The sequence below is a fragment of the Lutra lutra genome, chromosome 7, assembly GCF_902655055.1.
Source record: "Lutra lutra chromosome 7, mLutLut1.2, whole genome shotgun sequence".
Classification (NCBI taxonomy): domain Eukaryota; kingdom Metazoa; phylum Chordata; class Mammalia; order Carnivora; family Mustelidae; genus Lutra; species Lutra lutra.
Window position 1 is genome coordinate 53,199,651 of NC_062284.1, and position 916,035 is coordinate 54,115,685.

General features: G+C 42.1%; 7 protein-coding genes, 2 non-coding genes and 1 pseudogene across 14 annotated transcripts; 5 read left to right on the top strand and 5 right to left on the bottom strand.

Moving 5' to 3' along the window:
- The first annotated feature begins 1,018 nt into the window (after positions 1–1,018).
- Positions 1,019–49,478, top strand: KATNBL1 (katanin regulatory subunit B1 like 1). 5 transcript variants are annotated; one of them, XR_007128600.1, is made up of 11 exons: positions 1,019–1,167; positions 27,819–27,949; positions 28,857–28,897; positions 30,241–30,520; positions 35,641–35,759; positions 36,668–36,718; positions 36,803–36,892; positions 37,206–37,295; positions 38,564–38,657; positions 40,168–43,910; positions 44,266–49,478. XR_007128600.1 is itself a non-coding variant. In XM_047736635.1 (11 exons), the coding sequence occupies exons 3-11, from the start codon at positions 27,833–27,835 to the stop codon at positions 40,198–40,200; spliced, it is 915 nt and encodes a 304-aa protein (XP_047592591.1). In that variant the 5' UTR covers positions 1,019–1,167; positions 8,289–8,508; positions 27,819–27,832; the 3' UTR covers positions 40,201–49,478. The 5 variants fall into 5 exon arrangements, 4 of the variants coding, with proteins under 4 accessions (XP_047592591.1, XP_047592590.1, XP_047592592.1 ...); XM_047736635.1 differs by adding an exon at positions 8,289–8,508 and having other exon boundaries at positions 40,168–49,478; XM_047736634.1 differs by having other exon boundaries at positions 40,168–49,478.
- On the top strand, positions 15,005–16,401 carry LOC125104175 (keratin, type I cytoskeletal 18-like). Its single transcript, XM_047736632.1, has one exon. It carries the CDS (start codon positions 15,054–15,056, stop codon positions 16,329–16,331), a length of 1,278 nt encoding a protein of 425 aa, XP_047592588.1. The 5' UTR covers positions 15,005–15,053; the 3' UTR covers positions 16,332–16,401.
- Positions 49,479–76,086: 26,608 nt separating the features above from the next.
- EMC7 (ER membrane protein complex subunit 7) lies at positions 76,087–89,932 on the top strand. 2 transcript variants are annotated; one of them, XM_047738380.1, is made up of 5 exons: positions 76,093–76,398; positions 80,637–80,756; positions 85,357–85,495; positions 86,824–86,904; positions 89,440–89,932. In XM_047738380.1, the coding sequence occupies exons 1-5, from the start codon at positions 76,166–76,168 to the stop codon at positions 89,590–89,592; spliced, it is 726 nt and encodes a 241-aa protein (XP_047594336.1). In that variant the 5' UTR covers positions 76,093–76,165; the 3' UTR covers positions 89,593–89,932. The 2 variants fall into 2 exon arrangements, with proteins under 2 accessions (XP_047594337.1, XP_047594336.1); XM_047738381.1 differs by lacking the exon at positions 80,637–80,756 and having other exon boundaries at positions 76,087–76,398.
- An 18,395-nt stretch (positions 89,933–108,327) lies between these two features.
- Positions 108,328–109,967, bottom strand: CHRM5 (cholinergic receptor muscarinic 5). The gene has a single exon (XM_047738218.1). It carries the CDS (start codon positions 109,965–109,967, stop codon positions 108,369–108,371), a length of 1,599 nt encoding a protein of 532 aa, XP_047594174.1. The 3' UTR covers positions 108,328–108,368.
- Positions 109,968–117,957: 7,990 nt separating this feature from the next.
- Positions 117,958–309,591, top strand: AVEN (apoptosis and caspase activation inhibitor). Its single transcript, XM_047737058.1, is given in 8 exon segments — positions 117,958–117,962; positions 125,888–126,344; positions 167,463–167,640; positions 301,264–301,334; positions 306,119–306,185; positions 306,188–306,213; positions 308,307–308,661; positions 309,451–309,591. Coding segments are annotated over 8 exon segments (1,275 nt in total). The 3' UTR covers positions 309,567–309,591.
- A 468-nt stretch (positions 309,592–310,059) lies between these two features.
- RYR3 (ryanodine receptor 3) lies at positions 310,060–827,466 on the bottom strand. The gene is made up of 104 exons (XM_047736987.1): positions 827,309–827,466; positions 669,286–669,405; positions 635,711–635,818; positions 606,792–606,866; positions 604,407–604,485; positions 600,680–600,792; positions 599,692–599,791; positions 596,639–596,732; positions 592,047–592,121; positions 589,311–589,467; positions 578,273–578,446; positions 574,496–574,617; positions 562,642–562,810; positions 561,110–561,245; positions 558,748–558,843; positions 556,847–556,965; positions 548,571–548,704; positions 546,320–546,561; positions 536,925–537,117; positions 525,355–525,571; positions 520,577–520,681; positions 518,308–518,411; positions 517,958–518,041; positions 516,137–516,296; positions 514,455–514,602; positions 513,422–513,627; positions 512,657–512,831; positions 504,572–504,780; positions 502,772–502,947; positions 501,622–501,658; positions 500,007–500,170; positions 496,746–496,911; positions 483,945–484,031; positions 483,307–483,533; positions 480,872–481,667; positions 477,907–478,107; positions 472,865–472,967; positions 471,603–471,740; positions 453,104–453,377; positions 451,225–451,339; positions 449,485–449,614; positions 448,215–448,318; positions 444,202–444,337; positions 432,013–432,193; positions 430,725–430,830; positions 428,129–428,249; positions 422,737–422,906; positions 420,165–420,385; positions 418,021–418,111; positions 416,283–416,423; positions 414,885–415,048; positions 412,571–412,649; positions 408,827–408,916; positions 407,706–407,852; positions 407,457–407,519; positions 406,276–406,351; positions 406,025–406,148; positions 403,226–403,341; positions 402,588–402,655; positions 401,511–401,632; positions 397,960–398,009; positions 397,497–397,557; positions 395,218–395,456; positions 393,745–393,826; positions 384,495–384,625; positions 378,210–378,530; positions 375,597–375,837; positions 368,293–368,380; positions 368,097–368,189; positions 363,596–363,610; positions 360,669–360,839; positions 360,293–360,352; positions 358,061–358,192; positions 357,477–357,589; positions 354,546–354,642; positions 352,795–352,901; positions 352,337–352,388; positions 351,398–351,454; positions 350,146–350,245; positions 349,913–349,992; positions 348,382–348,458; positions 345,144–345,217; positions 344,881–344,898; positions 344,372–344,452; positions 343,805–343,893; positions 342,714–342,842; positions 338,984–339,088; positions 337,237–337,318; positions 335,255–336,585; positions 333,134–333,192; positions 331,891–332,062; positions 330,793–330,879; positions 329,280–329,480; positions 326,242–326,372; positions 321,873–321,915; positions 321,276–321,403; positions 320,796–320,856; positions 320,363–320,509; positions 316,433–316,567; positions 315,238–315,394; positions 314,760–314,824; positions 314,264–314,364; positions 311,934–311,985; positions 310,060–311,011 (listed from the first exon to the last, which is right to left on the bottom strand). Exons 1-104 carry the CDS (start codon positions 827,357–827,359, stop codon positions 310,916–310,918), a joined length of 14,610 nt encoding a protein of 4,869 aa, XP_047592943.1. The 5' UTR covers positions 827,360–827,466; the 3' UTR covers positions 310,060–310,915.
- LOC125105718 (U4 spliceosomal RNA) lies at positions 313,018–313,157 on the bottom strand. Its single transcript, XR_007129000.1, has one exon. It is a non-coding gene; the product is annotated as a U4 spliceosomal RNA (small nuclear RNA).
- Positions 579,669–579,774, bottom strand: LOC125105754 (U6 spliceosomal RNA). The gene has a single exon (XR_007129021.1). It is a non-coding gene; the product is annotated as a U6 spliceosomal RNA (small nuclear RNA).
- LOC125105702 (uncharacterized) lies at positions 679,937–680,026 on the bottom strand (annotated as a pseudogene).
- A 52,731-nt stretch (positions 827,467–880,197) lies between the features above and the next one.
- Positions 880,198–895,545, top strand: LOC125104945 (transmembrane and coiled-coil domain-containing protein 5B-like). The gene is made up of 12 exons (XM_047737881.1): positions 880,198–880,292; positions 887,933–887,976; positions 888,870–889,019; positions 889,323–889,440; positions 889,749–889,799; positions 890,519–890,587; positions 891,592–891,648; positions 892,141–892,200; positions 892,761–892,825; positions 893,657–893,732; positions 894,017–894,060; positions 895,165–895,545. Exons 2-12 carry the CDS (start codon positions 887,942–887,944, stop codon positions 895,361–895,363), a joined length of 924 nt encoding a protein of 307 aa, XP_047593837.1. The 5' UTR covers positions 880,198–880,292; positions 887,933–887,941; the 3' UTR covers positions 895,364–895,545.
- The last annotated feature ends 20,490 nt before the right edge of the window (positions 895,546–916,035 follow it).

Below are 916,035 nucleotides of genomic sequence, written 5' to 3' on the forward strand. Positions count from 1 at the left end.
CACATGGTAGGCCCTCAAAGATACTGTTGAACCAAACATAAGCAACCCATTGCCTAGGCAAGCCCTGGAGAGTTAAAAAAAAAAAAAAGAGTCTAAAAAAAAAAGAGTCAAGGAATGTATTAATTGCAGAAAGGAAATGTTTCATCAAAAATGAACCACTTGATTGGCTTCTGCAAGGGGCGAGAGGCCTAGCAGAGACAATCTTGCTCCTGTCACAATTTGGTTAACTTTGACCAGTGGTTTACCTTTGAAGATGGGTATGCTCTGCCTCTACTATGATGAAGAGAATTTTCCTCAGTGATTCAAAGTAGGTGAGGGACAGACTCAACCCTCACCTCATATTCCAGTGTTTCCCACACCAAAGAGCTTGAGCTTGCTTCCTGAGGATAGGGTTTGCATCATACATATTTCTTGTGTTCTTCAGAGTCTAACATAGAGTCTGATGCATATAGGAACTGAACCATAATAGCTAACAAAAGGTATAGTGCTTGCCATATATATACCAGACACATTCCTCTAAGCATTTTATATATATGAATTCATTTAATCCTCACACCTGTGAGGCAGATACTATTATAATCTCCATTTTACAGATGGGCAAACCGAAGCACACAGGAATTTATGTGACTTGCCCAAGGTCACATAGCTCTAGGGTCCATGACTTTAAATACTTTGCCTTAGTACATTTAAATGGGACGGAATGAATACAACTCTCTCCGCACCATACTTTTAAAGCAGATTGTTTCATCTCCTGGGACAACATTTAAAGCATGGTCTCCCTCACCAGACTGTTATTAGCTCAGGGTCATTCTTTGCCCCTTGTCCACCGTCAGGTCCTGGAGAGTCACTACTTGCCACCTCATAGCAAGACTACCGTGCGCGCCCGTGGCCACCAGGGGGCACGATGGCCACACGTCCTGTTCCCCCTCCGGCTGATCCTGCGAGACCCGAGGAGGGCGGAGCCAGCGTTGGGCGGGGCCGGCCAGATCTCCCCCACTTCCCTCCCCCCCGCCCCTCGGGAAGCTATCCCGGCGGGCTGCGCGCGCGGCTGCGTTTGAATGGCTCGCAGTGGGGCTCGGCCCGGGAGCCGAGGGATCTTCTGGGCTACCGAGCGCAGTTGGTTAGTGCCGGGGCTGGGCTGAGGCGCCGCGCTACCATGAGGCGCCGGTAAGTGACGGCCGGGCATCTGCAAGCCCGGCTCCCGCAGCTGCCCTGCGGAGGCCGTGCGTCTCCTCGCGTCCGGACGCGCCCTGGGCCCACCTGAGGCCCCACGGCGGCCTCCGCTCGTCGGAGCCCGGCAGCCGGGCTGCGGGGTCGGGGGGCGGGGCGGCGAGGCGGTGGCCTCGAAGCTGGAGCCCCTGCCCGGCTGCGGCGTGGAGCATCCGGGCGGCGGGGGTCTGGGTCGGGAGAGGCGTGGACGCGGCCAGCTGTCACTTAATTTATCTGCGGGTGGGGCCGACTTTCTGCACGCCGGGAAGGGGAAGGACGGAACGTGTCTGCGGCGATCTGTTTAAGGACCTGTTTTCCCGAGCCGCCTAGGCCGGGCCTTGGTATTTCCTTATTTTCTGCCGGGTCGTTGGTTCCCCGACAGATAAGCTTTTGTTTAGCAGGACAAAAACTTGACATAACTGCATAAGAATTGCTGGCTGCAACTTTAAAAACCTCATTGTATTTTCTGAAAAGTTGTTCTGTAACAGTACCTAGGCTTTTACCACGCTTTTAAATTGGCTTAAATATGGAGATAACAAAGAGTTCAGTTGTTTTCTTGGGGCTTGTAAAGTTCCTTGAAAACAGAGGTGTCTATGTCAGTTTCTTTACAGATTAAAAGAAAAAAAAACTGGAACAAATATTAGTTGTGTAGTAGTCAGTTTAGCACTAGCAAAAATTCTGAGAACCTAGACGACCTAATAGCTTAAACTTGTGTCAGTGGTTTATTCTGTTTTGTTTGAACGTGCTTCAGACTTGAATCAGAACGTTACACATTGAGGCTTTTACTTGGCTAATAGCTAGCATTGTAATAATAGCAATGGTAAATATTTCTTTTGGGACTTATATATGCTAAGCACTGTTTGAGAACTTTGCTTTGGGACGGATACTATTATCCCCTTTTGGACAAGGAGGAAACTGAGACACAGAGAAGTTGAGTAACTCGTACAAGGATACACAGCTAATATATTTGGGACTCAAGCAGGCTGGCTTCATGCTTTTAACTATGCTTTTTTTTTTTTTTTTTAAGATTATTTATTTATTTATTTATTTGACAGAGATCACAAGTAGGCAGAGAGGCAGGCAGAGAGAGAGGGAGGTAACAGGCTCCCTGCTGAGCAGAGAGCCGGATGTGGGGCTCCATCCCAGGACCCTGAGATCATGACCTTAGCTGAAGGCAGAGGCTTAACCCACTGAGTCACCCAGGTGCCCCTTAACTATGCTTCTTTAACTGCATTCTTTACATGTGTGTCTTTTTAGTTTACAGAGCTCTTTATTTACTTCTTCAACTGGGAATATAATATATGTGAAGTGTGTTTCTGTATATATACATCCACACACTATTAAATTCAGTTGTCTGCTCTTGTTGACCATACTTAAGTTTTGTGCACTGAGCAGATATTCTGCTGGATATTTTAAGATAAATGGAGTTCATAAAGTTCATGTTTGTGTTGTAGTTTTAATTCCTTTGTATCATTTCTTCAAAGTGTAGAGAACAGTTTGAAACCTATATATTCCTTAAAATATACCATTATATATTGTTTTTGTTCTAAGTCTGTTTCACTATTGAGTGGTTACTCTGTACTTGGAATAATTATACTTCTAGCTCCATGACAAGAAATAAAGGTTCAAAGCAAAATCATATCATAAGAAATCAGCAGTTTACAGTGATTTATGGCAGAGCATTTAAATTTCATTCATCAGTTATCAAGCTTTTGATTGTCTCTATGCCCAGAAGTGTTTTTATATATATATATATATATATAAAGATTTCATTCATTTATTTGACAGAGAGATCACAGGTAGGCAGAGAGGCAGGCAGAGAGAGAGATGGGGAAGCAGGCTCCCTACCAAGCAGAGAGCCTGATGTGGGGCTCGATCCCAGGACCCTGGGATCATGACCTGAGCGGAAGGCAGAGGCTTGAACCCACTGAGCCACCCAGGCGTTCCCAGGTGCAGTTGTTTATGCAAGAGAAATGTGCTAGGGCAACAGAACTTAGTTTGGGATATGAGATTAACAACAGCAATATAAAATACTGTTGTTTAATGCAGAGGGTATATGGGCTGAACAGTAATGCTTCTGCAAAGAACAACTAAAGAATGGATGTAGGGCATTGAATAGAAGCATGAATGAGGAATTTTAGTGAGGAAACAGTGTGTTCAGAGATTTGGGAGTGAAATGAAATGATTTTTCTAGGGAACAGTGGACCTGATCTATTTGGAAAGTTCCTTTTGAGAAAAATGAGATTGTTTGGGTAGGACTGAGAATAAGTATAATTGTATATGACACATATGGGAAAGAAGTTTAGGTTTGACATATGTGTATATACACAGATGGTTTTGCAAGTTTAAAACTTTTAAATCAGTGGCTCTCAACTGGGGACGACACTTTTTGTCCCTCAAGGGACATGTGGCGGTGTCATGACTAGAATTGGGGGAGGTGCTTCTAGCATCTAGCGGATAGAGGCCAGGAAAGCTGCTGCTAAACATCTTGCGATGAGACAGCCCCTCCTTGAGAAATAATTACCTCAAATGTCGGTGGTAGTAAGGTTGAGAAATCCTGTTGTGAGTTGATTGTTTCTATGGCCAGCCTCTGCTTCCATGTGTTTTATTTAAGTATGAATGATGAATGTTAGGAGCATGAGTACAAGTAATGTTAAAGCTGGGGGAAGCTGGCTCAGAAACCTCAAGAAGGTGGCTGTTTTTGGAGTCCTGGGAGGAGGGGAGACTAAGGAAATAGGATGAGGGCAGTGAGAATGACATGTAATGGTAAAATGAGACAATTATTTAAATAACATTTTTTTCTGAGTTTGAAAATAATGCATGTTCATTGTAGGAAATTTTGGAAATGTAGAGAGTGTGAAAAAATTTAAAAGCACTTATAACCTCCCACCCCCACCCCGAGCAGAAAAAAACAACTGTTTTAACATTTTCATGTGGTGGTTTTTTTCAAAAATTTTTTATGCTGATAATTATTTCCTTTCTGTAAAACTAGGATTATACATTTTTCCCCTATGGGTTTGTATTGTTCTGCCTTTTTTTTTTTTTTTAAAGATTTTATTTATTTATTTGACAGACAGAGATCACTAGTAGGCAGAGAGGCAGGCAGAGAAAGAGGAGGGAGCAGGCTCCCTGCTGAGCAGAGAGCTCAGTGCGGGGCTGGATCCTAGGACCCCGGGACCATGATCTGAGCCGAAGGCAGAGGCTTTAACCCCCTGAGCCACCCAGGCGCCCCTCCTTTTTTTTTTTTTTTTTAAATCAGAATGTCATATGATTGTTTCTCATTGCTTGAAAAATGCTCTTTTTAATGGTCGCAGGCCTTGTTGTGTGTGTGTACTTTTGAAATTGGAAATTTTGCTTTATTCAAAAGAGACATTTTGAGCAAGATACAGAATATGGTGACTGACTAACTGTAGAAAACAGTAGGGGCAAAAGTCTATGGTATCTTCAAGGTTTTAAGCCTCAGAAACTAAAAGAATGGCAGAGCTATGGAAATAAATTGGAAGTCTCATAATAATTTTTTGCGGGGGGTTTCTCATAATAATTTTCATCTTAGGTATGGAAACTGCCATCACAGACACCCATAATGAGATTTTTTTTTAAAAATGTTGTTTGTTTGTTTTTAAAGATTTTATTTATTTATTTGACAGAGAGAGATCACAAGTAGGCAGAGAGGCAGGCAGAGAGAGAGGAGGAAGCAGGCTCCCTGCTGAGCAGAGAGCCCGATGCGGGCCTCGACCCCAGGACTCTGGGACCATGACCTGAGCCGAAGGCAAAGGCCTTAACCCACTGAGCCACCCAGGCGCCCCCATAATGAGATTTTAATGAGGATCCTTGTTCCTGTCAGTTTACATTCTTCCTAAAAGAAGAATTTTTTATAAAAGATTTTATTTATTTATTTGATAGAGATCACAAGTAGGCAGAGAGGCAGGCAGAGAGAGAAGAGGGGAAGCAGACTCCCTGCTGACCAGAGAGTCTGATGTGGGGCTCGATCCCAGGACCCTGAGATCATGACCTGAGCTGAGGGTAGAGGCTTAACCTACTGAGCAACCCAGGCACCCCTTTTCATAAAATTCTTAAAATCAATAATCTTTCTTCGGTGTTCTTTTTTTTTGGTGGGGGGGTGGTACAAAGCTGATTTTTCAGTTCTTAGCACGTCTTATTTTTCTCTTGTCTTGAAAGTTTTTTTAAAGTACAGTTTCTATTAGAATACTAAATAAGGCTCATGTTGGTTGTTCATGAATCTTTGAGAGATTAAAGGGAGAGTTTGGTTTTCAAATGTATAAATTGGTACAACTTATAAGCAAGAGGTGAGTGTAACCATTCTGGAGGAAGAGGAATTATCTTTAAAAATGCTTTCCTAGGGGGCGCCTAGGTGGCTCAGTGGGTTAAGCCGCTGCCTTCGGCTCAGGTCATGATCTCAGGGTCCTGGGATCGAGTCCCGCATCGGGCTCTCTGCTCAGCAGGGAGCCTGCTTCCTCCTGTCTCTCTGCCTGCCTCTCTGCCTGCTTATGATCTCTCTCTGTCAAATAAATAAATAAAATCTTAAAAAAAAAAATGCTTTCCTAGTGCCTCATAATAACATCACCCTTGTTTTATCAATCATTACTGTTTTGTCAGTGATTATACTCATGACCCATATCAGTTAATTTGGTACTTTCTGAAAAATATATCTAGGAAAGTAATTTTAAAAAGAAAAAAAAAACACCTTAAACTGAATACAAATGGTACCTTTACTGGAAACGTACACTTTCGGCTTGGATAAGTTACAGTTTGACTTTGCTAGATTCAAATGCTGTGTTTACTACTTTGTGCTCATGTCCAGGTATCTTCTCTAGTATGTATTAACTTTGGAGAAATTTTGTATTTCCTCTCTTTGTTCTGGTGGCATTATAAGGATAGAGATGGGGGAAAGAGTCTTCTGAAATGTACTCCCAGTTTGCTTCCCCTATAACCACCTCTCTTTCAAGTTTACACACTGCCTGAAATTCTTTTTTGCCTTGAACAGTCATCCAGAAACGTATCACCTATGTATGAATCATGAATCCCCATTCTAGCATCTCTTCTTCTCACTGGTATAATCTTAAAACAGGCGTTTGGTATTAGGTGGAAAAGACACTAACACTGGAACTCGCAGTTCCAGGTTTTGCTCTCCTACTGGTAACTGAGTGTTCTTGGGCAGATCTCTTAATCTCATTTGTAAATTGAGATTATCTTCAAGGTCCTTCCCAGCTCTAAGAGTCTGTGAATCTGTGAAGTATTTACTTTTCAAGGGTAATTATCTCTGGTGAGACTATTAGTCTTTCACATCTTAGCATACATTAATCAGATGATATCTTCCAACAGCATTTGTAAAAACTACTCCCATGTAATAGGATTGGAGGAGAAATTTTAGAATGGAATTTAACTGCCACTAGCATATAAGTTGCAGTAGGGCAGGGATCATTGTTTTGTTCACTCATGTTTTCTCAATGCCAAGAATGGTAATTAGCCTGTAACATGTACTTAATATTTGTTGAATGAAAGGAATGGATTGTTGTTGAGGAAAGACAAGCTTGTTGGAGTACTGCACAGATGCTCTGAGTCGTTTGAAAGAACTCCGAATACCACCCAACTTGATTACAACCCAGTCATTTCTGTAATATAAAAATACCTCCCAAGAGATAGTAAAGCATCCGTTGCTCACTTGGTTGCCTTTCAGAACTCTGTAGTAATTACTGCCCTGATTGCCCCTCATACTTAGAATACAGTTTTGTCCATTACCAGATCTTACTTTAGTGCTACCTTGACTTTGAGTGTGCCTTTTACTCTTATTTGCAAAAATCTGGGCCTTACTGGGCCTTTTGAGTGGGTCAGATCATTAAGCATCTGTCTTCAGCCTCATCTAGCTCTCTGTTCAGCGGGGCATCACCTACTGCCTCTCCCTCTATCCCTACACACACATACCCTCTCTCTCTCAAATAAATAAAATCTTTTTTTTTTTTTTAAGATTTTTTTTTTTTTTTTTTTTTGGTCAGAGAGAGAGGGAGAGAGAGCAAGCACAGACAGACAGAATGGCAGGCAGAGGCAGAGGGAGAAGCAGGCTCCCCGCCAAGCAAGGAGCCCGATGTGGGACTCGATCCCAGGACGCTGGGATCATGACCTGAGCCGAAGGCAGCCGCTTAACCAACTGAGCCACCCAGGCGTCCCGAAATCTTTTTTTTTTAAGATTTTATTTATTTATTTGATGGAGATCACAAGTAGGCAGAGAGAGAGGAAGGGAAGCAGGCTCCCTGCTGAGCAGAGGGCCCGCCATGGGGCTCGATCCCAGGATCCTGGGAACATGACCTGAGCCGAAGGCAGAGGCTTTAACCCAACTGAGCCACCCAGGCGCCCCGAAATAAGTAAAATCTTAAAAAAAAAAACTTAGGCCTTGCTTATTTCCTATACTACTTAGTACCGTCATTAACAGTATGTTTAGTGTTGTAGCCAAAATAAATCATAGAGATTGATTAAAATTTGGCCTTTCATGGCACAGCTGTTGGAAACTAGTACTCTTGGGATTCCTGTTCCAGTCATCCTATTTCTGTAACTGCCAAATAAAATAATCTTCAAGAATAGTTTTTTTTTTAATTAAAAAAAGTTGACTTAAGTAATCTCTATACCTAATGTGGGGCTCAAACTCACAATCCTGAGATGAATATCCTCCTACTTGACTGACTGAGCCAGCCAGGTGCCCCAAGAATAGTTTTTAATCATATGATTTCTATACAAAGCTTCTCAGTAAGTGTATTTTATCTATAAAATTAAAGTTCAGGTTCCTGACCCACTATTTAGGGACTTTTGCATTTTATCCAGTCTACTTTTCTAGTTTGTTTCTTCCACAATGATCTGAACTCAGTAACTATTTAATTATTGAATAGTTGCTGTAGATAATAAACAAAAAGCGCCGTTATTCTCACCTGTTTCTGGGTAAGGAGAGACTGGTAGGTATGCCTTTATAGGGTGGCATTCATTATTTGGGGAATATTTACTGAAAAATAGCATAAAGGACAATAACTCATAACCTCCATGTAAATAGTTTTTTCTCTTCTTGTTGGCAGATCTGTTTGGAAACTGAGTTATAATCAGAAGGAAATTACTTATGTATATTCAGTGGCATCAGTTGACTACTTAGTGAGACTGACTCCATTATAATGTAGCCCACAACATTGTTTGGATGGTTTCTCAGTCTGGATGGCCTGTGTTATTTTGCAGTAACAACCCCCAAATCTCAGTGGCTTCAAATAACAAAGGTTTATTTCTCCTTGATTCATCTTACATGTGAGTTATCTGGAGGCTCTGCTCTATGTTATCCTTGCTAAGGAATGTGGACAGATGGAACCTTAATCTCTGTCCTGTTGCTAGTTGCCACAATAGAGGGATGATGATAGTAGTGAATCACACAAAGTGGCTCTCAAAGGCTTCTGTTTATATTTCAGTGGCAAGAGCAAGTCATATGACCATACCTAACTTCAAGATGATGGGCAAGTATAAACTTACCATATATGTGAAAGGAGAATTGAAATATGGCACAGTTTTAATTTTTACCACAGTTAGATACTCTCCCATTGACATTTTAAAAAAATATTTTGTTTATTTGACAGAGATCACAGGTAGGCAGAGAGGCAGGCAGAGAGAGAGGAAGGGAAGCAGGCTCCCTGCTGAGCAGAGAGCCCGCCGTGGGGCTTGATCCCAGGACCCCTGGGACCATGACCCCAGCCGAAGGCAGAGGCTTTAACCCACTGAGCCACCAAGGCGTCCCACTGACATTTTTAACTATTTTGTGACTCCTCACTCCCAGCTGACCATTATCTTTCAGGGTTGACTTTGTCTTTCTTTAGATAGGTTCCTTCATTCATCAGCTGTTTATTAAGCATCGTTATGTGCCAAGCACTTTTTTAGATGCAGTGAACATGATTTCTGCTGTCAGTGGAGCTCACAGTCTGTGGGAGGATATGAACAATTAGCAAATAAGCAAGCTAATTTCAGATACTGATCATTGCTATTGTAGGGGAGGAAATACAAGGTACTGGTATAGAGAATGGAGGTAAGGTTGGGGTTATTCTTGATTGGGTGATCAGGGAAATGTTCTTGGGTGGGTAACATCTGAGCTGAGAGGTAGAAGCCCTGGGAGTATATAGGAGGAATGTTTAAGCAGAAGGAATGGTTTGGCCACAAAATGGAAATGAACTTGGCATGTTGAAGGATAGAAGTCCAGTGTGGCTAGAGGATTTAGGAGGAAACCGATATAGTCCAAAAGAGAAATGATGGTAGTTTGGTCTAGGATGGTGGTAACAGAAATGGAGAGAAATGAATAGTTTGGGAATACATTAAAAAGGCAGAATCAGTGGATTGGAGATAGGGAATTTATGAAAAGAGAAAATAAGAATGAATCCTTTGGAGCTTTCAGCAACTGGAAGGAGGATGGTTCTATTTACTCAATTAGGAACAGTTGAAAGGATCAGATTTGAGAGGGTGGATATTAAGGGTTCTATTTTCAGTATGTTAAGTTCAAGAATTATTGACTGTGGAACTGACATCCACATGGAGCTACTCACAGGCAGTTGGTGATACGAGTTCAGAGTTGAGGGGAAACATTGAGAGGGGCATTTTTTTTTTTTTTAATGAGGTCAATATGTTTGATTTGGTTACAGTTAAGTTTTAGACCAGGTTTCATTATACCTCATTAAGGCAGTGTGTGATTCATATGCTGGAAAAGGGTGTTCCCTAAGAGAAGAGGGCATTTTCAACAAATATTCTGATTTCAGCCCAGGGGACATGGTGGTAACAAACCACTGTAATGGATAGGGATATGTGGTAATCCTTGCAAGTGTTGGAATGTAAGAAGGATTAAAAACTTGTTATAAAAGGACCCTAGCATCATCTTCTTTTAATTTAATTCTCAAAGGGTAGTCTACCCTTTCTTTTAAGGTGTTAGGGTATACTCCCCTTTGTTGTCATTCCCCCCCCCACCAACTTCAAAATTAGGCACAAGTATTATAGATTGATAACCTTAGTCTAAATCATGAAGAGAGCACATTAAAATTAGTTTAATTAGCTTGTCTTTTTTGGAGTTGTATATCTTATTGGAATATCCTTTCATACATAGTGTCTTATCTATCTTGAAAACATCAGAAGTACCTTTAGTAGCTGAACAGGGGGTCAGAAGGGATCCTTAAGGTGATGTTGTCTTATATATGTATATATTTATGTACATTTCTGAGTTTAAGAAGACTGTAAGAAAGGATTAGAGTATTTTTCCTCCCTATGTTTCCAGAAAAATACTGTAATATTTTAACAGAGAGAATAAGATATTCAGCAAAACATGATAAGATAATCATCTACTTGGCTTTAGAAGCCCTAAGTCTTCCTAAAGATTCAGGTGTGTAGCCATTTAAGAAGAGAAGTATATTATACTATCAAGACATTTTATAACTTTTTAAAAAATATTTTTATCATTTTTGACTTCCAGTTAACATACAATTTAATATTAGTTTCAGGTGTAGAATTTAGTGATTCATCACTTATATACAACACTCAGTGCTCATCACAAGTGTCTTCCTTAATACCCATCACTCATTTAACCCATTCCCCCACCCACCTCCTCTCCAGTAACCCTTAGCTTATTCTCTGTAGTTAAGAATCTGTTATGGGAGTAGGGAGGGGGAAAGGTTTTCTTTTAAAGTAATGTCTACACTCAACTTGGGGCTTGAACTCACAACCTCAGGATCAAGAATCACACTCTACCAACTGAGCCAGCCAGGCACCACACTATCAGTACATTTAGTTTAGTTAAAAGATAATACTTGCGTTTGATACAAAATTCAAGAAGTCCAAAAGGGAAAAGTCTCCCTCTCATCTCATCCCCGAGCCATACTTACCCTCTCTTCTTGTTTAACCTTTCAGAGATATTCAGTGAATATACAGGCAGTCACCCCCATATACATTTTGTTTTTACATAAGTTGTAACATACTTTTCTGCACCTTCTGCTTCATCAGTGATATTTATGTGTAACTTAATGATAGCCAACATTTGCAGAGTGATTAACCATGTGCCAGACATTGTGGCAAATGGATTATTTTATTTAATCCTCACAACACTACCCTGGAAATAGGTTAAGTAATTTGCCTTTAGTCACATAACTATTAAACGGTTAAAGTGGGACTCAATCCCAGGGAGTCTGACTCTAGGACTGTGTCACCTGGTTGTAACATACGACTTCGTCCTTTCAGTTTAATCACCTAAGAAAAGTACAACTTCATATTACTTCTTTCAGATGCAAACTAAAACATAATCTTATTTATTGTCTGTCAAATTTCTCTGGGGTAAAAATTCATAATACAGAATCTTCTGTTATCAAGGGTGCCGATAGTGGTCATTGGCCACCTCTGTCTGCAGGAGTGTGGATTGGAGGGCAGCTGTCCATCTGCCCATTTGCCAGGCTTACATAGTTGCCCAGTTCAGTAAAGGCAGCAGTTTAAAATAGAAGTTTAAAAGCATTGTTTTGGGGTTGGTTAAGTGTCTGCCTTCAGCTCAGGTCATGGTCCCAGAGTTCTGGGGTCAAAACCCATATTTATCAGGCTCCCTGCTCATTGGGTAGCCTACATCTCCCTGTGCTATTCCCCATGCTTATACTCTTGCTCTCTCTCTCTCTGTCAAATACATAAAATCTTAAAAAAAAAATTGTTTCTATGAAAACTAATTGGAATGGTTTAGGTAGACTAGATGAAGGGAAGTGTGACTCAAAAGCTTCGTATCAACTTAGGTGTAGCTTACAAAGCTAAAGATATGTGAAGTAAAACCATAGTCATTTAGAATTTTGTACTGGGGCGCCTGGGTGGCTCAGTGGGTTAAGCCTCTGCCTTTGGCTCAGGTCATGATTCCAGGGTTTTGGATCTAGCCCCACATCGGGCCTGCTCAGCAGGGAGCATGCTTCCCCCCACCTCTTTCTGTCTGCTTCTCTTCCTACTTGTGATCTTTCTCTCTGTCAAATAAATAAAATCTTTAAAAAAAAAAAAGAGTTTTGTACTGATAGTGCTTTGTGAGTGGCATTAGTTCTTGGCCACTTGAAAGAAATCCAGTGTAGAAATCATAGATGATGCATATGCATTATTTTAAGGTACATGTGTACATCTCTGTTTTAAATGAATCTTCAATTTTAATAAAAATTAATTACCACTATTATTTTTTAATAAAAAAAAATTACCACTCCCAGTCACATTATATGAAAGGGCCTCTATCATATATTTGAATATGAATATAATCATATTTTTGACCCAATAATAAACTTATCTAGAGGAAATAATCAATTTTGTACAAACATATATGTCTATTAAAGTATTTTCTGATGGGCCCCTGAGTGGCTCAGTGGGTTTAGCCTTTGCCTTTGGCTCAGGTCATGATCTCAGGGTCCTGGGATTGAGCCCCACGCCGGCTTCTCTGCTCAGCCAGGAGCCTGCTTCCCCCTCTCTGCCTGCCTCTCTGCCTACTTGTGACCTCTCTCTCTTTGTCAAATAAAATCTTTTTTAAAAAAGTATTTTCTGATATAGCAAAAATAAAAATATTCTTTTTTTTTTTTTTAAAGATTTTATTTATTTGACAGAGAGAGAGATCACAAGTAGGCAGAGAGGCAGGCAGAGAGAGAGGAGGAAGCAGGCTCCCTGCTGAGCGGAGAGCCCTATGCGGGGCTCGATCCCAAGACTCTGGGATCATGACCTGAGTGAAGGCAGAGGCTTTAACCCACTGAGCCACCCAGGCGCCCCAAAAATAAAAATATTCTTATGATAAAATAGTATTGTCATTTAAATCATTTTCAAAAAAACTTTCTAATATGTAGGAAAACCATGTTAATGACAAAATGCAGCCTATAAAACTAAACTGCATGGTGGGGCACCTGGGTGGCTCAGTTGGTTAAGCATCTGCCTTTGGTTTAGGTCATGATTGAACCCTGCATCCAGCTTCCTACTCAGTGGGAAGACTTCTTCTCCTTCTCCCTCTGCAGTTCCCCCTGCTTGTGCTTTCACTCTCAGTCTCTCTCTGTCAAATACATACATAAAATCTTAAAAAACAAGCAAACAAAAAACTAAACTGCATGAGAGGAGAAGCATCAGAATAGTATTGGTGGTTGAATTATTAGTGATTTTTTCATTTTAATTTGACTTGTTTTTATAGCAGGTAATACTTGTATGAAAGACAAAATTTTGTATAAAGGGAGCGTAAAGTAAAAAAGTTTCTCTACTGTTCCCCAGCTGTGTGGTTCACCTCTGTGGAAGAATTCAGTGTTTGTTAGGATGTCCTAATGTGAGAGAGGTCATTGTTATCCATGTTTATTTTATTTTTTATTATTTTCTAAAGATTTTATTTGTCAGAGAGAGCACAAGCAGGGAAGAGCAGCATGCAGAGGGAGAAGCAGGGCTCTCACTAAGCAAGGAGCCCTGATGAGGGACTCTATCCCAAGACCTTGAGATTATGTATGGCCTGAGCTGAAGGCAGGCCCTTAACCAACTGAGGTACCCAGGCGTCCTAATCCATGTTTATTTCTGATTTTTTTTTTCCCTTTTATGCAGCATACTTCCTTCTGCCTCCAAATCTAGGAATGTGGAGTTACAGAGGGAGAGACAGGATCATAGACTTCCTGCCCACATGTTTTTGTTTCTCTCTCTCCCCGCCCCCACTTCCACATTACTCTTCTTGAGACAAAGTTGACTGCATCTACAGTCGTTAAAGGGAATACTACCTCTAACCCAAAGAGCAAGGACATGACACGCCATTTAAACGGTATCATTGCAGAACATTGCTATATATATATATGTTTATATAGCCCACACATAAGCTTTGCTGTCTGATCTGTTTCTTTTATGAAAAATTTCAATCCTGTGGAGGATGGTATAATGAATATCCATCCGAATTACCCAGCTTCAGCCATTATCAGTGTTTCTTGTTTCATTGATTTTCCCCTACTCTGTAAATCCCAAACATCATCTCTTTTCCTCCATATGATGTATGTATATATATCTCTAAAAGACTCTTAAAAAAATGTGATAATAATAATACCATTCAACTAGAAATAACTAATGGTGTTTCCTTACTGTTATACACTGCTAATGGAAATGTAAAATGATACAACTTTTCAAAGTTTGGCAGTTTTCTTAAATAGTTAAACATATACCTACCACCATCCCACTCCTAGGTATTTACCCAAGAGAAATGAAAGTATCTGTTCACGCTGAGACTCGTACAAGACTCTTCATAGCAGTTTTATTAGTAATAGCCAAAACTGGAAACAACCCAAATGTCTATCAGCAGATGAATGGAAAACAAATTTTTATATACTCACACAATAGAGTACTGCTCTGCAGTAAAAAAAGGAATGGACTGTTGATACATTTAACAGCATGAATGATTCCCAAAATAATTATGTTGAGTGAAAAAAAACCATACCCCCCCTCCAAAGAAGAGTATATACTATGTGATTCTTTCTGTATAAAGTAGTAGAAAATGCAAACTAATCTGTAGTGACAGAAAGCAGATCAAGTGTTTGGGGAAGAAGTATAAAGGGACACAGGAAATTTTTGAAGATGGTGGATAAAGGGGCACCTGGGTGACTTTGTGGGTAAGCGTCTGCCTTCAGCTCAGGTAATGATCCCATGGTCCTGGGATCGAGCCCTGTATTGGACTCCCTGCTCAGCGGGAAGTCCGCTTCTCCCTCTCCCTCTGCTTGCTGCTTCCTGTGCTTCTCTATCAGATAAATAAAATCTTTAAAAAGGATGATGGAGTTCCTGGCCCGCGCCCGAGTCCTGGCCTCTCATCTTACTCTCCGAACAGCATGAGCTTCACCACCCACTCCACCTTCTCTTCCAACTATCGGTCCCTGGGCTCCATGCAGTCGCCCAGCCACCGGGTCCGGCCCGTCAGCAGCGCGGCCAGCGTCTATGCAGGCGCCGGAGGCTCAGGCTCCCGGATCTCCGTATCCCGCTCCACCAGCTTCCGGGGCGGCTGGGGGTCCAGGGGCCTGGCCACGGGGTTGGCCGCCGGGATGGCGGGGGGTCTGGCCGGCACAGGGGGCATGCAGGGCGAGAAAGAAACCATGCAAGAACTGAATGACCGCCTGGCCTCCTACCTGGAGAGGGTGAGGAGCCTGGAGGCAGATAATCAGAGATTGGAGGTGAGAATCCGGGAACACCTGGAGAAGAAGGGACCCCAGGTCAGAGACTGGGGGCATTACTTCAAGACCATCGAGGAGCTGAGGTCTCAGATTTTTGCAAGTTCTGTGGACAATGCCCGCATCGTTCTGCAGATTGACAATGCCCGTCTTGCTGCTGATGACTTCAGAGTCAAGTATGAGACGGAACTGGCCATGCGCCAGTCCGTGGAGAGTGACATCCACGGGCTCCGCAAGGTCATCGATGACACCAATGTCACTAGGCTGCAGCTGGAGACAGAGATTGAGGCTCTCAAGGAGGAGCTGCTCTTCATGAAGAAGAACCATGAGGAGGAAGTAAAGGGTCTACAGAACCAAATTGCCAACTCCGGGTTGACCGTGGAGTTGGATGCCCCCAAGTCTCAGGACCTCAGCAAGATCATGGCAGACATCCGGGCCCAGTATGAGGAGCTGGCTCGGAAGAACCGAGAGGAGCTGGACAAGTACTGGTCCCAGCAGATTGAGGAAAGCACCACAGTGGTCACCACACAGACCACGGAGATAGGAGAGGCTGAGAAGACCCTCACGGAGCTGAGACGTACCGCCCAGTCCTTGGAGATCAACCTGGACTCGATGAGAAACCTGAAGGCCAGCTTAGAGAACAGCCTTAGGGAGGTCGAAACCCGCTACGCCATGCAGATGGAGCAGCTCAACGGGGTCCTGCTGCACCTGGAGTCTGAGCTGTCCCAGACCCGGGCAGAGGGGCAGCGCCAGGCCCAGGTCAAGCTGGAGGCTGAGATCGCCACCTACCGTCGCCTGCTGGAAGATGGGGAGGACTTCAATCTCACTGACGCCGTGGACAGCAGCAGCTCCATGCAGACCATCCAGAAAACCACTACCCGCAGGATTGTGGACGGCAAGGTCGTGTCTGAGACCAATGACACCAAAGTTCTGAGGCGTTGAGGGAGCAGAAGCAGGGTACCCTTTGGGGAGCAGGAGGCCAATAAAAAGTTCCAAGGTCAAAAAAAAAAAATGATGGATAGGTTCCATATATTGATTGTGGTAGTGGTTTAATGGATATATATATATATATGTGTGTGTGTGTGTGTGTGTGTGTATACACACACACACTAAATATTAAATATGTACAGTTTAGGGTTATAAACAAGTAATTCCTTAATATCACATATCCACTTAATATTCAAATTTCCCTAATTATTATACATTTTAACAGCTTTTAAAAAATAGGATCTTAAGCAATGTCCACACATTGTATTCAGTTGATGCAATGTCTTTTAATATATAGCCTCTTTCTCTTTATTTTTTTTTTTCTTGCAAAATATTTGTTGAGGAAACTGAGTTTTGTGTCTGAAAGATTTCTGTTTTCTGGATTTTTCTAATTATATCTTCGTGGTAGTGTTTAACAGGTTCCTCTCTGACTTCTATTTCCTTTAAACTGGTCGTTGGTAAAAAGCAGTTGAAGCTTATGTTCAGGCTAGATTTTTTGGGCAAGAATATTTAAGTGTTGTGAAGTATATTTCCTATTGTATCACATCAGGAGACATGTAATGTCTGACTGTCTCCTTGTTTGTGATGCTAAAGTTGATGAGTGGTTTGGATGTTATCGGCTTGATATATCCATTATACAGTTCCCTGTCAGCTTCCGTATCTGTTTTGGCTTTGTATTCATGCTCAAATCGAACAATCATTTCTGGAGAAAAACCGAAAATATGGAAATAAAGAAAGCTCTAGTAGATTATGATTTTTGAGTACCTAAGACTTTTTACTGTGGTTGCTTAAATAGAGAGCTTTCCTTTATTTCATTTTTACAATTTCTTTTTGTCTTCAGGACTCAGATCTGGTGTGACATAAGATATATTTCTAGATACTTGATTGCCTCTCAAATTAGATTCACTGCTGCTGCTTTTTAAACAACCTGTACTGTTTGTCTTCTGTAGCACTTACTATTTTATATTTATTGACTTTATTACTTTCTTGTCACTCTCCCTCCACCCCAGGCCATGAGCTTCTTGAGAAATAAGACATGTACTTCTTACTCATCTCTTGATACATAGTAGGTGCTCAGTAAATGAATGTTAAATACATGTGCTTTCTTTAATCATTTAAAAAATGAATTTTAAAATGCTAGTACTTTGATTGTGATGATATTCAGTTGCTCTCTAGAGGATATACACTACATAAGGATATATTTTTGTATCTTTGTATATATTTAAATTAAGAATTATTTAATTACCTTTAGACTGTGTATCTGAAGGTGTGAGATGCAGCTCCTGCTCATGAGTAGTTTTGAAGTCTAATTGGCAAGAGGAGACACACCTGAATCAGTCAGCGCTCAGTCATGTCTTCATTTAGGCCCTCAGTTATTTGTTAATTGTTAGAGTCCTAAACTATGTGACGTTAATTTACTATGTACCATAAAAAGGTGGTGAAGGAAGAGATCATTGAAGATAGGAATCAAGAAATGATTGAGAGAGGAAGATTTTAACTCAGTCATGGTCTGATGGCTATGATGGAATTGAAAGGGACACTTCTGTTTCATAAAAGAAACATTCTGTTTACCAAAAAAATGAAACATCAGAAAAGGCAGGAAGTATTAATAGCAAAACAAATGAGACTTATTGTTATAAAGTATGCCTTTTCTGTTTAAGAGTGGTTACAATGAGTCTTTACTCTTTTCTCTGTTTCTTTTTTGAAAGTGTTAATGTGGTTCACTTCTTAAATCTTTGCCATCTTCTGGGATGCTTGGGGGCCTCAGTCACTTAAGGGGCCTGCTTTCGGCCTAGGTCGTGATCCCAGGGTCCTTGGATTGAGCCCCACATCGGGCTCCTTGTTTAGTGGAGAGCCTGCTTCTTCCTCTGCTTGCCGCTCCCTCTGTTTGTGCTCTCTCTTTCTCTCTCCATCTTTCTCTTTCTCTCTGACAAACAAATAAAATCTTAAAAAGAAATCTTTGACACTCTTGCTCCCTCTGTGAACTTCCAGTGTTAATGCTGTCCCTCCCTGAAGTTTGCCTACTGCTTTGAGATCTCTTTAATCAGTTAAAGTATTCTCTTCAGTCTTGACAGCTAGGTAATTAACTTATTTACCTCCATTCTCTTTGTCCTCCGTTTTTCCTTTATTAAAAAGACAAAACCAAAACAAAAAAAAAATGTGTTTTATTGTCTGCAGGTTTTCTTTTACTTTTGAAGGCAGGGTAAATACACAGACATTTTCACTTTTACAGCTGAGGAAATGAGGCCCAGCTGGTTCCAAGGTCACATAGCTAGTTAAGCTGGAAAGCTGGGGATTTGAACATGGGACAATTTGACCTAATCTTTTAGCTACACTAAACTTTAAGGTTGGATGAGTCTTTAATTTTTCACCCAGGTTGTGAGGTTTGATACCTATTACATAGTGAGCAAAAAGCTTTCCAGAGAGCTTGGGAGAAGCAGGAGGAGCCTGGAAGCCTTTGCAGGTTAAACTTTTAACTCCCACTAGCCTCCAGGTGAGAGCACTCACCCCCCATCATTGACAGAGGGCACTGAGGGCATCTCCTGTCTTAAGGGCCAGACAGCCCACATAGATGAGTAGAACATAGAACCAGAAGGGCAGGCCTTGGTAATCACAACTCAGAGCAGATACATATATTTCAGATGCTTTGAGGAATGTTTCTGGAACCTCCGGCATTGAAATCTGGGCCAATTCCTGGAGAAGAATGGATGTGGGCCCAATGGAACTGTATTTTTTACTTTGTCAAGGTGTTGAGTGTCCAAGGAGCCTAATGAAAAGCCATGAATGATGTGTGTTTTACACCCCAGTCCTTTAAAGTCATGTTATTGAGTCGTCATCACAGACATGAGGTTTTTTTTTTCCTTAAAGATTTTATTTATTTATTTGACAGAGACACAGCGAGAGAGCGAATACAAGCGGGGGGGGGGGGGGGGGAGAGCGAGAAGTAGGCCTCCCGCAGAGCAGAGAGCCCAATGAGGGGCTCGATCCCAGGACCCTGGAATCATGACCTGAGCCTAAGGCAAACGCTTAACGACTGTGCCACCCAGGCGCCCCTGACATGAGTTTTGACATACACAGAGTTGTATGTGTATAGTCACTAACACAATAAAGAAATAGAACATGTCCCTCCATCCTCAAGACTCTGGCAACCACTGCTGTTTTTCTTTCCCTATAGTTTTGCCTTTTCTAAAGTGTCATAAAAGTGAAGTTGTATAGTGTATAGCATTAGGAATCTCACTTCTCATTTAGCATAATGAGATTGAGACATTCATGTTGTCATGTGTATTAGTAACTCCTTCCTTTTTATTGCTGAGTAGTTGGTAATTTTTATAGAAAAAATATTGAAAAATCAGTCTCGGAAAATAAATCTTTTAACCAAGATGAGGTGACCATACATCCCAGTTTGCTTGGGACAAACCTGGTTTATGTCTGTTGACCTAGCATAATTCAGTGAAGAAAAAAAAAAAGGTCAGAATGGATCCATGAAATATTTTGAAGAAAGATTCAAGAAGACTTAGTGATCAGTTGGAAGGAAGAAGAGAGAAGTCAAACAACTCCCAGGTTTTTAGTTGAGAGAAGTTTGATACCAGCAATTTAAAATGTGGTAGCTAGGAAGGGCAGTTAGATGGTTTGACATTGGAAGAGATTGAAGAAGTTTGTTTTAGTTGTGTTGACTTGGACTACCAATGCCAGGTCAGGAGGCCAAATAGAAGTTGGAGGAGAGACTGGGTCTAGAGAAATAGCTGAAGCCTTGAAAGCATGTTTTTCTGATTTTAGTGTAGAGATAAGAGTTGTTGAAAGAAAAGGAACCAAAAGGGAGTAAGGGAGCAAGGAGACTCAAGATACTGTAGTGCTGTGTTCTATGAATAGATACTCTGCGTGCGCGTGCGTGTGTGTGTGTGTGTGTGTGTGTGTGTTGGGGTGCAGTGAAATGGTGAAAAAGCTAAATGGTGATTAAGAATGAGCAAAGTTTTTAGAGTTGGCTTGCCTGACCTTAATATGAGCATCATCGGTGTTATAAAAGGTTCCCTTACAGCAGCAAGTGACCTTGAAGATGGACTTTTTTTTTTTTCAGATGAGAGGACAAAATAAAATCAAGGTTGTAAAGGGTTAAAGAGAAAATGGAAACTAAAAAGCACTCATTGTAGAAGTTTGGCAGGAAAGAAAAGTAGAGAAAGAGTATAGGAGTTCATAGAGGAAACCTGAGCATGTTTGAAAGCAGAAGGAGAGGAACCAGTTCAAAGGGAGAAATGAAGATATAGAAGTGGGGTGGGGCAGGGAGCTAAGTTCTAAAAGAGGTGGGAAGGCAACAACTGAGAAAATTAGATAGAGCTGTCCTAATTTTGAAAAAGGTAAAATAGAGCCTTCCTATGAAATGTTACCTTTATGTGTTGGCATTCACACCTTTTTCACTTTTTTACTATAAGGGAGTTGTATAATTAAACTGTATTTTATAATACAGTGGCCTCACTAAGTTAAAGTATTTATTCAGATTATGAAAATAATTCATGTTCATTGTAGAAAATAGAGAAACCTATAAATGAAGGGAAAAATCACCTGTAATTTCACTAGCAATAGATAATTTATGTTGATGTTTTGGTACAGCTCTTTTGAATGCATTAATCATTTATATATTATACACACACACACATATATATAGTTAAGATAGCTTTTGAATAACCATTTTTTAACCTCTTTATAATGCCATTTTTTAAAAAATATTTTTATTTATTTGACAGAGTGGGAGGGAGTGAGAGAGAGCACAATCAGGGAGAAGCAGGCTCCCTGCTGAGCAGGGAGCCCCATGCAGGATTCAATCCCAGGACCTGAGATCATAATCTGAGCCGAAGGCAGACACTTAACCAGCTGAACCATCCAGGCGCCCCTGTTTTTTGAATCTTCCACTCACAAAACATTCTTTGAAAATAGTGTTTGTAATATTTCATTTTAAGCACTGCTCCCATTTGGATCAAGCTTAGCATTCTCAGTTCCCTTTTTTTTTTTTTTAAAGATTTTATTTATTTATTTGACAGACCGAGATCACAAGTAGGCAGAGAGGCAGACAGAGAGAGGGGGAGGAAGGAGTCTCCATGCTGAGCAGAGAGCCTGATGCGGGGCTCGATCCCAGGACCCTGAGATCATGACCTGAGCCGAATGCAGAGGCTTTAACCCACTGAGCCACCCAGGCGCCCCCTCAGTTCCCTTTTTTATCACCTTGTTTTTTAACCTGATCCAAATTTCACTGTTAAACATTTAAATAAGTGCTGCAGATACCGAAGCAGTTGTAAGTATCTGGTAGCTGAATATGGAGGGAGGGAATCCATACCCACAGGTTCTAAAGATTGTACCAGAAGAATCTCATCTTTACCTTCTGTTCCTCTCCCCCTCATTGAAATTCTTTTTTTTTTTTTTAAGATTTTATTTATTTATTTGACAGAGAGAGGTCACAAGTAGAGAAGCAGGCAGAGAGAGGGAAGCAGGCTCCCCGCTGAGCAGAGAGCCCGATGTGGGACTCGATCCCAGGACCCTGAGATCATGACCTAAGCCGAAGGCAGCGGCTTAACCAACTGAGCCACCCAGGCGCCCCCCTCATTGAAATTCTTGAAGAAAAAAGGCCATGTTCATCCTTTCCATTCATTTTTTTGTGTCACAGCTGTGTTATGGGGGAAACCTGTGATTTGTCTTTAAGCCTTAAAAATCCACTAGTGGGACTTAGAAGAGAGAAGAAAAGGTTACCCTTACAGGGTAAGGGAAGGATAGGAGGTAGGACTCCCTTATAGTTTATGTTCGTTTGTCTCTCTCCTGTCATCTAAGAAGAATTAGTACTCTCATCTTAATTCAACTATTCTGGGTTGAAGATTGACTGTATTGTGGTTAGGCATGAGTTGCATTTGATTAATGAAAACAAAGTTGTGGTAGAATAGCATGGATTCTATGCCCTACACTCTGCCACTAACTAAGCCTAGTGTCTTTGGGCAAGTTACTTCATCTCCTGGGCTTAAAAAAAAAAAAAAAAAGGCTAAAGCCTCTTTAGTTCTTATTTTTATGTATTTTATTATTATATAATAATGTTTATGTTCAGTTTTCAACCTCAAGACTCTTGGGGAATATCATTCAAGCCCTTTGTGAAAGTCTGTGATAGTAATTGGAGAATACTTGATACCAGGAATATTAATTATTATAATTCTTTGTACACAACCATGCTTTGCTCTTTTTTTTTTTTTTAACATTTTATTTATTTATTTGACAGACAGAGATCACAGGTAGGCAGAGAGGCAGGCAGAGAGAGAGGAAGGCAAACAGGCTCCCTGCTGAGCAGAGAGCCCGATGCAGGACTCATTCAGGACCCTGGGATCATGACTTGAGCCGAAGGCAGAGGCTTTAACCCACTAACCACCCAGGCGCCCCAACCATGCTTTGCTTTTTAAGAAAAGGAATGAAATTGCCTAGTGAAATTGCAGAGTTAAATGCAATGTAAATAATTGATGTGCTTTAGTATATTAGTATAAAAAGAAGCTTAAATTAATTTGATCTTAAACTGTAGCAAGTTATTAGAGAAAAAAGTCTGGACATGTTTCATATCTGTATGATGAGTTTTTCTCATTATTGTGAGTAGGTAGGGAGTATGTGAACATTTAGAGCTGTTTAATCTCTTCATTTGGCAGCCATTGTAGTAGATTATATGAATAGATCCCTTTTCATCTTTCTGATAGGAGATAGCTATATATAAGGGGAATTCAACCCTCCAACTCCTTCTACGTGCCAGTTTTTTCCTGCCTTCTCAAGAAAATATACATAGCAATCACTGTCTTATCTTTTTTTTTTGTCTTGTCTTTATTTAAGAAAATACGTGTTATAGTCAATGTTCAGAACAGTTCAGCCCTTGTTTTTTATTCTCTTTAGGCTTTTTTTTTTTTTTTAATTTTTGCATTTAAAGGTTATCCTTTCTAATTTCTATCCTTTCTAATCGTTGTCTTCAAATACTCAGTCCCATTTCGGATTATTCTCTTTTTGTATCTTTTCAGGCAGCACTGTGGAAACACCTAGAAGCCCCAGCAGTTACTTTAAACTATTTTAGTAGCACTCTCAGATGCTCTGGAGGGGAAAGAATAATCTTATTGCCCAAGAAAGATGCTACCAAATGTATAAGATATTAAGCAAAATGGAATTTGTAGTGTGAAATCCTTTGTAATGACACTTTACCAATTATAATTTGATAATTTACTTTTTAAAAGCTTTATTGACGTGTGATTTACATACCATAAAATTCACCTGTTCTAAATGTACAGTTTACTGATTTTAAAATATACAGAATTGTACAGTCATCAACCATAATCTAATTTTAGAACATTCCATCACCACATCACCCCCAGAGAAGCCTTGTATCCATTTGCAATTATTCTCACTCCCACTTCAGCTATAGGCAACCATTAATCTACTTTCTCTCTCTATGCTCCTTACTTTTTTTTAAAAGATTTTACTTATTTACTTGAGAGAGAGAACACAAGCAGGGGGAGGGGCAGAGGGAGAGAGACAAGCAGACTCCCTGAGTGGAGAGCCTGACTTGGGGCTCCATCCCAGGACCCTGAGATCATGACCCAACGCTTAAGTCATGCTTAACTGACTAAGCCACCCAGGTGCCCCTCTATGCTGTTTACTTTTATGGACATTTCATATAAATGAAATAACATAATCTCTTGTCTTTTGTGTTTGGCTTCTTTCACTTGGTGTGATGTTTGTACACATTGTTGCATGTATTAATACTTTGTTCAATTTTTGTTGTTGAGTAGTATTCCCATCAGACATATCACCTTTTGTTTTTCCATTCACCAATTGATACACATTTGGGTTGTTTCTACTTTTAGGCTATTCTGAATAATTTATCAACATTTGCATACCGTTCTTTGTGTAATATAAACTTTCATTTCTTATGAATAAATATGTAGGGGTGGAATTGCTGAATCATGTGGTAAATCAGTATTTAACATTTCAAGAAACTGCCAAATGTTTTCCAGAGTCATTATGTCATTTTATATTTATATGGTAATGTGTGAGGATTCCAGTTTCTCCACATCCTTCTCAGCATTTGTTACTGTATGTCATTTTTATTATAGCCATTCTAGTGGTTGTGAAACAGTATGCCATTGTTGTTTTAACTTTAATCACTATCATGGTATATCCATGTTCTGTTGTTGTTGGTTGGAGTTTTCTATTAATGTTGATTTTATCCTGTTGATTGATGGTGTTGTCTCATAGCCTTGTTGAATTTGTCTGTCTGTTCCATCAGTCATTGGGAAGGGATATTGTTTGTTTCATACGTTTTCAGATTCTTTGGTGCTCTGAAATTTGACAGTTATGTGTGTTGTAGGTCTATTTTCATCTACAATGCTGACCCTAATTGTACTCTTTTCAATTTTATTTTTTTTAAGATTTTGTTTATTTATTTGAGAGAGAGAGAGATAATGCGAGAGAGAAAATGAGTGGGGAGGAGAGGGAGAAGCAGGTTCCCATGAGCAAGGAGCCTGATGTAGGGCTTGATCCCAGAACCCTGGGATCATGACCTGAGCCAAACGCAGGTGCTTGACGGACTGAGCCACCGAGGTGCCCCCTCATTGTTCTCTTTCAATGTGGAAATTCATGTCCTTCAGTCTTGTACAGTTTTCAGTTATTTATTTTGATTTTTTCCTTATTTTCCCTGTACTCTTTCTGAAATTCCATTTATTTGGATATTGGTTCCTCTAAGCCAATCTTACCTCCCCCCCCCTTATATTTCAGGAGATATCCTCAAGTTTCTCTTCCAGCTTTCTACTGTTTTTTTTTTTCTATCTTATTATATCCTGTTTTTAATTTCTAAATCTTTGTTTTTTGTCTCATTTGTGTTTCACATATACAATTTGCTCTTATCTCTCAAGGATTTCTCAAAGTCAGGTTTATTGAGATATAATTTACATATGATAAAAATTCACTCTTTTTGGTGCATAGTTACATTAGTTTTGACAGGTAACTACCACCATAATCAAGATGGAAAACAGTTCTTTGGGAGACTTGAACCATCACTGATGTCAGTATTTTTAGATGTGTGTGTATGTATGTGTGTTTTCCTCTGGGACTGATCAGAATTCCCAAAGGATCTTCTGTTCTCTTCCTGGAGTGTATAAGGCTGGCTGCAAGCTTCCATGAGACAAATGGTAGAAAGAAACTTAGATCTCAACATGTATGTAAACTTTCACTTGATGCCCTTTTAGACGATATTCTTCTCCTTCATTTGTGCCTGGTGTTTCCTATCTCAAGGACTCTTGTTTTAAATTTTCCATACAATATTTATTGGAATGGGGAAAGTGAAATTGGAGCTAATTTTGTCTTAAATGGATATTCAGTCATTCTCCTTCTTCTTAAGCCCACATTTCCCCCCACTTCTTGAGGTCTTCAATATTGCCAAGTCCTGAACCTTTGGGGATTCTGCTTTTACCTTTCCTCATTGCTGATTTAGGACTTGGCTTTCTCAGATCTGCTTTCATTTATCACTTTTGCTTTGCAGTTTCCAAAATGTTACTGCCATCAACTCATCTTTTCTTCTTTGTCCTTATGGGTTTTATGCCTTTAAAAACCCATTACTGGGACACCTGGGTGGCTCAGTTGGTTAAGCAGCTGCCTTCGGCTCAGGTCATGATCCCAGCGTCCTGGGATCGAGTCCCACATCGGGCTCTTTGCTCATCAGGGAGCCTGCTTCTCCCTCTGCCTCTGCCTGCCATTCTGTCTGCCTGTGCTTGCTCTCTCTCCCTCTCTCTCTCTGACAAATAAATAAATAAAATTAAAAAAAAAAACCCATTACTATCATTGTGATGAGGTTTCAGGGAAGGATAGAAGTAATTGCTTAAGTTTAGTCCATTATCTTTAATTAAAAGTCCCCCTTTCTTTAAGAAAGAAAAGCTTACCTTGTGCAAAAGATCCTTTATGATCCAGCTTCTGTCTTTCCAGCTTCACTTTTTATTCTGCTACAGTCTACCTCCAGCCTAAGCTCTAGTCACATGCATCTTCTTAAGAGATTGCCAAACAAGCCATGTTGCTTCATGCCTTTCAGTTCTGCACATGCTATGTTTTCAATGTGCTATTTGTCCCTTAAGTCTCTGCTCAGTGAAGCTTTGCTGACTCACATGACTGCCCCTCTATTGGAGTGTTTATTGTATTGCTGCAATTATTTATTTCTTAAAAAGTCTCATCCTAAAGGTTTTTTAATCTGGGCGTGCAGCTGGAAGGGATGCCCATGGATTAATGGCAGGAAATCTCAGAATACCCTGAAATTATTTGTAAATTTTCATGTTTGTGCATATTTTTGGAAAATTCTCTAAGGCAGATTTTCTTCTAAGAGTGTACATCAGAAATGCTGTGGAGCTTTTTAAAAATATAATTGCTTTGGGCTTCACTCCAGAGACCTGCTGAGGTATAATCTGAAGTTGGGGGCCAGAGGATATATTTTCTAAAGCTTCCCAAGTGATTCTTTAGAAGAGCATCTCTGGTCTGTCATCTTCATTAATTCTGGGGCTTGGCATATAGTGAATGCTCAGTAAACATTTTAAAAAGGAACGAGGGAGGAACTTGTGTTCAGATCATGGCCTGAAATAAATTTCCTGTGTTAAACTTGAAGGCAAGTGGGGGAATCACTAATTTATTGTTATATAAAGGAAGTAATAGTATCTATTTTCCCTTCTTTGAGATAATTGAACGAATGGGAAATGGTGAATTGTTTTTTCAAATGTAGAAAGAAGCTCTGGAGACCTTACTGCAAGAATGAAAGAAAAATTTAAGGATCAGGCATAAAACTAGTCATATATATATAGTTTGATTTTTGTTCCCCTGCTGTTTATAGTTGTATTTTTTTTTTAAAGATTTTATTTATTTATTTAACAGATAGAGATCACAAGTAGGCAGAGAGGCAGGCGGGGGTGGGGGGGGGAGCAGGCTCCCTGCCAAGCAGAGAGCCCGACCTGAGCTGAAGGCAGAGGCTTAACCCACTGAGCCACCCAGGCGCCCCCTTATAGTTGTATTTGAACCAGTGATTTGATTCTAAAACTAGGCTTCTATAAATTTGGGTGTCATTGATATATACTATTTATACCTGACTTCATAACCTCTAAATTTAAATTTAATATATGGCCAGTGACATAGAAAATGGGGAGATTGATTGACATGTTGCATTGGCAAAAAATACCTCATATTATTTTTAACTGATTGCAAATAAGGAATGAGAACAGGAGCCTAATTTTCTGCAATGCACGGCCTTGTGTTTCCTCTGTTTAAGGTTTTAATACGTGTATAAATTAGAACTATGTTCTCTGCTTTACTCATAAACCTCTTGTATATAGTGTTGTATTTTTGTCTGTTAATGATCAGGCTCTTTTGCATTTTGTATTTTCCATTTCTTATTTTTGTTTTGCTGTTTAGGTATTTAAGAGATTATGGCATCTGAAGCCCACAATGTTAAAAAACGAGGCTTTTGTAATAATATTGAGGATCATTCCACTGATCTTCCTAGAAAAAGGATCTCTAATTTTACTAATAAGAACATGAAGGAGGTAAGTGCATGGTTTCTAGGTAATGGATAACACAGTATCTTTATCTTTTCATGCTACTATAGCAGAATACGATAGACTGGGTGACTTACAAACAAAGGAAATTTGTTTCTCACAGTTCTGGAGGCTGGGCAGAAGTACAAGATAAAAGCCCTAACCAGTTTGGTATCTGGTTAGAGCCTCTTTCCTGGCCTATAGTTGGCTGTCTTGTATGCTGTGTCCTCACATGGTAGAAAGGGCAAAGAGCTCCCTGGGGGCTCATTTATAAGGGCACTAATCCCATTTGTGAGGGCATCATCCTCATGACCTAATCACCTCCTAATATCATTCATTTTGGGCATTAGGATTTCAATGTGAATTTTGAGGAGACATGGTCGTTAGGTACATCACAGTTTAAACTGTTAAGTCTGTAGATAGTTTGGGTTAAATTATTTAAACAGTAGGAAGATGATAATTTGCTTAATCTCCCAGAATTAAGTGGAATTAATGAAATATTGAAAACTTTGTATTCCAAAAACTCTAAAAACTTTATGGACAGTATGCTGTTTTAATATGATACCATTTAAATATTGTAGTTTAATTCTGAAGAGGACTCTCAGAGGTGCTTTTGTTCACCTTTGCAAGGCTCATTCATGCTGATAATTCTTTTAAACGATATTAAAAGTCAATACACTTTTTAAGTACCATGTAAGTAAAATATATGACTAGTGGCATGGAAAATAGGGAGATGGTTATATTGGTTTGTCAAATATACCTATGCACAGTGGTGTTTAGCTACAGACCGAAACTGCTGCTTTAATCTGAAAAATTTAACTATGGAATTTCAGATTTGTTGATATCAGTCACAGAATTTACATAGCTTTACAGAAGAACCTAAATATGCTGTTAACTATCTAGTTTTATTTTTCAGGTTAAGAAATCTCCAAAACAGTTGGCTGCTTACATAAATAGGTAAGGCTTCTTTAAAGTTTGTGGGAAACAGAAGTATTGAAAGTTAGGTAAGAATGAAAAAGGGGGAAAAAATAAGTCTTCTCTTTTATTATAATAAGTAACTTATTGTCAAATAACTCCATTATGCCAGTCACAGTGGAAAACACATCAGTATTTCTCTAATCCTTACAACAATCCTAGTAGGAAGGTATCATTGCCTCTAATAGTTGATGAGGAAAACTAAAGATTTGTGATTTGTTCAGGGTCATACAGCTAGAAAGTGGTAAAAATGGCATTCATTCCCAGATCTTTTAAACTCTAAAAGCACTTTCTACTAAACTACTGGTTCTTAAAATGGATCTGAGACAGTGGGGTTCCCTTTCAGGTAGTTAGTTTATGAGGTCAAGACAATATTCATAACAATAACATTAATTAACCTTCCTCATTTTCACTCTTACAAATAGTTTTCCAGGGGCTATGTGATATTTGATAGTGGATTGAATGCAGAAGCAGATATGAGAATCCAGCTGTCTTAACTAAATATTAGAGATTTTGTACAAACGTAAAAAATGGTGCCATCCTTCTTACTATATTTTATTTTGGAAAACAGGGTTTTTTTGGCAAAATATTCTGTTATTATGTAATAAGGTTATTATTTCTTAAAAGAATCAGTAAGTTTCCTGAGTGATACAGTAAATATCAGTAGATATTGCCCACATAAAAAAATTTTTTTGAAACCTCAATTTTTAAGAGTTGCGAGGTATCCTGAGGCCAAAACATTTGAGAATCACCATATGAAACTGTGAGGTTTGCTCTGTTGTGTTTTATCTTCTGTAAACAAATTAAATATACTTAAGTTTAATCAAAATAAGTATTCTTGGGACACCTGGGTGGCTCGGTCAAGCATTTGCCTTGGGCTCAGGCATGATCCCGGGGTCCTGGGATCAAGCCCTGCAGCAAGCACCCTGCTTAGTGGGAAATCTGCTTCTTCCTCTCCCTCAAACCTTCCCCCTACTCATTCTCTTGCTCCCTCTCTTTGTCTCTTTCAAATGAAAAAATAAAAAAAAATCTCTAAAATATATATGTATACTCATATTTGCACAATTCAAATATATTTCATTTTTTAAAAAAATCTAGTTATTATGCTTCTTGGTTTAATTTAGTATAAAGTATCCAGATGATTTGTAATTTTTCCTTTTTGTTTTCCTCTATGATCTAAGAGTTAACATTTTTAAAATTTAATTTACTTCTAATTTTAATGGATTGTGATCACAAAATGTGGCCTATTAAATCTTTCTGCTTAAAAAGTTGTAAAGGTTTTCATGTAGTTCTTTTTCATTTAAGCAAATCAATTCTTCTTACAGAACAGTTGGACAAGCTGTGAAAAGCCCAGATAAACTACGTAAGGTGATCTATCGCAGAAAGAAAGTGCATCCTTCTTTTCCAAATCCTTGTTACAGAAAAAAACAGTCCCCTAGAAGTGGGGGCTGTGACATGGCAAATAAAGAAAATGAACTGGCTTGTGCAGGTCACCTGCCTGAAAAATTACGCCATGATAGTCGAACATATTTGATTAACTCCAGTGATTCTGGTTCTTCACAGACAGAAAGCCCATCATCAAAATATAGTGGGTTTTTTTCTGAGGTAAGTCATTTAAATGAACTTAATTTTAATCCTGTTATACTACTCGCTTTTTTGTCATATTCTGCTAGCAGAGTCATTCATTGCCTGTTGAATTCAGACTTAGTGATTCTAATTCCCTGAGACAGTTTTCTAGATTAACCAAATTTGAATCAGTAGTTACTCCATTTCACTGAGTTAGTGATATCTGAGATGGAATGAAATGGTTGACAAGCTGCTATAAATATTCAGAATGGCAAGTTGGCCAGCAGAAATTTAAAGTAAAGGAAAAGAAGAAATCTGCACTAAAAAGTAGACCACCAAAGCCAGTTATCCAGGAACAAACATTTTTCTTGGCTCTTGGAATTGCCATTGGAAACTTTGTTCAGGCAAGCCTGCTAAGGTTTGCTGCTCTTCTAGCTCAGGTGAAATTAGATGTTTGAATAGTCTCAAGGGAATTTGGGGGGGGCAGGTTTGAAAGAAATATTCTAAAACTGGTTTGTAATGATGGTTGTATAATTCTGTAAATTTATTAGAAATTGTATTACATACTTTCAGTTGGAGAGTTTTATGATATAACGCCTCAAAATTTTTTTAAAAAATGTTCATTTGAAGGAATAGTTTAGGAACATGAGTTTATAATAATTATTATTACATATTTATTATATATGTTGTAGAAAATGAACCCAAAGGAAAAAATTATTCATAATCTCAACATTTGGAAATAACAGTATTAAATTTTTGACATATCTTTTCTCTTCATATTGTACATGTTGCTTGATTACTTGATTTTTATGTTTAATAAATTTGGATTTTTTTCCATGTAATTAAATAATCCTTCTACAATTTTTTGATGGATACATAATGTTAATTTCTTTTACTATGATTTGCTAAACCTAATATTGTTTCTATCTGGCATGACAGCTTGAAAAACATTTTCTAGGGGCGCCTGGGTGGCTCAGTGGGTTAAAGCCTCTGCCTTCGGCTGAGGTCATGGTCCCAGTGTCCTGGGGTCGAGACCCACATCGGGCTCTTTGCTCAGTAGGGAACCTGCCTCCTCCTCTCTCTCTCTGCCTGCCTCTCTGCCTACTTGTGATCTCTATCTGTCAAATAAATAAATAAAATCTTTAAAAAAAAGAAAAACATTTTCTATGGCATACAAACAGAAAAATATTTTTTTAAAGATTTATTTATTAAGAGAGTGCACATGTACCAATGAGGGAGGGGTGAAGGAAGAGGAAGAGAGAATCTCAGGTGGATTCCTGGCTGAGTGCCGAGCCCCACACAGGGCTCCATGTCATGAACTAAGATCATGACCTGAGCAGAAACCAAGAGTCTAAAGCTTAATCAACTTGAGCCACCCAGGCACCCCAGAAAAAAAAAATTTTTTTTAAGATTTTATTTATTTATTTGCCAGAAAGAGACGCAGTGAGAGAGGGAACTCAAGCAGGGGGAGTGGGAGAAGGAGAAGCAGAAGCAGGCTTCCCGCCAAGCAGGGAGCCTCATGTGGCACTTGATCCCAGGACCCTGGGATCATGACCTGAGCTGAAGGCAGACGCTTAACAACTGAGCCACCCAGGCACCCCCCCACCCCAAAATTGGTTTTAATTAAAATGGTCATAGCGCATAGGTGAATGAAAATGAGCATCACGTTTAGAATAATAATTATGAGTAAGATGAAAGAAAGATGGAAATTTAAATGTTATTAAGTAAAACCATAATAAAATGATGCAAAAAAAAATTGTATTTGCCAGTGAATATGTTCTTACTTGTAAAAATAAGATCCTGGAGTAATAGAAAGTAATTCCAGGTGAAGTGAAGGAAGTGCATATAGAATCTGTGAGAAGAAAGGAAGTAGGGGGGCACTGAGTGGCTCAGTCACTTAAGTGTCTGACTTTTTTGTTTCCACTCAGGTCGTGATCTCAGGGTCATAAGATTGAGTCGTGGGTAGGGCTCCAGGCTCAGGGTGAAGTCCGCTTGGGATTCTCTTCCCGTTTCCTCTCCCTCCCCTTCTTCCCTTCCCTATGCGTATGTGTATGCTTGCTCTCTCTCTCTAAAGTAAATAAATAAAATCTTTAAAAAAAAAAAAAAAAAGAAAGGAATCAGGGACTATTTGACTTAATAGTGAATTAACATGGACCCTAGAGAATAGGATGGTAACCAGACTTAGTGTTAAAGAAAATCACTGTCATGCTAATTCACTCACAAATACTTTTTTTTTTAATTTATTTTTTTTTAAAGATTTTATTTATTTGTCAGAGAGAGGGGAGAGCGAGCGAGCACAGGCAGACAGAATGGCAGGCAGAGGCAGAGGGAGAAGCAGGCTCCCCGCCAAGCAAGGAGCCCGATGTGGGACTCGATCCCAGGATGCTGGGATCATGACCTGAGCCGAAGGCAGCTGCTTAACCAACTGAGCCACCCAGGCGTCCCTCACAAATACTTTTTGAGGGCTCCCAACTCTGTAATGCATTCTGCGGGCTCTGAGGAATTACATTGGTAGATGAAAAGCAGGCACTGCTCCTACTTTAATGTAGTTAGAGAAGTGACGAGGCCCAACACTAATCAAATAATCAAAGAAACTACATACCCTGAAGAAAAAGAACATATGATTATATAACCCAGAAATCTGGCCTAGATTGGGACCTAAGTTGGTTTGTCAGTTGAATTGAGGGAACAAACATTCTGAGTGCAAATACCTTTAAAGATTTTATTTATTTGACAGAGATCACAAGTAGGCAGAGAGGCAGGCAGAGAGAGAGGAGGAAGCAGGCTCCCTGCCGAGTAGAGAGCCCGATGTGGGGCTCGATCCCAGACCCTGAGATCATGATCTGAGCCGAAGGCAGAGGCTTTAACCCACTGACCCACCCAGGCGCCCCTGAGTGCAAATACCTTTAAAACAAACAAAAAAAAGCTTCAGTTGTACATTTGAATTAGTGCCATGGTGAGTCATTTTTTTCAAGGTCCCCCTTTTACTTGCTCTCATTTTGATTAGTTGCACAAACCTTCCCTAACAAGACAATAAGTTTATTGATTTTTTTTTTTTTTTTTTAAGATTTATGTGTTTTGAGAGAGAGTGCTCATGTTCATGCAGTGGGGAAGAACAGAGGGAGAGAGAGTCTTAAGCAGACTCTGCGCTGTGTAGCCCAACACAGGGCTTGATCTCACAATCCAGATATCGTAACCTGAACCAAAACCAAGAGTTGGCTGCTTAACCAACTGTGCCACCCAGGAGCTCCTTATCTTTTGTTATTTCATACCTTTTTTACTGACTCACTAGTTTCTGCTCTAAAAACCTAAATCTAAAAGTGGTAACATTATCTTGTCAAAATTCAAATACTCATAACCTTTTGACCCAACCGTTCTATGCCTATGTGTATATATCCAAGAGAAGTGAAAACATATGTCCACACAAACACTTATAAACAGATGTTCATAACATTCATAATAGCCCAAAGTGGAAACATTCCAAATGTCCTTCACCTGATGTATGGATAAATAAAATGTCATATATTCATACAGTGGAATATTATTTGGCCATTATAAAGAAGTACAATACCAGTATATGCTACACTATGTATAAACCTTGAAAACGTTATGCTTTGTGAAAGAAGCCACATCAAAAAAGCTACATATTGGATAATTCAGTTTATATGAACTGTCCAGACTAGGTAAAGTCATAGAGACAAAAAGTAGATTAATGGTTGCCAGGGGCTGGAAAGAAGGGAGAATGGAGTTCAGGGTTTCTCTTAGGGGTGATGAAAATGTTGATTTTAAAATTGATTGTGGTGATGGTTGTACAATCCACACATACACTAAAAACTACCAAATTATACATTTTAAGTGGTTAAGTTTTATGGTATGTGAATTATACCTTAGTCCGTTATTTAAAAAAAGGGATCTAGTTGTTGTGGTGCTAAAATTAATCTTACCAAAATGTATGTATAAGTGTACATATTTACATACAAAAAGGATGTTCACTGATGCATAGTTTTAATAGGGAAAAACCAGAATCAATCTAAATAAATTTTAGTATATGACAACTGGAGACTATATAATTATTTTTTAATTATGAGGTTGATCTATGCTTTGACATTAAATCTTTATAATATATAAGTGAAAAATAAGGTTTTAAAAAACACAGCTATAATAATATTTTAATTTTGTATCTATAATTTGTCTGTCTAGAAATGATTTGGAAAGATGCGTACCAGTCTGTTAACTTTGATTACTTCTGAGAAGTATTACTTGATTTTATCCGGGCAGATAGAGATTATTCACTTTTTCTTTGATACAGTTCTGTGCTATTTGAGCTTTTTACAATAGGAACATATTACCTTATTATATTAAAAAATGACTGAATGAATTTAAATACTGGTCATAGAACTGAATTTTTGTGGTTCCCTTCCCATGTTATTCAATATATATTTACCTTTGCCTTTAATCCTCAAAATAAATTAAATCTTAGGTTTGTAGGTGAGTTACAAATAATTTATTTTACAAATTATTGAGATTTTAAAAGAAAATGGTAACAAATAAAAAGTACTGATAAAAAAATAAACAAGTGCTGGGGACCTGGGTGGCTCGTTGGTTAAGGGTCTGCCTTCTGCTCAGGTCATGATCCCAAGGTCTTGGGATAGCTGTAGTCCCGCATTGGGCTCTCTGCTCGATGGGAAGCCTGCTTCTCTCTCTCCCACTCCCCCTGCTTGTGTTCCTGCTCTTGTTGTCTCTCTCTCCCTGTCAGATAATCTTTAAACAAACAAACAAAGTAAACAAGTCCTGGGTGCCTGGGTGGCTCAGGTCATGATCCCAGGGTTGTGGGATTGAGCCCTACATGAGGCTCCCTGCTCATCGGGAAGCCTGTTTCTCCCTCTCCCACTACTCCTGTTTGTGTTCCTGCTCTTGCTCTTTCTCTCTATCAAATAAATAAATAAATATTTTTTAAAATAAATAAATAAACATGTCCTAAATTTATTCAGATCATTTGTTTACTATGTTCAACTGCAACATTCCTTTTTTGGGGTCAGTAAAAAGAGTCACCTATGCATAATTTTAAAACATGTCTACCAGAATAATTTAATTGGAAAAAAATGGTTTCATGTTATGTTTCAGTATGTTTTTTAACAAAGTAGATTACTGCCTTTCAGGTTTCTCAGGACCATGAAACAATGGCACAGGTTTTGTTCAGCAGGAATTTGAGATTGAATGTAGCTTTAACATTCTGGAGAAAGAGAAGTATAAGTGAACTTGTAGCTTATTTGGTGAGGTAAGTGTGACCTTTTATGCTTTTGTTCAGTTAATTTCCATGTTTTATCTTGAAGTGCCTCTTCTTTTTTGTGTTATGCCGGCTAAAATTCTAAACTTCCTTTATTTAGCTTCAATAGCAACAATATAGTTGTTTGTTTGTTTTGCAACAATATAGTTTAAATTACATTTATCAACAGTCTAAGAGTAGCCAAAATACAGAAAACCATCTGTTTCATCATATTGAACAAAGCTATTACCTTCTCTAGTATCCTTACATGTAAAACTAAGAGATACCAGTTTGGGAGAGTAACCTTTTAAAAATCCCCTTTGAGTCAAAATTTTAAGCATGGCTTTCCTCGTATATTCAAGTCTCTTTTCAAACATCATCTTTTTTTTTCCCCCCTTGAATGAGAGGGCCGGTGGGGAGCGTGGGGAGTGAGGGTGGCAAGCAGAGGGGGAGGGAAAGAGTCTTTGAGCACTCTCTTTGCGCAGAGCCCCACACGCGTCTGGATCTCATGTTCCTGAAATCATGACCTGAGCCAAAATCTAGAGTTGAATGCTTAACCTTCTGAGCCAACCAGGCATCCCATTTCTCTAATATTCTCTTAATAAGGCCTTCCCTGACCACCTTGTTTAAAAATACATATTTCTTCACTCCCTGTCTCTCCTGTTTTATTTTTTTCCATACCACTTACTACCGTCAACTTGCTCTGTATATTTTACTTGTTATCTGTCTCTGCCTTCTTCCACACCAGATCCCCACATACACTCTGAAATACAAGTACTGTCTCTTTGTTTACGGCTGCATCCCCAGCACCTGGCTCATCGTAGAGACTCAGATTATGTGCTGAATGAGTAAATTTCTCAAAAGCAGTGTGAAGGTTATAAATAAGGAAATCAGCACTCTAAGCAGTTTTGTACCCACAGGATAGAAGACCTTGGAGTTGTTGTGGATTGCCTTCCTGTGCTCACCAATAGGTAAAAATATTTTTCAGAAAAAAAGTAAGTTTAAAGAAGGACAAATGACTTGTACTTATTTTTACAACTTAGTTTTTATTTTAGTTTACAGGAAGAAAAACAATACATCTCACTTGGCTGCTGTGTGGATTTGTTGCCTCTAGTAAAGTCCCTACTTAAAAGCAGGTTTGAAGAGTAAGTGCTAATGTGGCTCTCAATTCATTTTTCTCTTTCAACATCCTTGATTTTGTTGCTTTTGAGTGTCTGTCACGAGACATGCATGGTTTCTGTTTCCAAGGAGCATATAGCCCAATTAGGAAAAGAATATGAACAGATTGAAGAGTAATTACAAAAGCATCTATAAACAACTTAAATAAACTACAGCTTTTTAAAGTACCAAAATGGGAAAAATCAGTGTGAATATGTGCTTTTTGAGGTGGGGGAAGAGTGTGTCTTTTTTGTAAAGGCTTTTGGGTGAAAACACTTGAATAACAAAATGTCATTTCAGATATATAATAGTTGGTTTAAACTGGCTTCAAGCAGTCATAAAAAGGTGGTGGTCTGAACTGTCATCCAAAACAGAAATTATAAATGATGGGTGAGTATATCTTTAAAAATAAACTCAGTCTAATAAAATATTTTTTTCAGGAAAGTGGTTTGATTAAGCTAGGTTATAATTCTGTTCCATGATTATCATTAAATAAAAATTTATTTTCTTCATTTTCAGAGAAATATTAAATTGAAATAGTGTTCACATGTGAAAATTACATATGGAAGTTTAATTCCAGAGTCCAGTAACCTCCTTTATCTCTTTCTCTGGCAGAATCTTATACTTCGTTTTAGGAGGAAAAAGCACAACTGTGGTTTAACCCTCATACCTGTTACAATGAGTAAGGGAGAAAAAAAGAGATGGCTTTTGGTGGGTTAAGTATTGAGGCACAGGGATGGAAGCATCCTGTATCCTATAGGTCTTTTTTTTTTTTTTTTTTTAAGATTTTTTATTTATTTATTTGACAGAGAGAAATCACAAGCAGGCAGAGAGGCAGGCAGAGAGAGAGGAGGAAGCAGGCTCCCTGCTGAGCAGAGAGCCCGATGCGGGGCTCGAACCCAGGACCTGGGATCATGACCTGAGCGGAAGGCAGCGGCTTAACCCACTGAGCCACCCAGGCGCCCCTCCCTTTTTTTTTTTTTTTTTTTTTTTTTAAGATTTTATTTATTTATTTGTCAGAGAGAGAGAGGGAGAGAGAGCAAGCACAGGCAGACAGAATGGCAGGCAGAGGCAGAGGGAGAAGCAGGCTCCCTGATGAGCAAGGAGCCCGATGTGGGACTCGATCCCAGGACGCTGGGATCATGACCTGAGCCGAAGGCAGCTGCTTAACCAACTGAGCCACCCAGGCGTCCCCCAGGCGCCCCTCCTATAGGTCTTTTGACTACGTAAACATTAACCTGAGAATCCAATGTGGATGATCATAATTCTAAAAATTATACTATAATCATCATAATTTGAATATTGCCTTCTTGTAAAAATATGTGGGTATTCTACCAGATGAATCAGATTATCATGAAGCTGCAAAAAAATATCTCCCAACAGTCTTAAAATTTTTCTCTAGGCTCTCAAAAATTTCCCACTTCATACCCAAGACCAGGTTGTCCAAATGCTGCTCCAAATGCCTAGTTTTCTTTCCTACTTTAACAAATAAGTAATCTTTAATTTCCGAGATTGACAAGTAGTATTTTAAAGAGTTGCTTCATTTCAAATGGTACAATTTCTCCTGATAAATACTTGAAAATTTAAAACTGTGTTCATTAAGTGCTATTTACAAAGTCCTTGTTCTTATATTTGCATTCTTTTTTCTTTTCTCATAGAAATATTCAGATTTTAAAACAACAATTAAGTGGATTATGGGAACAAGAAAACCATCTTACTTTGGTTCCAGGATATACTGGTAATATAGCCAAGGTAAAAAAAGTTAACTTAAAAAGTAATGCTTAAAATATCTATTTAAGCTTAATTGAATATTAGAAATAATATATTAGTATTATGCATTTATACATGAAGTCTTTCAAATGTCCAATACAGTACTATTCTAATAAAACCTAAAATCAGTTTCATATTTACAAATGTTTAAGGTCCTCTGGATATGAATATGATTTTGGCAAGGAACACAGGAATTAGCCATTGAATGTGTTTCAGGTGCAACTGTGGAAGTGAATTGCTAGAGAGAATTTAATGAACTAGCTCCAACTAGAGAAAAGGTTAAGAAGGCATCCAAAAAGAGTGACACTCGGAAAGCAAGGGGTGAGGAGTGTAACAAATGTTTTCAGGATATTATTTTTCACTTGGCTTTTGCTAATGTCATGCTTTTGGGACAGTAAATGTTCAGATCACAGTATGAATTTGACATTGTTCTTTATTTATTTTCTTAGCTCTTAAAGGAAAAGATATATTGCTCATTTGGATTTTAATATTTAAACTCCAGAAAACATTGGTAGTTTAAATATAATTGCAGAGGGAAAAAATCACTATTAAAAAATATTTGCACCCTTTTACTGGGCATACTGCTATCATAAATGGTCATTATTCAGAAATATACAAGCATTCTTTAGTTTAAAATATACAGTATTCTAAGTAAGAGGTATTGTATTGTGGACTTAATTGTGAAATTCTCCTTGGATACCTTCAAGAAAAGAAGCAAAAATGATGTCTCAAACAAGTATGTGACCACTTATATAATTTTACTCTGTAGAATTCTTAATGATTAAAATCTTATAAACAATATCAATTTCCCAGTTTTTTTGTTGTCGTTTTAGTTGTTCTTTCAATAATGAGGGGGAAATGAAGTAAAAGTTGATAGAAAATGAATATAGAGTATGTATTATATATCACCTTGTTCTGGAGGTACCATGCATTCTTGTTAGTAGTACTGAAAATATATTGTTTCCTTAGAAATCTGCTTTCAATTACAATATTTTATAAAGAGAGAAACTTTATTTTGATTATGACTCTAGATACTGTATTATTATTGAAGACGGTATTGAGTGATTTTAAAAGTTCTGTGAAGTTTCTTAAATTGTGATTAAACCTCTTTTACAGTGTTAAGCCCTCAATTGCAATTTTTCCAGAGTAGAAATCAGAAAGGCTGTCCTCAGGCTGGGCTAGAGTGTATATAGCACTAAAGGAATTGCTGGGAATGATTTAATGATTTTGCTTAGCTATAAAGGCAGAGTTGTTTGATCACAGGAACCAGAACATTCACTCAGCACCTAACAAACATTTATTGAGCATGTGCCATCTGCTAGACACCGTGCTAAACGCAGCTAAAAAAGTTTAGTACGACACATTTTTTACTCTCAGAAGATCACAAGGAAGCTAAAGCAAATTAAATGATAAAAAGGGAGAAGAACGTGGAGTGTGCATGTGTGTATTTACTGTACCAGCTACTGAAATGTTTTTTGTTTTGTTTTCTAAGGATGTAGATGCTTATTTATTACAGTTGCATTGAGAGACTTCATCTACTAAAGAGCATTTGATTATTCAAAACGTCCCCAGACTAGATTTCCAAAAAAAGAAAGAAAGAAAGAAAGAAAGTCTCACCTGAGAACTGTGAACTGTGGAAGAGATCAAAACCTTTTTTTTTTTTTTTAACTTTAAAAAGCCACATACGAAACCACTAATGAAACCCTAGCAATCTACTTCACATTGAAGTGGAAAAATATCCAAAAGGAGCAGCTTCAACTTCAAAGAGGTGAAAATGCACTATGAAGATTGTTCGCCTTTGCTGCATTTGGGATTTATATGGTTATTTGGTAACATTGTTTAAGAATTACTGGGTCTTAATGCAGTCCTGCATAAGAATATAATTTATACTATGTCAGAAAGAAGACAGGACTTATTACTAGGAATCACAAAAACCAATCATCGTGACTTTTGTGAAGATTGTGTTTTATAAGAAAACACTTAAACGTGTGCAGCTATTTTCTTATTTTGAAAAGACTTTGCAAGTTTAAAATGTCATAGCAAATAATCAATACTAAAAATTTGTCCACACTGAGATACTGTGTATACAAAATGCCTTAATTATTAATAAGCCAATGCATATGATACCAATATCTGTTTAAAAAATTAAAACCAACCATGCTTCTGGCATGATAAGATCATGGAATTAAATCAGGGGTTTCCACTCATGTAAAATGTTGTTAAAACTATTATATACCATTTTTAAAACTTGAGAATATTTTTAGTATCTCTGATTTTTCTTTTTGCCAGAATCATTGTGTCATGTGTATGTGTTATTACTATATAAAAGAAAAAGGTGAATATGTATTTCTATGAATGCTTAACTAGAAATGTCCATGGAGTTGGCTAATTTATATTCACTTTTTATTGTATATAGAATCCTAATATTTTCAGTTCTGTATCATTTAAGCTTTCTTCATTTGAGTAAATTCACTAAATATTTCTATTTTTTGCTTTTTTAAATTCTGCTTTTATATCAGTTCTAATTCTTTTTCACTACTTATGTTTTAAGGAATTACATACAATGCTTTAGAACTGTTTATAGTTAGTGCTGACCTTGTGTTCTAAATTCCAACACTTTACATTACTACCTCCTCCAATGGTTGATATGAAATGCCAGCAGACTGTCTGAGGTCTTTTCTTTTTTAATACCATTTTTAGTGTCAATGAACCCACTTCTGGAATGTCTTAACAGCTGCATATCTTATCTTGAAAATGATAGGGATTCAAAATACCACTGTTGATGGTTTGTGCATCATCTCATCTTTATAACCCTGAGAGGCATCTGAGTAAAGATTTTTAGTAATTGAATTTGTCTCCAGTAATCCTACAAGCACTTGAATGTAAATCTTTAGCATTTATCCAGTTAGCCACTACTGATGTGAATCCCAAGCAACTTTTTTGCTTTAAGAATGTTATCTTTCACTGAGTTCTATTTTTTGTGTAGCTATATTTTATATAGCTATGTATTCCTCACAGCGAACATCAATTTTAATAATTGGTTCTTTTCTTAAGTCTTTAGAATAATTTAAGATTACTGCATTTCTGTGATTTGAGAGTTATTTAAGAAGTTGTTTTTCAGGAGGTGGGAATTTGAATAGTAAACCTGCGTCATCTCTGTGAAACCTTAAGATGATGAAATAGAACCTTTCTTTGTTCCTATTTCTTTAGTTATCACTGTCTTATCTAACACTTTGAACCAGTTAACTCAGTTGGAGCATGGTGCTAATGCGGCTAAGGATGGGAGTTCAATCCTTTTATAGGTCCATTAGCTTTACACATGTACACAGAACTCTTCATAGCTACAGATTGCCACTTCTTGTAGGTATATATCCTGCAATTCAGCTCTTAGTCACAGGGAAGGTGATGAGTATAGCTTAGCATAAGCCTTTCATCTCAAATGGAAAGCTTAAATAATTAGTATATGTGATACTATAGACTTTTAAACTAATATTTAAATTAAACATAATAATGTAATATCTAAAATATATGTCACTATAATTTTCTCTGGGTAAGACCATTTTCTAAATAGTATCTTTAAAAATTAAATTTCAATAAATTTTCAGTAAAAAATAGGTACAAATACAAATAAAACATAGTAAGAAAAGGTGAAATCCTGTTAACACTGAGTTCTTGTGCCTAAGTTTGGGTTTATTAAAGGAAAGCATACTTGGTGCTATACAAGGCAGCAGAGTCTTTAGTTCACACATACTATTCAGTATCACACAACTCCTAATTTCTGTTCTTGGCCTTTGCAGTTTACGTTAGTACCTACTTTACTCAATTATGAGTTATGATTAGTATTTTTTTAGTACAAATTTTTGATAAAAGATGTTAGGTAAGTAAATATTGTTGAACACTTCAGTTGCTCTTAAGCTCCTCGCATGCTGTTTAATCAGAACAGTGTTGATTTGATCTCCAGAAAGAGCCAAAGAAAGAGTTTACAAAGTATTTTGGCTGTTGTACTGACCTAGATTAGGATAGTTGATGTCTGTCATTGCTCATTTGATATTGCGCTGCTAAGCAGTATCCAGAACTGAGGGACTACCCAACATCTCTATGCCTTTTTACCTCTTCTACCGTCTTAGGTATTCTGTACTTGACTTTGCTAACTTTGCAGGTCTAGGGACGGGAAGTTTATTGAGGTAATGGAGGGTTATAATCAAGTAATCAAGTAATTTGCTTCTGCTAGAGATCAAGTGAATGGATTTTGTAATAAGTGGTCATGATCAGAATAAAGGTTAAAAGGAAGCAAGCATTATCAGATGGTTTTTAAAATTAATCTTTTGGCAGTAATTTCAAAAGTAATTGACACAGATTATTTACTTGAATCCTGAGATGTGAGGATTTGGATCTAAATCCTGTATCCACTTTGGGGAATCATTAATATCAGGACTAAACTCTAAGGACTACTGAGGAATTAAATCTAAATGACCTTGAACATTCTTGATACATGTTATGTCCTAATCTTAAAAATCGTCATTTAGATTCAGAGCTACATTTGTGGCCTTTGAAATAGGCCAACTTAGAACATTTCTGTATTGGCAAGTTGTGGATATAATTAACATTAATGGATGATTTGAGAAATGGTTATTAGCTATTAAATGCTGATAATAGGAATAACATTTAGATAGTTACTTAAATTACTTAAATTAATCAAGGAACTTGAAAAAGCAAAAATTTAGTATTTTAGCAATCATTCCCAGTTATCTTTCTTCTTAAGAGCAAGATGGTAATGTCAGTTACCTTTGTTGATTTAAAGAAGGAAAAAAAAAAAATCACAAGCAACTGACTTAACTGGAGTGATCCATTTGGAAGCACTACTTATCTTTCAATATGAACTTTTATTTTCTGGATTTACTTCAAATGGAAATAATATTGCTGGACATTGTTGGTAGGTATTTATTCACTCCTATTCATTCTCCCTTAATTTCTAACTCTAACTATGAAAATTGTCATAAAACTTTCCCAACTATTCCTGTTCCTTTTTTATTCTGTAACAAGAATATAGAATAAAATATTCATCCCTAAACACTATATGCTTCTAATTTGTAAGATAGCTTGATTAATTCAGTAACAGCATCAAGTATAAAAATAAGAATACTGCATATTATATACCTAGTATGACAAGTATATTTTCCAGTTCTGTACTTAAAATAACATTTAAAATATTGTAGTCAGTATAATGTTCTATGGGTCAGATCATTGACTTAACAACATCTGCTAAAATCAAGCGTCAGTAAAAATTAAGTACATATAAAACATTGTGTGTGTATATATGTATATATACACCCATATGTATATATACATATACATGTACATATGTATATATGTATATATACATACACATACACACACCCCACAATATTTCTCTTAATACACTATAATAAAACACAAAAATACAGTGACTGTGTACCAGTTCTGTGAAAGGACAGCCCTAGAGCTACCTGTATTTTTCATAACAAAGCTTGTTATATGTTATTGCTTTAATAAACAGAATTACTATTATCTGAACTACAAAGTTTTCAAATAAGAGATGTCAGGAGTCTAGATGAGGATTCAGCCCCCAAATACACTTGAACTAGTATTGATTTTTTTCACATATACGCCCATTATTACACAAGGTATACCTCAAAAAAAGTATAACATAGGTCAAAAATTTTAAAGTATTGTTTATAATATAACAAATATCACCCACCTTAAATAAAGTACCACAGATACAATTGAAACCCCATGTGTACCTTCCCCTGTCCCATTATTTCCTTCCTCCAAGGTGACTTGCTCTTCTAAATACACCCCTGTCATCCCCCTATGCATTTTACAATTTTCATGTAAATAGGGTCCCACTACACATCCTTCTGTAATTTGCTGGGTTTTGCTTAATATTATACTATATTATATTATATTATATTTTTAAGATTCACGTCTGTCAATACACATGGCTCTAGTTCATTTGCTTCCAGGATGATATGATATTCTGTTGTGAAAATATACCCTCATATATTTGTCCATTTGTTGGTGATCTAAGTATTTGAACTACTATTGATTCTTATCCTTTTTAGTATTCTGTATTTTCATTTGGATTTAAACCAGGATTTTTTTTTTTTTTTTTTTTTTTTTTACAATGTCTTGGACCTGGCCAAGACTGTTGTGACACTATGAATTTATACCATAGCCAAGAAGAGTTGATCTAAGTATTTTCTAGGGTAAGAAAAAGTTGTGGTAGTTCTGGAATACAGTGAATTGCCAGAATTACTTGCTTCTAGAATGAGCAATGTTGCATTCATCAACCAAACCTGCAACATGGAGCGGATTAGAATTAGATGTCACCTTCCTGAAGTCAGGAGGAAAGTTTTTAGCATTCATTTACTCTTCTACTTTGATTTAAAAAGAAAGAGAAAAAAAAAACTTCATTTGCCCTTTGTATAAATTTAGTTAAATAGGTGAATGAGGGCCTAATTCACCCCTCACTTGACCTGCAGTCCACTCACCAGTTCCTTTCTATAAATCTGTAGTTTAGCCTCAACAACAGCAGGAAAAATGAAGGTTGATACTTTTAGGCAGATTTTAAAGCTTCAAAAAGCTTTAGAAAAGCCCTGTCTTTCCCTTTACCCATCCAGATTCCATTCCCTCTACTACGAATAGATTGGAAATCAGTAAAGGGGATACCCAACTCACTTTTCAGTCTCTTCTTTTGAAGGCTTCTCTGCCTGTCCTTTAGATGTTGGTGTTCAAGGTTTTATTTTAAGGTCTCTTCTCACTACCAGTTCCCTGAAAAACGTTTATTCCTGTGACTTTCTTTACTATCTACATTAATTGTTCTCATTTTGGGGATGGACAGGAGGCCACTTTTTGGCGGATCAAATGGACGTGGGTTTTTTTTTAAAGGTTGTGAAAACACTGAACTGTACGTTTATCATTCTGAAATAGAGATCTTGCCCTAAATCTCTTAGCTCATAAATTATACATGCAGTCGCCTACAGGAACATCCAACGGGACATCTTGTAGACATACTAAATTTGGTATAACCAGAATTGACTTCATTATCCACCTCCACTCCCCTCCATCAACACTACTCACCCCTCACTCCTACCACCACCCCATCCCCCCAGGGACAGAAGGTATTCTGCTTAGGTCCTGGGCTTCCATTCTCACTGAATAGCCCTAATATCAGCAATTATCAAGTTGCAGAACTTTGAATCATCATCCTTTGAATCATCAAATCCTTGGTGCGACTTCCTCAATTTCTCTCATCTTTCTGTATCTCTCCACCTCTCCTGCCATTATCTTAGTCTGCATTAATTTCAGCAGCCCCCAGACTGGTCTCGCACTGGTCCTGCATCTCTATATGCTATCCTTCACACATGCTGCCCCAGAATGGTCTATAAAGCACAAATTTTCTCTTAAAGCCTCTTAGAGTGAACAGATACTGTGTGTTGACCGCACTTCTTCCCTTCTTCCAGTACTTCAGCTAGAATGAACTCGTTTCAGTTTCTGGGAAAACTGCAAATGCTGAAAACATTCTTTGCAAATGGTTTTGTTTGCCTGAACATTCTTCCCGAGTTTTCATTTATCATTTTCTTAATGTTCAGGTCTCAGCTTAAACACAGTTTAAACACGTCTTAAAACTGTTAAGAGGTATTTGCTGCACACTCTTATCTTAACCCTGTTCTCCTAACACGACCGATATATGTGTTTTCTAATTGTTCATCTGTCTTTCCAGCTAGATTGGTAACTTCATGGGGCCAGAGACTATATTCTCTGTCACATCTCCAGTACCAAGCACAAAGCCTGGCAGGCAGTAGGCATTGATTCTTAATTGCATTGCATTAAATTAATGCAAGGATGTGATATCTTTGGGCATACATCAAGGAAGTAATTGAATAATCCAAAGCTGTTTGTGATAGCAGCTAAAATGTGTAATTTTAGAATAAAAATACCCAGTTTTTTTACCTCACTTTTTTGTTTTAGGAAGTTGGTTTGTAAATGTTCATGCTACAGCAGATAAAACCTGTTTGATTCTTAGGGGTTGTTACATTTGTTTTTCTATTGTATAGTTTCTACATTTTACACAAGATCCATGTAAAAGAGGACCATCTATAAAGTGCAAAGTAAAGGTATTTTCATGTAATGTGTAAAACACATACATTTGCTTGAAATTTAGAGCATCTCTTTGATGTCTTGTGTTTCTCCTCTTCTTTTATCTTAAAATAATTGAGAATCATATGAGGTGCAGTGGGATTTTCCCCCCTGTAAGTTTCTTTTTTAAATTACAAAAGTAGTTCATACTTATTTTTGAAAATAGAATAATAAAAAGAAAATTATCCATTATCTTATCTACCTGGAAGAGCCAATGTGTCTCCTTCCAGATTTTCTTCCAGGTATATGTATATTTTTAATGTAAATGGATTCAAACTCTAATATTGATATTGGGTATATTGTTTCCTACTTTCCATATACTGGAAAAGCTTGAAGGTGACTGAAAAACTTTTTGCCTATTAAAGCTATGTATTCTGAGCAGTTATTAATTTCTGTGGTGAAATTGGGAAGTAGCCAAAAAAAATGTGAGAATTACTTTTGAAGCATTTTTACTATAAGATTCTGTTTTCTTTGGCAATTGCTACTTATTACCTAATTTTTAAAAAATGCTAGCAAGAGGGTTTATGAGGAAAAACAATTTTTCTATTTTGAAAAAGAAACACATAGGTGTGTTTAAATGATCTTAAGTAATTAGGAACAAAATTTCAACTTATGTTCTGGTGTATTCTAGCGATCAAACTAATTTTCTAATTAGGTCAGCCTTTATTTCTGAAACTGATAATGTTAAGCAATACTCTGAATATCAAGTCAGTATAAAACTAAGATTTGATTTTTAGGGTTCAGCCCTATCTGAATAAATCAATTCCTAATAACCTGTCAGTATATTTTCTACAGAAAGTCTATCTAGTATATGTGCTGCTGAAGTGAGCACCAGAAACTCTATCTAATGAAGTGCTTCTAACTGAATAATTTTCTCTTCTGCCTAAATAAATTTCCTTAGATTCTTTTTTTTTTTTTTAAGATTTTATTTATTTGAGGAAGAGATAGAGAACAAGTGATGGGGAGAGCAGAGGGAGAGGGACAAGCAGACTTCCTGCGGAGCAGAGAGCCTGACTCAGCTCTATCCCAGGACCCCAGGATCATGTCCCAGCCAAAGGTAGATGCTTAACCGACTGAGCCACCTGGTGACCCAGATTCTGTATTCTTAACTAAAAAGTAACCATTGTATTCTGTCCTGAAGGAAAGTTATGTAATGCTAGAAATGGAGAAAAATTAATGGTGAATAGGAGGAACAGAGATAGGTAAAGCAAGTAATTATATACACACACATTCAGGTGTATAAAAAATGTGAATATTCTCTTATACCTAGAATCAACCTATTCAATCCTAGAATAGGATTATGCTGTAATCAACCATAAAGATTATTATATCTTCATATGGAATAAAGGGAGAAGGATTTTTTTTTTTTAAGATTTATTTATTTGAGAGAGAGAGTGTGTGTGTGTGTGTGCGCGCATGTGCACATGGATGCTAGTCAGCATGGGGGTGAGGCAGAGAGAGAGGGAGAGAGAATCTCAAGCAGACTACTGGCTGACTGGTGGAGCCCAACACCAGAGCTCAGTCTCTGTGAGATCATGACCTGAACTAAAACCAAGAGACCAACAACTCAACTGACTGAACCACCCAGGAGCCCCAGGGAAGAGGATTTTCTTATAAATGGATGCACTAATGACTTTTACTGAATTCTCCTATAGCTTCTTAGTGTTTTTATACCACCTACTAGGTAAAATTCCTTAGTCTTTGTCAACTCTAAGGTCACACTTTACATTGGCTTGCTTTCACATCTATTTAAAGGTTTGTTTTAAAGAAGAGCAATAAAACTTCAATCTCCATATTATTTGTGAAGTTATTGGCGATCTACCAGGTATAGTTTTGTTTCCTTTGAACTTATTAAGACAAGTAACAGTAAAACAGATCAACAGAAAATTGTTAGTACCCTTCTATTAATAATTTTAAAATATTCAAATATTTTGTGATTTTTTTTTGTTTTGTTACTCATAAACTTTAAAGATAAATTAATTAAAGATAACTATATAGCAATTGAAACAAAACAGACCTAACATTTTAGGCTTTTAAGAATGTCTGATGGTGGGCGCCTGGGTGGCTCAGTGGGTTAAGCCGCTGCCTTTGGCTCAGGTCATGATCTCGGAGTCCTGGGATCGAGTCCTGCATCGGGCTCTCTGCTCAGCAGGGAGCCTGCTTCCTCCTGTCTCTCTGCCTGCCTCTCTGCCTGCTTGTGATCTCTCTCTGTCAAATAAATAAATAAAATCTTAAAAAAAAAAGAATGATGGTATTGATTCAGGGCCATGTTGTTGTTACCTTAGTGTGATAATTTAATCATTTTTGCTTCATCAGAACTTATATAGCTAATGTATATAGTGACTTTGTTCTACAAATCTTTAAAATATGAAATATCAAAAGTTTTTGATGATAATTACTACTTTGGTAAAATTATTCATCTGAAGTAATTTTCTATAATTATTTAAATGCTGACCTAAGTTTGGAATTAAATAATGAAAGCTATAGTGATTCTGATCATTGATGTGTGTTTGCTGTAGTCTTCAAAACCATAGCTGATGTTTTAGGGTCGTATTACACTGTCTATCTTTTTAAGGATTTCTTGGACTAAGTTTCCTTGATATACTTTTGTAATTTGAACTAAATGAAAACAACTTGACTTTCTTTTTCTGTTATCTTTATTAGGTAGTGGGGCCCAATAATTCTTTGAAAATGTAAGTTGACATGGTAGGACTCAGTTACAAGTTTTGTGTTTAAATGACAAAACTTAGTGCTTCTAAATGTTAATTCAGCTGTTGACTAGTGTGATATTTGAGGAACTGCATTATATCCTTGAAACCAAATACTTCAATTAAAAGATATTTATAAACTATACACTGCCTCCGTGAGCTGCTTGTAGCAGCTGGTACACTCCATTTGTCATATTGTGGTGTGAGTTTCATGTCTGCTACTTTTATCTCTTGATCAGCCTTTTCAGAGAAAAAGTGACAGCTGACTATATACAAGGAAAAGCTTCCTCAAGAACATCCTAGTAGAATTTATTAGCAGCGATCTGAGTAAATTCTAACACGGATAGTTTAGAAATATATGTGTACAGCCAAGTGTTTACAGATACCAAAGAAACACTAGGTTTAACATTTAACAATCAAGTCATTAATATGAGTTTCATTTAAAAAAACAGCCTCAAAATTAAAGTTTAATCTATAGATTTTTTTTTCCTTTTTCAAGTTAGGCTAATCAAAATTTCTCCTGTTAGTCTAATTATGCAGCTCTCTAGAAGTCACATTTCAAGTTAAGTTTCCCAAAACTTTTATTGGAAAATTAAGGAGGTGGTTTAAGTCCCAATGAATGCTAACAGGTATGACTGAGGCAATGCCTAAAGTTCTCTATTTACTGCAGGTCAATGTTTCCTGCAAAACAGGCATTAAGCTACCAGATACCCAGTACGTAATAATATGTCAACTGGTTGCAGTAGCGAAGCTGTCCATAATCAATAGATTACTTGTTATATGCTTATTGATCTTAAGCACAAAGGTTAGGTACAGTGGCTATCAGAGAGTTGTTATAAACTACTAAATGTACTACAATTCTAAAACCACGCTATTGGGAAAGACTTTGAAAACTTTAGTTCTTAATTTATACTTTTAGGAAGATTGAGATTTAAGCAGTTTCACAAGTGCCCAAGGTACTATACTAAACATTCAAAAATTTTTTCTTTATGTAGTCCATGTTACTATTTACTAGATGACTAACTGCGGAAGAGGGAAGCTATTTGTCCTGCTGTTGGTAAGTCCCTCCAACCTTTATAATCAAAACTTAAGTAATAAGTTTAATAGGGAGTTTTGTATACCCTGTTTATTTTTAATTTAGATACATTTAGATACATTCACACTTCTATATTAGCTTATCATCCACACCGCTGTTTTTTTAGAATGGTGGCATCGGGGGCTAAGGACAACTTTCAAGGACATTTTGTCTTTCCACCTTTTCCTTGCATATTATGACTTGTATAACAGGTAGCTGCTGGGAAGTTTTCCTTACAAGAACTTGGCCCAAAAGAATTCTGATTACACCATTTCAAGATCATCTTAAGCTTGCTTTAAATTTTTTTTATAGCTTTACTGAGGTATAAATGATAAAAACTGTACATCTTTAATGCACACAATTTGATGGGTTTGAACATATACACAGATGTTTACCTGTGATACCATGACCACAATCAAAGCAATAAACAGATCCATCATCTCCAAAGTTTCCTTGCGTCCTTTTTTTGTGTTTGTGTTAAGAACTTACCACAAGATCTACACTCATCAAAATTGTAGTTTAATACATCATTATTCACAATAACCAAGACAAAGCAACCCAAATGTCCACTGACAGACAAGTGGATTTCTTTTTTTAAAGTGTTATTAGGGCGCCTGGGTGGCTTAGTGGGTTAAAGCCTCTGCCTTCGGCTCAGGTCATGGTCCCAGGGTCCTGGGATGGAGGCCCGCATCGGGCTCTCTGCTCAGCGGGGAGCCTGCTTCCTCCTCTCTCTCTCTGACTGCCTCACTGCCTACTTGTGATCTCTCTCTCTGTCAAATAAATAAAAAAAAATCTTAAAAAAAAAATAAAGTGTTATTAGTCGGGGCGCCTGGGTGGTTCAGTGGGTTAAAGCCTCTGCCTTCGGCTCAGGTCATGATCTCAGGGTCCTGGGATCGAGGCCGGCATCGGGCTCACTGCTCAGCAGGGAGCCTGCTTCCTCCTCTCTCTCTGCCTGCTTGTGATCTCTGTCTGTCAAATAAATAAATAAAATCTTTAAAAAAAAATAAAAATAAAGTGTTATTAGTCATGGGGGTGGGGGTGGGGAGAAATCTTACCATTTGTGCCAACATGGATGGACTTGGGAGACATGCTAAGTGAAATAAATCACAGAAGGACAGATACTACATGATTCCACTTACATGAGGTATCTCAAATTAATTTATAGAAGCAGGTAATAGAATGTGGTTGTCAGGAGATTTGAGGAGAGAGAAATGGGGGTTCAATGAATATCAAGTTACATTTGTGCAAGATGAGTGAGTTCTAGAGACCTGCCGTACAATATAGTGCCTGTATTTAATGACGATCTTGTTTAGCCATTAATCCCTTTGGAAGCAGAGGTGAATGCTCCATTAAAGAAACCAATTTAAATTTTTATTAATAGTGAAATTGTTTTTCATCTTCCTTTATGATGCCTCTGTATTCTATGTGCCACTATGTGCCAAGTGTACCCTTGTTTGTATTGAATTTGGATTTTAAGTCTGCTAGACAGCATGTGCCCTCAGGGCTTGTGTCCTACCCTATACTGAATAATGGCTGGTAAATTCTAAGTGTCCATTTTTCACTTTTTCTTTCTTGAATTGTTACAGCAACATTCTAAATTGCTATTTTAGCTTTTCAGGGAAAGGTCTCAGTTTAACTATAAATTCTATGCAAAAGCAAAATGGAAGATCTTCTTTGGGTTTGTAATGCCATTGTCTTTTATAGAAAAAAAGTTATAAATTATGTAAAATCATAGCCTTTAAATATCCCTCCTCCCCGAGATACCATTTTTAGCTAAAATACCACGGTCTATGGAACTGGCATTGTATGGCGGTTATGCAATGACTGCAGATTACATTCCTAACACAGAGAGAAAACCACACGCCAAAAACATGACCTCTGAAGGGGTGTGGTTAGCCTAAAATAAATACAGTTCCTAAACTTTCTTAGATGAAATTGCTGAACTTCTAATTCCAAAGTGGCTTATGTTCTGGTCATCAGAGTTTTTTCTTTCAAGAATTCAGAAGGAAGCTATCCCCTAGCACATGCTGAGTCACAAGCAGTGTGACAGGGGAAGAGCACGGGACTAGAACCAGAGCAACCTGAGTCCGAAACACCTCAAAACAAGCTCGGGGAGGTTATTGGGTGAAGTAGGTTTTATTTATGTGGATTAGAAGAACTGAGTCTGACTTCAGCTCAATACCCCACAATCATGATTAACTTCAGTCCATGATAATAACTCCTCAGCATACTATCTCACCTGTGATTGGACCCCACAGAGGAGGAGCATCATGATAAAGCCATGTCAAGTTCGGCATGGAAAGAAATACATGTTACATCAGCTGAGACATTTTTATATTTATGAAGGCTAGTCCAGGAGCTGAGGTAAATCCTTAATCCTTAATAAGCTTACCTCCTTCTCCATAGTCTGACCTGCCCATTTTTTTGTATACTTAGGTTATTTTTTTTAAAGATTTTATTTATTAGAGAGAAATCACAAGCAGGCAGAGAGGCAGGCAGAGAGAGAGGAGGAAGCAGGCTCCCTGCTGAGCAGAAAGCCCGATGTGGGGCTCGAACCCAGGACCTGGGATCATGACCTGAGCCGAAGGCAGTGGCTTAACCCACTGAGCCACCCAGGCGCCCCTGTATACTTAGGTTATTAAAGAGCTCTATAAACACACAACAACTAGCTGGTTATAAGCTTTGAGTTTCTGTAATCATAGAAACATTATACTTTATTTGAAAAGCATTCAGTAAATTCATTGCCTTCTAATAGCATTGGCTGAGTCACTTGATTCAGTTCGTGATTTCTGCAGTATTTTTAGGGAACTAAACATTTCTATGAAGCACCAGCGAAGCTGTAATCCTATCCCACCAGCACATTTTTGATTCCTACATTCAAATCTTGATACCCACTCATGAGCTCTTCCAACATGTCATACCAATTTACCCAAGGCTATCTGTGCAAGTGAGTGCTTTATGAAAAGCAGGTGATTCTTTTTTCTCCTCCCTGCTCCCTACGTTTTTCTCTCAAGAGTTGTTATAGACTTTGCTAATAAACATTTTTCTGATCATTTGACTTCTTGTTGACATTGAACATACCTGCGTGTTACTGAAGATCAAAGTTAATGTTAACACAAGTATTTCACTCTTTAGAAGCCCTTGCTGTCTTTGAAGATACTCAGAAGAAACAGTTTCTAAAGATCATGATGATAACTAACGCTGAATACTAATTGTGCGCTAAGCAGTGATCTGGGTGCAATACATGTATTAACTCATTTTGTTCTCAGTGGCATGGTAGGTACTATCACGGCTCTTATGAGGAAATGGAAGTACAAAAATTTAACCGACTTGCCCAAGGATACACAGTTCATTAAGTGGCAAAGCGGGCACCCTGACACTATCTGTGCTTTTAACCTTTAAGCTATATTCCTCTCCCAGAACAGTAAAAGAAAGGAGGTGGGAAGGAAGGGTAAAGGTAGGAAGGTTTGAGTAAAATTTGACCTTTGAATATGGCATTAAATTAAATCGGTACTACTACCCTCCATGAAAATATGTGAATTTTGTGATTCTCCAAAGAATATTTCACTCTCTTGAGATATGCATCTGATATTTTTTCTTTCCTATGATACATATTAAATCTTTTTTTGGTGAGATACTAATTTATTATTTTCCCAAGTGTAAGTAATGAAAAAACTAAGTGAGGGTTGATTGATAGGACATTTAAACATCATCTTACCAGTGAGTATTGAAGACTAAAAAATGTCACAACTGTATATTTAAAAGCATTTAAAATTAGCACTAAACATAACCTGAGTAATAGAGAATACTTTTTCTATGCTGTATATTAAATGCAGAAACTCCAAAGATAATTACCATGGCATTTAGTAGGCTTTGTTGGTGAATAAAGATAAGTGAATGAGAAATGAGGGAAAAAAAAGCAAAATTCACCTCTGGCAAGCCAGAATTTTTTCAAAAAATGAAAAAGGATGACAAATTCTTTTCTTTTTAAGGTTTTTATTCAAATTCCAGTTACTTAATATACAGTGTAATATTAGTTTCAGGTGTACAATGTAGTGATTCAACTCCTTCATACAACACCCAGTGCTCTCCTCAAATGCCATCACCTGTTTCACCCATCCCCCCACCCACTTCCCCTGTGGTAACCATCAGTTTGTTCCCTATACTTTAGAGTCTGTTCCTTGGGGCTCCTGGGTGGCTCAGTGCATTAAGCATCTGCCTTCTGCTCAGGCCACAATCCCAGGGTCCTGGGAATCAAGGTGTCCTGAATCAGCAGGGAGTCTGCTTCTCTCACTCCCTCTATCCCTCCCTCTGCCCCTCTCTCTGTCCCTCTCCTTGCTCATGCTCTCTCTTGCTGTCTCTCTCAAATAAATAAAATCTTTAAAAACAAAAAGATTGTTTCTTGTTAGGATCTGCACAGAAAAGTAAATAATCAATAAAACTAAAAGGCAACCTATGCAATGGAAGAAGATATTTGCAACTGACATATCTGGTAAAGAGTTATCCATAATATATAAAGAACTTACAAAACTCAGCACCCCAAAAATGAATAATTCAATTTAAAAATGGGCAGAAGATATGAATAGACATTTTTCCAAAGAAGACATATGGATGGCTAACAGACACATGAAAAGATGCTCAATATCATTCATCATCAGAGAAATACAAATCAAAACTACAATGAGATACTATGTCACACCTGTCAGAATGGCTAAAATCAACAATACAAGACAGCAAGAATGTGAAGAAAGGGAAACCCTCTTGCACTGTTGGTAGGAATGCAAACTGATATAGCCACTTTGGAAAACAGTATGGGAGTTTCTCAGAAAGTTCAAAATAGAACTACCCTGGTATCCAGCAATTTCACTACTAAGTATTTACCTAAAGAACACAAAAATCCTTGGGGCGCCTGGGTGGCTCAGTTGGTTAGGCAACTGCCTTCTGCTCAGGTCATACTCCCAGGGTCCTGGGATCGAGCCCCACATTGGGCTCCCTGCTCAGTGGGGAGCCTGCTTCTCCCCCTCCCTCTCTGCTCTGCCTGCTTGTGTCTCTCGCTCTATCAAATAAATAAATAAAATCTTAAAAAAAAAAAAAGAATACAAAAATCCTGTTTCAAAGTGGTACATGCTCCCCGATGTTTATAGCAGCACTCCCTATAAGGGAAATAAGCCAGATTATGGAAACAGCCCAAGGTCTATTGACTGATGAATGAATAAGGAAGATGTGGTGTATATATATATAACTGTATATATATATAAAATGGAATATTAGCCATAAAAAAGAATGAAGTCCTGCCATTTGCAATGACATAAATGGATCTAGAGAGTATTATAATAAGTGAAATAAGTCAGAGAAAGACAAATACCATATGATTTCACTCGTGTGGAATTTAAGAAACAAAAGAAATTAACAAAGGGGGGAAAAGGCAAACCAAGAAACAGTCTCAATTATAGAGAACATAATAAATCTTAATGGATGTTTTGATTAGTTTCTACTAAGTCTGTTATTCTCAGTAGTAATCATTTCTCTGTAATAAGGTCTAGAATATATCTTGTATGTTCATACCTGTTAGATACATACTTTTAACCATGTATCTTTGTTACCAAAGCACCACACAAAATAATCCCATGGTGCTGTGCCTTTCCAGTTAAAGGTAGAGCAAGAAAGTAAAATTTCTGTCTAAAATTTATTTTACTAAATATAACCAAGAAACAGACTCAACTATAGGAAACAAGTTGATGGTTCCCAGATGGAAGGTGGGGGTGAGGGGAATGGGATAAATAGGTGATAGGGATTAAGGAGGGCAATTGTGATGAGCATTGGGTGATGAATGGAAGTATTGAATTACTATATTGTACACCTGAAACTAGTATTACACTGTATGTTAACTGGAATTTAAACAAAAACTTTAAAAAATTTATTTTGTTAAATACAGTAAGAAATCAAAGGTGTTTCTGCTTTTATTTTTTAACTGTGGATATTTTTAGTAGATATCAAAACCTTCTTTGCATCAAAATCGGCAAGATCAGGCTTAATCTGTGACTATATTATAATTCATCGATACCCTATAAAAGACAGGCAAAACTATTTAAGAAAATTGATGCTAAATTATTCTTCTGTCTCCCTGCACAGCAATGACTCCTTACCACCTTGTGTAGAGACGTTTCATCTTATGTACCTGAAGCTGAAAATGGTTGATGCTCACTCTTCTAGCTTCCCTTGCGGCAGGGATGTGGTCTGTTGCAGACAAACCTGCCCAGGTATGAGGCCAGGTCCTTCCAACCCTATCACTCAGCTACACTAAGGCTGCATTCCTCATGATTACAATTGTATGATACAACGTGAACAAATACTGCAAAAATAGGGTGGTCTTGTATGTCAAGTTATTGATTTCCTAATGGTTAAAATAAGCCAAGTTAACAGAGCAGAATGCAGCTAAGATTTAAACATGGTTCTATTTCAAAGAGATAATTGCATACCCATGTTCATACAACATTATTTGTTATAGCCAAGAGATGGAAACAAAACAAAATGTGACATGTATATAATGAAACATTATTCAGTCTTTTTTTCAAAGATTTTTAATTAATTAATTTATTTATTTATTTCACAGAGAGAGAGATCACAAGTAGGCAGAGAGGCAGGCAGAGAGAGAGATAGAGGAGGAAGCAGGTTCTCCGCTGAGCAGAGAGCCCAATGCGGGACTCGATTCCAGGACCCTGAGATCATGACCCGAGCCAAAGGCAGAGGCTTAACCCACTGAGCCACCCAGGCACTCCATATTCAGTCTTAAAAAGGAAGAAAATTCTGGGGCGCCTGGGTGGCTCCGTGGGTTCAAGCCTCTGCCTTCAGCTCAGGTCATGAACCTAGGGTCCTGGGATCGAACTCTGCATCAGGCTCTCTGCTCGGCAGGGAGCCTGCTTCCCCCTCTCTCTCTCTGCCTGCCTCTCTGCCTACTTGTGATCTCTGTCTGTCAAATAAATAAATAAAATCTAAAAAAAGGGGGGGGCAGAAAATTCTGACACATGCCACAACATGTGTGAAACTTGAGGACATTGTGCTAAGTGAAATAAGCCAGTCACAAAAGACATATTGTATGATTCCACTCATATGAGTATACTACCCTAGATAAGTCTACTAGTTATCAAGATACTTCTCTGGATAAGTCAAATTCATAGAAACAGAAAGTAAAATGGCAGTTTCCTGGAGCTGGATAGGGAGGGAGAAATAGGGAGTTGGTTAATAGGTGTAGAGCTTCAATTTTTAATTTTGCAAGATGAAAACATTCTGGAAATTTGTTGCACAATATGTGAATACACTTAACACTACCGAACTGTACACTTAAGTGGTTAAGATGGGGAGCACCTGGATTGCTCAGTTGTTTAAGCATTAGACTCTTGATCTTCGTTCAGGTCTTGATCTCAATGTTGTGAGTTCAAGCCCCATGTTGGGCTCCATGCTGGGTGTGTGGCCTCCTTAAAAAAAAAAAACTGGTTAAGATGGTAAATTTTGTTATGTGTTTTTTACCACAATTAAAGTAAAATAAATGTATGGTATTTATAAACAAGAAAAAAGAAAGAAAAATTTGATGCTAAAATAGCTAATAAGCCTGTGCCTTAAGTTATGACAGAGAAAAGAAACAATTATGCTGCTATTATATCAAAAGTAGTTTGTTTTAAAAGGCAACCTACTGGGGGCACCTCGGTGGCTCAGTCTGTTAAGTGACAAACTTTTGATTTCGGCTTAGGTCATGATCTCAGGGTCGCAACACTGAGCCCCACTTCAGGCTCTATGCTCAGCAGGAAGTCTACTTGAGATCCTCTCTCTCTCTCTCTGCCTCTCCCCTACTCACACACATACACACACACACACACACACACTCTCTCTCTCTCTCTCAAAATAAAGAAATAAGTAAAATCTTTTAAAAAAATAAAATGAAATTAAGAAAACTCTTCCATTTACAATAGCACAAAAGAATAAAATACTTAGAAATAAGTATAACCTAAGAAATTTTATACTCTGAAAACTACGAAACATTGTAGAAAGAAATTAAAGAAGACCTACAGAAATGTAAAGATGTTAATGGTTTGGAATACATATTGTTAGGACAGCCATACTCCTGAACTTGATCTACAGACTCAATACAATCACTATCAGATTCCCAGCTGACTTTGCAGAAATTGGTAAGAGGATCCTAAAATTCATATAGGATTGCAAGGGAACTGTGGGGGGCTTGGGGGGTAGGGAAGGAAAAAATGAAACAAGATGGAATCAGGAGGGAGACAAAACATAAGAGACTCTTAATCTCACAAAACATACTGAGGGTTGCTGGGAGGAGCGGGGTAGGGAGAGGGTGGTTGGGTTATGGACATTGGGGAGGGTATGTTGCTATGGTGAGTGCTGTGAAGTGTGTAAGCCTCATGATTCACAGACCTGTACCCCTGGAGCTAATAATACATTATATGTTAATAAAAAATGAAAAAAAAAAAAAAAAAGAATTGCAAGGGAACTAGAAGAGCCAAAACAGGGGCGCCTGGGTGGCTCAGTGGGTTAAGCCTCTGCCTTCGGCCCGGGTCATGATCTCAGGGTCCTGAGATCGAGCCCCACATCGGGCTCTCTGCTCAGCGGGGAGCCTGCGTCCCCCCTCTCTCTCTTCCTGCCTCTCTGCCTACTTGTGATCCCTCTGTCGAATAAATAAACAAAATCTTTAAAAAAAAAAAAAAAGAAAGAAGAGCCAAAACAATCTTGAGAAGGAAGAATAAAATTAGAGGACTCACACTGTGTGATTTCAGAACTTAGCTCAAAGCTACAATAGCCAAGAAAGGTAGTGCTGGCATAAGAATAGACATATGGATCAATGAAATGGAGTGGAGTTAGGAAGAACACCCTCACATTCACAGTCAGTTGATTTTTCCACAAGGGTGCCAAAACAGATGGGCAAAGAACGATCTTTTCAATTAATGTCGCTGGGACAATCAGATACTACACACAAAGGAATGAATTTGGACCCTTCATATCACCCACAAAAAATTAAAACGGATCAAAGACCTAAATATCAGACCAAAACCTATGAAACTCTTGAAAGAAAACATAGGCATGAATCGTTGGCCTTGGATTAGTAAACAGTTTCTTAGCTATTAGCACAAGCAACAAAATTTAAAAATCAGATAAATTAGGCTTTATCAAACCCAAAACTTGTGCTTCAAGGAACACTAGTAAAAGAGTGAGAAAGCAACTCACTAAATGAGAGAAATTTTTTATAAATCACATATCTGTAGGGGACTCGTATCTAGAATATGTAAAGAACTATTACAACTTAATAATAAAAATACTATCCAATTAAAATATGGGCAAAGGATCTGAATAGACAGTTCTCCAAAAAGATATACATGGCAAACCAGCACAAGAGAAGTTGCTCAAATCATTAGCCACCAGGGGAATGCAAATCGAATTCACAATGGGATATCACCTCATATCCACTGTGACAGCTACAATAGAAAACACAGATTACAGCAAGAGCTGGTAAAGATGTAGGGAAACTGAAGCCTTTGTACACTGCTCATGGGAATGTAAAGTGCTGCAGCCACTGTGGAACACAGCGTGGTAGTTGTTCAAACAGTTAAACAAAGATACCATAGAATATGGGTTATGGGTTTTCCATTGACCATCACCATATGACTCTAAGGGAAACTGAAGGGAGACCAGGAAAGACTGCTTTTCTTGCTGCCTCTATTCTGGCTAGGACCTACACCCTCACCTTCCACACTCCTTGTATTTCAGATAATGTATGTCCTTCATGTAAAGGTCAAGAAGTTAATGATTTCTTTGTGGAGTCTTCCAATCCAATAGATGCCCTCTAAGGAGCAACCTGGCAAGGTAATCATGCAGGTTTTCGAGACCACTGACTCACCAAGACCTCCTGGTTCCAGGGCATAATTAACTTATGGAGAACATCTCAACACTTGTCTTGGTACTAACAAGTTCCTGGATGCCTTGAGAAGACATGTACACCAGACCACAGTCCTCAATAAAAATCCCAGATCCCAAGAAAGGGGAGAATCACTCTCATTTCCTTTCCAAATCTCCCAAATATCCTGGCTGTATCTGCACTCCCTCCAGGTCTTCAACAAACTCTGCTCTCACTTCCTTGCCACTTGCATTTTATTTCTATCCTTTGTGAAGCCAAGAATGCTCTTGGCTGGTCCTGCAGGACCCCTCTAGGTCCTTGGGCCCAGCCAGCCCGTATCAACCCACTACTTCAGAAACGTAAAGGTCGGGAGTACCACAGAGCACCATTTAAGGATAACAATCATAATCTCAAATATTTTAAATGTAGAGTTTTTGCAATGGGAGGGGCATATGAAATCAGCACAGCTGAGGTCCCTTTGACAACCCTCTTGCCCATGTTGGGAATCTTTTGGGCTGGTCTGTGTAGAAGTCTCCACTACTTTATTTTTTTACTTCATTTTTCCCGTCCGATTCAACACCAAAGTTTGGGAGAGCATGAGCTCTAAATTAAGTTTTCAAATGTGTTATGACCAACAAATTGCTATACAAATTAACACACAGATTTAAAAACATATCGTCATTGCAAAAAGACCCTGTTATATGTACCTGCTGTGTACAAGGGTTTTATAGGCTCTATAAGGAAACACACTAGAGTAAAATTGAAATAAATAGCATAAAGCATGTAGAAGGAGGGGTATGGTTGTGTTATTGTTTTTGTTTATATTTTCCTTTTTGGTGGCTGTGGTTGGCTGGAGATCAATTAGCCTAAAGGGCTTCTGGAAAACATGGTCTCTGCCCTCAAATTAGCAATTTCAGGCAGTATATATCAAATACCTAATTTGTTCAAATACCATAGAAGCTTATGGTAGATAGAATTTCTTCACCTGTGTCTTCTAATCAGAATAGTTTTATTACTGATATAAACCAAAGTAACATGTTCTTCAATTTTATGGTTATTTGGGATTAGATAGGTTTTGGAAAGATAAGGAGAGAAAGCACCAACACATAGAGCAGATACAAAAAAAAAGCCAAACCCTCTTTATCTTATTTTTAAAAATATGTCTAGCTATGATTATTTACTCGTGCATAATGTCTATCTCATATGAGTTAATGTTACAATAACCTAGTCACTGACTCAATGTTAAATGGTAGATCCAATTCTCCTGCTGACCACATTCCCTTTATTTTTTTTTATTATGTTCAGTTAGCCAGCATATAGTACATCATAAGTTTCTGATGTAGTGTTCAACAATTCATTAGTTGCATATAACAACCAGTGCCCATCATAACACAAGCCCTCCTTAATGCCCATCACCTGGTTACCCCATCCCTCCATCCCCCCTTCTGTAACCCTCAGTCTGGCTCCTGGAGTCCAGAGTCTGTCATGGTTCATCTTCCTCTCTGATTTCCCCCGTTCAGTTTTCCCTCCCTTCCCCTATGGTCCTCTGTGCTATTCCTTATATTCCACATATGAGTGAAACCATATCATAATTGTCTTTCTCTGCTTGTCTTATTTCACTTAACATGGTCCCCACCAGTTCCATCCTTGTCGATGCAAATGGTGGGTATTCATCCTTTCTGATGGCTGAGTAATATTCCATTATATATATGAACCACATCTTCTTTATCCATTCATCTGTTGAAGGGCATCTTGGCTCCTTCCACAGTTTGGCCGAGCCCTCTTTAATTTGCCTCAGAATCTGCTTGGCGTTCATCACTTTACCTCACGGCTGCTGGTGACCCAGCTGGACCTACCTGGCAACCTTAGTATGGTTTTCGTAAATTTAGAAAATACCACGGGCTCCTGTTTGGGATGGTTAAACTTCATGAACCTATTTGGCAGGTTGTCTTTGAGGTAGGAGTTGAGAAAATGACTAAGTCTTCTCTCTTCTCTTTTGGGACAACAGATGGATCTCTCCAACTTGGAACCATTCGTTTCCTGATTTGAAATTCCTCAGTGGTTGTTTGTAGTTTCAGGCTGAAGTGCTTTGGCTTCCTCCATCCTTGGACCCTTCGGGTTCCTGGTTTCGCTTTCCCCTCCAGCCTCATCTCATCTTGACGTCACACGCATGCGCGCACACTGCTGGGAGCTAGCATGTGCTTCAGCCGGTAGGTCTGACCCGCCCTGCAATTTCCCAATTCCAAGCTTTCAAACTTTCTCTTCCCTTTGCCAAGAATTCGCCTCCCTCCATCTCCGCCTCTTCCCTCCAACCATCCTCTCCACCTTCTCTTAATTTTCCCACGAACCTGTGAGTCTTAGTTTCTCCTGCCCATCTAATTTTGGTGTACGCCAGGTGTTTGTGCTCTGAGGGGACGCTGCACTTCCCCTCTCGTGGGACATGGTATAATTGAGTTACTGCATTTTTATCTATTTACTTGTCAGGCAGGATCAGTCTGTTTAACTCACCATTTTATCCCCACCTCCCAGCTTGGTGCGTCCTAAAGAAGAAATGTTCTGTACAAATTTGTCGAAGAGCCAAAGGCTGCTGGGTGTTTTTACTCAACTAGAATATTCAGATAAGGCCCCGGGTGCCTGCACTTACCAGTCATCCATTGTTGGCTGTAGCCACCAGCGAGCACCTGTTTTTCTATCAAGGGACGATTCACTCAGTAATAGAACTCCCGTAACAGGACCCCGCTGTGCTGTCTGTGAGCACATCTGCAAACCCTCTGTTATTACCATTGGGATTTGCTGCCTTACACTTGGATCATTGATTGTGAGACTTGCCTATTTTGTTGCAGATTTAATGTCAGGTGCTTGCTCAATAAGGTACCCAACACAATACCTTTTAGGGTTTCATTGTTTGATAGATGTGTGAAGATCCTTATGATAAAACCCAGAGGACGGGGAGCCGCTCATCAGGATCAGGCTTAAAGGTTTTTGCTCACCACATTGGCCGATCCGCTGACCTGTTCCCAAGAGGAATGTGAATAGGGCGCTCAGCAACTCTGTTGTCAGCGCTCTCCGCCTCTGTTCAGGGACCTCACCGGGAGCCTTTTTCTGGCCTTACCTCCCCTTTGCCCCTCCTCATACAAAATCCTAGTATCTGGGAAATGAAAAGTTGTCCTTTTCTTTTTTTTTAAGATTTTATTTTATTTATTTTATTTATTTATTTTTTAAGATTTTTATTTATTTATTTGACAGAGATCACAAGTAGGCAGAAAGGCAGGCAGAGAGAGAGGAAGGGAAGCAGGCTCCCTGCTGAGCAGAGAGCCCAACGTGGGGCTTGATCCCAGGACCCTGAGGTCATGACCTGAGCCGAAGGCAGTGGCTTAACCCACTGAGCCACCCAGGTGCCCCTAAGATTTTATTTTTTTATTTGACAGAGATCACAAGTAGGCAGAGAGGCAGACAGCGAGCGAGAGAGGGGTGGAAGCAGGTTCCCCACCAAGCAGGGAGCCCAATGTGGGGCTCGATCCCAGGACCCTGAGATCATGACCTGAGCCGAAGGCAGAGGCTTAACCTACTGAGCCACTCAGGTGCCCTATGAAAAGTTATTCTTATAGAAAAAGATTAGGGATCTTTGAGAACCAGAGTTGGGTAAATCTGGGATGGGGGATTGAACTGCTTTATTGGAAATACAGTTGTTGATTATTTATCTAATAACTGTTTATATTCATTTTATTTTTTCAAGATTTTATTTATTTGGCAGAGGGAGAGAGCAAAAGCTGGGGGAGCGGGAGAGGGAGAAGCAGGCTCCCTGCTCAGCAGGGAGCCTGTCACAGGGCTTGGTTCCAGGGCTCTGGGATCATGACCTGAGGTACGCTTAACCCACTGAGCCACCCATGCATCCCTGTTCATATTCATTTTAATTTAATGGGTCAGAGCACTCCAGCAAAAAGAGCAGTGGTTAATGTTTGCTGATTACTCTTATCACTTTTCTGTCTGGTGTCAGGACAAATGCTTGTCACCACTGAAAGACTAATTTCTTTTTTTGTTTTAGAAAACACATTCCAGCTTGGAGGGAGAACTCCCAAATCTCCGGTTTCCATAGCTTATGTCTGCTGTGTGGTCTGGAATATGACACAGGCATCCTGTTCAGGGCATTAAATTTTTTCTGTAAAATCATATCCCTGTGATAATAGGAGAGTTTATTTCTAAGTGATATAAACAAAAGAGGAATGGAAAGGACTAGATAAAATGATTTTTAAAATAGATAAAATATTGATTTAAGTGTGTATAATGGATACACACATATGTTTCACCCTCCCCTGGAACAAATGGTCACGGAAAGCTCATTAAATCGATCCTATTTCAAATCCTGCATTAATCACAGCAAGGTCACACTGAAATCATCTAGTGATTGGTCATCATAATGATAGTACTTCCATTTATTGAGTGCTTTCCACATACCTGTAGCTGTGCTAGGTTCCCCACTTATATTAGCTCATTTAATTTTCATAACAACCCTGTGGAATAAGTACTCTAATTCCTGTTTTTTCTACTTGAGGAAATTGAGGCATGACAAAGTGAAGCTACTTGGCCAAGGTCTCCCTGTTAGTAATTGAAGCAGCCAATTGCTGCTTCAACCCCACAGCTGGTTTATGCATACTTGACCCCTACACTTTTAAGAGTTGAGTTGGAGCTAAAGAGAAATTCATTAGTAAACTAGTATATGAACATAATAATTCCTGCTTCTGGGAATTTGCTAACAGTAGCCATGCAGGAAACATTCTGTTTAAAAATAAAGGTCAGCATTTATATTATACTTTGTTTTCTAAGAGTTTACTAGACTGCTTGTTTAATGCAAATGTTTTCTGTTGAGCTAGGTCAGCAGCTTTCAAATTTGGGATGCATCAGAGTCACCTGGGGAGATTATAAACCTGGAAATACCCAGGGCCCCATCCCATACTCACTGAGTCAGGATCTCCGTGGGTGGAGACAGGGCACCTGGTGTTTAATAGGCTTCCCAGGTGATTCTGACACATAGAAGGTTTTGAATCACTGAGGTCTGTGAAGAGTAGGAGGGCTCTTTTCAGGAATGATAATCCTCAGGTTTGTAGATTTACTGAGGGCCTCATAGGAAGCTTAGGGATGGCTAAATTATAACTCATGAATTTCAAACCATCATCCTGTCTAAATTTATAGAATAATTATCAATTGGCAACATCTGTGGTATGATCTTTCCTAATGGAACTGATTGTCACCTCATTTTTCCTTTTCCCTGTTAAAAGATTGTTAATGATAATAGCTAGCACTCCGTTTTGTGTGTGTTCAAGTCTTTCTTATTCGGCATGTGAGCAATGGTAGTTATATTTCTTGTAACCACTATTAATAAAAATCTCAAGCAGTTTAACACAACAACTATTCAGACTCCAAATAAAGAATCACAAAATCCCAAGACTAAAGTCATCATGTGTAGCTGTATGTTACTTGATTCTTTTTCACAGCATCTCTACCAAGTGATGAAGTGGCCAGTTCCTGTGAGATGGTGGCCACTCCCTGGAAACAGTCTATTCCGTCTGACTTAGAAATTCGCCCCTTTAACAAGGTGAAACCTATTTCTCTAGAGCTTTCGTACACTGGTCCTAGTTCTGACTCCTCTATCAGAATGTCTTACCCACATCAGCCAAAACCTCGACTCAAGAAAGTCACTCCCTGATTGCTGTTTTCTGGGAAGTTCGCAGGATGTCTTACTATTTGACAGAAGCTGTTTGTCCCATGACCAGGGCATCTGCCAGGCTACTTTCTGACAGAGGCACTTAGAATGACAGGACTTCGACTAAATTCATGATTCATATTTTTAAAAATATACATTTTAGCAATTCTATAGAGAGAGACTTATTTGGGGATATTTAAATAGAGAGGTCCAAATGGCAGAAAAAGGAATGTGATCTTACGTTTTCTCAAAGCATTCTGAGTGTTCCATTTTATGTTAATATCATTAGCATGCTGTGTTAGATGTTGCCATGAGATTGAAGGTTGAAGATGTTGTTTACTTTCTCTGTGAGATGTTCAGGACCTTCTAAAGACCTGGCGGTTGTCAGTAAGTCTCTTCTAAATGAGAAATATAGTGCACACCGGCTTCCTGTGATTGATTTGCTACTTTGAAGCTCAAAGGAAAAAGCACATTTATGTCTTCACTGTCCAAGAACTTCTGACTCTAACACTCCTTCTTCCAGGGACCCATTTCCTTTTCACTATTCTTTCTACGGACCAGAATATGACACAGTCCCTTTCCCAATATCCTTTTCCTGGGGCCAGAATGAGAAGCCATCACTCTCCTCTGTCTCCTCTGATGCTTGCAGCCGGTTGTCCTTGTATCATGGATCTTCTTTCCTGAAATTACTCTGATCTCTCTTTGCTGCTCTTAGCCAACTGATTCAAGATATTTTCCCACCTCCTCTTTTACAGCTGGACACCTACCATCACTGATGACCTCTTCAACAGTCAAGTTGATTCTTCATTTTAAAAAATAATTTTATTTATTTATTTATTTTAGGGAGGGAGAAGGTAAGCAGAGGTAGAGAGAGAGAGAGAGAATCTTTTTTTTTTTAAGATTTTTATTTATTTATTTATTTGACAGAGAGAGATCACAAGTAGACAGAGAGGCAGGCAGAGAGAGAGAGAGAAGCAGGCTCCCTGCTGAGCAGAGAGCCCGATGCAGGACTAGATCCCAGGACCCTGAGATCATGACCTGAGCCAAAGGCAGCAGCTTAACCCACTGAGACACCCAGGCTCCCAAGAGAGAGAGAATCTTAAGCAGGCTCCACACCCAGCACAGAGCCCAACACAGAGCTGCATCTTATGATCTGTGCCAAAATCAAGAGTTGGACACTTAGTGCTCCTGAGTGGCTCAGTCGTTAAGCATCTGCCTTCAGCTCAGGTCATGATCCCAGGGTCCTGGAAGGAGACCCATATCAGGCTCCCTACTCAGCAGGAAACCTGCTTCTCCCTCTTTCATCCTCCCTATGTCAAATAAATAAATAATCTTAAAAAAAAAAAAGAGTTGGATGCTTAATTGACTGAGCCACCCAGGTGGCCCTCAAGTTGATTCTTCAGATGTAAAACAAAGAACATTTATGAGTCATTTGTATTTACTTTATAAGAGAATAATATGAACATATAGACATGCTCTGACAACTGAAAATTACACCATGGGAAATTCTATATCTGCTTTAGCAAAAGGGACTGAATTATTGACATTTAGAACTACAATAATACATATATATCTTCAAGTCTAATTTTTGGAAAAATACATTGGTTTTTACACTAAACTTTCTAGGGTTAACTTCCACACAAACTAACAGATAAGGTGCATTAACTGTGATTTATAATTAAAAAGCAAAAAAGCAGCAATTAAAAATTGTGACCAACTGACAACACTGCTGATGCAGTGTTTCAGACAGCATCCTGTCTGAAAATTGTAGGAATTCTAACTATCTGACTGCTCATTAATTGTGGGAGCTCAGCAGCCTGCCAAGTATTGTATGACTGCCAGCATTCCTCATGGAACTCTGATTTAGCTTTGGCAAACCAATGCCGACTTACATATTAAGCACCATTGACACAATGCCTAGGGCCCAGGAGACTTTTAGGGAGCCCACAAAAATATCTTAATTTCTTTTAAAATAAGAAGAAAATAAATAAAACAATAATGAATTTGCCTGAATTACATTTGTCTTTATACCAGTGCAGTAAGTAAGTAAGTAAGTAAGATAGAATTTTAATTTTTTTTAATGGAAGAAGAGGTCAACAAAGGCAAAAGTGCCTAGAACCTCCCCAAATCATAAGGCTCTGTGCAAAACTCTAATACTCTGCTAATGTAGCTCATGGGTGCCAAATTGCAATCACTCTTAATAACCTACAAAACATATCATTTATTGTTATATGAAGTTCTATGGAACTGTTTGTCATGTGATCATAAGGAAGAACTTGAATTTTAGCATCTGGACTGGAGGATACTCATAGCCTACCCATGAATTGAGGACCATTTTTATTGATTACAGCTCTCCCAACAACATCCCTACTCAAAATATAGTCCATGCTCTAGCAGCATAAAGGAGTTTATCAGAAATGCAGAACCATAGGCCCTATCCAGAGCTTCCTAATCAGAATGTGTTTTCGGGTTTGTTTTTTGTTTTGTTTTGTTTTGTTTTGGTTTGGTTTTTACAAAATCCTCAGGTGATATGTATGCATGAGAAAATTGAAAGGCACTGTCAGTTTTAGAAGAATCTATACCTAGGAACTAGTCTGCATTCTAATAGGGAAGAATTCTTCAAAAGTGACATGACTGAGGGGAAAAAGAGAGAGAGAGAGAGAAATCCTTGGTCAACACCACCTCTACCCATCAAAAAATGAGTAGTTCAGATCTTAAGAAGGAGAGGAATCTTCCAACAAATGTGGAAGAGGTGGTCGTAAAAAGACAATAAAGAAACTGTAAAACTTAGAAGAAAATGCAGGAGAAAAGCCCTGTAACATTAGATTAGGCAATAATTGCTTAGATATGACACCAAAAGCAGAGGCAACACAAGTAAAAATAGACAAATTGTACTACATCAAGAATTTTTTAAAGATTTTATTTATTTATTTGGCAGTCAGAGATCACAAGTAGGCAGAGAGGCAGGCAGAGAGAGAGAGAGGAGGAAGCAGGCTCCTTGCTGAGCAGAGAGCCCAATGTGGAGCTTGATCCCAGGACCCTGAGACCATGGCCTGAGCTGAAGGCAGAGGCTTAACCCACTGAGCCACCCAGGCGCCTCCAAAATTTTTTAACAGCTTTATTGAGATATGTCATATTTCATACAGTTCATCCATTTAAAGCTTTTAGTGTATTCACAGAGCTGTGCAATTCTCACTACAATCAATTTCAAAACATTTTTGCCACCTCGAAATAAAACCTCGTATGCATTAGCAATCAATTTTCTCACTTCCCCCCAGATCCCGGCATTAGTCTGCTTTCTCTCTATGAATTTACCTACTGTGGACATTTTACATAAGTGAAATCATATAATCTGTGGTCCTTTTTGGCTGTCTTCTTTCTCTTAGCATATTATTTTCAAAGTTCATTCTTATTATTAGAGCATGTATCAGTACTTCATTCCTTTTTATAGCCAAATAATATTTCATTGTATGGATATACCACATTTGTTTAGCTACTTGTCAGTAGATGGGCTTTGGGTTATTCCCACTTTTGACTATTATAAATTATGGTGCTATGAATACTCATGCCCTGGTTTTTGTGTAGACATATGTTTTGTACATTTTGGGTACATACTTAGGGTAGAATTGCTGGGTCATATGGCAACTCTGTTTAACATTTCAAGGAACTGGCAGGCTATTTTCAAAGTGGCCACTCTATATTCCTATCAGCAATATATAAAGATTTCAACTTCTCCACATTCTTAGCAATGCCTGTTATTATCTGACTTTTTGGTTATAGTTGTCCTGGTGTTTGTGTATATCACATTGAGATTTTGATTTGCATTTCCCTGATGGGTACTGACGCTGAGCGTCTTTTCATGTGCTTATTGACTATGTGTATTTCTTCTTTGGAGAAATGTTTGTTTAGAGCCTATGCCCATTTTTAAATTGGATTATTTGTCTTTTTATTGTTAATTGTAAGACTTTTTAATATATTCTAGCTACAAGTCCCTTATCATATATGTAATTTCAAAATGTTTCTCCCATTATTTGGATTATCTCTTTACTTTCTTGTTGGTGTCCTTTGAAACACAAAATTTTTTAATTTTTATGATATCCATGTAATCTATTTTTTTCTTTGGCTGTTTGTGCTTTTGGTGTCATATCTAAGAAGCCATCGCCTAACCCAAGGTCTTGAAGACTTATGTCTATGTTTTCTTCTAAGATTTTTATACTTTTAGTTATTATGTTTAAGTCTTTGATCCATTTTGAGTTAATTTTCCTACATGACATATGGTAGGGGTCCAATTTCATTCTTTGGTATGTCGATATCCAGTTGTCCCAGAACCATTTGTTTAAAGGGCTATTCTTTCCCCCATTGAATTATCTTGTTACCCTTATCAAAAATAATTTGAATGTAAATGTCAGGGTTTGCTTCTGTACTCTCAATTCTATTCCATGTATATATGTCTGTACTAAAAAAAAACCTTTTATACACCAAAGGACACTATCAACAGAGTGAAAAAGACAACCCACACAGTAGGAGAAAATATTTGTAAAAAATATTAAAAAAAAACTTTTAAAAAAAGGTTTAAAAAAATTAAAAAAAAAAACCTTTTATACACCAAAGGACACTATCAACAGAGTGAAAAAGACAACCCACACAGTAGGAGAAAATATTTGTAAATCATATATCCAAAAAAGGAGTTAATATTCAGAATGTATGAAAAGTCCTATAACTCAACAAAAGCCACCACCACCAAAACAACAAAACAACTATCTTTAAAAAATGGACAAAGGACTTGAATAGACATTTCTCCAAAGAAGAAATGCAAATGGCTGAGAAGCACATGGAAAGATGCTCAACATCAATAGTCTTAGTCCATTTGGGCTGTTATTGACAAAATACAACAGCCTGGATAGCCTATACTCAACAGAAGTTTCTTACAATTCTGGAGACTAGGAAGTCCAAGATGAAGGCACCAGCATGGTCTCATTGCTTCCTGATTCGTAGATGGCCATCTCCTTGTTGTGTCCTGGCATAGTAGAAGGTGCTAGGGATCTCTGTGGTGTCTCTTATAAGTATACTAAACCCATTCATGAAGGCTGTCCCCTTATGACCTAACCACTTCCCAGTCTTAATACCACCACCCTTAAGAGTTAGGATTTTAACCTCTGAATTTTGACGGAACACAAATATTTGACCATAGCACTAGTTATTAGGGAAATGCAAATCAAAATCACGATGAGATACAGCTTCTCATCTATTAGGATGGCTATTATAAACAAACAACAACAACAACAACAACAACAAATTAACAAGTGTGAGGATGTAGAGAAGCTGGAACCCTTGTGCATTGCTAGAGGTAATGTAAAATGGTGCAGCTGCTGTGGAAGACAGTATGGAGACTGCTCAAAAAAATTAAACATAGAAATACCATATGAGGGGCGCCTGGGTGGCTCAGTGAATTAAAGACTCTGCCTTCGGCTCAGGTCATGATCCCAGGGTCCTGGGATTGAGCCCCGCATCTGCTCAGCAGGGAGCCTGCTTCCTCCTCTCTCTCTGCCTGCCTCTCTGCCTACTTGTGATTTCTGTCTGTCAAATAAATAAAATCTTTTTTTAAAAAAAGAAAGAAAAGAAATACCGTATGACCCAGCAATCCCACTTCTGGGTACATACTCAAAAGAAGTGAAAGTAGAGATTCGAGCAGGTATTTGTACACCCATGCACTATTAGCAGCACTAGTCACAATAACCAAAAGGTAGAAGCAACCCTCATGTCCATCAATGGGTGAATGGATTTAAAAAGTAGTATAAACATACAATGGGATATTATTCAGTCTTAAAAAGGAAGAAAATTGTGATATGGTAACACATGGTACAACAGGGATAAACCTTGAGGACATTATACTAAGTAAAATAAGCCAGCTATAGGATATATACTGTACGATTCCACTTACATAAGCTATCTAAACAAATGCACAGAAACTGAAAGTAAAATGGTGGTTCCCAGGGGCTGAGGTAGAGGAAAATAGGGATTTGTTTAATGAATATAGACCTCTGTTTTGCAGGATGAAAAAGTTCTGGAAATTGGATGAACAAGACTTAACACTACTTAAGTGGGCACTTAATGGTATATTTCATATTATGTATATTGCACTATAATTTTTTAAAAAACATGATAAGACACAAACCAAGAAGAAAAGCCAAGAAGTTTTTACACATGTTATGCACAGATGTAAACAGAGGGTTAATGCTTTATGAAGGCTGGCATATAAGGCAGACAAAACAGGGATGTTGCAAAGAGTGCTTAGAGATGCCTTATGTGAAACTGGAGTTCAATGATTGTACTTCACGGATTGTGTGACTGGTTTTGGAGCCAGTCCTTTAGCCTGGGTCCCTGTGGTGTATGGAACTTTGCAATCCTGCAACCACAGGCCAGTGAGAAGCTGGGTTCCTCAGGAGGAAAGAGCCCAAATGCACAGAGGGTAGTATTACGTAACTCTTCATTTTAACACTTTAATTTCTTATTCACTAGTGTTCAAACACAATAACTAACAATATTTATATCAGCGTTTACAAAGCACCTTCTCTAGAATTTCCCGGGATGTTGAAAATTTTGCCTTTTTGCTTAATATTAAAAATAATTGTTTCCTCCTCATGTTTAAATTGTTTAGTGTATCCCAATTCATTTTACTTAAGATTTTCCAATAACCTGGTGGAAGGGATGAGAACTTAAGAGTAAAATGAAAAGTGAAATCTCTGTAATTTATTTTTGCAGGACATTAAGTCAAATTAGATGCCTTTTCAGCCCTCTCTGAGAACAGTGGGTGACACATCCCATTTCAGGGGACTCCACAGGGAACTTCAGAAAGCCAAACTTGGAGTACTAGTGGATGATGGGCATTTTTAAATATTAAGGAAATTGGCTCCAGTTTATTTGAGTGAAAAAGATTAGCTAATCCACTTGAAGTAAATGAGGTTTGAGAACTCAGAATGCAAAAATCACTTAAAGCAAATAGCAGGGTGTTTGGCTATTGGCTCAGTTGAAGTTTCCAAAGCATCCTGCTAATATTATTCTATTTTTTAAAAACAAACCCACTGATTTAAATATAAGAGAAGTAGAGAAGGGTATAATCCTCATTACTTTGTAGTCATACCTTAAAACCTGCTACCCCTTCTGTAACAGCCAATGTACGAAGAATTGTTTGAAAAGCCCCTTAACACTGAAAGATGCTGACAAGCAAATTACTGACGGGGGGGGGGGGGAGACCAAAATCATCATCAAAGATGCCACTTTAAGTGATCATGGAAAAATCCAGATAAGGATGACAACCGTTTTTTGGCTTATTCAAATTATAAGATGTCAGGGTAAATTCTATTATATATTTTTAGTAATGTTAGCCTCTGTTTTTATTTTTTAAATAGCTTTATATTTTGGCAATTTATATTGATAAAACATTTATATTATAAAAAATTGCAAAAAATCAGAAACGTTAACACCTTTTTAAAACATAAAATAAATACTACCTGTAAAATCCAGACTCAACCTCTGTTGGTACCATCCAATGTATATAAAAATGCCTTGTGTGGTTTTTGAATGTTGTCTCTGTCCCTATCCTTGTTCACCCCCTTGTGGCCATGATATGAAGAAGCCAAGAGCCAGACCGCAAAAAAGAAAGAGAAAAATTAAAGGGCTTGGATAATAAACTGATCATCTCTCATTTTAACAGTATTTCCCATAATTAAGGTAAGTACGTCTGCTTGAAATCTATACGGGTCAAAATCTTGGCAGGAAATAGATGGAAGCCTTGAGGGGGGTATTGTAAATTATCCCCTCATTAAACTTTCTTGCAATTATGGGCAGAAGTAAGAGAAACTGAATGAGGTGTCCTGCATATACCTCCTAATGGCTGAACCCAGTTACAACCACCCAGAGGTCAAAGGAACCAAGTTTTTGCAATCCTTCAAGATCCAGTCTTCTAAGACACAAAGCAGAGTGAAGGGTAGAGAATGAATCTGGCTGCGCAAACAGAGCAAGTCTAGTATACAGTCTTTCTAAAATATTTCATTATAATTATAGTTTCTTTTATAAGGCATGAGTCCAAGAGATACATTATGGAATAATTCTTGCATAATGTAAAGTTGAATACCTATGCAGTTCCTAGAAAACACCAGAGATAATAGTATTTCACACTACTAGAAAACATTACTGGGACTTCTCTACTCCATCTATGCCTGCGGAGGTATAAGCTGGCATTTGAGGGGTCCAGATCATTAGATTTTTTGGTATTAGAGTGACAATAAGGTAGGGGAACAAAGAGAAAGGCAGAAATGGGGATGCAGAGCTCAGTTGCTGTTTGCTGCTGGTCTTCTTCCACTTTGCCCTCTATAAAAAGTAACCCCCCGCCAGCTGCTATATACAGTATTAAGATCAACACTGATTACCTACTAATCAAATTGAACATGTGTCTAAGACACCAACAAAGCAGGGTCACCGAGAATATGTAAAAGAATATGTAAAAGAAAATTTAGGGATGGTGCTATTTTTATTTCAGCATATTGGTAAATTTTGTACATTTTAGAAAAGTGAAATTTTCTGTCATATTTTAGTGTAGTTGTACTACAACTAGTGTAGTGTAGGGTTGTAGCACCTGATAATCTTTTAACCGTAGCTTTGCATCCTCCAAACACCAACTGTGAAGCAATAGCTACCGTCAGAGGGAAAGTACCCCTAACCCACGGTCGCTGATACTCAGGAGAATATAGAGTATGGTGTGGCCCCAGGGGCTGCATCTCTACCCCTTGCCAGCGGCTCAGAGGACTTGGTTCTCGTATTCTTTTCCCCAATTTTTGTTATTTTTCTTTGGGAGACTAAGTCTAAGAGTTCACGAGGCAAAAAAAAAAAAAAAAAATGCATTTCCCTCGATAATCTTCAATATAGATTTGTACTCAGAGATTTGTATTCGAAAGGACGTTTGATAGCTAACACAAACCTTGGGCACGTTACTTCCCTTTCTATCATCAAGAAAATGAAAAGACTGATGATCTCTGAAATCTTGACTTAGTCCCCGGGATCAATCCTGGCAGGTCGCCCCATCCCTAACGTTGTGTTTGTGTTTGAACGGTAAAGCGTTCAAAATCGAACGAATGATGTAGTACCAGACTAAATGTCCCTCAACTCTTTCCTTTTTCGCCAGAGGCAACCCTTAGTAAATAGTTACGTATCTTTTCCAGCTATTTTCTATGCAGATACATGATCTCCTTTAAACACCCAAATGGTAACATTTTCATCTCACACGCCTTGGGGAATCTCTAGAACTTTTTTTTTTTAAGATTTTATTTATTTATTTGACAGACAGATCACAAGTAGGCAGAGAGGCAGGCAGAGAGAAAGGAAGGGAAGCAGGCTCCCCGCTGAGCAGAGAGCCCGATGTGGGACTCGATCCCAAGACCCTGGGATCATGACCTGAGCCGAAGGCAGCGGCTTTAACCCACTGAGCCACCCAGGCGCCCCGACTCTAGAACTTTTTTTGAAAGCTCTCCTCTGAACCCGTTTCCCCTAAAGCCGGAGCCTCATTTGCAGACACAACTTCAGAGCCGCTCTCAGTTACAGTCTTTTACTCTGGGGCGGGGCCGGCTGCCACAGCAACACACACCTCCCCACTTTCGCTTTGTGGGCGGCCCCCCTCAGAGGCAGCTGACACTTTCCTCCGACCGCCTTCCAATCCCGAGCGCCGGGAGTTCGAGGCGGTGCTTTGCCTCATTTCCGCCTCGCAAGGCGATTGGCTCAAGACTCCTTCCTTCGGGTTTGAGCCCTCAGCTCGCGCCAGGACCCCGCGCACTGTGATGACGACATCGGCCGGCGGCGGCGCCATAAACTCCTGGGAGGCTGGGAGGGCTTCCGGGGCTGCCGGCCTGGCCGCTGAGAGCTGCTGTCATGGCGGCCGCTGCTTGGGGCTTCTTTTCCTTCCTTCTTCTGTTGCTCTCACGGGATGCCCAGAGCTCGGAGCTGCCTGGGGCTATTGCGGATGGGTCAGGCGGGACTGGGGTCGGCATAGGAGATCGCTTCAAGATTGAGGGACGTGCGGTTGTTCCAGGAGTGAAGCCCCAGGACTGGATCTCGGCCGCCCGAGTGCTAGTAGACGGAGAAGAGCATGTCGGATTCCTTAAGTGAGCATCCTATGGGCAGCGGGAAAGCGGTTGGCGTGGAATCCGGAAGGGAATCCCCTCTAGGAGAGCCAAGTGTCAAGAACTGACGACGTTGCTGTCGGAGGGTGAAAGGGTGGGCGTCAGTAGCAATCTGTGCCGGGAGACCTTGAGAAGCAACCCGACGCTTTCCCCTATTTTCCCCATCACCCCATTCCGTGTATCTCAGAAATGAGGGTGGCAGGTGCTTGCCCCAGGGCCGGAGCAGTGGGATCCGTTATCTTCAACTCCATTTTTGCCTTGTAGGGGTCGACCCCTCCTGGGCCCTCGCGACAGGTGGACCCCCTATTTGTTTTGTGCTGAATTCTTTCCTTTGCATCTCATTTGGTCTCTCTAGAGTCTGGCCTCTTTTTGCATTCATTTCAGTCTTTTAGCAGTTTGATGTTGTGTAGAAAGATGCTAAACAAGTGGGAATTCTCAAAACCCAAAGGACTTCTATGATGGCATAGACTGGGAGGCTAATGTTGCTGCTTCTGAAATTAATGGGCCCTGAAGTCCCTAATCAAAGCACCTTTTTTTTTTTTAATGCCTGGTGGTGGGATTGTTGTTCTTTTTTACAGTTGAATTCATCGAGGGATTTGCAACATCACACTTGGTGGCATTTATGTGAGACTGGGGTTTTTCCACATTTGCTTACATGCTTCTTTCTTTTCTAGTTATTAGCAAAAATGGATAGGATTTCAGCCTATATTAAAGAACGTGGTGAATTTATTAGCATTCCAGTTTTGCAGTCGCCTGCTTTTCAGATGTTTAGGTACAAATGTGATGTTTTAAGTCTTTCAGTCACTGCTTGGGAGGTGAAACTCTGAACTGAAAGAAAATATTTAGGAAGGAAGTGTTTCTCTGATAGGTTTGTATACCAGCAAGTGGTATTTGCAACCCAGATATCTTAAATTTGGACGTTTACTTCTAAATCTGATTTGCAAATATTCAGATCATCCAGGTGCTGTTGAATGAGATTTGAATCTCAGATTAATAGATAATGATGAGAAGTTAGTCTTTTAATACTATTTATATTTACAAATCTGGCGTTAGGGCATTCTTTAGGGTTTGCCCCAAGTAATGATGTTTTAATGAAAAAAACTCTTAATTAAACCTTGGGACATTAGTGTAAATTGACGTTTTGGCTTCTCTTTTCTGCAGTATTCAATTCTTTTAAAAAGCATTTATTAGTTTAGTTTTTTGAAGATTTTATTTTATTTATTTATTTATTTAGCAGACATACACCGAGAGAGGGAACACAAGCAGAGGGAGTGGGTGAGGGAGAAGTGGGCTCCCCGCAGGGAGTCCGATGTGGGTCTCGATCCTAGGACCCTGGGATCATAACCTGAGCTGAAGGCAGACGTTTAACGACTGAGCCACCAAGCCGCCCCTATTATTTTTATTTTAAAGTAAAAGTAATGTATAAGCAGTATGTTTATTGAAGAAAATGTAAACAAATTAGGGATAACAAGACTTAACATTTTATTGTATCTTTTCCAATGAGTTTTTTTTTTTAAAGATTTTTATTTATTTATTGAGAGAAAGGCAGTGAGAGAGAGCATGAGCGAGGAGAAAGTCAGAGGGAGAAGCAGACTCCCCGTGGACCTGGGAGCCCGACGCGGGACTCGATCCCGGGACTCCGGGATCATGACCTGAGCCGAAGGCAGTCGTCCAACCAACTGAGCCACCCAGGCGTCCCTCCAATGAGTTTTTAATAGTAAAATACAATATGTAGTACTTTGTCATCTGTTTTTTTTTTTTTTTAATCCCCCAGTTAATATTTTGGGAGCAGTTACTTACACCATTTCATGTTCTTCTGTTTGCAGAAAGGCTAAGAATTAATATGAGGAGCTTATGGTGGGGAACTTGTTGGAAGAGGGATAGTAATTGTCTTGTACTTGTTAGCATAATTAGCTTGGAGTTTTGACTAACAGTTAGGCTTGTTGGAGGTGGCTTGGGCCTTGGCTAATAGAAATGAGGGGAGTTTTGACTGAGGGTGCTTCATGCCACTTATTGCCCTCATCACTATGTATATAAAGCATAACTTATTTAAGCAGTCTTTTCTTTGGGGACATTTAGGTAGTTTTCAGTTTTTTGATGTAGTAGATTTTATGCATTATACTTTTTTGGGGAACTTTTTGTTATGGAAAATTGCAGACATACACTAAAATAAACGATAGTTTCATGAATGCTTAGGTACCCATCACAATCTACTGTTCCGTTTCATGTCTCCTCTGTACCACATTTATTTTTTTTCTGGAATATCTTAAATATCTTAAATATCACCCTAAATATAATCTCCCTTGAAAAAGCATTATTATGTGTTTCTAAAAGGTAAGGGCTTAAACCCCCACAATACCATTATTGACTTAATAAAATAAGTAATAATGCTACAGATTGATCTAATACCCAGTTCATTTATCTCAAAAATGCTCCATGTAATTCTTTCAAGTCAGGATCCAACAAAGCTTACATATTGCAGAATACATTTTTAAAACCAAGTTTTAAAATTTCATTATAGAATTTATATGTTATCTTTCTCAAATATTTGTCCTACAGTGAAAAATAGATTTGCTTTTTCCTTTGGGTAGTTAGATCTGCTGTTGTGTTTCACAATCATTAGTTTAATTCTTTTTCTGGATCTAGAAAAATATTTTGAAGTTTTTTCATTGAGGTTCCCTCAAGAAGCAGAAGACACCCAAATTAGAATAATTCAAGGAAAGTCTAATGAAGGGGTTAAATGTAGTCATGGTATAGGGAAACAACCAGATTGTGCAGTATTCTAGAGTTTACAACCTCAAGGCTACGATTACCTCTAAGCCTGAAGGAATTAGGGGAGGTAAAGTTTACTGGGACCTAGAGGGGAAGAAAGGACTGCCTTCAGAGGAGCACTGTCCCTTGACACAGCAAGTCAGAGGTGGCCTGTCAGGGAGACAGTTGGGGAAAAATATGCTAAGCTCATTTTCTTTCCTTCCTCCAGTCTACAAAGAGTTGAAGGGTGGTGAATGGGTGCGAAGGCCCAGTGATGATATCCAGCCCAGGAATAAGTTAACTTGATGTTTACATTTCAGTTCTGTTTTAGTTCAGTCTGTACTTTGAAATAGTAAGGAATGTCTTTTCCTTTTACCTTTAGTAAATATTGTGGGTGTGGCAGAATAAATTATTCCTTCAGCTGTGAAAGAGCCTAAGGGTTTTGTTTTGTTTTTTAAAGATTTTATTTATTTATTTATTTATTTATTTATTTATTTATTTATTTATTTATCAGGGAGAGAGAGAGAGTGAGAGTGAGCACAGAGGGAGAGTGAGAGGGACAGGCAGACTCCACACTGAGCAGAGAGCCTGATCTGGGACTCCATGGCAGGACCCTGAGATCATGACCTGAGCTGAAGGGAAACACTTAACCAACTGAGCCACCCAGTTGCCCCGAAAGAGCCCAGTGATTTAAGAAGCATTATTTAATGTATTATGATCCAGGGACTTCTCTGATAAAGCAGTTCCTTTTAGGATCATTTGTTTTTTCCTGAAACAGAAACTTCGTTTTCCTCAGAATGTCAGTTTCCCAATATTAAAACAAATTGATTTTGATCTGTGAATCTGAAATTATCAGCTCTTGGATGGGATGGTTTTCTAAGTCTAGAAGGTTTTAAAAAAAATCAGTATGGAAAAGGCAGATAGTTTTAACTACATAAACCTGTTAAACTGTATATCCAAACAAAAGTAACCAGAGTAAATGGGAACTGTTTGTAACAAGTGGAACAAATTGTACTTGATGGCCTTCTTGTTAGAAAGACAACAAAATGCAAACAAAAATAGGGGGGGAAGCCATTTATTTTTAATTAAGGAGTTGTTGTAGGCAAAATTGGAACCTTAATGTAGTAATGATGCATATTGATAATTTCTCTTGAATGAAGACATGGCTTCAGAATTGAAACTGTGCCCCTGTTATCAACTATCCCCCAGAAGAAACTAGAAGTACTTTCTATGTCAGGATTCTCTACTCCTGTGGAGTGCTGTGGTGTATTTTCCAGAACCCTTTTTGTGTGATTACGGGAGCTGAAGCACGGGGACAATTCTTGCCAGTTTGGAGACTTTTTTTGTTGTTGTCAATTTCTGTGTCATTTGATGGGGGGGTTGATTTGGGAGTTAACAGATGGTTTAGAACATAAGAAAAAAGCAAGCTGTTGATCAGAAGTATCTAAATATGATTTTCATTTTTCTAGGACAGATGGGAGTTTTGTGGTTCATGATATACCTTCTGGATCTTATGTAGTGGAAGTTATATCTCCAGCTTACAGGTTTGATCCTGTCCGAGTAGATATCACTTCAAAAGGAAAAATGAGGTAAGGGCACCTGATTTAGTTTTCACAAAAGGCAAGGCTGCTGAGTACCTCCTATATTCCTTTTAGAATTTATAGTTAGGTTTGAAAAATTTCTCATTTAAACTAGGTATTCCATAAAAATATCCTGATATTGTCTTTAATTTTAAAATTTTTTCCTCTCTGCCCCCACCTTCCAATATCCTTACATTGTTTTAATTGAGCATTGGTAATACGGCAAAGTTGAACTTCCTCCTGCTCTGGCTTAAATTTATTTTAAAGCTCCTATGATTATAATAGAGAGGAGGCAAGATTACCTACTATGAGAGCAAAAGCGCTGTGAAAGTTATAACTGAAATAATGATTGTCAGTTAGTTAAGCTTCTGTCTTCGACTGAGGTATGGTCCCAGGACCCTGAGAGTCCCACATCTCATCCTTGCTCAGCGGGGAGGCTGCTTCTCCTGCCTGCTGCTCCCCCTGCTTGTGCACTCTCTCTCTTTCTCTCTGACAAATACATAAATCTTAAAAAAAAAAAAAGGAAATATGATTATTTAAAGTGGGAAATAATTTAACTTTTCTAAATTAGAAATATTATATGCCACCTGTTTTTCACTGGGATATTTTGACAATACCTCTTAATATCGACTTAATAGTTGTATTGATCTGGAAATTTCTACAGTTCTTCCTTTCTGAAATATTTAGAGTGCAGTGGAAATTTAGTATTTTGGGGGCAAACGATGGGATTACATTGTGTAGTTTATCTCGAAGGGAGGATCATGATAAGAAAAGAAAAAAGCACAGTATAATTTCTAAATAGATGAGCATATGCTTTGAAGTTGAAGTGAAAAGAATGTGGGAATAATTCAGGCTGTGAGTATAGAATACCACAAATCCATTTGAAGTTAGAGTCTGTTGTGTAGATGTCCACAGTTATTCCTTCTGTTATTCAGCATTTTATTTATTTATTTATTATTGTCCCATACTAGTAGTATTCTCTTTGGTCTAAACTGACCAATAAATAAATAAATAAATAAATAAATTTTATTTATTTGTTTATTTTTTTTCTAGCTTTATTGAGGTATGGTGACAAATATGAAAGAATTTTGAGTGGTAATGTCTCTTTGAGCTATCACAAAATAACTCCATGTTACAGTAATAAAGCATAGGTCTTGGAAAGGCAAAAATAATTTTGGGGTTTTGTTTTATTACTGACTTTTTTGGTATGTGCCGAGAATATTTAGGTTGATTTGTAGCGACCCCAAATTGATCTGACATGATAGAGATATGTTCAGTTGGTACCATAATGTTTACATTTGAGATAGTGTTTACACCTAAAATGTTTTTCTTCTTTCTTCACCTTATATTTTGCTTGTTTTGTTTTTGGACACTGAATGTCTTAAAAGTATAATATTATAATTCACATAGAGTGAATCTCACATAGAGCTGTCTCATACTTTATATTAGCTACAGATTAGTCCATTGATGCCTGTGCCTACTGATGGACAGGTAGGGTTTTCTTTCTCCTCTTTTTTTTTTTTTTTAAGATTTTATTTATTTATGACAGAGAGAGATAACAAGAGAGGGAGCACAAGCACCTGAGAGCTGGAGAGGGAGAAGCAGGCTCCCCACTGAGCAGGGAGTCCAATGGATCCCAGGATTCCGGGATCCTGGGATCATGACCTGAGCTGAAGGCAGACGCCCAATGACTGAGCCACCCAGTTGCCCATTCTTTCTCCTTTTTTAACATGTGTAATGAACAGAGACAATTATAACTTACATTCTTAATATTATCATGAAACTAGTATAATGATTCCACTAAAAATGATGCCACTTAGAAACAAATTCCCCCCCCCCAATTTTTGAAATTAAAATTGTTGTCTTAGAATAGTCTAGTTTGTCCAAATTCTAATCATATTTCTTGCTGTTGGCTATTTAGAGCAAGGGTAAAGCTTGAATTGAAGGTAATCTCTTGTAAATATGTTTATAAATATTTGATTAGAATAAGTGGATTTTTTTAAAGTAGTTGAAGCACATTAGGTATCAAATTTGTCACATATTTTTTTAGAGGCATGAAGATTTGTAAGAAATTATATAGGTAAAATCCTAGTATGTTAAATTTAAACTTTAAAGGACTTACCATGGGACGCCTGGGTGGTTCAGTCATTAAGTGTCTGCCTTTAGCTCAGGTCATGATCCCAGAATCCTGGGATCGAGTCCTGCATTGGGCTCCCTGCTCAGCAGGAAGCCTGCTTCTCCTTCTCCAACTCCCCCTGCTTGTGTTCCCTCTCTCGATGTCTTTCTTTCTGTCAAATAAATAAAATCTTTAAAAAAAAAACCTTTAAAAAAAACAGGGGACTTACCATGACTTTTTATATATTTTAGAATTGTAAGTTTGGAGATGGGTGGGTATGTAGATTACACTGTACATTATGTACACATTTCACAGGTTTTTAAAGAAATATCAAAAGCACTGAATACTGGGGGAAATGAGAGTTTTTAAAAGGGGATGCTTGGGGATGCCTAGGTGGCTTAGTCAGTTAAGCTGCTGCCTTCGGCTCAGGTCATGATCCCAGAGTCCTGGGATCGAGTCCTGCATCCGGCTTCTTGTTCAGCCAGGAGCCTGCTTCTCTCTCCTCCTCTGCCTGCCACTCTGCCTGCTTGTGCGTGCACGCTCTCTCTCTCTGATAAGTAAATAAAATCTTAAAAAGGGGGGGGGCATGCTTGTCTATTAGAAACTATAATTTATATTTATGTATTTTTGCTCTGAATTTTGAATAAAGTAAACAAGTGGAAATATTTTTCTATATATAAAGGTTTTTGCTTTGGGTAAAGAGTACTTCCTGCTTTAGCATTTAAGGACTGGTTGCAGCAGTGGGATTCATATTCTCAGTTCTATTCCTGATGATTGAATGCCTGAAGCATAGGTTAAAAACAAGGCCCTTGTCATTTTAATAATTGTGAATGGGACAGAATAGAGAAAGAGGGGGATTTAAATAAGATCCTAATGTTCTTGGCCAGTATTTTGTAAGCATGCTTGGTATATGATAAACATTTCCTTTTAAATGTATAAGGGAAGTCCTTGAGGGACAAACTATAAGCCACTTTCATTCCTGGGGGTTTTGATATTCTAACCAAAATACTCAGATTTGGGGCATCTGGGTGGCTCAGTTGGCTAAGCATCCAACTCTTAATCTTAGCTTAGGTCTTGATCTCAGCTCATGGAGCCTACTTAAAAAAAAAAAAAAGAAAGAAAAAGATAAAGAAGAAGCTTAGATTGTATTAGCAGTATGTAGGTAAGAGGTAAGTCTTAGGCTTTCTTTGAGCCAGAATTAGATCTAGGACTTGATTTTCCCTTTGACCCTTGGCACTAAAATCCAAAAGACCAGGCTCCCAATCTGGGCCTGGCCTTTTGGAGGGAAAAATCTCTCCTGAAATTTAATAGTCACTGTCCTACCCTCATTGAAATTTAGTATGTATATTTATTACTTCCCGCATAATCCAGAAACTTTCAGGCCATGCAATTAACAAGATCGTTCCTGGTCACAATCCTGGTCTCATGGTAGAGACAAATGCATAACCTCTCTGCAAGGAGATACTCTCTGTCCAGGCCCGTATGTAAAAAAAGTACATAACTTATCAAATACCCAAGAAAACAATGTACATTGAGTCAGCAGATGAATTAGACCTCTGAGAACCTTAGACAATAGAATTACTGGATATGAACTATGAAATAGTTTATATTTAAAATGCTAAACCAAATAAAAGATTTATTGCCATAAGAGTAAGATACTACAAAAATAGATCATAGATATTTGAAAAAAGAACAAAATAGAACTTCTCCAATAAATATAGGCTTTGGAATACAAAACTCAATGCATGTGTTAAGCAACTGAACAGAGGTTTGATGAACTACAAGATGGATCAGAAAAAACTTACCCAGAATCTAGTACACATAAAGGAATGGACACTGTGAAAGAATTTAGTTAACAAGACGCCGAGTAGAGAATGAAAAGGTTGAACAGGTGTCAAACAGAAGTTCTGAAGGAAACGAGTGAGCAGCGGGGAGGCAGTTTTCAAAGAATAAGGTGGAACATGTGTGAAAGTGGGTGAGAGTTTTGATTAAAGTTAGTGCATCTCAGGTGAAAATGTAGTGTTACCTAGAGCACTGTTGCAGGACTTTCTTGAATCATAAATTTTTCCTGCAAAATAGACTTGACAATTAGGTGTGTTTATTAATTCATATCTCTGACAACCAAAGAGATATGCAGCATTTTGTATATTTATAGCAAAATTAATTTATTATTAAATATAATCAAAGAGCATTAGAGCTAGAAGAATTTCTAAAAGAGCTTTTGATATAAACAGAGAACTTGTCTAATCCCACAGACCTATGTAATGACAGAGCTACAGCTCAAAATTAGGTCTCCCGATTTCAAGTCTAGTATTCTTTCTCTACATTTTGCTAAATACTTTAGAAATACAGATAAGATTTTTAAGATCAAGAGTTTAGATGCCAAAGCATTTTGGAAAAAGCGAAAGGTATTGCTAAAAATTATGAGTAGTTCTTTTAACTAGTAATGTTTTTGATAAAACTACTGATGCTTTTCTCATGTGGCTTTATCAGAGCAAGATATGTGAATTACATCAAAACATCAGAAGTGGTCAGACTGCCCTATCCTCTCCAAATGAAATCTTCAGGCCCACCTTCTTACTTTATTAAAAGGGAATCATGGGGCTGGACAGACTTTCTAATGAACCCGATGGTATGTATCATGCTACAATTAAGTATCTTAACTACTCTCTAATTTGATTCTAGGTAGTCAAAAATGTCTAATCCTGAGGAAGAAAAGATGTCAGATTGTTAGATGAAAGGTTAATTGTGAATAGTTTATTGATTTATTGATTTCAGGAAAATAGTAGCTTTGGAAATAATAATGGAAATAATGTAGTGAGAATTGCATGGTGCTTTGACATTGAAATGTGCAACAGAAATGGGATAAATACTTATGATGAAATGTTTTTAAATGCAAATGGAATAAGAGTATGTGGTAAGTCACACGTGGAGTTAGTAGTCTCATCCTTCGTTCTACCTGCCTATTAGTTCACTGATGGATGTGCCATCATTTATTGAACAGCACTATTGGTGGCTTGAGTAAGCATTTTTCTCCTTTTTTCACATGTGTAGTAAACAGAGAAATTATTCTGTGATAATTTAAATACTTGGTATGAAACTGATGTTATGGTGTCCACTAATAATAAAACACTAATAGGATACATTCTTTAGAAACAAATTAAGTTTTTTTTTCTGCTTCTGGAAGTTGAATTATTATCTTGAAATATTCTAAATGGTGATCATATTCCTTGCTGATAGCTATTTAAATCACAAACAGGAATATTTGGGGAATGTACATTTTTTGAGAGAAATAAATAGTACCTAGATCTGCTATCAGACGTAAAGAACCAGGAGGGTAGAGTGCATAGGAGAAATCAGCAATGAAACTCCAAACCTTATTAAGAAATATCTTCCATATTCTCATTTCTGAAATTCCGCAGAAACATACCTAGTGCTAGAAGCTTGGCAGGCATCTTTCAAAACTGTTGTATCTGTTGTAGTATCTATTGTAGTAATCACCTGGTACTATGTTGCAGTCTTGAGAAGATGTATATTAATTAGAGGGTCAATATAATATTTTCTGCAAGAACCACAGAGTCATCTGGAAAGATCCCAGTTGGCCATCAGGATCATTGTTCTTAATGCCAGACTGCAGATTAAGGAAAGCGAGTAACACAAACATACTGTTTGTGTTAAATAAAACTGTAAACTCTGCAAAATGATAGGTGGCTCATATACGAAGTGAGGTGTCTGTAAGGTCCAAACCTACATGAATTAGGCTCTTAATACTCTACAGTAGTCAAACATTGAGGAGGGCCTTATATCAACAGGGCGGGGTCAGTAGAATTGAGGTGGTGCTGGTAGTTTTATTCTATATATAACATCTGAATCTTTAATTTCATCATGGATTGTTAAGTGTAGATTTTATTCTTCTGTTAAGTGGGGAAAACACTTTCTGGATTTTTTTTTCCTCCACAGGTTATGATGATGGTTCTTCCATTATTGATCTTTGTGCTTCTGCCTAAAGTGGTCAATACAAGTGATCCTGACATGAGACGGGTAAGATGTTTGCCCCCTTTGTGGATTTTTGAACCATATTCTGATGCCTGAACCAGCTGTTGTGGCTGAATGGCTTGGGTTTTTTCAGCTTTATCCTAATTCCCAAGCCAAATTCATTCAGAGGCTATGTTAACACAGTATCATGTTCCTCTCATTTAATTACTTACTTCCACTGGACCAGATAAATTCAGTTGGTTCTGCCTGATAAAAGCCTTGGTCTCTTCATATAGCTTAAACACTCTGCTTAGTACGACTGTCTTTGTGCCTCTCTTGTTAAATAGTTCAAATGGTACCCCAATTCATATAGTTTGCAAAATGATGGCTTTTTATGATTTACCTTTATTTTATAAAACTCTTCAGAGTATATATTTAGTTTTTGTGTTCAGATACACACACATACACACAAATTCAGTTAACTAAGGGAGAAAAATAGAATAGTGGCTTCTAGACTTTTCACCACAAAATCATACTGGTTTTGCAGTGGGCGGGGAGTTGCCAGGTAAGATGCTTCAAATTTAGTGCCACTGCTTTGTCTCTTTTAAATATTGGCTGCCATAAAATCTTCAGAATTCTTTTTAAAGACTTTATTCATTTTATTGACAGAGATTGCAAGTAGGCAGAGAGAGAGGAAGGGAAGCAGGCTCCCCGCTGAGGAGAGAGCCCGATTCGGGGCTCGATCCCAGGACCCTGGGATCATGACCTGAGTCAAAGGCAGAGGCTTTAACCTACTGAGCCACCCAGGCGCCTCCCAGAATTCTTTTTAAACCCTTATTTTTCTTCTACTTGGAAACCATCAACAAGCTCGTTTCCTCAGTTCCAGGTTTTTCCATTGTATGTAATATATTAATGTATTGACACCTTATTCATTGCTGAATGAACATTTTTTTAAATCATTTTTTAAAATTTATTTTCAGCCTAACAGTATTCATTGTTTTTGTACCACACCCAGTGCTCCATGCAATCCATGCCCTCTCTAATACCCACCACCTGGTTCCCCCAACCTCCCACCCCCCTGAATGAACATTTTTTAATTGATATCTATGTTATAGATACTAGGGATACAAAAATGAGTTGTATATCATCCCTGTTGTCAACAGACTCAGAATCCAGTTAAATGTAGGAAATAGAATGAATTTATAAACACTCTTCTTGCCATCAGAGGATTGTGGGTATATGTGTGAGAGAGTTTTAAATGGGAAAATAAGATACACATCAAATAAATTAAAATGTCTGCTGAGGTAGTAGATGATTAAGTTCTGTAGAAGGCAAGGCATTTATCCCAAGCTGGAATAGCAGAAAAAGCTTCATGATCAAAGAATGCTTTCTGATACTTCAGAATGTCTTATTGCCAAATTTGAAATTTTTGCTTCAGTGTTGGTCAGAAAGTGTACATCCTATGTCATCCTTGTATCTGTTAACCAGTTAACCCTGTGGTATCAATAGAAGGAAACGTTGGAGGTCACATTGGATCAAAAGTTCATTCCTTGCAGAGTGCTTTGCACATAGTAAGCAGTGTAAAAAGTGTAGTGCAGTGTAAAAATTCAAGAGCTTCAGAATTGAGGAGATTCAGAAATAGAGTTGGTGATACATTTTTGCAGGGTCTCAAGACCTCTTACCATATACATTTAATTTTTGATGATTGCAGCTTGTTAACATTTCTGATTTATGCTTATAATGTTTCTTTTCCTGGGTATATCTGTAAATGCACTTTCTCCTTGAAAACCCGTGTATAAATTCTACCTTTGGGGAGAAAGCCCAAGCTAATATCCAAGTGGTGTTCAACTTTAAATGATAGGTAATACAGTTTTTGCTGTTTTTTTTTTTTTTTTATGTGTAAACTAATACAATTTTAAGTTCACTTTGGAATTTAATGTAAAATTCAGGTGTGACATATATTACATAAATATTGTTGAAGGTGGAGCAGTACTTTATAGATTGTTGGCTTATTAGAGGACAAAACCTCAAAATAAAAGTGCCAGATCCTTATGAGGTCCTGCCGGTGATTTGTTTGTAGCATTTCTGTTGCTTGCTTTAGATGCTGTGATTGAGGACACTCAGGCCTTAATAGCATTCACAGATTTACTACTAAGGGCCTTAGGAATGACGTGTTGGAAATATGTATTTATTGTCCAAACATTTCTGATAACTTTGTATATAGTTAAAGACTGATATTCTTTTTTTATATGCATCTAAAGAAAGCATGAGTTTAAAAAACATTAAAACAGAGCATTTTAACCAGAAAACAAAATAAGGTGGCAAGAATATGATCACGTATAATCATAGAAAATACTCTTTATGAAAACATAAGCTGAATCACACCAACGTAAGATTTATTGGACATTAATTAAGGACCACAATGCTTAGTAGTATAAAGGAGGTATGAAACATGGTTTCTGAAGGGCTGTGGGGTAGAACATTGCTGAGGACCAGTAGCTGCTCTTTGTTCTCTTCCTCTCCTTTAATGGAAGTTTTAGTTGTTAGATGACTTGAAGGATCCCAATGCCTTTCCTTTTACTGGGCTTTGTCCTCTTGCAGGAGATGGAACAGTCGATGAATATGCTGAATTCCAACCACGAATTGCCTGATGTTTCTGAGTTCATGACAAGACTCTTCTCTTCAAAATCTTCTGGCAAGTCTAGCAGCGGCAGCAGTAAAACAGGCAAAAGTGGGGCTGGCAAAAGGAGGTAGTTGGACAGTTGGAGATAGCATTTGCACAAATACGGATCACTGGGTGGCATCCAAGTCTTGAGGGGAAACCGTGTGAAGCAACTACTGTAAACTTGAGTCATCTTTAAAGTTGATCTCTTACACCTGTCGTGTGTGGTAACTCTTTAGTACATGTTTTGTACTTGGTACACAAGAAAATCCAGCTTTCATCTTTTGTCTGTATGAGGTCAATATTGATGTCACTGAATTAATTACAGTGTCCTATAGAAAATGACATTAATAAATTATATGAAGTACTATACATTATGTATATTAAAATGTCTTAATCCAGAGATAAAATGACCTTGTCATTTCTTCTTCACTTAATGTTTCTTTTATTCCAGACAATTTTATTCTTTCATTATATGAGGCTTGCAATTGACCTTTCCTATTTAAAAAGAAGTGGTTGATATTTTAGAGCTGCATGCACCATGGTTTTTTTGTGTAGCCAGACCTTTCACAATGGTCAGCCCTGCCCTGCACTTAACATTCCCTGATGTTTGAGATGGAAGCCTATGTTCCTGATGTAGTTTTAATTTTTGTTAGTACAGTTAGTTTTATTAGAGTATGGATATATGAATGAGAGTTGTTGTTACCAGTTCTTAAATTTTGGTTACCATCTATGGGATTCATTACTGAGTGCCAGTAATATGCTGTGCTTCAAAGTAGGATTCAGAGATGGATAATGTCCAGTGTCTGTCCTCCATAGAGCTTATTATGTAGGGAGGAAGCACAATAATAAGAGGGAATGAATGGTCAGGGGAAGGAAGTGCAGCATAGGAGAGCCTTCTGGAGACTAAGGATGGAAAATCAACCTTGGAGCTCCATGCTGTAATGTTGGTAGTATAGCACAGGGAGCTTTTAAATCTCATCTTTCGGGGCGCCTGGGTGGCTCAGTGGGTTAAGCCGCTGCCTTCGGCTCAGGTCATGATCCCAGGGTCCTGGGATCGAGCCCCACATTGGGCTCTCTGCTCGGCAGGGAGCCTGCTTCCTCCTCTCTCTCTGCCTGCCTCTCTGCCTACTTGTGATCTCTCTCTGTCAAATAAATAAATAAAATCTTAAAAAAAAAAATAAAAAAAAAATAAATCTCATCTTTCCCATCATTCTCAGACTTGTTGGAATATAGATTACATTACTTTCCAGTCCGGATTATCTAAAAAAAACTTTTTATTTCAATAACTTATAAAAATTTCATACCTTTTATTTTGGTTTATTTTAATTAAAAAATGAACTCTGAAACTATACTATTACTTCTCTAGTAAAGGTCTCTTACCCTCTTCTATGTTAAAGAACTCCCCTACTGCTTTCTTAAGAGTATTAAACCAGCCAAAAATAACAAAAGAAGTTGGTTGCAGATTCTTATTTTCTCTTTTGTGTAAGTACCGTTGTCCATTTTGAAGTAAAGCTTGTAAGTTTTCTTTTAAAGATGTAAGTTCTGATACAGGACATTTTATTAACTATATCTCTGTTTGTTAATTATATGCTGAGGTTACCAAACTGGTTGAGCTATGATTGACTAAGATAGGTAAATTGGTTAATGGTAGAACTAGGTAGGTCTTTGAAAATAGAGTCATTTATTGAAAATAAAATATTAAAATACTAGTTGAATGAAAAGTTGCAATTTAAAAGAAACAATATAGTGAGAGTCGTAGTTATATGACTGGAAATCATCTTGAAAAATTTCAAAATTTGGATTGTCAAAATTTGCATATATAATACCTAATGACCAAAAAAATTAGAAAGCACTTCCAAGGAAGTTATCATTTCATGTGCTAATAAAGAAACTTTGTGGTTATTTTATATAGATTTTAAAACCATCTGAATATAAAATCTAGACATTTCTTATATTACAGAATGTTACTATATCAGTTGTATATGAAAATCTTATCTTTGCATAGAACCTTCATCAAAGGCTTAGTGTGCTTACAGATGCAGAAATGATTGTATTTTATTAGGCAATATTGGATTTAGTGCAAAGAGCCCATTTAGCTGCTAACTGCTTTGTGACTTTGGGCAAGTCACTTTCCCTCTTTGAACCATGTCTTGTCTTCGTCATTGTTGTATTTCCAGCGTTGAGCATGTAGGCACACAATAAATGTTTGTTAAATGAATAAATAAATGGGCCTCAAGTTTCCTCATCTGTAAATTGAGGGATTTGGATTAGACCTACAAATTCTTTTTCAGATCTAAAATTATTCCACTAGAATTTTAATCCAGTCCTATTATTTCCTGCCTGTAGGAACGATATATCACTCCCAAGTTTTTCTTTCTTTTCTACTTCTTTGGATTCTTTCTGGTGTTCCCCATTTGGAGGCAAAGTGTTGTTTTGCTCTTTAGGGCCTTTCTTAGATTCATATATGTATATGTATATACATATATATATATCTCCTTCTTAATATAAGCCTTGTGTTTTAGAATTTTTCACATCTACTGATTTAAACCTGAGTAGTGATTTTGTGCAAACTTAATCTTTGTTGCCCATTCTTGCCAGGAAGTCCTGAGTGGCTTCCTGGAAGGGTCCATAGCTCCAAAGTTTTCAAGCACTTTTTTAGGAGCGAAAACTTCAGGACTCACCCTGAGTCTGGTTAACATTTTGAAAAGATTCAGGATTTTACCTAGCCTCTCCAGAGTACTAAAGTATCTTATTTTTCCTCTTATGTTTCCTCTGGCAGGAGGGAAGAGGCAACCATTCAACACACTTTTCAGTATTAGAAGAGTTTCAAGGTCCCCATGAGGAATGTCAATTATGATACAGGAGAGAGTTTTCATTTAAATAGTTGCTTAAACTGTCAGGAAGTGCTCAAATTAAAAAGAAAAAAAATCTTTTGAAAACATTTTTATTAAATATCTTAAAAAATTAAACCAAGTATTTTCATCTGTTTATTGCTGTCCAGGTTACATATTGCCTTATTTTTGCATGTTTACAATTATTTATGTGCCTTTTTAAAATTTAAACCCAACAAAAATAATGCTAAGTAGTAATCTCAGGAAATATATTAGAAACTACTGAACTAGTTTGAATTGAACTAGTTTTGAATTAAACTTTAGCTCAGTTCAAGGAAAATGTTGAGATAGGAACTAGTTGTATTGTGCTCTTTTAGCATTTAGGTGTGATTATTGTCATCATTTAGAGTCAGTTATTTTTTAATTTGTAAGGTATGTGAGAATATTTCAGTTGGTAAAAGTTTGAATTATTCGGAGAACTTGAAGGTGGATTTCGCAAAATTCAGATGTTGCCTATAAGTTATTAACAATTTTAATATTCTTGAGACAAAGATGGAATATTAAAAGAGCTATTTTAGAAAAAAAAAATTCCCCCTCACACACCCAGTGCTCCATGCAATCCGTGCCCTCTCTCATACCCACCACCTGGTTCCCCCAACCTCCCACCCTCCGCCCCTTCAAAACCCTCAGATTGTTTTTCAGAGTCCATAGTCTCTCATGGTTCACCTCCCCTTCCAATTTCCCTCAACTCCCTTCTCCTCTCCATCTCCCCTTGTCCTCCATGCTATTTGTTATGCTCCACAAATAAGTGAATGGCTACGGTCTTCTGGGATTGAGCCAGCCAGGCAAGCAAGCCCGAGAACAAGGAAGAGTAAATTAAGAGAGTCAAGTAGTAAAGAAGAAGAATGGGTAGAGTCATAAAAAACTAGCTTTGCACAGCATTTCCAGTAGAAAACTTTTGACAGGGCATTTAATTCCACTAAGATTTAATAAACTAGTAATTGAAGATTCATATGTATACCTCCTTAGATACCAAGTTTTCCATATATATGAATGTAAGCAATTTATTCCACTCACTTTTAATGAGCTCCTACTACATATATTTGAGTAGCTTATTTTTTAAAAGATTTATTTATTCAAGATAGAGCATGTGTGCAAGCTGTGGAGAAGGACAGAGGAAGAGGGAGAAAACCTCCTTAAGCAGACCCCTAGCTGAGTGAGCCCAATGTAGGGCTCAATCCTAGGACCCTGAGATCATGACCTGAGCTGTAATCAAGAGTCAGCTACTTAATCCAGTCACCCAGGCACCCCTGTATCTGAGTATTTTAAGACATATTTCTAAATAACTATATTTAGAAAGTTAGAAAATATTTAGAATTAATTATGAAAATTTGGCATGCAGAGTAAGAAATGGAATCATCCAGGGGTGCCCGGGTGCTACCAGATCAGAGAAGGCAGTATGTCGATCCTGAGCCACAGGCAAGCAGAATCAACAATGGAATCTACAAACCTAAGGAGTCCGGCTCCAAAGAATATAGCAAATGCCCTCGTTGGAGACCATGGTGACCCCAGAGAGTGATGGATAGAGTGGCTGCCAGATAACCTTTTAGGTCCATGGAGGCTCTCTTGCTCTTCTTGCAGTGGATTCTGTGAAGGCCTCTTGAATCCCTTACCTCACTGTCTGCACCCTAACCTCTTGCTTATCATCTATCCTGACTAGGTGAAGTCCTGCGTCCAGTTTTATCCTAGGACACTCAGAGAAGTTTGAGAGAAAAGCTGCCAGTGAGTAATACTCATGTTTGTCTATCCAAATGGTTCTACTAACTTCATGCTTATATTAATTAGATCTGATTAAGGAAGGATTGAAGGGTCTGTAATTTTTGCAGTTTGGTAAAGAGAATGCTGAGGAGTTTTCAAATGCCTGTTAACCCCTTTAAAGCCAATTCTGATCAGCTTTGTACCCCTCCATGAAGACTGAAAAAGGAGATGGACTTAAATTGTAGTAGAAGGAATTCATTTGCGAAGAATTTCTTGGCATAGTAAACAAAATTGTGAAATGCTAGTAACTATGAGGTTTACTTTTCTTGGAGTTCTTAAAAAATTAAGCAAAAAGTCATCTCTGAGAATAGCTGTATCTACACCTATCTGCTAGTCTCCTATCCCAAAAAGTGAATTGTATTATTCCCAGAATGTGAAGAATGATAAGATCAATACTTTCAGGGGGCATCTGGGTGGCTCAGTTAGTTAAGCATCTGCCTCCAGCTCAGCTTATGATCCCAGGTCCTGGGATCTGAGCCTCTCTTTCAGCTTCCTGCTCAGCGGGGAGCCTCCTTCTTTCTCTCCCTCTGCCTCTTTCCCTGCTTGTGCGTGCTTGCTCTCTCGCTCTCTCTCTCTCTCTGTGTGTCAAACAAATAAATCTTTAAAAAAAAAAAGGAAAGAAAAAGATCAATATTTTATGGAGGAGGAAATGAGACATCAATTAATACTGGGCTGTGGAGAAGGGAGAGGAAAAACTAAACTCTGACAATAAGCTATTTCTTTAATGTGCATCTTATCTGTTGAATTGTCATCCAGTTTGCCCCTTGTGATTGGTTCTCCCCACAGGAGTGTTCTCCCAGCAACTGTGTTCATGGCAGGTGGCCCTGGTCTTATGGGCATGGCTGATTTTTCTAGGAAGGGCATCTCACCCAGATTAGGCTGACGGCTGTTCTTTGGAAGTTAGAAATTTAAACTGAGGGACTAGAGGGGAAATGGCAACATACAAACTTGCAAGGTGTTCATGGCTATATATTCTATCATGCAAACCACAAAAAAAGAGGAAACAAGTTCCAAAGAGAAAATCTGGGAAGGAGCAGATAGAGAGGAGCTGAAATGGAAGATGAATTTTGAGAACTGTACCTTTGTTCAAACCCTTTGCTGAGATGCCTGCATTCTTGCTCTCGGGTTCCATAGAGCACTGTTCTGCCTTCAAATGTAGTGTTTGTGTTCTACTGAAGCTAAGTCTAGTAGGTTCTGTCATTTGAACCCAAGTTTCCTCATATACACACTTTTGAGGTGTATGGGTGGCTCCGTTGGTTAAGTGTCTGACGGTTGATTTTGGCTTAGGTCATGATCTCAGGGTAATGAAACAGAGCCCTGAGTCCAACTCTGTACTGGGCATGGAGCCTGCTTGAGAATCTCACCCTCCCTCTGCCCCTCTTTCCCCCCAACACCTGTCCCTGCTTGCACATACTTTCTCTCTCCTAAAAAAAAAAAAAAAAAAGATGTACCTAATTTACATACTTTTCCAGAAGTGACCAAAATGATCTCCATCTTGCTGAAAGCCCCTCCTTTTCCCACAGTCAATACAAAATTGGCTATGTTGCCTCCACATCTATCTTGAGTGAATAGATCTAATTAACTAATTATAGGACCTTGGAACAGTTACTTAACCTTTCTGAACTTCAGTTTATCGTGTGTAAAATAGATCAAAAGCTTCAACTGTAAAGTGGGGGGTGATAACTACTTCATGAGTAACGCTTTTCCATGTATTATCTCATTTAATATTCACATTAACCCTATGCATAAGTCCTCAATAAAAGTTTGTAATTATTGGGGCACTGGGTGGCTCGGTTGAGAGTATGACTTCAGGTAAATCCCCTGGCCACATTCCCTCCAGACTCACCTCTTGTAATTCCTTCCCAGCACAGATCTTGAGTTTTTCCGCAGTTCTCTGGATGCTTTTTTATTCACTCTCATGTCTGTCTGCGCCTTTTCTTTTTTTCACTTTTTTTCTTTTCTTTTCTTTCTTTTTTTTTTTTTTTTTTGTTAGTAGGCTCCAGGCCCATCCTAGGGCTTGAACTCAACCCTGAGATAGAGAGTTAGTTGCATGCTTTACTGACTGATCCCGGTGCCCCCAGTCTGGGTTTCAATGATTTCTTCCTCCCAATTCTGCCCCACCTCTATCCCTTTCCTTTGTCTACCTCTCTCACACCTTCTTTAGGACTTAGTGTGGAAATCGCCTTTGACAGAAATCTTCCAGATGTCCCCAGGGCTTAGATAAGAGCCTCTCTTCTGTCCTCCTTTTCCTGCCTGTGCTTAAACAGGCACTTCATTTTATTGGATTACTTTTTACTTCTCTGAATTCCCTCTCTGGATCCCAAGTGCTTAGACTCTAAGACATTGGTCACACAATAGTCCTATCCTCAAGGAAGAGTAGAAGGAATCTTATACAGTAGTTCTGGGGTGGCTGCCACATAAAGCTTCAGCAAATATTGTTTGGATCCCAGGGCAAATCGTTAGATGAAGATAGAGATCAGAGACCCATGGTGAATGAAGCGCCTCCTCAGGAACCACAAAGATACTAGTCATGCCAGAAGAAACTTCCCACAAAACCCAGGAACCTTGCCTTGCAACTGTTTCCCATGTCAGGGTGTGCACATACTTATTTGGTAAAGAATGCATGTGAAGCATCTATACTATTTCATCAGGATTATTAGGGGGGCACGATCATGAGCAAAATAGCATGAACTCTGGTTTCAGAGCTTAGAGTTTAGCGGGAGAAATAGATATCAATCAAAACCCAGGTGTGTAATGAAAACCTCGATAAGTGCTCCAAGGAAAATCCAAGGTGCTATAAAGGCTTACATCATGGGCACCTAGATGGGAGAGTAGAGGGCAAAGGTCGGGCCACTTCCTTGAGAAAGTGACCTATGAGGTAAGATGAAAGACTATATGGGAATTAACGAGGCTTAGGCTGAGAAGTGGGGTATGAGTGAGGAGCTTCCCAGCCTGAGCTGACATGGGAGGGAGGTCAGCTTATGAAGGCACTGAAAGAACAGTGTAGTAAAGCACTTCCAGAAAAGGGCTGAACCCCTGGAGAGATAGACAAAGGCTGCCTGGAGGTGTTGCAGGCCCGAATTTGCCTTATTTTCCCACAGACACACTTGCACCTCTCAGGACAAATCATAAGGGAGAGTCCTTTGTGCGGAGTTCCATGCGACCTGGCTGTGACTTACTACACTGACAATCAGTGTCTGAGCAAACTGTGGTCTATGAAAGTCATTGCCCCAAATGTCTTTAGTAAAAATGTCGGAGTCCCCAGAATATTGAGCTAATGTTAATTGGAAAAAAACAAGCCTCGCCTTCTCTCCTGCCTTACTCCCCACCCCTCTTTGGCCCTGTCGCAAATCTCTAAGTGATGCAATCCAGCTGAGGTCTGTTAAAGATGACTTCTCTTGCCCTTCATCTTTTTAGAGCTGATAAGGGATCGGTAAGGAAGGAGGTTCCTGCTCTTTTCAAGGTCTCCCAGAGGGCTCTTAGCTCCCCGTAGGTTCTCAGCCCTCTCATTCTGAATTAACTGCCCCACCTTGAAATTGAGGCACTTTTTGGTCCTCACTACAAGTTGTATGTTTGTAGATATGTATGTGATTATACATATTTGATTTTGAAATTGTCCTTGTAGGATTCTGCTGACAACTCTAATTTCTTCATTCCTACCTGACCTCTACCCTTCAGTAGGGTTGGATTATGGAATAGGGAGATTAGGCTCTATCTAGGCCAGGAAAGACTCCTTTCTAGAAGGAATATAATCTTGGCATATACCCCAGGAACTGGGAATCAAATTGGAAAAAAAAAAAAAAAAAAAGACGAGAAGGACCATCCTCCTGCGAGCTTCTAAGTGGAATGTGGGATGTAATCCACATTCCTCTTGTCATTCTTCACTTACCTTCTCCTTTAAGTCATATAAAGGGCTACCCTGTGCAGTTCAGGTGCTAGTTTCGCCTTTTGCGCCACAGAATAAGAACAAAGAAGCCTGGGGAAGGGAAACTTTCATGCTTGGGAAGAAGAGCCCTCAGCCATCTCTGGACTGATTCTCTGTATTAGAGTTCTGTCCCTTATTCTGTCAATCTGTGTTCTTGGGGAGCAGGGACAGTATCTTGTTCTCATCTGTGTCCCAAAGTTCCCATGTAGGTTAGTAATTATTTGCTGAACAGATGAGTAATCAAACAAAGGAGAAATCAAATTGCCTACATCCTGGTTCTTGGGTCTAAGAAGATGGTAAAGAAAAGAGAGTACAAAGGTTTGGGGCATTTGGAAAAGATGCCTACAGTGAAAAGTAGAGTAACAAAAAAAAAGTGATTATGAGTAAAAATGAAACAAGGGTTCCTGATTTTGAGTAGAACCTATTCACTCTAGAGATAAAACCCCAAGTGCTTTCAGGGACACTTGAAAGAAATTGGTCAGGAATGACTTAGTGGCATTCATCCTGATTATAGGCAATAAGTAGCCCAAGGTCTTTATTTTGTTCTATTCTGAGACTTAAATCCTCTGGTCTTCCAGAGAGGTTATGCTAGGAATTTAGAAAGGAAGCTTTCCTTTGAATAATTTTTTTTTTTTTTTAGATTTTATTTATTTATTTGACAGAGAGAGATCACAAGCAGGCAGAGAGGCAGGCAGAGAGGCAGGCAGAGAGACAGGAGGAAGCAGGCTCCCTGCTGAGCAGAGAGCCCGATGCGGGACTCGATCCCAGGACTCGGGGATCATGACCTGAGCCGAAGGCAGCGGCTTAACACACTGAGCCACCCAGGCGCCCCTCCTTTGAATAATTTTTAAGTTGGAGTTTCAGAGAGTATATCCTTAGCTAGGCTCAAGATGTGAGGGCTTAAAGCCTCCAAGGGGGTCCTTGCACACAGAAAAGGAGCTTTAAAAATCCAGTTTTATTTCTTTAGTTTCATGTATTTTTCAGGCCAGGAAAGCAGAGGCAAACGTATATTTATGTATATATTATTATATATAAAGACTTATTTTATTTGAGAGAGAATAGGGGCAAAGGGAGAGGGAGAGGTAGACTCCTCACTGAGTGCAGAGCCTGATGAGGGGCTCCGATCTCACAAACTTGAGATCCTGACCTGAATGGAAACCGAGAGTCAGATGCTTAATCAACTGAGCCACCCCAACACCTAGTATTTTTTAAATATATGTTTGCCTCTGCTCTCCTAGCATAACCTCTCTGGAAGTTCGTGATTTTCAAAACCTGTATGTCTGTACATAGAAAAGAAGACTACCAGATAAATGCTGAGAAATTTAGCAGAGGTTTTAGAATTACTGGTAATTTTTTGTGATTTGCTTATTTACTTCCCAAGCAAATATGTGTTATTTTATTCATCCCTATATTATTAAATATAGTGACTATAAAACAAAACTTTTTATCATTTTTTGTTTCAGATTCTCCTGCGTAGGCCCTACTTCTGGGTATAAAGGACCTGTCCAAAGATGTTTTTTAGGTTTGTTTTCCACTGCAGTCTATTGTAGCCTACACTAGGAGGACTTGGCTGTAGTTTGCATATCATGATCAGTAGCTTCATGGATTTTGATTGAAAGTGGCTGGACTACAATCCTATCTTTGGGTATATGTAGGACTGCTAAAATTAAGCACCAAATCCCAGCTACTGATACGGGGATTAAGTGGGTTGAGTATGAGTTTCCCTTTGTTGAAGGTAAGTGTGCCCATTCCTTTACTAGAAAACCACTGCAGATGCGTTTATGCAAGATAACTCCCTCTAGAAAAATCATTGCCAAGGACTGGGAATAAAACTTTGGAGAACTGCTCTTAATAGGAGCAGGGGCATCTGCTGGTAGAGGCTTGTTCCAAGCCATATAAAATAAGATTAGGACTTTTGGGAGAAATAGATTGCCGTAAAGCACACTAATGTAGACAATTCTGGAGGATGGTCAAGCCCAGTGAGCAGATGTAGGCCTTGGCTTGCTTTGCCTAATCAAAATAAACTTAAGGTTGTAACCCCTTCTTGTTCCCCTCCCCCATTAAATCATCAAAGGAGATGCGGACAATACAGCTCATTGGGAGGATAATTTACCCTCTTTGGTTTTAGTATGAATATTTAGGTATCGGTCCTTGCCTGTGATTACTTTACGTCTCCAGAATTGTTGAACTTGTTCTTACTTGGTCTCCTCAGCTCTTTGCCTGCAGATACTCAAACAATGTACATTCTTCTCTAGGATCTACGTCCTTGCTATTACCAAGTACTCAAAAAGTGATCACTTCCTCCCTGTACCCATATATGCACAGCTTTGTAAAGAGAATGCTGGAGAGATTGATGTTTGGGAATTAGCCAATAGGATGAAGAGTCCAATCTTAATTTTTCAAGGTAGAAAGTCAGCAGATATTTTCTTTTTTTTTTTTTTCATTATAAAAACCTGGGGAAATTTATTTATATAATCATATGTATAGTGTGGTACACTATTTCTTCTTTTTTCTTTTTTTTTTTTTTTAGTTTCAGTGGTAGAATTTAGTGATACATCAGTCTTATATAATACCCAGTGCCCATTACATCACATGCCCTCCTTAGTGCCCATCACCCAGTTACCCTATCCCCCCACCTACTTCCCCTCCAGCAACCCTCAGTTTGTTTCCTAGAATTCAGCATCTTTTATGGTTTGCCTTCCTCTCAATTTTCATCTTATTTTTTTTTCCCTTCCCTTAAGTTTATCTGCTTTGTTTCTTAAATTCCACATATGAGTGAAATCATCTGGTATTTGTTTTTCTTTGACCTATTTCTTTTATCATAATACCCTCTAGTTCCATCCAGATTGTTGCAAATGGCAAGATTTCGTTATTTTTTATGGCTGAGTAATATTTCAGTGTGTGTGTGTGTGTGTGTGTGTGTGTGTGTGTGTGTGTCTACAACATCTTTATCCAATCATCTGTGTATGGACATCAGGGCTCTTTCCATAGTTTAGCTATTGTGGACATTGCTGCAATGAACGTTGGGGTACAGGTGCCCCTTCGAATCACTACGTTTGTTTCCTTTGGAAAAATACCTAGTAGTGCAATTGCTGAGTCGTAGGGTAGCTTTATTTTTAACTTTTTGAGGAACCTCCATACTGTTTTCCAGAGTGGCTGCACTAGCTTGCATTCCCACCAACAGTGTAGGAGGGTTCCCCTTTCTCCACATCCTCACTAGCATCTGTCATTTCCTGACTTGTTAATTTTAGCCATTCTCACTGGTGTGAGGTGGTATCTCATTGTGGTTTTGATTTATATTTGTATTTGTATTTTATTTGTATTTCCCTGATGCTAAGTGATGTTGAGCATTTTTTTTATGTGTCTGTTCCCCATTTGTATGTCTTCTGAGCATTTCTTGACTGGATTTTTTCTTTTATGGGAGTTGAGTTTGATAAGTTCTTTATACATTTTGGATACTAGCCCTTTATCTGATAAAACATTTGCAAGTAAGTCAGTAGATATTTTCTTAAATGAAAAATATAAAAATGAAAATATATGTATGATATTTTAAAATATGGAGGCAAATACTTGAAGAAATGGCTAAAAGAGTTTGTTTAAAAAAAAAAGTGAAGCAATAATTCAGAGAACTTGTTACCTATGGGAGGGGGTGGGAATGGGATGAAAAGAGTAGGGAATGGAGTGCCATTTCTCTGAGTACATCTTTTTGTATAGTATTGACTTTTACAACCATGTTAACATCTTACTTGTCCAAAAAAATAAATAAGAATGTAAAACTCTTAAGCTGAATACAAACAGAATCAAATCCAACTGATTTCAAATGAAAAAAAAAATTTAACACAAGCAATTGTGAACCATAGTAACTTGACTATCTACCTTCCACCTTTAGGTGGAAGAACTGTAAACAAATCTTGGAATTTTGCTAAAAGATTGGTTTCTCACAGTGATATGGGTGCTACAATTCTGAAGCTATTGAAGGATGGAGCAAATTGAGCAAATGAGTAAATGATGATTCTCACTGTGATGAGGGAGCAGAAGGCTGGCTGAGGACAAAGCAAAAGCTGGCACCTTACACCCCCTCTCCCCCCACCTCGGTGACATGTGTGACATCCCTCAGGCACTTCTGACTGCCCTAAAAAGAAAAACAAATAGTTAACTCGCAGAGATCACAATCCTGCAAGACAGGAGTCTCCCTTGGTTTACAAATGTCCTAGTGATTTACAACAAAGAAGCTATCTTATTGACAGCCCAACTTCCAGAGACAAGCAACTCAGTTCCTAAAGCCCTAACATCGCCCTCCCCTCCATAAAACTGAAGGAGGCTGAGGCAGAAGGAAATGTAAATAAAGTTAAATTTCTTCTAAACCTAAAGATCATTGACAAGGATGTGTGATAGGAGGAATGTGACATTGCACCAGGAAACTCCCAACTGTCTTCATGTTAGTGCCTCATTAGAGGGAAAAACAGCCTTGGCTTGACAATAACTAGGCCTTCAGTATCCTGACAGTCTTCTTTACCGTGACAGCCCTTCTGAACAATCCCTTTGTCCTCACCTACCCAACTCCTGTGTATATAATCAGCCACTCCTCGGGATATCAGGGAAGTACCTCTTCTTGCCCACGGGTCCTGTCCCCGTGCTTTAATAAACCACCATTTTACACCAAAGATGTCTCAAGAATTCTTTCTTGGTCATTGGCTCCGGACCTCACCCCACCGAACCTCACCTAGATTCTAGAACTTCATCAACTGTTGGAGACAGAAGATACAAATATGGAGTGGGAGGAATCCTGTGCTATCTGATTGGAATTGCAGATGTCCATATGAACTCATTTTTAGTAAATGTACATTTTTCTAAGTTCTGAAAGAGCTCAATAGCAATGAATATATCTTAAGTCCAGACTTGAGTCAGGTACTATTGTCTACTTAATAAAACAGCACTCTTTCTTTCTTTTTTTAAATTTAAGTAGGCTCCATACCCAGTGTGGGGCTTGAACTCATGACCCTGAGATCAAGAGTTATGTGCTCTACCAACTGAGCCAGCCAGGTCCCCCTAAAACAAGCACTCCTTGGGAATTGGCTGATTCCTGGTCTGGGATAGGGATTGAAAAGATGAGCCTGGAACATCTTGTTGTACCAAAAAGAAAAGGAGTTGTCAGAAATATTCGGGATATGTCAAAGGGGTCACAGGGGTCATCTTGAAGGGGCTCTCACTGCTTAAATTTGTGACAATTTGAGCATCAAAATAATGGTAGTAATGGATTTTAACCAATTACTAATATAAGAGCTCAGGAGTCTGGGGCACCTGGGAGGCACAGTCAGTTAAGCATCCACCTCTTCATTTCAGCTCAGGTCATGATCTTAGGGTCCTGAGCTTGAGCCCTGCCCTGGGTTAGGCTCTGCACACAGCAGGGAGAGTGACTTGAGATTCTTTCTTGCTCTGCCTCTCCCTCTCCCCACAGCCACCCCTGCCCCACTCTCTCTCAGGTAAATAAATAAATCTTTAAAAAAAAAAAAAAAAGAGTTCTGGAGTCCGTAATGATAATAAGGAAGGAAGGAAAGAAGGAAGAAAAGAAGGAAATAGAACGGAAGGAAGGAAGGGAGGAAGGGAGAAAGATTTTTCCTGACAGTAGAATGCCAACCATTTGGCTATTATTATAGTAATAACTTCTTTGGGTAAGGATAAATTAATAGGTGCTGCAATTACTGGGTGAAAACTTGATGACCCACAGAAAATTTACATAGAATCAAAGTCTCGGGCGCCTGGGTGGCTCAGTGGGTTGGGCCTCTGCCTTCGGCTCAGGTCATGGTCTCGGGGTGCTGGGATCGAGTCCTGCATCGGGCTCTCTGCTTGGCGGGGGCCTGCTTCCTCCTCTCTCTCTGCCAGCCTCTCTGCCTACTTGTGATCTCGCTCTGTCAAATAAATAAATAAAATCTTAAAAAAAAAAAGAATCGAAGTCTCTTCCTTAAAATTATTAATTACAGGGGGGAAATAGGAAATTTATAGTGGAGAAAACTGGGCGTAGCTATGTGGGGGAACACTGTAATCAAATAATCAATGTTAAAGTTGCCACTAATGGGATAAAACATCACGTGCTCCTGCTGTAATGCTGAGGAGACAATAGCACATTTGTAACATTCTTGCCCAAACCCAAGCAAGCAAATAAATGAAACTGAATCTAATAAGGAAACACCAGACAACCCCAAACAGATGGAAATTATTTTTTTAGAAATTGGATGGAATATACTTTTAAAAATGACCATGTCATGAAAGACAGCAGAAAGCTGAGGACCATTTTAAAGAGACATGAGAACTAAATGTAATGTGTGATCTTGAACTGGAAAAGAAATTCTTATAAAGGACATTATTTTGGACAACAGGCAAAATTTGAGTATGGAATGTATCACAGTTATGTAATTAAGTATTACCTAATAATATTGTAGCAATGATACATTTCCTGATTTTTCAAATATTTATATTGTGGTTACATAAAATAAGCTTCTTGTTCTTAAGAACTACCCCCTGGACTGAGGGGAAAAAATATATATGTACGCACACACACACACAGCACAAATGTGGATGAAGGATAAGGAATTTTTTTATACTATTCTTGCAGCTTTTCTTTATGTTTAAAATTATTTTAAAAAAGGTTCTGTGTGTGTGTATGTTTTCCTTCCTGCTCCTTTTCTGATACTTAAACTTATTTCCCTTCCCACTCCCACTCTCAATCTGGATTCCTTATTGGGCAGGAGGGCACATAATCTCAGACTTCCCTGTGAAATGGTGTCGGGGAGGTGGAGATTAGTACCATTTACAATGGGAAACTATGACTGGGGCTCCAGCTCAGAGCAGTCCTGGAGGGAGAGGGAAGTCTTTTAGTCACAAGAATCGTGTCATCATTATTTCATCTTAATCTGGTTATTGGTAACTGAAAAGGAGAAATCACACAGGTAGTGAGAGGGTCCTGTATCCACAATGTGTATCAATACCTCCCTTCTTAAAAGACCAGAATATGCAAAAATGTGTGTAGGATCTCTCATATAGGTGGCTCTATCAAGTGAACAAGAGACATTTTCTTAAAAAAAAAAAAAAAAAAAACTTAATTCATTTTTATCTATTTATTTTAGAAATCTCTATATCCAACATGGGCATCCAACTGAAGACCCTAAAATCAAGGATTGCATGCTCTTCCAACTGAGCCAGCCAGGGACCCCAACCATTTTCTTATGAATGTGTGTGCATGTCTGAGTATATGTATGTGTGTATTTTTTAATTTTTTTAATGATCTCTATACCCAAGGTGGGGCTTGAACCCACGACTCCAAGATCAAGAGCTGCATGCTCTTCTGACTGAGCCAGCCAGGCACCACGCATTTTCTTACTTAAATGCTTTGGATTGGACTACTGTATGATTAAATTTCTTTAATAGCCAGAATAATACTATTATGATACAGAAAAGCAGCCTCATCCCACATCCTTTGTTGAAATTCCAGTATTTACAGTAGACAGCTGGATATTCCAATCCAGAGATTAGGTACAGATTTCACAATTACAGAGAGGCGAAGATCAGCATTGCTCTTAAAGGACATTCTCCTAAAGGAGCACAGCAGAGCCCGGGAATATTTAACAAAAATTGTACGGCAAACTGATTCCTCGACAAGCCATCAAATTCACAGTCAAGGAGAAACAAACCACAACATTAGCAACATAGCAGCATCCAGTAGGCAATGAGTCAAAGCTGTATGTAGATTACCATACACGGAACCTGGGAGACTGGGGGCATAGAAGGCCTAAGATCTGAAATCAGCCCATGCCCCACCAACCCACCCACCCACCCACCCGCCAGGTCCCTATAATTTACAGTTGGATCTGTTCATGCTGAGGACCCCACAACAGGCCCTATTCTAAAGAAGTCCAGTTTCTCCTAGATTTTTTTTTTTTTTAATCTATGCCAAGGGGCATAGGTAGCACATAAAACAGGCTGCCTCCCAAAGCCAGTGATAAAAAAGGAAGCATAGGCCTCTCAGTTAATTTCACAAAAGATAAACAGAGAAGGCTAAGTCCTAGGCAATTGTGGGGTATGAAAAATGTGCCCCCACAGCCCCCACTCCCTCCCTACCAGTTCTGCATTCTTTTGTCTGAATTAGCTTGTGTCTCTCTCTACTGTGAACAGTGAATGCCCAGTGTAGGCTCAGAGTGCTCTTGGAGGGATTTTCATTTCTGTTAGGAATCAAAGTCTTAACCTAAAAAAAAGCAACTGTTTATCTAGAGCTGGTAGAGCAGGTTTGCTTATGAAGTCACACCCTGTTGGCATCACCCAGGCCTCAGAGCATCTCTCCCAGACAACTGAGCCAATTAAGTAATATGTTCTACGAAATTCTTGGCAGGTGTCAGCCTGCCCTTCACAAAGGCTCAGTAGCTACACTGCTTCTAGAATGTTCCAGGTCCACATCATCAAGTTCCCACAAGGCTTGGGGAGAGACTGGGGTACACCTGTTCTATCCTGCCTTCAAGCCTTCTTGGGACTTGATGTAATAGGCTGACTCCCTCTTCAGTGGTCGATGGAAGCTCAAGGACATGTGTCATTCCCAGGACCACTCAAGCCACTCTGTCATATCCCCACCACAAACGAGGCTGCAGACAACTGGCCTACATTAAGTGAACTGAAGTCTGGAGATGATAAAATGCAATCACAGATGTAATCAGCCGAAGTTCTGTCTGACAGGAGGGCCTTGTCTTTAAAACCCTCATGTGTACTGTAGTGCTTGCTTTCTTTGTGGGTCTTTTATTCTTTGTGTGTGCTTTTACAGTTTATTTCTTGCATATGGGTATATTCTCAGAATTAAAAAAAAAAAAACCCACCTTGGATTCAGTTTGTTTATATACACAGAAATTTCACTTAAATATAGGTTTTTTTTTTTATCACTTTGATACTCTAATGCATGTTATATTGATATCTTTTATTTTGATATATTACTGTGATATATGTTTCATTTTCCAAGGTGAGGCTTTCATTTTTAATGACTATAGCCAGCTTTACTGGACCTCAGCTGTACTTTTCTGAGCTAAATTCATCTTTGCCAGTGAATTTGGAGAGGAATGACTAAGTCATTTCTGAGCCATGATTTGAAGGACATATTTTAAAAAAAAGAAGAAGAAGAAGAAAAGAAAGCCTTTCCCCTGCTGTCCCTCCAAACAGCATTTCTGGCTGGAGACAGCACAGTGACCTGATTGTGCCTGGTTGTGATCTATGTCTGGATGAGGGAAATAGGAGGCAGGCAAAAGAGTTCTGGAAGAATTTCGGAAGCATGGAGTGAAACCAGATTTGTTTTCTGCATTTTGACTCAGGTTGGCCTTGGGTAGAGATTAGAAAGTAAGTCCTCTGAAAACAAAGGAATTGTGACTAAATAGCCCAGAGAAGATCTTTATGCAGTGAAGTAGTCTTCCTTAGAACAGAGAATAAATAATTAGACCCACATGGACACAAAATAGAATACACAGTATTTGTTTAGATAAAAGGAAAAAATTCCCACTGGTAAAATTCCCCCTCAACCATCTTAATGAGCAGAGTAGAGGCCCCTCTATAGGACCAGGTGGGATCAGGTTTCAGTATCCTTCCAGACCCAGAATTCTGAGAGGAAGGATGATAACATAGGGACCAGCATGGTTTCAGTGGGTACCCGGAATTGGCATCGGTTGTGAAAGAAAAGAGCAAAGCCTCACTCAGATATAGGGACAGAAAAACATACCACAGTACAGAACACCTAATAGCTGCATAATACTGATCAGTTTATAAACAAATAAGAGTCTTAGAAGCCGGCTGAACATCACTCTTGGTAACAGGTGACAGTCTCCCAGTTCTCACTGATAGGACACAACTTCATAGACACATATATATTGCACAAAACCTCAATACACGTTACCACAGGGAAGATTTCTACCCAGTCCCTGCTGGGGTAGGACAGGGAGCAAAAGTTCCCTATGTCACTGTTCATTGTGACCCAGCGTTCCTCCCCCTGTGAAGGGACACACTTCTGTCTCTTCACTTCAGCAGCAAACTCCAGTGGCATCAGGTGACCTTGGTCATAGGCAAGAATCATTCAATATGGCCGCACTTGTGGCAGCTTTGACTCCTTCCTTTTGGTGACAGATCTCAAGCCTTTATGAAATCCTCGGGCGCCCAAAATGACAGATGTCTTTTTTTTTTTTTTTTAAAGCAAATACACCTGAATGAGCTCACCCATCCTCAGAAGAAATTGGCCGTGGTTACTCTTTTGAGGGGAGTCATTAACTCTTCAGGGGAACTTGCTATTCCCTTGCCAGTACAACTTCTCCTCTTCTTTTTTCTTTTTCCACCGGCAGAGGAGCAGCATCTTAAAGGTCTTCCTGAAGGTTCTGTTGCAGAGGGCATAGCAAATGGGGTTGACGGTACTGTTGACATAGCACAACCAGTAGCCCAAGTGCCACAGGGTGACCGGGACACACTTGTCACAGAAGGTGGAAACCAGGACCATGATGTTGTAAGGGGTCCAGGTGATGATGAAGGCCAGGAGAATGGCACTCAAGGTCTGGGCTGCTTTCCTCTCCTTGACGAGGACCATTCTCTTTCGTTTGGTCATTTGATGGCTGAGGCTGGGATCCAGGCCTTTCGTCGAAGGGTCCTTGGACACTGGGAAGGAGCAGGGCATGATTTTCACTTTGCGACAGCCGTTGTTGGTCTCCTGGGTCCCATCAGCTTTCACCACCAGCCGGAACTTATAGGCCACACATTTCTGACTCTTGGGTCTATGAGCAGCACCGGGGGACAAGAAGTATTTTTGGGTGTCATAGTCATTTTTTTCAGCTTGAGCTTTCACAAACGTCTCCTTGGTCTCTTCGGCACTGAATTCTTCCCTTGGGCTTTCCTTGGCCTGACTCTTGTAGACTACTTGGAAGACTGGGTCTGTGGCAGGCTTGTCCTCATCCTCCGAGGAAGGGTAGCTGCTACAGGTAGTGAGCTGCTCGGCTTGGGCCCACTCGGTGCTTGGGCCAGTGGCTTGGGACGGCTTCCCAGGGGTGGAGGTGCTCCTGCGGGAGGACGACCAGGAGGCTTGGTTCCTTTCCCTCTGGGCCAGGGTGGGTCGAGGGCAGCTAAAGCAAGATGTCAGCAGAGACTTATGAGCCGGCTTTCTTGGCTCCGCTTCCGCCATGGAGTCAGAGCCCTGGAGGTCAGCTAGGTCCTTGGTCCGCTTCTCTGTCTCCCGGTAGATTCGGCAGTAGAGGATCGTCATGACAGAAACGGGGATGTAGAAGGCAGCAATGGCAGTGCCAAAGGTGATGGTGGGCTCAGACAGAAACTGGATCTGGCACTCATCTGGTGGTACCGTCCGCTCTCCAACCAGGTACTGCCAGCAGATGATCGCTGGGGCCCAGAGGATGAAGGAGATCAGCCAGGCCAAGCCAATCATGATGCCAGCCCTTTTTGGGGTACGTTTGGCCCGATATGTCAGAGGTCTGGTGATAGAAAAGTAACGGTCAAAACTGATCACCAGAAGGTTCATGACGGAAGCGTTGCTAGCCACGTAGTCCAGGGCGAGCCAGAGGTCACAAGCCAGACTGCCAAGCGCCCAGCGTCCCATGAGGATGTAGGTGGTGTAGAGGTTCATGGAGAAGATCCCAATGATGAGATCTGCACAGGCTAAGCTGAGCAGGTAATAGTTGTTCACAGTCTTCAGCTGACTATTGACTTTGAAGGAGATCATGACTAAGACGTTGCCCACAATGGTGATCAGGCTTACCACAGCAGTCACAGCCGCAATGGTGATGACTTCCCACAACCTATGGCGTTCCAAAGGCTGGTGACTTACCGGGGTGCCATTGACAGTGGTTGTATTGTGGTAAGATTCCCCTTCCATCCTTAATTAGAATTAAGTCTTGGGTTCTAAACCATCTCTTTTCTATCTCACCTCTTCTTGGTCAGCATCTGGAAGAGAGGGAAACACATTAGCTCCACTCACCAGCATGGATCTTTTTTCCATTCATTGTATATCATTTACAATAGAATAGTAAATGTGGTCACACACATATTCAGAGTGAGATGCTGAAATCTCTAAAAGTTTTGATGACATTTTTTAGCAGCCTCATCCCCTCGCTTTTTGGAAGTCCCAGTGCCTGAGAGCCTTTCTTGTCCTTGAGGCTGCTGCCCTCTTGTGGTTCCAATAGGCAATTAAAGAGAACTGTGAAGACGAAGGGGAAGGAAAGACTATTGGATAACTGGGTAGTAATAAAGAGAAGAAAGCCCATGATGTGAAGTTACTTTTGATCGCAACGGCCTTAGAGGCAGAAATTCTGTTTTTTAAGTTCCCAGTGATAAGTACCTAGTCTATCATGTACTGGGGAAAGAGACGAGCTGTATCTATTCTATAATCCCATTTCTAATCATTACTGAGTTTAATTATAGATTCAGTTATAAAGCATTTTTGAGGCACTGTTTTGAGGCAAAACTGTCTTATGACACTTCTCCCTGGCTTATGTACGAACTCCCCATGTGCACAGAGGGGTTGAAATTTTCCCCAGCTGCTGAAGACAATGACCTCCCCCCATTTTTAAGCCATGTGTGAGGTAATAGAAATGTTTTAAATTATTTTTAGATTTTTATTTTTATTTTTAGATTATTTTATTTTCTGTCATTATAAAGTAATATTTCCTTGTAAACGTTCAAGCAATGTCAAAATGTATATCTTAAAACAAGCTTCCTCTGACTCAGTCTTGCAGAGGTAATCAGTGCTTTCCCCTATGCACATACTAACAAATACGTAAGTACAATTATTTTTAAATGGGTGACTTTTTAATGTTTACACACTGAATTTTGTCTTTCATTTAACAAATTACCATGGCCATTCTTTTTCTTTCTTTCTTTTTCTTTTTTTTAAGATTTTATTTATTTATTTGACAGACAGAAATCACAAGTAGGCAGAGAGAGAGGAGGAAGCAGGCTTCCCGCTGAGCAGAGAGCCCGATTCAGGGCTCGATCCCAGGACCCTGGGATCATGACCTGAGCCGAAGGCAGAGGCTTTAACCCAGGCGCCCCCTTTTTCTTTCTTTTAAAAAAAATTTTTTTTAAAGTAATGTCTACACACAACGTGGGGTTCGAACTTGGGATCCCAAGATCAAGAGTTGCATGCTCCATCCCCTGAGCCAGCCAGGCGCCCCAGTGGGCACCTTTTTTATCAGCATGTCTTTTGGATCAGAGCTCCTTTTTCATTTTAATGATTGTACATTGTCCCACTTAATGGGTATAATATAATTTAGTTAATACCAAATTCCAACTTTTAAAAATAAATTTTCCTTTTCTAGACTAAACATCTATGTACACGATAAAAAGCTTCAGTGGCTATAAAAGTGTAAATGGTATAAAGAGAGGTCTCCCTCCCACCTCTGACCTGCAAGTTCAATCTCCCTTTTCTGCAGGGAACCACCATTACCACCATTTCTTATTTTTCCTTTCAGAGATAGAATATATGCATGCAATATGTATTTGGTGATCTATTAAAAAATTTTTATTTAGTAATCTCTATGCCTAACATGAGGCTTGAACTCATGACTCTGAGATTAAGAGTTGCATGCTCCACCGACTGAGTCAGCCACGCACCCCTGAAAAATACCATTTTATTTATTTATTTTTTAAAAGATTTTATTTATTTATTTGTCAGAGAGAGAGAGGGAGAGCACATGCAGGCAGAGCGGCAGGCAGAGGCAGAGAGAGAAGCAGGCTCCCCATTGAGCAAGGAGCCCGATGCGGGACTCGATCCTAGGACCCTGGGATCATGACCTGAGCCGAGGGCAGTGGCTTAACCAACTGAGCCACCCAGGTGCCCCCAAAATACTATTTTAATTACAAAATTCCAGGCCTCATGATATGATGATAGGTAGGGAAGGGAGAATCTTCTTAATGACCCTCAAAGCTTGCCATGTGAGCAATCACTGCTCTGCCTACTGCCCGGTCCTGACATGTCTCTGATAACAGTATTGATATAAAGATGACAAATTTGTGAAGGGCTATGGATTTTCTTTGCTTGTTCTGTATTTCCAACTACACTGTTAGATGTTTTTCTAATGCCTCAAATTCAATATGGAATTGAATTGATGATATTGTCTTATTGTCTTATACTAGGAAACAGATTCTTCTGACTTTCTGATCTTGCACTCTCCTCCTTCTGATCCCAACTAAGACAGTACAATTTACCCATGAAATATCCCTCTTATTGGTCCCTTTCCTTTCTGGCATCTATCACCCTGTTTAGCCTTGTGCTGCCTGATACTGATTACCCCTTGGTGTTATCAACGTTCCAAAGACAGCAAAGCACGCCAGAGGCCAGGTCACTAGCCTGACTCCTAAGCACCTGGAAAGCGTTTTCCATCCCCGACTGTCTCTACGTGACAGGTCTAAGTCTCACAGTGCAAGAAAGATCCCACAGAAATTCCTTCCTTCTTCCTTTATTCCTTCTTTCTTTCTTCTCCCAATCAATATGTATTGGATGTTTTTTATGTGATAGACTCTAATGGCAGGGAGACCAGGGAACAAAACATTGGTGGGGGTATGGATAAAGAAGAGGTAATAAATGGCAGAGGTCTGATCTGGCACTGCAAGTCCTAGGGCACATAAAAGGACGTGTAAGCCAGACCCATGGAACGGGGAAGAACTCCTTGAGGAAAAGGTTATCTAAGCTGAGGCTTGAAACATGCCTGGGCTTTATCTAGGCAAAGAGGGTGTGTATGGGTAGGCTGGGGAAAAGAGTGTTGCAGCCTCAGAGGGGAAGAACATATTTGTAAGCCCAGAGGCAAAAGGAGGCATCGGGTCAACATCACTGATCATCAGGAAAATGCAAATCAGAACTAGAAGGAGATATCACCTCGCACCTGTCTGAATGACTAAAATCAACAACACAAGAAACAACAGGTGTTGGTAAGGATGTAGAGAAAGGGAAATCCTCTTCCCCTGTTGGTAAGAAAGCAAACTGGTATAGAGGCTCTGGAAAACAGTATGGAGATTCCTCAGAAAGTTAAAAATAGAGCTACCTTACAATCCAGCAATTGAACTACCAAGTATTTGCCCAAACAATACAAAAATCCTAATTCAAAGGGATACACTTACCCTGATATTTACAGCAGCATTATCTACAATAGCCAAATTATGGAAGCAGTCCAAGGGTCCATCGACTGATGAGTGGATAAAGAAGATGTAATATACATACATATATACAATGGAATTAATCAGCCATAAAAGAGAATGAACTCTTGCCATTTGCAGTGACATGGATAGAGCTAAAGAGCGTGATTCTAGGTGAAATGAGTCAGTTGGAGAAAAACAAATATCATATGATTTCACTTATGTGTGTAATTTAAGAAACAAAACAAATGAGCAAAGGGGAAAAAGAGAGAGAGGCAAATCAAGAAACAGACTCTTAACTCTAGAGAACCAGCTGATGGTTCCCAGAGGGGAGGTGGGTGCGGGGTTATAAATAGGTGATGGGGGTTAAGGAGGGCACTTTCTGTGATTTTGTGAGTACCGGGTGATGTATGGAAGTGTCAAAGCCTATATTACACACTTGAAACTAATATGACCCTGTGTGTTAACTAACTGGATTTTAAATAAAAAATTTTTAAAAAGAGGCATCGGGTTGGAGATACTGAGACACGGAGAAGAGGTGACACTAGAGAGGTTGAGGGGGTGGGGTAGGCAGGACAGGAGTGGACTTGAGATAAAAGAAGTCCACCTTCTGGGAGGACTGTGTCAGCTATTTCTAGACTCTGCCTCTGCTCTGAAGGTCGTCCTGACACTGAGGGCGTTGGGGGCAATGTCAGGAGAGAAGTAATAAAATGAACTGACTGCTGATTTTTTCTAATCAAGTCTTCAAACTAGAAATAAATGGCGTTTCAGAAGGATTTAATTTTTCCACTTAATTTTATTAGAAGGTAGCGAGCAACTCCTGAAGGGTTCTGGCCTGTGAGCACATGTGTATAGCCAGGGGCTTACCCTCTCCGACTTGTTTCCTCGTTTGTAGAAATCAGGAAATTGGACTATGGGATGCAGATACATATATTTTAATGATTTTGTATATCACACAGTGTGATGATGGTTGGTTTTATGTGTCCTCTATGGTTGCCAGGTGTTTGGTCAAACTCCCTGGTCTAGATATGGCTGTGAGGGTATTTTTTTAGATGGGACTAATACTTACGTCAGTAGACATGGGGTAAAGACGATTATCCTCCATTATGTGGGTGAGGCTGAGCTAATCGGCTAAGGGCTTTAGAGGAAAAGGCAGAATTCCTTCTGTCTCCAGACTACCTGTGGATATAAGGCTACAACACTGATTCCTGCTGGAATTTCCAGTCTTCTAGCCTGCCTTGCGCATTTCAGATTTGCTAAACCCCACAATTCCTAAAAATTAAAAAAAAAAAAGCTCTTTCTCTGTGATAAAAGGATTAAATACTTTGATAAATGGAAAATGTCATCTATAGTGACAACGGGGTCTCTGAATCGTACAACTGAATCTGGCATTGGGCAGCGGTCAGTTTGAAAACCTAGCCCCAGGGCTGCCTGGCTGGCTCAGTTGGTGCCGTGTGCAACTCCTGATCTCAGGGTTGTGAGTTTGAGCCCCACGTTGAGTATAGAGATTACTTAAAAAAAAATCTTTAAAAACCAAAAGCCAAAACCCCTTAGTTATGTTGTTTACTGTCTGACTTTGGACATGTCACCTAACCTCTTTTAAGCCTCGGATGTTTAAGCTTAAAAGTGGGGACACGGAAAGTCTACCTCATTTGGTTGTTTTCAGGATTAAACGAGATAATCCTCATTCAGTGTTTCACACAGTGTCTGTCGCAGGGGAACGTTCGTTACAAAGTAGCCATTGGGCTGAAGGACGTGAAAATGACTTTTCCTGTGGTGGGATGGGTCTGAGGTGTGGTCTATAAAGGGACAAGGAAGAATACGATAATGAGGCAATACTCTCACAACCTTGAACTGGCTGTTTTAGTGATACTTTCCCCTTTAGTTCTGGTAGTTTATGCTCACCTTCAGGGGCATAACAAATTGTTCCCAGCTACTAAAGCAGAATAACCATGATGAGAGCCAAGGTTAACCGTCTTCCCCAAAGTCTGCTCATTAGGATAGGACTACCTCAAGATACTTGATTAAAAAATAACATGGCCCCACAGTCAAAGAAGTTAAGAAGATACCATCTATTATCTAAAGCTCTCAGAGATCCTGAAGGCACATGAGCCCAGGGAAGGCTGAGAGGCCCCGATGTCAAGGACACTATTTAATTTGGTTTAGCACAGCGGAGGCTTAGCACATAAGCTTTTTCAGGGGAATGTCTGCTGGTATCCTGTGGCATCTGTCGGTCACACTCGGGAAATCTCATACTCCTGAACCGGGAGTATGGAGATCTGAGTTCACATTTCAGCTAAAATCTTGTAATTTGACACAAATCTGGGTCTCAGTTTCCCCACATACAAAATTAAGCGATTGCAACTGTAAGGGCCTACTTAGCCGGAGCAGCCCCACCTTGGTAGGATAGCCATTTTGTTGTTTATGCAGTGAACTTAGATTGACCCTGCCCCCCAGAGGAACTCACTTAGAAACAGGTCTGGGAAACTGGTAAAATATGACCGAGGAGCCCCTGATAAAAGAGCCCATATACCAGGACGTGTCAGGTCAGGGAGGGATAACAGAGCCCAGAATGCAAGGATGAGTCAGGCCAGGTGGAGACATCCAATCAGTAAAGCGCACATACTGTCTCCCTGACTACCAAAGAATGTGGCCCCGCCTTTTGGGCACCTTTTGGGTGCCAATTCTGACCAAGGTGATAGGCTAGTTCAAATAGCTACTATAGGGTGAATTGTAATTCAATTGGCCACCCGTGTGTGACCTAGCATGACTGTGCAGCTTTCTCTGTGTGTTACAATCTCATTGGCCACCTGTGTGTGGCCAGGCTCGACCACATGGCTTTTGCTCTATAAAAGTTAGTCTGTAAGGCAGGGAGGGGTCACCTTCTCTGTAAGAGGTGGCCCCAGCCGGTTGGTTTGGTTCTCGATGCTTGGCGTGAAATAAAGCTTTGCTTTACCTTTGCTTTATATCAGTCTCATCCTTTTGTCCACGGACCCTTCAGCAACCAATGATTTACCTTACAAAACGCTTTTGAGCTTTACCTATAAACTTGCAATGGCAAATACCGGACATTGTCTGAATTTCAGACCTCAACTTCTCTCTATCCTCAACCAGAGAAATAGCCATGAGTTGGCTTGCTCAGGCAGTTCATGTAATGGAAGCAGCTCTCAGACAATTTTGAACCCTCGGTTTCCTCAGCTGTTAAGCAAATACAACAATATCTGCTCTCCCCACCTTGCAGAAATGTTTTGAGGACTTCCAGGTGAGGTAATGTAGGGAAACCACCAAGTCCTATTCTGGTGTCAGTTTGGAGTTTTAATTATCATAAAATGAAAGGTTAGGGGCGCCTGGGTGGCTCAGTGGGTTAAGCCTCTGCCTTCAGCTCAGGTCATGATCTCAGGGTCCTGGGATTGAGCCCCACATCAGGCTCTCTTCTTAGCAGGAAGCCTGCTTCTCCCTCTCTCTCTCTGCCTGCCTCTCTGCCTACTTCTCTCTGCCTACTTGTGATTTCTCTCTCTCTCTGTCAAATAATAAGTAAATAAATAATCTTTAAAAAAAAATGAAGGGTTAGTCTTGGTAAGTGGGTCTTGTCACAGGCAGCTCATTAGAACTATCTGGGAGCTGGGGCGCCTGGGTGGCTCAGTGGGTTAAGCCGCTGCCTTCGGCTTGGGTCATGGTCTCGGGGTCCTGGGATCGGGCCCCGCATCGGGCTCTCTGCTCGGCAAGGGAGCCTGCTTCCTCCTCTCTCTCTGCCTGCTTGTGATCTCTCTGTCAAGTAAATAAATAAAATCTTTAAAAAAAAAAAAAAAGAAGAAGAAGAAGCAGCTGGAGAGGTATAGGAAATGCCTGGTGTGGAAGTACGCCTCCTTCTCCCATCTTTTAAAAAAAAAAAAAAAAAAAAGAACTATCTGGGAGCTTTTGAAAGATACTGTTGTCCGGGTCCCCCCACCCTGGGTGTTAACAAGAGTCTATGTGGGAGAGACTTGGGCATCACCGGGTTGTTGTTGTTGTTGTTGTTTTAAAGATTTTATCTAGTTATTCGATAGAGAGAGATCACAAGTAGGCAGAGAGAGAGAGAGGAGGAAGCAGGCTGACTTGAGCCGAAGGCAGAGGCTTTAACCCTCTGAGCCACTCAGGCGCCCCCACCGGGTTTTGAAGTTCCTGAGGTGATTCTCCCCTGCAGCCAGGATTGGAAAACAGTGACGATCCTAAAAAGTCAAGGTGTAGTCGATAGATGGCCGGTATTGGCATCGCCTAGGAGCACGTTGGAAATGAATAAATCCCTGGAACTAGAATCGGTGCTTCTCAAAATGTAACACGCTTAGTATGAATTACCTGGCGGACTTAGCGAAGCTGCGGAACGGTGGAGTTTGCAATCCCACATTTCTCAAAAACTCCTGAGGACTCTGCTGACCCATGAACTATATTTAAACAGCAAGACTGAGGATATTCTGAATTCCCAGGAAAGGGGAGCAGTAGCATATAAATGGTGCTGTTAAAATTGGAATTCTCTGACTGAAATGTGCAATAACGTTTGGATTCCCCTCTGCCTCCAAGGACTTTTGAGTTATTTTTATTTCTCCTGTTCAAACTTAATACATACTTCCTTTCTAGGTTTGCTTCTCTCTATTCGTTCCATTTTTTCCAGAGCCTCATGTTTGAGAGGGTAATTTTTCCTGATTCTTAAGCTGGTGGGAATGGACCAATCTTGTCACAGTCAAAATGGCATATGGGACATGAGGTAGGTTCCATGACTAAAGTTTTGATTTTTTTGTGTGTGTGGATGATAGTTGAGTGTGAAAACTGAGTTTCAGGTGTAATAGTCTTCCAAAATAAACTTTTGAACCACTAAAAGGTTTTTGAGTAACAGATTATGTTTATGGAGGAGTGACTTTTTTTTTTTGATTGATTGATTTTATTCTATTTAAAAAAATATTTTATTTATTTACTTAAGAGAGAGAGAGAGAGAGGAGAGAGAGCATGAATGGTGGGGAGGGGAGGAGAGAGAGGTAGAAGCAGGCTCCACACTGAGCAGGGAGCCCCATACAGGGCTCAATCCAGGACCCTGGGATCATGAACTGAGCTGAAGGCAGACACTTTACCAACCGAGCCACACAAGCGCCCCTGGAAAATGGGAACTTTTAGAGTTTGAGTAACCAAACAAGAACTCATGAATTCTCACTCCCCAGACAACCATTTATATTTCGTTTCCCCCACAACCCAAAACACCAGTAAGTGTTACTCCTTGGGACACCTTGGTTGCTAAATGAGTTGAGTGTCTGACTCTTGATTTCAACTCAGGTCATGATCTCCTAGTCGTGAGCGGGAGCCCTGCACTGGGCTCCCCACTCAGTGAAGAGTTTTCTTGAGATTTTGTCTCCCTCTTCCCCTCCCCACTTGTGCGTGCTCTCTCTTTCTCTCTCAAATAAGTAAATAAAATCTTTAAAAACAAAAGTTTCCATTTTCCACACTTTGCAGAGAGTACGTTTATTTCTAGGGTACCAACATCAGCAGAGAGGAAATAATCACCCCTGGTTTATTTTCCACCACCAAACAGAAAACAAAAGAATCCCAGAACAGTGAAATTGTCCTTGTTCCCAACTCTGGCAGATTGCTTCTTGCTTCTTTGTTGTTAATAAATTATACAGAGGAAACAAACCAATGCAAAAACCAAAAAAAAAAAGGTAACATTGTGTATCAAATTAATTCTTTTCCTGTGGAGTGGCCTTGATGACTTCTGAGGTTTTGCATGAGATGAGCTTAGATCTTGAATTTCTGAAATACCTTTTCTCTGAGAGGCTTTGTGCTTGAATCAGGCTTCACTGTTTCTATAGCAACCATAATGGAAACTTTAATAGTGTCTACAGTCCAGTGATACCAGGACATCATCATAACCAGCTGTTGTTGTGAATAACATGAGTTATTCATAGTTGTCAATAGAGTATTCATAAGCTGCTCTTCCTCCTCCCCCTTCCTTTTCAAGGATAAATCAGGAGAAAGTAAACTTAAGCACACATGGTGGCATTAGGTTAGATATCAGGAAGAACTTCCAGTGACAGAATGTGTGAGTAAAAGAAGTTTGGAAATTGCCTTTTTGTTTGTATTTTAAAGTAGGTCTGGGGCGCCTGGGTGGCTCAGTGGGTTAAGCCGCTGCCTTCGGCTCAGGTCATGATCCCAGGTCCTGGGTTCAAGCCCCACATCGGGCTTTCTGCTCAGCGGGGAGCCTGCTTCCTCCTCTCTCTCTGCCTGCCTCTCTGCCTACTTGTGATTTCTCTCTGTCAAATAAATAAATAAAATCTTTAAAAAAAAAAAAAAGTAGGTCTAACTTCTTTTGATTGCTAGAATGCTGTCCAAAGATACATGGTTATTGAGAAATGACTTCTTAATGTCACTGAAGCAATAATATCTGGATCAGAATTTTAAGGTAATGCATGCTCTTTTTAAATTTCTAACATGTATTTATTATTTTTTACTGATGTATAGGGGACATACAATATTATACTGGTTTCAAGTACACAACATAATGATCTGACAGTTCTATACTTTCTGAAATGCTCACCATGATAAGTGTAGTTCCCATCTATCACCATATAAAGCTATTACAATATTATTGATAACACGTTTTTATTTATTTATTTTTTAAAATATTTTATTTATTTATTTGACAGAGATCACAAGGCAGAAAGACAGGCAGGGAGAGAGAGGAGGAAGCAGGCTCCTTGCTAACCAGAGAGCCCGATACAGGGCTCGATCCCAGGACCCTGGGATCATGACAGGAGCCAAAGGCAGAGGCTTTAACCCACTGAGCCACCCAGGTGCCCCGATAACACAAGTTTTTAGAAATATATTCTGTGTTCACTACTGTGCTAGATTTCATGGGGTGTATAAAAGAGAGCTTTATAATAGCAGGAGAGGGCACAGCAGGGCAGAGGGGCACTGACATAGAGAGGCTGTGAGTAATGGCCGTGGTAGAGATTCTATTCCAATTGCTTCCCTTTCTCTATGAAATAGAAAGCAAGGTCAGCAGCTGAGAGTGGGGATGGAGGGAGAGAGATGGAGCGGCCAAGTCATGAATTCTCCATGCCTGGAGTTTGACGCATTCATTTTCGGTGGTTTTGTGACTCTGGTTCTAGGGCCCAGGGCCCTATTGGGTGTGACCTGGCAGGCAGTTCACTGTCCTGTCCTCCTCACCAGTTAGAGGCCGGGGATTCTGGCCTGAAAGGAGAGCTCCTTCCAAAGGCCCTCCCCCTGCAACCCTGAGCACCCCTCCACAGTGGCTGCAGCTGTTCAAAAACACCTATGAAATACAAAGACCTCTTTTGAAAGACCTCATCAATGTTTTCCAATTTGCACAGTTTATTACTAAGCATCAGAAATCAACAAAACTGTAGAAGATCTGCCCGTAGAAGATGAAAAGAAGAATCAGGAAGATGCATTTGTTCCACGGAAATTTATTTGCAAAGGGAAGATACCTTTTAATTATTTTTTAATTAAATCTTTAATTTAATTAAAGATGATATGGATGTTATGATAGGATAAAAAATTGTCCTCATCCACCTTCATGAAACAATAAGAGCTTCTGAGCGCTATGGTGTCAGACTAGGAATTATGTGGTTTCCTGCAATTATGACGTTTGAAGGCTCAAATATCACCTTGATTCAGTGGTTCTCAAATTTGAGCATGCAACCGAACCACATGATGGGGGCAGTGATTGCTGGGTCTCTTCCCCAGTTTCTGATTTGGGGTGAGGCCTGAGAATGTGCATTGCTAACAAGTTCCCAGGTGATGCTAAGCTGCTGGTCCACATTTTGAGAACTATCTCCTTAAGGAATTAGCTGCCTCTTGTTTTTCTTTTTTCTTTTTTCTTTTTTTTTAAAGATTTTATTTATTTATTTGACAGAGAGAAATCACAAGTAGGCAGAGAGGCAGGCAGAGAGAGAGGAGGAAGCAGGCTCCCTGCTGAGCAGAAAGCCCGATGCGGGGCTTGAACCCAGGACCTGGGATCATGACCTGAGCCGAAGGCAGCGGCTTAACCCACTGAGCCACCCAGGCGCCCCTGTTTTTCTTTTTTAAATAAATCAAGTGACATATCGTTAAAAATGTGCAAAAAGTCCAGTTTATTTTTGAAAGGAGCCACATATGTAATCGAGCATTTCCTTTTTGATATCTCATGAATACTACCTAAGGGAAACTGAATTTTTTATTCATGCAGAGGCATATGTTTAAAATCAGGTCCATCAAGTCAAAGCAATAGCAGAAAATCTTCCTTCCCCTTGTTATTTATAAAATCAAAAGGCCTTTGGTTCCTTGCAGTGCAAGAATGCCATTTTTATTCTTGATGATAGATCACTTCCCATGTGAATCAAAACCAAAGAGGAAAGCATACTCAACATCTTGATTAAAAGAACTTCAGTTAGAGGTGTTCCTCTAGTTAGGAAGGTTAGCAGGGGGATCTCAAAATTCACCATATCTAAACTCTGCTGACTGAATTAAAAAAAATCTTAGATGGACAGACGGTGAAGGGGGGAGGAATATAGTCTTTGGACATCTGGTAGCATCTGCAGCGTAGACTTAAGAACACAGACTCTGAAGGGCGCCTGGGTGGCTCAGTGGGTTAAAGCCTCTGCCTGCAGCTCAGGTCATGATCCCGGGGTCCTGGGTTAGGGTCAGGGGTCCTGGGATCAAGCCCCGCATCAGGCTCTCTGCTCAGCAGGGAGCCTACTTCCCCCTCTCTCTCTCTGGCTGCCTCTCAGCCTACTTGTGATCTCTGTCAAATAAATAAAGAAAATCTTAAAAACACACACATGTGCACACACACACACACACACACACACAGACTTTGAAACCAGACTGAGTGGGTATGAATCCCACTCTGTCACTTATTAGTTGGAGCAAATTATTTAACCCCTTTGTGACTCAGTTTTCTTACTGTAGAATAGGAATAATAATACTATTTACCTGACTGGAATATTCTGAAGATTCAGAGTTAGTACATTTAAAGTGCTTGGAACGGTGAGAGGCACAAAGTAAGTGTTAAATAAATGTTAGCTCTTCCTGTCCACAAAAAAGTCCATCTTTTCAATCGTAATTTTGGAGCCTTTTTGTGGGATAGTTATATAGTTAAATCAATTTTTGCTGGTGGTTCTCACCCGGGATGATTTTGCCCATCAGGAGACATTTGGCAAAAACTGGAGACATCTTCAGTTGTACGACTGGGGGGAAGAGTTGTTGCTGGAGGGTAGCAACTAGTGGGTAGAGGCCAGAGATGTGGTTAAACATTCTATAATACACAAGAAAAGCCACCACCACAAAGATCATCCAGCCCTAAATGGGCCAAGGTTGAAACCTTGATTTATGCTGTCTGGTTTGAGATTAATATGTGGATTCGTCATCATGGTGAGAGCCCAAACTGGTGGTGTGTTGATAATTTTTTTTTTTTTTAAAGATTTATTTGACAGAGAGAGAGAGAGACAGCAAGAGTAGGAACACAAGCAGGGGGAGTGGGAGAAGCAGGCTCCCCACTGAGCAGGGAGTCTGATGCGGGGCTTGATTGCAGGACCCTGGGATCTTGATGTGAGCCGAAGGCAGACACTTAACACCTGAGCCATCCAGGCGTCCCTGTGCTGGTAATATTTAACAACTGGTTCCACCCCCACCTCCAACAAAGCCCCAATTTGCAAATATCTGACAATTTCTGTGGTGTAAATATTCTTACTGTAACCCATTTCAAGTACCAACTTTATATCACTGAATGTAGAATTAGGAAGAGATAATGTACCAAAACATTATAGTTCCTGGCCACACAGGGATTGGGGGTCGAGCTTTTCCGATGCAGTATTTTTTTTTTTTTTTTAAGATTTTTTTTGAGACAGTGCGAGATGGGGAGGGGCAATGTGCACAAGCAGGAGGGAGGGGTAGAAGGAGAAGCAGATTCCCCAATGAGTAGGGAGCTCAGGACTCCATCCTAGGACCCTGGGATTATGACCTGAGCTAAAGGCAGAGGCTTAACTGAGCCATGCACTTGTCCTGTCCAGTGCATTTTTTTTTTTAAGGCTTTATTTATTTGTCAGAGAGAGAGAGAGAGAGAGAGAGCGAGAGCATGCAGGCAGAGTGGCAGGCAGAGGCCGAGAGAGAAGCAGGCTTCCCGCTGAGCAAGGACCCTGGGATCATGACCTGAGCAGAAGGCAGCAGCTTAATCGACTGAGCCACCCCAGCTTCCCTGTTCAGTGCATTCTTAAAAATGCCTTTCCTTAAAAAAATTAAAAAAAAAAAAAAATATATATATATATATATATATATATGCCTGCCTTTCCTATCTGTCTATATCTCCTCTTAGCTCCTTTATGGTGCACAGGGAAAAGGATACCTTTGTTGGTACTATTTTCGTCTTCCTGTTTAGTGTTTATCTAAAGGTAGGATTGTTGACTTTAAGAGTTAAGCATGGGGATGAATAACTTAATCCTGGGTGCCACTGCCAGTCTTAATTTGACAAGTAGAGATATGGAAAAAAAAATGAGGAAAATAGAGTGTGTAGGAATAAAAAAAAGGGAAAGGCTGGGGATCAGTGGAGATGGAAAAGAAAAATTTGATGTACTATGTGAGAATTAATAGTGTCCATTGACAAATATGTTCATTATTAAGACAATGAAAGAACACAGGACAATATACAATGTTAAAAAATACTGTTAAGGGGCACCTGGGTGGCTCAGTTGTTAAGCATCTGCCTCCGGTTCAGGTCATGATCCCAGGGTTCTGGGATGGAGCCCCATGTCAGGCTCCCTGCTCAGCAGGAAGCCTGCTTCTCCCTCTCCCACTCCCCCTGCTTGTGTTCCCTCTCTCGCTGTGTCTCTGTCAAATAAATAAAATCTTTAAAAAAAAATACTGTTAATCTGACAACTTTCCCTGACACATCTCCATCACTGTATTCCCTCTGTTGACTAGTGGCATCATTAACTACCACCAAGCAAGAAACCTGGGCGTGACCTCTAACTTCTCACCCCCTTCCCACCCCATTTACAACTAACTGGTGATGAGGTCCTATCCATTCTCCCATTATTTGCCTCCTTGGCTTTCAACTTCATTTAGGCCCTAATCATTTGTGGCGGGAACTATTCCAGTAGTTTCCTAATGGCTCTGCCTTGGATTCTAATTTTCCTCTACAGAATGATTTTCTTGGTGGTTAACAGCATAGACTCTGAAGCCAGACTGCCCAAAGTTCCAATCTAAGCTGTGTGATCGTGGGAGTTCCTTTATTAGCTCCATCATCTGTAAAACAGGACTGACACTAGTATAACCTCATAGGCTGCTGAGAGGTTTAAATGAAGTGTTATGTAGGAAGTACTCAGAACCACACTGTGTCACTATGTTTAAGGTTGTTTCTCTCCAGTTCATAATCCTTCATCGGTTCCCTCCATCTAGAAATCTCCCATATCCCACTTATCAGCCAGGCAAATTCCTGCTTAACCATTAGGCCTTGGCTCAAGGGTCTATTTCTCATGAGGCCTTAAGCTACTCATTTAGGCATTTTTTTTTTTTTTTAATTCCTTTGGGCCTTCACCTTGAACTTTTCACTGCACTCAGCACACTAGTGCAGTCATCTGTTTACAAGATTATCCTCCTTAGGGAAAGTGGAAAGTGAGCTACATAAAGGCAGGGACAGCAGCTACTTTTTCATTTTCTTTCTTCTCCTTTTTTTAAATCTCCAGGACCAAGCAGTGTGCCTGGCCTAGAGTAGACAATTAGAAGCAATGAATGGTGTTGAGTATATATGGATATAAGAAAAGACTGGGAAGGAGGTAAAAAAGCCACTTGTTTTGCTGTGCTGATTGGATGATAGAGGAGTTTTAGCCCTTTTTATTTTAGGTGGTTTCTGTAATACAAACTTAAAAATGGCTCCCAGGTATCCATATAACCAATTGCCCTTCTTCCCCTTGGTTAAAAGAACAGACTGGGAAAAAAAAAAAAAAAAAGGATTACTACATAGTAATAAAAAAAGAATATAATTATTAAATCATGGATGAACCTCAAAAATTTCTACTAAATAAGTGACACACACAAGAACAGACTGGAGTGAGCCCGCTTGAGTTAAAATGCCAGTTCCACCACTTAAGGTTAAGTTGTTTAACTTCTAGGGCTGCTTCTCATTTGCAAAGTAAGGATGACAGAATTAAACACTCATGTGCTCAATAATGTGAGCTAAAGTAGACATTTCTACACGTTCTCCCAAGGACTTGGGAGCCCTTCCATCCATTACCAGTTTTGCACTGTGCTATCCCAGTTGCTTGCTGTAGGCCACACCTCTCACTTGAGACCGACCCACCTTTTCCTCCACACCCCCCCCTAGTCCCTGAATTCAGAATTATTTTAATAATTACACACATTCATTCTTGAAAATCTGGAGATTAAACGGGGAAAAAAGGAATAACTCACTGGGAGTCTCACCATACGGTTAACCTCTGATTACATTTTGGTTACGTTTCAGATTAAAAAAAAATGCAAATACATTCATATTTGTATTTTCCTTCCTTTTAACAAAAACGAGTTCCTATTATACAAACGATTTAACCCATCCATTTATAACCCATCCTTAAGCCACGGGCGCTCCTCCAGCCCGACCGTCTCCCCACTTCCCGCTCTCACGTCGGGCCTTTTCCTCTGAATCCCCAGCCTTCCCCGGGCTCCGGTTCCGGCCCCACCTGCCAGGCCTCGGGCCGCCCCGCCCCCGCCGCGGCCGGTTTCCATCCCCAGCCCCGCACCCCGCGCTCGCCGTCCCCGGGGGCCCGTCGCTCCCGGCTCTTTCGAGCAACCCGTTTCCGGTGGGGCCAGGGCGTCTCCGCAGCGGCCCGGCTCCCGCGCGCTCAGCACCGCCGGCGGCGGCCAGATGCAGGCGGAGCGAGGAGCTCGGGGCGGCCGCGGCCGCCGGCCCGGCCGTGACCGGCCAGGCGGGGATCGCGACCGGGCGGGAGCCGCAGCGGCAGTGGCAAGAGGCGGCGGCGGCGGGGACAGTGGCGGCCGCCGAGGTCGCGGCCGTGGCTTCCGAGGCGGCCGCGGCGGCCGAGGAGGAGGCGCCCCGCGAGGCGGCCGCCGGGAGCCAGGAGGCCGGGGCGCCGGGGCCAGACCGCCGGTAAGAGGCTTCGGCTGGTGGGATCTGGGCTGATAGGGGCTGGCCGCGAGGCAGGAGCCGCTACCGGCTTGCGGGGCGCGCGCCAGTCGGGCGGCCGCGGCGACTGCGCTTGCGCCTGCGTGGGACGGGCGGAGGGCGGCGGGAGCGCGCGCCGGGTGTGCACGTGGCGCTTCTAGGGGCGAGCACCCCGGCTACCTCCACCCGGGGTTGGGGCGGGAGAGGCGGCTCTCGGGGCGTCCCCAGCTGCGGGAGGGGTCCAGACCCAGAATAGCTAAGAACCCAGGGTGTGTCAGGGCTGCAAGGCTTGCGCGCCCATTGGGTTCCGGTGGGGTGTCCATGTGATTGACCCTCATGGGGTGGGGGTGCGGCCAGGACTTGGTCTGGAGGAGCTATTTGGGCAGCCTTACAGTACCGGCAGACATTCCTGTTATTAGGAGGGAAGGGTTGTTTTTGTTTTTGTTTGTTTGTTTTTTGGGGGCGGGGATGTTGTGTTCACTGTGCAAGGCCTAGCACATGGTAGGATAATAAAGGTTTACTGAATGAAAGAATGCCCCCGGCGGACTGGACTCCATAGTATTTTGGGGCGGGACCAGATGCATAGTTCTCTCTTCTAATGGCATAGTTCTTTTTTTTACTACATACGTGTAGGAACAAGGGGTCACTGGCCTTCGTGTTTTTTAAAAAATTTCAACCTGAAAATAGATGTTTCAGCAGCCAGGTCTGAATTTTAATAGCAGTGTGATCGACCTTATTCACACATTGATAGACACTTCGTATAGCTTGAGTAGGGAATGATAGGCAAACTCTTATTCCACTGATATTGGCCAAAGAGGTTTCAGTACAATCTCTTTATGAGCTGTTCTGTTATTTTAACATGTCTACTACCAAAGTGTCGTATATTTGAATTCTCATGTGCATAGATTAAAAAAAAATTTCGTTAAGGAAAAATTTCCTGCTACTGAAATGTTTGGAGTGTCTTATGCTCCCAGTAGGTAAGATGTCCCTAAAAATAGTACTTGTATACAGAAATATAGAGCTTGAAAAAAATTAGAAAAGTTAAAATTAATTGTAACATATTTAACCTGGTTAGGATTAAGGTAAATAATAAGTAAAATTTGATAAATTCTTAGGTTCAGGTTAGCAGGAATAATGGAAACTCAGATCAATTTAGTGCACACTATATAACACATTTTGTCCTTATAACAACTTTATACAGTTGATTCTTGAACAAGATGGGTTTGCAGGTCCACTTATATGGGGATTTTTTTTGGATCCTGTTAATGTATTTTCTCTTCACAATTTTCTTAATGTTTTCTGTAATCTAGCTTACTTTATTGTAAATACAGTCTGTAATACATAGAACATACAAAATATGTCTTAATCGACTGTTTATGTTATTGGTAAGGTTTCTGGTCAGCAGTAAGTTATTAGTAGTTAAGTTTTTAGGGAATCAAAGTTATATATAGATTTTTCCATGGCACCCCTATCCCGGGAGGTATGCAAGGCTCAATTGTATATATTACATATATATGTATATATAACTTGATTACAAATTTACTTCTTAAACTACGTAAGGTTGTTTAAACTTTATAATAATGTCATTTTATATCTATTTTATATATAAAGTCTTCATTTTTAAAAAATTGTTTAATTAGCCAACATACAGTACATCATTAGTTTTTGATGTAGTGTTCAAGGATTTAGTAGTTGCATATAACACCCAGTTCTCATCACAACACGTGCCCTCCTTAATACTCATCACCTGGTTACTCCATTCTCCCAACCCCTCCCTTCTGTAACTCTCTGTTTGGTTCCTGGAGTCCAGGGTCTCTCCTGGTTTATCTCAGTTAATTGACTTGCCTCAGCTTTTATAGCTGGTGTCAGAGCTGGGATTTATATACCAAGATACTTTTGACTCAACTCTTTCCTATCTCTTGCATTTCTATGAACCAGTCGCCACTTGACTGAGAACAAGGTAGACACTCTGGCTGCCGGGGTCACATCTTCACAGAAACTGTAGTAACAGTATCTTTGGTACTGACTGAAATGTCTGGCACATAGGCCTTTAATAGCAAGTGTCATTAACTTCTTGAATTGAGTGAATGAAGGTGCTTCTCTCTTACTCATCTCTGTGGAACTAAATTGAGTAAAATGGTGGTATATCGTGTAGAGAGGAAATAATATGTTTTTTGATTTATGCCAATATTGTAACCAATTCTGTTAACCTTTTAGGCTTTTATCTCTTTTAGGGATAGCCTTAAACCCTATCTTATATTTCTTCTGGGATTTTTTCACTGCTTAGTTTCGTGGCTTGGTGTGTCAGTGGGTGTGAACGTGTGGCCTGGCCCTTGGGTCATTACTGAGAGCCTTGGCCACCACTGCTTCCACCTCTGTTACCCCCACCCTCATCTTGTCAAAGCTGTACTAAGAGACGTTGGAAGGGATTACTCCTTCTTTTTGGTTTGGTTTGTGACCTCCTAGTTCCTTCCACTTCTTAGATTCTGAACTATCAGTCATCGTTAGGCTTGCTAAGAGTACTGTTCTTGGTGCCTAACGATTAAGTGGGACAAGATTGATGGCCCTGCCTGAGGCCTCCTTGTTCTCATGTTCTATTTGTGCCCCAAATGTTGCATTTGTGCCCCAAATGGAGAGTAATTGAAATAATCAGAAAGAAAAAAATTCGTAACAGAGGTTTAGCCAGGTAAGGACCAGCTAGTTATGTAACTCCAGAATTTAATACTATTTACGCCTTTTGCTTTCTACTTTGGACCACTACACACACATGACTGGTAAATGGAAATCAAGATGAAATAAAACTGAACAACTTTCGAGACAAGTCATACACCAAGGGAACTTTGCTGAGCACGTTGTGTCTGCTAGTCTCTTGCCCTTAAATCATTCCCTCTGTAGGTGGCATGAAGTTTGTGGAGTTTGGGTAAGCATATCATAAGGCTAATTATCTTCATTGACTATCCACTAGAAGCCTGGTATTGCCCTGGATATAGTCATTAACTTAAAAAAAATACTGGATTTGTTAGTATTAGACTTTTCTTTTTGATGAGCTACTAGCAGAGAGGGAGTTCAAGGCCTATTGGCAGTCCTTGGAATTTCCTTTCCTTTTTTCCTCCTTGTAGTAATCCTAGTACCTCACATTTATTGAGCACTTAGTGTGAGGTGAGAAGACTGAGGCACAGTCAGAAAACTCACACTTCGGAGAGGTTAAGTAGCATACATTATCACACAATCAGAAAATCACAGAGCCGGATTCAACCCAGGCATTTTGATTCCAGAACTGTTTTTTCAGCTGCTTCCCTAAACTGCCCTGGAGTGACTTGAGATTTGGAAAGGGACGTATGGTGGACTGTTTTATGATCCTTTCACACACTTTTGTTTTCCTCATGTCACAAAATGGTAATGAAGATAATACTGATAACGTGTTCACTTATTGTGGGTGACAGCAGATCTTTGCTTTCTTGCTCCACATTCATATGGCAGCTGCTTTTTTTTTTTTTTTTTTTAAAGAGAGAGATCACAAGTAGGCAGAGAAGCAGGCAGAGAGAGAGGGAAGCAGGCTCGCTGCTGTGCAGAGAGCCTGATGTGGGGCTCGATCCCAGGACCCTGAGATCACAACCTGAGCTGAAGGTAGAGGCTTAACCCACTGAGCCACCCAGGTGCCCCCGTATGGCAGCTGCTTTTAACCATTTCTGAATTATTTATGTCTAGTAAAAGATAAGGCAGCCATTTATAGCCGCATCAAGGAGAGTAAGAACTTGGAGGTGATTTTTTTTCCGACCAAACTTTTGCTTTGCAAACAATAGTGTAAGTCCATTGCTTGAATAATAATTAATCCTAGATGCCCTTGGCATTTTCATTGCTACTATTTCAGTAAAAGGGAACTCTCTGACTTTGATGGTCAAGTTTACCATGAACCTGGAAGAAGAAAATATGTCAAATCCAAGTTGTTGGCAGATTTCTAAAGCACTTGCTCCCTCCTGGTCACTGAAAGGGGTCATCCTCATTGTGTCAGCCAGACAGAGATTGAGGGCCTATTAAAGTTCATACTTGACAGCCTATATTTCCCCCTTTTCAGAAAGCCTGAAGTAAATTTGGTTAGAAACAGAACGTGGTTAAGTGTCCTAAAAGAAAATTGCTTTAAGATTGACTCTTGGTAAGGGGCGCCTGGCGGGCTCAGTCAACAGAGCGTGCAGCTCTTGATCTCGGGGTTGTAAATATGAGTGCCGAGTCCCACGTTGGGTGTAGAGATTACTTAAAAATAAAGTCTTTAAAGGAAAAAAAAAGATTAGTTCTTGGTATTGGAATTGGCCCTTTTCCCTGCTGCTGCAGACCACTCCTCAAACATTATTTTGACATCTTTATCCTTGCTAATGTTTACTGTTTTGAGGTCTGCTTTTCTCACTAACCATTATATCACTTACATATTTTCATTATTGATGCTTTTTGCTAGTATTCTGCTTAAAATTTTTTTAATAAATTATGTACTTATACTTTAATGTTACAGCTAACTTTTTTGATCAATGGTTCAGATGGTTTCAGAACGTAAAATTTCCAGCATATTGTATACTTGACATTTTAATTAATTAATTAAGTGTATATGTGACTTAAAAAAAAAAAGATGTTATTTATTTATTTCAGAGAGAAAGAGAGTATGAGTAGGGAGGAGAGGGAGAAGCAGACTTCCTGCTGAACCAGGAGCTCGATGTGGGGCTCAGTCCCAGGACACTGGGATCATGACCTGAGCTGAAGTCAGACACTTAACCAACTGAGCCACCCAGGTCCCCTTATATTTGACATTTTAAATATAACTGTCATATCATTCTTATACCTGAATGGAGTCTAATTACGATAGTGATTTGATATTCATCATCATCCATTAAAGAATTGCATTAATAAGCTCTTCATCAGTGAGAAGATTTATATTATTTCTTCTTTTTATTTCATGTTTTAATTCCACACCTTCTGTAGAATTTTATCCAATGTAACATAGTTTCAAACCTGAAAACTTTAGCAATTACTTGCTTCCCTATAACAAATTTTTATTTTTTATTTTATTTTTTTTAAAAAGATTTTATTTATTTATTTGACAGACAGAGATCACAAGTAGGCAGGGAGGCAGGCAGAGAGAGAGGAGGAAGCAGGCTCTCCGAGGAGCAGAGAGCCCGATGCGGGGCTCAATCCCAGGACTCTGGGATCATGACCTGAGCTGAAGGCAGAGGCTTTAACCCACTGAGCCACCCAGGCACCCCAAATTTTGATTTTTTAAAAAAATCTTGTAACCTTAGGGCTTGGATGTAAAATTTTTTTCGTAATAAAATTAAGATTATATTGATTAATATACAATTTATTTTGATTAGCAATTGTTATAATAAAGGTAAAATTTTATTATAAATGGATCTCATTTTCCCTAATGAATTTATGCACGTATCCATGGATGAATATTGCTTATTCCTGAATGAGATATAGGATTCAGAATAAATTCTCTTCCTAATTTTTATTTTTATAAGTGTAAGGACTGAGAAACATTAGTAGATGGTAATGGCTGGACTTTAATCATATGTGTCACTCAACTCTTGTAATACCTTTCCAATTATATACCAAAATCATTATTACAAATTTTTTTTAAATGATCTACAGCAGGCAACTGGATTAGGTCTTCCTTAAATTCTGTTGAAAGTTAAGATTTGGAAACTTCATGACTTGCAAAAGAAATTGTTAATCGGTCTTTGAGTTATACTTTCTCAAAATCCACACCTATATTTAAAATTATCCCTTTTCTTGCTCAGGGAATTCACCACAGTCAGAGTAAGAATCGCTGAGAAGGGGTTGCCGGTCCTCAAGTACTTTCTAGGACAGCTTTTGGGAAAGAGTTTGGACACTGATTGAGTATCTGAAACTTAAAAATCCTTTTCATATCTTTTTGAGAAATGTTCATGAATCCCCAGTTACATGTATACTCCATTTTTGGGGCTATTGACTAAGATCACATTACTTTCATTTTTTTTTCTTTTTTTAAAGGAAGATAGTTTATTACATGTATTTACCCAGAGAATTGGCTTTGTTCTATTTATTTATTAATTTTTGGTGTGGGGGCTATGCACCCCTTGCAGAATATGGTTTCCAATTGTTCTTAACAGTGTCACCATTGTTGTTTTAACTGATGCTAAAATGAGAAATGGCAAGCTCATAATTCAAGACCACCAGGTCTGTTTTCTGCGGGAATTAGTTGCTATGCCAGTGGGCTTCTGTTTTCTGTAGGAACAGTAGTGATTGCTTTCCACGGTACTGGGCAAGTGAGCTTTAGAGAGGCCATATAGATCATTTGTCCTACCCACAACATCGCATGACTTACTAGATGTTTTTGTTTTGTTTTACTTTCTTTTTTTAAAGTAAATTCTACCTAAAACATGTGGCTTAAACTCACAACCTCAAAATCAAGAGTTGAGTGCTCTGCCAGCTGAGCCAGCCAGGTACCCCTTTAGACTTTTTAAAAAAGTAAGTGCCTTGCCCAGCGTAGAGCCCAGTTTGGGGCTCAAACTCATGACTGAGATCAAGACCTGAGCCGAGATCAAGAGTTGGACACTTAAACCGACTGAGCCACCTGGGCAACCCCCTCTAGACTTTTATAGAAAAGAAATTAAGTGGTTGAAAATGTGTTTTCTTTTCAGATATCACTATTTCCTGATGCACTTTGAAATATCGAAGGGAGAAATAAAGACCATACTGACACATAATTATTTCTTTTTTATAGATACTACTGATGGTAGTAGTATGGGACATTGGATTCATTCTTTTTGAAATTTCATTTTCTTTCATTAGAAGCCATTTGTGTATGTGTGTGTGCACGTGTGTGTGCGCGCGTGTGTGGGTGTGTTGCAGTACCAAGAGCAAATGGTTTAATACTGTTAATTTTTTTTTCTTTTGGATGGAAATCTCAACAATTTTGTTGGTTTGAAAATTTTCTATAAAGGTGTCATGGAGCTGTGCATGGGTGATTGATATAGATAATATTTCACTTTTGAAACAAAGTGAGGGTTGCTGGAGGGGAGGTGGGGGGGATGGGGTAACTGGGTAATGGGCAGTAAGGAAAGTACATGATCTGATGAGCACTGGGTGTTATATGCAAGTGATAAATCATTGAACACTATGTCTGAAACTAATGATGTACTATATGTTGGCTAATTGAATTTAACTAGAAAATTAAAAGAAAATATAATATTTCACTTTTGAATGGGTGCCAAATGACGTTGACAAGATACAAAATCGATGTGCTTAATTTTATCTTGATGTTGCTAGGATGTTGTTTTAGAATTTAACCAACCAATTTGTCGGTCAGCCTTAAATTATTAAAAGACAATTTCTGTAAAAACAGCCCTCTCAGGGATACTGTTCCCTACAGTCCATGTCATGTCTTTGATATGTGCAAATAGCAGGGAAATTAAAAAAATATGTAGGAGAGTAATAGAATGAATTCCCTGTTGTATATACTTAATCCTTCCTTTGTGTCCTCTTACTATTAAGGACTGATACAAATATGTCTGATCAATGCTTCTTTTTTGTTTCTTAAGATTTTATTTATTTATTTGAGTGAGAGAGAAAGAGAGAGAGCATGAGCAGGCAGAGGGCCGGAGGAGCAGAGACCCTCCTGAGCAGGGAGGACAGGCATGCAGGGTGCTATCCTAGGATCCTGGGATCGTGACCTGAGCTGAAGGCAGATGCTTTAACCAACTGAGCCACCCAGGTGTCCCTCAATACTTTTTTAGTACCAAGTCAAACTTGTGTTGAGAGATAGCAAACACATTTTATTATTAACCTAAGTGAAGCATAATTGAAATGGCGGACTGTTATTAAAAATCCATGTATATTCTTGGGTTATCAGTACTGTGATTCCTCCCTATCTGTATTTAGCTGTGGGAATATTTTGTTAACGCATGCATATTCTGTGAAATAATTAGTCACCCTGTTTAGGTTTCTATAATCTCTGGCTTGAAAAGATCATTAACAGCTACATTCTGGGAAAATTTAAAGTATTTAGTGAGTATTCATTCTCAAAGTCTAATGCAGTGTGGGTTTCATTTAAATAGTGGACTTGTAATCTATGGTTCTATTGTTAATCGAAAGGTCATGTCTCAGGAGCTGGCTTCATGATATTGAGGACTGAGATCCTTCACCCTCATGTTTTCCTTTTACTATAAGACTGATAATAAAATAACATGTCTTTGTTTGATATTTGTGCTAATTAAAGCCTAGTCTTACTGAAAAAGGCTTAATCCCTTACAGATATATAAGTCCTTCCAAGGAAGCTATGAGTTTTCTGGAAGCAAAGCTTGATGACAAATAAATATTTCTCAAAGGACAAAGCTTGGCTTCCTATTTTCCCTTACTAATCTTCACATCACTTCCAAGTTGTGTTTTGGTTTGCTGCTTCTTTATTATGCTGGTATGAATTTGTAGAAACAATTCCTGTTAATTAAAAAAAAAATATTTTTCTCCTCTTTACAGCTAAGAGAATCATTGAATTAAGATATGACTAGAGAGGGGCGCCTGGGTGGCTCAGTGGGTTAAAGCCTCTGCCTTCTGCTCAGATCATGATCTCAGGGTCCTGGGATTGAGCCCCGCATCAGGCTCTCTGCTCAGCAGGGAGCCTGCTTCCCCCCTCTCTCTCTGCCTGCCTCTCTGCCTACTTGTGATCTCTGTCTGTCAAATAAATAAAATCTTTAAAAAAAAAAAGAGAGATGACTAGAGAATCTTCTATTAAGAGCATTATTTTACATTCACTGGAAGGAGAAATTAAGTAGACAAGTTGATTTTTCATTTTACAAGATGGAAGTGGACTAAAAAGAGATGGTTTTTATACACTGTTGGCGGGCAGGGGGGCTCATGTTTTTGCCCCATCTGTTCTCCGGTTGACTTCCTGACAGGCAGGGAGGGGAGAGGAAAGTGCTGCTAAAGATCGAGGCTTAGTGTCTCTGGTAGATGGCACCCCAGTGATTTCATGCAGAACACGACCTCGGAAAGCTGAAGTATTAGAGTTGAAGAATTACAGACAGATAGTAATTATTTTTTCAAGTTTACAGACAAATGGATAAGTAGGGTATACCTCCTCAAAGACTGCTAAGAATTCTACTTTTTTGCCTCTCTTTTCCTTTTTTTCGTTCCTTATCTTCCCCCCCTACTAGAGCTGTTGTTTTTTAAGCTTTCTTTCAGGGGGAGAAATCCCATGCTGGTCAGTCATGGGTGTTTTGGAGTCTAACAGAAACTGGTTAGAATCCTACCTTCCAACTCACCAGTTACTTGTTATAAAGTATCTGAGAATTTGCTCAAGCTTCTGAAAACCTGTTTCCTCACCCGTAGAGGTGTAGATGAGTATTATGTAATTTCTTCAATTCCAAACTTATCTCAAGTATGGCCTCTCTCAACATACCTTCTTTTGTTGTAAAAATTAATCTGTTGGGGTGCCTGAGTGGCTCAGTTGGTTAAGTGTCTGACTCTTGATTCTGGCTCAGGTCATGGTCTCACGGCTGTCGGATTGAGCCCTGCATTAGGCTCACACACTGGGGTGAAGCCTGTTTGGGATTCTCTCTCTTTCCCTCCACCTCCCCACCCCAACAAAAAGAATTAATCTGTTTCCTTTCCTTCCCTTTTGTATGCAGTACAAATATCTCCTAAATCTGTAAATTTTACCCATTCTAGTATTAAATGACAGAAAAATACCAAGAAAATAAAATTACTTATAAAATTACCACCCAGAAATAATCACTGTTCCCATTTTCAAGTACATTTTTTTCTATACAAAACTGGAAAGATTGGAAGGGGAGGTGAACCATGAGAGACTATGGACTCTGAAAAAAACCCTGAGGGTTTTGAAGGGGTGGGGGGTGGGAGGTTGGGGGGACTTGGTGGTGGGTATTGGGGAGGGCATGTATTGCATGGAGCACTGGGTGTGGTGCAAAAACAATGAATACTGTTACGCTGAAAAGAAATAAAAAAAAAGCCAAAAAAAAAAAACCAAACCCAAAAAACCCTGGAAAGATATCATGGTAAGACTTTTAAAGTAAAAAAAAAAAAAATAATAATATTGTGCTTATGTGCTTATAAGATACATGCTTGCATTAGAATCGTAAAAGAATAAAAATATATGCCAAACTATTAACTGTGTTTGGAATGGGGAATATATAGGGATTATGTGGAACTTTGCCTTTTTTAAATTCAAATTTTTAAATGTGTGTATGATCAGAAACATAAATATTTTCTACTTTGAAAAGGGGTGTCAGATTCTTAACCTACTGGGCCACCTAGGGCCCCTTAAAGATTTTTTTAGTCTTTAAGAGTAAATGGTAGACATAATGCCTTTTTACCCCTAAACATTCCAGTGCATATTTCCTGAAAGCAAGGAAATTTCATAGTCATAGCACAATGGTTGCAGTCAGGAAATTAACATTGAGAGAATGCTATTATCTAACCTTATTGAGATTTTGTCAGTTCACTTATTAATGTCCTTTATCAGGCTTTTAATCCTCCCCCCCTGCACCCCCGCCACCCCCAGGCTTTGAGTCTTGAGGCAATAACATATAGACGTGGGGCAACTGGAGATTATTTACTATGGCAGTTACTGTGGCATCCTATCTGGTCTATTTCTGTTATGTTACTGTATTTGAGTTCTCAACAGCCTGTTTCCTTACTTTTACTTCCTTCAGCCTCTAGATTTCTCATCAATTTTAGGAGCTACTTTAGAATTAGGAAATTCTTTTAGTAAATTCCTTTTCAGCCTAAATTAGTCAAAATTCTATAGTTTGTAACCCATATTCTGCTGTTATATTTTTCAAAATTATATTCCTCCTCTATTGAATGCTCAGTTCAAATGCCACCTTTCTCTGTGAAGCTTCTGGTTTTCCTCAATTAGTATTGTTGTACTTCGGAAATGTAGTACTTACTTTCATCCCTCATTTTATTACTATTAATTATTTACTTCTTATATGTCTGTTTCAGTAATTATAAGCCACCTGAGGGTCTGTACATGACACAGCACTGTGATTTTCAGAAAGAGATCCATAAATATTTGTTGAATGATTAATAGCTCTAGAAGATAATTTAGAAGGTAAATGGTGCAAGCTAGAGAGAGTGTGTTTTTAGGTAGTGTCATTTTGGGAGTTCAAGTCAGGAGAACCCTTTATGTTTCATTTGCATTTGTCACACTAATTGAAGTACTCTTCTTTCGGTGGTTGAAAGCTCGGTGGCTAAAAAGAGATTGCTCTCCCAAGGGCCAGATTTATACACGAACACTAATTCACATTGGATTTTATATTCTCTTAGTTCTAAGTCTATTAAACTTGATAATTCAATGCAAACAACAGGTATTTTATTTTATTTTATTTTATTTATTTATTTTTTTTAAAGATTTTATTTATTTATTTGAGAGAGAATGAGTGAGAGAGAGCATGAGAGAGGAGAAGGTCAGAGGGAGAAGCAGACTCCCCAAGGAGCCGGGAGCCTGATGTGGGACTCGATCCCAGAAGTCTGGGATCATGACCTGAGCCGAAGGCAGTTGCTCAACCAACTGAGCCACCCAGGCGCCCCAACAACAGGTATTTTAAACTGTGAGACTAAAACAGGAATTATAGCATGCAGAGGTTTTTTTTTCCCTTTTTTTTTTTTAATGTAATCTCTACACCCACTGTGGGGCTTGAACTCATGGCCTTGAGTTCAAGAGTTCAAGAGCCAGCCAGGCACTTTGAGAGATCTTTTATCTAGAAAACCCCTTCTCACTATTTTGTTCTCTTTTTATCTGGTTAAACTCAATATATGTTAATCAAGCTTTATTCTTATCTTGTCTATACTTTGGATTCCTTGCCACTTCTATCTTTGCCATTTTGGGGGGTCAATTATTAAATAAAAAGGATTTTTTAAAGCTGATTATATAATTCTGTATTTTTTATTATGATATTTGAAATGTTAGATTCCATAAGAAATTTTAGTGTTTATGTTATTTTCCTTAACTATTTATTAAACTGCTAGCATTGACTTGGAAAGAGAACATATTTGTTAAACTTAAACTATAATTTATTTGCAAAAGTGTGCTGTGTTTATTTTATGTAGAAAATAATGGGATTAGAGAAATCTTTTTTTTAACCTAGCAGGGAAGAATGAAAGCACATCAGCATTTTGTTAATGTTTCTTTATGCTGTAAAGTTAGGTCAAGACCTAACCCAGGCCTGGGCATTCTTGTGGCTCAATTTTTGTTTTCTTGTGCATAATTTTTAAATTGTTGCACACATCATTCTAGGTAAAAGATACTAGCATTATAGCAACACTTTTAAAACCCTGGAGGAACATAGACCAGTATCCAGTATTTAAGACATTTACATTTTTAGCGTAATGGTACTATTTTAGGGTGATAACTGTAACGATACAATGGCCCTTCATTTTGATGATGGCTGACTGTATTGTGGCAACCAGTACTCTCTTTTCTAGAAAATTTGTGCCTGAATTTAAAAATTATTATTAATTTTGTTTATTTTGATAAATGGAAATTGTGCGTTTTTTATTTGCTTCACAGAAATGGTAGACACATAAGTTAGATTGCTTACAAATATTTAAAAATCCATGTTAATTTCCTTGTAGATAAACTTCCTAATGAAACTACATTATAGAATGGGCCTTTAAAACTATGTGGGTTGTTTTTTGTTCTTGTTTTTTAAGATTCATTTATTTGAGAGAGAGAGTATGTGAGCAAGGGGGGTGGGAAAGGAAGAAGGAGAGAGAATCTCAAGCAGACTCCTCACTGAGTGAGGAGCCCGATGCGGGGTTCTGAGATCATCAACTGAACTGAAACCAAGAGTTGGACACTTAACTGAAGGCATTACCCAAGCGCTCCTAGAACTTTAAAAAAAAAAAAAGTGTTGACCGGGGCGCCTGGGTGGCTGTGGGTTAAAGCCTCTGCCTTTGGCTCAGGCGTGATTCCATGGTCCTGTGATTGAGCCCCGCATCGGGCTCTCTGCTCAGCAGGGAGCCTGCTTCCTCCTCTCTCTCTGCCTGCCTCTCTGCCTACTTGTGATCTCTGTCTAATAAATAAATAAATCTTTAAAAAAAAAGTGTTGACCATATTCAGTATTGACTGATACTCTTCATTTGATGGAAATTGATACAACCTATAGATGAGGCAGTTTGACATCAAAATTTAGCCTGTGGCCCCGAAGTTTTGTATTTAGCAATTTATTTTGCAGGTATGTCTGAACAAGTTAGCAAATATAAGTGGGTGATTATTCACCGCAAATTGTTTAAATTAAGGAAAGGCTGGAAACAACTTCCAAATCTCGATGAAGAAGGACTGGTTAAATAAATGATGGCATGTTTGTGGAGGAATGCCATGTGGCTATTAAAGACTGGGGTGGATACGTAAAATGCCCTCTACTGAGGGAAGCAGTTACTTAAGGAAAGTCAGTGGAGTGTCTTTCCATTTGTGGAAAAGGAAGATATTCATCCGTATGCAGAGAGTATTTCTGAAAGGCTGTATGGGAAATCTGTAGTGGTTACCTGTAGGGAATGAGACTAGGAGATAAGGAGGATGAGGAAAATTTTCCTTTTTTCTTTATATCTTTCTGAACTATTTTAATTTTTATTTTGTTACCATGAGCATGCATTACTAATAGGAATAAGGAAATAAAAAAAATAAAATTTAAACGAACCAAAGCTGCTTCTTCAGAATAGGCCCTAAAAGAAATCCTTAGATTTAAATAATTGTCAGAATCTCCCTGTGAAAGAGGTAAGCAGTATTAAATGTAGTTTTACAGGTGAAGAAACAGTAATTGGGTAGAGTTAGGCCTTTTTAAGGATACAGCCAAGGAGTTGATGGTGAGATTAATATTTGAACTTGAGGCTTCTGACTTCTAGGAGGAGATTTAATATTTTGTTATGAGTGATCAAAATAATGAATTGTGAATTTTTTTCCTCCTAGAACAATTAAGTACTTTTCATGTTTTCCCATTAAACATAAATGTCTTTTCTTTTTAATATAGCAAATAGTTAGGCTATATTGAATTGTAGTTCATCCTTTTGATCTACTGACTTAAGCCTTTCTAGTTTGTTTAATATATATCTCATTACTCTTTGAGATACCAAAAGGTGGAAGAGTAAAATATGGAGATGGAAATTCAAGGTTTTCCACCAAATAACTTGGAAATTGAGATTTTCACAGAGAACAGGTTGGTAGCTGGCTGAGGAGAGGGGCATGGGGAATGGGCAAAATGGGGAAGGGGAGTGGGAGTTGCAGGCTTCCAGTTATGAAATGAATAAGTCATGGGGATGAAAGGTGCTGAATAGGGGGCATGGCCAATGATACTGTAATAATGTTATATGGTGACAGATGGTAGCTACACTTGGGGTGAACACAGCCTAACATACAGACTTATTGAATTACTATGTTGTACACCTGAAACAACTGTAATGCTGGATGTCAACTATATCTCAATTTAAAAAAAAAAAAAAGAAACTGGGGCGCCTGGGTGGCTCAGTCGGTTAGGCATCTGCCTTTGGCTCAGGTCATGATCTCAGGGTCCTGGGATTGAGCTCCGCCCTGGCTCCCTGCTTAGTAGGGAGCCTGCTTCTTCCTCTCCCTCTCCCTGCTGCTCCCCCTGCTTTTGCTCTCTCTCTGTCAAATAAATGAATAAAATCTTAAAAAAAAAAAAGAAATTGAGGTTTTTGCCCAGTACCCCAAAGGCTAGGCATGTGACTTCAACACACTGTACTCCCCAAGCAGTTATAACCATACTCCCATTCCCAAATTCTAGTTCCTTAAACCTAGGAGGTTTCTAGTGGGCTGCTGTGACATGTGATATTAAAAAGAATGGGAAAGTTTTGCACCCATTTGCCATCTCAATTTTTCGGTTTCTTTTTCTTTTTTCTAAATTCGGGACTTCTATAGCAAACAAGTATTAATTCATTCTCATTCCCCCTGTCTCAGTTATAAAACATTTAATGAAAAGTCTTTAAGAGAACGCTCGATTTTGGAGTGCCATTATTCTAGTTTGTAATCAATTAAATCACCCTGTAGAGGAAACAAAAATAAGCATTAGCTTCCCAGTGCTCTGTAAGGACCCCTTCTGGAAGTGCAGATTGCTTAGAAGTGACCGAAATGCTGATGCCTCATTCCTCTTTGCAAAAAGGTGTGATTAAAGGATCTTTAACTATAAGAAGTGAATAATAGCAAACGTGTAAGTGCTTTTTTGCCTAATCCAATAAAGGACAATCAAGCCCATCTGTCAGATGAAGGTTGAACTAGACGTATTAAATCCAAGGCCCTTGCCCAGGTTCCAAACAATGAAAAGAAAATTTCCAGCCACTCTTGGGCCTCAGGTGCAGCACAGAGCCTGTGTTTGCTTGCTGCTGAAATGAAACCAGCGAGCAAATCACAGTTTTACCAGTGAACAGCAGGTGGGGTAAGCAGTCCAACATTTTTCCAGTGGGAGTAACACTCATTCCCTGCTTTAATCATTGCTCAAATGACCACGTTTGCTAAGCCTTTGCTAAGCTGATCAAAACCACAGCAGCAGGACACCTGGGTGGCTCAGTGGTTGAACCTCTGCCTTCGGCTCAGGTCATGATCTCAGGGTCCTGGGATCGAGTCCCGCATCGGGCTTTCCCGTCCGCGGGGAGCCTGCTTCCTCCTCTCTCTCTCTCTCTCTGCTTGCCTCTCTGCCTGCTTGTGATCTGTCTCGGTCAAATAAATAAAATCTTTAAAAAAAAAAAAGACAAACCACAGCAGCAGGGGCACCTGGGTGGCCCAGTCCTTAAGCGCCTGCCTTTGGCTTGGGTCATGATCCTAGGGTCCTGGAATGGAGCCCCACATCGGGCTCCCTGCTCCGTGGGGAGCCTGCTTCTCCCTCTCCCACCCTGCTTGTGTTCCCTCTCTTGCTGGCTCTCTGTCAAATAAATAAATAAAATCTTTGAAAAAAAAATCCACAGCAATAGCAGCAAAATCTTGGTACTGATGATAATTCTTTACTCCTCAATTTTGATGGCCTTCTAGATTGTTCATTTACTTCAAACCATCCTGGGAACTCTGAGACACACTCCTCATTCTCTCTCATGCCCCTTTTCCCCTTGTTCTGTTGGAAAAGTACAGGCTTACCCATAGAGCGAAAAGGAGTGGGAATCAGAGATACGAGTTACAGAAGGACACTTTTTAATGATGAGGTTTCTTACCATTTAAAGGTGTGGTCATTATCCCTGACTGACCATTACTGTGTCTGTCATGGGCAAGTGTAATTCAGGCAGGGATAATTAGCAAACCCATGAGTTTAATATGCTCTTCAATATTTTATCCCTGATACAGGTATTTCTAGATGAAACTGGTGCCGGAAATTGACTTGTATAGATTCCAGATCTGGTTATGTATGACCGTATTTGTGAAATTTCAATATAGTTTCATTTTTTACTGAGCATTAATGGCTTAGAGTCAAGGGAAAACTGTATCTATGGAATAAATTTTGTGGAATAAATAACAAACTTTGGGAGTTCTTTTCTCTCTCGGGTTATTAGCCTCTTTTGTATATTGACTTTTGTTCACACTATTTTCTTAATTTTTTGGGTTGTAGAATCTGAGTTTATAGTTGCAATTTATGTATATAGAGACGTGTCGGTACCATAGCCATCTGTATCTCCCCTCTTCTGAAGCTGGTATGTTTTTAAATGCACATTTATTTTAAGAGAACAAATTGAAAAGGCATCTTTTTTTAGTGCAGGAGCTGATTGAATACATTGTGTAAACACAGACAGTTGGCCCACGCCCCTCTCTATATCTACATGTATACTAATCTATTAATGAACATATAAGTTGTATATAGATATGCTATTTGGAAGCTCTTTATATTCCCAGCTTTTCCTTCTTGTTTATGGTAATTTATATGACTTGATAGTTTTCTTTAATGAGTGTTCTCTGGGCAAGATAGCTTTCCTTTTTTTGTTTTTTAACCTAAATAATGATCACTCATGGTGTCATGGGCTGCATGTTTGTGTCCTCCCCAAATTCATATGTTGAAGCCCTAACCCTCCAAGTGCTGGTATTTGGGAGGTGATAAAGGTTAAATGTAGTCATGAGGGTGGGGCCTTTTGCTAAAGGAGTTGGTGCCCTTATAAGAGGACGAGAGACCGGGGCTCTCTTTCTCCTCAGTCGTGTGAAGGGTACAGTGGGAAGGTGGCTGTGTACAGGCCAGAAGCAGTCCTTACTACACACCGAATCTGCCTGCACCTTGGTCTTGGAGTTTCCAGCCTCCAGAATTGTAAGCAATAAATTTCTGTTGCTTAAGCTCCCCGTCTGTGGTATTTTGTCGAGGCAGCTTGAGGTGACTAACACAGAGAGCTAACTCTGTAACCACAAATAAGTAGTTTTTTTTTTTTTTTTTTACAGTGGTGAATGTGAGGATTTCAGATGAAGTAAAATAAGAAACTGACGAATTATAATGTAAAGGCCACCTATTACTGAAATGAATAGCCTGGCCTGGTTTTTGCTGTAGCTTACATGTATCAGTTCTTGGATTCCTGATCTTTTGATTCTCTTCTTATTTGTGATTGTTTTTACTTCACAAATATAAGTAAGATTTTTTTCCCTTTCCCTTTAATTAGCATGCGGTAGAACTGCCACCTGATGCTGGATTAAAAGCGCTGTCCTGCTCAAAGCAGGAGAGAGAGTTCTTTCTGCAGGCAGTGTGTTTGTTTTTACTGTTGCGGTAGTGTATCGTTGCATATTTAGTGGCTTAAAGCAATACAAGCTTAATATCTTCTAGTTCTGGGGTCCCTATCTGGGTCTGTTTCACTGCGCTAACCTCAAGATGTTGGTAGGACTGTGGTTTTTTTCTGGAGGCTCAAGGGGGAATGTATTTCCTTTGTCTTTCCTTTCCGGCTTCTAGAAGCTGCCCATATTCCTTACCAGCGAGCTCCTTTAAATTTAAAGCCAACAACCTTGCCTGTCTCTGACTTGCGTAGTCACACCTCTTTCCCTTTTCTCTTTTTCTGCCTCCCTCTTCCACTTTTAAGGACACCTGTGATTACATTGGGCCCACCTGGATATCCATGGTAATCTCCCTATTTTAAGGTCAGCTGATTAGCCACTTTAGTTCCCATCTGCAACCTTAATTCCCCTTTTCTGGTTTCAGAGGATCAGGACATGGACAGGCTTGGAGGAAGCCATTATTCTGCCTATCAGAGGCAGGCAGTATGATCTACTTACGACGATATAAGAAAACTTTGTTTTAAAGGTTTTTGGAGTTCTTATCCTTCATCTTTTTCTGGAGGAATCCTGCTCTGTGTTTCTCCACATTTTAACCCATGCCCTCTTTTGAAAAACCAAACTCTTGTATATCCTATGGTCAATAATAAACATTAGTTTTTTTTTCCCCCCTAAGATTCCCGTAACCAAACTGTCATCCCCCGCGGCCACCCCATCCTGAGCGCTAAATATGGTTTATCACACCTATACTTAGCCTACATCTGGGCCATTGTTTCTGACTTCTGGATTATTTTAGGCTGTGAGATACAGTGTTCACACTTTTATTCAGACTTAAAATCTGTGTCTTGTTTGCTTTATTCTTATCACCAGCTCCATTTCCTGCATAATAGTAATTATTTGATATTGCTATTGTGAACTAAAGAGGCCTAACACTTTCTGAATGTGTCTATATACTTAAATAGCAGGTAGAGTGCAGATAGCACTTGTTCAGAAAAAGAAAAAAACCTACAATCTCAGTGGCTCAGTTGATTAGAAGTTACTTTTCTGTCTCATTTTATCAGCTGAAACAACCTAAAGCAGGACAAAGTGATTGCTTTTGCTGCCCTGTGGTCTCAGAGCACATATCCGGCGGAGATATACATAGGGAGATGTGTGTGTTTGTGTGTGTATGTGTATGTATACATGTGGTTTAAAAAAGACTTCATGGACTTTTTAGGACAGTTTTAAATTTACAGAGGAATTGAAAGAAAAGTATAGAGAGTTTCCATATATCCCATACTTAGTTTCCCCTATGATTAACATCTTACATTATTAGGTACATGCATTACAATTAATGAAGTAATATTGATATGTTAACTATCTCGCAATTCCAATAGAAGGGTGCTCCTCTATTGGAATTTGTCTGATGTTTCTTTCATGGTTAGACCGAGGTTATGGGTTTTGGCAGGTCAAGTACCACTATCCTAACATATCCAGTGTACCTACTATCATTATTGTTGATAGCTGTTGATCACCTAGCTGAGGTGGAAGCTGTCAGGTTTCTTTACTGTAAACTTATTCCCACCTGTCTTCTATACTGTATTTTCTGGAAGGAAGTCACTCTGTGCAGTCTTTGAAGATGGAGAAGCTATGTAAATTCTTCGGCATGGGAGATGGGTCTTCCCATTTATTTATGTACTTATTTATGCTAGTGTGGACTCGGTGGATATTTATTTTATACTGTGGGCTATAATCTAATACTATTTTATTTTGTTGTTCCAACTGCTCAGCTTGGACCATTAGGAGGTCTTTCAGTTGGCTCCAGTGCTCCTGTGACCTGCCTTCATCAAGGGTGTCTGTGTGTCTGTGTATCTGTGTGTGTCTGGCACCTCTACCTTCTGGTGCTACTAGATACTAGAAGCTCTAGGTTCATCGTGTATATTTTCTGCCCAGTCCTTGAATCTGTCATTTTTCTAAGGATACAGGACTAGATTATTTATTGGATCCTGTGTCTTGATGATCTGGCCCATAAATAGTTTGACCAGTTGATTGTGTCTACCACTGCAAACATGGAAAGTAGCACTGACTTGATGCTTATGTGTAGTGATATGTGAGCATATGTGCAAATCCTCATTTAAAAGCTGAATAGTAAATAATAACAAAATAACAAAAGCCCTCACATGAATCTCTCTATCAGGTATGGCTCACTCAAACAGAGAAGAATTATTTCAGTGACTCTAAAGTGGTATATTATCTGTGTATCCCTAGTTGGATAAATCCAAAGAACAAATATACTTAAGAGAACTTTTAAACTGCATTCAGTATTCTTAGTAGTGCTATTGGTATCCTTATGCTGAAAATATTAAATATATATTGCAGGTAAAGGAAATAAGTAGTTATATTAATGTTGTTCGTAAGCTAAAACTAAAGTTTTAGCAACTCAGATCTTCAGAGTAAGAGAGAAGAGAAACTCATCTAAAAATTGCAGCAATTAAGTAAAAAAAAAATCTGTGCTCTTAAACTTGAAGTATCTGTATGAACTTAGACTTTCATCTTTTTAAGTATGTGTTTTCTACTGAAAAAACATGGAAACAAAGACAACCCAGTTACAGTGAACACTCTTAGCACTCAGATTATAGTTTCTAAATAGCATTTCCTACTTTAAAAAGACCAGGCATATTTGAGAAAAGGCTGATTCCAGGTGTGGGGTAGAAAGCAAGAATGCTATCAAAGGTTCCTGGAGCTTCCATGGAATGGGACTGTTTGAGGAGCAATACGAGTAAGAAATGCAGTAGATAGAAAGACAGCAAATAGGACTTTTTAATGACATTAACCATCCCCCCCCATCGGTTATCTTTGGAGGCTGCTAGGTAACAGTGCACAATTCTGAACATTGATAAAGGAAGGGAAAGATTTAGCAATTGTCCTTTCCTGAATGAACTATATACTTTAGGATAACCAAATAGTTGATGATGAAAGTTTTTTTTTTTTGAAAAAACACATATTACACCTAATGCTAAAGAAATGATAGAATTAGAAAATTGCCACTTTTCAGCTCTTAGTGAACTAAACAGTAACCACTAATGGGTGTTAAATGGCCTGTAACCAGGTCACTAGATAGAGTTGCTAGTTTGTAGAAATAAGTGGGATAGAAGAACAAGTTAAAGGACAACATACAAAAGCAACTGTCAAATCCAAAATGTGGGAAATTCTGCAGGACGAATCTAGGTTAAAGGAGACTTACAGAGGCATACCAGCCATGTGTAATATGTTGGCCTTGTTTGGATCCTTGTTCTTACAAACCAAATACAAAAGGAAGGATTTGAGCTGTTAGGAGGAAATTTGAGCATGGACCAGGACACGTTAAGGGATTATTGTTTCTTTTGTTAGGTATGGCAAAGACGTTGTGTTTATATTTAAGGTTAATATGAGAAACCTAATGAAATATTATGGGTGAAATGATAGATGTGAGAGATCTGTTTAAAAATATTCCAGGAAAAAAATACACTAAAAAGTGTGTGTGTGTGTGTGTGTGTGTGTTTGAGTGTTTGAGGAAGCAGAGGGTGATAGATAAAAACAACACTGGAAAGTTATTCATAATTCTGGAAGCTGGGTTATGGGTATCTGAGGATTCATTGTACTGTGTTGGAAGATTTTTATATTAAAAATATAAGTTCAAAAGCTAAATGTAATCTTTCAATTTTTTTTTCTCTAGAAGAAAGGGATAATTTGGCATTTGAGGGTATTTATGATATGTGTAAGTATTGTTTTGGGGGTGGATTAAGGAATGAATGAATGATTAATGAATGCTTAATTCATTTTCATTTCTTTCTTTTTTTTTTTTTTTAAATTTGACACTGAGAGAGAGCACAAGCAGGCAGAATAGCAGGTAGAGGGAGAGGGATAAGCAGGCTTCCCGCTGAGCAAGAAGCCTGATGTGGGGCTCCATCCCAGGACCCTGGGATTATGACCTGAGTCAAAAGCAGTTGCTCAACCAATGGAGCCACCCAAGCACCCCCTCATTCATCTTCAAAGTCGTTATTTGACTTTGTATTGACTTCATGAGCTGTTAAGACTGAGTACAAAGTGGATTGGAATATTTATGTTTAGCTCTGAATCTGAAAGTAATTTTTGTGGTTGAGATGGAGAGTGAGAAAGATGGTTAGACCAAACCTTGCGTTTTTCATGTCTCTACAGGTCTGCTTTCCCATCCCCTCTAGGATAAGACCCTCATTTCTTATCATGCCATGTATAGCCCTTCATGGTCTGATGCCTGTTGCTTCTTTGACCTCATTATTCTCTCTCTTCCAAGTTCCATCCAGTGTAGCCAGTATAATGGCGCTGGCCATTGTTTCTGACCCTTGAATGTGGCAGGATTGTTCTCTCCTGAGGGCCTATGCACCCCCGGCCTAGAACATTCTGCCTTTCTATCTTCAAGTCTTTGCATGGTTTATTCCCTTATCCTATCAGGTTCTCTGCTTAAATGTTCTCTCTGAAGAGAATTTCCTGACTACTCTATACCAAATCATGCCCTCACCGTCCTCCAGCTCCTATCCTACTTTACCTTTATAGTATTAGTCACAACCTGAAACAACTGTGTTTTAATGTATCTATATAACATTATATATTCATTCATTTGATTGTTGTTTGACAACTCCATGAGGGCAGGATTCTGTCTTGCCTAATCCTGTATTCCACGAGCATGAAACAGTGCCCGGAAGAGTAGAGGCTCTTTATAGATCTGTTGTGTGACCGAATAGTGGATTTTGTGTTTAAGATGGCCTTATTTCCAATTTTCTGGAAATCTTCACATTCCTTTTCTGTTAGCAGGTTTATGCTTTTCCTATTACAACTCGAGGCAGTGAATGGGGGGCAGGTTTGGCCCTACATCTGAAACTAAATCCACGCTCTGGGCTCCTGTCTGGATGCAGTCCTCTCTTTTGTCATCAATGAGAAGAGCCAGAATGGGTTTAAATGTCTCCTAAAGAAAGAAGCCTCTAACACACACTTGCTTCCTTTGATGCCCTTAACAGCCTGAACACGTGTAGGTTCGTTTTTCTTAGTCACTCGCAACATGCCTAATGAGCAGCTGCTTTCAGTGAACAGTTAACCACCCACCCGGCCTTGTAAGCCTGGTGTGACAGGGAGGGAAGGTGGGAGACTGGGGCTTCTGGAGCGTGGGGACTAGAAGGGGATGGTGTGCCAGAGGTTGGGTCATTTTTTTTTTTTTCTTTTCTTTCCCTCGGTCTTTCTTAAGGGTGTGCCATCAATAGTGACAGCTAAGGATGAGCTTAAAACGTGCACTCAACATCCCGGCTTTAGGAGAAGCCAGGATGGGTTTTCTCTGAGCTGGCAATACCCTCAAGTGGAAGGTAAGAGAGGTGGCCTAGCGCCTCAGCTCAGCCATGGAAGCTGCTGGAAGGTGAAGTGGGAGGAGGGGTGCTGCCTCAGCGCGTAACAGGAAAATCACCGGAGGACGTGACCAAGATGAAGTCAGCCCCCCCCAGAGCCCGTTTCTCCTGTGGATTGCAATGACAGACTGGGCAGATAGATGACCCAAGGACTCAGTAAAGTCAAGATGGCAATTGGGAAGGGAGTGCAAGTCTGGAGAAGCCACCTGTGTCGGGGACCCATGGGGTATATTCCTCCTTGTTTTTCCTTTTTTTTTCTGGCTGTGAGCCAATGCAGGCTCTTAGAGTTGCAGCTGTGGTGCAGAGGGAGCTAAAAAATCTAAGAAAAATCCCATCTTTCTGGCCAGAAGAATGGGAAAACGCAGGCTGGAAAGTGTGTAGGGGGCTTCCCTCCTTTTGAATCACAGAGGCAGACCCCTTGGAGAGCTAGAGTGGCTGGTGGTGCTGGCAGCTCAAATGTCCTTTAAAATCCTGTTTTTCTGGGTAGGGGAACAGGCAAAGGGGCCCTTGCAGGCCAAAAAGTGTGAGAGGATGCCTGTTTTAACTTCCCTGTTTCTTCTCTCTCTGCTTTGCCCCATGAGGGGCACATGCCAGCTAGTCACATGACAGCTGGAACTCCTAGAGAAATCCCACCTTCGGGCCAGTAGATTGGGAGACTCGTAGAGAGAAAAGAGCTGGAATGGGGTCCTGTGTGTATGCACTGTCCTGAGGCTAAGACTCGCCCTGAGCTGCACATGGAGGGAGATGGACCCAAAGCAGTGTAGCAAAAGCCTTGAGAACTGGAGTGCTCATGGAACCATGGCCCACAGAAGAGGAGGGAGAACTTGCTGTCTGAACCTCACCAGATCGATTGCCTGATAAAAAAGGAACAAACAAAATCCTAATGCTCTCGAGAGGATTTGTAACAGGACCCAGAGTCGACACTGCTTCATTATTTAGGATGTTATTCTGCATTTAACATTTCACAATATTACAGGAAAATGTGACCAGTTCTTGAGATAGCACAGTCAACAATTGCCAACTCTAGGATGATCTAGACAGTGAGATTATCAGACTTTAAAGCAGTTATGATAACTGCTCCATCAGCTAAACTGTCTTGAAATGAATGGAAGGGTAGTTGTTCTTTTAGGAGACAACATGGGAGAAAGTATTTGTGATCTTGGGTTAGGCAAAAGTCTCTTAGATATAACACCAAAAGCATGATCTGAAAAAGAAAAGTCCAACATATCAATTTTTTTTTTCCATGAAACGATAAGCCACGGAGGGTGTGTAGGTGATCTCTGGACTTTCTGCTCAGTTTTGCTGTGAACCTCAAACTACTCTAAGGAATAAATTCCACTAAATAAAAATCATGGACCGGGAGAAATATTTTCAAGTCACATATCCAACAAAGGACTTGTCTCTAGAAAATATGTAACACTCGAAATCCAGTAAGAAACAATCCATTAAAAAATGGGGAAAAGATTTAAACAGACAATTCACCTAGAAGATAAATTGATGGCATATTCACCAACATGCTCAGCAACGTTGGTTCTTAGGGAAATGCAAACTAAGAGTGCAAGAAAAATTGCTGTCTGACTAGTAGAATGGTGTACAAAAATGACAGTACCAAATCCCAACAGCTTCTTGTCAAGTTAAACATACCCTTATCATGTGATGTGGCAATTCCACTCTTGGGTATTATTTACTCAAACGAAATGAAAACTTAACATTTGTCAGTGCTTACTGTGGTTTTTTTTTTTTTTTTTTTCCTTTTTTAAAATCCTTGCTAAAAGCAACAGCCCCAGTTCTGTAATTGGTGAAGGTGAATGGATACTTTTATGGGATACTCCTGTGGTACGTCCATACAAGGTACCACAACGTAGCAACAAAAAGGCATGCACCACTGTTGTTCACAACAAAGATGGATTTACAATGAATGTACTTTAAGTGAAAGAAGCCTTGGAGAGGTAGCATGATGGAAAATTTGCGGCTGATGGGACTGTTCTGTATCTTGACAATGGTGGTGCTTACATGATTACATTTGTCTAAACTCCTAGAACTTTGTATTTTACCCTGTGTAAATGGAAAAAAAAAAGGGAATAATTATTGGAGAGCCATCTAATTATAATTTTCATCAGATCCTGAAAGGGCACGTTTTCCAGACCGAGAGGACTATCATTTATTACCGGAAATACTTTGTCAGTGAGGAAGTTAGGTTCTCAGCCCTCCTTGGTGGTGAAAGAGAAGAACTTGTCTGTTAGGCAGTTGTAAATCTGTGATTGCTTTTTTTCAAGAAAGATGTGCCCTTGAGCTCACAGAATCTACCGCTGTGGCTCAGTACTCTGTTCTTGTAGAATCTTGCTCTTGCTTTGTGAGTGGCTTTGGGACCATTAGATAGAAGAATAAAATGAGTTTCCCTTCCTCTCTCTCTCTCTTTCTCTCTCTCTCTCTCTTTTTTTTAACCCCTTAATATACCGAATTGCTGGGCTAAAGCCTGAAGTCTGGTCTTGGGGTTGTGTAGAAGGAAGCAAGGTTTATCTGGCTGGTGACTGACATTTTCTTCAGGACAGACCCTCTGTTTCCCAAGGCCCTCTTCTGTCCCTTTTATTTTCTGGCATTGTCTCTGAGACCTCGCCCCTTCAAAACTATCTTAATGATCTCTCATGCTCCAGATAGTTTCTTTTCTTCTCTCCTTGTCAAAATTGTGGTAATGACAGTGTCTTACTCTCAGGGAAGGGCTCTGAATTTCAAATTACTTCACTCTAGTCAATGTTGCCTCCGCAGAAATCCCACTGGGGGTGCTCTTTGGAGGCAGATGTGCTAAGTGTGTCGCAGGAATATATAGCATTTTTATTCTGAAACAGCTAGAGCTTGTGTCCTAATAGGCTTTAGCTTTTTCACTTTTATTCCTGTTGAGGGTTTTGATTATGATTTCCAATCCGCAGGCCTCCTTGTTGGAAGAAAGCAATACCCGAGTTTAATTTGTGCCTCTTTCATAAAAGAGTACTTAGACATTGTTGTTGGGGATCTTGAGAAGGTGGAATGAAGTGTTGCTTTAAGTTTCTATGAAGAGCGGTAAATGGTTTAACACTTGGACAAAAGATAAGGCATGGGTGATGTTAGTATTGCCAACCCCAAGGGAATTCTCCCAACCTGTGGTTATTTAGGTACACTGCATTGTGGTCCAGCTTCAAGGCCCTTAGCTTGTGTGTTCGATATAATCCTGATCCCGGGATTTGCATTTTGTCCTCTCGAATGGGAGCTTTGAGAAAATCCACCTTCTCTAATGCAAGGTAAAAAGCTTTCTCCCTTGCTTAGGCGTCTTTGCTGCCCTTTCTTTTAATTAAAGTTTTGGCCTCCCCAATGTTGGAAGAGCTTCCTAAAGGTCACACTTGAAAAGAGCTGCAGAAGGGAAATGCAGATTATAGTATTCTGTCCTTTCATAGGGGAAATTGTCTGTCGAATCTGTCTGCCTCTGAAAAGTGCATTTTCTTTTTCTTGTTTCTCCATATTGGCTAAAGTAGTGGGGATCAGAAGGAAGGAGTTTTTGCTAGCACGTAGCTAAGGATGTTATTCAGTCGATGCCTGAGGAATGAGAGAACACAGTTTAGCCAGGAAAGAAGTGCATGCCAGCCGAGCGCCTTTCAAATGTCAGGCGTGGTGTGGCAGAAGTAGGTTTTAAGTGTCATACGTGCACTCCTCTTCATCGTAAACAGTGCCACCTTATTTATTCTACAAAATATTTGCACATGAAGTCTCTAAATACAATTTTTGCAGGAGCTGTCATTTGATTGCTATTGGCTTCTAGTTGAAGGGAGTCGGTGGCACGAGCGCTGCAAGCGCGTCCGTCCTTTTCTCTTCGCGTTCATGTTGTCATGTGCAGGTGCTCTTGAAGATAAAGCAAAGATTTCAACACCCAGAAAAATTCAGCCAGCCCACAGAAGAGAAATGTTAGGCATTGCATACAACTCTATTCACCAGGGAGTTGCTGAAGAGGAGGATAAGTTCTAGAGAGGCATGTCGGCTGGTAGAAGGCTAGGGAAGGGGGAAGCACAGGACCTGTTTCAGGGATGTCCAGTAAACCACGTGCACAGAGAAAGACTTGACAGATGGTTGGTCTAGCGGGGTCCTTCCTTGTCATGGTCCGTGTCCGTGGGCTGTCCCCTAAGCATGAGGTAGGTGCTTAGAAGGGAGAAAGTTCTGGTAGATCCATTGTTCTCTAGTGTGAACTGGCAAATCAACAGCTTGTACTCATCGGGCCTTGAGTTTGGCCCCTGACTAAAGACAGGACAATGAAAAAGTTGTGTGGAGAGTGGGTCTTGTATCCCCTGAAATTTGACCTGGTTAGTTAATCTTGCAGCTTTTCCTCACAAGGAGAGAGAAGACCGACATTCAGCCAAGGGACCTGAATAATGCACATGTGGAGCTTTCCTGAAGGCACGCACGCAGATTTTCCAGCTGCATGTCTGCAGCTTCGATCCATCAGGAATGAAGGCACAGTGAGGTTGGCAGTCCATTTGACTGAATTGTGAGGTGGTGGGAGAAGGGTTTTCTGCCAGATGATGGCATTAATCTTTTAATTAAGCATAGTTTTAGATCACACCTGTTTTGTACAGTTCCTTTTTTTTTCTTTTACATTTTACCAGTTTGTCACCTGTTGACATCATCTTTTGTTTTCGTCTTGCTCTGAAGTACTTTTTGGAAAAGCTTAAGTCTTTTCAAATTGTGTATCTTTTCTTTATTGTTACTGATTATGTGTGGCCCTCTCCTCCCCATCTGTTCGTATTTATTGCTTTTAACATAAGTGACTTCTTACTATCAAGCTGTTTCTTCACACTGTGAACCTTGCTGTTTTAAATGACTGAATGGTTTGAAGTTGGAATAAGCTTTTGTTTCAGATTTGCTTTCTTGTGTGGATGCTAAGTGTTTGGAGTGGGTATGTGACCTATTTCAACAGTATTTCATCTTTGTATATATAATTATGTGTAAGATCCTAACCTATCTTCCAGGACTTCCATGAAATTAAATGAGGTCTTTGAACAAGAATGAGTTTTGAAAGATTAAGATAGTGTCATTGATGTAAGGAAAGTGGCTTCACACATCAAAGGATGATTTTTGAATCCTCAGTCTGGCTTGCTATACTGCTTTTGCCATGTAAAAAGTGTCATTTTTTTTCTGCTGGTGGTCAGGAGTTTTGAATAGAACCTTCATAAAGACTTTAGAAGTGAAGAGCCTTAACACGTTAGAGAGAATGACTTGTTTTACTAAGATTTTGCTCCGTCAAGAGACATGTTGGCAAAAGCACTGGGTTGCATTCTAGGCAGGTTGTCATTCTGCTTCTGCTGTGAAGTGAGACCTTGGGCAAGTCCTTTTCTGAACCTCATCTCCTCTCTAAAGCCTTGGGGCTTAAACCAAATGATTGTTTTAACCAAATTTTCATTTTGCCTCTGCAGGTTGGTATTGTAGAGCAAGCTTGCAAAGGTGTCAGTAAGAAGTTCTATTCTAAAGGTAGGAGAGCATATTGTCTACTGGCAAAGCCTATTTTGAGGCTTGGAGAAGGCTAGATGATTTCATTAAAAAAAAAAAAAAAATCAAGACTCTATTGACCCTAGGGACACTGGCTGGTTCAGTCTGAAGAACAGTCCTTTTAGAATTTCTGAATAAGGCTTACTGAAATCACTTATCTTCATGATGACATCTAATTAAAATTGGTAACTACATGGCAACAGGAACATTGCAGGAAAAAATCTTAAGCGAAAAATGTCCCAAAATAGCTGGTGAGAAGGGACTTTTTTTTGGGGGGGGGGGATTTATTTATTTATTTGAGAGAGAGAGCAAGCAAGTTGTTGAGTGGGGGGAGGGGCAGAGAGCGGGCATCTTCCAAGCAAACTCCATGCTGAGCGTGGAGGCATCTGAGGAGCTGGGAATGGACAGAAGAGTGGTTCTGGCCCAGGTTCGTGATTCTGCTAACCAATGGGAATGACTTTCTCACGCCTCTTGTTTTTATCAAACTCTCTGAAACAAAATCACATCGATGAGGATGAGATAGGAACCCGGAGAAGGAAAAGGATGGAGCGAGGAGCCCTGTGGGTTGTTACTGAAAAATGATACCAGACTCTCTTCCGCTAGCTTTGGATTCTACCCGCGGTGATTTCCATTCAGAGTGGAGCTGGGTCCTGTGAGAAGCTTTGCCAGTTGTTGCCGAGAGCTCATGGGGCCCAGACTGACTTGGCCCCTTCAGGCTTTTCTGTGAACTCCTTGTATCCCGTAGCTATCAGTGTGCCTAAGACCCGACATTTCCGGCTCCTGTTCTCAGTGGGCCTGCACACTTCCTCATGAGTGCCTCTTGTTTGTTTGGGGGTGCTCAGGTCTGTCAGACGTCCCCCTGACTCCCCATGACTCCCCCTGCTTCCTCTCTCAGGCACAGGTACCATACAGGACTTGTGGCTGTTGACTTGCTCCTACCTGCCCATGCTTGGGGCTTTGCGGAGAGAGCTTACTACCAGGTTCGAATGGAAGTGTGCCATGGAGTTTTGATCATGCTATCCTACTGGCTCTGTGTGGTTTCTGTGGGGCATTTGGCTAAAAAAAACATGCCGCTACTGTTACATCTTCCCATTGACCTCTCTGGGTTTTGTTCTGAACAGCTGTTATCCTGTGGTTACAAGCATCTTCTTTGCTAAATCTCTTGGATCCTGGGAACTGCTTTCCAGCAGGAGATAGCAGGTGCTGATTTCATTGGATTCCTCTCAGGCCACATGCCCACAGCTAAATTCAACTGAAGCTGAATTGTATGGTTCCCTCAACCAGAAATGCCTTCCTCCTCCTTCTCTTTGGCTCACAAGGCTAGTCCTGAAGCTCTCTTCCATCTCTGTTTCCTCCATTGCTGGTGCTATTTCGGTGCTTCTATAACATCTTAGGAATGCACATGCACACATATGGCGCTTCTTTAAGTATATGTTTTGCTTCTTTGATTTCTTCATAGGACTCTGGGTTCTTAAGGCGCAAGACCTTGTCTGATTTGTTTTTCTACTCTCAGTGGCTGAACTGGTGACTGTCACCCCTTAACTACTTAAATAGTTGTTGAGGGATGCCTGGGTGGCTCAGCTGGTTAAACGTCTCCCTTCAGTTCAGGTCATGATCTCAGGGTCCTGGGGATGGAGTCCCAAGTTAGGCTCCCTGCTCAGCGGGGAGTCTGCTTTTCCTTCTGCCTGCCACTCCCCCTGTTTACACTCTCCCTCTTTCTTTCTCTCTCTGTCAAATACATAAATGAAAAAAATCTTTAAAAAAATTAGTTGTTGGAGGAATGTTGGCAGTAGTGTTGGAATGTTTGCAAGGAACGAAAGCAGCCCTCTTCAGATATACTGTAGGACAGACAGATGGAAGATAAGTACCATTTGAAGTTATATTTAAAGAAAGAAATGTGTCCGGAGAAGGAACTAAAAATACAGGTGCTTTTTAATCTTAATTTTATTTTCAGAATTTGTGGTGCAGAGGCCGCGGCAATGGCCTCGTCACTCCTAGTGAGTTCATTTTGATTATAACAACTCAAAGAGGTTGTGGGGCATTTAAGAAATGTAGAACAGAGAGTAATGTTTAAGGAATTGGAAGTCTGTGCTTAGGAAGGATGCGATATGGTTAATTTGGGTAGAAGACCTCATCCCGGGTTCAGGCATAGGTCAACTGGCCCCCTGTATTTCCACGTGACCTCACCCGAGGGCAGGAGGGTTCCTTCTAGTTCAGTAATTGTTTCCCTGTTAATTAACTTCTCTCCTGCTGTTGACTTGAGAGTTTGGGGAGTGTCTTAAAGTTGGCTAAATTAAAACAAAACCCAACTATTTCATGGTCTGTGAGTTTTCTGGAAAGTGGAAGGTGATGATATTAAAACCTCAGTAACCAAGGAAGCCAGTCCTGTGTTGGTATATAAAAGGAGTGGAAATTTAACTGTGGCCGTGAAAGGAAATCTGGCCACTAAGGCCATGCATGGCAACCCTGGGGAAGAGGAAGTAAAGGCACGAACACATGACCCATCACCTGCCCCCTTAGGAGAAAGTGACCTGTCGGCAGCTGTGGTCAAGGTGAGTGAGGGGTGTAAACTGAGCTCGCCCAGGAATATGCTCAGTGTCTATGTGCAGCCCTCCTATCAAGGTTGATATTTTTGAATATATAAAATCTTTTAATTAAATGATGAGCTAAGAAAAGTTTTTGCTTGCAGTCCTTATTGTGTGTGTCTCTGTTGTGTGTGTCCGTGGATTCACAAAGCAAAATGCTGACTTTTTTCTACATCAGAACCACACCAAGAAGCAGATGGTCTTTATAGTTCCACTTAGTGCCTTCTTTACTCAAAAAGTCGTTGACGTTAACCTAATTCATAGAATTTTCCCTGGAGGTTGGGACTTGCAAATTTGATTAATTTGGTAGTTTTTAAAAAAATATTTTATTTATTTGACAGAGGGAGGTAGGGAGAGAGAGCAAGGGCACAGGCAGAGGGAGCAGCAGGAGAGCGAGAAGCAGGCTCCCTGCTGAGCAGGGAGCCCAGTGCCGGGCTTGATCTGATCCCAGGACCCTGAGATCATGACCTGAGCTGAAAGCAGAGGCTTAACTGACTGAGCCACCCAGGCGGCACTAATTTAGTAGTTTTTAAAAAAACTTTTTTTAGTCTAGGGGTGCCTGGGTGGCTCTTGGACTCTTGGTTTCAGCTTAGGTCATGATCTCAGGGTTGTCTGATCAACCCTGTGTTGGGCTCAGTGGGGAGTCTGCTGGGATTTTCTCTGTCTCCTTCTGCCCCTCCATGCCTCATATAAATAAATAAATCTTAAACACACACACACACACACACACGCACGCACGCACACACACACACACACAAACCTTTTTTAGCCTGAATTCTTACATGAAGTTCACGTTGTAAAACAGATAAAATGAGACTGATTCTATTGCCACTTACCCTCTTTTGCACAAGGACCTCCTAAAAGGAGTTCCACAAAGTGTAGTGTGAAATCATCATTTAGTCCTATGAAAATTACTGCAGTCTGATTTCCAAACTGCCCTTAATTATGGAAGCATAAACTCTTAAGATGTAATAATTCTTAAGGTCTTTACAATAAGATATCTCATACGCTAGTTCCTGTATAGACTGCCAGCCAATGGTAATTACCTTTCAGTGCCTTCTCTTTTTAGCCAACTCTCAGAAACAAAATAACACAGATGAGAAAGATAAAAGGACTTGGAGAAAGAAAGATAAGGACTGGAGGGGCTCCTGGCTGGTTCAATTGGTAGAGCATGTGACTCTTGATCTTGGGTCCTGAGTTCAAGCCTCACGTTTGATGTAGAGTATTACTTAAATAAACTTAAAAAAAAAAAGAAAGATGAGGACTGGGGATGAGTGAAGAGGTCTGGCAGAAGTGTCATTGAGCAGCTACTTTGAGGACTGGGGTACCATTTTCTCTGTCACTTCTTCTTTCCCATATACTGATCACGAGGAGGGACAAGAAAAGAAGATGTAGATAATTCTCTTCTAGAGAAACATCTGAATTTGAGGATAATTTGGACCACTTTCTTCCCATTCCTGCTGGCTAGAGTATTTTGCAGTTCAAATACTGTGTACATTGTTCTGGGCTCAGTAGATAATGTAGCTATATATGCCATGTATTGCATTTCAAATGTGCTCATGTTCTAATGTATATTTTACTTAATACACAATGGCAAATGGAAACCTCCTTATTAGTTTATCTGTATATTAGGTATATAGTGTATATGTAAATATTTTCATTCAATTTTTTTTAAAATTTATTTGACAGAGATCACAAGCAGGCAGAGAGGCAGGCAGAGAGAGAGGAGAGAGCAGGCTCCCCACTGAGCAGAGAGCCTGATGTGGGGCTCGATCCCAGGACCCTGGGATCATGACCTGAGCTGAAGGCAGCGGCTTTAACCCACTGAGCCACCCAGGTGCCCCTTCATTCAATTTTTAATAGAAATTTAGCGTCTTGAAATGCTGCATAAAAATTATTTTTGCTGGCATACTTATTTTTTTTTTAATTATAATGTATTACTGGTTTCAGAGGTATAGGTCTGTGATTCATCAGTCTTCTATAAGCCCCAGTGCTCATTACATCATGTGCCCTCCTTAGTGTCCATCACTCAGTTGCCCCATCCCTCCACCGTCTCCTGTTGAATAACCCTCAGTTTGTTTCCTATGATTGAGTCTCTTACGGTTTGTTTCCCTCTCTGGTTTCATCTTGTTTTATTTTTTCCTCTTTTTCTCTGTGATCCTCTGCCTTGTTTCTTAAATTCCACATATCAGCGAGATCATACGATAATTGTCTTTCTCTGACTGACTTATTTCACTTAGCGTAATACCCTCTAGTTCTATCCATGTCATTGCAAATGCCAAGATTTCATTTTTTGGATGGCTGTATAATATTCAATTATATATATATACACCACATCTTCTTTATCCATTCACTTGTCACCTGTTGATGGACATCTGGACTCTTTCCATAGTTTGGCTATTGTTGGCCTTGCTGCTAGAAACATTGGGGTGCAGGGCTAGCACACTTTTCTAATACCAAAAGCTGTCATTGAACTCTTTAATTATGATGGTTTATAATTTTTTCTATAATTAAAAAGAACTTTTTAAAGTAGTGCAGTGTCAACCCTCATTAGGGTTACAAATATAAAAGTTGGCAATTAGACTGTTAAGTAATGATCTATCTTAAAGCTTGTTAACAAATAAAAATAAATTAAAAAATTAAAAAAATATTAAGGTTAAGGTGAATTAATATAATTTTCCAATTTCACACGTTGTAACACTTTGGGTTGGATAATATTTGACATTATTACCTAATTACTGAAATTAGTTCCCAGTGACTTTCTGTTGGAAGGTTTCCTTAAATGTGTCCTCTTGCCTATCTTTCTATCCCACCTGTCCCCATTTATGGTGCAACTAAATTTTCTGAGGAACACAGGAGGTTGTTGAAAAATGTGAGATTGACTGTTTTCCGACCTCCTTATTAGTTAGGTTCAAAGCAGGAAAACCCATGTCCACGCCCCTATACTCCAGCAGAAAGTAAACAAGGACCTTGAAAAGTTGGGTTTTTGAGTATTAAAGGCTTTACATAGGCTCTTATTTAGTTGTTAGGTGCTATTAGTAACTTCCCAAGTTTTAGTGGCTTATCTGAGGGCTCTTCAGGATAAAGATAATCTTTAAATACTCTTTTGGCAGATGGTTGCTCTTTTGAAAGAAAAGGTAAGAGGAGACTTAAAAAACAGTGTTGCCCAAACATACTGTTCATAGACTGGCCAGTTAAATTAAGCAGTTTGTAATTTCATGTAAATTACTATTGTAGATTAAATAGCAGTATGGCTGTGGTGAGCAAATCTTTTTATTGGTTCTGTGGTGCCTATGGTAGCTGTTGTCTAGTTGGTCTCCATCACTGAAGGCGGGTGCTGACACACCATCTACTACTGTTTGAACAATCTCCCCCTTCAGTTCTGTCAGTGTTTGCTGCATATATTGTGGGGCTTGATTATTGAGAGCATATGTTCTAGTCGTCACATCTCCATGCTAAACCGACCCTTTTATCATTGTGTAATGTCCTCCTTTGTTTCATAATAATTTTTGCTTTGAAGGTCATTTTGTCTGATACTTGCCTAGGCACTCTGGCTCTTTTTTATGAACTATTTGCATACAGTGTCTTTTGGCTTTCAGGACTTTATTATAATATTTGTCTTTGAATGTGTCTCCTGTAGACTGTATATAGTTGGATCTAAAAACCTCCATTTCGCTAGTCCCTGCCTTTTGACTGGATTGTTGAATCTATTCACATATAATGTCGCCATTGACACGGTCAGATATTTATGTCTGGGCCTTATTTTTTGTTTCCTGTATGTCTCATGTAGATTTTGTTCCTCTGTTCCTCCTTTGCGGTTTCTTTTGCATACATATTTTTAATGTAACATTTAAATTCCTTTAATTGTTTTGGTTTGGTTTTTTTAGTCATTTCCTTAGTGCTTGCTCTGGGGTCCTACTACATACATTTTAACTTACCAGAATCTGCTTCAGATCTGTGCCAGCTTAGTAAGGTACAGGGACATTACTTATAGCTCTATTCCCCATGCCCCTCTTTGTGGTATTATTGTTACATAGATTACATCTAGAGGTTACAAAAGCCAATAATACAGGGTTACCATTATTACCTTATATAATCTTATCTTTCAAAGAATGAGAGAGGAAATAAGAATAAGCATATGTTTATTGCTTTTGTTATACTAGCCTTCTTATTTCCTATTCCTAGTTTTGTTTGTGTGTTTGAGTTCCTATACTGAGTCCTTCCCTTAGTGCAGGGCAGTTCAGTGCTCACCCACCTCCTTTGTGCTGTTATTGGCAAATGTTTTGTTGGGCCCATAATATATGGAAATAGAATTAGGCACATATTGTTTTAAATTGCTTTTTAAAATCCATTATGGGAGGAGGGGCCATATCAGATATGATTTGCTAATATGATTTTGCTAATATTTTCTCCTAGAAGTTGCCTTTTCATTTCTTAAAATTAAGTTTTTAATTTTAATTCCAGTATGGTTAACATACTGTTATATTAGTTTCAGGTGTGCAGTACAGTGATTCAACAGTTCTGTACATGACTCAGGACATGGAGTCTCACTGGTTTATTATTTTTGTTTCGTTGCCTTTGCTTTGCAGTCAAATCAAAAAAATTGCCAAGGCTGAGGTCAAGGAGCTTACCCTTACGTTTTTCCACTAGAATTTTTATGGTTTCAGGTCTTACACTGAAGTATTTAATCCATTTTGAGTTAACTTTTGTGTATGGTGTGAGATAGTGGTCCAGTTTCATTCTTTTCCAAGTGGCTGTCCAGTTTCCTAGTGCCACTTACTGAAAAGACTGTCCTCTCCCCATGGTGTATCCTTTGTCCTAAATGAACCTAAATGTGTGGATTTATTTCAGGGCTGTCTGTTCTATTCCATTGATGTGTCTATTTTTAGGCCATTGCCATACAGTTTTGATTACTATAGCTTTGTAATATAGTTTGCTATTGAGAAGCATGATACCTCTAGCTTTGTTGTTCTTTCTTAAGCTTGCTTTGGCTTTGCAGGGTCTTTTGTGGCTCCATACACATTTTTAGGTTGTTTTTTTTTCTGTGGAAAATGCCACTGGAATTTTGGTAGGGATTGCATTGAATCTGTAGATTGCTTTGAGGTTATAGGTTTTTAAAAAATACTTATTTATGAGAGAGTACACACATGAGCGTTTGCATGAGTGGGGAGAGGGGGAGGCACAGAGGGAGATGGAGAAGCAGGCTTGGTGTGGGGCTCGGCCTCAGGATCATGACCTGTACCAAGGCAGACACTTAACCAACTGAGCCCCTAGTTGTAGATATTTTAACAATATATATATTTTTGGAGAGAGATAGAGTGAGAGGGAGAGAAAACACGAATGGGAGGGAGAGGGCATCTTAAGCAGGTTCCAGCTCAGAACAGAACCTGATGCAGGGATCGATCTCATGACCCTGAGGTCATCACCTGAGCTGAAATCAAGAGTCGGTTGCTTAATTGACTGAGCCACGCAGGCACCCTTTAACAATATTCTTTTAATCTGTGAGTGCAGCTGTTTTTACGTTTGTATCTTCTTTAACTTTTTCCATCAGTATACTATATTTTTCAGTATGCAAAATTAGCATATTAATAATTTATTGATATTAACATAATAGTGATGCCTTTGTGGTTTTCACATAGCTTTTTTTTATTATTTTAAAGATTTTATTTATTTGTCAGAGAGAGAGGGAGAGAGAGCAAGCACAGGCAGACAGAATGGCAGGCAGAGGCAGAGGGAGAAGCAGGCTCCTGCTGAGCAAGGAGCCTGATGCGGGACTCGATCCCAGGACGCTGGAATCATGACCTGAGCCGAAGGCAGCTGCTTAACCAACTGAGCCACCCAGGTGTCCCTTCATATAGCTTTCTTTAGTATTTTCCTTATTTGTTCTATTCTTTCTATTTTGGAAATTTGCGTATATTTTCCCAGATCTTTGCAAAATGAACCACATGTAAAATCTCTAGGAGTTTTTAAGATACCCCTTTCTCTAATTTACATCAAATGTGTTCTACACTCAATTACTTTTTAATACCCTCTTGTGAGAGAGGCTAATGGCAGCTCTTCTCGTCTCTGCAGTTGGGTGGGGGTAATGAGATCATCTCTCAGTGATTCTTCTAGGTTGGGGATTAGTGGGTCATTCAGTGGTGTGAGGCCCAGCCCATCATGAACACTTAGTAAATATTACATGATGGTGAGTGCAGGGCCATTCATTCTTCCCAGGTCTCCTGCCTCCTATGTTGGTGCTTGTTTCACTGTTAGTAGCTCCTCAGGTGTTTCAGACCATCATCCTTTTCCACATCAAGCTAATCACTCTGCCCAGGCCACATTTTTACTATGTGTTACAACAATGTCAAGAAATTTTGTACTAAGTAGAGAAGTCTCTGAACTATGTTTACCCAGTGGGCCAACAAAGGAATATTGGATTTTCTCAGATTGAACACTGCTAGGATTTTCAGCTCTACTTCTGGCCCCCAGTTCCACATCAGTTAGGAAGCTATTTTCTTCAGAATGTTGCTGGTATTTATTATTTAAACAACAGATCATGTATGAAGTCACAAAGATAAAAAAAATTTATCTTTTATAATTTTTCACCTTCTCAACCAATATTTTTTAGCCCAAAAAAAATATTTAACTTCATTGGGCATTCAGATTTTTAGATATATATTTTTTTAATCCACTATTTCCTATGAGTAAGTACCACCAGGAAGCAGCCAGACAGAAGATGGATCCTTCTGCACTCTACCTGTACTGATCTCTTCAGTAAATCAATGTTGTAAAAATGGAGACTGTGCTAGATTCAAAGGGACTTAGGGACAAACAGTGAACTGCAGGGCATGGCCTTGAATAGAATACTGGCTTGGATAAAACCAGCTCTAAAGGAAATTTTTGGGGCCAGGCAAATTTGGAAATAGTCCAGATAGTTATATGAAATGCCATTAACTGAGATGGAGAGATTCAGAATTTTGATGAAAAAAATTTTTGTTACAAAAAAAAGTCTATGTAAATATATAGATAGTGCATTTACTAGCAGATTTCTTTCTAAGACGTTAATAGTGGTGCTCCTACTCTCAAGTGATGAGAATGTGGGGTTTTTATTTATTTCTTTACTGTCTTGTCCTCTCAATTTCTCAAATGCACATGTCCCATTTTTGTGGTAATAGAAACTTTTTTTTTTTTTATAAAGTCTAGACTAACATGTCCTTTTATAGATGGGTTGTTGTAGTATATTTCACAAGTTTTTCCTCTTTTTATTTTTTATTTTTATTTATTTATTTATTTTTAAAAGATTTTGCTTATTTATTTGGCACAGAGAGAGAGATCACAAGTAGGCAGAGAGGCAGGCAGAAAGAGAGAGGTGGAAGCAGGCTCCCTGCTGAGCAGAGAGCCCGATGCGGGGCTCAATCCCAGGACCCCGAGATCATGACCTGAGCCGAAGGCAGAGGCTTAACCCACTGAGCCACCCAGGTGCCCCAAGTTTTTCTCTTGATAAAGATTTTATAATCTTTAGGATACTCCTTTGAACCATTTCTTTAGATTCTACATGCATCTTCCTTTTTGAGATTTAATTTTTTATTATGGAAACTTTCAAATACATAGGAAAGCAGATAGAATAATAGGATTATCAATTATGCTTGGTTTATTTCCTCTCCACCCACTATTTTTTTTTTAAAGATTTCTTTTTATTTATTTATTTGACAGAGAGAGATCACAAGTAGGCAGAGAGACAGGCAGAGAGAGGAGGAAGCAGGCTCCCCGCTAAGCAGAGAGCCCGACGTGGGGCTCGATCCCAGGACCCTGGGATCATGACCTGAGCCGAAGGCAGAGGCTTAACCCACTGAGCCACCCAGGCGCCCCAATCCACCCACTATTTTGAAGGAAATCCCACATGCCCTATCTTTTCATTCACAAGTGGTTCAATATTTATTCCAAAAAAATAAGAACATTTAAAAAAATCAGGATATAGTATCACACCAAACAATAAATATGTGAAATAATAGTATTTCTTCAATATAATCAAATATCCAGTCATTCACCTTTCTCTGATTGTCTCATAAGTGATTTTTTTTAAAAGATTTTATTTATTCATTTGACAGAGATCACAAGTAGGCAGAGAGAGAGAGAGGGAAGCAGACTCCCTGCTGAGCAGAGAGCCCGATGTGGGACTCGATCCCAGGACCCTGAGATCATGACCTGAGCCAAAGGCAGCAGCTTAACCCACTGAGCCACCCAGGCGCCCCCTCATAAGTGATTTTTATCTGTAGTTATATTGTCTGAATCCGATATCCGGCAAGTTCCTGACATTACAAATGGTTATGTGACCAGTAAGGTCTTTCAATCTATAGGTTTATCTCTCTTCCCCCAGCAGTTTTTCTCTTGCAAATGATTTATTGAAGAAACTAGACCCTTTATCTTTTATAATTTTTCACCTTCTGCATTTTTGTGCATGCTCTCTTTTAATACCCAAGACTGGAAGCTGTGCTCTTGAATGCATCTGAGCAGAGTTCCATTTAAAACTTATAAAACTTACCATGTTTGTAAAATCTGTAAATTGAAATGGTTGATTTCTTTTTTTAAACTTTCAAAATACTTTTAAAAACTAATCCTTAAAATTGAAAAAAAATTAGCTGTATAACAAATTTTTGTGCAGCATCTAGAAATGATTTATTTCTAGTGACTTTATTTTTTTGAATGTATCCAATCAATATTTAGCCTATTGTCTTCCAGAAATGAAAGGTGAGGATTTAAGTTCCGTAACTGTTCTCTCTTCTCTCCCACCTCTTCCTCCTTATAATATTTTATGTATTTTTATTTGCTTATTTATCTTTAATTACTTTAAATAATATACTTTTGCCTCAGTTTCTTATGTAGCAGTTCAGTTTTCTCAAGCCACATTCTTGGGCATAAAAAGGATTAACTTCACCGGTGCCTGGGTGGCTCAGTGGGTTAAAGCCTCTGCCTTCAGCTCAGATCATGATCTCAGGGTCCTGGGATTGAGCCCCGCATCAGGCTCTCTGCTCAGCAGGGAGCCTGCTTCCCTTCCTCTCTCTCTGCCTGCCTCTCTGTCTACTTGTGATTTCTCTCTGTCAAATAAATAAATAAAATCTTTAAAAAAAAGGATTAACTTCTTTTCCATAACTAAAAGATCCCATTGCACCAGCTGGCAAAAACCTTAATCATTACCAATTCCAAGCAACCTTGGTCATTTTACATGTAAACTTATGCAGGTCAGATTTCATTCCTGCCTTCCCTTCATTTCTGGGAGTGCAGGTTGTTTCTGAGGTATTTATGTGGTGCCGATTTCTGGGAGTAGGTAGGCTTTGAAATGGTTGATTTTTTTTTCTTTTTTTTAAGATTTTATTAGAGAGTGAGAGAGAGAGCATGAATGGTGGGGAGGGACAGAGGGAGAGGGAGAAGCAAACTCCCCGCTGAGCAGGGAGTTGGATGTGGGGCTCCATCCCAGGACCCTGAGATCATGACCTGAGCTGAAGACAGATGCTCAACTGACTGGGCCACCCAAGTGCCCCTGAAAATGGTTGATTCCTATCCTAAAGTCCTCTAAGTTTAAGACTCATATAGCCTTGATTGTTTCAATGAGCTGAAACAGCTATTGAAAAAGCGTACACTGGGGTAGATGTTAGCCCTATCAGTTACACAGATTTTTTGGCAGGAACTTGCCAAATTTCCTCTGCAAAGCTAAAGGAAAAGCTTGCCCTGAAAGTACATTCTGATATAATGGGGTCCTTTTGAAATACTTAGTATCCTCAGAGAGCTTGGTCTACCAATGTGCTCTTCATCGTGATACTGGTGTACTATTTTTTTTGTTTGGTTTTACTTTACTGCTAAGGCTGCTGAGGTTTAAATTTCCACTGCTTGCGTACTGATTTGTTTCTAATGATTGCAGGTTGAAGATGACAGTGATGCAGAGACCTATGGAGAAGAGAATGAGGAACAGGGAAATTATTCTAAAAGAAAGATCGTCTCTAACTGGGATCGATATCAAGATATTGAAAAAGAGGTCAATAATGAAAGCGGAGAATCACAGAGGGGAACAGACTTCAGTGTTCTCCTCAGCTCAGCAGGTATGAATCCCATTCGCATGCATATGCTTTAGTGCTCCGAGAGTCCCGCAGACCTTTTATTTATGTTCCTTTTAAAACTGCGTTGTAATAACTAGCAGTTCATTTTGTCCTTTGGATTTTAAATTTGAGTAAAGGACAGCGTATCTAATGGCTTGTAAGGAAGAAAGATGTTTCTTTAAGTGGAAGCTAGGGATTCCACATACCGATGTAGAAGGACTTAAGTCCTGGTTGAAATGGATGAAAGTTTTTACGGAAGTGAAAAATGCTGCACTATGCCCCTCTAAATTGGGTAGTCTGAAAATAGAAGTCTTTTCCTTGATTTCATAGGAATCAATACTTATGTTTATACAAAGCTTTACGAAGCTTCTAGAATATGTGTTCTTTCCTCTTTTATAGCCAGGAATATGCATATTAGTGGATATGCACATAGAAGAGACCCGTGTACCTGAACGTGAAAACCCTTCTGTTTTGCTTTTGGATGGTTTTCTCTATCAGTAAGGTGCAACACCCTTTCCTTCTCTGGCCAGCTCTTTTTGAAGACAGAATCCACCCTGAGTGTGCAGCTGTGTGAGGCTGGAGAGTAGGAGTATAGTGAGAGAATGGAATAGGGGTGGTTGTACAGATGGCTACTTTCCAGTAGGGTGTGGCATGAGGGTTGAAAGAATGAATGGCAGATGGATTAGTGGTTTTCAGGGGTTAGGGATGGGTTTGGTGGATGTGGTTATGAGAAGGTAACATGAGGTGTCCTTCTAGTCCTGATACTGATCATTTTCTCGATTGTGGTGGTAGATACACAAACCTACACAAGTGATAAAATTGTCTAGAACTTAAGACACATACACACAAGTGATTACAAATAAGACTGGGAAAATCTGAACAACATTGGTGGGTTATATCAATATCAGTATGTCAATATTCTGGTTGTGATATTATACTGTAGTTTTGCACAGTGTTATCATTAGGGAAACTGGGTCAAGTGTGGGAGATCTCTCTGTGTTGTTACTACAAGTATTATGAGAGTCCACGATGACCTCAACAACAAAATATTACCAGGTCAAAAAAAAAATTTTAAAGGATAAGGAGTTAAGAAGCAGAGAAATAAAATGAAGATTTTCAGACAGTTTGCTTTAAATTCCCTCTTCCTCCTGACTTTTATGTTGCTGTTGAGTTCAACCTGTCTTTTTTCTTCTCTGCCTATATTTTTGAATGCCTGTACCAGACTAAGCATCCTAAAGTGATGAATTCTCTTCTGACTTAATTAAACCCTTTGAGGAGAAAGAGAATTTTAAGTGGAGAGAGTATGTGAGTGTGAGTCAGAAGAGCAAGGTTCAGCCTGGTGTCATTATGTTCTATTCCCCCCACCACCACTCGGTAACCCTCTTAGAAGAGGTGTTTGCTGAGGGCATCGAACTCACGGACTGTTCAGGGACTGGTGACTCCTCTTCTTCCCGGTCAGATGAGTACTACCATCTGGTGACCTGAATTTTGGCCAATTACAGGCTTATTAGCACTTTTCTTCAAGGTGGGAGAAAGGTAAAAGGTAGGCTGCTTATTTTCTCTTTCTCTTGGCGGTTCTGCGAAAGGACGTAGGGAAAGCTTGAAGTAGGTGCAATAAGGTTAACACATGAACTACCTGGTTTTAGTTGAACCAAATGTATAGTCCATTACTAGGACCGTGTCTGGCCTGTGAGAGATCCTGCATGAATGTTTGAAGGCAATGCAAAGTTCGAGTCTGACCTAGCATTTACGCCCAGTGGCGTACTATTTTGGTTACTTATGTTAGCATTTTATTTACAGTTTAAAACCCAACATGATTTGGGTCTCCTATGTCTTTCCTGTAGTCTGTCTTTGCTTGCTGATTTCTTTCCAGGTGACTCATCTGTGATTGGTTTTTTGGGTGATCACAATTGTCACATCTTCTGATATGTGCTTTGATTTTTTTTCCCCATTCTTCTGGTGGTTGATCATTTTCTTTTCACCATGTCCTATGCCTGAGAAGAGCCTCCATGTTCTCTTCATTGTAGGAGCAGGACTGTATTAGTTTGCTTTTGAGGGATGGACTTCCTTCTCTGATCCTAAAATATTAATATTCTCCAGCTAGTCTGACTATACTCCTTGGAGTCACGGACTTCTAGTATACCATATTCATCTGTATAAATAAATACATAACCCAGAAAAGTACATTGCTAGTTAGATGTGCACATCATCAACTTTTCTAGATCTAGCCGAATTGCTCTCCAAAGTGGAGATGAGCTAGGATTCCTAGTGTTCGCTATCTTTGGCCATATGTAGTACTGTTAGACTTTTTAACTATTGCCGTCTGACTGAATGGTGTCTGGTTGTGGTTCATTAAACAATTATTTGAGTATCCGCTACTTCCAGGTACCATTTTAGAGATTGAGCATATGGCAAAGAACAGGGCAGACCAAAACACGCACCTCCTGGAGTGGACCTTCTAAAGCGTGGAGACACAGTAAAGAAAAGCAAATATGTAAGATGCTAAATGGTGATAACTGCTTGAGATCGAGATGAAGTGGGGAGAGGCTATTATAATTTTAGAAAGAGTGGCCAGAGAAAGTCTTATTGAGATGATGACATTTGAATAAAGGCCTGAGGAAGGTGAGTGAGGAAGCAAGCATTGAAGATATCTGTGGGAGGAGTGTTGTAGGCCAAGGGCATAACAAGTTAAAAGGCTTGGTGACAGGAGTATAGAGAATAGCAAGGGAGACCAGCATGATTGGAACAAAGTGAGCAAGTAGGTGATAAGGTCAGAGAGGCATATGGGGCCAGATCACGGGGAGGCTTGTAGATTATTATTAAAGATGTTGGCTTTTACTCTGAGATGAGCAGCTATGAGAGGGTTTTGAAGAGAAGTGTGATATGGCTTAACTTAACAGGACCTCTCTGGCTGCTGTGTTGGTAAACCAGCTGGGAGGCTATTGCAACAACCCAAACAAGTGGGGATGGTGGCCGTGGCCAGGGTGGTGGCCATGGAGCTGGTGAGACGTGGCTGGGTTCTGGATCTATTTTGAGGGAACAGCATACAGGGCTTGAGGATGTGGGGTATGAGGTAAAAAGATGTATGAGGATGATGCCAGGTTCTCGGCCTGAGAACTACAGGAAGGAAGCTGCCATTGATTGAGATAGGTAAGACCATGGGAGGTGCTCAGTTTTGCATGTGTTATCATTGAGATGCCAGTTGGACGTCTGTGTTAGTCAGAGTTCCTGTAGGACCTAGATGGCACCCTCAATAGAATTAGAAGGAACTTTTAACAAAGACATTGCTTACACAAGTATGGGCAGGATGTGGGGAGAGCGCATAGATCGTAGAGCATTGGGAGGAAAGGCAACAGCAGAGATGTTACTATCCCTCGTCACTGAAACTCTGGGGGAGAGATTCTTATAGGGCAGTTGACCTTGAGAGGATGAGTCAATCACCTTTGCTCCAGAGATCTAGCCAGTGAAGGTGACTCTCCAGGGAGGGAGAAGGTGAATAAATACTCTGGTCTTATACTGCCCCCCCCCCCCCCCCTTATTCTCCTGCCAGGGCTTCCCAGAATCCTAACCTCCTAGCAGCCAGAAGGCAAACAGAGCCTGTTGCTGTCATCCATATAGATCAGCCTCTTAGGGCAGAACAGGGAGGAGGAAGAAGGAGGGTGAATCTGGAGGGGCAAATGTAAGAGCCCCAGCATAGCATCCAATAGGAAATACCTCGCTGGTTGCTGGATGAAGACCTCTGGGGTGCAGGATCCAGGTCTGGCCTGGAGATACACATCTGGGGGCTGGCAGCCTGTAGGTGATACTTAGAGTCACGAGACTGCATGAGATGACCAGGGAGTTATTAGTAGAAAAGTTCTGAGCACTGGGCAGCACAGTCTAGTCTATGAATTCATAAGTCTAGAGCTTATGAATATGAGAAGGAACCAGCAAAAGGAGACTGAGTGTGAGTGGCTGGAGGAAAAAGATACCAGGAAACTGGTATCTTTAAATGTTTCCTGGAAGGAGGGATCTGTGTCAAATGCACTTGATGACATCTAGAAATTGACACTTGACTTTAACAACATGGGGTTACTAGTGATCTTGGCAAGAGTAGTTTTATTATTTTTTTTTAAAGATTTTATTTGTTTATTTGACAGAGATCATAAGTAGGCAGGGAAGCAGGCAGAGAGAGGAAGGGAAGCAGGCTCCCTGCTGAGCAGAGAACCTGACATGGGACTCAATCCCAGGACGCTGGGATCATGACCTGAGTTGAAGGCAGAGGCTTTAACCCACTGAGCCACCCAGGCACCCCAGTAAGAGTAGTTTTGTTAGTGGTGGGATAAATCCATTCTTGAATTCAAAAAGAATATGGGAGGAGAGACATTGGAGACAGCAAGTATAAATAACTCCTAATTTTAAGGAGTCTTGTTATTATCAAAAGGAGAGCAATGGACTGGTGGGGGAAGTGGGTCAAGACCTGTTTTTAATTTTAATTTTAATTAATTAATTAATTTTTTTCAAGACCTTTTTTTTTTAAAGATGGGAGAAATCACTGCATGTTTATTTGTTGATAGAGCAGTCTGGAAGAGAGGGCAAAAAATAATGTGGGAAGAGGTGAGAATGACTGGGTTTATGTTCTTTGGTCCACATGTGGTGATGGAAACTCTATTGGACAGATGGTGGGAGTGCCCATTGCTCGGGGCTCAGACAGTTGTTGAACTGTAATCAGAGGAAAGGCCAGAACATAGAGGCATGGATACCGGTAGGGAGGTTGATGCGACAGGCCCTTCTAATTGCTTCTGTTTTCTTAGTGAAAGAAGAATGCTGTGAGTGAGGGTCACCAAGGAGGTACTAGAAGTGTGAGAGAGTAGAAGGTAAGAATGGTTGTCTAATGGTGGGAGAGTGAATGAAATAGGAAACTGTGGCTGGGTTGCTGGGTGGTACTCGAGGCCCGCTAGAGTTGGTGTTCATGAACGTTAAGGTAAGAAGAAGGGTGTTGTTCCCTCTTTCGCTCTGCTGTTTTGTGTGCAAGTAAAGAGGGGTAGAGAGTAGGATTTAATCACGATTACAGCTTAGCTAAACAAATGTACTGAAGAGAGACAGGAGACAGAGGGTGATTGGACTTTAAGCATTATTTTATATTCTAGGATCAGCTGTGTGGTGTGTATACCTCTGGTCCAATTCTCAAATGCCATTTTGAGGATGGACCTTTTGGTAAGAATACATCTAGCTTAATGTTTTGTTACTTTCCTCGTAGGATTTACATTATAATTAATTGAAAGAGGGAATTTCTACTGCACACACAGCTGGTGTGTATGTATGTTGGCATATATGTACATATGTGTATGTATTCACTTAGGAAGATCGTACTGTCATTTTTTAGTAAATTCGAAGGTTCATCTCTTGGACCCTTGGGAGACACTCTAGAAAGCTCTAGGACATCTGTGCCAGGAGACGAGTGTGAGTGTGTGCAGTGATGCTGGTCAGAAGAACCACATGTGAAAGCCACTGAGCTGTCCATTCATAGTGGAATGAGTACATTAAAACGAGGTTGAGTCTCTCAAACATACTGTAAAGTAAAAGGAGCATTACATAGCCACAAAATACCTCTGTATAATTCTACTTGAAGTTCACACACAAGAAAATAGTAAGCTGTGTTATTTAGGCAGCCGTATTTGTAATGGTAAAATGGAAACCAAGGAAATGATTACGGTAAAATTCAGGATTGTTGTCCCCTCTAGGGGAGAGGTGAAGGCTAATGATTGGGGAGGGGTGTATAGCAGGTGTCAGGGTTGGGGGACTTCTGTGATGTTGACAGCTATTTATTTCTTGACCTGGATGATCTTTATTCATGTTTGTTGAATATTCTTTGGACGCCTAGGTGGCTCTGTTGGTTGGGCATCTGCCTTTGGCTTGGGTCATGATCTCGGGGTCATGGGACTGAGTCCCGCATCAGGCTCCTTGCTTGGCAGGGAGCCTGCTTCTCCCTCTGCCTGAGTCTCCCCCTGCTTTTGCTCCCCCTACCTTTGACAAATAAGTAAAATAAAATAAAAAAAATTAAATTGTATCTTACCTATTCTTTTATGTGTCTCTCTAGACAAGGAAAGCCTGAAAATGGATTTCTCATGATAGGATTTCAGTTACCCTCATAGACCGTGGGGAACACTTTGGAAGAGGCAGTCCTTTTCGGCACCTTGAGGCCTTCATCATGTAGGCGCTGCCTGTGTTGTTTTGGTCTCTGGTCGTGGGTAGTGGCATCTTATTTTTCCAAGTGGAGGATAAAGGAAGAGGGGACTAGTTTGTTTGAAGTCATACTTTTGCTGGTAGGATTGGGAGTCCTCAGACGAGATCTTTTTAGGACTCTTTCTGTAAGGCTCTGAAGCAGTCGCGCCCACAGCTTTTCTTTCTGAACAGTGTTGTTGCAGTTCTAACTTATGTTTCACCAGCTTTGAGAATGGTACTGTACTCTCACTTAGGTTCAGGCATAAGATGTTAGCTCCTTAAGCAAGTTTTCTGCCCCTCCCCACCCACTCCCCCGCCCCCCCAGTGGTGAGTCATTGAATTCATGCCATATGCTCTATGTATTCCTTTCAAGAAGTCACAGACAGCCAGAGTTAGAAAAAATGTTTACAGTGTGAGCAGAATGCACTGGAGCAATATTGAAGATAAACATGTGAAAAAAACTCTTATGTGCAAGTCTGTAAGCTCTGTTTATTTTCAGTGGAACAAATACAAACAAAACGATTAGCTTGCAGTTTGGTCAGCATAGTTGTCCATGCATATTTTCATTTCAAGTTATTATATTTTTTTCTACAGTGTAATTTTATGAAAAGTTAATTTTGATGGGGGTAGATTTTAATTATAATGGCATTTGATCTCCCCCACCCCGCCCCTTCGGACTGAACAGGAAAAGAAAACCTCTCCCTCTAGCAGCCCACAAAGCAGCAGAATGGCTGAATTTGTCCCTGTGGACTCAGTTCATTTTTTTTTTTTCTGTTTCTGTGGTATGCATTTTATCAGTTTTTACTAATATATTCTCATCACAAAGACCGTTTAGTAGACGAACCTTCCCTTTGGTATTTGAATCATTTGAAATAACAGAAACAGAACTATGTATGCACTAAAAAAAAAAAAAAAAACATTTGGGAACAACAAGAAAAATGTAAAACCACAAAAAAATCTTTCCTTTCTTATAGGCAGACATCGAAGTGGGTTTAATTTGATTTTCTTTTTTTAAACCTCCAAAGATAAAAAGTAACTAAATACCTGGAAATGGGTTTGCCAGATTCCTGGTCTCTGTGCCACTGCATGTTTCTGGTGGTTTCCTTGCAGGTTCTCCTTTGTCTGCTCTTACTGGCCCAGTGGCGTCCTTTTCATCCTGAGCCTCTCCCCCATGCACGTTCACTTTCTTGCCATGAAACTGTACCTTCTCTGATGGCTTTAATTCCTCTCCCTCTTCCTTCAGATCTGTGACCTTTCCAGTTCCATTTGTTTAGGGATTCTTGTTCATCCTCCATGACTTCTTTTGGCGCTGTTTTTTTTTTTCCCCCACCTCTCCTTGGTACCTCCCCACCTCACTTCTTTGTTCCATAATTGAAAGTTCCCAGTCTTGGCTTACATGGCCAGTCTAGTGCTTCTTAGCTTTTTCTTTAAATAGAATTACTCCTATCCATTTTACATCTCCACGATTTGAGAAACAGAAGTGTGGGTCTTTTCCAGGTCTGATCATCTAACTCCTCCCAAAGTTTCAGCATTCAATTTTCCAGAGATTTCGTTTTAGTGTCTGTAGCACTTCTGTCTTTCTTCTTGTTTAGTTTCTTAATTTAACTCACACCTTATTTTCTTTCTTCCTTCTCTTTCTTTTTTGCTCAGTTTCCTCCTTGAAAAGTCTTAGAAGGTCTTTATGCTTTTGGCTGGTGTCTCTATAAACTTTTTAGCAAATTCAGTACTGTCAGACCCTGCAAATATTGATCCCTTCATGCTTTGTGTAATGTTGTTTTCATTTGAATATTTTGTGCTTGACCTTTATCTTCTAATCCTTTATGTCACCATGGATTGCATCAGCTGGCAAGCCTTTCATACACAAGGATCTGTTTTTACATCATTTTGAATACTCATCAGTCACTGGAGAGACGTTTCATACTCATTAGAGAGTGGTTTGTGTAGAGAGCTGCTGGTGTTAGCTCTATTTTTATTTCCACAGGTTTTGTCTTTCATTTGTTCAGTGCTTCCATTATATGAAAATTTGTTGTCAGGGAGTTCCCCTGTTGGATTTTAGTATCTCCAGGGGAACCCGCCTTTTACCCAGTGTGACTGGTCCCCCTTTAAAAACTTGTCTCGTGGCAAATTGAAGTCACTGAAATAATACTTGATTTAATGACAGATTTTGGTCCCAGAGAAGCCATTTTGTCACAGTCCCCACTTTTGGCTGTTGTGGCCACCTTTCTGGTCCTCCTGTTGCCGAGCTGGGCCACTGGATCACTAGCAGTGACTACAGGGTCTCCTGCTCATTTTTAAGAACTGAATGTTTAGGTTATTAGGTGATTTAGGTTATTCTTACTAGAAATATAGAGAGGATACTAGTGAATCTTTTTGGGTTAGACTTGTGTCCCTGATACTGTTTTGGGTGTGAATCGTCTAACTAGCTACATCCTCAAAGCAATGTGCTCCCACATCTAACAGCATCTAGCACGTACCTCTCCACCGCTGCTGTCTCCTCCCTAATAGACCCAGGCTTCCTTGTAAAAAAGCAACACCATCCTTTAAAGGGGGGATTGGGGAAGCAGAGCAGATAAAGGCTCATGATCAACGTCCTGTTTAGGTGGAAGTTGATAAGGGTCTAGAGAGAGCGAACACCTTCCTCATTCTCCTGACTATAATTGATATTATAGTAATATTACACTGAGATTACTTGATGGTGAATTTTGATCTAAAACTGGCATGTAAGGTTTCATCATGTCAAGAAGAGTAAGCCTGATTGTTAATGGGATACTTTGTGTAAAGTACTTAAAAGTAGAATGGGGAAAGTCCAAGTTTTATAATAAAGGCTACTGTAATAATAGTAATAAAAAAAGAGGGCCATCTGAGTGGCTCAGTTGGTTGAATGTCTGACTCTCGGTTTTAAGTCAGGTGGTGATCTTATGGGTCCTGGGATTGAGCCCTGCATCAGGTTCTGCACGAAGGGGGTGTCTGCTTGAGATTCTGTCCCTCTGCCCCTACCCCTGCTTGCATGTTCTCTCTCTCTCTTTTTCTCTCTCTCTCTAACTCTCTAACATAAATACATCTTTAATAATAATAAAAGTTATTTTGGCAAAGCCTTTAATGAGGTCAGTGTAGAGCCTCTTGTAATATAAAAAGTGTGAAACAGATGAATTTAGAGGCTCTGAATTGGGATTAAGATGAATAATCCTTAAGATTGTGAAAGTAAAGGGTTGCCTGGGTGGCTCAGTCCTTATGTGTCTGCCTTCAGCTCAGGTCATGATCCCAGGGTGCTGGGATAGAGCCCCGCATCGGGCTCCCTGCTCAGTGGGAAGCCTGCTTCTCCCTCTTTCACTCCCCCTGCTTGTTCTCTCTCTTTCGCTGTCTCTCTCTCTCTCTCTCTGACAAATAAATAAATAAGTTTTTTACTTTCACAATCTTTTTTTTTTTTTTTTTTTTAAAGTCAGTGTAGTGTAACTGCAGTGTAGGGAATGTATTCTGGTGGTAGAATGGAAGGAGCACTTGACTGATGGCTGTCAGCTGATCTGTGTCTTGGTTCTGGCTGTCACTTATTAGGTACATGTTCTTAAAGGAGTGAAGCTCTTGAAACCTTTTAAAAATTTCATTTAAAAGCTGTGAATTAGAAATAATACCTGCCTTGCTTTAGTACAGGGTGGTTGTGAGGGTCCTGGAGAATTATTTGAAAAATTATAAAGTGCTATACCAAAGTTAATTATTTTATGGGCGAAGAAAGACAAACTGTTGGGGTAGAATATGCTATGTAAGTATGACGGGGGAGAAAAGCTAATCATCCTAGGGCCTATTCCATCCAACATTGTTGAAGCAAGAGAAAAGCCAATGTCATAAACTAATTGGATATTTTAGATGAAAAAAAGAAAAACCTTTAAATATACCTTTTCTGAGCAAAAGGTAGTATCCTCAAAAGATTAAAACACTTGTAGGATACTCCATCATGTGTTCCCTCCCAGTGTGTCGTCGTACCTGAAATGGAATGGAAAGGATGCCTTCGCAGGACTTGTTATGAAGATACTCTATTGGTCTCCGAATTCTCAGCTATCTAAGAGTAGAATTGATGTAAATGAAATATCAGTATGTCGTGCTGACGTCGTGACTGAGTGTGCTGTATGTTTCCGATGGAACAGTGAGGGTGTCCACATACTGCTCTGTGGTGAGCATTCTTCTGGAGATTAAACCTGCCTCTCAGAGGTTTACTTGGCACTTGCGGAAAAAACTTGGTAGAGAGCCTCTGGGTCACTACTGTCTCTTGAATGTTGCCTCTGGTCTTTTAAAATCATGAAGTTTTAGAAAGCTTAATTGTTTTCTTCATCTCTTCATCTACTACTCGCTAGCTAGGTAGATAACTTATGTGGTTTTAGTATCTACCTTTCAAATTCTGTGGTTATAGAAAGTTTTCTGCCTTCTGTTTTTTTTTTTTTTTTTTTTTTTTTTCTTTTAAAGATTTGTTAGAGTGAGAGAGCATCAGTGAGTGGAGGGACAGAGGGGCAAGTAGACTCCCTGCTCAGTGGGTAACCCAGCATGGGTCTCAATCCCAGGACCCTGTGACCTAAGCCGAATCCAGATGCTTAATTTCCTGAGCCACCCAGGTGCCCCATTGCCTTCTATTTATAAAGAGTTTAATCTTTATAAAAATTTATAGTGCTGTTTGGGTTTATCATGAATAACTGTGAATAACCAAAATTAATAGAATGCTAAGTTTGTTATCATGAATTTCTGCCTCCACGGTGGCAGAAACGTGAGTCACATCTGTCAGACGATTAGGCCCCTGGGCTTTCGGGCATTCTGCTGTTTGGAGAATGGTATGTCTGTTGAGGGTAGATCTTTTTTCCTTAGCATATGGCACAGCACACGGTTCACAGATATAAAGCTTGCAGAATGGATGAGTAAGCTGTTGTGTGCGGTTTTTGGGTGTGATGTGGTGCATCTGCTCTTAGAGTTGTCTCCTTTTTAAGACCTGAAGTCTTAAGAAGATGGTCCTCAGTGAAAAGCACCTCCTTTTGTAGCATGACCTGAATCTGTTTCAACAAGTGAGAAAGGTGGTCAAGTTGCAGAATATCTTGTAAATGGATTCATTTACTACTAAGTGACATTAAGGACCAATTATTTATTTTTTGAACATTTTCTTTTCTTTTCTGTCTTTTTTTTTTTTTTAAAGATTCTATTTATTTATTTGACAGAGAGAGCGAGAGACACAGGCAGAGCAGCAGAGAGAGGGGGGAGAAGCAGGCTCCCCACTGAACAAGGAGCCTGATGTGGGGCTCGATCCCAGGAGCCTGGGATCATGACCTGAGCCGAAGGCAGTTGCTTAACCAACTGAGCCACCCAGGTGCCCTGAACATTTTATTTTCTAATACTTCTTAGATTTTAGAGAAGAATTGCAAAGATAGTGCAGTGTTCCATATACTCTTCATCTAGCTTCTCTTAATGTTATTATGTTATGTAACCATAGTACATCTATCAAAAATAAGAAATTAACATTGTTATATTATGGACTTTGACTTTTTCCAGTTACCCCCTCCCCAACTGGTGTTCTTTTTCTATTCCAACTTTGGATACCACACTGCATTTATTTAACTGATTAGTTTCTGCTAATTTGTAAGTTTCTTAGTCTTACCTGGACTTGACACTTTGAGGAATAGTGCTTAGGTATTTTGTAGAATGTCCCTCAATTTGGGTCCTTCTGATATTGTCTCATGGTTTGGTGGTAGAAGTTACAGATTTTGGGGGCTGATGATGATGTGTCTTTCTTGTTGGGTCATATCAGTGGACACATGATACCAACATGACTTCTTACTAACAATATTAACTTTGATCATTTGATTAAGATGATATCTGCCAAGTTTCTCCAGTGTAGTTAGTTGCCATTCTCTTCACTAGAAGGGAGTGACTTGATCCTACTCATACACAAGGGGGTGGGGATTAAGCTTCACCTACTAGAGGGAGGAATGTCAAGGAATTTTGGGCATAAATTAAGGCAATGACAGTAAATAATAAATATTTTGGGGGAAATATTTTGAGGCTATGCAAATACCTTGTTTCTCTCTAAAGGTTTAGGGGAACCAGCTCTCTAGGAATAAGGCCAAGAATTGCCTGAGACAAGAGGTCAAGCTGTAATGACCATATACTTAATTGACCTTTTTCATTTATGGTTTCTTGCAGAGCTATAAATGCATATATAAGTGTAAATGATAAATGATGTTATTTCTGTGTCACTGACTCTTCTGTTCATTTTTTTGAAGAGTAAATGTATTTATATTAAACAAATAGGGTTAATGAAGTTACATTTGTGAAACAAGGTAAAACATCAGTTATTGACTTTAATTTCTTCCTCATTAATCAGTTACAAAATGCTTATTTTATCTTATAGTGTGTGTTGGCTACTGAGTAAGAAGGTGCCTGTGTGTGTGTGTGTGTGTGTGTGTGTGTGTGTGTGTGTGTATGTGTATGATTAGCTACATTTCAAGTGACTTCTATGGCAGTGATTTAATAGTCAAATTGCATTTCACCTTTGGAACGGAGATTTAGCTTTTTAACTATGTTATTGTGTTGCTCCAGAACAGATTTAATAATGAACTATTCTCAGAAATACTTTAATTTCCTCCTTTTTCTCCCGCCTCCCTCCCCCAGGGACAGGATTTCTAATTCTTGGGGTCATCAGAGTGGAGGGTGTTGGTTGGGAGTGAGTGATGGAGAGGGATGTGATATTGTAGTAGTTTGTAGTAGTTTGCAATGGAGAAGGCAACATTGTTGGGAAATAAATCAGGGCCAACTTTTGGATTAGGTTGAATAACAGTAACTATCTTAATTTGGGGAATAGGGGTTGATGAGGTATAGGCACAAACAAATGTGTTACAGTTCTTATTTATAGAGCCCCTGACTGGGTATTTGCTACTTTAAGTATAACATTTTAATTTCAAAGTAACCTTGCAAGGTCAGTATTAGACAATTTTTTTTTTAAAAGATTTTTATTTATTTATTTGACAGAGATCACAAGCAGCGGAGAGGCAGGCAGAGAGCGAAGGAAGGGAAGCAGGCTCTCCACCGAGCAGAGAGCCCGATGCGGGGCTCGATCCCAGGACCCTGGGGTCATGACCCGAGCTGAAGGCAGAGGCTTTAACCCACTGAGCCACCCAGGCGCCCCAGTATTAGACAATTTTATAGAGGAGGCAAATTAAACTCAAGGAAGTTAGTTATCTTGCCTGATGTCACATAATTAGTATACGATGGAACTGTACTATGAATTTCTATCAGTCTGATTCCAAAACCCATTACTCCTTATGCCGAACTCTTGCTTCCTGCCCACAGTTGGCTGTGCTCTACTGGTAGATTGTGTAGAAAATGTGTTGTTTCATAGTTTGGGAATAATTATTTCCTCCTGCCCTCACTTTGTAGTAAAACAAAGAACAAAGAACAAAACACACAATACATACACACACCCCTTTGGCTACTTAAAAAAAAATTATCTTTGTTGGATAGTTTGATACCTTTTGGTCTGGTTATGACAATGGAAACATTACCCTTGTTACTAGCTGCGTGTGTCATTTAAACTGAAAAATCTGGAAAACAAAATACGGATTCATTTAATCTCTCTGACTTGTATTATGACAGAGGTACTCAGGAGCTCTAATATAGAAGTGAGTTTTCCTTAACTACTGGTAATTATTAGCTCAAGCAAAAAAGATACTTTGTGTAAACTCTATATTCTGTGTACGTGTAAATGAAATTCATCTGCTTTATATGCAGAAACATGACAAGACATCACTACTGTTAATATTTTTCACATTACCTATTGCAATTCTTATTTAGATATCTTCTCCCCATAATTCTGAAAAAACAAAACAAAACAAAACAAAAAAAACAAGAAGGATTGATGCCAGGGCTTGGAGATGCCATAGAAGTTGTGATGTATAGGCATACATAAACCCAGTTGAACCTCAGTAGCCCACTGAGCATTTTTTTTTTTTTAAAGATTTTATTTATTTATTTGTCAGAGAGAGAGAGGGAGAGCTAGCGAGCACAGGCAGACAGAATGGCATGCAGAGGCAGAGGGAGAAGCAGGTTCCCTGACGAGCAAGGAGCCCGATGTGGGACTCGATCCCAGGATGCTGGGATCATGACCTGAGCCGAAGGCAGCTGCTTAACCAACTGAGCCACCCAGGTGTCCCCCACTGAGCATTTTTGAGATTTGATGATTCTGATAGTAATGTAGAGAGTACTTAACTTGCAAAGTGTTTCTGAATCCCAGCTTAGTCTTTTTATTTTATGAGTTTTGATTGGAGGCTCTAGTGATAACTAATTTTTTAGGGTTGGCTAGATTTAACTGTAGGAGATAAATGTATCAATGGTATTGCAAGTTAGTAGTTTTCATATTATCCTTGAAGATTTAATTGGCGTTTGGTATAAATGCGATTTGGGAACTAGCTAAGGAAATTACCCATACCTTGACTTAGAGCAGGAAGTAGTTTGGGGCTCTCTGTCTGTACAGAGGTGATGAGAAATGGGCCAGGTTGTGAAGCAAGTTTTATCTTTAGACCTCTGCTTCTTTATTCTCTTTTCTTTCCCATTTAGGCACTTGATTAAGTACTGTAATGCCCGAGGCTTTTATGTACTCATTTCTGCTTTGCCTGCTCTCCTGGTACTGCTCCCAGGAAACCTATTCTTGAACATTTAGTATTTGTACCTTGTGCTCATGTCGTGTATGGCCACGAGGCCACAGCGGGAGAGCTTGGCGGGAATGTTGTTTGGGAGGGAGTCTGTTGGGGTGTTCGTGTGTAGGACTGTATACCAGGGCACTCTTATAGATAAGTAAAGCGACAGGCAAAGTGAAATCATTTTTAGAACAGGCTACTTGGTAATGTCTTGTCAATTTACAGCATTCCCAGTGCATGGGTACTTGAAGGGTATGCTGCTAACGGAAAGATATTATTAAATCCACTCCACGTAGGAGTGTGCATGTCTGTTAACCATACAGTATAATTTCCAAATAAGAGTTTGCTGCTCCTGATGTAACTATAAAATCCTGTATCTTTAGCTCTACGTGTTTGATATCCTCGTACCTCCTCTCCCCTGTGCCTGGTTGCTGTGAGCCATGCTAGTTTACTATAGTGTTGTTTAAAAAAAGCACTAATTCAGCTAGAATATCTTGTATTTTCTTCCCTGTTATCTTTTTCTTTTTAAAGATTTTATTTATTTATTTGACACAGAGAGAGATCGGAAGTAGGCAGAGAGGCAGGCAGAGAGAGAGGAAGAAGCAGGCTCCCCGCTGAGCAGAGAGCCAGATGTGGGACTCGATCCCAGGACGCTGGGATCATGACCCGAGCCGAAGGCAGAGGCTTTAACCCACTGAGCCACCCAGGTGCCCCTCTTCCCTGTTATCTTTAAGCCTTTTTTCCCCCAATACCCAAAATCATAGTGAAAAAGTGAGTTGTTTCTTGTTTTGAAAGCCAGAGAATTTAAAAAAAAACAACAAAACAACCTAGAGAATAAACTATCATCACATAATGAATTCCTGGCTAGAGCAAGTTAGTGTTCATCTGAATGGTTTCTTCTGATTCCAATTTAAAATTTCTTGGATTGTCCTGCTGTTCTATTGACCAGCAGTTTTCATAAGGAAAATATACAGCTACATGTAAATTGCTTTTTTTCCTGATCACTAAGGTCCCTATTGCCCTCTGTGTGTCCCTTTTAAGATTCCCTAGCATGCCAAATTAACTGCTGTTAGTTGAGTGAAGTTGGTGAGTTCTGAATCTTGGGTGTCTTTTTCCCCTCAGTTCTCAAAAGGCAGCATAGAATGCACTTTCTGAAAACAATCTTATATAGCATTTGGTCCAAGTCTTTCACTTTTCATATGGAAACAGTAAAACTCCTATAGGTTGGGTTTTAACAAAGCTGCAGCTCCTTGGAGGTGAGTGGCTCAGATAAGTCTCTTTTCTATATGCTCATGGACAGTGTGGTGTTTGGGTTATAGCAGTAGATGCCCCCAGTGAATTCAGTTTTTATTTTGGAGGAGAATTTGAGAGTCAGTTCCCTTAGTGTTGTGTCCTTTGGGGTAAACTGTAGTCAGATTGTTATGCAGAGAGGAAGTAGAGATGACTTTTTCAGAGTAAAAAAAAAAAAAAAAAATGTGGATATTCTCAAGTATATAGACCTTCCTAAACTGGCTCATGTAGGATGAAAAAGCAACCTGGAGGGCTGTATAAGCCAAATGGTCCGCCCTGTCATGTGCTCTTTGGTCCACCTTTTTCTGCTACTCCTACTCCCTACTCCGGCCCAACATGGACACTTATCTCTTTCTTCTATCTTTTTTTTCACATTTGCTCTTGGAATGGGGGCTTCAGGGTGAAAGTATTACTCCACTGGTCTTTTATGTTTGTGAGTTCTAGCCTTCTAATGTTCCTTGGGTGTAGGAACAACGGGAAAGGAGTAGACAGGCTGATGTCTGTTTTTCTCAGACTCTTTAGAGACCAATCTGTATAATTTAATTTTTATTTCAATATTTGCTTCCAATTTTTAAATAGTCTGGTACCACAACACGTTCAGGGGTGCTCAGGAAATACTACCAGTCCAATCTGTCTGGAGTGCCGGTTTGTGCTGGGTCTCTGCCTGTGGAACAATTTCCTTCTCCTTCATACTGTCCTTGAGGGAGAGTGAACATGGGAATTGTGCTCCTTGAGGCCACTAGGTTGGGCTACATCAGCCGGACTCTCGGTATGCGGTCATAGCCTCCTTCTGAAAGAATGTGAACCTATAAAATTGGAAACTACAGCGATATGCAGTGGTTTATGTGCTTATGAATGAAGATGAGGGGAGGTTTATTGGAATCTGTCTTCAGCATTTGTTGGCTGTCCATCAGATGACCTTTCTGTGATGGAGTATCTGAGAAACCCTATCTTTTAAGGTGACCATATTGGAGCTCATTCTCCACTGTTACCCTGAAGGCACACTTTCCTGTCTCACTGTAAGGAGTCCAGCCTCTGGGTTCCCTTTATATATAGTTATTGTTGTGATTTTTGTTAATTTTGTTTCTAAAAAGGAGAGTGGGTGATTTTTTTTCTGGCTTCCCTCGTGGTGAGGTCATGCACATTTTCAACTTTCCTAGTTCTTGGGTACCAACTTGAACCCAAAATACATATTTATTTATTTATTTTACAAGATGTTAACCTTGCTGTAATGTTTGTACCTTTGTAACCATGAGTTTAGGTATGTCTTTGCTACATAAGAAATCACTGGTGAGAATTGGTTTTCTTCTCAAGGGGCCTTGTAATATTGATTATTTTACTTCCATGTAGGATGTCAGTTCGCACAGAAAGTTGGCACAGAGAGGGAGTAGAGATGATGTGGGAAAAGAAATTAGCCTGTCATTCTATTGTCTAGGACATTTGTTTCAAAAGTTTGGCTGGGTGTCTGAGATAGGAAGGGTAAATATTTTTTAAAAATGTCTTTGTCTCTGTCTTGGTATTTATGCTAACATAAAATATTTGTAATGAAGATAGTTGTATAATTATAACTACAAAATTTCCCTCTCCTGACTTACAAATCTTAGTAAAGATATGTACATTATAATTGGCTCCTGACCTAGTAATCTCAAGGAATAAAGTTGTAAAGTTGTTTTTCTTCCCATACCTGTTTATGGAGGGGTCATAAAAAAAAAATCAGATGAAAAAGTGGCAAAAATTGATCCTTGTTAAAACTAGGTGGTGAGTACATGGGTGTTGGTCATTTGTTTGAAAAATTCCTAGTAAAAAATTCCTTAGTAAATAAGGAATAGTGCTGGAGATGCTCAATGAGTAGAAACAAATTACATAATCAGTAGGTCACCATAATTGCATGTGTTGGGGGGATAGAAAATATTTCCTCTTAACAAAGAAAAAAGTTGCTTTATCCAATATATCCTGTTAGATATAACATTTAGTGGTGTATAGTTCCTAATACTTGAGCTCTGTCTCACTTTCAAAGTCAAGTAAATTATAAGAGTCCACAAATCTGGGGCGCCTGGGTGGCTCAGTGGGTTAAAGCCTCTGCCTTTGGCTCAGGTCATTATCCCAGGGTCTTGGGATCGAGTCCCAAATTGGACTCTCTGCTCGGGGGGGAGCCTGCTTCTCCCTCTCTCTCTGCCTGCCTCTCTGCCTACTTGTGATCTCTTTGTCAAATAAATAAATAAAATCTTAGGGGAAAAAAAAGTGTCCACAAATCTGTAATCAACTAAAAGCAACTAAAATGTTTGGCATAATATTATAGGTGAAAGAATATTCTGAAGAGAGGGGACCCTCTTGGTATTTCCAGCAGTAAAATTCTGTTGATTTCTCACACTGAGTTGTGACTTCTGTTTTGACAAATTTGTGTTTCATTTCCATGCCTCACTTCTTGACTGCATATGTTATGATTTAACTGTTTCTTTAATAGTCTAACCCAAACTATACATGTTTATTTTTTATTATTTTAAGGAATAGGAGAATGAATTTATTTTATTCATTTTCTTTATTTTTTTTTAAAGTAAACTCTATGTGCAGTTGGGGAGTTCAAATTCACGACCCAGAGTTCAAGAGTCACATGCTCGGGGTGCCTGGGTGGCTCAGTGGGTTAAGCCGCTGCCTTCGGCTCAGGTCATGATCTCAGGGTCCTGGGATCAAGTCCCGCATTGGGCTCTCTGCTCAGCAGGGAGCCTGCTTCCCTTCCTCTCTCTCTGCCTGCCTCTCTGCCTACTTGTGATCTCTGTCTGTCAAATAAATAAATAAAATCTTAAAAAAAAAAAAAAAGAGTCACATGCTCTACTGACTGAGCCAGCCAGGCGCCCCAGATTACAGATGTTTAATCCTTGTTTATGTACTTGTAATTTATTTGAATTCTAGATCTTGGTTGCTTGGTCATTGTTGAGACAACAGAATAATGGGGTAGCATTCTGCAAGTCTGAGCAGCCGTGTTTGGCAGCCTGTGCCCACTTGGGCTAGAAAAAGCTATTGCTTGACTTAACTCAAACCAGTTTTAGACTACTTGGCAATGTCTGTATAGAACCAAATACATGTGTTAAAATAGAGAATACCTTTATAGATCCTCTAGGTGGCAGAACAATTACAACAAATATGCTTTAGGAGCTGTTCCAAGAAGTATAGAGAGGGGAGAGTACAGGAGAGATGGCAGGAGAAGGGGTCTTCTAGCTAGTGGGGTTCTATGCTTTCTATCTGGACCCAACCAGGTTTTATGTGCTCTTTGTCTTGCTTTTATGTATTTGATGTTTTGACATTTTATCTAAGATCTTGTCTGAAACAATGTAATACTGCTAAAAAAAAAAAAAAAAAAAGGATGTCGAAGCTCAAAAAACCTTGAGCTGTGTACATCAAAACAGCCTCAATAAAGCGTTCGTCCATGTGTCCTGAGCATTTCTAAAGAGTGTAGCTGACTCTACCCCCAATACACATGTTGATGAATTCTAGAGCAATGCTGGCCTGCTTGAATACCTTCTTACCTTGAATTCTATCATAAAGGAAAATGTGCAGCATAGGCTTTAGCCTTTATTCCTGCTTTGAAAGAGATTACCATTGTTGACACAGATTTAACAGATAAGTCTGATGATACCGTGGCTTTCAAACTCAAAGGAAATTTGACTTAGATACTTGCATAGATTTATTCCTCACATAGAGAGAACACAGAATAAATGTAAAATATTTAAGTATGGCACTTCCCCCACTCTTATCTTTGAATGAATCAGAAAGCTGGCTGTAGTTAGTATCCTTTCAATTTCTCTTGCAAAATGCTTGTCCACATCCTTCTGTAATCACTTTTCAAAAGCAAGGCCTATTTAGATCCTTTTGGACAATTGAAGTTCTGCATCACAAGATGGTTTGGCAAATGTGACTTCCATGTATCAAATGCAACAAAAGTCTAAGGGAGCAAATTTCCTATCCCATATTTGTAACCTCATGATATCCTATGGTATACTTGACAGGGCTGGTCTATTTATAGCTGTTAGTTCAGCATTACTCCTCCAAAAAGTTCCCCTCCTTGAGACTTTCCCATATTTGTCCCATTTTCTCATTACCAATGAAGCTGGGGTATATTCTAGAATCCCCATTCTTCCACCTTTTTGATGAGCTTGTTCCTGAGAATGTCTTAAGAGACATTTTCACATTCATTTTAACACAGCTATGGATTAACTAGTCCCGTGCTTGGAAATAAAGCATGAGCGAGATGTGGTCCTCATTTTTGAGGCTCTCACCCACAAGGATGAAGACTTTAATAGGCAAGATAGGTACATAAATGGGTTTTCAATACAATTGAACAGAATGTTAAAAAAAGAGGTATTATTAGGGGCACCTGGGTGGCTCAGTCGGTTAAGTGTCCGACTTTTGATTTGATTTGATCAGGTCATGATCTCAGGGTCATGAGGCTGGCTCCGTGCTGGGCATGAAGACTGCTTAAGTTTCTCCCTTTCTTTCTGCCCCTCCCCCCTTAAAACAAAAGTGGGATCAGAAGTGCTGTGAAAGTTCCTAGACAGCTCTTCTATATGTATCACCACAGGTTACCCCCAATTACTGCATGCAGAGGACTGCATCCCTGCAACACATAGGAAGGCATGCAGTTGGTGAAGAATTAGAGTGGAACCACATCATGTACTAAGCCTGATAGATTTAGGTTATGCACCAACCAGGAGATTGAAGGTAGTGTACCAAGAAAGTTCTAGAAACAGCTAAACATTTTTATTGGGATAATTGAACTGGGAATAGATTTTGCTACTCAAAGTCGTGATTCAATGCAACATCAATATACTGATAAGAGTAAATCGGAAGGCGTATGTATTCTGATGACAGCAGTGTAACCTCAAGCCTTACGTCTATAAAAGTGGTAATGTTTTCTGACTGATCTGGATTCTTGCGTTATTTCATGAATGCCTCCAATGCCATGTGAAACATGGGGGATGGCAGGATCTTCAAACAACTGTTGACAATCAACTGGGAGTCATTAACCAGTACACAGGACTGGGGACATTCTTTAGTAATTCTCGAATACACCATTTTTGAAGCAAACTGCAACTGTAGACAACAAATGTCCATTTGGCTTGTAGTTATTCATGGAGTTATGTAAAAAATATCTTTACATGGGCTCTGAGTCTAGGAGGCTAAGACAAATGACTGCTGTTTTGTATCAGGGCTACTGCACCTCATCAAGGAATAAACTACATGTATTCAGTGCAGAAGGACTGGTGGTTTTGCTTTGTCCTTTGCAGCCAGAGTGGCCTAAGAAGTAGAGGAGAGATGGTCTGTCTATGTATGTGCGGTGGTAAGAGGAGTTCTCATGCTGTCTTCTTTGTTGAGCTCTAAGTCCCAACTTCTTTTCATTTTTGCAAATTTTTGAAGAGTTTGATAGAATACAGTGATTCTGCTTATTAAAGAGATACTCCTTTTATTTTATGAGTTGTTTTTCTTAAAAGGATGCTCACCAACCCCTGCCCACCCCCATGTTATCATACTAGTTTATATGCTATACACTAATTAATTTATGTCATGGGATCACTGTATAACTTAGGAGCCCCTCCTCCTCATTTGGAGCACTTCATTTCCATTTTAAGAGTAGTGGCAGTATTTCTCTGGAGACCAGGGTGAAATTTTGCATAGATTCCTCTGTTCTTACGTTCCTTTTCCATTATTGTCTGGTTGCTTACTGGTACTTTCCTTTCTTCCATTTTATCATCTGTGAGTTTTTTTTAACACGATGTTTACTCCCTCTTTTAAATTATTAATGCAGTAAGCTGTGGAATGGCACTTTTATCTTTAATAGTTGATGCTGTGAAAGTGACAAATGCAATGAGAGCATCCTTCTCTAATTCGGCTCCTGTCGTGCATCTCTTTAGTGTCTCTGTGACATGACTTGAAATGACAGTGCTCGTGTCTCTTTTGTAGCTGGTTTACACTGAAAGGATATAATCATCTGTTTGATATCACAGCCACTTCCCCAGCTATAGACTGTGATGTCACAAACCAAAGATTATTCTCTCTCAGCAGGAAGAAGCTGGAGAGGAGATGAGTCTCCATGATGAACCATCATCTGTATTCAAATTTGATCATTTCATAAAGAAAATTAACCATGATGAGGAACTGGCTAGTTGAAATACCCTTTTGACTTAGCTTGAAAAACTTTACCATTATACTGGAACAAGAGAAATTCTTTCAAAAATTCTAAGTCAAAATTTGAGAGTTATAATAATGCAAGTACCAGTACTTTTTTAAAAAATTGAGTTAAAAATATTATGTCGTGCCAGTCTCTTTAAGTTAAATGTTAACACTGAAAAAATGAATTTTAGGTCTATTTCTAACTTCATATGCAAAATTATGTTGCTTGTTATTTCAGACAAAGATGACATGCTGGTCTGAAAAAGGTCAACAGAGACACTAGATGAATATACTTTATTTTGACCTGTATAACTACTTTTATTTTCTCATGGCTTAAGCCAAAAGTTTATAACTTTTGGATGATTTGAAGTGAGCAGAATCTATGGATAGAGTCACAGATGCCATTGTAAGACCATTGTAGCTATGACATTTGGTCCATCTCTATGACAAGAATCCAATATTACACAATTATGTTACTTTATACTTTCATAAAATTTGTAGACATGAAATACATTCTGAATTACAGAAGCAATTAGGCAATCACTGAATACTTCCCAAGAATGTTCAAAATCTCTTTAATTGTTCAGTCTATCAACACAAGGAAAGAACTCCTATAAATAAACCAAATCTTCAGGTATAAGCATAAAATTCCTTATCCATGTGTACTCATGAGATGCTGATTTTGAAGCAGTTTTCAGCATTTCAGCATATCATTAAGAAATGATGTGTTAAAAAGTAGTTAATGTTTTTTTTTTTCACTAAAATGAAGAGGAAAATGTAGGTTATTCCAGATTGCTATAGAATGGTTTTTTTTTTTTTTTAGAAAGCTGTTATTTAAACCTCAGTAATTATTATTCCAAATGCATTATTATAGAGAAAAAAATCTTGATTTAATAGAAAAGAAAAACTGGGACTGATGCTGAAACAGGCCTCAGGGGAGGAGGTGTAGTGTCTGTCCGTCATTGTCATCAGAAGTCATAGAAGCAGAGTCCCCAAACTGGTGTACATTCCAGTGAGTAAATAAAATCTGGAAGGCTTCATGAGTATAATTTTATGCCCCCTTCAGTTCTACTTATTGGAAGCAAATTGAGCATACTATTGTGAATCTCATTTTTTGCCCAAGTTAATTAAAAAAAAAAAAGACTCCTTCATTATTGAGTTGAAACAGTGACATTTTCACTTATAAATATAGGCCTATTTTCAAAGCATGTCTGTTTATCAAATATGATATCATAAAGAAAAAAAAGATGAAAAGAATTCTTAAGGGTTCAGGTAAGTCCGGATATAGGTAAAAAAACAATATTTCTTACTTAGGGCTGGTATACAAAGAAAGTATTTTGAAATTTTGAGATAAGGATTTTTCTCTGAAGCAAATGAGTACATTATACCATCACTGCTTGCATGTAAGTTGCTGCTTTGGTACAGGAAAATGATAAGTAAACGTCTATAATGAATTCAGATGCAAAAGATGATACCTAAGGTTCTTTATGGACTGTTTTGAAAAGTCAAAGGATCATGTTAATTCACTTTATTAATTAGGCTTTGAAAAAAGGAAAGAATTTAGTGAAATGGAAGAGAAGAATTTTAAACTGTTTTTTTTTAGATAGGTACTGAATAATTACTTCTGATAACTTTCCTTGTATTATCAGATGATCTCTATTGTTAAGTGTGATTTGCTTTTATTGTTTCCTTTATCTCTTGTCTTCTAAGATATTAGAAATGTATTATTTATTTTAGGGCTTCTTTGTGAACAGATTAAGCTTTGAACTTTTCCTATTGAATTTATATGCAAACTAATATTGCTGAATTTTGGATAGAAATCTATGTAGGGAATGAAAATTCAATCTTTTCTGCTTTTTCTTTTTAATATGTAAGACAGTCTCTCTAGAAGTCTCATTATGGGGTGATTTCTAGGGAATTTCTAAAAGGCACTTGTACTCTTTAAAATTCTTTGATGGCCCCAGTAGTTCTTTACATTTTGCTCTTTGGACCATTGATCTGAGTTAAAGCTTTTGAGGTATTAAGATACCAGACATCTTTTTGTTCTGTTGTTAAATCAGAAAAATGTCCTTATTTAGTCTGGTACAACAATGTGCCCAGTACCATTAGGGTAAATTAACCCCATTCTACTGTTATACCAGACCTTAGTTTGCCAGAGATTGTTTTTTTTTTTAGTGTGAATGAGAGTGACATCACCACTTTTCTTGTTTGGTAATGATAAAAATCAGTTACTGAGCTTTATTCTCTTGCATTGATAGAAATGTTAAAAATGCATTAATATTTCTTTGTTTTACCAAGTGCCCCGGGAAACAAATTGTGTCTGAATGTTTGGTATATAACATCTGTGAATGGTTCTTGTACCCCGCTCAGGGCTCTCTTCACGCATTTATTTTTTTTTACCCAAGCTATTCAATAAAAAAAAAATTGGGATCTTAAGAATGAAGACAAAGATGGGACAAACCCAGTGAAAAATGAGTGAGACTCTGGGGCTGTTTTTATCTAGTTATGAATGAGTGGTTTATGCAGCATAAGCAAAAACAAGTGTTTAACCTCAGAAGGCTGAAATCTGCATAGAGCTTAAGGGAGGCTCGAGTAAAATTCAAATCTGCTGGCTCGTTCACAGCAGCACCAGGTTTAGTTTCGGTAGTCAGGGTATAAAGTAATGTTATAAAATTAAATCTTACCTGGCAGTGGAGTGTTTGAAGCTCAGTAATCTAATTCTGGCTGGAAATAGTAAGCTCCGGTACCTGAAATGCCTTCTCTACTTCGCTTGTGTGTGTTCGTTCACCACTGTGCTGGATTTCTTGCAGCGTCTCTCTATCTGTATTCCTGGTAATCCTGTAGCATTAGTTAAGACAGCACGCCATCCATGAAGATTCCCTTTGGATAGAATTCTGGAGACAGAGGATGAATTTTGCCTGTCTTTATCCGATCACAGCAGTTAATCTGACCACAGACAACTTGAGTGTTCAGAACTTATTAAAGATTCATTGAATGTTTTAGCAATGAGGAATCCGCACCCTGTGCATAGAAGGTTTTACCTTCCAGAAAAGTTCTGCTGTCCATATTTCAGAATGACACATGCCCCCGAATCAAGTTGCTTTAAAGAATTATTCCGACCCGGAGCCCCGCTCTTCTCTTGCACTCTCTTGCTTTCCTGGTGCTCCCCTTTACCAACTTTTCAGTCCTTTGGATTCCTTTTTGTAGAGGATGAGGGGGTTTCTTCTGTCTTCCCTGTGTGTCTGCAACACATAGTCCTGGTACACCGGGTTGTGATTAGTGAGAGAAAAGCCCGAAGGAGGTACGACTTTAGCGTCTCTCCGGACAGGGAGCATCCTTGGTATGAATGAAGAGCTGATATGAGCTATTCAAACCAGACAGCAAACTGATGGGATGACGCTTTCATACATAATCAGCCCATTAATTACTTCTCCTGATGGACAGCAGTATGCCCTGAAAGGAAAAAAGGAAGGAGCAGATGATCACATTCAGCTGGATAGGTGCTCTCTGAGCAGCTTGTGATTGTGAAGAGAATCCAGGAAAAGCTGCCGCTTTGGAATATGATCAGGTAGAATGGGCAAGAGTTGTTTTGACAGTCAAGTGATGATTTTGGGGGGAAGAAAAAGAGAGCTGAGCAAAGAGGAAGCTGGAATAAGCTTCCAAAACGCTCTTGAAAATGTTCATTTTTCTGCCCCTCGTTCATCCTTTTGGCTGGGAGAAAGCACTCTGTATTTTACCTTTGCATTATTTGCAGAAATTCTGCTGAGCTGGTTTCTCATAGCTTTCTCTGAAGAAGGGAAAATTTTAAAAAAGCCTTTGAGATAGAAAAATATATTGTGAGTTTTTAATTAAAAATTTGGAGCAGGGAAAAGACTGCTTTTTGTGAAAGGCACACCTGTTTTTACATGTCTTTTGGGCACATAACATTTTGTTGCTTCGGAAGAGAACATTATGAGTCATCATTTAGTATAAAATTTGAGCAGAGTCTTTATTAAAAATATTAGATGGAATTTTGTGTAGCTGTATAAAATAGATCTAAAAATGTCAATTTTATAATTTTTGTACTTAATTTTTTGGTAATACAAGATTTTTTTTTTTTCTTTTCCTGTCTTTTCACAGAATCCTTTTAGAGGTATTTCTGGACAATAAATGCTTTTTAAATGTTCTTAAAAATTATGAAAAGATTCAAACTTATGCAAAACTGTGAAAAAATAATGCATGAACTTCCATGAACCTGTTACCCAGTTTTGATAATTATCAAGACTGTTGTCACATTTGCTTCATTCAATTTTCTTTTTTTTCTTAGCTGAGCTATTTAGAGCAATTCTTATTCCACCTCTGCATATGTTAGCATGTGTGGATGCGTTCTCCCATGACCACGGTGCCATGATCACACCTAATGATAATTATAATGAACAGTAGTCAATTTGGGGGTTGTTAGTCATTCTTTCGGGCCTTATGTTATCCAGCCTGTTTCAGGCTTCTCATCCTTCAGAAATAGTCTCTTGACCTAGGTTTTTTTGAATTAGAATCTAGGCAAAGTCCATATATTACATTTAGTTATTAGGCATTGAAATTTCAAGCACTAACTTAGATGATCACAGGTGATGAAGTAAAATTCAGTTTAGTCATCTATACACACTTATTATATGAATATCTACATAAGAGAACATATCTCTAGAATATTTTCTTGAACTTTTCCCCACTTAACATTACGCATGATAATAACTGCAAAAGAACGTAAGTTTATGTGGTTACGATTGGCTAGGTTCATTGCCCTGTGCAGGTTTTTCATGACTCGTCCTGGACTTTGTAGTTCAAAATTCTGTCCCCAGGCTATTGGGGCTACATTTTGGGCTGGGCACATTCAAATACATTCCAGGGTCCGTTCTACTTTATTGCTGAAAAAGACCCTCTTGTTTATTTATCTTCTCAAAAACAGTAGAGCATTATTAAAATAAATACTCCAAGTTTCAAAGCATTGACAACTAAGCCATGCTTTGACATGTGAATGTGACTTACAGTTCTGTGAAGATCGAAGGATAGAGAAGTAAAAATCAAATGGGGCCAGGGACTGCAATATTATATAATTACATGCAATTATAGAAACTATTTTGTAATTTTTCCATTAATACCAGGTTTTTCCTTTCCTGTGAATTTTTATTTTCCTATAAGACCGGAACTCTCAGTTCCTTCCTGAAAAAGCAGAGCATTTGGCTATCTACTTGACTTTTCCAGGAATGTAGTAATAGAAGGGCCTGGAATAACTGTGCTGCGCTGTCCCCCACTGAAACTGATCGTCATACAGATTCTTGTTTCTCTCTGATCCTACCCCTTCTTTTTCCCTCTCCATCTTTTAATTTGGCTAGATGAATGCCAATGGGGAAGGTGGAATATGGGGAACCATTGAAAAGGCGTAGATGGACATTATACCTAGGTTCAAGGGCACTGCTGAGAACCATGCTCCCAGTTCTATGGAGGGCTTTAGAATATTGCTCTCCAGAGGTGTTTGTAGAAGGTACACCCTTGGCTCTGTCTCCTGCTGTGTGTCATGTTATCACATGATTGTTTAGTAGTTTTGTGTAGCATTTCCTTACGTTCTCAAATTATCCCTTTATTTTTACTTTTGTAAAGGTTTTATTTATTAGAGAGAGTGAGCGAGCGAGCGAGCGAGAGAGTGCAATGAGCCGGGGGAGGGGCAGAGGGAGAAGCAGGCTCTCCACCAAGCCGGAGAGCCAGATGCTGGGCTCTATCCTGGGACTCCGGGATAATGACCTGAGCCTAAGGCAGACGCTTAACTGACAGAGCCACCCAGGCGTCCCTCAGTCATCCCTTTAAATGCCTGTCCTTTCTTAAATCTTGCTGAACAAAGTTATATGGGTTTTATTACCTACAGATGTGCTTTACTCAAAGTTTGGTAAAGAGTTCCTCACTATGACGATTACATACAGGTAAACTGAATGGAAAAAGGCTTCTTTTTTCCTTTGTTAGCTATCTCTGTGATTTTTCCCCTTGATATTTTGTAATGCACCATCAACATTGGGTGGGCATTTTGCAAATGTGCAATTTCTATTATAGAACATCATATAGTTGGTGACAGAGTGACTATAGAAGGAACTAGACTAATAGGTTATAAGTGTATTTTGGGTATAAGCCCTGACTTTATTTCCAATCATTATGTCCCAGCACTAACCTTAAACTGAATTAACAGAAAAACATTAACTCAAGCAATGACCCTGTAGAGTGCCAAACCAGAAAGATAGGTGCACTTTAGCCATTGTGTGAATTATTTTTCTCCCAAAGTGTGGAGTCGTCCCTGTGAATAATATCTAATTGATCAAATAGCTGGATGGGCAGATGGCTTGCCCCTCCACCCCCCGGCCTCTGCCACATGAGGGAAAGGAGTGAGTGTCTCAGGGAAATGGACTTTTTTTCCCTCTGATACATATAATAAAGCAGTTTGCCTTTGTTGAGATGTCTCAACTCTCATCTCCCACTTTTGCAACTGCCTTTATTTTTACATTTGATCTGAACTCCCATGTCCATTATGAAGTTGACCAGACAACTTAGAAGTTTCGTAGGCCTCATAGATTTTTAAAGGACTTTATGTATAATAAGATGAATGATTACCCCCCCTCAAAGTTCATCCTTGCATGAATGTTTGGTCCACACCTAGAAGTATGCTCACAGTTGTTTTTGAGGGTTTGCAAAAATTATAACAGCTTTTGTAAAGAAAAATAGAAAACAGTCCTCTCTTTATGTTCTCTAGGTCTTAAGTGAGTAGGATTTGTGGTTAAAGATTTCTTCTGGGGCGCCTGGGTGGCTCAGTGGGTTAAGCCGCTGCCTTCGGCTCAGGTCATGATCTCAGGGTCCTGGGATCGAGTCCCACATCGGTCTCTCTGGTCAGAAAGAAGCCTGCTTCCCTCTCTCTCTCTCTCTCTGCCTTCCTCTCCGTCTACTTGTGATCTCTCTCTGTCAAATAGATAAATAAAATCTTTAAAAAAAAAAAAAGATTTCTTCTGTAGCAACTACCTATCTCTAGGCAGATTAAATATTCATAACCTCAACTGAGTGTGATGGTTTTCAGTTAATAAGACAAGAAAAAAAGTTGCACTTGAAGAAAATATTGTAGAATTACACAAGTTCTTTCTAAAATCTATTTTCTTGTTGCCTTTGTTAACGACCTCGAATCTTTGTTGGCTTTACTTGGGTCATTCTAGATCATTTTTTAGCCTTTTAATTGGGATATCTAACAAATACGTCCTGATTCCTTACTAGGTATGTGGCATTACTAGGTTCTTGGAATGTACAGTTCATCTACTTTCACAACTTTGAGACTATTCTGTTTTATAAAGGAGGGGACAGATGTGGAGAGCTTAAGTAACTTAGGCTTACTTAATTAGTAAAGCATTGACCTGTTATAGGAATCCAGGCAATGTGGTTCCAGAGCCCAGAATCTAGATAGAGTCCTTACTGAGAAAAAAGATGATGGAGATTTTCCCTTCCAGTGTGAGACTCCCAGGAGAAGTTTGAGCGAGTGCTACCTCTCTGGCATCACCAACATTCTACCGAAATGAGGTCTGCAGTTTCAGAGATAGCAGATGACGGGGACGACCCTCTGAGTTGCCTGTCTTTGAGGAAAAGATATTGCATATAGAATAGAATGAATGCTTCCTTCTTCTCTTTCATGCAAAGAGTTTATAAAGGGGTGATTTTTTTTTCTCTCCAAGATTGTTCCAATTTATTCTGTCATAGTCTGTCAAACAGCAAATATGCTTTAGAATACTAGTCACTTATATTTATTTAGCTAAAACCGAAAACTTCATGGGATGCTGAGGAGATACAAACCAGGTTTACTGGTAGTCTAGGGTAAAATGGATGATTAGGAAACCATTGCTTTCTGCAGATGTGTCTCCTCCAGACAAACCGATGGCATTTTTATCTTATTTGGACTTTTAAAAATGTCTCCTTTTAAAATTTCTTTAGCTTTTTACTCCATCACGGGCCGCACACCCTTGTCTCACTCAGCTCAGGACTTACCCTATGTCTTGGGAGTTTGGCCCTTTTCGCTCTGCCCTCCAGTTTGACTTCTCCTGGTGAACAGTAGACAACCACTAGAGGTCTCCAGACCTCACTTTAGAAAGCTCTGACTTCACAGGTACACCCCAGTAAGTGGAATAAATACGTTGCGGGAAGATGAGTTACTGATAGTTCCCCTTAAATATTTATGAAGTGCTTCTTGTGCCTCGGGTCCTACACTATGCTATGCCCTGAGGGTAGATTAAAACAGACGGTAAAGTCCCTGAGAACCCTGCAGTCTAGTGGGGACACTGAAGTGTGACCGTGTGGCCACAGGACTACACATTAGGCATGGCCACATTCTGTACTTTTAGATCCCTCTTACCAGGGCCCTTCAGATTTCCAGGTCTATCAGAATGCTGCTAATGCTCTTGAACTTTCTGTCGCTGTTCATTTCTGCAGAGATCATGCCTGCATTCTTGATGGGGTCTTATGCTGTGTCTTCATCAGTCTGGCAAGGAGCCATTCCCTGGGCCAGCAGGACTAGTTGCATGGGCTCTAGTTTTTATTTTTTTAAACGATTTTATTTATTTATTTGACAGAGAGATAGCACAAGCAAGCAGAGTGGCAGGCAGAGGGAGAGCGAGAAGCAGGCTCTCTGCTGAGCAGGGAGCCCGATGTGGGACTCAATCCCAGGACCCTGGGATCATGACCCGAGCCGAAGGCAGCCGCTCAACTGACTGAGCCACCCAGGCGCCCCTCTAGTTTTTGTTTTGATGCCCTTCTCAGCAGCTCTAGGCATCCAGTCGTTAGGAAACAACTTCGTACAGGAGTCAACTTCTCCCAATCTCAGGGAACAAAGCAAGCCCCATAACTTAGGCCTTCCATATCTGTTTTCCTTTATACCAGAGACATTTTCTAGAAAGGGTCTGTGTCCCATTTATGTCCCTTGTATATCAGGGGAGTTAAAATATAGAAGTGTCTAGAAGAAGCCAAGGAGGTGGATATGGAGGTGGTGGTGGAGGATATGATGGTCACAATGAAGAGGAAATTTTGGAAATAACTGTGGTGGTGGTGGGAACTGTAATGATTTTGGAAATTATAGAGGACAACGGCAATCAAATTATGGACCCATGAAGGGAGGCAGTTTAGATGGAAGAAGCTCAGGCAGTCCCTGTGGTGGTGGTTATGGATCTGGTGGTGGAAGTGGTGGATATGGTAGCAGCAGGTTCTAAAAAATTTTTCAGAAGAAAGGCGCTACAGTTCTTAGCAGGAGAGAGAGTGAGGAGTTGTCAGGAGACCTGCAAGTTTCTTTGAAGACCATCGTCCCAAATGCATTAGAGGAACTGTAAAAATCTGCCACAGGAGGAACGATGATCCATAGTCAGAAGAGTTACTGCAGCTTAAACAGGAAACCCTTTTGTTCAGGACTGTCACAGCCATAGTTTGCAAAAAGTGCAGCTGTTGATTAATGCAATGTAGTGTCAATTAGATGTACATTCCTGAGGTCTTTTATCTGTTGTAGCTTTGTCTTTTTCTTTTTCTTTTCATTACATCAGGTATATTGCCCTGTAAATTGTGGTAGTGGTACCAGGAATAAAAAATTAAGGAATTTTTAACTTTTCAAAACAAAAACAAAAACTATGTAACTGTTTGGGGTGATCCCCTCTTTCTCTCTCTCTTTTTAAATTAACATATAATGTCTTATTTGCCCCAGGGGTATGGGTTTGTGAATCATCAGGCTTACACATTTCACAGCACTCACCATAGCACATACCCTCTCCAGTGTCCATAACCCGGCCAAGCTATCCCCTCACCCCCCAGCAACCCTCAGTTTGTTTCGTGAGATTAAGAGTCTCTTATGGTTTGTCATTGGGACTTCATCAAGATCAAAATCTTTTGCACAGGAAAAAGAAAAGGATACAGTCAATAAAACCAAAGGAAAGAGTCAACTGTTGCAAAGGAAACAGTCAACAAAACCAAAAGACAACTCACAGAATGGGAGAAGATATTCGCAAATGACATATCAGATGAAGGGCTAGTATCCAAAATCTAGGAAGAACTTAGCAAACTCAACACCCAAAGAACAAATAATCCAATCAAGAAATGGGGTGGTTCTTTCTTTAGTGCTCTTTGTTCCCTGTTAGGGAGACCCAAATTTTGATTTAGTCATTATCAGCTTCATGGTTAAATTATTTCATAAGAATTTTTATGTGGGTGGTTTGAACTAAATAGCAATTGTGACTTTTAAAAAAAGTTAAGGGTAAAATTGGAGAAGCACTAAGCAAAATAAAAGCCTGGCAATTTGTTAGCCTTTTATCTATAAGGAAAGTTCCAGAGGGAATTCTGAACATTTGAGATTAGTGATGGCAGATCTGGATGGCAGATCTATTTTCTAAAATGTGGAATACTTGGATACTTAGTTGAACAACTACTGAAGAAAAGGTAGCGTGGTTTTAGAAATAAATATATGGGTGACTAGAAACAAGTGGAGGTTGCATTTTATTTTATTTTTTAGAAGATTTTATTTATTTATTTGACAGATCACAAGTAGGCATAGAGGCAGGCAGAGAGAGAAAGAGAGAGGCAAGCAGGCTCCCTGCTGAGCAGAGAACCCGATGTGGGGCTCGATCCCAAGACCCCGAGATCATGACCTGAGCTGAAGGCAGAGGCCCAACCTACTGAGCCCCCCAGGCATCCCTGGAGGTTGTATTTTAGATTTTAAAATATATTTTGACAAGGTTTATACCTGAAATTCTAGTTTAAAAGCCTTAATAAATAGCTAAATATGTAAATAATCTTGGGGACATTTATGTGAGTAGGTCTTTTGTTTGAGCCAGCAAGAAAATGATGGGAATAGACGGCAGTTCTTAGAATGGAGGAACCTTGGGCATACTCCAGGAGTTGATTTCAGTTAATGTTTTTGTAAATTATTTGAAAGACAGAGATGTAAAAGAAGGGCCCCAGGATTGGGTAGTAATATATGAAGCTTGTTGGGATAAATTCTAGGGTAGAGCACTATGAGTAAGAAATGGTAGATGCATTCTTGTGGGGACATGAATAAGTGTCAGTAATCTCAATCAGAACTATGTGATGACATGCAGAGAGATAAGGAAAAACTTAAAGGTTTTAAAAAGCAGGAGCACGCAATGATTTGCTGTGGTTTTAGAAGATCTGTCTTGAGTCCTGTATCACCTGGTAAGAAATGAAGAAATTTGCAGAGGAGTAAGGAGATTATTGTAATGGGCAAAATGTGATGGTTCCTATCTTAGCCTGTAATACCATAGACTGTATGGCTTAATCAATGGCCTTTGTTCCTCCTAGTCCTGGAGGCTGGAAAGTCTGAGATTGGGGTGCCAGCATGACCAGGGTCTGGTGAGGACTCTCTTCCTGGCTTGCAGACAGCTGCCTTCTTTTTGTGTCCTCACATAGCGAGAGAGGATGCTCACGTGTCTTCTGGGGGCTCCACTGCTGTGACCTCATCTGAACCTAATTACCACCAAGCCTCACCTTCTAATGTCGTCACACTGGGGGTTAGAGATTCAACGTAAGAACTTTGGAGGCACACATTCAGTCCCTAACCTTAGACTAATGTACTAACAGTAGAAAAGGAGAGTAGTGGATGGAGGAGAGGAGTATTTTTGAGGTATAAAAGGTAGAACTTGCCGATGAGTTGGGTATCTGGGTATGATGGAAAGTGAAGGGTTGAAATGACTCTCAGAAGTCTGGTTTGGGTAGGAGATTGACTAGTCTGGTTGAGTAAGTGGATGGAGATGCCATTTGCTGAAATTGGGGAATCTGGTTAAGGAGCAGCTTTGGGAAGGGGAAGTTTGAGAGAGAAGGTGTTGAAGAAGGTAATCTGGTAATTCTTACCCTCTCAAAAACTTGAGGCATATGAGAGTATCTTTATATATGAGACTCAATATACCTTTAAGTGTTATCTCTGTTAAGAGATCTTTTTCTGTGTTTCACATGATGGTTTTTAACCTCACTTCGTTGTTTATTTATTTATTTTGTCTCTGCTACTTACGTGCAACACATATTCGTCATAAAATCTCGGGACTCTTGGGTGGCTCAGTCAGTTGGGTGCCTGCCTTTGTCTCGGGTCATGATCCCAGGGTCCTGGGATCGAGTCACACATTGGGCTCCTTGGTTAGTGGGGACCCTGTTTCTCCCTCTCCCTCTGCCTGCTGCTTCCCTGCTTGTGCTTTCTCTCTCTCTCTCTGACAAATAAATAAATAAAATCTTAAAAATAAATAAATTCTCTCCTTGCAGATATTCTAGGGAGGTAGGAGAGAAACGGATACATTGATCTCCCTGTGTGTGGTGTAGTTGGAAAAAGCCTCTCTAGGAATGAATACCGTGTACTCCTCCACCTCTTCCTCAAACCTGGTTAAGCATCATTTCCTTAAAAGCTTCCATGAACGGGTTTTGATGTGTTCAAATTTCTTTAAAGCTTTAAAAAATGTATTGATTATGCTGGTTCAGAGGCAGGAGGGGCTCTTGGATGGTCCGGCCCCCATTCCCTAGGTGAGAATGCTGAGCATCGAAGACGATGGTATTTACCCAGGGATGCAGATCTTGTGACTGGTTAGCAGGAGGCATGCTGAACAGTAGAGCCCCTGGAATCTGAATCCCAGCCTCTGGTTCTTTCCATGACACATGCCATTGAATTCTCAGTTTCTCTCCTAGGAGAAATTCTTACGAATAACAAGAAAAATGAAATATGTTTTACAAGAAATATGTTTGCTAAAGTTAAAAATAATTATATCATTCCTTCAGAGAGATTTCCTGTCTATAATTTGATAGGGTTGACTCTTTGGTCTTCAGCTGAACAATTTAACACCTAAAATATCCGCATTGTTCTAGGCACTGGATGTATAAATGTAACTAAGGATAAACTCTGTTCCCAAGCAGCTGACATGGAGTGAGGGAGACAAGCATATAAATGAACAGTGTTGCCCTTCCTGTGATAGGTATTAAAGCTGTTATAGAAGAAGAGGTAAAATGGGGCTTCCATGTGGGAGGAAGTCACTAATTTCACTAGGAGAGAGCAGGATGGTTTTCTTAGAGGAGATATGTTAAGCTGAGCTGGGGGTAGACATTGGCTAGATGCTCTTTGACCTCCCTCCTCCCCCTGAGCCAATCTTACAAAGCTCCTTTTATTTTTCTTGTTTATCCCAAAACATTAACCAGAAGCTTGTTGTGTGCTAAGTGAAGAACATAGTTTGAGATAATATGTAAAACATTAAAAATATTTCTAATGGGAGTGGTAAGAAAATCTGCCATGCACACACAGCCTCTCTCTTCCTCTTTTTAACCCAAGTATTCTAGTTGCCATAACAACCTGATTATGGTTGTGCATTTGCTACGGTGGAGGTTGTGTCAACGGTTCCATTATGAGCTGCTGTTTTCAGGACTTGAAAACTCAACGTCATATTCACTATCGTGACATATAAAATTCCATCTACTGATTGATTTTGCTTACCCTTGTCATTGAATAAGTCACTCCCCTCGCTGGTCATGTTGAAAAAGTCCATGTATTTGTTCCGCGCCTGGGATTCTGCTTTTGTCTGGGAATATTTTCCTGCTAAAGGAAACCTCCCTATCTGACCAACTTCTCTCATCCTATAACTAGGAAATTGAGGCTCTGAAGGGTTAAAGGACTTCCCTAAGGATCCCTAATTCAACAGGAATTTAGCAGTTGGTACTCTCTAGCTCTGATGGAGCTGGAGTTCAGCAACATCTTGTTCTGAGTGATCTCCCTGAGCTTTGGTTAAATTTCACAACTCCTGCTAATCTGTGTCCCTGTAGATTCGATGTGTGTCCTGTCTTGTCTAGTACACCCTTTGTCACATGCTGAGTTGTAGAAACTGGTTTGTATGTCTGTCCAGGCTCCACTAAACTGAGAGGCTCAGGGTCAGACACTGCCCTGTACTCCTTGTGACTGCTCCAGCATTTGCTGAGAAGGACCAGCCCCGCTTCTTCTTCTTGCTCTGACGCCCCTTTACCTGGCTTCTGAGCTCTTTGTTGTCTACTCCTATTTCTTCCACCTAATGACTGGTTACTGACTATTGTACTCTGACTCTAGCACTCAATTTCTCGGGAAAGCCTAGGAGGAGGTGATGAGGAAAGGGGAAGTGGTGATGGGGAGTAAGGGGAGGATGGTCTAGGCAGAGGGAGAAACACAGGGAGACTCTGAGAACTCAGGAGAGCCTGGGGCATTGAGGATTGTGGGCTTTGACTTAAATTCAGGGAGAAGCTGGAGAGAGGTCAGAGCTATCCAGGGTGCTGAAGATAGGCATGTACTGAACTTCCTGCTAAGGAATTTGAACTTCATCTGGTAGGTAATAAGGACCTATTAAAAGGTGGTAAGTGGGGAGTATATGATATGAAGAGATTACCTAAAAATGTAGAGACTTAAGAATTTCACGTGAAAAAAAAAAAAAAAAAAGAGAGGCATATGTAGATATACATTCTCCGAAGTAGGAAAAATGTAAGCACAGAGAAGGGAGCAATTATTTCTACCTGGGTGTGATGACAGGGAACTTCCACAAAAGAGTTGATATTGCAGCTGGATTTTGGTGGGTGGCTAGGATTACGCTGGGAGGGGAAGTGGGAGAACTGGCATCTGAGAGATGAGAAGCAGCTTGAACAAAGGCCTAGGGACAAGAACACACTTGGTGTGTTCGCGGTATCCTGACTGCCCCTGCCGATGTTGGAGCAGTGTAAGGTCCAAGGGGCTTGAGACCAGATTGGACGTGTTGGGCTGAGAGGAGGTTGCCAGAGGTTTTTGATGCCCTGCTAGGGAGTGTAGACTCTATGCCTGAGACAGATAGAAGGGAGCTGTGGTCTTTTAAAAAGCAGCAGGAAGGGGCGCCTGGGTGGCCCAGCTGTTGTGTGTCTGCCTTTGGCTCTGGTCATGATCCCAGGGTCCTGGGATGGAGCCCTGCATTGGGCTCCCTGCTTAGCAGGAGGCCTGCTTCTCCCTCTCCCACTGCCCTGCTTATATCTCTCTCTCACTGTCCTCTGTCTGTGTCAAATAAATAAATCTTTAAAAAAAGAAGCAGCAAGAAGACATGGAGCTGATAGAAATAGAGTTGGACAAGGAGGGAATTGAACTGCATGGAGCAAAAGAGGGGAAGGAGTGGAAGACGGAGTTTCCCATTCAAGCTCCTCACTGGATTATTTTGCCATTTATCAAAGTTGGGAAAACAGGAGGAGGAGACTCCTTAGGGTTAAGGGTAATATTTATTATTAATCTATTTTATTTTGGGGGTAGTTAAAGATAATATTGGATTATATCTGAATTGAGAAAAATGGAGATATAATTGACTTCCAAAATGCTTAGCTCCTGAGCCAACATGTTGATGAGCTTTGACAGATGTATGTACCTTTGTAGCCCCACCACAAACAAACAGAACAGTGGAGCACGGGTCAGGAACAGCAGGCTGGCTCGGGATGCATAAGAAGTTGTACCCGCCCCCAGAATTTCGGGTTCAGTGGGTCTGGGGCTATGACTTGAGAATTGACGTTTGTAACAGTGCCCAGATGCTGCTGGTTCAGGGCAACACCTGGAAGAGAGTGGCTGTAAAACATTCCCATGGCTCCAGAAAGGCCTTTTCTCGTCTTTCCCCTCTTCCCCAGGGAAATACGGTTTGATTTCTGTCATCATGATTAGTTTGCCTGTTCTTGAAAGGCCTACAAGTGGGATTATGCGGTATGTATTGTCCTATGTCTGACTTTCCCCACACAATGTAATGATTTTGAGATTTACCCATGTTGTTACAGGTAGCTTATTCCTTTTTTACTGCTGACGAGTTTGTTTTGTTTTGTTTTTTATCATACGAATATAGCACAATTTGTTCCTCAGCTCTCTGGTCCAGAGATACTAGTTCAGTTCTTATTTGGGGCTATTATGAATAACACTTCTATGGACACTTAAGTACAAGTCTTTTTGTGGCCATGTGTTTTCATTTCTCTTGGGTAAATACCTAGGAATGGAAATGCTGGGTCATAGGGTAGATGTATGTTCAGTTGTCTAAGAAACTGCCAAGTCCTTTTCCGTACCTGTTGTAATGTAACTGGGTGAATTGTGATTAAATGTTCATCGACTCTAGTGAGGTTGCTCGCCACTGACTAGACTGAAGGACTTGTGTTGAAGAAAGGGCTTGGATGAACAGGGAAGTCTTGGGACATACACAGAGGTAATCGACAGTGATGCAACTCTTTTTGAAGTTCTAAGTGAACTTTAATCTATGCTTGATTTTTTAACAATGTGGGTTAGTATTCATTCAAAGAACATTCTTAAGCACTTACTGTTGGCTAGTCACATAAGTCCAATACTGGCCCTGAGGAGCTTACAGAGAAAGTAAGTTTTGGTCCTTTCAGAAGATGTAAAGCAATGCCTTAAGTCTCAACCACTCTAACTCTAGTTTATCTGGATGTTGTCATAGTACAAATCCTAAGCATCATGACATAAGCAGAAAGCTCTAAAGCATTTCAGATCATTGGGAGAAAGATGGATTTGCTCATCAGTGATGTTAGCACAAGTGGAGTCATTATCTGGGAAAAAAGTAGGATTCAAACCTCATACTGCATAATAGAATAGCATCTAAATGAGTCAAATTTTAGTGTAAAATTAAAAAACCCATAAAAGTATTAGGACAAATCACTCCAGATTTTTTTCTAACATTAGAAGGGGGAAGATCTTTCTAAATATTTCACAAAACCCAGGAACCATAAAAGAAAAGACTGTTAAACTTGATTACATAAAAATTAAGAATTTTTACCTGGCAGACACTGTAACCAAAGACAAAAGACAAATGACTGTGCACATGGAGTGGGGGTTGGTGGAGAGGACTAGAACTCCTATTATAGAGAACTAATTGCCAGTATGTATAATGAGTTTTAACAACCTTATTGAAAATGGGCCAAGGCTAGGAGCAGACTGTTCACAGAAAACGAAATACAAATGGCTCCTAAGCTTGTGAGAAGATGCTCAACCCACTCATGATAAGAAAATGCAAATGAAACCGAAAGGCGTTATTTTCAGCTATCAGCCTGACAGATCAGAAAGTTCGGTGAGATAACCGTGTTGGCAAAGGGGAGACTGTGTGGCATTGGAGAAGGGTGTTTGAGTTAAGGGGATAGCAGGAGCTGGAAAGGGAGCCTGAAAAGGTTGGCGAGTTCGAAGAGGGCAGGGAAAAAGCAGGGGCCAGCAAGTCTGTAGAGGATAGTGAGGGGCGATGGCAGCAAACCAGTGTCAGGGAACTAGACACATTGACGCAATAACTGGAAATGCACATTACTGTGGAGGCAAGCAGCCCCCTCAGGTATCCGTCCCCTAGAATGCCACTTTATAACAGTTGACCAGGGTCCCCAGAAAAAGTTGCATTGTGCCCAACATGAAAATAGTATTTTATTTATTTTTTTTAAAGATTTTTAAAATTTATTTGACAGTCAGAGATCACAAGTAGACAGAGAGGCAGGCAGGGGGGGTGGCGAAGCAGGCTCCCTGGTGAGCAGAGAGCCTGATACGAGGCTCGATCCCTGGCTCGATTGCAGGACCCTGGGATCATGACCTGAACTGAAGGCAGAGGCTTTAACCCACTGAGCCACCCAGGTGCCCCGAAAATAGCATTTTAAATTAAATGTAGCATACTCAATAAATGATAATTTCAAGATAGGTTATTCTTCAGTTATCTCAAATTTAATTTTAATTTTAATTTTTTAAAGATTTTATTAGAGTGCAAGCATGAGCAGGGGGAGGGGCAGAAGGAGAGGGAGAGGGAGAAGCAGATCCCCTGCTGAGTGGGGAGCCCAACAGGGGGCTTGAGCCCACCACCCCAATATCATCAGAGCAGAAGGCAGAAGCTTAACCAACTGAGCCACCCAGGCACCCCTCAAATTTAATTTTTAGAGAATACATTGTATTTGAAGATGCTGAGTAAATGAAGTACATCTCTTACTATTTTAGTTGCCATTCTTTGATTCTCTTGTGAGTTCTGTTACGTCCTTGAACATTACATCCTTCCTTGAACGTTTAGGACAGTAGTGGCTGGTGACCCCTCTGTCTTTCTTTGGATGCCAAGGAGTAACTAACATAGTCCCTGTTTGGGAGACAGATGAACTACTAGTGCTTGACTTTGAAAAAGCAGGTAATGTGTGTAATTGAATAGAATGCTGCTTTTATTTTTAATTTCCATTCTCTTCCCTCCCCTCATATTTCTTATCTTTCTTTTATCACTCCTGCTCACTTGACTCTCAGAAAACTAGAATTCATGATGCTCTTTAAAATGATGTTGCTATCACTTCTCATGACGATTTTAGCATCGGAGGCAGAAGGTTAGCTCAGATAGCTATTGGAGATACCTTCTGGTCTGGGGTGTTATCATTCTCTGCAGCACTCCACGGTTTTAAGCATCATACATTGTGGATTATGCCTTCAGATTTGATAAGTATCAGGGGCAAATAGGGCACCAAATATTTAATGAGATTCTTGTCTGCTTACATTCCTAGTAAAGAATGTCATTATATGCTCAAACCAAAAAGTTACCTTCATTTACATTTTCCTTTTCACAATTTGATTGCTATCTAGAATTTAAAAAAAAAAACTAATCCTATGCCAAATTCTACTTCAGTAGTCCCTTTCAGTCACTAAGGCACACTAACAAAGCAAAAAGGTAAACTAACAGAGTAGTTCTAATGCTGATCAGCATAGATCCTAGAGGATTTTCTGACAGGCGAGACTGAAGGTGCTGTTTAAAAATAAAATTACCTTAGGGGGCACCTGGGTTGCTCAGTCGGCTGAGCATGGTTGAGTGTCTGCCTTTGGTTCAGTCTTAGAAACAATATTAACTTTTCTCAAAAAGAAGAGTCTTAGAGTCCTGGGATCAAGTCCTGCATCAGGCTCTCAGCGGGGGATCTGCTCCTCCTTCTGCCTCTCTCTCGCTCTTTCTCTCTCAAATAAATAAGTAAAATCTTTTAAAAAATACTGAAATAAGTATCTTCTCTGGTATCTGAAAATTAAGGATATCATTTTATATTAGATTCTTGGACAGGTAGTCACTGTCCAGTAGAAAACCCAATGACTGAGAAATGTTGTCGCTGATAATTCAGGTGTCCTTCATCTCCAGAGTTGAGTGGGTGAGGCTAAAAGTACATGGAGAAGTCTTGCTTACTAATAAGTGGGAATCGATGTGTGTCCTTGAAATACTTTTTTTCCTTTTTTAGCTCCATGTGGACAAGGGGGCATGTCAAACTTGGTGTTTTTTTGTGTGCAGCTTTCTTCCTAAAGTGCCATGTTAGGCACTCAGATGTAGTTATTGGGTGACTGACAGATTTTTGTCTGTGCTGTTTTCCTTGGTGGGACAATGTCATTTCCACATTTAGTTCAGCCATCTCAGAAAATTAGATAAGTTTCGATTGTTCTACCAAAACCTAACGCATGTTTAATCTCAATTTTTCCATTTATGCTGTTTTGGAGCCTTTTTTTTTTTTTTTTTTTTTTGAGAAGAGTTAATACTGTTTCATCATTTATGCAACTTCATATCTCTTCAGAGATTCATTATAATTTTTTGCCATTGAATGTGTCGATGACTCAGAGAACACTGATACTGCAGTGAATGGGACTTAATTTCGAATTTCTCTCTAACCAGCAAGTACTGCAGGGGCTGCCAGTTACAGGTAAGCATCTATAGAGAGGAGATGTAGGATACATTTAGGAGTCTTCCTCTAATAGGTCAGAAATTGGTTGCAAGATATATTGTGTCTTCTTCATGCTTTGCCTTTTTCCAACTCCCTGTATTCCCTGAAGCCTGGAGCAAACTTTAAAAAAAAAATATTTTATTTATTTACTTATTTGAGAGAGAGACAGCGAGAGAGCAAGTAAGCCAGCAAGCCAGCACAAGCATGAATGAGGGGAGGAGCAGAAGGGGAGGGGGACAATCCCAAGCTCACACTCTTCACCACGTGCAGCCCGAAGCCAGGCTCCATCTCAGACCCGGAGATCATGACCTGAGCCAAAACCAAGAGTCAGAGGCTTAACCTACTGAGCCACCCAGGTGCCCGAAATTTTTCATTTTTATTTAGATGGAAAACAACTGACTTATTTTTCTCAATGAAGATAATATTGATCTTTCTGCCCCCCCCCGCCCCCATTCATGAGCCACTGTCATCTCTGTAACCACCTTGATACAGACTCTTCCTTCAAAAGCTGTGTGAGATGGAGATAATTTGGTTCTAACATACATCTTTTGTTACTATGGACATATAACCCCTCGGTAATCTATGGATCTTGCAGTTGAAATTGAATGGGTTTTTGAGCTCCAGAGTTGTGCTTACTTGAATGAAGGATAATGAATTATGTGTGGCAGGTATTCAGGAAATTACCATTTGGCATTGATTTTATCCAGCTTTATAGACTGAGTTGAGAGAGATTTTGCTGAAGGATAGAAGCATCCTTCAGTGAAGGTGTATTTTTTTTTTTTTTTAAGATGCATCTTCTTGGCGATTCACAGACCTGTACCCCTGGGGCTAATAATACATTATATGTTAATAAAAATTTAAAAATTAAAAAAAAATTTTTTTTTAAAGATTTTATTTATTTGACAGAGAGAGATCACAAGTAGGCAGAGAGGCAGGCAGAGAGAGAGAGAGGAGGCAGGTTCCCTGCTGAGCAGAGAGCCCGATGTGGGGCTTGATCCCAGGACACTGGGAACATGACCTCAGCCGAAGGCAGAGGCTTTAACCCACTGAGCCACCCAGGTGCCCCAAAAATTAAAAAAATTTTTAAAATGCATCTTTTTTTTTTTTTAAATGCTTTGGAGTCTATCAAACTATCCTCTTGTGCCATCATGATCTTTCCTAAATAATTTCTTCTCATAATGATCTTATATTCATTGAATATGTGATCCTTTACTAACAGACATAGTCCTAAGACTCAGGAAGTAACCCTCATCTTCATTTCTTTCTACCTTATTTGCTTGCTTGGTTTTTTCCTGGGGTGACCCTAACTGGGTAGGTAGGTAGAGAGGTACCTTTTCCCTCTTATCTGGGAGCAGCCAAATAATAAAATTTTCTTTATTCCCATTATGGAGGTTAGAGATGCCATGAAGTCGATTTAGCTTTTAAAGTCACCCTGGCTCCTTTAGCTAAAGGAGCACCTTGTGATTTTTTTTATAGCTTTAGAGACTGGTTAAACTGGATGCTGTAAGGGTAACTGTGATAAACTAAGGAAACTATAATTTTTATTATTTGGTCAAATATATAAACTAAATTTCGTTTGTAGGAAATATACACAGAATTAATACCACATGTGTATATATTTGTAATACAGATAATTTATAGTAACTTTTGGTTACTGATTTGTTCATTCTAGAAACATCTGTTGGACAACACTGGGTGTTGGGGTGCTGTGCTAGGAGTGAGGGGTGGTTGGTGGGGGTACAAAGAGGAACAAGACTTTGTTCCTGCCTTTGAGGAGCTTTTGGGCTAAGTGGAGTGGATGGATATGCACTTAAGTGACCAACACCCGATAGAGGTATCTGGAAAGCAGGGGAGACCAAAAGAAGTAGTTTGCATTCTGCTCAGGGAAACCTGTCCAGAGAGGTACTCCTAGGAGTCAGAATTTAAGGGATGTGCAGAGAGGTTGTTGGGGGGTGGGAGGAGTGGAGACTAGAAAAGAGTTTGCAGTGGAAGGGGAAGAGGCAAAGGTTTAAAGGAGGAAGTGATCAGCAAGGAGAAGGATGATTGTGAAGTACCAGTGGTTTTGGCACAGGAGCGGTGGTGGTGAGGATGGTTCCCCTGGAGCCAGGAGTGCAGAATCCGAGGGCAGGGGTTTGAAGAATGAGCAAGGAGAAAATGGAGGGAGTGTAAGGCATCTTGTTTTAAGAAGTTTGTTGGAGAGGGGTACCATGGTGTGGCTCTGTTGGTTGAGCATCTGACTCTTGGTTTCAGCTCAGGCGGTGACCTTGGGGTTGTGGGATTGAGCCCTGTGTTGGGCTCTGTGCTCAGCACACTCTCTCCTTCTGCTCCCCCCCCCCCCCCGCCCCGCTCTTTCTCTTTCTCTCAAATAAATAAAATCTTAAAAAAAAAAGTTTGTTGGAGAAGAGGCAGAGTTTGAGGGAGGGGCAAGTCCATGGAAAGGGTGGTGCATGGATTGTGGGATGTTAAGATGTTTAAAACTCCTTAAGGAGCGCCTGGGTGGCTCAGGCAGTTAAGCGTCTGCCTTCAGTTCAGGTCATGATCCCAGGACATGGGATTGAGCCCCGCATTGGGCTCTCCACTCACCGGGAGTCTGCTTCTCCCTCTCACTCTACCTCCTTCTCGTGTGTTCGTTCTCTCTCTCTCTCTCTCTCTCTACCTCAAATAAATAAGTTTTATTTTTAAAAAAGATTTTATTAAAGTGGAGGAGACTTGAGCTTGGTGGGTTGAGAAGGAATTATAAAACACAAGATTGAAATGAAAGAAGAAAAGGGTAGTAATAGTCTGTAGGTCTGAGTCTGGGTAGAAGTAGTAGAGGATATAGAATATAAATAATGCTGTAGGTCATTGTGTTTTGTTTGTATCTCCACTCTTCGTTTTTGTGGAACCCTGGAGAACAATGTTATGCTCACCACAAACTGGAGACTGTGTTTATTCCGGTAGATTGGGAAGGAAATTTGTTTCCTAGATGTGGAGCCATTTGGGCAAAATGACTACTGCCTTCAAGGAGACAGGTGTGCTAGAATGGAAGAGGGTAGGCTCCTGAATAGTGAGATGAGAGACCCTTTGAGGGGGAAAGGGGAACTAATGAAGGGATTTGAAGGTTTGCTTAGACTTTATTTAATTTTTGGTTCAGAGAATAATGGCTGCGAAGTATTAAATTGACATGGTCAAAATATTAATTGTTAAATTGTTTTTGGTATGCTGTGGAACAAGTGGAACACGGAAGGCTAAATGGTATTTGTCTCCCTCCAGCCTGGAGGCCTTCAGAAAGTTTTGGGGGCTGAAGATAGGAATGCCACACAGGACTTGTCCAGATCTGGCCTTGGCCAGTCTCCTGCCTTCTCTGTCCCAAGTTCACCTGCTTTTTAAAACTCACTTATTTATTAAAGATTTATTTATTTCTTTATTTGAGAGAGAGAGAAAGAGCACAAGTAGGCAGAGTGGCAGGCAGAGGGAGAGGGAGAAGCAGGCTCTCCACTGAGCAGGGAGCCAGATGCTGAGCTCCATCCCAGGATTCTGGGATCATGGCCTGAGCCAAAGGCAAACACTTAACCGACTGAGCCACCCAGGCACCCTTTACCCTGCTTTAATGATAGCAAACTACTTAAACTTTTTGGAACATACCATGTTCTCTACCCTTTCACCAGTTGTTTTATCTTATTATTCCCCTCATCAACTTTCCCTTTTCCTTAAAAACTCACTAATCCTTTTCTGAAACTTTCCCAGATGCCCCAGTGCCATTGGTCCTTCCTTTGTGCTCTCTCTCTACCTTGGGCCCATGTTTTCAAAATGGTTGTCATGGCTGGTTTGGGTGTCTGTCTCCCTCCCAACTTTTGAGTTCCTTGAGGACAGAAGCAGAGCCTTTCCTCTTTGAGGTCCAGCACCTTGCAGGAGACTTGGCACATAGTAGGACATCAAAAATGTTTGTTGAAATGAATTGAGTTGAATTGTCATATTTAAACAATCTCCCAAAAACTGTACTTTCGTTTTAGATGTGTTCTTGGGGTTTCAGACTCCAACCTTGTGTCCATGAGTACAGTGATGGCCTTTTTTCCCTTGCATTTTCAGTATCTTTAGATATTTATTAAGAGTTGGGAAAGTGTTACTTGAAAGTATTGTTTCTTTCTTTATAATAATTTATAAAATATTAGTGCTTGATTCTTTTTTTTTTTTAAAGATTTTATTTATTTATTTGACAGAGAGAGAGATCACAAGTAGGCAGAGAGGCAGACAGAGAGAGAGGAGAAAGCAGGCTGCCTGCTGAGCAGAGAGCCTGGTGTGGGGCTTGATCCCAGGACCCTGAGATCATGACCTGAGCCAAAGGCAGAGGCTTAATCCACTGATCCACCCACGTGCCCCCGAGTGCTTGATTCTTTATATCAGTTTGCCCAACCACTAACACAGCTGATAGATGCAATTAGGAGACATTATTTGATATTCTCATAAGCATACTGGATATGTTCAGAATTAGCATGTGGTCTCTTATGGTAATATCCAATTGTGTATATACTTGAGCATATTTACACATAAAGTTGCAAAAGATTTTTTTTGTCATTCTTGAAAATGAAAAACATTTAAAAATGGATGGAATTGTTCATGGATTTTCTACCTAGTAGAAACTAATTGCAATATTTACCATCTATCACAGACCTAACATAGCTCTCATTTTTGTTCCGAATGATTATTTCCAAGGGAGTCTAAGTGATTATACTTAATGGTTAAATTACTTACTTAATTTCACAGTTCCCAAATGGATCTACATATTCCAAATATTTCTGTTTTCCTTGTCTTTTTCTCTCAACCTTTCATAATGGTTTTTTACTTTTCCTGTCACTTAGTTGGGGTATACCTCTCAGTTTTCAAGAAATTAAAGCTCTTGGAGCACCCCAGCTGCTAGGCTTTCCCTGCCTCACACTGGGGGCATTTAGTGTTTGCTTTTTGCCCATTCCAGTCTCCAGCAGATGCGTGTGCATCTGACTGCCAGTATTTTTGGTCTGTGGTTTCTTGGTGTTTGATGGAAAGAGATAGGGGATGGTTTGGGTGTCTGGATCTTGAGTTTGTCACCTTTTACTTACTCTTCCTGTTTTCAGTGGAGCCCCTCCACTTCGTTCCCCGGCTATGCCTAGCACCCCTGGCTCCAGAGTTGTTTCAGTTCCGTAGGTTGTAACCTTATCTGCTCATGAGGACCATCTTCGGAGATTTCAAAACTGTTCACAGCCAACCACACCCCATCCCAGTGAAAATTCAGATCAGAAACTCACGGGGGGACTCCTAGGAGTTTGGTTGGTTGGTTTGTTTTTTTAAAAGCTCTCCAGGTAATTACAGTGCATGGTCAGTAGGTAGGGGAATTGTTCCTTTGATGGTTCCTTCTATTAATCTGGTTCCCTGCTGCATCTTGGACTCCCCCGCCCCCTTCACCTGCCTCACTACCTCAGCTACTGTGCTGTTCATGCTTGGAGTTTGATTCCACCGTAAGGCCTGTGCATCCACCTCTGTCAGTCTGGAATGTCCTTTCCCTGGATGTCCGCATGGCTTGCTTCCTTCCTTCCTTCCTTCCTTCCTTCTTCCCTCTCTTTTCTCCCTCCTTTCCTCCCTCCCTCCCTCTCAGATTTCTGCTCTGTAGCAAGAACCACACTGCATTCCTGTCCTCTGCCCTTGCTCCATGCCAGTAATCACATCTGATCTGTCACCAATCTCTTGCTTATCCTGTCCCCCCGCCCCCATTAGAATGATGGTTCCATGGGGGCAGGCCTTAGCTTTTTCCCCCCAGATTTTTGGGACTCTAGGGACTGAGCCTGGCATGGAGTTGAATTAATTTCTTTGGCGAAGTCTTTTTGCTGGTGTTGGAGGGAGGGTCCATTATGTGAGAGTGTCGCGTTGGGCCGCAGATCTGGAGGGTCTGAGATTTGTTTAGCATCCTTCCTTTTTGCAGCCGTCCCTTTACCCCCTCCTCAGAGATTCCTGTTCTTCATTCCTGTGCCTTTCTTGGCTGTCCCTCTAAGGCTCATAATCCTGGGGCTGCTGGGTCATTCACCACCCCCCCACCCCTGCCAGTTTGCTGTTCTTCTCTTTGTCCGTATGGATTTATGCTTTAAAAATGTCTCCAACAGTTATTTTAGTGAGAGTTCAGGAGGGAGCAGAGGCAACATTTGCATTCAACCCACTCTGTTTAACCAGGAAGTGGGCCCTTCATTAATTCCTACAAATTCATTTACAGGTTAATTTCTTCCACAAGTTTATTGAGTATCACCTCTGTGCCCGGCATAGATGAATAAAGTATCCAGTTCCTGCTCTGAATGAGGTTGTGTCCTAGGGTTAGGAAGTGGAGAATGTGGATGAAAAGGGTAAGGAGTTCTTTTTACTGTTCTTGTAACATTTCTAAAAGTTTGAAATTATTTGAAAATAAAGATTTTTGGAAAATGTGTCCTCCAGGGACTAAATTGTAAAGAGCCTCCAATGCCATATCAGAGATCCCGAAGACTTTGGGAGTCACGGAAGGTTTTGTGCAGGGGAGTGCTGTGGTAAGATTTGGAATTTAGAAAGATTAGTTCTGAGTGCCAACTAGGATGGAAGGGTATGAGGCGGGCAAGACTGGAGGAAGGGAGAGCGGGCCGAAGACTTTGCGGTAATCCAGAAACGATGAAGGCCTAGGAAGACACACTGAGGATGGAGAAAAGCAGCTTTTCCCATAATTCCCACTTTATCAGTTTCCCTTGGAGTTAAAGCTGTTTCTGTGGTAACGTAACCACCAATATGCCATTATTAAGGAAAGTAAGCTTGTTCTTGTAGACTAAGTGTCTCTTGTGGTCGTACCCAAAGGCGAAATACTAGGATTTATGACAAAATTGACGCTGCAGTATACAAAAAGACCTACAATAAAGTAACACAAATTATTACTGTTGAGGGGACAACTCCGTGTGCTCTCATTCTGAGACATTGCGCAGAATGGAACGCAACCGGTCTGGTGGATTAAGTGTTAGAATTCGTACTAATAAATTTCTTTTTAGTTACCTCAGCCATAAATTTCCTATCTTATTGGGTTGCACATTTTTTATTTCACTGGACAGCTTTGGCTCGCTCCTGTTGCCATGGAGAGTCTATTCCTGCTATGTTAATAAGCACCTTAAAGATTATCTATATATTTGCTTTAGGGGAAGCATATTTCTACCATTTTTACTTTAAGTTTTTTTCTCTTTTAACAGAAGGACCTTTGGCTAATTGAATGTTTTTAAATTTACGTGGACTTTTGTCCCTTGTGTGGGTATTGTTCTCTGTGCTTACTCTTGTGGGAACTCTGTTCAGAGAAACTGCAGTCTAGAGAAATCCCCACTTTCTTCCTACACCTTATCAGGTAATTGAGGAGAACTGCAAAAAGGGTCCGGTCACTGCATAGGTAATGGATTCCCAGTACTGAGCTAAGAGCAGCAGTTTCTCTGATCTGCTCAGGGGCAGGGATCATGGCTTGATTAATCCTGATATTCCCTTGCAGTTACCACAGTGTAGTTGCTTGGTAACTGTTGAACTGAGCAGGGGACGTGTGAGAAGTAGGTTTTGTTCTGGGAGCTGCATTCAGAGCTGCATGGGACTTTAAGGCAACTTCATTGTGCCTGTGTGTGTGGAGTAAATACGGTAACACCAATTTTTACTTGCAGATTTGAGACAAATCAAGTGATTACAAATATTTTTTTTAAGTGTGCTGAAAACACATAACATAGAAGTTACCGTCTGAGGGGCGCCTGGGTGGCTCAGATAATTTGGACGTCTGCTTTCTGCTCAGGTCATGATCTCAGGGTCCAGGGATCAAGCTCCCCATTGGACTCACACCTCAGTGGGGAGCCTGCTTCTCTCTCTTCCTCTGCCTCTTCCCCTGCTTGTGCTCTCTCTCTGTCTCTCCCTCTCTCAAATGAATAAATAAATTTTTAAAAAAGTTACCATCTTAATCATTTTTAAGTGTATAGTTAAATAGTTTTAAGTATTTATATTGTGATAAAACAGATCTCTAGAACTTTTTCATCTTGCCCATCTGAAACTTTATACTTGTTAAAAACACTCTCCTTTCCCCCTTTCTCCAGCCCCTGGTAACCACAATTCTTCCTTCTGTTTCTTTTTTTTTTCCTTAAGATTTTATTAATTTATTTGAGAGAGAGAGAGAGAGAGAGAGATCACAGGTAGGCAGAGAGGCAGGCAGAGAGATAAGGGGAAGTAGGCTCCCTGCTGAGCAGAGAGCCCAATGCGGGACTCGATCCCAGGACCCTGAGATCATGACCAAAGCTGAAGGCAGAGGCTTAACCCACTGAGCCACCCAGGCGCCCCTCTTCCTTCTGTTTCTATGAACTTGACTACTTCGATACCTTGTATAAGAAGGATCATACAGTATTTGTCTTTTGGGGGCTGGCTTATTTCCCTTCCACACAGTTCATCCACACAGCATGTGACAGATCTCCTTCCTTCTTAAGAAGAACTAATATTCCACTATGTGTATTCCTCACATTTTACATATCCATTCATCTCTCATGAACGTGGGCATGCAGATACTTCTTCAAGGTTCTGCTTTCAGTTCTTTTGGATATACACCCAGAAGTAGGATTGCTGGATCAGATGGTGGTTCTATTTTTAATTTTTTGAGGAACCTCTATACCGTTTTCCATAGCAGTCAAAATATTTTACAATCCTACCAACAGAGCACAGGGGTTCCAATTTTTCCACATCCTCGCCAACACTAAATGTTTTTATGTTAAAAACAAATGCACTACCGTGTTTAATCTTACATCTTGAGTGAATTTTAAAGGGCAAACAGAAGACTTCAAGTAAATTTTGATTTTGTGGTAGATCCTCTCACAAAGGGAGTACTTCGGTGGAAGCATTTGAGAAGCCCTGAATTATAAGAGGAGTCCTCAGGATGATGTAGTTGAGAAGAATTCATGCATATATAGGAAGATGAAGACCATCTTCCCAAAGCAGCATGTTACAAAGTGTACAACTTTGTTTATTTGTGAGTGAGAGTGTGTGAGAGAGAGCACAAGTGGGAGTGGGTACAGGGGGAGAAGGAGAAGCAGGCTTCCTGCTGAGCAGGGAGCCTGATTGGGGTGGGAGGGAGGTGGCTTCATCCCAGGATCCTGGGATTGTGACCTGAGCTGAAGGCGGATGCTTAATGGACTAAGCCACCCAGGCCTTCCTACAATTTGATCTTGAGACACTTAGTACCATAGGCATTTAGTAGGGGAGTGAAGACTTCTTAAAAGTGATATGTTCTGGGGGCACCTGGGTGGCTCAGTGGGTTAAAGCTTCTGCCTTCGGCTCAGGTCTTGATCCCAGGTTCCTGGGATCAAGCCCCACATTGGGCTCTCTGCTCAGCAGGGCGCCTGCTTCCCCCTCTCTCTCTGCCTGCCTCTCTGCCTACTTGTGACCTCTCTCTCTGTCAAATAAATAAATAAAATCTTTGAAAAAGTGATACATTTGAATGGGAGCTTAAAGGAGAATGGTAAATGTGAATTTGACAACAAGAAGAATATGTATTAATGTAAAGAAAAATGTGATCTCATAATTAATCATGGAACTTGATTTTGGGAGCTAATAAACAGTGTACCCCCGCACTCCCCAGTATCTAGTGATTGCTGTAAGTGGATGTAGTAACTAAGTTTATTTAATGAGGGCAGGTTCAGTATTTTTATTGTGATTTTTCTCATGATCTGGAAGTAAGTCTTCAAATGCCATTATCATTTGTGTCTCAGAATTGCTAGAATGGTTTTGAAAGATTCCTTGAAAAAAAAAAAAACTGTTTTTTGGGGCACCTGGGTGGCTCAGTGGGTTAAAGTCTCTGCCTTCGGCTCAGGTCATGATCCCAGGGTCCGAGATCGAGTCCCACATTGGGTTTTCTGCTTAGCAGGGAGCCTGCTTCCTACTGTCTCTCTGCCTTACTCTCTACCTACTATCTCTGTCTGTCAAATAAATAAATGAATAAATAAATAAAAAATCTTAAAAAAATACTGTTTTTTTAGACGTCTTCTAGGACCAAGTGTTTGCGATGGTGCTGATTTAGGGTAAGCTGTTTGTTCTCTTATGACATGGCTAGAAGCAAGAAAGAACACTTAGTGTCCAGAGAGCAAATGTTGAAAAACTGAAGAGTATAGATGGTTAACAAAATTGTTTACTTTTTGCAAGTATTGCCCCATTTTGTGTGAATCCAAGTCAATCCTAACTCAAAGGATGATTCATATTTTCAATAAGAATGCCCAGGAAAGTCTTGTGTTGTTGTTTTTAACGCGTTTGGATTTTCTTACTTGTATGGAGTCACTTAAGACTTGTCCATTTTCAGTTTTTAAATCTACCTTCTGGTGGTTTAAATTATTCTCACTTTGGCTGTACTTTAATTACCTTTTGCTTGAAAGTTTTTTGTTTTTTGTTTTTTGTTTTTTAAATGTAAACTGTGCAGTGACCAAAACTAAAACTAAAACAACCAGACAGGAATGGATGTAAGTTACATTCTGACAGGGTAATCGTGATTTATGTACTTGGAGCAGAGAGCTAGTGATGGTTTCTATCTCACTGGACCATATTATTTGATTGCTAGGTTTCTGTTGCCTGTATCAGAGGGATAGCTTTACTGTTCATTTAATTTTGAACAATTGGATGTTGGAAAATTAGTTTAGTATTTAGAACTTAGTAAATGATTCTCCGAGCGATCAAGAACATCAGAGGCAAAAAACAAAGCAAACAACAAAACTCGGTTTCAGTTCAGGAGTATGTGAATTAAATACTATGTTTAAGCAAGCACGTTCCAGAGTGGCTTCCTTGGAGTGTGAGTTTTACAGAGTGTTAGTACATATTCTGTGAAGAGTGAGTTTTGTAGCTACTTGGGATGAGAAACCCTAGAATAAGCAATATAAATCAGATTTCTGTAGGGCTTCTCAAAGCCTTTAATATTTATAGACACAACTAATGAATTGTTGAGCACTACATCAAAAACTAATGATGTACTACATGTTGGCTAACTGAACATAATAAAAAAATAGACACTTCCTAAAATCACCGAAAAAATTATTTGCATGTTCATTGTGAATTGCTGAGGAATGAAGTACAACAGGCAGCATTTCTGAAACATTTGTGGTATTCTCTTTTCTTAGAGAGCACCTTGCAGGGCTAATATTCCATAGAACAAATTGTAGAAAGAATGTAAGGGCCATCTGGCTGTGACATCTCTCACCCCACTGATCACCAGGGTTGATTGGCTGATCTGGCTGGCTGGCTGGCTGGGTGTCCCCTTCCTCCCTCACTGCTCCTTGTGCATCCCTCCCAGACTGAAGTTTACCCTGGGGACACTGAGCACTGTGTCCACTGGATGAGCTGTCCTATTAATCCCTGACTTATAGCATTATATTTGCAGGTCAGAACGTAGGGAGGAACTGAAAGGCTGATTGATAAGAGGAAAAATGAGACGAGTTGTTTTGTTGAAATACTCAGTGTTACTTGATTTTGAAGAGGTCATAAGTGCCTTAAAAAAAAATTTTTTTTTTGAGCTTGTTAAAAGGAAACCAAGGTGCTGATTTGTATTACCTGTTTAGTCCGAATTATTTCCAGTTCAATGTACCACATTTCCCCCATTTGTAAAAAAGGGTTTATACATTGAATTTTAAAGCTTCCACAACTTTTTTTTTTTTAAATCAGATTTTATTTATTTATTTGACAGAGAGAGAGAGAGCACAAGCAGAGGGAGTGACAGGCAGAAGCAGAGGGAGAAGCAGGCTCTCCGCCTAGCAGGGAGCCTGATGCCGGGCTGGGCAGACACTTAACCAGCTGAGCCACCCAGGTGCCCCTAGAGCTTCCAGAACTTTGAACAATCATTTCATCCTATTTTTAAGGATGAGAAAGCTAAAGATTGGGATATTATGTTATTCACTGAATAGCTAGTTAATGGCAGGGTTTACATTGGAATTCAGGTTCCCTGATTGCTATTTAAAAATTCTTTCCAATGCAGTGTGTGCCTTTCCCATGTGGCCGTGATCTGTTTCTCTGTATTGTGGCTTTAGAGTTTACCTCTCTAGGGGATTTTGTCTTTAGCATAGTTTACTCAGCTGTACATGTTACTCCATAGATGACACTGATTTTGATTCTAGCCTGTGATCACGCCCCCTAAAATGATGGCGTTTTAAACTCTGACAGTACATGAATAATAATTATTAAAATTTGACCTAATTCTGGTGACCACATTGTAAATCCAGTGATACTTCAGTGGAGAAGAAAGAAGAGTAGAAAACTGCTGGGATGTTTGAGGGTTCAGTGGCTGACCAATGGTGGTGTGGTTACAAGAAGCAGCTATATGTAGTGCTGTGGGTTTGATGGGAAACATGATGTTTGTGGTTAGACATCAGAGCTTGTTTTAAGTTATAACTTTATTGCTTATTCTGATGATGTAATTCACACGTTCTCAATTGTAAAAGACTGAACAGTATGGCATGTTGATTTGTAAACTGTTGTATAGAGGTTCAGTATAAATATGTTTCAAGTAATTTTCTAAGAGTTCTTTGTAGAATTCAAGAACCAGATGTTCCTTTTTTTTTTTTTTTTTTTTTTTTTTTAATATATGCTCTAGGTCCAATGTGGGGCTTGAACTCACAGCCTTGAGATCTAGTTGTATGCCCCCTGACTGAGCCAGCCAGGCACCCTCAGAACTAGGTGTTAATTTTTTGTTGGTTACATGTGTGAAAATATCTTCTTCCTTAAAACGACCTATTTAAAAGACATTTTTTTAAACCTTGTGCGATGTAATAAAATCAAGCAAAAATGGATCGTAGACTTGAAAGTAAGAGCTACAGCTATAACACTTCTGGGTAAAACCAGAGAGAACCTTTGAGATCCTGAATTGTTTCATGGATAGGACTCAAAAAGAAAAAATGACAAAAGGAAAAAGAAAAAGAAGTCCGTCTTCATCGGCCGTAGTCTAGTCCAGCTGCTATAGCAAAGCAGGTGGGCAGCTTGGAGTAACAGCACTTTGTTTCTCCCAGTTCTGGAGGCTGTCTTGGCTAACTGTCTTGGCTAATGTTGGCTGTTTTTCTATCATGTGAATTTTAGGAATAGTTTGTTAAGTAATACACACACTAAAAAATAACTCTAAACTTAAGGATTTCATTTGGATTTGAATTAAATTTACAAATGATGTGGGGAGAACTGACTTCTATATGATACCAAGTTTTTCTGTCCATGATGATGGTACATCACTCCATTTATTCAGCTTTTTTTGTATTCCTGAATAAGACGTCTTGTTTGTTTGTTTTTCCCTATAAGAGGCTTTGACATATCTTAATCTTAACTGATTTATAGTTCTGTTGATATGGTGCATAGGATTTTTTGTCAATTATATTTTCTGGTTATCAGCGGAACACGTTGGATTCAGGAACCTTAGTGAACTCTCATTAATTCTTACAGTTCACAGATACTTTTGCATTTTCCATGTAGTCAGCCATGCTGTCTGTATACAAGGCCAGTCTTACTTCTTGCTATCTACTTCTTGAACCATTGGCTTCTTCTTCTTACCACACTGGCTTTTGCACGATATTGAATAGAGTAGGGCTGGAGGGTATCCTTGTTTGTTTTTTACATTAGTGGGAATGATTCTAAAGTTTCTCCATTATGTATAATGTTTCCTGTAGATTTTTGAGAACGTGCTCATTTAAGAAAGTTCTAATTTTTTTAAACTGTGCAGGTGCTTCATTTTATGATTCTATTTTCAGGGAATTAAATGATCTTTTAACTTTACTTTTTACTCTTCAGCACATTTCTAGTTACTCTTTAACACATTTCTATCTCGTAGTATTACAAAATTAAATGTGTGAACATGTGATTCATTGAGAATAGCTTTTTTAAAAAAAAGTGAAATAATGGGGGCGCCTGGGTGGCTCAGTCATTAAGCATCTGCCTTTGGCTCAGGTCATGGTCCTAGGGTGCTGGGATTGAGCCCCACATCGGGCTCCCTGTTCCGTGGGAAGCCGCTTCTCCCCCTCCGACTCCCCCTGCTTGTGTTCCCTCTCTTGCTGTCTCTCTCTCTCTCTGTCAAATAAATAAATAAAATATTTTTTAAAAATGATATAGTAGGGGCGCCTGGGTGGCTCAGTGGGTTAAGCCGCTGCCTTTGGCTCAGGTCATGATCCCAGGTCCTGGGTTCGAGCCCCACATCGGGCTTTCTGCTCAGCAGGGAGCCTGCTTCCTCCTCTCTCTCTGCCTGCCTCTCTGCCTACTTGTGATTTCTCTCTGTCAAATAAATAAAAAAAAAAAATCTTTAAAATGATATAGTAAAGGAGTAATGAAATAATAAAGGAGTCATAGTCTTAAACAGTTATGGTACATTATAGAAAATTTGGGAAATACTCAAATACATTAAAGGAAATAAAAATTAGTCATTAGCATATTCTATTTAAAAACTTTTCTTTTGTTCATATTTTATGAAGTAAGCAGTCATTCCTCTATCTGTGCTTCCTGCTTGGTAACTACCGAACTGATTTGAATATATCGTTCCTATCTTTTTTTTCTCCGCAGACAGAAAGTAGACCAATCATTTATATAGGCACATATACAACCTTCAAAAAATGTGGCTTTGCTAATGCAGCAATATTTAATAAAAATCTCCCTAGATCTTATGATAGGACTGCTTAGAATGCCCTTAGATGAATGATGCCATAATTCAAGCATTCCCCTATGATGGACGTTCTTTCCAGTTTTTGACCATCACAGTATCAACTGTGAACATGTGTGCATACATGCTCACCTACTTGTGTGAGCATTTTTGTTTGATAAATTCCTAGGAAAGGACTGCTATACCTTCGGCTTTCTTTGTCTTGAAAACTATTTTAATTATTATTATTATTATTTTTTTTTTAAAGATTTTATTTATTTATTTGTCAGAGAGAGAGAGGGAGAGAGAGCGAGCTCAGGAAGACAGAGTGGCAGGCAGAGGCAGAGGGAGAAGCAGGCTCCCTGGTGAGCAAGGAGCCCGATGTGGGACTCCATCCCAGGACGCTGGGATCATGACCTGAGCCGAAGGCAGCTGCTCAACCAACTGAGCCACCCAGGCGTCCCTATTTTAATTATTATTATTATTATTCTTTAGAGAAAGAGCAGGAGAGCGGGGGCGGGGAGGGGCAACAGGAGGGGAAAAATCTTAAGTAGACTCAGCATCCCTGGGCGTAGAGCTCTATGTGGGGCTTAGTCTCACGACCCTGGGATCCTGACCTGAGCCGAAATCAAGAGTTGAATGCTAAACCGACTGAGCCATCCAGGCACCCCTCTCGAAAATTATTTTATGGCAACTTATGACAAAGTGCTTTTTTCATGTTAGCTGTTTCAGAACTTTCAGTTTGTGGTTCAAAGTAGAAAATGTAGCCATCAGAATATAATAATCAGGTCTGTACATCATTACCATGGAATCCTAGCACTTCAGTGGGTCACATTGCTTCTGAAAGTGGCCTTAGTGACCTCTGCTTCAGTTCCCTCTCTTCCGGTGAACAAGTTGAAAATCAGAACTCCTGGGATTTGAGATAAGCATGATTATTTCCAAAGTATATAATATTTGAGACATGTAATGGGCCAGGTAGCGTGCTATCTGCTTTACGTACGTGATTTTATTTCTTACCTAACCCTATTAAGTAGGTATTCCCATTTACCCTTTACAGCCAAGGAAACTGAGGTTTAGGGTTTAGGTGGGTAACGTCCAGAGTTCCATAATCAGAAAGTGGTAGAACTAGAGTCTGGAACCTCATCTTTCTGATACCACAGCCCATGCCCTTTTCACAGAGTTACTTCCTTTCTGAGCTGTGTAACCAAGATGCTAGGTAAATACATCATATTCAGATCGTTTCTCTACTGTATTGATTTCACAATGCAGAGAGTTAAATGTAGCCATCATTTACCAGTTGGTCTTCCTTGTTAGTGTGGACGTTAATATGTTGCCGAGAGTCTACTCACCAAAGAGGTTGCAGTGAAGGGAACCAGCTGACACGTAGTGTTGCTCTGAATGGCTGTCCAAAGTTACTTTGAGACTGATCAATCCAAAAAACCAAAACCAAACGAATCTGGAAACAGTGACACCCCCCACCTCCCACCACGCCCCCTGCAAGTTCTTTTCCATTCTTTGGGTTTCTAAAAGAATTGCTTGAAATATAGCTCCTAGAGATCTTTTTAATGTGTTATGTTAATGTCACAAGGTGTTTTTGCTCAGTAATAGATTGAGCTGCAGCCATGAGAAAAGAGGAATTTCTTTAGTAATGAAAATTCCTTTTCTTAAACCCATCTTTCATCATTATGGATTTGTCCTCTCTTTTTTGCTGACACTGATTTTTAAGTATAAACATGTCTCATAACTGGGATCTAAGCTGGTTGATCTGTCTTAATAATTTGTGATCCCAGTCTTCATTGAAAGTGGGAATTGCTTATTAGCTGACTTGGTGGTGTTTGCTTTTTCTTTTTCTTTTTTTTTTTTTAACTCAAATAGCATTTTTTTTTTTAAAGATTTTTATTTATTTATTTGACAGAGAGAGATCACAAGCAGGCAGAGAGGCAGGCAGAGAGAGAGGAGGAAGCAGGCTCCCTGCTGAGCAGAAAGCCCGATGTGGGGCTTGAACCCAGGACCTGGGATCATGACCTGAGCTGAAGGCAGCGGCTTAACCCACTGAGCCACCCAGGCGCCCCTCAAATAGCATTTTCAATGAGATTTCACTGCTTTCTCTTTTGAATACTTTTAGACTCTTTTCTGGTATTGTGAGGGAATTCAAAGTTAAGAGTTAGATTTAAAGTTTTGTGTGGCCATGAAAGTGTGTTGACAATATACATCTCATAGGATTGTACACTTATTGCATTTGTTCTACGTTTTTTTGTTTTTTAAAGATTTATTTATTTGACAGACAGATCACAAGTAGGCAGTGAGGCAGGCAGAGAAAGGAGGAAGCAGGCTCCCTGCCAAGCAGAGAGCCCGATGCGGGGCTCGATCCCAGGACCCTGGGATCATGACCTGAGCTGAAGGCACAGGCTTTAACCCACTGAGCCACCCAGGTGCCCCATTTTTTTTTTTTTTTTTAAGAAAAGAAAAATCGGGGAGGAGTCAAGATGGCGGAGAAGTAGCAGGCTGAGACTACTTCGGGAGGCGGGAGATCAGCTAAATAGCTTATCTAAAGATTGCAAACACCTACAAATCCAACGGGAGATTGAAGAGAAGAAGAACAGCAATTCCAGAAACAGAAAATCAACCACTTTCTGCAAGGTAGGACTGGCGGAGAAGTGAATCCAAAGCGACGGGAAGATAGACCGCGGGGGGAGGGGCCGGCTCCCGGCGAGCGGCGGAGCAACGGAGCAAAATCAGGACTTTTTAAAAGTCTGTTCTGCTGAGGGACATCGCTCCAGAGGCTTAACTGGGGTGAAGCCCAGGCGGGGTAAGCGCGGCCTCAGGTCCCGCAGGGTCGCAGAAGGATCGGGGGTGTCTCAGTGTCGCAGAGCTTACCGGTATTAGAACGGGGAAGCCGGCTGCAGAGACAGAGCCGAGGAGTGACTCTCAGCTCAGGGTTGCCTTGAACCGGTCGCAGGCTCGGTCAGCTCGGAGCGCGGCCGGAGGCCAGGGTGACGAGAGTCATTTGGCACTGTTCTCTGAGGGCGCACTGAGGAGTGGGGCCCCGGGCTCTCGGCACCTCCGGGCCGGAGACCGGGAGGCCGCCATCTTTATTCCCGTCCTCCGGACTCTACGGAAAGCGCTCAGGGAACAAAAGCTCCCGAAAGCGAACCCGAGCGGATGACTCAGCGCGGCCCCAGGTAAGGGCGGTGCAACTCCGCCTGGGGCAGAGACGCTTGAGAATCACTACAACGGGCCCCTCCCCCAGAAGATCTACGGGAAATCCAGCCAGGACCAAGTTCACCTACCAAGGAGAACGGCGGAATTCCAGAGGAGAAGAAAGCAAAGCACGGAACACATGGCTTTCTCCCCATGATTTTTTAGCCTTGCAGTTAATTTAATTTTTTTTTTTCTTTTTCAATTTTTTTTTCTTTTTCTCTTCTTCTGCTAAATTTTTTTTAACTTTTACCGTTTTCTTTTTTTTAACGTTTTTTTAAATAGTTTATCTAATATAAATATATTTTTTCCTCTTTTTATATATTTTTTTTTTTATCGGCTTTCTTTTTTTTAATAGTTTTTTTTTTTTCTTTCTTTCTGAACCCCTTTTTATCCCCTTTCTCCCCCCTCACAATTCAGGATCTCTTCTGATTTGGCTAAAGCATATTTTCCTGGGGTTGTTGCCACCCTTTTAGTATTTTACTTGCTCCTCCATAAACTCTTATCTGGACAAAATGACAAGGCGGAAAAATTCACAACAAAAAAAAGAACAAGAGGCAATACCAAAGGCTAGGGACCTAATCAATACAGACATTGGTAATATGTCAGATATAGAGTTCAGAATGACGATTCTCAAGGTTCTAGCCGGGCTTGAAAAAGGCATGGAAGATATTAAAGCAACCCTCTCGGGAGATATAAAAGCCCTTTCTGGAGAAATAAAAGAACTAAAATCTAACCAAGTTGAAATCAAAAAAGCTATTAATGAGGTGCAATCAAAAATGGAGGCTCTCACTGCTAGGATAAATGAGGCAGAAGAAAGAATTAGCGATATAGAAGACCAAATGACAGAGAATAAAGAAGCTGAGCAAAAGAGGGACAAACAGCTACTGGACCACGAGGGGAGAATTCGAGAGATAAGTGACACCATAAGACGAAACAACATTAGAATAATTGGGATTCCAGAAGAAGAGGAAACAGAGAGGGGAGCAGAAGGTATATTGGAGAGAATTATTGGAGAGAATTTCCCCAATATGGCAAAGGGAACAAGCATCAAAATCCAGGAGGTTCAGAGAACCCCCCTCAAAATCAATAAGAATAGGTCTACACCCCGTCACCTAATAGTAAAATTGACAAGTCTTAGTGACAAAGAAAAGATCCTGAAAGCAGCCCGGGAAAAGAAGTCTGTAACGTACAATGGTAAAAATATTAGATTGGCAGCAGACTTATCCACAGAGACCTGGCAGGCCAGAAAGAGCTGGCATGATATATTCAGAGTACTAAATGAGAAAAACATGCAGCCAAGAATACTATATCCAGCTAGGCTATCATTGAAAATAGAAGGAGAGATTAAAAGCTTCCAGGACAAACAAAAACTGAAAGAATTTGCAAATACCAAACCAGCTCTACAGGAAATATTGAAAGGGGTCCTCTAAGCAAAGAGAGACCCTAAAAGTAGTAGATCAGAAAGAAACAGAGACAATATACAATAACAGTCACCTTACAGGCAATACAATGGCACTAAATTCATATCTCTCAATACTTACCCTGAATGTTAATGGGCTAAATGCCCCAATCAAAAGACACAGGGTATCAGAATGGATAAAAAAACAAAACCCATCTATATGTTGCCTACAAGAAACTCATCTTACACCCGAAGACACCTCCAGGTTTAAAGTGAGGGGGTGGAAAAGAATTTACCATGCTAATGGACATCAGAAGAAAGCAGGAGTGGCAATCCTTATATCAGATCAATTAGATTTTAAGCCAAAGATTATAATCAGAGATGAGGAAGGACACTATATCATACTCAAAGGAACTGTCCAACAAGAAGATCTAACAATTTTAAATATCTATGCCCCTAACGTGGGAGCAGCCAACTATATAAACCAATTAATAACAAAATCAAAGAAACACATCGACAAGAATACAATAATAGTAGGGGATTTTAACACTCCCCTCACTGAAATGGACAGATCATCCAAGCAAAAGATCAACAAGGAAATCAAGGCCTTAAATGACACACTGGACCAGATGGACATCACAGATATATTCAGAACATTTCATCCCAAAGCAACAGAATACACATTCTTCTCTAGTGCACATGGAACGTTCTCCAGAATAGATCACATTCTTGGTCCTAAATCAAGTCTCAACCGGTATCAAAAGATTGGGATCATTCCCTGCATATTTTCAGACCATAATGCTCTAAAGCTAGAACTCAATAACAAGAGGAAATTTGGAAAGAACCCAAATACATGGAGACTAAACAGCATCCTTCTAAAGAATGAATGGGTCAACCAGGAAATCAAAGAAGAATTGAAAAAAATTATGGAAACAAATGATAATGAAAACACAACAGTTCAGAATCTGTGGGACACAACAAAGGCAGTCCTGAGAGGAAAATATATAGCGGTACAAGCCTTTCTCAAGAAACAAGAAAGGTCTCAGGTACACAACCTAACCCTACACCTAAAGGAGCTGGAGAAAGAACAAGAAAGAAACCCTAAACCCAGCAGGAGAAGAGAAATCATAAAGATCAGAGCAGAAATCAATGAAATAGAAACCAAAAAAACAATAGAACAAATCAATGAAACTAGGAGCTGGTTCTTTGAAAGAATTAATAAGATTGATAAACCCCTGGCCAGACTTATCAAAAAGAAAAGAGAGAGGACCCAAATAAATAAAATCATGAATGAAAGAGGAGAGATCACAACGAACACCAAAGAAATACAGACAATTATAAGAACATACTATGAGCAACTCTACGCCAACAAATTTGACAATCTGGAAGAAATGGATGCATTCCTAGAGACATATAAACTACCACAACTGAACCAGGAAGAAATAGAAAGCCTGAACAGACCCATAACCAGTAAGGAGATTGAAACAGTCATCAAAAATCTCCAAACAACAAAAGCCCAGGGCCAGACGGCTTCCCGGGGGAATTCTACCAAACATTTAAAGAAGAACTAACTCCTATTCTCCTGAAACTGTTCCAAAAAATAGCAATAGAAGGAAAACTTCCAAACTCATTTTATGAGGCCAGCATCACCTTGATCCCAAAACCAGACAAGGATCCCAACAAAAAAGAGAACTACAGACCAATATCCTTGATGAACACAGATGCAAAAATTCTCGCCAAAATACTAGCCAATAGGATTCAACAGTACGTTAAAAGGATTATTCACCACGACCAAGTGGGATTTATTCCAGGGCTGCAAGGCTGGTTCAACATCCGCAAATCAATCAATGTGATACAACACATTAATAAAAGAAAGAACAAGAACCATATGATACTCTCCATAGATGCTGAAAAAGCATTTGACAAAGTACAGCATCCCTTCCTGATCAAAACTCTTCAAAGTGTAGGGATAGATGGCACATACCTCAATATTATCAAAGCCATCTATGAAAAACCCACCGCAAATATCATTCTCAATGGAGAAAAACTGAAAGCTTTTCCGCTAAGGTCAGGAACACGGCAGGGATGTCCGTTATCACCACTGCTATTCAACATAGTACTAGAAGTCCTAGCCTCAGCAATCAGACAACAAAAGGAAATTAAAGGCATCCAAATCGGCAAAGAAGAAGTCAAACTATCACTCTTCGCAGATGATATGATACTCTATGTGGAAAACCCAAAAGACTCCACTCCAAAACTGCTAGAACTTGTACAGGAATTCAGTAAAGTGTCAGGATATAAAATCAATGCACAGAAATCAGTTGCATTTCTCTACACCAACAACAAGACAGACGAAAGAGAAATTAAGGAGTCCATCCCATTTACAATTGCACCCAAAACTATAAGATACCTAGGAATAAACCTAACCAAAGAGACTAAGAATCTATACTCAGAAAACTATAAAGTACTCATGAAAGAAATTGAGGAAGACACAAAGAAATGGAAAAATGTTCCATGCTCCTGGATTGGAAGAATAAATATTGTGAAAATGTCTATGCTACCTAAAGCAATCTACACATTTAATGCAATTCCTATCAAAGTACCATCCATTTTTTTCAAAGAAATGGAACAAATAATCCTAAAATTTATATGGAACCAGAAAAGACCTCGAATAGCCAAAGGAATATTGAAAAAGAAAGCCAAAGTAGGTGGCATCACAATTCCGGACTTCAAGCTCTATTACAAAGCTGTCATCATCAAGACAGCATGGTACTGGCACAAAAACAGACACATAGATCAATGGAACAGAATAGAGAGCCCAGAAATGGACTCTCAACTCTATGGTCAACTCATCTTCGACAAAGCAGGAAAGAATGTCCAATGGAACAAAGACAGCCTCTTCAATAAATGGTGTTGGGAAAATTGGACAGCCACATGCAGAAAAATGAAATTGGATCATTTCCTTACACCACACACGAAAATAGACTCAAAATGGATAAAGGATCTCAATGTGAGAAAGGAATCCATCAAAATCCTCGAGGAAAACACAGGCAGCAACCTCTTCGACGTCAGCCGCAGCAACATCTTCCTAGGAACATCACCAAAGGCAAGGGAAGCAAGGGCAAAAATGAACTTTTGGGATTTTATCAAGATCAAAAGCTTTTGCACAGCAAAGGAAACAGTGAACAAAACCAAAAGACAACTGACAGAATGGGAGAAGATATTTGCAAACGACATATCAGATAAAGGGCTAGTGTCCAAAATCTATAAAGAACTTAGCAAACTCAACACCCAAAGAACAAATAATCCAATCAAGAAATGGGCAGAGGACATGAACAGACATTTCTGCAAAGAAGACATCCAGATGGCCAACAGACACATGAAAAAGTGCTCCATATCACTCGGCATCAGGGAAATACAAATCAAAACCACCATGAGATATCACCTCACACCAGTCAGAATGGCTAAAATTAACAAGTCAGGAAATGACAGATGCTGGCGAGGATGCGGAGAAAGGGGAACCCTCCTACACTGTTGGTGGGAATGCAAGCTGGTGCAACCACTCTGGAAAACAGCATGGAGGTTCCTCAAAATGTTGAAAATAGAACTACCCTATGACCCTGCAATTGCACTGCTGGGTATTTACCCTAAAGATACAAACATAGTGATCCGAAGGGGCACGTGCACCCGAATGTTTATAGCAGCAATGTCTACAATAGCCAAACTATGGAAAGAACCTAGATGTCCATCTACAGACGAATGGATAAAGAAGATGTGGTATATATACACAATGGAATACTATGCAGCCATCAAAAGAAATGAAATCTTGCCATTTGCGACGACGTGGATGGAACTAGAGGGTATCATGCTTAGCGAAATAAGTCAATCGGAGAAAGACAACTATCATATGATCTCCTTGATATGAGGGAGAGGAGATGCAACATGGGGGGTCGAGGGGGTAGGAGAAGAGTAAATGAAACAAGATGGGATTGGGAGGGAGACAAACCATAAGTGACTCTTAATCTCACAAAACAAACTGAGGGTTGATGGGGGGAGGGTGTTGGGAGAGGGGGTGGGGTTATGGATATCGGGGAGGGTATTTGCTATGGTGAGTGTTGTGAAGTGTGTAAACCTGGCGATTCGCAGACCTGTACCCCTGGGATAAAAATATATGTTTATAAAGCTGTAAAAAAAAAAAAAAAAAGAAAGGATGAATCCCCAAGTTTTGTAGCAACATGGACGGGACCGGAAGAGATTATGCTGAGTGAAATAAGTCAAGCAGAGAGAGTCAATTATTATATGGTTTCACTTATTTGTGGAGCATAACAAATAGCATGGAGGACAAGGGGAGTTGGAGAGGAGAAGGGAGTTGAGGGAAATTGGAAGGGGAGGTGAACCATGAGAGACTATGGACTCTGAAAACGATCTGAGAATTTTGAAGGGGTGGGGGGTGGGAGGTTGGGGGCACCAGGTGGTGGGTATTGTAGAGGGCACGGATTGCATGGAGCACTGGGTGTGGTGCAAAAATAATGAATACTGTTATGCTGAAAAAAATTAAAAAATTAAAAAAAAAAAAAAAAAAAAAAAAAAAAAAAAAAGAAAAGAAAAATCATCTAAGTATCTTAGCAAGTTTTGATCTTTGAGGTTATTTTGGAGATGGAGCTATTTGATTCCCCAAGAGTAAAGATTTCCCCTTTCTTAGATGCCTTAACTCTTAAAGATACAGTGTTTTGACTACATAATTTAGTTGTAGTGAACTTCTTTTTGATTTCTTTTAGCTTTTCAAAAAGGACAGTTTCTTGTGAAGACCTTCATCGCAGCCAGTGTCCATGCAGGACATAGTCATGCTAGAAAGTGATTAGATTGGAGGCCACGTCTCATCAGTGTTGCTAACTGGAGAATGAGACAAATCTGTGCGGGGGGTGGGGGAGGGAGCAGTTATTTTAACAGATAACCTTACAATTGAGAAGAAAGATTGATTTTTTTTTAATTCTACATTTTAGACTTGCCAGGTTTATAGCCATTTGATAGAATATGGACAGGATGTTCTTTTCTGTTCTAGTGATAACTGACTTCCTCTATTGTTTTTCCACCTTGTCATGATTATTCAAGTATGGAAGGCTTTGTCATTGGCCACTATAGAGTTGTCATGTGATGGCCCAAGGTTTCTCTGCATCCCCACACAAAGCTGGACACATCACTCGGGTCTAACCATGTTCTTTCAGAGCTTTCCACCCTTGTTGTTGCTTCTGAAAGACCATTATACTCCAACAGTGTGTAGAACAGAGAGAGACAAGGGCTGTCTTCAGAATATGTTCCACAATTCCCCAAAGACATAGAGTGGTTGTATGATATGTGATTCATAATAAGAAATGTATGTATTTGATCTTTGTACCCATTTCTAGTATAGGACTCCTAAAAGCCTTGAAATTTTCTAAGTGCTAAGAACTGTAAAAGTATCTTTTATTATGTTAATAAGATAGATGACTTTTGGTCCACACTTCAGGATAGGGGCTGGTTGTCAGCAGAACCTACGTGATGAGAGGTTTCGGACTGACCTCTGGGGAGGGGAGAAGGCCTGAAGGTTGAATTGATTGCCAACGGCCAATCATATAATCAATCATGCCTATATAGTGAAGCCTTCATAAAAACTCGAACGGACAGGGTTTGGAGGGCTTCTTGGTTGGTGAACACGTGGAGATTGGGGGAAAGATGTGTGTTCAGAGAGCACAAAAGTTCTGTGCCCTTTGCATATCTTGCCCTATGCATCTCTTTTATCTTGCTGTTCCTGTGTTCTATGCTTTGCAATAAGCTGGTGACCTAGAGAAAATGGTTTACTGAGTTCTGTGAGCTGTTCTAGCGAATTAATCTAACCTGAGTGGCAGGAGTGAGCATGTGTCCTGGGACCTCAAATTTATAGCCAGTCAGCCAGAAACACAGGTGACAAGCAGACTTGTGATTGATGTCTAAAGTGGAGGACAGTGCTGTGGGACTGAGCCCTTAACCTACGGAATCTGACGCCATCTCTGGGTAGATCGTGTCAGAGGTCAGTTGAATTGTAGGATCCCAGCTGGCATGAGAAAATTGTTTGGTGCTGTGAGAAAAAAACCCCACATATTAAAACTGGATGTCAGAATAATAGGTTGGAACTTGCTTAAGAGTAGCCTCTGTGATTCTGGAGCTGCCAGGCTATGAGAAGGAACATGATTAAGAATCATGTACATATTTTCCTTTATCTCAACCACTGATTACTCATGTTCCGTCTTGAAAAGGTAACGTTTGAGGCGGTGGCTTTCAAACTTTTATAACAGGATCCAAGTAAAAAATAGTTTATTTAGCTACCCTTCCCCACACACACCAGAAGTAAAACATTCATGAAATAAAAAACCTTGTGCTCACTATATGCAGTGTCTTTGATATATCTTATTTATTTCATTTGAAAACACTGATATCCATTAAATTGATTTAACATGCCACTAATGTGTCGAGCTGCAATTTAAAAATAATTCTGGATCAAGGAGACTATTATTTTTCTTCATAATTGCATATTATTCCTTTTACAGTTTAACTTCCTCATAGAAGAAATCTTCTAGAAATGTGTACATTGTAATGTCGGTATGTATCAAGCTGGCCCAGGAACTATGTTTGTCTTCTGTGCCCACACATGTAACTGACAAGATTACTTTGTGACTTCTCAACATGTGCATCCACTGGTAGAAATGGAGACTCCCAAACTATCTTGTTGATTTGGAAATACAATTAAAAGCTTGCCAAATTGTGTATATCTTACTAAGTAGTGTATATTACCAAAAGGATGAAAAGGTCTCAAAACTTGTTTTTACTCCTCCGATTTCCACTCATAGCATCAGTAGATGTAGCTTGTTTGTAACCTCTAATGCTACTCTAATTTTAGGATATGTGCGGCCGAAGCGAGCACTCCGATGCTACTCTAAATGGTCTGCATCTGGACCTGGGAAGATGTGCTTAACCCACTGGGCAATTTTCTAGTTTTTACATGCTGGGATTATGTTTAAAATAACTTTATAGGGCTGGATAATGCTTCTCACTGTGATTAATTTCCCTGGAGATCAATGCTACCCCAGAATCAATCCTATCCAAGTGAATATGAAGACTGTCTTTGGTTAGAGGGATTATTTTGTCTATGATGAGCTATTTTCTCTGTTGCAAATTAGCTATACTTCTAACTTTGAGAAAGGGATCTTCTAACCCATTGGATTTTGTAATTTGCTTACTACATGAATTCAGTGACCAAGCTCTTTTTATTAACCAATCAATTAATTAATTAATTTATAGTTTATTTATTTATTTACTTATTTGACAGCGATCACAAATAGGCAGAGAGGCAGGCAGAGAGAGAGAGAGAGGAGGAAGCAGGCTCCCTGCTGAGCAGAGCGCCTGATGTGGGGTTCTATCTCAGGTCCCTGAGATCATGACCTGAGCCGAAGGCAGAGGCTTTAAACCACTGAGCCACCCAGGTGCCCTCTCTCTCTCTCTCTTTAAAGATTTGTTTATTTTAGAGAGAAAGAGTAACCTGGGGTGGGGGGAGGGTCAAAGGGAGAGGAAAGAAGCAGACTCCCCACTGCTTGCAGAGCCCGAAGCAGGGTTCCATCTCAGGACTCTGAGATCAGGACCTGAGCTGAAACCAAGGGTCTGCTGCTTAACCAAGTGAGACACCCAGGTGTCCCAGTCAAGTACTTTATTAAGAAAAGGAAGATGAAATTGAACATACTTGAAATGAAATACTTAGTTTGGCTGTAACACTGTTTATTTTAATGAATTTAGTGAAAAAGCTCAGCATAGTTCATTTTCGCAAATAAATAAAATTTGATGGCTATGTGCTGACTGAAATAACTTCAAAATAAGCCCACACAGATGATCTTATATATAGAATTCATATTTAAGTTTTCGAAAGTTTTAGAAAATGCCTCTCTAAGTGAAGAGGGATAATGATTTATGATTCAGACTCTAGATAATGTACTCATTGTTTACACCATACCTGTCACTGGTAGTCATTCTGAAAGAAAAGAGCCTATGGGAAGTTGGAACTTCTTTTTATTCCTAAGGAGTAGGTGATGTATGCACCTAACCCACAGGATTTGCCAGAGAAGAAAAGAGGATGTTTAAAAATCATGAAACCATGGCTCTCATGATTATCATGAAATCAGTCCTCAGTATTTCTTAAATTATAACAGAATACTTTTCATTAGGAATTTCATATTTAATGTGATAATCTTAATTTTGTGTCCATAAGTGACTATTCTATAGCACATTACCATTAGCAAGAAAATATTTATAGGCTGTTTCATGTGAAAGGAAGAGGGAATATTTTGCTCATAGTCTTTGAGTAAAGATTTATAGATTGCAATTTATGCATGTTTTATTCATGCTAATATTCTCTTGTTGAAAGTCTCTTTATGTTAGGACCCAACATTTACTTTGGCTTAATTAAACTGGGCTTCAAATTAATTTTCAGTTGATCGGCTGTCTTTAAGAATTACTAGAGGTTGGGGGGGCTGGTGCCTGGGTGACTCAACCAGTTAAGCATCTGCCTTCAGCTCAGGTTGTGATCCTGGGATTGAGTCCCTTGTGCGGCTCCTTACTCAGTGGAGAGCCTGCTACTCCCCTTGCTCATGCTCTTGCTCTTTCTCTGACAAATACATAAATAAAGATGTTAAAAAAAGAACTCCTAAAGTGGTTCTTTGTTGGATGGACCCAAAATAGTACTATTGTCCTGCTGTACTTCCTTGTCTCGAATGGCTGAGTGTCAAGATGCTATCCTGACTCAGATCTTTATTCCACTAATAAAATCTTCTTGATTTTGGAGCTTGGGTCTGCTCACTCTGAAAAGATGAGGAAACCACAGACAGAAGGATTGAGAAAGCTAGCAGAAGTGTATTTGTAAAATGGTGGAAGGTGTTCATTCATTTTCTTCTATTGTCTTGAGGACTTCCTGTCCTATTAAGATAATTTTCTAATCTGTGCCTCAAGATGCTGGTGCATAGATAGGGCTCCTTTGGTGGGTCTCAAGCAGACGATTCATTTGCACACACTTGGGGGGAGGGACTGGACGGATGGTTGTTTCTTTAGCAGCAGTTCTGTCAGTCGTAATGGAGCATATTTGTGTTCATCAGTCTGTTATCATATACTTTTTATTCACTTCCCTAATGGTTTAATGCCTTATGTTCCTATTTGTTCTGAATAAATTTCCCTTCTTAGATATGTGAAGATTAAACTGATCTGCTTCACTCTGTATTTAGGGACACTGTGTTTCCCATTCATCACCTGCTGCTAATCTTTAGCAGTAAAATTAAATTGACATTTGTTAAAGGATATTTTGATCTATCTTTGAAAAGGGTGGTAAAGAGTAATTAGTCACAGTAATGGAGGCTTTTTTTCCCCCCATTTTGTGTGCAAATTTAGGTTGCTGAAACAGATTCTAATTTTGTAATGGTGGTAGAGAATTCCTTCTTTAGTTTCATGGTTTGTTTAACAATTAAGAATCTGATGAATCCTTGAAGCATTTGGAAATTTAGCAGTCTTGAAAACTAGCCTCCTTTCCATTGGTAGCTCCCAAGGCTGACCCCAGCTCCAGTCCTAGATGGTGCGTTTCTGTTTTCCCTTTGACCCGGAGGTCAGCCTCAGTCCTATCAGTAGACAGAGTGTCTGTAGTTCTGAGGTTTGGGCTGTGCACTTGAATTCATCACTCACGATACCAAAGTCAGCACATTGGCAGTATGACTTTATGCTCCCTGGGTAACCAGAATTAATGTCTCTGTGCCTCAGTGACTAATAGTCAACATAAAGACCTGAGAGGGAATAAAATGTGTGCGGGAAGCAGAATGCATCAAAGGACAAGTTAGACTCAGGGTGCTAAGCTGATAAAACATGCACATTTATATGCTGATCATAATTGAGTCCAGCATCTTGTTCTCCACCTCCGAGGTTCAAAAGCCCTGGCGAGAGCAAGGTTTCTCTCCTCCCCAGCCAGATGCTCCTTGGAGAGCACTCTGCCTGCTTTACGGTTCCCCATCATTCGGCCTTGAACTCCTGGACTGTTCACTACAGGCACTCTTCAGCTTAGATCTGCTGGTCACAGTAGTCTGTGCCTCAGAGTCTCTCAGGCCTGCCTTCCTCAGCTTGATCTCCCCCTTGACCCTTGCCCTCTGTGCTTCTGTTGTCAAACTTATGAACATCGCTCAGGTTTCTTTCATAATAGGAGCCATGAGACTTAAGGGATTTCACATTTTCTTCTGTAGAGGCTCATCTTTGAATTCACAGCAATACAAACCAGTTTGTTCTTGTTGTAGTGGTAGTGGCTTATCGTGAGTTGGAATATTCTTTTATAGTGGTACTGCGGCGTTATTAAACAGAACTTTTATTTTGACTATGTGTTGGAGAGAACGGAATCTGGAGCCTGCAGTTTTACTTGTTTGATGGTTGGAAGTGTTTGCATGGATTCGCTTCTGCCTTTCTACATTTTAGACCTTGTTTCTTTTCCACTACCCAAAAACATCATCACCAGGTCTGAGAGGACATACGATGAGAGGTGCAGCCCTGTGGGTTTGTGTCCTGATGCTGAGCGAGTTGGCCCAATAGTATTCCCGAAAGTTCTTCCTATACCGTAACGGCTGGCGTGACAGAAGTGATTGTAAACCTGGGGCCCACCAGAGCTATCTCATAGAAGGGAAAGTGTAAAGTACAAGTGGAAAGATTGTGCTTAACTGATTGCAGTTAAAATATCTTTTGCAAGTTCTACAAAACCATATGCTGTGTGAATATATCACTAGGTCTCCCAGGACCTTGCAAGAAGCTTGGGCAAGAGAGGAGACCTGAGGGGCGCCTGGGTGGCTCAGTGGATTAAAGCCTCTGCCTTCGGGTTGGGTCATGATCCCCGGATCCTGGGATCAAGCCTCACATTGGGCTCTCTGCTCACTGAGGAGCCTGCTTCCCCCTCTCTCTGCCTGCCTCTCTGCCTACTTGTGATCTCTGTCTGTCAAGTAAATAAATCTTTAAAAAAAAAAACACAAAAAAACAAAAAAAGGAGATCTGAGTGTAAGCTCCATTTGCTTCATAAACCATCTCAGATTATTTCTTACATTCTGTGGTAGAAAAAGATCTCTGTGTCCTATCCGAATATGGTTAGGAGAAGTGCCCGAAAGGAACCTTTCCAGTACACTCAGTATGGATGTCTTTTGTTTTTCCTGTTGGAGGAAAGCTGTGAAAAAGAAAAAGACTCATAGAAGAGAAGCTAAAATGAAAGGGTGATAAATAGGGTCCGAAGAAATCACAGTTCAGACTGGTTGGCCAGAGAGAGAACCGGTATTGAAAACTACTTAATTTTACTGGGTTTTCTGGATTCCGGGAAGTACTTTTCACATCTGAAACATTTTTGGCCAATATGTACCTCACCGGTGTATATAAGTGATGTTGTAGTGTTTTCCTTTCTTCCATCTGAAAAGTTGTTTTTTTTTGTTTTGTTTTAAAAAACTGTTGATCCCAGGCCCCTGTGTGGCTCAGTCGGTCGAGGGTCTGACTTGATGTCAGCTCGGGTCACGGGCTCAGGGTCCTAGGTTTGAGCCCTGAGAAAGGCTCTGTGCTCTGTGGGGAGTCCCGCTTGAGGCGTCTCCCTCTGCCCCTCCCCCAGGTACATGGACTCTTTTTCTAAATAAAGAAATCTTAAAAAAATGAATGGTACAGATGAAAATGGTGTCTGGACCCTAAGACTACAAGAAGGCTATTGCCCACTATCTTCATTTTCTAAGAAAGGAATAATTAAGAGAAAATGGGTTAGATAGTACAGGGGAGTTTGAGACCTGAAGAATGCTTTCTTAACAATCGTATTAGAACAGTGCACCAAAAGAAAGTGTAGAATTTCAGTCTCTGAAGCTGTATAAAATGTGATTAAGAGATTTTCATTTTAAATAAGTTAGGAATTGAATTCTCGTCATGGTTTGGAATTCTTCCTTTCACTTAAGAAATACCCTGCATATAAATGAACTTCGCTATAGTACCTTGTTGGATAAAACTCTCCTTAATTCTATACCTCATTTCACTGCAGTCTTACTAGTTCCCATTATTCAGCCCTCACCCAGTGCATATGTGTGGACAGTACTTTTAAGTATCTTGAGCAATTAACCCAAGTTAACCTCCACGTCTATGTTCAAAGCACTGCCTTCTGATATCATGGCCCCAGAACTGGTACAGCACTGACCCTGCAATGTCTGGAACACTGGGCAAATTAATGACAGTGGAACAGTCCCATTCTTCTACGACAGTGTCCTATGTGGGCATCAAAGACTTCATTGTGTTGGGATCGGGTGAGCAGCCCTGGGTTTGTCTTAAAGAAAGCAAGAGATCAGATGGGCCATTTGGGGCAGACACTGCCAGTACCAATGAATCATTTGTCCTTCCAAGACTTTGCAGAAATGATATTGCTAGGATGAGATCAAGTGGTATTTTTTTCTAGTAATCGATTGAGGGGAACACCAGGAGGAAGGTCTAGGAAGTGTGTGTGAAGACATCATTGAGTTGCTTTATAAATGAGAAGATAAGTAAAAGTTAACATAGTTGACACAGAATTTAATGAAGAATGAGTTTCAATTCTAATTTTGACTTGAATAATTTATTTTTATTTTTTTAAAGATTTTATTTATTTATTTGACAGAGATCACAAGTAGGCAGAGAAGCAGGCAGAGAAAGAGGCGGAAGCAGGCTCCCTGCTGAGCAGAGAGCCCGATGCAGGGCTCGATCTCAGGACCCTGATATTAGGACCTGAGCTGAAGGCAGTGGCTCAACCCACTGAGCCACCCAGGCACCCCTTGAATAATTATTTTTTAAAACAAAGTTTTTAGCCATATAAGGATGTTTGTAGCTAAGGCAAAAGGAATTTTAAGAATACATTTAACTACAATCAGTTACATAAGGTATATTGCAAATATTATATTGGTTTAAAAAATAGACTTATATGCTTTTTCTATTTAATTCGGAGTAGGAACCAAGTTTTTTCAATTCTTCCCTACTTTCTTCTTCAAATAATGCCAATAATCATGGATCCATAACAGTGGAATATTCTATAAGAGAAGCAAGACTGTGTTCTTTACACTGTACAACTTCAGTGTTTCAAAATGCTTTGAGAAATTCCATGAGCATACAAGACAGAGCAAAGATTTACAGTGATGTACTATGAAAAGCATAATTTGAGATACAATTGAATGTAAGTGGGCATGTACAAATACCCTTTGTTTGGGTATTGACAGACTCAAGGAATTCCCTAAACTCTGTAGACTTAATCCTAGAGAGTGAGATGTGAGCCATTTCCAGCATGCAGAAGGTTCTGTAGGAACGCGCTGCTCTTATGAGTTATGTCACATCTGACGGCCTCCTCCTGACTACCTAATGATCATGTGCAGGTCTCTAGGGTTTGAAAATTACCCTGTTCCTGACTGTTGAGCTGGCTTTCCAACCCAAATTCCCACACTAGTCTTGCATTCCTTGCAAACTTGGTGTCAAATGTTCATGATCACTTTAAAACCTCTCAGTATTTTCACTCGGCTCTTTTCCCCTACTTGGAAGCACCGCCCTGTGAACCCTCTTTTCACCTAAGTTGTTCCTCATTTCAACATATTTAGGCTAAGTATTTGCTGCTTTATGTTATCGAGCAGCTTTTTGTTACTTCCTGGAAAACAGGGACCAGATGGATCTCTGGTTCCCTAAATACACTTTAGGCGTTCAATAAATGGTTAGTGGACATGGGCGTGGTCTGCTTCACACGTGGACAGATTACCACTTGAGGGCCAAACCTGGCCCATTGCCTGCTTTTGTAAAAAAAGTTTTATTGGAACACAGCCACACCCATTTATTTACTTATTGCCTATGAGTGCTTTTGCACTATAATAGTGAGTTGAGAAGTGGCAGCAGAGACCAGATAACCCACAAAGCCTAAAATATTTAGTGGTCAGCCCTTCACCAGAAGAGATTTGCCTATCTCTGCTCTAGGTTTGTAACATTGCAGGCTCTCACAATCGCATATCTTAAATTTGGAAGTCACAGAAAAAAATCAATTAATATGCCTAGGTGAAGTAACTGTGATTACTTTTCATTAATGCATCTGCTTGACTATTAATGTAAGGTTACATATAATTATCATTAACATTATGGAAGTTAAACACCTGTTTCAGGGCTAGAATAAATTTCCAAGTACTCATTCCTTCAATTGGTAAAATAGTGTCTGACTAAATTTTCCATAACTAATTCTTTTTTTCTGCCTAATAAGGTTGTTTCATTGAAACGGAACAAAGCATGGTAATTACCAAGCTTACATTCCTTTCTTTTTAGCTTATCTCTCTTTAATGTATTTGCCTTAATCTTGTAGAAACATTCTAATTATATTATAAAGTTCGCCTCCTTATGTGTTCTTAGGTTAACTCAGAAAGCATCATATTTATTTAAATTAATATTTATTAAACATATATGATACTGATTAGCATACCTAGAAAGAAGATATAAATTCAACATTCATTCATTCCTAACAAAACTTTGAGGTTTTTTTTCTTTTAACAGAGAATTGTGTCTTAAAGGATCTAGTCACAAAACAACAGCAACTAAATAAAGTAATGGAAGTAAAGCAGAAAAGACATTTCATGAAATAAGCGGTTCAGAAGAGGTCTCTGAGATAACAGAGGTTAAGACTGTTAAATCAGATTCGCAAGAATCCAGTCTTATGCCACATCAGCCTTTATAGTAAAGTTCAAGGACACAAATGGTTCTGAGACACCACAAAACGTGGTGAGGGGGCGCCTGGGTGGCTCAGTGGGTTAAAGCCTCTGCCTTTGGCTTGAATTGTGATCCCAGGGTCCTGGGATCGAGTCCCACATCGGGCTTTCTGCTCGGCAGGGAGCCTGCTTCCCTCCTCTCTCTCTGCCTGCCTCTCTGCCTGCTTGTGATCTCTATCTGTCAAATAAATAAGTAAAATCTTTTTTTTTTCTTAAAGATTCTATTTATTTATTTGACAGAGATCACAACTAAGCAGAGAGGCAGGCAGAGAGAGAGGAAGGAAAGCAGGCTCCCCACTGAGCAGAGAGGCCGATGTGGGACTCGATCCCAGGACCCCGGGATCATGACCTGAGCCGAAGGCAGAGGCTTTAACCCACTGAGCCACCCAGGTGCCCCAAATAATAAAATCTTAAAAAACAAAACAAAATATGGTGAGGACAGGACGGTGGTCCCTTTCCCCAGGTTGTCTCTAGGGGCATTAGGAGGCTCTGGCCCAGGCTAAGGTACAAGGTCTCTAAGCAGTGCCTGTGGGATATTAGGATACTGTTTCCATCCGGAAGCTATTTCCATTTTGTATCCTGAGGGCTAAACACAATTAATGTGACCTATTTTCCAAGGTGCTATGTTCCATAAAGTCAAAGATTCCAGATTTGTTAACCATCAGTAATTTGAGACAGATTCGGTACATCCCGCTAAAATGATTCCATAGATAAGGAGTCTCCTGCTAATAAATACCTTCAGGTTTTTTTGTCAAGAGATTTGATATTGGTTGTTTACAAGGAGCTTGACCAGTTTAATTGACCTTTTTCTTTCCCAGGAGCATCTCCCCATATAAACTCTTCTGCTGTGGAAGGCCCAAGAGACCTGAGAGAGAGAGAGAATACAACCATGTCAGTTGGCGTGTGCCCCGAGTTTTTCTTTTGTTCTTTTCCCCTGCCATTTATTGAGATTTGTGGATGTGCTTAAATTGAGTGGGAGTCTTGTACTTATATTTCGGAATAGGGAGAGAAGTGTCCAAGTGAATCTGACTCTCAGTCCTCAGCCTGTCATTGCTTTGTCAGTATTCCTGCTTCCATTCCATGGGATGTAGTTTCAATATCTTATTTCTTCAAGGCAATGCACAATTTGGTCCCAACTTATCTTTCTACCTCCCTTGATTGCCATTTTCCTAAAGAATCCTTCTTGCCAACCAGGCAGAACCACCTCTGCCTCCAGCAGGTCTCTCATTCCTGTACCTTTTGGTGACCACCTCCTTGCTTGTTCTTCTCACCCAACCTACCTGAATGCAACTCCTCTCTCAACTCCAAATGAAATCTCACCTATTCTGCCACCATCCATTCATAGAAGGCTCTTTTAAAAGTATTTCTGTGTATAATTGACACCCAGTGTTACATGAGTTTCAGATGTACAACATAGTGATTCGACAGCTCTGTTATGCTGTGCTCACCCTGAGCGTGGCTCGCATCTGTCACTGTGCTATGCTATTACAAGATCGTTGACTACATTCTCTGTGCTGTACCTTTTCATCCCTGTGACTTATTTATTCCATTACTGGAAGCCTAGTAGACTCTTTTCTGAATTACTAGTGGTTAGTGTTTGTGTCTGTCATCTGGAACTTGCTTGTCCCTCTCTCCAGTTAGATTGTGAGCTTCTAAAGGACAGGCGCTGTCTGAGGTATGGTAGTGTCGGTTGAGTCTGCCTCTGCCGGGAGTCGTTCCCTGTGTTGAGAGTGTACTCGAATACTTAATAATAGTGATGGCAGGGCCATATTTTTCAGGTTGGTGAGATTCTTGTTTACCAGGCTCAGAGGTATCTGACCTTCAGCAAGTCACGTGATCTGTTCCTCAGTTTCCTCATCTCTAAAGTGGAGTAATAATCATGTTTACTGCGTGTGGTGAAATATGTAGAACAGTGTCTGGCACATTGTAGAGCTGCTGCTGCTTTTTGCTATTATTGCCATTGTTGAGGCATGAGACGTAAAGCCAACGGTTTTTCTTTAAATGTCCGGAAGTAAAAGTCGATCTGAAAGAGGTCATTAGTTGCTTGGGGAAGTTAGCTATGTCCTCAAGAGATGTTGACTATTTGCGGATGAATTCTGATGTCAGAGGAACTTGTGCTCCCTAAACATGGGAAATCTTAGGGTACACTGATTTCCAAATCAGCCACATTTTCTCTAACCGAGAGCCTGTCTGACTAGGACAAGTTTTCCCTCCTGTCAAGCTATCAGCTGAGAGGTGGTAATGAAGGAAATTGCTGATGTTAGAATAGCTCTTGAAATAATAACGAGCAACATCAAAAGAAGAAGTATAAGTACAAAGTGAGATGCTCTGGGCTTTTTTCTTTTTTTTAATCTGTAAAAAGACCTGGTGTAGAGAGTGATAAACAGAGGAAGGAAAGAGACATGTAGATAGTGGATCCATATTCACTTAGGTAAAGAGATTTGGTAAGGGAAGTGACTGTCTCAGAGCTGATAAAATGTAGTTATCCTTCTGTAAACTTCTCAGAGAACTCAATGGCAATCACTTCTTAAATGTGGAACATGGTAAGGAGAATGAGAGACAAGGATAGGTGCTACCAGGTCAATTAATTCAATGAAATTTTTCTGATTAGTTCTTTTTTCTTTTTTTTTTTTTTAAAGACTATTTATTTATTTGACACAGAGAGAGAGAGATCACAAGTAGGCAGAGAGGCAGGCAGAGAGAGAGAGGGGGGAAAGCAGGTTCCCTGTTGAACAAAGAGCCCGATGCGGGTCTGGATCCCAGAACCCTGAGATCATGACCTGAGCTGAAGGCAGAGGCTTAACCCACTGAGCCACCCAGGTGCCCCTCTGATTAGTTCTTTAAGAGCCAGATTTTGAAACCGATTGTTGGGAATAGAAATACCTACTAACTAGTGAGGCTGAATATTATTTTCGTGTACTTATCAAAGGAACACAGATTAAAATGGTTAGAAGTAAATACCATTTTCCTATTAAATCAACAAATAGAGATGAGAAGATAATGTTCAATACTGAAGGAGGTACAGTGTGAGGGGCACTCTGAAGTGGTTAATGGCAATGTAAATTGATAGAACCTTTAGTGAAAGAAATTAGCAGTATGTTTCTCCATATAAAAAAATTGTTCTCCCTTCTAACAAATTTACCATTCTAAATCTACCAAAGAAATAGAGGATCATCACACCTGTCAGAATGGCTATGATAAAAAACACAAGATACTGCAAGTGTTGGTAAGGGCGTGGAGAAAAGGAATGCTCATTCACTGTTGGTGGGAATCCAGTCTGATCCAGCCACCATGGGAAAGAGCATGGAGTTTCCTCAAAAAAACTAAAAGTAGAAACACCCTATGATTCAGTAATCACATTACTGTATATTTACCCAAAGAATACAAAACGCTAATTTGAAAGGCTGTATGCACCCCTACATTTATTGCAGCACTATTTACAATAGCCAAACTCTAGAAGTAGTCCACATGTCCATCGATTGGTGAATGGATAAAGAAGCTACACACACACACACACACACAATGGAATATTACTGATCCATAAAAAGAATGAAATCTTGCCATTTGCAATGAGCTAAAGAGTATAATGCTAAGTGAAATAAGTCAGAGAAGAAAAATACCATATGATGTCACTCATGTGTAGAAAGTAAGAAACAATAAAGCAAGCAAAGGAAAGAAAGATAAACCCAGAAATAGACCTTTAACTGTAAAGGACAAACTGATGGTTACTGATGGGGAGGTGGGCGGGGGATGGGTGAAAAAGATGAAGGGGGTTAAAGAATGTTATCATTATCACAGTTATCACAATGAACACTGAGTAATGTTCAGAATTGTTGAATCACTATATTGTGGACCTAAAACTAAAAATAATACTATGTTTACTATACTGGAGTTAATATAAAAAACTTAATAAAATTAAGAAAAAAGGATTGGATAAAGATTTATGCACAAGAAAGTTAATTGAGTCATCGTTTATAATGAAAAAATGGGAAGCCATCTAAATTTCTACCAATATTAGAATAATTAAATTGTATGATGACCATAAAAGGGACTATTATACAACTATTAAATTCGGGTGTCAAATAAGTTTGGAACACACTGGTGATTTAATATTGATTTTTATTTATTTAAAGATTTATTTACTTGACAGACAGAGATCACAAGTAGGCAGAGAGGCAGGCAGAGAGAGAGAGAGAGAGAGAGAGGAGGAAGCAGGCTCCCCTCTGAGCAGAGAGGCCAATGCAGGGCTCGATCTCAGGACCCTGAGATCATGACCTGAGCCCAAGTCAGAGGCTTAACCCACTGAGCCACCCAGGCGCCCCTAACATTGATTTTTAAATGGTATACTTACAATGTATTTATAGTTCATATAAAATCATAAGCACAGACCGTGACTGGGTGAAAATACAATGAGGGTTACTTCAATATGGTTGAATAATAGATAATTTTAGGTTTCTATGTTTACATTATTGAATTTTTTTAAAACTGTTTTACTTTTGTAAAGTAGAAAAAAAGGTCATTAGAAAATGAACAGCTGTTTTCTCCTGTCACTTGAGCCTCCCATCGTAGGGCTCTCTAACGGCCCAATGCCGATGTAATGTGACAAAGGCAATGCCAGCCCTAAGTCTAGCCTAGCATGAGCTAGGTGTTCTATAAATGTTTGATTTGGAATTAATCTCTAGGAAGGTTGGGCCTAATTACTTTGCCCCTCTTTGTCAGCAACCAAAACAGAATAAGAATTTGTAATGTAGAGAGTGTCACTTTTTTTTTTTTTTTTCTTAAACTAAAATTCAGTGGGAGGACTTATGGTCACAATAAGTGGCTGAAGCCAGACTCTGTAGGAAGCATTAAAAAATGATCAAGGGCAAATATGAGTTTAGCTGTTGAAAATTTTAAAACAAGGAAGTGTATTTAGAAAATTAATCATCAAACATTTTTTGAGTGTCTTTTATGTACTTGCCACTGTGCTAGAGATCCAAAGAGGAGTCTGATGTGGCCCGTGCCCTCAAGCTCACAGGCTAGTGGTAGGAGAGACGCAAGTGTGTCCTTAGGAGACCATGTGGTAAGTTCAGTAGCAGAGGGGTGCCCAGGCTGTCATGTTGATCAGAAGAGGGACACTAACTAAGGCTAGAGTGGGCAAAAGAAACTCTTTCTGGAAGGGGATAATGAAGAGATGATTATTAATTTTTCTTAATTATTAAAAACAATTTTTAAGTAAACTCTACCCCTCAATGTGGGGCTTGAACTCACAACCCTGGGAGCAGGAAATTGCATGCACTACTAACCGAGCCAGCCAGGCATCCCAGTATAAAGGCAATACGAGCAGCCAGTTAATGGCTGTTGCAGGAGCTGACCTAAAAGATGAGGGGAACAGGACAGGGAGAAGGACAAAGACCGATAGTAGGACGGATAAAAGTAGGAAAGACTATGCGGTATGTTTTAATACCACGTTAAAAGGAATTTTTTTTTTCCTGCATCAGATACAGAAACATAGAACATAATGACGATAGGAACCTTGTGAAGACTCTAGCATCATTAATGTTAATAGTGGTTCTTTTGGGTAGTAGGAATTCAGGAACCAATGCCTTTTTTTTCTTCATGTTTTTAAGAGTATTGTGCTTTGAATGTGGATTACTTTTATAATCAGAAAAAGAGCATGTCCCTTTAAGAACAATAAGAGAAAGATAAAAGTACCGGGGTTAAGATAAGTCAGGGTTAGGGAGGAGACTGTTGTAACAAGGAATACCAGAAAGTATTGATAAAAGATAATAGGACCAAGTGAAATAAGGCGATCACAGAGAACAATACTGTATGATTCCACTAATACAAGATATCGAGAGTAACCAAACTCACACAGTTGTAAGATGGTGCTTACCAGGGCTAGGGGCCAGGGGAGGTGGGGAGCTGTTTAATGCATACAGAGTTTCAGTTTTATAAGATGGAAAAGTTCTGGTTGCACAATAATAGGCATATACTTAATGCACATTTTTTTTAAACATCTTAATTTTTTTCACGTTCCAAGATTCATTGTTTTTGCACCACACCCAGGGCTTCATGCAATATGTGCCCTCCTTAATACGCACCACCAGGCTCACCCAGCTCCCCACCCCTCTCCCTTCCAAAACCCTCAGTTTGTTTCTCAGAGTCCATAGTCTCTCATCTTTTGTCTCTCCCTCCAATTTCCCCCAGGTCACTTCTCCTTTCCTTCTCGAGAGTAACGTCCTCCATGTTATTCCTTATGTTCCACAAGTAAGTGAAACCAACCGTATGATAATTGACTCTCTCTGCTTGACTTATTTCACTTGGCATAATCTCCTCCAGTCCTGTCTATGTTGATACAAAAGTTGGGTATTCATCCTTTCTGATGGAGGCATAATACTCCATCGTATATATGGACCACATCTTCCTTATCCATTCATCTGTTGAAGGGCATCTCAGTTCTTTCCACAGTTTGGCGACTGAACTGTACTTTTAAAAATGGTTAAGATGTGGATGACTGGGTGGCGCATTTGGTTAAGCCTCTGACTCCTGATTTCAGTTCAGGGCATGATCTCAGGGAATCCAGCCTTTGGAGGGTCTCCGAGCTGGGCATGGAGCCTACTTAAGATTCTCTCTTTCCCTCTGCCCCTCCCCACCCATCTCTTTCTCTCTCTCTCCTCAAACAACAAAAAAGATGGTTAATTTATGTTATGTGTATTTTATCATAATTTTTAAAAATTTGGGACAGATCTGCATTTCATGGATATCTCTGGAACCCTGTTGCATATAGAGGCAGAGATCATGATCCAGGGTCAGGGTTTTGGCTGGCTAGTGTAGAAGGTAGCAGGGGATGCTTGAAAAGAGTAGTTCACATGGTCCATTAGTTCTGGGGTAGGGCTGGATGGGGAAGAAATAAGAGGTTAGACAGGGGCTCCGGAGGAGGCAGGTATGTTGGGAAGAGGCTGAAGAGACAGGAGATTGTAATCAGAGACTAGGAAATGGAAGTTTACATGTGTTCTGTGGGAGTGATACTTAGCTACATTCATTGTAGCTCCAACTCTCGTGTTAGAAAGGAAGCTCTTCAGAGCTGGTTGGAATTATTCTTATTTGTACTTTGTAATAGTGGAGGCAATGAGACTAAATACCTAAATATGCCCAGTAAAATTCCCTATCAGCTGAAGAAAGTGTGTATATTGAGTCTCACATATTTGGAAGTTGCATCCCACACATCGAAAATGCTTTTTGCTTGCCCATCTTTTCCTTCTGTGGTCTTACTCTGAGCCACAGATTGCCGAGGTGTTTGCCAAGTAGGCTCAGAATTCATATGGTCCGTTCCCATCCCTTCTTGTTTTCTGTCTTGGAGGAATTAGTATTCCACTGAGGTTTGGGAAAATATTATAGATGTTGACAGCACCTGTAGATTCCGACTTAATTAATTGCTTTTGGGTAGGACTTGGGGGGGGTTCTATTTTAAGCAGGCTCCCAGGGTGATTTCTGATCTACACCAAAGTTGCACACCTATGACTTGAGAAATACCAGTTTTTTCTTTCTGAGGATAGAATTATCTTACTGTATTTGCCTTTCCTATGTAATAGTACCATTCCCCAGTTTTGCTAGATATTATTAAAGTTTGGAGGAGAGTCTAAAGGCTAGAATTTGTTTTCCTCTTTTGCCAGGAAAATTTATGTCTGCAGGATACTGACATGGATCGTTTTCTTAAAAGCACAAACAAAATGGAGGTTATGTGCTATTTCGTGTGTTAGTTCAATGAGAAGTCAACAGCATCAATCTCCCTTTAAGAAGGTAGATTAATTTCCGCCACGCTGAAGGAATTCTTAGTCATTTGAAACCATATAATTTATAAGAAAAAGTTTAATTAGAAAAAGGAGGCTGTAATTTAGAAGACTGCAAAGACATAACATGCTTCATTAAATTTTGTAAAATGCTGTTTTTCTTTTCCACAAATTGTAGCAATGCTCAGCTTGTGCTGTCTAAATTATTTAATAAACAAGATGTAGAAAAGGTGTCTAGATTATATAATCATTTTGATTTTACAAGTACAGAGTAGGAGCCAAATGAGCTTCAATTAAATTTTATGGTCCTTTAAAATAAACTTCAAGAAGTTTTTAAAAGTTGATTAATGTTTTCCAGTCCTGCCAATAGCATTTGCTTTATTTTTTAATTTTTTAAAAATATTTTATTTATTTATTGACATAGAGAGCTCACAAGTAGCAGAGAGGCAGGCAGAGAGAGAGGGGGAAGCAGGCTCCCTGCTGAGCAGAGAGCCCAACTCGGGGCTCGATCCCAGGACCCTGGGATCATGACCTGAGCCAAAGGCAGCGGCTATAACCCACTGAGCCACCCAGGCGCCCCTGCTTTTATTTTTTTAAATGTGTGTAGGAATCTGCTTTTATGTCAGGAAGCTTAAAATATCTTTTTCTTTTTTTGTTGCATGATTTTATTGTCAAATAAAATACAGTTATAGAAAACCACACACACACAATTTGTAGCACAAGGAAAACAAATGCCCTTGAAATCACCACCTGGGTCAAGAAATAAAATGTTATATACCCCCCAGGTCCTTCTTTGTACCATCTCTGTTAATCACTGTCCTGAGCTTATAGTAATTACTTCCTGTGTTTTAAAAAATAGTTTTATCATGAAATGTAGCTCTAGACACTATAGGTTAGCTCATTAAAAAAAAAAAAGTTGAGGGGCGCCTGGGTGGCTCAGTGGGTTAAGCCGCTGCCTTCGGCTCGGGTCGTGATCTCAGGGTCCTGGGATCGAGCCCCGAGTCGGGCTCTCTGCTCAGCAGGGAGCCTGCTTCCTCCTCTCTCTCTGCCTGCCTCTCTGCCTGTTTGTGATCTCTCTCTGTCAAATAAATAAATAAAAATCTTAAAAAAAAAAGTTGATCTGTTTTTAAAATCTTTTAATCTATAGCAGCACTATTCAATAATGTGGGCCACATATGCAATTCCAAATTTCCTAGTAGCTATGTTATAGAAAGAAACAAGTGCAAATAAATATTTTATTTAACTAAATATATAAAAAATATTATTTCAACATGTAATCCATATAAAAATTGTTGAGATAGTTTACATTCTGATTTTTGGGAGGGATACTGAATGTTTGAAATCTGGTGTGTATTTTATACTTAGCTCATATCTCAAAGTATCCTGGATTTGGCCAGTTGGAAGCCCCTTTTAGCTAGGTCCTGGATACCTGTGACATGTGCCACCCTTTTTTTTTTTGGGGGGGGGGGATACTTCCTTACTTTCTAACGTTCATGATGTTCCAAACTCCTCTTGTACCTGACCTGTCCCAATGTTGGAATGGGCCATTTTTCTCAGGAGCCCTGGTCCCTTTTATTTTATTTATTTATTTATTTATTTATTTTTTAAAAGATTTTATTTATTTATTTCACAGACAGAATCACAAGTAGGCAGAGAAGCAGGCAGAGAGAGGGGGGGAAGCAGACTCCTGCTGAGCAGAGAGCCCAATGTGGGGCTCGATCCCATGACCCTGGATCATGACCTGAGCTGAAGGCAGAGGCTTAACCCACTGAGCCACCCAGGTGCCCTTTATTTTATTTTAAGATTTTATTTATTTATTTGACAGAGATCACAAGTAGGCAGAGAGGCAGGCAGAGAGAGAGGAGGAATCAGACTCCCTGCTGAGCAGAGAGCCTGATGCAGGGCTTGATCCCAGGACCTTGGGATCATGACCTGAGCTGAAGGCAGAGGCTTTAACCCACTGAGCCACCCGGGTGCCCAAACACCCCCACCCCGGTCCCTTTTAAAGTGAGTGGTTTTACAAACTAAGATTTGGGTGGTGGGCATGTGCATTGCTCCTGGGGTGTGTTTGCTAGGTGGTCAAAGCTAGGGAATACATGTATATACATACATCTATAAGCTTACACACAGTTGCCTGCATGTATCTCTACATACCACACGCACACACACAGGCCGGATAGACTGGAATTGGAAGTACTGATGTGAAACACATGATTACTACAGTGTTCACATCAGTACTTCCAATTCCAGTCTATCCCCCCAGGTTTCTTTCTTGCCTTCCCCTCTTCCATCCTTATTTCCATGTTCCTTCTTTCCCAGCAAGAGCCCTAGAGCTCAGCAGTGTAATTCATCTGGTGTAGTTTCCAAACTGCTTCTCCCATTTACCGCTGCAAAAAACAAACCTCCTAGAAAGAGTTGAGGATTTGTTTGCTGTTTTCCCCCACAATTCAGAGTATACAGTCACATATGGCGTTTATAAATTTCTTGACTTAGTTCTTTTTCCCTCCCACCCACCTTTACTGTGGTGATTGTGTTCACTTGAAAGACAGAGGACCGTATTTGTTTATTTTCAGTTTTAGGTACTTCCTTCCCTTCCCACCCTTCCTGATTTAACTGTGTGTGTAACATTGCCATGTCCCAAGGTTAAAGCTATGTAAGAGGCACCCAGAGAAGCGTCTTTCTGTCCTAGATCTCTCCCGCCCATCCTCTCCCACAATTTGTAGGTAACCCCCTAACGACTTCCTGACTTATCCTTTGTACATTTCATGTTGTCACAGTGGGCATATATATGCTTTCTTATTTTCCCTTCCTTCTCACAGACTATATCCAAAACAGGCAAATCTGTAGAGACAGAAGGTACATATGTGGTTGCCTGGGGCAGGGAGATTGGGGGCAAATGATCAGTGGCTGCTGATGGATACAGGGGTTCTTTCTGGGGTGATTAAAGTGTTCTAAAACTGGGTAATGTGGCAACCTAAAGTACTAAAAGCCATTGAATTGTGAACTTTACATGGGTGTGTAGGGCCCGTGAATTATATCTCAATAAAGATATTATTTTTTTTTTTAAGGTGCATGTTATACGTAGTCTTTTTTGCACTTTGCTTATTTTATCCTGAACCGTATCTCTTGGAAATCACCTCACATCAATTTAGAGAAATGTTGCTCTTTTGGCACCTGGGTGGCTCAGTTGGTTGAGCGAGTGCCTTTGGCTTGGGTCATGATCTGGAGTTCCGAGGATCGAGTCCCACAGCGGACTCCGCAGCTCAGTGGGGAGTCTGCTTCTTCCCTCTGACCCTCCTCCCTTTTATGCTCTCTCTTTTCATTCTCACTCTCTCTCTCAAATAATAAAACCTGAAAGAAAAAAAGAAATGTTTGCTCTTTTTTAATGCTACTTAGTACTCCATGTGTCTTCATACAGTAGTTTATTCAGCTATTATCCTCTTTGTGGACAGTTAGGTGGCTTTTGGTCCTTTTTCAATTAGAAATGGTACTGGCAATGAATACCATACATGCAGATTCAGAGCACACCCCTAGAAGTGGGATCAAAGGGGAATGGTTACTAAATAATGCTAGTTCTCCACTGAGCCTGCTCCCTTTTTGCATGCCCACCAGCAGTGAACGAATGTGTCTCTCCAGAACCCTGTGAACAGAGTTGATTATCAAGCTTTTCAATTTTTACCAATATGATGGCTGGAAAATTGGCTAGGTGATGGCTAGTATCTCATTGTGGTTCAAATTTGCATTTCTCTTATAGTGAAGTTGAATATCTTTCCATATTTTAAGGGCCGTCTTTTTATCTTTTTGTGAATTGTCTTTTCATGGGTTGGTTTTTTGGTGTTTTTTTTTTGGTGGTTTTTTTTTTTTTGCCTCTTTTTTTCTGGCATTTTTATTTATTCATTTTATTTATTTATTTTATTTTTTAGAGATTTTATTTATTTGACAGAGCTCACAAGTAGGCAGAGAGGCACACGGGGGGCAGGTTGGGGAAGCAAGCTCCCCGCTGAGCAGAGAGCCCAATGCAGGACTTGATCCCAGGACCCCGAGATCATGACCTGAGCTGAAGGCAGAGGCTCAACCCACTGAGGCACCCAGGCGCCCCATCTTATTCTTCATTTTAAAAACCTCTTTGCATATTCAGAGGTATAACCCTTTATTTCTGGTTTTTTGACTTTGTATATATAGAAGTTTTAATTTGATCTATTTATCCATCTAAATCCCCTTTGTTTATTTCACCTGTCTTCCTACCCATCTTCCACCCATCTCTTCTCTGGCAACTATCATTCATTCTCTGTTTAAGACTGTATTTTTGTTTGTATCTTTTTTTTGTCTTTCTCATTTGTTTTGTTTCTTAAGTTCCACTTATGAGTGAGATCATATGGTATTTTTCTTTCCTCTGTCTGACTTACTTCACTTGGCATTATACCCTCTAGGTCCATCCAAGGCAAGGCAAGATCTCTTTCTTTTTCATGGCTGAATAATATTCCCATGTGTAGATATACTACATCTTCTTTGTCTATTCATCTATCGGTGGACACTTGGGCTTCTTCAATATGTTGGCTGTTGTAAGTAATGCTGCAGGGAACATGGGATGCATGTATCTTTTGAATTAGTTTTTTTCATTTTCTTTGGCAAATACCAGTAGTGTAATTACTGTATCATATAGTATTTCTATTTTTAACTTTTTGAGGAACCTCCATTACTGTTGCTCCACAGTGGCCACACCAGTTTGCATTCCCACCATCAGTGCATGAGGGTTCCCTTTCTCTACATCCTCATGAAAACTTTTATTCTTTTGCTTTTATTTTAGCCATTCTGACTGGCGTGAGGTGGCATCTCATTGTAGTTTTGATTAGCAGTCCCCTGATGATGAGTGATATTGAGCATCTTTTCATGTCTGTTGACTATGTGTATGTCTTCTTTGGAAAAATGTCTATTCAGGTTGTCTGTCCATTTTTTAATTAGATTATTTGGGAAGGTTTTTGGTGTTGAGTTGTGTAAGTTCTTTGTATATTTTGGATATTAACCTCTTACCAGATGTATCACTTGCAAATATTTTCTCCCCATTCAGTAGATTGCCTTTTCGTTTTGTTAATGATTTCCTTCACTGTGTAAAAGCTTATTTTGGTAGTCCCAAAAGTTTAATTTTGCTGTTGTTTCCCTTGCCTTAGGAGACATACCTAGAAAAATGTTTCCTAAAAAAGTTTTTATTTTTATGTAGCCAAATTATCAATCTTTTTTTTTAGCATGTAGAATTTAATCATAGCTAGGAAGGCTTTCTCTGTACTCTTGCTAAAGAGGAATTTACCTACATTTTCCCCTAGTACTCATTTTATATTTTACATTTAGATATCTGATGCTTTGGAATTTATTTTCTGATATAGTTTGCGGAATGGATCTAATCTTTTTCCAAATAACTATCCAGTTGTACCAACCCTATTTATTTAGAAAGCTGTCTTTGCCTCAGTGGTTTGAGGTATATCGCTCTCACATGCTAGATAGGGGTCTATTTCTGGACTCCTCATTCCACTGGCATCTCTGTATGCATGTGCTATGAGTTGTTTCAGTCCAAGAGTCATTTAAATGTGTTTTAGTACTTCTCATGGCTCTTTTCAGTGTGATCTCAGCTATTCTTTTGTGTTTATTTTTGCATTTAAACTTTTTAAAGAACGACTCTATGATTATTAAAGAGCTCAATCCTATCTTGGGGGGGGGGCGGATTTCATTAAATACGTACATTAACGTCAGGAGGACAGACACTCCACTCTTCCTGCTCCTCAAATGTCAGTGTAATTCTCTTCCCTTCCTTCCCACTCTTTGTGTTAATGTTTAGTTTACTTCTATCTACCTACACTAATGCAGCCTGCCTTCCAGTGTTATTAATTTTGCCTTAAATATCAGTTGTCTTTTCAGGAAAGAAGAGAAGAAGATTATAGCTACTTGTATCTTCACCATTTCCAGTGCTCTTTTCTGATTTCTGTAGATCTGAGTCTCTGTCTGGTACCCTGGAATGATTCTGACATGCCTTTACCAAGAGCAAGGGCCATCTTTTTATTCCTTCAAGTCTGCTCTTGTGTTTTAGAAGTGGTGGGAGAGGACATTCTTGGCTTGTTTCTGATCTTAGGGCGAAAGCACTCAAGAGACTGAGACTCCTTTTATTTGGGGTCATGTTCTTATGACTCAGTGGGCTGATTTTCAATTTTCAAGCCCACAAGAAGGGTGTAAACTTTAATGACGTAAGGTAATTTGTATATGAGGGAGTTACTGAATTAGATTGCATCACAGGATCACCGTGCTTGCCACTTAGTGTATTGCTAGTCACCCCACCACAAAGCTTCTGAGATACTGCAAGATAATTTTAATGTTAGATTAAGCAAAACATAATTAGGAATGTAAATCTGCTCAAAGCCCCTTATGTTCGGTAACGTGCTGTTAAGTCCCCAATTAATGATGTTTTGGTTGTCTCTATTATCTTATTCATTAATAGAAAATTGTAGGGTTGACTCCTTGAGAATTAGTATTATTTGGGGCCTATATGTATATTTCTACTCTTTTTAAAGCCAATCTGTTTAAAAGTTTAACATTTGGTTTCAACCTTTAAAATGGGCATGGCTGCAGTGTTTAAGTTAAAACCTCTTTATTATTTTCTCTTATGTCATTTATATGATAGTCTCTAAACAATAGATCCAGTGAGCTTATAACTAGGTGCTAGATGAATTTTTACTACTGAAATATAGAAAGTTCTCGCCAAATACAGACTTTAGTCACCGGCCTATAGGGACTCAGTTTTTTCCTTTCGCCATCAGTGGGAGTGCGGTACTCATGAGTGTCATATGTCACCAGTCTGGTTTTGAGGATTGATTTGTTCAATTAGCAGTGAAAGACAAGCTTATCCCTTGAAAGAGACCATGAGAGAGCTAAGATTAGAACAGCTACACATTTCAAATGGGCAGAACTTCAACTAAGGTGCCCTCTTGGAGAGAGATTAGGTTACGTGTTGATGGAACTACATGCTTGACAATGTTTTGTATTGTACTTTTGCCCTTTTGCCAAGTAGTGCCCTTAGTGTTATAGGTAATAATTTTGTGAAGAATCTCATTGAGATGCCCATACTTAACTTGTTCTGTGAATATTTCACATTTCTCCAGCTTTTAAAACCTTTTTGTAAACCTAATTTTAGTAATTACTGTTCCATAACTGATAATTTTTTAATATCAAGCAAGAATTACTGTGTTACAAAGGACACCATCTAACTGTGGCCACTTATCTTTGTAAGTGGTGAACAGGGAGTGTGTGTGGGGAGCGCTGACATTGATTGTCTCTTATAAAAGATGTCCACGTGTTCCTTCACTCAAACTTAACAATAGGTCTGTGAAATAGTACAAAATCTTGTTTTACAAATGAGGAAGTTAAGAGGGGCTAATTAACTTTTCTAAGGTCACAGAGCATCTGGCTGTGGAGCTGAGTTTGAAACCTACTGTTTCTTTGATTTCTGTTACCTCATGCTTCTTCCAAAGATCCACAGACAAATTTTTTTATTAATTATTTTTATCAACATATAATGTACTATTTGCCCCAGGGGTACAGGTCTGTGAATCGTCAGGCTTACACATTTCACAGCATTCACCATAGCACATACCCCCCCTAATGTCCGTAACCCAACCATACTCTCCCTACCCCCTCCCCCTAGCAACCCTCAGTTTGTTTCATGAGATTAAGAGTCTCTTATGGTTTGTCTCCCTCCCGATCCCATCTTGTTTCATTTTTTTTCTTCCCTATCCCCCAAGACCCCCGCCCTGCTTCTCAAATCCCTCATATCAGAGAGATCATATGATAATTGTCTTTCCCTGATTGACTTATTTCACTCAGCATAATACCCTCTAGTTCCATCCACATCATCGCAAATGGCAAGATTTCATTTCTTTTGATGGCTGCATAGTATTCCATTGTAGATATATACCACACCTTATTCATCCATTCATCTGTTGATGGACATCTGGGCTCTTTCCATAGTTTGGCTATCGTGGACATTGCTGCTATAAACACTGGGGTGCACATGCCCTTTCGAAGATCCACAGATAACTGATGTAATTCAGGGAATGTACAGGTGGCAAAAATCTTTCTGGAAGCTTGGTTTCTTCCCCTTCCCCTCATCAAATCTAGTTATTGGAAGATCCAACATAAGAATAGTGAACTAACTCCCATTTCATCTCTCATCTTTCTCTTGTGTCTGTCTGTCTGTCTCTCTGTATACATAACTCAGAAGCAAAGGAATCCTGTAAGTGACTAGCTAGTTGTCAACCTTTAAGTTACAAGAAGCTAGCTAAGATGATACTTAATTGCTCTTCCAATCTTCTGTGTGATTTATGACACAGATTAGATTTCCATCTTTTCATATTGCTGATTAGATGAATACATAATGACTTTCCAATGTTTAAATAATACATGCCTTTATTTTCAGAGCTCTATACTATCAACTATTGTGTTTAGCTCTTTAACTGTCTCAATTTATGGCTCAGAAATTCTTCTTTTAAAACTCTTGCCCTGAGAGTGCCTTAGATCTCATATGCAATTTATGCTTTTAACAAAGCTTTTACTGTCCCATGGGGTCTTGGTGTACTGAATAAAATGTATATCTCTTCCCCAGGCGTTGCATAATTTCTAAGTTACTCTGAATGAATGGTGTAACGTGCTGTGTGAAAGGCTATGTAAAATATTTGCCCATTTAAATGTATCTCCTCAAAAATCCTCAAGCACAGACAAAAATAGCGAGGGATGCTGTAGATTCTATTGTGCAGGTTGCGCTGTCCTCCGTCGTTTCTCAAGAGTCTTCGGCTCTGGCTTTGATCCTCAGTGCACGCTTTAACCACGTGTTGTGCCTCCCCCTAACATGGCAGGGGTACAGGAGTGGTTTTGAGGCTGGGACTGGAGTTTGTTCCAAGAAGAATAAGGAACCTTTATTTTCATGTCTCCAAGTATCTTTGAGGGAAGATCATCATGAATCCGTTCAGAGCGGTTTAGGTTTTGGAACTGTTCTCACTGTTGGAGCTTCTCCCCTAGCTCAGGGTTGAGTCATAATGATTCACTGGTTTAACTGCTTTTCTTCCCCCAAAGCTCCAAGCACTTTAACAGGGGATGTCTGCTCTCAGTATCTGCCCAGAGGCGGGCCAGTGGAGAGCTGAGGTGATGACCAGCAGGTAGGGCAGTGGAAGTAGTGGCTCTCCTCCCGCTTAGTTAGGGCTGCTGTTACTGTTGGCTAGACATCAGAGAACTAGATCTTTCCAGATCTCTCCTCTGAGGAAGTAAGACCTTGGCCCCTCTGCAGAATGTTCTTGTTATTCCAGCGTCCCCCGTGTGTGGCACGGTGGGTAAGGCTCCTTGAGGGAGCCGGGCGTTTTCGAAGGTACATTCTCTCTCCGCTGTCACTTTGTAAGGTCCTAGGGCAGAAGTTCCTGCCTGTGCTCCCTGAGAGAGGAATGCTGTGCTCAGCGTCACGTTGGCCGTGGGATAAGTGAACATGAACGAGTGATGGAATTATCTTCAGTTCCCTGTTACTTCGGCCCCCTTTCTGCCAGTGTTCTTACAGCACAGATAGTGGGTATGGAGTGAAGGTGTTTGCTCTGTACTATTTTGATTTCTCTTTTGTTCTTTCCTGCTGGTTATTTCTAGATAGACACTTTAATAGTGGTCCAGCAAAGTGCAGAACCACCTCACAGCTCCCCTCCTTGTCTGTTTTAACACCCGCTCTAGCTCCATACTGACAGGTCTTAGAGAAAGGAATCTGGGCCTTCCTCCGATGCCAAGGGGACCCCTCAAAGAGACCCCCTTTTTTTTTTTTTTAAAGATTTTATTTATTTATTTGACAGAGAGAAATCACAAGTAAGCAGAGAGGCAGGCAGAGAGAGAGGAGGAAGCAGGCTCCCTGCTGAGCAGAAAGCCCGATGCGGGGCTCGAACCCAGGACCTGGGATCATGACCTGAGCCGAAGGCAGCGGCTTAACCCACTGAGCCACCCAGGCGCCCCAAAGAGACCCCTTTTAACAGCAGACTTTTTTAATGCTTTAAAGAAAGTCCTAGATGAATGTGGTTTATAAATTTATTATAAATTATTTATAAATTTATTAAATTTATAATTTTGCATACCTGATAAGATTATAGTAATTTTAATCATTCTGAAATTGTTTTCAGTTGAAAGATGAAATACTTAGATGATCCTTCTGTGGATTGATGGGGGTAGGAATATAGCTGACACTTTTATCCTCTAACCCAACTTCTTTTATTTCTAAAGCTAAATTGCTGATTTCAAGGAACAGCGTGCTAGCAGTGCCTGCAATTAAAAAGCTCTCACGTTTGTATATGACAATTTTGTATCTTAGAGCGAGCATTATTGTTAGGGAGAAGAAAAGATTCCTGCTTTCTCATGCAGACCTTGAACTCGTAACTTACCAGTATTTATCCACGCTACTGCTAGTGCATTAGAAGCATGAGTGGTATAAAATCATTTTGTAATCACGAAGGGGCAAGTTTCACAGGAGAGCATTGTGTGTGGTTTTGTTTTCCCCTGCACATTCTGCTTTTGTCTTTCTCCTTGAATTGCCAGCCTATTACCTAGCTTTCTTCATCTCTCTATGGCAGTAAGCACAAAATGCCTTCTTTTGTTCTCGGGTGTTGGAAGTAAAGATGTTTCTGCTGTATGCCTTCCCGAGGAACCTGGGATTCTGTAAAACTGCACACTAAAATAGCAGGGGAAAAAAATAGGGGTGGGAGCAGCCATCCAGAACTGTTGCAGCTTTGTAACCAGATCCCTCACAAACTCAAGCACCAAGGAAATAACTAGTACTTGGGGAGATACTCTGGGGGACAGCCCAAGCAGTTCCTCAGAGCGGCAGAAGGGTGCTAAAGGGATATTAAAAATGTCCAGAACACTTTGGTCTCTGAAGCAGCTGCAGAATTCAGCAAGAATTATGTGAGGGAAGCTGGCGGTGCTTCAGATCTCCAGCCTTGTCACCCCAGACCTACAGCCCGCTTCAGTCTGTGCTGGCTTCTCTTCTCCCTGCCGGTAGCCCCCTGGGTGAACCAAGACGTGGACCTCCTGGGTTTGGCCACTAACTGGATTATTTGTCTTTTTAAAGAAAACAATTTATATATAATAGGCAAAAGATGGAGACTCCCTAAAAACCATTCATCCATGGATGAATGCTTAAATAGCATGTGGTATAGACTAATACAATGGAATATTATTCAGCCTTAAAAAGGAAGGAAATCCTCACCCCTGCAACAATAAGGATGAAGCTTGAAAGGCATTATGGTACATGATGTAAGCCAGTCACAAAAAAGGACAAATACCATATAATTCCACATTATGAGGTCCATTGAGTAGTCAGACTCCGGGAGGCAGAAAGTAGAAAGGGGGCTGCTGTTTAATGGGTTCAGGGTCTTGGTGTGGGAAGGTGAAGAGTTCTGGAGATGGATTCATGGTTGCATAACACGGTGAATATACTTCATATCATCGAACTGCACACTTAAAAATGATTGAAAAGGTACATTTTCTGTATATTTTATCACAGAAAAATTTAAAATGGATTTGTAAAGTGTACATTGTAGTAGGTGGATGAGTCTTTTATCTGCTGTGTTGCACATATTTCTCCCACACTGTCATTTGTCTTTTGACTCCACAGTTTTTGATGTGACAGATATTTTATATTTTATGGAGTCATATAGCATTTTGTGGAACTTTAGGAAGTTCTTCCATACCTCTGTGGTTATACAATATAAGAAGATTTACCCATGTTTTCTTCTAGCATTTTCACTTTTTTCCCTTAATGTTTAAGTCTTTGCTACATATGGAGTTTATTTTGGTGTTGGGAGTTTTGTGGTTTAGAACGGCTCAGCAGGGGTATTACTGGGTTTTATTATTTTTAAGGATTATTAGGTTTGGGAAAGTAACCTTTGCTCTCTGAGTATTATGAACTGCTGGATTTTAACTTGTGGACAGTTGTTGGAATGGAGAAGTGAGGAGATGAAAGACATGAAATCTGTGCTACTTACTGAATTATGAGGACTTTTACAACATGTGGGTATAATGCAAGGTCACATTTCCTTCCTTACTGACTTAGCAATTTTTGTTTGTTTGTTTTTTAATGTGAAAAACATGGAGCAGAGAGAGGGTTGACAAAGTCCCTTAAAAAAACATCTTATTTCAGGGCGCCTGGGTGGCTCAGTTGTTAAGTGTCTGCCTTTGGCTCAGGTCATGATTCCAGGGTCCTGGGATCCAGCCTGCATCAGGCTCCCTGCTCAGCGGGAAGATAGCTTCTCCCTCTCCCACTCCCCCTGCTTGTGTTCCCTCTCTTGCTGCTTCTCTTTCTCTCTCTCTCTCTGTCAAATAAATAAATAAAATCTTTTTGAAAAAATCTTATTTCGGGACTCCTGGGTGACTCAGTGGGTTAAGCCTCTGCCTTCAGCTCAGATCATGGTCTCAGGGTCCTGGGATCGAGTCCCACATCCGGCTCTCTGCTCAGCAGGGAGCCTGCTTCCCCCTCTCTCTCTGCCAGCTGCTCTGCCTACTTGTGATCTCTCTGTGTCAAATAAATAAATAAAATCTTTAAAAAAAAATCTTATTTCAAAAACCGAATTCATGGGGCACCGGGGTGGCTCCGTTGGTTAAGCATCTGATTCCTGGTTTTGGCTCCGGTCTTAGTTCAGGTCTTATGGTATCGTGAGACTGAGCCCAGAGTTGGGCTCCGTGCTCAGCAGGGAGTCTACTTGAGATTCTCTCCCCTCCTCTCCTTTTCCCTCTGCTCCTTCCCCTTGCTCACGCATGCTCGCTCACACTCTCAGATAAATAAATTAAAATCTTCAAAAAAAATTATGCCTAATTGGGATCAAGCCCTGCATCTGGCTCCCTGCTCAGTGGGGAGTCTGCTTCCCCCTGTCCCGCTAACCCTGCATGTGCTCTGTCTCTCTCTGTCAAATAAATAAATAAAATCTTTAAATTTTTTAAAAAATTTATTTGAGAGTGAGCAGGAGAACATGGGTGGGGGGTGAGGCGGAAGGAGAAGCAGACTCCCCACTGAGCAGGGAGCCAGATGCAGGGCTTGAGGCATGACCCTAGCACCCCAGGATCATGACCTGAGCCGAAGGCAGGTACTTAACCAACTGAGCCATCCAAGTGTCCCTGAAAATATACAGTCTTAATATTATATATATATTTCTCAAATGTGTCTCACATAGGATCCCATCTATATTTAAGAATTTTATTTATTTGAGAGAGAGAGAGGGAGAAGGAGAGCACCAATTGGGGGAGAGGCTTCACATCAGGGAGCCTGATGTGGGGCTCAACCTCATGAGCCCTCAGTCGTGACCTGAGCGAAGGCAGGCACTTAACCAACTGAGCCACCCAGGTGCCCCAGAAGAAATTTATATTTCATGAGATTATACAATGCCCTAAATATGTGCAGTTAAGTGGATCAAGATACTGTATCAATCAGGGTCTTACAACAGAAACTGACAAGCTAATTAAAAAAATTTTTTTTAATTTATGTATTTGACAGAGAGAGAGAGATCACAAGTAGGCAGAGAGGCAGGCAGAGGGGGAGGGGGAAGCAGGCTCCCCGCTGAGCAGAGAGCCCGATGCGGGGCTCGATCCCAGGACCTTGAGACCATGACCTGAGCTGAAGGCAGAGACTTAACCTACTGAGCCACCCAGGTGCCCCAAGACTTAAGCTAATTTAAGCAGAAAAGGAATGTATGAGGAACATTTGGGTTGCTCACAGCCTCTCCAGAAGTGCCTGAGAACCGGGTTCAGGCTAGAGGGCCAGGAGAAGGCCCTCAGTTATGCCGCAGAGCTGAACCAGGGAGGGCTTGCTGCTAGTGCTGTGCACAGAGCACAGCAGTCTGTACTGTCCACACAGTGTTACCAACCGTGGACACGGCTCCTGTCCTTTTAGAGGCTGGCTATAGTTGCTACTATCCAACGCTAACAATGGAATCTGCGTGCTTCCTTATTCTTATCATTAGTTTTTGACCCAAACACTAGGGAAGAGTATTCATGATCAAGATGGCTTTTTTTTTATTTTTAAGATTTTATTTATTTATTTGACAGAGATCACAAGTAGGCAGAGAAGCAGGCAGAGAGAAAGAGGAGGAAGCAGGCTTCTTTTTTTTTAAACTTTTTTTTTTTTTTTAAGATTTTATTTATTTATTTGTCAGAGAGAGAGAGAGCGAGCACAGGCAGACAGAGTGGCAGGCAGAATCAGAAGGAGAAGCAGGGTCCCTGCGGAGCAAGAAGCCCGACGTGGGACTCGATCCGAGGACACTGGGATCATGACCTGAGCCGAAGGCAGCTGCCCAACCAACTGAGCCACCCAGGCGTCCCAGGAAGCAGGCTTCTTGCTGAGCAGAGAGCCCAATGTGGGACTCAATCCCAGGACCCTGAGATCATGACCTGAGCCAAAGGCAAAGGCTTAACCCACTGAGCCACCCAGGCATCCCCCTCCTCCCGCCCCGTGTCCTAGAGCAAGAGAATGGAGAAGGGAATATCTGGCATTTTTCTCTTTGGTAGTAGGAAGAGGACTCTGTTTCTTAAGGAAGAGAAATCAGATCCGGTGGCCAAGAGCATGATAAGTGACTCCAGTAGGTGATGGCTGCACCTGGAGGGATGTAGGGGGGGAAGTGATCATCAAACCATAGGAGAGAATGCTAAAGATAAACACATGGGGCAAAGGCAGAAATTATTTTACCTAAAGTATAAAAGCAAGCACAATTTGGGTTTAAGGAAAGTAAAATGGAGATGCCTGCCACAGACTCATTGATTTTGGCTCAGGTCATGATCTCAGGGCTCTGGGATTGAGTCCGGGGTTGGGCCGTGTGCTCAGTGGGGAGCCTCTGACTCTCCCCCTGCTTGTGTGCTTATGCTCTCTCTCTCTCAAAAATCTTTAGTAAGGGACGCCTGGGTGGCTTAGTTGGTTAAGCCACTGCCTTTGGCTCAGGTCATGATCCCAGCGTCCTGGGATCGAGTCCCGCATCGGGCTCCTTGTTCTGTGGGGAGCCTGCTTCTCCCTCTGCCTCTGCCTGCCACTCTGTCTGCCTGTGCTCGCTCTCTCTCTCTCTCTGACAAATAAATAAATAAAATCTTTAAAAAAAAAAAAATCTTTAGTAAAAGGAAGCCAAAGTTGGTGGCATCACAATTCCGGACTTCAAGCTCTATTACAAAGCTGTCATCATCAAGATAGCATGGTACTGGCACAAAAACAGACACATAGATCAATGGAACAGAATAGAGAGCCCAGAAATAGACCCTCAACTCTATGGTCAACTAATCTTCGACAAAGCAGGAAAGAATGTCCAATGGAATAAAGACAGCCTCTTCAATAAATGGTGTTGGGAAAATTGGACAGCCACATGCAGAAAAATGAAATCGGATCATTTCCTTACACCATACACGAAAATAGACTCAAAATGGATGAAGGACCTCAATGTGAGAAAGGAATCCATCAAAATCCTTGAGGAGAACACAGGCAGCAACCTCTTCGACCTCAGCCGCAGCAGCATCTTCCTAGGAACATCGCCAAAGGCAAGGGAAGCAAGGGCAAAAATGAACTATTGGGATTTTATCAAGATGAAAAGCATTTGCACAGCAAAGGAAACAGTTAACAAAACCAAAAGACAACTGACAGAATGGGAGAAGATATTTGCAATTGACATATCAGATAAAGGGCTAGTGTCCAAAATCTATAAAGAACTTAGCAAACTCAACACCCAAAGAACAAAGAATCCAATCAAGAAATGGGCAGAGGACATGAACAGACATTTCTGCAAAGACGACATCCAGGTGGCCAACAGACACATGAAAAAGTGCTCCACATCACTCAGCATCAGGGAAATACAAATCAAAACCACCATGAGATATCACCTCACACCAGTCAGAATGGCTCAAATTAACAAGTCAGGAAATGACAGATGCTGGCGAGGATGCGGAGAAAGGGGAACCCTCCTACACTGTTGGTGGGAATGCAAGCTGGTGCAACCACTCTGGAAAACAGCATGGAGGTTCCTCAAAATGTTGAAAATAGAACTACCCTATGACCCAGCAATTGCACTGCTGGGTATTTACCCTAAAGATACAAACGTAGTGATCCGAAGGGGCACGTGCACCCGAATGTTTATAGCAGCAATGTCTACAATAGCCAAACTATGGAAAGAACCTAGATGTCCATCAACAGACGAATGGATAAAGAAGATGTGGTATATATACACAATGGAATACTATGCAGCCATCAAAAGAAATGAAATCTTGCCATTTGCGACGACGTGGATGGAACTAGAGGATATCATGCTTAGCGAAATAAGTCAATTGGAGAAAGACAACTATCATATGATCTCCCTGATATGAGGGAGAGGAGATGCAACATGGGGGGGTTAAGGGGGTAAGAGAAGAGTAAATGAAACAAGATGGGATTGGGAGGGAGACAAACCATAAGTGACTCTTAATCTCACAAAACAAACTGAGGGTTGGTGGGGGGAGGGGGGTTGGGAGAAGGGGGGTGGGGTTATGGACATTGGGGAGGGTATGTGCTATGGTGAGTGCTGTGAAGTGTGTAAACCTGGCGATTCACAGACCTGTACCCCTGGGGATAAAAATATATTATATGTTTATAAAAAATAAAATTAAAAAAAAATCTTTAGTAAAATGATATTAACTGATGAATGGACAAATAAAATGTTATTAATATATCCATACTATGAAATATTTGGCAATAAAAAATGAAGTACTGATATGTATTATAACATGGATGAGCCTTGAAAACATTATGCTACATTGTTTGAGTTTATTTATAGGAAATCTCCAGATGAGGTAAATCAAAAGGAAAAAAAAAGTAGATTAGTGGTTGTGTAGGGCTCAGTGTTAGGGAGGAAATAGACTGCTGATGAGTGGAGGTTTTCTTCTGGGATGGTGAAATGTTCCAGAATTGATCGTGGTGATGGGTTGTACAACTGGGTGAGTGTACTAAAAACCACTGAGATGTCCAGTTGAAGTGAATGAATTGTATAGCACTTGAATTATATCTCAATAAAGCTGTCATTAAAGAAATAAAGTGAAGCAAGAAAATTTAGGGACTTTAAAAAACCCTAAAAAAAAGAAAAAAGAAAATTTAGGGACCAAGCCTCTCAATTGAGGTTAGCAGAGGCATCAAAAATATAAATCATGGCTTACCTTATATGATCTCTAATTTTGAAGTATAGTTTGAGGGACAGAACTCAGATTCCTTCTAGCCCCAACCCTGGGAATCTCTGTGGGGAAGGGAGGAGGGACGTCTCATGATTCCTGCTGATGGGGAAACGATAGGCTTGTCACTGGTAATTAATAGCTAGTATTGCCATTTATGAAACCAAACAATTAGGAGTTAGAGTTTGATTTAAAGTTGTTAACTATAGGAGCACCTGGGTGGTTCAGTGAGTTAAGCCTCTACCTTTGGCTCTGGTCATGATCCCAGGGTCCTGGGATCCAGCCCTGAGTTAGGCTCTCTGCTCAGCAGGAAGCCTGCTTCCTCCTCCCCCTCTGCCTGCCTCTCTGCCTACTTGTGATCTCTCTCTCTGTGTCAAATTAAAAAAAAAAAAAATCTTTAAAAAAAATTAAAAAAAATAAAATTGTTAACTCTAGCTGAATGTCAAGTTTTAGACCTTGAGGAAATTATACTACGATTGAAAGAAATAGGACACCAAAGTGATATTTTAATTAACTTATCTGTCTATGCAGTCAGATTTTTCTTGTATTTAAAATTTTTAAAAAATTGTTTTCCAGAAATTCTATCCATTTTTCCACACTAGAATTGCTGTAATTTCAGAAGGTTGAGAACATTTAGACACAATGTAGCTTTGTGGGAGAGGTGACCTTCTGGATCCCAAAGGGTTTCAAGGACCATTTCCATAGAGCAATTAAAATTGCATAGTCCTAGAAAAGGGCTTAGAAGAAAGAGGGGTGGGGAGGTGGGGGGAAATGTTCTTAAATACAGATGCAGATGGTAGGCGAGAATCCATGCAATAACTGTGACCTTGGCATTCTCGCTGTGAGTTTCAGAGGAGTTGCTGTCAATTACATTCTCTATTCTGTGTACTTGTTTGCACATGACTTCCTTCTTGTATGTGAAGTGTAGTTTGAGGATCTTCGGCGTTGTAACCTAAAAGAAATGAGTTGGTTTGCATTCTGGGCATACTTTTTTTGGAAAGAGGAATTGCCTGAAAAAATAGTTTCTCTACAAATTAGAAATCTTACTAAATTTTGTATGCCAGCTTGCAAGTTAACAATAGAATAGGCTTTTACTAAAGCAAATAAATATGAACACTTTGAATTAATGTTGCATTTTCCAGAGGGAACTATGTTTCAGCACATGAATGAAATAGATTAAACACAGGAGCAAGATGTTTGGGCCCCTCCAGCAGTTTCTAGTTTTGATATTATATGTTTTTGGATCAGTAGGGAAAAGTCCGTTTGGGCATCAATAATCGCTACCCAGGTGATGTGAACAGTCCAGAGAATCACATTTGAAAAGCCCCCCGTTGGGCCACCTGTGGAGCTCAGTCCATTGATCGGTTTAAGCATCCAACTCTTGATTTCAGGTCAGGTCACGATCTCAGAGTCATGAGATGGAGCACTGTGTGGGGCTCTGTGCTCAGTGAGGAGTCTGCTTGCGATTTTCTCCCTCTGCCCCCCCCCCCCACTTTCTTTCTCTCCTCCACCCTCTCTCAAACAAATCTTTTAAAAAAAGAGAAAAGAAAAAGTCCCTTGCCATATTGTTGCAGGATCGCAGGGTTCTTGTCTCAAAGAGTCCAAGAATGAATCTTGTGGGCTTGAAAGGGTGAAGGGAAAATTTATTAAGTGGCGGTGGGAGCAGAAAGGAAAGAAGCTCTCTAGAGTGAGCGGGGTCCCGAATGGGTTGCCTCTAAGGGCTTTTGGCGGCAGTCTTCTATTGAAAACTTGACCAGGGAGCTTGTGGCCTTGAACTTCTTGCGCTGTCTTGGTTTGAGTGAGGACTATTGATAACACACTTAATGACTTACTTCTTTGAGGTTTGGTCATTTTCTGTGATTACAACACAACCGCCAAAGAAAAATACTCCCTAACATCTGGGACCAAGTGGTTTGATCTGTTCCCTTATCTCTTGATCTCTCTGGCTTAGCCTTTTACCTGATGGGAATAGTTTCAGACCTTACTCAGGGGCCCCCTACCTCTCCCTGCCTATACCTTAACCCTTTTCTTACCCCGGAGCGTGTGAACCTCTTCACTGTGTTATATGAACAGGGCTGACAAAAGAGGGGTGTTTTGCTACTCCCCCACCCCTCCCCTGGCCCTAAGCCATCTACTGAATGAAGTACAGTTTCCTTATTTAGGCATTTGACCACCTGCTCCCTGGTTCCCACCTGCATTTCCAGTGTATCCACATCGAGCTAACGCTTTCACCAAATTGGACTCCTTCCTGATTATCCTTTCCTGCCTCTGTCTTATAGCCCTGTAGCATTGCTTCCCTTGGCTTAGGATGCCCTAATCTTCTCCTTCATGTCTCCTGACCTAAATCATATCTTTCAATCCAGGACCATTTCAAATACTATTTTTTAAATCGCATGAAGTCCCTCTCTTATGTCCCCTAGAGCTTCAGAACCACAGCACTTTCTGCTTCGTTTTGTGCTGTCATATTTTTGCCTTGTTTCACAGCCTTTTGTGTGTGTTACATGATTGAATTATGTCCCCTGGAAAGATTCAAGTTCTTAACCGCCACTACTTGTGAATGGGACTTTGTTTCGAAATTAGGTCTTTGCAAATGTAATTAAATTAAGATGAGATCCTACTGGATTAGGGTGGGCCCTAATCCAGTGAACAGTGTCCTTAAAAGAAGAGGGAAATTTGCATAGAGACCCAGAGGAAAGAGACAGAGGAGGAAGAAGTCCATGTGACAGGGGCAGAGATGGGAGCGACGCAGCTATCAGGTAAGGAGCACCCAGGATTGTCAGGGATACCAGAAGCTAGGAAGAGGCAAGGAAGGATCCTCTCCTGGAGCCTTCAGAGACAGTGTCGCCCGGCAGCACCGTCATATTGAACTTATCAGCTCGGGAATTGTGAGAGAGTAAATTGCTATTGTCTTAAACCACCCAGAGTGTGTTACTTTGTAAGGCCGCTCTTGGTATACGTGCTGCGGAAGCGAGCACAGTAAGGCCGCTCTTGGAAACTGATCCTATGAGTTCATCTAACCTGTACCTCTGCTGCAGCTCTCGCCCCTCCCTCCACCTCCCTGGCCAATTAGGCTGTAAATTGGTGAAAAGGTTGGGATGTAATTTGCTCTTCATTATCTCCTCAATGCTGATAGATTCATTCCATTATGTTTTTTTAAAAAAATTCTTGTTTTTGAGATACAATTTATGTACAGTAAAATTCAACCTTTTTAGTCATATACAGTTTTTTAAAACTGTTTTTCTTTTTAACTTTTTAGTGTTCCAAGGTTCATTGCTTCATATAGTTTTTACAAATGTGTACAGTCTGTGGCCACGACCACTATATCAAGATACAGAACACTGCCACCAACCCAAAGAGTTCCTTTGTGTCCCACCGCAGTCCCCTCTCTCTCCTCCCAGACCCTGGCAACCACTGATCTGTGGGTTTTGTCATTTTCAGGAAGTCACATAAATGGAAACTTACAGCATGCAGCCTTGTGTGTGTTTCACAGTGCATAATGCATTTGAGATTCATCTATGCTCTTGAATGTATCAGTATGCTCCTTTTTACCGCTCATTCAGCTAATTTTTATTGAGTGTTCTTATGCGCTAGCTGTTATGCCAGTGCTTTGCAGATACGGTAATGAATAAGGTGGGCACCATAGCCATCCTTTTGGGGTTTAGGGATGAGACAAGTACAAAAAGAGAGAATATCTTTGGTGCCTTAATGGTGAAAGTGCAGCGTATCACGGGAACACAGAGGAGGAATATTTAACTTACATTTGAAGGACCATGGAAGCGTCCCAGGGGAACGGACGCTGAACTTGAGAGCTGAGGATGGATGATTAGGCTGCAAGCAGGCGATGGAAGGGATGAGGGCGCGCTTGGACCAGCTCACGAGAGTTGATAGTTAAAAATTCAGGAACGTTGCAAGCTGGTTGTGGAACCACTGATAGCTTGAAATTGGTGTTGGTGGGAGTATGTACACCGCTGATACTGCTAAACACATCAAATGGGGAATTTTTTTTCTTTAGACAGTTTCCTTGCACACTGCACTGGATGGACCAGTCTTATAGCCAGGGGAGATAGTTAACAGTGAAAGCAAGCAAGAGCAGGTGTTTCTGAAGAACTGAAATAAATTCAGTGGAGCAGAAGTGTAGACTGTTGAGGGGAGACTCAAAGGCTGGAGTGTTAGTTGGAGGCCAGATTGTATTGGGGACATAAGCCATGTTAATATGCTGTGATGTCATTTTCTTATTTTAATATGTATGTCAGTTCTGACTTGGTTTCGGTTGATTGATTATTCTCCTCATTAGGAGAATTATCTTCCTGCTTCTTTGCATGCAAGATAGTTCTTGATTACCTGTCAGAAACTGCAAGTTTTACCTTGCTGGGTGTTTTATAATTTTGTATTCCTATAAATCTTAGGTAGTTTTGTTCTGGGATACAGGTGAGTTTTACCTGAAAACCGTTGGATCATTTTGGTGATGCATTTAAGATTCTTCACATGGAACCAGAGCAATGCTTAGTGTGGAATTAATTACTACTGTTGGAGCCAAGACCCTTTGAATTCTCTACCGATGCACCATGAATTATTAAATTTTCCCGCCTGACTGGTGGGAACAAGGCGCTATTCCTTGGCCCTGTTGGAGTACCAGCTAGTACCCGTAATTCTTTCAGCTCATTCTTTTCTTGGCCTTGAGCAGTAGTTCCTCACACTTTTGCAGTGATCATTATTCTTTTCATTTTTAAAAAAAGATTTTATTTATTTGACAGAGAGAGACACAGTGAGGGGGGAACATAAGCAGTGGGAGTGGGAGAGGGAGAAGCAGGCTTCCCACTGTGGGGCTCAAACCAGGACCCTAGGACCACAACCCAAGCCAAAGGCAGATTCCCCCAATGTAAGCACCCTCCTCCCTGGAATTCTCTCCTGAAGACTGACTCTACTTTATTTCCCTGGATTCTTAGCTCCTTGTCCCATCTTAGGGAGGCTGCTGGACTCTAGTTCCTCCCCCACAATCCCCACCAGATTTTCTGGTTGTTTCCGGGAGAGGAAAAGTTGGGTTCCTGCTACTCCATCTTGGCTGGGTATCAACATTAAACTTCATCTAATATCAGTGGAGGGCGATTGAAGAGAGGTTTAGATGGGGGCTGCCAGGATCAGATTTTCATTTTTAAAAGATCAGTTTGAATGTAATATAGAAATGGATTGTTCTGTTTCCCTGGTGGAGTTGCTGGGGACCTGAGAAAACCATTTTGGGGTTCGGTAAACCAGCAGACCTACTGCCACAGCGGTACTGCAGTAACGCAGTTAAGAGATTGTGGTAACTGATTCCAGGGGATCTCTGATGTGGGTTGAAAACAATGTGTACATGTCAGAGATGCCTGTGATGTAGTGAATAGGAACCAAAGAGGAAGCATAACAATGGAAAACCAGTAGCTTCAGGTTCAAAGACAACAAATCTATTAAAACCCAGGTCTGATTAATAAAAGGTATTGCCACATGACAGAGGCAGAAAAGGACTGAATTCAAAGGGGATTGCCCACCAGAGGTTGAATCTGAACACCTCCGTATGGATCTGAAAGAGCAGTGACACTGAGCCCTTGGGGAAAGGTAGAAGAAAAAATGCTTTCAAGATAGGAACATTGTCGGGCATCTGGGTGGCTCAGTGGGTTAAGCCTCTGCCTTCGGCTCGGGTCGTGATCGCAGGGTCTCGGGATCGAGCCCCACATTGGGCTCTCTGCTCAGCGGGGAGCCTGCTTCCCCCTCTCTCTCTGCCTGCCTCTCTGCCTACTTGTGACCTCTCTGTCAAATAAATAAAATCTTTAAAAAAAAAAAAAGATAGGAACATTCTCAGCTGTCCTGTGCTATAGAGCTGGGGTATCCAAAATGTGACCTGAAGGTTGGTTCCCAGATACCACCTTTTAATCACATCGATTAGCATAACAATTGGCATCTAAGGAAATATCAGGTAGGAAAAATTATGTGGAAAAATGGATAGCTTTATAATCAACTAAATGTAAATTAAATACCACTATGCTGTTTTAGTAAGCAAGAAAACTTATACCTTCATATACTTAATAAATACGCTTAATAAGAAACCTTATACTTATTATGATTATGAACATAAATGTAACAGTTATTGATAGGACTTTGGGAAATAAATGAATTTAGTGTCTTTTTCCCTTTAGTAGACCTATCAGCAGTAGAATTTAAACTCCAAGAGAGCAGGGAGTTTGTTTAACCTTCTGTAATCTTCAGCTTCTTGTCTGGCACAATAGTAGGTACTTAATAAACACATGTGTAAAAGTGGGCGAACACATCGTAAGTGGATTTAAAATTATATGTAGTTCATTAGAGCAACATACAAAAATCGCATCAAAGTGTACGTTATCCTTGGGCCCCATAATTCCAGTTTCCAACAATATATGTCAAGAATTAAAAATGCCATAATCTAGGTGCCTTGTTAGTGTAGTAGGTAGTGCGTCAGTCTCAAAAATGCCATAATCTTATCATTGTGCTGAAGAGTTAGCTATAGGATAGAATATGCATTTGACAGTTTTTTTAAAAAAAAGGTTTTATTTATTTATTTGATAGAGATCACAAGTAGGCAGAGAGGCAGGCAGAGAAAGAGGAGGAAGCAGTCTCGCCACTGAGCAGAGAGCCCGATGCGGGGCTCAATCCCAGGACCCTGAGATCATGACCTGAGCCAAAAGCAGAGGCTTAACCCCCTGAGCCACCCAGACACCCCAGATTCTTTTTTTAAGGGGGATAAGCCCCATCACTCCAACTATGCATATTATTTAGCTTTTAGTTAGGTTTTTTTGGTATTAGCTGTCCGTGGAAAGTAAGCAGTTCAATTGCTTTCCTGCAGTCTTTCCTGAGTGGAAATTCTTACCAGGAAAGAGAGATGAGATCCTGAGCCAGGCCTGTCAGGGCCTTCATGTTCTGTGAGCTCATCCTCCAGAGTGGGCTTCTGCTGGACTCCCCATTTTTAGGAGCTGGTGAAGAGCTATTTAAGAGTCTTGGCTTCAGGGTTGTTCCTTTTTCCCACCCTTTTCTGTTTGACAAACCTTGAGAAGGAGCTTGCTATCACTGATGGACACTGTGATCATACTCTTTTCCCACTGCTTCGCTGATGTCATGCACATCTGGCGTGAGCTGGAAGTAGCTGATCAGAGGCACTACTTAAAGAAAGGAGCAAGGGCTTACATGCTTCCCCCTGCTGTTCCAAGACCTCCCGGGCCATTTCTGTTTTCCTAGTAGTAGTGACCAGAATTCCTATTCAGGAAAGATAAAACACAAAAAGAACAAAAATTTCTAAAGAACTTATATTAAGTCTTCATATGTTGGGAAAAAATAGTTTAAAAGCAGAAAATTTCTCAGGGAAATACTGCTTTCTAATACAGGCAAGGCTGCTTTGTAACAATCCCTTCCAGTATATTAGATTTACCCTGGGGATCAATTTCTAAAACTTGCTCACTCATAATAAGAGGAGTATTTTAAAGCTACGTTTTTTAGTAAATCTTTTAGGACACTTTTCCTTTTTATTTTATATTATTTTTTCCCCAGCTTATTGGGAAATAATTAACATATATATATATGTTATTATATATGTTACATATATATATGTTATTATATATGTTACATATATATACATATATATATATGTAAAGTATAGAATGCACTGATTTGATACACATATACATTGTGGAATGATTTGTTTGTTGTGAAAACGCTTAAGTTCTTCTCTCAGCAACTTTCAAGTATACAACAAAAATTTATTTCCTCATAGTTCTGGAGGCTTAAAGTCTAAGGTCAAGATGCTGCCAGGTGTGGTTTCTGGTGAGACCTTTGTGACTTGCGGGTAGCTGCTGGCCTTCTCACGGTGTCCTCACACAGCCTTTCCTTTCTTGTGCTCCTGGTGCCTCTCCCTCTGCCCCCACTGTGGGGTGAGCTCAAGAGTCCCATGCTCCACTGACTGAGCCAGCCAGGTGCCCCTAGGTCCCTCTTCTTCTAGACACAGCAGTCTTATTAGGACCCCACCCTTGTGACCTCATTTAATCTTAATTTTCTCCTTAAAGGCCCTCTCTCCAAATACCATCTCATGGAAGTTAGGGTTTCAATATATGGATGTTGGGGAAGGGAAACACTAGTCAGAACACAAGGACTTTAAAAAAGAAAACAAAACATAAACACAATACCATTATCACACCTAAAAAATAGTAACAATTTCTTATTCTCATATATTTAGTCAAAGCTCAACTTTTCCCAGTTGTCTTTCAATTTTTTTATAATAGCCTCAAAGTTTTATCTTGTTGGTAGTCTGTGGGAGAATGTCTTGTTTTATTGAAATGTGCATGTATTAACTGTGTTCTCAGCATTGTTCTAAGTGCAATGAGGAGCTAAGTGCCCATGTCAGGAAACTGAGGTGAACTTCAGTATGTCCAGTGAATGACCACATGACCGTGGCAATTTCCTTCACCTCACAGAATGGCCGACTTCTAGATACAGTACTGTGGTATTAACAATATCTACCGTGCTGTGCATTAGATCCTCAGAATTTATTCTTCTGTATATTGAAAGTTTGTATCTTTTGACCTTCGTCTCCCCATTTCTTCTTACCCCAGCCCCTGAACCCATTCTACTTTCTGCTTCTATTGAGTTTCCTATTTTATTTTATTTATTTTTTTTAAAGATTTTATTTATTTATTCGACAGAGAGAGAGATCACAAGCAGGCAGAGAGAGAGGAGGAAGCAGGCTCCCCGCTGAGCAAAGAGCCCGATGTGGGGCTCGATCCCAGGACTCTGAGATCATGACCTGAGCCGAAGGCAGCGGCTTAACCCACTGAGCCACCCAGGTGCCCCAAGTTTCCTATTTTAGATTCCACATGTAAGTGAGATTGTAAAGTATTTCTATTTCTCTGTCTGGCTTATTTCACTTAGCATAATGTCCTCCACATTCATCCATATTGTTGCAAATAGCAGGATTTTCTTCTTTTTTATGGTTGAATATTCCACTACACACACACACACAAATATATATATATGTGTATACATACACACACCACATCTTTATACATTCATCCGTTTAAGGACTTTTGGGTTGTTTCTGTAGCTTGACTATTGTGAATAAAGCTGTAGTGGACGTGGGTGTGCAGATTATGTCTTTGAAATCCTGATTTCATTTCCTTTGGCTGTAGATCCAGCAATGGGATTGCTGGATCAAATGGTAGCTCTATTTTTAATTTTCTGAGGAAGCACGATACTATTTTCCATAGTGGCTGAACCAATTTATACTCCCAACCAACAGTAGATAAGCGTTCCCTTTTCTCTACATCCCACCAATATTTGTTATCTGTCTTTTGATGGTAGTCATTGTGACAGGTGTGAGGTGATAGCTCACTGTGGTTTTGATTTGCATTTCCCTGATGATTAGTGATGTTGAACACTTTTGTATGCCTAATGATCACTTGTCTGTCTTCTTTGGAAAATGTGTATTCAGGTTCTTTGCCCATTTTAAATTGAATTATTTGCTTTTTAGCTATTGAGTTGTATAGGCTTTTTAAAAATAATTTTAGATATTAACCCCTTATCAAATATACAGTTTACAAATATATTCTCACAATTGAAAGTTGCCTTTTCAATTTGTTGATTGTTTCCTTTGCTGTGCAGAAGCTTTTTTTTTTTTTTTTTTTTAATGTAGTCCCACTGGCTTTTATTGCCTGTGTTTTTAGTGTCTTATAAAAAAAAATCTTTGGGCGCCTGGGTGGCTCAGTGGGTTAAGCCGCTGCCTTTGGCTCAGGTCATGATCTCAGGGTCCTGGGATCGAGTCCCGCATCGGGCTCTCTGCTCAGCAGGGAGCCTGCTTCCCTCTCTCTCTCTCTCTCTCTGCCTGCCTCTCTGCCTTCTTGTGATCTCTCTCTGTCAAATAAATAAATAAATAATCTTAAAAAAAATCTTTGCCAAGACCAATGCCAAAGATTCTTTTCCCTTTGTTTTCTTCTAGGAATTTTATGGTCTTATATTTTGATGTAATTTTTGATTCATCAAAATGAATCTTTGATTCATTTTCATTTTGACTCATTTTCAAGTTTATTTTTGTGAGTGGTATAAGATAAGGGTCCAGTTTCTTTCTATACTTCTCTCCTTTTTTCCTTCTTTCCTTACTTCTCTCCTTCCTCCCTTCCATCCTTCCCTCCCTCCCTCCCTTCCTTCCTTCTTTCCCTCCTTCCTTCCTCTTCCTCTCTCTCCCCACTCCCTCTTCTTTGTTTCTTTTGCATATGGCCGTCCAGTTTCCCCAATATCATTCTTTGAAGAGACTATCCTTTCTCCATCATGTGTTCTTGGTGCCCTTGTCAAAAGTAGTTGATTGTAGGAGTTTTATCCTTTTCAGTAATCTTATTCATAGCTCATCAGCTCATAAATTTGCACCATTCACTTGCCTTGGATGTTAGTGGTAATTGTTAGAATATTATCATTTTGAGATCTATCCATTTTGAGATCTGTTTGGGAAAGTGTCTTTTCATTATTCTCCAGTTTGAGGATAGTGTAGAGAAACTCCAATTGGTGATCTCTGTGTGTTCTCCTTCCCACTTGTTCTTAGTTGAGTCTGTGATTTATCATGAGGTTCTGAATGCAAATGTAATTCTGTATTTCATGTTTCTGCCCCTATTTTTGGCAAGCTTCATGAACACAACATGCTTAATACTTTTCCTTATTTCTCCATTCCCTACCCCCTTTATGTCCTATAGACCACTTATATTTATTTGCTGATTTATGCTTCGATTTATATACTCACTTGATTCTTCTTCATTCTTGAATGCATAGATTTACGCATTATTCATATAGTAAACACAAATTTACTGCCTACTGTGTGCCAGGAACTGCACTAGTCCCAGAAGTCTGTGAGAGTGACAAGAACAGGCTGTGACACATATAACACTTGAGATAATTACTTTAGTGAAGTGGTGTGGAAAATGCAGGAGTGATTTTGGCCTTGTGTGGAGCAACGTGCTGTGGGTCCCCCACCAAGGGCAGATTGCTGTGTACCTCACTCAAACTGCTGAATGAATAATTTGTATTACCCCCCTTCTCCCCGTCTCTGAAGTAGAAAAAAGCTGTGGTATCCAGGAGCAAGGATGTAAGCAGTATCCGTGATGTGTCATTGCCACCAGAGTGCCATCAATGACACAGTGTGACAGGAAGTTGGGTTGATATCTTGTGGCCAAATGGCTTTCTATGAAGCTGGGTGTTCCAGAACACTGGGTCTGTAGCCCTCTTGCCATGCCACCACACTGTGGGTAGAAAGCACATTTGTTTGTGCCCCATTTTCACAGCCAGGCTTTGTGACCAGCCCCCCTGTCCTACCTCCAGTCAAATTATGTGGCAGATTCTCTATATGCCCATGTGGAGAAAAGGAACCATGCTGCTTTGTTGGCCTCAAAGGACATGACCCAAAGAAGAGGGAAACCACAGTGTGCGCATATTTGCTTTAATTTTTGACAGGAAGGCAAAACAAAAAACTTGTAAAATTCAAATGACTCAGCATATCATGTGCCCATTTCAATCGTAGCTCAATAGAATAATACTTTAGCGTTTTTCAAGACTGTGTAATGGAACAAGGAGACCTGTTGGGATCCATGCAGAGACACATTTTATACCTATTGCGTTGAATGGGATGAGGAAGAGGTAGAGAAACAGATCATTTAAGATTTACATTGATTGGTATGTGAGAGGGTGAATCCAAGGGACCACATGACCTTCTAAATGAGCTTAATATTATTTTAGTTTCCGCTGAGATCGTAATTGTGTGTAAAACAACAAAATGAAATAAATCAGACTTCATAAGCTAAGAATGGAGAGGGCAGTAAAAGCCAGAGATCTGCTGGATACTAACAGAAATGATCTTGGTATTGGTGAGAAATTATTTCATTGTACTGACTTAGATGAAAAGGCCATCATTATTTGGATCATGGGCTCTTACATAGTCATCATTTGAAGTCTTTGTATTGTAACAGTCAAGAAGATACCCATTTTTATAGTTTTTTAATATTTTTATAATTTTGTTAATAAAATACATTTTTATAGTTTTGGTTTTTTTATAGTTTTTAATAGTTTTGTTAATAAAATACATTCTTAGGGGCGCCTGGGTGGCTCAGTGGGTTAAAGCCTCTGCCTTCGGCTTAGGTCATGATCCCGGGGTCCTGGGATTGAGCCCCACATTGGGCTCTCTGCTCAGCAGGGAGCATGCTTCCCTTCCTCTCTCTCTGACTGCCTCTCTACCTACTTGTGATCTCTGTCAAATAAATAAATAAAATCTAAAAAAATAAAATACATTCTTAATATTTTTATTTAGAAATCTGAAAAATGAAATCTAAAACACAGCCACTAAATATTTGCTGGAAGGTATATTTTCAAGTACATATAAATTAAAAGAATAATCTTTTTAATATCTGTCCGAGTGCATCTTGGGGCACCTGGGTGCACAGTCAGTTGCTGACTCTTGGCTTTGGCTCAGGTGGTGAGCTTAGGGTCGTGATCTCAGGGCCATGGGATCCCTGAGTCAGGCTTTGTGCTCAATGTGTAGGCTGCTTGAGTTTTTCTCTCCCTCTTCCCCTCCCCCACTCAAATAAATAAATCTTTAAAAAAAAAATGGACATCTTATTTGAGTTACCAGAACAGGGAAAAATAATTCCAAAAGCATATTCTATGGATAATAAACTCTCCAAGATGAAAGCCATTTAATAAAAATGCCAACTTGTCTTTTTAAGTACATTTACACATTGTCTTTAGGTCCTCACACAACCCTGTGAAGAAAGGGGAATGACTCCTAGTTTTAGCCCCTCTGGCCTCTGCTCTTGGTTCAGGTGTGTGAAGCAGCCTCTCAAGTCCTTTGCATGTGTTTTCCCCTCCTCTTGGAATGCTTTTCACCTAGGAATCTGCAAGCTCCTTTCCTTGGTTCCTTCAGATCTCTGCAGAGTGTAAACCCCAGAGAGGCCTCCCTGACCTCACTAGAGTGAACACCAGTCCTGCCCCTTCCTTCCCGGGCCCAGCTGTTCTCACCTGCTTTGTTCTTCACAGCACCAACTTCGACTTGACACCTGACATATACATCTTGTGTGGGTAGAACGCCAGCTCCAAGAGGGCAGGGACTTCGTGTTATTCCCCACTCTGTCACCTGCATCTCGGACTCCAGAACAGGTGGCCAATAAATGTTGAGCCAGTGTATGAGAGAATGAATGAATTTGATAGCTGAGAAAATGGGGTTACCTAAGATTAGTTGTCCCAACTTTAAATATATCTACTTCCCATAATATGGTTTGTTTTTACTCTTCATGGTCATACAGAAAATGAGTTAACACAGCAGACTTGAGACGGCTTATCTGAAGAAAGGCCTGCTTGCAAGGCTGGCCCTTGGCTGGTGTCTGGGAACTTGGCATTTGGGAGAATTCTCACCATTTCCAGAGCCTCGACTGCTTCATGGACAGTACCGTTTAGGTTGGACACCTGCTTTCCTTTTGCCTATCTGGAACTTCAGAATGGGCTAGGTGGAGCGTGCTTATGTGGTCAGTCCTCAGTAAGAACCTGGTATCGAGTCTTTAGTGAGCCTTCCCTGCTGGATCATATTTTACATGCATTGTTACATCTCATTGCTGGAGGAATTGAGCACATCCAGTGGGGCTCTACTAGGGAGGGACCCTTGGGAACTTAGGGCTCTGGATTTTGCTCTATGCACTTTTTTCCCTAGCCTGATTTTGCTTTGTGCTTTTTTGCTGTCATAAATCATAGCCACAAGTGCAGCAACATGTTGAATCGTGCAGATGAATCAAGAGCTGACAGATCCTCCCCCTACCCACAGTTGGGATTTTGATTTGAACTGCTTTGAATACAAATATTCACTTAGGGAGAATTGACATCGCTACAGATGTAAGATTTTATCCAGGACTGTTCTCTTTTTCCATTTATGCCTTTTCCTATCTTTCATGACTCCGTTCTCAAACTGTATGCTCTAGTAACATGAAACTGCATGCAGGTACCCACAATACTGGCATTTTCTCACTTTCTGATTTGGGCTCTGACTTGAATGACAGTCTCCTGCCTTTTTGCCTGGCCAGCTCTTTGTCAGGTCAGGCATCACCTTTTCTAGGATCCTTCACCTGACACTGCCCAGCCTGAACTAATGACACCCCCCAGCCCCCCAAACTCATACACACCGTGCTCCCTTAAGACATTGTGTCCATCATTGTGTGTTCCGTAATTGCTTATTTAAATAACTGCGAACTCATCGAGGGCACCACTGTCCTCTGTTATACTTTTGGCGCTTAATACAATCTTGTTCTTAGTATGTTTTTGTTAAATGAATAAACAAGAATCCTTCTTTAGAGTTTCACAATTTTCTTCATGTAGGTATTGACATTTGTGGGGAAAGTTACTGATTTTTTTTCCCCCCTCATTTATCTTGTCATCAGTCTTCTACTGAATTTCTCTAGTTTTTCAGGTAGATTCCTTAGCTGATTTAAATTTCTTGACATTATAACTTGGAAAGTGGTTGCTAGAAATGAACAGAAATAAATTTTAAAAAAATTATTCTCTTATTTATTTAGTTAGTTCAATTAGCCAGCATATAGTACATTATTAACTTCTATTGTAGTGTTCAATGATTCATTAGTTGTGTGTAACAACCAGTGCTCATCACCACACATGCCCTCCTTTATACCCATCGCCCTGCTACCCCCTCCCTTCTGTAACCCTCAGTTTGGTTCCCAGGGTCCAGAGTCTCTCATGGTTTGTCTCCATCTCTGATTTCTTCCCATTCAGTTTTCCCTCTCTTCCCCTGTGGTCCTCTGCACTATTCCTTATGGCCCACATATAAGTGAAACCATATAATTGTCTTTCTCTCCTTGACTTATTTCACTTAGCATAATCCCCTCCAGTTCCATGTTGATGTAAATGTTGGGTATTCATCCTTTCTGATGGTTGAGTGATATTCCATTGTATATATGAACCACATCTTCTTTTTCTTTTTTAATTAATTAATTTTTTGAACCACATCTTCTTTATCCATTCATCTGTTGAAGGGCATCTCAGCTCTTTCCGTAGTTTGACTATTGTGGACGTTGCTGCTATGAACATTGAGGCGCAATTGCCCCTTCTTTTCACTACATCTGTATCTTTGGGGTGAATATGTAGTAATGCAATTGCTGAGTAGGGTATACTTAGATTTACCAAAATAAATCTCCCAAATTAAAACCCCCCGTCATGTTCCAGTGGCTCACTGTACTTATTTCCTCATTCTCTCTCTCTCTCTCTCTGAGGATCTGACCTGGTGTATCCTCCAGGCTGTCTAGTTATCTTTACCCTTGTCACCAGGGTGGGCATCATATGATCATTGGATCTGACATTCTTGAGCCAGATAGTTTTCTACATGTAACCAGTTAGCTGGTGCTAGCTAATTGCTAGATAATGAAAGCACTTTCCCGGGCTGACTGTCTGCTCTGACCCCTGGGGAGTCTTGCTTGGGCACTGGGTGGTAGGAGCGGTTGAGAACGAGCTCTGGGCTTTGGTTCATTATCTTGGGTCTTACTATGATCATGTGGCTTTTTGTGCCGTTTCACAGTCCTTGAGAAGTGGGGCTGCTCTGAGAACTTTAGAAAATCTAAATGGGAGTGCTCTCCCTTTACATTGATGACCCTCCGCATAATGCTGATCTCTGCCATTTTATTCTGGAATCCATTTCCTCCACGTAGGTGATAAGTGTATCGTTTGGTGTAGTTCATGATTATTTGTTGCCTGTTTTTAAAAAAGATTATTTATGGGCGCCTGGGTGGCTCAGTGGGTTAAGCCTCTGCCTTCGGCTCAGGTCATGATCTCAGGGTCCTGGGATCGAGTCCCGCATCGGGCTCTCTGCTCAGCGGAGAACCTGCTTCCTCCTCTATCTCTCTCTCTGCCTGCCTCTCTGCCTACTTGTGATCTCTCTCTGTGAAATAAATAAATAAAATCTTTAAAAAAAATAAAAAGATTATTTATTTATTTATTTGACAGACAAGTAGGCAGAGAGGCAGGCAGAAAGAGAAGAGGCAGGCAGAAAGAGAAGAGGAGGCAGGCTCCTCGCTGAGCAGAGAGCCCTATGCGAGGCTTGATTCCAGGCTTGATCCCAGGACCCTGGGATCATGACCTGAGCTGAAGGCAGAGACTTTAACCCACTGAGCCACCCAGGTGCCCCTGATTATTAGTTGCTTAAGTGTCACACTGTGAAGCCGATCTTTTATGGTCTTTGTGCCTTTAGGGGATCAGAGCCCCAGCAACCAAACCAAGAAGAGGGAAAAATTAACCATGTATTATACAAGTTATCAAAAAAATTTTAAAGTTTCAAAAATATAAACTATATAATCCAAACTTTCTCTAGAGACCTTGAAAGACTACATCTATAAATAGGATTATCAGCTTTTAAATGTCACATATAACTGTTTAAAAAAAATCTACTTCTCATTTGGCAGCGGGATGGACCGCTCCCAAAAGAAACCAAAGGAAAGCAATGCCAGCATTTATTACATTTGAACAGCTTTAAATATATAATGGGCTTAGAAACATTGACATTTCAAATAGCTATTTTTTTCTCATTCACCACTAGAAAAGAGAAAATCTTAACATCTTCTCCTGAAAAGGGGTGATAAAAATTGAAATTTTATTTTGTAACAAAATACCACCTCACAATTCAATTACAATTCTGACATAAAGACCATTTTAACAATATATATATATATATGACATATATATATAACGATGTAATATAACAATATTACATCTTCACAGTGATAGGTATAAAAAATGAGCCTAATATATATCATTCACTAAAATTTAACTTGAGAACACAAGTACAGTTCACTGGACATGGGCTTGTGGGGCCACAGAAGAGAGTTTAGGTTCTCTTCCCTTAGTGCTGGATGCCCAGCATTAGTGAGAGGAAAGACTTTGCCATAGTCATCAGAGGAAATGAAAGGACCAAGGCTGTAGACTTTGGGCTGATGTTTATACTGGGGTGGGGACCCACGTGTGGTAGATGCATGAACCCTTTCTTTTCCTTCAGCATGTGAACTCTGCAGGGACAAGGGTCATTCCATAAGCCCACAAAGCAGCCAGCCCAGGGCATTGTAATTCTCCCTTTAGAAATCTCTAATTATGCGCTGCTTTTTGAAATTTCCTAGAACAGAATTCTGGATTTACCTTGGGCATAAATCTGCTTCTCTGTATTCCATCTCAAAATCACAGAGATGGGAAAGTGGCATGGAAAGTGACTTCTTTTACTTGCTACTCTTTTTCCTTAGAGAACAAAATGGGTTCAAATTTGGACATAAGTAGGGATGCCTGGGCCGCTCAGTTGGTTAAACATCTGCCTTTAGCTCAGGTCATGATCCCAGGATCCTGCGATGGAACCCTGGGTCAGGCTCCCTGCTCAATGGGGAGCCTGCCTCTCCCTTCTCCCTCTGCCCCTCCCCACCACTTGTTCTATCTCTCCCTCTCAAAAAATAAATAAAATCTTAAAAAAACAAAACAAAACTGGATACAAGTATATAATCATTTCATTCAGTGATCATGATCTAACCTGTTCTCATCTGAATAAAATTTGTCAGTTAACATCTTGGATTTTATATGATGTAATTTTTGATGACAGTACAGGTTGTACATTATCAGTCATTAAAAAAAACTTTCTTCTGTTATAACTTACTTATTTTAATTTCACTACCAAATTATGTTACTGATGAGCAATTTTAGGATCTGCTCATTTCCTAAAAATTTCAGGCAAAAAGTAGGTCTGGGATACTTTCCTCCTGTCCAGATAACCAGAAAAGCCAACATTACACATTTATCCAAAATTGGATTCTGTCCTTTTAAATTTCAACTGATTTTTCTGGGGCCTTGAGTGGCTCAGTCAATTAAACATCTGCCTTCAGGTCAAGTCATGATCCTGGCGTCCTGGGATTGAGCCCATGCATCCTGTCCCTGCTTAGTGGGAAATCTTCTTATCCCTCTCCCTCTGCCCTCCCCCCCCCAACCTGGCTCTGCTCTCTCTCAAATAAATAAAATACTTAAAAATTTTAAATAAATTTCAATTAAGTTCCTGATGTTAAAAAGCCCTGCATCAGGCCCCTGCTCAATGGGGAGTCTGCTTACCCCTCTCCATCTGCCCCTCCCTGCTCTGCACACACATGCACACTCTAAAATTACTAAAATCTTTAAAAAATTTTTAAATAAATTTCAATTTTCTGATGTTAAAAGCATCCTTCCAAATAAATGGATTTCAATCTGGTCAAGCCTCTAGTTCTAACTACCAATTTATAGGAAATATAAGGAATAAAAGAACAAATTAGATAACATGAGAGTACAAATCAGTAAACTCCAGGAAGTTAAAAAAAAAACAACAACAAAACCTGACAGGTCAAATGATCTGATTTCTTCAACAAATAAATTATGAATGCTAAAGATCTTTAAGAGACATTGTGGGGAATTTATTTAGATTATGATTTGAATTCACTGGTACATCAACTATAAAAGATAATCTTGCTATTTCCCCCCTGTTCCACACCACCAGAGAAACCCAACCATTTTATGGAGATTTTAAACATTATCTGCATTTGATAGTATTAATTTATTGTTTAATTACTGCATTCCCATGGAGATATTTAAACATTATCTGCATATTTGATAGTATTATTTATTGTTAATACTGCCATTTTACATATGGCAATGCTTATTATTGACAAGAGACCTTATACTTTTGAGGTATATACAAGAAAGAAAAAGGCGTGTTATCTGGCTAATACCAGGAAAACTCCGAGGGGGCTAAATTTGGATATGTGGTGTTTAAATAAATTAGGCCCTTAACTTACTGAATTCTGCCCAGTGGCTTCTCCTGGAAACACAGTAAACATGAAACCGAACAAAGCTGCTTACTTATGTCAAAATGATTGCCAAAATTTATCAATATGGAATCTGGCAAACAGATTCCATTGGTACCTTCCTTGCTTGGCCAAAGTTTCTCATATAGTTATAGCAAAAAAAATGTAGAAGATAATTCTTCCTTTAAGAAAGCAAAAACATAAGGGGCACGTGCACCCGAATGTTTATAGCAGCAATGTCTACAATAGCCAAACTATGGAAAGTACCTAGATGTCCATCTACAGACGAATGGATAAAGAAGATGTGGTATATATACACAATGGAATACTATGCAGCCATCAAAAGAAATGAAATCTTGCCATTTGCGACGACGTGGATGGAACTAGAGGGTATCATGCTTAGCGAAATAAGTCAATCGGAGAAAGACAACTATCATATGATCTCCCTGATATGAGGGAGAGGAGATGCAACATGGGGGGTCGAGGGGTAGGAGAAGAGTAAATGAAACAAGATGGGATTGGGAGGGAGACAAAGCATAAGTGACTCTTAATCTCACAAAACAAACTGAGGGTTGATGGGGGGAGGGGGTTGGGAGAGGGGGTGGGGTTATGGATATCGGGGAGGGTATGTGCTATGGTGAGTGTTGTGAAGTGTGTAAACCTGGCGATTCGCAGACCTGTACCCCTGGGGATAAAAATATATGTTTATAAAGCTGTAAAAAAAAAAAAAAAAAAGAAAGAAAGGATGAATCCCCAAGTTTTGTAGCAACATGGACGGGACTGGAAGAGATTATGCTGAGTGAAATAAGTCAAGCAGAGAGAGTCAATTATCATATGGTTTCACTTATTTGTGGAGCATAACAATAGCATGGAGGACAAGGGGAGATGGAGAGGAGAAGGGAGTTGAGGGAAATTGGAAGGGGAGGTGAACCATGAGAGACTATGGACTCTGAAAAACGATCTGAGAATTTTGAAGGGGTGGGGGGTGGGAGGTTGGGGGCACCATGTGTGGGTATTGTAGAGGGCACGGATTGCATGGAGCACTGGGTGTGGTGCAAAAATAATGAATACTGTTATGCTGAAAAAATAAAAAAATAAAAAAAATTCAAAATTTCAAAAAAAAAAAAAAAGAAAGCAAAAACATACCCAATGTTTTTACCCTCATCTCTCCTAAAACATGAGAGAGATACCGATGATTTAAAGATACTCTTGTGATTGTTCACTTGTATAAATTCTACCCTGAGCTTTGAAACTTTGAAAAACTTTTGCTACTTTTGCTAATACCTATGAAAAGCAAAATGTTTGAGTATACAGTACAACACAAACTGTCCTCAGACCGGAAATACTGGAGAGTCCGCATCCAAACCACAGATGTTTCTTTATAGATAACCTCCTGATGTTCCTACTGTTTAACAATAGATTCTGAAAAGCCTTAAGTCAAACTTTTGGAAATTCAGTCACATTTTAAGTATGTCAGGGGATCTCAGTACAGGTTTCCCCTGCTATCTGAACATGGACTGTTCCTATGAAAGATCTCTCAAGCCAAAATGACTTAAAGTGAAGAGTATCTCTGCTTTCTTGAGGTTTGCTTTATGCCATTTCACTTCTTTGAATGACCTACATTTGTACCTGTTTTCCTTAACTGAAAGAAATCAGAAGAGAATTTTTGCCTTTACAAAAAATAAAGCAGTTGCCATACTAACCTAGGTCTTTTGCAAATGTGCAGTGGCATAGTGTGAACTTTTGGGAAGTGGAGAATACCTGTATTTATGTGAGCTCATGAATCCTTTGCTATAATCCATAAATTATTCAACTTAGTAAGTTACCATGTCTTATGACATCAGATTTTTAAAGATTTTATTTATTTGAGAGGGTACAAAGAAAGAGCATTAGCATGGGGCAGTCTGGGGGGTGGGTGGGAGCAGACGGAGAGGGAGTGGTAGACTCCCCACTGAGCAGGGAGCCCAATGCGGGGCTCGATCCCAGGACCCTAGGATCATGACCTGAGCCCAAGGCAGATGCTTAACTGACTGAGCCACCCAGGGGCCCCCAGATCTTTTTTTTTTTTTTTTTTTTAGCTCAACACTCTGTCGTCTTGATGTAGAATGAAAACTTTAAAAAATCCAAGTATACTGTAAGATAGCTGTAAATAATGAGAATCAACATCCTCACTACCAACAGCCTTAAAACAGATCTACCAAATACAAGACAACTTGTGGCTTTCCAATAAAAGCAGTATGTATCATTTATACAAATAACATGAGGGCCCAAAAAGTGCCCATCAAGACATGTTCAGTAATAGCAAACATTAAGTCTTCCGAATGTAGTGTTGCATATTTCTGCTTTGTTGTGCTGCATTTAAGTGTTGAATGCTCCTAAACTATCATCAAAATACATATGAATGGGGGTGGCTGGGTCGCTCAGTTGGTGAAGCATCCGACTCTCGGCATCCTGGGTTCAAGCCCTGGGTCAGGCTCCACGCTCAGTGTGGAGTCTGCTTGAGATTCTCTCCCATCTCCTTCTGTCCCTCCCCACACTCACACATGCTCTCTCTCTCTCAAATAAATAATCTGTAAAAAAGAAAATAAATACTAACATTTCTGTGAAGAAAAAAACAGTCATGAAAAGGAAAGCAAAATAAAATGGCAGGCCTGGAAGTGCCAGAAGTTACACGTGGTCCGAACATAGGCCAAGGTTCATATTTAGGGATTACTTCCAGAAAGGTGCTGTTCAAAATAACTGTGGCCTTAAATAGCTAAAGTCTGGGAGGCAGGGTTCATTACAGTGCCAGCTACTAGAGTTAGAATCTGTGGGCAACTGAGTTAGAACAGAAAACCAAGAGGCTGAACAAACCTAGAAAGGATTCACTGTTACTCGGTGAAGGGTATACTTTTGTTGTTGTTTTGTTTTGCTTAGAATTATTATTTTTATGATTACTTCACCCCTGGTTCATTCTATCTCACTGTTTCTTCTCCTTCTGTCACTGACTGTTTGAAGTTCTGTCACTCTTAAGATTGGAGATTTGGGGTATTAATTAGAAACAAGTGGCACATTCGTAGGTATGGGGATTTGTCTGTGTTCATACATTTTGTAAAGGCCCCACAGAATTTTTCTCTGAGCTAATTACTAGTCAGGGTAGCTTCCCCAATTCCTCAACTTCATGTTTGGGTTCTAGGTTCTCAAGAATGGCTTGGAAAGATGCCCTGTAGCCATGGCAGTGTTAATTAGAATGAGCTATTACCCTGTGTGGACAGAGAGAACTTTTGTACCATCTACCCTCTGTTTTTGGAAGGTGACAATTTGGCCCTGCTATTTCTAAAAATACTTTTTATTCTTTTGTGTTGTCACAATCTGTAAAAAGTTTAAGGCTATCCATCACTTGAGAGTCAGTGTGTGTTTGCATACTCATGTAAAATGTGTTTTACAGGTAAGTAGGACTAATTGAGTTCCACTAAGCCTGGTTATTATTGTGGAATACAGTGTTGAGCAGTGGAACTTGCTAATTGGTTGAAAATGTTGAGTCACATGAAGAATATGACCCAACTTCTCTTCAGTCACGTCTTGCCTCTTCACCGCTCACCATACATCAGCCATACTGGCCTGCCTTCTGCTCTTTGAATGACCAAACTCCATTCCGTCTTGAGGCCTCTGCTTGTGTTGTTTCTCTGGGGACATGTTGCCCTACAAGACTCATTCTAGATGTTCCCCAAAACCAGAATTAAGAAAGTTTAAAAAAGAAAACCAAGAGGAAGATGAAGTGAAAACTAACATTCACAGGTTCTGTGTTGCCTGCATGAGTTCACCTCAGTAAAAATGGTTGGCTCCAGATTTTTTCTCTTGAGCTTGGGTATTACTAGTGCTTGCAAGAGCTGCTTAGTTGGAGATTTTTATGGAGGATATGGCATTTATGAGAAATGAATTCTGTTAGGAAAATCCTTATGTAAGAGGTTCTATAGAATTTTATGAATGAGAGTAGAAGCTGGAAGGAGAGCTGTCAGCAGTTAAAGATATGAATTTAGATTTTATACAGAGATATGAATTAGTTCCAGAGAGATGACGTGAGAAAGCAAAGTACACAGTAAAACAGCTGTAAATAATGGGAATCAACACCCTCACTACCGACAGCCTCACTGAACTGAGGTGCAGTGAGAAAATCATCAGACAAGTCAAAGGTCAGACCTTTTAACTCTTACCTTATGGGACTCTGGAATACATTTAACAGGTAAACAACAAATTGAAAGCAACCTCTTATTCTTGATAGAAAGGGGTTCAGACATTTTCTCCAGCAAACCCCATAATAGCCTCTGAGGGGATGCGTTGGGCCTTCTGTTTCATTGGGGGATGATGGCAGTGTTTGGGGATGTTAATTATTTAACATTAACCTTGATGGAGAACTTTTAATTGCAAGAAGAAAACTTGGGCAGATTAAGGTAGAAAATACCAGGTTTGAGAGACATTTGTAATAATAAGTTAGATTGACTTTCAAAAAATAGTCTTCATTGTAGACAAGAAAATGAAATAATGTGCAATGGATGACAGGCCTTGAAATTGAGGCAAAGTCTGGCCCTGCCATGAGACCACATTACTGAGTTTCAAAGTGATCTTTCAAAGGAGAATATCATTGTTCTAGTGGGATTGTGCATCTCTCTGTATTACTGTACTAGTGTGGGTGTGTGCACATGTGTGTGTCAATCTGAACATCATTCTACAGATGTCAGGGTGTTTTCTAGATCGTGACAGTTTGGCATTGGTCTAGCTTTCCTGCCTCATCTCTTCCCTCTGGAAGTGAATTATGTGTCATTGTGAGATTGCTGACGGCGTTAGAGGACAGTCTACTCAGGTATTAGACCTGGAAACTTTGGTGGTTTGTGTGATGGTTTTCACCAGCGTTTGGATGTCAGGCTACAAATAAAATACAAATAAGCTATTAGGTGAACTCTTTTTTTTTTAATTAATTTATTTATTTGATAGAGAAATCACAAGTGGGCAGAGAGGCAGGCAGAGGGCGGAGGGGAAGCAGGCTCCCTGCTGAGCAGAGAGCCCGATGCTGGGATCTATCCCAGGACCCTGGGGTCATGATCCGAGCCGAAGGCAGAGACTTAACCCACTGAGCCACCCAGGCACCCAAACTGACTCTTTTTTAAGTAAGTCAACACCATGAGCATACCACAGATGTATATACACACAAAACAAGAAAGGGAGAGAGCAAACCCTTCTAAAGGTTTGGCGAGAGAATTTAAATTTCCTTTAAATTTTATGTTTTTCTGTTTCTTGTAGTCCCCTCTTGATTTGTTCAACTTGGAATCTGAGAGCAAGGACAACAGGGAGCGTGTCTTATCTCTTTATAGGATTAGCACTCAGTAGTGTTGGGCACATAGTTGTGCTGAAAAATGTATGAAAGAATGAAAAAAAAATCACTAAATGAATTGTTACTCTTGAAGTTATTGTTTAACTTCACATACATACGCCCACTTTCCCTGAGAAAGGTCGTAGACAGTAAGTATGTATTTATTAACAGTATTTGTTTTGAAAAGTTCTTACATTATGCTGGAAACTAGAAATTTATCCCACACTTGCCTCCTCTCAGGATTGGAGAAACAAACTGAAAGGCAGGTATTTTCTAAAGTTAATTTTAACTACAATTAGAGAAGTTTGGATATTACACGTATTGCATTGAAACGATTGGAGACAACTTACACCTCAGTGAGCACAATCACTACACTAGAAACTGACCCTTTATTAACTAACTACCCCTTCAGCAGAACCTTCTGGTAATTTGTCAGGGAGAGTACCGTTGACCTTTGAGCAACTCAGGGTTAGGAGTGCCAACCCCCTCAGTTGACGATCCCTGTGTAACTTTCCATTTCCCCCCAAGTTAAACTACTAATAGGTTACTGTTGACTGGAAACCTTACTGATGACATAAACTGGTGATTAATACATATTTTGTATGTTCTGTGTATTATATACTGTATACTAACAGTACAGTAAGCTAGAGAAAAGAAAATATTAAGAAAATCCTAAGAGAAAATACAGTTATGGTATTATATTTATCGAAAACAATCTGTATATAAGTGAACCTGTATAGTTCAAAACCATGTTTTTCGGGGTTCAACAGTCCTTGCTTCCCCACCCTGTATTCTCTTTCCTTTCAGACCCCTGATTCTTGTCTAGGCACATGGCCACCTGGGAGGAAATTAATTATACCACATTCCTTGTAGCTTGATAAAGCAAAATGATACTGTTATGGGCCAAAGAGAAGTAAGTGGAAAAGTTCTGTGGTGGTTTCTGGGAAAACGTAGCAGAAAGAGGATGCATGCCTTTTGCCCCTTCAAGTCTTCTTCCATCTTGCTGCCTGGGATTTTGCTTTGGTCATCACCCTGAAGCATGACAAGAAGGGTCTTCATAGGAATGGCAGAGCAATGAGCTGGAAAGAGCCCCCAGACCAGCTTTGACCCCCCAAGTCTCAACTTCATTTGGTTGATGGAGATATAATCTCTTCTCTTGTTTAAGCCATAAATTCTCAGGTCTTCATTACACGCAGCCAGACCTGATCATAACGGGCACACTATTTTACTACAGGTCAGTTCTAAAATCTCATGATTCCATGGTCCACCTGAGGATTGGTCTTTCTATTCTCTTGTTTATTTTGCCATGTCTAATCATTTACTCTCATCATGGAATTCTGTGTCAGGGCTTCGATGTTGGCATTGTTTCAGAAAATAATTGATCTGAGCAGTTTTACTAGATAGTCTACAGTGGTACAGGGTTAACAGAATTTTCACCACCCATCTGGGGGGAAAGCAGCTAGATTCTAAATTCTAGAACGGCAGCATCATCCTTGTCTCATAAAGCGTAGAACCCTCTTGTGGTACTTGAGTGTATTTGGCTTTTCCTTCAACACAACCCATGCAGATGGGGAAGCCACATTTTAGGGGCATTGGAAAGATGGGCACATCTTATTATGTAGTGCTCAATGTGGATATTTGATGCTCAGGGGCTTTTGGGGCCCCACATCTGGTGAGAAAGCTAATTATAGGTCACTGTTGAGCAGGAGGAGAGATTTTTCTCATCTCTTGTTCTTTTGGCTCAACCTGACTTTTTTATTAATCACTGTAGTGGCTTGTATAACCTTCCTCCCAAAGACAAAGTGTTGGCTGTTGCTTTCTTTTAGGGTAAATATCAAAGTGCTTGATATCAACATCTAGAAATGTTCATCCATGGAAGCTAGAAATTGGGTAACAAAGATTCTTTATGTCAGCTGAACTATGGGTTGTCTTTGGTTTGATCTGTGTCAGCCTATGGACCTAGGATCCACCTTGACCTTCCAAATATGTCCTCTCTCATAGATGAGAACAGAGAAATTCAGGGAGAAAAAAAGGTACATTTCATTTTCTATAGCAGCCGTTGTGGTGACTGTTGGGACATACTCTCTTTCTATGAAGATTGTGAACTTGTCAGCCTATGAAGTTCATTTGTGATTTCCCAGAGACATGTGTCCTGGTTGAGGGCATATTCTAAGTGCTGTGGGACAAATAAAGAAGAGCCAGGAAAATTGAGCTTAAAATGAAGTATTCATCCAGAACTAGTGATCCACTCCTCTTGCTTTCTAGAGTTGGTTTCTTGAAAGGACACACCACAGAGGTCTGGGCCAGTTTTTAAGAGAAAAAGCTCCAAATACCTAGGACAGATGTCACTGATGGGAATTGCCACTACTTGAATTATTAGAAGGAGTGTTATTAGGCTTGGGCACATTTTCTATCTCTTACACTCACTCTTCATGTACACCTGATGTGTATTGTTCACTCTTTTGCTGGTGGGCTAGAAGGGTAAGCTTCAAATTCAAAGCTATGTTACCTAGGAGTAGATGGTAAGTTTTTGAAAGCATATTCGTACTGTAGAATCCTAACAAGTGTAGTGTTAGATTCCAGGACCTGCGTGAGGCCAATCTGAGGAGTCAGGCAGAGTGAGAATCCTGGGTATTATAAATACAGTGACAGAGTTGGTGTGTCACCTTTATTTCTCCAACGCCTTCATTAACAGAGTACTAAGAGTTCTATAAAACTCAGTTGTTGTTGTTTTTTTAAGAAGCCATATACTAGTTATTCAAAGGAACCCCTAAAATAATTGCTTTCCTAAAATGAAGAATTCTTTGAGTTCGGACTTTCATGTCTTCAAACATGTCAGTGTATTAAACATTAGTATATCAGATGTCATCAATATTTGTTATTTGTTTTTGTCTTAGGGAACTCAGATAGCCAAGAAGCCTAGTGGAAATAACTTCATTAATTACAGGTATAATAATAAATGATAGGAGCCAAGAGGTCTTGGTGTCCAGCCATTCACTGGCCATGTGGCCTTGGTCAGGCCACTGAGTCTCTCTAGACCCAAGAGTCTCTATGTTCTATCAGGTGAGGGTTAGAATACCTCCGGTTCCAGCCTATGAGATCTATGCATGTTTTGTCTTAAATGCACTCTGAGAAGGTCCTTGCCCTCAAGAAATTTCAGCTTTTTTTCTGAATTTCCTTACTTCTTTTTGGCTTGGCTCCAAAAGTAACATGCACTTGTTGTTTATGAAGGATAATTCAACTAGAAAATGTATTATGCAGAAAGGAAGTCTCCTTCAATCCCACCCTCTGAGAGAGAATCATTCTTAAAATAGGTATATAATGGTCTTGGTTTATTTCTATGCATATATTAGTATTCTTGTGACAGATACACACATATATGTATGTGTATATATAGTATATGTATTTATGTGTATGCATATATCTATATATCTTATTTATACTGCACTAAAACTTGGTATTCCCAACATGTAACAGCTGAGATAATCTTTCCATGTCAGTATGTCTAAAGCTACCTTATTTTTTTAATTGAGATATAATTGACATATAACACCATATTAATTTCAAGTGTACAACATAATGACTCAATATTTGTAAATATTGTAAAACGATCCCCACAAGTCTACTTAACATCTGTTATCATACATAGTTACACATTTTTTTTCTTGTGATGAGAACTTTTAAGATCTCTTAGCAACTTTGAATTGTGCAATATGGTATTAGAAATTATAGTCACCATGCTGTACATTACATAAGCTACCTTATTTCTAAATGCCTCATAGAACGTCACTGATTGAATATTGGAGGTGTACTAAGTATACATTTTGGCCAAATGGTCAAGTGTTTAGTCATATTTAGCTGAAACTAAAAGTAAGTATCAGTCATAGAATGGATGTCTGGAATACAAAAAAATTTTTTAAACTTCAATAGAACTTGACATTTTTTAACAAAAGCTTTTAGAAGTCAGCTTTAATTTTGACAGCATATAGGCCTTTTCCTTTCACCCCCCCTCCCCCCCGCCTGCTGTTAGATTGATCCCCTGCCTGCTGTTAGATTGATCTACTACAGAGTCTGGTACTGCTGATAGTAAGCTGTCCCTTGACAATTAACCTTGCCCTTTCCAATAATAACTAGGTAAAGACTAGGTTAAGAATAGGTAAAGATCTCTCTCCTCATTAACCACTGGCCTTGGAGATTTGCGTGATGATCATGAGTTTGACTGAAGGAATCCCAGAAATGGAAGCATTGGGTGCTGCTTGAAACATCCTTTCTAAATATTTTCAGAAGCATGCTGAAGATTGCTGCCAATGCATATATCTAACTTTCTAACATTTTTGCTGCCTCACACAATTAGTCGATTGAAAAAAATTCTCTCACTACTTTTGGGTCTAAAACTGTGGCAGCCATGTCATTGACTTTCAAGATGTAACAGAAATTGTTTCAGTTCCACTTGTGTCTTCACTTTCATTTGTGCACACCAACTTCAGCATTGTTTCTGGAATAGAAGGATAGGAGACTTTTTATAGGTAAGAAAAATGTGAATGCTCGAAGTCTTACCAGCTTTGTTTAAATGTACCTCCCCTTATTTAGCAAATTTTAGTGGATAAATTACATTCTTAATAAGCAATCATTGGATTTAGCTGGTCTGCTATTTTGGTATGCTTATCTGCAAAGTAGACTATCCTGGGATTTTTGTTGATGTTGCTGTTCAAACGGCCTGTATAGCGGGAACTAGCTCTTCCTCCATCTTGTTTGAGGGTATCGTGTGAGTATACAGGGCAGTTCCACAGCATCTTGTAACTCATGAAATTAGTCTTTGAAGAAGGAAGGAAGTACAATACTCCTTTTATGGTTTCTCATTCTGTTTGTTACACTGCCCCATAATTACCTTGTGAACACAGAGCTGGTGAGTGTGACTCCTAAGACACCCTTCCCATGTTTGTTCCATTGTCTACCACAGTCGGCAGTCACTGTTCCCTGATTTCCATTCTGTACTTCTTCATGTGGACTCACCATGTTTGTGTGAGAGACTGGGAGCTCTTGAGCGAGAGAGTAAAGCAGGAGCAGGATTGCATGCACTGTTAATGTACTGTGCTGTTGTATTTAAAGGAGGTCTGCATGTTCAAATGTCTGACACACAGGATAGAGGAGGAGCACCATTGTTTTTGTGCATGTTTCAGTATAATTCAGGAAGAATTCTGATAACTTGTTTCGCAGAAGCACTCTTGATGCCAGGACTCATCATTTGGACAAGTCTGAATACTCTTTCATCTTCAGTAACAGGATTAGAGACATTGGCATTCTGTAGCCGTCTAAAATTTTAGCAAGCTTATTTTTCCAAGTTAGCCTCTATATGATTTATTTATTAGAATTTTAAAACTGTATTTTGAAGTTTGGTTACTGTAAACAAAATGTGTTTTTGGTATCTCATTTTCCTCAATCATTTTCTTTGTATTGTTTATGTATATATTTTGTATGAATCAAAGAGAACTTCATGGATGTCATTGTGATTTTATAGATTTTCCTATTCTTGAAATTTTTACATTGCTCAATTACAAAAGCCATGTCTGATAACTCTACTATCTTAATCTCTGTGGATCTTTTTATAGTTTTTTTTTCCTCCCCTTCCCTTAGTTTTCTGTTACCTTGGTCTCATCTCCTGATGATTTTTAATGAATTTTAGACACTGGTTATAAAAAATAGTAGAGATAATTTTAGGCTAGATAATGTCCTTTCCCTCCAAAAAGGGTATACTTTTGCTTCTCATTGGCAGAATCAGAGGTTAAAATGATTTACAGCTTTGCCTCAGGCTGTGTGGGGGCTGGCTTTGTCCTACTTGGTCCCCACTTCGAAGATGGAGTCAAAAGGGGTCCCACCTGAAAGCCTCGATTTTCCACAACTCTTCCTTATCCTTGGGCCCTGACCAGCAATTTTTGTCTGCTCTGTGCCGTAAAACTAGCAGAGGCTTCTGTATCTTCACAACCTCCTCAGTTCTTACTTTGTGCTCAGATTTTCAGTTTCTCAATAGTGCCTTTGGGAATGAACAAATGCCTCGGAGGGAAAAAGCAGTTTTAAATATTGTTTTAAATATTGTTAGCATCTCTTCTTTCTGGGATCTTTCTCACTCGTGTTCTCACCTGGTAACTCTTTTCAGCCTAGTGTCCCTAAGTTGTTCCTCAGCAAGAGGATTGGTTGGCAACAAGCTATTTAGCCATTGTTGGAATCTTACCTATATTTGAAAGTGAATATTCAAATATTAAAAATAAATACATGTAGCATCCCTTGTTTGCATTACTGTTAATCTTGTGCTGATTATATTATAGTGGCCTATGCAGTCATAGCACCATTTATAATCTAGAAGTTCAGGAATGCCATGGGGTGCCTGTGTGTCTCAATAGGATAAGCATCCAGCTCTTGATCTCAACTCAGATCTTGTTCTCAGGGTCATGAGTTCAAGTCCTGTATTGGGGCCAAAAGAAAGTTCAGGGATGCTAAAAATAACACTGAATAAGGTATTCAGGTATTTGGCCAAGTTTTAAAAATCTACCAGATTGATTTCTAATTTATCCATTTATTACTTATTTCGTATATAGATATTAGCAAATGGTATTTCTCAATTTCAGTCCTTTTCCTCTTTTTCTATTGGGTGGTTTTATTCTGGTTGATTTGCAGAAGCTTTTTGTACTTAGGAGATATTAACCCTTTGTTTATTAGTGGTATAAATGTTTATCACCAGCAAATATGGTTTGTATGACTGCTACATTTTAGGATTTATTGAGTTTTTTTCCTATGGCCTTTTTATAGCTCTTTTAAAAAACAAATATTGTGGGGCATCTAGGAGGCACAGATTGTTAAGTTTCTGCCTTTGGCTCAGGTCATGATCCCACTGTCCTGGCATCTAACCCCGCATCGGGCTCCCTGGAGGGGAGCCTGCTTTTCCTGCTCCCTCTGCCTGCTGCTCTCCCTGCTTGTGCTCTCTTGCTCTGTCAAATAAATAAATAAAATCCAAAAAAAAAAAAAGGAAAAATGAATATTGCACAGATATTTATAAAGAAATATTATAAAGAAATACAGTTATAATCACGATACATACATGCACGTATATACTTCTGTATTCCGTGCACATATAAGGCCTTATTAATTATTCAGATCCTTTATGTCATAATTTTTGAGGGATCAAATTGATTCACCAATGACTAAGAGTGTTAATTTTACCCCTTTTCCTGATAGTACTGTTCTTGGTCCCTTTCACCTTGAATTTGATCTTGCCAAATGTTCATATTGTGATCCATGTGTTTTGGAAATGAGGGGGGTGGTATAGATTCTAATTTTATCTTTGTCTCTTGAAATTTGAATTCTTCACTTCTTTGTCCCTCTCTTAATTTAGAAGAATGGATTCTATGGTTAAATCCCCTGAGAGATATCACAAAGAAGGAAGCGTCCCTGAACCGAGTCTTGGAGCATAACTACAATAAGAAATGGGTAGACGAGTGTGGGTCTTCCGGACAAGCGGGAAGGACTGAGAAAGAGGAGAGGCTAGGATGGAATAGGAAGTATGTTTGGAATGTGATAGGAGGCTGGCTCAGGCAGAAGGTCGGAAGAAATAGGAATTAAACTGGGGTTATTGAGGTTGGGACCACATTTGGGGAATCCTGAAGCTAGGCAGAGAAATAATTCTTTATCAATTAGGTGTTCTTAAGACAAATAACCAAGTAAGTATGCATTTACTAAATGAGCATTGGGTCGAAGCTTGCTGTCCAGGGTCGTCTTTCATGATTGTTTATGCTGATCTTACAGGTTCGTTTTCCTTTATTCCAAGAGCTCAGAACAGTGTACCTAATCTCATGCATATTCTTTGAGTGTTATTTTGCATTTGACATTCTAACCAGGTGACTTTGGGGGTGATGTTTGAGGTTGATAATCTCACTTCAAAGAGATAGTTTAAGCCTGTTCTAATGTGGGTCAGCCTAGACCTTCTTTCCTTCTGTTCTTCTGCCTTTTCAGCTGTGCCCACTCCCCACATCATAAATATCTGTTTCCTTGCATACACTAAGCAGATGAGATGAAAATGTACTAAATATGAGTAGATGGCCATGTCTACAAGCCTCTTGAGTCATCTCTCCAGAAGCATGTAGATGGTGGCTTACAGAGAATTGTGTGAAGCCAACAGAATTTTCAGGTGCCCACCAGGCCCAGATTGCTGTGTAAAGAAGTGGAAGCCAGGAACTTCTATTAAATGCTACCACTGAATTTGGGGCTTTGCCCCTCAGAAATGGCACTTTTATTCCCAAGCAGAAATTTAGAGAACTGAGTGTTTTTCTTTGGCTTTTGTGTAAAATTATATATTTTTTTCTATCCCTAGGGGACTCCTTCTCACAGTTCCGGTTTGTTGAAGAGAAAGAGTGGGATGGTGAAGCTTCATGTCCAAAACAGGTAAGATGGTTTGTCTTGACTGTGGATTGGCTCTTCTCAAGGCTGAAGACAAATGTCTTTATGTTACTGTTGAGATAAAGTCTTGGGGTAGAAAAGAGTAGTGATTCATGTACAGTTTAGTCTCAGTCACCTCAACTGTTAAGACCATTTTCAGGAGCTTAAATTATACAGGTCCTTGGAGCTAGAATTCACCTGTGTAACTGGCTACCTATGTGAATTACTCATAGTGTATAGTCATGATTTTGAGTGGACTACTTTGCCATTTGGCCTGCCTTCCTTTTTCCTTTCTGTGAAGAGTTTCCCTTAGGGTTGAAAATTAATTCCCCCCCCCCACACTGTTTTTGGTATTAGGTGAAAAAAATCCTTAATTTTATACCTTTAAATAACTCTTCCTCTATAGTTAGGAGAATAAAGCGATAAAGTAAGAATACCACAGAAGTCTTTCAGTGACGCCATAAAGCCTAGCTACCTCATTTGCTTTGTGTTTCATGCCATATTTTTCCCCAAGGGGTTTCGATTATTTTCCAACTGTGATTTGACGGATTCTTTCCATAGGAGAGATGACAGGTATTCTAACCTTTTTAAAAAGCACTAAGAATCAGTGGTGGCTTGTCATCTGCTCCCCAACTCCACAGCTAGCACCTGCTGACTCATACAATAATCTGACAATCTGTCCACAGTTTCAGACACGTGACCAAGTAGCAGACCTGAAGCCCAAAGGTAGGGCATCCTCTTCCCCATTCTGCTACCCGCTCAGTACACACACCATAAGTGGTTCCTTTTCTCTCTGGGGTGGTCTTCTATGTACTCGTTTGGGATGGACATTGGCTTACCATACAGACCAAGAGGGTGGGAAATTACTTGTGAAATGACTATGTCACTTTGCGTAGAGTGTGTATTACAACATGGAAAAAATAGGGCATTAAAAATACTTGTCTTTGCTTCAGTCTGTGTGGGCATATGCCTGAGGTACAGTTTAGAATTCTAAGACAAATTGCAAGCAAACAGAAATCATCAAGGAATACAGCAAAAGCCAGACAACTCACATTTCAACTCCTTTTGAACCACATTGACTATTAGAGAATATTTCAGTTATCCTGAGAGTTTCAGATAGTTCTCAAGTTCTTCACGCATCAGAATACGGAGAACTTATTTACTAGGTATTTTATTAGTTGGAACTTACTTAAAGGTGAATAAGACAGAGACTGTGCTTGTTCATTGTCCTTAGCATGGTCACTGACATATAGTAGGTGACCAGTAAATATTTACATAATAAATGAAAAAGAGTGTGACATAAAATAAGTGGTGTCATAAATGAATTAAGATACTACTGTGGGGGCCACTTTGGGCTGGAAGGGATTGAGATCAGTACCACGGGAAAGACAGAGAGTCTGAATGGGCCTTGGTGGGTCAGTGTGATGCTGGAGGTCCTGTTAAGTGAGGAGAGCTGAAAGACCAGGCATGCTCGGAGTCAGGATATAGTTGGAGTGCAGTGTTCCCAGAGAAGGAGGCTTCAGGGGTAAGTCTGGGTTGGATAATACCAGCAGTCTGATCTTCTTCTAGGGGGATGTTTAGCATGTGGGTGAGAGCATAGATCTTGGAGAGACAAGCCTGACTGTGAATCTGAGTTCTGTGACTTGGGTGAACTTCTTTCCTTTTCTTGTGTTCTCATCTGTAAAATGGAACTAATAATAAGATATAAAGATATAACTTGGGGTTATAATGAGGATTACATTAAATAATAAATAAAAGCTCTTTTATGCAGTTCCTGACACATATGAAACACTCAGAAGTAGTTCTTATTCCTACTCTTATTTTTTCATTAAAGTTTTGTTTGGACAGAAAATGGAAATGGCTAGATTTGACCTGAGCAGTACTGGGAAAGAGGGATTGAAGAGGGAAGAGGCAGGAGGCAGGGAAACCAGTTAGGAGGATATGATTTTGGGTGAACACGAAGGGATGAGGGCCTGGGAGCATGGGGAAGTGGGAGTGGAGGATGGTTCATTGATAGATGGATTTCAGCAGAGGACGAACTAGACTGTGTCACATGTGAGACATGCGGACAAGAAAGGTGTGTGGTGGCGCAAAGCTTTCTAGCTTGATGATTAGGTGGGTGGTGATGCCATTGATGGGCTACAGAGAGGGCAAGTTTACTCTGAATATTTTGAGTTGATGTGTGGGTACGACCCATCCCAAACTAAAATTCATCACTTGCCCATCAAAACCTGTTCATGTCCCACTTAACTCCTCATTAGGTTCTGGTTTTGCTTACTTGAGAGAGAGAAAGGTGATAAAAATTTTGTGAAGTATAATGGTCTGATCAAAGGCTATTTTTTCTTTAGCTGCACAGTGGACTTTCTAGCAGGTTCTTTGTCTGACACAGACACTGAGACTCAGAGTCTAGTAAGTAGTAAGTTTCCTGGACAGAGGGGACAGGTTTTCACTACCCACAGTTCTGTGCACACTGACCTCAGAGAATGGGGTGAGACTTTGTTCTAACAGTCAAGGCTGGCTTCCCACAGCCGGCGTGAGTATGCAGGGGGAAGGCATCAGGGTCAGGCTGTGAGCTCCAACTGTGAGTGACCGTCAGAGTTGGCCTGGTGGATATGGGGACTAGCCTCTCCAGGCAAAAAAACAAAATAACCTCTCCGTTATTTTAAGACACAGCAAAAAGCTAATTTGTGGTTGTTATTCCAATGAAGCCTATTTTTAAATTCACACTTTACTATTACAAGCATTTCACCTCTACTCCTTTTATGTTAGATCTTAGCTTTAGCCCTTTGTGGGAAAAACTGGTGCTGAGAAAAGGAGTCCTCTTCCAAAGTGGCATTTGGTGGCAGGTTCTAGGGTCCAGGACTCCTGCACCTCCCCTGCTGGTTTGAAGTGTCTCTACAGCATCGTGGAGGCTATGCAGTGTCTGCAGGGCCTTGGTTGGTGGGCGGGAATTAGAAAGGTCGGGGAAGGAGACCTTCCAGGAGCAGACACCGCTAGATGTCCATCATCTGGCACGTGGCTCAGAAGCACAGCGTGGCCAGTCCCTTTTTATTTGACACAGAGAGAGAAAGAGCACGCACAAGTAGGCAGAGCGGCAGGCAGAGGGAGAGGGAAAAGCAGGCTTCCTGCCAGGCAGAGAGCCTGGTAGGGACCTCGATCCCAGGACCCTGGGATCACGATCTGAGCTGAAGGCAGACACTTAACCAACTGAACCCCACCCCCGGCACCCCTACTTTTCATTGTTGTGGCTATACCATGTAGTCATGTTGCACATGGTGCTAAAGAGGGCAGAGGAAGCGTGGCCACTTTTAGCCAGACCCCTGTACGCCTCCACGGTCCTCCTGTCTGGGGTGCTAAGAGAGCAGCCGGTGAATGGTGGGCACGCATGGCAGGGGTGAAGTTCCTGCTCTTTCATCGGCTGAAAGGCGGGGGTCTGCTTGTGTGCAGCTCTGTGGGCGTTGGGGAGGGTGAGATTTCCAGTGTGTGATGTGACGACATACCCATGGGTTAAGCATTTGGAATCACACTTTCTACCAGCTGGAGAGAGTTTCTCCAAACTTGAAAATGAAGACTTGGCCACACTGGTCTGACCACAGCCCTTAAGGTGCTAATAAGTGCAGGGCTGAGGAAAGGCCTGGAATGCACACTGAATTTCTGGTTTTCTTGTCAGGGCTTTACCAGCCTCTATCCTGCTCCCTAAATACATTGTGTGTTTTAGAAGGGAGTTCCTTTTTAACAGAACCAGGGCCTATCTGGTGCTGCCAACATGGCGTAGCTAAGAGCCAGCCATCTTGGGACTGTTTCTGAAGGGCAGGTGAACAGCCACACCATCTCTTGTAGCCCGTGCGAGGACACAGCAGTGGCTGCTGTGGGCATCAGGGGTTACAGTGGGTCTGGATGAGGGTCAGGCTCTTCTTGAGCTCACCATCCCCACCCACAGTGAACGCATTACCCAGGATGTCCCAGACACTGCTGCAGTGGAATCCAGACCGACTAGGTGGGTCCTGACTTCTCTTCTAACTTGAAGCCAGGGACGGTGCAGTGAGCTGTTTCCAGCTGGGCCTGGGAGGGCTCTGGTAGACGAGGTGGTTAGCAGTATCTGCCTCTTTGGGTTATTTGTTCTCTTGGGTGGCCTGGGCCCCAGAAAGTAGCCATCAGACTATTGTCAAGCCATGAAATAATCGGGAATGTTTCCTCAGCTACTGTCAATTTGGGAGGTCATTGCCAGGATAGGTCTGGACTTCCATGAATGGGAGAGGAGTCAAGGGAAGCTTTCAGTGTTGTCCCTACAGAGCGGCGCTAGCTAGCGGGCAAGTCTGCCTCCTGCTTTCTGGTTAGAACAGAAGCCTACACCACAGGCTCCTTCGGTTGAGCCGATCAGCCCCGTCTCCCTGCTTAGAAGGCTCTCCCTCTCCTCTACTGAGGCTGGCTGTCTGAATTAGAGGGAGGGGTCCACTTTGATCCCCTTAAATGCTTATTTTTCAATTTGCCTGTAATTCTAGAAGCATCTGTAGTTTCCAGGTTATTGTGCAGTCTCAGGGTGGGGGTTATCACTGCCCTGTTTCTGCTCTCACAGTGTGAACTGTCGCTCCAGAATGTGGCTTCGGTTTTGCTCATCTTAACGCCATGATAGAAAATAGCAACCATATCAAGTGGGACCTATGATAGGACTTACTCTCCACTGAATGTAATGTCAGTGGATGGTTTATTCCTTCCGTCACCTTCTGCTCTTTATCTCTGAATGGTCCTTTGTACTGGTCACCTGACATGCATATAATTTTTGTTAATAGAATTCAGCATTTTATGTGGACTGTGAGTCACTGGTTCGAGCCCTTCAAGAGCTGCCTCTCTCACTCCGACCAAGGTTGCTGCCGAATTGGTCCAGGTAAAAACCCGACAGCATCTGCCCGCGGTGTGCGGGTTAGAGCACATGAAGAAGAGTGGAAACTGTCACTGTGCAGGATGGCTCACAACACCTCTTCCTTCCCCAAAGCTGAGGCTTTTGTGTCAGGGTAGCATTTTTCAGAGTTTTAAGGGGGAAATGAAATAATTTTTAGTCTTTTTTTTTTTTTTTTTTACATTTTACATGTGAAACGTTTTGAAGGATTGAATGAAATGTGAAAGAATGAAGTCTGGCTGGTTTTTTCCTCAAAAATTGATGTGCCAGGCTCTGCGTTAGCACTAAGTAGTCAGTGGTGATCAGACATTGTTCTTGATCTCCCAGAGCTTAATCTATTGGGAAATAGGAGTATTGATCAAGTTCTCCAATTGTGGCAAGTCCCATGAAGGAGTGTACTGCGCTATGAGAATCTATAATAATGAACCTGATCTATTCTGGTGTGATTAGGAATGGCTTTCCTGAAGGACTGTCAGATGAGCCGAGATCCAGAGTATAAAAGCACGTGAATGAGAATTTAGAGAAGAGTGACCCAATCAGCTCTGCCTTAACACTACTGCTCATGATGATGATACGCAGGACCATTCTGGCTGCAGAATGGAATTGGCAGAATGTGTGTTGGCAAATGTACACAGGCGTGTACAGCCAGTGGAGAGCGGGTCAGGGCGAGCAAAGTAGGAGGCTGCTGCTGCAGGCCAGGGTGATGGTGTAGGTAGGACTGGGGTGGAGATGGCAGAGAATTGGACTTGACCAAGATGTACTTCAAAAGGAAAATAAGCAGGGCTTGGGAAATACTGGAAATGGAGAGCGACAAGTAAAGTATTGTTCTCGGCCTTGCAGCTTGTGCAACTCAGCGATGGGGGTATCAGGAAAGGAGAGATTTGGACGTGATGGGTCTGTGCCTCTGAGATATCGAAGTGGAAGTAGGAGTTGGATATGGAAATCTATAGATGAGAAGGAAGGGCTAGAAGCATAAATGTAGGAGACCTCAGTGTAAGATAGCAACTGATGAATGAGCAGAGAGGGGGAGGCCCAACAGACCATATGATAAGGCACCTCACAATGTAGTTGTGGCTCGATTGCATTTTTAAAAAAAGTGAAACCCTGAGCCGTACTAATTGTAAAGAGAATCCCAGCAACTGAAGCGGTCAGCTTCGTTCTGCAACTGAATGTGTCACAACCCTTGAGCAGCCACATGAGTTGGTTACCTACTCAGCTCTTGTTTCTGTGGCCCCGACTGACCCCCAGTTTAGGGCAGCAAGCAGAATTCAGGGCTGGGCTTAATGGCAGGGCAGGGAAGTAGAGCGGATGGCATTTGTCTCTGATTGAGTCACCACGGAGCTCCATGCATGTTTGGGCTGTTTGGGGTTTTATTAGTGATGGGGAGAGCGCTGCTGTCCCCGCTGGGTGGCCAGGATACGTGTGGCTGGGGTGCATTCCCCGCAGAATGGGGCTGGGTTAGCCCAGTATAGCACAATGAAGGTGATGGGGCCTCAGGGAGAAAACTGAGGATGTCCTGTCAATGGCAGGCCTGAGAACAAAAGTACAGATCAATTTTAGTAACTTTGAAAACCTGGCTAGTTTTAAACCACCTCCTTCCCCTTATTTTACTCAAATGTTACTATGGGTCATTCTAGATGACTTTATCATCAGTGCATTTAAGTACAGTGAATGATCTGATTTGCTAATTACTTCTGTAAAACTGTAAAACTTTACAGATGTTTATCTCCTCACAGATGTACACCTGTATACATTCAAATAGACCTGGGGTACTGCCAGTTCCCACGGCAGTTACAGAAAGACATGCCCTTGTGGTGTCTACTCTGCCGTTGTGCAGAGAGGCGGGGCTGGGCAGAGGGGGAGGCACAGCCCTGTGGTGTTTCAGTGAGGTCTCCCCCATTTACCCCAGCTCAATAAGGAAGGGTTCTAGGGCAGGGCCTGAACTGGGGGACCCTTTGTGACCTTCCTCTCTGAACTGAATTTCCTGTTCCACCAAGTTTGGCTTCTGTCGTTTTTGTTTCTGTGTAAGCCAATAGGGCAGGACTCAGATTTTTACCTGCATTATATTGCTTCTCTTTCAGACCACCCTTCCTTTAGAGCTTCCTCAGGTGAAACCAAAGAGAAATGATGAAGGCAAGGGACTGGGGATGCAGTTAAAAGGGCCCCTGGGGCCCAGAGGAAAGGGCTCCACCTCCGAGCTGAAATCTGCTGGCTGCCCCATGTACCTGGGTAAAGATGGCCCCAGCCCGGCTCCCTCCACGGGACCTCAGAAACCCACCGCCCCCCTGCAGGCGGCAGTAGACCACTTGGAAGAAGAATTAGATGTGCTGCTTAGTTTAGATGCACCTGTAAGAGAGGGAGAGAACGCTGCACCAGGCCAGACCGTGCAGGCCCAAGAATCTGAGAAAGATGGGGAGGTGGCCCAAGAAGAACAAGGTATGGCTTTCATTTTATTCCTTATCCATCTTCTCACCTTTTGTGCCAACAGCCCCACTGGCATCCCGTCCCTACCCTCTCCAGCAGCGTCTGCCATCGATCTGGTGTTGTCTGCCGACATCTATTTCTGGGCTCACATCGCTGCTTCCCCCTGAGCTGACCTTTCTGACAACATTCCTCACTCAATACAGCAGGCTCGCAGGGTGCTCCCTGCCCGACTGCGATATTAAACCCAGGGCGGCAGATGGACCCGGCGCTGGAGAGAGGCGTGCAGATCCTCGTTGCCCTCAGCTGTGCTGCAGCAGACCTTTTAATCGACTGTCTGAGCAGGACCGTTAACCAGCTCTCCAGACTTGTGGCTTGCTATTTCCGTCTTATTTTTGTACAAAAGAGCACTTCGCCCTTTGTGCGTGCTCTGAGAGACCATGGGCCAGCTGCTATGGAGAGGCCAAGGCGGACGTGTGCCCCGTCCACACCCGCATTTGAGAACCTGTAAGGACTTTCCAGGAGTGCTACAATAGAAAAAAGAAAACTAATCTGTTGGTCTTTTTAGAAAACTTAGTGAACTGGGACATTCAACTTCAGAATAAACAGAGGAGCAAGTCTCCCCCCCCCCATTATTAATTTGTTTAGCTATTACTGTATCTTCTTGAAGAGTTGAAGCCATAATAGAATGTTTCCTGTTATGTAATCAGAGCTGAATTCCATCACGGAACAAACCCCAAGGAAGCCTTAACCTTCAGTTCTGGGACTAATGTGAAGTCGCTAACACTGCTTTCATCTCCCCAGGTCCTGCCGAGCTATCTGTGATGGGAGAAAAGAACGTGCAGTCTGAGCAACCAAATACATCGAAAACTGTTACCGAGGAGGAGCTTGAAGACTGGTTGGACAGCATGATTTCCTAACCTAAAAGGAAAAGAAAAAAGAAAACAAACAAAAAAGTGCCTGATGCAAATTTTGGTTGCCTTGTCAGTAAGGGCGGCCCCTGCTGTCCTTCCAGAACAGCTGCTTGCTGAGCCAGTGTGTTCCATCACGCTTGCCGCAGGGAACGCCTACCCCTATGTTCCACGGCACCCGGGACTACCCATCTACGAGGCTCGCTGCATCCGCTCCCTGGCTTAGCAATCTCCCAAAGTCCTTGAGGGCAGGGGATGTTACGGCTCTTGTTTCCAGCCTCCTTCCTTTCAGTGTTTACAGCAGAGCAGGTGCTGCTGATAGATAGCAACAAGGCATGCATTTGGCCAAAATAAACGAACGCTGCTCTACAGCATTCCTTTCTTTCTTGGGGGTGGGGGGGGTAAGGCTCTTTGTCCCATGCCCCTTTTCCAGTAATTACAGGACAGCCGTGGAATCATCCAGAAGAGGTACATCACCAGAGGCCGACACCACAGATTGGTACGTGGTACTTTATTGCAGCGGGCACTTCCTTTGACGTAAGGAGATTCACCTAAACACAGCAGCTCCACTACACTACTTACAAGGGAACCATAAAGCAGTACTCAGTTTGGCATAAGAATGACATTTTTCTGAACTTTCAATACAGTACTTCTAATAACAGCAGTTGACAAGCTGTTACTGAAAAAAAAATAGGAATAACCTTCAAGTGCAGTTTCATAAAGACAGAAGATCAACACAACCCATTAATGGAACTGTCCGTCTGAAACAGAAACATAAAAAATTTGCATAGCTATATCTAAAGAGATTTTAAGGCACTTAATCGATAGTTCAGTGTCGACAAAGTGTTGGTTGGTTGGTTTTTTTTTTTTCTATTTCTTTTAACTGCTTAAAGCTTTTCAAGCTGATTCTGAATACATTCACTAGCAAGTACCATGGGAGAAATTTGCAGTTAAAATGATTTTTTTTTTGTAGTTCAGACCATGAGTCACTAGTGGATACTGTCATGTGACATTCAAGTGTGTAAAATTTCAGGTATTGTGCGTTGAAGACTTCATACTTCTAGTTCTTTCCTCAATGACACCATTTTCCATTATGCTGAAAACTTGAAGGTATTCTCAACTACAGTTTGCTTGATTCTTTGCCATCTTTTAACATTTTGATAGGTTGTCTCCCCTAGGACTACATCCATTAGGCACAAAAAGGCAAATCAATTCCAAAATATCACATATTTGTAACACTTTCTTGTAAGAGAGGCATTTAGAATATGTCACATTTCAAATATTTTGCAGAACTATAAAAAGGATTTATTTCACTGGAAGTAGACCATCTAGAATTGTGCAGTTTCTTTCATTCTGATTTATCCAAGCTGATCTTCATATTGTTTCCGAAAGCAGTCACCAGCCGGGAAGAAATCCCAACACCTTTCTTGGTACATCTTCCAGACGTAAGATTCCTGAAATAAAGGAAACAAAGGGTACTTCTTTTTAAACTGCAGTAAGCTAAAACCCAGGTGGTGTTTACTTAGTAGGTCTCCCTTGGAGAATGGTGGCGGTGCCCAATCTTGTACCTTCTTCCTTGCTCTGCTCCCAGTCCAAGCTAGTTTAGGAGCAAAAAGTCATTCCCCACCCCCACTCCATTTCCCTCCCCGCCAAAACTCAAAACACTGAACACAATGCAATGACTGCGAGTAAAAATGCTGAAAGATATACTAGGAGGCTGATTCTATGCCATGTGTAATTGGTAGAATGCAGAAGAACACACAATGAAGGGATAGTGAGTGCTAGTGGGGGCAGATGCCTGGAGCGCTGAAGGGAGATCTAGAACCAGTTGCCTCTCAAGTGTCTGAGCTGTGAAGTTTTCCTACAAATCTGATAATGTTTGAGTATTAGATAACCTACCTTTTCTTCCCTTTGTTCTCTTGTCTTGGCATTTGTTTCTCAAACTTAGTCACAGAATCCCTTTTGACTCATACTTTCACTCATACTACCCACACCTCCACATTCCCTGTGTCACCCACACATGAGGTGGTTATCTTTCTCCGGCTGTCTCTCACGCCATTTTACTCTCTTTGTTAGAGCCACCCACTCAGCTCCTCCTTGTCTTTTTGTCTGTAATGTTCTCCCCACCTCCAGCTATTCTACTCTAAAGCAGTAACCGTAAGGGTTTAGAAAATGTCAGCGTTGTTGGGACAGATAAGCAAAGTCTTTAGGAAGAGACTAGAGGTGCCTGAGGATATTGGCTTCTTAGGTCACAAAGGGATGGCAGAATTATGTACACTGGAAACGAATGAAGTCATCTATCTACTTCAGACATCCTATGTTCTGTTGAGTCTGAAGACTTCTAAAAGGGGTACGAGTCTTAAGACATTTTCTCACCTGACCCGTGTGTTCGGTCTCATCTTTATTAATCAGGTACATCAGGAAGAACCTGGAAAAAGATTTAAGTGAGAAAAAGACAATATTACTTTGGTTAGTCTTTTTGTGAGGAGAAATTTTACCATTACTTGTGAGAAGAATTTTGGCTGCCTTTTTTAAAAATCCTAACTGGGGGCACCTGGGAGGCTCAGTCAGTTGAATGTCTGACTTGGTTTGGGTTCAAGTCATGATCTCAGGGACCTAGGATCAAACCTCATGTGGGGCTCGGCACTGGGCACGGAGCCAGTTTAACACCCCCTGCCCCCCGCCTTCTGCCCTATCCCCCACCACCATGTGCGCTCTCTCGCTCCAAAAAAATAAAAATCCTAAACAATGAAAGGGTAACCAAAACTCTTACCATATGATTTTTAATGGCTGAACGGAGAACTAAAATTGTGTGTTTCTCAAGGATAGGTCATGGAAAAGGTAGAAAGCATGTAACCTCATTAAGCTGTTCTCTTCTAGAAAGAGTTTTTTATTGTAGACCTCTGAGAAATGCCAGTGTAGGGTCACTTGTGCTAATGGTGGTGTGGCTAGGGTTCGAGTCTGTTCATCTGGTTCACCCGAGTATCCACGGAAGCCGGGGCTGGTCTTTCAGCTCACACTGCAGGATCTCAGAGACCACTTTCAAAGGAGCCCGTCTTGTGCCCTCAAAGACAGGACGGGGAGAGCCTGAGCTCCAGACTTCAAATTCTCTCAGGGTCTCCTTAGATCTGCAGCTTCAGCAGCGATAAAAAGATTTCATTTCTTCCTTCCTTTTCCTTTTAGCAGACTAAGAAGGCCGCACGCCCAATAGCTTTATCATGTTCGAGACTCGGGGATGGAAGACTTTAGTTCCTGGCACATTTATTTGACAAAGCACCATTTTCAGGGGGAGTTTTAAATATGAACAAGATGGGTGCTCTCTTCTCCAGCATGCTGCTAACAGTGCAGAGAGCCAGAAGGGAGATTATTATAATACGTAGTGCCAAGGGAGGATGTCGAAGGGGGACAGCGTCACAACACCCTTTCACATTTCTCTACTCACGGGTCCTGACAAAGGGCCAGGTGCTCACCTTTTCTAGAAGGACATCCATTCTGGTTGCCTCCATTAACATGGAAACTCTCTTCATGAGAGTTTTCAATTAGCAATAATCGCGCCTTGGATAAACCTCATTGGCTACAATACTGCCACTGCGCAAAGCTGTCTCTTCATGAGTTAACAGTGATGAATACTCACGACTTGAGGAAGGATATATTAAAGGTTTTTTTTTTTTAATTTGTGTTTTTGTCTTCTAGTATATAAGGTATTCTAGCAAAATGATAGGTCTTTGGTACTTCTTTTTGACAATAATAACTTTCCCAAAGGCTAGGCCTGTACTGTCCTAAAGATTGGTTTTTCCTGAATAATAAAATGTAGATCCAGAAGGGAAGACATGGGCTGGGGAGCAGCTTTTCCCTTTTCTTGAAAATGATCACTTACAGAGAATATAGATTACCTGCCCATTCAGAGTCTCTTTAAGATAGAAGCTTCATAGGGTACAAAATGGGCTCTGAATAACTTGGTTCTGAGTGACGGCTTGACCTCAGAACAAGTGAAATGCTTATTAGCACCTTCTGGGGGCCAGGGACTTCTCCCCCATGTGCTAGGATACAGTGGTATGAAACACCCATGTCCCACAACTATCCCGCTCTCCTGGAGCTTCTATGTTCCCAGGAGAGGACAGGCGGGGTGAGGCCTGCAAAGTGACCACAGCACCCTGCAACAGGCAGCTCGTGGACCACCTCAATAGGAGCAAGTGTGACATGGTGGGGAGGTGCCTGACTGGGCTGGGTTCAAAGGAGAATGGGAAGAGAAGAATCGAAGACAGCACAGACACTTTGTTTTACTGGAAGGGAAAGAAAGCAGGGCAAGAGCTGGAAGTAGAAATGGGGCGGCAGGCTCTGTTCTTTGTTTAGGATAAAAAATAACACTTGTATGGTGACAGGAGAAATCTGGTAGAGAAAGAAATTGCTGTAGTTATGGGACGTGAGGAAGGCATGGGGTCTCATCGCAGGTGCACGGGCTGACCTTTGTGAGGTGCAGAGAAAGCCCATAGCACATGTCTGTCAAAGCCCGGAAAGGCAGGGAATACGGACAAAGAGGCAAGCTCACTGAGACTCCTTGAAGTTTTTTTCCTAACTGCCTCTACTTTTTCAGAGAAACAGGCAGAAATGGCATGTGCAGGAGGGAACCCTATGACCTAACTGTGTATTTTACTCTGCAGTTCCTTCCCCAGCCACTGTCCCCTCTGTTGACCACGGATACTCACAAATAGTTGGCTAAGTTGTGCTCCTGCAAGGTATGTGTCTCAAAGCCATGAGGAGTCGTGTCAAAATAGTCATTGCCAATCCCACAGATGAAACATTTAGTCTAAGATGAGTAAGAGAAGCAGTAAAGGCATTAGTACCCATGACATTATAGGCAGGAGGGAAAGGGCTGTTGATCTCTGAATGGACAGATGATGAAAAATATGTCTCTAACGCTTTTGGCTATTAGTCCTCTCCACAGTGTCCCATCGTCAACCCCCAGCTAGCAGAGCACGGTGGAGGCAGCAGGGTGGAAGGCGGGGAAGCGGGGCGGTGCAGGGCAGCGGGGTGAGGCAGAAGCAGTGCCCGGAGCTGGCTGGCAGGCACAGAGGACAGGCAGGGCAAGCAAACTTTGTCGGTCATTTGCTTAAGACTGGCCCTACAAAATAGCAGACCTGATTACTTAAACCCATTTTCCATAAGATACAGAAATAAGCATTGGAGCTAGTCAAACATTACCTCCATATCTTCTCGCACTTGTTCCTGCTGGTCTCTTAGCTCTCCAAAAGCATCAATAATAAGACCTGGTATTTTAAATACAAAGACAGATAAAGGGTTTAAAGTAATCTGTTCAGGGGCTCGGGGCAGAGGTTCAATGGTAGAAGCTATGTTGTTTTGTAAAAAACAAACAAGACCCCCCAAAAAACTAGGAAGCAGAGTGAGAAGGAGATAACCAGCTAAGAGTGGGGGATAAAAGGAGGTGAGGGGTGGTCCTCCATTCCAATTCTCAAGGTTCTTGTGTCAGTGTCTGGGCGTATCTCTGGCTTTATGCCTAGCCACATGCATGTATAGTAGATGCTCAATAAATTGTTGAGTTACCTAGTAAGTGAATGTATAAACCTCTCTATATAATGTTATAGACCGAGTTCTTTATCTATGACATTATATAGAGGTAGGTATAAGGCCCACTCATACTTAACATAACTGGCCACCGTACCTTGAATGATGGCCAGCAAGATGACAATGACGAAGAAGAAGAAGGTAATGTCAAAGACAATGCGGTACATCTCATAAGGGTCACCAGCAGGGTCTTCAATTTCGTCACCAATGCCCCCTCCAGCTCTCACTCCCACATACATGTGGAACAGGTAACACTAGAGAAGAAAAATAATGGCAGTTCAGGTCAAAATCACAGAGTTTTGTTTTGAGCACGATGGTTGTTCGCTCTTTCACACAGCCGGGTCCCAGCATGACGGTGCTCCCCGGTGATATCCGTCCTCGCGCTGCTAGCTGCTGGCCTGGACGCCCACTTGTCAGCATGGGGTCTCGGAAGGTGGCAAGACTTGTTACATTTAGTCTTTAAAAAAATATTCTTCGCTCATTAAAAGAGAGAATTCGGGTAGGGCATGTATAAGTTAAGTTAAACCATCTCTGGGCCCTGAGGAACATGTGTTCACCAGACAGTAGTTTGCCTTCATTTAAAGTGCCACCTCCGAAAAAGGCCTCCTCTACTTCTGCATCCTCTATGCACCCGGGAGGGCAGGGATTCCTGTCGTGTCTGTGAGGAGACTTTTTCTCCTCTGGGGCTACCTGTGAGAACCAGTGCAGGCATCCAGGAGCTGGCTCCCAGAGCAGGGCGCCATCCTACTTGGAGGGGCATCCTACTTGGAGGGGCGAGGTGCAAAGGAAAGGCAGTGATCGTGGAAAGCCAGGGGTAGTGTGGAATGCACGCTGGTTGCACTGGTCCTCTCCCTCTGCCAGCTCACCTGGAGCTCTGCCCTTTTTGCCCACGAGCGAGCGGCTGGCTGGACAGCAAGACCTCCTCCCCTCCCCTCCAGCCTGCTGCTCGGACGTTTTTTTTCAGATGATTGTAGTTCTTCTGAAAGAACCCCATCAGGCCTGTTGGAATAAACTGAGCACCAGTTTCCTGGGAATAGATCCCTCTCAGATCTCAGAGAACCAAAGTTGGACTTCCAAGAAATTTAGCTTCAGGTCCATTCACATTCAGATAAAGGTAACTAGCATCTTTAACACAAGCACAGACTGACGAGAACAGCCCTCCTCCCACCCCTGCAGTGTGGTCTTTCCACCTGGGCTTCTGCAACCTGGATCCTTCCCTCTCTCGGGGACACTTCCCCCTTTTGGAGGAGACCTGTATTCTGCTCTAGTCTCTGTCGGTGATGGGCTCTCACCGTCATCATGTCATCACACTTCATATCGGGCTCATCGTCGTCTTCACTTTTGTTGTAGAACTTGCGGAAGAAGTTGAAGGCCACCACGGTGTAGAGGTAAACCACCACGGCCAGGAGACCGACAGTCAGAACCAGCTGGGGGCAGGAGGGAGACAGGAGAAAGGAGGTAGGTCTTCTCCAGAGCTTCTCAGGAGACTCCAAGGCAACAAGAAAGGTGAGGTAGAAAGGGGACAGAGGAGGGAGTGGCAGTGAAGGCTGTCTTGCAGGTCGACAAAACAGGCTCTGGGGAGAAGACTGTAATTGTGGACTAAATTCTATCTCCCCCAAATTCATAAGCTCTAGCATCTCAGAATGTGACTGGATTTGGAGATCGGGCCTTTAAGGAGGTAAATTGGAATGATGGCTTTAGAACAGGCCCTGCTCTAGTCTACCTGGAGTTCTTCTCAGAGGAGATTAGGACACAAAGAGACACGGGGAGCTGCAGGCACTGAGGGAAGATCAAGTGAAAAAGCAAGAGGGTGGCCAGGTCTAAACCAAGGAGAGAGGCCTCTGAAGGAAACCAGGTCTACCTCCACCCTGATCTTAGACTCTCAGTCTCCAGAACTGAGAGGAAATAAGTGTCTGTTGTTTACACCACCAGCATGGTATTCTGTGACGGCAGCCCTAGCAGACACATGCCAGGGGCCTGGGCTGGGCCTCAGCAATGTAAGGAGGGATTTAAGGACTGAGCAGTGACAGAGCTAGGAGGAGAGTGCCCTTGCTTTTTTACAGAGATGGTGGCGAGTGGAGGCTTCACAATATGGCTTCCACTCTAACGCCGCTTCTAAAGAAAGTTTCTTTAGACTGGTGGGTGACCCTACATTACATGTTTTCATAAATAACCATGAATGGATAATTGTCACAGCTTCAAAACTGCCATAAGAATTATTTATGATGGTTCAGTGAAGTGACATTTTTCATAATCAAGAAATCTGCCTAGAACCTTTGCAGGGGTCATAGGGCAAGCTTGTTTCTTGGCTGGAGGAAGTACTCTAAATAGCATGATGTGGGATCTGCTCAGTGGCCCATCGGAGGGATTGGGGCTGAGCTGGAGAGGTGGAGATCGCAGTCATTACGGAGATAAGAGCTTTGCTCTCGAGTTTTGAGTTGCTACACAAAAGGGGTAGGCATGAGTACTGAGATAAATACCAGAAGAAAAATATTCAAAGGCTTCTTTGATGAATAATAACTTACCAAACCTCAGACAGCGGACCTCAGAGAATGCAGTTGGTTTTAGAAACCAAGAACCTGGGCTTTGCACCAAGGAAGAAATGGGCTAGTTCTGTCACTTAGCAGCTGTGTGGTCTTGGGTGAGACACTTAGCCTCTCTGAGCTTCAGTTCTCTTATCTGTCAAGTGAGCATAACGTCTACCTTACAAAGTAAGTTGTGCCTGTCACAGTACCTGGCCCATGGCACAAACTGGGCACAGTTGCTAGTATTGTTTTGTTTTTCACAATCTTGCCAGAGTTTATTTAGCAAGCCCGTATAAAAAATTCATTGTTTGGGGCGCCTGGGTGGCTCAGTGGATTAAGCCGCTGCCTTCTGCTCAGGTCATGATCTCAGGGTCCTGGGATCGAGGCCCACATCGGGCTCTCTGCTCAGCAGGGAGCCTGCTTCCCTCTCTCTCTCTCTCTCTCTCTCTGCCTGCCTCTCCGTCTACTTGTGATCTCTGTCGAATAAATAAATAAAATCTTTTTAAAAAAAATTCATTGTTTAAGCTTTCCATTTAAGGTACAGTTTTGTGTAATGCCACTAAGCCAAATCAATAAAAACTGAAGTTTCAATATCTGAGTAAAGGGAAAGGAAATAATTCTAAAAGACTGAACTGTAGAACTGGTGTTCCACAGATCACACTTTGGGAAACACTGCCTTTATAGGATCAAAGTTCCCAAGACACACATGTAAAAATACACAAGGGCCTTTCTCCCAGGAACCTGTAAGGAAGCATTTAACACTCTAGGCAAACATCTAGATCACAGGTTCTGTTATTACCTCCCTAGACTTGAGCGGCTTGTATGTGGCAGCAAATCTGTATTTCCGGCTTTTCTCCATTCTTTTTATCATCAACCAAACAAGAAACAATGACTGTGGCTACTACCAGAAACCTAGAGGAAATAAACCACCCTAACGCCTGATGATCCAGAACCTTTAATCTTTTAGAAATTCTAGTATAGTGGACAATGTTACATTAGTTCCAGGTGCTCAACGTGGTGATTCAGCATCTCTGTATGTTACACTGTGCTCAGCAGAGGTGCGGTTCCCGTCTGTCACCACACACAACGCTACCACAGTACCAAGGACTATTCCCTGCGCTGAGCCTTGTATTACCACAGCTTATTCATCCCCTCACTGGCAGCCTGTGCCTCCCACTCCCTTCCCCCATTCTGCCCAATCCATCAACCCCCTTCCCTCTGGCAACCATCGTTTCTCTGTATTTACAGATCTGATTCTGACACATTTCATTTTAGAACAATTAAAGGTCAATTTTGACTTTTTTTCTAGTTGGAATCCCTATTTTTTAAGGTGTACAAAGTAATGATTTAATATATGTATACATTGTCAAATGGTGCCACAACCAAGGTGATTAACATATCTGTCACCTCACACAGTTACTGGGTCGGGGTGGGGGGCTGCCGTGAGAACACCAGATCTACTGTCTTAGCAAATTTCAAGTACACGAAACAGTATTTTTAACTACAAGTACCCTGCTTTACATTAGATCCCCAGAATTTATTCATTTCATAGCTAAAGGTTTGTATTCTCTGACTGACGTGCCCCCCACCCCACTATCCCCTGGCAGCCATCATTTTACTCTTTGGTTCTAGTTCAATTTCTCTAGATTCCAAATATAAGTGAGATCATACAGTATTTGTATTTCTCTGTCTAGCTTATCTCCCTTAACATTAATTGTTCCTCTATGTTGCTGTGAATCCCAGGATTTCCATTTTTTATGGCTAATTAATATTCCATTGTATGTGCATATGACATTTTCTTCCATTCATCCATTGATAGACACTTAGGTTTTTTCCATATCTTAACTATTATGAATAATGCTTCACTGAACATGGCAATGCAGGTATATCTTTGATATAGTGATCTCATTGGCTTTGACATATACACATAAATGGGACTGCTAGATCATGTGGCAGTCCTAGATTTAATTTTTTGAGGAAACTCCATACGGTTTTCCATAATGGCTGTACAAAGCTGGGCCCATATTAACTTCTTTATTTTCCCCCTCTCCTAGAAGAAGGTTTACAGATGGGAGGGAACTCATGTATTATTTACGAAGTTGCGCTTAATGAGGAATGAAATGCTAAGGAGTTTGAATTTGTTGACAAAAGGAGCCATCAGAGGATTTTAACCAAGGGATTGCCCCTGACAACACTGCAAAAAACAGACTGGATATTGATGAGGCTGGACAGAACCATGTCTACGTAGACAGATAGAGGTACAGATGTGTGTGTGTGTGTGTGTGTCTAAGTGATTGCTTCGTAATCAGAACCATTATCAGAGCACCCGAGGAGCTTCGAAATTGCATAGCCTGCTTACCAACCCCCAGGGAATGTATCAGATTCGTGGAGGAAAGAGTAAACCAGAAAAAGTCTCCAGAGCAATTCTGATATGTCCATCACCTCCCCCCCACCCCCGCCTTTCTCCCAGCTGATCTAAGTGCTGAGGGTTTCTACACCAAGGTCTTACATCTCTTCAGTGATGGCTGCAGTTCTGCAGTAACAATCTACCAGTTCACGTGTTTGGCCAAGAAGCGTGGACCACACACCATGACACACACCTTCCTGGCATACACCAGTGTACCACCTGCTGTTGACTTGCTTTCCCCCGACCCACATCTAGGCCTCTCCTGTTCTGCCCAGTATAGACCCCAGTACCTGCTTGCCGTTGTGAGTTACAGATGACAGAATAGTCCTCAGCGTCTTGAAGCCCATCGCGATGTCCAGCAGATGAGCAGCAAAGAAGAAGTTGTTGTAGTGGCCCAGGACTGACATGGTGGTATACCAGGCCAGGTAGAGAAAGGACTGTGCAGAAAGGACCGAGAGGCAATTGAGCAACCTTTCAAGCATTCGTGCCTCCTGATGGCCCATGAAACCATTTTTGTTCCTAGATGCTGAGGTGCTGTGACTGGCCGGAGAACTGCCCAGTGAAAGCCCACCTGCCTTCCGCACTACTGTTCCCCCAGGACCGGGAAGGGCATCCATCTTTGACAAGCAAGCGCTGAGTCTTCTTGGCACCCACCCTAGCGTGTGGCCCTGACACCCTTGACCCCGCGGTGCAGGATCTTGTTTTTCCGGGAGCCGTACTCACGTTGTCGGTAAAAACAACTCCCAGCTTCCAGACATGGTACTTCATGTCAACGGAACTCAGCCTGAAGGGGAACAAAAGCCTTTTAAAACTTATAAATGTCAGACTTTAGTTAAGTGTTTAATAAGGGGAAAAATTAAGTTTTTTTTCTCTTGGGTTTAATAATCTAAACACAGCTCTGAGCTTTATCAGGTTGTATGTGGTGTTCCCCAGGAGAATGAGAATGGCTGAATCATGCATCTTGAAATTTTAATTAGTCTTTCTCTTTCAGCTCAAACGGGCATAAAAGCTGGGAGGTCTTTAAGGTTTTTGAGGCCGCATTCTCTCAGGATGTCAGAATCTAGAAGAATACACCTAAGCCAGAGAAGAGCCTGAGCACCCACGGGCGTGCTGTAGTCCCTCCCTCTGGCACACAGAGGAGAACTGGAAAAACAAAGGATCCCCTTGGGCCAGACTTGGGATTTGAACTCCTAAGCTCTATACCATGACACCAGAGAGGCCGCCTCTGCTTTGCTCTCTTCGACTGGGCTGAAATCCAGGGCATTTTTGTCCAAACCCAGGAGTTCCGCAATGCGTTCTGCTCCATAGAGGTCGCCGTACTTGTTGATCACCTGGAGAAAGAGGGCGACAGGGCAGCCCGGGCTGCACATCACGGGGCCGTTGCTAGCCCTGAGGCTTCAGAGCTTCCCCATGCTCCGGGCTCTTTCAGGGGTTGATGAAGACAGGACTCAAAATGCAACAGGAAAATGAGGAGGAAAAAAATAACCCCGGGAGAAAACAGGAATGAAAGAGACCAAGTGAAAACCACTCTTCAAGCTGATATCTATTTGGAGGGGAGAAGAAAACTAGTACTTACAAAGTAGTAATTGTGTTAAGCAGTTTAGGGCAGGGAGTATAAGAATGGAGCCAAAACCTACATATGTTCATACAAAAAACCTTCTGTGACTTACTCTGTTCAAGATACCATCCTAAAAGCAACAGCAAATTTATTCATGTTTGTGTATGTAGAACTCAAAAAAAAAACACTCCCATTTCTTTGGTGGTCATGGAAACCAGCCCCCACCAACTGACAAGGCATACCTTTCTCTTAACAAACTTGTCCCAGTAGTTATTAGGAAAAGATCTGAAAAAGAAAATGAAAAGGGGAGGTTCTTAACATCAAGGCAAACATATCAAGGAGCTGTGAGATCTGTGTCTGGATCTAGGATCTCCTTGGGTTTTGTCCTGCTTGTTCAAGAATTCAGACTGATTGAAGCTCAGAGTCACCACAGTTCTAACTGATCTATGGTTTTGCTTTTTTGTGTTGACTTCTGAAACATCTGGAGAGCCACTCTGCATTTTCTGCCTCAGAAATATGATAAAGAGCCAGGATTTGTGATGGCAGACTAGACAGAAGCAAGGAGAGGTTTCTTGATCCCAGTATAACTAGAAACAAAACCCTATAGGGAAACACATGCATTCGGGCTTCATTCATGGATTACTTAACTTTATGTTGGTCCCTGGGGTAGGTGAGAGGGATACAGTGGTGGAATGTGCAGACAAGGTTCCTAACTTGATGTTTCTGGTATGGGAATCCCTTTAGTTCATGTATGTGCGGTTTTTCTTAACCACAGTGCTCTTCCACTCTATTCTCCATCTCCATATAACCCCTGTGGGGTCTGCTTTCCTCAGGGAATTAGATCCCTCTGTCTTTCAGAGGTAGTTCCCTTTACCATACCATCCCTAACTCCCCAGAGGAATGTCTTTCTTCAGCCTAGTAACTTATACCAGCTCACTGCAAAGGGTTTGTAATTGTTAAAGTCCAGGAGGAACTGTCACTTTCAGGTATGTTGGCAAAAATCATTTAAGATATTTTTTTCCTGGGGCACCTGGGTGGCTCAGTCGGGTAAGCACCTGACTCTTGATTTCAGATCAGGTCCTGATCTCAGGGTCATGACATGGAGGCCCAAATGAGGCTCTATGCTCAGTGGGAAGCCTGTTTGGGATTCTCTCTCTCCCTCTGCCACTCCCCACCTTGCATGCTTCCTTCCTTCCTTCCTTTTTTTTTTTTTTTTAAGATTGAATTTATTTATTTGACCGACAGAGATCACAAGTAGGCAGAGAGGCAGGCAGAGAGAGATGGGGGGAAGCAGGCTCCCTGCAGAGCAGAGAGCCTGATGTGGGGCTCGATTCCAGGACCCTGAGATCATGACCTGAGCCAAAGGCAGAGGCTTTAACCCACTGAGCCACCCAGGTGCCTCAAATTCCTTTCTAATTAAAAAAAATTTTTTTTCTCCATTCCACAATGATTGATCTTCCCTGGGAGAGAGCCTTGTGAGTCCAGACTGTAGCCAAGGAACCTCTGGCCATCAGTGCATGTATTTTTAGCTCTGTTTTCCTTAATTTGAGTCCATTCTTCCTGACTCTGGAACACAGCAGTCTCCTATTCTATAAAGACCACCCAATCTGGTGATAAGGAAGTGAGAACTTCTCTCTGCTCATGGACCCCTCAAAAGAATAACCGTCAGCAAATGTCACTCTCCTCCTCCCCACCAACACGCTGACAATCTTTAAAAAAATTTTCTTGCAAGGACGGGGGAGGGGGTAAGCTAAAGCAATTTCTTTGTTTCAAACACCCAAATGTCACTTCAAAGCAAAAACAAGTGCTGAGTTTACAGAGTAAAATGGTAATAGATTTTATCTCTGGAGGCATGGAAAGGATTGTTTTGATTTTCTTTGTACATTTTTCTACTTGATTTTTTTCATGTATTACAGTTAGAACCTAAAATAAACAAAGCAAATTAAAAAAAAAATCCAGGCTTCCTCTGTCTGCACTAAAATCTCCTTTTTCTTAAATCCCTTATACAAATGGTCTATAACGTACGACTCAGCCTTGGTCACATTTTGTCCTAAGTGGAAAATTCCATAAGTGATGCCACAGGGCCACTTACTGAAGGTTCCAGGCAAGACCATTTCACAGGCATGATCTCACCTTGGTCTGAGTATTCTTGTCCCCTGACTAGGTATGTAAGCTCCTTGAAGGTAGAAAACATAATTTTACTTGATAATAATCCTTAAAGTGTGAGGGTAGACAACAGAACCTCCAGAATGGAAATGTATCAATAAGCAATACTTCTATGTATCTAAGCTCAACCTCTTTAAAAATGAAGGAGAGGCACAGTGAGATGCTATTACACACCTACCAAATTAGAACAATTATCTGAGTATCTTAATAAGTGTGGCAAAGAGGCAAAGGAGCAGGAACTCTCACAGAGGGATGGCTGGAATGTAAATCAAGACAAACATTTGTATCTCCTACTATTAAACAAATTCCTTTCCTGGTCTCTATTCTAGAGAAACTCTTTTACTGGAGCCTTAGGTATAAAAGTGCTCATTGTCCCACTGTTTCTAAGAGCCAGAAAGTAGAAACAGTTGAGATATCCATTGTCAGGAAAATGAATAAATACAGGACATATATATGATAAATACTCATATAATGAAAAATGCCACAGTTTTGAGAATGACCAAACTATGGCCATACACATCAACATGGGTGAGTTCCCAGAAGCAGTGTTGAACAAAAGAAATGCATATAGCATAATTCTATTTACACAAAGTTCAGAAATAGTCAAAGTGAAAGAATGCTTCTAGGGACACATACCTAAGTGGTAAACTATATACTAAAGGAAAAGAATGAATATCACTAAAGCCAGGAGAGTAGTTAAGTGGGTGTTTGGGTGGTTATGATCAGCGAGAGATCAGGGAGAACGTTTGGGACTTGGATGCCAAGTCCCAGGTTCCATTTTTAAAACTTAGTAGTTCATTATTGTACTTTAAGATATATATTTTATATTTTCTTAATATGTGTATTTAACAATATAAAAAGAAAAGACAGCTCTTTTTGATATGTAGTTAGCTATAAAAAGTAGGTTACTGGCAAGGACTATATGTGCTATGATGCCGTTATAGTGGGAAAAAAAAGATCCATCTATCTAAAAATTTTAAAACCTATTTATGCATTTCTCTATTCATAGACATTTAAACCACTTCAAATAAAAAAATAGCAAATATCCTTGTTGGAACGTTTTAGTGTACTTATCTCATTAACCCCTTAGATACTTATATTTCTAGATACTAAACTGCCTTTTTACTGGGACTTTTAGGCCATATCACCTGTATCACATATATAAGCATTACTGATAATTGCAGAAAGCTGATCAAAGAATCACATTATTTAATAGTATCCAAAATTTCTGTGATATGATGACAAAGTATAAGAAACCCTGCTTAGTATTTTTCCTTATTTGAGGGGATTGGTGAGGACCTGCAGCAGCGGACAGGCTTTTGATCTGCAAGCTCACCGCCCCACCCCGCATCTTCCTGTTCTAGAGACTATTTTAAAGAGCTCCGTTGTGACTTTATAGAGCTGCCTCCCTCCTGACCTGCCTGACCATCTCTGGATCAGGAGCAATTTTCTTCCCCCAGGGGTCAGGGTGGTTGTTTGCAGACATGCACAGTTTAATTGGCGCAGCTAAGAGTTTCAACATAGTCACCTCTGTTTACATATCTAGCCCCGTATCTCTTCTCTTTCAGCACACTGGTCTACCTCGAAACTCTCACTCTCCCAGGTGTGAACACACAAGTGCTCCCTTTGCTAATGATGACAGCCATTTTTTGAACAGGTAGACAAAGGGAATGACAAACAGCTGGGTGCCTACCACGCACCAGGCACAGTTACCAGGCATGTAACATACATTCATTGGTCCTCCCAGACTTCAGGAGGTGGTGTTCTCATGCCTCTATTAATGAGAAGGAACTCAAGGCTCAGTAGGCTTCATTACCTTGCCCCTTTCACAGACAACTAAGTGACAGAGCTGACCTCTATCTGGGGGATCAGTGCTCTTTCCCACCACAGTACTAATTACAACAAAGCAGGCTTCATGCCAGAGGTGGTAGCATCCCTCCCTACCCCGCCCCACTCTGACGGCCCTATTTTAAGTGCCCAAGGGACTGCCTACCAAGTGATAATGGCAGGAGTTCTATTACCAACCAGGCCACTTGTCTGAGAAGACTTCAGTGGTGGTGCTGTCCTCGAACTGCTGTGCCATATGGGAGCTCTGGAGAAGCCGAGCAGATGATCTCAGAACCCCCGGGCCAGGGAAATATTCTGTATGACTTGAACACGGAAAACTAAATCATACTGTCCTGGACCATCTGGTCTTAATTAAATATGCTCAGCACTCCCTGATCACATCCTCTGTCCCCCATTAAATGCATAGAAACATACACAAGGGTTTGAGGGGGAACAGTCTATTTTACTAGGAAGGCAGTGGAGAAAAAAAGTCCTAGAAACCCCCTCCCCCCAAAAAGCTTTCTATTAATCAGTCTCTAAGGCTGGTTAAGAACATGTCATTCTATTTATAGTACAGATCCTTTTCCTTTTCAGGTTGGAGGGAAGGGAGAAACTTACGGTGTGTTGATTACCAGGCGGTCCCACTGCCCCTTGATGTCATCTTCAGATGGCTGTTCAGTGATATATAGGCCATCAAACTCCAGCTTCCTGGCGATTTCTTTTTCCCTTTTGAATACCACCAGAGGGACCTAAGAGTGGGAAGACACTTGGTTACTAGAGAAGGCTTTCAGATGACAACACCCTCTCCTAAGAATTCCCCACAAATTAGTCTTTCCAACTTCAGGGCGGTGATCTCTCTTTCTCTCACCCTCTCTCTCTTAAGTTTATATTTTTTAGTTAGTAATCTCTATGCCCAACCTGGGGCTTGAACTCATGACGCTGAGATCAGGAGCCACATGCTTCTCTGACTGAGCCAGCCGGGTGCACCTGAGGCAGTAATTTCTTTGCAGTAGGATTCTTTAGGTGCCTTGCTGTAGATCTAAAGTCAAATAAATCTCTTCTCACTCCTTTGGCTAATATGCCTCCCTCTCCAAAAAGCTGTTTCATTTGGGCCACCTTCAAGCTTTGTATTAAATAGCTGATAGTAATACAAACCAGACTCCTTGACCCATCCTGGGGAGAAGGCCATATTTAGACCAGTCCCTAGGCCAAATGAGTTAGGTCCTCTAGGATTCCTAGACTGGAGTTGAACCAAGATTTAGAAAGAAAATGAACTGTTCTAGAGTGAATTGGTCAGCCAAAGAAATACCATGGCATATTCCAGCCCCCTTCAATGGCTATGGTCATATTCATGTCATGGTACTGATGTTTGGTTGATGAAACATGGTTTGCTAGCTAGGAGGAGAGGATTCACTGGGTTCTGTATGCTCTTTCGGTATTGAAGTCTTCTTCCTGAGAGCAGCACATTTACTGGTTCCTGACTATCACTCCCCATTCTCTTCCAGTTGTCACTGTCATTTTAGCCTAGAGATGGTGGCATGGCTCTGATGACCTAACACCAAAAAGGTACACAGAGAAGGAGGGGAAAGTAATCTCCTTGCTCCAATCATCACCAAACACACATTCTTCAAACAAGGGACAGAGTTAGTGAGGTCAGAGGAGACTACTGAAATCCCAGGAAGTGAGTAGCCAGCACTCCTCTAGCCAGGAGAGCTTAATGGCAGACAGAGCCGAGGCCTGTCACGTGGCTGGAAATCCACTGGGTACATGGCAACATCCCTCAGGGCTGGGTCTCCAAACAGTTTCTTCCAGTAACTCTTTCTTAAAGCTCATGATATCCATATGCCCCACACTATTTCTTAATTTCCAAGAAAAAAAAGGACAAAATTTAGATAATCATTTGTGAAGTTACTTCTTGCCCTTTTTTTCTTTAAAATGACAAAACACCACCAAGAAGATAAAAGACTAATGACAGGAAGATGGCAAAGGCTAATAATAGGCATTTGCACACTGTGAGGAATCAATGATTGCTCCTCACTAATGGATGATGTAGGAGGGAAAGCAAAGGTAAAGCCACTCTGACTAAGGTCTGCTGTATTCGGAGAAGATTCTGAATAATAATAATACTAATAATACTACCAAGGACTGGAGCAGTACTCATCTCTGGGATTCAAAGCATTCCCCCTTCAATCTTCTAAGGGTTTATACACTCTTGTAAGGAGGACCTCCATGTCTTTATTCCCAAGGTAGTGTTTACCTTCTGTTTTCTCTAGGTAGCTGGTGTATCTGTACTGAAGCCAACAAGCCAATAAGCCAACAAGTCCAGGATGCCAGACTAAGGAAAACCACCAACATGCTCTCGTGGTTACTATGTTTGCGGTTCTGAGTCCCGTTACACACAGTAATTCATTTAACACTTCCAGCAACTTTTAGGAGTTGGTGTTATGATTATAACACTCATTTTTACAGATGAGGAATCAGAGGAACGGGGAGGTTAGTGGCAGAGCTAGGAGTCCCACCCAGGCAGCCTCACTCTGGACTCTGTGCTTTCATCATTACAAAGGAGTCCTTAGCATGAGTCAGGGCACGTGGTCTCCCCAGTGGGGTAGCTAGACTTCCCACAGGATACTCTAGTTCACCGGGGGAAGTGACGGCCACAAGGATAGGAATACATGTTGTGGACTCTTCCCAGGGAGAAGATGGCGTGGTGTATGGCCAAGGAGACTTCCAATCAAGAGAAGAAAAAGAAGTAATGAGAAAAAAGATGTGGTCTAGTAGCAGCAGAACTGGATTTAGAACACCAAAAATAGAATAGAGAGCTTCATACGAATATATGAAGATTCCTAAAACTGTAGTAGTTTGTGAAGACGGCCCCAGTGAACTAAGTCTCCTGATATTCATGCCCTTGTGTGCCGCCCCCCTCCACGCCCCCTTTGCAGCAATGAGTCTGGGCTGCCTCTGTGACTCAGAGATGCCCTGAGTCTTCACAGAGAGCCCTGGCTGAGCCCAGCCTTCCAGCTGTTTGTTCCCTTGCCAACGTTCCAGGCACGAGAGAGTGCCGTCCTGGACAGTCCAGCCCAGCCGAACTGACAGATGGTGGCTGACACGGCTGCCTTCACACAGAGCGGAGGGACTGCTCAGATGTGCCCAGTCAAGCCAGAGAATGAAAATGATTGTCGTTTTAAGCCACTAAGTTTTGGGGGGCAATCTGTTACAGAGCACTAGGTAACTGAAATGGTAATTCATCAGTAAGTTTTCGTCTGCTATCTTGAGTAGTTGAAACCTAACACTTCAAAAGGTGAAAAGCATTTCTGTAAAAATTCTAACTGAAGTTCACAGATCAGAAGCAGCTCTCATTACTAGCTCCATGTGTGACTTAGCCTGGTGATGCTAGTCCCACGAAACTCAACAGGAAGTGCCTGAAAAGGGACTCCCAGAGCAAGGCTTCTCAAATGGGTGTGAACACAGATCCCCCGGTAGGCATGCTGAGTTGCAGATTCTTAAAGGCTCCCGGTGTGGCCAGAGTCTGCAGTTCTCAGCCACTCCATGAGCCGCAGCCCACCAGCACAGTCCTGGAGAACAAAGGCCTGGCTGGGTTCGAAATGATGTGTCTTCCCCAAGGAGTCTGGCTAGATTCAGAGCAGCCTATGACTCACCTTCAAGCAGTAATAGCCCACCACGCAGACCAAAGAGATGATGGTGTGGATAATGGCCAAGGCCCGCAATGCGGGTGCCATGTACCCAGTGCTCTCCTGCAGGACAAAGAACACCATTGCTTCTTCCTCTTCCTCATCGGTAAAGGAATTCCACAGGTTTGCAACGTCTTCCGTCTCTTCTTCTACAGGTTCCTCGGTGACCTGGCCCAAGACACACACTCTCTTATCAACATCAGAGAGGGCCTCTGCCACTGGCTCTCCCCCATCATTTAGCATGCTAGCACCTGCTGCACAGACTAGGGACGCAGCATTACCTGCTGAGAGAATGAGCTTTTATGGAACTTCTTCCTAGGAATCTCCAGTATTTCTCTTAACTATGAACAAAATTTTTAAGAGACAAAGACGATCTCTCCAAAAAAAGAAAGAAGAAATTCAAAGTAAGGAACACTGTACTACCTATGCTAGGATCCCTAGGCCATGGGAGGTAATTTCTGAAATGCAATGGCCTGGGGAGGAGGCTGAGACACCAACACACACATGTGCACGTGCATGCACGTGTGCGCACACACACACACACACACACACACACACACACACACTTGACATCTTCCATTCTTTTTTAGACACCTTTGACATTTGTGGCTTCATCAGCCATCTGGACACAGGTGATGCCCAGATTTATGCCTATGAGGCTCTCCCCCTGTGAGGCTGTCGCCCTGGTTCCACCTCCCATGGGCTCTCTGTGCCTGGATCACTGTCTGCGGTCCCTTCAACCTCAGTAAGGGGAAAGCCAAGCTCTGCCACAACCCCCTGTGGACTTCTAGTTCTCCTTTCCAGGCAACAGAACGCCATTACTGTTCAACCTAGGGGAAGGCTGGTGTACGTAAAAGTTGGCTTTAAAAAAGTTAGACTGATGGTTTTAGATAGAAAGGGAGAGAGGGAAAAGTTAGGACAGCCAGTTAAAGACAATGTCGAGAATCCAGGACCTATCATTCATTAATTCATTCCACTGACATTTATTATGTGCCTATGGTCTATGAGACCCATTTACCAATGTTCAAAATCTTTATTTATCCTGATTAGTTCTTCTTTTCTCATATCCAAAAACAATCTGTGGTTAATTCTTCCCTCATAATGGTTCCAACCTATAGGACAACGATAATGACTTTCTCTTACCTTATCCTTTAAGGAAAGAACTATATTTATTACTCATTTTGAGATACATCACATTGTAGGGTCCAGCACACATGAAGTACCCAACACACATTTGGAGAGTTTATGACATAATGACTAGGATAAGCCTGAACTCTGGAAACAGTGCCGGAACTGGATTCCCAGGCAAGTGGTGTCGCCATTCTCTGTGCTGCTAAAAACCATATTCCTTTAGAAGCCAGTGTCTTAGAAATTTCCTTAGATGTTAGCATTTTTCTTCTAATTAAGAGCACACATTCTATTAGGATTTAAAAAAAAGAATACCGTCTATTTAGCAAATCCTCCCTGAATGTGGTATCACCTTATAAAAGAGTAGGATGAAGTTGATCGCGAAGGCTACGAACAGAGCGAGGAACCTCAGGTTGTAGAAATTCCTGGCCAGGTAATGCTGGAAAGGAAAGGACAGGCAGGAGTAGAAGAGTTTTGGAAGGGAAAGAGAACTTCCTTCCCTCAAACAGAAGACCTTGTCTGGTTAGAAATGTAGACAGAACAAGTGCTACTCATTGGTAACCCTGGACTTATGATGTATTTGGGGAGGAACCAGGGACATTGATTAAAAAAAATTGCTGAGAATGATGCTTAAGGGAATCCTGCTCTGGGTTACCCCTCGGGGAACCAAATGTCTAAACATGCCACCCCAAAGGATTAAAATGCTGCTGTGAAGGGGTGTGTGTGTCTGTGTGTGTATGTGAGCATTCCATGCAGAAATTACGAGTATTAAGGCCACTGTAGAGCCCTGTAGCTCCCAGCCAGGAGGTGGCCAGTCTGTGGCCTAGAGTCCTTGTCCCTTTGTAAGTCACAGAGGCTCTGTCTTTGTCTTCTCAAGGGGCAGTATTCCCACTGCCATCTTCCCCAGAAAATCCAGCCCTTGTGGACGGGAATGGTAAAAGCTCTCAGGCTCTCTACGGAGGGGGTGCTCCCCTTGGTGGTATCCTGGCCATCAGCAACTATCCCTCACTGGGCAATGTGTCAGAGAAAGGACATCACGATTATGCTGAGAGCTGACTACATGTAGAATAACTTTTGAGGAGTAATAGGAGAACCTAATATAACCATATTCTTTGTGCATCCCAGATGACCCAACTACTTCTGAACTTTGGACTATGATCCTCCACGTCTGCACATGACACAGGAAGAATCTTCTAGAAGGAGATATCTGCACCCTGCTGTGGATAGCACAGGGCATTCCAGGCTGGGTGGGGGGGCTAGAGCACCTGGCTTTGCCCAAGTTACCCTCTTCTCCTTTTCCTCCCCCACACAAGGACCAGACAGATGAAGGAGAAGAGGAAGGAAGAGCAATGAGAAAGAGGAAGAAGCGTTAAGGACCAGAACGGTGAAATGGAATGCGGCCACTTGGCTGAGGTCTGAGCCAGGAGCAGGGCAGGGTGGGAGCGCTTACCAGTAACTTGGTCTGATAGATTTCTAGCCCTTTGAAGAAATTAGCCATGAAGGCTTCGGGCTTCTCGACTTTCTGGCCGCGCCGTCGCTTCTTCTTCTTTGTCACATCTGCCCACAGGGCCTCGGCCTGCTCTTCCTCTTTGGCCGTATCCTCTTTCTCCCCGTCTTCCAGGCTGCAGGAACGAGAGCCCCATCAGCACAGAAGGGCAGCGGGAGGCCTGGCCCAGAGAGGGAGACTAAATTAAAAAGAAATTTTGTCATTATTCCTGGAGCGTCTATATTACCCCACGGTGGCTGGACGCCAGCTCCACCCTTAATGAGCGATGCTGTTCTGAGGAGCTGTGGTCGTTGGGGGCCGTCCGTTGTAAATGTGCTTGTAGTCCTCTTTTTTTTTTTTTTTTTTTAAAGACTTTTATTTGTCAGAGAGAGAGGGAGAGAGAGCGAGCACAGGCGGACAGAATGGCAGGCAGAGGCAGAGGGAGAAGCAGGCTCCCCGCCAAGCAAGGAGCCCGATGTGGGACTCGATCCCAGGACGCTGGGATCATGACCTGAGCCGAAGGCAGCTGCTTAACCAACTGAGCCACCCAGGCGTCCCTTGTAGTCCTCTTCTGATAGGGGGATAAACAAATTTTTTTTTTCCCTTCAGAAAAGTTGTCCTTGATTTTTAAAGATTGCTGGAATTAGTAATAGTACCTATTCTTCTAAGCCTGTGGTCAGACTTGAAAGTGAGCCACCTAGGTGGCTCAGTCTGTTAAGTGGCCGACTCCTGATTTCAGCTCAGGTTGTGATCTCAGGCTTGTGAGATGGGGCCGCACGTCATGCTCCACGCTCAGTGGGGAGTCTGCTTGAGATTCTTTCCCTCTCCCTTTGCCCCTCCCCCCCGATTTGTGCTCTCTAAAAACAAACCAAAAAAGACCTTAGCATAGACTGCAGCGTGTAATATGCACTCACTATACTAGAAAACACCACCACCACCATTATATGAAGTTGCTAAGTGTTCAATCATTTGTTTGGCCAGATTGGGAAGTTCTGCTCCTCTAGTGCCATGACAAAGTTAACATGAGTAATGGAGTATGCTTATTGGATAGCTGGGGTAAAAAGAAGTATATCCAGGGCCTGCACAGTACCTGTTTCTTGTAGTAACAGAGATTAAGATTTCTAGTTAGCACAGCAATACAACAGGAGATGTCATCTAGAACGACCTGCTGTAGGGTTGGAAGTAGCCAAAGCTACCAAGAACTTACTCTGTCTTCTCAGGCTCCACTTTCCCTTCTGCTTCATGTGCTGCTTTCATCTCAGCTGCCTGGACAAAAATAACAATCAGTCAAATTTTCCTCAACTTGAAGAGATCATGGTCTCTTCATATACAGCACTGGCCGTTTTCATCTCCTTGTCACACATCCTCGTGGCTTTCTCTCTTCAGAATGCCTCTGCTTTCCTCAGGATCACGGGATGTAAGTGGATCAGCCACGAAAATGGTTTGCAATCCATTTCTCCAGAGAAATGCCAATGCAAAGATTGCAAACTTAAAAACTCAGTTGCCCTGCTATTATTCAACTCCCAGAGAAAACTTGGGCTAGGACCCCACGGCACTGTCCCAATAGCCCACGGGGTTAGGGAGGGATGGGTCACAGATCATACCAGGACCAATCCACAACCTGCTTCCACCAGACAGAATTCCTGCCTTGTCTTCAATTTTCTTACCTACTACCCCAATACCTCTGACTGATGACCACTAATTTAATTAGAATAAAATTCAAGGTCCTCAGTGAGGTCTACAAGGCCTATGTGATCATGGCCTTTTTCTCCATCCTTGTCTTATACCACTTGACTTGTTACCTCCTACACCTAAACAGCCAGACCTCATTTTCTTTCCTGGCATATTCCAAATCCTTCCCTGCACCAAGATCTTTGCACAAACCACTCTTCTCCCTGGAGTATGACTGCCCTGGTCTTTCCTGTGCCTGACATACTTCAGGACTTGGTTCAGGTGACACATTTTTGGAAGTCTCCTGAACTATCCTATTCATAGTAGGGCCCATACTCACTTTGTAACATGTGGCCTTGTTCTTTTCTTTCAGCACGTGTCACAAATGGTTATTATCTTATTAATTTGCTGAGATCTAGTAAAGCAAAAGCATGTCTCTCTTGTTAACCAATGTATTTCCATGGATCCTAGGAATATAGCAAGGTATGTAATAGGCCTTGAATGAGTCCCTATTATGTATCAAACTCTGTCTGGCACCTGGAGCTACATCAGGGAGCAAAACAGAGTAAATAAATTCATATTGCAAGAAGGCCTATGGTTCTGCTGCTTCCATCCCAGACTCTCCAAAATTAGGTGAGTGTTCTCTCCTCTGCATTTCCTTTACCCTGGCATTTTTCCTTCTTAACATTCTTCATGCTTGTATGAACTTCTGCAATGTCTATTTTTCTTCCACTAAATTACAGGGACAATGCACTTCTCACTCACCACTATCTTCTCAGAGCCCCAAACAGTGGGAAACACATATTAACTATTCAATAAATATTAATGAAATGAATGAATAAAATTTGTCTTTGGCCTCTGATGTCTTTACAATCCTCTCCATATTCTCTTTGATGCTAGAATGATGCAGGGAGTTAGATGCTTCTGTGGAGGGGAACACACAGAACTTTCCATGACCAAGGGGTTCTGGATTACTGTTATTCCCTTAATCTAGTCAACTGCCTCAAAGCCCAAATTGGATAGTGAGTACATCTCAAGAAGGAAATGTTCCAAGCATAATGCTGGGCGAAATGATATCATCTGGACCACTTGGGACACTGGAGAAGAATGGTCTCAAAGGAAAGGTCTCCCCATACACTTTCTAGGTTTCTCCCACTCTCTGAAAGTCTGCTTCATGCCACTTCGCTTTTCTTATGAAAGCCCCCCATCAGGACCTGTCCATGCTAACTGCAAAAAATCCAGAGAGGATTTTTACCTTTATGAAATGATAAATGCTTCTTTGTTTTATGCCATTTTGGCTGACGGAAGGTTTGATAGGAGCACTCTCATTTGGATAGTGAAGGAAACCTCTCCCTGGTGTTCTGTGCTTTCTGTTCACTCACAGAACCCATGCATCATGAGAACTAACCTTCTGATGAAGTCTTGGAAGACCATCAGATTTGGCCTCCACAATGTAACCTGAAGATCGCTCAGCAGCTAGACTCCATGACAACCATCTGAGTGTTGCTCTTTCCCAGACATGGCAGAGAAGTGCAAGATCAGGGACAGAAGAGCTGGTAACTAATATAGTGTTGGCGACTAGGGAGCCAGCGTCAGAAGTGACTGCAAGTCTATTTCTGGGCATAGAGAAAAGATGACAGAAACGACTTGTGCTTACCTGTGCTTTCCTTTTCTTCTGGACAGTACTCTCTAGTGTAGGGGGTTCATCCTTGCCAATAATCTCAGAGAGGTCACCCAAACCCCCTTCAGGCCCATGCTTTAAGCCGCCTTCTTTCTTCGGGTGGAATCCAAAGAGATCTGACATAATATCTGCATCTCCCTTCTCACCCTTCACGAAGTGAATTAGTTCCGTTGGAACCCCTGGCTCAGTCACCTCTGCCCGCTCAGCATCCAAAGCATCGTCATGGATACCAAACTGGGTGGGGTCAGGCATGTCACCCAGGATCTTGGTCACTCTGATATTCTTTGCCCCTTCCACGAGCCCCCCTCCAAACACTGTGTTCCAGAGGATCTGGAAGATTCCTCCCAATATGGTGAAGAACAACCGGAAGAGCCCCACAAACAACATCCAGAAGAAAGAGAAGAACACCTTTACCAGCTCCTTCACGGTCATCTTTTTCACCTTCCTGTACTGCTTCCGGAGGTTCTTCAGGGTTGCCTTCTTCAGAAAGTTGGCAACGTTTCTCTTCACTGAGGCACAGGCCATGGCAAACGCAGAGGCTGACTCGAAAGAATTGTCATCCTCCTCTTCACCCTCAATTTCTAACACATAAGATGAATCTTCATCTTCTTCCTCCTCCTCATCGGGCCTCTCAGCTGAGTCAGATTCGGAGATCTGAGAGGCTAACTGCATTTCAAAGATGGTATCCTCACAGAAGTTCACAAACAGTTCCATCTTTTCTTGCTCTCCCCCTTCATTGACCACATCAAAGATGAACTGCCTCTTCGATTCCTTCACTTGGGGCTTCTCCCACTGAGTTCGACTGGATTCACTGATCTCGAAATAAACACGCTCAATTTTCTTGGCCCCGCCCATGATCTCAATTCGTCCCAGGTATGGTTCAAAGTAATTTAGTACACTTCCTGCTGGGTCCAACAGACACTTAAGGCGAGAATCATTTGGCATATGTTCGGAGAGATTGGTCAGTAACACTGCCACATTAAACCCTATGTCCTTGGCCGGCTCATGGAACCGGTCTACAAAATCAATGTAATTAAACATATCATTCTCATCAGCTTCTGCGCACGAAAGGAGAAAGTCAATCTCTGACTGTGTGTACTGTTTCTGCCCTTCCATGGCCTTTTGGAACTCTTTTTTAGAGATAATCCCTTTACCATCGGGGTCATATTCTTTGAAGGTGTCTGAGCTGGTTAGGTCTTTAAGTTTCAAGAACATGTCAAAGAATTTCAAGATCATTTCTACATTGGTAGATGATTCTACCAGTGTGTCAACCATCTGCTTGCCAATAGTTCCATTTACCACATTCCCTGTGAGGCAGGTTCAAAAAGACATACAAATATATAAATAAACCCAAGTCATCATGTAACTGGTCAGATAGCTATTTTTTAGGAAATTTGTATGCCCAATCAGGTGGCTCTTTTCTGACCGTGATGGTTTGAAATGGGTAGGAGGGAGCAGGAAGCCATAAAGACTACACCACTAGGAGCCAAGGGGGAAAGAAACAAAGGGAAGAAGGAGATGGCCACACCAGTGCCTTTTATCTGGACTGGGGCCTGGGAAGTGGTTTCATTACCAGATTACTGGGGACACATAGGGATAAGTGGTGCCCCTCTTATCCCCTTAGACCTAGGAGGGTGCCCAACTAGATGGCTGGCATACACACTGGCAGCCAGATGTACTGAAAAGCAATGGGGAGAGGAAGAGGATAGGGAAGAGCAAAGCTTGGAGGTTTTCCCCAGTTCATTCTGGCTTTCCTATTAACATAAAATGAGTTGGTTTCAGGCTCTGTCCATCAGACCATGTGCCCCTCACTCATTTTTTCTTCTGAAAATTTGGCTTTCTAACCAAAGTCATATGGCATCAATGACCTGCCAGAAGGATAATCTGCATGATTAGTACGGTTAGTGCTCAGACCAATTACAGTTGTGTGAATGCCTAGTTATACCAAACAGCCCAACCTTCCAGGAGGGACAGAAGCATCACCACCATGTCCTGAAGGAGATCCAAGAGTTCCTTCAGCAGCTCGATCTGACTGGAATCCTAGAACAGAAACAGGAGATACCCCTGAGCTATCTGATCCCTCAGCAAAGTATAGGGCAGTGAGCAAGAAGAGCCTGCTCTGGAAAGGTTAGGTGAAGGTCATGTCCATTGTGCCTGTGGACATCGTATCATCCACTGTTCGTAGCATCGGGGAGACTCGCTGTGGCCGGACTTATCCAAGAGAGCTTCTTTAGTTTCCCTTTTATTAGTACAATATGGCAGACACACCACTTGTTGTCCAAAGCTATTGAACAACCCAATCCACCAAAGAACCATTAGGTATTTCTACTACTTCATGTTGTTTTCTGTATACTGAGAATGATCAGGTGAGCTTTTGGGGAATACTACTGCAATCCAATTAAGGTATCAAAGTTATAATCATCAAGTGGGTTCTCCTTTCTTTCTGGGTTAGGGTCTCCTGATTCTAGCTGGTGGTGATTTGGGTGCCACTGTCCCTTAATATATTATAGAATTGAGGCTATTCCTCTGCTTTTGCTGCTAGTCTGTCTGGTTTTCACTTCAGCCTTACAGACAGGGCATTGCCAAGTTAGCTCTCTGTTTTAAACTCAATGTCACAGAAGGAAAAACAACCTTTGGATGATCTGAGGTGGGCAATCTGAGGGTGAGATTTAAAAGTGTGTTCTGGGCCACACTTCTTGTACAGACACTCTCTCTCACAAACACAGTTTTGTCAAGTCTCTCAGCTTTCAGGGGGACTGCCCCCCTTTGGTGTGGGTCAGAGCTACACATGGAATATACAGGGGAGAGAATATGAAGAGCTGGAAGAGACCTCAGATCGTCTATCCTAATTCCCAATAGTTCACAGACGATGGACCCCAAAACCAGGAAGGGGGAGTGACTCTTGAAAGTCACCAGGGAAGAAGGAAGCAGGGCCAGGCTCCTGTCTCCAGAGCCTCCGCACCACACCGGCCCGGCTGGGCTGACACAGGAGTGGACGTGTTACCGCCAAATGAGCAGCGCTCCCAAGAACTCTCTCCTCCCATAAGGCCAGAGTCAAAAGGGGAAAAATGAAAGGGTTAAACAGCACATTCCAGAAGAGAGGGGACAGATGTGACAGCCTTGAAAATTTTAGATACACGTTACTTAAATTAATGCTGCAAATGTTACTCTAATCAGCCTGAAACACATCCTGAAATTCTCCCTCATGTGTTGCCATGGAGAGAGGCGATCGACAACTATATACACTCCATTTGTTTGTTCATAATAAGTGCTCGGAGCGATTCTGATTCATCTTGCCAGAGAGATGGGGAGTGAGAAGGAAAGGCAGCAATGGGGAGGGAGGGGAAGCCAAGGTGAGAGAGAAGGGATATATGAATTACAGAGACATGCAGACATTTGACAGACCCAGAAGGGGCTGGTAGACTGTCAGAAACCGACACAACAGTGACAAGGAAGCAAAAAGGATGAGCATCATAAAAAGCGAATGTTGAGGCAATTATGTAAAGGATAGGTTGGTGGGACACAAGGAAGGAAGCTGCATCCATGCAAAAGCCTGTCTGGGACACCCCTGGAGGCATTTGTTCCTGTCACCCAGTGAAGCCCTCCCGTTTGACCAAGCAGCCACGTGGACACAGGGGAATCCCAAGGGGTGGGGAGTGATTTTGCATTTCACACCAATGACACAGCGGGGAAGGGCCACAGTACCTGAGAGAGTTTCATCTGCATGTTAGCAAACACATGGAGGAAGCCGACCACCGCATCCCACAGCCTGCTGTGAGCCAGGCTCTGCTGGTTCCCAATGCAAGGGCCCTAGGGAGAGGAGGGCATCCTTATTTCATGGAGACTTACTTCAGCATGAGCTGCTCTGACTCTTGCCCTAGTCAGTGCACAGGACACCTGCTTCTACTAGCAGATATCTCCTTCCAGAAGTCATGTATTTTGTGGCTCACTGTTTTCCCAGGGTGTTAGTTTTTGCACCCCAACATAGGGACCTGGTCCAGGAAAAACCACCAGGAATTTCACAGTACAGTGGTTTTTCAGAGATTTTCTTTTAGCTTGAGAATGTGTTCTTCAAATAAAATACTACAAAGAAGAATATTATTTAAGAGTGAAATGCTCTGGTTGAAATGGGACTGAAGGATACTCCAGCCCACTCTCACCTCCATCTCGGCCTCAGAGGGGTTCTGAGGAACTCCAGGCTTCCACAATTTGAAAAGCAGGTCCTACTGTTTTCAGGTAAATCTATGCATAAAATGCTATGTGCCATGGCTATCTACTCAAGTGGAAAAATGTGAATAATATTCCTAATGTTCAGGGGTGCCTGGGTGGCTCGGTCAGTTAAGCATCTGCCTTCAGCTTAGGTCATGATCCCAGGGTTCTGGGATCAAGCCCCACATCAGGCTCTCAGCTCAGCGGGGAGCCTGCTTCTCCCTCTGCCTGCTGCTCCCTCTGCTTGTATTTTCTCGTTCTCTCTCTGACAAATAAATAAATAAAATCTTTAAAAAATATGTTCCTAATGTTCAACCACCTTTAGGATTTTCTTATCATTAACCTAAACTTTAGGTATAATATAATCTCTACCTTTTCCGAAAGCTAAACTTAGAGGGATGACTTCATTACCCATTTCCATTTTCATCTTGATAACTTTTCCTATACTTTTTTAAGATTTTATTTATTTATTTGACAGACAGAGATCACAAGTAGGCGGAGACGCAGGCAGAGAGAGAGGAGGAAGCAGGCTCCCCGCTGAGCAGAGAGCCCGATGTGGGGCTTGATCCCAGGACCTTGGGATCATGACCTGAGCCAAAGGCAGAGGCTTTAACCCACTGAACCACCCAGGCACCCCAATAACTTTTCCTATTTTTCTACATTGAATCAACATTTAAAAAAAATCATCTGGAATTCTTCCACATGGGAGATTTGTCTATTCAATCTTACCTATTTAATCATTTACTTAAATTAATAGGTACTCCACATATTCATTTTATGCTCTGGGTTATTACACAATACTACTCTATTTTGTCACTCAAATTGTTCCAGTTTTGGCCCCTGGGAGCTCTTTCAGCTGGCCTGTGTCCCTTGGATAGGCCCATCTTTCTCTCTCTCTTCCTGTCCCACCCCCCACATTTCCTTGAGCTATATATGGGATTCTCCATGTCTTCTTGTGTATTTCCTGCCCCAGCACTAGGACAAGCCCTTTCTCTAAGAAGTCTGGTTCCTCTCATTGGAAAATGGTATTAGAAACTGATCTGGGTGCTAGTTGTGCCTGCTGCTACTGTGATGTCATTATTTTAAGGCCCTCTCAGCTGACATGACAGCAGATATGGGTGGGTTATACTAACCCATGTGTATGCAAAGTATCTAGAAATGTTTCCATAGGTAAGTATCTGTATCAATACCAAGTCCAACATGAATTCAGCATACTGACCTATGTATCCAACTCTAACACATTTCCACGTGGGCCAGTGGGCCATCTAGCTTCTTCTTGCTTATCTGTAATCATTCAACAGTGAGAAGCCTGGCTCCTGCCATTTAATAATGGCTCACTTCCATTATATGTGTAAAATGGTTGCGGAATTATTAACACATATCCCTAGGGGAAAAGCTTTAGCAACTAAAGTGCTTATGTACAGTTCCTTTTGCCTTTGGTCTTACAGTCGGTATTCATTCCCAAAGTTTCTTAGGTTAGCACCTTATTCCCCACCCCCTCAGTGAGATCATTTTGTTTATTTCTTATACCCTTAGATTCTTCTGTCCTGTTCTGCCTCTGCTTCTCATCCTTAACTTTTCCTTAGATTTTGTTTCATCTTCAAATCAATCTTCTATAATAAATTTCCAAAAAGAACACAGGTACCACCTCAAGTTCTAGAAAAGGGTCAGCAGAATTCCCAAAAGAGGGCAGCATGAGAGGTAGTGCCTGACTTCCTAAATCATGTAAGCTTGTTTAAAAATAGGGCGCCTGGGTGGCTCAGTGGGTTAAGCCGCTGCCTTCGGCTCAGGTCATGATCTCAGGGTCCTGGGATCGAGCCCCGCATCGGGCTCTCTGCTCGGCGGAGAGCCTGCTTCCTCCTCTCTCTCTGCCTGCCTCTCTGCCTGCTTGTGGTCTCTCTCTGTCAAATAAATAAATAAAAAAATCTTTAAAAAAAATAAAAAATAAAAATCACTGTTTGAGGGGCGCCTGGGTAGCTCAGTGGGTTAAGCATCTGCCTTCAGCCCAGGTCATGATCCCAGGATCCTGGGATCGAGACCAACATCAGGCTCACTCTGCCCCCACCCCTGCTTGTGTGCTCGCTCCCTCTCTCAAGTAAATAAATAAAATCTTAAAAAAAAAAAAATCACTGTTCGTGTACATTTGATGTCTAATCCCTAGAAAACTCTAGATTCTTTTTGGAACAAAAAAGTTGTTGTAAGAAACTCACGTTCACCAAAAAGAAGCTTGTTTTTTTACTTTGGGTTAAGTGCTCCAAAGGAAATTCTGAAGATTAGGATGGCTTCTCCAGAGAGCAAATGAAATGTTTGTCAAATCTGTTCAATGACCTCCCCAGATATTTCACATTCTGTGACACTTCAGATCAGTCACCTGTTTCTACAGTCTGTCTCCATGTTCTTATAATCCTTGAGTAAAACAAGGATTGCTCTCTCCCTTAAAATCTTCCAAGTTGAGTCTTAGTTTTGTGTTTATTTTAATAAACAAATATGATTGGAGTGTGCTGGCGCATTCATTAGATAGTTTTTAAAAAATCTCCTACTACACCCCAGAGGACTGTGATACGGCTACTGACCTCATAGGAAATTAGGCCCGAGTACATCCTTTCCGCAGTCATTAGACCACTGCAGGCAATGACCAGAGACTGTTATAAATGGAAAGAATGCTGCAAGATCTAAATATTCAACTGGAAATTCATTTTAAATTTGACTGCCATTGGACATAGTTCATGTGCTGCTAAACTCTTTTCTGAAGAGTTTATTTTCTGACAAATTCGTAGGATCTTATAGGTTCTTCATCCCAAGACTCAACATCATTTATCTCTTTATTCCTTCATTCTATCAATTGTGCACTTGACCCCTCACGCTTAATGAGTAGTTAGGGTGTGCCACACATGCTAGAAATGAAGAATTTTAGATCAAATAAGAAATATTCCACCCACAAAAATTTTTAATCTAAGAGGGAAAGGAAAATATAACTAGATAAATGCAAAGAGTGTGTGCCAATGCTAGGAACAGGTCACAGTGAAGGACCATGAACTGTAGCTTCTCCTAGAGAGAAGTACTCTCGAAATACTCTTCTCTACGTGGTTCCTATTCGTGGCTCCACATTGTCAGTGCCAGGTCTGGAGGCACAGTCCATAAAGGCATCCTATTATTCCATATGGAATACGGAAGATGGGAGCATTAAAAATGCTCTGTTCTCAAGCCTGCACTCTGCAGCACGTACCTGGATATATTCCGTAAGAGAATTGAAAATCTGCTTCGTGACTGCCAGAGCTTTGGAAAAATTGTGCTGTCCAGATTCGTCAATGATGTCCTTCCCTGAATAATACCAGTAGAAATCACTGATTGACTCCTAAGAACAAACAAGGAGAGTTCAGTGTTTCTTAAACTTCCAGTCAGTGAAGCTAAAAACCCAAGGTTCAGAAAGAGTACAGGAGAAACCCACATTTCTATGACCTCCTCCTTAGGACAGAAACCTAGGAAAAAGCACAGAACCTAATCCCTAGCATTTCTGAAGAGCACATGCTCCTCTAAAAAAGACCAGATAGGAGAGAGGATGGTGTTCAGCAGGACACGGGCAACCACGAGACAGGAAAACTCACTCGCAATGAAAAATGTACATTAAAGGTAATCATAATTATCATCCAACTAACTGCACAAGAGCAGGGACATAAGAGCTAACACTGGGAAGTGCTAGAGGTTATTCTGACCCACGGCCCTATAGGACATCTCTCCATCTTTGCAACCATCCTATGAGACAGGTGCTACCCATTCTACAGATGAGAACGTCAGAACACAGGGAGGTTAAAGACATTGCTCCAGTAAGTGGCAGAACCAGGAGGAAGACTTAGCAGAGAGGAGAGAGAATCCTTTTTTTTTTTTTTTTTTAATGTTTGTGTAGATTTTCCTGTCACTATTTGGATTTCATTCAAACAGTTAAACGGAGTGACTTCTCAGGCACTAAGAACTTGTACACTCATCCTATTCCCACTACCACCTGTACCTCTCTTTTCTAGTGAAAATCTGTTTCTATTTACGTATTGCAGCTCTCGGGCACTGTGGTGAGGTTTTCACTGGCAAAACTGAGGTAAACTGGCATTTCATCCAAGATGATTGGATACTTAACCACTCCCCCGATTTCAGTTTTCAAATACAGGTTTTTGGGTATTTGACTTCTCATAAGTGTGTGGACATAGGATATAACACTGTTCTTATTGGGGCTGAACCAGACCCTGGGCCTTCCCTGATCCTATGCAATAGTCTTTAGCTTCTGGAAATGTGCGTGAGCCATGCCACCGTCCAAGACCCACTGACCTGCAGACGCAGGAGGTAGTCCACGGTACTGATGATGATGTTTACGGTGGTGGTATTGCCCATCTGAGTCCGCAGGAAGTTCTGAAAGTCTAAGAACACCAGCGCTGTGTTAGAGCCTCTCTCGTCATGCTGAGGACGCTGGGCAAGCCCTCTTGGCTAAACTCAGAAGAGACATACTGTGTAAAAAGCCTTACGAGATCACCCTGTTTGGGTCCTGGTGGGTCCTGCAGGACAGGGTCCTGCCCTGAGCCCTCCCATCCTCGTGAGGCCAGAAAGAGGACTTAACGAGCCCCAGGGACTTGACGGAGAAGGGTGGGTGTTTAGAGTCACCATCTGAAGATTGTGGAAGTCACTCAGCCTGGGTGGCGCTAAATAACACCAGCCCTGAAGTTCAAGTCAGTTTTCCAATGAGGTTTTTTTTTTTTTTTTTTTTTTTTAAATTGAGGAATGGATTAACTGTTGTCCTTGAGTCAGCAGCTGGTTGGATGAAATGTGGCATCCTGAGCTGAATCATAATTTGGCACCTGAATGTTGTTTTCCTTTGACAAATCAATCTGTTCTACTTACCACTGTTATGTCCTTCACAAAGTAACTGCAGGAACCGAAAGAGATCGCGTGTAAACTCGTCATTCTGGAGTACTTTTTCACCTTGAAAACAGAATACTGGTGAGCATTGTTTGGCTCCTCAACCCAGACCACTCTGCAAGGCAAATGACTGCAAAAGTGACAAAGGGCCTGCGTCAGAACAGTTCAGAAAGGGAACTTTAAATGAAGGGGGGAAAACCCCAGTAACCTGGAACTGAGGCTACAGAACACAATGACCAACCAAGCCAATGTAGTGAGCCCCGGGATGCATTTGTCAGGAAAACAGCTAGGCTGCTGGCAGTAATGGCTCATGGTCCAGAACCCATGCTTTACAGATGGAAAATGCTTCTTTAATTAAGCATCAAAATGCTGAGTTAAGTTTCACATGCAACTACCAAGCCTAAAAAATGTGTCTACACCACAGCAATTAAATAAGGTCCCTCAGGACTCACATGCATGGTAGACAACTGGGGCCAGACTCTCAGACTTACCACGCTCACGAACAATGACTGGTGATAAGAGAAAAACAGAAGAAGGCAAAGTAAGAAAAACCATAAACACCATGATAAACTGTGTTTAGTTAAGGCTGGCTCTGTGATCACATCCAGACTTTATCAAAGCTACCGATGGGAAGAGTTTGCTGAAATTGGGCAAGTCCTTGCAGATTAAGAAGCACTGAGCAGGGGCTCTAACCAGAAATAGTTAATTATGGTAATCAGGAAGAGAACGGCCTCCACATTTATTAGTTACTTACGTGTTCCTTCCTCAGTAACCATCCCCAGGCCTTCCGCTTTATTCTGCCTTTCAAATGCATTCAAATCAAGGACACTTGTAAGAGATGAGAGAAAACAAGGTTCAGGGCTCTGCACGCTGGGAAAATGGATTTCTAATGTCAGTGCATCTATTGACTAAGAATATCTTGTCCTTGGGTTATCATAAATGGTCTAACACAGTGCCGTGTGGCTCAAAGCCTAGCAGTTCCCTGGGTTTGTGTCAAGAGTGCTGCCCAAGGATGCCTATAGCTCTCAGGCATGCGCTGAGAGGGGTCAGAAGAACTTACAATGACTGCCCTTATTTGTCCAATTTGAGTTCTTTCTTATGCATGAAGATTTAGAAAGGTTTCCCAAATAAAGAAGGAATAATCTGTTTCTGCGATTTCCCTAAAGAAATTCTACTTTAAACTGAACAAATTAATGCTCCCCTCCCACGTTTACCTATTTTCTCCTTGAATCGTAAGGAACTGTGGTTTTAGGGCTTGGGAGGAATACTCATGGACAGTGCTGCAGAGGTCAGAGTTCAAAGGGCCACACCCTTTTAGGATTCTTTTTTTTTTTTTTTTTTTTTTTTTAGATTTTATTTATTTGTCAGAGAGAGAGGAGAGCGAGTGAGCACAGGCAGACAGAATGGCAGGCAGAGGCAGAGGGAGAAGCAGGCTCCCCGCCAAGCAAGGAGCCCGATGTGGGACTCGATCCCAGGACGCTGGAATCATGACCTGAGCCGAAGGCAGCTGCTTAACCCACTGAGCCACCCAGGCATCCCAGGATTCTTGTGTCATTCAGAAGCCAACAGTAGCAGAGGTTAAGCTTTCTGGAGGTAATGGTGTCCCTGAACCTGTAACAAGCTAGCTTTTTTTTTTTTTTGGTCTCCACTTTCTGTGAACTTCCCAATCACAGCCACCCCCAAATCCTACCTAGTACAACCACAGAGTTTGATAAGGAGGATAATGTATAACTATATTAGTTCCAACTGGGACTCATTCTGTTTCTCTAACAGATTCTCCTTCCCCAATCTGAAAGGCTTTAATAGACCATAACATGAGGTCTCACAAAAATATAGCTGCTGAGGCAGCTTATGGCTGAATCCATTAAGATTCTGTAAAACTGGGGCGCCTGGGTGGCTCAGTGGGTTAAAGCCGCTGCCTTCGGCTCAGGTCATGGTCCCAGGGTCCTGGGATCGAGCCCCACGTCGGGCTCTCTGCTCACCAGGGAGCCTGCTTCCTCCTCTCTCTCTCTGCCTGCCTCTCTGCCTACTTGTGATCTCTGTCTGTAAAATGAATAAATAAAATCTTTAAAAAAAAAAAAAAAGATTCTGTAAAACTTTGCCCTCCCTGTACCACCGGGCAAAGGAAATGACCATTGGATTGGCAAGATGTCAGGGAAAGGACCACAGCATTTCTTTACCCCTTTTAGGGAGCCACATATCTTCTGCAAGTTAGATGAATTTTAAAGAGAGAACAGTGAAAATTCCTATTGCCATATTGTTGGATTTTCCCAGATCCTGGTGTAGAAAAGTTCTTCTCAATAACACAAAACCATCTTTCTATTTTAGCTTTGTTGTTAAGGGAAGAGAGCAGGGAAGTAGGACCTTTGGACAAAGAGGAGCAGTTCTGATTCAGGAGACTATCTGGGGGAACAGATGTTTCTGATCCTTACTCCATTCCAAAACACCCATTTCAAATGTTTTAATTTCTCTAATGTTTTGGTATTTTACCAATATGTATTATTTTTATAATTAACAAAAATCATGAAATATCTTAAAACTTCTGTTAGTACTCACTTGGCCTCTAAGGGGATGTCACCTGTGCCTCTAAGCCATAATTACGAATGAGTTTAATAATATGAAGTATTAGAGACTACTAAGAGAACACTTAGAAATTTAATCGAGAATTTTGTGGGCAAAATGGAACTGAACTGCCTTGAGTTTTGTCATTCTGAGTCTACATGTACTATCTCACCTTCAGTGAAGTCAGGCCTGGCAATATTACATTTTCTTTTCTTGAGAGAGGTAATAAACAAGTTGTTTGTTGGCGTGGGAAAAAAATGGAGCTCAGAAAAAGGGATTGTACTGCAGCTCAAATATGTTCCCTCTCACCCCAGGGTACATAAAATATTTATTCCATCAAACAAGGTTAGCAAAATTATGAAGTCCACCAAAGGGAAGTATGTGCATCTTGTAAATTTTTAAGTGGAAAACGTAATAACTCTATTTTTAAGAATATTAATTAGAGGCAAATTAGCTAGATAATTATAACTCTGATTTCTTTTAGAACGAGTTACAGACTATTCAAAATACATATGAATCTTAGCGAGTAAGCTGACACTTAGAAGACTGCTGGCTTGTTTCCAAAATGAGTAGGCATGGTAACCTTAAACAACTTTTGGCTCTGCATCATTCATCCGTCAGGGGGTCAGCCATGAGAGGAGGCTTACATACGTGGTAATAAAAGTAGAAGTTTAATGCTTTTTTTTTTTTGTTAAAGATTTTATTTATTTATTTGAGAGAGAGACAGTGAGAGAGAGCATGAGCAAGGAGAAGGTCAGAGGGAAAAGCAGACTCCCCATGGAGCTGGGAGCCCGATGTGGGACTCGATCCCGGGACCCCGGGATCATGACCTGAGCCGAAGGCAGTCGTCCAACCAACTGAGCCACCCAGGCATCCCAATGCTTTGTTTTTTAGGCTATGGCAAAACGTTCCCATGTTAGGATGTACCTCTGCTGAAATGCATGTGTCAAAATATGTACCCACCAAATACTTAATCAGGCTCAAAAAACTGTTAAGGATGAAGATTAACAGAGGGCCTAATGGGCCTAATGAAAACATAGCCTTGGGTCATACTGAGACATTCCTCCACTTTTCCATTCTTTCCTGGTTTGGCTTTTATGAGCATATGTGTTAGGAGAAACACTCACGTCTGAGGAAAATGACATACCAAAGAAAAGGAGGTAAAGGTGATCAAAAAACCAAACTAGGTGTGTGTGTGTGTGTGTATCTGTCTGTCTGTCTAATGGAGATTACATTTCCCCTTCTGTATGCTATTTGAATATAAGCCTGAAGCTGGAGGAACAATACCGACCTTCTTAGCTTTCTAAAGCAGGTAAGTCCTTCCTCAACAATTCCATGATAAGCTAATTTATTTTGTGGTCCCACCCCTACCCCATTCCTCTTCCTTCTGAACAAAAAAAAAATGCTATAGGTGGGTTTCCCATATTTACCTGCAAGACTGCATAAGACCAGAAAGGCTTTGAAAGAATCCAGCATCCTTTTTCTCCTTTAGGTAATCTAGCATTTTCTACAAGGAAGACATATTTCAAAAGGAAAAGTGATGTAAATTACACCACGAGTACTGACCCTCCCAAATGCAATGGAGAAATGTCAAGTCCCAGTCACATGACGTCATGTCCAGGGTGGTCGTTTGTAAAGTTGGGTAAGCATTAGAATCACCGGTGGCTTTCAACCTTCCTCGTGCTGGAACCCCACCCACCCTCTTCCTATGGAACCAGAATCTCTTCGGGTTGACCTTTTATTTTGTAAAGGTCCACTGGTATTTCTGCTCAGGGCAGTACAGTAAATCATTGACATTCATAGATTTACTCTTTGAAGCCTCCCCAAATGGGAATTTGGGAATAAGCACTAAGACTGTGATCTAGTAAAATGTTCCTGGAGTATCATCTGAAAAACTCATGAGCTGAGTTTGGTGCATTGGAGCAAAGGAGCTTAGCCAGTAAAAAGCCTAGTTGAGAGCTCAGTATCTTACAATCAGACTTTGTTTTCTCTGTTCTCTGTTACTGGGAAGGCAGGAACTTTGTCTGACATCATAAAAATATTAAAAAAAAAAATGTCCGCAAGAAAATCAACTGATGGGGTGGTGATGGAAGAGAAGAGAAGGTGAAGGGTATTTCAGAAAATGGTAGTTCTTTCATGACAAATTTGTGTGGGATGCATTAAAGGCTGAGGCAGATTATATGTAATAGTGGTAGCTATGAATTTGGAGGTTCTCACGGGCCCTGTGCTATAACCCTCACAAATACCACGAGTCTTTCAAATGTCAGTTTCCTGTGCACACAGAGGCTTTCAGCCGGAGTCTGCACTGCCCTGGGGACACCAGAATATTCCTGGCTCCTGCAGCCAGCTTTAACTCAGACACTGCTGCCTGGATTCCCTGTGCCTGGAGCTCCACACTAGGCTTCCGCGCGTTGCCTCAGTGAATGTCTGCAGGCAGGGGCGTTTTGCTGCCTTATTAAGTACTACGCCCTCCATCCCAGAACAGAGCCTGCCCTCAGTGCAGAGTCAGCAATCCCAATGCAGTGAAGAAATGAATGAACAAATGAACCAATGAACAGAAAACAGGTGTTTGGGGCTATGAACTCCACTTAACTGGTTGGGCTCCTTGCTCACGGTATGACAGCTAACACGTCAAGCGGTTAAAATACAAACCTAAGGCTTAGTAAATGTCCTCTAGAGCCTCTCTATGCAAAAAATCATCCAATGATGAAAAAAAACTGAATATTTTTTGCTTTGAACCCTGGGTAAACCCTCTCTGTTGAGTACACATTTGTCTATAAACTCGCGGGTCTGGCTTTATCTGTGTTCCCAGCTACTCTGATGTAATTGGCCACGAAGGACAAACACCAGCAGGGGTGCTTCTCGGGGGTCAGCAGAGCCAACACTCTTCCCCAGAGCATGACAGCTGTCCAGCGGGTATACCCCGAGAAGTCTGCACGACCCAGTGGGAGTCCCTTGTACCTGCTGCACGCCAGCGTTGCCCCCATTCAGAATGGCGATGCCCAGCTTCAGAGTCTCAACCACCATGGGGCTCATCTCACCTGCCATGGTGAAGATTCGATTGAATCACCAAATAAACGGAGGGTAAATCACATCTACAGGGCTTTATCAGGACTCTTTAATAATGATTTCATGTCACAGCATGCTGTCTCTGTGGGAGCGACGGGGGCCTAGCCACAAAGTCACGGAATCACCTTTGCTGGCACTTATCATCTGAAGGACCATCTCTGCAGCTCCCCGCTCATGCAGCCGTGCTTGCTGGTAGAGGGTTTTCTGCTTTTCCATCTCTTTCTCCTGGAAAAAAAATAAATAAACAAGGCAGGGAAAAATTTGTTTATCCTTAGGCCATTTGCCATGCTAACGTAAACCAAGAGAATCTTTACTTGTACACATAATTTTGGATAAGGAAATCTTCTGAATTTGATTTCCAGACACTACATCAGCTTTCCAAAACTGTCCATCCACAAGCCGCTCATAGTTTGATGATAACTTTTCTACTTTTCGCACTGGTAGGAAACATCGCCCATTCTCCTGTAATACTCTCATTCTAGGAAGTGACCCCATATTTTTTTTTTAAGATTTTATTTATTTATTTGACAGACAGATCACAAGTAGGCAGAGAGGCAGGCAGAGAGAAAGGAAGGGAAGCAGGCTCCCTGCTGAGCAGAGAGCCCGACGTGGGGCTCGATCCCAGGACCCTGGGATCATGACCTGAGCCGAAGGCAGCGGCTTTAACCCACTGAGCCACCCAGGCGCCCCGGAAGTGACCCCATATTAAAATGGGTTTGTTTTCCATGTTTCATCATACAGGGAAGGCTGCTGAGGGCTCAACGGAAGCCTATCTTCCTGAATGTAGAAAACACCCATTTATCTAGAATGCTCAGATCACCGTTAACAGAGACCCTTCTGGATATGGAACACTACCATGCCAAGGCCTTTCAGAACTGTAACTTTATTAATTTGATCTTACTGTTACACACTTTGTCTATGGAGAGAGTTATCAGTAAATTAATATGGTTTTATCTTGGGAAATTCTATGTCCCACACTGCCTCAAAATCAAAATTATGACTAATGACATTTACAGAATAAGTGTGCAAAACCATCTCAGTGTTTCCATTGCTTTGAGTTTACATTTTTGGATCTTGGAATTTGTCCTTCTCTGGCCCCTGTTACTACCTTATTTGGGAAGGAGTGCAAAATTTCCCAGAAGACCCAACCTGTGAGGGGGGTTTGCTGACAGACTGGCTGCCTTTGACCTTTCATTAGGCCAGAAGACTGACAAGAGAACTGTGGCTAATGGGTGTGCCTCATGCGCACAGACTCTTGTTTTTGCCACCAGATACATGTGGTGGGTAAGGCACATGGTTCATGTCAGCACCCGTCTCTGAGGGCCTGCCAGTTGGCTTTGGCGGATGGCCCTGTCTTCAATCTTCATAAAAACTTACTTCGAATGTTTTCTCCTTGTCTTCCTCCTCTTCTTCGTCCTCCCCACTCTGACAACTCTGGATTCCATGGAGCAGGGAAAGGAGGAGACAAATGAAAGTGAGTCTAACAGACGAGACTGTCCTACAGAGCAAGGGCATGGGATGGGATGTAATTCATAGGTACCTCAGGATCTCAGCACTTGTGAAAACCAAGAACGTTTTGACCACTGTGGGGCAACATTCTACTCAAAATGTCTTCTTTGCAGTTACCAAGGGGTTCCAAAAGGAGAAGTGGGAACCCTGAGCTCATACAGTCAATGGCAACCCATCCAGTTTAACCACAGACCTGAACTCTTCTACTTAGTGAAGTTCTGGTGCACATGAAGCCGGGAATGCCCTTTCTACACAAAAGCCAGGGGCTTGACAAGAAGTCAAGTCCACAAATCCCTCTTTCTGCCAGACGGGAGGGTTTCCTGTTTGAGAAGGAGCAGTTCCCTTACTACTCAGCATCCCAGTGGCCGCTGTCCCCCTACGTGACTAGGAATAATGTCACTCGCCTTTGCCAGAGCACTAGGATCTCATTCCAGGTTCTAAAGCCTATTTCCAAATGTACTGAACTTCCTTTACCTACAGGTATGTTGGAACTTTTGGGTGTGTGCTCAACGTTGACTGGAAATGTAAGGATAGTCTGTATGCCTGAACTCCTCATAGCAGGCTTGGAGCTGCCATGTGTACGACATGCTGGCATCCACCATTTCTGCAAAGCTTCAGAGTTTCCTTATGAGGACAGTGGAATAGTTTGCTAATGTCACCCCTGTAGTACATGAACTGTGCAGTGCCTGGAACCCAGGTCATGACCGAGTCCTACACCCTGCTGTTCAAAATGACAGTTTCCCTGTGTCCACAGAGGTAAAAGGGAAGACAGAAAGGCTGAGACAATGGGCAGAAATGCAGGTGTACCTTGGCCATCATGCTGGAATAGGACGTGTACAAGGGGTCATCTTCCAGTTTGCTGGAAAGAATGGAGGAAATATTTAGCAGGCTACATTTTGGACCCAGCAGAAAAGACTAAGAGCCACAGAGATCTTACGTTATAGGTACCAGTGAATTAATCAGAAAAACCCTCCTCTCACCCAGATTCTTAGAAACTACTCTGAATATGTGAAAAAGCACTGGCTGACGGAATTCAGGTTGGAAGGCTACCGTTTCACGCTAATCTTCAGCCTCCACATCTGGCATTACGACGAGAGGGCTGTGGCTTATAAGAGTTTGCCTAGATGTTTCTTGATGGCCAACAGGGCAGCAAGGAGGGCTGCTCAAATCCGTTATCCCCTTTCTGGGCACTGCCCTCGTGAGACGAAGGTGTGGGGTTGGCAACACCGTGCCTGGGAGAAGCAGGGAGTTCTGGTGGTGCTGACCTCCTCTCCGTGAGAGCATTGCGGCTAAAATGGAGAATGATCTGATGAAGTGGGTCTGGTTGCTTTTCCGTCTCCTCGTCCTCCTCCTCTTCCACCTTGGGGGATTTCTACACAAACCAACGCAGACAGGTTTTAGGCATGGATCTCAGCACATGCCACATAAATGCATGCGAACAAAGAGACGGCAAAGCGCAAAGCACAGAGTGCGTCTGATAAAAGCACAAAGAGAAACCACTATGTCATATGTTTATTTCAGGACAAGAAGCCCCAAGGATGCAAGGTTTGGGACATAAATATGTATATATATATATATATATATTTCAGCCAATCAAAGAAACAGCAATTTTCAGGTTCAAACAAGATGAAAGGAAAAGCAAAAGCCTGACCACAGGGGAGGAGCCCTCTATCAGCAGAACTCTCATGCAAGCCCTGGGCACCCGAATTCAGGAGGGAAGCTCTGGAGAGTCCCCTGAGAGGCTGGATCTCTCAGCCAACACCTGAAATTTCTCTTGGAGAGCTGGGCTGGAAATAGGGTGGGACAAGGGTTATTAAGCACTGGGGCCATTTGGGGTCTGATACTATCCTAGACTCAAGCCAGTTCACCATTTCTTTCCTAACTTCACTGCTGATTCCAAAAATCGTATTGTTTCAGAGATATCCCAGCCTGGAGCTGCAAGCCTCGCAGTTTCTGCCCTCATTAAGTCTTTTCTCAACCTCCTTTTACAGAAAAGGAAATCGCGTCTGACGCAGGGGGTAAAAGTGAGTTTCTAACAACAGCACAGCCTGCAGGGTGTACCATATTCAGTAAACTGGTGAGAACTACACAGGCTGCGTGAATGACTGACAAGTGGAGGGCCAAAGTGATGCTCGTTGTCAACCTCACACTCATCAAGGAACTGGGAAAACCGAGGAACTGTCATTCCCACTAATGGGACTATAGGAAAAGGACAAAGGGCACGAAGACAAATGGGAGTAAAATGGGAGAGAAAGGATTAAATGCAAAAAAAAAAAAAAAAAAGAGGGAGAAGGAAAAGAAAGAGAGGGTGTTAGGGAAGGAGAAAGAAACAGGAGAAAGACCGAGTAGGAGACACACAGAGTGAGATTAACAGAAAGAGTAAGGGATAAGAGAAAAAATAAATGGGAGAAATAAGAAGGATTAAAAAAAAAAAAAAAAAGAACCGTGGGTTGGCCAAAGGAGAGAAAAGTTTATCTTCTGTCTGTACTATGACGAGGTTTTGTGGTGCTTCTGTGATAAGCTTTTTCCCCTTGCATGTTGCTTTAAGTCGTTTGGGGGGCACAAAGTCTGTTAGAGACAGGGCATGACACATTTTCCGAAGGGCCCGGATAGAGAAACATGAGGTGCAGGAAGGGGCTTCAGATGTGCCTTCCCTAAAACAGAGCCGCTGACCGGAAATGCAGAGCCTGGGCTAGGGCGGGGTGGCCTTCTGCAACCGATGGTGCTCAAAACTTAACTTAGCATGAACTTCCCATCGCATGGCTGTGCATCTCAAGAAATATTAGCTGTTAATAATGATGATGAGGATGGTAACAGTACTAGCACCTCCAAGCGAAATTCATCCTCTGGCTCTTATGGCCATTATCAGGGCCTTCTCTGAGAGTTTATACAGTTAGTTCTTTTCAAATTGATACGCCCGATTCTTTGTGAATGTTTAACTGTTAGAACACACACGCAAATACAGAGGTCAGATCCATTCACACCCATATCTGCTTCCAGCTGGGTCAGTACTTACAGCCAAATCCTGTACTAGTTTCTCTTCAAAGGAATACTCCTCTGTTTCTATCCAAAATCTCTGATAGCCATGGAGGAAGAGGTTAATGGAGCGGTGCCTGAGCGGAAGGGTTGAGAGTGAGGTCAAGAGGGATCCGTGGGACACCTTGTTTTAGTCAGGATGTTAACGGTTAGTAAGCAGGACAGACTTTTGTACAATTCTTTCCTCTGATTGGTCAGGGTAGCCAGTGGTACACCAGAAGCATTTGTTTTGAAGAAACCAGAACCCTCTAACATGGCAGTTCGCGAATGTCTAGAACACCTTTTGAATGAATTAACAATGGTTAGTGGGAGACCAGGTGGTAACTGTAATCCTACCCTGGCCACAATGGGTCTTTATCACATTTGTCCTCTAAAGAGAAAGAATTCACTGGGCCAAGAAATGGTCCTGAAGGATTTGCTTAATATGGCAAGGTGGAGATTGCTTTTGGCCGATAACCTGCCCAGGTAATCACATCTAAGTTATGCTGATGGTGAGTGGTTTGGTCTCAGATCTACTGAAAGCAGCAAAGCTTGAGTCCTTTATAGGGTCTCCAAGGCTCTCCAGCTTTTACTTAGGAAGGCAAGACTTGGGTGTGCGGCACTGACAGCCTAACTTTGGTGTGCCTCATGGATGCCAGGGGGTGGCCCCCGTACCTGGGAACACTGAAGAACCAGCAAGAGCCACTCACCCTCTATAAGCCAGGACTAACTCCTGGGAATGTTGCACTGAACAGCAGTTAGCTGATTACCAAATGTGAGGATACTGGGGAGGAGGGAAGGAGAGAAAAGTAAGAGGCAGGTCAACACCAGAGTCATCCAGCCCTGGCCATGTTTTCCGGCAGAACACAACCTCGCCATCTTTCTTCAATTCTGACCAATTCTGACCATCTTTCAATTCAATTCAATTCAATTCTGACCAATCAGAGCTCTTTTTAAAAATTGTACAAATTTGGGTTTTTATGGTAGTGTTAAATCATGGTCAAGAAAGGAGGAGTGTGCAGAAAATGAGCAGGTCTCTCCACAGGTTACATTACCATTAAAATGGGTATAAGCCTGTCATACTGAGTTTTTTCATTAACCTTTTCCAGCCAAACCCGTTGAAAGGTGCTCAGGAAGAAATTGTTAATTTTGTGTCTGGAGAAAAGCACACAGGTTGTCTTTTAAAAACTAACATCAGAGAAACAGTTTGCACATAATAAAATAAATCCCTTTAGCCCTTTAATATGGAGGACTCCATGCAGTTTAGATCATGACAAGATGGAGAAGGGAGTGATCTTCATCATCAGTCTTAGTTTTTATTATGGTTGTTAGAAAAATCTGCCCAAGCTGCTCCATGCTTGGGAGAAATCCAGGCATGGGTTAGTGGTGGGGCTGGCCACGTTTCGTCAAAGACCTAGTAAATCCCTCGATGTACTCTTGCCCATACAAAGGCAGAACTGCTGAAGGAGCAACTGATGTATGAGAGAATGGTACGAACATATTCAGTGGATTTAGAAAACAATGCTTGTTTTGTGAGATGTCATTTTGCCTTGCTGGCCCTGGAGACGTGCTTAGGGCTAAGCCCTTCCTGAGGTCCCATTACCACACGGGGCCTGAATCTCCGCCAGGGAGGAAAGTGAATGCCTTTTGATGCTTCACCCCTTTTAGGAAAGAGACAAAAGTCCCGTCCATTTTTGCCTTCTCTACTGAGCTATTTGAATTTCTCCTTGTTGCCAGGATATTAGTGGTCTTCATAGCCATAACTATTTATCTGATTTTATTTCTGCTTTTTATTCATGAGTTCCATTTGATTTTGTGGCCCCTCATCCTCCTCCAAAGATACCAATCTGTACTGTCAGGAGACCTGAAGGAGCAGCTAGCTATGTGTCTCAGAGCTTATGGTTCTTCACTATCTTCAAAAACCCTAGGAAAGCTTAGTTGGCCAGCTGGCTCAGGACAGGATGACAGGGCATGCTGGACAAGTGACGGCCAGGAAGTATGACCTGATGAAAGCAAGTGTCCAGCACAGGAAGAGACTTTTATTGCATATTCCAAGGAAACCTTTATTTACGTGGGATTCAGAAAATACCTTTCTGAGTCAATTTATTTTTCCTAACTGGGTAAGGATGGTTCATACTGATTTGCAAGTTGAAGAAGCAGAAGTTGATACTCAATTTGCAGCTTTGCTTACTGATCCCAGGCTGGACCTTTTGGACTCTACCATCAGTCTGAGGATGGGAGTGTTGCCACATCACCAGTGATAATGAGTCAAGTCTCGGTGGTCAATGTTTGCCCAGTCTGCATGGATACTCTGCAATGCATTGATACAGCACATTCCAGAAAAGCCTTTGCATATTTCTGACTTCAGAGTATAGATTAACCATGCAGATAAGGCAACATGTCCATGATTGACCTCTTAGCCAGTGCCCTTTCTTCATCTTGAAGGTAAATACACGGTACTCAAGGATTCTCAAGTTATATTTTTGTACCTGCTGAGGAAACAAAGTAACTGGGGGACCATCTAAGTACCTCAGCATAGAAATATGGTTTGATCTGTTGATGGAATTTGGGGTAAAGCGTTTTGGAAAGAGTTCTTTTTCTACGGTTCCTTTACAGCCTCACAAAGTACCCCACCTCAAGAAAACTAAGAGCTTCCATATGCTCACCTGGCTGACTTTAAGGTGTAAAGTGGGGAGCTAAGACAGGTACAGGACACTAGGGAATCATATCTGTTTTCAGCTCTTCTGCTTACCTGGATTTCCTTAGTAGGTTGTTATACTATATGTAGACTGTAATGGCATCATGGATGGAGGACTCCAATTTCTACCCCTTGGATCATGAGTATCAGTGCCAGAAGACAGTACAGCTGTGGGAAGATACCTTAATACCCATTGCTGGCTACCATGCCAGAAGAAAAGGACAGAATACTTGCCTGGGCAGGTTGTAGAGAGGGGCCATCCTGAAACAGGCCACCACTGCCCGTTTCCGCTGCTTTGACAACAGTTTGTGCCAGACCGCCTTCTTGGACCTCAAAGGCTGTTCCACCTGAGAAGAAAACACAGGGGTAGGTGCGCACTAGGCTAACTGTGTGGCAGAAGGTAGTCGCCTGCAACCCAGATCTCTCAATCCTGGAAGAATTCTTATTTCTCAACCATAGTCAGCAAAAGGTACACAGCACTGAATTATTGGGTTTGTGGAGTTCTGACATTTTCTTCCTTCTCCCAGATATCTGCTTTTGGAGGTTTACTGCCCAAGAGCAGCTTTACAACTGGGTAGAGGATTTGAATGAGTCATTTGATCTTATGGCAAAACTTTGTAAAAAATCTTGGGAAGAATTGAGGAGTCTGCTATCATGGGGCACAAGATGACATTTGGGAGTGAGCTGGGATGTTTCTTGTTCCTAGTTTTGGGTCTTATGAGAACAATATACCTAAAAGCAGAATGTGGAGAGGAGCTTTAATATTAAAAAACCAGGGTGATTTTGCTTCCTCAGTCCTCAGGGTAGGTGCTTCTTACCTGCTCCAGGTGGAACACCGCTGCTGAAATTCTCTGTACACGCTCTATGGTCTTTTCTGCATTGAAAGGTTCTTCACTCTTTAGAACATCTTTGTAGAGGTTCAGTTGCCACTTTACTGCTGGGTCATCAGACTGAAAATTAAAGCACACACCAGGTCAGCAATCTTGTATTGAAAAAGACTTTACTTGGGGCGCCTGGGTGGCTCAGTGGGTTAAGCCTCTGCCTTCGGCTCAGGTCATGGTCTCAGGGTCCTGGGATCGAGCCCCGCATCGGGCTCTCTGCTCATCAGGGAGCCTGCATTTCCCTCTCTCTCTGCCTGCCTCTCTGCCTACTTGTGATCTCTGTCTGTCAAATAAATAAATAAAATCTTTAAAAAAAAAAAAAGAAAAAAAATAAGAAAAAGACTTTACTCCTCACATGGTGCCAGAGGAATTGAGACTCTTGTATTATTGTTTCTTTCTCATTTTCTCTATTATCTTCACTGACTCATTGTACATCAGTATAGGAACCTCTCATTCTAGTCTGTATCTCTTAACTCATGCCATATTTCCAAACCTTTCTCTCTTTACTAACTTCTAATTTCCTGAAAGCAATCTTCCAATTCATAAATTCTCTTTTCAACTGTGCCTAGCCTGTTTTTTTGACCTATAAATTGGATTTCTAATTTTGGTGAGTACTTTCAATTTTTGTAATCACTATGTGGCTTTTTCAATCCCATATCCATCCTCCTTTAAAAAAAAAATGTTCAGGGCGCCTGGGTGGCTCAGTGGGTTAGGCCACTGCCTTCGGCTCAGGTCATGATCTCGGGGTCCTAGGATCGAGTCCCGCATCGGGTTCTCTGCTCGGCAGAGATCCTGCTTCCCTCTCTCTCTCTCTGCCTGCCTCTCCATCTACTTGTGATCTCTCTCTGTCAAATAAATAAATAAAATCTTAAAAAAAAAAAATGTTCAGGTGCACCTGCCTGGCTCAGTTGGTGGAACATGCAACTCTCCATCTTGGGGTTGTGAGTTTGAGCCCCACGCTGGGTATAAAGATTAAAAAAAATAAAATCTTAAAAAATATGTCCAAGTCTTGCTTTATGGATATTACTGCTATATGTAGCTCTTTAAGTATTTCAACTACACTTATGTTTAAATTGCTTCCTGCAGTTCCTTAGGCTCACGTTCTTCCCTTTGTTGCATTTTCTGCCTAATGGTGGTGGATTTTCTTTCACGCCTTTTTTTTCCCCCTTAAGCATGACTTTGGCTTCAGGAAGAGTTTTATTTATTGGCATGTGAGACCATATTCTAAGAGGTGGAGAGTCTTCAAGTGGTTTTATGGTTGTCTTTGCAGGAGATTTATAGGTTTAACTGGTTTAAGGCTAATTTTATGTAAGTTTCTGGCTCCGCATCCGTGCACAGCATGGGTAATTAGGTCCTACACTCTTCTTCCTTTAAGGTTATTAAAAACCCCAGCCTCTGACATACATATCTGGCTCAGAAAGCTCTATGAGTTTTCCCAGCTGCATCAACTTCTCTTCATTCCTGTGATTTAAAGTGTCTTCTTTATTCTGGCACTGGGATTTCTTTTGACTGCCTTTTTTTTTTTTTTTTTTTTTTTTTTTGGTGGTATATTTTCCCCATTATCCCCATATGTCTGGGATGGAAAGAAGTGGCTGTTTGTGTCAGTTTAATCTTCTATCTTAAGGCATAACGTATCTGAGAAAAGAGTTGTTCAGATTCACAGGCCTGGAAAAAAAATCTCAAAATAGCCTTTAAAATCAAAGTTTTTTTGTTTGTTTGTTTTGGTTCATACCAACTCTAACAGAGTTACTTTGTTTCCAAATCTAGATCAGGATGTGCTGAAATTCTCCCCCTCCCCCCGCCCCCCAACACCGTGTCCATTTCACTGTTTAACAAGGCTCGCAGTCAGTAAATTTGAGACCTAATCTAACCCCCTCCTCTGGCTGGGTGTTCACACTGGTAGGTGGAAAGGCATGCTTCATTAAATGCTACTTTGCATCCTCTTTGTAACAGCAAAGGAAAGAACAAAAATTAAGGGCAAAAACTCTTCCCCACACACCCAAACAACAGTGAAAATTGAAGGCAGAGAGCTAGTCCTACCAATTAAACACCAGTGCTCAGAGACTGTTTTTAGAACACACTAAAGAGAGCATTAGTGAATTAAATGGAGGGATGGCACCCCACAGCCACAGGGAAGCCTGCATGCATTCTCTCTTCCCAATACATCACCTTCTCCTGCAGGTGCAAGTTATTCCGCAGATGTTCCTTCACCTCTTCATCTGTGTCCCTCTGTGGAAAGAGATGTTAAATTTTATTCCTCAAGGTCACTAGGGAGATGTAAAGTAGGGCACAGGGAGGGACGGACAGCAAGTGGAACGGTTCTGCTGGCATCTTTATTACAAGAACAAAAGAAGAAAAATGACAGACTTGTCTAAAGAGCTCTCCAACCAGCTTTACAGATGGGGCTGTTTTGTCGGTGGGCACCTAGGTTTCTACTCATCGGCCCCCGCTACCCCTGATCCCGGGGAAGGATGAACCCTTAGACCCCGAGCAACCACCCCCACCCCCTGTATTACTGCTCAGCCAGAGGGGATGCATGACTTACATAGCTGTATCGAGATTTGGCCAGGGAGATGAGCTCCTGATCGCCTGGTGTGCACATATTCAAACCAATGGGCAGCATTTTCTTGAGTGCGGCCACAATGAGAGAGGTCTGGATGGAATACAAGTCTCCCCTCCGCTTTGTCTTCTTCCGTTCCTGGTCCTGTCCTCCAGACTAGGAAACGAGGTTGGAATAAACAGAGGGGCTCAGTGATTCTGAAAGGAATGGCCTCACCTTAGAGGCAGCCTGCCTCCTTGTGGCCCTGTCCGTACAGGTGGGCCTTCCTACACTTCAGAGAGCAATGAAAGGAGTGTGCTGAAGCCATCCCAGGGGGCCGTTGGAGAGTCCTGCCTGGCTCCTGAGTCCTGTCCTTGTGTGTATGCTCACAGAACCGCATGGGCAGACACACACCACGGGCGCCTACACTCCTGCCTCACTTGTCCCCTGGCCGAATGAACAGATAAACCGGCGTTTTTCAAAAGGAATGATTCGATAACTGATAATATGGCCCCAGAAAAGAAGGGAGAAGCCTGATGCTGGGGTGTCAGGAAATACGTGGGAGAGCGTCTCCCATAGAACTGCTCTGCGGTCAGGGCTGAAGCTAGTGTTTTGGAGCACCGCATCCCACTCAACCTCCATTTCAAGGCAGTGAAAATTTTCACAGGGAAGGGCAAGTGCCAGAGTAGGGCTGCTTTGGGATGTGGCTGGGGAGAGTTGGGAGGAACCCTGAGGAAAGCAGAACTCCCCAAGTCTGCGAGAGTTCACCCTTCTTCGGTTTATACCACCTCACCCCTCACAGGGAGAGACTAACCAACCAGGTCCACCCCGTGGAGCAGAAGGTTTCTGAGAGAGTTCGAGGCACGGGGCTGAGCCACCCGTCTGCGAGCCCTCAGTGTCGTTCCCCCATCCCCTCACCACAGCCAGCCATGCAGGTAGGCTCCAGGAGACAGCCCTGCTGTGAACGGGTTTTTGTGAGGTCGGACTCTGAAAGAGCACCCTGCCCACTAGGTACCTCACTTGCAGGGCTGTGCCTCCATTGGGGACACTTGCTGGAAGTGTGGGCATGCTGGATAGCCAGCAGCAGAGGATGAAGTCGGGGGGCTGTGACGGAAAGAGAAATGGCGCTCACTGAGGCTTTCCTCTATGAGGTGTCCCCGGAATGTCTGCAGGAGGAGCGGGCAGTGCTGCTGCTTCAGCCAATACAGAGACCCAGGGCTCTGGGAGCAGCGGGGAGGCCAGATGCCTCTCCTGGAACCCACATGTAAGACCCGGGACCCTGAGCTAGAGCAGCATTCATCTTGGGAGGCACTGGTTTCCGAGAGAAGAGGAGAGTAAGAATTAACACTGCCTTGGGACTGATGTCTTTAAGTTAAAGTGTGAAACAGGTTCATGATTATTAATGGACACTCTTAAAATGGATACGATTTCTTTCACCCAGCTTGTGGTGACTTCAGGAGGTTACATCAAAGCAACCACAGCGAAGCTCCTGGCCAGCAAAACCCAGGCTGGCCAGATGCCTCCAGACAATTCTCCTGGTTGTGCCCGGTGCTCCAAAACAGCAGGTCAGGCCGGGGACAGCAGTGAGAAGGGGTGGGGAAGTATGGCAGGCGGGGGCAGGGGGGTGGGGAGTGGTAAGAAATGAAGCTAACAGAAGGCAGCTTCTTGTGTTCTAGAACACAGCAGAAAGTGAAAGCTGGTTCACACAAATGCCGCGAAGAGTTCTCTCATTTACTGAGTGCAAGCTGGGTTCTTTACGTGTTCTACCATCAGGCATAGAGTTCTAAAGGTTGGGCCTAAGGCGAAACTCATTTGCAGTCTCCGTTACCCTTGAAAATCATCTATAAAGGATAGACCCCGATTTTGTGGATATAAATTATGAGGTATCCTCTCTATATAAATGTAAAAGGTGAATAGTAACATGCCCTACACAATCAAGTAAATATGCAAAATGTAGCTATGTAGATTTGATACACACTTCAAATAATTTCTCACTCATTCTATTCTGTTGGGCCAATCTCAAGTTGTTCTTATTATGAATGCTGCATGTGTACTGTGACTCCAACGTGCCTCCTACTAAAACAAAACATTTCTAATCCTCCCAATAATGATGATCCACAAATAAGGCAGTTGCATAAGTGAGAACATGATGCTCAGGGAAGGTAAATGATTTTTCCAAGGTCATGCAGCATGTAAGCATCTGAGTCAAAACCCAGACCCAAGCCTACCTGGGCATGGCTTCATTTCCCTTTTCTAAGAGCTGCAAATGACCTGTTTCCTGCCTATCTCCCTTTCTCTGCCACAGAGCTTAGGGCAGGGAGCTTGTGACAGTGGCAGCAGACACACATCAATGAATAGAGAGATATATTTCCAAGTTGTAATCTGTAAGCGCCACTGGAAAACTGTCCTAGGGTTTTTTCCCACCATACGCACATTTTGTGTAAAAACATGTGGTTATCTGATTTCCAATCTTGAAGGTTAGTCCTTGAAAAACTTTGAATTGCAGGAGCCTCGCACAAGAGGCGGAGATGTATGGTGTGAAAGGACTGGGCCCGCTGATGGCACATGGGATTCAGACCCAGCATGGCACAGCAGAGGAGTGAGCCTCGTGGGCTCTCACACCCTGTTGGCGTCCCTATCTCTGTCAGTGTGCTGGCTGCAGAGTGGGCAGCTGGGGAAGGGAACAGAGATAGCAAGGAGACCTCGGTTAGGGTGAGGCTTGGCTGGTTTCCCTGGCTTCCCCATTCCAAGGGTGGGTAGGCCTACATTCACTCTTTGACGGGCGGTGTCTTCCCTGGAGCAGGCCTGGGGGACCTCCAGGTGGGAAGATCCATTCTGTACCACCCCCATGGTGATCACAGTGCAGAGGATGGCCAGAGCCTGGCACCTCTAATACTAGGACAGAAAAGACACGTCATGCATTTGACCTGTACCTTTACTTGCATGGCCTGTGTGGGAAGACAAAAGAAAAGAAACAAGGAGAAGAATCAGTCAGTAAAAGCAGGGGTCCAAGGCGTAAGGTAGCACATGTTAGTCATAGCTTCTTAGCCCCCATTTCTCAGCCAATACAACATAAACTCAACACTTCTAGAAGCCGGTTGAGCACGGCATGAAGAGTGAGTGGGAGGTTAGGATGGAAGTTAATTTGGTCAAAAGGACTTACACCTAAGCCAAGCAATATACCCCACAAGGCAAGGTCATCTCTAAGACTAGCTTTCCTGATACACGAGCCCTTTAGATCTAAAGCCTTTCCCCTCCCACCTCCCATTTTTCACCTGGGTGGGCTGTAAATATTCTGTCATGTAACCAAAGACCCCTATTTGCTTTCTTCTTTCCACCTACCACATTATCACTGCCAGCAGATCTGTGGTTGTGAGAAGAGAAAGAAGAATTGAGCAAAGGGGCAATGAGTGTGCTTCCACAAAAAAGAGGTTTGCTAAACAGAAGTGCTTTAGGAATATCCAGGGTAATTCAGGATTGCCCCGACAGCCCAAAGGATGGAGCATCTCCCTTCCTGTGCTGTGACCTTCAAATATATCTTTAGTCACAGCCTCTTTCATTTTAGAGGTTCCATTTTGTTCTTTTCTTTACCACTAAGATTGGTTAACTCAATGCATTTCCCTAATACTGATAATGCTGGAAGTGCTTTTTTTTCCCCCTGAAATTTTTTTACTTTCCAAAGAGAAATTTACGAATTCCTAGATCTTCAAAATCCTTCCATTTCCCTACACATTATCACCAGTTGTTTATGATCAAACAGAGGATTTTATGTGTGAATGTAAGGACAAAACATGGACTCTTCAGGGAAAGGAAATTTGAGGAGGACACATGGTTGGGTGGTGTGTTGCACTGAGACAGCACAGGGAGAGGCTTCTGAAAACAGGCAAGCTTGCATCATGTGAAGTTCTTATCCCCACTAATAGGGTAAGTGAAGTAAAGACAAGTCAACCCAACATTAGATATCAGGGGAAAGCTGAATTTTCAGAAGCCAGTCTGAGAATGAGAAAGTAACAGAGAAAAAGGAAGCAAAGGAGGGAAGGATGGGGGAGGGAAGGATAGAGAGCAGTAAGGGGGGCGGGGAGAGGCCTGAGAGGGAGACAGAGATGTGGAGAGAGATGGAGAAGGGGAAAGGTAGGGAGGAGAGGAGAGGAAAGGAGGGGAGCTGCACAAGTGCAAAAGGATCACAAAGTGAAGATGATGAGTGGTGGAGGGGATGAGACAGAGGAGAGTGAGCACCAGGGGAGATGAGTGTAAGAAGCAAACTCCCACATGTAAGTATGAATACCCCAGAAAATCTCAAAGATAGCCTCTAAACTCTTCCCTATCCTTTTTCAATACACTGAAATCAGAGAGAGGCTTTCAACGAGGCACTCTAATACTTCCTGCCTTATAATTCTGTTTTCAACTCATAATCTTGGTTAAAAGACTGGCATTTCTTGGGCTAAACATGTTCTAACTTACCATTCCCCTCCGAGGAAGCTGCTGACATTTTTCCAGAAAACAAAACAAGTTTCAAAACAAAACAAAACAAACACTTGCTCAGCTTGGTTACATTTAGCTTAACATATATTTGCAAACCGGTGTCCTATAAAGAAAATATACAATGAGCTCTCCAAAAAACCCTGCTTTCATTGCCTGGAAAATAATGCATCTTTGCACTGATCTTCAGTTAATCAAGTATAAATACTGCGGCCCACCTACTGCGGCCCACCGTATATTTTGTTTCTGCCTCCTTTCCACCTGCAATGGCATGTGCAGCGTGTGTAAGCATGCAGCATTCCAGAACACAGGTCTTTGCAACAGCTGCCACATGCGCAGAGGCAACTTCATTTATACAACACCAGAATTCAGTTCAGAGCAGAGATAAAAGCAAGCACAGCTGACCATTCAGATTAGGGAGTAAAGAAAGCATCTAATTTCAGGGAGGAAAAGGCGATGGGGTTCAACTAAGAGTAAGAATACCTCCTCTCCATTCTCTCATAGGTAGTTCTGTCTCCAAAGAATACCAGAAAAGGCTATGAGCTGCGGTTTACTGGAAGCAGGGTAAAGGTGCCTCCATCTGAAAGAATGTTCTGCATTTATCTCTACCTTAGCGATGCAGTTTTGAAACTGACTTTTAAACATAGCATCCCACTAGAACTGGGAGGGGTCAGGTAGTAAGCTCAAGCCCATTCTATAGATTGGTAAATTGGGGTCTGGCGGAGTTAATGCAACACCATACCTTTAGTCAATGGCTGGGCCAAGGGTGGGACTTAGCTTCCTTTCCATCTCTAGTCCTATTTATTATCACGTTTTGTGTCTCAACTGAGGCGACAGGATCAAAAGGAGTGTCTGTTACCCTGAGGGGGTAACATGCTAAATGGTAATGTTATTCAACCATGGTAGATGTTATTTAACATCTGGGGCCCGTCCTCCCATTTACTATACTGTAATGACCCTTTTCCATGTAGCTCAGGAAAAACTGGCATACAAAGTCAATGGGAAGGAAATGAAAGTGTTTGCCCATATAGACGTACCTTACCAACAGGGAAGATGCCCACATTCTGAATATGACCTTCCTCTGACAAGGCAAACATACCCTTTTCCTCATTCAGCAATGTGCATGAACAGAATTTCCAGTTAGTTTGTTAGTAGGTTAGTTTTGAAATGTCATCCTCTGTCACCTTATCTCTTTCCAAGTGTAAACCTAAGGACCCTAAGTAACCATTCATCACTGGTGCATTGAGACATAGAGATGTCTTTGCCATTTCTGCTCATCTGGGATCCAAATCCTTATCAGAGTAATTTCCACTGCTTTGCTGCCATCCGCTGACAGTAACAATGGATGCGGCAGCTCTACTGCAAGGTGAAGGTAGCATAAAATCTATCTGGGATTGACTGACTTTCTGTAGGTGGATGGAGTGAGAGGAGAGCCAATGATGACTGCAAGAAGACCCTTCAGAGGGAATTTAAGATAAATGTCCAAGGATCAGGAATCTAAAAGATTCTATCTTCATGTATCTCACATGGGGAGCAGATGTGTTTGCCAGAAGTTGAATGCAAAATGAATTTTGGAAAATCAAATAAAAATTATCCAAAGCACAAAAGGGTCCACCTTAAGGTAAATTGCTTTGCAGCAAAGACTCCTTTGAATATGAATATATACTTCTGATCTCTCTTTGTATGTGCGCAATTTTATATGGCAAACCTTATTAGGCAGTGTATAGCAGATTCTAAACTCTAAGAGTCAGTTTTGGGATGATGGAAGAAGTGTTAATGTCAACACAGCTAAAGGAAGAGCTGGAAAGTTCAGAGTGATGGCAGCTGACCAGAGCTAGGCACACGTGGTGAAATTTTGGGTGCTGAAGTTTGCATTTTTGGTTGTTATACCAGCCCCTTGTCTGCGGCTTCCTATACACAGGTCTTCATCCCAAATGGTTATTTGGAAAGATGCTCCAAAGGCTTTGTTGTCATTGACTGTCATCTTTCCAAAACTGTTTTTTACTTCTGAGGGGTCCCCATGCACACTCCACCTTCATGTTCCTCAAAGGCAGCACTGTACCAGCAACGAGAGAGACGCACATCTCAGGTGTTACATGTCACTTATACTTGACATATACAGCCTACCCTCATTGAGGCATGCTTCTCAAGCGAACAGAGTTGAGAGTAAGCCATAACAGCTGGTAACAAAACATCACATTTAAGTAAGTCTTGTATGTACGTATGTGCACCTGAGAGAGTGTGTCTGAGAATTCTTTACAATCCAAATAGCAAAGCCTCCCTGTGCAGAGCCGACTGAAGAGGAGCTGGCGGGGGGGGGGGGGGGGGCAGGCCCACTCCTGTATTCCTGCTACGCTCCTCCCTGTAAGCTACTCTCCTTCTCAGACAGATATCTCGTATGTTCTCTTTTAAACATTCCTGCAGGGAATGGACAGATGTTTGGGTCTCTGAAAGCAACCCACATGGAAAATAAACAGAAGGCATTAAGAGGTCAGCACAACTGAAATAAAACAGCTATTGGATGTTCCAGATAGGAGGAAAAACAAGCTTACTGTAAGAACATGTGCTAACAAAGTCGTCAAACAAGGTAGTTTCCTCATAGCTAATTGAAAGGTGGCTCTAGGTGTGTGTAGCTTGGCAGCTCACTACGCCGGAAGAAGTTCTATTTAAAAACAATGAACAGCTGCTTTGGTTTGGGAGACCTCTCGAATGCCTTAGACAAGTCTTGAAACTTTAACTTATTGACATACAAACAGCTATTTATTCAGAAAATGTGATGACCATGCTTATTTGAGAGCAGTTTCTTCTGGCTCATTCTCAAAGAAACAACAGTAGAGACTGCTGGTTCTTGTGGTTTGACCTAAATGCAGGACGGAGCTAATCCCTTCACACATCCAAGATACATAACTTAGGTCAAGATCAAAGAGTCTTTGGAATTGATTTCAATGGACTTACTTTCGACATCTTGCTTTTGCTGTCTCCAGTTAAAAATGCCAAATTATTAATTTCATTCTGAATCACAAAATTCTGCTCTTCCCTCTTGAAGTTCTAAGTTGGGGGGGGGGATAAAAAAGCCAACATTATAAGAACGTTTTTGGAGGTCTGTACCTTTCACAGCCATCTCTAAGTTTGGGGCCCACAGGTTCCTTACGTGAGATTTACACCACAGGATGAAGACCTCTGCCACCATGCGGAAGAGCTGGTCAGAGTCAGCATTGGGACTTTTAAGCCAGTTAGATCTGAGGTGAAAAGCAAATGAATATGCATATGAAATTCAGTAATGAGGAAAACAGTCACACTAAAAATTATACCAATATTGGCTACACACATTTATCCAGATAAAACTACATTCCCATAGGAAGGCAGTCTTTGGGGAGACTAAATATCAATGCACACCTTACATGTGTGTAGGCATGTGTTTGTACATATTTTTGAAGGACTTACAATAATTGTTCCCATTTTACCAAAGGATTCAAGAATCATCCTTGCAGACGCATGTCAAAAAACATTTCAAATTTGTCAAAGGTTTTTTTTTTTTTTCTTCTTTTTTAAACAGATGAGGTGATTAAGGTTACACTCTGTTTTGGGATAGGCCTCCTTTAGTCCAGGAGGCTTGCAAGACTAGAAGAGTCTCGGTCAGTATGACTTCTAATCTTGTCACTGATGCTGTCATTGTCAAGCCTCTGAAATATGGAGCGCCCTAAAAACACTTCAGGCCACACACCTTTTCCTCTCGAAGCCAATTTTGTGAATGAAATTTGGAAGACAGTATGTTTCTCACTGTTGTTTTTAGTGTTTTAATGGTTTAGAAATTCCCTATAAATAGCATTACTCATTTCTTTTTTCTTTTTCTTTTTTTTTAAATTAAAAACCAGACCAGGGGCGCCTGGGTGGCTCAGTGGGTTAAAGCCTCTGCCTTCGGCTCAGGTCATGGTCCCAGGATCCTGGGATCGAGCCCCACATCGGGCTCTCTGCTCAGCAGGGAGCCTGCTTCCACCTCTCTCTCTCTGCCTGCCTCTCTGCCTACTTGTGATCTCTGTCTGTCAAAATAAATAAATAAAAAAATCTTAAAAAAAAAAAATAAAAAAAAAAAAATAAAAACCAGACCAGGTTAAGAATTCAACAATAGCAGCAAGAAGGCTAAATTGCGGTAGAATTCAGTCATCTCCTGAAAGTTGTCTTGCTTCTAAGTATCTTACATATTGGAATCAAATTATATTTTGGAAGGGCTGGGTGAGTTGCCATTTTCAAATATCTGTGTAGAGTAACACAGCAGAGGTTAAATCATCTACCATCATTCTTAGGTTAAAGAAAACTCTGGTTCTCATGAATGCTCCGAAAAACCTATTGTCCCTTGGTTCATGCAGGGTAACAGCTATCAAAAGCCAGGTCCCTAAGCCTTGGGACACCACACTGAACTTCCCTGAGCGGCCTATACCTTCTGCCCATTCATGGAGAGCACCAGATTGAGGAGGAAAGGGGAACACTCATGAAGCCAAGACCATCTTTGGACCCTTCGCTCATCTCCTCACTTTCTTATTGCCCCGAGTTCCAGCCTTACAGACATTCTTATCTAATATTTCTTGAGTTCTACCTCAACTAGCCTCCCCTTTGCATGGCAGACACAACGGGCTGTCTACCCCATACTCATTCTCCTGTTCTTCCTTAGGAACAAAAGCCCATTTTATTCAGGGTGGCATTATGCCTGCTGAAGAGCACATTACCCAGTCTTGGGATAGCTATGTAACTAAGATCTGATCAATGAGATGGAAACCGACGTTGTTGGATGGACCTTCTGGAAAAGCTCTTTAAAAAGGGATCAGATAGCTGAAGATGCCCTTTATCTTCCCCCTGTTGCTTTCATGCTTCCTGCCTGAATGAAAATACGATGGCTCAAACTCTAATTGCACTATACACTGCACCATAAAGTAACTTCAAAGATGGCAGCCAGTGTTTAGGATGGGAAGACAGAGGAATGAGTCTCTTTAATGAAGGACAACTGTACTGGCCCTGGAATGGGTATCTTTGGACTTCTTTGTGAGGTTTAACTTCCAAATTCTCTCAGCCACTATAATCAGGTATCTGTTATTAGAAGCCAGATGCAATCCAAACTTGAGTCTTGAGATTGGTAATGCTTTTTGATTTCGTTCATATTGATTTTTCAGGATCAAGTGTTAAGTTTTGTCAGAAGAGCCAGATGTTCATTCCTTAGTGTTTTGGTTTCAATGAGCTTTGTAAGTATGCAGGAAGAGATGAGGGGTCCAATCCTCTCCAGCCAAGGCAAAGTACAGCCACAAGGTGCATGAGCAGCAGGAGCCCTGAAAACAACAGGTGAGGTCAATGTTCCCTCACAGAAGACTGATGAGGATTCTGATCCCTTTGCCTTCCATGGGAAGGCAGTTTCCAATGAATGAACTTTTTTTTCATACCTTCTTCTTCTAGGAGGTATATTTTCATCCTTTATTTCTAGTGAGGTTCTTTCTTCAGGTTCAGAGTGTTATGTGAATGAAGAATATCTCATTATAGGTTTCCCCAGGCACACAAACTCTGCACCTCTCTGGTATTTGCAGGTGAAAAGAAGATCCTGACCTCTCCTCTTTTATTTGCCCATATCTTTTCCTGTCTGTCCCCATGATACAACCAGGCTCATCTCCTGCCTGTTCCGGTCTCCCAGAATCCAGATCTCTCTCCATATCCAGCCACTTGATCCTTTTGGAGGTACTACACGGATATCTGGGTCTCTTTTGTCATCTGCCCTGCATGCTTCAAAAGGCAGTTGGAAAATGCAAGGCTGTAGGTGGAGAAGAAGGTTGGGTTTAGAGGCAGCGATCTGCAGAGGGTGATGCTTGAAGCAACACAAGTGAATGAAACCACTGAGCATATTAACAGAAAACAAGAAACGCAAGAATAAAACCTTGGATGATCACAAGAGTAAAGAGAGTTAGATTTCATTTTCAAAATGGCAAGTTAGCAGGTTTTCAAAGAAAGGAAAGCCAGTGATGAGGCTTTGAAAGAAAGGAAAGCTGTATTCCTATGACATTCATGGTCAGGTTGTCTGAGTTAGAGCTAAGAGTTTATCTCAACCTCGTTCCTAAGTCTCCTGCCGAGGACACAGCCGAAAGTGGTCACTGCAGAGGATTCACTCCGATTCCCTTCAGCAGCCTGAGAGATGGGTTTTCACCCCCAAATCACACTGTTTAGTCATTCATTTCTGTGTTCTGAGTGTTCCTGACTGCCAGAAAGGAAGCTGAGAAGCCGTTGCCTCATGCAGAGACATCTGTTTAACCTGCGCTCACATAGCTCCTGCACGAGGAGATAGTGGATTTGCCCAGTTCTGAACACACTATACCCAGAGTTCTTCTCATTCGGGGTCAGCTTCGGGCTGATCACTGACCAATAGGAGCTTCTGTTCAGAACAGTGTTCCCGAGGGCGAAGAAACTTGAAATGGTGCCATGACTGGGCTGAAGGACGTAGAAAGGTTTACCAGCATGAGGAAGAACAGGGGGGAGGACAGGACAAGATGGCTCTCTTCCATATTTAAAGAGCTGCCACAGGAGAGACTGGAACAGCTTTGTGAGGCTCTGAAGAGCAAAGTCAGAGGTGACGGGCGGGCAGGAGTCACAGAGCTGACTCCTGACAGAACCGTTTGAACTGTCTGAAACTAGAGCGGAGGCCACTCCTGCAAGTCTCTGTCATCTAGAAGCACAGTAGATAATCAGAGGTAAGAAATGCGCTGCCAGGAAAAAGAAAGGGGGTATTTACTCATCCAGTACAGGTAAGATGAGATGACTCCTATATTTCCTGCCAACTCCACAGTCCCATACTTCTAAGCCAGTGATTCTTTTGGTGAAGAAAGTACCCCAAAATGGTAAAGGCAGACACATAAAAGGAAGTATTTCTAAGCTGCATTCGGGTGACCATATCATTCTCTGGTGTTCAGGGAAGAGCGGGTTGAAATGTGGGGATGAATGAATTAATGATGATCTCAAAGACTCTCTGACATTGCCATTTTTAGCAACTGTCAAACACTGTGGAAGTAGAACACACTCTATCTTGAGTCTTGATCATCGATAGTGACAAATGCTATTAAAGAGCTATTCTAGGAGCAACTTTACTCTTTCATTTTTGTTTTTACCTAAAACTCTGACAAATTCCCTCTCTAACCACGAATGTCATTATGTTATCGGAAATGACGCCAACCATGCTCCTTAAAGCAGGGTTTCTTTTGAGAGAATGAAGTCTCCCACAGACAGGTAAGAGATTATATTATATAGTATGTGTAAGGTATTTATTTTCAAATGCTAAATAATATAAGTGATCAATTGTTTAAGACAATTGCATAGGAAACACAATTTGCCTTATAAAAGGCAAATTTCAGACCCATTTCCTGCCCATGACAGAATGGCATACTCAAAAGTTAGCAAGGCTCTCCCAAATATTCCTAAGTCCTTTCAAGATGTATTTTAAAATTGAGCCTTTTCAAATTTATGTTAGGCTTTTAAATCTTAAGAGGGTATGGTATAGTAAAAATACCTATTTGGTCCATGCTCCCCACTGGGACCAACAATCCTATTCTTCTGCCTGTTCATAGACATTAGCCTTCCCACCCCCATGCCCTCACTTTCCTCAACACCCAGCTTCAGTTCTGTGGTCAGTCTTTATAATTACCCTCTGACACATAATTACCCTCAACTCCCTCACCCATTTTCCTTTGTCCCATACTCACTTTGCAAAAACCCCAACTTTGGTTAAATCCAACTCTCCCTATTTTGGGCCTGGACCTGGTGGCAAACTGGCTGGAGAAAAAGACAACCTGGTGATGGGTTTCACCTTCAATTCATGACCACAGATCTCAAGTGGGGCCCTTACTGATGCCCAGTCATCACACGACACTGTCCTGGTCCAGCCACTCTCCCCCTCTCCCTGGCTACCGCTTCACACCATCTCCCCATCCTCATTCTCAGCTGATGATCTTGCTTCCTACAGCACTGAGAAAATGGAAGCAATCAGAAAAGGACTCCTGGAGACCCCTATATATATATATATATATATATATATATATATAGAGAGAGAGAGAGAGAGAGAGAGAGAGAGAGAGAGAAAGAAAGTGTGTGTGTGTGTGTGTGTGTGTACGAGCATCAGCACCCAAACTCCCTGCTCTCCTGCTTGTTTTTGTGGATAAACTCTCTAATGTGACCCTTTGCCTGCTCAGAGAACATTGCTTTAGAAATGATCACTCTCATTCTTACATGATAAATTTCCCCTTCTCTAACTAGATCATTCCCAATAACAAAGAAACGAGCTAACAAGTCTCCCACATCCTCAAAACTCTTCTCCTGAGCTTACTTCTGCCTCTAGCCAGCATCTTATTTCTGTTCCCCTTTGTGGTAAAATTCCTTGCACAAACTGACTATACTGGTGTCTCCAAGTCCTTTTCTCTCATTCTCTTCCAGCTCACTGCAAAGAGGCCCCCCTCTCATTGCTCCATCGAAACTGCTCCTGTCAAGATTACCGATAACATTTACTCATCATTCTTTCCTCCTGGCAACACTTTGTGAAGTTGGCACCCAGGACATAACATCTGTCAGTTTCCTCCCATCTCACTGCTTGTCCCTTCTCAGCCTCAGCCACTGGTTCCTCCTCTCCTGCCTGATCCCTTGATATTGGAGAGCAAAAGCACTTGGTCCTTGGAACTCCTGTCTCTTCCCCTCAATCCTTTCTCATACCAAGTCTCATGGTTTTCCAATATGTTACTGACTCCCAAATTCCCATGTCTACATCAGAACCCTCTCCCAAACTCTGGACTCATATATTCAACTGCCCACTCAACATTTTCATTTTATATTGAATAGGCAACCCAGGTTTAACATGTTCAAAAGTGATTTCCAGATCTTCCCCTAAAAAATGTCTGTACCCACAATCTTCCTCAACTCAATGGCTGGAAACTCCATCTTTCCATTTGCGCAGAATCATCTTTGACTCTCCTTTCTTCTCTCATTCCCAATCTGGAAGTCCAAAAGGCTCTGCCTTCAAAACAGACCTGGAATCTGACATCTTGTGTCAACCTTCATTGCAACCACCCTGGACTCAGCCATCAAACCTTTTTTTTCTTTTTTATTGTGGAAAAATACATATAAAATTTGCCATTAGTGACACTTAGTACATTCACAAGCTCGGGCAGCCACTGTCACTGTCTAGTTTCTGAAACACTTTCAGGGCTCCAAAAGAAACCCCTGTTCCATTAAGCAGTTGCTTTCCAGTAACCCTGCTTCCTCCCAGGTCCTGGGAATCACCAGCTGGCGCTGTCTCTAAGAATCCCCATTAGTTCTATGATGGGATCACCATGAACCACCCAACTGGTCTCCTCGCCCCCTTATTTGCCCCCGTATCTTGCCACGTACTCAAAAAGTAAATCAGATCAGGGTTCCTTGGTAACTCAGATCATGACCCCAGGGTCCTGGGACTGAGCTTGCAGTGAGGGGTGGGGGTCAGCTCCCTGCTTAGCGGGGAGTCCGCTTCTCCCTCTCCCTTTGCCCCTCCCCCTACTCATGTTCTCTCTCTCTCTCAAATAAATAAATAAAATCTCAACAAAAAAAGTGAATCAGATCATATTACAGAGTGGCTCAAAACCTCTGACAACTTCTCATCCCATTCAGAATAAAAGCCAGAATCTTCCCAGTGGCCTCCGAGGCCCTACACTCTTGGTCCCATGTTGTTTTTCTGACATCTCCTATCATTCTCCCTACTCCTCACCCTATTCCAGCTACACTGGCCTCTGATGATCCTCTGAACACCCTAACAATTTCCTTCCACAGGGCTGACCCCACATGTCCCCTCTTCCTGGGAATATAACCCTGCATGGTTCCCTACCTCATGTCTTTCAGGTCTTTGCTCAAATACTGTTTCTCAGTTAATGTTCTATTTAAGCCTGTGACTCCACTCCACTCTGGCACTCCTAATTCTCCTTACCTTGCTTTGCATAATTTACTTACGTGAGGAAAGTATATCAGTTAAGTATTCAAGTTCTTATTTTGTTTTTTGTCTGTGTGCCCCACTTCCCTGCCATGATAAAAGCCCTTAGACTAAACATATTTGCTGTGTTCACGCCTCCCTCCCCCAATGCCTAGAACAGTGCCTGACACACGGTAACTTCTGTTGAATGATTTTGTGACAGAGCTCTGCTAAGAGGGGAAGAAGTGGGTCACTGCACGCCCTGTTTGCCAACTCCCTCTGACCTACGGTAGCATGTGAGGATGAAGGTGTGGCCTTGGCACTGACCATACAGAATAACTGGCCAAGCAAAGCACTGTCCCAGAGGTCCTTCACCAGCGACTTTGTTCGGAGGGGGAGGGGTGACTGATGGTGGCCGCTGTGACCTCCCCACTTCGCTTATAACCCAACCCAACACCATGTTTCCATCCTGTGGACAGGCGGGCCCCAGCTTTCCTGAGTACCTGTTGTTGTCCACATAGCGGATCAGCATGGGGTAGAAGGCATAGAGGTCTCTGCAGAGGACCGCAAACTCGTCCAGGATGAGGAGCTCCGCCTCCTGAGTGTCTCCCTTGGTGTCGGCTTTCAGCTGCTCCTCCTCCTGCACAGTCTTTACCGCCTTTTTCTTCAGCTTCTCCAGAGTTGGAATGAAGTGGCTTTTCAGCAGGTCTGGCCGGGCTTTGCTGATGATCGGCTGGGCATACACTGCGTTGGCAAACAAAAGGCCTCCCCCTCATTTCACACATTAGGGCAATGGATAAAAAGGAAATTAGGGAGACTGAAAGGCAAGGCTGTGACATTCCGTGGACTCAGGACAGCCCTGCCCTGTTCCCTTCCTTAATTGTCCCCTAGGAACTTATTTCCCTCTCACAAAGCCACAAGTCAGGGGCAGGTTCCCTACTCCTGTTCTGCTTGTCCGGGCCGCAGGGAGGCCGGCTGCCCCAGAACTCCTCACGCATGCCTGGCATTGGCCACACCTCCTAGCTCCTCGATGTTCATCTAGTTTGGGCTCACCAGCTAGATTATAAATTCCTTGAATGGAGCCTTTTTCCCTCCCAATAAGCAGCACTGGGCTGAGCCAAGAGTAGGCACTTAGTACTATGGTTTCTGGTTACTATACAGAAAAATCTGCTGTTAAAAATACACTAATCCAACCACAGTTCTCAGTCCCCCAATGCTTGAGAACTGCTACCTCACTGCCTGGGGGCTCCTCTGGGCCCTGAAGGGACAAACAATCACTGGCATAACGAACCGAGAGAGAGAGAGAGAGAGAGAGAGAGAGAGAGAGAGGCTGGTGTGGCCACCGGAAGTCAAAGAGCAGACAAAGCAATCAGGGGGGTTTGGGACTGGGATTCTGGCCCTCTTCAAGAGAATACCTACCTATACACCTCACCCTGTTTCTTAAACCGAGTATCCTCTTGGTCTACTTGATCATAAAGATCAGAATCAGAGTAATTATAAAAAAATTAAGTGAAATAAAATTGATAAGAGCCATGAACTACTGCCAACATGCTCTGTGTTTTGTGCCTTTCAAAGTTTCTTTAGCTGGGGGGCATTTCAGTTGGAAATAGCCTACATCTGGCACTTTTTGTTTTGTTTTGTTTTGTTTTTAAATCTCACTGCCTTATTTTTTCCCTTCAGCAATGACCGTTGTAGAAGGAGGAGGTGGAGGCAGCTACCTAAGGAGGGGCACTGTCCAAGAAGCCAAAGCTCAGGTAGGACAGTTCAGGGTTCCTACCCGCCTGGCCCTGAGGCATGCTTCTTCTGCTCACGCTCCAGAATCAGAAAGGCTATTCCAGATGTGGGTGAGTTGGGCTTACAACTTAAAATCGACTTTGTTTCAGTACCAGTAATTAGGTGGCCCCTGAGACCGGGATACCCTGTGGAATAACAGGGCGAGTCCACTTGCCCCCTATGCCTTTCATGCTAGGCCATCGCCCTTCTCTGCCCCTCTAGGGAGCTGAGGGAGCCTGTCCTTCCAGCTCCTTCCTTCCCTGAATCCCTTATGAACTACAAAGTAGAGCTTCTCAACAAAGTGTCTTGGGGTTTTTCTTGGGCTATTGTCTTGGCAATATTCTTGGGCTAACAGGTAAGAAAGGAACGTCAATTTTATTTACTCGTACGTTCACAGAGGCCTGTGCTATCTAGTAGCTATGAGCACCTAGAATATTTATCATTCTGAGCTCAGTTCATTGCAGAGACAGGAAGAGGGTGGAAACTTTTCTTCCCTGGTCTTGCAGAGGAATACCTCCTCATTTGTCCAGGAAGGTAAATATCTAGGGTTGGGCTAATAGCTCCCTTTGGTGCAGCCCCTGTGTTTCCTGGTCCAGGGGGTGGCATGGGTGAATGGCTACCACAGAGTTGTCTACATGCTGTGGGTCCATCAAAAACAATGACCTTGCCTTGGCTTTTGTGCCCTCGGCTCTGCTTTGACACAGAAGACACTAAATATTCATGATTTCCTGACTGTGGGAAGTGTGGTCATTCCTTTTTGAAGTCTTTCCTTTTTCTTATTTCTTTCTTTTAGGGTTGCTTCACGAATAGAAAACCAGGTAACAAAATTCATTAAGAGCCTACTGCATGCAAGGAGTTCTAGAGGAATACTGAAATGAAAACTCAAAAAACCCAAAATGATGCTGTTGGGAACCTAGCTTAGGGAGTGTCTTAGAAAGCATAACATGAAATACAAATGGTGGTGACTTGCAGTACATCCCAGAATGGAGTGAGTCTAATACGTGTACAGAACACACAGGAGCACTTATGGGGAAACTATGGACAGTTATTACTCAAAGAGCAAACAAGATGCTTAAGTACCAAAAGTGAATAAAGCAATGAACATCTGAGCCAGGCAGAGTGCATGGAGAAGGGCTTCCTGGAGATGGGAGGGACCTGGCTGAGCTGGGAGTAGACGGGAGCATTTGCTCCCAGAGGTTCTCCAGGGGGGTAACTTTTTCCTGGGAACTAACTAAGAGGGGGAGGGAGACTAGTTTAGAGATGGGCTGAGAGATGAAAAGAGAATGCAGTCCTCCCAGCCCTGGGGGAACAGGTGGGGCGGGGAGAAGAGGCATTTGTGGTACCTGCGATACGTTTCATCCAGGATGCCTCATCGATGCCCAGGTTGTTGTTGATGATTTTCAGAATGTTTCCCAGGATGACACTGAGGTGTTCAGATGTGACCTTGGTGCACCAGGGCCCTGTGCTGGGGGGCAGGTGCTCAGGCCCCCGCTCCCACCAGTAGGATAGGTAGTTGCAGAGCATGGGCAAGATCACCTCGATGACATGGGGCATCTCTGTGTACCGGGCCCCTGACTCAGCCAGGTCGCTGATCTCCTTCATCAGGCCTTCCAGCTGCGGGATGTCAGGACACATCTCTTCCACTGTGTCCGGCATGCCCAGAACTGACCGAGGGGGTACAGGGAGAACACAGGCACAGGAATTCAAAAGCACAAATGATGCAACCCATTCTATCCATCCCACCCTTCCTCTGGTGTTTTAGACATTAAGCAGTCACCCTCAAGCCTCATTTGAGTGAGCACTGGATGTAGGGGAGCTTCTGTCCTCCAGGTGTCTGTGTAAAGATGACAGCTTCCAGAGGCTGGGTTGGCTTCCTGGAAGCCATACTTGATTAAAACGCTTCAACTTAAGGCCAAAGGAGCATAACAGAGACAGGTGAGGGATACCTCCTAAGACTTCCCTGAAATGCAGCCTATCTCTTGGCTTTTCCCTTTCTGTCTTACCGCATGCATGGCAGAAAAGGTGATACTAGATGGAGAAAAGCACCTACTCTGTGTTTAGGTGAAACCTTATAGTTCAGTCACCTGGATCTCTGTACTGTTTGGAAAAAGAAAAGAAACCCCTCTCATCAAATATTCCTTCAGCTGTACCAAAGACAACATTACTTTCCATCTGATTGAGATTCTGGAGGAAAAAACAATTACACTTGTGTTAATGTCTGCATTTACCACAGAAGTTACTCATGAGGCGATAGGTGCTAAGGCCACCTGTCATGCACCTAAACCTCTTTGTTTGTGAAGGCTTCTGTGCAAGGAAGAGTGAGTAAACCCCATCTTTTCCTCACACTGAAGACTGTGGTCACTTCACTGGCCATGGACAGACAGGTCAACACAGTGACAGATGAAGTTCAACATGAAACCAAGGAAGGCTGTCGGATACAAGAATCGCAAACAGCAGCCAGGGGCTACATGTCCTGTTCCACTTAAGTGAAAGGACAGGACAAGATAGGGGGAGACACCAGTAGTAACCCAAGGTTCCTGATGGATAAGAAGATAACAAGGACTCTGAAAGAAGCACGGGCCCAGAGCTCTGTCTCCTCTACCCCCTGTCCCCTGCCCCCATCTGCTTGGGTTGGGTCAACCCGGACCTGGACAGGGATCATAGGCAAACTCTACCTGCAGGCCAAACTTCTCACATGTGGCCAAAGCAGGGGGCCAGGGAATCTGAGAAGCCATAAGCAAATGTGGAACACTTTTCTGGAACATCAGTTTCACTAGATGACTTGAGGAAAATATTTCTGATATTTGGAGAAAAATGCAAAGTTCTCATGGATTTCTAAGGACAAAGCAGAAGACCCCAGATAAAATGTTATCTTTTGTGAACTGGGTTATACCTGTAGGCCCTGTGCCACTGGGGTCACTGTGGGCTAGAAGGCTCCCTCCTCAAGATATTAGGTACGTGGGCATTGAAGGGTTAATGAATAAGAGAGGTCACTGCAAATCCTGTGGCCTTTAGGAACACTGGTCAGTTGAAAGGAACGGTTTTGGTTTCTCCCTTGATTGTACTTCCTGGAGCAGAGATGTGGAGCAAGGCTGGCTGGCTGGCTTGGAGATGACAGGTCTGCGGCTGAAACCAGCAGGTGTGCTGGATGGCACGTGCAGTTGCAAGCAAAGGACACGCAGGAGCCTCCCTGCTACGGGGCAGGCCCCATGTGGCCCAAACGTTCTTTGGCTAGCCATGACCTCCTGTTGCTGTGACTAAAGTGGAAGGCATGAGGGGACCAATGTCCTTTAAAATCCAGACAATTCAAAGGATTAATAGCACGAAAGCCAAAGAATGGGACGCTCCTCTGATTTACAGGGGAAGGGAATTCTATGGGTCAGATGTGGTCTACTCCCAATGTGGATCCCAGGCAGAGACAATCTGGCCTGTACCTTGTACCAGAACCACCATCGGAAGGGGGGGGAGCATCGACATGGGGGTCTGCAGGAGCCTCCGAAACAAAACCATTTTACACATACCAGGAGTTGTGGACAGAGAAGTCAAGACTTCGGTCTTGAAACCCAGCACACAGACCAGTGCCAACGGCCATGGATGCAGCTGAAGTTCACAACTGTTTGCTCTCAGATAATCAATTGTGTGTGTGTGTGTGTGTGTGTGTGTGTGTGTGTGTTCTACATGTCACACAGACAATACATCACCGTGGACACTTTTCTCCCCTACCTAAGAAAAGAGTTGCTTCAGGGTGCTGCCCTGGAATCACTGTAATGACCTTTTAAAAGTTATTTATAGGTAATTGGTCCTTGAGTGAAAGAAACATTTGTGATTCAGACGGTGTTTTATGCTTCAAATGCCACATAATAAACCCATAGGATGAAGGCTGCTGAGTTATGTACCTGAAACACAGCCTCAGCTGAGTCCTGTTAGAATCCAACACAAGACTGTTGGGGTTATCATTTGAACACACTGTCCTTTCACCTTCTACATCAGTGGTTCCCAAACTTCGGTCCTCCCACCAGTAGCAACAGTATCACAAACTCATTAGGACCAGAATCCAGCTTTGCTAAGTTAGAAACTCTAGGGATAGGGACTCAGCAATCTTTGCCTTAATAAGCCTTCTGCATGATTCTGATGTATGCTAGAGTTTGAGAACCACTGTGTAAGGTTCTCAAGTCCAATTTTCTTCACCTAGCAGCCCTTCCCCAAGAAGGAGGCATCAGATTGTACCACCTCTTTGTGTAGACAGCCAGCGGACATGGGAACCGAACCTCCTGCTCTTTCTGGAGGGCTATTCAATAAGTGTCTGGAAATAAATTGGCTGGAGACTACGTTACCTTATTTAATAATCTGATTAACAGACCACTGCCATGCATAACCAAAGGGTTAAATAATTTTGAATACCTGGAAGATACCCAGTATTAAGCCTTTTCTAGGCATATTTTCATAATTTCTGGATGAATCAGAAAATGCTCCAGGGTCTTACAGAAGAGTTACTAATATGAGTAACTGCTGGCAAAACACCAACTGTCAATTAATAAAAATGTCTGATTGACTGAACCCTTGATAAGTCAGCTCATATTATATTTCTAAACTAAAGGCTCACATCATTTGTCACCCTACACACCCCTCCTCCATCTTGGTCCCTCAGGCCACTCACTTTGTTTAATGAATGAACTCTACCTTCTTAGAGTCCATTAAGGCATCAGTCATCCTCTGGCTCTGGGCAAACCCGATTATGCCAGAATACATATTCATGTACACTCTATTTTTCAAGAGCCACATACATGGTCAGTGCTCCCTCTGTTCATTAAATGAATGATGGAAACCATGGGCTCAGGGGACTTGGGCACACCCGACAGTGTGTCACTGATGGATGAAAAACTATGTCGTCTCTAATCACATTCTTCTCTCTTTTCTTCCCTGTGGAGTATGCAATGATTGATACTTATTTTTCATTTATGGATATGTCTTGTTAAATAAAGGTAAAGTACATAAAGTAAGAAGGAACATATTTCCAATAGCCCTTGAGAAGAACAATGGGACAGTGTCATGCCCTTCCTTCCCAAAGCTCATCTAGGGCTTCCCCCATCTTTCTCAAGTCCTCATTCTGCCTGCTATTGTACATCTATGAGCTGAAGAGCAGAGGAGGTCCATTTCCCAAGGCACAGCTCTACACACTGGTCAGACAGAGACACATGATCTCCTCAATCACAGCCGGAGCAGAATAAATGGATAAATATCTAGCACTGTCATGATTGGGCCCACGTCCCTTTGGAGCTGTGGAGCAACATTTGGGCTGACCTATGTCTACGGATGTCACAGCTCTTTCTCAACCAGAGCCTGCTCAGTTGCTCAGCTCCCATGTGAGCAGCAAGATGTGACTCATTCGGTTATCAGGAAAGGGCAGAGAAAAACAAGGTTAGAGATATATTTCTGCTAGGGGAGAAAGGGTGAGGGGCAGCTGAGAGGGGGTGGGAATTTAACTTAGAGAAGTCACAGGAGACTCTGGCAAGCTGAAGCAGCTGGGCAATGTCTCTTTCCTACTAACTTTGAGAACACTAGTCTCCACTGTATTTATTCATGATTGGGAGCAGAACTTCATTAAGTAGCCTTGTCTAAATTGTCCTGGTCAGCATTTCTGGGGGCAATGTGCTTCTTTATCTGAAATAACGAGAAGCAGGTGGGAATAAAGCCACTGTGGCTTAGCGCTCTACATTCTTACATGGAGAAAAGAAGGTGACAGAGGAGTGTGCCAGAAATTACCACACCATGGGACTAATCAATATTAAGAACCAATATTCTCTGAAAATATTGATAGACAGTAACATGTACTATTAGTGTCTATCAATATTTTCAGAGAATATTGGTTCTGAATAGAACAGGTTCTGGTTTGAAATGATTTAGTGTAATTTTTTCTTCCTTAATATTGATTAGTCCCATGGTATAGTAATTTCTGCTTCATGTTACATCAAATCATTATAGTTCTTTCTAGTTGGAGTCCAAGCATGATTCAAGCTCCCTTGTTTGAAGCTCCTCTGTTCTATTCCATTGACTTCCAGTAGGATCACAATTTATCCACATAGGAGGGACTCACCCTTGAGTCTCGTATCTTTGTGAGCTCCCTAAGTACTCAAGTGTATATAATTATATTTTTTTCTCCTATTAATGTTTCATTGGGTGAAGGGTAGTCTCAGCCAACAACAATGAAGAGTAGAGAGAAAATTACTTTTCCTCTCCTATGTAGTGCTGAAGCAGTCACAGACAACATGTAAATGAGTAAGTGAGACCATATTCCAATAAAACACTATTTACAAAAATAGGCAGCAGCCCAGATTAGGCCCATAGCTATAGTCTGCCTACTGCTGTTCCAAAAATTATTATGTTAATACTCCTGTTAACTTCTCTTTCTTACATAATTTCAATCCTTTCTGGTGGTGTTTTTTTCCACCTTTTTAAGTTTAAATTCAATTAGCCAACATATAGTACATCATTAATTTCTGATATATTGTTCAATGACTCATTAGTTGTGTATAACACCCAGTGCTCATTGCATCACATGCCCTCCTTAATGTCCATCACCCCTGGTTACCACATCCCCCCACCCCACTCCCTTCTGTAAACCTCAATTTGTTCCCCAGAGTCCAGAATCTTTCATGGTTTGTCTCTCTCTCTGATTTCCTCCCATTCAGTTTTCCCTCTACCCTTATGATCCTCTGCACTATTTCTTGTACTCCAAATATGAGTGAAATCACATGACAATTGTCTTTCTCTGATTGACTTAGTTCACTTAGCCCAATAACCTCCAGTTCCACCTACGTCGATGTAAATGGTAGGTATTCACCCTTTCTGATGGGTGAGTAATATTCCATTGAATATATGAACCACACCTTCTTAATCTATTTGTCTGTTTAAGGGCATCTGGGCCCTTCCACAGTTCGGCTACTGTGGACACTGTTGCTATGAACATTGGGGTGCATATGGTCTTCTTTTCACTACATCTGTATCTTTGGGGTAAATATCTAGTAGTGCAATTGCTGGGTCATAGGGTAGCTCTATTTTTAATGTCTTGAGGAATCTCCATACTGTTTTCCAGAGTAGCTGCACCAACTTGCATTCCCACCAACAGTATAAGAGGTTGGTGTTTTTCTATGTTTTATTTTTTAAAATGATAGACCACATATGGTTATCATACTTGGAAACACAGTTACTCCCTGGACTTAGAAAGTACAATTAGGTTACTAGTGCACATGTGCCCCTTATGATGACACTCAGGAGAGGACTAATAAAGAAGTCATGTCCCCACATGCAGAAGGGGACTTAAGGCCCAGGGCAGACTAGAGAGCCTAAGTGTTTAGGATAGAAGGGATTTAGAAATCAACCACACTGTCTCATTGTACAGAAGAGTCCCAAAGTCCCAACGTCTAGTGATAACAAAGAACTTGCCTGTATCCATTTTTCCAGTAATATGGAGACATACAACATGGACCCTAGATTTGACCTACTGGCCCCTCTCAGAGTATATAAACCAAAAGTGCTGCAAGGCTTCTCTTCCCTGCCTGGGTGACCTTCCTTCCTCGCTGCTCTCCTCTCAACACATGGGTTGGTGACCTCTGAGGGAAGATACTTACTAGACCTCTCCCTGGGGGTTTTGGTGTTGAAGACGGAGAGTGGATTGTAGCGATTAAGCATGGGCTCCAGGAATGCCACTGGGATGGCAGCTGCCAGTGAGGCCAGACATTCTCCAAGGGCAGGACGTTGCCTAGAAACAAAGAAGTCCATTTAGAAGTGGTGTCACCACATGCTGGCCCCATGCATGGTAGACCAGGCCTCTTTCCTAAAATGTTCCAGGCCATCTCCCCATGGATTACTCTACTGGACATCCTGGGATCCTGGGCTCAGCAAGATTACAAGCACTTCTCCCTTCCCCATCTTTTCCCCGAACATGGACCAGTGGCGTACAATGGTCTTTCCACAGGGACCCTGGTTCTTAAACCTGGTTAAGGCAATGTAATAATACACTTTATAGCTCTGTTCTTCTCTTGCAGCATTTCTGAGAAGTTTTGCTGTCATCCAAATTGAATTTGATCCCTTCTCTGTTCTCAAAATGTTTTGAAATCTGTGTAATCTGTGTCTATTCCCTGCTTTGGATGGAGCTGGTGTCAGCCAGTGGGAACAGGAGATAATAGGCCCAAAGCACCAAGAAGGCACAAAACAAAAGACCTGCCTTGCAAGAGAAACAACACATCCTGAAGCACATTGCTTGATTTAGAGGAAAGACCTCTAGTACCTGTTACTTCTCACAAATATTCTACACAAATATTTGAGTGTCCATCATGTATAAAGCTCTGGGTCTCGGTCTTTCTGGGAAATGAGCAACCAAACAAGAAAAATATGCTTAGGATTTCTTGTTCAGATTTCTAGTTCTCCAATTTTGAAGAACTTCTGCTTGCTTGCCTGCTAGTCAAGTCAGCAAACATAAGTAATGGAACCAGCCACACGCTGGTCAAAGCAGAGCTGGTACTGAGATAGCGCCTCCCCCTCCTGGACCTGGGTTTAGCCTTGGAGTTGTACTGGCTATTTCAGCAGATCCTTCCTGCTGGTGAGTCACACAGTGACAGTGTGGGCTGGAAGGGCCCTGTATGGGTGCTGACATTTATTGCTTTCTGATGAATGAGAGACCAGAGCCATCTGTTTTTCTGTCATCATATCTTTGTTCTGTCAATTACTGGCATTTGATCACTGTCAGACTACACACCTGTTAGGTGAGTTACACAGGTGATGTCAGTTCCCAAATAAGGAGGAAAAGGTCTTTAAACTAATACCATGAGTCCTTTGTGAGACCACGATACAAAGATAGTGGAAAATGCTGACGATAGGTCTATAATTAAGAAGTGGATGGGGCTTACAGTGTTCAAACATCTTGTTCACCTTCCTTTGTGTCTGACCAATCAGAATGAGTGCTGATGTTGTGTGCATGAAGCCCACTACACAGTCCTTGGGAGCTGAGGGTGTCAGGCTGCATCTTGGGGGATGTTATGGAACCATCATGGGGAAAACTGCCAGCTAGAGAGGGCACATTTGGAGCCAGGAGCAAATGCTTACATGCCTACCGCTGTTCTATGGAAACAAAAAGGCATTTAGCCCTCAGGGTTCCCTTAGCTCCCCCAACCAAAACCTGAACTGAAAGCTGTGTTAATTGCCCTTCACTGTGATAACAGCCAACAATTCCAACAGCACCAAGAAGGCAGCATGTCAAAAGTGTAGGGTCTCTGGATGTGTATAACAAGTATTTACTACGGGGTGGGGAGGGGCGTGGTTAGGGGACCCACTGCCTCCTGAGAAATAAGCCAGACTCTGACCATTAGCCTTTGTCTTCCAGAAAGTAAAAAGCTTTCCCCTTAGAACACTGAAGCAATGCGATGAGATAACATATTTATGGTCTAATTACAAGAATTAGGATCAATGGGCAACTTCATTATAGCAGAGAAAGAGACACACTTGAATTGGCTTAAAAATGTGATCTTAATTGGTCCTGAGAAAATAAGTTGGTATGACTATCTGGGGAAGAATCAGAAGCTCCAAGGGTCTAAGAACTGCTGAGAGGCAAGAGGAGTTTGCTGGACCGGAGGGAGGAGGGTGGGTGAATGAGCGAGTGGAAAACTGTCTTGGAATCCATCCCCCTCCTCCCATCTTTTGTCACCAAACCTATGAAAAAAGTCATCTTTTGATTTATTTAAAGGACAATTAATATATGTGGTTTTAATACTCATCTTCTATCTTCTTAGGCTCAACTTTTTAAGGGACTAGCTGACAGTTTGCTTAGCTGTGAAGTGTTTGAGCAGAGAGCTTTAAAATCAGCCTCCAACAATCAAGCAATCACTTCTTAGGTGATGGCACAGCCTTATCCTTGCACTGGAGGTGGGACTGAGATTCCCCATCCGGGTCTGCTCTGGCGTGAGCAGCAGCCCTCAGACAGAACAGTCCTCTGTGTCGTGTGCCCAGCTGCAGGATGCACTGCTGCTGGACGGCGAGGGAATGAGGCGTGGGCTTCTCTGTGGGGACCTTTGGCACCACGGCCTCCCTTCTGAGCAAGCCTGTTTCAACCAACCACAGTGGCCATTGAGGAGAGATTTTATTTCCTCAGTCTTGCCTTTCTGGGAGGAGGAAAGAAGGAGCTAAGCTGTGAAGGTGAAGGAAATGCCATAGGGAGAGCACAGATGGAAGAAAATCTGGGTGAAAATCAGGATGACAAGGGGCTAAGGTCAAATCTGAGGCAAACTCAACTTGGGCCAGCAAGACGAACCTTGGAAACAGGGGGGCCTGAGTGGCCTCGGTGATAACTTGACCCATTCTTCTTCTCTTTTCTCTTTCTCTCATCAAATTAAAGTCCTGATCTCACAGAGGTGGATTTCTAGAAAGTTAGTCTGGCGCAAAGGAAACCTGTGGGGGCAAAAGCCAGTTTTGCAGTGTTGTGTTGCCCTGGGGGCATGCACTCCCCGTGTTCTCTGATATTAATTACTGACAAATCTGAGTCTCAACCAGCTCAGCAGAGCGTTTTCTAGTCCAGGGCGCACAGTGATGCTAATTAGCCATTTGGCCAAAAGGGATAAGCAACAGTGCTCCTGGTTTCACTGAGAAAAGTTCTGTAAAAGTAAAACCCAGAAGTCTGCCAATGACCTTGGCCTCCAGGCTCCTAGAGGCACTGAGCAAAGGCCTGCAGTTAGGATGCTTCTCTGGTCATTAGCGCCCCCCAGGGGGCAGTGTGGGTATGCACTGAGCAGAACGAGGGCCACTGAAACAGCTTGAGCAACCAAACAGTCTGCTTGAAGAGTTGTTCCCTGGATATGGAACTCTCTTTTCCCCCTTCAGTTCTTACTGCCTAGCATATACAGTATTTTTCACATGGTAAAACTTGGTGAACAGTGACAGATTAAAGAGGGTGCGATTTGTACTTCAATTTTTGTTACTTTCTAATTTGATAAGTGGCAGGCTCTCCTTGCCCATCTCTTGATTTTATTTCATTGATCCAGATCTAGCTTCTCAAATGTCTATTGTTAGGGATCCAGACAGAGGAAGGCATCACAGTAGTAAGATGTATGTCTTGTACGTATCTGGTGCTTTGCAATTTTGAGAGTTCCTTCACGTATGTTCTAAAGGATGCCAAGGAGAGGAAGTACTATGTAGCAGAGGGGCAGAAAGGAGAGGCAGGCCACAGCTCTAGACCAGCAGTACAAGTCACCTCAGAGGTTTAGGGAAGGTGTGCAATGTTTGGTCAGAAATGATCGGTCAAAGGGGGGCAGGGTAGGAAGGAATAAATATCTCTACGGTGTGAAGGGGAGAAACAGTTTTCATTTGAAATAAAATGAAGCGTTGAAGCTTAAATCATTTTCCAAGTTTCACTTATTGACCAACCTCAAACGCTATGATTAAAGTATCTCTACATCAAAGAAGGCAAGTATTCTCAGTGGTTAAATGCATAAGAGCCTTTATCCTTTGCTGAAAATTTGTTGAAAACTCTGTCAGTGACTTCAGTGTTGTCTCAACTGGAACATATTCCAAAAGAAAAGTCTCTGTTTTGTTTCAGTGACTTCCTTCTCTTTACCGTCAACCCTATCACTGGGGTGTTTGGAATCTCTCCCACCCACGGTGCACACACAAGATGTAGCTAGAAACCAAATATTTAGCGGTTCCCTTACAATCCTGCAGACATTTGTTAGCCTAGGCAACTTTAGCAAAAGGTTGCAGAGAAATGGTGCATTTGAAGTTTCCTCCCTAACGTGCATAAGAAATGGGGGAAAAATTGGGAAGATATTGGGATCTTTGCTGAAATGAGAAAATGTGTGATAACATCAAGCCACAAAATATGGACCTAACCAAGTGGGGACACTGAAACTGAAACATACTTTCTGGGCTAACAGCAGAGTGTAGTCATCTCTGGAAGTAAATGAAGGGATTCTGAGGAGCCCAGAATATGAACTTGTGCTTGAAACAATGAAGGGTGGAGGTGGGGCTGGGAGACCAGCTGGGGATGCAGGATCAGGTTCATATTGCGGAGAGGCAGGCAGGACAGAGTAGGGAAGAAGTGTACATGCCTCCTCCATTCAGGTGACCTGGACTCTGAGCCTGGAGAAGCCACTGGAGGGGAGGTAGAGTAGAAGAGTGAGAAGTGACCTGTCCTGTAGCTGCTGACCCAAGTCTTCTACTGGAATAAACCTACTTTACTTATTATTTTTAAAAAAATTTTAATATTTTATTAATTTATTCATTTGACAGACAGCGAGCACACAAGCAGGGGGAGCAGCAGGGAGAGAGAGAGAGAGGGAGAAGCAGACTCCCCGCCAAACAGGGAGCCCAATGTGGGACTGGATCCCAGGACCCTGAGATCATGACCTGAACTGTAGGGAGACGCTTAACTGACTGAGCCACCACCCAGGTACCTGGCATAAACCTACTTTAATTGACTATATAAAAGCCCTATGTCTTTAGGATGTGCTAAAAATTTTACCTGTGACCTCTCACCTGGGCCCCTTGCTTACTTACTTTTGTTGGGGGAGACACCAAAGGCTAGAGGTGGATGCACCCTAGAACTAAAGGCACTGTGGGTAGAGTGAGGGAGTCCTGAGCCAGCTTGTCAGATATGAAGCTGGATGATGTTTCTTCCCCATACACTCCTTCAACACACACACACACACACACACACACACACACACACACACACACACACACGTGCATAATGCTCCTTTCCATTCTTGAGAACTAGCAGTGTAGCTAATGAACAAGAAATAGTTGAGAAACATGGTTCTGAGGGAGAATTATCCAGGGAAAAATAAAAATTTGTTTCAATACATTCACAGAAAATAAAGAAACTAAAGAGAGTAAGGAACATGGAGAAAGTTTGAGAAATACCTTATAAACCCCAAATAGGAAAGATCAGGTAGCTAAAAGTTACTTGGGAGAAAGGGAGAAATGTGGAAGGTTAAGGAAAAGCCAACAAATACAACCTCTCCCTAAATAACAGTAGGGGAAAAAAACTCCACAATAACATAATAAAGTGAAAGATTTATAAAAAATGGAATACCCAATTCTGAACACTGAGGGGGCATATTAAGTTCTGAGGAGAAGCAGAGGGGGCTGATACAGAATAAGCACATCCTGGAACATATTACAGAACTTAATGAGCTTCAAGACTGAAGAAGGAATCCAATGAACAGCCAGCTTCTCCCCTCCCACTGCAAAGTCATGTATAAGTCAGTAAATCACCTGGCCTGGGGCATTGTCAGAACACAAAAAAGCAAAGTCTATATATGCTTCTGCGGGGAAAAATATTATGACCCGAGGATTTTATACAATACCACAGAAATTGTTCAAAGGTTGAGGGGGAATATTCCAAAATATGCAAGGATTCAAGAGTATCTAAGAACTCTTACAGAAACAAGTACTTAATGATGAATCTGGCCAACCAAGACACAAATCAAAATAAAAAATTTGGAATGGGAAAGTCATGGTTTAAAAGGATTGGCTATTTGCTGAATCCTTACAATACAAACTAAGGTAAAAAACTCAGAAAATGTTGGTCTTAGAATAAAATGTAAATGTTATAAGAAATTATTATTATTATTATTTTTAAAGATTTTATTTATTTATTTGACAGACAGAGATCACAAGTAGGCAGAGAGGCAGGCATAGAGAGAGGAAGGGAAGTAGACTCCCCACTGAGCAGAGAGCCCGATGCAGGGCTCGATCCCAGGACCCTGAGATCATGACCTGAGCTGAAGACAGAGGCTTTAACCCACTGAGCCACCCTGGCGCCCCAGAAATTATTATTTTAGAGAGAGAGAGAGAAAGAGAGAGTGAGCGCATGCACACGCGTGTATGTGTGTGAATGGGGGAGGACTGGGGGGGAAGGGCAGAGAGAGAGGGAGAGAGAATCTTAAGCAGGCTCCACACCCAGTGCAAAGCCCAATGCAGGGCTCAATCCCACAACTCTGAGATCATGACCTGAGGCAAAATCAGTAGCTGGATGCTCAACCAACTGAGCCACTCAGGTGTCCCCATTTTAAGAAACTATATAGCCAAAAAAGGAGATGTAGAAAGGAATAAAAGTGTACTAAACTTGCTTACCTTATTAAAGTAGAAAGGTAATGATTATTTTATCTAAATAACAAATCTAAAAGCTGGAGTAGAATGATAAAGGAATTCAGTTTTTAACTTCATCCAACAGGACAAATTTGCAAAGCAATATGGATATTATGATCCCACATGTATACAAATGTACATATGTAGAAAATATCTGGAATGACATATACAAAATTATTAATAGTGGTTTCCTTTGGGAATTGGATCAGATTATTCAGATTCAAGACTTCTGAATTGCATTTCTGCTACCAAAATGTGCACTTGTTTAAAACTATAGCTAATCTGACAGTTGGAGAGGATGTGGAGAAAGGGGAACCCTCTTACACTGTTGGTGGGAATGCAAGTTGGTGCAGCCACTTTGGGAAACAGTGTGGAGATTCCTCAGGAAATTAAAAATAGAGCTTCCCTATGACCCTGCAATTGCACTACTGGGTATTTACCCCAAAGATACAGATGTAGTGAAGAGAAGGGCCATCTGTAACCCAATATTCATAGCAGCAATGGTTACAGTCGCCAAACTGTGGAAAGAGCCAAGATGCACTTCAACAGACGAATGGCTCAGAAGATGTGGTCCATATATACAATGGAGTATTACGCCTCCATCAGAAAGGATGAATACCCAACTTTTGTATCAACATGGATGGGACTGGAGGAGATTATGCTGAGTGAAATAAGTCAAGCAGAGAGAATCAATTATCATATGGTTTCACTTACTTGTGGAGCATAAGGAATAACATGGAAGATATTGGGAGAAGGAGGGGAGAAGTGAGTTGGGGGAAATCAGAGGGGGAGACGAACCATGAGAGACTGTGGACTCAGAAACATACTGAGGGTTTTGGAGGGGAGAGAGTAGGGGTTAGGTGAGCCTGGTGGTGGGTATTATGGGGGGCATGTATTGCATGGAGCACTGGGTGTGGTGCATAAACAATGAATCTTGGAACACTGAAAAAATAAACTAAGTTTAGAAAAAAATCCCCAGCAAACTATAGCTAATCTGACAGCTGAAAATGGCAAAGGTCCAGTACTGTATCACATAGAAACTCATTAAACACTAAGGTAACAGGGGCACCTGGGTGGCTCAGTGGGTTAAAGCCTCTGCCTTCAGCTCAGGTCATGATCCCAGGATCCTGGGATCGAGCCCCACATCGGGCTCTCTGCTCGGCAGGGAGCCTGCTTCCTCCTCTCTCTCTGCCTGCCTCTCTGTCTACTTGTGATCTCTGTCTGTCAAATAAATAAATAAAATCTTAAAAAAAAAACAACAACACTAAGGTAACAGCCTCATGTCCCTTGAGCTTTTCAGCAAGCTTTAACCACAGGGACTCTGGAGGCTATCTGGAAGCTGTGATTTTGAAGAAACAGATATTTTGTCAGCGTTTTTTTGTCATTAGCACATGACTTAGCTTGGCTATACAGTATTCCTTCTCCAATCACATACATTTACCAGCTATCTGTTAAAAAATAAAATTCAGGGGCACCTGGGTGGCTCAGTGGGTTAAGCCGCTGCCTTCGGCTCAGGTCATGATCTCAGGGTCCTAGGATCGAGTCCCGCATCGGGCTCTCTGCTCAGCAGGGAGCCTGCTTCCCTCTCTCTCTCTCTCTGCCTGCCTCTTTACTTGTGATCTCTCTCTGTCAAATAAATAAATAAAATCTTTAAAAAAAATAAAATTCAACTGAGTGAGTCTGAAGATCTCATGGTCTTTAGGTGATTCATGAATCTGGCAACATCCCATCTAGCAAGTACCGGGGTACTTGGAGGAGATGGTACAAAATGGAAACTTTTTATAGGAAGAAGAGTGGGGCAACAAAGTTATAAGCCAAAGGGGAAAAAAAAAAAAGGTTTTTCCAGGCTAGGTAGCTTTCCCTTAAGGGGAAGAGTTGGAGGTCTTATCCTGCAGATGACCTCATCTTCCTTTAGGGGATAGAGAGGGCCCTTGTGACAGATTACATCATTGGCACCTATTAGAAAACGCCTGACTTACCAGTTAAGATTTAGATTTCTGCAGGAGGTTGAAACTGCAATTAGGGGGGCACCTGGGTTAAGTGTCTACCTTTGGCTCAGCTCATAATCCTGGGATCATGGTCCTGGGTTTGAGCCCCACATGGGGCTCCCTGCTGAGTAGGCAGTCTGCTTCTCTCTCTGTCTCTGCCCCTCCTGCTTGCTCATGCTCTCTCTTGTACTCTCATGCGCTCTCTCAAATATATAAATAAAATCTTGAAAAAACAAAACTAAATGAAACTGCCATGAGATTAGGTATTAAGCCCTGCTTTTGGTGACTTGGCCTGGCCCAAGTAATGCCAGTTAGGGCCTGTGGCTTTTTTTTTTTTTTTTTTAAGATTTTATTTATTTATTTAACAGACAGAGATCACAAGTAGGCAGAGAAGCAGGCAGAGAGAGAGGAGGAAGCAGGCTCCCTGCTGAGCAGAGAGCCCGATGTGGGGCTCCATCCCAGGACCCTGGGATCATGACCTGAGCTGAAGGCAGAGGCTTTAACCCACTGAGCCACCCAGGCGCCCCCTGTGGTTTTCTTTTCAACATAGTTCCACAGAAGTCATAAATCGCACTAGCTTCACTACATTTTAATATTTCCATAAACATTTAATAACCTAGGCTCAAAATCACCACCCCATTTCAGTGAGCATTTTGACTTTGCTGTACTGAAAAGATGTTGTTAAGTGCTAAAAGATGGTAAGCAACATTTTTCTAAGCCTTGCACGTGTAAGCCTCTTTTGTTCACTAATTACCTTTCAACGTAGATATTCTTTCCAGTCCCAAGGGAGTAGAGGCTGCACAGTATGTGGTAGCATGAAATCTGCACATCGCCTACTGGAAAGAACAAAGAAGAGCAGTCATTATCATGCTTCAATCCCAACGCTTCACCTCAGGCACAAGGAGAGGGTCCGCCAACAGAAAACAAGCGCTGGCACCACCCAGGAGCTACAGAGTGCGTGTGCGCATGCATCCCGCACTGGCCCCCCGCGATACAGTCCCCTTCTCCCCAGATGCTGCTTACTGAACTGGGGGACAACCCATTGACAGGAGAACACCCTCCACTGAGACATCTCTGCTGCTTTGCTGGCTTTTGATGTGAATCTCATCTTTTCTTAGGGAAAGAAATCATTTGACCAAGGAGATCCATATGGGATTTTTTTTTTCCCCAACAGAGGGAGCCACGAAGGTTAAGTTTTATGCATAGTAGTACTTCCTTTCTCTGAAAGGAAGAATGCAAGAAATCTGAGGTTTGAATGAGTCTTTTGTTAATTTCCTGGGAAGATTTGTTGAATGTCCCTATCTCTTTAGAGATAGACCAAAATTTCTCATGTCCACCTGTCCCAAGTTCTCTGATGGACATTTTTCAAGAAACAAATTATATCATGATTGCTTCAGGTTCCTGAGGGAAGGCGATGTTCCACTTGGGGATCTACAGAGTTGAATCAATTGGCTACATGCCCCTTCAATGTCTGGAACTCAGAATAAGGTAGGGACTAATTGAACATAAGGAGAACTAATTTAATTTTTAGGTTTTCAACAAGGAAGGGCATTCTTTCTATGATGTGAAATAATGAGTTCGGATGTTCTCCCATCCTTTTGCCCACCTCCAAGGAAATAACTGATTTTCAGTTGTTCAGGGATATAGAAGTCATAGCATCAACTATCAACAGTTGGTTAAACTGAATTAAATCATGTGCCAACATTTAAAGTGTGAAATTGAGCTCGGTGGCAAAATACTTGCACTAAGTGGCTGTATGTGGTACTAAATGGAAAGTGAAATAAAACCAACTAACTACGGTCTTCTTCTGAAGGCTCAGATAATGAAAGGTTCGTGGCTTTCTTTTGCTCCTGGTATCCAATGAATAAATTAGGGCTTCTTAACAGGGAAAGTGGTATCTGAAAAACCCTGGGAGCCAACCTATATCCCCTGCTGGATTACTCAGATAACCTTTTCAAATTAAGTGGGAACACATGGCTGACAGCTAAGCCAGTGGGTGGAATATTCTGGTCCTGAATAATAGTGGGGGAAAGATGAAATATTATATACTCAAATTGGAGGATTTCTGCTCCTCTAAGTATTTATTACTTCATCTTTAAACCTAAGAAGTATGGAATAATTATCTCTCTGTTCTATTTTCAAGGTCAACTCAAGTGAATGAGTCACACGCTTCTGATCTGGGGCCCTCTGTGCACAGAAGTCCACGGTAGACAGTAATAGGACTCACAGAGTAAATCCACCCCGAACTGATGCTGAGCAACATGCTCAAAGATGGACGTCAGGATGGGGAGCAGAGCCACCGTGGTATAGTTAATATTCTGAGACACGCCTTTAATCTGCGTTCTGGAATGGGTAAACTTCCCCAGCTTCAGGTTTTCCGAAGTCTTCTCTAAGTCTTCTGCAGCATTTTCAAAGAATGCTCGTAATCCGGCCTTGACCAGCTCTGAGCCTGACTTCATGACAGTCCTGTAAGCAAATGATGTTCAAGACCAGAAGCATAATCATAATCTAAATCTTTGGCCTAAACCCCCTTCTTGCAGCTGGTGACTTGCAGTTTAATCCAGGCAGACATTCATCACTCCAGTCAACTAAAAACACTGAGTCAGAAGCAGAGAGAACAGTTAGCATCTATGGAATCACCTGGATCACACAATCCCAAGGGGGGCGGACAACAGGATGGTGTTCTCTGTTGGATGGCATTAGCACTCCAGTCTTTGGGAAATACAGGGGAAGGTTTAGAATGAATGATTTTAGTCATCCCTTATCAATATAGTGTCTCAGTTGGCTATATTCTTCTGTAAATATCTAACTAAAAGGAAAGAGAGGTGAGGTTTTCTTAGAGTTAATTAGGGGATAAGCTACTTTTATAAGGAGTAGCTGGAAATATTAGCTCTCCCATGATGCAGGACCTCTTAGAGAGAACAAAGACGTCAACTGAAGTTTAGATTTCCATTAGCTTACAGGGATGTCTTAGCTTGGAGAAGGGGAGGTAAGAGGGACAGAAAGCCCCCTTTAAAACAGAGAGCTTTTGGGGGGAGGGTATGTGCTATGGTGAGTGCTGTGAATTGTGTAACACTGATGATACACAGACTTGTACCACTAAAACAAATAATACATTGTATGTTAATTAAAAAAAAAGAATATAAAAATTTCAAAACAAACAAAACAAAACAGGAAAACCAGACAGCTTCATCAGACTGCTGGAAAACAAAAACTACAGAAATGTCCCTGTGGGAATGGAGATTAGCCTCCCCTTAAAACTATTTTATAAAACTTGGAATTGGAACAAAGCTTACAACTCAACTATTATTTTCCATATTTCGACATCTTATTCACAAGATTATGACAGGCTTGCTTCAAGGACAGATGCTTTGTATCTATAGCATTTTCAAGATAATCAACCAACCAGAAAAATAAAAACAAAGAAATGAAGTCAGTGAGGCTTGCTCCTAGTCTGTAAGGAATCATGAGCTATCTTTGTAACTTTCTAGACTTGGGTTTTGTCAGGAATGATTATCAAACATGCTGACCTCTGTTTTTAAAAGAAAGAAGGCAGGGGATTCTCTCCCAAAACTGTCCACATGCTCCTGGGAGTAAAGATTCCTCTTCCCAGCTGCAAGGGATCTGAATCCCTTGGGGTGCCTTGGCCTGATGCTACGGATTTGTGCTGTCCTAATATCACCATGTTTGTTTCTTGTTTTATGGGTTTAGGCCCCTCAAATCCCTTTAATTATCCTTAACATGTTTTTGGTAACCATTCGTAGTTTGTAGTAGATTTTCATCTTGTTGGCCAGTCCTTCAGCTGGTTTCTCTCTTCTGTATACAGTTTTGGGAAGCGTGTCCTCCTCCCAACTGTGACAAGGGCTCTGCTTGACGAGTGTGTTCAAGAAAGCTCCCTGTCTGTCCTTGTCACTCCTTCTCTTCCTCCTCTCATCAGATCAGTTATGTTTATATTACCACAACTTACACATACATGTGTTAAGACTTCTTTCCCTTTTCAGCCATCTTTTCTGCAAGATCCTCAGGCCATGGGTTCAAACCCATCTTTGTCTCTGATCTTTTAATCACACATGGCTACCCCTCCCTCCTTGGCTGCTTGGGATTCAGAGCATTATGTTCCCCCTCTCCCAGGATGCTTATGGCCCTGCCACCCATCAGGCAGCTCGCTCTTCCTTTTTTGTGTGGAGAATGAGGGACAAAGTGGCACTTTACGCTATTACATATTTTATCTTCTGAAAGATGAATTTCTCAGGAAGGGAAGACAAGAATTGATCAAATGCTCAGCTTTTAGCATGCAGTACATGTCATGACAGTGGCTCTTCCATCACGTGAGCAGAGAGATGAAGAGTGCTAATGTCAGGGGAAGATTCATCTCCCTCCTGTCTGCCCTCCCCTCCCCTCCCCTCCCCTCCCCAGCTCCTTCAGAGCAGCGATGTGTCTGCTCAGCGAAGAGAGGGTTGGAGAGGGAGTCTTAAGAAACTACTGGAAAACACCGAGCAGACTTACCTTGTGTCAAGTGTCTGAGCTAAGATGTGAAGACAGCTCACCATTGTAGTAGAATCACTCCCTAGAACCAAAAATATCACGGGTGACTCCCCAAACCCTCAGCCTGTCTTTTAAATGTGATCTTAAGATGCACAAACCGCAGACCAACGTAATTAACCACCAACACACAGAGTGCCAGACCTATGCGCGGGAACAATGCATTTATCTCTGGCCTGACATGTCTGCTGTTTGATGGATGTTAGAGGCAGAGCTTAAAACATTCATTGGTGTGGAAAATTTGAGCTGTTAAGGGGTAGAGAGGTCATTTATCATACTTTAGACCAATTTCCTATGGCAAATTTAGGTGACACCTTCGTCCTAAGGCTCAGGTTGTCCAGAGGCACCCGTCATGAAGGCAAAAATGCCAAGTTATGGATAATTATAAGGAGGAGCAAGGCTTTCAGCAATACTTCTCTTCACTTACCAAAGAGGGAAATCCTGTGTCGAACAAGAGCAGCGAGTTTGCAGAAGAGGCTGAAGCAGAAAAGAAGGCGAGTGGGAAAAGCACAGAAATCCAAGGACTGGTTTGTACCCTCCCGCCCCCAGACCCCCACGCTTTATAACAAGGAGCACAGAATGGATCTCTAGGCACATGCACTGTGTTCCCCTGCAAGGCTCCCCTAGACCACACTAGGAAAATGTGTGCTCCCCAACGTTTTGTTGGAGAATCATGAAGTCAACTTGGAGGCAGCCCCGACCTTGCAGGAAATAATCCTTCCGCGACAACTGCAGGATTCGGCAGTGACCAGGTTATCGCAAACCATCCCTCGCATACAGAGTCCTATGTGATGACATATTTGTCTGCCTGACATTGGGGAATAAATGAGGATTCTGACAGGGATTGTGTTTTTTCCACCATTGCAACAGACTGCAAAGCATTTTTCAGCCTTTGCTGGGGGTGGGAAGATTTAGTTGGGAGGTGGGCAAGTTGGTGGGAACAAAAGAAGATTAACGGTTCAGGGATGGGAGACACTGTGTTGGACAAAACCATTTTAGGAAATTGGTTTTCTCTGTTGTTTCTTATTAGTCTAAGGGTCCGATTGAAGGGCTGTCCTAGCCGTGCCCCTCCCTGGAAGCTGAGAAACCCATCTGCTATGCATTTAGTGCTTTTCGACCCTACCCCTGCTTTCAGCCACCTTTTCTATCATGGAACCCTTTGGAGGTCCAGTTGTGCCTTCGCGTCTGCTTTCCATGGTGTCTGGTAGAGAGTCTTGTGCTGTTAGGAAAGAGCTCTGTAAATGCCTCTGAACACACCACTGATGGGCCCTTACCCACTACAGCCATGATGTGACCTGTACTGCCAATGGCTCTGGGGAGGAGACCGCTCAGAAGTCTGACCCTATCTAACACTGGCACAGCTAGGCAAGAACTTTGCGATGCCTTCAGCAAGCAGTCCTTCCTGGTGGAACACAGAGGGGAAGGGAGACTAAAAACACCAGCTACAGGCCAAGGGCTTCCCAAGCTGAGACTAAGCTGAAGTCCTTCCCAGCCTCTCATTCGTAACTTGTGGGCTTCCTGACCCACACAGGGCAGAAGTCTTTTCAGGAACAGCTCAGACGGAGAAGAAATACATCTTGAATGTTGGCAGAGAGCAAAACTCGCTCACCTGTATGTACTGAAATGTTGAATCACTCTACTGTACACCCGAAGCTAATAATACACTACACTTTGTTAAAGGACTAGAATTTAAATAAAAACTTAAAAAAAAAAAACAAAACCCCAAACTTGCTCACCTTTAAATGCTTTTCAGTGAACGCCCTGATTTTACTGAGCTGTCTACTAGACAATCACAGCTCAAGTCCCCTGTGGGCAGTCATTTATTTCTGCAGTGAGATAAGCTGGAAACCCTGGCCTAGAGCTTCAGAGAATTCAGAGTTAGTTAACAGAAACTTGACAGCCTACTAGTGTGAAAATAAATAGGGACTGCTTTTTTGCTCTTCCCTTTGTGTCCCCTTTTTAAAGAGCTATGTATTTGATTAAAAAAAAGTAAAATCATGGACTTGGGGGAGGGGGGAGAGCCTGGAGGAACAGGAGACCCACAGCTCTGCTGTGACTAGCTGGGCTGTCCTAGTGAAGCTGCATAACCACCCTGGGCCTTGGTTTTCTCATCTCTATGCAGAGAGTAATCATAAGATCCTCTTGGTTTTTAGAATTAGGGGCTGATCAATGCTGATATTTCTGGTGAAATGCTTCAAAGCAGATACATGCTCTGTATAAATAGAAAGTAACATTTTTCTAACCAAAGCAGATGGTGGAGTGTTTGATCCTAATATCAACAGGGTTCTGCTTGCTGTCAGCAGGGCTTGCCCAGGCATGCCAAAGCCAGGACCTGAGGTTTTCAAAGGCCCCTTTCTGGCCTCCCAAGGAGCAAATAAATGCACTGTTCTTAGCCCAGTGTTACAGAGTTCCCCGGTGCCACCCCATCTCAGAATTTGCAAGTGACAAATCAAAGGGACCACAGGGCAGAGAGTATGGTAGCCCTGGTGAATGGCAGATCAGAAGAGGTGCAGTGGTGGAGAAGGGCGTGGACAAGAGGGGTCTGGAGGTGTGAACACATTTGGGGCAGATGCTACTGCTTCTGTGGGAGGGCAGCAAGCACACCAATGGATCTGGAAGCTATTTGCAAGGCTGATCAGATGCAGGTTGTCTTCCAGCCGTGACAAATGGTGCCTGGCTGAACAAATGTTACATTTCCATGAATTAACAATCTCACAAAAATAGATGAAGAAGACAGACACACCTGCCCTCTGTTGGATTATCTGAATATCTCACTTTGCCCCTCATTTCCTGAACTTCTTACAAAATACACCAGTGCATCCTGAAAATATTTAGGCAATCTTTGGTCAGCAACGGATGTTAAGTGTATCTCATTTTGATAGCATGGGCTCCTCCTTTCTTGATAAATGAGATGAGGTAATGACTGCAGAAAAAATGGAATTCCACATGGATACAGAGGACTTTCATTCTTGCCCTAACTTACTACTACTTGGGTCACTTTGGGCACCACCGTGCACCTGACCAAACCTCGGTGTCCTCATCCGCAAAATGGAGAGAACATACAGGTGGTTCTTAGAGCATGGTGATGTTTCACAATGATATGCAAGAGTTACTGTCCACTGGTGTAGGGATGAAAACAGCTCACCGTTAGCTTTGCGCTTAATAAATGGTAGCTAAATCCTGAGGCTAACTATCATCACAAGGATGGTGGTATTTAATGGGTGGGCCTTTATAAATTATCCTGTATACTGTCCACTATCAATGGCTACTAGGGAAAGAGTTAACTGCTTCCATCATAATTTTTTACTCTTTGCCATTTAGACATCTATCTCATTCCCTGTCATTCTCAATCCAATCCAGAGAAGACCAGAGGCATGGTGGAACCCATCTTTTAGTCTGATCACAAAGCAACCTCTTTGCTCTCCTCTGTCTTGAAGTATCAACATGTTATGTCTACTGAAATGAGAACAGAGGCTGGTGTTCCTGAGGAACATTTTTCTTTTCCTATTAGGAATTTAAATTGAATTGTGTTGCTCTGGATTTCAAATATCGGATCATCCACAACAGGACTTTTAAGATTGAATTCTTTAAAACATATTTAAACTGAAAAAGCCTGATAAGAATGGGATTGAAAACAGCATTAATCTGTTTCTTCTCAATGTTGTGTGTTTGCTTGTTCAAGCTTCAGGATTGACTTTGCATTTTTTCTGAATGATATTTCAGGATAAAAGTTGATCTGAGTATACAAATTTTTCCCAAGCCCTACTGATACCTCCAAATAGCACACTTCTCTTGGTTGCCAAAATAATAAACAGATAAATATGAATATAATTACTTTCAAAACCAACATAAGCAAAACCTCTGGGCTACCAATCATTGGGCCACAGTTCATTTCTCCAAAAGAGTCACCAGTCTCCAGGAATCTGGGGTTTTATACAACGCACATTGCCACCATGACTTTCTCTTTTGTAGACTCACCTAGCCACCATTTCTTTCTCCTTATGAGAGGCATAGCCGCTGCTGCTAAGGGGCTTCAGAGGGGATGACAAGAAGTAGAGGTGGTGATTGGTGAAGTACTGGTCAACCAGTGGGAGGAGAACCTGGAAAATCCACCATAAATTAATTTCTAGGAAGCTAACCAAAGCTCCTCCTTTGGTTCCTTTGAAAAGTTCATTTCTTGTGAGCAAAGAGCCTCTGAACATAGGTCCTGGAATTTCTAGGAAACTCTACCTGGTGGATGGCAGATTCCAACACATTTTCCTCTCATACACACCTCAAACCAGAGGCCTTAGGGATATGGGAATGGAGATGGCTACTGATGAAGGGTCCCAAGAAATATGCATACGGCTGAGTCAGCATTTTCAGGAGAATGCAGGGGTACATCTGTGTTTAGTCATGCCTTCTTGGGCACGGCTTCCAATAGGATCACTTGGGGCCTGGCCTCGCACTACCAACCTTGAGCCTTCTGTCTCTGCTTCTCAGGCACAGTTGCCCCAAGGCCTCGCATGCATTCAGTCCTCTGAGTAGGGTTCTATAGCAAAGACTGCTCACTGGTACCCAAAATCATTCTTCCCTTTTCTCTTAGCAACAGAAACCCCCATGTTTTACCTGGGCATGGGGTCACTCAGCCAGAGAATGCATTACCCAGACTCCCTGGCAGCTAGGTAGACCTAAAAATGACAGAGTTTTAGCCACTGGGAAAGAACTTCAAGCGAGAAACAGCTTGTCTTCCTCTCTCCTTTTCCTCTTTCCCACAGATGTGGTACAGGTGAGCCCGTATGGACCACACTGACAGACAGCACAGCTTAGGAGATGGTGGAGCACTGGAAGAGGAAGTTTCTGGGTCTCTGGGACGATGGTGTGGAGCAGAATGGGCTGCCTGCCTCCTCAGACCACCCACCTGCCTGTGGACTGTTCCACAACGGAGAAACACAGGCCCATCTCATTGAAGCCACTGGAGTTTCAGTTATCTTTGTGAGATGAACTTAACTTGCACCCTAAATTGTACAGATTCTAAGAAGAAAGTAGTTTGGTTAAATGTAAGGAATCACTTACTTTGGCAAAGAATTTGATCTCCTGGTCGTGGGGAGACTTTTCTGTTTTTCCACTGCTGACAATGGCTTCTACAAAGACAAAGGTAACACAAAGTTGGCCACAGTTAAAGGAAACAAAACCAAAAACAGTCATAGCATTTTAGAAACAGAGCGGCTTTTCTGAGGGCCATGGCAAGGCCATTTGATTTCAGAGTATCTTCTGAAACAGAGTATCTTCTGTTTTACAAAGGACTTTCCAACTGTGCTGGTGAGTTGTTTCTCATGTTAATTCTCTCAGCTGTTTCCCTACCCTTTCCTCCACTTTAGTGATGAGAAAGCAGCTTCAGAGAGGTTGAGTCATATGCCCACAGTCACAAAGCAAAACAATGGAAGAGTTACAATAGGATGAGTTATATGAAAAATGACAAATGGCTCAATCAAACCCTGAAACCAAGGATGAATCAGATTTTTTTTTTAAAAGAGGGGGACAAAATATCAGGCATCATTTCCCTCCTCAAAACCATACGATGTCTAAATGAATCACGAACAGCTACAGTAGGAAAGCATCATCCCTTGGTAAAGGAATACCACATTGTTTTTGAGAGTACAAAATATTAAGGGAAGCACACATTTGGGGGGGTATGTCACAATGATACTTACCCAAATGGGCAATAAACTCTTGGGCGGAATCAACATATTTCAGGATCTTCTTCAAAAATTTATAGGCAAACCTCTTTTCCATGGAGGAGGCATCCAGCTCCATATCCTTCACACCTCTAGGTTGGAAATGGGTAAACCCCAGGAAGTAACAGAGAGGACTATGTGACTTTGGAGCATCAGCAATCCTATCTGTGTTTTCTTTACTTTCCAAATGTTAATGGCTATTCTGGTTTAGTGACCTGATTAGTCGTCTCACTGATAACCCCTTGCACTTGGAACCTGCCTCTGGGAGCATTCAACACCTGCACTAAAATAAGATCTGAAAAGATTTTTCAAAATATCTTTATCATTCATTCAACAAATATCGAGCAGGGGATCAATCAGAGAAGAAAACAAAGTCCCTGCCTCTGTGGAACCTATACACCTGTTGTAAATAGACACACATACTACATAAACCGAAGTATAAATCTTGTGGGATGCGAGAAGCTAATTAGCATTATGAAAAAAAGAAAAATCAAGCAGTATGAAAGGGCCCAAGAGAGGATGAAGGGGGGAGGCAGTCAGTGCTGGTTTCATGGAGAGAGGACACTGCAGTAAAGATTTGGAGAAGGTGAAGAGGTAAGCCTTCTATCTGGACATCTGGGGAAAGAACTTTCCAGGCATATGGAGCAGTGGTGCAAAGATCCTGAGGCAGAAGCATGCATTGCTCAGTTGAAGGGATATGCTAGTGTGGATGGAGGGGAAGTGAGAAGCATGAGGTGGTTAGTATATCATTAGGAGCCTATGGGCCATCCTCAGAATTTGGCTTTGGCTCTGAGATGGGAAGCTATGAAAAGTTCTGACCAGGGGAACGACTTACATTATAAAAGGATTACTTTAGTTGCTAGGTTTAAAACTGACTGTGGGGGATAAGGGTTGAAGCAGGGGGCCCGGGGTAGAGGCTCTTTCAGGAAAGATGGTGACGGCATGGAACGGGTGAGAAAGGGTTAGATTCTGGATATCTTTTAAAGGCAGAACCGGGTGCCTGGGTAGCTCAATCGGTTAAAGCCTCTGCCTTCAGCTCAGGTCATGATCCCAGGGTCCTGGAATCGAGGCCCTGCATCGGGCTCTCTGCTCAGCAGGGGGCCTGCTTCCTCCTCTCTCTCTGCCTGCCTCTCTGCCTACTTGTGAATTCTGTCTGTCAAATAAATAAATAAAATCTTTAAAAAATTTTAAAAAAAATAAAGGAAGAACCATCAGGATTTCCTGAAGGATTAGATATGGGTCAGGGGAAAAGAGAAAGGTTTTGGCTTGAGCACCAGGAAGAATGAGCTGCCATGGAGAGATGGGGAAGCTGAGGATGGAGCAGTTCAAGAGGTGGGTGGTGGGAAGTGAGTTCTCCTCCCTGATGGGCTCTCGCTTCCTCGTCTGCACTCCCAAGTGCCCTCCGTGGGGTCTGGCACACAGTAATTATAGCTACTAGGATACGTTTGCTGAATTAAACGATCTTTTCCCTTTCCCTCTTATCTCCTTGAGTTCTTTTTTAGTTGTGGGAAAGAGGAATTTTTCAATTCTGTGAGCAAGTTATTTATCAACAAATCACAGTACGCATTCCCCTGGGTGTTAAGACCAGGATTAAAATGACCAAGGGAGTATTTCTCAAATGCTTCCCCAGAGGCGGTCTCCTGCTGTCTGACCTTTCCTGCTTGACAATATGGCAAATAAGTTTTGTTATTTTTTCATATGGGCTACAATAGAAAAATAGATTTTTATTTATTTTTTAATTAATTTATTTTTTGCCATTCAGTGACAAAATTCTGTAGGACATTGAAAGAAGAAACAACAGCTGGCTCAGCAAATATTTCTTTTAGGGGGAATGGCTCTATCAGAATAGGAACATTGGCTTGTGTTTCACCCTTCAAGGGACTCAGTAAACATGACCCATGGAGCACAGCCCACTACTGTCGTCAGACCAGCATGGAAACAAGTTCTACCTTTAAGACTTAAGCAGCTAAGGCCACACTCACTGACAACCCTCCTCTAGATAATTCTGACAGACCTAAGTCTGAGATAAAAGGTCACAGGAATCTTAATGGACTGGAGTTGCTCCTTCCAAAGAATCAGTTCTCTTTGTTCGAACACTGCTTATGTCAGTTAGGTATACTGTTGTTATTATGTAATTCAATAGCGTATAAAACAACAAGAGTGTGAAGAGGACCACTGGTTCTGTGAGAGCTAAGTTGCATATTTTACAAAGGCTGGAAACTGTGCTTCCAAATACACGGTTTCTGAATTAGATCTAAGGAGATAACTGTAAAAGACGGGGGAGGAAGTTGAAAAAAAAGAAAAAAGGAAAGAAAAACCCTAGAAGAATACTATACTTCCATCGTTGTGTATGTGCTGTAATTCTCACTGCTCAGTGAAGCCCGAGTCCCAGAGCTTTGAGGATGCGCTATGGATATGGCTTATAACACCAATCGATCAAACAGCAAAGAGAAGGTCTCAGGGCCTATAGCACAAGATTTGTGAATGAATGTGTATTTATAGGTTTCAATTTAAAATTAAATGTTTAAGGTGTATATGTATCATTTGTCATGATTTCTTTGCTATAACAAGTTTTTAAAAATGGATATTGACTGGTCCTGCTTAGGCCAGAAAAGACAGCTTCAAGCTCCCAAATCAAAGTTTTCTCATTTCAAAATACTAACAGCTACCCTTCCTCTCGTGGTTTTGTGTCAGGTGAGTAAATACCTAGAGAGGGAGAGACCACGCCCACAGGCCCACCCCCACCTCGCTCACATCACCTGGAAGAAGACTTACCTAGAAACCACGATGCCGTTCACTTGGAGGAATTTAAACAGGTCCTGTGCCTTCTCTCGGTCCCTGAACTTCTCCTTGGCTGTCAGGGTATCATATGGTACCAACAGAGGGTGACTGCCACCACCTGGGCTCCGGAAAGTGAGAGGGGACAACATATTTGGCTCTTCCTTTGCATCCCCCTCCCCCCAAAACAAACCTGCCCCCAGCTCACCTCCTGCAGGGGGCACCGAGAACTTGAGAACTTGGCTCACCTTTGCTCTCCAGTTCCAGCTTCTTCTTCTTGGCCCAGATGTTGTGATAGTTTTCAGCCACGACCTCCACCATTCCCTGTGTCCCACCAAGGAGATGACGGTCAGAGAGACAGCAAAGAAGAAAAATGTGTTCCAAGCAGCCTTGGGAACAGAGCACCACCAAATGCTCACAGCACACTGCTGAGTGTCTCCCATCATTAATTAGTCTGTGCTTATACATCTCATTAGTTTCATATTTTTCCATACACACAGAAAACAGTTCCTAATTCTGTCCTTCCCTGGTAAGTTATTAGCCCAGCAGTTTGATGCATTTATGAGAAACACACATTTCAATCTGAAACTGCATTCTGGTGGCACTTCCTTTGCCACAGGAGTTCAGGATTTTATTCCTGACCTGAGACAGTGAGATGCTAGCAGGAGTCAAGCTACAGTCTAGAATCCCCAAAAGCCTTGAGCTGAGCAGACTAAAAACAATCACATCTTGGAGAAAAATGGCTGCAAAGATTTCTCAAAGAGAACTCATCTTTATAGCGACCTGGGATGAAGGGAGTATGTTGGAAAGAAAACTTTCTCTAAGGTCCAAAGGGTTGGTCTGATGGGCTGAGGAGTAACTGGCCCAGGCTGGAGACTGTTTTGGCAACCAATGTGCCCGGGAGGGTAGGGTAGGGGGACGAGGCACCTTAGGACTTTCAATTTCATCCTCTGGGTTATCTGCCCCTAAATCCTGCACCACCAGGGGCCCCTGAGTGAATCCACCATGGGACACACAAGTGTCCCTACGGCTGGTGGCACCTGCTGGGACAAGGAAAGTGCCCCCACCTACGGGCCTTTCCGGCTTTTCTCCCAGCCCTTATGAGATTTTTCTCCTAGTTGTTAGCTCTGTGTGTTGATAAAGTAATTTGCTGTGTCCTCCTTTTCCTGAGGCGTTACTTATTATGATGTCCCTAGAAGAAGGGCAAAGCCTGGCCTTCTTAGAGAACTGCCTTACTCTGCTGAGACTTGCCCGGTGGCCCTGGCCCAGTGTGGCTGCCTTCCCGGCTGATACTTTAGTGGTGCTATGTTCAAGGCATTCTTCCCCCACTCACCCCTTTCTTAAAAAAACTCTTCGGAGGATAATATGCCCCTGCACTCCAGGGATTTTGGAAAGCAAGATATGCTGTCTTGCAGGAACCAACACTGACCTGGAGCTCCCTGGAGAGCACCACGTTGGAGAGGTCCAGGGGAGCAGGGCTGTAGCTGTTGCCCTAGAGAAGCAAAGATAGAATCGCTGGGTTGGCCATGGTTTTCCTCATTCTTATCAGTATCCTGACTTCAGCTGCTGAAGATGTATTCCCAGAAGACCCTCAGGGTTCATCGTTGGTGGTCCTTGGGACCAATTCTCTGGAGGTTCTAAGACTGGCCCAGTGTTGGCCCCGGGCATGCGGTCATACCTGGCTGGCCTGGGACACGCTCCGAAGTTTCTCATTTTCCCGCTGTTGAACCAGGGCCTCTCCCTCTTTGGTCCTCTCCACAGACCAGCCCACAGCCAGCATGGTTTTCAGGGACTCCCGGGCGGGCCAGCGGTAAATTTCCTTCTCCTGGAAGAAAATCCGAGCAGAAGAGATTTGCAGGCACACCCCTGCACTCTGACTGGCCTGACTCTTGCGAAGTTGGCCCCCATGGTAGACGGGGTGCAGTGGGCTCCAGCCTCCTGTCCCTAGGTCAAGATGCCCTCCGCAGAATCTCCCCTGAAGCACGTCATCATCAGTCTTTCTGACGTTTCCAAGTATGAGATCCTATACTTCCTGCGTTTAGAGGGAATGTACCAGACATTACCTAGTTTGTGGAGAAAGAGGAACAAGAATAGGAGAGTGACCCCTCAGGTTCTAGTAGCTGTTTAAGATGGGACTTGTGGAAGTGATCAGCACAAGGTTCTCCTCTGAGCTTTGAAAGTAGAATTTTTTAGATTTAGAATTCTCTTGAGCTATACACAATTTTGCAGATGGCCAGTATCCATACAATGATACATAAGTCATGCTTTACACACGGCACAATGCCGACGGCTTACAAAGAACTCTTACTGATCCCTAGATTGGAATTTGGAGTTGTGTTGAACCAAATTTCTCAATAATAATAATAAAAAACCCAAAAGACCTCTCCATATTTCCCTATAGCCCCTTCTCTCTACTCCCTTTGTCTGTCGTGACCGGGAGTCATTTCTAACTGGACTTCCTCCAGCAATTCAGTGCTCTCCTAGCCTTAAGTCCCTCACATCGACAGTCTAAGAAAAGCCCTTCCTAGTCCTGTTGCAAATGAACTATGAATGTGCTTTGGCTCAGCCTCTAAGTGCCGAACAGAGCTTCTCCATCCGATGGGTGCTCAGAGCCAAAGAACTGAACATGAGGTGGGGCTCTTGGAAACTAGTCATGGGCTCCTGCCCACTGGTGAGCTCCTGAGCAGTTTACTTCAACTGGAGAGTGAATTTGCCCAGAACTCCTCTGACCATCTGAAGGAATCCCAAGGAAAGAAAATCAGCATGGCCACTCAGTATTACCAGAATCCAGTTTCTTACCTTTTCCGTTAATGTCTTGAAAGGCCTGATCAGTGGATGGGTCTTCACATTTTCGTCCAGGGAAATTCCGTATTTCCATCCATTCTGACTCTGTAGAAATGTTCTCAGTTCAAATATCCTTGGCATCCAAAGAGCCCTGCTGTGTGACCCAAATCCCAGCTTCTATTTTCACTGAACAAATGGAATAATGGGATGTGACAAGAGCTTGGAAATTCCCCCCCAAAGTGTCTAATTGATCCTTTCAGGCCATCAAGCTCTCTGCCCCCTAAATTGTGAACTCTGCTCCTTTATTTCTTCTTGTTTCAGCAGCTGTCCTCACTGCTTACTCGCTTGTGTTTCAGACAGAAAGAGGTTTCAAAAGACCTGAGAACAATGCTTCTCAGGTCATCAGCATGTCATGATTACAGGCAAGGATGGAAGTCAAGGCCAAAGGCCAAAGGGGACTGGACCTGTTGCCCACTGCCTAGAGGGGGCCGACCTGATTAGCACTGTGTGCCCGCCCACCCTAGAGCAGAACTGTAGCAAGGCATGTCCCTTGGAGTCATGGAAGTTTAAGAGTTTCAAAATTCATTCAACAAACATCAGTGGAATGCCTGCTACAGTAGGTGCCAGACTCTGTCCCAGGCACTGTGGATACAGAGGTAAGTTAGAGCCCCCAATGGCCATAACCTCACAGCCCAAAGTCTCCTAACTGGTTTTTCTCAATCTCCACCTCTACACGCTTATTAACGTGTCTCTTTCTCAAGCTTCTGTTCCTTCTCCAGAGCACATTCTCCCTGGTAGATGAAATTCAGGCCCATGGTCCACAGGTGGACTAATTTCAAATCAGTATTCCAGCCCAGATGTCTTCCCTAATTTCCAAACTTATTTAAGCTTGGCTTGGATGCCACAGTTACCTCCTCACATGCCTGAAGCAGAACCTTGTATTTCACTCTTCTTTGGGGGGCCCCGTCTTAGTCTCCCTGCATTTCAGTAAATGGCACCAGCGTACACTCACTTTCCAAGCTAGACATGTGGCAATCTTCCTTGACGCCCCCTTCTCTGCACCCTCTCACATGTGTTCAACTTCCCAGACCTGTTCATTTGCCTGCCTCTCCCTAGTTTCCGGGTCAGTGTTTCAGCTCTGGCCACCATCAGCTCTCACCTGGATTACCATAACAGCCTCCAGTCTCACCATCTCTCTGTGGACTCCATTTTCTATGCGACCCTCAGGTGAGATTTATAAAATCACCCGGATCAGGGCACTTTGCTGCGTTAAGATTTTCTGACTCCCAGCTGTCATAATGGTAAAACCCAAACTCCACAGCCTCTAAAGCTATCATGAGATCTTGCTGACTTTCTAGACTCATTTCTCACCCTTCTTCCTCTGCTCTACTCTGTGATCCCACCACATTGAACTATGGTTCTCCAAGGCCACCAAGCACAAACAATCTCTCTCTCTCTCTCTCTCCCTCTCTTTCTCTCTTGTCTCTGCTTGCATCTGCTGCTCCCATGGACCGCAGTGCATTTGTTTCCCTGGGCCTGGATAACGACCCATCCCTCCTCATACGGTACAGATGTCACCAACTCACGGAAGCATTCCTGGACCCTTACTGTTGACTTAGGGACTCCTCTTACAGGTTATGTGCTCTAACCTGGTGCTCCTGACCACTGCTGAGCTAAACAAGCTGTATGATGACTGGCTTCATCTGTTCACTCCACCAGACCGTGAGGCTCTTGCGGGCAGGGGAGAACACTCTTTCCTTTGCTAGATAATCAATGCCCACTAGATAATGGTGAGCAAACGTGTTCCCTTATAAATGTGGAGCTTACGGTCTAGTGGGAGAGGGAGAGAGACTGACCACATACCACATCAGGAGAGGCACAGTTGATAACTGGCATCACTGTGTAATTCTTATAAATATATTAAAGTGCTATAAAAACACTATGAAGGAAATGGGTAGGAGGCTAAGAAGGCCTACATCTGGGAAATCTGGGAAAGGGGTACGTTAGGAATTCACACTGAGATGGGTAGTTGAAGGATGAACTGGTGACTGGCGTTGGCATGTGTGGATGCAGATGGGGACCTGGCTCAGGGTGAGAAGGGGCTCATGGGGAGTGTGTGTGTGTGTGTGTGTGTGTGTGTGTGTGACGGAGACAGAGAGGAACAGACAGAGATACTAAAAGAAGGGGATGTGGCTGGAGGGCAGAGGGAGCGATGGGGCTGGAGATGGCAGCAGAGGCCAGATGAGATAGTGTCTACTGTTAAGCCACATTTAAGATTTTGGCCTTTGTATTAAAAATGGTCAGAAGCTATTGAAGGATTTTAACAAGGAGAAGGATTGGACTGGGAAACAGTGGTAGAATAGGACTCAATTTGCATACTGAAACTAGTACTTGCCAACAGCGTAAAGAACAGAACAGACAAAATGCACGTGGGCAGACTGGTTAGGATGTTATCACCAGCATCTGGGCCAAGGATGACTGTAGCCTGGACTAGAGCCATGGCAGAGAGAGAGACCTACACAAATGTGAGAGGGACTAAGGAGGTAAAATCCACATGGCTTAGTGAGAGACTGGCTGTTGCTCTCAGTTCGTGAAGGTGTCCCTTTCCCCTGATCCCTGGGCTGGCCAAATGGGCGTACTGATCCTTCGAGAGCGGGGGTCAGCAAACTAGAGCAAACTGGCTTGCCCTTCAGCCAAGCACTGTTGTAGAATTAGTTTTTTTTGGGACACAAGCACACTCTTGTGTGTCTCCTCTGCCTACTATTGTGTGGCAACAGCAGAGATGGGTGGTTGTATCAGAGACCGCCTAGCCCACAAAGCCTAAAATGTTTACTATCTCGCCCTTTACAGAAGAAGTGTGCCAAGCCCTGTTCTAGAATCACGAGGCATGAGCTCATTCTACAGTTAACAAGGCTTGTTGTTATCATCAGTCCCAAACAGAAACTGATCAAAGAATAAAGGCAGACCCCAGATCAATACAGAGGCTGAGCCAGTGGATCAAGGTGTCCCTGCTCCAGGGCACACGGCTCCGAGGTAGTTTTCTGTGGCTTCGTAGAGGACCTGGCTTCCTAGTTCTGCACCGGAAGCCGCAGCTGAGCAATGGCCCCAATTCTTCCCTGGCTGCCCACAGGAATCCTGGATGGCTTTGGCACAGGCCTCCCACTTCGCCTGCCAGCATTAAAGGGCTGACAGAGCAATTAAACTCATTAAGCAGCCTGACCTCATGTGGTGAGGAATTTTAAACACCAGATGGACAGGCTGATTAATAAGGGAGTGTCTAGAAATTCTTCCAATGCCTGCCATGGGAAGATAGTGTGTCATCCCTAGAATAAAATTCAGTCTGCTGGCAAAATGCGAGGGCAAGGCTTCAGTTTTATTTCCGCTTTTCCAAGGGTACATTCCAAGAAAAAAACATAATGAAAGCTTCCTGCCCCGCATTACACGTTGACGTCAAAACCACGCAAGCCATGTGCTTGGAGCAAATCCTAGAAAATGCAATGTTTAGAAAGAAGTTAACGGTCCTGGAATCAATCATTTTCTTGAGAAGTACAAAAAGCAATACTGGCCCTTGCTGCTGCCTATTTCTCTAGCCTCCACCAACCCTGGGAAATTGCTGCTCAGTAATAATGAAAGCTCTTGGCACGGCCAGTCCATCACTGAGACAAATCAGGCAGATTTCCAGAATTGGACCCTTTAATGTTATTGGGCTGTTCCCACCCCCCCCCCCCCGACAATTGTCAGTTGGATGATAATCCCTACCTTGTCACAGGCCCATTTATCATGTGAATGCTCTGCATACTTGGTGACGATGTATTCCCATTTTTCAGGCAAGGAGAAACTGTGAAATGAGGAAAAAAAAAAAAAAAAAAAACCACGTTACGACCTCTCCAAGCAATTGAGCTGGATGTATGGTGAAGATGGCCAGCATCAGCAATCCCCAGTCAGAGGTTGGATTGCTGCCCCAAAGCCGAAGCTGGATTCCCAACAGTGAACTTCTGTGTGGAAGGATGGCATGTTCATGCTGGGCCACACACATACACACCCTATCTCATCAGAGGACGTCCCTGCAGGAGCTCAGCTGCACAGGTTACCTCCTTCCAGCTGCTCCAAGTGCCCTTGGCTTCCAGAGACCCACCCTGGCTCCTGGGCCACACCAGTTTAGGTGAGACAGGGAGAATCCCTTTATCCAAAGACCCTACCTGTCACCCCATCACTCCAATCTGGGAATGCCAGAAAGGCATAGATAGAAGAGCAGATATTACAAAATAGTGGCAGTCGTCAACATTTTTGGATGCAGTGACTCATGTTTAAATATTAGAATGTGGTTAGGAGGGCAGACACCTGTTCCTTTGAGAAACAAGTCTTACATTGCACAGAGTCTTATGTGAATAGTCACCAAGAACGGGCATACGACTAGGCCAGTCAGACTCACTGTCCCTGGCATCGAAATCTGAATCTTGAGATGTTTGAGACTAAGGCAGCAAGCTCTTCCAGCTGATTCATCCAATGGAGATCCTACTGGAAGGTTCTTCATTTGGTCACTCTGCCTTGTTTCCTGTCCTTCCTGAGGCCTGGTTAGTCAGCTTTTCTCTAGGTTTTGATACCAAGTCACTGAATCCTTGCAATAAGGTGATTCTCTGCTTAACTTATAGCTCTGGTCACTCATATTACTCAAAGAACCATACTGGTGCCAGAGGTATATGTGAAGAAATCGGAACTCTCAAAATAACGTGGAACCATGAACATCATTAGCAAACAGCTACTCTAGTGTTTATGAAGGCATCCAGGTTACTAATACCATCTGTCATCCTCCAGCACATTTACATTTGCACAAGGTGAAGTTCTCCAAAGTCAACATCTGCCTTCTCTTGGGCCCTAGACTGGTGATTTGCCATGCCCCTTACCTCTTCTTTATGGTAGGTTCAATTTTGTTTCCCTCCCTCCCCTTAGCTCAAGGTTCCAGATGATGGAATATGGACTTAATTTTCCCGAAGATGAATTTTATACATTATCAAAGCTGATAGTCCCTAGGAATGGCTCCTATGATGCCTGTCATATGCGAACTGTTGCCACAAAACACAAGTCCTAGGGGCTCATACAGGAGGTCTTGCTTTCCCTGCTCTATCTAAAGCATTTTTAGAGTTCTTCATTTAAAATGCACCTAGATGGTGCCTGCGTGGCTCAGTTGGTTAAGTGACTGCCTTCGGCTCAGGTCATGCATGATTCTGGAGTCCCGGAATCGAGTCCCGCATTGGGCTCCCTGCTCAGTGGGAAGTCTCCTTCTCCTTCTGACTCTCCCTGCTCTTGTGATCTCTCTCTCATTCTCTCTCTCTCTCAAATAAATAAAATCTTAAAAAATAAAATAGAGATGAAGACTGCATGACCTGCAATACATCGTCATAACCAGGAAAAAACTGTAACAAGTCAAAATTGAGTCTATGTTGCCCAATATTTTATCTGCGGCCTAGCCATTACCAGGGAGGAATGCTGGAGAACCAGAAGGAGGGAGGAAAAGACACTATTATAAGGTTATTCCAAAATTCCAGCAAAATTCCAGCATGGCAAAGAGTGGGTCCAGTCTTTCAAATAAGGACCCCATGCTGTTCTGTACTCATACCCCGAGGTCTTACTGGAATTCAGCTGAGTGTTATTTATAGAGTTGTTTTGATGTACGATGCTATTAGAACAATAGAGGTCTAATTCACAAAGAAAGAAGATTTTGTCAAAAAACTCATTAATAAATTAATTGCATCATTTGTCAGGGCGAGTCTTGCAATGCCTCAGGCGACATTTACTTGTGGAGAACATTCATCTTTTATAATAAGTAAACCACCCCCCAAAAGAAAGCCCAGAACATAATAATACAGTATATAATCAGATATGGATGGATGAGACCTTCAGAAGTTGAGGACAAAATCCAGTGCGTGATGTGACTTGTGGTGTTAAGGGAAATGATCAGCAGTGTTGGCTGGAGGGAAGGAAGGAAAGTTTACATTTCTTGCCACCTTCTGAAAGAGAAACACTGGCCACTGCACGAGATAAAGGACCAGCTAAGAGAGGATTCTGGACTCACTTCATGGTGTTGATGGGTTTGGGGTCAAAGTTGCCATCCGCATCCACTGAGATCTGCTTCTCCAATGTGGCTGAGATTCTGGTGTCTAAATAATCTGGTGGCAGGGCCCCCGCTATAGCACTGAGACAAGGAAGGGCCATTCGGAAAAGGTCTGGGTCATACTTCTGTGAAGAAAGACAAAGGCCGTGTTAGTATAGAGATGAGAAACAGAGCTACCCACGCAGAACCATTCAATAATCAGCTGAAAAAAATTAACATGCTTGCACTTGCCCAGGTTAACCAAAATGGGGAATGTGTAAATCCTTGGATACTTTCTGGGGGAAACTGAGTGATCCTTGCAGGATGAAACGACAACCTGCGAAGCCCTCAAGTCATCATTGCTTTAAGTTGAAAAACCTTAAATTGAGGTTTAAATTGTTATCGCCCAAATAGTTAATTGCAAGTGTATCTAAGGGTTGGAGTGGTCTATAAACTTGTCTGCCATAGAAGGTTATAGAAACTGATCCAACCTGTGACTGGATTGGGCAGAAGCAGCTCTGCAAGTCCCCGCACGAGCTGATATGGGTCTTACGTTGGTATCACCAGCAGAAGCTCAGTATCACATCCACTCTCTCTTGAATGGGGCCCAAAAGAAATTTAAAATAACATGGGGTGAGGAGCAGCTTCTGATCTACTCATACTAGACCAAAGGAACACTGGAATGAAGAAAGTTTAAGTGCAGGTGAACAGCAACTGCAGCTATACACATGCTCCAGACTTCGGTGAGAAGACCAGACCGACTCCTTTCCACCTTTAAAGTCGATGACCTCAGAAATCTAAATAACCTGGGTTAAGGGGAGTGGAGGCAAGTGTGAGAGTCTGAACTTACTTCGCTCAGACTCTGCAGAGGCTTGGGATTCAGAGGCCCACCATTTTCACTCAACTTCCCCCTCAAACAAGTGGCTGTGAAGAACCTTCCCCAGAATGGCACGCGGTCTTCTGAAAAATCCCATGTCTCAACCTCGCAGCAGTTGTTAGGGTTTCTTCTCTATACGTGAACTTGGTAGAGGCTGGCTAACAGGGGCCACACAATGTCAGAAGGAGAGGAGTGGGGTGGCATGTAAGTCAAGACTGAACCTCGGACATATTTTTCTAATTTACTCTGGGAGTCCTTCTGTGAGTCTGGCAAGATCAGCTGTTCTGAGACTTTTCCTCACCTGTGAAATGACGATTAGCAGAGTTCCTGTTCCAGAACATTGGGGGGGGGGGGTAAGGATGGTGTAATATGCTTGTGGAGTAATTGGCACTGTCCCTAGCAGGTGGCAAAGGCGGATAATATTAGCTATCGTTATGCATAGGCATTGATTATTCCCTGGTTATCAAGGCCCTCCCTCTTTGTTTGGGAAGTACTGCCACTACCTTATGGGAAAGGGAGTCAAAAATCCCCCAGAAGAGCTTCTCCGTCAGGTGCAATTCTTCTTCCACAGCTAGCCCGTAGCTCCCCCATCCTGAAGGCAGACAGTAATACTTCCAGCACTGTTCATAGTGATTTGTCAGAAGCTGGGAGGTTGAACAGGATTGTACCAGTGAGTGGGGCAGAGAAGTTCCACAGGCGTCCGCACCATGTAGGGAAGAACAGAATAACAAACAGCCAACATGAGAGTGAAACCAACTGCTGAACCAGCTGCGTGAGCTACAGAGAGGCCCCTGGACACTACTGGGAATGGGCCGTTTTCCTGCCTGATGAGCTCTAGCCTGAGCTGAATCCACCTGTAATTCCTGTGCCTCCTAATACGCCCCTCACAGTTGGAAAATGGAGAGAAACTGTTTCTACTTCCAACGAGAAAAAACCTTCCAGGCCCTTGAAGGTGGGAAGAACGCCTTCTGAGACATTTGTTTACAAATCTAGAAGATTCTCAGTGATGCTGCTATGGGAATGATGGAAGCATGTGGTGGGTCTGAATATTTTCTCTACATTGATTTCTGCCCATGGCTTTCCTTGCTTTTCTCTTGAGCCTTCTGACGGCTCGGCCATGTTACCAGAGTTCCACATGTGGCCAGCAGAGGGCAGAAGTACAGCGCCAATGTTCCCATCCCAGCAGGTGGGATCCACATTCTCTAAGAAAAGTCCTGTTGGTCTAAGACATAAAGGTGAGCTCACTGAATGCTATTGATGCTGCTTCCTCAGGAGCCAGAATCCAGCTGACTGTACAGGCCTGCTGAGGAAGCAATGCCAAGTTGAACTGTGAAAACCATGGTTTTCAGCTAAAACATTTATTGGGATTAAGATTCGAGAGAACAAGCCCTTGGAGGGCAGCGGAATCTCTGCCAATATACAAACTGTTTTCTGCTGGGCACGGAGACAGAGGATGGAACTAAAGGATTCTGGGCATTCTGTTTATCCCAGTAAAGTGCATCTTGGAATCCTTGCTTAGACTATTTCTGAGAAGAAGGAAAAGTTCTGTTAAGTCACCAAGGCAGAATTTTCAGATGTGGCTGGCCACGGCTGACACAATGAACATGCAAATACAGCAGGTGCCTCTTAGGTAAAATATAAAAAACATGGTTCTCTTGGGTGGGCAGCTGATTGTGGTGCACTCCCACTCAGACCCAGATGCTCCCTGTGCTGGTGATAAAACTCTTGTAATGTATGAGAAAATCAAGGAGACAACAGATAGCTCTGTGACTGTACTTTCCATTAGTAAAGGAAAACAGGGATAAGAGTAAAAAACAAAAAAGAGGGACTGTTATAGAGGAAGAAAGAAGGCACTAGACAGTACGGATGGGTTCTGTAAGTTCTTAGGTTCTATACTTGAATGAATAATCACCAAGTCTTCAAAGCTCTGAGATTGAAGATATTCTGAAAACCTAATTAAGGTACAAAGTGCAAAAATCCAAGTCCCCCTCATTAACTTCTACTAACTAACATTTAGTCAGTGGAAAGCAATTAAAGAAAATTGGAGCAGTTAATGATTTACTCTCTGCAACCCAGACAAGAAGGGGTTTGATAGGGTGGGTTCTATCTTGCTAGCCCTCAGCTTAAGAAAGTCACATCCATTTAATGTGTCTTTTGCTCCCCCAGTTGTGAAGACCTCACGTTTTGCAAGGCAAGTCTTCATGCCATGGACGGTGTTTCTGTTAAAGTGAGGAGGTTCACCTTAAGGGGCATTTTGCAGTATTCGTTGAGCTGTGGCACATCAAAAACCAGACGTCGCAGGAGCTGCTGTAACATGGAAGGCCTCAAGTGACTGCAGTGTGAAATAAAAACAGAGAGATCAAGTTAAAAAAATAATAATAAAGGAAGGAAGGGAGGAAGGAAGAATGAAAAAAGAAACACTCATCCATAACCATACACCAGAGCTAAGCCCTGAATACTTAGCTCCTAAAGTAAGATCTTGGGTAAATCACAGCAATGATAACACACTTTAAAAAGGGAGTACAGGGGGCACCTGGGTGGCTCAGTGGGTTAAAGCCACTGCCTTCAGCTCAGGTCATGATCTCAGGGTCCTGGGATCGAGCCCTGTACCGGGCTCTCTGCTCAGCAGAGAGCCTGTTTCCCCCCACCTCTCTGACTGCCTCTCTGCCTACTTGTGATCTCTGTTGAATAAATAAATAAAATCTTAAAAAAAAAAAGTGAGTACAGTTGACCCTTGAACAACATGGCAGTTAGGAGTGCTGACCCCTCTCCCACTCAGCCAAAAATCCATGTATAACTTTACAGGGTGCCTGGGTGGCACCACTGGTTAAGTGTCCAACTCAATTTTGGATCAGGTCATGATCTCAGGGTCATGAGATTGAGCTCCCTGTTAAGCATCCAACTTAATTTTGGATCAGGTCATGATCTCAGGGTCATGAGATTGAGCTCCCTGTTAAGCATCCAACTTAATTTTGGATCAGGTCATGATCTCAGGGTCATGAGATTGAGCTCCCTGTCAGACTCCGTGCTCAGTGGGAGTCTGCTTGAGATTCTCTCTATACCTTAGTGCCCCCCCCCCAACTCTCCCTCTCAAATAAATAAATCTTAAAAAAAAAAAAATCTATGTATAACTTTTGACTCCCTCCAAAACTTTACTAATAGTCCACTGGTGACTGGAAGCCTCACCAATAATGTAAACAATTAACACCCATTTTCTATTACATGTATCATGCACTGTGTTCTTATAATAAAGGAAGCTAAAGAAAAATATTAACAAAAATCATAAGGAAGAGAAAATACAGTTAGAGTACTGTATTTATTGAAAAAAATCCACATACAAGTGGACCCGCACCATTCAAACCTCTGTTATTCAAGGGTAAACTGTATAGTTAAAACATAGAAAGAGGAAATGTGTGGTTAATGAATTGAAATACCTAAGGTAAAGTCTCATCACTGGGTGACGAGAGGTTGTAGGGCCTGTGCACACTCAAAATGTAATCATTATGTACAAAGAATATAAAAGAAAGAAGGTGCAGTGGATTTTATAGCCATCTCTAAGGGCCAGCTTTCCCTTTGACTTTGCAAAGGATGAAGCTGGATCTGACCAGTACATAGGTGGAATCCGAGGCCACCTACTGGTATGATCAGAAGGGAATTGAGGCCTTCTGAGCTACTTATCCTGAAATCCTCACTATTGGAATCATGTCTTTAGGTTAAGGCTCTGTCTTCAAAAAAAACTTAAACAGGCAAACGCAGTAGCTAATTAGAGAATAATTTCTCAAATTATCAAAGAGCTCACGGCCTTGGTAGGTGATGCAAGTAAACTCTAAGAGAAAGGCGAGATAAGCAACATTGATTTAGCTTTTAGTTGTAGACTGCCAAACCTTTTAAAAACCAGTAGCACCTCCAAGTTCTCTGCCCAGAAAAGTGCCTGTACACACACATATAATTTAGAAGTATGTTCAGCTCAAGACCGCCTGAATTCCATCCACAGATGGGTAAGGAAGAAGCTGTGGAGGAAAAACTTGCTTCTGGATCTATCTTAAGAACCAAAACAAGAGCTCTTCATCTGAACACTGAATACTTGCCTAAAAGACAATCTCATTTTCTGGTCCATGGAGACTCAGGGCAAGAGCCTGAGCTGTGTCCCCCATTTCTCCACAGTGAGAGATGAACTCAAGGGAGAGGGGATCAGAAAGCTTGTGGCAAGGGGGTGGGGAGGGACAGAGCATATCCTTCGAGGAGATGACTGAGAAAGTGGTGGGTGTATGGCTAAGGCCTGAAAGCTTCCTCAGACTGGATTTGCCAGTTTTTCAATTACACAATTAAATGTAGCGGACAGGGAAGCATCCAGGCAGGTGAAAAACTCGGGTGGGGGTACTTACTTGCAAATGGCGAGCAAACATTCTTCTATGGTGTCCCTCTGAGCTTTGGTGAGGGAACGTCCCTTGGAAAGCCGGTATATGGTCTGCAGTGTAGAATCGATGAGAGATGTGTAGTGCTCCGTTCCGGCAAAGAGCGGGGCGCATCTTGTGAGGAGTGGGAGCACGGCGGAACATAAGTACCTATTTAGGGCAAGCGCAGCCTCTGTGGTGCTCAGGGAAACCTGGGAAAGGGGATTGGGACACTGGTTAATCTCCCTGGGAAAGACTGAGCAAAGCTTACCCGGAGTTCGGAGCTCCCATCTAGCAGGTGGGACAGCTTACTCACAACAGCGTCTCACAGCCACAGGGTGAACAACTTTCTACCTTGTCAGCAGACCCACTTCTCTTTGGCATTTTCAATGAGAAAATACAAAGTCAGGTTAAAAGTAAAAACAAACAGAAGGAATGCAAAGGCTGGCTGGCCCTAACTCATTCCACAACCATCTGTTTCCCTTGAAGATGGATTCTAAAACCTATTAACATCAGCTGATGACCAGTCTAACCTACCACGTCTGCAAAGGCGAGCTGCAAGCTACTGTATTATTATTCTGTTTCCGCTCTCTTTTCTCACCTTATGGAGACTCAATAGTTGTCCTCTTGTGATTTTGAGATTAGTAAGTGGTTACTGGCCAAAAAAGTCATCAAACCACTGGTTTTGTGACAGTTTTAGTGACAGAAAGTGGAGATCTGACCCCCGTCACTTAAATTATAAGCTTTGTGAGCCATTCACGAGCTGATGAATGGCATGAGGTAGAGGTCACTAAAGGGAACCTAACTTTACTTGGGAAAAGGGTACACGGAATAGAAACTTGGGACCCGCTCTAAAACTCTGCTGTAATCTTCACTCACAGGGTCCTTTCTCATTCATTTAGACAGGCTAGATACAAGGATTGCTCTCTTAGTGACACTTAGTCAAAGCATTCTCAGCCACCATCTTGGAAAACTGAAGAACTTCGAACTTGAGATCCACAAAGATGAAATCTTTTCCTAGCATGTCCTATGATGATCACAGCCGTTAGATCTATAACACATTTTCTATAACCTATAAAGTGATAAACTGTTTCAAGCTGTACACATTTCTGGGTATTCCTATTAATAATCAAAAGTCTGTCTTTGGGAAGATTCAGTAATCAGACTGAAAGAAATAACACATCTTTCACATTTATCATTTTGACAGAGTTGTCACAATGGGGAAGGACAGAGCTTTGATTTCCAGTGGCTTAAAGGTTTTCCAAGGAGAATGCATGTACCGAGGAACTGCATGCTTAACTTCTTGAGCTGCAGATGGTGCTTAGACAAGGTTGTGATTGGAACACCAAATGGTAACACAGCATTTGCCATTTATTTGCTCTATTAAAAAAATCGAATGATCAGATCAGGAACCTTGAGAATGTCTCACAAGTTAAAATAATTACTGTTTTTTAAATCAAGGAATTTATAGAAAAACTCAAAACAAAAATAGCTGTGGAATCATTGTTTTAATTATCCAAAGGGACCATATGCCCTTGACACTTTCATGGATATGCCATTTCTTATTCCCATGCCACAGATAGGAATGGTGCTCCCATTCAGATTGCGGCTTGTATAGCTTTCCCATTGCTGGGTGACCCCATGCATTTGTGAGTAACCCATTCAGGTGGAATCCATCCCAGTTAAGATACCATCTAGCTGATCACCCACCGCAGAGCTCAGACTGCTATCTCTGTTAGACGCTAGGGGGAGCCTTTGAGAGACTTTACTACTGATTAAGAAGACCTGCTTCTTCTGGCTCTCTAAAAGCAACCTTACACCGGCAATATGTTTTTAGACTCATGCTGATTGAATTATTCTTTTCTCTTTAGACCCAGCCCTCCTGGTGCTCTGTTCCTGACTTGGGGCATCATGCATCTTTCGTTTAAACTCTTGGGGCCTCCTATCTTGATGTCTGTGGATGCTGGATTCTTCACCCTTGATTTTCAAGCTTGAGTTTGCCCTTAACCTCTGGTCTTGACCTTTTCATGCCCAACACTCCAAAACTGCTTGACTTGGAAACTATCTTCCCGGCGATCAGTGCATAAAACTTGAGGAAGGAGAGTGGGAGAAGTATTTCCAGCCTCTAATTTTGCCAATCAGCCTTTTTCATAAGCAATAAGCCCTGGTTCTCAACTGAGGAAGATATTGTCCTCAGGGGACATTTGATGAGATCTAGAATTGGTTTTATAGGCGGTGCTACTGATCTCTAGTGGGCAGAGGCCAGGGATGGTGCTAACTATCTTAAAATGCCCAGGATGTGCCCCCACAACCAACAGTGCCAAGGCTGAGAAACTTGTAACAGAGGAACCTGGATTGAACATTTGAGGTCAAGTTTACCTACATTTAAGTCTCTGGCACAACAAATGAAGATCTTCCATTTCTTGGTTCCTCTCTTTTCTCACCCTTTAAAGCAGCCTGCTAACATGTAATCAATGAGTAGACAGAAAACATTCATTTTGAAATCCAATGTCCCCAATGTACAATGACAGAAAAATATTTTTTTCTTATTTTAGCCACTTACTGTATCTAGAGAGGCAGAGGCTCTTAAGTCAGGTAAAAATCCAACCTCTAGCAAGTGGAGCAGAAATGTTTGATCCTTGATGCCATAAACACGATCCAAGAAAAGCACCATGGGTGCCTTGTGGTCAGGGCAGAAGTTAGCTGCCATATCTGGCTCACTGATGGACCCATCTGAAAGACACAGAGAATGTCACATCCCCTCTTCTATCTCCACAGTCTCAAAGGCAACACGGAGCGTGTCTGTCTATGCCTTGTTATCCTAACAAGCAATAGGAATACGATATTGTGCTGGAACCAACTGATACTGCCTTGGGAAAGCTGGCTGTTTACATTTCCGGAATTTTTTTGCGCCAGCTGTTAGACATACTCACTATTAAAAACTAAAATTTCTGATCAAGTCAATTATATTTAGGAAGGTGACAAATACTCAAAACTTTTCACCTCCTAAAGGTCTTACTATAAACTATACTCTTGAGGTCATTTCCATCTATTTTATTTGCATGTTGGAAATATAATACAATGGTGTGCCATGTGCATTCTCTTTCCAACTCCATGGCTCAGGGACACATATTGATAGCATGCAATGGACCATGGTGAGAGGACTTACATCACAGAAATGGGCAAATGCTGGGAAACAGGGCTTGAGCTTTTGCTTTGTTGACTGAAGACACAAGAAAGGAAGGGAGAAAATGTAAGGTAGATGAAATTTAAGAGTGTGTCTTGTTTGTAGCCATCACATCATAAATAGTGCAAAACTGAGGAACTACCCTCTTCGTATTTGGAAACTATTACCTGATATAGGTGAAACTGAGAACAGCTCATCCAGTAATTCTAATCTTATTTTGATCAAAAAAGTTCAAAGACAAAGTGAGGAATACCACGAAGAAAACAAAAACTTCTTGACTTGGAGAATAAAGACAGGAGTTTGAAAGAGGACACAAAAGAAAAACAGTCTACCTCTTAATGTTACATTAACATCAAAAATGAGGGAAAAGAGCCCCTAAGCGATCAAGCTAAGAAAGAGCATTTTTACATACTGTACTTCAGAAGTCACCCTGAGAGCCATGAAGGTTCAGTGCTCTCCAGCCCAGAGCCCCATTCAGCTCAGGGATCAGGCAGGGGAGGGCTCTGGCCTAGGAAGAAAGCAAGAAGGGAAGGGATCCTTCTGAAAGGAAGCTGCTTGCCTCTTCTTTCCTGGACACCAGGGGGAGCCAGATCTGAACAGCTAGAGCTGAATGCATCTCACACCCACCTTGTGTTCTAGGGAACATTACTTTTGTTTAATTTATTTTTTTCCCATTCATTTGTTTGTTCATCCATTTATTTTCAGTAGGTCCCAATGCGGGGCTCGAACTCACAAGTCTAAAATTAAGACTTGAGATAAGATCAAGAGTTGGGACACCCAACTGACTCAGCCACCCAGATGCTCCTGAGAAACATTATTTCTGTAAGATGTTTAGTGCTCAGAAGTTTGGGAAATACTAAGTTCAACATCTGCTTTATCATATGATTTTTCAAAGGTTCTATAGTCTCAATGTTCTTCATGATAAATGTGTTATTTTTGAGACTGACGTCACTAAGATTGAGTAGGAGATCTCAGCCTTTGTCTCCCACAAAGATCAGTAATTAGACAGCTATCCAAGAACAAAAACACCCCTGGGAGAGGCCAGGAGTCTACCTGAGAAACTTGAGCAACACAGTGGAACAAAAACCCCAAGAAAACTGCATAAAAAGGTAAGGATGCCTTTTGCTGGCCTCATCCCCGTTCAGTGCCAACCAAGGAGGAACTCCTCAGCTAGAAAGAGCTCTCTTCACTGGGAAAGGAGAATGGGGTGAACAATCACCTCCTCTAGCCTTTCAGGGCACCACATAAAGGACACCCTTCAGGTTCACCCCACCTGGAGACCAGTGAAGTGGAGATGTCTCAGGACAAGAAAGAGGGGCAATGGCTATCTGTTCCAGCTATGCAGGGGAGCCACTGTGGCTTTCAGTAACCTGCTCTGCAGAGGACCCCAGCAGCTCTCGCCATGGAAGAAACCAACAGCCAGCATAGCCACCATGAAACCCTGGCAGATTCTCAGGTTTTGTGTTTGCAGATGCCCAGCCCCCTGGGTCTCTTCCCACTCCCATCTCCCTCACTGCCAGAACCCAGGATCTGCACTGGCAAAGAGTCCTGGACTCTGCAGCTGTGTGAGTTCAAGATGTCAGCGAGACCCTTGTGGCTGCTACCTGGCATTATGCACCCTTGGGAAGACTTCATCACTGGCTTCTGTTGCCATGTACACACCCAGGGTGAGATCCTGCAGCCATGGGCATGCACGCTGACATGCAGGGTCCCACAGCTGCTTGTGGCCTAGCCCTGGCCTTGCCTCGGGTCTGTGGCCTGCACTGCTGTGCTCATTTTGTCACTAGCACCTGCAACTATGAACTTGCCTCCCACTGGCCTGGGTCTTGTCATTGGCATCCACTGCGGTACACTCGTGTAAGACCCTGCGGCCACAGGTATGCATGCCAATAGCCAGGGTGTACACAGGTACTAGTGAACCCACAGAGTTTGCCCTGATCCTTGCTGCTGGCCCTGGCTCCTGTCACTCCACGTGTGCCTGCACTTGGCCAATGCCACTACACAGGCACCGGTGGCTGGTCCCTGCAGTGGAGTGGGTATATACCACCAGCTCCAGCTACCACCACTGCCTGACCTCGTTCCTAGTTGTGAGATGTGGACTTACTGCTGAGGACCCCAGCAGCCCTTGCAGCTACTGAGGATTCCTGCAGCGCCTGCCAAGGACCACATAATTGTCAATGTGGTGGACCCCAGTGGCCTGAGTTGCTAAAACATCAGATGCCTGCCCCCATACCCAAAGCCAATACCCAGCCCTGTACTTGGTGCCCTGTCCCACTGTATCTGGGCTCACAGCATGCTTTAATATGCGCCCTCCCAAGCCCCTGCTGCCCGAGGGTGAAGGTCTTTCCTTACCAAAGTCGGTCCTTTAAGTCTGGAAGAGGTGACTGCTTCTTCCAGTGTGCAGGTAGCTATGTGAGGCTGTAGGTATCACATAGAAGAAAGGAAACAGGACACCACAAAGAGAAGACAGTAACCTTCTAGTCATTGACCCCAAAGAAATGGAGATACATGAACTACTTGACAAAGAATTCAAAATAATTATTCTCAAGATGCTCAGAGAGCTACAACATAGAAAAACAATGAAATGAAAATGAATTCAGGAAAATACAAGAAGAAAATGAAGCAGAACACATAAAAAAACAGATAAAAATTTTGCAACTGAAGAATACAATGACCGAATGAAAGAATTCATTGTTCAGAGCACTTCAGCAGGACACTGGACCAAGCAGAAGGATCAGGGAGCTCAAGGAAAGATCATTTGACATTATCCAGTAAGAGGAACAAAAAGAAAAAAAGAATGAAAAGGAATGAAGAAAGCCTATGCGATTTATGGGACAGCATTAAGAGAAACAATCTACATCACTGGAGTCCCACAAGGAGAAGAGAGGGGAAAGTAGAAAGCTTATTTAAGTATAGTTGAGAAGTTCCCAAAACTGAGGAGATCTTTGATATCCAAGTTCATCAGCCTAATAGGTTATCCCCAAACCTACAGAATGGGAGAAAATATTTGCTAACCATGTCTATGACAAGGAGTTAATGTCCAAAATATATGAGGAACTCATACAACTCAAATGCAAAAGATGCCAAATAATCCAATTAAAAATGTGCAGAAGACATAAATAGACATTTTCCCAAAGAAGACATCCAGATGGCCAACAGACACAGGAAGAGATGCTCACATCACTCAGCCTCAAGAAATACAAGTCAAAACTACAGTGAGAGACCACCTTACACCTGTCAGAATGGCTATTATCAAAAAGACAAGGAAGAGCAGCTGCTGGCAAGGATGTGGAGAAAAGGGAACCCATGTGCACTGTTGGTAGGAACATAAATTGGCGCAGGGGCTATGGAAAACGGTACGAAGATTCCTCAACAAAATAAAAAAACAGAATTGCCACATGATCCAGCAATTCCACTTCTGAGTAGATACTCAAAGGAAATGAAATCACCCTCTCTAAGAGATACCCGCACCCATATGCTCACTGCAATACTATTCACAGTAGCGGACACGGCAACAGTCTGAGTGTCCGTTGATGGGGGAATGGATGAAAAATTGTGAACGAACACACACACACACACACACACACACACACACACACACAGGAATATTATTCAGCCATAAGAGAGAAGGAAATCTTGCCATCTGCAATAATACAGATGGACCTTGAGAACATTATGCTAAGTGAAGTTAGTCAGAGAAAGACCAATACTGTATGGTCTCAATCATATGTATGATCTCAAAACACGGAAATTATATAGAAATATAGAGTAGATCGCTGGTTACCAAGGGTGAGGGGAGGTGGGAGAAATGGGCAGATGCCGGTCAAAGGGCACAAACTTTTGATTCAAAGATGCGTAATTCGGGGATCTAATGTACAACATAGTGATCACAGTAAACAGTACCGTATCATATCCTTGAAAGTTTCTGTGAAGGAGATTAAAGGTTCTCAATATAATAACAACAGAAAAGACAGTTATGCAAGGTCAAGGATGTGTTAATTAAATTTACTGTGGTAAACATTTGCAAAATATATATACACACATACATAAATATATATATATTTTTTACTCCAAACTTCTTAACACATACACGAATTAGTATTTTTTCCAAAAATTTTTCCTTGGAACACCAGTTTGGGAAACACCATAACCGTCAGAGTCATGTTATCTTTTCAATTCCTCCACCTGCCAGGAAGAAATTGCTTGGAGAGCAGATGGAGGGAACTGGAGAAACTGAATGATTTTTGGAAAGTGTAAGTTTGGGAAAGCTGACACTGATGATTGCATCCAAGTAGCACTGAGGAAAAACTCTTTCTACCCATGGCCAGGAGGTCCATGGGACCGTGGCAGAAGGGAGCCTAAGTTAGGTCCTATCCATCTGCTGCCTTACCTGGCTGCACAATCTGGGGACACTGAGGCAAAGGAGGAGGAGGACTGAGGTGAGGGCATTCATTTGTCCCATTCCATCAGCCTCCTTCCAGAGGGTTAGTGCGTTCAGATGACTGTGAGGTCTATAATGGCCCTGTCTAACGGATGTAGGATGCAGGAGCCTCGGACACAGGGAAGCAGAGGAGAGAGCAGCCAGCTGGAGCCAGGAGGAGAGAACCCCTCGGTTCCAGAAAAAGAGCAAGACCTTCCCCAGTGCTGCTTGCCCCACAAGTAGGAGCCTGGAAGGACAGACAAACCATGGATCTGGTAGACAGGCCTGCCCCTGAGTGAGTGGCCCCCCTGGGAGCCAGCAGACTCAGCCTTCAGCTGCTTCTCTTACCTTTGTTTAGGGATGGCAGCTTCAAGGGGATGCTGATGATGCCGACCAGGTCCTCAGTGGGGACCAGGGAGCGTAGGATTGACCTGATCCGGATGGCTTCTCCCTTTCCTGTCTGGATAAGCTGCAATGCAGGGTTGGAGAATGAGATTAAGGGGGTTCCCACACCTCTTCCCCACCCCACATCCAAACCTCCGGTAGCGACATTGTTCTTAAGGCTGGGTGCACTTCTGTACTTCCCTGCCACAGACACTTATGGTCATGGGGCAAAAGGGAGCTTTCTCTGGACTTCCCACAATATGCTATGAGGGAGTAACTCTGACCAAGGTGGTCATCTGACTCCTGTGCTGTGATGATAATGGTCAGGCAGTTATGGGATCAAGTCTCTGCAGTAAAGTGGTGGGGGCTGCTGGGGCTGCTCAGTGCCACTGCAATCCCAGGAGCCCTCCGTGGCCACGATGGAAGCGTTGACCCTGTGGCCACAATTCTCAACTTCAGAATTCAGTGAAACAGAGAAATGACTGATGAATTTTGTTTCCTGAAAGTCTGATTAATGCTTGGCCTGCAGCTGGGCAAGAGGGATTTGGATGTCATAGAGGATGTGAGCATCTCAGTGGAGTTACCCGGAGATGGAGAACCTGATGCCTTCAACCACGAAGGGGCCAAAGAGCATGTACAGGTGCACCCTGCCCCCCCGAACATGGGGGACATGGGGGGCATGGGGGACATGGGGGCAGTGGGTTATGAGCCCAGGCTGCAGTGTGCCCCTGTCAGCTGGAAGATGTGCTGGGACAGGGTTCTTGGAGGGCCCATGGGAACAATGCCTCTGCACTTAGCCTACTGCCACCTCCCATTCCTGTGGGTAAAGGGGAGGCTGCCAGTGATGATGGCACCTACAGTCCCACTACCACTTACAGAATAGGGGCCCAAGGGATGGGTGCTGAGAAGGGGTATGTGTAAAGTGTTGAAACAGAGGGGCAGTAAGGAAGGAAGGACATCCTTCCCAGATGGGGCTCTCTGACGGGCTTAGCAGTCCCCTGAGGGGGGTCTTCCTGAGAATAAGCCAGTTGCTTTCGGAAGTAATAACAGGTGATCAGGGGAGCTGACACCTGTCCCATCCTGCTCCCAGACTGCAGAACACCCCAGTATTTCCCTTGTTCCCTTTCAAGCTTCTTTTATTTGTTTAAAGGCACAGAAATGCCTTTATGAAGATAGGCCTCGTGGATAAGGTTGGTTTATCACATAGTAGGAACCAGAACCTTCAGTTAAGAATTCTGATCAGGCTCCCCTATCAAGATTTAAACTTTCTTCCATCCACAGTACTTTTAACCTAGATGCTACCATATTATAATCGTCTCCCTAAACTCATGTACATGGATTTGCAAATGGGCTAGATTGTGTTTTAGGCAAACCCATGACATACTGGAAGAAAGATAAGAGTGGATGCTTTCGTGCAGTGTCCTAACCTACAGGTTATAACCAATTAGTGGTTGTAAAATCACATTGGTGCGTGGTGACTTGCATTCAAAAGCATGAAATAGATTAGTGCAGAATGGCAAATATTAGAGCACAGTGTCTGCAGTAAGGGTAAATTTTGCTCCTGGAATATATGTATACTAGGCGGTAACGGAAGGTATTATTTCTTACCATAGCTAAAACAATTTTTTCATCAAAAAGTTTGAAAGCCACTACTTGAATGCGTCCTGTCTTTGGTTAATATTCTTAAAAATACAACATATCTACTGCTTACTTGTCAGTGACCAAATACACAATCTCATCAAGATCAGATACCACTGTTTCTATCAACCCAATCTGCACCGCAAGCACTTTTCGGGGAGACACCTTGGAATAATCCAAATGCAATGAGCAGGCCCGAGAGGCAGGCAGACACCAGAGCCTCAAATGAGCAAATCAAACAGTTCTTTGAAAGAATTACCAAGTACATTTTGTAATTAAAAAATTTTTAAACATTTTCCATTTTGATAGAAAAAGCAATTATTTCCTCCCTTATGACTTGAGGGCTTCTGTGAAATAAAGTCCCTCTCTTTCTGCCCCAAACAGAGGTGAAAAGGGAAGAGGAAGAATACAAATTTTTAGGTTAAAACTGGAGGCCTGAGAAGCATGCCTTAAAAACAGAACTATCTTTTCCCAGATGCCTGCAAAGCTTATCTCTGGAAAAAAATCAAACATGAACCATGGAGAGAGATCACCATTCTGGTGTCTCATACCACAGGCATTGAGAAAAGAGGATTTTTCATGTGGAGTATCCTAGTGGCCAGAGTCAAGAATCAAGTTGGTCACATTCTGACTGTATTGAAGGATATGGAAACATAATTTTTAGGAGCTTCTGAGATAGAATATGTGGGGGATATGTCCAACTAGCACCACAGAGAAATCACACACACAGGGACTTGCTCAGGAGACATTTTTTTAGGTTGCAGAATCAGCTACAAGAGACGGAAACAACTTTTGATGTTAGCTGGAAGGAACTGAGAGAAAGGCGCATTAGCAAATGCCAGAGACTGAAGAAGAAATTACATTCAGGGAACCTACAGTGCTCTTCACTCAAGCCCCTCAAAGTTGCCCTCTGGGAACTCACGTGCATTTCAGGCGCACAGCGGCCCAGGAGATCTATAAGAGCTGAATAAAAAGACATAATGGCGTTGCCCATGTGCACAATCTCTTCATCTTCACTGTCCTCCATGCTGCGGAGAGAGAACCAACATGGCAGAGATGTGAGGAAGTCTGGCAGGTGCGGCTATGTTATTAGACAGGAGCGGCTTGAATGGAAACACTCTGATCATCCTGAGCACCACACAGCCTCTCCCTGGAACACCTCCTCTCCCAACAAGGTGGTTCTAATCAGTAAGCTCAAAGGACCCAAATATTTGTCTATGGTATTCCTAGGGTCCTCTGAATACTGCCTGAATACTGCCATGAGCTGCTTGCAGTCCATACGTACCCAGGGAGCGGCACAGGAATCCCCAAAGCTCCTACCAACCACTCATTCCGTTTCCCTTCCCAAATGTACATGGAAAGCATATGAGACAAGAAGTCAAGAGGTAAGTCCATGCCCTCGCTCTATTGCTAACAAGCTATGTGACCTCAGCCTTGGTTTTTTCTCATGTACCATGAGGAAGATTATGTTTTGGGTTCTTTCTAGTTCTACCAGATCACCTACCAGAATGAATAACCAAAAACAAAGCAAAACAAAACAAAAACCCCATCTGGCTTGAGTTGCCCTCGTTGGGCCATACCCATTCTCTAGATTCTGGGGTCTAATCTAGAGGCTATGATAAAGCCAAGGGAGCTGGGCATAATCACCAACTACATCCTGAATCTTGAGATACCGGGATTATTGATGCTGTGGTTTTTCACACCTTGCAGCCCTCTTTTTAACCTAAGGAATTAAAGCAAAACACTTTCAGAAGAGAAAGTAGAGGGTATTACCTCTTTTTAAAAGCAAGGTAAGAGAGGAGGCACTGAGGTTTAAATTCTGAAGGGAATGGGCTGAAGTGAGACTGTGGCCCTAACCTTGGTCAGTCCAGCCTTTAGCTCCTGGAGCTTCCTTCTGTAGTTCTGCCATAGGGAGGTGTGGTGGTGGCTGAAAGAGCTTGCAGAGTCTTGATCTGCCTGTTGGTGTAGGAGTTGAATAGGAGAAGTGCAAAGGGGTGAAGGGGATCCTGATCACTAGGCTTACTGGGACAGTCAAAACAGCCGTACGCTTGACAAAGTGATTTAAAATGTTTTAACTACAGCTAAAGAACCTGTGCTCTCCCCACCGGGGGGAAGTTACTGACATGACACTTCCTGAATAACCCAGGTACTGACCCTCTTTGGGAGCTCACCAGCTATACCAGAGCCACCAGGCAATTCCATTCACTTACACTTCTCTCTTGTATCCCTGAGAGGGGAGGTCGAGGGCTGGGTTCTCAGAGATCTTAATGGCGCCCTGCATGGCTGCCAATAGACCGTTTCCTCCTTCACCTCGCAGGGCTGGGCCGAAGCACTCCGGGCGTCTGATGAGCAGCTTGACCACGACACTAGCATTTTCTTCCACACTTTCACCTAAGTGAAAAGGGGCATTATTTCCTTTTTATTGGAATGGACAACCCCAGACTTTATTTCTAATCGACGAGGTTGGGAGAACAGTACTGGCTTGAGCTCGTCATCACTCATTTGTTAAGTTAGGAGGTAATACTGATAGAGAGGTGAGATTTGATAAATTAAGTCTAGACCTGCTTTTTGAAGTATTAATGTTAACCAACACAGAACAGAATCTTACTTTTAAGTTCAGGGTTTTGTGCTGTGATTATTTCACAAATTTAGATGCTCAGAAAGTGAGACATGTACTACCGAGTCTTCCCCAGATTACTGATTCAGTCACGGGTGACTCAGAGGACAGAGAACTTGACATCTTTGTTAACTCCACGAGAGGCTGCTAAAACATATCTCCTTCCTTCCCTGAGAAGAGGTAAAATGGTAATTCGAGCTGATGTTCTCAGTTATATTAACATCTGAGGAAACAACGTGTCAGCCCCCCAAATGCCTTCTCAGAGTCTAAACATGTACCTCAAAACAACCAAGTTTGTGTGAATGGACATCAGGGCATTTCTGACATTATTTATCCAGATAATTTACTTGGTAACGATGTCTTGGTTGTTCCTAAGTATATCTCTGGGAAGCTGAAGGTTGGAGAATTGCATTCTGCTGGTATATCTCTTTGGAAGAACATGGACAACTAAGACAGGGCTCATTTCCCAAAGCAGTGATGAAGCAATGGAACTGGGAACAGTCAGGGAGGGGGAGCCAGTGCCTCTCAGAGAAAATACTTGTCACTGAAAGCAGTTTTACAGCTTGTTCAAACAACTTCATGAAACACATTTTCTGTCTCAGATGAAATCTTAATTTGTGTTGAGAATTTATCCCTGGGCTAAGACTCTGAGAAAAGACTTTTTTGATGTTGTGTATTGGATGAAGGCTGACGAAAATTTTTTTCTACAAGATCATCAGATATCCTTGGAGGACTAAGCTTACAGAGGTTGCATCTTGATGTACTGCTGTCGTAATTATTTATTCTTGCCTAAAATGACTTCACATCTTAGCAGGCTAACACAATAACCATGTATTATCTCATCGTTTCTGTAGGTCAGGAATTTGGGAGTAACTATGTGAGGTGGTCCTGGCATGGGGTCTCCCATGAGGACACCGTCAAAATGTCGGCTAGTACCACAGTCTTAGGAAGGAGTGACTCGGCATGAAGTAGCGGCTTCCTTGCGTGTGTGCGCATGCATACACACACACACACACAAAGCTGTTGGCAGGAGGCTTCAGTTCCTCACCATGTGACCTCTCCATGGGCTGCCAGAGTATTCTCACAACACACCAGCTGGCTTCCCACAGAGCAAATGATCCGAGAGAATGAGGTAGAAGCTGTAATGCCTTTTACAACCTTGTTGCATTCTGTCACTTCTGCCATACCCTATTCATTAGAAATGACTCACTGAGTCCAGCTCACACTCCAAGGGAGATGAATCTATCTTTTGGAGGGAGATGCTACTGAAGAATTTATAGACATATTTTAAAACCATCACAGGAGTTAAGCTCTTTTTAATGAAAACTTCTACGAATCAACTTAGAAGTGGTGTAAGTAGAGCGGTAGGATAGGAACCCAGAAACCTTGGCTTCTCTTCCAGCTTTTTAGCAAATCACTATGTAGGCAAGCATGGTGCACTGCCTCCCTGGGTCTCACTTGCCTTACTGAGGTACTCAGGCACCTTCTGGTTTCTTAGAGTCTATTAGTCTAACCCACATGCAGAAATGTCTTCCATTATGTCCAGAGAATCAGAAGGGCTGAGCCTGCTGCCCCAGTGTTTGAAATCAACTTACACTCAGCTCTCACATGAACTCACACTTGAACACACTTGATGTGACTCATGGCTCTGGAAAGCCCACCCTATATCACAGCTATAGTCCTGGCCTTGAGCTTGGCCTGCTGACATCCTTTTTTGCCACCCAACTGCCTGCATTTCAAGTAAAATTCAAGATTATAAATACATACCATGTAAGTTTTAGCACTGTGTAACTAGATTCAGAAAATATTTCACTCAACTGAATTTGAATAGCCCACTGGCATGCACTTACTGTCTTAAAACTCAATTCTTTAAAAGACTAAAATTTTTATGAAGAAGCTCTTCTCCAAGTTTCATCTAATATATAAAACAGAATGTTTTTATGAAACCAGAATCCACATGAAGAAAATTCTCAGGAGATGCAAAAAGGCTAAAATAATCACAGTGACGGTATGGTGGAAAGAATCAATGTAAGAGAGAAACCAACGTTCTGCAATTTGAGGAAGATAAAATGATGATGCTAAGTCCTAGGGCCATGCTTTCCTATGTCAGTCAACCACTGGTCAAACCTAGCATTGATACTTGACTTAATCACAGGAGGGACAGTTAAAGAAAAGCACGAGGAGAATCTATGTATTTGAGAGTAAATAATCTCTCAAATATTTATGGACATAACTCAAAGTTCACTACTTCCAAATGTTGTTGGCCTCTAAAACTTTAATCCATGCTCCCAGTTGTCACTTTTCATTATAATAATGAAGCTAAAACTTGGAAATTTTAAGTGTCGAAAACGGACAAACTGCCTCCAATCCTGTTTTTCAAGCTTATTTAAATACCATACTGTGATTCTTGCGGTTCTCGGGATGGAGACACTTATGGGTCAGCTGTGGTCTTTATCAGGACGCTGCCATTAGCCTAGCTCTTCCCACAATGATCAGTATCATGAATTTGATGGGGCATGGACCACAAGATACAAAAGAATTTGAAAAACTACTGAGTTCTATACTGAGTTTGCCATTGAAATTCATTTGCTAAGTTAACCTTATTTTACCTGAGATCTCAGATCTTCAGATCTGAGCTAATTGGGTGAGCGGTTACAACTGACCCAGGGAGCCATCCTTTGATTACTGAATTGTGGACGTCTGTGGGGGATGCAGAGTGCACCCTGCAAGAGGAGGGACCTGGAGTGCAACCATTGCTGCTAATTGGAGAGAGGGCAAAGGAAGAGAATTTCCAAAGGCTGCACAAGGTAGAGAAGTAGAGAAGACGGCATAATTAGGGGAGAGAGAGAACATTCTTTTCTTAATTACCTGTAGCTTGGCAAGACAGACTGCCAAACAAACCTGCTATAGGGAAGCTGAATACTGACCTTGAGGGCATTTTTCAAGGGAGAGAGAGATCTGAGGTAAACTAGTTTTGCCCAAGGGCTTAGAACAATGTTTTGCTTGAGTTCCAAAATGAATAATGAGCTTAATAAGAGTGTGAGGGTTCTCAGGGCCTTTCTTCAAAGGCTCTCAACACTGTCTTAACATTACTATCTTCTTTCAACATTCCTGACAAGTTGAATGGAAGTGGCAATGATTCTCCCTGTTTTACCCTGAAGCAGTCATTCTCAATTAGTCGTGATGCAATGATTTTACTTTCAGCCCATCAATTTTCTTACTTTAAATGTTCTGACTACAGTCCCTGTTTCAAGTTCCCTTGCCTGGAATGTTTTCTTTCTTCCCATTACCTTCATATAAACCCTTGACCTAGGTAGCTCCACTTCACCCTTGGAAGCCCTAGAGGATAAGGTCTTCCCAAACACCTTGCACTCTTCCTTTAATCACTGAGTGGTTTGTATCTCTGTTTTTCTCACCAAACTATTTAATAAGAACAGTGCCTGTGTCCACATTATCTAACCCTGTATGCTCAAGCATCTTATTACCATCTGACACATCATAGGCATTCAAAAAAACTTTGAATAAATGAATAGACTCCATTGAATAAATGAATAGATTCAAGGCAGATATCTGAAATGACAAGATAGAGAGCTGAGGGAGACTATCCATTACCAGATCATTACCAGATCAGCTATCAGCCTTTGTTTATAAGAGCCTGGGCTGTACATTTCCTCAGATTTCAGTCTTAAGGAAAAGAACATAATCCCCAATCAAGTCTTGGTGCGGTAAGAATGAATACTGGAGCAAATGCCCAGCAAAAAGGCATATAGAACGTCTTAATTTACAGAATAACAATGTAGGGGTGATGGCCAGGACCCAAAATCTTTTTTTGGTAAAAGCCAACTTTCAAATGTGGTTGGCAACTTGCATGAACCAAGTCATTCCAAGTGGTTGAGATATATGATCCCTCCTTAGGGCTTTCTAACCTATACAGTGGAAGGAGCTGGGCATATGTCGTAAACTACTATGGCAGCACAGACAGCAAACGAAGAACTTTTTGCCCATTTGGTCATTAATTCAACTATTCATTAAGCTCACATTACTCACTAGTCACTGATCTAAGTCCAGTGGACAAGCTGTGTAGAAGACAGGCAATCCTGGACCCCAGAATGAGATGAGTGGAACAGAGAAACCCCAGAAGGTCTATATACATGCAGCAGAGTTCCCAAATATCTTGCAGATGTGTGAACAAGAAATAAATGCTTATTATTCTATACCATTGAGACTATAAAGTTTTTTTGTTATGTAGCAGAGGCCAATTAATACAGGCTGAGAGTAGAAATAGGGAAATAGTTTCTATGCAGCTGCAGTGGTCCAGGTGGAAGGTAATGATGGTTTGGAGTAGGTTGTGGCCAGTAGAGATGGAGAGAAGTCCAAGTTGATGGATTCCAGGTAACTTTTAGACATCGAGTCTATAGAATTTGAAGTGGACTGAATGTGGGGATAAGGAAAAAGTCAGAATGGAGGATGTCACCTAAGACTTTTGAGTATCTGCAAAATTAGCAGTGCTAGGTAGGGAGATGGGGAAGCTAGAGAACAAGTTTGGGGTAGATATACAAATTTAGCCCTAACATCTATAGAATTTGAAGTGCCTATTCAACGTTCAAGTAGGAATATCAAGTAGTCAGCAGGTTACACAAGTCTGGGGCTCATGGAAGAGAAGAAGGATGGCAATGCTTATTTGGGAGATCATTAGCAAACATGTGGAATTTAAAGCTAAGAGACTAAATGAAAGTCTTATAGGATGGACTGGTAGAGTAGTCCAGAAATTCTGGAGGCTAGCATTTAGCTTCAGAATCATGCTAAAATGTGTCCCATGTATCTAGAGTTTGGATTCATATGGCTTTTCATGAAATGTGTTAAATAAAACTTGAGTGAGACTGAAACCTGGAGTCAGAGATGAGGTGTTCTCTAACAGAACAGAGCCCGCCTGTTAAATAAGGGCATTCTCACCAAGCTGATGAAAATCAATTTGTGATGAATGTCGGGATCATAATATTGTCACTGTGGGGGAATAATGTTGATGAAGCAAGCTTTTGCCCTGCTTTACTATTTTCAATTAAAATCTGCAGTATTATGTAGGTTATCAATAAAATGATTGATAAAGAGCCCATGTACATATGGATTCAGAACATTTGGGCTCATGCCAAAATGCTCAGCCATCACCACTGCTGGGATCCCACAGTCAGCAGTGGAGGAGAAATGCTGAATAATTTACTAGGATGAAAATAACAGGGCCTCACAGCTTTTCACTCCAGCCAGATTTCCTCATATTGATGCTCTGGGCATTCATTTGCCATTGGCTTCTTTATTTTGAGTAATTTTCTTTTTTTCTTTCTTCCTCTCTTTCCTTCCTTGTTTTCTCCCTCCCTCCTTTCCTTCCTTCCTTCCTTCATTATATTGTTAGCCAGCATATAGTACGTCATTAGTTTTAGATGTAGTGTTCAACAATTTTCTATTACTTGTGTTGTTTTGATTATCTCTGGGCTTTTATAATTTCACTTGGAGTTTTTACAGATGAAGTCACATTTTCTTGTCACTATAAGCCCATCTTGACCCTAATAACTGATTTCCTTCTCCTTCTCAGGCATAGGGACTCAAGCAGGTCCATTGGGAGAATGAGGAAGGTGGTGTAGAAAAGATTTTTCAAGCCTTATAATTGGTGAGATGTTGTAACTCAGACATTAAGTACCTAACCCCATTAGCCATATCTCAATTGCACCTCATATTCTATCTTCTCTCACCACAACAACCTGAAGTGTCTCCTGAGTATAACGCTGTGATGTTGTTTACAATTGTCTTAAACTGTTATTTAAATCTTTTACTCCTGGTCAGTTTTTCAAAAGTTTGCTAAATCTTTCCAACTATATTGTAAATGTGAGAATAAGAACAATGTCTCACAGATTTTAACCATAACCATCCCTAGTCTTCAGTATCGATCACACTTTCTGACCCTGATAACATAAATATATGGATGGAAACCACCCAGCTGATTCTTTTAAGCATCTAGATCTACTGTGCCCTTCAAAGATACCATGCTATTTTGTGCTTTTGACCCTGATTTTTTTTTCCAGCTTTACTGAGATAAAATTGATATATCCCAAAAGATTCATGTCTCCTAGATCAAGGGCCTCTGAGTATGCTCTGACCACACTACTTTGTTAAACTCTGTCCCTTTGTTTCTTCAAGTTAACCTCCCCTCACTTCCCCGGATTCCCACTCTACCAGATTCCAATGAACACTGTCATTTTTGGCATGCCAGCAGTCATATGTGTCCCTATGTAGATAGGTGTTGTTGGTTACAGAGTTTTTAGTAATTATTCCATGTATGTGTCTCATAATTCCACTTAGGTTTCCTCTGTTTCTGGCTTCGACTTATGCCTTCAGGGTGTTTGAGCATGTCTCTTATCACATCTCTTGGTCTGTCATATATACTTCACATGTCAATTAATGGGTACCTAAATTATGGCCACTGATGACAAATCTGCCTAGGAAAACAGGCTCAGCAAAGCTAGGAATATTGTGTCCCTCACAACTAAGTTTATAGTGGGGGGAAGACATCACTAAAATACTCCAGGGACTCAAAGGAAGCACAGAATAACTTTCCCCTTTTTCATGTGGATTGGTAGGAAATCTTTCCTCCTTGGAAAAGGTTAATCAGACACTCAGATGCATCTGTGTCTAGACTGGTTATAAAGTTTACAACTGCTGGGTAAATAGAAGCTTCTCAGCTTCATTACTCCCAGAGTAAAACACAACCCAAGGTTTCTGAGCAAGCTAATAAAAAAAGTGGAGAAAATTATATGCTTTAAGAAGTTTCTTTTAAAGACAAATCTTATTTAAGAAGATTTAATACAAACATTAAGAGAAACTAGGAAAATAATGTTAGAAAGAATTTTCCAATTCTACTATTTTGATATAGCAAGAGTTTTTGATTTGGCTTTAAAAAAAATTTTAAAAACATTAGTACAGGGGCGCCTGGGTGGCTCAGTGGGTTAAGCCGCTGCCTTCGGCTCAGGTCATGATCCCAGGTCCTGGGTTCGAGCCCCACATCGGGCTTTCTGCTCAGCAGGGAGCTTGCTTCCTCCTCTCTCTCTGCCTGCCTCTCTGCCTACTTGTGATTTCTCTCTGTCAAATAAATAAATAAAATCTTTAAAAAAAAAAAACATTAGTACAGTAATTAAACAGTAATTAAACAATGCTGCAATTTTTGAACAGCTCAAAGGAGAAAATGCTCTTTCTCCTTGTTCATTCATTAGAAAGACTGTACTACCCAGACAATACTGCACAATGGTGTGAGTAATGTTTGGCCTCTGGGGCCAAACTGCTCTGGTTCAAATCCTGGCTTTACATCCTACTAGCTGTGTGATTCTGGACAAGGTACTTAACCCCTCTAAGCAACTGGGTCTTTCTCTGTAATATGAAGAAGATAACTATACCTATCTCATTGGATTTTTGTATTATGTGAGTTAATATGTCCCAAAGTGCTTTGGTAAGTGCTCAATAAGGGTTAGCTGCTACCATCACCACCACCATCATCACTCACCTACCCCCACAGACACCACCACACTCCATTGTGTCAATCCACCACCCAACCATTACATCTCACCATCACCCATTATGAGCACCCCATTGTCACTCATTGGTACCCACAACCATCACCATGCCTCGTGTCACTAACTACCACTCACTTCAATCAACCCAAAGAGCTGCTACAACCACTACTTAACCATCATATACCCCCAACAACATCATCACCAATCACGACCCACTATCACCACCCCACCATCATCCACCATTGCCACCTGCCACCACCTATCATTACCCATCATGACCACTCCCCCCCACCTACCATGATCACCTACAATACCTTTATCTTTCACTGCTGAGAAGAAGCCACAAGAAGTCCTTCTTAATCGTTTTTTAGACATGAAAATTTATAAAGGGCTTTGAGATCGCTAAAGAATCTACTCATTAGAGTCTTCCCATTTCGAATGCCCTAATAACCTTGTAAAGACCATGAACAACAATGACAACTATCATGATTGCACACTTACTACATTTCTGGCACCCTGCTAATCTAAGTTTCCCATAGATTATTCCATTTAAGCCTTACAACAACTCTGTGAAGTGCATACTATTGTTTTCTCTACTTAACATGAAGACATATACACACAAACTGAGGCTAGGAAAGTTTAAGTAACTTGCCTAACTTTGCAAAACTAGTAAGTGACAGAGCTATATTTGTACTCCAGACAGTCCGCTCTCTAGCCCAAAGTCTTCCATAACACTCCATTGTGCTTAAAGCACTCTTTCTTCTTCTTTAGGGGTTTAAGAAGATTCTAACATTTCTTTCTCACACTCTCCATCTCTCTCTCTCTTTTGTGTTTCCCCTGGGACATATACTCCTACTATCTCAACTACAGATGATCTAAAAGTCTCTTCAGTCCCAGTCTGCTGACTGATTGATCTCTATCCTATAACCCCATAATCAGGGCATCCCCATTTTGGGGTCACACAATGCAATATCAGTGAATCACTGGTCTGAATGAAACCAAGCTCATTATCTTCTATTATAAACCATTTTCTCCTTCTCACATCCCTCTTCCTCCCTCCCTCCCCCCTTTCTTTTTTAAGAGGAAGAGGGGAAGAACAGAGGTAGAGGGAGAGAGAATCTCAAGCAGGCTCCACACCCAGCATGGTGGCCTATGTGGGGCTCAATTTCACAACTGATCATGACCTGAGCCAAAAATCAAGAGTTGGATCCTTCATCAGCTGAGCCACCCAGGTACCTCTCACATCTTTATTTTTTTCTCCCTATGCTTAAATCTCTAAGCTTCAATATAACTTCTATTTCTTTTTATCAGTGCAACCAGGCCCAACCACCATAATCATCATCATCACCTAGTTGTAGAAACACAGTCTCTGTAATTTCTTTCAAATGTATCTCCCCCATTCCATTCCTACCACCACCATTATAATTTAGAAACTCATTATTCTAACTGGGCACAGAAGTTCCCAGTGGTTACTGTCAATCTCTCTCCAGTTAAAAAGGTTTCCCAGTTCTCCGCACATTGAATCTAATCTCAGCTTAGCATTTAGGTTCTGCTACAGCTGCCTACCTACCTTTTTAAACCTCATCTCTTGCCACTGTCATCCACCCATCTGTCCTCCAGATCAACAGATCCCTCTATTTCCTGAGCACAGCATGCTTTAGTCTTGAGGCCACTGCTCATGCCGCTCCCCAGCTGGATCACCTTTCCTGCATCTATGCATCTGGGAAACTTGACCCTTTGAAGCTCATTTCTAATACACTTCCTCCATGAGACCTGCTCTGATCTTCTCAACAGAATGTGAGTTTCCCTTCATGAAGCCCTACAGCACTCTGTCCCTTCCTTACTCTTATCACAGTGACCTCTGTTCATGTCTACTCTCCTTATTAGACCTTACATTTTTGTTTATGTCTACTCCCCTTATTAGACTATACATTTTTGGGAAGCAGAAGCTATTTATCTATTCCCAAAACCAAATGTGGTTTTTATATTATATTATAGAGACTTTATATATTATATATTTTTATAATATATACTTTATATGATAGATTTTTAAATTTTAAAACAATTTTTAAAAAAGATTTTATTTATTTATTTGACAGACAGAGATCACAAGTAGGCAGAGAGAGAGAGAGAGGGGAGGAAGCAGGCTTTCTGCCGAGCAGAGAGCCCATGTGGGGCTCGATCCCAGGACCCTAGGATCGTGACCTGAGCCGAAGGCAGAGGCTTTAACCCGAGCCACCCTGGTGCCCCTATATTATAGATGTTTTAATATTATACTTCATATATTTATATATAAAATATATACTTTATATTATATTGTTTATACTTTATATTATAGAGACTCAATAATACATTAAATTAAAATGTACATATTGGGGTGCCTTGATGGTGCAGTTGGTTGAGCATCCAACTCTTGGTTTCAGCACAGGTTTTTATCTCAGGGTCTTGGGATTGAGCTCCTGTAAGAGGCTCTGAGCTCAGCACCGAGTCTGCTTGAGAGTATCTCTCCCTCTGCCCCTCCCACTCATGCTCTCTTGCTAATAAATACATCTTTAAAAAAATAAACCGTGTATATTTTCCTACTGATGGGCTAATTTGCTAGAGTTTGTTGCTTTACGAAACTGCACTACAGAGAATATGCAAAAAAGGCGTAATACGACCTGAAAGCAAAGGGAGTAGACTAAACATTTTGGTCTAGAGTTGAGTTCAATATGGTCATATGTAACCAGCATAAGCAAGTGTTGGGATTTGGGCAATCTCCATAGGAACAGAGCCAGTGGATTCCTTTACCTTCATAACCTATATAGACAGTCCCACTAAAATGACTCATAAAGCTCTTGAACTTGTGAAGGTGGCCAAGATGAATGAAGACATTAGTCCTGGCTTGATTTGGTTTGTGTCATACAGTCTATTCAGATAATTTAGTGAGATTTATGAACCTTTAAAAACCACTTAAAAATTTTTCCCTATCACCATGGTAACTCTGAATTAATTCTGCACATGCGGTCATTGGGATTGAAAGTGCAACAGACTATTAGAGGATTCACTGATTCTGGCCTTGAAGAAAATAGAATTCAGCAATGCTGGCGATGAACAGATAGGGACACTGAAGGGTACAGAGAGCAAAGAAGATAGGTGATCAAGAATCTGGCTGGATGAGACCCAGAAAGAAAAGGGGTAGGGGCAACCAGGATGATGGAAATTCACACCATATAGGAAAGTAAGCAGGTGGATGGGCATGAAAGGAGACAAAGTACACACAAATACAATGTTCACATCGTGGCACTATACTTTGAGATAAACTCTTCTCTGTAGAAAATTTGGTATGCTTGCTCATAAGCCGCCATCCCTTTTTGCAATCATGTAATGAGACAAGCTGGATTTGCTAGCCTGGAAGTTCAAACTGGGAGAACGGAGAAGGATCATAATTCTCATGTGAATATAAGCAAATTAATATTAGAACAAAATCTTAGGAGACAAAGTACATTTTCAGGAAAGCAGGCCACTTAATTTTACACAATATTCAGTATATTAGAGTTGGGGAACTAAATAATTTTTGTAGACGTGAAATTCAGTATACATGGGAACTAATTTGTATTAAGAAGAATAGTTTTAGGGTTGCCACAGAAATACTTCTCTCCTGGGAGTTTTGTTACCTTTTATAGTTATTTATTCTTTTTTTTTTTTTAAGATTTTATTTATTTATTTGACAGACAGAGATCACAAGTAGGCAGAGAGGCAGGCAGAGAGAGAGGAAGGGAAGCAGGCTCCCTGCTGAGCAGAGAGCCCAATGCGGGACTTGATCCCAGGACCCTGAGATCATGACCTGAGCCGAAGGCAGCGGCTTAACCCACTGAGCCACCCAGGCGCCCCTATAGTTATTTATTCTTAATTTTGATGCATGCATGTATCCATCCATCTGCATTTAGCCTTGTGAAATAGGTGAGATGAAGATACTAATAATCCAACTTTTACTGAGAGAAGAGGTACACAGCAGTGAAGAGCCCTAGCCTCTGCCTTGATTTTCTTGCTGCATCTGGCACCCGAGCTCAGTGCTCCATCCATTGGACGCTATTCTTGATCCTTCTCTGGCCTCATTCTCCCTGAGACTGTTCTACCAACTGCCACTTATAGACAGGAAGAAATGCAAAGGACCTTTCTTTCCTTATATGTCCCCAAGTTTATGTTATCCTAGATCTGAAAGGCATGAGAAATCTGGGACTCACTGTTCACAAAGACGGCAAACCTCAGGAAGGACAGGTAACGTTCCCCTTCAATGGGGTTCCAGCCGACATCAGGGTATCCTTTGGCTAGAAGCATGGGGCAGCTCTGCAGGCCACAGCCTGCCAAGTAGGTCACCACCTGCCAACAACAGTACAAAAGTAAGTGTCTAAGTTTTTTACAAGATAGCAGCCAGGCCTACAAAATTCCGGGAACAGAAGGGCTTTCATTCTCCTAGAAGCTAGAGAGAGCCCCAAACCTTTAACTTAATAATTCCGTAGGTTTGGGGGCGCCTAGGTGGCTTGGTGGATTAAGCCTGAGCCTTCAGCTCAGGTCATGATCCCAGGACCTGGGATTGAGCCCTGCATCGGGCTCCCTGCTCAGTGGGGAGCCTGTTTCCCTCTCTCTCTCTCTGCCTGCCTCTCTGCCTAGTTGTGATCTGTCTGCCAAATAAATAAACTCTTTTAAAAAAATAATAATTCCATAGGTTTGAAACCAGAACTTCCAATTCATTATTGTTTCCAAGTAACCAATAGGACAGATTATCATTGTTAGGGAGGAATATTCCATGAGCTCTCAGTTCTTTGGTTTTCCCAGTTTTGGCAAGAGGGAGCTGCCATTTAAGTACAGCCTTAATGGGATGCCTGCATGGCTCAGTAGGTTAAGCATATGTCCCTTGATTTTGGTTCAGATCATGATCTCAGGATCATGAGATCAGGCCCCACATCAGGTTCTGTGCTCAGCAGGAGTCTGCTTGAGATTCTCTCTCTCCTTCTGCCCTTGTCCCCACTCACATGAGCTCGCTCTCCCTCTGCCCCTCCCCCCACAGGCCTAACTACGTGGCATCTGGGGAGATAATGGGTCCAGGTGGGCTATGTTCATTTGGCCATGTTATTTCAAGACCAAAATATTCAGTCACTGGTTGACTCTGAGTGGGCCCTTGACAGATTCGGGATCCCTACTTAAGTTCTGCATTAACAGCAATCATGGTTTCAAGTCCAAAGCCAAGATGTTAAGGTTGGGGTGGTGAGTGAAGGTGCCATGGCCAGGTAAGGGCTGGGATTAGTAGTGTTCTTTCTGCTCTCAGGTCACTGGATCTTAGCCCTGTGATCTTGTAGAATAGTTTGGAACTTGCTTACTTTTTAGAAGGTGTCAGGCAAAAAAAAAAAAAAAAAAAAAAAAAAAGGAAAAGAAAAGAAAAAGAAAGAAAGAAAGAAATCCTGGTAAACAGACCTTTGCTTGAAATGCAGTTGTTATTCTGATTTATCCTTTGACATTTTCTGTGCACAAGGAAAAGGGGAAAATCCATGGGGCTGCAAAATCCTCGAAAAATCCTTCATTTTTTGATTCCCCAGAGCCCGGCACACAGCAGATGGTCAATAAGTGCTGTTCAAATGAATCACGTATTTGCTGATGCCAAATTCTCTAGTCCTTTTGTAAGAATAATGTATCTATGTCACAACTTATAAGAAATAATCACCACATTGTTTTTCTTCTTAAACCAGTAACAATACTATTCTGCTTGGAGCGTGGACCTGATTTGGCTTTTAAAATGTCAGGGAGAGGGTATGTGCTATGGTGAGTGCTGTGAAATGTGTAAGCCTGATGGTTCACAGACCTGTACCCCTGGGGCAAATAATACACTATATGTTAATAAAAATAATTTAAAAAAATAAAAATTTTTTTTAAATGTCAGGGAAACATCAATAAAGGCAGGAGTTAGGCAGTGTTTTCAAGGTTACAGGTGCAATACACTTCACTGGCCACTGAAATAAGCACCTGCATATGTGTGGGGGTTGGGGCGTGTCAATCTATCTTAAGGGATCTAATTTCTGCTGTGATCAAGGGAAAGGGAGAACGGCAGCATTTCCCTCTTCTCTCCCTTCTCTCCTAGGAACCACACTTGGATGATTTCCTGACACGGGTCTGAATAAAGTCCGGAGCCCCGTGCTGAGATGCTGAGCCACTAGGACCACTGGAAGACGGGCAGCAGACCTCATCCTGTCCATTCGCTGATCTCCTTAGGTCTCCCTTTTTTCCCTTTCCCAGCATCCCGGCCTCTCCTTATCCCATCCTGCATCTTCAAGGGAGGCTTAGGGTTATTGTCAAGCACGGTCATTTAAGAGGGGTACTGAGTATTAACCTCGTGGCCCTGCTTGTTTTAAGAGAACCATCAGCCCTTTTTTATACAGCCATCAGTTACCTCACCAACTAAAACACCATGTTTGTTTTTTGAGAGAGAGAGCGAGCCTGTGTGTGAAGGAGCAGTGGCGGAAGGGGCAAAGGGGGAGGGGGAGAGAGAGATAATCTTCAGCAGGCTCCATGCTCCCTGACACAGGGCTCAATCTCACGACCTTGAGATCATGACCTCAGTTGAAATCAGGATTCAGATGCTTAACAGACAGAGCCACCCAGGCACCCCCAAAACACTGAGTTCTTGATGGCTGTTTCAGTGTATGCAGAGCAGAGTCTGAAGTCTGTCTCACTAGAAAGAGACCAGGAAGATCCAATGGCATTTGTGGGAAAGCATTCACATAATGTACTGCTGGGGGCAGAACACCTGAGTCTGTGTTTGTATGGGTGTGTGTGTGTGTGTGTGTGTGTGTGTCTGGTTTTGGATCCAATCAGTTCTTCTTGCTAAAACCAGGCTGTGTTTTCTAAAATACAAGTCACAGTATGTCGCTCCCCTGCTTAAAGCCCTCTGATGGTTTCTTGGAGAGGTCCTACATAGAAGTCTTAGCATAGAACAGGTAAAGCAAGGCCTCTGGGGCTAGACTCTTTTGGATCCTGACTCTGACACTTAACAAACCCACACATCAGCTAACCTCTCTATGCCTCAGTTTCCTCTCCTATAACTGGGAGTGCTAACAAAAAAGGCATGTTCTGATGGTCATGGTCATGTGAGTTAATCAGAGTGGGCCCAGGCCCACAGTGATCATGTAAGAGTATGAATATCTACCATAAACAGTTATGGTAGCATCAAGCCAAATTCCCTATTGTCCCTCCTTACTCCCCAAGCACTCCCCCCAAACACCCTGTGTTTCCTCACATCCACTCGCCCAGTTCTTAAGCACACCATGCTCTCCTCACTAAACCTCAGAAATATTCCCAGCACACTTCTCTCCATGGTATGTCTGCTTGGTTTCTACTCTTCCCTCAGCTCATCACTCTCCCGAGTGACCTTCCAGATCCCCTGGTCATGGTGAGTGGTGCCTCTCCCACACACTTCCAAACCCACTGTTCGCTGGATGACCTCTTACTTGTCCCCCTTGCCCTCACCACATCAGTCTCCTTCACATTCAGAGAGTCAAGATAATAGCCCCAAATTGAAGGGGAAAAGATGTAGGTGAATCAGCCTCTAGTCATCAGCACCAGTGGGGGTGCATTTCACAATCCCCATGTGGGGCAGCTCAGTTTTACCTCATCTGTTCCTGCAGAGGACGTGTGGGCCTCCTTTACCCATATACTGATTATACAGTTTTCTGTCATATTTCTTTTTTTAGTGTCTGGACTTAAAAATTCGATGACACAGAACTATATCAGGATCCCCAGGTCTCTGGTGGTGTTCCATGCTGACCAGTGAGGTTGGGCCTCCACATACAGAGAACACAAATATCCAGATATCCTTGTCTGTGGAGATGGCTCTCCCTGCCCCTAAGAGATGCTCTGGTCCTAATTATCACACTGCTGCCAATTTACTCACTTTCTACCATATTTTCATGGAGCGTTGAATAGCTTCTTTTTTTTAAAATTTAAATATTTTATTTATTTGACAGAGAGCAGCAGAGGGAGAGGGAGAAGCAAACTCCATGCTAAGCAGGGAGCCCAACTTGAGGCTTGATCCCAGGACCCTATCATGACCTGAGCTGAAGGCAAACCCTCAAGTGACAGAACCACCCAGGTGTCCCTGTTGAAAAGCTTCTGATGGAGACCCAGTCTCTGGTCTGCATTTCCTTGGTGTGGCTGCGCTATAGACAGGATAGAGCAAGCACGCTGCCTCCAGTGTGGGGCCAGTTACCTTCTCGAGGTCCGGTTCCTCTAAGCCCAGAGCTAACTCATTGTTGTCCATCACAGAGGAAGCTGCCACGTCCAGTGGGGTAGATCCCCTCATGGAAGGGGAGGCTGAGGAAGGAAGAGAGGAGAGAGAACAGGATGAGGGCCACCCAGAGCTGAGCTGAGGTTGCAGTGCCAACTCGTGGTCAGGAGAGGGCAGCAAACACACTAAACCTGGGTCCCATCGCTGTCCAGAGGGGGTGGCCTGTCTAATTTAAGAACAGCTCTATTTGTTATCCTTGTCCCTACACTCATTACTGATTGCAAATATGGAGTAACTTGGAAAATCAGTTCACAGAATTATCCAGGACTATGTATTTCCAAGTACTTTTGTAATATGATACTTCTTGAGAGCCCCACTTGGGTGATCACTCAAAAGGGAGAGATGCCACTTAACCAACTAATAAGCTCAAATGACTTGGCCATTTCTAGGTCCACCATCCAGAATTTAAAAATAGTTTCAAACAGCATTAGTTCTTATTATAGTTACATCAGGTCACCAATGTTATCTTTGATTTCCCTTTGATTCTTAGGCTAGAATTAAGAAAACCCCCTTTTTTTTTTTTTTTTTTAAATAAAAGGTTGGTAGTCCAAGGTTGCATTTGACAAATCAGAAACTTAAGATATCAGATTTCACATGGATGCAGGTGTGGTTTTGCATCTTTCACAAATTCACTTGGTTTACATCCAGGACAGTGAGTAAGGCAAATGCAGTGTGTTGCTTTCCTAGTGGTGCTGATGGATTTACCCTGTTTATCCGCAGTTGCTCTTGGCCAGTCCATCCTGCAGCTTAGGAGAGCACCAGCTAGTTGGCTGATGGGACAGGTATGCAGCTGACAGCCAGCCTGCCAAGCAGGAGTTGGATCTTTGACCTTGGTCTCATGAGCACTGCTCCCAGGTCAACAGAGTGGGCTGGGGGTGTCCCCAGATTCTATCTACAACCTCAGGCACGATCTCATAAGCCATGAGCCACTGGTCCCAAGGGAGACAAGGCAAAACTCTGTGACTACGCCAACATGAATCTGTCACCAGTGCTAGTGGGTAGCAACATCTCTCCTTAGGTTGGACAGCAGAGACATTGTATTGTCATTTTATTTGTTTTTAGATCAGGCAGGTGCGTTCTTTTATTTAAAAATACCTTAGCAGGAATGCAGCTTCTTTTCCTTGACCTTCTAAGGGGTCAGCAGGGGACTGTCACCTCCAAGCCCAAATGTGGAAGTGATCATGCGACATACCTAGGCCAACACTGCTATTCTCCAGCAGGTAACTCAGATGCTCAAACATGGCCTTCTGATTTTGCCGGCTAATTCGACAGAAATAGCAGAGGAAGCGGCAACAGCTAGCAACCATCTTGGGAAAAGCAATCTGTAGAGAGAAGAAAGAAGTGTCAAGGAAAAGAGTCCATCATGAGTCCTTCCTGAAAAGTCTGACTTCCAAGAGTTTTAGGTTGTGTAATCAATGGACTTCCACATGTCAATACTGGTGTAAGCTATGAACAGTTTGGAAAATGAATTTTCTTACTTCCAGTGCTATCTAGGGCTTACTCACTTATTCCAAGACAGTGAGTAGATACCTGAGAAGAGAAGTCCCAAAATATTGAGAGCTAATTTCAGTTCCTGAAATATCCTTCTTGCAAAGGAAAAAGAGGCCAAACAAGAATCCTAGACACCTTCTGATGTCACATGAAATTATGTGACCTCCTATCAGACTACTGTTTCCATCTGGGAAGGGAGTGGACAGACCTCTGATGAGAAAGTTCAGAAAGGGAGATGAGTGATCATCAAATAATGCCCAGCATTACAGAAGACCTGGGTCCTTTGGGTAAAGGCAGGCCCCTAGAGTTGTGGGAGCCTGACGAGCACTGCCCTCTCAGGCTGTTGAGCCGTCCCCAGTTACTTTTTTATTCTCCCCTGGTTACTTCTGCTCTTGATGACTGCTCTCCAGTGGGCTCCCACAGCACCTGTAATCTGATCCATACAATTTGACCCTGAGATGCCATCTTGTTACTGTTGATTGCACTTGGCTTCTCTCCTTAACAAAGTAATTAGCAGCTCTAGAGCCTGGCCGCGTCTTATTTTGATCCAATAATGCTCAGTAAGTGCTGTCTGTGTTAACCTTGCTCTGGATCCTAGAAAGTCCTTGATTTCCCCCTTTAGAATCATGGGGGTGGGTGCTCTCCAAATGAGGTTCTGAACCCTCCCTGCTACCTGCTTGCTGAGGTGAGCAGACATTTGCTCAGGGCTCTCTGCAGAGGGTCCACTTTCCCAATGGACCAGAAGGAAGCGAGTGAGAAGGAATGTGAGCTTGGCTTCTGGTCTTCCTTCACGTCCCCATCTGTCAATACTGGTGGAACTGCTTTGCAAATCATTCGTTCCTATCCGGCACTCTGGAATTTCCAACATCTGAAAACATCCTCCACTCTACTGCCTTCAGACCAGAACTCTGAGGAGCACCCCACACCAGTTAGGATGAATACCCAGAGAGCTCCCCCTTACAGCAGGCTTGTTATGGGGGCGTGGCCAGGAAAGCTGGTATCCTCAGGACCTTGGGGCACAGAGCAAATGCTCACTCCCGAGGGAACGCTGCCCAGCTCGTTATTAAGACCTTGTTCTTCTTTTGAGCAGCATTTTCCTGACCCAGCACAAAACATACCAGGCTCCTAAGTGGAACCCAGAGGAATTCCGTCTTGGAAGGAGCAGGGCTGAAGGGTATGGGAAGTAAATTTAGCAGGTGACCAGCCTCGTGGAACGAGCGAGTAAAGCTCTGAGCCTCAGGAGCCAGCGTTCTTACACTGGCTGGAGTCCATTCAGCAGCACTGTCCCGGCCCTTGGCTACTTCCCGGCTTTATGCACATCTCTCCTGCTCCCCGGGAGGGGTCACTGAGGCAACAGACGCCAGCCACGTGGCTGTGAACAAGGCAACTCACGGCCCTGCTTAGGGGTCAAGTTCTGGCTGAGTTCTCCTTGTAGCCTTACCTGAGACTTCTCTGCACCCAGCACATTCACCATCACCTCCATCACCGTCTCGTGCATGCCAAGGACTCGCATGAGGTTGGGATGCTGGTAAAACACCTTGTTGTTCATAATGTCTCTATGGGAAAGACGGGGCAAACTTCAGCACTTTCTTCTGTGAACATTCAGGGGTGAGGACACAGACTCACAGACACGGGGGTGAAGGAAATGCAAATGTGACAGGTTGGATGGTACTGAGAAGGTACTAGGTCAGGCAGAATATATGTAGAGTGCCTTTTTTTAGCTCACAGGAGTATTTTGCCCTATTTCTATGAAGTACTTTCTTTGAGACATTTCCTTCTAATGACATATTACATAGTTGTCCCTTTGTCTTTTTTTTTCTTTAAAGATTTTATTTGAGAGAGAGTGAGCGAGCACAAGCAGGGAAAGCGGCAGGCAGAGGGAGAAGCAGGCTCCGGGCTGAGCAAGAAGCCTGATGGGGGACTTGATCCCAGGATGCTGGGATCATGACCTGAGCTGAAGGCAGATGCTTAACTGACAGAACTACCCAGGCATGCCCCCCGACACTTTGTCTTTTTGCTTGGAATAGTTTTGAGACAGTCCAAATTACTGGATTTCTCTTCCTCCATGTACACAGGGTCTTCTACATTTTTTTTTCCTTCTCTCATCCTTATATCTAAGTCTCTGTGTACTTCAGTTTTCTTAATGATAGGGCTGTACCCCTTTCTTAAAGGCAACTGTGTATTAGGTACCCATGACATTCTGGGGCAGCAGTCCTCAAAAAACCAGTGAAATTAACAATGAAATATTAAAAAATGTATTTTTTCTATCATTCAGTATAAATTCACACACAATAAAGGCAAATCAAAATGCAGCAGCAGCCTGGGAGGGGGCTGTGTAATCCCTCTCTGGGTGGTTATTCTCAGCCTGTCCCCTGTCCCCCGAGGGCAGGCTGCTGTTAAGAGGAAATAGCACCAGTTTTTACTGCTGCTATGTCTACTGCCAGGGCCAGGGGACAGGCTAATTCTGCAGGTTACTTTTCCCATAAGAGTCTCTTCATTTCTAGTACATGCATGATTCTTCCGTGCAAATGAATCTGAGGCATGATTGCATTTCCCCGGCCCAACCCAGGGATCCTTGAAGTCCCTCTTCTGGAGCTTGGGTTCCTTCTGTGTGCTGCTGCAGGATGGTGAGATGGAACATGGAGCAGCAGGAAGGTCATGGTCCTAGTTCTTGATTTTCATCAAGTAACATTGTGGGCTGGACAGTTAACTTTTTCGGGCTTTGGTTTTCTCATCCACACAATGGAACTTCACCACCTAATTAAAGGAAATCTTTTTTGATGTCCAAAATGCTGTCTTTTTCACAGCATGGCTTCCAAGGAAGAGCCATGAGCTATTGTTATGGGGAAAGGTGCCTTGCAGAACTAACAGAAATGACTCTCTGGGCTAGTCCTGGGCAAAAGGAGGGATTAGCCAGCAGTTTCTCAGAGGGAAGTCCCAGAAGAATTCCAGTCAAAACTCAACTGCTCAAAACACATCTCTCTTGTTGAGCTGAACACACTGTTCCTTCCTCTGAATTGTTTTCCTTGCCTCCCTGGGGCTATTTTCTTCAGACATACACCAAATAACTGCTTTTCTCTAAGATTCCTCCCCACTGTTTCTGGCAACGTCCCTTGACCTCTGTAGCCTGCAGTCTGGTCTCCTCGGTTCTCAAAGGTGACTGATTCACCGAGAACGTTATCCCATGAGGCATGAAATCAGGATGGTAGCACGCAGGGATTTTCTACAACTGAATTCTGGAACATCCATATGGCCAGGTGGACCAGTTTTCCCTCCCGAAGTTCTCCTGAGTGACTTGCACTCAACGGAGAACGACCTACCCCAGCCCGTTGATCATGAGCAGCTCCTCCTCCTTGCCCATCCGGACACTGAGCAGGCAGCGGATCTGGCCCAGCGCAGCCAGCAGGTTGATGGTGTCGCTCACAGAGGCCTGGCTGATGGTGTAGGTCTTCCGAAGGGCCTGCAGCAGCTCCCCGATGCTGTCGTACTGTCTCTGAAGGAGGCTGAACATCATTCGGACCAACTCCGCATCCTGGATCTGGTCCTCCTGGGCCCAGCGGATCATGGTCTGTGAGATGAGCTCCTTCAAGGTGGCTGGAAGGGCAACAGGGAGGACCGTATGGAGCCTATCATGGCACAGGGAGAGAGCTGTGTATCTCAGACACTCCGTTTGACAGGGACACAACATCAGTGCTCAAGGTTAAAACATTCTTTTCCTAAGGGTGGACTGTAGCATGCAGAGAAGTGAAATATATCATCGAAAGACATGTGTGTGAACCATACTACAAGAAAAGAATATTGCATTTTTTTTTAAAGATTTATTTATTTATTTGACAGACAGAAATCACAAGTAGGCAGAGAGGCAAGCAGAGACAGAGGAGGAAGCAGGCTCCCCCCTGAGCAGAGAGCCCGATGTGGGGCTCGATCTCAGACCCTGGGATCATGACCTGAGCCAAAGGCAGAGGCTTTAACCCACTGAGCCACCCAGGTGCCCCGAATATTGCATTTTTTAATTTGAGTACTAAATATTTTATTTTGAGTAAATGACATTTGAACTGATACTGGAAATAGAAGACTAAGTAAAATACTGTCCTTGTCTTCAGGGCCTCAGAGCTCAGTTCTTTACATTTTCATTTTGATTTAATTAAAAAAAATTGTCTTTATTTTATAACACAGTGTAATAAATACCAAAATGTACAAGTGCCATGGGACAGAGTGGGGGGTAATTAGTTTTGGGGTGGGCTGGGGGGGTGGAAAAGGTGTGAGAAGGTGACACTGGTCACTGGCTCTTTGGAGACAAGTGATATTAAGCCCTGGATTTTCTCTACCATGGATAATATTCCCCAAGTACATTAAATATACCACACGTCATGAACTGAGTAAGCCGTGCCATCAACTCAAGAATTCCAGAAGGTATTTTGGATGACATATACATAAAACTCTGTTAGGAGATGGAGAGAAGTAGAAGGAGAACATTCTATAAGTTCTGAAGGCTTTGCAGCTGGACCACTGACCATCAGCCCCTTGAAGAGACTGTGTTGCCCTCGATCTTTGGCAGGGGTCAGCGAACCCTGCCTCACCACGACTTTTACAAGTGTCAAGAGAAAAGCCAGGATGGCTTGGAATTCAGAAGTTACCAGGGCTCATACGGGTTGCACAGAAATACCACTGGCTGCACAGGTCAAGGAGAGGTCACTGAAGTGGGAGCAGAACAGCCATGGAACCTTCAGAGGGTAGATTGAGAGGCTCTTGAAAAGAGCTGAGTGGCACTGGTATGGGAGGGTGGTCAGAAGGGAGAGTCAAATCTGAGGTGGAGGACAGGGTGAAAGAGGGCTTGCCGGAATGGCTGGGAGGGCCCGGCATACCCCCTCCCCATGTCTGTCTCTCTCTCTCTCTCTCTCACACATACACACACACAAACACACACACAGGGGTGAGAAATCACAATTGCTACTCTTAACCACAATTGTCTCCAAGTCTGGCTCTGCCTATCACATTCCCACAAGGTATGGATGGCACCAAGACCTTAATTCAGACCTGATGTTAAAGGCAGAGCTCAGGGGACAATAAAGGTCACTGAGTCCATCAGTGAAGAAACTTGGAATAAGCTCAGATAGGTGCCTTTGGTAGCCTATGCCACCTCTAATCATCTAGTTTTCTACCTCCATGTCATTATATATGGCAGATGTCTGCTCTACATACAGTCTTGGCTCATCATGAGGATATAAAAATAGAACTTTGTTACCAAAGCTTTAGGAGAGATCTAGATATAAAGGATGAATTTAACTTACTGCTGGGTCTATCAACCCTGTGGGTGTTGGAGGTTCAGACGGGAGACAGGCTGCAAAACTTAAAAAAGGATCCCCAGAGCAGAGAAAAGCAAAGTTAAAAGATGTTCCTAAGAGACCTCACTAGGCAGGGATTGCTGACTTAATATCTGTTAGGTTATGTCTCTATCCTCTGGGGGGAAATCAGTTATTTTATGGGACAGGCTGGGCTCTTGTTGGGAGCCCGTTTCCTCACTTGCCAAATAAATGTAAGAGTTCTTGTTTCTCCCAGTTAATAGTCATGGTAAGGAATGAAAGCATGACAAAACCATACAATACACACTCTTGGACCCAACGAAAGTTTTTTTAGTCCTGTAAGTACAATTCCCCCTTCGGCCTACCTCCTGACCTGAAAGTATTATGGTTTTCTCCACTAACAACCAAATTCTCTGCCGAGATCATACACATCACAGTCCCTGGCAAACAAGAAAAAGCAACAACCAGAACTATTAGTCAGCACAAGGACCATCCTCTTGTCAACAGGGAATTTTACAGAGTCCTAAGGACACCAAGTAAATTAGTTTTCCCTTAACTTGGGAAAACTAATTTAGTTCAGGATTTGGGTGAGCTCTTAGCTCCACAGTGATATAATAATCCAAATCAACATTTATAAAGAATGGAGCGTTTACAGTAAAACACCTCTTGAGAGGGCAAATGAGAAAGGAGACAGCCCTTTATCTGAAAGAGCAGAGCAGGAAGCACCCCATGGGTTCTCTGTCCAGGCCAGCCTTCCAGCAAATGTGAGAGAATGGGATAAACGATTATGTGCTTGTGACCCAGTGGAAGCTCCGTTAAAATGAAAACATGGCACCAAGACTCTGACAGAAAAAGCAAGACTTACAGTTGTGTTATTGATGGACAGATGTAATTCAGTGAATGCACGACATTTAAGGCCATTCTTGTAGGGGAGGGTTTTAAATTGTGAGATGGAAGTCCAGAAACTGAGAGAACGAATAACTACAAGAAGAAAGAAGATGGGGGAGGGACAGCAGGGGAGCAAATATTCCCAAGAGCCCTGAATGGACGTCATATTTTGTGGCCTGACATACACTAGAGACCCAGCACCCACCAAGCAAACCCAGGCTGAGTCAATGAATTTCTAATGCTCTGAACACCTCTGGGACTAAGAAGATGGAGTTTTCATACCCATGGCAGCAATGCTATTGAAGATTCCTCAGATTTTAATTAGCTCCCACACGCCGGCAGCAGAGCGGCATAAATGTACCAGGGTTCAGAGGTTAAAATGTTTTCTAGAATGCGGTAGGCTCTTCATATATCTGAACAACTGAGGATTAAAATAATCAATGCCTCTAATCATGTATGGCACATATTATGGGGTTAATAAAGGTTAACTAGTCTATTAACTATTCCAGTAGTTATAAAAGCATGGTCCACAGAGCCTTAGGGAGCCTAGGCCTTTTGGGTGCTTTGCGAGGCCAAACTGTTTTCATAATCATCCTAATGTTATTGGCATTTTTACTGTGTTGATAGCTGGCCTGACAGTGCAGAAGCAATGTGGGTGCAACTGGGGGTGCCTTAGCGGGAATCAAGGCAATAGCACCAAACACCAAACTTCACCTACACAGCCCCAGAAAGATGCCCAGTTTCAATAAGAATGTTCCATATGAAAGACAAAATTATTAATTTTATTACTAATAAACACTTGAGTATGCATTTTACCAATCTCCTATAGGATAAAAAGGGAAGTATGCCTACAACACCCCTGCTGCAAATGGGAGGTCAGAGGCCTTTGTGAGGAGAAGCGCTGGTGTGGTTGTTGGAGCTGTGGGCCCAACTGGCTGCTCGGCTCATGGAATGCTCTTTTAATTAAAAGAATGCAGACGAATGGAGGACAAGGGGAGATGGAGAGGAGAAGGGAGTTGAGGGAAATTGGAAGGGGAGGTGAACCATGAGAGACTATGGACTCTGAAAAACGATCTGAGAATTTTGAAGGGGTGGGGGGTGGGAGGTTGGGGGCACCAGGTGGTGGGTATTGTAGAGGGCAAGGATTGCATGGAGCACTGGGTGTGGTGCAAAAATAATGAATATTGTTATGCTGAAAAAATAAAAAAATAAAAAAATTAAAAAAAAAAAAAAAAAAAAAAAAAAAGAATGCAGACGAGCCAGGCTGGTTCATTAGAGTTGGGTGAATGACAGACATATTCTTATAAATGAAAGAAGCAAGCTCATCACTTCAAGGAAAACAATGGAGAGTTTCTGTTGCCAAGAATATAATTTGGGCTCTCAAGTGAAAACTAGAATTTTAGAAAATGTTTATGTGCCACAGTGTGTTTGACAGCTTCTTAGTACTTAAAGACTTTCTGATTAAATTGTTGATGTTAACAAATGTGATTTCTAAAACATCTTATAATGAAATATGTCAACATTTGGAAGTTCTTCATGACTTGGTGAACCAGTAATTTCCAAATGACCAACGGCCTTGTGTTACAGAAACATTCATGGGTAAAAGACCTAGTCAAATGAAAGATAGACCAGTGAATTTTTATATAACCAAGAACAAAAATTTTCTTAATGTGGTTTCAGGTTCTACGTGGCAATGAACTTTTGAGAACCTACTACTTGTTGAGCTTTGATGTAGTATCAAAGAGGAATAAGCCCAATTATCTGAAAAAGGCTATTAAAATACCCTTCCCCTTTCTAGCTATGTATCTCTTTGAGACCAGTGTTACTCCTATTCTTTAACCAGGTATAAGAACCCAGCTCTCTTCTATTTAGTCAAACGTTCGAGATTTATAAAAATGCAAAACAATGTGGCTCGTCTCGTTATCTTTGCTTTGTTTTGAAAAACTGTCATTTCTCACAGAAATATATTATTTACATGTACACAATAGGGTTTTTGTTATTTTTAAATGAAGTAAATACTTTAAAATTTTGTTTTAAATTCTAATTCAGCAATATTGATAGATATATTCCACAGAAGCTAAAGTTTTATGAGGTCCTTGATAATTTTTAAGAGTGTACAAAGGGCTCCTAAGACTAGAAAGTTCAAGAAGCCCTGATTTATACAAAAGCATCTATGCTGAGGTGATAGTGGTGATCGGGAAGCGAAGCCTTCCCTCCAGCTAAGCTAGAGCCCTGTTCTGTTAGGCTGTATGATTCCCATCCGGTAGCGGACATGTGAATTTGGAAAGTTACAGCTTAGGAAGCTTTCTATGTTTGCTTCTGGATGGGAGATAGGTTAAATGTGAGTATAAGATGAGTAAGACACCTCACCCTGAGAAATCAAATGAGGATTAAAGCAGCATTGTTTTGAAAGTTGAATCCTGGCAGTCAGGAAGGACCCTGGCCATTGTTCCTGCATCTCCAAGGGGGGCTCCCTGCCAGCCTGAAGGGCTCTAGGTGCTTCCTTCTTTACATCAAATTGGGAACAAGCTCAGTCATCTTCAGAGCAAGGAGGTGTTGGGAGCTCTTCACACCGAAGCTGCATGGCCTTGTTTAGCCTGCTTGTAGCCAGTGCAATCAGGCACGCAGAGAAGTGGGCTGCAGGACAGGGAGGGAGGCACTCAACCCTTTGCCCCACATTAGCTGACCCTTCCGCAGTGAGGTTACTCTCATTAATATTGGAAACCAGGGCCGTCGCCTATGGAAGGCTTTGTTCTGGAGCCACTGGGTATCCAGGCCTCAGGACAAATCTCATGCACAAGTGTCTGCCATCCTCATTGGAGTAGCTGTCACCTCCAGTTTTGTCAACTCCTAAATGAGCCAACCAGTCAAGTGATAACTCTGAGGTAACTCATCTGTATGAAACTATTTCAAGACACAATGATTACTCGCAGTGGCTTACTGGATCCTAGATACACACATGTAAGGCATTTAATGAGGAAGTGTAAGATAATGAGTAAAATTCTGTTGTCCACGTACATTGAGGAAATAAGACAATTCATACAAAGGTACAACTTCTCTAGTCATACAAAAATTCCCAAGAAATTGGAGAAATGATCAGATCTTCCTCTCTTACTTTCTTCCCAATGTGTCCTTGCTCTAAAGCTCTTTGTATTTCTCAGAGAGGTCCACACTGCATGGAAACTAGAGAAGTAAGGGAAGAAAAAGCTCTACCGGGAAGTTAAGAAGGCCCTGCCAGGGATGGATGAAACCACCTGATGGGAAAGACATTTCCCTTTGCTATGGCTACTTTGAAATGCCATTTTCTTTCAAGAGCTGATTCACACAAGCAGTCCCTGTAGTAAATACTTTTTCTGGTATCAATGGTGTAATGCTGACAAATTTGGTAGGATTTTCAAACATCGAAGGGAGTCAATTCTTGAGATATATTTGAACCTCTTTCATAATCACAGATATATTAAGAGCAGTTACCACTAAATACTGATTTCATTTCTGCTGCTTTTCTAAGATCCTCTTTGGAAATGCTACCCTTTAATGACTAAAAAGACACTTTACTATGCATAAGAAACAGGACTCGTGAGGGAGAAAGACTCCAGGATAAAGGTAAGGGGTGGAATGGGGAGGTTAATTCTATTGTTTGCTGTAATGTATGGCCTCATTTTACTCACACACGTCCCATAACCCCACTCAGATCCCCCACCACACATGATAAAGTTGCTTCCATACTCTTTGCCACAGCTCTAGGATTTTCATCCACTGATTTACCCCATAACCCCACTCAGATCCCCCACCACACATGATAAAGTTGCTTCCATACTCTTTGCGACAGCTCTAGGATTTTCATCCTCTGATTTACCTATTTCAAGAAGGCCTTGTCAAGTGCACTAGATGGTTTAGCCCATGAGGTTTTTTTTTTTAAAGCTATGGTGTGCTTTCCAAAAAGCAAAGAGATGTGTAACCCATCATTTGTTTTCTGATGAGAAAGGAATTGTAGAAAACAGACTTAGTGAAACGAGTCATGTATATGGGGTTCCCTTGATAATTACAAATGGCTTCATTTAAGAAATTATTATTAACATTCTAATTGCTCCACTTTCACAATTAGGGTAATTAGGAATAGTCACATTTAGGCAATTATATCAAATCTACGATCTAGAAACTGCATTTTAAGTAATTGTTTATTGAAATGGATAAAAGACCTCAATGTGAGACAGGAATCCATCAGAATCCTAGAGGAGAACATAGGCAGTAACCTCTTTGATATCAGCCACAGCAACTTCTTTCAAGATATGTCCCCAAAGGCAAAGGAAACAAAAGTGAAAATGAACTTTTGGGACTTCATCAAGATCAAAAGCTTCTGCACAGCAAAGGAAACAGTCAAGAAAACAAAGAGGCAACCCACGGAATGGGAGAAGATATTTGCAAATGACAGTACAGACAAAAGGTTGATATCTAGGATCTATAAAGAACTTCTCAAACTCAACACACACAAAACAGATAATCATGTCAAAAAATGGGCAGAAGACATGAACAGACACTTCTCCAATGAAGACATACAAACGGCTATCAGACACATGAAAAAATTTTCATCATCACTAGCCATCAGGGAGATTCAAATTAAAACCACATTGAGATACCACCTTTATGCCAGTTAGAATGGCCAAAATTAGCAAGACAGGAAACAATGTGTGTTGGAGAGGATGTGGAGAAAGGGGAACCCTCTTACACTGTTGGTGGGAATGCAAGTTGGTGCAGCCACTTTGGAGAACAGTGTGGAGATTCCTTAACAAATTAAAAATAGATCTTCCCTATGACCCTGCAATTGCACTACTGGGTATTGACCCCAAAGATACAGATGTAGTGCAAAAAGGGCCATCTGTACCCCAATGTTTATAGCAACAATGGCCACAGTTGCCACACTGTGGAAAGAACCAAGATGCCCTTCAACGGACGAATGGATAAGGAAGATGTGGTCCATATACACTATGGAGTATTATGCCTCCGTCAGAAAGGATGAATACCCAATTTTTGTAGCAACACGGACGGGACTGGAAGAGATTATGCTGAGTGAAATAAATCAAGCAGAGAGAGTCAATTATCATATGGTTTCACTTATTTGTGGAGCATAGCAAATAACATGGAGGACATGGGGAGATGGAGAGGAGAAGGGAGTTAAGGGAAATTGGAAGGGGAGATGAACCATGAGAGACTATGGACTCTGAAAAACAACCTGAGGGTTTTGAAGGGGCAGGGGTGGGTGGGAAGTTGGGGGAGCCAGGTGGTGGGTATTATGGAGGGCACGTATTGCATGGAGCACTGGGTGTGGTGCATAAACAATGAATACTGTTACACTGAAAATAAATAAATAAACGAATAAATGTTTAGGCTACCTCAGAAATGAAATATATATATTTTAAATATCTTATTTATTTGACAGAGAGAGAAAGAGATCACAAGTAGGCAGAGAGGCAAGCAGAGAGAGAGGGGGGAAGCAGGCTCCCTGCTGAGCAGAGAGCCCGATGCGGGGCTCGATCCCAGGACCCTGAGATCATGATCTGAGCTGAAGGCAGAGGCTTAACCCACTGAGCTATCCAGGCACCCAGAAATGAAATATTTCTAAGATATGGTATTGTTTAGGAAAACTTGATTCCTGAAATTTACTTTGAAAGAATAGCTATACTTCACTACTTGATTTATGGACTAGCCAGACATTAGAGACAAGAAAAGAGGATTAGAAGTGTCCTTAACTTAGGGTTAGCTTTGGAACATCAGTCTGGGGGGGCTCAGGTATTGTTTATTGCTAAGTTGTTTACTTCCCTCCACTTGTCATTTTGTAACCTACTACTGATCCTCAGACCCCAAGCCTACATTCTGTGACTCTTCCAACAAAGTTCTCCAGAGTTACCCACTCTACTGGGTAAAACCCTCTTCTAAATGGTCAAATTACCAGCTTTGCAATAGTGACTGCAGTAAGAAAAAGACCATCTCTTCTCATCATGCACATTTACAATTTTAAACCTGCTGGGGTCTGGAGAGAATCTTTTCATCTCCAAATTTAGATCACAGTCCAAGTGGCCATCATACGCTGAAATACAAGCTTATTATCAAAGAGCAGATGTTGGCTACTGACAAAACAAATCCCTGAAGCTTACAGATCCCCATCCTAGGCTGGTGTTAGAGTTCTGTGAGCGTGCTCCTAAATCTGGGGCAGTTGGGAAGAAAAAAGTCTTCCAATGACGTTGACGAGAGGGAGTGAACAAAACTGCACTGTCCCTAGTTTAAACTTAGAAAGCAATTTATAATGCTCATGCTTACAATGGGAAAAGAAAAATAATTATGTGCATCTAAATTATGTATGCATATTTTTAAATTATAGGTGATTAACAAGTTAGCTGGTAGTATGCTGTCTGTGTGCTCTGGGGGCTTTAACAGGTGGTAGATCCTTTCCAAGCATCAAGAACCAATTATTTTGGCCTCTGCTTTCTTCCTCTCTGTGGTGGGCTGAATAATGACCCCCCCCCCCAAAATATTCACCTCTTAATTCTCAGAATTTGTCAGTATGTTTGCTGACACTTTGCCTATGTGATTAAATTAAGGATCTTGAGATAGGAAGATTATCCTGAATTATCCAGGTGGGCTCAAGATAATCAGGAGGGTTCTTCTAAAAGGGAAGTAGGAGGGTCAGAGTCCAAGAAGGAGATAATAACAGGAGCAGAGGCTGTACAGGTACCATGACTGGAAGGGGCCAGTAATCAAAGAATGCAGGGGGCCTTCGGAATCTGGCAAACACAAGACATGGACTCTCCCCTAATGCCTCCAGAAGAAAGGCAAGGCTACTAAACCCATTTTAGATTGTGACCTCTAGAACTGGGTGATAATGAATTCGTATTGTTTGAAGCCACTAAGTTTATGGTAATTTGTTGCGGCAGCAAAAGAAAACTACTAATACGCTCCCACTGGTAGAAAGCCCTGGTTGAGGACACTTGAGGCTGCAGATCAGACTGGAGAGGCCCAGGGAGCAAGCTGTTAGGGAGTAGCTCATAGAAGCTGAGTCCTTAGAGAGTCCAATTCCAAGATTTTGCTGAGGCAACTGGAGTGACAGGGCTGCTGACACCTGGAGGTCTGCCTGGCCCTGGCCCCAAGCTTGCGTCAAACCAGAACAACATTAAATGCAAAAAGCATCCATTGTACAACTTCTCTGGCTCATTAGATAACTTACACAGGGTGCAGAGAACATGTTTCCCAGGTCCCGTGACACAGCTTTTTGACACTTTTGACACTTTTGGCCTGTACCTTCCCTCTGACATCAAGAGCTAGAACTGCCTGCATTTCAACAGTAATCACTCCACAGGTAGGCTCTGCTGACGGAAGTCAACCTTTATTTTCAAGGTCATGCTCAATGGTTCATGGAGTTGGCCTGTGACCAAGTTCTTCAAGGGTGATCTCAGAAGCCTGGCTTTGAGTCCCAGGCAGGAGAACTTTTCTCGCTCTTCCCTTGGACACTGCAGCACACAGACGTGAGGCCTAGACTTGTAGCCACCATCCTCTGCCAGCCTGAAGGCCAAGTCAGAATGTGGAACGACTGTAGGGACAATGAGCGGAGCCATGGGATTAACTCAACCCAGTGTCCAGTTCCATCTTTAACTTCCAGGTGCCCCAGTCAATGAAGTCTTTTACCAGCTATTCTACCTGAGTTGGATTTTCTGTTCTTTTTTTTTTTTTTTTTTTTTTTGCTGAAAGCATCGAAATGGTAAATGTGGAGATAAAGTTCTTATCACCTACTCTTTGTATATCTGCTTCAGAAGATGGGAGGTATACCAACCTCTAAGTACTAGAACATTAGACAGAGCACTATTTTATTGACTCCTAACTCCCTGCCGCCATGGGTAGGAAGAGCATTATTCTCATTTTATAGACAAGGAAACTGAAATGAATGGAGGATAAGAAACTGGCCTAACATGATAATTAGTAAATGACAGAGCTGGGTCCTGAACCTTGGCTGCTGGAATCTAAACTCATCTACTTCTCCAGCTGAGAGCTGCTTTTTTTTTTTTTTAAAGATTTTATTTTTTTCATTTGACAGAGAGAGAGAGAGATCACAAGTAGGCTGAGAGGCAGGCAGAGGGAGAGGGAGAAGTAGACTCCCCTCTGAGTGGGGAGCCTGATGTAGGGCTCGATCCTAGGACTCTGAGGTCATGTCCTGAGCTGAAGGCAGACACTCAACTGACTGAGCCACCCAGGTGCCCCTGAGAGCTGCTTACTTTCTATAGCTTCACAAAATCCAGAAAAATAGTTATCCTTATTAAGGTTTTAAATTTCTATTATACTGTCTAGATGCTCTCTTAAATAAAGAAGTGGATTCAGAAAAAAATCCTGAAAATCAGAAAGCTTTGGCTTGTTTTCTAGAGGACTCTGAGTTAGGAGGATTATCCACATTCCTGGAGTCTCGATTTCTTCATCAATAAAATTAAGTTAGCAAAATAAAATTCATGTTGAAAGAGATGAATGAAGGATGATGTAGTGACAAGAGTGAGGGCTACTTTGTTCCAGCTGTGTGACCCTGGTCAAGTCACTTTACCTCTTGTATCTCTATCCACTTCTACCAAGTCACAGATAGCTGAGTACTCTAGAATTCCAGGTCTACTTGATCTGTGGAGCTCCTAAAAGGGTTGTACTAATTTATTCAAATGACAAATGAATATGTATGGCTTCACTGGGTTAAAGTAATGAGCATCATGAAATTTTACCCCTACCTTTTAATGCCCACCATCATGAGTCTACCCAGCTTGTTTTTACTAATAGTACAACTGGAGACCAAAGAAATAAAGCAAAATCTCAAAATCTAGTGATCACTGACCACAATGAGTGGTCCTCTGAAGACACCACCCCACACCACTAATCACCCATGTGGGGGAGATGAGCAGTGGTAGCTCGATGGTGTTTTGATGATGGTCTTGATTGCTGACAGATAAAGGATGCTTCCCCTGTCAGGGGTCAGATGGCACCATAACACCCTCTTGATTTAGTGGGTAAGATTTAATGGGAACGTCTCATGCCCTCTATGCTCTGTGTTCCCGAGCTTCCTCTGGGCCCCAAGTCTGGTCTGCTTCACAAAGTGGCCGAATACCTACTATATATTAGCAGAGAAGTTCAGGGAGAAAGTTAAACCCATCACCTCTGAGGAGCCCTAGAAAATTAGTCAGGCTCATTTCCATGTGCTTTCCCGATGCCTCTCTGGCCCAGGAGCAGCAGCAGCAGGTGCTACTTACGCTTAATTTCACGAGAACAAGGTTACAAGGCTCTCTGAGAACCCGAAAGGACCAGCCTGTAAAGACAGCCTGGAGCAATGTTCCTGGAGCTGCTCAGTGCACTCTGTGTCCTCAGGGCCCATGAATGGCACTGCTTCCTGGAGACCCAGCAGTGTGGGATGCTACAGGGCCCATCCCAGGTCTGCTGCAAGCCACTGACCTTCATCCCAGTTCTGTATTTAAGTTTTGGACCTGTGCACGTGTCTCCTTTATTGGGTTCCCTGGCAGGGGAATAGGGTCAAAGGTCAAGCTACTTGTTCAAATATTCTACTTCTCATTACAATGAGAGTAGCCAATGGTCACTAAGAGCTTCCGGTGGGTCAGACCCTGGGCATAATGCTGTACCTGAATTATCATTAATCCACACGAGCACTGCGTAAGGAAAGGCAGGTATGGCAGGGACTGAGTTTCCCCCACGGTCATGGCTGCGTCAGCCCAATCCTCACTTTTCTCTCTTATTTAGGCAAAAGAAACAAATGAAAAACAAACAAAAAACCACTCCAATTTAAGAAAGAAGCCAAGACTCCTGTAAACAGATGGTCTCTAAGGTGGCCTTGGCAGTGAGTGGAGGAGCACTGGAGATGGAGCCCCTATACTGGTGTGGACCCATTGATCCCTGCCAGCCAGCCTTGCAATGTGGGTCTCGGGGAAGGGTGTGTGGGGACAGTCACGTGGCTGATGTAGCTTTCTGCTAAATCCATTTCTAAAGGTCCCTCCTCAGTGCTTTTCTGCCTCGGCTGGAGCCTCCCCACCTATGAGGGTGGAGACAAGTGGGAAGGCAAACTGCTTCACCTCGGGATGCTTCCCCAGCCAGTGGGATGCCCCCTGCATCCCTGAGGCCGTCTTGCCTGGCACCGTGCTGTGGCAGCATGGCCGGGTTCTGCCAGTCCAGCTCCACGGCCCGCTGGGCTTGCTTCTGTCCGGGGCGGGGGATAATTAGCCTGGTGTTTTTGAAATCAGTCAAGCAGCCTCATAATCACTTTCTCCAAAATATTTCCACGATTAAATGACCATTGACGATGACAACAACAATGATAACGATGATGGGAAAAGAGAACAGAGGGGAGCTGCTCTTGCGCTCTAGAGGGGAATTCCTGACATGAACATGGGGTGGAGAAGGGACAGGGACGGGCTTGGGAGCTGAGGCCTTGGTCCGTACTCTGCTGGGAAAGTGGTCAAATCGCTTTTGAGTTCCTGTGTGTGTTCAGTCTGAAGAAGAAACTGAGGATGAGGAGGGCTACAGGCTGCACCTCCTTTTAGTCCCTGCTCCCCACTCCTGTCCCTCCAGCCCCACTACTGGGCTGGGGCACCCCTGCACGGTGCCTGAAAGAACGTGAACCCTACCTATGAACAGGACCCAAGTCTGGGCCTCTTTCTAAACTCCCTGCAGTAAACTTGTCCAAATTATTTTGCTTCTCTCTTCACTGCCTGCCATGCAAAACGGGAACATGGCTGCCACTGTACCTAGTTGTTTGCCGCGAGGAGTTAATCAGACGAGGTGATGGCAAGTGCCTAGCACAGTGCCTGGTGATCATTTCGGGCCTAGCCCAGTAATCTAGATTTCCCCATTCAAAGGCCAGCTGAGGAACAATCTTAATTGCATCTGTACCTTAAATTTCATTTTACCATTTATCCTATTTAAAGCTCCCAGGGACTAGGATATGGATGTTCTTGGGACCATTATCCTGCCTACTACACCAGACTTCTTTGAGTCCTCAGAAGCTCTCATCTAGAGCACTGCTGTGACATCCCAGTGGGCTCTGTACCTCCAATGATCCTGCACAGCAATCCTCTGGATTGCCATCTTGCTAAAAGCAGAGTTGACTGGTGCCTAATGCAGGGCCTAAGATATGGTGAGTGATTAATAACAAACATTTTAATAGCCCAAAATAGTTAAAATTAAGTGCATACTCTGGGCCAGGCACACTTATAAGCACTTTGAGTTTCTTATTCTTCATGTCAACCAAAGAAGGTATTAGGGCTATGCCCGTTTTACAGATGAGGAAACTGAGGCACAGAGAAGTTGTCACATGCTCAGTCTCACAGATATTAGGGAGCAGAGCAAGAATTTAACACCAGGTAGCCTAAGTCTAGAGCCCTATGCCCATAACTACCTCATTATTGTTGAGTAAATGAATAATTTGGTCTTCAAGGACCTTTCATACTCACTGCCGGGCAGGGGCAGGGGGAGGGCAATGGCAACTAGACTCAGGTCAACAAAGGTTTGAACGTCCATGCCACCACTGTGGGAGCCTACAAAGTTGCTTAATCTGTTTTTACTTCAGTTTCTTCAATTATCAAATGGGAATAAAATCACCAACTTCATCTACCACATATTGCGAGAATTACATGAGATAATACAGAAGGGCTTCATGTGGTGCTCAGGACTCAGCGGTTACCAGGTAAATGTTAACGCCTCCCTCCCCACACCTATAAGGCCACTAGTATAAAATACATGGCGATGACGAATATGTCACACTCTAGGGCCGAATGTAGTTTAATGATTGGATTTCCAAGCCACTCTGTCCTAACACCATCCAAACCGTACTCCACTCCAGCCCATTCAATTCTTCTTAGAATTCAACAAATCTCACCCGGTTGCCACTCCTGGCATAGGACCTGAACTTTTCTGCTCGGGGGGCTTTGTCAAAGCAGCTCTCCTCATCAAAAATGTCTTTCCCTTCTTGTTTTATCTACTTATCTACACTCTTTATGGAATCTGCCCAGCTCCTCCTCTGGCTACCTACTGTATTTCACCTGCACTTTTATTATAGCATTTCTAAACTCGTGATTAGGGGCACCTGGGTGGCTCAGTGGGTTAAGCCGCTGCCTTCGGCTCAGGTCATGATCCCAGGTCCTGGGTTCGAGCCCCACATCGGGCTTTCTGCTCAGCAGGGAGCCTGCTTCCTCCTCTCTCTCTGCCTCTCTGCCTACTTGTGATTTCTCTCTGTCAAATAAATAAAATAAATAAAATCTTAAAAAAAAATAAACTCGTGATTATATTCAGTTTCCTGTCCACACCTGTTTCCTCCATTGTTCACAAAGTCCTTATTTTCTTCCTCTTCGTGAGCCTCCTGTGACTAACCTACACTGGAGGTTGGACAGAGTTGTCTCAATGAGTTAAACATGGAAAAAGGGGACGATACGGTCTGAGCACAAACACCCAGTAAAGAAAACAGACAGGGACACAGATACTGCACGTAAGGTGGAAAGTCACATGGGCCCTTTTAGAAATGCCATGAAATGGTGGGGGCAGAAGGACGGAGGATGAGGTGGAAAGAAAGAGTTCACGGATAAGGTGTCCGTGCACGAGCATCACGGGGAGAGGCTGTTTGGAGAGAATCTAAGCAGGATTATGAATATTGCCTGAGTGGCCTAGATGGACCTACCACTGAGTTGTCTCATTTGTGCTAAGTATTTGTGCTGGGCTCTAGACCTATTTTTGTAGCAAACAGTAGACTTTTCCCCCTCCTCGGTACTCAACAGGCTGCAGTATTTAGGCAGGAGAGACATTTGGTTAGGGCTCTTAGGCCACTCAGTGGTGGGGCAAGAGGGACACAAGTGGCAGGAAAAGCCTCCACGGGGAGAGCATTCAGGGAAAGACAGAGATCAGGAAGGCACCAACTTTGAGCTGTAAAGTGACAGGTGATCTTCGTTTGGTTAATTTCAGAATCTAGCGAGAAGAGCTGGTTGGTCTCTTCTGGAGGAATAACTCAGTGGCAACAGATTTATATGCAAGGAAATCCTGCTTCAACTGCAGTGTGTGAGAAGCCCGGGCTTAGAACTAACAGGCAAAAGATTTTCTCAGGAGTTTGCTGGATGGGGATATGCCAAAGAAATGTGACTTAGTATGGAGGGCTGCTATTGTTGGATCTTTTTTACCTCTTCATTATCATATGATGTTTTGATAAGACTGTAACAGCTTTCATGGATAATATGGCTTAGAGTTAGTTTAGGCAGATCCCCGTAACTCTGAGCCAGCTAGCGGGATTCTCACGAGGTTCGGGACACTGTTGAGTCCTCTTGCCTAGAAAAGCTGAAATTTGCCTGCAGGTCATCTGGCCAATACCAACCGCTCGTAGAGGTGAGACTGCACCCCCTACCCGGAAAACTTTGAGGATGGCTCTTTGGCTTGGTAACCTTTGACATGTTAGAATTCTGACTTCTGTTGGGTTTAGATTCCCCATGTGTAATAGTGAGTCACAGTTGTGAGTCACCTCACAGGTGTTGTAAGCCAGATAAACAGACGATGGTTTGAAAAAGCCACTCTGTATGTAATAGCTGTATTTGGGGGTTTTACAGGGCAATGGAAAGAGCGTGGAACCAGAGTCAGAAAATGTGAAGCAATTCACAGCTTTAGTCATCTTGGTTACCTTGGGCTGGTGACATTCATCACCTGGAAATTTTTCTGGAAGCAGGTAGTGGTGGAGAGAATAAATGAACAAATATCCCTTAATTCTTCAGAGTCCTATTTTCATCAGCTATACAACAGAGGAGTGAAAAAAATCCCACCAGGAGTAACCTGATCATGGGAAGTATTTGGTGAATTGTCCATTCACTGACCCATATTATTATCAGCACTTTTAATATTTTATCAAACGTAAGGGAAGAAAAATCAGGTAAGTAATAACGTGGACAAAGTTACTAATAATTTAAAGGAATTTGGCCCTTTTATCACAACTGGCTATGTATCCAGAAACACTGTCTCCATCCATGGGTTAAAAACAATTTTTGGGATGTGACAGTTAAACCATTCCCAAGATTTTCTCTTCATATGTCAGTCCGGAGTGAGGAGCTTTCTGTCTCTGGAACACTTGGCCAGGGAACCCATCTACTGACAACCAGACATGCGTGACTACCTTCCTTTCTATTTCTGGAAATCCAGGGTAGGAGGCTTAGAACACAAAGCTTGAATCTCTCACAACTGTCCTGGAAGGGAAGCAGGATGAGGTGAAGACATGGAGTCATAACATTGGAGTGGCCTTGTCTGCGTGTTCTACCAGAAGGGACAGAACATGATCTTTCGGCCCAAGGCCCAGGCTAGCAGTGCTGAAGGCTGCCATGTCTGGAGCCTGGACACTGTTCTTAGAGTTAGGGAGAGTTCACATAGCCAAGTGATTTCATCTGACTCCATTTACCTACCATGAAATGGTCCCCTTGTGGGACCCAGGGTTGTGACATACTATATGTTAGAAAGAAGGATCTACTTTGAAAATAGACTCTCAGCAGGTAATATGGGTCAGCTCAGTCTATTTTTAGTTCTGCTTTGACAGGAACCACAAAGGGAATCTAAACTCACCTTTGAGCCCTTAGAATCTTGCTGGCATGTTCTCATCAAAGACTACCCCTCCCATGGTGGGTGCCAACCAAGTACCCCATACACTTGTCCAGAGGCTTCAACACTTGTGCTGAGAAATGGTGAGGCTTCCTTCCACTCAGAGATAATGACAAAGACAGAAGTTCAATATAAAAGGCAGTAAGATGTACGAACCCCAAAGTAGTGTTTTCAGACAAATCAATCACAGCTTGGCAGTCTACTGCTCTGGCCTATGATTTGAAAGCATGTTCTAAAACGGATAGGATGAGGAACAAGATAAAAGGCATCTATGTTAAACCTTGGAAGTTCCTTCTTTAGACAAATGAAATATTTGCAGAATTTGGTACTAAAGAGCATCTTGATTGTATATAATACATAGACAATTTTCCTCTTGAAATGTTAATGGTTTATGGACAGTAAACTGCCCAAATTATGATCTTGTTTCAACATGAGTCATAACAGTTAGAGTTGCGTCTACCATAAGGCTTAGAGAAATGAACTTGGACAAGGTCTGGTGTTGTTAAAAATTGAAGGTCAAAATCCTCTAGGATGCTGTGCTATGGAAATTATAGCCAAAACCCAAAAAAGACCCCCATCAAAGCCCACATCCTATTTCCTTTACTCCCCTTGCATCATTATTTTCTCACTGAGGCAACTTGCAATGCAGAGGTGACAGAAACAATGACTAAAGGGAGAAGACAATGGAAACCTCAAAGAACAAAAACCTGTTTACAGGTGTTTTTAACCAGACAGACAAGAAGCAGACCCAGAGTAATAGATCCTTCAGGTTTCAGAAGACTCTGAAAGTAAGTTCCTTAAATCGGAAAAGAAGCATAGCCCCAAATACACAATAACCACCACCAATTATAAAAAAAATACCCAGATACATCCTTTGAAACATAGCAGTCCATCTCACAGTACCTGTCAGAAGCCAGTTCCCTGCATTACATCATAGAAGAGCACTGTGTTGGAAGGACTGTGATTGAAAGGCATGATCACTTACTAGGGCATCTCTCTTCCTCTTCTGTTGGCTGTTCCTTCTCAGACTTGGGAGGGCCTTTGATTTTATACACCAAGGCACGGAGTTTTCCAGCCCAGGAGGTGTCCTCCTCTTCCTCTTCTTCCTCCTCCAGTGGAACGCCTAGAAAGGCACAGAACAGAGTGAAAAACCTCAAACAGTACATGAAACCACCATATGATTGAAAGAACACAAAGTCTCTGCTTCCCACCCTTCTGGAACCTTCTAAAGATACCATAGGTTGCTCCCCATAAGTATTTAACTCTATGATGTCTTCTGACAAGTTTTTAAAAAGATGATTTCATATGTACAAGAACATCAAGTAATTTCAAACCCCACACTTAACTTTTTCTAACCTATACCCCAAAAGGGCTCTAGAGTCTCTAGAAAGAAAAAGTTAACATTGAGTTATTTCAAATGAAAAGACCACCTGTTATTTATTAGTGAATCCACCCCTGCAGAAGCGGCACAAATGCTGAGAACCATTTAAAATCATCAGTTATGTATCAAAGTAGGCTCTGCAGGCTTAGAATTCTTCAGGGCAGAAGTTATCATACTTATGTCACTGCAAAAGCTAAAAAGCAAAGGGGATTGGAATCTTGGTTCAGCTGGGAGCAGAGTCCAACTATCTAAGTAAAGTGGGGGAGGTTTATGTAAGTATCAGTTATTTTCCTTCTTCAGAAACCCTGTTCACTCTCTTCTATCTCACAAAATTTCTTCACAGTAGACGTTTCCATCCTATGTTATGCCAGAATTATTTCCTATAGCTTCTCTGACCCAAGTCATTTGGGAAGAATCATTTCTTGAGCAATTAGGTAACCTCTGAAAAATGCAGGGGTCACAGGGGCCACTCATCTGCACGGTGGAAAATCCACATATAACTCTGACCCTCCCAAACAGAACTATAAATAGCATACTCTTGATGGGAAGCCTTCCTGACAATAATAAATAGTCAACTAACATATTTTTTAAAATGTTATATGTTTTATGTACTGTATTCTTAGAATAAAGTAAGCTAGAGAAAAGAACATGTTATTAAGGAAATCATAAGGAAGAAAAAATACACGTATAGTACTGTACTCTACTTAGGGAAACAGAATAGGTGGACCCATGTAGCTCAAACCCATGTTGTTCAAGTGTTCTTTGCACCTTTAAATAGAAAATTTTCTTCTCAACCCCCACTAGCTTCTAATGGAGGAATCAGGAACAAAATTGTCTTTGATACAGCTTTCGTCTCAGAAACTCACCACAGTGAATGAGAAGGTCCTCATGGAAGTCATATAGCTCCTCCCGGATCTCCTCTGGGCAGGGGCAATTTTCTCCCAGTTGGAAGTTAAGAAGCATGTTGATCTTTAAGGGACAAAGAAGAATGGGTAGCTGGTCAAAAGGACTCAGATCCTGTCTTAAACACCTAACAGCCTTTGCCAATTTTGTCCAACTCAAATTCTTTTATGAAGATGGCCAGCAGGGTCATCTGGGTGGCTCAGTCAGTTAAATGTCTGTCTTTGGCTCAGGTCATGATCTTAGGGTCCTGGGATCAAATCCTGCATTGTGCTCCCTGGTCAGCGGGGAGTCTGCTTGTCCCTCTGCTCCCCACCCCCGGCTTGTGTGTGTGTGTGCACTCTCTCCCTCTCTCAAATAAATAAAATCTTAAAAAAAAGAATGGCTAACATTTAAAAGTAGCTTTCATTTTTTCCTGATTATAATGGTAACTTACTAATTGCACAAAATTTGGAAATACCTAAAGAAAGTTTACTGCTATCCCACTGCCCAAAGAAAACCATATTTAGCTAGTATCTCCAAATCTTTATGTGTGCAGATAGAGATCATAATCTAAACATTTTCCAAGTCTAATTTTCCACTTAACAATTTATCTTAAGCATTTGATTTTACTGATTTTTAATACGTACATTGTATTTCATCATATGGATGAATAGCAACTAATGTGAAATGTACATAAAATTAATGATTTGTTAAGATATATTTAAATTGTTTCCATTTCTTTATCCTTATAAAGTTTATTTGAATTTCCTTTTACATAATTTTTATTCACATCTCTGATCATTTTTTTTAAGGACAAACTTCTAGAAGTGAAATGACTGGATCAAAAGATTTGTGTATTTTAGTGGCTTTTGATATGAATTGCCAAATTGCCCTCCAGAAAGCTCACAACAATCTGCATTATTACCAGCTTTACACAAGAGTGTGTATTACTTTGTATCTCCATTGCGGTAATGAGAGTTAACACATTTTCAAATATTTTCCAATTTAATAGGTGAAAAATGTCATATTCCTGTTGCTTTAATTTGCATTCAATTGGTGAGGTTGAATTTTGTTTTTCCACATTTAAGGGCCATTTTTATTTCTTTTCTTTTTTAAGTAGGCTCCACACCCAGTGTGGAGCCCAACACAGAGCTTGAACCCATAACCCAGGATCATGACCTGGGCTGAGATCAAGAGTCAGACGCTTAACCAATCCAGCCACCCAGATGCCCCTATTTCATATTTATGAATTTCCTGTTCATGTTCTTCCTCCATTTTTCTGTTCAGTAATTTTCTTTTTAAAAATTAACCTGTATTTTGCACATCCCTAGACTATTAACTCTTTATAACCTGGATTTTAGTGAGCTTTTAACCTTATAGGATTTTTTTTTTCTATTGACATGTAGGTTTTAACATGTAGTTAAAGGATCATCTTTTCCTTTACAGTTTTGTCTCAGGGATTCTTAACTGTTTTTATGCCATGGACCATTCTGACAGTCTGTTGAAACCCCCTGATTACTTTTCAGATTAATATTCTGAATATGCACCATCAAATACAGAAAATTACATAAACAATTTATACTGAGATCTAGTTATTAAGACCATAGAGAAGAAACCCGTGGTATAGGAACATATGTACTTGTTTATTAACTCATTAGACAAAAAAAAATCTAGTGGCAGTTCTCATATCCACTGTGATCTTGAAGCGGTGATGAATATAAATAATATGTCAAGGGATGACAACCACTGTAATACAACATGAAAAAAAAAAACAGGCAATTTCTGTTGTCGGAAAAGTCACATATCTGCTTTGTGGTCTACATGAATAATTAAAGAAATGCTATTAGAGATTAATGACAAGTTGGTGAAAATGAAGTCATTCATTTCCTGCTCAGATTCAGGAATGTCTCAATTCTTTCCAAAGACCCACGACCCCAAGTCAGTGAATATCTAGAGGGATAGAAGCAAAGTTAGAAGTGATGTTGTCCATTTGGCTGCCTCGGGCAGGGTAACCCACATCCCAGGCAAAGGTATTTTCTCCTTCTGTTTAGGATTTCTAGGTTAAAAAAACTTTATAATCCCTTTTATTAAAGCATAAAAAACCATATTTAATGTTTTTAGGAAGATCCTTATTTCTATTTATTTATTTATTTATTTATTTATTTGACAGAGATCACAAGTAGGCAGAGGCAGGCAGAGAGAGAGGGGGAAGCAGGCTCCCCATTGAGCAGAGAGCCCGATGCGGGGCTCGATCCCAGGACCCTGGGATCATGATCTGAGCTGAAGGTAGATGCTTACCCATTGAGCCACCCACGTGCCCCAGAAGATCCTTATTTCTTATTTAAAGCTACTACTGCAAACAACTTTTTGGAAGTAGGCAGAAGTACTGCTTGCAATAAAATAATATCCATAAAACAGGTTAGGAAAGTAATTTTTGTGGTTGTGCCACAATGTTAAAACATGGTAATTATATCAATATATATTGATTGGTTGTTTATTAAATAAAAACAAATTTGAAGATTGATCTTGGGAGTCAAAAATTAATTTCTTTGCTGAAAGATCATTCCTTAGGTACAACACTGGGGAAGCAAGGGCCCCCAAGCCTGCAGCGCAGAAAACCAAATGGTGACTGAGCTGAATTTTCTCCTCTGCAGGGCAGACCCTTTAATGATGCCCTTTTTAAAGTCACCGGTTTATTGACTTTGCCTGGCTAATTTGCCAACAGCTGTTGGACTGATCTTAGTTTTGCCTACTTTTGTACTTGGTAACATCCCCCAAGCAGGATTTTTTCAATCTCTCTCTACTACATGGATACAAAGCTGAAAACCTTTATTTTCTCCTCAAAGGTTACAGAACAATGAGAGAATCATATCACTGTTTTAAAATTCTAATTCTTATGCAGCCAATCTTCCAAGTGATTTTGCATTGCTATCCCCTGAAATTGATCTAAATTCTCCTTTGTTGATATTCCAGTCTGAATTACTTAGAGAGCTCTGTTGGTATGTTCCTTCTAGAAATGAATACTGAGAGGGGCGGTAGATTGGACAGCTGAATTTGATAGCAATTAGTGTCCCTTCTTTCATTTCCTTCCTAGACCAGCAGCATCAGTATCATCTGGAAACTTGCTAAAAGTATAAATTCCTGGGCCTTACACTAGAGCTACTGAATTAGAAGCCCCCCCCCTCCGGGGGGGGGGATCAGCAATCTGTTTTTATTAAGCCCTTCTGTGATTCCGAGGTCTGCTCAAGATTCACTGGTTTAACACACTTAGGGAAGAATTTCTCAAGTTATAGATATCTGAAACAAATCTGAAACGATTGTCCATTGGATTACTGGGAAGGCGAAAGGAAGATGTACTGGCAGGCCCCAGGGATAGTGGAAGAGAAGGTAAGGAGGCAGCAGGGGTAAAGGAGAGGTAGGAGCTAGCGTGGTCCTCCCAGGAGCCAGGATCATAAGCTGGGTCGATGAGGACAGTGTTAGATGGACAACGCATCCTAGCTGAGTTAAACAGATGCCTCAGAAAACAGATATAAATTCTACTCACTGGCAGAAGGGCAGAGAGCATGGTATGAGGCAAAGGCAAACACCTCCAACACGAAGCTAATGACAGCAATTACAGAATGTTTACTCTTTGTCAGTAACCTCCCAGATCACCTAAACGTGTTATCTCATGGGATCCTCACAAGAAGGGAGGGAGGGAGATAACAAACATCCTCATTTTGCAGCTAAAAACACTGAGACAGAGAAAGGCCATTGCCCAAGGCCACACAGTGAGCAATGGGGGAGCCAGGCACCACATCCTTCTCCAGTCCCATTATTCACGAAAAATGAGTCAGCATCTGCCCAATGAAATGGGAAATGATCACACACACCTGTTGCCAGTCTAAAGGCAGCCTGACAACATTTGTAAAACCTTCAAAAGTAATTCAGGCTCCCCGCACTTCCCTCAGAACGGTGCAAATTACCTCCTCCCATCAATTGAAAGGGCTTTCTCATTTTGCCTCCAGCAAAGAGATGATAAGCTTCGCCTACTCTTTTCAAGGCCACTGTCATTCAAGTGAATCTTTTAAAAGCCAAGAGCTGTGGTTCATTTTAAAGCCAATATAAATATCTATGTTCTACAAAATAGATTAGGAAAGTAATTAGACCAAGTTGTCCCATTAATATCAAATGGTGGTAATTATACTGACAACAATTTATGGATAAGCTGCTTATTAAATACAGATAAGATTCAAAGATTTGGTTTGAGAGCCTGAAAACAAATGTCTTCATTGAAAGATCTTCTGCTTGGAACACTGAGGGAGCTGGGGCCAAGCAGCCTGCAGGATGTATGTCGACAGCTGAGCAGTGGGACAAATGCAAATTACTATTCCACCAGCTGTGCCGCCCTCCTCTGCAAGTTGCTCACAGGACTCTCCATCCTTTCAAAGGAGCCTTCCCATCCGGGCAAGGTTGGCCACAAGGCAGGGTACCGCAAAAAATGAAGTCAGTACCTCACAGAAGGGACCTCATATGCCCAGTCCTGTTCTCCCAGCTTCCGGGGGCTGGGAGGCTTTGTGAGGGTCTTGGTCATGGGGCAAGGTGACAAGGAAGACCATCCATCCACTCTCATCAGTCGGAAAGTGTTGACCACACTCTGTTGATCTCTGACAAAGTAGTGACTTCTGCAAGGACTGGACAGACATTCTTCTAACGGCAGATCCTTGCTGCTGTGAAAGCTGGATCCTGACAATGATGTGGTCTTGGACTCCATGATGGGGAATGGGTACGAGTGAGCCAGGGAGGGGAGGAAGCCATGCCCACGTGCAGTTTGGGATGGGTTTTCTTCCCCATCTAGGATAAGTAGCAGATGCCCCTCGTTGCCATTAGGAAAAGACCAGACCTGTCCCCTGGCATTGTGCTGGGTCAATTAATCACCCACAATTCTCCTGGCTGCCCCAGACATATAAAGGTTTCATGTGCCCTACTCTGTGAGGTTCAAGCTCTTCCATAAGAAGGGCATGGAACCTCAGGAAGAGTTTCTCACCTGCTCCTGCGGGGGGGAGCGGAACTCCCTGGTCTTCCGGGCAGTCAGGGCTGCAGACATGTTCAAGGCCTGCATGAGCTCATTGTAGCGGGACTTCTGATTTGCCTGTAGTTTGGAGACATAAATGTCGCCAAATGCCACAATGGCCTCCACTCGATGCTGCAGCTCACAGTCACAGAGATAGCTGAGGAGCTCACACATCTGCAACACAAGCATATATTTATGCTAATTTAACAATATTTTGTATACACTGGGGAAGCAGATGGCATCCCCATTTTATAGAGGGTAACACTGAGACTCGGGCTCTCTAAGTGGCTTGCCCAGGGTCACACAGTAACCACAGAGCCATCACTTGAATCCAAGTCAGCCTGAATCCAGACAACAGCTCTTTCTTTAGCTGAATAAGAGAAAAATGAACCACCAAAGACAGAATAAATCTGCTTGTGGCGAGGGAGAACAGCATTCCTAAGAGTCCTTCCATGGCTCTCCTCTTCATGTAGACACTGCCACTGAACTGCCCAGGTGAGTTCTGGATCCTTCCTGACATCTTCTGGTTCTGAATGATGGGAACTAAAGATTTCTGTTCCCCTCTTTTTTTCTTTTGGCACTGTTTTTCTGTCAATAGTTCTTTCAGAGAGTTACTATTACTAATCTTATCATTATTTGAACTTTTACTACTAAGCAACAGCCATAACTTATTGAGTTAATAAATATTTCAATATTTATTTTTTAATTAGTAAATATTTAATATTTATTAACCTATCTCCACTTCACCTTTTGCATGACTAACAGACACTCTCCAGTCCATCTGGGCACCGACAGCAAAGCCCCTGATGGTGGTGTGTTCTTGTGTAGCAGGACAGTCTACGGCATATCCGCCCAGCTCTGCCTTGGCCAGGTGAACAAGGCCAGAGCACATGCCCATCACAGTTGTGATTACAGTGACAACATTTTATTAGAAGGAATGTGTGCCAATGAAATACAAAATTTCAACCAAGTTGAATGACTAAGGAACATCTGTAAAAGGTAAGATTTTTTTTTTTTTTTTTTTTTTTTTAAGATTTATTTAGGTGTGCCTGGGTGACTCAGTGGGTTAAAGCCTCTGCCTTCGGCTCAGGTCATGATCTCAGGGTCCTGGGATCAAGCCCCACATTGGGCTCTCTGCTCAGCAGGGGGCCTGCTTTCCCTTCTTTCTATACCTCTTGGCCTACTTGTGATCTCTCTCTGTCAAATAAATAAATAAAAGATGAAAAAAAAAAAGATGTCTTTATTTATTTGAAGTGGGGTGGTGAGAAGGGGAAGAGGGAGAAAGAGAAACTCAAGCAGACACTGTGCTGAGTGCACAGCCTGATGCAGGGCTCAATCTCACAACCCTGAGATCACGACCAGAGCTAAAACCAAGGGTCAGATGCTTAATTGACTGCATCAATCAGACACCCCAAGGCAAGTTGTATTTAAAAAAAAAAAGACTAAACGTTGGATGTGAATTAGATAACTACGAAAAAAAAAGAAACTGGGGGGAAAGCATTAGAATTTAGAAGTATTCTCTGCTTGGGTTGCTTTCCAGTTACCTCTAAATCCACAGTCTATCCTAAAGATGCCTCAGCTGGCCATCAGGCACATCAAACTGAGTGTGACAGGTGTCATTGATGCAAAAGGGAGGACTCTCCACACCAGTCAGGGACTCACATTAAAGATCAGGGCTTGGCTCCATATCAGAAGAGCACATTTGTATGTTTTAATAAAATTGTTGAAGGTATATATATAAAATTTGTTATGCTTCTCCTCTAGATGCAATGTTTTCATCAAATGACCATCTGTCTCCCAATCTCATCACACTGGGTAAAGGAGTGTCATTTGGAGATCATTATATGTTTTATGATAAGATACATTTCATATTGTATTTTACAATGACAAATCTGAATATTATGTTTTACTATATTATCATCCACATTTCACAAATTGGAAAGCTAAGGCTTTGGTAGACTATGGACTTGGCAAGCATAGAGAGCCAGTAAGTGGTCAAGGGATGCCTGAGCCAGACTGACTTTGTGGAAGAGACTGTTCTGCTCTGCTCACTTTCATTTCTCTTTTCTCAGTGCTCAGAAGACAAAAGTGATCATCTTCAATGCATCATCAACACTAGCTTATATTTGGTAAGACTATGCTTAGGAAATGTTGAGGTTTCCTGGATGATGACAAGGGCGCAGCTCTAGGTGAGCATGGTTCTTCTCCTTAGCTCAGAGGGCAGTTGACCTGAATGCCAGTGCAATGGGTCCCCACAGTCTTGGTGATCAGAACATGGCAACACATAAGAGCAGGTGGGGAGTGTGGCCACCCTATGAGCCAGTTCCTCTGGCCTCTTCCACAGCCAAAGGCTCCTCCTCCTCTCCAGACAGATCTCACCAAGGAGCCGTTTAGTCCTAAACGTGAGAGTTAAGATCAGGGCCAATCCATCACTAGTTCCATAAAAACAATTCTAAAGCACTTGCCTTGGGACGCCTGGGTGGCACAGTTGGTTGGATGTCTGAGTCTTGATTTTGGCTCAGGTCCTGATCTCAGGGTTCTGGGATGGAGCCCCATGTCAGTCTCCATGCTTAGCGTGGAGTCTGCTTGGGTTTCTCGCTCTCTCTCCTTCTGCTCTCCATCCCCCATGCTCACTTGCACTCCCCCTCCCAAAAAATTAAATAAATCTTAAAAATAAAGCACATATCTTATGGGTAAGGGTTAGTATTTTTCTTTTGACCTAGGGAGGACATTTCATGTTAGAAATAAGCATGAGTGCTCGCTTCGGCAGCACATATACTAAAATCAGAAATAAGCATGACCAGAGAATGCTTTCTTTCGGCATCTGTGCTACACCCCAGGTTTAGGCCGATGCCTTGAGTCCCAGCCTGACCTCCCAACTGCACTGTCACCTTCCCCAGCTCTTTTCAAGGGCGGGAACTTGGCTGCCCTGAGTTACCTGCAGCTTGACGGATTCAGGCAGTCGGGTCTGCAGCAAGCCTTTGACGGGAGCCTCCTTGCCAGCCTTTTCCCCAGCCTCCACTGCCTTCTCCTCCACCTGAGTCACTTCCTCCTTCTCTGCTCCGTCCTCCGTCTCCACACCGTGCTCCCCGAACACAGAGGGATCGATCAGGAGGAGGATCTGCCGGACATCATCGTCATCGAACACCCCCATGACCAGCAGGGTCCCGATGAGTTTCAGCACAGGCACGAACTGGAACTCCACAGACCCGCCCACAGGGTCGCGGATGTGAGCCCCGCTATGCTGCACCGCCTCCGTCAGCATGCTCAGCGCCTTCGTCTTGAGAATCTCTAAGGGGATCTCAGGGCTCTGCTTCTGGTGCTCCTCGCCGGTCACAACAAAGCAAGGGGTGGAGAACCTGAACCCGGGCTTAAGGCACGTTCTCAGGCCCACCCCCGGCAGCCCGTGCCTCTTGGACTCATCCGGGTACAGGCGGATTTTCCTGGTGGCGCTGGTGATGGGAATGATGTACTCGTTCTTCATCATTAGCTTCCTCTCCTTAGCGTTGGCCAGGTGGATGCTGATGAGGAGGTCGTAGAACCCCGAGCGAAGGAGGCCAGGGAGGTACTTGTTATCGATGGCATAGAAGAGCTGGGAGAGGTCCACGTGGCCGCACAGGGCGCAGGCCACCCGGCTGTTTCCCAGGGCGCACACAGCGCTGTAGAGTCGGAGCGTGTGGTAATGGAACTGCATCAGGTCCTCCTGCTCACACAGCTCCAGAATGTCCACACACCTGCGTGGGGACAAGCAGTCAACCTCTCATCAGGGAGAAGAACATGCAGGGTGTCAGGGGAGTGCTTCTTTTTGAATCCCCAGGGATCACAGCAGACTCAACAGGGCCAGTGGGGATACAAGGATGGAGGAGTTTCTACCCCACTTTCCCTTGCAGGTTATCATTTCTCAGTTCTGGTCCATATCCCAGTTCTTGATAATCCTCCTTCTCTAACTACAAGGATCTCAAAAGTCTGAAAGACTTAAAGACCTGGTTTTCCAAATAGGAAAGTCCTCTTTCTTAAGGAAAATCTCACCGCTGAAAGACTGGGAAACATTCAGGTATGTAATAGAGGTGCCCCAGTCCTCTTTTTTTTTTTAAAGATTTTATTTATTTATTTGACAGACAGAGATCACAAGTAGGCAGAGAGGCAGGCAAAGAGAGAGAGAAGAGGAGGAAGCAGGCTCCCCGCTTAGCAGAGAGCCTGATGCAGGGCTCGATTCCAGGACCCTGGGATCATGACCTGAGCCAAAAACAGAGGCTTTAACCCACTGAGCCACCCAGGCATCCCCAGTATTCTTATGTGTAGGTGTAAGGGGGACTTCTGTTTTCTGACAGAATAGCTCCTCAGAAGACGGAGCTGAAGCCCTCTGCCCATCTGCCTCCTACCCCATCTGTCTCGTCCCCAGTCTACCCTCATCCACAGGGCTTTCCCTACCCTGGAAACAAACACACCTGCACTCTCGTTCAGGCAGAAAACAGTCTCCCACCTGAGTTTAGGTGGCATCAATTCACTTTCTCCTTCCTGATCTTAGAAGCCTCTTTAGAAGTCCTTGGGTTGCTCCCTCATCGTGGAGACCATAGTCTCTGCTCCCTGCTCAGGTTTCTGTTTTGTCTTTCTCCTCATCATGGGTCTGAGGATCCCCTGCAATTGGCTTACTTGGCCGCACTCCTGACTTTTCCCACTCCTGCCCTCCACTAGTTTGTCTCGCCAGTTCATGACTCAGTAGAATACTTAAATGAGATGTGTGCAGGTGTCAAATCCTTCCACCTCCCATTACTTTGTTTTTCATCCAACAGATCAAGGGATAATATGTTAACAATAAAATTCATTTAATTCTTACTACATACAGCAACGCTACACAATTTCATTTGTTTCTCCCAGCAGTCCTTGGGTGGTCATTTATTTTACCATATCATGAGGAACTGGAGTTAAGTTTTGTGAGTAATTTACCCAAGGCTACAAGGCCAGAAAGTGACAGTGTTGGGGTGTAACGTAGACGATAATCAAGAGTACCCCTTAGCAGGAGGATCCTAGGAGCCCATTCCTGGCTCTCTAAGTAAGTGAGGCATGCCTCATTTTCCCCATTCTTGTTGGTAATAACATAGATTTCAGGGTCACATTGGAGTTTTTAATTAAAGGGAAGGAAATGTTCCTGACTGCAGACCCTTGGAGCCACGGTGAAGACCTGAAGCAGGCATATCATAGAGAATATCCTGTTGTTTCTAAGTGAAGAATCCAAGTGAGGAAGGGAGAGAGAAGCTGAAGCTTCTGGGAAGTCCATGGACTGAGCAGGGCCTGTGGCCCATGAGGACAGCGCTCCTTCCCTTCCCTCACTGCCTACCAGGCCTACCGCCTCCTTTGGGGCCCCTCTGCTACCTGTTCTCCTCGGGGATGTGGAGGGCCATCATCTGCAGGGGCTCCAGGCACTGCACCGCCCAGCCGTGGCGCTCACTCACGCGCTCCGTCTCCACCTTCAGGAAGCTGCTGGGCATGCGGCTCCAGAGCACGGGCTGGATGGTCTGGACATCCAGCCGAGGTGGACACTGTGGAACTGGGTTCTTCTCTTCGCTCTTAAAGATGGCCGCCGACAGGGGCATTGCGTTCTGGGGCAAGGCAGAAAGGTGTTGAGAGGGAAACACCTGTGCACTACAGAGGTGCTCTGTTCCTGGATAATGCAACCTGGCCCGTGATCCCCAATATGGTTAGTATAATCTACAGAGAGATGAACCCCAAGACCTCTAAGGGTTTACAAGTCCAATTCAGGCCTTGCACAATAGGCTATTTTAGCACCAATTAATTCTTTGGGCACCCAGTAGAAATGTGAGAAAGGAAAATGGGAATCTACCCTCTGTCAAGAATTTATAGGCAAGTACAAGGGCCTGGTCAGTGGGGTGGGTTGGGAGGTGGTGTATGAGAAGGCATTCCCCTGTTTCATGAAGCCTAGGATTTTTTCCCCTAATGGTCAACACTGCCTTATGTTATCATAGCCATTGGATAAGGGGGAAGATCAATACCTTCAGCTTCCCAAGTTCAAACTGAAACAAGGAAGTGCTCGTGGGCTGTAGGAAAACCGCTGGAAACACTTTGGTATTGGGCTCCACCTGGAAACCAAAACAGATTGAGAATTTAAAAAACCCCAGATGGGAGGAGTCAAGATGGCGGAGAAGTAGCAGGCTGAGACTACTTCAGGTAGCGGGAGATCAGCTAAATAGCTTATCTAAAGATTGCAAACACCTACAAATCCAACGGGAGATCAAAGAGAAGAACAGCAACTCTAGAAACAGAAAATCAACCACTATCTGAAAGGTAGGACTGGCGGAGAAGTAAATCCAAAGCGACGGGAAGATAGACCACGGGGGGAGGGGCTGGCTCCCGGCGAGCGGCGGAGCAATGGAGCACAAAATCAGGACATTTAAAAGTCTGTTCCGCTGAGGGACATCGCTCCAGAGGCTTAACTGGGGTGAAGCCCAGGCGGGGTCAGCGCGGCCTCAGGTCCCACAGGGTCACAGAAGGATCGGGGGTGTCTGAGTGTCGCAGAGCTTACTGGCATTAGAACAGGGAAGCCGGCTACAGAGACAGAGCCGAGGAGTGACTCTCAGCTCGGGGTTGCCTTGAACCGGTCGCAGGCTCGGTCAGCTCGGAGTGCGGCTGGAGGCCAGGGTGACGGGAGTAATTGTGCGCTGTTCTCTGAGGGTGCACTGAGGAGTGGGGCCCCGGGCTCTCGGCTCCTTCGGGCCGGAGACCGGGAGGCCGCCATCTTCATTCCCATCTTCCGGAACTCTATGGAAAGCGCTCAGGGAACAAAAGCTCCCAAAAGCAAACCCAGCAAACCCGAGCGGATTACTCAGCCCGGGTAAGGGCGGTGCAACTCCGCCTGGGGCAAAGACGCTTGAGAATCACTACAACAGGCCCCTCCCCCAGAAGATCAACGGGAAACCCAGGACCAAGTTCACCTACCAAGGAGTGCAGTTTCAATACCAAGGAGAGCGGCGGAATTCCAGAGGAGAAGAAAGCAAAGCACGGAACTCATGGCTTTCTCCCCATGATTCTTTAGCCTTGCAGTTAATTTTTTTTTCTTTTTCAATTTTTTTTCTCTTCTTCTGCTAAATTTTTTAAACTTTTACCATTTTCTTTTTTAACGTTTTTTAAATAGTTTATCTAATATATATATATATATATATATATATATATATATATATATATATATTTTCCTTTTTATATTTTTTCTTTATCGGCTTTCTTTTTTTAATAGTTTCTTTTTTTTTTTCTTTCTGAACCCCTTTTTATCCCCTTTCTCCCCCCTCACGATTTGGGATCTCTTCTGATTTGGCTAAAGCATATTTTCCTGGGGTTGTTGCCACCCTTTTAGTATTTTACTTGCTCCTTCATATACTCTTATCTGGACAAAATGACAAGGCGGAAAAATTCACAACAAAAAAAAAGAACAAGAAGCAGTACCAAAGGCTAGGGACCTAATCAATACAGACATTGGTAATACGTCAGATCTAGAGTTCAGAATGACGATTCTCAAGGTTCTAGCCGGGCTTGAAAAAGGCATGGAAGATATTAAAGCAACCCTCTCGGGAGATATAAAAGCCCTTTCTGGAGAATTAAAAGAACTAAAATCTAACCAAGTTGAAATAAAAAAAGCTATTAATGAGGTGCAATCAAAAATGGAGGCTCTCACTGCTAGGATAAATGAGGCAGAAGAAAGAATTAGCGATATAGAAGACCAAATGACAGAGAATAAAGAAGCTGAGCAAAAGAGGGACAAACAGCTCCTGGACCACGAGGGAAGAATTCGAGAGATAAGTGACACCATAAGACGAAACAACATTAGAATAATTGGGATTCCAGAAGAAGAGGAAACAGAGAGGGGAGCAGAAGGTATGTTGGAGAGAATTATTGGAGAGAATTTCCCCAATATGGCAAAGGGAACAAGCATCAAAATCCAGGAGGTTCAGAGAACCCCCCTCAAAATCAATAAGAATAGGTACACACCCCGTCACCTAATAGTAAAATTTACAAGTCTTAGTGACAAAGAAAAGATCCTGAAAGCAGCCCGGGAAAAGAAGTCTGTAACGTACAATGGTAAAAATATTAGATTGGCAGCAGACTTATCCACAGAGACCTGGCAGGCCAGAAAGAGCTGGCATGATATATTCAGAGTACTAAATAAGAAAAACATGCAGCCAAGAATACTATATCCAGCTAGGCTATCATTGAAAAAAGCTTCCAGGACAAACAAAAACTGAAAGAATTTGCAAACACCAAACCAGCTCTACAGGAAATATTGAAAGGGGTCCTCTAAGCAAAGAGAGACCCTAAAAGTAGTAGATCAGAAAGAAACAGAGACAATATACAATAACAGTCACCTTACAGGCAATACAATGGCACTAAATTCATATCTCTCAATACTTACCCTGAATGTTAACGGGCTAAATGCCCCAATCAAAAGACACAGGGTATCAGAATGGATAAAAAAACAAAACCCATCTATATGTTGCCTACAAGAAACTCATCTTAAACCCGAAGACACCTCCAGGTTTAAAGTGAGGGGGTGGAAAAGAATTTACCATGCTAATGGACATCAGAAGAAAGCAGGAGTGGCAATCCTTATATCAGATCAATTAGATTTTAAGCCAAAGACTATAATAAGAGATGAGGAAGGACACTATATCATACTCAAAGGAACTGTCCAACAAGAAGATCTAACAATTTCAAATATCTATGCCCCTAACGTGGGAGCAGCCAACTATATAAACCAATTAATAACAAAATCAAAGAAACACATCGACAAGAATACAATAATAGTAGGGGATTTTAACACTCCCCTCACTGAAATGGACAGATCATCCAAGCAAAAGATCAACAAGGAAATCAAGGCCTTAAATGACACACTGGACCAGATGGACATCACAGATATATTCAGAACATTTCATCCCAAAGCAACAGAATACACATTCTTCTCTAGTGCACATGGAACATTCTCCAGAATAGATCACATTCTTGGTCCTAAATCAAGTCTCAACCGGTATCAAAAGATTGGGATCATTCCCTGCATATTTTCAGACCACAATGCTCTGAAGCTAGAACTCAATCACAAGAGGAAATTTGGAAAGAACCCAAATACATGGAGACTAAACCGCATCCTTCTAAAGAATGAATGGGTCAACCAGGAAATTAAAGAAGAATTGAAAAAATTCATGGAAACAAATGATAATGAAAACACAACGGTTCAGAATCTGTGGGACACAACAAAGGCAGTCCTGAGAGGAAAATATATAGCGGTACAAGCCTTTCTCAAGAAACAAGAAAGGTCTCAGGTACACAACCTAACCCTACACCTAAAGGAGCTGGAGAAAGAACAAGAAAGAAACCCTAAACCCAGCAGGAGAAGAGAAATCATAAAGATCAGAGCAGAAATCAATGAAATAGAAACCAAAAAAACAATAGAACAAATCAACGAAACGAGGAGCTGGTTCTTTGAAAGAATTAATAAGATTGATAAACCCCTGGCCAGACTTATCAAGAAGAAAAGAGAGAGGACCCAAATAAATAAAATCATGAATGAAAGAGGAGAGATCACAACGAACACCAAGGAAATACAGACAATCATAAGAACATACTATGAGCAACTCTACGCCAACAAATTTGACAATCTGGAAGAAATGGATGCATTCCTAGAGACATATAAACTACCACAACTGAACCAGGAAGAAATAGAAAGCCTCAACAGACCCATAACCAGTAAGGAGATTGAAACAGTCATCAAAAATCTCCAAACAAACAAAAGCCCAGGGCCAGATGGCTTCCCAGGGGAATTCTACCAATTCTTTAATTCTACATTTAAAGAAGAACTAATTCCTATTCTCCTGAAACTGTTCCAAAAAATAGAAAGAGAAGGAAAACTTCCAAACTCATTCTATGAGGCCAGCATCACCTTGATCCCAAGCCAGACAAGGATCCCATCAAAAAAGAGAACTACAGACCAATATCCTTGATGAACACAGATGCAAAAATTCTCGCCAAAATACTAGCCAATAGGATTCAACAGTACATTAAAAGGATTATTCACCACGACCAAGTGGGATTTATTCCAGGGCTGCAAGGTTGGTTCAATATCCACAAATCAATCAATGTGATACAACACATTAATAAAAGAAAGAACAAGAACCATATGATACTCTCCATAGATGCTGAAAAAGCATTTGACAAAGTACAGCATCCCTTCCTGATCGAAACTCTTCAAAGTATAGGGATAGACGGCACATACCTCAATATTATCAAAGCCATCTATGAAAAACCCACCGCAAATATCATTCTCAATGGAGAAAAACTGAAAGCTTTTCCGCTAAGCTTTCAGGGATGTCCATTATCACCACTGCTATTCAACATAGTACTAGAAGTCCTAGCCTCAGCAATCAGACAACAAAAGGAAATTAAAGGCATCCAGATCTGCAAAGAAGAAGTCAAACTAACACTCTTCGCAGATGATATGATACTATATGTGGAAAACCCAAAAGACTCCACTCCAAAACTGCTAGAACTTGTACAGGAATTCAGTAAAGTGTCAGGATATAAAATCAATGCACAGAAATCAGTTGCATTTCTCTACACCAACAACAAGACAGAAGAAAGAGAAATTAAGGAGTCCATCCCATTTACAATTGCACCCAAAACTATAAGATACCTAGGAATAAACCTAACCAAAGAGACTAAGAATCTATACACAGAAAACTATAAAGTACTCATGAAAGAAATTGAGGAAGACACAAAGAAATGGAAAAATGTTCCATGCTCCTGGATTGGAAGAATAAATTTTGTGAAAATGTCTATGCTGCCTAAAGCAATCTACACATTTAATGCAATTCCTATCAAAGTACCATCCATTTTTTTTTCAAAGAAATGGAACAAATATTCCCAAAATTTATATGGAACCAGAAAAGACCTCGAATAGCCAAAGGAATATTGAAAAAGAAAGCCAAAGTTGGTGGCATCACAATTCCGGACTTCAAGCTCTATTACAAAGTTGTCATCATCAAGACAGCATGGTACTGGCACAAAAACAGACACATAGATCAATGGAACAGAATAGAGAGCCCAGAAATGGGCCCTCAACTCTATGGTTAACTCATCTTCGACAAAGCAGGAAAGAATGTCCAATGGAAAAAAGACAGCCTCTTCAATAAATGGTGTTGGGAAAATTGGACAGCCACATGCAGAAAAATGAAATCGGATCATTTCCTTACACCACACACGAAAATAGACTCAAAATGGATGAAGGATCTCAATGTGAGAAAGGAATCCATCAAAATCCTTGAGGAGAACACAGTCAGCAACCTCTTCGACCTCAGCCACAGCAACATCTTCCTAGGAACATCACCAAAGGCAAGGGAAGCAAGGACAAAAATGAACTATTGGGATTTTATCAAGATCAAAAGCTTCTGCACAGCAAAGGAAACAGTTAACAAAACCAAAAGACAACTGACAGAATGGGAGAAGATATTTGCAAATGATATATCAGATAAAGGGCTAGTGTCCAAAATCTATAAAGAACTTAGCAAACTCAACACCCAAAGAACAAAGAATCCAATCAAGAAATGGGCAGAGGACATGAACAGACATTTCTGCAAAGAAGACATCCAGATGGCCAACAGACACATGAAAAAGTGCTCCATATCACTCGGCATCAGGGAAATACAAATCAAAACCACAATGAGATATCACCTCACACCAGTCAGAATGGCTAAAATGAACAAGTCAGGAAATGACAGATGCTGGCGAGGATGTGGAGAAAGGGGAACCCTCCTACACTGTTGGTGGGAATGCAAGCTGGTGCAACCACTCTGGAAAACAGCATGGAGGTTCCTCAAAAGGTTGAAAATAGAACTACCCTATGACCCAGCAATTGCACTGCTGGGTATTTACCCTAAAGATACAAACATAGTGATCCGAAGGGGCACGTGCACCCAAATGTTTATAGCAGCAATGTCTACAACAGCCAAACTATGGAAAGAACCTAGATGTCCATCAACAGACGAATGGATAAAGAAGATGTGGTATATATACACAATGGAATACTATGCAGCCATCAAAAGAAATGAAATCTTGCCATTTGCGACGATGTGGATGGAACTAGAGGATATCATGCTTAGCGAAATAAGTCAATCGGAGAAAGACAACTATCATATGATCTCCCTGATATGAGGGAGAGGAGATGCAACATGGGGGGGTTAAGGGGGTAGGAGAAGAGTAAATGAAACAAGATGGGATTGGGAGGGAGACAAAGCATAAGTGACTCTTAATCTCACAAAACAAACTGAGGGTTGGTGGGGGGAGGGGGGTTGGGAGAAGGGGGTGGGGTTATGGACATTGGGGAGGGTATGTGCTATGGTGAGTGCTGTGAAGTGTGTAAACCTGGCGATTCGCAGACCTGTACCCCTGGGGATAAAAATATATGTTTATAAAAAATAAAAAATTTAAAGTAAATGTCAAAAAAAAAAAAAAAAACCCAGATGGCTAAGTCACTGAGGGTTTTAATCAACACCCCCTTTCTAACCTTAGCTGAAAGAGGACAGCTGGCCAGTAGGTCCTTCTCCCCTGCTCAGAAATTCTGAGACCTGGTGCGTACCAGTAGTGACTGTCACTGCACTCCACCTTAGTCACTCTCTCACTTAGGACTGAATCATCTCACATTCTTTCATTTTCTCTGTTAACTGCAGCCAACAGCTTTCTTCAGGGCTTGGGGGGAAGGTCACATGTGGGGAGCTACCAATGTGCCCCCAAAGGCAATGGCTGTTAGTGGTCAGGGAACCATGTGATATCCTGGCTCTTCACAGAGCATGGAGACGCCTGGCAAGAAGGAAACTCTGAGTGCCAGGCATTTTCTGCGTGCCATTATTCACCACTCCTACCCGCAGAAAGTGATCACGGAGGGTCGTGCAAGGACTTCAGTGTCATTTTGGAAGGCAAACAGACGTTGATCAAACGAGCCCAAGGGATGTTTTATGACCAGGCTTCTCAACCTCAGCACTGTTGATATTTTTAGCTGCATAACTCCCTGTTCTAAGGGGTGTCCTGGGCATTGCAGGATATTTTGCGCCATCCCTGGCCCACACCCCGAAGATGTCAGTAGTACTTTCCACCCCCACCATCAAGACAGCTAAAACAAAGTCTCTGAAGATTGCCACATGTCCTGTAGAGGGAAAATCACCCCTGGTTGAGAACTGCTGGTTTACAGGCATGTGTTTCCCTGGAATAACACAAGGCAGCTCTGCTTCCAGAGCCTGTCTACTTTTCTTTTCTTTTTTAAGATTTTATTTAGTTATTTGAGAGAAAGAGAGATAGTGAGAGAGGAGAAGGTCAGAGGGAGAAGCAGACTCCCCGAGGAGCTGGGAGACTGATGTGGGATTAGATCCCGGGACTCCGGGATCATGACCTGAGCCAAAGGCAGTGGCTTAACCAACTGAGCCACCCAGGTGCCCAAGCCTGTCTCCTTTTCTTAAAACCTCTTCGTTTTACTTGGATCCTCTGGACTTCTCTCCCTTCTCTCCACCCTCCTTCCCACTCTTGATTCTAGCTCCTACATTAAATAGTGTGGGATTCACTGACTGTCTTGTAGCTGTCACTTACATGAAGGGTGTGGATTTATTTATGATAGCAGGGACTCCATTTATCACTTGCCCACTGGGATATAGGGGCTCAGACTAGGAAGACCATGGAAGAAGCAAAAGGATTTTAATTCTACCAACCAAAGTCCTTTGCCTTCAAGTCAATTCAGACATTAGGAAATTCTTGCAAGTCTCTTGAAGTTAGGGGGTGGTGGATAGCATGGACATACCCTAAGGTGGTCCCCAGGGAGCCACTCTCTTGTACAGCCCCCTCCCCTAGAACCTGTGTCTTGTTTCTAGCAAATAGGATATAGCAAGGGTATAGAAATTGTTACTCCCTTGGTTTGGCTACAGTATAAAAGATTGTATGTCAGCAGACTACAGAGAGGGTTCTCCACCTGGCTTTGGAGAAGGAAACTACCGTGTTGTAACAGGGCCTGTGAAAGGCCACGTGAGGGGAAATTTCAGGGGGTATCATGGGATTGAGGATGCCCCTGGCTGCAGCCATCAAAAAATGGAGGCTGAAACCTACAAACGCAAGAAACTGAATTCTGCTAACAACCACATGAGCTCAGAAAAGGACCTTGAGCTTTGGAAAAGAATTCAGCCTGGCTGACATGTTGCTTATAGCCTTATGAAACGGAGTCAAGGTCCCAGCTGGGCTGTGTCTCCACTCCAGACCCATGGAAACTGTAGATCATCAGGGTGTGCTGTTTTAAGTCACTACCTTGGTCATTCCTTACGTAGTAATAGAAAATGAATAAAGAGGTTTCTTTTGGTCAGAGTATTTGGTTACAGGCCTCCTTTTAATAAGGCATTTCTTCAATGCCTTTAGACCCAAGGTTTATAAAAAACACACATTTTCATGGCTGTAAGTGACTTATGAGACTACATGGTCTAGTGCTCTAACTCGCTCATGATGAAACAGGTCGTCGGACTGGTTAAAGCAGACTTGCGCTCAGCACACAGTGAACGCTCCCGATACGCTGGGGCTCGTGTGCTAAGTATAAACGCTCGGTTTATGCCTGATGCTTCGGGTATCCATGGATCGTATGAAGGCATAAATGCCCATGAAACCCAAATGTGGCGGTGGGGCTTTTAGAACTTCCTGGCAATGTCTGAAATAAGCTTTGTAAAGGACATTTAATGAACAGTGATTTAGTACCTATTATCTATCCCCTTTGCGCCGGACCTTGAGTCTGCAGCGGGGAGAGACAGAAATAGGAAATTTTGATTCAATACATCCTACGTGGGCCCCGATTTCTCAGAAATCTGATACGCGACATCCAGAAGAACTAGCGATGCTCAAGTCACTGTAAGCTTCAGGAAGCAGAGCTCTGGTGGCTGGGACGTTTCCTACGGACCAGCAAGAAGTCCACAAATCTGATCTCATGGGGACAAAAAAATGCATTAAAGCCCAAAGGTTTTCTATGCTGAATGAAGTCACACTAGTACTGGGACCTACAGGCTAAAGAGGGTGGTGTATTTTCAGTTCCCTCAGGACTGGTCCCTACAAACTTCATAAACCACTCAGCCAAATGCTAGGGCCTTCCGCAAACTCCCTGACAAAGCGGAGGGGCTTTGAAAGCATTAGATGCCCGGGGGTGAGTTTATTTCTACCAGGTCCAGTATATTCCCACCATGATGAACAATGGAACTTTATCTTCAACCACTTAAAAAAGAAGCACACACAAGTGTGGGCTTACGATAGGTGTAGAGGATAAAAATGGCAGCTGGGGTATAAAAACAGAATCCTCGGTGGCCTTCTTGACCTCTGGGGTTATTCCTGGGATTGTCTATGGTATGTGGCAAAAGGAATTCTGTAGATAGAAGTAAGGCTCCTAACCAGTTGACCTTAAAATGGAGAGATTATCCTTGTGGGCCTAATCTAATCACAGGAACTCTTACAAAGCAAGTGTTCTCTCTTGTTGGGGCAGAAGGTGAAGTCAGGTTGATTAAAGAATGAGAAGAGCACCTGCTCTTGTCGGCTTTGAAGATCGAAGGGGCCGCTTGAGAAGGCATGTGGGCACCTCTGGGAGCAGAGAGATAAGGCAAGGAAAAAGGCAGGCAAGGAAAAACAGTCCTCAAGCCACAGCCTACAACCACACTGGATCCTGACAACAACCTGAATGGGTTTGGAATACATTCCTCCCAGAGCCTCCAGAGAGAGGCAGTTTGGCCCCATGGAGGTCTTGATTTTGGCCTGGTGAGAACCTGAGTGAAGAACCCAAACTTCCAGGGCTGTGAAATAACAAATGTATTGGTTTTAAGCTAATTTTGTGGTAAATTGTTAAGCAGCAAGTAAGACACGGAAATGGTGGCTTCCCAGCCAGGCTGGCTAGTCTGGCAACAAATACTTCACATGCGCGTCCTGGGTGCCACGTTCCAATTCAGGTACAGGGATGGCTACTGACCAGAGCACGGGCCTCTGGATGGGGAACTTCCGTTGTCATGAGAGCAGGGGCCTAGATCTGAGTCTGCCGGGAAGTGCCTTGGGGTTTTTCCCTTTTGTATTTAAGGTACCTTTTTCTCACTGGCTGATCTCTTTTGTCTTGGCAATAACAGACATTCTATTTCTGATCACATGTGAAGGTCAGAGCACAGGAACTGGCCTGAATTGAAAGCTAACCCCTCTCGTCAATTGGAGCCTTGTAGTGGGCTCTGTCCTCAGAGCACTGTGGCCAGGGTGGCCAAGAACCGAAGAGGAGCTCTTCAACACACGTTTTATTTCTCATTTCTCCCATGATTACATTAAGTGCGACAAAAAAGCTTTCAAATTGCATGGCTGTTATTTAACGGGGTGGGGGGGGGATGTTCTAGCAACGCCATCTGAGAGAATCCTCCACTCATTATTTTGGTTACTGGTCTTCCTGAATAGAAAGCCAGCATATAAATATTGCTGCCCTGCTCCTCTTGAGATAATTGAAAAATGAAAATGGCCACAGCTGCAGAATAATAATCACCCCACGGCCAGGGGGACCAGCTGCGCCGCTGGACGGGGCAGGGTCTCGCCTGGAATGGCAAGGGGGGCTGGCGGGTGTGAGCCGCCTCCTGGGGGTTCCCGTGCTGAGCCCTGGCACCCTCCAATCCCCTTCAATGGTGCCCCTGAGCAAAGACAGCAGGATTTACACGCATGCAGTGGTGGGAGGCATCTCAGGTCTGTCAGTGCCAGCGTGCCGCTCAGAGACTACAGTGGACTAGCCCCGCGTCACCCAGCAGCTGCCCCGAAAGCCGGGTGCAAACAGCCACGGTGTCCTGCTCCCTGTTGTGACATTTCCTCAACAGCACGGGCTCTTCCCGGAGGCAAGCGTCTCTGCAGCTGCCAAGACCCTGGCTTCTTTCTTTCTTTCTTTCTTCAGTCAGGGCCCTCCGAAGCCTGGCTGGCCTTCCGAGTTATTAGATGCTTCAGAGCTCTCTGTGGCTCGGGGAGGACCCTTCAGTCAAACTCATTTCAAAAGTTAATGGGAAAAAGCTAATGGATTCTGAAGGACGGCAGTAATATATATAAGCATATTCTCGGGGGCTCGGGGGCGGAATCATGAGAAAGTACTAAAGACCAATAGTTTACTTTCGGCCATGAAGCCTGGTTTCCGCAAAGGTCTCCTGCTGGGTGCGGCCAGTTGGGCCCCCTGCGGCTGGACCAGCCTGCTGAGCGGTGTGGAAGGTGCCACTCTTTCCTGGGGGGATGGGGAGGGGCTGGAGAGGCGGCATCTACCCCCATGCCGGCACGCTGTCCCCGGACCCCAGGAAGGGTTTGGTCCATCTGTTCTTGGTCACCAAACAATTCAAATTTGGGGCTGCTACTTTACCTCTCCCCTCTAGGTGCCATCTCTCCAACCACAGGCCAGACAAAGGCTGCCAAGAGGCTTTTCGGCTGTAGGCTGGACATGGGGCTAACTGTAGAACCTGGGGTTTTATCCATTTACACAGTAGTGGGATGCTTTTTATCTGCTGGAGTTAGCTAAGCTGCCTTTAACGCTACGAGTTACTGTTCTGGTCAGAAACCTCCAAGTGCTCCTCAATTCCCATCAATACCTCCTTATCTTTCCAGATAAATTTCTCACCACTAACCAGAGAGGCCCCCTACTAGGCTGGCCATTGTTCCTCAAATATACCCTGTGCTTCTTTATTTCCATGAAGAATGAAGATACCTCCTGTGCCATTCTTTCAAACTTAGTATACTTCCCCTTGGTCTCATGGAAGAATTCTTTTTTTCCTTCAAAATCAAGGCTTCTCTGTAATGAACATTTCCCTGACCACTCTCGATGGAGCTGAGCTCTTTCCTCTCTGAACCCGGATGACACTCTCCATGTATCTCCATTCTACCCTGGGAGTGTCAAGAAAGTTTAACATAGAAATTTAATTCTTTAATTTAGACTTTTCCAAATGTGCTGTAGAACTCAAGACTTACAGAAAACTACTATTGTTAAAGTTTAAAAAAAAATACTATTCTTGGTTAAGTATTAAGAGAAATGCTTGGTTTCTTTCTAAAGTATTTTTTAAAGTTCTCCTGTGCTAATGTTCATTGCCAGCGTCAGAAAGAGGATATAATATGTAGCATTTCCCAAGTTTACCTGGCCATCAAGCCTGAAAATCCTGCCTCAAAGAGTAAACCTTCTTGTGGTTAATGATGAGTGAACCTACATGTGTGCAACTGACGGTTTTCCCAAGTAGTTCTATCAGAGCTCACAGTCAATGAAACAGAGAAACATATCATTTATATAAATGCATTTTTAAAAGATCCTGTAAGGAATTCATGAGGAATGAGAATCACCTTTTTGCCAAAGGAATGCACCCTGGCACATTAGTTATTTTTTATGAGTCTCTATTTTGAGCACAGAAGTTTCTTAAAGCAAGGAGTATCTCTGCTCACATTTTAGATCTTGCATCCTGTGTGGTACAGGTAACATGAAAGCTGCCTAAGAAATGTTCACGGAATAAATCAATCACTTTTCAGAGACCATCACAAAAAGAAAAGACTTCTTATTGATCAATCAATAAATAATGACACTTTCCCCCATTTTCTCTTTGTAAAAATGAAGTCATTTTTGTTCTTGTTTCTTTTCCTCGATGGCTTACGAACCATGTGGGCTCATCAACCCCCCAGGCTGTGGTGGGAATGCTGAACCTGGAAAATGAGGAGCACAGCTGTAAACACACAGGCTGGGGACACTGCTGGCTCGAACCCAGAGCCACCCTTACCTGGTAGCAGGTGCCGAGTTCTCTCCCATTGGCGGAAAAAGACAACATGCCCATTGCCAGATCCACGAGGCAGCCGATCTCCAGGTCCACGTTGCTTCGACTTGATCTTTGGGAAGTGGCCACAATATCCCCACCCCAGACCATGTAGCAGTTGCTGCGTTTCACACTAGAAGCCAAAGAGAGGAAGAGGCACAGAATCCGGACTGGGACGGTATACGGTCAAAGCCCAAGGAAATGCCCCGGAAACCTTCTGATGAAGTTTTCCAGTCAGCCCCCAACAATTTTTTTCTTAAATAAATTCATCCAGCTTCAACCCAATTTTCTCGGGCATGACCACTCAATTCAGGGATGTGGCAATCTAGCAAGATACTTTCCTCCAAAGAACATACTGTTCAGGTACCTGTCTCCTGGCTCTGTGTCAGTTCCCCTTTTGGAAAGTGATCGTGGGCATGGTTGTATTCCCACCTCAGAGACAGGAGATGGAGGTACAGAGAGGATAGCCACCATAGGCTGTTTTATACAGGGATTCGGCATAAAAGGCAGGAACAAAAATCTGCATCAGGGAAAAAGGCTGTGATATCCTTGAAAACTCAGGCCCCCATCCTGAGGATGGCAGGCTTGGACACACTTGCAAAATAGGTCACAAGTGGTCTCTAAGGCCCAACTACCTCCTTGACCCATACAACCTGGCCCTCCCCTGGGATTTCTGCTCCCTGCACTCTTCAGTAACTAGTAACTAGTAACAGCTAGGGTGCATTTCTCAGCTGGCTGTCTCCCTCTCCCCACAGTGTAAACTCCATTATAGGTATTCATATTTAAAAGCCAAGAGCAAACCCAAACAGCCACGGAGGCTCCAAAGCCTGATTCCTCAACTGAAGACTGCAAATCCCGGGTGGGCTTTGGAGAAATGGCATGGGGGCAGAGGTGATTCTCAGAGCCCGCTGCCATGACTGTGGGCAAGAGAGAGACAATCTGGTTCCCTCCTAAGGCTTTAATGCAGCTTCAAAATCCTAAAGTCAATCAGATTTGACCTCAGAAAGTTAAAGGTTTGATTAGAATTCTCCAAGGTTCTTTCCAGCTCTCAATGTATAAAACCTGCCCCCTCCCCGCCCCGAGACCAGAAATGTGCTTTGTAAGCCTACGTTCACCTCCTTTCCCACTCTCTCCTTTGGGGTACCAGTTGGGCTAGTTTCTCAGTGTGAATGCTCCTCAGGCTGGGCTGGTGCAAAATGCCCCTTCCAAAGAGTGACAGCCACTGCTAGATTGCCATAAAGATTAAACTGTAGCCACACTATTCCTGCCTTTTAGTGATGAGAGTACTAGGTCCATGGATGCCTACTGTCGAATTCAATTCCTAAAATTGAAGCTGTGGGAATGGAAAGTGCCATGCTTTAGTCATGTTTTAAAGATCCAAATTTGAAATGCCTCCAAACATCTGAAAATCGATCCTGTATTTATTTCTTATTATGAGAGACAAAGAACTAAGAACTACTGAGTACCTCCTACCTCCTGGGTCTTGTTCTAGATGCTAACCTGTCGGTTTTCAAAATAAATGTGATCCGATAAATACTCCGATAAATCAAGTAATCTGACTGGTGTGGCGGAGCCAGCAAACTCGAGCAATAAACCCAATTGGGATAGACACAGCTACCTTTGGTTCTTCTGGCTAAAGAGCAAAGTCTTTTGCCTGCTTCCTTTCTAACCCAACAAGACACGGGATGTTGTTTATAGCATCTATTCTGGGTCTTGCAATAAGACTTTTAGGAGTGGTAATAAGAGTAATGCTTATTCAGTGCCTGGATCAAGGCACTATTTCAGGCATTTTTCTATGCATTATCTCATTTAATTCTAATATCACTCTAGGAGACTGGATCTATCATCCTCATTTTTTTTTAAAAGATTTTATTTATTTATTTGACAGACAGAGATCACAAGTAGGCAGAGGCAGGTAGAGAGAGAGAGGGGAAAGCAGGTTCCCCGTTGAGCAGAGAGCCCCATGTGGGGCTCGATCCCAGGACCCTGGGATCATGACCCGAGCCGAAGGCAGAGGCCTATATCATCCTCATTTTATAGATGAGTAAACTGAGGCCCAGGAAGGTTAAGTGGTCCAAAGTCCCACCTTTTGTAAGTTCTGGAACCCAGTTTAAAGCCCAGGCAGTTTGCTTCTAGAGTCTGCTCTTCACCACCTGCCCACAGTGGTCCCGCATGACACAGCGATGCGTGGGGACCTCTCTGGCCACCAGTTTTTGATGAACCAGGACCATTGAAAGGACATCGGCTACAAAACGTTCCTGAATTTGTAGGGATAAAGACCAGCTTGGGAAACAACTTATTACACTAGAAAACATGTCTGTTTGGGAAACACTCTCTTAAGTCTCACTTGGATGGACACAAAGCCTGGTCTCCTGGGTCTCTTTGGGGCACGGCTGGCCAGAGATTCTTTCTCTGGTGGCAATCCCCTCCCAACCTCTTCCCAACTCAGTGGAAAGCCATGGGTATACCTAAAATATGCTTTCCCACAAGATCCCTAATTTCTTTTTTTTTTTAAATTTTTTTTTTTTAATTTGTTTGACAGACAGATTACAAGTAGGCAGAGAGGCAGGCAGAGAGAGAGAGAGAGGAGGAAGCAGGCTCTCTGCCGAGCAGGGAGCCCGATGAGGGGCTCGATCCCAGGACCCTGGGACCATGACCTGAGCCGAAGGCAGAGGCTTTAACCCACTGAGCCACCCAGGTGCCCCAATTTCTATCAGTGGTTATTATTCATGAGTCTGCTGTTCCTCTTTTATGTTTCTTTATGCCTTTAGACACCTTATATCCTTAGGATGAGGAGTTTGGAGTCAATGAGTGGCTATGTGATGTGGTTCATCTTCTCATTTCTTCTGAATTAACTTCTTTCAAGCACCCAGGGATATTTCTCTGTCTCATTTTGATGTTGTCAAAACTGGGGCTTACCCAGAACTCAGAGAGATGTGTCTGAGAGGGAGCACAGTGTCCCGATTGTCCATTGGCCTCTCCCACCCATGGGTCATATTTTACACATGTGATGAAATTAGCCTAGATTTTCACCAATAACATTTCTGCCACAGTACTCCCTGTTTGGTGAGGGATTCTTAAACCTGTGCCTCACTTTGCCTTTTTCATAGACATGGGGATGTTTCCTTCTTTCGGGGTATTGGGTGGAAGGAGAAATAAGACAGCTGGGGGGGTGGGAGGAAGTGAGGAGCCTGGTGGCTGACCCCGCCCACTAGGAGACCCCCTTACCTTTCATGGACCCGTCCTCTTTCATCCCCTAGAGTGACAGTCACTGTGCAGTTTTTATTCAGGTCGAACTTTTCACTGTATAAGTGATAGTCTGGTGTCACCCATCCGACCCAGACGCAGGAGGGGTCCTGTCCAGCAAAGATGCGGATTGCATAGTAGCACTGCTGGGGAGAGACCACAGAAGGAAGTGAATGGTCCCCAGCTGCGGGGGAGGGGGGGCGGCAAAATTGACAGAAACAGTACAGAAGCCCACTTGGCTCTCTTTCCTCAACAAGTACACACAGCTCTAGAGCTGAACGGTGCTGCACCCCAGACTTAGGATGGGCTGACTAGAGAATCTGGCTTCCTTATTCTTCCCTTTTCTATGGTGCATTAACACTGAGACAATCGAGCACTTAATCTATCACCGTTTGCGCCCAGAGATGCTACTGATGAAATCAGGGGAGCTGCCGTTCAGAATGGTCAGGACAGAACCTCACCCTTTCCTAGGCACAGACGGCCCTTGTCCTCAGAGACAGGACAGGGGGACTCCTACTATACTTTCCACTTCTATAGGGAAGTACAAAGTATTTGTGTTGTTGTTTTTTGAAAGTCATGAAAAAGACACTGCAGAAGAAAAAGCCTTCATCGTCTGTGGCTTGGGGGCAGGCTGGGTTGAGAACTGCAGGAGTTCTCGGCGGGCGCTGTTACGATCTGTGCGGTGTCCCACCATGCCATGCTAATAGCTAAAGCACTTGACCTCAGGGACCACTTCACCGTTTTCTTTATGAAATCGAGCACATCTATTCTCAATGAAGTTACTTTTATGTGCAGTCTGTTGTGTTTTGTTGATTGGGAGATGAGAGTCAGCCGGACAAACTGGGGCTTGAATCTTGCCACTGGCAGCTGTTAATTGTATGACCTTGGACAGGTCATTTGCCCTGTGTTTCAGAGGGCGTCATATTGTCCATCTCGTAGCAACAATGTTATTCCTGATCATGGTTAACCCACCACCTGGGAATTACAGGATAACTTTATGGAAGGGGTGACATGCATTTCTTCCAAAGCCTTTTTTTGGCGGCGGGGGGGTGGGGGTAATTAAAGAAGAATGAGAGAAAGAAAGAAATTAGCAAGTGTTGCTTTCTGCCTATTGTCTAGCTAGAGAAAAGGGACAAAAATCAGCTTCCATCATCTGGACTCGTCCCTGCGCCTGCTTCTCACTTGATTGCTTTCAACATTATTCCTGGCACTGCTCAGAGAGATGGGAGAGTTGATTCATAGAAGTTTACATAAAAGAACAAACAAAAGGACTCTATGAAAGATCCTCCCCGCCACTCCCCGTTCATTTCAATCAGAAAGGCAGAGCTGTTCCCTGTTGACCAATGGGCACAAGTACACAATGGTGCCCAATTAGGAGCTCCAGGTGGAACTTCTGCTTTGTACTGAATGACTGTCTTCCTTTTCCCCATTTGAGAAATGTCGGAGATGTGTTCTGGAAGCATCAATATGGATATTAAAAGACACAGTAATTGGCAATTAAACAGGATCTCTAGACAAATCTTTGCTGTAAGGGGCATATTACCAGGCACAACAAAGAATCAAATAATTAAAACCGTAATTGAGCACATTTACTTACCGTTGTCGTATGAGAGAGTATTTCTTGCATCTGTTTCCTGGGGCAGGGGTTGGGGGGGGGGGAAGATAACCCATGTTTTAGTTATTCAGCTGTAAAGAGAATTCCGCAACTCTGACAGGCAGTTGATCTACCTTTAATGACAAAGGCAAGTTTAGAAAATGATTTCCTATACATGAGCGATCCCAACTGGTCTTGGGCATTTGTAATCTGTTACCACAAGCCAAAGTTCTGACTTCCCACTCCTGTCTCTCAGCCCAGCTGGTAAGTCAGAGCTAGGGGGAGGGAGGGAAGATTGAAATCATGTGGGCAGGGACATCTCTGAATACCCCGTCCTGTTCTTTCAAGCAGCTGCACTTGCTTAAAACCATGTACAAAGGGAAAATCTAGAGGAAATCTGGATAAGACAGCTCCAGAGGAGCAGACATACATCAATGATTAGAAATAGACATTAAAGGAAAAGGGGCCTGGGTAGCGGTGGTCGTTAAGCATCTGCTTTGGCTCAGGTCATGATCCTAGGGTCCTGGGATCGAGCCCTACATCGGGATCTCCGCTCAGCAGGAAGCCTGCTTCTCCCTCTCCCACTCCCTCTGCTTGGGTTCCCTCTCTCACTGTCTCTCTCTGTCAAATAAATAAATAAAATCTTAAAAAAAAAAAAAGAAATAGACATTAAAGAAAAACAGCAAGGAACATATTCCTTATCAGGAAAGGAAGAAGTCTGGGTTGGACACTGGCCACAGTTACACAAAGAAGGCAGTATTTGCCTCTAGAGGCTTTGATTTCACACGAAAGCAACGACAATTGTACCCTCTTATGCACTTATATTCCTTTTCCTCCAGAAACATAGGATTTGTAGGCTTCAAGGAGCCTGAGGACCCAGAGGGCTCAAGAAGAGCAGAAAGTTTTCCACTAGACGTGACCCTGTTTGGCTTGACCTGTCTGCTAACTATGAATTGCACCAATACCCACCCCGTGCCTGTGTACGCACACATGCACACACATACGTTCCCGTTTCTTCACCTGACCGAAAGCAGAGAGAATCTGACCCACTTGTGCTCCCGCAAAGCAAGAAACAGAGAGGAAAAGCCAACTTTACACACAGGAAGAGGACCTGTGAGAGTGGTGCGGGGGTGGGGGCGGGGCTTGCCCTCACCTTTTCTGGAATGCTTCACTGTCCAGGCAGGGGCTGTGGCTGAAGGAGGAGTGGCACTCGACGGGCATGCTCAGGCGGCAGTAGATCATGCTGGCATTACTATTCTGTGTGCCAAACGTCTTGTGGGTCACCTTGAGGCATGGAGGACTGTCCATGGTGCCATCGATCCTCACGACCTGGAAACATCATGGGTCCTTACTTGATACACCTGGGTGCCTGCCTTGACCTTGTCCCTCCTTCCCTCATTGCTATTCCATGTGTCATGGCTTTCTGTGAACTCTAAAAGTTATCACCAATGAGAGCCAAACTGTTCCTCTCACTATTACTTGGATCCTGTTCCACAGAAAATAACAGATCTGCCTCTGGCCGAAGAAATGAGAGATTTCAGAACCTGCCCACAGGGTTTTCTGCAAGATCAAGGGTGGAGAACAGGTGTAACAGAGAGGGTGGTATTTGGATGACACCGTCTGTCAACTGCCGACAATGACCTTTCAGGTCAGGGAGCGAGTGGCTAAAGGAGAAAGTGTTTCCAAAGACTTCCATTGTCAGCAGGCAAAAGACTATTTAAGGAAAAAGACCACAGAAAGCCCAAAGCTTTAGGAAAGACATTACGGTACCCTCGGAGAGGTCATCTCCCACCTGGCACATTTCCCAGCCCCATCCCAGTCACAGCCTGAGGGTTGAGGGACCTCTAAATACTGGGGAAATTCCCAGTACCAGGGCACAGCATTGCAAGGGCTGGGGCTGGAGGAGGAAAGAGCAAAGCTGGGTTTTTTAAAATGTCCGTGTGTATGGTGGGGGAGGGGGAGGGGAGGTGAAGTAAGACTTATACTAATTTTTTTATGGTCTAAGTAACTCCCTACATTCTAGAGAACAGTTCTTATCCTGAGGTCTCTGAGTGTCCTTACCTATTTTTTTTTTTTTGTGATGTTTATATTTTTCTAACAGGGTCTCCAGATTCCATCAGTTTGTCAAAGGGGTTCCTGACCTCAAAAGTTTATGAGCCAGCTTTCTCAAGTGTTGACCATGTAAGAATTATATGGAGAAGTCTCTACTATTTAAGACTGTGGGGAAAAGGAGAGGACTAAGAGCTGGTGCTTGTTGGGTTTGCACTGGAAGGTGAGTTAAGGGAACTTATGGTCATGTGGAAGCAAGCTACTGGGTCTCATGCTTTAAGGGAGGGGATCTGCCTGACTTTCCATTAGCAGCACCCCCCCGCCCTCCATGAACAAAACCATGGTGGGCACTGGAAAACAGTGGTAAGCAGATGTAGAACCAGCACACATATCAGGCTCCTTACAATTTCCTCTAGCTCCTTCTTACAAGATGAGGGTATCATAATCAACTGCTACATGTCAGCTCAAAACATTGGATGTGGTCCCACAGAAATATATAGGACCTAAAAGACATCGTGTAATGAGCAAGGAATTAGGTCTGGGACATATCATCTTGAGTACAGGTACTGAAATTTTTCAGGAAAGCAACACGTAAGGTCTTTGGACACTGTACTCATATGGCGACAGCAGAACAGAAACATCTGGAGGAAATACAGTGACCCAAAGGCCCAGGGACTGATCTGCAAGGATGTCTCGGCATGGTGGGTGCCATCTGCAAGGTGCCCCCGAGCTGCCACAGTAAACATGCCCACAATGACAGCTCGGAGGGCCAGCGAGGCGGTGGCTGGGAGGCAGCCCGGGCATGGACTTTGGTATACAGCTGCCTGTTGACAGGAGCATTAACAGGAGCTTAGCGCCTTGGCCCACCTGCCCTGCCAGGGCCATCCACGACGTGTAACATTACCTCTATATGGGGATGATCCTTTGGCACGTTGACAAACGTCGGGAGGCGCTTGCTGAACCACATCGCAACGTCCCGGTTCATGTTGACAGCAAAAGGCTCAAAGCCCTCTTGGAGGCCACACATGGTATAAAACTTGAAGGTGCTGGCATCCATCCCGAGATTCATGCGGCCAATCTGATACAGTCCCAGGGAGCAGATGGGCACAAATCCTGCACAAGGGTGAAGAGAGCCTTCTTCAGCCCCCAGAACCATTCCAGGAAGCTGTGAGCAAGTCAGACCTTGGCTTTCTTCACAACTCTGGGTCCAGGAGGAAAGAGGGGACACATTCCTTTGTCTGGCACACAGATGCTGTAGGAGGTCACACGGAATCTAAGGCTGCCATTGGTGTCTGGGGAAAAGACCTAACTTTGGTTCAACATGATTTGGAGGAGAAACAATCATCTAACCAAGATTATTCTTAGGGTATAAATATGTATCAGCTGGAAAAGTAAGAGGATAAGTAAAATTCTTTATCTATATTTCATTAAAATTGACATTAGGCCCTGGGAAATTTTAAAACACTGCCAAGAACAACACAAGGAGCCTAAAAGAGGACTTGGTACAAACAGCCCAATGTCTCGGCATCTTCCCCGGCGAAATGGGTGATCTAAGGTTCTTCCCGTCTTGAGTCTGATTCTGAATGTGCACTCTGCTGGTTTACAAAATACTGTTTACAAACTGCCAGGCCCCTAGCCTACTGTTGTGGGCCCCACCCAAGCAGGAGGTGAGATTCCCCAGCAGAAGCCGTGGGCAGTTCCTCCTACCCTCCTACACTTACGGTCCCTTTCCAAGCTTACTCCCGATTCTCGTCATATTAACAATCTGCCATGCAGAATATTCCAGAGCAGAACTTCAAACTGCTTGCTGTTCTTGTCTGTGGGATATTTATAAATCATAATTGTGGACTGACAGGTCGACAGAGCTGGGAAAGCACTAATTATGGGGTGGCGGTGCGGGAGGCAGGCGTAGGGAGAGTCCTTGGAAGGGGAGGAGGGCTCGGAGTCTGGTGGCTAAAGCAGGGCTGGAGCCGGCACAAACTAAACTGGTGTCACTCCTAAGACAGGAGTGTTTATGTAAGCGGAAATGTAAAGGCCAACTTCAGGAGAATTTACATTCAACCGTAAGAGCTTTTGTCGGTAGAAACCAGGGACAGAATCCACTCTTCCTAGAGGCAGTGCTGACATGCCAAGGCCTGAGGCACAAAGTTTCAATGTAGATGAATCACAGAAGTTAAAAGCAAATCGCTCACAGGCTAAGTTGGTTGCTTTCGGAAACTGTCCACTCATTTAGGACGCTATCTGAGACATTTGGTATCATCTCAAGTAGTAGAGCTTTAATGAGGGTGATGATCATGCAGCAGCCTCCACTCAGGGGTACTGAGGGCTGAGAGTAGGGGGTGGCCCGGCCCTCGGGCAGGTGGATGGACAGCTCAGATAAGCACCCCATCATGCAACCTCCAGAGTGGCACTATGCGTCTGGTAGTTTTGTGCCAGGGACCGTGATAGAGGAAACCATCTTCTTTCTGCAGATGTCGATTTTTTGTAAGTAAGGGACCCTTGGAAATCAGATTCCAGTGTGGAATGAGCATTGCCTCTTAGCAATATTTCTTGGGTTCCCATTGGGACAGAGGAATATGCACTAGGAAAAGATGTCAAGGAAGAAAATTATCCTAATCCCAAGGAACTTCTACAAAAAGGGACAAAAACAGAATAGTGAAGAGTGAATGTTCTGCTGGAAGGCATCACTACTCCCAGGACTGCATTTTGGCCTCTGCTAAAGGGGTTAACACAACCCAGAAAACTGCTACCGTAGTAGATGTAACTTGGAGCTAAGATCACAAAGCAGGGTCACCCTGATGTGAGCAGAGAAAGGACATCTTAGGAATACTGGTCTTCTCCTGTCTTCTTCTCTATTGACTTGGGTGGTGGAATGCATGAGCAAGTGACACAAAAGCCCGATTTGTGAATAACTCAGGTCACATCAATAACTTCCTAGTCACAGACCACCAGGCGGTGTAACACACACGTGGAAAAAAAACAGGTAATGTGTGTGTGATGTCTTTTTTCTAAGGGACTTGGGCTCCTCTTCATTCCTAAGATATCACCAAAGCGAACAGCACTTCACTTAGGACAGAACTGAAGACATGAGGAGCTAATGGACCTGACCAAGGTCATGAGAAGGGCAAGTAACAAAATGGGACAAGATCCCATGTCCTCTGACTCACAGACCCCCTGCCAGTCAGTGTGCAAGAGAAGGGATGAATGTTCCACGGGATGAATGCCCCAGCTTTAAATAGCAGTCACGTCCCGGGCAGAGGACTGCACTCATCAGAGTCAAATACTATACCTATAGGACAGCAGCCCTTGCTGCAGGGGAGAGTGGAGCAGAGCCTGAGAGAAGGCACAGCTGCACCAGTCACAGATGGGACAGCCATGGGGGAAAGACTGTCGGACACCTCCTGGGACCGAGTGGGCACAGATGGGACAGCTCAGTAAAACAGCTGAAAAGAAGCTAGATCCAAAGCCTGGTTCAGGAAAGAGAAAGCCAAGAAAGGACCAAAAGCAAAGATTAATCCTCCTAAGATACCTTCACTTTCTCCCAGGGAAGACCACTTGATACCTAGATACATTGAATCAGCAGCTCCCTCCAGCTAGTTGAGAGACTGTAGCTCATGACCTTTCCCTCTCTAAAAGTCCTTTCTTTGAGACATTAAAATTTCATGTAACTTTCTTTTTTTTTTTTTTTTAAGATTTTATTTATTTATTTGACAGACAGAGATCACAAGTAGGCAGAGAGGCAGGCAGAGAGAGAGGAGGAAGCAGGTTCCCTGCAGAGCAGAGAGCCCGATGCGGGGCTCGATCCCAGGACCCTGGGATCATGACCTGAACTGAAGGCAGAGGCTTTAACCCACTGAGCCACCTAGGCACCCCGTCATGTAACTTTCTAACCGATAGATAAGGGTGGGGTCGGGGGGACAATAATGATAAACCACATCCGCTAACATTTATCAAGTACGTTCTAGGTGTCGGGCACTGGGCTTAGTGCTCTGCAGATCTGGCTCATTGTTATGCCCATGTTACAGAACAGGAAACTGAGGCTTAGCAAGCTGAATTTGCTCAAGGTCTGTCCCCTGGTAAACATGCAGAGCCAGCATGTGAAGAAGGCTGTCAGAGAAGCAGGCCAGAGCAAGCAATGGGGACTAAGGCCAGGATGCTTGCTTTCTAATTCTTACCTACCACGACTTGCTTTGTGAGTTTTTCTTCACTTTCCCTAAGTGTTATGTCCTTGACCAGTTTGCCTCCAAATAAAGCAGTGGGAGGCCCACAAACACAAAGGCCCCTTAGATGAAAAGGGCTACTTCTCAAGTGGCCACATAGCTTCCTGGAATAAATCTGGATAAAAAGATCCATTTGGTAAGGTCACACGGCATTAGAGTGAGCAATGACTCTCATAAACAAGCGTTTGCACTTTGCACACAATTCAGTTAACCCTGGCTTCAAATGAAACTGGAAAAGTAAGAGGACAGAAAAATAAAGGGGAAAAGAAATGCTCTTCTCTATATGCAGCCTATAAGGTACAATAAGCTGACATTATTTTTAAAGATTCATTTATTTACCTGAGAGAGAGAGAGAGAGAGAGAGAGAGAGAAAATGAGCAGGAGGGGCAAAGGGTAAAGGAGAGAATCCCAAGCAGACTTCATGCTGAGCATGGAGCCTGATGCAGGGCTTGACCCCGTGATCCTGAGATCACAACCCCATCCAAACCAAGAGTCAGACGCTCCATGGACCGCACCACCCAGAAGGCCCAGTATGCTGACATTTCTGAAGAGGTTTCTGGAGGAAATTCGCAAATAGCATTACCTTGAATTAAGATGCAAGGAGAGTTCTTGTTCCAAGAGAGGACGGCAAGAGCACAGGCATTTAAATCCCACAGAGGACTCCAGGTTCTGCTCAATCTTGTCTCACAAAGCCCCTTGACTAGTTCTGTGATTAGGAAAAGGGAGAGCCAGGAGGGCCATCTAACTCAGGAGCTCAGCGGGAAAAAGAAACAAAAACTGGTTCCCTAGAAGATCTAAATCAGGGACCTTTTGTTAATCCATTTCAAGCTGCGGAAAGACTGGAGAGCAGCTCATACTGGTAAAGGAACAACTGTGATCTTGGAGACCAGGGATTAGAGGAGTGCCTGGGACTTTCCCTGGGAGTTTCTGAGAGTCTCACTCCAGTAGCATGGGCTGTCCCCATGCATTTCCTTCTCTCAGTAAGCCTCAGGAAGGTGGCTTTCAGAGGCAGCATGTAGGTTGTCATGAGCCTTGTAGCCAATGCTAGAAACCAGAGGTGGTGTGCCTCTGCTCCAGCCGCTTTCGAGAATGGCGGGGGACCCCCGGCACCTGTGTGGTACGCTTGCAGATGGCAGGGACAGCTCCTGCAGGTATGTTTCCTCCGCCACCTGTGGGGGTGTTGCCAGCAGAGCTGGGGGAGTCTGTGAAATCCTGCTGAGCCCCCAGAAGAAGCAGCGGGGGAGGCCGTCCCTGCAGACACCAAAGCTACGCCAGAGCAGTTTGTCTCCCGGGGGAGTGCTTGGCAGAGAAGCCACATGGGAGAAAGCCGTGCTCCCACGTCACGTTCTGAGGCCTAACAGGGCGTTCAGAATTGTAGCTCCCTTTCCTTTAAGTGGAATAAAAGAGAAGACTAATAGCAAAGGTTTCATCAGCGAAGCTTCTGAGCTTCCAGAAGCTATGAGATGACAACACAGAGAACTGTGATGGTCCAGGCCGGAGATATGAGTAGGGAACAATGATTAGGACAATCCTAATGAGGCAGATAAGGGGTATCAGCTATGATACAGAAGAGGATAGAGACAACCATTTATAAATAACCCAGAGGCAAATAGCCCTGCGTTGGAATGCCTGTCCCTACTCCTTCCCCCGAAGGACTAGAAACTTCCCACCAGCACCAATCCCATTGAGGGAATGGCCTGAATCCAGGCTGAGATGCTGGCCACCAGAACACAAGCCCAAGGGGGATTCTGCTTTGTGGGGGCTACTGTGTACAAAACGCTTTATTTCAACATCTGCTTTTCATAACAGCTCAAGGCAAGAATTATTGTCTCTTTCCACCTTAGGCAGAGAGCCAGAGCTAGAGGGCTATTCTAGGCCTCCAGGCTATTGTTACCAAAGAATGGCATGCTGACTTCCTTTCAACTGTGTTCTGCAGACTCCTGAGCCATCACAGAATGGAAAGAGCCTTCCAGTTATCTTGTCTCTGTATTATTAAAGTGCAATACAATATTACAGCATAATATGTTAACACCATACGGTACAATTCCATTATAAAACAGCTCACTGATAATAGACTTTGTTATTCTGAAGGTCAGATCGTGTCCCCATACACAAAAGGTCTAGCAGGCAGTTCTGGCATTACAACACAGATGATCTCGAAAAGCAGTTACCGTAAAACATCCCGCTTCTTTATAGCATTCTGCTCAAACCCTACAATAGCTCCCATGTCCCAGAGTCAAGGCCAAGGGTGCATGGCCCAAGTTTGACAACACAACTTTTTTTTTTTTTTTTAAGATTTTATTTATTTGACAGAGAGAAATCACAAGTAGGCAGAGAGAGAGGAGGAAGCAGGCTCCCCGCTGAGCAGAGAGCCCGATGCGGGACTCGATGCCAGGACTCTGGGATCATGACCTGAGCCGAAGGCAGCGGCTTAACCCACTGAGCCACCCAGGCATCCCGACAACACAAATTTCTTGAATGAAAAGACTGAGTCTTGGTATTCAAGGCTGTCACCTGCACCTTCCCTATCTTCACAGCCTTGTCTTCCATAAATTCCATAGACAAATCTCCCAGACTCTCACACCCTCTCCTGCCATTTTCCGATTCTACACTATTACTCACACTACTCAGACACTATTATTCTTACTGTAGTTATATGCTCAGACGGGAATACCCTGCTTCTTAGAGGTGGACTTCTCGAAGTCTTTATCTCACATTCAGTTTCAAGCCTGTATTTCTAGAATTTCCTTTCTGTCTTCCTCATTTGCCATTTCTAATCTACTACTTTGTGTTAGGAGTTCTCTTTTCATATTTGTGAGTCATGTAATTTTACAATGAGAAAACGAGCCCCCTCACACTGTTACTGCTTGCGTTTATATATACTTTGGACCACTGTTTCTCACGCTTTAATGTGCAAACCACTGGAGTTCAGCAGTGTGGCATGGGGGCCTGAGATCCTGCATTTCTTACGCTTGGGCCACACTTTGAGCAGCAAGGCTTTGGACTTTACAAAGTTGTTATAATTCTGCACCACATACAAGATTCTTAGCCCTTCCTTCTGTGAGACCAAAGACTCCTAGGGAAGTAACTTCCCCTGGTTCCTACACAGTGGGGCCAGGAGAAGGTCACTGGTCCTTGGACTGCTTTTCCCTTAGGGAGCTACTTTCCTTAGGGATGAGCCTCAATCTTCTAGTCCTTCCTTCTCTTCTTGGCCTCAAGATGAGAGCGCTGTGTGTGGTGGGTACTTGGAAGACAGTGGTTTCCTAAGCTCAGTGTCAGAGGGGGCCTTCTATACTGCCCTTCTGTCCTACACATTTCCTCTGCTGTGCCTCTGAGTGACACAGAGGTCATTCTCTCTGCTGGCAACGTCTTTCCACAGGTCTCCGAGACCAGGATTCTTTCTTTAAAACCTTGCTTTTAAATCTTTGCAGAAGGCACGAAAATATGACCCCATCTAGCTTCAGTCATCTTGTCTTTCTAGGAAAAGACACTGACTTGCAACCTCTCTATTTCCCCAAATATGTGGCTTTATAGTTCTCTTAGAGTACAGTGAGGTATGGATAACAGGTGCCCATAAAAGGCATGAAAGGGATTTATCAAGTTTAAAACTGTAAGTTAAGAATATTTACGTTATTCTACGTTCAGTTACACATATTTCTGCTGCTCTTAAGTAGTTTTACCTTTTTTAGCTTTCTAAATGAAAATGGTTTCTTTTTGTGGAGTTTCAGAAATTTAGAGCTAACAGGAGCCCTGATCATTCACAGAGGGAGAGATGAGGTTAAGCAAAGTCAACCCAAGATGTCACAGGTGGAGGGGGTTAGAAGCAGGGGGAGAGCTCAGGTCATCCGACCCGGAGCACCCTCTTGCCTTCTCAACTACTCCACCTCATCCTCGTCTATAAGGAAGAGAGAGTGGGCCAGCACCAAGCAAAGAGGCATACGTACAGTGCATATTAAGTCATTGCCTTAGAACTTTCTAACAGAGAAGGATGTTGGAACTTGTATGGTCCATCTTCTAATTTTCTGGTATAGATGAAGAAAGTGAAACCCAGAGAGGTCAAGCCAAGAGTCTCTAGGAGTCACAGAGCTTGTCAGGAGTGAGTCAGCTGACTCACAGTGCAGTGCTCCTTAACTCCTATCGCGGCCAACCACGTTGGTACGTGATGTAGTTATGCAGACAGGGAAATGAGAAGTACCAACGTCCCCTCGGTGTAGCCAGAGGCAATGGCCCGACTGCCATCTATTCAGGGCCATTAATGAGTGCAACTGTGCTTGGCTTTCCCAGCATGTCTGAATTCAAAATAAATTATATTTCATTCAAGGAACAGCGAAGTCGAACTTTTGTGTCTGAGTGGTTCTCACCAAAGCATCAAGTTCAATTACACAAACAAGCAGAATGACATTTCAAATCAGAATAAAAGGATAATTCTTTAATTCATTGACTTTTCTATTCTCCCAGGGCCTAAGTCCATATGCAATTAGCATTTCCTCTGTAACACTGGGAAACCTTAACATGCCAACGTGCAGGGCTGGGAATCCGAGGAGAGCTTCTTAAGCTATCTGGAAGTTCACAAGTTGCATTTATGCTGTCCGTACCAAGTATCACCATGGTTTGTCCGGACTCTTCAAAAATGATAGTATGCCACCAGATTTTCAAATATGCAAAGGATGGTTCATCTTGAGTAAGGAGGTAGATGAACTCACCCAGCTCTCCCTGGATTTTCCCTCAACTCAGAGCTGGAATGCAGTGGGGGAAGGTGGGAAATTTACCATTCTCAATTTCGTAATCAGCGAAGGCGAGTTCAGAGCCTTTGTTGGTGATCAGCAGCTCGCCATTCAGTGTGAAGATCATCGAAGCATCATCCAGGTTAATCATACATCCAACCACGTCTCCTGGCTGCCACGTACGTCCAAAATACCCACTACCTTGATGCCACCGCTGGCCCTAGGAAACAAGACCGCAGGGTTAGAGGACTGGAGGTCTCAAAAATCCCCAGTCTAGCTGAAGAAATGACTCCATGAGCAATTTCTCCTAACTGCGTTTATATATACTTTGTTTTCTACAAGGTACTCACTCCTCTACCAGGGACAACTCACATGGAAGAATGATGTATCTTACAAATAAATGAAACCATGTTCCACAGGTTCATCAGAAAAGGTAGCCAGAGTCCCCCAACACCTAGCTGGCCATGACAGCAAGCAGAACTCGCTCTGGGACACAGTGGTAAGATTTCCACACATACTAGCTACACTGTGCTTTGTGACCCTCCTCTTGAACAGAGGCAATGGGCTCAAGTCCAAGGGCAGATACAGAAGTTACAGAAAGGATGTGGGCACACAATCCTCCCCTTTATCAAAGTGAAGACCAAAGTGACCATAGCTAGGTCTTGGTCACTCAATGATCTAAATTAGCCAGTGGTGCTGATGACTCACTTTGAAGCCAGAGATCCAGACACTCAGTACTTCCAATTTCCAGGGAAATGTTTGGAGCAGAGAAACTTGGACTGGGAATATGCGGACACCATCCCAACTTACCCTGCTGCCTTCAAACACAAAGGCTTGGTCATCGGCCCCCAGCTCAATGTCAGGCCGACAACCTGGCCTGGCCCAGCCAACGCGCATGTCTCCTCCAGTTACCACCTCAAACTCAAAATACCATTTTCCAGATCTCACTGCATAAGACCGCTCCACCCGGAAAAATCGAATCTTGTCGATGCTGACTTTCTCCACAGCTGGGTCAGCTATTGTGAGAAGGAGAGCCGCAGAGGATACAGGAGGTAGAGAGAACACAGGCCTTTAATAATTAGGTAGCATTCCTCAAAAGAATTTCACAACAACAAAGACGACAGACCTCCCACTACCCAACATGACATTTTGTTCCTAACAGAATAATCGCCATTATCATCATATCATAGTCAGAATATAAGCTAACACACAGAGTGACTACTTTGTGTAGATCCCTTACAAACTATACATAGCAACAATCCTATGAGGTCGGTAACACCGTCTTCACTTTACAAATGAAAAAATTGAGGCTCAGAAAGGTTTACTTGTTCAAGGTCTCAGAGCCAATAAGCTGAGCAGATTTGAACCCAGATCTGTCTTAGGCCAAATGTATCCTCTTAATCACTTATAATGCTACCCTAATTTGCCTATAGCACTCCTTGGGCATGGGATGATATGACATGTCCATCAGTTATGGGCTGGTGATTTTAATCAGTTTCAATTGTGAAATGAGACAATCTGGCCCCAAAGTAAGCTACATTCACGTGTCTGGTAGATAAGAGAAATAAAGGTAACTTGGTTTTGTGACCAAATATCCCCCAAATCTCAGCTAAACTGTAGGATCACTTATTCCTTGTGGGATTGGGCCACAGAAGTGCTTACCATAGAGTTTAAACATGGTTCTCCTTCCTCCCCCCACTTGTTAAAATAGACCATTTACTTCAGTGCTCTTTGGTACAAGTATCATTTCTAATAGTACATGTTGGACTTATTCAAAGTCAGCAGTTCTGCAGAAGAGGACCAGTTGAGTCAACCGGGACCAGAATGAACAATCTCAACTCACCCAGTTCTTGGTCTGAAGGTTCAATGTTATAGCCATAACCAACAAATGTGCGAACAGCTTCACGAAGGCTGTCCCTATTGGACTTCTTGGTACGTTCATCCAGTAAAGCGTATGGCACCAGCCGGGGATTTCTTTTATTCTTTAAATCCTGTGTGAAGCCGGAGAAAAGAGGCTCTGAGAAAATACAGTTTGTCTTTACCAAGAGCTTGTCCCACTTACATACTGCTGGACACAGTCCTGGCTCCCTGCTGTCAGCTGACCAGCTCTTCTTCCCCCAGTGCCTTGATATTTAGCAATATACTCATTTACTACTTCTCTTTAGGATTAAATGAATATATATGGAAAGGTTTTGCTAATGTTTAAAGCTAGCATTAAAAAACACATTTTTTTTTAATTTTATTTTTTATAAACATATATTTTTATCCCCAGGGGTACAGGTCTGCGAATCGCCAGGTTTACACACTTCACAGCACTCACCATAGCACATACCCTCCCCAATATCCATAACCCCACCCCCCCTCTCCCAACCCCCCTCCCCCCATCAACTCTCAGAAAAACACATTTTAATAATGCCAGCCTGTGAATAAAGTGAAGTGTCATGAAATTGGTTAGAAATCTATTCCCAAGTCAAGGCAGATGGGGATTTACGTAACTATTCCCCTATGGAGGAGCACACCGTGATTTAAACTGTTCGAGTCTCCTCACAACAGTCTCTTCACAGAGAAACAATGCAGAGAAACACCTGTGCTCCCAGAAACATCAGAAAAGGTGGCAGAACCACAGGGGGTCCATTTCCTTATAGTAGGCACACATTTGTATTAGAGTCCTCCTCAGTTCCTTAGGGAGGACTAAGACGACAATGGCAATGATTGCGGTCCTAAGTCATCATAAACAAATATGACACTGTTTTGAGTCCCCTTCTCCCTTTCTGCCATGATTTCCATAGCTGTGGTCTTCTTGGGTTTCCAGACATGTGCAGAGTTGGAGGCTAAGACATGAATATACACGTGTACACACCATTACCCTTAAACTTCCCTGATAGCAATCCAGGTACCTAAGGAGATGAGGGATTACTTTAAGGAAGGATGGTATGGCTTTTAACTCCATCTAATTCTTTGCTGGGCCCTGGTTCTTAGGCTGTCTCCTGTGTAAGCCAAGAACTGTGCCCAGGAATCCTGGCCCGATGGGCTAAAGTAAGGGGCACAGGCTTCTTGGCAAACTGGTTTTGCCCCTTTCCTTCCCCTCCTGTTCACCTTCAGCAGGTAACTGAAGAAACACTGCTGACCTACTGTGTTGATTTGCGGAAGGCTTACTCTGGCCTTGGAGAGTGGCATGAAAGCTCAGCTCTCCATGATGCAAACAGCAAGACAGGGAATGAGGGAAGAGGCAGCCAATGGGCACATACAAGGGAACACAATCATAAGTGAACCAGGCTAACAAAGGAAAGGTAAGCCTATCCATTTCTGCAAAAATTGGAATTCTGCCTAGAGTTAATGTCAATGTGACCATTACAAATTCCATCCAGTCCCGATTCTATAAATAACAAGTGCACTGAGGCATGAGGGATAGAGTGCAAGGGCAGCTTCTATCTTCCAATCTAATACCCACCAAAGTAAAATGGCATTTTGATGGATGACCCCATCTCCTAGCATTTGCAGCAGGCTTGACCCGGGACTTCTCACCTGTTGGATGCCATAGGTCCATCCTTGTTTTATTCTGTCTTTGGCCCAAACGTTATGTGCATTTTCTGCAAGCTTATCCACTAAAACTTCTTGAGGAGGTAATAGCTTCACGTCAGACAGATCCAAAGGGGCTGGCTTATAGCCATTGGACATCATATAGCTACAAGGAAAAATATATATATTTTTGGACAGATCTCTAGGACTCCCCCATTACAGATCTGAGCACATGGTAAGAATACCAGGAAAATAAGGCTTCAGTCTCAGGTTCTACCCTTTGGCAGAATGGAGAACTCAGCTCTCTTTCAAGTCCTTAGATGAAGTCCCTACCAACAATCATTTTTGCCAATGCATGTCACAGATTCCTGAGTGTTGGAGAAAGTGCCTGGTTAATGCAATCTGGCCTCATTTCTAAGAAGACTATTTGTGAGCCTGACCCGTGAGGGGCATTTCAGTGTGCTGTGCCGCTAGGCACAGCCCCTTCAACCCACTTCCACAACAGCAAAGGTCACAACCAAATTGGCAAGGGCAAGACCTGAGCCAAAAGGTTTCTTATAAATCAGTGGAGAATGGTCATTCAGCCTCAGAAAGTTAAACCCTTACTTTGGGAATTAAGAAGGAAAATCACGACCTCCAAGAATTTGTGAGCTGGAAGTGCTGTTTGCTGTTCAGTCCAGGAGCCACAGCCTCAAATGTCTGTAATTTGGTAGATAATTTGATAGCTCAAGTGAAGACAGGAAATGGCTGAGTATGAGCCCAGGTAGATACACTGCATGAATGGAGAGGGCCAGGGCATGCTGTGGAGTGACTCACAGGAAAGGAGCTGATCGTAGCTATGTGAGAACAGGAGTCTGGAGGAACTCATGGCCCCAGAGCCACCACGTGCCCACCTCACAGCCAGAACCTGAATGTGCTGACTTGCAGACCAGGGCTCTGTCTACATAGGAACTGCTGAGCACCCTAAGATGCAGGGTCTGCTATGGGCCTTAAATACTGCCCATTATCCACCTTTGTGGGATGCCCAATCCTGGGCAGAGTCAGCATGGGCTGACTGCTGAGCGCTGACCCCAGCAGCCTGACCAGCAGGTCACTCCTCCAGCTTCTGCCTCACAGATGTGCGGCTCCCAGCATCTGGAGTTGCCTCTATGGGTGGTGCTTGGCAGCTTAGGAGTTTCACAGGGAAGAAGGGGAAGATAAGCATTTGATTAAAGCTGACACTGCCTTGGCTCAGAGGTAATCATGACACGTGCGTGTGAATGCATGTGCCCCCAAGGCTGGTGCATGGAGGGCAAACGAGTGAGCCAGGGGACGTGACAGGGAACACACACCTGAGCATGTGAGAACTTGGGTCTCGCTGTGATTGTCCAGGTGAGAGGGAGAATAGGGCACAGGCAGATTTAGGGGCCCAAGTCCATCTTGGCAGAGACAACCACTTCCACAAAGGATTTATCTGGCTGGCCCAATGCCAGAGAGTGAATCTTCGCTGTGGCTACCAATCATTTTCAAGTTCCATGCCAGGTAGTGTTCTTGCAGGCCAAAGACTCTCTACACCTCCCCCCGCCAACGCCCCCGAGAGCCACATCTCCAGGCTTAGAAATAACAATAGCAGTGTAGGTCCTCACTGAAGGAATGAAAGAGGGAAAGCCTGGAAACACCTGAACTGTGGCAAACTTCTGCCTGGAATTTACAAAAAAGCCGTCCTCAACGGGCACTATCTAGCATTTGGGGCCATCACCTGCCTTTGTGCATGGACCTCCCATCCTCCCAGTTACAAAACTCAGACTGAAGCATGCAAGTCTTCAATCATTGAAAAAAATCACTTACTTTTTGGGCAATTTGACCTTCTTGAGATCTTCCTCAGCAGCTGGATTCACATGAGCAATATGGCACCCCAGGGCCAGGAGGGTCCTGTAACGTGACAGAGGGAGAGGACAAGGGTCCGCTTAATGCAAGACAGCAAGACCCCTCACCTGCATTTGGGTTGATCAGTAACAATGATGGATATGTTCCTTACCATGCTAACTCGTCCTGTGGCAGGAATAATCACCACTGCCGCTCATTTATCAGAATGTATCATGTTTTCAAGGCAAGAAACATACCTTCACAGTATTGTTATAAGGCATTAAATCACCCACTCACTGTTCAGTCCACATTCAATTCAATTAAACACTCACTTTAAGGTTTCAGTTGACATCTGTAGGTTATAATTCTTCTCGGTTTCAGGCAGCTTTGAAAACTCCACAAGACAGGGGTGTTGTCTTTTATTGTCATCCCGTATCTAGATGACAACATAAGGAAAAATGTAATTTGAGTTTTGACAATGGGCAATGCCCTGGAAAAGGAAAAGGAAATGCCTGGAAACATCACCCAGGCAATCCCTATCAGGCAAGACAAAGACCGTTATTTGCAGATAGGCAAATAGATGATGTCCTCTCTAGTCGATGATACGCAGTCTGAGTTGCTAGTGGTTTGTGCTCTGTGGATTTATTTTTCTAAATTTTTAAAATTCAATTAGCCAACATATAGTACATCATTATTTTCAGGTGTAGTGTTCAATGATTCAACAGTTGGTTATGACACCAGTGCCCAATACATCATGTGCCGTCCTTAACACCCATCACCCAGGTACCCCATCCTCCCACCCCCACCCTTTCTGCAACCCTCAGTTTGTTTCACAGAGTCAAGAGTCTCTCTATGGTTTGACTCCCTCTCTGATGACTTCCCATTCTGTTTTCCCTCCCTTCTCCTACGATCTTTGGTGCTGCTTCTCATATTCCACACATGAGCAAAACCATATGATTCTGTGGATTTGTTTCTATTCAAGTGTCTGCATCCAAAATATACTCTTATAGAGAAACAATTTTATACATGGCAGCCATATTTCTGCCTGTCCCAAATTCATGGAACCAAAATGCTCCCACTTGGTAGCCTTCTTCAGAAAATAAAAGACTAAAGAAGCTGTCCAACAGAAATACAAAGTCAGCCACCAATGTGAACCACATTTATAATTTCAAATTTTCTAGTAGCCACATGAGAACAAAAATAAACAAGTGAAGTTCATCTTAGTAATATATTTCATTTAACTAGATATCTAAAAATATTATCATTTAACAAGCCCGAGAAATCATTTCAAGTCTGAGAAATCATTTTTGAGTCATTCTATATTAGCTTTTCATAGCAAGTCTTCCAAATCCAGTGCATTTGAGAATTACAGCACATTTCAAGTCAGACTAGTCACATTTCAAGGGCTCCATAGTTCCTTGTGGCTCTCGACTTTTGTATTGGATAGTTATAGATCCAGACATTAACTAATTAATGCATTCACTCAACAAACATTTGTTAAGTGTCTCCTATGTGGTAGGTACTGAGTTAGACAGCAGGAGTTCAGTGGGGAGCCGGGATAGCCCCAGGCCCATAAAGAATACAGTGTAATCGGGGCGCCTGCGTGGCTCAGTGGGTTAAGCCGCTGCCTTAGGCTCAGGTCATGATCTCAGGGTTCTGGGATCGAGCCCCGCATCGGGCTCTCTGCTCGGCGGGGAGCCTGTTTCCTCCTCTCTCTCTGCCTGCTTGTGATCTCTGTCTGTCAAATAAATAAATAAAATAAAAATCTTTAAAAAAAAAAGAATACAGTGTAATGGAGTAGAGAGCAGTAATAAAATAGTCATAATAATAAATGTAATATTACAATTTTGAGTTGTTCTCCCAAGCAGAGGTCTGTGGTATTATAAAAGCATACAGCAGGGAGGTAGTCACATAGAATGGGGATCCTTTATGGTAGCTCCGTCAGTACCCAAGTGTTGGAGCACAGGGGCCCTTTCAGTAACGAAGATAGAATGGAATGTGCATAATTTGAGTGTGTCAGGGTCATAGGAAATGCCACACCTCACCTATCCTTGTGCCTTCAGACATGACCTTACACAAACCACAGAACAAAGTCAATTTATATCCTCTTTGAAAAATGCTTTCTAGTGCAAGAGATTCTGTAACCTCCTCTGAGTGTCTATTAATCTTCGTGATCATCTGAAAACTGTATCAAACAAATTCTGACCCAAAACAATGAATCAGCCTTTTTTTTTTTTTTTTTTTTTTTTTTTGGGCCTTTCATGCAGAGCGGACAGCTTTTTCTGAAGGGGAAAGGAATAATGAGAGTTCTGAAGGAGGTGTTGGGGAACAACTGTGCTCAATATTCCCCTAAAAAAGGAAACCATTCCCAAGTAAGGGAGGCAAACCCCCACTTCTGTCTGTGCAGAGCTGGCCTCCCCAGTGCCCTTGACTGCACTTAGACAACTGAGCAAGACTTGGAGCACAGGCTACACAGCGGGTAGTAAGAAGCAGTGAGTTTTGGCTCATGTGTTTTCCTCCCTCATTCGAGTCTTTCAAGAGCCCTCCCCAGTAACGAGGCCATCCAACTCTCCATCTCAGCCTGGCCACAGGAACACAGACCTTGCCAAAAGTCCAGCCAAGCTCTATTTTATTCATTCCCCAAAGCTCGTGGATGTTTTCAGCCAGTCTATCTCGGATCTTTTCTAGGTGAGGGGGCAAAACAACCTAAAAGGAAAAGGAACAAGTGTGAAGTCAGCAGTACCAGAACTAGTCGTATTGAAATCTATCATAAAAATGCATGTGGATAAGGTACCACAGTTGAATTCACTACACGTCCCCCAGGAGGGGCTGTTCCCAGAGGTTCCTTTTTCCCAGGAAGCACCATACTGTTACAACCCACTCTGTCTGACCCAGATGCTTCCAGAGATTCCTTCCTCTCTGGGCTTCCCCTTTGCCTATACTATGCCTTCTCAGTCCTCCTTGTAGCTACTTGTGTTCTATGTTCTTCCCATGTGAATGCTTCCCTGGGCCTCCCCTCCCCTCTGTCCACGCTCTTTCCTTGGGAGATCTCACCCAGCCATAGATGGTCACTCTCAAGTCTGTATGTCTCCAGCCACGGTCTCTCCCGAAGTTCACACCTACAGTTCCAATTGTCTGCAGGATTTTCCCACCAAAGTAAACCCAACATGCTATCGAAACCAAATTCATGTCTTTCCTGTTTCTCTCCTCTTTGTTGAATAACCTGCCATTGCTTCAAGCCTGGAAGTCATCCTAGTGTCTTCCCTCTTGACATGACTTGTCCTCTCCCACAACACCATCAAACCAGTCACACAATTGATCGTGTTCATTTTTGAAGAATCTTTCTCAAGGGCGCCCTCCTCTAATCACTCAACCTCATTATTTTCTCCTTGGACCATTGCAAGAGCTTCACAGGTGGTCTCCTCAACTGCCCACCAATCTACCCTCTACAGTGTGGCCAGAGTGATGAGTCTACAACAACAAAACCACATCAAAGCACTCTCCTCCTGGGTGTCTCCCAAGTGTTCCTTGAGCTCCTAAGACATAAACTAGATGTGTTAACCAAGTATATAGTGTCCTCCTTCACCACCGTGGTCCTCCCAAACACATCCCCTCCCAACCTTCTTGAAATTCTCACAGAAGGTCACAGTATTTCGCAGTTCTGTGTCCTTGTACTTGCAACACTTACCCTTATTAATCCCTCCACAACACACATAATATGTACACACACACACACACACACACACACACACACACACACACACACCTCTCTACACCACGTAACAGATGACTGGACACTCTCCTAGACCAGCCACTAGATGGGAATCTCTGAGCCCCTTTCCAGCTAGGCTCTATCCCTGGGCTTTGTTCTCCAGACTCCAGTTGTAGAAAGGATCCTGCTAAGTCAGTTTGGTGAGAATCCACCACACTAGATATCTGATAACCCCCCCATCTCAGTGTCTGATCAAACTTCCTCCTGTCCCATCACCCCCCAGGGGATATCAGATTGCCTTCTATCTGTCCTGCCTTCAAACACAATTCTGCGAGATCAATTTAGCAAGAATCCATCCCAACCCCCAAAGTTTCTCTTAGTAATTTCCCTTCCACTGACTTGCCCCACTTCCCCAACTCGCTCTCCTTGGCTGTAAATCCCTCTTGTTCTTACTGTACTCAGAATTGAGCCCGGCTCTACACTAAAGTTCCTTTCCCCTTTTTATTTAGCTCCTAAGTAAGATCTGTTTTTACTGCATTAACCGTTGTCCCACTCTGGTTTTAATCCAAGCATCCTCAATATCCATTCTCCTAAATTTAGCTCAACTTCCCTTTGGGAAGTCTTCCCCAATTACCTTCAGGGAGAATTTCTCTGTGTGTTCCTGGCACTTTGCTCATATCTCTCCATAGAGGTCACACCCTGGGGGCCCAAGTTGTTCTCCTTTCCTTCCTCCTATTTTAAAAAATTTACTACTATTATGAGAGCAATAATGATAATAATAATTATTCTCATGTTTATTCGTTGGCAACTTTTAAGAAACAGGAGATTTCATGTAAAAAAGTTCTGATTTCTAGTTTGTTTTGATCCCTTGAAAGATCACTAACATTGGGCTCACACTTTTGCCTAGCAGTTATCAGCTGGAGAGCCTGTGCATTTGGCCTACTTCATTTCTGCATCACCTGCCAGGACCTTGCAATCCTCATTCTATCAGTAAGGTTATTAGTGTTTCCACTATTATAAAAATCCTGATTTTTTTTTTTTTTTTGAGGGGGACAACTCTGGGAGAAAATTATTTTTTTTTAGTAAAAAATGTATATCAAATATCGTATATAAAGAGATCATGGAGAAAAACAGCAATAACATATTTAACTTATGCATTATAATCACTACCTGCCTTTCAATGAAAGACTTAAAAAATCAACTTAATCATCAAAGAGTCAAAGTTAATAACTGGAATGATGTTTCAATAAAGAGCAAAATGGGGGAAATTATTAGCAAACAAATTGTAACTGTATCTGGGTTTTACTGGTCAACTAAGATAATTTTTAAACTTAGTGCTCCTTAGGTGATCACAGACTTAAAGGGGATTTGCACGAGGGCGGAAACACATCCTTCGATAAAAAGAGAAAATGTGGAAAGAGGCCACGAAGGGAACCCCAAATCATCATTTTAGTGACCTCAATTGGTGATTACCTTGCACAGAGTAACACTGGCTTGCTAACTGTCTTGGAGTATCTGGGGCTGGGCTGCCTGGAGCTGGGCTCCCTCTTCCCAGGGCTCAGCCAGAGGCTGCGGGCTTCAAGCCCTGGGTGCAGGTAGTACCTAGGACATGGCTCCAGTCAGCAATATTTCGCCCACAAACTGGTTACTGTGCCCGAGGGAGGTTGGAGTTAACTCCGAACATATTTAACTTCTCCTTTGACAATAATTTCCCAGAATGCTAGGTCCTAAAAAATTACAAGGCCTCATTCAAGATAATAAATTGCACCTTTCCTATAAGACCTTGCCTATTATTTGATTCCCTGGGAAGATCTCCCTAGTTTCAGGGTCCATGCAGATTCAACTATGGGTCTGGACCTCAAAGGTTCTTCTGGCTTGCTGATTTATCTGAGATCTTCGATTTTTCAGATCTTCAGTTCTGCATGTGTGGACGCTTCTCCCACTCTTTGGTCAAGTCTTCCTTTCTTCTCTCATCAAAACTTCCCCTCATTTTTTTGAGGCCCACTCCTTCCAGGAGACTTTTCCTCACACTCGTTTCTGATGATTCAGTGAGGGGTGGTGCAGAAAAGTAAGTATTGGGCTCACACTCTCCCCTCACTTGGGGTCTGGTAGCCCTGTGTTCATGCGAAAGCTAGTTTAGTACTTTGGCCCTCAAGCTTCATATGTAGGAAACACAGGAACGAGAGGGTCCAATTCCCAGGATCATCTCTGGCCCACCAACTCCTCCCCAGTTTCCTAACAACCTTCTTAACGCCAACTACTTTCAAGGTGTTACACCGGACTCTGTGAGGCAGGCCAGGAAATGTTGCTCTTTCCACTCTAAGCGAATTCACAATAATGAGCTGCAGAAGGTATGAAGCAAATTCAGGAGCATGAACACATGGCAGAAATGTAATTTCTGGAGACCTTCTACAGGTCAAGAGAGCTATATTCCTACAAACTATCAACCCAGTGTGCCTCAGAGACAAGGCCCCTTGTCATTGATTTTAGAATAGTGACTTGAATAGCACTGGTGTGGAGGAAATACCCAAAGCTGTTGTTTATGCCCCTTATCTTGAGCATGTGAGTGTGTCTCTCTCAAAACAGAGACCCTGAGAAGGGAAAAAAATGTCCATTTACGAGCACTTTTCCCTCATATGTACTGTCTCATTTCTTTGGGTTTTATTTCCAACTCTTCTCCTACGCACTCTCCTTCCTCCAAGCATCCAGCCACAGGAGAATATTTATTTCTACCTGTCCCTACTTTTTTTTCTTTTTAAAGTTTTTATTTAAATTCCAGCTAGTTAGCATACAATGTTATATTAGTTTCTGCTGTACAATACAGCGATTCAGTAACTCCGTACATCACTTGGGGCTCATCATGATAAGTGTGCTCTTCACCTGCACCAACCCCCCCACCTCCCTTTTGGGCACCACCACTGTGTTCTGTATAGTTGAGAGTCTATTTCACAGTTTGGCTCTCTTTTCCCCCTTTGCTTGTTTGTTTTGCTTCTTAAATTCTACATATGAGTGAGATCATATGGTATTTGTCGTCCTCTGACTTATTTTACTTAGTGTAATACCCTCTAGCTCCATCCACATTGTTGGAAGGGGCAAGATTTCACCCTTCTTTATGGCTGAGTAATACTGCATCTCACACACACACACACACACACACACACACACTACCTCTTCTTTACTCATCAGTTGATGGACACTGGAGCTATTTCTATAACTCACCCTTGGATGCCCCTCCCTATTTAAATTTATTAAAGGCCCTGGTTGAATTCTATCCTCTCTAACTGGACTTCTAGAAATATTCCAGCCGAACAGGTGTCCCTAGCATGTATATGTGCCACAGTTCATTTTGCGTTTATTACATTCAGAATTAGAATAATACATTTGCTTTTTACCTCTTCAACTTGGTTGTGAATTCCCAGAGAGTACTGCATGTCTGTGCCTATACCTCACAGAGCCCTGCCTGTAGCACGTGATCAACTTGTTCTCTGAGAAATCCTTAAAGAGCTCAATCTATACATAAGGTGGAAACACAAAGAACAGCTGTTCGTATGACATGACAATGATACAGAATGGACAACAGGAGTGGCTCAAAGACAACACAGAGAGAAGGATTTAGCCCTCTGACTTCATTTCTGTGGATTACCTCCTGTTGGCAGCTGGAACCTACCTGACTGGTGTCAATGGGACATGGGATGAAGGAGGCTTGGGAGAGGGACTGGGTGGTACCCAGCAGATCTCTAATGCCTTCCGCGTCACGTTTATATTCTTTCACAGGCTCCAATCTCATCTTTTCTTTTGGAAGTAAGGCTTCATAGCAAGGGGCATAGCCAGAGGGAGGCAGGAACTTAAATTCTCCATGACGTCCACCCATCAGGAAACGCACTCTGTAGCATTTGGAGAGACCAGGAAGAGAGAGGTTAAAAAAAGAAACCCCAGCCCAAGTAAGTAAAAATTCAAGATCAGCCACCCCACCCCCAAATTATTTGTTGGGAAGTGCCTGAATTTGGGTTTAGTGCAGCGAACAATGGAAAGTACGCAATAAGGCAGTGGAGGGAAGGGTCAGTGTGTGATCCTCAGCTGACCCATGTCAGCTAAGTTCTTCAAAGTTAATTTATACAGAAATATCACTAGACTTTACAAATCATGTTTTTCCCTTACTCTAGTAGACAAGTCATTATTGCAGATATTATTACTAGCGTACTGAAAAGAGTAACGATGATCATGGTACTAGCCTCCAAAGAGGTCATACTAAAAGTACAGCATGAGGACTTCAAGTCTTTTTACTCGAGGGACATTACTCACATATGAATTAAAGAAAAGAAAACACGGCATAACTATCTGGGGGAAACAGAAAATTCTAACCTTCAGAAGCAAGCCAAAGATGAAATAATACCAGACTATGAAACACAAATATTACATATGCCAGGTGCTATTATTTGAAGGGATACCTGGCAGATGCTGCAGTTCCCCAAAGCAGCCATACGAGGGCGACTCTGAAGAGGCATTGGCATGGGGCCACGGCCATAGGAAGCCAACCAGGCATCAAGCGTTTGCTCACTGGCGTACCAGTGCCTCTCTCAGGGGCACCATGACCCTGCTGGCATCCAAGCCTGACACTTGGTCCGCTCCAGCAGTGCCTGCAGAGACCTCCCAGGAAGGGGGAAAGACACCTGGGGGCTCACAAGAATAGCAGGCACTGATTTCCAGTGTACTGAAATCTTTCAATATGTTAATTCAGCATTCTGACTGAATTTCAGCCTCACATCTAGGTTAGGTTAGGGTTATAGTTACATCCCAAAGCTCCCCTTGCAAGGAAGAGAGGACGACAGTGAGGCATTTCAAAACGACACTTCATATTCTCCCAGGTTTGTAACAAGCAATAGAGCTTTTGCAAATCAACAGCAACCATATTAATCTGAGGAGGGAATATGACCACAGTTTTAAGTAATTAAAGCACAAAAAGATATGTAGCCCTGCATGGTCAACCCTCACGTCCCACAGGAAAAATCAATATATACAGAGCATCTGCTCTCAACCCTCTCGCCCTCCTCCTCCCTCTGTAGAATGACGAGTTACTGAACCCATACGTTGTGCTGTTCTCTGCACAAAGACTACAGTGTCCCTGGCGTCACAGAACAGGCATCCAACTAGAAAAATAGTCATAATTACTGATGGGGAGATATCGAGGAGGGAATAAGGAGGGCAATGTGGAATAACTCCAGAAAGAGGGTGGCTCCTAGATTGGAATGTAGGAAGGCGTCTCTGAGGAGGAGACAGGAGCTAACCCTGTGGGATAAAGAGGAGCTAAGGAGTCTAAAATCTGAAAGACTGAGCATTCCAGGCAGAGGAATAGTAAATGCCAAGGCCCTGAGGCAGGAAAGAGCCCAATGGGCAGGAGAGAGGTAGGAGGGAGCAGTGGGAGATCAGGTAGAGTCTGTGAGCCATGGCAAGAAGAGGAGATTGTATTCTAGGTGGGAAGCTTCGGGAAGTCTTTAAGGAGAAGAAATAGAAGCTGCTTCTTGCTGCGCTATGTTAAGAGATCATCAGACCAATTAGCAGGTGTTCAGAAGCACCTGACACCCAACTAGTCACAGTGGGAGATAAGGATAGGCTGAACCAATGTGATGATGGACAAGATGGAAAGCAGCAGCCGGGTCCCAGTTTTGTTTTGGAATAAGGATTGTGAGGCTGGAGTGGGTACATGTGTGCGGGGACATGAGGTATGTGGAGGAAGCGTTATGACCCAGCAAAGCTCTCACAACAAGACTCTCCACCAGACCTCACTTCCTTTCACTCGAATGTTCTGGTAGGGCAGCCTTACAAGAGAGTCTTAATGTTGGCTGAGTAATTGTGATTGTGGAAGTGGCCTAATTACGAAACTGGAAAATAAAACTCTCTCTCCAAGTGGGAGACATTAACGTTTTTTTTTTTTTTCCCTTCCCAATACAAATTCTTTATCCAAACAGCATTTTACAAAATGTTGTTTTAAAGTTAATTATAGAAATCATACGAAACCCTCCACTTTCCCATTCTGAAGTACTAAACAGTGATATAGAATTAGAACCACAATAGTCCCTTGTGAATGTTCCTACATTAAATGTTACATAATGAGGCATGATATACACATTTTAAGAATATGAACAATGACATTAAAACAAAATTGAGTCATTAGCCTTCAATGTCACTAATTTAGTGAACCTTCAGGAAATAATGACTAAGCCTTGAAATTATTGGTTGAGAACTTCCCAGTTCAACAGCAACATAGCAGACTGTGTTACTGACATGCTGAAATCATGGGATAGAACTAGATCTTTTTGAGCAAAAGAAGATTGTGGGATTTTTTTTGGTCTCAGTCTTCTCCTTGAGTATCCTTTCTGTGAGAAGCTGAATGCCTGAGAGCTCATACAGCAAGTGTATTCTTTGTTACTCACTACTGTACATATTCCAAGAACAAGTAAATCATCTCCTACGAGGTCTTCTAGCTGGACTTAATTATTCATGAGCTGTCTTGCCAGTTCTCTTCTGTTTTAAAATTTCTCTTAAGTTTTAACATCTGCTGTCATCCTTGGGATAGAGAGCAAATCAGAAAAGGTGGAGTCCCACAGAGCACATAGGGGAAATCACGATTTCTGTTTTTATATTCAGTTATTAAAAAGAGAATGATAATTTGGTTATATGTCTTCTCTCCTCTAATGGCCACAAAACTGTAAAATAAAAAATTTACATAGCCAGAAATCAGTGTTTACTGCTCACTGAAGCATTTGTCTCCAAATGTCATTACGCTATGCTTCAGTGGGTGGAAGAAACGGTCCTGGGTTACTCCCAGAGACCTGCCAAACAGAAGCCCTGCCCGCTCAGTAGATGGGATTGGACAAGAGCAGATGCCAGGCACCCCTGTGTCTGCGGCTCCTTCCCTCGCTGCCCAGAGTCTCTTGGAAGGGCTCCAACAAACCACCACTAATATTGGTGGTCCTCCTCATAACTCTCTGGGAGATCCAGACTGACCAAGACAAAGCAAATAACTAGCGATAAAAGATAGGCTTCAAGGGAATAATCAAAAGAAATCCTTGAAACTCACTTTAATTATTTCAAGATGTTAGAAAGGGATTCCCCCTCTCAGAGTTTTAGCAGAGGTCCCACAGACAGATAATTCAGAGGATGCCAATGTTTGCACACCCTGGATTGAGATGCTGGATCCACTATGAGGGTCCATCCAAAAATGATGAGCCAATGCAGCTTTAGCCCGTCACATACCACACCCGCCCCCGAATAAGAACGGGAAAGAAGTCATTTGGAGAGAACCGTCAGGGAGAAAGGGAAGGGAATGCGCTCCTCTCTGACGTCAAATGCGGAGTGTTTAAAAACACTGAGAAACCTGCAAGTGTCCCCTGGAATTCAGTGAGGGACAGTTTTGCCTGGTGACAGAACAGAGAGAGAGGAGACAGAGGGACAGAGAGGACCGCAAGGGAAAGAGCTGCCCTTCTGTTCAGGGTGGGACCAAGGACAATGTTCCTAGAAGGCCAGATACTCTATGAGGGAGCCAACTGTCCGCTATCTTGAAAGGAATTATGCCCAGAAAGGCAAAGGACTGCGCAGAGATCGGAAACCCAGGAACTGGGGGAGGTGGGAAGCCCGGGCTTCAGGTTGGCCAGAAGGGAGCAGCCAGCACAGGTGGTAAAGCCTGTGTAGAAAGAACAGCAGGAAGATGCTCATGGCCTAAGGCTCCAAGGAAACTACAAAAGCCCAGAGCAGAGAGAATCAGTTATATGGTTTCACTTATTTGTGGAGCATAACAAATAGCATGGAGGACAAGGGGAGATGGAGAGGAGAAGGGAGTTGAGGGAAATTAGAAGGGGAGGTGAACCATGAGAGACTATGGACTCTGAAAAACAATCTGAGGGTTTTGAAGGGGCAGGGGGGGCGGGGTGGGAGGTTGGGGGCACCACGTGGTGGGTATTGGAGAGGGCACGGATTGCATGGAGCACTGGGTGTGGTGCAAAAACAATGAATACTGTTACGCTGAAAAGAAACGGAAAAAGTAAATAAATAAATAAATAAAAAGGGTCCCAGAAGAGAAAGCAGCAGCAATTGTGTAAACACTCCAAGTCATTACATAAAGGTGGGCTGCCCAAGGCAGCGCTGTACCCCCACTCCCACCCCCGCAGCTCCCCCTGGGCTCAACAGAGGGTCTGAGGCAGAGCTGGCTGGAGCTGGAGGAGCCCAGTCTCGGGCCTCTGACTGCAAGCCCAATGGGGAAGACCTCTCACATGAGCTGCATACAAATCTTGAGTTTTTGTAGCCAAATAGATGACACTTTTATGTTACCAACAAGACTGTTCTCATTCTTACAAGGAGTAATAAAGGTTACAGAGTCTGCCCGAAAATTTGCCCAGAGCACAGATTTGAAGGGACAGCAAGAAAAACAACCAAGTTACAGACACATAGTCTACTTCTTCCAAAGAATCCAGTATCTGGCCCTTAAGGTTTACCATCTGAATCCTTTGCCCCACTCATAAATGAGAAATTTCCAATGAGAATGTAAATCTCTCTTCTCCAGGTGCATTCTCTGCTGCTCCTTTGGGACTTTCAGAATCTCCTGGCTTCACAGAAAATGTTAAATTTAAAATAAAAAGATAATTAAAGAACTGAGTTCATTAAAATTAGTTCTTCTTGATCCTTGGATATTTCTCTACATTAATGGATTTTAAAATCAATTTCATTAATCAATTTAATCTCCTGCACAAAAGTACCTGTTATCATCTTCTGGAGTTCTTCCTATAACTCAAGACATTCCATCAGCTCTGAAAGAAGGTTTCTTTCTTTCTTTCTTTTTTTTTTTTTCTTCCTGAAGTGATTACTGTAAGTGACTGTGTCCTTAGATCCCTCCACCTCAGAGATGAGCAATAGCTTCAGTAATCATCTCCTGGGACTAGGGAATTTGGGGGATATGTGGAAGAATTTTTTATTTCCTTGACTGATTTTGAAAACAGAGCAAATTGTATTGAAAAACTCATGCTAGCATTTGCAACCTAATCTTTTGAGACTTAGGCATTGTGGCTTGCCAATCTGCAGAAGAGATGACTACCTAGTGCAAGTTCTTGGATTTGAAAGACTGACCCATGAATAAAACACACAGTAAAAATCAAGACAAGGCTTGTCATGCTCCAGAAGGAAGACTCGGGTTCCTTATCCACAGCTTACTTGCAAACGTGATGTCACTTGAGTCTGTCTTACTGGACATCTCACTGCTCTCATCTGCTACTGAATCTCTCCCAGACAGTGGGGAAGGTATTACAAAGAAGAAAAGGATTCAGGCTGTGGTTAAGAGGAGGAAGAATTAACAAGCTTTGGCTGACCTGAATTCAACTCGGAAGGCATGATTCATAATTGCATCTTCAGTTCCTATTGCAAAGATGGGAGAACAATCTAAGTGATGCGTTCCCACATTCATACTTCTTTCTGGCCAGGGTCTGATGAAAGCCCAGGGCAATCCAGCCAGTGCTCATCATGGTCTCCACAGAGGTATATTTATCTCAGCAATAATTTCCACAGCATTGACCACAGCACGCTGGAAATAGCGAAGCTGTTGGTTACCTGAACTTTGGCCAAGTCTGGTAGATACCAACAGAAAACAAACAGCAACCACAAATACCAACCACCTTTGGATATTGTTTTTATAAATCAGAAAGGGCTGGTAAAAGAGTTATGTGAGACAATTAAATAGATCTATGGGGGGTTTAACTACGGCTATAAAATACATTCTACTACAGTGATTAACTCATCCATTTTCTGCAAATCAAAAAGTATCACCCCAAGTTCACTGTATGCTGTGGCTTCTGTGTCATGCATGGTCTTGGTGTGGTTCATGCCAAGATGCCATTTGCAGGGTGAGGCTGTATTTTCATAAGGGGTTTGCTGGTGTTTAGGTAACTCAACTTTTTGGGTGGCTTCCAAAGTACACATGCCTCATCCCAAATTCTGTCCTATAATCAATCAGGGTTGAGGGCCTACGCATGAATAGTATCCACAAACAAACCATACTGAGAAGAGAACTAAGGAGGCACATTCATAATAGTTAGAAAAGAGAGTACATATTGATTTGTGAATTTTGTTAGTAATTACTCATGCTGCCTTTGACTTCACTGTGGGTAAATCTAATTGAAAAAGATTTTTGCTTTTCAGTGACTGCTGGCAGGGACATCTTAATCAGGTATTATTAACAACATAGTTTGTAGTTCTAAAAATAATTATGAGGTCACAAATTCAAGACTGTGACCTCAGCAAAGACCATTAAATAAGAGGAAATGGGGGTATACAAGAGAAATCTAGTTTAGAAGCCACACAGAAGTTGAAAATATATATGAGAAACAATCCTGAATTCTCCTATGATGGGAGAAGTCTCTCTTCCTAGATAGGCATGACCTTGTACCTTGCTGGGAGAGACACTTTAAAAATAGGCAAGTATTCTTCTATATTGGGTGAAAACAAAAATTTCTTTTCAATTGTATTATTATTTTATATATGAAAAATAAAATCTTATTCTTTCAGCTTTCAAATTTGCATTTTGGGGGGCAGTGTCATCCTTGACATGTAGTACTGCTTTAAGGGGGATTCCACATTTTTTTCTGAGAGAGAGAGAGTGTGTGTGTGCGAATGCATGTGTGCACACGAGTATGAGTTGCAGGGGAGGAAGGGAGGAAAGAAGAGAATCTTAAGCAGGCTCCATGCAACATAGAGCCCTATGCAAGGCTTGATCTCACAACCCTGAGATCCTGACCTGAGTCAAAATCAAGAGTTGGATGCTTAACCGACTGAGCCACCCAGGTGCCCCAGGTCTCAGGGTTTCTGTTTGCCTTCCTCATCTTGCTTACTCCCAGTGGAACTTGGCACAGAGGACTCAGTCACCTAGATCAACCACATTATTAACCATTATTTATTTTCAATAAGATATTTTCACTGACTTGAAATTAATATCCTGGTTTCTTTTTCTACCTTTCTGTACGACTGAACTAAAGTAGCATGGAGATAAACTTCTGGGTTTCAGCACCAAGTCATAGTTGACCGGTTGATCTGAGAGTAAGTATTGGTATATGGATCCTGTTTGCTCACAAGTAAAAATAAATTCATTGGCTACTCTCCGACACAGGAGTAGCACCGAGAATGACCGAGGATATCATGTGAGGGACTTGGATGTGCTTCATCAAAATGTGTTTCCCAAATGTGCACTCAATTCCATCTCTCCTCAGATCATATCATGCTCTGAGAACCAAAGACTGGAATATGTCAGAGGTGATCTTTTCCTGTTTTCCTGACAGAAAGGAGGCTTGAGAGACATCAAGCCCCCTGGCATCACACTCTAGCTTTCCACCTGACCAGGGGCTATAAGCAAGAAGCTCTCAGAGCCGAAGTACAAACTTTTCAAGTCAACATATCTGGACAGTTTCTTAAATACTCTTACCAGTTGTGCCTTATAAATGGATAAGAAAAAGGAGTTGTCTAACCTTGGAACTTGGCTGTTCCTTTTCCTGTGTACTGAGAGGGCTGCATGCTCTGCTAACCTGGATGAGAAATGCTAGAAGAATCTTCTATATGTGGATACATTTGAATCACCTATTTCTTCACCTCTAGCTGCAGTTCTTTGCCAAGAGATTTCAATAAGTCCTCGCCAATAAATAAATAAATAAATTCACACACTTAAAAATCCTATATCATTGCTCTGAGGGATATTGGATGGATGAGTTAATGATTAAAAATCATTATACAAGACTGTTGTATGGCCTTGAGAAAGTCCATTAGCCAGCAGACCAGAAGAGGTCCTTTTCTCCAGAGATCTGACTTCTGGCTAAGTACTTCTCTCAGATGAGATGCTTGAGAAGCAGATGTACTTGCTCTGAAAACAAGTAAAACCCAGAGAGTGGGATGTGGTCAAAATAGACAAAGAAGGGAAGGGTGGTGATGTTGGGTGAACAAGGCCATTAGTACCTAGGCAAGCATGGTCCTGGGAACAGACTGCTCAGAGAGACCTTGTCTCTCCAAAGAAGGTATTGAGCCAACAGGCGGATGACCCAAATGCTGTTACATCGGATCTAGACTTCTACTCATTCTTTTACTTCCTGGGGAATAAAGTTAGGAGGACATACAATGCTGTTCACCACCCTACCCCAGACTGCCAGAGGGTCTCTGTTCCAATCAGTTCTCTTTGTGCTTACAGTGTCTCCTTCAATAATGCTCCTTGTTTTCTACATGCCTCTTATGGATATCAATGAGGAATGATAGGTTACATCACATTTAAAATGGGAGAACTGGAATAAATTCTTCTTTTAAAATTAATTATTATTTTTTTTTTTCTTAATGGCAATAGCCTCAGCAGAGGGAAACAAAGTAAAAAAACTTGCAACTCTACAATACAGTCACTGGGGCTGATAGAAGATTCTCTGGCTTGAAACACTGATGAGTAAATTTGCAGCCCTAAGGAGGTTTTACTACAGTGCGTCTCCATTTGTTAAAAGAATCTCAAACAATGATATTTAATTTAAATATATTGTATCCATCTACATGAATAGGTTTACAAATATGTGCGTGTATGTATCTGTATTCTGTGTTACTCTGTATGTTTGCAAACATACATTCGCTTATACCATGTGTATTTGCCTGTGTCAAATGCCAAGGCTGAATATCATTTCCAAAGGATAAATCTTTATTTCTAAATTATTTAACTGAAACAGAACTAAAATTTCGTCCTCTATTGGAAGATAATATGAACGTGTCTTAGTTTATCAGTCTACCTGAGGTGCTGAGGCCTATCACGGTGCTGTCACTTTGGAAATCCACCCCCAAGCTCTGAAATGGTTTCTCTGTGGTCCGAACTTCAACCATCTATTCTCCACATCCCTCCTTTCATGGCCCTTTCCAACGGCTTCCATGGAAACCAGTGTGATTCTAACTGTATTGACTCTAGTTTCCCACTCAGTTGACTGTGATCTCTTTAACAAACAGGGATCAAGAAATTTTGGGGGAAAAGACTCATAATGGGGTTTTGTGTTACAGACATTAAAACATAGAGTCAGACTAAAAAAATACAGCATCTGGGGTGCCTGGGTGGCTTAGTCGTTAAGCATCTGCCTTTAGCTCAGGTCATGATCCCAGGGTCCTGGAATCATAGTCCAGCATCAGGCTCCCTCCTTAGTGGGGAGCCTGCTTCTCCCTCTCCCACTCCCCCTGCTTGTGTTCCCTCTCTTGCTGTCTCTTTCTGTCAAATAAACAAACAAAATCTTTAAAAAATACAAAAAATACAACTTCTAACTGGTACAAGGGAAGAGGCAGAGCCATGAACACAATAGTTCACAACAGTATGTAGAAAAACAGCTTGTGTAGTATAAATCCAATTTAATGTCAAAATATTGAGATAGATAAATAAAAAGGTAATATGATTATCTCTGGCTCATATGATTTGGGTTCTTGGTATTTCCTTGACTTGTTTTTATAAAGGGAAAAACAAAAAACAACAGAAAAATAAAACTAAGTGAGAAAATATAAATCACAAACTGGGAAAAAATTTGAAACCAGTAACACAGTATTAGTGTTACTAACACTAATACACAGTATTAGTCTTAATGTAGAAAAAATTGTCCCTAGAATTAATATCAGAAAGGCAGAGAACACAAAATAAAAACATTGGGCTGAGATAATATGTAAGAACAGTAAGTATAAAAAATGCTTAACCACATTGATACATTGGTAATCAAAGAAATAGAAAATGAAAACTTTAAGTTATTCTCAAATTAGCAAAGATAAAAAATAACTAATAACAGTAAAAGTTAATGAAGATCCAATCAGTTGGATATTCCCATATGTTGCTTTAAATGATACTATACTAGCCTTTATCTGAAAATTTTGGAGTTGTGTTTCAGACTTCAGAATTCTTTAGATTTTAAAAAAGAAAGTCTAAATAGTATGTATTAAATAGAACAACCAGCCAGGTGAGGGGCTGAGCCCCATAATCAAACACATTAGTATTTCTGCAGTTAAAAATGCAAATATTCAAAAGAAGTAAAATAAAAGAAAGACTAAAATCAGCCTCATTTCTGTTGACAACAATTTTACCACAAAATGAGTTCAGATCAAAGTCTGCAGTAAAATGAGGCTGCAGTAAAATGAGGTTTCTTTAATATAAAAAAGACCCAACTTATGGGTTTCAGAGCTTTTGAGATTTCAAAACTGTTGATCATGATTTCTGAAGTGTTCTATACAATCTTCCTGAAAATCTACTTGGCTATGTGATTATAAATTTAGACTTCAAAAAAGTTCATACCTTTTGACCTCCTTTTAAGAGGATCTTAACAGAGGGGTGCCTGGGTGGCTCAGTGGGTTAAAGCCTCTGCCTTTGGCTCAGGTCATGATCCCAGGGTCCTGGGATAGAGCCCCATATCAGGCTCTCTGTTCAGCAGGGAGCCTGCTTCCCCCTCTCTCTCTGCCTGCCTCTCTGCCTACTTGTGATCTCTGTCTGTCAAATAAATAAATAAAATCTTTAAAAAAAAAAAAAAAGAGGATCTTAACAGAAATGCAGGCAGAGGTATGCTCAAGGATGTCCATAATAATTTTACTTATAAAGATAAAAATGGAAGTGGCATGAAAGTCTAAAAACAAAGTAACAGCTATATTATGGGACAGCCAATAAAAAAGATATTATATGGCTATAAAAACTGTTTTAGGAGGATACTTAATGACTCAGGAAAAGGCTCATTAGCGTGTTGTTGAATGAAAAATAATCAAGACATAAAACTTCATATACAGTGATGTTAATTAAAAAAATCCTCATATATGCATAAACTAAAAGACTTGAAAATACACCAAAATATTAGCAGACATTACATAGTGAGATCATGGATGATACTGTCTTACTTATAACAGTATCTTTCAAATTTTTAACAATGAGCATGTAATTTTCAAAATAATTATTAAAGCAAGGTTCTACATAGATCTTATTTATCTTACTATATTTGGACATTATAAAACTCTTGGCGGTAGGTATGTATTCAACAAGTATCTACTGAGTCAGTGATTCTGGATTATTCTCCTGCTTTCACTATCATTGTGCGGGGGATGGGGGGGCAGGCATGCAGGGAAGTCACCCATGGCATGGAAGTCCAAAGAGATATTAACACGCTCCCCAGCTCACAGGAGTGGTGGAGGGATGGGCTAACAGTTACTCTTCATGAAATCCCAGCCTTCACTTACTTGACACCTGCTGAGAAGCTCACCACAGGGAAGAAGAGCCCATCTGTGTTGAAGTTCTCAAACATCCCCTGCACGGGCTGCCCGTTGATGCGGAAGGAGATGCTGGGCACTCCAAGGTCGAGGCAACAGCTCACCACGTCGTCTGATCTCAGGAGGTGCTGGTTGATGGAGGCTACGGCTCTGGGTATGCGGCCTGGTGAGCAAAGAACAAGATGGTGTGTGGGGCTCTGGAGAAGGCGCTCACAGGCCACCCATGGGAGGTGGGGCGGCATGGAGGCACACAGGGTGTCTGGATATACCTCCGCATTTAAAACACAACTTGGCTCCCCTGCGGTGAGGTGAGCAATGAGAAAGGATTTCCTGAGCTTGTGAGAGGGCAGCCGGGGACAAGAGGAGTCTCAGAGGAAACTCTCAAACGGCCAGCGATGAGAATGAACATGAATTCAACCCCCTGAACGTGTGCTCAGATTCTGGCTGGGTATCTGAAGTAATGAGCAAATTGCTTTGCTGGGTGTGGGTCCTATAGCGTGCGTGCGTGCGTGTGTTTATTCCCAGATGCCCACAGACCTTGCCCTCTTCCAGTTCCTCTAAAAGGTATGAATGACCACTTTAGCCCCGGATGTAGGAGCCATCAAGGTGAATAAAGGCAAGGTCATCCAGCCTTTAAACTGTGTGGCACAGTTTGCTTGTTTCTTTTAAAGAATTCTATTAGTTTGGGGGTGGGTATTATGGAGGGCACATTTTGCATGGAGCACTGGGTGTGGTGCATAAACAATGAATTCTGGAACACTGACAAGAAAATTAAAAAAATAAATAAAAATTTAAAAAGAATATAAAAAACAAAGTTCCTGATACTTAGATGAAAAAGTGTTAACGGTTGTATTAAAAACAACATCACAATTAAAACTGAGTATGATTAAAAAAAAGAAAAAAGAAAAAAGTATTCTATTAGTTCATACCCACAGGGAAACACATTGTCCATTATATACTGTATGGGTGATTTTTGTTCCTGTCACCACATAATCTCTTTCATAAGATGATCTGGAATTTCCTGACTTTACCTAAAGTCATGAGAAAATCACCATTCAGGATTTCTGTGTCACTCCATCTCCTTCTGGAAATTCTCAAAGTAAATTATCATAACTAATTTGCCCATACCCCACCAAGTTTACAATTCTATTAGCAAGAGAGCAGTAAAGAAGCATACGTTAGGGATTAGAATGGAGTTTCAGGCAAAAAAATTATAAAATATATATATACATATATATATATTTTACTTTAGAAGTAATACATGTTCATTACAAATGTTCATAATACATATAGAAGAATATAAATAAGGAAACAATGTAACTCCATAAAAATAATGCCTTTACTTTCGAACACACACATACAAACTCTTTACCCAAACTAGGATATTGTAGGTTTTGTGACTTATTTTTTCTACTTATCACAAACACTTGATTGTATAATGGAATATTCATTAGGAATGGCATTTTAATGGCTTTATAATATGCCATAATAAAAAACCCTCTTATGATGGGTACATGAGTTGTTTACAAATTTTGTACATGTATCTATGCTATGTAACATTTCTTATCTCATCTTAGAACTTTGTAATGTTTCCAGTGATTACTGCTATTCTAGTAGTAGGTTCTAAACAAAGTGGTGGATTTTAAAATAGCGAAGCTGCTGGGAGCAATATATAGAAAGTCTAGTTGTTAAGCAGCTGCCTTAGGCTCAGGTCATGATCCCAGGGTCCTGGACTGAGCCCTGCATGATGCTCCCTGCTCAGTGGGAAGCCTCCTTTCTCCCAATCCCCCTGCTCAAATTCCCTCTCTTACTGTCTGTCAAATACATAAATAAAATCTTAAAAAAATAATAAAACAGTGACTCCTTAATAAAAAGTATTAGGTACTTCCTTCTGGTTATTAATGGCAACTGACAAAACCACATTGTGTTTCCTCCCATCCTTCTACAAACATTCATGAGGCTCATGACCAATACTGGGTATGGCGCCGGGGGTGGGGGGGGGGGTCCAGGACAGAAAATCCAGTTCCTGCCCCTAAGAAACCCGTACTCTGGTGGGAAATAAACATTTAAATAATTACAATTCAGTGTAATTACTGGAATGAAGATGTACACAAGGTAATGTCTTCTAACATAGAAGAAGGTGCCAAGTTGGCCTAGGAGCATGGGACAAAATTCAAAGGATCAAAGATCCACTAGATAAATAAGAGTATTCCAGATGGAAGTAATAACTTATGCAAAAGGAATGTAGGACACACCTCCTCAACAGTGAGGCATTGGTAAGGCAGGAAGGGAGGGACTGATGGAAGCTTGAGGAGGAGATGTGGTAGGGGAACAAAGTTTGACCTAACATAAAACTTGGACTATTTGCACCACAATTGTGCAGTGACACACACATTAGCCTGGGATGGCCTTGGAATTGGCTGTTGTAACTTTATACCTTGCTTCATTACAGAGAATGAGGAACAAGTTCATTTAAAACAAAGGAATCTAAGCCCATCTTGAAGAGCACATAGTTTCGACACATTTCCAGCTCCTATTTGAGGAGCCTGAGTACTCTTGGTTCCTTTTTTGAAGTTTAAGTATTCCAGGTCCCCAAATCTTTTCCTCCTTATCATAATCAAGTCTGCTATGAAAGGAATCAATGACAGTAAAACTCAGCAGCAAATCCTGCTACAATGGTCTCATCCTGTCTTTCCTATGTTCCCATCAAAAACCCATCTTTCCTGCTTGGAATGTTTCTTTTTCCTTTTATTTAACTTCTGGACAGTATCACAGTAGTCATCTGAAAAAATTCCAAGAGACGTCTGTGAACTTGGGAACATGAAGAAGTTAACTAAAATGCTCAGTGGGTCAATTAATTGTAAAGGTATTCCAATTCTTGCTGGAGAAAAATACAAATTAGAAAAAAAAATACAAATTTGAAGGTCCTTTACTGTTTTGAGTCTCCTTTAAAATAGGACACACTGACAGTGTTGCATGGCGATGCCAATGCCCGCTCTTACCACTGGCCCAAAGCATGCTGTTGGCTTCTGTGCCAGCCTGAGCCTCTGCCAGTAAATATCCAGAATGCTTTCATGAGGGACAGTCTTCATGCTTTGATGCCATCAGAAGCTGAATTCCAAGCTTTATTTAGCCTTAATATGCCATAGTTGCCAAGCATCTTCCTGAGGAATGGCAGCTGGGAGAATTTCTCCTGTCTGGCTTCCTCCCTTGGTAGAAAACCACCACCAGGATGAGCAATTATATCCCTGTGGTAAATGCCACTGCCTTTTACAAAATTCCTTTTTTTCTAAGAGAATGGGCACCACTGGAAGCTCCTGCTGGAACACAAAGATCATCAACAGGCAAAGTGAAATCAGGACTCGAGACTATGTTTAAAACGTATGCAGAATACAGAGTTGGGACCCACATTATCTAGAAACTAAAGGGAGACTGTTGATAATTACTGGATAGGAAGCATATGCTTAGTACTTAGAGCAATGTCTGGAAAGTGTATTTGAAGAAAAAAGTCCATTTCATATAATATTCATGTTGTAAAAGATCATCTGATAAGGTATGTTTAGTTTTAAAATGTGAGTAGTGTGAAGATTTTCCAACTAGAAAATAAGGAATTTGTGCAATGGCTTCTGCACAGTGTTTTATAAATCTGTTCTCATCTAAAGGAAGAAATCTCTAACCCTATAAGGGCATTTGAAGCTCCAAATGATTGAGAAGGGTCCTGTACCCCACATTTAAAGAACATACTTGTCCTTCAAATTGCTCCATAGTGAGGTGGTCTTCGGGTGGGGAGCAGAAGTGAAGTTATGGAGGGCTGAGTTCAAATACCAAGTCTTTATGGGTGATTTTACTAGAAAATCAGTTTCCACATATCTATGAAATGGGGACAGTAATGCCTACATTGATGCTGTCAAGAGTTGTTTATGAGGTACCATGATGATTCCTATGATTTTAATGAAACAAATGACTGATGTCCTATATACCACTCAAGAGGTATCGCGTGTAGAGATAAATGGACATCTCTAGAACCAGACTCCCTGGGTTTGAGTCTGGCTCTGTAAGTCACTGTGTGACCCTGGGCAAGTCACTTACTTTTGTAGACTCAAGTTTCCTCATCTGTCAAGTGAAAATCATGTCATGAGGTTGTTTGGGTTGTGAATGAATTATTCTCTGCAGAGCGATTAGGAGAGTGCTTGATACATTGTAACCCACAATAAATACTATTATGATCAGTTTTGTTTCTATAACTTTAGAAACTTTAATTGCTAGGGGTAATTAAACCTACTGTTACTAGGGTAACAGTAGATAAAAATGCCAAAACATTGCAGTACTGTCTTTTGTAACATCAGGAAAAATTAGCTAGCAATATGGAGAATCATAGCTTTGAGGGCTGAGTCTAGAAAGTGATTTGAAAAGTCATTGAATTGCATTATTAAAATCAGTAAGTCCCTCTATTGAAGACAGTGCTTAAAAAAACAATCACTTTCAAGTAGGTTTAATGTACCTGACCCTTCAGAGCAACCAACAGAAGGGAATTCTGAGGAAGGGAAGCACAGTAGTTACAGAGCTGAAACTGTCTTAACTGCTTTTCCAGATTTAGGAACTCCATAATCCTAGCGACTGTCCACTGAAACAGGCTGGGGAGTCATGTGGCCTCTCCTTGCCTGAAGAAACTGCCCCTCACTCAGAGGCTTGGGCCAACCTGAAGGTCGCAGGGAGCTCAGAAAGGCCATTCCAAACCGGCATTTGAAGATAAAGGACCAATCCACTTTATCATATGCTGTACATCTTCAAATTAATACAAGGACAGATTACTGCAGGATCTAACCTCTTCTGATGAGTAATGTAGGCAACTGGAAACACTGATGCTCAGCATTTCCATGGCCCTGGGCACTGCAGAGTTTGGCACTTAAATGGAAAACATGAACACTTAGGCATTTGGACGGAGAGCGGATCCAAACGTGAAAATGCTGGTGCTCTGCACAGCCACTCTTGGGCTCCTCGCCACACAGCACAGGGCTTCTGGAAAGGTCTGAATCACAGCAGGGAGACAGGTCAGGACCCTCTTACGTAGAATCGACTGTAGAGCTAAAGGATCTTTAAGTTTAGAAAGTCAGAAGTCATAATAAATCAGAAAATGGAATTTTGCTCCATTCATTTCCTGTATCACTTATCACTCAGGATGGTAAGTTCCTCTGCTTACTCCAATTTTGCAAGGAAAAAAATTATTAAAGACAAAGGTAGGTGTTAATTTCCTCCTATGAAACTGCTCTCCCCATCCCCCACCCCAGCGAGGAACAATTACAGGCTGTTCTGAGCTGCACTCATCCCAATGGCAGTCCTGAGAGGCTACATGAAGGCTTCCTCAGGAGAGGGAAAGTAATGCCATGACCAGAATAGAGCCGGTCCTCTGAAAGGAGATTCCCAGTGGCCCAGCTGAGTTAGGAGCCTGTAGGGCATTGGCAGGATTGAGATGGGAGGTATTTCTACAGCTGATGCTTGGAAATGACTTCACAGGCTTCAGTGGCTAAAAAGATCTATAAAGACTGCTTTTTCCCAGGTGTCTGGGTGGCTCAGTCATTAAGTGTCTGCCTTTGGCTCAGGTCATGATCCCAGGTCCTGGGATTGAGCCCCACATCAGATTCCCTCTTCAGTGGGAAGACTGCTTTTCCCTCTCCCACTCCCTCTGCTTGTGTTCATCTCTCGTTGTCTCTGTCAAATAAATAAATAAAATCTAAAAAAAAAAAAAAAAAAGGAAAAAGACTTTCTCCTTACATAGAGAAAAAGCTCATTCATAATTACAATGTCACTCGAAACTTCCTTTCCCTTTCAGCATGGGACTCAGATATCCTCTTAGGAAGGGGCTGCTCTCATGGTCTCGAGTGAGGTACTGGATATTGTCTGGATATTGTCTTTATGATTACAGTGGACTCCACAGACAATAAGGGAAAAGAAACATGTGTCAAGAACTTCATGTTCCTTATGCTTATTTACTTATTCATATTTAAAAAGTATTTTTAAAATTTATTTATTTTAGAATAGAGAATGAGAGAGAGTGTGAGTGGGGGGAGGGGCAGAGGGCGAGGGAGTGAGAGAGTTTTAGTTTTTTTTTTTTTTTTTTTTTTTTTAAGATTTTATTTATTCATTTGACAGAGAGAAATCACAAGTAAGCAGAGAGGCAGGCAGAGAGAGAGGAGGAAGCAGGCTCCCTGGTGAGCAGAAAGCCCGATGTGGGGCTCGAACCCAGGACCTGGGATCATGACCTGAGCCGAAGGCAGCGGCTCAACCCACTGAGCCACCCAGGCGCCCCGAGAGTTTTAGTTTTACCTCTGCAAAGTAGACCCCAATGTGGGGCTCAACCTCACAGCCCTTAGATCATTACTGAGCCAAAATCGAGAGTTTGGATATGTAATCGACCAAACCATCCAGGTGCCTAAACTCATTTAAATTTCTTAAGAACCTATATCATTTTCATTTTATCTGAGGAAACCACGACTCTTGGAGGTTAAGTAATTTGCTCTGTGTCAAAAAAAATCAGTAAACAGAAGAGCTGGCATTCAAACCCAGGCACAAATCCAAAGCCATGCTGTTTCTTCTTGTCTCTTTCTGGTGACAAAGTGTTGGGGCACTATAATTCCTTCTAATAACGACAATATCTATTGACTTTAATAAATACATTAAAGATCAGTTTAAGGCAGTAGCTTAATTTATGCATAGATAAGCTTAAAGTTAATGGATCTGTGTATTTGCATCTCAAGGAAAGGAGAAAAATTGTCACGGTGAGTTCCCAGCATCTCTCCTTTGTGATCCTCCACTCCTTCCTGTAGTAAGCTGGAATATCATTTCCATTTCATTTCTTCATCCAACAATTATCTTTTCATCAGATAGTCTGAAATTCACTGCTGTCCTGGTGGGAGTCATTAACAGAGACCTTATTTCTTCTGCTGGGGCACACGTTGGCATATTTACCTGCCATACCTTCTGCCAGATATATGTTCCCTGTGTGCTGGGTAGAGAATTCAGAATGATGCCAGACCCAAGGAAGCTTTGTGTTTTAATGAGCACGAAAGACGTAAGTCTTGTGGACATTGTTTTCTCCACATCTCATGAGATTCTCAGGACTGAGGGGATGAGGCTGTTTGAATACAGCTCCCCACTAAGCAGGGAGCCCGATGCTGGGACTTAATCCCAGAACCCCAGGATCATGACCTGAGCTGAAGGCAGATGCTTAACTGACTGAGCCACTCTGGTGCCGACCTATATGGCATTGTATTACTAAGTGTGGGTAATGTCCAGAGAGCCGCAATCAGCATTTGAAGTGCTGAGTCCCAAGTCCCTTTCCTCTATCACCAATCGGAAGGGCCACTGCTAGTGATGACTGGCGTAGGCTCAGTACATCCAGCTTCCAGTCTTTCGAGGAGATAGGACAAGAGGGGTGACAGGAGTGCTGTACACTCCTGGAATGATACACAACTAGATGGATGTTCAGAGTCTGAAATGCCAATAGTAGTCTCTTCTGAGGGCACTGGGTTCTCTGTCTCCTGACCCGCTGATGTATTCATTCTGCAAATTTTGTGAAGGGACATACCAAATGTGCCACGCAGTGCTACAAAATGTGGGAAGGACTGAGGAAAATTTTTCCTTTGAGAATGGTTTGTCTTTGAAACAAGGTCCAATCTGCCTCAACTAATGGTCTAGGTGTCCTTCATAATTCCTTAACCAATCCCCAGCATTCTCTTCAGGTGTAGCCTGGGATGGCAGCTTGGGTTATGGTGACAAGATGGCAGGAGATAAGCAGCACCCAGTGGGAGTTGGGGGGGATGATTTTCTCAAGTTAATTCCACTCATTCTCTCACAGATTCAACCCTACCAAATTCAGATGTAGATGCAAACCAAGATAAGAACTCTTTCTTTTCAAATCACTTCCTCTGACACAGCTTTCTGAGAATGTTATGACATCTGCTGATAACCTACACTAAAGGCTACTCCTGTACAGCCAGACACGGGCTCCACAATCCAAGAAGGGAAGATCCACCCCGACCCCCCATGAAATAGAACTGGGAAAGGGTAAGTTGGGAGGATAAGAGAACAACAAGATAAGGCTTTCACTTCACTCATCCTGCCATTTTGCAGCTGCTTTTGTCTGCACCATGCTGTCCCCTGGGACACACAAAATGCCGACAGGCATTTTTTTCTTCCTGCCAATGATCCAGGATAAATAAATAAATAAATAAGTTGACAGCAATTCTAAAAAAATTTTAAATGTTTCTACTGAATGTACAACAGCACAAAAAACTTAAAAAAAAAAAACAAAAAACAAAAACAAACCCATATGGACTAACTGAAAATACAGACCAACCATAAGAAATGTCATCAGAAGACAAGCTGATGGTTTTAGCCTGAAGGCTGAGGGAGGAAGGAAAATGTGAGGGGTTATGGAGTTCCCCATCTAAAATACATAGGTTTGTGTTGTAGAGACAAACTTTGCCCTCGTACTGGATTAGGGGAAGAATATGTGTCATGGTTTCTTACATAAGAGGCACGCTTACATAAGGGATTTCTATAAGGGACACAATGACTCCAATCTCAGGTGTGCGAAAGATACAGATACAACATGCTGCGGACGACAGACGGAACAGCTGGAACTCTGGGTCTGGGTGAAAGCCTCAAACTCAGTCCTCTATTTTCATCCAGGCAGCATCTCATCCATTCCCCGAGGCATAGGCCATGGACATGTTTGGGGAAAGCATCTGTGTCTTTTGAAAAAGGAAGCTTTGCATTTTTTTTTAAATGACTGGCATTTACGATATGTCAGGCACTGATCCAGACATTTTATGAAGTGTATCATGAAGCAACATGCTGCACTGACATAACAACGGACTTGATCAGATCTGGATCCTTCGCTGTGTGACTGCGACACATTTATGATGTATCTTTGTGTTGTTTTCCACATATGCAAGATGAGGTCAATATTACCTCCATTAAGGGATCATTGTCAAAATAAAGTGAGGAAAAACAATGTATGAAAGGTGTGCGGCTCACTGCCCAGTAAAAAAAAGGTTGAGTCTCTTTCCCTGCTTGGCTATATAGTCCTGAAAACCCTATGCAATAATGTCTGCACGATACAGACACTGAGCTTGAGAGCGGTTGTGGGATCCACACTGGGTCATGCAGCTGGAAGTACTAGAATCATGGTTTCAAAGCAGGACAGTCTCACGTCAGGTCTGATGCTCTTCCCACCATCTAATTCATTGAGACTCCTGCTTCTGTATCATTTCAACAGGTAATGATCATTGCAGCCTGAACAATTCAAGCTTCACTCATCCTCAGGAAGGGACAAGGGGCAGAGGCTCTGGCAAGGTGCTCACCTGACCAAAGGTGAAGTCCATCAAAGCCATAGGAGTAGAGGTCATCACCGACACCATTGCCTCCCCATCCTTCTCCCCCGCCAGGGTATGGAGCATAGCCGGAGGAGGAGGCCCAGCCCACCCGCAGGTGTGTGGGCTCAGCTGTTAGGAAGGGGTCCACCTGGTCGATGATCAGCTCGAAGTACCACTTCTTGTACTGAGCCGAGCCCTCGGCAACTCCCAGGAAGATGTTGGGCCGAATGCTGAAATGAAACATGGGAGAAGTGGCGTCTACAAACTCTTAGGCACCAAGAAAAACAGAGAGCAAGTTGAGTAAGATCCCAGGGCACACTGTGAACTGAAGTCAAGAGCAATTTGTGTTTTTGTATTATTCTTCTTTTAATTAATTAATTTTTCATTAACATATATTATTTGCCCCAGGGGTACAGGTCTGTGAATCATCAGTCTAACACATTTCACAGCACTCACCACATAGCACATACCCTCCCCAATGTGCTTAGATCCTCTAACACTTGATCAAATTCTTAGTGGGAGGTGTCAGGACATTAATTCTATTTAAAAATATAAAGAATGTCTCCTTATTCCATTGAAGGCAACCAACATTTGCTGAGTGTCGACCTTGGGTAAAAGATGCGAAAATGTTGCAGAGCTGTGTAACTATAGAGCCTTGTTTCTTTCTGTAAGTGGAAGAAATAATTCACTCAAGTCCCATCTCCTGAGGAATTGGTCCAAGCATCCCTATTCTCACAGCAGCAGCTTTTCAACTAAGCATTACTTATAAGAATGGCCTCTTGAAAGCATTAAGAAATCACTATTAGAAGTAAGCCAGAGAAAAAATCACTATTAGAAGAAAGCCAGACAAGAAAGAAAGAAGGAAAGATAGAGAGCAAGAGAGAGAGAGAGAAAGACAGGAAAAGAAAGAAAGAAAGGGAAAGACAGACAGATGCCAAGCAGAGAAAGACAAATACTGCATGCAACTGCTTATATGTGAAACCAAAAAAAAAAAAATAAATAAAAAAAAAATCAAACTCCTAGAAACAGAGAGAGTAGACAAGTGGTTGCCAGGGGTTGAGGAGGAGGGTGGGATTAAGAGAAGTTAGTAAAAGCGTACAGACTTCCAGTTATAAGATGTATAAAGTCCGAGGATCGAATTATAACATGGTAACTGTAGTTGATCAACTAACACTGTACTGCACAACTGAACTTTGCCAAGAGAGTAGAACTTAAATGTTTTCACATACACACAGAAAAGGTAAATATGTGAGGTCAAGGATTTGTTAATGAACCTATGGGGCAAACCCTTTCACAGTGTATATGTATATTAAATCATCACATTCTACACTCTAAATAACTTACAATTTTGTTCGTTAATTATGCCTCAATAAATGAAGCTGAAAAAAAAAATTCAACCTAAAAAGGCAAAAAAGGGGAGAGGGGAACAGAAGTCACTTTGGCCAACTTGTTACGGGCTGGAGGATCTCATATATCCAGCACAATGGTTAGAAGCTCAGGACAAAGCATTTGGAGCTTCTCTCCAATTGGAATGCTATTCTTAGATGTCCACTCTTCTGGGCTGGGGGCTGTGCCCCATTTTGGGTGGGCAACAGAAAACCAGACAAGTACCAAAACAAAGTCTATGTGGATGGCTCAGGTCTGCTCTGCACTTCAGAGAAGTTCTTTCCTCACCATGTAGATTAGGGAGTGAGCCTAGGTAGAAAATTGCTCAAAAACCTTAGGCCTGCCTGACACAAGGCCAGTGAATTCACATGACTTCCATGAGCTGCATTATGGACCAGCAGGCTAGGATTCTGTGTGAGCCCAGGCTGTTCATCCTGACCTTCGCAGATAACCCTTGGGTCAATGACCATGGGCCAGAGGATGCAAGAAACCACAGGATCAACGTGGGACATCCATTCTATTAAAAGATTTTAAGAAAAAAAAATGTGGTTTATTAAAATAAAATTGAATACGTTACGAAGAATGTACAAGATCTATATTAAAGTAGAACATGCAACATGGCAGACCACTTCTGGTCAAATTCCTCAGCCTTCAGGTGGAACATACACTCCACTGAAGTTTGAAACTCTTTGAAAGGGGTTGGAGTACGAGGCCCTAAAACAGTACACATCTGTCCCTATCTCCTCTCCCATGCTGACTTCACCAGGAATATGATGGGTAGGCAGTGCTAGCCCTCTTCCTTTCCTGTCTGGAAACAAGATGGACACTTTGGGACGATGGCGGGGGAGCTTACCTGGTCACATCATTAATTAGCCGTGTCTGCAGGAGCAAGTTCCTCCGGGGCAGCAAGTTGTCACAAATCAGATTCTGGTTGGCTCTGACAGCAACCCCATTGCAGAGACAGAGGGAACACAGCACGTCCAGAACCTGCAATGGGATACATCCCCCCAAACCTCAGAACCACCAGGAAGGCACTGTAGGCAGAACTTGACTGCCAAGATGCAGGAAGGAAGCAGGCCTCCTGAAGTAGGGAACTGGTGATGATGAGGCAAAGCAGAGGGCAAAGCAGAAGCTGACACCCTGCATGCCCTCCCCAGCCATGGGATATATGTGACACTCCTCAGGTACTCTCTGCTGCCCTAAAGGAAGAACAATTAGTTAATCTGTAGGGATCAAGATTCTGAGTCTCCCTCAGTTACTTACAAAAGCCTTAGCAATAGCATCCAAAAGGGAATGCAAATACAATTAAATGTCTTTATACCCTGCAGCCCATTCGCAGATACTTGAAGTGGGCAGAAAGTAGAATATTTCTCCAGGAAGTTCCCCACTATCTAAATGTTAATGCCTTACTAGAGAGGTCAATAACCTTAATTTGACAATGGTAAGGCTTCTGGTATCCCGTGAGTCTTTAGTATGTGAAAGTTCTTTTGGAAACTTCCCTTTTTCCTTACCTCCCCCAACCCCATAGGATATAATCAGTACACAACCTCACAGCCAAAGTGCAACAGTGCTTTCTGCCCACAGATCCTGTCTCCTGTGCTTTAATAAACCACCATTCTCTCAAGAATTCTTTCTTGGTCATTGGCTCCCAACTCTACCCCACCGTACCTCACCTCTATTCCAAAACCCCATCAGTGACAAGCCGGAGGACCTATTCCAAGTCAAGGGCACCCCACCTCCCTCATCAGGCACCAGTGAGCCATGTTGGAACCTGCTGCCTCTTAGGAAATGAAGCTGGCTTTCTTCTAACCTCTCTGCCCTCATCTTAGCCACCCCACACCCCCCAAACTAGGTGTGTTCCCTGTGATCACTATTCTGCTCAAACAGGCGGGAGTCTGAGCTCTGAAGACAGACTGTCTAGGTTACTATCCCAGCCACGGCAGGACTAGGCTGAGATGAGGCATCGAGAGTGCAAAGTCCAGGCCTGACATTCTCCTGGAGTTGTTCATGAGCAGGGGCAAGCACTAGAAGGGCGTTCACTGGCTGTAAGCCTAAGTTTGTGCTCCCACCCGGCCTTGGTAGCTCTCGGTGCTAGCATCAGCAGGCTCTCATACAGCTCTTTTATGAAAAGCACCGTTGAAAAGAAAACCACAGACCCAAAATGGCATTGCTTAGGTTAGGGTCCCATGTCAGTAAGCCAAGACTCACTACCTAACCTAACAGCAGTTTCAAGCCCCTAGGAATGTAACCTTTAACCAGTCAACATGGAAATTTCCTGGTCAGCTCTGGGAAGTTTCTTGATACACCCCACCTGTTCCCCTTAGGAGGGCGACACTGCGTAAAACAATGGATTCTTTGCTAATAATTTCCTCCCCACCCTACCTCCACCCTCTACCTTAAAGAAAAACCTTTCCTTCTCTGTAGTCCTTTGGAGCTCCCCTCTACTGCTAGAAGGGATGCTGCCCAATTCATGAATCAGTTAATAAAGCCAATTCAATCTTTAAAATTTCTTTGGTTGAACTTTTATTATTTAATAGCACTAGACTCCCATTTGGCCAAGGTCATGTAGTAGGCATGGGAACCTCCGGTATGTCAGTAGAGCGGATAATAGGGCAGATTCCAGTTCTTGGGTCTCTGGCTGTGGTAACGTCAAAAGTCATTAAGATACCCATCTATTCCCACAAACTGGTATTCAAAAACCTTCTACCCCTAGAGGGAAAACAGAACTTTCAAGAGTCCAAATGGCCCTGGAAGCTATCAGACCAGTCACCAAGCCACTGCTCCTCTTTGTTTTCCAGCTATGCTAGGAGTGGAAAGAGCTCCCCTGCCTCCTACCCACTGTCTCCTTGGGCTGTATCCTCTGGCGTTCCAATTTTGTGTTCCTGTATTGACAGAGCAAACTGTGCCAGGCCAGGCCCGGCTCCTCCCTCTCTCTCCTACCAGGAGGAATGTGCAAACAGCAGTCCATAAATAACCAGCACGAACGCCAGTCGCATCTCAGTCTTTCAAAGTGGCCGCTAAGACTCAGTGCTTAGTGGGGTTGGATGGCTCCAGGTTGTTAGCATTAGTATCCATAATTCTCACAAACCAATTTCCTACCTGACTCCCTGAATGTCAATTCCGTTCCAGAGAAATACAAAGCACATTTATGGGACAAGTAGAAAAGAATCCCAACGGCGGTCTAATGGAGAACCCTCACCACTGGTGCCCTGTGAAACATATCGACCGTGGAACTAGAAATCCAGAGGATAATTTCTCATTCTAAGAAAAGAGCCATAGATGGTCAGGAAATTAAATACTTACGATCCAGCCTATCACACATTGTCATCCGTCCTGCCTCAGAGTGAAGGCTGCAGGAGCTATGCTGTCAGAGCCAGAGGGAGAACCGAGCTTAATCCACACACAATAGGAAAAGCCAGGAGGAAAAAGGCTCTGTGAGAAGCACTAGATGAACATAGTGTCTCACCTCTAAATAAATGATGCCATAAAGCAATGGGGCTGACATGGTTTAGGCTTTGTTTTATTTTAACTTTATTTTTTTTAATTTATTTTTTAAATTTTATTTATTTGACAGAGAGATCACAAGTAGGCAGAGAGGCAGGCAGAGAGGGGGAAGCAGGCTCCCCGCTAAGCAGAGAGCCTGATGCGGGGCTCGATCCCAAGACCCTGAGATCATGACCTGAACTGAAGGCAGAGGCTTTTACCCACTGAGTCACCCAGGTGCCCCTATTTTAACTTTATTTTTAAATTTAATTTTTTAAAAGGTTTTATTTACTTGAGAGAGAAAGAGAGAGAGAACACGAGCAGGGGGAGCTGCAGAGGGAGAGGGAGAAGCAGACTCCCTGCTGAGCAGGGAGCCCCATGTGGGGCTCGATCCCAGGGCCCTGGGATCATGACCTGAGCAGAAGGCAGACACTTAACTGACCGAGCCACCCAGACACTCCTAGGCTCTATTTTAGAAGGCATTTCTCAGGGTAAAATAGGGGAATTTCCTTTTCTTAAAAAGCTTAAATGGGTTTTTTTTAAAGGTGAAGGTAGTGTAGACAAGACGAGCCCACCATAGAGGGATGCAAAAGCATTGAACCTAGGGGTCATATATACTTCTGATGGAGAGGGAGCATCTTAGTGACCTCTGGGACATGTGGCCAGCTGTGGTAGGTACTGCTCAGCAGTCACCACACTCCATTTCCTTCTAGTCCTGAGCCCACAGGGCCTACAATTCCCAGCCACCCTTGCAGGGACGTGGCATCATGTGACTGAGTTGTGGGCACTGGAAAATGAGTGGACATCACCTAAAACGTCTACACAGTCCCCCTTGCACTCACACTCTCTTTCCAGCTGGACGTAGAGATTAGGAAAGATAACAAAGTCTTACTCCAACTGTGATCCAGCATCACTAGCATTACCTAGGAGTTTGCCAGAAATGCAGGGGCTTAGGAGCACCCCCCACCCCTGCCAGACTTACCAGCTGAGAACCTTCATTTTAACATGATGGGTAAGCACAGTGCCTTCTGAGAAGCCCTGTTCTAAGGGATGAAAGGACTGGAGTCCTCCCACTGAGTGGCCTAGGGCTGCGATGTGGAAAAAGAAATCTTCCTTATGAGAATTTGGGGATGTTCATCTTAGGAGTTAGGCTTCTCTCTATACCCAGTCCCAACGTGAGAATTTCCCTGGCTCATTCTGTGGAGGCCATCAGCTGCTGCTTGTCATTCTTTTTTGTTACTGACACCTCAGTTCATTCAACATCCTCCCCGTTTGTTTTTTAGCTCCACTAGTCTCTACCCCAAACACAGGCTTCTGTGGGAATTCTCCTTTAAAAATAAATACCTACTGGGGGGCACCTGAGTGGCTCAGACGGTTAATCCTCTGCCTTTGGCTCAGGTCATGATCCCAGGGTCCTGGGATCCAGCCCGGAATCGAATCGGGCTCTCTGCTCAGCAGGGAACCTGCTTCCCTTCCTCTCTGCCTGCCTACTTGTGATCTTTCTCTCTCTGTGTCAAACAAATAATCTTAAAAAAATAAATAAATAAAAAATAAAAATAAATAAAAATAAATACCTACTGGGTGTGGTGCATAAACAATGAATTTTGGATCACTGAAAAAAAAATTAAATTAAAAAAAAAGAAAAAGAAAAAATACCTACTGTATATCCGTGGAAACCTCATTTGGCAGTTGCATTCTGCCCTTCAGCTTTTGTCTATAAACAGCTCCATGCTAAAATGTATTTATTCTGTGTAAATGCTATAAAGATGCTAATTGTACTTATTCTGTGATTTTTTTTTTTTTTTAAAATCAAGTCCTAGATTGGAAAACGAGGATTTTGAAGCCTCTGAGGAACATATTTTTTTTCTTGTTGTGGATGTGAACCGGGTGGCTGGAAATACTTCCTTATTGCCTTGGCTGCCTGGGAGCTCAGAGATGATTCAGCAACTTTGTGGGAGCTGATGGTTTGCTTACCTGTGTTCTATCTTCCCCCCAACTCTGGCCAAACCTTCAATTCTGTTCTATACTTTCTCAGGACCCACGATGATCCTATTTTACCACATATATATATATATTTTTTTTCACAAGTGGCTCCAAATCCTTACAGAAAAACAAAACAAAACAAAACAAACTTTTATCTGGGGCGCCTGGGTGGCTCAGTCAGTTAGGCAGCTGCCTTCAGCTCAGGTCATGATCCCAGGGTCCTGGGATGGAGTCCCGCATTGGGCTCCCTGCTCAGCAGAGAGCCTGCTTCTCCCTCTCCCTCTCTGCCTACTTGTGCTCTCCATCTTTCTGTCAAATAAATAAAATATTTTTAAAAAATTTTACCTGTGCCAATGTTGAGGAGATCTGGAGTAAGGTAGGTGTGGGGGCAAATAAAAATGTCATGTTGTATTTTTATTATCAAATGCTTAGTCCATGGGAAAATCAGAAGGTGACTTACAGGGTTTGATAATTGTTCTTTTTACCAAAAAATAAAATCAGTGCTACTAACAGAGTAAGTAAGATGGGAATGGACTCTGGATTTACTCATTCATTCCTTTTATTCATGTATTACACCTTTAATAAACATGGATCAAGTGCCTGCCATGGATAACATGAGAGCCTGGCACTGGGAGGAATGCAAAGTTGGTCGCTGTCTTGAAGGAGCTTCGAGTCTGTGAGAGACATCTATGTGTAGGAAGGGCAGAGTGGAGCCACCAAGTAATGGAGTGCTAGCTGCATAAGATTTGAAATGGGGAGACCATGTTCAACTGGAACCAGAAAAAGCTTCATGGAGGCAGTGGCATTTGAATAAAATATTGAAGGGCAGACAGAACTGTGCTGGGTCCTGGAAAACTAAGAAGTGAGGAGATAGGGAGCAATCTGTAAGAGCCAAGTCACGGAGAGGTCGAGGGACAGAGGACCCTGAGAGAAAGGCATGTTCCCAGCGCACCCTTCCCTGTCCTTTTCACTCCAAAGATTGGGTTCTTTTCTTCAAACTTCCTGATCTTTGCTTGATCATGATTTAGATGAGTGGCAATGTCTTCCATGGCAGGGAGAAGAGCTAACAAGTGAAAAATCTCAGAGGCAAGGAAGCATACTAACGCCACTACTGTAAAAGCTCTCCATTCTCAACTTGCAATTGGAGTTGGAGTGGCACAAAAAGGGGTTCATCAAACCCATGAGATGTCCAACCCATTTTTTTTTTTTAATAAAAAAAGAAAAATGTCACGACCCTGAAGACCGTGGATGGACCCATAGGGACATTCAAATTTCAGTCTCAGAAATGCTAGCTTGTATAAAAATGCCTTCTACTTACAAATTCTTCCCTGCATGGTTTTGTATTTAGAGAGCTGTAAAAATAAGAACACAAGATTAAAAATATTCCCGCAGAACATGTGGACCCCAAAGAACAAGCTCAGAGAATGCAGTTTGAGAAACACTGGGAAGAATGTGAAGCTGTGAGTGGGAGACCCAAAGACTGGTCCCAGTCTGTCATGAATTAGCTGGGTGGCCCCATGGCAGGTGGCTTTACATCTCAGGGCCCACGTGCCAGCCCTGCTTCGGCCGCTGTCAAGTGGAAATAAGAACGCTACTTCCTGGGGTCATCCTGAGGACAAAGGAAAACACCTGTGAACATGGAGGACAGTACCTGGCATTTGGCAAATGCAAAATCAATGATCGCTATCATCATCGTCATCATTATTGTTGCCATTATTGGAAGAGCTGGGAGGTGCCCGGTGGTTTGAAAATGCTCTACATTCTCAGTCTCTGCTTCATGGAAAACTAAGTGAAGAGATCAGACACATGTGAAAATCCAGGACTTGAGAAAAAGGAGTGGCCTGGAGAGCAAAACACTACACGTTGGTATTTTCCTAACAAAGAAAATATCCCAGCGGAAGTCTGGCCTTGCCGTTGTTTACAAAGCTATACAAGGAGCCCTGGTGATGATCTGAGACAGATTTCTCTTGGAAAACAAATTTTATCCACTCCAATCATTTCTAAGGGAAGGTCTGAATTCATGGCAAGCCAACCTTCATCCAAAAATCCACCAAAAGACAAAAAAGAGATCTATCCCTGAGAGGCTTTTATGTACCTAGAACATATTGCCTGAAGTTTCCCAACACCACCGGAATTTCTCAAACAGCACCTTGGCTCTAGGAGATGAAAGGCTGTTCTGCTAGTCTGCTGGGATCACATATCAGTTATTGATTTGTAGCAAAGTCCTTTGGCTCAACTTGGCCTCCCATTTCTCCACTTTGGAATGGGCCGAATAGTCATCCACGTGCCACCAAGTGCCATCCATTACACGCTTTGTGGCTTCTGGCTCACAGAAGCCATAACAAAGCTGGTTATTCACTAAGCACGTTATGTGGTATGATCACAAAGAAGACCCAGGAGCAATGAAACGAGAGAGCAGCTTTTCTCCCATCTGCATGTACCTCATGGCTCGGACCGCGTGTTACTTGGGTGCTTATCAATTACTCTTATTATGCTTTGCAGACAGGAGGGAACAGATGCGGGTCTGATGCTGGAGCCTCATGCCTGCCTTTGATTTACCACATTCAGGAAAGCAATTACAGACGCCACATTTTTCTTTCTCTTCTTTGCCAAGTAATTTCACCGATACTAAGGACCATGGCTTTCTTGCTTCCTAAGGGAGACACACCTTGGCGAAGCTTTGGAGGCTCGCTCTCCCAGACATCCCTGAGATGTGTCTCAAACAAGCAGTGCCCCCAGATGAGGAGGCCCAGCGACCAAGCTGAGTTTTCTCCACTGTGTAGGTGCACAGCTGCTGCCCCTTATGTCACCGGCTCTTGAAATACTTCCCCTCAGCCTGAGGACCCTCCAGCTCACTCATTCGTCAGAGCAGTACCCCCCCCAGCTACAGGGCAGATATTGAAAGCCCAAGAAAAAACACATTTTAACAGCCCTTCTGTGCAGATTGTTCTGTCTAAGACATATAATTCCATAAAATTAGAGAGGCAGAATTTTAAGGCATCTCAAAAAATCGAAAGAGCTTTCCACCTTAGTAAATGAAGTGGCATTCTCTCCATTGCGCAGAGGGTATCACTGAGGCCCCAAAGCACACAGCTGTTTCGTATCAAAAGGAAGGGCTGGCAGCTTCAGTCCTCTTACCTGCTCATGTAGATTCATTTACATCACATGGTTTGACTCAGGGTAAATCTGAGTTCATTTACAAACAAGCCAGTTGCCAAGTTGTCCTATACTAGTCTTATCTGATTTTTGTGTATCTTCTTTATACAGCTTGGTATTAGCTGTTCCAGTACTGAGTTCCTGGGCTGAGGGTGGGAGCCAGTCCTGCAGCTGGCCTTGCCCAGACCCTCCTAGCTCAGTGCCTCCCTGTCGTTGGCTGTGTGCTCAGGGCTGAAGACAGTGACCTGGGCTTGGAAAGCGGAAACACAGAGAGAATATGCAAGACCCAGTGTGACTGCCTGGCTTGGAGTGTGCTCCTAGGTAAGGAAGGCTCTTTCAGAGCCTCAGTTTCCCAAGGTCAACTCTTCTCCCCCATCCACACCCCCAAATCAAAGCCAAGAAAGAGATTTGTCCACATGCTCTCAGTAATACACACTGCTTATGAAGCATTGGGGAGGGAAAAGTCAGGTCAAGTCCATCATTGCTTGGGTTCTTTCTGATACCTACCTTGTGATTCCGCCCATGCTTATCCAACAGGGAGATGATGGACTTGATGTGGCCCTCGGCTATCAGATTTAAGGCTTCTGGGCTTTCAATCAAGATGCAGTGCAAAACTTCCAAGATACCTGCATGAATGTCACAAAAAATCACCCGGACATGAAATGACCATCATCTAGAAACCTAAATTATGAGAAAAGACCATCCTGAGGGGACAGGATATTATCCGTTCCTTGACTATATTAAGTATCTCCAGTCAGAAGAACGACTGTGGCCGTGTCTGGCAGACTTCAGGAGCCTCGGCAGCCTACCTTGTCTGTAATTTAGAGAGGAGTTTTGTTTAGCACTGACGGTACCTCCCTTCTTCCTGGACAAAGATATGCATCCTCCTATGTCAAAATACAGAGAAGTAGCAAGTGAAGTAAGTCAGAGAAAAACAAATACCAGATGACTTCACTCCTACGTAGAATTTAAGAACTAAAACAAAGAAAAAAGAGACTCGACTATGAAGAACTGGTGGTTACCAGAGGGAAGGTGGGTGGGGGATGGGTGACATGGGGTGAAGAGTGCATCCTGAGGAGCCCGGAGTACAGCATGGAATTGCTGACTACGTCCTACACCTGAAACTGATATGACACTATGTCAGCCATACTTCAATTAAAAAAAGGAAAAAATTATAGAGAAGTGGCTGTAAAAATGGAATTCTTAATTTGGTCAAGCCAAGCAACACCTAAGTTTAAATATATCTAAAAAAGCAAATGCCCAGTTGACAACAAATTCTCAAGATCCTTCAAGTAATTTAGAAAGTATCTGGAGTTTTCCTTGAATGAGAAGTTTTCTGAGAACCACCCCAGAAATTATTTTCATTTCATGATGCACTGCTGTATCAAGCAAACTATAAACTCACCAAACAAAAACTACTTGTTTTGCCCCTTTTCTTGGAATGCTGTGTGGTTTTTGGTATTAAGCGAAAACTGAAGAAAAGCTAGCTGGTGCCCCCAGAGACTGGCACACACAAGGGCAAAGCACCATGATGGAAATATAAGGGAAGTGGTTGGCCTATGTCCTTATTGGTTTTAATGAGAAAATTCTCCTTGGTCTGTGTTTCTTGAGGCTTTTATAAATTACTATGAAATGTAATCTGGCCCATGGAGGAGGCACTGAAGAAGACAGAGGCTTGGGAAGACATAGGTGTAGGTGGATGGATAGTCCTTAAGAGAGCTTTCCTTTGGTCTGTCTGTTCAAGCTCCAGCCATCTCTAGACAATGAAAAAAGCATCAAACCTCTCAGTATCCCAGAGAGGGGCCCACATCTGTCATGTCCACTCATCTCTGAGGAAGACAACTGCTGAGCCTCACCGTAGACACTTAACCATGATAAACTCTCTCTGGCTCAGATTCTCTGTGAGTCATCAAGAAGGGTTGTAGATAGGGTGTCAAGGGTGATGGAGGTTGGCAGCAGGGGGTAAGGGGGACAATCATTTCCTCCTCTTCCATGGTCATTGTTCAGTCTGCTTCTGACCAAACAGTCTGGAGAAGCGTGTCCAGAGAGGATTTAGAAACCCAGAGAACAAGAGTGCAGGCAGCAAGGGAAGAGACCAGGAAACTGAGTGGGAGATGGGGAGGGGTGGTGGCGATCAAAAGATCCAGAGGGTGGAGATGAACACACAAAGTAAAAAATGAAACAGAAAAGGAAATCACTGAAGTCTAGCTTACTGTTGTTAAATAAAGTCAGAGCGATGCCAGGAAGATTTAGGACTTTATTTTTGTTGGGAGTAATTATTTGCAGATTGTTGTTAATTCAGTGGAAGAAAGAATTATTCAAGGATTCAACTTTTTTACTTTTTTTTTTTTTTTAACGCAAAGGGGGGAAAACCCCACCTTCTGCAGTTGTTTCCTGCCAATTCTTACCTGAGGAAGATTCTAGTCTGTCCAATTTGCTGATTAGCCAATCGAGGTTATTAGAGAATTGAGCACAGTTGTTTCTGTTTCCACGAATGAGAGCAGCTGCAAAGAAGGAAATGTTTGAGCATGTAGGTTAAAGGACACGAGGATGAGCATAAGAATTTGGGAAGCTGTCAAAGACTTAACTGCTTAGCAACTAAAAGGAACTGAGTGTAACAATCTTCCCCTTCCAAGCCCTTGGATACAATTGTTCCTATATTTGGAAGAGTAAAAATCTACCATTCACTCAAATATTCCAGAGAGTTTATGCACTGAACACCTGTCTACTTGCTGGGAACAGAGCAGTAGGAACACAACAACAAATCCCCTGCCTTTATGAAGAAGGTGAAAGAGACAATGAACACACAAATTCATAAAATTACTTTAGATAGCAACAAGCAAGAAAAATATCTGCTTGGTTACTGGTTTAAGAACTCCATTCTTTGCAGTGTTTTCTTAATCCTAGCTAGAGATTTGCAATTTTCCATGCTAAGGGAGGCATCCCAGTGAAAATAGCTGGGAAATTTGGCTAAACTAATAGGCAAATAATAAGGAAACATGAAACTCTAAAATATCTAAGTCACATCAGCATGTGACAATGATTCCCAAAGTGTGGTCCCAGGACTGGAATGTGTCACCTGAGAAATTGTTGGAAATGCAAATTCTCTGGCCTTATCCCAGATTTACTGAATCTGAAACTCTGGGGAGGGGACCCAGCATCGGTGTCTTAACCAACTCTCCGGTTGATTCTGACGCCTGCTCATGTTTGAGAACCACTGGTGGATGATATTGCTAAGGGAGGGAGAGAATTTGCTGTCAGTAGATTTTCACCAAGCTAGACCCAGCTAACAGCCCTCCATAGACCTGGCCTCTGCCACAGATCCACGTAAACTGGGCCCACACACTTCTTCTTTATTCTTTTGGTTTTCAAAGATAGGTTTTATAGATGCTTGAAAGATATTTGGATAAGGAAAGGTCTTCCTCCGGACCTCTGCTTTGTATCTCCACAGTTAGAGGACGGCAGAATTCAGTCGGATTTCCAGGTCAGCTGCAACAAAGGGGTTAAGCACAGGGTGCTGGGGGGTCAGCTGGCCTCACACCACAGTTCTAGAATTTACGACATGTATGGCCTTAGGGAAGTTACGACATTTCTGAGCATCAGTTTCTTCTGATTCATGACTAAACGGGTAACAGTACCTACACCTCAAAGTGTTGTTCCTCAGATCAAAAAGAGATATTCCACTGTTTGGCACAAAAAGCTCAGTAACTATTAACTACTCCTGTTGTAAAAATTACTGCTGAGTTAGAGCCATACCATTACAAAGTATTAAAGTTGGAAGGGATTTTACTACAGCGGTAGTCCAATCAGCCTGACCCTTGACATTGAGAATGTGCCCAACCGGATGTCTTCAGCTCCCCTCTGGCCCACTCACCTTTCTGTGAACTTCCTCCAATGGGAGATACACTTCAGAGCAAAAGCCCCAAATGCTGCCTCATTGTCTCATCTGGGCAACTACCAGTGGCCACCTTCTCACACAGGCCCATACCCTCTTCCACCACCTCCCTCCCCCAGTGTGGTGGTTTGGGCCCGTGTGGGGGTGCTGGTTACCGCAGGGCCCAGGACATCACCCCCACTCCATGCTGTGAGAAGAAAGGCTGGGTGCTGGAACTTCTTCACTCTCTACCTTTATTCCCTGAACAAAAGGAAATAATGAACAGGCCAAAGTAGCAGGAATCAGGACTGCCCGACAAGTGGCCAATGAGAGGTCGGAGAGCTGAAAAGAGGAACCATCCTTAATGTGAGGTGTCCAAGTCTACAACACGTGGAGGGCACTGCAAACACATTCGAGTCTTGTTCCCTCATTTTAAAGAGGAGGGACTGAGGTCCAGAGAGGTGAAGTGACTGTCCAGGGTGTTATGGGTGGTTTTGACAAGACCGATCCCCACCTGCTTTCACTTGCTGCTGACTTCTTGCTCTAAGTGTGGAAAATACAATAAGCTGCTGGCTAACAGAATGAATGGCTGGCTAACAGAATCAAATGGTTAGGAAAGGATTCCAAATGGTGCCTGGGTGGCTCAGCTGGTTAAGCGTCTGTCTTTGGCTCAGGTTGTGATCCCTGGGTCCTGGGATGGAGCCCTGCGTGGGACCCCTTGCTCAGCAGGGAGTCTGCTTCTCCCTCTGCCCCTCACCCTGATCGTGCTCTCTCTCAAATAAATAAACAAAATCTTAAAAAGAAGAAAAAGCTTCCAAGAATGGGGCTAGATGACCATCAGCCATGTAGAGATGCCCCCTTGGAAATCTTCTCAGGGAGAGGCTGTGTGTGCTTACCAAGCAGTTTGTAGAGGAGGTTCAGGATTTCCTTCCAAGCCATGCCACTCTCCTCCCTTGCGATCCCCGCAAAGTGTGCGACACTGTTGTAGATATTTAAGCGGTCAATGCAGTTTAACACAAGGGCCAACATTCCCTGTGAAGAACAGGTGGGGAAAAGATGAAAGCTCCTGATTAAGAAAGCAGGATTCTGTTCTTTTCCCTCCCAGGTCATTCACATTTTATAGCTGAGGACGCTAATGTGCACACAGACCATCACATGCCGGTTTGGATTTTGTTTTCTTCCTAAAAACAAAATACACATTCTTATGCCTCAGAGACATGAAATAGCATCCATATGGCCAGGGGTTGGGGAGAGGTGGGAATTAGCAGTTTCCTCATGACAGGTTTGCTCCCGTGTGTTTAACTCCATCTAAGGACATATCCAAAGTGGGAGCATGAATGAGGGTCCCAAAAGCTTGCTTTGGGCCTGGCGTGAAATGACCCTGACTCCCCCAGCAACAGCCCTCAATACAGTTCCTATTTTCCTATTAAATCTCAAGAAATTCCACTCAGATGCATAAGACAACCATGCTTGCTTCCTCCCTCTGTCAAAAGGGTAGGATTTAGAGACAATAAAACCAAAAGTGGATTTTAACTGCTTCTCTTCTAAATGACAATATGATGCTGCCCAGTGAGAACATCTGTGCCTCGTTGTGTTTAAAGAGAGAGAGAGTCTCAGTAGCCTTTCAGGCGTCATGTCCCCAGAGCCAGTCAGCTTGGATCAGGAGACTGAGCAGGGAATGGTCTATAGGCCCCTAACTTTGGAAACACCCAAGGAACAAGCCCTGTCCCCAGGAACAGGGGTGCTGCAGGAGGGGGACCATGGCCTGTTACTGCCAAATCATCACGTCCAAGTTCAAAGAAGGCCTGTGACTTTTCCAAGGTCACACCTCGCCAGGGATGAAGCCTAGGATGGAGCCAGAACTTGATCCAGGGCCTCCTGGGTCCCAAGTTAGTTTTTCCTTGCATCCAGGTCTCCTCCCTAGTGATCCAGACACTTGGGTTCTTGGTAAGACCTGGCTTTACTTGTTATCTTTCCAGTTCAGGTCCCCCGTCATTGCAGACATGGTAGAACCTGGGCATTTGTATTTTTTCAAACAGGTTTCCTAGGTAATTCTGACAGCTTCTAAAATTTGGGAATCACAGCCAATGCCATGCTTTAATAGCTGAGAATGAGCACAGACTGGGATATACACGTGCGCTGTGGCACTGAAGTTTTGAAGACTTGGAGTCTTCCAACTTCAGTGGGAGTGTGCCAAGATCCATGGTTACAATGTGTACTGGGAGCGTAACCACGGGTGGCGGACAGGGAAAGTCGGCTGCCAATGCATCCTTTCCTTTCCGGTGTCCCTCTCTCTCTTGTTCTTCCATCACTACCCGCATGCACGGAAACAAAGCTGAACTGCCATCATAAGGATATGCTAGCTCTGGGAATCTCTGTATTTATTCTCTCACAAAGAGAATCTCAACTTTTAATTTTTTCGACTTACCTCCTCCTTGAAGAGATTCTGTCTGTTCTTGAGCGAGCGGAGTTTGTTCTGTTTGTCCTCGTGCTGCATCTCCTCCTCGGGGGGCTGAAAGTAGGCAATCAAGTCCTGCAAGGTCTGCAGGACCTCCTGGATCGGCAGGGTGACAGGGGCCGCTGCGCGGTTGTTCCCGCTAAAAACACAAGATGGATGCGGCTCAGGTCTGGGCCTTGGGTGGGGACCCTGACGAGCGTCCACCGGGTCCTGGTTCTTACCCGCCCCACGATGGGCACCAGGCCCTGCTTCCCGCAGCAGTTGCCGAGTGATTACCACACATTCACGTCTGCCAACCAAAGAGCCACAGAAGAAAACATCTGACTCGATTTTAAAGACCTTACGTCAACAAAGGGAAATGACCCGTGCCTTCTGCCATGCTTTCTCTTTTTCTGCATAAGAACACTTTTTTTTTTTAAAGATTTTATTTATTTATTTGACAGAGAGAGATCACAAGTAGACAGAGAGGCAGGCAGAGAGAGGGAGGGAAGCAGGCTCCCTGCCGAGCAGAGAGCCCGATTCGGGACTCGATCCCAGGACCCTGAGATCATGACCTGAGCCGAAGGCAGTGGCTTAACCCACTGAGCCACCCAGGCGCCCACATAAGAACACTTTTAAAAATAACTTACTAACTCACAGTTCTTTCGAACGATCCCAGATTCCTCTTGGAACAGGTTAAACATTAGGTTGGAAGGGTTTCTATCAACTCCATCTGTGCTTTTGCCTTCTCTCTCCCTTTCTGTCTCTTTCTCTCTTCATGGTTTTCATGTCTCTGCATGGGTTTTTTTCATCAAGGTTTTGTGTGTGTGCATGTACACACTAGCTCCTCTTCCCCCTTTGTGGAGGTCTCCTCCGGACTTCCTGTGTGTGGTCTCCCCACTCTTTCTCAGCAATCGACCCCATCTCTCTGCATTCTTCCTCTCTGTCTTCATGTCCCCTCTTCAGTGTTCCCTCCCCCACCACCTCGCTTGCTCTCTCTGTTGTGGCCCTCCTATCCTGAATGTCTGTTTCTGCCCAACTTGGTCAGAGTTTTTCAAAAAGTCTTGTGATTAAATCCTGTCAATACAGAGAGACCACAAATCTCCACAGATGGGAAAAAGAAGCCATTTCCCATCCCCTTGATGGGTACATTGGTGAGCCTTCTGGAGAGCAAAGGCTATTAGAAGGAAGGGGAAAATGGACCCATCCCCTGTGAAACTGCCTCACTGCCCCAGGGGACGGGGAACTGGCTGAATGTATAAATCACCTCAGAACTTTTCCTTGGGTCAATTTCTAAGGAGTTCTCCTCAGCATTGACAGGATATTTGGTTACCTATTAGTCTGGACACATGCTAAGAAAAGACTTACCAGGCCTAAAGCAAAGGCTTAACAAGCCCAAAGAACACTCAGATTATGAAGTGACAATTCCAATTTTGTATACAAAAAGGCCAAGTGGATGAGATGAGGACAGAACCCCAGTGGACTACAGACACGGAGGTCCTTCTCACCAGGGTGGGCGCTGGCCCATGGGAAGAGCTACGGAAATGCTCACTTATGACTATCCAAGATACTACAGGATATAGAGAGTGGGAAAGAGAATGCTGTGAGGACATGAAGTGAACACAAAACCCAGTCAGGAATGACTTCCTAATTCTAGGTCCTTCTCACCAGGGTGGGCGCTGGCCCATGGGAAGAGCTACGGAAATGCTCACTTATGACTATCCAAGATACTACAGGATATAGAGAGTGGGAAAGAGAATGCTGTGAAGACATGAAGTAAACACAAAACCCAGTCAGGAATGACTTCCTAATTCTAGATTCAAGGAAAAATGAATACAGTATCTCCAGTATGTTTGGCCCAGATGCAGATTCTCCCAACCCCTGCCCCCCTTTTTTAAAAATTTTGAGTTTACTAGAAACAATGACATAAGTAAATAGTGTTGCTTTGGGTATATATATATATATATGTTGCTTTGGGTATATATATATATATATATATATATATATATATATATGATGAAAAGATAAAAGACATTTTTAGTATTTTTGTAGTTTGAAGAGAGAACTATACAGGGGGCCAGAAAACCCAATTTATAGTCATTGCCATGAACCTATGATATTTGGAGTGTCTCTAAGCCTCCTATGCTTGGTTTTCCACCTAGAAAATAGGAAGGGTACAACCTTTATTATTGCCAGGGTCCTTCTGGGTCTAATTTTGTTCTGTGGGTTCTCATTGCTAGATTGCTTCATCTTGTCCCTTCGAAACCCATCAATATGATAGTATTCCCCTGGACTAAAGGCAGATCTCTCCTTCCCTCAAAACAGAACACATCCCACCCACAGGCCTGGCACTAGGGACAGTGGGGAAACAGACACGACCTCTGAATGGCGTCATGGTGATCACCTTCTACTCCAGAACCTTGGGGGAGACCCAGATGCACCCGGCTTAGGGACAAGATGGTGTCTCAATTCAGAATGAACTACAATGGTACCTTGATCATCCCAGCTTTTTTTTTTTTTTTTTTTTTCTGCTCTCTGATTCAGCCACTGCCCCACTATGTTCCCAGATTTTTGCAAGGACTTCTTTTGTTTAATTCAAGTAAGATCTCAGGGGATTCTGAATATTTACCATACTATTACCATAACACAATTATTTATGTAATGTTTCCATCCTAAGGTTAAACTCAGGACAGCAGGATAGTATCTACTCGTCAGCAGGATTTCTGAGACTCCCTCACCTTTCACATCGTTCATGTGTCCTACTGGACAGCTCCCAGCAACTGCCCAGAGGATGATGATGAGACGGCACAAGAAAACTTTAACCTTTCTTCCTCATTTTTCTTTCTTCTTCCTTCCCTATTCATTTAACTTTAATTTGCTTTCTCAAAAGGCCACCCCCTCCTTCTGGTTTCCATTATACACAGATTGTTCTGTCAGTTTCTCAAAAAAGACAGGAGGGGAGAATCTCCTTACCATTTTTTTTTTTTAGTCTTTCACTTCCCAGCTCTTGCAAAATTCAAGTACTATGGCTTTTGCAGCTCCCATCCCTGCTGCACAGGTTTATTTTTCAGCAGTCCTCCTTTCTTCTAAAACATCCTGTGGCTCAGAGAACCATGAATTTCCCCAATTGACAGGGGAACATCCAGATCATCTGACTGAGGAACTCAGGAAATCCTCTCCCTCACAAAAATGATGATAAAATGGGGCAAAATCATCCCAAACAATTTTTTTTAAGGACTCTGGAAATTGACCAAAGGCATACAGCAAATTGAGGTTTTTTTGTTTTGTTTTGTTTGTTTTAAATAATGAGGCTTGGTGAAGCACCTGGGTGGCTCAGTTGTTTTAAGCGTCTGTGGTCAGCTCCAGTCATGACCCCTGGGTCCTGGTATAGAGCCTCACATTAGGCTTCCGGCTCAGTGAGGAACCTGCTTCTCCTTCTCTCTCTGCCTGCTGCTCCCTCTGCTTGTGCCCTCTCTTTCTCAAATAAATGAATAAAATCCTTAAAAATTAAAAAAAAAAAAAAAAGAATGAGCCTTGCTAAGAGATGTAGGAACCTATGGTGTTTCAGCCTGAGGCTGTCCTTAGGCCCTCCTCTAGCTTTAGATCAAAGAAGTTCTAACAAAGTAGGGCAGACCCTGAGCAAGGTCACACACGTACTTGGAAAGAACTGGAGAGGGATGTAGCCATCTACTTATCTCTGGCTGAATCTGAGGTTGTGGGCAAGCAGAAAGCGAAATCCAGGACAGACCTAAAACTGTGTGAACTCTGAATGTGTTATCTAACCCGCAAGCAGGCCCATCATCAAATACCTGTAAGAAATACTAGGCAACCAGGCTGAGCTTGTAAGAAATACTGAGGGAAGTGCTTCAGATTGAAAGAAAATGACACCAGAGAGTAACTAGAATCCATATGTAGGAATAAAGAGCACCAGTAAAAGTAATTATGTAGGTAAATATAAAATATGGTATAAATATGTTCATTTCTTTTTTGTTTTTATATTTTTAAAAAAACAAACAGATGGGGCACCTGGGTGGCTCAGTTGTTAAGTGTCTGCCTTCAGCTAAGGTCATGATCCCAGTATCCTGGGATCGAGCCCCGCATCGGGCTCCCTGCTAGGCAGGAAGCCTGCCTCTCCCCCTCCCACTCTCCCTGCTTGTATTGCCTCTCTTGCTGTGTCTTTCTCTGTCAAATAAATGAAATCTTTAAAAATATAATAAAAAAATTAAAAACGAATGGATAAGAAAATAATTGTAAAACTGTACTGCTGGGCTTATACCAAAGGAGGATGTAATATATATAGCATTATTATTTCAAGAAGGAAGGCCAGAATGGAATGCTGGAGCAAAGTTGCTTGGTTTTACATGTTAAGTTAGTTTTAATTCGAGGTAGAGTGTCACAAATTAAACACCTACCAAGTTGCCTAGAACAACCACTAAGAATATAACTCAAGACAGTAGTAAAAAACAAACAAAACCCCCAAAAACCCAAATGACTCAGCAAAGGAATTAAAATGGTAGACTAGAAAATATCTAACACAAAAGAAGGCAATAAGGAAGAGAGAAACAAAAAGAACATGAGATATATAAAAATCAGATAGCAACATGGCAGACATAAATTCAACAGTTTAAATAATTACATTATCTATAAATGGATTACACACAACAATAAAAGGAGAAGACTGTCAGAGTATATTTAGAAAACAAGATTCAATGTATCCTCTGTACAAGCACTTTATAGATTCAAAGACACAGACAGGTTGCAAGTAAAAGGCGTGAAGAACTTATTCCTTGCCAACAGTAACCACGATCTGTATGTGAGACCTCTGGAGTGGCTCTACAAATTAGACTTTAATAAAAATATGTTCATTTAATAAAAAATGTTCATAGAGAAAAAAAGGGAAATGTTTTCTAATTATAAAAAAGTCAATTTATCAGGGAGATATATCCGTTATGAACATATAACCACCCAACAACAGACACCAAAATACATGAAAGCGAAAGTTGAGAAAACCGAGGGAGAAACAGACAATTCAGCCTAATAGTGAGAGATTAAACACCCTATTCTCAGTTAACATCTTCTAATGTAACTAGTTTATAAAAGGCAAAACCATATGATCATCCAAATAGAGAAAGAAAAAGAATTTGCCAAAATCTAACACATTCAAGATAAAAGAAACCTCTTAACAAACACAGGAACTCAAAAGAACTTTCTTAACCCCATAAAAGTCACCTACAAAAGCCCTACAATTAACATCATATTCAATAAACAAAGACTGAGTGTTTTCCTGCTAAGATAGGAGAAGAAAAGGATATATGTTTTTTCCACTTTTATTTCACATTGTAATGGATTTCTAGCCATTGCAATCAAGGGCGGCGAGGAGCAGGAAAGAAAGGGCATCCATATTGTAAAGGAAAAAACCAGAACTTTATTAACAGATGACATGATCCTGTTTGTAGATAAAGAATGCACACCAAAAAAAAAAAAAAAAAAAAAAAAAAAATCCACTAGAATAAACTTTCCAAATAAGTCACAGGACGCATGATTGATATTTAAAAAACTCAATTTCTGTTCCTCCCATATTATGTATGCAGTGAACAATTTGAAAATAAATTAAGAGAACAATTCCATCTGTAGTAGCATCAAAAATACTTAGGGATAAATTTTATAGATGACACCTAAGACTTAAACACTGAAAGCTATAATATCTTGCTGAAAGGATTTCAAGAAGAAAAGATAAAGGGAGAGACATTCTATATTCACGAATTAGAAGATTCAGTACAATTAAGATAAAAGTTCTCCCACCAAATTGATCTAAAGTTTCAATGCATTTCCTATCAATATCCTGGCAAGCAAAAATTGACAAATTCACCCTAAAATTTATATGGGAATTCAAAAGACCCAGAAAAGCCAAAATAATTTTGAAAAAAAAGTATAAAACTAGAGGATTCTATTGGATTTCAATACTTACTACAAAGCTATGTTCATCAGGACAGTGTTGTTTTAAATTTATGGTCACTTGGCTTTTGACAAAGGTGCCAAGGCAATGTGATGGAGGAAAGAGCCTTTCCAAGAATCAGGCAGGGACAATGAGGTATCAAAATGATTTACTTTAAAAGAAAAAAAATAAGAATTTCAATTCTTACCCCAGGCCCTACCCAAAAACAGATTCAACATGGATCACAGAGCTAATGTAAGAGCTTAAATTACAAAACTTTCAGAAGAAACGCAGGAGAAAGTCCTGGCGACTCTGGGTTGGGCAAGAGCTCTTAGGACACTCAAAAGCACAATCCAGAAACAAAAGTTATGCTAAATTGGACTTCACCAATATTAAAATGTTTGTGCTTCAAAGACATCATTAAGAAAAGGAGAAAAAAAGCCACAGACTACGAGAAAATATCTTCAAATCACGAAGCAATAGAAAACTTGCAACCAGAAGATACAAAGAATTGTCAAATGTCAGTGTGAAGACAAACCACCCAACCAAAAAAAAATAGGCAAAGCCTTGATTACATTTTCCTAAGGAAGATATATGAATAGCTAATAAGTACATGAAAAGACATTCAAAATCATTAGTCATTTTGGAAATGCGAATTAAAATCATAACAGCATACCACTTCATAAGCCACTAGAATGTCTACAATCAAAAACAGACAATATGGGTGTGGAGAAATTGGAACTTTGTATATCTGAGTGGAACATAAAATGGCGTATCTGCTTTGGAAAGAGGGCTTCCAGTTTCCTAAAAAAATTAGACATACCCAAATATCCAGTGGACTTTGTTAAGTGAAATAAGAAAGGCACAAAATGACAAATTTTGTATGATTCTAGTGAAATTAGTGAAATTCATAGAAAGGTTGAATACTGTTTACCAGGGCCTGGTGGAGAGGGGGGAAGAAGGCAGAGTTATTGTTTAATGGGTATAAATTTCTGTTTGCAATGCTGTAGAAGTTCTGGGGATGGACAGTGGTGATGATTGTATAAAAATCTGAATTTGGTTAATATCACAAATGGTGCACTTAAAACTGGTTGAAATGGTAAATGCTATGCTCTGTATATTTTATCATAAAAATATAAACATGTTGGGGCACCTGGGTGGCTCAGTTGGTTAAGTGTCTGCATTTGGCTCAGGTCATGATCCTGGGGTCCTAGGACTGAGCCCTACATTGGGCTCCCCACTCAGCGGAGAGTCTGCTTCTCCCTTTGCCTCTACCCCTCCCCCAATTTATGCTTTTTCTCTCACTCACTCTCTCTCAAATAAAATCCTTTTTTAAAAAAATACATATAAATGTTAAACAAATTACATATGACTTTGCAATTCCACTTCCTGGTATTTACCCAAGAGAAGTGAAAAAACATATCCAAAGACTTTTACACAAATATCCATGGAACCAATACTGATAATAAACAAAAACAGAAAAAACCCACTGATTTTCAACTGACAAACAGAATGTGAGGTACACCTATACCTGTCTGTCTCTCTCTCTCTCTAGATCTCTCTATATACACACGTGGGTATACACACTCACATATACACAGTCATATACACAATCATATATATATGTGTATATATATATATACACACTTATATATGTATGTGTATATGAGATATACATACAAAGGAACATTCTTCAGCAATAAAAAGCAACAGAAACCTATTGCAGTACAATAGGGATGAACCTCAAGAAATGTAATACTAAGGGAAAAGGCCAGGATCAAAAGACAATATAATGTATAAATCAACTTATAAAGGTATTAAATTGAGAGAGACCAAAGCTAGATGATTGGTTGTCTAATGCTGGGGGCGGGAAATTACATATACTATAATAGGCATAAGGGATCTTTTTGAGGTGATAGAAATGCTTGAAAAGCAAATTATGGAGATAGTTGCATAGCTCAGTAAAGTTATTAAAATTCACTGAGTTGCACACTTAAAAGGATAGATTTTATGATATGTAAATTATAATCCAATAAAGCTGTTTAAAAATAATTTTCCCACTGTCAGGTATGTAACTCCCACTGACTTTTTAAAGTAATAGCTTTATTAAAATATAATTCACATATTACACAATCATCTATTTAAAGGGTACAATTCAGTGGTTTAATGGTTTTTAGTATATTTATAGTTTGGCAACCATTGCCTCAATCAATTTTAGAACTTTTTTCATCAGCTTCCGTCCAAATCCCATACCCATTAGCAGTCACCGGCCCTGACCCCTCTGGGCCAACCACTGATCTACTTTCTGTCTCTATGGAAATGCCTATTCTGGATATTTCATATAAGTAGAATCCTACCATGAACAGCCTGTATCAGTACTTCATCCCTTTTTATGGATAAGTAATATTCTATTGTGCGAAAACGGCACATTTTGTTTATCCATCCATCATTGGTCATTTGGGTTGTTATCACTTTTTGGTTATTATGAATAATGCTGTTTGGAACATCTGTGTACCAGTTTTTGAGTAGACATATTTCATATCTCTTAGGTATATAACCTAGGAGTAGGACAGTTTGGTCATATGTTTAACTTTTTGAGGAATTTCCAGATGGTATTCCAACATGGCTGCCAACATTTTACATTCCCACCAACAGAATATGAAGGTTCCAACTTCTCCACATCCTGTCTCACACTTCGTATTAAGTCTCTTTAATTACAGTCATCCCTGTGGGAGTAAAGTTCTCTCACTGTGGTTTTGATTTGCATTTTTCTTCATGGCCAATAGCATTGACCATCTTTTCATATGCTTATTGACCATTTGAGTATTTTCTTTGGAGAAATGTCTATTCAGATCTTTGCCCATTTTGTAAATTGGTCCATTTGTCTTTTTAGGGTTGAGCTGTAAGAGTTCTTTATTCTAGATACAAGTCTCTTGTCAGATACATGATTTGAAATATTCTTTCCCATCACCTAGGTTGTTTTTTTCACTTTCTTGATGGTGTCCTTTGCAGCAAAAAACTTTTTAATTTGATCAAGTCCAGTTTATATATATTCTTTTGTTGCTTCTGTTTCTGGTGTCATATTGAATAAACCATTGCCTAATTCAAGGTCATAAAAATTCAAGCCTATGTTTTCTTCCCAAGTTTTTATAGTTTTGGGTCTTATAATTAGGTCTTTGATCCATTTTGAATTAATTTTTATATAGGTATGAGGCAGGGGCCTCTGACTTTTAAGACAGGCACAAGGGCAGTGTTTCAGAGAACTGAGAACCAAATAAAAAAATAAAGCCATTCAACCTCTAGGATGATGGTTCCGGATATAGTCAAGACTACATGAAAAGCTCATTTTTGCACACAGCCATCTTTTAATTCCTGTACCAAGCTATTCATTCTAATATCCTTCCTCTGAAGAAGGGGAGGAGGTCTGGACATGATGGGGCATAGAAAGGAGGAAGCACTGTTTGGGGATCACAGGAAACCAGTGATAGTGCAATGGCTGATGCGTAGGCCCCAGTTCCATTGGAATGGTAGGAATACCTCGTTGTCTACTTTCCCTTCTCTATTTTGGTAATGGGATGCCTGAGTGGTACTGGGAACACAGCCTACCAACCAGACATTATATTTCTCAATCTCCCTGCAGTTAGGTGTGGTTATCTGACTGATTTTAATTAGTTGAGTACAAGAAAAGCAATCTACTTCTAGGTCATATTTTTAAACAAAAGAAATCACTTATCCTCCACCACTCCCAATTTCCTCACCCCACCCCACTCCCTTTTTTTCTCGCAGTACAGATCTGAGAAATGATGCTAGCACGTTATTTTTGATCATGTACATGAGGAAAATATACCAGGATAGTTGGTCTCAGTGGTGTTGAATATTAGAATCTTCAATTCTAGAACACACAACTGGGGAGCTTGAATCAAAAGCTGGTGTTTGAATCCCATCACAGAAATTCTAGAGATCTGTTTTTAACTATTTGTATTTTTTAAAAGATTCATTTACTTATTTCAGAGAGAGAGAGAGCAAGCAAGCCGGGGGGAGGGGCAGAGGGAAAGAATCTCAAGCAGACTCCAGGCTGAGCTCAAATCTCAGGACTCTGAGGTCATGACCTGAGCCGAAATCAAGAGTTGGATGCTTAACCAACTGAGCCACCCAGCTGGCCCACCACAGAAATTCTAATGCAATCAGTATGAGATGCCACCCAGGCATCAGGGTATTAAAAACTCTCCATGGGGCGCCTGGGTGGCTCAGCAGATTAAAGCCTCTTCCTTCGGCTCAGGTCATGATCCCAGAGTCCAGGGATCGAGCCCCACATCGGGCTCTCTGCTCAGCAGGGAGCCTGCTTCCCTTCCTCTCTCTTTCTCTGCCTACCTGTGATCTCTGTCAAATAAATAAATAAAATCTTAAAAAAAAAACCACAAAACTCTCCAGACGAATCTCACGTGTGGCCAAGGGTAAGACCCCTCCTCCAGGGGCGCCTGGGTGGCTCAGTCGGTTAAGCCACTGCCTTTGGCTCGGGTCATGATCCCAGAGTCCTGGGATCGAGTCCCATGTTGGGCTCTCCATTCAGCAGAAAGCCTGCTTCTCCCTTCTCCCTCTGCCAGCTGCTCTGTCTACTTATGCTCTCTGTCAAAATAAATAAATAAAACCTTAAAAAAGAAAAAAAAAAACCCTCCTCCAGGGCAAAGGTTTGTCAACTTCAGCATGCTTCAACATCAGCTGGAGGGCCTATCAAAACACGATTTCCTGGGGTATCACCTTCCAGGTGTCTGATTCGGTGACACCCGAGAACGTGTTAAAAATACACATTCTCGGGACGCCTGGGTGGCTCAGTTGGTTAAGCAGCTGCCTTCGGCTCAGGTCATGATCCCAGCGTCCTGGGATCGAGTCCCACATCAGGCTCCTTGCTTGGTGGGGAGTCTGCTTCTCCCTCTGCCTCTGCCTGCCATTCTGTCTGCCTGTGCTTGCTCTCTCTCCCTCTCTCTCTGACCAAAAAAAAAAAAAAAAAAAAAATACACATTCTCAGGTGATGCTACTGTGCTAGTCCAGTACACTTTAAGAAACCAGCAAGATAAAAGGACCCTGAGCCTCAGTCGCCCAACCTGGGCTACCCTATATTCTTACTTAGATGAGAAATAAATGTATCTTGAACTGCAACTGCAGCTTAGCCTATATCCTAACACACATTACTTGGATCGTGGTATTCCAACTGGAAAAGTCAAGGTAAACAAAATTGTTCTCATTTCATGCAAATTCACGCACGCAATTTAAGGCCCCTCGGCATTAGAGCTCTTTTCCTACAAAAGAAGGATGACTTGGAACACTGCACTGTTTACAATAGAATCCATTTCTCCCGGTAATTGGTGAACACAGTCCACAGCGTTCTGCTCTGGCAGCACCGTTTAGGCATTGAGGGGATTATGACCCACGCAGGCACCTCAGTTACTGTTCCCATTTAAGTCCCAGCCACAGGTGGGTAACCCCCAAGGCTTTCAATGCAAATCCACTTGGATCAAAACCATAGCAACGATTCTGAATGATGGAGAAAGCTTTTCTAAATAGGGCAAAACAGCACAAAGGGTGTGGATCCATTTTTCCCTCTTCACATATGAATCCAAAAGGGACCTGCAGTGCTCCAGGCACTCATCACTTAATATTCGGCAGGAGACCCTGGGTATTCCTGACGCCAACCCGAGTGACCAGTGGGGGCAGAAGCATGTGTGGGGCCAAGGGTAAAGCTAGGAGGTCATCTCCTGAGAAAGACTATTTAGTCCCAAGCTCTCTATGGTAAAACTCTTTGCTGATGTTTAATAATTTCCTGAAAACTTGTAGTATCAAAAGGGGATGGGGAGGTAGGATTGGATTTTCCCAGAGTAGAAACTAACAGAAGAAAGGAAGGAGCTTCTGTACCTTACAAACTGGCTGAATAAGGCTGTTGTGTTCCGGATGATTCGAGCAGCCTGCGACTCCTCACGCTGGCATCTCTGCAGTGTTAACCCGTCATCCATGTGGCCTTCTTGGTGGAGTATGACCTACCCACAGAGCCAAGGACACCACGTCCGGTTACACGCTACTTCATAGCTGGACAGTCGCCATTTCTTGCCAGATTACCCCCATCCCTTGTATTCCTTCTCCCCAGCCAAGTTCCCCCGTGCCCCCTTGAAAACGGGCCATTAACGGAGTTATTCTGCCCGCACTCCCCATTACTGACCTATGAATCATTCCTGAGACAGTGTTTTGATGAAAGTAAAATTTTATGTGCTACTGTGGTATGAGTTACAGTAAATTCCTTAGGCTTAGACGGCCCATTTGAAAAGGTGCAAACATATTTTGTAATAGATTTTTCTCTTGAAATGAACTCAAAACTTTACCCTTGGAAATGGAAGAAAGTCACTTTGTTCAGAGCCTTTTCCTCCAGAGATAAATTGAGCAAGAAAAGCAAGATAAAGAAAAATGCTCTACTGGGACTGGGCTTGGGTTCCTCTCCTGAAGGACAGCTACTATTGAACATAAAACTGGGGAAGCAAGTCTTCTGATGGAGGCTGAGAAGGGCATTTGAAGGCACAGACTCTGATAGTAGCTGATGTGGATTCTAGTCCTACTTTCTTACATTCTAGCTGTGTGATGTCAAGCAAGTTGCTTAACTTCTCTTTGCTTCAAATTCACCACCAAATGGACTTCTAGAGTCATTTTGAGGATTAAATGATCTACATATCAATCACTTACCATGTTTCCCAGAATCTAGGAAGTACTCAGTGAATATTTCTTATAAGGGGCTGTATATTACTGATCTCAAATCATTTATCTAAAAGCTAAGTATATGTATTTATCACCAGTGACATCAAGGTAAAATTTTTGGGCACGGTTACCAGCTTTGAATATGGAGGTCAGTGGGTTTCTTCCCTTGAAAGGGTCAAGTGTATGCATATACTATCTAGGGTGGTTTGAGGCTGGTTCAAGTCAGACTTAAACCCTCGTTCAAGTTCCTGACATGGTTCCTCTTGAGGTGAGTTAAGGGAAGAGAGACCATTTGTAGGTGCCAGGGTCTGGGGTGGGGTCAATTACATAAAACCAGGTTTCAGCAAATATCTTTAGGAAAAGGGGTTCCAGTCTCTCTTGTTCTTAGCTCAAAGAAACTTCTTTTCCTTTCCGTGTAAAAATCTCTGATTATTTATTCTTCTGAAATTGTGTCCTAACATAATGAGTTCACATACGAAGTAGAACACTGGCTTGCCAAAGTTTATATTCAGTTTTGACAATGACCTTGCACCCCATTTGCATACTGTAGCATAAGGGTTAGCCAAGGATACCCCTAGTACTGGATTCACCAACTGTTTCAGAACCACTGTGGGCAGTGAGAACTGCCCAGCAACTGTTTAACAAGGGTGCACTGAGATTTGGCAACGCATTGCCATGAGGTTCGTTCTGGCCCCAGTCCCAGTATTTGGGCCCCTAAAGACCAAAATCCTGACATTTTTGCTTGTTCAGATAACACATTCAAACCAGCCAGCCAAACAGGAAAGTAATGAGAAGTAGGGGGAATGCAGCTGTTAGGACACTGTTATTATGGGCCCTACTGATCACCTCAGCCCACTTTTTCTCTTGGAGGATTCCCATAATTCAAGAGAAGACCGCAGAAGCCTGGGGCGGGAATGGCAAAGAGAGCGCTTCCTTTAAAGGGCGTTACCATTAGGTTTTTCATGGTGTCTATTTTCCATTGGTTTTTCTAGGTCCCTGTTTTGTTTTATAAAATGCTTAAAACAGATTTGAACATCCTTTGTATTTTTAGAAAGAAACTTAACCTGCTCCTCACAAAATAGAGCAGGGCAGCCCTGTCAGGGGCTGAACATCATGACATCATTTAGAGAGTTTCTGAAAGGACCTTCCAGATTCACATGCACACGGCCGCAGTTAAAGGAATATGTAGACCATAGTCCTGTTCGAGAAAGGCAGGGACAGGCAGAAGTCAGCAACACGAGGTGGGACTTCTCCTCGTCAACAGGGTCATTTTAGTGTGCCTCCTCCCAAGAGGAGAGCCGAGATCCACAAATTCCACCTCTTTAAATGCCATCATTATCTTAGTAGGTATGGAATATTGTGGAGACTCTAGATGATACCATTGTACTCTACAGAGGATTTAATTTTCTTCTGATGGATGCCAAAAATCCATCCATCCTACCAGCCTATCTTCAAGTTGTCCTTATTTCCAGGGGTAGTTTATACTCCTAGGGTAGAGCCCTTTTGGGATTTAACTGAAAGCCTACTAGATTTTCAAGGGCTGTTCGAACTTGAGGGACCCTAAACCCCAATCTTAGTATCCCTAGGATTGTCATGCTGTTGACATCTCCACTTTGCTCTTCTCCATTAGAGAAGTGCTGTGTGCTTTCTGTTTGCTATCTTGGCTTCAAAGCCCACCCCCGGTCAGCTTAAGGGGAAACTGCATATAGAATTTCAGGTTCATGTTTCTACAGTTCCCTCCACTCTAGAACCGTGGCCCCATAAGTCCCACAAACCCTGGCTAACCTTATCTCTCACCTGTCTCTCCAGCTCAGTGAAGCTATCACAAGACCCCATTCCTTGGTGCTGCAACTCTGCCAATATGCTGAGCAGCAGGTAGAGACCAAGGTGTGCCTCACTTAGTGCACTCGCCTTCTGTCTGGGGTCTAGTACTTCTGTCCTAGAGGCATACCCTGGTTGTTGAAGCCATCAAGTGGTTTTGGTTTTTCCTTCTTTCTTTTTGTTTTTGTATTTTATCCAGCTTTGATAACTGTTTGTAGAGGAAGGGAATGGGCTATAATTTAGTCAGCGTAGTTGTTATTTATTTTCCCTTTCCTCTTCATGATTTCCCATTTCTGGATACTTTCCTGGGTATGTTTTACTTACACAAAAGCAAGCTGTCACCTTATGGTTTGCTCCCATGCTCCTTTCTTACAACAATCAGCATTCTGAACTTTCCATCACCTCCATATTAGGCTGCTAAACCCAAGCTACAGGGTACAATGGCTCCCAGAACCCTCTTCTAGAGTTCCTTGACTACCCAAACCGGTGTTTTGTAAGGGTTTTTCCAAGGGAAATCATGCCCCTGGCATCTATTTTCTGGTCTTATCAAAAGAAACACTATTACAGGAGCTTTCTGGCAAAAAGATGTGGTGTGTCTCCAGGCCAGTTTTCCACGGCAGCTGGCTGGGATGGACCACTCAAATCATGTCCATTCCGTGGATGTAGCATCAACACACAATATCTCATCTTTCTGCACTTTGGTTCCTGTGGGCTTGTTATCATGCAATCTGCATTTTCTTTGTAGCAATTCTATTTAGTCTCTATATTATGAAAACCACACAGTAACTCAATTATCCACTTAAAGGAAGAGAGCAATGGTGTGAATAATCTCCAAACAGCATACCACTAAGAGTTATTATTTCAGGTTTTTGAGTGCACTGAACAAATTCTATCCACTCCTCAGATTTGCCATGTATTTAACTTTTTCGTTTCTTTTCTTTTGCACTGAAAACGGGGTCAAAATAACCAAATGAAAGAGTAAAACCTGTCACAAGATAACTTTTCAGAATAGCAAAAATAGTAAGAAGTAAACATACAACATGTTCACCTTATTCTCATAATCACTTTTCCTGCCTAGCTGCTCCTATTTCGGGGTAAAACAATTACAGACAGCCTCTCTGACCCCACCTTTCTTTTCAGAGGTCCAAGGCGGGAGGTCTTGGCATCTTGTGCTTTGTAGGTCACCCACAGACCACTGGCTATATGCTGCACAAAGCAGACGGAATCTCCATACTTGATTTCTGGAACGCCCATGCCTTCTATATCTCGCTTGTGACTAGAATCCAATTTCTCCTTGATTTCCTATTTCACAGAAAATGAAACAAACATGGGCACATCTGATTAAATAGAAATGCAATATAGAGAACAAATCACCTGTGCAGAATTTGTAAGCCCCGGAACCCACTACCCAAATCTTCATGATGTGCCTGTCCGAGCCAGGATTTCAGAAAGACTTGCTTCCCTTATCTGCCATTAACTGTAAAAATCAATGGATTCCACTTTAATAATTACTTAAATCTATGGGGGAAGGAGGCAGCTGGTAGGGACTCTTTTTGGTTCTGATCACATATAGTTCTCCGTTACCTTTTCTAGTTTTCTCATCCTGACTCAGCCCCCTTAATAATCATCAACACTTTAGTGGCCAATTAACTTATTTTCAGTAAGTTGTATCTTCTGTAATTTTAACGGTTATCTGATAGAAACTCCCTGACTGGAGGTGTTAAGTGTATCTGTTAACACCACATAAATGTCTTTAATAGAAATCAGCAGAGAGAGCAGACCCGTGGATCAGGTAGGGGCCATAGTGCGGGAAGCGAAATGCAGTCATCGGAGTCCCTGTCTCTCACGGCCTCCTCGCCTGTGTGTTGCAGCCAATGGCTTTGATTCTTCAGTTGCTACTGTTTCACAACAGCTTTTCTCCAGGATGGAAAAAGGAGTGACTGTGCATCTGGGGTGTCCGTTTGGGGACACACTGATGTACCTGGGATGGAGTGAGCTGGAAGGCCGACCCAGGGCGCATTGTAACTCTGTCCTTTTCTCATCAACCAGGGCCTCTGAAAGGTTTGACTCTACTTCCATTCCTTCTCTACATCTTGCATTAAATTTCTCACTTGTAAAAGCCATTAGCTGGACCGCATTTTCAATTTTTTACAGCATAAAAAAATGCAGCATGCTGTTCCCTCTGCTTGTGACCATGTGACTCTCCGTCCCAATGATGCGACAGCAGCAGCACACCTCCTGAACTCTTACTGTGTACGAGGCAGTGTTCTTTTTTTTTTAATTAATTAATTTTTAAAAATAAACATATAATGTATTTTTATCCCCGGGGTGCAGGTTTGTGAATCGCCAGGTTTACACATTTCACAGCACTCATCATAGCACATATCCTCCCCAATGTCCATATCCCCACCACCCTCTCCTGTCCCCCCTCCCCCCAGCAACCCTCAGTCTGTTTTTTGAGATTGAGTCTTTTATGGTTTGTCTCCCTCCCAATTCCACCTTCTTTCATTTTTTCCTTTCCTACAAAAATATGGAACGCTTCACGAATTTGTGTGTCATCCTTGCACAGGGGCCATGCTAATCTTCTTGTATCGTTCCAGTTTTAGTATATGTGCTGCCGAAGTGAGCACGCGAGGCAGTGTTCTAAGTTTCTTACATGGGTTGATTCTTCATAACAGCTTTGGGTGCAACCGCAAATATGACCCCAGTTTTTCAGAGAAGAAAATGAAGACACAGAGGGATGAGCAATTTGCCCGAGGTCCCTTCAAGAAGTCATCAAAGAGCTAAGACTTCAACCAGGAAGTCCAGCTCCAGAGACTGTTCTTTCCCCTGCTCTGAACTCCTACTCACCCTTCAACACCCTGTTCGGATGCTGCCTTCCCTGTGAGGGCCGAGTAGTCTCTCCCGCTGGACTTCCCCAGCACACTCTCATTCCTTCATTGAGCACTTAGTACATCATAGTGTAAATGGGCTTGTTTATAGGACTCTTTCCCTGTGCCAGACTAAAAAAGATAATCAAGGGCACGGGCCAGACTTCAATTAATTTTGGATTCCTGATACAGAGAATCAGGTGCCTTTCAATTACTTAATAAACATATATATTTGGCTAAGCTATTTTTTTCTTTCGAATACTTTTTTTTCCATTTCATTTCTGATTTCCTTCAAACCTTCAAAACAGCAAAATTAATTGTTTTGTGTACATTTATAGGTTCCTCTTGGGCAATGTTAATACTTCACAAGAAAATTCTTATTTTAAATGTATGTTGAAACACTGGCTGGATTTTTAAATATGACATTTCTCAAAATGAATATTTCTAAAAGAACTTATCTTTGGTTTTATTACAAAAGGCAATGGAAAATAGAATTTGATCTACTAGGACTTCTTTGTAGGTGGGTGGTCAAGACTGCATTGATTTCACAGGACGATGGATACTTGATTTTCATTCCAGAAATACCCGTAGTCCTGAAGATACTTAGGCCAGTAATAGGACTTAAAATATGCCAAAGTTCTTCTCTCCAGCCTGTTCTCTAAACCACAGACAATGCAGCAAAAGATACATACTGCAACTGTTAAATATGAATAATTATACTGATTGCCAAGCGCTCACAGTTAAAATAGTGCATGCTCCCAAACTATCAATGACTACACTCCATTTATTTTCCCAATTTTGTTTATTTAAATATGACTTGGCCAGAAGAAGAAAAATGCTAGGATGTATTTTTCTTGAGCCTGAAATCAATGGATCATGACTGTTTATAGAATGGGGTATCTCTCAGTGTCTTTGCTTTTACAAAACAGTACGCACTCCCAAAACTCTCTGATGGTCACTGCAGTGGCCACTTCTAATTTCAAAGAATAGGAGCAACAGCAAAAGAAACTAAGACATGGAGACAAACCAATACTAAAGCCTACTCAACCCGAACCTAAACACCACCACAGATACACTAAGGTAACAAGAGTGGTCCATGATAGAGAAGCCAGATTCAGCTGATGGCAGGTTGGCGACCTTGACTTCTGAGCACTAATGCTCCCCTCTGTGTTCACTCAAATATGACCCCATAAGCACTTACTCTATTGCTAGAAATGGACTCTTTCTAAATGGTAGGGCTAATCCAATTACTCCCTTCCGTTAACTCCCCAATTCCTAGAAGATATAATTTTCATTTCTGAAGTTCATATATACAATAAGCTTTAACCAAATTGGACTATGTTTCTTTGATATATCAAGGTTCCCTTCCTCTGGGCCTTTACCCACACTACACTTTCTGCATGGAAATCCCCTATTTCATCTTTGCGTCTTTACATGTCATCCAGCAAGCCTTTCCCAGATCCACCTTTGCATTTCCCCTGATCCTGTGGCACTTTCCTTCTCTCTCAAGCTCTTTACCGTCTTCTGGGATAGGAATCCCTTGCTGGGATGGTTCCTGTCCCCTACCAGATTGAAAACTCTCCAAGGACAAAACTTGGATTTGCTTGTCTTCGCTTAAAATAGGTTGTAAATAATCTGTTTTTGTTTTTTGTTCTGTGGACATCAATTATTATTATTTTTTAATCTCCATTGACCTTCCCTATGTTAGATGATTAGCGGATTCTAAGGGGGAATAGGATTCTTGGTGTTGAAGGGTAATCATCGTCTCCTGTCTCCACAGAGAATTTATGAAATGGTCATGACCATATCACAAGCATCAAATAAATATCTGGTTTAGACGATTAAGTTGCTGCTCTCCAGAGTGATTTAAGATTTCTAGGGGGAAAAGGAAGGGAACTGCAACTAGGGTTTGTCTAGTGCCTACTAATGAGCAAAGTATTTTGCTTAATACTCTACAATGGCAATACCATCAGTGAATTTACCAGAGACCTACAAAGTGCTATGTATTGTTCTCTCAACCCTTTAATGGTCCTTCTGTCTTCAGTTCTCTTACTCTATAGATAACAAAACTGAGGTTTGCAGAATTAGTAATTTGTAATTTGCTCAAATTAGTAATTTGCTCAAAGTCCTGTAGCTAAGTAATGGAACAGAATCCAAAATCAAGTAGAATTCCAAAGCCCATTTGTCATTTGAACATAATTTTCTGAATGGTTTTCATTAGTGCAGTTAAGGATTAATTGTATTAATGTTTCAGTTGTTTTAAGGCTATTACAAAGAAGAAAAGGCCAAAAGTTTGAAACTATATGCAGTTATTTTATGAAAAAATAGCTTTGGGCTCGTAGAAACTTTAGGGTCATACATACAAACCAATAACGACAGCAAGGTGATATGATCTATATTCAAGGGGCAACTGGAGTTTGGGAGAGAGAAGACCTTATTGTGCTTGAAAGTTGGGGATGATTTTATACAAGACAGACACCTGATATGAGCTTGGCTAGGAGTGAGAAGTGAGAAAGGAAAGAAGGAAGGTGACTTGGTTTTGGTAAGACAGGTGTTGTGTGGCAAGGAGAGTGGTTGATGTCCAGGAAGGGACCTGAACGACAAGGACTCTAAACTTTGTACAAGTTTCTCCAACTCACAATGTTAACAGACTTTGTCTGGGCAAAGAGGACTTTGGACAAGTTCTTTATCTTTTTCCAGGAGTCAAAGGGAACATTAGGACTTGAAGAATATGGATTGTTAGGAGTCCTATAATGAAAAACAAAATAACAAAAGAAAATAAAACCTTCTGAACTCTGCATAATGCAGCAAGTGCAGCCAAACTGCTTTAAAAAAATTCATAAAATTATTGTTTGGAATACCTCTTGGGAAAAGCTAGTGTTGGCAATGGAAAACCACAGAGAATTTTAAGTAGAGGGCTAACACAGGGCTGTGTCTTAGAATAATTGTTCCAGCAGCAGTGTGAATTACAGATTGAAAAGAAACAAGGCCAGAGACAGGTGATTTTTAAGCTATGACATCAGTACCTAGCATATCTGGAATGGAGAAGCTCCTAATTCATGTTTATTAATTAGAATGAAATTTGTTACTTGACACATTGAAACTGCCTGTGTCCACAGAGGATAGCAAAGTACCTTTCCAACAGACTGAAAGCACCCAAAAATGTTTCAGGGGTAAATGTTTAGGGAAGATGAGAACCATTCATGGATGCTGGGGTAGGCCATCAAGAAAGGCCTGGTTAGCCTGTCCCTTCCTAGAGAAACCTTCCTGTCTCTGGAGAAACCTTGAGAAACAGCCTTTAGGTTCACTTCCCCACAAATACAGTCCTTTCCCAAATTTCTAATCTAGAATAGGAGGTCTTAGAATGGCCTTAAAGAAGTCACAAACTGCAAGACATTGCTAGGATCCTGGCTGGATGGGAGGCCAAGGAAAACCCCCTGCTGTTTACTGTGTGTTGGGGGACCAGACTCATCTACATGAAGGAAGGTGCACTTCTCCAGTGGGCTCTTCTCTCCATCTTTCTCCTTTATTTCCTACACCATCAGCATGAGGTAGACAGCGCTACAGCCATTTCATGGATAAGGAGACACATTCCCAGGTCATCTTCCTGTCTCACTGAATCCTCACAACAACCCTTCAAGACATACTTCTTCACCCCCATTTTTTGAAAAAAAAAAAAAAAGAGGGAGACATTAAGGCTGACCAGCAAATGGGGAGCCAGGATTCTCACTCAGGTTTCCTCTACTTCAAAGCCCTCGGATTTCCTTGTCTTCTCTATTTGGTCCACTTTGAACAATAATGACTTGAGAATCATTGATTTAAATTTTAAAAATACTGTGTAGACTGTAGAATGTAGAATGGCTAAAATTAACAACACAGGAAACAACAGGTGTTGGTGAAGATGCAGAGAAAGGGGAATCCTCTTGCATTGTTGGGGGAATGCAAGCTGGTACAACCACCCTGGAGGATAGTATGGAGGTTCCTCAGAAAGTTAAAAATAGAGCTACCCTATGACCTTGCAATTGCACTAGTAGGTATTTACCCAAAGGATACAAACATACAGATTTGAAGGGGCACATGCACTCTGATGTTTATAGCAGCAATGTCTACAGTAGCCAAACTATAGAAAGAGCCCAAGTGTCCATCAACAAATGGACATATTATGGGAGATTATTCAGCCACCAAAAAGAATGAAATCTTGCCATTTGCAGTGATAAGGATGGAGCCAGAGGGCATCATGCTAAGTAAAATAAGTCAGTCAGAGAAAGACAATGATTTCATATGATTTCACTCACGTGTGGCATTTAGGAAACAAAACAGATGAATGTGTGGGAAGGGCAGGAAAAAAAAAAGAGAGGGGGAGGGGCAGGCAAACCTTAGAGGCTCTTAACACTAGAGAACAAACTGAGGGCTGATGGAGGGAGGTGTGTGGGGAATGGGCTAGATGGCTGATGGATGTGAAGGAGACACTTGTGATGAGCACTGGGTGTTATTTATAAGTGACAAAATATAAAGTCTACTCCTGAACCCAATATTACACTGTATGTTAACTAACTAGAATTTAAATAAAAATTTGGAAGATGAAACAATAAAGAATATTATATAAAGTTTATTTGAAATGAAATAAAACTGTTGTCTCTAAATGCTTGAATCATGGTAGATATTTTGTCCTCTCCTTTTCCCCTCTTTCCTCTGTACTTTTCTACAGCTGAGAACTCCAGGAGGAAGTGGAGCAGGCCAGGGGACTGGCACAAACATAGCCCATGTTTTCCTAAGGGATGACCCATGAGCCCAGCTGCCATCTTGATTCTGGCTGCCAGGAGCTGCTAAGGTTAAAGGGCACGTGAGGCCAGTCTACAGAGATGCTTTCCATGCACAGCAGAGAGAGTAGTGCACAGCTTTTGAAAGGCAGGGAAGTCGGGTTTGACCAAGTGTTTAGCACATACTAGATATTTGATAATTGTTGACTCAACTGAACGTAATGTTTTTATACACTGAGGAAAAATTTCCTCTCATTGCAAACAATGATAGCTCTACATCCTACTGCAATAAAATAAGCAAACCTTGAGATTCTATCTGGACCGTTCAAGACTTATGGTATAGTCATGAGAAATAGCTAAAAAATAAATGGCTACATGAGATAAGCCTTGATTTAACATCACTAATTCACTCTTCCCTGAAAGGAATTCAACACTGGGAGCTGATAGGGAGACATGACATCTAAACAGATAATATTTACTCTGGCATAGCAATACTAAATCACATTATCTGACAATCCTCGGAGAATGGCCTTGCAATGTCAAGACAATGGGAAAATGATTCGAAGTCAAGTTCATAGAAATCTAACTTTGATGTTCAAAATAATGAATCTGTCTCCTTGAATGCTGATAGGCAGCTAAGTATTAGGATCCAAAATGATTACACAGGATGATAGGATACTTCTATGAAGATGATGGGGGTTAAAATTAAATGGATTTGAGGCTATTTTAATGTATGATCACATTCCGACATCCCTTAAGCAACTTCCACACTTATCGCCCTCCACACATTATACCAGGTGCCAGGGTACCAAAAGGAGGGCATGTGTGGTCCTTGTCATCTAGGGTTTCCAGGTCCAGTGAGTGATGGCTGTTACAGAAGCATGGACAGGGCCCTGCTGGAGGCCCATGCAAGAGCCCTCCTCCTGTAAAGGGTATCAGACACTAGTCGGGAAGGATGAGCAGGAGTTCGTGAGTGGAGGTGTGTAGGAGGGGTAAAAGGCATTCTAGGCACAGGTTTAGCAATGAGAAAAAAGAATATGTTCAAGGGCTGATAAATATTTAGTAAGCCAGAGCACAAGGCAACCGTGAGCAAGTGACACAGAGAGGATGGAAGGGCAGGCTGAGGTTGGATTTAACATTTTATAACAGATTTCAAATGAGGGGCGACCAGATTAAGAGCTGCGTTCAAGGTCTCACAGAGAGCAGATGGGAGTCAAGGCCAGATCTAGGTGACTGGGAAGCCACGACGCTCTATCGAATACCACTTTCAGATTAAAGGAATAAGGTGTGATGCTGTAGTTCAGAGGCAACAAGGCATCCCAGACCTCCAGCTTGTTTTGGATGACCCTGCTGAAGGAAAGAAATAAAAACTGACCCAGATCACTCCCTGCTCATTATTCCACATGCTTCTCGTACTTGCTCAAAGACCTTGGTTTGATTTCATCTGAGTCAGCCCAGGCCCACGACTGCCACAGGGGTGAGTTCTGACCCCCTTTCATGAAGGCTTAGTCATACCCCTGTCCAATCCATGTGTACAAGATTCACACAGGGTACCTGCTGCTTCCTCGTAAGGGCAGCCTGTCACAGACTGATGCAGCCAGACAGGAACACGGCGTGGGAAGCCCATTAGTGCCAGATGACCCACATCCCAGCTAACTCAGTGCTGTCCTGAATATATGAGCCCTAAGAGTGTCCCTCCATCATATAGAGAGAATAAGATGAATACCATCCCCCCCACCAGCGCCAATCACAAAGGCATAAAAGACACACTATCTCCACCTCTCAGCCTCCCCACTGAGTTCCCCCAACCCCTGCACTGCCACCTGGATCCTGAAATGGTACCACTGACTACTCTCTGCCATCTGCTCCATCCTGTAACACCTGTAACAGACAAGAGCTGGCCAGATGACTCAACGCCCTCCTGCTGTGGAAAAGCAGAGCCAAGAGTCTCCTTCTGCTGGGGAACCTACCTCACTACTCCCCGGTGAGGGCAGGCACACTGGAGTCTGCATTTATGGAGAGCCTGCTCCTAGCAAGGTAAACATACATTTACTAGGGAGGAATCTGGAGTCCCAGAGCTCTCAAGGAATTTCTAGCATTCTTCTCCCAAGAGCTCTTTGGGCTATGTGTGGCAGAGCAATGTGTTCTCCATACATTCTTGCGTTCAGTGTAGCTTCACGTTCTAAGATGCCAGATGCTCTGCCCACACAATGTCCTAAGGAAGCCCCAATTTCCTGCGGGAAACCCAGCCATCTCTTGGCCTGCCATGGAGCCTAGGTCATTTTAATATCAGTTCCTTCCACACTGAAATGAACATAGCTGGGCCGAATACTGCGGCCCTGGGAGTTATGTCAAACCTCTAACGTAGTGATTCTAGTGAAATGTAACATCATTGCCAAGTGCAGAGGACAATGTGCCTCATGGGTGACTTTTACATCCAGCTCTGCTATGTTGGCTGTCCCCATGGTACCTCGATGACTTTCAGCCATCGGCTGCTTGCCTCCATGTGCACGGAGATGAAGGGACTTGGGGAGATAAGCAATGGGCCTTTGGAGGGTAAGTATGCTCACAGGCCAGAAGCGGTGCCAAGTGGAAGTACTCTCCATGGTGCTCTGAGTTTTTCTGGCTTTCCCCAGAGACCATGAGCACTAAGCCATCCTCCACAAGGCTGAGCCAAGAAAAGAATGGAATGGAAGAGTCCCTTTGGAACAGGATCCTGCCCGCTACCTGGTAGGCCATCTGAGTGCCTGCTGTAATCAGAGAAGCCCCTTTTTGAATTAGGAAAGACTGCAAGGTCACTGGATCCATCCCAGGGCAGCAGACCCAGAGTGGGCTGTGGGGAGCACTCAAAGAAAGAAAAAGCCAAGCCGGCATTCTTAGAAAGGCATTTACTTGGTCATTAGCCATAAGAAATCATTTCTTTTCTTTTCTTTTCTTTTTTTTTCTCATCTCTTTTTACCCTCCCACACTTGCTGTCACCCCCAGCACCCTATGTCCAGGTTGTCTTTTAGGGAAGAATGCGATCTCGCTTGTCTCTGTTCTTCAGACTTTTTTGTTACTTTGTTTCACTGATTTTTTTCCCCACATAACACTGCAGTAAACCACTTCGTGGAGGCCAAAATGTTTTACTACACAGATACATGTTTGTATTTAAAAATCTTTCTTTTTTCTGGGAATCTTAAAAAACAAAAGTGAAGGGAACATAAAGGAGATGTGCTCAAAAAACCAGAATGAAGTCAAGGAGTCAGTAAACCTTTTAAAGAGAAGCAGAGGGGAGGCGATATTTGAAAAGAATTTAGGGTAGGAAGTTCATATATTTTAATGTCTCAAATATAGGTGTGGAAATAGCTTAACTCTGATATGTAGCCATCCGGGGTGGAGGACTTATATGCCAGAGATTCTCTACCAGGAAAAACTCTGGGACCATAAAAAGAAGGAAAAGAAAGGAATCTGAGGGCCCTGCTTCAAAAAAGGGCAATACTGGAGGACTGTCCTCCTCTGATTGGATAGGAAGCAGAGCTGCCCCACAGAAAATTCAGCCGTCAGCTCCACACCGAGGCCCACACGAATGGAATAATCAATAACCCTTGCCTGAAATCATGTTGAGAACACAAAGAAAGATCTATTTCTGGAAAAGAGCAAAGAAGAATGAAACTAGAGATGAAGCCCCCAAAGGAGATGTCGAACTGTCCTGTTAGGAGGCAGAGACTCCCCGATAACTGGGCCTGCATCTGCGCACAGACTTTCCTACGCTTGGGTGATCTTTCCAGAACAATCATAAAGTGACAGAGCATCCGACTCTGTCAGAAGTCAGCTCAGCATGCAATGCGGACCATCCAACTAGATCCGGCTTGGCGTGATGCAGAGTTAAAGCCTGACTGGATGTTAAAGGTAGGAGCTTTAAGAAACCGTTGTCTCTATACACATCAAAAGGTAAAGCTACTTGTTTATGATTAACCTAACTAGCCCATGGTCTGCTCTGAATGACGGCTGGAGATGGATGGGTGAGAGCTAAGGGAAATGGAAGGAAGAGACCAGTAGGGAGTGGAGAGGAAGGTATTGGTGACTTTGTGTAATACAAATCACTAGAGGATGACATGTTCAGAATGATGCCTTCTCTACATCTTTCTGAAAGAAATTGCTTGCTTGATTTAAACCCATGTAGCACTGAAACTCATGCCTCTATGTTATCATTGTTTTATAGGACTGAAGCATAGGCTTTAAGGTATTAAAAGCTATGCAGAATATATTAAGCAACAGCATCATCTTTCATTAATCTCTACACAACCCATTTCTATGATCCTTGTACTTTCTGGGGCCTTCCGCTCTTCTTTGAAGTCTCTCTTAAGATTTAAGCTCTCCTCCAAGGTCCACATTTCCCTATAAACTCGATTTAAAAGATAGAAGAATAAAGTGTTTATCATAAATCTAGTTTCCAATCCCATCTTGTTCCAGTCCATGCGTCACAGTTCTGCCTGGAGGGTTCAGAGATTTCACTTCTGAAATGAGGTCAAATTTCACTTCCTCACACCTTACCTTGGAAGCCCGGAAAGAGAAGGCCGTGGACTTGGTGTCTGACTTCGCCCGGTCCTGCAGTAGAAGGCCTTGGTCCTCTGTCAGGGCCAGGTAGTGGCCTGTGGTGATATGCCGGAGCCGGAAAGCCTGGCCCCATCGGATGTTACTGCCACTCCAACTGTGCAGAGAAAACAGCCGGGAAACTCAGTCTATTTCAATGTCTGTCCTGGGCTTTCTTCCACATGCTAGCAGAATTCTAACCCCTCTGCGGTTTATCCTCTTAAGGGCCAAAGTGATAGTCTCCTGGCTTGCTCTAGGATTTCAGGTGTCCTGACAACTCAGTGTGGTACTTCTCTTGGGGCCTCTCAACACCAACAAGGAGGCACCTTCGTGCGCTGTGGATGGAAATGCAAACTGGTGTAGCCACTGTGGAAAACAGTGTGGAGGTTCCTCAGAAGACTAAAAAGAATTACCACTTGATCCAGTAATTCCACTTCTGGGTATATACCCAAAGAATATGACAACACTAATTCAAAGAGATAAATGCACCCCTATGTTTACTGCAGCATTATGTATAAGAGCCAAGATATGCAAGCAATCCGAGTCTCCAACCATAGATGAATGGATTAAAAAGATATGGTGTGTGTGTGTGTGTGCACACGCACATACATATACACAACAGACTATTATTTAGCTATCAGAAAAGAATGAGATCTTGTCATGGATGGATCCAGAGAATATAATGTTAAGTGAAATAAGTCACTCAGAGAAAGACAAATACCTTATGATTTTCCCCATATGTGAAATTTAAGAAAACAACTGAACAAAAAAAAGACGAAAAATAGACTCAAATATAGAGAACAAACTGGTGGCTGGTAGAGTGAGTTGGATGGGAGGATGGGTAAAATGAAGGGGATTATGTTACACTAATCTTAGTGAACACTGAGTAAATGTATAGAAGTCTTGAATCATATTGTACACCTGAAACTAATATAACACTGTGTGTTAATTATACTTCAATAAAAATAAAAGGGGGAAAAAAAGGAACACCAACAAGGAGGATGATCCTGGGACAAGTCAAAGATTTAATGTAACGGCAAGTCCCAAGCATCCAATTTTCCCTTCACTCCACTTTAGTTTCCTGATATAAAACAAATAAACAAATACAAAAAAAGAATGCCGTATAAGGGAAACTTGTTTCTGGAAAAGCAAGGCCATCCCTAACGTACTATCTCAACTCAAACATTTTGCTACCACAAAGAAAGCTATCTTCAAAGCAATGGTAAAAATATTTGTGCAACTTACACTCGCCAGGGAGAGGCAGATAATAAAGTGTGCGTGTGCGTGTGTGTATGTGTGTGTGTATGTATTAGAGGGTGATCCATTCTGTGGAAAAAAAGTGAAGCAAGATAAGGTGATTTAGATAAGGGAGACCTCCCATTGAGTGGCAACCTTTCAGTGGTGCTACATCAAACTGTTGGCATTCAACAGATGTTATCTAGAGGAGAAATCATCCACTGAATAATTTGAAACTCATTCTCTTTTGAGTTAGAATAAAATCTTTAAGGTAGAATAAAATCTCATGGTTAGGCCTCTGGGGAAAAGAACAACCATAACTGGAACTATACATACATATATATCTTGACTTTTTAAAAAAGTCCATTAAGCAAGGTTTAATATCCTGAGAACAGGAGTATGTCAGAGCAAGCATTTTAACAGGGCTAGAAAGAGACTATAAATGCTCCAAGCCAGCTACCAAGTGGGTACTCCTTAAAAGCAGTATTCTTTAAACCAGTAACCTCCAAAGAGTTTCTCAGTAAAAAACGTATATGTACCTACATGTGTATGTATGTAAGTTCTAGTATTTTCCTCTGATCTATAATGGGTTATCTTGGAGCCCACCTTGGGGGCATACACCCTCATGAGAGAGACATGAACTGTGAACATACATTCAGAGGGAGGCTGAGAGAGCTGGCAGGAAGAGCAGAGAAGGAAAAGTAAACAACTGTCCCTTCTCTGTTATCCCAAGCATTTAGTTTAGCTCTAGCCTGACTTGCAATCCCTCTCGGCAAAATAATGGCTCAGAACTTCTGGATCCCCCTTCATAGCATGACGTTTGGAGACCACATGTTTTTACTCAAGCACACAGCTCAAGTCTCAGCCTCCTGTTCCTTCCAACCAGGTACAGTATGGTTTCTGACAAGTCCGGTAAATACGGTTTCCCGCACAGCTACCTCTCTCGTGGTAGTTTAATCTTCTCTGCCACAACCACTAGTTTCATTTAAAGCTAACATTCCACTGGAACCAACACAATTACTGAGAAAAGAAACACTAGCTGGGTTGCAGAGAATCTGTTTAAGAAAACAAATGGGAGAAGTACTTTGATGGCTTTCAGCAGACATGTCCAAGCTCGCATTTTATAGCCTGGCTGCCACCAGAGGAAGGGGGCAGGAGCCAGGGGCTGAGTGCAGGGCCATAAAGCCCTCTGGCTTCAGAATCAAAACAGAAGTCTTGGAAATTTTAATTCTCTCATATTCTCTCTCTCTCTCTCTCCCTCTGTGTGTGTGTGTGTGTGTGTGTGTGTGTGTGTTGCTGTTGTTTAAAATCAAAGCCAGGAAATTTTCAAAACTTCATTCTGGGCCAAGAAACTTTTGAGAGTTTGCCAGGTGATGTGGAATAAATGAAATTTTTAAGAGAATGGGCAATATAGGAAAATAAAGTAATCTTGAGAAGACCAGCACCCTGACCCTCCATTACCTTATCCGAAGGGGTTCCACTCTCCACAGAGATCGGGCTCGTGTCCCAGCTCCCCCAGCTTCATAGAATATCCTCCTGCGAGCAGAGTTGGAGATGAGCTCCACTGAGCAGGACACTGATCAGCACTGGGGAGGGAACAGCTCCCTGCAGGGGCTGTTCAAATCCTCCCGAAGTCAGCAAAACTGAGCATGAGTCAAAGAGAAGCAGGAATTTCCAGGCTCAATCTCTTAAGAGGGAAAAAAGGTGCTAGAGGGGAGGGAAGTGCTCACTACATAGAGATCGAGGACACTCGTGGACCATCAGGTGTACAACAAAAAGGCTTGTCCCCATTTCCACATCAGGAATCAAAACAGCCTCATCAAATACTATCAGAGCAGATACCAAAAGCTCGATTTTTTAGGTTAAGTGCCTTGTAGTTTTACATCTCTCAAAAATGTATCTGTACTTTTCAAAAACGTATCTGTCCTTTTAAAACATGTAGGCAAAAAAGTATGAATTTATTTCCATTATTCTAGGAAGTCTGAAGCAAAGCTTTATGTTCAGCTGTTGTAGTGTTCATAACTTTATCACTGTACTGTTCTTGCATAAGGAAAATCTTTTAATTTTTTAATAACCTTTTAAATAAAGTGTTTATTTTGGAATAATTTTAGGTTTACAAAGAAGTTGCAAAGACAGTACAAAGAATTGCATACTTTCACTCTGTGTCCCCTCATGGGATCTTGCATTATATGTAAGATGTACATGTCACACTTGTCAAAATGAAGAAATCAACATTGTTAGGTCATGACTAGCTAAACTCAAGGCTTTACTTGGATTTCAGCAACTTTCCATTAGCATTTTTCTTCCCGTTCCAGGATCCAATCCCGGAATACCACAATGCATTTCACTCTCCTGTCTCCCTTGTCTCCTCTGGTCTGTTCTTAGACTTCCTTTGTTTTCCATGACTTTGACAATTTTGAGGAGTTGTGATCAGATATTCTGTAAAATGGCCCTTGATTGGGTTCTCCTGATGTTTACCTAATGATTAGTAAACTCTGTTTTTCATTCCATACAACAGGGACAGACCTACCTATGTAAATGAATGAATCTTGTTGAAGAGTATAGCTCATGAAGAGTGGTCCCAGATTACCTGGTATATGGAATCCAGATCCTTTTTGAGAATTTTGTGACCTTAGATCAAGACCGATCACTTAACTGCATTTAATTTGACCAATTTCACTAACTTAAAATCCCACCACAGAAGATTTTTGTATATCATAACTGAATCACTTGAGCCCCAGAAGAATCTTGATCTAGATTTTGAGACAACAGGTAATCAATAGAGGTGAGGAGAAAATGTGAAGTTCTTATTTTTTATCTGAAGAAGTTCCATAATTAGGAGTTGGTTGAAAATACCAGCTTGGGAGTCAGGCAGACTCGAGTGTGAGTCTGTGAGCTGTGTGATCTTGTCAGGTCCCTTCACAGCTGTGTACTTGGTTCCGTCATCTGTAAAATGAGCCTAATTCAGTTACATAAGTCCCAGAATGGTTGTGAGAAGTCAATGCATTTTTTTGACATGCACAAAGATGTTCACAGATGTACAAAACACTGTGTGGTACGAATTTATCCAAACCTTGTTTAAATACAGATGTTTCTATCATGCATAGAAAAACACATGACACAGAAACACAATGAAATATTGCCTTCATAGTGGCTACCTCCTGGTGGTGGGATGATAGAACCCATTCTAAACCTTTTTCAAACGTACATGTGATCAGCAAACACACAGTAAATATTAAGAAAGAAATCCTGTGTAGCTCGAGAGCTCTAACTGCGCAAGTGTCCCTATGCTCGGTCTAGAACAGTAATGATACCTCACAGGTCACGCATGCAGACTTGCTGAGGTTTTCACCCCTGCTTCTCCCCACTCAGTGAGAACAGAAAAGGCCTCTCAGGTGAAGAGGGTAGAACAGCTCACCCTAGGTCACAGGAGTAGAGAACTCTCTCCCTCTGACATCTGAGGAATTCTCGAAGGTTTGTCCCTCCCACCCGGGAAATGCGGGCAGCTAGCTCCATTTAATCTTGTAAGGTTACAGAGGTTGAAACAACCTATTCTCGTTCTCTAAAACAATTACCCAAGGAGAGGAGTAGAGTGGGTGGTGAGCTGAGGTGCTTTGAAAGCTGGGCTGACAGCTCACCCTCGGCTGTAAGACGTTAAGAGTCTTACCCCAGGGGGCTTGACAAGCCAGAGACAGAGCCAAAGACCAGAGCTCAGGCTGCTAGATTGCTTCTTTCAGGTTTGCACCCTGGGACAGTTGGCCTTTTCCACCTGGCTTGCTTTCAGGCTTTAGAAGGAATAGAAATGATTTCCTCTGGAAAGTCATTTCCCTCCCTGTGGCATCACTTGCGTGCCTGAAGGGCTGCTGGCCTCTTTTAGTGCATTCCTGATTTTCTATTCTTTTGAGTTCTCCCGGATTTCAGTATTCCTGGCCATCCTGGCCAGTTCTGAGGATCTATCTGAAGACACAAGACAATGAGGGGGCTTATCACTCGCCTCACCAAGACGGCCAATGCCATAGCACCCTCCTGGGATTGAGAGACCAGCTGATACAGAAATGCAGGGTCCAGTATAATGAACAGCTGCTTACTTACCCCTTCATGCTGCCTTACAAAGTCTAAACCCCTTCATGCTTCCTTATAAACAAAAGGAATAAGGTTTTTCATATGTGAATTTATTTCCCCCCAGAGACAAATTAGATCCTGCGGAACCCTCCACCAAGGGAAGGTCACTTTTGCCATATTTCAAAGATGGCATGCAATGCCTGCTTCAGGGTGCCCATTTGGGGAATTCCCGTCCATCTGTTTCACTCTCCCTAGCACCTCCTTTCAAATACTTGTGCAGTCTTTCCTTTTATTCAGGCTCTTGTTCAAGTACTTGACAGGAATGCGACCAAATGACAAGTTTCTCCAGGCAGAGTTTCTGCCCAGGATGTTTCTATTTTGGTTCTAAATTTAATGACAGGTATGTGTGTGTGTAGGATGGGGAAGGGCAGGTCAAGGGTCATGCACAGGATTATCATTTTATTTTTTCCAAATTCCTGCCCTTCAAAGAAGAACTGGAATGGGAAGAAAGAACTAGCATGTTCAATGTGTTCCATCTTAGATGTAGCTAACTGCAAAACTCATAAAACTTCAGGTCTTTATTTACCTGCAACTCTTCCCTTTAATGCATAATAAGATATTAAAGAGACAGTACATGAGCTCTTGCATAATTTTACTGTTTCAAAGAAAAAGGAAAGGGACAATCACAATTGACTAGGATCACATGACATTATTTAGGGTATGGAATCTTAATTCTAAGATCAGCCTAATGCCCTTCCTCAGAGAAAACTGTCAGTTTATTGGACCAGTGTCACGGAGTCAGGGAGTGAATTAATTAGGCACTTGCCATGGGTCTGTGCTTTATGTGTACTAGGTCACATCTGGTTCCCATGGAGAGAGATTCAGAGGACAGAACAAGCAGGAAGAGACTCAGAACAACAGGAGTACAGACTGCCAATGCATGGTTTCTAAGACACACATTAACACATTCAAAGGCACTGCTCGGCTCCTTAAGGTCCTTTTAGTTCATCAGTTAAGGAACAAGCCATGGCTGGAGAGTTAGCCACATGGTTTCTAGGCTGCCATCTGAAAGTAGCCAGTATATGACCTTTGGCAGGAGCCTGACCTAGATGCTCTCTTAGCTGTGAGGATGTGATCCCATGTATCCAATGAAGTAAAAGAAATGTAGCTAGCAAGGTTCCCATAGGCATTACAGAAAAACAAAGAATGTATTACCTTTGGGAGATCATGCCCATTGCTGTTACAAGTTCTGCTTAATGTGGATCCAGTTTTATTTTTTAAAAATATCTATCAGATTTCTATAGTTACAGGGGCCAAGCTATTTATACTCCATTCCTTTGATGCGAGACAGACTACTGAGGGACCCTTCAGTGTGAGTTTAAGGTCTGGATTAGTATCTTCCATCTCTTGGTTTTGGAATTTTTGAAAAGCACCCATTGAGTAGCCAAGCAGAGGACCACAGAAAGCACTACCCTTGGAAGTATCTTCAGAATGTTGCCGTTGGCACCATCCCTGCTAAATCCAGCTCCCGTTTCTCCAGTCCTAGTTGGTAATAAGCAAAATGAAATCACCCAACGCCACCTAAATGACGTCACACATGGGAGGTAGGGAGAGATCTGCCCTTCTGCCTTTGATGGTGAATATCTTAGGTACACAAACTCTCCAGAATGACTCACTTGATTTCTGTCACCGAATGGGTGCTTCCAGCTATAATAAATGCTACCAGAAACTGCTTATACAGAGCAGAAATCAAAGAAAAGGAAGGTACTGGGAAGCATTATGGAACAACTTGCCTAAGAACAGCATGTGCATCCAGGTACCCCTGTGAGAAAGTTTCAATGCACTGCCATTCCTGTCTCACAAACTAGATCCCATGGCTGTCCACTGACCAATGTTCACAGAATTCATCTGTGGCCATGCCCAAATGCAAATTCTTTACCGAGCCACCTGAGACTGGAGACGGGGGGAGGACGACGACGTTATCGGCTTACCTGTGCTGGGCATCGTTCTGGTCTGTAGATGGTATCGTCAAACACTCATCATGACCATGGAAGAGACGTACTACGTGCCCACCAAGTAGGTATCCTAGTGAGAGAATTATATTCTACTATGAACTTATGGGAAATTTAATGATGACAACACTGAGTTTAAAAAGGGTAAATTTGTGCAGGTCTGAGTCAGTTATGGAAAACACCAAGAAAGAAGCATTTGGAAAAATGTCAGATTCCATGAATTCTGGACTGAGGAAGAACAGACAAGAAAGTCAAAACAATTCTAACATTGAAAGTTAGATACGATTTCTGAGATGAGCAAGTCCAACATCAAAATGTAGGGTGAAAATAGTGTCAGCTCTATCATTAAAAGGAAAATGACATTGCTACTGTGAGGAAGATAAGGATCTTCCAGTTGCCTTGGATGAAAATATATCCAGCATGAAATTCTTGGGTAAGCTCTTACATTCTCTATGTGTATATTTTGTGGCAAAACCCCAACTAAACCGCAGTCGTGGTGAAGAACAAGGATGCTGGGAAGGAGGTCAGTAAAGTGTTACTAAGAGCTGTCTTAGGGGAAGCTACTTTTGAATGCATTTAACAGACACAGATCAAGCCTGGATGCTCATCGTCAAGCACCAAGGGGAGGCAAAATATCATTCCCGGGATCCCATAGTCTATGAGCCACTATCATTAAGCACTTAACTTTCAGCATAAGCAATCTCAATAGCCATGGAGTTGCGAGATGTATGGGAAACAATGAGCTTCAAGGACATGATGACCCATTAGTCTTCAAATAAATTCTGAGCCTTAATTCAAAGAACATACTGGGAGAGGGATTCCAGGCTGAGGTTTACCTTGTACGAAGAAATGGGATTTGTATCGCTTTGAATAAAAAAGAATTCTCTAGACTAGCCTATTCTCAGGAGACATATGGACTTAATACACTCATGTCTGCATCAGGACTTTTAAAAAAAAAAGTCACATAATTAAATCACTTTAGGGGCTACCAAACTATCTTGGGTGTTGAATTAACAGTAAGAATGATGAAATGAAATCATGCCAGAGGAGAAAGGGGATGTTTATCATTACATCTTGTACAGGGGCAGTGTGATAGTCCCATTTTTTTTTTTTTTTTGTAACCAGGTGAGGCAAATTCTTCTTAAACTTCTCTCAAATAGTCAGAAATCATTTCCCAATTTTCCTCTACCTTACTGTACTGACAGTTCCAGATGTATACCTTTCTTTGCATTAAAATCATTCATGATATACTGTAGGGGAATTCTTTTTTTTTTTTTTTAAAGATTTTATTTATTTATTTGACAGAGAGAAATCACAAGTAGGCAGAGAGGCAGGCAGAGAGAGAGGAGGAAGCAGGCTCCCTGCTGAGCAGAAAGCCCGATGTGGGGCTCGAACCCAGGACCTGGGATCATGACCTGAGCCGAAGGCAGCGGCTCAACCCACTGAGCCACCCAGGCACCCCCTGTAGGGGAATTCTTAACAGCCAATTTATTTAGAAAAATTAAAACTTTCCCCAGTCATGCTCTTGATTAAACTCTGTCATCTCATGATGGCGAGGTCATGCCCCACTTGGACCGATCATTTGCAGTCCTCAAGCTCTTCCAATCAATATTCTAATCATGCAGAAAAAACTGCCAAGTGCTGGTGTATCACAGCCCTTCCTAACTGAACTCTAGCCGGGCAATATTGGGGGAAAAAGGGTCATTATGAGGCTCACTTATGCTCTCAGGGCTGAAGTGGGCTCTCAAGAGGGGATGCTGAGAGGGCATTTTCTGCCTGGGCAGACGGCTCAAGAGATGAGCTATCCAGGCTGAATTACAAGGACACTCAACACATCGATAAGGACCTTTTTGACATGATTTGCAAATACTTCTTAATTAATCTCCACAAGTCGTCTGTTGGGACTGGGGAATCATTTTATTCCTACTGTGAAAATGAAAAATTTAACATGGGGAAGATCCAGTCCAAACCTCCCTGGGGAAGACTAAAACCCAGAGCTTCTTGATTCCTGACAGAGAGGGAATAACAATAGACTCAAGGTGGTGGGTTAGTTCTGGTGTAACAGGGGAGGGCTAAACACCACCTGCCTTTTTAAAGCCTTCCACACGTTGCTGACAGAGTTAAAAAATCTGTCATTTTCTGACAATTCAGCTTTGTTCTGATGTCTTCTGAAACTAAGGCAACACCTTGATGCCCTCATTTTCCCCTCTATTTTCAAACATCTTATCATAGAAGGGCATTTCCAGTTTGAAACTACTGGGTTCAAGATAAAAAATCTGGTTAAAGCTGTGGTAGGAGTAACTTTTTAAACATTCTGACCTTGCTGTAAAGTGCTAGAATGTGAGATGATAACCTATAGCAGTCACTGGCATTCGATTACTCTTTTCAGCTGCAACATTACCCATGAGTATGGTAAGTCCCGTATCTTTATTCTCTAACTTGAAAGGTGCATTGACTTTGCCTGGCTCCAAGAATCAGGGTATGTTGAACCAACTTTGATGCTCTTACTTCCACGGGAAAAATAAACTACTGAGAAAACTGATTACTGTTCAATGGCCCTCCATAAATACAAGTAAAAACAAATGGCCAGATACACTTTTATCATAAAGTCTTTCTTCCACCTGCATGGAGAGATGCTTTGGGGAGAAAGAGTACCAGCATCACCTTCTCAGAAAATAATCTCTTCTAAGACCGAAGTTGCCGAGGCTTAGACACTTCTAACTAGTAATCGTAAATATAAAGGAAAAGTCAGTGGGAGAGGGAGAATGCACAGCCAGATCCTGCATGCCTACAGTACCCCAAAAGTGGGCTCTGAAGGATTAAAAGGTATTGTCAGGAACGCCCCTGTCATCAGAAAGCAAGACAGAAAAGAATCCATACCCACGTCAGGGAATGAGATTCAGGGGAACTAAAATCATGCTGGCTGCATAGCAAGACATGAAGCGGGACCTGGGAAGCAGCAGCAAATGTCAATATATACAGCTCAAGACAGACTGGACGGCTGAGGGCTGAATGCATACGGAAAAGCCCACCTTCTTCAACGCTACTTCCTGAGCATGTAGGATGTACATTCCAGAGTGTCTGCATAAAAGAGGCGTCCACTTGTACGTTCCCGTTTGACACGGAGAGATGCTGCAGCAGAAACAGAAATGAGACATTCTTTAAATCACCAGGCCAGTCCTGACAGAAGGAGCTCAACCTAGATTCTCAAGGATTAAATTAAAGAGTCTCCCTGTCATCAAGCTCTTTCTACACAGCCCGTGGGAGACTGCTCCGCCCATTCTAGAAGCAGCTTCAAAGTGGGACACTTTATTCAGGGAAGAAGAAGTTTCCAGCCACAGAGGTGGCAGACGACTGTTGACTCCTTCCCCTCAGCTGGATCCCTGATTCAACAGGAAGTCATAAAATGTCTCATCCCGTTAGAAGGGAATTCACAAATGGCAAAAATGACTCCGGCATTTGGTGTAGGCAAAATAAATTGCCCGCAGGATTGGTGCTGAGAAGCTTAAAAACTTTTGACACTTCTCTGATATTCGGACACCTGAGGGCTTGATGTCAGTGACGCCCAGTACCCTATCCTAAGATGCAAAGATCTTACCTGCATCTCTCAAGCCCTGTGACATGCCATTTGCCGAAACATTTTAAATTCTCCATTTCTCCCAGATCAGTTTATTTCCCTATATCCTGTTCTTTCTGGCTTGTTCTTTGCCGATCAAGAGCTAAACCGTGTGGGAAATTCACAGTAGCGGAGGCTAATGTAGAAGTGGTTTTCTCAGGAAGGGCCTGGAGCATTTTAGCAGAGTTGCTGGGCACAGTACCTTCATATGAAAGGACAACTAACAGTTAAATTCCAGGCCCCATGATAATGGGGCAGGGGAGAGAACTGAACAACCTACCTCTTCCCTATACTGTGCAAAGGATTCTTATCCTATCCAACTGACTGTGGCACAGTTCGCCACAACCATGAGTTCCTAAAGGAAAAATCTGAAAGCGAAAAGATGCCTCTTAGGAGGTACTTACAAGGTATCTTTCAGAGGACACGCTGACAAGAATGAGGTCATCACCAATTCGAACTTTCTCTCCTTCGGATCTCTGTTTGGAAGCCGGATGTATGGTCCACCAACAGGCTTCTCCTACACAAATGCTCCTTGAGTTAGTCATTGCTTCATGGAAATCAGTGTCCCTAATTCTGTCCCTCATTCTCCCTCTCCTGGTAACAATACCTCCAGTGCGCAGGCGCACGCATACCTACACTCCAGACCTCAGTCTCTATTTATCCCCATATCCACTTGACTACATCCATCACTTTTGTCCTCTCTGGCAACAGAAAGACAGTGTTTGGGGGAGAGTATTGGAGGTCAGAAACTATAGAAGCCTTTGAATATCTTTAAGACATAGAGAAAAATTCATTCTTCAAAGGCACTTACAAATCTTTAATTGACTTCACTGGTCTACTGACTACTTACATACTTTTATCTTTGCTACACTCTCCAAGAAATTCTATTAAAACGTAAGTAATTCTACTAAAAAAAAAATCAGATTTTCAAAAGGCCTAAATCTACAAAGACTAGGACAGCAGGTGGAAAGTTGATAGCAAAGAAGAGAAATGGACAATTTGGAAAAAGGAAAGGAGATAGATGCTTTCAGTGAAGAGAAAGCTAAAACCCAAGTCTTTATGAAAGTAAGAAAATGGAGGAGAAATTCTCAAGAAATAAGGTGATCCCTGCTGCATGTTTCACAGAAAGTCTCTGGAATTAGAGGGAAGTTACTTAAAAAGGTAGCAGCAGAAGATGAAGTTGAAAACAGAATTGACTAAAAGCTATTAAGGAAATTTTATCTCCTGGAATCCTTTCCTGTACCCTGCACGGCTAGATGACTCCTTCTCCTCTACCCTACAGAAGATTAGGAGTTACATCCGTGGAATGACCAACCATAAAAGTTCTGGTTTTGTAATACCAACAACTGTCAAACAAGGAAGTGAAAAGTACTGCAAAAAATAGAGAATCATTAAAATTTTATGTCCTTGTAAGTAAAACCCCAGCTCCTTTCCCTCTGCCTCTATGCCTCATACACTAGCTAGGATGGTAAATCTCCTCCTCCCTCACATTTAAGGATTCCTCTTTAGGAAAGCCAAACTACCCAAGATAAAATATACTTCTGTCCAGGTATCTCCAGTGAAATGCCTAGTCCTTGCCAGGTTAGCCAAAAGTGAGGCTTAACAGATGGCAAGCCACGGCCACACACACTCAGGGTTTCTGGTCAACTTTTATTGACTTGATTTAAAAATGAAAGAAGGATCACCTGATATCCAAGCCACGTCACTAACATGAACGGCAAGAACAAAACAGTGGGGAAAGAGACTTGGAGAAAGCAAAGATTATGAAGAGCCAAAGAAAACTTTTAAAAAGTCATATAATTTATAATTGCAGAGAGATAAGAAAAAGTTACATTCATAAAGCAGCAATGAAAATACTCATGAATGATTACTTTGGAGAAAAAAATCTTCAATCCTGAAAGAGAAAGAAAGAAACAAAAGGGTTATAGGATAAAGTTGAAAAAACCCTCCCCAAAGAACGAAGAGAAGCAGATTAGAAATACGAGTGAAGAGAAAAATAGAAAACCAATCTAGAGGATTTCCAGAAAGCATGAGCAGAGAAAACAAAGTTAGGAATTAACAAAGAGATAGTATTAAACATTTGCCAAAGCTAGAAGACAAGAATTCAGATTGAAAAGGCCCACAGATTCCCTAGCACAGTGGAGAGAGACCCACACCAGGGTCCATTCTCATGAGCCTTGGAACAAATAGGGTCCGTGCCCAGATGTATCACTGTGGAATTTCAGACAGAAGGGCAAAAGAGAAGACCTAAGTAGTTCTGAGAAAATATAAGCATGCCTTACATAAAAGATCGGGAATCTGAATGTAGATGTCTCAATATCCAGCCATAAGCTAGAAGAAAAGAAAACCTTCATGATGCAGCGGACAAACTATATTTCCAATGTAGAATATCATGAATTACTTGTGAAGCTGGAATTAAGGAACTTTTAGATGACAATTTACCTCCCTTTGATCTTTTCTATAAAAGCTACTAGATAATGGGGCTCCACCAAAGTGATGTGGTAAACCAATGAGGGGGGGTAAAAAACAAACAAACATGAGATCTGGGAAACATGGAATCTAGAAGAGAGACAAAGGAAATTTTCTGGATGATGGTGGATGTTTCAAGAAAAGGACACTAACAGAACAAGTGATATGAATGAATCTGATCACGGGAAAGTTTCAGTTCTACAGAGCAGTTTGAAATGAATGACTGGATCACAGAAAATCCAGTGAACAATTTTTTTTTTTCCCAACTCTCAAAAAGTCTAAAGTCATTTTACCTATGTAAAAAGAATGAACATATGGGATTTTCCCGGTATGTGCTCTAACACAGACCCCTGGTTTACATCTCGAGGCCAACTCACAATGGTGAGTGTGACACTTCACACATTTTGTAAATTGTTAGCCAAGATTGTCAACACCTTAGAGGAAATTATATTTTAAGAATAACACTTAAGCTGAAAGCACATCAACCTCAAATCCAATGCAAATAAAATCTTATTTTAAGGGAAAAAACTTAATGGGTGGAGGCAAGCCCACTCTCCTACTTTGTACAAAAATGAGAAGAGGAGAGACAGAGGTTCTCCTCAGGAATTCTCAGACATCCCCATGCACAATGCAGAGATGGCAGGTGCCCATGGTTTAATCTCTTGTGTTTTGTTTTTGTCTTTTTTTTTTTTTTCCCTCTAGATCCTCTGTAAAATCAGACAATTTGAATCATCCCCTTATGAACGGACACATTTTTGGAACACCATGGACTTTTGTCCTTTGACTACCCAACAATGGAATTTCCCTTCTTATTTGGGGAAAATGTCATGATAGTAAAGATTGTGTTCAAATTAGAATCGTCCTATAGTGTGATCTAGGATGTTTTCTCTGGCGTCTCTTTTTTCCTGTCTATTTTCCAAGTCTGGGTTTTCTACTTTAGAGCAGGTTCTACCCATCATTCACCCAGTAAACTCTCATACTGCTTGAGTGAACCTGAATTAGTTTCTGCCATTTGCAACCAAGAATCCCGACTTATAGGCCAACCTGTAAATGGAGCAGAAATTCCATACACTTGCCCTTGATGGATGGTCAGATTACCTATGAGTTTCCAGCCACAGAGAGCACCCTATACCCCAAGGCCAGCTGTTAGGTGTGTGGGATGATTGCAGCTATTGCAACATGGTTTTCTTCATTGAGATGAAGTATGTCTCCTTTCAACTTCTCACTACAGCTCCCTTGGTTTATGGAATAACCCACAGCAAGCCAGACCCTTCTTTGATACTGTAACTGAGTATGTATAGTTATACTGATCCTCTGTTCTTCATTTCTGGTTTCCAGGGAGAAGCTGCATCATCCTGGTCACCACCTCTCTCAGGATCCACCTCCTGTCAATATTTTTGACTGAACTCAAAACAAAACACACAAAAAAGCCAGTGTCTCCCAAGTATAGGACTGTGGTGAAGGCATTATGCTCTCTTTCATTCTTAGTTCCTATGTCCCTATCACACATTGTTTCCTTCTTATTCGCCTAAATTTTATCAAACCTGTTTCTTGACCCCATCAGTTGGTTGGTTTGGAATCCCAAATGAGGAACATATTCAGTATCCTTAAGCCCTTAGCACAAGACCCCAGTGATCAGGAGATCTGCGAATGTTGACTTACCTGTGGCATTTTCCCGTAGACCTACATCAAAGGCAAGTTTATCTGTCTGGGATCTTGATGTGGTCAAACATGTTAGATACTGTGGAACAAGAGCAGATGCTAGTGAAGTCATGCTCTTCTACTGGGTCTTGGCATCTCTCCACTAGCTGGCTTCCACTTTTCAATTCTGACATTGAATTACTGTAGAAAGGGCTTGTTTATTGTAGTCAAAGGTATATAACACTTCCAAAATATACTTTTGTAGTATATTTAAAATCTCAAAGATGTTCTTATGTGATGACCCAGTGATTTAACTTCTGGGACCATACACTACAGAAATATGTTTGAAATTAGTATTTCGAACATATTCAATCATATGCTTTATGAATTCAAAATATGCTTTATGAGTTCAAAAATACTGAGGAACTCTTATATTAGAGACAATATAAATGGAACATATACAACTAACAATAATGGAAAGGCTGATAAACTTTGGTACTTCATTTTATGAAATATGTTATCATTAAGAGTTTTTATCATGAGTGTGGAATAGCATGGAACATATACAACATAGTACACTTGCACAGGTAACAAGTATGCAAAATTTGAATACCTGGCAACTAGGCTAAAAGGAATTACACCAAACTGATAACTGAAGTTCTCTTTGGACAGTGAGAGATACCATGATGATTCCCCTACTTCTACCAAGTTTGTTTTTCAAACTTTCTATGAGCTGTGGAACTTCTCAGTATCTATGCTTTTTATTTTCAACTATAAAAATACATGTGCATGTAAAACTTAACAATGATATTTAAAATAACTTAATAACGGGGAGAAAACCCCCCTAGCCCATTCCTTGCCTCCTTTACTGACAGGCACAGCGGCTGACCTTGGAATTAGACCAGTTGGCAGATATGTGCTTAGAAAGTATTTTCTGAGTTATTCTTCTACTTCTCTGCAACAGGAAAATGGAGAATCACCCCACTGTCCACAGTCCTATGTCACCAGTTTCATTATCAGAGCTGCTCTTAAAAAGAACTAGCTAGTACAGAGTTTATCTTAACCATAAGTTGGATTTTTTGGGGGGGAGGGTCAGGACAGTAAATCTAATAATAAATAGCATAATCCTTCAGATCTCTACCATGTCGTTTGCCTGAGTTTTCAAAGCCATGAGAAATATGCTGTTTGAGGGTCGGGTCTATTTATGTAGGAAAAAACAAATATGGAGGTTTGATTTACCCTATGGATAAGCACCAGGTTCCAAAAGATACACACTCACTTCTCGATTCTAGACATCATCAAGATACAGAGTTTCCCACTCCCTAAATGTCCCCATTTCCACTCCAAAAACCTTCCATTTGGTCACTTTTGTTCTCTGTCCTTTGCTACGAAAGACTACAATAGATGAATGTTGAGGCTGAAAAGGTCAACTTCTTACCAGTGCTCAGGGAAAAAAAATGCTGCAATAAATAAATTATTTAAGAGGCAGCTGCTGCTGCCACTGCCAGTGTGACAGTTCAAGCTTTGAGATGAACTTTGCAGCATACTGCAGGTGTACACGTGTGAAAATGAAGTCTGGAATTGATGTAACATTTTCCACTAGGGCCAGACAAAGACAACAAGCCTTCCTCACACTGAGAGCAAGTGACGATGACAGATGCAGGGACAGGAGCAAACACGATGAGAGCTGACATGTATCATATTTGATTGGGATCATGATTATCCTCCTTAAGATGTCCTGCCCTATATCTGTTTTACAAATTGCATTGACTTAAAACTTGAACAATTTTTTATCAGCTTACATTGAGTTATCCCCATTTTAGTTGATTCTGTTTCTAGAGCCCTAACTGGTTACAGCCTGATGAGCTTTCTGGAACTGTTCTGCTCCATGTCTTCCTACTGCCTCTGGATTCAGGCAATACCTTCAAACAACTCCAGGACTGAAGGCAATGGATACAATCCCATTCCCTGCAGCTAGTCAAAAAGTGGCAATTTCACAAAAATCTCATCTGATTGATTTTTCTTCTATCCTGGCTATCCTTATATGCTCAAGAACTCCATCATTTTACAATTTATTTCTTCATCAAGTCAACAAATACGTATTGAGCATCTAGTATGTCAAGGCACAATCCTTAGTGGAGTTAGGTTTAGTGAAATTAAAAAAAAAAAAAGACAGGGTCTTCTGCCTCATGGAGTGAGGAGGAGGGTAGTCAGACATTAAGCAAATACATAACTGCAAAATGAGATAAGTTATATGAAGGAAACGCAAAGACAGCGTGTTCTAATTATTTACATTCCAAATTATTTCTGCTGTTAATATAATCTACAGGCTTGCTGGTTTCCTCTACCTTATCCCTTCCTTTTCCTTGTCCTCGAATGGTGAAAGCAGACATCCAATGTGCTTACCATGCCACTGAAGGAGTGCCTCAGGAGAATCGCGTGGCCATATAGCAGGGTCCTGTGGCCACCCCCTTGTGCTGCCTGTGGGGAAGGACAAGGAAAAATGTCAGCACCAGCTGCTGGTGGCCCCTCTGAGAGCAAAGCATGACAAGAATTCTGGAAGACAGACTACAAAGAAAAGAGCCATGGCAAAGCTCCCAAAGAATTCATTCTAGAAGTGAGTGGCCAGCCTACAGGCATGGGGGAGACGCGTGACCACAGCCATGCAACATCCCTGGGAGAGGGTGTGTGAGGCCAAATCTCCTTTTGGAAATGTCCCCTGCCTGGAATCAGCAGAAACCCCAAGCTATTCCACCAGAGAAGCATATAAATGAGATATGTACTGCTTACCTTCCTTTGAAACTTCTCAGAAGCGTTCAGAGTGAGAGAGAGAAACAAATGTGATGTCACTCTAGCCTAGCAACAGAAAAGCAGCTTGGGGGAGGCATACGGTCACATTCTGTACCCTGCGGTCTTTCCCCTTCAAGGCACTTGGCTTTCTACCCAATCAGTTAAATGGGTCCTATTCACCAGATCTCACCATTCCAGCTGGCTCTGAAACCCAGGACTTTCAATGGGCAAACCAGTAATGCAGAAATAGGTCCATCAATTGAGGTACCACCTGGTTCCTTCTCTGCCTCCCCGGGCAACCCCACTTGGGCTGTTCACTCAGTGGGAGCCAACCAGCAAGAGATGCTCAAGAGGAGAGGCAGCCCACCAGAAGGCCACTGTGTCTGCTGCTCTTCCCCGGAGTCAGAGTCACACATCGCTATCTGAACTGAATAGCACATGATCAGAGATGAAGCTGTTACTATGGAAAAAACTGAAATCTAGAAGAAATCCTACAATTTTGGGGCATCAACCTTTTCAACCTTTTACTGAAATCTCTTCCTATCCTATCTTTCCTATCCTATTCCTATTCCTACCCCCTCAGAGGCAGTCAAATAGTTTTGATCACACACCCCTTTTAGGAAAAAAATATTTGAGCACAGGACCCCATCCCTAATGCATAAAAACATTTGAGCAGAGGACCCCATCCTTAGCACACAAAAAAGCATCCAAACACTGAGATGAAAATGAATCCTAAAGAGAAATTCTAACACTTGCCTTCTATATGCCAAGGGGACCTCTTATGGCCCTTATTTTATTTAGACCCACGTACCAGCAGCCCCAGAGGTGCTCTGAGGTTCTGCTCCTCTCCTGTGCCTACCCTCCCTCAGAGCAACAAGCAACAAAGGGGAAAGCGGGGGTATGGAGAGAAGGTGCAGGTCTGAATAATAAGGTCTAGAGTCATTTTATTTCAACTCTATTTGGATTAAAAGAATCACTCTGTCAAAGAGATAATCTTTTCATGTCATACTAGGAGGCTAAAGAAAAGAAAAATGATAGACGTGGTATCATGTTTTTTGAAAGGCAGATAACCATATATAAATGGGGCTGTACTCTCCTCAGAGCTTGGAGAGATTTAAGGGCTTCCCAGGCTTCGATACGATGGAGGAATTAAATGTTCTTTGTGCTATTTCCGAATTTCTTGAAATCATTCGAAGTAACTTCAGTTGCTGTATTAACAAATGTGTCAACGGCTATGTTAAAATTAGTCACACCAAATAATTTATACATCCTGTCATTCTGATATTTTCCTGGCACACCTGCAATATTAGAAGCTAATTGATAGCACATGATGACTTAGGCGTGGGTGTGTGCTCCCAAAACGGTTCCGTGTCTCCAGCTAAACTACTGACTAAGCAATATGTCCTGGTGTTAACCATGGGTCACACCCCCGTCTTTGTTCCCATCAACTCAACGAGTAACCTTAAAAAGAGTCCAGCATCGCTGACCACAGAAAGTGGCACGGGAGAGGTCCGTGCTCCTCCTCTTCTCTGGCACTGCTGGAAACCTCTCCTGGCCCTCGTGTCCTTTATTATAGTGTCAAGAGAAAAGCAGAGAGACGAAGTCCAGGTGCCCCACTGGGACTGAATGCGACAGCACTGTGCTGCACCCAGAAGGCTTCCCAGCCTGACTCCTCCCTCCACTAGGGCAACCATCTCTCTGCGGGTGGATGTCTGCTGGTTACAACCTAAGCCTCTGGATGTTGCTCCGCAGTACTTGCTTTGCTAGGGCCTGGGGTGGAGCCTGGGAATTAGCATTTCTAACAAGTTCCTGGGGACACGACACTGATGTTCCTGGTCCTGTGATGACATCCTGAGAACCACTGCTTAAGGAATGATCAAGCTTCAGTGCTTGGAAGAGGAAAGGAGCTTTTCCTGCAGAAGCTTTGCTATTCATCATTCTGGGAGAGCTACTCTGGGCACAGGCTATACGTAGGCGATTTACGTAACATCATAGCTCGTCCTCCTAAGTTTCCTTAGTAGGAGTAATTTCTCCCATTTATGAGGTGAGGAATTTGAAGTTCAAAAAGGGTAAGTATCTTGCTGTCTATCATAGGGCTGGATGTGGTGGGGGGTGGGGAGTGAACTCACAGTTCATTGTAGAACTTGAGCTCATTTTGCCCTGGTTTCTGTAAAATCTTCATTTGCCAGCTGTGTACAAAACCAGTGTACAAAGTAACCAGGGAAGCAGGAGAGGGACATATTTCCTCAGCTCCTAAATGAAGGTGAACTGATATGGCTGGGATTTAGTGAACACTAAGCATCCAGCAGACACAGAACCATGCCAAGTGTGCTATGTGCATGATCTCACTTTATATTTGCCATTAACGCTGTGATATAACTAGAGTAATTATCTCCATTTTATGGCAATGCAAACTGAGGTTTCAAGAGGTTACATAACTTGCTCAAAGTCATACAGGTTCTAAGGGCAGAGTAGGGATTTAACCATATGCTACGTTGTCTCCTTCTCGGTAGTCTGGTCTACCAGAAAGTCTACAAAGACTTTTGTATTATAAAAAAAAAAAAAATGTTACAAATAGGAAACAATCTGCCTATTAACACAGATGAAAACAAGGAGCACTGGAATAGACCAGGAAGGTAAAAAGGGCGTTGAGAAATAGCTTTATCAATAAGGTAGACGGTGACGGGTCCGAGTGTTGACCGTCAGTGAGAGTTGGGAGGAGAAACCCACGTGAGCAAAGGCCTGGAGGTGGAAAGTACAAAGCCCACGTGGGGACTAGTCAATGATTCACTGACTAGCACTGGGGTCAGCTGCAAGGAGAGGCAACATCTAGAAAAAAGTTAGGGCACAGACGTGGGGCAGTCAGAATATGGAGGACGATGACTGACTGTTCCACAACTACCAGGACACTGGTGTAGGGTTTTATTTGTCTGTTTGTTTTTCTTAGTAGTGTAGGTTTTTAGAAGGAGAGTGTCGCAGGTCCAAAATGCACTTTTGGAGGTAACCCTGACAGCACAATGGTGGAAGAACTGCAGGCGTCAAACCCCATGGACAGAAAAGATCATTCTTTCATTTTGTTTCCACGATAACAGGAGAGTGTGGACCAAAACCTTGGTGTCATCCTTGACTCCTTCCTCCTGCTCAGGCTCTATATGGGTGCCATCTTCGAAACGCATTCTACACTGAGTATTCAGTACCCTGCCACTGCCAGGCTGGTTCAGCCTACTGCCCGTTTTACTTGGATGGCAGTAATGGCCTCCTAACTCTGCTACCTGCTGCACCCCTACTTCCCACTCCCTCTTGTAGTCAGAGCCAACATGGCAGCCAGAGCCATCATTTTACAGCTGTTAGTTACATCGTGTTACTTTCTTGTTCAGCTCTCCCCCTACCTCCCTGCCACCCACGATGGCTCCCTTTTGCACTTAGACGTGCAATGTCGTCGCCATGGCCTCCAAGACCCTGCATCAGGACTTGGCAAATGTTCTCTGTAAAAGACCAGACAGTAAAGATTTTAGGCCTTACAGGGCACACGTGGTCTCTGTCATATAGTCTTTTTTATTTCAACCAACTTTTTCAAAACTTAAAAACCATTTTTATCTAGAGAGCTGTCCATAAATAAGCCACAGCCTGGATATGGCCCCAGGCGTTGGTCGCTGATCTCTGTTGTCCCTGATCTAGTTCCGGCTCTGACGTCATCACTTACCATGAGTGTGAGCCCCGTCACCACCTCTGCTCCTGCCACTGCCCTCTGTTATTCAGAATAGGCTGCTCCCTTGTAGAACAGGACCCCGGTGCATGTGTTCCCTTCCACCTAGAATGCTCTTCCCTCCAATATCCTCATGGCTTAGGGCCAGCCTCCATTCAGTTCTGTGCTTACGTATCTCATTACAGAAACCTTCTCTGATCACTCCTTCTGAAAGAAAAATCACCCTTACTCTGTCATAATTTGCTGCTGTCTTATTTCTTGAGGCATTTAGTATTAACTGACATGAATTCATGTTATTTTTGATATCTTCTGCCACTCCCAAGGATATGAGGTCCGTTTGTCTGTTGTGTTCTCTGCCATATCAACATCACTTTTATCAGTGCCTGGCAAAGAGGATGCACTCACATTCATATTTCCTGGATGAATAAATAATAATTATACAAAGTGATCCTTTTGTCTCCTTTTTACAGATGGGAAAAGAAAAACTGTCCCATACTCAGCTTGTAAGCAGTGAGCCTGGATCTGAACCTGTACCACAAATTCTACTAACTCTTTCCATAGTTTGACTCTAATTCTGGAATAACATTCCGGGAAAGATGTGATATGCTATACAGATGACTGCATAGGCCTGTTCACAGGGAATCCAGACCTCAAGACTGTGAGGCTTCATGGGGATGGCAGTCCTGTCCCTCCACAAGTGACCTCCACAGGCACCACTGGCAGGAGGAGATTCTAATGTACCACCTCAAAGGATGGGAGTGGGGCAGGGCAAAGCTGGTAAAAGCACCTGGTGCAAGGTTCAGAGGAATCATGTTCCACCAGATCATTAATTCCATCATGTTGACTGTAATTTTAAAATGAATTCCATCACTGACATTTCTTTTGGTGGTTATCAGAAGACAGTGCCTCCCCGTAAGGGAAACATGCTGTGGCAACAGACAAAGGGTAACAGTGTTTCTCTCCAGCCATACATAAGTATTTCAAGACTGTTAGACCTCTAAACTACCTTCTTTTATAATCTGGAATCCCAATTCCTCTTTGGGGGTCCCAGGCTCTGAGAAGGCTCCTTGGTGAATGTAACACACCCCATTAAATGCCTCGGAGGCCACCTTCCTGGGAGAGCCTGGAGGGCATGAAATCATTGGCTGGATGTGTCTTGTAAGCACATGCTTTCATCTTCCTTTCCTTCCCTACCGCACTTCTGTTCTGTTCTTTTAGTCTATCAAAGAAAGACTGAAGCCTTTCTAGAAGGTCACAAAGCAATATTTCCTCAACATGCTAGAGGCCCTTTTACGTTGCTCAGGAGGACTGCATTTCTTCTGATACAAGTGACAACTGATAAGGTGGCCATATAAGTAAAAACCAAAACCAAAACAAAATAGAACAAAACAAAACACCCCAGTAACACCTAATGGTATAAACAAAGGCAGGTAACTCACTATTTTCACTTAGAAAACAGAATCAAAGATTCTATCCGCGACTGATAAATATTCAGTTTTTAGGAACTTACTTAGATGGGTTAAACCTTCAGAATGAAACCACAAACCTTTATTCTATAAAATACAATTTGATTTGTGAAATAGAGAGGTGTACTCTGATACAGAATAAGAATACCAATATTTTTAAATGCTTTTTCTTCCAAATTTAACTTACAGATTTAAGGCAGTTTTAATGAAAATTCCAAAAGAGTATTTTGGAATTCAACAAAATTGCTATAAAATTCACCTGGAAATATGAACATTAGGAAATTTTTATTCAGAAAGGGAACTAAGTTTTAGTGAATATTATGAAGTAAAATTAATTTGTTCATTCTGGTCCTGGTTCAAAAAGAAGAATGTAGCACGATATAGGCAGCCCATAAACAAATATAAATATAGTATGTGATAAAGCAGATTTTTAGTACAATGGTGGGGAGAAGGCAGGATTATTAAGCAAATGTCACTAGAATAGGTGGACAGCAAATCAAAAAGCATTCGGAAAGATCCACAGGAAATAGAAAAGATTCTGGATAGATAACAGAATCAACTATTTCATTTTAAAATTAAATTCTAGAACAACTAGCATGTAATAGAATGGTCCCACATTCTTTACATACCTAATATTTATCCATGCTTTGAAGTAACAGATGCACTCCAAGGAAACAATAACCAGATCAGATTGTAGCAAGATCACTGAACTTCAGAGCACTGGAAACATTTAATAAATTACAGAATACTTTGCATCACTGTGACACAGGGATTTCCATCTTGTTGAAATGTAAGAAACAAACTAAGCCTCAAGTAAAGAAATAGGCAAAGGATATGAATAAAGGATTCCTAGCAGGAATGAAATTAAAACATATGGAGGGGATTTTTATCTCTTCTCGTAATGAAAGGAATGACAACTAAAGCAATTTTTATACATCATTTTACATCAACTAAATCTGCAAAAGAATAGGAAAAAAAAAAAAAAAAACAATGCTGTCAGAGCTGCAATTTAGCTGGTGTGATTCCCCCACACAGTGACACTAGTGCAACTCTTTGGCATGGCAATGTGGTAATATATTAAAGATCCGCAAAGATGTCCATGACCTTTGCTTTAGTAATTCCACTTCTGGAAGTAATTCGAGAAAAGCAAAAAAGTATGCACACTGTTGTGATGAGAGAATTATAATGGAGGCAAACGAAACACCTGGAAGGAGCCTAAATGTTCAAAAGAAAAATGCTGTTTAGGAATCATGGGCTTCTTCAGGATGTTCTATCCTGCAGCCATTAAAGAAGTCAGTTACAGAGGCTACCAGAAACAGAGGAATGTGTTACAACTTGTCACTGTGAAAAGGCAGAATGCAAAATGCCTTCAACTGTTATGTATATGCAAGAATGATAAAGCAACCTATAAAAAGGCAATAGACATTTGGTTGATTGCAGAACCAAGGGAGAGTTTTCCAAATTTTCAACACTACCATCAGGTCATTTCAATTAAAAAAAAAAAAATACAAGCGTGTTGGGGACAACAACTGTTGAATGTGTTTAAAAAAGTGGAGTACCCTAAAAGTGTTTTGTCTATTTGTTGACACTGCATTTGCTCAAGGATGTCATTAGTTTGTCAGAATCCTCAGTGAGTGACTTTCCCTGCCTGAAGCGCTGATGGCAAGGCATAGCAGTATGCCTTCATTTTGGCATTGATCCAGACTATGGCTCTTTCCTGGTGATAAGTGAAAACCCCAGGGAGCCAGTCTTTACCCAGGATAGCTCTGACCCCCTCCTAAGTTCCCTCAGGCCCTGCTCCACACTTCCGAGGAAAACAATCTCTTACTACAGAAACTCGCTCCTGCTGGAATCCCAAACACACGGTTCTTCTGTCTTTTGAGGACCCTTTACCATCGGTCCTATCCTTGTTCCTAGAGACTTGGTTTCTCCACTATTCAATGCTTTCAAGGCTGTCTCCCCAAGCTGCTAGACTCCAGAGGTCCACCTCCCCCTATTGCTACAGGCCAGCCCATTAGCCCTCTATGGTCAAACACCCAAGTCCACACCTTTTCAGAGGGTTGGGAAGATGGGACCATACTTTCCCAGCTCCAAGGGCAACAAAGGAACTGATAGGGCATTCTCCGAACAGGTATTGATGATAAACTCCTGGCAGCAGGGATGATTTTTCTTCTTTAATGATGAATTACATAGGCCACTGAAATTTAGAAAGTGTAGACCAGGGATGGGAGGGCACATGCCCAGATTAGTTTGACTTGTGCTCTGAAGTCAGAATTAGGGAACAGGACAAAAATAAGCACATTTTAGTCATGTGAACTCCCTTACTTTGTGGGACATCCCCAAGGGCCTAATGCAAACCACTACACACTTTTCTTCACCACTTTTTCTGAATCAGGTACTCTACTCTTCAACAAGGTAACTGCCAAATTCAACTTTTCCTGGGCTCCCCCTTTTGGGATATAAAACACTATAGAAGTACAAGGGGCCATTCTTCTAATTTGACACCTGATTTTCTATTTGTAATAGGATGATTACTATGGACCTAAAACTCTTAGAGGAACCTGAACCAATGTCTACAGAGAGCCACACCTTCAGGACAGGATCGCCTGAAGGTGTTTCTCCCGTAAGAAATCCTTCAAGAGAATCTGGGGCAACTCAACCAGGACAGTGCAGGACTTTAAGCTAAATGTACCTGAAAGGAGGCCACATTCTTGACATCGTTGATGGGCCTCTTAGGATACCATTAAAAATGGAAATAACAAAATAGAATTTTAAAGTTTAGAAAAGAGGAGGAAGGTGTGCCACCTGACAGCACCACTTCCCAAGTTCAGTGATCATGGCAGTCTCCCCAGTTGCCTTTCCAATACCACAGGCCCACATGTCAGAGGCGGTGAGGCACAACAAGACCCCTGAGAGAAAAGGCTGACTCAAGTTGGCTGAAGGCCTATGGTAGTCACTGTTCCTTCTGCTACATGTTCTTGCAGCAAGGTAAGCAGAGGGATGGGATCCCACGGAGCTCCACTTCCCATACCCTCAATGCTTCCCCTCCCTTCACCTCCTATCACAGGACTGAAGAATGGAATGGCCAAAAGCTATGCCTAAAAACAGGCTAGTCTCTGTTCATTTTTTAAGTACAGAGGACACAAAGCCAACACTCTATCCCCAACCACCTACCACCAATGCCAAATTTACCACTCGCACAGCTAATAATTCATTCAATTCAGCCAACCCACTCTCTTGAAAGCACCTCAAATTATTTGCCCTGGGTGAGAAGACTCTGGCTATCTCATTTTTGTTCAGGTCATAACTTCCTCAGCCACATAGAAGTATTTCAGGACAAAAGGATGAAAGGCCACAGCCTGATTTGAGAAACTAAATTCTGGGTCGTGAGCACCATCTATAACAAAAAGTTGCATAGCAGGGAGGTTTTCTGTTCCAGGAGAAAGCCCCTCCTACACTGATTTGGCCCAAATCTTACACAGATTTTAGGTAGTAAAATCTGAGAGATGGCTCAGATGAGCTGGGATCGAAAAGAAGCTTTGGTGGTGACCCGGAATTCATTCTTTCTTGGAAACATTTAAATCCATGAGAAAGAAGAGTCCTTGCACAGTGCAGACTTAAACCCTGAATGGATAGCTAAAGGCAACTGAGGCATCTCAAGTCTCTAAAAATAAATTTTTGATCCATGAGAATCTATGTAGACAGGTGCAAGCATCTGCCTTCCCCCCTCTCCAAATCCATGGAGTTTGGGGAACAAATCAAATTACTCTGTGAGGTTCCCACTAGGGCCAGGATTTCACAAACACTGATTTTTTTCTTTTCAAAGATTTATATGAGACCAAGAGCACAGAGGGAAACGGGGGGGGGGGGGGAGCGAACCCCCTGCTGAGCAGAGACCACCCCCTTCCCCCCACCCCTCCAGATGTGGGGCTGACTGAGCCAACAGAGGCCCCTCACAAACACTGATTCTGAAACAGGAAGATATGCATTCTCCATGGTGGGGAAAGAGCTGGCTCTTGGAATGCCTCCAAACTCAGCACAAGGTCATTCTAGAAACATCTGTGCTTCCCTTTGAACATAGATGTCCCAGAGAAACCAGACAGCCAGAATGGAAGCTCTAACACATGTTTCTTTTTATGGCATCTTTGAAGAGAACAAAATGACAGGAGATATTTGTCAGGTAGTAATGACAATTAGATTGATGGCAAGTATACTTCAGAAAGAGGTGAAGTAATTATTTTCTCCAAAGTAATGTTTGCCCCTTTGTCCCATAGCTAACTAACAGACTTCTAAGAATCTGACATTGCCCATTTCATTCATCACATAAAAGAACCCAAGCAGCCAGATTTTTTTTTCCAATTACTGCTCTGGTTTTGATTTGAACCACCCATACTCCTCATTCGTCAGGCCTCTGATGAAATGGAGGACCAGCAGCCTCACAGGGTCAAGACTAAGCACTCTGCCCAATCCTGGCCTTTCATCCAAGCTAACATACACTGAATATTTTCTATGGAGAGTTTAACATCTGAAAGGTCAGATTACCTTGACATGAAAAAATCAAACACTGTCTCTAATCTACTATTTCTCTAGGAGGAAAAAAAAATCCCTCTTCATTCTATGGCTAATAAAATAGGAGTAAGTTTTTATCATAAAACTGCCATTGAGTCCTACTGTGTGCAAGCATGTTTACCCATGTGGACTATGAAGCAGAAAATGATATTGATTCTATTTTGATCTTTGACCCGCCTTCCTTTCTCCTGCAATCCTTAACCTATTTTTTCTCTCTCCTGGATGTTCTTTCATTCCTCATACCAGTCCCAATTATGATCTTGCTGGACAGACATCAATTCATCCTCTTCTCTCTATATCCATACAACAAGCCCAGGGCCATTTATCTGAGCAAAACAAAAACAGAGCCTGATCTTTCCTTGAAGTACATGAAGTGGCCTTGGGTGGAGAAGTTGATTCTGTATACCTATGGGCTCGTGTAAGGAAAGGAAGCTAGGTGCCCCTAATACTTTCTATTCTGCTCAATACAATAGCGATAATCATTATAAAACAATAGCACAATCATTCTGAACATCTCATGGACTGATTCTAGACAAGTAGTCTTTGGCTATCTATCAGAATCACTGGTAGAGCCTTAAAAAAAAAAAAAAAAAGCAAAACAAATCCTCTATAGCAGTAAAGAAAGCCTGGGCTAATTCCCTAAGCTGCTCATTCTTAGGTCTGTGATGGGGCCTGGGTTCTCAGGTGGTTCCAATATACAGCCAGTCCGGAGAATCACCCCTCTGGGACTCCTCAGCCCCACTGGAGACCTCATCCAAGTCATCCGTAGGATACTTAGAGCCAGCAAGTACTTCTCTATTCTCAGAGCTGTCCTTTTGGACCAGTGACTGATTTTACCTTTTAGCATTTCTCTAGAAGCCCCATGATGCAAAGAACAAATATGGTTGCTTCCCCTTGTACTTGACAGCTGTTGTCAAACTAAAAATTGACTTTCTCTGCTTCTCTGTCCCTGAGCTCTGCTGGCATCTTTGTGACAGAAGGAAAGACAAAAATCCCTACTGTCACATATGTGTGGTGAGTCCCACCATGACGACCCCCAGACCCACTCCTCTTCACCATGTTGAAGGAAAGCTAGACTCTTCCTGAGCTGCCTTGTCCATATTCTGGACCTCCTTCTCCACCAACCTGGACTCCACTGGGCCTGGGAAAAGATAGAGTTTATGGCAAAGAACAGAGCAGGTTAGGGTGAAGGTCTTTTACTTTTCTCTGTTACTAATGGGTCACTCCTCTCCCTAGCCAGTTATCCCTGCCGTTTTCACTCTGGTCCTGTGCTTTCTTAGGACCCCTGCCCTGAAGGCTACACTTCAGCACTCTGAATTTTTATTGACAACTTTTACAATTTACAATTTAATGATTTGCAATTTTTATAATTTAAAATGGACAATTTTTTCTACTTTTCTGTGTCTGCAAGGCTCCTGTCTCTTAAAGGTGTTCTGAATCCTCTAATGTTTAATCAGGGCTGTTCACATGGCTGCTTTCAAAGGCCCACCCTTCAGAGGCCTTGCTTAGGTCTCAGTGTTCCAGCTCCCACCCAGCTCTCTGTCAAAGAGAAAAATAACAGTGTTTTGTTTGTTTGTTTTTTAAAAAGAAGTCTTTTCTGCTGATCTGTGAATGGAAGCCAGGGAACGGGTAAGGCAAAGCACCATTGGATCTGTTTTTCTCCCCACTGTGCAGAGAGTAAATTCATCACCCTGACATTGGAAGGATAACCTACTAAGACTGACAGGAAAACCCAACTTCCCTTGAGCTGCAAGGGAAGCTTTGTTGAGTGAGGGAAATACTAAAATTAGCAACACTGATCTGTGAGAAGAGGAGGGGAGAAGCTCAGAAACATGGAGTATGGTTCACAATCCGAACCCCAAAATAAAACTAAACTTCAGTTGAGCTGATATTTGCCTCCTTCAATGGCTGGAGAAAAATCAGTCAATCCATCATTTCCCAGTGGGGTTGGTAGTTATCATTAATGTAATATGGTGACTTGGTACTGAAAATAACATTGCAAACAATGAATTAGCTAAAAAATAAAGGATCTCATCTACAATAGCACCAAAAACAATAAAATACTTAGGAATAAATTTAACCAAGATGAAAGTTCTTTATACTGAGAAGTACATGGATTGGAAGAATATTGTTAAAATGTAAACAGACACATAGACCAGTGGAACAGAGTAGAGAGCCCAGATATGGACCCTCAACTCTACGATCAAATAATCTTCAACAAAACAGAAACATGTACAAAACTTTTGACAAAACAAAAAATATATACAGTGGAAAAAAGACAGTCTCTTCAATAAATGGTGCTGGGAAAACTGGACAGCTATACGCAGAAGAATGAAACTCGACCATTCTCTAATACCGTACACAAAAATAAACTCAAAATGGATAAAAGACCTCAGCATGAGACAGGAATCCATCAGAATCCTAGAGGAGAACATAGGCAGTAACTCTTCGATATCAGCCACAGCAACTTCTTTCAAGATATGTCCCCAAAGGCAAAGGAAACAAAAGCGAAAATAAACTTTTGGGACTTCATCAAAATCAAAAGCTTCTGCACAGCAAAGGAAATAGTCAAGAAAACAAAGAGGCAACCCACAGAATGGGAGAAGATCTTTGCAAATGACAGTACAGACACAAGGTTGATATCCAGGATCTATAAAGAACTCCTCAAACTCAACACACACAAAAGAGATAATAATATCAAAAAATGGGAAGAAGATATGAACAGACACTTCTCCAATGAAGACATACAAATGGCTATCAGACACATGAAAAAATGCTCATCATCACTAGCCATCAGGGAGATTCAAATTAAAACCACATTGAAATATCACCTTACACCAGTTAGAATGGCCAAAATTAGCAAGACAGGAAACAACATGTGTTGGAGGGGATGTGGAGAAAGGGGAACCCTCTTAAACACTGTTGGTGGGAATGCAAGTCGGTGCAGCCTCTTTGGAGAACAGTGTGGAGATTCCTCAAGAAATTAAAAATAGAGCTTCCCTATGACCCTGTAATTGCACTACTGGGTATTTACCCCAAAGATACAGATGTAGTGAAAAGAAGGGCCATCTGTACCCCAATGTTTATAGCAGCAATGGCCACGGTTGCCAAACTGTGGAAAGAACCAAGATGCCCTTCAACGGACGAATGGATAAGGAAGATGTGGTCCATATACACTATGGAGTATTATGCCTCCATCAGAAAGGATGAATACCCAACTTTTGTAGCAACATGGACGGGACTGGAAGAGATTATGCTGAGTGAAATAAGTCAAGCAGAGAGAGTCAATTATCATATGGTTTCACTTATTTGTGGAGCATAACAAATAGCATGGAGGACAAGGGGAATTAGAGAGGAGAAGGGAGTTGGGGGAAATTGGAAGGAGAGGTGAACCATGAGAGACTATGGACTCTGAAAAACAATCTGAGGGGTTTGAAGGGGCAGGGGGTGGGAGGTTAGAGGATCCAGGTGGTGGGTATTGTAGAGGGCACGGATTGCATGGAGCACTGGGTGTGGTGCAAAAACAAGGAATACTGTTACAATGAAAAAAAAAATTTAAAAAAAGTCTATACTAAGTCATCCATAGATTCAATGCAATCCCTGTTGAGAGTCCAATGACATTTTTCACAGAAGTAGAAAAACCACCTAAAATGTATATGGGACCACAAAGACCCACAAAGCTAAAGCAATACTGGGAGAGGGAGAGAAGAACGAAGCAGCAGGCACCACACTTCATGATTTCAAGCTTTATTATAAAGATAAAGGGATCAAAACAGTATAGTACTGGCGTAAAAACAGAGGTACATAGACCAGTGGAACAGAATCAAGAGCTCAGAAATAAACCCACGCATACACAGTCAACTAATATTTGTCAAGGGAGCCAAGAATACTTGATGGAGAAAACAGTCTGTTCAACAAACAGTGCTGGAGAAAGTAGATATTTAAATGTAAAAGAACAAAACTGACTCCTGGCTTACACCACTCACAAAAAATAACTTGAAACGGACTAAGGACCTGAACGTAAGACCTGAAACCATAAAACTCCTAGAAGAGAACACAGGGAAAATTCCTTGACATAGGTCTTATCAATGGATTTTTTTTAAGATGACATCTAAAGCACAAACTACAAAATGAAATATAAACAAGTGGGACTGTGTGAAACCAAAAATTTGCACGGCAAAAGAAACGACAACAAAGTAAAAAGGCAACCTACAGAATGGAAGAGAATATTAACAAATCATGTATCTGATAAGGAATTAATATCCAATGTATAAAGAACTCAGAAAACTCAATAACAAAAACCTTAAATAATCCAATTAAAAAAATAAGCAAAAGACCCGAATAGACATCTTTCTTAAAAAAAGACATGAAAATGGCCAAGCGATACATGAAAAGTTGTTCAACATCACTGATCATCAGGGAATACAAATTAAAACCACAATAAGATGTCATCTCACATGTGTCAGAATGGCTATCATTCCCCTGACACCCCACAAAAAAACAAAACAAAACAAAACAAAAAACCTCCAAGGGACAACAAAGCTGGTGAGGATATAGAGAATGAAGGAAACTTCATGCACCATTGTTAGCAATGTAAATTCCTATAGCCACTGCGGAAAACAATCTGTAGGTTCCTCAAAAAATTCAAAATAGAACCACCATATGATCCAATAATGCCATCTCTGGGTATCTATCCAAAATAAATGAAATTACTATATGGAAGAGAGATCTGCACCCCCATGTTCATGCAACATTATTTATAATAGTCCAGACATGAAAACAATCTAAGTGTCCATCAACAGATGAATGGATAAAGAAGTTTGTGGTGTGTGTGTGTGTGTGTGTGTGTGTATACACAGACGAACAAGTTGCCTGTGACTTGTTCTCCATGAAATGGAACCACAGTGGTTCAAGTTCATGTTTGTGACAGAAGAACACGATAGGTCTGTGTATACACACATACACACACATGATGGAATACTATTCAGTCACAACCTCGAGGGTGTTATGCTAAGGGAAATAAGACAGAGAAAGACAAAACTGTATAATCTCACTTATGTATGGAATCTAAAAAGAGGCAAATTCATAGAAAAAGAGATCATATCTGTGGCTACCAGAAGTAGTAATTAATTAATGTGGTCAAAAGGGACAAACTTCTAGTTATGAATCAGTATTGAGGATGTCATGTACAACATGGTTGAGGACGAGAAATAACATTGGTCTCTGGTATATTTGAAAGTTGCTAAGAATACATCCTAAAAGTTCTCATCACAAGGAAAAAATTTTTGTACCTACATGAGATAGTGGTTATTAACTAAACTTGCTGTGGTAATAATGTTACAATATATGAATGTCAAGTCATTACGCTGCACACTTTAAACTTACACAAGTATTATATGTCAATTTTATCTCAACAGAGCTTAAAAAAAGAAAACACTGTAGCTGATCTCTGCTTATTACTCTGCAAGAGACTGCTGCTAATGATCCCCAGGAACCGGAAGGAGGTAATAGGTTATCTAACAGAGTCAGTTCAAAGTGAGAGGGAGAGCCAGAGGGACGGACTGACTGACTTAAGCCAAGGCCACTATAAAAATTCCTGGTAACCTATTAATGCCTACTAATCAATATTGAACCATCGCTATTTAAGCAGCTTGAAGAATCAAGGAAGATCTTCCTTAACATGCTAGAAAACGGTGCCATGAAGCCAGAAGATGGAAACAGCATACAGGAGGTTCTCCAAAAGTGCTTTTTAAGTAAATGGAGAATGCACAGCATAGTACAATATAGCTAAAAACCACCGGAAATCTGTTAACTCAAAGAGAAAAGCTTAATAAGGGCTCATATAAAGACAGGAAAAACTCAATGATACTGGAATTATACCGGAGATATCATTGGGATCTTCATGTTCTTCATAAAAATAAAGAATCCCTAAGGTGCATGACGTAACCTCTCCTCTGTATCCTGCTCATATCTCCTCCATTAGCCATAGTGGAGGCTATGGCATATGCATCTCTAACGCCAGAGGTTCGCCTCTGACTTGTTCTCTATGAAATGGAATCAGAGTTGTTCAAGTTCATGTTTGTGACAGAAGAATTATGATCGGTCTGGGCTGCCTTGTTGCCACACTGGAGCAAGGATGCTCTCAAAGACCTCAGCAGTGACTTTCAGGAGGCTCCCATGCACTCCCTCTGACCAAGCTCAAGGGATCTGGGCATCACAGAGAAAACAATGACTGTATTTTGTAATGTGCAGGGTATTCAGAAAGAGAGGAGAGTCTAAGTAATACTAAAGGAAGGAATGGGGTGACACAGTGTGGGCAAGGTCACTGTGGTGTGAAGTCCAGTTTCCAGTAGTCTTAAAGTCTTCTCAGTTCAAATTATGATTGTCTTGTCTTGATGTTATTTTTCAATCCCTAGATTATAAAACAAGGATGTACATTAGAGAGGCTATTTAGCAGATGGAAGAACTCTGGATAATGTGTTCAGCTTTTGTCACTGATTTGTTATCATGGTGACCCCCATTGTCCCTTACTGGTGAACTATCATGGGGATTACCATTTAAAAAAAAAAAATCCAGTCTGAAAAATTGTAGGAACTCTATCTGGGACAGAATGAAGGGCAGGATCTTGTGGGCTACAACCTGGGCTTTCTGGAGCCAGGTGGCCCTGGCTTCAAGGAGGCTGGGGACATATGGGGTAGGGTGTTGTCTCACCTGCCTCTGCTCTGGAACCCAATAGGATGTGTGGGGAAAAGGTGGATTCAGCTCAACTTTCCTTTCCCAGATCAAGTGAGTATATTTAGAGTAGATCTTATAGATGTAAAAGTCTTGTGGTTTGGAGGGTTAGACACATTCACATTTCTTAAAAACAGGATCATTTGGGGCTGGATATACCTGTGCTTTGTGCCAGAATCTGAGGACAAATGGAAGTAGCTCTTATGGGATGAGACGTAGGTAAATGTCAAATATGGAAATGTCTTGATTATTTTGACACACTTCTCAAAGTACAACAATTGTGACATCACCCTTCAGAAGAACTTAGAGCTTCTTAACACAGTTTAATACAAGAAATTACAATAAACTGTTTTTCTTCTGTTGGAATATTTTAGTAGTAGACCACTATAGAGGAAAATAAAGGACAGATAGATTCCTCTTTTGCAGGGGATGCATTTGGAAAGACAAGTACAAATGTGGGGAAATGCTGAGTGATGTCTGCTCTCCACAAGAAAGAAAAACACCAAGGTCCATTAACAAAATTAAAATCAAGTTAATATACATTTTGAAAAGTACACAAGTCAATGAGTGTTTAGGGACAGACGTAGAAGGGAAAGAGGCCGGCAGATCTGAGGAGGATTTTCTAATTCCTGTGAGCATAAAGCACTAGGTGAGAGGAGGGCAGTTAGAACTGGACCCGTCAGGACCAGAATTCAGCAGAGTGAACTTGCCGCTCCTGGTTGCCATGGGAACAGCTCAAGCTAACAAAATCGAATAAAAAATTGCAAATGAAGTAAATAAGGTTAGAGGTGAAGCAACCACAGCCTAGATAACTCCACCCAGGGGGGGTGGGGACAGCAAGGAGTTTCTGAGGGATGTGTGCTGTAGGTAAGAAGACCAGGAAGCGGAGTTCCATATAAACAGGCCAACTGGAGACCACATTCTCTAGAGGCCGAGGGAGTACGGCCATCCTAGTCCCTCCCTCACTTACTTTGACAGAAATCAGTGCAGCTCATAAACCAGGGACCTGTCTATCCCTGTTGCTTCACCCTTTACCCATCCAAGTGGCTGCCAACAAGGAACACAGAACAGGGAAACCACAGTTGCTCATCCTCCAAGTGACCCAGTTCCACTGCCTGAGATCAGAGAATTGTAGTTCCCGACATTTAGACTTGCCCCCCAGAGCCCTCTGCACCCGCCTGGTGCCTGGAGTGCTGCAGGGAGATAGTGGGAGGGCCTGCTGGGGGGGGCGGTGGGAGGTGAAAAGGCAATCCATCCCGCCACAAAATGCACAACTCTGAGCAGAGCAAGAGATCCTAAAATGCATCTTGTTAAATATTTGCCCTCCCTTTCTCCTATTGTTGGAAATCTCTAGAAACAAGCTATTGGATCCATTCCAGGCTGAGAGAAGGAATAGGAGTTGGAGATATTTCACCATGTCAGGTCATTATTTCCAAAATTCCTATGAATCCTAATGATAAGGGCTTAGGACAATATCCCAATATCCCTTTCCCAAGCTGGCACACAAAAACACGGGGGCAGGACATAAAGTTGCCAGGGTCCTATCATGGGGAGACAGTTCTGTGGACTACTGGGGCAACATGGCTTCTTTCGCACCTGTAACTGGGCCGGAATGCAAACACGGAGTGCTACCTTCAGTTTCAGAGAGTCAGTATCACAACTCTCTGCTGGACTGATTCAAGGCGCCTCAGCAATCCCAACCCAGTTACCCTTACCCACTGAAAAGACAGAACCTGAAGCCTTTAGTACCCCAGCAATAATTCTGGAAATCCCTAAGACCAAGTCATGTAAATTTAATGTGTATATATCTAAATAGTTATTTGTTTTCTAATTTTTTTTTTTTTTAAGTACTGCATTCAACTTACCTTTCTAATATCTCACCCAAGACAGGAGAAGAGGTCTTTCAGGAACAGTCTCTGTCATGAGTTTCCATCACTGGTCCCACCTGGCCCAGTTGGCAGGACTCAGGGGAAGAGGAAACACCTTCTCAAGCCAATTCCCAAAGGCTGTTCTTCAGCTAAAACTCGTGCGGTGCTGGCCCCATGGACATGGGAACAGCCCTTCGTGCATTCTTTTTTTAATTTTTTTTTTATTAACACATAATGTATTATCTGTTTCAGGGGTACAGGTCTGTGATTCATCAGTCTTACACTGATCACAGCACTCACCATAGCACATACCCTCCCTGATGTCCATCACCCAGCCGCCCCATCCACCCCAGAAGAGGCCTGACGGGGCTACGAAGTTCAAAAGCTGCTACAGTTTCAACATCAGGAGCAAAGTGATCCTCAACAGAGTTGCCAGTTTTAGGTTTTGCCCAGTAAGGGCACTTTTTTAAACAGAAAGAAGAAAGCGGTCACCTCCACTATCTCTACAATTTCCATAAATATATAAACCAACCAAGAAATAAACCAACCTGATAACCACTAGACTATAAAAATTATTAAAAAGACAGAATTGTAGAAAATTTAAAAAGGCAGGGGCGCCTGGGGGGCTCAGTCGGCTGAGCTTCGGACTCTGGGTTTCAGCCCAGGTCGTGATCTTGGGGTCCTCTGATTGAGCCCTTCCCTCCTACAATGGGCTCTAAGCTCAGCAGGGAATCTGCTTGAGATTCTCTTTCTTCTTCTCCCCATCCTTCTACTCTCTCTCTCTCAAATAGGTAAATCTTTTAAGAAAAACAATTAAAAAGGTAGACCTTTGCATTCATGAAGTTAGCTTAATGATACAATTCCTATATTGTAATTATTGTCCTGAGGACTTGCAAATCCTTATTCCTAGGCAGACAGGGCTCCAGGACAGTGTCTGAAGATGTCTGGGAGCCACTAATGTAGGTCAGAGGCCACATTTGGGCCAACTATAGGACAGATGGGCACAACATGGGACAGATAGTAGCAGTGCACAGGCCAGAACTCATCCCCACCCCCACCCCCCCACCAACCCCTGGCCAGGCACTATCCCTTCTCCCACCAGAGCAACAGGCATCTTCCTGTTTCCCACTCAGCACCCCCTGAAAGATAGGCACAGGAAACACAGGTAAAAACAGAATTGTTCTGCCTTTCCAGCCCTCTGCAGAGCTCGAGGTCTTCTTGCCTGAAGGTCCCCAGGGTCTTCCATTCTTTTTTTTTTTTTTTTTTAAGATTTTATTTATTTGACAGACAGAGATCACAAGTAGGCAGAGAGAGAGAGAGAGAGAGAGGGAAGCAGGATCCCCGCTGAGCGGAGAGCCGGATGTGGGGCTCAATACCAGGACCCTGGGATCATGACCTGAGCTGAAGGCAGAGGCTTTAACCCACTGAGCCACCCAGGCACCCCCAGGGTCTTCCATTCTTAAACCAAACAGTAGTAATCATAGGGTTGGGGTGCTAGCCACAGGCTTTTTACTCCACTGAGGATTGAAACGTCAGTTGAGACCAGGATTTCTTTGACACCAAGTTAATTTTTGTTCACCAGAATATCCACATAGGTGCTTTCATTAAACTTTTATGAAATGGAAATAAGTTGGAGTTTTTTTCTAGTTCATTCAATTCTCCCTACAAATACATAATTTAAACGCTAGTAGTTGTTAAAAAGTAAATTACACGATCAAAGGAGAAGTCTAATAAAGGTTTCTATTCTCCCAGGATTTCTTGAATTCCAAATGTACTCCGTTTTTAAAAGGTAAGCAAGGGTTTAACACAAAAGATTTCACCTAAATTCAAATAGGTTATAATTTAGAATTAAAACACATTCCTAAAAATGCTGCTGCTGGAATCCAGTTTTATAACCCATTTCTGCCCCTGTGCCCCCCAACTAAACAGTTAATTTTTTTTAATTCAGAAAGATCTCTCATCAATATGCCCCCCCACCCCGAGAAAGCTTAGAGGCCCCAATCCCTCCTCACTCCTCTAAGAAACCTTAATAAAAATATTTACACTTTTTGCAATTAAAATGTCAAAACCAAAACAGTGCAAGGAACTGCCTTTAGTCCAGCCACAAGAAAGAAGCTCAAGCTTTCTAGGATGCTGAGGTTGTTAGGACAAGACTACACTAACAGAGCACTGAAGGTCACCAGCAAGAAAGGAAAGAACCCCAGGGTTTGTGTAACATTAGCAAGGCTAAATGTTACCACACTTGCAAAATACCACCAGAATCACAAAGCCATATCGATTTTAAATAAGAGGCACCCGACTCAGAATGAAAACATTTCCCCAAAGAAAATGCAAGTCTGCTAAAGCTGAAACACTATATTCAGGGAGGAGGTGAGGGGACTGGGTCATCGGGAGCTTTAAAAATTCATTCTATGGGTTCTTTCACTTGAACATGTTTCTACTTGGGATATGAAGAAATGTAAAAAGCTAGTTAACCTTAATGGTTATTCTTAATGATTGCATGTAACATTTCCTTCTTCTGCTAGTTCATTTTAGGGATGTTGGATGAGAAGGGGAGACTAACTAGCTTTTTCCATTTTGATGATGAATTACAGCCCCACGGAAGAGCAGCGTTGGGATCCCACAATGGCACTAGGAGAGGGTGGGAGCACTGAGAAGCTGGGGCGAAGGCGAGGCTGCACACTTCTGTCATTTTACCAAGGTCATCTCTAGGGCCACCAGCCATCCAGACCACATGCAGAATTTAAAAAGAGACTCGAAAAACTTTCAATGTCCTCACAGGGGTTAAAAAAGGACTCCCCAGGCGGGCCATGCTTCTAATTGCAGAGCAGCGGTTTTAACAAGCTGCCTGGCAACCAATTTTTAAGTGTGCAACCCCGTCTAATTCCATGAGGTTGAAGTGTGGTGCAGGGCTGTTTGTTTTCATTGCAGAGGCACGAAGAATGGAAATTTACCCTGGACACTCACACATGAGAAGCCCAGCTCATTACAAGTAAGCTGAAGTCAGTTGTCCATGCAAAGTACATGTATATTAAAGGAGTGAATAACATACCCATTCCGATAGGTCACTGAGCTAGCAAAATCAAAAACAAGACAGTAAATGGATATTTATTGGATGCAGGTCTTGCCAAAAGCTTTCAAGTAATTTGAATTATCTACTGATGCTTACTGTAGGGGGGGAAATCCCAATGAGAATGAAGAGGGTAGATTTCCCACCTGGTGAGCATGCGGTTATTTTAGTGAGAAGTGAGCAGTGGCATTAGATTTGAAAGTTTGTTTCTACTTTCTCCCCCCAGTACAGTGCTGATGTAATCAAGAAAAAAGAAAGCCGCATGCTATCGCCTAAATTTGTGTGCAGCACTTTTCATAATTACCTTTATATAAGAAAATCCACCCAAAGAAAATGGTCCATACCTACATCAGGCAAACTTGGAATTTCTTTTTTCTTAGAAATACTGCAATCATTTCGATTTTTTTTTTTTTTTAAACCGAAGAGGTACTTTTTTACCATGAACTAAGGTCTTCCAGATGGCATATTTTAATTGGATATGTTATCAAAAGGCCAGCTCAAAAATGAATTATGAGTTACCTGCATACATTTTCATAAATGTCAGCTTATCAGAAACATTAAAATCCATTATTATCAGCATAAATGTCTAAAATCATAGCATAACATGCGAGAGAACTATAAGAAGGGGGACAGAAAGGAGGACAAAAGGGGACAGATGTTTAATCAGAATTTGGTCTGTGAAAAAACACGAAAAACCTTAATTTGGAAGCCTCTCATGATTAGTTAATTTCTTCTGGCTCCTTGAAGAAAGTTCTGTCAAAGCTATAGAACATATCCAATATATCCCATATTCTCCTACAAGAAAATTTATAGAGGATTCAGGTCTCAAAAAAAATTAAAATTACACAGTCATCACTCCATCTTAGACTGAGTTTGGGGAATTCTTTGTCCACAACAAGGTAGAAAGAGAATAAACACACTGATTCAACTGTACCTAAAATTATGGGAGCCAGGATCTCGAAACCAGTGGCTAACACGAACAGGCTACCATTTCCACACCTAATCAGTGACGGGCTACACACAAGAACAATAAAGTAGTGATCTTTTTCCTTTTTTAACTGGTTGCATGGGAACCCTCACACACAGGAGAAAGTTCTTTTCCATCTAAGTGGTGTCCGTATTTAGAGATAGTGAAACCAAAGCCCAAAGGAGTAGGAGATTTGGCACAATCAGACCCCCAGTGGGCAGCGTCAGGACTAACCCTAAACCTCTGGCCTCCCAGGTTCATCCCTCCAACAGGCTGCCTCCCATGAGCCAACCTGAGTGAACTCTAACATAGGAAAGTGTAAAAAGTGGCTTTTGACACATAACCTCGCTCAAGCTTTTACGTGTAAGAACTATTTCACCAATAGGTTTAATTATTTTTAAATACAAAAATACTATTTTCTTAGCAGGTATGGACAACCAGCTGTAATTTAAAACAGAGAGGGCAATATCCAAAATCGGAATATTATTTTTCTCCACTTCAAAAGAAAAAGCAGGGCCAAGTGAAGTCAAGGATGCCGTAGCATCCTGCTCTAATTAGGCGTGAGGCAGGGGTACTATCCTCAGGTAGAACCACCAGACAGGCACCTGTACCATATTGGGGGGGGGGGTCTCCTGAGTATGGGCACTGAGGAGGTACTTGGAGAGCCTGAGGTAGTGGCTTTTACCAACGAGGGCAAGGGAAGTTTGAACTTGAACACCTAATGGGGCTATTTTGGTGTGTCCTGGCTACCCTGGCTTTAGGGCATATGTGGGCAGGTCCTAGGACTTATAGCATAATTCATGCAAAAGTGGCTTTGTAGTTTTTCTCCAAAGGAAATCTTACATACTATTCTAAAGGTGTAGTTAATGCCTACTGTTAGATTTGATTCATTAAATGATTCCTCTTTTAAAAAAATGTAGTCTTTAAAAAAAATGTCAATGGGGATGAGGTTTATTTAGAACTGGGTACATAGTTCCTCCATCAGTCATGTTCCCTTTCCATACACATACCAAAATCAATTCTCACTCTGGCTCTTTGCTGACAACTGAGAAAGGAAGATAAAAAAAACTCAGATTGAGAGGCTAACTCTGGATGAGGGGGTATCCCATCTCTTCTACAATATCGAAATGGGAACTCGGGGATAAGGAATAAAGAGGTAAGGATCCTACTAGCCTTCTTTGTTCTGGATGAGTTCATACAAGATCTCTACATCTGGGTACAGCTTGAGTTCAAACTTTAGTTAAGCGGCTTCTAACCCTCCTCCTCATCACCTGTTTTGATTTCTTCATTACCTATCAAGCTCAGGGTAGATGTATCTTCTGAGGATTCTTTTTAAATGTTGTTGCCACCTTTCTGTGACTTTATAAAATGGATGAATGTCCTGACCTTGACTACAAGGTAAGTATCTCGTGACATGTACTTTAATGACCTTTACACAAATACAGCATAATGTGAGATTAAGTCTCACTGCCAGTTCGAAGGTCACATAGTGCCAGGGAATAATCCCTAGATTCTCAGGGGGCACAGCTCTTTCTCCTCAGGCAACTGTGTTGTAGACCACACAGGCGCATTTCTCCTGCAGCTTTATTGCGTATCATACTCCCCCTCTAAAGATAGGGGAAAATGAAAGGCGTCTGATGCTCCTTTGTGGGTTAGTGGGACTATTGCATAAGTAATAGGGTAAATTAAAGAACTACCTCTCAATGAGGTTAGCCATGAGAAGAGCTCTTGCAGACATAATAGCTTTCCAGGTCACATCTCCCAACTAAGGTTAAAAGGCTGATTGTGTATTAGCATTCTAGACATTCTAGCAACAAAAGTGAAGCACAATCTTAGGTGCTCATGATGTTATCTGTTCTTTCGTCTTATATAAAGTATAACATTAACAGGGCAATCATAACATGAATGCATTTTATATGTGTAGCTTTTTTTTTTTTAAGTGGTAGAAGTCTAACCATGATTAAGTCAAGTTTTAGAGAAAACTGGAGCCCTTATCAGAAGAAGTGCAGCTGGTAATTGTGTTAATCAAGGCCTTTCATTTTTAGAAGCATTATGCCCATTCACATCAAAACCCACTTGGAGTTCTGTGCACCTGGTCATACAGCGTGGACTTCTCCTTCCTGTGAGGCATTTGAATATGAAAGGAGGGAGTGGAGAGGAGATGAAGAGGAACCAATATATCTTTTCAGCACTGGTAGAGATTTCTATCATTTAATTTCTTCTATCCAACACCATGAGGTAGGTTGCATTTTGAAGATTTGGAAAGTAAGGTACAGAAAGGAAAAATAAGCCCCAGAGGTCACCTGATGCATATAGCCTGGACTGACAACACATCTGCCCAGCTCTAAAGACAGAGCTTTTCTCACGCCAGATGCTTCCTGCTCTCTCTTCAAAGTCATTTCTAAGGGATGGTGGGATTGAGGGCTCGGAGGAACATGCCAACATCTCTTTTCGCACCACGTCCTGCTGAAAGCATCTGAGTATTTCACATATTGTAGGTCCAATCAGTCAAAAATGTGAAAATATTTTAATATTTGTATGCAGGGATTTTACTTCAAACTTCAGTCTAACTGGCCACAGTGCCAAACATCTATCTCTTGGTAATTTTTTCCAGAATAAAATCAGATAGGACTTAATCAGAGTCAAATTGACCCTAAGATGAACTCAGCTAGGGCAGACTCTGGGGAGCACCCCACGTTCTTGTCCTCATTTTTCTCTCCTTTTCAACATAAAGCTGGGTCCCACGAGCTATTTGCTATAGCTAAGGACAGTTCAAGAACAAACTCTGTTGTTAAACAAAGCTGGACACCTTTGTTTTCTGTTAGCAAGGGGAATTGCTGCAGAATTGTAAATCCTTGCAAAGAGACTTCTGTACCCTGATCACGTGAATAAACAAACCACTGAAGTCATTTTTTTAAACATGTTCAGTTGCCGCACAGCAGTGAACAGACACACTACATGAGGATCAATTGATGGCTAGAAGGAAAAATTACACTCTTCAAAGCATCCCATTTGGTGGCAGTCATGATCATTAGTGAAAGTAATATCTATTTAAAAGCAGTAAATGCCTATTTCCAAACAGAATAGACTGGCATACAAAGGAAGCGTCATCCCACTCAAACATCCCCAGGCTTCCCAGGGAATCATTATGGTCTGTCATGTTAACTCACTTCCTCCCCCTCCCCTTTTTCTTCCCTGCTGAATATTATCGTCTAAAATCAAATTAAATACTAATGGTAAATGTGCATAGGAATCACTTCAGGAAAGCAAAACAGTCAGACTCAAGAGGATATATAAAAATATTATTTCTTACAGTAAAGATCGAGAGCCCAGATGGAATTGTGAGAGCATTGCAAGAGGGTTATAGTAGCTGAAGCTCTTAAACAGGTGACTAGTTAATAGAACCACCAAAAAGGAACATCTTAATTATTTCAGAAGACTCCAGCTCTCCTTCCAAGTCCCTTCCTCTTAGTTCTAAGATCACTCGTCAATGATAATGATGATGATGAAGATATGTGTCAAGATGAGAACTCTTATCTTTGGTAAAATAGCACAAAAAGGCAACACGACACATGGAGAATTCCAGAGTCTGACCCACATGATGATTACTGTTATCCAATAAATACTTAATAAAAATGTCACAGGTCATTTATTTTGGACTCATTTTTCAAAGAGAATGAATTGCCTAATAAGATTTCATGTACTGATTTTTAAATATGGCAAATTTAAGATGGCCCCTGAAATATATAATTATATTGAGTAACCTTCTCCTCCAACATGGCTGATATTTAAGGTAGGTCTTATTTGTATGTTCCAAACTAAGTACTCACTCTTACAAGTTGGTCTTCATATTCTCTTTGGAAAATGACTTGCTATTTATTATTCTTTTTTTATTCTTGTGCTTTTTTGAATGTTCAATTAGCCAACATATAGTACATCATTAGTTTTTGACATAGTGTTCAATGATTCATTAGCTGTGTATAACACCCAGTGCTCAACTGGGGTAACAGGGTGATGGCTATTTATTCTTAAGACAAACCAAGTTAAGACTATTATTTAAGTGCATGGCAATTAAGAAGAGCAAGGATTATAACCAGAACTTCTGCATCTACTTTGTCATGTACAGAACTTCCTGAACCACTCAAGCTAAATGAAAATGAAGTTGTTTCAAATATACTTTTTGAGCAAAATAGGATAAGAGAATGCCCAAGAGATAGTTCTCCAGTTAACATAGCTTCTATCTTCCCAATTTCTATCCTTGAGCCATAAGTAGGCAGAATCTAGCTGGTCTTGGTTGAAACTGAAAGTGCTAATATTCCAAATCAACCAGCTCCCCCTCACCAAAGAGGTCTATCAATGATGAGTTGCTGGTTTTGGAAAAAGAGTGAAGAGCTAAAAATAGACTTGTTCTACAGAGCTGATGGGTAGATGCCTATGGAGGAAAGCCCTGGTACTGAGGTCAATGCAAAGGGGAAGCAGACACAGATGCAATGAACATCCAAAGAAAAAAACCTGTGCTAATGCTGTGCAGTACAAAAAAAAAGCTATTCTCAGGTGGCTGAAAAAGAATATTATTTTAAACCAGAAGAGTGAAGAATCACAAACACTGGTGTTAAAGACCCTAGAAAACTAATTAAACATTCTAATTTTATAGGTGAGAACACCCCAAGAGATAATAAGCCTCATGTAAGATCACACTACGAGCTGGAAGATGACCTACATGTAAATACTGGTTCCCCTGAGTCCATGGTCATCAGCTCTTCTACCACAAATGAGACATTTCTTTCTTATGTATGAGTGCATTTGAGTCAAGTGAGAATAAATTGTGCTAGGTCCTACAAATTGTTCTTACCCTTATGCGATTTATTCCCCCATATAGGATGCAGAAAATTAGACTTGCAATTATAGTACAGAATGAGGAGAACTATTTACTGACTGTTGGTCAAGCAAGGACACCTACCCCAAACCTGTGGGGTCAACAAAGTCTTCTCAGTAGATCTGATATTTAAACTGGTTCCTTGAGGGAGAAGTAGAAATTACACAGGGGATAATAGAGATGAGGAGGAAGCTGTTCTAAATGGAGGGAATAGCTGACACACATGGTCATAGGCAAAAGAGCACTGTCATGTTTGAGGAAGTGAAAGGAATTCAATATGGCTGAACACTGAGTGCCTGGGGTGATGTGGTGAGAGATAGGACAGGAAAGCTGAGCAGGGCTCACAAATCCTGAAGGGCTTTATGTGTAGTTAAGAATCTGGAACTTTTCTCAAGGTAGTGGGAAGACAAAGGGTTTTAAAACAGGGAAGTATAAAAATTAGATTTGCATTTTGGAAAGAACATTATAATAGCTGAAAGAAAAAAAATGGCAGCAGAGGTGGATAAGTATAGAAGGAATCAAAGCAGTTAGTAAGCTGTTGCTGTAACCCAGAAGACAGGATAGTTGTCTAGTACGGTGTCTAAAGGGAATAGGGAGAGATGCTTGGATTTGAGATATTCAGGCCATAGAGTCAAAATGCCTGATGATAAATGGATATAAATAGATGTATGTCATTTGGGAAAGAAAGTCAAAATTATTCTAAAAGTCTCTGGTTAAAGACTTGGGAGCTAGGAGCATAAGTCCTCAGTTTAATACTTAGGACCATTCTAGTAACAATAGAAACTCAAGACTGCTCTACATTTTCTCATCGTGAGTGAAATTGTGGAGTTCTGGAAGTCAAAGACTGAACTCTACTGGAAATCCTCACGAAAATGCTATAACCTAGTTGTACTTCATCGGGACAGTCATAAATCTCTGACGAGAATTTTCCAAGAAAAAAAACAATGTCTAATAGGCACCCTCCATCTCAATGCCCTCCTCACATTCTGGTGGATTATGGGTTAGGGAAGGGGAGTAGGTTCAATGACCTATATTCTGCTCATGCAGCATCAATGGTGATCTCTTCCATTTTATGATGGAAGTTGATTAATCCTAAGGAAGCAGGATTAAGGTTGCTCAGTTATAAGAATTAAACACAGACAGAAAGTTTTAGTATCTCTATATGGATCAGTCAAGGATCTTAAGGTTTCATGGTTTGAAACTGGAGGAATGAAATGAAGTATGTACTTCTGGGCTGTGGTGTGTCACAATCCCCACCTACAACATAAATCAGGTACTCACCCCTTCACCGCCATTTTCACCTGTGTTGGCAAGCATTTCCTGCAGGGCTCTCACAGAGAGGGACTGTTCCAGCACAAAATTGCAGACGCAGAGATCTGGAGGAACATACTGTGGAAATAAAACAAGAATGAGGATACCTTCTCATATCAGTTGGGTATAGATCACACAATAACAATCTCAAGGGCAAAGAGCTTATCAACCAGTGAAAGGTGGATGGATGGATGATTAGGAACATAAAAGGTAGATTTCTCTTATTCATGTTAAGGTGGGTTTCAGGCAGGATTCTAAAGGATAAGAAGAAGAAAATCCCTAAGTCTTAAGGAAACAATGATCAAGCTCTTAGGACCAACTTGAGTGCAGTTGGTGGTACATACAGGAGAGGACACACACACAGCATTGCTGAAGAAGGGAAAGGAAATATACATTGATCAACACTGATGCCTGGGTAGGACCAAAGGAACAAAGCCACTGAGACCTCAGCCACGATAATCTGTAAGAGGGCAATGGACAGACCACAGTGCGGCTCTGGGCAATAGGGACTGTGATGGGGAATCCATTTACTTATTAAGAAAACCTGGAGGCAATAGAGGGAATTAAGAGCTGTACAAATATAGTTCTGAACAAAGAAGTGTCCAGAATTATAAGAACTGAAGACCCCTACAACAATCACTCTAATTTATTATGTGCTCAGGTAACATAATAATAATCATGCTTATTCTGGAATATTTGTCAATAACAGTTAAAGACAGCCTTTGGTGCACATTGACTAGTAATAGCTAATGCTCACTGAGTACTTTCTCTGCGCCAAGCACTGTTCTAAGTGCTTTGAATATATTACCTCCCTTAATCCTCATAACCACCCTGTAAGACAGGAATTATTAACTCCAGTTTATAGCCAAGGAAACAGGCATAGAGAAGACAGAGAGAAGTTAGGTCTGCTGCCTGAGGTCATGGCTTCTATTTGGCTGAGTCAGATTCAAAGCCAAAGTCTATCTACTTAATTCTATCTACACTGTTCTGACCACTGATGGAAATATTAAAGCTATTTTTCACAACTAGAATATTTTCAGTCAGCAAATATTTAAATATTACATTCATAGAAAACACAGCGCTTGGTCGTGAGAAAGAGATGAAGGCACACATCATTGTTTCATAGGAGCTTAAACTCTAGTTTCATGATATGCCATTATCCTTGGGAATATAGCTTATAATCAACTTACATACTAAGCCTTTGTTTCCTATGGGGCACTGGAGAACATGGTCACTAGGAGAAAAACAAGATTGAGGAATGAGGGCCAGAACTCACCAACAGCTATGTCTAACACTCTGAGACAGGTAAAGTGGTTTCCGTGGATCTCCAATTTAAAAGCCAAAGCAAGCCCACTGCTAAGGCACAGATAACCTCTGACGTTAACATTTTCATTTGTAAAATAATGAAATGGGTAATCTCTAAGTTTCCTTTAATTTTGAAGTGTTTCATACATTATTTATCCCCCCGCCAACCTCAACACCACCAAATAAAATGATGTTTTACTTGCTGGACCTACTATTTCCCTTTATTAAAGTTTTTAGACTGCCAAGTCAAGGATGGGTAATCCTATCCCAGGGGTTAAGGGTCTCTGGGCCACTTAAATTTTGAGGACTTTTCTACAAAGCGTGTTTCCACTCAGGGTCACCACAGTCCAAAATCCTAAAAACCCAATCTTCCTAGAATTCTGGTATAACATACAATTGCCTGGTTCTTTTTATGAAAATGACTATAGGAGAAACTATAATCAGGAGACAACAGCTTTTATTTTATATATTTCTTGCTTTGTTTTCAAAGTCTGCTCTTGCTGTAGGTAATTAACTCATCTGTATGGGACTTGAGCGAGCAAACAGCTGTTAATGCCAGGCTGATCGTCACATCCAGAAAATGTTTCTAGAGCACATACAGCATCATTCTAAGTTGCATACACTATGACAGAACACTTCCCTAAAGGTCTTACACCATAAACATATCATCTAACTCCATTTCCCCAAATACAATGCCTTTGCAGAAAATGTCACAGAGATTTCTTCCCACCACTTCTTAGTCTATCTGGATCTCATGTCACCAGAAGAGGAAGCCAAAGAGACAGAGTTTGCGTGTTTTTTCTTCTTCCACTTCAGGAAAGCAGGTGTTTTGGAGATTTTTTATTCAGGAATGTCTGCAGTGATGGTTGGTACTTTAAAGTTTTGTTTTGTTTTGTTTTTTAAGATTTATTTGACAGAGATCACAAGTAGGCAGAGAGGCAGGCAGAGAGAGAGAGAAGAAAGGAAGCAGGCTCCCTGATGAGCAGAGAGCCTGATGGGGTGCTCTAGCCCAGGACCCTGGGATCATGACCTGAGCAGAAGGCGGAGGCCTTAACCTACTGAGCCACCCAGGAGCCCCTAAGGGTACTTTTTGGCTAACCAAGTGAATGATTTCAGCCTGCATGCTCACTTTTACAAAAACCCTACGGAGTCCATTCTCCTGTAGACATGTCTTCTGTAGATGGGCCCCAGGGCTAGATATCCTGCTGTGGCATGAGACTGTGTGATTCAAAGCCACTTTTCTCTTTCCTGGGTCTGGTTTACTTGGACAGGAGAAAGGAGCATTTCCCCAGCACCGCCATCATCCATCCTGATGGACGACCACCAGTAATAGAGACACAAGACATGCTCCAATCATATTTTTATTTTTCCTCCAGATAGGGAAGTCCCAAGGCAGTCATGACATCATTACTGGTACAAACAGCACACGTAAATGGGAGACAACGGCCGTGGGAGAAAACCCCTCAAATGAGAGCCCTGTACCTCTCCTTGGTTTACACAGTTTCCTTACGGTTTAATTTTTTTACCTCTGGAGTATGGCCCTCGCCTGGAGCCGGTGCTTGGGGATAAGATGACACCAGTCGAAGAGCACGCAGAACAACATAGGGATGGTGGCGAGGGAAAAGACAGGGGCAACAGGAGTATCCGGAGAAGGACAAAATGCAAGTAGTACCTTGTGACATAAATGGAGAGCAGAGCCCAGAGCCAGCTGACCTGCTACACCAGCCGCCAGCCTTAATTAAACTCCACACAGGCCTGAGTTCCCACCTCCCCGTTCTTCAAGAATGAGCAAAGGCCACTTGTCCATCAAAGCTAATTTGTTTGCAGCACGAGAGTCCCCCAGGAGGGCGGCTCATCAGCTCTGGGCTCTGGAGCCTGGGCCTCAGTCACTCTGCCCGGCAGGCATGCGGCCCATGTTTACCGATTCTCAGCATGGAGAGAAGGGCTCTGTTGACATCTGTTCTGACACAGCTCTTCATCTCCCTCCCCAGCCCCGTCCCCCGCCTAGAGAAGTGCTACATTCCCGCATGCCCTCCAGAAAACCTTGAGATTCCAGGACCCCGCAAAAGCCAGGAGCGAGGTCTTCATTTAGCTCCATGATGTGGGAAGTAGGAGGGAGGGCCTGTGGACTCCCCATGGTCTGTAAATCCATGTACCATCTTCCTCACTGCACCAAAAGTGCTTTTTTTTCAGGCTTACTAAAAGCAAGATGGTGGGCATCTGATGCTCTTGGTGTCAAATTCACATAGCATTCTTCAGCCTAGCACCTCACAATAAGCTCTCAGCACTGTGCTGGCTTGTACTAGCCAGGCTTTGGGGGAAAGGAAGAGGGAGTCAGTTCCAAGTGGGGGAGAGGCTGTCCTCCCTCTAGTCCCCTGTTAACCACACTCTGTTCTGGCTTGCTAATTCTCATGCAGTGCAGTCTGTTTCAGAGTGTGGGTATCCTGAAAAATCTGTGCCATTCTACTTTGGTTATCCCCAGTACAAAGAACAGCAAGTGCTCAGCTCCAGCGTTCTTGAATGGACTCTGTGTTCTAGAAGACTCTCAGAGAGTATGTGGCTGGTGGTGGCTGTGGCTGTAGGCTGAGCACTTTGGACTGAGCACTTGCCTGGCTGGCTGGGCCCTTTCGCCAATTTGTTTACGATTCAAAAGGCCCCGTCATGGGTCTCCTTCCACTTCTCCATTAATCTATCTGGATCTCACACAGCCAAGCCTTAATGATACACCACCTAAGTGTATCAATAGCTTTGAATTAAAAGCAATATAGGGTATGTTAGTTAAGTGTGAATACTCTTTTAACATTGGACTCCATGAGGTCCGATATCTGTTCAACTGCTTATTAGTTGAACAAGGATAAGCAGGTAACTTAGTCTCTGTCTCAGTTTCCTTATTTGTAAAATAGAGATACAATAGTATCTACTTCTCAGCATAGACAGTTCTTATGTGTAAGAACTTAAAAATAAGGTCTGGTACATAGAAACCAATGTCAGATATTATCCATCACAGAGCACTGAAATCAGAACATCAATAAGTCACTTATATGTTCATTTACAGATCTAGTATTTTTGAGGTTCTCATTATGTGTAAGGATAAAGCAAATTCCCCAGGCTTCAGGGTTGTGTGGTCAAGTGCAGTGTCAGGGAAGCAAATGGACAATTTCCAAAGTATGCTTCCAAAGGCTCAGAGTGAGTAAGAAATGAGGAAGCGTACAGAATTGAACGTGGCTGGGGTAGAAGGATGGGTAAGGGAGGTGGTGGGGGAAGATGGGAGCAAGAGAGGGAAAAGAGAGGGAAGCAAGTAAAGGGAGGAGAGAAGCAAGATTGAAGAAGTAGGCATTAGACTGAGAGGGTCTTAAATCTCCCTGTCAAGGAGTTTGGACTTTATCTTCAGAGCAAGAGAACATCATTAAAGGAAGTTATTCAGGAATTAGTCTAATCAAATTTGTATCTTTGAAAGATCATTGCAGGTCCATTCTGAAGGAGCCTAGACCAAGGCAGAGAAACAAATTAGGAGTTTGTTACCATATGCTTGTTATTAGGTGACAATAGCATGAATTAAAGTAATGGAGTTGAATGTGGAGATATGAGAATCAATTTGAAATATCTTGAGAAAGTAGGAGAGGTGAGACCTGGCAATTAATGGAATATAGGAAATGAAGAAGATGACCAGGATGGAAAAGAGTGCAAAAAAGCTGGGGTTCAGTAAGAATAAGCCACACCATATATCAAAAGGACCACAGGGATGGTAATTGTACTTGGCAAATTACCCACCGGAACCTCACATTTGGGCCAACAGAGTGATGACAAGAGAGCGGAGGTCTCTGTGACTATGTATGGGTATCCCCTCAGATGTCAGCAGAGGTAGGCTCATCTGGGAAAAGAGTGGGAATCTGAGAAGATGATGCATATTCTCCTTAATAAGAGAATTCCTGGAGACGCAGCCTCTAGTCAGCCCAATTAACCTAGCTTTCCTTTTCCACGTCCATTAAGCAGGTCAGCCAGTATCTGAGTACCACGATGCACATTCAGTACTGCCCTAGCTGCTGTGGGGAAAAAAGAAAAGGCCTGGCTTTTGTCCTTTAAGAAATTTTTTTTTGGGGGCGCCTGGGTGGCTCAGTGGGTTAAGCCGCTGCCTTCGGCTCAGGTCATGATCCCAGGTCCTGGGTTCGAGCCCCGCATCGGGCTTTCTGCTCAGCGGGGAGCCTGCTTCCTCCTCTCTCTCTGCCTGCTTGTGATTTCTCTCTGTCAAATAAATAAAATCTTAAAAAAAAAAAAAAATTTTTTTTTTAAGATTTTATTTATTTATTTGACAGAGAGAGAGAGAGAGACCACAAGTAGGCAGAGAGGCAGGTAGAGGGAGAGTGGGGGAAGCAGGCCCCCTGCCGAGCAGAGAGCCGACATGGGGCTCAATCCCAGGACCCCGAGATCATGACCTGAGCCGAAGGCAGCGGCTTAACCCACTGAGCCACCCAGGCGCCCCTGTCCTTTGAGAAATTTTAAGCCTACTGTACTAAAGACTTTATAGAACAATGCAAAAGAGAATATTCAGTCCTCAATGGAGAGGTGGGAGTTCTACGTCCTGCAGGACACAGAGCCCTCTCAGCAATGTTGTGATCAGGAAAGCATAGCCCAGGCTGGCGGCTGGCCTCAAGAAGGTTTATGTGAACAAGAAGTTCCTGGCACATAAAAGAACTCAAATTTTTGTTTAATGAATGAACAAGACGGGGGAGTTATTCTTTCCATTTTCTTGTGTCTTCTTCCCTTCTGTTTAAAATTCCATTAGTTGAAGCAGCATTTTTTTTAAAAGATTTTTATTTATTTATTTGACAGAGAGATCACAAGTAGGCAGAGAGGCAGGCAGGGAGAGAGGGGGAAGCAGGCTCCCTGCCGAGCAGAGAGCTGACGTGGGGCTCAATCCCAGGACCCTGAGATCATGACCTGAGCCGAAGGCAAAGGCTTAACCCACTGGGCCACCCAGGCGCCCTGAAGCAGCATTTTTAAGTTACGAGTTTCACTGAACCTCTGTCCTTACTTTCCTTTGCCTTTTCATCCAGCTCCCCTAAGAAAAAGGTTCAAGCACTTGTGAGTGTCATGAGTCAGTAAGGGGAGTAAGCAAAGTAAGGAGAAGGTAGAGAACAATTCCTGCTTACTAATTTTTCTACCTATACCTCCCACTCCAGCCCTAGGTCTGAGCAAGAAGGTGCATGCATGTGACTGACACTGTATTATATTTATGTGCTGATGGGTTTGCATGGACTCAGCCCTACTCCAGGGGATAGGCTACAGAATCTAACCCTGCAAGGTGAGGTCATTTCTAATGCCCGTCATCTGGGGAGAAGCACTGCATGTGCTAGTAACAGGCAAAGATGGACTCAGTCCCCAGTGGCCTGGTTTCTAGATGCATCGTGTTTGTTTTATTTCACTATACCACCTCAAAAAAAAGACATAACCATCACCCTGAGATGGCTTGATGTAGTCCTAACTCAAAGACCATGGACAAGAAGGCTTCCCAAGCTTCCCGGCACAGAAACCTAATCTCTCCTCCAGAAGATATTCCAGGTGGGTACACGGTGGTATTGGGTAAGACCGATTTTCCATGTAGGATAGCATTAGGATGGCTGGAGATGGCATGTGTGACTTGAATTTCAGAAGCTTTAAGCACTTGACAGACATTATCTCATTCACCTCCATACAGCAGACATGAGCTCATTTTGTGGACTTCCTCTCCTATTGATAATACATAATTATTTGTACTGTGCTTATGCTGAAAAGGCAGAACCAGTCATTAACCAAACTAATACCCACATCTTGTCCCAACCAGGTTTTATGTAAATATTTATGCAGTTAAGTACTTTTTAAACCTTTGTCATCTCTAAGTTTTTGATAAATTTATAATAAAGTTATACACTGAATGCTTAAATCTGAAGATGTTGCCTAGCTTCTGGATTTCTGTAAAGATACAGAATGGGGGGGGCACCTGGGTGGCTCAGTGGGTTGAGCCTCTGCCTTCGGCTCCGGCCACGATCTCAGGGTCCTGGGATCGAGGCCCGCGTTGGGCTCTTTGCTCAGCGAGGAGCCTGCTTCCCCATCTCTCTCTGCCTGCCTCTCTGCCTACTTGTGATCTCTCTCTCTCTCTGTAAAATAAATAAATAAAATCTTTAAAAAAAAAAGATACAGAATGGTTCTACAACTGTTTGAGAGACAACTCAACTGAGGTACAAAGGAATTGGGTAAAACTTAGACGGGCAAGTGGAGAAACAAGAGTAGAACCCATATGTACATTTTAAATGCATCCATTTACTGACCTATATAATTTTACCAGGTATTGTGCTGAATCCTTTATAAATATTCTCCCATTTAACACTAATCTTGACCTTTAGGGAAGAGATACTAAGCCCATTTTATGGATGAGCAAACAGACTCAAGGGCTGAAAAAGCCGCCCCACAATCACATGCTGGAAATGACACCTAAATCCTGAATTTCAAACTCAGCTCTTTCTGATTGACCCTGTGTCAGTACTCCTGAAGGTCTCATCCCTACCCCAAGCTCAAAGAATCCTAACTACTAGGCTGCCTCCTCTCAAGTTTTATATTTTAATCACAAGTTAAGGGTTTCATATTAGATTCCTGACTCTCTCAGAGTTCTCTATTTTTTTTTAAAGATTTTATTTATTTATTTGACAGACAGAGATCACAAGTAGGCAGAGAGGCAGGCAGAGAGAGAGGAAGGGAAGCAGGCTCCCTGCTGAGCAGAGAGCCCGATGCGGGACTCGATCCCAGGACCCTGAGATCATGACCTGAGCCGAAGGCAGCGGCTTAACCCACTGAGCCACCCAGGCGCCCTCAGAGTTCTCTATTTTGGAACAGCCACTGGGAATATAAAGGCTACAACGGCAGTGAGTGAGACCATCAGAGATGAAGAACTTCACAAAACTGAGGTTTCTAGTGGGCAAGATCACACAAGGTTCTCACATCTGAGATGGACTTTCCACATAAGTGCTCTCTTCCAAGAGACAATTCAACTCTGGGCATGATGGGACAGGTTTCCACCAAAGATAGACATGTGTAGATTTGAATCATGTACCTATCCAGATGGTAAACATTTTGAGGGAAGAGACTTTGCTTATCTGTATTAAGAGCGGTTATCATGAAACAAGATTGAAGATGTATAAAAACTTGCTTAATTTTTTATGTTTTAATACTCTGCTATGATAAAGGATAGAGGGTCTTTCTGAAAGTATAGACAGTCACTATTCACAACAGTTGAGTTCCAATTTTTGCTTACACTGTTGCCAACAAAAGCCACTATATGAAAGTGGTGTGGTACACATGTATTTTAAAGATTTATTTATTGAAGTAATCTCTACACCCAGCACGGGGCTTAAACTCACAACCTGAGTTGTGATCAAGAGTTACATGCTCTTCCAACTGAGCCCGCCAGGCACCCGTCACAAAATTTAAACATATAGCTGGAAAACATTCTTTTGGGGAAGAAAAGGAGGAAGAGGTCATTATCTTTGAAAGAAGGAAGTGACGAAGGTCCATTCTGATCCATGCCTGAGGAGTCAGTTACAGGAACACAACACCCTCAGCAACCAGCAGTCTGTAGGTGTGTGCAAGTGAGGGGGGAGAGGGAGGGAGAATCTCAAGCAGGCTCCATGCCCAGCACGGAGCTCAATCTCAAGACCCTGAGATCATGACCTGAGCCGAAATCAAGAGCTGGATGCTTAACCGACTGAGCCACTCAGGCACCCCTAGTTGCAGGTCCATTGCAGGATGAGGGAATTGTTTGGGAAAAACTGACAGCTGTTGAAAATCACTGCTGCAGCCCAAAGATACTAAGAAGAAGCACTCATCACCATGGGCAAGCGAGGGCAGCGTCTGATGCCATGCTGGCCTAAGGTTTACTCCAAGAGCAAGGAAAGGTGAGGAATAAGCGGATCCCATGCAAGGAAAAGGGAGAAGGCTATGAAGTTATTAAAAGGTGTTGATACTAGAAAAAAATAAAAACTACTACCAGGAATCTAAATAATTATTAAATAATTACTCAACACTTGCTGAAAGTTTTTTAAAAAGATTTACTTCTTTTAGAGAGTGAGCCCGCATGAGCAGGGGAGGGGCGGAGAGCAAGGGAGACAAGCAGAGCCCCATCAGTCATGTGGATGAGGTCATGACCTAAGCCCAAACCAAGAGTCAAAGGCTCAGCCAGCTGAACCACCCAGATGTCCCAATGAAACATTTTCTATGCAAGGGAGGTGCCATGGCCACCTAAGAAGCAGGAAGTCCAAACTGCAGGACAAATATCCTTTGACAAAAGTCTTGTCGAGAAATGCCAACCAAAAGTGAGGAAGAACTAGAAACACCCACAGTCACAGTTCCTATGCCTCATCTGTGAAATGCCCAGATAAATGCCCAGATACCGGTTATTTAATGGACACTGACTGGCACACCTGTCATAGTCTAGCTTCTCCTGGGGGTGGGGGGGAAGATTGTTAATTCAAGTGAGAGCAACACCTGCAACATCAATTATCCTTTTGATGATCCTTGGGGATTTCTCACAAGAGCTACTACAAATAAGCTAGTTCTGGAAGAATGAATGGAGAAATATGGTGGGGCCGAGAATCTCCTTGGTAAGACTGCTAATATTTCAGATTCCTGGGGCCCTAATCAAGGTGGCTACTTTCGAAGACTATCCCAGATGACTTTGAAGCAGGCAGTCTCTGAACCCAATTTGAGAGACACTGCAGAGCAACTGGACCAAACAAGTGAATTCAGGATCCTGGAAAGTAGTGGATTCTCACTCTAGATCCTTCCTTAAAGAGTTCATCAAAATATAAAATTTTCTTTCAAATGAATAACCCCCCAATGTGAAATCCACATGACCATTGTTTTTAATAATCTTGCCTGAAATGATCCCATCCGAAAGTAACATCTAGGTGTCCTGGACACCTAGTTTTCTGCCAAGCATCAGTGTTTCTGGCACAGTTGGGAAGAATGTTACCAAGGGCTTGGCAAAAATTAGTGCTACGAAGCTGGTGTTCTTTAAAATAAGGAAGAAAGGGCAGCCAAAGAAGCAGAGACAAAACGCTGGGCAGCTGGTGGCTAAAACTTCCTGCTGGGAGAAAGCGGAAGCGACAGGCTAGATGGCTGGTTTGGTTCTTGACTGAGCCAAGATCCCCCCCACCGACCCTCCCCTCCCCCCTGCCCTGCCCAGCATGGTCAGCATGTTAAGTAAGGAAGGTGCCAAAAGGCTTAACTTGGAACACTTGCATCTCAAAAAAACAAGCTGAGTGGCAAAGCAGAAAAATGTACCTACTGTTTATGGAGAGAGATATCTAAAATGACTCTTTATATGGTCCTTTAAAAAGATGGCTACATATAAAAGCCGAGGGGCACAGGTAATACACCAAGCTCTGTGGATATATAATAAGATCCTAACATCAACTGTTATTTTGCAGAGCTTGTGTATCTGAAAAAGAGTAGAGCTCAGGAAAGAGGCTAGGCAGCATGTCAGCAGGGAGATGGACCCTGCATGCCTGTCCCAGATTCCCTGACGGTGTTAGGGGCATGAACACCAGCTAGAAGAGCATAGGGTCCAAGACGATGAAGTTAGAACGAGGTGTGGTGGGCAGATATACCAAGGGATAAGGTGAAAACTGAGAGGGGTGGGCTGGTAAAGTCTAGCTCAACCTAATATTTACGTGTTAGTCTCCAGCTTGACTGACTTGAGTGTTGGTGTAAGAACATGGACCAGCATTGTACTGCCCAAGTGTTCTCTTCTCCCTTTTGAGTGACGATATGGTTGTCAAAGAACTTGGAAACCATGGTAAGGCTGCTCTCTATCACCAAAGCAGAGGTACTCAGCGGCTGCAGGACAGAATTTGTCTCTTGGCCATTTCATTACACACCAGGAAGGGGATGATTGAGGAAAGCATTATGGGGAACCAAGGAGAGTGGAGAAAATGCCAAGCTAGAGCTGAAGGCTGCCAGAGAGAACAGAGATGCTGGGTGCTCAAAGGCAGTGCTGTTCTCTATGGTGCACTTGTCATCAGCATCACTCATCTCTTTAGAGGAAAAGCTGAAATGTATGGGGTCCTGCCTTGACTGCAGCACCAGCCCCATGAATCTCGTGGACTCGGGATCTCAGGTCAACACAGAGCTCATGGCAATGAAGGGCAAGGACAACAGCTTGGCTTCCAAATGGTCTGATTTTTTTTTTCCCCCAATGACTCCTTCCCACTCTCAAATGGCATCCAGATTCCAATGTGGAAATGCAGTTTTTATTTCTGCCCACCCCATGAAGTTTTTGCTTTGACAGAAATAAGCGTATCACTATAAACTAAGTTCTGGATCAAAAAATATTTTGGCAGGAGTATATGGACAGATGTTCATAAAATTTGCAGTTATAAAAAAGCCTTTGTGATGATAAGTAACAGTCATAAATATTCTTCGCCAATATGGAAAAAGTACTTTTACACCCATATGGAGAACTAGACCTCATCTATTCTAACTGCCTCATAGACTCTGAGCCAAACTATTACCACTAGATGCTTACATTTACAAAGATTAGCACTGCATGCAAGGGTTAATATTAAGCAACCCCATTTACAAGGGGGCATATAATACTCATCACACAGATTTTAAAACACGTACAGACAGCAGGGAGTCAGCACTGTCCGTCAGTACCTGTAGGAGTTAGAGACATTCACTTAGAATAAGCACTGCTTGAAAAACAAAATGAAAAATAAACTCCTGGAACTATACCAAAATAAAAAGCTCTTACACAGCTAAGATGCAACAAAACAAAAAGGCAACCTACTGGAAGGGAGAATATATTTGCAGATTATATATGTTGAGGGGTTAATATCCAAAATATATAAAAGGATTCTACAACCCAACATCAAAAAAACCCAAGTAATAGGACTAAAAGATGGGCAGAAAACATGAATAGAGATTCTTCCAAAGACAACATGCAGATCACCAGAAGACACGTGCAACGATGTTCAATAGCACTCATCATTAGGGAAATCCAAATCCAAAACCACAATGAGATACCACCTCACGCTTGTCAGACTACTAGAACCAAAAAGACAAGTAACAAGTGTTGGTGAGGATGTGGAGAATAAGGAACCTTCGTGCCCTGTTGGTGGGGATGTAAATTGGTGAAGTCACTGTGGAAAATAGTATGGAGGTTCCTCAAAAGATTAAAAAACAGAACTACCATATGACTCAGCAATTTCAGTACTGGGTATTTACCCAAAGAAAACAAAACCCACTAATTTGAAAAGATATATGTGCCGCTGTGTTTGCTGCAGCTGATTTACAATAGTTAAGATATGGAAGCAACCTAAGCGTCCACCCATAGATGGATGGCTAAAGAAGATGTGATACACAAACACACCCTATTACTCAGCCATAAGAAAGAATGAGACCAGGGCACCTGGGAGGCTCAGTGGGTTAAGCCTCTGCCTCTGGCTCAGGTCATGATCTCAGGGTCCTGGGATTGAGCCTCACATTGGGCTCTCTGCTCGGCGGGGAGCCTGCTTCCCCCTCCTCTCTGCCTGCTTGTGCTCTGTCAAATAAATACATAAAAGCTTTAAAAAAAAAAACAAAAACAAAAAAGAACGAGACCTTGCCTTTGCCAACAAATGGATGGACCTGGGGGGTATTACACTAAGTGAAAAGACAGAAACTGTATGATTTCATTATCTAAAAACAAAAGAACAGACAACTAAACAGACCCAGAAGTACTGAGAATGAACCGATGGTGGTGGGGGAGGGAAGGGATAGGCAAAAAGGGGAGTGGGACATAGAGCTGTCTAGTAATGGAATAAGTCACAGGGCTACTAATAAAGACTGCTTCTTTGGAGTGGTAGTAGAGAGACCTATGACCTACTTCAGTTAGCTCCTCTTCAATAATGTCTTTCTTACCAGGAAACATTCTAAGTATGGAGTTAGACAATCATCTGTAAAGACCGGTTGGATCCCATTCTCTCCAAAGCTTTCTTCATTGAAGTCACCAATCCCTTTTCACTCAGGACATGAACTGGCTTTGAGCAATGCAAGGAAACCATAAGGAGAGTTAGTCTCTTCCTACTTGAACCCAATGCATCACTCAGCATCTAGTCAAGCTGGCCAGGAAATACATGTCAAATACTGCCTCTGCCCAACTACTCCAGTTCATATACTGGACCATCACTTAAGCTCCTTTCCTCTCAGCTCCACTAAGTAACTAACCCAGGTTACTGAAGTTCACCATCAAAAATGAGGCCAGAGGGGCGCCTGGATGGCTCAGTGGGTTAAAGCCTCTGCCTTCGGCTCAGGTCATGATCCCAGGGTGGGATCGAGCCCCACATTGGGCTCTCTGCTCAGCAGGGAGTCTGCTTCCCCCTCTCTCTCTGCCTGCCTCTCTGCCTACTTGTGATCTGTCAAATCAATCAATCAATCAATCTTTAAAAAAAAAATGAGGCCAGAGAATAGACGTTTGAAGACAGATTACGGAGTTTTCTTTCCCCTCCCCTCCTGGACAACGAGGAGTTACCTCCAGTAAATAATGATTTCTTAGAGGAAGGAGGGGCAGAGGTAAAGGAAGAGAGAATCTGAAGAAGGCTCCAAGCCCAGTGTGGAGCCGGATGCAGGACTCAGTCTCACACCCTGAGATCATGACCTGAGCTGAAATCAAGAGTTGGACACTTAACTGACTGAGCCACTCAGGCGCCCCCCTCTACTACAGAATGGTTGAGTTAACTTGGCTCCATGAGAGAGAATGAACACATTGATGGAAACTGACGGAGCAATGACACACCTCAAAAAGCAAAGTCCTTCTTCATGGTGACCCAAGCAAAGCCTGTCAAGACCCTGTAGAGATAAATGCTTCAAATTACCCAGCTGCTCTCCAGGGGCATTTGTCCTTATGTCCTCAGTGAATAAGATGGAGATGAAAGGCATGTTTCATGTCTTATTAAACTTCTACATTTTGGGAAAGAAGCAACTTTATTCACTACTATAGCAATTAGGAACTTTCCATGGCAGGCTATATGCAAGCTTGAACATGATGCTAATCAAGTCAAGGGCGTAGTTCTGCTTCATTTTGTGAGGACATCTATACCCCTAAGCTGGCTAGCTACTTTATCATTCCTTAGTCAAACAAGGAAACAGGTGTCAAAGCCTGATGACTGCAAATTCAGCCATGCAACAATTTCTAAATTGTGGCTTGAGGAGTACCTGTATAAGAATCATACATTCGTTTTTGCTTTGTTTTGTTTTGTTTCTTAAAGAGAGACACGTAGGTGGCTCAGTTGGTTAAGCATCTGCTTTCAGCCCAGGTCATGATCCCAGGGACCTGGAATTGAGTACCACATTGGGTTTCTTGCTCAGTGGGGAGCCTGGTTCTCCCTCTGCCTGCTCTGCCTGCTGTTCCCCCTGCTTGTGATCTCTGACAAATAAGTAAATAAAATCTTAAAAAAAAAAGAAAGAAAAAAGCAGATTTCTGGCCCCACCCAAGACAAGACATAAGAGAATACACTCACTCAAGTTTGAGGAGCACTGTCCTTCTGGGTGAGCTCTGGGCCAAAGCCCCTAGATATTGGCCAGGCTTATTTTGTTTTTTAAAGATTTTATTTATTTATTTGAGAGAGAAAGATACAGAGAGAGAGGAGGAGCAAGTGCACGTGTGCGCACCAGCGGGGGGGTGGAGAGCAGCGGCAGAAGGAGAGGAAGAAGCATGCTCCCCGTTGAGCAGGGAACCCAATGCAGGCTCGGTCCTAGGACCCTAAGATCATGACCTGAGTGCAAGCAGACGCTTAACTGACTGAGCCACCCAGGTGCCCAGGCTTATTATCTTTAAAGATAAAACATTCTGACATGACTTACTTGGAAAACTAGGTAATGAGCAAACACTACTTATTTTTCAGCTTGAACAGAAATCAGAGAAGACTGCAGAAACTTTCTATGAACATCCAAAAGTTCTCCTCTTTCTTGGCTGTATTTTGCACCCAAACTAATCTCTAGCTGTTTACTAGAGGCTCTGCCGATGAGAACACTACGGCTTCTTTGTCGACACGGTCTCAGAGCGTGCAGTAATTACTAAAAACCCGCCTCATCTCCAGGTGAAAGAAGTAAAGCTGTCTGAACCCCGATTCCACAGCTAATCGGGATAACAATTCAAATCTCAAGTCTCGAGGAGCTGCTTCTGGGATGAAAGAGGTGGCTTGGAGATCAATGATCCCACCCTACCTCCATTTCTATGCGGCAGCATATGTGAACCACCCCAAAGAGAGGACAGTCTGTTCTGTTTGGAAGTAGAAACATCCTGGGGTGTATAGAGAAGTGCTCAAGTGGGGCTTGAGGCAAAAATCTTTGATGAAAGTGCTCCAAGAAGAAATGGATCATTAGGTCAAAGGGTTTTTAATTTTGTCAACCACTCTACAGTTAGGAAACAACTGTCTGAGAGAGGCTTACAGATAGCTCTCTTGCAACGAGCTGTTTGCATCTTCTAAAGGCTTTGGATAAGGCTCAGTTGAGTTTAAGTGAACTGAGAGGAAAATTATATGAAAATGTCCTAATAGAGAAATCAGCTCAATTCTGGAATGACTGTGTTAAGAACACTTTGTAAGCATTCCCTGAAATATAATGTGCATGAGCAAAAACAAATTAATTCTCCAATGTGCTGGAATTATTTTAAATGACCTATTTGCTGCATGTCAGCAAATGAACAAACAAAATATTGTTTGCAAAGGATTCACAGGATTTTTCAGTTCATGTAGTTTGTTCAGGTCACTTTTAAAAAGAATGAAGCTTTAGGGGCACGTGGGTGGCTCAGTCACTTAAGCCTCTGACTCTTGGTTTCGGCTCAGGTCATGATCTCATGGGTCATGAGATCAAGTCCTGAGTTGGGCTCTGGGCTCACTGGGGAGTCTCCTTGAAGAATCTGTCCCTCCCGTCATTCTCTCTCTCTCTCTCTCGCTCTCTCCCATAAATATATAAATCTTTTTAAAAAGTAGGAAATTTTAAAGAATAAAACTATTGAATTAAGTGCTGAAAAGGAGAAGGTGTCAACTTAAATATCTGGAAATCTTAACTTCGAAAACAATATTAAACATTTCCTTTACAAAACTCTCCTCACAGGACAGTCACAATCAGACCTGAGGGGTTATCTCGTGTTAACATTTTACAGCAAGCTGGAGGGAGAACTTTCCCACATCACTGTCCAGTGTTCTTTAGAAACAGCTTGATCTGTGAATTATGAATATGCACGTAACTTCAACAGATTACACAGAAGTTCATAATTATGACTCAAGTTTACCCCCAGGTTTTAAAATACCCATGAGGAATACAAATGATACATATGACATGAATTGCATTCTTAAGATTCAAGTTCTAACACAAATGCAGCACACCGTGTTTCTTCCACGTAAAAGCAACAAATGAAAAAGGTAATCAAGGGGGAAAAGAAGGCAAGTCTTTGTGATATGATTAGGAAGTTCAGGAGTTGATGGAGGAAGAAAAAATCCTGCTAATTGAGATCAAAATAGCAGCTATTAGGTTTGAAGAGCAAAAGTGCTCAGGACTGCGGAGGAGCCCGGGTATGAATCATACCTACTCCTAATTCACCTGGGGCCATTTGCCTGCTGCGAACAAGTAAATGACAAATGAACAGCAGAGCTATGGTGCCACTTTACACACTGAATAAATTCTTTGTAAAGATTCCCACCACTAAGGTACAGACTGTCTTTAAATAAAAAGAGGAGACTGGTGTTGCCTTAAGCAGATAAGTTATCACAACAGTATTAATAACTCAAGTAGGAAGGTGAGCAATACAGAAGAGGGAAGATCTCAGAGTTAAAAGATTCGATTTTTCTTTTTTAAAGAAAACTAGGTCCTCAGACACAACAAATGATAAATGCATTGAAAAACCTGACACATGAGGGTCACCTGGCTGGCTCAGTTGGATAAGCATCTGCCTTCAGCTCAGGGTGTGATCTCTGGGTCCTGGGATCTAGGCCCCCTCCCCCAACACCTGCCCCTCAGGCTCCTGGGAGGCTGCTTCTTCCTCTCCCTCTGCCCCTCTGCTCCCCACACATGTTCTCTTTCTCTCTCAAATAAATAAATAAAATCTAAAAAAAAAAAACCCTGACATGTGTTAAACTTGACTTTTATGTTATTTCTTTGGATAGCTGTTTCCCTTCTCATCTCGTGACAGTCAGAAATAGCGAAGTATGAGGCTCCGTGTGGATGCAGAAATAAGAATAAAACTTCCTGAAAGAAAACAGTCGAGCTGCTAATTGAGAAGAACCGGAGCCGTGTCTTTCAGAATCTGAGCACAGTTAGAACTGTACTCCAGCCCCCTGACTTAGTGAATTCACATACAGACTAATGGGAAATGAACCTTTTTTTTCCTCCCTGCGCAAAGCAATACTAGTGTCTGGCCCACTGTGAACGGTAACTTGAGGCAGAGTAGCTGCTCAGTGCAGAGAGCCTACCCGGTTCCCCAGGACTGCACAAGAGGGCCAGCTTACCAGGCTGGCACGACTGTACAGAACACTCCTAGCCATTTCTGTTCACTTGTACATGTTGGCAAGCCTTGGACATGCAAACAGGAGCTCCAGCAGCTAAGAGAAAAAGAACATCTTGTCTAACAGAATGACCATCCAGTCTCCATTTCCTCATGCCACAGCATGGCCGCCATCCTCCAGAAGACTGCAGGCTAAGCCCACAAAGGCTATTACCTTTTTTTCTCTTGGAAAACTTCCACTGTGTAAATTCTCTGTCCCATTATTTTTCCTCTTCTGTGTGGTCATTTCCTTAATGCTCTCCCCCTCCAATCTCCTCACTTAGCCCCTTCTCGCTTTCAGAACACCTACTCTATGATCAACATGCCCCATCATCCACTCTCTATGTTCTGCCTGAACACCAGCTGAACAGATGAAACCCAACTCCTCCCAAAGGACCCCACGTCCCTTGGGGACCTCTCAATGACAGGATACTCATTCTCTCACACCTTGTGTAACTGAAGGTTAAGAGGTGGGTTCTGTGACTCCTTCTCCCATCAAGGCTATCTCCAGATCATTACTCTTCCACAAGTTAATGCCTCTTCTTTAAGCTTCCTACTCTTGGTAACCTCATTCTCCATTCCCTCCCTCACTGCTCTTTGTGTATTTCCTGGACCTGCCTTTCACTGAAATCTCAGATTCCTTTCATTCCTACTCCTGGTCATTTGAACATTCACACTATTACATGTATTGTTGAATACCTGTAACACTAAACATTAAACACTAAAATTGTTGAATTGTGTCCTCCCAAAGTATGTGAAGACCTGACCCTGCGGGGTCAGGTGAATATGTGAATATGACCATATTTGGAAATAAAGTCTTTGAAGATTATCCAGTCAAGGTGAGGTCAGTGGGGTGAGACCCAATCCAATGTGACTAATGTCCTTATAATAAGAGGGAGACCCCACATGAAGACAACACACATAGAAGAGGGCCATGTGAAGATGAAGGCAGACATTGGGGTTATGCAGTTATAAACCACAGAACACATGGGGCTACCTAAAATTGGAATGGGCAAGGAGGGATCCTCCCACAGAGATTTAGGTTGGGAGCATGTCTCTGCCAAAACCTTGATTTCAGATTCTAGCCTCCCGAACTACAAGGGAATAAGTTCTATTATTTTTAAAGATTTTATTTATTTATTTGACAGACAGAGATCACAAGTAGGCAGAGAGGCAGGCAGAGAGAGGAGGAAGCAGGCTCCCTGCTGAGCAGAGAGCCCGATGTGGGGCTCGATGCCAGGACCCTGAGATCATGACCTGAGCCAAAGGCAGAGGCTTTAACCCACTGAGCCACCCCAGGCACCCCAAGTTCTGTTATTTTTAAGGCCACTTAATGGGTGATAATTTGCTACATAGCCATAGGAAACTAATGTATTATAGGAATAATCCATCACATACTATGGCCTCTCAGTGACTTTGCTTCTTCCTTACCAATGATCTTCTATTCTCCAGCTCAGCCACCCTCTCTCAGGCTCACACTCTGGAACCACGTTTTCAACCAAACCACTCCACCATGAAACCTCCAGCGAGCCTACTGTCTCACCATCCACCCATCTTCCGGCTTGTTTATACACTCAATTGCTCTCATTTCTGTTTTTATCCCTATCTCTTCTTGCCTGCACTCAGCGTAAATTCCAAGAACTCACTGGTCAGAGTCCCAGACTCTCTTGCCCCTTTATCATTGATCAAAGTCACCTGCAACACCTTGACCCTGGCTGAATCAACTATCTACTGTCTTCATGTGCTGGGACGGCTAGGCACTGCTGAGGAGAACACAGAAAACTGACAGCACTAAAATTAACCTCATTAACCTCAAGTGGCCCTCGATGCTGGGACCACACACTGCTCAGCAACCCACACTCTTCTCTCTCCAAATGGACAGAACCTACTCAACTACTCTCATCCACGCCTTCGTTTTTCTCATTCAATGGCACAGAATTTCCTCCTTTACTTGAAAGTTAGTTCCTCCTCATTTCCTAACCCCAGTCCCTTCCATTATGCCAGCGATTTTCACAATCAGCCATCCCTTTCCTCTCCTGCATCTTCTCTTCCTCCTCCTCCATGTGCACCTTCCCATGAACACTTACACATGCTGAAGTCTTTCCGATTACAAAACCCCTCCATTCTCCAACACTCTTCAGCCACTGCGCTCTCTTAGAGATCATCTGCATGGGTTGCCCTTCTTTTTTATTTCTAAATCTTGACTTCCTCTAAATCAGCTCCTGAAACTATAAATCGGCCTGTGCCTTCATCACCCCACTGATGACTCACCAAGACTGCTGCTGGTCTCCATGTCACTACATCTAATGGACACATTCCATCCTTAAATTACTTGACTTCCAAGTGGCGTACTACCTTACTGACTATACCCCTTCCTTTGTACTCTTGCCTTTGCTTCCTGTGGCTTCTAGAACACCATGACAACACCCATGACTCTTCTTCCCTGAGCTCTCAGGATGCTCCTTCTCATTTAGAAATGAACCTTAATTCATAAGTTCCTCTTCCTCCACTCATTTTTAAATATTGACATTTTCCAGGCCGTCTTGTATTTTAATCCATTATTTGCCACTCACTCTCACAGCTTGATTTACTAGCTTTAAGCCATTATCTCCTAAATATTACCTCCGTCCTAACCTCTCTTCTGAAGTCCTGATCCATATGTACAGATGTCTATCAAAATTTTTTCCTGTGTCTCTTACTGGCCTTTTGAATTCAACATGTCCAAACCTTAATTCGTAAGCTCCACCACCACCCTCTGGCCTAATTTATGTCTTTCCAAATAAATTCCTTTCACTATATAAAATGCCCTCTACAGGCAGCTAAAGTATTAACTCTGGGGTCACACTGGACTATTCCCATCTTCATTCTTTAGCCACCCTATGCATTCTGTTAGTCATATCTGAATGGCACGTATTGCATGGAGCACTGGGTGTGATGCAAACACAATGAATACTGTTGCACTGAAAAGAAATTTAAAAAAAAATTATACAGGAAAAAAATAAAAAGTTAAAAAAGAAAAATAATAAAACACTAAAGAATAAAAAGAAAATTCTTGTCTATTCTTCCCTTTTTCGTATGAGGAATCCATACAGCTTTCGTAAGTTCATGTTCTCCTATGACAACACATTCCTGTTCACATTCAGCTCTTATCCTTGCTACTTCAAAATCCCCTCACCTCCTCTCTTTCCTTTTGCATATGCCAAAGCTGCACTCAAGTTTAATCCCCTCACTAATAGTGCCATCTCTTAGTTCTCTCTTTTGCAACCTCAATCTCTCTTCCTCTAGAGCCTCTTTCTCTGCCTGGAAATGTGTTTGTGTTTGTAACTGTGGAAACCCCTCTATAACCTGGATTCTGCCTCAACACTATTTTTGCTTCTTCCTTTTGTGGGTGGTTGGGGCAGAAGGAGAGGGAGGGAGAGAATCTTAAGCAGGCTCCACATCCAGCACGGAGCCTGACGTGGGGCTTGATCTCATGACACTGGGATCATGACCTGAGCCAACATCAAGAGTAGAAGGCTTAACTGACTGAACCACCCAGGCACCCCTATTCTTCCTTTTAACATTAAACTGCTTCAAAGAGTGGTGAACACTCAATGATGAAGTTCTGATTCAGGTAACAACGGAGAAGCTTACAGCAGAATAACTCTCTTGACAACTGCTATAAATTCTGAACAAAAATTTTTAAAAACTCTTTGAAGGCACTGGAGAGCAACCTAAAGCTGGAAGGAATAGGACTCTATTCCTATAATGGGAATATAGGAATAGATGGGAAGCCCAATAAGCACTATCTGCATTTGACTAAATTTTCCCTTGAGGGAAAGCCCTTGAGGGAAACAGAGGGAAAGCCCTCTGTTCATGGGCTTCATGGGGATAAGCCTCAGGATAAAGCTGCTATGGAGCCAGAGGCCTGACTCTGGGCTGTCAGAATGTCAGGAAATTAAAAAGGAGAATGCTGGAAAAATCAGAACCATCACAGATGAAAACTTAAAGATCAGCACACGAATGTCCCTCGAATTGTTTGGCCAACTCAAATGCAGGGCAATATTTTACGGATCCAAAGGAAGGCAACAGTTAGAACACTGAAAGTGAGCGAAAGTTTCAGCAGCTACCCAGTTTTAGAGTGTCAGAATTTGATGTTCAATTCTTGCTATTTAGAAGGGGTTAGGAAACACCCCTAGAGTTTCATTAAAACTCAGAAGGGCTTATTTGCGATGACATGGATGGAACTAGAGGGTATTATCCTTAGCGAAATAAGTCAATTGGAGAAAGACAACTATCATATGATCTCCCTGATATGAGGAAGTGGAGATGCAATGTCGGGGGAGTTGGGGGGTAGGAAAAGAATAAATGGAACAAGATGGGATCAGGAGGGAGACAAACCATAAGAGACTCTTAATGTCACAAAACAAACTGCGGGGAGGGGAGGGAGAGGGTGGTGGGGTTATGGACATTGGGGAGGGTATGCGCTGTGAAGTGTGTAAACCTGGCAATTCACAGACCTGTACCCCTGGGGCTAATAATACATTATATGTTTATTAAAAAATTAAAAAATTATAAAACAAAACAAAACTCAGAAGGGCTTGAATCCCAAGAACAAGGACTATATTCTAGGACTAAAACTCAAACCAAAATAGACTAAGCCTCCATAAGATCGAGGAGATCCACCAATAATTTAACTGCCTGCTATATTATACAATATACAGTTATACAATACTTTTCAGGATAGATAAAAAATGAGAACTACAAAATGCCACCTACAATCTTCTGTATACATACCATCACTAGATATCAAAAGAAATAGGAAAATGTGACTCATAATCAAGAGAAAGCTCAGTTACTAAGAGCAGACCCACAGACAATCTGGATACTGGTATTAATAGTCAAATATTTAAAATAAGTATTATAAATATGTTAATAAATCTATAGGAAAAATGGGAATAATAGCAAAAGAGAATTTGAGGTTACTATGTAAAACCTTAGAAGTGAACTGATGGAAATTTCAGAATTTAAAAATACATAGCTAGAAAAAAATTCATTGTTCGGAGTTAATGGCACATTTATTTATTTTTTAAAGATTTATTTATTTATTTATTTATTTGACAGACAGAGATCACAAGTAGGGAGAGAGGCAGGCAGAGAGAAGAGGAAGCAGGCTCCCTGCTGAGCAGAGAGCCCGATGCAGGGCTCGATCCCAAGGCCCTAAGATCATGACCTGAGCCGAAGGCAGAGGCTTTAACCCACTGAGCCATCCAGGTGCCCTAAATGGCACATTTGTATTAAGTAAAAGTATCAATTAATATAAAGACAAGCCAGAAGGAAATAATCAAACTGAAGCAGAGAGAGAAAAATAGTTGAAAAAAATAAACCATTTTACAAATATATAGAACACTATCAAACAGTTTAATATATAAGTAATTGGTTCAGAAAGAGCAAATGTGGCAGAAAAAATATTTTAAGAAGTAATGGCCCCCACATTTCCAAACTTCATTAAACATAAACTAAACCACAATAACTAAAAGATCCATGAAGCTCAGCCAAATCCAGGCAGGATAAATGCAAAGAAAACTACCCTCAAATGTAATCACTCAAACTAAAAAGCAAAAAGATGTTCTGAATCTTGGAAAAGATTATCCCAACTTCTCTTCTGAACTTCTGTTTTACATATTCAGATGCCTATCAAAATGTCTTCTTGGATGTCTTACAGTACTTTTGAATTCAACATGTTTAAAATCAAAGATAAGGAAAATTCTTAAAACTTGACAGCAAAAAAAAGACTTACTACATAAAGAGGAATCATAAGAATGATAGCTCACTTTTCATTTAAAAAAAAAAAGAGAAAGATGGTAAAACACCATATTTAAAGAGATAAAAGAAAAAAAATCAAGAAATTACAGAGAAAATATCCTTCAAAAATGGAGACAAAATAAAGACATTGTCAGTGAAATAAAAGCTGAGAGATTTTTGTCACTGGCAGACCTGGGCTATGAGAAATGCTAAAGGACATTCTTCAGGCTTATGCTACTAGATGGGAGTCTGGATCTAGAGACTGAAGAGCACTGACAATGGTAAATATGTCAATATTATAAAGGATGATTTTTTTCCTTTTCTTAATTTCCTTGAGACAACTGACTTTGAAACAAAAATAAGAAAGTACTGCATATTATGTAACTTACAAAAATAAAACGTGTGACAATACTAGCACGAAGGATTAAAGGAAAGTGGTGTAATGCTACTCCAGACAGACTCTGAGAAGGATTTATCCTGCAATCCCTAAAGTAATGACTAAAAAATAATGCACAGACATAGAGCTAAAAAGTCAACTGAGGAGACAAAATAGAATACTAAAATATATTTGATTTATCCTAAAGAAGTTTAAAAAGAGAGAGAGAGAGAAACAAGAATAAAAACCAGAGGAAACAAAAGAAAACAAATAGCAACATGGTAGACTAAAACTCAATGGTATCAATAGTTACAATAAATTTAAGGGACTGAACACTCCAATAACACAGCAGAGATTGTAAAAAAGGGTGAGGAGTGACATGTAACTCCATGTTGTTTATGAGGGACATGCCTTAAATACAAAGATATGTAAACAAGTTGAAAACAAAATAGAAAAAGATATACCACAAAATAGTAAGCATAAGAAAGCTTACAGCTATGTTAATATCAAAGTATACAATAAGATCAAGGATAAACAGGAGCATTTGATAATGACACAAAGATTAATTCAACAGGAAAATAAAAATCCTATATATATATATACACACACACACATACCTAAGAAGAGAGCTTTAAAATACTTGAAACAAAACTGACAGAACTCAAGGGAGACATACACAAATCTCCATAGTTTTTAATACCTCCATCTCGGTGATTGATAGAGCATATAAATACAACACAGTAAGAAGAGAAGATTTGAACACCACGATTTGAACCATCTTAATACTCATAAAACACTAGCTAACAACCGGAAAAGATCCACTTTTAAAAGTAGAACACACGGGGGGCACATGGGTGGTTCAGTGGGTTAAGCCTCTGCCTTCAGCTCAGGTCATGATCTCGGGGTCCTGAGATTGAACCCCAAATCAGGCTCTCTGCTCTCTGCAGGGAGCCTACTTCCCCCTCTCTTTGCCTGTTGCTCTGCCTACTTGTGATCTCTCTGTGTCAAATAAATAAAATCTTTTTAAAAAGGAGAACACATGGAATATTAAGCAAGATAGGCCACATGCTAGGCCATAAAACAGTCCTAATAAATTGCCAAGAATTTAAATCTACAGAGCATGGTTTTGGTCATATCAGAATTAAATTAGAAATCAAAAATAATAAAAACGTACATCCCACTGGTTCACTTTATTTTTTAAAACTATTCACTCATTGCTTAATCCTTTTCATCTAACTTACCCTGACTCTCATTCATATTTCACTTTAAATGTCGTAAATGTCCTGCTGATGGTTAAATCCAGAAGTCCAAATAAAATACTTATTCTTACACTATACACAAAAATAAATGCAAAATGGATTAGAGACCTTAATTCGAGACCTGAAACCATAAAAATCCTAGAAGAGAACACAGGTACTAACTTCTCTGACATTGGCTGTAGCAGCATTTTTCTAGTTATGCCTCCCGTGGCTAGAGAAACAAAAGCAAAATACTATGGGAACTATATCAAAATAAAAAGCTTCTGCACAGCGAAGGAAACAATCAACAGTACCAAAAGACAACGACTGAATGGGAGAAGATATTTGCAAATGACATATCTGATTAAGGGTTAGTATCTAAAAATAAAGAACTTCTACAACTCAACACCAAAAAAAACAAATAATCCAATTAAAAAACGGGCAGAAGAGGGGCACCTGGGTGGCTCAGTTGATTAAACATCTGACTCAGGTCTTGATCTGAGGGTCATGAGTTCAAGCCCTGCCTTGGGCTCCACACTAGGTGTGAAGCCTACTTAAAAAAAGATGGGGGGGGCACCTGGGTGGCTCAGTGGGTTAAAGCCTCTGCCTTCGGCTCAGGTCGTGATCCCAGGGTGCTGGGATCGAGCCCCGTGTCGGGCTCTCTGCTCAGCAGGGAGCCTGCTTCCCTTCCTCTCTCTCTGCCTGCCTCTCTGCCTACTTGTGATCTCTGACTATCAAATAAATAAATAAAATCTTAAAAAAAAAAAAAAAGATGGGAAGAAGACATGAACAGACATTTCTCCAAAGACATCCAGACGGCCAAAAGACACATGAAAAGATGCTCAACAGGAGTCATCACCAGGGAAATGCAAATCAAAACCACAATGAAAGATCACCTTATATCTGTCAGAATGGCGAGAATGAAAAAGACAAGAAATAACAAGTGTTGGTGAGGATGTGGAGAAAAAGGAACCCTCATGCATTATTGATGGGAAATGTAAACTGGTACAGTCACTGTGGAAAACAGAATGGAGGCTCCTAAAAAAACTAAAAATAGAATACCATATGATCCGGTAATCCCACTACTGGATATTTACCTAAAGAAAATAAGAACACTAGCTTTGAAAAATACATGTACGCTTACGTGTATTACAGCACCATTTACAACAGTTGAGACATGCAAGCAGCCCAAGTGTCCTCTGATAGAAGGATAAAGATGTGGTGTGTCTACACAATGAAAACATTATTCAGCCATCAAAGAGAATGAAATCTTGCCATATGTGACCATGTGGATGGAACTAGAGGCTATTCTGCTAAGTAAAATAAGTCAGAGAAAGACAAATACCTATGACTTCACTCATATGTGGAATTTGAGAAACCAAACAAAAGAAACAAACAGAAAAGCAGACTCTGAACTCTAGAGAACAAACCACTGGTCACCAGAGGGGATGTGGTGGGGGAGGGGTGAAACAGGTGAAGGCGTTTAAGAGTACACTATGATGATGAGCAACGAGTTGTTGAATCTCTATACTGTATACCTGAAATACAGCACTGTATGTTAATTATACTGGAATTAAAATTAAAAAGTAAATATTTAACTAATTTAAATATTTAACTCACTTAACTAATTCATTATGTGGGTCACTCATCAAGCAATGGTTCCTGATGACCTAACGTATGTCTGACTCCATACTTGGGATAATAAGAGCTACTGCATAAAAAACACTTTGCTGTGTGTAAAGCACTGTTATAAGTGTTTTATAATTAGGAACTCATGTAACTGAACCTTCATAATAATCTATAAGGTGGATACAGTTTTCAAGTCAAGGAAACTGAGGCAGCAAAAGGTAAAGTCACGGGAGCCATGGTCAGAGAGGCATTAAGCAGTGGAGCCTGAATTACCAGCTCAAATAGTCTTGTTCCATGGTCCACAGTCATGTGTCTTAACCACGGTCATCACTCCAGTGCTCACAGACTGGTGGAGTGGAGGCGTCAAGACAAGTAAACTATCCAAATTCAGTGCAGTAGACGTTTGATCCCACATTCCCAGTGTTTCTGTGCCTTATATCTTAAGACAGAGGCACTTAATAATCTGCCTTATTCCTCTGTATAAACTTATTTTCGAGAAAATACCTAATGTCATTTATACTAAAAAAATTAGCTATAAAAATTTAACATTGCTTCATGTGCTCTCTTGGAACATTTGCATTTTAATAGTTTCTACTTGATTTAAGCAAAATACCTATTTCTAACTTTGGAATGTCAGGCATTCAGAGGACAGATGCAGGAAGGTTGTGGGAGGGGGTCTGGAGATCTGCCCAGGTGATCTTAAAAGTTACCACATGAAAAAATATGGTTTCTCTATCTTTAAGTAAGTTGGATCCATGATACTCTTAATTGCTGAGTACTATAGAATTAGTCATACCAGTTTGGAATTAACTTTATCTGAATTCTTGTATCCTTCTCTGTAAATGAGATCAGTATTCGCTCCATAGGGCGATAAAAATTAAATGAGAGTGTGAAGGCTCCCGCACGGTATGCAGCAACCAGCACATGAGGCCTGATAAATGGAAACCAAACGATCAAAACGGGTCACATTTTCCACTATCATTCTCTCTCATGTGACAAGGCAGTTTTGATTTTTTGTTTTGTTTTGTTTTTTTTTTTAAAAAACCTAAGTTCTATAATAGTTTGGCTTTTCCTAAGATTGTAAGTCTGGGAGACTACTACACTCTAAAATAGTGATCAGAAGTTCAAAGAAAAGCGCACACTCTCAGGCTGAGCCTTCTCTGCAAATGTGCACAGGCTTAGGTTTGTAGAAGTCAACAGTAAATCTATTCTGAGCTGAAGATAATAAAAATAATAGAAAATAAGTTATTTTTAGCCTGGAATTCTCTCCTAATTCATGCCATCTACATAACAATGTCTGCACGATCACAAATGTTTAATCCTGGGTCCTCAGAGCCCATCCAACCTCTCAGAAACCACAGCAGACTGTTATTTTATTTTATTTTTTTTCAAAAGAGGAGGTGGAGGGGAACAGGACTTCAGTTTGAAAACTGGATTTGAAATCGGATTGTTCATTTTGAATCCACCATGACCAGGAAGTGTTCCCTGGCTGAGAGGCAGAACTTCATTCACAGACACTGGGAGCCTGAAGATTCCAGACATGCCACTGGCTTTTACAGGGCACGAGGGTGGGTGGTGGGGTGGCTCAGTTGGTTGAGTATCCGTCTTTGGCTCAAGTCATGCATGATACATAATAACCCCAGGGTCCTGGGATTGAGTCCCGAATTGGGCTCCTTGCTCAGTGGGGAGCCTGCTTCTCCCTCAGCTTGTGCTCTCTGACAAATATATAAATAAAATCTTAAAAAAATTTTTTTTTAAAAGGCACAAGGGTTAAGTTTTTCATTTCACAATTTCCATTTCATCCTCATTAAAGTCAGTGAAACAACAAACCTTGGTCTGTTGAAACTGATCTTCAACAGAAAGTTCCCAAATGCTTCTTACTTTTTGATGATGTGAAATTAGGGAAGGCGGAAGTGAGGATTTGGAAAGGTGCTGGGGTTCCAGCCACATCAGACAAGGCCAGAGTAGTTAAATAATCGTCCTCAATGAAGATTGCTGGGGGAATAAGGCTTACAAAATTCTTTTCTCCCACTGCATGAGAATAGGACCTTCAGTTAACTGTCCAGTTTTGTTCTCAGGACAAGCTGGGGATATGTGAATTATGTTACTCGGGAACACTGCTTACAGTGAAAAAGATCCCTGACCGGCAGCCTGAGTCGGTACCGAGAAGACACCAATACCCCACAGAAGAAGCCTTATCTTTGCAATTCCCCAAGCGTAAGACTCTCCCAGCTTGTGGGAGATGTCCTTTGTGGGGTCCCCAAAAGTTAGGCCTGCAGAGTTGTTACAGGAAACCCTGGATCCCATGGTACATGAGGCTTGTATGTCATGGGACCTGCCTGACGTGGACCTTGTCTCTTTGAATTCGAGCTGTCACCTGGGGTGGGGATTCAGAAGCAAGGATTCCCCCAAGGTGGGCCTGACACGTCCCAGCAGGCAAGTGGTTCCGGTCCCACTGCACAGACTGGTGCCAAGCAGTCGAGGAGAGTCTCAGGAGTTTGGATGTTAAGTTAAACCAAGTAAGATCCACCACCCTTTTCCCCAGCTGGTACTATTAGTACAAAACAGAGGAGATAATATGGGCCAGAGGAAAATTAGTAAATTCCTGTGAACAAGTTTTCCACTTAAAAATGACCGTAAAATGTGCCTGTGTTGCTCCACCGGTTAAGCATCTGCTTTTGGCTCAGATCATGACCCCAAGGTCCTGGGATGGAGCCCTGCCTAGGGCTCCCTGCACAGTAGGGAGTCTGCTTCTCCCTCTCCCTCTGTTGCACACTCCCTTTGTCAAATAAAATCTTAAAAGAATTTTTTTTTTTAAATAACAGTAAGATAGTATCTGCTGTTATTGATTAAAAAAAGAAGCAACATTTCCTTTCCATGTTTCCTGGTCTCTGGTTGTAATTCTGAAGTCGTTCTTATAAAACAAGACCCCTTTTAATTCCTGGAGCTGTGCATCTTTGAAACGGAAGCTGAGTAACAGTGCTCCCATCTGCTGACATTTGCAGTTTCAGAAGACCTTCAGAGAAGAGTGGGCCATGGCAAACAGAAAGTCACAAGAACTCTCCAAAGTGTAAAATAGTCTCTATGTCTACAGCAAATGTTGGCATACTTTTGCTTCTCATTCTACTACCTTCTCACTCCTCGCTTCAGGGTGACCTCCTTCTCTTAGGGCTTGTATACTAAGAATATCTTTTGAGAACCTTATCTCATCTCTTCTTTCTCAGAGGTCTGTCTTCTCCCTAGAATTTATTTCAATTTTATCTCTCTGGGTCTCAACTACCCTGAAATACCCTTGACTAGGAACGCCAAGGTCAGGGGCGGCTCTGTAGCTGGTGCTAAGAGTGGTGTTTGAGGTACGTGCCTCACCCTCAGTGCCAGGCTTGGGAATACACTTTCCTATTTCACTGCACACCTTACGTTAGCTTCTGAGAACCTAAGAATGGCACAGGTGGTTGAGAAATTTCATGGCAGGGAATTAAGGGAAATATTTCATGGGCAGGGAGAGGACAGGTGCCATAGTTGTAGCGGACTGCAGGAAAGACTGAAGCCTCAGAAAATGGCGGCTAGCAGGCGGCTCCCTGGAATGGTGACAAGAAGTTGTGAGAACTTTATCCTCTCCATGAATTTCACCCTGGGTTTTTGTTTTTTGTGTTTTTTTTTTTTTTTTTTTTTTTTTTGAGAAGCACTCCTGGTGTCTTTCCTCATACTATATACAGAAGGGACAACTGCTCACGTAACAATAGTGGGCATGTCAGCTGTGACAACTGCTATATCCTTTGGGGAAAAGCAGCCAAATACTGTTCATGTTCCTAACACCAGTCATTCTTCTCCTGGACATTTACTCTAAGAAGCAAAAGTAAACTAGCAAAGCCATATACATTTTTCTTAAGACCCATGAAGGCTACAGAGCATTATGGAATGGGCTAAAGTGTCAAAGAAAAGAAAGCAGAATGCCTGTATATCCACTCCAAGTACAACACTGAAAACATGCAGGTACATGTGGACAAAGACCGAATGAAAAACAAATGAAAACAGTTGTGACAAGATGATAAAATTATGATGTTACATCTCTTTTTTAGGCTTATTACCTTGTTCTAAATTTTAAATGAAAAATTAAAATAATAACACTTAGGGAAGCGTGGGGGGCTCAGTTAACTGTCTGACTCCTGATTTTGGCTCAGGTCTCATCTCAGGGTCATGAGATCAAGCCCTGCATCAGGCTCAGTGCTCAGCAGGGCGTCTGCTTGGGTTCTCTCTCCCTCTTCTGCTGCCCCTCCCCCACTCTGTGCTCATGTGCTCGGTTTTCTCTCTCTCAAAAAAATAAAATAAGAACACTTATTCAGGTGCATGTTAGGAAGGATATTTTCTCATCCTCAAATGCATTTATGTGTGCTATGGGTTATTTTTATTCCTAGGGGATACAAAATATTCTTGGATTTGGATATACAGTTGTTTTTCATCTGGTTTAGGTATGATTAAATCATAGTAGCGCATGGTTACATAGACTCTACAATGTGCTAGGCACTTCGAGTGTATCAACTCACTTAATTCCCACAACAACCTTTTTAGGTCGTTACTATTAAATTCCCATGAAGCAGATGAGGAAACTAAGCTCAGAAAAGTAGAGTACCTCCAAGATCCTGACTTAGTTGGTGAGTGGTAAGAGATAGGACTCCAGTTCTGACAGTTTGGCTCCAGAGTCCGTGCCCTAAACCACCGCCCCAAGCCCTATGCAGGGGATTACCAGAAAATGGATCACTGGTTTCCACCTCAGGCCAATGTTCTTTCTAGTGCACTGGACCATACCTCATCTGGCAGATGAGAAAACTAAAAACAAGTTTTGAGTGGCTCACCCATAGTTACATGACTAGCTAGGGGTTGAGAACTAAATTCCTGATTTCTACTCCAGTGATCCCTGATTTTTTACTCCAGTGATCTTCCTATTATCCCAGACTGCTGGGAATGAAAAGAAAAATATCTAGCTTAGGACAAAAGTGAATGAAGAAGACCTCAGGGAAATCAAGTCTAAAACCTTTGAAAGGAAAAAAAAAATCTTCCTTTTCTTTTGCCTTTTTAAAAAGAATTATTATGGGGGTGGGGGCAGAGGGAGAGAGAAAATCCCAAGCAGAGTCCCCACTGAGCTCAGAGCCTGACATGGGGCTTGATCCCAGGACTCCGAGATCATGACCTGAGCTGAAATCAAGAGTCAGAGGCTTAACCAACTGAGCCACCCAGTGACCCTCTCTTTATCATTTATTTTAATGGGACTCTGTCCTGACACTGGCCATTGTCACAGATAGACATTTGTACTTGGGAATTGGTGACCCCCATGGGAGGGCAAAAACGTGATGGAGAGGACAGGGGCATCTGGGAGATACGGCCAACATGGTGCATATCTGGTGCTCTAGGGTGAACTATGGGTATGTGTCTGTGTCTGGTGTTCTATCGGGTGAACTACACATGTGTGTCTGTGGATTGTGTAGAGTCCTGTGGAGAAATGACATGCTCATCAAGTGGGCCTATTGAAAAATACACTAACCACTTTCTGCTTTAAAAAAACTAAAAAACAATAAACAAACAAAAAAAAAAGTGGTTCTGTGAGAAAACTGACCTTGGAGGGTAGGATGGTCACTTGTATGTCAACATGGCTAGACTATAGTACTCCATTATTTAATCAAACAGCAATCCAGGTTTTGATGTGAAGGTATTTGAGAGATGTGATTAACATCTATAATCTGTTGACTTTAAGTAAAAGTCACCCTTGAGAATGTGGGTGGGCCTCACCTCATCCTTTGAAGGTCTTCAAAAAATAACCTGGGGTTTCCCAGAGAAAAAGTATTCTGCCTCAAGACAGCATGAACTTCTGCCTGAGTTTCTAACCTGCTGATCTGATGTACAGACTTCAGACTTGCCAGCCCTGATAACTGCAAGAGACAGTATCTTCAATCCACCCACCATCGGCCCATCGAGAGACAGAGAGCTGTTTCTCTGGAAACAGCTGGAAACCCTGAGTGGTCCAAGGGTCTGGCCAGGACTTCGAAGTATTGTGATCATGCTGAGCACACAGATCCACCTGACATACAGATGACGAAAAGCAGAGACAGCCTGGAAGTGTGGCTGAAGAGACAGGGGACATCACATGCCCCCTGACGCAGGCAGGGACCAGAGCAGACGTTCCTCTCTGCCCCCAAGTGAGAGCGGGCAGGAGGTGGGAGTGGTGCCCTCAGCACAGTGAGGATGGAGAGCAGCGTGCCTACTGCAAAACACAGGCCCAAGCCCCGGAGAGTCCTTGGAGCGATAAATGCCACTTGAGAGTAAAGAACATGCGCCTGGACTTCTAGGAATTCATACAAAATGGTGTTCTGGGAGGATGAGGAGACCCTCTTCTGTGAGGGCTGACCACAAGACATTCCTGGTGTCTGGCAAATGAGGCACCACTCCTTCTTCACTGCTCTGGGTTCCTACTGCGGTAAGATTGCAGCAGGATTGGGCAGACGTACAGTTTAAACCCCATCTACTTCCCCTTTTAAAAACAAAGGTGTTTTTTCTCACTTCTTCCCCATCACCCTCCTCCTCCTCCTCTCTCCCTGCAGCTCCTTCCCCGGAACGAGACCGCTGGGAGGCCAAGGGAAGAAGGGGCAGGGCTGGCGATCGATCTTACCTTGGCTTCGGAAGTGGGCTCCAAGAAGCACAGGCGGTTCCCGAGGCCCTCGGCTGCCAGGCAGAACTTCCTTTGCTCCTTGTGAATGTTCGTGATGCACTGGAGAACCACCTCGTCTTCCTGCCAGCAGAACAGAGACACGCGTGTGAGCGAGCGGGGGCTGCCTCCCCATGGGGAACGAGGTCCCCAAGTCACCTTGCTCTATCGTTATCAGGTACACTGGGAGGTGCAGGCTTCTGCGTGTGATACCGAAAAGGGGAGTCTGCTCTTCACATGGCCGTACTGAATGCCTCCCCCGAGTCAGAATTCTCAGCTCTGGGGTGGGGTCTGCAGGAGCAGGTCCATGTGTGCGGGACCCTCACTGCAGCATGACCCTCACTGCTGGAACACGGGAAAGGCACGCAGTCTGGGTGAGCGGACAATTTCCATACTGGGTGCACGAGAGTAAGTTAAAGCCATCTCCAGATAAATGACAGAAACGGGGCAGTGAGATGTGACTGAGGGGAAGAGAGACAACAGCAGAGATCAGGCAGAGATGGGATCCGTGAAGGGAAGGTCCATTTGGCATCAGGCTTGGATGAGGCAAGAGCCATGTTGTGGGGGGGGGGGGGGATGGGGTTGCATGTAGTAGGTAACACATTTGCCAGGGATGCAGAAGGAAACTGGGGATGGTGATAGGAGAATGCGTCCTAGACATATGGGAAAGGACAGCTGAGAGAAGCCTGGAGGGTTCACATGGGGAGGAGCTGAAGGTCAAGGAGGGGAACCACTCAGAATTCCAAAGGAGGGGGACCTCTCTCCCATGCATCCCTCTCAAAAGCAACCCTCCTGAGTCTTCAGAGACCTTGTTTGAACAGCAATCCTCTCACTGATGGTCCAGAAATGAGGCCAACCTCTATTTACACTTACGTGCTTACCTCCTGCACAGCCCTGCCTGAGACCGAGGAAAGCATTTTCCTCTAATCTGTCAGTCTATGCCCCCACTCTCCCTATCACTTAACTTTACCTTTGGGTTTCAAACACCAAAAACATTTGCAGGTGTGGTTGAGTTAAAGCAATGAGAGGGGGCCAGGTGGGGCTTCCTCCCTAGCAAAGGCTCTCCTGTTCCCCCATCTCACCCCAACACGCCCTGGTGTTAGTGTACATCCTGGAGTACCGGACAGGCAGACCAAACAGAAATGGAGTCACATGGAAAAGTAAAATCCTTCCACCTGATGGGAAGATAAGAGATTCAATAGTAAGAGATCCCCAGAGAAGATGTCTGCTGGTACCAAGAGATTGTTCAGGGGCTATAGGAAAAATGGGAGAAGCCACAAATCACAGACATATGAAAAGATTGGGGTGGGGGGAGCTCCACACTTTCACTGGCACAGAAACATCACTGTTTATCATTAAATTGAGTCAGTAATAAATTCAAAACCTCTGCTTATAGTGAAGTCAGCATTCATGGTCTTCTTTTGAGTTGAGATGGAACAAAACTCCAGAATAGCACTGTGCTCTCAGAATGTGGATTCAGTGAATTCTCTGGAGAGAATGAAGTTTTCCCTCAGGTGGAACCTCCCCCAGCTCCTGTGGTGACGGGAGGTAATCACATTCTCCCAAAGGGCACAGGAAACAAGGGAGTCCTCTCAGGTGTCAAAATGACTGAGGGGCGCTCTGTGCACTGCCAAACGGGTCATGGGAGTTATGTTGTCTGTACAGCAATGACAGTCCTTCAATCACATAATTTTACTGTCCAAAAGGTCAAGAGGACCCCCTACTGAGTAATATTTAAGTATCTCCCACCTACACACAACTCACCAGCGAAAACAACAACAACAACAACAACAACAACCACCACCACCAAACCCAGGCATTTAAAAATCACAGGAGTGTGTTACAGACCAGACTTTTCAGGAACGGGTGAAGGTAGAATTTTCTCTTCAGCTTGAGTTGAGGACACTTCTTACCATGACCTCATATTTTTTCATGTGGATATATTACCTATCCTTCCAAGCTTAGCTCGAATACCACAATCCTTTACGAAGCCTACATAATCTCTCCTTTATCCAAATTTCCGTAGCAATATCACCATACTCTTGCATTATGTTCATTTACATGCATGCCTTATCCCCAGCTATGTGTTTTGAAATGGCTAACGTTTACTGTTCTCAGACTATACAACAGGCACTATGCTCTATGTATAATAACCAGGTGAGTTTCACCCCAACGATATGGTGTTGGTACTATTGTCACCTGCACTTGACAAAGGAGGAGCTCCTGCACAGAACCGTTCAGTTAACCTGCCTCCAGTCTCACTGGTAGAGAGGGGTAGAGTCTTGAACCCGATCCGGGGAGTCTGCATCCATGCTCTTTCTCCCAGCCCTCTCAGCTGGCTTGGCACCCCTTGAAGGCAGGACCCACATCGGGTTCATGTTTATACCTGTCAGGATACTCGTTGGCATAATGCCTTATGTACAACATACACGTGGTTATAATTTATTGAATGTGTATGCTTCTGGCTTTGTAACCCTAGTTAATTACAAATCCAGTGAAGAAAACTGCTTCTCCATCTAAGCTGGGAACATAATGTGTTTGGTAAAAGCATGTTGACTGACTGAGATTTTTGTTATTTTATTTTTTAAGAAACATTTCATTTATTTATTTGACAGAGAGAGACAGCGAAAGAGTGAACACAAGCAGGGGGAGTGGGAGAGGGAGAAGCAGGTTTCCCACTGAGCTGAGAGCCTAAGGTGGGGTTTGATCCCAGGACTCCAGGATCATGACCTGAGCTGAAGGCAGATGCCTACTGACTGAGCCACTCAGATGCCCCAGAATCAGAATCTTAAAAAGAGATTTGTCTACTCTTGTTACCCATGTAACAAATTATTGTTACCCATGTAACAATAATTACTGCAGAAAAGGTTACTTTTCACTGATGAGTCAGAACTGAATAATCTCATGAGAACAGATGCTGACATAAAAAAAGTAGAGAATAAGCAATAATAATGAGTCTTTGAAGTCCATTTCAGGAGTTTTTTTCACTTCTGTTACTCAGTTGTAATTACTGATAACATTATCAACTATTCATTCCACACCACACTGCTGAGAATTCCCCCCAGGTTATTTAACATTAACGACAACACAATCGCTTTAAGAATGAGGATACCAAGGGTCCTAGGAATCAGGCAATGTTAATCAGGGAATATTTAATGAACAGTCATTATGTGCCACCATATCACAGCATCTCAGTTTTGTGCTTATAACTACCCTGTAGATACTAATATCCTTCTATTTGTAGATAAAGAGATTGATGCACAGAGAGGCTAATTATTTTGCCTAGCCCCACACAGCATGTAAAAAATAGATTCTAACCTTGAACCTTGGGACTCTCTGAATCAGGAGCCTGCCCTTTTCACCATGATGCCCAACAGTCTTCCAAGAGACTGACCTTAGTAATAGCTCTGAATTCACATCTCCCTGATTTCAAGACCCATGGTAGTAGTGTCGATAAAAACAGATAACTCCCAGCCCCCTCACATGGCTGTACAATATTGAAGAGTAACCCAATCACAGAGCACAATGCCAGAGAGAACTGGAGAGCTGAATAATAATAAACTATAATGATATAATAAACAATATTTTAAATATATTATTTAATATTTAAATATATAAGATATATTTATATATAAACAATAAAATAGATAACAAAAATAATAAAGAAACTTCTCTGTGCCCAATGACTCTAACACAGGAAGGGGTGTACATTGCCCCCAAACTTGTAAGAGAGGGGGAGGAATGATCATAATCCAAGGTCTCTCATCTGCCAGCATCCCCCCAAGCCATGTGGTTCACAAGCGCCAGCTATGCCTGTCAAAGATTCAGCTTGCAGTGGTGTTGAGTGATTGTCCCTGAACAAGGATACACGGCCTTTGGCTCTCTCGGCTTAGATTTCATATTATCACAGGTCATCTCTGATGAAGTAAAGTTCTTTCTATTCTCCTCCAGCTGAAGGACCTTGAACTTGAAAACCAATGGAGCTTGCCTATTCTATCCCTACTGCTTCTCTCTCACACCCTGGCTCCCAGCCCAAGAGTGACAACAACTATGTTTGGAGCTCTTTTGATGGCTGGGGGCACCTTGGCTCCCCCTCTTCTCCCTGGGTCATTTGCAAAGAACCCTTTGGGATGAAACAAAATGGCTGACAGTCCTATTTAAGGGAGATCATTAGGCAGTTGATGACAGCCCTATAGTTAGATCTGCACATCACTGGTACCAAGAAGCTCGTGAGCAGGGAGCGCGTGGGACAGAGTGCAGGCCAGCAGATTTCACCATCCACATCCAAGTGCAGGCATTACTGCAGAGGAAAATCCATAACCATTTATTGCTTTAAAAAGGAAGATGTGTCCCAGCCACTCATCTTGAACATCCGACACTATGTTAGGAAACTGATACAGTTAGAGCTCTGAACTTAATATATGCAGACATGGGTGAGAGAGCTCATTGTCAGGCTTTACCCCAAAGCATCTTTTAAGTGAAAAATAAGTGGACCCTTGAGACAGTGAGCCTATCCCTCAATTATTTCACAAGGATTAATGGTAGTGGTCTACTCTACATTCTAATTATCAATCATTTGGACTATTTGCTTGCTTAGACTCTAAGCTCCTTGGAAGCAAGAGCCTCTCACTTCCCTGCAAAGCCTCAGTCCTGTGCATAGTGTCTGGCACAGAGTAGAAAAGTCGAAATATTTGTGAGTTTATTGAACAAGTTATATACTTTGAAAACTATTAACAAAAATGCTTATGCATAAATTTTGCATATAAAAATCTTCATTTTCTTACTTGTAGGGTCTGGAATACCAACATGGAAATAGTGGAGATTATGTAGAAGGAACTGGGATACCCTGCTTCCACAATGGCCCCATGGGACAAATACTTTTTTATCCCATTTAAAAATTTTTGAAGCTAAAGGTTATCGACTGAGGGAGGAGGCCACTTAGTTCAATGTCCAACTAGTAGAAGCTGACATTATACTGTGTCCCTAGGGACAACCTTTCTACAGTTTCTCACTTGCAGTTGTCTGTTTTTGATGTAGTAGGATTACACCTTTGGAACTCCTCATTGTTTTTCTAATCTCTCAAAAATGAGGGATGGTTCCCATCTCTCCTTCCTTTCTACTCACTGATAGTTGCAAAAATGCAGTAAAATGGAATTTTCGGGATCCCAAGCAACAAAGTTGATACAGTTTATTGCCCCTTCCTTCTTTGAAAACTTTCATTTGGCTCATAAGGTAGACTTTCTTTTGGTTGTCCCCTCTCTTCACTAGCAGATCCCGCTCAGTCCCCTTGGCTGGCATGCCTTCCTCTTCCCCTCTCTGCTGCTCCCTTAAGACTACTCCCAGCCTGTTCCTTTGAGTTCTTTTCTTTACGGGCTCTCCCCTCCTTCGTGATCTCATTTGCTGTCGTGGCTTTTAAAAAACCACGTGTACGTGAATGACTCTCCTGTTTATATCAGCAGCTTAGGCTTCTTCTCTGCCCTCCAGCTTTTATCTCCAGCTGCTTAGTATCTCCAAATCCAACTCCTGATGGTCTCCCCCGAGAATCGTCCCAGAGACTTCTCTGTCTCGGGACATGGTAACCCCTTCTTTAGGTTCTCAGGCAATAAATAAAGAAAAAAAGTAATTAATTAAAATAAAAACTGGAGTCCTACTCAGTCCTTTCTTTCTCTCACTTCACATCCACACCAGCAACAGATCCTACCCATCCAGCCTTCAGAATGGATCCAGCTGGCCCACCGTGCAGCCGTCTACACCACGTGGCTTGGGTATCAGCTCTTGGCATGTTTCCCACTCCTACTTCTTCTCTCCAACTCTTCTCTCTCCCCCCAGAGACTTTTAAAACCTGAGATAGGTCATCCCACTCTTTAAAACACTCCAAGGGCTCTCTGTCTCACTCAGGAAAAAGGCAGAATTCTTACTATGGCCTGTGAAGTACTAAAATTAGGCCCAAGTCTCAACGACCTCTCTTATATCACCCTCGTTTGCTCAGTTTCAGCCACACTGGCCTCCTCTGAAGAGCCCCGGTTTTCGAAGCGAGACCCTCCCTCACCTGCTTTGTGCTCACTGTTCCCTTTGCCCAGGATGCTCTCCCCCCAGACGCCTCCAGGGCTCCCACCTTCACTTCCATTAGGTGTCTGCTCCATGTCCCCTCAGCAGAGGGGCCTTTCCAATGACCCAATACATAACTACACCCTCATCCTCACCCTGTGCTGCGCATCTTGCTTAATCAGCTTTCTTTTCCAACCAGCACATACCACCTAAGAATATATGTATCTCTTAGTTCTCTCCTCCTTCATTAAAATATAACTCTCCTAGGGGCGTCTGGGTGGCTCAGTGGGTTAAAGCCTCTGCCTTCCGCTTGGGTCATGGTCTCAGGGTCTTGGGATCAGGCCCCGCATCGGGCTCTCTGCTCAGCAGGGAGCCTGCTTCCCCTTCTCTCTCTGTCTGCCTCTCTGCCTACTTGTGATCTATCAAAATAAATAAATAAAATAGAAAATAAATAAAATATAACTCTCCTAGATACGGTTTTTCTCAACACTGCATCTCTAATGCCTGAAGTTGTACCTTGTACACGGTAGGCACTCCAACGGTCACTGAATGACAGAGCAGTCATGTTGTTTCTTACTAAATACAGCACCCACAAAAACCTAGGTGTTCATCACACTCTTCCATTGCTTTACGGGAAGTGACCAAACAGTCCTCAGACTCAGCTGGAACTGCTTGCTTATGTTGGAGACTGACCAGTGGAAGAGGCACGCACCTACGGCCTCCGGGGCCCTTTCTGTTCCAGCAACTGGAAGATGTGTTCTGCTTCCTCTTCATAACTTTCCTCACTGCTGAGAAGGCTGAGTTTGGGGTGTGATTATAAAAACCATTCAGCATCACCCGAGGCTTGGTCTCTTTGGAACCTGCAGAGAAGAGGGCCAAGGGGAAAGCCTTTCCCCCCACTGATTAGGGGGACAAACCGGCACTAGGGTTTACACATGCAATTAATTCCTTCTCAGATAGATTATGTTGCTATTAGATACGGAAGAATGCAGTGACCCATGACATGTTCTTCTAGAAATAATGGTCAATTACTAAAATTTTTCCTATTCTCACAGGACAGAAAAATAATGATCTAGTTGGTACCAAGGGAATCTCTGCCTCCACAGGAAGGTTTCTATACAATTTTGTTTGTAATGTTGATATTTTGAATCCTTCTCTCTCACCTGATAAGAACAAACCAGGTGAGTGACCAGACCCCAGTGTATGCACTTTACCCCTTGGGTTTCTTTCTTCCTTAGGCACATCAGCCAGGTTGAAGAACAAATGGGAAAAAGCTGGAATGCTAGAGCAAATCATGGTGTTCAGTGTCTAACCTAAAAGGGATAGCAGGGCTCAGTAACAGTTATGACAGGAAAATTTAGGTCGCTGGATAAAACATTGATCTGAACCTAATTTTAAGAAGGGGATCTGACCAGGACACTTCAACCTCCCATGTTCACATTATAAATGCTGATGAGTTTGCTCTGTGTCCCCATCTTGATGGGGTCTGAGCACCGTGACCTGAGAACCATACAAAGAGCATCCAATTCTGATTCTACTTCGGTACTACTAAGACTGTGATGAATTGTGCAATGATAGTCACATTTTTATGTTATTACATCCATTCTTTATTTTTAAGTCAATTTCCTTTATCTTTGATTCTGGGATCTTTGGCTTCTGAAATGAGGTATGACACCTTCCCTGGGCCTTGCAGTTCACCCATGACAGCCCACCCACTTGTAGGAATACGTTCTAATAGGACCTCCAGTGAGGGAGAGGGCCACAGTACCACCTGCTTTTGTTTCTTGGGAACAAACTAAGTATTGAGATTCCTTCTACTAGCATAACAGACTGCCTCAGACAGGGTACTTTCTAGAATATTTCCCTTTAAGACTTGTAGAGAAAGTAGACAAACTAAAATGTCTGACATGAAGGACACAAACAAATACTCTGCCTCTATGCATAATCAATCCAATTTACTGACAGATGTTGTAAAATCCAAGAGCAATGACAAAGTATCTAGCAATTTCCATACAAAATCTAATAGCGAGGGAACACTGTGCCTTTTTCAGAAAGGATGCTTGATGAAGTTAGTAGATTGTAATGAAATTTATGGGCTGAAATTTAGATAAGTCTTTGAAAATAGGTCACTTAAAAGCAAAAGAAGTGTGTTCATAATTTAATTTTACATAAAGCCCAATTAACTATCCAGGACTAGTTAAGGAAGGAAGGAAGAGGGAAAGAAAGAAAGGGGAAAAAAAAAACAGAAAGGAAGGAAGGACAGATGGACAAAAGAGAAAGAAAGAATGAATGACTCCATCCATTTTTCCAAGCTCCATGCAGAATTAAGTCATACGTTTGTTTAAGAAACATCTGTGTGTCTACTGGTGTGCTGGACTCTGTTTCATGGCCTGGGGTGCAGAGGTGAACAAGTCAGGCCACACATCTGCCCTCCTGGATGTCCCATTCTAAGTTGATGACTCTCCTGTAGTACACATGGTCACAAATGGGTTTTGGGGGACAGTGGTTTAGATAGGATATAATCTAGGACCAGAAGAATCTGAGTGGGACAGAGACAAGAACCCAGGGATGTTTGAGTGACTTCTCTTTCTTTTCTGAGACTTTCTCTGCCCCAGGATTAGCTCCTGTGTATGTTTCTATCATAAACCTCACTTCTCTGCATTGTAACTCTTGGATTTCTTATCTAAATCCCTTTTACCAGAATTTTTTCTGCTTAGAGGGAAAGAACTATATCCTGCTCATCTCCATCTCATCTGTGTTATATCTCTAGTACCTACCATTTGGAGCAACAAGGCCAAAAATTTGTTGAAGAAAATAATGAAGGCTGGGACAAATATTGGATCAAAATATTGGGTCAAATCTCAGTAAAAAGCTGTAGACCGGGGGCATCTGGGTGACTCACTTGGTTGGGCGTCTGACTCTTGGTTTCGGCTGAGATTATGATCTCAGGGTGGTTGGACTGAACCAGGCATCTAGCGCCAATTTTAGTGTGGAATCTTCTTGGGATTTCATCTCCCTCTGCCTTTCCCCAGTGCACATGTGCTCTCTAGTTAGTAAAAATCTCAAGAAAACAAAATTCTGTAGACCTAGTATAACTGACAGGATTCAAAACCAGATACCATCAGAAATATATCCACACTTACATGGTCAATTGATCCATGTCAAAAAGGCAAGAATATACAATGGGGAAAAGACAGTCTTTTCCATAAATAATGCTGGGAAAACTGGACAGCTACATTCAAAAGAATGAAAACTGGACCATTTTCTTACATCATATACAAAAATAACTCAAAGTGGATTAAAGACCTAAATGTGAGTTCTGAAACCATAAAACTGGTAGAAAACATAGGCAGCAGGTGCGCCTGGTGACTTGGTTGTTTAAGCATCTGCCTTCGGCTGGGGTCATGGCCCAGGGTCCTGGGATAGAGCCTTGCAGCAGGCTCCTTGCTCAATGGGGAGCCTGCCTCTCCCTCTCCTTCTGCCTGCTACTCTCTGTCAGGTGGGTAAGTAAAAATCCTAAAAGAAAAGAAAAATAAAACATAGGCAGGGGGCACCTGGGTGGCTCAGTGGGTTAAAGCCTCTGCCTTCGGCTCAGGTCGTGATCACAGTGTCCTGGGATCGAGCCCCGCATTGGGCCCTCTGCTCAGCGGGGAGCCTGCTTCCTCCTCTCTCTCTGCCTGCTTCTCTGCTTACTTGTGATCTCTGTCAAATAAATAAATAAAATCTTTAAAAAAAACAAAACAAAACAAAAAAAACAAACAAAAAACATAGGCAGTAATATTTTGACATCAGCCTTAGCAACATTTTTCTAGATAGGTCTCCTCAGGCATGGGAAACAAAGGCAAAAATAAACTAATGGGACTCCATCAAAATATAAAGTTTTGCACAGCAAAGAAAGTCATCAACAAAATAAAAAGGCAACCTACTGAGTGGGAAAAGATATTTGCAGATGATAGAGCCATTAAAAGGTTAGTATCTTAAGTATGTAAAGAAATTCTACAACTCAACACCAAAAAACAAATAAATTAAAAAAATAGGCAGATAACCTGAACAGACATTTCTCTAAAGACAACCAGATGGCCAACAGACACATGAAAAGATGCTCAACGGCACTCATCACTGGGGAAATTCACATCCAAACTACAATGAGAGATCACCTTATACCTGTCAGAATGGCAAGAATGAAAAAGACGCGAAATAAACAAGCGTTGGTGAGGATGTGGAGGACAAAGGAACCCTCATGCACTGTTGATGGGAATGTAAACTGGTACAACCACTGTGGAAAACAGAATGGAGGCTCCTCAAAAAACTAAAAATAGAATACCATATGATCTGGTAATCTCACTACTGGGTATTTACCTAAAGAAAATAAAATCATTAACTTTGAAAAATACATGTACGCTTATGTGTATTGCAGCACCATTTATAATAGCCAAGGTATGCAAGCAGCCCAAGTGTCCGTTGGTGGAGGAATAAAGAAGATGAGGTATATCTACACAATGGAATATTATTCAGCCAAAAAAATGATACCTTGTCATTTGTGACATACTATGCTAAGTAAAATAAGTCAGACAGAGAAAGACAAATACTGTATGATTATACTTATATGCAAAATCTAGTAACAAACTATAGAAATGATCCCTGAAAGTATAGTCTTCTTATATGCAAAATCTAAAAAGCCACAAATGAACAAAGAAACCAATAAAAAAATGACATTTTTAATATAGAGAACAGGTGGTTGTCAGAGGGCAGGTGCAGGGCAAGGGGCTGGCTAGGTAAAATAAAGGGGATTAAGAGGTATGAACTCTAAGTTATAAGTCATGAGGATGGAAAGTACAGCATAGAGAGTATAGTCAGTAATACAGTAATATCGATGAGCACTGAGTAATGTATAGAAGTGTTGAATCATGTTGTACACCTGAAACTAATATTACACTTTGTTAGTTACACCACAATTAAAAACAAACAAACAAACAAACAGATGCCATTAGAAATCCTAAGCCACACCTCATGAACACCCAGAGGACTCATGGAAACCAAGCAAAGCTGGTTTCTCTTAACAAGAATTCTCCTTGACACATGTTCTGGTGGTAGGACTCAGAATTCAGCTCTGAGAATCAAATCTGGGGTTAAAAGTTGGTTATTGTGTGCAAAAGTTTCCCACCCCTGAGGATTTCAGTTTGGCAACGATCTTCCTACCCCAGATCTGTGAAGACCCAGCACCCAGGGAAGGCGTGTTGTGCAAGAAAGCAGCTCAAATATAAGGAAGCTCCACCAGGCACTGGTTTCAGCACTTCACAGCTCATACAAGCCTCAAAATTCTCTACTCATCAGGGGTGCCTGGGTGGCTCAGTCATTAAGCATCTGCCTTCAGCTCAGGTCGTGATCCCAGTCCTGGGATCGGACCCTGCATCGGGCTCCCTGCTCCACGGGAAGCCTGCTTCTCCCTCCCCCTCTACCCCTGCTTGTGTTCCCTCTCTTGCTGTGTCTCTCTCTCTCTGCCAAATAAATAAAATCTTAAAAAAATAAAATCTTTAGTTATCAGTCTTCCTGTGCTGCAAGCAAACACAGTGAGGCTCAGGCTCAGATGTGTTAAGTGACTGCTCAGAATCGGTGGCTATTCCTTTTGTTCATCCATTATTCACTCATTTATGAAATATTTGTTGTTATGGCCTATTATACACGCCACGCACTGCTAGGTCCCAGGAATACAAAAATACATCCAAGCTACCAAGTGGGGATTTAAATCCAGTTCTATAGGTCTCCAAAGCCCAAGTTCTTCTCACTGCACCACTTTGTGGAGAGCATTTCAGTAGCTTTAATAATTGCCACCGTTCCCATTTAACTGCTGCTGATTTTTCAATGTCTCACCTTGTAGGGTCTTGTGGGGAGGGTTGGGTGTTATAGCTGGAAGGCTTTATTTTTTCTTTTTTTTTTTTTTAAAGATTTTATTTATTTGACAGACAGAGATCACAAGTAGGCAGACAGGCAGGCAGAGAGAGAGAGAGAGGAGGAAGCAGGCTCCCCGTAGAGCAGAGAGCCCGATGTGGGGCTCGATCCCAGGACCCTGGGATCATGACCCGAGCCGAAGGCAGAGGCTTCAACCCACTGAGCCACCCAGGCGCCCCATGGAAGGCTTTAAATGAAGAGGCAGTTTCCTCTTTCTTAGATAAGATGCAAATAACCAACTGTTTCTGGATCTTATATCAAGTGAAAACACCATTTCAAGCTCCAAGGCCACTCTCCATCCACCATGCCCTAATTCCCCTGCCCACGCCCCAAACAGTACCACCACAGTGCTGCCCCTATGCCCTGCCATAAAAATTCTACTACCTCCTATGAACAGGCTTAGAAAATGCACCGTTGTCCTGCAACAAAGTCCTCAGAGTTCTCAGCCAAACCAAAATCTAATGAAAACCCAATAAAATTAAAAGCATGCAAGATGGGGTTATTCAACTTATTTGAGACTGACTGCTTGATTCCTTCTGTTACAGAGACTAGAGTTTATTCCATATCCCTCAGATGAAAAAAATAAAAATCCATATTGGCTCCCCCCACCCCGGAATATAGTAATGTCCGGCTCTGAATCCTTACTTGCAATCATTTCAATCTTGGTCCTTTTTAAAGAAGTTTTTCCCTTCACAGTTCTGTATAATAATCCAAGGAGATTTATATAGTCCAAACAATTTGGAGTAAAGCAACTGGTTTTCAGTCCATCAAGACAGCTGCCAACATGCTCACTCTCCAAGCCTGTGTGGTCTGTTTGATGGCAGTTATCTGCTACTTTTTACCCTTCTTAGCCATGGACACTGTGGTCCCCAAAGTCTTGGCACTTCAGGTCTAGTATCTTGACCTCATTACCCTACCAACTCTCAGAGAGACCTGTAGCCCTGCCCATTTACCCATGAAGCCCTTTCTCATCCCCTTCCCTGCAGCCTCCAAAGTGAGACAATCCTAGGTTTTTGTTGTTGTTTTTTTTTTTTTTAAGATTTTATTTATCTGACACAGAGAGAGAGAGCACAAGTTGGGGGAGTGGGAGAGGGAGAAGAAGACTTTCTGCTGAGTAGGGAGCCTGATGTGGGACTCGATCCCAGGATCCCGGGGTTAATAACTCGAGCCGAATGCAGACGCTCAACCAACTGAGCCACCCAGGCACCCAAGACTATCTTAGATTTTGTCTCTCAGCCTCACCCTGTCCAAATCTTAGGGCCTACCCCCTAGTAGGACCACCCAGATTCTCACCTTCACAAGAATTTGGGAAATAAGTCTCAGACCACCTTAGGACAAAAGGAAGCCCCGATTTCCAAGACCCAAAGTTCTGCTTGACTTGGTGAGAAAGAAGAGGAAGAAATAACTAATTCAATTTTATGTGATATTTTTTTCCTGGATCTCTCCCATTTTGAGTCATCTGTAGGAAAAAAAATCTGACTCTGCTGTGAAGCAGTGGGGCTCAACCACATGGAACATAAGAATCACCTGGAGTACTTTTAAAATACCCTGATGCCGGAGTCCCACCTCGTTTCGAATGCTGGGAAACTCTAGGGAAGGGTGCTGGGCATGGGCACTGAAGGTCTCTCTGTGTGACTGATGAACACTGAGGGTGGAGAACAGCTCCACAGACTCGGGCAGAGTGGATAGCAGGGGGCTGTCAGAGGAGGCTGGCAGATACTCTGACACAGGGATGGAATCACAAGAGAAAATAAGTGAGTTTGGGATAGGACGGAAGGAAAGGGGAAAGATCAGGTATTGGGGTTCTCATTTTCTTTTAATCAACGATCCAAAGGCTAGGTCACTGTCGATTCAAGACCCTCCAGTCACCAAAGGTGACCACCTGTGGGCCCTCCATTAGGTGTATTTCTCTAGAACATGGTGGGATGCATTTTTCCTCTAGGCATTTATAATTCTGCCTCATGGGAGTTATTCATCTGAGTGTAGGGACTAAGACAATCTTCCAGCTACAAGAGAATCACCAGAAAAAAGTATCTCACTTCTTCAAAACTAGGGCATCTGAGAAGTTTAAAATGGAAAACAAGCCAACCAACTAGCAAGTAATTATTGAATATTTTCAATCTACCTGGCACTGTCTATATTATAGGTACTTGTGGGTCCTTCCTTCCCTTCCCCAGCCCACTCTCAAACCCTTCTCATGACCAGGGTAAATGACTTTCTGGTAACTTCAGAGGAAGGCACATACAACTATTTTGAATGAGTGACACTTTTCATTTTCCCTAAAGAAACTGAAGTGCTTTACAGCCAAGAATAAGATGTCTCAAATGTATGAGGGATTGGTTCGTAGTTGTGGAGTGGCAGATCTTGGTAGGAGAATTAGGTCTATCTCTACAATAGCACATTTCCATCTCAGTGGCAGGAGTCAGAATACCTAAACAATGTCCCAAAGCTAATATGTATCCGTCTGTCTTTACCTTTGACATGTATTTTCTCCCTGGAAACAGGGAAAGCAATTTTAGTCTTCCTTCCAAAACATGGGGGAATATGTATGGTTGGTATCCTACAACGTTCAATAATTCATGTGACTTACAAGCAAATGTATTCCAAAAAAAAATTTGAAATCATAGCTCATCTGTAGGTAGCTCTCCATGTGTTGAACACACACAAGCAAAATCTGAGTCACTATGCAACACTTATGGTTTCAGGGATTTTATCACTTCAGATTGTAAACCCTGAGTCAACTTAGAATCAAGCATCAGTATCTGTTTCTTATGTATAAAGCAGATCAAGGATACAGAAAGGCCTCTATTTTATCCTGCAGATGCAAATAATGGTGGCTCTGATGATTTGAGTCAGCCTTGACTAAAACTGTACAGAGCTAAGGTGGCCTGGGTGGCTCAGTTGGTTAAGTATCTGACTCTTGATTTTGGCTCAGGTCATGATTTCAGGGTCATGAGATTGGGTCCCATGGGCCCCGCGCTGGGTGTGGAGCCTGCTTAGGATTCTCTCCCCCGCTCTGCACCCCTCCACCCCACTCAAGCATGCTTCTCCCAAACCCCCCCAAAAACCCCAAAAGACCCTCATACACAGCAGACCATACTAGCCACAGCCAAAAGCAGTATACGTCTCTACCAGCAAAACCCTAACCAAGAGTTCATGATCTCAATCTTCCTGCATTGCCATGATCAGGTTCTTCTATGCAAAGATATCTCTAAACCAAGATAAGACAAGGAAAAATGGTGTACATGGGATCACAGAAAATTTAGAGAAAAAGGATTCAGGAGTCATTGAATCCAAAGCTGGGAATTCGTCCACACAAACATCAAGACAGAAATTCCAACCTCTCTCCTTATCAGGGTAGAAATTCACATGCAAAGCACCAAGAAATAAATGAAAACCATGAAATACATGAAAAAATACCATGAAAACCAACTAGAAGGTGTGATTCTCTTTCTGATTAAAAATTTCCTCTCATGTGCTTGGCTGCTCTGCCTACCAACAGTCTGTTCATTAACGAGGAAATCCTCATATTCTCTAAGATCAGTTCTTTAGACCTTATCAGACTTATGTAGCCCGGGGAGTTTCAAGCAGAAAGGAAATTTATTATTCATCTGCAAGTACGAGAAGGACGGATATATGGAAGATGGAAACCATCTGTTACCCACTGAGGTCAGAATGAGACAGGCTAGCCCCAAAAATCTAACAGAAGAGACTGAAATGGGCTATGAGAGAGAACTTAGGAGAAGCAAGGGTCAACCGCCACCATGAATTATCAAGATCAGATTACAGCTTCTTCACACAGACTATAGAACTCTCTTCTCTGGGTTGTTGAAAGTTTATCTTGTGATTAGAATTCTGTAAGGACACACTCTATGGAAATAGCCATTTTAAAAAAAGGTTATTTTTCGTCAATTTACCCAATGTTTGAGTCTCAATAGTTGCCCAGTAAAGAGCTTGAGCTCCATGAATGCGTAAATGGTGTTTAATTTTCCCTCTACTCTGTTTATCATGGCATTATGTGCAAATAAACAGGCAGTAAAGGATTTCTGCTGCTCCTTAACAAGGTAAATAGCTTTGCCTATTACTTTTCTCTAGAACCAATACCAGGATTCTTGGGGTCTGTCCCTGTGATGATGTGACACGGGCTCGTCCGTTTGATCGATGATGTGTGATATTATCTCTGCTCCTGCAGCTAAGTGCTCTCACTTTAGGTCACCAGCTACTTCCTATTTGTCATATCTGGGGAACATTTTCTGAGCCCATCTTTCTTGACCTCCCTGTGTGGCAATGGATACTGTGAATCTCCTCATGTTTTCTGGAAACGATCCTCTCTTCTGGCTTCTAAGGCACTGTGCCTCTAGCTGAAGTCCCGTCGTCTCACCTGCCATTCAGTCACCCTCTACCTTGGGAGCTCAGACTCTGTCCTCAGGCCTCTGTTGAGGTGTTCACCAAGGGATGGCATCCACGTCATTGGTTTCAACTCACACCTCTTTCACTGGTGACTCCTCAGTCTCTCCTGAGCTCAGTCCCCATATTAAAATGAAGGCTGCTGGTCATCTCCGTTTGGAGGTTCTTGTCCCACTGCAATCCATCCAAAACGCCTCTCACTATCTCTCCTTTCTTAGACTTGTTCCTTCTTCACTCCCTGCATGGGAGACAGGGGTCATCATTTACCCACACACCCATGGCAGAAGCCTGGAGGCCACCCACAACTCCTCTCCCTTCTATACCCACTCGGAATTTTCTTTTCTTCTTCCCTCTTCTCTATTTCCACTGCCCTACCTAGTATACACACCTAGGATTACTGCAGTAGCCTCCTTACTGCATTTGGCTTTCTGTTTCACTCTTCCCCATCAACCCTCCATGTTCCTGACAGAGTGATATTCCCAGAAGACTTCTGAGCTGTTCACTCCATTGTTTAAAGTTCTCCGGTGGTTTCCCCAAAACTTTCAGATTCATGGAGTTCAAGGTCCCCCTCCTAATCTGGCTCCTGGCTTCTCTACAGCCTCTGTTCTTACCCTTCCCCCACAAACCCTTCCCAAACACAGAACTTCAAAACCCTGGAACTACCTGCGGAGAGACCATGCTTTATGCTCACCCCTGAGCCTCTACTTGGCCTAGAGTGTCCATTTCTATCACAATCCTCATTTTCTAAGTTTTATCATGTGTGTCCCGTCATCTGCAAAGCTCCCCCCTGCCCTCCACTGTGCTTCCATACTCCCTGTCTCCCTCTAGCACTGCATTGATTAGCTTGTACCCTAACTGTAGTTTGTCTGCCTCCCTGTGCTGGCTGTAAGATTCCTGAAGGTGAGGCCTACATCCGATTCATCTGTGTGTCTAGAACAAAGCCTCGTACAGTGGCGGCACCCAGTAAATGTCTCACGAGTGGATGGTTGAGCTCAGAGTCTTAAGTTAAACCCGGGTGTTACACTAATCAGTTTCCTAGCTTTTATTTGTTAGGCCAGGCCAATGGGTGGGAAAGCAGAGAAAAGAAGAGGCCAACTTTACAAGTAATGAAGTCACAGGCTGGCTTAAACAAAGTCTTATGAGCAAGTGCCTCAACTGCCTTGTCTGGATAATTTGATTTGAGAGTTCTCAGCAACAGTGTAACTCCTTGTTTCTTTGTGTTCAAGTCTTGTCTTTACAGGAAGCTCCGTGATATCAAAGCCATTTTCTCAATGCTCTCATATCTTCACAGGACTGGGTCAAGTCAGAAAGAAGGAAAAGACCAGGGGGGATGTCCTCCAGCCTTAAGTCAGAATCCTACTCTGTCTGCTCAGATTTTGTACCCTTGCCAAGTTTCAGGGGTAATTCAACCCAAGTCTCAGCCTGAAAAGAACCCAGCAACTCCTAATTCAAAATGAGTCCACTGTTTACCTGTGGAGTCTCAGAAAGGACCTGGTAAAAAAGGAAGGCTGTGTGTGACTCACTGTTTCTCTCCGACTGAGTCAAATTGTTGACCATTTGCTGTGCAATCTGGGCTCCTTTGTTCATAAGTTCACCATATGTTTGGCCCTCTGAGGCTCATACTTCCTTTAGAAACAACATCTTCATTTCTTTTTCTTCTGATTAAAAAGATCATAACCTAAAACCTGTGTGTTGACCCTTGCAGAAACACAAAGACAAGGCAATGACACCTGCTCATTTCCCAAGTACAATAGGGTTTGGGGCATAATGGCATAGTCAACATCTGTATACAGACAGCCATTTTTAGGAAAGCTAAATTGTCACTCGTTATGCTGTACCAGGTGGTCCTTTTTGCATAAAACCTACAGAATTGTCCTATCTCTCGCTTTAGATTTCAGCCTTTTATTTTTTTTTTTTATGGAGAAGCACGAGCTACAGGGAACTTTCTCACCCAGGCCACTATGGAGGCAGATGTTGTCTCTTACTACCACATACAATGCCAGACTTCTCATGGTGAGATTGCTCTAGAGGAATAATGTATAAAAGCCCCCAGATAGCTAAGGTAACCACCAGCAAAGAGGTAAAAAGCTTTTGGAATTGGCTGCATCTGGGCAAGGATCCAAGATAAATGGATAAAGAATGCCTAAAAGCCATCTAAGTAGTAGTTAAGGTTTGTTTTTCTGTAAATCTTGCTTTAAGAGGACACTTAACCTTCTCAAATTTCTCCAATTTAAATGGACAAATGGAAGTTTTAATAAAGGTCTTAGTTTATTTAGAGCTTAGAAAAAGAACTTGTTGCTTCACTGTATTCTCTTTGAAGCTATAACCCACAATTCAAGTCATCGTCCCTAAGAAGAAAATTTCAATAGCAGTGAACCTCACTGGAGTCTTTTAAGAGGGGAAGCAGAGAGAGCCAGAGTGCTATTGGTTTTGTCATAATGGAGATTTTATCTGACAAGTTACACATCTGAGAGAGAAAACCTCTACTGGCAACTAACTTATTGCTGTAGGTTTTTCTGTAATTACGGTTGAAGCATTAAGATTTTTTTAAGTTTGTCTTGTGCTGATTGATTTTCATATAAATCCATCACAGCAGAGAGGGGCTAGAGTCCCAGGCCCTGAAATCAGATGGGCTGGGTTGGAATCTTGTCTCTGAATCTAGCTATGTGGTCTTTGACAAATTTTATTACCTTCTTGCCTCAATTTTTTTTTTTTGCTTGTGAAATGGGAACAGTAATGACTTCTTTTTGCACTGTTTGAGGTTAATTGAATCAGTAAATATAAAACGCCTAAAACAGTACTGCAGTAACATTCACTAGATAACCGTAATTAACAAAATACCATTATCTTAAGAAACCCCTTAAGAATTACCAACATTCAATTGCCTAGGTCTCCTTATCGCAATAGAACAGTTTGATCTTCTCAGATCTATCATTGATGTCTCTAAAGTTAGAGCATGATTTAGAAAGAAATTGAGCTGATTTAGTGGGGGGTGGATGGGGAAGTGTTAGTTGCTTTTTTTTTTTTTTTTTTTGACAAATGAGAGGTTACCTTAAACCTAAATAATAAAAAGTCCCAACAGATTACTAATCTAAACCCATACTATCAGTACTACTTTTGGAAGGTGTAGATTAAAGGAGAGATATCTTTGTTTCTGTCCTTCCAAGAATGGTCAACACTCAGACACCTGGGTGGCTCAGTGGGTTAAGCGAATGCCTTTGGGCCAGGTCATGATTTCAGGGTCCCAGGATCAAGCCTCACATTGGGCTCCCTGTTCCATGGGGAGCCTGCTTCTCCCTCTCTGCTCTCCCCCACTCTCTTGCTCTCTCTCAAATAAGTCAATAAAATCTTTAAAAAAAATCACTCAACACTCTCAGTGATCACAAAGACTGACCCAAACGACAAGAAACAACTTGTTCCACTTAACCTTCTGCCCCAACCCATCCCTACAAGCGAGCTTGCCTTTTCACTCCACGTAAGGGTTGGATCTTTTCCATTCTTTGAAACCAGTTCTAATACTGGGAAATGGGCAAACGTGCACTGGCCCACAGGGTTCTGCCCCTCTCTCAAGTTCTAGTTGGTTGCTGTGATAAGGAGGCCCTTTCCTGTCCTTCAACCAGACTTCCAGGGCCCTAGACAGTTTGATTAAATCTGTGATGGTAATTTCACAGGAGCAGCGCCAAAATGAGATTCCAAAGTCCCCAGTTTGAGAGATTAGATTCCTCACTGGTGGCATGGCTTTGGGTAAATCCTTACTTTTGTGAGCCTTATTTACAAAATTAAGTTAATAACATCCTAGTCAGAAAGGACTGTGAGAAGTGACAGAATCGTGCAAGGAGATGCATTTTATAAACTGAGAAACAGTATAATTACAACAAATACCAGTGACCCCAAATCTCAGCCTTTATTTTTTAGCCTCCCTATGTGCATGGGACCCTATCATCCTTGCTGTTTCACCCCCAAGCTCCTCTCCAGACTGCACCTCTGGCTTCTATACCTTCTGGACTGTCATTCATCTGGTCAAAACCTGGCAGGCCACTGCAGGTGCCACAAGTGTATTAATAATCCCAGAGTCAATGTAACCTACTTGTCCACCTCAAGTCATCTGATATGCAGTGCATTCTTCTCTAGTGTTTTTGGATTTTTAGTTTGGGCTTTCTCCTGACAATTCAGACAGCTTTTAAGGTTTTAATTAATTTAGAGAGTGAGTGCACATGTGAGAGAGCAAGCAGGCAAGTAGAGGGGAGAGAGAAAGAAAATCTCAAGCAGACTTGGCACTAAGCATAGAGCCTGATGTAGGGCTCAATCCCATGGCCCCAAGATTTGAGCCGAAGTCAACAGTGAGGTGCCTAACCAACTGAGCCATATAGGAGCCCAATCCTGACAACTTCTGACAGAGCTCTACAACGAGTGGGTGCTCTCTTCCACTCAGTTTGTATTTCTGAGCCTCTACTAGGCAAACAGGAACTACTAACCTTAAAGGTGTAGGGTGGTGGGGAGGAAGGGAGAGGAGAATAATGTGTAGGATTGACTGGCAGCCATTGCTATCTGCTGAGGAAAAGAAAAACTTACCAAGTGCCACTTACCAAGTGCCTATGATGTATCAGTTCTACGCTAGGCATCTTATAAATAGTCCTTCATGGGTGCCTGGGTGGTTCAGTCAGTTAAGCCTTCAGCTCGGTTCATGATCCCAGGGTCCTGGGATGGAGACCCACCTAGACCTCCCTACTCTGCATGGGAGCCCACATCTCCTTCTCCCTCTGCCTGCCATTCCCCCTTGCTTATGCTCTGTCAGGTAAATAACATCTTAAAAACAAATACAGTCCTTCATTCAATCTTGACAATAAACTCATATGCACATCACAACTGAGAAACTCATGAGGCTCAGAGCACATGTCATTTACCCCGAGCCACGCAGAGGTAGAGATGAAATGAGAATTCAGGTCTGCCGGAATGGACTAAGTGCAATGTCATCGCATCTTTACTTTGCCTCTGCCAACACTGGGTTGTTTCAGCCGTCTGGAAGGACCACGGGGCACCTTATTTCTGCTGCTTTTGGAGATCACTTGTAAAGTTCAGAGGGAGTGGGAAGAGGCACTTGTTAGCTGGAAAGTCACTAAATAGGCCTCCTACCCCGGAGTGGTAAGAAGCAACTGGAGGAGACACGGAGTACTTCTGTGTCCTGTGGCTCAGAGCATGTGTTCTGAAATCCGTCTCCTTCTTGGCATCTGCACACACATGTGAACTGGGCATGACCACAGTCTGCTCGATGAGAAAATCAGGGAGTCAGGACTGCGAGCTGCTGCAGAGATAAGGATCCAGCAGGCTCAGCAGTCTGAATAAAGTCTACATATATAGTCCGCAAATGGACGTTGCCTTCAAGCAAAGACCAGGGAGCATGGGAGCTCTGTACCATAAGAGAAAATGGCACTCTGCTCCCAACAGTTGCATCCCAGTCCTCCGGGCTCTGTCAACTTCTTGGCAGCAACACTGGACTTGGGGCAGCTTGAAAGAAGGGAAGGAGACCGGTGCTTTTGCTGCCTGCCCAGCCACCATGGGCTTGGTGGCATCCAGTCCCGTCCGTTTCTGCCTCTCGCCTAGCCTTAGGAACCAATTATGCATTATAAACTCATGATTAGGCTCTTGTTTTCCCAAATAAAGTGCAACCAATAGACTCAAGAACTAATTATTTAGCAAGATATGTTCTCTGTGCAGAAGGACAGCTCAGAATCTCAGATTCTTGATCTGATGCCTGAACTCACTAACCTCTGCTTGGGTGGGGGGCAGGGCAAGGGATGCCCCTGACATTCCTCCATTTGAAGAACGTTCCTGCTAAGGGTCCACAGAACTAGCTCATTACTACAGCCTCATCTTCTCTCCAGGTCTCAAAGCTTCAGTCATCATAAGGGTAGTGGAAATGGATGGAGGGGAGGGAAATAATCAACTTACGGGTAATTTGCTCTCTAGTAGATCTGCCCAAAGCAACAATTCAAAATAGGTTTCAACTTCCTTTTGGATCTTCTCCCACCTCATTTAGAACCTGTTCCATTTCCTCAACAGACTTTTGTCTCTCTCCTCCCAGAATTTCATTGTCTTTATGCTTCCCTCTGGCCAAATACCTTCCCTTCATTCCAGCATGGGCACCCCTCTTAGGAGCAAAGAGATGTATGCTCCCAAGTTACTGCCCTAGTCCTGCACAAATGGTCAAATCTTCCAGGCTCTGTGTTATCACAAAAGGCAATCTGATTACATTTCAGGAACTGTCAGGATGCTTCTAGGTTTCATTATGTCACTGGAGTTATTTTTATACATAGGGACTACACGCGGCACTGCTGCATTTTCAAATATGTTACCAAGAAAGCAAATGTTTTTCTGCAATGTGTTCTATAACCTTCCCCTGCTCACACTACGATAGGCTACAGACAACCTCTTCAACGGCCTCCAGTGATTCATACCCTTGTATCATCCCTGCCTGCCCCTTGAATGTGGCTAGACTGAGTGACCTCCTTCTGATGAAAAGAATACGGCATGAAACAGGGGCGTCTCGATGGCTCAGTTGAGTAAGTGCCTGACTCGTTTCCGGCTCAGGTCGTGATCTCAGGGTCCTGGGATCAAGCCCCACGTCAGGTTCCCTGCTCAGTGGGGAGTCTGCTTGAGGATTTCTCTCCCTCTTTCTGCCCCTCTTCCTGCTTGTGCCCATGCACGCGTGCTCTATTATATCTCAAGTAAATAAATAAATCTTCAATAAAAAATACAGCAAAAACAGTTATGATGTCACTTCCAAGATTAGGTTACAAAAAACCTGGGCATTCCATGTTATGCGTCCTGTGTTGCTCTTTCTGGTGGATTCCACCTGTCCCACAGGGAGATCCTTGTGGTCAGGAGCAGTGATCTGTGGCCAATAGCCAGCAAGGACCTGAGGCTGCTAGTAACCAGGTAAGTCAGCTTGGAAGTGGATCCTTCCTAGGTCCAACCCTGAAATGACTACTGCTCCTCATGACATCATGATTCAGGCTGTGAGAGACCCCAAACCAGAGGAATTAGTAAGGCTGCACCCAGATCCTCGACCCATAGGAACTGGGAGGTCATACATGTTTGAAACCACTATGTTTGGGGTACTTGATTATACATCAACAGATAATTACTCTGAAGCAGAAGTTCTGAGCCCTAAAACTCTCTTTGGGATGTTCTTCACAGGACCTAGAGTCGTCTCTATACCACCATTTGCCTTGCTGACCTGTGGAAGGTGGGGATCCCCTATCACTGCCCTCTCCCCCGACACTGGAGGCAGCCACCTGCAGTCAGCTGAGATGGACAACCGAGATACAGCCATGTTTCCTCAGGCTCTGGTTCTATAAGAAAAGTACTGTCACCTCGGTCAACTACTGAGGCCCAGAATCAGCTGCCCAAGACCTTGGTTCTTCGCACGCTCTGCTTTTCTTTAGGAATCTAACTACACTGAGGCAGTAAGAAGACAAATTAAAAAAAAATTGATTTCTGGATAATTTCTCCTTTGCTCTAACAGGAAAAGATCCTTCATTACTTTGCAGTTGTCTGTGGAAACACATATCCAGGATTAGAATTTAATGTAAATTCCTTATTTCATTCATGTTCAGCCACCTTTGAATCTCACTATGTTTTTTCTTTGTTCCCTTCAAAAAATTCTTCTTTCTCTAGGAAGTCGACAATAGTCTTCCCTTGTCAGGAGGTTTTATAACTCACATAGAAATAGGAATAAAAACCATGGACTCCTGATGTCTTCCAAGGTTCTTTTCTGGCCCAACCCAGAGCTTTTATTCAATGGTAGATTGGGTCGCCCCAGAGAGAAGGGTCTGCTATGGAGTCTTAGCTATTCTTAGTCCCAAATAACATGAGTTAGGTCTGGAAGAGGAGGGGGGAACAAAAAGCAATTCAAGCCTTTGAAATTCAAGCCTTTCCCTCTAAAGGAGATGTTAGGATAGAAAACGGTCTCTACATTCTCCTGTGGTTAGCAGCTGGGCAGACTTCTGCTTCCCTGAGAGGAGCTGCCCTCAGTCAGGGAGCCCCTCGGTAGAAGGTTCAGCCATCTCCAGGCACAGGGAACCAAGAGAAGACAGGCAGCAGGAACCCGAAACCAGTTTAGGAGGAGGAACACCTCCTCATAGGACTGGTTTTACCTTATTTAGTTCTGTCCAAGACAACCAAGTTGAAACAGAGCAGACCATCTTCTATCAGTGGAATTTCTAAAAATACATATTTTTTCATTTTTATTCCTTCTTCTGATACTAATTTGGGGCTCTTGGGCACATAACTTAATTCCCAGAGCCTCTGCTTCCACATATCCAAAGTGAGATTTTATAGAGAGTATAACTCACGGTGAGAGAATACTAAACATGGCCTATTATGATTATTATCTACTGAAGTAAATAACAAAGAGAAAGTTGTGATCCAAGCTTTAGAGCCACACTGAACAACAGAACTTTCCCTAATGATAGTAGTGTTCTATAATCTGTTCTGTGTAATATGACAACCATTGGCCATTTGGCTACTGAATATTTGAAATGTGAGGTTAGCCTGAGGAGCTGAATTTTTTTATTTTAGTTAATTTCAAATAGTTACATGTGGCCAGTAGCTGCCATACAGGACAATGCAGCTTCACAAGAATGGCTTATCCATGAAGGAGCACATGTACATTGTCCATACTGACCAGAGAGCTCTACAAAATAGAACTCTGGCCTCTTAAGGAGCCCGAGAGCCCAAAATTGCTCAGAGGAAAGCCCTTTATAAATGGGCATGGGATAGAAAGGGAAGCCTTTCAGGAAAAGAGAGTGGATCTGACCTATGATTGACAGGCTGTTCAGTTCCAGTTGTTCTGAAGAATACTGGTCATTTGTACCCAGTCATCATGGACTCATCCCCAGTCACCCTAATGGCTACTGGTTAGATGAAGTCAGGGGGTGCTCTGTGTGAAGTTAATGAAAGTATGGGAATTTAAAATAATGAATACCAAGTTCCAAGCAATGAACAGATTACCTTTTTTGATGCTATGTGAAATGTAATCTGTCTCCAAGCCAATATTAACACCTCTATATACTTTTCCTTATTAAGCACTTACTGTATGCTAGGTAAACACTACAGCACCAAGTTAAACCCACTTCTTGACTTCGTTTCCCTCATTCTAGTCAAAGGTAGAGATACAAGTAAAGAATTGTGGTACACGGTGGGAAGTACAATAAGGTGCATTAAAGAGTTCGTAATAGACTGAATTGGTCAGAGACAAAGAAAAGCAGCTAAGCAGAGTCCTGAAGACACGGCACAATTTATCTTCTTAAAGTGTGTGAGGGAAGGAGGGGTGCTCCTGATGAATAAACATGGGCAGAGCCTGCCACCTTTGAGAAGCATCAATGCTTCATGATTGGCACTTAGGAGCCAAATCTGGGAGGAATATGGAAAAGTAAGTGGGAGTTAGAACATAAAAGACCATCCCAGGGAGTTCAGATTTTATCTCCTAGAAAATGGGAAACCACTGAAAGGCGTCAAGTAGGAAAGGGACATTGAGATTTGGGTGTCTGAGCTCTCTGCTCTTGTTTTTTTTTGTTGTTTTGTTTTTTAAGATTTTATTTATTTATTCGACAGACAGATCACAAGTAGGCAGAGGCAGGCAGAGAAAGAGGAAGGAAAGCAGGCTCCCTGCTGAGCAGAGAGCCCGATGTGGGGCTTGATCCCAGAACCTTGGGATCATGACCCGAGCAGAAAGCAGAGGCTTTAACCCACTGAGCCACCCAGACGCCCCAGAGCGCTCTGCTCTTGTATGGGAGATGATGAGAGGGAGGGGAAGACATGGGGATGCACCAGGAGACATCTGCACCAGTGTGTTGTAGGGGTGCAGAGGAGAGGAGATGGTGGTGGAGAGGAATCAGCAATGGTTAACGACATTAAGGTACTAAAAGAAAGTCTGGAAGCGTCTACATTAGAGAGTTTTATGACAAAGGATTTTTTTTTTAAGATTTTATTTATTTATTTGAGAGAGAGACAGTGAAAGAGCATGAGCGAGGAGAAGGTCAGAGAGAGAAGCAGACTCCCCGTGGAGCTGGGAGCCCGATGCGGAACTCGATCCCGGGACTCCAGGATCATGACCTGAGCCGAAGGCAGTCGTCCAACCAACCGAGCCACCCAGGCGTCCCGACAAAGGATTTTTAGTAAGATTGATATACTGTATGAGCTTGTGAATACAAACATATTAGGTCTACTTTTACACCAATTTTCACCCATATAAATTGATGGTGGTGGTTATTGTAAAGCTTCCATAACTGGGAGAGAAATGCTCGAGTTTCCTCATGTCTACAATTTAAAAAGAAAATCTTCTACCCTAATCTCTTTTGCCTGGTCCTCATGAGAACACTAATTGGAACAAGAGAGTCAAGAAAGTAGAAGTTAGTGAGGCCAGTAGAAATTAAAGGCATTTGTTTCCTCCAGGTCATGGAAAAAGATAGATTCTTAATTCCTGTTCTGAAAAGGCTCTCACGGAGGAAATAGTTGGGGGTGGGAATATTGGGCAATTGCCTTCCCTATCTTGCAGACTCCACTCTGGACAACACTGAAGCTACTTCAGAGAGCACACGTACCAGCTTAAGAGAAGCAAGTCTACAACACCTCCTAAGTAAGGTGCCTCAGGGTTCCAGAACTTTCAGAACCTCAAGGCTCATCCTCATTATGTAACTTAAAACACTTTTTTTTTTTTTAAAGATTTTATTTATTTATTTGACAGAGAGAAATCACAAGTAGGCAGAGAGGCAGGCAGAGAGAGAGGAGGAAGCAGGCTCCCTGCCGAGCAGAAAGCCCGACGTGGGGCTCGAACCCAGGACCTGGGATCATGACCTGAGCCGAAGGCAGCGGCTCAACCCGCTGAGCCACCCAGGCGCCCCAACTTAAAACACTTTTTACTGTTATTTATGACAGCACAAAAAATTATACCGACATTCTACTTTGGCTATAAAATGTACAGATACAGTATCCCAGTACAAAATAAGATCAATTAAGTTGACTTAACTGTCATTAAAACAAAACAAAACTCATGGAATTCTTCCCTTGAATTTCTTCTTTTGAGTCTCAACGGGCATTCCAATATGTATGTATGTATGTATGTGTGTGTGTGTGTGTGTGTAAGTGTATTTATTCTTGTGGCAAAATGAGATAAGGAAAGACAAGAACTGACCTTCATTATCTGAGACTGAAAGACTGAGAGGCACTTTCTCTGAAATTTAACAGTGTTTTCTAAACCCTAAGCCTACCATGTCTGCTACCTTTCCTAAAGGGGACGCCAATCAGGAAAAATAGATGTTTTTCTCTTCTTAGATGGCTAATGGTCATTTCAGTGTGAAGAATAGGCCAAAAACTCATCTTTTAATTTCTTCCTGTCTTCCTCAATACTGTACATACCATCATTTGCCCAGGTGCTCAAACCTCAAACTTAAGATTCAATTTTTTTATTGGAACATATTAACATACAGTATCACACTAGTTTCAGATATACAATATAAGGATCCCACAGCTCTCTAACATTACTCAGCACTCATCTTAAGTATACTCTAAATTCCTTCATCTAAGATTCATTTTTTTAAAAGATTTATTTATTTGATAGAGTACATAAGCTGTGGGAGCAGCAGGCAGAGAGAGAGAGAGAGAAGCAGGCTTCCTGCTAAGCAGAAAGGCTGAGGTGGGACTCAATCCCAGGACCCTGGGATCATGACCTGAGCTGAATGCCGACTAAGCCACCCAGGTGCCCCTCTAAGATTCATTCTTGAGTCCACCTTCCCTCACCCCTACACTATCACTCCCACAGCAGCTCCCATCACTGCTCCCTACAAACACACCCTGCGCCCTTCCTGCTGACTCCTGCCCAGGCTCTCCCACCGATGCTCAGGTGTCAGCTGGCTGCGCTTCAACTCACCCCCCTGATCCCTTCTGCTCTCCACCCTGGCTGACAGCTCAGCACTCAGACGAAATCTTTTCAAGACTTAACAGATCATTCCTCTCCTCTGCTAAATGCCTTTCACGAGTGTCCAGTTTTTCTCAGGATAAACCAAACACCTTGTTGTGTCCTACAAGGCCCTACATGAGCCGTCCACTTCATGTCCGCCTCAACTGCTGTCATTCCCTGGGACTCACACTGGCCTTTCATCAGTTCCCTGAAAGTGACAAGCCCTTCCCGTCTCAGAGCTGCCGAAAGGACCGTTCTCTCTGCCTGAGAGGCTCTTTTGCTAGCTCCTGCACTGCCTGCTCCCTCACCACTCAGGTCTAAGGCTGGAATGGAAGTGCAGAGAATCCTTCGCCCTTTTTCTCTCTCTGTTACCACCGTTCGTAAATATCAGAGCACCTGCCACAGTCTGTATTCATTCATGTGCACTTTTCTTGGGCTCTTCCCCATTGCCCCGTGAGCTCCGTGAGGGCAAGCAAAGGATCTCTTTTTCATCCCTCCACCTCCTACCACAGTGTTCTGCACATGGCCAGTGCTCGGTAAACAGCCACTGAACAAACATGACCCCGGAGTGGGGACCGTGGCTCTTTCACACTGAATGCCTAATGAGGCATTTTCCGATTGCTCCGACATTGCAATTAGCAAAACTAAAATTACTGATTTTCACAAAGCAAATTAAAATGCAGATCAGCTTAATTTGAGGGGCTGCTGCTAAGAAAATTTCCTGTTCTAACAAGCTTCCTGCGCCCATGGCCAAATAATTAGTGTTATTTACCTGTCTATACTGGGTCTGTGATAGCCTCCTGCTCTCGGCTTTAAGCGCAAATGCCAAAATAGCCCAGGAAACAGCAAAAATCCCACCAGAATTTTATTATTATGGTGAGTCTCAGCTTGGTTCTCCAGACTGAAGATGTAATTCCCCAAACTGATAACCACAAAGCCCTCAAATTCATTTCAGACACATCGGGCACCTTGCAACGATCATGCCAAGAGAACCTGCAGGTAGAAGATAACTCGGTTTCGTGCAAGGGCTGCCTCTCCCAGTATCTGTGGCGTGTTAGAACGGAACAGGTTTTCAAGCTGTCTGACATGGAACCCTGGGTGAACTGTCAACAGAGGCTGAAATCACCCAAGATGATGGCAGAGCTAAATGAAGGCAGAAAAAAAGAAGGAATCCTCAGGAATATGTAATAAAGAGAATCCCACTGCTGCGTGCAGATGGATAAGGCATGTCCAGTAAATTCCTGAATGAACGAGTGAGGTGGGCACGTTCATTTTGTGCCTGCTCCATCAATTCCAGACTCTGGGGTCCCCACGTCTTATAAAACAATAAAGGACTTGACAGAGAGGCAAGGACTCTCAACAACATCAAAACCTCCTTTCTCACCTTAGGTAAGCAGCACTTCCGATGCGATATTGTCACATTATCAGGAGCTGGTCTCTAATTTCTCAGGGGAAAAAAATGGGTTAATATCTTTTTAAATGAATTATCAACTTTTGCCTTATTAAACAGCCTATGCTGAACATAATTTAGCCCACTGTTAATAACGTAGGCTCATCGTAATCAAGTTAAATTATCTTCTTGTGCCCTTAATGTGTCTGGTGGCCTGTTTTAACAGCTCAAGGGCATCACCCTTTCAATTTTTCTGACTTCCAGGGTTTGGTTCATTTTCTAGCTGTCAACTAGAAATATTTTGCTTTTATTTACCCAGTTTGTAATTCGTCCCTCTCTCCCACCTTCTAATCCTGTGCTGCGGTCTGGAAAGCCTAATTACCAAAACAATCAGAACAATTTTGACTCAAGAACAAATACACTTGGATTATGGCATTTTCAGTGAATAAATACACGAACTTGGTGTTTTTGGCTTTGTACCCTCTATTTTGGCTGTGTAAAGACTTTTGCTTATTATTAGATTACCAACTGTTGTATTTTAGATGTCCACAGACACTGGATACCTCCACATAAATGAAGTGCTGCTATGGTTGAAACTTCCGTCTAAAACCTATTGGGCTTGAGGAGAGGAAATAAAATATGACATTTCCAAGCCATGTCCAATCTGCTGATAGAGCCAGGAGGGTGTAACGTATGGTGCTGTCTTTCTTACCAGCATCACTGTTACTGAATGTCACTTCTTCGCAAACTAACCCCCCTCTTTACTCCGGCTAGAAACATCACAGGAAACCATTTCATACTGAAATCCTCAAATCTAATCCTTTTTTGAAACTTAAAAGTTTTAGAAGCAAAGAAAGCATCAAATCCATTTAAATATCTTGAGCAAAATAAACTCCCAAAATTGAACACAAAGGTTCAAAGGTAAGTTGCATGAACGCTGCTAACTTGGTTCCGGGAGAATATAAAAATGAAACAACGCGAAACAATGTAATTAATTCATGGTGGAAAACGCCCACTGCTTGGTTGAATATTACTTTCACAAACATCTTTTAGCTACATTTTCTGCTCTTCAGTTAAAAAAAAAAAAAAACACAAAAACTAAGATGACTTATTATATTGCTTACTTTATGTTCCACTTTCAAATATAAACATAAGGGACATGAAATGCCAAGTTGAAATTTTAAAGTTTTCTATTTGGTTGGGACACAATTAGAGGAACTCACTGACACTAACCCTGGTTCTGGCTTTGACCTCTTCCTTATTCCATCCTCCCGTCAAGAGCCTGTGACACTGTAGGGTAGGAGAAAAAAAATGAAACTTGGGAATTCCTATGTATAATCCAAGGAGTGGTAACTAAGAATTAATTTGCTGAATGATATTCCAATGATAGGTCTGAAAACTACTTCCTTCCTGTATAATTAATTTCTCTTTTCTTCTGTTCTCTCCAACTCTCAAGGAAATAGTAATTACTCTCTAGCAAGAGGCTTTGTGTAATCCCGTGCAGTGACCATGTAAGGATCTAGAAAAGATATTTCATGACCAAGACCAATAAGGTCCTTTAGGACTCCTTCAGAAATAAAGTAGAATTAAAAATTCACATGTATAAAGCAGAGCATTCAGTTAAAAGCAGAAGTCTTTAAACAACGAAATTTTTAAGATTTTTTTAGATTTATTTATTTGACAGACAGAGATCACAAAGTAGGCAGAGAGGCAGGCAGAGAGAGAGAGAGGAAGGGAAGCAGGCTCCCTGCCAAGCAGAGAGTCCAATGCGGGGCTCGATCCCAGGACCCTAGAATCATGACCTGAGCTGAAGGCAGAGGCTTTAACCCACTGAACTACCCAGGCACCCCTAAACAATGAAATTCCATTGCAAGAACATATTAATGAACATTTAATTCTATGATTACAGAGTTTCAAGAATATATGAGAGTTGGTTTGGGCAGGTGGCTGACAGCATGGGCTCAGGAAGCCAAACATGTGGGTCCAAGTTTCCATTTATACTGGCTTATGTGACCATGGGATAATTGCTTATCTTCCTTTGCCTCAGTTTACTCACTGAAAAAATGTGGGTAGTAACAGCACCTACTCATCAGATCATTGTGCAAATTAAATCATCTGATATATTTACAATACTCAGGCCAATTCCTAGAAATTTTTAAGTGCTATGGAAGTATTGGCTAAAACACCTTTTATAGAAAGATAATCTCTACAAATGGGTTTTTGGTCAAAGTGACATTCATTAATGCTATTGCTGAAATGGATGGCCAGAAAGCCAGAATGAACAATTTGGCCAAGAGAATAAAATGGTGTACAATTTACTCTAGGTATTCTTAACCCCAACTGTAACAGGGCTGCAATAAATAAATTTGGTGACGAGCATGAGAAATTCAATCCATAGCACTCAGCCTGCCTGGAATGATGGCAGAGCCTCATCACTGAAAGGACCCTGAAGATGTGGCTGGCTGAGTAAAGAGCGATTGGTAATGACAGAAACCATTCAGCTGTGCTGTGCGTGTAACCACAGCCACACAAGGGCAAGTGACTTGAAAAATCATTGTTACCACCACAAGAACACAAAGAACACGTCGGTGAAAGTCTGGCTGCTCCTGGCCAGGGTAGGGGAGTGGGAGGAGTGGGAGGAATGGGGGGATTTGGAGGAGTGGAGGGGTGGGAGAGGCAAACCAAGAAACAGACTCTTAACTCTAGGAGAACAAACTGATGGTCACCAGAGGAGAGGTGGGGGAGGGGTGAAACAGATGGGGATTAAGGAGGGCACATGTGATGAGCACTGGGTGATGTATGGAAGTGTTGAATCACTATTGTACACCTGAAACTAGTATTACACCTTATGTCAACTGGAATTCAAATGCAAACTTCTAAAAAATTGTCATCACTTGCAGTCTGTTTAATTCCTTGTATAGAAAATACACGAATCCAAAGACCAAGAGAAATATTAAGCATTTTATGAGGTGGCTAGTTTCTAAGATCAACATCCAAAAAAAGTAAGAGCATTTCTATAACCCAGCTGAAAAGGATTACAAAACAAAGTTTAAAAAAATAAGATTTAAATAAATAAGAGAAAATAGCATAACAAGTGGTGGAGGGAAAACAAAGATTAAAGGACCTTTGTTTTTTTAAATTTTAAACTTTGAGCATTACCTCTTGACTTTTATGTATCAATACTTGACCTGTTCACTTGCATTCCTACTTCAATTCCACAGCACCCACAGAAAGACCACCTAATGTGCTTGATTTGTATCCTTTTGTTTGTAGGAGTCCTTGTAAAGTGCAGACTATAGTTTTATGTGCATGGGTTTATACTTACTTGACATAAACTGTAATGTGCTATGGATTCCATTCTTTCTGTTAGTTATGTTTTTAAATCTATCAATCAGGAGGAAATCATAGCCTTTACAGTCATTAAAGTGACCTGAATAAAGGGACCATGATCAAAGATAAAAAAAGACTGTAAAAAATGTCAATGTCCTCAAATTAATCTATAAATCCAGCACAATAAAAATAAGCAGCATGTGTGTATTTAACTTGATAAGTTAATTTAAAAAATTATGTGTATGGAAGATAAAAGAATAGCTGATATACATGGAAGAAGAAGGATAGGGAGTAAGGGAGAAAGATGTGCCCTACCACATAAAAACACTCTTAAAGTACTAGTAAAATAATGTGGTTCTGGGGCCAAGGTAAGTATCTAGATCAGTGGAAAAGTATAGTTGAGGAGTAGACCATTGTGGCAGGTACCGTAAACTAAGCCAGTTTTCAGTACCTGCCACAAACTTCAATCCCATTCCCTCTTGATTTTATCTGTGGTGGAGGCTACTCAAATCAACACTCCAAGCCCTCACTTCCTTCTAGCTCAGGGTGGCACATGTTAACAGTTTTATATAATAAGATTAAGGCATAAATCATTGGGGAAAATTTCTCTTCCTGAAAAATTAAAAGGGAATGAACTGCAAAGATCGGGTCTTTGCCCTTTACAGTTCCCCCTCGTCTTCCTGATTTGAACACAGATACGATGCCTGGAGGTGCAGCAGCTTCCCTGTGGACATGAGGAAAATAATAAGGATGGCAGAGTTACAACGTGAAAACAGTCCAGACCCTTGGTGATACTTTTGAACTGCTGTGTCAGCCTGAACTACTTTTCCCAAGACTACTCACTAGATGACATAAATAAATCCCATTTGTTCAACAAGCCACTGTAGTAAAATATTCTATTCCTTAGACAGAAGTTAAACTCACACATGCATACAATCTTGATATTGACACAGCATCAGTGATACCAAGCCAGCTGGTTAGCCACATGAACAATAAAACTAGATTCCCTACTTCGCAATTCAACAATAGCATTCCAGCAGATTATTTTCTTAAAGTTTAAATAAAAATTGTGAGTATAGTCGACACAAAATATTCTGTTTTAGGTGTACAACATAGTGATTCAATAAGTTTATATGTTATGCTGTCCTCACCCCAAGCGTAGCTTCCATCTGTCATCATATAATGCTATTACAATATCATTGACAGTATTCTTTGTGCCTTGCCTTTTATTCCTGAGACTTATTCATGCTGTAACTGGAAGCCCATAACATAGAAACCACAATGTAGATAAGGATCACTTACATAAAAAAACAAACAAAAATCACACATCTTGAAAGGCTAATACATCAGATTGCATTAAAATTAAAAATACTGTTTCATTAAAAGATAAAATAAAAAAACTATAAGCCAAAAAAGTTGGGACATCTTTATCACATATAACCAATAGCTTAATGACTATTAATATACTCTGTAAGAACTCTTACAAATTATTTTAAAACAAAGTAACCCAGTATAAAAATAGGAAAAATCCATGAGCAGGCATTTCAAAGAAAAAAGGAACAGAGATGTCTGATATACATATATGTACTTATATATGCTATAGATGATATATATATTTTATATATATAGGAAAAAGATTCCTAACCTCAGTGGTAATAAACATTAAGGGAACAATGCAACACCATTTTACTGTATCAGATTTGCAAAAACACCTAACAAAAACCAGTATAGCAAGAACATAGAACAGGAGGACTTAGACACTGATGGGTCAAATGTAAATTGGTATAAGCACCACTCTATAATACAAATTGGCATTATAGGGTATGGATAAAGATGCACACAGCCTTCTGACTTCTCAATCTCACTTCTAAGTATAAACCTTGTAGAAATTCTCATCCATGTACCAGAATGTTCATGTTCATAGTAGTTCAATTTTAAATAGCACACCTATCCACAAAAGAAAATCCCACTCTCCACTGACAGAATGCATTGTGATAAAAGTACACATTAGAATACCAGAGAACAGTTGAAAATTGATAATACGCATACACAGACACACATATACACATAAACTCTCAATGTTAACCAAAAATAAACCCAGAAGTATAGATGCCATTTATATATACATTTTTTAAAAAGAAAATAATTTTTAGTATTTAGAGAAATATATATGTAACAAACCTTAAAGAGAAGCAAGAGAATGACGAGAGTATTTTGGTCAGAGGTTATCACCGGGTAGAAGAGAGAGAAAAGGTCTTGTTGCTTTGGCTGAATAGTAAATATATGTGTTCACTTTTTTTCCTTAAAGACTTTATTTATTTGACAGAGAGACAGATGACAAGTAGGCAGAGAGGCAGGCAGAGAGGTGTGGGGGGAAGCAGGCTCCCTGCTGAGCAGAGAGCCTGATGTGGAGCTCGATCCCGAGACCCTGAGATCATGACCTGAGCTGAAGGCAGAGGCTTAGCACACTGAGCCAACCCAGTGCCCCATGTGTGTTCATTTTATCTTTTATCTTCGTTTTGTACCTTACAGATAAATTATACATACATACATATGTATATATATATATAATTTAAATTCAATTAGTCAGGTATAGTACATGATTCGTTTTTGATATAATGTTCAATGATTCATCAGTTGAGTATAACGCCCAGTGGTACTATATATTTTTATACAAGTAAAATGTTTCATAAAATCGCCAAGGTTCCACATCAAGTTCTATTTTCAAAAATCTTGCCATGAAATTGGTCAGTGCTCTTATTATTAGAGGAGATAGTTTTAGAAACCCAGAAATATAGGAAGCATAAATGAATTCACCCAAGTCCTAACACCTTCTGAAGGATTACTTTGACATCTTTAACTGTGCAGATGACACAAAGCTCCCGCAGCTGAAATGAGCTTTAAGTACCACCAACTACTAACACACAGGAGACGTTGTGCTGAACAAACTTCTGAAGCTGTGACTGCTGAACAATAAACAAATGTGAATTTCACCACAAGCAAGCAAAAGATGGAATTTTTACTGAAAAAAATAATCCATATTCTACCAGCTTCCTGATGAGCTTCCTCTCCGGCACGACTTAGGAAAAAGGACCTGATGGGGTACACCTGGGTGGCTCAGTTGGTGAAGTGTCTGCCTTGGGCTCAGGTCATAATCCTGGGATCCTGGGTCCTGGGATGGGCCTTGCGTCAGGCTCCCTGTTCAGTGGGGAGCTAGCAGGCCCCTTCTCTTTGTCCCTCCCCCTGCATTCCTGCTCTCTCTTGCTCATACTCTCTTTCTCAGATAAATAAAATCAAAAAAAAAAAAAAAAAAAAAAAGGAAAGAGGACTTGATGACAATACAAACTATTTTTAAAGACACTAAGCCAGTTTACTATTGCTTAAGAAAATGGTCGGTAAAATGTCAACTATCATCAGAAAAGGCACAAAGTATCATCCAATGATCTTGGAGAAGAGGGTGCGTCTGCATTTGGTACACCGTGTGCCGTTCACATTGTTGCACTGGAAGAAAAATATAACACATCTGGAAAAGATTCAAAAGAGGTTCTGTCCACAATAAAATAGGAGTTTGCCCATCTGGAGGATGAGATTTCCAAAGGAATATAACAGAAACACATTAACTTTTCCAGAGGTTTGAATGAGACATCTCAAAGCTTGTGAGAAGAAAGGGGAAACCAACCTACATCAAAAGCCTTACTCAGCGACCAAGTTTGGTGCTTTTTCCATACATACACATTTTATTTTGTATTTATTTTTTTTTAAAGATTTTTTCTTGTGTGTGTTTTTTTAAATTTCTTTTCAGTGTTCCAGAATTCATTGCTTATGCACCACACCCAGTGCTCCATGCAATATGTGCCCTCCATAATACCCACCACCAGGCTCACCCAATCCCCACCCTCCTCCCCTCCAAAACCCTCAGTTTATTTATTTGACAGACAGATCACAAGTAGGCAGAGAGAGAGAGAGAGAGAGAGAGAAAGAAGGGGGAAGCAGACTCCCTGCTGAGCAGAAAGCCCAATGCAGGGCTCAATTCCAGGACCCTGAGATCATGAACTGAGCCGAAGGCAGAGGTTTAACCCGATGAGCCACCCAGGTGCCCCTGCATTTTATTTTTTAAAAGAAGAATTTTTATAGAGAGCAATCATGTGAAACTCATAACTCCAAAAGATGCTACCAAATAAATACATGAAAATAACTTTTTACCTTTGCTTGTACTGTCCTTTAACTCTTTTTTAAGATTTTATTTATTTGACAGAGAGAGATCACAAGTAGGCAGAGAGGCAGGCAAAGAGGGAGAGAGGAGGAAGCAGGTTCCCTGCTGAGCAGAGAGCCCGATGCGGGGCTCGATCCCAGGACTCTGAGATCATGACCTGAGCTGAAGGCAGAGGCTTAACCCACTGAGCCACCTAGGTGCCCCCTGTCCTTTAAACTCTTAATGAGTACAGTTACTTCCTCTTTTATGTTCAAAGTACCTGACAAGTTTTGGGCACTTAATATATATTAAGTGAAACGATAAATTATAAAAATAGCTTTAGATAACTCCAAATGTGCACTTGTGGTCTAATAATAGAATAAAGGGTTTGGGAGGATAGTTTTGACCCTTGATACTTATATCCTTAAAAAAAAATTCACACACAGATTTTCTTCCATAACTATGGATGTTCCGTGGAAGACAACAAAATGGGCATTGTCTGGGGGTAGGGGTGGGGGGCTCCTGGGTCCAATCCCAGTGGCATTTTTTTTTTAAAGATGTTTTATTTATTTATTTGACAGAGAGAAATCACAAGTAGGCAGGGAGGCAGGCAGAGAGAGAGGAGGAAGCAGGCTCCCTGCTGAGCAGAAAGCCCGATGTGGGGCTCGAACCCAGGACCTGGGATCATGACCTGAGCCGAAGGCAGCGGCTTAACCCACTGAGCCACCCAGGCGCCCCCCCAGTGGCATTTTTATACTCTGTCCACACTAACAGAAAATGCATACCTGAGTATATACAACATAAAACACATATCTATACAGCAGATAGCAAGGTCTTAGAAGTTCCCCTTTGGGGCACCTGGGTGGCTCAGAGGGTTAAAACCTCTGCCTTTGGCTCAGGTCATGATCCCAGGGAACTGGGATCGAGCCCCACATCCGGCTCTCTGCTCAGCAGGAAGCCTGCTTCCTCCTCTCTCTGCCTCTCTGCCTACCTGTGATCTCTGTCAAATAAATAAATAAAATCTTAAAAAAAAAAAAAAAAAAGAAGTTCCCCTTTCTTTTTCCTCCACGATGTTTGCATAGGTCCAAGACTGGTGATGAAAAAGGCCAATATGGGTTTGGGGCAATGGACAAACCAAATGAAAAGGTTGGATCAATCAATGAATTGGATGCAGCAAACACACGATGGACGTTATTTCCAGTTATAGGCAAGATTAATTTAGACCAAAGAATTGGGATTCTATTGAATTTTCTACCCTCATCTGATATAAGCTAGACATTGAAAAACCAATTCAAAGTAGAATTATCAGGACTACATAAAGCTTCACATCTAGTAGTATCTAAGTGGTTTGTATGGTGAAAATTTGCCAGGTGAGATGGTTGACTCTATGCCAAGACTAATTCCACAGTCGCTTGAAAACCTAGCTTAACACTGAAGGATTGTTGCAAAGCTCAGGAGTTGGAAACTTAAGTGACAGGGAGCTTTCACAGCCCAGAGGGAAGAAAAAAATCTTAGAACAGCAATTTTCCTCCAACAGATGATGCAGCTACAGGAAGAGGGCTGGCAGGTCAAATGTAGGTGTATTGTTTTGAAAACTACATTTATGTAGTTCAATAATACCTTGTGCTCCCAAGATATCAAGCTGTTCTTCCTTGAACTAAAAGCAGACACTTGGCTTTCTTCCTGCTGTTCCAGTCTTCCTTTTACATCAGCACCTATGAATTTTATGATCCTCACAGGGCCTAGTTGTGACACTCATCTCGGCTTTCTCGAAAAACTCATTCAGCCATGAAGAGGACATGAACTTATTCTCGTCTGAAACTGCATAATTAATATTTGTGAGGCATCTAGGAGTTGAACCAGAGTCAGCTGTGACATTCGAGTTTTACAAGGAGCCAGATCTGAAGGCAAGGGCAAGCGGATGGAGTGAGGGTAACTCGGTGACTTAGGTATACCAAGAATTCCTATGTCCAATAAGTTGAGTTGTTTGTTATCTAAAATACGCTCACAGACCACCTATGAGGAAGAAACTTCCCCTGGTTCCATAAACTTCCCAGTCCCACCACAAAGGGGGCAGTGTTTTTTGTTTTAAGCTTCAAATTAAGTCAGTGAAACATGAACACATACTGAGCCTTTTTGGCATTTCAGAAAAGGTTAAGTCATTCTCCATTCCTGTCTCCTCTCCCTTCCCACAAGTTAAAAAAAAAAAAAAAAGGCTTGCTTCCTTTCGGATGTACCTATACACATACATACACTCAGATCTATGTGTGACTGTAGGTAAATGCAGCAACAGAAATTACGTGGTATCTCATAAAAGGCATAAATATGTCGACTCCCTCCCCTCCCCCCACCAACTCACACACAAAGACTCACGGCACCTTGGAGATTCTTCTGTGTTGAACTGGAACAGATCTGGCTCATGCCCTTTCACTGCTTCATAGTTAGCCACCCATGGTATGAAAGTACCTCTGTTATTTGGTAATCGACACTCTTCTTATGTGAGGTATACTGTGAGGTATACTGAAGTGGAAATGCTTGGTGGGGTAGACACTTCCAACTCACCTTCCAAAGGGGTGTAGCGATTAGTCCTAGCGGGCATGTGAGAGAGGCCCAGTTAACCCACATTCCCACCTACTTGTGGCACTGTCAACATTCTGAGGTAGTTTTTTTCTGGCTTCTGAGTTTAACCATTTTTCTAGGCAGCAGTAGGGAAGGGGGGGTCTAGGAAAATAAAGATGTAAGAAAGTAGTTTATACGGTCTTTTTAGGCTGCCAACCGTTGATGAGCTTTCTAGCAGGCGCAGCTCTCAAGACAAATCTATGCCTCCTCTTTCCTTGTCTTTCCTGGGGCTGGCAGGAAATCTCACTCATTCATTTGCCCACACACCCCTCACACCTTATACCAACTCTAGGGGTCTCTAGCCGGAAAGCCCTGTGTGCATCAGAGAACTTCTGGCTGAAGGTATTGTAGAAAGCCATAGAAAGGTTTTCATCTCATTGCCGTTATTTCTATTTACTGAATAAAATCCTACTAATGAGCCACCTTTTGCAAAGAAATCTTATGTATGTCATACAATATTTAACACAGTTCTGCCCTTCCAAAAGCCGTCAGAGCAGCCTGGTCAGTAATAGCTTTCTAAATTATTCATTGGATTTTTGTGATTTTCCAATGCATCCTCAAAAAGTTCTCAATAAACCAAGTTAACCAAAACATACAAAGGAAGAAGTCCCTTAAAATAGTGTTTTGAGGGGCACCTGGATGGCTCAGTGGGTTAAAGCCTCTGCCTTCGGCTCAGGTCATGATTCCAGGGTCCTGGGATAGAGCCCCGCATCGGGCTCTCTGCTCAGCAGGGAGCCTGCTTCCCCTCCTCCTCTCTCTGCCTGCCTCTCTGCCTACTTGTGATCTCTGTCAAATTAAAAAAAAAAAAGAAATAGTGTTTTGAGAGGGGATGCAGAAGAGTGTTGGGAAAGCATTCAGAGTTCTGAGGAGTGTTTCTTCTCTTCCAAGAGCTTCATTAAAGCACCATGAAAACATTAGCCACATCAATGGTACATTTTCACCAGTAAATTAGAAATCAGCATTAAGAACTCAAATCTGATCATCAGGGTTGGCCTCCCGTAACAGGAAGAAAGAGGTGTCAGGTAGTACTACATCTTGTGATTTACTATCTCCGATTTTTACACCTTTCCCTGAAAAGGCTGGATTTATTATTGTAAGTAAAGTAGTTTATATGAAAAAAATTAAATCTCTTTGAGCTACATGACAACCCTTGGTGCCTCCTACACTTCAGTAAGGTGGTGTACTCACTGGACTGGAAAAAAAAATGTTTTCTTGCTTCCTTGCAAATTTCCACACCAACCTATGATAACTGGGCATAAATAAAATTAGAAACACTTAGATACACTGAAAAATTACCTTCCTAGGCTTCCTACATCACCTGTTTCAGTAATTATCTCAAGGGAATGTTAGAAAACAAGAAGGATTGGAGCAGGAGAAAAGGAGACATTCTTTCAGTGTCCCATCCCTTAACAAAGAATCATTTCTGTCTTAAGATGTTGAAGCCACTGATCAGTTTGATGAGTCAAAGACAAGATTCTTGTAGAGGTGCTGCTCTTGAAATTCTCAGGCTTCAACAGTAAAGAATTTTAAGCTTAATTCTAGCTTAAATGATCAGAAATCACCAGATGTTCAGATCATACTCAAGTATGAGACCCCATAATCTCAGTTTTTGGTTTTTATTTATTTATTTTTAACTTTAGCCCAGAAGGCTTACTGGTGAATTCTTTCATTTAAAGAGGAATTAATGCCAATCCTCAACTGTTCAAAAAAGAGAAAAGACATTTCCAAGCTAATTTTATAAGGCCAGCATTACCCTACCACCAAAAGCAGACAAGGAAATACAAGAAAATTACAAGCCAATATTCCTGATGATATAATGTTAATATATATGTTATATATAGCATATATATTATATAACCTAATATGTTAAAAAGGTCATGATTTGTTCTAGAAATGCAAGGATGGTTTCATATCTGCAAATTAATCAATGGGATAACACAGCATCAAAAATTAAGGCTAAACAGCATGCAGAAAATGGATGCAGAAAAAGCATTTGATAAGATTCAACACTGACTTATGATTAAAAACTAAAAAAAGTGGGTAGTGAGGAAAGGTACCTCAACAAAATAAAGGCCATATATGACAAACCCATAACCAACATCATACTGAAGAGTCAAAAGCTGAAAACTTCTCCTTTAGGATCAGGAGCAAGACAAGGATGCCCACTCTTGCTACTTTTATTCAACACAGTACTGAAAGTCCTAACCAGGAGAATTAGGCAAGAAAAATAAAAGGCATCCAGATCAGAAAAGAAGTGGAATTATTACTATTTGCAGATGATATGATATTCTTCATAGAAAACCCTCAAGACTTTACCAAAAAACTATCAGAATAAACAGATTCAATAAAATTGCAGGATACAAAATTAAAACATAAAATCAGTTACATTTCTATACACTGATAATGAACTATCAGAAATTAAAATACATTTATAGTTGCATCAAAAAGAATATGAAGAGGGTCCCTGGGTGGCTCAGTTAGTTAAGTGTCTGCCTTTGGCTCAGATCATGATCTCAGGGATTGAGTCTCACATTGGGCTCTTTGCTCAGCAGGGAGCCTGCTTCCTCCTCTCTCTGCCTGCCTCTCTGCCTGCTTGTGATCTCTCTGTCAAATAAATAAAAAAAAATCTTTAAAAAAAAAAAAAAGACACCGATGAAAGGAACTGCAGACAACAAAATAAAAGTGTTACTCAATGAATTAGAAGAATATTGATAAAATGTCCATACTACCAAAGCGATCTATAGATTCAATGCAATCCCTATCAAAATTCCAGTAACATCTTTCACAGAAATAAAATAATCCTAAAATTTATACAGAAGCACAAAAAACCTTGAATAGCTAAAGCAATCCTGACAAATTAGAACAAAAGTGGAAGTACCATGCTCCCTGACTTCAAACTACATTATAAAGCTACAGTAATCAGAACAGAAATTACAGAAATAAACTCATACATATGTGATCAATTAATTTATAACTAAAAACCAAGAATATACAATGGGGGAAGGGATAGTGTCTTCAATAAATGGTGCTGGGAAAAGCAGACAGCCGCATGCAAATGGTTGAAATTCGACCTCTATCTTCTACCATACACAAAAACCAACTCAAAATAAACTGAAGACTTGCATGTAAGACATAAAATCGAACTCCTAGAAGAAAACTTAGGTGGTAAGCATCTTTTTTTTAAGATATATATTTATTTGTTTATTTATGAGAGTAAGAGTGAGAGAGAGAGTATGTGTGCAGGAGCTAGAGGGGGAGCAGAGGAAGAGGGACAAGCAGACTCCACAATAAGCGTGGAGCCTGACACGGGCTCGATGTCTCAACTCAGATTACAACCTGAGCCAAAATGAAAAGGCAGATGCCTAACCATCTGAGCCATCTAGGTGCCCAGGTACTAAGCTTCCTGTCCTCTGTCTTGGTAATGATTTTCTCAAACCAAAAGCAAAAAAATAGAATTAAAAAAATAAGGGGAACTACAGCAAACTAAAACACTTCTACACAGCAAAGAAACCATGAACAAAATGAAAAGACAACCTACTGAATGGGAGAAAATATTTGCAAATCATGTATCTGAGATGGAATTCAATATCCAATGTATATAAAAATCTTAGACAACTCAAAACCAAAACCCCCCAAATAACCCAATTAATGACATGGGCAGAGGACCTGGATAGACAATTTTCCAAAGATGACATACAGATAGTCAACAGGTTCAGGAGAAGGTGCCCAACATCACTAATCATCCAGGAAATGCAAACCAAAACCACAAGGAGATAGTACCTCACACCTGTTAGAACAGCTATTATCAAAAAGGCAAGAGATATAACACGTGTTGGTGAGGATGTAGAGGATGCACTGTTGGTGAGAATATAAACTGGTGCAGCCACTGCGGAAAGCAGTTTGGAGGTTCCTCAAAAACTTAAACTAGAACTACCCTATGATCCAGCTATTCTACTTCCAGATATGTACCCAAAGGCAACAAATAACGCTAATTTGAAAAGATATCTGTACCCCCATGTTCACCACGGTATTATCTATAATAACCAAGACATGGAAGCAACCTAAGCATGGAATAAAGAAAATGATGTGTATACCATGGACTACTACTCAGCCTCTAAAAAAAAAGAAGGAAATTTTGCCAGGTGCAACAAAACAGATGGACCTTTAGGGCATTATGCTAATTGAAATAAGTCAGAAAAATACTGATGATCTCATTTAAATGTGGCATCTTAAAAAAAAACAAAACTATTCATAGGTACAAAGAACAGACTGATATTACAAAACCGTGAGCAAAATGAGTAAAGGTGGTCAAAAGGCACAAATTTACAGCTAAAAAAAAGTTATGGAGAAGGTATGTACATCAGGGTGACTATAGTTAATGATACTATATTGTATAATTGTATAATTGAAAATTGCTAGAAGTAATTCTTAAAAGCTATCACAAGAGAAAAAATTTGTAACTACATGTGGCAATGGATATTACCTAGATTTACTGTGCTGATCATTTCACATGTATACATAGTGACTCATGGTACACCTGAAAGTAATATATGTTGATTATATCTCAATTTTAAAAAACTCAATGAGAAACCTAACATAATATACTACAGAATCATATTAACAAACTCTTGACATTTTTATTAAAATATTTCCTCTAAACTACAAGTCCTTATTATTCATGTTTAAAAAAATCAAGTCACAGGAAAAACTGATTTAATTTGGTCTGATTGTATGAATGCTAGAAAAGAATAAGAAATCAAATAATCTTAGAATTGGAATGGATCTGACAAGTTTTCCTGCTCATCCTCCTCTCAAAGAGCAGAGAGAAAAATCCCTGAATAAATTTAAATTAAGTTTTGGTTCCATGTGGCCATTTTATTTTGCCTTAAAATAGGGGCACCTGGGAGGCTCAGTTTGTGAAGTGTCTGCCTTTGGCTCAGGTCACCATCCCAGAGTCCTGGGATCAACTCCCACCATCAGACTCCTTACTCAGTGGAGAGTCTGCTTCTCTCCCTCCCTCTGCCTTCTACTCCCCCTGCTTGCGCTTGCTATCAAATAAATAAAAATCTTTAAAAAAAAAAAAAACGTTAAAAAATGGATGTAGGAAGACTAGATACATAGATTGGAGATGTTTTGTTTTTGTTGCTTATTCAGCAACATAGAAGATTTGTTTATCCAAGATATTTGGGTAAGGATTATGAGAATCTTCCAAGTATACATCTTAATATCTAAATCCACAAAGGCAGTTTTCATAAAGGAAACTCAGGGAGAGAAAGTAAGATCTTTCTTGGAGCAGAGCTTGTTAAACCTGAGATAGTTCCCAACATTGTTAATTACCTAGTATTCACAGGTTAAGTGTCATTTGATATACAATCGGCTTATTCACTCTAAAGCAACACAAGAGATGGAGATAAATGTAGGGAAAGAAGGAAATACTTCATGGTTCTGTATGATGAACAATAGGCTTACCTAGAAATTCCAGATTATTCAGAAGTAACAGGATGGCCTTCTCCTACTGTAAGTCAAAGACATGAACATTTCCCTCAGGGAGCTAACCATACAAAGCTAATGGGCGGTATGTGGGGCTTATTATAGCTGATGGCTGAGGCAGACAAAGGGGAGGAGGTGAGGAAGAGATCTCTTTGGCTGGAAAGAGGGGATTTCAGAAAGGTTTCCCCAAGACAGCATTTCCTACATGAGTGTTTCTCATCTATTGGAGACGTGTCCTTTGCTACTTCCTTTGGATCAGAGCCCCGATCCAGAATGACTGTCTAGCAGGAGAAGGGAAAGGGACATACAGCCATGGTTCTTCTTTAATGTCAGACTCCAGTTTCATGTTGTAGATTAGTGAATCTAGACCCTACCCCTTCCACCTCTGCCTTTCATTGTGATATAAATGAGTGCTGACCCGTCCCATTTGGAGCTGTGAAGGGAGCTTTGCACAGATGGCTAAGTGTCCATTCCAGAGAGCCATGAATAAACTTTCAGCGACCCACTGCCATGCTATATCAAGTTTCAGAAAATAAAATCAAATGTTTTTAAGTCATTATCCCAAAATGATTTTAAAAAAGAAAGGATACTAGTCATAAATATACACTGAAGAAAACGCTCAAACACACAAAATTGTAGCTGTGTGCAGAGTTCTCCGAAGCTAACTACTAATCACAGTTGAATCTTTTTAAAGCCTTAATCAGAAATATTTTTTGACATCAGCTCTGTAAAAGGAGATTGGGGCTAAATTTGAGAAAGAGTAGAATATTAAATTTTGATACTACTGTAGTTTTATAATGAATACCTACTGACTTATATAACCATATACTTAACACAGTTCAGAAATTCACTGCGTATTCTCCTCTGGACCGTTGTATCCATCAGAGGCACTATCTAGCCAGTAACTGTGGAACACAGCAAATAACTGTTGAACATGATTGAATTAAAAACAAAAAATATGACGCTTGAGAATCCCAGGACTTTGTTTCTAATCCTGGTTCTGCCACCCATCAGCTGCTAATTTACTCAGCTTCTAGGAGTCTCATTTTTATCCCTGTTAATTGTTGATGATAAGCAAATAATAGAGGGTTACTGGGAGGACTAAATGCAATTAGGTACATGTAAAAGCATTTAATAAACTGTGCAATTCTTGCATAGTTTTTGTACCTTTAGCTGCCTTTAGTACAAAAATTGCTCCCTTCCAACTAAGAGGGTGGCAAGGTGCCACCTCCAGGAGCAACATTTTTAATGACTAAAAGCCACGGAACAGCCTGCCTGTAGCCTGCTGTCTTTCGAACTCAGGAACAAAAGCCCATCCTCACTTCTAAGGCTAGATCCAACATCATCTCAAATCTTGAAGCAAGGCTGAAGCATATTAGGGTCCACATCCTCACAAGATGTCTACAATTGCCACATTTTCAAAACAAAAAGAACAAAAAAACAAAAAACAAAAAAATTTCAACTAAGTAATTTCAAAGGTCTGAAATCATAGTATTCCCAAGTGATAATCAGGTTCCTATTCCTTTATTATCCTCTTTTGCTTTAACTGTCAAGAAGCTCAGAACAAAGTTTTATGCTTGATTTAAAAAAGAATGCTTAGCCAAAGCTTTTTAGCTTTTCCCCTGACTCACTCTTCCTCCCTCTTTTATAAGAATGCTACTGGATTTGTAGCTTTCATTATAGGATCAGAGAGATGGGGAGGCAGGTTATAAACAATGAAGGAACATATCAATACACTTTCTTTAAACATAAAAAATAACATTGTATCTCAAGGTAGTAGAACTTCAGACCAAATAGAGTCAGAAAACCCTTTGCAGACTGCAGACAACAAAGGGTTACTTTGTTGAGCATTTACTTCTGAACTGCATCCTACTGTGATCTCCCTCTTGACTTCTTTGCAAGCAGAACTTTTCTTGTCTCTCTAGTTTCAGATTTCACCAGAAATTCAGCAGCTGACTCAGGACTACAAGTGGCCCCATCTGCCTACCGAGAAGGATGAGTTATTTTGGACATAAAATGATGCTGTGAAGAATCAGAATTTCCCAAGGCCTTTCCAGAAAATGGATAGAGACCACAATTCCTCCTACCAGATTTTTACATTCCTCAAAGCCACAGGATAAGCAAGAACATTTATCTTGAGAAGCCTCATTAACAGAAACATCTTAGGCAATTCTCAATCTCCCTTACGGGGACTCTTAAGTGACTTAAAGAAACTGGGAATTCAATAGAGTTGTTGAATAAATAAAACACTATCAAGATCAACAGCAGCAAATAAGATTCACCCATGCTTCAAATTTCAGGAGTCTCTTCTGAGGACTCCATGACCACATGAAAAGACAGGGAAGATTTAAGATGCAGAAATTCTACCCACCAACCACGTCAAGCCAGAGAATAGGCAACAGGGCTGGTTTCTGTAAATGACTTGTACAGATGAAATAATTCCCTATTCACATCTTAATCGAGACCTACAGTAGGCAAGATATAAACAGGATATGGTAATGAGATAAATAAGCAAGAGGAAGCAAATGCAAAAACATCCTTGTGACAACAGATTGCCCCCCTTGTGTGTCTCATCTCTGCAACAGAGATGAGAGACCGTGACCCAGCCTGGCATACAAGGCAGGGCTTCACAGGAAAGGGATCCTTCTACAGGCTTGTAAGTCAAGGACAAGTTCTTTATATGAGGCTCAATCAGGCAGAGGGAAAGAGCAGGCATGAAGCTGTTCACATGAACGTGTCTGGTCTATATGGGCTGTTGGCTTAGGCTGAGGAAAAGGGGTGAGACAGCAGATAAAGCTAGTAACCTAGACCGTAAAGGGCTTTGCATGGACTGCCAGATAGCTGAACTTTGTTTTGATAAAGTAAAAATCCAAAGTAGCTCAAGCAGGAGTTCCATAATGCAGTTTTCAAAAAAAAATAAGTCTGCAGGCGGAGTTACAGGAGTCCACATTCATAATGCCTGGGCATGCCCTTTGTACCAGGCAAGGTACCAAGGGCTCACCATGCATTGTGTTACAACAGGCCGGTCAAGGAGGCACTGTTTTATGGCTATGGAAACATGATTTAGTGAGATGAAATGACTTGTCAGAGATGTCCTGGCTGTTAGGGGCAAGCTGAGACTCAGAACAGGGTCTGATTCTGATGTGTGTGCTCTTAAAACTAGAAGAAGAGGAGATCACAGTCGCTATCCTAGCCCAGCCCAGGTACAAGGGCAAGGCAAGTGGGACTTGTGGGACTTGTTGAGCGAGCCACAATGAGATAGCCAGGAACTGCAGTTTCAGTAAATGGAACTTGAATGCATTCAACGGTATTAGAGTGACAAGGATTCTCTTACTTTAAAAAACTGGAAAGAATGCTCCAACTACAAGCCTTAACTTAGAAATGCAAGTCTACAATCAAACATCATTTTCTATGGCAAACACAGAAATTCTTCCTTCAAGAAGCCTCCTAAACAAATGGTCTTCTAAGTTTGGTATTATGCACTAGAAGAACACCTTTGCATTTCCCAAAAGTAGCATGCATAAAATCTACTACATACCCACTAGGATGGCTATAATAATAAAACAAGAACAACAAAAGGAAAATAACAAGGGCTGGCAAGAATGGGAAGAAATTAGAATGCTTATATACTGCTCATGAGAACATTCAGCCACTACGTGAAACTTTTGGTCATTCCTCAAAATGTTAAACATGGATTATCATGTGACCCAGCAATTCCACTTCTGGGTATATACTCAGAAGAACTGAGAGCAGAGATTCAAACAAATGCTTGTAAGCCAATGTTCACTTCGGTATTATTCACGATAGCCAAAAACATAGTAACAACCCAAGCGTCTGTCAACCGATGAATGGATGAACATAAGGCAGTATATGCATACCATGGAATACTGCTCGGTTATGAGAAGGGATCAAGTTCTGAAACATGCTACAACACAAATGAACCTTGGAAGAATTCTGCTGACTGAAATCAGCCAGAGGCAAGGGCGCCTGGGTGGCTCAGTCAGTTAAGCATCTGCCTTCAGCTGAGGTCATGATTCTGGGGTCCTGGAATCGAGCCCTATGTTGGGCTCCCTGCTCAGCAGGGAGTCTGCTTCTCCCTCTCCCTCTCCCTCTGCCTGCTGCTCCCCGTCGCCGCCCCTTCCTGTTGCTTGTGCTCTTTCTCGTGCTCTCAAATAAAATCTTTTAAAAAAGAAATTAGCTATACACAAAAGGACAAAAAGTGTTACATTCCACTTATGTGAAATAGCTAGAAGGGGCAAATTCATAGACACAGGAAATAATTTACCAGAGGATGGGGAAGAGGGGAAAGTTTTTGCTTAATGGGTATAGAATCGCTCTTCAGGATAATGAAAAGTTTTCTAAAAATAGAAAGTGGGAATGGTTATACAACATTGTAAAGGCATTTAATGCCATGGAATTGCACACTTAAGAATAGTTAAAATGGTAAATTCTATGATCTATATATATGTAGATCATAGATATATATATCTATTTTATAATATATAATATACATATAAATATATGTATTTATACGTTTATGTATATTATATATATTTATGCATATATATATTTATTTATATTATACATACATATTACACATATAAAACCACAATAAACAATTTACCCCAAAAGCCTGGGGTGGGGGGGGGCGGCGATGTGCAAAGTTGCTTTAACTATTGCCAGAGGGAATAAATGCAGACTTCCTTTTCTATAGACGTAGGTCAAACTGAACTCCCATCCTAGGCCAGAATAACAATATATACAAATGAATCTAGAACCAGAGACCTTCAAACTGTGCTATTCAAAATAATTCAGGGGCTTTCTACCACCTACAGGCTAGTATTTGAATTATTTCACAGAGGATGCAAGGTCTTTCCCGATCTGGTTCCTACTACTTGTCCAAGTCTAAGCTCATAGCCCACATCTCGTTGCTTTCTACAACTTTTATTCCGCAGCTCCATGGCATTCCAAGCTCTCTTTCCTTTGTTTTCCCATGCTGTTCCATATGCTTACAAGGGCTCACTCCCCCAACCCACCTTTCATCATCTAGCGAAGGTCTCAGTCTCAACAAAGTTCTGTTCCATGAAGCCTCCCTCAGACTTCTGAGGCTCCTTTACCCATGGTCCATTAACTATTGATCCCTCTGCAACGGCAATTACAATATTCCAATTGCTTATTTGCATGTCTATATTTCGGATTATTCTGTTGAACACAGAAATATGTCATTTCATTGCTCTCTACAGGAAGCTTAATACCATAAATGGTGGGGTTTTTTTTTCCATAAATGGTGTTTTAATAAATGGGCAAGACAGTGAGCCCAGCACTTAACTGGGGAGTAGACTTGATCCCCCAAACTTTGAGAAGTCGACCATTGGTACTTCTCCAACGTCCTTCAACAGACACCAAGTTTCAGTACGAATACCATGTATTATGTAAAACATAGTACAGAGCCAGAAAAGCTGGAGAGGACTACCCACACCTGTGGGACAGAAATCCACACCATTTGGAACCCGAGGAAATTTTCTGAGAAGTTAACTGAAAATCAATTTATTGAAAATGTGTTTCATGTGAAATTGATTTGTCCATTATAAAGATGCACTCAGGTTGTATTACAACAAAGAGAAACAAAATCTAAAGGTGAAGAAAAATGTTAGTAATCATCCAACACCACTAACTCAAGTGGGTAATTTGATTACTTTTGTCACAAAACATCTAAGCAGAGGACTTCCCACATTTTATTTGACTAAATAACTCTTTTAAAATCCACCAAATTGGGGCTCCTCGGTGGCTCAGTGTTAAGCACTTACCTTCGCTCAGGTCATGATCTCAGGGTCCTGGCATGGAGCCCCACATCGGGCTTCCTGCTCAGCAGAGAGCCTGCTTCCCCCTCTCCCTTCTGCTCTGCCTACTTGTGCTGTCAAATAATTAAATCAAATCTTTAAAAAATAAATAAATAAAACCCACCAAATTATTCATTCTATTTCTGAATACATATGATAATTGGGTTCTCTACAGTACTCTACCTAACCAATGGATATGATATAAATATGATATAAATAGGATATAAATCTTTCACGGGAAAGATTGGTTTCTAAAGAAAAAAAATGCTTGCAAACTAATACTATTCAACTCCCCCGAGTTTGATCAGCATGATTAGGTCCTCAGCATTCCAACATTAGGAATAGTACTGTCCTGGGGCGCCTGGGTGGCTCAGTGGGTTAAAGCCTCTATCTTCGGCTCAGGTCATGATCCCAGGGTCCTGGGATTGAGCCTCACATGGGGCTCTCTGCTCAGCAGGGAGCCTTCTTCTTCCTCACTCTCTGCCTATTTGTGATCTCTGTCAAAAAAAAAAAAAAAAAAAAAAAAAAGGAATAATACTGTCCAGACTTATCTCCTTGTGCCTAGAATGGGGGTAATATGAAGACAGACCTCTTCCTAGGCACCTCCTTCCTTCTACCCCATCCAAGGAACTGTCTGGTTGTTGTACTCCCTAGATTTCCCCTTTCATCATTTAGCTCATTCCAGGCCTATCCAATTTTTATTACCTACAATCCCCATTTCTATCACTATTTCTTTGGGAAAACTCATTCCGCTTCCCTAACAGCTAGCTTTAAAGTAAACTTCTGACCACTTGTAAATTAGAGCTTACTTAGTACCCAGGACCTGATCAGGAATCACCACTGAGGATGTATTTGTTGACTTTCTACCCCTGCCTCCCCCGACCCTGTGCTACTCTGGTCCTCTTAACTAGACTCTACTCTTCCCAGCATGCTGGGTCCACCACCCGACAGAGAATTCGAAATGATTATCAAAATCTTGCCCTTTTTTTTTTTTTAAAGATTTTATTTATTTGTCAGAGAGAGGAGAGCGAGCGAGCACAGGCAGACAGAATGGCAGGCAGAGGGAGAAGCAGGCTCCCCGCCAAGCAAGAAGCCCAATGTGGGACTCGATCCCAGGACGCTGGGATCATGACCTGAGCCGAAGGCAGCTGCTTAACCAACTGAGCCACCCAGGCGTCCCTTGCCCTCTGTCTTATTACCAATAAGCTACGATGGAGCCTAAGACATTGCTTCATTAAGGCAGCCTCAGCCTCTGGCCAGCGCTTGGACATGACCGACGTTCTTGGTCTTCTCTCCTGGAGGCACCACCTAACGCCTCAGCAGCCACCTTGGTCTTTGGAGCATTCCAGAAAGGAACAAGCTGGACTCGGCCATGACGGAGTCCCCAGTGGCCCAGCTGAGTAGTTGACCTAAAGGTCATTTCACATTGCATCAGAACCTCAAAGAGGCTTTTAATGTGCTCATTTCAGAAGTACGTGGCTTGGCTGGTCCTAAGGCTCACATCTGCCCTTCAGCAAGTCCCATTTGTAATTCCTCCCTCAGATGCTCCCCATCTTTCACACCGGAAGGCTGGACCCTTCAAAAAGGCGAGACGGTGAGATCTCCAGCAGGACTCAAGCTAGAGGTTTCAACTCTGGCTCCCTGACTTACTCCCACGTGCGAAAGTGGGATCGCTGTTCATTCCTCTGAGCCTGTGTCCCCAGTTTTAATACCTGCATATAAATCCTTTGTATTTTAAAAAGTTCGCCAAAAAAACACAAAAAACAAAACATAACAGTACTACTAAGAAGCAATTCTTACAAACATCAGGGCCAGAAATTCATTTTTACTAGTTACTAAGACAGATTCACAGGCCTGGCCCTCCCATATCCTTGCTCTCCCTACTGGGTGGACTGGATTCTCCCTGCATCCTTTCCATTTTAACTTTACCATGTTAGCTCCCTGCGGAGCTCTGGAGAATTGAAAAAACAAAACAAAACAAAAACAAGGAGTGCTCATCTCAGCAGGGTCCCAGAGGGACTGAAAGCGAAGGTCAGGCCCACAAAAGCAGTGATGGGTGGGGGGGATAAAAATAACCGCCTTGACTTAAAAGATTTTAAATTGTCATTTTCGCCAGAATAGGTTCTGTTTATTCTGTGGTTAAATAAAAAATAGAAGAGATAACACGATTCTCTTAGGATTGATACAAATAATGGTAATTCAAAGCCTCGTGCATATGCCTCTAAGTCCTTTTACATTGTGGCTGCTTTGTGCTTCTCCTACCAAGGAAAACACTTTTCACAATCTCCTGGTTTCAAAATGAGATGTCCTTCTCATGTTAGTCTGTTATTTTTAATTTATTGAATTGTAAGCATAATCTTCTAGGAAACAGCAATTCTGTGAAGCAGATAGGTTCAGCCTGATCACTGAGGCCTGAGAAACAAGGAGAAAGTCGACACCAATTTATAACACCACCCACCCCCAGAGCCCTAGCCCTCCTGTAAGGTGTTGGATTTATTGACGCTCTTTTTTTTTTTTTAATAGGACAGCTTTGTTGAGATTTAATTCACATGCTGTAAAAGTCACCCTTTCAAAGTGGACAATTTAGCAGTTTTCAGTATGTTCACAAAAACTGTGCAACTTTGACTACCATCTACTTTTAAAACCATTTCATCAGCTCAAAGGAAAGAAATGCCATACCTATTAGCAGCCACTTCTCCCCAGCCCCTGGCACCCACTAACCTATGTCCCATCTCTGGGCATTTGCCCATTCTGGCCATTTCATAGAAGTGGAATCATACAGTATTTGTCCATTTGTGACTGGTTCTGATGCTCCTTCCCCATCTCCCCTCTGTGTGCTTCTCCGTCTCTCCTTCCCTTGTCTTGTGCACACCTTAGGGGTCTCCCCTAGGTCCTCCATTCGGTCTGCTCTCTGCTGGGTGCCTGGGGAACCTCATCCCCTCAGTCCAAAGGCTTGGAATCCTCAGCTGAAGACTCAGACCTTGATCTCCAGCCTAGATCTCTGCACTGGACTTTTGGACCCCACATCTCCTGGCTCCCTGGCATCTCTCTGAATTTCCTACAGAGAATTTAAAGTTAAAAGTGTCATCTCCTGTCATCCATCAAAGCCTCCTCCTCCAGAGTTGTTCTCACACTTCCCCAGCTCTCAGGACCAGAAACACAGATCTCATCCTAGGAGCCTCCCTCCTTTGCCTTTTTCTCCACATCTAATAATGACCATGCCCTGCTAATGTTTGCCCAAACCATTCCGGTTTACTTCTACCCTCAATGCCATTCTCCTAGTCCAGGCCTTGAGTGTTAACCTGGAGCATGATCTAACTCCAAGTTGGTCTCCCTGCCCTTAGTCCTGGCTCCTTTCAACCTGTTGCTAGACCCACAGAGACTGGCTGAGAAGAGCTCTGCTCAGTCACACTCCTGGGTGTGGGCCCTTCTATGAGCCTGACATAGCCTGGCCCTACCCAGACTCTGCCTCACCCCAGTCTCGCCAGGAACCATGCTCACTCAGACATCAGCTTTCATGTGTGTCTCCTCCAGCTCGCTAGGATCTTGCTTACAACCAGGCCTTTGTTCTGCACAGAATAAACAGCCCCTGAGTGCCTCTTCTCAACCTCCCCAAATTATTTGCCCTTTTTGCCCCCTACTAACCCATAGGGGTGAGTCACCTAGTCATCTTTTCAAGGCAATTCTCCCTAACCAAGCCCTACACCCAAGAGACGGTTAGCGGCTCTTCTCTTTTTGTTCCCATAACATCTCATACTGCTGTGATCACAGCACTTCTCATGTAATTCGAATCTTCTGTTTACTTTCTTCTGTGTCTCACTCAACTGTGAGCTGTGATGGCAGGTGCTATTTTGTTGTTCACCATGATAGGGTGATAGGTCATTGTTCATGACATTCAACTGATACCCTCAATCTCCAGCACACCTCCTGGCACAATAAGGGTGCTTCGAAATACCCTAGAATGACAGCTTGCCATTTGCAACATACAGGCCATTGGCATGGTGGGATTCCATTTTACCAATAGTGGACACTGACCCAGAATATTTTTATTTTTTAATTTCTTCTGTCTGGACACACGTCATCATGGGGCCTTACCAGAAGCAAAGAGATTCCCTTCTTATAAGGTAGGCAAATACTAGGCAGACATCAGTTTAATTTTTAAATTTAATCTTTTTCTTTCTGAACAGAAGGACAGGAACACACTGTACACATTTAGAGTCCTGACCCCAGCACTCCACCCATCCCTGAACTCCTTACTCAAATGTCTTTGTGTTTTAACTTCCTTACAAGCAAAGTGAGGATGATAAAGCCCACCTTATCCTATGTTGCAAGAACAAATAAGAGATGTGAAGGTACCACGACTCTAAAAAGAACAACCTACAAGAAATCTGCCTTGCTCTTCTGTGTCAATAGAAAAATATCAGCCCAAAGTAAACACCAATACAAGGTCAAGCAGAATGAATTAAGCTCTGCAGGGACATTTACAGAGGGCCCTGAGCTTGAGACGCCCACATCACCTGCTGAACACCAGTCCCCTTAACTCTGGTTCTTCTATCTCTTGGTTTCTCAGATGCAGGCAAGGAGGAAACCCATTGCATTTTCTTATTCCAGCCTTGACAGATGAACAACACATCCATTTCTCTTCTTCCATCCTCCATGTTACTCAAATTCTTGAAAACAGGGCAGGAATCTCCAAAGGAGACAGTGTGATTAGGGTAATACATTAAGGATTGCTGCAGAGAGTCACCTATTGTCTGATAAATTCCTAATTATAGGTTGCTTCTCCGTTCTCTTAGAGGCACCATAACAGTCTTTTAGTTTTAATTTTGCTGGTGGAGAGGAAGACTTTCAATCATTTAGGAGGCCAGCTGTGTTGTACTTCAGCTGTGAAATACGAAGGTTCTCAAGTGTGCTTGGCATATATTCTGAGCAAAAACATCGCTGCTTATTCAGGCAAAATGTCCTTGTGTTGCAGATGCCTCATAATGACATGGGGACTTACTACATCTGTAGTCCGTCGACACCAGCTTCTTCACCGATGGGCACACACTGCATCGCTTGTTCCTTGTTTCACATCTTGTTGACTGAATGGGCACCAACTCAACTTAGAACCATACCACCCCAGAATTCTAAAATTAAAAGGAGCCTTAGCAATTATCCATTCTCGTGCCTAAGTTTTAGAGATCGAGAAAATCAAGCCTGTCAATTTATTTTCACGTGATCATGCTGTCAGGGAAAGGTACTATTTCCATTAAGTTTGATAGAGTCCTTCACCATCGAGAGAGTTTAATTTCCTTACATATTTTCAAACCAAAGTCCAAAGGAAAGCACATTGATTTTTAAAAATGGGGAGTACAGGAGCTCAATGTTTATAATGACAGTGGATTCCAACATCCAGCTGATTGCATCGTGGCACAGAGCCTACCTCCAGTGGCCAATACCAAATTTGCTCCTTGACATGGCTTCCCCACCCAGGCTAAGAAATTTGCCGGCCAGCAGACACAGGATTGACACATCGGAGATCCCTGTTGCAAGATGAAGAATTTAAAGTCTGCTGGGCCTGTGTTACAAAAAGAGATTAGAAAAGAATTTGGGCGACCTCAGTTTTTCCACAATGGCTTTTTCAAATTTGACTTCTTTCCTTTACCCTATTGTGGGGTCCCCCGTGTCTCCTCAGGAACCTGCTCCCACTAATCATCCCCTTGTTCCTATCTCTCCTCTTGTTCTCTATTTGGTCCTACGCTCCTGCCTACCGTCAGCTTGAGCTTCCCTCACAATGAACCACACACAGCAGAATGGCTATGCCCCATCCCCATGTCCTCCCACCAGAAAGGCTACTCAGCTTTCTGTCTTTTCCTGGGCTTTCAAGCCACTGGAAATAAATTGTCATCTATCCTTGTAGCTGCTTCTTCTTTACCTCCAAATTCAGAGCTTTCTGGCTTCTGTGCCAACAGATTGCCCTGATTCCGCCAAGCAACTCAACTTCTGAATTCTGTTTTCTATACTGTTTAGACACTTGGTCAATGTGGCACCTTATCTTATCCCTACCCGCAGTGTTTGAAGTTAAGGACCTCGTGTCTTTGACGATGGCCTTAGGCCTGATTTTCCTGGAGGTTTTGGTCTGTTTCCTGGCAAATTATAATGCTTCCAGACCTAGTTTTAAAACAAAACATGACATCACCTTCTGGTTCAAAAACCTTCCATGAAGTATCCCTCTAGGCTAGCTTCCATGGGCCATATCCTATAGGATAAAGTTCAGTTTCCCGAACTACCTTTCCAGGACTGTCTTTTTGTACTTGCTCCCACCTCTGGCCACACTCAGCTGTTGCTGGAACCCACTCTGTCCAGCTCTTTCATGTGTTGCTGCCTTCCTTTATGCTTTTCTCAGTACCTGGAATATGCTCTTCCCATTTTCTCCACAAGCTCTATTTTTACTTTTCCTTCAAGGTCTAGTTCAGAAGTCTTCCCCACCCCCTGGCTTGAGGGGCTCATTCCTGCTCTTGCATCTTCTGTGCTCCTACAGCATCTGTACTCTCCTCTATTACAACACTGAACATACTGCACTGTGAGGATTTTTTTTAATAGGAGACTATCTCATCTATCAAATAGCATGGCTCCTCCACTAGGAATTAACAGTTCTCTACTCCGGTTTCAAAGTTCTTTCATGTCCTTTTGGAAATCACACTTGCTATAACATCTCTTTCTAATGCTCATCCTCGGAGAAGGTGACTAAAATATGACGAACTCTCGCCCAAGACCTCCATCTTTTGAGAATCCTCTACATCGGCAAGTAGAGGTTTTGGACAATACAAATGTGTTTTAACCAAGTTTCCTGGGAAATGCAAGCTACCTCATTTTTCTTAAAGGACATCCCAAGACCCCTCCTAGAAGCATAAATGCCAAAATTCAAGATGTTGAAAGAATGCCTCATTTTTTTTTCTTTGGAAGAGTCATCTTATATACAAAAAAAAAAAAAAAAAAAAAGCAAACACTGGTATTGAAATAGCATCATCATCAAGATGATGCACTCCTCTTTTAGGCCCAGAGATGGGCAAACCATTCCTATCCTCAAAGGAAAACAGTGATTAAAAAAGATGGAGCAACCCACCTATAGAATCTTCTTTTCTTGAACAGAACCCGATTCTCCTGATCAAGACAACCCCAGCTGCCTTCCTCCAGGAAGACTGGCTTTCCTCCTCCTTTCCCTGACACAAACGCATACAAACTTGGTTTTCTCCATTTAACAAGCAAATCTGTTTGCAAACAGGAAGCTGCCAAAGTGGGAGGGTGTGAAACGGGCAAGGCGGAGGACAGTTCTGGAAATGCATCTGTGGAGTGGGAGCTTGATTTAGCCGCACTGCTCAGCTTCAGAGATACTACCAAAGCCATGCATCCCCAGTAGTGCAGGAAAAACCTTGAGCCCCATCCCCTTGAGCCCTGGTGACAAACGCTAGGCCCTGAAGGCTTTCCTCTCCTTTCCCCAAAGGGTGACCTCTGCCAACGAACATGGACATGTGTTTGGGTGGCTGCGAAGTGATTCCACTGGTGATGACCAAGTAATCTGATGAAAACTCACATACCACCACCTGCTGCCTCTCCCAAAGCCTTAAAGAGAGCCAGGCGTCCCACGGTCAGCTTAGTCCCTTTGGAATAGTGGCATCAAAGACAGATCCAACTTGGGAACATACCTCTGGCACGTGGAAGAGGTCACCAGCAAGTCAGTGCCCCGAACAGCCTCATGGCCTTCCCAACCTCAGCCAAAAAGGCTGTTAGATGGAAAAGCTGCATTCCGTCACCAGAAACTACCAACTCTATCAGCCCCTAACTGTCTGAAAGGGAAGGGAGTCTGTTTCATGTCAATGATCATAATTAAATCCATTTGCCTAAGTGACTATTCTAAGTAACTCAGAAACTAGTCACCAAGGAGCCCAGTTAATGGCAACAGCAGGTGTAGCTGACACATAGGAAACATAAATTTGATATTCCATTCACAGTAATAGGAGATTTCTTGACAGACAACTGTGACAAATTCTTTCTTGGGGGTTCATTTGGCCCTCAGAGGTCTTCGTGGAGCTGATTACTACAGAAAACAGGCAACAGATAGGACAGACCAGACATCTGCAAAACCTCTGATAGTTTTCTCCCTACTTCCCAATGCTTATTGCCGAGGCAATGGAAAAACCCTTGCCAAACAACCGAAGGGATGAGACCTGCACAGAACAAGATCTTCTAATGAAGACACAGCCGCTCAGAGAATGCAATACCACTGATGCCCTCGTGACTTCATGTATGTGGGCAGTAAGGGAAACAAACTCAAGGTAAAGTCGATGGGATTCGGATTTTGACAGCTGTGCTCAATTAATACATAACTAGAAAAGAATCACTTTTCTAGTTAATACATAACTAGAAAAGATGGAGAAGCCCAGGGAATCCCCCTGCTTGTATCATCCTTTCTAAACCCATCTTTTCTCTTTTACCTTATTTATTCTCGTGTTCCCATGTGGTCACATCAGCTTCTCTATGTGCATTTCAATGGAATATACACATTTGTTTGCTTGGATCCTTACAATTACAGACATCTGCTTTTGTAATTCTTAAAGGCAGGAAGCACATTTGCCTCCATCACTTAATACCTCAAAGATGCCATGGTGATGGCTAAGCATTGTGTAGACACAACAACAATACATTAAGCTTAGTTTGCTTCTCTAACTTTGCTCAGGGGCTCAGGAGGACAACTTCAGCCCCTGGGAAGCAGACATTCCAACAGCCTGAGCAGGAAAAACACAGTCTGGCAGGGGGTGGGGGTGGGGTACTGAGAAGTGAGACACCTGCAGGAAGCCAGCCAGTAAGCCAGGGACGGACAGTGGCCATGTCATCCCGCCAGGCCCTCTACCCACTGCCATGCTGCGCAGCACCCACACCCCTCCTCTCCCTCCCAGGCTAAAGGATTCACAGAGGAGAACTTCTGAGAGATATCTGCATCTCAATTCCAACCATCTCTGACCCTTAGATGAAAAAAGGCAGCCGAACGCAGACCACTCATCGCTTTCTGAGTAGCTGGCTTTCTTCACCTGACAAGCTTTTCCCTTTGAACCTGAGGGATGGCTGGTCTGGAGTCTGAATCATGAGGATGAACTTTAGTGACAAGAGGTTTCCCTAAACTTGTAACAGATCATTTTCAACATTCTGACAATGTAGGGAATAATGAATGTCCACTCTGCAGGGTACCTGCCTGTTCATTTCAATTCATCTCAGAGGATTCCAAACCTGGGAGCATCGATTTTACGGTATATGCTGCCGAAGTGAGCACAAAACCAGGGAGCATCGAGCCTCTCAAGTCCCATGTTCTGAAGAAGCAAAGCATCACATCCAGGTAAGGACACACGAGGAGTCATGATGCCACGGAGTCTGAGAAGCTAGCAGGTCTGGCCCACGTATCTGCATCATCAGTGACACGATGAGCATTCCCCAGGTGACCGCGTTATAGGAGCCTGTCCCTCTTGTGTCATTGATCACTGTACACGGAACCCCAGATCATGTTTATGCAGGAGGGGGGGGGGGATATAGAATTTTCCCATGTTCAAAGTCAGATGATGGAAATTAAAAAACCACAAGGAAAGAGAATCTCTAAAGTTGACCTCCCCATGTTGGGGGTGCAGGCCCACTTTGGACGGGCTCAACCAGCAGGGACATGATCAGAGCCCCAGGGTCACCGGCACCTGCTTCTTTCAGCAATCTCTCAGGTAGAACCCTCCAATCCAAGCTTTCCCAGTCGGTAAGATAGATTCTTAACTCCCTCCCAGATGTGGGTCTTCACTGAGCTCTTCTTCAGTCATAGCTAAAATTCCAGGAGGGGGAAGCTCCTACGCTACTATCATTTGTCCACTCACCTCTGGCCCAGATGACAAAAGGATGAGATTTATCCTTTCACATGAAACAGCAGCAGGAAAAAAAAAAAAAAAATAGTACAGGGGGCGCCTGGGTGGCTCAGTGGGTTAGGCCGCTGCCTTCGGCTCGGGTCATGATCTCAGGGTCCTGGGATCGAGTCCCGCTTCGGGCTCTCTGCTCAGCAGGGGGCCTGCTTCCTCCTCTCTCTCTGCCTGCCTCTCTGCCTACATGTGATCTCTGTCAAATAAATAAAATCTTTAAAAAAATGGTACAGGGTGCCTGGGTGGCTCAGTGGGTTAAGCCGCTGCCTTCGGCTCGGGTCATGATCTCGGGGTCCTGGGATCGAGTCCCGCATCGGGCTCTCTGCTCAGCGAGAGGCCTGCTTCCCTCTCTCTCTCTGCCTGCCTCTCTGTCTACTTGTGATCTCTCTCTGTCGAATAAATAAATAAAATCTTTAAAAAAAAAAAATGGTACAAACTATTGTGTATGAAACAAAGGTTTTCAAGACCTAGGATATCAGTTAATGAAGGAAGCTGAGTTTACACAGCTGGCCCGGCTTTCTGCCCACAGCATGAGGCAGGAAACCAGGGAAGCCTGAGTACAGGAGACAGAGCTGGGAATCTGGGGGAAACCAAGGCAGCAGTGTTCACAGGACAGAGTGCCAAGGAGGAGAGGGCTGCACAAGGAGGGGATGCTGCCCAGTGTTCTGACCAGGAAGGCCTGTCCCAGGTTTCTAAGCAGAATGCAGTTACCTGGGTCATTAGCAATTCTCTCCTTATCACGGTTAGGAGACAGAAAGGCCACTGGTTAGTAATCAAGAAGTGAATCACAAGTGCATTATAAAAATGATTTTGGGAAACCTGAGTGGCTCAGTCATTTAACTGTCTGCCTTCAGCTCAGGTCACAATCCTGGGGTCCTGGCATCAAGCCCCATATCAGGCTCCCTAATCCGTGGGGAGCCTGCTTCTTCCCCTTTCTCTGCTCCTCTCTTCCCAACCTGTGTTTGGTGCGAGCACACACTCGCTCTCAAATAAATAAAATCTTAAAAAAAAAAAAAAACCACAAAAAAAAACTGTTTAAAGAAAAAGTGATGTTTAGGTTTTGTTTTGTTTTGTTTTCCTTTAACTCCCATCTGAATATACATGTGGGGAGTCGATTTTTGTCACATTTGTGAGGAGAATTACAGGCATAGGTAACTGAGTAGACGATTATACACATTAAGGATCCATTTTCCAGTCTACAGAAGCAGGAACGGAGGCCCATACCAGAGATACTGAAGTTCATGTTCTGCCCAGAAGGCTTGCCAGCTAAAATACAGGATGGTGTCGAGCATCTGGGATATACTTAGAAGTTATTGGTTGTTTACTTGAAATTTAAGCTTAACTGGTTTCCTTTTTTTTTTCTCTTTGTTTCTAAATCTGGCAGTTTCAATCCCAAGCAGTGCTACACAGAACACGAGACTGGACTCTTCGGAGTGGAAGAAAGGTGTGTGTGAAGACACACCGCAGAGGGACTGCTCGGATAGTGACCATGTGACAGCACAGCATTAATCCGAAGCCCAGCAGCTACATGAGGGAAGGTCTTTCTCTAGAAGTTAAGTTCCTGTTCTCACTGGACTCTACGATCTCTATTGTACTCACTGTCTCCCACTGCCGCAGACCGAGGTTTCTTCAGCTAGTATGAAGTTACGGGAGTCCTACCCAACTCCATCGAATGACCCGACATCAAGGTTATTCAACACAGGTCGTGGTGCCAGGTGAAATGCATGTCAGCTCTTTGGTGTCTTCCCAGCTCCCTCAGGGTATAAGCCAAGGTCCCCACGGAGGCCTCTGAGGCCCACGACCCTATTTGCGGTTCCTCTGTCACACCCCGCACGACCCAGCTCAAAACCATGCACTTTCTGTTCCTTCTGCCTCGAATTCTCTTGCAGGCATTTCTAAGGCTCACTCCCTCTCTTCTTCCAGTGAGCCACCTTCTTTACCTCATACATCTCATACATCACCTATTCTCATTACTCTGTTCCACTTCTCTTTTGACATCTATATATTTACTGGCTTAATTATTATCACTCGCTCTCCTGTCCTAGAATAAATATACTATAGGGCAAGAACTTTGCTTTTTTTCATGGATGTAACCTCAGAACCTAGACTCAAACCGGGCATCTATTTGCAAGTCAATCAACATCTTGAAGGCATCAACAGTTGTTCTCCAACTGGAGTGCCCTCATCCGACAGGGAGCTTTCAGCTACATCCAAACTCATTCTTCAGAACTCAGAGCCAGAGGCTGTAGCCTAAAGCAGAGAAGGTGGCTACCTTCCCTGCATTATTTGAGGACGTGAGGGGCAGGGCTGCTTGACCCCCACATAGAGAACCATTGTCCACTATTTCATGGTGATGTTTTAAATTCCTCTTAATTAACTCTTAAAACCTTATCTTTGGAAAAAAATCTCCAGTGTCCATATTCTTGGGAGGCAATTAAATCTCATTTGCTCAACACTTTCACTGTCAGGCTGATATGAACAGATCACACATGGAGATTTTATGGAAGTTAGGGGAGGCCAGAGGTAAGGAAAACAGTTGGAGGATTCCTGAGAGGGAGCTGGAACATCCAAAGGTCCCACTGTCTGGCCAAGGGGAGCTAGCCTGTCTGTCACCAATGGATCTACTCTCTGAAGTTCATTCCTCCCCTACTACCTACCCAATCAGAAAAGGTAGGAATAAGAAAGATTTCTTTGGCATCCAACGGGATTACTATTTCCAGGTATCTATGACAAAGCACAGAACATGCTCTGATGAGTCACTGTGACATTCTTTCCATCCCAACACCCTACTATCATTGGACTGCCTTTCCAGTCACAGAGGTGAGCAGGCAACTCAGGCTGGATTGCTAGAGTAAAATATCCTCCTAGCTCAAGGGTGGATGGGCACATGGCCTAAGCAAGGCCAATAGGAATTGGTATTCAGAATGTAAATACTAAAGAAGTAAGAGAAACCTTCTTTTCCCTAGGATATATATGGGTCATAAGGTTATGGGCCTAGAGTCGACTGTGGGCTTCTTTGCCGCACAGAAAAGAACCTGCCTAGCTATGCAGCAGAGGACAACAGAGCCAACCGAGGAGGCAGAACCCTGGTAACATCAGCTAAACCCTCACACCAGCTCGAACTGAAGCCAATTCCATCTACTGGACTACTCGGTTCCACTACCAAGTAAGTTTCCCTCTTTGTAAGTTTGAGCTGGGATTCTGGCACTTGCAACTGAGGGAACATTGTTAATATCCATCATTACTACCTCCAGGCCTTATGCACTTGTCAGTACCAGAGAAGCATCAGTCTATCAAAGGAGCTGACTGCTATGCTTTCTACCAGAGCACCTATCTATTTGATATATACAGGCTAAAATATACCTGCACAACAGATTGACTTCATGTTTCTCCAGATTGTAGAAATCAATAGGGTGGAACCAATGAAAACCAAGATAAACCTCCCATGGTCCCAGAATCTTCTCTTTGGTCTACAAACTTGGCCAAATAACTCAGCAAAAAGGCCTAGGGAACATCCCTAGAGAGTGGACACAAGAGTTTATAAGGTCACATCTTACCAGTTAAACTGAGCCACATACTTAGTGTGTCAGAGTGGTTTAGAGCTTCTGCCTCCAATGCCAGGATTGTGGCCTTAAAGAATGAAAACCAGGGGTGCCTGGGTGGCTCAGTGGGTTAAAGCTTCTGCCTTTGGCTCAGGTCATGATCCCAGAGTCTTGGGATCCAGTCGCCAAGTCAGGCTCTCTGCTCAGCAGGGGGCCTGCTTCCTCCTCTCTCTCTGCCTGCCTCTCTGCCTATTTGTGATCTCTGTCAAATAAATAAAATCTAAAAAATAAATAAATAAATAAAAGAAGAAGAATGAAAACCAGCATTGGCTGCTTACTCAGCTTGCTAAGCTACCTCTGAGCCTAAAAATACCCACCCCCAAGACAAGCAAAGATTTTTTTTTTTTTTTTTTTTTGGTCAAACATGCAAAAGAAAAACTACCTTTGATTCAGAGAACATTATGGTATGTATTTACAATATATCCATAAACATGGTCTCACTGGGGCTTTTAAAACAACCTGGAAGTATTAATGTTCTTATCTTCCAGATGAGACAACCGAGGCCTGTGGAAAGACTGCCACTTGCCCAAGATCAAAGAGCTGTAGTGGCAAACCCAGGACTTAAACTCAGGTCACTTGACTTAAAGATTCATGCTCTTTTCATTCTGCTTCCAAGTCTTCCCAGGATAGAGCTCCTAGGTTACTTAATGTCTATTATCAAGAAACCCAAAAACCAAAACAAAACAAAACAAAATCAAACCCATAGGAAACTAGATTTAAAACAAAGATTCTATAGTACAAGAAAGGTATACACTCTATCTGGAAAGAGTAAAAATTAGTCTACGGCTTTCAAAAATCACTCTAGTCTCAGTCCTGTTTATACATTTACTATGAATTTATAATAAACTTTTAATTATTTTCCATTTGCGTTAAGATTTTTGGTATAGTAGCTAATGCTTTTTGTTTTTCTGATAATTTGACTTGTGCACTTTTAACAGTGATTCAAGCCTAGTAGTTTCTAATTTTGGCAGTTAAAAGTCACAAGCTGTAGGAAGTTGCCATTCTTCATTAAAATCACAAACAGGTTTCCATTTTCTTGGTATGCTGATTGTGCTAACGGATGATTTCCATGACAGTAGTTGTGCTATGAACAACCAGCTGGCTAAAGGGAATGATGTAGCCCAAGGAACCTGAGCTTTGAGATCAGATACACTTATAGCTTCAGATGACAGCCGCCCCCATCTGTGTGACCTTGGCCAAGTTTCTTAGCAGCTCTAAGGCCCATTTCTTTAATTGGTGAAGAAAGGATAAATATTTATCATTTAGAACTGTTGTGAAGATTAAATGAGCACATGAACATGGAAATGTTTAGTAAGCAAGTTCCTTCCCTTTAAAGATCACCAATAGGTTTCATCATTTATAGTCAACAGAGTACACGAAGAACAGCACAAGCAATATTCTGATTTTACATCTTGTCATCATTTTTACTAATAAAAGGCACCACTCCAGATGCACGCTAACCGTTATTTTACTACCACATCACCCCTGAAAAGGAAAGGCAAAAACACTCATGAAAAAAAACAGGAACATGTGGTCTGCTATTATAAGGGAGAAATATCCATGCAAAACAACTGTTTATCTCTGAGTTGACAAGATATCCCATATGCTTTTTGGCAATTGCTTTTATTTTTTACAATTCCTCTAAAATTATGGCTGACTAAGAGTCTTTCTTCTGGCTTTAAGTCTGGAAAACATCCAAGATTTATTTAAAGAAAAAGCTTAACCAAATCCAACAAAAGGTTAAGATATTTTGAAGAAATTAGAGAAAACAGACTTGATTACGCACAGATAGTGTCCACTTAACTGTAAGTTCAGCATTATGTCATGGATGCACAGAAATATTTGAATCTAATGATCGACTAGGAAGCTGATGGGACACAAAATTGTAACTTTACTTCACTAAGATTTATAGTTTCTAAAAGTACACTAATTTAGATCAATGCATCATACAGTGTTCATTGTTCAGAGTTCTGTTGTTACAGAATTATTATTCTACAGTGAAATTTACAATGTGACCTAGAAGAATCAAGCCTGTCAACATGGAAAGACTCAGATCTTCACATTTTATGAATATGTATATACACATATATGCATATACTAATGATGTTTATATTTAACATGTATCAGGCATATACATTTACTGGATAAAATGTACTGTTGACACTTACAAAGTATTAATTCATCTCTGATTGTTCAAACCATCAGACACTCACCAATAGTTTAAAAAAAGAAAAAAAACCAACAAAGTCAGCATTTCCCAGTGTAGTCTTCAGAGTTAGCTTCATGGCTATAATCAGATATCCTAGAATCTAGATTTGCTTATTTTCACAAACCCAAATATTAAAGATACTAGCTCCAAGTTTAAAGAAACAGGAAAGCATTACCACATATCCGTTCAATTGGCTACCTACGCAGTTATGAAATAAACAACAACAGCACTAGTTAAGACATGCTAAAATGCTCTTGCATCGGTTATGGGTTTCAAACCTCTTTATAGAGTCCTGGTGCAGAAACGGAGTCTTTAAGATTCCTCATGTCCCAAACAGCCGTCCTGGCTGGCCTCTTATTTCTATACCGCTACACGAGATGGACACAAATCTAAAATCAAACACCGAAGTAAAAGGCCATTAAATAGTTCTGCCTCTTGTCATTGCTGGTGGACTTGGTCACTCGTGGTGTGGGGGCGGCGGCGGCAGCCAGCACTGCCCCCCCAGATCCATGCGCATCTGTGCAGCTGACACGTGGTCAGCCTAATTAGTCTCAGCCCTATGGGGCATAGGATTTCATAGCAACAACCGGCACTGAGTCCTACCACGACATGACAAAACACAAACTTGATAGAGGAGCAGCGAATCTGAGTCCTTGAGTAGTGAGTAGTCCCTGGGGGGCCCCTTTCCTAAGGACAGTCCTGACTGGCTGCTCTGCCTGTGTGCAGGGTTTATATCAAATAGATCCTCTTCAAAGCTTCAAGTCTAGCAAAGCTGTTTAACATGTAAAGTTCAGCCTAGTATTAACAAAAACAGCAGCCTGTCTGTATTTCCAACATAAATCAGGCACTAAAGTAGAGATCTGGATTAAGGCAATGAATAAAGGATGTTTACCCAAGGCAGGCTATAAAGCTACGTGACAAGTATGACAAACACCACCCGGCGGGTTAACACTTTCCAGAGAGTTGATGCAACCGGCTTATGAATGCCACCCATGTACCTTCAATATTTTGGAAATGAAAATCAAATTAGGAACTAAATTCCATTTTCATTTACTAATCATACCATTTCAGTGCTGCTATTCATTGCCCTTACTATAAAATGCAAACTTAAAGTCTCTGTGTTCCATTAGGATGACACTTGTGAACCAATCAACCACAAAGTATGAATTTATTAGTATCTTCTAATTTCTTTCCTGATATTCTGTATACAAGTATCTACAACCAGGAAAATTTTCTTGAAAAACATTAAAACTAATTTTTTTAAAGATTTTATTTATTTATTTGACACAGAGAGAGATTACAAGTAAGCAGAGAGGCAGGCAGAGAGAGAAAGGAGGAAGCAGGCTCCCCGCCGAGCAGAGAGCCCAATGCGGGGCTCGATCCCAGGACCCTGGGATCACGACCCGAGCCAAAGGTAGAGGCTTCAACCCACTGAGCCACCCAGGCGCCCCAAAATTAATTTTTTTTAAAAGATTTTATTTATTTGACAGAGACAGGGAGAGAGGGAATACAAGCAGGGGAAGCAGGAGAGGGTAAGTAGGCTTCCCATTGAGCAGGGAGCCCGATGTGGGGCTTGATCCCAAGACCCTGGAATCGTAACTGGAGTCAAAGGCAGACGCTTAATGACTGAACCACCCAGATGCCCTAAAATTAATTTCTATTCCCTTTCCCTGAAATCAGCGTCTCCCTAAATATCTTCAGCCATTTCTGTAGAATATTTTTGTAGACGTTTTGCTTCTCCATCCACTACTTTATAATAATCATGGGGAAGATTTTGATTTTTATCAGGATATACTTGGGCCTTGAGTTCCATTTTAAGAGGGCATTGTTAAAATTAATATTCACTTAGAAAATTCGGAAAACAAAGGATAGAAAAAAAATCACCATATTCCCCCACCTAGAGATAATCATTATTAACATTCTGGTACATATCCTTTAAATTATTTAGACAGATTTGAGAAAGAGGAAGAGAGATCACAATAATTAACTACAAGATACTATCAAATATAAGATCTACCATCCATATAATAAATTGTCAGAGTGGGACACAAATTGTAGAATGTACCCTCATGTCAAAAATGTTAACAATGGAAAAGAATTTGTCTTAAAAGAAATAGGACATGGGTGCCTGCATGGCTCAGTGGGTTAAAGCCTCTGCCTTGGTCTCAGGGTCCTTGGATCAAGCCCTGCATCGGGCTCTCTGCTCGGTGGGGAGCCTGCTTCCTCCTCTCTCCCTCTCTGCCTGCTTGTGATCTCTGTCAAATAAATAAAATCTTTAAAAAAAAAAAAAAAGAAAAGAAATAGGACAATCTTATTTTCCATGTGGCATCACACTAACTCTTCTGTAATTTAGTTATATTTATTGTAATTTTATTGTCCTTAATTTTCTGAATTGAATATTGTGAACAATTTTTCATGTAAAAAAAATTATGCTACATGTCCAAAATTCTAGAGTTTCCAGGATTTCTACAGCATCATTTTAGTGGTTATACAGCATTCAGCTGGTTGATGGACAGAACAGAATATAATCTTTGAAAGGACTGTTGCAGGATTTTTATCAGATGGCTTAAATTTATGCAATATATTTAGTGTACTTGTAAAGTCAGACACCTGAGACAACCAGAAAGCTACACTCGTAACCAAGGATATGATTGCAAAGATAATTCTCTGAATGAACTTTAGAAGTTTAAAGTCCTCTTTAGAGTGCACCTTCCAAAGTGTCCATCAATAGATAAATGGATGAATTTATATATATATGTATATAATATATATAAACATATATACACATATATGTGTTATACATGCACAAAAATATTTAACCATAAAGAATGAAATCTTGCCATTTGCAACAACGTGATGGATCTTTGAGGCCATTGAGCTAAGAAACAGTAAAACAAAACAAATCCAGTATAATCTCTCTTATCTGAGCAAACAAACAAACAAAATAGAGAGCATATTGGCATTTGTTAGAGATATGGATGGGGCGGGGGGGTGAACAGTTGCCCCAACAAGGTAGAACCATATTTAAAACCTCGTAATAGATCAGCAACAGACTTGCTAACTGAGATTGTCTATGGACACACCTTTCACATGGCGCAGATAAGAGCATTAATTCATATTTGGCCCGGCATTGTTAATAGGTCTAACGTGTCCTGGTAGCCAGAAAATCTCTTAAAGAACCCACAGTTATTTCAGGGTGACCAGATGATGGTGAGTTTTGAAGGCATGCTGCTGGCCTTGCAAATCATTTAGTCAAAATGTCCCTGCCCAGGCTGCCTGCGTTCTAGTGACTATGATTGACCCAACAGCAGCTCAGAGATCAGAAGGAAGGAAAGGGTAGTAAAAATTCAGCAAGTAAGGTTCATAGAGTATTTTCTCCTTAGGCTCAAAGCTTTAATAGGCTGAATTAGGAGTTGAGGGGAAGAAGGGAAAGTGTGGTAACTTAACAGTACAACTCCTTGGTGGAGGCCAATTCAGGCAGCTTACTATGAAAGACATTTCACTTTAAGATTAAGAAAATCAAGCATCCTTACTGGAGCACCTTACAAAATTGTCCCAATCCCTTACCTTGTTGTGCCCAGCTCCCCAGGAAGGAAGGCAATCCCCATGAAGGAAGCTCAGACTGGGGACAGAACTCAGCCCTCCACAGCTGTCACAGACCCCCAGAAGTCACTCAGAGGCTTGCCTGCTTTTCCCAGCACCTGAACACAAGGGTGCCAGGTCCAATCAATTACCTTTATCCCTGGGGATGAGTTTCAGAGGAAAAGATGCAAAAGGGCGAGCCATAGGGTGTGTGGGAGGAAGGATTCTACCTCTTTGCCTCATGCAATATACTATATATATATATATATATATATATAGGGTTGCTCATGCAATATACTATACAAATCAGGACACTTTTTCTTTCTTCCTTTTTTTTTTTTTTAATAATTTGAGAGAGAGAGAGACCATGCATGCACACACCAGAAGGGGAGAGGCAAAAGCAGACTCCCTGCTGAGCAGGGAGCCCAAGGCAGGGCTCGATCCCAGGACCCCAAGATCATGACCTGAACTGCCAAAGGCAGATGCTTAACCCACTGAGCCACGCTGAGCCCCATATCAGACCATTTTCAAGAGTGAAGAGATGAACTATGAATAATTACAAGACAGTAACACAAATTAGATGGGTCCCGGTTTACATATGGTTATCTTAAGTGTTGGGATCTGCATTAATGTCTTGGCATCTCACAGATACAACTCTTGAGTGGAAAATTCAGACACTAAAGAATATGGACCCAGTTCCATTTGAATAAAATTCAGAAACATGCAAAACTTATTCACGGGCTTACAAGGTAGGTTAGAGTTTTCCTTAGGGGATGGCCTAAGAAGGGAAGGGAAGAGGAGAGAAATCAGGGGGACTTTGTGGATTCTAATATTCGGTTTCTCGAACTGGGTGGTATTTGGACTTTGGGATTTCACGGAGCTGTACTGTTACTATATGTGCATGTCTCTGTCATACTTCAATTCTAGAAGTTTATATAAAAAAGGAAGCCTCACGATTGGGTTGTGTATGCAGACACACGTCCTTATACATATCTCTATAGCGACAGCTGTAACCAACGGTAACCAGAGATGCAGTTTTCTCTCAGGTTTTCTTTAGGATCCGCTGCTAGGTCACTTCTCTCCTTGCCCATGGGGTTGGGAAGAGACAGATAAAGCAAACTGTGGCCCAAAAGCAATTCAGGGAACCTACCTTTTGAACACAGGAAAGAGAGCTTCATTCTGGATCAACTCATTTTTTAAATTGTAATGATGTAATTCTTGACAGCACTGTACACACTGTCCTTAGACTGACTAACAAGCAAATATGAATGGGGTCACCTAAGTCTTGCCACAGTGTGATTCTGTTTCTCAGGTAAAGAAAGGGGCTCCAGGTGTAACAGGTTGGTTTTAAGTCGGGGCTCTATACCATGAAGTCTCATGATTCTGGATTTATACCTAATGCTGTGGTTGGGGAGCCTCAACCTTCTACCTAGAGAACTGAGTGAGGTCAGCTCCACCTGACAGGTCTATTCTTAGCATGCTGTGGGCAGGTGACAGTCCCCATGGACACCAGGTACCCGGCCACCAGAGATACCCATACCATCGTGTGTGAGTGAACCCCTCTCTCGAGGCTGGGTCTCACTGTCCTTGGACCGAGGCATGCAAGTCAAGCCTGTACCATTCCCCACACCCTCAGCCTGTGGTCCCTGCCCCACAATGCTCTGTGGTTCCTGCAGCTTCCCAGGGCTCCTGGGAGAGGAAGAAGCAGACTCCCTGCGGAGTCTGACGTGGGTCTCGATCCCAGGACCCTGGGATCATGACCTGAGCCAAAGGCAGATGCCTAACTGAGCCACCGAGGTGCCCGCACAACTTATGTTCTTGAGAGTAAAACTGTAACAGAATTACAAGTTCCTCTCTCTGCCATTACGCCAAAGTACAGTAGTATACTTGATATCCACACTGTGCATGAAGGACAGTTTCTAATAGAAAAAAACCTATCAACTTTGCTTTGGCCACTATTAGATGATCTATACATCTCTAAAAACTTTTAAAAAGGTACTTCCTCAATAGTTTCTGTGCACACTATTTGTCTCAAATTTAAAACTATTTTTTGAGGTATGTTCTTCTAAACCTTTGTTGAAATTTTTTTTTTAATGATGAATGGATATTGTACTTTGTCGATTATTTTCTCTGCTTCTATTGAGATGTCATACGGTTTTTCTCTTATTGATGTGATGTATCACGTTGACTGATTTGCCAATACTGAACCACCCTTGCCTCCACGGAATAAATGCACCAGATCATGGTGAATGAGTTTAATGTATTATTGGATTCAGTCTGCTAATAATTTTGAGGATTTTTTACATTTATGTTCATCAGAGATACTGACCTGTAGTTCTGTTTCTCTTGTAGTATCTTTATCTGGTCTTGGTATCAGGGTAATGTGGGCATCGTAGAATGAATTTGGAAGTTTTCCTTTCTCTTTTTTTTGGAGAGGGGATGGTTTGAGAAAAGGTATTAACTCTTCTTTAAAGGTTTGGCAGACTTTACCTGTGAAGCCGTCTGGTCCTGAAATTTACCTGTTGAAATTTTTTGATTACTGATTCAATTTCTTTGCTACTTAAAGTTACTTTAATCTTATCTTTTAGAGGCTCATTCTTTTAAAAGCCTCAAGTTGAATATTTTGTCTTGAAGGGACACTAGAGAATGAACTGGAATAATTATATAGATACCATATTTGATATTGCAGGCAGGCTCTTTATATATCACAGAAGTCAAATGTATTATGTTCTCTTCCCTGGACAGAGAAGCTCCAATTTTTCTTGCCCTATTATTCCTCACCCTTTTATAGTAGTATTAATAAAACATATCCGGTTTAGTTTCTTGACCAAGAAAATAAAGAGGTTGGTTTGTGTTTTTGGCCACATAAGCATTACTCTTCTGGGTTTTAGAGGAAGGTGCCTCTTTATTGTTTCCTGTGGGATGAGTTATCTATTGGTGAAAGGCAAAAACCTCTCTAGGACTCTAGATCCAGGTCATCTGTGATCTCACTGATAACACTGAGCCCATATTGGGGCTAGATCCCATATACATGCTCATGTATGGAACTGAGGGGCAGGGGGGGGTTAGACGTGGGGGTTGGCGACTAGAGATAGCCAAAGGGATAGAGAGAAGTGACTTCTGACAGATCAGAAATGGCAGCCCAGACCCTATGTGACACACCAAAATTTACATTCTGTCTCAGAGTTTTAACAATCTGAGCTTGTGGTCAACAAATATCAAATCACAAGATTTCATATAATATTCTGTACTTACAGTCTCTCTTGAAATGCTTTGGTCTTGAGTGCCTTTCAGCAACAACTGTTTGGAGCAGAGTAGCAGGAGTTCCCCACAAGTGGGGCACCTGTCCTCCGGTTTACTATGGTTCCCAGCACACCCAGTATCTCTTACACTGACCTTTCTCCCTCCTGTGTCATCCTGGCTGCATGACCTCTAACCTCAAGGAAGAAGAGTTGAGGGGTTGAGTTGCAGAGCTTGTGATCAAGTCCCACCACTTTAATGAAGTGCAGGTGAAATGGCTCTCAGGTTTACAGAAGGCAGAGGAAGGCCCCAGAGGTGAAAAGCACGCCTGTCCCCCATGGAGCAGGAATCAAACATGCCACTCAAGGTGCCAGCCACAGAAACAGAAGGAGCTGGACAGTGCTCCACTCCCCAGCCATCTGGCTGACTCTTTTCTGACTTTTAATCTGACTGAGGGCAATCCCAAAAAGGGCCTGTGCAGGGCACTCTGAGGGATGTGTGCTGCTCTAGGCCAGAGTAAGTCCAGCTTTCAGAATTACTCAAGTGGGTCCACAAAGGACTTGGAGAGCACTTCAGACCACCCCTGCATCCCCTCCGGGTCCGTGGAAAGTCACACATTCTCAGTGTCTGAGTCCCTGCAGGACAACTCAAGTGGACAGAGATCCATTTCACTCCCTCAAGCCAGACATCCACAGGGGACAGGCCTAGTGGGACAGTTAAGAACTCAATTTCAAGGCCAGCGGGCCCCCAAGATAAGTCACCCAGCTAACCAGAGGAGAGGCAGCAGGCAGGACCCTTGGAGTGAACCATGTCCACGTTGGGCACTGCCCGGAGTTGCCAGATTGGATTTCTAGGATCTCTGACCAACACAGGGCTCCAGCTCAGAGGAAGGATCTAGCAGAGCTCTTGCCCATGTCACTGGCAGCCCGTCAGCCACTGAGCCTGGCCTGGATTCTAGCGCCAGCTCCAATGTTCTTCCCATCTCTCTGGGTTTGCCGGTCAGTCACCAAGAGCCTGGCCCGACATTCAGAAATGGCCACAGTCGAACTACGCCTGTGCATTGCATTATACAGTGTTGGAGATAAAAGCGCCATGGATGGCTTCCATTTTTAAGATTCTCTTTTAAAGAAACTATCACAAACCTACACCTGAGAAAGAAGAAAGTAAAAATATCTTTGCAGAAGTTCCTTCCCGAAATCCCTCCACTGCTTGAGATATCCACTCCAGCCCGATCCTCATGCGTCAGGGGTAGGAAACGTCACACCTTGATGTGGGCACAGCTATGAAGGTAAACGCTAGTTTCTCACAATCACAATTTACAAGCCACTTGCCTTATGCATTTGAGCAAAATTTGTTTTTTTTTTCCTCTAAAAAGTACCTTGATACCACAATCCTTGGAGTACACACATTTTCTAGTCCAGTGGTTCTCAAACTCTGGGGAGCTTGCAAAATCTCAATGCCAAAGTGCACCCTGTACCAGACCAATTTTACCAGACCTTCTGAGACCCAGACAACAGAATTTTTAAAAATTCCACATGACTAGTGGCTTACTATACACCAGTCTGACTCTCCCTCCCTTTCAAATTTGAAATTTGTTTCCATTAATCTTTCAGAATTGGCTTTCAAAACCAATTTCTCTCCCTCATGTTATTGCCCTAACTGGTGGCTACATTATTTGGAAATTAGCTTGACTTGCAAAACAAAACAAAACAAAAACAAAAACAAAATCCCAGAATCGGCACATCTTTGGTTGGTGGAAGCCCCAGAGATTCAAAGATGAGCTTTTCTATACAGCATCATTTCAGAATCAAATTAGTTCGTGGCGTCCGCCAAGGATCTCATGCAATGAAGAAAAGAATTCTTCCACTGAAATCACATTCACTTCACAGGATAACACCCCAAAGAGACACTACAGAGAAAATCAGCTCAGCAGCCAAAGTGACAACATGTGACTCAACACGATGGAAAAAAAAAAAAACAAGGTTATCTCCCATTCCCCACCAGGCCCCCAGGCCTAAAAACAAAAGATTTGTAATCTGGGCCTCCTAAACTGCGTGACAAGTTGGAAAGTAAAATAAGAGGTTTTTTCCTCTCTGACCACTGGACCCAGATATCCACATGGTCCGACATGCTGATTCCCCCATGTCTTTTCTGGGCTCTGTGGAAAAGATCTTAAGCAATGTTGACCAGCAGTGAAACGTTTGTGCATCCTGTAATTCCTTCATCCTTGCCCACCATCTTGGCCCGTCTGTAGGGCGGCCGCCATGCTCATGCTAATGCCGACTCTGCTGTGGGAAGGAGATGCTGATGTGCAGTATTAAATGTGTGGCCTTTCATATGCCCCAATGTGGAAAATGAGGATAAAGACACTTCACCTAGTTTCCCAAGGTCACAGGCAAGTGGAGGGGTAACCCATGCCATAGGAAGGAGCACAAAGGCACAGCTTACAGAACCAGATTAGAGTCCGCCCCTGCCATTTAGTACCTGGCTGATCTTGGGGAAACTGCTTTGTTTCTTTGGGTCTCAGTTTCCCCTTCTGAAAAGGACATTGCAACCACGGCCATCTGGGAGATACTACACTGAACACCCAACGTTGTGTCTGGCACACAGTCCTGGCCCTGTAGCTGCTTGTTCTCCCGCCCTGGGACAGATCAGGAAACCCAACAGGAAAAGCCATGTTGTGTGAGGTCCAAGGATCCAAGAGTGGGAGTTTGCCTGGTTTGGAATTCAAGCTTATGATCCTGCACCAGTGTCCAACAGAGGCCCTGAGAAGGACCAAACTGGAAATGTACGATACCTAAATTATGTAATGGGGAATTCCTAATTCTGAGTCCTACCAACCAGTCACCCTGTTGTCTAATTTCTCATCCTGTCGCTCAGTGGGTTTGAAGAGGTGCCTTACTATGTTTCCAGCATATGTAACCGCTTCCCTCCCTATAAGCAACAAACTTCTCCTATTGACTCTATGTTTTAATATGTGCTTCCTTCTTCCCAGAGATGGGTTTAAGGACACTGCCATTTGGACATGTGTTACACAGGCTTTCATCATGGTTCCCATGGTCTTTAGAACAACATTGCCACAGAAATAAAACTACCCATACTAGGTCAGTGGGTATGGAAAAAGTTCACTTGCCATTCATGCTACACTGCTGAAAACAAGGAATGATGACGGAATATTCCAGTTTTCCTTCATTTCTAGAGTGTTTCAGTTCCTTGTTTAAGTCAAGTTGGCTATTAGAGTCTACCTGTTCATATCCAGCTAGCAGAATCACTTCTCGGAAACACCTAAGCAATGACAAAACCACACACCCCAAGACAAATTGCGTCAACATCCCCCTCTCGAAGGAGCTGACTCCCAGTGACAGAGGTAAGAGGTGGTACCAGCCACTCACCCAGGGCCCTTCCAGAAACCTGTTTCCAGTTTCCGACTCCAGGCATCAGGGGTTTTCCTACTACCACAGCTATATACCATGCAATTCACTGCTCTTGCACAGTACTAAAACATGCTTCAGAAAGAAGAGCTGCATATACGTCCATTTATTTTTTTCCTCTTATTTGCAACACATGACTTGAGTATAAATTCTCATTGCTTCCCTTTCATCCATTTGGGTTTCTGACAATAGCAGACACTGCTGGTGGCCCACTCATAACCTTGCAACACCATTCCGGTAGAGGCTGAGGTCTTGCAGCAACAAACATTTTCTACTCTTTGTCTAAGAAGCACCTCTAGCCACAGGACCCTGCTAGGACCTTAAGTAGAAACTGGAAGAGTCAGGGAGTAGCCTTCAAATAAGATAAGGGAATTTAGTGAATAAATATCCAATTCCTCACCTCTCAGAACAACTCCTGAGTCCTACCCAAGGCCCTAAGCAGGATGGAGTCCCAGGTGCCCACAGAGGCCCTCCCTGGATTAACTTCCTTGCCATCTCTGGTTTCCCCTCCCCACTACCGACACTTCCGGGGATCACCTTCCAAAGAAAGGACTTGCACTCCAACCTTATCTGAAGATAGGCTCATGGGTCAGTCCAACCTAAGACAATGACACATGCAGGGAGACCAAAAAGGTTCACCATTGCAACCGGATGGAGTGTCTTCATTCCTTTATTCAATAGGGAGGTGGTTTTGGCTTTGCTTTTGGTTTGAGCCTGGCCCCATGCTAGGTCCTAGAGCTGCAACAATTAACAGGGAAGACCCCATCCTTTTCTCATTAAGTTTACTGTCTAACATAGGAGACAGACACCAAACAAACTAGATTTTAATTTAGGGATGCTATGAAGACAAAGTACAGAACACAGCCAGAGCGTAGAATGAGACCTATCTATGTCTGCGAGAAGAGCTCCCTTAGGAAGCAGCTTTTAGCCAAAGGTTAGAGTGTGGGTAGGAGCGGAGCAAGGTAAAGAGTGGGTGGAACAGTGTCTCAGGCAGAGGCCAGGACATTATAAAAAGCCTTGAGGTTTAAAGAGACAGCACTGTGGAGAGAAAACAAATGTGGTTTCAGCACAATCCAGAGGCCTCATACCCTCTTCCAACCCCTTGTAACTCCACCGATTGGACCAAGCACCCCAAGGAATGGAAAGGACCATTTAATTTCACTTGGGAGTTAAAAGTTTTTCTTTTAACTCCACACACTATTACCTAACTCCTCTAACAAATGACAAATTCTACCTGCTTGGTGTAGCCCTCAGAAATTTGTTACTTTTTTTTTTCTTCTAAGATTTTGTCAGAGAGCATGCGCACGCACACACGCAAGCAGGCAGAGAGAAAAACAACCTCTCCCCTGAGCAAGGGGCGGAAGGCAGGATTCGATCCCAGGACCCTGGGATCATGGCCTGAGCCGAAGGTAGATGTTCACCCAACTGAGCTACACAGGCAACCCCAAAATTTGGTTACTTTTAAACTGCACCTATAAACAGGAAATCTCTACATTATTCGTAAATCAAAGTAGTTGGCTACACGAGAAGTGAACCCTCGGTGGAGGTGTAATCGGTTCAGAACAGTTCATGTCTAGAACTTTCTTAGAAGAGCTCTGTGTGAGAACTGCTCTGAAATTTTTCATCTTGTGGTGGGGAAGAGACATAGGTGGTTAAGGAGGGAGGAGAGAAAAGGGGCATGATTAATCTATTGCCTACTGTTTCATGGGTCCCAAACCCTCCCCAACCCCTCGCTGCTAATACTGGGAGACTCACTAGAAGGATGTGTGGGACTCAGAGTAAAACATACAGTTGTACTCTGGTCCAGGATTTATTCTAGCCACATAGTAAAAATACGCAGTTGGATCATAAAGGAAAAAGATGCAGGCAGGAAAATCAATGCCAGGCTTCCTCACCCTCTCCCTCTTCTGAGGGGATACACACAAGCATGCTCCTTTCTCCAACAATGAACAATGTAACAAGTAACTTTGCTTCCCAGGGACCCCAACAGGGATTCAGGACCCAAGGTTTTTACAGGGGTAGGTCACACAGGCACCCTCTTCTAGTGTCTACCACTATTTTACATTCCCAGAAGCAAGCATGTGCTCGGTACAATCACACTGTCTGGGCAAACAGCTTAGGACCACCCTTATCTCTCAGACAATGGGATAAGTCCAAATTCCAAATGCCAACCATGTGCCAGGCTTGCAAGTCGATCCTTCTAAAGTCTGAAGGTCTGTTACTTCATTCTTTTCTCAACACCTACCACCCCCCCCCCCCCCCGGAGATGAGAAGTTGTGAAGATGAACAGACTAAATTTTATTTTCACTATCATAAGATCAACAGATAAAGATAAGCAACTTATTAGGGAGTTTTATGGGAATTCTCTTCTGCAGAACCTTGGTCCCTTGAATGGTTAGAGAAATCAGTGTTCAGCAGCTCAGATAAACCTAGGGCACCCCCAATTATGCAGGTACTGAAGCCAGTCCTGGCCCAGCCAGAAAACAAGCCCACCAGAAAACTTCTTTTCTGAGAGTCCAACAGACAATACAAAGAGGCTATTTTAATGATGGTTTTCTTTGGAAAAGCACATTAGAAAACGAGATTACATCTTTGGTCTCCTGACAGTGAGCTTCTGCTTGGAATAAAAGTACAGATTTCCAGCAAAAAAGCCAATTCATCCAGTGACATAAAATCCATTTACCACAAACAAACTGTGTTTTCAGCAATTTACATATCTGAAATGAGAGAAATTGGAAACTGATCAGCAAACCCTAAATAAAGGGCCCGCTTCATTGTAACTCTTTTATAGCCAAAGTGACCTTTCTCAGTGCCAAGGCAACATATTTATAGGATGCTGTTTTCTCCTATAATTCACTGTCACATTACATTTTCATAAATATTCCTGAAAGGTAAAACAGCTGCATAAAATAACCTATAAATACCAAGCCATATCCTTGAAAAAGCAATATAAATACACTAAATAAAATTTTACAGAGAATCATTCAGTTTCACACAAAACACCTATTTTACCTGCATATCACCTTCTAGACTGTATTTTATGAAATTATAATCATATTGCATATCTATTTTAACGGGTTTCCAACAAATGACAAGTATTTTCCATGTTTCTTTATAGATGTCGTTATATCATTCAATTATTTGCTATTCTAGGATAGTTTTAATATTTCTTTTAAAAATTATTAAAATTCTTATTTTTTAAAGATTTTATTTCCTTATTTGAGGGACAGGGAGAATGAACAAGAGAGCATAAGCAGGAGGAGGGATAGAGGGAGTAGCGACTCTCTGCTGAGCAGAAAGCCCAATGTGGGGCTCCATCCCAGGACCCTGAGATCATGACCTGAGCCAAAGGCAGATGCTTAACCAACTGAGCCACCCAGGCGCCCCTAAGAATTATTAATTTTAAACATGGTCTATGCACATTGTTTAAAATCAAATAATCAAGGAATTACAATGAAATGTTACAGCCCCCATCCTACCATATCCCAGCTATTTTTATTCCCCAGTACCACCCACTTTTATTTAAATGTTCCTGATTTAAATTTTTCCACTAATTATCTCCATTTCACTAAATAACACTTATTATTCTCATTTTATTTTGGATATTGTCTACTTAGATTTTAAAAAATATTTTATTCACCTATTTGAGAGAGAGCGAGCAAAAGTCAGGGGGCTGTTGACAGGCAGAAGGAGGGATAGCGAGAGAGGGACAAGAAGAGCAAGAGCTCAACGTGGGACTTGATCCCAGAATCCTGGGATCATGACCTGAGCTGAAGGCCTATCTTCCCAACTGAGCTACCCAGGAGCCCCAAGTATTTTAGAGCCTTGATTCTTTTCTCTAAATAGATACCTTACTTGTCTCTCCATTTCTTGTCCATCTACTAGAGATAATACTTGCTTAATTTCCTACTCTGAGAAGAGTAATAGTCCCTTTATCCTCCCCTTCACTTCTCCCCAACTTATGATTCAGAACTTCTGCTCAGACCTTTTATGAGGTTCTGTACCCAGGACTGTCCTCTATGCTTTCTCTATCATTTAATTCTAAAAGTTAAAACCAATAAATAGTATGTAGGTAATGATGCCTCCATAAATCTTGCTCACTCTTACAGCCAAATGACAGTGTGATTACATTTCTGTTCTGTATGGCTTTTTATTTTTCTAGTTGCCTTTCTCTCTTGCAGTGTTTTCCTAGGTCACATTCTCTCATTGTCTAAAGAATCTAAAGGAGTGAGGTGTCTGTGGAATTTCTTTCCCCGAACTGTCCCTACTCGGATACCTCCTTCCTAAAGCAGTATTTTCTCCTGCTCCACTAATGACTAATTGCTATCAGTCAGTACAGCCTAGCGGTAGTCCTGGAAGTCTTCTGTAGTACATTCTTCAGTTGAAATTATTTCCAAGACACTACATTTTCCTTCCTCTTAGAACATATCTGAAAAGATCTGCATTCTACATTTATACTTGCCTGATAGTTTTTCTGAGCAGAGAAATCTAAATTGAAAATAATTTGTACTCAAAACCTTGAGATTTTACTCAAAACACTACATCCCTTGTTGCTAGAATTCTTGTTCTGTTGTGGGTGGCCTTCTCTAGGTTTGTTGTTTTCTTCCTTAAGAGGCTCATAAAAACCTCCCTCTGTTTCAGGTATTCAAAATTCTCAGAAACCATGGATTTTCTCCACAGATCAAGTTTTATTCATTTGTGCTGGACATCTGGTAAGTCCTTTTATTCGGGCCCCCAATTTTAGGAAATTTTCTTAAAATATTTGATCATTTTTCTCCTCTTTTCTCTGTTCTGATTCTCCTGGACTTATCCTCTAAGGACTTATCTTTCTCTCATATTTTCCATCACTGTATTGGTTTATTCAGCTTCGTAAGCAATCACCTTAACGTGATCTTTAATGCTTTCAGTACTTTGCCCTTAATTTCAAGTCATTTTAAATGTTTTCCTGTTTTGTTTCTGGAGCATCTTTTTTTATGGATGCAGTATCCATTGACACAGTTCTGAATTAAAAAAAAAACAAACAGAAAACACCTGCTCTCTTGTTCTTTGACTTATTCCTGTTTTTGGTTTGTTTTTTTTTTTTTTTTTTTTTTTTGGTACGGACATTTTCCCCTGTCTCTTCATTTTTGCCCCCCAGACTTTCTTCAAGTATCTGGCTATTCTTGCTTACCCACATACGAATCAAGCAATAAAAAGCTCAGTCACTGCGTATCTTTCAGGATGGTTACTACCAACAGACAAATAGAAAATGACAAATATTGGCAAAAATATGGAGACACTGAAATGCTTGTGAGTTACTGGCGGGAATGTAAAATGGTGCAGCTGCCATGAAAAATGGCTTATGAGTCCTCAAAAACAAGACTTATTTATGGTCTGACTATTCCACTTCTGAATATATACCCCAAAGAACCACAGGCAGGGTCTGGAAGAGTTGTCTATACTTGCATATTCACAGCACAATAACAAAAGGTAGAAGAAACCCAAGTGTCCATCACTGGATGAATGGATAAACAAAATGTGGTGTATGTATTGTATATATTGTATATGTGTATTGTATTTATTGTATATATATTGTGTGTATATATGATATATATAGACAATAGATTATTCAGTCTTAAAGGAAAATTCTGACTCATGCTACAACATGAATGAATCTTGATGCAATACACAAGTGAAATAAGCCAGTCCCAAAGACATACACTGTAGGATTCCACTATATAAGGTAAGTAGAGGAGTCAAATTCATAGAAACAAAGTAGAATGTTGGCTCCCAGAGGCTGAGGGGAGGAGAAAAGGAGGATTGTTGTTTAATGGGCATAGAGTTTCAGCTGTGCCTGATGAAAAGTTTCTGGATATGGTTGCACAACTCTGGGAATATGACTAACAATATTGAGCTGTACTTTTTAAAATGGTTATAAGCATTTGAAAAACAAATACCTGACAGGGGAACTGCAGCAGAAGCACAGGGATCCCACCCAACCCATCGCCTTTCCAGTAATTAGCATCTCAGCCCATGCTGGTAGGACCCTAGTTGGACCATGGCATGACAATATTATCAGTTTGGCATATGACATATTAGTATCATGCATTCATAGAAACCTTTCTCTCCAAGAGAATGGGGTTCCTGACACTTTACAACGTGTTCTGTAGTTGGAAATGGTTCTAATTATGAGATAAGGGAGCCATCAAGGAATGAAAGTCCAAGAAGTTGCAGTAACTGATCAAAACCTAAGTGTTCAAATTCTTCATTCGTACCTTCTTCTAGAAAGATACAGAGCACCAAAATGGAGGGGGGGGGCTGGTATAGCAAGGGAGTTTGTATGAATAAAATTGAAATGCTATCAATTTAGAAAAATTAACATAGAAGGTAAAAAGAATCTTGTAAGGATTTTAGTCTTAAGCCATAAATTCTCTTTTCCTGGAGAAAATGTTTTGTTTTACAAAAGTAGATAATCAGAGCTGAGAAAACATGGAGTCGTTTGGTGTCACTTTTTTTTTTTTTTTAATAGAAGTGGGGAGGGGTATGGGAGAGGGGGTGTGGGAGAGGGAGAGAATCATAAGCAGGCTCCACTCCCAGCATGGAGCCCCATGTGGGACTTGATCTCACAACCCCTGAGATCATGACCTGAGCCAAAACCAAGAGTTGGATGCTTAACCAACTGGGCCACTCAGCTGCCCCATCATCACATTTCTTGACAATTCTTGATCTAAAGGCAAGTTATTCCTTTTGTTTTTTAATGTAGGAAGAAAGGTTGGCATTTTTTTACCTTCGAGATCTCCTCATTGAACACGCAAAAGTAGTAGTAGAGGCAGCTACAGAACAAAATGACTTGGATCCTACTATTCAATATTCTCCTAAAAATAATCAGCCAAGCTTAAGTATGGTGGCATTTACAGGGATTAAAAAAGAATGTTTCCATTGTCACTACTGTTAGCAAAGGCAACATAATCCTCCATCTTCTACAAGGAAACAAACAAAAAATACTACCATTGAACACAAAGGGATAGCAGCACCTGGCTCGAAGTCAAGTCTGCCAAGAGGCCCAGAAGTAATCAATAAATGCTTATTAACTAATCATGTAGTATCCCACTTCTGTGAGTAAAATGGCAAGTGTTATGCAGATCCAGAAAATAAACAACCTTTAATACAGAGGAAAAGGCAGGGAAATAAGGGAATAGCTGAGCAACTAGTTTTATACCAGATTTCCCAGGAAACAGTGTTGCTTTCTCCTTTCTGTCCCTGTGGGGACCATCTAAGGATGGAGAAGAAAAACCATCAAGGCTAATGTATTGCAGTCACATTTTACTATTCCTTCCGTAGTTCCCCTTATCCTTTAAATGCTTACTGGAAATTTAAACACACACTATCCCCAGCCAACTCCCAGAAAATCATTAGTCAAAATGACAAATGCAAAGTTCTTAATTTGTGTCCACAAAACTGAATTACAATCAGATGATCAAAGAAATTATTCACATATTTCAGGCAAAACCCATCCTGATACCCATGGCCTGCATTATTTAGTATACTGATGGCCCTTTCCCTCAGTTTATCCTTTCAAGTGTCTAGAAAGGCAAGTGATCTGGGTTGGTGGGCTCTCTGAAGGCTTAAAAAAGGAATGTAAGCAGCCAAGCCATCTTTCTTTAGTTTGGGTCCAAAAATTGTACCTCACACACTTACAAAGGCAAGATTGTCAAGGGAGACCCAGATTTAAGACCTAGGACATGGAACTTCTCCACCAAACAGGGTCACAGTGCAAAAGTGGCTTTGGTTTTTCTGCTATGCGGTTACATATCTAGAGGCTTACGTAGATCCATATAGTTTGAAAGGCAAGACTTAGACACGGTAGATCCAGGAAAATGCTGCCAGTTAACCCAAGTGATTGGGTGTGAATTCCAGTGGGCAATCTTTAGAAGACACCAGCAAGGACCAGCAGTCCTCCTAGTCAAAGGACACTAGCTGCCTAACAGACGTACCTGGAATGGGATCTATCCCAATTGTTACCAATCTTGAAATGCATCCATTGGGGGGTGGGGGGGTCCTCTCGCTAAATCTCCCCTTTAGTGACAGTTAACACCAGATAACCAGTTTCTATAGTACACATCTGGCAGCCTGGCTCCTCCTCCCTGCTCTTCATATCCGTATTCTAGAGTCTCTGACACGCTCATATTTCACTTTTCCGTCTCACTTGATCTGACCCCATTCCTGCATCCCTGTCACTTCTCCCTGGGATTCCTGCAATATTTAACAAGCCACACTTGATCTCCCTACCTCCATAAGGTCCTTCTTCCATGTCCTTTTCCCACTATGGTCCTGGTCCTATGATTTTTTTTTTTTTTTGCTATGTGATATCACCTCCTTACTGAAAACCTTGGGGTTGGGGGTGCAAGTGCTTCTAGGCTTAAAGATTTGCTCATGGGGCGCCTGCGTGGCTCAGTCAGTTAAGCGGCTGCCTTCAGCTCAGGTCATGATCCCAGGGTCCTGGGAGTGAGCACCATACTGGGATCCTTGCTTAGTAGGGAGCCTGCTTCTCCCTCTACTTGCCACACCCCCTGCTTGTGCACTCTCTGCCAAATAAATACAATCTTTTAAAAAAAAAAGTAAAAAAATAAAGATCTGCTCATGTTCTCATTAAGATTTTTTAAGTCGAGGTAATACAGATGCAAGTAGAATTTTAACATTACCAAACGATATACAATGAAGTATCAGTTTTTTACTCATCCTAGACCCTGAGACTTCCTACTATTAATAGTCTATGTATCATAAGATTTTTCTATGTGTGCATATATACATATACACACACACCAAGATGTATAATTTTACATTTTTTAAACTTATGTTGAAGGTTAAATCCTGTGAACATACATAGACCTACTCTATTCTTTAGCATGGTATTCAGTCGAAAATTTAAACCACAATTTATTTAATTAGTACCTTTCCATAAGATTTATCTCGTATTTTAGTCTTTTACTCTCAAAACTGCAATGAGTGCAAAAGCAAATTCTTTTTTTTTTAAAGAATTTATTTATTCATTTGACAGAGATCACAAGTAGGCAGAGAGGCAGGCAGGCAGAGAGAGAGAGAGAGAGGAGGAAGCAGGCTCCCTGCCTAGCAGAGAGCCCGATGCGGGACTCGATCCCAGGATCCTGAGATCATGACCCGAGCCGAAGGCAGAGGCTTAACCCACTGAGCCACCCAGGCGCCCGCAAAAGCAAGTTCAAACACTTGAGCAGACAAGTCCCTTAGGAACCGGCTACTGCCGCCATACTTTGCTTCATCTCCTTCACTTCCCCATACTTCCTCTTCCTTCTGGCCACACCAACCTACTTGCAGTTTCCAAAAAAACACTATCCTGCTAGGTTAATCTGCCTGCAACATCCTCCCTGCTCTTCTTTGCCTGGCCAACTTCCACCAATCTTTCAAAGGTACTCAAATTTTATTCTAATTATGCTGCCCTTCCTTCCCCTTCTGAACTCCTGTTGATTCCTGTGCTACGTTGTGCTCCAAGCATTCTGGAAATAATCATTACACCTACCACAGCCCCAGCACTCCAGACAGGAGATGGATGAAGCCAGACCTATAAAGGAAAATTAATAGAGATGTGAAAAAAAAGAGAGAAGGCTTCTAAGGGCTTGAGTGAAAATCGAGGAGGACCAGCCATGGCACGGCCATGCTCGCCACCAACCAACAGAGCTCCTGCAGGACAGAAAGTGCTTAAGTGGGCGAGCAGTAGAGTGTGCTCATCGGAGACAAACATCAATACACAGCAGCCCAGGTCAAGTGAGCCATGAACAAGGCAGACACGCCAGGAGGCCAACTGAACAAGAGGTGGTCAAGAAGGATTTCGAGGACTAGGAGGAGCGCATTAAGCCTTGAAGTAGGAAGGACACTGAAAGGGCGTCAGAGTAGAAAATATGCTCAGCTAACATCTGGAGGACAATTAGGCTGGGGTAGCTGAGGTTTGGCGAGGAACTGACAGAGAGGGGGAAAGAAACGCTGGGCTGAGACTTTGGAGACAGGTGGTGTAGGCCTGGCTCCTTCATAAATTAACCCAATCGATATTTATCGAATCTCTGGCTGTTCTAGACACCGGTGACAGAGCAGTAAACAAAACAAAACTCTGATTTCATGGAGCTTCTATTCCAGGGGCACTACGGGTGCTAAGTGCCTGTGTAACACTGAGGAAATCACTTCCCTCCTGCACACCTGCCTCCTATATCCATAACACAGGGACCTTGGGCGTTTCTTGGATTACTTTGCTCTCCACTATTTTATGATTCATAGGAAAAGTTTGGAAATGTTGGTGGAGCCACAGGATAGTGGAGCTGAGGAAGGTGGCCTCCATCTGGACAGTAGGGAACCTTTGTTGATCTGTCTACAGGGAACACTTTCAAGGTTGATGAGGTATAGGAAGATTGGTCTGATCAACTTAAGGCTGAAGAAAGAAAGCTTGAGGCTGCAAACAGTTTAGGAGATAACTGATCCTTGCAAGGTGATGTGGCTCAAACATAAATCCTAAGATTCCAAATCATGGGGAATAGCACAGATTTGATAAACCACAAATAAGCCACTTCTTCCTAAAATACCATCTCTAGTAAGTAGCTGGCTATAAAGTTCTCATTGGCATGAGGCAAAGATCAGCAGAACTGGAGCGAGCTTTAGGCTCAAGGTGATTTGGGATCTCTGTAAGACTGGGCTTAAGTGTACATGCACTTTGTCCAAAGGAATGTTGTATTTGCCAGAATACCATACAACCCATACCAGCTGTGAACCACTATGTGGGGTATGGCTTGACAATGCATACAAGTGTGGCTGGCCCACCGTGTAAGGTGAATGAAGCGCAGGTAACAGGAGTTTTCTCCCCAGCATTCTGAGAATACATACAACATGTGGAATTTTCTATCTTTAGACCTCTCCCTCGAAAATGCTAGAGTGCTTATCACCCTCATAGTTAATTACTCAGCCTTCTCCAGTTCAGCCTTCCCATGGCTAAAAGAACTTTAGAAGTCACTCAAAGATAAATGTTCTTTGCCAGAAGATGCCTTAAAAAATAGAACGGTGTGAGGATTTCCCTGGAGCAAGTGATAGACACTCATTTAAGTAACCGCAGCTCAAGTTCTACCACTTGCCTCCAAGAGCATACTCTCAGGCCAGTCCTTCTGCCAAGCCTGGGGTGCTGGGAGCACCTTATGTAAGGTCTTTGGAAGCAAAAGTCACCAATGTGGAAATTGGAACAGAATTCAATGACCCCCATCTTAGTCTCAGTCTTCTTGACTTAAAAATTCCATTAGGTGAATAACAAACTGAAGAGTGATGAAGGCTAGGACAGTGGGAAAGTTCAAGTCAAAGTCAAGTGGACTTCGCTAAACAAATAAAGACAAAAGTCTGTTCTTTAAAAAAAAAAAAACACACACACACACACATCAAACCCGATTTTAGTGTCCATTCAGTCCAATACCACAGCATGGCCCTTCAATGCTATTCCTTCTAGACTGTAGTAAGGAATAGACACATGAATGGGCATCAACAGTCAAGTTGTCACCTCCATTTTTGTTTCAGAATATTATATAAGCAATCTTTCAAATTCTTGGAAACCACAGTGTTTTAGAAGAACATGGGCAGGAATTTCAGCTTTATGTGATTACCAAGGAGCAGTAGAAATGCTTGTTCTCATTCTTTTCCTGACCAGAAGACTACCAGAATGTGCTGTCTTTTACCCTCACCATCTTATATGGGTGTGGAGAGAGGATACTCGAGGGGTACTTTTATTCAGTCAGTTAGAAGAAAAAGGGAACCTTTATAGTCACCAGGACAAGACTTTCACTTGGACTAAATGTAATAAGAAAACATTTTCAATCTACTTTCTGTTCTAGTACTAACTTCTGACAGGCCAAACACTTAGTTACACACCTTTCTAGTTTATTCTATTAGGAAACACTAGGTCTTCTCTCATTTGCTTCTCATTTACACAATGAGTTTCCTCAGCTGTCCCCACAACCCAGTGATCACCAACCACATTAGCCTCTGTCAAACAGGAAGAGAAAGGCTCAAAATACCTATGATCCAAGGCTAGAGGCTAGAAATCCTTTAAAAATTCTGTGTATGGCCTCTGACTACTTGACATTTCTCCCAGGAAACAACACTTATAATATAAAGCAGTGTGTTGGAGACGGGCTGAGGGTGCACAGAGCTGTTTCAGTGCTGATGTTCTGGCCCTTCCAAGAGTTCCCAGGATCTGTAGAACAGAGTATTGAATACAGCAGGAAGAAGCTGAGCTAGACTGGGTGCCCTGAATCTAAATCCTTCCAAGGAATCCCTACAGGCCCCTATGAATGTCCAGGAGAACAGCCACAATTTACTAAATGTGTATTCTATGACAAGCACTACAATAAGCTATATCCATACTATACACTGTTACCTATATACTAATACTTCAAATTCTCATGGCAACCCCTTGAGTATTCTGTCCTTCATATTTTACAGATAAAGAACCCGAGGTGTCAGGTAATGAATATATGCGACCTGCTCAATGTCATTCATGTGGTCAGGGGCAGGGATGGGCTTGAAACTAGGGGAATTTAGCTAGACAGCATGCATTTAACAACTCTGCTATAAAGCCTCCCACAGCGACAGTTATCAGACTCTACCTTGACCCTGGTCCCACATCACCACCCAGGCTCACATGTGGCAGAAACAAGGTCTATGTTGACCAAACACTACATTTCCCAGCATTCCTTGCAGTTAGGTTGGGTCACATGACAAGGTGTGGCCCTGATGTGAGTGCATCCAGGCTACATACTTAAGTGTCTTGTGTAGTCCTTCCAGTTTCCTCTTCCCCATCCATGGAGCCTTGGAAGGTGTAAGTTCTAGACAGCATAGTGGTTAATACAGAAGGAGCTCAGGTGTCCCCATCACTGCTTAGTGAGAAGCTGCGTAGAAGGGCCACTCACCTCACACCAGGTGGTGACACGAGGAAGAAATAAACTTTGTTGGTTTTGAACTGTGGTGTAGCCGAGCCAATTCTGAGCACATACCTTGCAATTTACTTCAGATTTTAATCACTGGGGCTCTTATTATCTACATCTGCCTAAACGAACCTGCGCGTTCAAATGCTCCCTTCTTTGCCTCCCCAGGCTACCAAATTACCTTCTTGATCCGAAAGGGTAATGCTGTTTCTGCCAGATTTCTTTCAAAACACTGCCTCATGTAAAGATAAATAGATCAATGAAACAGAATGGAGAGTCCAAAAATAGACCCACACATACGTGGTCAATTGATTTTCAACAAAGGCACCAAGACATTCAATAGGAGAAGGAAAGTCTTTTCAACAAATGCTGCTAGAACTGCTTATATGGTAAAAAAGAAAAAAAAAAAAAAGAACTTCAAGTCCTAACTCACTCTATATACAAAAATAAATCTGAGGTGAATCATAGACATAAATATAAAAGAACCACAAAACTGCTAGGAGACAACAAGACACTGGAGTAGGAGAGAATTTATTAGCTAGGACTAGCGATGCTGTGGTTTACCACCCAGGTTCCCTGCGTCAGACCAAGACCTTCGTTCCCCTCAGCCCCACAGCTGTCTCCCTCAGTGAAAAAGATCTGCCTCACAGTTACATTCTGTCCCTAGAGGCAGCCGTTATCCAATGACTAGGGATATGAGGACCTGCCCCTTTGCCTCCATTTGGGACACCTGTGAAGGGTTATCCCATGAGAAATGAAATACATGGGCACAAAAAGACTTAGTCACAAATGTCTGTAGTGGACATATTCTTAACAGCCCCAAAACAGAAACCCAAAGGTCTATCAGAGGAGAATGAACAAATTGGGAGATAATCACACAAAGATTACCACTCAGCAATTAAAAGCAACAAACTACTGACCTATCCCATGCCACAGGTGATCTTAAAACCATTAGACTGTGCCAAAGGAACCAGACAGGTGAAAGGACATACGGTAGGATTTCATTTGTATAAAATACAGGATCTGGTAAAACTCTGGTGCTAGAAATTAGAAAGTTGTTTTCTCTGAGGTGGGGAGGTGGAAGCTTCCCAAAAAGTAACAAAAAAATGAATTTCTGGGTTGACAGAAATGTTTTAGATCCTAATTGGAATGGTTGTTACATCAATTATCAAAATTCATCAAACTATACACCAACGCTCTGTGCTTTTCACGTTATGAAGATTGTATCTCAGTGAAAAATCATGTTTGTCTGGCATCAGCTTGTTCTCTTACCCCAACACACATGCAGGGCTCTCTATCACGGTCAATCTCGATGCAGCGGATTTAAAGAGTGGTTCTTCACACAACTCGTATGTTCAAGTCTCCAGCCCTGAAATTTCTCTATCTGGCTTCCCCGAACCTCGGCCCCTCTCCCTTCTTTTTCTCCTGCATGGTATCTGGCTGAATTTTCCTCCATTTTGGAGTTTTAAGGTTCTTTGAGAGCTTCCTTCCTCCTATGCTCTCCATCTCACTATTTTGCCAGCTAAGAGATCAACCTCTCTTCCATCCCCAGACCATGGAGGACTTCGTAGCCTGAATGACCGCAATAACAATTGCCCTTTTCTTGAGTGCTTTGGAGGTCTAGCAGGGTTCTAAATGCTTTGTTTGCTGTTTTTCTTTGGGATGCTACAACTGAATACCATCAACTAGGTGGCTAATAAACAGTAGAAATCTATTTCTTACAGTTCTCGAGGCTGGGAAGTCCAAGATCAAGGTGCTGATAGATTGGGTGTATGCTGAGAGCCCACTGCCTGCTTCACAGCCTTCTCGCTCTAACTTCACAGGGTGGGAGGAGAGCAGAAGTACGTTGGGATCTCTTTTATAAGAGCACCAATCCCTTTGGCGATCGCCCCCACCCTTCCGACCTAATCACCTCCCACAGGCTCTGCCTCCTCATCAACATTGAAAGTACAAACATCTGAATTCTGAGCAAACACTTATATTCACTCTATAGCATGTACATCATCTCATTTAAAAGCAGAACAACCCCTTAAATGTAGGTATTATCCACATTTTACAGGAAACAGAAATTTTGTGACTTGTCCATATTCATAGAGCCAATAAGTGAAAAACCTAAGTCAAACCCGACTCTGATTCCAAAGGCTGGATCCTCTCCAAGAGGCACTATTTGCTTTTGACACATATTTAACCAAATATTTCTTCCTTGAACAAAAAGATAGCTGTACTTTCAATAATGTGATAATTATAATAAATATTCGAGATAGTTTTAAAAATAAACAGCAGCAATTTTTTTGGTTTAGAAATAAGTTAACACCAAGTTGCAAGCTTTGATTTAGGCTGGGTAAAGCCCACCTCAGGTCTTGGCCATGGAACAGCAGATTGCAGCTGCTGAATGTTCTGGAGGGCTCTGGGAGACTTCCAAAATGCCCCCAAACACATGCTATCACAATCACATTTCTCTTCATTGACTCCTTAGTGCAATATACTTCACTTGCTCTCAATTACACCATTATAATTTCATTACCATTCAGAGCACGGATTTGCTGTTGATTTTTTAAAATCCCAATGAGATTCAATTCAGGCCACCAGATACAACTTTAAACCATCTCAAAGAGGTATATTTGATCTGGTGTGTTGAGAAATCTTCCTTGATGCCATTACATATGGATGTTTTCCACTTCTCTTTATTAGGGGCTGCTCTAAGCAACGAAGACAGATGGCATTGACCATGACTCACAAAGGATGGGATGTGGCTCTGTGTGTGTGATATAGCATATATAGGATATATATGATATATATAAATATGGGGGAAAAGAGATGCTATGGAAGCCAGTGGCTAAGTGGGGGATGAGCTTAGATCTAGATACATTTCTGCTGGGCAAGTGGCCACAGCTGATACTCAATTATTCAGAATTACTCAAATTTTCTCTCCACTTTTAAGTTCTTTTTTTGTTGTTGTTGTTACTTATCTTTTCCGCTCTAGCTAGCTATCTTTTCAACATTTCACTACTGATCCGCAGCTTCACTGGAGATTTAACAGAGAAAATATAAAGAGAACGAATTAAACCAGCCAATTTTGTTTTCTGACAGAATCTCTGATTCAAGGCATTGTGAGGAGGGTGGTGTGAACCGTCAATTTAAAATGAGATTTTTTTTTCGGGGCACCTGGATGGCTCAGTGGGTTAAAGCCTCTGCCTTCAGCTCAGGTCATGATCCCAGGGTCCTAGGATCAAGCCCCACATCCGGCTCTCTTCTCGGCAGGGAGCCTGCTTCCTCCTCTCTCTCTGCCTGCCTCTCTGCCTCCTTGTGATCTCTATCAAATAAATAAACATTAAAAAAAAAGAATAAAATGATATTTTTTTCTTTAATTATATGTAAATTTAATTATCCTTTATAGTGTCTGGTCTCTGTCTTTTCCTACCTCGACATATTTAAAAAAAGGTATTAACTTTTCTATCTGCCGTGTACTTTTACAAAATACCATAAATATTGGCAGCTGTTGGCAAAAAGGCCTGTGTCAAGTCTTAATCCCTTGGTACTGGGAGTCAGAAACAGACACCATGTAGGACCCAATCCCTTGCTGTTTGCTCAATCCCCCTGAGATGTAGATTGTATTTTAAAGGTTGTAATGTCAGAACTTGTGGCTATTTTTAAAGGATATGTTGTTTTCAGCCCCACAAACCATTTAAGCTGCTTATGAATGAAGCCATTAGGGCACCTCAGGACGTCCTCTGCTCCGGGAGTGAGGGCCCGCTGCAGAAGGCAGTGCCCCCACAGCTCACAGGGCTGGGTCGCGCCATCCTAGAGAACACAGCCCCCCTCTCTCGGTCTCTGTGCCAATCCCGAAGCCAACCACACCTTCACAAAGCCAAGAGACAAATCAGACAGTGCCCTGCCTTTTTCTCACCCACGTTCGTTCACTGCTTCTGACAGCCCTCCATTTCATCATTTTGGACCTACTCAAGGGCATGCAATTTAATTGTAGTGAGTCTGCAGCAGAACTAAGCATTATGATGCCTTTTACTAAGATTCTGTGTAACATAAAACATGTGAGAATATAAAAAGCAAGTCGGCTCCAGGAAATTTATTCTGGACAAAACAAAATACAACATGGAGCAGCTGTTGCATCTGTATCTGACAAATGCCCTGAAACACATATGGAAACTCCGCTCCACGGTGTATCACCGACTGTTATTTTTTCTTAATAAAAAAAAAAAAAAAGTCATTTTGTACACCAGACCCTTTGCTTTATTTCAGCTGGCTCTCGCAGCAACCTTATGAAATACGTACTAAGTCCATTTTACAGACACAGAAATAAGTTTCAAAGAGGTTAAATCACTTGCTGAAAGTCTGTCATCTGGTAGGTGAGCTGGGAATAAACACGTCCCATGGTCTGGACCTTCTCTGGCATTTCCACCGAGATTGTAGAAAGTGAAACAAGTAGGGATCTAAGAACACCACATGGCAATGTGTTCCTAAGGCAGAAGTGGAGGAACAGGACTCTGTCAACCAGCCACCTTCAGATGCCGATTGGTGAATTCAAAAGACAAGAGGAAGGAGACGACCCACCTGATCCGCATAAGTCCACCATCCCTGGGAAACTGCACATGAGCGGGGCATTCAGCCAATTCAACGGTAGGACAATGGCACACAGACACCTGAGAAGTATGAGGTAAGGTCTGCCAATGACAGTTCTATTCCCCCAAACCCATGTTGAAGCCCTAACCCCCCGTGCGATGGTCTTAGGTGGCGGGGCTTTGGTGGGGTTGTGAGGATAGGGCTCTCATGACGGGATCTGTGCCCCCAGAGCAGAGAATCAAGGACTCTCTCTCTCTTTCTCCCTTGTTGCCCTGTCCCCTGCCCGTCATGGGAGGACACAGCCAGAGGATGGCTGTCTGCAAGCCAGGAAGAGGGCTCTCACTAGAAACCAACCATGCTGGCATCCTGATCTCAAACTTCTAGACTCCAGAACTGGAAGAGGAAAAATATATATATCCATTTTTAAAGTCATCCAGTTCATGACATTTTGTTATGGCAGCCCAAGCAGACCAAGGCGGTGTCCCTCCTGCAAAGGATGTATAATCCAGGCGAGGTGCCAACGTAAACCCAGAGATGGTGACTAAGGCACGGGTGGCTAAGGTGCTAAGCTAAAATTCTTACGGTTTGGAGAAGACTGGAAGATTCGGGAGGGCCAAGGAGAAGTTGAAACTTGAGCAGAGATCTAAGTCATGAGTAGAGACAAAAAGCAGAGGGCCTTGCTTGTGGGAGGTAAGCGCAGGTCAGTGATGAAGAGAAGAGAGTGAAAGGGTGCGTCTGGGGTACGGCCTGGGTCTGTCAGTGTCAGGGGAGAAGCAGCAGACACACTGAAAGGTAGGGGAGGCCCTTCAAGCTGTTAATGTGCTGTAAAGGAAGAGCAATGGGACCACTTCCCTGCATCGCCATGAGGACAGAATGGACCGGCTCACGTGGAGCCCTGAACACAGCGCCTGGCACACGTCAGCAAGTGTCAGCTGTCCTGGGTCTGCCCAGGTTCGGGAAGGCCAACGCCCAGCCCACTAGGGTGAGTTTGCTTCGACTGCAGCCCTCCAGGCGTCTGCTTCTTAACAGAAATGCCCAATCAACAAACTACTGCGCAGGAGGGCTGCAGAGAACCAGCCATCATGCTGGCTCAGCTCACGAGCCCTCTAAGAGTTTCCCCCGTCACTGCGGGCTGCGGCTTGCTGGCAGCCATCTAGAACCCCGGGGAACTGCTAGTCACAGCCGGAGGCATCAGGAGTTGTCGTGAGTCCGGCTCTGGGCTGCCCCAGTGGGAAATCAGTGACTGCTTCCCAGAACAAAGACAGGCATCTTTCTGCTAGGTATCAGCACCCAGCTCTCCATGTCTTGTCTGCCAAGAGGCAGCCGACCCCAAGGAGCAGAAGGAGCTCTGGGCTGCAGGCTGAGGCCCTGCAGGGCCATTTCCAGCGGAGCAAGCTCCAGGCCTTGGCCCTTTGAACTCACTGCCTGTCCCCCCACTCATCAAACTGCATAGTATAACCTTACCATCACCCCCAGCCCCAAAAAGAGCTGCTACAGGATCACACATGAGATAAGATGTGTGATTGGGCTAAAATAAGTTACAAAATAATATTAAATAAAAGATAATTGTCCATCCCAGATCCATCTATTCATTGATTAAGTATAAAAAAATAAATATTTATTGATCAAACACCCACCCTTCCATGCATCAGGAACTATCTTTGGAGCCAAGGATGGAAGAGGACACAAAACAAAACAAAATCCCTGCCTCACAGCACCTGTATTCTTGGGCCTCTATCTCCCGAGGATGTGGATGGTAGAGACAGCATGTGGCAAAGCACCCTGTCCCCAGAAACTACTCTCGTTAGGAGTTATCTCCATTTCCAGTGTCAGATATCTGCTCCCCTGCCTTTCCAAAGTTGCCTTAAACCTGGACTTCGCCCGGGTTCCAGATTTCCCCCTCATCCCTCTGGATGCTTTATTTGACTCGTTTTATTTGATTCTCTCTCTATCCTGGCTCCCAGCCTTGCTTGTCTTGCACCAAAGCTGCCAACATCTTGGCACGACAACTCCCATAAAATGCCCAGCTGGAAAATGGAAAACTAGGCACATAGAATGACTCCGAAAAGTTTATTTTGCACACAGGCCATCAAAGTGATTACCTATGTGAAAGATGAGTACCCTGGCCAAGAACGGAGAGAACTCTTGATGGCCAGCTGTGCCCTGTCTGCTGTTCTTCTCAGCACATCTGGCACCACGGGACTGGACTTCAGAGTTTGGGGCCAAGGACAGCACCAAGGGAATGATCGCTGTTGGTTTTCTGACATCATGATTGCAGGCCTCAGAATAGCTCGTCAGGAACAGGGTGAGAGGTGGAGGTGGAGAGACCAGTTGGAAGCCATGTCAGAGGGTGTGGGGTGAAGGGTTCTACCTACTCAAATCTGCTCAGATGGAAACAATAGCCATTTTTGGAAAGTGTCTCAGTGCATGGTTTTTATAGCAGCAGGTAGAAGGAAAAGGCTTTAGCTCCTAAGACACACTTCCAAGTCAAACCAATTTGGTTGCCATGGTACCAAGGCTCCTACAAGGGGGAAAAAAGATGCATTTTCAAGCACTGTTTGAAATATTCAAATAAATGGCAGTGGGATGGCTGAAAGAGCCATGAGGCCCCTTCCACTCAAGGGAACAAGCACAGATGGATGAGCCCTGTCTACGGGCTAGGCACCTGATGCTAGGTGCGGGAGGGATGCTGGCATGAAGACAATGCGATCCGTGCTCTAAGCCTTGCGGCCCAATGGGTTTATAATCAACTTTGGCATGGAAACACTTCACAAGAGAGTTATGGAAGGAAAGGTACAAACATCTATACATTTATTTACTCATTTATTCAAAAAATACTTGAGTCCAAGCTCTCTCATAGGTGTAGGGCATCCAGATAAGAAGAAGAAACAGGATGCCCTCCTTTACAGACTAGGGCAGAGAGAGACATGAGCAACAGATGATAGATTAGAGATAAATGATGATGAAAGATCAACAGATAATCAAAAGATGACCAATGGATAGATGGATGGATGATAGAAAGATAAATAGACTGAGGATTACAAAGCAGTATTTGTCATGAAGGTAACACAGGATTCTTTGATAAAAGTGCTTCTTGAGCAATAGGTAGGAAAGGCATTCTAGCTGGAAGGAGAAGGGTAGGCTTCATGGAGGAGGTAGCATGGGAGCTCAGCCATGGATGACGAACAGGGAGAGAATTAGGGCATTCAAGGATAAGAAACTGAGCACCGGCCCAAGGGTAGAAGGGTGCCAGTAGGACTTCCAGAGGGCAGAGCAGTTGGGTTCAGCTATAGCACAAGGAGCATGCTAGAAGGAGGAAGCGACCGAGGTCAAAGCTGGACAGCCGAGCACAGTGATTAGGACCCGGTTCTGTACCCAGCCTGTCTGGTTTAGACCCAGCCTTTGGCAAATGACTTAACTTTTTCATTGATTCAGTTTCCTTCTGTGCAAACTGGGGATTCGAGAGTTATTTTAAGGATTAAATGATTTTACAATTTCAATGTGTAAAGTAGTAGCGGCACCGAGCAAGGCGTGTGAAGACTCAGCAGAAAGGGGCTGCTCTGGGAAGGGCCCAGCTCACAGTGCTGGCGGAAAGCAAGAGCTCACTCAGGCCCCCTGGCAAAAAAACAAAAACAAAAACAAAAAAACCTTGGGAAATGTCCCCTGTATGACTAAAAGGCCCTATTATTTGGATGTGGATGGAGGAAGGTTAAGACTTTCAGGGCCCAGGGAGCCTGGGTGGCTCAGTGGGTTAAGTCTCTGCCTTCCACTCGGGTCATGATCTCCAGGTGCTGGGATCAAGCCCCGCATCAAGCTCTCTGCTCAGCGGGGAGCCTGCTTCCTCCTCTCTCTCTGCCTGCCTCTCTGCCTACTTGTGATCTCTCTGTCAAATAAATAAATAAAATTAAAAAAAAAAAAAAAAGACTTTCAGGACATTAAACCTTCTGTTCTTTGACCTTGTTGCCAGTTGGGACCTTGATGCCTATGTTTCGGATCTCCAGGCACTAGACCCAGCACTGGACAGAGCCTTCCTGCAGCTGCTCTCAGTGTGGAAGGAGCTGAGCCACTGCCATGGGAGGAAAGTCGTACAATCTGTGCGGTGGCACTGGAAACGCACTGCATTTCTCCACGGAGTGACATGCGTCCCTGGGATGGGGCAGCCATGTTATAACACACATGATCTCTGACCGGACCACCAGTCACAGGGGACCAGGAAGCACATCTATCCATCTCACCACTTCTGCAGTCATAGCTAGATGGCCTCAGGAAGACCCTGGCAGCAGCCGTGGGCTGCACCGACCAGCATGGGGACCACCGAAAGCAAAAGCCCGCTCCCTCTGGGCCACAGGGCCTGAGGACGCTAGAAGGAGAGAGGTGGTTTGGCTACAATGTAAGGAGCAGCATGGGAAAAAGAGAGACAGGAAGAGGTTGCAACAGAGAGACCAGACTCCCATTCTCGAGCTGCAAAACCAGACTGTGACCCAGAATCTAAACCAACTTATATATTTGGATGAGCTGAGGTAATTCCGACGCAGTGGGAGTTTGTTCCTCAGGCTGAATCCTCACATCTTTTTGTGATTTACCTTTGTGAATTGGGGGCGAGGCCGGATCTCCAAAGCAGATGATGAGGCAGCGTGAGCAATGTTAAGGGGTTTTTGCAATTTACTGGCAGAATAACAAAATATGAATATGACTAGAGTTCGGTTTAAGGATTAAATGACTTCATACAATTCACACGTGTAAAGTAATTTCTGGCACAGAACAATGCATCCTTCCGCTTCCCGTCTACACTGGCAACAATGCCCGGATACATTTATTGTGGAAAACATGTCCTATAAACAGAGTGAAGGAAAGCTTCTGAGGTAGAGGATCATTCGCTTCAGAGAAGCCACACAACTGTGTAGGAGCCAGTCATCTCTGACAGCCTCGATTTTCCCATCTGCAAAATGGTGAGGCTGAACTAGGAGATCCCCAGTTGCCTTTGCAACATACAAAGTCTAGGAACTAGGAGAACGTGTTGTCCTCAAATCCACCAACAGCATCACTCGGTGTAATTTCAGGGATACCAAAGCAGTCAGAAATTAATAATATTGCATTTGCATATAAGAAAAGGGCTTTGTTTTGTTTTGTTTGAAAATCACCGTATATGCAGACATTGACTTAAGAGCAAATCCCTTTACCAACGACCTTAGTACCAAACCGGTAATTGTGCTCATTAGAGATGGTTCCCATGCAGCCAAAGCTTGGGTAGGATTCTAGGGCCTCATTCTCTCTCTCTTCTCGCCACAGGTTTATTCTGTGTTCATGTTCTTGGGACTGGGAGAGCTGTGTTTGTCACAGAATGCCCTGTTGTTCAGATTTTTTTAGTAATTCAAACAGACTTCCCCACCATTTAAATTAAATCAACTGAGGTAATACCAACAAAATGGTGGCATAGGCATTTCGAATGCCTCTTCCATCCCTATAACACTAATCTGAATAATTATCCGTGCATAAAAATACTTCCACAAGATCTAAGGATTCCAGGTGAGGAATTATAGCACTTTGATGAAGCACAGAAAGAAGAAAAAGCACACTGAAGAAGGTAGAAAACACAGATTTACATTATACCCAACACCCCTCCTCCAAGCCTGGGAAGCCCAGCTCTGAGAGGGATACCCTCTTTGTAAAAGGAGAGTGAAGTTGGTGCCTGTGTTCACTGCAGACCCCAGCACTGGCCCACCTCACTGCCAGGCTGACTCCAGAGACCCCAAGTGGCTCCCAGTGTGTCCCTTTGAACACAGGCCCCCATACATCCCAGCACTGGCCTGATCTCATGGGCAATTCCTGTGGCTCCAGGTCCTTGATCAGCTCCTGCGAACCCGGGTTCCAAGTGGGCACCCATGAGCACAGGCTCCCAGATAAGCCCAGCACCAGAATGACCACCGTGGCCCAAGGCCCCTCCCAAATTAGTCCCCACAGAACTAGACTCCAACCGGACCCCATGGATACAGTCTCCCCATCTACTCTAGCACAAGGCTAGCCCCACAGACCCAAACTCCAGGGTAACAGTCCGTGGGAGAAAGGACAGTCTCTCCAATAAACTGGTGCTGGGAACACTGTATATCCACATGCAAAAGAATGAAATTGGGCCCCTATCTTACTTACACCACTAATAATAATTAACTTAAAATGAATTAAATATTTAAATATAAGGCCCTAACCTATAAAACTACTACAGGAAAACATAGGGAAAAGTTTCCTTGATGTTGGCCATGGCAATGATTTTTGGATATGACACCAAATTGCAAGCAACAAAAGCAAAATTCTACACGTGGAGTTATATCAAATAAAAAGCTTCTGTACAGCAAAAGAAACAATTGATAAAAGGAAACCTATGAACTGGGGAAAATATTCATAAAGCATCTATCTGATAGGAATTAATATCCAAAATACATAAGCAATTCAATAGCAAAGTAATAATAATAATAATAGTAACATGAATAGAAATGGGTGGAGAATCTGAATAGACATTCTTCTAAAGACAAACACATGACCAACAGGAACATGAAAAGGTACCAGGTATCATTAATCATCAGGGAAATGCAAATCAAAACCACAATGAGGAATCACCTCACACCCGTCAGGTTTCGGCTATTACCAAAAGACAAGAAACAACAGGTGTCGGCAAGGTTCTGGAGAAAAAGGGACCCTCTTGCCCTGTTGACGGGAGCACAAATTGGTGCAGCCACTGTGGAAAACAGTATGGAGGTTCCCCAAAAAGGAACACCTGGGGCACCCGGGTGGCTCTGTCAGTTCAGTGTCTGACTCTTGGTTTTGGCTCAGGTCATGATCTCAGGGTGGTGAGGCCAAGTCCTGCATCAGACTCCACGCTCAGCAGGGAATCTGCTTAAGATTCTCTCTCTCTCCCTCTCCCTCTGCCCCCCCAACCCCAATCATGCTCGCTCCCTATCTCTCTCTCAAATACATAAATAAATAAATAAATCTTTAAAAAAAAAGTTAAAGATAGAACTATCCTACAATCCAGTAATCACACTACGGGGTATTTACACCCAACAAACGAAAACACTAATTCAAAGGGATACACGCACCCCTATTTGATTGTAGCATTATTTACAACAGCCAAACTATGGAAGCAGCCCAAGTTGTCCATCGATAGATGAATGGGTAAAGAAGAAGTGGTATGTGTATATATGTACACATACACATACACATGATGGAATACTATTCAGCCATAGAAAAGAATGAAATTTTTCCATTTGCATTGACATGGATGGAGTTAGAGAGTATAATGCTAAGCAAAATAAATCAGAGAATGACAGATACTATAAGATCTCACTCATATGGGGAACTTAAGAAATAAAACAAATGAACAAAGGGGGAAAAAAGAGAGAGTGGTAAACCAAGAAACAGATTCTTAACTATAGAGAACAAACTGATGGTTACTAGGCGAGAGGTGGGTGCGGGATGGGGGAAATAGGTGATGGGGATTAAGGAGTGCCCTTGTCATGATGAGCACCAGGTGATGTATGGAAGGGTTGAATCACCATATTGCACACCTGAAACTAATATACCTATACTGGAATGAAAAAAAAGACAAGATAACATACGTTGACAAGGATATGGAAAATAGGGAACACTTGCGGATTGTTTTTCGGAATGTAAACTAAGTCACGACAGAAAACAGTACGAGATTCCTCATAAAATTAAAACTAGAACTACCTTCTGATCCAGCAATCCCACTTCTGAGTATATATCCAAAGAATATGAAATCCTATCTCAAAGAGGTATCTGCACCCCCATGTTCACTGCAGCATTATTTACTATAGCCAAGATAGGGTAACAACCTAAATGTCAATCAATGGACAAGTGGATAAAACAAAATGTGGTGTGTGTGTGTGTGTGTGTGTGTGTGTGTGTATGAAATTCACTTGTATGTGGTATGTAAAAAAGCTGAACTTACACAAATAGATAGTAAAATAGTGATTACCAGGGGCTAGGAGGTGGGGATAATGGGGAGATACTTGTCAAGGGGTATAAAGCTTTAGCAGTAAGATGACTAGGTTCTGGGGTCTAGTGTAGCACATAACTACAGTTAACAACACTGTATTATATACCTGAAAGCTGTCAACAGAGTACATCTGAAATGTTATCACCATACATACAAAGAAATGGTAATTATGTGAGGAAATGGAGGTGTTTATTAACCCTACTGTGGTAATCATTTTGCAATATACACATATATCAAAATCGTGTTGTATAACTTAAACTTAAAAACTTTTTTTTAATCTTTGAGGTCAAAATAAATAAATTTTTTTTAAAAGATTTTTATTTATTTATTTGACAGAGAGAGATCACAAGTAGACGGAGAGGAAGGCAGAGAGAGAGAGAGAGGGAAGCAGGCTTCTTGCCGAGCAGAGAGCCCGATGTGGGACTCGATCCCAGGACCCTGAGATCATGACCTGAGCCGAAGGCAGCGGCTTAACCCACTGAGCCACCCAGGCGCCCCAAAATAAATAAATTTTTAAGAACAAATTAAATCAGCTGTATCTAAAGGGTCTGAAGGTGACAACAGAGTCAGAAGAAGATTATCATAGGGAAAAAGGCAGGAGCAGGGAGGTATAATGGAAAAAAGGGAGACAACGGGAAAAGGGAGAATTCAAAGGGGATAAAGACAAGGTTTCCATAGTTCTATTTTCTTTTACTTTCTGAACTTTTTTCAGAAATGCAATGTGACAGAATTTAACATCTGCTCATAAACTGCACGTTTTCCAACTTGATGATGATCACCACTGGGAGGTATTATAGTCTCTGGCTGCTGAAAATAATTTACTTACAAAAATAACAATCATGTTTGTTACTTATTTCTCACAGTTCCTCAGTCATCTGCAATGTCGTCAGTAGCATTTAAATGAATGAAAGAATAAAATGTTACACTCCCAGTGCTCAAAAGACCTCTCTGGTGTCATCCAGACATTCTTGCATCCCTCTAGAGATGGGTGGCTTATTTCCTCCGATGATACTCTATTCCATCTCAGCTAATAGAAAAAACGCTTCCTTTCTTGGGACTCAAATCCTTCTCCTTCATTTTCTACCAAATGGTCCTGTTGTTCCCCATTTGGACCATGCATAGCAAGTCTGTCATATCGGAAGATTCCCCCATATTTTTAGTTGTTAATGGCATCTACTGTGTCTCCAGGTTCCAGGCTCCCCTGGGTCCAATGGTTTCTTGTAGCTCACAGTGTTCAAGCTGTTCAACATCCAGTCATTTTCCTAGGAGACCCCTCCCCCGGTTTATGTCTATCTCAAAGTAGTCCAAGTTCACATTTGCTCTTCATCAGGCACACCATGATGTTGACTTGTATTGAGTTTACAGTCAGTTTAAAAGCCCTACTACTACTGCTGGTTCTCTTCAGTCTTTTAAGACTAAAGGCAGGACCCCCCAATAGTGCCTATTGAAATTTATCTTCTTAGATGAGGTCCATTATTCCCAAATGTCAAGGTCTTGTTTTTGTTTTTTTTTTGTTTTTGTTTTTTGTTTGTTTTGCCCTCCAGTATATTAGCTGCTCCTAAAAGTTTCATGACACCTACAAATTGAAAAGTGCACTTTTAAAGACTTTACCTACTTCACTGATCAAACTGTTCTGGATCCATGTCCTTTATTTATGGGCATTAGTTACAAGCACAATTCTGGTATCCCTCATCTTACATCTCCCAGTCCGCTTGCTGACACTTTCCTACGAGACTAGTAAATGCCACAAGAACTGTAGATAATATGCAAAGTACTATCCAAATGTTTAAAAATATTTAAATATTTGGGCGCCTGGGTGGCTCAGTGGGTTAAGCCGCTGCCTTTGGCTCGGGTCATAATCTCAGGGTCCTGGGATCGAGTCCCACATCAGGCTCTCTGCTCAGCAGGGAGCCTGCTTCCTCCTCTCTCTCTGCCTGCCTCTCTGCCTACTTGTGATCTCTCTGTCAAATAAATAAATAAAATCTTTAAAAAATATATTTAAATATTTAAAAATTAAGGAAAATCAACTTCTCTGAGATGACTTATTTTGAGTAAACATAAACTGGCTCCGACTTATCACTGATAACTTTTTCTAATTTTCACAAACCAGCCTTTTCATCTATGCTAAAGTAAGGCATGGAACAGATATAGAACTCAGTACCATGGAATCTTCACAATCTACTTCCTTCCTTTTTACACCTGGAACTCTGTATATTTCTTTCCCCAGTCCTGGGCACCTCTCTTGCCCTTCCGTCTTTTAAAAATTCTATAGAAAATCAGTGATTGCACTGCCTGGTTCTGGAGCCCACAAGATGAACTCATCCAGGCTAGAATCCATGAATTCTCAATTCCCTGTTATTAACTGAAGTTCATTCTCCCAATCTTAAGACAAAGATAAGCACTGTGGCCCCAAGGAGGCGGTCTATTCAGACCATCCCTCCTTATTATTCTTTCTTTCCCAGCCTAACTAAAATGGCTTTTACTGATGCCACTAGTTTTCACCAGGATCAGCTGATCTGAACCCTCAGCCCTCTGGGTGCGGTTCCCACACACGGCTGCTACTTTGTCATACTCTCATTGCGTCCATGTCCTTTGGTCCACAGTGGCTGCCTTCAGCTCGGGTCATGTTCTCTTTGTCTCTGAATTCTTGAGGAACCTCCCAGAGCATTCATAGCTCAATTGCAAATGATCTCAATAATGAAAGAAAGAAGAGACACTTTTAAATGTTCTTAAAAATATCTTTTCTTCCTTGTTGAGTTCATTTGCAAGTGATTGAAATACTTTTTTAAAAAATTGAGGTATAATTGACAAACAAGATTGTATTAGTTTCATGTGTGCAACATTGCAATTCAACATTTGTATACATTGTGAACTAATCACCACAGTGAGTCTTCTTACCACCTATCACAGTACAAAGTTAATACAATATTACTATTTCCCCAAGCTGTACTTTACATCCCCATGACTTATTTATTTTAAAACTGTATGTTTGTACCTTTTGACCCCTTTTCACCCATTTCACCCTCTCCCAAGCTCCTCCCCTCTGGCCAGCACTACTCTGTTCTTTCTATCTGTGAGTCTGGGTTTTGTTTTGTGTGTTTGTTTTGTTTCTTAGATTCTGCTTATAAGTGAAATCATGCAGTATTTGTCTTTCTCTGACTTATTTTACTTAGCACAGCATCTTAAAAGTCCATCCATACTTTTGCAAATGGCAAGATTTCACTCTTTTTTATGGCTGAAGAGTATTCCATTGCATATGTATACCACAACTTCTTGATCTATTCATATATCAATGGACACAGGTTGTTTCTATATCTGGACTACTACAAATAATATCTCAATGAACATGGGGGTATAAATGTCTTTTTTAAAAAATATTTATTTATTTTGGGGGGGGGCAGGCTAAATGGAAATAGTCTCCAGTAGGCTCCGTGCTCAACACAGACCCTGATGTGGAGCTCAATCTCATGACCCTGAGACCATGACCTGAGCTGAAACCAAAAGGGACACTCAACTGACTACATCACCCAGGCACCCCTATATCTTTTCAAATTAATGTTTTCATTTTCTTCAGAAAAATACACAGAAGTAGAATTCCTGGATCATATGGTAGTTCTAGTTTTAACTTTTTGAGGAAACTCCATGCTGTTTTCCATAACAGTTGTACCAACTGACATTCCCACCAAGAGTGTACAAGGGTTCCTTTTTCTTCATATCCTTGCCAGCACTTGTTATTTCTTGTCTTTTGATAATAGCCATTTTGACTAGTGTGAGGTGATCTCATTCTGATTTTGATTTGCATTTCCTTGATGATTAGTGATAATTCACATCTTTTCATGTGCCTATTGGCCATTTCTGTATCTTCTTTGGAAAAATGTTTATTCAGATCCTCTGCCCATTTTTTTAAGCAGACTGGTTTTTGTTGTTGAATTGCATGAGCTTTTTATGTATTTTGCATATTAATCCTTTATTGGATATATAATTTGCAAATATTTTCTCCCATCCAGTAGGTTGTTTTTTCATCTTGTTGATAGTTTCTTTTATTGTGCAGAAACTTTTTAGTTTCATGTAGTTGCTTTTGTTTTCCTTGCCTTTGGAGTCAGATCAAAAAAACATCACTAAGACAAATGTCAAGAAGCTTACCACCCACGTGTTCTTCTAGGATTTTTATGGTTTCAGGACTGTCATTCAAGTCTTTAATCCATTTTGAGTTAATTTTTTTGTGTATGGTATAAGATAGTAGTCAAGTTTCATTCTTTTGCATGCGGCTGTCCAGTCTTCCTAACACCATTTATTGAAGAAACTGTCCATTCCCCATTGCATATTCTGGCTTTCTTTGTCATAAATTAATTGACCATATATATGTGAGTTTAATTCTGGGCTCTCTGTTCTGTTCCACTGATCTGTGTGTCTGTTTTTATGCAAATACCATACTGTTTTGATTATTACAGCTTGTAGTACAGGGTAGTTTTATAGTATAGCATTATAATTTGAAGGTAGAAAGCAGGATACCTCCAGCTTTGTTCTTTTGAGTTACTTTTTGAGACCTCCCTAACATCTCTGAGCCCTTCTTCATGCTAAAATTGGATGTTATGGTATAGTAACTACTGCTTTTCCTGACCTCTCTGTAGCCTGCCTTGCTCAAGTCTAAGGACCCTCTTCCTAGGCTTCTTCAATTTTGTTCTGATGAACTCTAGGAATAGAATCACTTTCTTCTAGAATGCATTCTTGTCTAGCTCATCAATCTGGTTCTTCCTTATTGGACAGAATTCTATCCACCTCATCACTTCTTCTATATCTTAGAGATAACTTTTACAGCAAAGCATGTCAGTGTATTGTCTGGCATCTGTTTTTCAGATGAATGAGTCTGTCCACACAGGCCCAAATATTTGAAGTCTTCCAGTGTTACTCTGTCTTGCATTTCTCCCAGTCCATGTCCACGGTTTCACCAGGCACTAATAAAAACCATGATCTGGTTAAAATGAGGATTTAGAGGAAAGGTACAGATGGGAAACACAGGGATCCTGCAAAGATGTGCTCATGAGTTATGCATGGAAGATAGTAATTTTGCTTAATCACCTGTTTTCACATAGTCAGAGATCCCTTTGCTCTATATGAAATACTGTGACTAAGGAGAGGGAATAGGTTTATGTTGAAAAGAATCAGTTAGCCACTGAGAGGTATGGTTTAGTCTTGCACTGTCCAATCAAAATGTAACAGGAACCAGACATTTAAATTTTCTAGTAGCCACAATAACAAAGGCAGAAAGAGACAGGTGAAATTAATTTCAATGATATTTTATTTAACTCAATAGATCAAAATACTATCATTTCAGCGTGTAATTGATATGAGATTACTGTGTGATATTATACATTTTTATACTAATTCTTTGAAATCTGGTGTACCGTTCCCACACACTTCAATTCAGATGCTACATTTTCATCAGAAATACGTGACTTGTATTTAGATTTCATAAAACTTAGAGTTGAAAAAAGATTGTTAGATCCAAGTTGTTCCAAACATACTTTTGAATTTTTCTAATGGCTGGATCCGGTACTAGGTTTCAAATTTAAATTAGTTAAAATTAACGAAATTTTAACGAATGTAAAATTTCATTCCTTGATTTCGCCAGCCATCTTTCAAGTGCACAATAGTTACAAGTAGCTGGTGGGTCTCAAACTGGACAGCACAGCATAGAGATTTTAAGTGTGATAACACCTCTTTTAGCAAGAGTTTCTTAGACACAACAAGTGATAGTAATTTTTAAGCCAACATCTCATGATTTAGAAAACATAAATTGACAAAAAGTGATGGATTCAGCAATTCTTTTAAACAATTTCATTTTACTCATCACAGTAATGCCTGCACATTTTTTGCAGAAAAAAACAATACAAGTACCTCAAGAGAGTGCATTTGCTTTTATGAAAGAAGCACATACTCCTTAGTACACATGTGGATCTTAAAACCCACTGTACTAACTCACTCTAGCCACACCCCAGGAGACCTCATGCCACCAGCTAGAATCCACTGGCCAAAGGCTCCCCTGCACCCCGAAAATGGGCATTAACAATCTCTACAGGTTCAAATGCAAGAGAAAACTCCAACTTTTATCAACCTTTAGCATCCTCACAACAATTAGTTATCAAGTTAGCCAGCCAACAATCTAACACAGAACCAAGGCATTTTCATTGGAATGAGGGAGGGGGGATAAGAGAGAAATCTGGGAGCAGGGGCCACACAGGCTAACCAAGCCCGTCTGTAACAGACAAAGCCATGAGCGAGCACAGCAGTAACCCCATTAGCTGCTCACTTTCTCTCTGCTGCCTTGGGCAGACTGATAAACCCTGCACCCTTGCAATGCTCGTTATATTTTTATTTACGCATTCTGGAGATGCCACCACACCACATGTGGATCACCGTGTTGGGGAATGGCCCTCGGGACAGGGTGAGGACACGAAGAAGTACTCGTTTAACGCCTTGTCCTAAAGCCACTGCCTTTCTTCTCTGATTCCATCACAAGGTAGAAAGCAGAGGCAGCATAAGGGAAGTGAGATAAATAATACGGGAAACACCCTGGTATTTCACAGGAAGAAAATATGAATATTGATCAGAAAGCTGGGGGAATGTGGGGGGAGGGGATGATTTTAGTGTCTGGTCCTGGATATTGAAGGATGGTCATGGTGAATGATATTTTCAGAGAGGGCATGAAGTCCAGTATAAGAAGACACGTGGAAAAGCATGGGAGAGAACACTGAGAAACTCAACTCAGTTAAAATACTGTATGGCTGAAAGAGAGAACTAAGATTCAACAGGAAGGCTGAGGTCAGCCTTGGCTGCCAGGCTGGGAGTTAGGCTCCATGAAGAACACTGGGAGCCATAAAGGCCTTTGAACACAGGATGTAGACATATGTATGCATTTATGCAAATGTACAGGCTTATACTGATGAAATGATGATGATAATGACGATGAGGGCAACAACAAACATTTATTGAGCAATTATGTGTGCCAGGCCCTGTCGGCGATGCTTCACGAGCAATATCTCATTTAATCCCTCCAACAACCCCATGATGTAGAGAAGGGAAACACCAAGCTCTTCATTTTGGAACATGGTGAGACAAAAGAGAACAGACGACAGCAGTACCAAACAATAAATCCAATAACACAAGCCAAAGGGAGTTCTTACACATATATAAGAGTTCTAGAGCATTCGGTAGGTACAAAAAATAAAAGGTGACACACAGCAAGAGGCGGGAGAGATCGGTTATAAGTAACACAGCATGCACCTGTCGGGTTCACCTCCCTTAGAGTACCATGAAGATGGTCCCAAGAAAGTGAGGCGTGGCTATGAAGAGACAGCTGGTGGCCGGGGTGCTCCTCCCTAGACCCAACGTGCCTCAGCCTCCCTCCAGTCAGTCACTTCCCTTCATGGCTCCCACAGAACCCTCCTCACAAGGAAGAGGCTGGTTTAACATTATTCCTTCTCAGCATTTGCATCCTCTGGGAAAGGCTAAAATGCAGATTCCTGGGCCCCTTCCCAGACTGATCAGCTCTAAATCACTGGCGGTAGGTTTTAGAAATCTGTGTTTTTAATATACCACAGGGTTATCCCTCACTTACTAGGAACTGGGTACCCCTGGCTCATATACTGGCCAGGCCACTCCTACCTCAGAAGGGAAAAGCACAAAACAAAGGGGTTCCTCAAGGCTGGACAGCTGTTAACTACACAGAGAAGCAAGTCCTTTGCACTCTGTGGCGAACTCGTATTTCACATTTATGGTGCTACCTGAGGCCTGGGCCCCTGCTTCCTCACAGTTTCTTTTACCTTTCTCTATTCCGGCTCCACTCTTCAGAAGGTGCAATGCCAAACATGCCTGCTATTCATTCTTCCTCACCTTCTTCTCTCAGGTCTGGCCTATCGATACCCCAAGTAATTCCCACGCTACTAGAATGGGGAGAGCCACGTGTAGGCAGGTAGTTTTATTCCTGTCATGTTTCTGCAAAAGCTGCATTGGTGTGTATCTGCTTGTCCCCCTTCCAGCTAGGCTGTAGCTTGCTGAGGGATTCTATCCCCTGTACTACTTCCATGTTACGTGTTTACCAAGCACTCAGTGGAGAGTCCCAGGCGAGGAAGAGAAAGGCTTCTTATCAAATAGGAGAACGCAGTGTCTGTTTCTCACCACATACACGGAAGGCAAAGCTATGACAGCCCAGCCGACAATTTGCAACCAAGCCCAGGAGCAAGATGGACCTCACGTGTGTACAGGCTAAGAGGCCTCCTGCTAGCGGGGAACATGCCTCATCCTCCAATTAGAACACGAAGCCTCTGCCTTCGGCTCAGGTCATGATCCCGGGGTCCTGGGATTGAGCCCCGCATTGGGCTCTCTGCTCAGCAGGGAGCCTGCTTCCCCTACTGCCTCTGCCTGCCTCTCTGCCTACTTGTGATCTCTGTCAAATAAATAAATAAAATCTTAAAAAAAAAAAATACGTGCTCTACAGCTTTTCTCCCGATATAGCCACTGCTGCTCTATGCTCAGAGGGGAAGCTGGGGAAGGAAGCGGGAAGGGGAGTAGAAAGAGAAAGGAATCAAGGAGGAAAGTGGGTGTCCAACCCTGGATCAACCCCAGTCTACTCTTCTGGCCCCAAGGGCAGAGAGCTGGCCACTCTGGGGCATGTATGAGGCTCCTTAGCTGCCGTGGGCTATAGAAACCTCCAAGGAAAGACTCAAAACCCAGGCACTCTGGAGCTGAACCCCACCAAGGGCAAACCCTGAAAGTCATGTGTCTTCTCTAAGGCTCTAATTCTCATTTGTGACATTCATTCAAATATATGTGAAGCCACTCCTAGAGGTTTACAAGAGAGAAATGAAAATAGATATCCTCAAAGAAGATTTGTGCATCAATGCTCATAACAGCTTTATTCATCAGAGTCAATGACTCTAAATGGCCCACACATCCATCAACAGGGGAGTCTGATAACCTCTGGTACCTCCACACGATGCTCTGCTACTCAGTACTAAGAAGGAACAAACTACGGGTACACACAATAAGACATGAGAATCTATGTTCTACATCACTCACAGTTCTACATCTGTCAAAATACACCAAACTGTCCATTTACATGGGTGTGTTTTATTGCATTTAAATAACATCTCAGTGAAGTTTATTTACATCTGGCACTCCCCTGTGCCAGGTACTGTTCTAGGGGCTGACAAAACAAAGTCCCTGCCATCAATGAGCTTACTTTCTAAAGTGAAACAACAATTAATCCATGTGTAAAAATAGATACACTTCATTGTGATGAACCCCATAAACAAAATAAAGCAGGGTGAAGGGATAGAGAGAGATAGAGATGCTGTTTTTGATACAGGGTCAGAGAAGATCTCTCTGAAGAGACATCTGAACAGAGACTTTAATGAAGTGAAATAAAGAGAGAGAAGGAAGGAGAGAAGGAAAAGAAGGAGGGGGCGGGGAGGATGTCTGGGGAAGAGTATCCCAAGTACCTGAACAGGAAGTGCAAAGGTCCTGATGGTAAGCCAAGTGAGCAAGGTTGAGAGGGGAAGACTGAAGACCTGATCCTGTAGGGGCTTGGAAGACTGTGCCAGGAATTCAGAATAAAGTATCTTGGAGAATGAATGGAGGTTTTTGTTTGCTGTTGTTATTTTGTCTTCTTTTAGTGAGAAGGAAAATGATTTGATACGATCTGATTTATGTCTTAAAAGCATCAAGCTGGGGGGACCTGGGTAGCACAGTCGGTTGGGTGTCCGACTCATAGTTTTGGCTCACGTCATGATCTCAGGGTCTCAGGATAGAGCCCGCATCTGGCTCCATGCTCCATGGGGATCTGCCTGGGTTTCTCTCTCTCTCTCTCTCCCTCTGCCTCTCCCGACCTGACCACTCTCTCTGTCTGCCCCAGTCTCTGAAATAAAGAAATCTTTTAAAAAAAAATTAAATAAACAAACAAAAGCATTGAGCTGGTTGCTCTGCGTGGAAGAGACAGGAATGGATAAAGATGGAAGCGGAAGTTAAGAGGCCCTGCAGCACCAAGCAAGAGGGGACAGGGACCTGCACGAGGACAGGGACCTGGACGAGGATGTGGCGGTGGAGGCAGAAGAAGGTGGTCAGGGTAAATTTGGGGAGTAAAGATTTCCTAGGCTCTGCGGAAAAATGGAAAAGTACCTTGCAGGTTCTAAATACCTGAAAAAAACACCCTGAATACTCTAAGCACCCGAAATAATGCTTAGAATAAATAGTCTTAGAATATTCTCAGGAGGACGCCTGGGTGGCTCAGTCGTTAAGCATCTGCCTCAGCTCAGGTCATGATACCAGGGTCCTGGGATCGAGCCCTGCCCTGGGCTCCCTGCTCAGCGGGAAGCCTGCTTCTCCCTCTCCCACTCCCCCTGCTTAGGTCCCCCCTCTCGCTGTCTCTCTCTCTCTGTCAAATAAATAAATAAAATCTTTAAAAAAATATTCTAAGGAAAATAGAACTCTGTGCTTAGAATATTCTAAGGTCCTGAGAAGTGCTTAAAAAAGCACCGGGCTCGTAAGGAAGTAGTCAGCCCCGTGAGCTAGGACTATCATTCCTGTGTGGTAAGAGAACAGCCGTCCTCCCCTGGGAGAAGGAAGCGCTCCATTCTGTTTGGCCAAAGAGCTGTGAGTGGGACTCATCTCCACAAGTTTAATGACTGCTAAGGGGCTGGGGGGCTGTAACAGAAACAAAATTTACCAAAGTGTTAAAACAAGTCCTTTTCCCCCAACAATGCCATTGCCCTTATTTCAACAGTCACAGCAAGGAGACTAAGTAAAAATTCTCATGAATGTTTCTCTGGGGCAGGAATGAAGGACTTCAGCTCTGTCTGGGTCCTGGAATGAATCAAGTCAAGTCACCATGTTCCTGCAGGCTTTTTTCACAGGAGCACAACAAAGAGTTTTATTTGTGGAGACAGGACTGAATTTGACACATTTCAACCTTGTCTAAAGCCCTCTCTTTATGGGTCAGCTAGAGATGCTGTGAAATTTCAAGGGAGCCAAATAGAGGCAGAGAGAATATGCCAGAGGAGAAACCCTGGCATGTTTCCCTAGACGGAGCTCACAGGGGGGAGTGGTACCCCAACCACTGGGGTGGCCAGCACCAGGGCAATGGCTGTGTAACGCTCTCCCCCAGCACCTTCTGGGGGCCTGGTAGCTCAACCCATTGTGGTGAGTCTGGACAAGTCCACGAAGTTGACATTATTATCTGCATCGTACCAAGGAAGAAGGCAGAGCTCAGAGCAGATGTCTAAGTTGCCCGTGGTCCCTCAGCCAGGATCTGGACCCAATCTGACACCACCCTCTTTCCGTTACTTTCATCTGCTGGCATAAAAGGAAGTAATCAGAGGCTAAGAGTCCCCTGATGCTGTTGCTAAGGTAAATGGCAGTAAGTCTGTCTTTTGCCTCTGACACTTTCAAATAGGGCTTACTGGCTGCATTGGCATAAAAAGATCTTGGACACAGCCCTCTTTCTAGCGAAGTTTCCCATCTGGTCCAACACAAGTTTGCCATTCATGTGAAGCACTTCTCTGAAAGACCGAAAACATGACTTGGTTCAGTGGTGGGAGTGGGGGTGGGGAGAACACTGCATGTTTGTTTTAAAATGGTAATTAAAAGTTAGTGAAAATTATAAGTGAATTCTGCATTTTCTAGCATATTTATAAGATCATTGCTCATTTTGAAGAGCTATTATAAAATAACCTAAACGACAAGAATGCAGCACGTTCAGAAATCTAGATGGGTTAGGGAGAAATAGATTCTTCCCATCCCCTCTTCCTCTCAAAAAAACAAAACAAAACAAAACAAAATAAAAACGAGGGCACCTGGGTGGCTCAGTCGGTTAAGCATCTGCCTTTGGCTCAGGTCATGATCTTAGTGTCCTGAGATAACGCCCCACATTGGGTTCTCTGCTGAGCAGGGAGCCTGCTTCTCCTTCCCTCTCTGCCCCTCCCTCTTGCTGTCAAATAAATACATAGAATCTTTAAAAAAAAAAAAAAAAACCAGAAATAGAAACAGATGAGATTCACAGATTATTGGTATTTTTAATCATTTATTCACTTAAGTCCAGGTCCGACTGCATATTTAAATTTCAAAGATCACCAATTACCATATTTTAACCAAAAAAGTTCTCAGATTTGTTAGTAGTAAGCTCCCACAAAAGGTCCTAGTGCTTCTTATATAATGAATACAACAAATGACTCTTTACATAAACTTAAAACAACAGCTTTCATAAATTGTGACTTGGCTAAACTGTGACTTAGAACAATCTGTGATTCCAATTATTGTTTTTGAACTAACAGCTTCAGTTCTTTGACAACCTAAGCATGATGCTTACTGTAAGGGCCTGCCCCTCCCAGAGGAACGAGCTTGTGGACCCCGGAAGTAGGGGCGGGGCAGGCCCAGTGAAGACGTCCAATCGGTGGGGCGTGGGTATATCCACTGGGTGAATTAGGATTCAATTGGCTACCTGTGTAGGGGCGGGGATCAACCACCCCCATAAAGGCTGGTCTGCCAGGCTGGCGAAGAGAAGAAGGAGAGCTGTCAGAAGAAGATGGAAGAAGCAGCAGCAGAAGAGTCGGCAGGAGCAGCAGAGAGGAGTCGGCGGGAGAAGAAGAAGAGCTGTAACAGCTCTTGTAAGAGCTATAAGTGCTGCCGTTGGCCCCGCGCCACCGGTGGTCCCGAGCCGCCAGCGGTCCCGATGCCAGCGGTCTCAACGCCAGCAGTCCCGCGCCACCAGCGCCCCGACGCCTGAGGCCCTGAGATGCCTGCGGCACCAAGACGCCAGTGGCCCAGATGCCAGTGGCCCCACCCACACACTGCAACCCTCAGCAGCGGTGCCACGGGGAACAGCCTAGACGGCAGCAACCTCCCCGGGAACCCTGAGCCGCTGCCTCACCGGAGCTGTGTCATTCCGGGGAGCGGCTTCGTCAGGGAAGAGGCCTCCTCGATGAACGGCCCGCGGAAGCAGCATCGTCAGGGAAGAGGCTTCCTCCAGAACGGCCTCGCCAGAGCAGCCTTGTCAGAGTGGCGTCATGGGGAGCAGAATCTGTGTCATCGGTGTTGTCCTCTCTGTCATCATCGCTGTCGTCATCGCCTCTTCTTGGGAGCGGCCCTGCCTGGGGAGCGACCTCACCAGCAGTGGCCTTCTTGGCAGTAGCCTCTTCTTGGGAGCGGCTCCAACCGGGGAGCGGCCTCATCTGCGGAGCGGCCTTCTTGGGAGTGACCTTGTCGGAATCCTCATCGTCGTCTTTTCGTAAGAGACAGCCCTGACCGGTCAGTTTGATTTTTGATGCTTGGCGTGAAATAAAGCTTTGTTTGATTTTCGCTTTATATCAGTCTCGTTCCTTTGATCACAAACCCTAACACTTACCAATGTTAATGAATCCATAAGCCCATAAATTTAATATCATATATCCGGTTAGGCAGGCATAGCTTGCTTTCTGTGCTTCACTTTACTGCGCTTTGCAGATTTTGTGGGGTTTTGTTTTGTTTTTACAAATTGAAGGTCTGTGTCAATTCTATGTCAAACAAGTCGATCAATACCGCTTTCCCAACAGCATTGGCTCACTTTGTGTCTCGGTCACATTTTGGGAACCCTCACAATATTTCAAAGTTTGTCATTATTATTATATTTATTAACACGATCTGTGATCAATGCTTTTTGATGTTACTACTGTAATTGTTTGGCAACCACAAACCACACCCATATAAGACGGCAAACTTAATGTGTGTGTGTCCTAACTGTTCTGCTGATTGGCCCTTCCTCTACCTCTCCCTCTCTTTGGGCCTCCCTATTCTCTGCAACACAACAATATTGAAATTAGGACAACTAATAACTCTACAACGACCTCTAAGTGAAGGGAAGTCACATACCTCTCTCACTTTATATCAAAAACTAGATTTTGCTGAGTAAGGAAGGCATGTCGAAAGCCAAGACAGGCCGAAAGTTAGGCCTCTTTTGCCAGTTAGCCAACTTGTGAACACCAAGAAAAGTCCTTGAAGGAAATTAAAAGTGCTCCTCCAGTGAACTCAAAATTACAAGAAAGCAAAATGCTGCTGATGAAAGGAGAGTTTTAGTGGTCTGGATAGAAGATCAAGCCATTCCCTTCAGCCAAAACCTAATCCCTTAACTCTCTTCCATTCTGGGAAGGCTAAGAGAGGTGAGGACCACAGAAGAAAAGCTGGAAGCTGGAGGAGGCTGGTTCATGAGGTTTAGGGAAAGAAACCATCTCCATAACACCAACGTGCAAGGCGAGGCAGCAAGTGCTGATGTAGAAGCCACAACAAGTTATCCAGAAGAGCTCACTACAATAATGAGGATGGCTACCCTAACCCACAAAAAAAAAAACAGTCTTCTACTGGAAGAAGGTGCCATCTAGGACTCTCATAGTTAGACAGTCCTCGCTTCAAAGTTTCAAAGGACAGGCAGATTTTCTTACTAGTGGCTAATGTAGCTGTTGACCTGAAGTTGATGCCAATGTTCATTTACCATTCTGAAAAATCCCGGGACCCTTAAAAATTATGCAAAATCCACTCTACCTGTGCTCTGTACATGGAACAACAAAGCCTGGATGATAACACATCTGTTTACAGCATGGTTTACTGAATACTTTAAACCCAGAGTTGAGATCTACTGCTCAGAAACAAAAACTCCGTTCAAAACGTTCCTGCCTGTTGACAATGCTCCCGTTCCCACAAGAGCTCTGATGAGATGGACAATGAGATGAATGTCGTTTTCATGCCTGCTGACACAACATCCTCTCTGTAGCCTGGGATTAAGATGTAATTTCAAATTTCAAGTCTTGTTATTTAACAAATACATTTCAGAAGGGTATAGCTGCCATAGATAGTGATTGCTCTGATGGATCTGGGCAAAGTGAGTTGAAAACCTTCTGGAAAAGATTCACCATTCTATATCCCATTAGGAACATGAGTGACCCGTGGGAAGAGATCAAAATACCAACATTAACAGCAGTTTGGAAGTAGTTGATTCCAACCCTCGTGAGTGACTTAGAGGGTTCAAGACTTCAATGGAGGAAGTAACTGGAGATGAGGTGGAAATAGCAGCACACCTAGAATTAGAAGTGGAGCCTGAAGATGGGAGTGAATTGCTATAATCTCATGATAAATCTTGGGTGGATAAGGAGTTGCTTCCCATGGATGAGCAAAGAAGGTGATTTCTTCAGATGGAATCTACCCCTGGTGAAGATGCTGTGAAAATCACTGAAATGACAATGAAAGATTTAGAATATTCTATAAACTTAGATGATAAAGCAGCAGTGGGGGAAAAAAAAGCAGCAGTGGGTTTGGGAGGAGTGAATGCAGTTTTTTTTTTTAATATTGTATTTATTATTTGACAGAGAGAGAGAGAGAGATCACAAGTAGGCAGAGAGGCAGGCAGAGAAAGCAGGGGAAGCAGGCTCTCTGTTGAGCAGAGAGCCCGATGCAGGGCTTGATCCTAGGACCCTGGGATCATGACCTGAGCTGAAGGCAGAGGCTTTAACCCACTGAACCACCCAGGCACCCCCGAATGCAGTTTTGAAAGAAGTTCTACTACGGGTAAAATGCTATCAAATAGCATTTCAATATCAAATATCTGCATGCTACAGAGAAATCCTTCATGAAAGGAAGAGTCAATCAATCCTTCATGAAAGGAAATCCTTCATGAAAGGCAAATTTTATTGTCTAACTTTAAGAAATTGCCACAGCCACCCCAACGTTCAGTAACCACCTCCCGATCCATCTGTAGCCATCGACATCAAAGCAAGACCAGCTACCAGCAAAAAGATTATGACTTGCTGAAAGTTCAGAGGATGGTTCGCAATGTAAGCAAAAAGTATTTTTAATTAAGTTACATACATAGTTATTTTAGACATGACGCTAGTGAATACTTAACAGACTATAGAGTATATATATATATATACACACACACACACATACTTATATATATTTATATATATTATAAATAGTATAAATGGAATATAGTATAAATATAACTTTTATATGTACTGGAAAACCAAAAAAATCATTTGACTCATTTTATTGTAATATTCACCTTATGGTAATATTTGCTTTACAGTGGTGGACTGAAACAGAACCCATATTTCTAAGGTAAGCCTGTTATTCTTTCAAGTGAGTGAAATGAACTGATCTCTTCTTTTCCTTACACAAGACTGGGCAGTAATTTCACCTGATGTTTCCTTCTGCTTCTCACCATTGCCTATAAATAGTTCAGCTATGGCAATTCCAGATCCTTATGCCTTTTCTAGGTCCTTCATGTTCAGCTCTGCTGAGTTTCAGAATGCTTAGAAGGAGGCCCTAACATCCCACCAGTCTAGACAACTGGTCCTGGCTAATGGGAAAAAGAAGAAGATAGAATATTCTTATTTGGTCTCATTGGTCTAAATATTTGGCTTCCATGGGTCTCAACTCCACTACTAACTCATTACACAAACTCACTGCTAATAATGCCTACCATGTATTGGATGTTAACTGTGCCAGCCACTGTCAGAATAAACCATCTACCTATTGGCGGGGGGAAGAGGGTAGAAAACTTGAGTAGCCATAATATTAGGCTGCTCCTTGGGGCACCTGGGTGGCTCAGTCAGTTGGGCATCTGTCTTAGACTCAGATCATGATCCCCAGGATCTTGGGATCGCATCCCACATCAGGCTCCCTGCTCAGTGGGAGCCTACTTCCGCCTCTCCCACTGCCTGCTGCTCTGCCTACTTGTGTGCACACTCTCTCTCTCTTTCTGTCAAATAAATAAATAAAATCTTTAAAAAAAAATTAGGCTGCTTCTCAGTAGTCACTGGGCCAACTTCTTGTATGGTTATTCTGCATTACAAACTATGGTAAGGAGCTTTGTGTCTATTTTTTAAATCTCATTTAATCCTCAGAATAAAAATATGATGTGTATATGATCATTTCCATTTTACTGGGGAAAAAACCAACATTCAGAATAAGCATCTTAACCTCTTAACCTTTCTTTATATATAGTTTTACTTATTGTGATATGTTCCTTTAAAAAATATTATTTAAGAGAGAGATGGGGGGTGGGAGGACGTGCAGAGGGAGAGAGAGGAGAATCTCCAGCAGACTCCCTGACAAGCACTGAGCCCAATGGAGACCTCAATCCCACAACCTTGAGATCATGACTTGAACCTAAATCGACACTCAGACATTTAACTGACTGAGATGCCCCAATCTTGAGATGTTCTTAACTATCATTTGTCCCTTGCATCTGTGCCACTGCATTTGTCCACAAGGTGAGGTCCACAAAGTCCCGTTCAGATGTCTAAGCCTATCTCCCAAGTGGCAGCCGGTGACCACAGTGTCAAGTCCCCACGATTCTACCGCCTCCTACTTTTGGTTTTTCTGTCTTGTTTATAGCAGTCACAGTAGTAACTGAAATTTTGATAGCGCATGAAGAAGCATGTCAGAACACGTCACAGCTCTCCTTGTGATAATACTGTGAAGGAGGAAGGACAGTTATTCTGTTCTAAGAGATATAGGTTCTTGGGTTTAGCTGAGGTAATGGAGATTGCCAGAGGTCAGACATCTCGTAGAAGGCAGAAACGAGACTCGAACACAGGCCTTCTCCCTTCAAATTCCAGGCTCTTCCTGATAAACTGTGCTGCTTCACTTGGCTTCATCAAAGCTCATTAAATGCATGACTCAGAAATCTACACTTGTAGCCCTTATCTATTTCCCAGATGCAACTACAACGCAGCTCTCCCTGTGCAGGGCATCTTCCTCTGAACATCCTAGCTGAAGGTCTTCTTCTATTGTTTTCTTCACGATGTCTACAATAGGCTCCTGCACGAAGTTGACACGGAGTAACAAGTTTTGAATAAAAGAAAGATTTTAAAGAAATAAGGAGAAAAGGTACAATAATGGAGCAGAGCTATGTCGCGGGAACCGGGCGAGCGCAGGTATGGGGAGATAGCGAGCTCTCCTCCTCTGCTCCCAGATGAGTATTGTGGGTGTCAGTGCTGCCTCGACCAGGGGAACAGCGGTGGGAGTCAGCCATGTCCTCCAGGCAGCTCGCGTGATAAAGGGCCCGCATGGGGCCAGCTGCAGGGAGGGGGAGCGGCACCATCCTGAGAGGCCTAGACACTCTGGAGGCTCCAAAACTGGGGTAAAGCTTAGTTCTTAAGATTCCATGAGAACATACGCTGGAAGAGAAGCCTGAACATAAACACATTGCTTTCATTGTCCTGTGGTACCCACAGCAGTAGGAATGTTTACCAGCCATGTGACCCTGCTCGCGTGAAAGTTCTGGACAAAACACCTTAAATTTCCTGAATCTGTTTCCTCACCTATTCAATGGGCATAATAAAATATTCCTCAGAGACCAGGTAGGATGCTGCTAAGTGAGGCCCTGTAGGATGCTAAATAAATATTAGCTATTATTATAATCATGAGCTTTAGTCTTCTTGCCATGAAATGGTTGCAAGTTAGAAACCTTCATAATTGGATATTGGCAATGCAATCTTCCCTAATGCCATGTTTCATTTGGAAGATCTAAGGATGACAAGCCTGCCCAAAGCAGCTAATGACATGATCATGGCTGACAGCGTGTATGGGGAATGCTGCTGAGAGATGGTTCTGGCACAGATGGGTCAAGAAGTCCAACAACCTGACTTGTAAGTTGCTAAGGAACTTGGGGATCTGGGAAAGGGTATGCTTCCGGATAAACCTTCATAAACAATTCCCCAGAAGAAAGATCTCCTTATTTTATAGAATATGTGTGAGAGTTCGAGGGGAATCTACTCCCTACCCTTACTCCTGTACCACAATTTCCCCGCCATACACAGAAAGCTGATTGCATCAATTCCAGAGCAGTTTGCGAAGTAGATGAAAGGTCTGGCATTCTTGAATAATAAGAAGTCAAGGGCTGCACTATGAAGTGATACTTGACACTTAGCAGGTTTTTCTTTTTTGTAAAGATGCTTTCATTTATAGGATTTGAAAAGACTCTTCATATTTCCCCATGGGTAGGTTCAGGGCTTTATATGTGGCATTCGTCAAAATGTTTGCACTTAATGTGTGCAGTTTGCAGAAAGAAAAGCAAATAGGAGGCAATACTACAGCAGAAGGAGAGAATTAGAACTGAGCTGATAGGAACGCTAACAAATGGGCATCCTTTGCACGTGCTCACTCGGCAGGTGCTGCAGAGGCTGAATTTAACAGCTGCAAGGTCAAATGCATCTCTAAGGCACTCTCCTTAATGACACCTGTATCTGAGAAAACCGGATGTTAAATATTTATCTTAGGTAATGACAATAAGCACTCATTAAATTTTACATTAACCGATTCCTTTTGTTATAGAAATCAAACCATTTACTAGAGTCATCAAAGTGACCCACAAGGTCATATCAACCATGCCTTTGACTCTGAAAAGCCTTCAGATGAATGGACAGCCAATCTCCTTCTCAAGGACCTTTAAAAGGGTGGGGGGGGTAGTTACAGTTTTCCATTTGCCAAGGCTAGAGCTAGGAAATTATTTATTTTATAGAAGCTAAATCTCCCCTACTGGGAAAGCAATCTCCTCCACATAGACATAAGAATGGGCTGTGTTAGTCTTATAGAGGATGCCTTCTTCTGAGGTGCATGCTCTGGTCCTGTCAGAAAAAAACAGGAGATCGCCACTGGACCATTCATAAGTGGGGCGAAATTGCTCTATGAGGGTTTTGCACAGAATCACAGCAACACAGAACTTTAGAGCTAAGAAGAACCTTCACGTTATGTGGATCCAATCCCTGATTTTAAAGAGTGGGTAATCCCCTCAGCCTGACCCATCCTAACACAGGGACAGTCTTGGGCAAACCAATGCGGTTCATTGTCTTATCCCCCAATCAGTTTCAATCTATCAGCACATCTACTTAGCTCAACCTCGTAAATGTGCTTCGAATCTGATGTCTTCTCTCCAACCCCCACTGCCACCACCTGGTTCAAGCTATTTTCTAGCTTCGCCTATCAATAACTCCCTAATAATGTTTCCCTACTTTCATACCTGTCCCCCTAAAATCTCTTCTGTACACACCATCAAGAATAATCTCTTCAGGGGTGCCTGGGTGGCTCAGTAGATTAAGCCTCTGCCTTCAGCTCGGATCATGATCTCAGGATCCTGGGATTGAGCCCCACATCGGGCTCTCTGCTCAGCAGAGAGCCTGCTTCTGTCTCTCTCTGCCTGCCTCTCTGCCTACTTGTGATCTCTCTGTCAATTAAATAAAATTAAAAAAAAAAGAATAATCTCTTCAATAAAGGAATCAAATCACACTGATATCATCCTTAAAATATTTCAGTGGCTTCCTTTGGCAAATGGAATAACATAGATATATTTTACCAAGACAAAAACCAGACTTGGCTCCTCATTGCTATTTCCCCACAGCCAACTTAGGCTGTTCTCACTGAAAAATCCAAACGAAATAAAAAATACATTCACATACCTTAGGGGAGTAACGAAGATGAAACAACAATGGATTTGCTGCTCTAAATCTTTCTACTTGATATAACAAATATTGGAAGAGGACGTTGTATGGTAGGTTCTCCATTTTGGGGAGGCACTTTCAAAATAAGAGCTCTTGTTAGGTCTAGGGAAGATTTCAAAGCTTATAGCAAATATAATATCCTAAAAGAATAGCAAACAGGTCCACAAATTCATTATACATTAGGTGAGACTTCTGTAATTGCTTATACATATTTTCTAGAAATGGTCCAGTTACAGCTTTCACAGTGACTCTCTAAATCACCACCAGAAGTGAGAATAGGCTTCTGCTTCAAAAGCTAATTGTAGCAGCTAACTTTGAACTCAGTGAGAGTAATCAAATACTTTGACACTAAAGGTGTCAAAAGTGCACTATTAGCTTAAAGAATATTAGATCCAAAGTAACTGACGCACAGAAAAACACAGTACCCCTACCTTTTTAAAGCCACACACACACACTGGTAAGAAGCAGAGCCAGACCTAACCCCCAAAGCTCCAAAGTTTTTATGCCCTGACTTCCCTCTGCTTCAGTCTAATTAAGCCTACAAGGGGAGGATCCAAAGTGTGGTGCCCGCCCATGAGAATCTAGACCAACATTTATCAAAGTAGGAAGGGGAAGAAGAAAGCACTGACTATACCGAAACAACTGATCCTGTCTATCACGGAAGGCTTCAACCCTAAAGTGACTTAATGAGAGTAAAGGAAATCGTGATAAAATTAACAACACATGAAAGAAACTGTTAGGAGGAAAAAACAAGCCACAGGTTGGGACAGAACATTTGTAAAACACGTATCTGGTAAAAAAAAAAAAAAAAAAAAAAAAAAAAGACTTGTGTCCAAAATATGAAAAGAACTCTTAAAACTCAACAATAAAAAAACAACGCTGTTAAAAATGGATGAAAGATCTGAATAGTCATCTCAGGAAGGTATACAGGCGGCAAAAAGCATATAAAAAGATGCTTGACATCATTTGTCACCAAAAGTTGCAAAATAAACAATAATAAGACATCACCACACACTTGTTAGGATGGCTAAGTCCAGAAAGTGGACACACCAAATGCTGGCAAGGATGCCAAGCCACAAGAACTCTCCTTCATCACTGCTGGGAATGCAAACTGGTACGGCCACTTTGAAAGACAGTTTGGCAGCTTCTTACAAAGTAAACATGGTCTTACTATACAATCCAGTATTCACACTCTTGGATGTTTACCCAATTGAGTTGAAACTTTGTCTCCACAAACACGTGCACATGAGTATTACTTAGAGCTACGTTAGTCATTATTGCCCAACTGGAAGCAACCAAGATGTCCTTTAGTAGGAGAATGGACAAACTGTGACACATCCACTCAATGGAATATTATTCACTGACAAGAGAAACAAGCTACCAAGTTACAAAAAGATATGGAAGAATTGTGAGTGCATACTGCCATTCGAGAGAAGCCAGTATGAGAACACGATCTACTGTGCGCTTCTAACTACATAACCTTCTGGAAAAGGCAAAACTATAGACACAGTGAGAAGATCACCGATTATCAGGGGGTCCAGAGGGAGGAGATGAGGGATGAAGCACAGGGCATGTTTAGAGTGGTGAGCCTATTCTGTATGGTACGATAATGCTGGCTATAGGACCCTATGAGTCTGTCAAAACCCGCTGAAATTCACACCACCAAAAGAGAACCTTGGTATACACATGTTAAAAAAATCATTTAGGAGATCAGAGATTGACAACAGTGACAAGAGAATCTGATTGTATTACAAACATATGAAATGACCTCACTGAAGAAAGTGAGGAAAAGATGTTAAGTGACATAACTTGGAAATGAATGAAGTCTGTCAGACTAAAAGCAGAATGAACTGCACATAGCACCTGTGCTCCAGTTCATTAAGTGGTTTCTCCACACTAAGCTGATTCATTCACTTCAGGTATGGGTCAACAATTCTGATTCTGCCATATACGACTGGACTGAGGACTGAAGACGTACCCCGGAACTGAGCCATTAAGTCAATGGATGGTGGGTGATGGAGGCGGGTTTTGCACAGTGGGAGTGATGTGTACAGATAAGCAAGGGGAGAGCCTAGGAAGATCCAAGTGGTAATGCATTTGTAGACACCAATAAGCACTTATGTTTAACTTAACATAAATATAAATTATTAGATTTATATTATTAGATTTATTATATAGATATAATATATATAATATAATATAGATATATTATTAGATTTAAATACTAACACAAACATAGATTATTATATACGGAATATAGGCATATGTACATTTAAAGGTTAGTAAACACGCATTTTTTTTTTTTTTTTTTTGCTCTGTCCGTCTGTATAAAGGACCTGAAGTGAGCAAAATGCCAGTAGCAACAAGCAAACCAGCACCTAGAACTTGGGTTTCTTATACCAATAAATGGCGGATTCTAGGACTTACGAGATGAGTTTGGAGCACCTGCTAGTGCCAGGAAATATGGGGGTACGAGGAAAAGAAATGATAGAGCCATGTCAAATGGATACAGGAGCCAACCGAAAGAGCTCCCAGTGGCCAAAGCTGGAACTATATGAGCAAGAAAATAAAGTGATATTAGATTGTAATTCAAAGTATAAAATGAATATCCAGGATTCCATACCATATTAAATAAATGACTAAATAAATTAATAACTGGGGAGAAAAGACAAATCTCTCATGCAGAAGACTGCCAAATAATTTATATAGCTATTCTATCCTCAAGGAGGTAGGATGTAACCCCCCACATACAGTGTAGGCTGTGTGTACTAGCTTCCCTTCAAAGAGAATGGTGTGGAAAGGGGGGTAGAAAACAAGCTTACTGTGGAAAGAAGCTGACAAACACTCCATCAGCCAGGTAATCAAGGTCAGCACCAAGAGTCATAAATCACATTGGTAGTATGTACCCTTGATATAATGTGATGAAAATGGTACTTCGTCTCTGGAATTTCTCTCCCCAAAACCCAGAACCCCAGCCTCATCATGAGAAAAACTTCAACTGAATTCTAATAGAGCATTCTACAGCACACCTGACAAGTACTCCTCAAAATTGTCAAGGTCATCAAACACAAAGTAAGTCTGAGAAACTGTCACAGCCTAGAGGAGCCAAAGGAGACATGACAACCCAATTTAACATGGTATTCTAGACGGAACCCTGGCACAGAGAAAGGACATTAGTTTAAACCCAAGACAGTTTGAATAAACTATGGAAATTAGTTAATAATAATGTGTCAATACAGTTCATTAATTGTAACACATGGACCAGACTACTTAAAATGGGAATAAGAGGGAAAGCTGTGATGGGGAGAGAAGTTGTAAGGGAAGCCTGTACTATCTGCTCAATTTGTTTTGTAATTCTAAAACTCTTCTAAAAAATAAAGCTTATGATAAAAAAAAAATCAACAACACTAATTTGTGTTCTAATGCATTATTTTTTAGCACCTTTACAAATAAAGCAACAAGATTTTGTTGGCTGCCTCAAGCTCCTTCTGGTGTCCTATAAAGAGAAGGTCACGGGAGAACTTTGCTCACCAGTTTTTCTGATGTCAACAGGATTTCTAATTACAGCAAGATACCACCCCAAACAGGGCATTATGAAGAATTTTGGACTGTTAAAGCAGGTAGAGATTATAAGTTGATTTTTTTTTTAAGATTTTATTTATTTATTTGACAGAGAGAGAGATCACAAGTGGGGGGGAGGGGAGCAGACTCCCTGCTGAGCAGAGAGCTCGATGAGAGGCTCGATCCCAGGACCCTGGGATCATGACCTGAGCCAAAGGCAGAAGCTTAACTCACTGAGCCACCCAGGAGCCCCTGTAAGTTGATTCTTATATGTGGATATAGATATCTGAAATATTTTCCTGGTTACAGCTGTTTAAATTACCAGGTAAAGCCAAGTACAAACCACCGTACTCCCCTGCAAATGGTCTGGGGCTCTTGGTCCTACCGGCCATGGGTTACTGCCATACTTTTGATGCCAATTTCATATGGAGATTCAAGTAAATAATTAGAAGACGATATTGCCGCTTTGTTTCAATAGCACTGCTTTGAAACCACCGAAGTCAATATACATGAACAACAGAATATCATAGTGCTGTCTGTAGAGAAATTGTAATCTCCCTTTTTAAAAAAGATTTTACTTATTTATTTGGAGGGGGGTAGGGACAGAGGTGAGGGAGAGAGAGAATCTGGAGCATGGAGCCCAACATGGGGCTTGATCCCAAGACCCCGAGATCATGATCTGAGCCAAAATCTAGAGTTGACATTCAACCAACTGAGCCACATAGATGCCCCTAATCTCCCTTTTTGCAGTACATTTTTATGATCAATTCCCCATCAGCAATGTTTCTCTCACCCCAACATGCTCAAACACACACGTACACACACAATCAGTTTTTTATCTCTCTCATATTCCAAGAATTACCTGTCACCTTTATCTTAAACAGAAAGGTCAACATCATTCAGAAGTTGGTATAATATTATTTTAGAAATAGAAAAAAAGTAATGGTTTACTATCATGACACACCCATTCAATGGAATGCTATATAGCCTTTTTAAAACAAATACACTGACATGGAAAAATATCTAAGTTTTAAAAAATTGCAAAGTATCACATAATTTGATTTTTATTAAGAAATGTCATACGTGGGGTGTCTGGGTGGCTCAGTGGGTTAAGCCTCTGCCTTCAGCTCGGGTCATGATCCCAGGATCCTAGGATCGAGCCCCGCATCAGGCTCCCTGCTTGGCGGGGAGCCTGCTTCCCCACACCACCCCCTCCCCCTGTCTCTCTGCCTACTTGTGATCTCTGTCAAATAAATAAATAAAATCTTAAAAAAAAAAAAGAAAGAAATGTCATACGTTAACATATTCAGAGGAAACTCTGGAGAAATGCACTCTAAATTGCTCTAGAGAGGTGTCCTGTGATAAAGGATTTTGTACTCTCATGTATGGATTTCTGTAACATTTAAACTTTTATAAACAGCAGATTAATTTTGTAATTTGGACATTTTTTGATACTAAAAAATTTTTGTGTATCTCCTCTTGACTATCATGTGGCCGGATGTAATGAGGTGCTGGCAGTTCAGGGCTGAGCTGTGTCCCCTCTCCTTTAGAGGGCTGCCAGGACCCAGGCTGGGCCCATGCATGACAGAGAATGCATCTGAGACTGTCTCCATAGCCCCACGGGTGAACTTAGGTTACACATTACCTTCTCCTGTGCTCAATCCGTACCTAACACTGTGTCATGAAAACACACTTTTCCAAGAACCATAGATAGGCCTTTCAAGCTGTGAAGAACCTTCGAGGCACCTCACTCAACTGTCTCGTCATAGAAATGCTGGACTAAATCCTCCCTAGCAGTTATGTAGAGCCTGGTTAGACACAGCGAACACACTACCTCATGACAACCATTATATTCCTCAGAGTTTTTGGATATATCCAAAAGAAATTCTAAATGCTGCTTCAAATTATAGAATAGCTATTCAATGATATCCCAAACAGCCATTCTAATGCTGTGCCTAGGACCGTGCACGACATATGGCGGCTACTCAATTAATCTTCATTGAGTGTGTGAATTGATTGCTCTGAGTAGGGAGGTGACAAGTCTGCTCTATTCTTCTTTTACCTGAGTTTGTGTCCCCTATTTTGGCCATGACATCACACAGTTACTTCATACTGAACTCGTAAAAAAGCAATGGACTCAAAACCGAGAAACATGAATCCTTTTTCTGGTTGTGCTGTTTATTAGTGGTGCAAATTTGGGAAAATCATTTCACAACTTTGAACTCCTCTTTCCTACCAGCAAAATGTGGGGGGAAATAGGATGGTAGATTGCAGCAATAAAATTCTGAAAATAAGCAAGGGCAGCAAGACTTCTGCCATCCCTTGAGTATTCGTGCCTAAACCCAGGGCTTTCCAATTTTATTTATTATATAGGACTCTTATGTTTTGGTCTCCTACTTTATATATTAAGCCACACTTCCTTCCTCCCCACCACTTCAGCTTTCTAGTGGCTGGAGATTTAATAAAGCAATTGAAAGCAGAATGAACTAAAAGTAGATATTTTTTGTCCAACAGAAGCAATCTTTAAAATGTTTATATTGTTATATTCATGAAGAGTTTTCTTCACCCAGAGGTGCCTGGTAGCTCACCCGGTTAAGCATCTGACTCTTGATTTTGGCTCCGATACTGATCTCAGGGTCCTGGGATTATACCAGTACTGCTCTGCACTCAGCAGGGATCCCGCTGGAGATTCCCCGCCCCCACCACCCCCACCCTGTGCTCGCTCTCTCTCTCTCAAATAAATAAATCTTTTTAAAAAAGTGTTTTTTCACTTAAAACCACTCTTTAAAGCTGGAGTGGAATAGAAATATTTAAGAAATGTTTTGAAGGCAGTAGTCTTAAGAACCACCCAGAAAAAACACTCTGCCTGAGAAAGTAAACACTTTTTTTTTTTTTCCTATATGAACTGGCTGATTCCAGAACTACTTTTGGGGGAAAAAAAGGTATTTTGTCTGCTAAGAACTAATATATAACACACACAAATGAGCTGAAAGCTTTATTGGGAAACACTGGCCTGTGTGGATACAGCTATGGGGGGGGTCTATTTTCCTAATTTTATCCTTAAGTCAAGTAGTTAATACAGGGGACTTCATCAAGATCAAAAACTTCTGCACAGCAAAGGAAACAGTCAACAAAACAAAGAGGCAACCCACGGAATGGGAGAAGATATTTGCAAATGACAGTACAGACAAAAGGTTGATATCCAGGATCTATAAAGAACTTCTCAAACTCAACACACACAAAACAGATAATCATGTCAAGAAATGGGCAGAAGACATGAACAGACACTTCTCCAATGAAGACATACAAATGGCTATCAGACACATGAAAAAATGTTCATCATCACTAGCCATCAAGGTGATTCGAATCAAAAGCACATTGAGATACCACCTTTACACCAGTTAGAATGGCCAAAATTAGCAAAACAGGAAACAACGTGTGTTGGAGAGGATGTGGAGAAAGGGGAACCCTCTTACACTGCTGGTGGGAATGCAAGTTGGTGCAGCCACTTTGGAGAACAGTGTGGAGATTCCTCAAGAAATTAAAAATAGAGCTTCCCTATGATCCTGCAATTGCACTACTGGGTATTTACCCCAAAGATACAGATGTAGTGAAAAGAAGGGCCATCTGTACCCCAATGTTTATAGCAGCAATGGCCGCAGTTGCCAAACTATGGAAAAAAACAAGATGCCCTTCAACGGACGAATGGATAAGGAAGATGTGGTCCATATACACTATGGAGTATTATGCCTCCATCAGAAAGGATGAATACCCAACTTTTGTAGCAACATGGATGGGACTGGGAGAGATTATGCTGAGTGAAATAAGTCAAGCAGAGAGAGTCAATTATCATATGGTTTCACTTATTTGTGGAGCATAACAAATACCATGGAGGACATGGGGAGATGGAGAGGAGAAGGGAGTTGAGGGAAATTGGAAGGGACATGAACCATGAGAGACTATGGACTCTGAAAAACAATCTAAGGGTTTTGAAGGGGCGGGGAGTGGGAGGTTGGGGGAACAAGGTGGTGGGCATTAGGGAGGGCACGTATTGCATGGAGCACTGGGTGTGGTACAAAAACAATGAATACTGTTACACTGAAAAGAAATTTTATATATATATAAATATATATATATATATATATAAATATATATATATATATATATATATATATATATATATATATATATGGGAATGTTTTCTGGGAATAAATGACTTTTCGTTACCCAAGTCAATATTACCAAAACACATTTGTTCAACCTTTGGGTAGGTTATGGTCCCAGGTACAACTGTTTTGTGAAGCCAACAGAGGAGTTTTCTTTTTCAATGTGGGGTCACATGATGGACCGGAGCCTCACCTTCAGGGAGAGCAAAGAGTTTGATTCTCTGGCTCACAGACACGTAACTTCTTATTACTCTGCGGTAATACTGCTTTGCAAACAACAAAAACAAAAATTGCAGCTAGTGAATGCAGAGTTTTGAATTTAAGCTTGCAACAGCAGTTCAGGGTTTCTCCTCTGGCAGAGAATTTTCTGAATTTTTTAAAATAAGTTTGCCAGGAGCGCCTGGGTGGCTCAGGGGGTTAAGTCTCTGCCTTCTGCTCAGATCATGATCCCAGGGTCCTGGGATGGAGCCCCGCATTGGGCTCTCTGCTCAGCCCCTCTCTCTCTGCCTGCCTCTCTGCCTACTTGTGATCTCTCTGTCAAATAAATAAATAAAAATCTTTAAAAAAGAAAAAATAAATAAATAAAATAAGATTGCCAGAAGCTGCCCTATTTGGAGACCCTAACCTTTCCCCATTCTATTAATAATTTCTCCAAAGCCAGAGAGATCAAGAATTCCTACTACAGGGGTCCCTGGGTAGCTCAGTTGGTTGAGCATCCGACTCTTAATTTCAGCTCAAATTGTGATCGCAGGGTCATAGGATCGAGCCCTGCATCAAGGGGTCTGCTTCTCTCCCTCCACCCCTCTCTTTGTGCTTGCTCTCATTCTCTCTCTCTAATAAATAAATAAATCTTGGGGTGCCTGGTGGGCACTCAGTCGTTAAGGAGCTGCCTTCAGCTCAGATCATGGTCCCAGAGTCCTGGGATCAACCCCGGGTTGGGCTCCCTGCTCCATGGGGAGCCTTCTTCTCTCTCTCCCACTCCCCTTTCTTGTGTTCCCACTCTTGCTGTGTCTCCCTCTCTTTCTGTCAAATAAATAAATAAAATCTTTAAAATAAAAAAAGAAACTTTACTTCTTCTTCAAGAAAAAATAAATAAATCTTTAAAAAAAAAAAAGAATTACTACTACAGAGGAAAAATGCAAATACCCAAGACATCTTCCTGGATCACTAAATAATCAAGCTCTCTGGAACTGGGCTAGATAATCAGAGACCGAAGCAAAAGCGTACTTCCATTCCTGGAATGGATCACTTCCCACTTTATTCTTAACTTACTTCATCTGAAAAATGGAATCAAAACAGTGGGGACTGAGTATAATAATGCATGGCAAATTATTTCAAAAATATCAAGATGTGTAGATAGGAAATAATACTAAAGGAGAAGAAATATTTTTCCACGGATAGGAACAATCTCTTTCTCTGAGACAGTGAAAAATAGGCAAGCCTGATCACAAACCACTCTGAAGATGGAAAGGGCTGGAAATTCAAAAGATTCAAAACATGGTGAAGTGAGAGCATCTGGAAAGTCAAATGAGGGGTTGAGGAAAGCACAAAATAGTGACAAAACACCCAAAATAAATGTTCTTGTATGATTCAGCAGGAGGTTCCACAAAGGAGACAGTACAAAGAGAAACACAAGGGGGGCAGGGTTTGTTAGACTGTAAAAGAGAAAATGAATAAGAGATAAAGGTTTTTATTTTGCATTTGACAGCAAAGGGCAGGTTAGGGAAACTGGGACCTTGGGCTGGGGGAGCAAAGAGCCACCCCCATGCTTTTAAGGAACTCATAACTTTCAGAGGGCCTGTGGGAACAGATTCTCTTTACTTACACCATGACGATGCTGCAAAATATCAAAAACAGCTCTATATATTAGCTGGTGGCTGCTCTTTGGTGGTGAGAAGATTAAAAAAATCATGCTCCCTCATTCCAATTTCCCATTTCAATTATCAAAAAGAGCTTTGCTGTGGATGTTCATTTCTGTCTCAGTTTACTGGAGCAATTAAAAACAACCCACTCTGTTCAAAGCCTTATATTTACTTCTCCCCCTTTAGGATCCCATGAGATGAGGGACTGTAGCTAGATAAATTGTCCCAGATGGCATTTTGTCCTCCTATAATATTACCTATGAGGAGGGACCTAGGGGACAAAGTTTGAACAGAACTTCTGAGCCGTGAGTTAATATCAACAAGAAATGCCCATTTCCTTTCTATTTTGAGGTTAAGTCTCAGAATATGGCCATGAAATTTACAGTTGCTATTGCAAGGTGAACCAGAAATCTGAGGCATAAACTCAGGTACCTGGAGCAAATGTTAAAAAAATAAATAAATAAAAATCATGCAGTTCTGAAGAGAGACATCTTTGTTTCTGACTTTGAATTCTGGCAAAGGAAGTTTCTGAAAGAGGAAACTGATACAAATTGGCTTTAACTACAGTCAACAAGATTGCTGGTGATACGGTGTGCATGAAACTGGAGACCTGCTTCCCTTGAAAATGATTTGTTAAACTACTGCACATTATGGAATTTCCACCTGTGAATACGTTTTCAATCTTTAGTCAGTGGCTATCAACTCCTCAAACAGATACGTAAAGGCAAATTGCCATGGAGGGCTGAGATCTCAGCATTAAGATATGAACACTAAACCCCAATTAAGCTGAGAAGAACGAACACGCCTCAACTCTAAAATAGACAGAAGAATTTCCTTTATGAGTGCAATGTTCATTACCTTGTATTTTCCCCCCAATTCAGAAAAACTGAGTTTTGAGGCCATGCAACAAATTGTTAGTTTTCTAAACCTCAAACTGGAGAAACTTGCAGCCAGAGGGGCCAGGAATCAGCGAAAGCTCCCTGCAGGACCACTGAGGTGGCATATGCCGCCCTTCCTAAATGCTGAAGTAATCCACTCCTGGCAGCTGTGGGGGCAGAACCTCCTGCTCCACTGGAAAGCAAGGATCCTGCCCATCCATTCCCAAGCTGATTCTCTGACTTCCCTTGCTGAATCATTTATTTATCATGCTAAGGAGGGACGGTGCACCTGGACTGGCCAGGTGATTCATTAGACCTAAATTCTGCTTCCAGCCCTGCCACTAATTTACTGTGTGGCTCTGGGTAGGTCATCCTGGGACCTCAGTCTCCTCCTCTGAAGAAGCATGACTCGGGTCTAGAAATGACTTACAATCTCTTCGTGCTCAAGATCTTTTTTTTTTTTAAGATTATATTTAAATTCTTGTTAGTTAACATACAGTGTAACATTAGTTTCAGGTGTATAATATAGTGATCCAACACTTCGTACATCACCCAATGCTCATCACAAGTGTCCTCCTTCATCCCCATCATCTACTTCACCCATCCCACCATCCACCTCTTCCCTGGTAACCATTAGTTTATTCTCTATAGTTAAGAGCTCTAGGGGTGCCTGGGTGGTTCAACTGGTTAAGCACCTGACTCTTGGTTTCAACTCAGGTTGTGATCCCAGGGTCTTGAGATCAAACCCCTTGTTGGGCTCTGGGCACAGCACAGAGTCTGCTTAGAATGGTTTCTCCCTCTCTCCCTCTGCCCTTCCTCACTGCTCTCCCCCCACCACTGTCTCCCAGCGCTCTTGCTCTCACTTTCTCTCTCAAATAAATAAATAAATAAATATTTTTTTAAAAAAGAGAGCTCTAATGTCTTTTTATTTTTTAAAATTCTTTTTGGATAGAAAGCAGTGACTAGTAAGAGTTTCTGCCCTCCTACAAACTCTGGGTACCCCATTGAGGAAGTAAACTTCATGACTGCAGTCCTTTCTGCATGCTTGGGCTTCTAATATCAGCCTTTTCAATGGGGGTTCCACAAAAAAAGTAAGCTTTAATGACCTATGACACCCCCTCCCCGTGATAAATGAATTCCCTCCTATGCATCTAGATTGGTACTGGTTACATACAACCCTTAAAATTGAGCAAACAGCCACTCAGATCACTTTCCGGGTTGTGCAGTTTAGATGAGGAACCCCAGTTGAGAGAGGCTGTAAGGTATCACCTCAGAACTATTAGAGAATGATAACACTAAAAGGGCTGAATAGATCATGCTTTTCCAGTGGTTTTCAAGGTGTGGTCCCCAGACCAGGAGCAGCATCTAGAAACCTATTTGAATGCCAAGTCTCACTCCCCCTGGTCCCCTGAATCAGAAAGTCTGAGGATGGGGCTCAGCATCTAGTTCAAAACCCACTCAGGTGATATTAACACATCCTAAGATTTGCAAACCACTGTTCTAGTCCTTATACCTTCATTTTCAGTAGAGGACTACAGGAGCACGGAAAAGTCTCTTACCTAAGCTCATACCCCCAGCGCCTTGATAGGAACTCAGGTGTCATGGACTGAAGTATTTCCTCCCTTCAAATTCATATGCTGAAGCCCAAACCCCCAGTGTGACTGTATTTGGAGACAGGGCCTTAAAGAGATCATTAAGTTTAAGGTCATAAGGGTAAGGCCCTAATCCAACAGGACTACCGTCCTTATAAGAAGAGGAAGAAGTACCAGGAATGTGTGCACAGGAAGGGAAGGTCACGTGAGGACACAGCAAGAAGAGGGCCATCTGCAAGCCAGGGAGAGAGGCCTCACAGGAACCAAACCTGTCAACACCCTGATCTTGGACTTCTGGCTTCCAGAACTGGAAAAATAAATGGTTGCTATTTAAGCCACCCAATACATCACATCTTCTGATTCTCCGGATGGGAATATTTTAATTTAATTAAGTGATTTTGGAATTCTGAAACAAGCCTCCAACCCTTAAAGAGAGAATGGAATCTCGAGGATGGCCGTTCTGTCAGCTCAAGCCCCAGGCTATGTATGTGCACCGTCAGACGCAGCCCAGAAGGTTAAGTTCTCCGTGTAGGGGTCTTGCTGTGGTGATGGGGGAGCTGTGGCCCTTCATAATAAGGTTCAAAAGGGCTGCTAAGTCAGGAGAAGCTAAGGAAGACTGAGTAACACAGGGTAAGTGCTGTTTGTCTTTCCAGAAGAACCAGGCGGTGATATTGGGATGGGTCTCTAGGAAGGAGAGTGACCAAATGTCCTTTGGACAGACCAAATCCAGAGAAAAGGGCCTCACACACACCTCACGCTCAGCCTGTCCTCTTCCTTCCTCTTCTCCATCTGGCCACAAATCCTTCCTCCTCATGAGGAGTCCCATGGCTCAGGTAATGACACCTTTATCCCTCTGATTACGCTGCCTAGAACCCCTAAGTTCCCCTTTGACTTTCTTTTATTCCTCCATCTTCCATATCCATCAGGCAGAGCCCAGTCCTGTCCATTCTGTCTCTGAGGTAACTTTCATCTTCTGTCTCTTTTCTACCTGGCTGCCACTACTTTCAATGACATTTGTATCATCTCTTACCTGGACTAAACCTGAAGGCTTGTAACTGGACCTCTGGTCACTGGCTTAACTCTTGGAATGCCCTCTCCAAAACATGGTCATAAATCTTCCCTTCAAAACACCAATCCTACACAAGGCTCTTCTGGGCTTATCTGTCCTTCCAGTCTGGCCCTTGGACATACCCCAGCACCTCTACAGGCTGACCAGCAGCATGCCTCTCTAGTCCTGGATCCAGCCTGCTCCTTCAGCCCTCTGGGTCCCGGTGTGCAGAAATCCTAACACCTTCTGGAAAATGCCGTGTGTGTGTGTGTGTGTGTGTGTGTGTGTGTGTGTGTGAAATGTCATGGATGATAACGACAACCCTCATATTCCCCCTACCAATATAGAAACAGAATGTTATTTTTTAAAAACATTTATTTACTTATTTGAGAGAGAGAGAGCTGGGCAGAGGGGCAGAAAGACGGAGAGAGAATGGTGAAGCAGACTCCCTGCTAAGCGTAGAGCTGGATGACTCAGGGCTCCATCCCAGGACCCTGAGATCACGACCTGAGCTGAAATCAAGAGTCACCCGCTTAACCAACTGAGCCACCCAGGTGCCCCAAAACAGAATATTATTACTCTTAGGAAGGAAGCTGTCTCCTCCCTCCTCCCCTCCTCCAATCGGCAGAGGTAGCGGCCATCCTTGCTTTGCAGGATTTTCAGTCTCTTGTTTTCCTTCAGAGTTGTACTACCTGTGTATGTACTACCCATAAATAATATATTGTTTAGTTTTGCTTGTTTGGGCTAGAAACCAAATGTTTGTAGTTTTCAAGGACTTGCTTTCTTCACCATTCTCTTCACAACATTTACCCACATTGTTGTAGGTAACTAGCTAATGCATTTCACTGTTATCCATAAAGGTACATGAAGACACAAGGCAAGCACACTTTTTCTGTTCTATTGCAGATGGGCTGTTTCAAGCTGCTCAGTATTATGAACATGCTTGAACACATGAGTTTCATGCACGAATTTCGAGGTTATATCTAGAGGAACTGCTGCCCCACAGGGTGTCTGGAAATTTAACTGTACCATGTCAACCAGCAATGCCGGGTTGTTCTCCAAAGTGGCTGTACTAATGGACAGTCATGATGTATTAACATTTTCCTGTTGATAAATTCAGATATTTTTAAGATTCAGCACCTATATTCAAAAATTATAATTATAATTCTTGTAAACTGTATGTCATTGAGTTTTTGTTTATGTATCCACTCTTAGAATCCTGACTTTAGCTAGATGGTAAGTTCATTTAGTCTATTGTAATTATTGTTACCAATTACCAAGGAAAACTTGGTAATTTTCCATTCTTAAATAATCTTTGATTGATTTGTACTGGCCTCACATTAACTTGAGAGTGTTTCTTCTCTTGTTACTCTTTTAAAAGACTTTGCAAGATTAGAATATTCAGTTATTTGATTCTTTGTAGTTGTAGATTTTGCCTACAAAATTTACCTAAACCCTGGGTTTTTGGAAGTCACTTTTTTTTTTTTAAGATTGATTTCTTTATTTTAGAAGGAAAGAGCTAGTGTGAGTGTGGGGAGGGGCAGAAGGAGAGAATCCTCAAGCACACTCCCCACTAAGTGTGGAGCCCAACTTGAGCTTGATCCCAAGACCCATGAGATCATGATCTGAGCCGAAACCAAGAGTCAACGACACTTAACTGACTGAGCCACCCAGGTGCCCTGAAACTTTTTTTTAATATACTGACTCATTTTATTTAATAGTTTTCAGAAGTGACCCATTTTCCTTTTTCTTCTTCTTGAAGAAGAAATTAATTTTGCTAATTTATACTGTTAAGAATTTGACGTGGTACCTAAGTTTTCATTGGCCCAAAGTGGTTCATAATCTCTTAAATCTCTGCGGGATCAGATTCAAAAATGATATTTCTCATACTGTTTACTCATGCCTTCTCTTCTTTTGTATGACAGTCTTTCCAGATTTTGAAAAGCCTTGTGAGTTTTTGTACTGTAACACAAACTTTATGTGCATTCTTAAATTCCCTTGAGCAGGTTCTCTTTGGCTCTTGGACAAACCCCACCTACGCAGCCTCCTTCCACTGTCAAACCTGGATGACTGCTGAGTGAGCGTGCTGACAGGAAACACGCTGTGCTCTCTGACACTTCACTGAGCTTTTGCTACTCTTTTTATCTCACTCTCTTGGTCTGGGGCTTGTACCTCCCAAATCAAAAAGTATTAGAGAGGGGTGCCTGGGTGGCTCAGTGGGTTAAGCCGCTGCCTTTGGCTCAGGTCATGATCCCAGGTCCTGGGTTCGAGCCCCACATCGGGCTTTTTGCTCAGCAGGGAGCCTGCTTCCTCCTCTCTCTCTGCCTGCCTCTCTGCCTACTTGTGATTTCTCTCTGTCAAATAAATAAATAAAATCTTTAAAAAAAAAAAGTATTAGAGAAAAACCTTAGTTTCTATCTAACATTCTGCTTTCTGGAGTACCAGGATAAAGCCGTCTTTGAAAAAAAACAGATTTTGTCTTTGTTTTATAGAATCTTTCTTTTAATTTATTTCTGCTCTTATCTTTATCATGTCCTTCCTCTTCCTTTTGCTAGGTTTATTCTGCCTTTTGGTTTTGTAAGTTCTTAAGTTAGATGATTAGCCATTTATTCCAACCATCCTCTGTTTCTAACATGGGTCAGTAAGGCAGAGGTCGACAAACCAAGACTGGTGGGCCCAAACTGGCCCACTGACTGTTTTTGTAAATAAAGTTTTATTAGAGCACAGTCATACCCATTCATTTTCATATTGTCCATGGCTGCTTTTGTGCCATGAGAGTAAACTGAGTTGTTGCACCCGTGTTGTGATGGTAAATAGTGGTATTTGATTATCTGTTCCTTTATAGAAAAAGTTTGCTGACCTACACGTTAAGAATAGAGATTTTTTTTTTCTCCAAGTATTGCTTGACTTATATCACATGAACATTTCTATTGGTATGTTCATAACTCTTCTGAACTTAGTGTTTTATCATATCTGGTATGATTTTTTTGATCCACAGATTATTTAGAATGTGTGGGCCTTAAACTTCCAACCATGAGTTTTTTCCAAGGTCATGTTTTGGTACTTGATTTCTTTTTTTTATTTTTTAAAGATTTTATTTATTTATTTGACAGAGAGAGATCACAAGTAGACGGAGAGGCAGGCAGAGAGAGAGAGAGAGGGAAGCAGGCTCCCTGCTGAGCAGAGAGCCCGATGCGGGCCTCGATCCCAGGACCCTGAGATCATGACCTGAGCCGAAGGCAGCGGCTTAACCCACTGAGCCACCCAGGCGCCCTGGTACTTGATTTCTAATCTAAATTTTTCTGTGATGACAGAAAGTAGATCGTAGTAGACATAGTAGTATGATACTTTCTAAAATTTTTTAGAAATTTTTATTCCTAGCCTAGTACAGGATCACCTTTTAAATTTTTAAATGTGTGTTTGAAAATAATATGTATTCTGTAGTTGTTGGATGTAGTATCTCATTACTTGTACCCTTCAAATCTTTCAGATCCTTATTAATTGCTTTATCAATGAATTATTGAGAATTGTGGTAAAGTCTTCCACTAAAGTGTAGATTTATCAGACTGGTCATTTTTGCTTTATCTTTTCAGATATATATCAATTAAACCTTTAATAACTTCCAGATGAACTAATTTCTCATATGAAGATGAGCAGTGTCCCAATTCACTTCTGATAATATTTTTGTTTAAACTTTTTCTATGTCTAAAGTGTATCTCTTATAAACTGTATGTCATTGAGTTTTTGTTTATGTATCCACTCTGAGAATCCTGACTTTAGCTGGATGGTAAGTCCATTTAGTCTATTGTAATTATATCTGGATTATTTTGAGCCTCTAGTTTTGTATTTCTAATTTTTTCTTCTTTTAGATTGATCGACATTTCCCCCACTACATTTTCTTCTTCTTTTATAGAGATTTTCTTTCCTTTATCTACTAGCTAATTTAGAAATTTTAACTTGCATATTTAACTGAAAGTCTAAAATTAATCTTTACCACCCTATAATTAAAAATTAAATCTTTATCATCAACCATCTCCTTCCTGATTTATATGCTATTATAGCTCAAAATTTTGGATATACATCAATTTTTAACCACAAAACTTAATGTTATTGTTTCATGGAGACCTGTTTACCATTTTTATTTGTTTTAATTTCATTTTCATTTTGTTTTTCTTTTTTTTTTTTCCTTTCATTTTGTTTTTCTTACCATTTCTTCCTTTTCCTCAGACCCTCCTTCTGGGATCATTTTTATTCCTTATAATATGTACCCTTAGTTAAGTCCTATTGGTGGCAAACTTCCTTAGATTTGTTTTGTCTGTAAAGGTTTCTATTTAGTCTTCACTCCTAAAAGATCATTTTACTGGATATCTTATTTTTAGCACTTAATACATAAATATATACTGTATGGATGTTTTTATCACAACAGAATTATTTTAGTATACATGTATTTAAAAATTACATAATGGGGCACCTGGGTGGCTCAGTGGGTTGAGCCTCTGCCTTCGGCTCGGGTCATGGTCTCAGGGTCCTGGGATCGAGCCCCACATCGGGCTCTGTGCTCACCGGGGAGCCTGCTTCCTTCCCTCTCTCTGTTGCCTCTCTGCCTACTTGTGATCTCTCTCTCTCTCTCTGTCAAATAAATAAATAAAAATCTTTCCAAAAATTACATAATTATTATATTTGGTGTATAAATATATATTGTTGTATATTTTTTGTCACAGCAAAATCACTAGAAGCTTTAACATCACTAGGTAATCAAGGAAACTAAGAGTCTGTTTTCTAATTTGCTACCAAAGAGTTAAACTATTAAGAGTCTATTTTATTTTCTAGTTAAGAGTCTATTTCTAATTTGCTACCAAAAATTACTTAATTAAACCAGATTATGCTTCAGTACATCTTCCTAAATGTGGAATTAGCAAGTGATCTACTTTATAAGAACATCAGCAAATTAAAACAGCTATAAGATAACAGGTGGGATGAATTTAAGGACAGGTTATTTTGCTTTGACTATGTGAATGTACCCTAAGATCCTAGGTATCGAGAATATTTGCATGTGTGTATGTGTTTTCAGTAAATATTTCATTATTTTATTTTATTTGAGTACAGCTGACACACAATGTTACTTTAGTTTCAAGAACATTTTAAAGTCAATATTTGAAAGAGAGTGAATCAATTTTAAAAGATTATTCTTCCAAAGGTTCCAAAGTATATGTATCTAGAAAAAAGCTGTTAACTCTAACATATTTTAAAAATGCAGTAGGATAAAGAGACTGAAAACCTTGAACACCAACCTTTAAAATAGGTTTTCTCAACTCTTCTCATAAAACTTCAAAGGTCTCAGTCACTTAAATGCTCTGCTTCTGGGAGAGCAGCTACCCGGAAAGGAGGTGAGGTGCTTGCATTTACAGAGGACTGGTGAATAGGAATGCTTTAAAGCCTCAAAGGTAACCTTCTCTACCTAAAATAAAGCCCAAATCCAAACATATTAAAGCAAAGTGATGCCATAAAAGACCCTGAAGAGCCAATTTTCATCTTGAGAAAGAACAACAAAACTGGAGGCATCATGCTTTCTGATTTCAAACTATATTACAAAACTACAGTCATTAAAACAGTATGATATTGGCATAAAAACAGACACACAGATCAATGGAACAGAATTGAGAGCCCAGAATTAAACCCATACGTATACTGTTGATTAATTTATGGCAAAGGAGCCAAGAAAATATAACGGGGAAAGACACTCTCTTCAACAAATGGTGTTGGGGAAACTGGACAACCACATGCAAAAGAATGAAATTGGACCACTTTCTTACACCATACACAAAAACTTAACTCAAAATGGCTTAAAAACTTGAAGATAATGCCTAAAGTCATAAAACTCCTAGAAGAAAACATACACAGTAAACTCCTTGACGTAGGTCTTGGCAATGATTTTCTGAATCTGACAAAAAAGTAAAAGAAATAAGAGCAAAAATAAACAAGCAGGACTACATCAAACTAAAAAGCTCTCGCACGGCAAAGGAAGTCAACAACAAAATGAAAAGGCAAACTACAGAATGAAAGAAAATATTTGTAAATCACTTATCTGATAAGAGGCTAATACCTAAAATATATAAAGAACCCATACAACTTTTAAAAAAAAGAATCAATCTGATTTAAAAATGGGCAGAAGATCAGAATAAAAAAAAATAGACTACCATGTGTCAAATTGTAAGAAGAGATCATGCTGTGATGGCAAAAGATTTTGATGTTAAGGAAAATTGAGAATATTAAGAACCTGAGTAGCATTTGCTAGTGTGGCTCCAGCTTCTTATACACAATACATGTTCCACTTCTGATCAAAATGTACCAAAGAGGAATACTTCTCAATCCACTAAAATGAGAGAGCCTGGTGCAAGTGTCCTTTCAGAAACATCAATTTCCTTTTGCCACCATCAGTTCTTCACTTATTGAACACCTTAATGAATTTTAAAACCCTATATAATAATTTGAGCCAAGTATTTTCCTGGTAGTTTTGAAACCTCATTTTCTAGTTTTGTTTTTTTTTAAAGATTTTATTTATTTATTTGACAGACAGAGATCACAAGTAGGCAGAGAGGCAGGCAGAGAGAGAGGGGGAAGCAGGCTCCCCGCAGAGCAGAGAGCCCGATGTGGGGCTCTATCCCAGGACCCTGGGACCATGACCTGAGCCAAAGGCAGAGGCTTTAACCCAGTGAGCCACTCAGGTCCCCCTCATTTTCTAGTTTTTATATAAATCTCTTGGAATATTTATTAGCATCACTCATATCCCTCAGTAAGTGACTTCCCTGGGAACATGAAAATTGTAGCTTCTTATGGAATGAACTTAAATAGTTGATGCTGATCCACTCATGGAAATCTAGCCTAGAACTGCAATAACAGCTCTTACCCATAGAGAAGAATATTCACCAGTTCAGGAGCCTGACACTCCTCCAGAAGTCTCTAAGTCAGGGAGAGGGAATGGGCATGGGGAGGAAGAGGAGGCAGGAGACAGTCCCTGAGCTGGTAGATGAGATTTGGTGGGCAACTACAAAAGCCAATTAATGGAACAGCTTCTATTGCCCTGACCTTGTGTTTCCTTTCATTGGAGGCCTGCTGGCCTACATGCTTATTCCTGGGCTAACCTTTACCTGTACTTATAGATATTTCCAGAGAAAGACCAGAAAAGAAAAGCTAGAAATGAGGAAAGGGAGAAGGTGAAAACAAGTGAGTGAGGGGAAAAAAAAAAAAGTAAGATTAGTGAGCAAAGGATGAAGGAAGACAGAATAAGTAAGCATGAGAAGGAGGGAAAATAGCAGGCTTACAAGTTTAGATATATTTGAATGGATGCCAGATCTTGGTTTATTAAAAAGCTGTAAAGCAATTCAGGCACTGGAATAGCAACGGTAGATCTATGAAGTGAAGTCCAAGACGACAATGACACCTCTGTAACATCTGGAGAAAAGAGCTGCAGATCCATCTTAACTAAAACATGGGAAATATATGTACTCAGAACCACATTTGTGAAATGTCCCCAAAAGCATAATGAAGCTCTTGATGAAAACAAAGAGAGTATTACCTGGGGCATTCACTTTAATGACACCGTGTACATGAAGGAGAGAGAAGGCTCATCCGAAAGGGAAGCACAGGACCTGAGACCTGAAGGGAGGAATCCAAGAGCAGATAACTGAGGACTGGGTGGAAGAAAGATGTTCTGATGCATGGCCCTCTGCATTAAACAGATGTGCAAGCTAACAACGGTAAGTCTGAGAAGAGACAGATGGAGCGCTCTAGAAAGATAAGGGCGTTCACGGGCAGAGCCATGACAATACTCCACACAGAGGAATCCAATGACACTACATAGATGAACACTAGAGGTAGAGTTTAGTTAAAACATGAGGTATCAGATTTCAAATAAATGCATGTTTCCTCCTGTTTTCTCCATGTTGCTTTATTAGGCTGTTCTATAAATGTTTATTCAGCACATGTCATAGGCTCTGGTATGCAGCCCATCGGGCATACACCAGAAACAACAACAAAACCCCAAAGCCTCTGAGTTAACCACACACACACACACACACACACACACACACAAACACACACACACCACACACACCCCTTTTACACTTTATGGAAAAAGAGTCAGTCCCATTAGAAGTTCTCACTGACTAGGGCGCCTGGGTGCCTCAGTGGGTTGGGCCTCTGCCCTCCACTCAGGTCATGATCTCAGGGTCCTGGGATGGAGCCCCGCATCCGGCTCTCTGCTCGGTGGGGAGCCTGCTTCCCCCTCTCTCTCTATCTCTGCCTGCCTCTCTGCCTACTTGTGATCTCTCTCTGTCAAATAAATAAATAAAATATTTAAAAAAAAGAAGAAGTTCTCACTGACTAATTCAGAACGGAACCTACAATTTGTGAATCTGAAGTCCCTTGTTATAAGTAACTAGGTAAGAACAGTCCATTTGGGTGTGCTGAATACCTAGTCTAAGTAATGAGGCCTTGCAGAAACACCGAATCAAAAAATCACTCAAGAAATCACTGAGCCACTGTGTACGTGAATGAGCACTGATTGGGATCCTAAGAAATCTAACTAAATACGGAAGCCCTTGCCCCAGAGAGCTGTTCAGTCTTGCAAGGGAAACAGAGATTTATGTACCATAAAACAAAGTTTGTACTGTGATCAAGTGCCAGCTTAATTAGTCCAGACAACAATAATTATCAATTACTTGGCAGTCATACTCCTCACTCAACTTTTAGCAAACTTTAAACAAATCTGTCTTGGAGATAATGCCTTACTTAATCTAAAGGAGTATCTTGAATGTCAGGAATTCCATGTACCTTGTCATACATGAGAGAGATGTCTGGAGCAAAGGGATCATATTCTCCCCAATGACATATGATACTTAACCTACAGGCTAGAGAGAGGTTAACCCTAAGTCTCTTTTACTCTACACCCCCAATAAACCTGCTTTTTAATTGTCAATTGATTTCAGGAGTTTAGACCAGATCTGGGAGCCTCTCTAGCTTCGAGAGATATTTGCCTCTCTATGTGTGTTCTAAGGGCCTCATCATGAACATGAGGACATGCACTTAGCACAGCCAGAGACCAGAGCAAAGCCTGGGGAATCAGTCAACATATTCGTCATCATCTACCAAACAGCTGGGGGTTGGGCATAGGTTCCTGTTGCTGGTCAGATACACGAGCTGGGACTGCAGCCTTCACGTGTTCAGAAAATTAAGCAGAAACACATGCACACCCACCGGTTTTCATTTGGCTGAGGCTTCTAAGAAGCAGGTGGAAGAGCTATTTAGATTTTCCCCCAATTAATTGAGTTAGAAATTGTAGTAAATAAAGGGTTTTTTTTTTTAAAGATTTTATTTATTTATTTGACAGAGAGAGATCACAAGCAGGCAGAGAGGCAGGCAGAGAGAGAGGAGGAAGCAGGCTCCCTGCTGAGCAGTGAGCCCGATGCGGGACTCGAACCCAGGACCCTGGGATCATGACCTGAGCCGAAGGCAGCGGCTTAACCCACTGAGCCACCCAGGCGCCCCTAAATAAAGGGTTTTAAGCACATTTCCTACCTTCCCCCCGACTCCAACAGTTCCAATATCATGAAAGAGCAGCTGCTGCAGGATCCCAGGTGGCTCACAGAAGCCCAGGCTGGGCTCGTTTGCTGGGAGCACTGCGAAGGGAGCCCCAGGCAGTAAGACCTCCCATCAAAATACGTATTATGTCATATCACAGTATGAGATAGGTACTGTGCTCACTACAGTTCTACAAACACCACCATATTTGTCTCAACAGCCACATCAGAAGCTACTAATATCCCTATTTTATTTATTTTTTAAAATTTATTAATATCCCTATTTTAGATAGGAAGAAACTGTCAGTGTCTCATAGCTTATACATAACAGATCTAGAATTCACACTGTGGTCTTTCCCTGAGCCTTAACCACTCTCGTGGGAGATGCTGCAAGTGGTTACGGGGTTGACAGTGATGGCAACAGTGATAATGGTGCTCTGGAAATGGCATGTGGTACCAGAGAATCCATCACATTCAAGGTCAATAAGAAGAGAGAACTAAGATATTCAGGGTTTTTTTTTTTTTAATTTTAAATCTTTTTTTTTTTAAAAGATTGGTTTGGCTAGGCAAAATTTATACTAGTTACAGTCATTTCCGTGATTTGTACAATTATGCCTAATTAGGAGCCAGTATAATAATATTTATGTACAAGAATAAATAAGTCAGATTAACTTTGATCTTAAATTTATTTGATTATAATAGTGAGCTCTACGCATATATAATCAGACTTCACTGTTGCCCAAGTTCTAATATGCACGTGTGACACCTTACAGCATTTTATACTTTAAAAATATGCTTTCATGGGGCACCTGGGTGACCCAGTGGGTTAAGCATCTACCCTCGGCTCAGGTCATGATCCCAGAGTCCTGGGATCAAGCCCCCGCATCTGGCTCTCTGCTCAGCGGGGAGCCTGCTTCCTCCTCTCTCTCTCCGCCTGCCTCTCTGCCTACTTGTGATCTCTCCCTCTCTGTTGAATAAACAAATAAAATCTTAAAAAAAAAATTTAAAAAAAAATATGCTTTCTGAGGACATCCCCAAGTACCAGATAGTATCAGATGTTAGAGGAAAGGAGGCAGCTAATACTAATAGAATATGGTCTTGCTCTGGAGAATGTTGGAGTCTGGTCATTTCATCCTGACCCCTCCCTGAGAATTAGTTATGATTTTTACCATTCCACAGATTAAAAAACTGAGGCCGGAATATATGAAATATATCATTCATATAGTTTAGTTTTTATTCACAACTTAAAAAGTGAAGTGTATTGCTACTGAAATACTGAGATTAAACACCAAGAGAAATCGCCTCCTTATTTCAAGGAAATCAAAAGCCCAACCATTCTCTATTATTTGGGGAAATGCTGGTTTAATTCTTTTGATTAAATTCCCCAACTGCTTAGCCCAGTTAAGCTTTCAGTTGTTGGGACCTGCTTTTTGAGTGAAAATAAAGAGCCAAGTAGGGTGATAAAACCTATTCAAAACCAAGGCGCCATTACCTAACCCATGTGCCTAGACTTCTATACACCTGTCACTTGGCAAGGAGCACAATATTTTAACTAAATAAATATTTACTCTCAGCCAGGGACAGGAAAATTGTTAATAGGGATTACGTGGCTAACATTATCCAGTTTAATTCCATGGAGAGCAGAAAGGGAAAAGATGGGCATAACACTGGACCGAGAGGCCCCTAACAGGACCCCCAGAGGAAAGGGCACTAAAGCGTGTAACGAGAAACAATACTTTAGGAACATGTTTTGCATCCTTAGTCAAGAGAATGATTCGAGAAAGTGCATAAGAAGATCCTTACCGCAGGATGACCTTGTGTTGCTAAAAATACAGTGAATTCCCAGAAAGTCAAATTTCCATATTTAAAACATAGGTGAGAAAGAAATCTCCCCAAATGAAGGACAAGTTGTCTATGTTTAGGATTCTCCAAATAGTGTGGCCCATCCATTGACAGGGGTAATCAAAAATTGCTGGAGGAAAAGTCAATGAGTATTTATATCAAGAGGCTTTGCAACATAGACACTTATGAAATGACCCATCAATCTGAGCTCCTGAGGCCATGTCCATTCCAGATTCATTTCCAGTCACAAGGCCTGGTCACACTATAGCTAAGCAGAACACCAGGAATCAAAACTATGGAATAATCACAGGGCATTGTCCTTTTGTACTTTTCAAAGATAAAATAAACGTGCAATGACATTTGGAATAGCTAGTGTGCCTAACGTCAATGTTTATGCTGTTTGTTGAGACGGTATCTGTAGCTAATATTTATTGGGGATTTACTCTATGTTGGGCACTCTTCCAAGCACCTAACACAGATTAACTCATTGCATCTTTGCTACAACCATCTGAGGCAGAACTATTATCACTCACATTTAACACATGAAGAAACAGGCACAGAAGTGAAGAAACTGCCCCAAGGGCACATATTTTAATAAGAATTACTTTTTGCAAGGTGCCTGGGTGGTTCATTTGATTAAGCATCTGCCTTCAGCTCAGGTCATGATCTCAGCGTCCTGGGATTGAGCCCTGCATCAGGCTCCCTACTCAGAGGGGAGTCAGCTTCTCCCTCTCCCTCTGTGTTCTTTCTTGCTCACTCAAATAAATAAATCTTTAAAAAAAAAAATTACTTATTGGAGTGTCTGGGTGACTCAGTCAGTTAGGCATCTACCTTTGGCTTGGTTCATGATCCTGAGTTCCTGGGATGGAGTCCTGCATCGGGCTCCCTGCTCAGTGGGGAGCCTGCTTCTCCCTCTCCCACTGCTGCTCCCTACCCTCCCAACTCATCCCCCCGCCCAAATAAATAAATAAATAAAGTACCTTCGTACTGTGGAAGTATAGAAAAGTTAAATTAAATGTTATAAATTCGCCTGAAGTGACTGATATCCCTGCTATCTCAAAACAAGACTAAGCCCCCTCTTGACCCTCAGCCACTGGGGGGCACTGGATGTTAAAATGTCTTACTCATTTATGTCACCGCCAGCAACTTGGCCAGGGCCAGCAACAGAGTACTCGGTCAGTAAAAGTTGAATGGACACCCTGTTTTCTTTAACTTTCGTGATATCTGCATCTATGTGACAATTTGAAAGGGTTTTTTAAAAGGCTAGCGTGATCTGGATTCATTTTGATGATCAAGTCTATCATTTATGAAGCCTATTAATTTGTCAGCATGCCAATCTGTCTTCTCTACACTGTGATAAATGATACACTGTCTTCTTTGTTGACATTTTCATCCAAGGACTTTGATGTGTATTGTGAGCCTGATCCTACTCATAAAAATATTCATGCCTTCTAGGCAGTTTATGCACTTGAAATGGGAGGGTTCACCCATGGCTGCAAACAGGAAGGCAGCTCACAGCGTTGCTGCAGAGGTGTTTGGCTCGGGGGAAGGGTTTAAGACTTTTTTGTTTGAAGGTGTCCATTGGGCCCACCTTTCTTTGCAAATAAAGCCTGATTCACACATTTAGTTACCTGTCTGGCCCCAAAAGTGTTTAAGTTTGTGAGCCCTGCGATAATCAGGTAGCTGGGGATTCAGAGTGGACTGAATTGAAAGCTGTCATGTTCCTGGAGTTTATCATCTATGGCTCATGCTTTAGTTTGATAGGAACCTTTTTAGGTGATTGGGCAATGAAACAACTTTTTTCCCCAAGGTAGTCCTTCCATATATGCATACCTAATTCTCTTAATCTCCACGAGGAGACGTGGAGTCCCTTCACTCCTATTTTCAAGGCATCCCTGAGATAGAATCATTACTACTCTGTCTTTACAAATGGATGAACTAAAACCAAGGAAAGGGCAGACAATCCGCCTAGACAATGCCTAAAGGCATCTGACAGAAATGCTACAGAAGAGAGAAAATGCTTTAGCTCGGAGTTTACCTACTTGCCTAGTATGTTCTCTGTTATGTTTCTCATCTTAAAATCCCTCTTAGAAAGAAAGGAGGTTTGTTCAAGACATTCCTAGAGTTTATTCTTGGACTCCCCTTTTCTGGCCTGCCTAGACGGAAGAGAGGTCAGCTTAGGTGTGGATCACTGCTATCGGTCAGAACAACAGCCAATGTCCTGAATGATTGGTGATGAGGGTCACAGACAGATGACCTTCACGAGGGGCTCACACTCCTCCAGGTGTGGCTGCCCTACTCTGACTTGACCTTCTGGATTCAGCTTCCGGATCAATGCACGGTGTGGCCCGCTGGATCCCTTGTGCTGCTGTAGTACTATTTACAGTCTGGATCTGGCCCATGGCATAGAATGCCGCTGTCCAATAAATCCTCCTTACAGTGTGGACATTTATGTGCCACAGATGGAGAATTTTCCATTTCTTCCCATAGTCCCACTGACGAACTCTCTCAGCTCAGGCCCATTAGAGAACTCAACTGTGAAATTATCAGAGAGTGGATGCCGGGCCCTGAGACTGGTCTGTTAAGAAGCACGTACCTTCCAGTAAGAGCCTTTCTTATTTGCTCTACTGGGAGCCAGGCAGCTCTCCTGGGCATCCCCCCCTTTTTTGGTAGGAACGGGTCTAAGTTGGCTTTAGGAACTCTGGGCCATCTCCTTGGGATAACAGTGAGTGGTAACCTATCAACAAACATGATAACCGATAACAGACTTTTGTTGCTTGAACAGTTTTCTACTTCAGGAAGGCAACCCTTAGCTCTCACTTTGACAAAGAGTTCCCTCGTCTTCTAAAAATCTGAGACTTTCTTATTCTAACCATTGTCTCCGATTCTGAACTATGTAAAACAGAGTACGTATTAGCATCAGTCGTGACTGCAAGTGGTGCTCTTTCCAGCGCCTGAAAAGAGGTTGGCCCCCTTCTCCCATGTAGTTCAAGGCTTCCTCTCTGATCAAAGGTCGTAAGTAGATAGAGATGAGAGTTTCTGTGTCACCAGCCGCAGAGCCCGACTTCTGTGTCCTGATGCTTCCTCTGTCTGCTCAGGGCTCGCCAAGATCCCGGCAATGCTCACTGAGGCCTGCCCCTCTCAATAATGTTCCCAAACACCCTCATCCTGTTCCTGGATGAGGAACTCCTGTTCCTTCAGGAACTGGCTCTACTCAGCCATTAATGATGCTAATCATGAACGGTACCCACTGAGCTAACCATTTCACAGATCTGTATTTTGACAGAGGGAAGTCCTTGAGTCAATGCCTTATTGCAAAAGATGACTAAGAAAGACGGCCTTCTGTGCATGGGTCCTGTCGACACTGACACCAACACAGATTGTCACCCTGACACTTTCTTTCAAGCCGTGCTCCTCACCCTTGTTGGCCCCTGCAGCATAAAAACCACATATACAATGAACTCAGCGGAAAAACTGTTGATGGCCTGTGAGATTCTGCACAGCAGTTCTGGCTCTAGAGCTCTCTCCTGCCTCCTTTGTGCTCTTAAAGTAAGCCGCAGCCAGCAGCTGTCACCCCAGAGAGGATGGCTCAGAGGGAGAGACATTTCCGAATCTCTCTGCAGTCTGATTTGAAGAGGGAATGTTCACTTTCCTTCTTCTTGGGCACTGAGTCCGATAAAGGAGGTCTCAACCTCCTCAAGTGGACAAGCTGGTGTGGGTGTTGGGAGGCCTGAAATCAATAAGGAGTCCATTGCTCAATGAGGTAAAAGGGGAAAGGAAGCACGGGCAGGCCTTGTGTCTCAGTGCTTCCCCCCTCCGGGACTGTGTTCCATCCGAGAGGACAACAGCCCGGTGAGCTCCTGTGGAGTCAGCAATGTGCCCTGGGCTAGACGACAGAAGAAGAGAGGAGGCCCAGCTTTTATTTCTGAATATCAGATCTCGGAGCCGATCTGAACTTTGTTTTCTAACAATCAGGAATCAGAAATGACATAAGAAAGGGAAAAAATAATCTTGGCGCCTCACAAGGCTCCTCCCAGTAGCCGGATCGGGAGCAAGGTGCCAGCACTTTTTCCTCCCTCTCCCTGAACTGAAGAGGTGCTATGATGGCAAAACTCACCCAAGCACAGGGAACTGCAGTGGCTGGAAATGTCTTTGTCCCTAAAATACCCCACCAGCTTCTGAACAAGATGGCTTCGAGGACACCAGCCAGAAGCCTGAAGCCAGGAAGACCCGACGTGGTTCCCTGGGGAGACAGGAGGGCCTGCAGCCTCAGCATTGTGAAGATCCCACCACAGAAGCATCTGCTTCTTCCAGGTGTGACCATAAGGAGCTCTGCAAAAGCCCTGAGTCCCCAGACAGATGTGACTGAGGCAGCAAAATCCCTGGGAGGAAAAAGCAGGGCTGGCTTTATAGAAAAGCTGGTCCCAGTGCTGGGGGTGGTGGTGGGGGGGGTAGAATGGGCTCATAAAAGAAGTGGGAGGGAAGAAACAGGAGGGTGGCTTTGAAAGGAAGAGAAACAGGATCTAATAAGGAAAGGGGTCCTATGGGAAACAGTTAAGCTTTGGTAATTTTCTGAGAAGACAAAAAATAACTGTTCTCTTTGGTGGCTGCAATCCTGGGGGCCTGCCTGGCCTTTTGAAGGCTCTGACACCAACTGACTTTCCTTCTCAATCAAGCCTTTCAGTCAAACAACGTGAGATGAGCTGGTGTTTGCTTTAGTCAAGTAACTTCTCAGCACTGGGGCTGAACCAACATGGAGGCAGGGTCATAACCCTGGGGTGAAGTTTCAGGCCTGTGGCAGGGGGCACATTAGAGAAAAGGAAAATGTGGTGTTTTTTTCAACAACAAGATCCTGTCACAAGCAGGACTGACATCCTGTGCAAGAGAAACACAATGATAATACCCTGCAAAACACAGCTCGTCTCTCATTTGGGGTATTGCTGGAATTACTGTTGTCTTTCATTACACTTCTGCGAAGCCATTAAAGCAGATTCTACCTCCCTGAAGTGGGGGAGAGGAAACCTCAATTTTCTTAAATGACTCATTCAAGGTCACAGTGAGCTAGGGCTGGAATTAAGAATTCCTGCTTCTGAGTTTAATTTTTTATCTTTTATTACATTTCACTCCTACTGGATAAACCTCGTATCAAGGGTAGCTTAAAGACCTCTTCTATATAAGCTAAAGCTCATATAGAAGGGTTTATATAGATGGGGGATTGTGGAAAATGAGCTAAAATATTGGTTTCTGAAGACATGAGAACTTCACAGCCTATACATGATATTGGTAAGAAGCATTCAAAAGGATTCCAAGTAAATTAGAAAAGGATGGAGCCAGTGGCTTCTTAAACTCAAAACTCTTCAAACAGTGAGGTAAAGGAAAACCCAAATTATGAAATAAAAAATCCTTCCCAGGAAGGAGTGAAACAAATTATCACAAAACAAGCAAAAGAAGCAAATAAACACAGGGAGACATGATACGATCTATTTTGATACACTTTCTAAATAACTATCAGAGTATTTTGCTTTCCAGATAAACTCCTCGTACCCTTTTTTCAACATTTTCCCCCTCACATCCGTCCTAAGGAATCTGAGAAATAGATTTGTTTTTCTCCTAAATCAATTTTAGGAAAGGAATGAAGAATTGCTTAAAAACCCTATTTCACTGAAGTGTCCTCAACCTGCTTAAAAATCAAATCAGCCTAAGAAAAAATATGCAGAGACATCAAACATACCTTCACTTTCAATCAGTCACACCTTCTTCACCTGCGCACCTGTTCTTGGTCTCACTTCTCTTACACTGGGCTACAACACATTCCAGTATGTCCAAGTTCACAGTCACCATCACCTTGTGACCCTGGAGCTCAGCAGTCTTCAGAGCCCTCAGAACAAACCTGCTTGTGTGTCATCAGTGTCTCAGAGGTGGGAGCCACCCCCTAGTACCGACACAGCCTCTCAGACGCAAGTTCATGTCTTCAGGAGAAGGACCTAGCCGCCCCCCGGGGCACTGCCCTGGAAAGGAGGGGATATCGGGTGTCCAGCTATTCTGAGACAGCTCCTACTGAGATCAGCTCTCTGGAGCCAAGGGAAAAGAGACTGAGAAGATGGGAAGTGACACTGGGAAGCCCAGAGCATTGGGACAGTCTGAGTTTTGTCACTTTAAACATCAAACCTAATTCGGCAGGACAGCCCAGGTATCAACAACATATGCCTGGGTATCTGGGTCTGCATTCTAGCACTCCTTCCATTACTACTTGTGGCCATCCTGAAACACTGTGTTTGAAGGAAGAAGTCACTCATGTCTGCCTCCCTCCTTGAGAAAAAGCAACCAAAAGCAAACCAGGGCATCATGCAGATGTCACGTAAATGGACTCTGCTGAGGGGAGAGGCAAGGAGGGAACCACCACGTGCATGTTCACTGACCTCCCAACCTGGGACAACGTGCCCTGGAGGGACTTGGGGACATGGGCTCACCTTAGTGCCACAGCACATATTCAGGAATTCGTCCCGGTCAGACTCCAGGGAGGACCCCAGACCAGGTTGGCAGTCTTGATTCTTAGCCCAAGTGCCTTCTCTCGTACCTCGAGAGCTGCAAATTTAGACGGGGGGAAACCTTCCACAAGGAGGGCTGGGGTGGGCATCTCTGACCTGTCTTTAATTGAAACTAATAGAAACGAACATCTACCTCACTTTGAGTTCTGTTTCAATTAACTTTGTGGTGGAGAGGGGGTTGGCAAGGAGAAGGCTGTGGTATTTTTAAAAACAGTAAGCTGAGGTTTGGAGCTCTTTCTTCCTTTCTTTCCTTTTCAATGGATGCTGTAGCCACAGGGAAAGAAATCGGGGGCGGAGAAAACAGCTACTCCCTGGCACTCTCAGAGCGGGGTGCGGTGCCAGCCGCTCCAACCGTCTGGAGACGGGGTAATTGTCACTCCTCTCGCTGTAACTTCTTGCTTTCAGATGAGTGGCTGGCAGGTTTATCTGCTTCTGAGCAGCTTCGAACCACGTCAGTGACACTGACGACGTCAGCAAGAGCAGTCGGAAGGCAGGATGATGCCACTGCCAGCAGCAGTGGGAGGGAAAATTTTTGCCTTAAAGAAAATTCTTAGGCTATCTGTCTGGCTGACTCTCTCTCTCATTGACTGAAATAACTGCTGGTGATTCCAGAAGGCCAGAAGGGATATGTAGTTTTACACTGCCATTTTAAGGTCTGGGGTACAAAAGCATTTAATTGACACGATGTGCTGACATTTCCAAGCCCCTTGTGTGGGCACTGCCCCTACTTAGGAGAAGATGGGCTTGAAATGTATCAGAGGACGCAACCTACAGGAACACCACCTCTTAGCAAGTGTCTCCAGCCCCAGTACGCACACCTATGGTGATCACTGCAGTAAGCCTGGCCCATTTCATGTTACCGATCATCCCAGCTGCTTTTATTTTTGTCGCTCTCACAATAAACAGGATACTAGAACCACCGACAGCTTGACAAGGATCCTCAACGCAGTGCTATTCTTTGGTCTATTTTGTAAAAGTAGGTTTAAAAGCCTCCGCTGTCCAGAATGGCAGCCCTCTAAAGTTCTCGGTTGCAAAGATAAGGTTCTTTTCCATCATCAAATACCAAACACCTTAAATGTTAGGACAAGGAGGCATTCCATGACCGACACATGGCCAAAATGCTTTAAAAGATATTCTCTGGGGAAAAGCAAGAGACCCTAAGGCAAAGGTGGGTGGGGGAGTTCAAACTGCAATAGCTTCTCCAACCCAGGCATATTCGAAGGTGAGAAAACCCCACTTCAAGCACAGCCCTGTGATTGCTGACTCCCTTAAAAGCAGCAGGATAAAGTCAAAATTCTGTGCAAATCAAAATTTATGGTGACGGGGTTTGCAGAAATAGTTGTGTCTAATTCATGGATATGGAGACAGTGTCACAGGTCAGAAAGCAGCAGTTCTCATGGCAATATATTGGGAAGACCAGAGCCTCTGGAGTAGCGCTTCACGCCAGCCGTTGGTGGGCATCTAAGTTAGCATTATGTAATGACAATCATCAGCAACTTGCTGGGTGGCCCCGGCCAACTCACTCGATTTCCTATGCCTCAGTTTCATCACCTATCCGTCACCCCAAGAAACCAGAGATGAAGATGCCCGCAGGGTTACTGAAGAACGCACCTAGGAAACACTCCAGGTGATGACTAGGAGCAATAATAATGCCACATGGGGAGTCACCTGCCCCTATGGTCGCTTCCATCTCTCCCTGGAAGCCATGACTGATAGGCAGTATCTCTGCAACAGAGATTCTTAACCTGGGTCCTCGAACCCTGAATGGGCCATGGGTGGGCTTTAAAAAAGAGCCCAGTTACTCTAATCTCTGGGACAGGGCACCCATAACATACAGAATTTAAGAACCACTGCTCTACCCTAAGCTTTGGTTACAGGGGTACCAAAAAACACTTACACTGCCTGATGGAGAGAAGAAGTCAGGAATGGTGACCACAGAAGCCAAGAAAAACACAAACAAAACCACCAGGCTTTCACGTCAACCCTGAGTCATCAATTCCACACTGACCCAATCCGTCAGAAGGGGATTTCATCAGTCAGTAATGCCTAGAAGACTGTTACTAATAAGCAGAAGAAACAACTGATCAAGGAGGGCACAAGGCAGGAAGTACCTGGTGTCACCCATCCAATATCAAGGACACCTGTTGGAAGGAAAGCTTAGGGATTCCACAGGGCTTCTGGAAGAACAGGCAGCTTTACAACAAAAAGGCTATAAGGAGTAGCGAGGGTGAAGCCATCCTGAGCTCTTGAGTGCAGAGTGAGAGATAAGGAGGGGGGTCTGGGTGCAGGATGAAGAAATAGATAATTCTGTCATATCAGAAGGTCATATCAGAAGGGTGGCACGTCCCTCTGTATCTCCCAAATGAGACCCAAGTTCCAGCCCTGACAGAGGAACCATGTTTAGAAGAGAAAGTCGAAGGTTTTAGAGAAGGGGAGGGCATGGTGTAAAAGAGCCACAAGACCTAAACTGTGATCTTCAGAGACCAGGTCAGAAGGGGGCACTTAAAGAGAAGGAGACAGGGAGAGAAGGAATTTCATCCTAATTCCTGAGAGCTAAACAGCGCATATAAAATGATCTAACACTTAGAGAGCAATTTACAGTTTACAAAACATTATGACATTCACTATCTCATTTAATCCTTATCACCCTGAAACGCTGGTTATATTTTCTCCATTTTACACAAGAGGAAACTGAGGTTAGGAAGGACGGATTATGCGACTTGCTCAAGGTCACCTGGCTGAAATCGAAGCTGGAACGCACCCCCAATGCCCTCCCACGCTTCCCTGTTGTCTTCCACCTTGAAAGGTTTTCCATTAACTCCTAAGGGGCAAGGTTGATGTGACTACAACAGATCCCCGCCCCCCAGCCACTTGCCCTAAAATCTGGGGCGGAGCAGCGCCCTCCGGTGCCAGGAAGGGGACCTGAGTGACGCGGAGCCAGAGACCGGGGTTTCCCCCGTCCGGCGGGGCTCGAGGGGAGCAAGCGGCAGAAGCCACGGCTCTTACACTCGGGGCAGTCAAGTAACGCTCCAGCAGCAGCTGCCGGCTTGGGGCTTAACGTGCGAGGGGCAGCGTTGGGTGAAGTCCCTTCCGAGCGATCCCAGGACCGGGACCGAACGCCAGCGCCCGCTTCTAGCACTCGGCTCCCCACGCTCGCCCCTGTCCCGCTGGTTCTTTCAGGCGGTTCCCCAGCGCACGGGGGCACCTCCCTGTGGTGGAGTGCTGGGGGGGTGAAAGCGCGGACCGACTCTGGGGCGAGCTCTTCCACTTCTGATCCTCCAGGTCAGGGCAACCGCGAACAAACCCTGGCTGGAAGTTTGGGCGTCAAAGGTTTCAGATCAAGTAGCAAGTTGCCCGTAGAGCCTTGGAGGTGGAGGTGGGGGTCTGGGGTGGGGGCGGCGTTAGGGGAAGAAGGGACAGGCTAGAGAAGGTGTCCCTTCCCACGCAGCCCCTGACGGCCCCGCGGGTGGGTGGCTGGTCCGCCTCTGCAGCCGGCGGGTGCGGAGAACGCGCCGGGCACCGGCACCCGGCAGCGGGCACCCGGCGCAGCGCAGCCCCTCCTCGCCCGGCTCCGCGCTCCTCCCCACCTGCCCGCCGCCTCGCCCCCGCCGCGGAGACTCACAGTCCGCAGGAACTGGATCTCGTCCTCGCCTCCTTCTCCTCCTTCGGCCATGGCTCCCGAGGCGTCGGTGGTGCCCCAGCCTCGGGCGCCTCTGCTTCCCCCGGCAGCCGCTCGGCGTGCGCTGGCTGCTGCTGCGCTCTTTCTCCTCCTCTTCCTCCTCCTCCGGCTCCTGGCTCAGCCTCAGCAGCGCCGAGCTAATCCCCGACCATATAGGGAGCTGGGCTAACACTCCACTGCACTGCAGAGCGCCAACGCCAACCAAGCAGCCCGCCTACCCCTCTCGCCTCTCGCCCCAGCCAAGTGCGCGGCGACCGCGGGCCGGGCAGAGAGTGCAGCGCCCGGCGCGCCGAGCGGGCGGGGGCGGCGCAGGGACCCGGGGGTGGGGTGCAGTGGGGCCTCCCCCGCACACCACCGCACCGCGCCGCACACCCAGCCGAGGCGCGCGCTCCGCAGCGACGAGAGGGTGCCCCCTACCCTGCTCCGATTCACAAACAAAGGCCAGTGGCTTAGCTTCAAGCATACTGAGATTGGGCTTCAGAGCCCTCTCACTGTGCCCACTTTGCTGTCGTGTGTGTGTGTGTGTGTGTGTGTGTGTGTGTGTGTGTGTGTACGCGCGCGCTTGTGTGCGTGTATGTTTGTGTTTGGGACCGGAATACCTTGCTCCGTCCGACCCCAGTGCCTTGTTCCGACCCACAACCGAGGAAGGCTGAGAGGGGTGTGCCTGTGTTTTAAAGAGCGGCTGGGAGAACCCGTGCAGTGAGGATGGAGGGGGACTGTCCTTTCCTAACAAAGTTTGCAACTCCCTGGAGAGCCCTTTTCTCACCTTAAAAGAGCCCTTTCCCCTCTTCAAATCTAGTCAATACGTTTTACTAACCCCTTTCGACTCTATTGTTGCCGGACAGAATAACAGCTCCCTGTACCTCAGGAAGCTTCTGGGGCTCCCCATTCCATTCGAAATTCAGAGGCCAGGTGGCATCAGAACGCTTCTCTTTTGCAGACCCCTCCCCCCGTCTAAACTTTAGGGTGCAGCCCTGTGGACTCTAAAAGGGATAGAGGAGTATATACAGTGAGACCCCCTTCTGGGTCCTTGGGCTGCTGACATCCCATCCAGCCTTGGGTGGTTTTCCAGGGCTGGGGACTGTAGGATTGTTCCTTGCTGAAGGTGAGGGTACAGGGTGCCACCATCTGTCAGGAAGCTCCAGGGCAAGAGAAGTATTCAAGGGAGGGGGATACTAGGAAGAGAGGTAATACTGGGATGACGAGTAATCCAGAAGATGTATGGGCGACAATTTGGGTCTGATGGTAACAGAGGACATGGGAAACCGAATTGATTCCATAGTTGCTTTGTGGATGAGCTCTCTCTTGGTTCTGCCTTAAAGACCTTTGCTGAGCTCTAGTCCCACATTTTCTACTGGACATCAGAAATGTTAAGAAAAATAAAAATGCTAAGAAAAATCACGTGTTTTTTATATTGTACTCAAACTGCTTCCTTCTAGAGCTGCATCTTGGCCCTAGTGCCTCCTCCTAGAAGCCTGCCTAAAATATGTCAAACCATCTGCACATTGTGGCCCTTCACATATTGGAGGGCACCTGTCATGCTCGCTTCTGTGACCCACAGTCCACTCTTCCTTTCTTCTGGCTAAGGGTCCTCTTCCTCTCACCATTACAGGCTGCATGGTTTTCAGAGACTACATCACCTTTAACGGCCTTGTTGTTAGCATTCCAGTTTGTTTTCTCCTCCTAAATTGCAGCATTCTCCTCCCTGGTTTTGGACAGTCTGTGCTTGCTGCCTAATAGGGGATTGGCGTTAAAGCAGCACCAGTGGTACCTATGAGTTTTACATTTAACTAGAATGTCTAGGCTTGTTTTTTCCTTTTCTCCCTCCATGAGCCAAAGTGAAGTCTTTGCCATTTTGGCCATGTCCAAGTACTTACGTACCAACTTTAAAAAATAGTTCTTCTTATAATAATTCATTTTATTAGTTTCTGTCTACATGTGGTCCTTTAAGATATTTGTGGATCTATATTGTGCCATCCAAAGTGTAAATTATCATTAAACTATGTGATGGCATACCTTTGGCATACCACTGGACCCCTTCTCGGGTTCATTTTATACTTTGTTTATGATTACTTAATAGGTAAAGAAGCTTCCTAAATATATTATTTTGCAGCCCAAATTTCTTCTCGTTCATGAGGAGATTACACAAGCTTTTTTCACATCTTTACCAAAATCAAGATCCATGCGGTGGGATACTATTTGCTTTATCCAATAACTCCACCACAAAAAAGGAAGTGGAAAAGGAGCATATAACACCATTATACATCTACTTGGATTCCTGGTGATCCTTGCATTTCTTTGGTGTGCTCAAACACGAGCTGTTGAATTACCCACTCTAGGATTTATTCTGGGGCTCAGCCTGTAGTTCCTCACCGTGTGGTTCCATCTTAAAGCGGGGGGAGACAGAGACATTCTATGTGAAATCCTCTTTCATTCTCTAAGATTTTCCCCAAATTCAGCAGTAATGATGCTGTACTCAGGTGATGAAATTACATCACCATATTAGAGCTCAATTCATCCAGGCCTGCAGAGGTAACATTGACTATGACAGCCAACGTCCTTGACCTCAGGGGATAGCTGAAAGAGTGGGAAGAAAGGAAAGTAGGACAGGTAGGATAGGTAGGTAGGTAAGTAGATAGGAAGATTACAGACCCTAGGCTTTGATGTTTGTTTTGTCATTAGGCCTCCCATCAAGTCTAGGACAGAATCAACTAAGATTAGGTTACTTGCTTAAATTTAAACATCTGGTCTGTGGCAGAGCTGGCATCCGGGCCTGGATTGCCTAACTCCAAGACTAATACTTTTCAGTACATTTTACAGTATACCACCTTGCTTCTAGGACAGCAGGTCACATTCATACCCCCCTATCCATGCCCCCCACATATTGGCCTTTCTCCTCCGTGGCCTGTATTTTAAATTGAGTCTCCTCTCAACCGGGGATTCTTTGTAGAAGACCAAGGACTGGGACGTAGGTCTTAGAGGATACAGCAGCTACTATAGTCTACTTGGAAAAACAGGCCTCCCAGATTTTAAACCCTTTATCTGATAGAGAAGGCTTTCTCTACCATCAGCCATGGTAGCCATCAGCCCTCACCTTCAGTGAGGTGCCCGCAGAGCAATAAAATACTTTGGGGATGCTTGAGTCGTTCCAAGCCAGCCCTGCTAACTAGCAGCATTTGAATGTTGGGGTGCTGCGCAGCCCATATCCACAGCAGCTGGAAAGCACATCATAACCACCCCTGCCTGCGGGGCCAAACGAGAAATTTTTCATTTCTGTCTTTTCAGCCCTTCCGTACCTTTTACATATATAATTCTTAAAGGACTGACAAAATCTGAAGCCTGATTATTGAAATGAAATTCTCATATTTATTTTCTTCTCTGACAGGTTCACAAATGAAGTATTTGGTCCCATGGATTTTCTCACCTAACAGGGCTTCCAAGGTGTTCTTTACCAGCAAGAGGGAGAGAGCTTTAAAATACTAACGTGGTCATAGTCACATAACTCAATATGTCATTTTCTGTGCTTTCTCATGGTGGCCCATCGTCCAAGGGCTATTAATGAGGCCAGGACCGTGGATTCAATTTCAGGAATGCCAGTTACCGTCACTCCGTTCGCAGACCAAATCCTGGCCCCGGGGCGCCTGGGTGGCTCAGTGGGTTAAAGCCTCTGCCTTCAGCTCAGGTCATGATCCCAGGGTCCTGGGATCGAGCCCTGTATCAGGCTCTCTGCTCAGCAGGGAGTCTGCTTCCCCCTCTCTCTCTGCCTGCCTCACTGCCTACTTGTGATCTCTCTCTCTGTCAAATAAATAAATATTTAAAAAAAAAAAAAAATCCTGGCCCCTTCACTCTGGCCAAGAGCCTCAAATCTTTGCTCCGCAGGGAATGCAGCCCCCAGCCTGGGGGCTCATTGAGATCTACCATGCTTGGAGACACACAGTCTAAGAGTCCACAGCTGAAAAGAGAACCTTCACGCATATTGTCAGAGTTACGTTAAATCTACACAACACTGAATCTGTCTTCAATGCCCATTTCGGCCTCACCTCCTAATGACAGCAGTCGTCTGTTTGCTGAAAATACCTTTCTTCAGCTAGTTGCACTCATGGCTTTGGTCTGCACTGACGTGGGTTCCACTTAGGGGAAGTATAGAAGGCAACGGGGAAATAAGTTTTCCGTCGAGGGAGCTCACCTCCGCTAGCTGCCATCTTTTTCAACACATTACCATATCCATGAGTACTATCCATATATTGACTGAAGATGTATTTATTTTTCCATAAGCCAAGAAAAAGAACCCCACCTTTCTGTGCCTTTCCTTCAAGTATTTCAATTGTAAAGCTCATAATGTTATCGGTAATATGGCAAGAAGGTACTGTTAACAGTTAAGCTCATGAACAGAAATAATTCCTAAAAGGACACCTGCTTTTTGATTTGGTGCTAAGAGGAAGGATGGCATACACACTTAGAGAAGTCTTTTCTTTTAACGTTAAGAAATGATTATCATTAGGGGCACCTGGGTGGCTCAGTCGTTAAGCATCTGCATTCAACTCAGGTCATGATCCCAGGGTCCTGGGATGGAGCCCTGCATCAGGCTCCCTGCTCAGTGGGAAGCTTGCTTCTCCCTCTCCCACTCCCCCAGCTTGTATTCCCTATGTCTTTCTCTCTGTGTGTCAAATAAATAAAATCTTTATTTTAAAAAAAAGAAATGGTTATCATTAGTTCCCAAGATCTTTGCAATAAACTACTAAACTGACGTATTTTTTTGGCCCTAAAGAAATGGAAGCCATACAAAAAAAGCCTTGACTTGAATTCCTTTCTTCATCAGGGAGGGGACCGGTGCAGAAAAAACATTTTTCTTTTCCTGATGTTAGCTGTTCTCGCTTTTCGAAAAGCCACAGACTTCACAACAGGCAACGATCCACGGTTAAGGGCACTTCCTACAGGCCAACACATGGAAACTTCCCTTTTTATTCCCTGACACCTGAAGATACGAAGATTAGGTAACGAGGTCAAAGTCCACCATGCTGGTGAAAGGCTCCTAAAACAAAACCACTCAAAGAGGGGGCAGCCTCTGAGTCTTAGCAGAGGTAGAGGCCAGGGGGCACACCTGCAGGAGCCTAGGAGGCAGATCCTCTCCCAGACCTGTGCACCAGCTGATTCATCTTCAGGGCATCTCCATTTGGAACAGTTTGTGAAAACAATAGGCAGTGATATGATCGCTCATTTGCATTTACCTCCAGGCCAAACTCTGTTTAACCTCTCACTGGTACTCTGGTCACTGTATCACACAAACCTGGAGAGAAGATAGCTGAGGATTTGAGTCCTGGATTAAGACTCTGCAATTTAAGGATTGCATGCCGCTGAGCAAGTGATTTCAACTCTCAGAGTCTATTTCATCTTACGGAAAATGGAGTGGGGTGGGGCAGGAGGGGGGAAAGTGGTGGTGAAAATACCTACTTCACCAGGTTATTATTTTTTTTAATTTTATTTATTTATTTGACACAGAGAGAGAGAGATCACAAGTAGGCGAGAGGCAAGCAGAGAGAGAGAGGGGGAAGCAGGCTCCCCGCTGAGCAGGGAGCCCGGAGTTGGGCTCGATCCCAGGACTCTGAGATCATGACCTGAGCCGAAGGCAGAGGCTTTAACCCACTGAGCCACCCAGGTGCCCTCACCAGGTTATTTTAAGAATTAAATGACTTCGTTGGGGCGCCTGGGTGGCTCAGTGGGTTAAAGCCTCTGCCTTCGGCTCGAGTCATGATCCCAGGGTCCTGGGTCCGAGCCCCGCATCAGGCTCTCTGCGAACCAGGGAGCCTGCTTCCCCCTCTCTCTCTGCCTGCCTCTCTGCCTGCTTGTGATCTCTGTCTGTCAAATAAATAAATAAAATCTTAAAAAAAAAAAAAGAATTAAATGACTTCGTGATTAGGAAATGCTTAGCAGAATGGCTTGTAAAAGTGCTCAGCATAAAATCCCCAGATAGCTCTTGAAGATCCGTCCCCTTCCTCTTCCTTCATACTGATTTCCAATGCCTGCCCTTTGGGTCGGCTTGTGTTTCTGCCCTCTTAAAGCTCCATTTTCATTTGACTTTTCCTGAGGCCTTTACTAACACCTACCCCCCCCCCCGCAAAGACACAATGCCTTTGATTTCAGGAAACAATTTCCTGCCCCAATAAGCAAAACATTCTAGGCATATCTCATGCCTTGCAAGTTTCAAGTTAATGGTGAACACCAATACCACCTTTTGGTGTTTGTCTCCTAGGGAGTTTTATTCTGGGCTTTATTATGTCTGCATCTTTAATGAGAAATGTATTCTGTTGCTATGGCATATTGAAATTCATGCCTTCCTCTGGAAGGTGGAATTGTCAGAGCCCACCTGCCTCAGGTTTTCCCTAAGGCATTATGAGATTGAGATCTAGTGATTTATGAAACTACACTTAATCAGATAAATCTCACGCTAAACTCAGTGCCTTTGATTTCTAATTTCTGCATTTTAATTTGTCCTGCAGTTCAGTAGCACAGATTTATTGAAGTCTCTGCCAGCCACAATTTTCTCTGACCCGCTACTGTTTTCATAGTTCCTGCGAAATAGGCGGGGGTATAGCGGGAAAGGAAATGAAGGGAAATCGGTGTCATTTATTTCAGGTGCCAGGGTGAGGCCTCCCTTGCAGTAGGTAAAATGTAGATAAATGATGTTTCTTCTGGTGCTAGAGTATGTTTCTACGACCAACCCTGGGTTCAGTTTCTCTCCAGGCTCTTCTGAGCAGATCTCATTTCCAGTATCTCTGAGCTGGTGAAATGTCTTTTCAAATGAGTCAAGGAATTTAACAAAGCACAGCATCTTTCTCATTATGCTGCAAGGATGCACAATTTGCTGTTGGCATTCAGAGCCCCAATGTCCTGGGATGTGAGCTCCAGTTTTGAAATCTTTATGCATGATGTCACTGCAGCTGACAAGTATGACAGGTTACCCCCCGACTCTAGCAAGAATGGTGCTGCGGGGTGACCTGTCACTCTCATCTGAGATCCAAATAAAAGTCAGACATTTTAAACTCTACCCACCACGTTCAATCTAGAATTGAAGAGGAAATAAGTCTTCGAGTCCAGTGAGGCCATGGATCAGCAGAAACTAGAGAAAAGTTTCGGCAGTACCAGGAATTTGCCAATTTTTTACTTCCTGTTTTAAGGATGTTAAAAATTCAACTGCTGATGCCTATCACCATTGTTTTATAAAAGAATTTTATAAAATTCTAATTCTATATAATAATATAATATCTATATAATGTCTATTTCTAACAGTAGAAAGGACAAATCTTTAATTATTTTTTTATTTATTTTTAATTTTTAAGAGAGGAGATATAGAGGAAGAGGGAGAATTTCCAGTTGACACCCCAGAGAACATAGAGCCCAAAGACAAGGGGCTCAATCTCACACCCCTGAGATGATGACCAGAGCTGAAATCAAGAGTTGGATGTTTGACTGACTGAGCCACCCAGGGGCCCCTAAAAAACACAAGTCTTAGAATTTAAAAATAAACAAATTTGACTTTTTTAATAACTCACTACATAATCCCCCTCCTCCTTCCCTTTGCTTCCTTCCTTTGCTGCAAAGGGGTTGAAAACATTGTCAGAGATCAGCATTGCTTTGGGAATCACCAATAAGTGAACCTTCTCATTTTAAGACGAGGAAACCGAGGCTCTCTGAGGTGAACTGAATTAATGAAAGCTGGGACTAGAGCCCAGATCTCCTGGCTCCTTGTCTAGTATTTATTTGCTCTGCCTTCTTTGTAATGGAATTCAGGGTAACGGCCCAGAGGTACAGCAAGATCCTGGAGTGTCTTCTTAATCACCAAATGCGATGATGCTATCTTCTCTAAAGTGGTGATGTGAAGTGCTGTGGTCTCACCTTTTAAAAAACCACAATACCTGTAAGAAGATTCTTTAGTGACTAGCTCAAGGACTTGTTTATCTACTAGTCTTTAAAACCAATGACGACAAACAAATAAACCCAGAAAGTTAAAATTGAGGTCACTCATAAAGATTCATCATTAAACATTTATGGTACATTTAAACAGTGTGTTGAGGAGCTTTGGGGGCTGATGGAGTCCACAGTTTGTGGTGATTCTAGAATCCCCTTCCCAAAAGCAAAAGTCTGAGTCAGTAAGTTATATCACTTACACACCACACTTCCCATTTTCCATACTGTTCTTCTTCTTAGTGTCTACATCCACATTCTCGTCTCTGGCCTCCCAAGCACTACATTTTAATTTTGGTCCTCCTTCTCCAAGTTGACCCTGGGGTATTAGGCCCTGTTTATGAGTTACTATCCCTTGGAGCCACTCCCCAACTTTGGAATCCACTCTTGGGGAGCACCAACCTGGCTCTCCTTCTACTTCTCTACTTCTCTTCCTTTGGTGACTTCTCTTCCTCATTCTGACATCAGACAATGGACATTCACCAAATTCCATCCTTAAACCTTCACTCCCTATAAACTCAAATTTTCCCCTCTCCTATGATCACCACCTCAAACCACCACCACTTCTAAGCTCCCATCTTTATTATCAGCTCTTCCAAGTCCCAGAGTCCCTTTCCTAACTCTAGGCTGAATATTTCCAACTGTGTGTCACCATTTCCTCAAACACAACATGACTAGAACAGAAATCATTACCTAAGTGAGAGCCTTCTCTACTAATCCCATTCTCCATACCAACTGGCTGCTTCTTCTTCCCGATGACTCTCTGTCTCTCTCTCTTATCAGTATGACCATCTGTGGAGGAAAAACGCTTGGAACCAGGGACATGGGCAAGGGAACCAGCAGAAACGCTGAGCACCACTCTGTCAAAATAGGAGGAACACTGCTTCTCCCAGTCACGCCACCTCTGCTCTGGCCTCCAGACTGAGTGTGAGATATAAGAAATAAGTAATAATCTCCAATAAAGAGTCACCTCTAAAAAGCAAAGACAGGATTCAGGAGTTAATGAAAGAGAATGAGCTTTGCCATGGAAGGGAGCTGTGATTCTTATGAAATGGGCAGCATGTCTACCTGGATCAATAAATTTCACTCTCTTCAGCAGAGAAACCCACGCTTTGAGTCCTGCCACCAACACATATTAACTTTGTGACCTCAAGTAATACTATTAACATTTTCTTGCTTCCATTCCCTTTTATGCAAAATGAAAAACAGGTAATTGGGTGGTGGAAGAATTGAAATAATCGATATCTGCAAAACTTTTAGAATAATGATTGGTAATGAGCAGATGCTGAGTTACTGTCTGGTTTCCCCAGAAGCAGACCCTGAATCAAGGCTTTGGGAGATGATCCCAGGAAATACTTGTAATGGGGAAGTGAGACAGGGAAGGGAGGGAAGTCAGCAAGGGGTGAGTCACCACTTCGAGAAAGTAGAGCCTAATCTCATTAGGGAACTCTGGGGGTCAGTGAGGAACACCTACCTCAGAGTCACCCCCTCCCAAATGGATAAGGAAACTGGGGTATTTACATGCTATCTCTAGTCAGTCAGTGGTTGAAAGCTGCTGCCAGGCATGTCAATTCTCTGGTACGTCCACCTTCTCCAGCTGCCAGAGAAAGCCCTCAGGCAGTTGGAAACTGGGCCAGCAAGTAGCCTACAAGGGTAGAGCCCAAGGAGATACAAGAGGACATTGTCTATGCTCAATAAATCTGCTATCATCATCATCATAACTGAAGTCCAAAGGCAAAATGAAAGAAAGCTGGGCTCTTCTAGGTAAAGCTAATGGGAGGGAGAGGAGGTTATGTGCTCAGGATTTGGCACTGGGAGCCCAATTCTCTCATCCTAGGTGAGGTACCAAGTCAACCCTACAGAATGTCAGAGATGCACAGAGCAGTTTGTGGATCATACTCATGACCTACGAGGAATGATCAGAAGAAGGTAAAAATCCCCTTCTCTCCTCGAGAAATGGCAGCTTAGTTTTAGAGACCAACCATATGCATCACACAGTAAGATAAGCAGCAAAGGGAGTTAGGACTTATTAAGTGTCCAAAGAGTTGGAGCAGAAGCTGTTTGGAGAGGTGAGATTGCGGCTGGCTGGGGCGAGCAGAATGGGCTCTGTTGATCAAAGAGGATTAAACTAAACCTTATAGAATGATTCATTTTCAACTAGAAGAACACAGCCATGCCAGGATTTCCAGGAGGTCACAATATATTGATTGAAACAAAGAGCTACCCCGATCTAGATGCTGGCTGTCAATATGGAAGGCCTGGGGGCTGGGACAACTGCTTAACACAATCCCTCAGTTATCCTGCGATTGCAAAGTGTTTCGTTTTGTTTTCACTAGTTGTGATGCCTTTCTCCCCAAACCACCAGTCTCAGGCAGATACAGCTTCCAATCTCTCTCTCTTGACTGCTTCACGGGCCTTCCATTTTAAACATTGTCTCTAATACCATAATAATAGCTATCAACAACTTTGTGAAGTTGTTGCCATTTTACAGAGGAGGAAATTGAGATTAAGGGTTAAGGAATCTCCCTAAAGTCTCACCACTGAGCTTGCGCTGGCACCCTAGTGTATCTTTTTCAAAGCCAGACTAAAGCACTATGCTTTGATGCCTGCAGTTCAAAGCAAAGTTCAAGCAAAGAAGATCTCTTAATTACTTTAAATTTGGGATCAGCAAATTAGATCTTGCAAATTGATCTGAACCACTTGTATTTATAGGCTGTTTAGTCTCCCTTAGTGTCAACACAGCTATGGGAACTTTTTCTAAGGCTACATCTATCCCAGCAGCTGCTACCAGCTTATGGAAAACAAACTGGGGTGGGACAAAAGGGAAGAGATTGAAATTCATTTGAGTGACAGCTTTTTTACCTTGGTCAACAGATGGTACATTTGTAGCATTCTTGGATCTGTAGGAGTGGAAGAATTCCTTGAGATCTGAGTTCAGCCCTTTCTGCAAAACTGTAAGGTTTGTTCAGTACTTAACATTCCATCTGTTACCTTTTGGCAGTGGCCGTTTTTCTTTAATCAAAGGTACTCATTACTTGAAGCTTCCTTTTACTATATCAGATGTGTTAAAGATTCATTCATTCATTCATTCATTCATCCATAATAAGACAGCTTAGAAAGGTAGAGAGGGTAAAATATTATCCTTCATCTACATAGAAGAAAAAGGAGATGATCAATAATGACCCTTTAATTTGGTCTTTCCTTTTGCAGACAGCCCGCTCCTCCCACCCCAATCAATTTCCCCAGAACAAAAGGCTCTTCAAGATTCTGGAGTAGATCACCGCAGACGCAGCCTCCATTCAGGGCTCCTTGTAAGTGATGGCTCTCCAGTCCCTGAAGCCAGAGGTCTTCTCTCCATTTTTCAGTGGATTACTCCATGACCAGGTGCTGAAAATTCTTTGGGTAAAACCACACCATGATGAAAGGGTTCAAATACAAAAAGAAGGTGGTGGAAGACATTTCCCAAATACTTCAGAGATCTTTTAGGATATTCTGGGCTCAGCGCGGGGCTGGGCTCTCTGGGACCACCTGTGCATGTGGACGTGCCATTCCAAATTTAGAACTGCATGACGCTAGCAGGAGCTCGGGAAGTTAGCATAGAAAACTTAAGACCAACTCCCAAAGGGACAGCAATTGGTCTTAATTGCCCACTGGTGCCACTGTGTGTTCCTCTAGAAGAACATACACAGTGATCCTTACCTAAATTTTTAATGATGATGATGGTGCTGATGACAGAGTAGCAGGAGCAGCAGCAGGCTAACATTTACTGTGCATTTACTGTGTGTCACACACTGTTTGGTTGTTCATATACATTAACTCATTTAGTCGGAGAGTAGCCCTGTGAAGTCAGTATTATGATTACTGTCTACATTTTACAGTTACCTGAGGCATAGAATTCAAGTTTCTTGCCCAAGGTCACATAGTTAATAAGTGGTAGGATTTAAATTTGGGGAGTCTGTATTACTGTACAACAAATTACCCCCAAACTTAGTGACTTAACACAATACTTATTCTCTCACATCTCTGTGGATCGGGAATCTGAACTTGGCTTCGCTGGGTCTTCTGATTTCCGGGTCTCTCACGGGGCTGCATTCAAGATAGAAGCAAGGCTGCTCATACTGAGGCTGTACAAGGGAAGGATCTACGGCCAACATCCTGTTGGCCTCCTGTTTATTGACAGGATTCAGTTCTTTGTGGGCTGTCGGACTGAAGCTGCCGCTCCTCTCTGACTGGTGGACAAAGGCTGCTCTCAGTTCTTTGCACATGGGCTTCTCCACAAGGAAGCTTACAACGTGATAGTTTGCTTCCTTAGAATAACTAAACAAGAAGTTTCAGAAAGAGAGAGAGAAAGAGATCGAAAGTGCTGTCAAGATGGAAGTCACAGTATTTTGTGACCTAATTGCACAAGTAACATCCCATCACTGCCATATTCTATTCATTAAAAGTGATTCACTATATCCAACCCATACTCAAGAGTGGATAATACAGAAATTGTGACTACAGAGGTAAGATCACTGGGGGCTACTTTAAAGGATGCCTCCCCACATAGTCTGATACAGAGCCCAAGGCCTTGACCAAGAGAGGAAAGGGGGTTGCACATTTTTTCTATGGTTAAATTCAGAAGAACCAAATCTATCTCAATAGACAGTGTAAGAGTGTAGGGCTGGGGAAGTTCTAGCCCAGAGGCCAGCTCTAGCCAGGATCTAGAGTTAATTAGTTCAAGCCACTTGAGCTTCTAGAGTTCTATTTTCCTCCCTGAAAACTCTCCTAGCTATGCCATTAACTATAAGTGTGAGGAAAATGAGAGTTGCAAATAATTATTATTTTTAAAATTTCTATTTGGAAGTTAGTGATGGGGTACCTGGATTGTTCAGTTGGTTAAGCACCTACGTTCAGCTCAGGCCATGATCCTAGGGTCCTGGGATTGAGCCTCACATTGGGCTCCCCACTCATCAGGGAGCCTGCTTCTCCCTCTCCCTCTGCCTGCTGCTCTCCCTGCTTGTGCTCTCTTTGTCTCTCTCTCTCAAATAACTAAATAAATAAATAAATAAAATCTTTGAAAAATAAAAATAAAAAAAAATAAAGTTAGTGATGGGAGCAGTTTACCTCAGGACATCACTTTTTCCTCTTCCTCTCTTTTTTGTCCTTTATCTTTCCCTGTATAATTTCATATGTCTCTCTGTGGCAATTTCTCCACTTTCATCCTATGTCTCTCCTCAATTCCCCTCCCACCTGACCAGCTTTCTCTTCCTGTCTTCTTATTGTTCCATACTTATCTTTATCCTTGATCCTTCTTAGTCTCTAGGTTGCTTTAAATTTTAATTTATAAAAAGTTTTTAGGAAGAAACAAGTCCGCCAAGCAAATTCACAAGAAGGCAGTATGATGGTCAGTTTCATGTGTCAACTTGACTAGGTGATAGTGCTCAGTTATTTAATCAAACACAAATCCACAAATCCAGGTATTGTTGGGGCGAAGGCATTTTGTAGATGTGATTGAGATCTGCAATCAGTTGACTTTATGTAAAGGAGATTATCCTGGATAATCTGAGCAGGACCGATGCAATCCATTGAAACCTATTTCCTTCTTAGCAGAAGAAGAAATCTTCCTTGTGGACTTAGTTCTTCTCTGAGAGTTTCCAGCTTCCTTGTCCTTTCTTGTCCTGACACTGTGTCCTACAGATCTGGGACTTGCCTAGCCCCCACAACTACATAAATCAATCACTTTCAATCATTTTATATAAATATATGTATATTTATTTATATAAATACATTATATGTGTGTATGCATATGTGCATATAAATTTCTATCTAAATCTAGGTATGTAAAGAAATACAGAACCTACTGATTCTGTTTCTTGGGTGGGATCCTGAACAACACAGGTGGGAATGTCCAACAGTTCTGATAGGGTCTTTATAGCAGTTGGGAGAGCATAAAAGAAGAATTGGATAACTCAAAGAGATGAATTTTCAGAGCTACTATTTTTTTCCAGATGAGAACTATGGACATCCCTCAAGTTATGCCATGCTGGCTACCAAGTTGGTCTGAATTAGTAGTCCTTGATGATACCATCTTCAGGCTTTTTCAGCCACTCTTCTCTGTCCCATGCAAACGTCTTTGTCATGTTTTCCATTCTCAAAGGGAACTGCTTGCTAGCAAATTGTTCTACTACTCTGTTTCATTCACACTTACATTCCTAGCTCTGAGTCTTGCACATTTATGTCCCTTAATATAGGTTAATTTAAAAGATGATTGATGAATTTAAATTTAACAAGGGCATTCAATGTCTTTTTTTTTTTTTTTGGTTTATTCATTTCTTAAAAATTTTAATTCCAGTAGCGTTGACATAAAGCGTTAAATTAGTTTCAGGTGTACACTGAATGTCTTCACCCAGAGATAAGACTAATGATCAGGTTCATGCACCACAAAGGGTCCGTGAAAGGGAAACACTTGAGGGCAAGAGCACCTCTCCTTGATTTGTAAGTCCTATTTATGAATAAACTACTTGGGTATCTACCTAATTGGCCACCCATAGTTATGCTACATTTCTGTGTCTACCAAAATGTGGTTTTAGACAAACACTAAGCCACGCACGCTGCCTGTGCCCAAACTCTGCACGAAGATCACTCATCTCCAAGTGTGGTCTGAGGATGAGTAGAGGTTCCTAAAACACTTTAAGGGGGTCTGCTAGGTCCTCCTTTCCCAGCTACTTATCTGTGCAAGGCTGCATTTTCTTTTTTTTTCTTTTTTTTTTTAAGATTTTATTTATTTATTTGACAGACAGAGATTACAAGTAGGCAGAGAGGCAGACAGACAGAGAGAGAGAGAGAGAGGAGGAAGCAGGCTCCCTGCTGCTCAGAGAGCCCAATGTGGGTCTCGATCCCAGGACCCTGGGATCATGACCTGAGCCGAAGGCAGAGGGTTTAACCCACTGAGCCACCCAGGCGCCCCAAAGCTGCATTTTCTTCATAGACTTCGATCAAAACAACATATCACAACAGATGATAAATAAGGAAGCAGAAATGAAAATCATGTTCTCCTTTATTAAGTCACCCATTAAAGAGATTTGAAAAAACTCAGAACAATGCCATTTTTTTCTCACTAATTTGTTGAGAAATGCAGTTATTTTTCATAAAATATGTCACATGCAATGAGGCTATTCCTATTTCAAAATAACAATAAATGTAATAAAGAACTATTTTTAAAATTTTGTATTAATTTCTAAATGATAAATATTAGATACAATCCACACTAAAACAAGCTCTTTGTGTCTGCTATAATTTTCAAGAGTGTAAGGAATCCTAAAACCTAAAAGCTTGAGATGCTGCTGCTAAAAATTGTTAATCATGTTTCTGCTGGACCAGAAAGCACCATGTGCCGCTGGGGTGACTGGTTGGTCCCAGGAATTGGGAACGGTTTAGAGTGACATGTAACCTCGAGTCTGTCCCATTTGCTTGCCGCCAAATCCACATCAGAGGTCATGTTTCATCTTCCTTCTTATCTTCTACAGAGCCCAACAGAACCATGAGCACACAATACACACTCTTAAATATATGGACTGATTTTTATTAATCTTCAACTCTGCAAAATGTATTCATTTAGAATAAGGAGATATCCACCATACAGCTTAAGAAACATAATGTCAGTCTCAAAGGCTAAAACTCAAGCAGTTTGGGAGACCCCTTTCCTCAGCCCAGAGAATGGAACCTTTTCTTATGAGCCCATGAAGTCACCATGTGCAGGAGATTTTGAAGTTTTCCTTTGGTTAGAGAAATAGGCAGGATATGGTAGCAGTTAAACAGCGTGGGGTCTTAGGTGAACTATTGATTAGTGCCTGGCAATATAGAACCCGAGGTGTATGACCTTTACACATACTCTATTCGAGTACAGTTTTAAAAAAAAATTTTTTTTTTACTTACTAGAGAGAGAGCACGGGGGGAGAGAGAGACGGCACAAGCAGGGGGAGTGGCAGGCAGAGGGAGAAGCAAGCTCCCCACTGAGCAAGAGGCCTGATGTGGGGCTCCATCCCAGAACCCCAGGATCACAACCCCAGCTGAAGGCAGACACCCAACCAACTGAGCCACCCACGTGTCCCTTGAGTACAGTTTTTAAGTCCAGACTAGATTGTGGCTATAAGTGCTGAGTCAAAGCTCATCTTACTGGCTGTGAGATCTGGAGCAAATTTCTTATGCTCTATCAGCCCCACTTGCCCTGCCTGATTAATGGGAACAGCAGTATTATGCCTTGAACTGTTGGAGGTGAAAATCAAATGATGTAATTGTACAGCAAGCTCTCAGCCTGGGTGCCTGGCACAGTGAGAGAACTGGAAAAAATGTCAAGTACTACTATTATCTATCTAATACTCCTTTGTGTTCAGCAGTGTAGCGGGGCTGGGAAATGGACTTTCTGTTCTTATTTGGTAGTTAATATTTAATATGCTAAGCACCGGAGAGACCTATCATTTCCCATAGTCCTTGCTGAGAATGCAAAAGGGAAAAACAGATCTTGTCTCTTGTCTCCTTTTTTATTCTCAGCAAAAGCCCAAAGGTGGAGAAAAAGGAGGAAGAGGGGGATAACCACTCATTTACTAAAGAAAATGTGCTTCCCCCCCCCGACCTGCTGCGGGTGAGTTTGCAACAATCCCCTTCACTCCGACCAGATCCTATCTGTGTCCGAATGGGGAACTTCTCTTGCTGGAGCAGAAAGGACACGGGGTTGGCCAGGGCAATGTGTCTGTTTGCTGTGTCCTCGGGCTGCCTACTAAGTCTCGGGGCAGAGTTGGTTTTCAGGTCTGGGCCCGGAAAACACACCCCTTAATGCGCACGTATTTGCAGTGTGACACAGGGCTTGGAAGCCCCAGCACCATAGACCGGAGCAGCCGCCTGACTTGTTTCCCAGGAAAGGCTGTCTTCATGAGATATTATTAGGGATGAATGCTGTGAGCTCTGAACGCTGACAGAGGACAGCAGCCACCTAACTTCAAAGGCTCCCCTCTCTCCGGCCCCCCTGCGAGCTGGGCTGTGTCAGCCACAGGCCCAAAAAAGATCTTTCATCGAGGAGAGAGAGCCCTGTGACTTGCCCAGTAGCTGCATCTGAGAATCAAAGGGCTGATTTCAGGCAGTGATAACGCTGTTTGTCTGGAGAAGAGCTCTGGCGGCTTTCATGTGCCACCGAAGGAATAAAGAGCAGCAGGAATTCAGACCCAAAGGCTGGCTCTGGTCTGTGCTTGAATTAAACCCAAGGTAAACAAGAAAACACCTGCCACTTCACAGGTGATGTACTTGGCACCAGGAGACACAAACTAATGCAGGGGGTTGGGACAGCAGGGTGTTGGAAATGAGCTGGACCAATCCACTTGTTCTAGAAGATGGTGCCAAAACAGTACAGAAGTCGAGAGTAGCAATGCCATGTAATGTCTGCAAAGAAGCAATAAAATAAAATAAAATAAAATTTTTAAAATGCAGGTTATTTCACTAGAAGAGTGAAAGGCCAAGGAAAGGGTATAACAAAACTTTTTGTTTAACAGGCTGTTTCCATGAGCAGCAGACAAAGGAGGAGGAAATAGGTTTCTACTTGCCTGTCAGGAATTTGGGTAACACCATGAGGATTCTGTCACTAAACTAACAGTGGGGAGGAAAAGAGGGAAGCTAATGGAACACATGCCTCAGTGAATCTTTTTGTTTTGTTTTTTGTTTTTTAAAGACTTTAATTTATTTGACAGAGATTACAAGTAGACAAAGAGGCGGGCAGAGAGAGAGGAAGAGAAGCAGGCTCCCTGCTGAGCAGAGAGCCCAATGCAGGCCTCAATCCCAGGACCCTGGGACCATGACATGAGCCAAAGGCAGAGGCTTTAACCCACTGAGCCACCCAGGTGCCCCTGTTTTGTTTTGTTTTTTTAAGTGAGCTCTATGCCAGTGTGGGGCTTGAACTCACAACCCTTTGATCAGAGTCACATGGTGCACTGACTGAGCCAACCAAGTGCCCCACTTTGGTGAATCTTTAAAACGTGAGTGAGCATCAAAAACTAATGATGCACTGTATGGTGACTAACATAACATAATAAAAAGATAAAATAAAATAAAATAAAAAACAAATAAGCCATCCAAAAAAATAAATAAATAAAAAATAAAATATGAGTGGCCCTCTTCTGTTAGGAGTGGTACAAGTCCACCTTTCCATTCCAGACAGCAAGTTCCAAATACGGAAGGGCATGATTTTCTACATACTCTTTGGACGTAAAGAAACACTTCCAACAATTGACCACAATGAGGCAATAGCAGGGATGAAAAATAACCAAGGCGAGAAATAAAAATATCAAGTAGCAAATGAAAGTTTCATTCACTGATGAAAGAAACGAGATGTTTAGAAACAAAGCAGAATGAACAGGAAAAAGTGGGAGATTGTGGGCAAGCTTATTTCAATTTTCTAAGTATATGTTCTTGGTTAAGTATATGTTCTCAACAATTTGGAGTTCACTCCAGATTCTAAATCTCCCTTCCGGAGGTTCACACCTCTACATAATTAGGTTAGGTCGCCCTCTGGTGGCAAGAAGCTATCCTAGCGTCTCGTAAAGCCCGTGTATCCTCTGGTAGGTCTGGGATTGGAGTTGAGTATTCGGTATACAGCGCTCTCACACAGAGCAAATACGAAGAAACCATAAATACCTAATTATAGTTCCTGTGAATTTCTTGTAAAGAGTTCAGAAAGCAATTTGAGATCCCGAAGAACTGAAGGAATATTTAGTGTACTATTGTATCAAAAGGGGTGTCTTTAATAGGGATACTGTGTTACTGAGATTAATCAAATATCTGCTAAAAAAAGCTTTCCCTGTTGATGGCAAATAAAACATTCTGATTTATACAGATACATTATCAGCCAAGACAACCTTCATAAACCTCGTTGAACCTCCAAAGGAAAAAAAGGCCAACAACCATTGAACATATCTGAGATAAGAAAAAATTTACTAACTGAATTTCAGTAATTGTTTAAGCAACAAGATTAGTCAACTAATGATTCTAATCTTGATGCTGTCATTATCTAGCTGTGTGTTTTTGGATTTCATTAGATCCCACTAGATTTCCTATTATTTTTCTTAAACTACCTCCAATATCACTTGTGACCCAAATATTAACCAAATTATTATAACTCAATATTAATTCTCTCCAGGAGACTGTAATCAGCACAAGCCCTATAACGCGTACATACACATTGTAAAGACAATGATAAAAGTAGTGAATGCATGAGGAAATTGTCCTCTGATTACGTGGAAGACACTGGGAAATATGGCAGAAGTAAGCACTGAAGTTGACATGTTATGGGTACAGCTATGAGAGAGAGCCTGGCAGTTAATTTTCAAGCTCAGATTTTGGAGAAAGAGGCTGTGATGAATCCAGCTTTGGTCAGAGGTTCACACAGGTCTAAATAACTGGAGGTATGAGTAGGGTGACTGGGAGGGGACGGGGCAGAAAACTCAATAGAGGTCCATGGCAGGCACAAACACATATGTCTTTTTTTTTTTTTAATATTTTATTTATTTATTTGACAGAGATAGATCACAAGTAGGCAGAGAGGCAGGCAGAGAGAGAGAGGGAGAAGCAGGCTCCCTGCCGAGCAGAGAGCCGGATGTGGGGCTCGATCCCAGGACCCTGAGACCACGACCTGAGCCGAAGGCAGAGGCTTTAACCCTCTGAGCCACCCAGGTGCCCCACAAACACATATGTCTTAAAAAACTGAATGATCTCTTGCTTTGACCCTTAATAAGTATGTGTTTATGCTGCCGCTATTGTTGCTGATAATTAGTGAAGTACATATTTTTCATTTATCTCCTTAAATTTAGGTAATATAAACAAAGCTATATTATTCAGTTAATATATTCTAACCCATGCCACAAAAAGGTTTTATGGCCCTGTAAAAGATTTCTTAGAAGGAATATGGCATAATAAAAAAAAATAATCTCTAAGATAAAAATGCATCTGAGCCTTAAATGTCCTCTATAAACCTCTATAATTTGGGGAAAAAGTCAAATTTTAATAAGATTTGAGATAAGAACAAAGATCATTGATGGGAGAACTCTTACTATGTTTTTGCCTAATATTAAAATTCATACATTGGCTATTTCCTCTAGCATTGCAAACCAGTAGGATTATTAATGTCTATTTTATTAATTAGGGGGGAAAAATCAAAAGTTTTCTCAAGATCACAGAAAAAGTCCTTAAAGAGTCATCATGGTTTTTGTTTGCTCCATCCATCCAACCATCCACCCATTCATTTATTCATCAGGTATTTACTAAGCCAATCTGCATATTTTGTACTTGCCCTCATAAGGGTAGCAAACTGGGGTCCCTGGGTGGCTCAGTCAAAGCGTCTGCCTTTGACTCAGGTCATGATCTCAGGGAACTGAGAAGAGGAGGAAGCTGTTAAGAGGATAAAGCCTGTTCCAGCATCTTCACTTAATCAACATTCACTATGTATCACGCCCTGGGCTAAACACTAGCTATAACAGATGAAGAAGACCTATGTCCAGATCTCAGAATTTTCACAGCCTCCTTTGGGAGCTGGACATAGGCCATCCACTTTCTACATAATGTCGTCAGTACAGTGATGGAGAACACACAGGGGCCACAGGAGAGGAGTAACAGATCGGGGGGAGGCATTTGTCTTATAGGATGCCAAGGAGTTGAGTGGATGGAAGGAATGAGGAAGGACTTTCTAAGATGGAAGAGAAAAGTCAAGTGAAGGCCCAGAGAATGAGAAGAAACTCATGTCAAAAGAAGCTACTTGTAGTTCTGTGTTGTTGGACCTTCAAGCGTAAATCACTATTAAGTCAGATTTTTTCCTTTCCTGTACTTGAGACATTAGGGTTAGAAACTAAGTAAAGGTCTTTACATTCATCAATTTTTAATCTTTGTATTATTGTTTTGCCCACTTATAGTACTCTTAGAATATCTTTAAAGTATCAGAGGTTTGTGTTCAGTGTTTTCTCAGGGTACAGGTTACTGGAAAATTTGATGAACATTCTATTTCTACCTTCTTCCTAGTCCTTGACTCAGAAAAATAAAAGGCTGAATAGTGTAGCACCAAGTCCAAAGCCCTTCAGTATTCTCTAGAGGTCTCCTGCCAAATTGACATTAATCCAGCAATCAACAGCTCACACATATGGTTGTCTAATTAGCTAACACTCTGCAGTAATGAGAGCTAGTATGGCTGTTTATGGCCAGGAATGGTAGGTTAGGATAACTTGGAAGGGGTCCAGATATAAAAGCACACCCGCCAAAGGGGAGACTTGGCACCAGAAGGTGATACACATGTCAGTGCTGGAGGGAACCCAGTCCAACAGGTAGCAGCCAGGATCTGGAAATTACGGTAACTGATAATAAGCAGGGTATATCAAGTGGGAATGGCAGCAAATGAGAATTAAATAATGTGACGGCCTTATTCCAAAAAGTGAGTGGGGCAGGGTGATAAAGCAGGAATTTGGAAATCTACGGGGACATTTATCAGCAGGAAAACAATCTATGATCCGGTGAGACCCCAGCTTCTGGTCAAGCTCATGAGCAGGACTTCAACTCCCAGGGAGGATATAGTAAAATCAATGCGTAGGTCCTGGAATTAAAAAAAGGACCACAAATGTAACAGAGATAAGTAGTAGAGCACGAAAAGCAACTAAGTACTGGGTCTATGAAATGTGTAGGACTGATGATTCACAGACCTGTACCCCTGGGACAAATAATACATCATAAGTTAATTAAAAAAAAACAAAAAAACAAAAAACGAACTGAGTCTAGTTACCAGAACTTGGACACCTAGTGGGGACTTGGTTTCAGAAGCAAGAAAACAGACTAGAAATGCAGCAGGCACGGAGCTGGACAGGCCACAAGTGTGACTCAGACTAGATCCCCTGATGGCCTCCGAGTAAGGCTGAACCTGCTGTGGGGGATCAGTGGCCCAACACTTAGGGAGAGGAGAGCTCCAGAGGCCAGGAATCTGCATGTCAATAGTAATAAGCAGCTCATACTTTACACCTCCTTCACACTGTAAGACTCGGTCACAGGACTTGCTCACTTGGGGATGCCTCTGTTATTCCCCTGAGTCTTCTGTCTTACAACCTGATCACAAAAGGCCATGAAATGATTCTGATATAGCTTGCCCTCACTGTGGGAAGCTGACTTCCAGTGATTGCTGCTTCCTTTTTTTTTTTTTTTTTTCCCTTTAAACGCTCACAGGCTTGTGTTTCATAATCCATCCTAATTTTGCTGGGTGGGGTTAACATAAAACTCCAAAGCCAAGCAAAATCCAATAAAGGCAGAGAGTGGTTCCATGACTGGAGAGAATATATGGACAATTTCAGGTGATACATGCATGCATTCTTAAAAAAAAAAAATGAAGAGTGCATATCGACTGTGGGATGGGAGTGGAGAGAAGGATCCATTTTAAGAACAGGCAGAGATGATGTTAGACCACATAACCCAATCTGGCTGGGGTATAAAAAGATAGATTGGAGAGAGGAGGAGTCAGGTATTTGAAGCCAAAGAATATGAACTTTGCTGGGGATGTAATGGGTAGCAACCAAAAGTATTTTCCTGGCCATAGTGGAGCTTTAAAAAGAGCGATGTTAAGAGTGAGAAAGTATCAGACTCCAAGGGGGGGACATTCTATGAAATTATTGGGGCTGTATGCTTTAAAGTATGACTGCTGTGAAAGATCAAGACTGAGAAACTATTCCAAGTAAACTAAATAAACATGAAAACTGAATGTAATAGGTGATTTGAAGTTTGTTTGTTTGTTTTTTCCCCTCTAAGGGCATTATTAGGATAACTGGCAAAAATCCAAATAAGGTCCATACACTAGAAAATTACATTGTGTCAGTGTAATTTCAGATTTTGATAATTGTATCATGATTATGTTTGAGAATGTTATTCTTTTGGGAAAATGTACACTGAAGCATTTAGGAGTAAAAGGACCTATATCTGAACTGTCAAATGGTTCAGAAATATAGCTGTATGCACATGTACATGTATGTGTACATAATGTGTACATAGTTACACATACATATAGTATGTGCGTATGTCTGTATGTTCCCATCTATTTACAGAGAGAGAATGAAACAGAAAATGTGATTAAATATTAATATTTGGGGAACCAGGTGAAAGGTTGTTCTGGAATTCTTTGTACTTTTCTTCCAACCTTTCCACAGACCTAAAATTATGTCAAAATGAAAGTTAAAAGAAAAAAGAAAATTCATAATGTGGTGATGGAGTTTAGTATAGTAACTGCTTGGGAGGCACTCCAGGGGCTAGGGTAATTGTCTAGGTCAGAGGTGGTAAGTGCCAGGTGGGGACAGGAAGAGACAGGAGAAGGAAGTGAGAGGCATTCTACAGGTAAAGATTCCTGTATCTGGCAACTCAATAGATATAGATATAGGACCTCAGACTACTTGGAGTTTTCAAGTCAAAGGGCCAGAGAGAATGTGATGACCTACACAGCTAGAAACGTCTGCCTCATGATCATGGTAGAGAATTACTTCTAAGATTTCAAAATAAAAACTCTAATTTCAGGAAAGAAGCATGAATGGAAAAATATAGACTGAGACTAGAATCGTTGAACACATAATAGGTAAACTGAACATTTTTTGTTGTTGTTGAAGTATCTAATTAAATTTAACTGTGGCCCAGCTGGTAAATTTTTATTTGTGCAACCAGCCAGAAAAGAGTGGCATTAGTTCCCGACGAAGAGTGCTGCATGCTGAAAGGTAAAAAACGAGCAAAGGTAAAAATCTCACCATCGTGGTGAGATTTGCTTTAAGAGTGCAGGCTGGGAGCTGGGCTGCCGCACCGGCTCTGGATGCCCGGGGCCCCTCCTTGAGCCTGGAGTCCTGCTCCGCTCCCTGTCGTTATCAGGTCATGCATGTGACTGGAACTTCCAGGTGCCCTCTCGTTCATACTTCCATATCTTGAAATTTTAAGCATCCATCCTCTTTGCTTTTCCCAGAAAGATTCTTCTCTTATCAATGATTATGGTAGAATGTATTATTTGTTTACAATTCCTCCTTCCACTCTTGTTTGCCAAGTGGACTACCCCACTCACTGACTCTGGACTGGGCCATGTGGATGAAATGATATGCACAGTTTTTTGTTTTTTGTTTTAAGATTTTTACACACTTATTTAAGAGAGAGAGAGAGAGAGCACAAGATAGAGGAGGGTCAGAGGGAGAAGCAGGCTCCCTCCTGAGCGGGGAGCCCTATGTAGGACTTGATCTCCAGACTCTGGGATTGTGACCTGAGCTGAAGGCGGTCACCTAAACACCTGAGCCACCCAGGCACCCTGACATGCACAGTTCTAAGCAGGCGCCACCCGTGTCTGCTTTACTTCTTGTCCTCCCTTCCTCTGCCAGAACCACATGTCTTAGATAATGGCTGCTCTTTCAGCCTGTTTCATGTGACCCAATCAAGGCAAGCCCAACCAAGTGTGGCCAAACCAAGCAGAGCCACAGTTGGCTCGATAGGCATATGATAGAGAAACAGAGGTTTATTGTTATAACTGCTGTGTTTTGGGGTTGTTTGTTACACAGCACAACCACGATAAAAGGAGATGAATAATCATCAGGTCCTTGTCTGTTTGGTTTGCAGCTTTTCATTCACCTGTTGCGTCTGTTATGAAGCCTTCTTCAAAACTGAACTCTAGGGGCTGTGGCTCGGTTGTTAAGTGTCTGCCTTCGGCTCAAGTCATGATCCAGGGTCCTGGGATTGAGCCCTACGTCAGGCTTCATGCTTGGCAGGAAGCCTGCTTCTCCCTCTCCCACTCCCCCTGCTTGTGTTCCCTCTCATGCTCGCTCTCTCTCTCTCTGTGTCAAACAAATAAAATAAAATCTTAAAAAAAAAAAAAAAATAAAGAACTGAACTCTGGCTTTTCTGGTCTCTCTGGCCTCCGCCTATAAACCGCCTTTCCTCCATGGATCACATGGTATCTAGGCACCCTACCCATAACTCTGACCCATACTAGCGATACCCTGATATTTGCATCCCCACTGGTGTTCACAGGCCCACAGAATAGGAAACAGACACAAGATGGGCAGTATTTAGAATACAGAGATTCTTACTATGTGAAATTTTGTTATTTAGAAAGCTGTCCTCTTTATAACACAACTGAAAAGGAGTGAAATATGATTGGGAAGAGTGAAAATCATAAATGTTCCCATAGTCCATGCCCAAGAGTAGAAACGTATTACTCAGGGGGCAGTTCCACACTCAAAAACTACATGCTGCTATATTGCATGCACTTTTAACAAATACGGATATATGGGTTTCAAGAGCACACCTGACTGGAGGAGAACAGGAGTGCTGAAGGCAGGGACACCAACATCAGTGAGAAGGAACAGCTGACATGTTGATAGAAAGAGAGGAGGAAAAAAGGCCTATTAAAGAATGTATGAGAAAAAAACACAAAGCCCAGTGGCAAGTATCCCTATAGACCATGGGACATCTTTGTAGCACAGTAGATCAAAATAATTACTGGAATTTTCTTTTAAATCCGCATTAAGGGGCACCTGGGTGGCTCAGTTGGTTAAGCCTCTGCCTTCAGCTCAGGTCACAATCCCAGGGTCCTGGGATCGAGCCCCACATCAGGCTCTTTGCTCAGCAGGCAACCTGCTTCTCCCTCTGCCTGCTGCTCCCCCTGTTTGTGCAAGTGCCCACTCTCTCTCTGTCTCTGTCATATAAATAAATTAATAAATAAAATCTGAATAAAATTGTTTTCTTTTAAAGATTTTATTTATTTATTAGCGAGATAGAGTAAGTGGGAGAGAGAAAGGGAGAGAGAATCTGAAGCAAACTCCCCACTGAGCACAGATCCCGATGCGGGGCTCAATCCCATGACCATGAGATCGTGACCTGAGCCAAGACCAAGAGTTGGATGCTTAACTGACTGAGCCACACAGGGGGCCTCTGAATAGAACTGTTTTATGAAAAAATAGTTCTCACAGACACATGAAAAAGTGCTCAACATCACTCATCATCAGGGAAATGCAAGTCGAAAACCACAAGATACCACCTTACACCTCTTAGAATGGCTAGTTTCAAAAAGATTAGAGATAACAAATGTTGACCAGGATGTGAAGAAAAGGGAACCCTTGTGCACTATGGGTGGGAATGTAATTTGGTTCAGCCACTATGAAAGACAGTATGGAGGTTTCTCAAATAATTAAAAATAGAATTACCGTATGATCCAGCAATTCTACTTCTGAGTATTTATGTAAGTGAAATGAAAGCACTACCTTGAAAAGGTATATGCACCCCCATGTTCACTGCAGCGTTGTTTACGATAGCCAAGATACGGAACAGTCTAAGTGTCCATCAAAGCATGAATGGGTAAAAATGTGGTATGCATGCAGTAGAATTACTCAGCCATAAAAAAAGGAAATCTTGCCATTTGCAGCAACATGGCCAGACCTCAAGAGCATTATGCTAAATGAAGCAAGTGAAAGAAAGACAAATACCACATGGTATCTCTTATATGTGAAATTAAAAAGGAACAAAAACAGGGGCAACTGGCTGGCTCAGTAAGGAAAGCATGTGACTCTTAATCTTAGAGTTGTGAGCTTGGGCCCTGCATGGGATGCAGAGATTACTTAATATCTTTAAGGGAAAAAAAAAAGAAGGAGGGGCACCTGGCTTGTTCAGTCTGCTAAGCATCCGACTCTTGATTTCAGCTCAGGTCATGATGTCAGGGTGTTGAGACTGAGCCCCAAGGCAGGCTCGAAGTTTAATGGGGAATCTGTGAGATTATTTCCCTCTACCCTACTCCTGCTTTCCTCTCACACTCCTCTCTCTCTCTCTCTCTCTCTTAAAAATAAATAAATAAATAAATAAATAAACCAATAAATAAAATCTTTAAAAAAGAAGAAACAAAGAAATACAACTACCTTAGCTAGTAGATACAGAGAACAGATGAGTACTTGCCAGTGGTTGTGTCTGGGGGGTGAAGAAATGGGTGAAGAGAGTAAAAGGTACAAACATCCAATTATAAGATAAATAAATCATGGGCATGTGATGTACAGCAAGGCAACTATAGTTAATAACACTATATTGCACAATTGAAAGTTGCTAAGAGAGTAGATCTTAAAAGTTCTCATCAGAAGAAAAAAAATTGTAACTCTGTGTGGTGATGGATATTAACTAGACTCATTATGGTGATCATTTCATAATATGTGCAAATATGGAATCCTTATGTTGTACACCTGAAACTAACATGTCAAATATACCTCAATTAAAAAAAGCTCTCAATGGGGTGCCTGGGTGGCTCAGTCAGTTGAGTGTCTGATTCTTGGTCTTGGGTTAGGTCATGATCTTAGGGTTGTGAGATTGAGCTCCCTGTTGGGCTCTGCGCTCAGCGCAGAGTCTGCTTGTCCCTCTCCCTCTTCTCCTCCCTGTGCTCTCTCTCTCCCTCTCTCCCCCAAATAAATAAATAAAATCTTTAAAGAAAAAGAAAAGCTCTCAAGTTGGTGGTGTCTTATTGTCAATGCACAGCCAAGCTTGTTAGGAATGTTATCAGTAAAACATACCAAAAGTGAAATTCTGTTCAGCTGAATGCCTACCAAGTGACAAGAACTCCATGTTTCCCATCAGGGTGTAAAAGGGTGAGGGCAGGAGTGGGCTGCAGTGAGCATTTGCAAACACAAAAGCAGTACTCGTGGTTTCATGAAGTACGGGAAACTTGGGCTTCTTACCAACCTCCATGTGTTTGCATGTGCCATTTTCTCCACTGTCCCACCTCCCCTACACCTCCAACCTGTGCTTTCTTCTTTGGCCAACTCCTTCCCATCCTTCCATGCTCAGCCTAGAAACCATCCTCTGGGAGACTTTCCCTCACCGCCTCCTCTTCCCCAATTTGGGTTTAATGCCCCCCTCGTGTTGTCACAGCACCCTTGATCTATTCCTGTCATGCCTGGCCTTAATGACACTATTTTGCACCCGTCTGTTTCGATATTGGCCCCCTCACTCACTGGCTTGGACTCCCTGAAGACAGGTGCCATGTCTATCTGGTGCACCATGGGTTCCTTTGTGCCTGTCACGTGGATTTGTTAAGTGAATAACGCTCCCATCAGGTAGCTATCCAGAGCAGGGAATCTGTATTATGACCTTGACAACAAAATGAAAATACTCATCATGTATTATTCTGAGAGGAGGAATACTGAGCTACCTTAAGTAAGAGGGTTGGCGTCTCTTAAAGGTGAAGTCAAGTTTTTAGGCCAAATTCTGGTGTGTGTTGTTAGAGACTTCATCTTGGCTCTCTAAAGGTGTCTTTCTCACTCATGTTCCTGGTCACAGCAGAACTATTTGTATATGTGGTTGTACTTCCCATCTAGTGTGGTGGATAGGAAGCCAGGCCCAGGGAAGAAAGATGGCAGAAAGGGGCGTGTATGCACACAGGAATCACAATGACCCCCACGGGGACTAGGAAACAAAACTGGGCCAAAGCTTCCTACAAAGAAAAGCTTGTGAAGAGGGATCCTCTTTCAGACCCACAATCCAAGGACGTTTTTCTGGACAAACAAAATGGCTTACAACCATTGCTGATTGCAGGTGAGTGGTTCCAGTTTTGTAGAAAGGTTCAGAAAATTTGAGAAAATGAGAGATGTTGGGCCTAACGGTTTGTTTGAATGGAAACTAAAAGCCTACAAGTCTAGGCTCTAGTCTGTTTGTTTGTTTTTTTCCCTATTAATTTCTGTGTGTTCTTAACCCAAACCACAGACTCTGCCTGAATCACAGTGTCCTCATCGATAAGCAAAGGAGGTGAGCAGGATGGTCTGTGTTGTTCCCTCCATCTCTCCCTGTGGTTCTCCCCAACATAATGTGTTCATCATGGTGACTAAGAGTTATTAAGAAAAAAAAAAAGGACATGTTTAGAGAAATAATGAAATGGGAAAGAGTTCATAATATACTTTTAAGTGAGAAATATTTATTTATAAAATGTATGGAGTGTGTTCCCAATGCATATAACAAACACACGTGTTTGTGTGTGTGTGTGTATTTTTTTTTAAGATTTTATTTATTTATTTGATAGACAGAGATCACAAGTAGGCAGAGAGGCAGGCAGAGAGAGAGAGGGAGAAGCAGGCTCCCCACTGAGCAGAGAGCCCGATGCGGGGCTCAATCCCAGGACCCTGGGACCATGACCTGAGCCGAAGGCAGAGGCTTTAACCCACTGAGCCACCCAGGTGCCCCTGTGTGTGTATATTTAAGAAAATTTCACACATATAGAAAAACTATCATACTAAGACAAAGTAATCTGCACTTGTGGTGTTACTGCTGGAGTTAGTAGAGTTACTGCTCTTTTATTCTTGGTGTGTTTTTGTATTTTACACTTTTCTAGTAAAGTACAGGTTTTACATTATTAACTGGGAAAAATAATTTTTGTGAATATTTTCTTCTGATCATTACATTAATACATGTACCTTCTAATAGGGTTAATAGTTTGTACCTGTGTCATTGGAATGAAAATGATAGTTGACCATTCATGACTATATTGGAGCTTTACAGCTATAAAGTGAGCTATAGTCTATGCAAATAAAATGCAAGTCATTTCTTATTCTATTCCAGATTCCTGGAGTTTAACTACCAGGGAGAGCTCAGGCAAGCCCCATCCCGACTAGCATGTGGGAATCCCAGTGACTCAAGGGTCTCCTCCCTCCTAAGCTGAGCCCTGCAGTCCTCACACACAGCTCCCATCTCTTTCCTGCCTATTGTTTGAGCCTTGGCATTTTCTTTTTTTTTTTTTTTAAAGATTTTATTTATTTATTTGACAGAGAGAGATCACAAGTAGACAGAAAGGCAGGCAGAGAGAGAGAGAGAGAGGGAAGCAGGCTTCCTGCTGAGCAGAGAGCCCGATGCGGGACTCGATCCCAGGACCCTGAGATCATGACCTGAGCCGAAGGCAGCGGCTTAACCCACTGAGCCACCCAGGCGCCCGGCATTTTCTTTTAATTGAAATTCAATTAGCCAACATATTAGTTTCAGATGTAGAGTTCAGTTATTCATTAGTTGTGTATCACACCCAGTGTTCATCATACCACGTGCCCTCCTTAATGCCCATCACCGTTACCCCGTCTCCTGACAAACCTCCCCTCCAGCAATGCTGTTTGTTTCTTAGAGTTAAGAGTGTCTCATGGTTTGTCTCCCTCTCTGAGGACTTCCCCTTCAGTTTCCCTCCCTTCCTCGCTGATCCTCTCTGCTATTTCTTATATTCTTATATAAGAAATATATATATTTCTTATATTTCCATGAGTGAAACCATACATTTGTTTTTCTCTGATTGACTTATATTGCTCAGCATAATACCCTTCAGTTCCATCCATGTCAATGTGAATAGTAATTACTAATCCTTTATAATGGCTGAGTAATATTCCATTGTGTATACATATATACACACACATATGCACACATACACACCACACTTTCCTGATCCATTCATTTGTCGATGGACAACCCGGCTCTTTCCCTAGTTTGAGCCTTGGCATTTTTTAACCCAGGTAAATATTTAATAGTGTAACAGTTTGATCCTATCACCAACCAGTGTCAGTCAAACTGGTAAGGAAAAACTGCAACTTGAAGCTAAATTGGGCCAGGCCAATGGAGGTTAAGAGGAGACCATTTGTGATGTGAGTCTAGACAAGGAGGCAGACACTCTCTTGGCTCAATAAGCCTCAAAATCTAGGTGGAAGAATAGCTCCCACACGGAGGGATGCCTTTTTGTCTCTTTTTAAAAGACTATGATATTGAAAGAGAAAAAAAAAACAAAACATAGCAGCTGTCTGTGGTCTGATCTCCACAGTGGAGTTTCTCCCCTGACATACCCTTAGTACCTATTGCTTCTCCCTCTCTCTACTCAGCACTAGAAACTTCGACGGGGCCAGTGGTATGATGCTAACACCTGGAAGGTTTCAGAAGAGGTTCGGGGACCCCTCATCCAAGAATATATCCATGATAACGTGGGATGGGAAGAAATTAATCATCCACTGCTGGAGCCAGAAAAAATGAGGAAGGGGTAGTGGATATTCATTGTTCATCCCACCCTTGCCAGTATTTGACCAGGAATAGCCTGGTGACCAAAATCTGCATATAAGACTCCAGAGAGTCTCCTGAAGGCTTTTGGGAAAACACAGGAAGAAATGGTCTCACTTCCTCAGGACATTGTTTTGTCTGTATGGCACTGTTGGGGCTGCCTCAGCCATCTCTACCAGTCTGAGAATGAAGACAACACTAATGGTAACAGACTAGAGAGATGGGACAAAACTCGGGCCCTAGGAGCATGGTTGAACCACTGAGACAAACAAGCCTGAAGCCTCTGGACTTCTAGTTATGGAAGATGGTACCTCTCCTTATTGTTTCATCCTTAGGAGTTAGGAAAGACAAAGGTCCAGAGAAGGGATTCACTGAGGAGTGAGGGGTATATCCCCCCCATGCAGCTGGCGGGGCGGGGGGGACGGTAATGTTTGAGCTCATGGATGGGGAAGGGGGTGAGACTTAGGTAGATTGGGTCCACCCAGCCCTGTGCTCCCTGACTAAGCATACTTTGCAAACAGAGCAAAACTGAAGGAAAAAATTTTTCTTGGGATTTCAGGTGTGTTTATTCAGCTAATGTAGCAGGGTTACAAACCACACAAACTATATACTCATATGTACGAAGAGATGTAGTTAATTTTCTATAAGCCTCAACCCTCAGTAGGTACCAGAGATGCTTGCTAATTAACTTGCTAATTAAAGTTTCTGTCTCTTGGGCTTTAAACACCCTCCTTTTAGTTAAGCAATCAGATTATTCAAAGTTCAGTTTCCTAGCATGGCTAGCATAGATCGCACATTTTGGATGATTCAGTCTCTCTGAGTAAATTCTCAGCCTACCAAGGGGATTCTCTATACTCTTCTCCTTCCTAAGAGGTGTGTGAGGCAGCTTATGCAGTGGATGTCCTCTAAAGGCTTGCTGGTTTCTGCTACACTATGGTTTGTTGATCTGCATCTTTAACTGATAATCACTGTGGTGTGGACCATCCTATTTGGCCCTCTCAAGCCATGACTTGGTACCCATCACTGGAGTCTGTGGTCCCAGACCTTTTACAAAGACCCCTTGCATAGGAGCTCTTTATCCTGCTGGTGCTCTGGTACTCCAGTTCTCCCCCTTCCCTTCAGCAAGGCATACAGCCACCTCTGCAGGCAAGATGGGGCCAGCAGGGAGCCCTGAGCACTGCCCCATGCTCTCCTGAACAGTCAGCTTGCTCTGCTCCATCACTCTGCTACCATGTTGGACAGAGAGCTAAGCAGGGGCCAGGGCTCCCCAAGAAGCCAACAGCTCCTCTAGGCCTTTTCCTGGGAAGCTGCCTTAAGCCCCAGAATGGTAGATACCTCAATACCTACATGAATGTTCCTACACTCCCACTAGCTCAAGTTTGGGGGTCCAGAAGAGAAGAAAATGACTCTGGACTTGATTCCTTTCTTTCTTTCTCAAAACTGAAGAAGGTGTTGAAAAGTTCAGGCTTATTATTTCTCTATCTTATCTCTTCCCCATCTAAGACTCTAAGATGGAGACCATCAACTATTGATCTGTTCAAGAAGGGCACTATGGAATTTAGATATCCCTTCTCTAGCTCCATAAAACTTTGCTTGTAAGATTTTTGAATTTATCAAATTGCTTAAGGAAAATCCCCCAGATTTGAAATTCAAATGGCTTTTTTTTTAAAGCAGCATTAGTCTTTTCCCTGTGTGGTATAATGAGTCCCAAGGTTGCTTAAAGCAAAGAGACCACAAAGTACTGGACTTAAAAAAATGACAATAAATCAATTATATTTACTTATCTAGATAAAAATTATATAATTATATATGTAGTATTTATCATCACATAATATACAATTTATATATAATTAGCCATACTCGATAGTAGGGAATGAATGAGGACACTCAGGGGCCATTGCCAACATAAAAAGTGCAGGCTATCTGGGCCTTTTGATCACCTCTAAATCCTTTCTGAATGATTTAATGAACAGTTAAAGTTAGTCCTGCAGATTTTTATTTCTCCCCACTGTGAGAATCAAGGAATTACATTGAAAATGCTACAAGATAATCTTTGAGTAAATACTATTTAAATGAAGGAGGGGGGTCTGTTACCTTGTCTAATTAAATCTCAGATTAATCCTAGAAAATAAAGAAGGCCATGTTTGTTGGGGAATTGCAATGGGATAGACCCAGTATCAAAATCAGCATAGCAACCGCAAACCATGCACTGAACTTGAGATATCATTGGCCCAAGACAGTGTATGGTCATAAGAAAGGGGAAAATCACCTGCTTTTTCAGTATGAAAGGCAAAAATCAGCATTTACTGATGAATGTCCATCCTGATTTCTGAGCCTATCCTTTAAACCAGGGTCTTTTCTTTTATTTATTTTTTTTAACTACAACCCATAATAAGAAATACATTTAATTTCCTGTGTTGTATTCAATCTATTCTATTTTTCTGTAGTCTATTCTTTCTTTAATATTTTTATTTTATTTTTTTAAGATTTATTTATTTCTTTAGAGAGCGAGAGCATGAGTGGGGGGAGGGGCATAGAGAGAGGGAGAGAGAATCTCAAGCAGATGTCACACTGAGCACAGAGCCTGACATAGGACTTGATCTACTGACCCTGAGGTCAAGACCTGAGTTGAAATCCAGAGTTGGATGCTTAACTGACTGAGCCACCCAGGTGCCCCTCTTTCTTTTATTTTAAACTTATTTTTCTTTTTTTCTTCTTTTTAAATGCTGGTCGTCATCCATTAAATTGATGTCATGGCCCATGAGTGGACTGTAGTTTGAAAAATGCACACACAACCTTTTGTTTTCAATTTTTTAAAAAGATTTATTTTAGAGAGAGAGAGAGAGTGAGCATGCACGTGTGAGTGGGAGGAGGGGCAGAAGGAGAGGGAGAGAATCTCAAGGAGGCTCCCCACTGAGCACGGAGCCTGAAAGGCAGGGAGCCCAATCCCACAGCCCTGAGATCATGACCTGAGCCAAAATCAAGAGTTGGTCTCTTAACTGACTGAGCCACCCAGGTGCCCCTGCACACACTACCTTTAAAGATGTTTCTCAGAATGTGATCCAAAGACCTTCCCATTCTCTCCTCAAACACTACATCATAACCTTCTGGGGATCTTTTTCTAAAATGCAGATCCTAAGGCCATTATTTCTTTCCTGGACTCTGAAAGCCAAGATAGTTGCCTTTGTCATTGGCTCCCAACCATCATTCTCCTTCTGGCCGGGCCCTCAGATAAGGGCTGGGATGATTGCAAACCAGGGGCTCTGAGGAGGAAGGCAGGACTGAAGAAGGTAACCTGAGCTTGGTGCTGAAGACTTAACAGGCACACCCTCTAGGAGCTTCGGGGAAACTGCAGGACAAATGGGCCAGAGATCAGAAGTAAAAAGAACAGAAACGAACAAAGGAAAAGCAGAACAGGGGCAGGGCTGAGGCTTGCTGTTTTTATGAGCGCAGGACGGAGTACTAAACAAGATCCACTTAGGGCCCCTCTCTCCGTGGAGGCTCAAGATCAGAGACTCTGAGAGTGGGGCCTGGGATTCCAATGGAAATAAGCTCCTCTGGAGGGTTTTATGTAAATGCAGTTACACAGACATTGCCAGGCATAAATCATGTCCTTCACTCTCTAAGAAGAAGATGGAAATTTGCAGCTGCATGAAATAAATGTTTAACATGCAGCCAGACACCAAAGTGAGGTTTAGTTACTCCGCTGTCATTACAAGGCATGCTGGCTTCTTTCAGTGGAGACTTCTATTTCCTGCCATCGTTTCAACAGAATATTTGATTTTCTGCAGGAACCCCAGCAATTGGTTACAGTTGTTAAGGGAAATTTGGATCCACTTCCCACTACCAGGTGAGACCCAGGATGGGCGCTCACCCAAGGACACAAGAGGGCAAATGCATTAACCAGACTGAAATTGGATTTTTGAATGGGATGACTTTAAGAGTAGGTTGTTCTCAGCTAAGATGGGGGGGGGGGGCGCAGCATCTTAAAAACCAAACCCAGAAAACTACTATATTAATTTTTAATGAGGAAAATGTAAGTATCAGGAAGATGGATGTTCATGTTTGGTGAGTGCGCCGTCTCCCTACAGGCAGGGTCCCTGGGATACTGAATTATCATCAGAATATTGCTTGGTAATCATAGCATTCCAGCAAGGGGAACTAATTCAGGGAACCTAATGCCCATTGATGGATTCATCTTAGCCCCTCTCTGGGGACACAGCTGCCCCCCCCAGCTCAGCAGGTCCCACTGCTGGGGGGAGGGGGCACCTTCTAAGCTGCACATTTTGGAGATACACTGCTGACGTAAGAATCTCTGGATCTAACTTTTCTTTCTCATTTATATAAAACAAAGCTCCAACCCTTTTCCTTCTGTTCGTTTAATACAGAAAACTCATACAAGCAAAAAACAAAATTAAAAATACCCTCATAGAGACAACTACTATCCTGGCGATTCTTCCAGATTCTTCTGTCCTATTCAATTGGTCTGATCTTTTCTGAGCACAGCAGCCCTCCTCCTCCTCATTCTCAACCAGGGTTAGGTCTCTGGGCAGGGAACTGGAGGGACAGGGCTGAGAGGGAAAGCAGAGCACAGAGCACAGTCCTTTCTCAGGAGGAAGCGTAAATGGGTTAAACAGTACAAAGCTGCGGTTTGAGGAGCCTGAAGGTGCGAGCCATGGGAACGCAGTAGTGAACACTGGGCCCCTGTTCTCTTACAAAGGAAATTTCGTCAGCAACTGCCCCCGCTCAGGGAAGCAGAACTGGTGAGTTAAGAGCAAGGTGATAATTACTATCCATGTTTATGGACCATTTAACTTTATCAATCACTGTGTGCATATTTGAGGGCCAACTTCTTTCCAAGCACTCTTCTATACACTGGAGACATAGAAGCAAATAAACGCAAAATACCTGCTTTTAGGAAACATCCATTCTCATGAGGAGATGAACAAATTTTTTAAATTAGTAAAATAAATAGTATATAAGTAGTGATCCATATTATGGAGAATAACAAAGTAGGAAAGGAGGCCAGGCTGGAGGGGAGTAGGATTTTAAATACAATGGCCAGACAAAAACAGACACATAGGCCAGTGGAACAGAGTATAGAGCCCAGATATGGACCCTCAACTCTACGGTCAAATAATCTTCAACAAAGCAGGAAAAAATATCCAGAGGAATAAACAGTCTCTTCAATAAATGGTGCTGGGAAAATTGGACAGCTATGTGTAGAAGGATGAAACTCGACCATTCTCTTATACCATACACAAAGATAAACTCGAAATGGATAAAAGACCTCAATGTGAGGCAGGAATCCATCAGAATCATAGAGGAGAATATAGGCAGTAACCTCTTCAACATTGGCCACAGCAACTTCTTTCAAGATATGGCTCTAAAGGCAAAGGAAACAAAAGCAAAAATGAACTTTTGGGACTTCATCAAGATCAGCACAGCAAAGGAAACAGTCAACAAAACAAAGAGGCAACCCAAGGAATGGGAGAAAATATTTGCAAATGACGCTACAGACAAAGGGTTGATATCCAAGATCTGTAAAGAACACCTCAAACTCAACACACACAAAACAGATAATCATGTCAAAAAACAGGCAGAAGACATGAACAGACACTTCTCCAAAGAAGACATACAAATGGCTAACAGACACATAAAAAATGCTCATCATCATTAGCCATCAGGGAGATTCGAATCAAAAGCACATTGGGATACCACCTTACACCAGTTAGAATGGCCAAAATTAACAAGACAGGAAACAACATGTGGAGAAAGGGGAACCTCCTACATTGTTGGTGGGAATGCAAGTTGGTGCAACTACTTTGGAAAACAGTGTGGAGATTCCTCAAAAAATTAAAAATAGAACTATCCTATGACCCTGCACTACTGGGTATTTATCCCAAAGATACAGATGTAGTGAAAAGAAGGGCCATCTGTACCCCAATGTTCATAGCAGCAATAGCCACAGTCTCCAAACTGTGGAAAGAACCAAGATGCCCTTCAACGGACAAATGGACAAGGAAGGGCTGTATACTCCATATATACTATGGAGTATTATGCCTCCATCAGAAAGGATGAATACCCAACTTTTGTATCAACATGGACGGGACTGGAGGAGATTATGTTGAGTCAAATAAGTCAAGCAGAGAGAGTCAATTATCATGTGGCTTCACTTACTTGTGGAGCATAAGGAATAACAGGGAGGACATAAGGAGAAGGAAAGGAAAAGTGAACTGGGGAAAATCGGAGGGGGAGATGAACCATGAGAGACTGTGGACTCTGAGAAACAAACTGAGGGTTTTGGAGGGGAGGGGAGTGGGGGGGTTGGGTGAGCCTAGTGGTAGGTATTATGGAGAGCACGTATTGCATGGAGCACTGGGTGTGGTGCGTAAACAATGAACTTTGGAACACTGAAAAGAAATAAAATAAAATAAAATGCAAAAAGAAAGCCAATAAATAAATACATACGTACAAACATACATACATACATACATACAATGGCCAGAAAGGCCTCTTAGCAGAAGGGGACATTTGAATAAATATCATAGGAAAGTCAGGGAGTGAGTCCTGTGGAGGGAGCATTCTGGGCGGAGGAAATAGGAAGTGTCAAGGCCCTGAGCAGCCGCAATGGCTGGACTGGAGTGTGGAAGTAAGGATGAGGGCTGGAGATGAGGTTGGAGGTTAATGGGTAGAAAGTAGGGCTAGTTCGTGTTGGACCCTTTTTCACAGGCCACTGGATGACTTTAGTTTTTACTCTGTGGTGAATGGGAAGCCACTGGGTATGGGAAGTAAAAGAGTGACATATTCTGATTTCCCTTCAAAAAGATGCCTCTGGCTCAGGCAGAACGGCCCTGGGTAGATGGGAACCTAATTCCAGACTCTAGGTTAGAGACAATGGAGGCTCCCACTGAGGCAGGAGTAATGGAAATTGCGAAGCATGGTTGGCAAGTTTGAGCTGCGTTTTAAAAACAGAGCTGTCAGGATTTGCTGACGGACTGGAAGTGGGGTTCAGAAAAAGAGAGGCGTCAAGGCTGATAGAGCAAGCAGAAGGATAAAATTGCCCTTTCCTGTGACAAGGAAGACTGCGGGAGAGGCAGGTAATGAAGATTGGGGGTTCAGTTTGGAGATATTAAATCTGGGGTGCCTACTGGCTACAGAAGTGAAAAGAACAGTCCTGCTGGCATACATGGGACAAGGGCCAGCATGTAGGATGGAAAGAGGTCACCTAGGGAGAAAGGGGAGAGAGCAGGAAAAAGACCCAATCTCTACCTCTGGGTTACTTTGCTACTTAGAGGTCTGGGAGATGAAGGGAATCCTGCATTTGAAACTGAGCATGAGAACCCATCGAGGCAGAGCAAACCCAGGAGTGGAACACCAAGGTGAAGGAGTGGTGAGGGAACAAAAAACCTAGCTGAGGACAAAGCAGAAGCTGTCACCCTACACTACTCCCCCCACCCCTTGTAACATGTATGACATTCCTCAGGCACTCCTGGCTGCCCTAAAGGAAAAACAAATAGTTAACTTGTAAAGACCACGATCCTGCAAGACCTGAGTCTCCCTCAGTTTACAGATGTCCTAGTGATTCACAAGGAAGAAGCTTTCTTATCAATAGCTTAACTTCCAGAGACCCTTAACTCAGTCCCTAAAGCCCTAACATCATCCTCCCCTCCCTAAAATTGAGGGAGGCTGAGGCAGAGGGAAATGTAAATAAAGTTAAATTTCTTCCAAACCTAAAGCTCATTGATAGGGACCTGGGATAGCAGGAGTGTGACATTCCTCCAGGAAGCTCTCAACTATCTTACTTATTAAAAGGAAAAACAGCCTCAACTTGACAAATAGCAAAGCCTCCATTATCCTGTGTGTCGTCTTCTTTCAAACCCTCCTTTTTTCCTTACCTCCCCTAACCCCATAGTGTATAATCAGTCACCCCTCACAACCCCAGTGCAAGCAGCTCTTTCTGCCCATGGGTCCTGTCCCCGAGCTTTCATAAATCACCATTTTGCACCAGAGATGTCTCAAGAATTCTTTCTTGGTCATTGGCTCCGGATTTCACCCCACCGAACCTCGCTTAGAGTTTAAAACTTCATCAGGAAGACGGGGTCTGAACCATGCCAGATATAGTACCTAGGCCACAGGAGAGGGTTTTGCACCAGGAAAATTGTGGACAGATGCTTTGGTGGGGAGCTGGGGGGCTGGAAGCTTGATGGGAATGGTTTCAAGATAGTAAGGGAGAGGGTTGCCTTGGTGGCTCAGTGGTTAAGTGTCCACCCTTGGCTCAGGTCATGATCCCAGGGTCCTGCTCGATGGGGAACCTTTTTCTCCTTCTCCCTCTGCCTGTTGCTCCCCTGCTCTCTCTCTCTCTCCCTCCCTCATTCTCTGCCAAATAAATAAATGAAATCTTAAAAAAAAAAAAGATAGTAAGGGAGAAGAGGAACGGAAAACATAATAAATAATTATTTCTGCAAGTTTTGCTCTAAAGGGAAAGAGATGAATGGGGTAGTAGCCAAAGATGGATGTGGAGTCAAGAGAGGGCCTTTTTACTTTTTCATGGTAGGAGTAATCACAGTTTGTATGCTGATGGGTATGACGCTTTAGAGAAATGATGACCCGGGAAAGGATGAGGAAAAATCCTAGTGTGGTAGTATCCTCGTGTAGAAGAAAGGGGAGGGCGCAGACAGACGTCCATGGTACCAGAAGGGGAGGCACCAGTGCTGATGACTGGAGCTGAGGTGGTGGAAGGCATGTGTGGATACTCTCTCCTGATTGCTTTTGGATTCAGACTGAATGATGAGGCAAGTCATCAGCTGACAGTGACGATGGCAGGAGTGTGGGAGGTTTTTAGAAAGGGAAGCACACTGAGGAGAGAGTAAGAATGGACGGATGGAAGCAATGCAACCTTTCTCTCAGTGCTTGCATTAATCCATTAATCCCTACGCTAGCCCTATGCCCTGGCACCAGTCTCTTCATTGACAAATAGGCTAACAGTCTGATGAAACAGGTATGCTCAGTAAAGCCAGACCTCACTAGCTGAGAGTAAAAAGCAAGGAGATTCTAAAGATCTTCAAGGGTTGATCTCTGTGTATCCTTATGATTTGCCTTAGTCTTCCTAACTCCATATTGGAGACTTCATTCCATGTAATAAAAAGAGTCTAAATTAACGCAGTGACATAATTCAAATCTAACCCAGCCCTCTCTCTGCTGGTCACATGGTATGGCATAGGTAAGAGTTCCATCTACATCTACCAGGCCAATTCTGGGCCCTCCTGCCTCTTGGACTGAATCCAATTAGGCTTCCCACAAGCTAGCATGCTTCTGGTTCTAGCTCAAATGTTTTGTTAAGGGGCGCCTGGGTGGCTCAGTGGTTTAAAGCCTCTGCCTTCAGCTCAGGTCATGATCTCAGGGTCCTGGGATGGAGCCCCACATCAGGCTCTCTGCACAGTGGGAACCTGCTTCCCCCTCTCTGCCTGCCTCTCTGCCTACTTGTGACCTCTCTCTCTCTGTCAAATAAATAAAATCTTGAAAAAAAATTTATTAAAAAAAAAAGAAATGTTTTATTAAGTGGCATCACTGCCAAAAAGCATTGCATCAGAATGACAAATACGGTTGTAGACACTGGGACCTTTTTTAAAAAAAATGAAAGAGGGGGCACCTGGGTGGCTCAGTGGTTAAGCCTCTGCCTTCAGCTCAGGTCATGATCTCGGGGTCCTGGGATCGAGTCCCCCATCAGGCCCTCTGCTCTGCGGGGAGCCTGCTTCCTCCTCTCTCTCTCTGCTTGCCTCTCTGCCCACTTGTGATCTCTCTCTGTCAAATAAATAAAATCTTTAACAAAAAATGAAAGAGGCTATTTTTAAAAAAATATTTCCTCTATTTATTTGACAGAGCAAGAGAGCACAGCAAGGTGAGCAGTAAGGGAGTAGGAGGCAGAGGGAGAGGGAGGAGCAGGCTCCCTGCTAAGCAGGGAGCCTGAAGCAGGGCTCAATCCAGGACCCCGGATCATGACCTGAGCTGAAGGCAGAGGCTTAACCCACTGAGCCACCCAGGTGCCCTGAAGAGGCTATTTTAACCAAGGTGAAGAGACCTGGGATATTTAGCATTTTAGTCCTTTAAGGTGATCATGTTTGGATGAACCACTTCTCTTATTCTAATTTGAGGAGAGGTTTCTGTGCACACCTCAATTTACCCATTAACAAAAGTATTTTCTTTTCTGTCCCTATTCACTTCTTTTCCTTGATCCCAGAGTCACAATTTTACCTTGATGTGTCAATACAAATGGTGACAGCTACTAACTGTCGATATTCAGTCTAGTTTCAAATACTTTAATCAAAAATATGTGTAACCACACATATCTGCCAAGCGTTAATTAAAATAATTTTTCTACCATCTTCCCTGTTTCACGTAGTAATTATGACTTTGGCATATGTCTTTATCAGAAGGAAATACCTACTTTTCTGTTTTTGGAAGGCTGCATGAGGAAAGATGGTACTTCACAGTTTGGAGCAGCCTAACTAAACTCTGACACTACGAACCCCCATTCAGATTCCAGTTTTGAGATGTTGACCCAAATCAATCTGAATGTGATTTGAAAAATGTATGGCTCACTTGGGTCTAGATACACAGAATTATAATTTTTATAAACAAGGTGTGTCAACTTGACCTGATGTATCTCTGGGGAAGAATGTTCTTTTGGATCAAACTGAAAATCCATGTCCTTTCTCTTCATTACCAACTATTTTCTGGATTTCAAGCTAAATTGGAAGTAAGGAAATAGATTTCAGAAGTTAGCTGACAGATCCATCTCAAAGAACATTTACAAAAATTATAGAAACCCAATCACTATTAAAGGAGAAAGAAAGAAAGAAAGAAAGAAAGAAAGAAAGAAAGAAAGAAAGAAAGAAAACAGCATTCCCATTAATTGTTGGTTCGCATACTGATGGGAAGACACAAGCAAAATAAAAGGCAAAAAGAAACCCACAAAGTACTCCACTCTCATTTAAGAGAAGTCATTTTTGTACCAATAGTTTTATTTACAACATGTATTATCAATAGCAATACAGATTTTGTACCCACCATTAAAAAATTCAAATATTTTGCCTTAGGGATTTAACTGAACAGAGCTATGGCCACCCCTTTTCCATTTACTCATATGACAAATATTTACTGAATGCCTACTGTATGTTAGTCATGGTACTAGTAACTGAGAATATGAAATTAGGGAGAATGGATGCCTGGAAGGTATAGAGCACACTCAGAAATATGCCTTGTTAGGAAAAAATTCTGTAAGGAAAAGTATTTACCTGGTGGACTCATTCTGAGTACCAGAATATTGATTACCTTTGTAATTTTAAATAGGTTGAATCAACTCAGATATCCATGGCTATATTTGAGAGATTATTATTATTATTATTATTATTATTATAGAGAGAGAGTAGGGGGAGGGATACAGGGAAGGGGAGAGAGAGAATCTTAAGTGGGCTCCACGCCCAGCTTGGAGCCCTAGGAAGGGCTCGGTCTCACAGCTCTGAGATCATGACCTGAGCCAAAATCAAGAGTCAGATGCTTACTGAGTGAGTCACCCAGGCGCCCCTACTTCTACTTCCTGTAAAATTACTTTGTAAAAGTAAGTATTGAGACTGCCTGAATTCACACTGATGAACAAGAAAATACTTCACCATTCAGTTAAGTATGGCTTAATAGTTGATCAGTAAAGAGATAGATAATGTTAAAATGCTGTATCATGGTGTTTGGGGATTAATTTTCAATCTATACTTACTACAAATTAGTAAATTAGTAAATTATTGCTCTTTAGATCTGGAGTCTTTTTTTCCTCACTCAGATTCTAGTGAGAGCTATTCTTACTCTATGCTAGTCTGACCTTAACCAGCTATTCCCTTGTATCAAGGCACTTGTCGCCAATTTCTGAGATTCTGTCTTTTGATTTGCCAATATATAGGTCAGATGTTATGTAATAGGGTCCCCATCAATTTTATTTCTTAGATTTGCTTTGTTAAGTTTAGCAAAATTCTTGCCAATATATACTCATTAACTAGGAATAGTTTCTCAATTTGCATATTGCTGATGCTTTCTATCTGTCCCTATTCTGAATATTCCTGAAGCCTCGGTAGGAAAAATAACATATGGGTTGCATTTGAATTGGTAAAGAATTCTCCCATTGCACAGAAATTAGAGTTGCGACAAATCTTTCATCTCTTAACCTTTACACACCCTTCTGTTCAGGCACTGTCAAAATTCTAGGAGCTTATGTACAGTTATAAGGAGGTATATATGAAATGCTGTGAGATTAAAGATGGGGTAACTGATTGCTCTAGAAGTTGGAGGGTTACAGAAAGCTTCACATAGGAGCTAAACTTAAAGACTAGATGTTTGCCAGACAAAGAGGTATAGAAGGACTTTCAGATAGAGAGGCAAGACATGGAGGGGGTGAATTTTCATTATGTTAAACTCAGCAATTATTAAGAAATAATAATAGTTTACTCTGCTTCTATTAGCAAAGATAAAGGTCAACCCTGAAAAATCATGGAAGACTGCACTTCAACTTCAACTTAATGCATCCATTTCCTCCCATAAAGACTGGCTTTCCTGAAAAACTATTAAACTCCTTTTCACATCAAAATAGATCTATCCTGCCATCATTTTTCACCCAGGACATTTGTTATAGCTTTCCAAGGCAACAATTCTTTATTTCAAAAAGTCCAAGATAAAACTTTAATAACTGATCATAAGTGATATAGTACTCTCTCCAGAAATAATAATATTTTAACAGATTGATTCTAATGCAAAAAGGCTTATTGAAAATTAATGAATTTTTATTTGTGGAATTTTAGTTCTTCTGGTAGATTGATGGAGATATATTTTAGTACAGTAATGTCTATTATAATATAATGGGCATAATTGTAGGAGATATTTTTCCTCCTTTGAGTAATCAGACATTAATGTTGTCTCTTGGCCATGGTAATCTTTTTTCCATTTGCCCTTTATAATCAAGATTATATTTTGCCCAGTCCATGATGAACTGATTTCACTGGAAGCTGGAATATCTTTTTGAATCTTAATTTGTTTTAAACCTAGGAAGAGGAAAAGCAATTTTAGAAAAAGTGCAGAGAAGCATTTTTACTCATTCAACTGAATAAGATTTTGTTAAAAGAGTGTTTTTTCTATTGTAATGAGGCTTAAAATGGTAATTTACCTAACTTTTTTCACTTTTATAAAAATCCTTTCATCACTGTTCTGGTTTCCCCCCAGTAAATGAAAATGTAATGGAAATACATTAATTAAAATTTCTAGGGGCGCCTGGGTGGCTCAGTGGGTTAAGCCTCTGCCTTCGGCTCAGGTCATGGTCTCAGGGTCCTGGGATCGAGCCCCACATCGGGCTCTCTGCTCAGCAGGCTGCCTGCTTCCCTTCCTCTCTCTCTCTGCCTGCCTCTCTGCCTACTTGTGATCTCTGTCTGTCAAATAAATAAATAAAATCTTTAAAAAAAAATTTCTAATAAGATTCTATTGCTGTTGGCCCTAAACTCTAGGGAAACTGTAAAACCCTAATTACAGCTTATCAATTGCAATTAAGTCTTCCAACTATACCCTAGATGAACTTGAGAAAAGGAAAAAGAGTTGCTAACAAATTTTAGAAAAGATTGAGGGCTCGTTCTATGGCTGTCAAGGGACAACTATTAACCTATGGGAGAAAATCCTAACCTACCTTTGGGAAGTCTTTATCATATAGTAGCTCTTATTTTCCTGAGATAGATCCAGGATCTGGTTTCCTGGTGCAGTGACTCTTGTGGAGTTGGGTTGGTTTTAAGCACAATGGCTATGACTGCCTTGGTTGACTTTGGGTCTATAGTGTTGAAGCTCCTGCTTCACTTTTCAAAGGTCCTGGTTTTAATGACCTGGACTTAAGCCCTTAAGGTGAGGCAGGGAGGGGCTGGAAGACTATTATTGTAAAGCAGAGAGCAGGACAAAGATAGGATATGGTCTTTACTGGGAAGAACACAGATGGAGTGCAGGAGGTTGAAGGGATGATCCAGCAAAACTTTTGGAGGCCATGCTTAGAGTCCTCAATGAACTTCTTAAAGCTGGAACCTTTCAGGTGTGACTGCTCTTTCTTTGCTTAGGAGGTCCATCCAGCACTTGTAAAGAGATATCCATTCAACTTCTTTTGATGGGGTCCTTTCAGTTGTAGTATCCATGAACAGGAACACAGTTTTTGATTTGTATCTAAAAGGATTCTGAGCCCCTCACTCCCAGTTTCTTGCATTTTTCTCATGTGACAACTGACAGTATTCTGATTATCAACAGCTATGTAACCACAAACTACATCCCAAACTTAGATGCTTCAAACAGTTACAATACATACATTTTTTTTTTCACACAAATCTACAACTTGGGTAGGGCCCAATGGAAACAGCTATTCTGTTTTATATAGTGTTAACTGGGGATATTCCACAGGAGGCCAAAGGACTTACATTCAAGATTTCTTGCTCACATAGCTGGAAAGTTGGTAGTGGCTGTTGTCAAGGAGCTCAGCCAGGCATATGGGCCCAGTGTTTTGATTCGTTTCCATGGGCTGCTTCGGCTTCCTCAAAGCATGGTGGCTGAATTCCAAGGAACCAGGCAGAAACCATGTGGCCTTTTCTAACCTAGCCTGGGAAGATACTCAGTGTCACTTTCACTGCATTCTATTTATGGAAAGAGTCACAAGTTCAGCCAAATTCAAGGAAGGAGAGACTTGGACTCCTCACTTGAAAAAGGGGTGGCCAGATCCTAGAAAGAGCTATTGTTATGGTCATCTTTGGAAAATTTAATTTGTCACTCAGAGGTACCTTGTTCATAAGGTACTTGACAACCTGTGTTCTCTGTATCCAAGTTGTACCAGACTTCAGGCTCCTGATTCTTTCATGGAGTCTTTTAAATACACTTCAGCCCCCACCAAACCATTCTGTATGTTCCAACTGCCTAAAAAAATGTAATGTCTGAAGTACTCATTTAAAATTAATTTTAAATTAGCTTGTAGACTAGTTTACTTATCTTTATAATTAAGCATCATAGGAATAATTTCGCAGGTCCCTTGAGCACTAAGATTCTCTCCCTGTATCTTTCTTACCCTTAGCAGGATTATATATAGAGTGTATATTATGTACTGTGAGGAACATTCTATGCAACAACTGGTCTATACTTTTCAGAATGTTGATATTATGAAAGACAAAAAAAGGCAGGATTGTTTCATGCAAAAGAGGACTATGACAATTAAATTCAGTGTGTGATCCTGGATGGGATCCTGGGTCTAGGAAAAATGCTATAGAGAACACTGTTGGCACATTGGCAAAATTCAAATACTATAGAAACAACAGGCATTATGCAAATATGTGTTGAATTTAAATGAGTTTAATTTGAATATATTTGAATTCCAAAACCTAGAGTGGCTTGATCAACATTATGGCAATCATAAAAATCAACATTTGTTTTTACCTCAAATAAATAAATCCACACCAATCAGCAGTGAGGCATGGTCAGGTTAGGAAAATAAATGGAAAATGTTTAACCAAATAACCTCCCTAAAATAGTGAGGACCTTTTAGTGATCTCAACAGCAACCAAGTGCATGGTTTCCCCTGTCTTCATCTGACTGCCTTCCCAACAAGGACAGTCTCCTAGCCCTGCCCACAGTATAGAAATGAGCATCCTTGCTGACCCCTTTTGGATTCAGGCCTTGGGCCAAGTCTTGTCAGTTCCATCACAACCCACTCCTCCATCTGCCAAGGTGTAAAGTTGGACAAGGCTCTCCCTCCTAAATGAAGTCCCCCCTTCCCTCTAGAGTCCCTGCTACTGAGTAACCCTGAGTCCTAGATCCTCATTTTCCTTTTTCCTCTCAGTATCAGCATTAGGTTCAGAAAAGAAGATTTCAAACAGTACCTCCTTTATCTACCCAATAACAATTCCAATCTCATCCTGTCATAAACATTAAAAATTTTAAATATGATGGGCGTCCTACTTATTTCATGACAAGCAACCCCTGTGGCTTGCTACCTTTCTGCCTTTCTGTCCTTCACAATGTTCTTGCTCACCCTTGGTTCCACCCTGGGCTGAACTGACTCCACCCGTTCTGCTGCCTCCCTGCCGGCCCCCCTCCCTCCAGGCGCTTTTCCTCTTCTCCCCTCTCCCATCTGTTTGTTAAGAAGCTCAGTTTGTTTGTCCCCCCCCCCCCCCCCCCCCCCCGCCCCGCACCTCCTGCTACCCCATCCTTTGAGCTGTTGAGCCCATTTCTGATTCTGCTCTGGCCCCGGCAAGGACAGGGGCTTTTATGGGGAAAGAAGTGGGAGGTGAGAAACAGCAAGGAAAAAAATTAGGAAACGCAAGAGTCACTGTTTTGAATGGGAGGATAGAAAGAGGCTGGACTGACTTACATGTTAATTTTTTTTTTCACTCTCATCAAAACTGGTAGTTGTAAAACACCACATAAAAGGCAGGAATGAATGTTTCACCATAATCAAAATGCAAAAAAGATCATATCTCCTTCTCTTTATCAAGTCAAATCTGTTCCTGAGCTCTCCTCTTCAGGAGCAATGAGATGCCCAGTATCCATTCATTTCTGTGACTTTCTCCCCTTGCCATCCACCCCTTCTCCTGTTATACCAGGATCTTGAGCTTCTGTTATCCAGAAAAAAGCAGGACGTATTCCCCTTTGGTCCTTATCCTACTGATATTCTCTCCCTACAGGCTGCTGTGAGGCCTGAAGAGCAGCCACGGGGCTTCCCACTGGCCACGCCTACTGACCCCAGCCCCTCCCTGCCAGATCCCTGCTGCTGGCCCCAAGGGCCTTCACTGCTGTTTCCAGGAACCACGTGACTTAGTGCCCCGGCACCGTGGGCATTACTTTGGCCTCTGCCATGCCCGTCTTCTAGCAGGAAAGCTAGAAGCAGAAGGACCATATTTTTATACCCTTCACAGAATCCACACAAGTCAGGTGTTGCACATGCCTTCAGAGCTGGATGAATTTAATGAACAACCTGAGTGTAAGCCAATAGGGACTGATGGGGACAGCGCTGACTGGGGAGTGAATATTCTGTCCAAATATGGATCCAATGCTATCATATTGGATCTTTCAAGAGGAACTGAAATTCAAGACTTTCACCCAAAATCTCCTGTTTTAACGTTGCTGACAACTAAAAATTACTAACACATTATGGGTCAAACCTAATATGTCCATGGCCAATAGGAGCCCCCACACGGGCAGTCTGCAAATTTTAAGCTTCAGAACCAAGTCCCCCTCACTGGAAATGGGCTCCTTCCTACTTCTGTTTAAAGCAATCATGGTAAATCTAGAGTTCCAACCAGGCTTGCACTAGATTGGGACTAAGGGAAAATGTCTATTTGGAGATTACCTTTTGTGGAAGAGCTCTTCCTCTTTCTTTCAGCTGAGAATTGTGAACTCAACCTCCTGTATATCCTCTGGAGGAACAGGGACCTCAGACATCAAGAACCCAAGCCCAGCTGCCTTTCCTCTGGAGTAGAGCAGGTGCATGTTCTGTTTTGCCATTTACAGTTTTCCAAAAATGGTTTGGCCAAAGAAGATGATTGCTCTAAATTGTTTTCCATGGTTATTGTGTCAATTTACATCCCACTGACAGCAAAGAAGTTATTGCTTACACAGAAATTATTTTGTTGTTAAGAAGGTCTTGTTGCTGAACATAAAATATTACCAGAAATTGTCTAAATGAATTTTTCATTTTTTCAATGAATCCACCTAATAGGAAAGGCAGAACACCAGCAAAATTTTCCAAACACTCTATTATAGGTTGCATTACAGAATAGAAGCCAGATTTTAGAGCTTTTAGGAATCTACTGTTGTCATTATTTTTTATCTTAAGTGACCCAGTGTCCTAAAAATAATCCAGGAATTCTTAGCAGGTAGATCCCTTCCAGATATTAAGAATATCAGGAGAAATTTTTTTATCATGATGAGTTAGACAGGATATTTTTTCTTTTTTGGTGCTGATGTCATTCATTCTTTTTCCATCCTGGTATTATAAACTTTGATAACCAACTGTACAGTTCCATTGTTACCTTCTAAACAACTCCCTCTTATGGATATAGGAAATTTTTTATTTTATTCTTAGTTTTGATTGACAACTTAGTATTCATGTTATGAAAAGTTATATAAAATGCAAAATAAGTGTATCTCTTCTAAATCTCAAAAGATGAACATTTAAAAATATTTGTATGGAAAGCAGGGAATATTAAGGTCTTCAAAACCATATTAAATCAAATTTTTGATCTTCTTCCAGGTATACAATCCAGTGACTGAAAAGTAATTCTCCTTAATCAGAAAAGTTAATTCCTGACACTGCGACAATTTGTCTTGCCATGATGTGATATTTGTAGAGAACTAAAATAGCATAATGACACAAACCCTTCTAACTTGGGGGATTTCTAACAAAAAGGTTAAAACTGAATTCTGCAACCATGCAAATGAGCACAGGCCTCCTCTATGGCCTCAGGGTCCTGGAACAAAACAGGAGCTGTTCTCAATAAAACCAAGCTGTTGAGAATAAAAATCAGAACTCAAAACAGTAAAGAGGAGCCATCAAATCTTTGTTTTCCTAAGCTGCTGAAGCTCTGAGCTCCCTAGTGAGTCATCACCAGTGTAAGTGCTAGGTGCAGGGAGGGCCACAGGAAATCTAACCAGCTATTGTTTAGACTGATTTTTTAAAAACAGAGGAGTCAAAAAGTCTTTGATATCTTGATACACATGATACCATTCTTTTTTTTTTTTTTAGAGAGTTTTTTAAAAATTTATTTGACAGAGAGAGTGAGAGAGAGAGAGAGAGAGGGAGCACATCGTGGGGGAAGGGGTCACAGAGGAAGAGGGCGAAGCAGGCTCCCTGTTGAGCAAGGAGCCCAGTGTGGGCCTGGGATCATGACCTGAGCCAAAGGCAGACGCTTAATGGACGGAGCCACCCTGGTGCCCAGATATCATTCTTCCTATTTGCTAGGATGACATGAATGGAACTATATGAAGAAAGAAAGTATTTCAGTATGTACTCGCAGTGAGGGTTTCATACCCATAGATTATACACTGCACGGAGATAGACCAAGGAAAAAGAACACATGGTCCCTAGTCGTCCAAGTTTTTATTAAGGAGTGGGGGAGAAAAAAAAGTTTATATCTATGGGATGCACACTTTCAAAGTACCTTATATGGCATAGAATGATCCAAGTACCGTTTACTAACGAGAAACCTCAAGTCCAAGGGGTTGAAGAAATTGTCCAAGACCTCACCTTTGGGAAGGGCTGGGGCAGGTATTCAAAGTCAATGTGGTCTGATTCCACAGCCAACGTTCTTACCCGGGACACCTGAACACACTATCCCTCTCAGATCTTTATCTATTTGCTATTATTTATAACTCTATGTCCATATTTACACTCACCTATAGCTGTGTCACCTGGAACTATCTATTTAATACAAAATAGTGGAAAATAAGTTAACAATCAGCACCACATGAAAAATGAATAGGACTGGGGCGCCTGGGTGGCTCAGTGGGTTGAGGCCTCTGCCTTCGGCTCAGGTCATGGTCCCAGGGTCCTGGGATCGAGCCCCGCATCAGGCTCTCTGCTCAGCAGGGAGCCTGCTTCCCTTCCTCTCTCTCTCTGCCTGCCTCTCTGCCTACTTGTGATCTCTGTCTGTCAAATAAATAAATAAAATCTTAAAAAAAAAATGAATAGGACCAAGGGAAAGATATACAGGCCACAATGTCTGGACGGTCACGACTGGAGCTTCAAATGTGGTGTTTTTGCTTCTCAGTGTCAAGAAAAGAGGAAAACATGGTCATTTCAAAGGGCACGTTGTCTACCTGGGGCAATAAGTGAAGAAAGGTTCATTTTGGAAGAGTTCGTGAAGAGGGTGAACTTGTGCAATGTCTTCACGGAAAAGAGAGAGGCAGTTTGGTGCAGAGGATATGCTCCTCATTGGGGATTCTCAAGCAGAGGCAGCTGCTGCTCTGGGACTTGGGGCAGAAGCTTTCACACTGCATCCCGGATGGCCGTGGACCCGTCTCTGGAGGGTGGTGGATCTCTGCCGAGAATTCTGCTATGGCTGCTGGGCTGCTAATGGCACTGTACTAATCGGGGTGCGCAGGGGAGAGCCTCTCAGGTGTAAGGATAACACCTGTTCTAGATAAAGGGAGTGGCAGGAGTCATTTATTCATTGGTTTCTTCTAAAAACATTCAGCATAACACCATGTGCAAAGGTAAGAAAAGTAGAGCATGTGTTATGTTGCAGAATGGATGAGAATTCAGTGTGTCCATGTGCCACACACTGTGTTAAAAGCTTCACATATGTTATTTCATTTCATCTCCACCACAAGTTTGTGAAGTAGGAATAATGCCCATCTCATAGGTCAGAAGACTTGAGCTCAGAGAGATCAAGTAACTTGCCCAAGGTAACCCAACTCTGAAATGCCAGGATGGAGTGCCAGACAGGTGCTGTCTGTCCCTACCCAGCCTATTTCCGCTCTCCATTTTCAAAGACAACCCCCCCACCCCACTTGAACAACTCCAGGGGGCAACATTCCCATTTAATTCTATGTAAATGGTTCTCCTGGACCTCAACTGGGGAGGGAAATCAAAATGGCTTTGATGAAAGCATACACTCTCAAGGGGTTTTTAGCCTGATTGTAGAATAAAGACAAGTATGTGCACATTTCCTAAAAACAATATAAAATACCAAAAGAGGAGAACAGAGGTTGGGGGATTCTTATGCTGGGATTGAAGGCATGGCATCTGGGAAGGTGTAGAAGCAGCAGCATTTGAACTGAGCTGAGAAGGATGGCTACAATTACAACAGATATTATGGTGTGGGAGAGATACTTTCTTGGAGAGACAGTGGGATGTTCTGTAAGGCCTTTCCAAGGACTTGAGATTAGCACAATTCTGCTGGAAAAGGTCACACTAGTGGCATCATGGAGGCATGAATTCAGTTTAAGGGACAGCAATGGACAGATGTGAAATCCAAGTACACACCTTGACTGATATCTCTCCAGTTCTGTGTATGCCTCATCTTCTAAATCAGGGAATCCAGAACTGCTTAACAGAGTGACACTAGCATGTGAAGTCCCATCTAGTGCTCTAGTAACTTCAGTAACTCAGAAAATTAGGAGGAATTTTAAAGGAGGAGGCAGTGGAATCAGGTTTCAGGACCTAACACTCCTCTTTTCTCCTCCCTATTCCACCTTCCATTCACTCCATCTTTGAAACATCAGACCTTTCCCTCCCAATGTCTTGGCAGTGCCAGTTTGGGGAAATAAAGGAATTAGTTTTGTAGCTCCAAGAGTCCAACTTGGAGAGAAGGAGAACGTGCTTGGCCCATAGATAAGACATCTCTGACTCCTTCTGCCTGGCTCTCGAGCGTTCCTACGCATCCCCATAGCTCTCCGATGCCTTCAAGAGAAATGCGTAATTTGGATTTGGGTGTGACAACCTGCACATGTACCACAAACAGTCGAAGAAGGAAGAGAAAGGAAAGTGACCTCAACTGCCACTAGGCTGGGGCCTTGGGGACATGAAGAAACGTGCTCCACAGAGCTGACTGCCATCTCAGAAGGGACTTGTCCTGTGTCTGGAAATGGGTTCCATAGATCTTACTGCTGTGTAGGAAGAGATTTAAACTGCCCGGAAGTTCTGACCTCTGCTCCCATGCTGCCTATAGGGATGAGGTGGAGCTGTTGCCAACCCCCACCCCTACCCACTGTGACATGCAGCCCCGCCCCGCCCCGCCGGAGAGGACAGGTCTGGTGATAGGTGGAGAACTCAATCAGCAAAGAGATAACATTTTCTGAAAGTTCTGACATTCAGTTGGAAATCTCAGTGGGAACTGAAGAAATATCAGTTGGGAAGAGAAGGGTGAGTTCAGAGGCCATCATCAAAAACTGGGATGCCTTGTGTGTAAAGAGAATAGGAAAAATGAAGGGGAGCGATGAAAGGGGAAGGAGGTGTGAGAAGGAATTAAAAAGGGAAAGCCAAAAAGCTTTAGAGGAAAGAGAAAAAGGAGAGAAGCTGAAACATGAAAGGAGAGGGGAGTGTGGAACTCTACTTTTCTTAGATTAGTTTCAGTTCTGAACTTCAGTTTTGGGGCAGTGATTAGGAGACACCGTCCCTGGGAGCCCAACATTTGTTTTTTCTGGCTGGTAGTTGTATCCTGCTCTCCACCCCTCTGTTTTTTTTTTATTATTATTTTTATTTTTTAATTTTATAAACATATATTTTTATCCCCAGGGGTACAGGTCTACGAATCGCCAGGTTTACACACTTCACAGCACTCACCATAGCACATACCCTCCCCAATATCCATAACCCCACCCCCTCTCTCCCAAGCCCCTCCCCCCATCAAACCTGAGTTTGTTTTGTGAGATTAAGAGTCACTTATGGTTTGTCTCCCTCCCAATCCCATCTTGTTTCATTTACTCTTCTCCTACCCCCTCAACCCCCCATGTTGCATCTCCTCTCCCTCATATCAGGGAGATCATATGATAGTTGTCTTTCTCCGATTGACTTATTTCGCTAAGCATGATACCCTCTAGTTCCATCCACGTCGTCGCAAATGGCAAGATTTCATTTCTTTTGATGGCTGCATAGTATTCCATTGTGTATATATACCACATCTTCTTTATCCATTCATCTGTTGATGGACATCTAGGTTCTTTCCATAGTTTGGCTATTGTAGACATTGCTGCTATAAACATTCGGGTGCACGTGCTCCTTCGGGGCACTACATTTGTATCTTTAGGGTAAATACCCAGCAGTGCAATTGCAGGGTCATAGGGTAGTTCTATTTTCAACATTTTGAGGAACCTCCATGCTGTTTTCCAGAGTGGTTGCACCAGCTTGCATTCCCACCAACAGTGTAGGAGGGTTCCCCTTTCTCCGCATCCTCGCCAGCATCTGTCATTTCCTGACTTGTTCATTTTAGCCATTCTGACTGGTGTGAGGTGATATCTCATGGTGGTTTTGATTTGTATTTCCCTGATGCCGAGTGATATGGAGCACTTTTTCATGTGTCTGTTGGCCATCTGGATGTCTTCTTTGCAGAAATGTCTGTTCATGTCCTCTGCCCATTTCTTGATTGGATTCTTTGTTCTTTGGGTGTTGAGTTTGCTAAGTTCTTTATAGATTTTGGACACTAGCCCTTTATCTGATATGTCATTTGCAAATATCTTCTCCCATTCTGTCAGTTGTCTTTTGGTTTTGTTCACTGTTTCCTTTGCTGTGCAAAAGCTTTTGATCTTGATAAAATCCCAAAAGTTCATTTTTGCCCTTGCTTCCCTTGCCTTTGGTGATGTTCCTAGGAAGATGGTGCTGCGGCTGACGTCGAAGAGGTTGCTGCCTGTGTTCTCCTCGAGGATTTTGATGGATTCCTTTCTCACATTGAGATCCTTCATCCATTTTGAGTCTATTTTCGTGTGTGGTGTAAGGAAATGATCCAGTTTCATTTTTCTGCATGTGGCTGTCCAATTTTCCCAACACCATTTATTGAAGAGGCTGTCTTTGTTCCATTGGACATTCTTTCCTGCTTTGTCGAAGATGAGTTGACCATAGAGTCGAGGGTCCATTTCTGGGCTCTCTATTCTGTTCCATTGATCTATGTGTCTGTTTTTGTGCCAGTACCATGCTGTCTTGATGATGACAGCTTTGTAATAGAGCTTAAAGTCCGGAATTGTGATGCCACCAACTTTGGCTTTCTTTTTCAATATTCCTTTGGCTATTCGAGGTCTTTTCTGGTTCCATATAAATTTTAGGATTATTTGTTCCATTTCTTTGAAAAAAATGGATGGTACTTTGATAGGAATTGCATTAAATGTGTAGATTGCTTTAGGTAGCATAGACATTTTCACAATATTTATTCTTCCAATCCAGGAGCATGGAACATTTTTCCATTTCTTTGTGTCTTCCTCAATTTCTTTCATGAGTACTTTATAGTTTTCTGTGTATAGATTCTTAGTCTCTTTGGTTAGGTTTATTCCTAGGTATCTTATAGTTTTGGGTGCAATTGTAAATGGGATGGACTCCTTAATTTCTCTTTCTTCTGTCTTGTTGTTGGTGTAGAGAAATGCAACTGATTTCTGTGCATTGATTTTATATCCTGACACTTTACTGAATTCCTGTACAAGTTCTAGCAGTTTTGGAGTGGAGTCTTTTGGGTTTTCCACATATAGTATCATATCCTCTGCGAAGAGTGATAGTTTGACTTCTTCTTTGCCGATTTGGATGCCTTTAATTTCCTTTTGTTGTCTGATTGCTGAGGCTAGGACTTCTAGTACTATGTTGAATAGCAGTGGTGATAACGGACATCCCTGCCGTGTTCCTGACCTTAGCGGAAAAGCTTTCAGTTTTTCTCCATTGAGAATGATATTTGCGGTGGGTTTTTCATAGATGGCTTTGATAATATTGAGGTATGTGCCGTCTATCCCTACACTTTTTTTTAAAAAAGATTTTATTTATTTATTTGACAGAGAGATCACAAGCAGGCAGAGAGGCAGGCAGAGAGAGAGGAGGAAGCAGGCTCCCTGCTGAGCAGAGTGCCCGATGCGGGGCTCGATCCCAGGACTCTGAGATCATGACCTGAGCCGAAGGCAGCGGCTTAACCCACTGAGCCACCCAGGCGCCCCTATCCCTACACGTTGAAGAGTTTTGATCAGGAAGGGATGCTGTACTTTGTCAAATGCTTTTTCAGCATCTATGGAGAGTATCATATGGTTCTTGTTCTTTCTTTTATTGATGTGTTGTATCACATTGATTGATTTGCGGATGTTGAACCAACCTTGCAGCCCTGGAATAAATCCCACTTGGTCGTGGTGAATAATCCTTTTAATGTACTGTTGAATCCTATTGGCTAGTATTTTGGTGAGAATTTTTGCATCTGTGTTCATCAAGGATATTGGTCTGTAGTTCTCTTTTTTGTTGGGATCCTTGTCTGGTTTTGGGATCAAGGTGATGCTGGCCTCATAAAATGAGTTTGGAAGTTTTCCTTCCATTTCTATTTTTTGGAACAGTTTCAGGAGAATAGGAATTAGTTCTTCTTTAAATGTTTGGTAGAATTCCCCCGGGAAGCCGTCTGGCCCTGGGCTTTTGTTTGTTTGGAGATTTTTGATGACTGTTTCAATCTCCTTACTGATTATGGGTCTGTTCAGGCTTTCTGTTTCTTCCTGGTTCAGTTTGTGATAGTTTATATGTCTCTAGGAATGCATCCATTTCTTCCAGATTGTCAAATTTGTTGGCGTAGAGTTGCTCATAGTATGTTCTTATAATTGTCTGTATTTCTTTGGTGTTCGTTGTGATCTCTCCTCTTTCATTCATGATTTTATTTATTTGGGTCCTTTCTCTTTTCTTTTTGATAAGTCTGGCCAGGGGTTTATCAATCTTATTAATTCTTTCAAAGAACCAGCTCCTAGTTTCGTTGATTTGTTCTATTGTTTTTTTGGTTTCTATTTCATTGATTTCTGCTCTGATCTTTATGATTTCTCTTCTCCTGCTGGGTTTAGGGTTTCTTTCTTGTTCTTTCTCCAGCTCCTTTAGGTGTAGGGTTAGGTTGTGTACCTGAGACCTTTCTTGTTTCTTGAGTAAGGCTTGTACCGCTATATATTTTCCTCTCAGGACTGCCTTTGTTGTGTCCCACAAATTCTGAACCGTTGTGTTTTCATTATCATTTGTTTCCATGAATTTTTTCAATTCTTCTTTAATTTCCTGGTTGACCCATTCATTCTTTAGAAGGATGCTGTTTAGTCTCCATGTATTTGGGTTCTTTCCAAATTTCCTCTTGTGATTGAGTTCTAGCTTCAGAGCATTGTGGTCTGAAAATATGCAGGGAATGATCCCAATCTTTTGATACCGGTTGAGACTTGATTTAGGACCAAGAATGTGATCTATTCTGGAGAATGTTCCATGTGCACTAGAGAAGAATGTGTATTCTGTTGCTTTGGGATGAAATGTTCTGAATATATCTATGATGTCCATCTGGTCCAGTGTATCATTTTTTTTTTAAAGATTTTATTTATTTATTGGACAGAAAGAGATCACAAGTAGGCAGAGAGGCAGGCAGAGAGAGAGGAGGAAGCAGGCTCTCTGCTGACCAGAGAGCCCGATACGGGGCTCGATCCCAGGACCCTGGGATCATGACCTGAGCCCAAGGCAGAGGCTTTAACCCTCTGAGCCACCCAGGTGCCCCTCCAGTGTGTCATTTAAGGCCTTTATTTCCTTGTTGATCTTTTGCTTGGATGATCTGTCCATTTCAGTGAGGGGAGTGTTAAAATCCCCTACTATTATTGTATTCTTGTCGATGTGTTTCTTTGATTTTGTTATTAATTGGTTTATATAGTTGGCTGCTCCCACGTTAGGGGCATAGATATTTAAAATTGTTACATCTTCTTGTTGGACAGTTCCTTTGAGTATGATATAGTGTCCTTCCTCATCTCTTATTATAGTCTTGGGCTTAAAATCTAATTGATCTGATATAAGGATTGCCACTCCTGCTTTCTTCTGATGTCCATTAGCATGGTAAATTCTTTTCCACCCCCTCACTTTAAACCTGGAGGTGTCTTCGGGTTTAAGATGAGTTTCTTGTAGGCAACATATAGATGGGTTTCATTTTTTTATCCATTCTGATACCCTGTGTCTTTTGATTGGGGCATTTAGCCCGTTAACATTCAGGGTAAGTATTGAGAGATATGAATTTAGTGCCATTGTATTGCCTGTAAGGTGACTGTTATTGTATATTGTCTCTGTTTCTTTCTGATCTACTACTTTTAGGGTCTCTCTTTGCTTAGAGGACCCCTTTCAATATTTCCTGTAGAGCTGGTTTGGTATTTGCAAATTCTTTCAGTTTTTGTTTGTCCTGGAAGCTTTTTTCAATGATAGCCTAGCTGGATATAGTATTCTTGGCTGCATGTTTTTCTCATTTAGTACTCTGAATATATCATGCCAGCTCTTTCTGGCCTGCCAGGTCTCTGTGGATAAGTCTGCTGCCAATCTAATATTTTTACCATTGTACGTTACAGACTTCTTTTCCCGGGCTGCTTTCAGGATCTTTTCTCTGTCACTAAGACTTGTAAATTTTACTATTAGGTGACGGGGTGTGGACCTATTCTTATTGATTTTGAGGGGGGTTCTCTGAACCTCCTGGATTTTGATGCTTGTTCCCTTTGCCATATTGGGGAAATTCTCTCCAATAATTCTCTCCAACATACCTTCTGCTCCCCTCTCTGTTTCCTCTTCTTCTGGAATCCCAATTATTCTAATGTTGTTTCGTCTTAGGGTGTCACTTATCTCTCGAATTCTCCCCTCGTGGTCCAGTAGCTGTTTGTCCCTCTTTTGCTCAGCTTCTTTATTCTCTGTCATTTGGTCTTCTATATCGCTAATTCTTTCTTCTGCCTCATTTATCCTAGCAGTGAGAGCCTCCATTTTTGATTGCACCTCATTAATAGCTTTTTTGATTTCAACTTGGTTAGATTTTAGTTCTTTTATTTCTCCAGAAAGGGATTTTATATCTCCCGAGAGGTTGCTTTAATATCTTCCATGCCTTTTTCAAGCCTGGCTAGAACCTTGAGAATCATCATTCTGAACTCTAGATCTGACATATTACAAATGTCTGTATTGATTAGGTCCCTAGCCTTTGGTACTGCTTCTTGTTCTTTTTTTTGTTGTGAATTTTTCCGCCTTGTCATTTTGTCCAGATAAGAGTATATGAAGGAGCAAGTAAAATACTAAAAGGGTGGCAACAACCCCAGGAAAATATGCTTTAGCCAAATCAGAAGAGATCCCAAATCGTGGGGGGGGGGGAGAAAGGGGATAAAAAGGGGTTCAGAAAGAAAAAAGAAAAAAAAAGAAACTATTAAAAAAAGAAAGCCGATAAAGAAAAAAATATAAAAAGAGGAAAAAAAAATATATATATATTAGATAAACTTTTTAAAAAACGTTAAAAAAGAAAACGGTGAAAGTTAAAAAAATTTAGCAGAAGAAGAGAAAAAGAAAAAAAAATTGAAAAAGAAAAAAAAATTAAATTAACTGCAAGGCTAAAAAATCATGGGGAGAAAGTCATGAGTTCCGTGCTTTGCTTTCTTCTCCTCTGGAATTCTGCCACTCTCCTTGATATTGAAACTGCACTCCTTGGTAGGTGAACTTGGTCCTGGCTGGGTTTCCCGTTGATCTTCTGGGGGAGGGGCCTGTTGTAGTGATTCTCAAGCGTCTTTGCCCCAGGCGGAGTTGCACCGCCCTTACCCGGGGCCAGGCTGAGTAATCCGCTCGGGTTTGCTGGGTTTGCTTTTGGGAGCTTTTGTTCCCTGAGCGCTTTCCGTAGAGTTCCGGAAAATGGGAATGAAGATGGCGGCCTCCCGGTCTCCGGCCCGGAGGAGCCGAGAGCCCGGGGCCCCACTCCTCAGTGCGCCCTCAGAGAACAGCGCCCAATGACTCCCGTCACCCTGGCCTCCGGCCGCGCTCTGAGCTGACCGAGCCTGCGACCGGTTCAAGGCAACCCCCTAGCTGAGAGTCACTCCTCGGCTCTGTCTCTGTAGCCGGCTTCCCCGTTCTAATACCGGTAAGCTCTTCGACACTCAGACACCCCCGATCCTTCTGCGACCCTGCGGGACCTGAGGCCGTGCTGACCCCGCCCGGGCTTCACCCCAGTTAAGCCTCTGGAGCGATGTCCCTCAGCGGAACAGACTTTTAAAAGTCCTGATTTTGTGCTCTGTTGCTCCGCCGCTCGCCGGGAGCCGGCCCCTCCCCCCGCGGTCTATCTTCCAGTCGCTTTGGATTCACTTCTCCGCCAGTCCTACCTTTCAGATAGTGGTTGATTTTCTGTTTCTAGAATTGCTGTTCTTCTTCTCTTCAATCTCCCGTTGGATTTGTAGGTGTTTGCAATCTTTAGATAAGCTATTTAGCTGATCTCCCGATACCCGAAGTAGTCTCAGCCTGCTACTTCTCCGCCATCTTGACTCCTCCTCCCCTCCACCCCTCTGTTTTTGCTGCTATTTTAGAATCGACTCAGCCTGTGACATCTAGAGTTTGTTAGAACACCAATGGCAATAGACCTAGAAATCAGGCAGCCAGCTTTATAGGACTCTCTGGCTCTTCTCTATTATGTTTTTTCCCCTAAGTTTCCCTGGAGATCTGGGTTAGAAATGAACTCTCAGTGCATTTGCCATAGACATAAGCTTGAGTGCCCTTAGTGTATCACCTGTGACCAGACAAATGGCAGCCCAGGAATGGAAAAGGTAGCCAAAGTGTGAAAAACTGTGAAAATAAGATTTTTGTACTCCAGTGGGATTCACTTATGCAATTTTAAGTTAAAACACAATCTGGATTACTGGAATTTAGTAAAACACTGCAGTTGATGCTGGAAAGCAGAAGGGTTTAGGAGGCATGGGTCTCTTCTCAGCTCTGTCTTTCCTGGTCAAACTTTTGCCTGCTCCCTCCTGGGCCAGTGTAGGGCAATGTTACTATGTTGGACATTAGGGGCGACGTTTCCATAATAAACGTGTGTGTTAATATTTTAGGAAACCACAATGGAAGGAGCTGGACTGGACCCACTGGATAATGTGTAAGAAATGAGGATGATAAAGTTCAGTAGAGGAGTTCATTATCTCCCCATGTCCCGGGACCCTTCCTGCAGAGAAAAGACCCTAGTTTCTAATCTTTGAACTTCCTCATACCAAGCATGGTGGGATTTTCAGAAATAGCTAAGACCTCAAAAAAGCAAGTCAGTCTTATTTGGAGAAAAGATCCACTCCCTCCCCTGGCCCCCATCCAGCCGGTAGACCTACTTGACTAGCATAGAAAACACGCAGCATAAACTTCTCAGGAGACTGTAACAGAAGGGACTAGAGATATCCCCTCACCCTGGCAGATCTTTAAATGCTTCATAGCTGTAGCTTGGATTCTGCATACCCCCTAAAATTTTTTAAAAAAATAAGTAACTTGGAGCATAATTGTTCTTATGAAAAAAAAAAAAGTCTTCTGCTTTATAAAAGGTTTGTGTTTTAATGGGTTCCATTTATAATATTTAAAATTAAAATGTGATTTGAGGGGAACCTGGCTGGCTCAATATCAGTCAAGCCTCTGCCTTCAGCTCAGGTTGTGATCCCAGGGTCCTGGGATCAAGTCCCGCATTAGGCTCCCTGCACAGCAGGGAGTCTGCTTCTCTCCCTCTGCTCCCCTGCTCCTGCTCTCTTGATTGCTCTCTCTCTACATCTCAAATAAATAAGTAATAAAATCTTTAAAAATTTTTTTAAAAAATGTGACTTGACTCCAGGAATTTATTCCATGCAAAACACTACAGAATCAATTTATCATGGCAAATTATAACATTGGGCTGCTTAGACATAGTAACAGCAGAAGATGGGGGAATGAATCATGAGATTACCAGTGGAAATCTTCTTAGGGCTCCCCTGTTTTCCTGTCCTGAGCTCAGTAAGAAAGATGATTTTCCTGTAGGCAGGAGATGATGGAAATACCGAAATTAGAAGTCACAAAACAAAACCTTGACTACCTGAACTCAGACCTTGAAAATGACCTGCAGAGACTGGACGAAGCAAATCAAGTTCTTCTCAGAAAAATTCAAGAGAAGGAAGAAGCTATTCAAAGGTCAGCTTTGCAGTTGGTGAGGGAAGGGCTTCTCCTCAACAGAATGCCCTTTGGAATAAAGAGAAGGTGGGAGGAAGATTTCCTTTTTTGTTGATAAATCTTGGTGTATGAAATTCTGAAGCATGAACTGTGATGCCCCCAGAGGCTTTATGTATAGATTTTGGCATTAAATTTCCACGAGGCTGACGTTGTATTGCCAATGCATTTGGGACTCAGTCTGGCCCCCCAAGACCTTGGCTTCCTAAGCTAGGGCACTGACAGCTTCCTTATGACTAATCCACATCTGGTGTCTGTATTTTTTAGTCTGGAAGGAGAGATTGTCCTGTCACTAGGACAAGCCAGCGAGAGGGAGGAGTTGAACCATATCAAATCTGAGGAGGAGGAGACCTTGAGGAACCTGGAATCAGAGACAGTCAAGTTGGTAAGAAGGTGTCTAGAAAAGGACTGTGTGATGCATTTGGCTTCTCTGCTGCTGCTCTCTCATTCCCTGGGGATCATCATCCATGGTCCTTGCTATGTCTGGAGAAATCAGATGAGAGTGCTCTGAGAAAGAAGCACTTGTCATGGGGGCCCCGTGCCTGGGCTCCCTTCCCATTTCCTCTGTGTGGGGCCAGAGTGTCCTTCTCTCCCTCAGCACACTTATCTGCAGACCATATTTTAGAGACCCAGGGAGAGGGAAAGTACAGAAGCAGAGCAGATGTATCACCCTTTACTTCTTCTTTTCCACAGGAAAAAAGTAACAAGATTCTGAGCAGGAATGTGGTAGAGCTTCAGAAGAAGGTAAGGGGGCCATCTTTGCTGAAGGCTCATTTCTTAGGAATCTTGACAAAGTCATCTGAACTCCAGAACCCTCTAGTCAGAAAGACCTAAGAAGGGGGTGCCTGGGTGGCTCAGTCGGTTAGGCATTTGCCTTTAGCTCGGGTCATGATTCTAGGGTCCTGGGATTGAGCCCCACATCAGGCTCCCTGCTGCGTGGGGAACCTGCTTCTCCCTCTCCTTCTGTCTGCCTCTCCCCCTACTTGTTCTCTCTTTCTCTCTCTCTCAAATAAATAAATAAATAAAATATTTAAAAACAAAAATATTTAAAAAAAGAAAGACCCAAGAAGGAGCAATTGGCTAAACAGATGTGCTCCGTCCCCTCTGCCACTCACTGCAACTATTAGGATGAACACCCCATTTGTTTCCTGTGATTACAGATCTACTGAGAGACCTAAGGGACTAACTATGGGAGAAAAGATTTTTCCCTTCCTGCCCCAGCCGTTCTGTGCCTTCCTCCTTGCTCCCTGGGCAGTTGTTTTCATGGCCCATGGGAGCAAAAAGATCTATCCAGCCAGCCCAGAGTCAGGCAGCTCCCATGAGCACACTTTTCTATCAAGTTTCTACCTGGGATCTAAGTTCATTAACCACCACCATTCCATAGCCGTGCAACCCCAAATTCTGCCACGATCGTAGCTTTTTATCTCTGTGCCTCACTCAGTTCACGGTTTGGGGGATTTCAGATTTCAAGGAGATATAAGAAGGATGACCTTAATAAAGAAACCCTGAAGCCGATGTTGGCAGAACTGAAGGTGAGTAGAAGAGCAAAACTAGAGATTTTCTGTGAGATGTGTGTCAAGTCTAAGTTCAGGGGGAACTGCTTTCAAGGACTCTCCCAGGTGAGGTATGTCTGTGTGTTTCTCAGAGGAGAGCCAATGTCTTTTGTTGCCTCTCCTTTACCTCATGGCCTGTGGGGCATTCATAACATGACAAGTCAAGTAACCGCAGAGGTCACTTCAATGTCATCAAAGTAGGGGGGATTGCTCAAGACCTCATCACCCATCAGTCACTAGAACACACATGCTGAAGGCACATCAGGACCCACCAAGAAGCTTAGGGTCTGAATGATACAATGCGGATAATCAGGTAGGATGAGAATACAAACTTCCATAATTACACAGAGATGTGTCAATAAGCTTACCTCATTTTCCAAACCCATGGCTTCTAGTCCAAAAATAGCCAGTTCTATTTTTAAAATGCAGTTTATGTTTTTCTTCTATGAGAAGGTAGATCCAATGAGGGTGAGAGATTTTGTCTATGTTGGTCATTCCTATTTCCCCAGTACCTGGAACAGTGCCTGGCAATAGTAGATGCTCAATATTTGTTGAATCAATGAATGAACGAACTGGATGCCCCATAGAGGACAGAAACCCTGCTGGCAAACTTTGTGCAGACTTATGTGAGTGCACCCTTGGGGAGATAAGAGGGAGAAAGAGGCCTATGAGCTTTGGTCAGCTGGGCTAGAAGGAGGAGGATGGTAAGGCTCAGATAAAAGGCAGTCAGATGACTGAGGCTTGAATGTCAGCTCTGCCACCATGTGACTTTTAAAGAAGTTAAAAGCTTAACTTCTTGCCTTTGTCTCCTCATCTATCAGGTAGGGCTAATGAGAGTGCCCACCCGAGGGTGAAAACATGTCCTCAATCCCTCAATACATGATAGCCATTTTTATCATGTTCTTTACTGGTCTGGAGAGAGGGTGATCATTACCCATTTGCCTTCCACAAAAGAATGCTATTAACTTTCTGCTGTCTTCCAGGGGAGACTACAAAAGTCAATAGAATCCTGCACAAGGGAAGAGAAGGAACTGCTCCAGGTAGAGGCAGTGTCTCCTCACTGAGGGTCTGTCCAAGATGTAAATGGGAGACTACCCCAAAGTCTTAGAAATAGGACCGCTGAAGGCATGGGAGGGGGGAGCAGAGCATCTGGCAGAGGAGTTTCTGATTCACATGCAGTTGAAGGGGGTATGAAAACTTGTATTACAAGTACTGGTTTTACCATTTCTTAAACACGCTTTTACCCTTAATATTCAAAATACTATTGCTGAATCCCAAACCTAAGTGCCCCGATCACCTCTCCTGATGCTTCACCTGACAAGCAAATGACAACCGAGGCAAACAATTTTGGTTTGCCTCAAAATTATACCGTACGCATGAATGACGAGATCACTGCTTTGCGATATACTTGTTTCCCCTTAAAATCAGAAGTTGCTAGGTAACCAGCCAAATGTCCAATGCACCAGTTAGGGTCCCCAGGAGCAGCCCAGGCTTGGTTCTGGTGAGACTTGTTAATTTTCTCTTCTTTTTAGATAGAAAGTGACTACCAATCTTTGCACCAGCTCTGTAAGGACCAGGCCCACTACATAAAGGTATTTTACCTGTAGGGGCAATTCAGAGAAGAGGCAGAATTTCTCCAAAGCCATGGGTTCCTTGGTTTCTCATTAGGCTAAAATCTGCCATTGGGGAAAATGACTTTTATACGGCAGCAACAACAAAACAGATGTATGTTAAGGATTTACCTTGTGCCAGGTGATGGCATGTATGGTACTTTTAAGCTCTCCACATGCAGTATGTTTCTACATTAATTTGTCCAGTAAAACTATGGGGATGATACTGTTATAAATCAAGAGGACCCTGGGGTTTAGGGGAGTTAGAGAATGTGCTCTAGGAAAGCAACAGTAAGCATCAGAGCTAGGATTTGAAAACAAGCGGAATCCAAAGCAAGAAGTCTTTTTCTTTGCATATATATCTATCTAGTCCAATATCTCCCAATTTTATTGGAACATTTCCCTACTCATGTGTGCACACTCATGCATGCACCATTTGGAGTATTAGGGTTAGTCTTAAGGAGAATCATCAATGATATCTTAATGAAAATATGAGGAAATGCTTCATTATAACAATTTTTTGTTGTCGTTTCCATGGGAAGAAATACCAGGGAATTCTGAGAAAGATGGAAAAAGAAAAAGAGGTGCTGCTTCTTGAAAAAGAATTGTAAGTTTGGAAAAATGATGTCCCTGATAGAGGGCAGTGACAGTCTGGTAGCCATCTTGGGAGGGTGCAGTGTTCTCAGACAGGTTTTTGTTTTTTTCTGGGGTTTTTGATTTTTGTTTTTTGGTAGTCCTTTCTTTAAGTGATAAAACTATTCTCTCATGCTTTCCCCTACAATTTTTTTTATTATGTTACTGTTTACACTTAGATTTGCATTCATCTGGAATGTGTTTCATCTATGGTGTGAGGTAAAGATCAAGATCGTGGTTTTCTGTGTGGAGAGCCTATCGACCCAGTGCCGTTTATTTAAGAGAACGCGCATTTTTCAGTGGTGCCTTGTTTTATAAGTCAGGTGACCATACATGTGTGAGACTTTCTGCAGTTTCAACCCAATAACAGGTTGATGTCAGGATTTTTCTTCATCGACTGTCTTTTCCCTTGAGAATGGACCACATTTTCCTGGTATCTCTGTATTTTGAACAGTTATGAGTTTTGAATGTTGAACAGTGAATGCTATCAAGAATCTGAAAAATAGGGCGCCTGGGTGGCTCAGTGGGTTAAGCTGCTGCCTTTGGCTCAGGTCATGATCTCAGGGTCCTGGGATCGAGTCCCACATCGGGCTCTCTGCTCAGCAGGAAGCCTGCTTCCCTTCCTCTCTCTCTGCCTGCCTCTCTGCCTACTTGTGATCTCTCTCTGTCAAATAAATAAATAATATCTTTAAAAAAAAAAGAATCTGAAAAATAAATCATCGATGTTGCATGACTTAGAACAGCACTTTTCATCAGCCCCACAGATTATGTTATATCATTCTGGGATCTGATTTTTTTCACGCAGATTCAAAGCCCAGAACGACTCTTTGCAAATAGTGAAACCTGGGTCAATTCTGGTAGAAACCATCCAAAGCAACATGGTAAGTGTTCCTTGTCCCACACTGGAGTTTTCCTTTATCCCTTCCTCCCGGGGGTTCTCTCTCCTTCTCTCCACATCCTTCTCCCCTTTGTAATAAACCTAGAATTAGGACATAATGAAGTTCAGTACCTTGTTCCACACTATGGTCACTAGGAAGTGGCAGAGTCAGGATTGAAACCCAGGTAGCCAGACTCCTGACTCCTGCGTGGCTCCTGGCTCCCCTGATACATTGCCTCTCTTTGACCACATGGACAGGCACAGCTGTGGCTTTTCTCATTTCCATAGGAGAAGACCATCATTAAGAAACAGAAGAGAATCTTTTGGTACAGGTAAGTGGTAGAATCTTGGTTTTTAACCAGTGTGGACCACGTTCACTCTGTAGGAGCGAGTGACTTGGTAAGGGCACAAGGAACAAGGATGAATATACACCCATGAGCCAGAAAATATCAGGCAGCCCCAGATTTTTCCCAACCCTTCTTTCCTTCCTTTCCTCAACACCAGAGTTATGTGGAACTTGGTGGTTGGAAAAAGTAGCTCTTTCTTCAAGATGAAAGCTGCAGGTTACATTTTACTTTGTATTTCCATTCTTATGGCTCTTGGTATGACCCATTTCTATTTTTCAGATCCTGAACCTAATCATCTCTGCTATACTCTTTGCTGCGGAGATGGTTCAGGGCTCATTAATTTTCTCAGGTCTTTTATAGTAGGCTGTAACACTTTAGAAAACAAAAATCACCTAAACTCTCTATGCCTTTTCTGTCTTAATTTTTTCAACAAGGGGACTAACTCTGAAATGCTTCATGTGGCACTTGAATGAAGAGCTTCAATTTATGACATTTCAATATTATTAATGACTGAAGGCCTTAGACCAGATTTCAGTGTGAAATTTTCTTGGGAGCACACTAGAAAACACACCCACACACCCACACATTTTATTGTTTAACTTGGTCTCTTTTGACACTTGATGTTTAGAAAAAACCTATCCTAATGATTTTGCCTGGATGTTCATGTCAGAGATGTCCCAATCTTATTTCAAATTCTAGAACTCCTTGCTATACTAGACCAGAAGAGGACCATTGGTCATGAGACTCATAGGTGTGACAGTCCTGAACACTTTCCAGCAGCCCTCCAAAGGTCAGCCTCATATGTAGTACCTGGAAAAATCTCCTTTGGCACCTCCAACTTTTTTCTATATGGACATCTATTCTTTCAGAGGGCTTATATGTCAGGAGAGCCATGTACAATTCCTAACCACTACATCCATCTTCTTCTGCTATCACCTATCCCCTACCCTCATCCTTTGGGTCTCCATCCCCCTATCATTTTTGTCTGAAGAAAGCAATTCAGTTATTTATGAGTGCGAGCTTCCCCTCCTACAGCTGGATCCTGGGCTGTCCCTGTCCCCCATGCTAACCAAGAATGTCTCTTTGTAGACATTTCAGGTGTCTTGTCTTCATGATCATGATCTTCATTAGGCTGCTGGGCTATGTGCTTTTCCACCTGCAGTACATAAACCCAGACCTTCTTGTGGATACCCTGCCCATGGTAATGAGCAGGGACACCTTGAAGAGGCTGAGGAAGGTCTTATTTCCCCTCCTCACTCTAGAGGTGGAAGAAGTTCTACCACATTAGTCTGAAGTAACGTGGGAGGCTCCACATGGCCCCCAGTGAAGAAGGGGGACATGGTTGTAGCCCTGAGTCGGGGATGGGCCAAGAAGGAAATAGGAGCCTTGACTTGGACATCTGACCTCTTCATTTCATTCTAGTCCCTTGCTTTCCCTTTGCAGTGTCTCTCTTTTAAATAAAGACTATGTTTGACCAGTGTTCACTGTGTCGGTCTGTGAATTTGGTCTGATTCCTGGGGCCTCATTAGACATTCACAATTTCTACCTGTCTTGAGAAAACTTCCCCTAGGACTTCCATTCTCTGCTCCATACTGAAGAAAGAGTAGAGACAAAATCCCATCTTCATTTGTAACATTCTCCACTTCCTCTGGGGTAGGTATAAAGCTATTCAGTTGAGGAATCATGAGGTGGATATAAGGCTTGCTTTCAGTCCTTCCTGAAGTTTTTTATTTTTATATTATTTATATTTTTATATTATTTTATATATTTATATTTAATTTTATATTTCACTATGTATTATTGGAGTGGATGTCCTAAAAAGTTAACCTTTTTTTTTTTTTTAATGTACACAGATGGTTACCCATTCTCAACGGAGAAGAAAATTACCCTAAAATTCAAGTGACATATAAAATATAGTGTGTAAGATCAGCAAAACTCGATTTTGCACCTAACTGTCATTCCTATCCTTCAAATCCTAATTCAAATGCCATCTCCCCCATACTGTTTCCTCTGATCCCTCCGGACCTGAGATAGCTTCACTTGCCTTCTTCCAAATGCTCCTTGCACCTTCGGCATCTCCTTCCTCCTACACATTTCTTAGGCTCTCGCTTTCTGATGACCTTTTGTCCTTTCAAAACCATCCCTGACACAGGTTTTAACTGCACTTCACTCGCACAGTAATGCCGGAAAGGCAGCGGCACACCCTATGTTTGCTTTGGCTGTAGACATGACCCTGCTCTACCTTTTCTTTTGGGGTCTGGGGAGGAGAGGGTGAAGGGTCTCAGGATGACGCCTTAAAAATTAAAAAACAAAAACAAAACAAAACAAAAAACTGGTCAACAGCGCCCTCTTGTGGCCATATAAAAGCTCTTGTGTTTCAGCAGGCTTCCCCAAAAAGGGCAGGAAAGTGATCAGTCAGTTGAAGCAAAAAGATGTATCAATTGTCACTTTTGGACAATTCCCTTTGTGAACTTTAATAAGTAAAATTGGTATTCCATAAATTCAATAAGTGAGACTCTTCCTTGGACCAGATAGGGATTTTGACACTGGGCTTATAGCAATGAACAAAACACACAAAAATCTCTGCCCAGATTCTAGGAGTAGAGGCATATAGAAATATCAGATGATATTGAGTGCTATAAAAAGTTAGGTGGGGGAGGAGGAAGGGAATAATGAGGAGCAGCAGTCACAATGCTCACTTGAAAAGGTAACATGATAGCCAAGACCTGAATGAGATGAGAAAGCCATGTGGATGGTGGGGGCTTTGGGGGGTGGGGAGGTGGTGGTGCAGCTGATAGGGAAACAGCAAGTATGTAGCCTTGACCTTGGAGTGTGCCTAATGCATTTGAAGTTCCTCTGCTGATTCCATGCTCATCTATAATAGTCTCTTCATTAAATTCTTCACTGGAATCCTCCAAGTTGAATTCTGGTTCCTGCCAGGCCCTTGGCTGATACTAGCCCAGAGAAGCATTCCTTAGGCTGGAGGGTTTCAGCACTGGAGTGATTCTAAGGCTATAGGTATATGAGAAGAAAATGGCTGCAACCGGCCGAGAAGCTTATACTCAGAGTATTACTTCCTGTGCCATCTCCGGTCACGTAACTCCCAGGTTCTCCTCTGCCCAGCCATTCCCAGGTAGACATGGGAGCATCCCAACATTTAAGACTGGCTAAGAAATACGAGCTCAGGAAAAAAAGGTTACGGTAGCCCCATGCTTGCAGTGAGCGATCCAGCAGAGACTTGGAAGCTTGAAGATGTGTTGGAAATCCATGTTACAAAGCACAAATGGTCTTTTCTGCCACCCAGAGAGCCTGCCTCCAAAGGGGCCTGGATGGCACTCCCAAGTCTGGGAAGCAGAAGAGGGGTCACTGTTGCCTTATGGGAGCAGGGCTAAGCTGGACATCTGAGTTCCAGCAATGGGAGCGTACCACCCCCCACCCCAAATCCATCAGTTTCTGAAAGATTTTAACAAACTCATACAAAGCACCTAGCACAACTGAAGGTCCTTGGTGGGTATTCAACCGCCATGAGTTTCCATTCCCTTACATGAGATAAAAGTTTGCCTTTATCTAGTAGTTAATCTTAGTTCTGTCTTATAAAGCCACATAGTAAAATAACGGCTTCTGTCACATTTTAGTCACTAAAACTGAACAGCTTTCTGTTCTCCAAATGAACATTCCGCAGGCCTTTAAGCTGTCACATGACATGGCTTCTAGAATTGTATTATCTTAGAGTCCATCCTACTGAGCTGAACAGAATAGGACAGATGAGGTCTGACTGACAAAGTACAGTAGCTCTCTTCTCATTCTCTCCCAAGCCTGGGGTGGCGGGGACAGGAGAGGGAGAGCGAGAACCTCAAGCAGATCCTGTGCTGTGCTGAGTGTTGGGAGCTTGACATGGGGCTCACTCCCACGACCTCGAGACCATGACCTGAACTGAACCCAAGAGTCAGTTGCTTAGCCGACTTCACCACCCAGGTGCCCCCCAGCTGAGATCCTCAACCTTTTAGAACATGAATTATCTTACTCTACATCTCCTCTGCTTTGTATTTGTGCAGATCAAAAGATAATACTAAGTGCAGGATTTACTATGTGTCTCATTAAATTTCATTTTGTGGTTTGGTTGCTTCACGTTAGTCTATTGCAATCATGCAAACCCCTAATTCTATGAAGGAATAAACTAGTCTGTTCACAGACAGGGACTCCTGGTAGAGTAGAAAGTGCTGGAGCAAGGAGGCTTGGGTGTGCAATCTCCTTTGGCCTTGTAATCATTGTTGACCCGAGGCAGCTGATTAACCTTTCCTTTAAGGTGGCTAATCATTCTCTCCCCCAGGAGCCTGTTACAACAGCTGCACATTCTTTCAGTACTCTGAAATGGAATTTCTTTGGGTCTGGAGGCTTGAATTCAATTAAATGGATTAGGTACTCTCCTTACATCCTCTCACCTATCTTAAAACTTAATTACCTATTAACTATTTCAGACTATCCTTTTTATCATGCAAAAGATCAATTTCCTTGATAGGGAAGGGTGAGGTGAAATAGGACCCTTATCTATGAACATTATACCTCATGCTCTACTGAGTGGCCTATCTCTTTCATTTCTCCTGTTCCAAACACAGCATTGGAAATGCCTCTTTTAAAAAATGCATTTTATAATATCTTTTGCCAGCCTCAGTGTTGTCTTGAAAAAAAGCACTGAAGGGGCACCTGGGTGGCTCAGTGGGTTAAGCCTCTGCCTTCAGCTCGGGGAGAGATCTCGGGGTCCTGGGATCGAGCCCCGCATCGGGCCCTCTGCTTAGCAGGGAGCCTGCTTCCCCCTCTCTCTCTACCTGCCTCTCTGCCTTCTTGTGATCTCTCTCTCTCTCTCTCTCTGTCAAATAAATAAACAAATAAATCTTAAAAAAAAAAAAACAACTAAACTAAAACACTGAATAAGGAGTCAAGCCTTACACCCTGGTTCCAGACTTTGTGCTGCTACTCTGATTTTACTTTCAGGGCCCAAGGTTGATTTCTGGGTGCTTTCTAAGATCATTCACTGCACAGTGAATATACTGGAAGGCAGAGGGGAAGAAAGGGGGACTAGCTCAAGAAATAAGCAATAAGCCATGTTCTCAAAGACTCTTGAACTGGTAACAGATTCCAACACTCAATATCAAGGTTACAGGTTACTCCAAAGCTTCTCTGGTGTATAAATGCTGGCTTAATTGGGGACTCATCTATTGTCTTGCAGACATCGTGCTGGATACTTCCATACGTTCTCTATTTCATAGTTTGGTGAATTGCCTGAGATTATGCAGTTAGCAAACGGCAGAACCAGGATCATGGGCCACCTCTTGACTCCCCCAGGATAGTTACCTTTCATGTTTCATGAAGTCCTCTTCAACTCCAGTATCAGTCTGCTAATTAGCAGAACTACTGAATCCATCATTGGAATCAGTTACTTATTTTCCTCTCTCTTTTGTGATTTGTTTAAAGTTACTACAGAGATCCAGTATCATTCCAGTCACTGTGTTAAATTTCACTTTGGAGCTCCATTATAGCTCTAGTTTAATGACTAAAATTAAAAATGCCCTGGTTAATGCTTTATTAAGACACTCTGGCCCATCCATACCTTAGTCTGAATACAAGGTGGGAGAACTGGATTTTACTGGGGGGAGCTGAAAGCAGTATTAAGGCCACTGCCACCTGCAGGTGGAGGTGACTCCACCAAGGGCAGCTTTGACTGGAGTGGCTCTTGAGGAGCCCATATAAAAACCTTTGGTTCTCACACATGAGAGTGACATGTCACAGCTGTTAGAATTACAAAATTGGACTTAGAGGGAATCCAACCCATCCCAGGGGTGCCACTGTCCCCTGCCAGGCTGCTCTCTGGCAAAACTCAGTTGAAATGTTCATGGTGGGTCTTTTCCCCCACACTCCATGTATTGAAATCCCTGCCTCGGAGCCATGGTCCACACTCCCTGTGTGGGGGTGCCAGTTTGAAAGAACAGCATTAGTTGGTCCCTCTGGGAGTTCAGTGAGTTTGAATCCTGAAAGGCTTTAGGTCCCCAAGCTCAAGAGCTGCTGGCTCCATGGCAGAGCCCATGAATGGGCAGTCGCTGCTCCCTCCACTTGCTTGAGCCAGAGGAAGGCTTTCCCTGCTGCTCTCCTCATGGCTCTCAGCTGGCAAAGCTGCCCTCGTGTGTGCAGTCAGCAGTCCGTAGGAGCCTGACCCCGTGCTTGGAGTTGGGGTTTCTTTTTCTTCTGGGAGGTTTGTTGGCAGGTTGGTGGTGAAGCCTGGGTCTAACTGGAAGCTTTCTGGATCCTGAATTTCTCAGCCCCACTGAGCTAAGTCACAGAAAAATGAAACAGCAGTGATTTTTGAGAGTTATGAGGAGAACGACAATTTGGGGGTGGTGAGATGGAGTGGATCAAAAATGGCAGTGAAGGACGACAGGGCAGCACGGCAGAAGGAAAAAGTCCAAGAGGGTCTGATGGGAAAGGGAATGGATTTCCTGGCTACACATCCCTTCTTTTGCTCGGATTTTCCTGCTGCAAATACAGGTGGTTATGAGATTCTTTATCTTTCAGGCCAGGTTAACCTGGAACTATATTTGCATTCAACTTTAAAAAAAATCACATCAGTACTGCCTTCTGGAAATAAGAGGTAAATCTGAGATTAAATGGTGAAAGGTCTGCCAGCCTCTCCAGGCAGGGTGTTGAGTTTCTCTGATCTAGGAAACTGAGGAGTCAACATAAGCCTGGAGCCTAATGTACCAGTGACTTCCTAGGAAAGAGGAAACCTACTTTTCTGCAACGTTTTATCCTACTGAGAAGATTACTATTGAACAAACTTACAAGAAAAAAATGCAGTTCACCAAATTTTAATGTCCCTCCTACCTGCACTACTGTTCTGGGAAAAACACGCACAACAGAACTGTGTATTTTATTATATAATGCCTACCTTGAAAGAGTTGAAATAGTTTATAATCTACTGGCCAAGGAAAAAAGAAAGTACTTGGTAACTGTATATGCAAGGAAGAATGGAGTACCAGGAAGAGAATACAGAGTGTCAGGGAGGCTCAAGAAGAGAAAGAAAAGAAAGGAAGAAAGGAAGGAAAAGAGAGAGAGAAAGAGAGAAAGAGAGAACAAAAGGAAAAGAGAGAAAGAGAGAAAGAGGAAGGAAGGAAGGAAGGAAGGAAGGAAGGAAGGAAAAGAAAGATTATATCAAGAGCAGGAAAGAGCTAATGGGGACAGTGTTATTTGATATAAATGTTGATAGGTAGTATTTCAATCCATGAAGATGGAGAAGGAAGAGCTTCCTAACTGAGGGGAGGGGAGGAATGATAATGCAAAAACTCCCCCAAGCTTTTAAATTGACTAATTTAAACTTCCCAGGGAGAGCATAGAGCTACACTAATCCTTTGAATTTTGAAAGAAAATTCTCCAAGGAGAGAAATCTTAACAGCAGTTACTTGATTACTAATTGTTCAAGAGACATTATTAATTATTCACTCATATTTGGCATGCAAGAAATAGTTCAAAATGGATTCAATAAACTTGCATCTCCAATGGATTTGATATTGATGGGATTAGAGCGAGAGGAATGTACCAGATAATGGTGAGGTGGGTCTATTGGTTTGCAAACTGGCCGCCATACACAGAAGGCAAGGAAAGATGGAGGAAAGAGTTAGGCCCCTCTAGGATGGTAGGGGGGTAGTTTAAAAACTAGCTTTTTAGTTTAAAAAGCAAGGGAACTCAGGCGTGACATTTGTCTTGGGTGGTTGCAAAATGAGTAGATCTCTTCAGCTGCTAGAGAACTTAGCTAGGTTCTGTGAAGTATTCCATCTGGATGATCTCAACAACACATGACTCTCTCAACTCTATGTTCTTCTTGAGGCAGCTTCTAGTATAGGGAAAGCAGGTGGAAAGCACATTCCAAGGACAGGGTGTGAGGAGCCACCAATCGCCCAGTGGACCTCATGGGTCATCTAGTGGTCATGTTCTCTCAATGACCTCTTCCAGCACCATCCCAGGTGAAACTTCCTAAATTCTTAAAACTTCAAGGCCGCTGATTCCCAGAAATACCCAGACCAAAGTGAAACACAGTAAAGGAAAGAAAAAGAGAATATTTTGTGCGCCTAAGGAAGAAGCAGCCACTTATTTCCTTTACCCCAGACAGTCTCAACCTTAATAATACATTAGAATCACCTAAGGATATTTAAAGATCTTGCTGTCCCAATGCCAGATTGATTTCACTTAGGGTCACTGATATTTTTGAAAAGCCCCTGTTCACACCAACCCCCCATTGCAGGTGATTCCAATATACAGCCTAGGCTGAGAATTGCTGCTCTGAAAATGTTTAGAGTAACCTCCAGACTCCTTGGGCAAAGATGAGAGAGTGGCAGGGAGAGTTTATTTCCAAATCGGGAAAATAAGGGAGAAGAGACGGAGACGGACATTTCTATGCAGGAAGAGAGTTCACTTCAATATGAAGGCACCTATTCCGATTGTTCTTTCTTCATATTTATAGCTGCTTTGGCAAATTTCCAAATCTTTGGGTTTACATTTGCTCTCACCTCCCTTGCCTTGATAAGAAAACTCTCTTTACATGTTGGGTCCTTTGTCATCTGTGTTTCCTCTTTCGAGGATAGCGATTAGGATAAGGCGGCAACGTGCCCCTTTCCAGATGTGGGAGGAAGGATAATGGCCTCACCAAGATGTCCATATCCTATTCTCTGGAGCATGTAAATATGTACTTCACAGGAGACTCTGCAGATGTGATTAAGGATCTTGAGATGGAGGATTATTTTGTATTTTCTGAGTGTGCCCAGCACTCAGGGTTGTTACAAGCAAAGGAAGAAAGGAAAAGGGTTAGCTGGAGGAGATATGAAGACAGAGGCAGAAGTCAAAGCAATGGAAGATGGAAGGAGGCCATGAGCCAAGAAATGCATGCAGCCTCTAAAAACTGCTGGATATTTTTTTAAAAAGATTTTATTAATTTATTTGACAGACAGATCACAAGTAGGCAGAGAAGCAGTCAGAGAGGGTCCCTGCTGAGCAGACAGCCCGATGCGGGGCTCGATCCCAGGACTCTGGGATCATGACCTGAGCCGAAGGCAGAGGCTTTAACCCACTAGCCACCCAGGCGCCCCATTGCTGGATATCTTAAACACATTATCTTACTTAATTCTCCCAATAAACCCTGTTCTATAGGTTTTTGTTGCCCCTTTTATGGACAAAGAATCAAAGACTCTGAGGGTTAAGACTGGTATTTCTTAGAATCTAAAATGTCATGGGGCCCCTGAGTGGCATAGTCAGTTAAGCCTCTGACTCTTGGTTTCAGCTCAGGTCATGATTTCAGGGGCATGAGATCAAGCTCCAAGTTGGGCCTCCACACTCAGCCTGGAGTCTGCTCAAGATTCTCCCTCTCCTTCTGTCGCTCACTCACGCCCTCGAAAATAAATCTTTAAAAAAAATAAAAAGGAAGAAGAATCTAAAAGGTCACTAATTATTAGATGCATCATTATATTAGGTTCCACTAGGAAAAAAAAAGTTAATTAAACTATGTGTCATCAACACACACGATTTCTAGTTCTATTTAAAAAAAAAATCAGAAAATAAATGAGATACGATCTTCCTACATTGCTACATTGCTTTGTAAAAAAATCAAGTGTTAAATTCTTTAAAACCTGTTTTACCTTAAAAAATTCCTCTTTGGGGACCTTAAAGCTTCATTCTCCTGTGAAGCTTTAGTAGGTGCCCCTTCTTTTTACTTTTTAATGTGATTTCTGAAGATTAAAAATTACCTACGTGACTCACATTCTATTGCTATTGGACAGCATTGCCTTAAAGCATGTGGGTAATCTGCCTATTAGGTAAAGCAGTACAATTCTGGAGTTACAGAGCTATTTTGTGCTTTTTCAAAGCAGAAAGGATGTTGTGCACAAAATCTACAAGATTCAGGCAGGGTTGTTGGAAGAGGAAGGGGTCAGGGCAAGATGCATGTTTAGGTATGACACTTTTTAATTTTTTTATTGTGGTAAAATGGATATAACCTAAAGTTTACTATTTTAACCATTTTTAAGTGTATATTTCGGTGGTATTACGTGTATCCACAGTGTTGTGCAACCATAACCCTATTCATCTCCAGAACGTCTTCATTTTCCCCAACTGAAACACTGTACCCATTAAAGAATTCCCTACTCTCTCCTGCTAGCCACTCATAACCAACCTTCTACTTTTTGTCTCTGTGAATTTGACTACTCTAGATATCTCATATAAGTGGAATCACACATGTGTCTGACTTATTTCACTTAACACAATGTCTTTGAGTTCATTCATTCCTTTTTAAGGATGAATAATATTTCATCCTATGTTTATACCTCATTCTGTTTATCCATTTATCTGCTCAGTGATGCAGCATGTCACTTTGCACTTGCTATGTTACTTATAATTGTTCTACTTTTGATGAAGAGCTTTAGCTCTGATTTATCTCATTTTCTTTTGTTGTGTCTATTGGAAGACTTATGACATAGGGGCTCTTAACAGATCCCTTTTAATGAATTGTGCTTCTCAGAGCTATTTACAAATTGGACAATTTTTAGAAGAACCAGGAGCACACATTCCCTGCCATAAAATCAATAGATTTTGACAAGTTAGAAGAAACTGTTAGCAAATAATTTGGCACAAGGTCACCCAGACGAGACAGTCCTACTGGGGTGCTGCAGTTCCGTGATAGGATTTAAGACTAGGAACTCAGTGCTATTCTACTATAATATTTATCCAGTGGCTCCTGCCTACAGCCTTGGGATAAATAGACATTCTACAAGGTTACTTGGGTCTAGTGAATCTGTGCATACCAAACCAAAATCCTTTCCTCCTGCAACGTCTCTCCGGGGTCCTCTGTTAACAGAGATTAACACTTGGGACTGGCAGAGAAAAAATATTTGAGGATTCATGATCTATTTTCACAGAGCAGGCAGAAAGGATGAATTTGAAGCCCAGAGTCAATCACCTGTAAGTGCCACAAAAACCTAATGGACGGTGGAGTAAGACCTACACAAACCACCGCATGCCAGGCTGAGTGACCTTACTCACACACGCAGGAAGGGAAGGATGTTGTTAGAATGGAAGGTTGAAGGATCCAGTGATATGTAAAGGAATGGTTACTTTTTTGAAGACCCCCAAAGATTGCTTTGTGACCTGAAATGAATGAATAGGAGAACTCTGGCTCCGGTAAGCCAAAGTGTTTAACAGTGTTGTAGGAGAAAGATCATATAGTCCATCTCCCCTGCCCAGGGGTGAGGCCATATATGTTCTTTCAGGAAATGTTTAATGATCATCTACTATGTACAAGGACTACTCTAGTCACCAAGGAGACAGTGGTAAACCAGGCAGTACCTGACTTGCTCACCCTTAAAAGAAAACAAGACAATGAATAAAAAAACAGAACAACAAACTAGTAACAATACAACGGAGAACCAAAAATTTAAAACTGATATGAAGGGCGATACCCAGGAAACACTCCAGATGATGTTATAAAATGTAACAGGGTAGAAGGGTCAGCTGAATTAGATAGGGTACACTGGAAATGTTGCTCTGCTGGGGTGACATTCAAATTGAGAACTAAAGGATGAGACAGAGCTAGGCAAGCAAGGAGCCAAGGGAAAAGCATTCCAAGAAGAGAGAAGAGTAAGGGCAAAGGCCTTGAGGTGGAAATCCCTGGCTTTGTGAGGAGTGGTACTGGAAGGAAGAGAGAGATGGGGGTAGATGGGGTGGCCAGGGAGGGCAGCATTTCTGGTCAACAGCTGGAGTGTATTAAGGGCCAGTTCACATCCTTGTAGCAGGCAGAGGTTCTGACAGAAAGAAGAGCCCTAGGATCCCATAAAGAGAAAGAGAAACCATCGGATTACCGTGTCTGTTAATATCCTTGAGACACTTCAGCACAGGTAGTGTGATAGGGGACTGTATAGATTAGGTTAAGCTGCAGCCCAAAATACGAATGCCGCTGGCCTGGAGAGTCAGGTAGCATTGAATCAGAAAGTGTATGCTCTAAAGGCAACAATTACATGCACTTCTCTTATCTATTAATCAATACCAGAAGCTTGGGTAATGAAATGAAATTTTTTTTAATGAAATGAACTTCAAAATGAGTTTTATCTATAAAATTCGTGGCTAGTTAATAATATGTTTGAAAGTTAGGAAGCTGGCTCTTACTGGTGAAATTAAGAGTGTGCAATTTTGCAGAATGGCCAAAATATTTTTAATCTACTCCCTATTCATGCATGAACAGAGTCTAAGAATTCAATGAGGTATGTAGGCTGTAACTTATGCATGGAACTCAAGACTTCGTTCCTTTTATAGCCACTGAGGATTGCTAATCCATGGCCACCTCCAACATTTTAGTGACTACTATTTTTGCTGTTGCTGTTGTAAAAAAGAATCTAAGAGAGTCTGCATGACTAAATTGGCTTATATCCATTTGCAACACATTTCCCTAGTGACAAAAAACTGACAGCAGGCATTTAACAGAGAACAATTGGGTGAAAGCAACCTTCTCAAAACACAGATGAGGATTCTAGATTTCAAATTTGAACATGGCTAACTGCATGAGAACATGCACATTTCCTGCAATTAGTAATAAGCTCTCCAGTATGAGGGAAAGACCATCCCAGAATGGAAAGGGATATGGCATGAGAACCAAAGTCTACATAAGAGGCTCTAACACCTTTTCAAAAAGGCTTCTATTATGAAGAGAACTGGAACTGACACTTAGGAGGGGTGGGCAGAAGTGTGGACCTGTGAAGAGTTCCAGAAGTATGGACAGTGTTTCTTTCCAACCATTCCCAGGAGTCTATGCTCCTAGAATTTGGGACTGTGAGCAAATATCAGACCAGGCCCAGCTCTCCATGACATGAAGGAAAATACTATCTTTATACTCACTCCCTTCTAACTCACCAAATAAACAAGAATATATTTGTGACAAATTCTGTAATATCTCCCATTCTTAAAAATTTTTTCTACAAAGTTCTTTCAATCATGTGTTACAGTAATTAAAAAAAAATAGACCAATGAGGAAAGTCAATATTACACGTGGAAAAAGTTAATTCCAGAAGGTTAAGTGGAAATTATGGAATTAGAATTCATATTCTTTTCATGGCACACCTGTAGAAGGCCAGGAAAAATGACTGGGACCCAAAGCCAACGCTCTCTGAAATACTGTAAAGTGAAAGGAATAAAAATCTGGGGAGGCCTTGAGAATGTGCCTCAAAGACCTTAATTAAGGGAACTTAATGAATCAAGGACCCAAGTTCTGAACGGATTTCCATACTCTATCCCCTTTTCCTGCTCATAAGAGGAATACTAAAGCAAGTCTGTTCCTGGAGACAGGACTGTTCTGATAGCCAAGGTTGGTTCAAGGACTCCAGATGTCCTTGCAGACCCTCCCTTGGGCTGCCTGGCAGTCTAGGATCCTTTCACCCAAATTTCCTTCCCTATTCCTTTAGCTGTGGTCAAACTGGCATCAGAGGCTGATTGTTCTCCCAGACTTTTCTGGCTACCTCCCCATTTTCTCTCATAGGCATGTTACCTAATAATAATTTTGCATGTTTAATCACATCTTAGTGTCTGCTTCTTGGAGGACTTGGACACACAATTCTTTCTACCATATTCCTCCAAATATTTTAAATGGGAAGACAGATATAATTAATTCAGAGCCAGTTCCTTCTCTCTTAGATCTGCGGTGGGGGGGGGGGTGTCACTAAAATCTGAGTGAAAATGTTTATTTTGGAAGTAGACGTATCTTTGGTGATCCCAATCTGAGGTTTTTAAAGTCTAGTACGTGTCCCTCTTTTAAAAATAAGAATGCAATCTACCTAGATATAAATTGTAATTCTTAGAAATCTTGAATATCTGCAGAGAGATTTAAAATGCCCTCCAGGTATAACACAACCACATCATTATTTTCATAAAGCAAATCTCCATAGCAATCACCCAAGTTTTAGTTTATGCACGCATACAAAATTAGATATGAATGAGATTTTGGGAATCTTTTGTTCTAGCTTTCCTCCCCACCCCACCACTTTTTTTCTCAGAAGGGAAAATTCAGGCCCAGATGGAATAAAGGGCTTGCTCAAGGGATCACATGCTGTTGGTTCAGAGACCAGTTCTGACACAGGTGCCTGAATGCTCAGCCCTGAGCAGTGCGCCCCTCCCTAATGCTTCTAGCTGAGTGAGCCTCTGGGCAATGGATCAGCATTTCAGGGAAGATCTGCTCCACGTTTTGAGTGACCCCATGTAAAGCTGGAGACAGTAATGACAGCAAATGTACTATTAAGTGTTACTGGGACTTGAATTCTTGTTCAATCTGTCTGAACAATTGCTGTTTGGCCTTGTGTCATTCCTGTGGTGTCTCTGGATCTTAGTTTCACCTGTAAAATCTTGGTGTCAAACTCAGTGATCATCAAGGTCCTTTCCACTCTTACATTTGGTGTCTGTCCTTGGCCAACCTAATGGGGAAAGGGGTTGCCAAATGACTGAATGCAGAGTATAGCCAAGGGAAGTCATGGAGCAAAGGAATATCTGATTCTTACACTTAAGATAAATATCTAAGTTTTTAAGAAAATTAAAATGGTGATTTCAATGCTGTCTATACAGCACCCCAGGATACACAAGCACGCAATGAAAATATCCCCAAATGACCCAAGTGAGTTAACCTCAAACCGAAAAGAAGATATTGCTCTATTCTTCCCTACATAGCAAATTCTCCAACAAATCCTGTCTGATAGTCATAAATTACAAATAACCTATTAATTCACTGGCCTCTTCAAATGTCACCTCCTACCAGAGTTAATGTTGGCCTCTTACGATCACTTAAGAATAACACTACTATTGCATGATTTGAAAATGTCTGAAAATGTAAGCAGTGCTTTTGCCCGTGTTCGTGGAGAAAATCTAATTGATTTCATCTGTAATTGTAGGTCCTGTGCTGTGTTTTAATTGTCATATTTTCTGCCTTCTCTTTTCTTGTCCCCAGGACAAGAATTTAGGTTGTTTACTAAAGATTTGAAAAACTATTGTGACAATCTTCTCAAACAGTGCACTGTGCGAGATTGTACTGTTTGCTCTCCCCCGGGCCTCTCACCCAACCATCACCCATTCCTACCTGCTCTGGAGTGGGGCTTGTAGGAACTGCATCCGTAGAGCTCCCCTGTTTTCAGACAGGACCAGCCAATGTGGAGCACCTGTACCGGATAAGGAGAGAGGAATGTGAGAACAGGGTAGTGATTCTCATGGCCGCCCTCTGAGAGGTTACCTTCACCCAGCTGTCCCTCAACCAGGACAGAACCACCCAGCCCTGCTCTTCCCTGGTCCTGGTCAACTTCTGCCTCTGACTCAGATGTGTAGAGAAGGAAGTGATCCACTGGACTGAGCACTTAGCAGATCTTAACTGAATTTTGCCAGAGCATTTCTGTGATGCAGTGGAAGGGAAGCCTGGAGGAGGAGTAGAAGTGGGGGGCACTATTGGCTGTGGAAAGGAAAGAGAGGAAGAGATTCCAGGGGAATCTTTTTTTTTTTTAATTAAAGTATAGTTGGGGCATCTGGGTGGCTCAGTTGGTTAAAAACATCCGCCTTCAGCTCCGGTCGTGATCCCAGTTTCCTGGGATCAAGCCCCATATCGGGGTCCCTGCCCCGCGGGGAGCCTGCTTCTCCCTCTCCCTCTGCCTGCTGCTCCCCCTGCTTGTGCTCTCTCTCTCAAATAAATAAATGAAATCTCCCCCCGCAAAATTGAAGTCTAATTGACACACAGTGTTACATTAGTTTCAGGTGTACAACATCCTGGGGGAGTCTTGAGGAAAGGTTTTGGTTTTCTGGCTACAGATTCAAGAATGTTTATGGCTGAGGGGAATACAAGCATAATTGGACTGCTTGTAGATAGACAGAGACTATCAAAGTCATGGGTTGGGAAGGGATGCCTTTGACTTGAACATCGGGGGTTTTAAGGAAAGATGTTATGGGGACCATGTTCATAAAAACACCATTAAGTGTCCATGTGTAGGGGAGTTGATGGAGTTATTCCTGGGAATTTCTATGCTTTCCAGGAAAGAGGATGCTAAAGTCAAGGAGATAGAGGAGGCACTTTGAGGAAAAAGAATGAAGTTTGGCCTCTGAGGTGAATGGGAGGTGAAGTTGCCAGGGACAAGCAGGTCTTAGATGGCTCAGCTAAGACTGTGTGTTGTGAATCGAAGTAAACACAGATGAAGGGGCTTGTTCTATAGAACAGGTGTAGAGAAGAACAGGTATAGAACAGAAGGTGGGATTGATCTGGCTTTGTGGGTCTTACCTGGTGGTTGCAGGGAAAGCATAGGAGTAGAGGTACTGACAAGAGAATGGACAGAGGGATCCAGATTTAGTGATGAAGGATAGTGTGATAACCAGAAAAGGAGAGGATAAGGATTTCATAGGGGCTTTGTGAGGATTAAAGGTGATAGTCAACATATAAAACTTTGTCAGGAACTCTGCACACTGGGTCTATAAGTGTACTCGACTTATGAGCTAACAAGTTAGCCTGCCACAGGATGCTGGCAGAAGACATGGACTCCCGGGCCAGAAACAAAGAACTTTAGGACTCACAGCAAAAGCAGTAGCCAGAGTCTCATGCTCATTTGCACTGGTTCTCTATGTCGCCCAAGTCTCATGGGGGCAATACAAGGCCTGTGATAGACACCCACATACACATGAGGTTGAATTACAGGAGAGGAACACTAAGTGTGGGGACTTATCACTTTCTTGTAAGCAGAAGCAAGCCTGCTGTTTGTCCAGGGGGAAGACATTGCTCATACCTCAAGGTCACTTGCTGCTAACACGACTCTGAAACGGCCTAACGAGGGGTCAGAACCTTGCATTCTTTGCAAGAACCCACAGGCATGTACAGACAGAGCAGACTGCCTGGCACACTGGCAGATTGCCTCTTCCAACAAGCAGAGTGTCTGGCAGATAGTGGGTTTTCAACAAATATTAGCCACAACTGATGATCATGAGTCATGATTAAGTTGAATCCTAGTTGAAATTCTGGGAAGGTAAATGGTGGAGTCAAAGATCTACAGTCAGGGACACATATATCTCACTAGCACTAAGAGACTTGATACCCAGCAAAATGAAAACTCTGGAGTGTATGACTTATTTATAGGTAAGATGCAAAGAAAATAAGAACTAGAAGTCTTTGAATAAATTTGTTAGAGAAAATTATTTTTAATATTGTCTAAATACGAAATATGGAAGTGGTGTTATGGGACGAGCTATCACAGCTGCTAACTCAGGAAATGAGCGGGTGAGCCCTGGCAATGCCAAGGCCAACTGCTCCATCCCGGAAACCTGGAGGGAACTGGACAAATTGAGAGCATAGCTACTGGTTGGGCGTGACAACACTGTTGCCGAATGAACTTGGGTTAACTCCTTGCAAAAGCAGCCAATAAATCAACAGATGATGGTTTGGAAAAAAGAAAGGGAGAAATTTATTTTCAGTGCCAGCAGCTGGGGCAAGTGGCACAACCAACATCTCCACTGGCAACATGGATACACAGAGTGTTACAAGAGAGGTTCAGGGAGAACGTACAAGTGAGTAGGCAGGGAGCACATGATCACTGGTGGGGGGTCGCTGTGTGTTCAGGCCATGATCGTGGGCAGGGAATGAGAAGTGTGGGGATGGTGTTCTAGGCATTCTGTTGCCAAAAGGGCTTTTCTGGTCTAGGGGTCAGAATGTTCTGATCATTGCAAAACATCTTTGTCAATGCCTCAAGAAAGTGCAGTAAGAAATGAGCACAGCGGGTTCTAGCTAGAGCATGAGTTAGGTAGCCTGATCTATTCCTGATTTTAATTTTTCGGGTCTAGAGTTCAGCAAGATGGCTTGCTGACCGTAGAACACAGAATGAAATGGCTCAAGGAAACAAAAATATGGTCCCATTTCTGAAAACAGAAAGAGGGAGTGTGAGGTGCAGAGAAAAATCTACAAAAGTGACTAAGAAGGTAAATCTTCATCATATAGCACTTACCTAAAAAGTCAAAGGGAGACAACTGGATATGCAAAACTAGAGAAAAAGCTTCCAGAATGATTCCAAAGTCAAGGAAAGGGACACAAATGACTTCCCTGGACAATAAAATAAGATCTTTTATGATCTATGATCTAATTTGAAGGTTTTATAAAAACAGACACACCACTTTTATTTTTTTTATTTTTTTATTTTTTTAAAGATTTTATTTATTTGTCATAGAGAGAGAAGCGAGAGCGAGCACAGGCAGACAGAGTGGCAGGCAGAGGCAGAGGGACAAGCAGGCTCCCTGCCAAGCAAGGAGCCCGATGTGGGACTCGATCCCAGGACGCTGGGATCATGACCTGAGCCGAAGGCAGCTGCTTAACCAACTGAGCCACCCAGGCGTTCCGACACACCACTTTTAAACCCAACCACTAGCTCCTTTTTCTTGGATTTCCTCTCCAGCTTCACAAGATGGTAAGGATCCTCTCTACTCTGCTATTATAAATTGGCCTTGTCTGTTACTTTTTCTTGTCCCTTACTCTCTAAGGTCAGTATCTTTATGAGATTGAGAAGGTGTTCTCAACCAGAGAGGAGCTTCCTTACAATTAAATATTCAATGAAACCATTATCTTTTATGTGCTCTGATATTAATCTTTTTTAAAGATTTTATTTATTTATTTGACAAAGACACAGCTAGAGAGGAAACATAAGCAGGGGAGTGGGAGAGGGAGAAGCAGGCCTCCCGCTGAGCAGGGAGCCCGATGTGGGGCTTGATCCCAGGACCCTGGGATCATGAACTGAGCCAAAGGCAGAAGCTTAACGACTGACTCACCTAGGCATGCCGTATTAATCTTAATTGAGGGGCCATTTTCTCAGGCTCTTTGGATGAGAACATTGGTTCTGGAGGTACAGGGAAATGGGTTTTTTAACACTGTAAAAGTGTCCCTCCCTAATTCTCCCTCCATCTTAAGCAAATATTCAGGGTCTATACCTTAGTGCAGTCCATAATTACTGATCTAAAGTTACTCAGGGTTTTTCTTTTTAACTACAATTGAAAAACCATTTTTCAAAAAGAAGAAAACAAAGCACAAAAACAACACAGACTTAAGCCTAGCTCCACTCAGTTGAGTCAAATTGTGGTACAACTGTTCCCTTAAATTTCTCATTCTGGCCTAAGTGAATTTATTTCAGATTAGCAAGTTGGGGCCATCTCCAGAATCTGGTCTGTTCAGGATGTGGGACACCTGACTTAAATTTCAACTGGATTTGCTACCTCAGCTGGGACATGGATTGAGGGTGTGGTCAGGTGCCCTAGGCTTTAGGGCTGGAGGGACAATTTTACCAGATTTATCTCCAGGCAGATCCCAGGTTCCCGAGAGTTAAAAAATGCAGCATCTTCTCCTAGAGACATCATTATGAGGACAAAGGGAGAGGAAGATGGAGTGATCTTGACTATCAAGATAAAAACTTTTGAGGGGTGCCTGGCTGGCTCAGTTGGTAGAGCACGTGACTCTAGGTCTTAGGATCGTTAAGTGCGAGCTAAGATCTTAAAAAAATAAGTTAAAAATTTTTTAAATTAGAATGAAATCTTTTACCTACTGGTAAAAGTTCAATGGTGAGACTTTGTATCTACACATATATGAGAGGCTTATTTTTAGGAAATTTCAGCCTGCTATTAATATAAAGTCCACTTTTTAAAAAATTTTATTTATTTTTAAAATTTCTTGTCAGTGTTCCAGAATTCATTGTTCATGCACCACATCCAGTGCTCCATGCAATACATGCCCTCCATAATACCTACCACCAGGCTCACCCAATCTCCCACCCTCTGCCCCTCCAAAACCCTCAGATTGTTTTTCAGAGACCACTTGTTGATGTGGGTTTTTTAAAAATTAATAAGCCTCCCCAGCCATTTCTTCCAAGAACTCAGATTATAAGAACTCTTTTTATGTTTGCTTAATCTCTTTAATTTGCCTAAGATAAGCCAATTAGCTTATTGAGGGAAATTGCTGAAAAAAAAAAATAAAACAAGGAGCTTCCTTTGAGAAACTAATAAACCTCTCCACCTCTCCTGTTTTTTTTTTAATTGTAAATATATTTATATCAAGATAGTGTCTTAAGTCCTTATCCTTGTTTTATATAAAATGAATTGCAGAAAGCTACCTTAAATCAATGATATGAAAATCCCTAAGAAAAAGGAAAGGAAATTCCAAGGGTGAAGACTATCTTCCTATGGATTAATCTCTTCTCCTCCTCTCATACTCTAGAATTGTTTAAGATAGTGTTATTCACTTCATGTGCCCCCTGGCCAGGAGCCAGTGAGTCTCTCTGCCAGCACAGGTGCCAGATGGGCAGACCAGGGAAGATTAAAAAATCCAGTGACTAGCAGAGACATCTGGTCACCTTAGTCCTACCTCCACTCCAGGTGTGAATTCACTTGGTTTTGTTTTAATCCTTTGAGGCATGATACTTAAGAGATGGTGCCACAAAATAATTGCATTTCTGTTAATAATCACATTTAGTAAAACAGCTGGCCTGTCAGTATGAGAGGAACACACTCTGCAAGAGAAAGCGAAGCCACCCGCTGGCTTTGAAGTGGCAGTGCCCTGTGACAAGTGTGCATGGGCAGAAGAATCAGATTCCCACTCGGTGTGCCTTGCTCTTGCTCCTGTTTTCCCTTTTCCACAGGGAATCACAAGTTCCAGCTCAGTAGTTAGCATTGTCTTCTTTCTGGCCAGGCGCATCCTCACACCTCACATGACTCCAGTAGCCAGGCATTAGAGGCTTCTGTGGTAAATGGGAAAAACTCAGCTGAACAGCTTGGCCTAAGGAAGGCCTGTTGTGAAATCCATCCAAAAATCCAGTCAGTAGGAGTGGTGTCTGTTGATGAGTGAATTGGGTTATCTGAGGTGAAGCTGAGTTCCTAAAGCAGTAAGCACAATCAAGAAGAGAGCAATCTGGAAGGACTTTAATGTGTATTCTGGACCCTAAAAAAGCAGGATTAGAACTGAAGACAAAATTCCAAAGAACCTTGGTCCAACATGTTGGTACTTGTTTGGGGATAGCTGGGGTATGGCGGATAGAACCCTGATTTTGGAATGAAAGACCTCTGCTCTAGTCCTAGTTGTTGTGTTTGTTTTTTTGTTTGTTTGTTTTGATAGGGATCACAAGTAGGCAGAGAGAGGAAGGGAAGCAGGCTCCTCGAGGGGCAGAGAGCCCAATGTGGGGCTTGATCCCAGGACCCTGGGATCATGACCTGAGCCGAAGGCAGAGGCTTTAACCCACTGAGTCACCCAGGCGCCCCTAATTGTTGTGGTCTTATCTCAGATTTTTCTCTCTGAGTTTTAAAGAGTTGATAAAGATTAAATGATGTAATATTAAAGCACTCACCCGCCAGAAATGAAGAGATGGCAAATATTCATGATTGAGTGATTGTGGGTACCTGAAGTTCTAGAGAATTGTTTATATAAGAGATCCACATGTAAATGTGCCACAAACCCTAACAGTTGCCTTTTCCTCATGAGAAGATTCTGAAGTACCGAACAGAATCTCTCTTGATCTCTACCTAGCCCTCCATCCAGGTACCTCTACTTTACATTCTGCTGTTGATTTCTTACCACTTTCTACCTTCCTGCCCAGGACTTTGACTGAAGCCGGGAAGAGACCTCTAGTTGGCTCTGACGTTTGCTTTGCCCCTGGAAACAGCCCTTGTTCAGTGCCTTGTCTCCCCCACATCCCCACACTCCCCCATGCCCAGGCTCAGACAAACTCTAATGGTCACAGCTGCCTGAACACCCTGTTGCCTGAGAGGGATATCCCTGACACCAAGTTCAGTGTGGTCAACCTTGGAGAAAAGAGATTAGGGAGAGTTCCAAAAGGCAAAAATCTCAGGGCCAGTAAATTAAGTTTTCCTAATCCATATGAGAACTCCCAGGAAAAACCTTGGTTT

Coding starts and splice junctions, on each gene's coding strand:
- LOC125104175 (XM_047736632.1), top strand. CDS start 15,054: ATGAGCTTCACCACCCACTCCACCTTCTCTTCCAACTATCGGTCCCTG.
- KATNBL1 (XM_047736635.1), top strand. CDS start 27,833: ATGGCATCTGAAGCCCACAATGTTAAAAAACGAGGCTTTTGTAATAAT. Junction 36,893..37,205: donor CTTAAAAGCAGGTTTGAAGA/GTAAGTGCTAAT, acceptor ATGTCATTTCAG/ATATATAATAGTTGGTTTAA. Junction 37,296..38,563: donor ACAGAAATTATAAATGATGG/GTGAGTATATCT, acceptor CTTTTCTCATAG/AAATATTCAGATTTTAAAAC.
- EMC7 (XM_047738380.1), top strand. CDS start 76,166: ATGGCGGCCGCTGCTTGGGGCTTCTTTTCCTTCCTTCTTCTGTTGCTC. Junction 85,496..86,823: donor ACTTTCTAATGAACCCGATG/GTATGTATCATG, acceptor TTTCCTCCACAG/GTTATGATGATGGTTCTTCC. Junction 86,905..89,439: donor GTGATCCTGACATGAGACGG/GTAAGATGTTTG, acceptor GTCCTCTTGCAG/GAGATGGAACAGTCGATGAA.
- CHRM5 (XM_047738218.1), bottom strand. CDS start 109,967: ATGGAAGGGGAATCTTACCACAATACAACCACTGTCAATGGCACCCCG.
- RYR3 (XM_047736987.1), bottom strand. CDS start 827,359: ATGGCCGAAGGAGGAGAAGGAGGCGAGGACGAGATCCAGTTCCTGCGG. Junction 589,468..592,046: donor GTGGAACCCCTTCGGATAAG/GTAATGGAGGGT, acceptor TTCTCTGCACAG/TTGGAGTGGCAGTAACATCC. Junction 320,857..321,275: donor GCGGCCTCTCTGGTGTCATG/GTATAGAGCTTA, acceptor GTTCCCCTTCAG/GCTGAGTTCCGTTGACATGA.
- LOC125104945 (XM_047737881.1), top strand. CDS start 887,942: ATGGAAGGAGCTGGACTGGACCCACTGGATAATGT. Junction 887,977..888,869: donor CTGGACCCACTGGATAATGT/GTAAGAAATGAG, acceptor ATTTTCCTGTAG/GCAGGAGATGATGGAAATAC. Junction 889,800..890,518: donor TGGTAGAGCTTCAGAAGAAG/GTAAGGGGGCCA, acceptor GGGGGATTTCAG/ATTTCAAGGAGATATAAGAA.